This window comes from Hyperolius riggenbachi, chromosome 2 (assembly GCF_040937935.1).
Source record: "Hyperolius riggenbachi isolate aHypRig1 chromosome 2, aHypRig1.pri, whole genome shotgun sequence".
NCBI classification, from domain to species: domain Eukaryota; kingdom Metazoa; phylum Chordata; class Amphibia; order Anura; family Hyperoliidae; genus Hyperolius; species Hyperolius riggenbachi.
This window is the reverse complement of record NC_090647.1, coordinates 456,704,106-457,720,368: the sequence shown is the minus strand read 5'-3', so window position 1 is coordinate 457,720,368 and position 1,016,263 is coordinate 456,704,106. Positions and strand designations below refer to the sequence as shown.

The following is a 1,016,263-nucleotide window of genomic DNA, read 5'->3' as shown; positions in this document are numbered from 1 at the left end:
ACTTGAGGACCCACCCTTTACCCCCCCTTAAGGACCAGCGCTGTTTTAGGTGATCTGTGCTGGGTGGGCTCTGCAGCCCCCAGCACAGATCAAAGGGCACTCAGAGTGATCAGATCGCCCCCCTTTTTTCCCCACTAGGGGGATGATGTGCAGGGGGGGTCTGATCGCTCCTCCTGGCTGGCATTTTGCGGGGGGGGGGGGCACCTCAAAGCCCCCCTCCGCGGCGAAATCCTCCCCCTCCCTCTCCTACCTGCCACCCTCGGGAGATCTGGGCTGCACAGGACGCTATCCGTCCTGTGCAGCCAGTGACAGGACGTCCCCTGTCACATGGCGGCGATCCCCGGCCGCTGATTGGCCGGGGATCGCCGATCTGCCTTACGGCGCTGCTGCGCAGCAGCGCCGTACAAATGTAAACAAAGCGGATTATTTCCCCCCGCCGTGAATTGACAGGAAGCAGCCGATCGTACGAGCGGCTGCTTCCTGATTAATTAGGCTGCAGCTGGCGACGCAATACTGCGTCGCTGGTCCTGCAGCTGCCACTTTGCCGACGCACAGTATAAGCGTGCGGTCGGCAAGTGATTAATATGTACAGAGCCATAATAATCCAACATGCATACAGACTGTTTCGGATTGTTTGATCCTCATCAGTGCATGGCATGGATTAATTTGGCTCTATGGAGTAGGGCTTGTAAATCCGAGAGGCACAGACTCACCAGCAAGCTCATGGTGACCCAGAACTCATTGGGGTGTGTAAGGGACTACAATGGTCCTAAAAGCCCCCTTACTAAGATGTTAAGAAAAACAAAAGTTTGCTTTCCTAAAACAGAAAGAATTTGCGATAATTCAGGTTGGAGTGAGCTCGAGATGTCTCCCAGGCACCACTGCTGAATATATGCAAATTAACCATTGTACCCTTAGAAGCTAAACACACCTCCAGAACCGCTGGAATGCAATGATGTGTCAGCTTGTTAATATGTACAGAGCCATAATAATCCAACATGCATACAGACTGTTTCGGATTGTTTGATCCTCATCAGTGCATGGCATGGATTAATTTGGCTCTATGGAGTAGGGCTTGTAAATCCGAGAGGCACAGACTAACCAGCAAGCTCATGGTGACCCAGAACTCATTGGGGTGTGTAAGGGACTACAATGGTCCTAAAAGCCCCCTTACTAAGATGTTAAGGAGAGGGAGGCTCTGGGTCACATAGAGCATTCCCTCCTCTTCCTGTCCCCGCTGTTGTCCTGGCTCCCCCGTAGCGGTATTCGAACGTTTCAGTCAAATACCGCTGTCTCCCAGTCGAAGGGAGGCTTCGGAAATGCTTCGGGAGCCCGAGTGCTCCCGAAGAAGGGCCGCTCTACACTGTGCACGGGTGCGCGCCCTTTATGATGCACTCGCGTGTGTGCCACCTGTCTTCGGGAGGACTTGGCTCCCGAAGACTTCTGAAGTCCCCTCGGTGGGGGATGTGAACGGAGGAGCCAGCGCAGCATCGGGAGAGGAGAGGGATGGCTCAATAGGACCGAGCCTTCCCTCTCCTTAGGTGAGTATCTGATTTTTTTTTTTTATTTAATAACCGATTCCCGTTAGCTTTAAAGAGACACTGTAACATAAAAAATATCCCCTGGGGGGTACTCACCTCGGGTGGGGGAAGCCTCGGGATCCTAATGAAGCTTCCCACGCCGTCCTCTGTCCCACGGGGGTCTCGCTGCAGCCGTCCGAACAGCCGCCGACAGTCCCGACTGTCAATTCAATATTTACCTTTGCAGGCTCCAGCGGGGGAGCTGTGGCTGCTTTCGGTTTCGAAGAAGACGGAAATACCCGATCTCAGTCGGGTCCGCTCTACTGCGCATGCGTCGGAGACTTGTGCCTGCGCAGTAGAGCAGACCCGACAGCGATCAGGTATTTACGCCTACTTCGGAGCCAACAGCCGTCAGAGCGCCTGCGCAGGAGCCGGGAAGGTAAATATTGACGTCACCGCTGTACGAAGGGCTGCAGCGAGACCCCTGAGGGACGGAGGACGGCGTGGGAAGCCTCATTAGAATCCTGAGGCTTCCCCCACCCGAGCTGAGTACCCCCCAGGGGACGTTTTGACGTTACAGATTCTCTTTAAAGGGAAGGTTCAGGGAAACGTTGAAAAAAATAAAAATCCATATCCACTTACCCGGGGCTTCCTCCAGCCCGTGGCAGGCAGGAGGTGCCCTCGCCGCCGCTCCAGAGGCTTCCGGTCGTCTTCGGTGGCCGACCCGACCTGGCCAGGCCGGCTGCCAGGTCGGGCTCTTCTGCGCTCCACGGACGGGCTCTTCTGCGTCCCACGGGGGCGCGCTGACGTCATCGGACGTCCTCCGGGCTGTACTGAGCAGGCGCAGTAGTTCTGCGCCTGCGCAGTACAGCCCGGAGGACGTCCGATGACGTCAGCACGCCCGCGTGGGATGCAGAAGAGCCCGTCCGTGGAGCGCAGAAGAGCCCGACCTGGCAGCCGGCCTGGCCAGGTTGGGTCGGCCACCGAAGACGACCGGAAGCCTCTGGAGCGGCGGCGAGGGCACCTCCTGCCTGCCACGGGCTGGAGGAAGCCCCGGGTAAGTGGATATGGATTTTTATTTTTTTCCACGTTACCCTGAACCTTTCCTTTAAAGCTAATGGGAACCGGGTATTAATAAAAAAAGTCAGATACTCACCTAAGGAGAGGGAGGCTCTGGATCCCATAGAGCACTCCCTCTCCTCTCCCGGTGCCGCTGCTGTCCTGGCTCCCCCGTAGCGGTATTCGACCGTTTCGGTCAAATACCGCTGTCTCCTGGCCGAACGGAGGCTTCGGAGATGCTTCGGGAGCCCGAGTGCTCCCAAAGACGGGCCGCTCTACACTGCGCATGCACGCGCCCTCTATGGCGCGTTCGCGTGTGCGCCGCCTGTCTTCAGGAGGACTCGGCTGCCGAAGATTTCCGAAGTCCCCTCGGCATGGGACAAGAACGGAGGAGTCAGCGCAGCACGGGGCCACCGAGAGAGGAGAGGGATGGCTCATTAGAACCGAGCCTTCCCTCTCCTTAGGTGAGTATCTGCCTTTTTTTAAAAAAAAACCCGGGTTACATTAGCTTTAAGGACTATGAGTTCCTTTAGGATTTCACAGGTCATTTTAAGGCATTTGATTTCCAGACTACTCCTCACGGTTTAGGGCCCCTAAAATGCCAGAGCAGTTTAGGAACCCCACAAGTGACCCCATTTTAGAAAGACAACACCCCAAGGTATTCTGTTAGGAGTATGGTAAGTTCATAGAAGATTTTATTTTTTGTCACAAGTTAGTGGAAAATGACACTTTGTGAAAAAAAAAACAATAAAAATCAATTTCCGCTAACTTGTGACAAAAAATAAAATCTTCTATGAAGTCACCATTCTAGTTACGGAATACCTTGGGGTGCCTTCTTTATAAAATGGGGTCACTTGTGGGGTTCCTATTCTTTAGGTTTGGGTGATCAGGAGCCCCCAGGGGGCAGTTTAGGACCTGATCTAAAATATAGCGTTGACAGATGGTGACAGGGGATGATTGATGGGCGATTAGGGGGGGGTGATTGGGTGCAAACAGTGGTCTGAGGGGGTGATGGGGGGGGGCGTCTGAGGGGTGCTGTGGGCGATCAGGGTGCAGAATCAGTGTGCTGTTGTGCTTACTACGGCGGCTGCCTCCTGCCCTGGAGGGACCACCAGGGCAGGAGGCAGCCTGTATAATACACTTTGTATATGTTACAGCCAGAACCCGAAGTTTGGCCACTTTGCGTTCTGGCCGGCCACTTCCGGTTCTGGCCGGTCAAGTGCGAAGTGGCCGCGGCGGTGCGGCCAATGTTAGAAATGAAATGATTCCAGTAAGATTAATGTATGTTCGGGCCGTCTCGCTGCAGCCAAATGTTTGAAAAGTGAGTTCATTTAATGAAATTAAGCCGGTGGCAATGTAACAAATGAAGCCGCTGGCTTCAGCTTTCTCTCCTCCCCCTGCCTCTCTCTCTCCTATAGAACACCGGGCAGGACACATGCGTGTCCCGGAGAGTCGTTTGTCGCACCAGGGCAGCAGAGCGGGGAGGCTGCAGACACAGCACCCGCACTGCAGGAACGAACAGCAGGATTCCCTGCTGCGACAAACGACTCTGGGGGGACACGCATGTCCCCGCCGGCTGCCCAGTATTGTATAGGAGAGAGGCAGGGGGAGGAGAGAGAGCTGAAGCCGGTGGCTTCATCTGTTACATTGCCGCCGGCTTCAATTTATTTCATTAAATATATATATTATAGCAACAGAGGCTGGGCATTAAATGCAGACCCAGCCTCTGTATGCAATGAGAAGTTGTAAAACCCACCTCGGGTTCTCTTTAAAATGTTAATATGAAGGAAAATGAACCAGGATAGAAAGGACCAGCGTGGTTTGAATTATAAGACAACACGTTTTCCTTATGAAATCTTTATGGTATGCATGACAAGGGGGTGTGACGGGGGCGTGGCTTAAAGACTCTGAAGTCTCATTAAAATCATGTTTTTATACTAAAAATCTGTTAAACATGATTGCCCTAACTAAAACGCTGCATCCCCACAGCTGAAATCTAACTAAATCCCCCCAAACTCCCCAGGGCACACTGCGGAGAGTGCTTCCGTTAGAGGCAGAGCTTTCAGCTGCAGCTCTGCCTCTACACGCGTCTGTCAGCGTAGATCGCGCCTCTGCCCGCCCCTCTCAGTCTTCCTTCACTGAGAGGGGCAGGGGAGAGGCGGAGATACGCCCTGATAGATGCGCATGGAGGCAGAGCTGCAGCTGAAAGCTCTGCCTCCCGGGGCAGCAAGATCCACGACCAAGAAAGTAGTGGATTTTGCAGGGGGAGTTTGGGGGGGACTAATGGTGTGTACACACTTGAAAGATAAATGAAAGATATCAGACCAATTTTACCCCCTTCCATGTAGTATGAGAGCCATACTCTACACAGTCTATTCTATGGAGCTGAACTCCCCATCAGATAAAATCTTTGCAGGATGCTGCACTCAAAGATGCCCGTACACACTCAAAAGATCATTATCTGCAAAAGATCTGTTCCTGCAAAAGATCCATTCCTGCAAAATGCATTCATAGTCTATGAGATCTGCAGATCCTCATACACACTTGGTTTAACAGACAATCATCTGCAGATCATCTGCAGATCAGATCCACCAGGATGGATTTTCAGATCTGCAGATGATTGCCAGATATGCAGATGAAGTCTGTTAAACCAAGTGTGTATGATGATCTGCAGATCTCATAGACTATGAATGCATTTTGCAGGAATGGATTTTTTGCAGGAACAGATCTTTTGCAGATAATGATCTTTTGAATGTGTACGGGCATCTTTGTGTGCAGCATCTTGCAAAGATTTTATCTGATGGGGAGTTCAGCTCCATAGAATAGACTGTGTAGAGTATGGCTCCCATACTACATGGAAGGGGGTAAAATTGGTCTGTGATCTTGCATTTTCCAAAGACTTTTATCTCAAGTGTGTATGAAGCATTAGTTAGATTTAAGCCTCTGGGATGCAGCGTTTTAGTTAGGGCAATCATGTTTAACAGATTTTTTATATAAAAACATGACTTTAATGAGACTTCAGAGTCTCTTTAAAGGGACACTTAAGTCAAACAAAAAAAAAATGAGTTTTACTCACCTAGGGCTTCCAATAGCCCCCTGCAGCTGTCCGGTGCCCTTGCCGTCTCCCTCCGATCCTCCTAGCCCCGCCAGCAGCCACTTCCTGTTTCGGTGACAGGAGCTGACAGGCTGGGGACGCGAGTGATTCTTCGCGTTCTCAGACACATTACTCTATGCTGCTATATGATATATGCTATAGCAGCATAGATGGCGCTATTGTGGCCAGGAACGCGAAAAATCACTCGCGTCCCCAGCCTGTCAGCTCCTGTCACCGAAACAGGAAGTGGCTGCCGGCAGGGCCAGGAGGATCGGAGGGAGATGGCGAGGGCACCGGACAGCTGCAGCGGGCTATTGGAAGCTCCAGGTGAGTAAAACTCATTTTTTTTTGTTTGACTTAAGTGTCCCTTTAAGGCTAGTTTCACAGTGGGACATTAAAGTCCCACGTTACAGCAGCCAGCAACGCAGCCGAACTCACAGCACTGTAAAATCAATGTGCTGTTCACAGTGCACACGGTGCGTTAGGGTATAACGCTGCACATTAAATGAAAGTGCAGCATGCGTTACATTGTTTGCACATGCTCAGTGACTAGCCACATGGCTAATTAATATTCACTGCACTGTGGTGACTCGTGGTGGGACTCCTAGTGTGGTCCGGATCATGAACGAATCGTTCATTTGATCCGGATCTTTTTTGTCGAATCATCTGGATCATCACAATGAAAGATTCGGTTCACAGTGGATGTCTGTCTGGAAGAAACAGGAACATACAGAATGTACAGTGCAGGGAACGTCCTGTCCTGCTAGTCATTTCACCCAGTCTGCTTCCCTAGTAAAATGATTCAAATGATTTGGTTCAATGATACGATTCGAATGATCTGAATCCTTAAAAAGATCCGGACTTCCCATCACTATCGTGGAGCGGCTGCTTTGAGAGCTGCATAACGCGTCTCAATCTGACGTCCAACTTCAACACCACCACGCGTTGCATTAGGGGTACGTTATGCGACCTTAACGTCCCCTAAAACGCAACGTCTTGGTGTGAAAGTAGCCTAAGTGTCCCTCTTTCACATCTCAAAAAGTTGGGCGGTATGGCTAACTTATTCTTCTTTTAAATACATTTTTAATAAATGGTATCCTGATTCAAAACTTATTGCTTTTAGGCCTCTTGCACACTACATGTGATTCTGATTTGCGATTTTTAATCGATTTTCACATGCGATTTTGATTTGGTAATTGGTACTGCATGCGAGTTTTTTTCTGCGTTTTTCTTTTGGTAGCATCCAGGGAAAATCGGAATCGCAAATCGGATTTGCAGTGTGCAGGGGGCCTCACTAATGGCTAACACGGTACAATACTCTACCGGAGCAGTGCTTTTCAGCGCTGCTAGATTTGGGCGCAGCCGGCGCCTCCATAGGCTGCAATAGGAATCATTCCTATTGCAGCGCTCAGTGAGTAACGTCGGCTCCGTCAGAAGACGGAGCCGAGGTTGCTTAAAAAACACAATAATTCGGCCTCCAGTAATCGCTGGAAGCCGAATTATTTCATTCCCCCACTATCCATGGCGGCCTGGAGGGGGAATAGTAATTAAATCGGCCCGGACTTGTGCAGAAGCAGGATCAGCCGTATAACAGCTGGATCCTGCACCCAAGTCTACCGGCACCGATTTCAAATGTACTCTACTCTACTGCCACTGATATAGGAGGGAATACGATATGTGGGAGGGGATACAGCATGTGTGATATATGGGAGGGAACGTAGCTGTTTATGAGGGAGGCGGGGTAACAGTGTACCTGTGTGTCATGTGAAGGGGATACAGTTGTGTGAGATACCGGTAGGCAAGAGAGCACACAGGTTGTACCGTACTATATATAGTAGGAGATGAGGTCCGTACCTATTTGCGATATTGGGGAGGGGGGCTAATGTCAACAATGTGTGTGAGTGGGCTTTAGTATTGTTCTATTATACGTATATGATATGTCACAGAGATTTGAGTGTTTGGGGTGATATGTCACGACTTCAAAAAGGTTTGGAACCACTGCCTTAAAGGGTACCTGAGACAGGGAGAGAAAAAGGCGAGGGAGCTCTCAGCCTGGAGGAAGTCCCAGGTAGGTATATTTTTTTTTCTGCCTCACCATCTCTGGCAGGGCTGTGGAGTTGGAGCAATTTTGGGCACCTAGAGTCGGTGGTTTCAAAAAACTGAGGAGTCGGAGTCAGATGATTTTTTGAACCAAATCCATAGCCTTTGAAAAATTAGACCAAGGAGTCGGAGTTGGAGCAATTTTGGGTACCTGGAGTCGTTTTTTTTTTTTAGTGCTGGCGATTTTAAAAATTGCCTTAAAAGCGCTAGTACAATGTTAACTTATGTGAGTGTTCTCACATAAGCAATGAGCTTTCTATCCAATCGCAAACGCGGCTCCTGCACCATTTTCTGAGCATTTGCGATTCAATAGAAAGGATAGGGGGAAAAAAGCACTTTCTTGAGTGCTTTCAATGAATAAATACATTGTATTTATTATTTTCCTGGGCAAAGAGTTCACTTCCTAACTGATGTCAGGAAGTGAAAAAAAAAACATTTCTATACAAAAGCGCTTAGAAAAGCGATTTTCTAAGTGCAAATCGCTCTGAAAGCGCTTTCAAAATCGCTAAATAAATCGATCAGTGCTTGCGATAGTGCTGGAGATTTATAATGTGAACAAGGCCTAAATACATTGATTACTGGGATCAATAAAAGTATGGGGTTTGCTGTTTGTCAGAGGGCGGCTAGTGATAGTGGCCTTGGAGAGTAAAATGTACAAATCTGGCCCTATTCATTGCCAGAGCACCTCGGGTGTTAGTTTACCGCCAGAACACCCTGGGATGTTAGTTTACTGCAGGAAACTGACATCCCAGGGTGCTCTGCCAGAGTTTACTGAGTTTATTACCAGAGCACCCTGGGATGTCAGTTTACTGCCAGCGCACCCTGGATGACAGTTTACTGTCAGAGCACTCTGGGATGCCAGTTTGTCAGAGCACCCTGGGATGTCACTTTATTGTCAAAGCACCCTGGGTTGTCAGTTTACTGCCAGAGCACTCTGGGATGCCAGTTTGTCAGAGCACCCTGGGATGTCAGTTTACTGCCAGAGCACCCTGGATGTCAGTTTACTGCCAGAGCACCCTGGGATCTGTTTATTGTCAAAGCACCCTTGGATGTCAGTTTATTGTCAGAGCACCCTGGGATGTCAGTTTACTTTCAGAGCACCCTGGGATGTCAGTTTACTGCCAGATCATCCTAATGGTGGCCATACATGGTACAATTTTTTTCATCCAATCTTACCAATTCTATGTAGTATAAGGGAACTGCCTAAATTATCATTTCAGTATATTCACTTAATTTACCCTATACTACATAAAAATGGTAAGATTGTATGAAAAAATTGTACCATGTATGGCCACCAGATGTCAGTTTATTGTCAGAGTATCCTGGGATGTCAGTTTTCTGCCAGAGCACCCTGGGATGTCACTGATCCAGCGCTAGGTCCCTCTATAACTATTTATAGATTAGTCACACCTATAAATAGATTAACCACTCTGTGACCACCTAGCGCAGGATGGTGGCCGCAGAGTGGCTCTCTTATTCCTCCTGGACACACTGGTGCGTCATCTCGCTCATTGCAAGATTAGCAGGGAACGAGCGAATGCCCATTTACTGCAGGAGGAACGGGGAGATGGCCACAAGGAGCCTGCCAGCCGCGATCAGAGCTGGCAGGCTGTAAATATATTTTAAAAAGGTGCACAAATATTTTGTACAGCGCTGCAATCTAGCTGTACGGCGGACAGCTCTGTCATTGAGCTGTCCCCAGGAGAGGCTCACAATCTGATCCCTCTCATCGGTTGATGCCTATGAGAGGCAATCTTAGTGATTGGGTCTCTGGGGGGGGGGGGGGGTAGATTAAACAAAAATAGCAGTTTTTATTAAATGAAAAATTACAATAAAATTAATTTTAAAAAATCACAGCACCAATCAGATGCCACCAACAGAGAGCTCTGTTGGTGGCAAGAAAAGGAGGCAAGATTCATTTATGTGCTAAGTTGTATGGCCTAGCAGCGAACTGTTAAAGCTGCAGAGTGCTGAATTGTAAAAAATGGCCTGGTCACTAGGGAGCTGTAAGCCTGTGGTCCTCAAGACTTTAAATGACCACCATCACAAAAATAAATTGAAATTCAACCTTTTCACTTCAAGTCGATTTGTCCTAAGCACGAACATCTACTGCCAAGCAGTTTTTAGACATTTTGCACTCATTAGGTTTACTTGGAATTTTTTTACAAGAAAGCCTTCATAAAATAGGACATATTACATATTATTATTTTTTTTAAATGAATTGGGCTTGAACACTGAAACAAAATGTTGTTCTTTTTTTCTGGAAATATAACATTTTTTGAGTGAAATAAAAAATAAAATATTTTTCTGTTGTTTTTTTTTCAAAGAAGAATTACATTTACTGACAAAAATGTTACTGTTTGCAAAAGCCCTGATTCTGCTGAATCTAGCTATATAACATATGTATAGCTATCCAGGTATAGGTGCCACCAGTACAGGTAGCTAGATTTAGGTGCAGCCAGTGTAGGTAGCTTGGAATAGGTGACCCCAGTACAGGTAGACAGATATAGGTTCAGCCAGTACAGGTAGCCAGACATAGGTCCTCCCAATATCCAAGTATAAATCCAAGTATAGGTGCAGCCAGCATAGGTAGGTAGATATGGGGGCCATTGCGGGGAGGGGGCCGACATCATCCTCCCTCTCCATTGCCCCCCCTGCTGGAGTGCAGCGATGCAGTGTGTAATTAACTTACCTGCTGGCTCGCTCCATAAGATGCGTCCCATCCAGCAGCGGTCTCCTCTTTGGCCGGGTGTCTCTGTGACATGCGGAAGCAGAAAGTAGAGAGGAAACGGCTGCTGGAGGTGACGCATCACATAGAGCGAGTTAATATCACACTGTACCGCTTCACTCCAGGTCGGCAGGGGGGCCCATGAAGAGGGAGGGAGGTATGATGTTGCCCCCCTCCCCCTAGTGTCCTGGCAGTTAGAGCACTTGCCTGCCAGCACATCGCCTCTTCCTTCTGCAATCCAGGTGCTGTGGTCCACAGCTCATCTCCTCAATGCCGCCCACTGTACTTTGGGAAGTACAGTGGGTGGCATTGAAGGAAGTAAGGAGCTGTGGACCGCAGCGCCTTGGAACGCAACGCAAAAGTAAGAGGTGAGTCATTCCTTCCCTGCCCACTGCCTGACAAGCACACGCTGCGCTAATAGTTAGAGGTGGAGCGTGGACAGGGGGACCCAGGTAAGGAGCGCTATGCCCTCTGCTACCCCCTCCACTTCACCACGGCCTCCCCCACGGCCAGGTGGCAGCAGGCCAGACACACTTCCTGATTCTGCCTGGCGCCACCCCCAGACTTCCACCGCCGGAGGAAGATGCCTCACTTGGAGTCATGGGTGGGCCGTTGAGATGAAAAATATTGCAACCTGTAATATTTTACAACACAACTGGAATGGACTGTGCTTTACTGCGCATGCGAGCCTTCTTTCACATTCCCCGGCTGTCATTATTTGCAACTACTGGTGTTTAATTCCCACCGGGGGGTTATTAGTTGCCCACCAAAGGTGGGTTACTTTCCTCCAGGAGTGGTTATTAGTTCCCCAACATGGGCTTCTTTATTCCCTGGGGGGGGGGGGTTATTAGTTGCCCAGTAGAGGAAGGTTCTGTGTGAGAATATGGTTAGGTTGGGTTGCTTTTTTTTGTTGCTTACAAATACATTGAAATCAATGGTCAGGTTGCACTTTCTGATAGCTATAAGTATGTATTATTGCAACCGGTAGCAAAATTTTATAAAGTTGCAAATATTTTCACCACACCGGGCCTGCTTTAGGGCTGCTGCACACCATGAGCGCTTTTGGAAATGCTTGCGATTTGAAAACCGCTTGGCTAATGGGATGGTACACACCAGAGCGATTTGTGTTTTTCGCCAAACAAACTTGGGTCCTGCAGCATTTTTGCTGAATTCTGAGGCAATTCTGCCTCAATGGCCTAGATTCATAAAGCATTACTGCATGCGGTAATGCTGAAAACAGTTGACTTTACCGAGCACTTAGGAAAGTGTCAATTCATAAAAGCAGTTACCGCATGAAAAGCTGAAATTACCGAGCAGTGAGATAAATTACCGACTTGAGTGGGAAATATGTCAGTAAATGTCAGCAAATGTCAATTCATAAAAGTTAGAACATGCGATAACAAGCCGAAAAATTACCGGCTGCTCTGGGCGATAGGCGAGTGATAGGAGAGCGGTAACACTGTGAAAGCCACAACCAGAGAGGATAAGCTGTGACTGACAGGAGCAGAGCCAATAGAAACAGCTCCTGTCTGCTTCAGGTCCTGCTGATCCAATGCTGATAGGAAGTGCAGGCTTCCCGGGTGGAACTAAATTTTCTACCACCCACATAGCGGAAAATTGAATACTCACCTAACGGTAATTTTCCTTTCCCGATGCATCCATGGCAGCACTATGGGTATTGGCCCCACCCCCCAATACCCCAAAGGACAATTATCTATAAAAGTGTAACTGCCCCTCCCATCCCTGTCTTGTAACTAGTACCTCACCGAACAGTGGGTGGGTCCCTTGTGCTGCCATGGATGCATCGGGAAAGGAAAATTACCGTTAGGTGAGTATTCAATTTTCCGCTTTCCCTATGCCTCCATGGCAGCACTACGGGATTTAACTAGAAAAAAAGAGACGGGAGGGCAACTGGAGCAGGTGAAATAGGTACACATTTAATTACTCATTTTTACACAACAGAGGAAGAATTACAGGAAGATAAGACTGCTCTTCCAAACTCTAAACTAGTCAAAGTAGAAGTATCCACTTGATAGTGCTTGATGAAAGTGTTTATAGTACTCCAATTAGCTGCTTGGCATATTTTTTCCGCTGAAACATTGGCGTGTGCTGCCCAAGAAGCTGCGACCCCCCTGGTCGAATGTGCATTGATGTTTTCTGGAAGATCCTTGTTATTTGCCCTATAAGCATCTCGGATGGTTCTTGTAAGCCAGGAGGCAATGGTCCTTGTAGAAGCTGCTTCTCCTTTCCGGTAACCCGCCGGAACTATAAAGAGTTTATCTGATTTTCTGATATCTTCTGTAGCTCTGATATAATCTATAAGTGCTCTCGCTACGTCTAGAGGGTGAATTGTTAAGGAATCTTCCCCGCTGAACGCAGGCAGGGACCATTCTTGGTTGATATGTAGAAAAGTGGGGACTTTTGGTAAAAATCCCTGGACTGGCCGTATCTGAACCCTGTCCTGAAAAAAGGTTAAATAAGGCTCCCTATGACTTAAGGCATGCAGTTCAGATACTCGTCTGGCTGAAGTTATGGCCACAAGGAAGACTACTTTTAATGTTTTTAGCAATAACGATGGGTTCAAAAGGAGATCCGGATAGATATTCTAGGACCAGAGGGAGGTCCCATTTTGGGAATATATTCCTTGAGGGCGGGCGAATTCTCATAACTCCCGCCACAAATTGTTTGATTAAAGGATCGTAGGCCCATTTGTGACCTGACAGGGCGGAAATTGCAGATATCTGTACCTTGATCGAATGAAAGGAGAGTCCTTTATCTATACCTGTCTGAAGGAAGGCTAAAATTTGATGCACTGGCGGTTGTGTCGGATCAAATCCTTTAGAAGTTGCAAATTCTGCGAAGACCCCCCAGATTCTATGATAAGTTTGATTTGTGGTTGCTTTCCTTGATCTGAGTAGTGTTGTAATCACTGATTCTGAGCACCCTAAATTTTGTAGCCTCCTCCTCTCAACTTCCATGCCGTCAGTTTGAGGCGAGAGGGATTGGGATGTAGCACAGGTCCCTGTGACAGCAGTGTTTTGGTGACTGGGATCGGTAATGGCTGTTCCATCGCCATCTGATGAATCATAGCAAACCAAGGTCTTTTGGGCCACCAAGGAAGGATTGCTATTAAAGTTACTGTCTCTGTCCTCAGTCTTCTGAGAAGCCTGAGGATTAGGGGAACAGGAGGGAAAACATATCCCGTCTGAAACATCCACTGGGCCGTTAATGCATCGTATGCCTCTGCCCCTTTCTCCGGATATCGACTGATGTAACGTGGACACTTTCGGTTTGCTTTGGTAGCCATTAAGTCCAATTCTGGTACCTCCCAATGTGCACAGATCATCCTGAATGCAGTGTTCTCTAGTTCCCATCCGTTGTTTGAAAGTTTTGTTCTGCTGAGATAATCCGGAATGACATTCATGCAGCCTGGAATGTACACTGCCGACAAGGATTCCACCCTTGGTATTGCTAGGTTGAAGATCAATTCTGCCTCCTCCATGAGAGGTCGACTGTGCGAGCCACCCTGATTCTGGATGTAGGCCACCGCTGTCTTGTTGTCCATTTTCAAAAGGACAGGCTCTTCCGCTATCAGACTCTGGAAGTGACTGAGTGCGCAGAAGGCGGCTCTCATCTCCAGCTTGTTGGCAGGCCAATTCCTCATAAATGGGGCCCAAGTTCCCTGTATGACCTGAGTACCACAGACTGCCCCCCAGCCCTTCGTGCTGGCATCCGTATTGATCGTTAGTGGGTGCTTCGGCTGTAATGGGAGACTCTTTTCCAAATTTGCCGTTTTCAGCCACCAGTGCAGTTGTTTCTTCATAAGAGGAGTCACTGCTATAATCTGGTACAAGTCCTCTCCGTCCCATTGGGCCAGAAATCCGGCTTGTAGGCTCCTGAGATGCCAATGTGCCCACGGCACCATTGGTATTGTGGCAGACATGGTACCCAATATCTGTAGACAGAACCTTGCTCGTGTTCGTGACGAAAGGAGTAGTTGTAGAATTCTTTCTTGTATGACCGGAATTTTCTCCTGGGGGAGACAAACTTCGTTGTTTCTGGTTCGGAATCTGGCACCTAAATAGACTAAATCCTGTGTTGGTTGGAGATGACTCTTGGCATAGTTTATTAGCCAACCGAACCTCACTAAGGTGTTCAGAAGGATGTCTTTGTGCTGCAGGCATTCCTCTGCCGTATCCGCCAGTAGTAGAACATCGTCTAGATAATGATGTGTTCGGATGTTTTGGAGTCTTATGAGGGCTATTACTTCTAAGAGTAACTTTGAGAAGGTCCTCGGGGCCGTACATATGCCGAAAGGCAGACACACAAACTGGAAATGAAGTTCTCCCACAGAGAATCTGAGGTATTTCTGTAGATTTTTCTGTATCGGCACGTGCAGATATGCGTCTTCTAAATCTATAGAGAGCATGAAATCGTGAGGCTTCACTTCCATAATTATGGTGTTTAATGATTCCATCTTGAATTTCTCGAGAAGGATGCACGAGTTTAATTTCTTTAGGTCTAAAACCGGGCGCAGATTGCCCGTCTTTTTCTGCACGAAGAAGAGCTTGGAGTAGAAGCCCTGATACCTCTCCGAAGGGGGAACTGAGACTATAGCTTGTTTTGCTAGCAGATCCTGTAGATACTTTCCAAGAACATTTATCTTCTCCTGTGAGGTTGGGATACTTGTTGGTATGAAGTAGTCCTTTGGGGGACCTTCTCTGAATGTCCAAAAGTGACCCGAGGTGACTGTTCTTAGAATCCAAGGTGACTTTATATGATGTCTCCATATTTTGCTGAAGGTCCTTAGTCTTCCTCCTACTGGGCCCTCTTGGACAGGCGTTTTGTCAAAAGGATTTTTTACTGCTCTGCGTGGGCTGGACTGCCCTTTGCTTGGACATCTTATTAACTGAAGCTTGTGTTGACTGCCAGTTATTGCGATAATTCCTCCCGGGACGATACGATCTGGCATTTCTATATCTCGAGTTCTGAGCCTTCCCTTGCGAAGAGTTGAACTGTTTCTTGGGACGTCTGTCCTGAGGTAGCAGACCTGACTTCCCGCCCGTTACCCTGGATATGGCTGACTCCAATTTTTCTCCAAAAAGTGCTTTCCCGTCATATGGGATTTTGCACCATAACTGGCGGGAAGTAGGGTCTGCCGACCAGGATTTTAACCATAACGCCCTCTTTCCCGTAACTGAATACAGTATGGATCTTGCTGTGCCCCGGACCACATCGATGGCTGCTTCACCCACAAAATCTGCTGACACTTTAAGGTCTTCCAGCTTCAAGATTAGTTCCTCCTTGTCCATACCGTCTAGGATAGCCTGTTCGATATTGTCAACCCAGACCCTAATAGCCTTCCCCACAGCTGTAAGGGCTATGGCGGGCCTACAGGCACCCCCGGAAGCTGTAAATATCTTCTTATAATCTTGATCCATCTTCCTATCCAATGAATCAATAAAGGTAACTGAATCTTCGATGGGTAATGTGACATGTTTTGCTAACCTAGCCACGGCCGCGTCCACACAAGGAGACGTGTCCAAGACCTTCGTCTGGGCTAGCGGTAATGGATACAACTTCGTTAATCTGTTGCCTAGAGGAGGTTTTTTCTCAACCTTTTGCCACTCTTCCTGTATAATGTTCATTATCTCTTTCATAACTGGAAAGGTTAATTTCGTCTTGTCCAGATGCTTATAATAAGTTTTCTTAGGTTTTTTCTTGGCCGCTTCCTCTTCGTCCTCTGAGTCTTCCCCCTCCAGAGCTTCTCGAATGGCTTTTATGAAGGGTTCTACCAGTGCGAAGTCGAATCCTAAATCGATATCGTCCGTGGCGTCTTTGGTTGCTGAGGCTGATGGTTGGTCTTGCGACTGATGAGCAGGCAGGCTAGTGATGTAGCTGTTAACTGACTCTTGCACCGCCTTTTGTATGATCTCTGTGACGTCAACCGGGTCTGATGACGGCTCTTTGCCCATCTCCTTAAAGCATTTGGCACAGACCATCTTCCCGGGCATAACCGGGTTACCACAAGCCCAACAGAGTTTCTCCCTTTTATGGTATTCTGGAGAACGGGATCTTGATCTGTTCTTCGCCCGGTAGTGAGGCGATCTGCTTCTGGAACGCCTTCTGTAGTAATCACGGGAGGCAGATCGATAGGACCTTTCGTTTCTTCTCCAAGTAGGGCTGAAAAACATACAGTAAGAAAATCCCGTGTAAGCACTCCAAAATATCCTTTTGTAGAAAAAACTTACCTATTACCCCCCTTACCATGATAAAGATCGCTGGTCTGTGAAGGGCATTGGGGCATCCATAGAGGCGGCGAAAGTTAGCCACATGCTGGAAAGAGAGGGATAGAGAATTAAGCATATATAGTCCCTACCCTCATACCTAGAAACATGTATATATATATATCTCACAGATACACATAATTGAACTTAGAAAGGTCTATAGAAAGGAAAACTTTCCCTTTAAAATTGTTTACCTAAAAGGAAACTAGTTCTGCTTATGAATCCTTGGGGCGGAGAGTGGCCAGGAGCCTCAAATGCGCCTCCAGTCTAGCCCGCAGCTCCACGCGAACTGGCAGCCGGCAAGACAGAGACTCCAGCACTTAAATAGCGCCGACGTCAACAGACCACGCCCCCCGACCCCGTCATGCGCTCCACCGCGCTGGACCAATCCGACGGCGCCGCCCGCCGGAAGTAGTAGAGCGCCCATACCGGTTCCTTCCTATGGGGCGCATAGAGCGTCCCCTGGAGCGCACGCCGACTCCGGCATAGTTGAGAGAGGAAAGGGAGGAAGGGATGCCCACGCCAGCCACACAGCAGAGCGGCAATACAGACTTACGTGCTCCATTCACCCTATAGCACGATTTAGTGCGGACACGCATGAGAGCACAGCGGACCCCCAAGACCAGCAGAACGGGGTCCCCACCAGCCGGACTGATTTACAGACCTTGTGAGGTGGCAACGCAGCAGGGGAGGCAACCTGCGCGGAAGGCCTCCTGATGCAGCCGGTAAGGGGGAAAAAAATAAAGTAATCTGCAGGAATCTCCTGCGACAGTCCTGTGAGGTGAGGGACAGGAAAAAAAGACAGGGATGGGAGGGGCAGTTACACTTTTATAGATAATTGTCCTGTGGGGTATTGGGGGGTGGGGCCAATACCCGTAGTGCTGCCATGGAGGCATAAGGAAAGTGAGCAGAGAGAAAGGAACAAATAACGGTTCCCTTGCAGCCCTTCAGCAGTGTTTAACCACTTAACGACAATGTAACCTATTAAAACGTCCTGTTTGAGCCCGTTAACGGCTCCAGGACGTTTTAATAAGTCGCTCGCTTCCGCCACCGCTCCGCACGTGTGCGTACCGTTCACGCCGCAGTTTACTGTCGGGTCACCGCGATCTGGGATTGGGGAAGAGGACCGAGTGGTCCTCTACCCAATCGCAATGCCTGCAATGAATGGACGTGACCACGATCAGCGGCCACTTCCATTCATAAAACAGGAAACCGTCACAGCATAGTAAAATGTAAAAAAGTGAACACTTCCTATTAAACGGGAGAGTATTCACTAGCACCATCTTGTGGTCAAAAAGTAAAATTACACATATGGGCAATACATACACATATACTTATTAAATATCAATAACATGAAGAACTTACACTTCCAAAGCACCCCCCCCCAAAAAAAAAACCACTCGTAAAAAAAAAAAATCAGTTTGAAAAAAAAATACATAAATAGTTGCCTCAGGGACTTGGCTTTATTCATCTATATTTTATGAGGGAAAATTACTTTTACTAATTACTACATAAAGGGTTGTAATTATGGACCGGACAAAAAAAACCAAAACAGATAAATAACATCTATATTTCTGAATAATATATTGTCGTCATACATTGTGATAGGGACATAGTTTAAACGGTTTAATAATCGGGACAATTGGGCAAATAAAATGTGTCGGTTTTATCCACAGGAGAACGTTTTATTTTAAAACTGTAATGGCTGAAAACTGAGAAATAATTATTTTTTTTCCATTCTTTTCTTATTTTTCCTGTTAAAATGTATTTAAAATAAAAAAATTCTCAGCAAAATGTACTACTCACAGAAAGCCTAATTGGTGGTGAAAAAAACAAGGTATAGATAATTTTGTTGTGATAAGTAGTAATAACGTTATTGGTGAATTAAAAGGAGGAGCATTGACAGGTGAAAATTGCTCTGGTCCATTAGGGTAAAAACCCTTGGGGGTGAAGTGGTTAACCTCGTCTGCTCCTGACAGATGCTTTCCCTATACTAGCTGCTTATCTTCAAAGCAGGGCATGTGTGACATCTCCTAAAAGCGGCAATTAAATAAAATGTTAAGCCCAATGTACACGATACAATTCTTTGTGCGATTCGATTACGATTCTATTTACGATCCAATTACATTTGACATGTCCGATCAGGATTCGATTCAATTCGATTTGCCATTGCAAAATGGCAAATCGAATTGAATCGAATCCCGATTGGACATGTTGGATTTAATCGGATCGTAAATAGAATCGTAATCGAATCGCACAAAGAATCGTATCGTGTAGATGGGGCTTTAGAGAAACTAAAGGTGGCTATATACTGGTCGATTTGCCATCAGATTCAACCAACAGATCGAGTCTGATCAGAGAGGGATCGTATGGCCACCTTTACTGCAAACAGATTGTGAATCGATTTCAGGCTGAAACCGATCACAATGTGTGGAGCTGGCGCTGCTGCTGCCCCACCCCCCCTGCATACATTACCTGTTCCGGCCGGCGCAAGTCCCCGCTGTCACCTTCTCTGCTCCGCTCCAGACCGTTCCTGCAGCTTCTGAACTTCCTGTCCAGGGGAAGTTTAAACAGTAGAGGGCGCTCTACTGTTTAAACTTCCTACTGTTTAAACTTCCTGCCGGGACAGGAAGTTCTGTGTAGCTGCAGGAACGGTCTGGAGCGGAGAAGAAGACAGCAGTGACAGCGGGGACTCGCGCCGGCCGGAAAAGGTAATGTATACCCGCTGCATTGCGTCGGTCGTCGGGCATTCGAACGCCGCTACCGACGCACTCCCGACCCGCCAGCGACCAAGAAAAATCTTACGCACGGATGAGTAGACGGGAACGATCGATTTCGGACGGAAATCGGTCGTTCTGTCAGCGGTGTGCGCGGCGATTTCACAGCCGTTTCGATCACTGTGATCGAAACGGCTGTATATTGGCGGGAAAATCGTTAGGTGTATGGGCCCCTTAATGGACACATTCAGAGCCGAGCAGAGGCAGTATAACAAACATTATAGCACAGCATGCACAACTAAAGGGATGTCGGGATGCATTGCAATGTCCTCACTGCACGGCGATTTGTCTTTTGAAACGGTAAATTACTGAACTTCAATTACACCTCTGAACATTTTTATGATTCAGCATACCAAAATCTAAAATACAGACTGCGGTGATTTAACAAGCATTTTACATTCACTGCACGCAGCTCTATGAATCGAGACCAATGTTAAGTATAGGAAAGTGGAAAACCGCTGTGAAAAACGCTAGATCAGATTGGTTTTCGAAGCGTCTTTGTTACAGTAGCTGTTCAGTTAGGGCTAGTTCAAACTCCGCTAGCCCGCGATTTTAAGTAAAATCTTGTGATTTGCGCTTGTGATTCCTGTTCAATAGAACGAAAATCACAGAGCAATTGCCCCAAAACGCTGCATGCAGCTCGCTTGCGAAATCGCAACTGCTGCAGTGTGAATGTGTCCATAGGAATACATTTTAGCAGCGCTTTGCTGATCGCCGGCAATCAGCAAAGCACTGAAGACTCGCCCGAGTGTGAACCAGCCCTAACAAAAAATAAAAAACGCTACACAAAAACCGCTAGTCATGTTTAGAAAATCGCTCCAATCATGCCTAGAATCGCACTGAAAAAACGCTTTAAAAACGCTATAATTTGTGGATACGCTAGCAGTTTTTGGTGTGCACTGGGCTGGCCCTGACATCTACAACAACTGAATCAAAAAGCATATTTTGACACATACTATTATTCTGTTGTCCTACCTAACTCAAGAAAAAAAGTTCTGGTTCAGCTCCAGCTACTTGGTTCCTTTTTGAGAGCATACCTCCCAACTTTTTGAGATGAGAAAGAGCAGGGGTCTCAAACTCGCGGCCCGCGGGCCATTTGCGCCCTCAGTACAATATTTTGTGGCCCGCGCCGGCAAAAGCAAAAGAGACACGGAAGCGAACTATTTTATCTTATAGTTCACTTCAGTGCTCCAAAGTAATCCGCCGCATCCCCGCCACTAAACGAGGGCTGCAGAGCCCCCAAATCCCCCGGGCAAACATGCACAACTGCGCTGAGAGGCAGAGCTTCCAGCTGTAGCTCTGCCCCTCCTGACGTCAATCGCCGCGCGGATCGCCGCTTCTCCCCGCCCCTCTCTGTGAAGGAAGAGTGAGAGGGGCGGGCAGAGGCGGCGATCCGCCGCGATTGACGTCAGGAGCAGCTCTGCCCCTTCCAGGAAATGCCGTCGGATTTCCCCCCGGGCGATTTGGGGGCTCTGCAGCCCTCGTTTTGCGGCGGGGACACGGCGGATTACTTGTAATGGGAGCACTGAAGCGAACTATAAGGTAGGACACTTCATGTTCAGAAGAAATGATTAAAACTGTTAATAATGACATTTGAGGACTTTTTTTGTGAAATCCCTTATGCGGCCCATCTTCATCCTGACTTTGCCTCCTGCGGCCCCCAGGTAAATTGAGTTTGAGACCCCTGAGAAAGAGGGACACTTAAGCCACGCCCTTACCACACCCCTGATCACGCCCCCATCGCACCCCTAGTCACGCATACGATAAAGACTTCATAAGAAAAATATGTTGTTTTATAATGCAAACCACACTGGTCATTTCTATCATGGTTCATTTTCCTTCATATTTACATTTTAAAATTAGTAAAATATTAATTTAAAGGATGGGAATAAAGTTTAGAGTCAATCAAACACACTTTAGTAGAGAAATATATATATATTTACATAGAAAGAGGGACAAATGAGGAGGAAAGAGGGACAGAGCGACAGGGCTCCCAAACAGGGACTGTCCCTCCGAAAAAGGGACAGTTGGAAGCTATGCGAGAGTAACAAAAATATCTGTAAATTATATACAGGCTGATCTCTAAAGCTGAGCTAAACACTGCATGCAGAGCCTTCTTGCTCAGCCGCCATTCTCGCCTACTCTTGCAAGCAATAAACACATTGGGCTCTATTCACAAAGATGGAAAAACACCGCAAAATATTACCGAAAAATTTCCGCCAGCGGTAAACCCCGCATTTTTTCCACATTCACTAATATTTTCCGCATGTTTTCCGCATGCGGGAAAAAAGATGCGGAAACAGCTATTATTCATGCGGGAATCATGCAGTAAAAAGGTTGCATGAAAAAGTGTTTAAAAAAAAATTAAAGTCCAGCAAGCACAGCCCTTAAAGAGACTCTGAAGCGAGAATAAATCTCGCTTCAGAGCTTATAGTTAGCAGGGGCATTTGTGCCCCTGCTAAAATGCCGCTACCCTGCGGCTAAACGGGGGTCCCTTCACCCCCAAACCCACCCCCGCAGACCTTGGTCGTAGAGTTGGTCGTAAATCTTCTCTTCCTGGAGGCAGGGCTATCAGCTGCAGCCCTGCCTCTAGTTGCGTCTATCAGACGCGCATCGCCGCCTCTTCCCTTCCCCTCTCAGTGAAGGAAGACTGAGAGGGGCGGGGGAGAGGCGGAGATATGCGTCTGACAGACGCGCGTGGGGCAGGGCTGCGGCGGTTAGCCCTGCCCCAATGCGGAAGCGCTCCCCCGCTGTACGGAGGGGATTTGGGGGTGAAGGGACCCCCGTTAAGCCGCGGGATAGCGGCGTTTTAGCAGGGGCACACATGCCCCTGCTAACTATGAGGTCTGAAGCGAGATTTATTCTCGCTTCAGACTCTCTTTAAGCCTCCAGACCAGGGGCGTCGCTAGCCCTATTTTGGGGTGGCACGTGCCCCCAATCTGTCCTGGGGTGTCACGGATCTCCACCCGGCCGCTCTGTCAGCGGCTCCCTCCAGCCGCCGCCGCCGCATCACTCAGAGATCAGGCGGCGAGCCGGCGACCAATCGTGCGGGCGCTAGGACCCAGCGCCCGCACTGATATGCCGGAAGTGAGATCCCGCTGGTACTGGTCGGGTTGCCGCTGATCCTGAGGTCTGCCAGGTGAGGGGGGAGCGGCGGCGGCTAGAGGGGGGGCCTCCCTGTCACTCACTCACTACCTAAAGGGCCTCCCTGTCACTCACTCACTACCTAAAGGGCCTCCCTGTCACTCACTCACTCACTCCCTAAAGGGGCTCCCTGTCACTCACTCACTCCCTAAAGGGGCTCCCTGGCACTCACTCACTCCCTAAAAGGCCTCCCTGTCACTCACTCACTACCTAAAGGGCCTCCCTGTCACTCACTCCCTAAAGGGCCTCCCTGTCACTCACTCACTTCCTAAAGGGGCTCCCTGGCACTCACTCACTCCCTAAAGGAGTTCCCTGTCACTCACTCACTCACTCCCCAAAGGGACTCCCTGGCACTCACTCACTCCCTAAAGGGGCTCCCTGGCACTCACTCACTCCCTAAAGGGGCTCCCTGTCACTCACTCACTGCCTAAAGGGGCTCCCTGTCACTCACTCACTGCCTAAAGGGGCTCCCTGGCACTCACTCACTGCCTAAAGGGGCTCCCTGGCACTCACTCACTGCCTAAAGGGGCTCCCTGTCACTCACTCACTGCCTAAAGGGGCTCCCTGGCACTCACTCACTCCCTAAAGGGGCTCCCTGGCACTCACTCACTACCTAAAGGGCCTCCCTGTCACTCACTAACTGCCTAAAGGGGCTCCCTGTCACTCACTCACTGCCTAAAGGGGCTCCCTGTCACTCACTCACTACCTAAAGGGGCTCCCTGTCACTCTTTCATTGCCTAAAGGGGCTCCCTGTCACTCACTCACTGCCTAAAGGGGCTCCTTGGCACTCACTCCCTAAAGGGGCTCCCTGGCACTCACTCCCTAAAGGGGCTCCCTGGCACTCACTCACTCCCTAAAGGGGCTCCCTGGCACTCACTCACTGCCTAAAGGGGCTCCCTGGCACTCACTCACTGCCTAAAGGGGCTCCCTGGCACTCACTCACTACCTAAAGGGCCTCCCTGTCACTCACTCACTGCCTAAAGGGGCTCCCTGGCACTCACTCACTGCCTGAAGGGGCTCCCTGGCACTCACTCACTACCTAAAGGGCCTCCCTGGCACTCACTCACTGCCAGAAGGGGCTCCCTGGCACTCACTCACTGCCTGAAGGGGCTCCCTGGCACTCACTCACTGCCTAAAGGGGCTCCCTGGCACTCACTCACTCCCTAAAGGGGCTCCCTGGCACTCACTCACTCCCTAAAGGGCCTCCCTGTCACTCATTCACTACCTAAAGGGCCTCCCTGTCACTCACTCACTCCCTAAAGGGCCTCCCTGTCACTCACTCACTCACTCCCTAAAGGGCCTCCCTGTCACTCACTCACTTCCTAAAGGGGCTCCCTGTCACTCACTCACTCCCTAAAGGGGCTCCCTGGCACTCACTCACTCCCTAAAGGGGCTCCCTGTCACTCACTCAGTGCCTAAAGGGGCTCCCTGGCACTCACTCACTGCCTAAAGGGGCTCCCTGGCACTCACTCACTGCCTGAAGGGGCTCCCTGGCACTCACTCACTACCTAAAGGGCCTCCCTGTCACTCACTCACTACCTAAAGGGCCTCCCTGTCACTCACTCACTGCCTAAAGGGCCTTCCTGTCACTCACTCACTGCCTAAAGGGGCTCCCTGGCACTCACTGCCTGAAGGGGCTCCCTGGCACTCACTCACTGCCTGAAGGGGCTCCCTGGCACTCACTCACTACCTAAAGGGGCTCCCTGACACTAACTCACTACCTAAAGGGGCTCCCTGTCACTCACTATCGGGTCCCTGTCACTCACTACCTAACTGGAGGCGCCTGTCACTCACTAGCTAACCTGGGGGTCCCTGTCACTCACTACCTAACTTGGGGGGCTACCATATTAAGGGGGCATTCTGCCTATTTATGTGAAATGCTGTCTATTTATGTGCCTCATGACTGCTGAATTTGTCTTGTTGGGAGCCTTATGATTTGTTGGGGGCCTCAAGATTGCTGAATTTGTCTTGTTGGGGGCATCATGATTTGTTGGGGGCCTCATGATTGCTGAATTTGTCTTGTTGGGGGCCTCATGATTTGTTGGAGGCCTCATGATTGCTGAATTTGTCTTGTTGGGGGCCTCATGATTTGTTGGGGGCCTCATGATTGCTGAATTTGTCTTGTTGGGGGTCACATGATTGCTAACTGCGAGACTATGGGAAAAGCTGAATCCTTATCATATGAGACAAAAGCATTAAACCTACTTTTTTAACTTTTTAAAACAGAAAATAAAACTGGGAGGTTCTAAAAAATTGAATACATTTTTCAGGAGTAGGATGGATGAAATTTGTTTATCTTCACAGTTTATTTTCAACTTGGATTCTCCATAATGTTCATGTATGAGTTAAAACGTTTGTACAGTATTTAGTTTAAATTGCTGTTGCCACTTTGCGATAGATAAGTGACTTTTGGGTTGCAGTTTGGGCACTCGGCCTCCAAAAGGTTCGCCACCACTGTCATAATCTAATGTCCCACCATTGCTAGGTTCATGTAAATTTGTCTCCACCCGTTACCAAACCTATATTCTGGTCCATGGCCCACCTATTTTTCGGTGCGGCGCGATAAGCACGCCGCACAACGTGATCCTCATATTTTTGGCACGCTAGCTGCAGTGTGCTGAATTCTGCTGCCTACAGTATGTACAGTATACGCTGTTCTCTAGTGCCTGCACTGTGTGCTGATTTACCTCCAGTGTGTACAGTGTAAGGTGTTACTCTGTGCCTTTACTGATTGTAAACCAGCTATATTGTATGCTGATCCCTGCTACTTTCAGTATGTACAGTATTAGCTGTAAAGCCTGGTACACACATACAATTTTGATTAGCCAATTTTAGCTCTGTTCATAAAATTCATTGTCTGTTGGCCCACTTACTGCACGGGGGTGGTAAAATTGGGGGTCAGTGATTGACCAATCAAAATTGTATGTGCGTATACATCTTTGATCTATGCCTATACTGATTGTAAATTATCCAAATAAAGGATAGGGGGCTCCATCCAATATTTCGATGGGCAGGCCCGTTATCTGTAGCTTACACTGCTGCTAAGTTCATGTACATTTGGCCCCACCCATGGCCACGCCCACTCACCTCATGGTCACGCCCATTTTTTGCCGCGGCCCTCCCCGCCTGGTGCCCACAGGTGCCCCCGATCTCCAAGGACCCTAGAAACGCCCCTGCTCCAGACTTCATTAAAGTCAATGGGATGCGGAATATATCACCTACTACTTGTAGGTGATAAAGAAATCTGTAAATAACGACGAAATGAAGAGCCTGAACATTTTTGAGAATTGATATTTTATTGCGGAAATTTTTCCGCATGAATCCCGCACTTTTACCGCATGCGGAAAAAACATGCGGAACATTTTGAGAATAGGCCTCAATTCACTAAGATTTATCAAACACTTTATCAAACGTTTGATAATTTACCTCATGCGTAAAATCTAATTTTGAATTCACTAAAGTGTTAAATACTTATCAAATATTTTATTGATAAAACATTCAATAAATATATAACATAATATAACACCTTAGTGAATTCAAAATTAGTTTTTACCCATGAGGTAAATTATCAAACGTTTGATAAAGTGTTTGATAAAGCTTAGTGAATTGAGGCCAATTCAATTTGGTCGCAAACTTCCCGCATGTACTTTACCGCATGCGGGAAGTCTTTGAGAATAGAGCCCTATGGAGAGTGTCACTCTAGCAGCCCACTCCTGTCTGCATGATGAAGCTCGCCAGACACAGCATGGCCGAGTGACAGCAGTGCATCACATGACCTGTGCGCCGCTACGCTCAGATGCCACTACCAAGATGGCCGCCGCCGCCCCTTCACCTGCGGGTCATGTGCTGAGTCCTGTCTAGCCAATGCAACCGCGCACTCTATGACCGCCGGGCGGAAGACTGTGTCAGTGTGTTCAGTGATTCCTCCACTCGCCCGGAAAAGCTGGCTGACGAGATGGCGGCGGTACGGGGGCTGCGGGTGTCCGTGAAGTCGGGAGCGGGCGGCGTTAGCGAGCCGGAGCCCATGGAGGTGGAGGAGGGAGAGGTGGAGGCCGCGCCGGACAGGAGCTCCCCCCGGGAGGTGGTCTCTGTGCCGGAGACGGAGGAAGAAGAAGGGGTGTCGGTAGGTGATTGCTGTGTGTGTGATCGTCTCTATGGAGAGGCTCATCTCAGCCACCGGCCATTCATTGCTGGGCTGGCTGATCCCTCCTCCCTCCAACAGGCCCAGCCAGCAGTGAGAGACGTATAGCTGGCAGGGCTGCAGAGGGACCTCTGTGTGTGGAAATATGGGTGCCAATGGGGCGTAACTACAGCCTCTGCGACCGCAGGGGGGCCCAGAGCTCTAAAGGGACCCAACTACTTTACTCCCTCTGATAAAGGACTGGTTCACGCAGACATCTGCGCTGCGTTTACCAGCGGTGTCTGGGACTTAGCGCTTAACGCTCCCATTCAAGTGAATGAGAGCGTTTGTGTCAAGTTTTTACCGGCATTTGCGTGAATGCGGCGTTCCGATCTCGATTTTCCCTGTCGTTTGAGGTGACTGGACGCTACATGTAGCATCCAGGGGCGTTTAACTGCAGCATCTAGTGTCCCCCAATGGGAATGAAAAACTCCGGCCGCGACGGTAAGCCTCTAAAAGCCTGGACATCACGTTGCCCAACGAGACGCTGGGCTGATGTCTGTGTGAACCAGCCCTAAGGGGTCCATCCTTCAGATCAGCTGTTTTTTTTTTTTTTTTTGTGTTGACACGTTATGGGTGTGAAGATTATGATGGCCACAATTGTTTTATGACCCTCTTATAATGAACCCCCAGGCTGTGAGGGTCATAAGGGGTAACCAAGGGAAAAGGTGTGAACAATGTGGGGCCCATTAGTTTTATTTGTAATTATGCCTCTTAATGCAGTTTCCCTGATACATTTTTCTGTTGGAGATGTGGTTAGTTTACACTCATTTCTCTGACTCTTATTTACTTTTTTTCTTAGAAGTATGTTTAAGTTGTAACCTACGATTAAGAGCATTGTGGCAACTTATTGCAGTGTCTTCTGCTATTGTGGCCAAAATGGTGGCTAGGGCCACCTGTTCCTTCTTGAAGTTCAGGAAAGGCCTGCTCACCATTATTGGCAGTATTGCTGAATAGTGAGGTGGTTTTGAGTAGATTTGTGATGTGACCTAGCTCTAGGCAGGGTCATAGTCTACTTGAGGGGACGCAGCAGGAAACCTCATAGGGAACAGTTTTTCAATCAAGCTACCCGATAGTGTAGACTAGGGCCCAGTTTTGTATTTTTTTTTTTTGGGCACAGTAAGTAAAATTCAGGCAAGCTGAGCCGAAAGCTGCCATAAAGAATCTAAATTGTATTAAAGAAAGAAATGATCGGCACCAGACACTGGAATGGCAGGCTCTTGGGGGGTTCTTAGGTGGTCACTCACTGTGCCTTCGGCCAAAGAGTCCACTGTACACACCTGAAGAGAAGGAACCAGGCACCAGCTGAGTTGCAAGGTTCACCATTTATTTCATCCCCTCCAAAGACAGACACAAATACCAAGGCAACAGGCCTGATAGCTGTTTCGCAAGCTCAAGCGCTTGCTTCCTCAGAGACTAGAAAGCAAGCGCTTGAGCTTGCTAAACAGCTGTCAGGCCTGTTGCCTTGGTGTTTGTGTCTGTCTTTGGAGGGGATGAAATAAATGGTGAACCTTGCAACTCAGCTGGTGCCTGGTTCCTTCTCTTCGTGTGTTTGTAGAAAGAATCTAAAAGCCTGCCATACACTGGCAAACTTTCTCCCGACATGCCGAAAATATGGATGTGATAGACATCTGATCAAAGGGATCTATTGTCGCACGCTTCTTATTGTTTTTAACAGATAAAAGCCTGCCTTGCTAATGCTACTCCCTAGGCCCCAGTGAAGTGCTCTCTCCATATCTTGTGACCGGGTGGGAAACATACATGCCGCCAGGTCACTACTTAGATTGGAACTTCTAATGGCCTAATCTGAAATAGAGTACTAACATTTGAGTAATGCTGGGGATACACGGTACGTTTCTGTACCGTGTATCGACCAGCTGATCCGGCTAGCTGATAATATTCAGCTGGCCTGATCAAGCCGTTTGACCCGTGCCCGCTCGATTCCCGGCGGCGGACAATGGCAGGGAATCGAGCGGCTGATAAAGACCGTCGGCGGGGAATCGATCCGCACGGACGCGGCGGGGGTCGATCCGGCGGCTAATCGGCCGCTGGATCGACCCATGTATGCCCAGCATTATGCAGGTTTTTTTTCTGCTAGTTCCTGTAATCTAGTACCAACAGAGCTTTTCAACAATGACCTGTGAAACATCACATTTGTTACATGTCTGTAATACAGCTAGATAAAATACTTCAACTATAAGTAGTCCCCAACTTACAAACAGCCCACAAATGTAAAATTGAACAACCACCATAGGCTATATGATGAACGCATATACCTAGCCCAGGATTATCACGAACTGCACAGAAGTGTAGCCTGCTTACCCTGACCTCAGATCCATTGAAGAGTGACAAGTGTGAAAGGCTCCTACTGTGTTAATAAAATAGGAGCAGTTTAGTGTCAGTTTAGCAGAGAATGGACAAAAATGTATGTTCTCAGCTTAAGTGGGAACAGTGCCTGTCAGATCCTTAAGGCCACGTTCACATCATGAGACTCAGATGGCTGTGCGTTCGGAACGCAACGCATACGATGCACGCCATCTGCGATTCTGTGCGTTGCGTGGCTGATACCATTCACTGAAAGTTTTGGTAAAAAATGTGTGCAGCATACGTTCCCGGCAGGGCTGTGGAGTTGGAGTCGAGGAGTCAGGGCAATTTTGGGCACCCGGAGTCAGTTGTGGTTTCATAAACTGAGGAGTCGGAGTTGGAAGATTTTTGTACCGACTTCACAGCCCTGGTTCCCGGACCGCATGCAGTGTGAACATCAGACAGTGCAGTCTATGCACTGTCTGATGTCGTGCAGGTCAGCCTCCTGCACACGTTGCTGAAATCTGGACGGCAACGCGTGCAGTGTGAACGGGGCCCAACTGAAAACCTGTTGCAGTACCATGTGCTCACACGCTTCAAAGACAGAGCAAATCCATGTGTATGCAAAGCAATGCAAACACATTGATAATTTCCCCCCAGTGTTATTTTTTCAATGTAATGCAAACATTGATTCAGCATTGCTCTACCAAGGTTCTGCTTTGCATAGGGTGCACTAATGGCCTGTCTTATTGTATTGAAACTGCATTTGAAAGCCACTGTACAAATGTGTGGACGTGACCAAAGTACTTTCTCGCACACAAGTTAAATTAAAGGGAACTAGAGGTTTTTTTTTTTCTTCTTCTTCTTTTTGAGTGAGCACGGCTTTGTATGCATGTATTAATTATAATTCCAAGATTTGCACAGTGCTCAAATACCTGAGAGCTGCAGCCACTAATGCAGCTGGTTGGGTGGAGAAGATGGGGCAATAAAATTTTCCATCAGCTCAACGGGTCGAAATTATAATTTATGACATGTCTTACCTGGTCCCAATTGATAACTGGATCGATTTTGTGCAGTAGTGATCTGAAAATTGATTCCGTTATAAAGTGGGAACTGATTGAACATGTCGTCAGATCTGAGGGAAAATTGCATTGTGTGTTATGGCGAGCTTCATTTAAGAGAAATGTTTGTGGTTTATATCTGAAAATTTACAGTGGACCTTGTAAAGGATAACTTGACGAGTGACTGATAACAGGCAGTTTGCTTGATCCAACTGTCAGATCTACTCACACAAATGTTGGTCTGATATCGTACAGTTGATGCGTGTGTACAAGTCATTTGAACGACTTGTACTTGTTTTGAATGTGTAGTCCTTCATTCCGCTTTCGTGCGCAGTATAAAACAGTTGGTCGTTTATCCATCTGGACAAACAGCTTGTGCGGTCTGACGGGTCGTGCGGGGAGGTCGTGTGCATGTTGTGCACTAGTTGGACGTGTGTACGTGGCTTTAAAGAGACTCTGTAACAAAATTTTCAGCCTTATTTCTTCTATCATATGAGTTCCTATACCTGTTCTAATGTGGTCTGTCTTACTGCAGCCTTTTCTAGTTGCACAGTGGCCGAATTATCTCTGTTATATAATCTAATCTTCTTTCCTCCGATGGCTTTGTGTGGCTCAGGCACTCAGGCAGGAATGTGCTTCTCTACTGTGATAGGATAGAAGATATACACACCCTTTCCACGCCCCTTGCAGGCTCTGTGTGAGTCACAGACTGAGCTCCTCTCAGCCTATCACACTCTGGTTAGCAGCCATGTCTTTTGTTTGTAAACACTGCCTAAAACTGGCAATTACAAGCCAGGATTGCAGCAGGGAGTGGCAGAAACAGCACAGAGGGGCCCAGGAGAACATAATGAATAGAATGGTATGCTTTTTATTGTAAGAATTTTAGTGTACAGATTCTCTTTAAACCTAGTACCTTTGCTCGTCTGTCATCACTTTCTGCAAAAGTTTCCAGAACAATAAACATGGCCACACTTCCTATGCTGAATGAGATTGGAAGATAAAGAGTCTATTTCTTCATTTGTCACCAGATGGCCAGCAGGACTACAAACTGACATTAGCCATCGGGATTTGGTGTTGTCAGCGGGATATTAGCAGCTTACAGGGATGAGTGTAGTTCTGTGTGCAAGAGGTAGATCAAACCATCCCTGTGTCTGTTGTAGGATAGTGCTATGGGGCTTCAGTGGTTGTTGTCTGAGTATTCAAATCTCCATCTACAAGCTTTATTTCCTAAAGGCTTGCAAGTGATCCCAATTGAATGAGGCTCAGGACTGCATAAACCGGTTTCTAGGAGTTTGTGGATCCTATTTAAACCTTTTGCTTCTTTGAGTTGAAGTATCTGCTTTGTGTATCTAAAACTATTTGAACAATTATTTTCGGAACCAATCTTTGCCCAGTTTGCTGGACAGCACTGAGGATATTGACATAGTTGCTGATAATGGGCCATTGTGATACTCCCATACAGAATGTACAGCTTACATCAGCTTTCCTGTCTCATAGAACATCTCTAAAGCCTCATCTACATGGTACAATGTTCCATCAGATCGGATTTATTAGATAATTTCCAACCAGTCCAATCGGATTGCATTAGGTTTTGCAATAGGTTTTGCAATAGGTTTTGGGTACTTATCAAAGCAAAATCTATTGCAAAATTGATCTGAAACAATTTGGACGTCTACACACGATGCATTTTCTTATTAGATCTATCTATAGATCCGTCTATCTGATGGAAAATTGTACCGTGTAGATGAGCCTTAATGCCTGGTACACACTATGCAATTTCCCATCAGATGGGCCGATAGATAATTTCCGACAGGGACCTGAGGAAGCAAGCATTGTCAGCTTGCGAAATGGCTGTTAGACCTATTGCCTGATACATAGTGTCTGTCACTGGATGGGATGAAATAAATTAGCATTTGCAACTCAGCTGGTGCCCGGGATCTTTCTACTTTTGCTACACAGTTGACTTCCAACAAAAAGTAAATGCAAACCAAAATACTTCTATCTGGCTATACAAACACTCCTGATAACAGGATAATGCTGAATTGTGTGGGTGCTGAATTATCCAGATTTAAAGTGGATCTGAACTCTTGCACAGGACAGAAGGAAAACATATAGAAATGCACCCTGTATGCATTTAGAAAGTTAAAGTGGTTCCGAGGTGAACTTTTACTCATTGCATAATTGTGTTCCTTTCCTATTGTTTATAGGGCATTCCTCAAGCCAAATACTTTTTTGTTTTAATCCTCTAATTCCCTATAAACTAAATAAACCACGCCCACAGGTTTTCAGAGAGCCTTGGCAGTAGCAAGGGCTCATGGGAGCTCAATCTGGATAGGAGGAGGTGTTACTAGCCATTGATTTCAGAGGGAGGAGTAGGGATTATTATTTTTTTTCACAGGCTGAGTGCTCAAGATACAGATAAGTCTGCATCTGTGTAATGTTTACAAACAACATGGCTGCTGTCATTGTATCACAGGATGAAATAATCATTTTCTATTAAAGCTGTTTGCAGCTAGATTTGCTGTGTAAACTATCTAAACTTTTGACTAAGCACAAGTTGTAATTTGATCCCTCAGCTGTGTCAGCTGATTGCCACGGCAGATAGCTAATTGGTAAACACAGGATGTTAACAATATGCCTGCTTCCATGCAAGCAGGAAGTAGACACACTGCAGATTTATTGCAGGATTTGTATCAATTATAACAAAATTGTCTTTCTTTAAAGGTTAGAGCAGAGAGGAAGTTCTGAGTTAGGTCAGGTCTGCTTTAAAGTTAACCCGAGGTGAGGGGGATATGGAGGCTGCCATATTTATTTCCTTTTAAACAATACTAGTTGCCTGGCAGCCCAGCTGATCTATTTAGCTGCAGTAGGTTTCCTCTCACATCCCAAAAACATACAGGTAAGTTATTTGGCCTCCCCCTAAATTGGCCCTAGACTACGATACATATACAGTGGCTTGCAAAAGTATTTGGCCCCCTTCAAGTTTTCCACATTTTGTCATATTACTGCCACGAACATGAATCAATTTTATTGGAATTCCATGTGCTAGAACAATACAAAGTGGTGTACATGTGAGAAGTGGAACGAAAATCCTACATTATTCCAAACATTTTTTACAAATAAATAACTGCAAAGTGGGGTGTGCATAATTATTCGGCCCCCTGAGTCAATACTTTGTAGAACCACCTTTTGCTGCAATTACAGCTGCCAGTCTTTTAGGGTATGCCCCTACCAGCTTTGCACATCTAGAGACTGAAATCCTTGCCCATTCTTCTTTGCAAAACAGCTCCAGCTCAGTCAGATTAGATGGACAGCGTTTGTGAACAGCAGTTTTCAGATCTTGCCACAGATTCTTGATTGAATTTAGATCTGGACTTTTGATGGGCCATTCTAACACATGGATATGTTTTGTTTTAAACCATTCCATTATTTCCCTGGCTTTATGTTTAGTGTTGTTGTCCTGCTGGAAGGTGAACCTCCACCCCAGTCTCAAGTCTTTTACAGACTCCAAGAGGTTTTCTTCCAAGATTGCCCTGTATTTGGCTCCATCCATCTTCCCATCAACTCTGACCAGCTTCCCTATCCCTGCTGAAGATGAGCACCCCCAGAGCATGATACTGCCACCACCATATTTGACAGTGGGGATGGTGTGTTCAGAGTGATGTGCAGTGTTAGTTTTTCGCCACACATAGTGTTTTGCATTTTGGCTAAAAAGTTCCATTTTGGTCTCATCTGACCAAAGCACCTTCTTCCACATGTTTGCTGTGTCCCCCACATGGCTTGTGGCAAACTGCAAATGGGACTTCTTAAGCAGCCCATACACTCAGCCGATTTTCTGGCCGACCGATCGATCGCGATCGATCGATCGATCGCGCAAATCGGTTGGTCAATCGACCGATCGACGGCCGATTTCGATCGATTTCGATGGATTTCCATCGAACTAGCAGGGTGGAAAATTTAGGTCGATCTGATGAGATTGCTTATCAGTTTGCATTGGCCTTAATGGAAATCTGATGGCAAAAAAATGCCATCAGATCGAATTTCAACAGATTTCAAACTGAAATCTATTGGAATTCTATCCTGGTAAAAAATGTTCTAAAAACGCATCAGATAGATCATCAGATGCATTTCTTATCTGTCTGCTACCAATCTGACGAGTGTATGGGCACCTTTATGCTTTTCTGTTAACAATGGCTTTCTTCTTGACACTATTCCATAAAAACCAACTTTGTGCAGTGCACGACTAATAGTTGTCCTATGGACAGATTCCCCCACCTGAGCTGTAGATCTCTGCAGCTCGTCCAGAGTCACCATGGGCCTCTTGACTGCATTTCTGATCAGCACTCTCCTTGTTTGGTCTATGAGTTTAGGTGGATAGCCTTGTCTTGGTAGGTTTACAGTTGTGCCATACTCCTTCCATTTCTGAATGATCGCTTGAACAGAGCTCCGTGGGATGTTCAAGGCTTTGGAAATCTATTTGTAGCCTAAGCTTGCTTAAAATTTCTCAATAACCTTATCCCTGACCTGTCTGGTGTGTTCTTTGGACTTCATGGTGTTGTTGCTCCCAATATTCTCTTAGACAACCTCTCTGAAGCTGTCACAGAGCAGCTGTATTTGTACTGACAATAGATTACACACAGGCGCACTCTATTTAGTCATTAGCACTCATCAGGCAATGTCAATGGGCAACTGACTGCACTCAGACCAAAAGGGGCTGAATAATTACGCACACACCACTTTGCAGTTATTTATTTGTAAAAAATGTTGGAATCATATATGATTTTCATTCCACTTCTCACGTGTACAGCACTTTGTATTGGTCTTTCATGTGAAATTCCAATAAAATTGATTCATGTTTGTGGCAGTAATGTGACAAAATGTGGAAAACTTCAAGGGGGCCGAATACTTTTGCAAGCCACTGTATTACATACATGATACATACATATGACTATGGTAGGGTTTCGATTGTGAGACTCTCTGATGGACAGTTAGAGTAGCTTCACACTTATTTTAAAAATGTATCCGTGGCTCCATTTTTTTTTTTTGCCCGGATCAAAAACGGAGCCACAGATACCAATGTTAAAAATAGCAACCCTCTTTACTCAATTTAAAAACTGATCCGTCTGTGTTCAGGGGGATCCGTGTTGAAAACCTGAATGGACAGTCTGGATTTGCCGGAGTTTCACGGACCCCGGATATACGGAGTAGTGAAAATCAATAGAAAAACACATCCCCCTCTACACAGGCAGCTTTGGACACAGAAACGGATCAGTTTTCTGTGTCCCAGCCTATGGGTGGGGAGGGGGCCACCGTGCTGGAGGGGGTAGCAGCCATGGCGGGAGGGAGGGGGCAGTGGGCTCACCCTCACCTAGGTCGCTCTCACCTGGGTTCCCGTTATGTGCGCAAATATTGTTGATGTAAAGTATGCAGCGAGCGGGGAAGCTTACCTTCCTTACTTTGCTCGCCGTGTCACTTCCTTCAATGCCGCCCTCTGAAGTATAGAGGGCAGCATTGCAGGAAGTCAAGCAGCGAGTAGTGGAACACAAGGGAGGAAGGTACGCTTCCGCGCGCGCTGCTTACTTTACATTAACAATATTTGCGCAAATAGCTGGAGTGGGAGCTAGAGTTGGGCGAACTGTTAGCGCAACTGCAGCCGAACTGTTCGGCTGCCCAACCTGTCATGTGGCTGTGGCTCTTACTACTTCCGGGTCGCAATGACCCGGAGTAGTACGTCTGCGCTGGCCCGGCGGAGCGTGTCCTAGATCGCGCTCCCGTTGCCGGGCACTCTCTGCGCATGTGTGTGACGTCACACACATGCGCAGAGAGTGCCCGGCAACGGGAGCGCGATCTAGGACGCGCTCCGCCGGGCCAGCGCAGACGTACTACTCCGGGTCATTGCGACCCTGAAGTAGTAAGAGCCACAGCCACATGACAGGTTGGGCAGCCGAACAGTTCTGCTGCAGTTGCGCTAACAGTTCGCCCAACTCTAGTGGGAGCGGGGACAAGGGACCCAGGGGAGTGGGGAGGGCCACCCGCTGCCCCCCAATCCTGGCGGCTTCCCACTCCAGTTTTTACTTGCCAGTCCTCTTCAGCAATAAGATCATAGCTGAAACGCCGCATTCCCGTGGCAGAACGATGCCTTTATATCCCCAAAATCCCTGGGCAAAATTAGGGGAACGCTTCCATGGTAGAGGCAGAGCTTTGTGCATTAGCTCTGCCTTTCTCCGCCCCTCTCAGGCTTCTTTCACTGAGAGGGGCGGGGAGAGGCAGAGCTGCAACAAAATCCACAACCTGGAAAGTTGTGGAATTTTTGTCCTGGGATTTGGGGGTATAAATCATCGTTCTGCCGCGGGAATGCAACGTTTCAGCTAGGATCTTAACCCTCCTGGCGGTTAATTAAAACCACCAGGGGGCAGCGCAGCACGATTTTAAAATTTTTTATCATGTAGCTAGCCTAGTGCTAGCTACATGACAGCCACTGTGCAGCGGCATCCCTCCACCCTCTTCGATCGCCTCCGGCGATCAAGCCCGTCCAGAAGTCCCGTTCTGAACAGGATTTCCATTAGGGCTACCCCGTCACCATGGCGACGGGTGGGATGACGTCATCGACGTCGTGACGTCAAAGGGAGTCCCGATCCACCACTCATCGCTGCCTGGCACTGATTGGGGTCTGGGGGGGGGGGTGGCGGAGCGGCGCAGAGCGGCGGCGTTCGGGCAGTACACGCAGCTAGCAAAGTGCTAGCTGCATTTACCCAAAAAAAATATGCAAATCGGCCCAGCAGGGCCTGAGAAATCCTCCTGCGCGGCATAGCCCGAGCTCAGCTCGGGCTTACCGCCAGGAAGGTTAATGCTGAAGAGGACTGGCATGTAAAAAGAGATATTTTTTAAAGTACTACTGTAGGGGGGGAAAAGAGTTGAACTTACCAGGGGCTTCTAATGGTACCCTGCAGGCATCCTGTGCCCACGTAGCCACTCACCAATGCTCTGGTCCCCGCCTCTGGTTCACTTCTGGAATTTCCGACTTTAAAGTTGGAAAACCACTGCGCATGCGCGGCCGTGTCCTTGCTCCCGCTGATGTTAGCAGGAGCGTACTGCGCAGGCGCAGACTGTACTGGACCTGCGCAATACACTCCTGGTGACAGCGGAAGCAAGGGTGCAGGCGCAGTGGTTTTCCGACTTTAAAGTCGGAAACTCTGGAAGTGAACTGGAGGCGGGTGCTGGAGCATCGGTGAGTGGCTGCGCGGGCACAAGAGATCTGTGGGGGACCTACAGTACTCCTTTAAAGAGACTCTGAAGCCTCCTTAAAATCATGTTTTTATTTTCAAAAGCTCTTAAGCATGTTTGCCCTAGCTAAAACGCCGCGTCCTCGCGGCTGAAAACTAAATTAATCACCCCTAACACCCCTGGCAAAATCCACGACTTTCTTGGTCGTGGATTTTGCTGCCCTTAGGAGGCAGAGCTTTCAGCTGCAGCTTTGCCTCCATGCTCGTCAATCCATGCGTATCTCTGCCTCTCCCCCGCCCCTCTTAGTGAAAGAAGACTGAGAGAGGCGGAGATCCTCCGCAGTTGGACGTGTGTAGAGGCAGAGCTACAGCCGAAAGCTCTGCCTCTCACGGAAGGAGCCCCGCAATCCGCCCCAGCGAGTTTGGGGTGATTTAGTTTTCAGCCGCGGGGATGCAGTGTTTTAGTTAGGGAAAACATGCTTAAAAGCTTTTTAAAATAAAAACATTATTTTAACGAGGCTTCAGATTCAGACATGATGATCACGTCCTTGCGGCTGCTCTGTTGTGGTGGCGCGCCCCGTGCCGTTCCCCGGAAGCCCTGGGATCAGTGATCGGGAACATGGTAGTTTTGCCAGCCGAGATTAGCGGCTATAAATGGTAAATGGTGGCTGAACATCCTTGGGAGCCTCTGGTTGCTAAAATTACTATTTATAGCTGATAATTGCGCTTTTGACCTTGCCGCCCATGGCAGCACCATTTTTAACAGGGTGCCTTTTACCTGATTCGCAAGACATGGGGCTCTAAGCAAGCTAGTCCTGTCCCTTTGGATATCAAGATCTGGCACTCTAAGGCCTCTTGCACACTGCAAGTGATTCCGATTCAGATTCCGCTTTTTAATCAGTTTTTACATCCGATTCAGATTCTGATTTGCAGTTTGCTCCCTGCACACTGCAAATCGGAATCTGAATCTGATGTAAAAACTGATTAAAAAGCGGAATCTGAATCGGAATCGCGTGCAGTGTGCAAGAGGCCTAAAGGTGCCCATACACTTGGTCGATTTCCCACCGATAGACAGCAGATTCGATCACTGTGTTTTCCGCCCAAAATCGATCAATCCCGTTGATCTGTCCGCGCAGAAAATTTTGCTCGATCGCCGGCGGATCCGGAGTGCAACGATAACGGCGTTCGAATGTCCAACGCTAGCGGCAATAAATTACCTGTTCCGCCGGCGCGTGTTCCCGCGATCCCTTCTCTGCACTGGGCTCCGGCTGGCTTCACTTCCTGTCGGGGGAAATTTTAAACAGTAGAAAGACCGGGGGACTCGCGCCGGCCGGATCAGGTAATGTATGCCGGGGGAGGCGGCAGCAGCAGCTCCACAAATTGTGAACTGATTTCATAGTGAAATCGATTCAAAATCTGTTTGCAGTGTAGGCAGCTAGTAGATCCCTCTGTGATCAGATTAGATCACAGAGGGATCTATTTGCTGGTCGATCTGGTGGCAGTTGACCAGTGTATGGCTGCCTTAACTGTACAAATTGTGGTCCACATTGCAAGTATATTTTACCATGTCCTCTGTTTAACCGTATTTATTTTTTTTAAAATATGCTTTTGTTCTGTAATTTTTTTTTTTTCTTGTGGTTGGTATCCCGAGAGATATTGAGCTTTTGTGCAAACAGTGCCAAGAACATTTAGGGCTTGATTCACAAAGCGGTGCTAACTGTTAGCACGCCTGTGAAAACCCCCTTAGCACGTCTAAACGAGCTTTTCGCGCGCAAAACTTTACACGCGTAAAACATTACACGCGTAAAACTTTACGCGCGCCCTGCGCGAAGTGCCGATTAAAGCCTATGGGACTTTGCGCGCGCATGGGACTTTGCGCGCGCATGGGACTTTGCGCGCGCATGGGACTTTGCGCGCGCATGGGACTTTGCGCGCGCATGGGACTTTGCGCGCGCATGGGACTTTGCGCGCGCATAGGACTTTGCGCGCGCATAGGACTCTGCGTGCGATCTGATTGAGAAAACCGGTGCTAACCTACTTAGCACCCTGGTTAGCGCGCCTAAAGACTTTAGACGTGCTAAGTAGGTTAGCACCTCATAGTGAATCAAGCCCATAATGGACAGCAGTGCAGTTTGTTGCCCTGGACGGCATCGTTTCAGCTGTTATTGCTTATGTACTTTGTGTGAAATGCTGAAAGGAAGGTCTGTCAAAAATTAAGAACACGGACGGATAGCATCTCTTGCAGTGTGATGTCTGTATTCAGAGCTCAGAGGATGTGGTTAAACTTTCTATAAGACACTTGTGACTGTATGCTGAGGCATGCATGCGATTGTGTGTCATTTTAATTCTATCTTATTTATTTATAGGGTAACATCAGAAGATATGAAAATAAAGCTGGGACCTTCATTACTGGCATTGATGTCACTTCCAAGGTACACTATCTTCTGTGTGTGTTTAAGCAATGACTGTTCTTATAAAATTGGGTAATTTAAAGAGACTTTAACCACTTGCCGACCGCCTTAAGCCGGCGGCGGCAAGGGCTGGGCCAAAACGACCGCAATACGCCCATCGGCGGCGGCGGGCGTGGTTATGCGGCGATCGCTTCATTCTTGACGCGATCAGCCGCCGGCGACTGGCTCCGCCCCCTCGCGCTGTAACCCGCCGGCCGTTCGGAAGCGCCGGCGGGTTGCTAGCACCCAGATCGCCGCTGACACAGAGTATAATAGGCTTTGTAATGTATACAAAGCCTATTATACAGGCTGCCTCCTGCCCTGGTGGTCCCAGTGTCTGAGGGACCACCAGGGCAGGCTGCAGCCACCCTAGTCTGCACCCAAGCACACTGATTCCCCCCCCCTGCCCCCTGATCGCCCACAGCACCCCTCAGACCCCCCTGCCCACCCCCCAGACCACTGTTAGCACCCAGTCACCCCCCTAATCACCCATCAATCACTCCCTGTCACTATCTGTCAACGCTATTTTTTTTTTAACCCTAAACTGCCCCCTGCTCCCTCCTGATCACCCCCCCCCCCCCCTGTGTACTGTATGCCTCTATCCCCCCTGTAATAACCCACTGATCACCTGTCAATCACCCCCTGTCACTGCCACCCATCAATCAGCCCCTAACCTGCCCCTTGCGGGCAATCTGATCACCCAACCACACCAATAGATCGCCTGCAGATCCGACATCAGATCACCTCCCAAGTGCAGTGTTTACATCTGTTCTCTACCCTAAACACCCACTAATTACCCATCAATCACCCATCAATCCCCCCCCTATCACCACCTGTCACTGTTACCCATAAGATTAGACCCTAATCTGCCCCTTGCGGGCAACCAATCACCCGCCCACACGCTCAGATTGCCCTCAGACCCCCCCCCTTTTTTTTTTTTTTTTTACAAAATTCATGTCTTTTTTGATGAATATAATAAAAACTAAAACTCGCAGCAGCAATCAAATAGCACCAAAAGAAAGCTGTATTAGTGACAAGAAAAGGAGGTCAAATTCATTTAGGTGGTAGGTTGTATGACCGAGCATTAAACCGTGAAAGCTGCAGTGGTCTGAATGGAAAAAAAGGCTCTGGTCCTTAAGGGTCGAAAAGACTGTGGTCCTCAAGTGGTTAACTTTCAAAACGTTCCCTGGAGGTACTTGCCTCGAAGGGAAAGCCTATGGATCCTATCGAGGCTTTCAACGTCCCACGGTGGTCTCGCTGGGCCCCCGAAACCACAGCCAACAAGGAAAGTCAGTTGTGGCGCCTGCAATATTTACCTGCTCCAGCGCAGGCGCAGCTGTCCGCTCGGGATCAGGCAGAAATTGCCGATCCCGATCAGGTCTGCTCTACTGCGCAGGCGATTTGCGCCTGCACAGTAGAGCGGATCAGATCGGGATCGGCTATTTCCATATGACCCGGAGCGGAGTGCTCCGCCTGCGCTGGAGCCAGGGAAGGTAAATATTTACATGGTTGCCGTTCAGGGACTACTGTGGACCAGCAAGACCACTGTGGGAAGGAGGAGGAAGCCTCGATAGGATCCAGAGGCTTCCCCTTCCTGAGGTAAGTACCACCAGGGGAAGATTTTTAAAGTTACAGGTCCTCTTTAACTGAAGGAGATTCACTGTAAGGCCCCTTGCACACCTGCACACTGCATTGCACCGCGTTACTTTTTCCCGCTGCAAGGGCCATGCAGATCTATGGAGACTTGCAGACTTCAGGTGGTGCACCAGAAGTATCCCAATCGCTGCAATACCGACGCAAAGGCTGCAGCGCGTTTCTGCATAATCTGTGCCTACCTCACTGATTATGCAGTAATGCAAGTCAGTGGGCAACGCAGGCAGTGTGCGCGACGGGAGTGTGACGCATGTGTGGAATGATGGGAATCCTAGTGACGTACTTCCTGCCCAGCAACATCACTAGCTGGGAGTCTGGCCTAGGCACATGACCCTTTTACTGCACCATGGCCATTTTACTGCACCATCCATTTTTGAAAAGGCTTGTGTTTTTTCAAACCTATGTACCGTAAAGTTACGATTGGAATCGTGGGAATGCATTCATACTGAATGTGTTTCCTATTTTCTAAAAAGGCAATCGTAGTTCTGCTGAATTTTTCTTGCGTTTTGATTGAGGCTAGCGTAATAAAAAAAAATGCAAAAGGCGTTTGCATTTCACAATTTTTGGTGTGAAAGAGACCTCGTTCAGCAGATTTCAAACATCCAATTCTGTACAGAGAAGTTACTGAGTAGTGTGATATATTTTGATTAGATTAGAATTTTCCAAAGATGGAACAGTGTTTGGTCACATTAAAGTGTACCTGAAGTGAAAAAGAAGAAAATTGAGGGCCGAGACACACTGCAGAGCGCTTTTCGATCCTTTTTTTAAAAAAAAAAAAAACAGGCTCCCATTGACTTGTATTAAAATCGTGGAAAAAAATTGCTGCAATTGCGATTTCTTTTCATAAAATCTCAATTGCCGTAATTTTGCCACGATCTTAAAGAGAACCTGTAACAAAAAAAGTTCCCCTGGGCTGTATTCATTTCGGGAGGTGGAAGCCTCTGGGTCCCAATGAAGTTTCCCCCTCCCCTGTAGCTGCAGGCAGTCCAGCGCTGGCTCCCCCGAAATGTCCTGGAATCCTTCCTCGATATGCGCTGATTTATTTACCTTTCCTGGCTCCAGCGGGGGGCGCTGTTGCGGCTATCCGCATGGAGATAGGCGAAAATAGGAGGAGACTTGCGTCTACGCAGTAGAGCGGCCCGACAGTGATCGGCTATTTCCGCCTATCTTCGAGCAGAGAGCCGATACTGCGCTGGAGTCGGGAAGGTAAATATTTACATCCACGCTGTTCGGAGAGCTTTATCGCCACCGCCGTGGGACCGAGGAGCACGGGGGAAGCCTCAATACGATCCGGAGGCTTCTCCCACCCCAGGTGAGTACCCCCCAGGGGAGGTTTTTCCCATTACAGGTTTTCTTTAATGCAAGTCAATGGGAGCGTGTTCTGGAAAACAAGACACTCAGCAGTGTGTCTCTGCCCTTACATGCTTACCCAGTGTTCTCCACAAAAATTTTCTTTAGACGGGTGGCTTGAAAATGTAGCCGGGTGGGGCGAGATGAGAATGGAAGGCTGGCTCTTTTCTGCACAACTCTGCTTACAACAGAGAAGGAGGTGAGCCGATGACAGCCGGGTGCTCACCAAAACTAGCTGGGTGGAGCACCCGCCTAAACGTGCCTGGGGAGAACACTGCTTACCTCAGTAGTAGAATGCCTCTGGATAGACCAGAGTCTTCCCCCATTCTACTTGACCCCCACCAATCCAGCGCTGGGATCCTCTGAAGGACTTGTTTAATATGTTTACGTGGCTGCACTACAATCCATGTATCAATCCATGTATGAGCACAGCCCCAGTGTGTAGATGCAAGAACGGGCTTGCTCTTGTGAAGTAGCACAGAGCCGCTCATGCACAACTCATGCACACCTTTTACCTCAGTGCCACTGCGTGGGCTATACCCTTACATGGATGTGAACGTGGCTTTGACGAAGTAGAGGGTCTCTGCAAGCAGCAGTGGTGTCAAGGAGGATTGGAGAAGCTTCGGGATCCTTGGTAATTATCTATTCCCCCCCCCCCCCCCCCCCCCAGGTTTGCGGTGTCTGTGCACTGAGCTCAACATATGATTCCAGCTCTCCAATATTCCCTCCTTCCGGCTGTGAGCGAGAGCTTCATTAGCAATAGGACAGTCTTCTCACTCAGTGTGCGTTGGTGTCGCAGCCCTGCATTCCTCATGTATCTTTCAGAAAGCCTTCACCTACATCACACAGATGTATAGCTAAAGGTGACGTTGAGGCTCAGATAAAAAGCATAAACTGTGTAAAACTGGTTTGTAACCAAAAATAAAACTACCCAGACAAAATGAGCTTTGAGGCCTGGTGCACACCAGAGGAGTTTTTCTGAGCGTTTTGCGTTTTTAAATCTGCTGCTAATGTTATCCTATGTGTCTGTGCACACTAGAGCAATGAGGTTTTGTAAAAAAAAAACCCATAGCATTACATTGGGAAGAGCTTTTGAAACCTCTAGCGTTTGGGTGATGTATGTCACTATTCCCCTTCGTCGTGATCCTGTTTTTGCAGGATGTATAATATGCCCCAGTGTGTAACTGGCCTTGGGGTGAAAGGATCACAAACATTGCGGAGGAATTCTGCAAATAGCCGAGCTGTACAAAAATGTTTGTGGGTTAAAAAGACACTGAAGCGGAAAAAAAATTATGATATAATGAATTGTATGTGCAGTATGGATAATTACTAGAACATTAGTAGCAAAGAAAATATTCTCATTTTTATTTTCCCTTCTATAGTATTTTTTATAACATTGCATCATTCTCTAATATTTGCAGTTTACACACTACTCAGCATTCGAAGGGCACTTTCACACCAGAGCGCTTTTTCTGCGTTTCAACGCAAAGTCGAAACTTTGCATTAACCAAGGTAAAATGAAAGTCCATAGACTTTCATTTTACCTTTCACACCCGCCGATGCGTTTCGATGCATTGCGGTACGATGCAACCGGGAGCCGGCGTTTCCCCTTCGGGTTAATTATTTACTACTGCCGCTGATTGCGTCGCACCGCAGCATCCCGAGGAAACTGCTCCTGCACGTGTTGGTAGATGTGAAAGATGCCTAGCAGGCTAGTGAACTTTTGAACTGTTCTCTGCAGAAAAAAAAATACAGCACCAGACACTTGAGATAAGCTTCAGAAAACAGAGCTCTCTGCGCGTTTGAAAATTGTGGAGCTCAGTGGCTCTCTTGCATAGATAACTGAAGTTTCTTAAAGGGGAACTGAAGAGAGAGGTATATGGAGGCTGTCATGTTTATTTCTTTTTAGACAATACCAGTTGCCTGGCAGCCCTGCTGATCCTCTGCCTCTAATACTATTAGCCATAGCCCCTGAACAAGCATGCAGCAGATCAGGTGTTTCAGTGGTTCAGACTTATAAGTCTGATCTGACAAGACTAGCTGCATGCTTGTTTCTGGTTTTAATCAGATACTACTGCAGAGAAATAGACCAGCAGGGCTGCCAGGCAACTGGTATTGATTAAAAGGAAATAAACATGACAGCCTCCATATACCTCTCTCTTCAGTTCCCCTTTAACTCTTTCTGTTCTGGAAACAATATTAGACTTGTCTTTGCCACGAATGTTTTATTTCTGTACTACACATCATATCATATTTTTTTTTCTCACTTCAGTGTCTCTAAGACGCATGCGATTTTGACAAAATTTTACATGCGATTCTTAATCGATTTGCGATTTTTAATCAGTACTGCATGCTGCTTTTTTTCTGCGTTTTTCTTATTTTGATAGCATCCAAGGAAAATCGGGATTGCAAATCGGATTTGCAGTGTGCAGAGGGCCTAAGGTTTTGCAATTTTGATTTGTGATTTTCTCGGGATGCTAGCAACACAAGAAGAAAAACACTGAAAAAATGGCAGCATGCAGGACTTTTTTTAATGATGTAAAAAAATTATAATCGGAATTAGAATTGCATGTAGTGTAAAAAAAAAAGCCCTAGAGCCCCCTGCACACTGCGAATCCGATTTATGTTTTAGATTTTCACTGGATGCTAGCAACACAAGAAGGGAAATGCAGAAAAAACACAGCATGCAGGACTTTAGTTTTAACCACATCCAAAATTGGACGTAGTGTAAAATTGCCCTAAAAGTCCTGCATGCTGTTTTTTTTCTGCATTTTTCTTCGTGTTGCTAGCATCCGGGGGAAATTGGAACCGCAAATCGGAATTGCAATTTGCAGTGTAAAAGAAGCCTTTAAAGTGAACCCGAGGTGAGAGTGATATGGAGGCTGCCATATTTATTTCCTTTTAAACAATACTAGTTGCCTGGCAGTCCTGCTGATCTATTTGGCTGCAGTAGTGAACTGAATTACACCAGAAACAAGCATGCAGCTAATATTGTTACTTCTGACAATATTGTCAGAAACCCCCGACCTGCTGCATGCTTGTTCAGGGTCTATGGTTCAAAGTATTAGAGGCAGGGCAGCCAGGCAACTGGTATTGCTTGAAAGGAAATAAATATGGCAGCCTCCATATTATTCTTACTTCGTGTTGCCTTTAAAGGTTTTCTTCCCCCTGATGTCAGTCATCATATTAGGCATCACATTATAGGTTTTAGCAGCAGTACTGGAGATCCACCTGGTACACACTGGCAGCTGTCATTGGATGTGCAAGAATAGTATTCTTGTATTAAATAACTTTGTGAACAGAGAGGAGCCAGAGACCACCAAGAATAGTCTTGTCATGGGAGTACATCAGCTGGGAAAATACAACCAGGGCAAAGAAAGCCAAAACGCGTTCTTTTATAGCTCAGAGCAATGTTCTGCTTGATCGGTCAATGATTATGTGATTTCTGTAACTGGCCTGACTTTTTTTTTTTTTTGACAATGTTTGTCACCTAAGGGAAACCGTTTTTGGTAATGAGCACTGTACAAACATGCTGGTCAGCTGGGTACTGTGAGCTTTTCTATGGAGAGGAGGAACAACTGGCAGGGAACAAGCGAGTAATGGCAGGATGAACAAACGAGACAAGAATGGCACCGGAGCTAGATATATTGGCTATCATTCATAAAAGTGTTGTCGGTAAAGTAAATCCATGCGAGAAAACACCGCTGGCAGGATTTTAGACTTCTGGCTGCTCATTCATAAAAATGCATACAGTTGTGATAGCAGTGTGGAGATTTCCCGAACTAGGCTTGCGGAAGCACAGGAAGCTGCCGAGTTGATACATTTCTCCGTGTTCCGCTCTACTGCAGCTGCCTGGGAGGTCTGTGTCTCCATTCACTTAACATTATCGCCACATCCAAGGGAGCGGCACTTCCCGACCTCGCACTGCTTGCGGTAACCTTTATGAATTAACCTTTTGTTAAATTTTTTACGATAATCGCCGCACAAGGCGGTGATTTATAGCTCTGCTCGGTAATGTCAGCTTTTCATGCGGAAAGAGCCTTTATGAATGCAGAATTTGCTACGTTTTCAGTAAAGTGAGCTGTGCTAAGCATTTCCGCATGCGGAAATGCTTTATGAATGATAGCCATAGTACTGTACAAATAAACCTGGGGGAAATGAGGAATAATGTGAACATAAACAGGAGGATGCAGTGTTACCACTTCCACTTTGCGATCACCGATAAAAGTATTCCTGTCATGGGATTGTACGCACTCCTGGGTATCTCTTCCCTTGTTATCGATGACGCTCCTGGTAGTGTGTGGAGCCCAGTACAGACTACTTTCACTTGTAGTGCAGATTAGAGTGGGCTTACTCACTACAAATCTAAAGAGAATAAAGAGTAGAGTGCCCGCGGAGGTATCAGGGCTAATCGCATTACAAATGAGATTGGCTTATTATGATTGGCTGTATTTTGAAGAGGCTTCATGATTGGCTCAAATGTGAGCAGCAAGTTTTGCAGGACACGTGCTGCGAGTCAGTCTCGTCTCCTAACACTGATTCCCCCCCCCCCCCCCCCATGGAATTATCAGCCTTGACATTGAAAAGTTGAAGACCTCTTTACTGCAACAGTAACATTTCTGCTCATAAAACATCTGTTCGCCTAGCTGTAAACATTCTACCTCTTTTTCTTGCAGGAAGCCATTGAAAAAAAAGAGCAGCGAGCAAAGAGGTTCCACTTCCGTGCAGAAGTCAGTGACAATCAGAGAAATGTAGTGCTAGATCGAGAAATGATGAGAAAAGGTAAACCATTTTCAAAAATGTTCTATTCTTGAAGCACTGTTTTGAGCTTACTTAGCAATAGGTACAATAGTGTTCAATTTGCAGTTCATCCCCTTTTAAAGTTTGAATGATCTGTCCCAGTGGTCCACCTTTGTTTTTCTGGACTGGGCCAGCCTAGGGCTGGTTAAAGCAAATCTAAAGCAAAAAAAAAAAATACTCGCCTAAGGAGAGGGAAGGCTCTGGGTTCTATAGAGCCTTCCGGTTCTCCTCACGGTGCCCGCATTCCAGCGCCCATTAGCAGTCTTGGTTGGTCAGAGATTTCTCTCTTCGGATGCTGAGGGACTCTTGGGCAATCTTCAGGAGCCTAGTGTGCGAGGTTCTTCTGGAGCACTCGGGTCCCTCAGCAGCAGAAGTGACAGAAGAGAGAAGTATCTGACCGATCAGTTGGAAACTGCTAACAGGGGATCCAGCGCAGGAACGTGGGCCCCGTGAGGAGAACGGGAAGGCTCTATAGGCCCCAGAGCCTTCCCTATCCTTAGGCTGAGTATCTGGGGTTTTTTTGTTTTTTTTTTTTAAATTTGCATCAGACTTTCTTTAACACTGAAAAACTGGTGCATTTTAAGCTGTATCTGATAAGTTGGTATGCAGCAGTGCATTGTGAAGAAGTTTGCAGTTAAAACGCATAGATGTGAACTGACCGTGGACGTTTCCTACATCTGAGCAGCACATTAGTTGTCTGTTCAGCTACAACTGATGGCAACTGATTCGGTGTAAACCAGCCCTGAGCTTCTGTTGCTGTCTCCTCTAGCCTCCTATCTGCTGCTGCTCCTCCTTGGTCTCCGCCTTCTCTCACACGTTCCTCTTTCTTGCTGCGCATGGCACATAACAGAAAACCTTTTATCATTGAGGTCCTTTTTGTCAGCAAACAGTTATTACTGGCAGTGCAGCACTTAATCTGAATAGTTAATTAAGTACAAAGATTTTTTTGAGGTAATGTTTTTATAGAGGAATTTTATCCCAGGGTTTTACTTCATCCCAATTAGTAGCTGATACCCCCTTTCACACAGAAAACTTTTTTTTACCTTTTTCTCAAATAGATCATCAAGGATATCTGTATAGATGATATTGTGATGAAACCCCTCCCACAGTGTGATGTCAGTGACATGGCCCAGATAGTATGCTGTCTGATCCTAGTTGCATTGTGGGAAGTAACGGCTGTTTCCAACTGCCATGCAAGCTATATCTCCCTCTGTGCATAGAACTCTCAGTAAAGGAACATTCCGCAAAGATCACCTGGCAGAACTAAAGATGTCGTCACCTGTGATAAATTTTAGAACGTAAAATTGAGACGAGGAAAGATTTTACGGTTCTTTTCCGTTAGCCGGGCGCATCCACTAGGTGGCGATAAAACACCAGAGTTACATCTTTCCCTACTATCCATGGCGGCCTGGAGGGGGTATAGTAATTAGCGCCACCTGGTGGTTACGCCCGGCTAACGGAATAGTACCGATTTTACAATAGACAAACACTGACTAAATAATTTATAAATGAATATTGTAATAAGCAATTTTATTACTTTATTTTTACTATAGTACCTATTTAAAAGGATCTGTGACAAGTTTTGTATTTATTTCCTTTCTTTATCTAGAGATCCCTGCTGTTGTGTTTTTTTATAGTGCTGATTAGATCATAAAACGTAGAATCTAGTTTTCATAAGCAACTGACAGTTTTTGGCAAATACTGATTAGTGTCTTGGTGTACATCCTGGACATAATGCTGTTGTCATGACCTGGGATGCCACCAGCTTGTGCATCTTCTGTGTCTTTATTGGGGGCTTTCTTTCCCGTGAGTGGGGTCAGGTGTGTTGAGCTGTGACCTAGCATTTGGTTTGTGTAATGGTGTGCGTTCAGCTGTATGTGAATGGAGGAGGTAATCCAATCCCATGTAAATGATCCCTTAGGGAAGGATTGTTTGGTAGGCATAAGCCTTGCATACGTGTTGCTAGGCCAGAGCTCAGCACTGCTTTGTCCCCAGGGACTCCCACAACAAGCTTTTTGGAATAGAGATTTTGTGACATGAAAATTTAATGCTTTTATAGTATAATTTATTTTTTTATTTTTTTGTCATTACATTTTTTTTTATTTGCACAAAAGGTAAAGACAGTACAGTTTGCATAATAACATATCAAGGACATCCACAATTATGCTTCCAGGAGAAAGCACAGTAAGGGCTAATTCACACTACACACTACTCAGGGCTCTTTCACACTGATGGATCGCTCCTAGGATGTGGTAAGAAATGTAACATTAAAGTCTATTGACTTTCATGTTACCTTTCAAGTGCACCTGAGGTGGTGCGGAGGGGGACATATGGAACATAGAGGCATGTTCCCTGCTGCAGGACATGCGCCTGAGTCGTGTCGCGCCCCCTCTGAAATTAGCGACAAGCAATTGTCGCTATTCCGGAGGGTAAGTTAGGAAAGTTGTAGCAAAAGAGTGGCGAGGCACTGTGGTTACAAAATAAGATACCTTTACCCCACTGTCTACCCTGATGTGTCTCTACACCGTGGATTAAAGGTATCTTATTTTGCAACCACAATGCCTCGCCACTCTTTTGCTACAATTTATACAGTGATTGTCTATGAGTTGCACGTGGAAGCAGAGAATACAGAATCAGGTGAGTTAGACCAATGCCTTCTGCTGACATCTAGTGCCAGTCTTTTTCTTCTTTGCTTTATCACTGTAAGTTAGGAAAGGTATTGCCTGCTTTCCCCAGCTGCCATTGGGCAGCTGTCTCTCCCTGGCTATTCCACTGCCACCCTGCACACTGCTCATCAGAGCAGCTCTTCTTCCTGCGTCGTGACTCCAGGGGTCACAAAACCGAAAGTGGAAGACTGCAGCCTACAGGAGCGGCGGAAATCAAGGCTACCTGATCCGCCCAGCCCCCCAGGTCAGGTAGCATTGTTTATTGATTTTCAACTCCGGTTCCCTTACACATTAGACAAAGCGTTGTAACGCATCTGGGAGCTTTTAATCAAACGGTGCAAGAGTTTCCCATCGGGTGAATTAGAACTAGAGGGTCTGGACCCCCAAAATGGGTGTGGCCATAACAGGATGTGGGTGGAGCGATTTATTAAATTGTGGTGGCTTGCCGTATATACTCGCAAGCAAGCCGAATTTTTGACCCCCCAAAAGAGGGCCCAAAAAAGTTGGGGGGGCCGGCTTGCTTGCGAGTCACGTAGCCCCCCCCCCCCACCGGCCGCTGCTGCTATTAGCTTACCCTGCGGCCTCTAATATTCCCCTCTCCGTCTCACGAGCATGTAAATGGTTCACAGCAGCTCGCTCCACGGTGGCTGCTGTGTGATGACAGAAAGCTGTAGGCAGAGCGGTTTCCATAGTATACTTAGGCGGGGGGCACTATACTAGCTATACTGAGCACTATACTAGCTAAACTGGGCACTATACTAGCTATACTGGGCACTATACTAGCTATACTGGGCACTATACTAGCTATACTGGGCACTGTACTAGCTATACTGAGCACTGTACTAGCTATACTGAGCACTATACTAGCTATACTGGGCACTATACTAGCTATACTGGGCACTATACTAGCTATACTGGGCACTATACTAGCTATACTGGGCACTATACTAGCTATACTGGGCACTATACTAGCTATACTGGGCACTGTACTAGCTATACTGAGCACTATACTAGCTATACTGGGCACTATACTAGCTATACTGGGCACTATACTAGCTATACTGGGCACTATACTAGCTATACTGGGCACTGTACTAGCTATACTGGGCACTGTACTAGCTATACTGGGCACTGTACTAGCTATACTGGGCACTATACTAGCTATACTGGGCACTATACTAGCTATACTGGGCACTATACTGGGCACTATATTAGCTATTCTGAGCACTATACTACCCATACTGGGCACTACCTACCCATACTGGGCACTATACTAACTATACTGGGACACACTGGGGGGGATCACGCGGCCAGCATTTCCTACCCCCGGCTTATGAAGGTCTGTTTTTTTTTCAGGAAAAAGTTGGGGGGTTGGCTTATATGCGGGTCGGCTTGCTTGCGAGTATATACGGTAGTTTACTGCAACCTATTGGAAACCTAGCAGTTCAAGAGGGTGCTCTCCACCCAATCAAGTTAGCTGAATTTCCCTATGAGGTTTCCTACTGGGTCCCCTAAACTAGAGTAGTGCCTCCAGATGTGCCAAGGGATTGGGTAAGTCTTTCCCTCCCCCTATCCTCCCCCCAATATACATTTACAAGGTTCACCTGAATGCAGTGTGTTAGGCATGCATTGGCGATGCAGCGTTAACTCACCAGCCACACAGCGGCAATATGTTTTCATCTTTCGCAGCGGCTGACTGCATCACATTGCGCATCAGCAAATGAGGAAAGAACGGCACTGCATGGTTGGTGATCTGATGCGCACTGTGCGCACCTCTGCATACAGGGTGCAATAATTGGGGAAGGAGTGGCAGGGAGAGGAGCATTCTGCCTAATCTGCGGGCCAGATAAAATGATGAAACGGTCCATAGTTTGCCCACCCCTGCCATAGACCATGAACAAGCATGCAGATCAGATGTTTCTGACAAAAATCGGATTAGATTAGCTGTATGCTTGTTTCAGATGTGTGGTTCGGTCAAAAACTTCAGCAGGACTGCCAGGCAGCAATTTGCATTGTTTAAAAGGAAATAAATCTGGCAGCCTCCAAATCTCCCTTACTCCAGGTTCCCTTTAAAGTGGACCTGAACTCTTGTACAGGACCGAAGGAAAACAAATGCACCCTGTATGTATTTAGAGAGATTAGCATGTCTAATTTCCCCTCATCTGTGACTAATCACCAGTGTAATCTGATCTATCAGCTGTGTCAGATGGCTGCCACTGTAGAGCAGCTAATTGGTAAACATAAGATGGTAACACTAGCAGGAAGTAGACACACTGCAGATTATTGCAGGATTTGTATCAGCTGTAACAAAGAAATGTTTTTCTTTAAAGGTTTCGTATGTTGTTGCTTATCTTTCTAGAGCAGAGAGGAAGTTCTGAGTTCAGGTCTGCTTTAAAATGTTTGACAGCCCTGAATAGAACAGTGACACTTCAACAATGGAGTGGTAGGGTCATGCTGGGTGGTAATGTGTATCTTCTTATACGTTTTTATTGTAATCCTTCTTGCCATACCCCCTCGCCTTGTGTCAGGCACACAGCTGCGGATTGATAGTTGCAGTGTAAATTATATTTATAGAGTGCCAACATATTCCTTAGCGCTGTACAACATGGAAAACATACAACAATGGGAAGCATGCATACATCAACAGTTTAACAACCTTGTATAGATGAACGATTATAATGCTGGGAACACACGATGCAATTTCCTATCTGATCAACGGGTGATTAGACAGGAAGTTGTAATGTGTGTACATATCCAAACTGCTCCCGATCGATTTTCTGATAACTTTGCAAAATCGATCCCTTTCTCAATTGGAAACGGATCGGACATGTCGGAAATAATCGAATGATTCCCGCCGATCTGGCGGGAAATGGCATTGTGTTTTCCCAGCATAAGGCTAATGGTTTTTATCTTTTTCAGCAATCCCGAAAATCCGCCCGGAAACCCTGTATGTCGCTGGTGTGGATGATATGAGCACGCAGGACATATTTGCTTTCTTCAAGCAATACCCACCAGGCTACATCGAGTGGCTGGATGACGCTTCCTGTAAGATTTATAAACCAGGGACCTATTGATCAGCACAGTAATATACTATCTGTCAAGTATGATATAGGGTAGACCTAAACCCTAGCAAAGCCTATTGCTCACCTGTCACCTTCTCACACAAGATGACCTGAGGTCGGATTTGCGCAGGGAGACTTTTTAATAGCTAGGCTGCACTTTCCAAGTCAAAGCATTTAGCCCCTACTCTTATAATATTTATTACTAGTGATTTTAGCCTGTTACCTACGAATCAGCTGATTTCGGCGCGCGGCTCCAAGAGCCGAGCGCCAAAACTGGGCGCCCCATAGCAGCAGTGCTATGCTGCGCGGGGCGCGTAGCAGTAATTCGGGGCTCTGGCGGCTGCCAGACCCTGAATTGCATCTCCCTCCGAGTTGCGACAACTCAGAGGAGTAATAGTATTTAACGCCGCCTCGGAGTTTAGATGCAGCGGTGAGAGCCGTCATTCGGCTCTCGCCGCGCCGAACTGAGCAGCGCCGAATTAATATGCACCTGTTACCTAATGGGCGCTGAACAGTGGTGCACCCGAGACCCACAGCGTGCATGCAAATGGCCGAGGCTCCACGCATGCGCACTAGGCTGACACGGACACAGCCAATGGATTATACCTAGGGGAATTGCCGTATATGGTATCATTACTATATTCCACTGAACAAACACTTCTGTGTCTTAACCTATCAGTCCTGCCAAGACAAAGCATAGTAAAGTGTTTGCTTGTTAATTATTGTTGTAAAAAAATGTATTCAGCAGTTCAAGTGTGTATAACTATGCCAAGTGCATTGACGTGGAAAGTGCAACAATGTTAAATGGGACAAAGTTTCATGTTTGACAAATTTCATCTCATTATGTATGACCGCTCTAATGTAAAATTCCATCTTACAATTTAATTTCTTTACTTCATAAACGTGTAAGTTACAAATGTTATTTTGGTTCTGTCCCCAATCCAATCTCTCTTCATGGTGTTAAGGTGGCCATACACCATACAATAAAATGATCCGATTTTACAGTAATTCGATAAAAACGATCGTATCTCTCGAAAAATTGAAAGCTTTTTTTTTTTTTCATTCGACTGAAAAATCCGATCATATTTCCCGTTTTTTTCGATTTAAATCGATCCGGAATGCCAGATATTTCTCTTCAATTTCTACTAAAGATTGTATGGTGTGTGTTGGATTGTTAATTTATTAATATACACACCCTAGCAATTTTCTCTGAGTTTCCAATCATTTTTATCCTAATTGAGGAAAAAATTGAACATACGTGTGTGGTACATTGGTCATATTTTTGAAATGTTACAATCAGTCAGAAAAATTTATTGCAATTCTTAGATTGCACAGATATTTAAAAAATTGTATGGTGTGTGGCCACCTTTAGGGTGGCCCTACATCAGCAGATTGACCATTAGATGGATCGCTCTCTGGAGAGACAGCTCCTCCCATAGTCACATCTGAGTATGGCCGCAGCCGTGCTCAGACAGGCCATGTCACGATCCTCTGCCACCGCGTGGCAAGTGCTGACACGCGTGGTGTTACAACCGCTGCCATTTGGCTGCATTCAAATTGCACTCATGGCAGGTACCTAAGGCCTCGGTCCCACTTGCAATCGCTATTGCAATTGCTCAGTATTTTGCTAGCGTTATTAAGCATTTTTATTTTAGTATGATTTGAGAGCAATTGTGATTTGTGATTTACAATCTCAGGTTTGAAAAGGATTCTGGGAAAAGCAGGAAATTCTGGGTAGTACAAACACTTCAAATTGCTCTCAAATCGCTTTTGCAGCACTCCAATACTTTATATTGTAGCACAATCACTCCCAAAATGCTGCATGACCCGCGATTACGGTTATCTATAATGGCAATTGCTCTAGTGGGTTCCGCTCCATTGATTTTCATTGATAAAGAGTTTTTGGGAATCGCTGGTGAATTACTGATCTAAAAATCTGTGAAAAGCACTTTACAGAGTGCCTGCCCTAATAGAGGATTTTTTTTTAATACATCCTGTCTGTGTTCTCAGGATTTGATGTTCTCTAGCCTGGAGATTTTTAGTAGATGAATAATAATTTTAAAGGTGGCCATACGTCATGTGACTTGGCGGCTGATTTTCATCCGATTCGATTATTATAATCTCAGCCCCGCAATTGGTCGCATAGTCGATCTCGCATTCTGCAAGATGTTCGGCCAACTCTCTCGATCGTGTGTGCGGCGGTAACAGAGAGCAATTTGCAATGAACGCAGCAAAAAAACCCGGCACTGCCCCCCCCCCCCCACCTAATGATAAAGGTTTTTATCCCCCACCCGGTGATCCGTGCATGTAATACTTTACTTTTCTGCCAATTCTGCTTGGCTCCGGGCGCAGTGCACTCGCTATACACACAGAGTGCACCCAGAGGCGTCGGAAAGGTAATGTATACCTTGCACTAGGCACAGGGGACATTGACATTAGGGGGGCACAGCGTCGGAGAGGCGCAGAGGCCAAGGCCGATTCCTGAGAGATTTTATGCTGAAATTGATCGGGAATCGGCCTGCGGTGTATGGGAAGCGGACAGATCTCTCTCATCAGATTCGATTAGAGAGAGATTTGTCTCTTGGTCGAATCTGCCCATCATCACTAGATGTATGGCTACCTTAGAATCGCTTATGAGATGGACAATCCATAAAGTTTGGTGCTGTCAGATTAAGCTGTCTTCCAGAATCCATGGCAAATCTAGCGATTATTAATGCAATGTAAATAACTCTTCTTTGCATTCAAATTTCATATAAATTACATGCAGCTTTAAATTGGACCAAACAGAATAACTTCATGTCCTTTTTTTTATTGGTCCGAGTTGTATAACATTTTATATTAAATTTGGATGGAAGGAGAAATTATTTGCATTGCTTTCATCATCCCTAGATTAGGCATGGATTCTGGAAGACCACTTAATCTGCCAGCTCTGAACCTTTTACTGACTGTACATCTCATTGGCGATTCTTACAATTCCCATTATTTTTAAGGGCTCCCTGGACAAGCCTTGCAGTTTTACTCTCATAGATGCCAAGCAGTGTATCTTTAAATCTGTCCTTAATAACTGGCATCCGAATCGATCAGGAATGATTGTTTCAGGCAACACTTCATTTTCTGTAAAATGTACATTTCGCCATCTATAGTTATTTTAGCTCCTTTATTGATAATTATTATTTAGTATTAATATAGTGCCAACATCAGTGCTGTGCAGAGTATATTGTCTCAATATAATCCCTACCATAGTCATATGTCTATATATCATGTAGTGTACAGTATGTATTGTTGACTAGGGCCAATTTAGGGGTAGGCCAATTAACTTATCTGTAAGTTTTTGGGATGTTGGAGGAACCGGAGTGCCCGGAGGAAACGCACACAGACACTGAGAGAACATACATACGCCTTGCAAATAGTGCCCTGGCTGATCATTTTTACAGCTAAACTTTTATAAAAAAAAAAAGTGGATGCTAAACAGTGAAAGCTAGATTACAAGAGGACACAGTGATGACCTAGCTATTTAGCTGCTAAAATGCATCATCCAGAAAAGTGGAGGACCATCCCATTGCATACCTCAAGGCACTGATTCCATTCAAGCTCTCTCAGTTCAGCTTGTGTGAAAAAAATGCTTTGTTTATAAACTGTTGTAACAACTTGTGTCAGCAAAAGGGGGGGGAGGTGGGGCAGAGCAGTACTATGTAGATAAGTTTCACTTATCTGTCACTATTCACAGAGGAATGATATACTGTTAGCTTCTGCCCTGCTTACACACACGCGCACGCACGCACGCGCGCACACACACACACACACACACACACACACACTCTGCTTTCTGACAGATCATATGAGAACAGCTGAGTGATTTGTCAGCTATAGAGAAAGGATCTGAAGAGAAGGACCTGTACTTTATTCCTGTTCTTGGATGCTTACGCACCAAAGAACAGGAATAAAGGTGTCCTTTAAGTATGCTGTTCATACAGAAACTCATGGTTTGTTTGTCAACTACAGAATATTTCTTACAGATGGCATGACTCCTCTCTCTTGTAGGTAATGTGGTCTGGCTTGATGAAGTCAGCGCTACCCGAGCATTGCTAAACATGACCACAATGCCAGTAGATGTGAAGAGTAAAAAAGATGGTGAAAGCACCTCTACCAAATCCAAAGCAGGTAATCCGCTCACATGCTTGTTATGCTATATGATTATTTGTTTCTTGATTTTTATTATTTGTGGCTTAGAGCAGGGATTTTCAACCCTGTCCTCAAGTAACACCAACAGTGCATGTTTTGCAGAAAACCACAAACATGCACAGGTGGGGTAATTAGTGTCTAACTACCTCTGTGGATTTCCACAAAACATGCACTGTTGGTGGTACTTGAGGACAGGGTTGAAAAGCCCTGGCTTAGAGGACCACTGTCATGAAAAATTGTAAAATACATAAGTATATTCAGGCATATAAGACTATTGCTTCATACACACTTGAGATAAAAGTCTTTGGAAAAGGCAAGATCACAGACCAATCTTACCACCCTTCATGTAGTATGAGAGCCATACTCTACACAGTCTATTCTATGGAGCTGCACTCCCCATCAGATAAAATCTTTGCAGGATGCTGCACACAAAGATGCCCGTACACACTCAAAAGATCATTATCTGCAAAAGATGTGTTCCTGCAAAATATCCATTCCTGCAAAATGCATTCATAGTCTATGAGATCTGCAGATTATCATACACACTTGGTTTAACAGACAATCATCTGCAGATCATCTGCAGATCAGATCCACCAGGATGGATTTTCAGATCTGCAGATGATTGCCAGATATGCAGATGAAGTCTGTTAAACCAAGTGTGTATGATGATCTGCAGATCTCATAGACTATGAATGCATTTTGCAGGAATGAATATTTTGCAGGAACAGATCTTTTGCAGATAATGATCTTTTGAGTGTGTACGGGCATCTTTGTGTGCAGCATCTTGCAAAGATTTCTGTCTGATGGGGAGTGCAGCTCCATAGAATAGACTGTGTAGAGTATGGCTCTCATACTACATGAAGGGTGGTAAGATTGGTCTGTGATCTTGCCTTTTCCAAAGACTTTTATCTCAAGTGTGTATGAAGCATAAGTTTTAACACTTGAAAATCTTCTGAAAAGTCAGAGGTCGTCTTATACGCCAGGTGTCATTGATGCCGGGTGATACGCCCTATCCTGTTACAGCCTCTCTGATCTCACTGCTGAGGACTGTAGTGAAGTGGCGCAGGCACACTTGCTAGATCTGAGAGGCGGAGAAGGAGGTAAATAGGATATAAGGGTGAGCCAGTAGTGTGAAAGAGGCGTGTTTTATGGGCACAGCGCGATCTATTCTTCCATACCACTCTGATAAACGGAGATAGGGAGAGCTGACCAATCCGCTTAGGGAGAGTTGACCAAACACAAACCGAATCAAAAATTGTACCAGGGAAAAAGTATCAAACACCACTGTCAATAAGACAACCCTATTGGTACAGAGTCAGGTGCTATATACCTGCTAATATATAAATATTTAGTCTAAAAAGGCAGTACGCTATAAGTATTGCTTATGCAGTGAAATCCATCATATGACTAATCAGTCAGATACTACGGGGGTCTTTGCTGATCCCCCTCCACTCTATCACAATGTGTGTGAGTGGGGTGTAGCTATCCCATAGATCGACTGAGATAAACACTGCAAAGGGTGGTATGGACCAGAGTGGACAGCTTGCTGTGAGACTGTAGTTCACCCCAGCTAACCCCTCAAGAGTACTGATCCTAGGTACCACCCTTGTATACGGGGGGGCTATTTACAAGTGCTAGAAAGTGTGCATCGTGCTGTACATAAAGACCCTAATGAGATCACATTTCACCACAAAGGCTTCCTCAGAGAGTGCTATACATATGTTACATAGTGCTATACATAATACACATCACCCCAAATAAAATCAGAAATTGCCCCCCATAGTAACAGCCCAAGTCAGAGCTGGGTGCGCCGTGTTCGGCGACTGAATATATACTGAGGAGGCAGGAAGAGGAGGGACTCGTCCCTTAGGCCACGCCCATAGTCCTCGGAGGATTACCAATCCTAAATGTAACATATTTGAGGTATACTGTACGTCGGGGACCAATGTCCCCATTCACGCTTACCTCCCCTCAGGGTGCACTTGGTTGTGGGGCCTGTATGGGGCCTCTGTTTCACCCATGCGTGCGGTGGACGCGGTGATGCGTTCCACCAGCGGGGAAAGGGGTGGAGTGTGCGTACCAAGGGCGTCTGCGCCACTTCCGCGCTCCAAGGTGCATACAGCGCGCGGACAAGAACGTCATCCACAGCGCCGCCCATTCCCTGACTGTGCTGAGTCTAATGACGGAGGGCGAGGGGAGGCGATCACACGCCTCTCCTCCTCATCAGGTTCCGCCCCCGTCGTCATGGTGATCTGTATATGCATGCATCTCCTAATAGAGATGTACCAAGTACGGGATGCTCAGCCATCCAGGAGGAATATATGCATAAGCGTGTACGCAGGAGGATGCATACAGTAGGTAACCACTATAAGGGTAGGGCCACACAGGAGGGCAAAATTGTCCCCTCTATAGCAACATTACGCTCTAGTCCAAGGGAAATATAGTCCAAAGGATAGGGAGAGGAAAGCAGGGAATTCCAGTTGTGGAATCTATTCTCCAAGTAAGTGAGGGAACTATCCATATACCCTTCAATAAATAGTACCAGTAGATCTAAATAATAGCATGGGTACCTTCGTCCACAATCAAACTTTATAGGAAACAGGCAAGATTGAAATCCTCATTCAGTCCCTTTGGTGAGATCGTATCTAAACGAAAAATCCACTGGGACTCAATCTGTGTCAACTTCTGATCGAAGTTGCCCCCTCTGAAGTCCCTTTTCCATGTCTGTATCCCCCAAAACTGTATGTCAAAACGTCTAGGGGAGTGAGACTCATTCATATGTCTTGCAATGGATGTATCCCTTCTGTGCTTTATGTCCCCCACATGTTCGAGCACCCGGTCCTTCAATTGTCTGGTCGTCTTTCCTACATACCATAAATTACAGGGGCACTTGGCCCCATATATGACTCCCCTACTTTCACAATTGATAAAGGATAGTATATTAAAGGTTCTGCCATTAGAGGGTACTGTAAATTGCTTCATAGTAGGCATATATTTGCAAGCCTTACAATGGCCACACCTAAAAGATCCTAGTGGTTTTGGTGGGAGCCAAGTATCTCTTGGGGCAGAGTATGGGGTGTAGGTGCTGTGGACCAGTATATCTCGCAGGTTAGATGACCGTCTATACGTTATTGCTGGGGTATCAGGGAGATGTCTTGATAGGTCCTTATCCTTCTGCAGGATAGGCCAATAGTGTCGTATTATCTCAAAAACTTTGTGTGAGTCCTCAGTGAATGTCCCAATAAGACGGGGCACTCTCAATACTTCTTTGGGGGAGGATCCGGTGTTCCGACCATCTCTTTCATTCGAGTTTCTTAAAGTAACCTCACGGGGGGTCTCATGTGCTCGTTTGTATGCGTGTTCAATAACATGTTCAGGAAAGCCTCTTTGTCTGAAACGTTGCTTAAGGAGTGCACACTCTCTCTCAAAGGATTCTAATGTTGAACAGTTTCTCCTGGCTCGGAGAAACTGTCCAATGGGTATACTCTTACGCAGAGAGCTGGGGTGGGAACTTTCCCACATCAGTAAAGAGTTCGTCGATGTCGGTTTCCGGAATATCTCGGTTTGTATCTTTCCCTCCTCCACCTTAATTTTAAGGTCTAAGAAGTTAATCGTGTTCTTATCGATCTCATATGTAAAATGCATACCAATCCGGTTACAATTCAAGATTTCCACGAAATCGACGAACACATCTCTGTCACCATCCCATAATATAATGATGTCGTCTATAAATCTCCCCCAATAGAGAATATGGGAGGTAAAGAATAAAAGGTCCTCATTGAATACATGAACATCCTCCCACCAGCCCAGGAACAAATTTGCATATGAGGGGGCACATGCCGTCCCCATAGCACTGCCCCTGAGCTGGTGGTAGAAGTGGCCCCCAAACAAGAACACATTGTGTGTCAAGATGAATTCAAGAAGGTTCATGAGCAAGCGACTGTGTGACTCTAGGTGCTGTCCTCTGGTTCTCAAGAAGTATTGTACTGCCGCTATACCTAATCCATGGTCAATATTACTGTATAAAGACTCAACATCGAGACTGGCTAGCCAAGTAGTAGATGGTACCTCAATGTCCTGTATTTTTGTCAGCAGATCCTTCGTATCTCTTATATAGGAGGGTAAAGCCTCCACAAAGGGTCTCAGAAACCTATCTACATATTTACTGGTTTCATCTGTTAAATTGCCACAACCAGATACTATAGGTCTCTGAGAAAGAACGATAATCTCGTTATAAAACCAGCAGACAAGGGGGGTAATATAGTCATCATGAATAAAGATATGTATGAACAAATGTGCTTGACAATTCTGAGAAATGAGTCCCAATATACTGTGATTCGGGAAAACCCCATTAAACGACATGCTGAAAATCTGTGTAAAATATTAAAGAATGCTGTTACTGAGGGCTGTCTTGATCCAACAGACTATACACGATTGGAAACTTCCACCAAGTTCCCACGACTAGCGGTGTTCTATGCATTACCTAAGATACACAAAGAAAAATTGCCCCCACCTGGGAGACCTATAGTATCTGGTTGTGGCAATTTAACAGATGAAACCAGTAAATATGTAGATAGGTTTCTGAGACCCTTTGTGGAGGCTTTACCCTCCTATATAAGAGATACGAAGGATCTGCTGACAAAAATACAGGACATTGAGGTACCATCTACTACTTGGCTAGCCAGGCTCGATGTTGAGTCTTTATACAGTAATATTGACCATGGATTAGGTATAGCGGCAGTACAATACTTCTTGAGAACCAGAGGACAGCACCTAGAGTCACACAGTCGCTTGCTCATGAACCTTCTTGAATTCATCTTGACACACAATGTGTTCTTGTTTGGGGGCCACTTCTACCACCAGCTCAGGGGCAGTGCTATGGGGACGGCATGTGCCCCCTCATATGCAAATTTGTTCCTGGGCTGGTGGGAGGATGTTCATGTATTCAATGAGGACCTTTTATTCTTTACCTCCCATATTCTCTATTGGGGGAGATTTATAGACGACATCATTATATTATGGGATGGTGACAGAGATGTGTTCGTCGATTTCGTGGAAATCTTGAATTGTAACCGGATTGGTATGCATTTTACATATGAGATCGATAAGAACACGATTAACTTCTTAGACCTTAAAATTAAGGTGGAGGAGGGAAAGATACAAACCGAGATATTCCGGAAACCGACATCGACGAACTCTTTACTGAGGTGGGAAAGTTCCCACCCCAGCTCTCTGCGTAAGAGTATACCCATTGGACAGTTTCTCCGAGCCAGGAGAAACTGTTCAACATTCGAATCCTTTGAGAGAGAGTGTGCACTCCTTAAGCAACGTTTCAGACAAAGAGGCTTTCCTGAACATGTTATTGAACACGCATACAAACGAGCACATGAGACCCCCCGTGAGGTTACTTTAAGAAACTCGAATGAAAGAGATGGTCGGAACACCGGATCCTCCCCCAAAGAAGTATTGAGAGTGCCCCGTCTTATTGGGACATTCACTGAGGACTCACACAAAGTTTTTGAGATAATACGACACTATTGGCCTATCCTGCAGAAGGATAAGGACCTATCAAGACATCTCCCTGATACCCCAGCAATAACGTATAGACGGTCATCTAACCTGCGAGATATACTGGTCCACAGCACCTACACCCCATACTCTGCCCCAAGAGATACTTGGCTCCCACCAAAACCACTAGGATCTTTTAGGTGTGGCCATTGTAAGGCTTGCAAATATATGCCTACTATGAAGCAATTTACAGTACCCTCTAATGGCAGAACCTTTAATATACTATCCTTTATCAATTGTGAAAGTAGGGGAGTCATATATGGGGCCAAGTGCCCCTGTAATATATGGTATGTAGGAAAGACGACCAGACAATTGAAGGACCGGGTGCTCGAACATGTGGGGGACATAAAGCACAGAAGGGATACATCCATTGCAAGACATATGAATGAGTCTCACTCCCCTAGACGTTTTGACATACAGTTTTGGGGGATACAGACATGGAAAAGGGACTTCAGAGGGGGCAACTTCGATCAGAAGTCGACACAGATTGAGTCCCAGTGGATTTTTCGTTTAGATACGATCTCACCAAAGGGACTGAATGAGGATTTCAATCTTGCCTGTTTCCTATAAAGTTTGATTGTGGATGAAGGTACCCATGCTATTATTTAGATCTACTGGTACTATTTATTGAAGGTTATATGGATAGTTCCCTCACTTACTTGGAGAATAGATTCCACAACTGGAATTCCCTGCTTTCCTCTCCCTATCCTTTGGACTATATTTCCCTTGGACTAGAGCGTAATGTTGCTATAGAGGGGACAATTTTGCCCTCCTGTGTGGCCCTACCCTTATAGTGGTTACCTACTGTATGCATCCTCCTGCGTACACGCTTATGCATATATTCCTCCTGGATGGCTGAGCATCCCGTACTTGGTACATCTCTATTAGGAGATGCATGCATATACAGATCACCATGACGACGGGGGCGGAACCTGATGAGGAGGAGAGGCGTGTGATCGCCACCCCTCGCCCTCCGTCATTAGACTCAGCACAGTCAGGGAATGGGCGGCGCTGTGGATGACGTTCTTGTCCGCGCGCTGTATGCACCTTGGAGCGCGGAAGTGGCGCAGACGCCCTTGGTACGCACACTCCACCCCTTTCCCCGCTGGTGGAACGCATCACCGCGTCCACCGCACGGATGGGTGAAACAGAGGCCCCATACAGGCCCCACAACCAAGTGCACCCTGAGGGGAGGTAAGCGTGAATGGGGACATTGGTCCCCGACGTACAGTATACCTCAAATATGTTACATTTAGGATTGGTAATCCTCCGAGGACTATGGGCGTGGCCTAAGGGACGAGTCCCTCCTCTTCCTGCCTCCTCAGTATATATTCAGTCGCCGAACACGGCGCACCCAGCTCTGACTTGGGCTGTTACTATGGGGGGCAATTTCTGATTTTATTTGGGGTGATGTGTATTATGTATAGCACTATGTAACATATGTATAGCACTCTCTGAGGAAGCCTTTGTGGTGAAATGTGATCTTATTAGGGTCTTTATGTACAGCACGATGCACACTTTCTAGCACTTGTAAATAGCCCCCCCCCCCCCCCCCCCCGTATACAAGGGTGGTACCTAGGATTAGTACTCTTGAGGGGTTAGCTGGGGTGAACTACAGTCTCACAGCAAGCTGTCCACTCTGGTCCATACCACCCTTTGCAGTGTTTATCTCAGTCGATCTATGGGATAGCTACACCCCACTCACACACATTGTGATAGAGTGGAGGGGGATCAGCAAAGACCCCCGTAGTATCTGACTGATTAGTCATATGATGGATTTCACTGCATAAGCAATACTTATAGCGTACTGCCTTTTTAGACTAAATATTTATATATTAGCAGGTATATAGCACCTGACTCTGTACCAATAGGGTTGTCTTATTGACAGTGGTGTTGGAGAGTTGACCAATCCAACCAGTCAATCACCTGTATACTGTTATATACTGAGTACCACATACAGTACAGCACCAGTATCTGTTCATACATAGCACCAGTATATGATTTTTTTTAAACATTTTATTTGGTGTGCATTGGAAGAGGGGTAGTCTTGTATGGCGAGTATATCCCAAACTCTATTTTAACTGTTAAAAGTTGGGGGGTAGTCTTATATGCCGGAATACAGTATACGCTAACTAAAAAGTACACTGCTCCCAGAGTAGCTCCCAGAGTAAAATGTGCTATAAACTCTTACAGTAGGTCGTAGAAATCTGACAAAACTGACTGGTTTTGGACTAGTCAATCTCATGGGGGGTTTCCTGGGTTTTCTTCATTTTCAAAAGCACTTGAACAGCAGGTGCTTGGTTTAACTGCCAGAATAGGGTGTATGAAATCTCCATGAAGATGTGGACTAATCTAAAACCTGTACGTTTCGTCAGGATTCTACTAACTGCTGTAAGTGACAGCAACATATGAGAAAGGTAATTTTATAGCTTATTTTACTCTGGAAGAAATATACTTTGTATGTGTTTATATGTATTTTAAATTCTACAGTTTTTTTCAATCGTGGTCCTTTAACAAGCTATGCATAGTCAATAGGCAAAAATATGAATCTCCACTTTAAATTAGACTATTATCCTGCAGCTTCAGGCAAAATTCAGACAGAAGATTGCTGGAAAGGTGATGAATGATGTGTTTTTTGTTTTTTTTTCTTGGATCACCATATGAAGACATTCATAATCGCTGGCTGGGCAGCATGTTCATTGCTATGTAGAGAGTAGAGTGAAGAGAGGTGGGGGGATAGCTACTATTTGGGGGGGCTCAACCCAACAGATTCTCATCTTTTCAAGATCTGTCCAGTAGGAATGCAAAGCATAGCATAACAACGGGACTGTTGTATGCAATTATATGTTGACTGTATCTAGTTTTAGTGATCAGGGATAGGGGCTTCCCCAAAGGTTTATCACAGTCTTAAAGAGACACTGAAGCGAAAAAAAATATGATATAATGAATTGGTTGTGTACTATGAATAATTACTAGAAGATTAGCAGCAAAGAAAATATTCTCATATTGTTATTTTCAGGTATATAGTGTTTTTTCTAACATTGCATCACTCTATAATATGTCCAGATTACACAACACTCAGCATTCAAAATGAGTCTTTCAGAGCAGTCTGTGAAGTAATAAACTCTCCTCTGGCAGAGGAAAAGTAAACAGTTCAATTACAGTTGAGATAATAAAAGTCAGATAACAGCCCTCTCCACGACCAAGTTGGTCGGAGAGCTTAATATCTTTTTTGCATAGAGATAACAACTGGAGTTTCTCAACTCTTCCTGCACTGGAAACAATTAGACTGATGTATCTGATCTTAGGGCCCATTCACACTTGTGCGTTTTCAGAGCGATTTCAGCTTTGCTGAAAATCGCTAGCGATTTGAAAAACGTGTGCACAATGAAAGTGTATGGAAGTGTTCTCATATAAGCGTTTAGCGATTTGCTGAAACGCAAACGCGTTGCATGCAGCGTTTTCTGAGCGATTCTGGAGCGATTAGCGGTTCAATAAAAGTATTTGAATTGAACTAGAAATCGCAAAACGCTAATCGCTGGGAAAACGCTCTCTATACAGTGAAAAATCGCTAGGAAAAAACGCCAGAAAAACGCTCAGCGTTTTGCGTTAGCGTTTAGCGATTTCTAGTGTGAATGGGCCCTTATTAATGTTTTTTTCTTAGCTGTACTACACATACAAATCATCATATCATCATTTTTTTTTCGCTTCAGTGTCTCTTTAAGACCTGTACATACTTGCAGCTTAAGTTACCTGAAATGATTTGTGCTCTTTGCAGTCATCTTAGCAGAGTACATTCAGGTGATGGCTATTCTCACCATAGTACCTGGCAGCTTGTTCTCACTCGTTCCACCTTCCTATAAAGCAGCACTTGCTGGGTTCTTTGGTTGGCACTTAATAAGCATATTTCATGTGTTTCAATTTTGCATTTTCAATTAATATTCAATTATTCATTATCAAAACATTGCCACCACCATTTTTTTGGGGAGCGGAGGGGGGGGGTCAGGCAATGTTAATTGCATGGTTTTTTGATTTCCCATTGGGTAGTATTGCACATATGCGATGTGCATACAGTATGTGGTAAGAAAGAAATTGCTATGCAGTTTTAAAACGCACATAAACTCGCACAGCAATGTAAATTTTGTGCGGCTCCAACTTTATACACAAATTCACATGCAGTTTCCGTGTGTACGATTCAACTCTGTGCACCCTGACTTAGGCAAAAGCCCAGCAAGGTCCTTCAGCCGGCCTACTATCTGCAAAGTAACCTATAAACACTGCAATCAGTCGTCATTCTGCCACCGTTTTAATAGCCATAGTTCAGCCAAACTATCTAAAGATGAGGAGATACATGGAGATACTGTTTCCTGTCAGCTGATATTACCATAGACATGTGATACAATGGTAACATGAATTAATCCATCTATAGCAGGCAGTATTCCAGTTGCTGCTGCTGCTACTTCCCGAATGTTTCTTCTACAGCTGTCGCTGCTTCAGCCTTTAGGCTAATTTCACACCAGGACGTTGCGTTAGAGGGGGCGTTAAGGTCGCATAACGTCCCCCTAAACGCCTGGTGGTGCTGGATCTGGACGTCAGAGTGAGCCGCGTTGTGCAGCTCACTCTGGCATCAGTGATGCCGTGATGCGCACTCTTGTGCGCATGCGGCATCACGTGGTCCCGCCGGCCAATCGCCGCACAGAGCGGCTGCTCCAGGAAGTAAACACTGCACGTCATAACGTGTAGTGCATATTAATTAGCCATGTGCCTGGCCGCTCTCCACTCCTCCCCAACATTATTGAGCATGTGCAAGCAGTCTAACGCGGCTCAGCCGTGTCCAAAGTACTGCATGCAGTACGTTGTCTTGTGACGCAGCGTTACAATGTAACGCAACGTCCGCACTGTGAACAGCCCCATTGATTTTTCATTACTGTGCGGTGGGCTGCGTTACAGGCTGCTCTAACGTGCGCCTGTAACGTCCCACTGTGAAACCAGCCTTAATGCAACTTCATGGTGGGGGTTTGCCACGTTTTCAGAATTGTCATGTGGTGCAAGGGGGAAACCTTGTTTTAAGCCAGTGTCCCCATGGAGCTGGCTGCCACATTTATTGGGTATCTCTCATCTGTGTTCTTCTAATCTTTGAAACCATGGCAATAATAATGGACCCTTTTTGTGCAATACCTGCAATCAGGTGATGTACTAGTTTCTCACCTAGCATGGATGAAGTGATCATAGCAGGCAAATGCCTCCATTATAAAATGTTTGGTTAGGAACTCTTTGCATGTGTACTTGATAAGAGCGGAATCATAGGTGATCTTTGGCCTGTATAGAGCAAACCACAAGGGAACTGCATTTTACTCCTCAATTTCACACCCTCAGAGAGGGAAAAATGTATATCCCCACTGGCCAGTAAGACCGCACTATTACAATAATTCAGAAGTGAAGATTTAAATTAGTATTAATGCTTATTTGTCTGTCAGTTGCATATTTTTGTTAATTCTGTAAAACTGCGCCATCTCTTTGCCTCCAATGTCCCCCTTTGAGCCTCCTACTGTCCTAGTGACAATCATAATTGCCAGTTTTTCTTACGCAAGAACATTTTCAGCCACCATTTTGAAATTGATATCGCGTCAATCACACAAACTTCCAGGAGGTCCAGACGCTGCATCACAGGTTTGCTTTAAAATGTATAAAATGTTTATGCAGAACTCAGAACTTGCTATATACAGTAGGATAGTATACTGCAGGAAAATTTTATTTTAGAGTTTAAAAAGATTTTTCCTTTTGGTTTTTTTTATCAATTTTATCAAAGGCTTCAAGGTTCTTTTGAAAACATTTGTTTTGACTTGTTCCCACAGAATGGGCATTCATATCGGTGGGTTGTTTGTAAGTCAGGGAATACTTGTACATTTTTTAATTTAGATCCAACAGGATTGCCATCTGTTTCTTTAATGTCACTTACAGGGCCATCAGTGACAGGAAGTAGAATTTCTCCTGTTGAGATACAGACAGCATTAACAAAGGATGCCCTTCCTTGATGTATGCAGAACCAATAATAAAAATGCTGGTGGAGTAAATTATCTGAATTTTTGTTCCCTTCTCTGCTTCTAGACAGATTTAATGACAACAGTTCTGGGGATGAGACTGAAGAAGGTGAGGTAGATGAAGATAATCCTAGTGAACCTGAGGAAGAGCCCAATAAAAACTCCATGAGCACGGTAGGATTTGACAGAGCTGTGGCAGTCAATATATTGAGGGGTAAAAGACATTGATGAATGAAATTCTGTTATGGTAATGTTTAAAGCGTTCTTCCCAGTACTAAGGAGCCTGTTACTCCCAATATAGCATTTATGACAACTGAGGCATGATCAGTTCCTTTAGCCTATAATGTGACAGAAGTGATGGGATCCGGTACTGGAGCTGCAGGCAGTGGAGGACAGCGGCATGGTAGTGATCTGAGCTTATGGGGCTGGAGTATAGTAAGAGCTGTCAGTATAGTAAGATTTGATACTTGTGGCTTCCTCCAGCCCCAATGCACACGTTAGTCCCTCGCCGTCTTCCGCAGTTTGCCGTTCAGACCCGGTAACTGATTCACTTCCGTCAGTCGGGGTCGGACCTCCCTCGCATGCGCAGAAGACCCATACTGACGCAACTGAACCAGTTAACGGGGCTGATTGCGGGTGAATGGGAGGAAGGCGAGGGACTCGCATGTGATTAGGGGCAGGGCTGTGGAGTCGGTACAAAAATCATTCGACTCCTCAGTTTATAAAACTTTTGACTCCAGGTACCCAAAATGGCTCCGACTCCTCGACTCAGACTTCTTAGTCTAATACTTACCAGGGCTGTGAATTTGGCACAAAAATCATCCGGTTCCCGACTCCTCAGTTAATGAAACCTCCGACTTTAGGTACCAAAAATTGTTCCGACTCCTCGACTCAGACACCAACTCTGTCTCCACAGCCCTGCTTACGGTGCTGGAGGAAGCCCCGGGTAAGTATCGAATCTTACTATGCTGATGGCTCTGGTACACTTTAAACTGTCCTGGATTTGGTAAAGCAGAGTTCTTGGAGTAGGAGTGCACATTAAAGTGCAACGAAAAAATGATTGGGCATCCATTCATCAATACTACTATAGTCACAATGATCTGATACAATCCAAGCAGCGACTGCAAGCTTTTGCCACCTGTATTAGCAAATCAGTGTTTGTTTGTAGCTGTGGCTTTTATGCACCCAGAGCAAGGACTTATTTCTGATAAACCTGAGACCATGTGGAATTATAACACCCAGTCATGTACTGTTACAAGGAAAAATGTCATGAATGTTTTCTCACGTCTGCAGTATCCTGTCTGCAGACAGAAGTGGACTGGTCATTTTTACAACTGGTATGTTTAAACTTCTTATCCTGCATGTAGTCTCACAATTCTTTCTGTGCAGATGGATACTCTGTCTCAGGCAGAACAGGATTCTCTAGTGAGAAATGATCTGCGCCCCTCAGTGAAGACATGCAAAGGAAACCAATTGTACATGAGGTTTGCCACAAGAGGTGAGCGATACTAGCACCTGTATACATTTTTTGTTGCTTATTAATGTATCGGATTGGGTACTGTTAATGATTCCGCTCGACAACAATCTATCACTTGTGCTGCTGATCCAAATTTTGGAATGATTCTTTTAGTCTGATCGGATTGCTCATCATTTTCCCTGTTTGGCGTAAATAATCATTTACAATCGCAATGATCAGAAGATGGGATGGTTTATCATTCAGGAAGTCAGATTGCTATTGGGCAGTTTTAGGCTGCCATGGAGATTCATAAGCATTTCTCTGTGTACCAATGTCAGCCAGACTTGCCTTCAAAATGGACCACATCCATATATTTGTGGAATTGCAGTGACTTAAAGTGACACTGAAGCGCAATAAAACTTATGATATAATGAATTGTATGTGTAGTACGGATAATGAATAGAACATTAGTAGCAAAGAAGAGTCCTCATATTTTTATGTTCAGTTATATAGGGTTTTTTTTTTTGTAACAATACATCATTCTCTAATATTTGCAGTTTACATATTACACTGTATTTTGAATGATGAAACAGAGCAGAGCTAATGTCCTGGCAGTTGATTTTTAAATAAACAAGAAACAGTGAAAGATAAGTTGTGATAAGTGCTTCAGAAATAGCACTGTAGCCACCCAACTTCAGTCATAGAAGCTCTTTTGCTTAGATAACTGAAGTTTTTTTTTTTAACTCTTCCTGTACTGGAAACAATGAGACTTATATCTGTGGTACTTGTGTTTCTTAGCTGTACTACATATACAAATCATTGTCATAAGTTGATTTTCACTTTGGATTCCCTTTACATAAAACCAGCACCACAGAGATGGTCTGGATTGCTTGGAGACAATGGATGAGCCTTCTCTGGGTGACCATTTTCCAGTGTGCATTATGGCATGGCCTCATTTATGAGAATTTTTTATTCTAGTGATGACTTTGCCATAAGCCGCAGTTATTAATGGTATTTATGCTCATCTACTTAGAGAATTATTTTTCACCTCTGTGATGGAAGCTGTTTAATTAGAATTGGCTTGCTTTCCTAGATGATAAGAAAGAGCTTGGAGCAGCGAGAAGAAGTCAGTACTACATGAAGTATGGCAATCCAAACTATGGGGGCATGAAGGGAATCCTCAGCAATTCATGGTAAAATGTTATCTCAGCCTGCTCACCCAGCCTTGTCTGTGATCTGCAGCTTTGGCTTGTACACACAGACAGTTTGAGGAATAACATCAGGTGGTTCTTGTGCTCACGTTTTCTTGTATACAGGAAGAGACGGTACAATTCTCGCCGTGTACAGAGAGATGTCACCAAGAAGAGAACCTTTATTGGAGATGATACTCCTGCGTATCAGCCCCTTCATTCAGGTAACAGAACTGCAATTAATTATATACATCTGTGGTACTCAGAGAGTCTAGGGCCCATATGCAATTCTCTTTTTCTCTCGAGTTATCTCCTAGGAGATCATTTTCATATTCTATTTAAAATTACTTTTAAGCATTTTACAATTGGAAAAGTACACAAACGTGGGTGAAATTTTTTTATCGTTATTTTGAGTATTTTCTTACTTTCCTTTCAGGGAATGCTTTTGTGAAGAATAAAGGAACACTGAGAGTCTCCCATGTGGACCACTATAAAACATTTTTTTTTACTACCTACTGTTAGGGCTAATTCACACTTCAAGAGCTTTTCTTAGTGCTTTGTGATTTTAAAAGCTCTTGCTAATGTTATCCTATGTGGTTGTACTCACTGGAGCGATGTGATTTTAGAAAAATACCCCATAGCAATAGCATTAGCAAAAAGATTTTGAAATCCTTAGCGCTTAAAGAGGAGCTGTCAGCCATACTATCTCAGGAAAAAAACAACAATACAACAAATACTTGCTCTACTTACATAACAGATGTATTGCACTGTCCACGTTATGATTCCTGTGAATTCTATAAAGGAAAAGTAGAGAATCCTATTCTAGACAGTTTCCATATTTACTGTCGCTATTTTGAAGCCAGTCGTGATGTAATATCCACCCTTAGTCTCCTCTGCCTGATTTGCCCACCCTTCACTATTGAAAGTGCATTGTTTCAGCCTAAGACATTTTGGCCAATCAGAGAGGAACAGAGGTGTGGGAGGGGAAACCAGGAGGGAAAGAGGCTTCAGCCAATCAGGCTGCATTAGTTAAGCCTGAGGGAAGGTAGTGAAGCAAAAAAAAGACACCAGCATGCCCTGCAACCAAATGTACCAAATAAGTCATGTAAATTGAGGAATGATCGTTTATCAACAAGAAAAGTAATAGTGATTTTAACCACTTTACCCCCGCCTGTACGAATTTCTCCGTCCCTTTTTCCATCCTTTAACCCCCAGGGACGGAGAAATCCGTACTTTCCGCGCTCCTGCCGCTGCCCCCGCTCCTGCTCGCTCTAGCGCCCACTCCCACGGGTAAACACGCCGCCCGCCGCTCGCCCAGAGATCAATGAACGGGAAAATCCATTTCCGTTCGTTGATCTAAGCCTCGCAATGATCCGCTGCTTTTCCGCTAAGCAGCGCGATCATTGTGAAAAAAAAAAACGTACCCAGTCTCCTAGTACTTCCGGACGCTTGGAGGTCGCATTAAACAAAAAGTTACTGTTGCCATCTTGTGGCCAAATAGTAAAACCACACCCTAAACATTTTTCACATACAAATGAATTACTTATACACAAAAAATTAACTCATTACCTCCCACACTCCCCATTTTTTTATTTTTTTTGTAATTAAAAAAATTTTTAAAAAAAATTACAATTAAAAAAAAATACATAAATAGTTACCTTAGGGACTGAACTTTTTCAATATTTGTCAGGAGGGTACAACACTGTTACTTTATAAACTATGGGCTTGTAATTAGGGATGGACGCAAAACTGAAAAAAATGCACCTTTATTTCCAAATAAAATATTGGCGCCAAACATTGTGATAGGGACATAATTTAAACCGTTTTATAACCGGGACAAAAGGGCAAATTTCATGGGTTTTAATTACAGTAGCATGCATTATTTAAAAACTATAATGGCCGAAAACTGAAAAATTATTTTTTTTCCCACATTTTTCCTATTTTCCCATTAAAACACATTTAGAATAAAATTCTTGCCATAATGTCCCACCTAAAGAAAGCCTAATTGGTGACGGAAAAAACAAGATATAGTTCATTTCATTGTGATAAGTAATGATAAAGTTATAGACGAATGAATGGAAGGAGCGCTGAAAGGTGAAAATTGCTCTGGTGCTCAGGGGGTAAAACTCCTCAGTGGTGAAGTGGTTACCTTTGAATTGCCTGATTAGCATCCTTATTACTTGTTTACCAGATAAAAATAAATAATTGATTTTATGCCCGACAGTTACTGTTTAAAAAGCTCTTGCAGTGTGAACCACCCCTTAGTGATAGGGACTTATAAATGTATAGTGCATTTTACTCTGGGAGAAATGAATGTTGTGTTTACATTTTTAATTTTAAGGTGGTCCTTTAACTCTTTAGCAGCCAGTTTTTTTAGAGGCTTGCAAGTGCTCCAGGCCATTTTTTTGGCATATTTTTTTTTTTTTCTTTGTTACAATTTCTTTGCTTCTAATTAGCACTTCTGTAATGTGTGTTTATGGCCACTTGTCACTAGGGGCAATGTCAGACAACGACAGAGTACTTTTATATTTACTCCTGTTAGAGAGAGATCAAAGCATTCCACGAATTTACATCGCAACAAGATTGTGAAAGCAAAACGCTCACTTTGTAAGGAGATATGTCTATAGTAAATCTGCCTTTAGTGTGTTAGGCAGTAGCACCTTTACTGTTGATGCTGGAGTACCACTTTAAAGTGTTCTCCCCTATGCCTGCACACATAGCAGGGCCATGCTTTATTCTGATGATACCACCAGATCGGCCACAGATGGTGAAAGGTTATGATGCATGGCAGTGTTCTCCATGTGTTTTTGATTACTGGGATACAGTATATGGCCATTGGCCTTTGTGGTTGCTGATGGGTTGAATATTTGCCTGATATGTAGGTCTGGTGAATGTTCCAGAGGAGCCAATAGAAGAGGAGGAGGAGGAAGAGGATATGGATGAGGATGATCGAGTTGTTGTGGAATACAGAGATGAACTGCAAGCCTTTAAACGAGAGAGGGAGGGGGCCCGGCGCTCTGCAGCCAGCACTTCAGACTCTGATGAAATGGACTATGACTTAGAGCTGAAAATGATTTCAACACCCTCACCGAAAAAAAGCATGAAGATGACCATGTATGCAGACGAGGTAGAATCGCAACTGAAGACCATACGGTAAGAACCTTCATGGTGTTTGTAGCTGGAGCTTACTACTGGGTGGCATTCAGGCATTAGTAGAAAGTGCAATTTTCTTAGACAACTGGAGAAAGGTTACAATTGAAGAAAACTTGCCTAAAAGAAAATAAGTTCAGATTGTGACAGTATTACTACATGCATAGTAAAAGGGCCTGCCTAATCCATCTCTTCAGGTATATTCAGTGTGTTAAACCACCCGTGCCACAGTTCTTGGTAAGATTTAATGAAGGTTGAGATGACAGTTGAGGAGTCGGAGCAGTTTTTTGGGTACCTGGAATCGCATGCGGTGGTTCATAAACTGAAGAGTCGGATGATGTTTGTACCCACTCCATATCCTTGCAAGGGCTGTGGAGTCAGTCGGAGCAATTTGGGGTATCTGGAGTCTGAGTTGATGGTTTCATAAACTGAGGAGTTGGAGTTGAATAATTTTTGTACTTACTCCACAGCCCTGTGTGTGGCTAGCATTACTTAACCTTGACGACCAGCTAACGCTGATTGGCGTAAACTGGTCGTCTGCGGGTTTCCATGGAAACGAGCGGCCTTTCCATGTCCGTTCATGGAGGGTGTCTCCGTGAACAGCCGGAGAGCCGCCGATCGCGGCTCGCCGGCAAAATGTAAACACGCGGGAAAGAAATCCCCGCTGTTTACATCATACGGCGCTGCTGCGCAGCAGCGCCGTAAGGCAGATTGGCGATCCCCGGCCTCTGATTGGCCGGGGATCGCTGGCATATGATAGGCTGAAGCCTATCCTTCAATGCGCAGGACGGATATCCGTCCTGCGCAGCCCAGGAAGGAAGAGGTAGGGAGGGAGCACAGAAAACGATGCGGAGGGGGGCTTTGAAGAGCCCCCCCCCGCAAAGCGCAGCAAGCTGGCGGAGATCAGACACCTGCCAGCAGGACATCCCCCTAGTGGGGAAAAAAGGGGGGGGAAGTCTGATCACCCTGGCATAATACTGATCTATGCTGCGGGCTGGAGAGCCCACGCAGCACAGATCAGGCAAATCACCCCTGGTCGGCAAGTGGTTAAAGGGAAGGTTCAGGGACTGTTTAAAAAAAATAAAAATCCGCATCCACTTACCTGGGGCTTCCTCCAGCCCGTGGCAGGCAGGAGGTGCCCTCGGCGCCGCTCCGCAGGCTGCCGGTGGTCTCCGGTGGCCGACCTGGCCAGGCCGGCGGCCAGGTCGGGCTCCTTTCGCGTTCCAAAATGCGCCTCACGGCGGCGCGCTGACGTCATCGGACGTCCTCCGGGCTTTACTGCGCAGGCTCAGAACTACTGAGCCTGCGCAGTAAAGCCCGGAGGACGTCCGATGACGTCAGCGCGTCGCCGTGAGGCGGAGCGGAGCCGAGGGCACCTCCTGCCTGCCACGGGCTGGAGAAAGCCCCAGGTAAGTGGATGCGGATTTTTATTTTTTTTTTAAACAGTCCCTGAACCTTCCCTTTAAAGGATACCACAACTGAAATGTGACATAATGAGATAGATATGTGTATGTATAGTGCCTAGCACACAAATAACTCTGCTGTGTTCCTTTTTTTTTCTTTCTCTCTCTGAAAGAGTTAAATATCAGGTATGTAAGTGGCTGACTCAGTCCTGACTCAGACAGGAAGTGACTACAGTGTGACCCTCACTGATAAGAAATTCCTCTTTTTATCTCTTTCTTGCTCTCAGAAGCCATTTTCTGCTAGGAAAGTATTTTATAGGTGGAATTTCTTATCAGGGAGGGTCACACTGTAGTCACTTCCTGTCTGAGTCAGGACTGAGTCAGCCACTTACATACCTGATATTTAACTCTTTCAGGCACAGAAAGAAAAAAAGGAACACAGCATAGGTATTTGTGTGCTAGGCACTGTACATACACATGTCTATCTCAACATGTCACATGTCAGTTGTGGTATCCTTTAAGAAAGCCTAAAGATTATCACTGTTAAATCAAATTTGAAGTGTAAAAAAAAAGTTAAATACTCTTCACTGCAAGACCCCAATGCTGTAGGGACCAAGCTGATCTGATCTGTGCCTATGAAAAAGGGAAGATAAGGCCAGGGACGACAGAGCAGTTTCGCGAGTGAGAAGGAACAGAATAATGGACTCTGCCTCCAATTGTCTAACATACCAGATCATTAAGCTACCTCAGGGGACTCATGTACACCCTAAGGGCCCATTCACACTTAAAATCGAAAAAAAAAAATTTGCGCAAGTGATTTTACTGCGATTAGCACGGTTAAAATCACTGTAAACCTCCGTGATACAGATCGATCGCCATCAGTGCTTTATTAAGCATTGTGCCGCGTTCCTTCCAGAATTGCTGCAAAATGCTGCAGGTTACACGGTTTGCGATTGGCGCTAGTTGCTCGCGATCTGTGCCAATCTCGGCAGTGAGATCATTGCCATAGGGTTAGAATAGCACTAACGCTTTTTAAAAGTGCTAGCACTTCGTCAATTACCGTAGTGAGAACGGGCCCTTAAAGAGGAATTCCAGTGAAAATAATGTAAATAAAAAAGTGCTTCATTTTTACAATAATTATGTATACCGGTAAGTGATTTCGTCAGTTTTTGCCCATTGTAAAATCTTTTAAATCATAGATTTACATTCTGTCATTTATCACATGGTGACATATTTACTGTTGGCAGGTGATGTAGCTGATGCATGCTTTTTTGGCAGTTGGAAACAGCTGCAAACAGCTATTTCCTACAATGCACAATCACAGAGGTGCCTGGCTCTTCTACTGACCACATATGCTATTGCTCCGTTGCTATTGCATGATGAAGCGGGATCAATCCTGCGAAGCGCGTTGCATATTTGGAGTTCATAAATAAAATATATTGACTGTCTTTACTACAGTCGTTGTGTGTCTACTTGGAGGAGGTAAGTCCACCACTACCTCCTCTATTTACCAAGAATTTGGTTTTAAGCTCATTTAGCTTCCTTTTATCCTTTTGGCGCCTCTGTTCTCCTGCATAATATTGAGTCCACCCTGGGTGGAGGGTTAAACCCCCTTTTTTCTCATCTACAAAGAGCGACTTCTTATTCCTGAGTGGGGTCAGGAAAATCTCCCCACCTGCCTTTACAGTGGTTGCCTAATGGTAACCCTGGTTTGTGAGTATTAATATTTACTCTATTTAATAACCATTTACCAGTACATATTACACTATTGGGGCTCTTGGTGTTTCTTGTTTTTATTTCCCACAATGCAGCAAAGTTCACAGACAGGAAACTGCCAAGAGTACGTACTTTTCTTGTGGGAGGGGTTTCACCACAATATCAGTAATACAGCGCCCCCTGAGGGTCTGTTTGTGAAAAGGAATAGATTTCTCATGTAAAAGGGGGTATCAGCTACTCATTGGGAAAAAAGTTCAATTCTTGGTCGGAGTTTCTCTTTAATTGTTGGCTGAGGCTTCCTCAACTTGGCCACCTTTCATCCCACAGCCTGCCCAGAATGCAGTGCCTTCTAGTCTTTGCTTTAGGGAACACAACTGCACCACAAAGTACTCTCCCTCCCATCAGCCTTTCAGCTCTCTCAGGTCTGGCATGCTAACCACCCTTTAGCTAGATGCACTACAGTAGACAAGAGCTCCATGGTGTGTTTTTTTCCATATGAAGTCTTTTATCTATGGGGCAAGGGGAGTTCCCTGTGAGGATAGACATCAGATATGCACCTAAAAATCCTCATCTTTCCACTCCACTGGAAGTTCCTGTGCTTCACGGTAAAGGTCAGGCACTTCCAATTTGATAGACATCCGCCCATCATGAGTTTTCATGAAGGTGATGTCTACAGTCATAGTACTACTACACTTTTGTGTGACCACTAGGATTCCATACCTTGACAAACTTCTCCTCAAAGTCCCCACATGGAATGCTACTCTAGAATACTTTTGGCTAACTGTAGACATGACAATTTTAGGGTCATCAAAAATACTTATTTATTCAGGTTTTGGGGTTATAATCAACATCCAGACCACAATTGTATCCCTAACCTCAGACAAAATTGCCTCCTTACAGGAGCGGATGACCTATTTCCAGAGGAACACGCTACACTTCTTCTGGTCCTGTCTGTGGTGTGTGGTGTAGAAGTTGTTACATTTGCTCATTTCCGCTACTGTCACCTTCAAGCAATAAGTTCTGCCTTTCTGAAAAAATCCAGCAAGTTCTTTGTTTCTGAAAAAATCCATTCATTGCCTGGAGTGCTCAATAATGTTATGCGCTACACCAAGAGTCAAGTTTTGACTAGTCTCCGCTGATACTCAAATACCAGGTCTAATATGATTAGGCTCATCAGACTCTTGCCACATTGGCCACCTTCAGAAAGACAGATGCCCTCTTTGTCATCTTTTCTGAGGCTAGAAAAGGCCTTGGCACATCTCTGACCTGTCATCAGTTGGATACAAGGCATTATTAGGGATGGTTGATGTTATTGATCCAAGGCATCTGTTCATCACAAGCCCACAACCCTTACAAATATACAGTAGCTCAAGACAATTTACATGGCCTCTGTGTCACCCCACTGGAAACTCAGTCTGCCGGTACCTTGGGTGTGGTGTTCATAGATTACCAGGGAGGAACCAGAAGTCTGGGTGTAATGAAGGAAGCGGCAAGAACCAATACCCTACGCAGTATTCCCCAACCCTGTCCTCAAGGCCCACCAATCGTGCATGTTTTAGGTAATCAGCTCTGCTGAGACACTAATTAACTCACCTGTGCATGTTTGTGGTTTTCTGCAAAATGTACTGTTGGTGGGCATTGAGGACAGGGTAGTGGATCTCTGCCCTACAGTGTACACTTCCGAAGTGTGGAGAACCACATGGCACATTACTAAAGATGGTCAGTGAGATGCTAATGATTCTGCTTGAATGCAGCTTTGAATTTGGCCAATCAAATGAACTTTTTGCCATTTTTTTATTTGCCCAAATCCAGGCTGCACAAAACTGTAGTTATTAGCTTATTATCAGCTCTGGTTCCCTTTAATGCACCACTGATGCACTGGAAGCAAAGGAGGAAAGAAACCTGTGCACACTACAGGAAAAAACAGAACTGTACATTTTCCAGATTCAGATAAGCCACCCCACTCTATTCTCCCTGGCATTCAGGTTTCCCAGGATTTCTTTGCCCAAAAAGTGGTTAAATTTTCAAGCATTTTTTTTTTTAAATATTGATTTCAATGCAAAAAAGAAAAGCTTTGCCGCCAGATGTTGACACCGCATGAACCTGACGTCTTCAGCACAATGATCATTGAGGGAGAAGCAAATCCGCTGAGGGACAAGAAAACACTGGGGAAGCTATCGGAGGTACACAACGAGGGGGACACACACACACACACACACACACACACACACACACACACACACACACACACACACACACACACACACACACACACACACACACACACACACACACACACACACACACACACACACACACACACCATGTCTCCCTCGTGTGTGTGTGTGTGTGTGATGCAGGGTGTGCATTTGAAGCTAAGCTTCCATTCAGGGCAGTTTGTAGGCAAGGGTGTAAAAATTCCGCCACCCATCCCTAACATCGTCAATCCGCATCCCGGTGCTTGTGGATGGTAGGTGGAGCGGTTCGCACTTCTCATAAGAACTGACCTAATCGCCGCTTTATAAAGTCTCATGGGAATCGCAACTTTGAAAAAAACAGGACTGTTGACCTGTGATACAAAAATCATCTGACTCCTCAGTTTATGAAACCACTGACTCCAGGTACCCAAAAATTGCTCCGACTCAGACACCACAGCCCTGGAAAAAAAAAAATTTGCAACTTTCCAGGGAGGGTGACCTTTAAATAACACAAAGTTGCTGCTTCTTGTAGGCAAAATTGTGTAAAGAGAAACGTGGAAATAGAGCGCTCTATGGTGCATTAAGCATTTTATTCAGAAAAAGTACCGTATATACTCGGATACAAGTCGACCCCGTGTATAAGTCGACCCCCAAATTTGATCCCCAAAAGCTGGTATTTTTCAAAGTCTCAAGTATAAGTCTGCCTAGGAAAGTTGATGGCTGCAGGTGGGGACTAGGAGGGGTTACTGGTTTTGCACTTGGGGTCCAGGAGAAGTAATGTCTGCACTTAGGGAACAGGAGAAGTTAATGGCTGTAGTGCATAAAACTCTGCAGCCATTAACTCCTCCTGGTCCCCAGGTGCTGCTTCAGCTTTTCACATATGCAGAGCGGATATATGCACATATCTAGGCATCGAGTACTATGGGCAGTTTTCCCTACAAACTCCCCCTCCCAGCAGCTGCGGTGCCTTCCGCTCTCTCCCCCGGGTGGCCCCCTCGCCTCTGCTGCCCCCCCCCCCCCACCCCCCAGTGTTTTGTGAAAACAATGTAGCAGAGCTGTCATACGTTACCTATTCCTTTTTAACTGCAAACCTCCCCTCCCAGCCGCTATGGTGCCTTCCGCTCTCTCCCCCGGGTGGCTGCCTCTCTTCCCCGTGTTCAGTGACAACAGTGTAGCAGAGCTGACATACGCTACCTAATCCACCGCTGCGCGCTGTGTCCTTTGATCTCCTCCTCGTTCATGCCGGCGAGCATACTATAGCGCCTCTCCCGCTTCCAGTACCATGTGACATCGGGAGTCACATGGTACTGAAGCGGGAGAGACGCTATAGTATGCTCGCCTGCATGAACGAGGAGGAGATCAAAGGACACAGCGCGCAGTGGTGGATTAGGTAGCGTATGTCAGCTCTGCTACACTGTTGTAACTGAACACGGGGGAGAGAGGCGGCCACCAGGGGAGAGAGCGGAAGGCACCATAGCGGTTGGGAGGGGAGGTTTGTAGGTAAAACTGGCAACAGTTATGATTAGGAGGAGACAGGAAGGAGGGAGAGCTAGAGAGGGGGCAGTGCAGTGTAGCCTAATGAGGAGAATGTGGCACCCCAACCCTGGCTATAAGTTTGGAAATTTAGGTCTGACGCGACTATAAGTTGACCCCCCCACTTTTACATTGTGAGTCAGTCCTAAATTTCTCGCTGAACGGAATATTGTGGCTGCCGTATTTATTTCCTTTAAAACAATCCCAGTTACCTGGTATCCTGCTGATCTCTCTGGCTGCCATAGTGTCTGACTCACACACCTAAAACAAGCATGTAGCGGACTTTAGTGGGAACCACCAATCTGCATGCTTGTTCAGGGTCTGTAGGCAAGAGCATTAGCGACAGAGGCCCAGCATTGCATTGTTTAAAAGGAAATAAATGTCACCTTCCATATCCCTCTCCATTCAGGTGTGCTTTAATGATCAGTGACCAAGTAAGCTGATTCTGCTACATAGATCCATAGCAAATAATGACCACTCCCAGAAACCAAGTTAGGGTACTTGTACTTCAAGCGGACCCAAACCAAACATTTTTTTAATTAAAAATATTTAGTTGCACCACTCTGACACAAAGATAAATAAACACTCCTTCAAGCCTGTGAGCATTTCAGTGCATGCTTTTCACCCTTCTCTTTGCATAACTAGGGTTATACAGGTGGCAGCCATTAGCAATTCCTCCTTTGCTGGACACCACCTACTCTACCAGTTTGCCGGATTATTTTCCGGCAAAATGAAAGGAAGGGAGGGGTTTCTCCAATAAATGTAAAATATTTTATATTTGTCATCATGCAGCTGAAAAAAGGCTGCTATTTATTATTATAATTTAGAAAATAGATTTTATTTCTGAAATCTTTTATTTTTAATTTGGGTCCACTTTAATTTGTTTCTAGAATTTGTTTAAATAGTACCTGAAGTGACATGATGTAAGCCTGCGTATGTACAGCCCCAAGCCTAATTAGAAGTACGGTACTGTAGGTGTTAATATTTTATACAAATGGAACCTCTTCTGTGCCGTATCCAGCATTGTTATAGAGGAAGTGATTTATGGTAGTTCAGCAATGTCCCCAGTGTCCGGCACCGGTGGGGATTGCCTGATGCTGGATACATGTGCTTGCCGGTTGCTCGAGGCTGAAAACCCGTGCAGCATAAAATACTTACTGAGCCTCCAGCGCTGTCTTCTGGCCGTCCTGCAGCTCCTAGCAGCTTTCTAGGCATCCTCTGTGTACTGCTCCTGGAATGTCACCTGGCTGGCGTCGGGTCATGTGACATGTGCGCTGGAGGCTCTGCTTTATGTCCTGCAAACCACCTAAAAAATTAAAAAAAAACAAAGCACAGTCCCTATTATCTCCTCAAGCATGCCAGTTAGTTGAGACTTCCAGTTGCCTGAGTTCCGGAAAACGGGGACTTTGCGTCTTCACTTCCACAGAGAAACCCCCTTTAGTTGAAAAGTATGCAGTAAATGCCTCACAGTGCATGCTGAGCTAATGATCCTATAAAAGGAAATGACCTTACTCTCATGACTAACCACCTATACTTCTGCCTGGGGACACCTTCTGTTTCTTTTGGTTATATTGGTTTAATTGTATTGTTTGTCAGATTGTCCTTCCCTCTCCCACCCTGTCCCTTGAGGCTCTATAGGAATGAAGTGGTTACATCCTTGAGCCCTTCCCAGTCCTTTACCCAACCCTCTCTTCCCACTACCCCTTATTTGGAACTATGGGCTTTATTGCTCTGTAAGGATTGTTCCTTTGCTACCGTAGCACTGATGCATGCATGGGGATTTGGTGATATTCTGATGACCTTGTTGTTAATTCTTTTCTTATACCCAAGAAACACCCTTCAAACTAAAATGAAATAACCACAAATGACATCATTTTACTTTTATTTCCTTTATGTTGCCATATTTTATGAAGTAATTCCTTTTTATTTTATTTTTTTTTTTGTACAGACACTCCATGAGGGCAGAGCCAGCAAGCAGCGTGAAAAACCGCATTGGAAGTAAATCTCATTCTGAGAAGCCCACCGACGTTCGACTATTATTGGAGGAGAAGAGACAGAGCACGTCAAGCAGGCCGTCAGCAACGGCAGCAAAATCAGGTATCCAAGAGAATGATATTCTACAACAGGCTTCACTGGAAAGGGGAAGTATTACTCTACTCTGGCTGTCCTTGCATCAGTGATGACATGGAGTGTGGTGCAGTACAGAGGGTGACTGGAAGATGTCACCTGACATTGGGGCACATCTGACATCAGGGTGTCCAACATTACGGCACAAGACCCAGATCTATCATCAGGGAAGCCCATTGAAGGATATCTGAGGTGACGATGTTGGATAAAAGTATTTACCTATTTAGTTGTCTAAAATTGATAGCATGCGGACTGCATCCTCCTTTACCCTCCATGATTGCCTACTACGCCTGAGAAAACTGTCCGGACCAGGCCCTTACCATTTTCTGGGTCACCACGATTGTCCTGTAAGTAGTAAATTGCAATAATCGGCGCACCTGTGCAGTTTGGAAGCTCTCTGCCACTTAATACTTTTATCCATCATTGTCCCCTCGGATTATTTAGAGTAAGGGGAAGAATTACACATTTCAACCGAACCTACATTGCCAAATTGACCAGTGTTCAAGTGATGTCATCTACACAACATATTTTTGTACTATACAGAGAAAAACAGAAAGCAGTTTTTATTCTGGGTAGTTTTGATAGAATTCTTATATCTAAGGGTGACTTAATAACATCTGAGGATTTTCCACATGCGCAGATGTCCGGCAGAGGCTTGGAAAAAGACAGCATTCACCAGAAACCAGGAAAGTGTCCAGTCACGTCCCCCCACCGCGCAGAGAACCCGTCTCTGATGTACACAGTCGGCTGGGTTTGCCAAAACAGACGGAAGGAAAAGGCCTTTATTCTGACAGCAAGGAAAAGAAAACAGGTCAGTTGCACCAAGAAAGCATAACCTTTTATTTTACTTTATCATCAATGGGCTCTATTCTCAAAGACTTCCCGCATGCGGTAAAGTACACGCAGGAAGTTTGCGACCAAAACACCGTCAAGTTGACATTATCAAAATGTCCCGCATGCGGAAAAAATGCGGCAAAAGCGCGGGATTCATGCGGAAAAATTTCCGCAAAAGTCGGTATGTTTCGCAATAAAAAATCAATTCTCAAAAATGTTCAGGCGCATCATTTCGTCGTTATTTACCAATTTTTTTTATCACCTACAAGTAGTAGGTGAAATATTCCGCATCCCATTGACTTTAATGAAGTCTGGAGGCTTAAAGAGAGTCTGAAGCAAGAATAAATCTCGCTTCAGACCTCATAGATAGCAGGGGCATGTGTGCCCCTGCTAAAATGCCGCTATCCCGCGGCTTAACGGGGGTCCCTGATCCCCCAAATCCCCTCCGTGCAGCAGGGGAGCGTTTCCGCATTGGGGCAGGGCTAACCGCCGCAGCCCTGCCTCCCGCGCACCTATCAAACGAGTACCTCCGCCTCTCCCCCGCCCCTCTCAGTCTTCCTTCACTGGGAGAGGCGGTGATGCGCGTCTGATAGACGCGCTGAGAGGCAGGGCTGCAGCCGTTAGCCCTGCCTCCAGGAAGAGCAAAATTTACGACCAAGTTGGTCGTTGATTTTGCAGGGGGGGGTTTGGGGGTGAAGGGAGCCCCGTTTAGCCGCGGGGATAGCGGCGTTTTAGCAGGGGCACACATGCCCCTGTTAACTATGAGCTCTGAAGCGAGATTTATTCTCGCTTCAGAGTCTCTTTAAGGGCTGTGCTTGCTGGACTTAAATTTTTTTGTTTTAAACACTTTTTCATGCGACCTTTTTACCGCATGATTCCCGCATAAGTAATAATAGCTGTTTCCGCATCTTTTTTCCCGCATGCGGAAAATATTAGTGAATGTGGAAAAAATGCGGAGTTTACCGCTGGCGGAAATATAGCGGTAAAATTTTGCGGTATTTTTGCCTCTTAGTAAATAGAGCCCAATGCCTTTAAAGGGTTGGTGTACTTCATCATTTCTTTTGTGTCAAACTTAAGCTTAAAGGGACACTTAAGTCAAACAAAAAAAATGAATTTTACTCACCTGGGGCTTCCAATAGCCCCCTGCAGCTGTCCGGTGCCCTCGCCGTCTCCCTCCAATCCTCCTGGCCCCGCCGGCAGCCACTTCCTGTTTCGGTGACAGGAGCTGACAGGCTGGGGACGCGAGTGATTCTTCACGTTCCCAGACACATTAGCACCCTCTATGCTGCTATATGATATATGCTATAGCAGCATAGATGGCGCTATTGTGGCCAGAAATGCGAAGAATCACTCGCGTCCCCATCCTGTCAGCTTCTGTCACCGAAACAGGAAGTGGCTGCCGGTGGGGCCAGGAGGATCGGAGGGAGACAGCGAGGGCACCGGACAGCTGCAGGGGGTTATTGGAAGCCCCAGGTGAGTAAAACTCTTTTTTTTTTTTTTTTTTTTTTGACTTAAGTGTCCCTTTAAAGAGGAACTATAACATAATGAAAAACAGTGCTTAATTTTTACAATTTATAAATGATTTAGTCAGTGTTTGCTTAGTGTAAAATCTTTCCTCTCCCTGATTTACATTCTGACATTTATCACATGGCGGCATTTTTCCTGCTGGCAGGCGATTTCTGTGGCAGGAGATGATGCATTTTTGGCAGTTGGAAACAGCTGTTATTTCCCACAATGCAACAAGGCTCCCACAATGTGATGTCAGCACCAGGGGTTTCACCACAATATCAGCCACACAGAGCCCTCTGATGTTAAAGAAAGGGAAAACATTTCTCATAAGAAAGGGGGTATCTAAAACTGATTGGGATGAAGTTCAGTCATTGGTTACAGTTTCTCTTTAAATCAGAAATGAACTTGGCAAATACAATCGGTTCCCAAATAGGGCAGACTGTATTATAATCTCACCAATTTTTACGGCAGAAATCCACTTCAGAGGATTCCCTTATAGGGGCATGACTGAAGCACAAGGCTGGGTGGTGCTGCAGTAGTGTCTGAAACAAGCATGCCGCTAAGCTTGTCATATTTTTGTCATAAACGCCTGATCTGCATATCATGTCAGGATCTACGGCTACAAGTATTAGAGGGAGAGAATCAGCAGGATAGCCTGGCAACTGGTATTGTTTAAAAGGGGGAAAAAATATGGCAGTCTCCATAGTCATCTGGCTTCAGGTTACCTTTAAAGGACAACTGAAGTAAGACTTATATGGATGGATCAGCTAGTTTTGGCACAGTGCTGCACCAATCGTTTGGGTGCTGCCATAGTCCACAATGAGAATTACAATAATAGCGGCACTCGGTGACTAATTTGGGCTCTAGTGATTGCCGAAGCTCAAATTAGGAAAAAAAAAATGAATAGCCAGTGCACAAATTACATGTGCCTTCCCCAACTTCCCAAGCTGTGGTAACTCCGAGGGGAGTAGTATTTAACACGGCTACAAGTTCCAGCAGGAGTGAGACATTTTTCAGCTTCACCCTGTGCCCAAATGTAGCTGCAGCCATTTTTAATGCATGCTATATGGAGGTTGTCCTGCTGATCCTCTGCCTCTAAACCCTGAACAAGCACGCAGATCAGATGTTTGACTCAGGTTTTACTGGATTTTCTGCATGCTTGTTTCAGCCGAGTGATTCAGACACTACTGATGCATTTAAGGTCAGCAGGGCTGCCAGGCAACTGGTATTGTGTAAAAGGAAATAAATATGGCAGCCTCCATATCCTTCTCACTTAAGGTGTCCTTTAAGTTCTGCTGTAAGTTATCCTAACAATCACTGTTTTGGCATGTGTATGGAACAGTAGCATCCTTTGTATTTTCCAGTGAGTTGCAGAGAAGTTCACTGCATCTTTCAACCAGCTGGTCCAGTCTGTCTCCCATTGTCCAATTCTTACCAGCCCACAATACAGTTTTTATGTAGATGCCTTGTGGACTGGGACTTTAAAGTGGACCTGAACTCTTGCACAGGACAGAAGGAAAACATAGAAAAATGCACCCTTTATGAATTTAGAGAGATTAGCCTAATTCCCCGTCATTTGTGTCTAATCACAAGCTGTAATCCGTTCTCTCCCCTGTGTCACATGACTGCCTTTAGCAGAGATGGCAGATAAGCCATTTGAAAGCACAGGCTGATAACAATATGTCTGCTTCCATGAATCAGGAAGCCGAAACACTGCAGATTTATTTTAGGATTTGTATCAGCTGTAACAAAGAAATGTTGTTTTGTTTAAAGGTCATTATGCTGTTGTGTATTTTTTTTAGAACAGAGAGGGCATTCTGAGTTTAGGTCCTCTTTAATGTGCTAGGAAGTCCAGTAGACAACACTGTAGTAGTCAGAGTAGAGATGCAAATAAGTCCAGGTTATTTGCTGATTGCATGCTGATTATTTGCATCTTGGAATTGGGCTAATCAGATCCAGCAGGAAGTGCATTTATTTGATTAGCCTGATTCCAATGGCATCAAATTTGCATACAATCCAGAAGTATTTGCTGATTGGCCATCTCCATCACATGCCAGCAGTAGAAAGAGAGCAATTTATAACACTGCAGAGGAGAAAGGCAGTTTATATATCATTATTGTATTCATTACTATATTAGCGTATATTATTATTGTATTCTGGATGCGACCTGTTTTCTGAGAAATATGCAATAGAATACCATTTTCAGCCATCCCTGACACAAAACTTTAACGGTACGCTTATTTTCCCTATGCCAGGGAGCCTATGGAACCGCCTGGGAACAATACCAAAAGAGAAGGAGCGCGCAGCAGAGAAAGAAGGAAAAGGCAGCTTAGCCCCGGAAGAGGAAGACTCTGTGCTGCAGCAAGCCTGGGGAGCCTTAATAAAGGAGAAAGAACAGATCCGACAAAAGAAGAGCCGCCTGGACAACCTCCCGTCCTTACAAATCGAAATCAGCCGGGAGAGTAGTTCTGGGTCAGACACGGACTCCTGATAATAGACTTGCAAACCTTTTTGGACAATGGCTTCCAGTAGCATGGCAGCATCCTAACATTGACAATGTGCCGCCCCTGCCTTCCACACAGCAATTGTTTTATACTAACGTTGAGACACCATTAGTGGTCGCAGTGATCTCAGCAAGCCTCTCAGAAATTCATGTGTTGGGTTCCTGGGAATTAAACAACATGTATTGGTTATCATGAGTGGTTTTCTTTTTATATATCTTCTGTAAACTTACTGTGAATTAGGATAAAACTGATGTTTTTTTCAAAAAAAATGCCTTTTTTTTTTTTTTTTTTTAACCTTTTTAATCATCAAGCAAACATGGCTTACATGCAATTGTTGCCTAAGGGCCTGTTTCCACTACACGCAGATTCTGCATGCAGAAAACTGACTCCAATGAATGCCTATGGGAAATCTGCATCAGAAAAATCGCGTTCAGTGGAAACGGGCCCATAGACATGCATTGGAGTCAGTTTTCTGCATGCAGAATCTGCGTGTAGTGGAAATGGGCCCTAAGGGAACTCTCTGCAGCAAGGGTTAAGTGGAAGGCTATTGGGATGTGAAAAGAATTTGCAGCTCTATTGGACAGTTTGCTGTTCTTAAAGGGAACCTAAACTGAGAAGGATATGGATTTTTCCTTTTAAAATAATACCGGTTGCCTGACTCCTTTGCTGATCCTGTGTCTCGAATACTTTTAGCCACAGCCCCTGAACAAGCATGCAGATCAGGTGCTCTGACTGAAGTCAGACTGTATTAGCTGCATGCTTGTTTCAGGTGTGTGATTCAGCCACTACTGCCAACAAAGATCAACAGGGCTGACAAGCACCTGGTATTGTTTAAAAGGAAACATCCATATCCATATCCCTCTCCATTAAGGTTCCCTTTAAAGGGTTACTTAAGACAACTTAAAAAAATAAGTTAAACTTACCTGGGACTTCTTGCAGCCCTTTGGAGTAATCCTATGCCTACATCTAAGTCCCTCCATCGAGCAACGGCGTCCCCCCGCTAAGCTGGCCGGTCGTCTGCTATTGCGCATAGGCAGCTCCGAGTCGTACGCACCCTTATTGTGCTGCCGATTTCTGCGTACACGATCCCAGCCACGGGAGCACAGTGAGGAGGCATGTGGCTGGCCATCCTTGCACGGGGTCGCCGGTGCTTGCCAAGGTACTCGGACTGCCGTCTTGGGCACAGGAGGACTCCAGAGGGCTGCTGCAAGAAGCCCCAGGTAAGTTAAACTAATTTTTTTTTTTTTAGGATTACCTTAGATTTCCGTTTAAGGGAACCAGAAGCCCCAGAAAGAAGATTTTTATACATACCTGGGGATTCCTCCAGCCCCATACGCACGGATCGCTCCTACGCCGCCCTCCTCCGCTTCCTGTATCCGGCAGCACCGGGTCCCGTAGTTTCGGCCAGTCGGCGGCAGCACGCGGACAATTGTCCGCATCACGGGCTCCCGGCATACCCGTACGTGTGCAGCTGCATACTGCGCAGCCACACGCCTAAGGGTATGGAGGGAGCCCCTGCTCATGCGGACATTTGGCCGCGTCCGCCGGAAGTGACTGGACCCGGTACCGGCGATCCAGGAAGCGGAGGATGGCGGCGTGGGAGCGATGCAGGCTTATGGGGCTGGAAGAAGCCCCAGCTATGTATAAAATCTTTTTTTCTTTTTAGGATTCCGGCATCTCTGATTCCCTTTAAAGACAAAGTAGGTTGGGTCAAAGTTTCAGTCCAACTGTGTTGATACAGGCGCACTCCTGGAAAACTGATTAATATACTGTTGAAGTTATAGAAGTAGACTGTTTCATTGGCACAAGGTTTTATGTTTGTCCAGGCTAGTGAGTCACATCCTTGCCAGGTTACTGCCCAGATCAGCAGTTGACATCACCACTTCCTGTTTCAAGCAGCCTGGCAGTTGTACTGATCGTCTGTTTTTCATGCGTTCTAAATCTCTTCTCCAGAAGAGTATCCAAATCAGGAGTTCTGGCTCCATTGCTTACAGATGTATGACTTGGCTACTGAAACAAAATGCCAACATGGCAGGAAGCGTTTGTTAAATCCTATGTTTAGGGAATTTGTTTAAGCCCATAGTTTCCTTCTATCTTTCACCAGTTGTATAAATAGTAAATAAAATCTTATATGATGTGAAACCCCTTAGTTCTTGTGGTAAGGGACAGCTTTTTCTTGTAGGCTGACAGACAGGTTCTCCTTTGACACCTCTAAGGAGACTGCCATCCAAACCCCTCCTCCCTGCTACCCCTACCCTTTATCTCTATAGGAGATGCTATGCCCCTCACGCATTCTGATTAGGAGGGGTGGTGAGTGGCAGCTTGGCTGCACCTACATTTCCATACACCATTCTGTGCCATTGCGCACAGATCAGCATAATCGGGGTATTTAGGATAGTTGGTTTAGGGTATTTTGCCCATTTCCTGATATACTTTAGAGTCATGAGATTAATCTCATTATATATCAATCTACAATTGTTCAAAAATCTGTAGTAGCACAAAAGAGCAGAGTTTTTCTTTATTAAAAATTTGCCTGCGCAGCACTAGGGATTTACTGTAAAATTGTCACAAATTTAACATAATTGTCACAAATTTAACATCTGTCCAAAAAGTTAATGAAATGCAGTACTTATCTCCTAAACCATGAACTAGATTTGGGGTGATGAGATTAAACAGGGTTAGAATAACAACCCCAGAACTGCTGGATTGCACAGCAGTCAGGGATATGCTTCATCTGGTAAAGCCTCTCAAACATTCAATTAGTAATCCATTTTCAGGCTGCATAATTTGCAATAAAAATTTGGATAACCCTGAATCAACTTTAAATTGCATCTCATTGACCAACCCTAGCCCCAAACTTAGGCCCAGTGCACACCAAAACCGCTAGCAGATAGTCAAAACGCTAGCGGTTTTGGGAGCAGAGAGCAGATATTTGGCCGGGTGCACACCAAGCGGATTTTGTATGCGATCCACCAGCCGCATCAGCCAGTGAAAACGCTTGGCTATTGTATTTCAATGTGTGGTGCACACCGGTTGTTTGAGGTTTTTTAGCAAACCGCAAACGCGCAGCAGGAGGCGCGTTTGCGGCTTGGCAAAAACCTCAAACCGCCGGTGTGCACCATCCCATTGCAATACATTAGCCAAGCATTTTTCCAGGCGGATGCGGCCGGCGGATCGCTCCAAAAACCGCTCGGTGTGCACTGGGCCTTAAGGCTGATTCACACAAACCCATAACCTCCACCCATTCCCCCCACCTGTCTTCTTGGTATGCTTTTCCAAACTGTAGAGACCTCCTGTAATCTCCAGGCCACCCAAAGAACCTTGAAGCAATGCCAAGTTATACCATTCTGTGTATTTAAATGTTCCATAATGTTGTTCATTTCTCTGAGAGAACAAAAAAAGAATAAAGGACTTCCATTTTTTTGAAAAAACTAATTTCTTGTCCTTATGGGTAAGGGCGACATCTATTTATTAAAGATAACTTTTCTGTCTGCTATCTGCATAAGATGCACAAAGTGACTGTTTAAAATGGCATTCCTTCCAAATATGTTTGTCCAGAAGTCTCAACGTCGTGACCTGACATACTGTCTTTAACTTTGAGCTAAAATTTTGGAAAATTGGACACAACCATAAACAGTGGAATAGATCAGCATCTGCTAGGTTACACTTGAGGTAATGTGGGGGGAAGATATTGATATTTTAAATTAAATGCATACTTTGCCCTATGGATAAATTTAAAATGTGATTCCCTCCAATTTTCCCTCTGAATCAATTTTCTGACCAGCCTGTATCCTTCCAACATTTTAGTTTCCTTTTAGTTACCTTTGTCCAGGGCCTCAAATTCTGCACTGTCATCCTCTCCTTATGTACATCCTGCATCATACTAGCTTGAATGGTAGAAAGGGAAAGCTTGGACGCATGGGGGGGGGCTAAAACTCATCAAAAAATTACATCTTGGCCATCGCAGTAAGGTTTCCCACTTTACTAGCAATATATGCCTGTCAGGGTTGTGGAGTCGGAGTGGTACAAAAATGCACTTATTCAGACTCCTAATAAATGTAACCTATACGAAAGCATTCTATTTCTCAGATATTAGATTAATGGGTCCAAAAAATGGACATCAGGACATCTTTTTATGTCTTCGAAAGCCTTGTACACAGCAACTTCTTTAGTTCTTAAGAATGAAAATGTGTCCATCAAAGCAACAAATATTGATTCGAGTAATACTGTTAACGGCCACGAGCTAGTTTCCATTAAAAGCCACGGCTGTTTCCAATTCGGCCGTGGCTCCTGTTCTGCTCCGCCGCCGCAGCATGAATCACTAAGTCATGGCATGGCTATAGTAATTTGGCTGCGTGCTGCATAACACTGCGGCATGCCGTCCAGATTCACAAAACTGATCTGGGCGGCAAGCAACAAGGTAGATGGCGGTTTCCCACCCCTCTCATATGTGTGGAAACATTGCAGATTCAGGCATTTCTTCTTCAAGCATTCTACAGAAATAGATTAGAACCGTTGAGTGAAAGTGATATCCAAAATGCTTGCTAAGTATGTTATCTACTTACACCACCTAATACTCTGACACTGCCGATATTATTTTAAGGGTATATTTCCACTGCGGTGCCAGGTCTGTTTTCCGATTTGGATGTGTTACCCAAGCTGTGGCAAAGATGTAGCTGAATTGCTATAGCCGTCACATGCACAGCTATAGGGATTCGGATGTGTGCTGCGGTAAACTGCGTGACGTGCGAATCGCATCGGCATGCAATTTGGACAGCAACCCTATTGACTGTCTCGTGTTTCCCAATTCGACTTAGGGAAATGCTGAGTGTTCCGCAGTACTGGAAACAGGCCCATAGTATCTGGCTGGAAGTGTGTATTGTCTTTAGAATGTAATCATGATAAATAAAAAAACATAGTATGTTGATCAATTGTGTCAAGTTCTCCCCTTTTATGCATGGTTGTTTCAGTATAAGAGCCCTGTCACGCCAAATAGTGTTTTGGGGGTCATTGACTCTCTTTTTTCAAAAAATCGCGATCATGGCAATTTTACTGCAATTTTGATGTAAGTCAATGGAGGCGTTTTTAAAAATGAAAACTCCAAAAACGATATTTGGTGTGACAGGAACCTCACATAGATGATCTCCATTATCCAGTTTTTCCTGTCCAAATTGTGTACCTCACCATTGTCAGTAGTGTCCTTTCTTCATGAGAAGTATAAAGACTGCAGGACCTTGACCTATCTACCGGTAGTTATCCCTCATGTGTTGGACAATGGGGTTACTTGTTCTTACTTTCTCTTCTTTCCATTTCTCAGTACTCCGTACTGCATACACTAAGTTGCTTAGGGAACACAAGGTGAAAATAAACTGAAGTAAAAAAAATGTATCTACATCCTTCCCCTAAAAATTAAAAGCCCCTTTTTTTTGATATCCCAGTTTTATTTTACTTTTAAATCTACTTTTTCAGTTTTTACTGTTTCATTGTCTCTGTTCAATGACAACAGAATACCCAAGCACATGTAAAACAAAAGATAAAAACCGAGAGCCCAATATAGTGTAGTAATTCCAATGTGGATGGTGAAATGATTCAATACTGAATATACTCACAAATGTGGGTTGCCAGCCAGGCTTAAAACTTAAAACGCATGACCTGAACCCCACTCAGGTATAAGAATTTGCTCTCTGTAGATAGAAAGAAATTGGGATAACACCTCTCCACCCGGGGTGGACTAGACTAGGTGCAAAAGTTTAACCACTTAAGCCCTCGGTTGTTTTCACTTTATGCATCCAAGCAATGTTCACCTCCCATTCATTAGCCTATAACTTTATTACTACTTATCACAATGAACTGATCTATATCTTATTTTTTCCGCCACCAATTAGGCTTTCTTGGGGTGGTACATTTTGCTAGGAGCTACCGTACTGTAAATACATTTTAACAGTAAGAATAAGAAAGAAAACTGAAAAAATTCATTATTTCTCAGTTTTCGGCCATTATAGTTTTAAAATAATACATGCCTCCATAATTAAAACCCACGTATTGTATTTGCCATTTTGTCCCGGTTATTTCACCGTTTAAATTATGTCCCTACCACAATGTATGGCGACAATATTTTATTTGGAAATAAAAGCATTTTTTCCGTTTTGCATCCATCACTATTTACAAGCTTATAAAAAAATAGAAATATTTCAATATTTCATCTTTACATAGATATTTAAAAAGTTTAGACCCTTAGGTAAATATTTGTGTTTTTTTTTTTTTATTTATTATTAAACATTTTATGTGGGTATTTTTTGGAGGGTGGGATGTAAATAGTATTTGGGGTAAATATATGTGTGTTTTTATTTTTTTTACATTTAGATGTAGTTTTACTTTTTGGCCACAAGATGGCAACCTTGAGTTTGTTTACATGACGTCACTCTAAGCGTACATATGAGGCAGAAAAAGCGAAGCTTCCGAGAGAAGCTGTCGATTTTTCTGCGGGGGAGAGGAATCAGTGATCAGGCACCATCGCCTGATTCATTGATTCCTGGGCTAACGATCCGAGCGCACATGTCCTCCTTGACTTACAACTGCGTCAAGGAGGACAAAGTGGTTAAACAGAGGTGCCAAAATAGAGTAAAAACGTCTAAAAACAGTTTAACCTCCTGGGCGATAATCCCGAGCTGAGCTCAGGGTATATCGCGCAGGAGGATTTCTCAGGCCCTGGTGGGCCGATTTGCATAATTTTTTTTTTGTTACACAGCAGCTAGCACTTTGCTAGCTGCGTGTAACTTCCGATCCGCCGCTGCCCGCCGTGCCGCGCAGCCCCCCCCCCCGACCCCATGCGCAGCCTGGCCAATCAGTGCCAGGCAGCGCTGAGGGGTGGATCGGGACTCCCTCTGACGTCACGACGTCCATGACGTCGGCGACGTCATCCCGCTCCGTCGCCATGGTGACCGGGGAAGCCCAGCAGGAAATCCCGTTCTGAACGGCATTTCCTGCTTACTCTGATCGCCGAAGGCGATCGGAGCAGGTGGGGGGATGCCGCTGCGCAGCGGCTATCATGTAGCGAGCCAGGGCTCGCTACATGATTTAAAAAAATAAAAAATTTTTTTAAAAAAAGTGCTGCGCCCCCTCCTGGGCGATGTAATTGTATCGCCCAGAGGGTTAAACGGGGGAAGTTGGTGGACTTACCTCCCTCAAGGATAAACAGACAATGAGGCGCTTGGCCACGCTACAGACAACTACTGGTTGTTTTTTTTTTTTTTTTCCTCCATTTGACTGCCTGATGAAGCGGGACTTTTGCCCGTGAAACTCGTTGCATACTGGGCTATAATTAAATGTTCTTTTATTTACAAAATAATGAATCATTGTCTGGCTGTTTCTGTTCCGTGAGGGAGGTAAGTCCACCAACTTCCCCCTTTTAAACAGTTTTTAGACGGTTTTACTTTTTGGTGCCTCTGTTCAAGCTTTTGCACCTAGAATACCCAATCAGTTCGGGGTCACCCAAAACCACTAGGAAAGTTTAGAGGACTAAAAGAGGCTGAAAAGCCCTCCTACTAAAAAGCCAACGCTCAGTGTAGTTTGCCTTCTAAAACAAATGGTGTTTGTGATAATTTAGCTTTAGGTGCCGGACTGTGGTCTCCCACAACGCATCATTACTAAATATGCAAATTATCTTTATGCCCCTGAAGCCAGGCTTACATCCAGAACCGCTGGTGTATAGCAAGCCTATAGCTTATCAAATTTACAGAGCCACATCAACCTAACATGCAGACTGTTTTAGACTTTTGGATCTGCTCAGTGCATGGCAGGGATTGGTATGGCTCTATCTTCAATGACACATGCATTTGAAGTATGCCAGAGCTAAACTATGAACTATTTACCATTTCTATCTCTTTCCTGTTCTCAGAAGCCATTTTTTTTTGCCAGAAAAGTGTTTTTCTCTACTCTGCTCACTTCACAGGGGGATTATATGAATACAGAGTCACCCAGATATGAGGACGAACAAAATAGCACTTATGACTTGTAGATAGAAGTCTCATACAGGGGAGAAGAGAAAGGCATGCCCCTGATGTTTCCTTGCATGCTACAATAGGTACTCCCAAGGCAACCATTTACACTCGTTTTGGAACGCTACATACTCACTTGTTTGGAGAAAAGAAAAAAGGTACTTGTGTTTAATTAAATGTAGCATTAATCTTGTGTGAGGGGTGAGAAGCGTGTGTGTAAATTGTTTATGCATAGGACCCGATCCAATTCATTTTTTTCCCCTAACTTTCCTCCTAGGTGATATTTTAACATCTTCTCAATAAAATGCCTTTTAATCCACCAGAAAGCAAGAAAATACAGGTAGTCCCTAAATTGCGAATGCCCGACATACGAACATCCCGCAGATACGAATGGTCAGAAGTCTGAAGGAGCAGCTTCAAATGTCCCATTTCCTGACGCAAATTATTGCAGAGCTCCCCAGATGCAGTGCAGATCTCACCTCCCACTAAGGTGGACAGAGAGGCACGGGGGGGGGGGGGGGGGGGGACAAGCAAGGTGGCACAGGGACACAAGGTGAGATAAAGGTGGACACGAAGGAGGCAAAGGAGGCGCAAGGGGACAGATGGAGGCACACGGGGTCAGAGCTGTAACAGGGGGACACTGGAGGCACAGAACCGTACGTGTATATGTTTGCTGCCGGTGAGTTGGGCACAGGGTGAGCCGAACGACAGCTCGCCCTGCTGCCGCTCAAATTCCTGGCAGCATTAAATACTAATTCCGGGGCCATCACCTGAATCACCCATTGCGTGGGCTGTGGACTAGAACACTAGTGCTATAGCGGAACCCAAACCTGGCACCGGGTGACAAAACAAGCTGCTTCAGGCACAGGGGACAGAGGTGAAACAGTGTTATGACTTAAGAACAGATTCAGGTTAAGAACAAACCTACAGTCCCTATCATTTGTGAAAAGGCACCTGAGTGTGTCCTAAAAATGAAAACGGGACTTACCTGGGGCTTCCAGCCCACCGTAGCCTGCTAGGTCCCCGGCATCCTCATGGCCCCCTCCGTGTTCCCTCTGGCGGCTCTGGTAATGTGATGACTTCAGGTTTAGTCACGCGTGCTCGCCCCCGCGTCATCACGCCGGTCGCCGTACTCTGAATCATTTTGAAAGTACTTGTTCACATACTTTTGGTACTTTTTCAATTGCTGAAAACTTATTTTAACCACTTGCCGACCGCACGCTTATACCGTGCGTCGGCAAAGTGGCAGCTGCAGGACCAGCGACGCAGTACTGCGTCGCCGGCTGCAGCCTAATTAACGAGCGATCGCGCGGCTACAGCCGCGCGATCGCTACGTCACACTCTTCGGCCCCCATGTGACTTCAGCCTGCCGGCCAATCAGCAGCGCCGGCGGGCTGTAAAAATTCAAATTGGCCAATAGAACAGGTATAATACAGTTTGTTTACGTAACAAACTGTATTATACTGCCTGCCTCCCGCTGGTGGTCACACTTAGCGATCGACCACCAGCGAGGAGAGCAGGCACAGTAAGCAAACACACACGCACACATTAGGAGCCCCACAGACCCCCCGATCACCCGCAGCACCCATCAGACACCCCCCTGTACCCCCCTGCAGCACGCAGATCAGACCTAACCAACCCCCATATCACCCATCAATCAATCCCTGTCACCACCTGTCACTCCTATTGATCAGATCAGACCCCTAACTACCCCTTAGGGTTATCTGATCACCCCCCCCCCACCCCTTCAGATCGACCCCCCCCCCCTGTATACTGAACCTATCTATCTCCCCTGCATCTGTCTATCTCCCCAGTGATCAGCTGCCAATCACCTATCAGTCACCTGTCAATCATCCCTTGTCACCACCTGTCACTGCCCCCCATTAGATCAGACCCCCAACTGCCCCTTAGGGGTATCTGATCACCCCCCACCCCTTCAGATCTCCCCCCCCCCCCCCGTATACTGCATCTATCTTCCCTGTAATTGCCCGCTGATCAGCTGTCAATCACCTATCCGTCACCTGTCAATCATCCCTTGTCACCACCTGCCACTGCCCCCCATCAGATCAGACCCCCAACTGCCCATTAGGGGCTTCTGATCACCCACCCACCCTTTCAGATCCCTCCGAGACACCCCCCCTGATCACATCAGCAGTCAATTGTTTACATCTGTTTTTCCCTGTAAACACCCACTTATCACCCGTCAATAACCCATCTATCACCACCTGTCACTCCTATCCATCAGATTAGACCCCCAACTACCCCTTAGGGGTATCTGATCACCCCCCACCCCTTCCGATCCTCCCCACACCGTCCTAGTTCATTGATTGCGTATATTCTCCCCCCTGCCATTGTGTATCTTATCTCCTGTCTGTAAGGCTTGATTGTGCTTTGTTTGGCTACAATTGTCTCAATTGCACTGTGATTGGCATCGATTGTCGTGTGATTGGCTTCGATTGTCACGTAATTGGGCTTCGATTGTCGTGTGATTGGCTTCAATTGCCCGTAATTGGTTTTGATTGTGCCAATTGCCCACTGATTGGCTGTTTTGCCCTGTGATTAGCATCGATTGTCGTGTGATTGGCTTCAATTGTCACGTAATTGGTTTTTGATTGTCACGTTATTGGATTCAATTGGTCCGTGATTGGCTTTGATTGCGCCGATTGCTGTAATTGTGTTGTAATTGTCTCGTGATTGTTTTTGATTATTTGTGATTGCTCTCTGATCCCCAACCCCCCCCCTCCCCCCCCCCCCTCACCATCACCATCACTATCACTATCCTAGTGATCTAAAAACTTTTTTAGTATCACTAGTGGTAACAAACAGTTAGGCCAGTTAGCTAAGCAAAAGGGTTGTTAGTGTCAGTTAGTGCTCAACCCACTGCACCACAGTCACTAATTAGCGTCATCACTGTCGCTAATCAGCATTGGTACTATATAGTATCTGTAAGTGATTATTAGTGATCACAGTCAGATCTATATTAGGGTCACTAGGATCCACAAAAAAACGCAGTGTTTGCCCGAGCAGACCTGATCGTTCCCCTGCACTGCGTTCAGCCTGCCCCACCGCAGTGACAGAAATTTTTTTTTTCTGATCACTGCAAAAAACACTGTGGCACTGTAAACATCAGTTTTGATTTTTTTTTAATCTAAACTCAGTGACCACAGCTTTCTACCTCTCAAGTACTCCCTTTCGCTAGGTAGGTGCTCTTTTCCTGGGTAGTCTCAGAGGAATACCTCCTAAATTTAGCAGGCCACCATGGCAAAAAAGAGGTTTTCCAATGAAGACATCTACAGGTACATGGACCAGTCGGATGAGGATGATTGGGTCGACTTATTCGACGAATCTTCGGGTTCAAAGTACGATCCTGTAGACAGCAGTGGCTCTCTGACCGATAGTTCCGATGACAAGGTTGAGGTCCCGGCTAGAGCCAGGCGTACCACACCCCATGTCACTGGACTGCAGGTGGCGGAAGATCAGTCTCAAGGGCAGCAGAGTGGCGCTGATCTGATTTTTCTTGGTGAGGCATGCACCAGCAGCGCAGCATCTCCTGGGCCAATCAACACCAGTACTTCCGCAGAAGACCCTGATGAAGTGGCGGACACCATCCTGGAAGTAGAAACTGGTTCGGTGGTACGTGAATTAAGATCCGATCCGCAGCCACCAAGTAGACGGGCCCGTACTCCCATTGGTTTTCCAGAGGTGCTGGCAAACCCTGATTGGCATTCCCCTGATCCCGCCGCACCCATACTGCCCCCTTTCACCGCCCAGTCTGGAGTCCAGGTGGAGACAGTTGAACTAGGATCGGCCCTAGACTTTTTTGAACTGTTCCTCACCCAGGATCTCCTTGACTTAATTGTGGCTGAGACCAACCTATATGCCACACAATTTATAACCGCCCATCCAAAAAGCTGCCACGCCCAGCCTTTTCGGTGGAAACCACTCCAAGCAGGGGCGTCGCTAGCCCTGTTTTAGGGGGGCACGTGCCCCCAATCTTTCCTGGGGTGCCACGGATCTCCGCCCGGCCGCCCCCTCTGTCAAGACTCAGCGGCTCCCTCCAGCCGCCGCGTCACTGACAGTCTCAGACCTCAGGATCAGGCGGCGAGCCGGCGACCAATCGTGCGGGCGCTAGGACCCAGCGCCCGCACTGATATGCGGAAGTGACATCACTTCCGCATATCGAGCGGGTGCGTCCAGCGCCCGCCCGTACATCTGGTCGGGTCGCCGCTGTTCCTGAGGTCTGCTGAGAGGTAGGGGGGGGGAGCGGCGGCGGCTAGAGGGGGGGCCTCCCTGTCACTCACTCACTCACTCACTCACTAAAGGGGCTCCCTGGCACGCACTCACTCCCTAAAGGGGCTCCCTGGCACGCACTCACTCCCTAAAGGGGCTCCCTGGCACTCACTCACTCCCTAAAGGGGCTCCCTGTCACTCACTCACTCCCTAAAGGGGCTCCCTGGCACGCACCCACTCCCTAAAGGGGCTCCCTGGCACGCACTCACTCCCTAAAGGGGCTCCCTGGCACGCACTCACTCCCTAAAGGGGCTCCCTGTCACTCACTCACTCCCTAAAGGGGCTCCCTGTCACTCACTCACTCCCTAAAGGGGCTCCCTGTCACTCACTCACTCCCTAAAGGGGCTCCCTGGCACGCACCCACTCCCTAAAGGGGCTTCCTGGCACGCACCCACTCCCTAAAGGGGCTCCCTGGCACGCACTCACTCCCTAAAGGGGCTCCCTGTCACTCACTCACTCCCTAAAGGGGCTCCCTGGCACGCACCCACTCCCTAAAGGGGCTCCCTGGCACGCACCCAGTCCCTAAAGGGGCTCCCTGGCACGCACTCACTCCCTAAAGGGGCTCCCTGTCACTCACTCACTCCCTAAAGGGGCTCCCTGGCACGCACCCACTCCCTAAAGGGGCTCCCTGGCACGCACCCACTCCCTAAAGGGGCTCCCTGTCACTCACTCACTGCCTAAAGGGGCTCCCTGTCACTCACTCACTCCCTAAAGGGGCTACCTGTCACTCACTCACTCCCTAAAGGGGCTCCCTGTCACTCACTCACTCCCTAAAGGGGCTCCCCTGGCACTCACTCACTCCCTAAAGGGGCTCCCTGGCACTCACTCACTCCCTAAAGGGGCTCCCTGGCACGCACTCACTCCCTAAAGGGGCTCCCTGGCACTCACTCCCTAAAGGGGCTCCCTGTCACTCACTCACTCACTCCCTAAAGAGGCTTCCTGGCACGCACCCACTCCCTAAAGGGGCTCCCTGGCACGCACTCACTCCCTAAAGGGGCTCCCTGTCACTCACTCACTCCCTAAAGGGGCTCCCTGTCACTCACTCACTCCCTAAAGGGGCTCCCTGTCACTCACTCACTCCCTAAAGGGGCTCCCTGGCACGCACCCACTCCCTAAAGGGGCTTCCTGGCACGCACCCACTCCCTAAAGGGGCTCCCTGGCACGCACTCACTCCCTAAAGGGGCTCCCTGTCACTCACTCACTCCCTAAAGGGGCTCCCTGGCACGCACCCACTCCCTAAAGGGGCTCCCTGGCACGCACCCTGTCCCTAAAGGGGCTCCCTGGCACGCACTCACTCCCTAAAGGGGCTCCCTGTCACTCACTCCCGAAAGGGGCTCCCTGGCACGCACCCACTCCCTAAAGGGGCTCCCTGGCACGCACCCACTCCCTAAAGGGGCTCCCTGGCACGCACTCACTCCCTAAAGGGGCTCCCTGTCACTCACTCACTCCCTAAAGGGGCTCCCTGTCACTCACTCACTCCCTAAAGGGGCTCCCTGTCACTCACTCACTCCCTAAAGGGGCTCCCTGTCACTCACTCCCTAAAGGGGCTCCCTGTCACTCACTTACTCACTCCCTAAAGGGGCTCCCTGTCACTCACTCCCTAAAGGGGCTCCCTGGCATGCACTCACTCCCTAAAGGGGCTCCCTGGCACGCACCCAGTCCCTAAAGGGGCTCCCTGGCACGCACTCACTCCCTAAAGGGGCTCCCTGTCACTCACTCACTCCCTAAAGGGGCTCCCTGGCACGCACCCACTCCCTAAAGGGGCTCCCTGGCACGCACCCACTCCCTAAAGGGGCTCCCTGGCACGCACTCACTCCCTAAAGGGGCTCCCTGTCACTCACTCACTGCCTAAAGGGGCTCTCTGTCACTCACTCACTCCCTAAAGGGGCTCCCTGTCACTCACTCACTGCCTAAAGGGGCTCCCTGTCACTCACTCACTCCCTAAAGGGGCTACCTGTCACTCACTCACTCCCTAAAGGGGCTCCCTGTCACTCACTCACTCACTCCCTAAAGGGGCTCCCCTGGCACTCACTCACTCCCTAAAGGGGCTCCCTGGCACTCACTCACTCCCTAAAGGGGCTCCCTGGCACGCACTCACTCCCTAAAGGGGCTCCCTGGCACTCACTCACTCCCTAAAGGGGCTCCCTGTCACTCACTCACTCACTCCCTAAAGGGGCTGCCTGGCACGCACTCACTCCCTAAAGGGGCTCCCTGTCACTCACTCACTCCCTAAAGGGGCTCCCTGTCACTCACTCACTCCCTAAAGGTGCTCCCTGTCACTCACTCCCTAAAGGGGCTCCCTGTCACTCACTCACTCCCTAAAGGGGCTCCCTGTCACTCACTCACTCCCTAAAGGGGCTCCCTGGCATGCACTCACTCCCTAAAGGGGCTCCCTGGCACGCACTCACTCCCTAAAGGGGCTCCCTGGCACGCACTCACTCACTAAAGGGGCTCCCTGGCACTCACTCACTTCCTAAAGGGGCTCCCTGGCACTCACTCACTCCCTAAAGGGCCTCCCTGTCACTCACTCACTCCCTAAAGGGCCTCCCTGTCACTCACTCACTCCCTAAAGGGGCTCCCTGTCACTCACTCACTCCCTAAAGGGGCTTCCTGTCACTCACTCACTGCCTAAAGGGGCTTCCTGTCACTCACTCACTCCCTAAAGGGGCTCCCTGTCACTCACTCACTCCCTAAAGGGGCTCCCTGTCACTCACTCACTGCCTAAAGGGGCTTCCTGTCACTCACTCACTGCCTAAAGGGGCTCCCTGGCACTCACTCACTGCCTAAAGGGGCTTCCTGTCACTCACTCACTGCCTAAAGGGGCTCCCTGGCACTCACTCACTACCTAAAGGTGCTCCCTGTCACTCACTATCGGGGTCCCTGTCACTCACTACCTAACTGGAGGCGCCTGTCACTCACTAGCTAACCTGGGGGTCCCTGTCACTCACTACCTAACTTGGGGGGGCTACCATATTAAGGGGGCATTCTGCCTATTTATGTGAAATGCTGTCTATTTATGTGCCTCATGACTGCTGAATGTGTCTTGTTGGGAGCCTTATGATTTGTTGGGGGCCTCATGATTGCTGAATTTGTCTTGTTGGGGGCCTCATGATTTGTTGGGGGCCTCATGATTGCTGAATTTGTCTTGTTGGGGGCCTCATGATTGCTGAATTTGTCTTGTTGGGGGCCTCATGATTTGTTGGAGGCCTCATGATTGCTGAATTTGTCTTGTTGGGGGCCTCCTGATTTGTTGGGGGCCTCATGATTGCTGAATATGTCTTGTTGGGGGTCACATGATTGTCACTGCGAGACTATGGGAAAGCTGAATCCTTATCATATGAGACAATAGCATTAAACCTACTTTTTTAGCGTTTTAAAACAGAAAATAAAACTGGGAGGTTCTAAAAAATTGAATACATTTTTCAGGACTAGGATGGATGAAATTGTTTATCTTCACAGTTTATTTTCAACTTGGATTTTCCATAATGTTCATGTATGAGTTAAAACGTTTGTACAGTATTTAGTTTAAATTGCTGTTGCCACTTTGCGATAGATACCGGTAAGTGACTTTTGGGTTGCAGTTTGGGCACTCGGCCTCCAAAAGGTTCGCCACCACTGTCCTAATCTGATGTCCCACCATTGCTAGGTTCATGTAAATTTGTCTCCACCCATTACCACACCTATATTCTGGTCCATGGCCCACCCATTTTTTGGTGCGGCGCGATAAGCACGCCGCACAACGTGATCGTCATATTTTTGGCACGCTAGCTGCAGTGTGCTGAATTCTGCTGCCTACAGTATGTACAGTATACGCTGTTCTCTAGTGCTTGCACTGTGTGCTGATTTACCTCCAGTGTGTACAGTGTAAGGTGTTACTCTGTGCCTTTATTGATTGTAAACCAGCTGTATTGTATGCTGATCCCTGCTACTTTCAGTATGTACAGTATTAGCTGTAAAGCCTGGTACACACATACAATTTTGATTAGCCAATTTTAGCTCTGTTCATAAAATTCATTGTCTGTTGGCCCACTTACTGCACGGGGGTGGGAAATTGGGGGTCAGTGATTGACCAATCAAAATTGTATGTGCGTATACATCTTTGATCTATACCTATACTGATTGTAAATGATCGAAATAAAGGACAGGGGGCTCCGTCCAATATTTCGATGGGCAGGCCCGTTATCCGTAGCTTACACCGCTGCTAAGTTCATGTACATTTGGCCCCACCCATGGCCACGCCCACTCACCACATGGCCACGCCCATTTTTTGCCGCGGCGCGCTGCGCGCACCGCATGTACCTCCCCGCTTGGTGCCCACAGGTGCCACTGATCTCCAAGGACCCTAGAAACGCCCCTGACTCCAAGTTTCCGAACTTAAAATTTTTTTGGGCCTTCTCCTCAACATGGGTATTACTAAAAAAAATGTATTGCGCTCTTATTGGTCTACACGCCAAATACATAACATGCCCGTGTTCTCTGCTGCCATGTCCAGGACGCGATTTGAGATCATCCTGCGCTTCCTGCATTTCAATGACAACGACACCTGTCATGAAAGAGACCACCCAGCTTATGACCGGCTCCACAAAATTCGGCCCCTCATAGACCACCTGTCATCCACATTTGCAGATGCTTATACCCCTGAACAGAACATCTGTGTAGATGAGTCCCTCGTACATTTTACCGGGCGCCTTGGCATCAAACAGTACATCCCAAGCAAGCGCGCCCGGTATGGGGTGAAACTGTATAAGCTCTGTGATAGGGCCACAGGCTATACATCTCGTTTTAGGGTCTATGAGGGAAAAGACTCAAAATTGGAGCCGGTCGGATGTCCTGACTACCTGGGGAGCAGTGGAAAGATTGTGTGGGACTTGGTGTCACCCTTGTTCCAGAAGGGGTACCATCTTTATGTGGACAACTTTTACACAAGTGTGGCCCTCTTTCAGCACTTAAAGTTAGAAGGAATCCGATGCTGTGGCACCGTGCGGCCTAGTCGCCGGGGCTTCCCCCAACGGCTCGTTAACACCAGACTTCAACGGGGGGGAGAGGGCCGCCTTGTGTACCGATGACTTGCTCTCGGTGAAATGGAAGGACAAGAGGGACGTTTACCTTCTGTCTACCATTCACACAGACACGACAGTACAAATTACACGGGCAACAGAGGTCATTGAAAAGCCCCTCGCTGTCCACAGCTATAATGCCAACATGGGAGGGGTGGACTTCAATGACCAGATGTTAGGGCCCTATTTAATTTCCCGGAAAACCAGACGCTGGTATAAGAAAGTGTCTGTGTATTTAATTCAATTGGCGATGTACAACAGCTTTGTTCTCTACAGTAAGGCTGGGAGAACTGGATCTTTCCTTCAATTCCAGGAAGACATTGTTTCGGCACTCCTCTATCCAGAAGGTGCCAGAGCCCAACCCCCAAATGCAACTAGCCGGCTGCATGGAAGGCATTACGCCTACCCGATTCCCAGTACCCCAACTCAACGCAACCCCAGAAAAAGATGTCGTGTCTGCAGCAAGGCTGGAATAAGGCGTGACACCCCCGTTTACTGTCCCCGCTGTCCTGACCAGCCTGGCCTATGCCTAGGGGAGTGTTATGAGAGGTACCACGAGAAGGCACACTTTTAGAACCTAGGGAACTACAGACACAGCAGTAGGCACACAAGGGTCTCTCAGTGCTATTTCACACTGGCGCGATGCGTTAGGGCAAATTGCCTAGCAAAAGTCACACTTTGCGGTCCCCCCCTACGCCGGAAGTGCTTGACTTAACGCTAGTGCATGCCTACGTTACTGCGTGGCTTCTGCGGCAATTTGGGTCGCCCCGGAAGTCATGTTAGTCTACGGCGACGCAGTTAAATTCTAGGCCGAATGCTACTCTTGTGGTATTCCCTGAAGATCTATTTTGGGCGAGACGGTGCGGCGGGCTCGACCGACCGGATAGGCCAGTATGCAGTGTGAACCCAAATATCAGGTTTTGAGAGATCCAAATACACTGGCCTGCCAGAAACCTCTCCTTTCACTTGGGACAGAATGCATAATGTACTTCGCCACATATCTGTGCGATTTGCACTTTGCACATTGACCCATGGGGGAGGAGAAGTTTATCCTCAGCTCGCAGGTAAAAAAAACAAAAAAAAAACAAAACAGGTAAGCAAAAAAGTTAATATTTGGTTACCAATGTTATTGTTTGGTTTGAACATATTTAATAAAGTTTAAAAAGTTAATGTTATTGAAGTGCTTTGCTGCTTGCTTGCTTTTTTTTTTTTTTTCTTCTTCTCTCTTTTTTTCCAACCGACCAATCAGCTGCAGCACTGATGATGCATCCTGACAGAAGCATTGCGCTTCTGTCAGGTTACACAAAATCGGTGCATGCAGCGCTGTAGGACGAGATTTCTCCTCCACAGTAAAAAAGATACGTTTGCCGAGGCATATGGGCCAAGGTGTGGTGTTGGGGATTCATATGCTTTGGCAAGCACTTTGTATCAAAAAAGAACTCAAGCAATGATTTCTCCATTCACATCGATCAATGTGGATGAATAAATCAGGATTGCCTGGGCATACGAGCTGGTGGGTTTGGATTTTTGGGGTGGCAGCTCCTATGTCCAGGCGGATGCCTTCCCCTCCTTTTTGTTTTTTTTCGTTTTTCTTCTCTCTTTTTTCTATCCAGACCGACCGACCGACTGACCGACCAATCAGCTGCAGCACTGATGGTGCATCCTGACAGAAGCATTGCGCTTCTGTCAGGTTACACAAAATCAGTGCATGCAGCGCTGTAGGACGAGATTTCTCCTCCACAGTAAAAAAGATACGTTTGCCGAGGCATATGGGCCAAGGTGTGGTGTTGGGGATTCATATGCTTTGGCAAGCACTTTGTATCAAAAAAGAACTCAAGCAATGATTTCTCCATTCACATCGATCAATGTGGATGAATAAATCAGGATTGCCTGGGCATACGAGCTGGTGGGTTTGGATTTTTGGGGTGGCAGCTCCTATGTCCCTCTTTCTTTTCTTTTTGTTTCACATTTTTTGGCAGATATTTGTTCATCCACATTGATCGATGCGAATGAAGGGATGTTTGCCGTTCATTTTTCCTTTCAGCCCAGAATGCACTACCTGTATGCCCAATATAAGGAGTATAGCAGAAATACTGGCCATACATGTAATGATTGGCCCTAAAATGCCAGGACAGACCCCACAAATGACCCCATTTTGGAAAGAGGACACCCCAAAGTATTCCGTGAGGTGCATGGTGAGTTCATAGAAGATTTTGTTTTTTGTCACAAGTTAGCATAAATTGTTGTTTTTTTGTTTTTTTTCACAAAGTATCCTTTTCTGCTAACTTGTGACAAAAAATAATTTTTTTTATAAACTCACCATGCCCCTCATGGAATACTTTGTGGTGTCTTATTTTTAAAATGGGGTCATTTGTGGGGTTTGTTAACTGTCCTGTCATGTGGGGGGGGGGGGGTTAAATTGTGAGCACCCCTGTAAAGCCCAAAGGTAGTCATTGCACGTTGGGCTCCTTAGCGCAGTTAGGCTGCAAAAAAGTGCCACACGTGCTATCGCCGTACCCGGGAGAAGTAGACCAATGTGTTTTAGGGTGTATTTTTACACATACCCATGATGGGTAGAAGAAATCACTCTGTAAATGACAATTTTTTGATTTTTTTTTACACACATTTGTCCATTTACAGAGATATTTCTCCCACCCAATATGGGTATGTGTAAAAATACACCCCAAAACACATTGTACTACTTCTCCCGAGTACGGCAATACCACATGTGTGGCACTTTTTTGCACCCTAACTGCGCTAAGGGGCCCAGAGTCCAATGAGTACCGTTAGCATTTCACAGGTCATTTTGAGAAATTTGGTTTCAAGACTACTCCTCACGGTTTAGTGCCCCTAAAATGCCATAGCAGTATAGGAACCCTACAAATGACCCCATTTTAGAAAGAAGACACCCCAAGGTACTCAATTAGGAGTATGGTGAGTTCATAGAAGATTTAGCTTTTTGTCACAAGTTAGCGGAAAATGATTTTTATTGGTTTTTTTTTACCAAGTGTCATTTTCCACTAACTTGTGACAAAAAAAAAAATCTTCTATGAACTCACCATACTCCTAACGGAATACCTTAGGGTGTCCTCTTTGTAAAATGGGGTCATTTGTGGGGTTCCTATACTGTCCTGGCATTTTAGGGGCCCTAAACCGTGAGGAGTAGTCTTGAAACCAAATTTCTCAAAATGACCTGTGAAATGCTAACGGTACTCATTGGACTCTGGGCCCCTTAGCGCAGTTAGGGTGCAAAAAAAGTGCCACACATGTGGTACCGCCGTACTCAGGAGAAGTAGTATTATGTGTTTTGGGGTGTATTTTTACACATACCCATATTGGGTGGGAGAAATATCTCTGTAAATTGACAATTGTGTGTAAAGAAATCAAAAAATTGTCATTTACAGAGATATTTCTCCCACCCAATATGGGTATGTGTAAAAATACACCCCAAAACACATTGTACTACTTCTCCCGAGTACGGCGATACCACATGTGTGGCCCTTTTTTGCAGTCTAACTGCGCTAAGGGGCCCAGAGTCCAATGAGTACCTTTAGCATTTCACAGGTCATTTTGAAACATTTGGTTTCAAGACTACTCCTCACGGTTTAGGGCCCCTAAAATGCCAGAGCAGTATAGGAACCCCACAAATGACCCCATTTTAGAAAGAAGACACCCCAAGGTACTCAATTAGGAGTATGGTGAGTTCATAGAAGATTTAGCTTTTTGTCACAAGTTAGCGGAAAATGATTTTTATTGGGTTTTTTTTTACCAAGTGTCATTTTCCACTAACTTGTGACAAGAAAAAAAATCTTCTATGAACTCACCATACTCCTAACGGAATACCTTAGGATGTCCTCTTTGTAAAATGGGGTCATTTGTGGGGTTCCTATACTGTCCTGGCATTTTAGGGGACCTAAACCGTGAGGAGTAGTCTTGAAACCAAATTTCTCAAAATGACCTGTGAAATGCTAACGGTACTCATTGGACTCTGGGCCCCTTAGCGCAGTTAGGGTGCAAAAAAGTGCCACACATGTGGTACCGCCGTACTCAGGAGAAGTAGTATTATGTGTTTTGGGGTGTATTTTTACACATACCCATATTGGGTGGGAGAAATATCTCTGTAAATTGACAATTGTGTGTAAAGAAATAAAAAAATTGTCATTTACAGAGATATTTCTCCCACCCAATATGGGTATGTGTAAAAATACACCCCAAAACACATTGTACTACTTCTCCCGAGTACGGCGATACCACATGTGTGGCCCTTTTTTGCAGTCTAACTGCGCTAAGGGGCCCAGAGTCCAATGAGTACCTTTAGCATTTCACAGGTCATTTTGAAACATTTGGTTTCAAGACTACTCCTCACGGTTTAGGGCCCCTAAAATGCCAGAGCAGTATAGGAACCCCACAAATGACCCCATTTTACAAAGAGGACATCCCAAGGTATTCCGTTAGGAGTATGGTGAGTTCATAGAACATTTTATTTTTTGTCACAAGTTAGCGGAAAATGACACTTGGTAAAAAAAACCAATAACAATCATTTTCCGCTAACTTGTGACAAAAAGTTAAATCTTCTATGAACTCACCATACTCCTAATTGAGTACCTTGGGGTGTCTTCTTTGTAAAATGGGGTCATTTGTGGGGTTCCTATACTGCCCTGGCATTTTAGGGGCCCTAAACCGTGAGGAGTAGTCTTGAAACCAAATTTCTCAAAATGACCTGTGAAATCCTAAAGGTACTCATTGGACTCTGGGCCCCTTAGCGCAGTTAGGGTGCAAAAAAGTGCCACACATGTGGTATCGCCGTACTCAGGAGAAGTAGTACAATGTGTTTTGGGGTGTATTTTTATACATACCCATGCTGAGTGGGAGAAATAACTCTGTAAATGGACAATTGTGTGTAAAAAAAATCAAAAAATTGTCATTTGCAGAGATATTTCTCCCACCCAGCATGGGTATGTGTAAAAATACACCCCAAAACACATTGTACTACTTCTCCCGAGTATGGCGATACCATATGTGTGACACTTTTTTGCAGCCAAACTGCGCTAAGGGGCCCACAGTGCAATGACTACTTTTAGGCTTTACAGGGGTGCTTACAATTCCGCACCCCCCAAAATGCCAGGACAGTAAACACACCCCATAAATGACCCCATTTTGAAAAATAGACACTTCAAGGTATTCATTGAGGGGCATGTTGAGTCCATGGCAGATTTAATTTTTTTTTTGTTACAAGTTAGCAGAAATGGAAACCTTTTTTTTTTTTTTTTTTTGTGACAAACTGTCATTTTCCGCTAACTTGTGACAAAAAATAAAATCTTCTATGAACTCAGTATGCCTCTCAGTGAATACTTTGGGATGTCTTCTTTCCAAAATGGGGTTATTTGTGGGGTATTTATACTATCCTGGAATTTTAGCACCTCATGAAACATGACAGGTAGTCAGGAAAGTCAGAGATGCTTAAAAATGGGAAAATTCACTTTTTGCACCATAGTTTGTAAACGCTATAACTTTTACCCAAACCAATAAATATACACTGAATGGGTTTTTTTTCATCAAAAACATGTTTGTCCACATTTTTCGCGCTGCATGTATACAGAAATTTTACTTTATTTGAAAAATGTCAGCACAGAAAGTTAAAAAAATCATTTTTTTGCAAAAATTCATGTCTTTTTTGATGAATATAATAAAAAGTAAAACTCGCAGCAGCAATCAAATAGCATCAAAAGAAAGCTGTATTAGTGAGAAGAAAAGGAGCCAAAATTCATTTAGGTGGTAGGTTGTATGACCGAGCAATAAACCGTTAAAGCTGCAGTGGTCTGAATGGAAAAAACAGCGCTGGTCCTTAAGGGGGGGTAAAGGCTGAGTCCTCAAGTGCTTAAACACATATAAAATGATCTCCAAAGACAAAAAGTGAATTGGATGGGGCCCATTTTCATTTTTATATGATGTACTGCTTTATAAAATTGTACCTGCTTTCTGGCCAAACTGGAATCTTCACCAAATCATAGACTGAATGGAATGGTGGTCCTTATGAATGGTCTTTGACCAGTAAATAACACACAATTAAAAAAATAAAGGTTTTGATTTATATCTTTATTGATATTTGTTTTGTATAATTACAGATACGTTTTATTTCAAATAGCAAGACTGCTCAATAGTTAAATAAAATAGCATAATTTAAAGAGGAACTCTAGGTAAACTATAAAACCAGATCTGTGCAAAGCAAAATGAAAATATTGCTGTAGCTTTGCCCTTCTGTCAATACATATTGCCACAGTCCCTGCGCTGGCCTGACAATGGCATTTATTCCCTGTGAATTGAGTGCTTCCATTGTGACATGATGGCCAGCAGGACTACAAGATGAGTATTACCAGTCACCACCAGTGCTAGAGGGAAGTGTCACCCCTGACAGAATGTTGTGTCAGGAGGCGGTCTCCACTCCTCCCAGTGCCATAAGTGCAGCGGGGCTAGAATGATGACGTCATTAAAAAAATAAAAGGCACTACAAGCTTTTTAAAAAATAAATGAACTGAATCAATGAGGGTCAGGAATGTGTATAAGTTATTTTCTAGGAGTTCAGAGTTCCTCTTTAAACCATTTGTGACTTCAAAAGTAATAAGGTGAATATGGCCCTGAACTCCCTATCTATAATATCCATCACCCCTCCCGGTTAGTATATCTTCTCCATTTCCAGGCAACCCCACTGTCAGAGTAGTCTCCTAATGCTTGATGCAGGACAGCTATTCCCAGTGGCGTAGGCAATCACCATAGCAGCCAAGGGAGGCTCACTGGTCTCAAGGGGTGCCGGTCTGTGTTAAGGCGGTCCGCTGCATGCCTCACGGAGAATTGCAGAGTAGCGAGCAGAGCACTGGAGAGAAGTGAGCCACCTCTGGCTATCTATAGTTGGGGGCTGGGGGGGCTAATCTGGCTACCTATAATTGGGGGGGGGGGGGGTACATATCTAATCTGGATTTCTTATTTCATACTATGAATGATTAATCTGGCTAACTTTACAGGGAGATCACCTATACTCATGCTTGGGGTATCTTGAGCTACTTATACTGTGGCTACCTATACATAAAGGGAGTAATAATACTAATACATACTAACACTGAGTGGGGGTATCTCTATCTCCCTATACCGGGGGGCTACCTAGGGCACAAATGTACCTTTATTTTTTATTTATTTTTTTTGGGGGGGATGCTATGGGGCTCCATGATTTCTAGCTATGCACAAAAGAATGTGAGTGGAGATTTATGTGGGGGAGGCGGGGCACTGATCATGGGTCATGCCCCTGGGTGATTTGCCTGTTGGTCGAGTTCACTTAAGACTAATGGCCCATACTCACGAGGGACTTTTGTCGCCTCAACACGCGGCGCGCGCGTGTTGCAGGGACAGGTCGCCCGTGAGTATGGGCCGTCGCACGCGCGCGCACCCCGAACTGTCGCCCGCCGCTCATGTCGCCATGCGATTGAAAGTTTCAATCGCATGGCGACAGTCGCCGCCGCACCTCCCCCGCAACTGTCGCTAGTCCGCGTGAGTACGCGGACTAGCGACAGCAACCTCCATTGTATCAAATGGAGCTTCCGGCGGGGGGAGGAGGAACGTCGGCGACAGCTTCCGCCTCGCCGCTGGTCCCTCTTCCGCGTGTGTACGCGGAGGGACCTGGCGAGAAGCTGTCGCCGGCCTGTCGCCCACACGCTCACGTGTGCTGGCGACAGGCAACATTTGCAGCCCGTGAGTACGGGCCTTAACAAAAGAGGATTATGCCACTATAAAAAGAGGGGGAGAGGGATAACATGGAGTTAAGTAGTCACCCTTCTACATAGGGCCGTCTTCTCTTTATTACTTTTGCAGTAATGTTAAACACAAAAACAGAGGGAATAAAAAAAAGTTTTACAATCCTGGAAGGCCACAGTAAACAGGGTTTCTACCTGATAATCAGTTCTACAGACTGGGGTAAAGGTAGTATGGGTACCTGAAGAGCTTTACCAGCCAGTAAAGAATATACAGTCTCTGGGTAAACTAGAGGAAAGGAGAGAATGAGCTGCAGCTCATCTAAAAGTGGTTAGAGATACCAGCAAGTTTTCAGCTGGACTGTATAGGGAACACCTATCTACATGTTTCCTCCACATTATAAACATGAAAGTTATGTGGTTTACTTGCTATGCCAATGGGAACTGGACATGCAAACTTACATAAAAGGCCATTATTTACATTATGAGCATTATAAGTACTGAATCTCAGCATTGTATGTCTCTGCCATTGCTTATTGCAGCATTGCTTATATTATACCTTCTGTGCTAGAAGACTGACGTTGTATGCTATCAATCAGTATTTAACCGACCTTCCATGCTCTGACCCAACAAAAGTGCTAGATGACAGCAGGCTGATCAGGGAATGGAAATCGTGTATGTTGTCCAAGGTAGTGGACAAAATGCCAGAATGGAGAGGGAACCCGAAGTGAGAGATACTGTATATGGAGGCTGCCATATTTATTTGCTTTTCAACAATACCAGTTGCCTGGCAGTCCTGCTGATCATTTCGCATCAATAGTGTCTGAATCACACACCTGAAACAAGCATGACATTATTGTAAGACACATCTAATTGGCATACTTATTCAGGGTCTATGGCTAAAGTTATTAGAGGCAATGGATCAGCAGGATGCCAGGCAACTGGTATGGTTTAAGAGGGAATAAATATGGCAGCCTTCATATTGCTCTCACTGCAGGTTCCCTTTAAGCTACCTTGGTATACTTGTAGATTGTCAGTCAAAGAGCTCCAAAAATCTCCTTCAGCCACGTTCTGTCTAGCATAAGGTAAAGTATTTGTTCAGATGAATGTAGCTAATGAGCACATCCCAAGTCTAGGCAATAGCAGAGCATGTTTTTACGTGGCATGTGAATAACTGATTAAAAATCACTCCAGAATTCTCCTGACCCTGTGGTGAGAGGGAAATGAAGGCTGCCAGATTTATTGTTAATTGTTGTCTGTGATTTTTAGTTTACTGGCAGGAATTCTTTTTAAGGGGGAATCTACCAGATGGATGTAGTTTTGTAAACTCAAGCAAATAATGAGGCCATTAAAATGCATGTATGGGACAGAGCAGTGGTCCCAGTGTGGAGATTTAATAAAATATTCCATTTCATATATTCATAGCACTGATGGCCAACCTGTACAAGCACAGCCAGTACAAAGTCACACAAAACTTAACTGCAAATATACATTGATTTACAGGAATCTCAGATAAAACAATTCATTTCATAAATGAAGAGGTAAGTATGGAGTATCTATACTGAACCGTTCACAATACCATATTACTGCTGTATAAAATGCTACATATATAAAAATAAACTCAACCTAACCTGCTCGATATCTGAAGCAGTGCATTGTGTTATTATGGTTACAACCAGAGTCCAAACACCATGATTGTCAAAACATGAACTTGATAGATTTCAGTGCCTCGGGCACACAGGACTGTCTGGGGTCTTTCAGACAACCCATAGACAAGGCATGCATATGTTCAGAATGTCAGATTCAGACGTACCCAGTTCATTTAGAGGGAAGACTCATTCATATTGAATTGCCGTACTCGGCCAGTCCCACAAGCATCTGCACACACGGCTGATGTGAACATGCATTTGTACACCACAATCGCCACACAGACTAATGATGTGATGATTAATATATTAAGCAATAGGATCATCATGACAAACCAGAATTTACACTAACACCTGGCTGTTAGTTCACTAAAGATTACAGATGGCCTCTGGAAATTTTAATTATAGAACAGGAGAAAAAACACTCATTTAAAAAATTCTTTAAGACTTGGACAGCCTTTGTGGAGAAAAAGTGCTCCGGAGAGCAAATAGTGGAATGACTACTTTGCAGGATACCACCTGGTATTTGACTCAAAAGATTGGTAGCTATCTTGGGAATCTTGAAATCTTGATTTCAAGATGGATAACTCTAATGTGTGGGACATAGTTTGCCTGATCTGGGAGGGGGAAGGCATTGTATGCGACGGGGACACCAAAAGTGTACGTAGTTACTACGGTCTATGTTAGGCCTGTTGTGTTCTCTTGAACTTTTTTTTTTTCAACCTGTAGTTGTGTCTTTTCTCATGTAATGGTCACATTACTGTGGCAGCTCCTCATCTTCTGTGGGTGGGTTTCTGGGTAAAAGCACCTAGATGGGCCCAGGGTACCCAACTTGGGGATGGAGTATGGTTTTTCTATTTTATTACCGCTGTAGCGTTGTGAGATATGTTAGTGTGCCATTATGTGACTAAGGAGATGGATGCACCTATGCATTATTTTGTTTGTTTGTTTAAAATCAAACAGAAGATGGATAAAAAAGTGGGGATCAGTTTTGGTATTATGCATTTGTATTACTATGTATAATTTGGGCATATTGTTAACTGATATATCTTTGATCGCCAATAAAGATTTATTAAAAAAAAAAAAAAAAATACAGATTGTCAATGAGATGTTAATAATGAAGATTTCATTTAAATGTAATGCAAACTGCAACTAGCTTGGAATTAGGCCAATCAGAAGAACGTACTAATGCAAAGTCCCCAGTATCTAGCACCGTCGGGGATCGCCTGATGCCAGATACATGTGCTTGCCGGTTGCTTGAGCAACCAGCCTAAAAAGTGCAAACCGCTCCTTCGTGCAGCATTAACCTCCTTAGCGGTAACCACGAGCTAGACTCGGTGGAAAACCACTGCTCAGACAGAGCAGTAACCCCCGAGCTACACTTGTGGCAGCCGCCGGGAGGTCCATGCAAAGCATTGCGCGCAGCAAGCGATTTCACTCACCTCCCGGGCGATCCAGATGCTGGCGGCTATTCCTCTTCCTGTCCACGGAGGCTCTGCATCCCCCTGGTGAGATCGACCACTGTCGTCATGACGGCAGCCAGCAATCTCACTATAGGGTTACAGCGCCACCCGGAGGACGGAGGGATAACTGCAGCACTGGATCCCAGGGAGGTGCGTAAGTGCAGGGGAGTCTCCAGGCTCTCTCGTGGTATGATTTTTTCTTTCTTTTTGGGTCCGAAAGCACATGGTAAAATTGTACCGCTTTTAGACCCTAAAATCAGGAAGGAATAATACCGCCAGGGAGGTTAAATAATAACTGAGTGTTCAGCACCATCTTCTAACCATCCTGTAGCTCCTAGCGGCTTCCCGGCGTCCTCCGTACACAGCTCCCGATGTGTCACTGGACCAGCATCAGGTCACAGGATGGTTAGAAGATGACATTGGGCACTCGGTAACCCCCACATCATAGTTCCCTCAGGCATGCTGGTTAGTTGAGACTTCCAGTTGCCTGAGTTCCAGATAACATAGACTTTGCTGTATTTATTGTGGCTGGTTCCAATTCCAAGATGCATACAATTCACATTATACAGTATGTGCATGCAACCTGGAAAATGTTGCATCTCTGCTAAAGATATGTGGCATGAATGTGTGTTCACCATAAACATCTCATTAGAAGCAATTTTCCACTTTCTTCATATAATGTCTTGGATTGTCAGGTTAGCTGCTGAAAGGATCCCTTTATTTACTCCCCAACAAGTACTCATCTTTGGAATGTACCCAAAACCTAAGCCTAGAAGAATGCAGAGCAGGAAATTGCTCTTTCAGGGCCCCAGCGATGGACTTGCACCACCACAACCGACTACAAGACAACATGGGGGTTTCATATTACATAATCACAAGACGAATTCCTGTTCAAAAGCTCCAGTAGAAACTCAATAAATCCTACTGCAAAATCTACACAGCTACAACAATTCAAAGGCGTAACTACAGATCAAGAGTCCCCATCACTCAATTGTCATAGGGTACCTCATTCTATACACCCATCCCCTATGGATGAGTGAAAATGGAAATATACAATCATATTCTCCCTTGCCCGCTGTCCATGAATACAGCGCATAAGTAAGTCACCCATTCCCATCTTCTTCAGTGTCTAGTTACCACCACTACAGTAGTAGATATAAATGTATGAACACAGTACTTAACAATCTTCTATTAAATGGGAAGACTGTACCATCCTCACCTAGGTGAGACCATAGTGATGACTGTTAGGTAGAGGTTAGGGAATGACTATCTGTCTCATCTGTGTTCACACTGGCAGCAAGAACTTTAATAAATATGGCCCGGGTTTGTAGGATCATTTATTCTTAAGAGTTCCACCTCTGGAAAACATTACATAATAAGAGTGATTGACGTCAACTTTTTCACCTCAACCTTTTTTTTAAAGTGTCAATAGAGTTGATTCATAAAGCTTACTTATTTATAACCCTAACTGTAAGGAGAACTAATGCATGAGATAAATTATGAGTTAAGTCAAATAAGGCGAGATAAACCATGAGTTAAGTCAGTTAAGAAGAGATAAATCATGAATTAAAGAGCAACTTTAACCAAGGATTGAACTTCATCCCAATTAGTAGCTGATACCCCATTTCCCATGATAAATCTGTACCTTTTCTCATCAAGGGGGTCTATGTGGCTGATATTGTGGTGAAACCCCTCCCACAGTGTGATGTCATGGCCAAGGTCCTGACAGACGAGGTATTAGCAGGGTAACTAATGATCCTAGCATGAAATGGATGAGGATGGCAGCACCACACACGCTGGGAAAGGAATAACTAGATAGAATTGTGATCCGAAATTAGTATTCACCAATAAGCTTTGCAAATACCAGTAGATCTGAACATTGTTGAACTTCTGGAACGGCTGGTTGTTTATTAACTGCACAGAGGTCAGCAGGAAAACACGGCTTCCATAGCATCTGCACAACTATTCATGGGTTGGTAAACACCGGGAAAATTGAATTTTTAAGAAAATATAAGAGATGTCACTGATGATGTAAATAGCTTTGTACTGTTCACATGGCCAATATTGCAAGAATGCTGATACACTTTGCTCACTGTACCTGAAGAGTGACTTCATATGCAGCCAGGATGACTTACAGGCTATTGAGATCAGGAGATCCGATCATCAAACTGATGGCGCTGTATGTGTTGTACCGATAAAGTCATTTGTAGCATGGCCTGGTTATAATCTGCACAACCTGATTTAACAGCATCTTGGCAGCTGTTTGTTGAATACTGCAGGGTTGGGGGAAAGATCCTGCTATCACATAGTACTGCTTCAGGACAAGACTGATTTCCGAGCACCTCAGGTTGGAAGCAGAATCAAGAACACTCAGTATTAAAGAGTGCTTCAAGGTTAGCCCTGCTTGGAGGCCTCTACAACTTGCGTAACTTGAAATCTTTCATAGTCCATTCCATATCACCCTGCTACATTGATGCTGCAAACTGATCCTATCTGCCAGTACCGTATCCTTTTGTGGTTCTCCTGAGAATAGTTGAAGATTTTGGAGGAGCAGGCCAGACAGACACAAGGAAAAGCTTTGAGAAAACCAGGAGCTACTTTAGGGTTATAGGGAGTTGGAGATTTACATCCAATATGCCAAGGAACAAACAGGAACAAGGAGACCCTAAAGGTATAACATGATTTGTCTACTTCTCACCAAGAGGAGGTGTGCCATCTAGACTGTTCTCAGAGCCAACAGAGGAATCCCGAGAGGAGCGGCCTTGTAAGAAGCGAATAATCTTCTCAATGGTTGCATCCTGATATTCATGGGACCACCTGGTGATAACAGAAGGGGCATTTAATACATTGAAATCAATTAAAGCCTAGTCTCACTCCAATAAAAAATAGTTTTGTGAAAGGGCTTAGAACCTCTTAAGGGGTTACTGTCTTTCAACTTGTGTTCCTGGGACCTCTAAGGCTCTATATATGAACCCCTGCGGTTCTAAGAACAGAGACAACAATAATAAGCAGACAGCTTTCGATTCTTCCCTACGCTACAAAACAGGTTTTATTTATTGTTGGCTTTTTAGGAGACACTTATTAACTTCCTGTCAGGATAGAAAGTGAAGGAAAGTCTCCCAGATGCTGACAGAGACAGCAATAAAGAAAAAACCACAAATAAAATGTATCTGAAAACTGTGCTTACAGCCAGGGTTGTATTTCTGGAAAGCCGACGAAGGCATGGGCCTGGCGGCTGGACATGAAAAACTGGTTGCTGAGCGATCCTGGAAGCTGCATGTAGTTTCCAGGATTGCCTGAAACAATAGGAAAAATCAAGATCGGAATGTTGCGTTTGCATAAATGGTGGTAAAGGATTGTACCGGCGCTATACATTTACTTAAGTGGACAGAGCTTAAACTATACATGTCAAACTCCGGCCCGTGGGCCAAATTTGTCCCTCAGAGCCATTAAATTTGACCCTCGAGTGGTTTTCCCACTTTGCGTTATGTTTGGCCCACTCTAGACCAATAGGGAAGCAATATTGGAGGAGAAGTCTTAGGACACCAGGGAAGCCATATGGGGGAGGTAGGGGGGAAAGCGCTTAACACTAGGGAAGTGTATAGGATAGGAAGGACCACTAGACACCAGGGAACTGTAAAAGGGTAGGAGGGAGGCTATCAGACACCTGGGAACTTTCTAAGGGAGGAAGGCAACCAGTAGATATTGAGGTTGACCCGCAACTAGGTCCCAGTGTTCAATTTCGGCCCACTTTGTATTTGAGTTTGACACACCTGGCTTAAACGATGAGTGCCACGGCCCATTCTTTAGTGCTGCAGGATGCCCACCTGAACCGCCCCTTACACACAGAAGAGGGGGGCTGCCCACGGAATGGGAGGGGCACAATTCCTATTTGTTCTGTACACTGTATGAACTAATGAGAACTTACTTGATCCCGTTAAATTTTAGCACAGATCTCATGTCCTCAGGTAGACTCAACGGGTCTGGCCAGTCAAAGTGATCTGTGACTGGCACAATGTTCTTGCCGCAGTTTAATGCTGTGACGATCTCCTGCAAAAGGATATTGATGAAAGCCATCAGACATACTACACAATAATCAAACTTACACAGCTTTAAAGGCAATGACTGACAAGGTGCGTCATCTGTCTTTGGCAATCCTTTTGTAGACTACAGTAACCTGCAGTTGCCCAAAAAAAATACTGCCAGTGAATTTATTTAAGGACAACTGAAGCGAGAGGGATATGGAGGCTGCCATATTTAATTCCTTTTAAAGGGAACCTAAACTGAGAAGGATATGGATTTTTCCTTTTCAAATAATACCAGTTGCCTGACTCTCCTGCTGATCCTGTGACTTTTAGCCACAGCCCCTGAACAAGCATGCAGATCAGGTGCTCTGACTGAAGTCAGACTGGATTAACTGCATGCTTGTTTCAGGTGTGTGAGTAGCCATTACTGCAACCACAGAGATCAGCAGGGCTGACAAGCAACTGGTATTGTTTAAAAGGAAACACCCATATCCATCTCAGTTAAGGTTCCCTTTAAAGAGGAGCTGTTAGGTATAAGGTCTCAGAGAAAATAAACACATATATCAGTAGCTAAAGATTGGCTGTACTTACATTACATATGCATTTCACTGTCCACATTTGGATTTCACAGAATTTGTATATAGTATATGCAGAGATAGATGCTCCTGACAGCTCATGGCAGGCTCCATGTTTTTCTGTCAAATGTGTCGTCATGTCCTGCCTGCTTCCTGATCACAGAAAAGCTCGTACTGAATAACACAGTGTGCAGTGAATATTAATGAGCCATGTGGCTAGGAACAATAGCTGACTCCTGCAGTGTACTCTGCCCGGAGATTTATCAGTGCTACGCGCTGGACTGATTACAAGCTGCTGTAACCTCTCATTAGCAGCCGAGGGGAGGGCCCCAGAATGCTTTGCAGTATAGTATGCGGCTTGCGTTCTCTTGGGTCTAATTAGCTTTGCTGATAAGCACACATCAAAGGTAAGAGAGATTTTTATCTTCACTAATGCCTTTTTGGCTTCCTTCTAAACTGTTTAACACAGGAGAATAGAGGTTTAAATTAGCTTCTGCAGCCTGACAGTTACTCTTTAAGCAATACCAGTTACTGGGCTATCCTGCTGATCCTCTACCTCTAATACTTTTAGCCATAGACCCCGAACAAGCATGCAGTGGATCAGGTGTTTCTGACATTATTGTCAGATCTGACAAGATTAGCTGCATGCTTGTTTCTGATGTTATTCAGACACTACTGCAGCCAAATAGATCAGCAGGGCTGCCACTGGTATTGTTTAAAAGGAAATAGATATGACAGCCTTCATATACCTCTCACTTCAGTTGTCCTTTAAGTAAAACAGGCCACGTGCAAAGCCGCTGTCAGGAGTGTGCATGGCGCAGGACCTGTCCACCATATCACAGTGCTTGAAGGTGAGTGGACAAGTGGATGCCCAGCTGAGGCTGAAGCTGTTGATTTTTGCTGCTTGCTGATTATGCTTTGCTGATGCGTGAAGAAAGAACTCTGTTATACCTCGACTGGCACTAAGGAATAGGGATAGCTGCCTCTCCTTGGGATCCCATGTGTGCATGTTATTGGGGCCTTGTTTGTGGTTACGCTTGGGGTGTGGCTTGGCAATATGCGTGCAATAGCAGTTAGTTTGCAACAGCAATGTTGTTTTTAAATTTGTGACCTGTTTATGTATTTTAATGCTTCACTGTAATGAAGCAAAAATGTGCACTTGTTCAATAAGTCTTTTTTGTACACCACTGGCTGGCGTTACATGTGTTATTGGATTGTTTAAATACAGTAGTGTGCCAGCCAGAATTCATATACTTCTATAATGGTGACAATATAGAATGTGGGGAAAATTGTGGCTGCCCCATTTTCCCTATTCCCCCTACCTTGTTTCCATGAAACCCGGCACCATCCATGCTGTGATGCAGTATTCGCTCCCTAAGACGCTCAGACAATTTTCTCCCTTAATTTCAGGGGGAAAAGTATGTCTTATGGAGCTGAAAGTACGGTAACTCCATGCAGAGAGCGTCCTGGCTGAGTTTCAAACCCTGGGACTCTGGGAGGGAACAGATATCTTGAAGGACCTCCTTCAGGGGCATTGCTAGAATCCTAAGAGATCCAGGGCACTTTTGGGCAATACAGCTGGAAAATGGGCGGGACCACACAAGAATGCAGTTGTGGTCATGGGTGGAGCCAAATTTACATGAACTTAACAGCAGTCTAAGCAGGCCTGCCCAGCAAAATGTTGCATGACGTCCCCCTCTCAATTAATACAATAAATAAATAAATGCAGCATATCACATAAATAAGCAGTGCCACTTAATCATAATTAGGCAGAGTTACAGGCCAGCCCTTTATGCTGGGCGGGCTGGCCTGTTGCCAGGTTGTCTGGCAGTCCCTCCATAGCATTCCCTGACCTTCTAGTGGACCCCCTCCCATCACAACTCCCAGCATGCCCCCATAGAATAACCACAGCTCCCTACATGCTCCCGTAAAGGCACCACAGCACACAGCATGGCACCAAGCACCCAGCATACCCCCCCATTGATGCACAGTTCCCAGCATGCCGGCATTGATGCGCCACAGATCCCAGCATGCCCCCATAGAGGCTCCACAGCTCTGACTCTGCCTGGGGGACATCAGGGGCACCCTAGAATAGATCTGTGGCACGTGCCACTGATCTTTGGTGCTAGCAACGCCCCCTCCTTAAAAATATACAGCATTCTCATTATACACAGCAGAAGCCTGGAAGATGCTGGTATCTCTGACAAAGTGGAAAGAATAAGATGGGGAAGGAGACAAGTAGAGGACACACCCCAAACAAACAGCAGAAGGACTGCTAACAGTATGCCTACTACATAGAATACTAAACAGTGTAACAATTACAATAATAAAATCATAGCTTTGAGTCCTCCTCATTCATGCAATTACAGCTGTGGGTTCTCCTCATTCCCCACAACGTGATAATCTGTAAAGTAGTGCAGACTGAATTTGACTAAAGCAGGCTATACATGTAAGTAGAAAAATAAAACTTAGTCGGTATGGTCACTGAGATGCCAATAATTCCAAGTTGATGTAAATATTATGCACATGTAGGCAGCTTGGAAATAACCATTTAAAAGCAACAGCTGCTGCACATGGTTGTACAGTAGATTCCCGGTTGACTGGGACTCAGGCATCCGGCAGTCTCAACTAACAGGCATGCCTGGCTATGACGTTCCTGAGATTACACTGTGGTGTGCAGCAGAAAATGCTTACGAATCGTCCTTTCCACGTCTTTCAGCTCCCAGCTGCTTTGCAGTGTCCTGGTATGGCTCCCCGGCATATCACCTAACTCGCATCGGGTCACATGACGCATTGGGGCCATGCAAGGAGGACACCGCAAAGCAGCTGGGAGCTGCAAGAAGTGTAAAGTACGGTAACATTTTATGTTTCATGCCTTTGTATAAAATTAGAATCAAATGTGCATGAACTCAGAACATTATAAGCATCTTTTTGACCAGCCCTACTTAAAAGGTAAACTATAAATATAAATAATGCAGTCTTTCCCTAAAAAGCAGCCTTAGAAGGTGCCTTAAGGGATAATCCCAGCTCTCCCTTCCTGTCTCCAGCTTACCTTATGCACCCAGTCTTTGCATTCATTGTCTCCCATGCACTTGTCTAGAGAGCCAGCGGAGAGGACCAACACAAAGTTTCTTGCACTGATCACACTTTGAATGAGCTTGTCTTCAAACTTTCCCGCTTCCAGCTTCTCCACATCAATGAAAGCGCTGAAGCCATGTAGATACAAGTGTACCTTCAGGAGGCTGCCGTAATAAAAAGATCAGAAGAGCATTGCAAACATTCATGTTTTTATTCAGTCATAGCAAAAAATTCACTAGTGTTTACAGTAAACCAAACATAGAATACAGTTGTGCTCATCCTACACCCTTTGCACTGCCCTTCCCCTATTTATGGTCTGTGTAGGATGACCACAGCTATTTTATATGTTTGGGTGCTACTGTGTATCATGTTGGCCAGGCTTCATGCTGTAGCTCCTCTATCCTTACCAGAGCAGGATCATCCAACAGGCAACCTAGACAGGTGCATCTCTGCTCTGATCCTTATACCACTACAGCTCATTATTACAATGGTGTAATGCTGGGTACACACGGTGTGATTTTCCGTGCGATAGATGGATCCGATTGATAAAATCCCTCATGTCCGATATTACTCCCGATCGATCCTGTGCTCGATTTCTCATAGAAGCGAATGGAAAAAGATAAGAAAAAAACGAGCGAAGATAAGAGAATCGAGCCCAAAATCGAGCGGAAAAAACGAACGGGGCGGAAAATCGCACTGAAAACCGTACCATGTGTACCCAGCATAAAAGAGTTTGTAGCTCCTTCAATGAGTTTGTAGCTCCCAGAGGTGCCAAGCTGATATTGGACCCCTAGCTGTGTGATTAGCCTGTCATTTATTGCCTGATGAAGCGGGATTGTGCCTGTGAAACGCGTTGCCAGTTGTCTCTAGGAGTATGTGAATAAATTGTTATTACCTCAATCGACAGCATCGTGTCTGTTTTGGAGTGGCTGGTCCACCACCGCCTCCTGAACGTTTTAAACGATTTTAGCATATTTTATTCTTTTGGCACCTCTGTACATCCTTATATATCAAGATATCCGCCCATGGTGGAATGGTGGTACACCCTCCTTTTCTTCTATCCACAGAGAGCGACATCTTAGTCCTGAGAGGGGATAGGCCTAATCTCCCCACCTGCCTTTACAGTGGTTGCCTTAGGGGTAACCCTGGTTTGTAAGTATACTACTTACGATTCAATAATCCTCCCTGTTCCAATCAGTGTTGCCAACCTCGGAAATATATTTTTACTGACAAAGCATAAAAAATTTACTGACAGAACACTTTTTTTTACTCATACATATATCCAGGCACATCGCCTCTAGTTAGGACATTAAATACATTTTTAGGGAAAGGGAGGTGCTGAAGGGGGTGTGGCTAGAAACAGCAAAAATCAATTAACCCTTCGCACACTCCCATGCAAATGTTCAAACAAATGCATTCACAGATTTACTCATCCAGGCACAACTGTTATCCCTACAGCTAAATTAAAAGCCAGGGTTTTAGTTCACAGAAGAATGCATTCTTATGCTTAGTCACCTATACTGCGCAGAAGTACCCAGGTAAACATAGGTGTCCTAACTCTGGCCCTGTAACATGCATAGTGCAGACATGCAAACACATTCATTGCATCAAACCTATCAATGGATTAGGAGCACACATCCTAACTTCCTCTCCTGGGAAAGACAGTGCATCTTACCAATCGCACAAGGGAGCTAACTTTATGTGTCCATGTGCACCATGCGCATACACCAGCATAAGCTGTCTGCATGCTGACAAACATACAGGGGAAGGGGGGAGTGCACCGAATTAGACCCTAGCCACAGGGGTCAATGATAAGAATAAACATACATATATCCAGGCACATCGCCTCTAGTTAGGACATTAAATAAATTTTTAGGGAAAGGGAGGTGCTGAAGGGGGTGTGGCTAGAAACAGCAAAAATCAATTAACCCTTCGCACACTCACATGCAAATGTTCAAACAAATGCATTCACAGATTTACTCATCCAGGCACAACTGTTATCCCTACAGCTAAATTAAAAGCCAGGGTTTTAGTTCACAGAAGAATGCATTCTTATGCTTATGCTGGTGTATGCGCATGGTGCACATGGACACATAAAGTTAGCTCCCTTGTGCGATTGGTAAGATGCACTGTCTTTCCCAGGAGAGGAAGTTAGGATGTGTGCTCCTAATCCATTGACAGGTTTGATGCAATGAATGTGTTTGCATGTCTGCACTATGCATGTTACAGGGCCAGAGTTAGGACACCTATGTTTACCTGGGTACTTCTGCGCAGTATAGGTGACTAAGCATAAGAATGCATTCTTCTGTGAACTAAAACCCTGGCTTTTAATTTAGCTGTAGGGATAACAGTTGTGCCTGGATGAGTAAATCTGTGAATGCATTTGTTTGAACATTTGCATGTGAGTGTGTGAAGGGTTAATTGATTTTTGCTGTTTCTAGCCACACCCCCTTCAGCACCTCCCTTTCCCTAAAAATTTATTTAATGTCCTAACTAGAGGCGATGTGCCTGGATATATGTATGTTTATTCTTATCATTGACCCCTGTGGCTAGGGTCTAATTCGGTGCACTCCCCCCTTCCCCTGTATGTTTGTCAGCATGCAGACAGCTTATGCTGGTGTATGCGCATGGTGCACATGGACACATAAAGTTAGCTCCCTTGTGCGATTGGTAAGATGCACTGTCTTTCCCAGGAGAGGAAGTTAGGATGTGTGCTCCTAATCCATTGATAGGTTTGATGCAATGAATGTGTTTGTATGTCTGCACTATGCATGTTACAGGGCCAGGGTTAGGACACCTATGTTTACCTGGGTACTTCTGCGCAGTATAGGTGACTAAGCATAAGAATGCATTCTTCTGTGAACTAAAACCCTGGCTTTTAATTTAGCTGTAGGGATAACAGTTGTGCCTGGATGAGTAAATCTGTGAATGCATTTGTTTGAACATTTGGATGTGAGTGTGCGAAGGGTTAATTGATTTTTGCTGTTTCTAGCCACACCCCCTTCAGCACCTCCCTTTCCCTAAAAATTTATTTAATGTCCTAACTAGAGGCGATGTGCCTGGATATATGTATGTTTATTCTTATCATTGACCCCTGTGGCTAGGGTCTAATTCGGTGCACTCCCCCCTTCCCCTGTATGTTTGTCAGCATGCAGACAGCTTATGCTGGTGTATGCGCATGGTGCACATGGACACATAAAGTTAGCTCCCTTGTGCGATTGGTAAGATGCACTGTCTTTCCCAGGAGAGGAAGTTAGGATGTGTGCTCCTAATCCATTGATAGGTTTGATGCAATGAATGTGTTTGTATGTCTGCACTATGCATGTTACAGGGCCAGGGTTAGGACACCTATGTTTACCTGGGTACTTCTGCGCAGTATAGGTGACTAAGCATAAGAATGCATTCTTCTGTGAACTAAAACCCTGGCTTTTAATTTAGCTGTAGGGATAACAGTTGTGCCTGGATGAGTAAATCTGTGAATGCATTTGTTTGAACATTTGCATGTGAGTGTGCGAAGGGTTAATTGATTTTTGCTGTTTCTAGCCACACCCCCTTCAGCACCTCCCTTTCCCTAAAAATGTATTTAATGTCCTAACTAGAGGCGATGTGCCTGGATATATGTATGTTTATTCTTATCATTGACCCCTGTGGCTAGGGTCTAATTCGGTGCACTCCCCCCTTCCCCTGTATGTTTGTCAGCATGCAGACAGCTTATGCTGGTGTATGCGCATGGTGCACATGGACACATAAAGTTAGCTCCCTTGTGCGATTGGTAAGATGCACTGTCTTTCCCAGGAGAGGAAGTTAGGATGTGTGCTCCTAATCCATTGATAGGTTTGATGCAATGAATGTGTTTGCATGTCTGCACTATGCATGTTACAGGGCCAGAGTTAGGACACCTATGTTTACCTGGGTACTTCTGCGCAGTATAGGTGACTAAGCATAAGAATGCATTCTTCTGTGAACTAAAACCCTGGCTTTTAATTTAGCTGTAGGGATAACAGTTGTGCCTGGATGAGTAAATCTGTGAATGCATTTGTTTGAACATTTGCATGTGAGTGTGTGAAGGGTTAATTGATTTTCACTTTTTTTTACTGACATCTAATAGTAGTAGTTCTAATGAAAGATATCACACATGCGCCCTTACGTGTAATACACCGGCAACCATGTGGGCTGCAAATGAGGAAGAAGAGTGCAGCAGTGGCGGACACAGGACAGATAAAGTATTAATGCACGGCATCTAAGGGGGGGGGGATAGATTTACATTTGGGGGATGCGACCGGGGGGTGTCCATTATGTCTGTTCTCCATTATCGCAGCCGTTGCCGCTGCATGCACCCGATCGAGCATTCAATCTGAGATTTTCCAGCATGTCCAATTGATACATGCGATCAATACATGCAACCAATTTTGGGCCAAAATTGGTTTGATTTTATAGGCATGCTCTCGGTGGCACCGATTTTTATAATTTCAATAATAATTGTCTTATCTGATGGTCGATCAGCCGCCAAGTCTAGAGATGTATGGCCACCTTTAGCTAGAGCAGTGTACATTCCAGAGTGATACGTGAACTGATAAGCAGTAAGTGCTGTAATCTTCTGCGAAGGAGAGAGGGGTTTTTTTTACTGACACCACAAAGTTTTTCATGGACTTTACTGACAGCCCAGATTTGTTGACTTTTTTTATTGACTGTCAGTAAATTTACTGACGGTTGGCAACACTGGTTCCAATACGTACTACACTATAGCGGGTTCTCGGTTTTCTGCTTTATAGTCACCATCTTCTTCTCCATTTTATTGAATATCATATGACGGTAGTACAGTACAGATACACAAATACAGGCAGAAAAAACAAACTTCATACAGAAATGCTGGGAGCGTCATGACCCACCTGGCCAGCTGTGACCCAGTGCTTCTCCGGTAACTGATAAAGACATCCGGGCCATCATAGCTTGATTTCCCCACACTGCACGGCAGAGGAGAGTGCAGCATCTCTGTGACCAATAAGAGTACCATGTTATTTTACCACACATCTAGCCAAAGGCAATCTATAATGTTTTTAGCATATTTTTGTACTGTGTTTACAATTATAAAAATATTTTTATTAGAACCATTCAATGTTATTATTAAAGGTTTCATATGTTGGTTGCCCCATCTGCACTCCCACATACTAATACTGTACTGTATTTTCTATGCCATAGAAGTGTTACAATAAATGAGTCTCTAGCATTACAATAGCAAAGTCCCCAGACCCCAGCTCGTCAGCTCGTCCACACATGTGACTTCATCCAACACTTTTGCTGCCTTTTCAACACTGTCGACTCACGCAGACTCATTGTTAATGACTGGGGATGCTGAAAAACTATCCTCAATTGCTATTACTATTTCCTGCTTGTTTTACTTCCTCCCCTCTCCATAGGGCAGAAAAGGCTGCTGGGCAAAGTGCTAAACAATATGTTTGTTTGGTGATCTATCGCACAAAGCAATCATAAATTATTGTTTCAGAGAACCAGACAACTAGTCCATTTCCTCATGAGGGATTCTCAGCATTTCCTTTATTCTTTACAAAAGCACTCTATGGAAAGGTTGCATAGAAAGATGACGGCTGTCCGCCCTACCCATTTGTACACTACGAGAGAGGAAAAAAAAAGACACTGCTCAGCCGAGCACATCTGGGCACCGCCATAGGCCATAATGTGGATTACGGCTATAGCAGCGAACAGTGAGTAATTTGGGCGCCGGCAGAAGATGGAGCACAAATTACAATAAAAACAGTGCAATTCGGCCACCAGCAATACCTGAAGGCTGAATTGCATTTTGCCCCCACTGTATGACAATGTACAAGGGACAGGAGCAAACCCAGGATTTTCAAAGGGGGATTCCTGAAAGGTCTCCCTCAGCCACGAACAATACAGTATAATAATATGGTAGGACACCATGCTGGGTACACGTAATGCAATTTACCATTCGACTGACAACGGGATCGATCAGGAGCAGTTTGGATACGGATAATAATAAGGACAGCCAGCATTGGTAATGAAGGGGAAAGTGAAGCATTCACACAGCAGGGCACAGGGCTGTGCTGATACCTGACTCTGTTAAGTTCCCCAGAGCTGCTCCATGCTCTGTACACATGATGCTGCTCCATGCTCTGTACACATGATGCTGCTCCATGCTCTGTACACACACTGCTGCTCCATGCTCTGTACACGCGCTGCTGCTCCATCCAAAGTCAGCTGTAGCAAGTAAAGAAAGGGGGGCAGTGCTGGGAGCTGCAGGATGCCTGCAGATATTCTGGTGTCTCAACTGGTGCCTGTCTCCAGACACTGCACCAGCCCTGGTCTGAAAGGGGATTCTGGGCAGCTGCAATCCCCCCCTGCTTCTGTCTATAAAGGGGGAATAGTAAAAGTAATTCACGCCGTCGGGAAATTGTCACTGGGTGGAAGTCCCCAAATTGGTTTTCAGACAGATTGCACTATGTGTTGCTCTATGCTTTCTTTTATGTGAACATCCATGGTGGAGTCACAAGGACAAGAGGATCTACATATTGCTCAGAGACTGAGGGCATTTCCCTCTACTATTGGAAGGACACTATATTGCTAAATTATTTTGTCATGTCAGATAAAGCAAATAAAAGAGGTACTAGTGTATGGCTGCTGACAGATTGCTGTGGCTGTTGTGCTCCATATGCTTCCTAAACCCACAGCAAATACTTAGAATAAAGTAGCAGTAATACTAGGCTGATTCATAACTATTTTGTTTTCATTCAGTGAATCTCTTCAGTCTAATTTTCTGAAGCTTATGAATAGTCGTCAAACACAAATGAATGGCCTTTGCAGCTAATTCATATTTATGAGTCTTGTTACAGAAGTAAAACATGTCATGATGAGCAATTACTCAATTGTATCAGGCGCTGCATCAGACAAGTGCACCCTCTGCAGGTGATTTCATGTAATGCGCTCAACAGAGCATGAACTTACATCTTGTATTCTACCATGTTTATCATGCAACACCTGAATGTGCAGCTCTGACTCACGTCTTGTTTTTATTCCCAGCTTATAAAATAATCATTAAAGCCTCAACTAAAACAAGCTTTCCAAGCTTTAGAATCTGACAGCTATTGTTCACTGCTCCATGCTGAATGTAATGCAACCAGTATATTAGACACTTACTGTAATAAGTGAAACATAATGCTAATTATATTTCAAATAATAATTTAATACTGCTTAACTCTGGAGAAAAAGTTAATTGCATATTTATTATAATAAATGGTATATTACACGCTTATTATAGCAATTGGGCCCATATGCAATTCACTTTTTCTCCAGAGTTTAGCAGTATTAAATTATTATTTGTAATATAATTAGCATTATATTTCATGTTCCATGTATGATTCAATTTTCCATGATGTGCTTAAAGAGAATCTGTAGTAAAAATAAAAATAAAAAACATACTCACCTAAGGAGAGGGAAGGCTCTGGGTCCTATAGAGCTGTCCCGTTCTCCTCCCGCCCCGCATTCCAACGCTGGATCCCCGGTTCAAATCTCCCACTGCGGGAGGCTTTGGAAGTCTAGCTTGCCTTTCTGCTACAAAAGTCGACGATGGATTGCAGGACTGTCCCATGTAGATAGTTTTCACTTTCCTGTCACTATTCACAGAGGAATGATGCACTGTTTGTTTCTGCTCTGCCCACACACTCACTGCTTTCTCACAGATCAAATGAGGACAGCCGAGATATTTTTCAGCTACAGAGAAAGGATCTGCAGAGAGGAGTCTTACTTTATTCCTGTTTTTTCATGCTTACACCCACCATTCAGAATGAGCTCTTCCTGGCTGTAATCTATGTTTACTGTGTAAAGCAGAGAACCAGACACGCAGAACTTTAGCTGGTGAGTTATTTTCACACTATTTGATGCTATATCTCTGCTTTCTGTCATACTGAAGACATTTCAGTCACAGGATTACAGCCAGTGAGGTCTGCCTCTATATGCTGGATGTGCTGGACACAGTTCTCCACAGCAATGCCCACAGTGAAAACTGTTCTCTGTAAATGTCATATTTTCTACACATAAAAATGAAAAGATGAAAAAAAGCTAAAGGAAGTCTGTATGAAGCGAAATTTCATTTTGAACATGTTGACATTGACGGTATTTGTATTCATAGTAAGTACAATGAATAATAATCCTGATATCTGCTCACCTCTTGCTGCGTTCAGTATACGGACCCGGTGGAAGCCAATTGTAATGTTACAGTCCTTTTCCAGTTGATGCTCGGTCACATGGTGCAGGAAGTTGCGGTCAATTCCGCATGTTACCAGATTATAAGTATACTGCCTGAACCTTGGCTCCACACTGCCCAGCCAGTCAGCCAAGTTACTGCGGTCACATGTTGAGTAGTTAGCAAAGGTTTTCAGCTCTACCAGTTCACGTAAAAATCTGTAGAAGAGATCAACATCACATATGCAGACCTGGCTTCTGCTGCTTCTCAATCCACACAAACCCAGATTTCCAGAAACAGGACCGGAAGTACATGAATGACATTGTATCTCAGATGTAAGACTACAGCAGCAGGGCCATTTAATGATCATATTCAAGAGCAGTATCACCAGACTAACCACAAAGACTAGAGGCTCGTACACACGTCTGACGGAAGGCAACGACGGGTCCGTCTGCACCTCCCGCTGGGCGAGTTTTCAGCAGACAGTACAGCGTGTGTACAGTCTGTCGGCGGACTGATAAGGCTGTTTCTGAGCGATCCGCCCGGAGACTTTCATATTGCCGCGGTACAGCACAATGTGACGGGAGTGATGTTTTTGCCGCATCCCCGACGCTTGGACAGATCTACGTTACTGCACAGTTCTGCGTCGATGTGCGGCGGACTGGAAGTCAGGTAAGTCTATGGTGACGCGTGTCAATGTGAAAACCTGCCACATGTTTTACACATTGTGCATGAGCATATTTTTGGCAATACGCTTCCGCGCACGTGATTGCATTGCCCACAGGAAGTGAGCGTCACTTCCTGCTTGGCCAGCTATCAGACGGGGATTAGCACGTACTAACGCGGTAATCCCTGAAGGCCTGTTTTTATCAGTGTAGTGTGGGCTGCCTGTGGGCTGCCTCCAATCTGCAGTGTGAAGCCGGCCTCAAGCTATTAGTATGACTAACTAAGGGCTGGTGCACACCAGAACAGTTCTGGAGCGGTTTTTAAAACTCTTGCAGGGGGAAAACCGCTTGGCTAATGAAAGTGAATGTGATGGTGCACACCAGAGCGGTTCGTTTTTTCCACAAACGAAAACTCAGGGGCTGCAGCATTTTTTAGATTTCTGAGGCGTTTCTGCCTCAATGTTAAAGTATAGGAAATTGGAAAACCGCTCTGAAAAATGCTAGATCAGAGCGGTTTTCTAGTCGTTTTTGTTACAGAAGCTGTTCAGTAACAGCTTTACTGTAACAATATATGACATCTGCTACACAAAAACACCCCAAAAAATGCTAGGCATGTTTAGAAAAGCTCTCTAAACATGCTTAGAATGGCTCAGAAATCTGCTTCAAAAACCTCTAGCGTTAGCAGATCTGCTAGACGTTTTTGGTGTGCACTGGCCCAAACAGATATTTGCAATTAATAGCTCTCTGAGACTATAAAAAAAGAAATGAAACTGCCCAAGCTAACTATGCATTCACATATACAGAAGATTCTAATAATGGCTCAGACACTGACCTCTTACGGACAATATTGGAAGTCATACCCAAGTCATCCTTCAGATCAGTCTCATTCAGCCTCAGCAACAAATCGCCATCAATCTGATGTTCCTATTAAACCCAGAACAATGTTACATGGAGCAGTGTGGGCAGGCAGCAAAGATTGTCTGTGTGGTTCTGTTACAGCTTACCAAAAATATCTTTGAATATCTGTCAAAGTCGATCTGTTGCAGCCAGTTTTGGACTTCCAGTGGCTTCCAGTTAGGCACGGAGCGTGCGATGCGGGATGGGACCTCTTCTCCCATCATCCGGAGGGCTTTTTTAGCCAGGGCGGAAACCCCACAGTCCACTGAATAACACACAATTCTCCGCAGGCTGTGTGTGGCTCCGATTTCATTGAATACCTAGGATATTAGATAATATTCAAGATAAATCAGCATAACTAAGATATTCTTGTGAACGAATGAACAGGAACTGCTTCAGGCCCGGTTCACACTGCACCGCGAACGCAGCGGATGCAGAAACGGTGTGGTAAGCGAATCTGTGCCGTGACGTTCACATACCTGACATATTGCATCCGCTGCGTTTGCGCTGCCACCCCCATCCGCTTCGTCCACCGTCCGCCTTTCGTCTGCCGCCGTCTGCCTTCCCCTGCTCCTCCCTAAACTGATCGGAGCCAGGCAGAAGAATGGGGCTCCCTGCTGGATTAAAAAATCAACAGAAGCTAATACATAATAATCAAGCAGGCTTTATCAGAGGCAGATCCAGGGTGGCCAATATCCGCAAGTTGTAAGTGGTCATGGTTAAGGCTGCTTTCAGAGTGGGACGTTACAGGCGCACGTTAGAGCAGCCTGTAACGCAGCCCAAATCACAGTAATGAAAAATCAATGGGGCTGTTCACAGTGCTCACGTTGCGTTACAGTGTAACGCTGGATGTTCAAAGAAAGTGCAGCATGCTGTGCGTTATATGTGGTTTTAGCTGCGTTAGACTGTTTGCACATGCTCAGTAAGGGGAGAGTCACTATTGTTCCTAGCCACATGGCTAATTAATATTCACTGCACTGTAGTGTTGTCCAGATCATGAATGATTCGGATCTTTGATCCGAATCTTTTTTGTGAGTCGAATCATCCGGATCATCACAATGATGGATTTGGTTCACAGTGGATGTCTGGAACAAACTGGAACTGCAGCTTCTGTGCACAAGCACAATCTTCCTGCTGCATCTCTCCCTTCACCATTAGCACCCTCAATGTACCCTCATTCTCCTGCACCTCTCACTCTGCTGCACCCCTGCTTCCTGCTTCCCTAGTAAAATGATTCACAGATTTGGTTCAAAGTTTCGGATCTTTTCAATTATCCGATTCAAATCATCCGAATCATTGAAAAGATCCGGACTTCCCAGGATAGCACCAAGACAGGGCCGAGCCTGGGCGGGTGCTGCGGGTGCAAGGCACCCAGGCGCCTGCCTCTGAGAGGCGCCGCCCGGCCGCCGCTCTACCCCTGTGGCCGAAGCTTGCTCGCTCCCTCAAGCCGCCGGCGCCGCCGCGTCAGACCTCGATCAGGCGGGCGGGCGCTAGGACCTAGCACGCCGCACTGATATGCGGAAGTGACATCACTTCCGCATATAGAGCGGGTGCGTCCAGCGCCCTCTCACTGGTCGGGTCGCCCGCTGATTGAGGTCTGAAGCTGCGGAAAGGTGAGGGGGGAGCTGCGGCGGCGGTGGTGGCGGCTAGAGGGGAGCGGAGCGGAGCGCAGCGCTCCTGTCACTAACTACCTAAACGGGCACCCTATACCCCCTGGCTACCTAGACTGGGCACATATACCCCCCTGGCTACCTAGACTGGGCACATGGCTACCTAGACTGGGCACATATACCCCCCTGGCTACCTAGACTGGGCACATGGCTACCTAGACTGGGCACATATACCCCCCTGGCTACCTAGACTGGGCACATGGCTACCTAGACTGGGCACATATACCCCCCTGGCTACCTAGACTGGGCACATGGCTACCTAGACTGGGCACATATACCCCCCTGGCTACCTAGACTGGGCACATGGCTACCTAGACTGGGCACATATACCCCCCTGGCTACCTAGACTGGGCACATATACCCCCCTGGCTACCTAGACTGGGCACATATACCCCCTGGCTACCTAGACTGGGCACATATACCCCCTGGCTACCTAGACTGGGCACATATACCCCCTGGCTACCTAGACTGGGCACATATACCCCCTGGCTACATATGCTGGGCACATATACCCCCTGGCTACATATGCTGGGCACATATACCCCCTGGCTACATATGCTGGGCACATATACCCCCTGGCTACCTAGACTGGGCACATATACCCCCTGGCTACCTAGACTGGGCACATATACCCCCTGGCTACATATGCTGGGCGCATATACCCCCTGGCTACATATGCTGGGCACATATACCCCCTGGCTACATATGCTGGGCACATATACCCCCTGGCTACATATGCTGGGCACATATACCCCCTGGCTACATATGCTGGGCACATATACCCCCTGGCTACATATGCTGGGCACATATACCCCCTGGCTACATATGCTGGGTACATATACCCCCTGGCTACATATGCTGGGCACATATACCCCCTGGCTACATATGCTGGGCACATATACCCCCTGGCTACATATGCTGGGCACATATACCCCCTGGCTACATATGCTGGGCACATATACCCCTGCCTTCATATGCTGGGACATATACCCCTGCCTACATATACTGGGGACATATACCCCTGCCTACATATACTGGGGACATATATCCCTGGCTATATATTCTGGGGACACTGGCTGTTTGTCATTATGTGCATTTACTGGTGAAAATCTGTCTCTTATTATGTGCATTTGCTGGTGAAAAGCTGTCTCTTCTGTGCATTTGCTGGTAAAAAGCTGTCTCTTCTGTGCATTTGCTGGTGAAAAGCTGTGTCTTCTGTGCATTTGCTGGTGAAAAGCTGTCTCTTCTGTGCATTTGCTGGTGAAAAGCTGTGTCTTCTGTGCATTTGCTGGTGAAAAGCTGTCTCTTCTGTGCATTTGCTGGTGAAAAGCGGTCTCTTGTTATGTGCACTTACTGGTGAAAAGTGGTCTCTTGTTATGTGCATTTACTGGTGAAAAGCGGTCTCTTGTTATGTGCATTTACATGGGGAAAAGCGGTCTCTTGTTATGTGCATTTACATGGGGAAAAGCGGTCTCTTGTTATGTGCATTTACATGGGGAAAAGCGGTCTCTTGTTATGTGCATTTACATGGGGAAAAGCGGTCTCTTATGTGCATTTACTGGTGAAAAGCGGTCTCTTGTTATGTGCATTTACATGGGGAAAAGCTGTCTCTTATGTGCATTTAGTGGGGGAATTTTGTCAGTAAAAATAATCTTTTGTCAATAAATTTTTAGGTATTTGTCAGTAAAAATAATGTGAAAGGGTGGCAACACTGGCAGGCTGCGTGGCACAACGGGAAAGATACAGGCAGCCCACCTTGGGCTTGGCAGGGGGGAGGAGCCGACGTCAGTGAGTGAGAGTAGGGTGGCGGCAGGCAGCCATAAATACGCAGTGTGTGACTGCGTCGCACTCGCAGAGCCTCTCAGCCTGAGTCAGTCCAGAGACTAGCAGACTCGCAGGAAGCCAAAGCCAGCCAGGAGCAAGCCCATAGAAGAGGGGTAGGAATGGGGTATCACATGCATGCGTAAAGAGGTGGAAGGTGTGGGTGTGATTAGGCAGGACATGGGTGTGGTTATGTGGTTGGGCGCGGTTAATTTAACCACTCCCATAGGCGCCAAAGGAAATCTTGCACCCAGGTGCCAGGCACCACAGGCTCACCCCTGCACCAAGAGCCTCATAACGGCTCAATCTGACGTCCAACTTCAACACCACCACGCGTTGTGTTAGGGGCACGTTATGCGACCTTAACGTCCCCTAAAACGCAATGTCTTGGTGTGAAAGAGGCCTTAAGCCTACCCTTTAACACATCAAAAATCTGCAATTCTACTACTCAATGCTCAAAAAGCATTTGAAGTGGTCAGTTGGATGTGGCTAGACCTGACTCTGAGCAAAATTGGTTTTCAGAAGGGTTCTTAAACTTATTTCGGCTCATGGACAAGGAACCTAGGGCGCGCATATACACCCCTCTGACTGTTTCCTCTCTGACTATTCTGTTGCAAAGCCTCCCGCGGGGCCTTCTAGCACTCTTAAAACTCCTGACATCCTGCATCTGACATTGTCACAGCAAAATTAAAAAAAAAAACTTCTTCAACAGGTGGATTTACCCTACAGTCCCTACCATTCAAGATGTTAAAGAGGAAATGCTCTACCTCCTTGTCATGGACAAAACAGACATTTTATGAATAAAGGGAAAAAGAAAGGTATTGACTGGCACCATCTGTAATAATTATTACAGATGGTGCCGGTCAATACCTTTCTTATGGATGATAGTCTGTGGTGCTGACAGACAGACCTGGCACATCGACCACGCAAGCCACTGAGGAGTGCTCTACCACACAGTTTTTGCGAATGCATAAAGGAAAAGTGACAAAAAAGTTCTTAAAAAATGGCGACCATTCATTAAACTGGTCTCTCAAAAAGGAAATTAAACGTTTAGTAAATTCCTTTCAATTCACCTCCTAGTATTGTAAGGAAGATCTGGCGGGAATTCTGGGCCAAACACAGTGAATCCAGCACAGGAGACTTGGGCGCACAGGGAGTAACTTTGGCGCCGTCAGAAGACGGAGCTGAAGTTGCTTTTAAAACACTATAATTTGGCCTCCAGCAATTGCTGGAGGCCAAATTATTTCATTCCCCACCATGGTGGCCTGGAGGGGGAATAGTATTTAACACGGCCTGGACTTGTGCAGCAGCAGGATCAGCCATATACCGGCTGTATCCTGGGCCCAAGTCTCCCGCGTCGATTCCTCTCGTATGCTTCTGGGCCCACTGTAGCTGCCCTCCTAAAAGGATCCAGCTAATTTTTGCTTAGTTTTATTATTTTCTTTCTTTCTCCTATATAAACCTTAAGGGACCTTTCACACCAGGGCGGTGCAGTATTTTTACTGCACCCCGCCGCCGGTTAATGAAAGACTATGGAGACTTTCATACTGCCACGGTACGGCACAATGCGACAGAAGTGACTTTTCACCGCATCCCAGACGCTAGGACAAAACTACTTTAGTGTCTCCCTGCGTCAGACTGGAAGTCATGTTACACTATGGCAACGCAGGGATTTTAAAAATGTTGGTGTCGGCACATTGCGTTTTAACAATATGCTTTCATGCGCTTCTGTATACCCGAAGCAGGAAGTGACGGCAAGCGCACGTTACTTCCTGCTTAGCTGGTGGCCAGATAGGGAACACCGTGTACTAACGCGGTGTTCCCTGAAGGCCTGTTTCTGGCAGTGCGATGCAGTGCGGCGGGCGCGATGGACAACATAGCTGCCGCCAGTTTACAGTATGAAATCGGCCTAAGAGAGAAGAATTGGGTAGAGGACTTGTTCTGGGAGGAAGGGAGGGAGTGTTATTTATTTATTGTTTTTGTCTTACCTAGGCTAAAACCTTTTATCAAGCAGGTGCTATTGGAATAGCGTCTCCCAAGGACTCAGCCTGCATGTTGTACCTAGCCGACATTATACCTCATTATAGATGTGTGATTTATGTCTTGATTGATTACTTGATTGATTACCTGGCTGACCCCTTCTGACACAGTCTCACCTGCCGCCCTCTCCTATGGAGGTTTCCGCTTTACCCACACTCCTAGAGATGGGAATAAGCATGGTGGTGGTGTGGGCATTCTCCTCTCAGATAAATGCTCCTTCAAGCCTCTCATTCCTATTCCCTCTCTCTCCCTGCCATCCTTTGAAGTCCATGCAGTCCGACTATACTCTCCCTTGAACCTCCAAATTGCAGTTAGATACCGCCCTCCAGGCCCTGCTTCTGTTTTCTTGGATCATTTCTCTGCCTGGCTTCTCCAGTTCCTATCCTCTGACATCCCTACCATCATCATGGGTGATTTTAACATTCCTATTGACACCAATAACACCGTCTCCAAAAAACTTCTATCACTCACTTCCTCCTTTGGCTTGTCTCAGTGGTACTCTACCTCAACCCACACTGATGGCCATACGCTTGACCTTGTATTCACTCGTCTCTGCTCTGTCACTGACTTTACTAATGATCCACTACCACTCTCTGACCATAACCTACTTAGCTTCTCTCTTTCCTCCTCTTTTCCTACCACCCTGGCACAAGCACGCTCACATACTCGAAGAAACTATCGCAATCTAGACATTCAAACTGTATCTGATGCCCTGGCACCTCTCCTCACACAATCCTTCACTGACCCAGACTTGGCTGCTATACACTACAACAGCTCCATTACAAAAGTCATGGATGACTTCACCCCCCTCGTCAATGCCCGCCCTCACTGTGTCTGTCGTCAACCCTGGATGACCAAAAACACTAAACAGTTAAAAAGATGCTCTAGAGCAGCTGAACGGCGCTGGAGGAAAAGTAACACAAGTGAGGACTTTATCTTATATAAAATTGCCTTGAACAACTTCAGAAACACACTCTCTGTGGCAAAAAAAGTCCTATTTTTCTTCCCTAATATCTGCCCACTTACACAATCCAAAACGCTTGTTCAGCACCTTCAACTCCGTTCTCCATCCCCCTCCTCCTCCTCCTCCTTCATCTTGCTTATCAGCTGAAGAATTTGCAACATACTTCACTGATAAAATTGACAAAATCAGAAGTGAATTCTCCATGCAGCCCTCAAATCCCACCTCCACACCTCTCATTGACTGTTCTCTAACTGCCTTCTCTCCACTCTCTGAACACTCTCTTTCCTCTATAATTGCCAAAGCTAATCTAACCACCTGTTCTTTGGATCCTATTCCCTCCCATTTCATTCCGCAGCTATCCTCATCTCTCTTGCCTGCACTAACAACGCTATTTAACCTGTCCCTCTCTACTGGCATCTTTCCGTCCCCACTCAAAAAAGCTGTTGTGACACCACTACTTAAAAAACCTTCTCTAGATCCTACCACACTTGCCAACTACCGCCCAGTGTCACTTCTCCCATTTGCATCCAAACTACTTGAACGCCATATACATGCAGAATTAAGCCATTATTTATCTGCTAACTCCCTACTTGATCAGTTCCAGTCTGGCTTTCGTTCTAACCACTCCACGGAAACAGCCCTTACCAAAGTGGCCAATGACCTTCTTACAGCCAAATCCAAAGGTCAATTTTCCATACTCATCCTTCTTGACCTGTCATCAGCATTTGATACTGTCGACCACACCTTACTCCTACAAATACTTTCAAATGTTGGAATAAAGGGCCTTGCTCTCACATGGTTATCTTCCTACCTCTCTGGAAGGTCCTTCACAGTCTCCTACTCAGATCAGATCTCTTCTCCTCATGCTTTGTCTGTCAGGGTTCCCCAAGGCTCTGTCCTTGGTCCCCTCCTCTTTTCCATCTACATGCATGGTCTTGGTGATTTAATCAACTCATTCGGGTTTCAATACCACCTCTATGCAGACGATACACAACTGTACCTCTCTGCCCCAGACCTTAACTCCCTCCTTAAACGTGTTCCTGACTGCTTGTTTGCTATATCCTCCTTCATGTCCTCTCGCTTCCTAAAACTTAATATGAGTAAAACAGAACTAATAGTTTTTCCACCGTCTCTGTCCACCTCCCTGCCTGAAGTAACAATAAATGTTAATAACACTCCCATAACTTCAGTTCCCAAAGCTCGGTGCTTGGGGGTGATATTCGACTCATCTCTCTCTTTTATTCCTCATGTTCACTCCATAACCAGCTCCTGCCATCTCCAACTCAAAAACATATCTCGCATCCGTCCCTTTCTCACTCAAGACACAACTAAAATGTTAATACATGCTTACATAATTTCTCGTCTGGACTACTGCAACATACTTCTTTGTGGACTACCGTCTAACAAACTGGCCCCGCTCCAGTCGGTACTGAACTCAGCTGCTCGTCTCATTCATCTTTCGTCTCGATCTTCCTCTGCCGACCCTCTCTGTCGGGCTCTTCACTTGCTGCCAATTGGCCAGAGGATTCAGTTCAAACTGCTAACCCTAGCCTGCAAAGCTCTCCACAATCTCTCTCCCTTGTACATATCCTCACTAATCTCCAGATACAGACCCAATCGCAATCTCAGATCGGCACATGATCTTCTGTTGTCCTCCTCTAGAATCAACTCCTCACATTCACGTTTACAAGACTTTGCACGCGCTTCACCCCTCCTCTGGAATGCCCTCCCACGGCACGTCCGTCACTCGCCAACCTTTGCTACCTTTAAACGCTCTCTAAAAACACACTTGTTCCGACAAGCATATGCGCTACCTTAGGCCACTTCCCTTTGTACTAAGACCAAATTGCACTCCTACTAGGTATCCTAAAACACAAAGCCTCTATATATTTGCTGCATACTACCCCTCCTCCTGTTCTCCCCCCCCCCCCCCCCATTCCCTTTAGATTGTAAGCTCGCAAGGGCAGGGCTCTCTCCCCCTTTTGTATCTTGGTAACCATTATACATTTTATTCATCATGTTAATTTTGTCATTACCAATTCTATAATTTGTATTTTGTATCATTCTTTGTATTTTGTCACTAATTATGTATCATGTATATTGGTGTACACCATTGTCTGTATTATTATGTACCCCATGTTTGTTTCTTACTATGTACAGCGCCACGGAATATGTTGGCGCTTTATAAATCAGTAATAATAATAATAATAATAATAATGCTTTCTTGTTGAAAAATGTATAAAACCAAATAAAACACAGTCTTAGGCCTAGTGCACACCAAAAACCGCTAGCAGATCCGCAAAATGCTAGCAGATTTTGAAACGCTTTTTCTTATTTTTCTGCAGCGTTTCAGCTAGCGTTTTGCGGTTTTGTGTAGCGGTTTTGGTATAGTAGATTTCATGTATTGTTACAGTAAAGCTGTTACTGAACAGCTACTGTAACAAAAAAACGCCTGGCAAGCCGCTCTGAAGTGCCGTTTTTCAGAGCGGTTTGCGGTTTTCCTATACTTAACATTGAGGCAGAAACGCATCCGCAATCCAAAATCTGCAGCAGCCCGGGAGTATGCGTTTCTGCAAAACGCCTCCCGCTCTGGTGTGCACCAGCCCATTGAAATACATTACCCAAGCGTATCCACAGCCGCAAGCAGATCGCAAACCGCAGCGGAAACGCTCCGGTGTGCACTAGGCCCTACCTAGCAAAAGGGAGGATTCTCATGCAGTGCCCCATACTTCTGCTGGGTTCTGATCTGTTTCGCACGGAACGCCAGGTGTCAACGGTGGAACTGAATCCCCCTGACACATGTTGGCATTTTGCATGTGGCGATCACATTCCCATAGGCTTCCATTGCATCTGATTTGCGTGATCAGGATACAGTTGTGGAAAAAATGCATCAGGTCGAGATACTACATTTGTGGTCTAGTCCGTGCGTGCTGTGATCTGGCTGACAGTGTAAACGTATCCTATTAATAATACAGAGTGCATTCACTGTCTGATTTTGCGGGGGGAGGGGGGGGGGTGCGTTCCGGAAAACCAGGCATTTTTTGTGTGAATGGTCCCTTAGTGTGGGTGTATAGACTTTCTGTGTACATGATGTCAGGTGACCCCTCTCATACCCTACATGAGCAGTGGCAGAGTGGAAGCCCCCAACATGGTATTTCTGCAAAGGATAACCTGCAGAGATCCAAAATAAACAATCAATGTGTGATGCCAAGGAGTTTATACATTTGGTAAAGGGAAGGGTGGGTGGAGTTTTCAAACAACATAATTGCCTGGAATATTGGAGAGTGTACAAAAATGTTGTCGAAACGACTTGTCTTTTCTTTTTGCCAGGTTATGTTGTTTGAGTGGCGATACTTGTTTATGTGCGCCAACATCTAGAGTGTATATGGACCTTAACTTAGAGCACAGATCACTGGACAGGATACAGATGCATTACTAGCAGTGATACAGGAAAGGATCTCACAGAATGCAATTACCTCCCCCCTCTAACTGGGGCAACCTTTAACCACCCTGGCGTTCTGATTAAATCGCCAGGGTGGCTGCGGGAGGGTTTTTTTTAAATTAAAAAAAAACTATTTCATGCAGCCAACTGAAAGTTGGCTGCATGAAAGCCCACTAGAGGGCGCTCCGGAGGCGATCTTCCGATCGCCTCCGGCGCCCAGAATAAACAAGGAAGGCCGCAATGAGCGGCCTTCCTTGTTTTGCTTATATCGTCGCCATAGCGACGAGCGGAGTGACGTCATCGACGTCAGCCGACGTCCTGACGTCAGCCGCCTCCGATCCAGCCCTTAGCGCTGGCCGGAACTTTTTGTTCCGGCTACGCTGGGCTCAGGCGGCTGGGGGGACCCTCTTTCGCCGCTGCTCGCGGCGGATCGCCGCAGAGCGGCGGCGATCAGGCAGCACACGCGGCTGGCAAAGTGCCGGCTGCGTGTGCTGCTTTTTATTTGATGAAAATCGGCCCAGCAGGGCCTGAGCGGCGACCTCCGGCGGTGTTGGACGAGCTGAGCTCGTCCAGACCGCTCAGGTGGTTAAAGACAACTGTAACGAGAGGGATATGGAGGCTGCCAATTAAACAATACTAGTTGCTTGGCTATCCTGCTGATCTTCTGTCTCTATTACATTTAGCCATAGAACCTGACCAAGTAAATACAGATCAGGTGTTTCTGACATTATTGTCAGATTTGACAAGATTAGCCACATGCTTGTTTCTGGTGTTATTCAAACACTACTGCAGCCAAATAAATCTGCAGGGCTGCCAGGCAACTGGTATTGTTTAAAAGGAAATAAATATGGCAGCCTCCATATTCTTTTCATTTCAATTGTCCTTTAAAGAGACACTGAAGCGAAAAAAAATTATGATATAATGAATTGGTTGTGTAGTACAGCTAAGAAATAAAGTATTAGAAGCAGATACATAAGTCTAATATTGTTTCCAGTACAGGAAGAGTGAAGAAGCTCCAGTTGTTATCTATGCAAATAGCCATTGAGCTCTACGACTTAAAGTCGCAGAGAGCTCTGTCTTCTGATTTTATCTCAACTGTATTGTTTTTTTCTTTTGCAGAGAACAGTTCAGGACAGGTCAAAAGTTTACTGCCTGTTCTGTAAAAACATTTAGAATGCTGAGTAGTGTGTAAATTGCAAGTATTAGAGAATGATGCAATGTTATATAAAAAAAGCAAAAAAAAAAAAAAAGCTGTCAAACTGAAAATAAAAATATGAGAATTTTTTTTGCTACCAAAGTTCTAGTAATTATCCGTACTACACAACCAATTCATTATATCATTTTTTTTTTTTTTGCTTCAGTGTCTCTTTAAGGAGTCCATACACATTTTGACTTAGCTGGCAGATTTGATCGTCCTGTTTGAATCTGCCGAAAATCTATATACAACAAGCTGCACGGATTGTAATTTCAATAGATTTTTGGCAAAATTGATCAAAGTTACGATCGGACAACACAGAAAATGCCTGTCAATTAGAGTCAAGAGGGGGAGCCAGGGGTCGAGTCCTGCGTGGACGCGGGTGAACAGCGTCCACCCACTATTTCTTCAGCGTGGACGCCGTCCACCCTGGCTTGTGTGGAGGGGAGCAGCGCAGAGAAGGAAAGCTATGGGGACAGCGGAGACTTTCCGCCTTCTACCGGCTGCAAGGGACGCTCCGCTCTGTGTGCCGCTAGAAGACCAGACTAGCCGCACACAGAGCGGAGCGTCCCTTGCGACTGGATAGCGGTAAGGCTCCGCCCACTTTCGCCGCCGGGCCCGCCACTTCAAAACACTGGAGGGGAGAGGCAGGAAGGGGAGCACAAAGATGAGGGATGGGGGGGGGGGGAGGAGATGTTCGCCCATCCCCGCTGTCCCCATAGCTCTCCTTCTCTGCGCTGCTCCCCTCCTGCTGGGGGCAAACCTGGCTACCTGGGCACATATACCCCTGCCTACATATACTGGGCACATATACCCCTGGCTACATATACTGGGCACATATACCCCTGGCTACATATACTGGGCACATATACCCCCTGACTACATATACTGGGCACATATACCCCCTGACTACATATACTGGGCACATATACCCCTGGCTACATATACTGGGCACATATACCCCCTGCCTACATATGCTGGGCATATATACCCCTGGCTACATATACTGGGCACATATACCCCCTGCCTACATATACTGGGCACATATACCCCTGGCTACATATACTGGGCACATATACCCCCTGCCTAAATATACTGGGCATATAAACCCCTGGCTAAATATACTGGGCACATATACCCCTGGCTACATATACTGGGCACATATACCCCTGGCTATATATACTGGGCATATATACCCCTGGCTACATATACTGGGCACATATACCCCTGCCTACATATACTGGGCACATATACCCCTGGCTACATATACTGGGCATATATACCCCTGGCTACATATACTGGGCACATATATCCCTGCCTACATATACTGGGCACATATACCCCTGGCTACATATACTGGGCACATATACCCCTGGCTACATATACTGGGCACATATACCCCTGGCTACATATACTGGGCACATATACCCCTGGTTACATATACTGGGCACATATACCCCTGGCTACATATACTGGGCATATATACCCCTGGCTACATATACTGGGTACATATACCCCTGGCTACATATACTGGGGACTACTAAACCCCTGACTACATATACTGGGCATATATACCCCTGACTACATATACTGGGCACATATACCCCTGCCTATATATACTGGGCACATATACCCCTGGCTATATATACTGGGCACATATACCCCTGACTACATATACTGGGGACATATCCCACTGGCTACATATACTGGGCACATATACCCCTGGCTACATATACTAGGCAACTATACCTCTGGCTACATATACTGGGGACTACTATACTCATGGCTACTTATACAGGGGACACCTATAGACCTGGCTACCTGGGGGTACCTATTTTGGGGGAACTGCTGTCAGATTATCTGCATTTTTGTGGACCGCTGATATGTATTTTGGGGAACAGCTGCCAGATTATGTGTATGTTAGGGGAACGGCTGCTGCCAGATTACGTGTATTTTGGGGAACTGCTGCCAGATTGTGTATGTTAGGGGGACCACTACTGCCAGATTATATGTCCTTTGGGTGTTACGTGTATTTTGGGTGATCCGCTGCCAGGTTTCGCGTATTTTGGGGAACTGCTTCCAGATTATGTGTATGTTGGTGGAACTGCTGCTGCCACATTGTCTATTTTGGGGGAACCACTTTCATATTAGCTGTATTTTGGAGGAACTTCTACCAGATTATGTGTCTTTTTGGTGAAATGCTGTCAAATTACATCTATTTTTGGGGGATACACTACGGCTGAGCTCAAACTTCCTCAGCAGACCTTTTACATCACTGCTAAGGTCATGTATATTTGCCCCCCCCCATGACCACGCCCACGGTGTGCTCGGCCATGCCCATTTTTGGCTCCGCCAAAGTTCTCTAAGTGAGTCCACTCACTTCTTTTCCTAGGACTAGACCCCTGGGGGGAGCGATAGTAGATTGACGGCCCCTGCAACACTGTGGTTCAATAGATTTTATGATGAAATCTACTGAAAATCTGTGTGCAGTGTATGGAGGGATTCAATCCCTCTCTGATCAGATTCAGATCAGAGAGGGATTGATCTGTTTGCCACATTGGGTGGCAATCTAAGCATGTATAGCCAGCTTTAGATTATAGGCCTCTATAAAAGTCAAACCTCACTCAGTAGGCCCACAGTGTAAAGGTGGCCATACACTCGTCAGATTAGCAGCAGATAGATCATCAGATAGATTTCTGATCTATCTGATGTGTTTTAGGAACATTTTTACTAGGATAGAATTCCAATAGATTTCAGTTTGAAATCTATTGAAAATCGATCTGATGGCATTTTTTTGCCATCAGATTTCCATTAGGGCCAATGCAAAATGATAAGCAATCTCAACAGATCGACCTGGATTTTCCACCCTGCCAGTTCGATGGAAATCAATCGAAATCGATCGAAATTGGCCGCCAATCGGTCGATCGGTCAACCGATTTGCAATCGACCAATCGATCGATTGATCGGCCAGAGTGTATGGGCCCCTTAATGTTTAAATCCCAGGGAGTCAAGATAGTAAAGTCCAGACTCCAGATGGACCTTGCTTACATTACAGACAGAGAAAGAACCAAGGCTCCACCTAGATACATTGTAAAATTGCTCTTTACTTCATATCACAGTGACAGCAAGCACAAAATTTGGGTCATACAGACCTTTATATGACTGAAACATTGTGCTTGCAGTGCCTGTGATATGAAGTAAAGAGGAGCAATTTTGCTACTTTAGATGATCACTTTTGTGGATCCATTTAATTAGTGTGCTTAGTGAGTTATAACTTTACTTTGGACATAACAACAAAAGTTGAAGAAACTTAATGTTTTCAAACCTTGCAAAGAAATCTTGTACAGTTAGTCATTAAAGAGAACCTGTAACAAAACAATCTCCCTCTGGGTGATACTTACCTCAGGAGGGGGAACAGGGTCCTGATAAGGCTTCCATGTCCTCTGTAGCTTGGGGGAATCCTGCGCTGGTTCCCCCAAAACTTCCTCGACAAAGGCTGACAAATACTGTGCAGGCGGGGCAATATTTGCCTACCACGATCATGCGCAGGCGCAGCGGCGGCTCTTCATTCGGGCTAAGGCAAAAATAGCCGAGCCTGATCGATCCGCTCTACTGCGTAGGTGCAAAGGACGCCTGCTCAGTAAAGCGGATATGATCAGGCTCAGCTATTTCCACCTTAGCCAGAATGAAGAGCCGCTCGTGAGCTGGATCGTGGTAGGTAAATATTTACCTCGCCGCTGTTCGGGGGGGGGGTCGCAGCGCTGGATTGCTGGGATGAAGGAGGTAAGTATCCCCAGAGGGATTCTTTTTTACAAGTTTTCTTCAAAGGCATCACTTAATCAACTTTTGTTGTTATATTTGCTGATTCTCTCCATGACTAAAACCAAACCACATACAGGTAACTTTACCTTGATGTTCCTGTGCTGAGACTTGATGGCAGCTTCCACACACAAATAAAAGGCAGCGATGCACTGCGCCTCTAACCGAGAGCTGTCCAGCAGTGGCACAAGGCGCTGGAGGTCGCCCGCTGTCCTTCCTTGTGTGTTGTCTCTGTTGTTCAAAAGAGAACGGGCATATTCCTGGGGGTCCAGGGAGGAAATATATGGTTCTACCAGTGCCAGGGTTCCTGACTTTTCAACTTCCTTCTCAATTTCTTTGTTAGTTGCCAGTACAGTGATCGCCAGACACGCATGAAAACGGATCTGATCATCCTCTTTGGAGAAGACCAAAGGAAATAGCCATTCAGCTGTTTTTTTCTCGATCATTAGACGTTGATTTGAAGGACCACCGTACATGGCACAGTTTGCCAAAGCCATTGCACAATGCCTCAGAACCACAGGGTCTGTCCAGCGGCACCAGAAGAGAATGGTGTCCAGACCTCCATCACATATCAGCTGTTTGCAGGTCTCTTCAGAGTGCTTGAACATGTGCTCCAGGATCCCGGAGAGGCTGGTAGCCAGCCTTGCGTCGTCTCTTTCTTTAGCAATGTTTAGGATCACTCCCAGGCCTACACGTGCAATACGATCCCTGTAAATACATGCCAAGACTTAATAAAGGAACATGACAGGACAAGATAGTACTGATGGCAAAACATCTCTATAATTCATGTACCTGTGATGACTATGGGGTTTTTCCTAATTGCTCATTTGAACCTCTCCATATGCTTAAAGTTTGGTCCACACTTGATGGGGTCAAGCTGAGGATGGTGACATACACTGTCACCATCCATGGCACAGAACTCTTGTTCAGATGTGTGCATTATATTGGGCACGTCCTAATTGCACTGTAATAATGACATGTCTGACCTTCATTCAGTGTCCGTTACAATTGTGCAGTATGGGAGTCTGAGTTTCGTTACTGTATACATGTCAAATTATGGCCCGCGGAGCCGTCAAATTTGGCCACCAAGTGGTTTCCCCACTTTGCATTATGTTTGACCCACTCTGGAACATAGATAGAATATAGATAAGCTATATTGGAGGTGAAGTCCTAAATCACCAAGGAAGATATATTGAGGGTGAAGTCTTAGATCAACAGGGAAGACATGTGTTGACAGTAAAGGGAAAGCAGGGACACCAAGGAACTTTATAGCGGAGTGAGGAACTAGACACAAGGGAACAGTATGGGGAGGCATTATATACATATATACTTAACACGTGATTAACAACGTAGCATCCATCAACAACTCAGCTCCTCCGTTGTGATCCATTCCATGAATCTATTCTAGACCTAGTGTGAATTACTGGGAAAGATGACTTACGTGGTTGTCATGTTTTCCTGAAATGGAAGTGATTACTCTCAAATGATGTGTGTGCACTCCAGAACTACTGTCATCTGAGGAACATTGGAAACATTCTCATTCTCATATATCATTTTCCCCAGAGGATCTTCCAACCCTATTTCACACCTTCATCACATCATAGCTGGACCACTGCAATGCCCTCTATACAGGCCTTCCAAACACCAAACAAGGACCTGTACATAGTTACATACAGTATACAGTTACATAGTAATTTGGGTTGAAAAAAGACATACGTCCATCGAGTTCAACCAGAAAACAAAGTACTGCCTTTAATTAGTGCAGAATGCTGCTGCCAGATTGCTAACAAACCAACCTCGCCACTGTCGCATTACACAGATTCTTCGCTCACTACACTGGCTATGTGTAAAATGGAGACTACCTTCACAATGTGTGACTTGGATACATGAAAAAAACCTGCTAAAACTGCACCACACCTCTCACAACCTCAGATCAGCAGCATCCATAAACCTGGTCACTTTCAGAGTGCACCTCAAAATCTTTGGAGCCAGAGGTTTCATGCTGCCCCTACTTTTTTGAACTCCCTACCACACCCTGTAAAGATAGCCCGATCCCTGGAGCTATTCAAATGCAGACTGAAAAGCCACCTGTTTAGCCTGGCTTTTGTGGACTTGTAGAACGTTTCCTCTGTACCATAATTTACCAATCAACCAATTACTGGTCTGAGCCATGCTTATGCACTTTGAGCCCTGCTTAACAAATGTTGTTTGTTTGTTGTTTTTATTTAAAAAAAACACCTTAGTAGTGTGATAATAATGTGCATATCTGACTACCACATCATACCCATACAGGGAGTATTTACTTTACACCAGGAATGTATTGTAAACCGTATTAATTTAAACAACAAATTAATACTGAAACCAGTTTCTATAATTGTGCCCAGCCTACTTACAACCTGTAAGATGAAGAGAGTGTGCTTACAATTAGTTGTGTCTGTCTGTCACAGGTCAAATTACAGGTTAGATTGCATCAAGAATCCCCTTAATGTGCTGCCAGCCTTGTTCTAAACTGCAGGTCAAATCTTTGTTAACACTAAATTTAAAATAATCTCTGTAGTGTGACAACACCTTGTAGAGTACCAGATCTCAGTAAAATTAGATACAGTGGGATGCGAAAGTTTGGGCAACCTTGTTGATCCTAATGATTTTCCTGTATAAATCGTTGGTTGTTACAATACAAAATGTCAGTTAAATATATCATATAGGAGACACACACAGTGATATTTGAGAAGTGAAATGAAGTGTATTAGATTTACAGAAAGTGCACAATAATTGTTTAAATAAAATCAGGTAGGTGCATAAATGTGGGCAATGTTGTCATTTTATTGATTCCAAAACCTTTATAACTAATTATTGGAACTCAAATTGGCTTGGTAAGCTCAGTAATCCCTGACCTACATACATGGGTGAATACAATTATGAGAAAGAGTATTTGAGGGGGTCAATTGTAAGTTTCCATCCTCTTTTAATTTTCTCTGAAGAGTAGCAACATGGGGGTCTCAAAACAACTCTGAAATGACCTGAAGACAAAGATGGTTCACCATCATGGTTTAGGGGAAGAATACATCTCAGAGATTTCAGCTGGAACATATCGAGGAAATGGAAGACCACCGGCTTCGTTCAAGTTAAGGCTTGAAGTGGCAGACCAAGAAATATCTCGGATAAACAGAAGCGACGAATGGTGAGAACAGTCACAGTCAACCCACAGACCAGCACCAAAGACCTACAACATCATCTTGCTGCAGATGGAGCCACTGTGCATCATTCAACCATTCGGCAAACTTTACACAAGAAGTTTCTGTATGTGAGAGCAATGCAGAGGAAGCATTTTCTCCGTCTTGAGGTATACTAAAGCACATATGGACAAGCCAGCTTCATTTTAGAATAAGGTGATGTGGACTGATGAAACAAAAATTTAGTTATTTGGGCATAATAAGGGGTGTTATGCAAGGAGGAAAGGTCTCTGTGGGTGGTTTTACCGGAATGGAATGGTGATGTATTGCGACTGGATACATTCAACTGTACTATGATGTCTTATAATTGCAAGCTTTGCTAATAAACACGGCAGTTCAACATCAGCTGGTGCCCATGTGAAAACGTTGCTTCTGTTTGGCACATATGGACAAGCCAGCTTAATTTTAGAATAAGGTGATGTGGACTGATGAAACTAAAATTTAGTTATTTGGGCATAATAATGGGTGTTATGCAAGGAGGAAAAAGAACACAGCATTCCAAGAAAAACACCTGCTACCTACAGTAAAATATGTTGGTGGTTCCATCATGCTGTGGAAATTTGGACAGAGGCGCCAGGCAGGTTAAAATGATCTAAAAACAACTAAAAAGGAGGAGTACAGGTGGACTTACCTCCTGAAATGATGGACAATCGAGATTGTTGAAATCGCAAATAACAATTTATTTTGGCACTCCGCAACGCGTTTCGCAGGTATAACCCGCTTCATCAGGCAAAGAGTGCAAGCTCACAGAGGCGCATTGCCACTATTGGACCTTTTTGAGCTTGCACTCCTTGCCTGATGAAGCGGGTTATACCTGCGAAACGCGTTGCGGAGTGCCAAAATAAATTGTTATTTGTGATTTGAACAATCTCGATTGTCCATCATTTTAGGAGGTAAGTCCACCTGTACTCCTCCTTTTTAGTTGTTTTTAGATCATTTTAACCTGCCTGGCGCCTCTGTCCAAATTTGCACAGTATATAGTCCACCTTGGATGGAGGAGACTCTCCCCTTCTTTCTATCTACAGAGAGCGACTTCTTAAACCTGAGTGGGGTCAGGTTCTAATGCTCCCCACCTGCATTTCAAGTGGTTGCCTATGTGGTAACCCGTGTTTGTGAGTATATCCACATCTGTTAATTATCCTGCCAACAATTGCTAGACTTACTGCACCATATTGGGCTCTCGGTTTTTCTTTTTTGTTTCAAGTCCATCATGCTCTGGGGCTGTGTGGCCAGTGCAGGGACTGGGCATCTTGTCAAAGTTGAGGGACGCATGGATTCCATTCAGTATCAGCAGATTCTGGAGACCAATGTCCAGGAATCAGTGACAAAGCTAAAACTGCACCGGGGCTGGATCTTTCAACAAGACAACGACCCTAAACACTGCTCAAAATTCACTAAGGCATTCATGCAGAGGAACAAGTACAATGTTCTGGAATGGCCATCTCAGTCCCCAGACCTGAATATAATTGAAAATCTGTGGTGTGAGTTAAAGAGAGCTATCCATGTTCAGAAGCTATCAAACCTGTATGAACTACAGAAGTTTTGTAAAGACGAATGGTCCAAAATACCTTCAACCAGAATCCAGACTCTCATTGGAACCGACAGGAAGCGTTTAGAGGCTGTAATTTCTGCAAAAGGAGTATCTACTTAACCACTTAAGCCCTCAGTCGTTTTCACTTTATGCATCCGAGCAATGTTCACCTCCCATTCATTAGCCTATAACTTTATAACTACTTATCACAATTAACTGATCTATATCTTGTTTTTTCCGCCACCAATTAGGCTTTCTTTAGGGGGTACATTTTGCTAAGAGCCACTTTACTGTAAATGCATTTTAACAGGAAGAATAAGAAAAATCATGAATTCATTATTTCTCAGTTTTTGGCCATTATAGTTTTAAAATAATACATGCCTCCATAATTAAAACCCACGTATTGTATTTGCCCATTTGTCTCGGGTATTTCACCGTTTAAATTATGTCCCTATCACAATGTATGGGGACAATATTTTATTTGGAAATAAAGGTGCATTTTTTCCGTTTTGCATCCATCACTATTTACAAGCTTATAAAAAAAAAATTGAAATATTTAATCTTTACATAGATATTTAACGACCTGCGGACCAAGCGAGTATAAATCTACGGCGGGCAGGGGGCGCTGCGGTCCTGACCGGATGTAAGCTCTACGTCCCATTGACCGCGCGCCCCCGCCCGTCTCCGTCGCTCGGTCCGCTCTGCCCCTGCCGCAATGTGATGCCCTGCCACCTCTATGACGGGAGAGCACTGTGAGCCGGGCAGGAGCCGTTTTCATTGGCTTCTGGCCCTGTCATTCATGTAAGCCGTTCCCATTGGCTTACATGGAGTGACAGGGTCAGGAGCCAATGAAAGCGGCTCCTGACCGGCGCCCAGCGCTCTGCTGTCGTAGCAACGGCAGAGAGAGCAGCCTGCGGCGGGGACAGAGCGGTGTGTCCGGCGGGAGCAACGGTAACTTGCGGAGATTCGTCGGGAAGCGGCGGTTTGCTGGACCAGCACCAGTTAAAAAGTTTAGACCCTTAGGTAAATATTTATGTGTTTTTTATTTATTTTTTATTGTAATTTTTTGTTGTTGTTTTTTTATTAAACATTTTATGTGGGCATTTTTGGGAGGGTGGGATGTAAATAGGGTTTGATTTAGGGGAATATATGAGTGTGTTAATTTTTTTTTACTTTTAGATGTAGTTTTACTTTTTAGCCACAAGATGGCAACCTTGAGTTTGTTTACATTGCGTCACTCTAAGCGTACAATGTACGCTTAGAGGGACAGGGGAATTAGAAGAAGCGAAGCTTCCGAGAGTAGCTGTCGCTTTTTCTGCGGGGGAGAGGAATCAGTGATCGGGCACCATAGCCCGATTCACTGATTCCTGGACTACCGAATCCGCGGCCGGGAGCTCGGCCGCGGGAGCGCGCCTGTCCTCCTTGACGTATAAATACGTCAAGGAGGACAAAGTGGTTAATATTGATTTCATTTCTTTCTTGTGGTGCCCAAATGTATGCACCTGTCTAATTTTGTTTAAACAAGTATTGCGCACTTTCTGTAAATCCAATAAACTTAATTTCACTTCTCAAATATCACTGTGTGTGTCTCCTATATGATATATTTAACCACCCTGGCGTTCTATTAAGATCGCCAGGGCGGCTGCATGAGGGTTTTTTTTAAATTAAAAAAAAACTATTTCATGCAGCCAACTGAAAGTTGGCTGCATGAAAGCCCACTAGATGGCGCTCCGGAGGCGTTCTTCTGATCGCCTCCGGCGGCCAAAAGTAACACGGAAGGCCGCAATGAGCAGCCTTCCGTGTTTGGCTTCTCCTGTCGCCATGGCGACGAGTGGAGTGACGTCATGGACGTCAGCCGACGTCCTGACGTCAGCCGCCTCCGATCCAGCCCTTAGCGCTGGCCGGAACTTTTTGTTCCGGCTACGCTGGGCTCAGGCGGCTGGGGGGACCCTCTTTCGCCGCTGCTCGCGGCGCATCGCCGCAGAGCGGCGGCGATCGGGCAGCACACGCGGCTGGCAAAGTGCCGGCTGCATGTGCTGCTCTTTATTTCATGAAAATCGGCCCAGCAGGGCCTGAGCGGCACCCTCTGGCGGTAATGGACGAGCTGAGCTCGTCCATACCGCTAAGGTGGTTAACTGACATTTGTTATCATAACAGCCAACGATTTATACAGGAAAATCATGACGTTTAACAAGGTTGCCCAAACTTTCGCATCCCACTGTAGTGTCATGAATAACAATATATAAATAAAGTACACCCTCTTTCAATACTAAGGTTTCACATAATCATTTCAAAAAAATCACTTGGTACTTAGCAAATCTTACATTTAGAACCTTAGATGAACAGCAACACAACATAATACAGCAGGCATTATTTATTTAACAAAGGCTACGGTAACTCAAAGCATAGGAGTAAGCGTGTGATATATTAAGTGCACCCTTACAATTTCCAAAGAATTTACGAAGGTTTGGTAAGTCACAGCAGAGCGCGTCACTGAGCGGGGGCGGAACTATGCAAAACACCCTGCCGCAGTGTGATTTAGGAGCAGGTAATGTATGTAACACATGACTGCCATTCCGCATTAACTACGTACGGGAAGGGGGGTGGGGGAGTGACACTTCCTAGTTACGCCTCTGCCTCTGCCCCAGGGAGTGCATTTGATCTACAGCTCCATTTCCTTCCACATATAAATTTCCATTGCAAGCAAGTCATAATTATTTGCATCTCATTGACCATATCTAGTCTAGATGGATCTCTATGCTCTTAATCATATTATTATTATTTAGTATTTATATAGCGCCGACATCTTCCGCAGCGCTGTACAGAGTATATTGTCTTGTCATTAACTGTCCCTCAGAGGGGCTCCCAATCTAATCCCTACCATAGTCATATGTTTACACATGTATGTATTGTGGTCTAGTGTATGTGTCTAGGGCCAATTTAGGGGGAAGCCAATTAACTTATCTGTATGTTTTTGGGATGTGGGAGGAAAACAGAGTGCCCGGAGGAAACCCACACAGCCACGGGGAGAACATACAAACTCCATTCAGATAGTGCCCTGGCTGGGATTTGAACCGGGGACCCAGTGTAACGATTGTGGAACTTTCTCCGTGATCAGCGCACAACGCGTGCGCTGACACGGCGAAAATCCTCCACAAGCGTATATTTGCAGGCACCCAGCAAAAGGTGCTACGCACCTGTAGAGGGAAATTCCTGTCGGCAGATGGCGCTGGGGAGTGCAGAGGAACCAATCCTCTGTACCTCCACAAGTGCTAGACAGGAATTGTACAAAGCGCAGAACGCAATCGCAAGAGAGGCGGTTGCGAATGAGATTGAGCAAAGGGACAGGTTGTATGTGTGTGCGCCAATCCAGTCGCCACCCCGCGACCGCGCACACACAACAGCAGATATGAAATAGGAAGGCGATCGCGAGAGGTGCGATCGCCAGACATGACACAAGGCAGATCAGAATAGAATAGGAGGGTAGCAAAGGCACAGCAAATAATACAATAAGGAGATACGGAAAATAACAAACGCTAGCTAACCGCGAACACCGCACTCATTCGCAACAGTGCACGCGATTATGCGCGGTCTCCACGTGATAAGCACAATAGAGACAAGCACGCCTAACTAACCATCGACAGACAAACATGAAACAGAGGACGCGAGCACTTGCTTAACGGTTACCTCACCGAGCCTCCAGCAAGCGTAGCAGACAAGACAGACACACGAAAACAGGGACAAGCGAGAGATAGGATCCACAGCACTAGCGAAAAGTGGCTAGCGTGATCCAGGTACACAGTAGCAGAACAGAAGGATCCCCAGCGCTAGTGAAAAGTAGCTAGCGCGATCCCAGAAGACAGAACAGAAGGATCCCCAGCGCTAGCGAAAAGTAGCTAGCGCGATCCCAGGAGACAGAACAGAAGAATCCCCAGCGCTAGCGAAAAGTAGCTAGCGCGATCCCAGGGGACAGAACAGAAGAGATAGCTGGTAGCAACCGCTGCACCAGCTATACTCCAAGAACAGAGATCAGAACCATTTCCTGTCGACCACCCTTGGGGCAGGACAATGGCAACAGGCAAGACAAGACAGAACAGGCAATACAGAATACAACCTGACTGGGCTAGAAGGGGAGCCTAAAGCAACCCCCAGGAATTAACTATACTAGATAGCAATGGCTGACACTCCAGCAGTGTCCATCAGGAACAGACCATGGAAAGGAAATGACCAGCAAAGCCTTCTGGGAAACATAAAGCTCTTATAGTGCCAGTCATCAAAGAAGGCAGGTAGGGGATTTGCATAACGAATGTATGCAAATTCCCCAGCAAGAGAACAGACCAGAAACTTGCAATGGAAAGACAGGTCTCTGTTCCAGAGACCTGCAGCCCACAGACTAGAGGAATGGACAAACAGCTGTCTGCCTGTGCAGCCAGCTGAGCGGATCATCACAGTACCCCCCCCCCCCCCTCTAGGGATGGATTCCAGACATCCCTCAAAACTGGTATCATCACAAAACTCTAACTGAAGACTCATGAAGGTCGGGACAGCTCGACAAGGCCCAATTCTAGAGTCAGTCCATCCAAAACCGACCTCATCGGAAGCCACCGAAACATGCCCATCAGCACTACAAGTCTCACCGTAACACCCATTAGGACTGTGGACACCAGAGAAGAAGCCATCGACACCCTCCAGACAATACCCACCACCTTCCAAGGAGCGTCCAAGAATACCAAACCTGCCGCAATACCTGTTCGAAGTGTCCCTTACAACACCAAAGCCATTGCTGATCGTATTCAGGGCACCAAGCAAAACCTTTCCCGGAATCTCCCAGAACGCCTTGAAGCTCCGCAGAGATCCCAAGAAGCCAGAACGCTCACCAGGCTCACATGGAGAACCACCAAGAACCCCTATGGAACCTATGATCATTCCAGACTCAAAATTAGCAGGACACCCATCAAGATCAGGACTTTCAGGGACCACTTCTTGGCATGCAAGCAGGCAGGCTATATCAGAACATGTCTCCACTGAGGAAGTATCTGAGTACGCTGGTAACCGATGCACACTTGGGCTTTCTGGGTCACAGAGCACATCGGGGTACACTAGTACAGGAGAAACCTCAGGACATGTCGGGGAACTGCCAACCTCAGAGTCCGACACGACAAGACCAAAACCAGTACCGGGCAGAAAATCATCACGAGTAAAGGTCACAGGTACTGGTCTTTCAAAAGAAGACTCGGACTCAAATTCAGAATTTTCTGTAACTGTAATATCATCATTGACTACACATGAATGAAGCTCCACAAGAGCTGCAAAAGTAGTCAGCAAGGCAGCAATGCCTACTGAAGTGGGCAACACCTCAGAAGGACCTGGGGGGCAGGAGACATCTCCTACAAGTTCTGCACCCTTTGGGAGGAACTCGGAGACCTTCAGATCATCAAACAAGACCTCAGGAACATCATTTTTCAAGTTGTCTAAGAAGGATTCTGTACTATCCATGTTACAGGGCAAAACTGGAACTTTACTTTGAGAACAGGGCAGATGTCCCAGGGAAGGTTCCACCATAAACTGAGACTGAATTTCATCATCATGAGTGGAACGTACAGGAATATTCACTGGACCACACACTGACTCCCTAACTTTAATCTCGCTGCACCCAGAACTCTGCGTAGTAGTCAAACTAGCTTGCAACTCCAAAACTGCAGAAAGACAGGTAAAAATAGCAGCAATACCTAGACGAGCCTCTAGGGGCAGGGCAGGAGATATTGTACAAGGCAATATTGACTCATCCAGAGTACTGAGTGGAGAGTCAATACTTTCTTCAGAATCAGACTCGCAAATGTCAATGCAAGTGGACATCATGCCTTCATTCATGCTACAGGGCAGGTTCAGAGAAAGCTTCTCTGGACAAGGCAAAGAAGCTTCAGCATCAGATTCGCAAAACCGAAGCGCTGTCTCACTCTTAGATTCGGCTAACAATGTCGAATCCGAGGAGTCAGAACGCAAAATTTGCGGATCCAAGATCGCTTTAGGTTGCGAAACTGACGCTTCCATATCGCAAACCTCCGCGATTTGCGGAGCAGACTGCAAGGCATCTAGGACAGAAACACTGGAGCAACTGTCATCAGGCAACAGGCCTGCACAGGAGCGAACAGAATAAGACATAGATTAATTTGCAAAAGAAGTGGCGACAACAACAGGAGAAACTTTATTAGACACATCAATAATTTTCTTAAAGTTGCATAACTTAGGAATTTTCCCCATGGCAGGCTCACAAACGGACGATCTTAGAGAACCTGAGGGAAAAAATCTGTCTTCCTTAGACACAGGACCACATAGATCTTTTGCAGCCATACGTGCGGTGGCGACATCAGACCGCACTGGTTCAACTTCCACACAAGCAACTGCTCTGAACGACTTGCACTCAGACTTCAAACACTCAGTTGCTTTGGGAAAGGAAATGCATTCAAAACTCACTTTCTTTAAATCCAGAGGATTGGAACAATCGTCCGCTGACAATGTGTTTTTAGTAGATTGAAGCGCATGTAGTTCATCCAAAATCATTCTCCACACGTCAAACAGCGGAGTCACAAAGTCAGAGATACATTCACCAGTCTTGATTAAAGTGCACGCAGACTCAATGCACGCATACAAAACTGCTTCGTTTTTAGAACGGTAATGATTGCAAAACGATCTCCAATCACATTCCAATTCATAGACCAGGAGCTCGATCTCCCATTTCTCAAACGGGGGCTCCCATGCACACTTAACAAAGGATGAACAATCATAGTGCGCACAGTCTACAGGTGGAACTGGAGCAGGAACAGAACGGGAATCTTTTACCTCTTTATTGGGATCAATTAATTGGTGTGTGTGTAATTCATCCAAAATGATCTGCCACACATACATCACCAGATCCACAACACACTCGTCACATTCATCAGAATCAATCAAAAGGCACACAGAGTCAAGACAATCGTTCAGGACATCCGCGCTTTTTGCGATGTAAAAATCGCAAAAGGCTTTCCAATCCAAATCAAATTCCTCCACCAAGGCCCCGATTTCCCATGAGGCAAATGGCGGTTCGAACAACCCAGTATCTAAATAATCTCCATATGGGTGGGGATCAGGAACGAGTACAGATTTTTTAACTGCTTTAATATAGTGTGCGATCCTACCTATAGCAGGATCCACATAAGCTTTGGATTGGGGCAAAAAACCTGGAAACTGATCAGCAGATGCATTATAAACATCATTATCATACTGCATGGTTTTGCCCATTTCAGACTTGACAGAAATAACCTCTCTATCTGTGGTTGCCATGGGCAACGGATCTTTCCGCTGGGAAGCCTTCCTAGATCTTTTACGTTTAGACTTAGAGGCTTTGGATGGCTGCTTTGTGGATGAAAGAGTAGATGGAACAGCTGATTGAGCTGCTGACAACAACTCATTAAGGGGGTATGGTAATTGAGGTAATCTCAGCCAATTGTGAATTAAAAAGGCCAAGAATTCCAGGGGTCTTTGACTCAGGGTGGTATGATCTAACACATCATAACCCCACATTGACATTTCGCCCCCCAACAGAATGTAGACCATTTGGGGGGCCCAGGTAGACACTGGGGTGCATTGGAATTCAGGGTTCGCTAACAGTTTCGTACACTCAGACAAAAATTCGTCTGCTGATTCAGGTTCAAGTTTTTTAAATCTCTTAAAGGTACAAGAGCCATATTCGACAAAATCGTACAAATCGGAAATTCCGTCTACACTGGGGTTTTGGGTACGGCTGGTCATTCTGTAACGATTGTGGATCTTTCTCCGTGATCAGCGCACAACGCGTGCGCTGACACGGCGGAAATCCTCCACAAGCGTATATTTGCAGGCACCCAGCAAAAGGTGCTACGCACCTGTAGAGGGAAATTCCTGTCGGCAGATGGCGCTGGGGAGTGCAGAGGAACCAATCCTCTGTACTTCCACAAGTGCTAGACAGGAATTGTACAAAGCGCAGAACGCAATCGCAAGAGAGGCGATTGCGAATGAGATTGAGCAAAGGGACAGATTGTATGTATGTGCGCCAATCCAGTCGCCACCCCGCGACCGCGCACACACAACAGCAGATATGAAATAGGAACGCGATCGCGAGAGGTGCGATCGCCAGACGTGACACAAGGCAGATCAGAATAGAATACGAGGGTAGCAAAGGCACAGCAAATAATACAATAAGGAGATACGGAAAATAACAAACGCTAGCTAACCGCGAACACCGCACTCATTCGCAACAGTGCACGCGGTTATGCGCGGTCTCCACGTAATAAGCACAATAGAGACAAGCACGCCTAACTAACCATCGACAGACAAACATGAAACAGAGGACGCGAGCGCTTGCTTAACGGTTACCTCACCGAGCCTCCAGCAACCGTAGCAGACAAGACAGACACACGAAAACAGGGACAAGCGAGAGATAGGATCCACAGCACTAGCGAAAAGTGGCTAGCGCGATCCAGGTACAGAGTAGCAGAACAGAAGGATCCCCAGCGCTAGCGAAAAGTAGCTAGCGCGATCCCAGAAGACAGAACAGAAGGATCCCCAGCGCTAGCGAAAAGTAGCTAGTGCGATCCCAGGAGACAGAACAGAAGGATCCCCAGCACTAGCGAAAAGTAGCTAGCGCGATCCCAGGAGACAGAACAGAAGGATCCCCAGCGCTAGCGAAAAGTAGCTAGCGCGATCCCAGGGGACAGAACAGAAGAGATAGCTGGTAGCAACCGCTGCACCAGCTATACTCCAAGAACAGAGATCAGAACCATTTCCTGTCGACCACCCTTGGGGCAGGACAATGGCAACAGGCAAGACAAGACAGAACAGGCAATACAGAATACAACCTGACTGGGCTAGAAGGGGAGCCTAAAGCAACCCCCAGGAATTAACTATACTAGATAGCAATGGCTGACACTCCAGCAGTGTCCATCAGGAACAGACTATGGAAAGGAAATGACCAGCAAAGCCTTCTGGGAAACATAAAGCTCTTATAGTGCCAGTCATCAAAGAAGGCAGGTAGGGGATTTGCATAACGAATGTATGCAAATTCCCCAGCAAGAGAACAGACCAGAAACTTGCAATGGAAAGACAGGTCTCTGTTCCAGAGACCTGCAGCCCACAGACTAGAGGAATGGACAAACAGCTGTCTGCCTGTGCAGCCAGCTGAGCGGATCATCACACCCAGCACTACAAGTTGAGAGTACAAACCATTACGCCTCCATGACTTAGTTGTCACAGATCAACATAGGAATTTAGGGGGAAAAAGCATCATGAGAGGTTAAGTCTACTTGTCTATTTTTTTTTTCATTACTTCTAAAATTAGGGCTCTTAGTGAGAGACATCTTGTAGCCTGGCAGAAGTGTGCGCTTTAACTGTCATTTCGGAGGAAGTAAGTCTGTCTGTGTGAGCGCAAGCACACACCGTACCATGAACACACTCTATCCCAAGATGCAACAGCAAATCAATACCGCAGGTTCCACCACTACAAACCGTGTTTGCATATTCTGACCTGTATTTACCTAACCTTTAAAACTATTTGTAGCTTGGCATTGCAATACATGAGAACAGAGAAAAACACTTATTGGTCTGCATTATTTATCAGTGACTCGTACTGAGGAATTTTCACGCAAAGGGAATCTGAAGTGAAAATAAACTTATGATACAATGATTTGTATGCGTAGTACACATACGGTAAGCATGGACCATGCGGTAACACGCTGCAGACTTTGCGTTGGGATTGCAGCGTTTTTGATACTTCCGGCGTAACGTGTCCCAATCCCGCAAACTGTGCAAGTCTTCATAGACTTGCACAGCCCTTGCGGTGAGGATGCGGCAGAGAAGCGTACCACAATGCTACGTAGTGCGTAAGCATGCAAGAGGCCTAATACTTTTTTGAAATACCACAATACCGCCTGGTAGGCAATCAAAATAGATTTAACATAGTTCCATTAGAGTTTTGCTGTAACATACAGTACAGGTATTTGCTTTAAAAGGAAATGGTGCATATAAACCATAATAGCGTATCAGTTGTGTTATAGTATAATTAAGAACAATTCCGTAGTAAATATAAAGCAATCCTAGCAATCATACACGGAAAACTGAAGAAGCCTATAAAGCACTAACGGTTTGCATTAACTACTGTTCCAGTGGATTGAAATCACACAAGTGTAATACTCTGATCTCTGAAATGCTGTTGTGGGCAGTAATATGACTTCTGGATCACAATGAAATGGTTTTTAGAACATTAAAGTGTTGAGATGCTATGTGCTTCCATTTCTAGTTTGTGTAGCAGTGAAATAGCCGGGAACAAACTGGGCTCAGATTCAGATAAGTAAACACTCCCATAAATGAGCCAATACAGCTGCTTACATTTGCTGCCACACACAACACACAAAGACCTTCAACCTAAATAGTTTTTCTGGGATACCAGCTTTACCAGGATCAAACAAATCAATCTATACCATGCATTGATGAGGACCAATAAGTCGGAAACAGGCTGTATGTATGTTGGATTGGTGTGGCGCTGTAAAATGTATAAGATATAGGCTTGCTGTACACCAGCAGTTCTGGATGTGCAGCCTTGCTTTACAGGACAAAAAGAGATCATTCGCATATTCTGGAGTCATTTATCTTAGAAACCACAGTTGCTCACTAGCAGCTGAATTATCGCAAATACCTTCTGTTTTAAGAAGGCAAAATTACATATACCATAACATCTTGCGGTGATCAAACTTGGATGCGTGGATGCAGAGTGATACAGGTAATAGATAGCAGCAGTGCAGTACCGATTATCAGTGAAAATAGTGTGGAACAGGTGATGAGTGGAAGTAGTGTGGTACAGGTGATGAGTGGAAGTAGTGTGGTACAGGTGATGAGTGGAAGTAGTGTGGTACAGGTGATGAGTAGAAGTAGTGTGGAACAGGTGATGAGTGGAAGTAGTGTGGAACAGGTGATGAGTAGAAGTAGTGTGGTACAGGTGATGAGTGGAAGTAGTGTGGTACAGGTGATGAGTGGAAGTAGTGTGGTACAGGTGATGAGTAGAAGTAGTGTGGCAGAGGTGATGAGTGGAAGTAGTGTGGCAGAGGTGATGAGTAGAAATAGTGTGGTGCAGGTGATTAGAGGAAGTAGTGTGGCAGAGGTGATTAGTGGAAGTAGTGTGGTAAGAGGTGATGAGTGGAAGTAGTGTGGTGCAGATGATTAGAGGAAGTAGTGTGGTACAGGTGATTAGAGTAAGTAGTGTGGCAGAGGTAATGAGTGCACGTAGTGTGGTACAGATGATGAGTGGAAGTCGTGTGGTACAGGTGATGAGTGGCAGTAGTGTGGTACATATTATGAGTAGAAGTAGTGTGGTACATATGATGAGTGGAAATAGTGTGGTACAGGTGATGAGTGGAAGTAGCGTGGTACAGGTGATGAGTGGAAGTAGTGTGGTACAGGTGATGAGTGGAAGTAGTGTGGTACAGGTGATGAGTAGAAGTAGTGTGGCAGAGGTGATGAGTGGAAGTAGTGTGGCAGATGTGATGAGTGGAAGTAGTGTGGTGCAGGTGATTAGAGGAAGTAGTGTGGCAGAGGTGATGAGTGGAAATAGTGTGGTGCAGGTGATTAGAGGAAGTAGTGTGAAAGAGGTGATTAGTGGAAGTAGTGTGGCAGAGGTGATGAATGGAAGTAGTGTGGTGCAGATGATTAGAGGAAGTAGTGTGGTACAGGTGATTAGAGTAAGTAGTGTGGCAGAGGTAATGAGTGCACGTAGTGTGGTACAGATGATGAGTGGAAGTCGTGTGGCACAGGTGATGAGTGGCAGTAGTGTGGTACATATTATGAGTAGAAGTAGTGTGGTACATATGATGAGTGGAAATAGTGTGGTACAGGTGATGAGTGGAAGTAATGCGATACAGGTGATGACTGGAAGTAAAAACAAGGAACACCAAGAGCCCCAATAGTGTAATATGTACTGGTAAATGGTTACTAGATAGAGTAAATATTAATACTCACAAACCAGGGTTACCATTAGGCAACCACTGTAAAGGCAGGTGGGGAGATTTTCCTGACCCCACTCAGGAATAAGAAGTCACTCTCTGTAGATGAGAAAAAGGGGGTTCAACCCTCCACCCAGGATGGTCAGTAAAAGAGCCAGGCACCTCTGAGTTGCCTGGCTCCTCTACTGACCACATATGCTATTGCTCCTTTGTTATTGCCTGATGACGCGGTATCAAACCTGCGAAACGCGTTGCAAATTTGGAGTTCATAAATAAAATATATTGACTGACTTTACTACAGTTGTTGTGTGTCTACTTGGAGGAGGTAAGTCCACCACTACCTCCTCTATTTACCAAGAATTTGGTTCTTAAGCTCATTTAGCTTCCTTTTATCCTTTTGGCGCCTCTGTTCTCTTGCATAATGATGACTGGAAGTAGTTTGTTAGAGGTGATAAGTGAAAGTAGTGTGGTACAGGTGATTGGAGGAAGTAGTGTGGTAGAGGTGATGAGTGGAAGTAGTGTGGTGAAGGTGATGAGTGGAAGTAGTGTAGTAGAGGTGATTAGAGGAATTAGTGTGGTAGAGGTGATTAGAGGAAGTAGTGTGGCAGAGGTGATTAGAGGAAGTAGTATGGTGGAGGTAATTAAAGGAAGTAGTGTGGCAGAGGTGATTAGAGGAAGTAGTGTGGCAGAGGTGATTAGAGGAAGTAGTGTGGCAGATGTGATGAGTGGAAGTAGTGTGGAACAGGTGATTAGAGGAAGTAGTGTGGCAGAGGTGATGAGTGGAAGTAGTGTGGCAGATGTGATGAGTGGAAGTAGTGTGGTGCAGGTGATTAGAGGAAGTAGTGTGGAAGAGGTGATTAGTGGAAGTAGTGTGGCAGAGGTGATGAGTGGAAGTAGTGTGGTGCAGATGATTAGAGGAAGTAGTGTGGTACAGGTGATTAGAGTAAGTAGTGTGGCAGAGGTAATGAGTGCACGTAGTGTGGTACAGATGATGAGTGGAAGTAGTGTGGTACAGGTGATGAGTGGCAGTAGTGTGGTACATATTATGAGTAGAAGTAGTGTGGTACAATGATGAGTGGAAATAGTGTGGTACAGTTGATGAGTGGAAGAAGTGTGGTACATATGATGAGTGGAAGAAGTGTGATACAGGTGATTACTGAATGTTGTGTGTTACAGTTGATGAGTGGAAGTACTGTGGTACAGATGATGAGTGGAAGTAATGTGGTACAGGTGACAAGTAGAAGTAGTGTGGTAGAGGTGATTAGAAGCAGTAGTGTAGCAGAGGTGATGAGTGGAAGTAGTGTGGTAGAGGTGACGAGTGGAAATAATGTGGTACAGGTGACGAGTAGAAGTAGTGTGGTAAACGTGATGAGTAGAAGTAGTGTGGTACAGGTGACAAGTGGAAGTAGTGTAGTACAGGTGACAAGTAGAAGTAGTGTGGTAGAGGTGATTAGAAGCAGTAGTGTGGCAGAGGTGATGAGTGGAAGAAGTGTGGTACAAGTGATGAGTAAAAGTAGTGTGGTAGAGGTGATTAGAAGCAGTAGTGTGGCAGAGGTGATGAGTAGAAGAAGTGTGGTACAAGTGACGAGTGGAAGTAGTGTGGTAGAGGTGATTAGAAGCAGTAGTGTGATACAGATAACGAGTGGAAGTAGTGTGGTACAGGTGACGAGTGGAAGTAGTGTGACGAGTACAGGTGACAAGTGGAAGTAGTGTGGTACAAGTGATGAGTGGAAGAAGTGTGGTACAGGTGATGAGTGGAGGTAGTGTGGTACAGATGATGAGTGGAAGTAGTGTGAGGATTGCTTGATGCCAGATATGTGTTCTTGACGGTTGTTTGAAAAGTCAAACAACTGGCCCTAAAATAACTCTAACCTTCCCCGTGCAGAGCGGTGCTCAGCAAAAATGACTTACAAAACCTCTGGGCACCGTCTTCTACACTTCCTTCAGCTCCCAGCTGCTTTCCTGCGTCCTAATGCTCCTGAAGGGTGCAAGTGACTCAATGCTGGTCAGGTGATATGCTGGGAGCCGTACATGAACGTAGGAAAGCAGCTGGGAACTACAGGAAGTGTAGAAGACAGTGCACATAGGTTTTGTAAGTCATTTTTGCTGAATAAAACAGTCCTCTTTCTCCTCCCCAGGCATGCTGGTTAGTTGTGACTGCTGGATGCCTGAGTTCTGGTTAACAGATTACCTCTTTGTGACCAGCACTGCAGCTCAGTAGAGTCTTGTCTTCCTGTCCTTGCTGTCATGTGCAAAAAGCATTTAACCATTTCCATACTCTACACAGTGGTCCTATAAAAGGGTTAAATCAAAGACCAGGGTTAAAATTATTATTACAGTCAGGGCATGGTGATGAGAGGTACACCTGTTTTATAATAACACTAGGGAAGGAGTAGTAAGGGTTAAATGTTTAAGACACATGTACCAGGAAAGGGGAGGATGAGCAGGAAGATGAAGAGATTGCTGAGCTGCAGAGCTAGCCACAAAGAGTTTATTTCTCTCAGAAGAAGGAAAAAGTTAACTGGCTAAAGTGATCTGCTCTGTACTAGAGAAGCTATCCTGGCAGCATGGAACTAAAGGACTCAGCCAGCAACTTTATTTATTTATTGCAAATAGTACAGATCTCAAACAGAGAAAACCATGTGCACTTGTAGAGATGACATTAATTGCAGCGTAGGTAGTCTGAACAGCAGCAGCAGGGTAAGTCCCGGTACTGCTAAACCTGATTTCAAATGGTAAGCTATGCTCAAAAGAATACCAGATGGGTCATCATGAAGAAGTAGACCTATTCACAACTGTATCGATCATCGAACAATGTTCAAAACTACATTTTTATAAGTGTTCTGACTTAGGGTTACTAAACCAGAGATACATTCAGACATCAAACTATCATATCATTAGACCAAGCAGTCATCCGGGTTAAATCTAAACCCAGCAATATCTATAATAAATGTTTAAAGGCTTCAGGAATTATTTCAGATGTATCACTCAAATTTTACATGAAGGTTAAACAATGAATCTTTCATTATTCATATGACATCAGTTACACTGTTTTCTAGGTGTACCCTAAAAGCTATATGAAACACACATTGTTATTACATGAGACATGAGACAGCAACACAGCCATCCCATATTAGATTTATAGTTGGGACATAACACATTTTTTATGCAATATTATGCTAGTAATAAACATACTACACAGGAATTAGGATTAGAGTAAAAGGATTGAATTTATATACCTGAAGTGACAAGTGAAATGATGAGATAAATATAAACACATATAAGTACTATCACTACTAAGAAATGATCAAAAGTCCCTTTCTGTTTTCCAGTATAGCAAGAGTTTAAAAAAAAACGTGATATTCTATCTATGCAAAAGAGCTTGTCAACAGACTGTCGAATTCAGTCTGGTTTCCTGAACAGTGAATAGAAGCCAAAACAACTAAGAAACAGTGAGAAGATTGTAATGTAGGTTTACTGTAGAAAAGTTAAAAGGATCATAAGTTCTTTATCTTTTTCAATCAAACAAAGCAGAGTGTGGATTCTAAACAACAGCAGTGACAGTCTGATTCAGTCTTACAAATAAAGTTATAAAACTAAAAATATGAGACTCTTTTCTATACTACAAATGTTCTATTTATCATCAATACTACACATACAATTTATTATCTCATAAGTTCAGTACAGAGCATCAGTTCCACAGTACAGAAAGCATGTTTGTTAGGTACTATTAGTAGGATATACTGTATATGTAGCTTGAAAAATAATAATAATATTCCCAGTAACAGAGAGAAAGGCCACAGGCTCAGGCTTCTTGCATCCTTTAGAGGTATTCCATTGCCTTTGCAATTAAAGAGTAATTGTAACCAAGGATTGAACTTCATCCCAATCAGTAGCTGGTATCGCCTTTCCCACAAGAAATCTTTACCTTTTCTAAAACAGATCATCAGGGGGCTCTGTATGGTTGATATTGTGGTGAAACCCCTCCCACAGTGTGATGTCAGCACCTAGGTACTGACCTCACATTGTGGGAGCCTTGTTGCATTGTGGGAAATAACAGCTGTTTCCAACTGCCAAAAAAGCAGCATTTCCTTCCAGTGGCATCACCTGCCAGCAGTAAAGATGTCGCCATGTGATACATTTCAGAATGTAAATCAGGGAGAGGAAAGATTTTACATCGGGGAAACACTGACTGAATCAAAAAAATTGTAAAACTTAAGCACTTTATTTATTACGTTATTTTCACTGCAGTTCCTCTTTAAAGTTGAACTTTAGCCAAAAAGCTAATCACAGAGCTGAAAAAAATGGTTATTAGGAATGTCTCACCTGGGAAACATTATGCAATTTTGTCTATCCAGCTCTGTAAATCAAATGATTCTATAAGGCCCAGCGAGAGGGTTATGCCAGCCTTTTAGCCTGATTTCACTATACAGTTAAATCTAAACCGAGATAGGTTCAACCCCCCATAACTTTAAAGGGCAACTGAAGTGAGAGTGATATAGAGGCTGCCATATTTAAACAATGCAAGTTGCCTGGCACCCCTGCTGGTCTATTTGGCTGCAGAAGTGTCTGAATAACACCAGAAACAAGCATGCAGCTAATCTTGTCAGATCTGACAATAATACCAGAAACACCTGATCTGCTGCATGCTGGTTCAGGGTCTATGACTAAAAGTATTAAAGGCAAAGGATCAGCAGGATAGCCAGGCAACTGGTATTGCTTAACATTATTGTTCCTAACATTAACCTTCCACCTCTCCACCCCTAACACTAATCTTTCCACGCACCCTTACAGTTAATTCGTTTTGGCATTGGATACAGATTAAGACCATACAGGGCCCCAGGAAGACAAATTAATATAAGCAATGAGAGATCAAAATTCAATACTGTAGGATAGGCAGTTTAACTTTTACTGTATCTGTAGGCCACACTACTGTTGTAAGACAATTGTGCTGTCCCTAGATACCACAATTAAGCAGCTGGGTTACCCAAAATACATAAACTGAGAAGCCATGGTCCCCTAGATATTAGAATTATGTAGCCATGTGCCTCACAATTAAATACATAGGGCTTGAATCACAAAGCCGTAATAATTGTTATCACGATCGTGCTAGCCCTATAACGCACGTAACATTTTTCGCGTGCAAAAGCGAATTTGCGCACAAAATTGCATCCGGTTTAACGTGAAAATGTGTGCTTTAGCGTGAAAACGGGAGCGCGATTTTGTGAGCAAATTCGCATTTGTGCGCGAAAAATGTTACACGTGTTATAGCGCACGCAAAAACGAAACGAAAAAAGTGTGAATGTGATAAGCGTTGTCACGGCTTTGTGAATCAAATGCTTCCAAATAAAATAATTAAGAAGCATGCCCATGCCTTCATATAATTAACCAAGTAGTCACATGCCCACCAATAAAAATATTAAGTAGTCACAAGCATCCATATACAATAATGAAGTAGTCACACACCTCCAAAAAAATAATAATTAAGTAGCCAGGTGCGTCAAGATAAAGTAATTAAAAAGCCAAGAGCACCCTAAAAACATAAATTAGGTAGCCATGTTTCACAGAGAACAGTATTAATCTGGTCTGAATGACTGGGAGGCACAGGGGCAGACATGGCAGCGCAGCACAAGGGCAGGCATGGTGCCCATGGTGCTGTAGTGCCCATGGTATGAGCCATGCCTGCACCCCTCTAGATACGCCAATGCATTTATCGTTGTAAGAGGGAGGGCGGTTCAGCACTGTGGGCCAATCAGGCAGAACTGCATAACCAATGCTACCAATCTGTCAGTGACAACTTGATAACAGAAAGAGGGACTGGGAAAAGTTTCCTCACACATCTAAGAAAAATAAGTTCTAATGTAATATAATGTAACAGAAAGCCCACAGATAAGAAGAACATTTGCTTTCTGAATAATATACTGGTACTCTCACATCTGTTATCATCTACACAGGCTCTGCCATTGCTCACTGCAGAATGAGAATCAACCTGGAAATATCTCAACATCAAATCTTGTTATAGGTCAATTTTAAAAGTAATGAAGCTGTACAGCTCTTTAGGAGTCACTTAGATGGTGGTGATCCTCTATGTGATGTGATATTTAGAATGAGTAATAAGACATAATTACCTGTTTTCAGCCACCAGGATTTGTTCCACCAGCTGACAGGCCTGGTACTTCACCTCCTTCTCTGTTGACTGGAGAAAACCCAGGAGCAGGTCTAGGGCACCCTCCAGTCTGATTGTTTCACACAGCCCCTGGGCAACCTCTCGTCCCACAGCTGGCATCACCCATGCCTCTTCCACCATTTGGAAAATCTCGGAGATGGTGTCACAAATGCTCTTTTCACACATGGCTTGCTTCAGCCTGGAAATAGCCACATGCAGATCAGGCAGGACCCTGTCCAAAGCCATCTGTACATCGACAGGAACTCCTGGAGACACGTCCTGGCTCCTGCTTGTCCCTCCTGTGGTGTTCCACCAGCACATATTGTTTACATATCCAGGCACGGCAAGGCGCTCGTTGTTAAACATACTGATGTACCTGCAGAGTTTGTAGGCTGAGAAAAGGAGAGTGAGGACCATGGATCCTCCTAAAGCATTGCGGAAGTCACAGAACTGTCTTTAATACTATATCCAACCTACATCAAAACACAGATACAGACTAGTCATTATCAGTTAATATAACAAAGCAAGAACAGGCATTAACTATAAGCTCGGCAATGTATATCCTAAGCGAAGCTCAATGCAATAAACTAATACAAAAGACAAGGCAATGAATCACAGTGAAGAATCTCTATAAAACCATATGGTGTTGCTGTGTCATGACTCATTGCAAGCTATATGTGACTACTGCCAGAGAAAAAGTCAATGAAATATAACAATGATAAGATATGCTAAAGCTATGCAAGCAAGAAAATATGTAAGTTTATCAGGTAGCAGGAACAGCTGCTACAATGCAAAATGCCCAAACCTGAAAACAACAAGAGGCTCAACTTGTTTCCAGACATACTCTAGTGTTCTTGCATCCACCACTACTAGAGCAGTTTCAATTGTACAAGTCACGCTTATAACATGCAGCCTGCTAATCAAACCTGCTAATATACCCATCTAGCTTTATTAGCATTATTAGAGTCTCCCTTGCCCCATCTACCTTTTATCTCTCTTCTTCTGTTGTCTGACTTCCCAGAATCCCAGCATCTCCCTCAGAAGGACAGCCGCAGGGTGACGTCACTCCTTCGCCCAGCCCCTTGGCAACAGTCAGATTTCATCGCCCTGGCGACAACATCCTTGGCTGCTTTTTTCAGCCACAGCAGCAGCAGCCTCGGTAGGCGTAGTTATATTGCTATCTTGCCCAATCAGCGCGTTCTGTGCTTTGGGCGGAAGTAGCTGAAGACGCACGCTGCAGACAATGGCACATCCCTGCTTGTTATGTGCAATGGTGTGCTTGTCTGGATAGAACAAAGAGAAATCTCGAGGACTTGCTCATGGGGCTTGTTAAAGGCTCAAGTGTCAGCTAGATATAGTGCAGTTAGCTGAGCTAATGCAGCAAAGACGTCAGTAGTTCAGTGTGTCCTGATATCGGGTCATGTCTATAATGCAGACAAGATAATTGTACATTGAGGGATAATTGGATAACAATGGACTCAGTTTGTTATATAACTGAATACTATTGTTAATTGCACCTAGATAGTATTCTCGCTTTCGAATATATTACTATGGTTATACCCTCCTGGCATTGTTTAAAAGGAAATAAATATGGCAGCCTCCACAGTCTTCTCTCTTCAGTTGTCCTTAAAGTTAACTTAAATTGAATAATAATAAAAAAGTACTTTCGTTTTGATGAGCAGCCCTGGTCCGCGCGCCTCCTGATCACATTCCTGTGGGCGGGAATGGTCTGTGCATGCACAGTATGAATCTCTACTGCGCATGCACAGAACGACTGTGCATGCACAGAACGCTCCTGGCAACAGGATCATGATCAAGGATGCGCGCAGCTGGATGAGTGCCCAAATGACCTGCTTTGGTTTATAATAACCTGTCCATGGCATAGGATTCCTTACCTATTCAAATTGAGAACTTCTTAATAGTGACCTGAAGGACAACCAATAACAGAAGTACCAATACAGTTGATGTATAGTTTGAATAACATCACCAATACTGATAGATCAGGGGTAGGGAACCTATGGCTCGGGAGCCAGATGTGGCCCTTTTGATGGCTGCATCTGGCTTACAGACAAATCAGTAGGGGTTGATTCACTAAGCTACACTGCTCAAGCAGCGCAGCTTAGTGTGGCAGCGCAAGTAAAATGTTCAAAGTAGTGCATGCTACTGCTGTAGCATGCACTACTTACTTGCACTACCCCAAAACAAACAGACGCTCCAATTGTCCCACTCTGGACTCTGTCAGGCTCAGTGACTTTGTAGAATGAGATCTCCGCACTTTGATTGGCCCAATAGGCTGCCTGTCACTTGACAGGCAGCTTATTGGGCCAAAGTGCGGGGATCTCGTCCTACAAAGTGAATCAACCCCCAAGTCAGCTAGCTAATTGTACAAACTGTTAGTCAGTATTTCTGTTGTCTGGCTCTTGGGGAAATTACTGATGTTGCTGAAACCCAAGAGAAGCTGAAGACATGTCTGACACTTCCACTGCCTGGCGGATCAACTGTACACCCATCACCATGGCAACAGGGGCGTGAGCTATATTGTCTTAGTTTGAAACATATGGGGCTTGATTCACAAAAGCGTGATAACTCAGTTATCATGCCTAAAAGCTTTGCACGTGCAAACTAGGGTGCCAAGTAGTTAGTTCATGCAAACTACTTAGCACCCTAGTTAGCACGTGCAAACTACTTAGCACCCTAGTTTGCACATGCAAAGCCTTGAAATCAATGGAGCTTCGCCTGCACAGTAAAATAGAGTATGTTAATGTAATTATGAATGGTGGTTACATTAACATGGGCTTGATTCACTAAAGCATGATAACTCAGTTATCACGTGTAAAGGCTTTTTGCTAAGTAGTATGCACGTGCAAAGCGGCTTTTTACTGTCGTGTTAACACTTAGCACCCTTTAGTGAATCGAGCCCATTGTATGGCTCTCACGGAATTACATTATATAAATATGTGGCGTTTGTGGCTCTCTCAGCCAAAAAGGTTCCTGACCCCTGTGATAGATGTTCATTTGATAAATTGCACAGAAACAGGAAACAAAAGGGGGGAAGCCCCTGCCCTTGCAAGCATACAATCTAGAGGGTAGTGGGGTTGAGACACTGGGGGAGTAGACAAAGGGGTCGATTCATAAAGCATTACCGCAGGTGGTAATGCAGAAAACAGCTGACTTTACCAAGCACTCAGCAAAATGTCAATTCAGAAAAGCAGTTACTGCATGAAAAGCTGAAATTCCTGAGCAGTGTGGTAAATTACTTGTGCTGTAATTACCTCAACACATGTCAGTAAATGCCAATTCATAAAGATTAGAGCAGGCAGTAATGGCACGAATAATACCGCCTGCTTTGAAGTGGTGATAAGAGCTTGGGACTGTGTGATGTTAATGGAGACTTCTCCCCCCAGGCAGCAGCAGCGAGAGTGGAACACACAAGGCTTTCCTGGAGTATCTTAGGCTGTGTGTTTAACCTCTTGGGTTCCTGCTTTTGAGAGGTGTATGCGCTGGAAGCATGGCATATGTAAAGTTTCTTGAAGTTCTTTTAAGCTGTGTCAATTAAACAGATTGATAAGAAAGACTAATAGACAGATTCAGGGCAAGCAGAGGCAGTATAACAAACTGTACAGCAAAACATGCACATCTAATGGGGAGTTGGGATGCCTCTTTTATTGTGATGCTGTCTCTGCACAGAGAAATGTAACAACTCAGGCAGCTTCTCATGTTACTGTCAGTTTAGGTCGGTAAATCCCTGCACTTCTATTGCAGCTGTAAAGATTTTTATGAATTAGCACACAAAAGTCTAAAATACAGAATGCGGTATTCTCCAGACAAGATTTTTTCACTGCACAGCCTTTTATGAATTGACCCCAAAGTGGTTAGCAGATGAGGCAGTGAGTTATAGCAAATTAAAGCTAGTCTGAAAAGGTGTGTCTTGAGGGTATGTTTCAAGAATTCCAGGACCATCAATTGCCTAATAAGTTGGATGGAGATTTGCCTGTTTATCCCAGGTGTAAGATCTAGTACACATGGGCAACCTTTTAGGCAAGCGATTGTTCTTATAAGACAGGAAGGACAAATCCATGTACAGATGTATTATGGCTCTTCTGTTTGACCTTTGTTCAGATAAGTCAAAACAGTGTCCTTTTCCCCTCACATTACATTGATTGATTGTTTGACCCGCACACAGCAGGAAATGTGCACAATCAGTCCATATTTACAGGCAGCTCTAGCTCAGCAGCTGATAATACAATAATTTATCAGTTGTTTCCGATTGATCTGCAGAAGGACACACTTTTGATTCTCATAACATATGATTATTAGATCTGATCCTTCAGTGGACTGGAAATGAATATTACGTGTACTTCCTGTGTACTAAAGGCCCGTCCCCAACCAAGATCAACGTCGCCCAGCGACGATCGATACCCGATCTCTTGAGTAATGTTGCAGGGCTGAGGCCGAAAGACTCATCGCTAGCCTGCAGGCTAGCTATGTGTATTGTTGATGTGTGTAGGGTTGGGGCCACAGGGCTGTCAGAGAGAGGCAGTAGTGACATCATGCAGGAGCTCAGGGTGTGTGGGGAGAATAATGCTCTCAGCCAGGGATGGTCGTAGTCAGCCAACTTCGCTACGCTGGAAATACGCGTAGTTTTACGCAATTACGCTTCACCAAACTACGGCTTCAAAAACAAATATTCGCTTCGTATGCATTTCATAGAATACGCGTTAAAATACACAATTACGCGTAGTGCAAAGCGTAGTGTATGCGGATACTTATGCCCGTATGCAGAAATTTGTACGCATTAATTTCTTTAGAAATGCATATACTGAGAACCCTTCTATGCGTACATTCCCCTTTCCAATGCGTAAATGTGTATGCATACAATCGCATGCGGAAAATTAGACGCGAGTAACGCATTCGTAGTTCACTACGCAATACACATGTTAACTACGCATAGTGGGCGTAAGCTACGCGTAGCGGTAATTAGCTACGCGTAAATTCGTAAGCGTAGGTTTGAAACTTCGCCTAAGAACTACGATGCGTAGATGCGAACTACGATGCGTAAATTCGCACTGGCGTAGTTTCTGCTCATCCCTGCTCTCAGCCATAGCTCAGCCAAAGCAATCCACCAGGACAAATAACTTGCCAAAAGGGTCGGGGGCTGCTGTACACACGCTGGATTCTCGGCAGAGGTGGTCACTCATTATTGACCACCTTGGCCAGGCTTCATCTGGCATGTCTACGGAGCTTAACTCTGACAATGGGATCTGGTCTGTCTCCAGCAGTTTCAACCAACTCTGTGGTCTGGTCTATCTTTGGGTATCTAATCTGATACAGTTTTAAAGCGGACGTGAACTCAGAACTTCCTCTCTTCTCTAAAAGATACGCAGCAGAACAATAACCTCTAAAAAGAAACATTTCTTTGTTACAGCTGATACAAATCCTGCAATAAATCTGCAGTGTATCTACTTCCATGGAAGCAGACATCTTGTTAACATCCTGTGTTTACCAATTAGCTTCTCTGCCGTGGCTGTCAGCTGACACAGCTGAGGGATCAGATTACAGCTTGTGCTTAGACACAGATGAGGGGTAATTAGACAGTCCACACTCTCTAAATACATACAGGCTGCATTTCGTTATGTTTTCCTTCTGTCCTGTGCGAGAATTTAGGTCCACTTGAAGTTGCTTTCACACCTGTGATGCATGTCTGAGGAAACTGTGAGGGGACTCTATGCAGAGTGGGTTTGTTGGAGGACTTGTTAAAAAATGGAACAGACCATATTCAGCCCTCTGGTTGTTGTAGTTTAAAAAGCAATTTGTTACAGCTCTTTCACATAAAATACTTTATATGCATTCATGAGGTATTTTATCAGGTTTTCTAAAGAATATACCTCCTATAGTAATACAGTTCTTTATATAGTGTAAATGCAATCAAAAGACTGTTCAGGAAGTGGTTTTGGTGCATCATCATCATATTCCTTTGAAGCTTGTCTGCATTATAATAAATCTTACCATCATAAACAGAGGCATTCAAATCAGACAAAGGTTTTGAGTATTTACAAGGTGGAAACACCTAATAAAGTGTGAATGGTCTATATCTTCTGCTCATTGAGTGTGTACTGTACACACCGATATGTTATCTGTGTAGCACAACTACATGAGTCTGTCGTGTCAAATGCCGGATCAATACCTGCTGATGCTATCATTCCTGGCTAGGCTCAGCCCATTAAGTGCTTCAGTATCCCTAGTGGAATAGTGCGTGCCCTTGTATCAGGCACTCACTGGAAACATGTACAGAAGCAGAGACATGCATGGTGGTATGGTGAATGCATACAAATGTGTTTCACTTATTTATGGTTGCCCTTCCATAACTATTTGTGTACGCATACTCATTTAAGATGGGAATCTGAACTGATAATAAACCTATGAGATAATGATTTGTATGTGTAATACAGCTAAGAAACGGAACATTAGTAACACAGATATGAGTCTCATATTGTTTCCAGTACAGGGGGAGTTAAGAAACTTCAGTTGTTATCTGCTCTGAGCTCTCCGATCAAGCTTGGTTGGCTACAGTGCTGTTTTCTGAAGCACTTATCTCAACCTGTCTCCCACGGTTTCTTGTTTGCTTAAAGAGAACCCGAGGCGGGGTTCTCACAACAAAATCCCCCTACAGAGACTGGCTCTGCCTATCGAGCCCAGCCTCTGTTGCTAATCAGATCCCCCCTAAATCCCCCCTGCACTCAGCCAGACCCCATAAATCACAGCCGCGCTGTGCGGCTGTGTTTACCTTCCGAACGTCAGTCTCGGCGCTCCCCCCGCCTCCTGCAGAGCTCCGGTCCCCGCCCGCGTCCCTTCCCTCCAATCAGCGTGGCGGGAAGAGACGTGGGCGAGGACCGGAGTGATACAGGAGGCGGGGAGAGCGGAGACTGACGTTCGGAAGGTAAACACAGCCTCTGCTGACACGCTGCGTGTCGGCAGCGCGGCTGAGATTTATGGGGTCTGGCTGAGCGCAGGGGGGATTTAGAGGGGATCTGATTAGCAACAGAGGCTGGGCTCGATAGGCAGAGCCAGCCTCTGTAGGGGGATTTTGTTGTGAGAACCTCACCTCGGGTTCTCTTTAAGGTTTTACTGCAGGAAAGTTCAAAGGGTCATTAGCTCTGCTCTGTTTCAAAGTTTAAAATACAGAGTGCAGTTTGTAAACTGCAAATATATGAGAATGATGCAATGTTATAAAAATAAAGCTATATAATTGAAAATAAAAATATGATACTCTTTTCATTGCTACTAGACTTCTATTAATTATCCATACTATACATACAATTCATTATATCATACGTTTTTTTTCACGTCAGTGTCACTTTAACGATCCCGTATATATATGAAACTGAGCAGGGCTGAGGGATATACTCACTTCACATAAATGGAATGACCTCTATCATAGTCACTGCAGGGTTGGGACCTGTAATAACTCGTCCGGGTGATGAGGCTTTTCATTTGCCATAAAAAAAATGAATAATCAGAGTTTTGTTAAAATATGGGAGAATTTGATTCCTCACGTGACAATGCAAGTCCAAGGCTGGGATGTGTTGCTGGCCTGTGGCTAGTGATGTGTTCTGTTGCTATGCAGGTGGGGAGGACCAACAGCAATGCAAGAGATCCGCAGAAGTTATCGTTGGCCGAGGCATGGGGGGCCCCTCTACACATGCTAGATTCTCATAAGAGACGGTTATTGACTGCCTTGACACGGTCGTTATTGGCTGCCTTGCTAAAGCAGCGCGGCTTAATGACCCGTAGTGCTCTCTATGCACACCTTACATAGCAGTGCGTGCTGCCATGTAAGGACTGTGCCTTCCTTAGTTACGCACATTGCAATTTGCGAAGCAATGCGGGTAACATTAATTGTGGGTGGTCCTGCTTTTGTGAAGTATCGCTACCGCGATACTCCACTCGCGGCTGCTACTGTATTAATTTACATAGCAATGTTAATGACACTACGGGTGAACCAGAGACGAAGCACCCTCATGTATTTTACCATATACAGGATCTTCTCAAAAAATTAGCATATTGTGATAAAGTTAATTCTTTTCTGTAATGTACTGATAAACGTTAGACTTTCATATATTTTAGATTCAAATACACACAACTGAAGTAATTCAAGCCTTTTATTGTTTTAATATTGATGATTTGGGCATACAGCTCATAAAAACCCAAATTTCCTATCTCAAAAAATTAGCATATTTCATCCGACCAATAAAAGAAAAGTGTTTTTAAAACAAAAAAAAGTCAACCTTCAAATAATTATGTTCAGTTATGCACTCAATACTTGGTCGGGAATCCTTTTGCAGAAATGACTGCTTCAATGCGAGCAAGCTGGAGATGTATACAAGATAATGATCAGTTCACCCGAGGAGTGGATGGTATACAATAAGGCACTGTACTGAACACCCGAGGAGCGGGTGATTCAGACTGCACTGCAGCAGGAGATCACCTGAGGAGCAGGTGATGAGGAAAGTACAATAGTAACTAGTCCCCTTAGGAGCAGGTGATTAAGACTGTACTGCAGCTGCTGATCACCTGAGGAGCAGGTGATTCAGACTGTACTGCAGCTACTGATCTCCTGAGAAACAGGAGGTAAAGGTGGTACTGCAGCTACTGGTCACCTGAGGAGCAGGTGATTCAGACTGTACTGCAGTTATCAATCACCTGAGGAGCAGGTGATTCCTAAACAGAGAATCCCTCACCAGTGACTAGGTTCACTGGTGAGGACAGGATAGTCAGACAAGCAGATTCGGCAACAGGCGGACAGATACGGTACAAAGACAGAAGACTGAATCAGAGTAGTATTCAGGCAGAGTCGGCAACAGGATCAGATAGGCTAAGCTAAGGCACAGAATCAGTAAGCAGAAGAGTAGTCAAGGCAAGCAGAAGGTCATAACAAATAATACAATTCAATTAGTACTTTAAGCTATCAACAAAGTCTGACTAAGTGTGGATCCCCAGCTCCTGCTGGTTCTAGCACACTTTGGGATCTGACTAAGGTCTGAGTGCTAACACGTAGCATTCGCAACAGCAGATGCGGAGCAACTGACAGGCAGGTCCTATATATACTGAAAGCGCTCCACAGCGCCGCCCCAGTCACTCAGCCAATCCGGAGCACCGCTGGAGTCAGCTGACCGGCCGATCAGCTGACTCCCCTTCTACTCGCATAAAGGTCCTGTCGCCTGGCGCGCGCGCGCGTAACCCTCAGTCTATGTGCAACTGAAGGACCAGGCAAAACTCCAGCATGTAACTGCGCGGCGAAGGCCACTGGCTGAGACGCGGAGATAGCCGCCCTGTCACTTACCGATGCGGCGGTATCTTCGCTATCCATTACAGCGGAGCAGCAAGTGTGCATGATGGGATCGCAGTGCGTCATGCATGGGCAGTCCGACGGGAATACCAGTGATGTACTTCCTGCTTAGTAGGGAGTACATCTATGCATATGACCCTGTCACTGCATGGTGCCGCAGAGTAATATGATTGCTGATTTTTGTGGAGCAATGTGGTGGGGCTGGAGCATCGTACAGCAAACGCACACGTCAAGTGTGCAGATACAAGCACGCAGCTTGTGGAGCCAGGGCATAGCCCGACCACGTGATATATATATTCTCTCTTGGTCAGTGATTCAGGAATTTTTCCCTTTCGGGGCTAATTGGACCCTGCCTTGTAAGGGTTTTTTCGCCTTCCTCTGGATCAACAGGGGTATGTGGGGGACGGGCTGGAGTTGTACTTTGTACTGGTTGAACTCAATGGACGTATGTCTTTTTTCAACCAAAATAACTATGTAACTATGTAACTATGTAAAGTCAGAGGATCAGAACGACAGTCAGAGCGGTAGCATTCTCAGATAGGAATCAGCAATGGCTTATCTAATTCCTTTCAGATCAGGTTTCTTTTTAATTATCTGCAAGTGTGAACTTAGAAGAGTTCCTTGCTATCTGTTCTGAGAGATGTATTACATTTGTGGTCATTCCCAGGTTCCCTGCCAATCACCAATCTCCTGTGGGTACCATTATTCCAAGCAGCTAAACACTGTGATCAATGCTGCTGTCATCAGAGTTTGGCATCTTATAGTAATAACCATTATTATAGCATTCATTATTAAAGAAGATGAAAAAAAAGACAACAAAGACATCTAATGACTCTTGGGTGGCAAATGGCTTGTAACATGCACTAACATAGGCATACATTAAAGCCCAATTTTAGCTAAATTTCATTGTATGGGTAACCCGACAAAGCAATACTGCAAATGAGACTTAGTACAGCCCCAAACAATCACTGCTTCGGCCTAAATTGGAATTTCACTACTGGAAACATTTGCCCTGATTTATATTATGCTACTGGTTTGGTGTCCTTGCACTTTGTGGATTGCCAACTACCCACATAACACAGAATATCGGGTGCCTGGGCTAACAGACTATTTGGGTTCCTCATAGGCAATAATGCAAATATCGTTAATACAGTGCCCAAAACAGAAGTTTGGGAGTGCTTTGAGGCGCACATGGAGGAGTGGGAAGTGGAAGACAGATGGGCACCACGTGGTGGGCGACACGTAATGTATAAATGCACACATGGGGGACACACATTTATACACTAGGGGGCAGCGGCAGATGCGGGTGATTCCCAAGAGAGTTCATGCTGAAATTGATTGGGAATCGGCCTGTGGCGTATGGGCAGCTGACAGATCTCTCTAATCAGATTCGATCAGAGAGAGATGTCTCTTGGTCGAATCCGCCCATCCTTGCTAGATGTATGGCTACCTTTAGACATTGAGGTGATTTACCACCACTTAGTTTACACCAGTGGGGTTATTTATCTACTTTTCTGTATACATTATGTTGTTGCTGTAGAGAAATTATTTCCGTTCTTTGTTCCAGCTATGGGACTGGCTCTAGCAAGAGCGGGCTTGAGTGCCCGATTTCTTCCCTTCACCGCACTCTCCTGTACACGTGCACGAACAACCGCCAAAATAGGCAGGTGCCCACAGCCATGCGCCCGTCTTATTCTCTACAGCGTTGGCTTTAGTGCACACAACTGGAGGGTATTTACTAATTAGTTGTGGGAATGAGTGGCCACTCTGTTACTGAAGCAGCCAATGGGCTGCTGGGATCTGCAGACACTTTTATAGGGGTGGAGGGTTTCATGATGGTATGTCTCCTGGCCGTGGGGTCTCCCCAGTGGGAGGAGAAAGCGGTTGTGAATGTATGTGTGTGGGGGGGGGGGGGGGGGGGGCTTGATGTTTTGCTGGAGGGACCCATGATTAGTAGTGATATGCCCTTGTTTTTGCTTTGTACTGGATCGAAAAATTAAAAACTAATGGCAGCAATGGTGGATGGATATTAGATAAGATCTGAAAACATTACCCTGCGGTGTACCAAAAACCAGACTAGCACATCTCCAGTCCCTAGAAAACTTTGCTGCCCGTCTCACCAACCTCTTCTTCTGCTCCACTGAGGCAGCCTTTCTCTGCCAACCTCTCTTTTGGCTACTTATTACCCAAAGGATCCAGTTTTTCCTCATTAACTAGTTAGTGCACATCGTGCAGTATATATACGCCCTGCAGGACTTCATCTGAAGTCTCAGGGACATAGATATTCATCTATCGCCACCGCCGCTGTGCGCACTCCCACGTTCGTTCTCATCGCCGCCCGTTAGTGAACAGATAAGTGAATATCTATGTCAGTGACAATATGTTTGTCACGAGGGTATATTATTGTTATCTTTGCAAATAAGTGCTTGTAATTGATCATAGACGCAAAACTGAAAAAATACACCTTTATTTCCAAATAAAATATTGTCGCCAAACATTTTGATAGGTACATAAATACCATGCCACCCAGAACCTTCGCTCTTCCCTCTTGTCCTCTAGCTTAGTCACCTCCTCTCACTGCCGCATCCAGGACTTCTCACGAGCATCACCTTTCCTGTGGAACACAATTGCTTTTGATAGGCCCAGTTCCAAACTGAATACATATTACAACAAAGTTTGCATCAAGACAGAAAAATTAGCATCACATTAACCATCTCCAGTTGTGTGCCAACAACTACAGTCTCACTTGGCATGCTGTCTTCACCAGAAGCCATGCTGAAAGATGTTTTATAAAATATTTAAATGATGATTTATGAAAGAGGTAGCTGGCCAGCATGCATATCTGCGTATGTATTGGGACTGTTCATGTGACATGATAAGCTCAGTGTGTTATTATTACAGCAAATATCTATTATGAATGACACTTGCAGAACACTTGTTCTCTCGTCTGCTTTTAGAAGTGATCATTGATTTTGCTCTGATGTTAATGTTCCTTGTATAACTCCTCCAGGGCGCAAGATTGGAAACTTTTCCATATAAGATAATTTCTGCTATTTTAACCCGTTCTCTTTAGAAATGCCTAATGGGTCGTTAGTGAGATGTATGCATTGCTAATGAGACGATTAGAGCTCTTTTGTGCTATGCAGCTGCACAGTGAGAATCCTGGACACAAGTCTCTCATTGATCAAAAGATTATTATTACTACATGTCAGCGACGTAGCTGGAAACCATGGGGCCCCACAGTAACATTTTGGTTGCCACCCATACAAAAAAACTTTAAGGCACCTCTGTGCTCCCTCCCCCCCCCCTACACACACACACACACACACACACACACACACACACACACACACACACACACACACACACACACACCAGTTTTAGGTAGCCAGAAGTGCCCCCTAGAATTGCCCCCCCCCCCTCCAATGTAGCCAAAGGTAACACAAGTATTAGGTAGCCTCCCTCCCCCCCTTCCAGTATGGGTAGCCCCTCAGTATAGGAAACCAGAGGGGCTCTAAGCATAAGGTAGGCACCAATATAGACAACTTCTCTCCATTGCTGTGCTCACTATACTCTGTACCTGAGGCTCAGGGAGCTCACTGAGGACTCCATTATCATCTCCAGGCATTGCCACTGGGCTCCCTTGGCTATGGGCCCCATAGCAGCTGCTATGGCTGCTATGGTGATCTCTACGCCACTGTTCTATGTTAATACTTATATTAACTGATAGCAAAAATGATTATTTAAAGCCAATTTTCCACAGGAGGCTAAAGGTGGTGAATTCACTGCCTGTCAGCTGCTCCCCTGCACTGGCAGGGTGCTTGGTAGCGCTCGGCAGAGCAGGGACAAGGTCCTCCAGCACCCAAGGCTGAGACACCAAAGTGCGCCCCTCCATCCCTCCCACCCCAGCCGTCACACACTGATTGCTATTAAACTAAGAGGGCCACAGGGTCCACAACCTCCCCAACACCTTAATATCTAGTTATCTGGCTTTCAGTCACTGCTATGTATCCCCTTTTCTTATTTCTTTCTGCTTCATACACAATTAGGAATGACAACTGAAGGAATTGTGCGCCCCCTCCTACACTGCGCCCTGAGGCTGGAGCCTCTCCAGCCTATGCCTCGGCCCGGCCCTGGCGCTCGGCACAGCTGTTTATAAGACGGTCCACCCTATTGAGTTACATCTTAGTGCAGCCATCCTCAGACACATTTTTTGCCTCCTTATGGCAAGTTATAAGAGTGGCACTACACCACATAGAACACAGTCTTTGCAATGCTGAAATCTTCATCTTGTCTATCCTAAGTTTATCATAGACTCTTCACACGCCAGTAAATAACCACCACCACACCTGAGAAGGCTCTCTTTACGTGCAGATCCTTGCCATAGTAGTCAGTGTCACGGACGGTTGCACGGCCGCAGACGGCGTCCTTGAACCGCCCGTGAAAAAATTCGATCGCAATCGATTTTCTGCACCGATTGCGATTAACGATAGAATCTAGATTGGTGGTGCAGGGACTACCTGTAGTCAAGCCTGGGGTCTCTCCTTCTCTCAGCAGAAAAATAGTTCAGTAACCTAAGGTACAGGGTGCCTGTGATTTGTAATTAGCATGTGACTGGAATCTGGGCCTTAGCAGAGGTGTCAATTGCTTCAGCCATATGGCTGCCTGAAAGGAAGCCAGGAAGCTAGCTCCCCAGGTGGCCATGGAAGAGCTAGCCAGTGTGGCACCAATGGGGGCAGATTTGAATGCATGTGTTGTATGGTTTCTGTCTGCTACATGGAGACCGTGTATAGCACAGCTATGAAATTCATATACTCTTATTAGTTAAAATCTGCCCAATGTGCTGATATAAAATTCATCGCAATAACCCGTCCGGTTATTGATGTGTGACCCTTCTCAGGAACAGGACCCTCTGCCGTTAATCACGTCTGATGTCATATTAATCGGTATTTTCTGACAATTATGAATTTGCTATCCACCTAAACATGACATGTATCGTTTATGAGTTACAGCATTTTATAAGTTTAAACCTAAATTCTCTCTCAGAGGGAATGAACTGTCATTGGTGGGTAATTCAGAGAGGGCAGGCGTTGCCACGCCCCAAACCAGCTTCATCAAAAGCACATTGCCAGCAGGCGGACCTCAGTCCTCCAAATCCCATCTTCATGAGAGCATGCTGCTGCTAGCCAGAGGACCCTGTGGTTAGTGGCCATCTTGTCTGAACTTTGCTCTTGAACTGAAACAAAGAACCTTTACGTGATTCCCAGAAAGGACATATTTCCACGAACTTTAAGTATAAGTATTTTTCCCTCATTTTTATTTTCTATACTGTGCTATTATTTGTCTCTATAATTGTTGATTTTAACGATTTTCTGTATATATTAATTATTCATATTACATATTTAACCACTTCCGGATTCTCGGTGCGTATCTGTACGCCCCTGAATCCTGAAGTGTATTCCATTCCATGTCAGTTAACGGAGGGTGTCTCCGTGAACACCCTGCGAGCCGATCGGCGGCTCGCAGGGTAAATGTAAACACACGGGGAAGATCTTCCCCGGTGTTTACATATATACGGCGCTGCTGTGCAGCAGCGCCGTAGAGGAGATCGGTGATCCCCGGCCTCTGATTGGCCGGGGATCGCCGGCATCTGATAGGCTAAAGCCTATCCCATCAGGCGCAGGACGGAAATCCGTCCTGCGCCGCTCACAGGGGGAGGGAGAGGGAGGGAAGGGGAAGGAGGCCAGGAAGCGCTGCGGAGGGGGCTTTGAAGAGCCCCCCCCCCCGCAAGCGCAAGCAGCCGGCGGCGATCAGACCCCCCCAGCAGGACATCCCCCTAGTGGGGAAAAAAGGGGGGAAGTCTGATCGGCCTGGCTGCAACCTGATCTGTGCTGTGGGCTGGAGAGCCCACGCAGCACAGATCAGTACAAAATAGCATGGTATAGAAGTGGTTAATAAACGAACGAACGCTAACGTCATTTATTTATTCAGCTACCCTGCCATTCAGCTGCACAAACTGAACCCTGACTTCTGAAGAGTCGCTACTATTGTTTATAGCTAGATAAAATAGAATGTGTTTAACCGTCTTCTATTTGCAGGTCTAGAGTCAGTCAGTCAGTGGGTTCCTCTGTCCCATGATAGAAGAGGTGGTGGCAGTTATACCCTGAAATAGTGTGTAATTTGTATTACAGTAACTCACAGGCTCCCTTCTAGTCGGTCTGCTGCCAAAATTCCAGCGGTTTCTGCGCACCGATTGCGACCACAGATTGCATGGTCTGTGTGCTGAAACCAATTGGAAGGCATTTTGTGGTCCGGCCACTAGGGGCCCTGTGACAGTCAGCCCTCAGCAGAACAGTGATAGAGCTGTGCTTAGCTATTATTAAGCTGAATAACCTAGCTAGCAGCTGCTTCCACTACTAAATAGCCTTAGAAACAGCAGGAAAGCCAAGCGCAAGCTCCAGTAAGTGCCAAGCCCCCTCCAAGTTGTGGTTGCTGTCTCCCAAACGTGGCTCTGGGTCTGAACCAGAAAGTAGAGCCGGGACAAGGTCCTCCAGCACCCAAGGCTGAAACGCCAAAGTGCACCCCCCATCCCTCCCACCCCAGCCGTCGCACACTGATTGCTATTAGACTAAGAGGCGCCCCAGGCCCCCAACCCTCCCCCACACCTTAATCTGTAGTTATCTGGCTTGCAGTCACTGCCATGTAGCCCCTTTTCTTATTTCTCTTTGCTTCAAACACAATAGGGGAATGATAGCTGAGTGAGCTGTGCGCCCCATCCTACAGTGCGCCCTGAGGCTGGAGCCTCTCTCGTCTCTACCTTGGCCCAGCCCTACTTGGGCTGGGTCTTCTGTGATCCAGAGTCTAAGGGCTGGTGCACACCAGAGCGATTCTGAAGCGTTTTTTAAAACGCTTGCAGGGGGAAAACTGCTTGGCTAATGAAAGTGAATGGGCTGGTGCACACCAGAGCGGGTCGTTTTTTCCACAAACGCAAACTCAGGGGCTGCAGCATTTTTTAAATTTCTGAGGCGTTTCTGCCTCAATGTTAAAGTATAAGAAAGTGGAAAACAGCTCTGAAAAACACTAGCCATGGTTAGTAAACGTCTCTAAACATGCCTAGAATCGTTCTGAAATCTGCTTCAAAAACCTCTAGCGTTTTGCGACTCTGCTAGAGGTTTTTGGTGTGCACTGGGCCTATGTCCACTTCACCAGGAGAGGAGAAGTATTTCACAATCCTTCAGATTCCAGAACTAACTCTTGTGTTAACGACTTAACGCCTCTAACCAGCCATGAAGAGTCATGATTAGCTGAGCCACTTGCTGAAAGTAATGGCCCGTACTCACGGGCTGCAAATGTTGCCTGTCGCCAGCACACGTGAGCGTGTGGGCGACAGGCCGGCGACAGCTCCTCGCCAGGTCCCTCCGCGTACACACGCGAAAGAGGGACCAGCGGCGAGGCGGAAGCTGTCGCCAACGTTCCTCCTCCCTCCGCCGGAAGCTCCATATACTTTAATGGAGGTTGCTGTCGCTAGTCCGCGTACTCACGCGGACTAGCGACAGTTGCGGCTGGGGTGCGGCGGCGACTGTCGCCATGCGATTGAAACTTTCAATCGCATGGCGACATGAGCGACGGGCGACAGTTCGGGGTGCGCGCGCGTGCAACGGCCCATACTCACGGGTGACCTGTCGCCGCAACACGCGCGCGCCGCGTGTTGAGGCGACAAAAGTCCCTCGTGAGTATGGGCCATAAGAAGCTCTCAAATAACTTCTTGTTTTGGAGACACCTCCTGCTTGGAAATTTGCCTCACTTGTTCAGTGGTCACCTACAATGACATCTTGTGACCAAAGAGCAAATTGCAGTTTCTACCATGTAATGCATTTGTTTAGTGTCTTTTTCATGCCACTTCTTGATGTAGAACTGTACAAGTCATAAATGAGTAGTTTCTATTGAAGACAATGAAATCTGATACATTGGTCTATGGTGGTAGTCATAAAGACAAATCAAAATTAAACTCAATCTGAGCATGCATTTACTGCAGTGCTAGCACCTGGAAAACACTCCTTCCATTCAGTTGGGAAATACTTTATCAGTGAATGATTACAAGCAGTTTGTCACTGACTCGTGCTTGTTTTTGTGAACATGATTGATAACCTCTCCATAGCCCAATAATTGCATTACTTATTTCATCATTTACAATATTGCAGAAAATCCATCTGTGTGTGACTAGTCTTATCTGGGACCTGTCTGCAGGAAAAGTAATTCATACTTTATCCTTAGGTTCACACTGCCAACGGGTCGTTTTGCTGGATTACAATGCATCGCAAAAACTGACAGTCAAATGATATGTTATTACTAGGAGTCATTCACACGGCTAGTCTGGAATGCATGCATTCTAGTAAACAAAACACAAAAATCCTTCCTAGACAATTTTTTTTTCGGATAGCGGATGTGTTTCCTATAGAAGGCCTTCCTATAGAAGGTACAAACATATCTGCTCTGAACTCAGACCAGACACAAGGTTTGCCATGGTAATTTGCAGTAGAATATGAACCTTAGGGCACATTCACAGTAGTAAGTGATTTGAAATGCAACAAAATGCATCAATAAAAACTCATGAATGGGTGTGAATGGGTTTGTGAGTTGCTGTGAGTTGCTGTGCATTTCCATGCATTTCTACGACTTTTACTGCATTGTCAAACCACTGTAAAGTGACATAGAGGAAAAGGATGCCAGCTGATTCAGCTGGGCTTATTTGCATAATGATAATCCATGTGCTCTGTGCAATTGTAAAGCGTATTCCCAGCGTGCTGTGTAGTTGTAATGCACGCTATGTAGTTTTACCGTGTGCTGCGTGTAAGGCTTACATGCACAATGACAATGACCTGTGTAAGTCATGTAGTGCACTAGCGCTATTCACTAGCGCTGCTTAGTGAATCAAGCCCATTGTTACTTGTTTTTATGAATGAATACTGTTACTGGCTGTAGCACTCATCATTCAAGTGTAAGATATGTACCCACGTGAACATGGATTGGGGATCAGCAGTGATCCATCTTCACTACTGCGGTAACAATGGCATGAACGATCATTTAAATAATTGTTTAACCACTTCAGCCTATCTGGACAAATATGTTCCTCCAGATAGGCTGTGCTGCTGCGCTGTGCGCACGATCGCGCACGCTCCAGACGCCTGCCGTTAGCCCCCCGATCAGTGAATGGAAATGTAGTTCCCATTCACCGATCTAAGTCCCCCGCAGAAAAACCGACGGTCTCTTATCAGAGACCGCAGTCTTTCTGCATTTCCCGTCCTCTTTCTAGTTCCTGGAAGCGTGATCGTACGCTTCCAGGACTTTTTTTGACTGTAATAAATAGCAAACTACACCCACATACATTTTTTATTAAACAATTACATTATATTATATTTAAAATTAGCTGTTTCCCTCCCACACCAAAAATTACCCAAATACATTTTTTAATAAAAAATAAAATTAAAAAAATTAAACACAACAAAACATAAATAGTTACCTAAGGGTCTGAACTTTTTAAATATGCATGTCATTATATTTTTTTTAATTATAAGCTTGTAAATAGTGATGGACGCTAATTGAAAAAAATGCACCTTTATTTCTAAATAAAATATCGGCGCCATAAATTGTGATAGGGACATAATTTAAATGGTGTAATAACCGGGATAAATGGGCAAATAAAATACATAATTTTTAAATACGGTAGCATGTATTAATTTCAAGCTATAATGGCCAAAAACTGAGAAATAAGGAATTTTTCCATTTCTTTCTTAATCTTTCTGTTAAAATTGATTTAGTAAAAAATAATTCTTAGCAAAATGTACCACTCAAAGAAAGCCTAATTAGTGGCGGAAAAAACAAGATGTAGATCAATTAATTGTGATAAGTAGTGATAAAGTTATTGGCGAATGAATGGGGGGTGAACGTTGCTCGGATGCATAAGATTTTTGACACTGTAGGCTGAAGTGGTTAAATGAGTGCGGTAAAATATCACAGTAGGCAATGGGGGTCTGAGCGACCATTAACTCAGTGATCCGTCATGGTGGTTGCAATTGCCGCACGTTGCTGTTTAACTAATTTTCATTAAACAATTTTACATGATATTGTGAAAATAATCATTTGTCGCAAAAAAGGCATTAGCCGCAAAAAAGGTCACCACTAAAATTACGTCATGGGTACGGACCTTCGGGCACACTGACTGGTTCAGGGACTCCATGATCCCTTGCACCAATCACTGCTTCCCGGGGGGGGGGGGGGGGGGTGTCGCGAAAACATTTTTTTGTTAAATATTTTTTATTTGAAACATTTTTTTATTATATTTTTTTTTAATCAATGATCACGATGACAGTGATCATTGAGGGACACTGAGGACACTGATTGCCCAAGGGTTCACATGATCCCTTGGGCCACACACTGTAGTAGTAAGGGGGTCACATGCACGCACGCACGATTGTTAAACAGTACAAGTTATGTACTTCCTGTATGCAATTTTTGACAATGATCACTGTTACTATGGCCTGAACAGTTCGCCAGCAAGCAGTATTCTGCGAACATCAGCTGTTCGCATTTGCGGCGAAAAGCGAACATTTGGCATGTCCGATTCACCTCCTATACATCATCATTGAGCTAAACTTTGACCACTTACCTCACAGTCAGCAGACACATGGCAGCCAATCAGCTAGCACCCCTTCGTGGACCTTCCACCCCCCTATCAAAAAGCAGTTGCAGTGGCCATATTGGATCAATTCTCTGCTGGCTGCTGATTGTTAGTGAGAGCAGGGTCAGACTTGCTGAAGATAGGTAGGGAAAATATTAGATAGGCCTGTGTTCTTGTTCCTTACTTACTGTGAAAGCATGCCAAACAGCCCTTTTGAGGGCTAGCACATCGGTCTCCTTTGTTTTGTTGTGTGTGACACACACTCCACAGCCCACTGACACCCAGAGCTGTGTGCACACTACTGCTGTTGCCTAATTAATTTGCAGGCACAGAACCACTCCAATGCATTATTATTTCACTGTATTCTGATAGTACTTTTGTATCTCTCTGTGTTTGACACTCCACAGCCCACTGACACCCAGAGCAGTGCATAATGTAATTTCTGCCCATTAGGGTTTAAAACCCAACTTTGCATCAACTCCGTAATTTTTGGTGAGACTTTTGGCATGGATTTCCCTCTAGCATTCCCATATCCAGGTGTTAGACACCTTGAAAAAACTTTTTCATCACTTTTGTGGCCAGAAACTTTGTAGGTTTTAGAATTCGCCTGCCCATGTCTATGTCGGTTCGCCTGTTCGCGAACATTTTGCGGAAGTTTGCGTTGGCAAATTCTATGTTCGCGACATCTCTAGTTACTAGCTGTAACAGCAATCATTCTCACTTAATAGGCAAGGATTGGCTCAGGGGATACATGTCCTTTGTCCTCTTCCACCAATCCCCAGGGCCGGATTTAGGGGAAGGCCTACAAGGCCTGTTCCTAGGGCGCCAGAATCCAGGAGAATCTAAAGGGCTGACTGCACTTATCACCAGCGGTAAGATGAACCGTTCCGCAAATCAGCAGCCACCCCCGCCCGCCCCTTTACAATGGCTTGGAGTAAGCCTCTCTTCCAGGCAGCATGGGAGAGGCTTCCCGAGGGTTAGCGTGCAGTAGGGTCACGCAGCTCAGCCCCAGTTCGCACTCCCCCCCCCCCATCCACCGGGAGATTTTCCGCCAGATGCTATCCCCTGTCGACAATCCCCCCGCCCCCAGCAGGAGCCTGTGCCGATGTCTTCCCCCCCCCCCCCCCAAACCCCTAGAGAGAGTGGGAGCAGCAGAGTAACGTACCTCTCCAGACTTCCAGCGCTGTCGCCGAAGTTTCCTCTGTCAGCCGCCGCCGTGGATCTCTCCCTCTCCTGCTGGCGTCTCTCACATGTGACTCGCTGGCAAGTTACCGGTGAGTCACATGACACGAGTCGCCAGCAGGAGAGGGAGAGATGCATGGCGGCTGACAGCGGAAACTTCGGTGGCTGTGCTAGGAGGCTGGAGAGGTACTCTGCTCCCGCTCTCTCTCGGGGTTTGGGGGGAGGAAGGGGTGAGATTCAGAAGACATTCACACTGGTTTCTGGTGGTGGTGGTGGTGGGGGGGTTGGCAGTTGACAGGGGACAACATCGGACAGCCGCTCTCCAGGGAAAGGGGGGGGGGGGGTTTGACAGAATCTGACTGCCTATACTAAAGGGGGGGGACATGCCTGCTGGCTAGCTATATCCCTCCTGACTTGCGGGCTATTAGGATCCCACATACGCATCACCCTGCGGAATGCACGGATGTGACTATCACGTCCCTGCGGCCACAGCATCCGCGGCCGTGACTGTCATGTCTGTGCGGCTGAATCAGTTACGTTAGCCAATAAATGGTATCATCCTGATTCAAAAGTTGTTGCTTTTAGGCTTTGTTCACATCTAAAATTGAAATCACTGACGCCACCAATTTTCGATTTTGTGAATTATTTTTTTTCCCCTCTCGGCGCTTACCTTTTCAAAGCGCTTTAGCACAGCAATTTGTTTTTTCACCTCTTGACGCGAGTCAGGAAGTGAACTCTTTGACCCAGAAAAGAATAAATACAATGTATTTATTCTTAAAAGCGCTGGGGAAATCACTATAGCAACGCTTTTTCAAGCGTATTGTGATTTCCTTATACCTGCCATTGTAGGGAAATCACCCCAAAAATGGTACAGGCAGCACTTTGCTGAGCGGATGAGCAGGGCCGGTTTAAGCAACAATGGGGCCCCAGGGCAAAATAAACCTGGGGGGCCCCCCCAACATATACCCCGGAACAAAAATCGGCATTAGGGGACCTTTTTTGCAGCTGGTATAGTCAGGGTGTGAAGTCCCAATCGGTCGGAGCTCCACATTCTGGCTACCCCAGCCTGCATGGGGGACAAGGGGTTAAAAAGTTTCAGGAGGGGGGACCCCACATCATTTTTTTTTTTTTAATTCCCACACTCTAAACATAAAAAAAAATTGGGAAAATAGGAAAAGATGCCAGGGATCTTCACACAGCCATATTGCGGCTGTATAGCGATCCCTGGCCAAAGCGCTGCGGCTGCGTATGGACCCCCTGGAAACCCCGTCAGGAAATTTATTGCGCTTTCGTTTGATGCATGTAAAATTACACTACCGTTAGGTCTGCTACTAAAAGTGACATTTACCGCATTTAAAAGTATACTTTTTTCCTTTGAAACTTTAAAATCGATTTTCTCAAAAACTATAAGGTCTTTTTGAAAAATTGTTTTTTCCTCTTATTCCTAATGATCTCCTTAACATATCCTGCAAATTTAGAGTTTCTAGCTTTTAAGGTGGATTTGCTATTAACCATTAAAGGGACACTAAAGTCAAACAAAAAAAATGAGTTTTACTCACCTGGGGCTTCCAAGAGCCCCCTGCAGCTGTCCGATGCCCTCACCGTCTCCCTCTGATCCTCCTGGCCCCGCCGGCAGCCACTTCCTGTTTCGGTGACAGGAGCTGATAGGCTGGGGACGCGAGTGATTCTTCGCGTTCCTGACCACAATAGCTCCATGTATGCTGCTATAGCATATATCATATACCATATAGCAGCATAGAGGGTGCTAATGTGTCTGGGAATGCGAAGAATCACTCGCGTCCCCAGCCTGTCAGCTCCTGTCACCGAAACAGGAAGTGGCTGCCGGCGGGCCAGGAGGACTGGAGGGAGACGGCGAGGGCACCAGACAGCTGCAGGGGGCTATTGGAAGCCCTAGGTGAGTAAAACTCATTTTTTTTGTTTGACTTAAGTGTCCCTTTAAAGTCGACAGGTTTTTAAATGTGTATTTTTTCCTTTGAAACTTTAAAATCGATTTTCTCAAAAACTATAAGGCCGATTTGAAATTTTTTTTTCCCTCTTGTAGCCACTGGGGACCCCTACAAGCTCTGGGGCCCTGGGGCAGCTGCCTCCTTTGCCTCTATGGTAGAGCCGGCCCTGCGGATGAGAAAAGAACCGCTCAGATGTGAACTCTCTCATAGGGAATCATTGCACAAGCGCTTTTAGGGAGATTTTGAAAATCACCAGCACTTTAAAAAAAACACGAAACGCCCTTAGTGTGAACAAGCCCTCACTGATGGATAACACAATACAACACTCTGGTTAAAGTTTAAAATTGCAGTTGTTCAAGACATGATCCTAGAATCTGACCATTTTTCCTGTAGTGATGACACATTTACTGTAAAGATTTTAGTAAGGTCCAGGGTTCCAGGAAATAAGAGCCTGGTTGATCTTCTTATCTAACCAATGTGTGCAAACATTAGTGGTGAAACTTCAAACAGATGGATAGAAAAATAGGTCAGAGACCAGCCAGCCCCTCAGTAGACAGAAGCGTCCATACAGGAGAGCAGAGATGAGAGCCCTGCTGCTCCCAGCTCTTTTGCTGCTGGGGGTAATACACACGGCCCTGACTGCAGAAGGTAGGTACTCCAGGGAAATTACAGGGTAACTCTACCTATGCAGATGCCTAAAAAAAACAAAAACATTACCTTTGAGAGTCATAAATGACAAAGACATATCTAAAGGAGTGTATGTGTGGCATATGCCCTGGGTGCCTCTTACTTTACCTCCTACCACAACATTCCTGGTGTTCCCCATAGAGTTTCTGTTCCTTCCCCCCAAGAGATTGGGCAGCTAGCTGGGCCCCTGCATTAGCTTTGCTCTGCAGCATCATGGGACATGGGGGAAGGTAAGCACAGCAGATCGGATTACATGTTGGAAACTCCAGTCAGGACAGGTAAGCTGCACCAGTACTGCCAGCTCTGGCACTTAAAGAGAAACTCCAACCAAGAATTGAACTTTTTCCCAATCAGTAGCTGATACCCCATTTTACATGAGAAAGACAATAATTTTCACAAACAGACCATCAGGGGGCGCTGTGTGACTGATTTTGTGCTGAAACCCCTCCCACAAGAGGCTCTGAAGACCGCGGTACTGCTGGCAAACAGTTACAATGTAACAATGTTCAGAGACAGGAAATAGCTGTTATTAACTGTCTAACAGACAGAGCAGCTAGAAACAGCTAAATAACCTGCCCACAGTAACAATGTCACCATGTAATAAATGTCAGAATGTGAATCTGGGAGAGGAAAGATTTTACAATGAGCAAACACTGACTAAATCATTTATACATAATTATGGTAAAAAATGAAGCACTTTTTTTACTACATTATTTTCACTGGAGTTCCTCTTTAAACAAGATGGCTGTCTGTTACTCGTGGTCCTGTCTGACATAGGGGTGCATCCTGTCAATGGGGGTCCTGTCTTCCATAGGGGTGCAGCCTGTTACTGCTGGTCCTGTCTGCCATAGGGGTGCAGCCTGTTACTGGTGGTCCTGTCTGCTGTAGGGGTGTAGTCTGTTACTGGTGGTCCTGTCTGCTGTAGGGGTGCAGCCTGTTACTGGTGGTCCTGTCTGCCATAGGGGTGCAGCCTGTTACTGGTGGTCCTGTCTGCTTTAGGGGTGCAGTCTGTTACTGGTGGTCCTGTCTGCTGTAGGGGTGCAGACTGTTACTGGTGGTCCTGTCTGCCATATGGGTGCAGCCTGTTACTGGTGGTCCTGTCTGCTGTAGGGGTGCAGCCTGTTACTGGTGGTCCTGTCTGCTGTAGGGGTGCAGCCTGTTACTGGTGGTCCTGTCTGCCATAGGGGTGCAGCCTGTTACTGGGGGTCCTGTTTTCCATAGGGGTGCAGCCTGTTACTGGAGGTCCTGTCTGCCATAAGGGTGCAGCCGGCTACTGCTGGTCCTGTCTGCCATAGGGGTGCAGCCTGTTACTGGGGGTCCTGTCTGACATAGGGGTGCATCCTGTCAATGGGGGTCCTGTCTTCCATAGGGGTGCAGCCTGTTACTGCTGGTCCTGTCTGCCATAGGGGTGCAGCCTGTTACTGGTGGTCCTGTCTGCTGTAGGGGTGTAGTCTGTTACTGGTGGTCCTGTCTGCTGTAGGGGTGCAGCCTGTTACTGGTGGTCCTGTCTGCCATAGGGGTGCAGCCTGTTACTGGTGGTCCTGTCTGCTTTAGGGGTGCAGTCTGTTACTGGTGGTCCTGTCTGCTGTAGGGGTGCAGACTGTTACTGGTGGTCCTGTCTGCCATATGGGTGCAGCCTGTTACTGGTGGTCCTGTCTGCTGTAGGGGTGCAGCCTGTTACTGGTGGTCCTGTCTGCTGTAGGGGTGCAGCCTGTTACTGGTGGTCCTGTCTGCCATAGGGGTGCAGCCTGTTACTGGGGGTCCTGTTTTCCATAGGGGTGCAGCCTGTTACTGGAGGTCCTGTCTGCCATAAGGGTGCAGCCGGCTACTGCTGGTCCTGTCTGCCATAGGGGTGCAGCCTGTTACTGGGGGTCCTGTCTGACATAGGGGTGCGGCCTGTTACTGGTGGTCCTGTCTGCTGTAGGGGTGTAGTCTGTTACTGGTGGTCCTGTCTGCTGTAGGGGTGCAGCCTGTTACTGGTGGTCCTGTCTGCTATAGGGGTGCAGCCTGTTACTGGTGGTCCTGTCTGCTTTAGGGGTGCAGTCTGTTACTGGTGGTCCTGTCTGCTGTAGGGGTGCAGACTGTTACTGGTGGTCCTGTCTGCCATAGGGGTGCAGCCTGTTACTGGTGGTCCTGTCTGCTGTAGGGGTGCAGCCTGTTACTGGTGGTCCTGTCTGCTGTAGAGGTGCAGCCTGTTACTGGTGGTCCTGTCTGCTGTAGGGGTGCAGCCTGTTACTGGGGGTCCTGTCTACCATAAGGGTGCAGCCGGCTACTGCTGGTCCTGTCTGCCATAGGGGTGCAGCCTTTTACTGGGGGTCCTGTCTGCCATAGGGGTGCAGCCTATTACTGGGGGTTCTGTCTGCCATAGGGGTGCAGCCTGTTATTGGAGGTAAGGTCTGCCCTAGGGGTGTAGCCTGTTACTGGGGATCCTGTCTGCCATAGGGGTGCAGCCTGTTACTGGGGATCCTGTCTGCCATAGGGGTGTAGCCTGTTACTGGAGGTCCTGTCTGCCATAGGGTTGCAGCCTATTACTGGGGGTCATCTCTGCCATAGGGGTGCAGCCTGTCATTGGGGGTCCTGTCTGCCATAAGGGTGCAGCCTGTCATTGGGGGTCCTGTCTGCTATAGGGGGGTAGCCTGTTTCTGGGGATCCTGTCTGCCATAGGGGTACGGCCTGTTGCTGGGGGTCCTGTCTGCCATAGGGGTGTAGCCTGTTACTGGAGGTCCTGTCTGCCATAGGGGTGCAGCCTATTACTGGGGGTCATCTCTGCCATAGGGGTGCAGCCTGTCATTGGGGGTCCTGTCTGCCATAAGGGTACAGCCTGTCATTGGGGGTCCTGTCTGCTATAAGGGGGTAGCCTGTTACTGGGGATCCTGTCTGCCATAGGGGTACGGCCTGTTGCTGGGGGTCCTGTCTGCCATAGGGGTGTAGCCTGTTATTGGGGGTCCTGTCTGCCATAGGGGTGTAGTCTGTTACTGGGTGTCCTGTCTGCCATAGGGGTTCAGCATGTTACTGGAGGTCAGGGCTGCCATAGGGGGGCAGCCTGTTACTGGGGGTCCTGTCTGCCATAGGGGTGTAGTCTGTTACTGGGTGTCCTGTCTGCCATAGCGGTGCAGCTTGTTACTGGAGGTCAGGTCTGCCATAGGGGTGCAGCCTGTTACTGGAGGTCAGTTCTGCCATAGGGGTGCAGCCTGTTACTGGAGGCCAGGTCTGCCATAGGGGTGCAGCCTGTTACTGGAGGTCAGGTCTGCCATAGGGGTGCAGCCTGTTACTGGAGGTCAGGTCTGCCATAGGGGTGCAGCCTGCTACTGGGGGTTTTGTCTGCCTTGGAGATTCTTGTCTGTTACAGGGGGTACTGTAAGTCATGGTGAGTCCTCTCTGTTACAGGGGTCTGTCATGGAGTTACTGTATATTGTTTGGAATGCTGTTTATCGCTGGGAACAGAGCAGGGACAAGGTCCTCCAGCACCCAAGGCTGAGACACCAAAGTGCGCCCCTCCATCCCTCACACCCCAGCCGTCACACACTGATTGCTATTAGACTAAGAGGGCCACAGGGCCCACAACCTCCCCAACACCTTAATATCTAGTTATCTGGCTTGCAGTCACTGCTATGTATCCCCTTTTCTTATTTCTTTCTGCTTCATACACAATTAGGAATGGCAGCTGAATGAATTGTGCGCCCCCTCCTACACTGCGCCCTGAGGCTGGAGCCTCTCCAGCCTATGCCTCGGCCCGGCCCTGGCTGGGAAGGGGGGAGGAAGTCTGTTAATGCAGGTTTGTGTTGGGGGACAGTCTTTTACTGGAGATATGTAATTGTTCCTTGGGATCTGTCATGAGGAGCTGTTCCTAAAGGGGAGGTGGGGGTAACGGTCTTGTAACAAGGGTCTGTCATTGGCACTATCTGTTACTGTGGCCCGTCATATGTCTAGTCTTTACGGGGAATATGCATACTGCTTAATTGTATTAATTTGCAGAAAAGGCTGCTGATTTTTTTTATCTTGCTGCCTACTTGTTACTTGCTGCCTGGTTGATAGAATGCAGAGTGACATCCAATAACTGCCTGGATTTAGGTGAGTTTGATCCTCTGAAATCACTGAATGGCCTTGTTGTCTTTTCAGTGCATGTAAACATTGAAATCCTTATACAAACACAAGGACAGGTCACAGACCAGTGTGAGGGCAAAGGTGGGAGCTCCTGCTGCCAGCTCTTCTGCTATTGGGTGTAGGGTTGTTTCTGTCAACTCATGTGCAAAGCCCCACTATCATCCCTTATTTCATTTATTTTTTTTCCTTCTTCGAACCAGTTTCTGATGCAGCTAATTAAAATCTACGCCTTTTGGAGCCTCTTATGCTAGGTACACACCATACAATTTTCTGGCAGATATACCTGCCAGATCGATTATTTCCAACATGTCCGATCTGAAGTTCGATTGACTTTCCAATCGTTTTTTTGGATCGATTTTCATAAAAGTGAACGTAAATCGGAAAATCGATCGAAAAAACGAGTGCAAAAATGATCGTAAATTGAAAAATTTAATTGGAAATAATCGATCTGACAGGTAAATCTGCCAGAAAATTGTATGGTGTGTACCTAGCATTATACCTTTCAGGGCATAGATTTCAATCTCCTGTTGCTATGCGCTTCTGTTGCCGCTAAACTCAGCTGTCCGTACCCTGTGATCCCTGTAAGCCAATCACAGTGATAACAGACAAAAAGTGAAAAGGGACTCTGAAAAGGTTAATTATGCAATAACCAAGGATTGCCATTGATGAAGCTCCTTCCCTGGGTAACTTGCAATATGCACGTAATTCCATAATGCCCCCATTATATTCTTTAAATTAAGTTGCCCTATAAAAAGAGGCTTCCATTATTTTCCCCTCATAACAAGAGCAGCCATAGCGCATTCTTCCCAGTCTAGCAGGTCCAGCTATAGTTTACACACATAAGAATATTTGGAACTATAATGGGCATAGTCACAAATTTCCCATTAAATCTAGCACCATGATGTCCCCACCTCATAACAAGTCCATTTAACATCTCATCCTATAACAAGTCCTCCCATTATCTGGGCTCTATATAACTTATGTTGTAGTTGCGGTACTTGGGAGATCCAAAGGATGGCAATAGGAGAGTGTGATTATAGGTAGGTGAGCTGTGGGAATATCGGGCTAGGTGCCACTCAAATAGGAGGGTTAGGACCAAGAACTAAAAGAAAAGTAATGATCAATTGGGCTGAAAAGCTACTGGTGAACAGGTCTCACCTCCTCTGATGGCTGTTGTGCTTATACAAGTAAACTAGCTGATGGTATTTATCCCAATGTGCCAGGGGACTCAGTGTCTCCAGAAGCCACCTAGTTCCACTGCGCTGGTGGCTTTGCTGTTGTGGTGCACTAGGCCATGGCACCTAACCTTGGCCTAAATCCGGCCCTGCACATACGTAAACTTGCATACAGATTTATGTACCTTACACACATAATTACAACATGCTAACACAGACATACAACATAACGGGCATACCTACACAGTCACATACAGTCATGCAGCCACACACAGCACCAGTGATAGTAGACTGTAGTTCATGTTCTAACATTTATCATCTTCTCTTTGTTTCTGCTCTCCATCCTGCTGGTCTTCTGTACAGGAAAGGGCAACTCCACAATAAAAATGTTGATACGGACCACTAGGTGGCACTTAAGGCATTGAACTGAATAGCACCTGCCTAGAAACAGCGGTGACTGATTTTTAGTCTCTGAGGATGTGGATGCTCCTGGTGTCACTGTCTAGGTTGTAACATTTCCAATGTTCAGACTAAAAGGGGACTGGCACAGTCTGAATCTGGGGCAAACCCAGGATTTTCGAGGGGGGGGGGGGGGGAATCCTCAGCCACGCACAATCCTGTATAATAATCTGCCTGTGTCCCTGTGTCCTCCTCTGTCCCTGTGTCTGTGCATTTAGGCCAGTGCGCATGTGCGGCACGTGGGCAGACTTTAAACAGCACAGGAGGATGGTTGCAGGGGACCGGCGTGTGCGCGTGCATTGCGGCATGCGTGCGCGTTGTGGCCATTGTGTTGTGTTACCTGGGGCTTCTACCAGCCCCCTGCAGAGGTCCTGTCCCACACCAGTCCTCAAGGATTCTCTGGTGTCACCTCAGCCATCTTACAACTGCACCTGCGTGGCCATGGCCGCACGCATCCTCGCTCCTGTTTACGTTGCCGGGTGCATCCTGCGAGGTTTCCTTGTACTGCGCTTACGCAGGACACGAATGAGGATGTGCACGGCCGTGCAGGCACAGCTGCCATCTACTTGTAAGTCGGCGGTAACGAAAGTGAGCCGCGACGAGGGATTGGAGGATCCTTGAAGACCAGCGTGGGACAGGATGTTTGCAGGGGCCCGGGAGAAGCCCCAGCCAGGTAAGTGGCTGGATAGTGTTAGGGCCCGTTTCCACTAGGGCGGTTTTGCCGGCGATTCTGCAGAGTTTACCCGCACATGATTCGCACGGGGAAACTCTGCCATAGGAGATGACGGCGCCGCGGCGGAATCGCTTGCGGGAGCGATTCGCCCGGAACCCCCCGCAGAATTCACCACGGAGGCTGCGAATCCCATAGCCGTGCATGGCACGGCTCATGGGATTCGCCTGCGATCCCGCCCACCGGCTCAGTGCGGCGTGCGTCTGCGAGACGCACACCGCACTAGTGGAGACGAGCCCTAATGGTTAAGGGCTCTGCCTCTGACACAGGAGACCTGGGTTCAAATCTCGGCTCTGCCTGTTCAGTAAGCCAGCACCTATTTCAGTAAGGAGTTTCTTGGGCGAGTCTCCTTAAACACTGCTACTGCCTACTGAGTGCGCTCTAGTGGCTGCCTCGCAAGCGCTTTGAGTCCGACAGGAGAAAGGCGCTATACAAATACTGCCATTATTAAGTGAAACATTAAGAAAAAAAATTGAAGATCTCCTTTAAGAAAAATGTGATAAGCTGTATTCATTCTGCTTTGACAAATGGCATCCTCAAAGGCGTAAAAACAATTGTTGGCTTCTACATTGCTTATGCAATAAAAGGATTGTAACTTGGATTGTCAGATACTATTTGAAAATATTAATAATCCTAAACTTCCATTCCTGCATTTGTTATGCTGTTTTCACTGATCACTGATGATTTCATATGTTCTTGTTATAGATTCCTGTGCAGGTCGATGTTTGGAGGGCTTTAATGCCGATAAAAAATGTCAATGTGACGACTTATGTACGTATTACCAAAGCTGCTGTGCTGACTACAAGAGCGTTTGCAATGTTAAGGGTGAGTTAATAAGTTATGATGCGTTGCAATTTTGTCTTACTCACTTCTTTTAGCTAGAACCTTGCAACAATAATAAACACATACCAAAAAAGCAAAAAAATCATATTGAGAGGACAGGAGGAATCGTTCTTCTGATTGATTTTCTCACAGAAGTTAATGGAAATCGATCAGAAACTAAATCTGTCCAAAAACCTCATTGTGTATTACGGGATCTATTTGTTCTGTTTACACTTGTTGTTTACAATGTTGAATGTACATGTCTATACATTTGGCCTAGGTCTCTCCGGTATAAAAGGCTTAATAGTTACTGGAATTCCTATTGTGCCTATGACATTTGCGTTTACTGGCTCCCCTGCATGGGATGAATCATTGTTCTCTACATTTACGTTTGTTTACAATACTGTTATTATTGAAGCATTTAATAAAACATTTTGAAACCAAAAAAGCAAAAAAAAATAAAAACATGTGGGAATGATGATGCATCTGGACCAACATCAGTTATGACAACAGTGCGTTATATAATAGCTAAAGCAAGAAGTTTTGAATCAGGATGATATGGTGTCAGGGAACACATGTAGGTTACATTGTAGGAAGCATCACAAAAATAGACAAAAGAAACAGTTGACATTATAAACTGAATTACTATAATTGATAAACTTGTATTGGTACATCACAGCCAAGAAGTCCACCCATTTCTCACCTTTTGTATAATGTAGACAATGGCACCATAGATTACATTGGGGGCAACAAATTGCATCATAATGACTAACCATATAAGTAATTTGCTGAAATCAAAAGTAACATTGTAATGCTACGTACACACATGCGACAACGATCGTTCGTTGAGGACGACGAACGAACTTTTAATTGACGAAAGAACGACCAAAGTAAAGTTAGTTGTAAAAAGTGTGTAACGATCACATCGTTAGAACGAACGTTACACCACGTAAAAGCACTTAATGCGCCTGCGCATAAAATTGTAAAGATCCTTGGAGAAAAAGTGAAATACGCATGTCCAGCCTGGTACGAACGATCGTTTCCAACGATGTACCACTTTTGCTAACGATCGTCGGTGGTAAAAATCCGCCAAGACAGAACTTTGTTTTGTAGCGATTTCCCTCGTTCGCCGTTTGCCTTAATAGTCGTTGGTTCGTTTTTTGTAACAATCGTCGTTGGTAAAGATCGGGGAACGATCGTTACAAACGACTATAGTCGCATGTGTGTACGCACCTCAAGAGGATGCAGAAATTGGGCTTGATTCACACAACCTCATGCACTATCTCATCTTACTTATTTTTAACCTCAACGATAAGGAGAGATAATTCATGAGATAAAGCAGATAAAGGGAGATAAGCCATGAGCTAAACCAGATAAGAAGAGATGTTTCATGAAATGAACAGAGAAAAAAAAAGTATATTGTGAGCTAAAACAATTATAGATACATATTGGACCTGATCCAATTCACCTTTTATCCCAGGTTTTCTCATCAATAAAATGCCTTTAACGCCACCAGCAGCAAGCAAGAGAATATTATGAATTATTTTGACACTACCTTTTCACCTACTTTTAGAAACTTTTCAAATGCAAAGTGCTAAAAAGTTATTGTGAACAGAAGATGAAAATGATCTCCTAGGAGAAAACTTAAACAAAAAAGTGAATTAGGTCAGGCCCATTGTGAGTTAATGTTGGTTCAAAAGAACTTATCTTATGCATTATCTCTCCTTATCTGTTTATCTCAAGAATTATCTCATCTTGGGGTATATTCAGGAAAGAAAGGTAAAGTGCATGGTACCCTGGCAGCGTGCACATCACCCAGGAAACAAGGGTTGCGCTAACTGCGCATAGAGCTATCTTACTGTCAGGAATACCAGTAAAATGTTTTTTACTGTTCTTTGTTTAATACACCCCTTTATTTCTTTTACTTCACAATTTTTAATATTAAAAAATATAGTATGAATTTTTATTTGAGGTTGCAGTTATGTTTTTCAGCATGTGTTCTATAGGGAGGGAATACATGTTTAAAAGCAGCATTACCTGCTATGTGTTGGCGATCATTGCAGTCATCAATGTGGCCTTTTTGTTGTATATAGTGAGAGTTATATTTTCCCTGCATTATGGGGTTCACCACTTACCATGGCCTTTACAATTCAGGATCAGAGGGTGACTCCACTATCTCCCCCCCAAAAAGTTGCATTTCACTTAATATACATGATGATAAAAGTATTATTGTCACTTTAGAAGAGTTCCTAGCGACATCAAAATGTTCAAATGAACCAGTTTACCTTGAAGTGGTTTTGATAAATTTGCACAAAAGCCTCACAGAAAATGCCCACAGTGCATGTCTCCCTCTTAGATTACCTGAGGTGACAAAAGAAAGAAACAGATACCAAAGAAAAAGAAAGCCTCTGAATCCTGTAGAGGTTTCCCACGTCCTCCTGGCCCCAGCATTGCCACATGTGCACCGCCGAAAGAAAAGCTTGTCAGATTTGTGATTGCGACTGTGCACCTCTTCATGCATGAGCCCCATTACAGTGCGCCTGCGCGAGTATGTTTATGCCTGCGCAGTAAGCCAGATCAGCTTGTGCACAAGCGGCTCCATGCTACCATGCAGGCAAGACTATACTTGTACAGCAACAATCATACATGAATAAGAGCCGCAAAGTAACTTCGTGAGGGTCCTGGGTAGCAAATGCATCGGTTAGAGCGCAGGAGAATTGGGCGCAGCCGGCGCCACCATAAATCGTAGCAGGAATTACGGCTATAGCAGAGCACAGAGAGTAACTTCGGCGCCGTCAGAAGAAGGAGCTGAAGTTACTTTTAAAACACTGTAATTCGCCCCCCAGCAATAGCTGGAAGCCGAATTACATCATTCCCCACCATCCATGTGGACCTGGATGGGGAATAGTAATTAACACTGCTGGGAAGGGTAAGCCATATATTGGCTGTATCCTGCACCCAAGTCTCCTGGCACAGCGACAGTAGGGGGCGAAGAGGGCACGGGAAGTCTCTGGAGGTAAGGCCCGTTCTAGGTACAATTGGGCCCCCCGCACAATATTATCCTGGGGACCACCTTGACAGACCCTTTGTTGCTGCCAAATTCGCACACCACCCCACCAACTTTAATTTGATCTCAGGGTCACCTGCACTTTAGCTTCTCGACTCTTTCAGCCGACACACACTCCTCCATATATCTGTGGCTCCGTGCACTACCGTTTTCTTTCTCGCAGGGACACCTCTCCTCTGTGACCAGCACATGTTACTACATGTAGTACATGCCCAGACTGGGACAGGTGAGGAGGAGCCTCGGGACCAAAATAAAGTTGGGGTGCACGGGGCCAGGGGTTCTTGGGCAATTACCTAGGTTGCCCTTATGGTAGTGCCGATCCTGTCTGGAAGATCCAACGGCTTCTCTCTACCTAGGTAAGTATCCGTTTTTTTGGCTGAGGTTTGCATTGGGTCCACCTTAAGCCATTTTTTACCTTTAACTCCATTAGATTGAAGGACTTGAATCGGTGACTTTAACACTGCAAGGATAGCGTGGTAATTGTGATTCCTTTTGTACAGAAACCCGGGGTGACGTGTTTAACGTTCCTGAGGATGAGTATGACACTACAGATGGTGACACAACCCCTGGAGATCTCCTTGAGGAAACCACAGTTGCAACAGAGCCTCCTGCCAAGGAGACACCAACAGAGGCACCAACAGAGGAGACTCTGTGCACGGAATCTGTTACAGAAGCTGTCCCAGAAGAGCTATGCAGTGGAGAACCGTTTGATGCCTTTACCAACTTAAAAAATGGCTCAATTTATGCTTTCCGAGGTATAAAGAGTCATTGGTCAGTTTTAGAAATCCCAGAACGCCATTCAGGCCTGGAGCCTCCCTATCTACAGGGATTCTCACTTTACAAGAGTTTAAATTGACATTGATTCAAACAAAAACAAAAAAAAAATACTGTCTGCTAAATCTGCCATTAGGCTTGAGTTACAGAGAAAGGTATAGAGTAACATGAATTATTGAGATGCTGGAGAGGGAGGAAGTGTAATAGACAAGGCTAGGTGGTCTGTTTCCTGCGCATACAGCGCTGTACTCTGCTAAGAGACGTTTACTAAGATATGGCACTCTGCAGAGATTGGCTTTGCATTTGGTAAGCTACAAAGGTATGAGATTTTGTGCAGCCCAGATATGTACTCTACAGAGATTTACACTGAGATCAGGGGCGTAAGTAGACTTAATTGGGCCACTATGAAAAAATGATAGCATGAGACCCCCTTGGTCCCCAAACCCCATGAGGGTCACATGATTGGGAGTCGGTGAATGACATGCTAGTCTGCATGGTGGGAGGGGCAATGATGGTCTTTGTGAGCAAACGGGTAGGTTTTTTTGTTATTCAAAAATTCATTATAGGGAGCATGAGATATACCAATAGTATCAAAATGTATTAATCACTTATGAAAACACAACGATATCCACAAAGTTAAAACCAATTAAAACTCACATTACTATAGCTACAGCTACCATACAGGACTTAAAGAGACTCTGAAGTCTCTAAAAAAAAGTATTTTTATTTCATAAATGTGTTTAATACTTTAGCCCTAACTAAACCGCCGCATTCCCGCCGCTATAAACTATTTAAATCCCCCAAACTCCCCCCTCCCTCTCCCCTGCAAAATCCACGACTTTCTTGGTCGTGGATTTTGCTGCCCTGTGCGCTTCCATATGAGGCAAGGCTATGAGCTGCAGCCCTGCCTTACACACGTCTGTCAGCGGCGGATCTTCGCCTCTCCCCCGCCCCTCTCAGTGAAGGAAGACTGAGAGGGGCGGGGAAGAGGCGGCGAGCCGCCGCTGACAGACGCGTGTGAAGCAGGGCTGCAGCTCATAGCCCTGCCTCACACGGAAGCACTCCCCGTAGTGTGCCCCAGGGAGTTTGGGGGGATTTAGATAGTTTATAGTGGCGGGATGCAGCAGTTTAGTTAGGGATAAAATATTAAACATATTTTTGAAATAAAAACATTTTTTAGAGACTTCATAGTCTCTTTAAAGGTTATGCATAACGACTCATAGGTGCACCTTTTTCTTCCAATATACCGGCATATATCGCGCATTTGTGCGTCTTCAGGCCCCTTTAAATCCTGTGTAGCATGCTATAGATTGCCATCCACCGTTTGCATTATCTTCAAGCCACCCTTATGTAATATAATAATTTTCCAGCAGCCTCTTGTTCAAACAGTCTCTCAAAGAAACACCCCCATTACGTGTAGCATTAAGCTGCACAACCCTATTTGCCAAGCTTTCAACGGAGCTAACTTAAAGCGGAATATAACCCTGCATTTCAACTTTGCTCTAAAACGTTATTTACAGCATAATATATGCAACCAGCATTTTTTTTTACTAGACCAGCATTGGAAGGGTTACACACAGTGCTTTAAAGTTCCGTGGAGAGAAATGCAGACGCATCCGAAGTTTAAATAGATACATTTAAGTAAACACAATGTAACAAGTGTGGAATGTGACTCACTCTCTGACTGTGCAGGAGCTCCCATACACAAAGAGAGTGGGTCACATTCCTCACTTGTTACATTGTGTTTACTTAAATCTATCTATCTAAACTTCGGATGCGTCTGCATTTCTCTCCATGGAACTTTAAAGCTCTGTGTGTAACCCTTCCAATGCTGGTCTAGTAAAAAAAAAATGCTGGTTGCATATAATATGCTGTAAATAATGTTTTAGAGCAAAGTTGAAATGCAGGGTTATATTCCGCTTTAATGTGAAATCCAGCAAGGTAGTGAACTCAGCAGGCAACCTTACATCCAAGTGTCATTAACGCTAGCCTTATATATTGACCCAGTCCGCCAGCATAGCTCGTACTCACGTGCCCTGTCGAGTTAGCAGGGACTCATCACTGCTCTCTTAATTCCTCCAGGCCGATATTGTTTTCTGGATGCGGCGGTTTTACTTTGAAAGCTTGCACTGATTGCGTGCTCCGGGAGCGAGGCAACCAAGGAAAGAGGGGCGTAGGCACAAGGGTGGATCGATGCGGCCAGCGTAGCCGGCGGGATGACGTCACCAAGCACGTGACACGTTTCGCCAATAGGCTGCTTCAGACGTGTGTCTTCCCTTGGTTGCCTCGCTCCCGGAGTACGCAATCAGCGTGAGCTTTCAAAGTAAAACTGCTGCATCCAGAAAGTACAATATTTTCATCAGATGAAGTCTTTCAAAAAAATCAGAAAGTTGGATTTTACAATCATATCTGAAGAGAGAAAATGCCCTAAATGATCCATTTATGGGAACAATCAAGAATTACCTTCGAATTACTTTTGATCGTAAAACGTGCATGGAAAGATCGCATCTGATGAAAAAACTGTACCACTAATGGGCACCTTAAAGAGACACTAAAGTGGAAAAAAAATATGATATCATTAATTGGTTGTGTAGGACGGATATTTACTAGAACATTAGTAGCAAAAAAAAATATTTTCATATTTTTATTTTCAGTTATACAGCTTTTTTTTTATAACATTGCATCATTCTTTAATATTTGCAGTTTACACACTACTCAGCATTCTAAATGTTTTTTACAGAGCAGGCTGTGAACTTTTGGCCTGTCCTGAACTGTTCTCTGCAAAAGAAAAAACAATACAGTTAAGATAACAGCCTTCAGAATACAGAGCTCTTTGCCACTTTGAAAGTGGTGGAGCTCAATGGCAATTTGCATAGATAACAACTGGAGTTTCTTAACTCTTCCTGTACTGGAAACAACATTAGACTTATGTCTCTGCTCCTAATGCTTTATTTCTTTGCTGTACTACACATACAAATCATTATATAAAAAAAAAATTTCGCTTCAGTGTCTAGGATCTATGATTCATATTTATGTGGTGTAAGCAGTGTCATAACTATACAGATGGAAATCAGTCATGGCAGCATCAGTAGGAGGGAAGATATGTATAATTAATTACTGATCCTTTAAGGTTTCTCATTTTAAAGTGATTCTTAAGTTAAAATAAAAAAATAATTTTAACTTACTTGGGGCTTCTAGTAGCCGCCTGGAGTATTCCTGTGCCCACGATGCCGGTTCTAGTCCCTCCAGCCAGCAGCAGCGTCTCCTCAATGCGCTATCTCGCAGGAGCGTGATCAGGGTGCGTGTGGCTCTGGATCGCACATGCGCAGTAGCTGCTGACTGGCGGCGACAGGCCAGCTTTGCGGGGGTCGCTGCTGCTGGCCGGAGGTACTTGGACCAGCGTCGTGGGCACAGGAATACTCCAGGGGGATGTACGATGCCCCAGGTAAGTTAAAATAATTTTCTTTTATTTAAGTGTTTCTTTAAGTTACTTTTGATGTAAAATAGAACCTCCAGTATTTGCTGAGTAAGCCTGATGGGCCCCCTGTATTTCGGAACAATTTGCACCTCATTGATCATCTCTACTTGACACTAATTCCACTGTGTGCCAAGCATTCTGTATAAGCAGAGAGCGTTGGAGCCCCCCCCCCCCCCCCCCCAAGTCTGTTTGCCTGCAGCAGGCAATAGAGAAATAATGGAATGTAACATTCTGTATAGGAATGGAGGGAGATAGGGAGAGGCATGTGCTTTAGATGACTATGAAAACAATCCTAAATTTTTTTTTCTTTTCTACTCACCCAAAGGTAAATATTTCTATGAGCTTGATGATAATCAAGCACTGGAGGGCTACCCAAAACTCATCAAGGATGTGTGGGGCATAGAGGGCCCTATAGATGCTGCCTTCACCCGGATGAATTGCCAGGGGAAGACTTACATCTTCAAGGTAACTGAATCAAGAACCAAACATCGCAATAGCACATTACAAATGCATATTAACAATGTGGCTCATTGCTTTAAAAAATCAATTTTACCTTTTTACATTTAAATGTTTGTTGGAGGCTTTTATTGCTCTACTTCCGCTGTCCATTGAAAGAGCAGGCAAATAAGGATTGCTGTAATTAGCAGTAGCAATAAACAAACAAAATCCTTCATCAGCGGGGGGCACTGTGATTCAAGCAGCTTAGAGAGTCACACTTGATTACATTCACACCTTCCTCTGGATTAACGGGGGGGGGGGGGTAAATTCTTCCTGGCAGCTCCTACAGCTATTAGAAACCAGGACAAACTGCAGAGAAAGAAAGCTGCTTGAATCCCTTTAAGGGACATGTTCGCAATGTTTGGAGAAATACAAGCAGTGTTTTTCACTGCCATTCACACCGGAGACATTCTGTGGTATTTATAAAGATGAACAGCTAATGTAACAAATAATGAAAAATCACATTTTTTTGCCCCTTTGGTCAACCTTCTTGTTGCAATATCTATGTCCATGTGCAATAGCGCCCCTCCAGTCTTATGTGCAGCTTCCACTTTATTGTGTAACATCCATGTACATAGGTAGTGCTAAGCACGGATTTCGCATAATCATAATTTTGCAACAAAATTCACAATAATGACACAAGACGATCAGCTCCGCACTGCGCATGCGTGAGTGCGGAGAGAGCGCGCCCACATATGTGCAGTATGGAGCCGCCTGTCTTTGGGAGCACTCGGGCTCCCCAAGACTTCCGAAGCCTCCCATGGTGTGCGGCACAGACCAGTAATGGACTCATCGGTCGAAAACTGCTAAAGGGGGTGATGGCGCTGGAACGAGGGGACCTGGAGAGCAACCTAATGTCTACAAAGCCTAAACCGACACAGACAGAGAAAAGCAAAACGAGGTAAGCTAAGCTGCTGCCATAAAGTTAACCAACATCTTTGCAATGAATATGGTTTTCAGGCAATACATTTGCAATACTAAACACGGTTAAATCAAACCAGTAAAGTTGGATCCTCCGCAGACTTCCCGCGTTTCCCTCCATCTCGTCAATCCAGCGCTGTGTCCTACCAAAGCTCGCAGCCGCACTTCTGTACGAGAAGAGTGCAACCACACTACACCTGCGAGCCTGATTGGGGTTTGCTGCTACTGTGCAAGCGCTGTGCTGCTTGTGCTTCTGTGCAGGGACAAGATGTCAGTTTTCGGGAGTTTACAGTTCTGGTGGAGGAGGAGGAAGTAAGCCTCTGGAATATCCTGAAGCTTCCCTCTATTGAGATGAGTAGCCATTTGGGGCACTTTTTTTGCTACAGGTGCACTTTAATAGGTTATTTTAATTCGTTTCTAGTCTGATAACATTTCAGATTGTCTAAAAATTTCAACATATACAGTGTAACCTGTAAAAGGAACATACAGTAGACTTGATACACTTGTCTTGGATACGTCTCTTCCTTACCTAATCAAGCTAGAAACACATGTTTCTCTTTGAGACGGATACAATGGGGACACAGCTATGCTGATTGGGGGTTGCATGTTATCTACAATCATTGGGAGGATAGCTGATAAACAAAACTCCCCCTGGAGGATGACAGAAGCATTTTTACTACTGCATGAATTAACATGATGTGACTTGGGCCAGCATTCATAGTGAGTTCAAGTCTTTAGATATAAACAGAAAAATCAGCCTAAAGATCAAAACTATCATGAAAAACACATGAGGAACCTATTGATAAAATATGTGGGGCATGAGTTGACGACGCACCTTAAATAAAAGAACACAGAGACACAGGGAGCCCAAATAGTACAGTAGACAGAGATTTATTTTTTATGTGTGTGAAGTAATAGAGGTAGAGGTACTCACAACATCGGGTTGCTTATGAAAGCCACCAACCAATATAGGCAGGTGGAGATTACAACCCCGCTTACACTCGGGTGTTCCCAATATTCTCTTGGATTGGTCATTCTCTTGAAAAGTATGGAAACCAGCTAAACATCTGAACAAGATAGGCCAGGAAGCCACACCACAAAGCTTGGCTGAGTTATTGTACTGGCATGAGAATTTGGCCTGAGGAAGTGGTGCGAGCCCACGAAACGTGTCACTCCTGTCAAATAAAAACCCAGTTGTTTTTTTTTAAAAACACATCTTTTGAGGTAATCCACCTCTTCATTATCTATTTTATTGGTTTTAACCCAATTTTATATCAACTTGGGTGCCTCTTTCTCCCATTTGTAATATTTATAAAACAGTATTTTTTAAACCTCTTGGTTAAAAAGCTTTATAACCACGTATCTTGTAAAGAACAGATGTTTTTTTTAAAAAAATCAGAGAATCCTCAGATGAATATTATTAAAATATCTAAATATATTTAAGCCCTAGTTTTTATGAAATCCATTATGTTTTCTTTGAGTGTATTTGTTGTGAAAATTGACCTCATAGCTTCTTAGATCTGCCTATGTATCTCTGTGCTACGTCAGTCACATTATCCTCATGCCTTCTTTCTGTTTATACTGCAGGGTTCTCAGTACTGGCGGTTCTCTGACGGAACCATGGACCCTGATTATCCTCGGGACATTGACATTGGTTTCCAGAACATCCCTAATGATATAGATGCTGCTTTTGCCCTTCCTGCTAATAATTATCAAGGCAAAGAGAAAGCCTATTTCTTTAAAGGTACATTTTTGTTTTTTATTAAAGCATAATAAGATTTAAAGTCATGCAAAATAGGTAATTTATACTCAAACAGCAAAAAAATTTTTAAAAATACAGGGCATAACTACTCAGAAGAAAAATAAGTTTTTGCAGTCCCAATCCTGAATAAATAGATATTGACGAGCAGTCCATCTAAAGCCTCCATATTTTAAACCTTTCCAATCCTATGTTGGAGTATTTCCGATCTTGGCCTTTTCCAGCATAGGCCCAATGTCAGACGTAGGAAAATCGCTGCCTCTAGGGAGCGTTGTTGCTGGATAGAATAAGTTAGCATAGGTTTCTTAAGATCAAAATGTTAGGCTAAAGGTCCGTACACACGCCGGACTGCAGGCAACGATGGGTCTGTCGTCAACTCCCGCTGGGCGGGTTTTCAGCAGACAGTCCGGCGTGTGTACAGTCCGGCGAATCGCTCAGAAACAGTCTTATCAGTCTGCAGACAGACTGTACACATGCCGGACTGTTGCTGGAACGCCCGCCCAGCGGGAGGTGACGACAGACCCGTCGTTGCCTGCAGTCCGGCGTGTGTACGGACCTTAAGTAAGACCCCCTGCTCCACCGCTGCACCAGCAGGTAATATAGATAATACGTGTGTGCATTTGGTCTTGCCACTAGGGATTCCATTGCTGGATCTAGTCCGGCAGGGCATTAACCTATGTGGATCAAAGTGTTGGACCAGGACTCATTGTTCACTCTCTATAGATATTCTGCTCCTTAGTCCTGTAATATTTCAGCTTACAGACCTGCTCAATTAAATGATGTCATCATATAGGGGCCTGATTCACAAAACGGTGCAAACTGTTTGCACGCCAGTGATAAGCCCTTTATCATGCCTAAACTCAGTTTAGGCGTGATAAGAAGAAACTCGCACAAAATTCCCGCGCGCAAAGTTTTGCGTGCACAAGCGCACAGCGCGGTGCGCGCGATGCACCCATTACACCCTATGGGTGCTGCGCGCAGAATTGAGCACGGGATTTTGCGCGCGATCACCAGCACAAAGCGGTGCTAACTCAGCGGTGCAAAGGTTATTACGCCTAAAGTCTTTTAGGCGTGATAACTTGGTTATTACCGCTTTGTGAATCAGGCCTATAGTGCTTTTATTTCTGTAAAATATCCAGCTAACCTTTGTTTGGGAGGTTGGGTACTCCTTACTGGAGTCCCCCCGCCATCCCCCACATACACACACACATTAATAGTCCCCTTGCATCACCACCTCCACCCCTATAACCTTTTTGGGCACCTCTATAACCCACATACACATGCCCACCAAGAATCATTACAATTTTATGGAACCAACTGCACAACTTAGAGCTCAGACATTTTAATGGACATGTTCATCTCCTTCTGTTGTCTTTTGAAAGTCATGCTTCAGTTTTGTACTTATTTCTGCAAAAAAAAAAAAATAAGTTAAAGAAAACTCTACTTATTAAGGGCTTGCTCCACCCCCTTGCAGCTGATATGTCCCTCTTCAGAGCTCTGCTCCCAGCCTCCGGCCCGGGGTCTCCGCCAGTGCAGAGGCCGACCTCACGAGGTCGTCCTCTACTGTGCCTGCACGAGCGCCGCTGTCAATAACTTGCGCGTGGGCTGGAGTGTTCTGCGCAGATGCCCGGTCCAGCGGCTAGGAGTAGAGCTGCGACGAGGGACATATTGGCTGCAAGGGACTGGAGGAAGCCTCGGGTAAGTAGAGCTTACCTAGCTTCATTTGCCTGACATTTCCTTTGAAGGTTACCAGATCAGTATGCATAGTTGTTCAGCTCCACTGCATTGTGGGAGGCTGGATTTTATTTTGAGGTGTGGAGTTTAAAAAAAAAAAAAAAATTGCACATCAGCTAGAGAAGAATCTAAAATTTCCTTGAATCCAAAAAGATTCTCAGTTTTCTTGAATCCTTTGAATCTTGTATCGGACAAATCCTGTACATAAGAATTGTGTGATCAGTGTAAGAATAGTAGTTAGACTTACAATATCAGAATCAGAATTTGTTTATTACGCCATACATGACTGGGTCATGTCCTGAATTGGTTTTAGCAACAACAGGCACTTAGGTAGTGACAAAGATTGTCAGTGACACCCTGACAATAAGAAGATGAGAGGATACAGAAGTTACAGAAGCATCAGCGAGTGGCAGAGAGAAAAAAAAGTGCGAGAGTGATCAAAAAACATTTCCATTGATACATTGAAAGTGCAAAAGAAAGCAACAACACAAAAACAGAAACAAAAACAGTAGAGGCAAGGGTACCGCTTTCAGTAACATGGCGTGGCAACTAAAAATAAGGTGCGTCTTTAAGTGGGAGGGCTCAGAGGCCTAGGTAGCGATCAAGAGTCTCACCACCGTGGGGAAGAAAATGTCTTTGTGCCTCGATGTATTGGTGTGGATAGCCCGGAACCTCCGGCCTGATGGAAGCCGACTGAAGTACCGATGGCCTGAATGTGATAGATCATTTGCAATTTTCTTCGCTCTTCGCTCTGTGAATGAGCTCCAGTGGGGGAAGGGGTTTCCCAATTATTTTCTTGGCTGTTCTGATGACCCTTTGTAATTTGTACCAGTCACTGGCAGAGGCTCCGGCGTACCAGACCGGGATGGAGGAGCAAAGGACTGACTCGATAGTGGCAGAGTAGAAGGACCTAAGCAGTTCTTGGGCCATGCTGAACTTCTTTAATTGACGCAAGAAGAAAAGTCTCTGCTGGGCCTTCTTTTGGGTTGAGATGGTGTTCACTTTCCAGCTTAGGTCCTCAGAGATCGTTGTGCCCAGGAGACCGACTCTGGATACCCTTTCAACTTCAGATCTGTCTATGTAGATAGGACGAGGGGTGGTGCTCTGCCTCCTAAAGTCAATGAGAATCTCAACAGTTTTGGTAGTATTGAGAACCAGCTTGTTCTCCCTGCACCAGTGGCAGATTCTTTCAACCTCCTGTATGTGGGCCAGCTCATCATTTTTGCTTACGAGGCCGACAATGGTGGTGTCGTTGGCAAATTTTATGACCTTAACAGAGTTTGCCATGGATGTGCAGTTGTTTGTATACAGTGAGAACAGGAAGGGTGACATTACACAGCCTTGAGGGACACCAGTGTTGGTAATTCTAGGTCTGGAGGAGATGTTGCCCAGCTTCACAGTTTGGGACCTGTCTGTTAAGAAGTCTGTGATCCAAAAGCGGAGGGTGCGGTGGACGTCAAGTTCCTCAAGTTTGTCATACAATATATGTGGACTGATGGTGTTGAAAGCCGAGCTGAAATCCAGGAAGAGCATTCTGGCGTATGAGTTTTGTCTGTCCAGATGTCCCGTGATGTACTCCAGGCAGATATTGATCGCGTCATCAGTGGACCTATAAGATATGTATGCGAATTGAAATGGAACCAGTCAGTGCAGTGTGGAGCACCACTCTCTCAAAGGTTTTCACGATGATGGATGTGAGGGCCACTGGTCTGAAGTTATTAAGGTCTGAGACTCCTTGCTTTTTGGGAACAGGGATAATGGTGGACTTTTTAAAGCATGTAGGGACCTTGCCCTCACATAGAGATTTGGAGTATATGGAGGTAAGGACAGGTGCCATCTGCCATGAGCAAGTTTTAAGACAGGCTGGGGACACACCATCAGGGCCTGGGGCTTTTCTGGCGTTCAGAGTGGACAGGTAGCGCAAGACCTCAGCCTCGTTCACTCCCGGAGGGGGAGAGGTTACGCTTACAGAGAGAAAGGCAGAGGGTATTGGATGCCTTTGCAGCTCTGTTGGATCCTCGAACCGGCAATAGAAATTTCTGAGTTCCCCGGATAGCTCACTGCTTGGTGTAACATGTTGAGGGGGAGGCTTGTAGTTTGCGGCCAACTTAAGCCCCTTCCAGACGGCCCGTGGGTCGTTTGAGCTGAGATTCTGTCTCAACCTTTCTGCATACTCCCTTTTAGCTGTTCTCAGCTCCCTGTTGAAGGAGTTCCTGGTTATCCTGAAGTAAAGATGTCTTGAACCTCTGATTTTAGGTTCACGAACCTCGAACACAAACTTCCACAAAAGTTTGCGAACCTGCAAACTTTGCGAACCGCAATAGACTTCAATGGGCAGGTGAACTTTCAAAACTTTAAACACTAATTCTGGCCACAAAAGTGATGGAAAAGATTTTTCAAGGGGTCTAACACCTGGAGGGTGGCATGCTGGAGGGGGATACATGCCAAAATTCCCGGGGAAAATTACAGATTTGACGCAGAGCAGGTTTTTTTTTAAAGTTTCTTTTTATTTCAATTTTTAAAACATACAATTATATTTAACAGTCACAAAGAACAGTCGGAGACTCGGGGATAACCAGAAAAAAAAAAAAACAGAAAAACATTCCGAAGAAGCTTACAATGTGCATCATCTACAATGCATAGAATATACGCAGCATCTATATGATAGTATTTTCCATCATACTGGTGGCGCACCACGCAGTATATGTAGTGATTCCCTCTTATTACTCAAAATCATACAAATAATTGTACATCCCTCGTCTCTTCCCTACCTCCTCCCCCCCACTAGGCTCATAATAGCCCCCTATAATTATTTAATTTTGGATACACTCCTTTAGTGGAAACTATGCATATTATTTAGTGTTGTATCCATGTAGAGAGAACTTGGTAAACCATGTTAGCCTTAAGTTATCATTCACTCTGAAGACAATGTATCATGGCTTTTAGTCTATATACCCCAAACCTTCTGAAATTTAGCAGCACATCCCCTGGCTATATATGCCGCTTTATATAAATGTAACGAGGAATTAATTAGATTTTTCCAGTATGTGATTTTTGGGGGATCTTGTTGTTTCCATTGCAATAAAATGCATTTCCTGTAATAAAAGAATAATAACCCTAGTAACGCTCTCTGTGCTCTAGTTGGAGCTAAGGCCGACACTTCCCAGAGAAGACAGTAGAATGGTTCGGGAGGGACTCTTATTTTGGTTAATCTAGAAATGTATGCACATACTTCCTCCCATTGTGATGCAATCTTAGGACACAGCCAAAAAATGTGATCAAAATTTGCGGATTCCTCACCACATCTCCAACACTTGGCAGGGTCCGAGGGCTGAAATTTTGCGAGTTTAGTAGGTGTCATATAAGCCCTGTGGATTATTTTAAATTGAATTAACTTGTCTTTTGAGGCAATTAGATATTCAAACGGCTTTATGAGAACGTTTTCCCAGTCTTCATCATCAATGGTAGGAACTATGGCAGACCATGGTTGTTTATAGACCGTAGAGTGGGGTTCTGTGAGTAATATTATATGCTGATATAAAGCAGAGAGAGCTTTTTTAAGGCCATCGCTACGAAGAGTGTCCTCTAATTCAGAGCTTTGTATACTAACTCGACCTTCGTTGAATTGCGTATGAAATGCATGTCTCAGTTGCAAGTAACAAAAGAAATATGTGTTGGATAGAGAAAAAGTTTCCTTAAGAGTGTCAAAGCATATTAGCAGAGCAGGGTTTTAAGGGCAGAAATCACATTGCATGCTAAATTGGAGGCATAAAGTGCTTTAAAACATCTTGCGTGTGTATACATAAATCAGGTAGTGTAATTAGTGTACTGCTTCACACTGACAGACCAAACAAACTGTGTAACGCACCGCAAACAGCTGTTTGTGTGGTGATGGCCGTGCTGGACTGGTGCACACCATGGCGAGAGTGCAGGCGATGGCAGTTTTCAAGCCCATATGGTCACCGGGCTGAGGTAGCTCATGGACAGAACAACAGTGACTGTCCAGCTGATCAAATTTGGTCTGTCCACAATGATGCAATAACCTTATTATCTTGGGTCAGGTGTGCCCCCAACACACTCATATAGCCGGTCATTGCTTCATTGTGATACGCAAGCCCCTTCACTGTGGCAAGGTATCGATCATGAAGGGGAATTGACACATGTACATGCCTTTTGTTTTGTTGCAGCCGCAGTGCAGCCAGAAAAATTAGGCAGGCATGTACACGCACCAGAAAAAATTATTATTGTTTTTGTTAGCGGCCGCTGCTAGCAGCGGCCTTGAAAATTCAGGAATCCACCTGGAGTCCTGGACCCTTTTGATGGTGGCAGAGAAGGCAGTCAAGCGGCCTGCAGGCAGAGATGCTGTGTGGGGCCAGACTTAGTCTTGGGGCAGGCAGTCACACGGCGTGCAGGCAGAGATGCTGTGTGTGGGGACTGACTTAGTCCTCGGGCACGCCTGACCGTTCTTTGCAGACCAGGCATCCGTGGTCAGATGGACCCTTGACCGAACGCTTTGTGCCAGAGATGACACCATTTGCCTTTCAACATCACGGTACAGTTTGGGTATCACCTTTTTTTTAGAAATAATTGTGGCCTGGTATCTTCCATTGCCGTGTGTAGCTTTGCTTTTGTGTGCTGCTTTTCCTCAGGTGGTCATCCCATTGCAGTTTGTGCTTTTTCGTCATCATTCTGGGGTGCCAGAATCAGAGCAGGAGAAGGAAGATATGTCACGCTTCTGTGCGGAAGCTGAGGAAGATGAGGTGTTCTGTGTTAAATAGTCAACTACTTCCTGACAATCTTGGGGGTTGATGGCATGTGCCTTTTGAACACTGTACTTTGGTCCAGGGCCGTGTGAAATCATGACAGCACGACCTCGAACAGACCTGCAAGGTGGCCTGCCCCTGGCTCTGCCTCTGCCTGTTGTTTTGTCCATATTGGGGAGATGAAGTGAAAGGTATGCACTGACTTGACTAATGCAATGTGCAGTCACACAGGTGCAGTGAAAGGTATACACTGACTGCTGGTATAATACAATGTGCAGTCACACAGATGCAGTTATGCAGTGACTGCTGGTATAACAATGTGCAGTCACACAGGTGCAGTGAAGGGTTTGCAGTGACTGCTGGTATGGTATAACAATGTGCAGTCACACAGGTGCAGTGAAAGGTATGCACTGACTGCTGGTATAGTATAACAATGTGCAGTCACACAGGTGCAGTGAAAGGTATGCAGTGACTGCTGGTATGGTATAACAATGTGCAGTCACATAGGTGCAGTGAAAAGGTATGCACTGACTGCTGGTATAGTATAACAATGTGCAGTCACACAGGTGCAGTGAAAGGTTTGCAGTGACTGCTGGTATGGTATAACAATGTGCAGTCACACAGGTGCAGTGAAAAGGTATGCACTGACTGCTGGTATAGTATAACAGTGTGCGGTCACACAGATGAAGTGAAAGGTATGCAGTGACTTGTATTACAATACAATGTGCAGCTGTCACATAGGTGCAGTTAAAAGGTATGCACGAACTGGTATATAAAACAGCGTGCGGTCACACAGATGCAGTGAAAGGTATGCAGTGACTAGTATTACAATACAAATGCTGCTGTCACACAGGTGCAGTGAACAGGTATGCACGGACTGGTATATAAAACAGTGTGCTGTCACACAGGTGCAGTTAAAGGTATGCAGTGACTGGTATTACAATACAATGTGCAGCTGTCACACAGGTGCAGTGAACAGGTATGCAAGGACTGGTATATAAAACAGCGTGTGGTCAGTCACACAGGTGCAGTTAAAGGTATGCAGCAACTGTTATTACAATACAATGTGCAGCTGTCACACCGGTGCAGTGAACAGATATGCACGGACTGGTATATAAAACAGCGTGCGATCAGTCACACAGGTGCAGTTAAAGGTATGCAGTAACTGGTATTACAATACAATGTGCAGTGCAGCAGTCACACAGGTCATGTGGTGCAGTGAAAAGGTAAGCACTGAATGTGCTGGGCCTGGCACAGTATAGCAATTAGCAAAGTCCAGCTGCGACAGACAGGGCTGTATATGCAAGTGTCAGTGGGCCACACACACACAAAAAAAACATCACAATAACATTAGCTCACAAAAGAGCTGTTTTGGGGTGCATTTTAGCAATAAATATCAGCAAGGAGCAAGCTAACAAGAGCCTAACTAAGCTTTCCCTATCTCTGCAGCAACCTCTCTCCCTTCTCTCACTAACACAGCAGCACACAGAGTGAGAAAATGGCCGGCACTGCTGCCTTTTATAAGGGGGGGGGGCTCTTTCAGGACCGCATAGCAGTTGTCGAGGGTGCTAGCGTCACTGGTGGGGCAGGTTACATGCTGATGGAACTGTGGCAGCTCTCGACGGCGGTTATCCTTGTTGAAATCGCCCATAACGATGAACAGGGAGTCTTGGAGGTTCATCTCCCACTGCGTGATAATGTCACGTTCGGCAAGCTTGACGTCAGCATCCGGGGGGGATGTACACTCCTACGAGGACGTAGGAGGAGAACTCCCTGGGTGAGTAGGTTGGCCTACAGTTGACAAGCAGGAGTTCAAGTTCGGGGGTACACTCCCAGGCTAATAGCAAAATGTTCGTACACCATGAGGAGTTGATGTAAAAGCAGACCCCACCACCTTTCCTTTTCCCTGAGAGAGTATGATCACAGTCTGCCCAGATGAGAGTGAAGCCCGTGAGAAGAAGGGCATTGTCTGGTATGTCCACTTGGAGCCATGTCTCTGTGAAATAGAGGACAGGGGTGTGTTGCTGCCAATCTCCTGCTTGTCGCAAAGGAGGCGAAGTTCATCAAGCTTATTGGGGAGGGAGCGAACATTTGCGAGTATGGCTGAGGGGATGGCTGATCACGGGCCTTTTTTCCTCAGCCTTACAAGGGCACCAGCACGACAACCCCATTGGCGCTGGGCTGCACGGGGCCCTGGGGAAAAGCTGGTAATTTGCTGGATGTGTCTTGAGACCAAGTTGTGTAGGAGCCTGTCCACCGGCTGAGGGGTCCTGTAATGCTCCAACTGGACCAGTTGTGACCTGGAATAGGCAATGCACGGGGTTTGGGATGGTGTGGGGGTTCCAGTTTCTTTGGTTGCAGACATGGTGGTGGTCTTGGGGGCAGCAGGCATGATGAATCGCCCAGTCTGTGATGGTACAGCGTATCTAATCAAGTCAGTATGGATCATGCACAGTACTGCAGCAGGCGTATCAGCGAAGCATCGGTCAGGATAGTACAGCGTATCAATTTAATTAGTAAAACTAATGCTCATGAGCAGGTATCAGCGAGCATAGTCCAACTATGGTAGCAGTGCTGCTAAAGTCAGTTATCAGCATAAGCAGTCCTCATCGAATGTGGGCATAAACAGCATTATCAGTGCAAAATAGTTTGGAATCACTCATGGGCATAAACAGCATTATCAGTGCAAAACGTTTGTGGTTGTTACATGTGACTGGACAACAGAATAGCAGGGCAAGCAGGCAGGTAGACCAGCAACTAACCCTATGACTCTACAACTATTCCCCATTTCAGACACATTTGCAGGGGCAGCAGGCAGCTAGAGCAGAGCTGTGGGGCACAGTGCAGCACAGACAGACAACACCAATGGCTGGGCATGGTACCATGGGGATATGCAGAGCAGGGACAAGGTCCTCCAGCACCCAAGGCTGAGACACCAAAGTGCGCCCCTCCATCCCTCCCACCCCAGCTGTCACACACTGATTGCTATTAGACTAAGAGGGCCACAGGGCCCACAACCTCCCCAACACCTTAATATCTAGCTATCTGGCTTGCAGTCACTGCTATGTATCCCCTTTTCTTATTTCTTTCTGCTTCATACACAATTAGGAATGACAGCTGAATGAATTGTGCGCCCCCTCCTACACTGCGCCCTGAGGCTGGAGCCTCTCCAGCCTATGCCTCGGCCCGGCCCTGGGGATATGGTCATATCTGCTGAGACCTTGCAGCTGTTGTGGTGGGCCTGTACCCTGGGTCGGATTTGCGGGTTCCAGGCCGAGTGTTTTCTTCTGGGTATCCTCTGGGTGCCTGGGCTGGAGGATGCTGAGCAGCTAATAAACGTGCGGTGGATTTAATAGGAGTTTCTTTAGCCTGCCGAGGCATCGTATTGAGCCTATGCAGACTTCCCAGGATCAGTGGAGGCAAGCGTATGGCGTGCAGCTTCTCCCTCGCGATGAGTCGAGAGGGAGAAGAGCATCTAATGTGCTGCTTGCGGCAGACTGTGTAGCAGGAGCGGTGGTTTCTGGCGCTCTGGCTCTGGAGTATGAGCGGTGGAGTCAGCGCCCGGATCCTTATCTGTGCAGGATGCCGGTGTAAAGTGATATACCCCTTTTTAGTAGAATCAGTGTCCCCTTGCCCGCTTGCTTCGCTCGCTGGGCTGCGGGCTCGGTCCTCACTTCGCTCAGACAACTTTTTATTCTGACTCTGTCCACTTGGATAGTGGAGATTGCACATCAGTACACAGGCAGCTAACTCGGCTTGCAAGTTTAATGCTGCTAATGGGGTTAATTTATGACCTGCATGACTTTGCACATGCTCAGTAGCATTTGTATGCTATTTTGTCGGGTATGCTAAAATGTTGGAACACTGGCAGCTGGTGGGATCCCCAGGCTTGCATGTGCTCTGGCTCCGGAGAAGGAGTGTGCAGTTGGTCACCCAAATACCTCCTCTGTGCGGGATGTACCAGGTCTGGTGGCGTGCGGGATCGGTGATGCTGCTGGGGCTGCCTGCAAGTTCAGCCGCGTGAGTCTTCGGGTCCATCCACATGGGTGGCCGTGCAAGTGGTGGTCAGCTGTGATGCTGGTACTCTCCTGCCCTTAAAACTCGAACTAAGCTAACACTTGGCTAACAACTAACTCTAAAGCTAACTACAAACCACAGATAGCTATCAAAAGAAGACTAATAAAGCAGGTAAAAACAAAGAAAGAGAGAAAAGTTCTGGAGCCTGTGTGCTGAGGCAGCCATACGTCGGTGCCATCTTGACGTGAATATACCAGGGCCGGGCCGAGGCAGAGGCTGGAGAGGCTCCAGCCTCAGGGTGCAGTGTTGGAGGGGGTGCACAATTCATTCAGCTGTCATTCCCAATTGTGTTTGAAGCAGCAAGAAATAAGAAAAGGGGATACATGACAGGGACTGCAAGCCAGATAACTAGAGATTAAGGTGTTGGGGAGGTTGGGGGTCCTGGGACACTTATTAGTCTAATAGCAATCAGTGTGACGGCTGGGGTGGGAGGGATGGAGGGGCGCACTTTGGTGTCTCAGCCTCGGGTGCTGGAGGACCTTGTACCGGCTCTGGAATATACTATTTTAAGTCTAACTACTATTCTCACATGGATCACACAATTCTTATGTACAAGATCCGTTAGATTCGAGATTCTAAGGATTCGTCCAATCTCTAACATGGGCCCTTATTCAATTCACTCCTTCTCCTATGTTTTCTCCTTGCAGATAATTTTTCATCTTTTGTTTAAAAAATAACTTTCAGGCACTCTGCAATTTAAAAAGTGCTAAAAAGTTTGTTTATTTTGAATATTTTCTTGCTTCTTGGTTGCCTAACCTCTTGAGGACCAGAGGTTTATACCCCACTAGTGACCAGGCCATTTTTACAATTCAGCACTTCACAGCTTTAATAGTTTATTGCTCAGTCATACAACTTAGCACCCAAATGAATTTTACCTCCTTTTCCCCCACTAATATAGCTTTCTTTTGGTGGTCTCTGATTGCTCATGCAATCTATTTTTTTTCAATTAATAAAAGATTATCATTTAAAAAAAAAAAAACACTATTTTATCCCCCCCCCTCCCCCCCCCCCCCCCATTAGCCCTAGACTGCTATACATACACTACACTACACATACATAGGCATAAGCCTATGTTAGGGATTAGATTGTGAGCAGTTGGGAGGGACAGTTAAGTGACAGGGATGTGCTCTGTACAGCGCTGCTCTAGATCGCAGTGCTGTACACATATATATATTTGCTTGTTTTGGTTAATTTTAGCCTGCCAGCTCCAATCACGGCTGGCAGGCTGATCGCGGTGGCCCTGCTCTGTTTACTGCAGGGAACGAGTGCTTGAGCAAGCGATTGTTCCCTGTAAATCTCAGCTTTCGCGAGGTCATGCCACCTAGATAATTGCAAACTTTTCCTTTACTTCACATATCACAGTGACAACAAGCACAAGTTTCGGTTGCTCATGCTCAGACCTTGAAGAGCATTTGATGAAGGTCTGAGTGTTCAAAACGTTGTGCTTTCTTTCACTGTGATATGTGAAGTAAAGCAAACGTTTGCAGACCCCCAGGTGAAATCCCATTTTTTCTTTATATTGTTCCACATAATTACCGTGATATCCATTTACTCTTGCCTTATTTACTTTACTATTATGCATTTATATAGAATAAACCTTTTCTGCTGCACTACAATGTTCTGCATTCTCATGGCTACATAAAACACACTTTAAATTGTATTTTGATTACAGATTATGTGATTGTTCCATTTTGACAGGTAAACAGTACTGGCAATATGAATTCACTCACCAGCCCACTAGAGAGGAGTGTGATGGCTCAGCCCCTTCAGAGTTATTCAAACGCTACGCAGTGATGCAAGAAGATAGCTGGGAAGACATATTTAACTTGCTCTTTGGAGGGTGGGACAAAGGTAATTCTGTTTAAATAGCATGGACACTGTATGTTCTTTTGGAATTCATTGCAGGTTATGACCAGAGCCGGATTAAGGCTAAATGGGGCCCTAAGCAAAGTAACTGATTTGGGCCCCCCCATCATGTCATAATAGAATCAGAAGATGCAGCTGCACAGCAATATGCCACACACACCAGGGCAGCCGAGCTACTGGTTGCTATGGGCAACAGCCCGCTTTCCTCTGTGGGTGCACAATGCAGGGAATAGCAGCAGCAAAATGCAGAGTGAGAGATGAATGACTGGGACATTTGCACTCAGGGGCTGGGGCACCCCTGTGAAGAGGGTGCCAGATATCACAGCAGCAGCACTTTCCTCCTGCATCTCCAGCCTGGCAATAGCAGAAAGCTCTGGACACCGCCAAACCGGAAGCCGTTCCCCAGACAGAATTATATAACCAACCCCACCACCGAACAACCGATTTCCTCCCAAACTAGACAGCCACCATGCAGCCTCCATCCCAGTGAATACGATAGTCCAGCAGAGAAGGCAGCTGCAGCGGGGGAGAATGACAGCACCAGATGACTCACATTCAGCTATTGCGATCCAAGCAATAGAGGTCCTATCATCCGGAGCCCATCTGTCTCCTCTAGAGTGCTGCCGCTCTGTTACTACTACTATTACTACTTCCTACTTCCTGTTTGATCTGAGAATCAGGAAGTTCAGAGCGAGCGGCTGCACTGTAGAAGAGACAGATGGGTTTCAGATGAGGGGATTTCTATCGCTTTCTATCGCTTGGATCATGGATAGGTGAGTGAGCGTTTGCCATCTGCTGTTATCATTCTTGCTGAAGCTGTGGTTCTCTGTGGGAAGGCAGGAAGGAGTGGGCAGCGGCAGAGCGCACAGTAGCAGGAGGGGGACCTAGGAGGAGAGCCTGGCTCTGAAGACAATCAGCACGGCATCAGTTGACAAGACAAGACAAATAACATTTATATCATGCTTTTCTCCTGGCGGACTCAAAGCGCCAGAGCTGCAGCCACTAGGACACGCCCTATAGGCAGTAGCAGTGTTAGAGACTTGTGGCCTGGTCAGTAATCCGGCCCTGGTTATGACCCATATAGCGGTAGGGAATCTTGGCATTACAGCTGTGATAAAACTACAAATCCCAGTATGCATTTGCCTTTATTAATCATGACTGTGGATGTCAGACTCCTGCAATGCATTGTGGGACTTGTAGTTCCTTAACAGCTGGAGAGCCAAGCTTCCCTACCCCTGCATTAGGACATGAATTATGACCTCTGAAGGTATCCTCCTAGGGTATGTGACACATTAGCAAATCGTTTAAAGTGAAACTCCACTATTACAAGGGTCATCCAGAAAGTAACACCTGTATGCTATTATCTGCCCTGTAAAGTATACTTTCTGTGTAATTTAACTTGCATGTGCCAAGTTAATCTTTTTTCTCCCTGCACCTCTAGTCACATGACTGCAGAACATCAGTAACTGTGTATTCAGCACATCAGTAACTGTGTACTCCACCCCCCCTTAATTGATCAAACCCATAGGAGAGGCATGTGTGATGCTACTAGTACATCAATAGGTATTAAAAAACGTTTAAAAAGATATGATAAATGCTTAAATAATGGAGATGATTATGTGAAGAAATCGTCAAAAAATACAGTTTGTCTAAAATAAAATCAATAAAATATTTCAGTCATTGATTAATGACAATGGCTGTTACTTTCTGGATGAGCCTCTTACTAAAAAAAAGGCAATTTCTTCTTTACAGCTCTATACAGTGCAGGGATTAATGGCAAGCCTTCATTCATCTTGCTTACACATACACAAGCAGTTAGAGACAGTAACCCTTCTCTTTGCTCCTTAAAGCGGTATTGTCACCATAAAAATCAAATTTCAACAGCAACTGGTCTGAGTGTATTAAGTGATAAAGATGCTAATCCTGCATTCAAAACTTGCAACACTTTTTCTGCTGTTATGGTTTGTAGTTATCACATACTTTAGGAGCACTGGCCCTAGTGCCAAACAGTGCCAAAGAGTTGAATGCTGGGAGTTCTTTTTAGCTATAATATATTCCTCCTCTTCCATGTATTTCCCTGCATAGCTGCTTATCAGAAACACCCTCTTATTACTTGTGTTTACAAACAAGGCTGAAATGACTCAGTGATTGGATGTGTAAATAAAAAAAGACAGTGCAGTTGTTAGTATACACCTCAGTGGAGTGTCTGAAGACTCTGGGAGGAGGGCAGCTAATGAATACACAATAAGCAAGAGAAGGGAGGGGGGAAAACAAGAGTCAGGGAGGATATGATGTCAGCATTAGCTTGGCAAGATGGCCACTGCCTAGAATAGGATTTTCTGCTTTTCCTTTATAAAATTGACCGGAATCATTACGTGGATAGCATGGGTGTCGCTTGTTCTTTAATCAATCCAGTGATCTTTGGAGACCCAGTAGCCCTTCTTTGACCTAGTTGTTTAGCCACCCAAGAGTCAAGACTTGCCCCTGGGAAATATGTTCATTTCCTTATGCTTTTCCATTCTTCTTGCTTCCAACACATCAAGACTTGCTGTTCACTTGCTACCTTGTACTGTATCGGAGGGGGGGGGGGGGGATAGTGCAGCACTATCATCCCAAATTCCAATCTTGGCAAGGACACAACCACCATTGAGTTGTAGAATTTTAATGTTCTTCTGTATTTGTGTGAGTTTCCTCTGGCCACTCCAGTTTCCACCCACATCTCAAGTGCATACATTGACTGTCCCACACACACACACACACACACACACACACACACACACACACACACACACACACACACACACACACACACCACCACACCACACCACAGACAACACACACACACACACACACACATACCTTCCAAATTGGTTTTAGACTATGACTAAGGTGGGTATTAGATTGTGAGGTCCTCTGATGGACAGTGGGTGACATGACTATATACTCTGTAAAGCATTTTTGACAGATGTCCTTGTCAATCACTTCACTATAAGTCATTTTAGTGTTGTGTTTGAAGAGTGTATAAAGGGACTGCTCTAAATAGTATTAACCGTTTTCCAAAAACATTGGGTGGAAAAAATATGGTGTCCCTTGGATTTTAAGACACCACCACGGGGTGCTCACTACATTCCCGAATGCAGCTATAGTGCCAACATTTTATATGTCAATTTACAAATAAGTATAAATTTCCTCCCATGTGACTGTGGCCATAGTTTGTGATTGGCTGTACATCACCTAGAGGGGGTGGGGCCTGCTGTACAAAACCATGAAGTGGCTCTGGCAGGTGACATTCCCTTCAGCAAGTGACATGGCTGGCCTTATTGTTTGTCTCCTAATTTCTGGTTCACTTTAAATATTGAAACATGAATGTCTTTTATGTTATCTATAATTACAAATTCTTATTCATCAGATGACGGGCCCAGGTCTATATTCAGAGACTGGAGAGGTGTGCCTAATGGAGTGGATGCTGTTCTGCCAAGCAGGATTTACACACCCCAGCAGACAAAGCCTTCTGTGCGCCGGAGCATGAGGAGGAAGAGCAGCCGGAGGAAGAACCGTAAGAGGAGGCCCATCTACTCCCAGCCAATCCATGATACTTTCTATCTAGTAGACCTGTTCAGTTATGATGATGATGATGAAGTGAGTGATCCTGACTGGCTTCCTCCTCCTGAAAGCCCACCGAAGTGCCAACCAGTCCAGAGCGTATACTTCTTTAAAAATGGTAGGTTGCAATCTTGTATGGGCAGACTTTTTATTAGAGGCATAGTAGTTATATAGGGCCTGATGCACTAAACTGCATCAAGATTACCACGCACAAGGAGTGAGAATCATTGCGCTTTAAGAATGTTTTAAATGCATAATTTTGTAGATTCCCACGCAGGCTCCGGGGCTACAATATGGCGGCGCCCAGGGGAGCGGACACCTGGGCGATCGCTGTTCGTCCGAAAAAACGGGGAGGAGCGTGGGACAGAAATAGCACGCTGAATCGGCAGGCTTCATCCCCTGAATGAGTCATAGGGTATGACAAAACTAGTAGGGAGGAGCCTAGCCGAGACAGCGGGAGGAACGGCGGAACGGAATGCGAGGAGGCGCACGTGGATGCGGGGGCCGGTGAATAACTTGCGGCACAGGGAAGATCACGCGGCGGCCAGCCCAGGAGGCCACGCGGGGTGGAACCCGCTGTAAATTTTCCAAAAGCTTATATGCCTGCATTACCACGTGAGTGTATTTTTATAATACAATTTTAAAGTTTTTATGATATCTGCGCAATGAGAGGCTTTCTTGCTTCAAATTTGAGGTAACATGGACAAGCTATACTGAGAGAAGCTCCATATTAGATATCATATATGTGCCTATAAAACATCTGACCAGCATAACCAACGAGGTGATAATGTAATGCCCCAAAGCAGTGCAGTTTCTAGGTTAAATTTCTCCCAGGGCGAGTGTCAAAAAATACGCCCCCCCCCCCCTCCCGTCCGGTTCGAATCCTAGCCAGGGCACTATTTGTATGTTCTCCCTGTGTCTGTGTGGGTTTCCTCCAGTTTCCACCAATATCTCAAAAACATACAGCTAAGTTAATTGGCTTCCCTCTAAATTGTCCCTAGACTACAATACAAACACTTCACTAAATACATAGACATAACTATGGCAGGGATTAGATTGTGATGATCTCCTCTGAGGACAGTCAGTGACATGACTATGTACTCTGTAATGTGCTGCAGAAGATATCAGTGCTATATAAATACATAATAATAATAATATGGTAGGACATTAGACTATGACTATGGTAGGATTAGATTGTGAGCTCCTCTGAGGACAGTCAGTGACATGACTATGTACTCTGTAAAGTGCTGCAGAATATATTAGTGCTTTATAAATACATAATAATCAAACGGCAGACTACGGAGAGGGCGGACAGGGCAGACTATGGAGAGGGCGGACAGGGCAAAGTACGGAGAGGGTGGACAGGGCACAGTACGGAGAGGGCGGACAGGGCCCACTACAGAGAGGGCGGACAGGGCACAGTACGGAGAGGGCGGACAGGACACAGTAAGGAAATGGCGGACAGGGCACACTACGGAGAGGGCGGACAAGGCACACTACGGAGAGGGCGGACAGGGCACACTACGGAGAGGGCGGACAGGGCACACTACGGAGAGGGCGGACAGGGCACACTACGGAGAGGACGGACAGGGCACAGTACGGAGAGGGCGGACAGGGCACAGTACGGAGAGGGCGGACAGGGCACAGTACGGAGAGGGCGGACAGGGCACAGTACGGAGAGGGCGGACAGGGCACAGTACGGAGAGGGCGGACAGGGCACAGTACGGAGAGGGCGGACAGGGCACACTACAGAGAGGGCGGACAGAGTAGGTGATGGGAAAGGGTGAGCAGAAAAAGAGAAAGGGCTATAGCCATATGAAATTATATAAAGTACATGTAAGTATTGTAATACACAATCATATGCAGCTAAGTCAGCTTGCTGGTTAGTCTGTACCCATGCAGCTAAGTACTAAACTTAAATTTACACACATTTTATCCCCATATATCTATCTGTATGCAATAAAATAATTGAGCTACTGCCCTCCTATTTAGTCATTGTGAAAAACAATCAAAGCCTGCATCCCCCACTCACTGTGTTCATTTTTCACCATCCTTATCTATTCAGGTGCTTGATCACAGGAAGAGCAGAGTAGGGAGGATCATACTGCCAGACTGTCAGCCAGGCAATCACAGTGCCTGGCATTCCAACAAAGCACATGCTGTCTGCAAAGTCTTACCGTACTTCATTTGATGCTGAAGAAAACCATTTCCTGTGTGCACGTGTGCAGCACTTTCAGATACTAAACTCTTATTGGCAGCCCAAAATGTTCAAGATTCCATGCTTTTACTTTTTACAAGTAGATGCTTGTACACATGTATTTGGCATTAGCCTTATATGCCCCCTCTCCCCTGATGTGCGGAGCTGCAGCTTACATGCACTACTGTACTGTAGTTACTTGTGCTGGTGCTGCTGGCTTCATTCTTTGTCCTCCCGAGTCCCGTGTACTCTACTCTGCTCACATCTGCTCTGCTCAATACCTCCGCGCAGCTAAGGGGAGGGGCGGAGCTAGAGAACAGCTGACTGACATAGAGAAGAAGAGAAAGACAGGCTGCAGTGAGAGTATGTGACATGAACAGTCGGACTGCACTGCGTGTCACCGATTCAAGGCTCCCTCTAGCAGTCACAGTGTCTCCATCCTGCGCCCCCCTTCCTTCACTTGCCAGCCTGCGCTCAGTGCGGTCGCACTGCCCGCACTGTGGTAGAAACGGCCATGCCCCAAAGACTTGCAAGCTACTGTGATGGTAGCATTAGTAGTAGGTGAGTCGCACTCCATATGGGTGATTGCTTGGTGGAGGACTATATGTGAGGAAGCGCTGAAGATTTTGCATCTTGCGCACAGCAATTTTACAATCACTACCACTGAAAGTAAAGTGCTCATTACCTAATTAGCGTCACCCCGTTACCTAAGTAATGTGAGCGTTGCTAGGGAAATGAGTATTATAGTGTTCGTTACCCCAGTAACACCGGTGGCACGAATTAGGCAATGCACGCTACACTGTAAGCAGTAGTAACTGTAAAATTGCCGTACGTTGCCTGAATACAGCAATCTTACTGCAGTTTAGTGAATCTGGCCCAAGGCCGGATTTATACTTTTTGTGCCTCTAGGCCAAGTATGTTTTGGCTCCCCTTTCTTGTGACGGAGTGCCCCTCCTTTGTGGCCTTTCTAGAAATCCGGCCCTGATAGTTACAAAGGATACCGAAAGCTGCTTTAGGCTCTTTTCCACTATGAAATGCGATTGCGATCGCGATTCCGATTCTGATCGCGATCGCAATTGCGTTTTAATTTCCACCATGCGATTGCATTTGCGATTGAGCTACTATACTCATTATAGTACAGCTCAATCGCATACAAAACGATTGCGCTTTGACCAAAATCACATCGCAATCGGATTGCACTAATGGAAATTGCTGCTGCAGTTTCCATTAGTTTAATGTACCTTGCGATTTGTGATCAGAATCAAATCGCAAATCGCAGGCTAGTGGAAAAAGGCCCTGAGTGTTTGGACCCTTGCCCTCTAGCTGCACTGCGTTTCTGCAGCGTCTGCGTTTTGAGAAAGAATTTCTATTTACTTGAATGAGAATCCCAGCAAAATTGATGCGCTCAATTTTACAACAAATTTTCAAAATCACTGCAATTCTGCCAAGATTCTCATTCATGCGAATGGGAATGCTTTTTTTCAAAACGCAGTTGAAATGCTGCGGAAACGCAGCAGCTAGTGGGCAAGGGCCCTTTAATGTCTGTTTTATGTTATTTTTTTTAGGAGTTTGCTCTCTTCACTTTATCTCATAAGTCAAAAAGAATTAACAGCATTGGAAACATTTATTTTATTTTAGTACCTAATTCATTTAAAAAACACACATATTCATAAATTGTGGCAAAAGTATCTAATTTGGAATTTCTGAATGATTTATGAAAGCTTTTCAGTTTCCTTAGGTGTAGCTTAAAGACTTGCGGTCAGGGGCGCCTTTAGGCATAGGCAGTACAGGCCATTGCCTGGAGTGCCATTGGTCCTGGGGGTGCCATGTTGCTGGATTAAGCCCTGTCCCCAAATAAAGCCCTACCGCCGGAGTAAGCCACGCCCCGTGGATGTTTTACTTCTTGTTCTGCTGCATCTACTTAGTGTAAGTTTCAGGCAGCTGCCACCTCTGCTCCTTGTGCATCCTTCTTTCCCCCTTTATGCCTCCTTCTGTCCCTTTTGTGCCTCCTTCTGTCCCTTTTGTGCTTCCTTCTGTCTCCTTGTGCCTCCTTCTGTCTCCTTGTGCCTCCTTCAGTCCCTGGTTCCATGCTGACCCCCTGTTTGTACTTCTGTTTCCCTTTATGCCTTCTTCTGTCTCCCTTTGTGCCTTCTTCTGTCTCCATATGCCTCCTTCAGTCCCCCTGTGCCACCTCTGCCTCCTTCTGTGCCCCTTTGTGCCTCCTTATGTCCCCTTTGCCTTTCTTTGTCCCCTTGTGCTACCTCTGCCCCCCTGTTCCTTTTTCAGTCTTACTCTGCCTCCTTCTGTCCTCCTGTGCCTCCTTCTGTTTCCCTATGTAAAACGCTGCCCGCATTGCGTATTTTATGGTGAAACACTAGCGTAATAAGTGTAATTTCTGGAGAAATACTGCTGCATTACGATTATTTCCTGGTAAGACATTGCCGCATTACGATTATTTTCTGATGATGCGCTGCTGCATTACGATTATTTTCTAGTGAAACACGCCGCATTACGATTATTTTCTGGTGAAGCGTTGCCACACTACGATTATTTTCATGGGGGGGGAGGGGTTAAAGATGCCACAGCTTTTCTTGCCTGGAGTGACAAAATGGCTAGAGGCGGTACTTATTTCTTGCGGTACTTAAGACCTGCATATTCAGTAGTAAGCATTTACTGGCAATGGACAGCTTTTGTTTTGTAAAAAAAAAACGAGGCCCCTTTTACACTTGCATTGATAATCTGCTTTGCATTACCGTTTTACAGCAGGGTAACTCAATAGCAATGCAAGGCAATGGAGCCTAGCACATTTATGGTGTTGTGTTGGGCTGGAAGCACGACCCAATGCAAATTCAACAGTGTACTAGTCAGCGCACTCTGCCGCAGGGTAATATGATTGACATTGTTTTGTCTGTTGCGTTGTGATGTGATGGGGGCAGGGCATTGCACTGCAAACGCACGGGCCATGAGTAAAAGGGCCTGAAGGTGCGTACACAAGCACAATTACTGTTGCCTGCATGGACCAGGACCTGATTCTCTGGCAACAGTTCATGGCCAAGTACTGTACAGACACATAGCAACATGTCCTGTTGTTATGGAAGGGGACAGAGAGACAATAGAGTGGTGCACAATGGTACAGGAGGGGTAAGGAGGAGAACAAAGGCCTTGGACTGTGCTTGGCTGAGATGATCCGCAGTTTAGATCTTTTGCCAATGCAGTCTGCCAAACTACTCATGCCAGATTCTCATCCAAAAATAATTTAGCATGTGTAAAAGCAGGGCCTTGCAGAGGATCCTCAAGGGGGCAGTGCTCAAATGTCCCTACTCTACACATATCAGCAATAGGTGGTTTATCCTTGCAGCAGTCCCCTCCCCCACAGCAGCAATGGGTGACTGTTCCCTGCTTCAACCCCACCCCATATAGAGCAGTAATGCACAGACCTTGCCTTCCTGCACCAGGATTGCTTCATCCCTCATGACACGGTGGACACGGCCTGGATTCTGGGGTGTGTGGTGTAGTCGCCTGTCACCAGTGGCTGTGCTCTCCCGCCTCACTCCGTCAATCCAGGAGTATGTGTGAACAGAGCCCTGTTTCACAATTTGGGGGTACACCCACAGTGTACCCCCTCCCCCTTTACTGCACCTTGGATTTGTTTTCTTTTTAATTAATTAAACAGGGATGTCTCAAGTGCTTGCAGTGCTTTGTGGGAAATGAGAGACATAACACCCCCCCCCCCCCCCCCCCACACACACACACACACACACACACACACACCTTTCACCACTGATTTGATTATAGTAAGCAGGGAGACTGAGTTGAGACAGATCACCTATGCTTGTGGGATTTCTCTCCTCTCAATATAGTTTCTACACCTGGAAGGTGGGGCTGGAATAGATTAAGGTATGGGGGAGGCGGTACACTCTTTTTTTCCCCTCTATTCTTTGTAGGTGAACATATTCAGAACCACGGAGAGCTCCCTGGATGGCAGTGGCCAGGCAAGTACACTTTTGCTGCTGCCCATAATAAGCAGTGTTTGGTGATAATGCATCTGCTCACTCAAGAGCTGAGGCTAATACAGTTTTAATTAGTTTAGAGTGTAGTAGGTTGTGGTACACAGTGTTAAAAGGAAATTGAGGTGAGAAACATATTTATTTCCTTTTAAACAATAACAGCCTTGCTGATCTTTCTGATTATTAGTGTCTGAATCACACACCAGAAAAAGAATGCAACAAATCAGAATCTGCATGTTTGTTCAGGATCTATGGTTCAAAACACAGGTGTCAAACTCAAGGCCCGTGGGCTGAATGCGGCCCTCCTTGCAATTTTATGTGGCCCTCCAGAGCTTTAAATGTGTATCATTGTGAGCAGTAAAAGAATGATTCCAGACTTCATTCCCATCCACAGGAGCACACATCATAACGACGTAACATTCAATAAAAATGTGTTTTTCTACTTTTTATTACACATACAGTTACCATATTTGCTTTTTTGAACATGTAATGTTGTTGGTTTACAAATTACAAGGTCCCAAAGTCTATCTGCTCTGAAAGCTGACATTGCATTTTAATGCATAGCTGCTGTATTTATATATTAAAATCTATCCAGTAATGACCTCAATTGCACACATACTAGAAGCAGAGAGAGCTCCGTTTCAGAACTTTGTTAATGTTTACTAAATGTATCTGACAAAGAAATGTAAACAAAAGAGAATGTTGTCACCTTTTCGGATGAGGCCAGAAGCTGCCTGTGGTATTCTGAGAAGCACTGTTTCATAATATTCATCTTGTGTCATTCGTTTCCTATTTTTACCCTGACAGATAAGTACTACCGTGTCAATCTGCAGACAAAGCGTGTGGACTTTACCTACCCCCGCTACCCCCGATCCATTGCTGAGTACTGGCTGGGCTGCAAGAAGTCTACGAAAGAAAAGAAGTCAAGGAGTTAATGAGTTTTCTGCAACATTTATAATTCTTAAGCATAGTATGCCAACAGTAGGTTTTCCCATTTTCCTTAGTAAATCTCCTTTTAATCAAGCAATACAATAAAATGATGATGTGTTTACAGCTAAAGCACAGTAATGGTTTTATTTATTAAAAAAAAAACGAATTATCCTAGATCAGGGTTTCTCAACCAGGGTTCCTTGAGTGCTCTGCAGGGGTTCCTTGGCATTTTTCCCCATCGTGGGGGTTGGGGGAAGAATGAGACAGCGAGCACACTATAATAGGGGGTACTGTAAAAAGAAGAACTAAATTGGGGATCCGAATAATAATGAGCACATTAATAAAAAGCATTACAATTTGAAAAAAATGACACTGTAATAGGGGGTAGTGGCATAAACAGCCACATCAGCTTTTAAAGACCATGCCAGGGGTTCCTTGAGATCCAAAAAGTATTTGCAGGGCTCCTCCAGGGTAAAAAGGTTGAGAAAGGCTGTCCTAGACCTAGATCATATGTTTTTTTTTTTAGATTTTTTTATTTTGGGTATTATATTCATGACAAAAAGTACAAAGTGTACAACATACACAATATAATATGAACAAGATAAATAATTTATTGTGGGCAGCACGGTGGCGTAGTGGTTAGCTCTCTCGCCTTGCAGCGCTGGGTCCCTGGTTCGAATCCCAGCCAGGGCACTATCTGCAAAGAGTTTGTATGTTCTCTCCGTGTCTGTGTGGGTTTCCTCCGGGCACTCCGGTTTCCTCCCACATTCCAAAAACATACAGATAAGTTAATTGGCTCCCCCCAAAAATTGGCACTAGGCTACAGTACTTACACTACATAATATAGACATATGGCAATGGTAGGGATTAGATTGTGAGCTCCTTTGAGGGACAGTTAGTGACAAGATATGTATATATATATATATACTGTACAGCGCTGTGTAGTATGTCGGCGCTATATAAATACTAAATAATAATAATAATAATTAGGAGAAGCATTAAATTTGTGTCTCTAGTTCGGGACTTTATAGCATGGTGTGGTGGTAGTCTCCATGAGTGAAGTTGGTAATTGATACTTAAATGAACTACTTTCCAAAAAACGTTAATTGATTTTAAAGAGAAACTCCGACCAAGAATTGAACTTTATCCCAATCAGTAGCTGATACCCCCTTTTACATTAGAAATCTATTCCTTTTCACAAACAGACCATCAGGGGGTGCTGTATGACTGATATTGTGGTGAAACCGCTCCCACAAGAAACTCTGAGGACCGTGGTACTCCTGGCAGTTTCCTGACTGTGAACCTAGTTGCATTGTAGGAAATAGCAGTTTACAGCTGTTTCCAACTGCCAAAAAAGCGTGCAGCAGCTACATCACCTGCCAGCAGTAAAAATGTCACCATGTGATAAATGTCAGACTGTAAATCAGGGATTTAAAATATTTTACAATGGGCAAACACTGACTAAATCAATTATACATATAATTATTGTAAAAATGAAGCACTTTTTTATTACATTATTTTCACTGGAGTTCCTCTTTAAGTCTGACACATCTACTAGTCTGGGACAGTTTGCCTTGCCATTCACTTCTGCTTTCTCTTTTGCCCAAGGGGAGAGTGTTAGGAAGACTGCTGGAGGAAGGATAGGGGGAGAGGTAGCAATAATAGTTTCAGAAAAATTGGCTGAAAGTGTAACCTAGGCAGATCCTAACAAAAAAGTTATAAACTTACCTAGGAAAAAATAAGCTTCTGTGTCCGCCACAGGCTTCCTGTGTTCTTCCTTGTCCCCACTCTTTCCTTGTGTGGAGCCCCAGAGAATATCCAACAAAAGCTTGTCATATATTTAATCGTGCCTGCACTCCTCACTGTCAGGAACCGGCCCCACGGCAAGCCTGCAGATACGGTTCCCGACTCCGGATTTGACCAGATCAAGCGGGGAGCAGCCTTATTCAAGCTAAAACAAGGCTGTGACCCCTCAGAACACTTCTCACTGCCACCACTAGCTGCCGCTAGACACTTCCACTCTGCTGTCGAGTAATCGGCACGCAATCCGCGTTTTCGTATTCGGGTCAGCTTTGCGCTTTAGGCCGATTATGAGAACGCCACGCACACACACACAGTACAATCGTACAGTAGAGAGACACAATCAGGCACTAAACTTTGTAATGCAAGTTACACTGCAGTCTCTTCTAGGCTATGAGCGTTGGCTTAGTACAGCAGAACTCAAACTTATTAAATAACGATTTAATATTCCAGAAAAAAGTGGAACAATGCAGACAATAATATATACAAAAGATTTACAAAAAACAAAGTAAAAGTTACACAATAAAAATTACAAAGATACACACAAGGATATTTGCATAAAAATAAAACGGGAATTAAAACGTTACCAACTTGAAGGTCTAAACGTTGTTTGCGGGAGAACGCAGCTTCTGGTCAGACCAGGATAGCCCTAGCGTTTGCTATCTCCAAAGAGCTACCAGTTGTGACTATCCTAGGCCATTTATATAGTCCGTTGTGTGGCCTGGGGCCACTCAAATGTCCATATCCAGGAATAATCCAATTTCCTACATAACGCGTGTCATATCCTTTCTGTGATATGCAACTTCAAAGCTTTCCTGTCTCAGCTTTTAACGTTTGCAGAGATTTCAAAACCACTTCCAGCAGGTTGTCATATGTAAATTCCTGGCTCAGACTAGTGTGGTCTTCAGCCAGTCTAGGTGACATATCTGAGACAGTATTTCACAGCAGATCACAGCAGATCAAAGGTGGGGACTTGACTGCTTTTGGCATAATAAGCCATTTCCTGGCCAGAGGCTAGCCAGCCAATTAGAGGTTCCTGCTCCTATTCACAATCGTTCACCTTCAGATGCAAATGTAGTTGTCATTGACATACAGACAATCCAAGCTTCCCCCAAAGCCAGACTGGGTTTTAGCAGACATACACATGTGACACAGACAGAAAAATGAAACATATGGCCTCCATGTGATATAATATGGCTGCTATGTTCTGCATATTACCGTACATATCATCATCACATATATCCTCACACCTCCTCCTTCAACTTGGCGCAGGCAGATGATCTACCCAGTTCATCCTGCCATCGCCTACACCGTGGGTTCTGCTTGACGGGACAGCCCATCAGCATTCCCATGATTGCTCCCCTTCCTATGTTGAATAGTGAAGCTATATTGTTGAAGAACTAAGCTCCATCTCAGCAATTTGCCATTGTCACCCGAAACCCGATGTAACCAACTAAGAGGGTTGTGGTCGGTGACGACCGTGAATACGCGACCGTAGAGATAGTGCTGCAGCTGTTGTAGGGCCCATACAATTGCCAAGCACTCCTTCTCTATGGTGGCGTAAGCTACCTCCCGGGGTAGCAGCTTCCGACTTAAATACAGAATCGGATGTTCTTCCCCAGCTTGGTTTACCTGGCTTAACACAGCACCTAGGCCAAACTGGAAAGACCACCTGGACGACAAACCGTCTGGACGACAAACCGTCGGCTGAAGTCTGGCGCTTGCAACACTGGAGGGATAGCTAGGGCCCTCTTCAGAGCTGTGAATGACTGTTCACATTCTGGCACCCAGAGAATCTGCTTGGGCAGCTTCTTTTTTTGTGAGGTCTGTCAGTGGCTTGGCGAGGGCACTGTAGTTGGGGACAAACTTATAAATCTATAGTACCCAGCAGTTCCTAAGAAGTACTCAATCTGTTTCTTCGTTTGGGGGGTGGGCCAGGACACAATGGCATCTACCTTCCCAGTATCTGGACGAAGCTCTCCCCCTCCTACTACATGTTCCAGGTACTGTACCTGTTTCATACCTATTTGACACTTGCTAGGCTTGACTGTAAGTCCTGCTGCAGTGATGCGTCCCAGAACCTGTGAAAGCTGCGCTAAGTGGTCTTTCCAGTTGGAGCTAAACACGGCAATGTCATCTAGGTAGGCGACAGCGCAGTGTTCCACTCCTTCCAGGAGACCATTCACAACCTTTTGGAAGGTGGCTGGGGCATTTTTCATTCCAAAAGGCATCACATTGAATTCAAACAGACCTGAGGGGGTGATAAAGGCAGACCTCTCCCGTGCCGCAGCTGTTAGAGGGACCTGCCAGTATCCCAGACTCAAATCCACGATTGTTAGATATGTAACCCTGTGTGTGTGTGTCATTGCAACAGACACACACACCAAGGGTTACAGATGCATTTACTTTTTGTGAAAGTGCTGCTGTAAAGGGAACCTGCAGGTGCTGTCAGGTGGAGCCCATGAGCAGGAAAGAAGAGAGAGAAGCTGGGCATGTGCAGGGAGGAAGTAACAGTTGAGTTTTACAGTTGAAGGCTAGTGAGGGGGAGGAGTCAAGTAGCCATGGAGACTGAGGTGATGAGGCAGCAAGAAAAAAAGTGTGTCACGATACTATACTGTACTGCAGCAAGAAATACGCTTGATTTGTGAGGAAATAGAGTAGAGACACGGGAAGAGACCAGCCATTGGTGAGACGGTCTGAGCAAGGCAGAGGCACAGACAAGTAAGCACTTACCGGAAACTGAACTAAGGAAGAGAAAAAGAGCTGCAGACATTACATGAGAGGAGAGAGACCACTCACAGCTACAGGCCAGTAAAGAGCAGCAATACTGGAGAGATAAGCCAGAAGAGAAACAGTAAGCAATAAGAAAGAAAGACAAGGATATTAAAATGTACCTGTAACAGAGAGAGATAACAGAAAACAGCAGAGACATTACAGTGACACAGAGACAACAGGACAGAAATGCATACAAGAGTGACACAGAGCAACAAGTGACAGGATTACAGAAAAGGAGTGAAGACTGCAGTGCAGTGTCTGAAGAGATTGTGTGACAACAGCTGGCAGACAAAATACAGAGAATACAGCGGTGCTTCTTATACATTAAGTGATCATTCACAATTATCAATTCAACATATTTGTCTCATCCTGGATGTTGCTAGGTAACCACCAGACATTTCTCTACTTTCCCTTCTGTCCTATGCAAGAATTCAGATCCACTTTAAAAAGACAGCAGTGAAGAAGTGACAAATAGCAGAGTGCTGTGTATGGAAAATTCTGGCAAGTAAATGCTAATAAACTGAATTACTTATATGGTTCCTGAACTAGCCCTGATCCTAACAGGCTGAAGATAAGAAGTTTATGAATGTTTTGTCACTAAACTTTTTTTTTATCCATATCATTTAAAGAGAACCCGAGGTGGGAATTACTTTTACTATTGGGGCACAGAGGCTGGTTGTGCGCACTAAGACCAGCCTCTGTTGCCCCATCGTGTGCCTCCATGTCCCCCCTGCTCGCCGCTATACCCCCCGCATTGCTGGCTGTGTCGCCAGCTCAATGTTTACCTTGCGCTGTCAGTCAGCGCCGCTCCCCCGCCTCCTCCGCATCGGCGCCACCCGCCGCGTCACTTCCCTCCTATCAGCGGGAGGGAAGGGACACGGGCGGGTGCGCCGATGCGGAGGAGGCAGGGGAGCAGCGCTGACTGACAGCGCAAGGTAAACATTGAGCTGGCGACACGCTGCGTGTCGCCAGCAATGCGGGGGGTATAGCGGCGAGCAGGGGGGACATGGAGGCACACGATGGGGCAACAGAGGCTGGTCTTAGTGCGCACAACCAGCCTCTGTGCCCCAATAGTAAAAGTAATTCCCACCTCGGGTTCTCTTTAACACAAATATTTCTTAAAAAGAACTTGATTGGTGTCTGGAGGATTTCTTTACAGTTAAAGCATTATAGAGGTGTTACATTTGGCGTACAGTCGGCAGGATATTACCTAAGTGCCTTAAAACTGGAAGATGGAGTCTCAACCTACACTACCCACCAGAAATGATGCTTCAGCTACTCAGGCTGCAGGAGAATGGTCAGCAAGCTACACATCAGTGTTGACCATGACTGCTATTGGGATGTTAGCTGCATACCTACCAAGGTTCAATGGTTATAATATGGCCCTGAGAGAGTGGAGTGAAAGAATAGAGAGTGCTGTGCAGGCTTATAAAGTGCCCATAGAGCTGCATATGGAAATAGCAGTTATAACTTTGGAGGGAGATGCTCAACGAACAGTAATTAATGCTAAATTGCCCACACCAGTATCGCTGAAACAAATTATCGAGGTATTGGAAGACATATATGGAGATCCTACAGAGCTGCATTTATGGAGAAAGAGTTTTGTTGACAGAATTCAGAAGGATAACGAAAATATTCCTCAGTTCGCCAATGCCTTACAAGAAATAATGAGTGGACTACAGATAAAAGAGGAAAAGGAAAGAGGACAAACTACCACAGATTCTGCTGTGTGGCTGAGAGATCAATTTATATGGGGATTAAGGAGCAACTTTATTAAAAGATCCTTAAAACAGAAAGTAGAATATTCTCCAAGTTTGAATTTCCGGACACTTCAAAGCTTAGCTATCAAGCTCAGTCAGGAGGAAGAAACCAATCAGCTGGGAACACTGCAACAAAACACCACTATGATTACTCATACAAATTCAGCAGTTGAATTCATAACCAATAATACTCAGGGGAAATTGAGAGAAATAAAAACAACACTCAAAGAACTAAGTGAAGAGTTAGCCAAAATGAAACAAAACATGGAGAAAACTGAACTCAGAACAGAAAATTCAAGGTGGAGATATAGAAACACGGAGGAATCAGGATGTTGGATCTGTCACCATAGTGATCACACTGCAAGAGACTGTGGAAGAGGTTTTCAGAGAAAATCAAGGAATTCTGCAGTGGTGGTCCGCATGGCAGGACAAAAGATGAAGGCTTCAGAGAAATGGAAGGAAGATAAGCTAAAGAGAAAAAATAAGGTCATCGCAACCAAAGTTCTAGGCATTGTCAAATGGTTTCATGTGCGAAATGGATACGGATTTTTAAATCGGAATGACACCAAAGAAGATGTGTTTGTGCACTGGTCTGCCATGAAGAAGAACAACCCCAGGCATTATCTTTGCAGTCTAAGAGATGGAGATTTGGTTGAATTTGACGTTGTGGAAGGACGGAAAGGTACAGAAGCCGCTAATTTAACTGGCCCTGGTGGAACTCCAGTTCAAGGTAGCAAGGATGCAAGACGTTGGAGACCATATAAGCCTCAGGGACACTATGGTGATTATCACTTGAAGAGCTTCTTGTACAGCCAGAAACAAGGAGGAGCAAAATACCCTGTACAACCTACTTTATATGAAGAATTTAGACAGAGGTGTGATCCAGATTCATCTGTTCCTCAACCAGGAAGAACAACAAGTGATACTGAAAGTTTTCTGGAAGCTGGAACTAATGAAGGAAACAAAAGTAAGAATCCAGATGAACCTATTATTCATGCTCAGGGTAGAGCACCAGAAAATTTAGGCCATCAGAAGGCTGAAGACTGTGAAAGTAGTCGGATAAATAGAGAAATACCAGGACCTAGTCAGCAAGTAATGATTAACGACTTCTTAGTAGGAGATGAAGTATTACAACATAGAACAGATACTTCTCGAAGAAAGGAAGTGGAATCGTATTGGCAACCGATGCTACAACCTCAACGGCTCAAGCGTTCTAAACGGACACAGTGTTCATCGGAAACCATTCAGCTTACAAACGTCAAGGTAGCTCAAGGCAAAGAGTTTGAGAAGTCAGAGAAGGGAGAGCAAAGGTGCTCTACACAAACAGAACTAGACCACGAGTCAAAATGGAAAAATACTCAACATTCCCCACTTCCTGAACAGTTCGGATTATATGTAGACACTGTGACTTGGTTAAAAGAAAAATTGTAGGGACTACAATTTGAAAAAAAGGGGGTGAATGTAACCCTGTGTGTGTGTCATTGCAACAGACACACACACCAAGGGTTACAGATGCATTTACTTTTTGTGAAAGTGCTGCTGTAAAGGGAACCTGCAGGTGCTGTCAGGTGGAGCCCATGAGCAGGAAAGAAGAGAGAGAAGCTGGGCATGTGCAGGGAGGAAGTAACAGTTGAGTTTTACAGTTGAAGGCTAGTGAGGGGGAGGAGTCAAGTAGCCATGGAGACTGAGGTGATGAGGCAGCAAGAAAAAAAGTGTGTCACGATACTATACTGTACTGCAGCAAGAAATACGCTTGATTTGTGAGGAAATAGAGTAGAGACACGGGAAGAGACCAGCCATTGGTGAGACGGTCTGAGCAAGGCAGAGGCACAGACAAGTAAGCACTTACCGGAAACTGAACTAAGGAAGAGAAAAAGAGCTGCAGACATTACATGAGAGGAGAGAGACCACTCACAGCTACAGGCCAGTAAAGAGCAGCAATACTGGAGAGATAAGCCAGAAGAGAAACAGTAAGCAATAAGAAAGAAAGACAAGGATATTAAAATGTACCTGTAACAGAGAGAGATAACAGAAAACAGCAGAGACATTACAGTGACACAGAGACAACAGGACAGAAATGCATACAAGAGTGACACAGAGCAACAAGTGACAGGATTACAGAAAAGGAGTGAAGACTGCAGTGCAGTGTCTGAAGAGATTGTGTGACAACAGCTGGCAGACAAAATACAGAGAATACAGCGGTGCTTCTTATACATTAAGTGATCATTCACAATTATCAATTCAACATATTTGTCTCATCCTGGATGTTGCTAGGTAACCACCAGACATTTCTCTACTTTCCCTTCTGTCCTATGCAAGAATTCAGATCCACTTTAAAAAGACAGCAGTGAAGAAGTGACAAATAGCAGAGTGCTGTGTATGGAAAATTCTGGCAAGTAAATGCTAATAAACTGAATTACTTATATGGTTCCTGAACTAGCCCTGATCCTAACAGGCTGAAGATAAGAAGTTTATGAATGTTTTGTCACTAAACTTTTTTTTTATCCATATCATTTAATACAAATATTTCTTAAAAAGAACTTGATTGGTGTCTGGAGGATTTCTTTACAGTTAAAGCATTATAGAGGTGTTACAGATATAGTGCCGGCTGGCTTATCTAACAATTCGTCGACCCTCGGCATTGGTAAGCATCTGAAGCAGTTATCGAATTTAGTTTTCGATAATCTGCACAGAACCGAGTGGTCTGGTCCCGTTTGGGTACTAGCACTACAGGTGATGCCCATGCGCTGTGCGACCGTTGGATCACCCCTAGTGACAGCATTTCCTCAATCTCCTTGCTGATGTTGGCCTGAACCTCAGGGGAGACTCTATATGCTGACTGTCTAACCGGCTTGTTATTTCCGGTGTCAACATGGTGTACAGCCAGGCTGGTCAGACCAGGGCGGGCTGTAAAGTTACCACGGTAAAGGGTCAGCACATCAGATAGCCCGGCCTGCTGCTCTGCTGTCAACTCAGGATTGATCTGCACCTCGGTAACAGAGTTGGTTTCCTGGGTGGAGGCCAGGATGTCAACCAGGGCCTCTGCTTCACCATCCGGTAATAAACTGCAGACAGGGAGAGCGCAAGCAGTTCTATCATGATTTTCCTTTACCATATTGACATGGTACGTTTTCAGCTGCTTACCTCGGTCATCCAGCGCGACCACATAGGTCACATCACTAATCTTCCTATGTATGGTATAGTGCCCATCCCAAGCGGCCTGCAGCTTATTCTGTCGCATCAGGTTTAGGACTCACACCTTGTGACCTACCTCATAAACTCTCTCCCTAGCCTCGTGGTCATACCACTGCTTTTGGGTGGCCTGGGCTTGAGTAAGATTCTCTCGCACCAACCCCACCAGGGTGTCCATCTTTCCCCAGAACGTTAAAACATATTCTACTATGGAGACCCCAGGACCCATATCCTGCCACTCCCAGGCCTCTCGAATGAGATTGAGGGGTCCGCGTACCCTTCTCCCATATAAGAGCTCAAAGGGTGAGAACCCGGTGGATGCCTGGGGCACCACACGATAAGCAAACAGTAAGTGGGGCAGGTAGAGCTCCCAGTCTCTCCCTTGCAATTCAACAAACACTTTTAGCATTTGTTTCAGAGTACCATTGAACCGCTCACATAACCCATTTGTCTGGGGGTGGTAAGGGCTGGCCATGATGTGTTCTACCTGCATTTGCTTACAGAGGCACTCCATTAGGCGTGACATGAATTGAGGGCCGTGATCGGTGAGCATTTAGCGGGGAAAACCGACCCGTGAGAAAATGCGCACCAATGCGTCCGCAACCTTGTCTGCCCGTATGGAGCTCAGGGCTACAGCTTCAGGGTAGCGAGTGGCATAATCTACCACCGTGAGAATGAAATGTTTCCCTGTGCTGCTGGGTATTGCTAGAGGCCCAATGATGTCAACAGCAACCCTCTGGAAGGGCTCCTCGATGATGGGCAAGGGCCTCAGTGGGGCTTTGTCTGAGTCATCTGCCTTCCCGACTCGCTGACATGCGACGCAAGACCGGCAAAAATCGGCAATATCAGTCCCCGTGTGGAGCCAATAAAAGTTGTGAGCAAGACGGGCTTTGGTCTTGCGGATCCCAAGTGACCAGCTAGCGGCACTTCATGTGCTATTCTTAAAGAGACTCTGTAACAACAAAAACCTCCCCTGGGGGGTACTCACCTCGGGTGGGGGAAGCCTCCGGATCCTAATGAGGCTTCCCACGTCGTCCCACGGGGGTCTCGCTGCAGCCCTCCGAACAGCCAGCGACAGAGCCGACTGTAGCTTCAATATTTACCTTTGCTGGCTCCAGCGGGGGTGCTGCGGCTGCTTTCGGCTCGGAAATAGACGGAAATACCCGATCTCCGTCGGGTCTGCTCTACTGCGCAGGTGCCGGAAACTTGCGCCTGCGCAGTAGAGCAGACCCGACGGCGATCGGGTATTTCCGCCTACTTCGGAGCCGACAGCCGTCAGAGCGCCTGCGCAGGAGCCGGGAAGGTAAATATTGACGTCACCGCTGCACGGAGGGCTGCAGTGAGACCCCTGATGGATGGAGGACGGCGTGGGAAGCCTCATTAGGATCCGGAGGCTTCCCCCACCCGAGGTGAGTACCCCCCAGGGGACGTTTTGTCGTTACAGTTCCTCTTTAATGGCTGCTCCCTGTACCTGTGTGGAGCAATCAACTGCCGGTCTGCCTCCTCCACTTCAGACGGCTCAGAAGGAATAACCTCTCTGTACAGTCTGCCTTGCTCCCAGTACACCCTCACTTTGTCGCCCTCAGCTGGTGCCCTGTCCGCCAGACCCCTGAGTTCCTCCAGGCTGCTATCAAGTCGTACAGCCTTAGAGAACTCAATGCTGTCGGCCACAGGCACCAGGGAGGTGGCAAAATGAGAGGCCTCTGGGCCCTCAGAGCCAGGCTCTGAAGTGGAAGATTCTGACCCAGTGACATCAGCCCCTTTAGTGGACAATTCGTCTGCTGCAGCACGGTGACCACTGCGGGTAACCACTGCAGCGGACGGAGCGTTCACCTTACATATGTCATTATGCAACACATCACATATTACATCAACATTATCTGTATTCATGGTACCAACACGCCTCCCTCCAGGCCTGGGCACTGGAGACTCACTAGGGCTGGCTCCTAGTACACAGTCCGTAGCCCCTGGAGACTCACCAGCACCCCCCACTTGTACAGAGTTATCAAATAGTACCTTGCAAGAGTCCTGAACTTCTGCTGGGGAGGCGGGCTCCACGGGTTTTGGAGTAGGCTCATACCGGGCCACTAACCGTCCCAGGTCAGTACCCAACAAAACGTTTGTGGGGATAGCATCAGTTACCACCACTTCTCTCATTCCACTGCCGGAACCCCAGTCCAGGTGAACCCATGCAGTGGGTATGGCTGGGCTGACACCCCCAACTCCTTTGACAGACATAGTCTTGCCAGGAATGTACTCCTCTGGATTCACCAGGTGGGGGTGCACTAGAGTCACCTCTACTCCAGTGTCTCTCAGTCCGGTGGTAACTGTATCCCCAACCATGACAGGTTGCAGATTCTCTGTATAGCTACCTGCATTCCTGGTGGCACACCAGGCAGCTTGGGCCCCACCAGATTTTGGGGCTTCCTTCTTCTTTTCTGGGCAAGTAGCACTGATATGACCCAGTTTGTTACATGCAAAACATTTCCGAGTGTCAACGGTGGCTGTTTTAACTCCGGGAGGTTGCGGTGCTTGGCTTCACTGGGTGCTCAGAGGAGAAGGTCTCCCGGTCTTTTCTCCCTTCCAGCTGGGCGCCGTAGTCCTCCAAAAATCAGATGCTTGATTGGACGTGTAGGGATCAGCGACTTTCGCAGCCTCATCCACGGTCTTCGGCTCTCGGTCCCGTACAAACTTCCGGACCTCAACAGTACAAGTGTGGAGCAACTGGTCTTTTATTATCGGTTCCTGCAGGGCATCAAAGGTTTCAACAGCCAGTCCTTTTAACCACTGCTGGAAGGCAGTGCGCAGGTTGCAAGCATGATCCAGGTAACTGTCATTAGGACCTCGCTGCACTGTCCTGAAACGTTTGCGATACACCTCTGGCGTGAGGTGGTATGGCGTAATGATGGCTTTCTTAATTGCCTCAAAGTCTGCTTCTTCCTCCTGGGGGACACTCACAAACGCCTCCAGGGCCTTGCCTCTCAGCCCTGGTGTGAGATACCTTGCCCACTGCTCCCGGGGCACCCCATACTGATGACAAGTCCTTTCAAACCCCTGTAAGAAAAAGTCTATGTCAGAGTCCTTGTCCATAGCGGGGAACTTATCCAGGGGGATTCTGTGGACTCGCTCACCTTCGCGTTCTGCGGGTCCAGCAGACCGGTTCTGCTGCTGAAGTTTAGCCAGCTCCAGCTGGTGTTGACACTCAGCACTTTCCCTCTCGGCCTGGTGTCACTGTGCAGCTTGTTCCCTCTCAGCCTGGAGTCTGTCCCTCTCGGCCTGGAGTCTGTCCCTCTTGGCCTGGAGTCGCCGTTAAGCTCTTCCCTCCTCTGCATGATGTCAACGTTCAGCACGATCCTTCTCGGCTTGTCGATGCAGTAGAATCAGCTTTAGGCGCAGTTCTGGATCAGCCGAACCAAGCAGCTGTAGGTCAGCTTCCAGAGATGCCATCTCCGCGTTCGGTGGATCCTCCAGGACATCGTCTCCACTCGCATTCTGGGGCAGGAGCGATTCCTCCTCTGGCGTGCCGTGAGCTGCATCTGCTGGCGTTGGAGCACAGGCTTGCTCTGCCTCATCATACTCCTCGAGGGCACGAACTAACTGCTCCTTAGTCTGGCCTCTCACCGTCTCGATGCCTCTGTGCTCACACAGGTTGAGTAAGTCATTTTGATTCTGTTTCTGATAGCTGGTGGCTTTCTGAGCCATCGTATTGCCAAATAAAAAGAAAAAGGGGGGAGGGGAAGCAAAAATGCCAAGTGTGTACCTTTATGAAAAAAAAAGTATATAGATTCTGCACTGAGTAGACTTCTGTAGGCTAGTTGCTTCTAACAGCTTCCAGCCTTTAGTACACAGAATAGAGAGCTAATCTGCGTACTAATGTACTAAACGATCCCACCACTGCCAGCCAATTATGTCAGGAACCGGCCCCGCGGCAAGCCTGCAGATACGGTTCCCGACTGCGGGTTTGACCAGATCAAGTGGGGAGCAGCCTTATTCAAGCTAAAACAAGGCTGTGACCCCTCAGAACACTTCTCACTGCCACCACTAGCTCCCGCTAGACACTTCCACTCTGCTGTCGAGTAATCTGCACGCAATCCGCGTTTTCGTATTCGGGTCAGCTTTGCGCTTTAGGCTAATTACAAGAAAGCCACGCACACACGTACAGCCACGTACAATCGTACAGTAGCGAGACACAATCAGGCACTAAACTTTGTAACGCAAGTTTCACTGCAGTCTCTTCTAGGCTATGAGCGTTGGCTTAGTACAGCAGAAGTCAAACTTATTAAATAACAATTTAATATTCCAGAAAGAAGTGGAACAATACAAACAATAATATATACAAAAGATTTACAAAAACAAAGTAAAAGTTACAAAATTACAAAGATACACACAAGGATATTTGCATAAAAATAAAACGGGAATCAAAACGTTACCAACTTGAAGGTCTAAACGTTGTTTGCGGGAGAACGCAGCTTCTGGTCAGACCAGGATAGCCCTAGCGTTTGCTATCTCCAAAGAGCTACCAGTTGTGACTATCCTAGGCCACTTATATAGTCCGTTGTGTGGCCCGGGGCCACTCAAATGTCCATATCCAGGAATAATCTAATTTCCTACATAACGCGCGTCATATCCTTTCTGTGATATGCAACTTCAAAGCTTTCCTGTCTCAGCTTTTAAAGTTTGCAGAGATTTCAAAACCACTTCCAGCAGGCTGTCATATGTAAATTCCTGGCTCAGGCTGGTGTGGTCTTCAGCCAGAGGCTAGCCAGCCAATTAGCAGTTCCTGCTCCTATTCACAATCGTTCACCTTCAGATGCAAATGTAGTTGTCATTGACATACAGACAATCCAAGCTTCCCCCAAAGCCAGACTGGGTTTTAGCAGACATACACATGTGACACAGACAGAAAAATGAAACATATGCGATACAATATGGCTGCTATGTTCTGCATATTACCGTACACATCATCATCATCACATATATCCTCACACTCACCTGTGTATAATAGTGCATAAAGTGCGGTGTGCCTGCGATCTTCCAGAGAGAGAGTCCTGGGCAGCGGCGGTGGTCTGGAGGACACAATGGGAGCATTTGGAGATCCACAGGCTTCCTTCTTCCAAGGTAAGTATTTTTTTTTCCTTTTTTGTTAGGATCCATCTCAGGTTGTCTTTAAATAATCTGTGTGAGAAAGGGGGTAGGGGCAGAGAAGGATTTGTGAAAAAATGGCACCCAAGGTAAAATACTAGTTTTGGCTTTCTGCTAATCTAAGGTGGTAGAGTGGTAATGGAAGGTAGCCACTGGGCCCCTTGATACCCTTTAGGTCCCAGATACCTGCCTAGGTTGCCTTCTGGATGACCCTGCTCTGGGTAGGGGGTTGGGGGCTCCCTGCATGGCACTTAAGGTGGCCATACATGGTACAATTTTTCATTTTTTTTCGATTACATAATTTAGTTCGATTATTCCGTTAGATCGAATATAAAGATTTTTCCAGCATGTCCGATCAGATTTTTTTCGAAAAAAAAATGGGATAATCGTTCAAATTTCTTGATCGAGCAAAAAAAAAAAAATATTTTCAACTTTCATTCGATTTGATCATTTAGATCGAATAAACGGGAAAATCGATTGGTTTTATTGTATCGTGTATGGGCACCATAAGGTCTCAACACCCACACTATTCACTTAGACATGTGTAGGTCAGGGTTCTTGAGTCATAGCCAGGAGTAATTATGTCCATTTTATTTTTTTTAATCACTGTGGTTTTGATTTGCTAACACATACATATTGGTAGAGTGAATTAATGCCTGGTGTCACACCTTTCTCTTCACCCAATTCACGTCTTCATCAATTACTATATGATGCAACAATCTGAGCTTAGGACTCTTTCAGACAGACAGCAAAAGTTAATTGCGCCATTTAACCTCTCAATTGCCGGAAGTGAGAGGCTTCCGGTTACTGTAAAATGGAACCCATCTGTTTTTGTCTTTGTGAATGCAGAATGCTTCCTGTGCTGTATACAAGCGTAAGGCTGTTAGAGAGCTTGTAGGTGCATCAGCCCTACAGTCTGCATATAGGAGCGTGTGCACATGCCACTGGTCATGGTGCTTTGGACTGGGGTGCATTCATGGGTGCATGCATGCTGCTAGTTTTCACTGTGTGTACATGTGCATTAGTTGGTTGTTTGCATGGGCTCGTGCTTGAGAATGCTCAGTATGCATCAAGGAGTATTTTAAAGCCCCCCCCCCCTACAGTCAGTGGCTGATGCTGTGACATTTTTCTGTGTTCTGTACTTGTGCAATAGGATATTGCTTTTTCCTCAGCTGTTAATGCCTGGATTGTTTGATCTTGTTCCTTTCTCCATGCCATAGACCCTGCCTATCACATGCCCTAGACCCTGCCTATCACATGCCCTAGACCCTGCCTATCACATGCCCTAGACCCTGCCTATCACATGCCCTAGACCCTGCCTATCACATGCCCTAGACCCTGCCTATCACATGCCCTATCACATGTAAGTTTCCCTCCTATTTTAATTTTCTCTGAAGAGTAGCAACGTGGAGGTCTCAAAACAACTCTCAAATGAGCTGAAGGCAAAGATTGTTCATCATCATGGTTTAGGGGATGGGTACAGAAAGCTGTCTCAGAGATTTCAGCTGTCTGTTTCCACAGTTAGGAACACATTTTTCCATAAATGGAAGACCACAGGTTCAGTTCAAGTTAAGGCTTGGAATGGCAAACCAAGAAAAAAGTGACAAATGGTGAGAACAGTCAACCCACAGACCAGCACCAAAGACCTCCAACATCATCTTCTTGCTGCAGATGGAGTCAATGTGCATCGTTCAACCATTTGGCACACTTTAAACAAGGAGATGCTGTATGTGAGAGTGATGCAGAGGAAACCTTTTCTCTGCCCACAGCACAAACAGAGCCGCTTGAGGTATGCTAAAGCACATTTGGACAAGCCAGCTTCATTTTGGAATAAGGTGCTGTGGACTGATGAAACTAAAATTAAGTTATTTGGGCATAACAAGGGGCGTTATACATGGCGGAAAAACAACAACACATTCCAAGAAAAACACCTGCTACCTACAGTAAAATATGGTGGTGATTTCATCATGCTGTGGGGCTGTGTGGCCAGTGCAGAACCTGGGAATCTTGTCAAAGTTGAGGAACGCATGGATTCCACTCAGTATCATCAGATTTTGCAGACCAATGTCCATGAATCAGTGACAAAGCTGAAGCTGCACCGGGGCTGGATCTTTCAACAAGACAATAACCCTAAACACTGCTCAAAATCAACTAAGGCATTCATGCAGAGGAACAAGTACAACGTTCTGGAGTGGCTATCTCAGTCCCCAGACCTGAATATAATTGAAAATCTGTGGTGTGAGTTAAAAAGAGCTGTCCATGCTCGGAAGCCATCAAATCTGAATGAACTAGAGGAGTTTTGTAAAGAGGAATGGTCCAAAAAACCTTCAACCAGAATCCAAACTCTCATTGGAACCTACAAGAAGCATTTAGAAACTGTAATTTCTGCAAAAGGAGAATCTACTAAATATTGATTTCATTTCTTTTGTTGTGGTACCTAAATTTATGCACCGACCTAATTTTGTTTAAACAATTATTGCACACTTTCTGTAAGTCCAATAAACTTCATTTCACTTCTCAAATATCCACTGTGTGTGTCTCCTATATAATATATTTAACTGACATTTTTTGTCCAACAATTTTTACAGGAAAATCATGACGATTAACAAGGTTGCCCAAACTTTCACACCCCACTGTAGGTGTCTCCCAAAAGATAAGACAATGTACAAAGGCATTATTGTGGAAAAAAAACATTTCTCAGCTTTTATTTACATTTGAGCAAAAAGTGTCCAGTCCAAAATTATTCATACCCTTCACAAACTGTCACAGTCTGTGGGAAAATTCAAAGTTCTATACCATTCCAAAGGCCTCTTTTCCACGGATTGTTGAGCTGTGTGCTCAGCAACCAGTTACCAGACAGCAGTGAGCAGTTACCAGGCAGCAACAAGCAGTTACCAGGCAGCAGTGAGCAGTTATAAGAGTATGAGGTGCATTTCACTGCCTATCAACAGTCCGTGGAAAAGAGGCCTTAGAAATGGCCTTGTGGCCCTTTCCTGACTTGTGAGCAGCCACAATGCGCAGCTGCAGGTCCTCACTGAGCTCCTGTGTCTTAGCCATGACTTTCCACAAGCCAACTGCAGAGAGCTACTGTTTTTTACATGTTCAGTTGATTAAAACAGCTGTTCCCAATTAATCAGGGTAATTAGGATGCTTTACAGCTTGGACTATTAGGCCACTTTTCCACGGACCGTTGATGTTGATAGGCAGTGAAATCTCAAACTCTTACAACAGCTCACTGCTGCCTGGTAACTGTTTGTTGCTGCCTGGTAACTGCTCACTGCTGCCTGGTAACTGCTTGCTGAGCACACAGCTCAACAGTCTGTGGAAAGAGGCCTACGTGTGTTCAAATTCCACTGGCTACATTGCAAAGTATTATTAAAAAATACAAGATGTTCCTCACTGTGGAAAATCTCAGAGCATGTGGTCAGAAGCCAAAAGTGACACCTGTGCTGGCCAGGAGGATAGGGAGAGAGGTGAAAAAGAATCCAAGGATCACCACCAAGGCCATCCTGGTTAATCTGGGCTCTGCTGGTTGCAATGTCTCAAGGCAGACAATCCAATGGACACTGCACACTGCTGGCTTTCACGGATGCAGATTGTAACAACCATGGAAGCAGCGGCTGCGGGCACACAGGGTGTCTCCGCAGCCGCCTTGCTTTCTTGCTCAGGGACTTCGCCCGTGCCTCTGGCGTCTAGTATGCCGAGGACGGGGTTGTCCATTGCTCAAAGGGTGGCTGTATCACGCGGGCGCGCGCGGAGACAGGACCTTTATGCGGGGAGGAGGCGTGTCAGCTGACCAGCCGGTCGGCTGACGTCAGAGGAGACGCACGGCGCTCCGGATTGGCTGATTGGTGGTGGGCGCGGCCGTAGGGTCTCCTCTGCTTCAAAAGCCTTCAGTCTTCACTCGCAACCTGTCTGCTGTTGTGAGTACTCATGTGTTAGCGCTCAGACCTTAGATAGTATCCGGTGTGCTTTGATCTGGGAGGGAACCAGAGATTGCACACAAGACTAGGATTATTGTATATTTGATATTCTGTGTATGACTCTGGCTATCCTCTGACTCTGCTCTTGCTAATCGATTCTGTGCTTCTGCCCATCTGATTCTGTTGCTGAACTCTGCCTGATATCTAACTACTCTCTTGCCTGTCGATTTTGTACTGTACCTGCCCGCCTGTTACTGATCCTAGCTTGTTTGACCACTCTACTCACTAGTGAGCCCTTGTCACTGGTGAGGTGCTCTTGTCTAGTACTCATCAGCTCCTCTGGTGAGGTCTAGTCTAACTATTCTATTATGGTGTACAAATAGTACCCACCAGCTCCTCTGGTGAGGTTTAGCCAAACTATTCAGTCACTGTGTACCAATAGTGCCCACCAGCTCCTCTGGTGAGGTCTAGTTAAACTATTCAGTTACTGTTGCACCAAGCACTATACACCTTGCTAGCTATACTTGTATTATTGGTCTGCAGATCACTACATAATCAGGTATAGCGTATGTATTATCGGTGATTCTGCAGATCACACATAATCAGACGTCTGTGTTGCTACACCAATCGTTACACAGATAAAGGAGGACGCCACTTCTCCAGATAAGGCACACAAAAACTTGCTTGGCCTGTGCAAATGCTCATCTGGACAAAGAACAAAAATTCTGGTCTCCTGTGTTATGGTCAGATGAAACAAAAATTGAATTGTTTAGTCACAGTGATGTTTCCTTAGTGAGGTGTAAAAAGGAGAAGCTTTCAACCCAAAGAACACCATCCCCACTGTTAAACATGGCGGTGGGAACCTAATGCTTTGGGGGTGTTTTTCAGGCAATGGACCAGGGAACCTAATAACAGTATACGGCACCATGAAAAAAAGACATACATGAAGATTCTCAACGACAACATCAGACAGTCTGCAGAGAAACTAGGCCTTGGGCACTAGTGGACATTTCAGCACGACAATTACCCAAAACACACAGCAAAAGTGGTGAAGAAATGGTTAGCAGACAACAACATTAAGGTTTTGGAGTGGCCCAGCCAGAGTCCTGACTTAAATCCAATCGAGAATCTGTGGAGGGAACTAAAGATGAGGGTGATGGCAAGAAGACCCTCCAACCTGAAAGATTTGGAGCTCATTGCTAAAGATGAATGGGCAAAAATACCTGTGTAGACATGCAAAAAACGTATTTGCAAGCGTTTGATTGCTGTAATAGCCAAAAAAGGCTTTTATATTGATTGTTGAGAAGGGTATGAACAATTTTGTACTGAACACGTTTAGCTCAAATGTAAATAAAAGCTGAGAAATGTTTTTTTTCCCACAATAATGCCTCTTGTACATCGTCTTATCTTTTGGGAGACACCTATGTCATTTCCCCTCAAAAAATTACTTGCTGTTTGAATAAAAGTAACTTTAAGTCAAAATTTGCCAGGGGTATGAATAAGTATGGGCAGCACTGTATATTTAGAAAAAGAAAATCTAGATGTGAAATTAAGAGAAACACAAACACGCTCAGCTGATATGTTTATTTACGTCAGTCTATATATAACCCTGGAAAGTAGGATAATTGAAGAGGAACAAGTTTGTTATTTTTTATTAAAATATATTTAGTAACAGGTGAAAGTGGTTCTAAAATATATCTAAAATATAGACTGTGGGAAAAAACGGAAAAAAAAAAAAAAAACAACCAGAGAGGAAATATGAATTAGAAGATCAGCATCACTGTATTCATAGATTAGGAATAGGATTAGTATACAATCACACTCCAGTACACAGACAAGCCTCGTATGAATTGGGTGGGTGTCAGTCAGTGTGGGGGAAGCAGGTAGCTGTCTTTCTATGTGAGGAAGTGTCTCCCAGCCTAGAAACAGAAGAAAGTGTATTGCAAGATATGAAACAGAAGTGTGACAATTTGACCAGCGGGGAGGACATCTAGACAGACAAGTAGACAGCGACCCTGCAGGGAAGGGGGGCTGCTGAGCTATAAGAGTCCAGCTGTGACCAGGTAGGGGCAGTGTGCGGATGGATCAGGACAGACCAGCAGTGCTGATGGACAGCATTATACGTTCTGTGATCTTCTCTGGTCGGGGGCAGCCAGTGCCTTTGTGGAGCAACCAGGACAGTGTGCCACTATCAGGTAAGCAGGGAAATGAATACAGTGTGGTCATTTCACCTTTTCTGAGGTACAGTTGGAAACTTTCTATTTCTTTCTTTCTATGAGAACTAATCTCTCTTGTCTGAACAGACACAAATACCGTAATAATAGTGCGCTATTCAACCAAAATAGTAGTAATGTATCAGTCAGACTGTCCAGAAGTGAATAATTCAATAAAAAATATGGGCAATAGGGTGAAAAAAACCCCATCAATTTTTCTGATGGGGCTAAAGTGATAATTATTCAATTAGTATCAGAATCAGAATAATTTAATTTGTTAAGTACAAATACAGTATTATAATAATATTTAATAATGTTATAATAATATAATATATAATGGGATAATATATCCCCAGAATAGGTTAAGTAGATCAGCAAATAAGCCCCATATCTAAATGTAAACCCAGTTTAACATGTGTGTGATATCTCGGTGAGAGAAAAAGGTTTTGTAGCATGTTACACAGAGCCCAGCCCAGTGCTTAATAAATGAAATTTCACATTAAGATGATTTAAAAATTGGGGATAAAATCTAATGAAATCGGAAGGTAATTAAGGATTGTTCACGTAAACAGTTCCATTTGAGCATTTTTTTTCACTTCAGATATCATCGTAAAATCCAAAGAATCATTTAATGTTGATTTTCTAAACCTATACTGTGATTTTCTGTACAATTTAATCAAAAATATCAGCTGGAATGATCGCATCTGAGGAAAAATTGTACCGTTAATGGGCACCTTTAGTGGTGTGGATCGATTAAATATGATCATTTACTGTATTTCAATCTAAATTATCTTAACTAAAATCTGATTGTTTACTAAAAATTGCACCGTTTATGGGAACCTTAAATGCCAGCCATGCAATGCAGGATCTGGCTGTCATCACACCACAGCGCAGCATGCTACAGGGGAGCAGCTAAAAAAGTGTGACAAAAAATGGGTGCTGGCTATTTAGCGGGGAACCATTTTTGTTGCAGGGGGTTTAAAGTTAAGCGCCATGGTGGGAAGGGGGGGGGGGGGGGTTGTTGTGTTTCGTTTTCAAGGGGTTATTAGTTGCTCACGGGGTGTTATTAGTAGTCTGGGGGAGTTATTAGTTGCCCACAGAGGGTTTTTAGTTGTCCGGGAAGGTTATTAGTTGCCCCAGAGGGTTATTAGTTATTCATTGCCCACCAGGGGAGGGTTCTGTGTAGTGATGAGCACAAATTTCACATTGTCGTAATTTCGCATCGTAATTCGCAATTACGATGCAAAATCGCAATGCTAAATTTGGGGGGAAATTGTTATTCATTTTGTCTATACTTGTAATCATTATTTATTATTTATTTATTGTATTTATTGTATTTATAAAGCGCCAACATATTACGCAGTGCTGGACATTAGTTTAGGTTACAGACAATGTTTAGGGGTGACATACAGCAATAAGACAATATAGGAATACAAGAAAACCAGATCATGCAGCACAGTATGAGTACAAGGTAATGCTTAGTCAGTCACTGCATGGGAGCATGGAGATTAGGCAAGTTGAGTTCACTCAGATGCACAGCATGGGTGCACAGTAATGGAGGTGCAAGATCAGGTAGGACACAAAAGGAGGAGGACCCTGCCCGAAGGCTTACAATCTAGAGCAGGGGTGTCAAACTCAAATAGACGGAGGGCCGAAAGTTAAAACTTAAACCAGGTCGAGGGCCGACAGCCATATTTATTCTCTCCCCCCCCCCCCTTCTACCATTTAGAATGATCGCACAACACCCCACAATTTGCACAGCATGTCATAGCTGCGGTGCAAAAAAACAAAAAAAACTCTGTTTAGGTTAACCAGGCATAGTTGCCCCGAGTAAAGGTTAGCAAGGTATGTGCCACCAGTATAGGTAGCCAGGTATAGGAGCCCCAGAATAGATAGCTAAGCATAGCAGGTGCCCCAGTATAGTTAGCCAGGCATAGGTGTCCCACTATAGGTAGCTAGGCATACGTAGGTGCATCAGTATAGGTAGCGAGGCTTAGCAGGTGCCCCAGGTATAGGTAGGTGCCTCAGTATAGGTAGCCAGGCAATAGGTAGGTGTCCCAGTATAGGTAGCTAGGCATAGGTAGGTGCCCAAGTATAGGTAACTAGGCATAGGTAGGTGTCCCAGTATAGGTAGCTAGGCATAGGTATGTGCCTCAGTATAGGTAGCTAGGCATAGGTAGGTGCCTCAGTACAGGGGAGGCATAGGTAGGTGCCTCAGTATAGTTAGCCAGGCAATAGGTAGGTGTCCCAGTTTAGGTAGATAGGCAATAGGTAGGTGTCCCAGTATAGGTAGCTAGGCATAGGTAGGTGCCTCAGTATAGGTAGCCAGGCATTAGGTAGGTGTGCCCTTATAGGTAGCCAGGCAATAGTTAGGTGTGCCAGTATTAGTAGCTAGGCAATAGGTAGGTGAGCCACTATACTAGGTAGCCAAGCAATAGGTAGGTGTCTCAGTATAGGTAGCTAGGCATAGGTAGGTGCCTCAGTATAGGTAGCTAGGCATAGGTAGGTGCCTCAGTATAGGTAGCTAGGCATAGGTAGGTGCCTCAGTATAGGTAGCCAAGCAATAGGTAGATGCCCTAGTATAGGTAGCTAGGCATAGGTAGGAGCCTCAGCATTGGTAGCCAGGCAATAGGTAGGTGTCCCAGTATAGATAGCCAGGCTTTAGGCAGGTGCCTCAGTATAGGTAGCCAGGCAATAGGTAGGTGCCTCAGTATAGGTAGCCAGGCAATAGGTAGGTGCCTCAGTATAGGTAGCCAGGCAATAGGTAGGTGCCTCAGTATAGGTAGCCATGCAATAGGTAGGTGTCTCAGTATAGGTAGCCAGGCAAATGGTAGGTACCTCACTGTAGGTAGCCAGGCAAAAAGTAGGTGCCCATGTATAGGTAGATAGGTGTCCCAGTAATAGCCCGCTGGCCGTTGCACTCACCGGTGCGGCGGGTGGTGGCAGTTCTGCATTCTGCACACCAGCATGAGCCCCGCACTGGAGAATGACACAGGAGAGCTGTATGTCCTTGACTGATGGCGCTCGTATACAGGAACTTCCTGTATACGCGCGCCAGCAGCCAGGGACACACAGCTCTCCTGTGTTCAGTGCTGGGGTCACGCTGGTGTGCAGAATGCAGAACTGCCGCCACCCGCCGCACCGTAGAGTGCAACAGCCAGCGGCGAAGAGAGGTCAACGGCCCGCTGTGAAGAGAGGAGGGAGGGAGATATCCGTCTGTCATCGCGAGGTGATGGGAGGCAGAGCAAGTCGGGAGGCGGAGCAGGTGAGTGATAGAGCAAAGCAACGCTCTACCACTCATGCGAGGATGATGGGCGGGAAGGGGCGGACCCTCTAGCATGGCTGCCGGCCAGCTTTCAAAGTGCCGCGGGCCACAGCTAATGATAATTAAAAAACTAGCGGCAGGCCAAGTTTTCTGGTGCTGCGGGCCACATTTCACAGCGTGCTAACAGTTAGCACCGTTTTGCCCTTTGTGTACATTTTTGTGTCATTTTCCAACTTTAGCGGTTAATAGCGAAGCCCCATATGTGCTATTTTTCAAAAAGACCTTGTAGTTTTTGAGAAAATCGATTATAAAAATGCAAAGGAAAAATGGTTCTTAAACTGTAATTTTTCTGCGTTTAAAAAACATTTTTCTTTGCATTATTAACGTAAGTAGCATTTTTGGTACAAATAGCATGTTTGGGGGCTTTGATATTCACTGCTAAAGTCAGCACAAAATGATGCAAGAATTACATCAAAATGTACGCAAAATTATGAATGATTATACAAAATCAATTGAATTTACACATCGTAATTACGTATAGATGTAATTGCGAAAAAATGTATGCAAAATTTTGCGTAATCATAATTAGCTGATTACAGTCATCACTAGTTCTGTGTGAGAGTGGGGGTGTTGGGTCATAGTGAAATATTGCCAATATTTCACTATATCAATTAAGTAGTAAAATATCTGTAAATTTACTAATATTATACTACTGCAAAATTATGCGCCCTTAACTGAATTTTTATTTTTGCTTTAAGCCGTGCCCAAATTAGTGCGTGGCATTTTTAAATGTATGTTGCTACAGGCGGCTGGCTCAGCCGAGCTTGCCTGCTCATCCCTGTGGAGTGAGCGCAGGGACTGGCTAGAGCCTCTTGCTGAAGCTTGATGAAGATGCTGGAAAAGTAACCCTGCCAGAAAGCATTCGGCCCTGCAGTACATGCAGTGCTGCACTCAGACACTCTGCTCTATGGTCCATGAGAAAAATAGTTAAAGTAGCATCCATCTGTCAATGCATCTTATTTTAATTGTGGCTGCCGCAGGGCTCTCTTTGTTGATGCTCACCTCTCTCAACACTACCTGAAGCATGGTTGTCATAGAATTCTGTGTAAAAATATGCATTACAATACCAATACTCTATGTTTGTAACTTGGTCTTATTTTATATAAAAAAAATATATTATTTATAGAATATATTATTTTATATCAAAATTATATTAATATTAGTAATGGAACAAAAACTAAATTACATATAAAATAAATATTACATATTAAATAGTTCAGGCAGAATTCATCTACCATTAGAGCACCTGTGTAATGATCTGCTCTGCTGTCTGCACAAGCAGACAGCTTTTTGACCATTTTTTAGGTCTGAGTGCTGCAGGTCTCTGGAAGAGAGACCTGTCTTCACCCTGTGAGTTTCAGAGCTGCTGTTCTGGTGAGGAATTTGCATCCACTTGTCATGCAAATTGCTTAGCTGCTTCCTTTGATGGCTTGCAGTATAAATGCCATTTCCTCCCAGGATTCCTTGCTGGTCATGATGGTTTGTTCCTGCTAACTTGCCTAGAGTCTCAGCCCTCTGTTCATTGTAGGCTATTATTGCTAACTTAGAGTAGTTTCCCTTTGGGAGTGCTCCTTGCATTCCTATTTAGTGCAGTCAGATTGTGTTATATTTGTACTGCCTATTCTGTCTTGTCTTGTCCTTGCGATTGCACTGTCGCCAGCGGTTGGCGGTAGTGAATCGTTTTGTCTTTCTGTTGCGATTGTTCTGTCGCCAGTGGCGGTCGACTGAAAATCGCTTTGTCTGTTTGGATCGCACTTGCCCTAGCGTTAGAGGCGGTGGATCTCTCTGTATTCTGTCTTGGAGTTTAACCTCAGCTGCGGTTGCTGCTGGTTACTCCTTCTGTCTGTCTTGTTGTGCGGATCGCACTCGCTCTTGCGGAAGAGCAGTGGATCATATCTTACTTGTTCCTATTGTCTGTTTGTCCGGAGCAAACGCCTGCTGTTGCCTGAGGTAAGGCAACCGATTAGCAAGCGTTTCTGTTATTTGTTTATTTGTGTTTCTGGTTTCGTGTGTTAGTCAGGGTTGGCGTGTTTTGTCTCTGTTGCGCTTTTCGTGCGCCGACCACGTTTAGAAAGTGCGTTTGTTATTTTCTTTGACGTTCTGATCATTATTGTTTGCTGTATCTTTCTTACTACGTCTATGCTCTGTCTTTACTCAGTCTTGTGTCGCTGGTAGCAATCGCCATTTCTTGCGATTGCTTTCTCACTTGTTCTTCGCTGTTGTGTGTTCACCGTCGCCGGGTGGTGACTGGATTGGTGGACATAGATACATTCTGTCTCTGTACTCTCTCTCTTTCACAGGGGGCTATCTTGCCCTGTCTTGCTTCCCCTTGTGCAGTTCCTATCTGGCATCTGTGGCGCTGCGGAGGGTTTGTTCCTCTGCACTCCACAGCTCCATCTGCCGGTGGGAATTCCCCTCTACAGGTGCATTGCACCACAGCTGGGTTCTGTTATTTTCAACGCTTGTGGAGGATTTTCGCAGTGTCAGCGCACATCTTGTGCGCTGACCACGGAAATAATTCCCCATTCGTTACAACCTGTCAGTGTAACTACATAAATCTGTGTATATATATATATATATATATATATATATATATATATATATATATATATATATATACGCAATCAGGAAAATTTTAACAATAATCACGCTTTACTATAAGGGCCTGTACACACTGCTGCGCTTGCGCTGCGTTTTTAAAATCGCAAGGTCTTTTGAAAAAGAATGAAAATCGTGATGACTTGTACACACTGGTGCGATGCGTTTTTAGAAAAACGCAATCGCAGTACCTGCTGCGCTTTTTTAAGCGCAGCGTATGAAAAACGCATTAAAAACGCGTGCGCTTGCGTTTTTGCCTGCGTTTTTCAGAAGTCAGTATCCCAGAAGACTCTGCAATCTCCTGATTCCTGTTGAAATGTAAACTAGAAAAAAAACCAAAGGATTCTTTAGCCAATCAGCAATTACAAGAAAAACGCAAACGCACAAAAAACGCAGGCAAAAGCGTATGCGTTTTTAAAACTACATGCACTTTAAAAACGCATGCGCTTGCGATTTTGCTTGCGTTTTTCAGTGTGTACAGGCCCTAACAGCCCAAAGGGAATTGTCACTTAAACTACATTATACTCCCCTTTAAATGCAACATATACACTCATCACCGGGGTGATACACATCTTTTAATCGATTTTTAACATTTTCTGAAATGTGATTAATAAATAAAACGTTTTTTCTGATTAAAGTTGTTGACAGATTGGTTTGTGCTCGGTCGGGTCATACCACTTCTTTTTCCATCTCATTTTTTGTTTGCTTTATACACTCATTATGCTTAGAGGAAATAGTTCTGACTTTTAAATGTTCATTTCAAGGTGGCAACATGCAAGGGAAACAAAAGGAAGTGGCGGCTGCAGCGAATGGGTCTTCGAACCAGAGGAAGCGTAAGAGGACATTGTATAGCAAATGGCAGCAGGTGGAGCTGGAGAGCGTGTTTGAAGTGATTCCCTATCCAGACATCGGCACCAGAGAGCACCTAGCCAAGATCATCCGCCTACCTGAGTCTAAAGTTCAGGTAGAGACAACCATTTGAAGTGCTTTATCTATAATAATAATAATAATATTTTAATACTTTTGAAGCCATCAGCTGTATGCAGGGCGCCGGACTGGGCTTCCGGCAGCACTAACTTTGCAACCTGAGTTTCAAGCCCAAAGCCCTGTGAGCAGAGAGGGTCCTGGTTAGTGTTAATCGAACAGTTTTCGCCACTGTTCGTTATTCCCCGAATATCGGGGTGTTCGGGTTTGGCTTGAGCTCATGAGGTGCTCGGCTGCACTGTTCGGGGGCCCGCACGGGCTGTTTTAAGGGGCTGGAGGGGACGCAGCATGAGGGGAAAGCCATGGCCACAGTCGGCGGGGAGGGGGGATGGTCCCCCCCTCCCTCACCTCGGGGCTCTCCCCTTTGCGCTCCCCTCCAGATTAAGTTACAGTGTGGGCAGCGGGCAGCAGCGGGCAGATACATACCTTCCATGCGTTCCACCTCATACTCCTCGCTCTAGTGTCTGACGTCACTTCCGGAATAGACTTTCCGGTGTTAGGCCGAATATGCCAAACATCTGGACCATGTTCGGCCGAGCTGACCCAAGCCCGAATATCTGGGTGTTCGATCAACACTACTCCTAGTGTGCAATGTCCACTATCTATTAGGACTTACCCCCTTTCATGCCTCCCATTTCCCTTTGCTTTGGCAATGCCTCTGTATATCTTGGTGATGCCAATAACAGTGCACGTTATACTCCGAGGAAGCAAGGCTCACCCCATTGCGAAACAGTCGTAAGGCCGTGCACCCTCTGGCACCCACAGCCGCCTCCCCACTCCAGCAGAGCACGATAAGTACTCCATCTCACATGGACATATACCTTTGTGTATTTGTATGTGATTCATTTTTGCTGTACACCTGCTGCCTGTATTAAATCTACAGTGCCAGACATCATGCTTTTTCTTTTTGAGATTTTTGTCCGGTTGCTATATCAAATCAAGGCAAATGTTCCATCCCTTTATCCAAATGCAAAGTGTATGGATGCAGCTATTTTCACAGCAGAAAAGTGCACATTATATTGGATATATAAGTAGATCGACGTCCAATCGCAACGTCTATTACCGGTAACACAGTGCAGTCTCTTATTCAGGTAGTGTAGAAACACCTCACATAGTATGCCTTGGCATTAGTAATAGAAAAGAAGGAATACCCATTCACAGTATCCCAAGTCACAGCATATTTTTCAGCAACAATGGATGTCCAATCACAACATCAGAAACGACTGTGGCTGTATTATTATTTCCAGGCATGAAAATCACATAGACACCACCCGTAAGAAGTTCTTTGCTGTTGTAGCTTCCCATATATACGTAAGCATAGTTTGTATAGCTTGATTAAACATGTAGCCCCATGTGCAATGCAACTTTGATGATACTTCACATAAGCTCTCGTATAGCAACCAGCATGCCAAGCAAAGAGTCCTCTATGGTGCCGGAATGGTTCATGGAGCATATCAGCATGGCCTGCAAACAAACTAACCTTTTCAGTTAACTTGAGGTTGCCCATACATGGTACATTTTTTTTCATCCAATCTTATCATTTCTATGTAGTTAAAGGGTAAATTAAGTGAATATATTGAAAGGATAATTTAGGCAGTTCCCTTATATTATATAGAAATTGGAAGATTGGATGAAAAAAATTGTACCATGTATGGGCACCAATAAACCTGATACCTCTAGGGATACTCTAATTCTTAGCACACAGGATTGAAGGGAGTGAGCAAATATTAAGGGACCATAATGAGTAACTTATCTGGTCCATCTATATAACGTGTAATCCTCAGACACCCACCCATTGACTAATACTTTCCCTATTGGTATATCTCATAAAAGTTGTACCTACCGTGTGAAATTATCTCTCAGACCAAATTACATGTTTACTGTAAATATGGGTAGACAGTCCTGCTTTTTTTGTATCAAAACTCTGGCTCCCTCTACATTGTGTAGAGTTGGCTGGTATATATATATATATATATATATATATATATATATATATATATATATATATATTATATATATATACACATAAACATACATACATACATACATACATACACATATATATATAGATATATATATATATATATATATATATACATATTTACAGTGGGTTTCAAAAGTATTCAGCCCCCTTGAAGTTTTCCACATTTTGTCACATTACTGCCACAAACATACACCAATTTTATTGGAATTCCACATGAAAGACCAATACAAAGTGGTGTACAGGTGAGAAGTGGATCGAGAATCATACATCATTCCAAACATTTTTTACAAATAAATAACTGCAAAGTAAGGAGTGCGTAATTATTCGGCCCCCTGAGTCAATACTTTGTAGAACTACCTTTTGCTGCAATTACAGCTGCCAGTCTTTTAGTGTATGTCTCTACCAGCTTTGCACATCTAGGGAATGAAATCCTTGCCCATTCTTCTTTGCAAAACAGCTCCAGCTCAGTCAGATTAGATGGACAGAGTTTGTGAACAGCAGTTTTCAGATCTTGCCACAGATTCTCGATTGGATTTAGATCTGGACTTTGACCGAGCCATTCTAACACATAGATATGTTTGTTTTAAACCATTCCATTGTTGCCCTGGCTTTATGTTTAGGGCCATTGTCCTGCTGGAAGGTGAACCTCCGCCCCAGTCTCAAGTCTTTTGCAGTCTCAAAGAGGTTTTCTTCCACGTTTTCCCTGTATTTGGCTCCATCCATCTTCCCATCAACTCTGACTAGCTTCCCTGTCCCTGCTGCAGAGATGCACCCCCCGAGCATGATGCTGCCACCACCATATTTGACAGTGGGGATGGTGTGTTCAGAGTGATGTGCAGTGTTAGTTTTCCGCCACACATAGCGTTTTGCATTTTGGCCAAACAGTTCCATTTTGGTCTCATCTGACCAGAGCACCTTCTTCCACATGGTTGCTGTGTCCCCCACATGGCTTGTGGCAAACTGCAAATGGGACTTCTTATGCTTTCTGTTAACAATGCCTTTCTTCTTGCCACTCTTCCATAAAGGCCATCTTTGTACAGTGCATGACTAATAGTTGTCCTATGGACAGAGTCTCCCACCTGAGCTGTAGATCTCTGTAGCTCGTCCAGAGTCACCATGGGCCTCTTGACTGCATTTCTGATCAGCGCTCTCCTTGTTTGGCCTGTGAGTTTAGGTGGATGGCCTTGTCTTGGTAGGTTTACAGTTGTGTCATACTCCTTCCATTTCTGTATGATCGCTTGAACAGTGCTCCGTGGGATGTTCAAGGCTTTGGAAATCTTTTTGTAGCCTAAGCCTGCTTTAAATTTCTCAATAACTTGATCCCTGACCTGTCTTGTGTGTTCTTTGGACTTCACTGTGTTGTTGCCCCCAATATTCTCTTAGACAACCTCTGAGGCCCTCACAGAGCAGCTGTATTTGTACTGACATTAGATTACACACAGGTGCACTCTATTTAGTCATTAGCACTCATCAGGCGATGTCTATAGGCAACTGACTGCACTCAGATACACTCTATACATACATACAGGGGTAGGCTTTCGAGTCCAGAAGGACTTGAATACGGAATTCAAAGGAAGTATAATGACTTCAGGTGTGACCACAGGCAGTGGGGAGATAACTTACCCAGAAGTCTGCGTTCCATTACGCGTCGTAGGTGTAATAAAAGCCGCGTTGCATGACTCACTACCGCACTTCCTCTTTCAAGCTGGAAGGAGGAAGTGCGGTAGTAAGTCATGGAACGCGGCTTTCAGTACGCCTTTGACGCGTAATGGAACACAGACTTTCCCGAAGACTTCTGGGTTAGTTAACTCCCTGCTGCCTGTGGTCACACCTGAATTATACTTCATTTGAATTCCGAATTAGAGTCCTTTGGGACTTGAAAGTCCACCTATATATTATATATATATATATATATATATATATATATATATATATATATATATATATATATAGTATAAAGTATATAATGTTTACGGACATGCTCTTTCTTTGCATTAGCATTCAGTATCCTGTATATATTAATGACTTAATACTGTATATACTCGAGTATAAGTCTAGAAATTTAGGTCTGATTCACTTCATAAAAGTATAGGGGTCGACTTATACACGAGTCACGGGCAACACTGAGCACTCTGAGTAATGTGTGTACAAATAGTGACATTCCCATTTGCAACAATTTACCCTGTGGTAAGTGATACTTTGAGAAAAGGAAATGCCAAGAAAACACAGGTCTGAAGAAAATCCTGGCCACAACAATTAACAAGGCAGGAAGGAGGGGGGGGGGATTACTGGGCTTCATAAAAGGGAGTGAATTATTGCTGCACTTGGGGCCTGGAAGAGGTATTGGCTGCACTTAAGGGACTGGAGGGGTTAATGGCTGCAAAACTGTATGCAGTATTGGTCCCCAAATGCAGCCATTAACTTTTCTGGGTAGACTTATACTTGAGTCAATAAAAAATTCCAGCTTAAGAGGGTTGAATATTGGAGTCGACTTATACAGAAGGTCGACTTAATGGCTAATATTTTGTTGAATGTTTTAAAGTCATACCAATAACATATAATAAAAATGCACTGATATAGTTCTACCCCGAAACACCATACAATGAAAGATATACAAAACAGTCCAAAGATTTGTTTTTTTTTTAAGGAACAGTATCAGTCTTTATTTTTCTTAAAGAGAATCTGTACTCTAAAATTCTTACAATAAAAAGCATACCATTCCATTCATTATGTTCTCCTGGGCCCCTCTTTGCTGTTTCTGCCACTCCCTGCTGCGATTCTGGCTTGTAATTGCCAGTTTTAGGCAGTATTTACAAACAAAAAACATGGCTGCTAACCAGAAGGTGACAGGCTCAGAGAAGCTCTGTCTGTGACTCATACAGCAACAACACACAGCACACAGGGCCTGCAGGGGGCGTGGAGGGTGTGTGCATAGCTTCTCCCTATCACAGCAGAGCAGCACATTCCTGCCTGTGCCGACAAAGCCGACAAAGGAAAGAAGATTAGATTATATAACAGAGATATTACAGTGACTGTGCAAATAGAAAAGGCTGCAGTAAGACAGACCACATTAGAACAGGTATAGGAACTTATTGGATAGAAGAAATAAGGCTGAACATTTTGTTACAGAGTCTCTTTAATTACAACTTCTCCTCTATTGCAGTTGTGAAATGAAGGCAAACTACAAAGGAATCCAATTCACAGAACCAAGATGCCTGACACGTGTTTTACGGCCAAAAGCTGCTTCCTCAGAGGCACACAAATATACAAATATCAGGAATAGCCGGAATAGGACAACCGCAATCTGAAACCTAGTGAAGACAAGTGTAGCACATAGATGTGCTCTCCGCAGTGTCAACATGCTGGATAGAAAACTCCCCTGATATTTTTATATTCATGTGCCTATGAGGATTAAGGAAGCGGCTTTTGGCCATGAAACATGTGTCAGGCATCTTGGTTCTGTGAATTGGATTCCTTTGTAATTTGTCTTTATTTTAATGTCATGTTGGTTTTGGCTGTTGACCAATGAACATCTTCTTTGAGGTTTGTTAAAAGCAAAAACCAATGTGGAACACTGGTAGGAGGCTCTAAGAGGCTCCCTGAATAGTGTGGCCAGAGAGCTGGCAAGAAGAAGGAGTGGTGCATGGTGTGTGTCGGCGGCAGACGGCAGAGTGAGATGATTGGTCCTGGCGGCCAGTGATGGAGTGATGGGTGGCCCCAGTGGGCAGCGGTGAGAAGTGTTTTATTTTAACTTCTTAGGTTTTTTAAAACTGTCAGCCAAGGGGAATATCATCACTGGTAGATGAATCCCGTCTATGTACCTTGCTTACCGTAAGTTAACATTAGTATGGGACCATCGTTTGAGGTTCCTAATGTTATAACTTATAGTTAAAATACTACATGGAAGTTTTGCAAATTATTGTTGCTGGTGGTAAGAGATTGCTTTTTTATTTTCCTCTATGTTTTCTGATATCTTATTTACTGATATTTATCTTCTAAACCAGTTAATCTTGGACTGTTACAAGATTAACAAATGTAACGGCTGAATTGTCCAACATTTACGCCTTATTACGGTATGTCTGTACTGCGATCTTTAGTAAAAATCTTTGAAATTAATCAGCTAAAATAATAATTAGGTGTTGTTGTTTATAGAGGATATATCCTTTTCTAAAACTCTGTTTTTTTATACTTAACTATATCCATTCCAAATACCCTCTAGAACCATCAGAAGTACCCCCTTGGGTACATAACCACTTGTTGAGAACCTAGGATATAAACAAACAACAAATATACTAATCTTTAATTAATTGAACAATGACCATCCAAGCTTTTTTAATACTGTAGAATTATTTCCATGAGGATGAGGTTATGTTTTGATAACCAAAATAAATTCATAGATTTCTGTTTCTGAAAGTTTTTCTGTATGATTACAGGTATGGTTCCAGAACCGGAGAGCTCGAAAGAACAAGAGTAGTAAACTAGACAAGACCCTTTATCGGAGAGGTTCATCACTCCGACCACCTCATCTTCGCCTTAGTACTGTGTCAACTTCAGACAACTACAGTCAAAGGGATTCCCTTATTAACATGCCTTTCCCACCAAACCAGTCTGGACCTTATGGACATGATGCTCAGCAAGTACTTGGTCTTCAGCAAACTGGTTACCCATCATTCCTGCAGTCGTCTCCTTCTATTTCCCAGCAATACTCAGGAGAAGCAAACTATAACTGTGCCTATAAGCAGCAAGAGCCACACTGGCAGAATTTCACCTCCAGCAGTGTAAGACCAGGATATAGCTGTGACACGACGTTGTATGACCCCAAGTTTATGCCTCTAGAGCAGTCCAAAACAAACTGTCCACCATACTGGGACCTGTTCCCTTACTCACTAAATGAAAACGGGTCCCAGACCTCTCTGGGATATATCTCAGATGTTATTTACAATGCTGCAATCCTTACTAATCTAGGAGATCTTTAATTTACACACCACCTAAACCCAAATAGGAGCTGATAGAGTTTAGGATGACTAGAGCTGCAGCCTAAAATGCATTCCAGTGGAATATTGGATATAGGATTACTTCTTTAAACAGAATATATCAGCACTTTCATTATAAATCCAATAAACTTAGCATACAACCACATCTATCATAAATCCAATAAACAGAACATGCCACCACTAACGACACCAATCCAATAAAAAGAGGTTAAACCAATTAAATAACTTAAAAAAGACAATGGGCAGAACAATGCAAGTCTTCCCTTTAGGACAGTGTCCAATGGTATATTCAGAACCACTGATTTATAGAACAGATTTTACATTATAGTCCTTTCCTCCAGCCTCCATAATCTGATTTAGGCTTTCAGTGCAAGGTATACTAAGCTATGAAGTAGGGCTCTGGCAGTAATTGCAGGGAATAACTAACCATACTAATGTGAGGAGAGGAAAAGGAGCCAAAAACACTGCCTTCTTAAAGGGACACCACAGCAACATATAGCAGAATGTAATACAGTATTCACTTTTTTGCTCAATTTTATGTAAATTATCCTGGTTTCATCATCAGACACACCTCCTATATGTATATATTGCTATATATGTATGCAATCTCACCTTCCCAGTACTATTTAGCCTAGGCTATTTAGTTATGCAGCCTTCTGCCCCAGAGCACTCTGGGAGACCTGGCTTTGTTTCTGCTCAATTCGGAACACGCAACAAACAAACATTCCACATTGATGCACCTTGCCAGCAGGAAAGATATCAGCACCTGTGATATATTAAAAGAGGATCTGAACTGAAAACTTTCTCTCTGCTCTAAAAGATACACAACAGCATAATAACCTTTAAACGAAAAACATTTCTTTGTTACAGCTCATACAAATCCTAAAATAAATCTGCAGTGTTTCTACTTCCTGATTCATGGAAGCAGACATATTGTTATCAGCCTGTGCTTTCAAATGAGCTTATCTGCCATGGCAGTCATATGACACAGGTGGGAGTTCAAATTACAACGTGTGATTAGATACAAATGAGGGGGAATTAAACAGGCTTAACTCTCTAAATACATACAGGGTGTACTTCTCTGTTTTCCTTCTGTCCTGTGCAAGAGTTCAGGTCCACTTTAAGAATGTAAATCATTAAGAGAAAGATTTTACAATGGACAAACACAGACTAAACAATTTATAATTGAATATGGTAAAATATAAGACATTTTAATCACGTTACATTAGTAAAGTTTCCTATTGAAGTTTGAACTTAGTCTAAAATACAAACCACTGTAGAATTGTAATAACAATGCTAATATTGCTCTGTTTTCCAATTTTGGTGGACTTTGGACAGTTCCCTTGTGACTTGAAAATAGCTGTACATTTATGGCATCTTTTAGCCTGTTAAAGAGTCTGTTGTTACTCTGTTTTTGTAAAAATGGAAATTAGAACTATATATAAAAAGCAAATAGATTATTTACAAAATGTTAAAAGTGAAGATGAAATTTCTTGGCCACTTCATTATTATGCTAAATCTGCCAATATTGCAGACACAAGCCATTGTAAAAAGCCTATCAAAATACACTTACTGGGGGTGTCAAAGCATGACCTTCCTGGCAGTATTGGAAAAACAAAGCTGCCTTTAAAATGAAATGACAAATTCATTTGGTGAGAAAAACTTTATATATACAGTATATGGCAAGGATTAATGGCAAATATTTTTTTTTTAACTTCATTACTTTGTTTTATACATATAAAGTGCAGTACAGTATAAGCATTGTACAGCAATTTTATAGAAAATCGGTAAGAAAAAAAACCCTCCTGGAGGATACTTACCTTGAGAGGGGAAGCCTCTGGATCCTAATGAGACTTCCCCCATCTTCCTTCGTCCCGGCGATTCAGTGCTGGAAGACCCTGAACACCGGAGAGGTAAATATTTACCTACTGCAATACAGCACAGGTAGCTGAGCCAGATCGGGACCGCTCTACTGAGCAGGCTATTTCTGCCTGAGCCCGATCGGGAAGCCGCTACTGCGCCCGCACTGGGGAAGGTAAATATTGCAGGCACTACTGCGCCTGAACCACAGCCAACATCCTTGTCGGCTATGGTTTCCAGGGAGACATTGATGGATCGCCGGGATGGAGGAGGGCGGCGGAAGCTTCATTAGGATCAGGGGCGTAACTAGACATCACTGGGCCCCCCTGTGAAACTTTGGATGGGCCCCCCGCAAAACTTTGGATGAGGCCCTCCCACCCCCCTCGTTTTCTGCACAGGAAAACTGAGGACCAATGTGTTTTCCCCATGCAGATTAAAAAAAACACTTAAGGCTCATACACACATCAGACTATAGTCTTTGGAAAATGAAAGATCACAGACCAATCTTACCACCCTTCATGTAGTATGAGAGCCATACTCTACACAGTCTTTTCTATGGAGCTGAACTCCACATCAGAAAAAAATCTTTGCAAGATGCTGCACACACAGATGCTGTACAGACACAAAAGATCAGTATCTGCAAAAGATCTGTTCCTGCCAAAAATCCATTCCTGCAAATTGCAATGATAGTCTATGAGATCTGCAGATCATCATACACACATGATTTAACTGACATTCATCTGCAGATCAAGCAATCATCTGCAGATCTGAAAATCCATCCTGGTGGATCTGATCTGCAGATGAATGTCAGTTAAATCATGTGTGTATGATGATCTGCAGATCTCATAGACTATCATTGCAATTTGCAGGAATGGATTTTTGGCAGGAACAGATCTTTTGCAGATACTGATCTTTTGTGTCTGTACAGCATCTGTGTGTGCAGCATCTTGCAAAGGTTTTTTCTGATGTGGAGTTCAGCTCCATAGAAAAGACTGTGTAGAGTATGGCTCTCTTACTACATGAAGTGTGGTAAGATTGGTCTGTGATCTTTCATTTTCAAAAGACTATGGTCTGATGTGTGTATGTGGCCTTAGACTTAAAGGAAACTTCAGGCAATCTATGCTACCCCCAGATCTACTTACCCGGGGCTTCCTCCAGCCCCTTGCAGCCAACAAGTCTCTCGTTGCAGCTCTGTTCCCAGTACACACATACACACACAGCCGTATTATTTTACTACATGAGAGCACATTCTATATGGAGGAACAACAAGGACATGCTGAACATAAGATATAGTATTCACTGTAACTTTGGCAAAACATTCAGAATGTCACTGATTGATACTGTTGTTACAAGAACTTGGACTCAGTATGAGACAAAAAGCTCTCAATGAGGCAGCAACAGTAAGACATCAATCTCCACTCCACTGTGTTGTAAAAGTAATCAGAGCCATAAGGTCATTAGCCTGTGTGATAAGAATCTAGGAATCCTTTCAGAGTGATTGCTGAAAAGGGAAAGTCTATAACTTATTTTCAAAATGTGACTCCTTTGTTTGTAAGGTTGTACATGAAGTCATCAGAACTTTGCAGCAGTGAGAGACAGATGTTTTTTACGAACCCTAGGGAGCAGGGACAGTGTACAAATTCCAAAGTGTGTGTGATTCCTTATTTGTGTGCTGGACACATGCAGTCAATATAACAATAGTGCGAGAGCAGAATACTTTTTCTCTCCATGCCCTTAGCTGTCAGTCTCTCAAACTTTTCCCCCCACGGGGCCCCCTGTGGCTTCTGGGCCCCCCTGCGGAGGCATCCCTTGCAGGGTCTATTGTTACGCCCCTGATTAGGATCCAGAGGCTTCCTCCTCCCAAGGTAAGTATCCCCCAGAGAGTTTTTTTTCTTACAGTTTCCTTTCAACAGACAATGGGATGTGCTCACCAAACTTTGGTAATCAGAATAAAGTTTTATGCAAGATAAGTAGTGTGTAATGCATTGCATGTAATGTATTACATTCTGCTGTAGCCATCCTGTGGTAAGATTTGCCTGTTGCAGAAACTGGTCTGATTTCAGCTGTGTGGTGAAACCAGCCTTTAAATGATGTTCACTGTTATCTGTACTTTGTAAAGGACTGCAGAAAGTATGTCAGTGATATATAAATGGATAGCAATAATAATACAGTAAATGTAATCTGATGCTTGTATTGAGCATTACTGAGACACTTACAACTTAGATAACTTACTGAGATAGACATTTATCAAATACTTTATGAAACGTTTGATAATTTACCTCATGGGTAAAATCTAATTTTGAATTTACTAAGGTGTTATAGATGTATCGACTGTTTTATCGATAAAACGTTCAATAACTCTATAACACCTTAGTGAATTCACAATTAGATTTTACCCATGAGGTAAATTATCAAACGTTTGATAAAGTGTTTGATAAAGCTTAGTGAATTGAGGCCACAATCTTATGTCGTGAGAAGTATCTAATATCACACATGAGTTTAAGGGTAGGCACACACTAGGCAGAATCGCATTTGCGTTTCCCATAGCACATAGTGGAAAATGCATATGCAATTCTGCCTCGTGTGTTCCTACCCTAAAGAGTTAATACATCAACGAAGAAAAGCCATCCATATAGCAAAGCAAATAATAAATAAATAAAGCAAAAAACTCAATGTAAATATCAATGCATTTAATAATGAAGAACAACCATAAAAACAATTAAAACCAAAGTACAGCGCATATGGACGTTATAAGTGAACCATAAAGGGTAAACAACAATCTCCTAGTACCCAATAGAAATAATAGTAATAAATCCGGAGTCTGTTGGTAAGACAGGTATCACTATGACCATCTGTACCACACCACCAAAATCTCACACATAGCTAATGTCCATAAGGACCTGCTGAGTTATGGTCATATAATGTATACATATATAAATGAGAAATACAAACACAGCGTGTGAGCAAGCGGAGTGGACACGGAAACCTCTATAAACAAGTGGAAAATAGAAAAATGTCTCACCAAGAGATGCCCCAGATATAAGAACATCTGCTGCGCTGTCCCTCACATGTATCGCAGCCAAACTGCTGCTTCTTCAGAGGATACCGGGGTACTGACATGTTCCCCATTAAATACAAGTTCTATCGCTGGAAACGCCCTGGCTTACACAACACTCAGCATTAAAAATGAGTCTTTCAAAGCAGTCTGTGAAGTAATGACCTCTCCTCTGGCAGAGGAAAAGTAAACAGTTCACTACAGTTGAGATAATAAAAGTCAGATAACAGCCCTCTCCACGACTAACTTAGTCGGAGAGCTTAATGGCTTGTTTGCATAGAGATAACAACTGAAGTTTCTCAACTCTTTCTGTACTGGAAACAATTACACTGATGTATCTGATCTTAATGTTTTATTTCTTAGCTGTGCTACACATACAAATCATAATATCATCATTTTTTTTCGCTTCAGTGTCTCTTTAAATCACTTTTGCAGTAATTAAAGGGAGTTGGTAAGTATTATATTCCAATACGAGGGTTTGTGTACCTACGCCTTATAAAACCATTGTTCCACCTGTTTAGCTCACAAATACGTGCCTGCTTAAGGCAAAAAGTAATATTTATATCAGACAATCCGTTAATCTGAACATTCTAAATCAAGCTTTATCTTTTATTGCGAGTGATGTTTAAGAGATACGGAGTTAGAATTGTGTATTACATTGGTTATCATACACAATCTTCCTCAGCTTATCTCCCTTTTTAATATTCAATAGTATTATATTTCAGTTCATTCTTGAGGAACTTTGCTATGAACATGCTACGAGCCGCAATCCTGGCCTGTTGGCGAATATCACAATCAGCTGTAATACCGACTAATCTTCATAAACATGACTTTAATCCGGCCCCTTAGTTCCAGATGATTGTCAGGGAGATGCGGCTGTGGATTTACTTACATTACCTAATCCCGCCATAACTTTACAGAGCCAGGTTAGAGCTGTACATATCACAAATAAAATATTAAGTGTTTTTAGAAGGGGCTTAACAGATATGAAAACATTAATCGACAATGTTAAACTCAGCCTGTCTGTCTCGTGTGCGGGTCATAGATGTGATTACACATGGTGATTTTAGCATGAAACCTGTGCTGGATGTCACAAGCTTCATGCTGGGAGGGATTGCTGTGTACCGCAATATATAAAGTGTAGTTAGTACAGGTGTAGGATACGTTATTTGGCGAGACTAATAACTGTGCTCTATGGATAATGGTACATTATTATTATTAGTGATTTATATAGCACCAGCATCTTCCATAGTGCTGTACAACAGAGTACAAGGTATAACAATACAATATAAACATTATAGTTACAGTAAACAGTACAAGACAATGGTGGATTACAGTTTATACAGTGATCAGTTACAGATTTTTACACAGTGGTGGAAGGTATTCGGGCACATTATGCACGGTTCCCACTTGAGCCGATTTAAAATTGACACGGTAGCGCATGTGCTCTGTCCATTTTGCGTCCGCTCTGCGCTGTCCACCCACGCGAAGCGATTGCTGTTCACGTGTCCTGCTTCTCCCTATGGCTCCCTTTGCCATATCGACTTGTTCATTTGGAACTTTTATTGGCCTGATGAAGCGGGCTTAGACCCACGAAACGCGTTGTCTGTGCTAAATAAAAATCTTTTGTCACATACAAGGATTTCGTTATTGAGGTAAGCTACCTCATATTGTTTCCTCGATTTTAAGCTGTTTTTAGATGCTTTAATTTCAACCAGGGTGCCTCTTTACCTCCAATTGTGCATAGTTATACCCTCAAACAATCAGTGTTTGAGGGGTGGTGACAGACCACCTGTAGGTGCCCCACAGTGGACACCTGTCCCTACTTTTCCAAGGAGAGCCACCACATCCAGGTCCCGGCTGGGACTACCCCGAGTGGAGTGGGGTTTATGGTCTCCACCTGCTCCCTACGGCTTCCTTTTGTGAGTATGAGTAGTAATTTGAAATTCCTTTTTTCAATTGCATACTAATATAATACATTATTGGGCTCCCGTATTTGTCTCCTATATTTTTTTCCCTGCAAGGTGCTCAGACACCCCCACCACACTACATACACGGGGAAGAGAGCCCTGACAAATAGGCTTACAAATTGATATTTATATGTCTAGAAAAAAATCATTATTTTGAAATAGACATGGAATCTTTGAGGCATCTGATTCACTTTCACGATGCTGTGGTACAAAACCATTTAGCTTGAGTCAGGGGTGTCATACTCAAATACAAAATGGGCCGAAATTGAACACTGGGATCAAGTCCCTGGCCAACCTCAATATCTGGTGTCCACCTCCCTTATAAAGTTCCGTGGCGTCTGACATCTCCCTCCTTTATACAGTTCCCTGGTGTCTAGCGACTCTTCTACCTCTCCTGCTACTTCCCCTTAACAGTACCTTTGTGTTTAGTGGCCCTCCTCCCTCCCTTATACAGTTTCCTGGTGCGTAGTGGCTCCCCTCCCCTATACAGTTTCCTGGTGCGTAGTGGCTCCCCTCCCCTATACAGTTTCCTGGTATGTAGTGGCTCCCCTCCCCTGTACAGTTTCCTGGTATGTAGTGGCTCCCCTCCCCTATAGTGTCCTGGTATGTAGTGGCTACCCTCCCCTATACAGTTTCCTGGTATGTAATGGCTCCCCTCCCCTATACAGTTTCCTGGTATGTAGTGGCTCCCCTCCCCTATACAGTTTCCTGGTATGTAGTGGCTCCCCTCCCCTATACAGTTTCCTGGTATGTAATGGCTCCCCTCCCCTATACAGCTTCCTGGTATGTAATGGCTCCCCTCCCCTATACAGTTTCCTGGTATGTAGTGGCTCCCCTTACCTATAGTTTCCTGGTATGTAGTGGCTCCCCTCCCCTATACAGTTTCCTGGTATGTAGTGGCTCCCCTCCCCTATACAGCTTCCTGGTATGTAGTGGCTCCCCTTACCTATAGTTTCCTGGTATGTAGTGGCTCCCCTCCCCTATACAGTTTCCTGGTATGTAATGGCTCCCCTCCCCTATACAGTTTCCTGGTATGTAGTGGCTCCCCTTACCTATACAGTTTCCTGGTGTGAAGTGGTGGCACCCCTCCCTCCCTTATACAGGTTCCTGGTGTCTAGTGCCCCCTCCCTCCCCATACAGTTCCCTGGTTTTTAGTGACCCCCTCCATCACCTACAGTATACAGTTCCCTGGTGTCTAGTGATCCCCCTCTTTCCAATATACAGTTCCCTGTTGTCTAGTGCTTTCCCCTCTCTCCTCCATATGGCTTTCCTGGTGATCTAGGGTTTCAACTATAACATATATTCACTGGTGGTCTAGAGTAGGCCAAAAATAATGCAAAGTGGGGAAACCACTTGCGGGCCAAATGTGATGGCTCTGGAGGCCAGAATGTGACATGTATGGCCTAAGAAGAGGACCTAGTGTCATTTCTGTGCATCTCATACAGTGGTGGGACAGTAGAACACAGGATTATCTACCTAGGCAGACAAGGGCGTAGCAATAGCCATAGCATTTCCTATGGGGCCCTGGAGCAAAAGGGGGCTCAGGTGGTACTTAATGTATACACTTTTACCTTTCTCTTGTGTTCCTCCACCTGCTGACTTTGTCTCGGTGCCCATAAACTATGTGCAGTGTTGATTGCATGAGAATATACCATAAATTGCCTAATAAACTCTTATACATTGGGAAAGGGCAGGTGGCATTGCTCAAGAGTGCCTACATGTGAGGGCCCCATGAAAGTATTGCTATGGGGCCTCGATCTCTAGCTACACCACTGGAAGCAGACCAAGCTTTTAGGTGGCACCCAGTTTTGGTAGCCCCCTTATGCATCCAGTACAGCACAACACATCTTGCACCACATAAGTAGCTGTCAAGCACCTGATGGTTGGTCGTTTGACATGCATCATATTATATATCTGCACTTCTGTTGCTACTTGATTCATTTTACCAATTAAATATGCATAGTGCTGGATTTCCACATTCTGCTTCTTGTGTATGCACTCAGCAGTTCTATTGCAGCATTGCAATATTGTGATGAAGGCAGATAAACCATTGTGTTGGTTTAAAGGGGCCCATACACTGGTCTATTTCAGGCATCAATCGATCGATTCTTTAGAATCGATTGATCAGAAATTGAGTCTTTTAAATCTATCGATCAATCAATTTGTGGCAGATATCGATCGATTTGATCTATCTGACAGGATGGAAGATCTAGGCCGATCTGCTGCTGGTAGCAGATCCACGGCCCATAGAGTTGCATTGGATTTAATGGTCCAATAATATATTTAGAAAAATTAAGGTTTTGGCATCTTATATGGTATTTTCCCTGCTTAAAGGGCCACTATAGGGAAAATTATTCTGTTCCATTATCCCCACATCATTTGTTTAATATGGTCAACATAACTTTCACCATAGAGTTTGTAAAAAAAAAAAAAAGAAAAAAAAAAAAAGCTTTAAACACTTCTCTACATCCCTACACATCTGCGTTGCGCATTAGTGATAAGAATTTGTCAGGCTGGTTCTCTGCTTAACTTCTGCTGACGCGATATAGCTGATTTACAACACAGGCAGAGCCCACTATTATAGCAGTGCTTTCAGACACACTCTGGAATACTTTGGTTTCATCTTATAAAAGCTTTTATAAGCTTTTGTATTGCAACAATCACACGTCACTTATGGCGCAGCTGTCACATGGTCATGGCAACTTCTGTTAAACATCTCATTTAGGTGGCCACCCACCATACTAATTTTTAAACATCTTTTCAATTCAAGAATTGCAATCAATTTTCTTTTTTGACTGATTGTAACATTTCAAAAAATCTGACCAATTTTTACCCAATTATGAAAAAAAGATTGAAAACTCTGAGAAAATTGCTTGGGAGTATATAAGGAAATTGGCAATCTACCCTACACCATTACATTTTCATAAAAATTAATCAGAAAAATCCAGCACTCCTGATTGACTTTTATCCAATATGGGAAATCCAATCGGATTTCTTGCTCAAATTAAAAAAACCAAACTTTTGATTGTTTTGAAAATCCAATAGTTTTTATCAAATTTCCTTAAAATCAGATAATTTTAGTGTATTGTGTGCAGTCACCTTTAGGATTGTTGTTTCCTTAATATTTCAGGGCCAAGAATTTATTTTTTGTTCTACCTGGTTATGAGCCTCTACTCTTGAAAATTTTCTGTCATGTCATTTCTCCTTGGTACCACGTGATGTGAGAAATTCATACGGCATTGATCTGGTAAGCTTTATTGATTTAGATATTTATATCATTTCTGACAGCTATGCTAAGCTAAGGATATACGTAACTCATCATAATTTTACATATTTGCTCTTAAGAATGTGCATCCAGTCTCATGCAGTTACTTATTCTGTGTGTAATTAGTAACCTCTGACGAAATGGCCTCTGAGCTGTGTATGCGCATCAGGCACAGTATAGAACATCTATAGGACTGGATTTTGGATGCTCTGATGGATTTGATGTTTACAAGATAGCTTTTTTTAGTGGCATTTTGTTATCAATGAGACTATACTGTATATGGATTAGGCTGACAGAGGTGAGGAAGAGTCAGCTTCATAGCTTTGTGCTGCATCAGGATATGCAACGTTAGCAGTGGTGGTACTAAATACTAAATAAGATTTCCGCAAAAATCCAAGTTATTATCTACTGTTACAAACTGGTAGAACAGGTTAAAATATTAATATCAGGTAGATATCAGATAACGTGATCTAACACTACTCAGAAAGGAGGCTGGAGAGGAAAGAAAGCAGGTCAGACTGCAAAACAGGATATTTCTAAAGCAATTTATATCAAACGTTCAGGATATAATGACAATTTCTAATGAGAGGCCACTAGACTTCAGTTATCCTATTTCTGTAACTGGAGAAATAATTTGGATATCTGTGATAAGTAATATAAAAGCTCTATTTTGTATTGCTTAGTGGAGGTGCAGTTATTCTTTAAGTTGTTTAACTCCGTATGCAGTAACGCTTGACCAGACCATTTTTAACAAAAAACACCAGAAAACAAATGCAAGCAATTAATACAAGAGACCAGTCCAATCAACAGACACAAATTTTTATTGGTCATTTTATAAATGTTTATGCTTACAGTGTCCAATAAAACAACTGTAAAAAAATTTAAATTATTTTTAAAAACATCAAAAATACCCAGCTGTGTAACAACACAGAATACACCAGACTCACTCACACTTTAACTCACATACTGTGCAGCAGAAGAAGGCAATCAGTTTCATACTTCAGTACAGCCATGTTGTCATGCCATAGGCAGATGTATCATACCGCTATGTGTAACAGGAATGAAGGTCATATTTAAAATCCATGAAACTTGAGCAAAAACTTTTTTTCTGGACAAAGTGGGGAAGGTTTGGAATAAGCCGTTTTCTACAGCTGTCACCTTGTCAATGTTTGGGGGCAGTTTTCTGCTTCAGTCCAAACCTTACAGCAGGCTCTGGACACTTGAAATGTAGGTTAGGTGGGGAGGGGGCAACAGACCCTTTAGTTTGAAAAGCACAAGTTACTTGGTTAATCATCTGTAAAAATGAAATTATGGTGAGATTATTTATGTACAAAGGTGTGCACTGCCTCCTAGTATTAAAATAATAAGCAAAGCTGTAGATGTAAAAAACACAAAAAAAATAAGGGTGGCCTAGAGTTATGCTGGCGAAGGAAGTGGTGTGTTTATTTTTGCGAATGTAGTTATAATCAAATCTGTTTAAAGTAACTTAAAATGAGGCTCTGATCAATAATGCAATATAACTATTATTTATTTTCCTGATGCTCTAAAACTTTAACAAAAATGTGGCACCGTTTTCCACTGCCTGCTTAAGGTGACACTGAAGCAACCCCCCACCCCCCAAAAAACAACTTATGATACAAAGAATTGTATGTGTAGTACGGATAATTAATAAAACATTGGCAGCAAAGAAAAGACTCTCATATTTTAATTTTCAGTTTTATAGCTTTTTTTTCTTATAACATTGCCTCATTCTCTATTTGCAGTCTACAAACTACACTCTGCATTTTAAACTATGGAACAGAGCAGAGCTAATGACTCTTTGAACTTCCCTGAAGAAGTTGTCGTTCACTGTTTCTTTGATGTATCAGTGCTTCTGAAAATAGCACTGTAGCCGACTAAATTTGTCGGAGAGTTCAGAGGAGCTCTTTTGCATAGATAACAAGTGAAGTTTCTTAACACCTTCCTGTACTGGAAACAATACGAGACTCATATCTTTGCTAATAATGTTCTATATCTTAGCTGTACTTCACATACACCTCATTATATTATATGTTTATTTTCACTTCAGAGTCCCTTTAAGAAAAACAAGTCATTACCAGCCCGATATTCAGCACTCCATGTCTATAGATGTCAACAGCACTTCAATAAAGGAATCATAGTAAGTTTACCTTTACCTGGAAGAACTAGGTCTCCACTAATTTCCAGGGTCAAATTTACTAACAGTAATATATAACTAGTGTTGTCATGTTTGGAATATGCAAATGTAAAACCTTGTTCCAAAACCTCCCAATCAGAAACAATCTCCGTATATGCACACTGTGGCAAGGGGTGTGAACTCACCCCTGTCAACGACTTGCTGCCCTCAATTTCACATTCCAGCTCTCATATACTTCCTCGTTCACAAGGAAGTATATAAGAGCTGGAACGTGACGTGGAGCTCAGCAGGGAAAAAGGCAGCTACAAGGGATTACACCCACTGCTGCAGTGCGCAAGTATGAGGATTCATGTTCTGAGCAGAAAAATTCAGAACATGGTTCCGAATTTGTATATTTCAAACACACCAGCTCTATATATGTATAACCATACACGAGTAATCATCATCATTAGGGCTGAAATGATACTTGAAGCTGTGTGGTCACATTGTGTACAACACAGATAAAAACGTCCTAATACTAACAATCCTAATAATAACCACAAGAAAACGACTGCTCTAATATCAGTAAAACAATATGAGTATAATCACTAAATGTGTTAAATGTAAGGTAAATCGCATGTATTTTTTAAATATTTAATACAGCATCACCCAATTCATATAACAACTCTAAAGGAAAGTACCGAAAAATAAAGTGAAGTAACTGAGACATATACAAAAATGAGTTATAACCACAGTAGGTGTAGATAGTCCATATAAAAAAGAACAAAAAATAGTGATGCATATTCCAAAAAGTGTCAAGTGCTAAAACATAGTAGGAAGTTCAATAAACTGTACATAGAAGTACTCCTGTCTCAAAGTAGTATTTAATTTAAGGTGCCAGAGTGGTTAAGAAAGTGTTATATGCTTAACATTTGTCTCCCACATGAATCTGGCTATGCTGTATTATATCCCAATACACACCAGTATATGTGGTTTTACCATAATGCACATAGCAATTATTACATGATTAATTTATTGATATTAGTGCAGGCTTCTTGTGTTAATTCGCTTCTTCTCTGGGTGAGTGGAGGCCTCCTTTTTATTTGATATGATTAAATTTATTTATTTAGGCGCATGCATTTATTTTATTTTGAACACAGACTGTGGCAGTCTTTGCAGGAGAAGGAATGGCAGCAGGTTGCTAATAAATATTCAACCGAACAGAACATCTCTGCTGTAGTGCAACATGTGTTACTGCAGTAATAGTTTTTAATCCAGCAAAAGGAATCCAGCTTCAGAATATTAATAGTAAGATGATCTCTTCACAAGTCCTAAAACCGTATGCTACATCTCTCCAAGCTGCCCCTCCACAGTCCGAACCAAAACATACAGCTCCGCCAGTCCCACTAATGAGGCCACGATCACAGAGGATAGTACCCGCTGCAAAGATTAGGGAACATCAGTCAGTATTATCCTTTCAATGACAGACACATCATAAAAATTACAAACTAAAAAGGTTTTAAAGCGAACCCGAGGTGGGTTTGAAGAATATTATCTGCATGCAGAGGCTGGATCTGCCTATACAGCCCAGCCTCTGTTGCTATCCCAAACCCCCCTAAGGTCCCCCTGCACTCTGCAATCCCTCATAAATCACAGCCATGCTGCTGACAAACAGCTTGTCAGAGCTGGCTGTGTTTATCTCTATAGTGTCAGTCTGCTGCTCTCCCCGCCTCCTGCAGAACTCCAGTCCCCGCCTGCATCCCTTCCCTCCCTGCTGATTGGAGGGAAGGGACGGGGGCAGGGACCGGAGCTATGCAGGAGGCGGGGGAGCAGCTGAGACTGACACTACAGATGTAAACACAGCCTCACAGCATGGCTGTGATTTATGAAGGATTGCAGAGTGCAGGGGGACCTTAGGGGGGTTTGGGATAGCAACAGAGGCTGGGCTGTATAGGCAGATCCAGCCTCTGTATGCACATAACATTCTTTAAACACACCTCGGGTTCTCTTTAAAGAGAATCTGAATCCTTAATAAAAAAAACAACTCATACTTACCTAAGGAGAGGAAAGGCTCTGGGTCCTACAGAACTTCCCTTTCCTCATCCCCTCATTTCTCTGCATGCTCCTCCATTTAAATCTCTCGCCGTGGGAGGCTTCAGAAGTCTCCGGGAGCCTGAGTGCTCCCGAAGATGGGCGGCTCTGTACTGCACACAGACGAGAGAGGACGCTCACGCGTGTGCAGTATAGAGTGGGCTGTCTTTGGGAGCCCGAGTGCTCCCAAAGATTCCCAAAGTCCACCTGCAGCAGAAGAGAGCAGCCTCTGACCAATCGGAGACAATGGGGGAGCCAGCACAGGAACGACGGGATGAGGAGAGGAACGGGAAGGCTCTATAGCACCCAGAGCCTTCCCTCTCCTTAGGCCTTCTCTCTCCCTTTAATTAGTGATTCAGGTAATCACAGTTCTATGTATTATACAGAAACATCTAAATGATCACAAAGCAAGATATGCCAACATGGAAAGCGATACTAGAAATAAATGCTTACTTTTTTAAGTGAATAAAATATGATGAAATGGTAGAGCATCCTGCTTACACTAGTCATTACATACTCTAGAGCTTTGCTGTCCAACTGGCGACCCGCATCCGGCCTGTTAGGCCTCCTGCTGCGACCCGCCAGCTGCTGGCACTGTGCCATGCTTGTGTTTTCCCTTCAAAGTCACAGAAGGCAGATTGGCAGCAGAGCAATTTTAGCCCACACTGGGCCAACTGCAATGGGTGCCAAGATGATGCGGAGCGAAACACACTAACTGCATCACCCGGAAATCATTACTTGTTGGTTCAGTGTGAGATTTGCCTGAGCTGCTGCACTCCGACGGACACTGAAGATCAGTGCTAGAGGGGCACTGACTGGAGATCGGCGCAGGAGGAGACACCACACAGGTGAGTGCATTACCAAGACATCAGAGGGGGATAACGCTCATTTTATTAACGGAAACCCTGACTAGTATGTTTTTTTGAAGAGGTTAATGATTTAATTGTATTATGGGGCAAAATTGTGCCAAATTACGTGTATTTTGAGGGAAATACCAGTTTATGTTTATTTTGGGGGAAACTGTGAGATTATGTGTATTTCTGGGAGAAACCACTGCCAGATTATGTGTATTTATGGGAGAGAATGCTGCTAGTTTATGTGAATTGTTTGGGAAAACAGATGCCAGATTCTGTGTATTTTTCCCAGGGAGGGGGTGGACTAGCGTGAACCCTATTTACTGAAGTTGGCCCTCCACCATGTAGTCTGAAAAAAAATGTCCCTCCATACCCGTGAAGTTGGACAGCACTGCTCTAGAGGGCAACAATCATCACCATGGCTTTTATATGTGTCTATATTTAAATGTTTTCTGTATGTTCTCTCAATCAAACCTGTTATTAAACCTGTTTGAAATCCCCCCCCCCCCCCCCCCCCCCTCCGACCTGAAAAAGATCAATAGTCAGCTTCAATTTAAAATTTAACTCAAAATGCACTCACTTAAAGGTGGAACTCCAGTAGCAATAAAAACAACTAGGTTACAAAAATGGAGGATCTTCGCTTCCAAAATGGACTGCAACATTTTGTACTACACCAATTTAGCTGGTTTATTGCTATAAGTGTTCCATCGTTCTGTGAGAGTATTTTGAGTGCATAGAGTTAATGCCTATGTGTATGCAAGTTGCCCACTCCCCTCAGCACATGCTTTTACTTAAAAAATCCCAAGTCCTAGCAGGATGTGCATGGCCATGCTTGCTCGTTTATATGTTTTGCAGCCATAGTGATCTGGCTACAGGCCGCAAGGTCTCTTGCCTCTACGCCAGTACAGCCACATTATTTAATGGATAGAGTAGTGCACTTTGTCGCTAACTGTAGAAATAAGACTTACGTATGTGCTTACATATGTTCCCTTTAACCACCTTAGCGGTATGGACGAGCTCAGCTCGTCCATTACCGCCAGAGGGTGCCGCTCAGGCCCTGCTGGGCCGATTTGAATGAAATAAAGTGCAGCACACGCAGCCGGCACTTTGCCAGCCGCGTGTGCTGCCTGATCGCCGCCGCTCTGCGGCGATCCGCCGCGAGCAGCGGCGAAAGAGGGTCCCCCCAGCCGCCTGAGCCCTGCGCAGCCGGAACAAATAGTTCCGGCCAGCGCTAAGGGCTGGATCGGAGGCGGCTGACGTCAGGACGTCGGCTGACGTCCATGACGTCACTCCGCTCGTCGCCATGGCGACGAAGTAAACAAAACACGGAAGGCCGCTCATTGCGGCCTTCCGTGTTACTTTTGGCCGCCGGAGGCGATCAGAAGAACGCATCCGGAGCGCCCTCTGGTGGGCTTTCATGCAGCCAACTTTCAGTTGGCTGCATGAAATAGTTTTTTTTTTATTTTAAAAAAACCCTTCCGCAGCCACCCTGGCGATCTTATAATATAATTTTGCAATCCAAATGTTTTATTCCCACTACAGTTCTAGCTTGCTATGTGTGTGTTTTTAAAGGGAACCTGTACTGAGTAAAAATATTTAAAATAAACACATGAGGAAACTTCAAATGAACATTACATAGTTACCTTGTCATCAGTTCCTCTCAGAAGCTCACCATTTTCTTCTGACAATGTTCCCTTCCAGTTCTGACAACATTTTGTCAGAACTGAAGTATATCAGTTGCTGTCAGTTATTTATCAGTTGCTGTAAGTTATAGCTGAGAGGATGACTGATGTGCCAAGTAATGTATATTTTTCCCTATGGCTCAAGTGGGCAATGTAACAGTTTACCAGCGTGCTAACCAGAAAGCTGTTATGGGGTAATGGCCATTTTCAAAATGGAGGATGGAGAATTTCCTTGATCACAGTGGGCAAACAGGACACGGGAAAGGAGAAAGAGATTGAGTAGACTACACCGGAGGTAAGTATGACTTGTGTATGTTTATTTTGACTTTTAATTTTCAGTTCAGATTTTCTTTAATGAGCAGGGTTAATAACTGGATATTGAATCAAACTGAAAGTTTCAGTGGTGTATATACTGTATAAGCGAAGGAACTGGATAAGGCTGCTTGAAACTGCTAACAAATATGCTGACATGTTTATATCAATACTTTTTAGATAAGTTTGGGTGCATTTAAATAAGTTTATAAGGTTCATTTGCCTTCAAAGATGCGTAGATATTAAGACAAAGCCCACTCACCGCAGCTGACTCTGTGAAGATATATTGGCTACCAATATAAGTACAAGCAAATGCTGCTGCCACTGTGATGAAGAAGTTGAAAACCGTAATGACAACTTTCACGGGTCGTTCTGTAGGCAAACAAAAACAAAACAAAATGTATGAATTTAACTAAAAATATATAACACTAACAACAACATATGATGTAAAAAAAAATAGGGGTAGATATACCATGAACCGTTAAATAGTAATAGGTGACGGCAATGTTTTAGGGATCCCACCCATCACAGATCTATATTCCCTTCCCTTGATACACACTCACCCTTAGGCTACTTACACACCAAGACGTTGCGTTTTAGGGGACGTTATGGTCGCATAACGTGCCCCTAACGCAACGTATGGTGCTCTCTGATGTGGACGTCAGAGTGAGCCGCGTTGTGCACCTCACTCTGCCGTCCGTGATGCCGTGATGTGTACTCTTGGACGCACAGAGCGGCCGCTCCAGGAAGTAAACACTGCACGTCACACCGTGCAGTGAATATTAATTAGCCATGTGCCTGGCCGCTCTCCACTCCTCCCCAACACTACTGAGCATGTGCGCACAGTCTAACGCGGCTTAGCCACGCATAACACACAGCATGCAGCACTCTCAACGGATGTGCTGCGTTACACTGTAACGCAACGTGGGCACTGTGAACAGCCCATCGATTTTTTTTATTACTGTGCGGTGGGGCTGCGTTACAGGCTGCACTAACGTGCGCCTGTAACGTCTTAATGTGAAAGCAGCCTTAAAGTGTACCAGAGCTCAAAAATAAAACGATTTTATACATACCTGGGGCTTCCTCCAGCCCCATCCGCCTGGATCGCTCCCACGTCACCGTCCTCCGATATCTGCAGCTCTGGTACTTCCGTCAGTCGGAGCCAGTCTGACGTAAGAGAAGTGCGATGTTTGCGTATCTCTCCAGCAGCCGCTGGAGAGATATGTGCTGCTAGAGAGATACGTAGAGGGCGCACTTCTTCTGCGTAGACTGGCCGCAATGACGAAGGTGCAGGGACCCGGTTCCCGAAGCTGCGGGCAGTGAAGGACGGCAGCGTGGGAGCGGTCCAGGCAGATGGGCAGCAGCGCGATTGCGCTATCGCGTGCTGCATGCATTTTTGGGAATCGCAGCGCAGATCCCATTCATTGTAATGAATGGGATTTGCAGCGCAGCGCATAGTAGCACAGATGGCGTGCGATCGGACGCGTTGCTTTCCAATCGCACAGGCATCTGCGCTAAATTATGTGAACGAGGTCTAAACCCTCAGTGACTAAAGGTGTCCATTAATGATACAATCTAACCACTTCTATGTAATATAAGAAACAATTATGCAATCTAACCACTTCTATGTAACTTAAAGAGACACTGAAGCGAAAAAAATATATGATATAATGAATTGATTGTGTACTATGAATAATTACTAGAAGATTAGCAGCAAAGAAAATATTCTCATATTTTTATTTTCAGATATAGTGTTTTTTCTAACATTGCATCATTCTCTAATATGTGCAGATTACACAACACTCAGCATTCAAAATGATTCTTTCAGAGCAGTCTGTGAACTAATGACCTCTCCTCTGGCAGAGAAAAAGTAAATAGTTAACTAACTTGAGATAATAAAAGTCAGAAAACAGCCCTCTCCACGACTTTGAAAGTCGTAGAGATTAATGGCTTTTTTGTATAGAGATAACAACTGGAGTTTCTTAACTCTTCCTGTACTGGAAACAATTAGACTGATGTATCTGATCATAATGTTTTATTTCTTAGCTGTACGACACATACAAATCATAATATCATAATTTTTTTCCGCTTCAGTGTCTCTTTAAGAGACTAACTTAAGTATCCATTCAAAGTATTTTCACTCAGTTTACCCTTCTGCAACATAATTTTGTATTATTGTATCATTGATGGGCACCTTAAGAAACACCTGAAGTGAGAGGTATATGGAGGCTGCCATATTTATTTTCTTTTAAACAATACCAGTTGTCTCACATCCTGCTGATCTTTCTGGCATCAGTAGTGTCTAAATCACACACCTGAAACAAGCACGCATCAAATTCAGTCAAACATCTGATCTGCATATGCTTGCTCCGGGTCAATGGCTAAAATTATTAGAGGCAGGGGATCATCAGGACAACTAGGAAATGTGCATTATAAAATACACTATAAATTGCTTTTTTCCTGTGTTGCTGTCACAACATAGGAAAAAAGTAATTTACAGTGCTTTTTATTTTGGGTCAAATGTACATTTTATATTCATTGAATTAAAGTGAACCTGAGATGGTTCACTAGCACCTATTTATATTTACTTGGGGCTTCCCCAAGCCCCATGAGCACCGGGGGCCTCCCTCGCCGTCCTCTTCGGCCCGTCCCCCCATTTTGCTGGGCAGTCGCGGGCTTCTGCGCATGTGCAGCCCTGTGAGCACACCCATGGCCTGGAGCATTTTTGCGCCTGCACAGAACACTCCAGGGGACGGGAGCATGATGGAGTTGCGTGTGGCTGAGCTGCGCTTGCGCAGAAGCCAACAACTGAATACCTGTTGCCTCATCTATGGGTTTCTATGACACTTTGGGCTAAGAAACACTAAAAAAACCTCATAGAGTGTATGAATATTTAATCCACGCAGAGAAAAGAAAAAGGACATTCCCAGGGCTCATTTAAATTGTGGACTGAACATTGTAAGGCTTGGCACATAAAATCTCACTACAAGAAGTAGCAATAGCATAACAAGGGCCTACACAAGAACAGTGACCACTATACCCATTTTAATATAGACAACTCACCTTGTCTGCCCAGTTCAGATAGAGCCCCATATTTATTAGTCTGTATGCAAGAAAAAAAAAAGAGAGAGAAGGCTGACATTCATTAAAGGGAACCTGAAGCGAGTAAAATTATTTAAAATAAACACACAACGTAGCTGAAAATGAATATTACATACTAACCTCACCGTCAGTTCCTCTCAGAAGCTAACCTTTTTTTTCTTACAGTGATCCCTTCCAATTCTGACAATATTTTGTCAGAACTGAAACATACCAGTTTCTGTCAGTTATATATTGGTAGCTGTCAGTTACAACTGAATGTGCAAGGTAATGTCCATGTTTCCCTATAGCTCAAGCGGGTGATATTACAGTTTAACAGTGTACTGACCAGGAAGCTGTTATGGGGTAATGGCCATTTTTACAATGGAGGACAGAGAATTACATTGGTCACAGTGGACAAACAAGATGCAGGAGAGGAGAAAGAGATTGAGGAGAAGACTACATAGGAGGCAAGTATGACCTGTGTATGGTTATTTTGACTTTTTATTTTCAGTTCAGGTTCTCTTTAAACTGGTTTTCCTTTAAAAGTGATGTCAAGTCAAAATAAAAACTATAACCACACAACAAATTCCCCAGAAGTTATTAGTGGGAGTGACTAAGTGGGGAGAACAATGCTCTTGGGTGTCACTTGGCCTAAGTGATCCGCTATGATGGAATTGCTGGGGGTTGAGGGCACTGTACACACGCTGGATTCTCGGCGGAGCGGAAGTGAAGTCCCACGGCAGGTGGGAGGAGTGGGGACAACAATGCACTTGGGCGTCTCTTTCACACTTGTTTAAAAACGTATCCGTGTGATACGTTTTTAAAGCTTCGCTTAAAAACACAGGAAGCGGATCCTCTGTTAAAAATAGGATCCGCTTCCACTTGGAAAAAGCACGGATCATACAGGGATCCGTCTGCCGCGGAGCGCGAGATAGAATGCAGAGTCCCAACTTGGCACATTTTCCTGGACTGGACGGGAAAATGTGTCCAATAAAAGCCTATGAGAACAGACTCTGTCTGTTCTCACTAGGTTAGTCGCCGCCGTGCTGTCATACTCACATGTCTCGTCGTGAATCTCCATTGGGCAGCAAAAGACCAATAGGAATCCTCAGCAACAGGGAGAATTCTCATTGGTTCATGTTGGGCCAATGAAAATTCTGTATGTTGCTAGGGAGAACTGACCTGCTGCAGCCTATGGAGAGTCATGCTTCTGCTGGCCTTGGGCTGTTGAAGGGACCGAGCAGCGGGACAGGTGAGCGGCAATGTGGGGATACTTAGGGATGGACGTATGGAAAATAATTGTAATGCAGCAATGTTTCACCAGAAAATAATTATAATGTAGCAATGTTTCATCAGAAAACCATCATAATGTGGGCAACCTTTCACCAGAAAGACTCCTCTCCTGGCGCGCAGCTCCCATGATGATCTTCCTGAAACACCCGCGCTGACATATGCAGAGACACAAATGGTCTCCAGTACAGGGTTTCGGATGCCATCTTCCCCCAGCCCTGCTCTGCCTGCTAAAAACCACAGACTCCCGCAGATTGAGGTCAGCTGCGGGCTGCAGGGAGTGGACTGGCAAGCCAGTCCACCATCTGGGGATCACACAGATCCTCTGCGGCAGCGTCTCCCCCCGCAGCATCACTCCAGGCGACCGCCGGGTCGGCCTGGTGCACCAGGCGCCTCTGCAAACGCGGAATGGTCGGAATGTGATTGTTACATGCGGATGCAGAATGGATGGTGCAGTTACTGTTTCCGTTCTGCAGCCGCACAAGTGTGAACCAGTCCTAAGTGAGCCGCCATGATGGAATTGCTGGCAGAGAGTGGTTGGGTTGCTGTACACACTCCGGATTCCTGGCAGAGCGGAAGTCACTCGACCGAAGTGGTACGCCATGATGGAATTGCTAGACGAAATGGGCCGGGGGCTGCCATACACATGCTGGATTCTCGTCGGACCATGAGTGAGGTCCCATGGTGGGTGGGATGAGTGGAGAACACAATGATTTCAGCAGTCGCTTGGCCCAAGTTATCCACCATGATGGAATTGCTGGGTGAGAGGGGTTGGGGCTGCCGTACACACTCCTGATTCTCTGCGTAGCGGGAGTGATGTCCCATAACGGGTGTTATAAGTGGGGAGAACAATGCTATCAGCCGTCGCTAGGCGTCACGTGGTGGGGGGAGGGGGCTTAATGACATCTGTGGCAGATTCTGAAGCAACCTCTCCATTTACTGGCCATGATGCTATGTTCGCAAAAAATAAATAAATAAAAATATTAGTGTACCTCAGCTTCTGAAATTGCAGATTTAGTGCAAATCATTTGCAATTTCTTGATCTCTTATGCCACCATCACCATCACTGCTAGACTGGCCAATACATCTGGTGAGTCTGTTTACTGTTGGGTGTCCATGGTGATGGTGGCATAAGAGATCAAGAAATTGCATATTAAAACAGCATTGAGAACTCCTGAATGATGTTCATGTGGACTTTTATATGAAATAGGATGTGCGCTTAAGCGATTGTGTATAAGTATTTAGGTCTTGCCGGACCTTGGGGTAGCGCACTCCGCTGGGACATTTTATGGTTTTTCAAATTTGTATCAGCTATAGCGCTTTGATATTACGGTACATAGTGCAAATCATGGCAAATCATGGCAGTACATTATCTTCAGCACTAGGTTCTACTTTAATCTATACTTCAAACTAATCCTTCTGATGCTCGGTTTTTCAAAGCATGTGTGCAGACATGAGCAGTCCTGATCTAACAGTGTAGAGAAGTTAGAACATTATGGTGTCAATTTAAAGTGTACCCATGGCAGATTTTAAGGAGACAGATGGGACACAGAAGCATATTCCCTGTTCCATGAAATGCCTCTGTGCACTCATGGTGCAGCTCTCTGCCCCTTCTCTGTACTGCCAACCCTCCCCCCCCCCCCCCCCCGAATCTATTGACATACCAACATTAAACCTGTCAGCAGCCTAATAGGGGAACGGGTGAGACACTTCTGCATAACGCCCCTCTGGTGTTGGGAAAGTCCCTGCTCCGCCTCTCTGCTCCCTAATGAGAAGCAGAGAGCTGATACACTGTAGCGTCATGACCATGGTCACGGCCATCTTTACCCCTCCACCTCCAATAAAACTATTAAAAAAAATAATGCAGGACCAACAGTAAGCAACTATAACTGATCCTTGGAACGCTACCTGATCCTGGTACCCCTCCCCCCCCCCAATCAGGTAGGATGTACTTATTTTTTCATTAATCAACCGGCTCGAGTTCTCTTGAAACAGAACTAAAAACTTCAGGAAATAACGTATAAGGTCGGCACCTGGTTAGTGACATTCTTTGTAATTCTTCTGTACTCCTCATTTGCCAGCTTCACTTTAATCTTCTCTAGACGAGCCACAAGTTCTGGGTTCTAAACAAAGAAAAAAATGACAAACAATATTTGCTTTGTGTAAGCAATGATATATTTTTTTTAGAGAGACCTCTCCTTTTCAAGGGCTCAAACCCACTAGCATCCTTTTCTAAGCGCTAGTGATTTGAAATCTGCTAGCATTTTGCGGATCTGCTAGCGTTTTTTGGTGTGCACCAGGCCAAAAAGTGCAGAAAAAATGCCTATAATACATACTGCTCTTTCCTGTGTGTTTTCTAGTAGGGAAAGTTGGTATCCTTGATTCACCCTTATTGATCTGATTGTGTGCACAAAATCCCCCTGCAATGGCCACTGCGTTTGTGTTATGCAAGCACTTGCACAATTCTTTTTTTGAAAAGTTGGTCACATGACCAAAATTCTGGATTTAAAAATGTGTTTTGCCATCAAAACACTGGCAAAAATGCACTATGTACAGTGCTGCCCATAATTATTCATAGCCCTGGAAAAACTTGACTTAGTTACTTTTATTTAAACAGCAAGTAATATTTTGACAGGAAATGACATAGGTGTCTCACAAAAGAGAATAAGACAATGTATAAAAGGCATTATTGTAGGAAAAAATAATTTCTAAGTTTTTATTTACATTTGAGCAAAGTGTCCAGTCAAAAATTATTCATACCCTTCACAAACTGTCACAGTCTGTGGGAAAATCCAAAGTTCTATACCATTCCAAATAGTCCAAGCTGTTCTAAAGCATCCTAGTTATACTGATTAATTGGAAACAGCTGTTTTAATCAACTCAACAGATGAAAAACAGCAGCTCTCTGCAGTTGGTTTGTGGACAGTCCTGGCTAAGACAAAGAAGCTCAGTGAGGACCTGCGGCTGCGCATTGTGGCTGCTCCTAAGTCAGGAAAGGGCTACAAGGCCATTTCTAAATGTTTTCAAGTTCCAGTGACTACAGTGCAAAGGATTATTAAAAAATGCAAGATGTTCCGCACTGCTTAAAATCTCAGACGACGTGGTCGGAAGCCAAAAGTGACACCTGTGCTGGCCAGGAGGATAGTGAGAGAGGTGAAAAAGAATCCAAGGATCACCCCCAAGGCCACCCTGGTGAATCTGGGCTCTGCTGGTGGCAATGTCTCAAGGCAGATGATCCAATGGACACCGCACGCTGCTGGGTTCTACAGATGCAGACCAAGGAGGATGCCACTTCTCCAGATAAGGCACACAAAAGCTTGCTTGGCCTTTGCAAATGCTCATCTGGACAAAGAAGAAGACTTCTGGTATTCTGTGTTATGGTCAGATGAAACAAAAATTGAATTGCTTGGTCACAATCATGTTTCCTTCATTAGGCCTTCAACCCAAAGAACACCATCCTCACTGTCAAACATGGTGGTGGGATGGCAATGCTTTGGGTGTGTTTTTCAGCCAATGAATCAGGGAACCTAATCACAGTAAACGGCAACATGAAAAAAGAGCAATACATGAGAATTCTCAACGACAACATCAAGCAGTCTGCAGAGAAACTTGGCCTTGGGTATCAGTGGACATTTCAGCATGACCATGACCCAAAACACACAGCAAAAATGGTGAAGAAATGGTCAGCAGACAACAACATTAACATTTTGGAGTGGCCCAGCCATAGTCCTGACTTGAATCCAATTGAGAATCTGTGAAGGGAGCTAAAGATCAGGGTGATAGCAAGAATACCCTCTAACCTGAAAGATTTGGAGCTCATTGCTAAAGATGAATGGTCAAAAATACCTGTGGAGACATGCAAAAATCTGGTCGGCAATTATAGGAAGCGTTTGATTGCTGTAATAGCCAACAAAGGCCTTTCTATTGATCATTAAGAAAGGTATGGATCATTTTGGACTGGACACTTTTTGCTCAAATGTAAATAAAAGCTGAGAAATGTTTTTTCCCCCACTATATTGCCTCTTGTACAATATCTTATTATCTTTCTGGGAGACACCGATGTCATTTCCCATCAAAAAAATTACTTGCTGGTTGAATAAAAGTAACTTTAAGTCAAAATTTGCCAGGGGTATGAATAATTATGGGCAGCACTCTACCTTGTGTGGCAGTAAAGGAATCAGATGAGCAAATCCAGTTAAAAACTGTCTATACAAGAATGTTTTAATTGGAAAACCCGTGAAAAGGATGTTGAGGATCATGCTGATGAGTTAATCAATTAATATACCCTACATTTGTGTTATAACAAAGTAGTGTTAAGCCATGTAATATTACCCTCTCTGGCAACTTCACCACTGGCAGATGGATCTCACTATCTTCAAGGAGCTCATGCAAGTAGACAGAAGAGCCTAAGGGACATAAATAAAATGCATGCTGAGTAGAAATCATTATGTAACCTAACAATCACATAATTGTAAGTGACCAGGTTTTACAGAAGTTGGGCTTATGTATGTATCCTTATAAAAGGTGGCAATCAGCTGATTTCATAAAAGTGCTGTTATTTCTGCATAAGTTTGGAACTTTGCAGGTGATCAGTCACTCCATTGCCATATTTATAAAAGAGACAATTAGCTTAAAGTGGAACTAAACTCAGAACTTCCTCTCTCTGCTTGAAAAGATTAGATACAGAATGATAACCTTTATGGAAAAGGAAATCTTCATTACAATTTATGAAAATCCTAAAGAAACCCTGAAGTTTTAAAGAGACTCCGTAACAAAAATTGCATCCTGTTTTTTTATCATCCTACAAGTTCCAAAAGCTATTCTAATGTGTTCTGGCTTACTGCAGCACTTTGTACTACCAGAGTCTCTGTAATAAATCAATGTATCTTTCCCTTGTCAGACTTGTCAGCCTGTGTCTGGAAGGCTGCCAAGTTCTTCAGTGTTGTGGTTCTGCTATGAACTCCCCCCTCAGGGGGGAAAGAAACACACAAATGATCTCTTGAGATTCAAAAGGAAGGCTGTATACAGCCTGCTTGTGTATGGATGTATTTTCTGTGTGTGGACATGCTGTACATCAACCTACTTCCTGTTTTGGTGGCCATTTTGTTTGTTTATAAACAAACTTTTTAAAACTGTTTTTAACCACTTTTAATGCGGCGAGGAGCGGCGAAATTGTGTCAGAGGGTAATAGGAGATGTCCCCTAACGCACTGGTATGTTTACTTTTGTGCGATTTTAACCATACAGATTCTCTTTCACTTGGATTCACTCTGCAGGAAGCACTGAAAGGGTTAAGCCTCAGTGATTTTTGTATGGGGAGAGCTGTCTTGGCAGAGCTCCTGCAGTCTATTCACAGCTGCTACTCAGAATTAGACACTTTGATCTGGATAGATAAACACAGAGGGCTCTATTCATAAAAAAGTTGTTGCGAGAAAACTCCTGGAGGGAAAATACCGCAGCGGTATTTTACACTTCTGGGTGGTCATTCAAAGAAATCTTGAAAGCTGCGATGCAAGAGCGGAGATCTCCCGCTGAAAGCTGGCGGTAAGCTGTCGGAAGGCATGCGGAAACACTTCAGCCAGCAGAGTCCCTCCGTGCACTGCTCTCTCTGGGAGGTCTGTCCCATTCACTTGTATGTAATCCGCAAAATCAGAGGAAGCGGTATTTCCCGTCCACATACCGCTTCCTCTAATCTTTATGAATGGCCATTTTGTTACTTTTTTCTAGATAAATCTAGAAAAACACTGGAGAAGGCGGAAATTTCTCGCTCTGCTGGGGGATTGTAGATTTTCATGCGGGAACAGCTTTTTTGAATGCCCACTTTGCTAAATGGACGGGAAAATCCGCTGTTTTGAGCGGAAAACTTGCGGGAAGGTTTTATGAATAGAGCCCAGAGCAGTGAAGTTTTTTCAGCAATGTGGAATAAAGACTTTTTTTTTGCACTAGTCTTCTTCAGGGAACCCAGCGGGAAACCTCATAGGGAACAGTTCTTCAATCACAGCAACCTCCTCCAGCACAAAGCGTTGTGATTGGCCAAATAGCATGGGGGTAGATTACCCCAACCTATTGGAAACCCGACAGTTCTAGAGGGTGCAATCCAACCAATCCCATTAGCTTAAAGTGGACCCAAACCAAACATTTTTTTAATTCAAAATATTTAGTTTCACCACTCTGACACATACAAAGATAAATAAACACTCCTTCAAGCCTACGAGCATTTCAGTGCATGCTTTTCACCCTTCTCTTTTCATAACTAGGGTTATACAGGTGGCAGCCATTAGCAATTCCTCCTTTGCCAGACATCATCTACTCCACCAGTTTGCCGGAAAAATCCCGGCAATATGAAAGGAAGGGAGGGGTTTCTCCAATAAATGTAAAATATTTTATATTTATCATCATGCAGCTGAAAAAAGGCTGCTATTTATCATTATAATTTAGAAAATAGATTTTATTTCTGAAATCTTGTATTTTTAATTTGGGTCCACTTTAATTTCCCTATGAGGTTTCTTGACGGTTCCCCTGAAGTAGACTAGCGCTGACTTTTCCTTGTGTGCTGTGCAAGAGTTCAGTTGCTCTTTAAAATGATTGTTTCTTGAATAATGGTCCACCTATTTGCTGCGACTGAAAAGCTTGCTAATAATTATTATCAATAAGTAAAAATTGTCATATTTATAAAGCATTGATTAGCCTTTTCACCAGATTATAGATTGCCTAAAAGTATTCACTACAATGAAAATAGAGAATAATTGACTTCAGTGGAGCAATGAAAAACAGGGTGTGTTTTATTTTTTTTTAAATCATCATTTTTAGAGCAAAAATGGAATTCAATGGCAAATTATTTTGGCGAATGGCTGTTTGGAAACTCTGATCAGACGCTCCATGCCAGTGAAGAACTGTAGGCTAATTACTGAAGGGGCTCCAAACACGTATTACCATTGTACAGAAAATCAGACTGATGCTTTATTTATATATGACCAAAATTTTAAAGATAAAAAAATGGCAATCTGTTAGCAGATTCTCAGTTCTTTATTTAAGCAAGAACAAAGCCTGTATAATGCTATAGGAAAATCATGATGTCACATGTGACAAAAGCAATGCAAAGGTTTGTATGGAAAAACTGTGAAAATTATGATGGTATGGAATGTTAGAGAGATCCGTGAGATGCCGGAAAGTGGCTGTAACACACGTGGGTGGAATGTCTTTAAATATAAAGAGACAGGGTTTTAATACAGAGCTACCATAATGATATTATATACAAGGTCACCCTAGAAAACTTCTCTACTTTTCAAAGTGCAGCAAATGTGCAAACTGTGCATTTTAAACAAATACAAATGTTCTCCTCCATTGTAGCGTATGGTGTTTGACAATTATGTGGACAATTCCTTAAAATATAAAAGAGAATGGTGATCCCATATAAAACTGATGATTAGCCAAAATGGCTGTGACAACTGTATTTAAAGGACACCTGAACTGAGAGAGATATGGAGACTGCCATATTTATATCATTTAAAACAATACTAGTTGCCTGGCATCCTGTGGATGTCTTTGACTGCAGTAGCGTCTGGATCACACAGTCAAAACAAGCATGTAAATAATTCAGTCAGACTTCAATCAGATTTAAGTACACCTGAATTATATTAAAGAAAACCAGTAAAAAAAAAAAAAAACTCCCATGGGGGGTACTCACCTCGGGTGGGGGAAGCCTCCGGATCCTGTTGAGGCTTCCCCTGTCCTCCTCGGTCCCACGGCAGCGGCAATAAAGCTCCCTGAACAGCGGGATGTAAATATTTACCTTCCCGGCTCCAGCGCAGGAGCAGTATCGGCTCTCCGCTCGGAGATAGGCGTAAATAGCCGATCGCTGTCGGCCCGCTCTACTGCACAGGCGCAAGTCACCTGCGCAGTAGAGCGGACCCGACAGAGATCGGCTATTTTCGCCTATCTCCAGCGGAGAGCCACAACAGCACCCCCGCTGGAGCCAGGAAAGGTAAATAAATCAGCGCTTATCAGGCTTGTCGAGGGAGGATTGTCGGAAACTTCGGGGAAGCCAGCACTGGATTGCCTGCAGCTACAGGGGAGGGGGAAACCTCACTGGGACCCTGAGGCTTCCCCCTCCCGAAGTGAGTATTCCCCAGGGGAACTTTTTTTGTTACAGGTTCTCTTTAAAACGTTAACATAAAGGCCATTGTGGGCTAGATTACATTTTACTGTGTTGTCACTGCTCGTTGTCACCAGGGTCCCCACCACCCGTCCTCTCGGACTACATCACCAGTCGAAAAAACTGCTTCCTGTAGCCTTGTGCATTTCAGAACTGCAGAGGTGCAGTCCCAAATCGCTCCAGCACATTGGAAGAGCGGCTGTGGAGAGCCAGGACAGGGAGAAACGGGGAAGTGTGTACACCAACAACAACGAGCAGTGGCAGCAGTTAGTAAAAGGTAAAAATACAGTTCAGGGGTACTTTAATGTGACCCGCATGCTTGTTCAGGGTCTATGGCTAAAAGTATTAGACAGATGAGCAGCAGGACAGTCAGGCAAATTGTATTGTTTAAAGGACAACCGAAGTGAGAAGAATACGGAGGCTGTCATATCTATTTCCTTACAAACAATGCCAGTTGCCTGGCAGCCCTGCTGATCTTTGTCTGTAGTAGTATCTGAATAGTACCAGAGACAAACATGTAGCTATTCTTGTCAGATCTGACAATAATCTCAGAAACACCTAATCTGCTGAATACTTGTTCAGGGTCTACACCTAATGCTGAATACACACGGTGCGTTCCCGCACTCGATTTCCCGTCGATTCGTTTATCTCCAACATGTCCGATTTGCATTTCGATGGATCGTTAGGTCGATTCGCATGCAAAGTATGCCAAATTGACCTAACGATCCATCGAAATGCAAACCGGACATGTTGGAAGTAAACAAATCAACGGGAATCGAGCGGGAAATCGAGTGCGGGAACGCACCGTGTGTATCCAGCATTAAAGAGACTCTAACAGAATTTTCAGCCTTATTTCTTCTATCCTATAAGTTCCTATACCTGTTCTAATGTGGTCTTTCTTATTGCAGCCTTTCCTACTTGCACAGTGGCTGTATTATCTCTGTTATATAATCTAATCTGCTTTCCTTTGTGGGGCTCAGGCACTCAGGCAGGAATGTGCTGCTCTGCTTGTTATAGGATAGAAGTCATACACACCCTCTCCATGCCCCCTGCAGGCTCTGTGAGTCACAGACTGAGCTCCTCTCAGCCAATCACAAACTGGTTATAGCAGCCATGTCTTTTGTTTGTAAACACTGCCTAAAACTGGCCATTACAAGCCAGGATTGCAGCAGGGAGTGGCAGAAACAGCACAGATGGGCCCTGGAGAACATAATGAATAGAATGGTATGCTTTTTATTGTAAGAATTTTAGAGTACAGATTCTCTTTAAAGAAAATCTGTAATGAAAAAACTTCCCCTGTCCTCCTCGGTCCCACTGCGGCAGACAAAATCCTCCCGGAGCGGCGGCAATGTAAATATTTACCTTTTGGCTCCAGCACAGGCGCAGTATCCGCTCTTCCCACGGAGATAGGTAAAAATAGCCTCCGTCGGGCCGCTCTACTGCGCAGGCGCAAGTCTCCTGTGCCTGCGCAGTAGAGCGGACCCGACGGTGATCGGCTATTTTCGCCTATCTCCATCAGAAGAGCTGGACCCCCAAAAAAGGTAAATATTGCACAGGTTGTTGGATTTGTCGCCTGTGCGTTCTGGGGGCTGCAGTGAGACACAGTGGGACACAGGAGGACAGGGGAAGCCTCAATAGGGTCCAGAGGCTTCCCCCTACTATCACCTCAGTACCGCCCATGGGAATTTTTTTCATTACAGAATTTCTTTAAAGTAATAGAGACAGAGGATCAGCAGGACTGCTAGGCAACTGGTATTGTTTAAAAGTAAACAAATATGTCAGCCTCCACATACCTCTCACTTCAGGTGTACTATCAACATTTCAGTACTTCCTGTCCTGAAACTGAAGACAAAAGTCGCTTTAAAGAGGTTTTACTTTTTTATGTAGCCACTTTCAGTTAAACAGACAGCAGGATGAGAAGCTACATAACCGTGCCCGACTGCCCGCATCAAATCTTGTGCTTCTGACCTCTCTCCCGTAGAAGTGACCTCAGCTCCCGCAGAACAGAGAAGGGCACTGGGGCCCCGGCTCCCTGGCTCAGTATCTCCTCAGCCCGGCCCCTGGATTCCGGCGACAGACTGGTCAGCAACTCCCGTAGAGTGCATAACAGCCGCTCCGTCCCCCGGCACTCGCTCGCCATGTTTTCCTATCAGCAGCGCAGGGGGTTCTGGGGGGAGGAAGGTCATTCAGCAGCACTTTCCGCACGGGCACGTAAGTACGTCATTGACGCATGGGCAGCCTGCAGCGTAACAAGCTCTACGCACGGGTCCCGCTGCACCATGGCGGCGTGTGCGGCCCGGCGCTGCCTATCGGTGTTCAGTCGGTTTCGCCAGGGAGGCTTGGCGAGCGGTGTCAATGTGGAGCTCCGGCTGGCCCGGGGTGCGCTGCTGCGCCCTGTGTGCGGCTGTCGCTTTCAGCAGGAGCGGGCGCACTCCTCCCGGTAATGTAACCCTGTGCCATGTGTGCATTATTAGTGGGGCAGTATGAGTTGCGGGCTGGGGAGTGCGACAGTGACGGCGCTTGGAAATCACATGTGGAACAGCCAAGCTACGGCGTACATAAGTTTATGCAACACCTACCTAATGCTGTGTGCGGGCGTGCCTCCTGGGGGCGCTGTGCTCTGTTTATACATCATATACACAGTAAACACGGCTTATCTGGCAAATACGGCACCTTCAGGCTTTGCAGGATCACCTTGTGCTGACGTCCTAGGCCTGAAATACAGGGGGCTGCTTAGGAATCGAAACGTGTGCTGCCTGCTGCAGCTTATGCTGGAGAATCCCTCTATAGTAAACTCCAAGGGACTGGGTAAAGTAGTTTACTAAATCAGAAATTGTCATACTCAAGCACACTATGTACTGTATCTTAATTCAGTCAATAATTGGGAGTCATCCTTTTTTGTTTCAATGAGTGAACAAAGACAGTGTCTTGAGCTAGATCACAGTGATCAATATGCAATAATTTGCATGTGGTAATCCTGCAACAGCTTGCATAGGAAGCATAGATCTGACCATTTAAGGCAGATACCTTATGTACTCTATAGTGTGCTTCTCTGTTCATATTTTTGTGGCGGGTGAATAATGTAGCAATGCAGCCATGCAGGGGCAAATTGCTTAGCAACCAGGCAACAGGTTACACACTGGCTGGTGCCTTTGAGGGAATTAAGACAGACCCATAATAGTGTGCAGATAGCGAGCAGGCTACAAGTGGCTGCTAGCCCACCTGCGGACCATGGCTCAAGGGCCTCTGATGCATGCTCCTGCCCACTTTCCGCTATAGCTGGACAGAATACTGCAGGGGCCAAACTATAACAGACGTTTTATTATTTCTGGGTTTACTATTCCAGACATTACACCCATGTACTTATTTTGATTGGCTGGAACCTGGACATTGAGTTTACTATACCTGAAGTTTTACTATATTAGAGTTTACTATAATGAGATTGTACTGTCATCTGCTGTACAAAACATCTCAGTGTAGAAAAGTGAACTCACAAATTATCATTTTATTGTTTTACTAGCTGACCTAAGCCCGTTTAAAAATGGGCTCTAGGTCTGTCGCCGCGCATGTGCCCGCCGCGCGCACACGTCCGACGCTTACACACTCTTGCCAATGTAATGCTATGGGTGTGATTTCACTAGAGCGATGTGAATTTATAATAATCCTCCATAGCATTGCATTAGCAAGAGCTTTTCCAAATCACTAAGGCCCGGTTCACACTTGCGGTGGCCCTCCGGAATCGCCGTGCCGCCTGCAGAACGGACGGAACGGACGCACGGCATAGCAATTAAAGCCTATGCGTCCGTTCACATGGGTCTGTTCTGCAGAACCGGAGCCGGACCGGATCCGGGCCGGATCCGGACTCCGGCCTCCGTTCCAACATGCGCTATTTTTTCATCCGGCCCCTCCGGCAGCCGTATCCGGGGCGGAGCCGGACTGCACCATCCGGCCAATACAAACAAATGGGAACCGGAGGCCGCACAACACACTGGCTGAGAAATCCGGATGTTCTACCCCACTTCCTATGCGGATTTTTGCGGCGATATTGGCTGGGGACACATGGGCAAGCATTTTGGAGTGGAGCAGCACGAGCTGGAGGTGTTGGCAGGATGTTGGCAGCATGTCGGAGGTGGAGGTGAGTGCTAAACATCAGAGGGCCTGATTCCACAGGTCCCCCTTCTGCTGACCTCCCAGACCCCAACATTTTTTTTTTTTTTTTACGTTAACTTTGCCAAACGGATCCGGATCGCATCCTGATTACCACCTGATGCAACCTGACCGGATCCGGATCGGATCCGGATCAGAACCGTACGGTTCCGATCCGGATCCGGTCCGGATCCGGTCAGGTCATCCGGTCCGTTTGGCAAACAACCGCTAATGTGAACCGGGCCTTAAGCTTAGAAAAGGCTTCTGGTGGGTTTCAGCCCTGAGTGCGTTACTGCAGAGGGTGCTGCCTGGAATACCACACAGCCTCCCACATGTTACAGTACTGTGGGAGGGTGGTCGTCCTACACTGTCAGCCTTTCAAGAAATGCTGGAGGCAGGTCAGGAGCAGTGGCGAAGCTGTGTTTTCCACCTAGCTTATGGACAGTTTTAACATCTGCTTATTTGGTGCCACAGCTCAGTGTGGGATTTACCCTTGTTTTGTGCCCTTGCTTACTATTTTTAATGATCTAATAAAGGTTATATTTTAGTAGAGCCTATAATTATTTTTATTTTATTTATTTATTGTATTTATAAAGCGCCAACATATTGCGCAGCGCTGAACATTAATTTAGGTTACAGACAATATTTAGGGGTGACATACAGCAATATGACAATACAGGAATACAAGAAAACCAGATCACACACCATAGTATGAGTACCAGGTAATGCTTAGTCATTCACTGGATGGAGCATGGAGATTAGGCAAGTTAGGTTCACTCAGATGCATAGCATGGGTTCACAGTAATGGAGGTGCAAGATCAGGTAGGGCACAAAAGGAGGACCCTGCCCAAAGGCTTACAATCTAGAGGGAGAGGTAAGGACACGAATGGTAGGGGACCAGAGTTCAGCTGTAGGTTTAGAGCACTTGTGAGGGGTAGTAGGCCAGAGTGAAAAAATGAGTTTTGGGGGCTTTCTTGAAGATGTTGGAGGGGGCTGCCCTAATGGGTGGAGGTAGGGAGTTCCATAGTGTTGGAGCAGCTCTTGAGAAGTCCTGGATTCGTGCATGGGACTGGGTGATGCGGGGGGGGGGGGGGGGGTTAGGCGAAGTTCATTGGAAGAGCGGAGTGAGCGGCTAGGTGTGTACCTCTGAGTAAGATCGGAAATGTAGGTTGGACAGGTTTTGTGGACAGATTTGTAGGTCAGACACAGTATCTTGAATCTGATTCTGGACTGGATAGGAAGCCAGTGGAGGGATTCTAGGAGGGGATCTGCCGTGGTGGAGCGATGGGAGCAGTGGATAATTCTGGCTGCCGCATTCATGATGGACTGCAGTGGGGCTGTTCGGGTCATAGGGAGACCAGACAGCAGGGCATTGCAGTAGTCAAGGCGGGAAATTATGAGGGCATGGATGAGGAGTTTGGTGGTGGCAGAGGTCAGGAAAGGGTGAATCTTACAGATGTTACGAAGGTGGAAGTTGCAGGACTTTGTGAGGTTTTATTAAAAGGCTTTGTCCCCTTGTGGGATATGTCCTGAGCTATTTTCCCTGATCCCTTCAAGACAAATGTGTATAGTTGTGAATAGTCCTTTCAAAGCTCCAGCCCTGCCCCAGCCGGTTGACCTACTGCTGTACTGTATGTTGGTAGTGGAACCAGTTTGCTGGGTCTTCTATGAAGCTTCTTCTGTCTCAATTATGTACCCCTGCTTTTCTAAGTTTCTTTTTTGTTGGCTCCACCACAGCTGGGATATCTACACCAATGTCACCCAGTCTCCCTGCAAGTAGCGGAGTAGTAGTTTCTCCATTTATGGTCAATGTTTCTGCCTTTGGCATGCATAATTTACATGTTAAAGATAATACCAATCTGCTTCTAGCCTAAGTGATTCGCAAATGCTGCCTGTTGCAACATGGATGGCTGTTGTGTGCTGTCCAGTCTGAACTGAATAATAAAGCCATGGAGCTGGTACAAGTCCTGTTGTGAAGGAAGGTGCATAATGGGTAATGTAATGTAATGTGATGGACACTTGGGAGGGATATCTATAGCTGAGCTCTGTAATGTCATAGCTGTATACACTCTGGAGACAGTGTTCCCTGGCTGAAGTCTAGCTGATGGAAAGTAAACGTATAGACTTGAGAGAATTTGCAATATGCTAAAGTAATCTGCAGAGTAAAGTATAGTTCAGACAGATGCCTGTCATCCATTCGGTAAGGCAGAGAACACACTTTTGTTGTAGTGCGTCTGCATTTGTGTGTGTTTGGGCACAATTTCTTTCGTTCCATCCACGATTTTCCTGATGTGGCGGAATACTTTGTCATTGCAAATGCATGTAGTAAGAAGTATATCGAGGCTGCCATATTTATTTCCTTTTAAAAAATACCAGTTGCCTGGCAGCCCTGCTGATCTATTCGGCTGCATTAGTGTCTGAATAATACCAGAAACAAGCATGCAACTTATCTTGTCAGATTTGACAATAATGCAAGAATCACCTGATCTGCTGCATGCTTGTTCAGTCTATGGATGAAAGTATTAGAGGCAAAGGAGCAGCAGGATAGCCAGGCTACTAGTATTGCTTGAATTAAATAAATATGGCAGCCTCCATAGCCGCCTTGTTACAGTTGTCCTTTAAAGTGGATCCGAGATAAACTTTTACTCATTGCATAATTGTGTTCCTTTCATATAGTTTATAGGGCATTCCTCAAGCCAAATACTATTTGTTTTGTTTTAATACTCTAATTCCCTATAAACTAAACAAGCATCGCCCACAGCTCCTTTTATGCCTTGGCACTGTAGCAAGGGCTTATGGGAGCTCAGTCTGGGCAGAAGGAGGAGGAGGAGGAGGTTACTAGCCATTGATTTTAGAGGCAGAGGGGAGGAGGAGAGGGGACTGAATTTACACACAGGAAAGTTGATAGCATCTCCAGCCCTCAGCCTGTGACATTGTGACAAACATACCATGGCTGCCCTCATTGTATTACAGGAATAAATAATCATAAACTTTTGAAGCTGTTTGCAGCTAGATATGCTGTGTAAACTATCTCTAAACTTTAGATAAGATATATAGACAAGTTACTTGTTATAGTTAGTTTTTCATCTCGGATCCGCTTTAAGCTTTACAAGCTTTTCAATTTTATTTATGTAGGCTTTGTTTTCCACTTAGGAACAGACCAGAAGGTAAAGTCCTGGAAACGGTGGGCATATTTGAGGTGCCAAAGCTCCAGGGAAAATATGAAACCGGCCAGGTAAGAGATGGTGATCAGGTGATAGACGGACTTGAGTCCTTTCTACTATAAAACAAGCCGTTCCTCATAAAAATAAAAAAAATGTGTATGCCAGTCACTAGGTACTTGCTACGATATAAAAAACATAAGTTCTGTAGAGACGCTAGCTAGATGAAAGTCAGCAATAACTGCCTCTGCCAAGAATCCTACATGTGTACGGCAGCTCCTGAACTCTTTTGGCCAGCGACTCAGCTTGGCGGATCGCTGTTCTCCCCACTCGGGCATGGAACAGAACATGTCACTGGCTCAGCTCTATTTTAGTAGTTTGCATTCAAGCCTTTGGGCCTTTTCTTGTCCTACAAAGAGCTTTGTGTCTAGAGAGGTTATATTAATAGTGGAGGCTTTCTGTAGTGTCTAGGTTCCTAGATCTAGTGCGGTTAGATCTTTTCCTTTTTATTCATTCAGTTTCTTTGTATTTTAAACTTTTCTTGCATCTTTTGCAGCTCTTCCTTCACAGTGTCTTTGGCTACAGAGGCATTGTTCTTTTCCCATGGCAAGCAAGACTTTACGATCGAGATGTTGCTTCATCTGCTTCAGAAAAGTAAGTTTACTATGCTTGTTAAACATTCCCTAATGTAAGAGCAGACTTAAGAACTATGGAAGCAAAATTCTGTAGCCTATGCTAAAAACCGTATTATAAAGCTTGACATTCACACAGTAGTTAAGTGAAAATTCAGTAGATCTGAGAACTACTGAAAGCCATCTGGGCTCCCAGGACTTGATGCTGATCGGTGTTAGGCGGTCGGGGAGTGGTTAAAGCTGCAGGGACAGCCATACTATCTCATGAAAAAATAAAATCCCACATTAAGTAGATAACTACTTGTTCTACTTGCCTAACATATGTATTTTACTGTCGACCTTTTGATTTCATTAAATGTTATTGAGTAAATAGAGAACTGTTCCTGGCCTCTTCCATTTTGATTCCCTCTGACTGAAGCCAATCCTGATGTCATTTCCTCCCTTACTTTTTTTTCTTCTCCTAGAAACTGCACTGCTTTGTACATACATGTGAGCACAGATCATATTTCAGCAACTCGCTGAACTGCCCTCAGCCAGTCAGTGAGGAGCAGGAATGTGGGAGGGTTGATGACAAGCTTTTCTTCTAGTCAACAAGGACCAAATAGAGCCAGGCTGACTGAGATAAGATTTATTACAGCAGAAACATTTCTGAATAGATTGGAGTGCTTGCAATGCAGGGTAAGGTTGCAGGCTGCATAATAAACAGAGTAGTGGGTAAATGAAATCTTATTTTTGTGGCTGACAATCCCTCTTTAAGAACTAGGATATATTGAAATAATCATTCCTGGACAGTAGCTTTGAAACATCCAGGGCAGATATGAGATGGCCACGGTTATGAACAGTGGTCTAAAGATATGATTACCGTTGCCTGCTGGGATCAGGACTTTGGTTACAGTCTGGGGCAGTGTGTTGTACAGACACATCTCTAGCCTACAGACTAGTGCTGCATTCTGTTGCTATGGAGGGTGGAGAACAGGCAATAGCACAGTACACTTCAGAACTGCTTCTGGTGGGCAGAGTAAGGAGGTGAACTTGAAGGGGAAGCAGACATGTACCGCGGTCGCTAAATTCAAGGTGTGCTGGGTCTTTATGCACATGCTAACTTCTCATCCAAGATACTTCTGTGTGGCCACCTTTGCCAAATGTCATCTAGAGTGTGTGTATATGTAGATTTTGGATAGTTTTCTTAAAAAAACAACAAACGTATTTGTTGTAAAAACTAATAAACCCAGTTGCCCTATTTCACATCTGTCCCACATTATTTTGTATTAATTAGTGTGCGACTATGAGAGCCTTACAATATCTATGGACATTGGGAATTAATAGCGGATAGAGGTTTATTGAATACATTTTTGGCATAATTTCAGCAAAATGTTAACTGCACCCTGCCCACCTGTTCAGGACTCTCTTTAAAGGGAATGTCTAAGCAAAATAAAAAAATGAGTTTCACTTACCTGGGGCTTCTACCAGCCCCATGCAGCCATCCTGTGCCCTCGTAGTCACTCACTGCTGCTCCAGTCCCCCGCTGGCAGCTTGCCGACCTCGGAGGTCGGCGGGCCGCATTGCATACATTTTTACGCATTCCCGCTAGTGCAGGAACATTAAAGGAAAACTTAAGTCCACTATAAAAAATGAGATTTACTCACCTGGGGCTCCCCTCAGCCCCCAGCAGCCGATCGGTGCCCTCGCAGCCCCGCTCAGATGCTCCTGCACCTGCCGGCGAACACTTCCGGTTTGGCCGTCACCGGCCGACAGGCATGGGAACGCGAGTGATTCTTCGCGTTCCCAGCCTGTATATTGCCCCCTATGCTGCTATTGCGGCCAGCTGGTCGCAATAGCAGCATAGGGGGGCGGTATACAGGCTGGAAACGCGAAGAATCACTCGCGTTCCCATGCCTGTCGGCCGGTGACGGCCAAACCGGAAGTGTTCGCCGGCAGGTGCAGGAGCATCTGAGCGGGGCTGCGAGGGCACCGATCGGCTGCTGGGGGCTGAGGGGAGCCCCAGGTGAGTAAATCTCATTTTTTATAGTTGACTTAAGTTTTCCTTTAATGTTCCTGCACTAGCGGGAATGCGTAAAAATGTACGCATTGAACCAGTAATGCGTAAAAATGTATGCGTTAATGTTCCTGCACTAGCGGGAATGCGTAAAAATGTACGCAATGCGGCCCGCTGACCTCCGAGGTCGGCAAGCTGCCAGCTGGGGACTGGAGCAGCAGTGAGTGACTACGAGGGCACAGGATGGCTGCATGGGGCTGGTAGAAGCCCCAGGTAAGTGAAACTCATTTTTATTTTGCTTGAACCTTCCCTTTAACCACTTCTCTACCACAGGGTTTTTCCCCTAAAAACCACAGCAATTTTAACATTTTAGGGAGGCAAGGGTTAATGGGCCTAATGGGGGTAAAATTTATTTAAAAAAAAACCTAACTGATGCTGATCACTCACTAATGCTGTATTAGTTATCTGAGATCCTCTCACGAGTGATCTCAGTAACTGTAACAGCATAGTGACTGATTCAGTGTTTACACACATTCTGAATGAATGAGCACTGCCATTGGCTTTGGCAGTGCTTATTCAAACTTGTAAGCACTTTGATTGGCTGACCAGCGGGTGCCGATCGCGACCGCGCATCCGCGTGCACGCGAACGCTCACAGTGGGAAAACAAACAGGAGATGCCTATCTACGCCCCTGTGCCCCAGGTGAATTTTAAAGGGGCGTAGATAAGCGTGGCAAGGGTTGCTAAGTGGTTAAGATGTCCTTAGTAGCCAAAACATGGGTCTCATTCAGATCAGAATCTGACCAGAAAGGAATCTATTCTTACCACACACATTTTAATAGATTTCAGCATGAAATATTTAAAAGTCTATGGAACCTAGGTGGCCCTTTTTGTTACACCCAGATAGTTCTGTCCTGTAAGGCACCAGAGTTAGCGGATTGGGGGCCCCCATGTCTCCCCCAAGGTTAATAGTGCTCCTCCGGGACCCTGCAGAGTACTCATGGCAATCATTACCACCGGGAGCTCCCTCCAGTGTCCTTCTGTCTTCTTCATAATCACCTCCCCCCAGAGCCTGTTCTCTGTCACCAGATGATGTGTGTATCATTAAACATGGCGCCCGGGTCATGAAGCATGGGCGCTGGTGAGGATGAAGATGGAAGGATACAGACTGGAGTACTATTAGTTTGGGTGGAGACTTGGGGGGGGCAAGTCACAGGCTCTGGAGCCCCACCCTTTTTTGAATTTTAGCTTCCATCCATTACAATCGATCGCAGTTGTTAACAGGAATTTCCTTGACAGCTGAATGCTTATAACGCTTGTAGGTAAGCAGCTCATTGAGAGCAGAGCTGCCAGTTGTGCTGTAAATACACGATGCGATCCGGCGGCTCGATTCGAATCCCGCCGCTGCCGCCCGGATCGATTCCTGCTCGTCCCCGCGGGCGCTTCCTTATCTTCCGCTCGATTTCCGCTATTGTCCGCCTGCGGGTATCGAGTGGGGAATCGATCCGCGCGGTGATCGGACATATCGGAAATTATCGATCGAGCCATCAGCGGCTCGATTGATAAGAATGATCGACCTGTGTATGCATTACACAGCATTTTATTCATCTCAGTCTGAAGGCCTTTTGTTTAATGAATTCCTTATTACTGTAGTATGGTTTCTATTCATTCATCACAATTCTTTGTTTTATGTTGGCAGATCAGACCCATCAGCAGCTCATGGATCCAAAGAGGTTAAAGGCAAGACACATACTTACTATCAAGTACTAATAGATGCCAGAGACTGTCCCCACATAGTAAGTGTGTTTTAGCCAGAACGCAATGCCTACAAGTGTTTCTTTGTATGTACGTGGATTGAGCTGTTACCGATATCTTGTTTTTATTTCATGTCAATATCCATATTGTATATTTTTCTGAGGAAAACATTGACTTGTTCAATACTACTGTTCCCTGCTGTGGATCAGATATTTTGTTTGGAGACATGCTTCAGTGATGACTTTTTTTCTTTTTCAGTCACAGAGATCACAGACAGAAGCAGTGACGTTCCTGGCAAACCATGATGACAGCCGAGCTCTGTATGCCATTCCTGGTATGTGAGCTGACATCGCTTGAAAAGGGAATTGTGCACATTTTTCATGCAAATATATGCTGCTTGGAAATGAACCAATATAATCCCACATGGGCTTCATTGGATTGGTCCATTCTCAATCTGCTCGGCATTATTTGCATCTTATTGACCATCCCCACTGAACAGTATCAACTTGTTTTCTATGGGAAGCTTATTTTCTAGCTGACGGTTTCATTTAGACCAGCCAGGTAAAACCTGTTTGAACTGGCGCCAGTTCAGTTTGCCGTATGTACTCAAGTATAAGCCAAGTTTTCTTTTTTTTCAGCAATCGAAATGTGCAGAAAAGATCAGTGTTAAGCTGCCCACTAACGGTTCAATTTCTAGTGAAAAATCGTTCGAGCGATCAGAAATTCTGATCGGATTGGTTGTAAATAATCTCCATTGGTGGACACAATCGATTATGAACGAGTGAAAAAAATGTCGCCCGAATGAATTTTTGCCGAACGAAAATTTGGATTTTCTTTGTGGTCGTGATAGATAGGAAGCAATGATTGGTTAGTTGATGGTGTAGTGAACGATTTTTCGTCCGATTAGAATTTCTGATCGCTCGAACGATTTTTCACTAGAAATTGGACCGTTAGTGGCCAGCTTTAGCTTATTACTTTAGTCACATGGTGTGCCATCGTACAAACATCAGACCGTAACAAAGAAGGGGGGTGTATGGCTGAACCCCACTTTGTATATTGGATGAAATTGCCTAACTTTGGGGGCACATTTGGCTAGCTATATTGTGGAAGTGAGCCGCCTATTACTGTGTCTGAGACCATGTCTGACTACTTATACTGGGGATGGGGGCTACCTAATACTAAGAGCACATCTGGGTGTGTGTGGCACCTAATAAGTGCACATCTGGCTAATATTGGGGCACATTTGGATAGCTATACTGGGGAGTGGGGGGGGGGGGGGGGGGGTGGATGCCATCTAATACTGGTTTCATAGGTAGAACTAGATGACTTGTATTCAGATCAGCTTCTACTCTAACATATATGCTACCAAATATCAACATTTCAGGATAAAATTAAGCCATCAATAGGTTTGATTTGCAGCCTGGCCACATGGATAACAGTGCTACAATGCTGTCTTATTTCTGTGTCTAGAGATAAGATTTCTTTAACCTGTCCATTCTTTGTTTTTCTCTTCTGTTGTAATGTGAAGGTTTAGATTATGTGAGCCATGAAGACATCCTTCCATACAACTCTACAGATCAAGTCCCCATACAGCATGAACTGTTTGAGAGATTCCTCAGCTATGATCAAGTCAAAGGTAAAAGCCCTTCTATTTGTTCCTTTCATATTTGATGCAGAGTAAACTTGTTCTCTTATTGTATGGCCCTTTCACTTTACAGTGCCACCATTTGTAGCAAGGGAAACTTTGCGTGCATGGCAGGAGAAGAACCATCCATGGCTAGAACTGTCAGATGTGCACAGAGAGACCACTGAGGGCATCCGAGTCACCGTGATCCCTTTCTACATGGGAATGAGGGTCTGTCTTACAATGGTTTATTACTTTGTGACTAAAAAAAGCAGTGTCAGAATAAGTGGGGTTAACGTCAACTGTAGGTTGCTGAGGCAGCGAGAATTTGAATTGATAACCAGATATTTTTTTATTTTAAAAACCTAATTGAGCGTTCTGTCAGTGTTTATATTTGATGCAGTGTTTTAGAATAGCAGCTGCAGGCTGGTGTGGCGTGCACGGAAAGTTCTCCCTTTCTAATACTGTATTAATTTAACTATTTATACATTGTTTGGGCTTAAAATATAATAGATTTGCTTCACAAATGCAACAAACCAAGGGGGTAGGGTCAGCACCAAACACTGATTTACATATATACCAATCAGGCGTGCAGAACAGATCCAAAACACGCATATACCAAAAATAATCAACAAGAATCCATAAAAATAATTAAAAACCAGGTAATGGGTGGACCACTAATATATCATGTTACATGACAGTAGAAACAATATAAATACACCTCAGTAATCAACTACTGTTGGTAGCTCAAAAATGAATAATAATCCATACATGGATATGAAGATATTGTCACAAAGTGAATAAAAATATTGCACCATAATCCATAAACAGTCCATAACATTACTCATGACACACAGTGAATGAGTGTGAAATCTATATGTGTGCTAGTATACATACAATTCCATATGCACACATCAGCAAGGCCCTGAATAACGTGACAAATATTTGCAAACCAATGTGAAAAATAAAAAAACAAAAGTGGGATTACAAAGGTGAGGGGAATAAGGCTGCGTGTACTGGGTAGTCAGCGCTACCAAGGAAAGAGTGAAGGGGGGGGGGGGGGGGAAGCAGAGGAGCAATAAGGGAGTAGAGGGGAGAGCTTACCATCTAAAGGACATGGAGGAAAATTGGGTCACCCAAAGCCGTCGCGATTCGCCGCTGTATAGCGGCTTCTTCTGGGCTACGTCACTTCCGTTAACAGCCCATATTTATATGGACAGAAGAGGGAGGGGTTGGTTACTACCTAATCAGTTTGTGCGCGGCCGCGCAGAGGATTCCAGCTGATGCACCTAAAAAGGTGCATCCCTCCTACCTATCACGCAAATGTTATGGGCAAGATGAGGGCTATAAGGATAAAGATGTAATGGGAGAATACAAAGTACAAGTTTCCCACAAATCAAAGGAAGAGAATGGTTATGAATATAAGTAAATATTAAATCAATCAAAACTAGGTAAGTCATAAAAAATATATCTATCATATTATGTTATGCAAAGCGCATATTACACATGATGCTAATGACACAGTACATGACAGAGGAGCCATCTAGTGGCCATCAATATGACATCAACTACATGAAATTTTTATATTGCTGCTTTGTATGAATATGTATAAATACAAAGTATGTTTTCACATAAAACACCACATCAATTAAATGTAATATAGATCATTGTAAATATAATATTGCTCAACGGAGACATCCAGACACTGTAGAGGCTGTAACGTTTATGAAGAGATGTCTTCAGAGGCTGATATAACATGAGGTTCCTGTATATCCTATATATCCTTATCATTGAATATGATATTCCATATGTTCCCAGAATCATAGGAGGGCCTATTTTTTTACTAGAAAAACAGCACAGTAGAAGTATCAAAAAATATGAAATTAATCATAAGGCCACAATATGGGCCAAGAGACCCCTATAAAAATATTCTTCTCTAGTTTAGTAATCTATATTGTATATAAGACCACTCCAAGTCAAAACTCAAATCTTAATAGATCAATCATGAGGGGGTCCACTCCCAAAACCCTCCCCCACAGACAATAAAGTGACGTAGCCCGGAGGCGATCGTGACTGCGTTGGGTGGCCCGCTTTTCCTCCGTGTCCTTTAGCTGGTAAGCTATCCCCTCCACTCCCTCATTGCTCCTCTGCTTTCCCCCCCTTCACTCCTTTCCTTGGTAGCGCTGACTACCCAGTACACGCAGCCTTCACTGGCAATTCCACTCGGCCTGGTCATTCTCCTTTCCGCATCCCTTGCACACCCTTTACACACCACGGTATTCCTCTGTTTACCCTTTGCTTTTCTTCCCTCACCTCTGTAATCCCACTTTTGTTTTCTTATTTTTCACATTGGTTTGCAAATATTTGTCACATTGCGGACCTTGCTGATGTGTGCATATGGAATTGTATGTATACTCGCACAAATATAGTTCACACTCGTTATTCACTGTGTGTCATGGAGTAATGTTATGGACGGTTTATGGATTATTGTGCAATTTTTTATTCACTTTGTGACAAGATCTTCATATCCATGTGTTTTTCATGCATGGATTATTATTGATTTTTGAGCTACCGACAATAGTTGATTACTGAGGTGTATTTATATTTTCTACTTTCATGTAACGTGATGTATCAGTGGTCCACCCATTACCTGGTTTTTAATAGTTTTCATGGATTCTTGTTGATTATGATATATAATAAAGATGTAACTCTTTTTGATTATATCAGAGTGGTGCAGTGTTTTTCCAGATCCCTCTTTTCTCTTTTTTGGGGGATTTGCTTCAAAAATGCAACAGTTTTAGGAGCAGCTGCCTGGGATGTATATTATGGGTTTGTAGAAAATGTTTGTGCCCCATTTACTGTATATAATCTAGTTTTGCATTTTTCTCACACAGGAAGCACAGAATTCCCATGTGTATTGGGTAAATATCTGATCATTTCCATATATGGTGTAGTTAAAGCTTTTCTATTTTTCATTGTGATTTGATGATTTAAAGAGACTCCGTAACAAAAATTGCATCCTGTTTTTTATCATCCTACAAGTTCCAAAGGCTATTCTAATGTGTTCTGGCTAACTGCAGCACTTTCTACTATAACAGTCTCTGTAATAAATCAATGTATCTTTCCCCTGTCAGACTTGTCGGCCTGTGTCTGGAAGGCTGCCAAGTTCTTAAAGAGAACCCGAGGTGGGTTTGAAGAATATTATCTGCATACAGAGGCTGGATCTGCCTATACAGCCCAGCCTCTGTTGCTATCCCAAACCCCCCTAAGGTCCCCCTGCACTCTGCAATCCCTCATAAATCACAGCCACGCTGCTGACAAAGAGCTTGTCAGAGCTGGCTGTGTTTATCTCTATAGTGTCAGTCTGCTGCTCTCCCCGCCTCCTGCAGAACTCCAGTCTCCACCTGCATCCCTTCCCTCTCTGCTGATTGGAGGGAAGGGATGGGGGCAGGGACCGGAGCTATGCAGGAGGCAGGGGAGCAGCTGAGACTGACACTACAGATGTAAACACAGCCTCACAGCATGGCTGTGATTTATGAGGGATTGCAGAGTGCAGGGGGACCTTAGTGGGGTTTGGGATAGCAACAGAGGCTGGGCTGTATAGGCAGATCCAGCCTCTGTATGCAGATAACATTCTTTAAACACACCTCGGGTTCTCTTTAAGTGTTGTGGTTCTGTGATGAATCTCCCCCCTCCAGGCCCCTCTCTGCACACTGCCTGTGTGTTATTTAGTTTATGGCAGATTCTCTCTTCTCTCTTATCTTTTACAAGCTGGATAAATCGTCCTCTGAGCTGGCTGGGCTTTCACATACTGAGGATTACAGACAAGGGCAAAGCTGTTTGCAAGAAGAAAAGAGCAGCCTGAAACTTCAGTGCATGAGAGCAGAAGGGGGAAAGAAACACACAATGATCTCTTGAGATACAAAAGGAAGGGTGTATACAGCCTGCTTGTGTATGGATGTATTTTCTATGTGTGGACATGCTGTACACCTACTTCCTGTTTTGGTGGCCATTTTGTTTGTTTATAAACAAACTTTTAAAAACAGTTTTTAACCACTTTTAATGTGGCGGGGAGCGGCGAAATTGTGACAGAGGGTAATAGATGTCCCCTAACGCACTGGTATGTTTACTTTTGTGCGATTTTTAACAATACAGATTCTCTTTAAGCACTTGCAGATTGCGATATAGAAGTTTGGTTAAAAGGCTGATTTTATTGCTTGAAAATGGAATAGTAATTTTAAAGCTAACTTGAACTAGTTTCCAAAAAAATTTAAAAAACGCGTATGACTACATGACTTCCAGCTTGGGTGATTTCTGCTGCATTTAGCTTGGCAAGGATGATTTGCCAAGGCTGGATGGGGTGGAATGAAATTAGGTCCTCATCAGTGAGCTTCTGTGCAGCTTTGCCCAGCGATGGGCTAGGAAGCAAAGGGGGAGGCACTAACTTGGGTTTGTACTGCATTCTTGGACTGGTTAAATCATAAAGATAAAATTGGCAGTTAAAGGACCACTATTGCAAACAATTGTACATTTTAAACTGCATATACACTCACCTAAGGGATTATTAGAAACAGAACTGCCTAAATTCTACATGGCATTGATTCAATAAGGTGCTGAAAGCATTCTTTAGAAATGTTGGCCCATATTGATAGCATAGCATCTTGCAGTTGATGGAGATTTGCGGGATGCACATCCAGGGCATGAAGCTCCCGTTCCATCACATCCCAAAGATGCTCTATTGGGTTGAGATTTAGTGACTGTGTAGGGCCATTTTAGTACAGTGAACTCATTGTCATGTTCAAGAAACCAATTTGAAATGATTTGAGCTTTGTGACATGGTACATTATCCTGCTGGAAGTAGCCATCAGAGTACATGGTGGTCATGACGGGATGGGCATGGTCAGAAACAATGCTCAGGCAACCCGTGGCATTTTAACCACTTTACCCCCACGCGTACGGATTTCTCCGCCCCTTTTTTCCCTCCTAAAAAACCAGGGACGGAGAAATCCGTACCTTCCGCGCTACCGCCGCTGTCCGCGCTCCCGCCGCTCGTGCGCGCGCACCCGCCGCTCGTGCACGCCGCCGCCCGCTCGCCCGGAGATCAATAAACGGGAAAATCCATTCCCGTTCGTTGATCTAAGCCCCCGCAATGATCTGCTGCTTCTTTCAGAAACAGCGAGATCATTGTGCGTCTCCCAGCCTCCTACTGCTTCCTGTAAGCGTCCTTCCAGACGCTTACAGGTCGCATGTAAACAAACACTCTGTGGCCATCTTGTGGCCAAATAGTAAACTACACCCTAAAAGCATTTTTCCCCACAATCCTTCAGGGCAAAGGTGAGACGTAGCTCCTCCCAGGAACAGGAACAGACAGCACTTCCCCTATAAAAAAGTCACATGGTTAGTCCACCCTCAGTGCTGTTTGTTCCTGCGTCCAGGCAGGTCGGCATCTCCCCTTTGGGTGAAGCCTGTGTGCTGGGCTGCAGGTGGATCTCTCTGGGTGGCTGAGACTGTGGTACTGAGGCAGTCTGGCCATGCGCCCCAGGCTGGAGCTTTCCTGGGGTTTGCCTACCTTTCTCTCCCGCTTCCAGGGAGAGCAAGAGTGGAAGGCGTGGGTTCCCCTTGGCGGCCTTGCGGCGGAGTGAGCAGGACGGAGGTAAGCCGGCGGCCATGTGCAGCGTGGAGCGCATGGCGGCCATTAGGACGCTTGGCCGCGTCCGGATGCGTACTTTCCGCCGGGTATGCCGAAAGTAACAATTTGTAGTGCCGGCTCATTACTCTCTCTGCAGCTTCCGGGCCGCCACTCATCCATTCGCGGCAGGCCAGGTATGTTTCAAGGGGAAGCTGCGCAGGCCTGTAGCACTGTTGCTCAGAGAGAGTTTGTCCTGCGCTGGATGTGTCAGCTGGAAGCATGTCAGACGCTGAGAGGATTGAGAGCAACCAGGCCGCCCAAAAGGTGAGATAATGGTTTCTCTTTCTGGGCTGATTGTGCTATATGTGTGAGCAGAGTTACATGCCTTGTTGTGTTGTTGTTTATGCCAATACTAAGGCTTCTGCTAAATCTGCTGCTGCTGCAGATAAGCATAGGCATCCTCCTAATGATAAAACATGCCCTTTGTGCAATTTTTATGTTGCCCTATGCAAAAACTCTGTCAGTTGTGCATACAGAGGGTTGTAGGGGAGGAGCCGGGTCACTCTGCTCAGGATACATTGAATCCTTTAGAGAGGTGATTAATGCTTCATTGGAATCAATTAAGTCCTCATTATTGAATGCTAATCCATCCACTTCTCAGGTTGCTGTATCTGGAGTATCTGTGACTGAAGTTGATAGTTTCAGACACTAGAGAAATAGAATCTGAATCTGTTTCAAAGTTTAAATTCTGTATTGAGGATGTGGTAGCTGTTTTGTTTATTCATAATCAATTATACAAAGCTGAAGGATCCACTTAATTAAAAGGTGGATGTTTATTTGAAAAGGTCTTGGGAGGCTAGTGCGGCTATGTTTAGGCCGGCTTTTACCTCTACATGTGTGGCCACAACTTTGGAGCTGTGGATTAATCAGCTCAAAGCTAACATACTGGCTGGTGCACCTGTTTTGCAATTGTTTAATTCTATTGCTATTTTCATTTAAACTGCTGCATATTTTCTGCTGAAGCAATTAGGTTTACTGCCAGGTCCATTGCTCTGTTTCTATTAGAGCCTTGTGGCTTAAAATATGGGATGGTAATATCTCATCCAAAAACAGGCTGTGTGGTGTCCCTTTTTCAGGTGAATTGTTGTTTGGTCCAGAACTGGATTCAGCTTTGGAAAAAACATTGAATAAAAATAAAGTTTTGCTTAAGAGACAGAAGACTGTGGTAGCAATATTTTTCGTAAGCCAAGGAGTGATCAAAAGGATGCCTCTAAGGATCAAAGTAAAGGCAGGAGGTGGACTTTTGACAAGTCCAGGAAAGGGGGCTTTAAGTCTAAAGCTCTAGAGTCCCAGTAAGAATCCCAATGACTCGTGTCAGGCGGTGGGGGGAAGGCTAAGATACTTTCTCTTAGGTGGGCAAAAGTGTCAAAAAATCCATTTATTCGCCAGACAATGTTTGGTTTCCAAATAGTTTGCCCTTCCTTCACCATCAAGATTTGTGATCTCAAAGGCCCTAAGAGATCCCACTCTGGTTCCAGAGATTTTGAGCATATTGCAGAACATGCTAAGACAGAATTATTATTATTATTGATTTATAAAGCGCTAACATATTCCGTGGAGCTGTACAAGGTAATGGAATTCATCCTGTGCCTGATTCTGCACCTAACAAACCTGAGTCGGTTTATGAAAATTTTTCGGATGGAATCAGTAAGGGAGTTATTGTTTTCAGAGGCCTTTATGGCATCTCTGGATCTAAGAGATGCATATTGGCATATGCCGATTCACCAAAAATCACAAAAATTCTTAAGTTTTGCAGTGAGAATAAATGGGATGGTAGAACACTACCAGTTTGTTTGCCTCCTGTTTGGGATCACTTCTGCCCCAAGAATGTTCACAAAAATTCTGGGAGAAGCATTAATTCCGTTAAGGGAACAATCGATTTTAATCATTCCGTATTTAGACGACTTGCTTATTCTAGGAAGTTCAGCAAAACAGCTGAAAATCCATTTGAATCTGGTATCGGAACATCTCCGATCCCTAGGTTGGATCATCAACCTGGAGAAGTCCTCTCTAATTCCAAGTCAGAGAACTCAGTTTCTTGGCATGCTAGTGGATTCAGTAAAACAGATGATTTTCCTTCCTCCCAAGAAGATTCTGAAGATAAGTTTGGCAGTGAAATCATTACAAGGGGAAGACAAATTTTCCCTAAGAACGATTTTGTCGGTGTTTGGGTTAATGTCATCCACGATGGTGGCAGTTCCCTGGGCATTAGCGCATATCAGGAAGATACAGAGGTTCCTCCTAGAAAATTGGGACGGTCGTCCACAAACATTAGATTTCAAAGTCAAAATCCCTCAAACGGTGTGTTGTCTCTGCAACAGTGGTTGGAGGAATCCTACCTTGTGAAGGGCAGGCCTTGGAAGGGGCCTGTAGACAACGTAATAACTACGGATGCAAGCGCTTGGGGCTGAGGAGCTCATATAGCTCACAGAGCCTTTTCGGGGGAAATGGACAAAATCAGTCTCAAAGGTTATCCAATTGAAAGGAATTAACAGTAGTAAGGCTGGCTTTATTTCAGGTGCAATCGATACTGTTGCAGTCCAATGTTCTGATCCAGTCGAACAACGTTACGGCAGTAGCGTTTATCAACAAACAGAGGCACGCGATTCCTGTTGTTGCAGGAGGAAGCGGATGACATCTTGTCTTGGGCAGAAAAGAATGTGTCATCCTTGAGAGCTGTTCATCTCAAGGGAACACTCAATATACATGCAGACAAACTGAACAGAAGCAGGATTCTGTCATCAGAATGGTCTCTAAACAAGGAGGTGTTTTCGCAGACATCACAAAACGATGGGGAACACCGTCAATCGATCTGTTTGCAACAGAAGACAATACCCAGATTCAGACTTTTTTTCTCTCTCAATCCAAGAGCTCAAAGCAGGGGGGTGAATGCATTCATTCAAGAGTAGAACTTTCCACTTCTGTATGCATTTCCTCCTCTCAATTTGATTCCCGCAGTCATCAGCAAATGGAGAGGTTGTCAAAATTGGATGATTTTGATAGCACCTTGGTGACCGAGAAGGAGCTGGTTTTCAGCTCTCAGGTTAGCATCAGAAGACCCTTGGAGACTTCCTTGCAGGCCGGATCTACTGCTACAAGGGAACCTGTGGCATCCGCATCCAGGAAAATTGAATCTGTTAGTCTGGATCTTAAATTAGCCTTACTCAAAAAGTTGGGAGTATCTGAGAAGGCAGCCTCTACATTTGTTACTAGCTGTAAGGAAGTTACTAGGAGGATCTATCTGAAATACTGGAAGACTTTCCATCTTTGGTTATCTGGCTCTAAGTTTGATAGCTTGTCAGTCCCAGCAGTCCTGGTTTCTCCAGTACGGTTGGGATAAAAATATTTGTGAGTACGCTTAAGGTGCAGATTGCTACCTTATCTGCTTTTTCAGGTATCCCCTTGTCTTCCTCTCCAATACTGAGATTTCGGAAGGCTCTATCTAGGAAACTGCCAGTTTACAAGCCATACGTTTCTCCTTGGGATTTATCGTTAGTATTAGAGGGGCTGTCCAAAGGTCCTTTTGAGCCGCTAGGGGACAGTTCTTTTAAATTTCTTACATTAAAGACGGTATTTTTAGTAGCCATCACTACAGCCAGAAGGGTTAGTGAGCTACAGGCCTTGTCTATGAAAAGTCCTTATTTTCAGGATAGGTTAGTATTACAGATGGATCCAAAGTTTTGTCCAAAAGTTATGTCTAGGTTTCACAGGTCGCAGGATATTATTTTGCCTACCCTCTGTGAATCCAAGTTGTGGAAAAGAGAGGATTTTTCACTCATTAGATGTTAGAAGATGTGTTCTGGAATACTTGAACAGAGCTGCAGATGTCTGGAAGACCGATTCCTTATCTGTTTTATTTCAGGGAAAACTGTAGGTCAGATAGCTTCTAAATCTACTATAGCTAATTGGATTAGGTTAGCTATTATAGAAGCTTTCAGAGTTATGGGAAGTGAGGCTCCTGCTTCATTTAAAGCTCACTTTTCTAGAGCTAGGGCAGCTTCTTGGGCTAATAATGCAGGGGCTTCGCCTGAGCAAATATGTAAAGCAGCAACGTGGTCAAGCTTTTCTACGTTCATCTGTCATTACCGAATTGATGCAATGTCTGCACACGACCAGGCGGTTGGTAGAAACGTTCTCCAAGCATTGGTCCCACCCTGAGGTTGTATTACTTGTTAATCGTCTCACCTTTGCCCTGAAGGATTGTGGGGAAAAAGCAGAGTTAGTACCTGCTAACGATGTTTTCAACAATCCTTCAGGGCAACGATCCCACCCGGGTGTTAATTGTCTGTGTCTGATAGTTGCACGGTTATGGGTAGTGGAATGTTCACCTGTCGGGTACTTGGTTAAACGCACTGAGGGTGGACTAACCATGTGACTTTTTTATAGGGGAAGTGCTGTCTGTTCCTGTTCCTGGGAGGAGCTACGTCTCACCTTTGCCCTGAAGGATTGTTGAAAACATCGTTAGCAGGTACTAACTCTGCTTTTACATATACAAACATTACATTTACACAATAAATTAACTCATTACCTCCCACACTCCCCAATTTTTATTTTTTTTTGTAATTTTTTGCTTTATTTAAAAACTATAATGGCCGAAAACTGAAAAATAATAATTTTTTCCCACATATTTTCCTATTTCCCCATTAAAACACATTTAGAATAAAATAATTCTTGGCATAATGTCCCACCTAAAGAAAGCCTAATTGGTGGCGAAAAAAACAAGATATAGTTCATTTCATTGTGATAAGTAATGATAAAGTTATAGACGAATGAATGGAAGGAGCGCTGAAAGGTGAAAATTGCTCCGGTGGTCAGGGGGTAAAACCCCTCAGTGGTGAAGTGGTTAACTATGCCCAATTGGCACTAAGGGGCCTAAAGTGTGCCAAGAAAATCACCCCCACGCCATTACACCACCACCACCAGCCTGCACAGTGGTAACAAGCCATGATGATCCATGTTCTCATTCTGTTTATGCCAAATTGTGACTCTCTCAACTCTTCAGACCATGCAACATTTTTCCAGTCTTCAACTGTCCAATTTTGGTGAGCTTGTGCAAATTGTAGCCTCTTTTTCCTATTTGTAGTAGAGATGAGTGGTACCCGGTGGGGTCTTCTGCTGTTGTAGCCCATCCGCCTCAAGGTTGTGCGTGTTGTGGCTTCACAAATGCTTTTTGCTGCATACCTCGGTTGTAATAAGTGGTTATTTTAGTCAACGTTGCTCTATCAGCTTGAATCAGTCGGCCCATTCTCCTCTGACCTCTAGCATCAACAAGGCATTTTTGCCCACAGGACTGCCGCATACTGGATGTTTTTCCCTTTTCACACCATTCTTTGTAAACCCTATAAATGGTTGTGCGTGAAAATCCCAGTAACTGAGCAGACCAACAACCATGCCACGCTCAAAATTGCTTAAAGGATACCACAGCCCACAGGCTGTGGTAAAATAAATGCAGCATGTGTAGGGAAAAAGAAAGGACATACTCACCGCTCCCCTCGCTCCCAGCCGTCGGGTCCCGCTCGTCTGCTACAGCTCCCGGTACCGGCCGACTCATCTGACCCCTGACCCGGACATACTGCTCTGCGCATGTGCAGTATGTCCAATCATCTTCCCTTCTGCCGTCGCATCATGACGGCAGAAGATCGGACACTCCCACGCCTCCTCCCTGCCCAGCGTGTGCGCTCCACTAATAAAGCTAGCGTGACATGCTAGCTGGAGTCACGCTGGGAGCGGCGATTTGGAGAGAGTGGAGGGGGAGTGAGTTGGGATGGACGGGAAGCGGGCACTTTCATAACTCCACTCTCTCTCCAAATCGCCGCTCCCAGCGTGACTCCAGCTAGCATGTCACGCTAGCTTTATTAGTGGAGCGCACACGCTGGGCAGGGAGGAGGCGTGGGAGTGTCCGATCTTCTGCCGTCATGATGCGACGGCAGAAGGGAAGATGATTGGACATACTGCACATGCGCAGAGCAGTATGTCCGGGTCAGGGGTCAGATGAGTCGGCCGGTACCGGGAGCTGTAGCAGACGAGCGGGACCCGACAGCTGGGAGCGAGGGGAGTGGTGAGTATGTCCTTTCTTTTTCCCTACACATGCTGCATTTATTTTACCACAGCCTGTGGGCTGTGGTATCCTTTAAATTGCCTTTCTTTCCCACTCTGACATTCAGTTTGGAGTTCAGGAGATTGTCTTGACCAGGACCACACCCCTAAATGCATTGAAGCAACTGCCATGTGATTGGTTGATTAGATAAATGCATTAATGAGAATTTGAACAGGTGTTCGTAATAATCCTTTAGGTGACTGTAAAATGTATATTTCTCCGCTGGCTTCAAAACTCACTACCCTATCAATTGGTACTTAAACAAATCCATATCACCATGCTAAATGAAAAAAAATTAAGGCTAATCTGATGGACAGGAGCCACCACTTTGAGAATACCTGGTATCCCTGGATACAGAATGTATCGTCAATAGGCATGATGTATTTAGTACTCTGTAATTTGGAGTATTTTTGATGCTCTTATTATAACATCACTTCTGCCATGTAAATTCAACTAGATACTATCTACCTAATTGTTTTAGAGAAAATATATATATATATCTATCATTTTTCTCTCAGAGTAAAATGCACTATTAATGACTACTTTCCTATTTTGCTGTTTTACAATAGGCAGTAAAAAAAATCTGACAGGTTTTGGACTAATCCATCTCCTCATGGGGTTTTATCAGTATCTTCTGTATTCTTTACAAAAGCACTCCCTGGAAAGGATCTGTATAAAGATGCTGGCCAGACTCCCTATTCATTCATTTGCACACTGTTTTGGCAGATGGACTGAGCAACTGATGTACAGTAAGGATTTTTATAAATGTAGAAAACCCTAAGATTCCCCTATAAGGAGATGGACAAGTACAATACCTGTCAGTTCTGTCAGATTTTTACTAGCTCCTATAAGCAGCAAACACAGGAAAAATGTGTTTTATCGTGCATTTTACTCTGCGAGAAATCTACATTTTTTGTTTTATATGTAGCAGGAAGCAAGAGGATGCAGAGGTCCTCGGGGGCTACGGGGGCCTGGAGGAAGCCTCAGGTAAGTCCAGATTTTTAATTTAGGCCACTGCTCAGGGACCCTTTTTGAAAGGCTTTTCTTTTGCATAGTTTGCTGTGATAGAGCAGGTGTTGATACTGCACAGTGCTTGCACATGGAGTTATGTTCTATATGAAGTCAGTAATGTGAATTGCTTGTTACCTTTGCAGTGGCGTTATTGCATCCGCCTAGAGAATCTTGGTAATGAAGTAGTTCAGTTGCGAGAACGCCATTGGAGAATCTTCAGTCTCTCGGGAACCCTGGAAACTGTGAGAGGTCGTGGTGTTGTTGGCAGGGTAAATACGATGTATTGTTGCCGATTTGTACTCTGAAATTCTGTTCTTTTTACTAAATGATTTACGCTTTCACATGGATTTGATTTCAGGAGCCAGTTCTGTCAAAGGAGCAGCCAGCTTTCCAGTACAGTAGTCATGTGTCTCTACAAGCCTCCAGTGGGCATATGTGGTGAGCAGCTTTATACTAAAGTGGAATGCCCATTAACAATTCTGCATTATGGACTATAGTTTTTATGAGGTTGCTGTGACCATTTTTTATTTTTGTAATAACTACCTCTGACTTGCCCAAGATGTTGATTTTTCCTGATGAGGTATGTCCAGTGCAGAAAGCCGCTTTTCGCACGCTTCCGTTGCTCATGTACGCTCCAGCCGCTCGTGTGTGTGTAGACTCTTCTAATAGTGACTGCTGCTTGCAGTAATCATTCACATAAAGTTAGGTGGATTTTTTTTTTCTTCTAATTGACAGCGAGGCCTCGTTCACCTTGAGTTCCGTTTGCGTGTCCGTCTGCGTTGGGCGGGTTTTGTGGCGGTTTTTTTTTTTTTCGATTACCTGCGTACTGTTTTTTTTTTTTTTTTTTTTTTTTTTTTTTTCCCTTTGAAACACTTTTCTAAGCGGTTTTGCTGAGCGATTGCGGTTTTTTGCTTCTTGACGTCAGCCCACTAGGATATACTGTGCATGCGCAGTAAGTCCAGGTCAAAGGGCGACAACCAGGAAATGAGGAATTAAACACTTTTTTTTTCTCTCCCCCTCCCTTAAAGATCTGTGGTGAATTATACAACACATTAAAATAAACATACTACTGTTTCCCGCATTATTCCCACTCTTCATTTCTCCTATTTTTGCAGCTCCCCGCTGCCAATAAATAACTTAATAAAATATAATTTTTAAACCTTTGGGCACGATGGCTGCAATGTAAAGTGCTTCCGGGTCAGTGCACAGTCTCCATGTACTGCTGTGCACAGAGATGAGCTGAGCTGAAGCCACAAGAGGCAGATCTCCCTCTCCCTGCTGTCTGGAGCTTGCAGAAAGGTCAGGGATGACTCATCAGATGATGTGCAGCAGGGGGAGGGGGAGGCAGTAGCAGGGAGGAACAGCTTCTAGAGACTTGTCTGCCTCTTTCTGCAGCACAATATTTGTCTAATTAGAAGAATAATTAGAAATGAGCAGGAGAGACAACTCAGCTGTTTCTACACCAGACAGGGAAAAAGATTAGTACTTATGAAAGGAACATATCTCTTCATTTAAATTGCAATTTGAGAAAGGGCCACATAACCCCTTTAAGAACCTGAAGGGAGAGGGAATATAGAGGCTGCACTATTATTTCCTTTATAAACTATGCCAGTTGCCTGACTGAGCTTTTGGCTTTAGTTCTTTTTGAGTTGCACACCTGCAGCAGGCATGCAGCCAGTGGATTCAAAGCATCTGATCTGCCTGCTCCTTCTGGGCCAGTGACTTGTATTTGGGGCAGAGCATCAGCATAGAAGTTGGGCACCTGGCATTTATTAGAGAATGAAGATGGTAGCCTCTGTAATCCACTCACTCAATGTTCACTTTAACGAATAAAGTTTGATAAGTTATTGGTTTTCGATTTTCTTTTTTTAACGATGAGAAAGTCAATTTTTGGACATGAGTTAAAGGGACCCTCAGCAGACATTTAAAATGGGCAAATTAACTTGATTTTCCTCGGCGTCCTCCTGCCTCTATGTTCTGCCCCCAGCGGCTCCGTTAAGCAACAACTTCAGCCAAAGTCATGGACTAGTGCACATGCACAGCCCCTCCAAACACCCATCTTGCTTGCGCGCCTGTTGCCATAAGCTTTCTGCTCTTCTGCAATTCACTCTTTCAAGAAGCGTGCGTGGAAAGCTGACAGCAACGGGCGAGCGAGACAGATGCATGGAGGGGCTGCGCATGCGCACTGACCCACGACTTTAGCTGAAGTTGTTGCTTTACTGAGCCGCTGGGGGCAGAACGGAGGATGTCGGGGGTCTTAATCCACTACAAGGGGCTGTTGGAAGCCCCAGGTAAGTTCATGTGTCCATTTTAATGTCTGCTCAGGGCCCCTTTAAAGATGTATGCTGATTAGTGATGAGAAACAATTGTAGCTTGAAAATTGACTCTAACCCAGAAAGGGAAAGCATTTGAGCATAATAATAAAGCCAGCAGCTGTGATTCCGTTAGCTGACAACTAGCTATCTAAGCAGCAGCCTAGAGGGCTTCGCAAGACTTAATGCTTTTTACCTCTCTGGGTTATTGGGGATTTGCATGTTGCACAATTTGTGTAACTACATCAGTGATAAAGGCTGCTGTGACCTTGTCAGAATTATTGAACATAAGTTGAGGTATCTCTTTCATTTTCAGTTTGTGTTGATTTGTTTCAGGGGAACGTTCCGCTTTGAGCGACCTGATAACTCTCACTTTGATGTCAGGATTCCTCCCTTCTCTCTGGAGAGTAACAAGGATGAAAAGACTCCCCCATCTGGTCTTCACTGGTAGCGATGTTACACAGCCTTGACTAAAACGCACTTTGATGAACTCTACCTATCAAATGGACTGTATCTCAGACTGAACAGGAAGTTGTTTTACCCAGTTCCCTAGGCTTCCCTTTTTTATCTAATATGAGAGGAGGATTTGTGTTGGAATCCCCCTCAAACACTGAAGCTGCTGCATTTTATTTAATTCCTACAGTGCAGGTCTTGTCCCAATTGCATGTCCTTCCGAAACATCAGGGAGCCTTTTGGGACTAAAAGAATTTTTTTTTTTTTTTTGAATAAAGCATTCTATTTACTGATGTGTTTGTATTTTTCTTTTCTTTGTACTATTTAATGGTGACAGAAATTACTTGACTAAAACTGGGCAAACACAATTCTTTCTTTGGGAATACCCACCTTCTCCTTGGTAGTAGGACAGCTGACAGCATACCCAGTGTTTGAACACTCTCCAAAGCCCCAACCTGCTAAAATGTTTGCTGCTATTTCAACTTCTACCCAATGGCCCATTCATGCTACTGAAGTTTGAAAGGTTAGAGCCCAGGGGTAATGTTCATAAAGCAAAGTGCTGGAGAGCCTAAAGCTATCAGCAGTGCATTGTGGTCTCATCAAAACCAATGGCATCTGATATATTGATCAGCACTATTGTCCTGCAGTAGGAGAGCCTGGGGCAAGACTATCGCACCACACCAGTCCCCTGCCTAATCCATCTAATACCTACAGAAGGCACCTCGAGTCATCTAAGCCGGTCCTCAGGACTGTCAAAAAGTGGACGGAGGAAGCCAAGCTTCAGCTGCTGGCCTGCTTTGAGTGCACTGACTGGGATGCCCTCGCGTCACCCTGCGTGGAGAAATGGACAGATAATGCCACCTCCTACATCAGCTTTTGCGAGGACCTGTGCATCCCCACAAAGACCTTCAGGGACTACCCTAACAACAAGCCATGGTTCAATGGCAAGCTACGCCGGCTCCGGAAAATCAAAGAGGCAGCACACAAGTCTGGAACGCCAGACGAGTTCAAAGTAGCCAGATACACCCTCAAGCGCGAACTTAGTGCTGCAAAGAAGGAATACTCGGACAAGTTGGGCCACAGCCTCCGGTCAAACAACCCACGGGAAGTTTGGCGAGGCCTTAGAGCTGCCACTAACCTCAAACCACCCCCTCAACAAGCGCCCCCAAGCCTCGATCTAGCTGAAAAACAAAAAATTCTACTGTAGGTTTGAACTCCAACCCATCCCTTCAGGAAACCAGGCGACCACCCCCGGAGTACCCCAGGCCCTTGCATCCACTTCTAGAACAGACTGTGTCTTCCCAGCACCAATCGCAGTCCAGGTGTCTGATGTACACAAGCACCTCCAGTAACGGAACCCCAGGAAAGCCTCCGGCCCGGATGGCGTGTCTTCTATTTGCCTGAAAACCTGTGCTAGCCAGCTGGCCTCTGTCCTGACCTCTATATTCCAGAAATCCCTGTCTGTAGGCATAGTACCCTCCTGCCTCAAAAGGTCCACCATCATTCCGGTGCCCAAAAAACCAGGAGTAACGGATCTCAACAACTACAGACCCGTCGCCCTTACTCCAACTGTTATGAAGATTTTCGAAAAACGAATCCTCAAGCACCTGAAAGACTCTACTGATGCTCTCCTAGATCCACTTCAATTCGCATACAGAGCAAACAGGTCCATAGAGGATGCCACCAACACCAGCCTGGCATTCATCATGGAACATCTGGACAGACCAAACACCTACGCCAGGCTCCTCTTCCTAGACTTCAGCTCTGCTTTTAATACAATCTGCCCGAACATCCTGCATGACAACCTAGTGCGACTAGGGATTGATCTTACGCTCTGCGCTTGGGTCAAGGACTTCCTCACTAACAGGACGCAACAAGTCAAACTCGGCAGCTGCCTCTCCCGAGTGAGGACCACAAATACTGGTGCCCCCCAAGGATGCGTACTGTCTCCGATCCTTTTCTCCCTGTATACAAACAGCTGCACCCCTACTCCCGACTGTGTTAAGGTCATCAAATTCGCAGATGACCCTACCATCCTTGGCCTCATCAACAGTGATGACGAATGTGCCTACCGCAGCGAGGTCGAGCGTATCTGCAACTGGTGTAAGGACAACGATCTCGTCCTAAACTCAGCAAAGACGGTCGAATTGGTTGTGGACTTCAGAAAGCGCCCCCCCCCCCCCCCCTAAATCCGGTCTATATCGAGGGCACCGAAGTCACAAGAGTATCAAGTGTCCGCTTTCTGGGCACCACCATCACCAATGACCTGAGATGGAGCGAAAATACCACTAAATGCCAAAAGAAGGCTCAGCAACGGCTGTTCTTCCTAAGACAACTAAGGAAGTTTGGAATGCGCAGGAGCTGTTGTCAAGTTTCTACACGGCAACCATCGAGTCTATCCTTTGCTCCTCCATCATCGTTTGGTACGGTGGAACCACGTCTAGCGACAAGTACAGGCTACAAAGGGTCGTAAATGCCGCAGAAAAGATTATTGGTACTCCCTTACCACCACTGGACCTCCTCTACGAATCCAGGATGAGAACCAGGGCAAACAGGATCACGAACGATCCTAGCCACCCCGGCAGTCACTTCTTCAACCGCATGCGCTCAGGCCGCCGCTACAGATCTATTCCCACCAAAACCTCCAGGCACAGGAACTCCTTCTACCCTCAAGCAGTGCTCCTTCTGAACTCCAGCTGAACTCATGCACAGCACACAGCGAATTCCCCTAGGATGACTGTCACCTAGGCCATAATAACTTGTATAGTCCTATTCTATGTTTACTCATTGCATGTTTGTTGTTTTTGTTTTGTTTTTTGCACTACTATGGTCAATGACTTTCTCTTTGTAAATTTCTTCTCTCTTTATTTTCTCCCTGCACTTGCACTATACTACATGCCGATGTGTACCACAAACAATTCCGGGTCCGGCAACCACCGCACTTGGAGAAATAAATATGATTCTGATTCTGAGCAGATCCTGCAGCAGAGTGTGCCTACAGGGTAGCATGTGTAGTGCCAACCCTGCTTAGTGATGTACTTTCTGCTGGACAGGAAGTAGGTCACTGTTCTGCCCCTGAGCGCCGCTACCGTGATTGGGCATTTATACTTAGCATGTCGCCATGCATTGCCATAGGCTGGTATTGTTGCATATTCTGTGGTGGCCTTCTGTTGTTTTAACTACTTCCGTTGCCATAGTGTGTAAGGTTCCATACATTTACAGTACCCTCGTGATGAGCTACAGCAGTGGAGAGTACCATGTCGCAGTAAACATGAAAGAAGGTTATAAGCTAAGTTGAAGTCCTAAATATAAATACAATTTAAACTACAGATCAGCAGTAACCTACAGTATATGCATGCCTTTCTACAACCAGGTTCTTTCTGTATACTGTAATTTAAAATTGAGATTTACCATATCTCTCCATTCAAGACCATGGTCAAAGTTTTTAATAACCAAGGGTTGTACTCACCACCATCTAATCAGCCCTGCTGCTAGGATTCCCATTTTATCCTATGTTCCAACCTGCACAAAGAACAAGTTGTAGTGGAAAATCACTGCTACATCTGTGAACATGTCTATGCTTAGACATTTGCTAGTACGGAGAGAAACCACCTCTCCCTCCATACACTTGCTGTACTAAGCTCAGTTGTCTCAATACCATGCTTTTGTTTTGCAAAAATAAGTCCTATGGCAATTAAGAAATGTTTGGACATAGATGTGCACAAATTTTGCTAAAAACTTGAATCGCATGCCCATTCTAGTGTGTGAAAATTGTCACTGTCTACATTTGTGTGTAGGAGCTGAATAAACAGCAGTCATGTTAGTGTGATCTGGTTCAAGTATAGATTTTAATCTTTTCTTATACTGCAGTGCAGTGCTGTCCAACTTCACAGGTATGGAAGGACAATCTTTTCTTTCAGACTATGGTATGAGGGTCAACTTCAATAAATAGGGTTCAACATCCCCTCCCCCTCCTCCGCATTTTCCTCAGAATACACATAATTTCACCAAAATTAAGCATGATCTGGCAACATTTTACACCAAAAAAGAAATGACTGGGTCTTGACCTGTATTTTTCCGCAATAATACCGTAATTTATTTGTACCATAGTAGCCACAGTGAAGCATCAAAGGGTCCAGGTGCTGACTGACTACCTGGTGCAAAAATATTGTTTGCAGTTTGAGCAACTGTGCAATTTTTTTTACTTCAACTGGTAGCATTTTCTGTCATAATACACATAACCTTACAGCATTTCACCAAAATAATCAGCAGTTTCACTCATAATACACATCACAGCATCTCCCCCAAAATACAATAAGATTGGCAGCATTACCATCTCCAAAAAACAAACCTACCAGGCAGCATTCTATTCCCCCCCCCCCCCCCCCAAAAAAAAATACTACAGTGCCGATCTTCAATCTTTAGTGTCCTTCCGGAGTGCAGCAGCTCCGGCTGCAAATCTCACACTGAGCCAGCCAGTAATGAGTACCGGGTGATGCGGTTAGTGTGTGCATAACTCCACATCTTGGTGTGACAATCCAGCCCCGCGATCACGTCGAGATCTGCTCCCGTTAGCGTATGCAGGAAGTACGGGTGCAGACTGACGAGACCGGTTGCTGGATCGTCAGAGGGAGAAAGGTTAATGCGACAGAGCGTGCCAATCCCGACAGAGCGCTGCTCCCGTTAGCATATGCAGGATGTACGGTGAACAGACTGACAAAGATTGATCGCGCAGCTGCCGACAATATGTAATGGGACAATTATGCAATTCAATCCCGGATTACTAGGCCACTGTTGCCATGCAGGTCTCATGCACTAGAGACTGCTGGAGGCAAATTCACTGTGTGCGTAGTAAACTGTTAAGATTGGTTTATGTAAAAGAGAAACCGAGAGCCCAATAGTGTAATATGTTCAAAACAAGTGGGTATTTGAAAGAGTATAAATTTTATACTCACAAACCAGGGTTACCTCCAGGCAACCACTGTGTAGGCAGGTGAGGAGATTCTCCTGTCCTCACTCAGGATTAAGAAGTCGCACTCTGTAGACAGTAGAAACAGGGGGTATCCCCCTCCACCAGGGTGGATATATATGACCAAACAGGTATAGACCAGAGGCGCCAAAAGTATAAAAACAATTATTAAAAGTTCTAAAATGCTTAGGAGGCAGTGGTGGACTTACCTCCTGCAAGCAGACCCAAGAGGCTGTATAATTCAACAAAGTGTTTATTGGAGTATACCCAAGAGGCTGTATAATTCAACAAAGTGTTTATTGGAGTATACCCAATAAACACTTTGTTGAATTATACAGCCTCTTGGGTCTGCTTGCAGGAGGTAAGTCCACCACTGCCTCCTAAGCATTTTAGAACTTTTAATAATTGTTTTTATACTTTTGGCGCCTCTGGTCTATACCTGTTTTGTTAAGATTGGTTGGAGGTGCCCATAAATGTACAATCCCGGTTGTACGTACAATCTGTAAACTAAAAATATAGATTTCGCACTGGAAATTGGGTAAATACACTGCCACCACTCTGTTTTGCCAGGAGCGAAGAGACCCAAACGCTATCATAATACGGTAGCCAGCCAAATCACGTTCGACATGCCCCAGTCACCGTTCGGGGAATAGTGTTGGGCGAACAGTGTTCGCCACTGTTCGGGTTCTGCAGAACATCACCCTGTTCGGGTGATGTTCGAGTTCGGCCGAACACCTCATGGTGTTTGGCCTTTTTAGTTCGGGTTCGCCCGAACAGCTCAATGAACAGGCCGAACAGGGCCCTGTTCGGCCGAATACTGCCCCCCTATGGGGTCGCAGGCATAAGGGGGGAGCATGCCCCGGTCGTGGGGGGGGTCGGAAATTCCCCCCACCCCCTCCGCTAGCGCTTCCCCCTCTGCCTGCTTCCCCATACAAAAATTTTCCGTAAAGTTCAATAGTACCTTCAGTGGCTGGCCTGGCTGGCACTGTGGTGTGTTGTGAGTGAGGAGGAGGAGGAGTCCGAGTAGGACGCGTTGAGGCCGGGCAGCGGGCGGTTCAGCGGTAGTACCCTTGTGGTACTTCCGCCCTTTCTCTGACCTCACGTCCTCTGCATACGAGGGTACGCGTGACACGTACCCTCGTATGCGTCATCACGTAGAGGACGTGAGGTCAGAGAAAGGGCGGAAGTACCACAAAGGTACTACCGCTGAACCGCCCGCTGCCCGGCCTCAACGCGTCCTACTCGGACTCCTCCTCCTCCTCACTCACAACTCACCACAGTGCCAGCCAGGCCAGCCACTGAAGGTACTATTGAACTTTACGGAAAATTTTTGTATGGGGAAGCGGGCAGAGGGGGGAGCACTAGCGGAGGGGGTGGGGGAAATTTCCGACCCCCCCCCCCCCCCCCCCCCCGTGGCCTGGGGCATGCTCCCCCCCCCTTATGCCTGCGACCCCATAGGGCCCCCAAAAGCGGGATGTTCGGGGAGTTCGGGCCGAACATGCCGAACATCTGGCCCATGTTCGGCGAACGGGCCCGAACCCGAACATCCAGGTGTTCGCCCAACACTATCGGGGAATAGTCACTTCTGAAGGCTTAAAGTCTGTGAGCAATGTGATGTTTAAAGAAAGGTTACTGAGTTCATATATGATGCAATCTTGAATTGTGTTTACAATCGAGAAACTAAAGTTATCGATTTCGCACAGGAAATCTGGTACTAGCTAATCCTAAAAGGAAGAAACGGTTATTTTCAATCTAGCTAGCAAATCAACAATTTATAAGCAAATAATAAAACAATGCAGTAGTATGACTGACTGACTTTTCAGAGGGCAGATTTGTTATAGCAGCAATCAGATGACCAGAACAGGCACAAGACTGAACGATAAAAATCGTTTTCTAAAACTACATACAGAGCTTACTTTAGAATAGTTTGGTTTGATAGAAAGAGTAGAGATGAAAAGAAACAATGGTCTCAATTCACTAAGCTTATCTCCTGTCTTTAATAACTTTTCTAGAGTTGTGACCATGGTGATAAGGCATGTAGTATTCAGGAAACATTTTACCTCAGGCAGACCTAAAGTTAGCTCTTCTGTCTTTAAGTTAACTCTTTAACCCTTAAAATAACTCCAGCGTTAAAGACAGGCTGTTCATTAACTGCGTGTGAAAATAACTACAGAGGAGGTAACTTAACTACAGAGGAGGTAAATTAACTACAGAAGAGGTAACGTAAGGAATGAAGAGATAAGATAACTCTTACTGTGTGGAAGTAAGTTTCCTCTTGCCTTATCTTCAGCATGATCTTAGTGAATGGAGACCATTGTCTGAATATACAGTTCAAATACCATTATTAGTAGTCCATGCGGCAATTACAAGTCTTTGGGGTAAAGTCCAAGATAGCGGTTTTACCATGCGGCCAGAAGCCTGGTTAGAAATCCAAAATGGCGATTGTGGCCCGTGTCCTGCGGGCTGGTCGATTTGATGTTAATACGACGTCAAATTAAAGGTAAAGGACCCTGAACAAGCTGGGCCCTGTTAAATTATACCTCTCACTTCAGCAAGGAGGCGTTAGGGGCATGGATCACACACCCCTTTGGAGCATGAGATCTGCCCACCCCTCTCATGGACACAAGAATATACCCGAATCATGATAGGTGTGCTAATCTTCAAACCATACAGGGTATGTTAAATCTAATAACATTTTCAGGTCGATCAAAATTTAACGATAACAATGATATCAAACTTGGGGGGTTTAGAGTGAACGGTGATCCCAAAATGCATAACTCTGCTTTGGCAGGGCTTACCATTTATTCGGAAACATCCAATTGTGTGGTTTGTTCAGAATTTCATAAGCGGGTTCTAAAGGCCGTTGCCTATTTGGAAAGTCATCTTTATGACAAAAGATGGATTTCATATTTGTGAGGTCACAGATAGGTTTCCTAACTGGTCAGTGAGAAAGCCAGCTGTTGTCTCTAAGTGGCTTCTGCAAGATGTTAGCAGGACCTTCTGTGGCTAGATCTCTGGCTGCTTTTTTCATGTAAGGACTCTGAGGTAGTACCTTTTGGCTGTCCTGGGTGAAGGTGTCAAAAATACAGACACTATTCTCCCAGAAGTTTGGGTTTTACAATTTATGTCAGCACATATCTGACTTCATCTGATGGATGAGCCATAAACTTCTCGGGGTGCTTGGGAACCGCTTTCACACATAGGTGAGGGTTTTTTTGTAATTAGAAGCTACCAAAGAGCCAGGGAGCAGAGAAAAAAGTGGATTTAAACCAAAAAATGTCACTCTGGTTGCTTGCAATGAAACTTGCAAGTGCGTTTGTGACTTGAATGGCGCACGCGCGGTTTTCTTGGGAACCGTGTGCGTCACACTTTGCACCTATGGCAGCCGTCCCAGCGTGACCAAAGATCCTGCACTGCCTTCCGGAAATTTGGAGGGGGGAAAACGCAAGGCACAGAGCAAGCAGCTGGCGGGCTACAGCCAGCCAGTTGGACAACAATGATTTCCTGTATATGCAAATACAGTTACATTCCAATCAAAAAGTTGCATTGTGCAATGCGACACAAAGTACATTGAAGGTGTGCTTCACTGGTATTGTAAATGTGCATGTTGCTCGGTAAACTTGCTGCATGCTGCATGTTTATACAATCCATCTTCAATATCCAAAATTTAGATGAAGAGGTTCTATTGGTGACTATGGATGTTAACAGCTTATATACTTCCATACGACAAGGAACAGAGAGAATTCTTGATGGCATTGTTGAACCTTCTGTTGAGGAATAATTATTTCTTATTTGGTGATGACTTCTATATACAACGCAGAGGCACGGCAATGGGTTCGAACGTGGCCCCGTCCTACGCCAATTTATTTATGGGTTTATATGAGGATGCATTTGTATATTCTAATCCTTTATTTTGTAAACATGCGCTTTTATGGCGCCGTTATACAGATGATATTTTTTGTTTATGGGCGGGACCACGTTTGAGCCTGGAGGCCATTAGAACAGAGCTGCATGGATCATGTCCTGAGATCAGATTGTCTATAGGATGTGATTTTAACAAAGTGAGCTTTTTGGACACTTGGGTGATAAGGCAATGAAATCATTTAATTACTGATATATATAAAAAACCAACGGACAAAAACTCTATACTTCATTTTGCCAATTTTCATGTTCCTCAAGTGAAATTTAACATTCCAAAAGGGCAATTCAAGAGAATTGAACATATAGTTAGCCTTCCAGAAACTAGATTAGAGAGATTGGAAGAGATGAAATACAAATTCCTGGCTGGGGATATCCCATTACAGCTTTAGATGACACCCATAGTAGAAGAGGGGGCAATAGGAGGAGCCTCGGGTCACAGAAAAATAGGGGTAACATTAGTAATAGAATTGCTTGTGTAACCGCTTACAATGTTTTATCAGATAGGATTTCAGAGATTATAAATAGATCTTGGTCAAGCTTGAGAGAAGGATTACCTCATGCACCTGAGTTTCCTTATTATCCTTTGATGTCATACAAATGAGCACCTTCTCTGAGGGATATGCTAGTTAAAAATGACATAGGGGCAGAGAAAAGACAAGGGTCAGTGAGAAATGGGACGTTCCCTTGCCTGGGTTGCCAACTCTGCAGTTTCATTAACAAAGGAGATAGCTTTACCCATCCCAGCAGAGGAACTAGATTTAAAATTCACGGATATTTGACTTGTGAATCAAAATACGTAATATATTTACTAAGTTGCCCCTGCGGGATTGGTTATGTGGGGAAGACCACCCAAGCATTGAGGGACAGATAGCATCCCATAAATCCAGTATTAGGAATAAAAATATGGATTTAACAGTTTCTAAGCATTTTACACTTCACAATCATAGATTGTCACAGTTGATAGTTAAAGCGGAATATAACCCTGCATTTCAACTTTGCTCTAAAACATTATTTACAGCATATTATATGCAACCAGCATTTTTTTTTTACTAGACCAGCATTGGAAGAGTTAAACACAGAGGTTTAAAGTTCCTTGGAGAGATATGCAGAAGTTCAGATTGTTACATTCTATTTAGTTCAATATATCTATTGAGAAATGTTACACACTCTTTGGCTGTCCTCCAGCTCCTTCTCAGTCAGAGAGGCCTAGTGCACACCGGAGCGTTTCCGCTGCGGTTTGCGATCTGCTTGCGGGTGCGGATCCGCTAGGGTAATGTATTTCAATGGGCTAATGCACACCAGAGCGGGAGGCGTTTTGCAGAAACGCATACTCCCGGGCTGCTGCAGATTTTGGATTGCGGATGCGTTTCTGCCTCAATGTTAAGTGTAGGAAAAACGCAAACCGCTCTGAAAAACGGCACTTCAGAGCGGTTTGCCAGGCGTTTTTTGTTACAGTAGCTGTTCAGTAACAGCTTTACTGTAACAATACATGAAATCTACTATACCAAAACCGATACACAAAACCGCAAAACGCTAGCTGAAACGCTGCAGAAAAATAAGAAAAAGCGTTTCAAAATCTGCTAGCATTTTGCGGATCTGCTAGCGGTTTTTGGTGTGCACCAGGCCAGAGAGTGAGTCACATTCAACACTGAGGGCTGGTGCACACCGGGCGGCTTTTTGGGCGTTTTCAGATCCGCTTGCGGCTGCGGATCTGCTTGGTCAATGTATCTCAATGGGGTGGTGCACACCAGAGCGGGAGGCGTTTTGCGGAAACGAAAAATGCCTGGGTGAGGCATTTTTTGGATTGCGGATGCGTTTCTGCCTCAATGTTAAGTATAGGAAAAACGCAAACCGCTCTGAAAAACGGCACTTCAGAGCGGTTTTGCAGGCGTTTTTGTTACAGAAGCTGTTCAGTAACAGCTTTACTGTAACAATATATGAAATCTACTATACTGAAAACCGCAGCAGCAATCCGCAAAACGCTAGCAAAACGCATCATAAAAATAAAAAAAAGCGTTTAAAAATCTGCTAGCATTTTGCGGATCTGCTAGCGGGTTTTGGTGTGCACCAGCCCTTAGATACATTTATGTAAACAAAATGTATCTGTCAGCTTCTGCATCTGCAGAAATCTCCAGGAACTTTAAAGCTCTGTGTAACCCTTCCAATGCTGGTCTAGTAAAAAAAATAAATGCTGGTTGCATATAATATACTGTAAATAATGTTTTAGAGCAAAGTTGAAATGCAGGGTTATATTCCGGTTTAAGGTTCTGTAAGGGGTCCCTATCTTGAGGAGGGGGGGAGACATACATAAGCAGCTATTGAGACGTGAAAATTATTGGATAAAAAGGCTGGAAACTTTAGAGCCTAAAGGATTGAATAAATATGAATTGAATAATCTGTAGATATAATGCATACTATGTTTTACTGTTGTAGCACAAATTATGACCACTAGATTGAGCCAGAGTTCATTGTAGTCCTAACAGAGTTTAAGATATAGTAATATGAACTATTTGATATGTCATGAAGTAATGTTTCATGTGTCCTTTCCATTAATCAGTGCCTTAATCTTTATTACTTTTATTAATTTGGAATATAGGTGCGACCTTATAGTCGCACCGGGAATGAGCGGACATTCATTGTCTGGTTCTTGATTGGATAGGCTTGGTGGGCGTGACACGTGAATTGCCTGCACTGAGTCCTGCGGCGGACGTTGCAGGCATTAAACTGATTGGCTGGCGGCAAGGAGTAGAACGCAGCAGTCCAGAAGCAGACGTTGTAGCTCATGTTATGAAGTACATGAAGTCCTTCTATCCAGCCAAGCGGACGTTGTTGGCTGGATTTTGACTGGCTGATCCCATGGATACTCTAATAGCGCCCACGCACTGTGATTTCTATGCGTGAAAGATGTGTTTTTACACATCTACACCTGTATTGAAATTGGTTTGGTGCGCTTTATGACAAGGTGGTTAGGACTTAACCACTTGCCGACCGCACACTCATAACGTGCGTCGGCAAAGTGGCAGCTGCAGGACCAGCGACGCAGTACTGCGTCGCCAGCTGCAGCCTAATTAATCAGGAAGCAGCCGCTCGTACGAGCGGCTGCTTCCTGTCAAATCACGGCGGGGGGCTCCGTGAATAGCCTGCGGGCCGCCGATGGCGGCTCGCAGGCTAGATGTAAACACAAGCGGAAATAATCCGCTTTGTTTACATTTGTACGGCGCTGCTACGCAGCAGCGCCGTAAGGCAGATCGGTGATCCCCGGCCAATCAGCGGCCGGGGATCGCCGCCATGTGACAGGAGACAGCCTGTCACTGGCTGCACAGGACGGATAGCGTCCTGTGCAGCCCGGCTTACCAAAGGGGGCCAGGTAGGAGAGGGAGGGGGAGCATTTCGCCGCGGAGGGGGGCTTTGAGGTGCCCCCCCCGCCAGCCACTCGCAGGCAGCAGAGATCAGACCCCCCCAGCACATCATCCCCATAGGGGGGAAAAAAGGGGGGCAATCTGATCTCCCTGCCTGCACCCTGATCTGTGCTGGGGGCTGCAGAGCCCACCCAGCACAGATCAATCAAACCAGCGCTGGTCCTTAAGGGGGGGTAAAGGGTGGGTCCTCAAGTGGTTAAAGAAAACCTGAACTGAAAATTAAAAGTCAAAATAAACATACACAAGTCATACTTGATCATTGTCAGAAGAAAATGGTGAGCTTCTGAGAGGAACTGATAGCAAGGTATTCTATGTAATGTTCATGTAAAGTTACCTCATGTGTTTATTTTAAATAATTTTACTCAGTACAGATTCCCTTTAAGGTTACAATTTTTAAAATAAAATTGCGGTATTTAATGTTGTTATAATTTTGTGAAGAGTTACTATTGGTCTATTTCAACATGAATATGTATGTATGCTAATTCGATGCAGATGATGAAGTTTTCTATCAGGTCCTCCTATGGGGGATTTAAGGCCTCTTTCAAAGTGGGACGGTGCGTTTGATGCAACATTAAAGTGAACCTAAAGCCGGGGGGAAAAAATGAGATTAACTCACCTGGGGCTTCCCTCAGCCCCCTGCAGCCGATCGGTGCCCTCGCAGCCCCGCTCTGACGCTCCAGGACCCGCCGGCTAGCACTTCCGGTTTGGCCATCACCGGCCGACAGGCATGGGAACGCGAGTGATTGTTCGTGTTCCCAGCCTGTATATCGCCCCCTATGCTGCTATTGCCCCCTCCTGGCCGCAAAACATCATACCTCCCAACTTGAGATGAGAAAAAGGGACACTTAAGCCACACCCCTGGTCACACCCTCACCACACCTCTAGTCACGCATACCATAAAGATTTCCTAAGAAAAATATGTTGTTTTATAACTCAAACCACACAGGTCCTTTCTATCCTGGTTCCTTTTCCTTCATATAAACTTTTTACGATTAGTAATACATCAATGTAAAGGATGGGAATAACGTTTAGAGTCAATCAAACATATTTTTAGTATAGAAATATATATATTTACATAGAAAGAGGGACAAAGTCCTGAAAGAGGGACAAATGAGGGTGAAAGAGGGTCAGAGGGACAGGGCTCCCAAAAAGGGACTGTCCCTCCGAAAAAGGGACAGTTGGGAGCTATGCATAACTTGTCCCTAATGCAACGCATTAAAAGACTATAACTTGGACGTTATAGTACATTCTTTAGCCCTGCATTTGGTGCGCCGTTTTCGTTGCACAAGGATGGAACGAAAACGGCGCATGCGGACTGAGTCCCTCTTTCTATGCAAATATATATATTTCTCTACTAAAAATGTGTTTGATTGACTCTAAACTTTATTCACATCCTTAAAGGAATACTTAAGTCTAGAAAAAAAAATGACATTTACTCACCCGGGGCATCCCTCAGCCCCCCGAAGCTGGATGGTGCCCTCGCAGCCCCGCTCCGATCGTCCTGTCCCCGCCGGCGGCTACTTCCGGTTCGGCGACAGCCGCCGACAGGCTGGGAACGCGGCTGATTTTCCGCGTTCCCAGCCGCTGCTATCACTATAGCACTATGCTGCTATAGCGTATATATATAGGGACAGCATAGAGAGTGATAGCAGCGGCTGGGAACGCGGAAAATCAGCCGCGTTCCCAGCCTGTCGGCGGCTGTCGCCGAACCGGAAGTAGCCGCCGGCGGGGACAGGACGATCGGAGCAGGGCTGCGAGGGCACCATCCAGCTTCGGGGGGCTGAGGGATGCCCCGGGTGAGTAAATGTCATTTTTTTTTCTAGACTTAAAGAGACTCTGTACCAAAAATTACAATGTTTTTTCTACCATCCTACAAGTTCTTAAAGCTGTTCTAATGTGCTCTGCCTTACAGCAGCACTTTCTACTATAACTGTCTCTGTAATAAATCAATGTATCTTTCCCCTGTCAGACTTGTCAGCCTGTGTCTGGAAGGCTGCCAACTCTTCCGTGCTGGTCTGTTTATGCAGTCTCCAGGCCCCTCTATGCACACTCCAGTGTAAGTGTGTGTGTATTTACATAAGCCAGCAGCGTCTCTGCTATCTTATCAGTGATAGAAGAGAGCTGGATAAAAATCCTCCTCTGTTAGGCTGTGAAAGTAGCTGGCTGACACATACTGAGGAATTACAAACACAGGCACAGGCAGAGCTGTCTGCAGGAAGCCTGTCACTTTAGTGCATGAGAGAAGCAGGGGACAGAAGGTAAACACACAAATGATCTTTTGAGATTCAAAAGGAAAACTGTATACAGCCCGCTTGTGTATGGATGTATTTTCTATGTGTGGACATACTGTACATCAATCTACTTCCTGTTTTGGTGGCCATTTTGTTTGTTTATAAGCAAACTTTTTAAAACTGTTTTTGACTACTTTTAATGCAGCGGGGAGCAGCGGAAATGTGACAGAGGGTAATAGGAGATGTCCTCTAACACACTGGTATGTTTACTTTTGTGCGATTTTAACAATACAGATTCTCTTTAAGTATTCCTTTAAATTGATATATTACTAATTTTAACATGTTAATATGAAGGAAAATGAACCACACGGAAAGGACCAGTGTGGTTTGAAATACAAAACATATTTTTCTTATGAAACCTTTATGGCATGCATGACTAGGGGGTGTGATGGGGCGTGATCAGGGGTGTGGCTTAAGTGTCTCTCTTTCTCATCTCAATAAGTTGGGAGGTATGAACATTTGTTGCCTTGAAACTGCGGAAACTCCCACCTTGCTACTGTAATAATAAGCTGCTCAGAACAGGCAGGTTGTAACCTCAATGCTTCTGCGAAACAGTTCCTGTTACAAATGAGTTCTGGGTCACCATGGGCTTGCTGGTTAGTCTGTCCCAGTTATAAATACAAAATGAAGGAAATAATAAATATAAATGTATTTCTTTTGTACCATAAACTGGTAAAAACAGAGTAAGTTACTTTTCCGTATAGCAGTCCCCTGTTATACCTCTGCAAGCAGCTGTATAGAGTCGCAGCTGCCTGTCTTCCGCCCTTAGTAGGGCGGGCTCATGCCGCCTCGCGGAAGTGCCAAACATTGGGCTGTACTATCAAGTTATCAATCATGGCGATGGGGGAGAAGCAGCAGGAGGCTCACAGGCCAGGGACCTTCAAACAGCAGAATAAAGCACACAAGAGCGGAAGACACCGAGGCCGGGGTGCGCAGGACCGGGAGAATAAAGGTGAGGATGGAGGCACAGAGAATGCCACCCGGCTCCAGTGACTGCTTGTTCCCCAGCATGTGCGGCCCCACGTGTGTGCGGGATGTGACGTCACACCGTCTACCTATAGCTTACTAGTTTGATGTGATCTGTCTTCACTTCAATTGCAATATTTCTGGAACTCTTCGCTGTATGGGATTAAAAGTCCAGCTCCAGCTAAAGCTTTTTTTTCAAGTTTGTTTTGTGTAGAGAAAGTTTGAAACACACTTGCGTGTTTTTTTTTTTATGTAGGTTTTCTTTTCCAACTTTAGGAACATTTTGCTCATGCCCTGCTATGAGGGGCAGTAGGGTATTTCTTGGCTACTCTCTGCATCTTGCCATCCCCCCCCTTCCCCCCCCAATAGATACAGACTGCTTCACTAACCTAGGGGGCCAGCAATGCATTTGTACAGCACTGGACCCTGACCTGTTGCCAGAGGGGTCAAGTCCCCATCTTAGTGGGTAACAGTACAGCACTACTCTACTTTAGGAGAACAAGCAGGACTCTTGGGAAATTCCACTATCTGTGTTTGGGTAGAGTGACCAGATTTTTGTGGGTCCAACCTGGGGCGAAAAGTGGGGAGGACTGAGGAGCGCGCGCGCGCCACACTGGAAAAATGGGCGTGGCCATGACATTGTATGGGCGGGGCTAACGTAATGATGTAACAGCGAGGCATAAGAAAGCAGTGTTTACGCCATGATGTGGACAAACGAGACTTTGCATCATGGGTGTGCAGAAACTGTGTGATGCTAATAGTATACCGTAACCACAAAGCAGCAAACATAGCCATCTATGACCATTAAATAATAAATGCAGTAACAGTTACCCCGAACACCAGAAAATAAACGCAATAGGCAACATGTCAGCACAAAATAACCGCAATGCGGGCAACATGTCAGTATAAAATAAATGCAATGCGGGCAAACATGTCAGTACAAAATAAACGCAATGCGGACAACATGTCGGTACAAAATAAACGCAATGCGGGCAAACATTTCACCAGAAAAGAAACGCAATGCGGGCAAACATTTCACCAGAAAAGAAACGCACTGCGGGCAAACATTTCACCAGAAAAGAAACGCACTGCGGGCAAACATTTCGCTAGAAAAGAAACAATGCGGGCAAACATTTCACCAGAAAAGAAACGCACTGCGGGCAAACATTTCGCTAGAAAAGAAACAATGCGGGCAAACATTTCACCAGAAAAGAAACGCACTGCGGGCAAACATTTCGCTAGAAAAGAAACAATGCGGGCAAACATTTCACCTGAAAAGAAACAATGCGGGCAAACATTTCACCAGACAATAAACGCAATGTGGGCAAACATGTCAGCACAAAATAAACGCAATGCGGGCAAACATGTCAGTACAAAATAAACGCAATGCGGGCAACATGTCGGTACAAAATAAACGCAATGCAGGCAAACATTTCACCAGAAAAGAAACGCAATGCAGGCAAACATTTCACCAGAAAAGAAACGCAATGCGGGCAAACATTTCACCAGAAAAGAAACGCACTGCGGGCAAACATTTCACCAGAAAAGAAACGCTCTGCGGGCAAACATTTCGCTAGAAAAGAAACAATGCGGGCAAACATTTCACCAGAAAAGAAACGCACTGCAGGCAAACATTTCGCTAGAAAAGAAACAATGCGGGCAAACATTTCACCAGAAAAGAAACGCACTGCGGGCAAACATTTCGCTAGAAAAGAAACAATGCGGGCAAACATTTCACCTGAAAAGAAACAATGCAGGGAAACATTTCACCTGGAAAAGAAAGCATTTACTCACCTGGCAGAAGTCTCCGGCCTCTGGCACGCTGCTCCTAGGACCGTCTTACTTCTCCTGCAGTCTCCCGCGCTGACAGGGCTACGGCAAGATGGCGCCCGAAGCCCTGTACTGGAGACACAAATAGGTCTCCAGTACAGGGCTTCGGCAGCCATCTTGCCGTAGCCCTGCTCGCCTGCCGGTGTCGGGAACAGACACCGGAAGAGGAGGCTGGAGCGGGGCAGCAGGCAATGAACTGCCAGTTCATTGAGGAGAGAGTGGCCAGAGTCCCGAGGCCGGGACGTCCCGCTGCTAAAAGCGGGACGTTTCCCGGGACCTCATTAAGCCTGGGACAGCGGACCCCGAATCCGGGACGCGTCCCGGGCAATCCGGGACGTCTGATCACTCTAGTTTGGGTGGATGGCATCCTCTCAAACTGCTAGGTTTCAGATAGGTTGTAGTAAACTATGCAAAATTATTATTGTACAATGCGCTCCTCCCATCTCTCGGAGATAATACACAATTCAAACTTCAATAGTAAACCAAACCGGGGTGTTAATGGGGGTGTGTATCTCCTACTGTAGAAATTGTTATTGTATGCAGATTAAGCGCTCCACAGTCAATAGTTTCTAGTCTACTTAGTATCCAATTGCATCCAATGTGAATACTGCAATCTCTTCTGTAGCATTCAATCTTTAACGATCTCTCAAAGAAATATAAAGGGCAGACATAAGTACTGAATAGCATCTGAAAGCATTCCTCCTTAGGCCCGGTTCACTTTAGCATTTTTTTTTTGCGGACCGGAAGCAGAACATATACTGCACAAACTGAACGGATCCAATGTTAATTTATTTGACCGTTCACATGTCTGTTGGTATGGATCCGTTGCGTACGTTCCGCTCCATGCTCCGAAAAAATGCTGCAATTTTGCGGACCGTTCTGCCCAACGGAAAGGAAAAAAATGCTGTTGCAATGGGGAATGGAACGCTTCTTCACGCTAGTGAAGAAATGGACCATTCAGAGGGCATCCATGGGGGGGGGGGGGGGTGAACACACGTGGACTGTCTTTTATATGCGCATTCGAATCTACAATTGTAAGTGCACTTCTTTTAACTTTTTATGGAATAAAGGGGATTTACAATATATGGACCTCTCTCCAGGTCAGCATCTACTACGCGAGAGCCTCTTGTGGTTGCGGTGATGTCACCTGGAGTGTTCTGCCTGCACCTGTGCACTACACTCCAGATGATGTCAGCGCAACCCCGAGCAGCTCTCACGCAGGCGTAGTAGATTCCGACCTGGTGAGGTCGGCATCTGCACCGGAGGGGACCCCAGGCCACCGGCTGGATGTGGAGCTGCAGCGAGGGCACAGCTTGCATCTTCCCTTTAAAAGTCAACTGAAGTGAAAAGAATATGGAGGTTGTCATATCTGTTTTCTTTTAAGCAATACCAGTTGTCTTATGTACACAGTGAATATAGCGCTCCTCCCTGGGCAGACCCACCCAAAATAGCACAAACCCGTTAAATAGACCTGGATCGCTTCAGATATGGGGGGTATAAACACCCTAACTAGGTATAAGATACAGGTTTCTGAAAGCGCTCTTTGACAGTCTATATAGTCCAAGCGTTATAAATAGTTCTTATCTTCACTTCAATACATATAATCCTCTCACCAGATGTTGTTGCTGATTGTATTATAGATCAGCAATGACAGCATTAGTTGATGTCTCCATCTCCACCAGTGGCGTAGCTAAGGAGCTGTGGGCCCCGATGCAAGTTTTACATTGGGGCCCCCCCAAGCACTCTATACATAACAATTGATACAGCGCAACAAAACCTGCAAATGACAACTACAGTGTCAGGGGTGCAAGAAGGGGATGGGGAACAGTGTGTTAGTGATTACTACTATTCAAAGCATCTACAGAAGTGATTATTATGAGCACAGGACCAATAGAGAGCTAATAATGTAGTTGAGGGAGAGCCCTTCGGGGCCCCTCTGGCCCAAGGGCCCCGATGCGGTCGCTACCTCTGCACCCCCTATTGCTACGCCCCTGATCTCCACCAAAATCCACGTTCTCCAAGATATGAATCACCTCAAAAAAATGTATATGCAACTAACATAGCATAATACAGTAACATGTAGTGTGGTAATCACTAGTAAGCACTAATACACTGTGTGTGCTTCCACCCCACGCTTATGAGCAAATTATACGCTCACCAGATACAGTGGAGGAAATAATTATTTGACCCCTCACTGATTTTGTAAGTTTGTCCAATAACAAAGAAATGAAAAGTCTCAGAACAGTATCATTTCAATAGTAGGTTTATTTTAACAGTGGCAGATAGCACATCGAAAGGAAAATCGAAAAAATAACCTTAAATAAAAGATAGCAACTGATTTGCATTTCATTGAGTGAAATAAGTTTTTGAACCCTCTAACAATAAAAGACTTAATACTTAGTGGAAAAACCCTTGTTTGCAAGCACAGAGGTCAAACGTTTCTTGTAATTGATGACCAAGTTTGCACACATTTTAGGAGGAATGTTGGTCCACTCCTCTTTGCAGATCATCTCTAAATCCCTAAGGTTTCGAGGCTGTCTCTGTGCAACTCTGAGCTTGAGCTCCCTCCATAGGTTTACTATTGGATTAAGGTCCGGAGACTGACTAGGCCACTCCATGACCTTAATGTGCTTCTTCTTGAGCCACTCCTTTGTTGCCTTTGCTGTATGTTTTGGGTCATTGTCGCAGGGCTGTGGAGTCGGAGTCGGAGTCGTGGAGTCGGAGTCGGGAAAAAATGCACCGACTCCTAATGAATTTGTAACTGTAATTAAAATAGAAAATATGATAAAATGTTCTATTTCTCAGATAATAGTCATTAAAAATAATGTGTATATATACAGTAATAGCTGTGCTTAGTCCACAAAAATGAAATAAACCAATCAAAATTAGTTACTTGTGCTGCTTCAATAAAGCAGTCCCCGTATTTTTAAGGTCAGATATACATATCTGATTGTGACTGTATATATGATGTGTACACAGGAATCTCATATATACTAAATAACATCTATGCTGTAAGAATAAAGCCTAATGTGTAGCTGTGTCAATAATAGAGATGGTCAACAAGATGGAAATAATTCTGCATTGATGCTGATTTATGCAAATGTATGCACTCCCTTTGCTGATAAAATCAAATAATTTGATATGTTGTTAAAATTTGGTTTGGTGACTACAAATTAAAGGGTAACTGAGACGGATGAAAAGTAAAGTTTTATACATACCTGGGGCTTCCTCAAGCCCCGTTCAGGCTAATCAGTCCCTCGCTGTCCTCCACCACCCGGATCTTCTGCTATAAGTTCCTGGTAATTCAGCCAGTGAGCGCTGTCCGGCCGCATGCCGCTCCCACAGCTAGGAACATTCTGCACCTGCGCAATAGTGCTGCACAGGTGTAGTATGCTCCTGGTGGCGGAGTGTGTGCATGCGCACTACGCCCGACTGGCTCAAGTACCTGGACTCATAGCAGAAGATCCAGGTGGTGGAGGAGGACAACGAGGGACTGATTATCCTGAAGGCGGCTGGAGGAAGCCCCAGTTATGTATAAAACTTTAATTTCATCAGTCTCAGGTTTACTTTGTTACACAGTAGTACTATACTCTACATATGCACTCCCCACAGAGCTGCAGGGAATCCACTGAGAATGCTGTGCACATTGAACACAGAGGTGTTGTCTGTTTACAATCTCCTCATTCCCCTGCAGAGTACCTGCACATCATTCTTACATGTACCCACACTTACATTGCCTAGGGCCTGATAGATGTTCTTTGTTCCGGTTTGTACCTTTTACAAGTACTCTTACCAAGGACTAGTTTTAGTCTAAAGGGAATAAATATAGTAGTCTACATATCCTTCTCACTTCAGTTGTCTTGTAAAATTCCTAAGCGTTGGCAGTTAAGAGACGAATTTCATGTTACATACTTTTAATCAACAAAATTGTAATATGCAAATTAGAGGAGTCGGAGTCGAGGAGTTGGAGTCGGTGGAATCCTAAACTGAGGAGTCGGAGTCGGTGGATTTTTGGACCGACTCCACAGCCCTGCATTGTCGTGCTGGAACACCCATCCACGGCCCATTTTCAGTTTCCTGGCAGAGGGAAGGAGGTTGTCGTTCAGGATTTCACGATACATGGCTCCGTCCATTTTCCCGTTAATGCGATTAGGTTGTCATGTGCCCTTAGCAGAAAAACACCCCCAAAGCAAAATGTTTCCACCCCCATGCTTGACGGTGGGGACGGTGTTTTGGGGGTCATAGGCAGCATTTTTCTTCCTCCAAACACAGCGAGTTGAGTTAATGCCAAAGAGCTCTATTTTGGTCTCATCAGACCACAGCACCTTCACCCAGTCACTCACAGAATCATTCAGGTGTTTATTGGCAAACTTCAGACGGGCCTGCACATGTGCCTTCTTGAGCAGGGGGACCTTGCGAGCCCTGCAGGATTTTAATCCATTGCGGTGTAATGTGTTTCCAATGGTTTTCTTGGTGACTGTGGTCCCTGCTAATTTGAGGTCATTCACTAACTCCTCCCGTGTAGTTCTAGGATGCTTTTTCACCTTTCTCAGAACCATTGACACCCCACAAGGTGAGATCTTGCGTGGAGCCCCAGAGCGAGGTCGATTGATGGTCATTTTGTGCTCCTTCCATTTTCGAACAATCGCACCAACAGTTGTCACCTTCTCTCCCAGCTTCTTGCTAATGGTTTTGTAGCCCATTCCAGCCTTTTGCAGGTCTACAATTTTGTCTCTGACATCCTTGGACAGCTCTTTGGTCTTTCCCATGTTGGAGAGTTAGGAGTCTGCATGATTGATTGTTCTGTGGACAGGTGTCTTTTATACAGGTGACTAGTTAAGACAGATGTCCTTAATGAGGGTGACTAATTGAGTAGAAGTGTCTAACCACTCTGTGGGAGCCAGAACTCTTAATGGTTGCTAGGGGTTCAAAAACTTATTTCACTCAATGAAATGCAAATCAGTTGCTATCTTTTAATTAAGGTTATTTTTTCGATTTTCCTTTTGATGTGCTATCTGCCACTGTTAAAATAAACCTACCATTGAAATGATACTGTTCTGAGACTTTTCATTTCTTTGTCATTGGACAAACTTACAAAATCAGTGAGGGGTCAAATAATTATTTCCTCCACTGTATCTATGCTGACCACATAGACCAGCCAATGCACTTGTAACTGATGGGTCTCTTCTATAGACATGTAAGCGCTGTCCTCACTCCACTGCGATGTATCCAAGTTACTATGGACTCAAATCAATAAAACAAACATAGCGTAATCCAGTACACGATATATAAATCCACTCCTTCACCTTAGTGCAATACAGCAAACCACCAGTGCTCCTCCGCATGCATATAGTAACAAGTTGCGCTTACCGCATAGAATGGCTGACCTCAAGGTGACCAGCAATAGCGTTTTGTGTATAGTCTTCTATGGACGCTGCCATATACAAGAACTGGTTTCCTCCTTAAACTCAAACAAACGTTTGCATAGTGTAATACTGTTTTATTTGTATAAAAAGGTTTAAAAATTGCACTCACAAGGATAAAAATGATATGCGCATATCTCAATCAAAGTCCCAGGCTCGCCGCCGCTGCAGATTGTAGATGCGTCTAACCCGTCTGCCGGAAGCCATGCCCTACCGGTTTCGTCATGTATGACTCATCAGAGGCTTGTCCGAGCACGGCAGGCCAGACGCTAAAGAACCCTCCTTATGCAAATTTACTGCTTGTGACTGCGGTATGTGTTAAATTCTTCTACGATTGCGTTTAATTCAAGCCACTAAGTAATCTCCATGCTGGCCACACAGCCCTCTCCACACAAGCGGCACATTCCTAGAATATATATGAGCCCACCCCCCTAAAACCTACAATATTACCATAACGTTTGTGTTCATGCAAACCCATGTTACTTAGACTAACCTATACACACAAATACATGGATTAGGTAAAAGTTCAAACACCACTCATTATATTTTGACTGCAGACTGTCCCATCATATAATATATTAGTGTATTGGTGACCACATTAAGGTGTATATATTCTACATACCATGATCATATCTAATATTACTCCAAATATATTGGTGACCCCATTAACGGTGTATATATTCTACATACCGTGATCGTGACTAATATTACTCCAAAATGATATATATAAACGTGCACCCCCTAGTGTTTGATAACCAGAAGGCTGGCATTTAGCAAAGTGCATCCCAATATGGGATATTACCCCATATGACTGATAGACAGTCAGTACTGTAATAGTGTCAAGTATTAGATGTGAATATTGTAAGTTAAAGTGAATTGTGACCCTCCCCAAACCATATTATTAATTTAGTGACCCTCCCCCACATAGTTATGTCCCATGTTAGCCATACATATTGCACCATGTCAGCCATAACATAGAACACTCATAGATACAAATTAAAATTTTAAAGGCATAGTAACCAATTATGTATAAAACTGTTACACCCAATAATTGCTTAATCCGCATATTATCAGTCATCTGCGATAAAACAGTTCAAATCTAATTCCATATTCAATCCTCCTGGAACCATAGTTTTCATATTGTATATCCACTTAGTCTCCATGCGTGAAATTTCATGAATTTTGACACCCCCGCCATCTAGTGGTCAACTTCTGCATGGCCCCAAAATGCATCAGGGCAGGGTTTCTGTCGTGATTCTCAGCGAAATGTTTAGATACATTGTGACTTTTAAAGAGGAGCTGTTAGGTATAAGGTCTCAGAGAAAATAAACACATATATCAGTAGCTAAAGTTTGGCTGTACTTACATTACATATGCATTTCACTGTCCATGTTTGTACTTCACATAATTTTTATGTAGTATTTGCAGAGAATGATGCTCCTGACAGCTCATGGCAGGTTCCATGTTTGTCTGTCTCCTATGAAGCCAAATGTGTCGTCATGTCCTGCCTGCTTCCTGATGATTCCACTCTCACAAACGCTGGTAATGAATAACACTACTGTGCAGTGAATATTAATTAGCCATGTGGCTAGGAACAATAGCGGACTCCTACAGTGTACTCTGCCCGAGATTTATTAGTGCTGTGAGCTAGACTGTTACATGCTGTTGAAACTTGAGCCTCACTAGCAGCCAGGGGAGGGCCCCAGAATGCTTTGCAGTATCTGTTATTCGGCTTGCGTCCTCCTTAGGAGCCTGGGAATACGGAGCCTTGCTGTCAGCAAACATCTAAAGTAAGAGAGATTTTTAACTGCAGTATTGCCTTTTTGGCTTCCTTCTAAACTGTTTAACACAGGAGACTAGAGGTTTAAATTAGCTTTTGCAGCCTGACAGTTACTCTTTAAAACCCCTTTCAATGTTTTTGACATGTTCATTGATCCTAGTTTTTAACATGCGTTTAGTTTGACCAATGTATTGGAAACCGCAAGGGCACCATATTATGTACACAACATGTGTGCTGCTACAGGTAATGAATTCTTTGATAGGGAAACTTCTACCAGTTACAAAGGAGATGTTACATTTTGATTTTTCTGTTTGTGATACCAGACAGGGGTTACATTGTTTACACGGAAAGAAGCCTACTTGCCCACATAGATCGGTCTTATTTTTCACCACTGGTTCATCTATACATGTTTTGACCAGACTCCTTTCTAAGTTGTTAGCCCTTCTATAAATGAACTTTGGGTTGGCTGGAATATTAGTTTTCAGGAGTGGATCATTCAACAGCAGTCCCCAGTATCTTTTAATAATTTGTTCAACTTGTTTATGTTGTGTGTTGTATTCAAGGCAAATCGCGTAGTCATATTTAACATTAGTAATGGGTGCTGCCTGTCCTGCAGCATTGTGGTTCTATCATACTTCTCAATCTTTTGTATTTCTTGTCTAAGTGGGATTTCTTGATAACCCTTATTCACAAATCTCTGCAACATCATCTCGGATTGTTCCAAATAGTCCTTGGTATCCGTACAATTCCGTCTCACTCTGGTGAATTGGCTTCTGGGAATTCCGTTTAGCCAATGTCTGTGATGGCAACTTGTGACAGGGATATGTGCGTTTCTGTCAGTCTGTTTAAAAAAAGTCCTAGTACCAAAGCCATCTCCCGACTTGTATATGACTACATCCAAGAAGTCAGTACTAGTACGATCCCATTTTGCTTTCAAAAGTATGCCCTTGTCATTATCATTAAGCCATCTTATATAGGTTTCTAGTTCACTTTCTGACCCATCCCAAACCCACAACAGGTCATCTATATATCTTTTCCAAGACATGACCTGAGTACTGAGTGGGGTGGGCCAGGACATTGAGTTTCCAGTCATCCATGAAGAGATTTGCCACACTTGGTGCGTATTTGGCCCCCATGGCACAGCCTAGTACTTGTAAAAAGAATTGTCCGCCATACCAAAAATAATTGTGTGTTAAAGAAAAATGTAAAAGTTTTAAGATGAAGTTAGTCTGAACCTCTTTCAAATCTGTTTAAACATTTAAGGCTTATCTTACTGTTCTCAAGGCCTCCTCATGTGGAATTATTGTATATAATGCTGAAATGTCAGCTGTCACTAATAAATGGTCTGGTTTCACCTTTAGGTGTTCCAAACTATGCAATAGTTGTTTGGTATCTCTTAATAGCAAAGTCAACCTTTTCACAACGGGCTGTAGAAAGGAATCGATGTATTCCCCGACTCTTTGATTCATGGACCCAATACCGCTGATAATAGGTCTTCCCGGGGGTTGTTGCAAATCTATGTGAACTTTTGGATTATAATACATGGCGGGGATTCTGGGAGCGTCTATTACTAGGTATCTAAATTTCGCATCATTTAAAACCCCCTCCTGTAGGCCTTCTTTCATCAAAGCTCTTAGTTCCCCCATGCACTGACTGGTGGGGACCCCTTTAAGTTTTTTTTTTATACGTGGATTGATCACTTAGGATGCGTGTCATTTCACTCCTATATTGGTCTGCATGCAGAACCCCCTCCCTTGTCGGCTGGTCTGACGAGCACATCTTTCTTTTGACTTAGTTCACTTATCTGTTTTAGTTCCATTGTATTTGATTTCACCTGTATTTTCTCTAAGTCCTTTAAAGAGACTCCGTAACAAAAATTGCATCCTGTTTTTTATCATCCTACAAGTTCCAAAAGCTATTCTAATGTGTTCTGGCTTACTGCAACACTTTCTGCTATCACAGTCTCTGTAATAAATCAATGTATCTTTCCCCTGTCAGACTTGTTGGCCACTGTCTGGAAGGCTGCCAAGTTCTTCAGTGTTGTGGTTCTGCTATGAACTCCCCCTTTCAGGCCCCTCTCTGCACACTGCCTGTGTGATATTTAGATTAGTGCAGCTTCTCTCTGCTCTCGTATCTTTTACAAGCTGGATAAAGTGTCCTCTGAGCTGGCTGGGCTTTCACATACTGAGGAAATTCAGACAAGGGCAAAGCTGTTTGCAGGAAGAAAAGAGCAGCCTGAAACTTCAGTGCATGAGAGCAGAAGGGGGAAAGAAACACACAAATGATCTCTTGAGATTCAAAAGGAAGGGTGTATACAGCCTGATTGTGTATGGATGTATTTTCTATGTGTGGACATACTGTACATCAACCGACTTCCTGTTTTGGATGGCCATTTTGTTTGTTTATAAACAAACTTTTAAAAACGGTTTTTAACCACTTTTAATGCGGCGGGGAGCGGCGAAATTGTGACAGAGGGTAATAGGAGATGTCCCCTAACGCACTGGTATGTTTACTTTTGTGCGATTTTAACAATACAGATTCTCTTTAACACCATATTTTTAAAGACCTGTATTGTACCGTCCTTACTATTATCTGGAGGACTGAATGTGGATTTGTTTCTCAGTCCAGTATGTACATAAGATTCTACGGCAGCTCCCCCATTTGCTCTTGTGGTGGGCCCCTCTTTAGAAAGGAAATATTTTTTGATATTTAATTTTCTTGCATATTTGTTAACATCAATGTAGGTTGCAAATTTATTTAGCCCCTGTTTTGGAGCATATTTCAGACCCTTATCCAGGATTCTTAACTCATGATTTGACAGAGGAACCCCACTAATGTTGAAAATACCCTCCCCTCTGTTTATCTGCGCCTTTTTGCTGTTTCTACTTCTCTTGTTCCTCTTCTATTCCTCTTTTTTCTTACATGCCTTTGATGGTATTCTAGATCTTCCCAATCTATTCTCGGTGCTTGACCCCCCCCCCCCCCCCCCCCCAAAAAAAAAAAAATGATGGTGGACTGTCTCAGCTGTCTGTCTTTCTAATGGTTCAAATCTGTTATGTGGGCAAATATCTGTCATTTTTTCCCATATAGTGAGGTTGTAGTTGGTTGTATTCTACATTCCTTTTGGGTCGATTGGAGCGGGGGATAGCTCCTCCACCCCTTCCATTGGGTCCCTCCTCCCTTTGATTAACCCGCCCTTGCTGCTGTATCCTGAACATTATTAAGGTTGTCTGTTTGCACTGTACCCTGGGTTTGCGGTTTGGTTAATTTCTTCCTGTACTCTTTCTTTTAGTTTGTTCCACCTGCCATTTATAGGCCGTTTTATTTTTGTATTCTTGCCAATCATTTTGGAACCTTTTTGATTTTAATATTACTTACTTCTTTCTCGTTTTTTTGTATCACTTTCACTAATAGGGCTGAAGTACCTGGGAATTCATCCTGATCTTTGAAATCCTCTAATTTGATCTTTAGATCTTCTATTTCCTTACCCAATCTATCCAAACGATTTTGTTTTCTCTTTCCTAAGATTTTAAGCAAATTAATCCCACATTGGGATTACCTAATCCATGTATTTGTGTGTATAGGTTAGTCTAAGTAACATGGGTTTGCATGAACACAAACGTTATGGCAATATTGTAGGTTTTAGGGGGGTGGGCTCATATATATTCTGGGAATGTACCGCTTGTGTGGAGAGGGCTGTGTGGCCAGCATGGAGATTACTTAGTGGCTTGAATTCAACGCAAGTGTAGAAGAATTTAACACATACTGCCGTCACAACCAGTAAATTTGCATAAGGAGGGTTCTTTAGCGTCTGGCCTGCTGTGCTCGGACAAGCCTCTGATGAGTCATACATGACGAAACCGGCAGGGCGTGGCTTCCGGCAGACGGGTTAGACGCATCTACAAGCTGCAGCGGCGGTGAGCCTGGGACTTTGATTGAGATATGCGCATATCATTTTTATCCTTGTGAATGCAATTTTTAAACCTTTTTATACATATAAAACAGTATTACACTATGCAAACGTTTGTTTGAGTTTAAGGAGATAACCAGTTCTTGTATATGGCAGCCTCCATAGAAGACTATACACAAAACGCTATTGCTGGTCACCTTGAGGTCAGCCATTCTATGCGGTAAGCGCAACTTGTTACTATATGCATGCGGAGGAGCACTGGTGGTTTGCTGTATTGCACTAAGGTGAAGGAGTGGATTTATATATCGTGTACTGGATTACGCTATGTTTGTTTTATTGATTTGAGTCCATAGTAACTTGGATACATCGCAGTGGAGTGAGGACAGCGCTTACATGTCTATAGAAGAGACCCATCAGTTACAAGTGCATTGGCTGGTCTATGTGGTCAGCATAGATATCTGGTGAGCGTATAATTTGCTCATAAGCGTGGGGTGGAAGCACACACAGTGTATTAGTGCACGGTGATTACCACACTACATGTGACTGTATTACGCTATGTTAGTTCCATATACATTTTGTTGAGGTGATTAATATCTTGGAGAATGTGGATTTTGGTGGAGATTGAGACATCAACTAATGCTGTCATTGCTGATCTATAATACAATCAGCAACAACATCTGGTGAGAGGATTATATGTATTGAAGTGAAGATAAGAACTATTTATAGCGCTTGGACTATATAGACTCTGTCAAAGAGCGCTTTCAGAAACCTGTATCTAATACCAGTTGTCTGGCTGTCCTGCTGATCCTCTGCCTCTAATTCCTATAGCCATAGACCCTGAATAAGCATGCATGAGATCAGGTGTTTCTGACATTGTCCGATTGACAAGATTAGCTGTATGCTTGTTTATGGTGTTATGCAGACAGTACTGCAGCCAAATGGCTCAGCACGGCTGCCAGGCAACTGGTATTGTTTGAAAGGAAATAAATATGGCAGCCTCCATATACGTCTCACTTCAGTTGTCCATTAAGCCTTGTGCAAATGTTCGAGGGCTGTTGCCCAGCAGGGATCTGAATTTTTTCCTTTTGGTAACAGCTTGGGACCTAAACTGTACAGGTTAGGGACACGTTATGTTGCTATGGGGGGGGGGGGGGGGGGGGAGAGGAGTGAAACAATCTGCTAGACGGATCCCTTGATGACGCATCAAGATGGATCGGGGCTGGAATACACATTCTCGACTGAGGCGGCCTAACATTCGCCTTGGCTGAGAACCATCTAGCATGCGTACACGCAAGGCTTTACTATCCTCTCTGTGCCTTGAACATTATCTCAACTGAATATAATTTGAATAGACTCTTTAGGTAGGACCACACGCTACATAGATGTTGGTAAGACCAAACATTGATCATTTCGGATTGCTCCAAGTGCATCTAGTATTGGAAACAAGGAAGGAATAATCTGGTTGCCACAAATATCTAAGCTAGTTCTTCCTTCAAATGGATCAGAGATGAAAAACTAAGTAGAACAACTAACTTCTCTATATATCTTATCTAAAGTTTAGATAGTTTACACAGCAAATTCAGGTGCAAACAGCTTCAACAGTATATGATTATTTCTTCCTGTGACACAATGAAGCAGCCATGTTCTGTTTGTGATCATTACACACAGGCAAGCTGATCTGCATCTCCAGCCCTCAGCCTGTGAAAACTTCACTCCCCTCTCCTCCTCCCTCTGAAATCTCTGGCTAGTAACACCTCCTCCTCCTTCTGCCCAAACTGAGCTCCCATAAGCCCTTGCTACATGGATCTGAGAGTGCCAAGGCACTGGAGAAGCTGTGGGGGAGGCTTGTTTAGTTTATAGGGAAGCTGAGTATTTAAACAAAAAAAAGTATTGGGCTTGAGGAATGGCCTATAAACTATATGAAATAAACACAATTATGCAATGAGTAAAAGTTTATCTTGAATCCACTTTCAGACTATCCGACCAGGTATCTATTATTTTTCTATTTAAGTAGCATTTTTAATGGTCTGTGACATCTTTTATGCCTTGCTCACACGATATTTGGAAGCGCAAGCCATAAATTGCAACGCTTTCCTCATATTAAAGCGGACCTGAACTGAGAGCTTCCTCTCTGCTCTAAAAGATTAGCAACAGATAATAACCTTTAGGGTACGTTCCCACTAACGCGAATTCGCATGCGTTGTACGCATGCAAATTCGCATAACCAATACAAGTGGATGGGACTGTTTCCACTTGTCAGGATTTCTGAGCGCTTTCGTCCGCGTGAAAAATCCGCATGGCAGAATCAGAATTCGCATACCGCTATGCGATTCGCATACAATGTATTTAATAGGAAATTCGCATGGGGTTTTGTTATGCGAATTTTCATCCGAATTCGCATGGAATCAATGGAAAAGCACACAGGCACTGCCATGGTTAAATTAGCATATATCATCATCCATGCGAATACGCATGAAAATTCACATATAACTGCATGCGACTTTCGCATCCGCATGCAAATTTTTACCGCGGCGATTCCCACCGCACAAGTGGAAACGGGCCCTTAAAGAGAAACATTTCTTCGTTACTGCTTATACAATTTTGCAGTGCATCTACTTCCTGCTTTCATGGAAGCAGACATATTGTTAACATCCTGTGTTTTCAAATTCGCTTATCTGCCGTGGCAGTCAGGTGACAGAGGGGGAGATTAAATTACAATTTGTGATTAGACACAATGAGGGGGAATTAGACAGGCGAAACTCTAAATACACAGGGTGCATTTCTCTGTTTTCCTTCTGTCCAGTGCAAGAGTTCAAGTCCACTTTACCAGCACTATTGGTAATAATATGATGTGCATTTTTTTCACTATAATGCACTATAGATATCAATAGCACAATTAGTTTCTAAGCAGAGATGTGAACGTGCCCAGTAAGTTATATGGCCATTGTTTGTATACACCAACATGCTGTGTTATTGTGCAATAGGCATAGTGTGAATAAGGCCTTATGCACAAAAATCTGCTTGTGGGCTCACAGTATAGTTATGCTCCCTCTTCTTCTTTTTTTTTCTCTTTTCTTATTTCTGTCTGCGCTATCAGCTTAATGATTTTCTTATGTTTCCTGACAGGACGAGTCTCTGCAAAAGTACTGAGTAAAAAAGTAAAAAAAGATTTGAGCAGGCTGGACAGGAGAAATAAAGCAAGCCAGATTCGTAGACAGAGGAAAGATGCTGTAAGTATATAGTGCTTTTGTTGTTGTTGGTGTAACAGAAGATACAGTCTTCAGACCCTTTCTCCTGGCACAAGTTGAGATAGACCATGTAACAGCTTAGTAATCAGAATGCTGAAATGTTACCTCATTGTGCGAAGGGGTTCTTTTAAGTAGATGTGATCATGCAGTCAGTTTCAGGGTCTAGGGGTCTGCTGCTTGGATTGCATCATCCTGCTTTTCAGACTACATGATGGAAGGCACATAATTAATATCTTTAAGAAGACTGCAGCCCTGGAGTTACTACATGCCTGTCATAACACTGGTTTGCTTTTTACTGTCCTCAGGTTCTCTCAGAAAAGCGTAACCTGGGCAGCAAAGATGGCCCCCCTCACCTTGTGGTAGTGGTTGCACTGCATGCCACAGTGACCCCAGACAACCTCTCAAAGCTGGTACAATGTACTGCGGGTGATATTCTACATGACGATGAAGGCAAAAGAGGCATGTTTGCTCTTGTCTGTTCTAAGCTCAAGCAAAGATGGCGCTTCGTTCAAGCAGAGAGAGGTAAGAAGTAATTTGTATTGTCAATGTAAGGGGGTAACACCAACCAAAATGAAACATTTCAGATGAGTGTGTAACTTCTGTTCTCTATGCTCAGATAATCTGCACTCTCTTCTGGACCTGGCTAAGGTGGCCGACACTCTCCTCTTTGTTCTGGATCCTCAGAATGGATGGGATAGTTATGGAGATTACTGCCTGTCCTGCCTGTTTGCTCAGGGCCTCCCAAGTTATGGTGAGTAACCTGTAAGTAATGTATAGGGTTTGATTTAGTAAGGCCTCTCCAGTTGGGCTATCATAAGTGATGTAGCAAATCTGGACTGGATATTTTCTAACATATCTGCTTTTAGGTGATAAAAAGATTTCAGGCCTGACCGGAATCATATTGGAACCTAAGGGGGTTGCTGAGGTGCAAGTAAATTCAGTCTTTAACACTTAGTACTTGTTCAGTCAGTCTTAAAGAAAAAAAAAACCCTCTCCCACTGTTCCTAATTACACGCCACTCTGTAAAGCTCACTGACCCCAGAAAGCATGGCACATCACTTCGCAGCAGCCATGAATTCAGTACAGGTTTTTGGGATTACTTACATGGGACTGGAGATGCCATTGTAGTAAACTAGGCTCAATGTCATGTATTTTTTTTTTCTGTATTTAAATTTAATTTTTTAAAGAAGGAAATGGAAGTATATATAAATGCAAGCTGTAAGTAAAATTCATCTAACATAAGCTTCAAAAATAAGATATAACATAATATTGTACAAGTACAGACTTACAGCTCTGTCAGTAATATAAGATGCAATTTATAACAAGCTGCAAGCCTTTAAACGAAGTAGCCCCTGTAAACACAACTTTCAGATTTTCAAAGTATCGGGTTAGCATTGCCTTAAAAAGACTGTAAAAAAAACCCAAAACATAAAAAAGCAGCCCCATGGGGGACACTTACCTTGGGAGGGGGAAGCCTCTGGATCCTAATAAGGCTCCCCCTGTCCTCTTCACCCTCCGGGATCCAGCACTGGCAGCCATGTAAATATTTACCTTACACGTTGCTGCGCAGGTGCAGTAGCGGCTTTCAAGTGGGCTCTGGAGGAATTAGCCGAGCCAGATCAGGTCCGCTCTACTGCGTTGTCAATTCGCGCCTTGGGTCTTGTGGGCAGCCAGATCAATAAATCAGACTGAGGGCTGGTGCACACCTAAAAGTGCTAGCATAATTGCAAACCCTGAGCGTTTTTAAAAGTGATTTTTCTAAGCAATTCTGGGCCTGTGCCTAGCGATTTTCTAGATATGCCTAGCAATTTTAGGAGCGTTTTGGTGTAGCAATTCTTTATTTTTTTGCACAGTAGAGCTGGAAGTGTACGTCTTTTGTAAAAAAACAAAACAAAAAAAACTTGGAAAATCTCTCTGTAATACCATTTTTTTATTTTTTATTTTTTTTAGAGCGATGTCCACCCCCCCACTTTCCTATACTTAATGTTGAGGCCAAATCGCCTCAGAAATACTGCAGGACCTGCATTTGCAAAAAAAAAATCACATCGCTCTGGCGCGATCCATCCCATACAAGACATTAGCCAAGCGCTTTTAAAAGCGCTAGTGTTTTTAAAGTGGATCCGAGATCAACTTTTACTCATTGCATAATTGTGTTCCTTTCATGTAGTTTATAGGGCATTCATCAAGCCAAATACTTTTTTTTGTTTTGTTTTAATACTTAAATTCCCTATAAACTAAACAAGCCTCACCCACAGCTCCTTTTGTGCCTTGGCACTGTAGCAAGGGCTTATGGGAGTTCAGTCTTGGCAGGAGGAGGTTACTAGCCATTGATTTCAGAGGCAGAGGGGAGGAGGGAGGAGGAGAGGGGACTGAATTTACACACAGGCAAGCTGATAGCATCTCCAGTCCTTAGCCTGTTACCATTCGACAAACAGAACATGGCTGCCCTCATTGTATCACAGGAATAAATAACTACAAAACTTTTGAAGCTGTTTGCAGCTAGATATGCGGTGTAAACTATCTAAACTTTAGATAAGATATATAGACAAGTTACTTGTTATAGTTAGCTTTTCATCTTGCATCCGCTTTAAAAGCACTCAGAAGCGCTCTTGGGGCGCACGGGCCCTGACTGAAATCCGCCCGGCCACAAGATTGTCCTGTCAGCATAGCGTGCATTGTTTATCCAAGCAGGACAGTGTGCAGAGGAAAGGAGAGAGCTTCTTACACGTTCTTATTGCAGCCCGTCAGTCACCCAAAACCCTAGCTCTCCTCAAGGTCTGATAAGGTGAAACATGTTTTTTCTTTAACTATAAATCTATGTCCTTACGAAGTCCCCTCTGCATATTCAAGGTGTTTAGAAAAAAGGAAACAGTTGATAGTATTCCTTTAATAGCATGCGTGATATTTAGGCGGCTACAGACAATTTATGTCAGAACATAGAGAGCAGTAAATACGCTTTTTTGGAACTATGAATTTCAGAAAATCTGACCATGTATCTGGCAGTGGAATGCCTTATCGTGCTCATTTGTTTTTTTTTTTTTTTCCTATTGTAGTTCTTGCTGTGCAAGGTATGAATGAAATTCCAGTTAAAAAGAAGACTGATGTAAAGAAACAGCTGAGTAGAGTCATTGAGAAGAGGTTCCCTGATGCCAAGCTCTTCCATTTGGACACTGAACAAGAAGCTACCATACTCATGAGACAGATAGCCACTCAGAAACAGAGGCACCTGGCGTTTCGTAGCCGGCGCTCGTATCTGCTGGCACACAAAGCTGAATTCCAGCCTTCTGATGACACTGGCCTGGTGGGCACATTAAAAGTGTCTGGCTATGTGCAGGGACAGGAGCTCAACGTCAACAGACTGATCCACATTGTCGGCCATGGAGACTTCCAGATGAGCCAGATTGATGCCCCGCCAGACCCCTATCCACTAAATCCTCGTGCCCACAAAGAGAAGGTGAAGAAAGGACAGGATGTGGATATGATGGTATGTTCTAGAGATGGAGAGCTCCTTTCTCCCTGCTCTACTAAAACTGTTACCAGTTGTATTCTGTAATTTTTCTATACAGATATGTTTTAAATAGAAATTGTATAAGATCATCATCAACAAATGGAAAGTACATTTCTAATGTTTTATGAGGGTAGATCAAAAAAGTTTTCTGCTCACCAGTCTAAGAAATTCGTACATTCGTACAGCAAACACAGCCAATAATTATACCAAAACACAAGAGTATTACTGACCATTTTGTGAAACCTGCAAAGTGGCCCTTGCGCTAGTTAAATCAAACCTGAACTCAGAACTTTCTCAATGCTCTAAAAGTTATGCAACACAGTAATAACCTTTTTAAAGAAAAATATATTTACAGCTGATACAATCCTACAATAAATCTGCAGTGCGTCTACTTCCTGCTTTCATGGAAGCAGACATATTATTGTGCTTTCAAATTAGCTTATCTGCCGTGACAGGCAGCTGACACGGGAGAGACCAAATTACAACTTGTGATTAGTCACAGGTGAGGGGGAATTAGACAGGCTAAACTCTCTAAATACATACAGTTTGCATTTCTCTATGTTTTCCTTCTGTCCTGTGCAAGAGTTCAGCTCCACTTTAATGAAAGCAAAGAGTGTTTAGAGGTGCTGTATGAAACTGCCCACCATGTTTTCTTTATTTTTTTTGTGTTTAAAACCACTTCTCAACCACAGGGTTTTTCACCTGAAAACCACAGCAATATTCACATTTCAGGGAGGCAAATGAGGGCGCAAAACTTCACTAATGCTGTTCACTCACTAAGGCTCCCTGCACACTGCAAATCCGTTTTCCGATTCAGATTCAGTTTCCGATTTTCAATTCAGATTTTCCCTGAATGCATTCAATAGAAAAACGGATCAAAAAACGCAGCATGCTGTAAAGATTAAAAATCTGAATCGGATGTAAAAACAGATTAAAAATCGGAAATGCATGCAGTGTGCAAGAGGCCTAATGCTGTTCTAGTTATCTGAGATCCTCTCATGAGTGATCTCAGGAACTGTAACAGCATAGTGACTGATGCAATGTTTACACACATTCTGAATGAATGAGCACTGCCATTGGCTTTGGTAGTGCTCGTTCAAACTTGCAAGCACTTTGATTGGCTTTATGAACACATGTTCACATCAGCCAATCACGGATCAGCGGGTGTCCGACGCATACGTACATGCGATCGCGCACAGCGTGAAAATAAACGAGTCGCTTGTCTACGCACCTCTGACTCAGGTGAATTTTAAAGGGGCGTAGATAAGCATGGCAGAGGTTGCCAAGTGGTTAAAAAATGTGTATTGGGAACATCAATTATTTGGGCTTTGTATCTGCCTGAGCACTGCTATACACCACCCAGTATTCTGTCACTCGTTGGCACACATCTGACAGAACATTGAACTGACCGCTAGGTGAGCTCTGCAGATCTGATTGGCCCACTTCCAAACTGCATCAAGTTAAATTCATTCTGCATGCTAAAATGATTTGTAGTGTACCTCATTGACCATCTCTAATACAGACACTACTTTTTGGAATGTTCTTTATTTTTTTACATGCTAAAGGGAACCTGAAGTTAGAGGGATATATACATACTTATTTCCTTTTAAGAAATGCCCATTGCCTGGCTGACCTACTGATTCTTTGCCTCTAATACATTTTTAGTTATAGCCCCTGAAAAGGCATGCAGATCAGAGGTTTCTGACGAGATTAGCTACATGCTTGTTTCAGGTGTGTGATTCCGACCCTACTGATGCCAAAACGCTTAGAATGATCTCTGAGCAAATAATATGTTTTGAAAAGAAAATAAATATGGCAGCCTCTCTATATCTCTTACGTCTGGTGTCCTTTAAATTAGTTATCACACTAAATAAAACTAATTCTAGCATCAGTAACCTATCAATTGTATACCCTTGTTGCCATATGAAAAAATGTAAAATGTTGAATGCATCCAGTGGAAAGAATCAGGCCCACTGGAGTGAGTGAGGAAAGCTTGTGTTTGGCTTCTACTCAAAAATGTAAATTGTTTACACAGGCTAATAGAAAACCTAACTTTTTCCTGTATAATTAATGCTCATCACAGGATGCACCAAGTAAATGCACAGACATGGAAGAAGATGTGAAGGTTCTAATGAAAGCAGATTCAACCACACAAGAGTCCCTGCAGTCTGAGATGGTGCCTGACCCCATGGAGGGGGAGCAGACATGGCCTACTGATGAGGAGCTGAAGGAAGCAGAGGGTGAGTCTGTAGGCATGTCTTTCTTGTCATCTCATTTTTTATTTTTTATACTGGGTTTCAGCCACATGAATACATGTAACACGGAAAGACATTAAGTGATAAACTGGGACACCTGGTCCTACCTCAGCCATAAATATTGTTTAAAGTGAATGGGAACCGCATTTTAAAAAAAATGAAGCAAATACTTACCTAAGGAGAGGGAATGCTCTGGGTCATATAGAGCCTTCCGTCTCCTCTCTCGGTGCCCTCTATCCTGTGCTGGTGTTCCCCCTGTTTAAATCCCCCACCGAAAGGGCATATTTGGAAGTCTTCGGGAGCCGTGTCCTCCCAAAGACGTGCGGCTCCATATGGTAAAGGCGTGAGCGTGCAAGAGAACGTGCTTGCGCAGGTGCAGTACAGGGCCGCCTTTCTTCAGGAGCACTCGGGCTCCCTGAAGACTTCTGAAGCCTCCTTCGGCCGGGTAAAGCAGTATTTGACTAAATTAGTCTGAAGCCTCCTTCGGCCGGGTAAAGCAGTATTTGACTAAATTAGTAAAATACTGCTACCGGGCGAGCCAGCACTGGAACGAGGGGACCAGGAGAGGAGCCGGAAGGCTCTATAGGACCCATAGCCTTCCCTCTCCTTGGGTAAGTATCTGTCTCATTTTTTTTTTTTAAATGCGGTTCTCATTCACTTTAAGGATGTTCGCCATAGCGATAGATAATCCAGATGCTTCTCTTGTCCTCACCTCCACCGATCCAGCCCCGGGACCAACCCCCCCCCCCCCCCCGCACCTCTTTGACAAGGGCTTGTTGAAGAGTGCGTGATGACATGCTTCTGTCTGTGATCGAGCACGGCCGCATTGCGCCGATTGGGTGCAGATTTTCCTGTGCAATGCGTCAGCGCTCATTTAAATGGGAGCAAGGCCATAGCCTTCCAAAGGGGCCAGCAGTGATTGGGTGGCAGACGTGAGAAGCCTCCACCAAACCAAGGTAAGTATCTGACTTTTGCTTTTTTCAAAATTACAGGTTACTTTGACTTTACTTGACCAAAGTGAGAATTACTTTGGTTTGCATCTTTGTATTGTGAAGATTGCACAGCCAGATTTGGGGCATTCATGATGTAATTTCTCCGCAGGCAGGGTTGTCAGTTACTTAATCATATAAACATTCTCTTTAGATGCTTTAAAAGCAAATGTTAAAGTCAAAAGGAAGATTCCCTCGGGTGTATCTGCTTACCAGGCAGCCTGGATATTAGAGGATGGAGAGAGTGAGGGAGAAGAGGGAAGTGATGATGATGATGATGATGATGATATGGATGATGAGCAGGAAGATGCTATGGATGAAGCTGCTTCAGAGGTAATGAATTAATCATGTTATTTAACAACTTGATGTATATAAAAGATATGAGGAAAGAAAATCATCATCCTCTCAAAGTTACTTTGACTCCTGTTAACTGTGTGGATACAGGGAAGGTGTAGACTGGTAATGAAGCCAATTCATTCAGCAGCAGCATTCCTATAAATTCAAAGTATGGCGTAAAAATGTTTTTTTTTATTTAGAATACTGTACAATAAAACTCATGCATTGTGGGAAATTAAAAAAACCGTGTCAATGAGGTGCTGCACCTGGTGCAGAGTCCAGTGATCTGACAATGACTATTCTCACACAAGATCAGAGCTATGTGGACGCTTTGAGATTGGCAGCGTCCATTTCACTTATAGTTACGCAATTTTTGTATTTTGTATTTTGCACTTGCTGTGTGCATGCGTGTGCCCACGCTGTTGGGCGTGGACACAGGCATGTACAGAGCGCTGTTTGTTTGAATTGATTGATCAGGGAATGGTTTAGGATTGTTTATTTTTCATATACTTGTATGCACAAGCAGCACTTTACTCTTGATGAGGATTATTTGTTATTTGCACAATAATGCACATTTGATAGCACCCTGCCCTATGAACTATGTACTATACTATTGTAGTGTGATCTGATCAAATTGTATCCTAGAGGTGGAGAGTATCAATAACCGTTGATACGTATCTATGAGACAGATTTTAATTGTTTTTATGAATTTGTTCTGTTTGTACGTTAAATAAAGACTTTATATTTAAACCATTGAAATTCAGATTGTTCTGGACATATTATTTATGGCCCAAATAGGTTTTTTTCTTTTCTTTTGGTGGATATGATTTAATTTAAAACCTAGTGGCATGGTATTGAATAGAGAGATATACCTCATGGGGTTCTCATGTGTGGTGTTTAAGATCAGAGCTATGATCTGCACTATATGAATTGATAACGCAGTATTACAATCCATGTACAGTGCATGTAAATACAGTCTGTCATGGTTCATCACATATTCCAGCGCACAAGAGAAGACACATAACCTTTATATTGCGCTTTTTCTCCTGGCGGACTCAAAGTGCCAGAGCTGCAGCCACTAGGGTGCGCTCTATAGGCAGTAGCAGTGTTAGGGAGTTTTGCCCAAGGTCTCCTTATTGGATAGGTGCAGGCTTCCTGAAACCTTAATCAATACACTATCCAGCCACTTCAACATAAATCAAAACTGCAAGTGCCCGCATAGCATTCAGCATAGATTTTTGTAGCCATCACAGTGCGTAGTAACGTGGAAGTAATTTGGGGATTCCTATGGTGCGGTGCAGGGGGTTGTGGGAGGAGCATCATGAACTCTGTCTAGATGATGGAGTAATGTGACCAGGAAGCTGAAGGCTTTCATGGTTAAGGAACATAAGGGGTAGGGGAATCGCACACAGGTTAACGAAGAGCGAGGGAAGGCTTTACTTATTCGATGAAAAATTAAAAAGTGCCATTTTATTTGGCTAGAGGTTCTTCTTTTATTTAAAGGGAACCTTAACTGAGAGGTATATGGATGGTTCCTTTTAAACAATACCAGTTGCTTGTCAGTCCTGCTGATCTCTTTGGCTGCAGTAGTGATTAAGTCACACACCTGAAACAAGTATGCAGCTAATCCAGTCAGAGCACTTGATCTGTATGCTTGTCGAGGGGCTGTGGCTAAAAGTATTAGAGACACAGAATCAGCAGGAGAGCCAGGCAACTGGTATTATTTTAAAAGAAAAAATCCATATCCTTCTCAGTTTAGGTTCCCTTTAAAGAGAATCTGTATTGTTAAAATCGCACAAAAGTAAACATACCAGTGCGTTAGGGGACATCTCCTATTACCCTCTGTCACAATTTCGCCGCTCCTCGCCGCATTAAAAGTGGTTAAAAACAGTTTTAAAAAGTTTGTTTATAAACAAACAAAATGGCCACCAAAACAGGAAGTAGGTTGATGTACAGTATGTCCACACATAGAAAATACATTCATACACAAGCAGGCTGTATACACCCTTTCTTTTGAATCTCAAGAGATCATTTGTGTGTTTCTTTCCCCCTGCAGCCATCTTCCACTGAAGTGTCAGGCTGTTTCTTCCTGCAGAGTGCAGACAGCTCTGCCTGTATGTAATTCCTCAGTATGTGAAAGCCCAGACAGCTCAGAGGAGGATTTATCCAGCTTGTAAGAGAGAAGAGAGAAGCTGCCCTAATCTAAATAATACACAGGCAGTGTGCAGAGAGGGGCCTGGAGGGGGGAGATGCATCACAGAACCACAACACTGAAGAACTTGGCAGCCTTCCAGACACAGGCTGACAAGTCTGACAAGAGAGAGATAAGTTGATTTATTACAGAGATGGTGATAGTAGAACGTGCTGCAGTAAGCCAGAACACATTAGAATAGCTTTTGGAACTTGTAGGATGATAAAAAACAGGATGCAATTTTTGTTACGGAGTCTCTTTAAGGATGGACAGCTCGAGTGTGCGATGCCGATGTATTTATTTATTTTTTCCCTTGCTTTTGTAACCTTCAAAGGGAATATTTACTGCATCATATGAAAGTTGTATATCATGCCTTGACCTGTTCTTTTAGGAAGAGGAAGCCAGTGAAGATGAAGCAGAAGAAGAGAGTGAGACTGTGACCATCCCAGACAGCACTCGGGATGACAAATATGATGAGAACTTGGATGAAGTGGAGGAAGAGAAGATGTTAGAGATGTACAAGCAGGAGAGGCTAGATGAGATGTTCCCCGATGAGGTGGACACTCCACGAGATCAGCTGGCCAGAACCCGGTATAATAACTTTTTCGATCTTTCTCTGGCAATCATAGAGAACATACTTGATCTTCTCTCAACTTGCTATTCTCTGGTTCCATAGGTTTCAGAAATACCGCGGTCTGAAAAGCTTTCGCACATCGCCTTGGGATCCTAACGAAAACCTACCCAGAGATTATGCTCGTATCTTCCGGTTTCATGATTTCTTCAGGACCAGGAGACGGATCTTCAAGGAGACGGAGGAGGACAAGAATGAAGGTGCCATGGCAAGTATTAAATAAATAGAATATTGAAAGGTTCTACTTATCAATATGTAATTTAAAGCAAATCTGAAGTGAAAAAAAACCTTATGATATAATTGTATGTGTAGTACAGATAATAAATAGAACATTAGTAGCAAAGTAAAAGAATCTCATATTTTTATTTTCCGTTTATATCATATATAAATGGAAATGTGATTTGTGATTTCGATTTTCCTTGGATGCTTTCAAAACAGGAAGAGAAACGCAGAAAAAAATGCAGCGTGCAGTACCGATTACAAATCGGAATCACATGTAGTGTACAAGAGGCCTGAATCCAACTAGCTAAATGCAGCAAGTGCATCTCTACTGGCATGTATACGGCTGAAGATATTATAGATTACTCACTGTGCAAGCACCGCCGTACTTGTGCAGGAGCAGAACGGCTGTGCTCATGTATGGAGTGGAGCGCGGTCACGATCAGAACTCCAATAAGCTCTTGTCTGATTTCATTCAGGGGTCCACGTGGCAACGCTGGAGCCAGGAGGCTACCCTTTTCTCCGGTAATTATCATTTTTTTTTTTTTTTTCACTTTTGCTACACTTTTTTTAATTTCCTCCAGTCCTAGGCCCATATGCAATTCACTTTTTCACCTGAGTTTTCTCCATGGAGATCATTTTACATCTTCAATTTATAATAACTTTTTTAGCACTTTGCAACTGAAAAAGTACCAAAAAGTACTTGAAAAAGTACTATCAAAATTATTTTGAGTATTTGTTTGCTTGTTTGTGGTTTAAAATGCATATTATTGACAAGTTTGAAAATTTCACCTAGGAGAAAACTCAGGTGAAAAAGTGAATTGCATATGGGCCCTGGTGTCTGTTCACTGCTATGAGAAAATGGACTGGCCTGAGAACTCCTGTGGCAGATTTATCAAAACCCAGTACAAGGAGAGCTGAAGAAATACTAGTGCAGATGTTGAGCAGTGTCTTAGAGCAGCCTTGATTTCTCTCCTCATCCTCCAGGATGGCTGCATAACATGAGAGATAGCCTAGCTCCTCCCCCAAAGGAAACACCCCTGATACAAACTTTTGCATAAGAAGCCCCTGCCTACCCACACACCTCAGTTTTGCTGTGTTTCCCTCCTTGGAAACATCCGGATACGAACGTTCGTGGACTCCTCTCTCCCTGGATGCCTGGATGCCTGCATGTGAGCTAGCGTTGCTTGCGCTGGCGACAAGCGGAGGCGTACTGTCGGTCGCTTGCGCCTGCTCCTCCTTTTGGGATTGGAGGGGCGGGTCGGGATCCGTGGGAGCGGTGGTCTGCCGCTCGTTTAGGGAGGTGGTGGCAGAGGAGTGTCCTGCGTGTCAGGACGACACCCGGAAGTACAAAACAAGCTACTTCCGGGTCAGGTCATCGGGCCATGTGACTTCCGCTTTTTAAGTGGGAAGGCGGCGGCGTCTCAGCGCCATTTGAGTCCAGCCACAGCACTGTCCGGGGGAGCATGGAGCAGGCAGAAGGCTCCTCCGTGGAAGGCCGCAAAACCTCCAGTGACACAGCAGAGAAGGTAGGCTGTTTGTCGGCGGTGGTATCGCTGTCGGTAGACAGTGACACTGGTGTAATGTTAGCCTGAAGGGGCTGTGTGGGATTATTACTCCAGGTGTTACCTACTGACATGCGTCTATGTGTCCAGCCATGGCTTCCTAGTGGTTTCTAGTGGCTGGAAACACAAGGGGAAAAAAATAATGGGATGCTGTAGCAAAGGGGCAGGCTGGAGACTAAAAGAAATGTTTTGTTCTCTAGGCATTGCCGGTACAGCCAGCTACAAAGCATAGAGAAAAATCCAGGAGATGCTCTAAGTGTGATGCAAAACTTTCAGCCTCCTGGTCGAAATCAGTATGCCAAAATTGTATTGCAAAGGATAAGCCTGATCCATCGATTGTGATGCTAAGTTTCATGGAGTCAATGCAGAAAGAATTTACTTCAACTTTTCAGGCCTTGCGCTCAGTAATGATGACAAACCCAGTGCCACCGCAACTGCCCCCTGTGTCGGCCCATGTAGAGTTTCCTGTACCCGCTTCGAGTCAGGAGTCTCGATCGCAGAGAGGGGCAGGGGCTGCGGCCCAGGAGGTTCAGGGTTATGTTGTTTCTACTTCAGCGGAAGACTCGGTTGAGGAGATTGAATCTAGAGCAGATTCAGGATCAGATTCCATTGCAAAGGATATGAAATCAGCAAAGTACCTATTTAGTGCAGAGGAAACGTCAGAGCTTTTGAGAGCAGTCTATGATGCGGAGCAAATTCCTGACCAGGTCACGATCTCCTCTGCACAGGACGATATTTATATGGGATTACAGGGTAGTGAAGGTAAGACTTTCCCCATTCACCCAGCAATTAAGAAGATAGTTACAGACCAGTGGATTGATCCAGAAAAGAGGTTATACATACCAAAGTCGTTTAAACGCAGATTTCCTTTTAAGGAGGAAGATATAGCCTTATGGGCAAAGTGTCCAAAGTTGGACGCGGCACTCTCACAGTATTCTAAGGATACGGATCTATCCTTTGAGGATTCGGGTGCACTGAGAGACCCCAGGGACCGTAAGGCGGAGACTATGCTCAAAAGGGCCTGGGAGGCCATGGCATTTGCATTTAAACCAGCAATGGCTTCCATTTGCATTGCAAGAAATTTAATTAAATGGTTGTCGGGTCTAAGAGACCATTTAGTAGCAGGTACGCCACAGGCGGAGATCCTGGAGTCCTTCCCAGTCTTAGCCCGATCCGTCGTGTTCCTAGCGGATGCGGCAACGGAATTCTTAAGATCTACTGCCAGAGTTGCTGCCCTCATAAATACAGCCAGAAGAGCAGTATGGCTAAACACTTGGGAAGGAGATGTAAGCTCAAAACAAAAGCTGTGTGCCATGAGATTTGAGGGTGACCTTTTATTCGGCAAGGATCTGGACAGTATTTTGGAGAGGTCATCAGGGAAAGGTAAAAAATTCCCTAATAAGAGGGGCAAGCCACTTCCACGAAGGTCCTTTCGTGGGAAAAAGCCTTTCTTTAACAAAAATCAGAGACCACAACCCCAGAAGAAAAGATGGGTCTATACAGGTGAAAAAGGTAAATCCTCTTTCATGTTCAATAAGCCCCCTCCCTCTGGGGCAAGACAGGAAAAATGACGAGATACAGGTGGGGGGAAGGTTACTCCACTTCGTCAATCAGTGGGGTCTCATTACCCAGAACCTGTTCATATTAGATCTTCTAAAGACAGGTTACAAAATATTATTCGCCTCCCCCCCTCCAAAAAACTTTGTTCTTACAGGGACCCCAAGAGAGCCGGAAAGAGCCAGAGCTCTGAAAGAATCAGTTCTCACCTTATTGAAGCAGGATGTGATTTGCAGCGTGCCAGAAGAGCAGTTTTACCAGGGTTACTACTCCAGGGTATTTCTAATCAAAAAACCCTCGGGGAAATATCGCATGATTTTAAATTTAAAGAATCTAAACCCGTTCATTCAGGTGGAGAAGTTCAGAATGGAGAGTATATTTACCATTCAGGCCTTGATCCCCAAGGACGCGTTTATGGTAACTCTCGACTTAAGAGATGCTTACCTTCACGTGCCCATCAATCCAGCTTACCAAAGTTATTTAAGATTTGCAGTAGCTCTGGGAGACAAAATATACCATTTACAATATCGGGCACTCCCGTTTGGTATAGCAACTGCACCGAGAATTTTTACAAAGATCATAGCAGAGGTGATGGCACAGTTACACCGTCTGCAGATCCGAATCATTCCATACTTGGACGACCTGTTGATTCTGGCAGATTCAAAAGAAAAGTTATTGGCCGATTTGCACCTGACATGTCAGGTATTGTCAGACCTGGGTTGGCTATTAAACATAGAAAAATCAATGCTGAATCCCAGTCAGACAGTGCGGTATCTGGGGTTCAGGGTAGATTCGGTTCAGGAAATGACTTTTCTGCCAGCAGAGAAACAGGAAAAAATAAGACAGAGGGCATATTCTTTCAGAATAAAAAGCAGGGTATCGTTAAGAGACGCAACTTCCTTGTTGGGCCTTATGACCTCGACCATACCGGGAGTGGTATGGGCACAAGCACATACGAGAACATTACAGGAATGGTTCCTGCAACATTGGAAGCAGGGAAGAGTGCATCTCGACAAGAGGTTCACCTTATCGCAAGTAGTCAAGGACTCCCTATTGTGGTGGGAGGACCAGAGCAATCTCAATCAGGGCAGGATGTGGCATCCTCCTTCTACCATCCGAATATTCACAGATGCCAGTCTGTGGGGATGGGGAGCGCACTCAGATCTATGGCACGCTCAGGGAGTCTGGAGTCAGGGCATGTGCAGGGAATCATCGAATTTCAGGGAGCTCATGGCGGTAAAGCTGGCCTTGGCCCAATTAGCCCCCCACATAAAAGAGACACACGTTGTAATTCTCTCGGACAACATTGTGACAGTCTCTTACATTCGGAAACAAGGGGGAACCAGGGTAAAGAGGCTCAGAGACTTGGCCTTGGAGATTGCAGCTTGGGCAGAGCACAATCTAAAATCTCTAACTTCAGTTCATATAAAGGGCTCTCTAAATTTTTTGGCAGACCAATTAAGCCGACCCAAGTTGCTGGAAACAGAATGGGCATTAAACTCGGAGGTGTTCCACCAGATAGTACAAATGTGGGGGAGCCCGAGTGTGGACCTCTTTGCGTCCCCCAACAATGCAAAGACAGAGTTTTTCTTTTCCCTAGATCCAGCGTGTCCCATGGAAAGGCTGGATGCTCTAGCATTGCCATGGCCCAGGACTCTCCTTTATGCCTTCCCCCCGTTTTCACTGATTTCTCGTTCAATCTGGAAGATAAAGAAAGAGAAGGCCAGAGTTATATTCGTAGCGCCCTTTTGGCCACGAAGGATATGGTTCCCAGATTTGTGTATCCTGGCAGCACAGGGTCCTTGGTTTCTACCTCACAGGAAGGATTTGTTAATACAACAGGGGAGATTCCATCAGAGTCCAGAGAAGTTTTCCCTGGCAGCCTGGCTCTTGAATGGAGGGCGTTAAAGAAAAGGGGTTTTTCGAACAGAGTGATATCCACGATGGTTTCATGTAGAAAGATTACTACGAGAAAGATTTACTGTAAATTTTGGAAAGTTTATTGTTCCTGGAAAATGAGAAAAAATTTAGTAGGGAACGATATTGCTACGATTTTGGAATTCTTACAGGATGGAGTGGATTTAGGTCTATCACCTAGTACATTAAGGGTTCAGGTTTCGGCCCTTTCCTTATTTTTGAATATTAAGATTGCCAGAGATTCGGCTATCATTGATTTCTTAAAGGCGGTATCTAGGGCTAGACCGATACCGACAAAATTTGTTCCCCCATGGGACCTAAATTTGGTCTTAAGGGCTTTAGCAAGAGATCCTTATGAACCCCTGAATAAGGCTTCTCTAAAGGCTCTGACGTTAAAAACTACTTTTTTAGTCTCTGTCACATCAGCTAGGAGAGTTGGTGACATTCAAAATTTATCAATAAAGGATCCGTATATGCAGATATTTCCAGATAGGATCATATTCAGGACAGATCCAGCATACTTACCTAAAGTTAGTTCACGCTATCATAGGTCTCAAGAGATTATTATACCTTCCTTTTGTGATCCACCAAAGAATGATAGAGAAGCAGAATGGCACAGTTTAGACGTCAGGAGAGCGGTAATACAATATCTTGACAGGACAAGATCTTTTAGGAGATCAAATCATTTATTTGTTTCCTTTTCAAACACAAAGAAGGGTTTAGCGGTGTCGAAGGACACGATTGCCAGATGGCTCAGAGAGGTAATAGCTTCAGCCTATGTGCAGGAAGGACAGAGTGTGCCTAAGGGCATCAAGGCTCATTCGGTTAGATCACTTTCGACCTCGTGGGCTGAAAGGTCTGGTGCATCACTAGAGCAAATTTGTAAAGCGGCAATATAGAAGGACCAACACACATTTGTCAAGCATTACAGAGTGGACCTACTATCCAGCCAGGATTTGTCATTTGGTAGAAAAGTTCTTCAGAACATCATCCCTCCCTAAGGTAATTTATTTCTCGCTGGTCTCTCATGTTATGCAGCCATCCTGGAGGATGAGGAGAGAACTCTGGGTAGAACTTACCGGTAGCGGTATTTCTACGAATCCTCCAGGATGGCTACCCTAGTTCCCACCCGATGATGGTCTATTGTGGCCGGATTCAGGGGAATTAAGGTAGCGGCTGTTCGGAAGGTGATACTCTGCAATAACTGAGGTGTGTGGGTAGGCAGGGGCTTCTTATGCAAAAGTTTGTATCAGGGGTGTTTCCTTTGGGGGAGGAGCTAGCCTATCTCTCATGTTATGCAGCCATCCTGGAGGATTCGTAGAAATACCGCTACCGGTAAGTTCTACCCAGAGTTTAGGCATCAGCTTTACATTTGCATCAGTTTTATTCCAGTTTCCCTTGCACTGAATTTGATGAAACCTATTCAGTCAATTTGTCTTTTCATATAAAACAATTTGTATTGGATCAGAGTACAGATTCAAGGAAGGGAGAAAGCACAGTGGGAACTATTGTGACTGTTCTGATGGCTGTTCAGGCCTTACAAGGCATGGTCCAATTGGCCCCAAAAGGGAAAAAAAATTCCTTCCCGACTCCAGATGGCAATCAGATAAAATCCCTGGATCAACATATATTTGGGCATTCCAATAGTATGTTAGACTGAACTGAACTCAGCGGCTCGATCCTGGGCTAGGAGAGCTGGTGCTGGTGCACTCCTCCACGCAGGTACACCACCCCTGCTCCACACAGTGATACTTGAATTAGATAGGAGGCACTCCACAGGCTTGAACTTGCGTTCGGTTTATTGCATGTCGATACACCTAGTAATTGTAGCCATGGATGTCTTTACGCTAAGAAAGGATCTAAGCCCCCTTTAAATGCAGGTATAGAATTTGCCATAACTACTTCCTGTGGCAGTGCATTCCACATCTTAATCACTCTTACTGTAAAGAACTCTTTCCTAAACAAATGGCTAAAACGTTTTTCCTCCATGCGCAGATCATGTCCTCTAGTCCTTTGAGAAGGCCTAGGGACAAAAAGCTCATCCGCCAAGCTATTATATTGCCCTCTGATGTATTTATACATGTTAATTAGATCCCCTCTAAGGCGTCTTTTCTCTGAACTAAATACAGGGAGTGCAGAATTATAAGGCAAATGAGTATTTTGACCACGTCATCCTCTTTATGCATGTTGTCTTACTCCAAGCTGTATAGGCTCGAAAGCCTACTACCAATTAAGCATATTAGGTGATGTGCATCTCTGTAATGAGAAGGGGTGTGGTCTAATGACATCAACACCCTATATCAGGTGTGCATAATTATTAGGCAACTTCCTTTCCTTTGGCAAAATGGGTCAAAAGAAGGACTTGACAAGCTCAGAAAAGTCAAAAATAGTGAGATATCTTGCAGAGGGATGCAGCACTCTTAAAATTGCAAAGCTTCTGAAGCGTGATCATCGAACAATCAAGCGTTTCATTAAAAATAGTCAACAGGGTCGCCAGAAGCGTGTGGAAAAACCAAGGCGCAAAATAACTGCCCATGAACTGAGAAAAGTCAAGCGTGCAGCTGCCAAGATGCCACTTGCCACCAGTTTGGCCATATTTCAGAGCTGCAACATCACTGGAGTGTCCAAAAGCACAAGGTGTGCAATACTCAGACATGGCCAAGGTAAGAAAGGCTGAAAGACGACCACCACTGAACAAGACACACAAGCTAAAACGTCAAGACTGGGCCAAGAAATATCTCAAGACTGATTTTTCTAAGGTTTTATGGACTGATGAAATGAGAGTGAGTCTTGATGGGCCAGATGGATGGGCCCGTGGCTGGATTGTTAAAGGGCAGAGAGCTCCAGTGGAGGTGGAGTACTGGTTTGGGCTGGTATCATCAAAGATGAGCTTGTGGGGCCTTTTCGGGTTGAGGATGGAGTCAAGCTCAACTCCCAGTCCTACTGCCAGTTTCTGGAAGACACCTTCTTCAAGCAGTGGTACAGGAAGAAGTCTGCATCCTTCAAGAAAAACATGATTTTCATGCAGGACAATACTCCATCACACGCGTCCAAGTACTCCACAGCGTGGCTGTCAAGGGTATAAAAGAAGAAAAACTAATGACATGGCCTCCTTGTTCACCAGATCTGAACCCCATTGAGAACCTGTGGTCCATCATAAAATGTGAGACTTACAAGGAGGGAAAACAGTACACCTCTCTGAACAGTGTCTGGGAGGCTGTGGTTGCTGCTGCACGTAATGTTGATGGTGAACAGATCAAAACACTGACAGAATCCATGGATGGCAGGCTTTTGAGTGACCTTGCAAAGAAAGGTGGCTATATTGGTCACTGATTTGTTTTTGTTTTGTTTTTGAATGTCAGAAATGTATATTTGTAAATGTTGAGATGTCATATTGGTTTCACTGGTAAAATAAATAATTGAAATGGGTATATATTTGTTTTTTGTTAGTTGCTTAATAATTATGCACAGTAATAGTCACCTGCACATACAGATATCCCCCCTAAAATAGCTCAAACTAAAAACAAACTAAAAACTACTTTCAAAAATATTCAGCTTTGATATTGAGTTTTTTGGGTTCATTGAGAACATGGTTGTTGTGCAATAATAAAATTATTCCTCAAAAATACAACTTTCCTAATAATTCTGCAGTTTATCTGACCTTTTTTGGTAAGTGAGACCTTCCATCCTACGTATCAATTTTGTTGCTCGTCTCTGCACCTGCTTTAAAACTGCAATATCTTTCCTGTAATGTGGTGCCCAGAACTGAATTCCATATTCCAGATGTGGCCTTGCTAGAGAGTTAAACAGGGGCAATATTATGCTAGCATCTCGAGTTTTTATTTCCCTTTTAATCCATCCCAAAATTTTGTTAGCTTTAGCTGCAGTGGCTTGGCATCGAGTTCGATGATTTAACTTGTCGATAAGTACTCCTAAGTCCTTCTCCAAGTTTAATGTCACCAACTGTATCCCATTTATTTTGTATGGTGCTAGACCATTGGTATGACCAAAATGCATGACTTTACATTTTTCAACATTGAATTTCATCTGCTATGTATGTGCCCATATAGCCATGCTATCCAGATCCTGTTGCAATATGTCCCTATCTTCCTGAGTGTTGATGATTCTGCACAATTTTGTATAATCTGCAAAAATGGCAACATCGCTTACTACAGCATCTACTAGGTCATTAATAAATAAATTGAAGAGCACTGGACCCAGTACAGACCCCTGTGGGACCCCACTGCTTACAGTCACCCATTTTGAGTATGATCCATTGACCACAACTCTTTGTTTTCTGTCCATTAGCCAGTTCCATGCGCACAGACTCTTCCCCAGTCCTTGCATCCTCAACTTTTGCACCAGAGTTTTGTGTGGAACAGTGTCGAAGGCCTTTGCAAAGTCCAAGTATATCACATCTACAGCATTCCCAATATCCACATTAGCGTTCGCTACCTCATAAAAGCTGAGATTATCTTCTACTATGAAGTCATGTAAAGGATCTCTTAGTAACCCCTCAAATAGTTTGCATACAACTGATGTTAAGCTTGCAGGTCTATAATTTCCTGATCTGATTTTTTTTTTCCCCCCCCTTCTTAAATAATGGGAAAATGTGGGCTGTACGCCAATCCACTGGGACTCTGCCAGTTGAGAGTCACAAAACATAAGATAAAGGGGTTTATCTATAACTGAACTTAATTCCCTTAGGACCCGAGGATGCATGCCATCCGGGCTAGGTGCCTTGTCTATTTTTAATTTATTTAGTCATGCCTTCACTTCCTCCTACGTCAAGTATTTAATATTACAGTTAGAAGATTGAGACTCTTCTGCATCTGTAATTTGCAACAGTGATATTTCCCTTGTGAAGACAGAAGCAAAGAAAGCATTTAATAACTCTGCCTTACCTTGGTCATCCACCTTTGAGTTCGCACCCTCATCCTTTAGGAGTCCTATACAGTCAACCTTAAGCTTCCCTTTAAACACAGTGCTTATTGTAAGACTCCGAATTCTGATGCTTTGAGTGTAACATCTATACAGAGCACTTAATATCACCACTTTCTCCCACTGCCTGATACGTGGAAAAACTCAATCTGCAGATTTAATTATGTGCAATTGCTAGTGTGCACTGACACATCTGCTGCAAGAACGGAGTTGAAACTTCAGCTGCTATTCAAGAAGTGATGGAAATAGTATAAACATTACACTATGTAAAATTACTTCAGTATTACCATATTTTGTTGGACTGTAAGACGCACCCAGGTTTTGAGCGAGTAAAATCAGGGGAAAGAATACTAAACCTGGTGTGTCTATAGTGCAGGGGCGTCTTATGGACCTCCCCCTCCCCCCCCCAAACTGTCTCTAAGCAGTACACGGCACTGCTACTTCTCACCTGATCCTGCCGGCACTCTCCTCCCCTCATCCCAGTCAATGTTCACGTGATCCTCTTCTGTATCTGCCGATATAGAGCTCCCGGTCCTCCATTCCTCCTGGCGTCCATACTTCCTGATCAGAGGTTCCATGTTACTGCGTGACCCCAGCAGCGCATGTGCGCTGGGTTACGCATGACGTGCGGTGCACATGCCAGGGAACCACTGATCAGGAAGTACGGAGGACACGAGGAACTAAGTACCCAGAGCTGTATATCGGCAGCTGCGGAAGAGGAGAAAAGGACAGTGTGCAGTGATTAAGAGAGGTGTGTGATGGCAGGATGCAGTAAGTGTTTCTCTGTGCTTTTTCTTACTGTGTATTTGGAATATAAGACGCAGGAAGAAAAAGCATGTCTTATATTATAAATAACTGGTAGACCTAAGCCCGTTTCAAAACGGGCTCTAGCTCTGTGTTGAATCCCCTCCGCTCCCTTTCCTTCCCTCTCACTCACCCGGGGCCGCCGTAGTCACCGCGCATGCAGCGCACACGGCCGCTGCTCACGCACCCAGCGCCCGCCCGTCCTCTCTCAACTCTCCTCAGTCTCTGTGTCACTCCCTGCACATGCGCAGTAGCGCAAAACACGGGACACACACACAAACAGGAAGTGCAGGAATGGGACGCAGAGACAGTTAATTTTTATTATAGAGGATACAGTATTTTTTCCAGGTGTTCTTTAACTTGATTTGTAAAATTTATTTTTGGTCCCTGTATGATTTAAAAGCAGTCCTTCCAAGTTTACTTCTTAAATTGAATGCTGTCTATTTGACTGTTTATCACTGACCTGTATTGGAGTCAATTTTCTTCTTCTTCTCCCAGGTTGGTTGGTATGTTACTGTACACATTAGTGCAGTACCTGTCTCAGTACTGCAACACTTCAGACAGGGGGCGCCACTTGTCCTGTGCTCGCTACTTCCTCATGAACAGAAGGTAAGTGTTTTGGATTACCTCAGATTAATGGCTGATTCGTAAGCCTCATCTACTTGGTACAATTTTCCATCAGATAGACGGATCTATTAGATAGATCTAATAAGAAATTGCATTGTGTGTAGACGTTCAAATTGTTTCAGATCAATTTTGCTGTAGATTTTGCTTTGATAAGTACCCAAAATCTATTGAAAAATCTAACGCAATCCGATTGAAACGGTTGGAAATTATCAAATAGAGCCGTCTAATAGATCCGATCTGACGAAAAAATTGTACCGTGTAGCTGTGAGGCTTTAGAACTGAGTGACTTCAAGTGAATCTGAGGCGAGAGTGATATGGAGGCAGCCATATTTATTTTCTTTTATACAATGCCAGTTGGCCTGTCAGTCCCGTTGATCTCCTGCCATCAGTAATATCTGAGTCAAAACTCCAAAACAAGCATGTGGCTAAACCAGTTAGACTTCAGTCAGAGCACCTGACCTGCATGCTTGTTCAGAATCTATGGCTAAAAGTATTAAAGGAAGATCAGCAGGCCAGCTGGGCAACTTGCATTGTTTACAAGGAAATAAATATGGAAGCCTTCTCATCACTCTCCCCTCGGGTTCCCTTTCAGACTATGCATGGTCTGTTCAGTTACATTCTTTATACTATTGCAGATGTCATTGCTGAACATGCTGGTGAGAAGACATCCTGGAAATAATGAACCTGTGAAAGCAAAAGAAGAAATCATTTTCCACTGTGGATTCCGCCGTTTCAGGGCATCGCCTCTGTACTCGCAGCACACATCAGGTATATAACCTGCAATCTATATGCACAATACTTTTTGATTTAGTTTACCATAACCTGCACTGAAAACCACAGGAGCAGAGATTGTGCTTGAGATCTTTAAACCTAAAAGGTACCCATCAATTCATGCTGCTTTTATGGTGTCCGTATCAGACTGGGCATCATACAATTACCAGAATGTACAGTGGGATTCAAAGGTTTGGGCAACCTTTAATTGTCATGATTTTCCTGTATAAATCATTGGTTGTTACGATAAAAAATGTCAGTTACATATATCATATAGGAGACGCACACAGTGATATTTGAAAAGTGATATAAAGTTTACTGGATTTACAGAAAGTGTGCAATAATTGTTTAAACAAAATTAGGCAGGTGCATCAATTTGGGCACCACAAAAAAGAAATGAAATCAGTATTTAGTAGATCCTCCTTTTGCAGAAATTACAGCCTCTAAACGCTTCCTGTAGGTTCCAATGAGAGTCTGGATTCTGGTTGAAGGTATTTTGGACCATTCCTCTTTACAAAATATCTCTAGTTCATTCAGGTTCGATTGCTTCCGATCATGGACAGCTCTCTTTAACTCACACCACAGATTTTCAATTATATTCAGGTCTGGGGACTGAGATGGCCATTCCAGAACGTTGTACTTGTTCCTCTGCATGAATGCCTTAGTGGATTTTGAGCAGTGTTTAGGGTCATTGTCTTGTTGAAAGATCCGGCGCAGCTTCAGCTTTGTCACTGATTCCTGGACATTGGTCTCCAGAATCTGCTGATACTGAGTGGAATCCATGCGTCCCTCAACTTTGATAAGATTCCCGGTCCCTGCAATGGCCACATGGCCCACAGCATGATGGAACCACCACCATATTTTACTGTAGGTAGCATGTGTTTTTCTTGAAATGCTGTGTTTTTTCTCCATGCATAACACCCCTTATGCCCAAATAATTACATTTTAGTTTTAGCAGTCCACAGCACCTTGCTCCAAAATGAAACTGGCTTGTCCAAATGTGCTTTAGCATACCTCAAGCAGCTCTGTTTGTGCTGTGGGCGGAGAAAAGGCTTCCTCTGCATACAGCATCTCCTTGTGTAAAGTGTGCTGAATATTTGAATGATGCACAGTGACTCCATCTGCAGCAAGATGATGTTGTAAGTCTTTGGTGCTGGTCTGTGGGTTGACTCTGACTGTTCTCACCATTTGTCGCTTCTGTTTATCCAAGATTTTTCTTGGTCTGCCACTTCGAGCCTTAACTAAGTTGACCCCCTTAGATACTCTTTCTTATCATTGGATTCACCTGTGTATGTAGGTCAGGGGTCACTGAGCTTGCCAAGCCAATTTGAGTTAGTTCTAAAGCCAATAATTAGTAATTATTTCTAAAGGTTCTAATTAGTTCTAAAGGTTTTGGAATCAAAATGACAACAGTGCCCAAATTTATGCACCTGCCTAATTTTATTTAAACAATTATTGCGCACTTTCTGTAAATGCAATAATCTTAATTTCACTTCTCAAATATCACTGTGTGTCTCCTATATGATCTATTTAACTGCCATTTTTATCGTAACAACTTATGATTTTATACAGGAAAATCATGACTATTAACACAGTTGCCCAAAATTTCGCATTCCACTGTAACTGTGTCCATAGCATGTAACCTGTTTCTCTATCCACCCTCCTGGAAGGTGCAGAATTCAGTGGATGCTGTATTTTCACCTGGCCTCAATGACCTCTCACGTCTGGGCACCAGTTCTGTGGAATTAGGCTAAGAACTGGTTTTGAAGCCTGACTCAAATATGTTTCATTTTGAATAGTGTGGAAAGGGGTTGATTATTATTGCTTGTCCTAACCTAAACAACTTCCCTTTACCAAACCCCAACCAAACCAACAGTTTACATGAGGCCCAACACTAAACTAACTCTTTACTCACCTCTTTCCTCTTACCGATTCAGACTACATTTCCACTAGGGTGCCAAGTCTGTTTATGAATCGGACGTGGGACCGATGCAAAATAGTATCCAGATTCAATAGCCATGTCCGTGCACAGTTATGGGGATCTGAATGTGATGTCCAAAATAATGCAGTAGGCACTACTATTTTTTTTTTTTTTTTATAGACGCTTGAGACATTACTATTCTCCACTATTTCCTGGGAGTTTGCCACTATCAAATTGTGGTGGTCAACACAAGCTTATATAATTTGGCGATTACCTTGAAAGTGCTAATGAATAAGAGGCTCTTTTTTATAGAAGGGATTGGGCTGCAAAGATCACATGATCACCGCTTTTTTATAAATGTGATTATGAAAAATGCTGTTCAGAAAAATGAATGTAATTTCTGAGGCGAACATCCTGTTTGTTCTTTAGTAAATGGGCCTCTTGTTATCTTTTACTTCAGGTAGAAGCAGGTTGTGCCTTTGCAAGTCCTCTCCTATAGGACATCATTCTTACACATTTCTCAAGAGTTTGATACTTTTACTAAAAATGCTGTTATGGTGTGGTTACAATGCTTATCGTAGTACTGAAAGATTCGAGAATATTCTGCAATGAGGTTCAAAAGTTGCCTTTTCATGAATCCTATTTTAAAAGTATAAGTGCCGGCAGGGGAGAAGACCTTATAATCCCCTCCCCATGAAACCTTCTACTGCTTCCATCTTCCTCCTTCCTTGACTGGGTCCAATCTTCTCCCAAAAATACCAAGCTTCCAAGTACCACCTTCAAAATGGCTTCCACGCCCTGTCCCTTCCATGCAATACAACTACGAGATGGTAATGGGTGCTACCTAATTATCACTGTAGTGTCTGGACGCTGAGAAAGAGACTATTCCTAATACCCTCTCACCCAACTGTGAAGTGGTGTGGAGGGAAAAAAAAGGGACTAGAGGGTTCACTAGGGAGGTATGTTTTATTCTCACATGTAACTATATGTATTTTGGCAAGTTATGAGCTTCAGTATTATTCACTTTCTTTCCACTCTAGCTGACAAACAGAAATCAGAACGTTTCCTGCGCTCTGATGCTGCTGTGGTCGCCACGGTGTACGCTCCCATTACCTTCCCACCTGCATCAGTACTGATGTTTAAACAGCGCAGCAATGGTAAGTATTGTGGTGTCTGACAGTTCTTGGTTTCCATACCTGCTCATCCAGTCATGTGTAAATGTAGGATAGACCTATGGATAGTACTAGTTGAAGTGAAGATTGTTTTGAATAGTTATCTTGCAGAAACCTGTAGTGGGAAAACATCACTTGTGTAATTACTGACTACGTGGGGAAATGGGCTTGTTAATAACGTGTTGTGTGAGTTAGTGTTTCTGCTTTTGCAGGGATGCAGGACCTGGTTGCCACTGGTTCCCTTCTGAGTGCAAATCCAGACAGGATAATAGTCAAGAGGATTGTGCTGAGTGGCCACCCATTTAAGATTATGAAGAAAACTGCTGTTGTCCGCTACATGTTCTTCAATAGAGGTAATGCTGTGGTCATTTCTAATGAGAAAAGATGCTTCAATGGCTTTGAACTGCTGTTTTACACATTGGTGATTACACTGAAGTGTATTTTAAAGCTCTGGTTTAGCCACCCATTTTGTAATGCATATGGCAGTAACTCGAGAGTTTAAGGTGGACATCCATTAATAGATTTTTTACAACAGATTTGATATAAACAATGAGTCTAATTAAAATCTGTTGAAACTATGGCATTTTGATCAATATGTTTGAATCCTATTATTTAGATCTGAAACACTTACTACTAAATGTGATTACTTAGTGCCTCAGGGTAATATTTAAAGGCCTGTTTTGCATGAACAAATGAGTCCACCATCAGAACACTAAATAGCTGTGGTGTGCATGGCAGGATTGCCAGGAGAAAATACAATAAAGAAAAATTGCCTGAGGGGAATTGATTACCTCATTTCTCCTTCCAGATGTGTTTAACAGAACAGGTATAGTAAATATTTATTTGCAGTTATTTCTGTTCAAGGGCAACACCCTACATACTCAATGGAAGGACTCTTGCATCCAAAATTATAAATTGACCAAGAACAATATTTTACACTTGAGGTCTTATTACCTAGTTTTAAGACCTGAATAGAAATACATATTATACTTGAAAATTCGAAAGTATTAAACTTTCATACAGCACTGCAGCTATGCCACTGCCCAAAGTGGCATACTTGCATCACTAGCTGGTGCTTGGCAGTATGCAGTGTAATCTTAGGTAAAGAGTTATTTGTAAAGAGCCAAGTACAGATGATTCACAGACTTGCCATACTTCTAAAAGAACTCTACCCGGTACCATATAGTAGCTTGAGTATGGGGAGAGGAGGGGGGATTAGTATGTTTTATTCTCCGAGGTCCAGGCTAGTACCTGAAATCTGTCCTTAGTCTGGGCTGCCTGCAGTTAATGAGCATACTCCCACCACACTCTTGCTTTAAAGAACAAGCGACATCCATGCTAACCTAGAAATAAAAAACACATATATAAGTAGATAAATACTACTTCTACTTACATAACAGATGTATTGTGCTAGCCATGTAATGATTCCTGTGAATTTTATAAAGGAAAAGCAGAAAATACTATTCTAGGCAGTAGCCATCTTGCCAAGCTAATGCTGACATCATATCCTCCCTGACTCTTGTTTGCCCCTCCCTTCTCTTGCTCATTGTGTATTCATTAGCTGCCCTCCTCCCAGAGTTTTTTTTTTTTTATTTACACATCCAATCACTGAGTCACTAGGGCCAGTGCTCCTATAGTATGTAATAACTCCAAATCTTAACACCAGAAAAAGTTTTGAATGTAGGATTAGCATCTATCACTTAATACACTCAGACCAGTTGCTGTTGAAATTTGATTTTTATGGTGACAATACCGCTTTAAGAATCCTAATGTGCATTTCTGCAAGAACACAATGATGTGCAATCAGCACAAAAGATAAAGTATTGGCATAAGCACTTCCTATGGAAGCCCGAGTAAAGTCATTTCTAGGGAGGATTTCATTGAATGGGCTAGATCTAGGTTAGTAGGATAGACCCATATTCTAGTTCTGATGTATCTCTAAGGCTAGGAGCACACTTGGCTGAAAACCATTGTGCATTTTTCTTTTTGTTTGTTTTTATTGCATTTTGCATTTTTTATTTTTTAATGGATAAAGATACAGTATATGTATTTTTTATTAAATTTATATGCATCTCCATTGAAAAACATTATGTGCGTCTCAGATGCGTTTTGCAGAAATCTGCAGCAAGTTGAGTGTTTTCAAAAATACACATTGGAAAATTCAGAAATGTGATTTTATATGTGGCCCATAGACTTTCATTATGTACAAAAACACATGCATTTTTAGCAACACTTTAGCAACACTAAGCAAAACAATTTTGCTTAGGGTGCTTCTAGCCTACGCTTTATTTTATGCACCTGTTAGTACTTATTGGTATGGTGGGGTAATGCAGAAGTCTGTAGCCAAACATGAAAGGATGTTGATTTAATTAGAGTGAACTTAGAATTTTTTTTAATGTATTTGGACATTGTCTAACACCTAGGTTCTCAACGTGTGGTACGCATACCCCAGGGGGGGTACTTCTGATGGTTCCAGGGGGTACTCGGGCTTGATATACTTAACCAAGAATAACAAATGTAGAGTTTCAGAAAATGATACCTCTTATTTAAACAACACCAAATAACTGTTTTAGCTAATTAAAAGCAATCGTAAATGCTTCAACATTGTTTAGAACCAATTATCATGTACTATGATTAAACATATATTTGTCAAGGGGTACTTGTGGTAATTTTTACTATGCTAGTGGGTACTTGGTGAGTACAGGGTTTTAAAAGGGGTACATTCCAATGAAATGTTGAGAAACACTGGTCTAACACTTGTGGTTTACTTTGTCTTGAGAATTAAAAAAAATAAATCCTGCTCATGTGTCCTTTTCTGCGAGGCTATGGGTGTTTGGACCACGTTTTGTACTTTTCGGCATGTAGTGTATGTACGGTACTTGATTATTCACAGAAATTATGTATCCAAAACCTCAAGAATCACGTAGCAAAAGGATTTCAGTAAAAATCATTTATATAACTTGTAAATCTTTGTTTGAATTGCCTCTATATTAAAATCTTGTGAATTTAAAAGTAATATCTGCACTAGAAGAGGCCATAATTGTCTTCGTAACAGGAACACTACTTCACTACTACCGTCTCTAACTCAAGTACTCATTTTTGCAGAGGATGTCATGTGGTTTAAGCCAGTGGAGATGCGAACAAAGTGGGGTCGCCGTGGACACATCAAGGAGCCTTTAGGTGAGTACTGTGCATTTCTAAATTGGCTTTTTTTATTTATTGTAGCATATAATTAAAAATTACAGTATCAGCATTAACTTGTATTAGAACATAAAGCAGCATTATAATTGGACATACCTACATTAAGAACCTATTCCAACTCCTAATTAACCACTTCCCTACCACGCTATTTTGTGCTGATCTGTGCTGCGTGGGCTCTCCAGCCCACAGCACAGATCAGGTTGCAGCCAGGCCGATCAGACTTCCCCCCTTTTTTCCCCACTAGGGGGATGTCCTGCTGGGGGGGTCTGATCGCCGCCGGCTGCTTGCGCTTGCGGGGGGCTCTTCAAAGCCCCCCTCCGCAGCGCTTCCTGGCCTCCTTCCCCTTCCCTCCCTCTCCCTCCCCCTGTGAGCGGCGCAGGACGGATTTCCGTCCTGCGCCTGATGGGATAGGCTTTAGCCTATCAGATGCCGGTAATCCCCGGCCAATCGGTGGCCGGGGATCACCGATCTCCTCTACGGCGCTGCTGCGCAGCAGCACCGTATACATGTAAACACCGGGGAAGGTCTTCCCCGTGTGTTTACATTTACCCTGCGAGCCGCCGATCGGCTCGCAGGGTGTTCACGGAGACACTCTCCGGGAACTGACATGGAACGGCCGCTCATACGAGCTGCCGTTTCCATGGAATACACATTCAGGGGCGTGTATATACGCTCCGAGAATCCGGAAGTGGTTAATTACAGAGGAACTGTATACATTAATCAGAATACCCACTTTTACGTTAACTATCCTGGTTTCATCAGAATTTCATCTTCTCTCTATATAGTGCTATGAAGCCCCGCCCTCCCAGTGCTGTTTAGGCAAAGCTATGATGTCATGCAGCCTTCTCTCCCAGGGAGATTGTAATGTTCCAGCTCACTTCAGAGGTAGAAAGAAATACAGTGATTCACCTTGCCAACAGTAAAGAAGCCGGCATCACGGATACATTTTATGAATGTAAATCGGGGTGAAGGAATATTTTACAATGGGCAAATATTGACAAATTTATAAATTAATATATTGTAAAATATGCAATTTTATCCATTAAAGGGAACCCAAAGTGGGAGGGATATGGGGCTGCCATATTTATTTCCCTGTAAACAATGCCAGTTGCCTGGCAGATTTCTTGTGCTTCTGGCATACCTAGTGTCTAAGTCAAAACCTTAGAACAAGCATATGGCTAATCCAGTAAAACGTGAGTCAGTATCTGATCTGCCTATGCTTGTTCACGGTCTGTGGCTGAAAGTATTATAAACAGAGGATCAGGAGGACTGCCACACAACTGGTATTGTTTAAAAGGAAAAAAAAATGGCAACCTCCATATCTCACACCTCGGGTTCCTTTTAAGTTATATCCAGTAAAATTCCTCAGTAATGGACTCATTCAGGTTTGTTGATTTAATTAATCATAAAACCTCTTAACAAGTTTCAGTTTTTTCTGAGCCCAACCTAGGTAGTATCTGGGGTACATTGTGCAACACATTCAGAAATTAGGATGTAGATCCATCTGTTGTACTTTGTTTTCTAGGAACACATGGACATATGAAGTGCCATTTTGATGGACAGCTGAAGTCACAGGACACTGTACTAATGAACTTGTATAAGCGTGTTTATCCCAAATGGACTTACGACCCATATGTACCGCTGCCATTGACCTGGGTGAAGAATGAGGCGGAGGTTGATCCTTCTGAAGTGGACATGGAATAAACTATTTAATATCCAGCTTGCATATTCTTAACAGAATTAATTTCATCTTATGACTTGTGTGACTTAACCAGAGCTTGCAGGATTTGTGAATTATAACAAATTAAGGAAAACCGCATTATTTTTCTTTATTGTAGAGAAATCCATTCTTGTTGATCTGATTCACTTGCTGGCTGACACAGGCTGCATTACCAAGTCTATGTTGCTCAGGTCCATATTACCTCCACACAGAACTACACAGATGTTCTGTAATTCTCCGGCTTTCTCTTGGAAACGTTTGGAAAGAACAGCAGCTAAACCAAGACCAGCAGTGGGCTCAATGAGAAGTTTCATCCTCTCCCACACCAACTGTGTTGCTTGCTGTGTGGATTAAAAAAAAAAAAAAAAAAGTAAAACTTGGGTAAAATACCGTAAGGTAGAGATTCTGAAGCAACATTTTATGTCACTCCTAAAAGAATACTACAGACACATTATCTAGGCTGGCTATAGACCTAAAGTGAAAAGGATTATATTGGAAATTGTAAAGGCATGGCCTGACCATGGAGGAGAGGGGAAAGTGCAGTCAGGCATGTTGGACTATCAGGGTCAGTTTCCCTATACCAGTGATGGCTAACCTTGGCACTCCAGCTGTGGTGGAACTACAAACCCCATGATGCATTGCAATACTCTGACAGCTCTAAGCATAACTCGGGGAGGCAGAGGCATGATGGGATTTGTAGTTTTGTCACAGCTGGAGTGCCAAGGTTAGCCATCACTGCCCTATACCTATGCAAATCTGCATTAAAAAAGCCTGCGGATTTGCATGCATATGCAAATTTGTCTGCGGTTGCAGGTTTTTTTTTCATGCATATGCAATTTTATTTTACTCTTGCCATTCATTATTATTGACTTCTGCATGCATTAACGCATACGTGAAAATGCATACGTGTTAACGCGAAACTGATTAAACCGTGCAGAAAATCCTGAGAGAGGTGGCAAGTTTTTTTTTTCGCCTGTGGGGGTAAGCACATTTCGCCTGTAATGGAAATTGGCCCATTAAGTTGTATATGTCAAGCAAAAATGCATGCAGATTTGCGTTAGTGGAAACGGGCCCTCAGTGTTTCCACTGCTTTTTCCTGAGACTGCTTGATGTTGCCACTAATCCAACGTTCAATAGATAAGCATCCCTCCGTTCATTTTGCAATTGTAGTCTCACCTCTGCAGTGATGGGACATGGCAAACTAAGTGGTTTCAGCACATGGCTCTGGCCGCATTGATCCCGAGTTAGGAACCACTATAACACTAGTTCTATAGTCCAAGGCCTGCACAATGGGTAGTTTGGGTGCCGGCGATCTCAGAGCTACTACGACTCTGTATTCTACTCAGTTAGTATTTGAGCTGCAGCAGGATGAACCATCATTCGGCTCTACCTGTGCCCAACTCACCAGTGGTAGGATATAGTATGGGGTTAGTTTTCCTACAACAGCCCAGCAGGTATGTCTTGTGCCTTTAACTGGCCTGTTTCAGAAAACAGAGGAATGGGGAGGCAACTACATTCACAGTGCTGGCTGCATATGTTAACTCCAGAGCTGCCACAGTAGTTTCCTGTTGTTTAACTCAGAAATCCACTGCTACATCAGAGACTGTGGGGGTCATAAGTGTCACTATTTATCACTTCAGATTAAAAGTTTTGGTCTGCTTTTAAGTGTGCTTGCAATGTCTCCTGGTAAGATACTTGCATAAGATTACATTTACATGGACTATCCGATTCAATACATTTTTGTGTGGAGTAAACTTGAGTATCCTTAAAGCAGTAGGATCAGCCATACTATGCCAGGGGAAAAAAAAACATATATGTAGATAAATACTTGATCTACTTGCATAACACATGTATTATACTGTCCACGGTTTGATTTCAGTGAATATTATATAGTAAATTACAGGAATTCTGTTCCTGGTGGGGGCCATGTCTTTTGCCCACAGTTAAGGCTAACTCGTGATGTCATTTCTGCCCTTTACTTTTTTTTTTTCTTGTCTCCTCCAATCGCTGAGTCGCCCCAGCCTTGCTTGTAAAACACAAGTGAGTAGGGGATTAGGTTTCAGATAAGATGCTGGCAGGGAAATAAAGGGAAGAGGAGGAATAGATTATAGATAAAAAGAACCCCCAGCATGCAATTATTTGGCACGACTACTACAGGGCCAGTGTTCCTTAAGTATGTGATAACTCCAAATCATAACCGCAGAAAAAGTTCTAAATGCAGTATTAGCATCTTTATCACTTAATACACTCAGACCAGTTGCTGTTGAAATTTAATTTTTATGGTGACGATACCGCTTTAAGGAGATGAGCCAGGATTCTGTGTTTCTTATAACTATACATTGTTGTGGGCCAGGGTGCAGTGCTTTTTTTTCTCTATCCTATAACCATTGTCAAAATTTCCACTGTTGTGTATAGATGTATATTGTGGCTCCCTTGTGGGATTAGTTTGAAATACTATCTGTCCCAAGACAGGACATGTGCTTCTAATTTTTAGATAGGCTGATGGAGTGTATGCTTACATGTTGCATTATGCCTATTGTAGAGCCAAAATGAAGACACATACAAATTCAGGGGAGCCTCAATACAGCGTATGTGACTTAGCAAAATAATGCAATTTTTTTTTTTTTTTACAAATTAAGACCTCTGCTTTTAACTTAGCAGTAGTTCCTGGATGTCTGGTCTGCAGTGAAACCGTGATATAAGTTGCAGAGCAATCAGATTAAAAATCTAAGATACATTTACTATACAATGGCCTCAATTCACTAAGCTTATCTCCTGTCCTTAATAACGTTTCTAGAGTGGTCACCATGGTGATGAGGCATGTCTTAGTCAGGAAACATTTTACCTCAGGCAAACCTAAAGTTAACTCTTCTGTCTTTAAGTTAACTCTTCAATCCTTAAAATAACTCCACAGTTAAAGACAGGCTGTTTATTAACTGCTTGTGGAATTACCTACAGAGGAGGTAACTAAAGGAATGAAGAGATAAGATAACTCACTGTGTGGAGGTAAGTTTTCTCTTGCCTTATCTCCAGCATGATCTTAGTGAATTGAGGCCATTGTAGCTCAGTGTGGTGACTGGCAATAGTAGTTACCTTAATTTCTTCTTCAGTAACCACAAATACATCATCCACCAGGTCCCTTATAACTGGCCATGTATTTGGTCCGATGCTTGTCTTCACTGCATCTGCTATAGTGGTTGGAGGCTGGGCATTAGGAGTCAGAACGCCCTTCACCTTTGATTGATAGCAGTCATCTGCATTAAGGGGTTCAGCTGCATAGATCCGTACATTGGGTTTAACTGCCTGGGGACCAAAGAATATGAGCAAGAAATTACAAGAAAATCTTCTGAACTGAAATTTTTTTTTTAAAGCCAGCTTAAAGAGAACCAGAGATGAAGCACCCTCTTGTATTTTACCTTATAAATCAGTGGGAACATGACAGTAAACACCTAATCTGCCCTTTGTTTCATTGTTCTCTGTGTAATCTGACTGTAATCACCTCTGATAAGAACCCCCGACTGAGAAGTCAGGCTGCTCCGTCTAGCTTTGCTACAGAAAGATTATAGCTAAGTCTGTCTTCTGTGGTGTTATTTCAAGCCCAAGCCTGCCCCCTTGTGGCTTTGCTATAATGACTCAGCAATAATCATTCCCAGCAAAGCCAGATTTAATTGCTCAGTCTGGGATTCTTGTGACTGCTGTTAACAGACACTTTTAGCAGTGAGGACGAAACAGACAGCATGGTAAGTGTTTTCTCTAATGTTCTTACTGATATATATGGTAAAATACATGAGGGGGCTTCATCTCTGGTTCCCTTTAAGGCTTTTTTTTTTTTTCCACAAAACCAATAACATTTTCATGCACATAAATTCCCCTGTGCACATGAATTTTACAGAAGTTTTGTGAATATAACCAGAGGTATGTTAGCCGAGTTTCCCTGCATCTCGTATTGTTGCAGAATAGCTAGCACTGAAGTCCCAGCTATTCTTCCTGACAAGGAACTGTGTGTGTTCTCCCTGTGCTGGCGAGGCTTTCCTTCCACATTTCAAAAACGTGATGGTAGGAACTGCAACGTCCTCTACACAGGCCTGCATAAGAAAGACTTACGCCGCCTGCAATTAGTACAGAATGCCGCCGCAAGGCTGTTAACGAGCCAACCCTGCCATTGCCACATAACCCCAACCCTGTGCTCACTCCACTGGCTACTGATAAAATGGAGGATTCTGTTTAAAATTGGCTTACTGACATTCAAATCCTTGCACAATCTGGGCCCTGGATACCTGAAGGACTTGTTGCAACTGCATCACACCCCCCACAATCTTAGATCAAAAGGACGTAACACCTTGGTCACCCCCAGAGTCCACCTCAAAATCTTTGGAGACAGAGCCTTTTGTCATGCTGCCCCTACACTTTGGAACTGCCTGCCACACCCAATCAGGACAACTCCATCCCTGGAAGCATTTACAGTGATGTGAAAAACTATTTGCCCCCTTCCTGTTTTCTTATTCTTTTGCATGTTTGTCACATTTAAATGTTTCTGCTCATCAAAAACCGTTAACTATTAGTCAAAGATAACATAATTGAACACAAAATGCAGTTTTAAATGATGGTTTTTATTATTTAGTGAGAAAAAAAAAACTCCAAATCTACATGGCCCTGTGTGAAAAAGTGATTGCCCCCCTTGTTATTAAAAAATAACTGGTTTATCACACCTGAGTTCAATTTCTGTAGTCACCCCCAGGCCTGATTACTGCCACACCTGTTTCAATCAAGAAATCACTTAAATAGGAGCTGACAGAGAAGTAGACTAAAAGCACCTCAAAAGCTAGACATCATGCCAAGATCCAAAGAAATTCAGGAACAAATGAGAACAAAAGTAATTGAGATCTATCAGTCTGGTAAAGGTTATAAAGCCATTTCTAAAGCTTTGGGACTCCAGCGAACCACAGTGAGAGCCATTATCCACAAATGGCAAAAACATGGAACAGTGATAAACCTTCCCAGGAGTGGCCGGCCGACCAAAATTACCCCAAGAACGCAGAGAAAACTCATCCGAGAGGCCACAAAAGACCCCAGAACAACATCTAAAGAACTGCAGGCCTCACTTGCCTCAATTAAGGTCAGTGTTCACGACTCCCCCATAAGAAAGAGACTGGGCAAAAATGGCCTGCATGGCAGATATCAAAGGCGCAAACCACTTTTAAGCAAAAAGAACATTATGGCTCGTCTCAATTTTGCTAAAAAAACATCTCAACGATTGCCAAGACTTTTGGGAAAATACCTTGTAGACCGACGAGACAAAAGTTGAACTTTTTGGAAGGTGCGTGTCCCGTTACATCTGGCGTAGAAGTAACACAGCATTTCAGCAAAAGAACATCATACCAACAGTAAAATATGGTGGTAGTAGTGTGATGGTCTAGGGTTGTTTTGCTGCGTCAGGACCTGAAAGGCTTGCTGTGATAGATGGAACCATGAATTCTACTGTCTACCAAAAAATCCTGAAGAAGAATGTCCGGCCATCTGTTCATTAACTCAAGCTGAAGCGATCTTGGGTGCTGCAGCAGGACAATGACCCAAAACACACCAGCAAATCCACCTCTGAATGGCTAAAGAAAAACAAAATGAAGACTTTGGAGTGGCCTAGTCAAAGTCCTGACCTGAATCCTTTTGAGATGTTGTGGCATGACCTTAAAAAGGCGGTTCATGCTAGAAAACTCTCAAATAAGCTGAATTACAACATTTCTGCAAAGATGAGTGGGCCAAAATTCCTCCAGAGCGCTGTAAAAGACTCGTTGCAAGTTATCGCAAACGCTTGATTGCAGTTATTGCTGCTAAGGGTGGCCCAACCAGTTATTAGGTTCAGGGGGCAATTTCTTTTTCACACAGGGCCATGTAGGTTTTGAGTTTTTTTTTTCACTAAATAATAAAAACCATCATTTAAAACTGCATTTTGTGTTCAATTATGTTATCTTTAAATAATAGTTAAAGGTTTTTGATCAGCAGAAACATTTAAGTGTGACAAACATGCAAAAGAATAAGAATTCAGGAAGGGGGCAAATAGTTTTTCACACCATTGTAAGGCTAAACTGAAAACCTACCTCTTCAGTCTGACATTCATGAACATCTGACGATAATATCTCCTCTATAACACAACCCAGCCTGCAACCCTGTATTAATCTGAGACACAACTATGCGCTTTGAGTCCTATGGGAGAAAAGCGCTTTACAAATGTTATTGTATTGTAACATCAGTTGGTGTCGTCCTTTAAGCTTAAATTAGTAATGTTAATTATTCAGTGTTTCTGTAAAGCACTACAGAAAATGTCAATGCTATATACTGTACATGCATAATAATATTACTTCTATACTACATGGAATAATGACTGGGAAGATAAAGTGCCTCACACTTTAAGGACACTTTAACTGAGAGGCATTTGGAGGCTGAAATATGTATTTCCTTTTAAACAGTGCAAATTACTTGTCTGTCCTGCCAATCCCATGCCCAGTAGCAAAAGCCCCCATGACTGCAGGGGGGGGGGGGGGGGGTGTTAAGGGCTATAGAAGCCCAATTTTATACCCAGAGGAACACGGAATAGAGGCAGCGTGAACTAGGTCAATAACAGTGCTGAGCTTACTCAGCTATAGAAAGGGGTGGGGGAGCGGAATGGCTGACCACTATGGTGGTCTCTGTCTGGTTGGGGGGGTGTTACTACTGCTGGGGCCCCTAGGTTGAAGCTATGCCACTTATAATTTAAGTGCAGCCAAAGAGATCAGCAGGACTGTCAGGCAACTGGTATTGTTTATAAGGAAATAAATACGGCAATGACCATATGCCCATTTAGGTCTCCTTTTAAAACTAGGTTGCCTAAAAGTAACTAGTTGGTAATGGATGCTGTAATTTAGAATGGTAGTTAAATTAAAGTGGACTCAAATAAAAAATACAAGATTTCAGAAATAATATCTATTTGATTAATAATAATAATAAATAGCAGCCTTTCTTCAGCTGCATGATAAATATCAAATATTTTACATTTACTGGAAGAACCCTTCTATTCCTTTCATATTGCCGGGACAGAATCCAGCAGACTAGTGGAAGAGTTAAACAAAACACAGGCTGCTACTGATGATGTCACAGGGGAGGTGATCTCAGCTTGTGTGAGATTTCACATAGACGATGCTCCTGCCGGGGGGAGGAGGGGGTTGCTGATGACAAACACACCCATGATCTAAAACCTCCTACTAAGCTCAGAAGTAATGGCTGCCACCTGTATAACCCTAGTTATGAAAAGAAAAGGGTAAAAAGCATGCACTGAAATGCTCATAGGCTTGAAGTGTTAATTTATCTTTGTATGTGTCAGAGTGGTGCAACTGAATCTTTTGAATTATAAAAAATGGTTGGTTTGGGTCCGCTTTAAAGAACAACAGGTTTGCCCTGTAAATTATACTGCAACATTCCTATTACATCTAGGATTATCTGCAACTCAAAAAAGAGTTGTGTCCCGTGGCACTTACAAGTCTGCTTCCATGTTACTGCACTCTTTACAGCCAAAAACAAAACAAAAACCCCTTCTCTATATACACACAGAATATATGTATATTTGTTACCTTTACAGCAACAGCTATTCCAGCAAGCATCCCACCTCCTCCCACTGGTATAACCAAGGCATCCACTGCTGGAACCTGCCATTTACAAAAATGTAAACAAACGTGTAAGCATTTAAAGCTGAACAATGGAATGCAATTTATACATTTAGGTAGATGGAATTATGGTGGCCATACATCTAGCAATTTTGCAGCCGATCGACCATCTGATTAGATAATGTATATACGAATTGGATGAAAATCTGTGTCATGACAAGCCTACCTTATCAACAATCAGGCTGAAATCGGTCAAATGTATTGACGGAGCAAGCTGGAAAATCTCGGGCTGACGTGATCAATCTGGTGTGCGGCGATAACGGCGTGTGATTTCAGGACTAGCGACAAAGCACCTGGGCCACTGACCTCTGGTGACCGTGCATTAAAATAGCTTATCTGTATGAGTCCCGCTGCTCCTCCTTCACATGCACTCCCACGCGGCTGAGGCACATTAACATTTGGGGAGCTATTGAAAAAGTGAAGTTCCGCTCAATGGTCCACAGAAGTGTAGAAGCCTTTATTGAATACAAAACGAACGGCATAAGTTCACTGACATTTTCGGACACACACTGGTCCTTAATCATAGCATGAATCCAGATTAAAAGAGTGAGTTTAAATACATAAGACCACACCTCTCTCCGCATGTCGCCTCCAGTATGTGGAATGCACGACACGACACCTAAGGGAACGAATTGTTGAGCATTATAGGGGTGCCGGATGGATGACTACGGAGATCTCGAATGTTGCAAAACATTTCCGCCAGGCACACTCAGGCAATATGTCATTTTTCTCTTTTCAGGCTGTTGAACGAATTATAAAACCGCTTGGGGGGGGGGAGGGGGGTTTATAGAAAACATTACGCACATGGGAAATGTGATCTCAGTCGCATTATATAAGTGACTATATATCAGTCACTATAAGTGTTACGTTTGATTATAGGAGACATCTTCCTTAATTGTCATGTACTGTTCTTCATAATGTTTTTAAATGCACCTCGTTCTCCTCAGCATTGAGGACCGCCCTCTATTTTGGGCGTTTCCTCTAATTTGCTTTGGAGAGAGATGTGGTCTTATGTATTTAAACTCACTCTTTTAATCTGGATTCATGCTATGACTAAGAACCATTGTGTGTCCGAAACGTCAGTGAACTTGTTATGCCGTTCGTTTTGTTTTCAATAAAGGCTTCTACACTTCTGTGGACCATTTAGCAAAACTTCACTTTTTCAATAAGTCTGTGTTGGGGAATGCGTTACCTGGCTCTAGCTCTGTTCCCAGTGTAAGGTTGAGCGGACTTCACTTTGAACTTTAACATTTGGTGGAAACGGCGTCACAAGGCAGAGTCCGAGAGATTTAATGCTGAAATTAATCGTGAATCAGCCTGTGGTGTATGGGCAGCTAACAGATCTCTCTCTCTCTCTCTGATCAGATTCGATCAGTGAGAGATCTGTCTCTTGGTCGATCTGCCCATACATAGCTAGATATATGGGCACCATTATGCTTACATTAGAACACTAGAATTAACAACAGCAACAAGATGTCTTCACATCTGGCCACACACATAGAAAGGTGCAACTGACATGCATCCTACCTAATAAAACCTAAGTGTCTCTAAGTCCCATGTCCCTGTGTGTGCGTTTTTGCGCTCTGCGCAAGTGCAGGGACACGGAGACACTGAGGGGTAGTGACGAGCGGCTTGCAGGGGAGGACGGGGCCAAGGGGTGGGCGTGTGCATGCGCGGTCACAGACCTAGAGCCCGTTTTGAAATGGGCTTAGGTCAGCTATTTGTTTATAAAAGGATTGGATTCTGTGATTATTGCAGGCACTGTCCCCTACGCCTGTATTAGACAGCCTCAGTGGATTTTTACTGAGATCAGCAAATACTCTTTACTTTTCTCTACTCTGCTAATATCTCTAAGAAGCTTTTGTTCAAAGTCCAACTAAAAGTAAAACTGAACAAGGCAAATCCTAGTTGCAGTAAGGAAGGTAAGTGATTATTGAAGTGTATGGAAACCAACTGGTGACAAGAATCCCTGTTTCTAGGCCAGATACTGCCACCAAACAAACAATACCAGACTGCATTTCCCAGCATTACAGCAGAAAATACCTGACTTTTCAGTGCTAAACAATAGTAAGACCATAATCTGCATACAGGAAACGGCTCATACTCTAGTGGTCCCACGTCTCTGCATAGGTGTACAGCTTCATAATGGACTTAGGAACTTAAAGGAGAACTGTAGTGAGAGGTATATGGAGGCTGCCATATTTGTATCCTTTTAAAGAGACACTGAAGCGAAAAAAAATATATATGATATAGTGAATTGGTTGTGTACTATGAATAATTACTAGAAGATAAGCAGCAAAGAAAATATTCTCATACTTTTATTTTCAGGTATATAGGCCTCGATTCATCATTGTCTTTGAGATAACTTTTTCCAGTTTGTTAAATTACCGAATTCGAAGTTTAGCGATTTCTAGTTGTATTCATCAAGGTTTTTCGGCATTCGGTGTGAATTCGATAACAATTCGGTAAACATTCGGTAACGTGTCGATATTTCCATTTTACAGCAGTAATTAAACACAAGGCCATAAGATTCCCATGGAATTGTGGGTAAAAGGCAGTCCTTTGAGCACTACGTAGCAACATTCTGAATAGGGCTTAACACCTGGACCAGGATTCTGAAAGTGGTTGGGACAATCCCACAATTTGATAGGAGCCTTTTCTAAAAAATGATAGTGCAGCTAGCAAATTAGTTAACCCTGACACTGCCTGTGTTCTCTTACAAGATGATTCAAGAGAAATGCAGATGTCGTGTTATAGCAAATAAATCTATTCTCTTACAAATTTGTATGGTTGCAGACCTTATTCTTGCCCTTCTGCGCCTTTGAATCACTCTCAGCTGATACATAACCACTTCAAATGGCTCCATCTTCTCTGTCAGCAATGATCTGACAGGAATAACGACAGAGCAGTGAAGGAGATAACTAATCCTAAATGTAACGCTAAACCACGCCCACTTTCATGAATTGCACTTTATTCCGTTTTAGCGAATCGTTACCGAATGTTCGCTAACAGCTGTAGATAACTTTGATGAATCCTGAAATGAAGTTAACAAATTCGGTATTTTACCAAACTGTTGTTAACAAATTTGCTAAGTGTTGATGAATCGAGGCCATAGTGTTTTTTCTAACATTGCATCATTCTATAACATGTGCAGATTACACAACACTCAGCATTCAAAATGAGTCTTTCAGAGCAGTCTGTGAAGTAATGACCTCTCCTCTAGCAGAGAAAAAGTAAACAGTTCACTTACAGTTGAAATAATAAAAGTCACATAACAGCCCTCTCCACGACTAGACTTAAGGTGCCCATACACTCGTCAGATTGGCAGCAGATAGATAAGAAATCCATCTAATGATCTATCTGATGCGTTTTTAGAACATTTTTTACCAGGATAGAATTCCAATAGATTTCAGTTTGAAATCTATTGAAATTCGATCTGATGGCATTTTTTTGCCATCAGATTTCCATTAAGGCCAATGCAAACTGATAAGCAATCTCATCAGATCGACCTAAATTTTCCACCCTGCCAGTTCGATGGAAATCCATCGAAATCGATCGAAATCAGCCATCGATCGGTCGATTGGCCAACCGATTTGCAAACGATCAATCGATCGATTGATCGGGATCGATTGGTCGGCCAGGAAATCGGCTGAGTGTATGGGGCCCTTTAGTCGGAGAGTTAATGGCTTGTTTGCATACAGATAACAACTGGAGTTTCTTAACTCTTCCTGTACTGGAAACAATTAGACTGATGTATCTGATCTTAATGTTTTATTTCTTAGCTGCACTACACATACAAATCATAATATCATCATTTTTTTTTCGCTTCAGTGTCTCTTTAAGCAATACCAATTGCCTGGCAGCACTGCTGATCTATTTGGCTGAAGAAGTGTCTGAATCACACTAGAAACAAGCATGTAGCTAATCTTGTCATATCTGTCAAAATTGTCAGAAACACCAGATCTGCTGTATGCTTGTTCAGGGCCTATGGCTGAAAGTATTAGAGGCAGAGGATCAGCAGGATAGCCAGGCAACTGGTATTGCTTAAATGGAAACATGGCAGCCTCCATATACGTGTACGCAGCCGACTACAGCGGGGAAACAGGCCACAACAAAATGGCCGCCGCTACAAGACACCACGCCAACAGCGGATCCGTCCAGGCCTAGCGGAAGTGATGTCATCACTCACGGCCAGGGAGTCACACAGCCGGCACCCGCCCTCTCCCTCATTCCGCAGGTTTCACAAGCGGAATCTGAACAGTGGGAACGGGCAGATGTCCCCCACCAACCTTTGCCACCAACAGAGAATGCCAACACTCAGTGGAAGGAACGAGCAGGGGGAATCCATGCACAGACGGACACATTCGGGGCCACACTGTCATCTATAGCAGACAATTTGAAGCTGTGCCTGACCAAAGGATCTAAACAAGCCTCCACTGATGTGAGTAGCCACCCCCATTCCATGTTGTATACTAAAGGGAACCTAGAGGACTGGATAAGAAAGGGGGCTATTCCTAAATCTTCCCATGTCCAGGAACTCATTAGGGGCTTTACAGCAGCCAATGAGGAACATTGCAAAGGCAACAATAGCACCATGATTTCCTCTATACAGGACAATTTGCAAGCTCCTGATACATGCAATATAGATATGTCTAAGGACAGTGCTGTTTTTCCTGGGCAAGATCTAGTTACTAATAGATCAACTTCAGATCCTCTTTTAGGTGCACAGGCAGCCAATCAGGTTGGTTTAGAAACAGCAGAGTCAGAACCCGATTTTGCATTGGACATTTTAGGTGAACTTTTGATGTACCCCGATAAGATCGACAAATATATGTCTGTTTTTTCTAAGCAGCCAGGAATGTACAATATTGACCCTGCTATAAATCTGCAATCTTCCTTTTCAGGTCTAGAGGGTCTATTAGACAAAGAAACTCGATTGTGGTGGGATATTACTACTTTGAAACATTATGTGGCTGAGGGAATGATTCCTAGGGGGTTACGCATTAAGAAAATCCCAACTACCATCTATTCGAATCAGTTCGTGATCGAATGGAACCAGGTATTAACCGATTGTTCCATTCGTCTCATGAAGCTGATTATAGTATATGAGGAACAAAAACTGACAGACATCAAAGTTCAAATCTCAGATACTAGAAGAGAACTGAACAAGTTCTCTTCTTTTGAACATTTTGATGAACTTATGAATAAAATGAAAGAAAATGTCTCCAAACTAGAGAACCTAATTATGAACACTAAACGTACTAAATTTCTCAGAGATTCTGGGGACTATAAAAACAATGTTGTGTATGAATGGGGTAGGTGGGAAACATTGTATAGATCACCCAGATCTATTCTCCGCAGACCTAGACATAAAAAAGTTAGTTTTAGCTCTGCAGACAGCATGGGTTCAGCTTCAGACTCACCAGACAATAGAGAGGAGAGGATACAGTCCGTCTTCTCTGGCACTCCCAAACGGGGGGGGGACCAGCGCGGACCGACGACACAAGAAACCCCTCCGGGTCAACCGACCTATTACCAACGCCCCAAGAAGAACAGGGGGAGGTACAAGAAAGGGAAAGGGGGTGGAAACGGACCAGGAGGGCAGGTCGAAAGAAACGGAAAGTGATCTATCCCCCAGCCATTTCCAATGTAATTAATCTATCTAGTGTTGAACTCTCCCAAGCCCAGATTTCACTCCTTTCTAGGGGTTTATCTTATGCACCTTCATACCACTTTGATATCTTCAACACCATGTTGGATGTGAACAAATTTGTCCGCAACCTGATGGTCAAGAAGTACTTTTTGGGGGGTGATGGCTTGGATGGTGTGGGGGGCGGGTCGGGGGTGTCCCCGGGGCCCCACAGTTCTCCCGCCCCGGAGGCTGGGCAGATCCCTCCATTCCAGGAGGCTTCTCTCATCCTCACGTTGGACCAGTTGTCCAGCATGAGTGATGGCCCAGCCTCCGGGGCGGCCTTGGGCCCCGTGGCCACCTCCAACTCCCGCTTCTACCCCATCCAGGCCAGAACCCCCATTGTGGACACTTTCCAGGATTTGGTGGAAAAGGATCTCATGCGAATTAAAAAAGCTAATAAGGCGGTTTCCGACTTGACACGGCAGGAACAGGAAGCACTACAGTCCCTCCAGAATAATAAAGCGATAGTTATTCGCAATGCAGACAAAGGGGGGGCTGTGGTGGTCCTAGATTCATCTGCCTACCAAAGAGAGGCGCTACGGCAGCTGGAGGATACAACCACTTATGAGGTCCTACCCAGTGACCCCACACAGATCTTTAAGGCTGAGCTTCAGCAGTTACTGGATTTGGGGGTTTCACTGGGTATTTTCAGCCAGAAGGAGCGGGAGTATCTCTTGGTGGAGGCACCCATAGTGCCCATTTTCCACCACTTACCCAAAGTCCATAAGCCGGATGTTCCTCCCAGGGGCCGCCCTATTGTGGCTGGGATTGGTTCTCTGGGGGAGCGCCTGGGACAGTGGGTGGATGGGTGTCTCCAACCTTTAGTGCGCCGCTTACCTGGATTCTTACGTGACACAACCCACTTGCTGTCCAGTTTAGAATCTCTCCATTGGGACCAATCTTTTGTTTGGGTCACAATGGATGTGGCCTCCCTGTATTCTTCGATTCCTCACAAATTAGCTCTTCGAGCTTTGAATTTTCATATTAGGAAATATGGATCGTTCACTTCTGTCGTCTGTGACTTCCTCCTTCTAGCAGTGGATCATCTGCTTAGCAGAAATTATTTTATGTTTGACGGGGTGTACTATCTCCAGAGATGCGGAGCTTCTATGGGAGCCAAATTCTCCCCATCCCTGGCAAACTTATACATGGGATGGTGGGAGGAGCTCCGCATCTTTGGAGAGTGCAACCCCTTTTCGGAGTCTATATTTTGGTATTCTAGATACATAGATGATCTGCTGCTGGTTTGGAGGGGGCCGGAGAGAGACGTCCCGACATTTTTGACATATTGTAATAATAATGATCTAAATTTATCCTTTACCATATCCTATCATGCCACTGAAATGGATTTTCTGGATTTGCATCTGACTGGTTGTGTCGCAACAGGGAGAATACTGACTAGAACCTTTAGGAAGGAGTGCGCGGGCAATTCCTTACTTTTAGCCACTAGCTGCCACCCAAAACATACTTTAAGATCCATCCCATATGGAGAAATGATCAGAGCAGCTAGGAACTGCTCAGATCCAGATAGAATAGAACAAGAATTAGATCTGGTTCAATCCAGACTTAAAGCTCGGGGATATCGGGACAATCATATTTTGGAGGCCAGGAGTCGGGCTCTACGCAAGACAAGGGCCGATCTTCTGTCCTCCCGATCTGGTAGGGAGAACAGGCGACTAAATAAAGGTATTAACTTTGTAACCTCTTATAGTCTAGAATATTCTGAGATTGTAAAAATCATTAAAAAATACTTGCCTGTTCTCCACTCAGATCCTAAACTACAAGCGGTACTGGCGGAGGGCTGTGGCTTCTCTTCACGTCGTGCTCCTACCTTGGGTTCAAAGCTCTCCCCTAGCTTGTTTCAGAGCACCAACAGACCCAGACCCACTTGGCTGAGATATCTGGGTTCATACAGATGTGGATACAGTACATGTAGATTCTGCCATGTTCATGATCAGACTCGGGAGGCCGTTTCACTCTCCAGACACACTAGCCATGATATTAGACAATATATTAATTGTCACACTCACAATGTCGTGTATCTGGTTACTTGTGTGGAGTGTGCGGTTCAATATGTGGGATGTACCACCCGCCCTCTCCGCCAGAGAATTTCTGAGCACTATCATGGCGCAGGGAGATGTCTTAGAAATGCAGAATATATTACCCATGCGTCAAGTGTCTCTAGGCACTTTTTTCATGTTCATTCGGGCAATATGGCAGGCTTTAGATTCCATGGTGTAGAAAGGGTTTCATACCCAATGAGGGGAGGTGATATCTATGGGAAGCTTCTGAAACGGGAGGCTTTCTGGATTTGGAAATTGGGGACACGATCCCCTACAGGATTAAACTCCAGACTTGATTTAAACACTTTCTATGATTAATACTAATGAATACTATCCACCATGTATGCGATATTGTAGCCTATTTTATATATGGGGTAGAGATTTTGATAGGTTTTTGAGATGTGATGTCATGCTGTACCTATTGTTTTTAAAATGAGGATTTTTATATATGCATTATGGTGCTATTAATTACCTTTTAAATATCATGTTGTGTATATCTTTAAGCACAGGGTTCACACCTTTAGGGGTGTGGCCTAATGCACTATATAGCCTGCGAATACACTCATGTTAGTATGCTATGATTAAGGAGCCATTCCATGCTCCGATACGCGTGAGCTTTTTATTGCAACACTGATGATGGATTGAAAATATCAATAAAGGATTTCTACTTTCACCCGACCAACTGGTGTAGCGGGACTTCTTCCTTTTGTCACACACAGCCTCCATATACCTCTCACTACAGTTCTCCTTTAAAAGTAAACCTGAGTGGCATTACGAAAAGATTTGATACTTACCCTGGACTTCCTCCAGCCCCTTGAGCACCGATGCGCCCCCGCCGCCCTTCCAAGTGCACCCTCAGTTTGGCCGCAATCAGCCCTGGTAATCTAGCTCAGTCCTGCCAGTCGGCTCTTCTGCGCATCTCAGGTACACTTTAAAACCAATGTGAACTGCTGTTAAAATAAAAAGCCAGATACTTACCTAAGGAGAGTGAAGGCTCTGGGTCCTAATGAGCCTCCCCCCGTTTAAATCCCCCACCACGGGGGACTTTGGAAATCTTCGGGAGCTGAGTCCTCCCGAAGACAGGTGGCTCCATACTGTGCACGCGCGAGTGCATGAGTGAGGGTGCTCACGCGTAGGCAGTGTGGAACTGGCCGTCTTTGGGAGGACTCAGCTCCTGAAGACTTTCCAAAGTCACCTTTGCCTGGCGGAAGGAGCAGTATTTTACCAATTCAGTCAAATACTGCTCCCGGGGACAGTGCTGCAACAAGGGCACTGAGAGAGGAGAGGGAAGGGCTCATTAGGACCCAGAACCTTCCCTATCCTTAGGCAAGTATCTAGTTTCTTTTTTTAACAAGCGGTTGCCATTGGCTTTAAAGGACAACTGAGGTGAGAGGGATATGGAGGCTGCCATATTTATTTTCTTTTTAACAATGCGCATTGCCTGGCATCCTGCTGACTGCCTCTAATACTTTTAATCAGATTCTGAAAAAGCATGCAGATCAGGTGTTTGACAGCATTTTCTGCATGCTTGTTTCAGGTATGTGATTCAGACACTACTGATGCATGAAAGGGCACAACAGCCAGACAACTGGTATAGTTAAAAGTAAATAAATATGGCAGCTTCCATATCCCTCTCAGGGCAGTTGTTCTTAATTAAAGTGGACCTGACCTCTTGCACAGGACAGAAGGAAAACGTAGAGAAATGCTCCCTGTATGTATTTAGAGAATTTAGCCTGTCTAATTCCCCCTCATTTGTATCTAATCACAAATTGTAATTTGATCTCTTCCTGTGTCACATGACTGCCAATGGCAGAGATGGCAGATAAGCTCATTTGCAAGCACAGGGTGTTAATATGTCTGCTTCCATGACTCAGAAAGTAGAAACAGCGCAGATTTATTTTACGATTTGTATAAGTTGTAACAAAGAAATGTTTTTCTATAAATGTTGTTATGCTGTTGCGCATCTTTTAGAGCAGAGAGGACGTTTTGAGGTCAGGTCCGCTTTAAGATACAGTCTTTGCTTTGTTCAATTGTGAGTTTAGCTGGGCTGTAAGCTGTACACTCCCCAGGCCTGTGCAGTACAGGCTTAATGTAGGGTTTATGAGTCTTGTAAGGAGTGTGGCTTTAGAAAATGTGTTTTTCAGTACAGTAGATGAAAGTTTAATTAAATAAATTAGGAATAACTATTGAGTTTGCCCAGAACTCAACTTCTACAAACTTCAAATAGCTAGAGGGCTTTTTTGTAAGTACCTGCTGCAGAACTTCCAGTCCAATGGTCCCCTGACCAGCAATGACTGCAGGATCCTGATTTGGATGAACCAAAACCCCTCCAGTCTGCTGTACGGTCTTAGCTGCCACTTCTGTTCTGGACTTAAAATATAAACAGATAATCTGCTTAATATCACACATAGGGAAACATAAAAAACGCACTGGTTAATGAAATATACAATTTACTATTGGCTCCTACTTGTACAACTTCATGAAGACAATAATCCGGTTAAATCAAAATAAAATCCCCACGTTGCTAAAACAGACATAAGAATAAAAAGCAAAGCCTTTGTTATGTCACTCCTTAACAGATCAGTAAAGATGATGAATCAGGAAGTTTCGAGTCAAGATGTTGCTGAGTGCTGTGCTGAGGGGGTTGGGGTCACAGGGATGATGGTGCAGCACACTATGGAGCGGGTGAGGTGAACAGGAGAACAATGGCTTTCGGCCTCTGTTCAGATGAGATGATCTAACCATCCTCTTTTGCCACGGCAAGGAGGCAGCAGTATGCAAGCTAGACTATCATTGGATTGGCCCTGAACAGCCGCCTCAGATGAGGACAGTCTAGCATTAGTACGCATTCCTTTTAAGGCTCAAAAAATTATTACATACATTAGATAGTACAGCTTATACACATTTGCCAATCAGGAAAAGGTACTTTATTTGTTTGCTAATATAAATATACATCATAAGATGCATTCTTTACAACAGGATATCCAAAAAGTTCTGGCATGGATATTTGCTAAGAGCAAATGGCATTATGGATGGAGATGAGTGCAGGTAAGCCTGCCGCACTAACCTCTTCAGGGCACATAACAGTTGTTGACGCTTACTGTATTTTTTTTACTTGAGAGAGTGGAAAACAAAGGATAGAACAATCAAAGAAACAAAAAACTTAAAAGGGTACCCTAGCACAATCTCCCATCAAATACACCTTTATATAACATTTACTGAAAAGAGATGCTTGCTGCACGGATCTGCTAACATATTGGAAACTGTAGTGTGTCATCAAGAATATACAACTGTACAGGTAAAAAAAAAAATACAAGACACAGAACATTAATATTGTGCTTTTCTCCCACCGGACTCAAAGCACCAGAGCTGCAGCCACTAGAGTGCGCTCAGTAGGAATCAGCAGTTTTAGGGAGCCTTGCCGAAGCTCCTTGCTAAATAGGTGCAGCTTACTGAACAGGAAAAGCTGAGATTTGAACCCTGGTCTCTTGTCCAGAGGCAGAGCCCTTAACCAGTACACTATCCAGCCACTACCAGTACCATGGGACTTGTACTACAGAAGATGTTGCCTAAAACCTGCCTTTAATCAAACAGGGCACAGACACTGGACTGCATTTTTTCAATTACCGGTAGGTCAGATCTAATTAGGTTGACTTCAAGGCAGTTTTCTAACCAATAACCACTCATCAGCTTTCTAGCATCTAGAATTGGCTACAGGAAAATATAAAGGATACACATGTGATAGTAAACAGGAAGTTCAGCTCACACTGGTGCACTGGGTGCAACAGGAATTGAGGAGAAATCACCCTAGGAGAAAGTTTGTAACACTAGCCCATTACATCCAGCCTTCCAAGAAAGCTTTGTATGGACTTCCACGATAAAGCTTCATACACATGCCATGTTTCTTGGCCGAGGCAGATGGTTGAGATCCACTTCAGATGAGAATCTAGCATGTGTACGGATGACCCTCCAATGTGTAGGCAAAAGATCAAAACTGCTGGGTCATCTCATACAACCACCAACCGAGTCTATTGTCCTCCCTCTTTACCTCTACATTGTGCCTCCATAGCAACAGAACTCATTACTAGTCTACAGGTTAGCAAAACATCTGTACAGGACTTAGCCCCCAAACTGTTGTCTGAGGTATCGAGTCATGATCCCTGTGGGCGACAGTAACTGTGAGTGTGTAAGCACCTTATAACCATATTGTGTATGAAAGAAGTAACTTACTTCATCTGTAGGATCACATTCAACTATTACAGCACCATAACCACAGATTGCAGCTTTCTTGCAGCTTGGAGCTGTCCGTGGGACTACCACATGTGCTGGAATTCCTAGGGTACAAACACATTCCGTATGGACAAGTTATAGGGAAACCAAAGTGAGAATCATATGGAGACTGACAGTTGCCTGACATCCTGCTGATCTTACTGGTTTCAGTAGGGTCTGAATCACACACCTGAAACAAGCATGCAGTTAAATTAGTCAGATTTTTTGTCAGACACATCTGATCTGCATTTGCTTGTTCAGGGTCTATGGCTAAAATCACTAGAGGCAGAGGATCAGCAGGACTGCCAGGAAAAGAGTATTCTTTAGAATTAGATAACTATGTCAGCTTCTATATCCCTCTCACTTCAGGTTCCCTTTAAAGGGAGACTGAAGCCTAATTAAAAAACAAAAACAGATACTCACCTAAGGAAAGGGAAGGCTCTGGGTCCTATAGAGCCTTCCTGTTCCTCTCACGACCTGCTCTTTCCAGTACTGTCTCCCTGTTCAAATCCCAGCCGCGGGAGGCTTCGGAAGTCATTGGGAGCCTGAGTGCTCCCGAAAACAGGCGGCTCCATACTGCGAGTGCGTGTGAGAGAGTGTGCTTGAGCATGCGCAGTACGGAGAAGCATGTCTTCGGGAGAACTCGGGCTCCCAAACACATCCAAAGCCTCCTGGTGCAGCAGAGAGCAGTCTCTGAGCTATCTGTTAGAGACTGCTAACGGGAACACAGCACTAGAACGAAGGGACTGTAGGAGAAACGGAACAGGGAGGCTCTGTAGGACCCAGATCCTTCCCTCTCCCTAGGTGAGTATCTGTTTTTTTATTTCACTTCAGACTTGCTTTAAAACACATTATAGACAAAAAGCAAAAAGTATTCATTCAGATCCACACTTGTAACTGATCATATGAATAATAGGGGAAATAATGTCTGCTACTCTGCTCTGGTCATATCCCATCTGGACTACTCCAATGCCATGAAATGAAAAGATTCTTTCTGGACTTTCATATCATGTAGAAGTTGCATTACAAAAGAAAAATATTACTATTCAAATCGATCAAAAGTACTGAGAATCCTAAAGCAGTGTGACTGCCATACACAGGATGTATTGATGTTTAGCAAATGTATAACAGTATGACTGCTGTGGGACAAGAATCTATTACCCATCATTTGTGCTGCTAGGGCCAGTGCCTGACCATGATTGCCACTGCTGTGCGTCACAACTGCTGGACGGGCCTCTGCTGGCAGACTCTTCACTGCATTCAGAGCACCCCGAATCTGAAACGGCAAGATTACTGGTCAGTTTATGAAAACAACTACGGTTTACAAAGAATTAGGCAGTCACTCAGCATATACAGTGGGATGCAAAACTTTGGGCAACCTTGTTAATCGTCATGATCTTCCTGTATAAATTGTTGGTTGTTACGATAAAAAAAATGTCAGTTAAATATATCATATAGGAGACAATGGCAGTGATATTTGAGAAGTGAAATGAAGTTTATTGGATTTACAGAAAGTGCACAATAATTGTTTAAATAAAATTAGGCATGTGCATAAATTTGGGCACTGTTGTAATTTTATTTATTTCAAAACCTTTAGAACGAATTATTGGAACTCAAATTGGCTTGGTAAGCTCAGTGACCCCTGGCCTACTTACACAGGTGAATCAAATTATGAGAGAGTATTTAAGGGGTCAATTGTAAGTTTCCCTCCTCTTTTAATGTTCTCTGAAGAGTAGCAACATGATGGTCTTAAAACAACTCTCAAATCACCTGAAGACAAAGATTGTTCACCATCATGGTTAAGGGAAAGGATACAAAAAGCTGTCTCAGAGATTTCAGCTGTCTGTTTCCACAGTTAGGAATATATTGAGGAAATGGAAGACCACAGGCTTAGTTCAAGTTAAGGGTTGAAGTGGCAGACCAAGAAAAATCTTGGATAAACAGAAGCGACAAATGGTGAGACAGTCAGAGTCAACCCACAGACCAGCACCAAAGACCTACAACATCATCTTGTTGCAGATGGAGTCACTGTGCATCATTCAACCATTCGGCACACTTCGCACAAGGAGATGCTGTATGCGAGAGTGATGCAGAGATAGCCTTTTCTCAGCCCACAGCAGAAACAGAGCTGCTTGAGGTATGCTAAAGCACATTTGGACAAGCCAGCTTCATTTTGGAATAAGGTGCTGTGGACTGATGAAACTAAAATTGAGCTATTTGTGCATAACAAGGGGTATAAATGCATGGAGGTAAAAGAAAACGCATTCCAAGAAAAATACCTGCTACCTACAGTAAAATATGGTGGTGGTCCCATCATGCTGTTGGGCTGTATGGCCAGTGCAGGGACTGGGAATTTTGTCAAAGTTAAGGGACGCATGGATTCCACTCAGTATCAGCAGATTCTGGAGACCAATGTCCAGGAATCAGTGACAAATCTGAAGCTGCGCCGAGGCAGGATCTTTCAACAAGACAAAGACCCTAAACACTGCTTAAAATCCACTAAGGCATTCATGCAGAGGAACAAGTACCACAGTGTGGAATGGCCATCTCAGTCCCCAAACCTGAATATAATTGAAAATCCGTTGTGTGAGTCAGGGGCGTTTCTAGGTTCCTGGAAGATCCGGGGCACCCCTGGGCACCAAGAGGGAAAGATGTCGCGGCAAAAAATGGGTGTGGTCATGATGCGGAAAGTGGTTGTGGCCATAGGTGGGGCCAAATGTACATGAACATAGCAGTAGTGTAACTTAAATATATTGATAGGCAGTATTTCACATAAATAAGCCCCTCACCTGGCTTCCGTCTCGTTTTCGGTTGGCTGGCCTGTGTGCTGTACTCGGCTGGTAGTTATGCTTGGCTTGCTGGTGGTGATGCTGGGATGCCTGGCTAATGGTGATGCTGTGCCAGCCTGGCTTTTTTGGGTGCTGAGCCTGGGGCTTTGCTGGGTGATTTTCTGGGGGCTTCACTGGGGTGAGGACATTTTTGGACGCTTTGCTGGGCTGTGGGCTTTACTAGGCTTTGCTGAGCTGGGAGCTTTGCAAGGCTGTACACTTTGCTGGGCTGGGGCCTGGAGGCTTTGCTTTGCTGGGGGCTTTGCTAGACTGAGGGGTTTGCTTTGCTGGGGGCTATGCTTTGCTGGGCTAGGGCTCCGGGGCTTTGCTTTGCTGGTCTGGAGGCTTTGCTTTGCTGGGCTAGGGCTCCGGGCTTTGCTTTCCTAGGCTAGGGCCCTGGGGCTTTGCTTTTATGGGCTGGGGGCTTTGCTGGGTTGAGGCACAGGGGCTTTGCTTTACTGGGGCTTTGCTTGTCTGGGGCCCAGGGGCTTTACCTTTGCTGTGGGCTTTGCTCGGCTGGGGCTCTGGGTCTTTGCTTTGCTAGGCCGGGCTTTGCTTCAGCATAGGTAGCTAGGTATAGATGCCTTCAGGATAGGTACCTAGGTATAGAAGCCTTCAGTATAGATAGCTAGGTATAGGGGTCTTCAGTATAGGTAGGTAGGTACAAGGGCCTTTAGTTCATTATAGGTAACTAGGTATAGGTAGGTTTATTATAGGTAGGTATGGGGTCCTCAGTATAGGTAGGTAGGTATGGGGCTTTCAGTATAGGTAGGTAGGTATGGGGTCCTCAGTATAGGTAGGTAGGTATGGGGTCCTCAGTATAGGTAGGTATGGGGTCATCAGTATAGGTAGGTAGGTAATGGGGCTTTCAGTATAGGTAGGAAGGTATAGGGTCCTCAGTATAGGTAGGTAGGTAGGTATGGGGTCCTCAGTATAGGTAGGTAGGTATGGGGTCCTCAGCCCCTCAGCTCCTAGCCGGTCACTAGGGGAACAGAGGAAGAAGAGAGAGGTCTGCGGCTTGTCTCCAGGCTCCGCGCTGGAATCGAGGCAGAAGCAAGCAGCCGCTGTTTGTAGAAGAGCAGGGGGGGGGGCAGGGGGGGTATAGGAGGGGGGACGAGCGGGGAGGAAGAGGAGACGGGACGTGCGGGGGACCAGCAGGGAGGTTTGAGAGGGAGTGAGTCGCCGCGATCTGAGGTCTGAAGAGGGGAGACAGAAAGAGCGGGGCACGTGGGCCATAACTGATCCAGGGCACCATGGCAACAGGTTTGGGGGCGGTGCCCCGGATCACAAGGCCTAGCGACGCCACTGGTGTGAGTTAAAGAGAGCTTTCCATGCTCGGAAGCCATAAAACCTGAATGAACTAGAGAGGTTTTGTAAAGAGTAATACAGAATCCAGACTCTCATTGGAACCTACAGAAAGTGTTTATCCTCAGGAACATGTAGTGTATTGACATGAATTAAAAGTGAATGCAAGTTCCAGCCCGTGGAGTACCTCCTTCTGTGTATCCATAACGGGTAGCGGCATCGTAGCCAACAATGTTCAGTGTGTTACCGCTAAATGCATGTGTTAACAGTAAAAGCGATGCATACTTTTCATTGACTGCTTGCTTCACTGTACCCAGTTAGTAATACACTGTACTTTATTACTATCTGTCCTCTAAGGGGTAGTTAGTAATATAAATGATTCTATGTAAACAATAAAAAGTGCAGCAGAAAAAGGGAGCAATGTATAGAAAACTATAATTATACATTGTTGAACTTACATTTTACTGATCAGATATTTTTCAATATTTGAATTATTTTTCTACTTGAAAAAAGTAGTGCAACACATTGCAACCAATCAGATTTCAGTTTACCCTAGACAAGTGAAGAAAAGTGTGATTTCCACCACATCTTCTGCATTAGCCTGGATGTACTGTTTACCTTGAAAGATCCAGTCTTCTGCAGCAGTTCACACTTAAAGTATAACTTGCGTTTAGCTAGTGCATCAAGGCTGGAACAGGTCATGACTGGAGTAAGGTGAACCAGATTGTGAATTCTCTTGTGTGCTTCCTGCACATCTTCTAATGTGACGCAGTATGGGGAACCCATGATTCTGTAACACAAAGAAAGCACTATTTCTATGTACAGGTGTGTATTGGAATCATGTAAAAAATCCTGTATGATTAAGAACAAAAATTATTTTTTACTATTATAGAAAAAGTGAATTAAAAATCAAATCATGTCAGGATTTGTGACAGCAAAATGGCAGTCATGTTCTACACAGGTTTATCTTTCTGTTCCCAGTTAAAGCAGTAGGACTAGCCATACTATGCTAAACACATAATAATAATAACAGTATTTGTATAGCGCCTTTCTCCTGTGGGACTCAAAGCGCTTGCGAGGCAGCCACTAGAGCGCACTCAGTAGGCAGTAGCAGTGTTAAAGAGACTTGCCTAAGAAACTCCTTACTGAAATAGGTGCTGGCTTACTGAACAGGCAGAGCCGAGATTTGAACCCAGGTCTCCTGTGTCAGAGGCAGAGCCCTTAACCATTACACTATCCAGCCACTGCTGGATAGTGTAAATACTTGATCTACTTACATAACACATGTCCACGTTACTGTTCACGCTTTGATATCAGTGAATGTTATATAGTAAATGAAGAAAATTCTGTTCCTGGTGGGGGCCATGTCTTTTGCCCACAGTTTAGGCTAAATCCTGATGTCATTTCTGCCCTTTACTTTTTTATTTTCTCCTCCAATCCCTGAGTCACCTCAGCCTTGCTTGTAAACACAAGGGAGCAGGGGGTTGTGTTTCAGATAAGCAGCTGGCAGGGAAATAAATGGAAGAGGAGGAATATATTATAGATAAAAAGAACCCCTAGCATGCAACTGTTTGGCACTGACTACTAAAGTGCACCTAAAGTATATCATAACTCCAAATCATAACAGCAGAAAACGTTTTGAATGCAGGATTAGCATCTTTATCACTTAATACACGCAGACCAGTTGCTGTTGAAATTTGATTTTTATGGTGACACTCCCGCCTTAAGCTAACATATTACAGTGCCGCCAGCACACCCTGATCCATATGCAACTTTTTCTCCTAAGGGTTATTTTCAAAATGGTCAAAATTGCCTTTTAAACCCTCAACAAGTAAGATAATACTTTTTCAGTTGCAAAGTGGTGATATTTTAAATAGAAGATAAAAATGATGAATAGAAGATGAAAAAAACTCAGGAGAAAAAGTTAATTGCATATGGCCCCCTGTTGGTTACACCAAACTTGTCCAGCATACAACCTAAGGCTTGGTTCATATATAAATCTGTACATTTCCAGGCCAGTCCAGTCCTTTGTCAGTTTTGCATCAGTTTTACCTGACTGGACAGGAAATGTACACCTTTTATATGTGAATACACCCATAGAAAATGCATACAAAACTGATACAAAGCTGACAGGACTGGACCAGACTGGAAATGTACAGATTTATGTGTGAACACAGCCATAGAAACATGCCAAACGGATGCTATCTGTCAAAACAAGACACCTTTTTATGTATGAACCAAGCCGAAAGGCCATAACCTGTGCCCTGGGCTATTTTTATAGGAGTCTCCCATTCCCTTGGTCTGGGAATGACACAGGAACACTTTCTGCCGTATTATTGAGATATAATTCCATGTTAACACAGACCGCAGCAGCCATTTTTATGCCTAGCCCCCCCCCCCCCCCTCTTGGCTGCCACAACTGTCAAACTAGGGGGCAGACAGAGGTGGCACAGGTGGGGGTGGTCACAGAGTTTGGAAGACTTAGAAAAAAAAAAAGAATGCTATAGCGGGTTTGCTGAGGTGGTAGGGCTGTGTTTCAGACTTCTAATAATTTACGGTAGAGCTGGTGAGTTATTGCTGCTGACATCCACTGATCACATCCTGAAACGTAATGCTGACAAAACTGAGGTTCTTGTTATCGAGGGTCAGGGCCCAACAGCAAAGCAGCCCCAGTCTCAACCAACACCGCTAAGGATAGGGAGCTCAGACCTGAACAACTCAGACTGTGTGCGCAGCCTGGGAGTACCGATTGATGGGAAATTAAGCTTCAGGAATCAAATCTCAGCTATTGTGAAACATTCCTTCTTTCACCTATGGAATATTGCAAGGATTAAACACCTCATTCCTTCAGAGGACCTTCCAACCCTAGTTCATGCCTTCATCACATCAAGGTTGGACTACTGCAATGTCCTCTACACAGGCCAGCAATTAGTACAGAATGCCGCCGCAAGGCTGTTAACGAGACAACCCAGCCATTGCCACATAACACCAACCCTGTGCTCACTCCACTAGCTACCGATAAAATGGAGAATTTTGTTTAAGATTGGCTTACTGACATTCAAATCCTTGCACAATCTGGGCCCTGGATACCTGAAGGACTTGTTGCAACTGCATCACCCCCCCCCCCCCCCCACACACACACACAATCTTAGATCAAAAGGACGTAACACCTTGGTCATCCCCAGAGTCCACCTCAAAACCTTTGGAGACAGAGCCTTTTGTCGTGCTGCCCCTACACTTTGGAACTCCCTGCCACACCCAATCAGGACAGCTCCATCCCTGGAAGCATTTAAGTCTAAACTGAAAACCCACCTCTTCAGTCTGGCATTCATGAACCTCTGACTATCTCCTCTGTAACCAGGGCTGTGGAGTCGGTCCAAAAATCCACCGACTCCGACTCCTCAATTTAGGATTCCACCGACTCCGACTCCACGACTCCTCTAATTTGCATATTACAATTTTGTTGATTAAAAGTATGTAACATGAAATTCGTCTCATAACTGCCAACGCTTAGGAATTTTACAAGACAACTGAAGTGAGAAGGATATGTAGACTACTATATTTATTCCCTTTAGACTAAAACTAGTCCTTAGTAATAGTACTTGTAAAAGGTACAAACCGGAACAAAGAACATCTATCAGGCCCTAGGCAATGTAAGTGTGGGTACATGTAAGAATGATGTGCAGGTACTCTGCAGGGGAATGAGGAGATTGTAAACAGACAACACCTCTGTGTTCAATGTGCCCAGCATTCTCAGTGGATTCCCTGCAGCTCTGTGAGGAGTGCATATGTAGAGTATAGTACTACTGTGTAACAAAGTAAACCTGAGACAGATTAAAAATAAAGTTTTATACATACCTGGGGCTTCCCCCAGCCGCCTTCAGGATAATCAGTCCCTCGTTGTCCTCCTTCACCACCTGGATCTTCTGCTATGAGTCCAGGTACTTGAGCCAGTCTGGCGTAGTGCGCATGAACACACTCCACCGCTAGGAGCATACTACACCTGTGCAGCACTATTGCGCAGGTGCAGAATGTTCCTGGCTGTGGGAGTGGCATGCGGCCGGACTGCGCTGACTGGCTGAATTACCAGGACTCATAGCAGAAGATCCGGGTGGTGGAGGACAGTGAGGGACTGATTAGCCTGAAGGGGGCTGGAGGAAGCCCCAGGTATGTATAAAACTTTACTTTTCATCTGTCTCAGGTACCCTTTAATTTGTAGTCACCAAACCAAATTTTAATAACATATCAAATTATTTGATTTCATCAGCAAAGGGAGTGCATACATTTGCATAAATCAGCATCAGTGCAGAATTATTTCCATCTCATTGACCATCTCTATTAGTGACACAGCTACACATCAGGCTTTATTCTTACAGCATAGATGTTATTTAGTATATATAAGAGATTCCTGTGTACGCATCATATATACAGTCACAATCAGATATGTATATCTGACCTTAAAAATACGGGGACTGCTTTATTGAAGCAGCACAAGTAACTAATTTTGATTGGTTTATTTCATTTTTGTGGACTAAGCACAGCTATTACTGTATATATACATTATTTTTAATGACTATTATCTGAGAAATAGAACATTTTATCATATTTTCTATTTTAATTACAGTTACAAATTCATTAGGAGTCGGAGTCGGTGCATTTTTTCCCGACTCCGACTCCAGGCACCCAAAATTGCCCGACTCCACGACTCCGACTCCACGACTCCGACTCCACAGCCCTGTCTGTAACACAACCCAGCCTGCAACCCTGTATTGATCTGAGACACAACTATGCGCTTTGTGTCCTATAGGAGAAAAGCGCTTTACAAATGTTATTGTATTGTATACTTGCAACTCTGACACAGAGCTGTACACTAAAGCTTTTCAAAATTACAGCCTTTGTCTTCTTTAATGGGCACCTTTAAATGTACCTGCAAGGAAAAAAACTGCCCCATTTAGATACTTACCTGAGCAGATGGAAGCCTCTGTTGCCCCATACCTCTCGCCTCCACCAATCCAGCGCTGGGTCCGCCCGAATGTCGACAGGGTTGTTTGTAAATGAACACGGCTGCACTGTGCAGGAAACCTTGAACCTGCACAGTACCACAGAGTCGCTCAAGATCGACTTTTTCCGCACAGTCTGATTAGCTCGGTGCTACTGCAGCAGCGTCACACACAGTGTGGCCACGTTTGTTCACGAAAGGGAGTATGGCCGCAAACTTTTAAAGGGTTCCAGCGCTGGATTGGAGGTTTCAAGGAAAACTTGGGAAGCCTCTGGAGATCCAGAAGATTCACTCTGTCTACTGAGGTAAGTATGTAATGTTCTCTCCTTTTTAAAGGGGAACTGAAGTAAGAGGTATACCTAGGCTGCCATATTTATTTCCTTTTAATCAATACTAGTTGCCTGGCATCCCTGCTGGTCTATTTCTCTGCAGTAGTATCTGAATAACACCAGAAACAAGCATGCAGCTAGTCTTGCCAGATCTGTCTTTAACCTATTTTGGTTCCTGGAAGTAGTTTCCAGCCTGCACGCGCGCTCCCAGCCCGCGGTTCGTTAGCCAGGCAATCAGTGAATCGGGCTATGATGCCCGATCACTGATTGCTCTCCCCCGCTGAAAAAGCGACAGCTTCTCTCAGAAGCTGCGCCTTTTCTGGCTGTTACATCCCCCATGCGTCGCTCTAAGCGCGTGTTACGCTTAGAGTGACATCATGTAAACAAACTCATGGCCGCCATCTTGTAGCCAGAAAGTAATACTACAACTTAAAGTAAAAAAAAATGAAAATTAACACACATTTACATTATAAACCTATTGTTTACCTCTCACCCTCCCAAAACTTCCCAAATAAAATGTTTACTATAAAAAAAACAACATTACAATAAAAAAAACAAAAACATGTAAATATTTACCTAAGGGTCTAAACTTTTTAAATATCAATGTAAAGATGAAATATTTCTATATTTTTTTTATTTTAAACTTGTAAATAGTGATAGATGCAAAACGGAAAAAATGCACCTTTATTTCCAAATAAAATATTGTCGCCATACATTGTGATAGGGACATCATTTTAACGGTGTACTAACCGGGACACATGGGCAAATACAATACGTGAGTTTTAATTATGGAGGCATGTATTATTTTAAAACTATAATAGCTGAAAACTGAGAAATAATCAATTTTTTTCCATTTTTTTCTTATTCTTCCTGTTAAAATGCATTTACAGTAAAGTGGCACTTAGCAAAATGTACCCCCCAAAGAAAGCCTAATTGGTGGCGGAAAAAAACAAGATATAGATCAGTTCATTGTGATAAGTAGTGATAAAGTTATAGGCTAATGAATGGGAGGTGAATTCAATGGAAAAAAGGTTTGCACACCTGGTTCACACATATGTTAAGTCACATCCTATAACAAATGGGTGCTGAGTCTATAAACCAGACTGCGACAGCAGTCCTACACATACAGTAAAAATTAATTTGACTCGCACACCAGCAGGATAGATTGCATAAAGATTTGTATTAAATTGACAGAAACAATACTGTCCAGAGACAGAGACCTTGTAAAATACAACAATAGTGTACACTGGGTAACACTGGATACACAAGGGTTTTACAACACAATCCCCCTAGAGACACAGAGCCTACATAGACAGCAAAGTACATACGACAGCTAGTGGCATACAAAAAAGCAACTACACAATTAGTACAGTGCACATAGCAAGCATTGAGTAAGTGGCAATGTAATGTCCCATAGGGGTATAATACCCTGACAGCGCCGTTTCGGGGGGTCCCTTCGTCAGAGGGTATCAGTTAGAGGCTCCAGAGGCTGCTGCAGTTGAATCCGGTTGTTGCAGAGATTAAATACATAGTGGCACAACAAGAACACGCCCGCAATGGACACCCGGGCCGGCCCGTCTGGCGTCAATGACGTCCCGCGGCGAGCGCCGCGTACGCCATGACGTCACTTCCGGTTCCGCCGATATCCGCCCAGCGCTGCCAGCCAGGTTGGAGTGGCTTGAGCCAACTCCAATATGACCGACGCGCATGCGTGGGCGGAGATGGAGATCCAGGAAATCCACCATGGCTCACTAAAACTGCTAGGGGCAAACGGTGGTGTAGAAACATCGTCCAAAGTGCGGGTCTTGACAGGAGGAAATAGGTGTCCATTATCCAGCGGCGTGTGCAGTGCCATCTAGTGGTATAAACAAAATACACATAAGTAAATACAAAAGGGGAAATATTTAAATCCCTTAAAGGGAAAAGGAGCACTAAAAGTATCAGCAAAGTTAAACTAGGTGCAAGAAAGCACCAGCAATGAGACACGACATGTGTTGGACTACCCATTCACTGGGACAAGCAGAGAGCAAACCAGGAACACCAACAACAGTATATAAACCCACTTATTTAAGGAAAGGGACCAGACTAGTGTCCTCATTCATACCATGAGGAGATTTGCTATTTAGCTTATAGATCCAATAGAGTTCTCTCTGCATTAATTTCAACTCCCTATCACCTCCCCTATACGAGGGGGCCACCTCCTCCACCACCCTATATCTTAGCTGTGTGATATTATGACCGGCCTCAAAAAAAATGTCGGGCAACCGGTGAATCCATATCGCCGCAGCGTATATTGCTGCGGTGTTCACTTATCCTGGTACGTACCTCCCCTGTAGTCTGGCCAACGTATAGTTTGCCACATGGGCAAAAGAGGCAGTACACCACGTATGTGGTTGCGCAATTGGCAAAACTCTGGAGTACAAACCTTTCCCCATTTCCGCCAGAAGTTGATCTGAGAATGTGCAGGGCCAAAAGTAAGTGGCTTCCACCAACCACATGCCATGCTGTGGAAACATTTGTTAATTTGGTACAACGGGACCTCTCCGATGTCGGTAGGCGCGATTATCCAGCTCATTCCAACTTATCGTCAGAAGAACGTAAAGCACTTAAAGCATTGTGCTCTGACCCCGAGCTGGTTATCAAGCCTGCCGACAAGGGTGGTGCCACGGTGGTGATGAACTACTCAGACTATAGGAGGGAAATACTAAGACAACTTAACGATACCAATGTTTATTTGAAACTTACAGGTGACCCAACTTTGACAAGCTAAGCTAAATAGCAAATCTCCTCATGGTATGAATGAGGACACTAGTCTGGTCCCTTTCCTTAAATAAGTGGGTTTATATACTGTTGTTGGTGTTCCTGGTTTGCTCTCTGCTTGTCCCAGTGTATGGGTAGTCCAACACATGTCGTGTCTCATTGCTGGTGCTTTCTTGCACCTAGTTTAACTTTGCTGATACTTTTAGTGCTCCTTTTCCCTTTAAGGGATTTAATTATTTCCCCTTTTGTATTTACTTATGTGTATTTTGTTTATACCACTAGATGGCACTGCACACGCCGCTGGATAATGGACACCTATTTCCTCCTGTCAAGACCCGCACTTTGGACGATGTTTTTAGACCACCGTTTGCCCCTAGCAGTTTTAGTGAGCCATGGTGGATTTCCTGGTTCTCCATCTCCGCCCACGCATGCGCGTCGGCCATATTGGAGTTGGCTTAAGCCACTCCAACCTGGCTGGCAGCGCTGGGCGGATATCGGCGGAACCGGAAGTGACGTCATGGCGTACGCGGCGCTCGCCGCGGGACGTCATTGACGCCAGACGGGCCGGCCCGGGTGTCCATTGCGGGCGTGTTCTTGTTGTGCCACTATGTATTTAATCTCTGCAACAACCGGATTCAACTGCAGCAGCCTCTGGAGCCTCTAACTGATACCCTCTGACGAAGGGACCCCCCCGAAACGGCGCTGTCAGGGTATTATACCCCTATGGGACATTACATTGCCACTTACTCAATGCTTGCTATGTGCACTGTACTAATTGTGTAGTTGCTTTTTTGTATGCCACTAGCTGTCGTATGTACTTTGCTGTCTATGTAGGCTCTGTGTCTCTAGGGGGATTGTGTTGTAAAACCCTTGTGTATCCAGTGTTACCCAGTGTACACTATTGTTGTATTTTACAAGGTCTCTGTCTCTGGACAGTATTGTTTCTGTCAATTTAATACAAATCTTTATGCAATCTATCCTGCTGGTGTGCGAGTCAAATTAATTTTTAATGAATGGGAGGTGAACATTTCTCAAGTGAAAACGACGGAACGCGAATGGGTTAAAGTCTGAAACACCTGATCTGCTGCATGTATGTTCAGGGGCTATGGCTAATAGTATTAGAGGCAGAGGATCAGCAGGGCTGCCAGAAAACTGGTATTGCTTAAAAGGAAATAAACATGGCAGCCTCCATATACCCCTCTCTTTAGTTCCCCTTTAACACAGGTTTGTTGTACAATCTTATCTTACCACTTCTATGTAATATTAGGGACTATCTAAAGTATATTCAGGGTGTATACTCTTCTGTCATTATCATTGATGGGTTGATGCACCCGAATGCAAACGATGACACATGTCAATGTGTATGAACTATCAGTACATGAAGATACAAGTGAAACTCCTCAATATCATCACAACCTAAATATAGATACTTTATTTCCTTCACCTACATTTTTAACGAAACGCTCCATATCTACACTACTTTGATAACCTTACTACATTATAAGTTACAGTCTCACCTTGTATTTACACGGGCAGCGCCGCAGAGAACCAATCACACAAATCGCTCTCTTTATGATTACTGCTGTATAGCGCGTCCATAGAAGCACATGGCTGCCCCCACGCGTCGCACAAGCACACGGCACTCCACTGTGGCCACTTCTGTTTAGCGTACGTGTCGCGCATATAGTTTGGACCAGCGGACTTGCCGTTGCTCCAGACTTCACTTCTTGTTTTGATTCCTGGCGGTCGCTGGGAAGATGGCGGCGACTCTAGAGAGGGTTAGGATCTCTGCCTCCGAGCTGCGGGACCTGCTGGCAGCCGGAGAACCCGCGAGAAGTCCGGGTAAGAGGCCTGGTTGTGGCCACGCTAGGTTTATCCTGCTTGCTGGGCTGTATGCGGAGATCCTGTAGCATTCTGAGGAACACGCCCCCTCACAGTGTCCCCCTTCAGCCTACTTTACAGCTGTACCCTGTGCTGGAGGATACTAGACATACTTCTGACATCTCCTGGTCTGATTAATTTCCCCCCTCATCTCACCGTACACTTGTGCCCTGTGCTGGAGGATGATATACATACTTATATACTACTGGTCTCATCAGTGCTCCCCTTCATATTACTTTACCGGGTGCTGTGGGATGCTATAGACACTTTTGACATCCCTCTGGTCTTATCAGTGTCCCCCTTCCTCTCACTGTACACCTGTCCCCTGTGCTGGAGAATGCTATACATAGGTATATACAACTAGCCTCATCAGTTATCCCCTTCATATCACTTAACTCTGTGCTGGAGGATGCTACGCACGCACGCACGCACGCTCACTCACTCACTCACTCACTCACTCACTCACTCACTCTCATCAGTGTTCCCCTGTACTCAGTGCTGGGGGATGCTATACACACTTCTGACATCCTCCTGACATCATCAGTGTCCCCCTTCATCCCTCTGTACTCCTGTACTTAGTGCTGGCCGATGCTATACATCAGGGCTGTGGAGTCGGAGTCGGAGCAATTTTGGGTACCTGGAGTTGGAGGCTTCATACACTGAGTCGGAGTCTGAGGATTTTTGTACCAAATCCACAGTAGTGGTAAGTATTAGACCAAGGAGTCTGAGCAATTTTGGGTACCTGGAGTTGGAGGTTTTATAAACTGAGGAGTTGGAGTCAGATGATTTTATGTACCGACCCCACAGCCCTGCTATACATGCTTCTGACATCCATCTGGTCTCATCAGTATCTCACCATACACCTGTACCCAGTGCTGGAGGATGATATACACCCACCTAAAGGATTATTAGGAACACCAGTCTAATATGGCGTTTGACCCCCTTTTGCCTTCAGAACTGCCTTAATTCTACATGGCATTGATTCAACAAGGTGCTGAAAGCATTCTTTAGAAATGTTGGCCCATATTGATAGGATAGCGTCTTGCAGTTGGAGATATGTGGGATCCACATCCAGGGCACGAAGCTCCCATTCCATCACATCCCAAAAATGTTCTATTGGGTTGAGATCTGGTGACTGTGGGGGCCATTTTAGTACAGTGAACTCATTATCATGTTCAAGAAACCAATTTGAAATGATTCGAGCTTTGTGATATGGTGCATTATTCTGCTGGAAGTAGCCATCAGAGGATGGCTACATGGTGGTCATGAAGGGATGGACATGGTCAGAAACAATGCTCAGATATCCCGTGGCATTTAAACGATGCCCAATTGGCACTAAGGGGCCTAAAGTGTGCCAAGAAAACATCCCCCCACACCATTACACCGCAATCACCAGCCTGCACAGTGGTAACAAGGCATGATGGATCCATGTTCTCAATCTGTTTACACCAAATTCTGACTATCGAGACTCATTAGACCAGGCAATATTTTTCCAGTCTTCAACTGTCCAATTTTGGTGACCTTGTGCAAATTGTAGCCTCTCTTTCCTATTTGTAGCGGAGATGAGTGGTTCCCGGTGGGGTCTTCTGCTGTTGTAGCCCATCCGTCTCAAGGTTTAATGTGTGCGTGTTGTGGCTTCACAAATGTTTTGCTGCATGCCTCGGTTGTAACGAGTGGTTATTTCAGTCAATGTTGCTCTTCTATCAGCTTGGATCAGTCGGCCCATTCTCCTCTGACCTCTAGCATCAACCAGGCATTTTCGCCCACTGGACTGCTGCATACTGGATGTTTTTCCCTTTTCACACCATTCTATGTAAACCCTAGAAATGGTTGTGCGTGAAAAGCCCAGTAACTGAGCAGATTGTGAAATACTCAGACCGGCCCCTCTGGCACCAACAACCATGTCATGCTCAAAATTGCTTAACTACTTCGCATCCAGACCTTGTTTCCCACTTCTGGACCAGAGCAGTTTTGACAGTTTAGCTATGTCCTTATTTAATCAAAAACAAAAGTTTATTTAATCAGAAATAACTTTATTCCTACTTATGATACAAAAATGAAATATATATTGTTTTTTTACTAAGACAAACTAGGCTTTCATTGTATGCCATTTTTTCCCCTCAGACTATTTTGTTTTCTATGAATTTTAATGGAAAAACTAAGAAAAAAAATAGAAAAAACACATTTCTCAGTTTTACCAATTTCAGTTTAAAAATAAAAAGTGCTACTGTAGATAAAAAAAACACATTTTGTTTGGCTATTTTTACCGCTTATCATAACATTTAGATTATGTTCCTGTCACAATTTATGGTGAAGATATTTGATTCTGAAATAATGCTACAGAGTGTATTTTTCACTATGAACTGAGAAAATAAGTCTTTTTAATGGTAAAAATCAATCTCCTTAGCTTAGGAAACATTCCCGTTCACCAATTAGTGCTGCATCAGATAGTGCCAGAAATGTGCACAGGAGCAAGGCCAATCCTGCACTGCACTGCTTCTGCTACAAGACGTGTATCTACTGACTCGTAGCTTAGATGACGTCACAGAGGACGTAGATATACTGTAGTGGTGGATAAAGTGGTTAAATCACCTTTCTTTCCCATTCTGACATTGTTTGGAGTTCAGGAGATTGTCTTGACCAGGACCACTCCCCTAAATGCATTGAAGCAACTGCCATGTGATAGGTTGATTAGATAATTGCATTAATGAGAAATTGAACAGGTGTTCCTAATAGTCCTTTAGGTGAGTGTACACACTTCTGATATCCACCTGGTCTCATCAGTGTCCCCCTTCATTCCTCTCTACACCTGTACCCAGTGCTGGCAGATGCTATACACATCACCCCCTTAGAGAAGTTTTGTTTGATTGGCAGGAACTATAATAACCACATAAGTCTATAGCCCTTCCCTGCCTGCTGATAGACTATGGTACATGTGCTTCACCTTAGGACAGGCATGACATAGTGAGGAGAGTATTCAAATGTAAAATATGCATTTGGCAGTGCTTCCAAGGAGCCAGAGGGCGTGTGCTTTGATAGTTAAACTCACCTAGTAATACAATATTTAGATTTGTCTACTGTAGAGATGGATTCATATCTGTTTTTGAGGTGGCCTGTTTTCATCCGGTAGAATTACCATTGGGTACTGTTGTTGAAATTGTCATAAGTGACCAAAGATTTAAAGAGAACCCCCCCCCCCCTCACCCTAATGCTGAAGGCCTTTTTCACCCACTGAGACATCCAGTGTACTCACCTATGTAGGTCCTCAAGGATTATTTTATCCTATTGTCCAGACAGACAGACACACTCCAGGGAGCCATTAAATCGCTCCTCAACGGTGTCCTAACTTCACTTCCTCCCACCTTACCTTGTGCGATAATACAAAACCTTCCCACACACCACTACAATGGACTCTATTCACAAAACTTCTCATACATGATTTATCGCCTAATTAATAAAAATAATCCTTCAGCACATTTACAAGCAAAATAATCACTCAAAGCAAGTTGTTCCTGATTCACTTCATTTCAATATTACTTTTCTTATCTTAATTATATTATATTTTTGCTCTTTGGGAGCTTAAAATTGTGACACAGGTAAGGTGAAAACAAACAGGAGAAAAAGCTTAATGAATCATGCCCAATGTTGCTGAATGACCCCCCCCCCCCAAAAAAAAAAAAAAAAAAAAAATCGCTGACAAAATATACTGTATATACTCGCGTATAAGTCTAATTTTCCAGCACAAAAAATGTGCTGAAAAGTTACCCCCTCGGTTTATATGCGAGTCAGTGGAGCAGAATGGATGGTTGAGCAGGCTTTGTTACTGGCAGAGGAGTGTATAATCTTGCACTAGTAATCCTGCTCTTGCCAGCTGGCTCCCTGCTGTGTCTGTGTCCTCCATACCCTGTAACATGGTGTGCAGAGTGCGCTGCTCAAGACTACCTGTGTCCCCTGGCTTGTGGAGCAGAGCAAGCAAGCAACATGTCAGCGGCGCAATGAACGGGGATTCTTCCTGTGTGGCAATCGCTGTGTCTCATATCTATGATGTCATGTAGTGGTGTCCTGAGACACAGCTGTATCATCCTTGTGGCACATCTGGCTATAGAGAGGGGTGCTGACTTGTACTGGGGGCACATCTGGCTACTGTGGAGTGGGCTATATTGGGGAGGGGACTTGTATGCAAGTCAATCACTTTTCCCTGGTTTCTAAGAGGAAAGTAGGTACCTCGGCTTATACGCGGGTCGGCTTATATGTGAGTATATACGGTACATCTCCTCACCAGTGAATACATTTACTAGGGGAGAAGTCAGTGAGTAAAAGAGTGGACACAGCCAACAGCGGGCCCCTGTGCAAAATGATAAATGAGGGGGGGGGGGGGGGGGCGGGGGTTGCAATGCAGTGTGACATGACAAAAAGTTGGTGTGATATACAGTTAAGTCACAAGGTAATCCTAATCTAATTCTATTCCTATCATGTTTATAGTTGAATATCCCTATCATAATCTATTCTCTCTCAGATTTTTCCTGGGAGAAAAGGGTTGGTAAGGAACCAAACAACTTTATGTATAGAAAGGAATCCTACACAAAAGCAAAGACCACATACAAACCACATGATGATAGGGGCCAGAGTTGGCCCAGCAACCCATTCTTTCATAATCACTTCTTTGAGTTTCTCAGAATTAGTTGGTTTTTGTTTGTCCACCTGCCTCTTTAGGAATGACCACAAGTTCTCAATGTGATTAAGATCTGGGGAGTTTCCAGGCCATGGACCCAAAATTTAAACGTTTTGGTCCCCGAGGCACTTAGTTATCACTTTTGCCTTATGGTGCTCCATCGTGCTGGAAAATGCATTGTTCTTCACCAAACTGTTGGATTGTTGGAAGAAGTTGCTGTTGGAGGATGTTTTGATACCATTCTTTATTCATGGCAGTGTTGTGTGTTTTTTTTTTTTTTTTTTGGGGGGCAAAATTGTGAGTGAGCCCACTCCCTTGGATGAGAAGCAACCCCACACATGAATGGTCTCAAGGTGCGTACACACATGCGACTATAGTCGTTTGAAACGATCGTTCCCCGGTCGTTTCAAACGACGATCGTTTTAAAAAAAAGCAACCAACGATCATTAAGTCTGACGGACGAGCTAGATCGTTAAAAACGAACGATCTAGCTTGGCGGATTTTTTCCAACGATGATCGTTTGCAAAAGTAGTACATCGTTGGAAACGGTCGTTCGTACTAGGCTTGACATGCGCATTTCGCTATTTCTCCATGAAACTTCTCATTTTTAAGCGCAATAGTTGCTTTACGAGATGTAACGTTCGTTCTAACGATCAGATCGTTACACACATTTAAAAACTAACTTTACTTAGGTCGTTCTTTTATCAATTAAAAGTTCGTTCGTCGTTCTCAACGAACGATCGTTGTCGCATGTGTGTACGTAGCATTAGATTGCTTTACTTTTGGCATGACACAGGACTGATGGTAGCGCTCACCTCCAGATGCCCCAATTAATCGGAAAGGGACTTCATCAGAGAATATGACTTTGCCCCAGTCCTCAGCAGTCCATTCACCATACTTTCTGCAGAAGATCAATCTGTCCCTAATTTTTTTTTTTTGTATTTTTTTTTTACTTGGGAGGGAAGTGGCTTTTGCTGCCCTTCTTGACAACCAGGCCATCTTCCAAAAGTCTTCGCCTCACTGTGCATGCAGATGCGCTCACACCTGCCTGCTGCCATTCCTGAGCAACCTCTGCAGTGGTTGCACTCCGATCCTGCAGCTGAATCCTCTTTAGGAGACAATCCTGGCGCTTGCTGGACTTTCTTGGACGCTTTGAAGCCTTCTTTATAAGAATTGAACCTCCCTTTTTTTTTTTTTTTTTTTTTTTGAAGTTCTTTATGATCCTATAAATTATTGATTTAGGTGCAATCTTAGTAGCCACAACATCCTTGCCTGTGAAGCCATTTTTATGCAATGCAATGATGGCTTCATACGTTTCTTTGCTGGTCACCATGGTTAACAATGGAAGATCAATGATTTCAAGCATCACCCTCCTTTTTAACATGTCAAGTCTGCCATTCTAACCCAATCAGCCTTACATAACGATCTCCAGCCTTGTGCTCATCAACATTCTTACCTGAGTTAACAAGACTATTACTGAAATGATCTCAGCAGGTCCTTTAACCACTTAAGGACTGCAGTCATAAAACCCCTTAAGGACCAGAGCCTTTTTTTCCATTCGGACCACTGCAGCTTTCACGGTTTATTGCTCAGTCATACAACCTACCACCTAAATGAATTCTACCTCCTTTTCTTGTCACTAATACAGCTTTCTTTCGGTGCTATTTGATTGCTGCTGCGAGTTTTAGTTTTTATTATATTCATCAAAAAAGACATGAATTTTGTCAAAAAAATGACTTTTTTAACTTTCTGTGCTGACATTTTTCAAATAAAGTAAAATTTCCTATACATTTGAGCGCGAAAGTTATTCTGCTACATGTCTTTGATAAAAAAAAACCCATTCAGTGTATATTTATTGGATTGGGTAAAAGTTATAGCGTTTACAAACTATGGTGCCAAAAGTGAATTTTCCCATTTTCAAGCATCTCTGACTTTTCTGCGCACCTGTCAGGTTTCATGAGGGGCTAAAATTCCAGGATAGTACAAATCCCCCCCAAATGACCCCATTTTGGAAAGAAGACATCCCAAAGTATTCAGTAAGAGGCATGGTGAGTTCATAGAAGATTTTATTTTTTGTCACAAGTTAGCGGAAAATGACACTTTGTAACAAAAAAAAAAAAAAAAAAAAGTTTCCATTTCTTCTAACTTGCGACAAAAAAAAATGAACTCTGCCACGGACTCACTATGCTCCTCTCTGAATACCTTGAAGTGTCTACTTTCCAAAATGGGGTCATTTGTGGGGTGTGTTCACTGTCCTGGCATTTTGGGGGGTGCCTAATTGTAAGCACCCCTGTAAAGCCTAAAGATGCTCATTGGACTTTGGGCCCCTTAGCGCAGTTAGGCTGCAAAAAAGTGCCACACATGTGGTATTGCCGTACTCAGGAGAAGTAGTATAATGTGTTTTGGGGTGTATTTTTACACATACCCATGCTGGGTGGGAGAAATATCTCCGTAAATGACAATTGTTTTCTTTTTTTAACACACAATTGTCAATTTATAGAGATATTTCTCCCACTCAGCATGGGTATGTGGAAAAATACACCCCAAAACACATTATACTACTTCTCCTGAGTACGGCGATACCACATGTGTGGCACTTTTTTGCACCCTAACTGCGCTAAGGGGCCCAAAGTCCAATGAGTACCTTTAGGATTTCACAGGTCATTTTGAGAAATTTCGTTTCAAGACTGCTCCTCACGGTTTAGGGCCCCTAAAATGCCAGGACAGTATAGGAATCCCACAAATTACCCCATTTTAGGAAGACACCCCAAGGTATTCCATTAGGAGGATGGTGAGTTCATAGAAGATTTTTTTTTTTTTGTCACAAGTTAGCGGAAATTGATTTTAATAGTTTTTTTTTTCACAAAGTGTCATTTTCTGCTAACTTGTGACAAAAATAAAATCTTCTATGAACTCACCATACTCCTAACGGAATACCCTGGGGTGTCTTCTTTCTAAAATGGGGTCATTTGTGGGGTTCCTATACTGCCCTGGCATTTTAGGGGCCCTAAACCGTCAGGAGTAGTCTTGAAACCAAATGTCGCAAAATGACCTGTGAAATCCTAAAGGTACTCATTGGACTTTGGGCCCCTTAGCGCACTTAGGGTGCAAGAAAGTGCCACACATGTGGTACCGCCGTACTCAGGAGAAGTAGTATAATGTGTTTTGGGGTGTATTTTTACACATACAGATGCTAGGTGGGAGAAATATCTCTGTAAATGACAATTATTTGATTTTTTTTTACACACAATTGTCCATTTACAGAGAGATTTCTCCCACCCAGCATGGGTATGTATAAAAATACACCTCAAAACACATTATACTACTTCTTCTGAGTACGGCGATACCACATGTGTGACACTTTTTTGCAACCTAGGTGCGCTAAGGGGCCTAACGTCCTATTCACAGGTCATTTTGAGGCATTTGGATTCTAGACTACTCCTCATGGTTTAGGGCCCCTAAAATGCCAGGGCAGTATAGGAACCCCACAAGTGACCCCATTTTAGAATGAAGACACCCCAAGGTATTCCGTTAGGGGTATGGTGAGTTCATAGAAGATTTTTTTTTTGTCACAAGTTAGCGGAAAATGACACTTTGTGAAAAAAAAAAACAATACATATCAATTTCCGCTAACTTGTGACAAAAAATAAAATCTTCTATGAACTCACCATACTCCTAACGGAATACCTTGGGGTGTCTTCTTTCTAGAATGGGGTCATTTGTGGGGTTCCAATACTGCCCTGGCATTTTAGGGGCCCTAAACCGTGAGTAGTCGTCTTGAACCCAAATGTCTCAAAATGACCTGTGAAATCCTAAAGGTACTCATTGGACTTTGGGCCCCTTAGCACAGTTAGGCTGCAAAAAAGTGTCACACATGTGGTATCGCCGTACTCAGAAGAAGTAGTATAATGTGTTTTGTGGTGTATTTTTACATATAACCATGCTGGGTGGGAGAAATATCTCTGTAAATGACACATTTTTGATTTTTTTTACACACAATTGTCCATTTACAGAGAGATTTCTCCCACCCAGCATGGGTATGTGTAAAAATACACCACAAAACACATTATACTACTTCTCCTGAGTACGGCGATACTACATGTGTGACACTTTTTTGCAGCCTAGGTGCGCTAAGGGGCCCAACGTCCTATTCACAGGTCATTTTGAGGCATTTGTTTTCTAGACTACTCCCCACGGTTTAGGGCCCCTAAAATGCCAGGGCAGTATAGGAACCCCACAAGTGACCCCATTTTAGAAAGACGACACCCCAAGGTATTCCGTTAGGGGTATGGTGAGTTCATAGAAGATTTTATTTTTTGTCACAAGTTAGTGAAAAATGACACTTTGTGAAAAAAACAATAAAAATCCAATTTCCGCTAACTTTTGACAAAAAATAAAATCTTCTATGAACTCATCATACACCTAACAGAATACCTTGGGGTGTCTTCTTTCTAAAATGGGGTCACTTGTGGGGTTCCTATACTGCCCTGGCATTTTACGGGCCCAAAACTGTGAGTAGTCTGGAAACCAAATTTCTCAAAATGACTGTTCAGGGGTATAAGCATCTGCAAATTTTGATGACAGGTGGTCTATGAGAGGGCAAATTTTGTGGAAACGGTCATAAGCAGGGTGGCCTCTTAGATGACAGGATGTATTGGGCCTGATCTGATGGATAGGAGTGCTAGGGGGGTGACAGGAGGTGATTGATGGGTGTCTCAGGGGGCGGTTAGAGGGGAAAATAGATGCAATCAATGCACTGGGGAGGTGATCGGAAGGGGGTCTGAGGGGGATCTGAGGGTTTGGCCGAGTGATCAGGAGCCCACACGGGGCAAATTAGGGCCTGATCTGATGGGTAGGTGTGCTAGGGGGTGGCAGGAGGTGATTTATGGGTGTCTCAAGGTGTGATTAGAGGGGGGAAATAGATGCAAGCAATGCACTAGCGAGGTGATCAGGGCTGGGGTCTGAGGGCGTTCTGAGGTGTGGGCGGGTGATTGGGTGCCCGCAAGGGGCAGATTAGGGTCTATTCTGATGGGTAACAGTGACAGGTGGTGATAGGGGGTGATTGATGGGTAATTAGTGGGTGTTTAGAGGAGAGAAGAGATGTAAACACTGCACTTGGGAGGTGATCTGATGTCGGATCTGCGGGCGATCTATTGGTGTGGGTGGGTGATCAGATTGCCCGCAAGGGGCAGGTTAGGGGCTGATTGATGGGTGGCAGTGACAGGGGGTGATTGATGGGTGGCAGTGACAGGGGGTGATTGATGGGTGATTGACAGGTGATCAGTGGGTTATTACAGGGAATAACAGATGTAAATATTGCACTGGCGAATTGATAAGGGGGGGGTCTGAGGGCAATCTGAGCGTGTGGGCGGGTGATTGGGTGCCCGCAAGGGGCAGATTAGGGTCTAATCTGATGGGTAACAGTGACAGGTGGTGATAGGGGGTGATTGATGGGTAATTAGTGGGTGTTTAGAGGAGAGAATAGATGTAAACACTGCGCTTGGGAGGTGATCTGATGTCGGATCTGCGAGCGATCTATTGGTGTGGGTGGGTGATCAGATTGCCCGCAAGGGGCAGGTTAGGGGCTGATTGATGGGTGGCAGTGACAGGGGGTGATTGATGGGTGGCAGTGACAGGGGGTGATTGACAGGTGATCAGTGGGTTATTACAGGGAAGAACGGATGTAAATAATGCACTGACGAATCGATAAGGGGGGGTTTGAGGGCAATCTGAGCGTGTGGGCGGGCGATTAGGTGCCCGCAAGGGTCTAATCTGATGGGTAACAGTGACAGGTGGTGATAGGGGGTGATTGATGGGTAATTAGTGGGTGTTTAGAGGAGAGAATAGATGTAAACGATGGATTTGGGAGGTGATCTGATGTCGGATCTGCGGGCGATCTATTGGTGTGGGTGGGTGATCAGATTGCCCGCAAGGGGCAGGTTAGGGGCTGATTGATGGGTGGCAGTGACGGGGTGATTGATGGGTGGCAGTGACAGGGGGTGATTGACAGGTGATCAGTGGGTTATTACAGGGAAGAACGGATGTAAATAATGCACTGGCGAATCGATAAGGGGGGGGGGTTGAGGGCAATCTGAGTGTGTGGGCGGGCGATTGGGTGCCCGCAAGGGTCTAATCTGATGGGTAACAGTGACAGGTGGTGATAGGGGGTGATTGATGGGTGATTGATGGGTAATTAGTGGGTGTTTAGAGGAGAGAATAGATGTAAACGATGGATTTGGGAGGTGATCTGATGTCGGATCTGCGGGCGATCTATTGGTGTGGGTGGGTGATCAGATTGCCCGCAAGGGGCAGGTTAGGGGCTGATTGATGAGTGGCAGTGACAGGGGGTGATTGACGGGTGATTGACAGTTGATCAGGGGGGATAGATGCATACAGTACACAGGGGGGGGAGGGTCTGGGGGGGTCTGGGGAGAATCTGAGGGGTGGGGGGGTGATCAGGAGGGAGCAGGGGGCAGTTTAGGGACTAAAAAAAAAAATAGCGCTGACAGATAGTGACAGGGAGTGATTGATGGGTGATTAGGGGGGTGATTGTGTGCAAATGGTGGTCTGGGGGGTGGGCAGGGGGGGGTCTGAGGGGTACTGTGGGCGATCAGGGGGCAGGGGGGGGCAGATCAGTGTGTTTGGGTGCAGACTAGGGTGGCTGCAGCCTGCCCTGGTGGTCCCTCGGACACTGGGACCACCAGGGCAGGAGGCAGCCTGTATAATACACTTTGTATACATTACAAAGTGTATTATACACTTTGTAGCGGCGATCGCGGGGTTAACAACCCGCCGGCGCTTCCGATTGGCCGGCGGGTTGATGTCGCGGGTGGGCGGAGCCTATTGCCGGTGGATGCGCGCGCATCCCAGCGCGCGATCCCCGGCCAGAGAGTGCCCCAGGACCTGACGCCAATCTGCATTACGTGGTCCTGGGGCTGCCACTTTGCCGCCGCCAATATGAAGTAGGCGGTCGGCAAGTGGTTAATGACAGCAATGAAATGCAGTGGAAATTTTTTTTTTTTTTTTTTTGGGGGGGGGATTCAGTTAATTTTCATGGCAAAGAAGGACTATGCAATTCATCTGAACACTCTTCATACCATTCTGGAGTATATGCAAATTGCTATTATAAAAACTTAAGCACCAACTTTTCTAATTTCCAATATTGTCTCAACTTTTGGCCAGGACTGTAGCTGATGGTTACCTAACATTAGTGACATGACTCAAATCTTCAAGAAAGGTGCAATTCCCTGCACTCATCACAGGGATGTTGACCACTATATGTGCTATTGCCTTCACAAGTACTGTGCCTCTACGTAGCTAGTGAACAGTCCAATCCCAACTTCAACAGAAGCAATGGTAAAGATTTATTGCACAAAATTGGTAAAAAGACAGTAGCAATTGGAAGTATAGATATACATCGCCCATCAAGGTGTCCCACACACAGACTGCGAGCCTATAAAGTATGATAATAATATTTCAAACAAAAGTCAAATACAGTAGAATCGTGGTTATCTGGAACTCAACTAACCAGCAGTCTTAACCAATCAGCAAAAAGCATCGGCAGTATATTGGTGAAGGCCAGCATATTAGGCTGTTTATGGGCTCTGCTCTGCTTAAAGACCGGGTTCCATGGTTCCCCCAAGGTTAAAAAACTTTCAATTACTGTATTTTAACATTTAATACAGAGTTGAGGGTATGTATATAGAGTGGGCTATTGTACTGTATTGTATTACCTAGACCTATTGTTAACATTGAGTCTCAAGCAACCAGAGAGCACACTTATCCAGCATGCTGGATAACTGAGATTCTACTGTACTAATGGTATGTACACACCACACTGAATGATGTCGGTGGGAGGGAAGTAGAGCACACTAGGTGCTACTTAGGGGTGTCTGATAACAGTAGGTCCACACAACGAAAAGGGTCGGCACCGCTTAAAATGTATTAAATCTCTTTATTCAAAGTGCAAAAAAGGCAGCAGGACAGACCGCTGTTTCAGGACTATGCCCTTCTTCAGCTGCATCATCCATATGGCTGATGCAGTTGAAGGGCATAGTTCCAAAACAGCGGTCTGTCCTGCTGCCATTTTTGCACTTTGAATAAAGAGCTTTAATACATTTTGAGCGTGCCGACCTTTTCGTTGTGTGGACTTGCTGCTCCCCAGGAGGCACTGCGGTTGGGCCTTGGCACGCTCCAACAGTTGGCTTTCCGGTGCTGCCTTCCATCTGTCTGTTTTATGATCACAGTAGGTGCTGCTAGGTGGGAGAATTCACACTGGTTACTCCTGGAGGGTTAGTGGCTATATGAGGTTAGTCACCCTCGATGCTACTGGAAGGTTGGTGGCTGAGTGCGAGAGATCACTCTGGGTGGTGTGCTGCTGAGAGGGACAGGTCAATGTGGTTGCAGTTGGGGAGAGAGAGAGACGTTTGGTGGGTGCTGCTAGGGGAAGGGCTAAGTTGCTGTGGGGGCTGCTGGAGGAAGTGAGAGAACACTGAGGGTGCAGCTGGGTGGAGGGAGAGGTATTTGTGGCTGCTAGTGGGGGTTAGGAAGAGGTCACTGTCGGTGCTGGGGGGGGGGGGGTTCTTTGTGACTGCTGCTGTAGAAAGGGAGAGGCCTTTGTGGCTGCTGCTAGGGGGTTGGAAGTAGTCACTTTGGGTGTTGGTTGTGTGTGTGTCAGCGCAGTAGGTGCTGCTGGGGAGAGAGGTCACTGTGGGTGCTTCTGTGGGGTAGGAAGAGGCCACTGTAGGTGTTGCTGGGGAAGGGAGAGGTCACTGTAAGTTGTGTTGGGTAGAGAGGTCATTGTGGGTGCTTCTGTAGGGTAGGAAGAGGTCACTGTGACTGTTGCTTAGGGAGGGTGGGGAGAGATCACTATGGCTGTTTTTGATGAGAAGAGATGTCTCTGGGGGTTTCGCTGTTGTGCAAATAGGTCAGTGAGTGCTGATTGGTGGCTGGGAGAATTGTTAGGAAGACACCATATTGCTTGCTCCCACACAGCTGACAAGGTTTTTACATGCTTGGCCGGCACTTAAAGTGAACCTGAGGCTACAGAAAACAGAAAGCAAACCGATCCCTAAGAAGAGGAGACACTTCCACACAGACAGAAATATTAGTTGCTGTCAGTTATAACATGAAAAGAAAACTGATGATCAAGGTAATGTCCATGTTTCCCTATGGCTCAAGTGGATGATATTACAGTTTAACAGTGTGCTGACCAGGAAGCTGTTTTGGGGTTATGGCCATTTTCAAAATGGAGGACGAAGAATTTCATTGATGACGGGGCAAACAGGACGCAGGAGAGGAGAAAGAGATTGATGAGTAGATTACACGCGAGGGAAGTATCACGTGTGTTTATTTTGACTTTTAATTTTCATTTCAGGTTTGCTGTAAATCTTAGGCCACATACAGACATCAGACCATAGTCTTTGGAAAATGAAAGATCACAGACCAATCTTACCACCCTTCCTGTAGTATAAGAGCCATACTCTACACAGTCTTTTCTATGGAGCTGAACTCCCCATCAGAAAAAAATCTTTGCAAGATGCTGCACACACAGATGCTGTACAGACACAAAAGATCAGTATCTGCAAAAGATCTGTTCCTGCCAAAAATCCATTCCTGCAAATTGCAATGATAGTCTATGAGATCTGCAGATCATCATACACACATGATTTAACTGACATTCATCTGCAGATCTGCAGATCTGAAAATCCATCCTGGTGGATCTGATCTGCAGATGAATGTCAGTTAAATCATGTGTGTATGATGATCTGCAGATCTCATAGACTATCATTGCAATTTGCAGGAATGGATTTTTGGCAGGAACAGATCTTTTGCAGATACTGATCTTTTGTGTCTGTACAGCATCTGTGTGTGCAGCATCTTGCAAAGATTTTTTTCTGATGGGGAGTTCAGCTCCATAGAAAAGACTGTGTAGAGTATGGCTCTTATACTACAGGAAGGGTGGTAAGATTGGTCTGTGATCTTTCATTTTCCAAAGACCATGGTCTGATGTCTGTATGTGGCCTAACAACCAACAGGTTTTGGACTAGTCCAACTCATCATGTGGGAATTTTTAAGGTGGCCACAATCCATACAATTAAAAGATCCAGTTTTACACCAATTCAAAAAATATGACAGGTTGTCCCGAAAAATTGAAAGCCAATATTTGTTTTTTGATCCAGAAATACAATCGAATTTCCCATAGTTTTTTTTCCTCCATTGGACATGTTGGAAAATTCAGACCAAATTTTTTCAAGAATTGTAGGGCAAGACTCCCTAACTGCCTATGGAGCGCGTCTTTGTGGCTGTTGCGCTTTGAGTCCACCAGGAGAAAAGCATGATATGTCATTTGTCTGGTCTTGTACTTGTGCACAAAAGTTATCTGTTTGCTTTCCAAAGTGCATCCCCCCCCCCCCCCCCCCAAAAAAAAAAAAATCTAAGTATCTTCCAAGGTATCTGCATGTGGCACCTGTACCTTCAAAATGATGCACTTCGTTGTATAGCTTCTTGATATTTTTGCTGTTTTATTTTTTTTATATATATATATATATATATATATATATATATATATATATATATATATATATATATATATATATATATATATATATATATATATATATATATATATATATATATATATATATATATATATATATATATATATATATATATATATACTGTACCTGAAGTTACATCCTGATTTTGGCCGAAACCTATGTTTTTAGTTTTGGACATCAAGAGTAAGGTTAAATCTGATTTTTTTATTGCTCCCTGTATTCCTGTGGGTGAAGCTGAACTAATAAAATGTTTTCTCGTAAAGTGGGGAAGAGTTGGAACCTCTGCCAAGTTTTTATTGCTGCCTCTCCGTTTCCTGTGCAGGGGACCATTGGGGATCATGCTAGCATCCAGTTGGTCAGCGGAAGCGAGTGAAGGGATTCTCCCCAGTGAGAACACAGAGCACAGATTGGGAGCAATGGAGGGGTGGTCAGAGCCTCATTTGTTCAGAGTTTAACCTTCTAATTGCCATATTTCATGTTCAGTTCTGTAAAGATTGCATGTACTTTTTGATGTTCATCTTTAAAAGAGATGGAACTGCCTCTGGAACAATAAAACTCGTGGTGAGATTACCTCCTGGGGAGTCTTGCTTGCTAAAGCTAAGTACACACGGAACAAACTGCAGCCTGATCATCGTCTGACTTTAGTCTGGTGGATGATAAACGGGCATGTGTAGGCGTGCAAACAACTTGAGGGGCGACTGATAACAGGCGGTTTGCCCTATCCAACTGTCGGATTTATGTTGGTCTGATATCATGCAGTTGGTGCGTGTGCACAAGTCGTTTGAACGATTTGGACTTGTTTTAAATGTATAGTCCGTCATTCTGCTTGTATGTACAGTAAATGAGTTGGTCATTTAGCCATCTAGACGTGTGGACATACAGGTCATGCTTTTCGTCAGGCCGTGCAGTTTGTTGTGTTGGTCTTCGTGTGCATGTTGGACTTGTGTACATGCCTTAAAGAGCAGGGCTGTGGAGTCGGGGCAATTTTGGGTGCCTGGAGTCGGAGTCGGGAAAAAATGCACCGACTCCGACTCCTAACGAATTTAAACTGTAATTAAAATAGAAAATAAGATAAAATGTTCTATTTCTCAGATGATAGTCATCATAAATAATTTATACATACAGTAATAGCTGTGCTTAGTCCACAAAAATGAAATGAACCAATCAAAATTAGTTACATGTTCATACTTCAATAAAGCAGTCCCCGTAATTTTAAAGTCAGATATACACATCTGATTGTGACTGTATATATGATGTGTACACAGGAATCTCTTATATATACGAAATATTATCTATGCTGTAAGTATATAGCCTGATGTGTAGCCGTGTCGCTAATAGAGATGGTCAATGAGATGGAAATAATTCTGCGTTGATGCTGATTTATGCAAATATGTGCACTCTCTTTGCTCATGAAATCAAATAATTTGATATGTTGTTAAAATGTGGTTTGGTGACTACGAATTAAATGGTACCTGAGAAGGATGAAAAGTTTTATACATACCTGGGGCTTCCTCCAGCCCCCTTCAGGCTAATCAGTCCCTCACTGTCCTCCTCCACCACCTGGATCTTCTGCTATGAGTCCTGGTAATTCAGCCAGTCAGCGCAGTCCGGCCGCATGCCGCTTCCACAGCCAGGAGCGTTATGCACCTGCGCAAAAGTGCTGCGCTGGTGTAGTACGCTCTCAGCGGCGGAGTGTGTGCATGCGCACTACGCCAGACTGGCTCAAGTACCTGGACTCAGAGCAGAAGATCCAGGTGGCGGAGGAGGACAGCGAGGGACTGATTAGCCTGAAGGGGGCTAGAGGAAGCCCCAGGTATGTATAAAACTTTAATTTCATTTGTCTCAGGTTTGCTTTGTTACACAGTAGTACTATACTCTACATATGCACTCTCCACAGAGCTGCAGGGAATCCACTGAGAATGTTGTGCACATTGAACACAGAGGTGTTGTCTATCACCCATAAACCTGGTTCAGATTGTGCATGAAGAATGTGTAATAGAGGAAGAATCTCCTTATTCCCCTGCAGAGTACCTGCACATCACTCTTACATGTACCCACAGTCACATTGCCTAGGGCCTGATAGATGGTCTTTGTTCCGGTCTGTACCTTCTACAAGTACTCTTACCAAGGACTAGTTTTAGCCTATGACTAAAGGGAATAAATATGGCAGTCTCCATATCCTTCTCACTTCAGTTGTCTTTTAAAATTCCTAAGCGTTGGCAGTTAAGAGACGAATTTCATGTTACATACTTTCAATCAACAAGATTGTAATATTCAAATTAGAGGAGTCGGAGTCGGTGGAATCCTAAACTGAGGAGTCGGTGGATTTTTGTGCCGACTCCACAGCCCTGTTAAAGAGGAACTCCAGCCTAAACAAACATACTGTCATTTTGTTACATTAGTCATGTAATTAAAATGGGTAATATAATCTCTTACCCACACTTTTTTAAAAGAACAGGCAAATGTTTGATTTCATGATGGCAGCCATCTTTTTGGTTGAAAGGAGGTGACAGGGAGCATGAGACACAGTTCCAACTGTCCTGAGCACCTCTCCCAGTTGCTAGGCAACGTGAACAACAACATAGGAAATCCCATCATGCTCTGCACAGCATCAGGGAAAAAGCCTGGGCTTTTTTTCTTTGATGGGTGGAGCTTAGCAAAAAAATGCAGCTAAAAATGATGCTTTGGTAAGAAACAGTTCTGACGCTGTGAAACTATTAAACACCAAGCCTTTTCAGTCCTGCGGAGTAGATTTTTAGTCCGGAGGTTCACTTTAAGCTGCAGTGGTGTTGATAAAAGATGTCTTCTGTGTTGAGTCCCTGCAATGCCACTTCCAGGTATTGAAAATTCCAGCAGAAATAAGGATTTGGCTTATCTTGTATTATTGAATACTAATCATCTGTGGCTTGGCTTTAGTTAAATTTCTTAGGTCCACTCCAATGCAGGCTTCCTATAAATGATACCTAAAGTGAGAGGAATATATAGCCTGTCTTCTATTTATTATCCCCCCCCCCCCCCCAAAAAAAAAATAAAAAAAAATAATAATAATAAAAAAGGCTTCTGCTTACTGACAGTAACAGTTACTTCAGTAGTGTGAGTGTGACAACAGGAATAAGCATGCAGCCAGTTGAGTTAAACATGAACTGAAAATGTAAAAGTGAAAATAAACATACACCTCTCATACTTACCTCCTGTGTAGTCTGCTCATTGATCTTTCTCCTCTCATGTGTCATATTTGTCCACTGTGATCAATGTAATTCTGCGTCCTCCATGGCCATCCATAACCGCTTCCTGGTCAGCACACTGTTAAACTGTAATCTCACCCACTTGAGCCATAGGGCCTATTTCCACTGCGGTAGTTCTGCATCCAGATTTCTGGATGTGGCTATTTACGGCCTGTTTCCACTACACGTTGGATTCTGGATGCAGATAAACTGACTCCAATGAATGCCTATGGGCCTGTTTCCACTAAACGCGGTTTTTCTGATGCAGATTTCTGCATCATGCATCCGTTTTTCCATACAATGAAACAGTTAGTGGAAACAGATCCATAGGCATTCATTGGAGTCAGTTTTCATGGACATTACCTTGCTCATCAGTTGTCCTTTCAGTTGTAACTGATATATATATACATATCTCTGACAGCAAGTGATATATTTCAGTTCTGACAAAATCTTGTCAGAACTGTAAGGCATCATTGTTAGAAGAAAATGGTGAGCTTCTGAGAGGAACTGATAGTGAGGTATGTATGCAGGTACATCATGTGTTAGTTTTTAAAATTTTACTCGGTTCAGGTTCCCTTTAAGTCAGAATGCTGGATCTGCATATTTCATTCTAGAATGTATTTGATGTGAATGTTTGAATTTCTTATTACTGGCAAAGTTGAATAGGGGAATGCACCTTTACTCACACAATTGGTTAATTTGATGCAGCTATTGCAGAGAATGCCCATTTGAATAAGTCAAGTCATGTTATCAAGACATCTTTTCCCAAACCCTAACGTGTATTCCCTTCATTAGCAGGAAACCTACACACAACAGACTTGTAGGACTATTTGTGCCAGGTTTTGAAATCTAGGTAAACATTCACAGTTGGATGTTGAAATTGTTTGAACTATAGAAAGACTGAGGATTTACATCTAGATTGGGTTAGACAATTTCGTATCAGTTATTTTTTATTGTTTGCATGTACAACCGTATGCTGCAGTACATTATTCTTCATCACATCACTCAATATAATTTATTTAATATGTTCTTGTTTTAGGGACTATAAAGGAGATGAAGGAACCTCGTCAGAGGAAGGATAACAGACGTCCAGACATTGAGATCTATAAACCTGGTCTGTCCAGACTGAGAAATAAGCCTAAACTGGATGTGTCCGATAGTGGAGTAATCCACTCCGAGCACTTCCCAGAAAGTGAGAAAGTTAATGATTTTGAATCTCATGTTAATGGAGTGAGCCCATCGGTTGTCTCTAGAGATCACATCCGAGAAGAGGAGGACTTGGAGCATGGTGGACCAATTTCTCCACTTCCGGGAGATTGCAAAACCACAAAGAAAGCCAAGAAACCAGATCGACAGATTTACCAGCCAGGAAGACGTCTGCAGACAACTGTAAAAGAAGCTTTTAGCGACGGTGCAGAAGATATTGTGCGAAAAACTGAACAGCTGAAAATAGCAAATGAAGTAAATCATGAGGACACTCCTAAAAATCATAAGCTGCCTCAAGAAGATGGGATTAGAGTGTCCAAAACTGACAAATTCAAGAGATTAGAGCGAGAGAAAGATAGCAAGACTGAAGAAACGTGTTTGACAAAACCACTAAAAGAGGAGCACAAATCTGGCCAAACCAAACGTTATTCCCATTCAGACAAGCGAAGAACTCGCACCCGAAATTGCAGCACCAGCTCTGCTGGAAGCAACAACAGCAGCGAGGAGGCAGTTTTAGCCGAGGTGAGCAAAAGACGTCAAGAAAAAGGGAAAATGTCTGGAGATCGCAAAGAAAAGATACGGACGAAGAAGCAAATTTCACTTTCTTCTACAGACTCCTTTGAAGAAGACTGTAATGAGTGGATGGACGGTCCTTTAACAATTATAAACCAAGCGAAAAAGAGGCAGGGATCCACCAATAATGGCTTCTCACCCAAAACGGACATGCCCAAGAGATCCAGCAGCAGAGATAATTATGAACAGAAAAAAGAATCTGTACCACGCCATAACGCTGAAGAGGACAGGACAAGGAGGCGAAACGAGAGATCTGCTCATAAACGCAATACTGACGTGGCAAAGGAAGGACTGAGAGAAAAGTCAGCTGAACCAAAGGGCAGAGGAAGAGGCATCCTTATACTTCCAGCTAACACTGATTTTTCATCCAACTCTGCTGGAAGCCATGAAATAAGCAGCACAAAGCCACTTCCCATTGCTTCCGCTAAACCTGTCCGTGGCAGAGGGAGAGGCGGAGCTAATCGGCGGTTGTGGGACCCAAACAATCCTGAACAAAAGCCTGCTATGAAAAATCAAAGCCCTCAGCTTCATTTCTTGGACACAGATGATGAGTCGGCTCCTTCTTCTCAGTGTGACAGTTACCAATCTGTTCCTCCGACACCGTTCTACAAGTTCCAGAATTCTGATAATCCATACTACTACAGCCGTTCACCATATGGTTATGCTGGCTACACAGTGCCATATTCTCTAAGCCCCAGCAATGGTGTGTATCCAGGACCTTATTATCCAGCATATCCTTCTCCCTCAGGGCAGTATGGTTCCGGATCATTCACTGGGAGCCCACTATCAGCTGAGGAAATGGAACAGCAAGTGAGGACCCTGCAGCAGCAGGAGCTCGGTCGTCTGTTGAGAGTAGCAGATAACCAGGAGCTCCAGCTCAGCAATCTTCTCTCCCGGGATGCCATCAGTGCAGAAGGCTTGAGTAAAATGGCTTTGCTTAGGTATGACATTTTTCTATGCACTATTTTTTTTCTTTGTAATCCTTATAACAATACCATCACCCAGCCCCCTTACTACAACCTACAGACATGAAACTGGTATGGGTGGGTAGTGCTGTGCATGTGCTCATCTGTGCTGTAAAATCATCTTTCCATCTTTTATAGTGGTGTTTTTTTTTTAGATATACACGGTTTATATAAAGGTGAAAAGTTCAGTCAGCCTTTGCAATGTTGTAGGGGACAAACGTAGCACTAACCAATCATGATGGAATTTTTATTTGTACTGACTGTGGGGGGTCGGGGGCGTCGGCTTCAGGGAACCAAATGCATCTGGTTGAGTGCCAAACCATGTGGTCCCAAATTCGAACCTCACCTCTAATGGAGAGACGCACATATGCACTTGTGCCTTTACATGCATTTCTACCTCGTATATTACCTACTTCTTACAACTGTAATGAGAGGGATATGGGAGACTGGATATGGAGACTGCCATATTTATTTCCTTTTAACAATATCAGTTGCCTGGCTATCCTGCTGATCCTCTGCCTCTAATAATACATTTAGCCATAGACCCTGAACAAGCATGCAGCAGATCAGGCGTTTCTGAAATTGTCAGATCTGATAAGATTAGCTTCATGCTTGTTTTGGGTATTATTCAGACACTACTGCAGCCAAATAGATTTGCAGCAACTGGTATTGCTTAAAAGGAAATAAATATAGCAGCCTCCATAAACTGTTACAGTTGTCCTTTAAGCGTGTCATTCCCAGCTCCTACTGCAAATTCATGAACACAACTCTGGTAGTTCAAAGGACCACTATCATAAAACAAACTGTAAAATTTAAAATACATGCTAACTCATACAAATTAGTATCTTTTTCCCAGAGTAAAATGAACTATACATTTATTTTCTCCTATGTTGCTGTCACTTACAGTAGGTAGTAGAAATCTGAGAGAACCAATAGGTTCTTGACTAGTCCAATAGTGGATTCTCAGTATGGCATTTATTTTTTTACAAAAGCACTCCCTGGAAAGGATCTATACAAAGATGCAAGCGGGCCTCCCCTGCCTGTTTGCACACATTTCTGGCAGTTGGACTGAGCAACTACCGTTCACTAAGTGCTTTTTAAATAAAGAGAACTATGAGAATTCCCCATGAGGAGATGGGCTAGTCCAAAACCTGAAAGCTCTGTTAGATTTTTACTACCTACTGTAAGTGACAGCTACATAGGAGAAACATGATTTATAGCACATTTTACTCTGGGAGAAATGTACTTTGTGTTTTCATGTACTGTATTTTAATTTCTACAATTTTTAGCGATAGTGGTCCTTTAAATCTGTGATTTTCCACATAGTTCAGGTCAGTAAAATGTAATGACCTTATATGAACGCTTGTTTCTGAGGCACAGTAGATTTTTACTGCAGTAGTCTTGCCCACTTTGTCAGCTGACACGTGGAATGAATGAGGAGCAATGCTGATTAGCTCCTCCTCTTAAAGGGGAACTGAAGAGAGAAGTATATGGAGGCTGCCATGTTTATTTCCTTTTAAGCAATACCAGTTGCCTGGAAGCCCTGCTGATCCTCTGCCTCTAATACTATTAGCCATAGCCCCTGAACAAGCATGCAGCAGATCAGGTGTTTCAGACTTTAAAGTCAGATCTGACAAGACTAGCTGCATGCTTGTTTCTGGTGATATTCAGATACTGCTGCAGAGAAATAGACCAGCAGGGCTGCCAGGCAACTGGTATTGATTAAAAGGAAATAAATATGGCAACAACGGTACACCTCTTACTTCAGTTCCCCTTTAAAATCTTAATTTTCACCTCTGTTTAGTTTACCTAAAAATAATCTACCGGTATATAGTTTTGACATTTATGGAATAAGTTTTTACTGCTGCAATTTGAGATATTCATATTTTTGGTTGAAAAATTCAGATTTCTTTTTTTAAGCATATTTTCTCTTATAAGCACAAGCACATTACAGATACTGTATATTATATTTAAAAGGTATCAAAAGAAAGCCCTATTTATCCTGGAAAAAAAGACTAAATATGCTTTGAGTTGACAAAAAATTGCCTGAGATCTTTCAATTCAAGCAAAGGCATGGCCGAAGTCTAAAAATTGGCTTAAATCTTAGAGCACCTGTAGTGAAAAAAAGTGCCCCCATGGGGTACAAATTAGGAGGGGGAAGCCTCTGGATCCTAAAAAAGCCTCCCCCCCCCCCCCCCTTCCTTCTCAGCAGAGGGAATCCAGTGTTGGGACCCCCAAAGATCTGCTTGTTGAGGGCCCCACGCAGGCAAAGTAGTGGCTTTCCGATAGGCGGAAATGGCCAAGCCCGATCGAGTCCGTTCTACTGCGCAGGTGCAGACGGCTTGTGCCTGTGCAGTAGAGTGAACCCGCGCTATATGCGCTACACAGCAGAGTGGAGAGGCGATATACACATTGTGACACCTTTTCAGTACAGTTGCTCCTTGTTGTACCTTGCATGAGGAAGCAGGCAACTGCCCCGCGAAATGCATTGCAGATTTTATTGGTGTGAGAAATAAATGTTGAATACTTGCTGCGGTACATAAGGGTCCTGCCATCTGCGGGGAGTTAAATCGACCAGTAACCCCCATTTTAAACTGTTTTTAATATATTTTATAGTTTTTTTGGCCCCTCTGTATCTATACTCTTGTAGAGTGGACCCGATCGGGCTTGGCTATTCCTGCCGGAGCCCGAGGGGAAGCTGCTGCTGCGCCTGCACGCCGCTGTGGCTGGGATGTTTTTGTTTCCGTGTGTCCAGGGGTCCTAGCGGTGGTAGCAATCTTTGAGGGACGATGTGGGAAGCCACTTTAGGATACAGCTTCCCCCTCCCGAGATGAGTACCCCCTAGAGGAGGTTTTTCTCCTCACAGGCTTACTTTAAGCGGTTAATCCGCATTAACAGGAAACATGTCTTAATTACAAAAACATGCTTTTACGGTGACATTTTTTTCACGGCCAAATATTAAGCTCTAAATTAGGGATGATCACTGAGATGCACATATTTCAAAATTCATGCAGGATTTTGTAAATTTGGGGATAATCTATAAACTTTGCCAATCTCAACTGCTAAGTTAATTGCCACTGTTACCCCAATAAGAGGGAGTGATATCTCTACCAATCCGCAAAAATGAAAAAGGAGATTTCCACTCAGAGTTTAAGAAATTTTAAAATCCACCTTTTATTACAAAAACACACCTATAACATATATAGTCCCACCAATTAAAGTTGCCTGCTAGTTGGAGTGCTCCCATACAGCCAGCCACGCAATGCAAACTCACTCACAACCTGCTCAATTACCTGTACATATCCAGTCTCTTCAGAGGAGAGGAGAGATAAGTAGCTGTCTATGGCGGCAGATGAGGCGCAAGGAATAAGTCCTGCTGTGCGGAAATGCTATGTCAGAGAGGTCTCTCAAATTGTCCCACCAGGATTAGCAGGTTTAGGGATGCCGCGGCTCTCGACCGCTCTGTCTCCCAAATCTCACTGCCAATACCTGTCTTCGGTGTGCACCAACCTTGTAGTCAGGAGTCAGCATGCAGCTCTACCGTTGCGGCCACTAGTACGCTGGCACGCTGGGGAGCAAACGCACACAGCCACATGACATTACGCTACTGCTTGAATTAGCCAGTTGCCAGCAGGCCTCCGGGACAAGACCCCGTCTATCTACGCGTTACGTCTGCCTCCGTGCGGACTTTGTCAGGGTGTACGATTATGAAATTTGCATGCAAATTGATGCACCTTAAAATGGACAAAGTCCCACCCAGGTTTAAATTGATTGGTCCATTTTTAGGTTACATATATTTACATACAATTTGCTTAATCCTGCATGAACGTGGAAATATTTGCATCTCATTGATAATCCCAATCCTAAACCCGGCAGAAGATCATTTCCAGGCACATCTGCAGTGATTTATCTTTGCAGTCATCAGCTCATTATGGAATCACTAAATTGCCATTTTGCCTTGGGTAGTTGTTTTATGACCTTTCCCTGTAGCCGAATGTTTTGACAGCCACCTCTGAATCTTATACAGAACAAATCCTTTAAGCTGTATTCACTATAGCAATGGGTCAGTACATAAAGTTTCTGTGCCTCCCCCCGGCTGTTCTGCAGGTCTGAGCTTCTTCAACTGTATGAGCACTGCCTTCTCACTGACATCGAGTTCTGTGACCAGCACAACATAGATCAGCTGTTATGGAAAAATATCTTCTATCAAGTCATCGAAAAGTTTCGGCAGATTTTAAAGGAGACATCATCTGAAAATGAAGACTTTCGGAGGAAGCTACTGCAAGTTTTGGATGAGGTATTTTTCTTGGATATGGTTGTCAAACCATTGCCGTTAGAGTAGTTAAACCAGTTAGTATCTTCAAACGAAATATTTCATATATATATATAATATAACGAACCTCTCCATTGAATAACATGTCTCTCACAGACTTGCATGTCTCCTGTGAGCACATATAAGCTTTTCAGATTGAAGTGTGTCACTCATCCATAACCTCCAGCTCCAATGTTGCTGGCATTCTTAAAGTGAACCTCCGGACTAAAAATCTACTCAGCAGAACTGAGAAGGCTTGGTGTTTCTTTAACAGTTTCACAGCATCAGAACTTTGTTTTTCCTACCAAAGCATCATTTTTAGCTGCATTTTTAGCTAAGCTCCACCCCATCAAAGAAAAAAAGCCCAGGCTTTTTTCCCTGATGCTGTGCAGAGCATGATGGGATTTCCTATGTTGTTGTTCACGTTGCCTGGCAACTGGGAGAGGTGCTCAGAACAGTTGGAACGGTGTCTCCTGCTCCCTGTCACCACCTTTCAACCAAAAAGATGGCTGCCATCATGAAATCAAACATTTGCCTGTTCTTTTAAAACAGTGTGGGTAAGAGATTATATTACCTATCTACTTTAACATAACTAATGTAACTTAATGACAGTGTGTTTGTTTAGGCTGGAGTTCCTCTTTAAAGAGAACCTATGTCCAGCTGTTTATACAGTAAATGGGTACAGTGGATGGCTTAGACCAGAGTATCGCTGTATAAACAGTTGAATGTGGGTTCACTTTAACCTCCCTGGCGATATGATTATTTCTGGATTTTAGGGTCTAAAAGCAGTGCAATTTCTTAGCCTACATCCTGACCCTAAAATCTGGAAATAATCATCCTGCACAGAGATCTGCAGCAGCCCAGCATTTACTCACCTTCCTGGGAGTGCTGCAATTATCTCTCCATCCTTCGGGTGGCACTGTAACCCTGTAGTGAGATTGCCATCTCTCGTCATGACGACAAACTGCAATTTCACCCGAGGGATGCAGAACCTCAGAGGACAGGGAGGAGAATGGCTACCGACATCTGGATCCCGGGCGAGGTAACTTGAAACGCACGCAGCATAGAGTTTCTGGCAGCTACCACGAGTCAGACTCGGGGTTACTGCAATGAGCTGTCGTTTTTCGCGCCGAACCTTACTGCCAGGGAGGTTAAATAGTCCAGTCCTTTTAAACTCTTGAGACTAATGTTGCTCGGCAGGGATTGGGGCATGATGCTTTGAGCGGCATTTTGTGCATGATGCTTTACAGACACGCTAGGACCACTTTCTGGCACTATGGAGGGCATTGGACAGCCGATGTGCGACACACTAAGTAATGGGTGGAATGCAGGAGAAAATGATTGCATTGGGTAGCGTCCAGAGGAGATGATCCGGTATGCCAGACCACTCACTGACGTGTCAGGGCCACCGTATACACACACTAGATTCACTAAGTAGAGGCGGTCTTCAGCAGCTACCTTGGCCAAGTTTAGTCTAGTCTGTGTACGGACCTTCTGTCTGGCTATAGAACTGCTAATGGTTGAGAGAGAAATGCACAGTTTTCTGTCCTCTGCATTGTCATAATGTTTTGATCAAATTGACCCTAAAGTGCTGATATCCAGTTTAAAGTCTGATCACCTTACAGCATAGAACAGAGTATAATCTGATTGTAATTACACAGATTTTCCATCAAGTTTCTGTTTCTGACAAGTGCTGGTTAGCACCCTGTAGTATATCAACAGTTCACTTTTCTTGGACAGGAAGCGGTTTAGATCCCCCCCCCCCCCTATACCCCCAATGAGATAATGTGGGAGGAGCTGTGAGGGAGCAGCAGGCAACCTTACCCTATTAGCCAGTATTTGTGTGACAGCGCTCCTCTTCAGATCTACAAAGTGAAACACAAAATAAAATTGCACATAGTGCATTACTGCAATTTCAAATGACAGAGTTCACACGGCCCCAAACGTGCATATGTGATATCAGTGTGCTCCACTCGTGATAAACAATAACCCCTCCACACCAGCAGCTCACCAGATGGACACCACCTCACAATCCAGGTGGGTCTAGCGCTTAGCCTTAGAGCGGCAAACTTCAAAATCACAGCCTCCACACTGTCTTTGTTCACAATTGGATCAATCCACTTTTAATACACAGTTCCACTTGTAAAAGATAAATAAAAACATACATAGCGTAACACAGTTTTGCTAGTCAGAAAGGCCTGTGCAGTTTCAGCGCACTCACGTAACTTTGAAGACAAAAGGCATCTCGGGCATCACAGCCCAACAGTATCTATCCCCTGCTCGCGGTGCCGGCGTCCCGATCCTCCGCTCCCCGTGGCTACTGTTTCCTCAACGTGCGCGTCTCTCTCCTGCTGCCCAGTGACGTCAGCGCTCCTGGTCACGCCCTATGCGTTTCGTCGAATGGACTCATCAGGGGCTGACGTCACAGGGGCGCCGACGTCTCTTATACTATGGGCTCCTCCCCGTACGGGTGCCGTGATCGACGCTTTTCTTCTGCGTTGCCATACGCCGTAATCGACACTTTTCTCTCCGCGTTGCCATACACCTATGTCATCAGCTGTTATCTGCACCGCAACCTTACTGGCGCCTGGTGATGACCCAGTGGTTATTCTATGGTCCACCTACTGCCATCTTGTGGCTAGACCGCTAACTACCCTTTAATCTTCTAATACCTTTGCCATAACTTATATTTCTATATTGTAGAGTTACCATCAACCTGATTTTTTTCTTTATTATGCAATCAGTGGGGAATCTTTTTACTCCGTGGGACATCCAATTTATGGTTCTAATAATTGCCATCCTTCTCATTATAAGGTATATTTAATTTTAATACTCTTGGGCTGCGATCCCATATCAGAGACTTTGCCTCATGATGGGTATTAAATATTGGCCATTTTTCATACAACCACAGTTTTCAGTGCAGTAATCTTCACCAACCTCTGTTTACAAGCTGGGGGTCCTAGTGACCTACCACTCACAGAGGGAGAATTCTGTGTCCTCATCCCATTTACTCTGTGCCCTTTTATTCCTCAATACCCTCTCCCCTTAGCTTAAGCTATGTGTAATGAATTTTTTCCAGTTAATAGTGTTTCAAAGAGCCACAGGATTCTCAGTGATCATTATTCATATATCATTTGTGATAAAACAGTTTAAATCAAACTCCACATTGAGTCCTCCCGGGGATAGTGATCCCATATTAAATATCCATCTACCCTCCGCCACACATAGTGTGTCCAATCACTTTAAAGTACATCATAATAGAGACCCAGCAGGACTTAGATTTATGGGGGTAGAATCACATGTAAAGAGGTGGAGAGGGTCAAGTGTAGTACGGGACATCTCCCAGGCGGAGGGTAGATGGATATTTAATATCACTATCCCCGGGAGGACTCAATGTGGAGTTTGATTTAAACTGTTTTATCACAAATGATATATGAATAATGATCACTGAGAATCCTGTGGCTCTTTGAAACACTATTAACTGGAAAAAATTCATTACACATAGCTTAAGCAAAGGGGAGAGGGTATTGAGGAATAAAAGGGCACAGAGTAAATGGGATGAGGACACACAGAATTCTCCCTCTGTGAGTGGTAGGTCACTAGGACCCCCAGCTTGTAAAAAGAGGTTGGTGAAGATTACTGCACTGAAAACTGTGGTTGTATGAAAAATGGCCAATATTTAATACCCATCATGAGGCAAAGTCTCTGATATGGGATCGCAGCCCAAGAGTATTAAAATTAAATATACCTTATAATGAGAAGGATGGCAATTATTAGAACCATAAATTGGATGTCCCACGAAGTAAAAAGATTCCCCACTGATTGCATAATAAAGAGAAAATCAGGTTGATGGTAACTCTACAATATAGAAATATAAGTTATGGCAAAGGTATTAGAAGATTAAAGGGTAGTTAGCGGTCTAGCCACAAGATGGCAGTAGGTGGACCATAGAATAACCACTGGGTCATCACCAGGCGCCAGTAAGGTTGCGGTCCAGATAACAGCTGATGGACGTAGGCGTATGGCAATGCGGAAGAAAAGCGTCGATCACGGCACCCGTACGGGGAGGAGCCCATAGTATAAGAGACGTCGGCGCCCCTGTGAAGTCAGCCCCTGATGAGTCCATTGGACGAGACGCGTAGGGCGTGACCAGAAGCGCTGACGTCACTGGGCAGCAGGAGAGAGATGCGCACGTTGAGGAAACAGTAGCCACGGGGAGCGGAGGATCGGGACGCCGGCACCGCGAGCAGGGGATAGATACTGTTGGGCTGTGATGCCCGAGATGCCTTTTGTCTTCAAACTTACGTGAGTGCGCTGAAACTGCGCAGGCCTTTCTGACTAGCAAAACTGTGTTACGCTATGTATGTTTTTATTTATCTTTTACAAGTGGAACTGTGTATTAAAAGTGGATTGATCCAATTGTGAACAAAGACAGTGTGGAGGCTGTGATTTTGAAGTTTGCCGCTCTAAGGCTAAGCGCTAGACCCACCTGGATTGTGAGGTGGTGTCCATCTGGTGAGCTGCTGGTGTGGAGGGGTTATTGTTTATCACGAGTGGAGCACACTGATATCACATATGCACGTTTGGGGCCGTGTGTACTCTGTCATTTGAAATTGCAGTAATGCACTATGTGCGATTTTTTATTTTGTGTTTCACTTTGTAGATCTGAAGAGGAGCGCTGTCACACAAATACTGACTGATAAATAAGGCTCTGTGATAAGCGAACACTCGGTTGAAAGACTTTTATGGTTTTTGTTTATTTTAATTTATTGATCTTAACAATTTATTAACAATTTACATACAAGATTGTGGGACATCTATTTAATTCTGGCAGGCGCAGTTTGTGTTTGAAGAACCTTACCCTATTGGCACAGATCTGACCCAGCTCACCTCCTACCTATACAAGTTAGAGGTTAACTCCGTGGGCTCGATTTACAAAGGCGTGCTAACATACTTAGCATGCCTAACAGCTTTGGACGTGCAAGCTAGGGTGCTAAGTAATTTGTATGTCTAAAGCTCTCACTGAACGCGCTTAAAGTTTAGTGCTGCGCCGATAACGTTGCAGTGGTGCGCACGAAATGTTGCACCGTCCGCTTGGATGGTGCGGCGTTTCACGCGCATCGGTGCAACATTATCGCTAAAGTGGTCGCGCGCATATTAGTGCGTAAAGAGGACGTTTTTGCGTCCTGAGTGCCTCTTCACTAGGGTGCTAACACTTAGCACCCTTTAGTGAATTGAGGCCTATATGGGCATCACTATAGCAGAAACTCATAATTAACAATCTGTGAGCTGCAGTGCTGGCTGCAAAGAGATTTCAGCAACATAGGGAGGAGCTGGGTGGTGAGGACTATTCTGTAACAGCTAGCTACCCTACTCCCAGCTCTTGGCTCTCTTGAGTCATTACTGCGTCACACGTTTGTGCACTGTCAAACATGCCTTCGGGGATTACCGTGTCAGTACACGGTAATCCCCTTCTGGCTTGCAGCCAGACAGGAAGTGACACTGCTTGCGCTCACTACCTGTTTTGAAAATACAGAAGGGCACGGAAGTGTACTGCAAAAAATATGCTTCCACGCATGCGTGCTGCAACGCCACTGTGTAAATTTTTTTTTTTTAACACCCTGTGTCGCTGTAGACTTGCATGATTTCTGATCCGCCGCAGAACCGCGCTGTAACGTAGATCTGTCCTTGCATAGGGGATGCTGTGAAACCGTTACTTCCGTCGTACCGTGCGGCATTGACATGAACGGCCTTATAGACTTTCATTGGGCTGTAGTAAAAATGCTGCGCAGGCCCGGGATGAAAGCACTCTCAAGACAAACATTGTCAACACTTGTACTGTATGAGCTAATATTTTCAAATTGAGGTGATTGGCCTATATTATTACCAAATATATAATGCCTTATTTGCACCTATGGCCAAGTTCCTTCATGCTCTATGGAAAACTCAGTTTTATCATTTCCACAGGGGACAGCGTTTTTCGATAGTTTACTTCAGAAGCTACAAGCAACATACCAGTTTAAATTGGAGGACTACATGGACGGAATGGCAATCCGCAGCAAGCCCCTTCGCAAAACAGTATGCAGTTTGTCTCATTGGTATTTGAGTGTTTGGTTTGGATGAGCAGCTCACAGCTATGCCTTTTTTTTTTTTTCCTGCTCAGGTGAAGTTTGCTTTGATCAGTGCACAGCGGTCCATGATTTGCCAGGGTGACATTGCCCGCTACAGGGAGCAGGCTGCAGACACCTGTAACTATGGGAAGGCTCGCAGGTAATCACCGCACCCTATTTGGGTTTTTCTTTCAGTAATAAATTTAGGTCTTTTTAATAAATGTTCTGTAACTGTCTTTGCAGCTGGTACCTGAAAGCACAGCATATTGCTCCAAAAAACGGGCGGCCTTATAACCAGCTGGCACTCCTAGCTATTTACACGGTATGTTAACCTTCCCAGCGTTCAATTTCCCCAGTATTTCTGTGCAAACAGTGATAAAATTTATTTTAAAAACTTTTTTTTTCCTGTAACTTGCCAAAATGTGTCAAGCAAGGGTCTAGTATACAGTGCAGGAGAGTATTGATGTGTATGCATGTTTATACTGTTCACAGCATGTTTTTTTGAACGGACATTTCTGTCCATACCGCTAGGGAGGTTAAAGCAACAGTCACAAAGTAGAGGTGTGTGTGTGTGTGTGTGTGTGTGTGTGTGTGTGTGTGTGTGTGTGTGTGTGTGTGTGTGTGTGTGTGTGTGTGTGTGTGTGTGTGTGTGTGTGTGTGTGGTTTGGAGGTAGAGTGTTATGGTGTATGTACATTTAGAATATCTTTAAAGGACCATGATCACAAAAAAAATTGTAACATTTAAAATACATGAGAACACTTAAATAAGTACATTTCTCCCAAAGTGAAATGAGCTATGAACAAAAAATTGTAGAAAGAGGCTGGCACTAGATGTGTTTAGGAGGTAGACTGGCCACCACACTGGATTGTGTACCTGCCATAACGTGCTCTTTTAAACAAGTCTTGCACATATAGTAGAAAAAAGTTTTGAGGCACTGTAAATTGCAAAAAAGGTACCTTTTTAATCAAGAGTTCAGACATCTGGTATGCAGTGGGGGTGTTGGAGGCTTGACAGCCGTTTCGCTTAATAAGCTTCCTCAGAGGCCAAAAAAGTGTACACTTTTTTTGGCCTTTGAGGAAGCTTATTGTTAAGCGGCTATGCGGTGATTTAACTACTTCTGTCGCAGCACATTAAGTATGAAAGTCTGCATAGACGTTCGATAGCTTAGTGGCCTGTTGCGGTAAAATTGCTTATTATAGTAGCCGTAGTGTGAAAAGGCCCTTATTTTTATTTCTTAGGTTTTGTAATAAAGATTATTGGATTTATTCCTTCTTCCTTAGGAATGCAGTTGTATATATTAAATGTTTCAGATATTTGGTGCACAGGGATTAATTATTAAATAGTGCAGTCCCACTATTTATCTGTTACCCTAGTCATGTGACCGTAATAAAATTCAGTGTAGGAGCAGTGGCGTAACTAGATATAATGGGGCCCTTAGATGTAGGCACTCTAAAGCAATGCCACCTGCCCCCGACCCTATAGATATGAGTTACTTGGGTAATTTACATTCTCATGCAATTAACACTGCGCATAGCTCACAGGTACTGAGACAAAGGACTCTCACAGGGTGGAGAAACTCAAGGAAGTTAATGGTGAATCCATTAAGTACTCACAGGACCCCCTCTGCTCCAGGGCCCCATAGCAGCTGCTATGGCTATTCCTACGCCCCTGTGTAGAAGACATTTTTGGGTAGAGTTGGACTGTTTCTTTTAAACACAATTACAGTACTTATATAAATAAAATTAAAATGTAAGGAATGCTTACTGAAATTGCAAGACATGGAAAATAAGCCATTTGGCAAAAAATGTAGGATAAAGTCAAATTTTCAGATGTGGTTTTCATCAATTTTTTTCTTTTAATTGATCAAAGAGATCTAAAAGAAAATAATGATCACAAACTGTTGTAAAAGCAAGACACAATACATCACTTAAGCAGCTTGTTGTCACAGCTCCAGGCCGTATATGTATGAAGTTATATGTGTGACTCACACTCATTACATAATTACACAACTTATTACATAATTACATTACTCACTACCTAAATGAGCCATCCTGTGTAGTTTGGGGTACCATAAGTCTGATGAAGATAATTTCATACTTAATTGTTAATTCATGGAGGCAATAGGTGAGGTTATGTAGTATTATTATTTATTATTATTATTTAATATTTATATAGCACTAACCTCTTCCGCAATGCTGTACAGAGTTCATAGACTTGTCACTTAACTCTCCATTAGGGGGGCTTAGTCATATGTGCGTATGTAGAATTAAAAAAAATCCACCATGTTTGGTTAGTGCTATGTTTGTGCCGCAAAACAATAGATTTGTGCTACTTTCATTTTGTAGATAATAGCAGGTATTTTCTCCATATCAATAACATGACCCAGCCCCTGTACAACAACCGATGGACATGAAACTGGTATGGCTGGGTAGTGCTGTGCATGTGCTCATTTGTGCTGCAAAATCATCATTGTATCTTTTATAGTTTTTGAGATATTCAAGTTTTTATAAAGGTCAAAAGTTCACTCAGCCTTTGATGTTGTAGGTGGGCTGAGGAAACTTTTGACCTTTATAAAATGTTGAATATCTCAAAAACTATAAAAGGTCGAATGATGATTTTCGCAGCACAAATATGCACAGCACTACCCATCCATACCAGTTTCATGTCTGTAGGTTGTTGTCCAGGGGCTGGGTGATGTTATTGTTTTGGAAATAATAAGTGCTATTATCTTCAAAACGAAAGCCGCACAAATCTTAATTTTTGCAGTACACATGGGCACAAACGTATCACTAACCAAGCATGATGGCATTTTTATTTGTGCTGATTGTAGGGGGGCCAGCTTCACACAGCTATTAAGTTACTTGGGTAATATCGATAGCTGTGAGAATTTGCTGTGTCTAGTTTTTGACTTGGTTGCAATTTAAAATACATTTTTGTCTTAAAATACCATTTCACAAACTAATATATTTTATAGCCTAACCTATAGGTGTTGATCTACTCTGACATTTTTTAAAGTCTCTCTGAGCACCTCTCCTCTTGAGAATCTTGAGAACGTTTATTTTTTTTTATGGTGCTGTTGTAATGTGGGAAGATGCTCTGAATAGTTTAGCACTGCTTGTGATTGGATCCGAATAGTTTAATAAGTCATTGAGTGAAGTTTAACTGTTTGCCTGTGCTGCAGAGAAGGAAACTGGATGCTGTTTATTACTACATGCGCAGCCTGGCTGCCAGCAACCCTATCCTGACTGCCAAGGAAAGTCTTATGAGCTTGTTTGAGGAAACCAAGCGTAAGGTAAGATGCTCCCTTTATTGGTGTCTAGATACTATATTGAGAAGGTGAATGACCTGTAACCTTGGCTTATGGATATTTATAAGATTGAACTGCGATATGTGAAATGCTGTGTATAGAGCTTCTCTCTTTCTTTCTTTCTGCTGAATTGCTTTGAGAACATGATTTTTAGCCAGAAATGTCACTAAGCCCTTATAAAAGACAGATTGTTGCAGGGCTTACCAGGCCTAGTGTAATATGTCAGGAATGAGATACTTTAGAGAAAAGAATGAGAGACGATTTGCATATTCTGGAGTGATGCATTATGGGAAACCACAGTTGCTCACTTAAAGCTGAATTATTGCCAGTACCTTTTTTGTTTTAAGAAGTCAAAATTTATATTCAAAATGAATGAAACCATATAGATTGTGAATGGTGCAAATGCAAAAGTAGCCCCTAAGGGTCAGCTCATACTTACTTTAAGAACAACAAATATTTGTAAAGCGCTTTTCTCCTGTAGGACTAAAAGCGCATGAGCATAATGTGTTTTGGGGTGTATTTTTATACATACCCATGCTGGGTGGGAGAAATCTCTGTAAATGACAATTTTTTTTTTTTTTTTTTACATACAATTTGTCTATTTACAGAGATATTTCTCCCACTTAGCATGGGTATGTGTAAAAATACACCCCAAAACACATTATACTACTTCTCCTGAGTACGGCGATACCACGTGTGGCACTTTTTTGCACCCTAACTGCGCTAAGGGGCCCAAAGTCCAATGAGTACCTTTAGGATTTCACAGGTCATATTGCGACATTTGGTTTCAAGACTACTCCTCACGGTTTAGGGCCCCTAAAATGCCAGGGCAGTATAGGAACCCCACAAATGACCCCATTTTAGAAAGAAGACACCCCAAGGTATTCTGTTAGGAGTATGGTGAGTTCATAGAAGATTTTATTTTTTGTCACAAGTTAGTGGAAAATGACACTTTGTGAAAAAACACAATTAAAATCAATTTCCGCTAACTTGTTACAAAAAAAAAAAAATCTTCTATGAACTCACCATACTCCTAATGGAATACCTTGGGGTGTCTTCTTTCTAAAATGGGGTCATTTGTGGGGTTCCTATACTGCCCTGGCATTTTAGGGGCCCTAAACCGTGAGGAGTAGTCTTGAAACCAAATGTCGCAAAATGACCTGTGAAATCCTAAAGGTACTCATTGGACTTTGGGCCCCTTAGAGCAGTTAGGGTGCAAAAAAGTGCCACACGTGGTATCGCCGTACTCAGGAGAAGTAGTATAATGTGTTTTGGGGTGTATTTTTACACATACCCATGCTAAGTGGGAGAAATATCTCTGTAAATAGACAATTGTATGTAAAAAAAAAAATCAAAAAATTGTCATTTACAGAGATTTCTCCCACCCAGCATGGGTATGTGTAAAAATACACCCCAAAACACATTATACTACTTCTCCTGAGTACGGCAATACCACATGTGTGGCACTTTTTTGCAGCATAACTGCGCTAAGGGGCCCAAAGTCCAATGAGCATCTTTAGGCTTTACAGGGGTGCTTACAATTAGGCACCCCCCAAAATGCCAGGACAGTGAACACACCCCACAAATGACCCCATTTTGGAAAGTAGACACTTCAAGGTATTCAGAGAGGAGCATAGTGAGTCCGTGGCAGATTTCATTTTTTTTTTTTTTTGTCGCAAGTTAGAAGAAATGGAAACTTTTTTTTTTTTTTGTCACAAAGTGTCATTTTCCGCTAACTTGTGACAAAAAATAAAATCTTCTATGAACTCACCATGCCTCTCAGTGAATACTTTGGGATGTCTTCTTTCCAAAATGGGGTCATTTGGGGGGTATTTATACTATCCTGGAATTTTAGCCCCTCATGAAACATGACAGGGGGTTCAGAATAGTCAGAGATGCTTGAAAATAGGAAAATGTACTTTTGGCACCATAATTTGTAAACGCTATACCTTTTACCCAATCCAATAAATATACACTGAATGTTTTTTTTTTTTTTTATCGAAGACATGTAGCAGAATAACTTTCGTGCTAAAATGTATAGGAAATTTTACTTTTTGAAAAATGTCAGCACAGAAAGTTAGTCATTTTTTTGACAAAATTCATGTCTTTTTTGATGAATATAATAAAAACTAAAACTCGCAGCAGCAATCAAATAGCACTAAAAGAAAGCTGTATTAGTGACAAGAAAAGGAGGTAAAATTCATTTAGGTGGTAGGTTGTATGACCGAGCAATAAACCGTGAAAGCTGCAGTGGTCTGAATGGAAAAAAAGGCTCTGGTCCTTTAGGGGCGAAAAGACTGTGGTCCTCAAGTGGTTAAAGTGCCTCAAAAATGCAGGAAGCGGATTCTATGTTAAAAATAGGACCCACTTTCACTTGTTAAAAACATGGATCTATATACAATCTGTGTGCCACGGAAAGTAGAGTCCAGACTTGGTACTTTTTCCTGGACTGGACAGGAAAATGTGCCCAATGAAAGCCTATAAGAACGGACACTGTCCATTCTCACTAGGCTAATCACTGCATCGCGTCGCTCATTTTGCTCGCATCCAACCCACCGCCGTGGTGTCATACCCACGTGTCCCACAACACATCGTTGCCGCTTGGTCCCTTCTGAACAGCCCGGTGCCCAGGGATTCTCCATTGAGCTACAGCAGACCAATTGGGATCCTCAGCAACAGGGAGAATTCTCATTGGTTCATATTGAATCAATAAAAACTCTCGGTTGCTAGGGAGACTTGGCCTGTTGTAGTCTATGGAGAGCCAAGCTTCTGCAGGCGTCTGGGCTGCTTAAAGGACTGAGCGGTGGCGGTCAGACAGGTGAGCAGTGATGCGTACGGGCTGACTTGAGCGGCGCTACGGATGCGGAACGGTTGGGTATTTTGCACAAGGTGGATGCAGAATGGACAGTGTTCCATTTCTGTTCTGCATACGGACCAATGTGAACCGAGCCTTAGCATTTAGATTCAGTAATGTCTTTGCTAATGATTTAGATTGTACTTGCTTAACCAGTCCATGTTCCTAACAGTTTTGGCATTTCAGCTGTGTTGCTATTGATACAACAATAACTTTTTTTTTTAAAGTACTGTATGTAGGCCATCTCAGTGATAATATTGGGGGAGATGTATATTTTTCATGTTTCACCCTTACCAATTTTTATATAACAAATGCCACTGCTATTAACCATTTCTGCCGCCCGGACGTGAATCTCACTTCCGGCTGGCTGTTTTGCTGCGGTGGTGCGCTCCCACGCACGGTCGCGGGCGTGCCCCCATGCCGTCCCCCGGTAGCCCTGGGATCAGTGAACGGGAACATGGTTCCCGATCACCGATCCGCGTCCCCAGCAGAAAAACTGAAGCGCTCTTACTAGAGGCTTCAGTCTTTCTGCATGTAAAAATTTCCGCATCCCCCTTGTGCTTCTGCTTAGCGAGAAGCACAAGGAGAAAAAAATAAACTCAAGGTGGCCATCTTGTGGCCAAATAGTAAAACTACATCCAGGGGTGAGCCTGGGGTGCCTGGCACCTGGGTGCAAGATTTTCTCTGGTGCCTATGGGAGTGGTTAAATCGTGCCCAACCACATAACCACACCCATGTCCTGCTTAATCACACCCACACCTTCCACCTCTTTACGCATGCATGTGGCCGGCCGATCACAAAATGCAATCTTATTGGCAGAAGTCGATTTCCCCACAAATGCAATCTTATTGGCAACAGATTTCTCCACAAATGCAATGAGAATTGGCAGCAAATTTACCCACAAATGCAATCTTAATGGAAGCAGATTTCCCCACAAATGCAATCTTATTGGCAGAAGTAGATTTCCCCATAAATGCAATCTTATTGGCAGCAGGTTTTCCCCACAAATGCAATCTTACTGGCAGGCAGCACAGCAATTCACTCACCTGAGTCTCTGGGTCTGGGTGGAGGAGGAGGATATAGGCAGTGACTCTGCCTCTGGAGGAGGATATCGGCGGCACAGCACTCACATACTGCTGGGCCTGGCTCAGTCAGCCTGTCTGTCCTCCTCCTCCGTCTGTCTCCTCTGGCAGCACCAGGCTGTGTGACCATGGCGGCGGGCGGGCGGCACTAGGAGGAGCGGGCTGCAGGCACTCACTGTGCCAGGGTTGCCAACCTAATTTCTAATTTTTGAAGGACAAAAGGCTCAAAAAAGCAGGACACCTCAAATTTTGGACGGACAGGGGGTGGAGTTATGGGCGGAGTCAGAAGCACACTTTTAAGTACAGATGTGGGTGGGATTAAGCACTGGGCATTATTATTTTTTTAGTATTTATATAGCCCTTGCATCTTCTGCAGCATTTTACAGACTACATAGTCATGTCACTGACTGTCCTCAGAGGAGATCACACTCTAATCCTACCACAGTCATAGTGCAATGACTGCAAGCCATAAAGAGGAAACCAACCTAGCCGCCTGGATTCTGTATCGGGACAAACAGTGGATCAGTGAAGAGCAGCAGGACGACAGCGAGGGACCAACAAACCTATGGGGGCTGGAAGAAGCCCCAGGTAAGTGAAAAAAAACACGATTTATATTCACCTCTGGTATCTTAAAAAAAAGTGATATACTCACTTATGTAGAGGGATGGCTTTGGATCCTATAGAACCTACCATGTCCTCTCTTGGTGGAACTGTTCCAGCACTGTACCTCATTCAAATTTGCCACCTCTGGAAGCTCTCCTGTCCCTGAGTACTTCCAAAGACAAACGGCTTTGTACTGCACATGCGTAAGTGTGCATTCTCACATTACGGAACTGCCTGTCTTCTGAAGCACTTGTGGACAGGGGGCTTCTGAAGGTGGCAAATTTGAATTAGGTACAGTGCTGGAACAACTCCACTGAGAGAGGACAGGGACAGTTCTATAGTAGAGCATGCCCTCTCTATATAAAAGTATGACTGTGGTCTCCCCTCCTGCAGTGCAGTCTTTCCTCCCTACGTCCTCCAGGACGGCCCTCCTGAGATTGTGTAGTCTCCCCTCCCAAATCGGAAACACCTGACAAGAATTAGAATAATAATTAGTATAAATCCCACCCCTCCACAATCTCCCTCAGTTTTTTGTATGTTTCCTACACTCACCACGGAAGCACCTACGGAGTCCTGGTGGTAGGGGAGCCTGATGGCACCTACCTTGTCTAAAGATGGCCAGGCAAGAAAGATTGAAAGGATGTCGTTGGAGAGCGGTACGAGTCAGCGCTGGGCGCGACCCGTCTGGTGGGTTTTGAGGCAGCCAGACCTTTTCTCCACTTGGGGGTGGGGGAGGTTGTAGGATTTCTCCCATCCCACTGCTCTCCTGGACGGCATGGCGGCTGGGTGACGCCGTCTCCACTTCCGCATTGAAGTTTCCGGAAGTTGGAGGCGGAAGTGACGCGGAGGCACGCCGCATGGCGCAGACGCGTTACAGCTCTATCTCCGCACAGCACACTCCGCAGCCGCAAGCAGGGACGCCAGATCACCCAGCACGCCAGCAAGTTTGCACTGAGTGCAACAACACTCTGCAGGGGCCATGCAGCAGCCAACAGAGCCCTCTCCAGAGACGAAGCAGACGCCTCCGGCTGGCACTGAGGAGTCAGGTCAGCAGCCGGTAAGGTTCCTTGCATTCCTGTTTTATTATGCTACAGTGTGCTGTCTGTTACTAGCTAAAACATTCCCTGGATTTGTTTATGTTTTGTTACAGAAGCCAGTCAAGAGCTCAGGAAAATCTAATAAGTGTACTAAATGTGGGGGCAGGCTACCTGAGGGAACTTCTAAATCTTTATGTGCTGATTGTTACAATAAATCAAAGTCTCATTCTCCGAGACCCGAGAGCACTACTGTAGCATTGTTAGATTTAATGAAATCAATGAAACAGGAATTAGCTACTACATGTTCTGCATTTAGAGCAGCTTTACCTCCTTGTCCAGTCCAGATGGTCCCTCTTCCACAGGTTCCGGCAGCCTTACCAGCATCATCTACTGCCCAGCCTGTTGTAATAACTTCCCTATTACAGGTTCCGCAGACTGGTTCTGTCCCTATCGATCAGAGTGTATCCTTGCCTGTACTCCCTAGTACTCAGAAGGTGGATACGGAGGTTCCCCAGAACGTTGGTATTGAGAATCCCTCACCGTTTTCGGACGTTCTGAGGCATCAGATGAGGGAGAGCTGGCTGAGTCTGACGCTTCAGGTAATACATCAGAGGCTACAGTTCCTAGGTATTTGTTCAATGCTGAGGACACGTCTGAGCTGCTGAAAGCAGTTTATGATTCGGATCAAATTGAGCAACCTAGGCCATCCTCTACTCCACAAGATGATATTTATAGGGGACTAGAGGATCGCGGAGATCGGGTTTTTCCTGTCCATAGAGCTGTCAGGAGTATTATTTCCGCTCAGTGGAAGGATCCGGAGGGAAGGCTTTTTATCCCTAGATCCTTTAAACGGCGTTTTCCCTTTAATATGGAGGAACATGAATCATTGTTCAAGTGTCCTCGATTAGATGCTCCTCTTTCTCAGTGCTCCAAGGATACTGATTTATCCTTTGAAGATATGGGGACCTTGAAGGACCCGATGGTCAGGAAGGCAGAGGCTCTGCTTAAAAGAGCGTGGGATTCAACGTCCTTCTCTTTTAAACCGGCCATTTCCTCGGTTTGTGTAGCCCAGAACTTGGATAAGTGGGTTCGTGGGCTCCAGGAACGTCTGGAGGAGGGCACTCCACATGCTAGAATTCTAGAGAGCCTTCCGGTTATCATCAAATCTATTGCCTTCCTGGCGGACGCAGCAACTGAATCCCTCAGAGCTGCCGCCAAGACAGCGGCCTTAATTAACTCGGCACGAAGGGCCGTTTGGTTAAATACGTGGCAGGGAGATGTTACCTCCAAGCAGAAGCTATGTGGAATGGCGTTTCAGGGGGATCTCTTGTTCGGACGAGATTTGGACTCGGTTTTGGAAGGATCTTCCAATAGAGCCAGGAAATTCCCGGATAAGAATAAGAGCGGGAAGCGGCCCTTTCAGAGCAGGAAGCCCTTTCTTAGGCAGGACCAGCCGAATAGAGGGCAAAGACAAAATAAGAAACGACTTTATTCTATCTCTGATCCAACTGGGTTACAAGATAGAATTTGTATCTCCTCCTTCCTCCCGGGTGATAGTCACTTCTATCCCCAGGGATCAGATCAAGGCAGAGGCCCTTATGGACTCGGTTTCCTCTCTTCTGCAGAAGAACGTGATTCGACCGGTTCCAACTCAGGAACAGGGGAAGGGGTTCTATTCGCGGGTATTTTTAATCCAGAAGAAGTCAGGGAAGTTTCAAATGATATTGAATTTGAAACCCTTGAATCCCTACATTGTAGTGAGAGGTTCAGAATGGAGAGCATTGCCTCAGTTCGCAACCTCATATCTCCAGGGGATTTTCTGGCATCAGTGGATCTGGAGGATGCTTACCTCCACGTCCCGATACACCCGCTATTTCAGAAATATCTGAGATTTGCAGTCCGGACGGGGGAGTCGATATGCCATTTTCAATATCAGGCTCTCCCGTTCGGAATTTCGTCGGCCCCAAGAATCTTTACGAAGATTGTGGCAGAGGTGATGTCCTTTTTACATCTCCACAATATAAGGGTCCTGCCTTACTTGGACGACTTCCTTTTTATGGCAGGGACCCGAGAAGCCTTGCAGAGGGAGCTAAATTTTTCACTCCAGCTCTTGAACAGTCTGGGTTGGATAGTGAGCATGGAAAAGTCTCAGTTACACCCGGTTCAGAGCTTAATTTTTTGGGGGCTAAGTTGGGACACGACGGTCAGACGTGTCTTTCTACCCAAGCAGAAGATAGACAAGCTGAGGTCAGAGATTCAGGGAATCAGATTGGATTCTCAGGTTCCTCTTCGAAGGTTAGTATCAATCCTGGGTCTAATGTCGTCTGCCATTCCAGCAGTAGAATGGGCCCAGGCCCACTCTCGGGGCCTACAGACTTGGGTCCTAGCGAATTGGGACAGAGATCATCGGTCTTTAGAAGGAGAGTGATGTTACCCGACCAGGTTATACAGTCACTTCTCTGGTGGGATAATTTGATCAATCTAAACCAGGGTCGCAGATGGAACCAGGAGATCCCATTAAAGGTATACGGACGCGAGCGCCTGGGGTTGGGGTGCCCACTGTTTGGGTCACCAGGCTCAGGGGCGATGGGACGAACAAATGTCTCACAAATCATCCAATTACAGAGAACTCAGGGCGATCCTTCTGGGATTACAGGCCTTGCATCCGGTAATCTCCGGCTCGGAAGTCCTCGTGTTCTCGGACAACTTTGTGTCGGTCTGTTATGTCAGGAAGCAGGGGGGCACTCGTGTTCCGGACCTGCAGGCCCTGACAGAACAGATCATGTCATGGTCAGAAGCCAACCTGGAGTCGATATCAGCGGTCCATGTTCGAGGGATCCACAACAAACAGGCAGACTCTCTGAGCAGGGGCGTGGTACAGGAGTCAGAATGGGAGCTCAATCCCGATGTTTTTCAGGAGATCACAGAAAGTTGGGGATCTCCGGTTCTCGACCTGTTTGCCAATCCAGAGAACGCAAAAGTCAGAGATTTTTGTACCCTGGATCCTCCTGTTTCAATAAACAGAATAGATGGCCTGTCGATTCCGTGGCCAGAGGGACTGCTTTACGCTTTTCCACCGTTCAAGTTGATTCCAAGGGTTCTCAGGAAGATCCTGACAGAACATGCGGAGGTCTTACTGATCGCGCCTTGGTGGCCGAGGAGAGCTTGGTATCCTCTCCTTCAGTCCCTTGTAATCAGGGGCCCTTGGCATCTACCATGCAGACCGGACCTGCTGTTACAGAAGGGCCAGGTCCATCCGAGCCCAGAGGTCTTACATCTGACCGCATGGATCCTGAGGAGCAGATTTTGAGGCATCGGGGGTTTTCCAGTGATGTGGTTAAAACATTACTGGCCTGTAGGAAGCCAGCGACTAGGAGAAAGTACAACAAAGTTTGGTACACCTTCTCCGCTTGGAAACAGAGGGATGTTTCCAGGTCAGATAACATTGTCTCAGTTTGGAATTTTTACAGCACGGGGTGCAGTTAGGCTTATCCGTTAGTACCCTAAGGGCCCAGGTGTCGGCCCTTTCGGTTTTTCTTTCTAGGCGGCTATCAGCCGATGTTTATGTTAAAAAATTTTCTGAAGTCAGTAGAGCGTTCTCAACCGATCCCTCAGAAACTGGTTCCTCCATGGGATTTGTCATTAGTATTGGATTTTTTAACCTCAGACAGGTTTGAACCCTTGGATTCGGTCCCGTTAAAGTTCCTTACACTTAAGGTTGTTTTTTTTTGGTGGCCATCACTTCGGCTCGTAGAGTCGGTGATATTCAGGCATTGTCTATTAAAGATCCGTACATGGTGGTCCATACTGACAGGATTATCTTTTAAGCTAGATCCGTCATACTTACCCAAGGTATCTACGTCCTTTCATAGGACTCAGGATATTGTACTACCATCCTTTGTGGCTAATCCACAGAATGACAAGGAGAGGAGGTTGAGCTCTTTGGATGTTAGAAGGGCAGGTTTGATTTATCTGGATAGAACCAGAGAGTGGAGAACTTCCACTAGCCTTTTTGTATCATTTGGTGGTTCTAAGAGGGGAAGCCAGGTTTCCAGAATAACAGTGTCTAGATGGATTAAGCAGCTAATATCCCTAGCATACTCAGAGGCTCAGTTAAAGGTACCTGACCACATTACGGCACACTCAACAAGATCCTTATCAACGTCTTGGGCGGAGAGATCAGGAGCTTTTCTGGAGCAGATATGTCGGGCCGCGACCTGGTCCAGCCACTCGACCTTTGTCAAGCAAGAGTGGAGCTTCTTTCAAGCCAGGATCAGGCCTTTGGCCGCAAGGTTCTTCAAGCCGTTATCCCACCCTAGAGGTAAATTTCTCGCTAAATCTCAGGAGGGCCGTCCTGGAGGACGTAGGGAGGAAGTGCCGGCTGCTTACCTGGTAGCAGTGTTCCGGCGAGTCCTCCAGGACGGCCGCCTAAGTTCCCGACCCTATTATATCTATTAATGGTATGGTAGTGGTTGGTGGACTAGTTGTTTCTCTTCATTAAACTGAGGGAGATTGTGGAGGGGTGGGATTTATACTAATTATTATTCTTTCGTAACACTAATTTTTATTAAAGATATAAAAAGGGTATTACAAATAGGCAGATTATACAAAGGAGTGTGATCTAGTATTTTCAAGAAGGTGAGATACATATAAGAATATAAGGAGTACGTAGGTTACAGTATCTTCAGTCCAGGTCATTGGACTCTGACATTTGAGTCCTAAGTGGAGTATCACATTTGAAGAAGAGTGGTAGGGTGGAGAGGGGCAGTTGACTCTTAGGGTTAAGGGTGGGTGAGAGAGATATTCAGGAGAGTGTAGTAGTCTCTGCGGAAGTAATCGGAGGAAAATGACCAGGTGAGAGCTGCCTAATATGATCACTGTGGAACAGCATACTAGTATATCATATTTAAAAAGAACAAGAGGAAAGCATTGAACATTAACAGGTTAACGTTTAGCTAGAGGCACGGGTTGAGAGGGTGGAGGGTAGTGGGGAAGGATCAGGCGCAGCGCTCATGGGCCTAAAAGTCAATTGTACAGAGGAATGTGATAGGGCTTGAATCGAGTGATTATAGCTTTGAGGAGGTAAAGGAGTGTGTAGGAACTATGGGTTGATGTAGGAGGAGGGTCCATCATGGGGGCATGAGATCTGGGTTAGAGCGAGACCATGGGTCCCAGGTTTTGTGGAACTTAGATTCTGTGTCTCTTAGGGAAGCAGTCATCTGTTCCATATTCTTGGTCCAATTTATTTTAGTTTTGATGTCGGTTATGGTGGGGGGAGCCATAGTTTTCCAAGCTGAAGCTATGGACAGTCTACAGGCCGTCAAGATGTGAGTTGTTAAGCGTGAGGTATATTTGTCCATTTCAGGGACTGGTTTGCCTAGTAGCATAATTACTGGGTCAAATGGTATTGTGACGCCAGTAGTGGTCTGGATGAGGCGTTGGAGGTCTTTCCATAGGGGAACTATGATTGGGCAGAACCAAAAAATGTGTTCCAGTGAGCCTGTGTGGGAGCAACCTCTCCAGCATAGGTCCGAGGAACCGGGATAAATTTTGGATAAAGTTTCTGGGGTTAGGTACCATCGAAATATAATTTTATAAATATTTTCTTTAATCTGTGTACACATGGAGGTGTGTTTGGCATTTTCCCAGATGTCTGCCCATTCCTCAGGGTCAATGGTGACAGAGAGAGACTCTTCCCATTTCTTCATATAAAGGTGAGAAGGTATTGAGGATCCTGAATCAGTTTGAAGAAGGGAATATATCTGGGAAATAAGTCCCTTTTGGTGGCCTCCATGGGAACACAGTCTTTCAAAAGAGGAGCAAAGGGGTAAGGTGGAGTTTTTGTGAGTATATGATTGGAGGAAGTGGATAATTTGGTTGTATTCCATTACAGTTTTGGGTGTAAATGGTATTTTTTCTTCTAGCTTAGGTCTGGTTATAGGTTTGCCCGTAGCAAAGTCGGTTCAGTCATGCAAGTTGCAGTAGCCCATATGGTACCATCTAGCCATAAAAGTGGGCGAGGTTCCAGGCTGAAAAGCAGGGTTCCCTAGTATGGGTAGTAAGGGGGAGGGATTTGATTTGAGCTTTGTTGTAGGTTTAATAGATCTCCAGAGGCGGAGAGTGAAGGTGATGGTGGGCAGGAGGGTCAGGTGGGAGATTCTTGGTAGAGGATCGACCCAAATTAGTGAGGCCAGGGATAGGGGTTGTATGTCAGTTGCTTCAATTAGAGCCCATTTGGTGAAAACTTTCAGGCTCGACCATTCAGTCAATTGTCGTAAGTGAGCTGCCTGGTAATAATGTTTAAGACAGGGAAGGCCGAGGCCTCCCTGTTCTCTTGAAGCCATAAGGACCGGCCTAGCGACTCTGGGACGTTTGTGATTCCAGACAAAGTCTGAGAAGGCTGTTTGCAGCTTGGACAATTGACTGGAGGGTACGTGTACTGGGAGGGTCTCAAAGAGGTATAGTATCCGAGGAAGGATATTCATTTTAAGTGTGTATATCCTGCCAATCCAGGAAATTTTGTAGGATGTCCATTTGTGTAGATCCTGCAGGATTTTCTGGATAAGTGAGGGAAAATTGCTCTTATATATGTCAGCGTATGTAGTCGCTAGGTGAATCCCTAAGTATTTAAGGGATCGGGTTTTCCAGTTATATGGAAAGTGTGATTTAAGAGAAAGCAGTGTCTGTGGGGGAATTTTGATTGGGAGAGCTTCCGTTTTTTGTCTTTATTTATTTTAAAGCCGGATAATGACTCGTAGGATGAAATAGTGGAGTGTAGGGCAGGTAGGGATGTTAGAGGAGAGGAGAGAGTGAGCAGGATGTCGTCTGCGACGAGGGATATCTTATGTTCATTCCCTTTCTGGCGAATACCTTGTATATCTTTGTTAAGTCGAATTGCGCAGGCTAAAGGTTCTATGCTAATTGCAAAAAGCAAGGGAGAGAGAGGGCAGCCCTGTCTAGTGCCGTTTTTAATGTGGAAAGGAGTGGGGGAGGAGAATGGAAGTTTCAGAGTGGAGGTAGGATTGGAGTATAGAAATTTCAAAATCGTTATGAATGGGCCATCAAACCCTTGATGTTGCAAAACTTGGAATAAGTAAGGCCAGGATAGGCGGTCGAAGGCCTTCTCTGCGTCCAAACTTAGAAGGAGAGAAGGCCTTCCACTCCTGTTCATGAGGGAGATTAAATCTATGGCCTTTCTGGTGTTGTCTCCTGCCTGTCTACCTAAGATGAAGCCCACCTGGTCATTGTTAATTAGGGAAGTAAGTATAGGGTTGAGACGAGTGGCGAGGGCTTTGGTGATAATTTTGAGGTCAGAGTTTAAGAGTGAAATTGGCCTGTAGCTTTGTGGTAGCTGGATCTTTCCCTTCTTTGGGGATTACTGTCAAGAGGGAAGCTAGCATCGAGGAGGGGGGAGTGTTACCTTGCATTATTTTAGTGGCTAAAATGGATAGATGGGGTAAGAGGATAGCTTGGAATTTTTTGTAATAAGAATAGGGAAGGCCGTCAGGGCCGGGTGATTTTGAGGAGGGAAATGATTTGAGAACTTCAGTTAGTTCCAGAGGGGTTATGGGGGAGTTCAGTTGTTTACGTTGTAGTTCTGTGAGTTTGGTGAGGCCTAAAGGGGCTAAGAAGGTGTCCACTCTGGAAAGAAAGGAGGTGTCCTCACTTTGGTCTGGTAGATTGTACAATTGTTCGTAATATTTTGTGAAAATTTGAGCTATCTTATGGGGGTCATAGTGAGTGGTACCTTCCGAGTCTCTCATGGAGTAGATCGAGTGTTGTGACATTTTAGGGTTCAATTTGCGTGCCAGGATGGTGTGAGGTTTATTACCCCTTTCGAAGAAGAGTTGTTTAGTCCATCTTAAACTTTTCTCTAGTTGGCTAGATTGATGGGACCGGATATGTTGTTTGAGTTGTTGAACATGGGAGTAGTTATCTTGTGTAGGATTAGTTTTGTAGGTGGATTGGGCTTTGGAAAGGGCAGATTGAAGGGTCACTAATTTTTGAGAGGAAGACTTCTTGCGTCTAGAGCTCTCAGCTATAAAGAGGCCTCTGATGAAGGCTTTGTGCGATTCCCATAGCATGCCTTGGGATGAGACCGTGTCAGCGTTAATTTGGAAGAATGTTTGCAGTTCTTCAGAAAGTTTAGAGACGAGAGTTTTGTCTTGTAGTAACGTTTCATTGAGCCTCCAGTGGAGAGGTTTGTGTGAGTTGCGGAGCCAGTCTATTTGCATAGAGACACTGTGGTGGTCAGACCATGCTGTTGGGTTAATGTCTGATTCTAGAAGTGAGGGTAGGAGGGAAGCATTAGAAAAGAAGTAGTCTAAGCGAGAATGGGATGCATGCGGGGGGGAATAGAAGGTGTATTCTATTGAGGTTGGGTTGGCAGTTCTCCAGAGATCTATGAGGTTGTATTTCCTCATTAAAGCTCTGAATTTGCGGGAGTTGCGATCATGGGCGGCTTTCGAAGTAGGAGAGGTGGAGGAACTTCTGTCCAGGCAGGAAGAGAATGTTAGGTTGAAGTCCCCTCCAAGAATTAGGGTACCTGATCTCACTTTGAAGTTTAAGGAGAAACGAAGAGAGAAAAGAGATCTGTTGGGTGTTCGGAACATAAACGTTTGCTAGGGTGAGGGGCTTTCCTGCTAGGTTACCAAGGAGGATCAAGTAATGACCCTTAGGGTCTCGTACGGTTTTAGTAATTTGCAAGGGGAGGGAAGCTTTACATAGGATGGCTACCCCTGCCCGTTTATCCAGACCTGAGGCTAAGTATACTGTAGGGTATTGTCTGTTTGTGAGCCTGACCGAATCTGGTGAGCGGAGATGTGTCTCTTGTAGCATTGCTATATCTATCTCCATTCTTTTGAGATCTCTAAGTAGGGACATTCTTTTTTGGGGGATGTTTAGGCCCTTCACATTCAGTGTGAGGAAATTAACCATGGTCTAAGGGAAGAGATTGGGTGGTAGAGTATGAAAAGGTTGAACGCTGCGCCTGGGGAGGAGGGGATAGGAGGAAAACCCATTGTGTGCCTCGCATTATGTAGGTTAAATTTAAAACAGATAAGAAAAATAATAAAAACATAACATAACTATAATTGCCTCTGCAAATATGGAGGCTGCATGGAGTAGCATCCAATCTAGGATGCCTGGAATAGGTCATCCATAATGTGTCTGGGCCGAGTAGCGGCAAAGGAGACACAAGGATAGACCTCCGGAGGCTCATGCTGGAGCGCCAAAATGGAAGGACAGGCACTCCGGACCCCGCATCAGTGAAATCGGAGCCCGGGGAAGGCATATCTAATTAGCCTTATATTTTGCAATACAGTAGGTAACTGGAGATTCCAGATTTATGGTAAAAAACAGGAAAATAGACATATATATGAAATAAGCTTATACTCTATGTATCCAGCCTGAGTATGTAGATATAATGAAGGTGAAAGCTAAGTTCAGGTAGGAAGGGCTTCCATGACTTCAGGTTCTGTTCCCGAGGGGTAGGTGAGGCTTCGGATCGGGGCTTTTGTCCATTCTGAGATATGACGGACTTTCCGAGGAGGAGAACTAAAGTTCGGGGAGCGAGGTTGGTAGATGGAGCTGTGGGAGGGCATTTTTAAGCCCATTTGCTTAAGAAACATGGGGGCATTGTCAATGTCTGAGACTGAGAAAGTCATGCCGTTTCTGGTGACTATAAGGCGGAAGGGGAAGCCCCATTTGTATGAGATTTGAGCATCTCTGAGAAGTTGAGTTATTGGTTTGAATGCCCTGCGTTTGGCTAGGGTGATTAGAGATAAATCATTAAAGATATGTAGCTCGTCTCCTTTAAATGTGATCGGGGATGTTTTCCTGAGGGCTTGCAAAACAGCCTCTTTAGCCTCGTAATAGTGAAGTCTTGTGATAATGTCCTTAGGTCTCTGAGCAGATACCTGGCGCTCCCCTAGGGATCTGTGTGCCCTGTCCAATCGCCACATTTCCTCTGGTAGGTCGGGCACAATGGATTTGAATAGTTCTGTGAGGTGTGGGGTTATTTGGTCTGGTTTTACAGACATTGAGACCCCTTTGATTCTCAGATTTTGCCTCCTTTCTCTGTTTTCTGTGTCCTCCTGGGCTGAGCGTAAGAATTTAATGTCTGAGAGTACAAGCTGGTGTTCCTCTTCAAGATTTGCTTGTTTTTGAGACAGTGAGTCTACCTTGTCTTCTAGTGCACTTGTACTATTCCCCAGCCCTGTAATGTCAGCCTTAAGATCCTGCACTGCTGAAAGTATCAGCTGCTGAAGGGATTCGTGCATGGATCTGTAGTGTCTTTCTAGTGTGGCTTCTAGTGTGGAGGCCGTAATCGGCGCAGTGTCATGGCTTATACTGGCCTGTGATGCGGAGGTAGGGTCAGCGTGCGTCAGGGGATCGGCGCCATCTTGGAGTCCTACAGGGCGGACAAAGCGATCCAGCGTGCCGCTTGCTGCCGTCATCTTGGATGCCGATCTGGAGGACATCAGGTGCGGGGGTCACTTGGGAAGCGTTCCCGGTAAGAGCCGCGCGGATAGGAGGGTAGAGAGGCGGAGAGCGGCTGTAAATAGCGGAGGGTCTGTCGGAGCTCCTGTCTCAGGCGGCCATCTTGGTCGCGCCGCGCATGCGCCTTTATACTAATTATTATTCTAATTCTTGTCAGGTGTTTCCGATTTGGGAGGGGAGACTACACAATCTCAGGAGGGCCGTCCTGGAGGACTCGCCGGAACACTGCTACCAGGTAAGCAGCCGGCACTTTCCCAGTATTTCTCCTGTGTGGGAGACTGCTTGACAACACTACAGGACATGTGCTGCCGATGCCTGGGATATTTATGATATAACTTAAGGAGGGAGAGCGAGAGCCAGGTCACCTTTCTGCTGCTGCCCAGAACATTTACACATTTCTGGTTACAGTGCTCAGGATGCCTCTCTCTATCTGAGTGACTGGAGAGAGGCGTCAGGAAGGTGAAAGAGAGGCTCACTTATTAGATGTACAGGGGGAGGAGGACGCTTAAATAGACTGACTGCAGTCACTGCACGCTTGAGGAATCACAGCAGGGATTCTTAACTAATGGTACCTGTAATGCTAGCTGGCTGCACTGTGCACAGCCCATTCACTGCTCCTTCTCAATCTCTCTCCTCGTGGTGTGCTTGATTGTACATCATAGCAGGCTGGCCACAGGTTGCGTCTTTTTTTCATTGGTAGGAGAGATGTCAGGCGACCATTGATTGGAGGAGCCCTGAGAGAGGGAGGACCCGGGATCTTTTAATCTCGTTGTCATTGGAGCTCTGGAGGAGGGAAGAAGGGAGGGGGACATGCCGTTTGGACGGACGCTGTCCTGTAAGTACGAACAGCTGATTTTGGGGGGCAAAAGTTCTGACTGTACGGACGCTTGGCAACACTGCACTGTGCTGTCTCCTGTCTGATCTGTCCACGGGTCGGGCGGGCAGCCGCAGCAGTCTCGCACTCTGAGCTGTGGCTGCGCGTCATCGGCTTCGCCTCCTCCCCCCAGCTGCCTGTTTCCTGATTGGGCTGCGCCGACGTCTACGTGTGACGTCAGGCGCACAGTGTGTTGCTGGGAGTGGGGAGATGATAGGAGGACTCCTTCAGCCCGTCCTTCCTTCCGTCTGACCCGCCGGGCGCCTGTCAGAGCAAGGCGCCTGGGTGCAATGCACCCGCAGCACCCGCCCAGGCGGGGCCGTGACTACATCTACATATTTTTTTACATTACAATTTACACATATGACATTAAAAATTAACTGTTTATTTCCCACTCCAAAATATTACTCAAGTAAAATTTTTAATGAAAAAAAAAATTACAATTAAAAAAAAACAAACAAAAAAAAAACAGTTACCTAAGGGTCTGAACTTTTTAAATATGCATTTGAAGGGTGTATACTATGAACATTTTTATTTTTAAATTATAAGCTTGTAAATGGTGATGGAGGCAAATGGAAAAAATGCACCTTTTTATTTCCAAATAAAATATTGACGCCATACATTGTGATAGGGCCAAAATTTAAATAGTGTCATAACCGAGACAAATGGGCAAATACAATACATAGGTTTTAATTATGGTAGTGTGGATTATTTCAAAGCTATATCGGCCGAAAACTGAGAAATAATGAATTTTTTTCCATTTTTTTTCTTATTAATCCTGTAAAAATGCATTTATAAAAAAAAAAATTCTTAGCAAAATGTACCACCCAAAGAAAGCCTAATTAGTGGCGGAAAAAACAAGATATAGATCAATAAATTGTGATAAGTAATGATAGTTATTAGCGAATGAATGGGAGCTGAAAATTGCTCTGATGCATAAGGTGAAAAATCCCCGCGGGCTGAAATGGTTAAATACATCAAGATATGACTTAGCTTTTCCCGGTTTAAATGACACCACATGTGTTTTTTTTTCATTATTAGCTGGGCATGTAACAGAACATTTTCCCCAGGCTGTGAGACTGTAGCGATTGGATCTGATCTCTAGGATGACTGTTCAGGGGCCCCTGATACTGTACAGATGCATTGATAAGACAACAGCAGAGTGAGACATCCTGTACAGCATTGGGGCCCTGAACTGACGCCTTAGCAATCTCATCCGATCGCTACAGGCAGCAGTCATTAGAGATGTGCACACATTATAAGGCCAGGTGTAGGTGACATACGAAAAACAAACAAAACTTTTGACACCATTTGCCAGTTAAAAATTTTTTTTTTTTTTTGGAACATTTGCTGCTGTTTGCTATACATTAATACAATGCAATATAATCAGAAATTAGATTAAATGCACACAGTGTGATTTAAAAAAACTTGAATAATGTTGTTATAGACACAATTGCATCTCTATATATAATTTGCAAGTGTTCCTGCATCCTGCTTTGTCCGTGTGCCAGTGCTTTTTGGCACTGCGCATGTGCAGGGATGCAGAGACACTGAAGGCTTGCCGGGGAGGACTGTCATGAAAGTGTGGCCTGCGCATGCGCAGTGACAGACCTAGCCCGGTTTTTAATGGGCTAAGGTCACTAGTAATGTATAATAGGATTGGGAGATTCAACTCTAAGGCATATGAAGTACGATAAGTCAATAGCAATTTAGTCTCCAGCAAGGTTATGGAAGGCAAACCACTTCCTAACTGTTTACCACTCCACCATCCAGTCACAGGACTGCAAGGCTAGGGCTCTTGAACCAGTTATTGGAGATGGTGCAACTGGTATCACATATTGGTTACATCAGCCATTACATCAGATTGAAATCATGGGCACATCATAAGCTGGCCATAACTTAGTAACAGCAAACTACATATACAGGTAGACTAGAGTGCATGTAGTGTGTTGTTGGCACATCCTGCATGTAATGCCATGCTACATTCTCTCTGGGATATCTATATATGGTGGTTGTTGTTGCTGAGCAATGGCCTGCTCATGCAGTGGAATAACACAACTTCTCAAGACTTAAAGGGGCACTATGGCAAAAAATTGTAAAATGTGTGCAAACATAAACAAATAAGAAGCATGTTTTTTTCCAGAATAAAATGAGCCATAAATTACTTTTCTTCTATGTTGCTGTCACTAACAGTAGGTAGTAGAAATCTGACAGAAGCGACGGGTTTTGGACTAGTCCATCTCTTCATGGGGGATTCTCTTTATTTTCAAAAGCACTTAGTGAATGGTAGTTGCTCTGTCCAACTGCCAAAACAACTATGTAGCGAGCAGGGATGCTGGCCAGCATCATTGTTTAAATCCTTTTTAGGGAATATCTTTATAAAGAATAAGAGCCTTGCTGAGAATCCCCTATGAAGAGATGGACTAGTCAGAAACCTGTCGCTTCTGTCACATTTCTACTACCTACTGTGACAGCAACATAGGAGAAATGTTATTTATGGCTCATTTTACTCTGGAAAAAAAAATTTCTTATTTGTCTGTTTGCACATATTTAACATTTTTCGCCATAGCGCCCCTTTAAGTCTGATGGAATGGTTGGTGCAACCAGCTTGCGGTAACGTCTATAATCCTCATATAACTGGTCTGGGAGCATACAACCTTGTATGCCTGTAACTGGGCAGTGAGTGTACTATTCTACAATCTATATGGAACTGTTCCATATCTAGGCTACAGGCGTATTTAATATGGCTATATGTGGCTGTTAAATTATGTTGTGCATAACACACTTTGCATTTTGTGTGCTTTTTGGCTGACTTTTATATAGCTTTCAATATGTTTGATACCTGCCTATCACGGAGCCTCTACTGGATGCTCCTGTTTTTGGACATTTGTGTTTTTGACAGTGGCTATGAATTTTTCTTAATATTTAATTCTTGAAACATTCAGTAATAGGCGAGATAGGACTGATGTTCTTTGTTCCTGTCTTCACCTTCTACAAGTACTCTTACCAAGGACTAGTTTTTATTTCTATTTAGCAGCTACTCTACAGCAATATCCTAAGTTTTTGTTTTTTGTTTTTGTTTTGTTAAAATGCTTTTCTGGTGTACAGAAAAAAAACCACTGCCTTATGCTAATGCTTAAAAGTTAGAATGTCTCAACATATTGTCTGTTTAATAAGATTCACTGGAACCCTTTTATCAGTTGGTTTCCGGTGTATAGATCTGCCCCCTTTCAGAAAATGGCCCTAGCCTTTTCTCTGTCAGATACAGAAAATGTAAAGGACTTTTTCTGCAAGATGGTTGGGCTACATGCTGCAACCCGTCTAATATGGGGCCTCAGTGATTCTTATTATACAGATGACATGCTGGGTCATTCACATTGGCAATGACAGGCCAAGATGGCTGGCAGGTTAGACAGACTGGGAAGGCTGACTGGGTAGATTCAGTGTCTCTGGTCACCAGCTTTTAGTTCCCAAATGCAGATGGCATCTTACTATAGCATTACAATTCCTACGCTTTGGCAGGGATAAAATGCCTATTATGTTATATACTTACTTACTTTCTATCAACAAGATTGTTCTATGCAAATTAGAGGACTCGGTGCAATCATAATCTGAGGAGTCTTAGGATTTTTGTACCGACTCCACAGCCCTGATTGTAGCCAAGTTTCCAATGAAGGACCGGCACCACAATCAGTATTAATAGCTCAGATACTTTATAGTATCAGGTCCGGCTCCCCTCCTCCCCAGGTGTGTGCACAGGTACCAGGTACGCCCTTAGGGGTGGGGTTATGGGTATATAAGATTGATTGTGATATGTGTTTTTGTACTTGACATTATGGCAACTTGATAAAGGCAGCTTGTGCCGAAACAGCAGACTGTCGTTGCTGGTCTTTTAATGGATTGAATAAAGTATCTGAGCTATTAATACTGATTGTGGTGCCGGTCCTTCATTGGAAACTTGGATTGTGGCCCCGAGGTACAGGGGAGAGGATCAAGGCACACATTTGAAGACTTGAGCCCATAGTTGGGTGCTCCCAGGATCAAGCTTGCATTACTACTGATTGTAGCCAGGCATATATTCTTCCTCATTATATTGTCTGATTGTCACATCTGACTTGTCCTCTGACTGTAACCAGAGGAGGGCTGAGTAAGGGTGGCAATGGAGTTATCAAATCACATTTGACCCATAAGACATGTTGGTTCTTGAGGTGGCCACTAACGATCCGGTTTCTTATACGTTTGGCCGATCAGATAAATGCGATCAGTCGGAAATGATAGATTAGTTTAACTGTAAGGGAATGTGGTCTCAATCCAGTCAATTGAAGCAGTCTGAAAAACGGGTTGATTCAATTTGATGTGATCGGATTGGGTACATGTTCTCTTCCTGTAAGTGAACTCTATCAATCCTTTCCAACTAATTGCATTAATCGAATCGATTGATCCATCAGGAAATTGGACCAGTAGTGGCCACCTTAAGACTGATTTGGATGTCCACAGATATATGTGGATGTCCTAATGAAATGGTTGCTTGCTTAGCCATAGTGAAATGACCAAAAATCCTTGAAGAATTGTGTAGCTCTTACAGCATACTAGAAAGTCTGAGAATGACCATAGATCAGGCTGGAGCGCTTACATGTCATAACTTCTTCCTAGTGGATATGTATGCTGCTTCGTTTTCCAGAGTCCTCTTTCTATTGGTTAGAAAGCTATTGAATATCTGAAGACTAAGCACATAGTTTAAGCCTACATGGTATAAATGTGTTAGTATTATTTATCAGAACATTTGTAAGTCAGTTGTACTGATAATGGTTGTTCCACTCCCTTTAAACTCCAGGCTGAGCAGATGGAACTGAAGCAGCACCAGAAGGAGATGGAGGCAGGATTTGGCCATCAGGGACCAGGAACCACATTCTGGCACACAACAGAGGATACAACACGAGTGGAGATATGGACCCATCCAACTACAGGGGGAAGCCACAACCGAGACAGCCAGAAGTGTAATGGCCTGGACCATCTCAGCCCAAGTGATGTAAGTCTACTAAGAGGGGGAATTATACAAGTAGAAGGTCTCTGCGGAAATAGAGAACATCAGTTTGGTTGAGGATTTTCCAACTCTGAACTGCTGAACAGGAGTAGGGAGATGTAGAATAGGGTATAGTGGAATATTACCCAAATCATGAGTCCTTTTAAAGCAACAAAAGACTACCATCAGTACATGGCTGCTTGTGTGGCATGGCCCTAAGGGCCGGTTCAGATGGACGGCTGTTCAGTGCTGCTTTCAAACGCTGGGGATCATTCACTAGGAATCATGTCATTTTTTTGCAAAAGCATTTGAATGTGGTTTGGAACATTTCATTTGCCAGAGGTATATTTTAATCCAAGGCGTTTAAAGCAGGATAGCAGGAAAAATGATGAGCAGAGCTGTTGAGAGCGATTACCTGTGATTGCCAGCTGTTCCAAGCGTTTCTCTACATCACTAGCAAATGACTCTGAGACGCTGCATCTGGGGACGAGACAATGGATCCATCTCAGCGATTGCACAAATGCTGTAACCATTGTCTGAACAACCGCCTGTATCCATTTAAATGGAGAATCAAATGTGGTGTTCAGCAGGCGAAAAAAAAAAATGCTTTTCCATCTGTGTAAACCGGCCCTAACTCTAAGTTGCTAGCAACTAGTCACTAATAACAGCAACTAGTGCTGCCATTAGGGTTGTGGAGTTGGAGAAGGAGACGGAGCAATTTTGGGTACCTGGAGTCGGATTTGGAGTCTGAGTCGGTGGTTTCATAAACTGAGGAGTCGGATGATTTTTGTACCGACTCCACAACCCTGGCCATTAGACACTGGTACTAGTGATTACTTGTCGCTCTCAAATTCATTAAAATATTTGAAGTCTAGTTGAAGCTACTAGAGGATGTTATTGTGTTGCAGCAACTGGGTTGCTCATGCAACATGTTCTTCAGTGCAGCAAATCCATTTGCATAAATAAGGCATCAGTAGACCAATTAAGAACAGTGAGCATTGTTAAAAGCCAGTACACAGCAGGAAGAGTGCAGGTACATTCATAGTAGCCATTGTGCCCTAGGACGATATTGCTACAAACATTGCATCAACTAGTGATAGACACGTACTGGAGATTATGTTGCATCTAGAAACGCTGACAAGTAGCTGTTATACTGACATTGTATCCATAACCATAACCAGCAAAGAGTGTCAGTCCTTAACACCTTCCCGACCGCCTAACAACGATAGGTATCGGGAAGGTGGCAACCCCAGGACCGCCTAACTCCGATCGGCGGTGGGCGGGGATCACGCACGCATGCCCGCTCAGTTAAGCAAACGACCTGCTAGCCGCGGCTGGCAGGTTGAAAGAAAAACAGCCTGTAATCCCTTGTACTGCATTGAGATCTACTGCAGCGCTGTACGGTGGACAGCTCTGTCACTGAGCTGTCCCCAGGGGAGGCGCACAAAGTGTAGGCTGATGCGGATGAGAGGGATCATGCTGATTGGATCTCAGGGAAGAGGGAGAGAGGGGGAAAATAAACACACATTTTATTGAAAAAAAAAAAAAGTATAAATTAGTAAAACAAACCCCCCCCCCCCCCCAAAAAAAAAAAAAATCAGAGCCATTGCAGCAGCAATCAGATGCCACCAACAGAAAGTTCTGTTGGCAGCAAGCAGTTAAAGCTGAAGTGGATTGAATTGTAAAAAAAAAATAACCTGGTCACTAGGGGGGAGGTGAGGGGGAAGCCTGTGGTCCTGAAGTGGTTAAAGAAGACCTGTAGTGTAAAACTAAATTCCAAACTGTCAGCATAGCCCACAGAAGTTATACGAGAGTAGCATGAATAAAACTGAACTTTTGTGCCAGAAAATACAGGTTTTGTTATTTAGCCACTCCCCCTCCTGAAAATCTTTCACAGCAGCTTTCCGGCCTTGGCAAAGGCTCCTAAGAGATTGTGCCATAGGAGGGAAGGACGTAGCTCTTACAGCAGCCCATTTGTGTCTTGTGCCACTGATCCTGTCAATCAAAGGGGGGGGGGGGGTGGGTTAAGAGTATACCAACCACAATATTCAGAGTGACTGGCACACTAAGACGCTCGAACCACACCTTTAGCTACGCCCCGATTTTATATGCGATACGCCCCCTGTACAATTTCCTGTTATGTAGTGATTCCCCCACCTAGAAACTCAGATCTCTTGCCTAGTGCACACCATGTAAATTTTATATTGTTCGATCATTTCCAGCATGTCCAATCTGCTTCTGACTGATAAAGGGATCGATATTGTGCAGTGCTGATCTCAAGGCTGATTCCATTTTCAATCGCAAGCAGACAGGACATGCTGGAATTTATCAAACGTCTGGAAATTTCCTGTCGATCTGATGGGAAAATTGAATGGTGTGTACCAGCCCTTAGCTCTCCTTTGAGCTTCATTTTAAAGTGTACCTGAAATGGGGCCCCTTTAGAAATGTGTACATACCTGGGGCTTCCTCCAGCCCCCTCCGGCCTGATCGCTCCTTCATCGTCCTCAGTCGCCGCCTTCTTCGCCCGCAACAGGCCCCACAAAATCCTCCTGTCCGGGCCAGTTGGCGCAGTTCAGCCAAGCACGCTCCACCGTCTTGCTCCCATAGCCGTGAGCATTCTGCGCAGGTGCAAAACGCTCCAGGCGACGTGAATGCGGCGGGTGCGTGTGGCCAGGCCATGCATGCACAGTTGGGCCTGGACCGGAGGACTTTCAGGGGCTAATTGCAGACGAGCGGGGAGTCGGAAGAGGACGGCATGGGAGCAATCATGCTGCAGGGGGTGGGAGGAAGCCCCAGGTATGTATATTTTGTCTTTTAAAGCCCATCTTCGGCTCCCTTTTAAACACTTTACACAATAAATATTGTAGCGATCTATTAAAAAACTTTTGATTGAAAATCTCAGTGACAACATGATTGTATCCCAGCTGTGGTCTCCATGCAGCAGGTTATTATGTGAGGGTAATGCTGCTGCTTGCTGAACGTTGTGTTGTAAACTGCTAATTGTACAAGGCAGCTTGTGACAGATCAGCATCTGTCTGGACTCAGAAAATAAACTCTTCCTGTTATAATCCTTAGAGATTGCCACACCTTACTGCATCTAACCTCCTAATCAGAATACATGATTACCTCTTGTCTACATCTCAGAGCCATGTGAAGACAAGCCTCCTCTCCAAATTCCCCTGTGGGTTGTAACAATATGGCCCCTGCCTTCTTCTGTACTGCTTCTGAGTCAGAGCTCCCCCCCCCCCCCCCATAGATGAGGTGGCCTGCAGCAAATGCACACCTAGCATTGGTGGAGGGAGCTCTGACCATCCAGAAGCAAAGTAGAAGCCACAGTCTGTAGCACTCTTTTTTTTTCAGAGTTAGGAGTCCTCAAATGCTTGTACAGAAGTATGGTCCACTCTCTTTCAAAGGGGATGTACCATTCTGTAAAAAGATGGGAGGCTGCCCGTTAGGGCTTTGTATAAAAGAAAAAAAAAAAAAAAAAAGACTATGTTCCTAGGTGTTTCGATTAGTGAACATCGAACCATAGATCAGGATCACCTCCTATATTTGTAACCTGGCAGATAAAAAGTAATCAATGAAAAATGGGAAAACTGAAATGGTGCCAAATGCTAAGGAATGGCAAAAAAAAGATGCTCCGAACTCTTAGATATAGCAATTAGCTATACTGGTCCTGCTATTGCCGGATGGGAAAAGAGAAAAAAAATATCTGGGATACAACAAAAAACTGAAACAAAGTTACTTACAAACATAATCAGTTGTTTGCCCTTTCTGAGGCTGAGGGTGGTAGGTTGTAAGCATGGTATTCCTATTTTTGTTTTTGCAGTAGGAGAACAGAGGCGCCAGCAGGATAAAAGTGGATAAAAACTTTAAAATTTGCTGGGAGGAAGCGGTGGACTTACTCCATAAAGCAATAAAGCAGACACGAAAGACTGTCTGAATAGCAGTCACATTTATTAATTAGTACCCCAAAACAGTGCAACGCGTTTCGCAGGCCCAGCCCGCTTCATCAGGCAATAAACATGGGGACAAGACAGAATTTCAGCAATAGCCAGTGTAGCGCCTCACTGAGGCGGGCTGGGCCTGAGAAACGCGTTGCACTGTTTTGGGGTACTAATTAATAAATGTGACTACTATTCAGACAGTCTTTCGTGTCTGCTTTATGGAGGTAAGTCCACCGCTTCCTCCCAGCAAATTTTAAAGTTTTTATCCACTTTTATCCTGCTGGCGCCTCTGTTCTCCTACTGCTATACCGTGTCCACCCCTGGTGGAGGGGTGATTACCCCCTTTCGCATCTACAGAGAGCGACTTCTTATCCCTGAGTGAGGACAGGTCTAATCTCCTCACCTGCCTATACAGTGGTTGCCTCTGTGGTAACCCACGTTTGTGAGTATAATTTTCTCACGATAACCTTTACTTCATTTATGCTTAACATACTACACTATATATTGGGCTCTTGGTTTCTCTACACTCTCTATTTTTGTATTCGTTTCTTCCAGGGCTGTGGAGTCGATACAAAAATCTTCCAACTTCTCAGTTTCTGAAACCACGACTCCGACTCCAACTCCTACTCCGGTTACCCCAAATTGCTCAGACTCCGACTCCTTAGTCTAATACTTAACAGGGCTGTGGATTTTGTACAAAAATCATGCAACTCCGACTCCTAAATTTCTGAAACCACGACTCCAACTCCCACTGCGGGTGCCCAAAATTGCCCCGACTCCTCGACTCCAACTCCGACTCCACAGCCCTGGTTTCTTCCTTCTCTCGTCTTCACCTGTTCTTACTATCCTTTCTTCTCTCTTTGCTCACTCTTTTCACTGGCTAACTGATTCTTTCTTCCGTCTTACGCTTTTCCCTCTTCCTATTCTAGTCTGTTTCAAAGCACACCATGATATGAATTTAAGGCCCAGCTCTAAGAGCTTGTTGATGAAGCCTATTACCCTTGCTGGACACTTCAATAGGTCTTCAATTCAACTTAGAGTTTGCGTTGGTGTGGGGTGGAGGTGGGGCTGAAGAAGTAGAGTTCTTATTACCGGGCTGTAAATTGATAATCCTCTCTATTTAAGGACAAAATCCCCCCCCCCCCCCCAAAAGTAAAATCCATTCCTGAGGACGCATGTGCGTACATTAGACGGTCACCTGATCTTACAAATAACTGGTTCAGACAACAATAATCTGACGCCTGCATTTGATTCAATATTCGACTATACTCGCCCTGATTCCACCTGTGTGGTGCATGGACAAAAACAATGCATTGTCTGATGGGAATTACCCCTCTGTTTTACTTGGGCTCGGTCAGATTCAGTGCATTTTCACTTGTGGGTAAAAAAAACAGAAAAATGTGCACTGCAAATGAGGCCTTAATCTATCTTATATTCAAAGAGAACCTGCGATATTAAAAAAAAAATAAAATAAAAAAAAAAAATAATTAGATACGTACTTCAGTGGAAGGAGGCCTTTGGCTACTTCAATCCTTGTTGAGCCCACCGCTTGTTGTTGGGACGGCATGTTCTTCATGGCCGCATCCCTGTCTGTGAACTAGTGCTGTCGTGCAGGCACATTGATGGCCTGCAACTGCATAGTAGCACGGAGCCACTCATGCTGGAAGGAAAAAGCTATGCATGAGTGGCTCTGTGCTGCTGCGCTCATACACAGACGGGAGCACGACCACACAAACCTCTTCAACAAACCCTTGTTGCATAGGTTCAGAGGATGGTCCCAGAACTAAAACAGTAGGCTGGAGGGGGTGGCATCTGGGTTTTTTTTTGCAGAGGTTTCCTACTACTGAGGTATTTATTTAATTTGTTCTCCAAATTTGGTGTCAGGTACACATTGAGTGTACTTAAAATATCTTAAAATGGGGTTCTGATCAATGATGCAATTTACTAGCATTAGTAAGTGCAAGTACCGCCTGGGGAATGCATACTGCTTGTAGAGCACATAAGCTTTAAATGATATCAAGGTCTTGATCTACTAACCTATATTCAGGGTATTAGATTTTCCAGTGCATGGCCCCTAGATGGCGCTGTTTCTCTCTTTGACAGCAGTGCCCGTAGATCGCAGTCACAATACCATACTGTACTAATGAGTCATAAGGTTGTAAACTATTACTCATCTCATCTTTTGAACTTTTTGTGTCTTGTTAATTCTCAAAATTTCTATATATTTTCAGATTATATTACTTTTTTTTTTTTACTTCTGGTACCACTGTGCTTTTTTTTTTTTTTCTTAATTTGCTTCTTTATCTACCCATTGATCATTTGACGTGTTTCCTCATTAGACAGATTGCACGAATGCAGTTTGCATACACATTTTGTTTACTGGTTTTGCACCTCAGGCCTGTGGACGGTTGCCAGGCCACAAGAAACCCTGTACGTGTAGATTGGTTTGCTTTCAGAGGAACTGCACAGTGGAGGAAGTTGGGTGCCATGTTGCTATGTGCTTGATTCAATACGAAAACCACTTTCTCAGCGTCTCAGGAGCTGCGACGTGACTTCCACCATGTGTACCGCTTGATGTGACTCATCAGAACATACCCACTTCCTCCTCCACCACCATGCCATGTCTGTTCCCCTACACAGTGACCTTAGTGTGAACTACAGCATTTGCCTCAGACCTGACCATAGCACAGCTGCTAAACCCATAAGCATGGAGAAACTAGACTTAACTGATTCTAGATCTGTCACGAGATATATATATTTTTTTTCCACAAAACAATTTGCTGTTTTTAAGTTCCACGTAAAAAGGTGATGTTGTGTGACATCATCTTACATTGTTCAGGGTGTCGTCTCCTGTACAGTGGAAGCCAATGGAAACTGTTTAAGAATTTGTTTTTAAAGATAAACTGTAACCAGGGATTTAACTCCATCCCAATCGGTGTTTAAATGCCTCGACAGATTATTGTAGACTGATTTCTTTTACCTGGGCATTTTTAAACCATGGGATTTCCTGCAGGAATCCTTTATTTGTATACGTGTTTCTGTCCCTGTGGCTGCAGTACATTCTCAGTCTTTTAGAAACCCTACAGCTTTCCTTGCTATGCTTAACTTAGTACAGCCCTCTTCTTTACACTGTACTGGTACTAGGAGGCAGTGCTGGCTTACAGGAAGGACGTCACATCCCAGAATCCTGTGCGATGGTCACATGATGTGACACCTGCTCCATTGGATTGCACCACTTAACAAATGGTCAGATACAACCAATCATGTGACAGTTGGTCAGACATCAGTATTTCCCCTGCACGTTTTCTTCATCTGATTTTCTTTTCACTGATATGTAAATGAATGGCGATAGCTCAGCTCTGCCCATTGTCATCTCCTTCGATGTGTTCACTTGATTCCAAGTTGTCAGATTGCTCCACTTGTAGCTGGTTTTATTCTGTCTAATAGCTGTTCAAGCTCTTAATTATGTGTTAGTCGATGGTTTATAGAACTTGCTGCATAGTTCTCTTCCTTGTTTGTTAAATATTTTATGCATCATTAACTTTAACAGTAACATTAGTGTTTTGGGATGGCCAGGCACACATATATCTACAGTCTTTATATGGTTAGGAAATGCTTTTGCCCTTTAAAGTGTGCATCGCATTACGCTGTACAAATATACTTTAAAAGGGGAGGGTAGCCCCTCAGTTTGACTACTAGCATGAAATTAAAGGTCAGAATAATAATATGCAGCAATCAATTAGTGGAAGAGTCTCACCTCTTTTGAAGAAAATTGACACCTCAATGTTTCACATCTTCACAACTTTACATTGACTATATGCAAAAGGGGTGGAGTTAAGCAAAAATGGGGCAGATATTGTTAGTGCAGGAGGAGGTCAAAGGATAAATAATATAACAAACAAGCATTCATCCACTTTTTTTTTTTTTTTTTCTCATTGAGTGCTGCTTCCTTGGAGCTATAATTTTATCTTAGGCTGTGTTCCCACTTGTAGCTGGACCACATGCGGCCAGCGGGAGCAGACAGTGTAGTGTTCGCTGTGGTCCAACTGTAGCCTTAACAGATGCGTTACCCCTAAAGGCTATATGGGGGAACACATCCGTCTGCCTGGGATTATCGTGGACTGTACAGAAGTGTGGCTCACTTACTGCAACGTATCTCATGGGTCCATTGTGGACTGACCAGTCTGAACTCCTATGTATAAAATAGGAACTATGTATAAAATAGAAGCTATGCACTGTCCGTTTTGCAATGATTGGAGAAAAGACAAAAACAAAGTCTAGTCTTATCTCAAGTGGAAACACAGCCTAAGAGCTGGTACACACCACAAGAGCTTTTTAAATGCTAAAGATGTTAAAAGCTGTTGCTAATGCAATGCTATGACGGATTTTTACTAAATCTCATCCCTCCAGTTTGCACACACATAGGCTAACATTAGCAGGAGCATTTAAACTCACAAAGCATCAGAAAAGCTCTTCTGGTGTGCTCCAGCCCTAACCCATGACTTGCTACAACTACCTGCTGCCTTAAGTTAACCAAAAACAGATCAATTATGAGCCAGTATGTCAAGCCAATTGATTCCTTTTTAATTGTCATTCGATCGGATAGCGATTGAGTCCTACCCTACATAGGGAATTCCGTTTTTTTTTTGTGTTTTCCACCAGTAGAAAGCTAGTGAGCACTGATTTAACACGCTATCCCCAACCGCATCTGCCTTACTTCTTCATATAGTTTTTTGCCCCAGCATATGTTTGAACAATAGATAACTGGCCAATCCAATCAGTTACAGATTTAGTCAGAAATCAAATAGAAAAATGAATGCTTGTATGGCCATGGCGTCGCTTACATTATTTAGTTCTCCAGTCTCTTAAAATGATTCCGTCACAGTAGTCCTTTATAGTTTATATATTTATTACGGTATGTTATATATTTTAGCTGCACTGCACTACATGTGCTCTTTTTAAAGAAGGCAATTAAGAGTATCCTAAGTTTAGGTTCACACCTCCTTCCCCTGTGGATGTCCACAGCCTATCTATCTCTCTGCTGGATGTATCCTGTATTCCCAGGGATTCTCACATCTCAGCTGCTTTGCTTCCTTTCAGTCTTCGTGCTGGAGGCTTAGAACAGACTCAGGTTTGAGAAAGAGCAGATCCAGAAATTTACGTCCAAAACTCAAGTATTGAAATCTCATCTTAAGACACAATTTCTTCCTGGGGCCGCTGTGCGCAATCCTTCCCTTATTTGGTGCCTTCGCCTTGCATGTAGGATTGTGCAGGTGTCAGAGCGCAAGCGTGGCTGGGAAGTAGCTGGCTACTTTTAGGTACCCAGAGCCTGCGTCATGGCATTGGCAAATCTGATTTCTGTTTATAGCCCTCAGCTCATTCTTTCACTTCTCCTATATGTTTTTCCTCTGAATTCTAAACAAGTGTATACTTAGTATTGCTTTTATACGATGAATATGCTTCCACAACATATAAAGAATATATTGCGTAATAGGGATCTATCTTTATCTTTTAGACAGTGTATTAATACGGGGGTTGCGTAATTAAATTAAAATAAATGCAAAACTGAATTTGCAATTAATCAACAGAGCTGCAAATTTCTACTTTTGACAATGTAAGTATACGTTCGGATGTTATTACCTTTTGGCAGAAACAAGCTTAGGCAGATATAATTTTTTTTTTTTTACTGTTTACTATCCTCAGACATAATCTGGGAGATTCTTCCACTTCTACAGAATACCTTTAGCTATGCAATAAACTCATTCATACACGGCCTTTTGAAAATCTTCTTACAGCATTTCAGTGGGATTTAAATCAAGGCTTTTGATGGACCATTCTAGAATGCTACATTTTTTTTCCCTCCCTCAGCAATTCCTCATTGAATAATCTGTAAAGGTAATTGCCAAGTTGTTGTGTCTACTTATGGCTGGATGTCATTCTTCTGACACACATGGTTCTCAAGTCCCCTCTTGTAAGACTAATAATTTGTAGTTAATTCTGTGATGGTTAGCTGCCCAGTCCTTGATGCAGCAAAGGAGTCCAAAACCACACCATCTCCACCGCCATGATATGCAGTTGGTGTCCTGTGGTTAAATGCTGTTTTGCCAAATGTCTTACAGAACTGTGGCCAAGTAACCATCTTAGCCTCCTCTACCAAAGCACACTTTGTTTCATAAAGTCCTGGTCTTTCTTTGGTGGTTAATGAGCAGACTTTAGGCTTGCTGTGATTCTCAGCTGTTCTTTCCAAACAGCAAAGGTATTCTTGTGGACATGTTCTATGTCTGTCTACTTTGTGTATCTTTTTTTTATATTGTAAGACTTTAACATTGACATGAGAAGTGGTCAGAGCTACCTCTAGGTCATGAAGCGGCTCGGAAATAGCCGATCCTAGACAGGTCCACTCTACTGCTGCAGGCGCAAGTCTCCTGTGCCGTAGAGCGGACCCAACTGAGATTGGCTATTTCCGCCTGTTTCCAAGCGGAGAGCTTCAACAGCACCCCCGCTGGAACAGGGAAAGGTAAATATTGCAGTCTGACAAATTGTCGGCTGTGCATTCTGTGGGCCAGAGCGAGACTGCTGTTGGACGGAGGAGGACAGGGGAAGCCTCGATAGGATCCCCCCACCCCCAGAGGTGAGTATCCCCCAAGGCCTTTTTTTTTTTTTTTTTTTTTTTTTTTTTTAATGCAGAGTCAGTGTGGACTTAAAAATAAAAATATGGCATGACATTTGTTAGAATTCTTACATTTTCTATGGTGTGTTGTTGAAATTAATATATACATGTTGACAGTCCAAAAATGTCTGTGGTTGTCCTTTATTATTATTATTATTATTATTATTATTATTATTATTATTATTATTATCGATTTATAAAGCGCCAACATATTCCGAGCATGCGTTTCTTTATTTGCCACGACGGTGTACATTTCCACTGACCCAAGAAGAAAAATAAGCCTGCAGGTGTCGATTAAGTAGTTATGTGTGTTCTCAATTTAGCAATGCGATTTTATAAAATCACCTATAGCTTTGTGTTAGCAAGAGCTTCTCAAATCACTTGCGCTAAAAAAAAAGCTCTTGCAGTGTGAGCCAGCCCTTAGCAAGGTTATTTAACACCTTTTATGATCTTCATGTGGTTTTTTTCTCCTTTCTATTTTGTTTAAAAACAATTAAATTACCATAATTATTACAAAAAAATTCTGCTACAGTTTGTTCCTTTCAAACTGGAATTCGTAAAACTGAGCAATAATGCTTTTTTAATATATTTTTATTGCTGTTTTTCCCATTTAAAATTCATAGAAAACAAATTTGCTCAAGGGAAAAATGCCATACAATAAAAGCCTAGGTTATCTAAAAAAAACAGGATATATATTTCATTTAAGTGTCATAAGCATGGATAAAGTTATTGCTGATTAAATAGGGACATAGCAAAAACGGGGAACAGTAAAAAAGGGCGCAGGAGGCTAGTGGACAAATCGGGCGCCGCCATTCACTCCCATAATAAATATCGTTTAATGGGCGCCCGATAGGAAAAAAGGGCGCCGGAGAAAAATAACGTTTTAAAAGCGGCGCCCGGAGACTTAATGTTTTATTACTGCTTCTCATGATTACACATTATTTAATGATTTATACATTTTTTAATATTATTTTTAAACGAAAAACAGTACAATATTTTTTTTTACATTATTTTTAAACGAAAAAACCGCACAATATGTTTTTGAAACGTTATTAATGCTTATCACAGGGGGGGTCTTAGGTTTAGGCACCAACAGGGGGGTCTTAGGTTTAGGCACCAACAGGGGGGTCTTAGGTTTAGGCACCAACAGGGGGGTCTTAGGTTTAGGCACCAACAGGGGGTCTTAGGTTTAGGCACCAACAGGGGGTCTTAGGTTTAGGCACCAACAGGGGGTCTTAGGTTTAGGCACCAACAGGGGGTCTTAGGTTTAGGCACCAACAGGGGGGTCTTAGGTTTAGGCACCAACAGGGGGTCTTAGGTTTAGGCACCAACAGGAGGGTCTTAGGTTTAGGCACCAACAGGGGGGTCTTAGGTTTAGGCACCAACAGGGGGGTCTTAGGTTTAGGCACCAACAGGGGGGTCTTAGGTTTAGGCACCAACAGGGGGGTCTTAGGTTTAGGCACCAACAGGGGGGTCTTAGGTTTAGGCACCAACAGGGGGGTCTTAGGTTTAGGCACCAACAGGGGGTCTTAGGTTTAGGCACCAACAGGGGGTCTTAGGTTTAGGCACCAACAGGGGGGTCTTAGGTTTAGGCACCAACAGGGGGGTCTTAGGTTTAGGCACCAACAGGGGGGTCTTAGGTTTAGGCACTAACAGGGGGGTCTAGGGGTTAGGGGTAGGTACAGGGAGGGTTACTTAGGCACCAACAGGGGGGGTCTTAGGTTTAGGCATCAACAGGGGGGGTCTAGGGGTTAGGGGTAGGTACAGGGAGGGTTACTTAGTAATTTTTTTTTTAAACGTTATTATACGTTTCACTATTTAAACGAAAGATTAACGTTTTTACAATTGCCGATTTAATGCACATTATTTAATGATTTATAACTTTATAAAACATTAATTTTAAACGAAATACAGTACAATACATTTTTAAACGTTATCCATGCTTATCGTTTAAAACCCCGCGCCCTTTTTTCCCAGCGCCCCTTTTTAACATACGCGCAAAAACGTCAAACTGCTCTGGTCTATAAGGAGGAAACAAGGTCTGGATGCAAAGTGGTTAAAGAAAAACATTTTCTTTATTACAGCTGATACAAATCCTAAATAAATCTCCAGTGTTTCTACTTCCTGCTTTCATAGAAGCAGACCTATTAACATCCTGTGCTTTCCAATGAGTTTATCTGCTTATCTGCCATGGCAGTCAGATGACACGGGAGAGATCAGATTACAACTTGTGACTAGACACCCATGAGGGGGAATTAAACAAGCTAAACACTCTCAATACAATCAGGGTGCATTTCTCTATGTTCTCCTTCTGTCCTGTGCAAGAGTTCAGGTCTAACTTAAGCCACCAGCAAGCAAGACAATATTTTGACAGTACTTTATCACCTACTTTTATCCTACTTTTGGTACTTTGTTTTAATTGCAGAGTGCTAAAAAGTTATTTTAATCAGAAAATGGAAAATATATCTTTTAGGAGAAAACTTAGTAGGAAAAGTGAATTAAGGGCCATAATCTCTTATTATTATTATTATTATTATTATTATTATTATTATTATTATGGGCTCCATAAAAATCTACAAACAAGGTTGAGGCCACTCTAGTTCAGCCTCCCTCCCCGATGTTCATTGCGACCTCTTACAGTGTCCTCTCAATTGCTTTTGATTATTATTATTGTTTTGTTTTTTTGTTGCCCACTTGTACCAGTGCAAACGCTGGAGTAAAGGCTTCTTATAGGGATTGAAAAACTGCTGCACAAACCCTGTGACTTATAGCTGCATGTGTAAGGGATGTTCCCCTCCCTTTATGCAGAACTAGCGCTGCCTTCCTTTGTTCTGCTCATTAATCTCGTACAACGATTTGTTGATGGTAAAAATTGACAATTAGGGCCTGTCTCCACCCGTCAGTTTTTCTCTGCATTTTCTGCACAGGTAAACTGCAACCAATGTTAATCAATGGGCTAGTTCATACTTGAATGTGTTTTTCACTTGCAGAAAAACAATTGACAGCACTGCCAGACAACTCCTGCAGAAAAGCTGTCGCACAGAATAACGGATGAGTGGAAATGGGCCCTCAACCGAGCCCTGTGATTGCTGCTCCGTAAAGGCGTGTTATTCATTAAATAATATTCTGACCATTTCTATTTATGCAACGTAATATAAGACCATTCATTCCTGAACAAAATAACTACTACAGAAAAAATGCTTACTAACAAAAAATCCTTCTGATTTTTATTTTATTTTACAGTATTTTGGCAAAATGGAATTTTTCTTTAATTTCTTTTATACTCGCTTAATGAAAATTTGCAGTTGTTCATATTGTAGTTTCTAATCCTTCTGTTAAGTAGCAGGACTCATAGAAGAAACTGAGCAAGTTGCTTTTTCCTTTCAGTTTAGAGAATCTGATTAAATTTGAGATGCTTAGCTAGCGGTTTTCATTACTATTTGGCTTGTTTCGCATGCTGGAAGAGAACACCTCTGCACATGTTATGTTTAATGTGTGTTTAAGCTTGGCTTTGTTTTCTGAACAGAGCAGGCAGCAGTTCTGCCTTATTATAAATCCAGATTGTGTTCTGTTTCATTCAGGCAGGTACAGCACTTTATGAATGACCGGCCACAGACTTTCCATTCACAAAACGCCCAGCAGAGGGCCCGTGTCAAGTTCAGCTTGTACTCTGCTCCTTAGAATGGCATGTGCCCATCCCAGCATGTGTGTGAGATTTAGGGAATGTCATTCATTTCCCATCTCCAGCCATTCGCCCCCACATCCCCAGGCCAGGTTATTTCAGCACCCGGGACTCCACTCCTTTCCCAGAATGTAGAAGGTTTTATTGTTTCTCTTTTCTCATTTTTTTTTTCTTTCCCATGCAGCTGAACAAACGCTTCCTGCTCAGCTTCCTGCATGCCCAGGGGAAGCTCTTCACCAGGATTGGGTAAGTGTGCTGGATCTGTCTCTTATTTTCCGACATTATGCATCTCTCTGGAATGTGAACTTCTTTTCAGCCAAGCTGTGTTTATGGCTGAGGGCGCAATGGGTGAAGCGCCCTCACTGCTCCCTCGACATCCCCGCTGAATGATGTTCTCAGCCCGGCCTGGAGATCCTGCATTGTGGTTCTCCATATCCCCACCCCTATTAAAATGACATGAGTATTTCCATGACCAGAAAGATGTAATGTGTAGCACATGGTTTTAGGGCAGTCCCTAAGATGAAATGGTCAACGTTCTTTATAAGAAACTTCATGCCCTTATGCCATGAGGTTGCAAGGTTTGTATGGTGGCATGTATATATTGTACCAGGGATTATTATAATATAACCTTTAATACCCCTGATCCTGCAATATATGTATTGCGCTTTCCTCCAATTGGACTCAAAGCACTTGAGCTGCAGAAGTGATCATCAGCCAGCCTGGGGCGCCTCAGTAAGCTTCCATACTCTAATACCACTATCCTAGCTAATTGGAGGTAAGCGTAAGCTAATCAATCTACCCAAGAGTTCCATGTTTTCATCTCATCTTGTCTGCTTTACCTGTAGACTATAGATCTACGATGCAGTGGAGCAGGCTTACTAAGCTCAGAGGTCACATTATACTTGTAAATAAAGGCCAGCCCATTTTATATAATGGTTGTTAGGCCAATGGGTGCGTGCCTCACACACGGCCGCAGAGGCCGCAGAGGAGTAGCTATGGGTGGGCAAGGGGGAACATATGTCCCTGAGCACAGCATTGTGAGGGCGCTCAGTATGGCCATTGCACCCCCATGTGCAGGTGTCTCGCTGGCTACCCGGAGTGCCCCTGCTTCTTGCTTCTCTCCCTCCTTATCCAGAGGAGTGCAGAAGCATTAACCGCAGCAGAAAAAGGCTATCTAAAGGGGGGCACATCTGGCTATTTAGATGGATGAAGCGGGTGGCACATCTGGCTATCTAAATAACATTTGACTCCACCCATGACCACAACCAGATTCTGGTGTGTGGCTACACCCATTTTGTCCAGAGGGGGGGGGGCGCAAAAACCATCTTTGTACCCGGGTGCTGAAAACTCAAGGTACGCCTCTCGCAGCAACGGCAACCTCCCCTGCGCAACACATGCACTACCACGACCTGCTCACGTCCACGACCCTGCGCACACAGGGACGCACATGCCTGTCCACGACCGCTGCCCAAAGTCTGCCTGCATGCCACGCATGCACTCCAGGCACAAGCGAGACACAGGAGGACACCGGGAAAGGGAAATTATTATACAGGATGGCTTTTTAGGGTAGTTCAGTTAGCAAGCACCTAAAGTGATTGGAGATTACACTTGCTCATACTTCTGGCCACTGACTTCTTTTTTCCTCTATAGAAAACTGTTTATTGCAGGGATATTGATCTCCAGTTCTCAAAGGCCGAGGTCCTCACACATTTTTGGTATAGCAAAAAAATTCATTCATGGGACTGATTCAGGAAGTGTGTGGTTCATCAAGTAGAACACATTTCTTTATTTCTCAGTCCATCCTAAATACTGGCATGTAAATGGCTTTCAAGGACTGAAGTTCAACACTAGCAGCTTCAATAGCGTTATCTCGATTGAACGAAGTGCACTGCTTTTGACCTCAGTCGTCAGAACTTGTTGTGCTGTAAATTATTGGAATGCTGTGATCTATCTCTCTCTCTCTCTCTCTCTCTCTCTCTCTCTCTCTCTCTCTCTCTCTCTCTCTCTCTCTCTCTCTCTCTCTCTCTCTCTCTCTCTCTCTCTCTCTCTCTGAAAACCAAAGTCCTCTATTGTCTCACTGCCCCCTAGTGACCATAAATAAATGTTACATCAGTACTATTTAAAGAGACTCTGTAACAATTTTTTCAGCCTTAGTTCTTCTATCCTATAAATTCCTATGCCTGTTCTAATCTGCTCTGGCTTACTGCAGTCTTTCCTAACTGCACTGTCTCTGTAATAAATCAATGTATCTTTCCTCTGTCCTGTTTGTCGGGCTAAAGCTTGATTGTGTGGAATGTGCAGGGCTGCTTGTGATTGGTAGAAGCGATACACACCCTCTGCAGGCCCCCTGCATACTCTGAATGACTCATACACTATGCTTAGCTGAGCCTATTAGAAGCTGGTTAGTTTGTTTGTAAACACTGCCTAAAACTGTTAATTACAAGCCAGGATTGCAGCAGAGAGTGGCAGAAACAGCACAGAGGGGCACAGGAGAAAATAATGAATAGAATGGTATGCTTTTTATTGTAAGAATATTAGAGTACAGATTCTCTTTAAGTGAACCAGAGACAAAACACCCTCATGTATTTTACCATATATATCAGTGGGAACATTAGAGAAAACCCCTACCCTGCTCTGTTTCATTCTTCACTGTTCAGCTTGCTTCTTTTCAGCTCTGATAAAATCCCTGACTGAGCATACAGTCTGGCTTTGCTATAATGACTCAGCTATAATGATTCCTGAGCAGAGCCAGAAGGGGGCAGGCTTGGGCTTGAAAACACATCAGAGGAGACAGACTCCGCTATATAATTATATAATATATAATAAGCAGCACGGTGCCGTAGTGGTTAGCTCTCTCGCCTTGCAGCGCTGGGTCCCTGGTTCGAATCCCAGCCAGGGCACTATCTGCATAGAGTGTGTATGTTCTCTCCGTGTCTGCGTGGGTTTACTCCGGGCACTCCGGTTTCCTCCCACATTCCAAAAACATACAGATAAGTTAATTGGCTCCCTCTAAAATTGGTCCTAGACTACAGTACTTACACTTCGTAATATAGACATATGGCAATGGTAGGGATTAGATTGTGAGCTCCTTTGAGGGACAGTTAGTGACAAGCTATATATATATATATATATATATATATATATATATATATATATATATATATATATATATATATATATATATATATATATATATATATATATATATATATATATATATATATATATATACACATACACTGTACAGCGCTGCGTAATATGTCGGCGCTGTATAAATACTAAATAATAATAATAATTCCTGAGCAAAGCCAGACTATATGCTCAGTCGGGGATTTTATCAGGGCTGATAAGCAGCAAGCTGAACAGTGAAGAATGAAACCGAGAGCAAGGTAGGTGTTTTCTACACTGTTCCCATTGATATATATGGTAAACTACATGAGGGTGCTTTATTCTGGTTCACTTTAGCAAGCAAATGTAACAAAAAAAGAAATATTAAAATGTGCTAACATAAATTGGCCTGGAGCACTTGCAAGCCTCTTAATTGGCTGCTAAAGGGTTAAAGAAATCCTGCGTTTGTTACATTGCTACGCCATCGTGGAGCATTAGGGATTTTTACTTAAAGGACACCTTGATGAATACATTCAATTTTGATTGCCAATTTTACCAACTGCCTGTAGCTTTAGGGCCAACAGATTTTTAATACTATGAATGGATTGTGTAGGTAAGCTTTTATACTACACTAGTATTCCCAAGCCCATTTTAAAACTGGCTTTAAGTCTATCTTTTAACAGTGTGCATGCGCACGCCGCACATGCGCGCACGCACCTGTCCGCACACGCTGGCCTGGCTCACTGGCCCCTTCCTGTCTCAACGGCTGTCTGGGTCCGTGCTGCGCATATGCGCAGTAGCAAAAACCATGGACCCAACTACACAGACAGGCACACGCAGGGACACAGGGATTTTATTATAGAGGATGGAAGTGGTAAAATTGGCCAATCAAAATTGGATGTGTGTACCGGGAAATGATTTGATCACCGGTCCACTGTTAAAGGGTAGGTTCAAGCAAAATAAAAAAATGAGTTTCACTTACCAGGGGCTTCTACCAGCCCCATGCAGCCATCCTGTGCCCTCGTAGTCACTCACTGCTGCTCCAGTCCCCCACTGGCAGCTTTCTGACCTCGGAGGTCGGCGGGCCGCATTGCGTAAGTCTTTACGCATTCCCACTAGTGCAGGAACATTAACACATACATTTTACGCATTACTGGTTCAATGCGTAAAAATTTACGTATTGAACCAGTAACGCGTAAAAATGTATGTGTTAATGTTCTTGCACTAGCGGGAATGCGTAAAAATGTGCGCAATGCGGCCCGACGTCCTCCGAGGTCGGCAAGCTGCCAGCGGGGGACTGGAGCAGCAGTGAGTGACTACGAGGGCACAGGATGGCTGCATGGGGCTGGTAGAAGCCCCAGGTAAGTGAATCTCATTTTTTTATTTTTGCTTGAACCTTCCCTTTAAAGGTGATGATTTTAACCTGTACACTATTTAGCTGTGTCTACCTGCAAACCAACCATTGCTATCCAGTTCTGTGTAAATTATGTAGTTGATCTGTTGTCAGCTCTGATGATTGCTCTCTGCACTTGTCAGCATCCAGGAATAATAAGGGTACTTGGCGAAATAGCATTTTTTGCACAGAGCAATGATCAGACTCCCATGTTCAAGTCATGCAGCATAAGACAAGCTGTCACACTGCAAGGCCGACCTCAGAGCCGGTATATTCTGCATAAGGACTACTAACATAAAGGAGAACATAAAATGCCTATGTATACAGTTCAGTCAAACATTGTTACCCTGCCCAACCAAACCTGCTTTTCATACCAGTCTAGCAGTTGGCTAACTTTAAGGTCAGGTGACTTCACCATGTGAACACTTCTACTTGGAGCCACATTAGCTTAGTTTTGAACTGCCTCTGACTTTTCCACTTTCCAGTATATTGTGGGAGAGGGCAGTGACTGTATCACCCACACTTCCCACAACAGTCACTGGCAAAGGAAGAGGGCGAGTGGCAGGGACACTCAAAAATGACAGATAATGCAGTGGCTTGACTCCATAAGCTTCCATATACAGAGACTCAGATGAAAGCCACAGTGTGATGTCATTTCTGAAACTTCAGCGGTCTGGGCAGTGTAATAAAGAAGCATGGTCTCACCTGAACTGAGATTGATATGGAGGCTGCCATATGCATTTCCTTTTAAAAAATGAAAATTCCCTGGCAGTCTTGCCTGTATCTTTGGCTGCAGCAGTGTCTGAATCACACACCTGAAACAAGCATACAACTAATGCAGTCAGAAACAGCAGATCTGCGTGCTTGTTTAGGGTGTATGGCTAAATGTCTAACAAGGTTTAAATTTAACCCTCATCTGTGTTACCTGACTGCAATGGCAGAGAGGCCAATTTGAAAGCTCAGGATGTTAAGAATATCTATGCTTCAATGAAAGCAGGAAGTAGATACACTGCAGATTTTTTGCAGAATTTCTATCAGCTGTAACAAATGTTTTTCTTTAAAGGTTATTATGCTGTCGTGTATCTTTTAGAGCAGAGAGGAAGTTCTGAGTTCAGGTTCACTTCAAAAGGGGTTGTAACATCCAAAAAAATAGTCCCAAATGCATATGCATCCCCCACTCTTTTCTGTGCAGTGCCAGCAGGATTGTGGGAAAGGTTTGTTTTTTGTCTTAGTTACAGTACCAAGCTTATCTAAGCATGCAAATAACAGAAAGCTTCCTATGGTTATGGACAGTATGGTCAGGTAATTGAATCTCCCCCTAACCCTTTGTATATTAGAGTTCACACAATGATGTCAGTCTGTTGTCTAGGTGATGTTTGCTGCGTGGGGACAGTAAGCCGTGGCAGTATGGAGGGAGAATTAACACTGAGCTGGGTTAACAAAAGAAAGGGGGCAGAAGTGATGTCACTTTTGGCATCACAGAGAAACATTAAAGGTGAAAACCAGCAGAAATATTTTCTTTTTATCATACCACATTTCTCCTAATTCTGACAGTGAATGCTAAAAGAAATGGGATAGGTAAGCTAAGTCATTTCTCATTTGATAATTTTTATTTTATTTTTTCAGTTATTTTGGAGTTTCATCCCACTTTAGAATCATAAGAGAAACTCATCCAGTATATTGCATACAGCAGCAGTGCTCTGGGGCCACTCCGATAGTACATTTGGTCCAGATGATACTGCCCTCTGAATGTTCCAAGAACATGTCCTTGACTTAGCGAGACATCACTGCCGCTGTGTCCAGCCAGCTGAAAGGGGTTCTCCTCCTGACTTTCACATAATTACAGCAGGATATAGGTTTATACTGTAGGAACCTCAGCAGGGCATCTGCAAGCACGCATGTACCACACATAGCCTGGCTGTGTTCAGTATTGCTTTATAATATGTTGTCCCGAGATGTAATTGGGTATTTCTGATTTAACATGTAAATTATCTGACATGCTCATATTTTTTTAACAATGGTTGAATGTTCCTTGATTACAGGATGGAAACCTTCCATTTGGTTGCAGAAAAGGTCCTACAAGAATTTCAGGCCTTGCTCCAGCATAGTCCATCTCCCATAGGCAACACTAGGATGTTACAGCTCATGGCCATCAACATGTTTTCTGTGAACAACTCTCAAGTCAAAGGTATGCAATTCTTATTCCAGTTTTATAGGACATGAAAATTCAATCCACCATCTTGGCCAAACTGTAAGCCATAGATGTGCGAAACACACCCCTTGTTTGTATAAAACCTCTTCTAAAACATAAAGCTGGTTTCCAGTTCCAAACTATCTTATGTTTTTCAATATCCCATAATCAGTACAAATAAGAGCCTTCAATAGACACACTGTTGCAGCAGTTTCATTGTGGAGAGTCCTATTGGGCCCGTAGACAAGGTGGGGCCTGGTGGTCTTAGCAGTTACCTATCAGGGGGTCTGCTGTGGGCCTCATGCCCAATACCTCCGAATAACAAAGTAGCAAGCGGAGTGCTGGAAGAGACACAACTCTTTAAATGTCTCCATTGCTGTTCTGCCTCCCCTGTATGTAGTCCCATTCTAATAGTAATTATGGGACTACAAAAAATGGCCACCGATCTTTAGTGTATCACCTCTAGCTACCTGTGCTGTGGGGCTACCTTGTAATTTTTTTTTTATTTTTTTTTTTGTCTTATTGACTACTTCACTTTAAAGTAAGTCTGTCAGCACTTTACAGATAACTTAAAGTGAACCTCTGGGCTAAAAATCTACTCAGCAGAAATGAAAAGGCTTGGTGTTTCTTTAACAATTTCACAGCATCAGAACTTTGTTTTTCTTACCAAAGCATCATTTTAGCTGCATTTTTAGCTAAGCTTCACCCATCAAAGAAAAAAATGATGGGATTTCCTATGTTGTTGTTCATGTTGCCTAGCAACTGGGAGAGGTGCTCAGAACACAGGACAGTTGTCTCTCATGCCCCCTGTCCTTTCAACCAAAAAGATGGCTGCCATCATGAAATTAAACCTTTTTCTGTTCTTTTAAAACCGTGTGGGTACGAGATTATATTACCTATCTATTTTAATTAACATAACGAAACTTAATGACAGTATGTTTGTTTAGGCTGGAGTTCCTCTTTAAGCTAGTAGTTCATGCATTTGCAGATACAAATGTTCCATTAAATATGAAATATTGCCCACAGACCGACAACTGAAGCTGGATACAGTGTGGCATGGATAATAGCCATATGAGGGGGATTCTGATGGTGTGACAAAGTTGAGGCTGATTGCTGGCAATGGCAAATTGACAGCTAACCTGGGTGCCAACTTTTCCATTTGACCTGTTAACCTTCATTGGAGTAACTTTAGGGGAGATTTAACATTTCTCTTGTTCTTTAGTTGTATTGTCTTGTCTATGATTTCCATTGTTTCTATTGTCCATTTTAAAAAGCTTTGAGCTTCTGTTTTTGGATTCTGCATAGTACATAGGAAGTAAATTGCGTCCTTCGTCCACAACACTAAAATTGGCCCTACAAATAAAGATTGCCCCAGTGTGGCAAAACAATTGTTTCCTCTCTGATTGGAATCCGTTCCTACCGCACACAGTGAATTGGAATAAATTCCAGCAGAGAATCTATTGAAAATGGTTTGAAATGCAGTGTTGCACTTTTAGATGCAGTGCAATGCTGCCCGCCCGCGATCGACTAGATTTTCCACCCTGTCTGATTGATGCTCTTTCGTTTTGATTTTTGGTAAAAATCAATAGAAATGTAATCATCAGATTTGATTGAACAGGAAAATCGATGTGTATGGGCACCTTAAAGCTTTGTACACACTTCAGATTTTCCTCAGCCATAACGCTCGTTTTTTGGTGCCTCCCAACAGTGATCTGTTGGGACGGATGACTCTTAACTTCCCTGGCAGTAAGATTATTTCCGGATTTTAGGCTCTAAAAGGAGTGTAATTTTTTTTTTCACAAGCTTTTAGACCATAAAAGCAGGAAAAAAATAATACCTCAGTCAGATCTGCGGCAGCCCCTGCACAGACTCTCTCCTCCCTGGGTGGAAGAGCTGCAATTCACCCTCCGTCCTCCAGTTGTTGCTGTACTCCTATAGTGAGATCTCCTCCACCTGTCGTCATGACCACAAATGGGATCTCACCAGAGGGATCGAGAGACTCCTGGGACTGGAAGAAGAATGGATGCCGGCTTCTGGCCCCCGGAGCAGGTGAGTTAGAAACCTGGGGGGAGTCTCCATACCCCCCATCTGGGGATTTACCACTCCTAGGTTCTTGTTTCCACCCCGAGCCTGACTCTGGGTTACCGCCAAGGAGGTAAAAGGACAGTTGAAATGAGAGGGATATTGAGGCTGCCATATTTATTTCCTTTAAAGCAATACTAGTTGCCTGACTATCCTGCTGATCCTCTGCGTCTAATACTTTTAGCCATAAACCCTAAACAAGCATGCAGCAGATCAGGTGTTTCTGACATTGTCAGATCTGACAAGATTTTTCTGGTTTTATTCAGACAGTACTGCAGCCAATTGGATCAGCAGGACTGCCAGGCAACTGGTATTGTTTAAAAGGAAATAAATATGGCATCCTCCATATTCTTCTCCCTACAGTTGTAATTTAAACCTTGTAAACACTTTCAATTATGATTGGCAAATCACTTTACCACCTCCATGTAGTATGAGAGTCAACAGATATTACATTTTATGAGCAGATTGTGTAGGAAAATCCTCATACTGCATGGAGGTGGAAAAATGTGGATAATCATTCGCCAAATAAAAATTGGATGTGTGTATGCACACTAAAGCCTGGTTCACATGGTAGTAAGAGGGTTAACAGATATTGAATACTACGTTGAATACTACGGGCAGAGTGTGTAGGTAAAACCTCATACCTCATACCCCCCCCAGTAACACAAATTGCTGCATTATAGATACTGAATGGGTTTCTGCATGATAAATCAATAGAAAGTGAAGTACCACAATAAAGTGTATCCTGGGTGTGTTCTAAGCAGCAGGAACAGAGAAACACAGACCTAATGCAATGGTAATTACTTCTGACTGCATTTTTGTGGCTTTATAAATCAGCCTCTGTATGACATGAATTGTTCAGTGCACTCTGTAAAGTGCTACAGAAAAATGTGTTGCCGTTATGTACAGGAATAAAAGCTATACGCTTGGTGGGAGGTTTAAAAGGAAACCAGACACAGGACATAAAAACCATGTTTGTATTTTGAGGCGTCCTTAGTGCCTAAAATTACCGTTCTGCTGCATTGCTTGTGGCTGTCCTTACCTGTGTGAGTTCCACAGGTGTAACTACGGCTGTTCTGTGCTTGCAGGCCTTACGCTTGCTGCCGCTATATCAGTAGATGCACAGGGAGCATATACAGAATCATTGGGCCAGGAGGAAGAGATAAGCCTGCAAACATGGAATTGCTGGGTGTTTACATTGAAAAGTACCAAGGGGGTTAGCGGTCAGTGTTAAAGTGAACCCGAGGTGAGAGTGATTATGGAGGCTGCCTTATTTAATTCCTTTTAAGTAATACCAGTTGCCTGGCTATCCTGCTGATCCTTTGCCTCTAATACATTTTAGCCATACACCCTGAACAAGTATGCTGTAGATCAGGTGTTTCAGATCTGACAGGATTAGCTGCATGCTTGTTTCTGGTGTTATTCACACTCCTGCAGCCAAATGGATAAGCAGAACAGCCAGGCAACTGGTATTGTTTAAAAGGAAATAAATATGGCAGCCTCCATATCACTCTCACCACGGGTTCACTTTAAACCTTGAACACATGTAAGAGACCTGTTTCCTGGTAGGGATTGGGAATCGAACCCTTGGGTGACATTGCAGGGCTGACACTTTACATATGCAAGCTAGCAACATGTTCTGTTGCTTTGTGGCAGGGAGAAGGGCTGAGCAGCAGGGGAGGGGGGTTGGCATCATGATGTGGGCGGGGTGAGTGAGAACAATGCGCTAGGCACTGGGAGACCGCTGTACACAAGCTAGATCTCATCACAGGTGGATGAGTTTCATCTAGTGCAGTGGTCCTCAAAATAAGGCCCGCGGGCCGAATGCGGCCCTCTGAGGCTTTTTTACCCGCCCCCCACACACAGAATGCATTACTTATAGATGCGGTCAGCTACATCTTTGATTATTGGTGGTCCACATATGGAATAGCAGTGCTTGCACCACCCATCCACATGGAAGCCAGAAAGCAGTCATTTTGCTGGTTTCCAATAAAAATCTACATCAGGTGACACTGCTGTCCAATTAGACTTCAGGTTGTCACCTATATATGCTTCACTGTCTGGCCCGCAAAGACATAATTTTATGTATACTCCGGCCCCCCAGCAGTCTTAAGTATGTTGACCCGGCCCTTGACCCAAAACGTTTGGGGACCCCTGATCTAGTGTATGAACGAGGCTTGAGGCTGGCCACACATTATTTCGCTTACTGCATTAAATTCAGTTTCCCTCATAATATGTATGTTTCTTTAGCGTTCCTGCTTTTCTAAGCGCATACCTCTCAGGACTCTGATACAAGGGGTTAAAGGACACCTGAGGCGAAAATAAACTAATGAAATAAATGATTGTATCTACCTTCCTTCTCCTAAAAATGATTTTTTTTAAGATATTCCACAGTTTTATTTTATGTTAAAAACTATATTTTAAGTTTTAACTGTTTTATTGTTTTTGCTCAATGACCCATTCATTGAAGTATGCCAAAGCTAAAATCTATGAACTATTGATTCTTTTTATCTCTTCCCTGCTCTCAGAAGCCATTTTCTGCTAGGAAAGTGTTTTATAGTCGGAATTTCTTATCAGTGAGGGTCACACTGTAGTCACTTCCTGTCTGTACTAAGTCAGGACTGAGTTAGCCACTTGCATGCCTGATATTTAACTCTTTCAGGCAGAGAAAGAAAAAAAAGGAACATAGCATAGCTATTTGTGTGCTTGGCACTGTACATACACATGTCTATCTCATCATGTCACATGTCACCTCGGGTATCCTTTAAAGGGCTTCAGCATGCTGTGTGCTTGCTGCGGGCAGAGCTTAGAAATAAGGCTGAACACGACACACTATTTCTTTTCAGCAGTACTGGTCATGTACTGTGACCAACTGGGTAATTTTTTTTTTTGTTTTTGTTTTTTATTGCTGTCTTTCATTTCCTGTCCCTGGGACTACCATTTGTTCTTGTTAAACACACTAAGATCCGTGGAGGTTTCAAGAATAGGATTAGACAATTTATGTAATAGGAACACAAACAGCAATAAAACCCCTTAAGTTTCAAGTCCTTTTTAAAACTATTAAGAACGTAAAGTTTTTTTTTTATTTTTTCTTCTGAAATTAGCTTTTAAACTTGCATAATAAAAATACAAGGGTTAACGTTTTCTCTGTAGTCGTAGTTTGCCATGTTGTAGTATTGGCTTATCATGTAAAATTGGTCATTTTTCCTGTATAAAGGCGTCTAAGAGTAGCATGGTGCGATTCTGGCTTGGCATGGGCTAATTTTTGATCTGCCTGTCCAGTTTTCCTTCACTTTCATACCACGCATTCCCCGCCATGCCCTCCTGTTAGCAGCTCTGAAATGAGACCCTGATGCTGAGAGATTTAAGTGTGTGGAATAATTGGCGTGTAATCCTCCGCGCATGCACAAACACGTGTGTAGATGATAATGTTACTGCGGCAGCCGTTCCCAGTAGCACAGCCAGCTACCAAGTCTAGCTGGTGTTTACTGTCTGTGCTTACGCTGCCAGATTTGACATGCTCAGCGCTGTTGTGTAGCGAGCAGTGCTTTTACTTTATAGTGTACTATGTCGATTTTGTAGAAAAATCAGCCAGTAATTGCTCATCTGTGATTCAGTCCTGTACTATTACTACTTATTTACCAGCTGTACAGATCGGATATACAGCTCCACCTAGCTTTCTTGTGAAAGCTGAGCAGTAACATTTAGGAGCCTAAAAGGGCCAATCACTCTGCTGCCTGAGGAACAGAAAACCTGCTGGCCAGCCGTATAGGAATATGCTAACAAGTTATGTTGAGTTATGTGTATTTTGTGTATTATTTAGTATGCATTGATTTAAAAGGAAACCTGTCAGGAATATAGAAGGTCTTATGGATTTACTTTTAAAATTGTATAAAACTCAAAAATACATTTTTTTTTCTCAAAAACATTAAACGCTAAAAACGGAAAACTGTAAAATACTGTTATGTCCAGGGCTCTCGAGTTGGAGTCTGAACCATTTTGGGTACCTGGAGTTAGAGTCAGTGGTTTCATAAACTGAGGAGTTGGAGGATTTTTGTATTGACTCCACAGCCCTGATGATGTCACTCGAAGGCATATTATGTTACTCGAAGGCATATTATGTTACACTTCACTGAAGCTACTGGATAACATTGCAGATCTGATTGTTTTGTAATTAAGCAATTACTAATCAAATACAGGAGAGAAAGTTCTATACACAGCTTAGTATAGCTCAAGTCAATCTGGTAATTTTAGTATGGCAAGGCAATCCTCTCAATTATGGTAGATTCACACTGAAGTGGAAATGTGAGTATTAACCCTTTCAGTAACTTGGTAACAGTATCTTGTTTCCTATTAGTTGTATACTGTGTTTAATGCTTTAGAGTAGAGGCGGGAATAATCCTAAATGTTCTTAAATCTGAATGCTAATTGTCTGTTGCAGCCACCAAGAGCAGATAAACGCCAACAATGGCGATAGGAAATCGCCAACTTTTTAAGCAAACTACAGAAAATCTATTTATTTTTCTGTCAGTGACAGTATCTTCTTTTGTGCATCGTTGTATTGTGTGTCACATCATAAAGTGCAATGAAATTCTTTTTATTTGGCCTGCACCAGAATGGAAACATTATTGCTGATATATGCATGTATGTATATTTGTGGAAGAAAAAAAAAAAGATTTAATACAAGATAGTTGATGAATTGATTGGGTTGGGGGTATTATAGGAGTACAAATAAATACGTGTAGTTGGGATATACTTTAATGTACTACATGTTTATGAATAGACATTTTTGACACTGCAAGTGGGCCATTTGTAAAGATCTGAATATGTTCTGAAACCTTTCTTCTCCATCCATTTTCAAATGATTGTTTCTATATTTCAAAAAAAATAAATATTGAAATCTGTATTGCGGCTGATTTCGATATTTTTGTAACCACAGCTGAAAATCACAGGGAAGTTTCATGTTTGGTTGATTTTTATTCCTCTATTTTTATATTTTTCATAAAAATGCTTAACACCAATTTTTTAAGAGGCGCAGCTCTGCTATAACCTTTCCGTGTTTGCTGGCTTCACTTGTGTAGAGCCTGGGGTTTTATTGTTTCGTTATAATTTTTATTATGATTACTTTACTGGGAGAGAAATTTGGTATCGAAATATCTTAAGAAATGGCTGCATGATAAATTATTGTGTAGCCATCCAATACCAAAGGTCAGCAAATCATCTCCAACTTTTCGAACACCCTTGTCAACCTGTCTTGCCAGGACAATCCGCCAGTTGGATCTCTCTCCACATATGCTAGATTCTCAGCAGAGGCAGTCCTGACTGGCACCGGAGTGTTTACTGTATGGGGAGAGCTGCCTTGGCAGAGCTCTCCTGCAGTCTGCTCAGTTGTTAATCGGCACTAATTAGACACTTTGATCTGGCTAAACAAACACAGAGAAGTGACTTTATTCAGCTACTATATGTGGAATAGACTTTTCATTGTGCCCTGTGCAAGAGCTCAGGTCTGCTGTAAGCTGATCTTTTTTTTGTGATTCTTGAAGCTCTGTCTTCTGTGAAAAAGACTTCTGTTTAGTTTGTCCGCATTTCCCTCTGGCTTTTTTATTTTTATTTTCAGCGCATGGATTGAAAGACAAGCAGAGCTGGTATTGTGCAAAATCCTTCACTGGTATAACTGAGTGGACAAACCTTTTTCTTTGCATTTTCCTATTAGGTCTGATAAGGGGGAGGCAGAGAAATAGTTTATCTCTAAATCATTGCTGTCCAACTTCATGGGCAAGCGGTGTGTCTAGCGCAGGATTTTATGGCTGGAGAGGACAGAGAATCAATGTCATGGCTTTGGGGGGCAGAGCCTAGCGCAAACAAAATGTAGGCCTGCCAGAGGTGGCGACCTGGCACAAAAATCGTTTGGGCAAGTGAGTGCGGCTGGGGGCCACATCCGGCTTGCGGGCAGCCAGTTGGACAGCCCTGCTCTAAATAACTCCTTTTTCTGTTACATTATTGGTCCATTTTTCTCCCTCTAGCCCACATCTATATGTCTGGACAAATACAGCTTGCTTTGTCATTGTAAGTGCAGTCAAGCTAACCAAAGATCTCATTTTGTAAATCTAAATTTACTTCCTTTATAATTTTTTATTTAAAAAAGTGAAAGGCTCATTTTAAATCAATGGACAACTTAACTTGGCATGTTAGAACTTCCAATATGGAGAGCTCTGCCTCACGTTGCTGGTATGTGCAGACAGGCCAGTCATGGTAATTTAATTTCTTCATAGCAGCCCTCACCCCCTATTTCTGTCCTGTGATAAATGACTGTGAACTTTTCCTCTAGTGCATCTTGGGGATGAGGAAAGCAAGGGAAGCAGGTTTGTCATTCTCCTGTCACGATTAGGCAGACACAAGCGCAGCCTGAGTGGGCAACTCCTCTCTGTTTCTTATTTTTCCAAGTTTTAATCCTCAGACTGTCATGTGTGGAGGGTCTGTTTTAGCTCTTTGTTAGCTCTGAGCGCTCTGTGTCATTACGGCTGCCTTGATTTGAAGCATGATACGGAGCTGCTCTTGGTCACATGAATACCAGCGCTGGCATTTGGCTTCCTCTGGATGGGGAGAGAATGCAGCTGCTTGGACTGATCTTCAGAGCTGTCTTGTGATAGAATCCTTCCAGCGCTGTGAAATAACTCCACAGTGGCCGCAGTCACTAATGACAAATTTTTGTCTTTGTGCCATTGTAGTCATTTCAGATATCTGTAAAACAAGCTCACAGCCTATTATTGTTTGGAAGCACTATTAATGTTGGAAAAATATCTTAAAGCTAGATTCCAGACATAACTGAGCACACAGCTTGGTAACCCCCCCCCCCCCCCCCACACACTATTCATTTTAGCTGAGCAAAAGTAAAAAAAAATAGACGTACCAATAAAACGTAGTGGGAAATGAAGGTCACGTGACCACACTGGATTTCTCTTTAAAGATAGATCAAGAAATGATTGACTTGTGTAGTTCGTTGAAGTTGTTTGATCCTCCGTGAGCATGCTGGTCATCATCTTTACTGCTTGCAGATGTGAAAAAAAACCTGCTGTTATCTATAAACATATAAAAATATCCACTAATCTATAAACCTATCCACTAACAAGGAGATAGGCTAAAAGGATGTAGCCACAGATGGAGATACTGCTTGCTTGGCAGTTGGAAACAGCATTTTTTTTGCACAATGCAGCGAGGTTCACAGACAGGAAACTGTCAGGGCCATGACAAGACAAGAAAAGACAAATAACATTTATATCGCGCTTTTCTCCTGGCAGACTCAAAGCGCCAGAGCTGCAGCCACTAGGACGCGCTCTATAGGCAGTAGCAGTGTTAGGGAGACTTGCCATAGGTCTCCTACTGAATAGGTTCTGGCTTACTGAACAGGCAGAGCCGAGATTCGAACCCTGGTCTCCCGTGTCAAAGGCAAAGCCCTTAACCATTACACTATCCAGCCACCGCCATGGCCTTGACATTGCACTGTGGGAGGGGTTTCACCCCAACATCATCCTTACAGAAGTCCCTGATGATCTATGTGAGGAAAGGTAAAGAAGTCTTGTGGGAAAAGGTGTTATCGGCTACTGATTAGGATGAAGTTCAATCCTAGATTAGAGTTTTTCTCTCAGCTCTTTAGGAATTGTGTTGCATCACAAGGTGGTGGCTTTGTTTTACCTGAATGGAATATAAATATGTACTGCAGTATAGCCTTCTTAAAATGAAAGGTAATGCGTGTTACATAAAGCATCTGAATAGAAAGCATGACCCTGAAATGGAAAGTGGATCTGAAATTAACATTAAAATCCATGTCGTCAGCTTGAGTAACAGAAGCTGTAGTAGAATAACATAAATAAATGTTTAAAAAAAAAAAAAAAAAAAAAAGGCATGTAACAAACTTTACACTTTGTTAGGCAGACACATTATCTTCCTGCCTTTGTACTTTGGGCATTTTTAGCCCTCTCCAGGGGTGTCTTTCACAAGTGCCCAGTAGGTATGACATGAGAGTTGTATGTTTCTGTCTCTGTGCCTGAGCCAGCCTCTCACAGCGGTAACAGGAGGGAAAAGCAGAAGAGTGGAGTGCCAACTGCAGTATTCCCATTACCAGTTACTGCATGTGATCTATCTCTGTGCATCAGTTGCTGAATACAGAATGGACTGCTGCCATATCAGATGAGATGTCATTCTAACACTATTCTAACTTGACATTTGCAGTTTAGGTATACTTCGTGTCACTTAAAGTGGGATAAAACTCTGACAAATCATTCAATAAAAATGTGTTCCCAGCTCTGAAAGCTGCCATAGCATTTTACTGCATAGCTGCTATATTTATATATTATAATGTATCCAGTGAGAACTTCTTAGCTCTCTTTGGTTCTACAATGTGTGCCGTTCAGTGTCAGCACGCTGCTGGCTGAAAACTAATTGTAGCAAACAAAAGAATGTAAACAAAATATGTTATCAACTCTTCAGATGCGGCCAGAAGCTTTCCACTTAAAGGGGCACTATGGCGAAAAATTGTAAAATGTAAAATCTGTGCAAACAAATACGTTAGTTTTTTTTTCTCCAGAGTAAAATAAGCCATAAATTACTTTTCTCCTATTTTGCTGTCAAATATAGTAGGTAGTAGAAATCTGACAGAAGCGACATGTTTTGGACTAGTCCATGTCTTCATGGGGGGATTCTCAGGGGTTTATTTATTTTCAAAAGCACTTAGTGAATTGCAGCAGGGAAGCTGGCCAGCATCATTGTTTAAATCCTTTTTAGGAAATATCTTTATAACGAATAAAGGCCTTGCTGAGAATCCCCTATGAAGAGATGGACTAGTCCATCTGTCAGATTTCTACTACCTACTGTAAGTGACAGCAACAGAGGAGAAAAGTAATTTATGGCTCATTTTACTCTGGAAAAAAAACATACCTTATATACTCGCATATAAGCCGACCCGCATATAAGCCGACCCCCCCAACTTTTCCCTGAAAAACCAGGGAAAAATGATTGACCCCCATATAAGCCGGGGGTAGGAAATGCTGGATTTTTGCAGCCCCCCAGTGTGTCCCAGTATAGCTAGTATAGTGCCCAGTATAGGTAGGTAGTGTCCAGTATAGCTAGTATAGTGCCCAGTATAGCTAGTAAAGTGCCCAGTATAGACAGTATAGTGCCCAGTATAGCGCCCAGTATGGGTAGGTAATGCCTCAGTTTAGCTAGTATAGTGCCCAGTTTAGCTAGTATAGTGCCCAGTTTAGCTAGTATAGTGCCCCAGTATGGCTAGTATAGTGCCCCAGTATGGCTAGTAAAGTGCCCAGTTTATCCAGTATAGCGCCCAGTATGGGTAGGTAGTGCCTCAGTTTAGCTAGTATAGTGCCCCAGTATGGCTAGTATAGTGCCCCAGTATGGCTAGTAAAGTGCCCAGTTTAGCCAGTATAGTGCCAAGTTTAGCCAGTATAGTGCCCAGTATAGGTAGGTAGTGCTCCCCCCCGCGGCCGCCGCTGCTATTACCTGCTTAGGCAGCGGCCGCTTCCTAATCCGCGTTCCCCTCTGAAGTTTCAGCGTGTATCACAGCAGCGCGCCCGGCGCTGCTGCTGTGACGATGCAGAGTGCAGGAAAGAGCGCGGCTCCCTATAGCGGCGATCTGTATCGCCGTTACCAGGGGAACCGCTCTTTCCTGCCCCCTGCATCGTCACAGCAGCAGCGCCGGGCGCGCTGCTGTGATACACGCTGAAACTTCAGAGGGGAACGCGGATTAGGAAGCGGCCGCTGCCTAAGCAGGTAATAGCAGCGGCGGCCGCGGGGAGGGTGGGAGCGGGGCGCGGACCACCCACCACCCACCACTGGACCACCAGGGAAGACTCGCATACAAGCCGACCCCCCCCCCCAACTTTTGACCCCCTTTTTGGGGGTCAAAAATTCGGCTTGTATGCGAGTATCTACGGTACTTCTTATTTGCTTATGTTTGCACATATTTTAAATGTTACAATTTTTTGCTATAGTGCCCCCTTAAGTCAAGGAGCTTTCCACTGAAGAAAAAAGTGCTGTGTGTAACTGAATGCTGATCTGCTACAATTTTTTTTTTTTGTGGTAGCAGATTTTATGCTGTAAATAATTTTTTAGAACAAAGAGGAAATGCTGAGTTTCAGACCACTTTAAAGTGAACCAGAGATGAAGCAACCTCATGTATTTTACCATATATATCAGTGGGAACATTAGAGAAAACACCTACTCTGCTTTGTTTCATCCTTCACTGCTCAGCCTGCCTGTTATCAGCCCTGATAAAATCCCCAACTGAGCAGTCAGTCTGGCTTTGTTTAGGAATCATAGCTGAGTCAATATAGCAGAGCCAGAAGGGGGCAGGCTTGGGCTTGAAAACACATCAGAGAAGACAGACTCCGCTATAATGACTGAGCAAAGCCAGACTGAATGCTCAGTCGGGGATTTTATCAGGGCTGATGGCAGGCAGGCTGAGCAGTGAAGGATGAAACAGAGCAGAGTAGGTGTTTTATCTAATGTTCCCACTGATATCCACTGATATATATGGTGAAATACATGAGGGTGCTTCGTTTCTGGTTCACTTTAATTTAATTCATTCTTTCTGATGGAAGTGAATGCCCTAGATATGCTGCAAACCAGTGCTTGCTTATGCATGTCTGGCCTATCTGGGTAAAAAGATATAAGCATGACTCTGCACAGTGCCCTGTAGTGATGCATAATGAGCTGGAACTGATAACGCGTGATTACATTAAAAAAAAGGCTTTTGTATCTGTTCTAACTTTTAAAAATAAAACTAAAGGCCACACATGGTACAATTTTTTTCATTTTTATTCGATTAGATAGTTTAGTTCGATTATTCCGTTAGATCGAATATAAAGATTTTTCCAGCATGTCCGAACAGATTTTTCTCGATAAAACGGTATAATCGTTCAAATTTCTTGATCGAAAAAAATATATATTCAACTTTCATTCGATTCGATCATTTAAATCAAATAAACTGCAAAATCGACAGTTTTTATTGTGTCTTGTATGGGCACCATAAGTTTGCATAATTCCCTTGTGAAAAGAGATGGACTTGCTTTAACCTACCCTGACTCACCCAGCAACACCCACATAGATCAACTGACCTAACAAATCTGTGTGTGTGTGTGGGGGGGGGGGGGGGGGGAGAGACGTAATATTTCCAACAGATGTTATTGGAGAAAAACATTCTGGGCTTTATAGATTATGACCAATATAGATCTTGTGTGGGCAGAAAGAGAGCAGATACTGGAAACCCTTCTTCAGAGCAGGCTATTGATTGGATAACCAGGTTTATAGGCGGGGTCTACTCTTCCATCATGTTATTAAGCCGTGTGACAAATTTCAGTGGCAACCCCAGGATTGCTAATGCGTGGGGGATTACTGAAATATTGTGCATGGCGCACAATATAATAATATGGTAGGATATCATGCTGGGGAAACCTTATCTATAGCAGGGAAAGAAAGGGGGTGGCACAGAGAGCAGGTGTTGTGAGCTGCAGATATTCTGGTGTCTCTCCACTTGTCTGTCCCCAGACACCAGGGGGGCTCTGATAATCCTTTTTAAAATCCGAATTAATCCGGATATCCGGATCCGGTTTGGATATCCGAATCTGACCTTTTAGATATCCGCGTGAACCCGGATATCCAGACGCATTATCCGCGGATATCCGACCTATTCGGATATCTGGATAAAAAAACGGAAGTGTCCTTTTAAATGCTTCCAAACCGTTTTAGAAGATGAAAAACACACCCTCCACCCTGTTGAACACAAAAGGCAAGGCCGTCCCTGGGTGGGATTGAACCACCAACCTTTCGGTTAACAGACATCTAACCAAGCTAACCAATTGCGCCACAGAGACTGTGCACACAGTTGCTGCTAAATGATTTTATGGGGATGTATTTGTGTCTTTTGTAGGGAGGAAGTAAGTCTGCTCTAAGAAGTTTAACACCACTTTTTCCCACAGCAAAGCATTCACTGTGTGGCAGTATAGTGGTGAGCATAGCTGCCTTCCAAGCAGTTGACCTGGGTTCGATTCCTGGCCAATGTATGTGAACTTGCTTTTGACATCCTACAAATCCCTGGAAGACAAGATCCATGAACGGGGAGGAGGGTGGAGGAATTTTTACTTTGTAATCGATTTCGGATCCAGATATCTGCAATATCCGTGGATATACGTATCATGCGTCCAAATATCCGCAGATAGCTATTCAGGTTTTAAAAAAAAAATCCGGAATCCGAATCTGATAGCGTAAAAAAGTTCGGATATCCGGATGATCATCCCTGCCAGACACTGCTCTGGCCCTGGTCTGAGGGGGATTCTGGACACCAATACCCCCCCCCCCTAAACATGCGTATGCTTTTGGTAAAGTTTGCTGAGGTAGGGGGAATCTCAAACTCATTAGATCGGCTTCAGGCAGTGATAACTCTGTTGGATCATTGTTGGGAGATGATTCCCTCCAATCCCGATCACTGGTATTTTCACCCTCTGAACTGCTGGGACAGCAATAAAACTATGGTATGTACAGTACAGTTATTAAAGCGGGATTCATTTTTTAAACCATTATTTGGCACCCTCACAATAAATGTACTGTATATGTAACTTTTATTTCTGTGGCTGAAGCCCGACACCATGGTAAATACTTTTCTTTATATTCACCCTGTTCATCTAGAGTTCCAAAATCTCAGACGCACCAAAGTGGCAAACGCAGGAATAGTAAAAGAAAAATTGCAACCACAGAGAAATCTATGTCTTCCTAGTCAGCATAGGTCACTAGGGGATTGCGTGTTTAAAAGAGGTATATGTTCCTGAATATGTCAATATTATTTATTGGCGGGAGAATTATTCATATATGTTACGGCCAGAACCCAAAGTCTGGCTTTTCGGGTTCTGGCCGGTCAAAACGCGAAGTGGCCCTGCACCTGCGGCCAATGTTAGAAATGAACAGGATTCCCGGCTCCCAGTGGCGTTGAATTAATGAATTTCCCCCTCCCCCCGGCGGCAATGTAACACATTAAGCCGCCGCTTCGGCTCTGTGTCCCCCCCCCCCCCCCCCCTCCCGATCGTTCGTAGCGGCAGGGAAGCAGAGCGGGGAGGCTGCAGACACCCGCTCTGCTAGAACGAACGGCAGGCCTGCCGCATTCCCTGCTGCTACGAATGACCCTGGGGGACACGCGTGCCACAGCTGTTTAGGAGAGAGGCAGGGGGAGGAGGCAGAGCGGAAGCGGCAGCTTAATCTGTTACATTGCCGCCGGGGGGGGAGAGGGGGGTGTGGTGGAATTCATTAATTTAACGCCGCTGGGAGCCCGGGAATCCTGTTCATTTCTAACATTGGCCGCAGGTGCATGACCACTTCACCGTTTTGACCGGCCAAAACCCGAAGTTGCCAGACTTCAGGTTCTGGCCGTAACATATACATTTCTCAATCAGTGTTTCATCCTGCTTTAAATATTTGTCGCAGGGAATGAGTTTCAGTGATCCATTCGAGTTTTGGAACAAGCGCTATACTATTGCGGTTAGGCAAGAGCAATCCTTTGCTTCAGATCATTGGAGAAGAGGCCAGTGACATCTGGTAATGGCTGTACATTCTAGACTTTAACCCAAAAACAATTCAGTTATTTCAGGCAATGAAAATGTAAAGTGTATTTGTAGCTTTACATACCGCAGCAAAGCAGAGAAAATGAGATGTGACAGTAAATTGTATCTCGGGATTCCTACCGCTGCTTTACAAACGGGAACTGTGAAAAGAGAGAATATTCAACAATAACCGCACTAGTCTGTATAATGCATACGCCTAAACCATTATGGATAAACTAAAAATCTGTTAAACTTTTTTTAAATTCATTTTCCACATATTTAAAGGTGTTTTTTTTTTTTCCCTTAAAGTTCTGAAAATCGAATCATTTTTGGCCTCGATGGCAACGTTACATTCTTTTATATAGTTTATTTGCTGGGGAAAATCTCTGGTGTCTCCATACGCCTCACCTGCTGCATACATTTGAATAATGTAGTGTTCCTCTAAGAGAAGCAACTTATATGCTTGGCAGCCATTTTTACTGAACTGCACACAGTAGTACTGTTGTATCACGTGCAGTTACCAAGCCAGATAACAAAAATATCAGCTATGGCTTCCGTGTTACCCATGCAGCTTTACAATATTACTTATTAGATATAAGCAAATAAAATTATTCTAACGTACATTTTCACTGACCCAGATGGGGAAATTGAACCTATCAAATCCAGCAGATGTCAGTATAATAGCTGGTTAATTAAACTGGACCTGAATAAAACATGTAATCTTAAAGTGAACCTTAAGTCAGAAAAAAAAAGTTTTACTCACCTGGGGCTTCTAACAGCCCCCCTGCAGCAGTCCTGTGCCCTCGCAGCCACTCACTAATCCTCTGGTCCCCCGCTGCCAGTTTCATTTTTGCCGACAGGCCTGACAGGAGTGGCCACACGAAGCTTTTTCCGCATTACCAACTGCAATTATCGCTATTGCAGGCCGCAACGTGATCAAAAATACGTTTTGCCGCATATCTATGCGTTCGTAATGCGGCAACCTGTATTACAAAATTACAGTCGAGAATGCGGAAAAAGCTACGCGTGGCCAGTCCTGACGGGCCTGTCGGCAAAAACGAAACTAGCTGGCAGCGGGGGACCAGAGGATTAGTGAGTGGCTGCGAGGGCACCGTACAGCTGCAGGGGGCTGTTAGAAGCCCCAGGTGAGTAAAACTCTTCTTTTTTTTTTTTTTTTTTTTTTGGCTCAAGTGTCCCTTTTAATTACATAAAACTTGTAAAAAAATAATAGCACTCTAATGACAAAGGAATAAAAGCATTAGTTTTCACTTGTCATTTATATGTCTGGTGGAGTGTACCACCATATGCTGTTTTGTATGTGTCAATCACCAGTCAGCTGCTTCCTCCTGCCCCTCCCTCCTGAATATGATTATTAGCTGTCGGAATCTCCATGTTTGTCTCCATGAGACACTGTGTGACTCTCGGAATTCTTATCTTTTATAAGATTAAAAAAAATAAATCCAAGAGGGTTCAAGGGGCGTATTTGAATGCCACAGTGAGCTGTCCAGGGCACTGCTACATGAGTCATGTGTGTCTCCCCCTGGAACCCCCGCCTTTCTTTCTTTCAGGAAGCTAATGCAGAGAGAGGGAGAGGCTTATCAGCTCCCAGCATGACTAGCACTGCACCTGGTACCTTGCCTCAGCAGAATGTCGCAGGGGGAGTGGCTAAATAAAGGAAAAGACTCCTTATTAAATGTTTTTTAAAAAGAACTTCAATACACCCATAATTATACATACAAAACAATATACTTCTGCGCTGCAGAAGATGTCGGCACTATATAAATGCTAGATAATAATAATTCTTACCAACGGGGAGCAATGGGCGTCTATGTTAAGCTCTTCCACTCGCGGCTAGAGCAGTGATGGCTAACCTTGGCACTCCAGCTGTGGTGGAACTACAAGTCCCATGAGGCATTGCAATACACTGACAGCTCTAAGCATACATCGGGGAGTCAGAGGCATGATGGGATTTGTAGTTTTGTCTCAGCTGTAGTGCCAATGTTAGCCATCACTGGGCTAGAGGCTCGACAAACACATTGCAGTACCCTGCCAAGTAAGTGGAGACTTGCACAGTAGATGTTTTGCGCCTCATTTTTACTATGAACACTAATGGGCCATGCTGTGAACACTGAATGTGAGGACTCCTCCTAATGACCAACATGCAATCTACGTCAAGTGGGGTCATATGAGTGAGTGGCTCTACAGCCCAGTTCCAGGAAGATCTTTCAGTGATAGCATGATTAGTATTTGATGCCAGGCAAGCTTACATGTAACACCAAATGGACTGGAGCAGCTGGGGGCTCAGGTTTAACCTGTGTAGTAAGAGCGATATGGGGACTGCCATATGTGTTTCCAATAAAAAAAAAATGCCCAACACCTGGCTTTCCTGCTGAACATTCCTGAAACATGCATGCAGTTAGTATGCTCAAAGTTCAATCAGGTCACCTTACCTGCATCCTCATTCTGGGTCTGTGACTTAGTTTTAGAGGCACAGGATTAGTAGGACATCCAGGGAATTGGTTTAAAGAGGAACTGTCACAAAAAAATCTTAAATTTTAAAACACATACAAATAAGAAGTGTTTCTTCCAGAGTAAAATGAGCCATATATTACTTTTCTCCTATGTTGCCGTCACTTACAGTAGGTAGAAATCTGACATTGCCGACAGGTTTTGGGTTAGTCCATCTCTTCACGGGGGATTTTCAGTATGCCCTTTTATTCTTTATAAAGACTCTCCCTGAAAAAGATTTATACAAAGATGCTGGCCAGCCTCCCTGCTTGCTGCACACTTTTTTTGGCAGTTGGACGGAGCAACTGCCATTCACTAAGTGTTTTTTAAAATAAAGAAAATCCTGAGAACCCCCCCCCCCCCCCCATGAGAAGATGGACTAGTCCAAAATCTGTCGGTAATGTCAGATTTCTACTACTTACTTTAAGTGACAGCAACATAGGAGAAAAGTAATTTATGGCTCATTTTACTCTGGAAGTAACATACTTCTTATTTGTGTATGTTTACATATATTTTACATTTTAAGATTTTTCATGGCAGAGGTCCTTTAAAAGAAATCTGAAGCTAAAAAACAAAAAAGCTTTTACAGTGTGTGGAGGGAGGGCCCTGGATACTATAGAGCCTTCCCGATACTTGCTCCATCCAGTCGTTTCAGCCTTTGCAAGTGTCCGCGTCCCTGAGTACATCTGAAAGCGAGCATATCTTTACTGCGCATGCGTAAGTCTGGGCTAATGCACAGGGATGGATTTCTGGAGAGGCCACAAACCCTCGGGGCCTTGGGCAGCTGCAGGCCAAGGGGCACCTGGACATGAGAAGGGTTACTACATGTGAAAGAGCTGTACTTGGGAGTACTAGGGGTCACAAGTACATCCGAAGACTGCCTGAGCAGTGCCGAAGACTTAGAACAATTAGCTCTCACCAGGGACGGCACAGTAATAATGGGATGGCACAGGTGCTGCCTAGGTTCTATGGTATCCAGTATGGTATTTATAATCTATACATTAAGTGTGTTTTTTTTTTTTGTGTGTTTTTGCTTCAGATTTTAAATCTTGTTTAAAAGAAAATTATTATGGTATCCGCCATATCCCTGTCACTGCAAGGTCACATAAAAGGATACGCTGTGGAGCCGTATTGTTCTGCACACACTTGGGCTCATATCCTGGTTCTTGGGCAACCTCAGATACTCCTGTTTTCCCCTTACTCATCAGAGGTAAGGTAACTTAGGGTGCCTAAGCTGGTGAGAGGCTTGGAGATTAGATTCGAAACTCAGAATTGTGCAAGACATGGGGGTCAGGTGAGTCTCTCATTGCATACGACATCTGGATCCTGCATGTCACGTTTTAATCTTCAGTATGATGCCACTAAGCTAGTCTGAACAGGAGAAAGAGAAAATATTGGCTGCTGTAAAGCAGTGGGTGTGACCGCACCCTCCCCTCCCCCGCCATTACTTTTCTCTCATGCCCTGTGCTGTCATTCAGTAATAACATCCTGCATGGGCTGATACTAGAAAGCCAGCCACTAAGCTGCTTTACCGTAGTAACCATAGTAAAAACAGTGGGCTATTTTTTTTTTTTTTTTTAGTGGTTTTCATAGCGCTCCATTTTGAAACCATATCCTTCCTTTTAACGAGGCTGGAATTTTTAGGTATTCTATGAAAGAATATTCCAGCATTTAAATATTTCCCTTTCAAATTTTCAACCTGGCTTTCCAGTTCCAGATATCTGCATATTATAATAAAAATTAACGTGTTGAAAGCTGTGTGACTAAGTTTCTGCTGATATTTGACTTAATAATTAGTGAAGATTACGTATTGCTGGCGGCAACCTGTGTTGGCAGGAGCCAGACGCAGGCGGGTTCGCTGCCAGACTACAGGTACTTGGCTGTCTGACATCCAAGGCGAGAGCTTTCCAGGAAATGTCTTATAGGTAACCAAAATAGCTTGTTACACAAGATCAGGGAGATGAGAGTGGTTGCTCATGACTTGGGAAAACCCAGCCTTTCTTACAAACAGGTTATTGACCTTATTATCCAAGGAGCTGCTTTTATGGATTCTAATCTATACATGAACTGCTCTGCTTCTTAAAGGGGCACTATGGCAAAAAAAATTAAGTTTAAAATATGTGCAACTTAGTGAATGGCAGTTGCACTGTCCAACTGTCAAAAAACTGTGTCGTGAGCAGGGAAGCTGGCCAACATTTTTTAAATCCTTTTTAGGGAATATCTTTATAAAGAATAAGATGAATGAGATGGACTAGTCCAAAACCTGTCACTTCTGTCAGATTTCTACTACCTACTGTAAGTGACAGCAACATAGGAGAAAAGTAATTTAGGCTCATTTTACTCTGGAAAAAATGTACTTCGTATTTGTCTGTTTGCATATATTTTAAATTTTACAATTTTTCGCCATAGTGCCCCTTTAATGGTGTATGAGTAATATATCATGCTATTTTTTTCATATGATTAATTTGGTGTTAGTTTTTTTTTTTGTGTGTGCAAATTTATCACAAGATGTGGAAAAAGCCATCCTTGACGTTGTCTATATTTAACATGTTGCAGTTGCATGTGTTCAGTATTCTGTGGATAGCGTTATTTTGGGTTGGGAGCCCTCTTAGAGCAAGAACTCACACGAGTGGTCTGTAATGAAACAACTACGGACCTCTATCTCACGGTGTACTGGGGCCCTTTAGACTTTAAAGAGACTGTGTAGGAGATTCTGGCCAGAATGCATTGATGAGGTTTTGGGGTCCAGCTGTTAGCTATATTTGAACTCAGTGGAGAAGCAGCATTAAGTGTAGAAGGCTGTAGTGGCGGTTACCAACGCTTCAAATATAGCTGTCCACTGCCTGGAACATCTGTACAGGTGCAAAGCCATTTCATCTTCTGTCCATAGTTCATCTGGTTCTCATACATTTGCAGCAAACCAAAGCTTGCTGTGTAACCGCAGACCATTTTTAAAGGGACTTCTGCATGTTCTCTTAGAAATTGTCTTTAAAATAAATTTAATTGGGTCAATTTTTATATGTTGACTTGAATTATTTTTTTTTTTTTAGTGTCAAAATTTGTCAATCATCATTACTTTTGGTGATTACCACCATATTTTATTTAGATGCTGTGAGTAATCTTGCAGTGCAGAGATGGGGGTATGGTCAGGTGAAGGTGGTGCTACCGTCAGGCTTCCATATCCAGGAATCCAAACACAGCAGGATTGGATGCCCATTCACAGCCTTATTTTTAGAGGAACCTCTTCAAAGAATGGGGCGGGGCTGCATAGTGGCCAGTCTTACCTTGGCGTATTATATTTACACAGTACAGGCAGTCCCCTACTTACAAATGACTTAATTTACTCTTAATAAATACAAAGTTGTCTCCATGTACAAAATATATGTAGTACTGTTCTTGTTACATATTTTGTTATACATTACAGTATTGTACAAACTGTTTAACTGTGTTTAACATTAAAATCACATTGAAAACAACCAAAAACCTAGTTTATACTATATGACCAAATACAAGTTATTTGAAAGCAAATTATCTATCAGTTTTTCACTATGTCTAAATCATGACTCAACTTCCAAATTCTGATGTGGGAATCGAACTCATGACCTCATGTTTCACATGCAGAGACAGTATCTCTGGAACGACCAACAAATTCAACTTACAAATCATCTCCTGGAATGGAACCTGTTTTTAAGCAGCAGACAACCTGTAGTGTCAGTGAGAGAATTGAGAATGACAAGTTTGCTTTAATAAGCACTCCAGGCGAATAAAACTGGAGTAAACGTCTGGCAGAACTTCTACCTCATAAATGTGACATTTTTGCGTTTTGATAGGTGTTCTCTGTTGCGTTAACTAGGGAGATATTCCCAGTGGAGACACAGGCAGCAATAAAAACACTTGAAGTATCCATTAGGTTTTCATAGCTATCTGTGTTCCCATTGCAGACATTTCCCTCGCTTACTATATGTGTGAAGGATGGTCATTGAATCAGGAGGGAAGGGAAATCTGTCTAAAGACTGGCACAGACGAGAGTTGATTTTTACGTTTGATTGAGTGACCATTTCCTTTCTCTCATCAAATTGATTGCCAATCATTTTTTTTTTAATTCTATAAACCAGACTCTCAATATTGAGTGTAAAGCTCAGGTAACTTTATTTAGTCAATATGGGGAAAATGGCTCATTCAAATATCTGACTTGGGCTATATTGCTGCGGGGGTCTATATTGATTTGGTGTGGGTGTATATTTTGTTATACTATGTGATCACAGCACTTTGTCCTATACACTTTGATGAAGTGATGAGGTGAGATTTTTCCTTATTTACTGTATGAAATGATTCTGATAATGTCACTGAACGTTGGCCATTGTGAATTATGAAATGGAGTTAACCCTAACCCTCTGATGGCAGACATAATAATAGTAATTAAACATTTATTTTAATTATTCCCAGTATCCCATTACCCAGTCACTAAAGAAACTGATCATCTGTTTTGTTATCATTTTTCCACCGTAAATTCTCTGCATGATAGACCAATAAATGTTAAGAACCCCTCTATAACTTCAGTTACCGAAGTATGTTGCTCAGGAGTTATTTTTTTTCACATTCACTCCTAACCAGCTTGCGCATGTCATCTACAACCCAAAATCTCACATCTATCCTTTAGATACCCAGGATAAAATGTTGCATATTCTTACAATATCTCAGCTGGATCATTGTACTATACTGATTTTTGGCCTACCAACTAATAGACTGGCACCCCTCCAATCAATTTGTACTGAACCTGACTGCTTGACTCTTTATCTTTCACTTTGCCCTTCATCTGCTGCTCCTCTCTGTCAAGCTCTTCACTGGCTGCCAGTTAACCAGAGAATCCAGTTCAAACTCTTAACTCTAAACCCCCAAGTACATCTCCTCACTAGTTTTCCAGATACCACCCCAACTGCATTCTCCGCTCTGCACAAGATCTTCTGTCCTCCTCTAGAATCTCCTCCCCACACTCATATTGTATTCAAGATTTCTCACGAGCCTCATCTCTCACCTGGAATTCCCTTCCAAAACAAACCTGTTACTTTACATCTTTTGACATCTTTAAGTTCTGCCTCAAAACTCCTTTGTTTCAGACAAGCATACAACCCCATTTCTAGCTTCTTTACTATTCTTTTAGCTTGTAAGCTCACAAAGGCAGGGCTATCTCTCTCCCTTTTGTGCCTTGGAAGTTGCTATAAATTTTGTTTACTCTTTCATGTGTCGCTATAATTCATTACTATTTTGTCTACCAATTTTGTATTCTGTACTAATGTGTATACCATTGCCTGTACCATTATATACCCCATGTTTGTTTCTTACTGTGTACAGAGCCACGGAATATGTTGGCGCTTTATAAAAAGAGAATCCGTAACCAAGAACTGAACTTTAACCCAATCAGTAGCTGATGACCCCTTTCCCACGAGAAATCTTTTCCACTTCTCAAATGGATCATCGGGGGGGGGGGGGGGGGGGGAGTGGGGTTCTGTATGGCTAATATTGTGGTGAATCCACTCCCACAGTGTGATGTCAGGACCATGGTTGCATTGTGGGAAATGGCTGTTTACAGCTGTTTCCAACTGCCAAAAAAGCAAGCAGCATCTCCTTCCACTGACATCACCTGCCAGCAGAAAAATGTCACCACGTGATAAAAGTCAGAATGTAAATCAGGGAGAGGAAAGATTTTACAATGGGCAAACACTGACTAAATAATTTATACATAATTATTGTAAAAATGAAGCACTTTTTATTACATTATTTTCACTGGAGTTCCTCTTTAAATTTTAACTATTTTGGGTGTATTATGTAAATTGCGATGCTACTGACTGCAATTTTTTTCATGTAAGTCTTATTTCCGTGCTCCCTTCCCTGAAATGCAGCACCATCATTTGTGGAACCTCATGTCTCAATTTGCTGTTATTTTTTCAGCTGACTCTATGCTTTTGAAAATCTACGTACCTGTTTTAAGAATGTATCTAGGCTTTCCGAGGTTGTAGGCATCATTTGACTTAACACAGGGATAGGAAGGATAGTCTGAGGGAGGAGCCAACTAGCTCTGATCTCAGCTGGACCCCTGTGTAAACAGCCGGACTGGGAGGCGAGGAACTCCCCAGCAGAGTAACAGACAGCAGTAATGAGCCATCAGGGGATTGAACTCTGCAGCACACAATAAAAGGCTTACAAAAAGTCCTTGTTGATTTGTGTGATTGATTCAGCATATTGTAAGTGCAAGTGACAGGGATGAAATTGGCTTGTGGTTTCCTTTCGTGTTTCATCCAGTGAATTCTCTGCTTGCTCAGTCCCATAGGCTTAGTTAAGAATTTGATCCATGCAGTTTTGTGTAAACTTCTATTCTTATCAGGAAACATAACCAGGTACCAAGAGAGGCAGCAGTATAATTGCAGCCACAGGTTGCCAGTTCCCTGCCCTAGGTTTAATTTGCTTTTCATTTAACCTTTATAGTGTAGAGAAACTCTGGGCAAAAAGTAGGAAAAGCTGTGTTACTAAAAAAAAAATAAACATATCCGCATTTCCTGCATCAGTGTGAAAACATGAGCTATTGTTGCTGAGTAACGAGCCATTAGACTTTTGGGATGTTGGTGGCTCTCTGTTTCAGTTCCTGGCACACTGCAGAAGACAGTATGGCTGCTTTTACTGTAAATCCTCTAGATTGTAAGCTCGGGATGGACCTTCCCCTAATATTTTTCATCTTTGCTGAACTTATTCTATCAAATAAACATGCATTTATACATGACCTATCTATATACCATATTTTTGAACCATAAAACGCTCTTCCTCCCCCTAAAGTGTGTGTGGTAGTGCTTCTTATGGTCCAAACAATACAATTTGATCCAGCACCAAGTGTCCCCCCACATTGCTATTGCAGCGGCATCCGCAAAATACTCCCCACCCCACCAACTACTTATCTCCTGTAGCACACAATCACCTGATCCAGCCGTCGGCCATTCCAATCCAGAGTGGGTGGATTGGAGGACGATGGGAGTCTGCCGGGTAGCTGGGCATTGCAGTCGATGAAGAGCAGCATGTGGTGAGGCCCAGAATAGTTTCCACTCCTCAGGCGGTGCAGTGTACCACGACCAGACACTGCATGGCATTCTCAGACTCCTGTTAATTTCTGGTCCCCTATCTGAGTGCGTAGTGTTTAGTGTATGCAGGGATTAATGCAGATGAAGAGAGCAGCATGGGCTAGTGTAGCTGGGCAGTGTACTTTTTTTATGTGGACACAGCTTGGGGTAGAAGCTCCATAAGACACCCCTGGTTAAGTAAAAAAATGTTCCCCCATGATTTTTGGTCTCTAAACCGAGGTACACCTTATGGTCTGAAAAATATGGTACTTATTGTACCCTCTGTTTTCTCTATTTACCCTAAGGCACCACAGACAGTTATGACACTATTTAAATAAATAAAAAATTAAATTGCTGCAATGTAAAATGGGACTGGCTGCTGAGACTTGAATGTAATATACGGTTCAATCCCGGACCAGGCCAAGTAGTTTTTCTATATCAGAAGTTTACTATATCAGAAATTGTCATACTCGAGCACATAAAGTATACTATAGCACTGTAACTTAATACAGTTAAGAATTGAGAGGTTTTTCTTTTCATTGCTTCAGCAAGCGAGCACAGACCGCATCTAAGCTAGATCAAAATGCACAGTGCTCAATATGCAGGGATTGGCATACAATAGCCACCCAACAGCTTGCAAAGGATGCATAGGTTTTACCAGTTAATGCAGATACAGTACAGATAGTGTGCATCCTCTGTCCATATGTCTGTGAAGATGATACTGTAATGTTGCAGCCATGCACAAACATGTCACAGATGATGGGCAGTTCCCTCAGTAATCAGGAAGCAGCTTGCACAGGAGGCACAGGTCTCACTGGCTGATGCTTTTGAGGTAATTCCTGCAGGCCCAGAGTAGCAGATAGTGAGCAGGCTACAAGTGGCTGCTGGCTTTACCATGACTTATGGATCTCCGATTTATGTATGAAGCATATGCCCTCCCACTTTCCACTATAGCTAGATACAGAATGCCACAGGGGCCAAAAACAGGTTCAGTATAAGCTCTAATTTATCCGGGTTGACTATTGGTTCCTGGGTGGGATCTGGAAATAGATATATGCAGCAAAGTCCCCGTTATCCGGAACCGGAAGTCTCAGCTAAATGGCATGCCTGATGGATAAGGGGAACCTTGTTTTTGGGGTGTTTGCAGCCTTTACAGCCTCCAGTGATGACTAGCAGCTTTTCTACAGTTCCTAGCGGCTTCCGATGGTCAGGTGACACGCCAAATTCTGTGCACAAAGGAAGCCTCTAGGAGCCCGCTAGGTGCTGCAGGGAGACAACAAGACATCGCTAGAATCTCGGTAAGTATTCCAGGGGGAGGTTTGTGGTTTTTTTTGTACTGCAAGCACATGTATCTGGGATCTGGCAATCCCAGCTAGTGCCAGATATCAGGGACTCTGGGGCTTGTGTGTATGTATACCAGTGATTCTGCTTATATGGTATGTTAAACAGAATAGAACTGCTGCATGTAATGTGCTCCTTTTTGGAGGGAGTGACCGTAAGCCTGAGATGAAACCAGCCTGTATTTTCTTGTGGTTTCCTCAGGTATTTCCTCTGGTTTAATCTCAGCTTGTGTGTTTGCTGCAGGTTGTGCCCTTCAACTTAAGAATTATGTGTTGGGCTGCTCAGATTCATCTGAATGTCAGGAATACTTACCAAAAATGTATTGTCGGTGGTGTAAAACCGTGACCTGACAAATAGGTGTGCTTGGTTTCATTCTCTGGTTCTATTTATGGAATTGTAGTTTTCAGTAGAGTCGCCATTAGTGTTACTACCAAAACTAGCATGGCTGCAGCAATGGTCTTTTGTGGATTGGGTCATCTGTGTGCAGGGATCGGCGGGTGTCTAATAGACGCATCTGTTAATGGTAATCTGGCGCCCAGTCGATAAGTTTGGTGCCTAATGCGGCTAGGTTCATTTTAATCACTTACGGGTGGGGATCATTTAGGCTCTTATAGGGTTATGCATTGCGTACAGCAGTTCTTTTTATGTATGGTTGGGGTTTTCAAGTGAGAATGGGGCCTGGGTAGTTCTTAGTAAAATATTGGTAATCTAACTTGTTTAAAGAAAGTAAAGCAGGCACTCCATCCGGTTCTGGGTGCTTGATGTAGTGACCAGGCAACGTCACCAGAAGCATAACATAGATATATGTGTGTGTGTGTGTGTGTGTGTGTATATATATATGCATATATACACACACCACATTGCCTTGAGAAAGGGGGACCCTGCGAGGCCCCTGAAACAATTGTCGGTTTACCATGTGGAATAGTGCACGATAAAATGTGCATTGCATTTTGAATAAGAGACTGGTGTGCTGATGTATCCTGCTATGTAATCTAAATTACTGATATTTTTTTGTAGTGGTGTCGCCGCAATACATACTCTGGTCTTTGCTTATATTTCTTTGAATTAGTGTTGTTCATTCCTTGGTTATAGTGTTTGTCACCTTCTAGCTGTATTATTCATCTTTCCCTAGATTAGGTAGTGGTTACTTCTGCTTTTGTCCCAGTGATGATTTGTAAGTAATCAGTGTAGGAAATTGGGATTTTGGGTTCCTAGAGAACTAGGCATACTTTGCTTTTGGCTGCAGGCTCTAAAATAGAGACGGGCTACACTTAAACTGGAGAGTGCAAATGTACTGGGTCAGAAGTTGGTTACAGCTGCCATGAATGGAGAAATTGGTGAAGATGTGGAGTCTGAGTAAATACTCTTGGTGGAAAGAACAGCTGTCAATTGCTTTTTGGGGTCTGCTGTAAGACGCCACATATCAATGATACTTCAGATTGCAACTGCTGCAGCAGAGTGGGAAAGCTGCAAGTAAGAAAAAAAAAAAGTCATAGTTATAGGTGACTTCAACTATCTAGATATCATCTGTGATGAGACAAGTACTTGACCGAAGCAACTAGGGGAAGTGCACTAATAGGTTTGGTTATTTTAAATAGACCAGGTAATGTATACAATGTGCAGGTTCAAGAACGTTTGGGGACTAGTGATCACAACATAACGTGATCTGGTGATTAATAGACTGTGAAGCAGTGGAACATCTAAAACTTAGAATTTTTGAAAAACCCATTTAACTCCGGGATGCATGACGTTCAAAGGACTGGGGTAGTATACTACAAGGGAAGAGCACTGAATGAATGGAAATGGCAATGAACAATGAAGTATATAGAAAGAACATAGGATATGAACAAAACAAAAAAAAAATCTATGGATGAATTGAAAGGTTAGGGATAAGATTAAGCTGAACAGGACTGTGTAGGACCCCTAAAAGATGAGGTAGGAAACTCAATAGTGGCTGATGTCCTTATATTTTGTGGTTTGCGAACAATAGGAATCAGAAGCAAAATGCAGTAAAGTGCATACAGTGGAAAACAGCCTTTACAAATGAGAACAGCCAACAAGTGCCTAATAAGACACAGTTTTAATACCATGTCATTGAGCCTTTGTGGCTTTCTCTGACTGTTGTGTGCGGTGATGGGGCTTGTGTTATTGCCACAGGTAGTATTGGGCCATTCTGCACAATCTACAGCTGGTACCTCGTCATTGAGCCTTTGTGGCTTTCTCTGACTCTTGTGTGCGGTGATGGGGCTCGTGTTATTGCCACAGGTAGTATTGTGCCATCCTGCACAATCTCTACAGCGGATGCCACATGTCATTGAGCCTTTGTGGCTTTCTCTGACTGTTGTGTGCGGTGATGGGGCTTGTGTTATTGCCACAGGTAGTATTGGGCCATTCTGCACAATCTCTACAGCTGGTACCTCGTCATTGAGCCTTTGTGGCTTTCTCTGACTCTTGTGTGCGGTGATGGGGCTCGTGTTATTGCCACAGGTAGTATTGTGCCATCCTGCACAATCTCTACAGCGGATGCCACATGTCATTGAGCCTTTGTGGCTTTCTCTGACTGTTGTGTGCGGTGATGGGGCTTGTGTTATTGCCACAGGTAGTATTGGGCCATTCTGCACAATCTCTACAGCTGGTACCTCGTCATTGAGCCTTTGTGGCTTTCTCTGACTCTTGTGTGCGGTGATGGGGCTCGTGTTATTGCCACAGGTAGTATTGTGCCATCCTGCACAATCTCTACAGCGGATGCCACATGTCATTGAGCCTTTGTGGCTTTCTCTGACTGTTGTGTGCGGTGATGGGGCTTGTGTTATTGCCACAGGTAGTATTGGGCCATTCTGCACAATCTCTACAGCTGGTACCTCATCATTGAGCCTTTGTGGCTTTCTCTGACTGTTGCATGTGGTGATGGTGTTTGTGTTATTGCCACAGGTAGTATTGTGCCGTCCTGCACAATCTCTACAGCGGATGCCACATGTCATTGAGCCTTTGGTTGTTGTGTGCGGGCGGTGATGGTGTTTGTGTTATTGCTGTAGGTAGTATTGTGTTGTCTTACACAATCTCTCTGCTGCTGGTGCCACATGACATTGAGCCTTTGTGGCTTTCTCTGTTGTGTGTGGTGATGGTGTTTGTGTTACTGTGCTGCAGGTAGTATTGTGTCGTCCTGCACATTCTCTCTACAGCTGTTTTTTTGGTACATGCCGTTCCTTGAAGAAATTAACCAGAATGCTGAGGACAGCACCAGCCAGCTGGAGCGTCACTAGTTGTTTATTCATACTGTGGAGATAAGTCATTGATTCACTGGTGTGCTAAGTGCAAGTGACATGGATGAACTTGGCCGTGCTTCCTTGTGGTCATCTCAGGCATTTCATGTATTTGATTCTGTAGGTGATACTGGCCTTGTCCTGTAGGGTTATGTCTGTACTGTACTACTGCTTGTGCATTAAAGCGCCCTGCATTAGTCTGACACTATGGAGAGTAGCTGCTCAGAACAGCTGCAGCTTTACAGGTTGCTGAATCCTGTTGTGGTTGACAGTGTGATTGATTCAGTTAAGTACAAGTGACAGAGAGAAGTTTGCAATTTATCTCTTCTGCGGTTTTCTCCATCACCTTGGTGATTTTGTGTTTTTGCTTGCAGGCCATTTCTTGCAGACTCTGCTTTTCTGTGTTTCATGGGTTTTGTGCTACAGCTCCCGGCAGGAACAGACTAACCAAAGCCACTTCAGACAGCTGGGGAATTCGTTTTGCTCATGCTGTACATCATTGATGGGCTGAGGTAGATATCCAGCTTCTGTGGGACTACAAGTCTAAAGCTACAAATACACTTGCGTTGATTTCCCGCTGATATACAGCAGATTCGGTCACTGTGATCAAATCTGCTGTAAAATCGGTAACCCAAATGCTGACCGGTTCCGTTGATCTGTCCCGGCGGAAAATTTTGCTCAGGCGGGTCAGGAGCACGACGTTATCGGTGATTGACCGACACAGCATAGCGTAGCATTACCTGTCTGCTGGCGTGAATCCCTGGTCCGTACTGACACTTTCTCCGGCTGGCCGGTCTCCTCATTAGTTCCTGTCTCCTCCTGCGACAAGCCAAAGTTTAAACAGTAGAGCGTCCTCACAGGATGGGACAGGAAGTGAAGATGAGACACGCCAGCCAGAGAGAGTGTCAGCACGGACCTGGGACTCGTGCTGGCGGACAGGTAATGTATCCCTGCTGCCGGGGGAGCACACGGGGGAGGCGAGTAGGCGGCAGCTCCACAGGTTGTAAATCGATTTCAAACTGAAATCGATTCAAAATCTGTGTGCAGTACTGGGCAGCCATTGGATCCATCTGTGATCAGATTCGATCAGAGAGGGATCTATCTTTTGGTCGATCGGGTGGCAATCAAACAATGTATGGCTGCCTTAAGACTAACCATGGCCGTATCAGTTTTGCTTGCCAGTTTAATAACTTTCACCAAATGTTCAGGGTACCTATCGCCCTTGACATGCCCGATTGATAAACGTTCATTTTTATTTCAGAAGTTTGATTGAAAGGGTCATTGGCCATGTTGGAAAATTGACACTCACCTAAAGAATTATTAGGAACACCTGTTCAATTTCTCATTAATGCAATTATCTAATCAACCAATCACATGGCAGTTGCTTCAATGCATTTAGGGGTGTGGTCCTGGTCAAGACAATCTCCTAAACTCCAAACTGGATGTCAGAATGGGAAAGAAAGGTGATTTAAGCAATTTTGAGCGGGGCATGGTTGCTGGTATCAGATGGCCCGGTCTGAGTATTTCACAATCTGCTCAGTTACTGGCATTTTCACGCACAACCATTTCTAGGGTTTACAACGAATGGTGTGAAAAGGAAAAAACATCCAGTATGCGGCAGTCCTGTGGGCGAAAATGCCTTGTTGGTGCTAGAGGTCAGAGGAGAATGTGCCGACTGATTCAAGCTGATAGAAGAGCAACGTTGACTGAAATAACCGCTCGTTACAACCAAGGTATGCTGCAAAGCATTTGTGAAGCCACAACACGCACAACCTTGATGCGGATGGGCTACCACGGCAGAAGAACCCACCAGGTACCACTCATCTCCACTACAAATAGGGAAAAAGAGACTACAATTTGCACAAGGTCACCAAAATTGGACAGTTGAAGACTGGATAAATGTTGCCTGGTCTGATGGATCTCGATAGTCAGAATTTGGCGTAAACAGAATGAGAACATGGATCCAGTATGCCTTGTTACCACTGTGCAGGCTGGTGGTGGTGTAGTGGTGTGGGGGATGTTTTCTTGGCACACTTTAGGCCCCTTAGTGCCAATTGGGCAGCATTTAAATGCCATGAGCTACCTGAGCATTGTTTCTGACCATGTCCATCCCTTTATGACCACCATGTACTCTGATGGCTACTTCCAGCAGGATAATGCACCATGTCACAAAGCTCGAATCATTTCAAATTGGTTTCTTGAACATGACAATGAGTTCACTGTACTAAAATGACCCCCACAGTCACTAGATCTCAACCCAATAGAGCGTTTTTGGGATGTGATGGAACGGGAGCTTGGTGCCCTGGATGTGCATCCCACAAATCTCCATCAACTCCAAGATGCTTTCCTATCAATATGGGCCAACATTTCTAAAAGAATGCTTTCAGCACCTTGTTGAATCAATGCCATGTAGAATTAAGACAGGTTTGAAGGCGAAAGGGGGTCAAACACCGTATTAGTATGGTGTTCCTAATAATCCTTTAGGTGAGTGTATATCAAGTAGGTGGGAAGAGGAGCAGGAGGTGGTGATGGTTGCATAGCATTGAACAGCACAAGCGGTTCAATCAAATCTCAGACTTCTGCTGAAATCTAATTAAGATTAAATGGACTGAGTGGTAGAATCAATTGCTTGCCATATCAGGTCATAGACAACTAATGTATGGTGGCTAGCTTAAAGCATATAAGAGACGTGCATGTGCATTGCCAAGCACACAAATAACTATGCTGTGTTCTGTCTCTGCCTGAAAGTTAAAAAATCTAATATGCAAGTGACAGTTTCTATCTGGGTTGGGACCAGTGCGGACTATAGTGTAACCCTCGCTGGTAAGGAATTACAGCCATCATACACTTTCCTCACAGTAAATGGCTTCTGAGAGCAGGAAAGAGATAAAAAAGGGTTAATAGGTCATAGATTTTAGCTCTGGCATATTTCAATACATGTGTCATTGAGCAAAGACAATGGAACAGTAAAAACTTATAGTAGATTTGAATATAATATAAAACTGTGGGATATCTTAAGTCATTTTTAGGAGGAAGAGCATAGATACAACTGTTTATCTAATCCGTTTATTTTCACCTCATGTTTCCTGTAAGGGTGCCATGCTATTAAAAAGTATGTTGGCTAAACTAGTGGTCAGGCATGCTGGGGCTTGTAGTTCCATAGCTCAAGGTTATCGATTTGTTTTTTAGGCACATTTGATTATATCATTTGTTTAGTAGAGGAAACAGAAATCGGACTGGTTTGTTTTGTCTTCCTGTTTTTTTTAATCATTTAATCAGCATAATTCTGTGTTTGAGCAGCCATTAAACCTGATACATTTCAAACTAGATTCTACAATTCTCCTTAATCCAATCTTGTCACTGTTATAAGAACAGGTCATTTTATCGCATTTAAATGATGAAAACACCTATTCCACACGAGCCTTATGAGCCATGATTATAACTGGGCAAGGACTAATTCGGATGCTTTTCTTGCTTATATTTACATCAGCGATGTTTTAGTCTTCTAATTAACTTTGGAAAAATATGGAGATAGTGTGAGATTTCCTTCTAAAATCTTTTTTTTTTATTTATTTTTTTATTTTATTGAGAAGTAAAAGCTTAGAACAATATAAATTGCACTGAATGGTATACAGTATACATAATATGCCAACAGTATCCAGTAAAAATACAGAAAAATTACAGCATATCCAGTACAAGGGAACACCAGGGGATCTAATTTAGTGTAAGCAACAAACCAAAATAAAACTGGAATGGTGGTGGGGATAAATCCCCAATCATCCGACCATATCCTATGTGGATAGCCCTGGAATGTAACAATTATCAGATAACTCCTCAGACTTTTTTGATTATCTCTAAGAAAAATAGCTAAAGAAGGTGAAAAGAATGGAAAGGAAGGAAAGAAATGAAAGAAAGAGAATAGGAGAAGAAGGTATAGGTCGAGTGTCTGGATTATGTCCTTTGGTTGGGAGATCGTGGAGACTGTAAAGGTCCAGGATGCCTATATCCCCAATTCAAATCTTGTTATACCCCACTCATTTTACAAACAGAGGAGATCTTTCCCAGATCTAATTAAATCTATGTATAGAGTCCGACAGTTGAGCTGTGAGATATTCTAATTTATAGACATAGGCCACTCTAGCCAGAAACTCCTGTTTAGTAGGACAGGAGGTCTTTTTCCAGTGTAAAGCTATCAGACATCTAGCAGCTGTTAAATAATCCTTCTAAAATCTTAGTGGCCACACACAATACAACAAAATGATCCAATTTTACGGTCATTCTATAGAAACGATCAGTTGTACAGAAAAATTTAAAGCTTTTTTTCATTTATTTGAGAAATTTGATCAAAATTTTAATTCAAAAAAAAAAATCGTTGGATTTTTCTGAACAATTTTTATGAAGATTGTATGGTGTAGGGTAGATTGACAATTTCTTGATGTACAGACACAAGCAATTTTTTTTTCAATCCTTTTTTTCATATTGGGAAAAATTAAAGATGCGAGTGTGGCACATTGGTCAGATTTTTCAAATATTACAATCTGTCAGAGAAAAAAGATTGCAATTCTTGATTTGAAAAGATATTTAAACAATTGTATGGTGTGTGGCCAGCTCTATCCAGACTTAAGATTATGGTCACAGGTAAATGTGGATACTTTTATGATGTATGTGGCAATCCGGTTTAGATGTCCGACAATTGTTGCCCAGTCCCATCATTAATCATATTATAGCTGGGAAGATGATTGGATGTCTGCAGCTCCCACCCACTACAATATCTGCATAGCAGAGAGAGGAATAAGTGGCCGGTCAGACAGCTATTTTCTGCAGCACTGTGTCCCCTCCTGTCACTCCTCCCTCATAAGGATGAACAAGGCACACGCGAGTGCGAGTGATCAGACTTGCAGTGGGACCTTCCAGGAGACGGATGTGTCTTCACAGCCAACTGCTGCCACTGTATTTAGCTATGATTGTGAACTCCTTTGAGGGACAGTTAGCGACTAGTAAATTATTCACTGTACTTTATAAAGTACTGCCAAAAATATCAGCAGTAAATAAATGCATAATAATACTGCTGCGACTCACGTAGTACAATCCCTGTCAGGAATGTTCATTATGTGGCTGAATTCCTATATGGGAAGTTTAGCATTAGAAATGCTGTCTTTTGCTTTCTCTGCTGTATTTGTTCAGATCAGAAATGATTAGTGACTAGAAATTACTAGCCTCCGTAGAAGCGCAGAGGTGCGCGAAACTGCTGTCAGGCATCCTGTACCCAGCACCCACCACCACCACCGTGCCTCCTCCCACATCTGTTATGTTTATTACAACCTTTATGTATCATGTGAAGATTGCACCTGTGAACCACTATGTTCTAATAAATCAAGCATCTACAGCAGTGTCAGCCTTTCCCTTGCCTTACTTGCCTTGTAATGATTAGTGTTATGCCCGGTACACACAATGTAATTTTTCATCACATTTGCGGTCAAATCAATTATTTCCGATAGGTCCAATCGGATTTCCGTTTGTTTTTCTGATCAATTTTTTATAGAAGTGATTGGGAAATCGATCAGAAAAACAATTGGAAATCAGATCGAACCTGTCAGAGATAATGGATTCGACCATCAATCTGATGGAAGAATTACATTATGTGTACCAGGCATTAGACATTGTTATGCCACAGTCAGATTATTTCCAACGTGTCCAATCTGATTTCCGATCGATTTTCTGTTCACTTCACATGGAAAAGCGATCGGATATATTGGAAACAATCAATCAGACCATAATCTGCTAGAAAATCTCAGTGTGTACCAGGCATTACTCTCTAGCAGTTGTACTATCATCTATATTAGGAATTGTTCCTATCAGATCAGTGTGTGCACTAAAGTTCCTATCAGATCAGTGTGTGCACTAAAGTTCCTATCAGATCAGTGTGTGCACTACAGTTCCTATCAGATCAGTGTGTGCACTACAGTTCCTATCAGATCAGTGTGTGCACTACAGTTCCTATCAGATCAGTGTGTGCACTATAGTTCCTATCAGATCAGTGTATGCACTGCAGTTCCTATCAGGAAAGTTCAGTGTTCACTACAGTTCCTATCAGGAAAGTGCACTGCAGTTCCTATCAGTAATGACAGTACATTGCACACGGTAGCTTAAGGAGCTGCAGGGCAGGTTGTATAGTCCTTCTGTAGGTGATTAGTGTGATTGATTCAGTGTGTGCGAAGTACCAGTGACAGGGCTGAGATTGTCCTGTGGTTTCCTCAGTAGTGACACCCAGGAGTGGACTGTGACCACCTCGGCTGACACAGCGTAGCCCCGGGCCCCTGTCCGCAGACTGCATGTCAGATGCTCTGGCTATAAGCTCATTCTGGAAGCTGCGGGGACAGACTAAATTCATCATCCTCTTCAGATGCAGCTTGTTGGCAGCCTGCACATCCCCACTCCGGGCCCCTGAACAAACGAGGTTCCATCAAGCGTTCACCCCTCTCCCCACCTTCCATCTCATTCCCCCTCCTTCCCAGATGTGTTGCTCCTTTAAAAAAAAATGAGCAAAAGGTGGAAGTGATGCTGTAAGAAACATCTGTATAGTAGAGTCAGACGTGGTGCAGCTGCTGCTTAGCCCTGGCAGGCTGTGAGCTGCTGTCTGCTGGGGTTTACTTCTGTCTGCATTGAAACATGTCTTCAAGAAAGGGGGGGCAGGAGAGGGAAAGGAGGGGGTGGCATATGGCCAGCACCACTTACCCTGCCCTCTCCTCCCAGCCCCCCTCCTTCCCTCTGGGGCCAGACATGGAATTAATCTCCTCTTTCTGCTCTGGGTACTTCAGATCGCTGGCAGCACACGGCAGGATGTGGGATCTCTCTTTCTCTCTCTGCGCCTTGGCTGACTTTTTTACCTCTCGAAGAATTTGGAAGGCCGTGAGATTCCCCCCTCTCCCTCCTGCCCTCCTCCACCCCCCCCCCCCCCCACTCATCCCCGCCTCAGCGCAGTGAAGTTTTTCAGCCTGCTGATCTCCCTGCTGTGGCTTTGCCCTAATAGATTTCAGATGTTGACACTGTTGACTTCAGTACCAAACTATTTTACATGTGATCTGCTGTATTTCCTGAGGAAATCTGCAAGATATTTATTAAGAACTAATAAAATAAACCTCTCCCTGAGATTTGAGGTAGTATTCAATTCTCTGAGCTGTTCTGGTTTCCCCTCTCACCCAGGCTGTTTGTAACCTCTCCTGTTAGCAGGAAAACAAAATTGGTTTTGTGAAAAAAAAAAAGTTGGCTCTTTGTGAAATACCATTATTCTTTATTATGTATAGATCTGGGTCATTCGGTCAAAGCGTATATGTATGTAATTATTTTCCTATTCTGATCTATGCACTTGCGGATACCTTTGACCGCTACCTGCACACATTGTTTTCTGTTGTGCCCATTTATGTCTAATGCAATTGTATTATAAAAGAAGACAACTATCATTATACCGCTTAATTGGACAAGCCTCCAGAACGTGAGGCGACGACCTCGTAATCTGCAGAGCATCCTTCAGCTTCTACTTGCTCAACGAGTACGCTAGTATAAAGCCTTGCTGCTGCTCTCCGTATCTCCCTATCTTTTCATTGTAACGCCAAGTGTGAGTCTTACTACTTCCACTGCAGTTTCTATAATTAGACAATGATACAGATCAGATTAAAATAAAACTTGGGGCTCTTAGAAAACCTTCCAACACGTTCCTTACCTTCTCCAATCAGGATTACTTTAATGAAGAGTAGAGGGAGATGTCTGGAGTGATTCAAAGCACTTTTCAGAATATAAAAAAATCACAAACCAGAGGAGCACCTTTTGGTGTAGAAGTTTACTATACCAGGTATAATGGTGTTAGAAAAGTAAAATTACTCACAAGGTTGTTGAGCAGGTGAGGAAAACTTGTCAGCACTCATCTTTTGATCTTCTGTCAACAGATGGGTTGCTCCCTTGAAAGAGTAGGTTTTTTTTAAAAATTTTTTTAGCTTACGCTCAAGACCTTGCGATGGAAGGTAGATGGATCCAGCAATGTCTCCCTGACAACGAGCACTCCCCGATCCATCTATGAGCGATGGCACATCAAACGAGACTTCAAGCGATCAAAGTACGTTGCGCAGGAGTGGTCGGGGATCTTAAAGATTCGATCTGCCGTAACTATCGCTATCGTCACACCACAATAAGCAACATTCATGTGATTGTGCACATATTGTCCAACATCGCGAGATCGCAGAAATGACCGCTGGTTGCTCAAAAAATTGCCAGTCAGGAATATCGTCAGAAAAAATGCCAGGTGGGTACAGGCCTTAAGAGTTCCAGAGGACCCTTGGCATAAAATCCCCCAAGAGAACTTAGGGAGTGAGTATGTCAACTGGAATGAAAGAGGCGTCCCTACCGGCACTCCTAGTAACAGACCTTTACCTTCTCATAAGACACTGTATTGACCTGATGAAGTCGGTTGTGACCTATGAAACGCATTGTTTTAGTGGACATTAAAGAACCTAATTATCTTTATCAGTGATTAGCTGCTTCAGGTAATCGATTTCTTCAGTTAATTCCTCCATCGAATGATCTTCTTTTGGGGCGCTTCTTTCATCCCAGTATATTTAAAAGAAGAATTCCATTGCATTTATTCAATGTTTTTTACAAGTCTTATCCAGTTTTGCTGTGTGTTAAACACCTTTTTCCATTTTCTAATAATTTGTCAAAAGATCACTTAAAGAGACATTGAAGCGAAAACAAAATATGATCTAGTGAATTGGTTGTGTACTATGAATAATTACTAGAAGATTAGCAGCAAAGAAAATATTCTCATACTTTTATTTTCAGGTATATAGTGTTTTTTCTAACATTGCATCATTCTATAATATGTGCACATTACACAACACTCAGCATTCAAAATGAGTCTTTCAGAGCAGTCTGTGAAGTAATGACCTCTCCTCTAGCAGAGAAAAAGTAAACAGTTCACTTACAGTTGAGATAATAAAAGTCAGATAACAGCCCTCTCCACGACTAAGACTTAGTCGGAGAGTTAATGGCTTGTTTGCATAGAGATAACTGGAGTTTCTTAACTCTTCCTGTACTGGAAACAATTAGACTGATGTATCTGATCTTAATGTTTTATTTCTTAGCTGTACTACACATACAAATCATATCATAATTTTTTTTTCGCTTCAGTGTCTCTTTAAATCTGTCTATTTGGTCCCTACAAAGTCTTGATTTGAGTTGTACATCCATGAGGCGTTTTTAGAGTTACTAATATATTAACAAAGATAGGAGAGTTCTGCAAGGCTGAGCCCACACACTGTGTTAACTGGAGGATGGAGGCGCCCAAAAATAATAAAACCATTTCAAAACCATTTAAAAAGGAGAGGTAGTGGTTGGCTTAACTCTCCTGTAGTGAATGGCAGCCAATACAACTGATTAGAAATATAAACATTTATTGAACAAATATTAGAGTAAGACAACACGTTTCATGCTTCTATCATGCTTCCTCGGGTCAGTACAGCAAAAAATGTATTGCACTAGTGGTTTTGTTTTCTTTGTTTTTTCCAGGCCCTGATTTTCCTTTCCCACCACCCTACAAATCACTTACTGTATTGTTTGTCACAGAGAGATGCTTTTTTCTTTGGATCTGTTTGTAAAGCAATCGGTCTCTCGAGTTTACTGGCTAGTTCCAAGGCAATAGCCAGAATTTTCAGTCAACTTTGCAGGTAATGGCTTTTGAAGAATATTTTTTTCTTAAGTTATCTAAACTCAAACATTAACAAGGAAAAATACCTCAAATCAATTCATGTTAATAAGCAACAAAAAATAAATTGTTACCTTAGGAACTAATTTTCAATTTCAAAAACCCATTGTGTAGCTCTGCTTGCTTGCAGCTGTGCCCCATCAATACGGGGCCTAGTGCCTAGCTAATTTCCTTTTAGCAGATTGAGCTCCTACTGTTATAAATCACCTTTTGCTCCGGCACCAGCAAACTCATCAGCAAGAGTTGCAAACACGACTCATCACAGCAAGCAGGAGATAGACTTTCTTAGGCGTCTTCAAAGTTTGATGGAGATTATCAAGTACACAGATATACAGATACTCATCTCTACATGTCGGTACATCTTAGCGAAGCAATCATTCTTTAAGTCCATTTGCGTTACAAGCTCTTGACTAACCTTCCTCCTGAATGTTAGTCAGGTTATCTTCTTTCTATACTAAGTTGCGTCTAAACTAAATATATACAGCATACAAGATAAACCAACGAGACATAAATACATATATATAAGAAAAGGGTTCTAGCCAGTAGATAGATAGAAAGCAAGAGTGCCCTCCGTTGGCAACTCATGACCTTTAATACTGACCAGGAAAGAGTTAACTGTGTCATCTGAACCCTCCCCCTAAACCTAGGATTGGTTCAGATCCCTTGTGATGTCATGATACACACCTACTTGAATAATATTCAATGAATCACTTGCCCTAGTTGCAAGGAATTTGAGATTGATTAAACATGGCTTACTGTTCTTGTGGTGTACATGTTGAGGTCAGTGAGACCTGTGGCCTTGTCCATAGAACAGCTTCTTGGTATATCCTAGTTCTGCTGACAGAACTGTAGATGTTCTCTCTAAGAGAAAATCCCCTTAAAGGGCAAGTCTGCACCCCAAGCCTTTTTGACTAACTCAGTCCAAATAACTGAGGCCTACTTAATTTCTAACACCTACCACAACCAACTTCCTGTGAGCGGCACATCTGCCACCTCATGCAGAAGCATTGACACAGAAATGCTAATAAGTGTAATCTGGAATCTATTCTTCTTACGTAATCACTCCTGTTTAACCACTTCACCACTGAGGGGTTTTACCCCCTGACCACCAGAGCAATTTTCACCTTTCAGCGCTCCGTCCATTCATTCGTCTAACTTTATTATTACTTATCGCAATGAAATGAACTATATCTTGTTTTTTCCGCCACCAATTAGGCTTTCTTTAGGTGGGACATTATGCCAAGAATTATTTTATTCTAAATGTGTTTTAATGGGGAAAATAGGAAAAAATGTGGGAAAAAATTATTTTCAGTTTTCGGCCATTATAGTTTTTAAATAATGCATGCTACTGTAATTAAAACCCATGAAATTTATTTGCCCATTATTCCCGATTATAAAACCGTTTAAATTATGTCCCTATCACAATGTTTGGCCCCAATATTTTATTTGGAAATAAAGGTGCATTTTTTTCAGTTTTGCGTCCATCCCTAATTACAAGCCCGTAGTTTATAAAATAACAGTGTTATACCCTCTTGACATAAATATTTAAAAAGTTCAGTCCCTAAGGTAACTTTGTTTTTGTTTTTTTTATTGTATATTTTTTTTTTTTTTTTTAAATTACAAAAATAAATAAATTGGGGAGTGTGGGAGGTAATGAGTTAATTTATTATGTAAAACAATTTATTTGTATGTGTAAAATGCATTAGGGTGTAGTTTACTATTTGGACACAAGATGGCCACAGTGAGTATGTTTACATGCGACCTGTAAGCGACCGGAAGGACGCTTACAGGAAGCAGTAGGAGGCTGAGAGACTCACAATGATCGCGCTGTTTCTGAAAGAAGCAGCAGATCATTGCGGGGGCTTAGATCAACGAACGGGAATGGATTTTCCCGTTCATTGATCTCCGGGCAAGCGGGCGGCGGCAGTAGCGCGGACAGCGGCGGGAGCGCGGAAGGTACGGATTTCTCAGTCTCTGGTTTTTTAGGAGGGAAAAAAGGGACGGAGAAATTCGTACCGCCGGGGGTAAAGTGGTTAATCTACTAAATCCAACAAAGCTTCATGGCAATGACTAGTACGTTTGGCCCAAGGAAATTGTTATTGTATATACTGTTTCAATTCACCTACATACCTGGATGAATTTGTTGGTACTCTTACAACTCATGGGAAAAGTATTTTATACTTTTCTCATAATGTTAGACACAGCCTAAATATGGCATCTCTCTCCCCCCCCCCCCCCCCCACCCCATGCAAAGGTAAGAGTGATTACCACATGCACCATCATGCCCACACCCAATTGTCAGTGGAAGGCCACTGAGATGGGGAGCAAGTGACTGTAAATCAGGCTCTATGGAAAGATGGAAGTTCAAAAGACACATGTGCACCCAGTAAATAGTCACTCAAAATGATCACAAATAATTGTCTGAAATATGCTGTGTTTACACAGTCATTTTTTTAGGGGGGGGGGGGGGGGGGGGGGCGCTTAGTGGGCTTCACAAAAATCAAGTTTATTTTGCATAGGGCACATATAAGGAAAAAGGCACCATGGTTCCAATGTGTTCAGTCAAGGAAAATCTGAACAATTCAACGCTCCTGGTGTGTGTGTGTGTGTGTGTGTGTATATATTTAATTAATAAATATAAATATATATATATATATATATATATATATATATATATATATATATATATATATATATATATATATATATATATATATATATATATATATATATATATATATATAATTTCTCACTTAACATAAAATACAAACAAAACCAACAATACAATTTTTCAAGACGACCAATCGTTTGTTTTTTTTTAAATTAAGTTGGGTCATTTTATTGTATCGTGTGCAGCCAACTAAAGTCTGACACGTTAAATAAAATGCAGTACTGCGTTTTTGTGTCCATACTATAACTTACAAACATGGGCCCAGGCATCATATAAACAAATAACAGCATTAGTACATACAGTAGTTTAAAGCTTGGCACACATTTTACAATCTAGTGGAACAATCAAACCTTTATATTGTTGTTGGTAAGTTGGTTGATCAGCTTTTTCCTTATAATAATAAAAAGTTTCACAGAGATTGTACAATTAGATTGTGATGTGTAACTAGCCTATTTATAATAACATAAAAAATGGATACTTTGGAAAATATTTAATCAGAGTCTAAAAAAGTTCTTCTAAACTTGCATTACACTTTTATTTCAGTGATCTTGCAACATTTTGTTTGTTAGGTATTCTCGTTACACGTTTAGTTTATAAGAGATGCGACCAAATTAAGAGTTCACAGAACCTGCTGCTTATGCAGATATAATCTACAGGAAGTGTATGAACTTTATAGAAAGCTTATGTGTCATGTGAGGTGTGTGCATATAAATGTTGTGGTCCATTATCAACTTTTTGGCCACTATAAAGCCATCTGCGTACATCCAGTAATTCACAAGAAAGCTTGTTGGTTTATAAGTTCAGTTGAAAGAATTGACACAAGCATCACTTGCCTGCTTTGCATCATTGCCTGTAATGGTACACATGTGCTGTTGGTGTGTGACAGACAAGCTGTGAGAACATTCGACTGCCTGAGGCCTGAACAATGTGGTGGCTCAGAAAACAGCTTAGAATGGAAGAGACTGTTACAGAAATGGTGATAAAGGTGGTTTTGAAATCCATGTAAAAATGGGGTCATGTTCACAAATGAAGCATACATGACGATTAACTGTAAATGCAAACCATCATTTTAGTCCCAAAAAAAGGTTTGATACATTTCAGATCTGTTATTGAACAGATGCTGCTGATTGATCTAAACTGTTGGTCATGTTTCTACCACCTGATGGTTGCATGTGGGATATATGAAGTACTTGAATGCTTTTTACATTTACCTAATTAAAGCACAGAAACTGAGTGCTAAATATAATGAGGGGAAAAGTGTTCATAGCTGTTAATTGTGTATATTAGATTGATACCATATCGTCCTTAGGCCTCTTGCTCACTGCATGCAAATCTGATTTTGTTTTTAAATCGATTTTCACATGTGATTCCGGTACTGCATGCTGCGTTTTTTTTCTGCATTTTTCTTTTGATAACATCCAGGGAAAATCGGAATCGCAAGTCGGATTTGCAGTGTGCAGGGAGCCTTACAGCGGTGTTGCAGCAACAATGGACAATAAAGGCCTATTTCCACTAACCGCAAATTGCGCCTTTTTTCCTCATACGATTTCAGATGGAGATTCTCAGCCTATTGAAATCCATAGGCTGCATCCGAATTGCATGCAGGGGAAAAAAATGACGCCAGCTGCAGTTTCACCATTGCCATGCATGACACGTCAAAGCGATACGGATGCAAATTCGCATCAACGTCGGTGCAGCATTTGTTTTGGAAACCGTAGTGGGAATGCAGCCAAAAAGTGGCCATACATCAGGTGACTTGGTGGCTGATCGGCCATCTAATTCGATTATTTTAATCGGATCAGATGAAAATCAGTGCGCCAAGAGCATTTCCCAGTCATTGATGTGACCTATTTTGGGCCGAAATTGGTGGCCTGTATTGATCAGACATGCTGCAATATGCAGGGTCCAAGCAACAAATGTGATGGAACCCGTGGTGCTATCCTTCCTAGTGTAAAATGTGCCCCGTGCTGTATACTTTACATGTCAGTTACCAGCACTGGGTCCGTGCCCTGACCTCTGTGCACATACATGCACCTCACGTGGTTGCTGGCATATACATGGGTGCATGTGTGAGGCGGCGGCGTCACAAGGCCGGTTCCGAGAAATTTCATGGTGAAATGAATTGGGAATAGGCCTGCGGTATATGGATAGGCAACAGATCACTCTCCGATCAGATTCGATCAGAGAGAGATTTGTCTCTTGGTCAATCTGCCCATACATCGTCCGATGGGACACAGAGGCATGTTCTCTGCCTCATGACATGCCTCTGTGTCCCTCCCACGTCACTCTCTGCCCCCCCCCCCCCCCCCCCCCACCGCCGTGCGAGTATTTTGGAGGTTAATGGGAGGAGAGGGATTCCCTGCTCACAATGCCCGCTAGGGGTGTTCCTGCAGGATTTCCCCAGCTGTTATTGGACAGCTGTCTCTACCTGGCCGGACCACCTGACGCTTCCCCGCCTCCCTGAACGCTGGGAGAGAGAGATCTCGTCGTGACCCCTTAAGGAAAAGCATGCTAACGTAGCGGCATAGAGCGGCGGGGATGGCAGCTACCTGATCCACCCAGCCCCCCGGATCAGGTAGCCTAGTTTGTTTTTTTTTGTTTTGTTTTTTTTATTGTATAACCCCACCTCGGGCTCTCTTTAACCACTTGAGGACCGTGGGCTTTACCCCCCTTAAGGACCAGGCACTTTTTTTCCATTCAGACCACTGCAGCTTTCACGGTTTATTGCTCGCTCATACAACCTACCACCTAAATGAATTTTGGCTCCTTTTCTGTTCACTAATAAAGCTTTCTTTTGGTGCTATTTGATTGCTGCTGCGATTTTTACTTTTTATTATATTCATCAAAAAAGACATGAATTTTGGCAAAAAAAATGATTTTTTTAACTTTCTGTGCTGACATTTTTCAAATAAAGTAAAATTTCTGTATACATGCATCACGAAAAATGTGGACAAACATGTTTTTGATAAAAAAAAAAACCCATTCAGCCTATATTTATTGGTTTGGGTAAAAGTTATAGCGTTTACAAACTATGGTGCAAAAAGTGAATTTTCCCATTTTAAAGCATCTCTGACTCTTCTGACCCCCTGTCATGTTTCATGAGGGGCTAAAATTCCAGGATACCCCCCAAATGACCCCATTTTGGAAAGAAGACATCCCAAAGTTTTCACTGAGAGGCATAGCGAGTTCATAGAAGATATTTTTTGTCACAAGTTAGCGGAAAATGACACTTTTTGTGACAAAAAAAAAATGTTTCCATTTCTTCTAACTTGCGACAAAAAAAAATTAATTCTGCAACTGACTCGCCATGCCCCTCTCTGAATACCTTGAAGTGTCTACTTTCCAAAATGGGGTCATTTGTGGGGTGTGTTTACTGTCCTGGCATTTTGGGGGGTGCTAAATTGTAAGCACCCCTGTAAAGCCTAAAGGTGCTCATTGGACTTTGGACCCCTTAGCGCAGTTAGGCTGCAAAAAAGTGCCACACATGTGGTATCACCGTACTCGGGAGAAGTAGTACAATGTGTTTTGGGGCGTATTTTTACACATACCCATGTTGGGTGGGAGAAATATCTCTGTAAATGACAATTTAAAAAAAAAATTTTTTTTACACACAATTGGCCATTTACAGAGATCTTTCTCCCACTCAGCATGGGTATGTGTAAAAATACACCCCAAAACACATTATACTACTTCTCCTGAGTACGGCGATACCACATGTGGGGCACTTTTTTGCACCCTAAGTGCGCTAAGGGGCCCAAAGTCCAATGAGTACCTTTAGGATTTCACAGGTCATTTTGCGACATTTGGTTTCAAGACTACTCCTCACGGTTTAGGGCCCCTAAAATGCCAGGACAGTATAGGAACCCCACAAATGACCCCATTTTAGAAAGAAGACACCCCAAGGTATTCCGTTAGGAGTATGGTGAGTTCATAGAAGATTTTATTTTTTGTCACACAAGTTAGCAGAAATTGATTTATATTGTTTTGTTTTTTTTCACAAAGTGTCACTTTCTGCTAACTTGCGACAAAATATAAAATCTTCTATGAACTCACCATACACCTAACGGAATACCTTGGGGTGTCTTCTTTCTAAAATGGGGTCATTTGTGGGGTTCCTATACTGCCCTGGCATTTTAGGGGCCCTAAACCATGAAGAGTAGTCTGGAAACCAAATGCCGCAAAATGACCCTTGAAATGCTAAAGGTACTCATTGGATTTTGGACCCCTTAGCGCAGTTAGGGTGCAAAAAAGTGCCACACATGTGGTATCGCCGTACTCGGGAGAAGTAGTACAATGTGTTTTGGGGTGTATTTTTACACATACCCATGCTGGGTGGGAGAAATATCTCTGTAAATGGACAATTGTGTGTAAAAAAAAATCAAGATTGTCATTTACAGAGGTATTTCTCCCACCCAGCATGGGTATATGTAAAAAATACACCTTAAAATACGTTACACCACTTCTCCTGAGTACGGCGAAACCACATGTGTGGGACTTTTTTGCACCCTAACTGCGCTAAGGGGCCCAGAGTCCAATGAGTACCTTTGGGCTTTACAGGGGTGCTCAAAATTTAGCACCCCGCCCACTTGCCAGGACAGTTAACAAACCCCACAAATGACCCCATTTTGGAAAGAATACACAACAAGGTATTCCATGAGGGGGATGGTGAGGTCATTGAAAATTTTATTTTTTGTCACAAGTTAATGGAGAATGACACTTTGTAAAAAAAAAAAAAAAAAATTCTGCTAACTTGTGACAAAAACTAAAATCTTCTATGAACGCACCATGCACCTCACAGAATACTTTAGGGTGTCCTCTTTCCAAAATGGGGTCATTTGTGGAGTCTGTCCTGGCATTTTAGGGTCTCTGCAATCATTACACTTACAAAAGTTGTTGATATAATTGCCAGATATCTTCCAGTCTTTCAGGCGGATAGTGGCCTCACGCCACTTTTAAAAAACGGTGTCAGGTCTTCAAGTAGACGAGCCCCAACGTTAGGACAGGTGTTGTCCCCTAGCTTATTTAACTCTAAGCCCGCCGGCAGAACGTGGCTGTCAACGGTTGGCTCTTTCAAATGTGGTGTGCCCACTTGCAAATATTGCCGTGTACATGGCAAAACCAAGGCTGCTGTCTCTCTTTCAGCGGGCCGAAGTTTCAACATCAAACAGTTTATTAACTGTGGCACTAGATATGTGGTGTACCTCATTACTTGCGGCGTATGTTCCCTGCAGTATGTAGGGTGCACCATTCGGCCTTTGAGAGAGAGGATAGCCAAGCATTATTTGGGTGGAGGTTGGCACACCTCAAACATCAGCAATGTGGCGAGGCATTTCCGGGAAGTGCACGGGGGAGATATGACTAGTTTCTCGTTTTGTGGCATTGAGAGAGTTATGCCATCTAGTAGAGGTGGCGACCTTTACAAAAGATTATTGCGAAGGGAAGCCATGTGGATATTCGAACTGGGGACTAGAATTCCACGTGGCCTTAATGCCAAATGGGATCTTGCCACTATTACCTAATTTTCTTCCGTGTTCTGATTTTGTGCCAATTTATCATCTTCGGGCAGACTTCAGAACGCTGCTCCTTGTTTTTATCTTGCATTTATGTAATCTTATATTTTTTGTACATTTGAATATATGTTTTAACTTTGTATCCGCCCAGATGACTCCTCCCCATGTAGATGGGACTTATGGGCGGTCACCCTGTACTGACACCTATAAGTGTCTAGTTAGCCATTACTCTGTTAGCTATGATTAAGGACGGTTAGTCCGAAACATGTCAGCTAATTGATGTTTGCCCTGGATGTTTTGGATATGTCCAACAATAAAGGAAATCTTCACTGACATGTGCGGACCCTCTCTCTTGTTCATTACATGTATGGCCAGTATTAGGAGTTTCTGCTATACTCCTTATATTGGGTATACGGGTAATGCACTCTGGGCTGAAAGGAAAAATGAACGGCAAACATACCTTGCTCCACATCAATGGCAGTGATAACCTCAGGAGAGAGACGCACCGTGCCACCCTGCACTCAGGGTGAGCCACCAACTTATGTGACTGGGCCTCAGAACTTTAGTATACAGCATTATGCCTGTAGTATACAGCAATATGCCTGCCAATAGAGATGACTCTGTGTGGCATTAAAGTATCATCATAGGCCCAAAGTAAATCACATATAAACCGGGGGTGTCCACACTCAAGGGAAATTCTAACATGCCGTCTTATATCGCCAACCCAGCACAGATCAGCAATATCAAGCATGGAAACCGATCCTTCTTCCGACTTTTATGCTTACCTGTTTGTTTGGCTTTCAAGCTTACCTCTCCTTCCCCTGGGACAATGTTCGAAATACCACTGAGTGTGTGCCTACTCCTGTGTCTGGAGTTCCCTAGGTTCTAATAGTGTACCTGCTCGTGGTACCTCTCAAAACACTCCCCTACGCATAGGCCAGGCTGGTCAGGACATTTGGGACAATAAAAACTGGTGTCAGTTATTCTTCTAGTACTGCTGCAGACACAACGGTTTCTTCGGATGCGTTGACCTGGGGTACTCGGAAGCTGATAGGTGTAATGCCTTACATGCAGTCGGCTAGTTGCATCTGGGGGGGGGGGGGGGGGGCTGGCACCTCCTGGATACAGGATGTCCAGAATGATCTGTTCCTGAAATTGAAGGAAAGATCCAGTTCTTCCAGCCTTACTGTAGAGAACAAAGCTGTTGTAAACTGCCAATTGAATCAGATAAAAAGACACTTTCTTATACCAGCGCCTTGTTTTCCGGGAAATTAAATAGGGCGCTAACCTCTGGTCATTGAAGTCCACCCCTCCTATGTTGACATATTCGTGGACGACAAGGGGCTTTTCAATGACCTCAGTTGCCCGTTGAATTTGGACTGTCGTGTCTGTGTGAATGGTGGACAGAAAGTAAACGTCCCTCTTGTCCCTCCATTTCACCTCGAGCAGGTCTTCAGTACGCAAGGCGGCCCTCTGCCCCCGTTCAAGTCTGGTGGTAGCGAGACGTTGGGGGAAGCCCTGGTGACTAGGCCGTGCAGTGCCACAGCATCGGATTCCTTCTAACTTTAAGTGCTGATGGACGGCCACACTTGTGTAATAGTTGTCCACATAAAGATGGTACCCCTTCTGGAACAAGGGTGACACCAAGTCCTACACAACCTTTCCACTGCTTCCCAGGTAGTCAGGGCATCCGACCGGCTCCAATTTTGAGTCTTTTCCCTCATAGACCCTAAAACGACATGTATAGCCTGTGGCCCTTTCACAGAGCTTATACAGTTTCACCCCATACCGGGCGCGCTTGCTTGGGATGTACTGTTTGATGCCAAGGCGCCCGGTAAAATGTACGAGGGGCTCGTCTACACAGATGTTCTGTTCAGGGGTATAAGCATCTGCAAATGTGGATGACAGGTGGTCTATGAGGGGCCGAATTTTGTGGAGCCGGTCATAAGAAGGGTGGCCCTTTTCATGACAGGTTTTGTCGTCGTTGAAGTGCAGGAAGCGCAGGATGAACTCAAATCGTGTCCTGGACATGGCAGCAGGGTACAAGGGAACATGATGTACTGGGTTCGTAGACCAATACGACCGCAATACATTCTGTTTCATTAGTCCCAAGTGAAGGACAAGGGCCAAAAAGATTTTAATGTAGGAAACTTGGACTGGTTTCCACTGGAAAGGCTGGGCATAGCTGCTCTCCGGGTGCTCGGTGATGAATTGTGTGGCTTTACAGTTGGTCTCAACCACAATTAAGTCCAAGAGAGCCTGGGTGATGGAACAGCTGCAAAAAGTCTAGGGCCGTTCCTAGATGAGCTGTCGTCACCTGGACTCCAGACTAGGCGGTGAAAGGGGGCACTACGGGTGAGGCGGAATCAGGGGATTGCCAATCTGGATGTGCCAGCACCTCTGGGAGTCTATGGGTACTACGGGCCCGTCTTCTTCTTGGTGGCTGCGACGGGGGTACTACTGCACGTGCCACCGTACCAGTTTCAACTTCCATGCTGGCGCTCACCACTTCACCAGGGTCTACGGAAGTACTAGTACTAAGTCCAGGAGATGCTGCGCTGCTGGTGCCTGCCTCACCAAGAAAATTCTCATCAGCGCTAGCACCACCCTGCTGCCCTTGAGGCAGATCCTGCGCCACCTGCGGTCTAACGACATGGGGTCTGGTATGCCTGGCTCTAGCTGGGACCATAGCCTCGTCATCACTTTAGGTCAGAGAACCACTGCTTTCCACAGGTTCAAATTCGGACCCGGATGATTCGTCTGATGAGTCTTCCCAAAAGCTCTCATCCGACTGGTCCATGTACCTGTATACCTCCTCATCGGAAATCCCCCTTCTTTCCATTGTGGATTGCTAAATTTATGGGGTTTTCCTCCGAGACTACCCAGAAAAAAAGAGCACCTACCTAGCAAAAGGGAGTATTTGAGAGGTATTGGGGTTGGTGGGAAGTGGGGTCTCAGAGGCAATCAATCAAGGGACAATCAAATACAATTACAGCACAATCGAATCCAATCACAGCACAAGCAAATCTGATGCACTCGGAAGGTGGTGGTTGGAAGTGGTGGGGGGGGGGGGAGGGGTGTGTGTGTGTGTGGGGGGGGGGGGGTTGGAGGTGGTGGGGGGGAAGGTGGGGTCGGGTGTGGCAGGAAGTGGGGTCTCAGAGGCAATCAAACAATCACGGGACAATCGAATACAATCGCAGCACAATCGAATACAATCGCAGCACAATCGAATACAATCACAGCACAGTCAAATACAATTCCTGATCTGATGAGAGGCAGACACGGGGTTACTGATCGAAGATCAGTTAGTGATTGCTGGGGAGGACAGATGTAAACAATGCGCAGGGGATTTAATCAGGAGGGGGGGGGGTATGAGGGCAATCGAGGGTCTGGGCAGTTGATCGGTTGCCCCCGCGGGGCAGTTAGGGTCTGCTCTGATGGGTGGGGGTGCTGAGAGGTGATGGACAGGTGATAGACAGGTGATCAGAGGGGGATCAGGGGGTAAGGTAGCTGTATACAGATGTATACAGTATACAGGGGGGTAGTCTGGGATGGGGTGTGGGGGTGATCTAAAGGTAGGGGGGGATCAGGGGTGATTAGGAGGCAGTTAGGGACCTAATGCAGGGGATAGCGTCGCTAGTTAGTGATAGGTGGGGGGGGGGGGTGGGGGTTTCAGAGGGGTGCAAGGGTGCTGGGCAGGGGTCTGCTGGGGTGATCAGGGGGGGTCTGAAGGCTGGGGTGGGAGATCAGGGGGGCTGTGGGCAAAAAAAAGCACTGTTTTGTAGACTTACAGAATGCTTCCTCCTCGCTGGTGGTCTCTGGATCAATGAGACCATGAGGCGAGGAGGAAGCATGTATAAGGCACTTTGGTTACCTAACAAAGTGCCTTATACGTGTTGATTGGCCGGATTTTTGTATTCCTCCGCTCGCCGGCACTGCTAAGTGGCCGGCGAGCTGGAGGCTAAATGCCCGGCCATTGATCCCCGGCGGAGGATCGCGTCACGGATGACGCGATCGCTCCGCCCATGCCCCTACAAGGACCGCCGCCTCTGGGCATGAGCTGGTCCTTGCGGGATCCACTTTCCGGCCGCCCCTGTGCAGTGGGCGGTCGGTAAGTATTTAAAGGGAACCTAATCTGAGAAGGATATGGGTTTTTCCTTTTCAAATAATACCAGTTGCCTGACTCTCCTGCTGATCATGTGTCTTGAATACTCTCAGCCACAGCAACTGAACAAGCATGCAGATCAGGTTCTCCGACTGAAGTCAGACTGGATTAACTGCATGCTTGTTTCAGGTCTGTAATTCAGCCACTACAGCAGCCGGACTGCCAGGCAAAAGGTATTTTTTAAAAGGAAACCTCCATATCCCTCTCAGTTTAGATTCCCTTTAAAGCGGAATATAACCCTGCATTTCAACTTTGCTCTAAAATATTATTTACAACATATTATATGCAAAAGGCATTTTTTTTTTACTAGACCAGCATTGGAAGGGTTAAACACAGAGGTTTAAAGTTCAGTGGAGAGATATGCAGAAGTTCAGATAGATACATTCTATTTAGTTACATGTATCTATTGATAAATGTTACTCTTTGGCTGTCCTCCAAGCTCCTTCTCAGTCAGAGAGATGAGTCACATTCAACACTTAGATACATTTATGTAAACAAAATGTATCTATTTCAGCTTCGGATGCGTCTGCAGAAATCTCCAGGAACTTTAAAGCCCTGTGTAACCCTTCCAATGCTGGTCTAGTAAAAAAAAAAAAAAATGCTGGTTGCATATAATATACTGTAAATAATGTTTTAGAGCAAAGTTGAAATGCAGGGTTATATTCCGCTTTAAGTTGTGATGTACAGAAGGCTGAACAGTAGGGATGATTAATGAGATGCAAATATTCCTGAGTTCATGTACAGAAGGCTGAACAGTAGGGATGATTAATGAGATGCAAATATTCCTGAGTTCATGAAGAATTATACATTTTTATGCAAATATATGCAGCTTGAAATGGACCAATCAGTTTAAACCTGGGTGGGACTAAGGCCCGGTTCACACTTGCGGTGGCCCTCCGGAATCGCCGTGCCGGAGCCGCACCGCCTGCAGAACGGACGGAACGGACGCACGGCATAGCAATTAAAGCCTATGCGTCCGTTCACATGGGTCCGTTCTGCAGAACCGGAGCCGGGCCGGATCCGGACTCCGGCCTCCGTTCCAACATGCGCTATTTTTTCATCCGGCCCCTCCGGCAGCCGTATCCGGGGCGGAGCCGGACTGCACCATCCGGCCAATACAAACAAATGGGAACCGGAGGCCGCACAACACACTGGCTGAGAAATCCGGATGTTCTACCCCACTTCCTATGCGGATTTTTGCGGCGATATTGGCTGGGGACACATGGGCAAGCATTTTGGAGTGGAGCAGCACGAGCTGGAGGTGTTGGCAGGATGTTGGCAGCATGTCGGAGGTGGAGGTGAGTGCTAAACAGCAGAGGGCCTGATTCCACAGGTCCCCCTTCTGCTGACCTCCCAGACCCCAACATTTTTTTTTACTTTACGTTAACTTTGCCAAACGGATCCGGATCGCATCCTGATTACCACCTGATGCAACCTGACCGGATCCGGATCGGATCCGGATCAGAACCGTACGGTTCCGATCCGGTCCGGATCCGGTCAGGTCATCCGGTCCGTTTGGCAAACAACCGCTAATGTGAACCGGGCCTTAATTGGTCCATTTTGAAGCTGCATATTTTTGCATAAAAATGTACATAATCCTGCATGAACCTGGGAATATTTGCATCTCATTGATCATCCCTAATGAAGAGTTGGATGTGCATATCGGGGCTGTTCTCTAGCTCCCCGTGATGGGAAATATCTCCCCAAGGGGTTTTATTTGTGTCTTGTAGTGTGCCAGTCGATCTGTGCCATGCTTTATCATGGGATGTTATGAGCTGGCACTGGAAGAAAGCCGTTCTTAATAAGCGCTACAAATAAAAAGCAGCAGTAATTGTAGTTGGCAGGGAGCGCTCATTCCTTTGGATGTGTCTGTATTTTCAGTCCTGCCCAGGACATGTGCATGACAGCCTTTACTCCGGGGAGGCTGGCACTGCTGCTTCTCTGCAGGACTCGTGCTGGGAAGAAGGGCTGTGTTTTCCTTAAGCCTCACCATGCCAAATGTGTCTCAAACACACAGGGGTCAAACAAGGCGGCCAACGTAGACGAGATCTCAAAACACACATTAGCTTTAAATATTTCTGAATCTGTGCCATAAAGCCGCCACTCACCAGCGACCCTGCAGGGGGGGGATTTCATCTTCTTGCGCTGGAAGTACACTCCAGTTATACAGGAACATTTAGCATTTAAAGTCACAGGCAGCCTGTCTGCTGGGTGGCATGGACAGTCTTCCTGGCATTAATCTGGTATGTCTGCATTTTCCACTGGCTGCCTAATCCTGGTCCTTGCTTGTATCTTGATTTCTACATAGCCCCGACTCTGACCCCGCAATAATGTAAGCCAAATGTTTCTAGGCTCGGACATCGGCTTACTGTAGTTCTAAGACAAAAACCCCTCCAGGATCATAAGACAAGAGGCAGCAGTCCCGGGGCACTATGAAAGCCTGGTCAGCCTATTCCGTGGATTCAGAGAGTATCCAGACCCCATCACATTTTGTTTTATTCAAGCCTCATATTAAAGTGACACTGAAGTGAAAAAAAACCTTATGGTATAATGTATATTGCAACTTCCACCTTCGTAACATCTGCAAGATGCGCCTTTTCCAGACCTCTGCCACCACCAAACTCCTCATCCATGCCCTTATAATTTCCCGCCTTGACTACTGCATTGCCCTTTTGTTTGGTCTCCCTATGACCTGAATAGCCCTGCTGCAGTCCATCATGAATGCGGCAGCCAGAATTATCCACTCCTCCCAACGCTCCACCACAGCGGCTCCCCTCCGTGAATCCCTCCACTGGCTTCCTATCCAGTCCAGAATCAGATTCAAGATACTGTCTGACCTACAAATCCGTCCACAAAACCTGTCCAACCTACATTTCTGATCTTACTCAGAGGTGCACACCTAGCCGCTCGCTCTGCTCCTCCAGTGATTTTCGCTTGACCGCCCCCCGCATCACCCAGTCACATGCACGCCTCCAGGACTTCTCAAGAGCTGCTCAAACATTATGGAACTCTTTACCTCCACCCATTAGGGCAGCCCCCTCCAACATCTTCAAGAAGGCCCTCAAAACTCACCTTTTCACTCTGGCCTACCCCCCCCCCCCCCACATGTGCTCTAAACCCGCAGCTGAACTCTTGTCCCCTACCCTTTGTGTCCCTACCTCTCCCTCTAGATTGTAAGCCTTTGGGCAGGGTCCTCCTCCTTTTGTGTCCTACCTGATCATGCACCTCCATTACTGTGCACCCATGCTATGCATTTGAGTGAACCTAATTTGCCTAATATCCATGCTCCCATCCAGTGACTGACTAAGCATTACCTTGTACTCATACTGTGCTGTGTGATCGGGTTTTTCTTGTATTCCTGTATTGTCATATTGCTGTATGTCACCCCTAAATATTATCTGTAATGTAAACTAATGTCCAGCGCTGCGTAATATGTTGGTGCTTTATAAATACAATAAATACATGAAATAGATAAATATGTACTACGCCTAAGAAATAGAGCATTAGTAGCAAATGAATGATTTCTATGTTGTTCTCGGTACAGAATGAGTTAAGAAACTTCACTTCTCTGAGCTCTTGAACTCAGCTTGGGTGGACTACAGTGCTGTTTTCTGGAGCACTTATGTCAGTGGAACAGTCAGACAGGTTTAGATAAGATTATCCTGCAGGGAAAGGTCAAAGGGTCATTAGCTCTGCTTGTTTTATAGTTTAAAACAGGGCTGTGGAGTTGGAGTCTGAGTCGAGGAGTCAGTGGGGGCAATTTTTGGCACCCGGAGTCTGAGTTGGAGTCGGAGTCGTTGATTTCATAAACGAGGAGTCTGGAGTCAGTGTCGGCTGATTTTTGTACAAAATCCACATCCCTGTTAAGTATTAGACTAAGGAGTCGGAGTCGAGGAGTCGGAGTTGAGGCCATTTTGGGTACCCAGAGTCGGAGTTGGAGTCAGTCGTGATTTCATAAACTGAGGAGTCGGAGTTGGAGTCGGAAGATTTTTGTACCGACTCCACAGCCATGGTTTAAAATGCAGAGTATTGTTTGTAAATTTCAAATATGACAGAATTATGCAATGTTATAAATAACGCTATATATCTGAAAATAAAAATTTGAGACTATTTTCTTTGTCACCGATCTATTATGTATCCATACTACACATACAAATCATTATATCATCATTTTTATTTATTTATTTATTTATTTTGCTTCAATGGCTATCATGCATAAAGCATTTCCGCATGCGGAAATGCTTAAAACAGCTGACTTTACCGACCACTCGGCAAGTTCGGCATTCATAAAGCCTCTTTCAGCATGAAAAGCTGACACTACCGAGCAGAGCGATAAATCACCGCCTTGTGTGGTGATTTTCTTAACAAATGTAACAAAATGTTAATTCATAAAGATCACCGCAAGCGGTATGAGGTCGGGAAATACCGCTCCCTCTGATGTGGCAATAACAATGTAAGTGAATGGAGACACAAACCTCCCAGGCAGCTGCAGTAGAGCGGAACACAGAGAAATGTATCAACTCGGCAGCTTCCTGTGCCTCCGCAAGCCTACCGACTGCCTACCGACAGCCTAGTTCGGGGAATCTCCGCACTGCTATCGCAACTGGATACATTTTTATGAATGAGCAGCCAGAAGTCTAAAGTTCCACCAGCGGTGTTTTCCCGCATAGATTTACTTTACCGACAACCGTTTTATGAATGATAGCCAATGTCTCTTTAAATGCATTAAAATTCATTCATACTCTTCTAAAGAAAAAATAAATACCTTATTACAGGGGTCCCCAAACGTTTTGGGTCGAGGGCCGGGTCAACATACTTCAGACTGCTGGGGGGCCGGAGTATACATAAAATTATGTTGAAGTCTTTGTGGGCCAGACAGTAAAGCATACCAAGGTGACAACCTGCAGTCCAGTTGGACAGACCTGATGTGGAATTTGATTGGAAACCTGCGAATTACTGCTTTCTGGCTTCCATGTGGATGAGCGGTGCCAGCACGGCTATTCTATATGTGGACCATTAATATTACAAAATGTAGCTGACTGCATCTGTAAGTAATACATTTTGTGTATGGGGCCGGTAAAAAAAACCTCAGGGCCACATTCGGGCCCGCGGGCCTTAGTTTGAGGACCACTGCCTTATTATGACAATGTATAGATGGGCCTTCAGTACTCTTTTAAAATGATAAAAAAATGAAATGGTTCTTAAAACAAACTGAGCAATGCAATATGTGTTCAGCCACTCCAGCCTGCTGATTGCAGCTATGCACTGATCAACCTACTCTTCCCTCATGTAATCAAACTCTCACTACTGTGCTGTCTGTAGCCCTAATTAGAGATGGTCTCTCACATTGAAATCATTTTGGCTTGCAATGTGGCTGGATGGTGTAATTGTTAAGGGCTCTGCCTCTGACACAGGAGACCAGGGTTCGAATCAATCAGTTCAATAAGCCAGCACCTCTTCAGTAGGAGACCTTAGGCAAGTCTCCCTAACACTGCTACTGCCTATAGAGCGCGTCCTAGTGGCTGCAGCTCTGGCGCTTTGAGTCCGCCAGGAGAAAAGCGCGATATAAGTGTTCTGTGTTTGTGTGTTTGCAGGCGAATTCAATACAGTTTGTGTGCAGCTTGGTATTGGGCTAATCAAATGCATTTGCTGCTGCATTACATTTGCGCACAAGCTTCAATTATTTGCATCTCTAGACATAATACTTAACAGCCATACTATCCCAGGAAAAAAAAAACCATAGAAGATAAATACTTGTTCTACATACATAACATATGTATTGTACTGTCCTTATTTTGATTTCAGTGAATTTTATATAATAAATAAAGAGAAAACCAGCCAAGGCATTTTCCATCTTCACTGCCGATCCTGATGCAATTTATTCCCTTCCTTTTTGTTCCTCCTGGATACTGCACTGTCACGTCTAGCTTGTTTTTTAAATACATGCAAGCACAGCAAAGATTGTATTTCAGCTGCTTCTGCAGAGGGGTAAGGTGCATTTCCCTCATGTCACACTGAACTGCCCTCAGCCAATCAGTGAGGAGCAGGAATGTGGAAAGAGAGATAACAAGCTGCCCTCTCCTTTGCAATGTACCAGAATAGAGCCAGGCTGACTGAGATATGATTCATTACAGCCGAAACCATTATGATTATATTGGAATTCTTGCAATGCAGACTGCATGTAGACTACATAATAAAAACAGAGCAGAGGGTAAATGGTATATCATTTTGTGGCTTACAATCCCGCTTTAAGGGTGGTTTCACACTTGTCTGTTTTCTGCATACGTTTTTCTGCATGTGCGCTTCACATCCATTTAATATGTGTATTGTAGATTGTAGGCACTGCAAAGCAGTAGCTAGGGAAACCACATTCAAGTGTAGGTCCTGTGGTCTTAGCATGCTACAACTGCGGTGTTGGCTGGCAGTCGTAGAGCATATCTTGCAATGGTAGAGAGAGAACGTGGTGGGCCGGCACTGCTGTTAAAGCTGTTTATTAGTATTTACACCAACATTTAAAATCTCAGCCTACAAGGAAGCGCATATGCGTGAAACGGCCGTCAGGCTATTGGTCCCCTGCTCCCACCGCAAGCCTCCATCTATGCACCGGTATGTGTGATGTCATGTTTTACTGGACATGTGATTTTACATGTTGTACACACGAATCAATAGCTTGCACAGCAGTGCCGAACCACCATGTTCTTTCTCTACCATTGCAAAGTCAATAACGAGTCTTTTTGCTGTACAAAAGATGTGATAAAGCATTGACGGGGATCCCTTGTTAGAGAACTGAGCTGGCTTTGCAAACTAATTAATATGGCTGCTACCTGTATATGGTCTTTATAATACAAACCATCAGCTTTTAACCTTGTTATTATTGAAAAATTGTTAGTGCTACAATTAGCTAAAAGCCAATATAAAAACAGCAAGCCAAAAATAGATGTCAGATGAACACTTCTTCTGACCACTTTCCAGTCCAGACCTTGACAGCACTGAGCAATGCTCCTCTGTGGTTAAGCTCTCTTGTACATTATGCTCACTGATGGCTGTGCTTATACGTAGGTAAGTACATGACACTTGCAGTGCATCATGGGTGCTGACTCTTTACATGCCGGTTAAAGTGACACTGAAGCAGAAAAAATATGATATAATGAATTGTATGTGTGTGTGGATAATTAATAGAACATTAGTAGCAAAGAAAAGTCTCATGTTTTTATTTTTAGTTTAGCTTTTTTTTAAAAAAAACAAACAAAACAAATAACATTGCATCATTCTCTAATATGTGTAGTTTACAAACTACACTCTGAATTTTAAACTATGAAACAGAGCAGAGCTAATGACCCTTTGAACCTCCCTGCAGTAAAACCTTATCTGAAGTTGTCTTTCACTGTTCAGAGAAGCTCTTTTGCATGGATAACTGAGGTTTCTTAACTCTTCATGTACTGGAAACAATAGGAGTCTTACATCTTTGCTACTAGTGTGTTCTATTTCTTAGCTGTATTACACAAACAGTTCATTATATCATAAGTTTATTTTTACTTCACATTAACCCTTTGGGGGCCAGCTGCCTAACATCCCTTAAGGACCGGGACATTTTGCACGGGGGGGGGGTGCATTTGGGGGGGTCAGGCAGTTGGAAGTTGGATCCCCATTATAGCTAGCTGGGCATGTTGTCCCCAGAGTAGCCCGGTGTCCCCCGAAATGTCAGCAGCCATTACTCGCCTCCCAGGCTCCAGCGATTAGCAGCTCTAGCCCCCTCCGCTCTGGCCGGCATCCTCGCTCGCACTGCAGTTAAGTTCTGGGTCGCGGCTTGATGATGTCATCAAGCCGCCACCCGACACTCAAGGCAGAGCGAGCAGGGATGCCGGCCAGAGCGGAGGGGGCTAGAGCTGCTGGGGGGTCAGGAAGGTGAGTCCCCGTCCTCTTCTTCCCCTCACACCGCCGCTGCCAATAGTGATCACTACGATCCACTGACGATCATAGTGATCATGTGATCAGGAGCCAATCGCGATGGCTCATTTTCACTGAGGGTAGATGTCAGCTGTCATATGACATCTTAATCCCCCCTCTTAGGTGCGCACGATCGCGTCGGGAGCGGAAATGGTAAGTGGCGTAAATCCTACGCCGCATCAGGCTTAGACAGCCACAGATGCGCAGTAGGATTTATTATACGCGGCCCCCAAAAGGTTAATCAATTAAATCTAAAATGTTGTAGACTCTACAGCATGTAGAGGTAATGTGGAAATTAGTGGATCTCTTGTGGCGGCCCCAAATTTCATAATAGATAAAGGTACGATCACGGCATTAAATGTTTTGTTGTAGTTTTTACAAATTGACTTGGTCATAGTTTGCCATCATCTGATATTCATTTTTGTGTTTCATGGAATATTTAATACTGGATATCAGAACTTGGAAGATGTAAGATCTCTGGCAGGTTTGTGCCTTGTGTCCTCAAGCCAATGATAAGCTATGAGTCCTGTTATCTTCATACAGGCAGTGCAGAATTATTAGGCAAGTTGTATTTTTGAGGAATAATTGTATTATTGAACAACCACCATGTTCTCAATGAACCCAAAAAACTCATTAATATCGAAGCTCATCTTTGATGATACCAGCCCAAACCAGTACTCCACCTCCACCTTGCTGGCGTCTGTCAGACTGGAGCTCTCTGCCCTTTACCACTCCAGCCACGGGCCCATCCATCTGGCCCATCAAGACTCACTCTCATTTCATCAGTCCATAAAACCTTAGAAAAATCAGTCTTAAGATATTTCTTGGCCCAGTCTTGACGTTTCAGCTTGTGTGACTTGTTCAGTGGTGGTCGTCTTTGAGCCTTTCTTACCTTGGCCATGTCTCTGAGTATTGCACACCTTGTGCTTTTGGGCACTCCAGTGATGTTGCAGCTCTGAAATATGGCCAAACTGGTGGCAAGTGGCATCTTGGCAGCTGCACGCTTGACTTTTCTCATTTAATGGGCAGTTATTTTGCGCCTTGGTTTTTCCACACGCTTCTTGCCACCCTGTTGATTATTTTGAATGAGATGCTTGATTGTTCGATGATCACGCTTCAGAAGCTTTGCAATTTTAAGAGTGCTGCATCCCTCTGCAAGATATCTCACTATTTTTGACTTTTCTGAGCCTGTCAAGTCCTTTTTCTTTTGACTCATTTTGCCAAAGGAAAGGAAGTTGCCTAATAATTATGCACACCTGATATAGGGTGTTGATGTCATTAGACCACACCCCTTCTCATTACAGAGATGCACATCACCTAAAATGCTTAATTGGTAGTAGGCTTTCGAGCCTATACAGCTTGGAGTAAGACAACATGCATAAAGAGGATGATTTGGTCAAAATACTCATTTGCCTAATAATTTTGCACTCTTTGTACATGTAACCCTGAATGCTGATTGTGTTATTTGGATCGTAATCCTTTTCTTCCATGATCATTTCCCTCCACCCCCAGATTACAATTCACCCTGAATATCTACACAGTTTGTTTCTATCCAAGAAGCACAGCGTATGTGCAGAGCACTGATCAGACCTCATGCAGATCAGATGTGTAACCAGCACACATAATGACTGGTTAGATTTACAGGGAAAACCAACACAAGGCTATGAGATCAGCATAGGACAGAAATGGTTGTACTATATATGTATGGTGGAGTTATTAAGTGCTTGTAAATGGACAGGGTGCTTTCATTAGAAAACAAAGAACATGTCTCTTTCACAAAACATCTTCACCACCATTTAATGTGGAACTTAAGTCAAAATTAACCTTCTGCTCCAACAGATTAGCCACAATAGAAAAACTACGAAGGCCCAAACTTGTTAAACATAAAGCCACTGAATGGGTTAATACATTGTTTTACATTACTAAATAGCTTCCCAGATCGTGTTTTGATCACCATCTGCAGTAGATAAGATGCAGAAGAGAGTTTAGAACTTAAAGGAAACCAGAGACTTCGCTACCCAAAGATTTGATACTTACGAGGGGCTTCCAACAGCCCCATAAGCACATGTGAGTCCCTCGCCGTCCTCCCGCGGTCTGCCGTTCAGCCGTGATCAGCCTTGGTAACTGGCTCAGTGGGCTCCAATCTGGGTCTTCTGCGCATGTGCAGTAGACCCGGACTGACGTAACTGAGCCCGTTACCGGGGCTGAACGGCAGACCGCGGGAGGACGGCGTGGGACTCACTTGTGCTTATGGAGCTGGAGGAAGCCCCGCGTAAGTATCAAAACTTTAGGTAGCCACGTCTCTGGTACACTTTAACATTTAGGGTGCGTACACACATCCAATTTTGATTGGCCAATTTTACCACTTACATTTAGTATGAGAGCTTACCTACACAATCTGTTTAGTGTATTCAAAATCTGTTGGCCCTCATAGTACATGGCAAAATTGGATGTGTACAGTATATGCACTATAAACCTCATACACCTATGCAAAGACTACTGGCCAGCTGGGACCGGGACTTGACAGTTCGTGGATGAGGCTTTACAAACTCGTCACTAGCTTGTAGGCTAATGACACATTCTGTTGCTTCGGAGGGGAGAGCAGTGCCTATGACACATGATGTTGCAGCACAGAGTGGACTGGGTGTGGGAGAATAATGCCCTGTACTCGGCCAAGATGATGCTGAAACCAGTAAAATTACTGTAACAGTGGGAACCCTGAATAATTTACTGCGTTCTACTATGTTACTATGGTGCCTTTAAGGTTTGGGGTAGGGGAGTGATAGGTAAGGTAATTAGTCGTTTTTGGGAGCAGGTCTAATTAGACCTCAGGAATTGGTGTTGGGTTTAGGTGATTGAGGAGGTAGAAAACCATAATTGCTCTGCACTCTGCTCATCTCTATTCTAAGGCCTTACAAGCCTTGTTAAATCCCCTCGTATCCACATTAAAAGCTATCCAGAATAAAGGGAATCCATTGAGGGACATTTCTAGCACTCTGTGAATCTGTGTCTTAAAGGGAACCAGAGAGGATGAACTATACATACCTGGGGCTTCCTCCAGCCCCATACGCACGGATCGCTCCCACGCCGCCTGGATCCGCCGCCACCGGGTCCCGTCATTGCCGCGAGTCGGCAAGTCGGCCGGCGGACGCGGACAATTCTCCGCATCACAGGGTGCTCTCCCCATACAGATACGCATGTGGCTGCTTACTGCGCAGCCGCATGCGTACATGTATGGCGGGGGCCCCTGTGATGCGGACAATTGGCCGCGTCCGCCGGAAGTGACGGGCCCGGTACCGGCGGATCCAGGAAGCTGAGGACGGCGGCGTGGGAGCGATTCAGGCTTATGGGGCTGGAAGAAGCCCCAGGTATGTATAAAATCTTTGCCTTTTTTCACCCCTCGTTCCTCTCTGGTTCCCTTTAATGGTCTGCTCATATAAAAGACTATTAGTGTGATTTGGGAAGCTTTAAGCTGCTTTCACAGTGGGACGTTAAAGTCCCACGTTACAGCAGCCAGTAACGCAGCCCAACTCACAGTAATGAAAAATCCATGTGTTGTTCACAGTGCCCACGTTGTGTTACATTGTAACGCTACACGTTGAATGAAAGTGCATCATGCTGTGCGTTATACTGGGCTTTAGCTGCTTTAGACTGCTTGCACATGCTCAGTGACTAGCCACATGGCTAATATTCACTGCACTGTGGTGAAGTAACCTGGACCGTAGTGTTGTCCTTGAATGAAGCGTTCATTTGATCCGGATCTTTTTTGTGAGTCGAATCATCCGGATCATCACAATGAACGATTCGGTTCACAGTGGATGTCTGTCTGGAAGAATTAAGAACATACAGAATGTACAGTGCAGGGAAAGTCCTGTCCTGCTAGTCATTTCACCCCCAGTCTGCTTCCCTAGTAAAATGATTCAAATGAAACGGTTCAAAGATCCGGATCTTTTCAATGATCCGATTCGAATCATCCGAATCCTTGAAAAGATCCGGACTTCCCATCACTATCCTGGAGCGGCTGTTCTATCAGTATAGATAGAACGAAAACCGCGCACCAAGAGCTGCATAAAGCGGCTCAATCTGACGTCCGACTTCAACACCACCATACGTTGCGTTAGGGGCACGTTATGCGATTTTAACGTCACCTAAAACGCAACGTCTTGGTGTGAAAGAGGCCTTAAAGTGGACCTGAACTCTTGCACAGGACAGAAGGAAAACAGAGAGAAATGCACTCTGTATGTATTTAGACAGTTTAGCCTGTCTAATTCCCCTCATCTGTGACTAATCACAACTGTAATTTGATCACTCAGCTGTGTCAGCTGGCTGCCTTGGCAGAGCAGCTAATTTGTACACACAGGATGTTAACCCTATGTCTGCTTTCATGAAAGCAGGAAGTACACACTGCAGATTTATTGCAGGAGTTCTATAAGCTGCAACAAAGAAATGTTTTTCTTTAAAGGTTGTTATGCTTCTGCTTATCTTTTAGAGCAGAGAGGAAGTTCTGAGTTCAGGTCCACTGTAAAATTTCAGGTGTAAGATTTCCTTTCATAATGTGTATTCAGAATGGGTAGTCTAGGAGTAATCCACTCCTAGGTAGTGTCATTGATATTCTGCTTGAGGTTTCTAGGTTCTGGAAATGTTTGAGGAACCAGCTTTTGTTGTGTTTGTTGTTTCTAGACACAAGCAGTTGTTGCCAGTTACATCAGAGACCTTTCCATCAGTATATTGCTGTGCGGTTCTGTCGTGTGAGTGTCTGTTTCAGTTCCTGGGCCAATAGGAACTGAAAGAGAGTACTAAGGAAACTGACCCTCATTCACACGCTATATAGCCGATAGTTCACACAACGTATCTGCTCTCTCTAGCCTTAGCTGCTTGGCACATAAATACAATTCTGGTTAATAGTGATGAAATAGCATTGAGATTTTTGTGTCAAGCTTCTGATAAGAAAGTGCCCTTCTTCTATAGAGCAAGTAATTCTGCTCCTCATAGAAACCGTATTGTCCCCATCTGGGATATTTAAATAGAAAACCAGTTTTCTCATTGAACGCCCATACTTGATTTTTTTTTTTTTTTTAACTTATGGTAGCCAAAAACTCCCCATACATGTATACATTTTTCCATTCAAGTCCCGGCTGATTTGGTCACTTTAATCAACTCTGCCAGTCCTCTATTGCCCCAGCGTATCGCTCTTTTGATCGATTCTCTAAAGTTTATTGATCGAAAGTCAGACTGGACATGTTGCTACATTTCTGAGCCTGTGGAGGAGGGCTGGAGGGAGAGTGTTGGCAGCTTAGTATTACATTGCATGGAGCAGTGCCTGGAGAGGATCAATGAGATGCAAATAAGTTTGCCTAATATTCAAATTTCATGTAAATTATATGCATCTTGAAATTGGGCCAATCATAACTTCCTGCCAATCTTTATTGGTCCAATTTCAAGCTGCATATAATTTACATGAAATTTTAATATAAGGCAAACTTGTTTGCATCTCATTTACCATCTCTAGCCCTGCCATAATTGTGGTTTAATTGGTTCTTAATAGACATCTGTTGAAATCTATCAAAATAGATTTTTCAGCATAGGGTAGGGAATTTTTACCATCCAGCTGAATTCCAGTTGAATGAGGGTCACTCAGCTTGGCATATCAAGCCATAATTGACCCATGTATGGCCAGCTTTACACTTAATATCAGTGATATGTTGACCTGTGTGTGTCCAGCAAGTAAATTCCTCATTGATCCCACAGTTTATTGAACAAGAAAATAAATGGATTTGGATGTACATTTTTGTTGAGTGGGTCTGTTGACCTCTATCATGAAACATTGTACATTTTATATCTATGTATACAGTACATATAAATTTTCCATTTTATGTTTATCCCAGAGTATAATGCACTGCAAACTGTTTCTCCTGTGTCGCTGTCATAGTAAGCATGACAGGTTCTGGGCTACTCCATCTCCTCATGAGGGATTCCAGCTATTCTTCAACAGCTCCTCTTGATTGGCTTCCAGAAGAGTGTACATGGGAGGGGAAAGGCTGGCTGGCATCTTTGTACAGGTCTTATCTAGAGAGTGCTTGCTTTTGTAAAGAATAAAGGAAGTACTAAGAGTACTCCATAAGAAGATGGACTAGTCCAAAAAAAGGTCAGATCTGTAATAACTATTGTAAGCAACTTGGGATGAAAAATGAATTTACAGTGCATGTTACCCTGGTTCTAATGCACATTTTATATGTGTGCATACACATATACAGTGGTTTGCAAAAGTATTTGGCCCCCTTGAAGTTTTCCACATTTTGTCATATTACTGCCACAAGCATGAATCAATTTTATTGGAATTCCACATGAAAGCCCAATACAAAGTGGTGTACACGTGAGAAGTGGAACGAAAATCATACATGACTCCAAACATTTTTTACAAATAACTGCAAAGTGGGTTGTGCGTAATTATTCAGCCCCCTTTGGTGTGAGTGCAGTCAATTGCCCATAGACATTGTCTGATGAGTGCTAATGACTAAATAGAGTGCACCTGTGTGTAATCTAATGTCAGCACAAATACAGCTGCTCTGTGACGGCCTCAAAGGTTGTCTAAGAGAATATTGGGAGCAACAACACCATGAAGTCCAAAGGACACACCAGACAGGTCAGGGATAAAGTTATTGAGAAATTTAAAGCGGGCTTAGGCTACAAAAAGATCTCCAAAGCCTTGAACATCCCACAGAGCCCTGTTCAAGCGATCATTCAGAAATGGAAGGAGTATGGCACAACTGTAAACCTACCAAGGCAAGGCCGTCCACCTAAACTCGCAGGCCAAACAAGGAAAGCGCTGATCAGAAATGCAGTCCAGAGGCCCATGGTGACTCTGGACAAGTTGCAGAGATCTACAGCTCAGGTGGGGGAATCTGTCCATAGGACAACTATTAGTCACATAACATGCCCCTAATGCAACGCCTGGTGGTGTTGGAGTAGGACGCTACCAAGAGCCACGTTACAAGTAGCTCTTGGTGCGCCTGCTCTGTCGGAGGCTCTGCGGAGACCACGTGAGCGGAGCTCTCCGCATCACGTGGTCCCGCCAGCCAATCAGCGGCCGCTCCAAACAGTAAACACTGCAAGTGCAGTAAATGCCAAGTAGCCATGTGCCTGGCTACGTAGCGGCCTCTCCCCGCCTCCTCCATGCCCCTAAAATAAAAAAATTCACCCATACTGAGCATGTGCAAACAGTCTAACGCGGCTTAGCCGCGTATAAAGTACTGCATGCAGTACGTTGTCTTGACATGAAGCGTTTCTGTGTAACGCAACGTGGGCACTGTGAACAGCCCATTGATTTTTCATTGCTGTGCGGTGGGGGTGCGTTACAGGCTGCTCTAACGTGCGCCTGTAACATCCCACTGTGAAAGAAGCCTTATGGAAGAGTGGCAAAAAAAAAGCCATTAACAGAAAAGCATAAGAAGTCCCGTTTGCAGTTTGCCACAAGCCATGTGGGGGACGCAGCAAACGTGGAAGAAGGTGCTATGGTCAGATGAGACCAAAATGGAACTTTTTGGCCAAAATGCAAATTGCAATGTGTGGCAGAAAACTAACACTGCACATCACTCTGAACACACCACTGTCAAATATGGTGGTGGCAGCATCAAGCTCTGGGGGTGCTTCTCTTCAGCAGGGACAGGGAAGCAGGTCAGAGTTGATGGGAAGATGGATGGAGCCAAATATAGGGCAATCTTGGAAGAAAACCTCTTGGAGTCTGCAAAGACTTGAGACTGGGGCGGAGGTTCACCTTCCAGCTGGATGATGACCCTAAACATAAAGCCAGGGCAACAATGGAATGGTTTAAACCAAAACATATCCATGTGTTAGAATGGCCCAGTCAAAGTCCAGATCTAAATCCAATCGAGAATCTGTGGCAAGATCTGAAAACTGCTGTTCACAAACGCTGTCCATCTAATCTGACTGAGCTGGAGCTGTTTTGCAAAGAATGGGCAAGGATTTCAGTCTCTAGATGTGCAAAGCTGGTAGATACATACCCTAAAAGACAGGCAGCTGTAATTGCAGCAAAATATTGACTCGGGGCTGAATAATTACGCACACCCCATTTTGCAGTTTTTTTTTGTTTTTTTTTAAATGTTTGGAATCGTGTACGATTTTCATTCCACTTCTCACGCGTACACCACTTTGTATTGGTCTTTCACGTGGACTTCCAATAAAATTGATTCATGTTTGTGGCAGTAATATGACAAAATGTGGTAAACTTTTGCTAACCACTGTATCTTACATATTACATGTCTTCACTACAGTGATCCCTCAAGTGAACCTTAACCGTACTAAATAAAGAGTTTCACTTACCTGGGGCTTCTACCCCCCCCCCCCCCCCTCCCCGCAGCCACCCTGTGCTGGTCCTCAAAGATCCTCCATTCCCCCGCCGTGGCTTAGTTTCCATTCTGCCGACTGATCAGTCGGTGGTCCACTGCGCCTGCCCTGGCCGCATGCATCCTCGTATGCGTTAACCTCAGCTAGAGCATCCTGCACAGTAAAATAAAACCTCGTACTGTGCCTGCGCAAGACTCTCTCACTGTGAACGCATATGAGGATGCGCATGGTCAGGGCCGCACAGGCGCTGTGGGCAGAATTGAAACTAAGCCGCGGCGGGGGATCGGAGGATTGTTGAGGACCGGCAAGGCTGTCCTGCGGGGGGCTGGTAGAAGCCCCAGGTATGTGAAACTGCTTTTATTAAGCTCGGTTATGGTGCACTTTAAAGTGTGGAGGTAGTGATTAGGGTTAAGTGTTTGGTTTAGGTTAGCTCTTAAGGATAGGTCATAGGTCAGGGTGATTACTAAAAATGTATTTGGCCTTATGCCATACAAGCTGCATGCCCTTGTTTCAGAATCACTTGGTTTCCAGACTAATGAAATATGCTTGTGCTTCTTGTAATCCCTACCCTCAGCTCTGAGAGGGCTGGTGCACACTGGCAAGGTGCTAGTGCAGTGTCCCCCACTGCCATTGCAGTGTTATGAATTGTATAAAATCGCAAACGCGCTGCACACAGCATTTTAGGAGTGACCACACCATGATTCTCATTCCCCAAAATTGCATTTTTCAATGTCAACCAAGCCTCATACGTCACTTTTCCCTACCCCAACCCCAAACTGTTCCTGTGAACTCCCAACATCAGGCATTTTACATTCATAGTTTCATTATAATATTTCACTTTATTCCATGTAAGAAATATTTAATTACAAGACACTGTTTCTATTCCTTGTATGTATGGTATTTATCTGGAGGACCTATTTTTACCCAGTCTTTGCTAATCTGCGATTCAGCCTAAACAAATTTGTCGTTGCATCTACCATTCAGAGTTCCAGTACTTAAGAACTGGTGTTATCAGACTTGATACTGAAGAAGATTAAAAGCATTAGGGCTCGTTCCCACTGTTGCGACGCGATTTCGGCCGCATTCCGACGCTTGTAAAAACGCATGCGGATGCGTTTCCACATGCGTTTTTACCCGCGATTTCGCATGCGATTTCGCATGGCAGGGTGCCATGCGAAATTGACCATGACACTGCCAGGGCTAAATAAAATTGAAAAAGGTGCGAAATCGCACGCGAAATCGCGGGTAAAAACGCATGTAACAAACGCATGCGTTTTTACTATTAAATACATTAGCGGCGATTCGCACGGATTCCCGACGCAGGCGAAATCGTTGGCTCTTTTGTGCGTTTTTTTCACGCTGAAAAAAACGCACCTCAACAACGCTACAGTGGAAACAGGCCCATCCACTTGTATTACATGTGCGGATCTGCATGCGTTGGACGCATGCAGATTCGCGATAGTGGAAACGAGCCCTTATAGTTTTTTTATAATCTGAAGTGTTTGCGAAATGTATTTTAGTCAGAAAGCATGGTGGAAATGCTCACAGCAGGTTCCAATGAGTTCACCTTTATTAAATCCACAAATGCCTTCACCCACATCATCATATGGGGCTAGGGTTTTAACTGACAATAGTTCTCACTACTCCAGGGACCTATAGCAAAATCCATCAAAATTGCTAGTACTGTCTTCAGAGTTCTTGCATGATAATGTAGTTCTCAGTTTGTGTAAGCACAACCTTGCTGTTTTTTTTTTTTCATCTTTCCATTAAGCACACAAGGTTTATTTTTTTGCATTCACTGATTAAAGAACAATCAGCAGCCTGGATAACTCAGAGCTGCGATTCAGCACTGCACACCTCAAGGCCTGAGAAGTCTACAGGAGAAAATGAAAGTAAGCTAGTTAACACTTTCAGGCACTTCTTTTTAAACAGTTTGTTCTTCTACCTGACAGTATTGTGGTTAATCTGTTTGAATAGAAGGTAAGGTTTCAGGTTAAAGTAAGCATCATTGTTGATTGCCTCTGAGAATTAATTTGAGAAAAAGTGCTTGGTTTGTAGTGATGCAACTAAAAGTGCAGGAACATTTCAAAATGGAAGCAGACACAACTGAATCCCAGGCGGGTGCTTTTAAGCACATCTAAAGATAGAATGTAAAACTGATCGCAAGAGTATTTGAAGTGGGGATATCATTGCCCTGGTTGAAAATCACCGTTTTATGCTGGACTCTTATTAAGTTCACTTTTTCCTTCCAAGTTTTCTCCTTGGAGATCCTTTTTTTTTTTTTTTTTTTTCCTGGTTAAAATTACTTTTCAGCACTGCATTTGAAAAAGTACCCAAAATAGTGAATAAGTACTGTCAAAATAATTCAGAATATTTTGCTGGTGGCTTAAAAGGCATTTCAATCTTGGCGAAAACCTAGGAGAAAAGGTGAAATAGGGCTAAAGTGTGGTCTTGACTCTCCTTACATAAGAAGCTGGTTTAAAGTGTAACTAACTCAGAACTTCCTCTGCGCTCTAACAGCTTAGCCACAACATAATAACCTTTGTGGAAAAAATGTCTTTATTACAATTATGGAAATCCTAAAAAAAAAAACCCTGAAGTTTTTACTTGGTTTCAGTTGCAGAAGGCACTGAAAGGGTAGAGCCTCAGTGTTTACTATATTAAGAGGCAGAGCTCTCCTGTTGTCTATTCACAGTTGCTGATACAATCTAATTAGACAGGTTGATATGCCTAAACAAACCCAAAACAAAGAGAAGTGAATTCCTTCAGCAACTATTGTTTATGTGGAATTAAGATTTTCATTGTGTGCTGTGCAAGAATTTGGGTCCGTTTTTTATATTCTGCATATTTATGGGAACAATCGATAATCCACTTCCGATCCCGCATCGAATGATCGCATCTGAGAAAAATATTGTACCGTTAATAGGCACCTTCAATGCTGCTATGAGCAATGATTCTCTGAAGCTGCCAGAGCTCTTTGCTTCATGCTGCTTGGAAAAAACGGTGCAAAAAAAAAAAAAAAAATCACACCACTTCTCACTCTATGTAGCCTCTCCTTCCACATGTACAGTATTGTGATCTTGCTTTCTTTGTGGTAGTTCTTACATTTGTTTTCTCTTTGTACTATGGGCTTCTTATTTGACTTTTGGAATCCCTTTAAATCAATCCTGAAGCGAAAAAGAAAAAAAACTTATGAGATAATGAATTGTATGTGTAGTATGGATGGAGAATTACCTACTTCTGTACCAGCAGTCTCTGGCCCCTTAAGGACCGTAAAACACTGCCTACCGACGAATCGCTGCACAGACCAGTTGCTCCTGCTGGTAATGCCACTCTCCCATCGCTGCAGGTCCCTCTCTCTGCCGTCCCTATGACAGCAGAGCTCTTTGCACCAGTCAGGAGCTGCTTTCATTGACTCCTGACCCTGCCCATCAATATAAGCCAATGGGGATCGCTAGTCTGCTGTTTACATGCAGGCTGCCACTCACCGCCGCTCCCCCGCCTCCTGTATAGCGCGGCTCCCCGCCTCTGTCCCTTCCCTCCCAGCCTCTGTAAACCGATTGGAGGAAGCTTATGGAGGCGGGGAGGGAAGGGACGCAGGCGGGGTGCCGCGCTATACAGGAGGCGGGGGAGGGGCGATGAGTGTCAGCCTGCATGTAAACAGACGACTAGCGACAATCTGTGTGTCGCTAGCCTGGTGGTTTTTATGAGGGGGGACAGCAGAGCACAGGGGGAGACTGGAGGCACACTATAAGGACACAGAGGCTGGTGATAGTATGCAGAATGGGCCTTTGTGTTCTAATATTGATTGCAGAAACCCACCTCGCGTTCACTTTAAGCTATAAAATAAAGCAGAAATAATGACCCTTTGAACTTACCTGCAGTAAAACTTTATATTAAGCTCTGTCTCACTATTTCTTGGCTGTTTAAGTCCTTCAGAAAACAGGACTGTATTTGTCACAGGAGCCCTCAGTGGCTGACCGCACTTAGCCTTCTAAACGGTGCCAGCGCACAGATCGTGCGAACTCTGGTCGCAGTCAATGCGCAGGAACCGTTAAGAATTAGCCGCGGACAACTCAGAAGGGAGCCTGTGAGACACGGGTGATTACCACTCACCTACTGGTTCAGAGTAAACTGCCACCACCGCGGTTACTATGGGACCGTGGGGCCCACTAACTGACTGACTAATCCTGCGAATAAAACGGTTAAACACACGATATTCTGTCTAGCCAACAACAAACAAACAGTAGCGTATCTTCAGAGACCCGGGATCATTTCTGTGTGTGTGCTGATAAGCAGGGTAGCGAAACAGTGAATGACTTGGGAAAAGTCGTTTATTCACGCAATATAAATAATTAATATATACAGACAATTATGAAAATCAACAATTATGAAAACAGTAATAGCCAGTATGAAAAATAAAAGAAGGGAGAAAAATACTTAGTTCCTGGAAAGATGTCCTTATTGTGGGAAGAATCATAAAGTTCTTGGTTTCAAAGTCCAGAGTTCAGACCAGGTGGATGCCAGCATATCCTCAAGCTGGCATCTCATGAGTTCAAGATGTTTCAGTGTGGAGGACACAGCCCGCCTGCTGGCTCTGTGCTTTTGATGAAGCTGGTTTGGGGGTGTGGCAATGCCAGCCCCCTCTGAGCTACCAGCAAATGACAGTTCATTCCCTCTGAGAGATTTTAGAGCTAAACTTATGAATTGCTGTAACTCCTGAACCATACACGTTACATTTAGGGGGGTAACAGCTTCATACTTGGAGGAAAATACAGATTAATATGATACCTGACATGGCTAGTGCATCAGATCAGGGTCCTGAGTAGATTCATACCTGGGTGGTAGGGGCCCCGGGCCCCTCTCGACTGGTATCAAGAGATCCAGCATGACCCTACGGATCCAATGATACCGCTCTCATAACCACCCTATTTATTGTATTCTGTAAATGGGCAAAAGATTATATTGTACATTCATTTCTTCCTGCTAAGGCCGGAGTCAGCCTGACTGGAGTCCAGCTGTGTCTGCTTCTTGGCTATGAAAGGCCCTGTTGGCTCCTTCAATTAACATCTGAATGTGAAATCTGCTTAGACAACTGAGTTTACACCTCTGGCTTGATCAGCAGTCACAGGGCCAGTCTTCCTGCCAGCTGCTTGTCACCTTATACCTGATGGATGGGCCATCAGCACAGCTTGAAGCCAGGGACTCTCTGGGCCCAGGCTCATTAGCATATCAAAAGGGCCAACCAGCATTTGGAATGGTGCTCTCTTTGCTAAGAAAAGGACTGCAGACCTCCTACACAATAAATCCAGATTGTACCGATTTGAAGCGCAATCGACGCAGGAATCGAGTGCGATCGTTCTTTTCTTCACGGGCGATTCCAGGACGCGCCTGCGTCCCCGCAATCGTCCGTGACAGCCCCCCCCCTTGTCCGTGGCTTAGCCACTCATCCGCAAGATGTGTGGCGGCGCCGCTAACCTGGCTGACGGGCCTCGAGTTGCCGGTACGGCGGGAAAACCTATTGGAGCCTGTGGCTCGGTTCCCCTGGACCGGTCGCGGTCTGCTACCCTCAGGGTTGACCCAACATGGACCGTTCTGGACAGGGCGTTTGCGCCACTGCAGTCGGACGTGGTGTCTGCCGGGACTGCGGACAACGGGCAGTGGGTTGGTTAGGTCAACAGCCAGCCCACGCAGGGTTCCCCTGCTGAGTGGCTGTGGACCTAAGGGAACCCCGCGGGAATCCCTGGACCTGCCCAGCTCCTGACAGACGGCACATGCCCTGCAGTAGTTTGCTACATCCCTGTTCATCCGGGGCCAATAAAACTGGTTCCGAATACCGGCGAGTGTCTTGCGGACCCCTGAGTGCCCTGTCAGAGGATTACCATGTGCGGATTTCAGCACATGTCCCCTGAACGCACTCGGGACCACAAGCCATTTGGTATTCGCGTGGGATCTACCTGTAGGGGGCTGTGCAGACTCACTGTACAGTCTCCCACCTTCCCAGTACACCTTGAAAGCGGCCCCGTCTGCGAGGGGCTCAGCGGCTTGCTGCATGAGCACCTCCAGGCTTGGGTCACTTTGTAGTGCGGCTGAGAATACGGCGCTGTCAGTTTCAGCCAACTGGCTCATGTCACACGAGGCCAGCGGCTGAAAGGTCTCATCCCTGCGGTCAGAGGAGGGGGAGGAGGCCGGAACCCCCTCCACCTGTTCTGAGCTCGGGTTCTGAGCAGTGCAGCTGCGCGGTATTGCTAGCACAGGTACACTGTCAGAATGGCACAGACGGACATTACTCAGATCATCATTGCATGCAGTAATGACATTGACAGGTATAGACATTTTTTCATTACAGACAGGTTGTACAGGAGACTCAGGTACAGTTACAGCATCATCACAACAGACAGTCTGTACCTCAAACTCAGGTGCCTTTGAAGCAGGCACTATTGAACCTGGTACCCTTGAACTGGGCACATTCAACCCACCTCCCCCTGGTGCTCCCCCAAGTGTATAAAGTACCTGGTGGTGGGTGGAGAGTCCGTCTCCTTCCGTGAGCGACAAGGCGGTCGTGGCAGGTTCATAGTAGGACACAAGCTTGCCCAAATCAGTCCCTAGCAACACAGGGACTGGGAGATCCTTCATAACCCCAACAACCCTTTCTTGGACCCCTCCCACTCCCCAATCCAGCTTCACTCTTGCGTGGGCTATGTGGAAAAGGGTGCCCTCTACTCCAGTAAGGGCAAGGGATCGGCTGGAGCTGATGCTCTCCTTTGGCACAAGATGTGAGTGAACTAACGTGATGTCAGCTCCGGTGTCTCGAAATCCGGTGACAACTTTGCCGTTCACTCTAACAAGTTGCTGCTGGTCGGTTCGGTCGCGGATTTCCTGTCCGCGTGCAAACAGGACAAAATCTGATGATCCAGGCTGTGGTTCGCTGGCGGGTTGCCTCTGCTGTGGGTGAGGTGCAGGTGATGCAGATGATCCAGGTGCTGGTGGTGTCTGTCTCCGCTCCGGACAGTCGAATTTCATGTGTCCGGGCTGGCGGCAGTAGTGACAGGTGACCTCTCCAGGCGCTGCAGGCCTGGGTGCAGCAGCTGCGCTGGGTGGCCTCTGTGGCGGACGGCTCACAGGGGCAGGAGGGTCTGCCGAGGTATGGGGCTGACCTCCTCTCCAGCTGGATGGGACAGTCCTGCGGGTATCAGCCACCCGGGTAGTTGCAAAAGTCTCAGCAAGGTCTGCAGCGACAGTTGCTGAAGCCGGCTTGCGTTCTAGCACAAATTGTCGTACATCAGCAGGGCAAATGTTCAGAAATTGTTCCAGGACGATCAAGTCCTCCAGGACGCCATAAGACCCTTTGGTGAGGCCTAGTGTCCACTGGCGGAGTGTGGTGAGCAAGCTGCTGACCACATCTCGGTACGAATCAGAAGACTTTTTCTGCCAGGCCCTGAACTTTTTGCGATAGGCTTCTGGCGTCAGCTGGTACTTAGTAATGATAGCGTCTTTTATAGCATCATAATCATTATCCTTCTCCGCAGGCAATTCTGCGAAGGCATCAAGCGCTTTGTAGCGCAGCAACGGTGTCAGATGTCTGGCCCACTGGTCTTGGGACAGACGATACTGACGGCATGCTTTCTCAAAAGACCGCAAAAACAAGTCAATGTCAGTGTCTTTTTCAATATTAGCAAATTTAAATTTTGCACTTACGGGTGCTGCAGCTCCTTCAGCAGGGAGGCTGGGCGGTGAACTCCGGCTGGCCTGTTGCACTTTTGCCATGTTTAGCTCATGCTGTCGTTGGCGCTCCCGTTCTCGCTCAGCGGCATCCCTCTCGGCGTGGCGTTCAGCAGCAGCAGCAGCAGCTTTGCGTTCTGCAGATTGGCGCTCCCGCTCCTCTCGTGCCTCTCGCTTTTGCTCCGCCATGTACTGCAGGTACTTGTCCAGGTCAGTCTCCATCAGCTTTTGTAATGCCTGCTGCATTACCGGGTCAGCACCCATGGACAGTCCAGTACTGGCCAGTTCCGGGCGAGTTCTGTCAGAAACTCTGGGATTGGGGTCCACACTGACATTCTCCGGCGTAACTGTTGATGCAGGGCCCTCAGGATGCACAACCTCTGTACGGTCAGGAGTCTCAGTCTCTGGTTCCCCTCGATTGTCAGATGGGCTGGTATCCACTTCAGCGGACACTCCCGGCTCCCGCAGTTGCTGGGTATCCCATCTGGACAAGTCGGCTATCAGGTCCCGTTTTGTCTTGCGGAGGAGGCCAATGCCCCTCTCTTCGCAAAGATTTTCCAGGTCTGCTAGGCACATGTTCTGGTAGTTCCCGGACATTTCCATGCCAAATAAAATAAAACTTTGGGGAAGGGGTACTGGCTACACAGTCTCTCTGTATATATAAAAAATATATTGCCTTCCAGCTACACCAACGAATTAGTTCGTTTCTCGATAGCGCTAGCGCTATCGCAGATACTTTCAGCACAACACAGGTCCCAACCGCTGCCTAACACTGTCACAGGAGCCCTCAGTGGCTGACCGCACTTAGCCTTCTAAACGGTGCCAGCGCACAGATCGTGCGAACTCTGGTCGCAGTCAATGCGCAGGAACCGTTAAGAATTAGCCGCGGACAACTCAGAAGGGAGCCTGTGAGACACGGGTGATTACCACTCACCTACTGGTTCAGAGTAAACTGCCACCACCGCGGTTACTATGGGACCGTGGGGCCCACTAACTGACTGACTAATCCTGCGAATAAAACGGTTAAACACACGATATTCTGTCTAGCCAACAACAAACAAACAGTAGCGTATCTTCAGAGACCCGGGATCATTTCTGTGTGTGTGCTGATAAGCAGGGTAGCGAAACAGTGAATGACTTGGGAAAAGTCGTTTATTCACGCAATATAAATAATTAATATATACAGACAATTATGAAAATCAACAATTATGAAAACAGTAATAGCCAGTATGAAAAATAAAAGAAGGGAGAAAAATACTTAGTTCCTGGAAAGATGTCCTTATTGTGGGAAGAATCATAAAGTTCTTGGTTTCAAAGTCCAGAGTTCAGACCAGGTGGATGCCAGCATATCCTCAAGCTGGCATCTCATGAGTTCAAGATGTTTCAGTGTGGAGGACACAGCCCGCCTGCTGGCTCTGTGCTTTTGATGAAGCTGGTTTGGGGGTGTGGCAATGCCAGCCCCCTCTGAGCTACCAGCAAATGACAGTTCATTCCCTCTGAGAGATTTTAGAGCTAAACTTATGAATTGCTGTAACTCCTGAACCATACACGTTACATTTAGGGGGGTAACAGCTTCATACTTGGAGGAAAATACAGATTAATATGATACCTGACATGGCTAGTGCATCAGATCAGGGTCCTGAGTAGATTCATACCTGGGTGGTAGGGGCCCCGGGCCCCTCTCGACTGGTATCAAGAGATCCAGCATGACCCTACGGATCCAATGATACCGCTCTCATAACCACCCTATTTATTGTATTCTGTAAATGGGCAAAAGATTATATTGTACATTCATTTCTTCCTGCTAAGGCCGGAGTCAGCCTGACTGGAGTCCAGCTGTGTCTGCTTCTTGGCTATGAAAGGCCCTGTTGGCTCCTTCAATTAACATCTGAATGTGAAATCTGCTTAGACAACTGAGTTTACACCTCTGGCTTGATCAGCAGTCACAGGGCCAGTCTTCCTGCCAGCTGCTTGTCACCTTATACCTGATGGATGGGCCATCAGCACAGCTTGAAGCCAGGGACTCTCTGGGCCCAGGCTCATTAGCATATCAAAAGGGCCAACCAGCATTTGGAATGGTGCTCTCTTTGCTAAGAAAAGGACTGCAGACCTCCTACACAATAAATCCAGATTGTACCGATTTGAAGCGCAATCGACGCAGGAATCGAGTGCGATCGTTCTTTTCTTCACGGGCGATTCCAGGACGCGCCTGCGTCCCCGCAATCGTCCGTGACAGTATTCAACCCAAGTTGGGTCAAATAGCTCAGAGAAGCTTTAAAAAGAAGTTTAAGATGGTGTTTATTAGTCACCTTTCTCTGTAGGCTGATGTACACGGTAATGGCATTGTGGTTTGCTGGTCACCTGCAGGGTTTTATCTATATGATTTTGTCAGTGGGAAAAGTTCATTCATGTGTGATATTTGTGTTATTCTCTGTCCAACCTCTTTATCATGTCATGAGGGATTCCTTCTAAATGCAGCTGCTTCCTCTGACATCAGTGCAGACAGATATGTTGGTGTGCACCAAGTCATAGAGATTTTTTTTTCTTCATTGTAGGAAAATAAACTGAATTGTCTAAGGCAGCCAATCAAGAGTTAGTGTTTCCTTGCTAATCTGTAGTAGAGAAGTGACAAGTGGAAATGTTTGCCAAGGCCATGACCCCCGCTCCTTAATCTTAAGATGGGAAAGAGAGGCGCATTGAATCAATAAACTCCTGAGGCAGAATAAGGGGACTTGCTTCAGGAGTTGCCTCAGACCCATCACAAGAATGCTTCTTACGTCACACGCTTCATAGGCTTACAGAGTCCTCTAAACTGTTACTATCTGCAACGAGATGCCTATCATTTCTGACAAGGGCCTCAGCTCACTAAAGGCAGTTCTGTAAAATCATTGTTTGGTAAAATACCGCATTCGGTATTTTACATGTTTTTCCAAATTCACTGTAGATTTTCCTCGTGAGGTAGAAGTTCTGTAATTTACTGAACAAACATGCATCAATTCACTGAGCCCTGCTCGATAAGGGCTTGTTCACACTTAGGGCGTTTGCGGGTGTTTTTTGAGCACAGGCGATTTTCAGAAATCGCCCTAAAAGCGCTTGTGCAATGATTCCCTATTAAAGTGTTCACATATGAGCGGTTCGATTCCGGTCCGCTCACCAAAGCGCTGCCTGTCCTATTTTCAGGCTGATTTGCCTTTAATAGGGAAATCGCAAAATGCTTGAAAAAGCACTTTGTATAGCGTTTTTCCAAGTGCTTTGATGAATAAATACAATAAATGTGTTTATTCATTTCCAGGTAGAAGAGCTCACTTCCTGACTGATGTCAGGAAGTGAAAAAAAAAACCTGCTTTCTAAATGCTAAGAAAGCGTAGAGAAAGGCAATTTTAAAAATTGCAAAAAATTGCTCAGCGCTTGAAAAAGCGCTGGGCGATTCATAGTGTGAACAAGGCTTAAAGCAGACCCAAACCAAACATTTCTTTAATTAAAAATATTTAGTTGCACCACTCTGACACATACAAAGATAAATAAACACTCCTTCAAACCTATGATCATTTCAGTGCATGCATTTCACCCTTCTCTTTTCATAGCTAGGATTACACTGGGGGCAGCCATTAGCAACTCCTCCATTGCCAGACACCATCTACTCCACCAGTTTGCCGGAAAAATCCCGGCAATTTGAAAGGAAGGGCAGGGTTTCTCCAATAAATGTAAAATATTTTATATTTGTCATCATGCAGCTGAAAAAAGGCTGCCATTTATTATTATAATTTAGAAAATAGATTTTTTTTCTGAAATCTTGTATTTTTAATTTGGGTCCACTTTAAGTGTCACTTACCAGCTGCGGAGCAGATCAGTGGTGCTGCAGCCACCAGGGGGAGCTCTTTTGTATAACCGTATACAGATTTGCACATCTTAGGGCTCGTTTCCACTGCAACGCAGAGCTGCCCGGCTCTGCGTTGTGTGTCATACGCCGTGGGGTGGGGCTTGCAATACCATTCATTATACAGAATAGGATCACGGGTGCAGGCGCCCCAAAATGCAGGCAACCATGCGCTGGGGTTCAGTGGTGAATCGCAGCGCATGTATGGAAACAGCAGACAGTGCAGTCTATGCACTGTCTGCTGTCCCTACAATTGTGTTTCCATGGAAATGAGCCCTAAAGGGATGCAGAAAAGCCTTTTAAAAAGTCTCCTTTTACTGCTCTGCTGGACTGGAGTCCCACCTTCCAGGGTATTGGACTAAATCTAAGTGAGAAGCAGGGCTGTGTGGCTTTTTTTAGCTGCCTGGTTCTACCAATTGGCTGTCTGCTTCATCTGTCAATGTTACCACATGGAGAGATCGAGTTATCGGCTGATCAGAGCTGGAGAGAAATATTTTAACACTTTTGCCTGATTGCGTAAATCTTTGTGAATTGCAATTTCTTGACATTACTTGAGTTATTTACCACACAAGTCAGTAATTTACCTCACTAGTCGGTAATTTACATTTTCATTGTGGTAACAGGTTTATTGAATTAGAATTTGGGAAGGTGATCATTAAAATCCGCTGTTTTCAGCATTACCAAAGGCGGTAATGCATAGTGAATTAAGGCCCAGGTGTGTTATAACAAAAGCATTTGGAGAGGGGTGGAGCTATTTTCACACAGATAATTATCACTCCTAACAAACTATTGTGATTATTTTTGGGTGATTTTGTTTTTCTCCTTTATGAGAAAAGTAAAGCAACCCATCCGGACATGGGCAGAACACACAGATTCCACACATATTGTCTCCCCAAAAAAAGCAACTTCACGTCATTCCAACTGTCATTTTCTAACATGCTGCAAAGAACCGACAGTTTGAAACTTGTTACTATGGGGAATTTTGCAGCGTGCCCCAAGTAGATTTCTCTTTGTTCTGGGAATTCTTGAGGGAAGTGGTTGGGTTAGGGTACTGACCTTTAATTACAGTTAAAACTGAGCACCCACTAATCCTACAACTGGTTTATTGTAACAGGCATTAGTCACCAGACATAGCTTTCTTTTGTAAACAGACTTGCTCAGCTATGTCTTGTCTGCAGTTCTTATGGCTGCTATGTGGCAGGCAGTTGGGTGCCAGGCGTCCCTGTAAGTCTGATTACTCAGCTGATGTGCCAGGCTGCTGGAAGTCTCCCTCATGTGCGTGTTGTGGTTTGGGGATATGACTTGTTTGTTGGCTCCACCTTTATCATCCAGCTGCTGGTATAGAGTAGCTGTCTGCTCCTGTGTGTCAGACAGACGGGTGCTGGGCTACCCACTTCCTCTGAGTTTTGCTGGGGTTTTCTGCCAGGGCTTTGTCTGGATGAGGACTGATTCATGCATGAATCCCTCAGTGTGTCTGAGAGATAAAGCACAACTAATGACTTGCAGGTGCTGCTAGGTGAGCAGTGTCTGTCCTTTCCCACTGGGTACTTGGCAGGGTCTGGGAGCTGGACTCACTCGCTGCCTGTTCACATGATAAACAGGACTGTTGTGATGTGTAGTGGAGATGTGCGTCATCTGGAACACGAAGCTGCTGTGCACAGACATATTAAAGCTTCATTTGTCACTTTGTAAATTCTGTGCTCGTTCTCAGCAGGACTGTAGTGGTGCAGCGTGAGGTAGTGTATGACACAATGTCATTTAAACCATTTCCACATTTACAGTGAAGGCTTCATCTCTCTCTAACCTAATTAAGCTGATGTGAGGACTGAAAAGCAGTAATGTACCCGAGTCCCTCAGGACCTCCAGGATTAGGAAGACTCGCTATGCCATTTCTTGCACAACAAGTGGATGTTGTGGCATGTGTGGGCATTGCTGGCTGCTCTGTTAGTTGCTGAGGCAGGGAGGATAGAGCACGGGGCTGTAGCCAGAAACCATTATGAGCAGACAGAGCCTTAAAGGGAATCCAGCACCACTTTTTTTTTTTTTACCTGGTTTCTAATCGCTATAGGAGCTGCCGTGTTCCCCCTCCCCTTCTCCCTGCCCATTATTTATCCAGGAGAAGGTGTGAAGTGACTTCTGTATACCCTTTAAAGCTAAGTCTCCAATCTACCAAACCCCCCCCCCCCCCCCTCTTGATTAAAGCTTTCTGTTTGCTCTGCTAATGCGTGCAATAAAATAATTACAGCAATCCTTATCTGCCAGAAATTTCTCTGGTGGCAGGCCTAGGAAGTAGGAGGAAGTTGGGTAATAAAGGCCTCTGCTAAACTTTTCAATGTAAAAAGAGGTAAAATGTAAGTTGTTTTTGTTTTTTTGTTTTTTAGTTTTTATTGTTTTTGTTTTTGTTTTAATTTTTTTTATTAATGAGCACATTGTTGGCATGCATATTAAATGTACCATTGAGATGCCCTGGGTGCTAAAATGGTTCTTGGTTCACTTTAAGATGTAAAATCTTATGCCCACTGCAGGATTCAAACCGCTTCTTTATTTGAGATTTCTTTTTTTTTAATTAAATGCGAGTTTGTGATGTTTTTTTGTACAAACCATAGATTAAACCAAGCACATCACAGATTAAACAAGTGCAGTGGCTGGGCATACTATTTCCACATTCGGATTTAATATTGATCTACCTCCCTGAAATCCCCACATACATTCAGGCTTAACACGCTCACCCCCCCCCCCCCCCCCTCCCAACATAACTGGAGTCCAGATCACTAAATATTTTACTGTGTTCTACCCGGCACCCATACTTACCTGAAACCTCCCTTCCTAGTGCATAAAGAGAAGCCTCCACCTAGTGCCCAACCCCTCCCCCTCTAAAGGCTCATACACACATCAGACTATAGTCTTTGGAAAATGAAAGATCACAGACCAATCTTACCACCCTTCATGTAGTATGAGAGCCATACTCTACACAGTCTTTTCTATGGAGCTGAACTCCCCATCAGACAGAAATCTTTGCAAGATGCTGCACACACAGATGCTGTACAGACACAAAAGATCAGTATCTGCAAAATATCTGTTCCTGCCAAAGATCCATTCCTGCAAATTGCAATGATAGTCTGAGATCTGCAGATCATCATACACACATGATTTAACTGACATTCATCTGCAGATCAAGCAATCATCCACAGATCTGAAAATCCATCCTGGTGGATCTGTTCTGCAGATCAATGTCAGTTAAATCATGTGTGTATGATGATTTGCAGATCTCATAGAATATCATTGCAATTTGCAGGAATGGATTTTTGGCAGGAACAGATCTTTTGCAGCTACAGATCTTTTGAGTGTGTGCAGCATCTGTGTGTGCAGCATCTTGCAAAGATTTTTTTCTGATGGGGAGTTCAGCTCAATAGAACTGACTGTGTAGGCATGGCTCTCATACTACATGAAGGGTGGTAAGATTGGTCTGTGATCTTTCATTTTCCAAAGACTATAGTCTGATGTGTGTATGAGCCTTTAGTGCCTAAAAATAACCCTGCTACTTAAAGAGAGTCTGAAGCGAGAATAAATCTCGCTTCAGACCTCATAAATAGCAGGGGCATGTGTGCCCCTGCTAAAACGCCGCTATAGCGCGGCTTAACGGGGTCCCTTCACCCCCAAATCCCCCTCGATACACCGGGGGAGCGCTTCCTGGTTGGGGCAGGGCTAACCGCCGCAGCCCTGCCCCACGCGCGTCTGTCAGCGCGTATCTCCGCCTCTCCCCCGCCCCTCTCAGTCTTCCTTCACTGAGAGGGGCGGGGGAGAGGCGGCGATGCGCCGCTGACAGACGCGACTGGAGGCAGGGCTGCAGCCGTTAGCCCTGCCTCCAGGAAGAGATAGCCAGCGACTTTTTTACGACACACTTTTGCGGGGGGTGGGTTGGGGGTGAAGGGACCCCCGTTTAGCCGCGGGATAGCGGCGTTTTAGCAGGGGCACACGTGCCCCTGCTATTTATGAGCTCTGAAGCGAGATTTATTCTCGCTTCAGAGTCTCTTTAATGCCTGGCAATGACCTCCTCTCCAAAGGTGGGCACTAATGATCCAATCTTTTTCATCCAATTTTACCAAATCTATGTAGTATAAGGGCAAAATGAGTGAATATATTGAATGGATAGTTTGGGCAGTTCCCTTCTATTACATAGAAATGGTAAGATTGGATGAAAAAGATTGGAACACACACACACACACACACACACACACACACACACACACACACACACACACACACACACACACACACACACACACACACACACACACACACACACACACACACACACACACACACACACACACACACACACACACACACACACACACACACACACACACACACACACACACACACACACACACACACACACACACACACACACACACACACACACCACTCACCACTCAAATATTGTTATTTTGTGGCTCTGTGATGTACGTTGGCCATACACTTATAGATTTACAGCAGATTCGAACATCAGATACATTTCTGTTAGATGCCTGTCAAATCGCATCTGATAGGAATCTATCTGATGTGTGCCGCACACTAGAAACAGATTTCTAATAGATTTTTTTATTGGAAATTGATCTAAATGCATTATTGGACCATTAGATCCAATGCAACTCTATGGGCCATCGATCTGCTGCCAGCAGTAGATTGACCTAGATCAAATTGATCGAAATCGTCCGCAAATCGAACGATAGATTTGATAGAATTGATTTCTGAACGATCGATTCCATAGAATCAGTCGATCTATCGATGGCTGAAATTGACCAGTGTATGGGCCCCTTTAGAGCAGATTTAGTAGCCACCTAGTTCACATGTGCCCTGCCTGGGATGGAGAGATAATTGCTATGCAACCTTTCATAGATTAACAGTTGGCGAAGCCATGAACAGAGTCACATGGATGCTCCCCTTCTGACCTTGTTTTCCTCTTTTTGTCTCCGGTTTTTACATTGGTAATATGATTAATTACACAAAGTGCTGATTGACTAGGAGCTCCAGCCAGTAAGTTCTGCCAAATGGAACTCCATTTGGGCTTAAACAGCAGTGATTGGCCAGATCTCTACTGATCATTCATCATTTGTATTCTTGATCACATCACCAGTATAAAAATGGAAGATGCTTACAGGAAACTGAGGTCATCTTGGAGGAGCCAGTTCTATGTCATTCTGTTTGTTACTTGGTCAAACTGCATGATATAATATGTATCACAATCCAAACTGAAACATTCCTTTACTCATTCATTGTAAACAAAACTGGTGCATACTTTGCGGAGGGGAAAATGCCTGGACATTCATACCAGGAAGTCTGTCTACACCTGGGGTGTTGTGGGGTTGCAGAAGAGCCATGCTAATGATAATGGTGAGATCTGATGAGCTAGGATTACGTACATGCAAAAAGGGCGTCGGGGGAGGGGGGGGGGAAGGGTGCCTGGTGTAAACGTTAGGGCTGGTTCAGACGGACGCTTGAGGAACGTTTACCGCAAGAGTTCGGAACGTCGCGGTATGGGAGCGTTTAAACCGAGCTTTTGCGCGGCGTTCGGGTCCTGATTTTCGCGAGCGTTTGAGCTGCCCCTGGAAGCGACATGTAGCTTCCAGGGGGCGGCCAACCGCGGCGGCTAATGTCCCCCTAGGGGAACAAAAAATGCGACCGCATCGGAACGCGACGCGAAGGCTACTGAAAGCCTGACCGTGCAGCCGCCGCAACGCCCCCAAACGCGACGCCACGCAGCCGTCCGTCTGAACCAGCCAATCTGAAATATCGTTTTATAAAAGAATTATATTAATATTCCGTTTACAATAATGTTTTACAAATTCAAGTCATCAAATAACGTATATGAAATGTTGTATTGGTAAAACGCTATTTTTTGTAATTCTAGACAGAAACTTACAATAACGTTTGTATATTCACAATGATGATTGTAATTATGGTTTAAAACGGATTTTACATAAACGATGTTTAAGTACGGTTTCAATTTTTTTTTTTTTTAATGATTTAACCAGATCAGGATCCAAAAACATATCTTTACGTTTTATACTACTATAAAGTTTATAAACTTTATTTTGTAACAATTTTTGTTATAAAATTGATAAACCTTTATAAAGTCGTTTAGTAAAGATTAAACCTTTAAAAAAAATCAAATAATTAAAAAGATAAGTACGTTCGTAATAACTGTAGTAAACCAATAGTAAATATTACTAACATTTTACTACAACTAAACCTAACCCTACTCTCACACAGAACCCTCCTTCTACCTATCCCTGACCCTTAGACCCCCCCCGGTGGTGCCCTACCCTAAGACTTCCCTGGTGGTGCCCTACCCTAAGACTTCCCTGGTGGTGCCCTACCCTAAGACTTCCCTGGTGGTGCCTAACCCTAAGACTACCCTGGTGGTGCCTAACCCTAAGACTACCCTGGTGGTGCCTAACCCTAAGACCCCCCCCCCCCCCCCCGGTGGTGCCTAACACTAAATCACCCCCTTAGCGGTCGCTTTATTGTGTGAATAATAATGTTTTACAAATAGTGACTGTAAAAAATATATTACAATGTACTTACTGACTGCTTTATTATGTGGCTAATAATGTTTTACAAACAGTAAGTGATAACATTTTAAATAATGTTTTAGTTAAATACAATAGATATGTTTAGTATGTTTGTAAACCTTATTTGTCAGATTTAGCTATTGTCTGGTGTATTAAGTGTGAAAAACGATATCATGATTTTGATGTTGCACAGTTTATTAGGTGGATAATGTTTTACAAAGTGTTAATTAAAAAGTATATTACGATTTGTTGGCTTTATATGTTGAAAATAATTGTTTATTAAGTTATTTTTTAAAAATTACATTACGACAACTATAAATGAGTATTATTTTATGTGTAAGCGTTACTGGTCGCCGGTGAAGTTGGGAAACGTAAATTATCACGGGTGACATTTTTTCCTGTTCGGCGCCCGTCAAACGATATGTAATATGGGAGTCAATGGCGGTGCCCTTTTTGTCCACCTGCCTCATGCACCCAAATTGTCTGTCACCGCTAGGATTACAGTTAATCGAATAGATGGTGGTTTTAAAACTGGTTAAGTTTCTGCTATCACAGTCTCTGTAATAAATCAATGTATCTTTCCCCTGTCAGACTTGTCGGCCTGTGTCTGGAAGGCTGCCAAGTTCTTCAGTGTTGTGGTTCTGCTATGAACTCCCCCTTCCAGGCCCCTCTATGTACACTGCCTGTGTATTATTTAGATTAGGGCAGCTTCTCTCTTCTCTCTTATCTTTTACAAGCTGGATAAATCGTCCTCTGAGCTGGCTGGGCTTTCACATACTGAGGAATTAGACAAGTGCAAAGCTGTTTGCAGGAAGAAAAGAGCAGCCTGAAACTTCAGTGCATGAGAGATGCAGGGGGAAAGAAACACACAAATGATCTCTTGAGATTCAAAAGGAAGGTTGTATACAGCCTGCTTGTGCATGAATGTATTTTCTATGTGTGGACATACTGTACATTAACCTACTTCCTGTTTTGGTGGCCATTTTGTTTGTTTATAAACAAACTTTTTAAAACTGTTTTTAACCACTTTTAATGCGGCGGGGAGCGGCGAAATTGTGACAGAGGGTAATAGATGTCCCCTAATGCACTGGTATGTTTACTTTTGTGCGATTTTAACAATACAGATTCTCTTTAAAATTCATTATGGTAATGTATAGAACCAAAATTAGAAAAGTTTTGGTTTTTTTTTCAAAATATTTATGAACTTAACTATGCAAACACACTTTTTTATTGTTCCATCCGTTTTGGTTATTCAAAAATTGTTTGTTATGCACTGAATAGTTACATACAATTTATTAAAGTTGAATACAATTTGACAATCTATTACACACCATACAATTCTTGATAACTTTGGTTTGAATTTTCAACACATCCAATCTGAAAATTAAAAAAAAAAAAAAAAAAAAAAAAAAATTCAGCAGATTTTTCTGTCGAATAATCATTTTAAAAAACTTAGAGTATGAAGTCCTAAAAAAAATCCTCTTTTCACTTGACATTTATGTTAAGCAATATGTGCAGAGCTAAAACGCTGCATTCCCACGGCAGAACAATTTAATTAAACCTCCCAAATCCTGGGGGAAAATTCCACGACTTTCCATTCGGGTCTCCTTCCTGGTAGAGGCAGAACTTAGCGCTGTAGGTCTGCCTTCAGTCGCGTCAATCTTCGTGGATCTCTGACTCTCCCCTCCCCTCTCAGTGAAAGAAGACTGAGATGGTCGGGAGTAGGTGGGGATCCACGGAGATTGATGCGCATAAAGGTAGAGATACTGCACAAAGCTCTGCCTCTACCAGGAAGGAGCCCTGAATTTTTCTCCGGGGATTTGGGGAGTTTAATAATTACATCGTTCATAAATGTCAAGTAAAAGAGGATTATTTTAAATCTTCATACTTTTTAAGCTTTTTCTCCACAACTGATTGTTTTCATCAAGTTGCAGTAAAATGTAACAGAAAAATTATAATGTGTGTGGCCAAGCAGAAGCTCGGGTACACAAAATCAAATACCCTGAAGAGAGGGAAGCCTCAGGATACTATTGAGGCTTCCCTCGGTGGTCGAAAGCCCCCCGTTGCTGAGCGCGGGCCCTTTTCCCATCGGGCCGCGCAGCTCTTCCTGGATCATGGCCGTGCAGTAGTTGTGCAAGCATGCGCAGTAGCACGGAGCCCGCAGCTCCAGCTTACTGCGCATGCACGGGCGGGCTTGCGTGGCCATTGTGTAGCCATGATCCAGGAAGAGGAACTGTGTGGCCCCAATGTGATTAGCGACAATCCTTTGTCACTAATCTTCCGGGGTGCAGTGCTCAGTGGCGGGGGACAACAGAATAGTGAGGGGGAAGCCTCAATAGGATTCTGAGGCTTCCCGCTCTTAAATAATACTATCGATTCACATATTTTTTTCAATTGACACAGGAATTGTTTGGGAAGTGCTGCTAAGTACTGGTGTATACATTTTAGTAGCAACTTCTTTGTTTACGGTTCTCAAAATACATTTAAATTTTACTGACGCCAAAACTGACGGCTGACTGAGCCATGAGGAGAGGGGAAATTCCCCTCACTCTTGATCAGTTAACTCTGTGTAGCTCTGTGTGTGACAGAGAAGAGAGCTCCCAACAGCTGCAGCTCCTGTGTCCTGTGTTTCTGACTGATCTGTCTGAAGAGAGCAGAGGAAATGTAACTAATTGTCACAGCTTTTTCATACTGTTTTTGCTTTGAAAGTTTGATATGTTTGAGATTTGCTTTCTGTAGTCTGATATACAACTCTGGCTGTGCATTGAAGCAGACACCCCTTCTGCAATTCATTTGTCAAAATATAGCTAAATCCAACCCTCAATAAATTACAGCTTTTGCCTCTGATATTTAACATGAAAAGTAGGAAAATGTTTACACAGCTACTCAGACATTATTTGCACACTGTCATTTTAGAACACTTGGGTATCGCTAGTATTCCTTTAAGGTTAGTATCTAATATTTGTACCTGAGCTTTGGCTCGAGTACATGTTTATCCAGTTTATAGTTGGACCGTTTAACTTAACGGTATGCTATGGCTCTTGATCCTGGAATACTGCTATAAACACACTTCAGTTAAATAATGATAGAGGCAGTCATATAAGCTGATTGCCACTTTTATAGATCTAGTGATCTGAAACTTACCATTTGCTATAATCTGAAGCTATAATTACACTTTTTTGGCAAACAGACTGTTTTCTTCTCTTTACTATTGGAGCCCTAAGTACTTAATGGCCATTGTCATTTACGTATTTATTTTATCATGCTATTGTCTCCCACTGGCACATACTGATCTGACATTGCAGTATATTGTTCACTTACAGATATAGTCTTCTGTTTCCTACCTTACAAATTGCTCCATCGGTATCTCCTGCAGCTCCCCCTTTGGCTGGATTTAGCATTACATGGTGTGTGAGCCCGGCCAGCAGCATATTCTCTTCCTTCCATTGTCTGTTGTGTCATTTCCTCTGCTGTATTATGACTGAGTGCAGTGCTGCCTTGTACCTTCAGCAGGCTCACTGGCAAGGGGACGTGTTTATCCCTTTTCCTGGAGATTATCTGTGCAAGCGTTCTCTGACAGTTACAATAACAAGAGCTGTGTGTTGTGTTTCCCAGAGAAAGGGCCCTCTCTGCTGAAAGATGTATAGCACTAATTAGAAATACATAGCATCCGGCCACATGGCAGCTTTCTCCTCACCGCCCGCTTCCTGCTTTCAGACAACGTTGACGACAGTTGGTTTATGTTTTCCATGAGTATAATGTTCTCAGAGAAAGCAGAGAATGTGTCTCAGATCAGTGGGAAGAGCTGATGATTTATTGCTTATCGCTAGCCCAGGTAGATTTAATACCTCTAAAAAAAAAATTGTAACTCGGAGTGTTTAGTATTTTGTAGCCAGTATTGCCCCCACTGTACATATAATGTTGGCACAAGGAAAATCCACATCTAAATGATATATTCTCACACATTTATTTTCTGTTTCATGCAAAATGAACACTAGATCATAAAAGAGATACTCTGGGCGTAAAGATAATGTGGCCTATTTTCAAACTTAGTTAGCATAAGAGATTGTCACTTGGTTTTCTAGAAGATCACCCCTGTGAGATAACCGTAATTATAAATGAGAGATCATTTTTTATACCATGGAGATGAGTGCTTTGTTCATTTTCTTTTAAAACACTCCATCTATTTCCATTGCATCTAGGAAGCACCACTTTTTTGTGGTACTTCCTGGATATGTGGCAATATCAGTAATAACTCGTTTTTTTTTTTTTTATTTGATTTACACATTTAAAAGAAAACTGTGCAGCTACGGCCCTTCCCACCTTGTCCGCACAAAGGTTTTTACACTCTACACTTTTTTCCACGTAGACTGGTATTATCTAGGACTGTTCAGCTCACAAGTGTGGAGCTCCACTGTCTGAACAATACCAGCCTGCATGGTCCTTGACACTGAGGGCCCTTTCACATTGTGGCGGTGCCGAAAATTACTGCACAGCTACCGCAGCCTAATGAAAGTCTATGGTGAAGTTCATACTTCCCTTGTGGTACGCTGCACGCGCCACTTCCTGTTTGGACGGATGTACTAACACAGTTTTCCCTGAAGGCCTGTTTTTGTGGTACGCTTACGCTAATTTGTAGTGTGACACCAACCTCAGAGGTGAGAAGCCCTGACTGGTTTACCCTTCCCAGTGCAATGGAAGAGCCTGACTTGTCCAAGGAAAAATAGCTGATAAAGACATGGTCTGGCTCGTCCAGCAGTTCTAAGGCAGGGTTCTGTTTTTTGCATGCATTGTTCCCATTAAAATTCAGGTCCCTTTGCAAATTTTTCATACTTTGGAACCCTGCATGCAAAAATTCTTACACAAACTCTAATTTTAATGCAAAACACATGTGAAAAACTGTACGTTTTCTGCCAAAAAGTGGGGAAATTGTGGCTTTGCAGAATTACATTATATTTATTTTTTTACATGATTTTGTTTGAAACTTTTATTATACTCCAAATGTATACTAGACCCTTTTGTTGTCCATTGATGTAAGTGCTATTCGCATTTATGAAAGTCGAGAACAAAATTCAATAAAGTGGCCATTTGCCTGATTGCTCCTTTATAATTCAGGCAAAGGCGGATGATGATGATGATGATGATGTATTTCTCATAAATCGAAAGTGATGATCAGTGCTCAATGAGCAGCTAATCACCACTGTCATACTGTAAATGCGATGATTGGCAGATAAGTAGAAAAGTCTCTCTATTCTGGAAGCCATAACGACATTATTTCTGAGTGAGGCCCATTCACACTACAGCGCTTTGCCAGTGATTTCGGCAAAACGCTCAAGCGCTAGCGTTTTTTAAAGTGCTAGTGCAATAATACCCTATGGGCTTGTTCTCACTTGGGCGATTTGCATTAATCGCCGGCTATTAACGCAAATTGCCAAACGCAAACGTGTAGACCACTATTTTCAGACGATTTCCCGGCGATCGCGTTTCTGTGCTATAGAAGCGCTAATTGCGATTGCTAAAAAATCAGCACGTGTGAATGGCGATTTCTTTTTTTTTCACGTTCAGCACAAAAAATCGCCTGAGAAAAGAGCTAGTGTTTAGCAAGTTTGAATGGGGCCTAACTGTAATCACCTCCTTGATCATTAGACCCTACCCCTTAATTAGTACTGGCAGGTAACCTAACTGATGCATGTGTATCTGTGCACGATAAATAGAATTTTCATAGTGCTTATATTTGTAGGCTCTATTTCCATGATATTTTAATATAGATATAAAAACTTGTCTACTCAGCCTGTGTAACCCAATCATCGATTTTAGGAAACTGCAAACATTGTGTCGCTCAATGGTGTAATTCATTTTACCCATAAGGTCCATGAGTTCGAGTGGTGGCTATTCTCATGTACTGTCAACTTATTTGTGTAGAAATTCTATCCTGAGTGAAGTGGGGTGAGATTTCTCTTGTGGTGGGAGAAAACATGTAACATAAACTGCAGAATAGCTAAGCTGTTATTGTCCCAGGGAATCCCAACCAGATCTAATTGTAGTTTGTATGTTCTCCCTGTGTATGTGTCACTTGTTGGTGACAGCCTACTCATGTTTTGGTTTTTGGCATTTATACTATGTAGCCAGTGTGGATGGAAACCCATTAGTCTCTATATTTGATCCAACATATGTTACCTTGTTTCCCACAGGTGGCCATACAGAGGGCTCCCGGTCAGCAGTACTGGACCAGGCTATCTCAATGGGGCTGGCAATGTTCTCACTCCTCGTGACCAGATGCATCCAGCTGCTAAGAAATCAAAGAGCAGAGCTATGCAAATCCATGGCTAAAGGTGAGATGCCCATTACAGCATGATAATATTGTGTATGCTTGAAGAATTGATGGTGGCTGGAGTTTTATTCTCTTTATTCAGCTGGACTAACAGAGGATGATGTAGAAGTGAAGGTGTCGTCTTTGGCACCCGATCTGAAAGAACTCCTGCCCAGCGTGAAGGTGTGGTCAGACTGGATGTTAGGACATCCTGATACATGGAATCCACCCCCGAGTACACTCCTAGCATGCAAAAGGTAAGTGCCTGATACGTACAGAATACACTATATATAGGATCATTATCTTCAAAACACTCTACATAGTGGCATACTTCTATGGCATTATATCTTGTGGCTCAAGGGTGGAAATCCCTAGCAGGGACAGAGGTAAAGCAGAACGTGAACCCGTTTAATGTATCCCTCTGCTCATATTAGCTTATAGTTGTATGGGGATTATTGTGGAATACCGATATAGTGTACCTTTGTAGGAATTTCTAATAAATGGGGATTTTAACTTTAAAATAAAATTGTTGTACTGTTTTAGCCAATAAAATGATGTGCGTAGAAAAAACAAACACACACTATGTAGAACTGTAGTTAAAAAAAATAAAAAATGATTGATCGCTCGGTACTAAGATACAGAATGTTGCAGTAAAGTGTGGTTCTCAAGGGGCGTTGTGTGCTTGTAGTGCCAGCTTCTGGCTCCAATCCCTCCATCACTGAAATCATTAGTGACCACTGTAAACTAGATTTTGTCTTAGGGCTGCAGTCCTTGGCAGACTCCCTACAGGACAGATTGTATTTAATAAAAAATAGGGTTAGTGTGGGTGTTACACATAACTGCATTTGGTATCAACTGTTCAACTAGGTCTTGGTATTTTAGACAAGAGGAGACACATGATGGGGGAGGAAATATGGGGGGACACAGTAGGACACGCAGTGGCGTAGCTAAGGAGCTTTGGGCTCCAGTGCAGGTTTTACATTGGGCCCCCCAGGCATTCTATAAATGACAATTCATTAGGCGCAACAAAACATGCAAAGGACTTTCACAGTATACGAAGTGTAAAGAGTGGAGGGGATCAATTTAATAATGATTACCACTATTCAAAGCATATATAGAAGTGATCATTACCAGCATGGCACCATTAAAAAACGAATACTTCAGTTGAGGATGGGCCCCTCTGGTCCAAGGGCCCCGGTGCGGTCGCAATTTCTTCATCCCCTAATGCTACACCACCGAGGTTATATGAGATACAATGGGGGCACAGTAATTGGGGAGAACATCTACATGACGCTCCTACGGCATGGACGCACAAGGTTTAGTTCTTTTTTTACCCTTGATTTCGCCCTCTAAACCTAGGTAGGTGCATCTTATAATCCGTGATTGCTTTTTAAGATCTGCATATTGTTCACATCCACAGACTGATTCCATTTACTTAGTAAAAATATAGTTTATGAAGTAGAAAGATGCTAGCCATATGGGTGATCTGGATCTGTATACGGAATACATTAACTGCATTATATTTGTGTGAAACCGGGCAAACCCAGGATTTTCAACGGGGGGGGGGGGGGGGAATGGGGATTCCTGAAAGATCTCCTTCAGCCACGCATGGTAAAGTATAAAAATATAGTAGGGCATCATGCCGGGTACACATAATGCAATTTCCCGTCGGATCTGACAATTATTTCCTAAATGTCCGATCTGCTCACGATCGACAACGGGATCAATCAGTTTGGTCACAGATAGGAATGAGGACAGCCGACATGGTAATGAAGGGGAAATTGAAGCATTCACCCAGCAGGACACAAGACTGTGCTTAATCTTGACTCTAAGTTCCCCAGAGCTGCGCCATGCTCTGTGCACAGGCTGCTGCTCCGTGCTCTGTGCACAGGCTGCTGCTCCGTGCTCTGTGCACAGGCTGCTGCTCCATGCTCTGTACACAGGCTGCTGCGCCATGCTCTGTACACAGGCTGCTGCGCCATGCTCTGTACACAGGCTGCTGCGCCATGCTCTGTACACAGGCTGCTGCTCCATGCTCTGTACACAGGCTGCTGCTCCATGCTCTGTGCACAGGCTGCTGCTCCATGCTCTGTGCACAGGCTGCTGCTCCATGCTCTGTGCACAGGCTGCTGCTCCATGCTCTGTGCACAGGCTGCTGCTCCATGCTCTGTGCACAGGCTGCTGCTCCATGCTCTGTGCACAGGCTGCTGCTCCATGCTCTGTGCACAGGCTGCTGCTCCATGCTCTGTGCACACGCTGCTGCTCCATCCAAAGTCAACTGTAGCAGCATAGGCAAATGCAGGGGGGGGGGATTGCAGCTGCCCAGAATCCCCCCTCAGACCAGGGCTGGTGCAGTGTCTGGGGACACCAAAATATCTGCAGGTATTCTGCAGCTCACAGCACTGCCACCTTTCTTTCCCTGCTACAGTTGACTTTGGATGGAGTAGCAGTGTGTGTACAGAGCATGGAGCAGCAGCCTGTGTACAGAGCATGGAGCAGCAGCCTGTGTACAGAGCACGGAGCAGCAGCCTGTGTACAGAGCACGGAGCAGCAGCCTGTGCACAGAGCACGGAGCAGCAGCCTGTGCACAGAGCACGGAGCAGCAGCCTGTGCACAGAGCACGGAGCAGCAGCCTGTGCACAGAGCACGGAGCAGCAGCCTGTGCACAGAGCATGGCGCAGCTCTGGGGAACTTAACAGAGTCAAGATTGAGCACAGCCTTGTGCTCCTGCTGGGTGAATGCTTCAATTTCCCCTTCATTACCATGTCGGTTGTCCTCATTCCTATCTGTGTCCAAACTGCTCCTGATCGATCCCGTTGTCGATCGGAAGCAGATCGGACATTTAGGAAATTGTCATATCCAACGGGAAATTGCAGTGCCCGGCATGAAGCCCTACTATATTTTTATACTTTCCCATGCGTGGCTGAAGGAGACGTTTCAGTAATCCCCATTCCCCCCCCCCCCCCCCCCCCCCTTGAAAATCTTGGGTTTGCCCGGTTTCACACAAATATAATGCAGTTAATGTATTCCGTATACAGATTCAGATCACCCATATGGTCGGTAAGAAATAATTCACTAGTACAGTCCATAGAACTACCGGACTCGATTTCAAGCATAGGTTGTCAGGGTTTCTCAACTCTGTTCTCAAGTACGGTACCCCCAACAGCGCATGTTTTGTGGAAGTGTGGATGAGCCCTGCTGAGACTCTAATTACCTCACCTTTGAATTATTGTAATACACATACTGTTGGGGGTACTTGAGGACTGAGTTGAGTTGTGGGACGGACAATAAAAACCGGTTAGTTCTGTGAAATCATAATCAAAATAGACCGCATAATAATCGGCAATAACCATGTGTGTCTGAGAAACTGGGTATACCATGGAAACACAGGAAGATGTGTCAGCACTACATTTTTGTGACGCTCCAATGAATCTATAGATTATAGTCAAGTTAACCATTTTTACCCGTTTCCTCAGGTGAAACAGTTTGTTTGAGAAAAGTATATTTTGTATAATAACAAAAATGAATAAGTGAATTAGTTAATGAAAAGCATCAGGGAATGCAATAAATAATGTACACACAATTCAGGTTCGTTTTATAAATGGATACATGTTAGGGGGTACTTGAGAGAATTTTTCATTACTAGGGTGTGTTTGGCAAGCTCAGGCTTTCATATTGAGAAAACGATGGTTTAGCTCCCTTTCCTGTACAGCAGAATACAATCTGAGAGTGGCAGGTCATGGTCTGTCACTCAGGCACACTGTGTTGTCTAGCTCATTGCTGTCCACTACCAGTTTAAGGAGCTGGATAGTTAAGGTACTCCTAGCTCTGGAAGTAAAACGTTTTCAAACAAGATTTTAGACAAAACACATGAAGCCATGTACACCTTTGGTGTACATAAAACACAGGGGTACACTAACGCTTGAAATTTATAATGACACGCCGTCTATGTAATGAGATTCGCAAGAGCCCAGTTCCGCCCCTGGAAGACACACACACACACACACACACACACACACACACACACACACACACACACACACACACACACACACACACACACACACGTGCCCCACTCCCTCCTCTCTCCCACTCCAGTATGGTAGCCAGATGTGCCCCACTCCCTCCCACTCCACTATGGTAGCCAGATGGGCCCCACTCCCTCCCACTCCACTATGGTAGCCAGATGGGCCCCACTCCCTCCCACTCCACTATGGTAGCCAGATGGGCCCCACTCCCTCCCACCCCAGTATGGTAGCCAGATGGGCCCCACTCCCTCCCACCCCAGTATGGTAGCCAGATGGGCCCCACTCCCTCCCACTCCAGTATGGTAGCCAGATGTGCCCCACTCCCTCCCACCCCAGTATGGTAGCCAGATGTGCTGGATTATGCATTATGGAGCACAGCGAGGAGGATTACATGCAGCACACACTCTCCCCTCCTACAGGTTCCAGGCACTGGAATCCAAACATAGAAGCAGGAAGTACAAAGCAGTGGTGGTGCAGAGAAGACAGACGAGACGCACATCACTTGGGACTTGTAGGACGAGCGTGTGTTTGCTGCCTGTAAACCTCCCTGCTGCGCTCCATTCAGAGTTGGGGCAGAGATACGTCTGGGGGTGGAGTTACGCTACGGCCCCGTTTCAATGCTGCAGCAAGAGCACACACACACACACACACACCCCACACCCGGTATTTGCAGAGGCCTGGCTGTAACATCACCAGGGGTTTTGAAGAGGGGTGTGGCAGAGGTGGGAGGGCTTGTGGCTGGCAATAAGTCCAGTCAAGTATCAGGAATTCACTGGAGCTCAGTTAGGCCCCGTTTACACTTAATCAGTTGCTCTCAGTTATAACTGAAAGGACAACTGATTTTCAAAGTAATGCCCATGTTTTCCTATGGCACATTTTACACGTGTTTTAACTGAAATCTTTTTCACAATGCACTGCTATGGAGGAGGAAAAAAAATGCGTACCAACTGAGTGTAAACGGGGCCTTACGGTTACTAGCCGTGTTACTGGCAGAGGCCTGCGCTGCTGAGATGGCAAAGCTCTGTTGTATATAGTCTTGCCATCACTTTGCTGTCATATGATCCCCTGAAGCATTGCAGTAAAAAGGATCAGAAGCCAAAACTAAAAGATCTAATTTTTAGTTGGCATACTGTTACCCAAATAAAAAGTATATTGATTCAACCAATAATAAAAAGAAAAAATAAACGTGCCCTTTTATAGTTTTCGGTAAAAGTGCTGCCCAAAGTCTACGGAAAAGGAGTATTGTCTTACAATTGTATCCTGGCAGTGTGATCACAGAGATTTTCAGTATGCAGTTTGGGAAATGACAGTTGCCTAAGTTGCCTCTTTTCTCTACCCAAGCCATATACTATAGTGCTAGGCACACCTTCTTCACCACCTTGTCAAGCAAAACCCTCAAAACCCAAGTCTGTTTATTTTCCCTTTAAAGAAAACCTGAACTGAAAATTAAAATTAAAAATAAGCATACACAAGTCATACTTACCTTCCATGTAGTCTACTCCTCAGTGTCTTTCTCCTCTCCCGCGTCCTGTTTGTTCACTGTGATCAAGGGAATTTTCCGTCCTCCATTTTGAAAATGGCCATTACCCATAACAGCTTTCTGGTCAGCACACAGTTAAACTGTAACATCGCCCACTTGAGCCATAGGGAAACATGGACATTACCTGGTACATCAGTTTTCCTCTCAGCTATAACTGATAGCAACTGATATTTTACTGACAGCAACTGATATATTTCAGATCTGACAAAATGTTGTCAGAACTGGAAGGGATTATTGTCAGAATAAAATGGTGAGCTTCTGAGAGAAACTGATGGCGAGGTAACTATGCAATGTTCATTTGAAGTTACCTCATGTGTTCATTTTAAATATTTTTACTCAGTACAGGGTCTCTTTAATCACTGGACTTTTTATTGCAGAGTGACGTACCAGTAGTTCTGACTGCAGGTTTGTTTTAAAATTACACTAAAATGAACTTTAAAAATAAAAAATGTTGTCAGCTGCCTCTGTCACTTGGGCATTTAGTTGGGACAGGTGACAGATAGGCCAAATCTAAATTCTAGAGGCTTTGAGGAGTAAAAAAAAATCGTTGGATATGCAGATTACAGGTTAACAGGAATCAGGCATATGTAGGGACCAATCAGATTTGGGAATTAAAGGACAACTGTAATGAGAGGGATATGAAGGCTGCCATATGTATTTCCTTTTAAACAATACCAGTTGCCTGCTATCTTGCTGATCCTCTGCCTCTAAATACGTTTAGCCATAGACCATGAACAAGCATGCAGCATATCATGTGTTTCTGACATTAGTGACAAGATTAGCTGCATGCTTGTTTCTGGTGTGATTCAGATACTACTGCAGCCAACTAGATCAGCAGGGCTGCTGGGCAACTGGTATTGTTTAAAAGGAAAAATATGGCGGCCTACATATACATCTCACTACAGTTGACCTTTAATGCTCCATACACACACTATATGAAACTTGGCCAAGGTAGCTGATAACTACTTCTGCCAAGAATCCAGCATGTCTGCAGCAGCCCCCAACTGTTTCTGGCTGCTCAACTCAGCGGCCTTTCTCCACACTACACCGCTCGTTAACCCCCTTCTAATGTAACTGTCGGGCATAAAATCAAAAATCAATTCTTTATTTTTATCTGGTAGACCAGTAATAAGGATGCTAACCAGGCAATCCAAAAGTTCAAATCACTATCACTGTTCTTGTTGGTAAATGATCATTCCCCAGTTCACCTGACTCTTATTTGGTACATCTGCCGCACAAAGGAAGTTGCAGGGCATGCTGGGTTGTCATTTTTTGCTTCGCTACTTTCCCTTCAGACTTAACTAATGTAACCTGATTGGCTGAAGGCTCTTCCCTCCTGTTTTCCCCTCCCACACCTCTGTTACTCTCTGATTGGCCAATATTTCTCATGCTGAGACAATTCACTTTCTATAGTGGAGGGCGGGCAATGCATACACAATCAGACAGAGGAGAGTAAGGGAGGAAATGACATCAGGATTGGCTTCAAAATAGCCACAGTTAAAATGGGAAATGCTAAGAAGGATTTTTTTTTTACTGTAGAAAAATTACTAAAACCAAAATGAGGACAGTACAATACATATGTTACGTAAGTAGAGCAAGTATTTATCTACTTATATGTGTTTTTTTCTGAGATAGTATGGCTGACAACTCCTCTTTCATATAAGAACAAACACATCACTAGCCTGCAGGCTAGCAGCTCTTCTGTACAGCTTTGGCCCTGCTGTGTCACCTGAGGGACAGAGTACCGATCTCTGCTGGGCGACGTGCCTCGTGCATGTGTACAAGGCTTTAGATCCGTTCCGTTGTTGTTCCCTGCAGTCTGGTTATACATCACAAAATATTTTTCATACATTATTCTAAATGATACCAGGCTTTCTATGCGCAAAGACAGCCACACGCACAGCTCGGCCTTCCTGGAAGTAAAGTGGATATTGCATTGGTTTTTTTACTGATTCGAACAGCTGATGCTCCTTCAGTATTGTCATTCATTTTGCTGTTTACAGCTAATTGCACATGCGACAAAATGGGAATTCCTGGGGTCTGTTTCTTACACAACACTAAAGAGTACATATTTTTGGGGACAACACTACTACTTGACTGTCCGCAGGCTGATTACTGAAGTGCAAATATCATCTTTCGGGACAGTAAATTCTAAAAAGTCCTGTTTACCACCACTAATTGTTGTAGCAGTGTTTTAACTGGCATCTGATTATCAGTCAGTTAATTTATTTATCTCATTACTGCCTGGGGGTTTAGAAATTAGCATATGCCTATTTTCTGGTCATTATTGGGTATAACTCTTGGGGAAAGTATTTGCCCCATACAACGAGGTAGCATTATGGGAGACGAGGACTTTCAGTTAAAGTGAACCTCCAGACTAAAAATCTACTCTGCAATACTGAAAAGGCTTGGTGTTTCTTTAACAGTTTCACAGCATCAGAACTTTGGTTTTTCTTACCTAAGCCTCATTTTTAGCTGCACAGAAGCTAAGCTTTACCTCATCAAATAAATCTGCTCAGGCATTTATCCCCTCATGCTATGCAAAGCATGATGGGATTTCTGATGTTGTTCTCCTTCTGCTGTTTTGGCGCAAATTTGTTTGTTTTTTACTTTGAATTTGAAATTTGAAGCCTAGCACGCGCAACTGGGAGGGGTGATCAGAACACAGGACAGTTGGAACTATGTCTCATGCTTTGCAGGGGAAAAGATTAGACTGCTACACTCACGTGTGCACACAGATGGGAGCAGGAAAATCAACGCCAAAAGTCCATAAGTTTCCAAGGAAGTCCCGCTACACCAAGAGGTAGGGTAAAATAGAAAATCTTTATTATAAATCCATCTTAATCCATCATCATCATCAGTGTACAGATAAAAAAAGCTCACGCGTGAGTCTCATGCTTCCTGTCACCTCCTTTCAACCAAAAAGATGTCTGCCCCATGAAATCACAAACATTTGCCTGTTCTTTTAAAATGGTGGGTAAGAGATTATATTACATCTATTTTAATTAACATAACTAATGTAACTTAATGACAGTATGTTTGTTTAGGCTGAAGTTCCCCTTTAAGGGCTGGTGCAGACAGGCATGTAAATGTTGAGTTTTCCACGGGCGATAAAAGCGTTGTTTGAAAGGGATCATCAACTTCCATTCCAATCTAATTAATAAATTCAGTTTTTAAACAACGGTGATAGCTTTTTGCATTGTTCGCGTAAACACTGCTGTAGATCTTGAGGAACTGTAGTGAAAATAACATAATGAATAAAATTGCTTATGGTTCACAATATTAATTTAGAGATTTAGTCAGTGTTTGCCCATTGTACAATCTTTCCTCTCCCTGATTTACACTGTGAAATTTATCTTAAGTTCTGCCAGGTGATCTGTACAGAATGTTCATTTACTGAAAGTTCTATGCACAGGAGGAGATATCGCTTGCTTGGCAGTTGGAAAAATGTCATTTCCCACAATGCAACAAGGTTCACAGACAGCAAACTGTCAGGACCATGGTCATGACGTCACACCACAATATTGGCTGCACAGACCCTCCTTATGATCTATATGAGAAAAGGTAAAGATTTCTCATGGGAAAGGGGATATCGGCTACTAATTGGGATGAGGTTGAATCCTGGGTTAAAGTTCCTATTTAAACCCTTGTCTTAGATGCTACATGTAGCATCCCGCTCTGGCTGTGTTCGGCGTTTACGCAGCCTCCTTGGGGCTGAAAACGCAACTCCACAATGAAACGGTGGGAACCACTGCCGAGCGCTTTTCTGCTTGGTAGTGGGAAATAATTTAGCATCGGCTAAACAAGTCGACACCAACACTTAGTGAGTGGTGTCCCCGTGGTCACCTCCCACTTTTTTCTAAGTCGAGGTCACTTAGCAGTAATAAGGCAAGTAATATCGCTCTTCCCGTGTCATGTAAAAGACTCACCGCTGCTTGTCCTTATTGTAATTTCTTATGATATCAAATATTTTCCCCCCCTTTCTTTGATTTGCTTCCCCAGCGCCTCCTGCTCAGAGTGCATCAGGATTGTACTAGCAATGTTGGCTTGGCAGATGCTTTGAACTGACCTCACAGTTCATTGCTATAAAGAAAAATGATGTACCCAGGGAGCAGTGCTGAGGGAAATATTTCGGGGGGAAGGTAGATTTTTATTTTCTCTTACCGCACAGATTCCAAAAATCTGTTTCAGCGCATTCAGATCGGTTTTTAATGGCCTATTAATTATTTAACCTTTTGTCGTCCACACAGTGTGTCAATTGCTTGTTGATCCTAGACGACATGCAGCGACTTCTTTCATTTAAAATAAAAAAATACTGTTTTGTTGCAAATTGGAACCCTAATAGACCTTTTGGCGCTATATGCGTAAAAATGTTTAAATAAGCAACTTTAGCATCGCATCTCCATAAGTATGTAGCCTGGAATTCCAGTCCGCTGATTGATGCTTATTTACTTTTGGTGGTTGGGTGGGCACCATTTAAAGTGTAACGAAAAGAAATCTCTATTGTTCTCCAAAAATGTGTTCAGCAGCGCAGCTCATAACAAAGCAGCAGAAGGGAAGATATGAGCTCTGACATACGGCGAAGAGAGCAGGAGGGCTGCCAGCATCCCGCCCGCCTTATGCCGTGACGCTGTGTTCTCTGATTCCTTCATCCGTTGCTCTCAGAAACCGGAATAGTCGGGGGACTTTTGAGAACTATCAAGCTCTCTGCAGCTGCGGCGCTTGGTTTATTGCTCTCAGCTGGCACTTGAACCCCGGTCTCTGGCTTTGGAGTGTTTCCCAGCTCCGATCCCTGGAGCTTTCTCTACAGCTGTGTGACACCGTGCTGACCCTGAGTGAGGATAGGAAAATAGAAGCCATGCCAAGCCAGAGTTTCTTTTTCATTTGGAGTCTGGCTGCCTGCCCATGACCAGGGTTACATAATGGGAAACACAGGCAGGGCTGCGGGGCCAGCGCTGCACCAGTCAGCCTGGGGCTCCATCCTGCCATGCCATATACATCTTGTGTGTGTGCACGCCGATTGCCGTGCGGAGGTCTCCCGCTTCTGTTTGTTTTTATTTCTAGATCTCCTTTCCTGTGCCTCACCCCTAATGTCCTGCATGGAGCTGAGGGGGGTGTAGAGGGACAGGTATGAGAGGACAGATGGGCACAGCTACAAGAAGATGTCCGGTGTCTATAGGTCATGGGGGCACAAGTGGGGTCTTTTTTTCATCTCTTGGCTTCATAACTTTGGTGGTCTAGGGACAGTATTTAACAAGGAGCCATGAGGCTTTCAGCCCTGTGTTAGTAATGAAAACCATTCGCTCAGATTATTGGTACAGGATAGAAATTGTATTTAGACGGGGTCAACTCCTGTTACATCTTTCCACTGGTGCAGAAAAAAATATTCCCAGAGATGGATAGACTGCACATGTGAAGTTCGTTGCTAAATTATCATGTTTTTGATATTCTGCAGCCCAGCAGCTGCACTTTTCACTTATTTTTTCATCCGTTCAATAGTCCACTGGGAATAAAGGGTTAATGATCACTTTAACAGAAGTTAACCCTCTCTGAACTGTTCTACATTCTATCTTTAGAAGCAACACGGGCAATTCTGGAAGTAGCGTATTAGCTCATTGCTGAGGTGACTACAAGGATAGGCTCCATAATGTAGACAGGGTGTACGTGCCGTCCCTGTCACCTGAGACGGGGAATTAATGGGACCTGTGCCCTGCAGACATCACCCTAAGATGCTCACGTATTGACCTTGCTGTGTGCAGTGTTTGTGACACAGCCTTCTCCATGGTAACGGCAGCTGGTGATGTCACACAGAGGGGATTATGAAGGAAGGGTTTGGTTGTGGAAGGAAAAGCTGCTGCTTTAGAACAAAACATTTCCAGGGTACCGGGGGTTTAGGCCAAATTCTTTCCAGAGCTTCATTATCTTTGTAGTGCCCACAGGGGGTTGCGCTATTAATAGTAAGGTCACTGGCGCTGTGTTGCTGGACTGGGAGCTGTGCTGTGCTGCCACAATTCTAAATTCATTCTTATTATTAGATTGGCATTCCAAAACCTCGACAAAGTACTTTTCACATCTCTGAAGCATTTCTGCAGGAGTGATGGATATCTGTCCATGTCTGTGCTTATGCTGGCTTGTGTGGCATAACTTCCATACAAAGGTCTTATTATCCTTCGTAGTGATTCATACAGATTGCGACAAATAACAAAATTGGCCAGAAGAGCTTACAGCAAAGGTAGAAGGGATGAGTATGAAAGATAAGGCTGTCTTTTTTTGTTGGACCAAAGTTGAAACTTCTTCTTTGGTGCAATGAAAATAGATTAATAATGGCACCAGTTTTATTTTGCCATCTATTGCATACGCTTTCTGTGAATAAGTGATGACCCTTAAAGTGACTCTGTAACAAAAATTACAACGTTTTTTTCTACCATCCTACAAGTTCCTAAACCTATTCTAATCTGTTCTGGCTCACTGCAGCACTTTGTACTATCACGGTCTCTGTAATAAATCAATGTATCTTTCCCCTGTCAGACTTGTCGGCCTGTGTCTGGAAGGTTGCCAACTCTTCCGTGCTGGTCTGTTCCTCTATGCACACTCCAGTGTGTGTTTTATTTACATAAGCCAGCAGCTTCTCTGCTATCTTATCAGTGATAGAAGAGAGCTGGATAAAAATCCTCCTCTGTTAGGCTGTGAAAGTAGCTGGCTGACACATACTGAGGAATTACAAACACAGGCACAGGCAGAGCTGTCTGCAGGAAGCCTGTCACTTCAGTGCATGAGAGAAGAAGGGGACAGAAGGTAAACACACATGATCTTTTGAGATTCAAAAGGAAAGCTGTATACAGCCTGCTTGTGTATGGATGTATTTTCTATGTGTGGACATATTGTACATCAATCTACTTCCTGTTTTGGTGGCCATTTTGTTTGTTTATAAACAAACTTTTTAGAACTGTTTTTGACTACTTTTAATGCAGCGGGGAGCGGCGAAATTGTGACAGAGGGTAATAGATGTCCCCTAACACACTGGTATGTTTACTTTTGTGCGATTTTAACAATACAGATTCTCTTTAAAGAAGAACTCCAGGATTTGTCGACTCAAAGTGCTCATTTCCACTAGGTGCGCTTTCAGCTGCTTTCTCGATTGCACACCGTTTCTTGATCACAAGGATGCCCATTGTAAAATGTAAAACATGACCTGTCATTTACACTACACTTCTCCAGTTTTCACTGAGGTTAAAATGCACTGCATGTTGTGTCTCTGTGCAGTCTGCATTTGATTCCCATTCAGTGCCACTGAATGAGACTTGCAAGTGCACAGAAAACATGATACAATGCACAGGAAAATCATTGCACTTTTCTATGCAGCCATTTTTAGTGGACACTGCATTCTCTCAAATATATTAATTATTGCAAAAAATACAGTCCATACATTTTTTTAAAGTTTTTAAAGAAGTGGGAAATCTTTAGGAACATTTGAAAGGATTTTATTTTTGTGTGTTCCTATTGAAGAGGTCTCCCTTCACTTCCTATCTCTGGGGGTATCTTGAGACTTTGCAGACTTAATATGAAAATTAAACTTGTATCACAGTAATATATTCAGTCTACACACGCTTAAAAGTAATAAGCAATATTTTATTCTACTTTACTTCGTACATCTAAAAAATTCCCCAATAGGATAAAACTTATCACACACTTCATCCAATCCACTCCACCCACATATGTCCTAACAGAAGGGCCCTTCTCCCTATATTGATTCTCTATGTGTGCACACAAAAAATAAAAAATATATAAATAGCAAAAAAGTGTATAAAAAAGTTCTCACATCGGTGGGGGTTCTGTTAGTAATCATGCAGATTAGTACACATGCAGATTATTCGTGGTTAGACAGTATCCATCAGCGTTCATAGGATAAATTCCTTAAACACTCAGAGTTCCAACTTACGGTTCCATGGAGTCACTGCCCACAGTGTGTTTCCACCTTAGATACCGCTTTCAGTCTCCCCAAATCTTCCTGGCGGTCTTAATTACCGCCACAGGGTCTGGTGTTTTTCTGCCCTTAAGTGCAGCTCTCAGTCTCCCCGTTCTTCCTAGCGGTATTACCGCCACAGAATCCGGCTTCCTTGTAACAATTGTTCCGTGCGTCGCTGACGTCCGGGTGCGGCCTGCGTCACTTCCTTCTGTCAAACATCAAGGTCCGCTTGCCACACTTCCGCTTGATCAGCTGCAGTCCGCACAGTTTGCTATTGGTGACGTCACCACTCAGGTCTCTTGGATCTCTGTATGCAGGCGGCCGTTGCGCGCTCCACGGCTCGTCTCTTATCCAGGACCTGTATACTTGTTACACTTCCAATCAATAGATTAAAACCTCAACGCGTTTCTGCCAATCAGCGTTGGCCTTCTTCAGGAGGATTTTTAACAGTCTGAGGCTGCCATCTCTTACGTTCCTTTTATATATCTCTATCTCGGTGGTTACCACCCCTCAAACTAATGAGGTCAGGGGTCAGTCTCTTGAGCGTTATTATACCAAAAGACAGGTATTTGTCCATATCTTCATATTGTATTATATATTCCACCGATGTAGGCAATATCTCATATAAATTCTCCCTATCTTATACATAAACTCATCTCTGACCTTCTAGTCTCCACCCACATATATACAATCAGCCCATGCTGCCATAACCTATCCATATGTACCTCTCTCTCCCACATTCATATAGTCTCACCTCCCATACATTACCAATAGGCAAAGTCCTTAGTTCATCCTATATATACAAATTACTTAAAAAACCTAAAAAATTCCATTTCGCTATTCAATCCCTTGGGAATTAATGTGTCTAACTGAAAAATCCACTTTGATTCATTCCTTGACATTTTGTCTATGTAGTTCCCTCCCCTCTCACTACGCTCCACTATTTCAAGACCAAAAAAGATCGTTCCCCCTATATTACCCCCATGTTTTTCTTTATAATGTTTGGACAACGGGTGTCCTTCATATTTCTTTTTTTATGTTGTTAAAGTGTTCTCCCACCCTCCTCTGGAGGGACCTCTTGGTTCTCCCAACGTATCTTTTTTGACAAGGGCACTGGATACAGTAAATGACACCACATGTCGTGCATGTCATTGAATCCTTGATTTTGTATTTTGCAGAGTCCAGTGCCTCAATCTCTGCTATCCTACCTGGATTACTAGTCCTCTTACAATTTAGACATATCCTACATCTAATGAATCCCCTTCTACCCCTTCTAACTCCGTCCTTAACCCCCTCTTTTCTCTCATTCGCTGCTGTTGCTATAGAGAGTCCCAAATTTGGCACCCTCTTAAAAACCATCTTTGGAATATCAGGTAATTTCTCACCTAAAGTCTTGTCCTCTCTTAACACATCCCAATGCTTACGAATAATATTCGTAATTTTATTTGATTGGGATGTGTATTGTAGGACCACACTGAAATCATTATGTTCCCAACTTTCTTGTCTAGGGCCTAATAAGCTATCTCGATCTCTCTGTCTGACAGCAACCCTGGATTCCTCAACATGTTCCTCTGGATAACTCTTCTCCAAGAAACAGGTCACAAGTTTCTCCGCCTCCCGATCATATTCTTCAACATGTGTGCAATTGCGGCGGAGTCTCGTGAACTGTCTCTTGGGAATGTTATTTAACCACCTGGGCGGTATGGACGAGCTCAGCTCGTCCATCACCGCCGGAGGCTGCCGCTCAGGCCCTGCTGGGCCGATTTGCGCCAAATAAAGAGCAGCACACGCAGCCGGCACTTTGCCAGCCGCGTGTGCTGCCCGATCGCCGCCGCTCTGCGGCGATTCGCCGCGAGCAGCGGCGAAAGAGGGTCCCCCCAGCCGCCTGAGCCCTGCGCAGCCGGAAAAAAAAAGTTCCGGCCAGCGCTAAGGGCTGGATCGGAGGCGTCTGACGTCAGGACGTCGGCTGACGTCCATGACGTCACTCCGCTCGTCGCTATGGCGACGGTGTAAGCAAAACAAGGAAGGCCGCTCATTGCGGCCTTCCTTGTTTATTCTGGGCGCCGGAGGCGATCGGAAGAACGCCTCCGGAGCGCCCTCTAGTGGGCTTTCATGCAGCCAACTTTCAGTTGGCTGCATGAAATAGTTTTTATTTAAAAAAAACCCTCCCGCAGCCTCCCTGGCGATCTTATCAGAACGCCAGGGTGGTTAACCAACGCGGGAGATGACAACTCGTATATAAAATGTAGCTGTTCACAGCCACTGGCTTATAAAAAGTCCTTGTATTTAAACAGTTATTCTCCACATATAGTTCCAAATCTAAGAAGTTCACGGTATCTTTGCTACTATCTGCAGTGAATTTGATCTTCCAATCATTCACATTAATATCTTAAATAAACTTCTGCAGCGACAGAGTGTCGCCCCTTCATATCAACAATATGTCATCAATGAAACGGTGCCAGAGGACCAGGTTCGCACCCGGGCCGCACTCCCCATAAATGCGGCTCTCTTCCCAATGGGACATAAATAATTTAAGTAAACGGAAATTGGAAAGGGATGAAATCAACCTGTTATCAAAAGGGCTGAAATTTGCCCCGTGTAACAAAACTAATAAATTTGAGTCCTATATAGGTGTAAAGAAATTTATGAGGAAACTCTGCCTAAAGAAATATTATTTAAAAAATCCCCAATTAAGCAAAGCTGAATTAACGAGGTATACACACACCTCATTAAAGAATCCCTCCACCTTTTTTCCGCAAACGGAGTATAGTGATGCAATGACGGCGTTTGAAAACCTGGTGGAGAAAGACATCAGGCGTATGAAAGTAAGCAATTTTGGTAATGATAATCTAACTGGTGCTGAGAGGAGGGCCATACAGGAATTACGTAACGACCCAACAATCACCATACGTCCAGCGGATAAGGGTGGGGGGATCGTGATACAGGATACAGACAAGTATCAGATTGAGGCATATAGATTGTTGAATGACCCAGAGACCTATCACGTCTTGGGTCATGATCCAACAGTCGATTTTGCAAAACAACTGAAAAGTTTATTGGACGAGGGACTGGATTGTGGCATTTTGAACCAAAGAGAGTACGATTTTTTTGAATGTAGGATTCCCGCGGAGGCCATTGTTTTATCACCTGCCAAAGGTGCATAAGGATTTGGACAACCCACCGGGTAGACCCATCATGTCCGGGGTGGACTCCCTCACCGCAAACCTCTCAAGATATGTTGACTCATTTCTACAAAAATATGTGAAAAGCACCCAGGCATATATTGAGGACACTAAGCACATATTGGGTGCGTTGGGAGGTTTGCGGTGGGAGGAGGACTGGATATTGTGCACCCTAGATGTGACTTCGTTGTATACTATAATAGATCATTAAAGGGGTCTGGACGCTGTGAATTTTTATTTGGACGGGGATGATACCATAAACCCAACCCAAAGGGATTTCATATTGAGCTCAATCCAATTTATTTTGGAACATAACTATTTCCAATATAATAACACTTGGTACCTGCAGATAAGTGGGATGGCGATGGGGACCAGGTTCGCACCTGCTTATGCAAATTTATTTATGTCCCATTGGGAAGAGAGCCGCATTTATGGGGAGTGCGGCCCGGGTGCGAACCTGGTCCTCTGGCGCAGTTTCATTGATGACATATTGTTGATATGGAGGGGCGACACTCTGTCGCTGCAGAGGTTTATTGAAGATATTAATGTGAATGATTGGAAGATCAAATTCACTGCAGATAGTAGCAAAGATACCGTGAACTTCTTAGATTTGGAACTATATGTGGAGAATAACTGTTTAAATACAAGGACTTTTTATAAGCCAGTGGCTGTGAACAGCTATATTTTATATACGAGTTGTCATCTCCCGCGTTGGTTAAATAACATTCCCAAGGGACAGTTCACGAGACTCCGCCGCAATTGCACACATGTTGAAGAATATGATCGGGAGGCGGAGAAACTTGTGACCTGTTTCTTGGAGAAGGGTTATCCAGAGGAACATGTTGAGGAATCCAGGGTTGCTGTCAGACAGAGAGATCGAGATAGCTTATTAGGCCCTAGACGAGAACAAAGTTGGGAACATAATGATTTCAGTGTGGTCCTACAATACACATCCCAATCAAATAAAATTATGAATATTATTCGTAAGCATTGGGATGTGTTGAGAGGACTAGACTTTAGGTGAGAAATTACCTGATATTCCAAAGATGGTTTTTAAGAGGGTGCCAAATTTGGGACTCTATAGCAACAGCAGCGAATGAGAGAAAAGAGGGGGGTAAGGACGGAGTTAGAAGGGGTAGAAGGGGATTCATTAGATGTGGGATATGTCTAAATTGTAAGAGGACTAGTAATCCAGGTAGGATAGTAGAGATTGAGGCACTGGACTCTGCAAAATACAAAATCAAGGATTCAATGACATGCACGACATGTGGTGTCATTTACTGTATCCAGTGCCCTTGTCAAAAAAGATACGTTGGGAGAACCAAGAGGTCCCTCCAGAGGAGGGTGGGAGAATACTTTAACAACATAAAAAAGAAATCTGAAGGACACCCGTTGTCCAAACATTATAAAGAAAAACATGGGGGTAATATAGGGGGAACGATCTTTTTTGGTCTTGAAATAGTGGAGCGTAAAGAAGGGGAGGGAACTACATAGACAAAATGTCAAGGAATGAATCAAAGTGGATTTTTCAGTTAGACACATTAATTCCCAAGGGATTGAATAGCGAAATGGAATTTTTTGTGTTTTTTAAGTAATTTGTATATATAGGATGAACTAAGGCATTTGCCTATTGGTAATGTATGGGAGGTGAGACTATATGAATGTGGGAGAGAGAGGTACATATGGATAGGTTATGGCAGCATGGGCTGATTGTATATATGTGGGTGGAGACTAGAAGGTCAGAGATGAGTTTAGGTATCAGGGAGAATTTATGAGATATTGCCTACATTGGTGGAATATATAATACAATATGAAGATATGGACAAATACCTGTCTTTTGGTATAATAACGCTCAAGAGACTGTGACCCCTGACCTCATTAGTTTGAGAAGTGGTAACCACCGAGATAGAGATATATAAAAGGAACGTAAGAGATGGCAGCCTAAGACTGTTAAAAACCCTCCTGAAGAAGGCCAACGCTGATTGGCAGAAACGCGTTGAGGTTTTAATCTATTGATTGGAAGTGTCACAAGTATACAGGTCCTGGATAAGAGATTAGCCGTGGAGCGCGCAATGGCCGCCTGCATACAGAGATCCAAGAGACCTGAGTGGTGACGTCATCCATAGCAAACTGTGCGGACTGCAGCTGATCTAGCGGAAGTGTGGCGAGCGGACCTTGGTGTTTGACAGAAGGAAGTGACGCAGGCCGCACCCGGATGTCAGCGACGCATGGAACAATTGTTACATGGAAGCTGGATTCTGTGGCGGTAATACCGCTAGGAAGAACGGGGAGACTGAGAGCTGCACTTAACGGCAGAAAAACGCCAGACCCTGTGGCGGTAATTAAGACCGCCAGGAAGATTTGGGGAGACTGAAAGCGGTATCTAAGGTGGAAACACACTGTGGGCAGTGACTCCATGGAACCGTAAGTTGGAACTCTGAGTGTTTAAGGAATTTATCCTATGAACGCTGGTGGATACTGTCTAACCACGAATAATCTGCATGTGTACTAATCTGCATGATTACTAACAGAACCCCCACCGATGTGAGAACTTTTTTATACACTTTTTTGCTATTTATATATTTTTTTATTTTTTGTGTGCACACATAGAGAATCAATATAGGGAGAAGGGCCCTTCTGTTAGGACATATGTGGGTGGAGTGGATTGGATGAAGTGTGTGATAAGTTTTATCCTATTGGGGAATTTTTTAGATGTACGAAGTAAAGTAGAATAAAATATTGCTTATTACTTTTAAGCGCGTGTTAGACTGAATATATTACTGTGATACACTTTTGGGTTTTTAGGGGATCCCCTGTCTTACAACGCTGCATATTTAGATAGGAGCCCATCAGCGCCTGTTGACATAAGTATATATCTGAAAATTAAACTTGGCAACAAAAACTAGTTGGGGATTATAATTCTTCTTCACTCTCACTGATAGAAATCTCCTCACTTCCTGTCTGGACAGGAAATGATGTAAATTCTCTCAGTTGGGGACACAGGACAGTATTAAAAATACAGAAGCTGTTCTAAACCCTTGCCACCTTTTTGATAACAAAAATAAAATGTTTTCCTCCGTAATGGGCTATATGTTTTGAGTTTATTTTCCATGCTTATAACTTCCTTTGAAATACTAAAATCAGGATTCTTATCTCATGTAAGGACCATGGAGTAAGGTGCGCATTTAGCTGGGCTTTCCTGTTCTTGTTAAAGTGGAGCTGTCAGCCATACTATTTCAGGAAAAAAAAACACATACCGTATATAAGTAGATAAATACTTGCTCTACTTACTGTACATAACATATATATTGCACTGTCCACATTGTGATTTTAATGATTTTTCTATAGTAAAAAAAGAGAAAATTCTTCATAGGATTCTCCATTTTAACTGTGTCTATCTTGAAGCAAATCCTGATGTAATTTCCTCCCTTACTCTCCTCTGCCTGATTGTGTATGCATTGCATGCCCTCCTCCAAGTCTTCAGGCACTCCAACCCAGCTCTGCAATAGAAAGTGCATTGTCACAGCATGAGAAATATTAGCTAATTAGAGAGTAACAGAGGTGTGGAAGGGGAATACAGGATGGAAAGAGGCTTCAGCCAATCAGGCTGCATTAGTTAAGTTTGAGAGGAAAGTAAAGAAGCAAAAAATGACAACCCAGCATGCCCTGCAACTTCCTTTGCGCGGCAGATGTACCAAATAAGAGTCAGGTGAACTGGGGAATGATCATTTACCAACAAGAAAAGTAATAGTGATTTGAACTTTTTATTACCTGGTTAGCATTCTTATTACTTGTTTACCAGATAAAAATAAAGAATTGATTTTTGATTTTTTTTTTTTTTTTGCCCGACCGTTAACAAGGATACACAGTTTCTACCTGGAAGAACATAAAAAATATGTTTTTTACAGATAACCCTGTCTATCTTTTTTCCTCTCTGCTCAGACTTTGAATAGAAAGAGCCAGACAGCTGACCACAAAAGGAGTATGTTATATGTCCTTGTTGGGCCAAGATAAATGTTTGGTAAGATGCAGTGTATGTGGGCTCATCATACTTACTTACAATGATATTTGGCCTTGCATATGTTACATGGCTAATTTGCCATGCAGCATCTTCTGATCATTACTATTAGTGAATACCGTACTTATAACTCTCATTGTAGGTGGGGCCAGATTTGGGCTGTGATTGCTTTCTGGCAACCATTATAAACTAAAGCAGTGATTGTTGCATGTGGTTCCAGGACAGCACTTCTATCTTATTCCGCTAGAAACAAGAGTACGCAGTCTTCCCTGTCAGGCCACCAGCCAAGCAGGAGGTGATGCGCGCTTGCCCGACACTTCCTACTTTGGGTATGCGGAAGTGCCTGAAAGTGTATTGTTAAAATACGCTTCCGATCCGAAACATCGCAACGCCAAGATTTTTAAAATGCCCGCATTGCCTCAGAGTAACATGACTTCCGGTCCAACACAGAGCGATGCAAGTATACGCGTTAACGTAGTTTTGTCCTAGCGTCAGGGATGCAGTAAAAATGTCACTTCCCGTTGCATTGTGCTGTAACGTCGTACTATGAAAGTCTTGATAGACTTTTCATTGCCCGCCGGTGGGGTGCGGTGAAAATACCGCCCCGGTGTGAAAGGGCCCTTACTGATAAGCCCGTGTTGGCTGGTCAGTAGAATGAGGGAGGACCTTTCTGCGTGTTGTTGCTCACCTGCGGAGTAAGGTGAGGGTACAGATCTGCTGATGGTGGTTGGGATATGTTCCTTGGCTGTCTGCATTACAAGACTGGCTAAGCAAAATTGCAATTCTTATGAGAAATGGGACATTTCACATGTTCTGCATTAAGCTGTTTATTTAGCTGTCTACTTGGTATTCAGCTTTAGCAAGCTTACAGTGTGTAAATATTTTAAGATATTTTTTTCACATGCAGAAACCAACATTTTTCTTACATTATAAGCCTATTTTGTCTGTCTGTACTTATCCTGTGTGTAATTCCTCTTTCACTAAATCTCTGGTATAATAAAGTAAATAGGTATTTTTATGTCGGCATTACTTGACAGCTTTTTTTTCTTTTTGTATACTTGGCATTGTGTGTTTCCATTTTCTAACACACAGCATTTTGTGAACATGGCCACAGCTGGGAGCAATGTGTGTTGCAGCGAGTCAGTAAAATCCTTTCCTTGTAGTACTGTCTAGTAAAAAGCTTTGCTTAATCTTCAGTGTCAGTGTATCTTATAAAGCTGCTGAGCCCTAGGCCATAGTATTCCTGCATTTCCCTATGCTATGGTGCCATAGCTATTCATTGGTTATTGCAGTGGTTCTCAAACTTTTTGGAGTAAGGGAGCCTTGATAGCTTTTCAAGGCCCCCTGGGCATAACAACTACTCAAATGCTGCTATGACCTTTATTAGGCAACCCCCCCTTCCCCCCCCCCCCAATAGCTGATGATAGTTATTAGGCCACATTCACCCTTCAAGTAGTCAGTGACCCCCATTAGGCAACATTCCCCCCTGCAAGTGGTCACTGACCCACCCATTGTATAGCAATGTGCGATTGCATTACCTGATGGAAATGCACAAAGGATGGGAATGAATGCCTAGGCACCACTGGGAGGTCAAGTCTTACCAGGGTGCCATGGCACCCAGTTTGAGAACACCTAGGTTAATGGATCAACAGAGATGAGTCTAAAGGTGGCCACTAACTGTCCAATTTCTAGCAAAAAATAATTTGAGCGATCGGAAATTCTGATCAGATTGGTTGTAAATAATCTCCATTGATGGGCACAAACGATTACGAACAATTATAAGAAGTAATGCGATTGGATTTTGGTCAAACCAAAATTTGGATTTCTAGTTGGTTGTGATAGATAGGAAGCAAATATTGGTTCATTGATGGGGTAGTGAACGATTTTTCTTCCGATCACAGTTATCTGATTATTCGTTAGAAATGTGATCGTTAGTGGCCACCTTTATAAAAGTAGCTTTCACAGGAAAGCCATTTGTGTGAAAATTGCATCCCTCTCTCCAGATTGCAAAGCCCTATTCCCAGTTTAGGTCTTGCTCCCACCAGACTTCTTTGTGCTATTATGTTCTGTCGAATATCTGCAAGGAATTGCAACTGCATGCATCGTTGCATTGGAACCCACTGAACTTTTCACACCTTTGTGTTTACATGTAAACTCCTTGCTGTAAACCTCTTTGTGAGAAAATGTGTACAATTCAGGTCGAATACAGTGCTATGAAAAAGTAATTGCCCACTAAGGGTCGGTTCACACTTATAAGCTTCCAGATCTGATCTGTGTCAAACGGATCTGTTTTTCTGAAAAGCGGAACCGTTTGACACATATCTGATCTGAATATAGGACATGTTACGTGTCCGCGTGACGATCACGTCGGCAAAGTACGCATCGCCGCTCACCTGTCTCACCACCACCGCTCGGTCCCTTTCACAGCTCGGAGACCAGCAGACGCATGGGGCCCTCCATAGGCTGCAATAGACCCACTCTGTCTAGCAACAGGGAGAATTTACATTTGGTTCAACATAAACCAATGAGGATTCCCATTGGTCTGTTGCAGCCCCATGGAGAATCCCCATGCTAATATCAGCCACCGGGCTCTTCAGAATGGACTGCGCGGCAGTTATGGACTGCAGGGCGATTGAGTACGACATCATGACTGTGAAGGGATGCGACTGAAACTGGCAATGCGGATCTGGCGACTAGCCTAGTGAGAATGGACAGTGTCCGTTCTCATAGGCTTGCATTGGACACGGTTTCCCGTGAAATCTGGACTCTCCGTTACGTTTTGCCTTCCGTGCCACACAGATCCGTGTGCGATCTGTGTTTCCGTGTGCGGTCTGGGAGTTGGTCCTATTTTTAACATAGGATCCACTTCCTGCATTTTTGCAGAGCTTTTAAAACGTATCCCACGTCATGAATTACTGGCCAGCCTTTTTCACTCCGGACTTTTTGGTTCTATCAGTCACAGCAATTTGTGCAGGCCCTGAAGCAATAAAGGAGCACAGACCATCACACTACCACCACCATGTTTCACTGTTGGTATAATGTTCTTTTTCTGAAATACTGTTGCTTTTATGCTGGTTCCAAACACCTTCCAAAAAGTTAAACTTTTCTGTTTTGTCAGTTTATAGAATATTTTTCCAAAAGTCTTGGGGATCAACAAGGTTGTGACAAACATGCAAAAAAAGAAAATAAATCAGGAGTGGGCAAATACTTTGTCATAGCACTGTAATTGTTGACCTAAAAAGAAAAAACACAGACATATGCATAGGAAAAAGCATGCAGATGCATGCTTTTTTCTATGCTTTTGCGTGCTTTTTTAGTGGGAAACCAGGCCTTAAAAGATGGTACTCCTGCAGTACATGCTCCTGGCAACCAATAGAGGGAGCTGTTCAAAGGCTCTTGGTTCTATGTCCCCTTTTTGGGATTTAAGTAGGATGTCCTGTACAGCCGCCTCCTGTTGACAGGTCATGTGGTCTGAAGGCAGGGATTTACTAAAGACAGGTTGTAAATTGTTAATGCAAAGTTACTGTTTAAAAAGAGTTTTCATAAAATGCTTCTGCTGGGATTCGGTAAGGCAGCAATACACTTTAACAAGAAAGCAAAGACATTGCTGCTAATTGTTAAAACAAGAAGGAAAAAAAACAGGAATAAATACTAAATTCTGAACGGACTGTGATGTCTTTTTTTACTTTGATAGCTGGAAGAAGAGGTTGTAGGCTGGTGATTTAATATATCTGAAGAAGACAAGGGCAGTGTCCTAGTGGATGATAGCATGAACATCTGTGCAAGACATGGGTGGTCTTCAGTTTCCAAATAGCAGTTGAACCAAGGTTGCCCTGGATATGTCATTTGCTTATGTTCTTTTTCATTTTTTTTTTTAACTTTTATTTTGCATTGTGTTTTATCTTCCCATGAAGCTTTAGTGGCACTTTAACAGCACATAACTGGACTTTTACTCTTTTGGGTGTTGCGCAAGATCTGAGATCATTTAAAAACTGCTGAAAATATGTCTGCCTTTATCACTTTTAGAATATTACAAATACAGTATATACCAACCTAAATCATTTTTAAGACTGTTTAAAATGTAAAAACTGTTTATAATCATCAATGACCAGTTTAGACTTTTGCTTACTTTAAGCAGATATTCAAAGACAAAAGGAAAGGCACCATTGCTTAGCCCAATAAGGGGAGAATTATACTATTGCCCCTTTATCAAAAGAAGGCTTTAGAGAAAACCTGATGTGAACACTACTGATGATAAATGATTGTATCTATGGAAATATAGTTCTATAGTTACATATAGTTATTTGGGTTGAAGCCTGCACCCTCACATATCCCTGCTGATCCAAAGAAAGGGGAAAAACCCTTACAAGGCATGGTGCAATTAGCCCCAAAAGGGGGAAAAATACCGTCCCGTCTCCAGATGGCACTTGGATGAAATCCCTGGATCAACACCACCGGGAATTGCCTAGTAATTATAGCCATGGATGTCTTTCAATGCATGGAAAGCATCTAAGCCCCCTTAATCTCTGAAGCCTCTTAAAAATCCTTTTTTTATTACACAATCCTGTTTAACACATTAGCCCTACCTAAACCGCCACATCCCCGCGGCTGTAATCTATCTAAATCTCCCCTAACTCCCCCCTCTCCCCCGCAAAATACACGACTTTCATGGTTGTGGATTTTTCTGCTGTTGGAGGCAGAGCTATGAGCCGCAGCTCTGCCTCCATGTGCCGTTTATCAGCGACAGATCTCCGCCTCTCCTCCACCCCTCTCAGCGAAGGAAGACTGGGAGGGGCGGGGGAGAGGCGGCGATCTGGGCTGACAAACGCGCTGAGAGGCAGAGCTGCGGCTCATTGCTCTGCCTCTCACAGAGGCGCTGCCCGGATTGCCCCCCAGGGAGTTGGGGGGGATTTAGATAGATTACAGCGGCGGGGATGCGGCGGTTTAGGTAGGGCTAATGTGTTAAACAGGATTGTGTAATAAAAAAAGGATTTTTAAGAGGCTTCAGTGTCTCTTTAAACAAAGATATAAAATTTGTCATAACTACTTCTTGTGGCAATACAGCCCACATTTTAATTACTCTTACTGCAAAGAACCCTTTCTTAAATAAATGGCTAAAACTTTTTTCCTCCATGTGCAGATCATGTTCCCCAGTCCTCTGCACAAGTCTAGGGACAAAAGGCTCATCTGCCAAGCTTTTATATTGTCCTCTGATGTATTTGTACATGTTAATTAGATCTTCTGTAAGGCCTCTTTTCTCCAGACCAAATAAGCCCAGTTTTTCTAACATTTCCTGGTAAGTGAGACCTTCTATCCCTCTAATAAATGTTGTTGTTAATCTCTGCACCTGCTCTAAAACTGCAATATCTTTCCTATAATGTGGTGTCCACAACTGAACTCTACATTCCAGATGCGGCCTTACTGGAGTTAAAGCGAATCCGAGATGAAAAACTATAACAAGTAAAGTGTGTGTGTGTGTGTGTGTGTGTGTGTGTGTGTGTGTGTATATATCTCTTATCTAAAGTTTAGATAGTTTACACAGCATGCAAACCGCTTCAGAAGTTTGATTATTTATTCCTGTGATACAATGAGGGCAGCCATGTTCTGTTTGTCACAGGCTGAGGGCTGAGGATGCTATCAGCTTGCCTGTGTGTAAATCCAGTCCCCTCTCCACCTCCCATCTGCCTCTGAAATCAATGTCTAGTAACGCCTCCCCCTCCTCCTGCCCAGACTGAGCTCCCATAAGCCCTTGCTACACTGCCGAGGCACTGTGAAAAGCTGTGGGCAAGGCTTGTTTAGTTTATAGGGAATTAGAGTATTAAAACAAAACAAAAAAAGTATTTGGCTTGAGGAATGCCCTATAATTATATGAAAGAAAAACAATTATGCAATGAGTAAAAGTTTATCTCGGATCCACTTTAAACAGGGTCAATATTATGCTAGCATCCTGAATTTTTGTTTCCCTTTGAATGCATCTCCAAATTTTATTTGCTTTAGCTGCAGCGGCTTGGCATTGAATACGGTTATTTAACTTGTTGAATGGCACGCATTTGCTTCTGACTACCACAGTGGACTTCTAGAGTAGTAGAGAATATCCGTACTATACCACTTTGGCCAATTTGACCTTAGCCTCATTGGAGAGCAGGCACGGTACTGTACACGACAGGAGCACAGGCATCAGAAACCTATTCAGCAGTCATGACAAATATGTTTAGAGTGACCCAGCATTAGAACGGATGGGAGTAATAAATGCGGAGAGCCCAGACACATCCTTCTACTGAGGTAAGTATCTGTTTTTTTTTCTTTTGGGGGGGTGGGGGGGGGGAGTTATGGCTTTAGGAATGCTTTAACACTCAGACAACAGGGTGAGGTGGTTTTTATAGCAGGCAGGGAAATCTCCTTGTTGTGTATATGGTTCTGGCATCACCAGCACATGTGCATCTATCTTACAGAGTAAAATAAATCTATCAGACAGTACTGCATAGATCTCAACTGTTATTTTTGGAGGTACAGTCCGTCCAAAATCCCCCTGACCCTTTTTCAGCATCGTTTGTCCCTCTTTCAAGTCTAATGCCTCAAAGGTGTCAGTCTTATCTGCAAAAGGTGGGAAGTAGCAGAAGTAATAGTGGGAACGTCTCATTGTCAGTGATGTCCGGGTGCAGATAATGTCACTTTTATTTGAAGTATTCACTACATAAAGATTTGCCTTAACCTCCTTAGCGGTAATCCCGAGTCAGGCTCGGGACGGAAAGCCGCAGAACAGGTTGGTAATCCTGTGCCTGAGTGAGTTTCATGCAGGAGCTGCTGCAGACCTCTCTGTAGTATGTTTTTCTTCTGTTTTTAGGGTCTAAAAGCTTGTGAAAAATTGCATGGCTTTTAGACTTTAAAGTGAACTAGAGACAAGGCACCTTCATGTATTTTACCATATAGATCAGTGGGAACATTAGAGAAAACACCTACCCTGCTTTCTGTTTCATCCTTCACTGCTCAGCCTGCTTGTTATTAGCCCTGATAAAATCCCCGACTGAGCAGTCAGTTTGGCTTTGCTCAGGAATCATTATAGCTGAGTCTGTCGTTTCTGATGTCTTTTCAAGCCCAAGCCTGCCCCCTTGTGTCGCTGCTGTAATGACTCAGCTATAATGATTTCTGAGCAAAGCCAGACTGAATGCTCAGTCTGGGATTTTATCAGGGCTGATCAGAAGCAGGCTGATCATTGAAGAATGAAACCGAGAGCAGGGTAGGTTTTTTCTCTAATGTTCCCACTGATATATATGGTAAAATACATGAGGGTGCTTCGTCTCTGGTTCACTTTAAATCTGGAAATAATCCTAATGCCTGGGAGGTTGAAGATGATGGACAGGGCTATGCGCATTAGTGCAGCTGTGGTCAGCAGTGCATGCTGAGTTTCAGGCTGCAGCATTTATAAAACCTTAGATATACATTGCTATGCAATCCAATTAGCATAATTTAGATTTGGGCTTTTTAGAACCTGCCTCATTAAAATCTGCTGGTTCTATAGGGCTTGCTCAGTTACCATATATCACTTATCCCCAACGCCTTGGCTTTCCATTGCACTTTCCTTACTGGGTACCAGGTAGCTCGAAACAGCTGTGAGCAAGTTTGAATCCATTATTTTGTAAGTTTCAAACCGTACGTCAAGCAGCAGTTTTAAATGAGCTTTGCGTAGGAGGTGTAATGGTCTTAAGTAAATGAAGTCTGGTTTTTGAAAGCCCGCCAGAGTTCCTCGACAGTAATTGAAGAAAATACCTGGTAATGTGCCTCCTAATCCTGTACTTCCTGTGTGGTAACCACGTGACTGTGCTGAGCGGTTGTCACAGCAAGTTTGGTTTCTCCCAGAGTACTGAGTGAGCTCCGTTTGTGTGAATGCCCTCCCAATGGCACAATTTTTCTGCTTAGGATGCCGCAGCAAAGGGACATTTATTCCACACCAGGGTTGCCGAACTGTAGTCCTATCAAGGCCTGAGGTCCTCACACATTTTTGGCACAGCACAAATAAACTGATGATACGGAATTGAAAAATGTGTGGTTCTTGTAGAACACCTTTTTCCATTTCTTTTGCGATCTTGTATTTAAATTAATTTGTAGAAAAAGAATCCTATGAACTGTTCTAGGCATCCTGCCACCCTCCCCCCCCCCCCCCCCAAAAAAAAATAAATAATAATAATAATTATAATCAGCAGTATAGAGTACACAAATATTATAGTAAGAAGTTGCAGGCAAATAAGTGCATAAACGACATCATAATTTCTCAAGAGTCCTAAGCGACCTCCTATGTTGTCAGCATGCAAACCTCGCATTATAGGTAAGGACCAACCTGAGAACATCTACACCTATAACTAGTAATAGTTAGATAATATAGAAATATAACTAGTAATAGAGTGGAGAGGTTAGTGAAAAGGAGGAGAAAGAACAGGAGAGAGAAGTAAGAAGAGATATGTGATGCCAGCCTACTATGTTCCCTTAAATACCACAAACATCAAATATCAAAATTCTTATAAAAAAAAAAAAAGATACTGATTCCCATATTTTATCAAAGAAGCGCACCTCATATTGGATAAAAGCAGTGAAATGCTCAATTTTATGTCCATATTGAACCCTGTTGCGCATTTCCTGAAAGGGGGGGGGGGGGGTTAGTGTGTTTCCAACGTTTGCAGATAAGACAATGAGCTGCTGTGAGGTAATGGTTAAGAAGTCTTTCATTTCTCCATTTCTCAGTCCATCCTAAACACTGGCATAGCTATGGCCCCTCAAGGACTGGAGTTCACCTGTGATCTACACTCTACTTGCTAAGACATAATAAATGTGAATTATTTGTATGTGTAATTGCACCCTTGGCAGAGTACTGCTTTAAAGTGCACCTGAAGGGAATGAAAAAAACAGACCTCTATATATAAAATTGCTCCAGAACATGTGGGCACATTAAGATTCAAGTTGTAACCTATGCTTACCTGTTCAACCCCCACAAACACGTTTGATAGCCCTGTGTGCTCGTATATAACTCTTGGTATTCCCTAGTGCAGGGGTCAGGAACCTTTGTGGCTGAGAGCCATGAACGCCATATATTTTAAAATGTAATCCCATGAGAGCCATACAATATGTTTCAAACTGAATACAAGTATAATTGGAGCTGCGGTTAGTTTTGGGGGGAGTGCGAGTAAGCTAGTAGCAGTAGCGTGCCTACTTTGAAAATGTTACTTGCGCTGCCACACTAAGCTGCGCTTCTTGAGCAGCGCAGCTTAATGAATCAACCTCTACTGATTTGTCTGCGAGCCAGATGCAATCATCAAAGGAGCCACATCTGGCTCCCGAGCCATAGATTCTCTACACCTGCCCTAGTGCAATGAATGGAACTTTTTGACACCGTTCATTTACTATGCTGTTGCTTATCTTTTAGAGCAGAGAGGAAGTTCTGAGTTCAGGTCCGCTTTAAATGTGTAGGCTGATTGGTAAATTGATTTGGTATTATCTCTCCTAAATATAGGTAACAATAGATGTACGTATAAAAGCTATTTAAAGGGACTATAAAAGTGCCATAGTTCCAGTCTGAGTACAGAATATCTCTCAACAGAAATGCCCTTTAAATCTTGATGTTGCTGGAGTTATGTATGGCAGTGCCAATTTTTTAGCCCATTTTGTGTGATGAGAGCACATGGATTTATGTTCTTGTCAGCTGAATTTTGCAGCCTGTGATGTGTCCTAGCTCTGTTATTTGGCAGGATATCGTGGCACTAATGTGTTGTCTAAACAGCAAACTTGTGCAATATTTAAAAGGAAGTGCTTGTTTATATCAGCAATATGGTGCTGTGTACAGATGATCCACATTGGTCTAACAAGGTAAACTGAACACACAGCCAAATTCAGACCATCATGTGAGCATTCTTACAGCAGCAGCAGTGCATGCTGGTTTATGGTAGAGGACGACAGTGCAGTGAAACAAGACATCTTCACAAAACTGCAGCAACACACAGTTGTGAGAGTTCAGCTTCCATCTTAATGCTTAAAGAGAAACTCCAACCAAGAATTGAACTTTATCCCAATCAGTAGCGGATACCCCCTTTTACATGAGAAATATATTGCTTTTCACAAACAGACCATCAGGGGGCGCTGTATGACTGATTTTGTGCTGAAACCCCTCCCACAAGAGGCTCTGGGACCACAGTACTTTTGGCAGTTTGTTACAATGTAACAAGGTTCACAGACAGGAATTAGCTGTTTACAGCTGTCTCTAACAGCCAAAACAGCTAGCAGCAGCTACATAACCTGCCAGCAGTAAAGATGTCGCCCTGTGATAAATGTCAGAATGTAAATCGGGGAGAGGAACGATTTTACAATGAGCAAACACTGACTAAATCATTTATACATAATTATTGTAAAAATGAAGCACTTTTTTTATTGCATTATTTTCACTGGAGTTCCTCTTTAAAGGACAACTGAAGCCACAGCTATATGGAGTTTTCCATATTTATTTCCTTTTAATAAACGCACATTGCCTGGCTACCTTCTGGGAGGTTGATTAACATCCCTTAAAATTAGCCCTAGACTATAGTAGACATTTTACGTTGTGAGCTTCTCTGAGGGCCAATTAGTAACATGAATTGTTCAATGTACGGCTCTGCAGAAAGTGCCTTGGCAGTTCTGTATATAAATTCATACTAGTGAGTTAAAAAAATGGAGCTTTAATGCATTACTGTTGGCTAGTGAAACCACCTATTGTCCTACTAAGAACTGATAGAAATCTGGGGTAGGTAGAATGGTTGGTTCCAAGGACAACTTTCACAAGAAAAGTGAACGTTTGCTTTTTATGCCAGCAACTGATATCTCTGAAACAATTGGTAATTTTGACATGCACCTTTCACTGGAGGTCAGCTCTTTATATGTTCAATTTGGCTTGCCCAGGTTTACTACCGTCTCTTTAATGAAGCTATACAGAGTTGAAGATGTATGGGTCGACATGCACTAGTCAACATAAATTATGCTGGGACAAACAAAATGCATTTACGTCACACTTTTTCTTTCTAGTTTGAAATGGACCCAAGAGTAAATCGTACACTGAAATTTGAAAAATCGCTTTATTAAGGCTGTGGAATGTCCAGCCCTGTTTTTTTTTGAAGTTCATAAATACGAGCATAAATTGTTTAGTTAGCCAGAGTTGGCATGCCTTCAAGTTTGTATATGAAGCACATTCGTAAGGCAAACTTTTACAGAAGAATGTGTCCCGAGATTTATCTCGAAGTTCTGTGAAGCCTCTGACCAGGATGTGGCATGTGTTTTTGAGCATGACTAATTTGCGAGAGCTTGTGCATGAGAAGATGCATGCTTTAGGTCAAGTCCCTTGACAAGACTATTATAGTCATAAGTAACGTCATGGAAATTAGTGTGAAAACTTACTTTAAAAAAAGAGCGAAATAGAGAGAAAAGGATGTTCTGTGGGATGTTGAATTAAGACTTCTAGGTGGCATCATACTTAGTAAATCAGATTGTTTTAAAGCTTCATTTAGCTGAACTATTACGGAACTTTGCAAAATGAAGTTGATGAAGAGTCCTCATGAGGATGCACTTAATATATTTCCTTGAAGAGATTTTGACAGATACTTTAGGAAGCTCTTTACAGACAATCTACTTGAAAAGGAAGGCCTTGAACTACATTAAAAGATCTACAGCATCAGATATCACATGTGGGCAGTATCTGGAAATCTACTCCTACCTATGTCACTCAATATCTATGGTAAGCCATTTAATCTCAGGAAGAGTAGAGAAGACTCTACAGATACTCTGGATACAGTAATTCAGCTAAAATTATTCTGGTTGTAGTTTGGAGTCCTTTATTTGGTTTCTCACTTCAGCTGCAGCTTATAATTTATAGTACTTGCAGACAACAGGGAACTACAAAATGAAAATGAAATGCATTATCATTGTTTAACCCATTAGCAGCTTAAATCGCGTTATCTCGTTTGAGATAAGTGCACTGCTTTTGGCCTCAGACAGCAGAACTCGTTGTCCTGTAAATTCTTAGGATGCTTTGATCTCTCTCTCTAGCAGAAAATATAGAAACTGAAAGCAGAAGTCCTCTGTTATTGTCTCACACTGCACCCTAGTGACAAGTAGCCATAAATATACATTACTTCAGTACTAATTAGAAGCAAGAAAATGTAACAAATATAAAAATTAAAAAGTGCTAAATTAATTGGCCTAGAGCCAATTGACTTGCAAGCCTCTAAATAAATTGGCTGCTAGAAGGTTAAAAGAAAACATCTAAAATTCCAGAGATGAGGTAATGCATAGTTAATGGGTACAATATGTGTTTGTTGTACTAATTTGTGTCCCATCACCTGCTTTTTGTCTTTCTTTGTAGAAGCTGCTCTGTTTCACTTCTACAAAAGCTTTGGAATAGCATTCTAAGTTGTACCTACAGTGCATGGCGACCTGTTATTTTGCAACAGTTTAGGATGGTTGTCCATTCCTTCTTGATATCATCCAATATAAAGGACAACTGAAGTGAGAAGAATATTGACGCTGCCATATTTATTTCATTTAAACTATCTTGCGACTCCTCCATGCCGATTGGTGTGAGCAGCGCGGTAGCCCCAGGACCACTCTATGCCGTGCAGCGTATGGCTTATGCCGTGCAGCGTATGGCTTATGCCGTGCAGCGTATGGTTTATACCGTGCAGTATATGACTTGAGACCCTCCGGACTCGAGTGAACATCTGCAGGAACATTTAACATCCGCCAGTTGCACATTTAGTATGAGAAGATATTTAGCAGCAGCATTACAACATTTACCCAGAGCTAATTGTGTTAATTCATCTTTGTCATTTGTTAGGATGAACACCAAATGACAGAACTATTTTCACATGGAATGGTCAGACATAACATGTTGTATTTATTATTGCTGAATTGACATTCTGTTTGATTAGAAAGTTTCAGCAGTGAAATTGTCTGGAGCTGCTCCAGAAATGGGCATCTTTCAGCACTGCAACTTATGAGGACTCACATTTCCCATGATGCTCTGTTGCAGACTATTGCCCATCATACGCATCGGTGTTCCAGGCATCTAGCTGTGCCAGAGGAAATGTTCTGGCCGTATCTAGACTACACCTAAACAGAATTTGTTAGTTCTCAGACAGCTTTCTGGACAGATTAATGCAAATTCCAGAATTTGGCTTAATATACAGTAATTAAATCACATGTTGTAATCAGTGTAAGTAAACTATTTGACAGCATATAATCATGCCGTTATCTAAACAAGTGTGTGTTAGGTTTCTTTAAAGATTCTTTTTAAAGTGCAACCCCGCTCCCCAAAGTGGAATAGTACTGATTTGAATGTGGTTGGGCTGAGATCCAATAATCTACTACTGCATATAATTGTTTTCTCTCTGTCCAAGAACTGATATCCAGAAACCAATTTACACGCATACTACTGCTATTTACTGCTTGCAAACTTTACAAAAGCACCAAGTCAGAAGAACACCCCTCAAGCTTTACATGAGATTTCATCTGTAATCCCTTGGAAGTGTCTCTCTTGTGCCAGCCAAGTGTGCTAGCACAAGTGGCTTAAAGAGTAACTGTCAGGCTGCAGAAGCTAATTTAAACCTCTATTCTCCTGTGTTAAACAGTTTAGACAGAAGCCAAAAAGGCATTACTAAAGATAAAAATCTCTCTTACATTTGATGTGTGCTTATCAGCAAAGCTAAGCTCCTAAGGAGGACGCAAGCCGCATTCCATACTGCAAAGCATTCTGGGGCCCTCCCCTCGGCTGCTAAGGAGAAGACGGGATCAAGTTTCAGCAGCTTCTAACTCAGTCCAGCCACAGCACAGATAAATCTCAGGGCAGAGTACACTGCAGGAGTCCGCTATTGTTCCTAGCCACATGGCTCATTAATATTCACTGCACACTGTGTTATTCTGTACGAGCTCCTCTGTGATCAGGAAGCAGGCAGGACATGACGACACATTTGGCTTCACAAACATGGAACCTGCCATGGGCTGTCAGGAGCATCATTCTCTGCATATACTATATAAAAATTCTGTGAAATCCAAACGTGGACAGTGAAATGCATATGTAATGTAAGTACAGCCAATCTTTAGCTACTGATATATGTGTTTATTTTCTCTGAGACCTTATACCTAACAGCTCCTCTTTAAAGTACAACTGAAGCGAAAGAGATATGAAGGCTGCCATATTTATTTCCTCTTAAACAATACCAGTTGCCTGGCTGTCCTGTTGGGGGACAGGAAATTTGGGCGCATGAGGCAGGTAGACAAAAAGGGCACCACCATTGACTCCCATATTAACCCTTTCCACTCTTATGTCCCGCATAATGGGACATCGCAAATTTCCCGTTGCACTCATATGTCCCGCTAAGCAGGCACATCTGCGGGGTGCAAAGTCCGATCTCTCTCCCCTTGTGTAGTGGGCATGTAAGAGTACATGCCCACGCAGGTGGTACCCCCCTGCCCCAAACCAGAAGTGCACGATCAGCCCTACCAGGAAGTGACCAATGCATTGAATTTTCCTTGCTGATTGCTTCTTGCAGATTCCCTTGCAGATTCCCTTGCAGATTCCCTTGCAGATTCCCTTGCAGATTCCCTTGCAGATTCCCTTGCAGATTCCCTTGCAGATTCCCTTGCAGATTCCATTGCAGATTCCATTGCAGATTCCATTGCAGATTGCTTGCAAAGAGGATCAATGGCATCCTATGCAATGGAAGTGAAGGAGCTTCTAAATAGTAGCCAGCATTTCATTGCTCTAATTCCCAATTGAAATACAAAAGATTGCAGCGTGTGTAGTGACATGAAGACACCAGGTGGCAGGCGTAAAACCACCTATTATTGTGAAACTTGCTCACGCAAGCCAGGATTACACCCAGGAAATTGCTGTAAAATTTACCATACCTTGGCTTTCTTCTCTGCTACCAGCCAATAGAAGCTAAACTGTCCAAATAAGGTATTAAATTAAACGTTCTAATGTGTTCTTTAAAGGGGAACTGAAGAGAGAGGTATATGGAGGCTGTCCTGTTTATTTCCTTTTAGACAATACCAGTTGCCTGGCAGCCCTGCTGATCCTCTGCCGCTAATACTATTAGCCATAGCCCCTGAACAAGCATGCAGCAGATCAGACTTATAAGTCTGAACCACTGAAACACCTGATCTGACAAGACTAGCTGCATGCTTGTTTCTGGTTTTAATCAGATACTACTGCAGAGAAATAGACCAGCAGGGCTGCCAGGCAACTGGTATTGATTAAAAGGAAATAAACAGGACAGCCTCCATATACCTCTCTCTTCAGTTCCCCTTTAAGTAACCATGTTACTATGTTATGTTCCATGTTAAAATGGGAGAGAGGGTAAGAGGGAGAGTGCATTTTTGTACAAGAAAAAAACTCAGAGCAGAAACCACTCCCTTTAGGAAAAAACTCAGTGGAAAGTGTTAAATATCGTTTGCCGGGCACAGAACAGATAAAAAGGGTGCCTGTGATAATTTACGTTTTCAAACTTCATCCGTGATAATTTGTGTTTCTCAACTTCGCCGGGGACCAGTAACGTTTACACATAAAATTAATACACATTTATAGTGTTTAGTTAAATCGTAATATAATTTTTAAATAACTTTTCATAAATCCTTATTTTCAATGTATAAAGCCGACAACAAATAAATCGTAATATACTTTTTTTTAATTAACACTCTGTAAAACATTATTATCCACCAAATAAACTGTGCAACAATAAAATCATAATATATCGTTTTTCACACTATTATCCATCTGATAAACCGAGCAATAGCTAAATCTGATGAATAATGTTTACAAACATACTAAATATATTTGTCGTATTTAACTGAAACGTTATTTAAAATGTTATCACTTACTCTTTGTAAAACATTATTATCCACATAATAAAGCGATCAGTAAGTACATTGTAATATATTTTTTACAGTCACTATTTGTAAAACATTATTATTCACACAATAAAGCGATCACTAAAGGAGGATTTAGGGTTAGGCACCACCAGGGTTAGGCACCAAGAGGGCGGGTCTAAGGGTTAGGCACCACCAGGGGGGTTTTAAGGGTTAGGGATAAGTAGAGGGAGGGTTCTGTGTGAGAGTAGGGTTAAGTTTAGTTGTAGTAAAATGTTAGTTATATTTACTAATGTTTTACTACAGTTATTATGGGCGTACTTATATTTTTAATGATTTGCTTTTTTGAAATATGTGAATTATGTTTTAATCTTTACTAAATGACTTTTTAAGAGTTTATCAATTTTATAATAAAAATTGTTGTAAAATATCGTTTAGAAACTTTATAGTAGTATGAAACGTAAAGATATGTTTTTGGATCCTGATCTGGTTAAATCATTAAAAAAATAAACAGTACTTAAAGCCAATGGTTACCAATCTAAAAATAAAAAAGTCAGATACTCACCTAAGGAGAGGGAAGGCTCAGTCCTAATGAGCCTTCCCTCTCCTCTCCCGGTGCCCTCGGTGGTGCGCTGGCTCCCCCGTTCGCGTCCGCCGCCGCAGGGACTTCGGGGGTCTTCGGGAGCACTCGGACTTCGGGGGTCTTCGGGAGCACTCGGGCTTCCGAAGACAGGCCGCTCCATACTATGTACGCGCGAGTGCATCATAGAGGGCGCTCGCGCATGCGTAGTGTGGAACGGCCGCGTCATCGGGAGCCCGAGTGCTCCGGAAGGCTTCCGAAAGCTCCCTTCAGCTGCGGAAGTGGCAGTATTTGACCGAACTGGTCGAATACTGCTACAGGGGATCCTGCGCGGGACCGGGCACCGGGAGAGGAAAGGCTCATTAGGACCGAGCCTTCCCTCTCCTTAGGTGAGTAACTGACTTTTTTATTTTTAGATTGGTAAACATTCACTTTAAACATTGTTTATGTAAAATCAGTTTTAAATCATAATTATTACAATCATCTTTGTGAATACACAAACGTTATTGTAAGTTTCGTCTATAATTACAGAGAATCGCGTTTTACCAATACAACATTTCATATACATTATTTAATGATTTGAATTTGTAAAACATTATTGTAAGCGAAATATTAAAATGTAATTGTTTTATAAACGATATTTCAGATTAATGTTTACACCAGGCACCCTTTTTCCCCGACGCCGTTTTTGCATGTACGTGTGCTGTTGATCCTCTGCCTCTAATACTTTTAGCCATAGACCCTGAACAAGCATGCAGCAGATCAGGTGTTTCTGACATTTTCAGATCTGACAGAATTAGCTGCATGCTTGTTTCTGGTGCGATTCAGACGCTACTGCAGCCAAATAGATCATAAGGGTTACCAGGCAACTGATATTTTTATCAGAAATAAATATGGCATCGTCCATATTCTTTTCACTTTTGGTTGTCCTTTAGTGTACACATATATACACACATTATATACACATATATAAATATTAGCCCCGCCGCCGCGCAGTGATTGGCCGTCGGGTCCCCGGAAGAATAGAGGGGACTTGGGGATCCCGGCAGCCGAAAAATTGGCAAAAGAGGTTTGGGGGGAGAAGTCTGCGTCCTGCTGGCAGCGCTGATCGCGCGCGGGACCCAGTTCAGAAAAGCAGGAGGTAGATTCTTGACAGCCCGACCTGAGCACGGGCTTATCGCTGCGCACATAGAAACCACAGCCTGTGCTCAGGTCTGGCTTACCGCCAGGGAGGCTACCGTAGCAGTACTCAGTGCTGGAAAACAAAGTAAGTGGTAAGGCAGAGAAGAGCTCCATAGTCACCCTGTGCTACTAAGGTTTTCCCAATGTGGTCTGGAGTGTTCTGCGCAGACGCAGAACACTCCAGACCACGTGAGTGCGATCATAAGCGGCGCTCGTGCAGGTGCGGTATATGCTGACCTGGCGAGGTCGGCATCTGCAACGCAGGGGATCCCGGGACACTGGAGCTGCGGTGAGGGACATATCGGCTTCCAGGGTCTGGAAGAAGTCCCCGGGTAAGTAGATTTTATTTTTTTTAGTTCTCGGATGTATCCTTTAAGGGCTGCGCCGCTTATCTCTCCAACTACCTCATGTGGTCAGCACTGCCTCGCCTTGTATCCGCATCCTGCGCACCCCTCTCAAAATAAGATAACCTTAGCACCTCCATTCAAAAAATGCCCGTTTTTGCTCCCTCTCCATTCATTGCGGCTTGTCTGCTGTGTCTAAGGATCTTGCAATTAATAGCTTGCAAGAACAGGCGATTATGTCTTTGGAGGTTTTCTTTTGTATCAGATGTGATATGGGGGGAAACCCCTACAAAATGCAATAAAACAACAACTGTACAAACTTTTAGAATATCCTGGGTTGAATAACTTGGTGGTCAGGTGGATGAGAAAACCACTTTATTGCTCACTAATTTCCTTCTGGGTCTGTAGTGTATTATAAGAGAAACATGTTAGAACCCCATAAAATAAACATGTAGGCTTCTTATTACTTTCATGCGACTGAAAAAACAAGGCAGCAAATGTTACTTTTTGCCGGTATGAGGGAGTGAATTCTGTTTTCTCTGTTTTACCTAGTTTGTGTTCTGAAAGAGAGGTAAGAAATAATTACTGTGTATTGACTTCAATTCAATAATACCTGTTCGGTAATTTTACCTCATACGGTAAATAATTTTTTTTTGTTTGTTTTTGAGTATTTACTAAGATTTTCATATGCGTGGTAACTATTCAGTAATTTACAAAACAAAATCTGCATGACAGTTCATAAAGGTTTCTGCCTCATTCAGTATTTCGGGTATTTTTAAGGAATTGTGCAGTATTACATTTATATTTTCTGGAGTAAGGGCCCTTTTCCACTAGCAATCGCTAGCGTTCACGCTGAACCCTAGCGATTGCTGAATCGCAATTAGCGGCGATTCCCCGACGTTCGCGGCCGCGATTTTGCTATGCTATGCACTGCATAGCAAAATCGCGGCAAATATCGCTCTGCCGCACGTTGCGTTCCCGACAAAAACGAATCGCGGTAGTGGAAATGACCTACCGCGATTCCTATGTTAAAAAGCAAACCGTAGCGATTGTAAAATCGCTAGCGGTTTGCGTTTTTGCGATTCAGCCAGCGCAAACGCGCTGGTGGAAAAGGGCCCTAAAGGACAATGGAAGACGTGTGCTACAGATAGCATTTTCTTATTCTATTAACAAGTAAACTGCATGTCCAAGTTGCATTAAATTAATGTAACATTTGTATCAGCTCAAAACTACTAACATCATAAAGGACAACTGAAGCGAGAGGAATAAGGAGACTGCCATATTTATTTCCTTTTAAACAATGCCAGTTTCCTAGCAGCCCTGCTGATCTATTTGGCTGCAGTGTTGTCTGAATCACACCAGAAACAAGCATTCAGCTAATCTCGTCAGATCTGACAATAATGTCAGAAACACCTGATCTGCTGCATGCTTGTTCAGGGTCTATGGCTAAATGTATTGGAGGCAGTGGATCAGGGCAGCCAGGCAACTGGTATTGCTTAAAAGGAAACAAATATGGCAGCCTCCATATACCTCTCACTTCAGTTGTCCTTTAACTATTTTGAATTACTATTGTGCACAATTACATTTGTCTATTTGTGTAATACATGCAAAGTTGCTTTTGTTCACAAGTAATATTGTTTGTCTACAAATTACATCCCAAAGTACAGTATATCTGCTCTAAAAGCTGCTATTACATTTTATTGCATAGCTGCTGTATTTATTTTGTATCTAGTGATCAGCTTTTTCTGATTCTCCTCTCAGTACAGCTCAGTTCCGTTTGCTAATGTTTACTAAATGAATCTAACAAAGGAATGCAAACAAAAGATAATTTGATCACCTCTTTGGATGCGTCCACTTGAAAAGTTCTGTGTTTAACTGTTTGAATGCTGTTCTGCTACAATTTTTTTGTGGTAGTAGATTTTATGCTGCAGTCTTTTAGAGCAAATTAGAAATGCTGAGTTTCATACCACTTTAACTTTATTTTCTGGAATGGTTTAGCTGTCACATTATCTCTCCTCTTGGTTTTCTCCCTTCTATAACCTCCCAAATGGCAGTTTGTAAGTTACGGACAGCTCCAGACTGGAGGTAAAACACTGAACATCTCACTTGTTTTACCGCATGCTTTAATCTTTGAATTATTATGTATTGAGTTTTTTTACCTCACAAGGCGATAATTTTAGCTCTCTATGTGGCAACAGCCTTTGCAAATTGACTTGATTGACATGAAAATGTTTGATTAACCACTTGACGACAAGGGGATTTCTGTCTGATCTGTGCTGCGTGGGCTCTCCAGCCCGCAGCACAGATCAGGATTATGCCAGGGCGATCAGACTTACCCCCTTTTTTCCCCACTAGGGGGATGTCCTGCTGGGGGGTCTGATTGCCGCCGGCTTGCTGCGCTTTGCAGGGGGGGCTCTTCAAAGCCCCCCTCCGCATCATTTTCGGCGCTCCCACCCTCTCCCTCCCTCTCCCTTCCCCTCCCCTCCCTTCCCCTCTGAGCGGTGCAGGGCGGATATCCGTCCTGCGCATTGTAGGATAGGCTTCAACCTATCATATGCCAGCAATCCCCGGCCAATCAGAGGCCGGGGATCGCCGATCTGCCTTACGGCGCTGCTGCACAGCAGCGCCGTATGATGTAAACAGCAGGGATTTCTTCCCCACGTCTTTACATTTTGCCGGCGAGCCGCGATCGGCGGCTCTCCGGCTGTTCACAGAGACATCCTCCGTGAACGGACATGGAAAGGCCGCTCGAACGACCTGCCGTTTCCATGGAAACCCGCAGACGACCAGTTTACGCCAATCGGCGTTAGCTGGTCGTCAAAAGGTTAAATGAGTTGTTTTTGACTCTGAGTGTGCTAGGCAGTGGAGAAAACCATGCAATTTCTGCACTGTGCATTTTTTAAAGTTTTGGGGTTTGTGGTTTTCATGCATTTTTAGTGCGTTTTTTGTTTACGGTTTTTCAATATTTTCCCTTTATCATTGGAAGAAAATACAGTATCCTATTTTTAAACAAAAAACACATGTAAAAATGCAGTACTCTGCGTTTCCATTAAGATACATTATGAGCGTTTTACATGCATTTTTCAAAATTCTGCAGCAAATAGTATGTTTTGAAAAATGCATTCTTTAAAATGCGCATATATGGGTTTTGCATGTGGCCCACAGACTTGCATTAGGGCTCATTCACATCTGAGCTGATTATTTGCGTTTTGACGCAACGACGATAGTGCATTTTCCAAGGTAAAATGAAAGTCCATAGACTTTCATTTTACCTTTCACATCTAACGCTAAGTTTTTGTGCATTGCGGTTTAACGCTTCCTGGAGCTCAAGAGAAGAGCTTGTGTTTTTAAAGTGTTCAAATGCACACAGTTACCGTTTAAAATCAGAAAATACTATCTCCTGTGTTTTCCTATGTGCTGTGACGGATTGAAAACGCATTAAAAAGCATACTTATTGCAGTGAAATGCAACACACCACAAGGCATTTAAAAACACTTGAAAATGCATACATCAAGACGTACTAATATTTTTTTTGTTTATAAATGATCATTCCCCAGTTTACCTCTTATTTAGTACATTGCCGCACAAAGGAAGTTGCAGGGCATCCTGGGTTGTCCTTTTTTGCTTCTCTACTTTCCCCCTCAGACTTAACTAATGCAGCCTGATTGGCTGAAGCCTCTTTCCCTCCAGTTTTCCCCTCCCACACCTCTGTTCCTCTCTGATTGGCCAATATTTCTCATGCTGAGACAATGCACTTTCTATTGCAGAGCTGGGTGGGAGTGCCTGAAGACTGGGAGGTGGGCGGGCAATGCATACACAATCAGCCAGAGGAGAGTAAGGGAGGAAATTACATCAGGATTGGCTTCAAAATAGCCACAGTTAAAATGGGAAATGCAAAGAAGAATTTTCTCTTTTTTTAACTATAGAAAAAAATCACTAGAATCAAAACATGGACAGTGCAATACATATTTTAAGTAAGTAGACCAAGTATTTATCTACTTATATATGTGGGAGTTTTTTTTCTGAGATAGTATGGCTGACAGGACCAGAGCAATTTTCACACATCACGCTCCTCCTATTCAGTCGCCATTAACTTTATCTCCACTTATAACAACAAAATTATATTTTTTTTCGCCACAAATTAGGCTTTCTTTAGGTGGTACTTTTTGATAAGAATTTTTATTTTAGCTGCATTTTAAAGGCAGTAATAGGAAAAAAAATCATCATTTCTCAGTTTTCAGCCATTATAGTTTTAAAATAAAATGTGCTTTCTTCTGGCTTAGTTAACCGAATTATCTGCTCTCCTATTCTTCCACATTGCAGAATAAAGAGGGGTTTGTTCTGTGCAGACAGGGGCCACAGATAAATCCTGCTGGGGCATTGGGGGTCGTTAAGGAGCCATCGAGCCAGTTTCTAAAAGAGAAACTCCGACCAAGAAGTGAACTTTATCCCAATCAGTAGCTGATATCCCCTTTTACATGAGAAATCTATTGCTTTTTACAAACAGACCATCAGGGGGCGCTGTATGACTGATATTGTGGTGAAACCCCTCCCACAAGAAACTCTGAGGACCGTGGTACTCCTGGCAGTTTTCTGTCTGTGAACCTTGTTGCATTGTGGGAAATAGCTGTTTTCAACTGCCAAAAAAGCATGCAGCAACTAAATCACCTGCCAACAGTAAAAATGTCACCATGTAATGTCAGAATGTAAATCGGGGATTTAAAAGATTTTACATTGGGCAAACACTGACTAAATAATTTATACATAATTATTGTAAAAACGAAGCATTTTTTTAATTACATTATTTTCACTGGCGTTCCTCTTTAATGACCCACGACACCCAAGCAGGGCTGATGGCAATTCTATTTTTGCTCCCCGTACCCGCAGGAATCCACTCCATCATTCACCGATTATTATTTAATTATTATAATGGATACCATTAGTTCTAGGAAATGCATCCAGTTTCATTTATTGATTTAACGAAATGTCCCAAAGTCCAGTTTTATTCAAAGAAAAAATAGTTTGAGATTACATTTTGAGTTATAGCCTTTTAAACTGTAGCTAGTGCTTAGCTGAGTGTGTGGTTAGTAGTCCTCGGTTTTATTTTAGGGGCACCTGTTGTAACTAATGTAAAACTGTGATTGACACTACTGCATGAACTTCAACGATGGACTCAGTCTGACATCCTCATAAATTACATATAGAATAAAAGGTGGAAAGTGTTGCCTTTTCTGAAGGGCTCAGTCCGCTACAGATAATGTGTAGGCCTCGTTCACATTACAAACGCGGACGGGCACGCACGCGGAACGCAACGCGTACGAACGCACGCCATCCGCGTTTGTATGCGTTGCGTGGCTGATCCCATCACTGAAAAGTGAATGGGACAACCACGCATTTTGGCAAAAAATGCGTGCAGCATGCGTTCCCGGACCGCACAGGTCCGGAACGCATGCAGTGTGAACATCAGACAGTGCACTCTATGCACTGTCTGATGTCGTGCGTGTCGGCCACCTGCACGCGTTTCCAAAACGCGGCTGAAAGCGCGTGCAGTGTGAATGGGGCCGAACTGTTCCCATCGCCAAGCACGCAGGAAAAATTCAAATGCTTTTTTTTTTTTTTTTTTTTTTTTTTTTTGTGTGTGTAGGACTTTCAAAATTACAGTACACTTAATTGTTAAAGCAGGCCATACACTGGCTCGATTCACGGCCGTTTCGACAGCAGATCCGATCCTGGGATCGAATCTGCTGCCAATCGCTTGCGCTAAACGCAGCCGCCGATCCGATTCCCTCCCGAAATCGGATCGGTCCGTCGATCGCGCCGTGCGGGAAATTACCCTCGATCGCCCGGCGGTAGGAGCGCGTCGCTTGCGGCGTACGATTCGGGCCCGATCCGAGCATGTATACATTACCTGAAGCTGGCTCCGGGGTCCTCTTCTCCTCGCTGCACCGCATTTCCGCATGTCCCAGTGTACGCTTATACTTCCTGTGTCACTCCGGTGACCAGGAAGTTGAAATAGAGGGCGCTCTATTTGAACTTCCTGGTCACGGAGTAACACAGGAAGCGCCGGGATGGAGCAAGAACAGCGGTGCGGTGCAGTGCGGAGAAGACGCCCGGGAGCCAGCCTCAGGTAATGTATACGGGGGGGGGGGGGGCAGGCGGCAGGAGCAGCTGAACAGATTGTGATCGGTTTCAGGCTGAAATTGATTCACAATCTGTTTGCAGTAAAGGCAGCCATACGATCCCTATCTGATCAGATTCGATCAGATAGGGATCTGTCAGCTGGTCGATCTAATGGCACATCGACCAGTGTATGGCCACCTTAAGAATAGGAAAGAAAGACAATGGCACCAAAAATCATGCATACAGTTTGTCTGATCGCATTAGTGGGAACAAAACAATTTACATTCAATAAAAATAGTCCTGCAATTGGCAAAAAGCAGACACTCCGAAAATTGAATCAAAACGCATGCAGTGGGAGAAGGCACTTAAGATGCATACACACGCTGGTCTGAACTCGGCCGTGGCAGACAATAATGACCACCAAGGGCAAGGATCTGGAGTCAGACCAACGTATGTGCAGCGTTCACATGACTTCTGCTAAAGATCGCATCTGCCGGATCTTTAGCATTCCCTGATGCTCAAGTACCGCACAACCACCTTGTTCTTCCTTTTTTCTCTGGCGAGATTTCACTCTGTCGCATCCTGCTTGTTTTTCCTCTGTGTGCCCCCCTTAGCAACAGACACGTAGCTAGCCAGGAGGCTAACGTCGCACAAGTACTGTCACATGGTCCCTTGGTCAGCAGAGATCCCTAGAAGTTCCCACATGATCCACCATGTATCCCCCAAACAAAGCCCTAACAAAAACCTGATGTAAGTGGGTCAAGTTACTAACGATCAGATAAGCTATTGAAACTACTTTCACTCCCTCAGGAAGTAACACCCACTGTGGTGGTGTGGAGGGTCCTCTCTCCCCTCACAGTGCTAGAGCCTTCAGGTTAAATTTTTGGCCTTGATACTTACCTGCGTAGAATTAGCATTTTCTTTTCCTGTTGGCATAGATTTCCTCCTGGCACTGTGGTTATCAGACAATCCAGATAAGTCATTGGTTTCCATCAGAGAAATCGACCCTAGACTATGGTAGGGGCAGCAGATTATGACTAAGGTACACACACTCTTTGAGTCATACAGTAAAAAAATTACTCTACAAATGTTCTGTCATTGATTCAGTCATTCATTCACAGCAGCCAGTTGTATGCGGATTGTGTCACTGTAGTGGCCATGCGACTCTGCCATTGCAAGAGTGTGTAGAAGGAGCCGGAACTTTGCAAGCCACTTGGAGGTCAGCAGAAGATGTAGTTTTGTCTGCCAAAACTACCACTTTTATATTTTAAAAACGTGAGCTGCTTTAAATCTAATAAATTATTTAGCACATAAAGCCATAGATAAAATGTCTAAACAGGTGCTTTGAAGAAAAAGTTTGCAAGTTATACAACATGAGATAATTGACATGCTAAAAGTGGCCATACACTGGTTATGTTTTTTTTATCGATATCCAGAGGATTTTATCGAATCTGCTCTAGATGACGCAAGTGATTCCCAGACAATTAATTTTTGTCTGAAATTGATCAATTCAGTCTGTTGTGTCGGGTAGAAGATTTCACTTGATCAGTGGCTGGTCAGGGGCATGTCACAAGCGGTGTTCAACTTTGGGCCAACTGACGCAGCAACGGAGCTATTCTCACCTGTCCGCCAGCGCTTCCTCCTGTGCCTTCTCTCTACTGCTGGGGCATCTCCTTGTCTCTTCACTACCAGGAAGCTGTGTCACGTGACAAATACTAGAGGGAAAATATTAGAGGCCTCTAGTGGTCATATAAGAGGTGATGGGTTTCCATCAGATAAATTGGCTCTAGACTATGGTAGGGGCAGCAGATTGACTAAGGTACACACACTGAGTCATACAGTAAAAAATAACTTAACAAATGTCTTCTCATTGATTCATTCATTCACTGCAGCCAGTGGTATGTGGATTGTGTCATTGTAGTGGCCATGTGACACTCATTGCAAGAGTGTGCCACAGTGATGGTAGTATTTACCCTCTGGTGTTAGTCACGGGACACACAGCTCCCCGCAAGTGAAGACAAGAATAAGCCTCGGCAGTGGAGAGAAGACATGTGAGGAAGCACCGTGAACAGGTGAGAGTACCTCCGCTGATTCTACTCTCTGCACGACCAGGCCGGCAGTGCACACAGGTTTTCAGTAGATTTCAGGTTTAAATTTATTGAAACTCTTTGTACAGTTTATGGAAGGATTCGATCAGATAGACCCCTCTCTGATCCGATAATAATCTGAGAGGGGTCTTTCTGTTGGCTAGATCGACCATCGTATGGTCAGCTTAAGTGATGCAATGTTTTTCATCAGAAGCAAAAGCCTTACGAATTGTTTCCTTTTTTGCATTTCTGCTGCGGGAATTGGCTGTCTCTCTGTTGTGTGAATATCCCTCTCTCAAGCCTTCTGCGAAGGTCTATGTAAAAATACACGATGGAACTGGGACAGCGGCTCTCGCGGAGGAAGCTGAGATAATTGTGCTTCAGAGGTTGCTCACTTTTTCTGTGATTGTAGAAAATGGCAAATTGTTAAGTAAAGCCATAAAAATCTATTCTTACATCATTATGCCTTAAAGACAGAAAGCCATTTCCACTTTCACAGAGGAATTCCCCAGCGTGAGATGATCGCACTGAAAGAGTGCAGGCTTTTTTTCCCCTTTTGTGAAGGAAAAAAGTGTTCCAGGCTAATTAGCTGGAATTATACGATTGGAAGCAAGTTTTATGCTTTTCAAGTCTCTGCACTGGCTTTCCCCTCTAAGAACTATGTTGGTTTAGAAGTAGGACTTTTGGCTGGACACAGGATGGAATACAGTAAGTTAATGGGTGACGTTCTAAAGGGAAGAGACTGGAATAAGACCAAAGTAGTGGAATGCCTGTGACTGATTGCATTGGCCGTCAGCTTGCAGTGCGCTCTGATTTCCAAGATATACCTATTTTTATTATTGATGATTTATAATATGCCACAAAGGCAATATACATGGATGCACAAGCAGGTAATGCAAAGTGTGGCTGTGACTTTTGCTTACAGATGTTTACCAATGACCAGCAACACTAGGGGAGAACACTGCACTTGTGAGTTTACAATGTAGGACAGCTAGTCCTTGGAAATATCCACGAGTTTCCAGAATGACCATCAGGACCACACGTCCTCTCTCTGTTTTAGTGCTAAAGGCAAAGTGGGCATGTTCGATGGTATTAAAGCTTAGTCATAGCAGCAACTGTGACTCTCTTAGTTGCATACATTAAATAAGGGCGTAAGGAAAAAAAGGCATAGGTTGTACCAAAATGTCAAAATATCGTTTATAGCAATTTTTTTGTAATCATTTCTTTATCGCCATTTGAATAATACATATGTTAAAATTGCAAAATAAAATGTTACATTGAAAAATAGTTTATATACTCGAATACAAGTCGACCTCATGTATAAGTCGACTCGAATATTCAACGCTCTTATGCTGGAATTTTTTATTGACTCAAGTATAAGTCTACCCAGCAAAGTTAATGGCTGCACTTGGGGCTCAGGAGGGGTTAATGACTGCACTGCATACAGTATTGCAGCCATTAACCTCTCCTGTCCCTTAAAGGGAACCTTAACTGAGAGAGATATGGATGTTTCCTTTTAAACAATACCAGTTGCCTGGCAGCCCTGCTGATCTCTTTGCAGTAGTGGCTGAATCACACACCTGAAATAAGCATGCAGCTAATCCAGTATGACTTCAGTCAGAGCACCTTATCTGCTGCATGCTTGCTCAGGGGCTGTGGCTAAACGTATTAGAGACACAGGATCAGCAGGAGAGTTGGGCAACTGGTATTATTTTAAAAGGAAAATTCCACATCCTTCTCAGTTTAGGTTCCCTTTAAGTGCAGCCAATACCTCCTCCAGGCCCCCAAGTGCTGCGATTATTCACTATACTTCCTGCAGCCCAGTATTTCCCCCCTGCCCCTTTCCTTGTTAATTGTTGTGGCCAGGACTTTCAGACCTGTGTTTTTGTTGGCATTTCCCTTCCTCAAAGTATCACTTACCACACGGTAAATTGCTGTAAATGGGAATGTCACTATTCGTACACACATTACTCAGTGTGCTCAGTGTTGCCCTTAACTCATGTATAAGGTGGCCCCTATACTTTTAAGAAGTGAATCAGACCTACATTTCTATACTTACACTCGCGTGTATACATTAACAATGTTTTTTTTTTTTATTGTTTTTCATGAATATCTCTGTTAGACTAATAAATAGGGTAAAATAACGGTATTAAAGGGCGCAGGGTGAAAGTGAATGCCCCGGCTTATATGCGGGGTCGGCTTATACAGGAGTATATATGTTAATCATCTGTTGTTGGCCAGCATAGACCATTAGACTGCTGGACCTATAAATGCATGTAGGAACATGCTGGGATATGTTTTGCATAGCGTGAATGAGTTTCTGTAATAGATTATATATGTATGTTGATTGACACTTTGACCTGACTTATTGCCAGTTTTATGCTTTGGACATACTTTAGATGTTTCAGCCGAGGAAAATCAAAAGTATTTACATAGTTTAACAATTTTTAGCTATGGGTGGAAAAATGAGAATTTTTATGCTCTTTTCAGTGGACTGTTGCCATTTCTGCACATGAGCATAGTTTGGCATGCCTAGAAAATCCTAACTGGCTGTTAGCCGAACTGAAGTAGTAATTGCAATAACATTAAATTACAAAATTGTTTGTGCAGTCCTTTCTAATATTAGTTTAACAAAAGTGAACTTACACTTTAAAGGCCAGTTGCACTTTAAGTAGGATCCAGCTAGTTATTTAACTTACCATTGCCCAACTTAAAGAGGTACTGTAGTGACTTAAAGTAGACTATAGTAATTTATTCAGGATACCCACGTTTACGGTATTTTTCTGGTTTTAGCATCAGGGACACATACATTGGTGTACTGTATATTAGTATGCAGCCCAGCCCTTAGAGTGATGTCAAACCTAGGCTGATTAGCTATGCAGAATTCATCTCCCAGTGAACTCTGGGAGACCAGGTGGTTTTTTTTTTTTTCTATTCACCTCAGAACTAGTGTTGGGCGAACAGTGTTCGCCACTGTTCGGGTTCTGCAGAACATCACCCTGTTCGGGTGATGTTCGAGTTCGGCCGAACACCTGACGGTGCTCGGCCAAACCGTTCGGCCACATGGCCGAACTAAGAGCGCATGGCCGAACGTTCCCCGAACGTTCGGCTAGCGCTGTGATTGGCCGAACGGGTCACGTGGTTCGGACCCGAACGCGCTCTGATTGGCCGAACGGTCACGTGGTTCGGGTAAATAAATACCCGAACCACGTCATATCTCCGCCATTTGTCTGTGGGTTTAGCTTTGGGTAGGCAGGCAGGGTAGTTCGCGCTCCAGCCACGCTAGCCAGGGTCCCCCCTGTCATTGTGTCACTGCTGGGAACAGTAGTACACCGCTTGCTCAGCCACACTATATAGCATTCTGTTTACTGCCACTCTGTGTACCTCGCTCAGCCACACTATATAGCATTCTGTTTACTGCCACTTTGTGTCTGCTGGGAATAGTAGTACACCGCTTGCTCAGCCACACTATATAGCATTCTGTTTACTGCCACTCTGTGTACCTCGCTCAGCCACACTATATAGCATTCTGTTTACTGCCACTCTGTGTCTGCTGGGAATAGTGGTACACCGCTCGCTCAGCCACACTATATAGCATTCTGTTCACTGTTCTGTGTCTGTTTGGAATAGTGGTACACCGCTCGCTCAGCCACACTATATAGCATTCTGTTTACTGTTCTGTGTCTGCTGGGAATAGTGGTACACCGCTCGCTCAGCCACACTATATAGCATTCTGTTTACTGTTCTGTGTCTGCTGGGAATAGTGGTACACCGCTCGCTCAGCCACACTATATAGCATTCTGTTTACTGTTCTGTGTCTGCTGGGAACAGTAGTACACCGCTCGCTCAGCCAGAGTATATAGCATTGTGTTTACTGCCACTCTGTGTACACCGCTCAGCCAGACTATATACCATTGTTTACTGACACTCTGTGTACACCGCTCAGCCAGACTATATACCATTGTTTACTGACACTCTGTGTACACCGCTCAGCCAGACTATATACCATTGTTTACTGCCACTCTGATTCTGCTGGGAACAGTAGTACACCGCTCGCTCAGCCAGACTATATAGCATTGTGTTTACTGCCACTCTGTGTACACCGCTCAGCCAGACTATTTACCATTGTTTACTGACACTCTGTGTACACCGCTCAGCCAGACTATATACCATTGTTTACTGAAACTCTGTGTACACCGCTCAGCCAGACTATATACCATTGTTTACTGCCACTCTGATTCTGCTGGGAACAGTAGTACACCGCTCGCTCAGCCAGACTATATACCATTGTTTACTGACACTATATAGCAGACTATATAGCATTGTGTGTACACCGCTCAGCCAGACTATATACCATTGTTTACTGACACTCTGTGTACACCGCTCAGCCAGACTATATACCATTGTTTACTGCCACTCTGATTCTGCTGGGAACAGTAGTACACCGCTCGCTCAGCCAGACTATATACCATTGTTTACTGACACTCTGTGTACACCGCTCAGCCAGACTATATACCATTGTTTACTGCCACTCTGATTCTGCTGGGAACAGTAGTACACCGCTCGCTCAGCCAGACTATATACCATTGTTTACTGCCACTCTGATTCTGCTGGGAACAGTAGTACACCGCTCGCTCAGCCAGACTATATACCATTGTTTACTGACACTCTGTGTACACCGCTCAGCCAGACTATATACCATTGTTTACTGCCACTCTGATTCTGCTGGGAACAGTAGTACACCGCTCGCTCAGCCAGACTATATAGCATTGTGTTTACTGCCACTCTGTGTACACCGCTCAGCCACACTATATAGCATTGCGTACTCTGCCAGTCAGTGTGTATATTGCTGGGATCAGTAATACTCCACTCACCGTCAACCACTATATGAGCTCAACATGAGTTCCCCAGAGACCTCCGCTGTGAGCAGCACTCCCAACAACAGCAACAGCCAACGCCCCACGCAAGCTATAACATCCACCCCAGCAGCCAGTGGTCAGCAGCAGCCCTCCCCGGAGGAGAACGTTGTGTCCATCAGTCCGTCGCCAGAGCGATTAATGAGGGCTGCCATTGAGGAGATGATGGGGCCTGATGTGGAGGAGGAGGTCTGGCTCAGGCCAGCATCCCAAGTTAATGTTGAGGACGATGAGGGGTCTGTGTCTGGGGATGTTGGGGTGGCAGAGGTGGTGGGTGGGTCAGACTCAGGAGAAGAGTTGTATGATGAGGATGATGATCGGGACCATCTGTATGTGCCTCAGAGTCCGACCCCGGAAAACATGTTGTATCGTGTGTTTAGGTACTAAAATCTGCGTTCCCTCCCAGTAGTGTTGGGCGAACAGTGTTTGCCACTGTTTGGGTTCTGCAGAACATCACCCTGTTCGGGGTGACTATATAGCAGACTATATAGCATTGTGTTTAATGCCACTCTGTGTACACGGCTCAGCCACACTATATAGCATTGTGTTTACTTCCACTCTGTGTCTGCTGGGAACAGTAGTACACCGCTCACCCGCCACTGTATAGCATTGTGCTCTGTGTCACTGCTGACAATAGTGGTACACCGCTCACCCACCACTGTATAGCATTTCTGTACTGCCACTGTACTGCTGCCAGTCAGCGTGTACTTTAAGGATAAGTGAAATGAGGAAGAAATCCGGTGAAAGAGGGAGGGGCAAGGGAAGAGGTGTTTCCCCTGACGGTTCACGTACAGGCCACAGGGGAGCACCCAAGAAAACCCACTCAATACTGCCCATGTTGTCCAGGACAACAACCCTCACAGATCCAAAAGAACAGGACCAGATAATTACTTGGATGACCTCTCAAGCGTCCAGCAGTGGGTTAAGCAGCACCAGCACATCACGCACGAGGTCCGAGTCCTCAGCCAGTTAAAGTCTGGGCTTTCTTTGAAGACTGCACTGAGGATGTTACCATGGCGATTTGCAAGGTGTGCAAGACCCGCCTGAGCAGGGGGAAAAGTATTAACAACCTCTCCACCACCAGCATGAGCCGCCACATTCTATCCAAACATCCCACTCTGTGGGCAAACGCGGCAGGACAGGGTACCACCAGCAACACTGCCTCCCTTGGGTTCACCAGACTCACCACCAGACCCGCCTCAGCAGCAGCAGTAGCCCAGCCATTGCGTGGTTCACAACATTCACAAACATCAGACGATGCTGACACTGTCACTTTCCGGACTAGTGCTCTTGAGGTCTCCCAGTGTTCATCAAACACAACAACCAACAGCCCTTCGGTGTGCAGCGCTACGGTTGAGTTGTCTGTCTCTGAGATGTTTGAGCACAAGAGGAAATTGCCAGCAAATGACCCCCGGGCCGTGGCAGTAACAGCCAGCCAGCATAGCCAAGCTTCTGGCCTGCGAAATGCTGCCATATCGAGTGGTGGAGACAAACAGCTTCAAGGGCATGATGTCAGTGGCCATCCCACGTTACGTGGTTCCCAGCCGCTACCACTTTGCGCGCTCTGCAGTGCCTGAGTTGCATGAGCACGTGGTCAGCTAAATAACCCGAAGCTTGAAGAATGCCGTTGCCTGCAAGGTTCACCTCACCACTGACACCTGGACGAGTGCGTTCGGCCAGGGTCGATACATCTCCCTTACCGCGCACTGGGTGAACCTTGTGGAGCCTGGCAGCGATTCCTCACCTGCTACGGCGCGGGTGTTGCCCACGCCGCAAACAGCTGGATAACAACAGCAGCACCTACCTCTCTGACTCCTTCTCCTCCAACGCATCTCAAAGCTGTACCTCATCCGGAAATGCTAACCCAGCACCAGCAGCAGTAGGATCGTGGAAGCAGTGCAGCACAGCTGTTGGCATGCGTCAGCAAGCGTTGCTGAAGCTGATCTGCCTTGGGGATAAGCAGCACACAGGGGAGGAAATTTGGAGGGGAATAAAGGAACAGACGGATTTGTGGCTGGCACCGCTGGACCTGAAACCGGGCATGAAGCTAGACACCTGGCACGAACTGGCAATGTACGCAATAGAGGTGCTGGCTTGCCCGGCAGCCAGCGTTATGTCGGAACGCTGTTTCAGTGCTGCCGGAGGCATCATCACAGATCGGCGTATCCGCCTCTCCACAGAAAATGCAGACCGTCTGACTCAAATTAAAATGAATCAATCCTGGATTGGAAACGACTACGCAACACTCCTGGACCCCAACCAAGTAACATGACCGATGAACATCTGGGATGGTTTAGCGTTTCCGGTCCCTGTTTATTGAACCTCTCATCTGTATTACATTTATGACTGCATGGCGGCAAAAAGCATTGCTGCTATATCCGCACGCTTTTTGTCCTCATGCAAGGCCTGGGTTGTTGTGTCTCACAAAGCGTGGCCTTCTCCTCCTGCGCCTCCTCCTGTTCCATCACGTGTGCTGCTGCTGCTGCTGCTGGGTTACCGTTGCCGGTCCCTGTTTATGGAACCTCTTATCTTTATTACATTTATGACTACATGGCGGTACAAAGCATGCTATCCGCACGCTTTTTGTCCTCATGCAAGGCCTGGGTTGTTGTGTCTCACAAAGCGTGGCCTTCTCCTCCTGCGCCTCCTCCTGTTCCATCACGTGTGCTGCTGCTGCTGCTGCTGCTGCTGGGTTACCGTTGCCGGTCCCTGTTTATGGAACCTCTTATCTTTATTACATTTATGACTACATGGCGGTACAAAGCATGCTATCCGCACGCTTTTTGTCCTCATGCAAGGCCTGGGTTGTTGTGTCTCACAAAGCGTGGCCTTCTCCTCCTGCGCCTCCTCCTGTTCCATCACGTGTGCTGCTGCTGCTGCTGCTGCTGCTGGGTTACCGTTGCCGGTCCCTGTTTATGGAACCTCTTATCTTTATTACATTTATGACTACATGGCGGTACAAAGCATGCTATCCGCACGCTTTTTGTCCTCATGCAAGGCCTGGGTTGTTGTGTCTCACAAAGCGTGGCCTTCTCCTCCTGCGCCTCCTCCTGTTCCATCACGTGTGCTGCTGCTGCTGCTGCTGCTGGGTTAGCGTTGCCGCGTGGTCCCTGTTTATTGAACCTCTTATCTTTATTACATTTATGACTACATGGCGGTACAAAGCATGCTATCCGCACGCTTTTTGTCCTCATGCAAGGCCTGGGTTGTTGTGTCTCACAAAGCGTGGCCTTCTCCTCCTGCGCCTCCTCCTGTTCCATCACGTGTGCTGCTGCTGGGTTAGCGTTGCCGCGTGGTCCCTGTTTATTGAACCACTTATCTTTATTACATTTATGACTGCATGGTGGTACAAAGCATGCTATCCGCACGCTTCTTGTCCTCATGCAAGGCCTGGGTTGTTGTGTCTCAAAGCGTGGCCTTCTCCTCCTGCGCCACCCTCCTCCTGTTCCATCACGTGTGCTGCTGCTGGGTTAGCATTACCGGTCCCTTTTCCTGGAACCTCTTATATGTATTACATTTATGACTGCATGCCGACAAAAAGCATGTTACCTGTGCAAAGAAAACAGACATTTCCCGCATTTAAAAGACAGTTTTCCCTTTGAAACTTTAAAATCGATTTTCTCAAAAACTATAAGCTCTTTTTGCTAAATTTTTTTTCCTCTTGTACCCACTCCCAAGGTGCACATACCCTGTAAATTTGGGGTATGTAGCATGTAAGGAGGCTTTACAAACCACAAAAGTTCGGGTCCCCATTGACTTCCATTATGTTCGGAGTTCGGGTCGAACACCCGAACATCGCGGCCATGTTCGGCCTGTTCGGCCCGAACCCGAACATCTAGATGTTCGCCCAACACTACTCAGAACACGTAACACCTAACCAATCTTCAGTGATGCACATTGCCAGCAGTAAAGATGACGCCACCTGTGATAAATTTCAGAATGTAAATCGGGGCGAGGAAAGATTTTACATTGGGCAAACGCTGATTAAATAATTTATTTATTCAATATGAAAAATTAAGTTATAAATTATAAAAAATCATTTTATACATTACTAGTTAAAAGGTCCACCCGTTGAAAAACAGGCACTAGGCATCGGTTGCAACCCGCCCCACAATGCGTTCATGGCCGTGACTCACGCACGTAGTTATGACCCAAGCGCACGCCTGCTCTCACATCGTCCACACATGCCTGTTCCCCCTCCACTGTCCAAAGTCCATCCACATGCAGCACATGAGTGGCAGGCATGATGCAGAGACACAGGAGGACACAGAACAGGGAGTTTATTATATAGGATGTTCTTTTTACTACAGTTCCTCTTTAAAGTGGATCCAACATGAAAAACTAACTATAACAAGTAACTGGTCTATATATCTTATCTAAAGTTTACATAGTTTACACAGCAAATCTAGCTGCAAACAGCTTCAACAGTTTATGATTATTTATTCCTGTGATACAATGAGGACAGCCATGTTCTGTTTGTCACATTACACACAGGCAAGCTGATAGCATCTCCAGCCCTCGGCCTGTGAAAACTTAACTCCCCTTTGTCTCTGAAATCTCTGGCTAGTAACCTCATCCTCCTTCCTGCCAAGACTTAGCTCCCATAAGCCCTTGCTACATGGATCTGAGAGTGCCTAGGCACTAAAGAAGCTGGGGGCGAGGCTTGTTTAGTTTATAGGGAATTAGAGTATTAAAACAAAAACAAAAAAAAGTATTGGACTTGAGAAATTCCCTATAAACCATATGAAAGGAACACAATTCTGCAATGAGTAAAAATTTATCTCAGATCCACTTTAACCTCCTGAGCGGTATGGACGAGCTCAGCTCGTCCATTACCGCCGGTGGGTGCCGCTCAGGCCCTGCTGGGCCGATTTTTATCAAATAAAAAGCAGCACACGCAGCCGGCACTTTGCCAGCCGCGTGTGCTGCCTGATCGCCGCCGCTCTGCGGCGATCCGCCGCGAGCAGTGGCGAAAGAGGGTCCCCCCAGCCGCCCGAGCCCTGCGCAGCCGGACCAATCAGTTCCGGCCAGTGCTAAGGGCTGGATCGGAGGCGGCTGATGTCAGGACGTCGGCTGACGTCCATGACGTCACTCCGCTCGTCGCCATGGCGACGAGAAAAGCAAAACAAGGAGGGCCGCTCATCGCGGCCCTTCTTGTTATTTCTGATCGCCGGAGGCGATCAGAAATATGCAACAGGAGCGCCCTCTAGTGGGCTTTCATGCAGCCAACTTTTAGTTGGCTGCATGAAATAGATTTTTTTTTATAAAAAAAAAAAAACCCTCCCGCAGCCGCCCTGGCGATCTCAATAGAACGCCGGGGAGGTTAATGTGTATTACTGCTGGGTAGTATCCTCTTTTACCCCCTACAAAAAAAAAGTTCTTACTGAAGTTTATTCTCTATTTCAGTCTTTTGTAAATTCTGTTCTCCTGGATCCCTCGAGGTCTTGTGTTTTTGAAGTCCCAGTAATAAGTATAATCATCCCAATTACAGCACTTTGTGATTATCAGAAACAATGACCAGTTTATGCCTTGCAGGGCAGGATTCATCACAGTCCCCTCAAATGAAAGAGATAATGGATTGTTTTCTCATAAATGTCCAAATAAAATCAGGAATTCCCCACCGAATGCACAACTGTGGATTTGTTTGGGGGAATTTCCTTTAAAATATGCATTTGCGTGCAGACTCCTGCATCCTGGGAGACTTGCACACAGATGCCGATTGGAAACCTTACCTAAGAAATCCAGACTAAGCAGGCAAATGCTCTATGGGTAGAATGTGTGTAGCTTTGCAATTAAAAATGTGGTATGATTACCAGTTGGTGCAGTCAGATTATATAAATTATTGCTAATTTGCTTCCAGCTGTACTTCAGTTTATTCCTCTTCATAGATGTTTAGCTGAGTGCTTTATTAAAGTGGACCTGTACTCTTGCACAGGTCAGAAGGAAATCCTAGAGAAATGCACCCTGTCTTTATTTAGAGAGTATAGCCTGTCTAATTACCCCTCATCTGTGACTAATCACAACTGTAATTTGATCTCTCAGCTGCGTCAACTGTGCCTCGTAAGTACTCATTTGTACACACAGGATGCTAACCCTATGTCTGCTTTCATGAAAGCAGGAAGTAGACAAACTGCAGATTTATTGCAAGATTTGTATCAGCTGTAACAAAGAAATGGTTTTCTTTTAGGGCCCATTTCACACTGGGGCAGTGCGGTAAATTTACTGCACTCCACTGCAGCCTAATGAAAGTCTATGGGGTAGTTCATACTCCGCAGGTTGTGGTATGCACCGCTGGAAGTGCCCTTTGTAACATGCGGACTTACCTACGTTACCATTACCAACATAAAGATCTAGAGCACTCTAAGTAATTGATACTGTTAGGCTTCTTTCCCACCAGGACGTTGCGTTTTAGGGGACGTTATAGGCAGGGCTGTGGAGTTGGTACAAAAATCTTCCGACTCCAACTCCGACTCCTCAGTTTCTAAAACCACGACTCCAACTCCGACTCCGGGTACCTAAAATTGCTCAGACTCCAACTCCGACTCCACAGCCCTGGTTATAGGTTGCATAACGTGCCCCTAACGCAACGCCTGGTGGTGTTGTAGGAGGACGCTACCTAGAGCTGCATTATGCAGCTCTTGGTGCGCCTTTTTTGTGCTATAGACTGCGGAGACCACGTGATCCGCGTCACGTGGTCTCTCCAGCCAATCGCCACACAGAGCGGCGCTCCAGGAAGTAAACACTGCACGTCACACCGTGCAGTGAATATTAATTAGCAATGTGGCTGGCCGAGGAGGAGGAGGGGAGACCACCTCCTCCAACATTACTGAGCATGTGCAAACAGTCTAACGCGGCTTAGCCGCGTATAACGCACAGCATGCAGCACTTTAACCTGACGTGCAGCGTTACAATGTAACGCAACGTGGGCACTGTGAACAGCCCATTGATCTTTCATTGCTGTGCGGTGGACTGCGTTACAGGCTGCACTAACGTGTGCCTGTAACGTCCCACTGTGAAAGCAGCCTTAGTATAGCTGAATAATCAATTGAGGTCAATTGTATAGTCAATATATACATTTTATTAAACAAGATCCACATACATGATTAAAAACAATAAAAAAAAAATTAGTCTTACAATATGTAGACCACCCGGTAATACTTGGTATTATCTAGATAATTCATCAAAAAGAATAAATATAGTAGTGTCAGCCAGTCAATACTGGTAATAAGCTGCCTAAGTGGAAAAAAAATAGTGCAAAAATAGTGTAAAAAAGGGCTCCAATCTATTAATACAAGTGCTTAGTGCAACTAATTATAAGGAGATCTCAAAAAAGGTGCAAAAAATATGAATGTCCATAAAAAGAAGACATGCATGTGCATGCAAACACACACATACATGAAAACAGAAAATATAAATGGTGTCCCCCGGCAGCTCACACCTGTCGGGGGTTGTGGAATACCAAAAATCCTTTGTGCTAAAAAGAGATCTCCTGCACTGATGAGTATGACCAGTGTGAACTGTGCTGCTGCAATTGTGGGGTGGAGTTCACACCCAGAAATCCAGGATATGTGCGGCAGCCCACAATCTGCAACTGCTTGCAAACAGTGCTAATACAATTAGGTCAAAATACGGAAACCGTGTATAAACAAAGGCCCAAATGCAGGCCCCTAAACACAGTGTAACCAACTATTTGCTGCAAAGGAAAAAAACAAACAAATAGTGCAACAAAGTGACCGCAGTCAAATGTCAGATAGGCATGCTTACTCAAAGAGTGATGACCCGGGCGTGGGGGATGCTGCCTTACATGCTCGCAGACTCCAGTCTGCTTCAATCGAGGCCCTACGTTACCATGCGACTTCCTGCATCGGAAGTCATGTAAGCCTTCTAAATTCAGCGGCCCGCCTCATTCACCTCTCCACACGCTCTTCCGATGCAGTCCCACTATGCCGTTCTCTCCACTGGTTACCTATTACCCAGAGGATCCAGTTCAAACTCCTGACTCTAACATACAAAGCCCTCCATGAGTTGTCCCCTCCATACATCTCATCACTAATCTCAAGATATTGTCCCTCCCGCAACCTCCGCTCCTCCCAAGAAATTCTCCTGGCCTCTAAGCTGATCACCTCCTCTCATGCTCGCATCCAAGACTTTACACGAGCATCATCTCTTATCTGGAACTCTCTTCCACAGCCTGTACGTCATGCTCCAAACCTGGACATCTTCAAATGCACTCTTAAAACACACCTTTTCAGACAAGCTTATAACATTCTATAGCCCTTATTTACTTATTTGACACAATGTAATCAGAGGCAAAGGGTCACTGCCTCATCCATCTTTCACCCCCTTACCTAATGTGTCCCCCACTACCCACTAGATTGTAAGCTCGCAAGGGCAGGGTCCTCCTCCTAATGTTTACTGTTTTTGTCACAACATCTGTGCTGCTTGGAACTCTGTTTTACAATTTGTTAGTATATCTATGTTCCCCTTGTCGTCTTATTGTGCTTTGTAAAGCGCTGCGGAATATGTTGGCGCTATATAAATAAAAAATAATAATAATAATAATAAAAGCCTATGGCGACGCAGGGTTTTTGAAAATGTTGGCGTTGCAGTGCGCATGCGCGGAAGCATGTTTTTACAATACGCTTCCATGCGCTTCTGTCTTTTCAAAACAGGAAGAGAGCACAAGCAAACGTCCCTTCCTCTTTGGATCTCGTCCTGAAGGGGATTACCGCATACTAACGCAGTAATCCCTGAAAGTCTGTTTTCAGCAGTGACCGCTTCCACCAATACTCAGTCTGGAGCCGGCCTAAAGGTTATTATGCTGTTGCTTCTCTTTTAGAGCAGTGAGGAAGTTCTGAGTTCAGGTCACTTTATCTAATTCCAGATCACCTGGCTCTGGCACCAGACGCACTCTAGTGTCATATAGTAGAATGTAACTTATTCAAGATACCCACTTTTACTTTAATTACGGTATCTTGGTTTTAGCATCAGAAACCCTTCCTATATACATATATCTATAACTTTTATATTGCGAAGTAGCCCTTCCCTCCCAGTGATGATTAGTCTAGGCTGTTCACCTTTGCGGAATTCTTATTTCAGAGCACACAGTAATTAAACATTCCGCAGTGACGTACCTGCCAGCAGTAACAAAGTTGCCATGGGTGATACATTTCTGAATGTAAATCAGGGTTAGGAAGGGTTAAGGAAAGCTACAATGGGCAAACCTTGACTAAATAGTGTATAAAGTAATATTTTAAAAAAAAGAAGCAATTTTATTAAGGACATTATATATGAATCAGAATCTTTATTTTCGCCAAGCACGACTGGGCCGTGCCTGGAATTGGTCTTGGCACGTACAGGACACTGATACAGGATATAGATACAGATACAGGACAAAGTCAAACAGTCAGAAAGGAATAGAACCCTAGTTACAACACAAAAAACACTCAAACACTCAAAGTCAGCTTGAGCTAGGGCGCCGTCTATCCACGTGCAGAGTGCCTCAGTGCGGACATGGTGTTGTGGTGTGGGGATGGGCAGTTACGTGGAGAGAGTTCAGAAGGTTGACAGCCGAGGGAAAGAAACTGTTTTTATGCCGTGAGGTCTTGGTGAAGATGGACCGGAATCGGAGCCTCCGGCTCGAGGGGAGCTGACTAAAGAAGCGATGGCCTAGGTGTGAGGGATCGCTGGTGATCTTTAAGTCTCTGGAATACAGTCTGGAGTGGTAAAGGAGGTCCAGTGAGGGAAGGGATCTCCCGATGATCCTCTCCGCTGATCTGATGACCCTCTGCAGTTTGAGTCTGTCGCTGGCAGAGGATGGAAGAGCATACCAAACCAGAATGGAAGAGCATAGGACAGATTCTATTGTAGCGGAGTAGAAGTTTGTCAGAAGTTTTTGGGCCATGTCAAACTTTTTTAGTTGGCGGAGAAAGAAAAATCGATGTTCTTACCTCTGTGTGGAGGCAGTGTTGGCCTTCCACCTCAGGTCATTGGAGATGGTTGTGCCCAGAAGGCGGACGCTGGGGACTCTTTCCACCTCCTTGCCATCGATGCAGATTGGAGGCGGGGTGGAGGCGCATCTCCTGAAATCAACAATCCTCTCCACAGTTTTTGCTGTGTTTAGGACCAATCCGTTCTCTCTGCACCAATGACAGACGCCTTCGACCTGGTGGCGGTACTCCTTCTCATCGTTATTGGTGATGAGACCGACAATGGTCGTGTCGTCAGCGAATTTGATTACTTTTACAGAGTCTGACATGGATTTGCAGTTGTTCGTATATAGAGAGAACAGAAACGGCGACAGGACGCAGCCTTGTGGGGCTCCTGTGTTGGTGATCCTAGGTTGTGAGGAGATAGTGCCCAGCCTAACAACCTGGGACCTGTTGGAGAGGAAGTCCGTGATCCACAGTCGTAGGGTGGAGTCGACTCCTATCGCGGCAAAATTGTCTTGCAGTATTCTGGGGCTGATGGTATTGAATGCAGAGCTGAAGTCCAGTAGGAGGATCCTGGCGTAGGAGTCTGGTCTGTCTAGGTGATCATAGACGAGCTCCAAGCAGATGTTAATGACCTCGTCAGTGGACCTGTTCGCTCTGTACACAAACTGGTGTGGGTCTAGCAGTTCCTCTGTGGAGTGCTTAGGGAGGGGAGCACCATGCTTTCAAAAGCTTTCATGATCACGGATGTAAGTGCCACAGGCCTGAAGTTGTTAAGGTCGAGGATTCCCTGCTTTTTGGGGACAGGAATAATGGTGGACCTCTTGAAGCACGCGGGTACTTTGCCTCCCTGGAGGGACCTCGTGAAGATGGAAGAGAGGGTGGGAGCAAGCTGACGAGCGCAAGTTTTCAGGCAGGCTGGTGACACTCCGTCCGGACCAGAGGCTTTCCTAGCATTTAGTCTTAGCAAGTGTTTCAGCACACCCGCCTCACTCACTGACGGTGGGGGCGAGTTTGGGTCCAGGGCGTCAATGTCAGAGGATTGTGCAGGCGGCTGTGGGAGTCCTGCAGGTGTTGGCTGGTTCTCAAATCTGCAGTAGAAGTCGCTGAGACTCTCTGCAAGCTCATAGCTGGGTGTAGCATGCTGAGGGGGAGGCTTGTAGTTGGTGACAACCTTAAGCCCTTTCCATACAGCTCGTGAGTTGTTTGAGGAGAGGTTCTGTTCCAGCTTTTCCGCGTAGCACTTCTTTGCGGACCTCCGTTCTCTGTTTAGGTCGTTTCTTGCCCTCTTGTAGTCCTCCTGGTTGCCGGACTTGTGTGCGGCTTCTTTGCTGCGTCGCAGTTGTCGTAGTCTTTTTGAGAACCATGGTTTATTGTTTGGATATAGTTTGAAGGATTTTGTAGGGATGCAGGAGTTCTCGCAGAAGCCAATGTACGAGGATACGTTGTCTGCCCACTCGTCCAGGTTAGGCGATTCCAGAGCCTTCCAGTCTGTGCAGTCCAAACAGGCCTGAAGTTGTAGTTTGGCCTCACTTGACCACACCTTGAAGGATTTGGTGACCGGTTTTGAGGTTTCCAGGCGCCTTTTGTAAGTAGGTATCAGGTGGATGATGCAGTGGTCAGATGAGCCTAGTGCTGCCCACGATGTCGCTTTGTATGCATCTTTCAGGACCGTGTAGCAATGGTCGAGGGTGTTGGCATTCCTGGTGGGGCAGGTGATGTGCTGGTGGAAGCGAGGCAGCTCATTTCGGAGGTTGGCCTTGTTGAAATCCCCCAAGATAATGAACATAGAGTCCGGGAGGGCCGTCTCCCACTGCAAGATGGTATCACTGAGATCACGCAGGGCAGCATTTACCTCTGCATCAGGAGGGATATACACACCCACGAGGACGTAGGAGGAGAACTCCCTGGGCGAGTAGATTGGCCTGCAATTGATGAGGAGGAGTTCAAGTTCTGGTGTGCATTTCTTGGCCAGTACAGAGGTGTTTGGGCACCAGAAGGAGCTGATGTAGAAGCAGATGCCGCCCCTTTCTTTTTCCCAGAGAGGGTGCTGTCACGGTCTGCTCGGATGAGGCTGAAGCCTGGGAGCTGAAGGGCACTCTCAGGGATGTCGTCATGAAGCCACATTTCGGTAAAGCAAAAGACTGGGGTGTTACTGAGTTCCCTCTTGTCGCTGAGGAGTCTCAGTTCATCTAGCTTGTTAGGGAGGGAGCGGACGTGTGCTAGGAGGACCGCGGTAATGGATGACCGCAGGCCTCTTCTCTTTAGCCTCGCCCGAACACCTGATCGACAGCCCCTGCGGCGATGCTAGTTCGAGGCCAGGACGTAGAAGCGGTGATTTCTTGTGCTTGGTTCCAAACAGAGTTGGGCAGGAGCCTGTCCTCCGCGTGTAGGGCTGAGATATGTTCCCATTTGAGTAGCTGTGCTCTGGAGTAGGTGGTGCGAGGGGGGAGGGGTAGCGTTGGGGGCATGGATGGTAGCCCAGCACAGTGCGACATGGAATGTTCTCCAGTATAGTATTAGTACGCACAGAAGTGCGGTAACAGGCCGTCTGCAGTGAGACATACCTGTAGATGTAAAAACAACACGTGCGATAACAGTCCATCCGCCATATGACACAGATGTAAGAGGCGAGTGCAATAACAGTCTGTTTGCAGGGTGACACAGATGCAAGAAACATGTGCAATAACAGCCCATCAGCAGTGCGACACAGATGTAGGGGGCATGTGCAATAACAGTCCGTCAGCAGTGCGACAAAGATGTAAGGGGCATGTGCAATAACAGTCCATCAGCAGTGTGATCCAGATGTAGAGGCGAGTTCAATAACAGTTCATCAGCAGTGCGACACAGATGTAAGGGGCATGTGCTATATAACAGTCCATCAGCAGTGCGACACAGATATACAGTGGAGGAAATAATTATTTGACCCCTCACTGATTTTGTAAGTTTGTCCAATGACAAAGAAATGAAGTCTCAGAACAGTATCATTTCAATGATAGGTTTATTTTAACAGTGGCAGATAGCACATCAAAAGGAAAATCGAAAAAATAACCTTAAATAAAAGATAGCAACTGATTTGCATTTCATTGAGTGAAATAAGTTTTTGAACCCTCTAACAATAAAAGACTTAATACTTAGTGGAAAAACCCTTGTTTGCAAGCACAGAGGTCAAACGTTTCTTGTAATTGATGACCAAGTTTGCACACATTTTAGGAGGAATGTTGGTCCACTCCTCTTTGCAGATCATCTCTAAATCCCTAAGGTTTCGAGGCTGTCTCTGTGCAACTCTGAGCTTGAGCTCCCTCCATAGGTTTTCTATTGGATTAAGGTCCGGAGACTGACTAGGCCACTCCATGACCTTAATGTGCTTCTTGAGGCACTCCTTTGTTGCCTTTGCTGTATGTTTTGGGTCATTGTCGTGCTGGAACACCCATCCACGACCCATTTTCAGTTTCCTGGCAGAGTACTCCTCCCGTGTAGTTGTAGGATGCTTTTTCACCTTTCTCAGAACCATTGACACCCCACGAGGTGAGATCTTGCGTGGAGCCCCAGAGCAAGGTCGATTGATGGTCATTTTGTGCTTCTTCCATTTTCGAACAATCGCACCAACAGTTGTCACCTTCTCTCCCAGCTTCTTGCTAATGGTTTTGTAGCCCATTCCAGCCTTGTGCAGGTCTACAATTTTGTCTCTGACATCCTTGGACAGCTCTTTGGTCTTTCCCATGTTGGAGAGTTTGGAGTCTGCTTGATTGATTGATTCTGTGGACAGGTGTCTTTTATACAGGTGACTAGTTAAGACAGGTGTCCTTAATGAGGGTGACTAATTGAGTAGAAGTGTCTAACCACTCTGTGGGAGCCAGAACTCTTAATGGTTGGTAGGGGTTCAAAAACTTATTTCACTCAATGAAATGCAAATCAGTTGATATCTTTTATTTAAGGTTATTTTTTCGATTTTCCTTCTGATGTGCTATCTGCCACTGTTAAAATAAACCTACCATTGAAATGATACTGCTCTGAGACTTTTCATTTCTTTGTCATTGGACAAACTTACAAAATCAGTGAGGGGTCAAATAATTATTTCCTCCACTGTATAGTAAAGTTCCTGAGCTTTTAACCCTCCTGGCGGTTGATTTTTTTCTGCAAAATATGCAGAAATCCTTTTTTTGAAACAAAAAAAAACAAAACAAAAAAAAAGTGGTAGCTACATGAAACACCACTAGAGGGCGCATGTGTCCCTCTAGTGCGATTGTCGCCGGCATCAATAGCAAACAGGGGAACGCGTATATATTGCGTTCCCCTGTGTGGCTTCTCCTGTCGCCATGGCAACGATCTGAATGACGTCATGGACGTCAGCTGACGTCAGACGGCTCAGATCCAGCCCATAGAGCTGCCTGGAACTCATAAGTCCGGGCAGTGCAGGGCTCTGGCGGGGGCCCTTTTCCGCCGCTGCGTGCGGGCGATCGCTGCAGAGCGGTGGCGATCAAGCTGTACGCTCGGCTAGCAAAGTGCTAGCTGCGCGTACAGCACTTTAAATGCTGCAAATCGCCCCACCAGGGGCTGAGATATCTTCCTGCGCGGCATAGCCCGAGCTCAGCTCGGGCTTACCGCCAGGAAGGTTAATAAATATCCGCACTGTGCAAGTAGCCTAATAGGCAGTAAGTGGGGGATGTGTGAATGCAGACGTGTCAGACCAATATCCTTTTGCTGGTTGCTTCCTCATTGTGTATTGCAGCTGTCATTTGCCTTTCAAGACTATAGTAAATGGGGATCCTACTAATCATTTGCATACATTTTTTTTCCCTTTGCGATTGTAATGATCGCTGCTGCAGCAGCTATTGCTGGAAGTAGTAGTGCTGCAGCTCAGGCAGTTCTGATCTATTTCCATGCAAGCTGCATAGATTTGTCTGTCTTTCCCTGCTGTCAGCTTGTGACTGATTATCATTCACCTGTGTGGGAATCTGCATGTCTGCTCCCATTGGATGACCTCAGTATAAAGATCTGCTTCCTGCAGGGTTTCCTTGGGTTTTCATAGCTTCAGTGTAAGCCAGTCTTGCTGTCGCTTTAGCCCCTGATCGTGTTTCTTGTTATAAAGATACTTTGCTGGTCTTTGCATCATATATTGGTTCATTGCCAATACATATGCATACCAGCACGTTTATTATTTTCCTTGTATTTGTGTTACTTTAATACATCAGTGTCGCTGATGTATACGTACACGAACTGTTTATATCCTGTGTGCAGTTAGTCAGCTTTCCAGCACGTTTTGGTAGGTTGCGCGTACCGTGACCACCCGTGCTGAGGTAGTTACCCTGCTCCTGGTTCTGTTTGTGGATTGCGTTCATCTCTGCGAAGAGATAACGAATCCTTCTGAATCCTGTTCTGTTACTGTTTGTGGATTGCGTTCATCTCTGCGAAGAGATAACGAATCCTTCTGAATCCTGTTCTGTTACCGTATGTGGATTGCGTTCATCTCTGCGAAGAGATAGCGAATCCTTCTGAGTCCTGTCCCCTGTATTACTCCAGTCCTAGTCAGCGTTCCTGCTTATGTCATATATCGGTTCATTGCCGATATATACATATGTTAGTCAGAAGTTACAAATAGTTTCATTGATAGCTGTAATTGTAATACGCTAGGAAAACATACTTATTGTATATTTATCTGTGTTACGTTCATCTATCTTAATCCTGCTGTTTCCTGACTGTCCTGTCCTGTCTTTGTGAGGCACGCCATCGCCGCAGCGCTTTGGCTGCCTCATTCCAGTCTGTCTGGTTTTGGACGCTTGCTGTCGCTAAGTAGCCGCTTGCTAGCAAGCGTTCATTCTGTCTACCTGTCCTGATCTCCTCAGTTCTGGTTTGTGCGCTCAGCGCTACTTTGCGCTGAGACGTTATAACGAAAGCATTGTTTGTGGCTGTCAGATCTGCACCGGCTCTGTGCGCCACAATCTCCTATTAGAGTCAGTCCTCCCCTCCACTATACTAGGGATAGCCTGTTTCCTGGTGCTAGTGTGTGTACCTCCTCCACGCCAGCTCATGCGTTGCATGCTGACTGTGGAGAATACACCACCAAGCCTCACAGCGATCTCTGTGACAGTGGAGTCCTAGTGAATTGGACACCCGGTGCTGTTTATTTACAGAAACCCCCTACAGAAATCGTTAGCTCGAAATGCTAGCGATTGCGATTCAGCAAAATCCTTTTTCCCCCCCGGCGATAGCGTTTGTGATTTTGCTATGCACTGCAGGGCATAGCAAAATCGCTGCAATAATCGCTCTGCCGCACGATCGCGTTTGTGTAAAAATAGAATCGCGGTAGTGGAAATAACCTACCGCGATTCCTATGTTATTTAGCAAACCCTAGCTATTTTAAAATCGCTGGTGATTTGCGCTTTTGCGATTCAGCAAACGCAATCGCACTAGTGGAAAAGGGCCCTGATTGGGCAAAATTTCTCAGGCTGAAACAATGCACCTTCTATAGTGAAGGGCGGGCAAATCAGGCAGAGGAGACTAAGGGCGGATATTACATCACGACTGGCTTCAAAATAGCCACAGTAAATATGGAAACTGTCTAGAATAGGATTCTCTACTTTTCCTTTATAAAATTCACAAGAATCATACAGTGGACAGTGCAATACATCTGTTATGGAAGTAGAGCAAGTATTTATCTACTTATATATTTGTTGTTTTTTTTCCTGAGATAGTATGGCTGACAGCTCCTCTTTAAGGTCCATACACGCAAGAGTAAAGATGGCTGAGGTGGGTGATAACGACCGCCTCAGCTGATAATCCGGTGTGTGTACAGAAGCCCCGACCAGCGACCGCCAGTCTGACAGCAATTCGCTGGGCGGATCAACTTAGCCAAGCCACGGCCGATTACATTGCGCTCACCCCACCCACTGTGTAACGTCACGCCTGCACCGCTCTGTCGGCCCTTCGCCTACCGGCATTGATACAGAGCGTGTAGTCAGCCTACAGACCGACACATCAGTACAGTCTCTGTGCAGCTATGTTGCCTCAGGGGATCAGGTTCCGATCCCTGGCGGGCACATCAGTCAGCAGTGTGTACATAGCTTTAGTAGAAGCCTAGATTTGTAATTCTTTCTTGTGTTTCTGCCAGATGAGTGCTGTGCTCAGACAGCTGATTGGCATTAGGGATCTGATGTAGTTTAGTGATGGCTGATTAGATAATAGAATGTGCATGAAATAGGGTTTCACTTAATTAAGTGTAACCAAACTGTGTGCTTTTGTAATTGCATGCTATTAATAAATATCCGCACTGTGGTAGTAGACAGACACAGTCTAGCATAATTGGCAGTATGGGGAAGATGTGTGAATGCAGACGTGTCAGACCCTTATCCTTTCACTGGTTGCTTCCTCATTGTGTATTGCAGCTGTCATTTGCCTTTCAAGTCTGAAGTAAATGGGGATCCTACTAATAATTTGCATACCTGCCTACAGATTTGTGGCACTGTTATGTGGAAATTTCCCACACCACCAAAACAGGGGAAAAAAGCCCATTATCTTATAAGGAAGTAAGCTAATGCTTCCTATTGTCGGAAGCCGAAATGTTGTAATAGAATTCTCCTTCTGATCAGTCAATGCAGACATTATTTTAAAGTCAGTAGAATCCCAATGCAGTGTTCTGTTTAACTAAACCACAAACAAAGTAAGTGGTTTACTGATCATCTTCAGTCATCTTGTGTCTCCTGGAAGTCAGGGGGGAGCCTGGAATTCACCAGACTTTTATATTTGTTTATGGACACTCAGGCCTGCAGAAGAAGTTGTGGTAATTTGGAACTGTAGAGATAATTCCAGGGAATCTTTGTTATGGGTGACTTAATGAATAGCACTCTTTCTGCACAGCTTGAGTCCCAGGTTCAAGTCTAGCATGATGCTATATCAGCACATTAGATTGTATGTTTTACGTGTGCTTACATGGGTTTCCTTCCATATCCCAAAACCGTATGTTAACTGATCTGTGCCAAGCACCCAACGCCATTAACTTCGCTCTGACTGGTTGGCACGTTTACGGTTTATGGAGTCCTAAATTTTTGCATGTACTTGCATCTGGGCCACTGCCAATTACATGCTTCAATAGCACTGCAGTTCCAGACTCATATTTTTCCTTTTTTGCTACGCAATGCCTATTAACGGGATACAAGCACCACTTTTTTACCCCTGGTTTCTAAAGGCTATAGGAGCTTCCATGTCCCCCCCCCCCCCCCCCCCCCTTTGCTGCATGATTTATCCAGTGAAGGCGGCATCTGTGACTTCTGTAAACTCATTGAAGCACACTGTCTAATCCTGACCCCCCCCCCCCCATACCCCTTTCCTCACTGATAAAAATATTTTTATTTGCTCTGTTAATATGTGCAATAAAATTATTACACCAGTCCTTATCTGCCTAAAACGTCTGCAGTCCAGCAGACCACTGAAGTAGGAGGAAATAGGATAAGAGAGGCCTCTGCTAAATTTTTAAATGTTAAAAGAAGAGGGCAAATTAAAGGGGTTTTTAATGAGCCACATTGTAGGCATGCATATTAAGTGTGCTATTGAGATGCCATGGCTGCTTAAAATGGAGCCTGGTTCACTTTATAATGAGCAAGCAGAGCACTATAGAGTGAAGGAAGCCACTTATCCATCCCAAAGGACTGCCTCTGCTGTCAATTGTCACTGAATGCATAGTTGATTGCACCAGTACTTCAGATAATGGGCAGATGTCTCCACCTGCCCTGAAAATATAAGCGGTCCATACGCTTCAAAATACTATGTATCCACCACAATGCTTTACAGTAAGGCTTCTTTTACACTTAATCCGCTGCTTTGGGCATGCGTTTGCGTTAGTACGTGTTAGTGTGCGTTTTTTCTCCAAATGTAATAGAAAACCTATTTGTTACACTCCCCACATGCTGGAATCCACAAAAAAGGAGTACAGTACTCTCTTCTGCGGATGCTAGCATGTTTGAATTGTAACAAATGGGTTTTCTATTACATTTGGGGAAAAAACACGCACTAACACTTACTAACACAAACACATGCCCAACACAGCAGATTAAGAGTAAAAGGAGCCTAAGGGCCCGTTCAGATCACAAATGCGGATGGCCATGCGTGCGGAACGCATGCGGAAACGCAACGTGTACGAACGCACGCCATCCGCGTTTGTGTGCGTTGCGTGGCTGATCCCATCACTGAAAAGTGAATGGGACAGCCACGCGTTTTAGCAAAATCTGCGTGCAGCATGCTTTCCCGGAACGCATGCAGTGTGAACATCAGACAGTGCACTCTATGCAATGTCTGATGTCGTGCGTGTCGGCCACCTGCATGCGTTTCCAAAACGCGGCTGGAAACGCGTGCAGTGTGAACGGGCCCTAAGTGACTGTTCTGTTAAAAACAAATGTTTTGGCCTTGCCTGCATAATTTGTTTTATTTTTGAATTAAGAATTTTTTAATTACCGTTAACTGTGATAAGCAAAGTGCAACTATTTTATTTAATTTTCAGTGTCTGCTAGTATTTCCAATAAGGCTTTAGTGGTAGCTGCATATCTGGAGGCACCCTCCATAGTGGATAAATAAATAGCAAAAAGCTTGTCTGTTTGCTTAATTAGGAGAGAGGAGGTTTGTTGCGTGAGTCTTGTGCAGATCACTGAGCCAGTTTTTTTTTTTTTTTTTTTTGTCAGAGATGTTTACCCATCTTTGCGTCATAGATACAGATATGCAGTTAAGATATAAAAATATTCATACAAATATTATTACACTTCAGATATATGCATATTATTAATTTCTACGTACTTAAAGCATCAAATATTATAAAAATACTATAAAACTAGCAAAAACTAAGATTTTTGCTTGTCGGATGCCTATTTAGTGGCTGGATGATGTAGTGGTTAAGGGCTCTTCCTCTGACACAGGCGACCTGGGTTCGAATCTCGGCTCTACCTGTTAAGTAAGCCAGCACCTATTCAGTAGGAGACCTTAGGCAAGTCTCCCTAAAACTGCTACTCCTGATAGAGCGCGCCCTAGTGGCTGCAGCTCTGGCGCTTTGAGTCCGCCAGGAGAAAAGCTCGATATAAATGTTAATTGTCTTGTCTTGTCTATTTACAGTTCGTCATATTTTTAGTTTGTGAATGGTAAAGGACGACAAAAAAAATTGGAATTACTGTTGCCATAATATACAGTTAAAACCTGTTTCTTAGGTCAATATGGCTCATATAGTTATCTTACCCTTGTTTAGAGTAATGGAATTTGTGCAATAATCTTGCTCAATTTTGTCAAATCCTGTTCAATCAGAAAGCTATGCATTGTAGATGATATAGCGAAGTGTAGCTTACACACAGAAGCTCCTAACTAAATATCAAGCCTTAAAGTGACACTGAAGCTAATTTCAAAATAAAAACAGATACTCGGCTAAGGAGAGGGAAGGCCCTGGGTCCTATAGAGCCTTGCCAGTCTCAGCCTTCCCCCGCAGGCTGTCCCGTTAGCAGTCCACGACCAATTGGTCGTGGACTGCTCTCTTCCGGGTTGGGGAGACTTCAGTAGTCTTCAGAAGCACTTGGGCTGCCAAAGACAAGCCTCTCCATACTGCGCATGAGCGAGCGCCCTCTCTGGTGCATCTGCGCATGCGCAGTACAGAGTCGACAGTCTTTGGGAGCCCGAGTGCTTACAAAGATTGCCGGAGTCTCCCGCGGCAGGAGATTCTAAAGAAGGAGCCTGCGGGGGAACGAGGAGACCTGCAGGAGAATAGGAAGGCTTGATAGCACCCAGAGCCTTCCCTCTCCTTAGGTGTTTTTTATTTTAACACTCACTTCAGACTCCCTTTAATCTAAGTACCCATGTCAGTGGCAACAAAGAATCTTTCCCGATCCGTCTTAACGATCACCATAACAGTGGCGTGAACTGTCGTTTAACTGATCACTTTAAAATGTCCACATCGTTCAATAGGAATCTGAACGATCAATGTTCTGTAATTCAACATGACCGTTGTGATCGTTGCATGTCGCCAAACATCTCTTCACTAACTTTAAACAATGTTACACAATGTCTCAAAAATGTTCGTTTATCATAAAAAAAAGTCATCCTTTGCGAAAGTTGCTTCAAAAATTGCATCGTTGGCACAGACCATTATTGTACTCAGAAACCAAGAAATCTTGCAGTGACTGATAAGGCTTCAGGGAAAAATGAAGGTAAACCTTATAAGCCTTTCTTACTAACTATATACAATATAAATATATATATATATATTTTTTTTTCCTGTATATGTGTATACACATATATAATTCTTTTTAAAGGCATTTATTGTAACAGAAGTCTTTTTTTGTGCGTTTTGTTAGTTAGAATTTTGAAGATAGTGTTGCATTAGGAACAGTAAAATGAATGATTTCAACATTAATCAACCTATTGTTTTGTTAAAGCTGAGCACAGATATCTTGGAAGATATGAAATCACTAAAATACTCCAATCCTATATGTCCTTTGCTTTCAAAAATCTATTAGTATTTATTATTTATATAGCGCCAATCTCTTCAATAGTGCTTTACAGTGTATATACAGGCTTCTCACTTACTGTCCTTCAGAGGAGCTTGCAATCTAATCATAGTCATATGTCCATTGTAGGCTAGGGCCATATTTAGGGGGAAACCAATTAACTTACGGTACCTGTATGTTTTTTGGATGTAGGGGGAAACTCGAGCATAGCATATCCCTACGTGCCTAGTAATATTTTAAATGTGTGTATTAGAGCACATCAGAGCGGCAAGGGTGCTTTTGGAGAAATATCTGGTCTCTGCACCTAGAGAATGTATGTGAATAGGAAACAAATAAGACCAATTCAGTCTTGGATACTTGCAGAAAGGTACTGTATTTTTCTTCCTTTCATTTACCTTTTTACTATAAAGCACTTCCACTGGTTTGGGGGTGAGGGTAGTGTTGGCTCAGTACCAACTCCCACTTTTACTTTTCCAATTAAATGGTAGTTTCAATTACACTTGAGCGGAGCATTATGGGAAACCTCTGGATGAGATCTGTTCTCTGTGCACAGAATGACCTATATTGTGTACACTTTAAGTTGTTTAGCAGAAGCGTACAATACCTGGTTCCTGCACCTTTTATTCATTTGCCGGTAAGGTCACCAGAGGTTGTTTCTCATACATGGAGGAAAGATTACAGAAATGCCAAAATAATAAACTGTAGTGGTGCTTTTCAAGCTGTTATTCTCCCCCAATATATTTGCAGCAGGCACATATGCTAAAAGGGGTCCCATTTACCTGCAGTAAATCATAGGAAAGCGGCAAAAGTTCATATGCTGTAATCTGCAGAGCGTGGTTCATTAGTAACACTTCTGTCCTCTTCTGACATGTATAGGCTTGGCTGTAGTGAAGGAAAGTGGACATCTTTTTTAATAGTGCCTGAAAACACCGGCAGTTTTTATTTTTTCAGGTTACAAGCTTTTATTTGAAAGCAAGAGTAATGTAGCAGGAAGGAAATACAATTTACTTATTGGGTAATTGCCTTAAAGACTTGGAACATGTTGTTTAAAGTCTTCATTACAGAAACAAATCTGTGGTCAACAAACTCTGCACTTGAGGTTTGACGTATTGTTGATTTAAAAGATTTTTATTTGAGGCCTATTAAGGATTTTTTTAAATATAACATTGGTGAGACAGGTTTAGCCACAAGACCTCCCATCCAGTGCAGTCTGTTTATACCAAGAGAATTTCAAACAAAGGGTGGTACCCATGTTATCTGAAATTGGCTTTTTTTTTTACTTATGCAGTGATGTAAGAATGTATTTGATCACCTGATGCTTTTGCTTGTTTGCCTTTTGACCAAGTAATGACCAGTCTATAATTGCAATGGTAGTTGTACTGTAGATGTGAGACACAGAATAGTAGTAAAAAAAAATCCTCAAAAACCCAGCGTTCCGAAGCCAGAGCTCGATGGCAAAACAGTTGTTGGCAGTCACAGAGATCAGACGTTTCTTGTAGTTGGCCACCAGGTTTGCACACCTCTGAGGAGGGATTTTGACCCACTCCTCTTTGCAGATCCTCTCCCAAACAGTAAGGTTTTGTTTGAGGCTGATGTTTGGCAACTCGAACCTTCATTTCCATCCCCAGATTTTTTTATTTGATTAAAGGACTTCCAAAGCGAGGAGTAAAATGCATGGTTACTCACCTGGGGCTTTTTCCAGCCCCTAGCAGCTGTTTCATTCCCTCGACGCAGCCCTGGTCCTCCTTGGTGTCCCGCTAGCCGTCTGTAATGATAGGCGACCCGCTGGCTGGTCGGCTCTTTTGCATGGAGAGTGACTGAAACAGCTTTTAGGGGCTGGAAGAAGCCCCATTTGAGTAAGCATACATTTTACTCCCAGTCTCGGAAGTCCGTTAACACCTGGAGAAAATCTAGACCACTCCAGGACCTTCATATGCTTCTTCTTGAGCCACTCCTTTGTTGCCTTGGCCATTAGTTTTGGGTCATTGTCGTGCTGGAATACCCATCCACTACCAATTTTCAATGCCCTGGATGAGGGAAGGAGGAGCTTACTCAAGATTTGATTGTACATGACCCTGTCGATTGCCCCTTTGATGCAGTGAAGATGCCCTGTCACCTTAGCAGAACCCCCCTCTCCAAAGCATAAGGTGTCCACCTCCATGCTTGATGGTGGGGATAGTATTCTTCATGTCATAGATGGCATTCCTTGTCCTCCAAACACGGCGAGTTGAGTTGATGCGAAAGAGCTCTATTGTGGTCTCATTGTGAGCCTCTCTGCGGGACAGTCAATTACAAGACTATGTACTCTGTACAGTGCTCCGGAAGATGTCGACGCTATATAAATACTAAATAATAATCTGACCACAACACTTTCACGCAATTCTCCTCTGGATCATTTAAAAGTACAATGGAAAACTACATAAGTGTGTATATATGCTGTCTTGAGCAGTGGGACCTTCTGGGCTCTGCAAGATTTGAGTCCTTCATAGGCATAGTGTGTTAATTGTTTTCTTTGACTGTTTCCAGCTGCCCTGAGATCATTGGTAGGTTGCACCTGTATAGTTCTGGGCGTGTTCATCACTGTTCTCATGATCATTGCAACTCCACAAGGTGAGATCTTGCATTAAGCCCCAGACCGACTGAGATTGACATTTGTGAATTATCATGCCAACTGTTGTCACCTTCTCACCAAGCTGCTTGGCAGTAGACTTGTAGCACAGTCCAGCCTTGTGCAGGTCCACAATCCTGTCACTAGGAATGTGATCAGTTTGAGCAGCTGATAGATTTGTAAGGTCCTGATTTGCTGTTATGACTTCCTGGTTTACCACATTATCAGGACCAGCAAATCAGAACCTTACTAATCTATCAGCTGATCAAACTGATCACATGTTTCTCCATGAGTTCTCCTCATGCAGGGCTATCCCTACCTGTCACTAGCATCCTTGGACAGCTCTTTGGTCTTGGCCATGGTGGCTATTTTGGAATCTGATTGCTTCTGTGGGCAGGTGTCTTTTATACAGGTCCTGTACCAAACTAGGATTAGGAGCACTCCCTTACAGAGGGTGCTCCTAATCTCAGCTCAATACCTGCATAAAGGGAAGACACCTGGGAGCCTGAAATCTTGCTGGTTGATTGGGTATCAAACACTTATTACAATGCCCATCAAGCACTGACTTTAGGGCACCTGGTTTTTGAGGGTTCGCTAGCTATAGACTGTATACTGTACATCAGTCCCAACCTGCTTACTTCTTGCTTAAACCCCACAGGTGCAGCATGTTAAAGTCCACCCCAAACCTGTGTTTCTTTTTATCCTTGTACACTGTGAAGAATATTCAGAACATCAGCCAGGTTGTTATTGTTTGTTTCCCCATTCCTTTTACCATTCCCAGTAACAATAGGGCTCTAATGCGAGTAAGGGTAGCACTGATATAGACAAATGTAACATAATGTTAAACAATGGTTTTCTTTAGAATTTGTGAATGCTGTAGATGTTTTCCATATGGGTATTTTGGCCTTTTTAACATCCTATACGGAAACTTTCTGCACAGTTATCAGTACATGGTATTATCAATTTAAAGTGTACCTGTAGGGGAAAGAAAGTGCTGAAATGGGTACTCGCCTCAATAGAGGGACCCCTTTGGATAATCCGGAGGCTTTCACTGCCATGTTCCAGCATTGTGTCAATGGCTCACGCATGTACAGTAGCACGGATCTGATCAGACACTGCTTTTTCCGTCGAAGCCCAAGTTGGTCCGTACTACTGCGCATACCATACAGGAGCGTGGCCGCAAGCTTCGGTAGGACACAAGGATAGAATGGCAAGGTGGAGGGAGACGGGAGAAGCTTCTGGAGGATTCTGGTGTACCAAAGTTTTTTTTGTTTTTTTTTTCTTTTTACAACCTCCCAGGTCTGCAAGGCTGTGTTGTAGCTAATGGATGCTGTAACTTCAGAAAGAATACAGTCATGACTTGTGTAGCATTGCTTATCTAACCCTATTCACATGTCATTCGTACTCCTAGACTAATCACATTATTAAAAACCACTCATGTAAGTCTAAACTAAAGGGCTGAATACTGCAATTTGCAGCATTTTACATTAGTGTAATAAGAGAACCCCCTCAGTATTTGTCAGTTCAATTTCTATCCCTGTTTAAGAAATAGATCTCATCTTTTTGAAAAGGAAGGGAGTGAAGGGCACTGACAGATATAAAAATCAAAAAGAGATTCTAACTCTACCCCACTCAAAAACAAAATATTCCGTTATGGTAGAAACTGTAGAGTTTTTATATCCAACCTGCCGTCCTTGTAGAAACTTGTGTCCTGAAGCCGTGTCATGTCAGTGTAACCTGTCTCTGCATCTGCCCTCGCTGTCGATCTCTGAATCCCGTTCCATAAAAGAAGGGGTCTGCTCCCCATAACTTGCTTTAATTAATACCAGCATACACTGAGAGGGGACCACTGAAACACTCTGCAACCTATCAAACAGCAGCTGGCCTCCACTCAAACTGACAGTTATATTAAACCCTGGAATTTTAGGCAATAAAAAGTAAATGAACTGTTATTTTTGCCATCCTGCTGAAATAAACAGAGCTTAGGACTCCATCCATATGTCAGTGGGAGGGGGAGCCAATTGTTATGTGAGAGACCCACAAAGCAGGGCCCTGTATCTTAACCTCCATCGACAGCTGTGTATGTTTGCACTGACCCAGCCAATCCACTCGCACTGTACGCTCCTCGGGTTTCTCCGGCACGGTTTGCATACGCTGCTATAAGGCTAATTTGTCATGTAGTTAGTTGTTGAATGTGTTAGTGTTATTGATCTCATACGGAATCAATTAGTTAAGAAAGAAAAATTAGTGGGTGAGGTTAAAACTGTTAAAGAACCGTATTTCAGCAACTCAGTATTAAACATTAAGTCCTGAGTGGCTGTAGGCAGTTGAACACCTTGGAAGCACATGGTACCACAGTAATTACCTCAGAAAACGTTAAAGTACACAGGCCTCAATTCATGGAGCTTTATCAAACACTTTATCAAACGTTTGATAATTTACCTCATGGGTAAAATCTAATTTTGAATTTACTAAGGTGTTATATATTTATCGAATGTTTTACCGATAAAACGTTCAATACATATATAACACCATAGTGAATTCAAAATTAGATTTTACCCATGAGGTAAATTATCAAACGTTTGATAAAGTGTTTGATAAAGCTCCATGAATTGAGGCCACAGTGTTCTGCTATGAGAAGAGTGCTTGGTTTATGGTATAAAATATCCTTCATTAAAGCACAATGCATAGTTAGCTATTTTTGAGTGCCACAGATCCAGGTTGAGTTGGAACGGTAACACCCATTACTGACACCCAGGTTGCTGGTGCTTGTTCCATGTGACTGCTAGAGGAATACTTACTGTACAGACCTGCTACTCAGATACAACTGAGCAGCCTATTCTTTTCAGGGGGAAAGAGGAGTGGAGACATCCATTTAGACAGTGGAAGGTGCTGAATAATAGCAATTGACCCAGCATAGCAGATGGCCAAACACCAGTACCAACTCCAGGTTTTCACTAGAAATTATTATGCGCAATCTTCTTGGCTAAGAAAAGTCTTGTATCTGTGCATAGCTTTAGTGGCAGTTAGCTGGGTGGTTTGTCAGTTTTGGTTTTTTTTTCGCTTTGCAGCTTGAGTTGCATGTTAGGGTAATTTGGCTATGAAGTAATAATTGAGGATGTAAGGGAGTTATTCTTTTCTTTTATTCAGTTTTGTCTCTGAAAGTGAGATGAAACTCCATAATAAATAATAATAAAAGGAAATCCTAGTAAGAAATTACTTAAGCTTACATACAGTGGGATGCGAAAGTTTGGGTAACCTTGTTAATCGTCATGATTTTCCTGTGTAAATCGTTGGTTATTACATTAAAAAAATGTCAGTTAAATATATCATATAAGAGAGAGACACAGTGATATTTGAGAAGTGAAATGAAGTTTATTGGATTTACAGAAAGTGTGCAATAATTGTTTAAAATTAGGCAGGTGCATAATTTGGGCACTGTTGTCATTTTGATTCCAAAACCTTTAGAACTGTTGGAACTCAAAAAAGCTCTGTGATCCCTGACCTACGTACACAATCCAATTATGAGAAAGAGTATTTAAAGGGGGTCAATTGTAAGCTTCCCTCCTCCTTTTTTTATTTTTCTCTCTGAAGAGTAGCAATATGGGGTCTCAAAACAACTCTCAAATGACCTGAAGACAAAGATTGTTCACCATCACGGTTTAGGAGAAGGATACAGAAAGCGGTCTCAGAGATTTCAGCTGTCTGTTTCCACAGTTGGGAACATATTGAGGAAATGGAAGACTACAGGCTCAGTTCAAGTTAAGGTTTGAAGTGGCAGACGAAGAAAAATTTTGGATAGACAGAAGTGACGAATGGTGGAAACAGTCAGAGTAAACCCACAGACCAGTGCCAAAGACCTACAACATCATCTTGCTGCAGATGGAGTCACTGTGCATCGTTCAACCATTCGGCGCACTTTATACAAGGAGATGCTGTATGCGAGAGTGATGCAGAGGAAGCCTTTTCACCGCCCGCAGCACAAACTGAGCCGCATGAGGTATGCTAAAGCACATTTGGACAAGCCAGCTTAATTTTGTAATAAGGTGCTGTGGACTGATGAAACTAAAATTGAGTTATTTTTGGGCATAACAAGAGGCGTTATTCATGGAGGGAAAAGAATACAGCATTCCAAGAAAAACACCTGCTACCTACAGTAAAGTATGGTGGTGGTTCCATCATGCTGTGGGGCTGTGTGGCCAGTGCAGGGACTGGAAATCTTGTCAAATTTGAGGGACGCATGGATTCCACTCAGTATCAGCAGATTCTGGAGACCAATGTCCAGGAATAGGTGACAAAGCTGAAGCTGCCCGGGGGCTGGATCTTTCAACAAGACAACGACCCTAAACACTGCTCAAAATCCATTAAGGCATTCATGCAGAAGGGCTACTTGTTCTGGAATGGCCATCTCCGTACCCAGACCTGAATAGAATTGAAAATCTGTGGAAGGGGTTAGAGAGCTGACCATGTTCGGAAGTAATCAAACCTGAATGAACTAGAAATGTTTTGTAAAGAGGAATGGTCCAAAATACTTTAAACTAGAATCTCGACTCTCATTGGAACCTACAGGAAGCGTTTAGAGGCTATAATTTCTGCAAAAAGAGGATCTACTAAATATTTCATTTTTTTTGTGGTGCCCAAATTTATGCACCTGCCTAACTGTGTTTAAACAATTATTGCACACTTTCTGTAAATCCAATAAACTTAATTTCACTTCTCAAATATCACTGTGTGTGTCTCCTATATGATATATTAATTTAACTGACATTTTTTTTATCGTAACCAACAATATATCCAGGAAAATCATGACGATTAGCAAGGTTTCCCAAACTTTCGCATCCCACTGTACACTGTAGTCAGATTTAGGAGAAATGTGACCATATATAAAAACAATTATTCATCTTTACCATTTCTCTGTGATGCCAAAAGTAACATCACTTTTGCTCTTTTATTTTTATTTTTTTACCGTTAATATTCCCTCCTCACTGCCATAGCTTCTGTCCCTCTCTCAGGAAACATCACCTAGACTAAAGCTGTGCATCACTGTGCAAACTTTTCAAAGGGAGGGGTGATTCAATTGCCCTCTGGTCAGTGTCCTTACGTTATCCAAAATAGGAAGCTTTCTGTAATTTGCATGCTGAGATAAGCTTGTTACTGTAACTAAAAAAAGCCGAGATAAGCTTGTTACTGTAACTAAAAAAAGCTGAGATAAGCTTGTTACTGTAACTAAAAAAAGCTGAGATAAGCTTGTTACTGTAACAAAAAAAAAAACACTTCCACAATCCCACTGGCACTGCACAGTCCCTGCAGTTATTTAATGGCCCCCAGACCAGGTAAAAAAATATGGGGGACCTATAGGGACTTTTTTTTTTTTAAGGGGGTTTACATATATTGTTGGGGCACTAATTATTTTTGTGCATTTTTTTTATTGTTGGATGTTACAGCCCCCTTTAAGGTAGTCCTATATCAAAGCAATTATAATAAAATGTGTGTGGTTCTTCCATGATACAAGGTCATATTAGATCCTTTCTAATAGAAATTGCCAATTTGCCAAATTTTTATTATACTAGCTATTGATTATTCACCTACAGGGGGAACTGCTGCACTTAATTTCCTAGTCCCATTGTTCCATGGGAAACCATCTTCAGAGGGAAAAATCTGTCTAGACCATGATCAAAAGAGCCAGCAAGTTAGGATGGTTGATGACTTGGAGATGGTCAGAGCAGCAGCTTTGTAGTGCATTGGGCAGTACAGAATCACAGTGCAGTAGTTGGTATTTAAATATCGCCTGCCCCCACCATGGATACTGACTGGGGCTAGCTTCAGATGGGTGTTGGTGCAGAAAATCATCAAGTACCAGTTGTTTGGGTGATGTTTACTTCTTCCACATCCCACATGCTGTAATGTAATGGCATTGTGGTCTCTAGAGGGGAAGTGCAAGTTAATGCATCGGTGGTTCCCAAGTGTTGCATCATTTCACACAGTGTCGTTTTTCTGAGAACGTAGAACTTTGCACTAAACCATGTTTCTCAGCACACTCATTCATAGCCCACTGGCCGAAGGCCACTTGCAGGTCAATAATGTACACCAAATGCCATTTTAACGCCTGAGTGAAAAGAAATAACCCATTTCTTGAATGTTATACTATTATCGCTACATATCAGTATGACCTAGAATTGGCACCGCCTTGTAGTGTGGAAAACTAAAGGTGGCCACACATCAGGCGACTTGGTGGATCGACCATCTGATTTGATTATTATAATCAAACCTGATAAAAATCCTTGCCGCCAAGAGCATGCCCGATTGACGATGCAGCCTATTTCGGGCTGAAATTGGTCACATGTATCGATCGGACATGCTGCAAGATGTCGGGCTGATGTGTTTGATCGGGTGTGTGATGGTAACAGCATGGGATATCGGGACAAACACGATGGAACCCCTGATGCTCTCCCCCCGTACATGAATACACGTACCGCCAACCATGTGGAGTGCCTGTATGGGAGGAAGTGCATAGATAGACAGCGGTGGACCCCAACAGGTAAAGTGTTCAGGCACTGGGGGGAGCACCGGGAGCAGTGAGATGGCGCCACTAGGCAGATTCCCGCAAGGCTTCATCCTGAAATTGACCGGGAAGTGGCCTGCAGCATATGGGCAACCAACAGATCTTATTCAGATTCAGTCAGAGAGAGATTTGTCAATTGGTCGAATCTGCCCACCATCGCTATATGTATGCCAACCTTAAAGGAAAGATCAGGGCAAAAAAAAAATCTACTTGGTGCTTTCTCCAGCTCTTGGCAGCCTATCTGTCCCTCCCTGCAGCTCCAGTGTCCCGGGATCCCCTCCGTTGCAGATCTTCTGTGCCTGTGCGCGATCGTGCTCACGTGACCTGAAGTGTTCTACACAGACGGAGAGCTACTGCAAGGGAGGGGACCTGAACTCTTGCACAGGACAGAAGGAAAACCTAGAGAAATGCACCTTGTATATATTTAGGGAGTATAGCCGGTCTAATTCCCTCTTATCTCACCACTGTAATTTGATCTCTCAGCTGTGTCAGCTCAGGAATCTCCTCTGCCATGCCTGAGCAGCTAATTTGTAAACACAAGTTGTTAAAAAATGTCTGCTTAAATGAAAGCAGGAAGTAGACACACTGCAGATTTATTGCAGGATTTGTATCAGCTGTAACAAAGAAATGTTTTTCTTTAAAGGTTATGCTGTTGCGTATCTTTTAGATCAGAGAGGAAGTTCTGAGTTCAGGTCCACTTTTAATACTGGAGGTTCCCTCAGATAGTCCATAATCTATTACTTCCTTTTCTTCTATATTGGAGGATTGGAAAAGTTATGTCTTTGCCCTCCCTTGCTAGATGTGAGCTTAGAAAGACTCAGCTGAACTTGAGCTTTCAAGAGGTCATCTTGTCACCTGGTAATTGTTCTCATTCAAGGAGAGCGTGTAGTTGTGTTACCTAGGTGAAAATACATTTGCCGTGGAGAGGTGCTCTGAGCTGTTACATGTGCGCTGAATGAAACCTGATCAGTGTTGGACCATGCTCCTTCCTTCTGCTTCTATTCAGTGTGTCTCTCCTCATTACATTGTCTTGCCTCCCCTCTTCTCATTCTTTCCCCTCTCTTGGCCTCTTCTACTCTCCTTGATTGTCTGTTTCGCTGCCTCTCTTCTTGTCACAGTTGTTGTTTTCAGTTTGTTTACTTTGCAAGCCTTTTCTGTGTGACTTGGCGCAGCTTTCTGGCACAGGATGTGTGTGACCGGAAGTGCTCGGCCCAAAGCGGGCAGCAGGGGCATCCCGAGGGTTAAAGGCACGGACGTGCAGCTTTATCTCCCAGGAGGCCCTGTGCCCCCCACTCAACATGCATCCGGTGCCTGCTCCCTTCTGATATCTGTCAGACCTGAGGGGCAGAACAGGATCTTTCCTGGGGTTATGTCAAGTTCAGTCCTTTTAACTATTAAAACACTATTTGGCTTTCCAGAGTCCACACTGTTCCCATTACCTCACTGGCCAGCCTTCCCACTGTTTATTTCATACTTTTTTCCCCCTTCTGCACGCTTTTGACAGATTTTAGAGAGCTTGAAGATGATGAACCCCTCTGACAAGAAGGAATTGGAGGAAGGGGGGGGGGGGGGGCGCTTTATTCTAGTGATTGGGGGGGGATTATTGTTAGTGGTACAGAGTGTTCTCTCTAACTGCCATCACATGCTCAATGGCAAGATGTTTTGTGTCAGCGGGTGTTTCCTGGTGTAGAGGCTCTGCCAAATGAGACAGCTCAGAGATTTGGCACCTGGTAGCTCATCTTTTCATTATTACACAAAACTTTCCTTATGGCTCTTCCACTCTGAACATAAACCTGTCTTCTATATCTAACCATGATTTTACCTGTCTTCCCATTTTCTTCTACCTCTTGACTATTGCTTGAATGAAATGCCACATGTTCGTGCAGTTTTGTTTTTTTCTAATTTAGATTGCTGTTTCTTCGTAAGTCATAGTCTGACAATTTTGTGCTGATTTTGACTCGGCCCTAAGCTCAACTTTAGGCCTGCTTTAAAGGACACCTGGAATGAGAGGGAGCGGGAAACTGCCAGATTTATTTTCTTTCATACAATACCGGTTTTCAGGCTGTCCTGCTGATTCTCTGCATGATTCTCTTCAAGCATGAAGATCAGCTGTTTCTGACTGAAATCTGACTGGTTTAGCCTCATGATTGTTTTCAGGTGTGTGATTCAGATGCTACTGCAGCCAAAGAGAACAGCAGTGTATCTAGGTAACTGGTACAGCAAAGTCCCTGTTATGCAGAACTCAGACAACTGGAAGTCTCAGCTAACCGGCATGCCTGTGGGATAACAGGGACTTTATTTTGGGCGGGCTTTGAGGCTTTTAAAATCCCTAATGAGCCTCCAGCGACCTCTAGCAGCCTCCATGCAGCACCTAGGGTGCTCCTAGCGGCTTCCGGCATCCGTGCACGTAAATCAGTGTGTCACGTGACCCGATGTAGATCAGGTGACATGCCAGCTTTCGTGGACGGTGAAGCCGGAAAGCTGCTAGGAGCCCACTAGGTGCTGCGGAAAGGCTTCTAGACGTCGCTGGAGCCTCGGTAAGTATTGGGGGGGGCGAGGTGCTTTTTAGGCCGGCAAGCACAGGTATCCGGTATTAGGCAATACCTGCTGGTGCCGGATAAAAAAATGGCAGCCTCCATATTCCTCTGTCAGGTGTCCTTTAAAAGGGTAAAGACATTTGGAAGTGGTGCTAAAACTTTCCTGTAAACTACATTGGGGATTTCTTCCAATATGCCAAACTTGGAAGCATGTTCTTGTAACCCATCTCCAGAATTGTCTATCACTACACCTAGCCACCTATGCAACACTGAGCCCCTCCCATTGCCAGTGTTGATTGGCAGCAGGGCAGTAAGTAAAACCAGAATCCGAAGCAAGAATGTCCTAACTGGGACTAATGAATATATGGTAAATAATAATGAAAAAATGAAGAATATAATGTACTGTAAGAATTAAGCCCAGTACATAATTGCTTTACTAGGGTGGGCCATTTATATGGATACACCTTAATAAAATGGGAATGGTTGGTGATATTAACTTCCTGTTTGTGGCACATTGGTATATGTGAGGGGGGGGGGGGGGACTTTTCAAGATGGGTGGTGACCATGGCAGCCATTTTGAAGTTGGCTATTTTGAATCCAACTTTTTTTTTCAATAGGAAGAGGGTCATGTGACACATCAAACTTATTGGGAATTTCACAAGAAAAACAATGGTGTGCTTGGTTTTAACGTAACTTTATTCTTTCATGAGTTATTTACAAGTTTCTGACCACTTATAAAATGTGTTCAATGTGCTGCCCATTGGGTTGGGTTGTCAATGCAACTCTCTTCTCCCACTCTTCACACACTGATAGCAACACCGCAGGAGAAATGCTAGCACAGGCTTCCAGTATCTGTAGTTTCAGGTGCTGCACATCTTGTACCCTCTTCGTATTGAAAAAACAATGGTGTGGTATATGGGGTACAAAGATAGTGGGGCCATTCTTCATCAATGGAAACCTCAAGGCCACTGGATATGCGAAATTGCTACATGATGATGCGTTTCCCTCTTTATGCACTGAAGCTGGCATGTTCCCTGAGTTTTTCCAGCAAGATGGTGAACCACCACATTATGGGTGTCAGGCCTGAGCATTCCCAGATGAACAGTTTCCTGGAAAGTGGATTGGTCGTCGTGGGCCATTTGAATGGCCCCCAAGGTCTCCCGACCTGGCCCCCAAGGTCTGGCGACTTGACCCCCTTGGACTTTTATCTTTGGGGTCATCTAAAGGCAATTATCTATGCTGTGAAGATACAAGATGTGCAGCACCTGAAATGATGGATACTGGAAGCCTGTACTAGCATTTCTCCTGCGGTGTTGCTATCAGTGTGTGAAGAGTGGAAGAAAAGGGTTGCATTGACAATCCAACACAATGGGCAGCACATTGAACACATTTTATAAGTGGTCAGAAACTTGTAAATAAGTCACGAAAGAATAAAGTTACGTTAAAACTAAGTACACCATCGGTTTGCTTGTGAAATTCCCAATAAGTTTGATGTCACATGACCCTCTTCCTATTGAAAAAACAAAAGTTGGATTCAAAATGGCCACCATGGTCACCACCCATCTTGAAAAGTTCCCCCCCTCACATATACTAATGTGCCACAAACAGGAAGTTAATATCACCAACCCTTCCCATTTTATTAAGGTGTATCCATATAAATGGCCCACCCTGTACTTTGAGGTCCAGTAGAGCTGTTAGGCAACTTGACATCCATACATAATAGGGCTGTAATTTAGCATTAACGTTATACACTACGCTTTTGTGACATTAGCACAAAAGTAAAACTTGCTCCAGAGTTCCCCTTAAGTTTAAGATTTGCTTAGAAAGAAATGGCATTTCAAGCCTTTCCATGGGAAATGGGTCCATCAAAGACTTGTTTATTACTTTCCCTGTTGAGGAGGCAGTATACCTATTACCTTTTCCTGGCAGGTGTGGCTTTCACACTAAATACCCCCTTAGACAAACTCTGATAAAAGCCCTACCCGATCACCATTGTAAATCTCCCTCCTATGGTTGCTTAAATGGAGTAGGAAACATCACAAGGGAGACAGAGGGAGGGGGTATTTGAGGTCAACTCAATTTAAATAGGTGAATTAAAGTTTTCTAGCATAATTTCATATTTTCATATATAACAGTCTTAAGAAAATGAGTGGGACACAGCATCCATGTGTCAAGGTAACAATCTTCATTATAGCACCTTCTGCCACGGAGATGTTTGATACCTATGAACACCAGAGAACCTGATGACTGTATAATAATTTGCATATATACTGTCTGATTTATTGCCACACAGATATGATAGACATTTCATATCTCTTTCTGCACTATTGAGGGGTGGAACCAGATCAGATGTCAGAATCTGCCCATCTCTCATTGCAATCTCCACCCCAGGAGAGAGGGGGATAAAAGTCTGAAAAAAAAAAAACAGGCCGTCAATTGTCCTTCCATGTTGAATCAACCATCACTGATCCATCTGCTAGGCCAGTTGGACCCAGGCTTATATTTGTAATATTAACAAAAGAACTTTGTCATCTTCTTGGATTTACAATTTCCAAGAGAGACTGTAATTCCATAGACTGCTCAGACTTTATCCAGTTATCATTTCTACTTTTTTTCCCAATATTTTTTATCTCAACCTGTTCCTTCAATACATTTTTTATTTTGACTGTATTCTTTATATGCACTTTTTTGTTAAAAATAAACGATTAAAAATAATTTGTCTAAGAGCTTGTTCTGAATATCCTCTGCAAAGAATCCAGAGGCTTCCCTCTGCTTAGGTAATTGTTTTTTTTACATTGTTTGCCTTGGGTTTACATTAAGGTTATAATCATCTGTTGAGCTGCATTGCTGGCCACAAAGAGATAACCTCACACCAGCAGAAGAAGGTGGTTGGTAGTTTTAGGTGACCTGTGCTCACTGGAAGAGACTAGTTAGTGTCCGCTCCTAGCCCATTCCACACTACTTGACATGAGTTACGATCATATAAGGGAGGAGTTTGGGCAGCACACAGAAAACTAAAATTATACTTACATCAACAATAAAGGAAGTATGCATTCCAGGCAGTCCAGAACTTTCAGATTATCTATTGAAAAAACTACCAACGTACAGTACACATACTTTGTACATTGCTAATGAATGCAAACTCTGTCCTATGCATTATCTAGCAAACCTAGCAAAACTGGTGGCTGCAATAGAGCTGTGATTTCTACTTTAGCCCAATATGGTTTGGGCCTACTTTAGGCTACATAGCCTGCTGCAGTTCCACATTGTGGGTGTCGTTGATTGGACTTTTCATCTCCTTTAAATGAAGACTCTGCTTTTTTCACGTTACTGGTCCCAGATATCTTTGCTTTAGATCACATGACTTGAAACTAAAGCGCACAGGTTTTAATTTTTGCTGATTTTAAATACCTCTTCTCACCTCTTATTTTTAAAGCAGACCTAAATATTTACTTTCAATCTTCCTTAACCACCCTGGCGTTCTATTTTTTTATGGCGTTTGGCCGCGGGTGGGTTTTTTTACACTTTTTTTTTTTTTTTTAAATCATGTAGCTAGCCTTCACTAGCTACATGATTCCCCCCTCCCTGCACCATCCCGCCCACCCCTCCGATCACCTCCGGAAATCATACCCAACAGGAAACCCGCTCTGAACGGGATTTCCTGTTAGGCCTTCCCTCGATCGGAATGACGTCATGGCGTCAGGGTGAGTCCCGATCCACCCCATAGCGCAGCCTGGCGGTGATTGGCCAGGCTGCGCTGAGGGTCGGGGGGGTGGCCTCTTTCACGGCGCGTATCGGCGGCGAGCGGCGGGGATCAAATTAAACACGCAGCTAGCAAAGTGCGAACTACGTGTTTTAAATTTTTTTTTTTAAAAAAAGACCCACCAGGGGCTGAGCAATCCACTACGGCTGTACTGGAGGAGCTGAGCTCATCCATACCGTTAAGGTGGTTGACGTGCACCTGAGCCGTAACATTTTAATAATAAAAAACAAAACATACTGTCTGATCTGGGGGGTGTGGGCTACTCGGAACAGGTAGCCTCAATTACTGTCGCTCTCACGACACTGCAGCTCTGGCTCTGTGTTTCTCATCATATCGCAGAGGGGCGGGTAGAGGCGGGGAATGGGTGGAGGTGGTTCAGAGCTGAGTCACTGAGAAGAGGGAAGGGGCGTTCCTAATGTCAGAGGAGGTGTTTTTGCAGTAGTGCCTCTACTGCAAGGGATGCCCTTCACCAGTTAAATGCCGACAAGCTGCTTGTCTGTTTCCTGGGGATGACAGCATGGTGCACAGGGGCAGAGTGGCGCGGAGGGTACACGGATGCATGGCATAGAGCAGGAAACATGCCTCTGTGTCCCATTTGCCCACCTCCCCCGCCACCTTGGGTACATTTTAAGCATAAAAGGATTCAGAATAAATGAGGCTTTAGGCAAGGTAGCAGTTTTTGCCCACCACGGATTATCACCTGGCTTTTTTGTTTGTAAGATGTAGTGGGGGCTAACATCCACCAGGACCCTATAATCTCTCTAGGCCCCAGGCAACTGCCTAGTATTGCCTTGTGGATGATCCGGCTCTGACTGATAGACACCCCTTCATATTCCAGCTTTCAGTTAATGGTAATGAAGTAATAGCATGAAAATGCTACGCTGAAATTGCTTATCCATAGCGGATGTCTGAAGACTCCTAATACAGTTGATCCTGATATCGCTGCACAGGACAGATGTGTAGCTAGATGTACATGAAATAATTATGAAAACATATTGCCTGCTCAGCTAAAACACTGCTAGGGAAAGCACTTGAAAGACGTATTAGAAGTCCTCTATAAACATTTCAGCACTCATCACTTGTTCGAAGGCTTTAACCTTTACGTCGTGATTGGAAAGTATTTATCACAGGTTATTTAATATCTGTGATAACACATATCAGTCATCCATGCTTTTTAACATGATCTGGCTATTCTAGGAATACATAGGTGCTGCCATTGCTTGTAATTTTCTCACCGAAAGGCTGCACCTGTAGCTTCGTTATTTACATTATTTAGAGTGTAAGCCTTTGGCAGGTCCCTCCCTCCTTGTGTATCTTATGTATTTATTTTATTTAAGTATTTATATAGTGCCGACATATTACGCAGCGCTGTACAGACTATATTGTCTTGTCACTAACTGTCCCTCAGAGGGGCTCACAATCTAGTCCCTACCATAGTCATAAGTCTATGCATGTATCGTGTAGTGCATGTATCATAGTGTAGGGTCAATTTAGGGGGAAGCCAATTCACTTATCTGTATGATTTTGGAATGTGGGAGGAAACCGGAGTTCCGGAGGAAACCCACACAGACACGGGGAGAACATACAAACTCCTTGCAGATGTTGACCTTGCTGGGATTAGAACCAGGTACCCAGTGTTGCAAGGCAAGAGCGCTACCCACTATGCCACCGTGCTGGCCTTATTTGATTGTGTACTCTTCCCATAACGTGAACTTGCATTACTGTGACAACTACTCCAGTGTATTATTTGGCATTGTGTGTCTTACTGCTTATTACAATACAATATACCAGAAGTTTACTGTATCAGAAATGGTCATACTCAAGCACATAATGTATACTGTAGTACTGGATCTTAATTCCGTCAATAATTAGGAGTCATTTTTCCTTTTCAATGCCCCAGAAAGCGAGCACAGTGTCTAAGCTAGATCAAAATGCACAGTGCTCATTATGCAGGGGTTTGCATGCAGTAATCACTCAACAGCTTGCACAAGAAGTATAGGTCTCACCAGTCCATGCAGGTACGGTACTAATGGTGTGCATCTCTGTCGATCTGTTTGTGCGGCCTGGATGATATTGTAGCGTTGCAGCCATGCACAAGCATGTCAAAGATAATAGGCAATCCCCTCAGTAATCAGACAGCAGCTTACTCAGGAAGCACAGGACTCACTGGCTGGTGCTTTTGAGGCAATCCACACAGGCCCAGAGTAGTGTGCAGAGCGCGAGTAGGCTACAAGTGGCTGCCAGCTTATCCACCACGGTTCATGAGTCTCCATCTGACATATGAATCATGCGCCCGCCCACTTTCCTCTATAGCCAGATAAAGAATAGCGAAGGGGCCAAAAAACATGTTTACTATAACAGAAGTTCTAATATATCAGCATTTACTACTACAGGAGATACTTCCTTAAACTTATAATGGTGCTGTGCCAGGACCTGGACACTTAGTTTACTATATTAGAATGTTTACTATAGCAGATTTTACTATGTTGGTGCTATATAAATCCAATAAATAATAGTAATACAGTCCCCTATCTAGAACCAGCATTTTGCAATTGCGATCCAGCGTTCTGCCTGCATGCATGTTCCAGGGCAGTTGACTAACTAAACCATGGAATAACATGACATATGAGTTAATAATACAGCAGTGGCAGAGTCTATATTTAGTCTATATTTCTATTATCATGGGTTAACTGTAATGGAAGTAAGATTTATTTAAAGCTGATCTATTACTGTTGGTTAATGCATTTTGTTTTACAATGATAGATGTATTTTTATGTATTTGCACAGCACTGCTTTTCCCACCACTTTGCACAGTGTGAGGAATAATTCACGTTGTAAGCTGCTGCCTGATTACTGAGAGAATTACCTGTCATCTGTGACCTGCTTGTTCCTCAAAGGAGCTCACAATCTAATGCTACCATAGTCATAAGATGGACACGCGTTACAATTTTTCTGTTCGATTGTACTGCAATTCGATGAAAGCTGTTGGTTGTACAGAAGGTTTTTCTTTTTATTCAACCCAAATCACTGCTGAAGTACTCAGTGCTATATAAATACGTAGTAATGAGCAGATTTCCTAGCAGGATTTATATTTAGCAGAGATTCAGTCTGTGCTATACTGGAAGCAAAGTGTAGAGGTGCAGTTGTAAGGGGGGGTGGGGGGGGAGGAAGCTGTCATTGTTAGCCTACTACATAAATGCCTATATTTGGGCAGTAATACTTACTAATCCCAAACCTTCAACAAGTATGCAGATCAGGTGTATTGACACTTCCACTCTGTATACTGGTACTAGATGATGGTAGCAATGGTAGCTTTTATTGTTCCCTCAATCACTTCACCCTTGTAAGGACCATAGTGTCTCCTGATTTCTAACATCCATGTTTTCCTCTTTCACAGGCCAGCATTAGATGTATGGAGCACTCTGGCAGAGTTTTGTAACACGCTGACCTGGGTTAACCAGTCAGAGGTGCCTCTTTATAAGGACCCCGATGATGACCTTTCACTCCTGATCCTTGAAGAAGACAGGCTGCTCTCTGGTTTTGTTCCCCTCCTTGCTGCACCTCAAGATCCGTGTTTTGTGGAGAAAACTTCTGACAAGGTCAGTGCAAGGAGTGTAGAACACTTTTTACCTTTTATATAGTGCTGACAAAGTTCAAGCCAATCCCTTTCACAATCATAGACAAAATGTGGACATGCATTTTGTGGGCCGATCGACCCTCTAATTTGATCATGTTACCTGTGCTGCAACATGTCTGCCTGATCAAAGATTTATGGTTTTATTGGTTTGTGGGCCGAAATGGGTTAAATAAATTGTTCTGACATGCTGGAAAATCGGCATGACGTGGGTGGATGGCCGTAACGGCGTGCTATATTGCGATTACCAACTATGTGACGGAACCCACTGCTGCTGTTCCACTCCCCCCCCCCAGTGTAAAATATTATCTTCAAACACCTGACCCCCAACACACACACACACACACACACACACACATTCTTAAGGCCTGTGTGCAGTGTATTATGTAATTCTCACCTGTCCCGCTAGCGTGACTCCCATCTCCTCCTCCATCAACCCTGTGTGGTGCCAGGTGTGTGATGTCATGGTGGACACGGAGGTGATGGTGGATGAGGCCAGGAGTCGCAGGACAGATATCAGAGGGGGCATTTTACATTGGGGGGGCTGCCAAGCAGGCAGCGGAGGGGGTGATATCGGGTTTCATGCTGAAATCTATCGGGAACTGGTGTAGGGTGTATGGGCAGTCTCTCTGATCATGAGACAGATCTCTCCCTGATCAAATCTGGTCGATCTGCCCATACATTGCTAGATGTATAGGCACCCTAAGATCCTTGCCATAGTCTCAGACCAATTAGCTAGCTTACTCATGTGTTTTTGGGATGTGAAAGCAAGCCTGAATGCCTGGAGGAAACCCACACAACCATAAGGAGAACATTCAAACTCTCTATACAGATGGTGTCCTGCCGGATATTCATATCCGGCAGGCGAAAGTGCTACACCACCGCACTGCACATCATACTTTTGTCTCATTTTACACTCTTGGGTTACCCCTCCTAAATGTTTGCCTCATCTCCTCAAATCCTTGAAAGTTTGTTCAGACCAGTGATTGCTGAGAAGTCTTCAAGGGTGTTGAGGGAAAATGTTGACCTTTTCACCATTGACATGAAGCTCTATAATGTAGATTAAAAAGAGCTAGTATATTCCTTTGGGCCTTATCTAGGTTACATACATACATATGTATGATGGATGCAATGCTTACTGGCCTGCCTCGTCCTCTTGATTATGTGTATCTCTGCCTTGTGTGTCCATAGCCTGGATGAGTGTGTATGCGCTCCTGACATGCACAATGTCCCATCACTTCCTTACTTGTTTGAATAAAGCAGCTTGTATTGGCAGCGTTCTCACTTAGCTCCAAATGGTTTGCATCATGCATACCCCCCTCCCTTCTGCTCACCCTCTTCATCCACCACAGAACTCTCATCCAGGATATCTGCCAGGGCTTTTTTTTCTGTCCCTTTTTTTCTTGGAGGAAAGTGATAAATAGCTGACTAGAGAGAAGCAGAAACTGTGTGTGAACTCACAGAAAGCTTTTTTTCTACTCAGAAAAAAAAAATCCACTCATTCCCTTATGTGTCGCGGCTGCCTGAGTCTACTGCTTCACTGCTGTGTTCAGGATTACTGGGTCGGCTGGAGCTGGCACACCAAAGATAAGCAAATACTGGAGAGATTTCCCACTGTGATTTCTCTCTTCAAACGCTTGCCGATAGGGCGTGTTCCACTCTTGTCATTCATTCATACCGTTCTGTTTATGCGCCCAACTCGTGTGCCCGTGCCAGGCTCATTACAAGAGCCACATGGAATTTGCACCTAAACAAGTTCATCCTTTTCGAAGTCCTATTACATTTGTGAGACGGCTGAGTTCAGGGCCAGGTTTAGTTTTAGTTACTCATGCGTTCAGTGGAACATTCTGTTATATTTATAATTTACACATTATTAAAACAAATTACATTTTTGCATAAAAAAAATGTAAAATACCCATTTACTGCATTGATGTAGTCCATGTATTAGTGGGAAGGTGTGAATGGTCTACCAATTTAAATAGGCCCTGTAATGGGTCACTGCCTCCCTATCTGGCAGTAAGTCTGTATATTGTAACGTAATATACAGTAGTAAGAAGCTTTACCACCTCTGCAATACTGGTTCAACCCTCTAACAATTCTCTATTGAGCCTCAGTGAGTGAATATTTAGCTGGACTTACGGCGGAAGAGTTAAGGTGGCCATACACGTGTCTGCCACCAGACTGACCGTCAAAAAGATCCCTCTCTGATTAATCTATTGCCTGCTCACAGACCAGTATGAAATCTATTGCAAATTGTCCCAGTGCCACCTGCCTAGCATCCAAAAAACTTGATGCTGACCATAGGGGAAGGAGTTTGAAGTGTATGTCAGTAGCATCATATGTATGACACAAGAAGGCAACTTTGCAATTCCAGCCAGCCAGGTAATAAAATGAATAATGCAAAACTGGCTTATGTGCAATAGGTAAAGTTTGTACATTGTAAATCTTGATATATTCCACACAACCTGTATTATAAAGGATAAAAAACTGAACTAGAGCTTAGTGATCAATATTGGGTGTAGAATCAAAAGAAACCCAGTCGGTTAGGTTTGGAAATTTCCATCAATCGTACAAGCATCATTTTTTCAGTTTGTAAACCGTTTGTATTCATATTTTAAAGCATTCACACACTACTTCTCACTTTGCTTTATCCTGTTTGATGAGTTTTTACAGAGTATTTTTTATCAAACAGGTGGGTTGAAAATGTGTTGACCCAGAGTCGGTTCCTATAAAATTAACTTTAATTAATGAAGTCTAACAGATGAGTCAACTGATTTGTTAGCGGCATGAGATTGACAGCAGAGCAAAGGGATTTAAATATTTTTCTGGCTTCAATTTTTTTAAAGTGTAAATTTAGCCTGCCACCCAATGGAAAAACAAAAACAATAAATCCGTAAAGTTATCAGGCTGCATACAAATGTATGCCACCGTTGAACTGGGCGCAGGGTGACCAAATGGCCATTTGGTCAGGTCTTTATTGCATGTATGTGTAACGGGAGAACAAACTTGCTGCCCATACTCACGGGCTACAATTGTCGCCGCAACCACGTGGCGCGCGCGTGTTGCGGCGACAGGTTGCCCCCGTGAGTATGAGGCGCAACACGGGCCACCTCGAACCGTCGCTCATCGCTGCTGTTGCCAGGCGATTGGCGCGGTCAATCGCCTGGCGACAGTTGCTGCGCAACTTCGCTGCAACTGTCGCTAGTCCGCGTGTGTATGCGGACTAGCGACAGCAACCAGCAGGGAATTCCCTGAGCTTCCGACAGGGGGAGGAACATCAGCGACAGCTTCCGTCGCATCAGTTGCCAGGTCCCTCCGCCGTGTGTATGCGGAGGGACCTGGCGACGAGCTGGCGACGAGCTGGCGACGAGCTGTCGCGCACACGCTCCCGTGTGCTAGCGACAGCAACAATTTGTAGCCTGTGAGTATGGGCCATTAAAGAGACTCTGTAACAAAATGTTCATCCTTATTTCTTCTATCCTATAAGTTCCTATACCTGTTCTAATGTGGTCTGTCTTACTGCAGCCTTTCCTACTTGCACAGTGGCTGTGTTATCTCTGTTATATGATCTAATCTTCTCTCCTCTGTCGGGTCTGTCGGGCTCAGGCAGTCTGGCTGTAATGTGCTGTGCTGCTTGTGATTGGATAGAAGCTATACACACCCTCTCCAGGCCCCCTGCAAGCTCTGTGTGACTCACACACTCTGCTTACTTGAGCCTATCACAAGCTTTTAGCAGCCATGTCTTTTGTTTGTAAACACTGCCTAAAACTGGTAATTATAAACCAGGTTTGCAGCAGAGAGTAGCAGAAACTGCACAGAGGGGCCCAGGAGAACATAATGAATAGAATAGTATGCTTTTTATTGTAAGAATTTTAAAGTACAGATTCTCTTTAAGACTGTTGTGCGGATTCCTCCTTTATGATACTAGTTTCGGAGAATGCCGTGCACTGAAATCACCGGTTTCCATCAGGCTACCCACTTCCAGTGTTCATTATTGCTGTATATTGGCATGTAACTTTATTTTATCTTTATTTTACCCATTGATGCTTAGCCTAGCCCAAGCAAATCATGTGGTTTTTTTTTTTATCATCAGGGTGCTGCTGTATACCGTAATGTTAATTAGGCTATAGCGGTGCAGTGGCATTGGAAAAAAAAAAAAAACACGGTCATTTGGGTGCCTTCTATAGCCAGACCTTGAATTACATGGTCAAAAAAAATAATCAGTACGGAAATATATCAGTTACATTCCCCAATATTACCCAATACAGGGAGAGCCGTCATTTGGCTTCTTTCTTCAAACAAATGAATAGCGGCTGGAACTTATTTATGCCCTCCCCCCCCCCCAAGCATTCTAGATATTATTTGTACTGGCTTTGGAACTTTAAACAAACATTCAGCAGAACTGCAGCTGATAGGACTAAAGATTTTGCCACTTATGATAAATTTCAGAATGTAAATCCGGGTAAGAAAAGATTTTACAATGGGCAAATAATAGCTGAATAATATATAGAAGAATATTGTAGTAAAAATATGCACGTTTAGTCATTGTTGTTTTCACTACAGTTCCTTTAGTTGATTAATGGCATTGAGTACGTTACTGGCAGATTGATTTAGGTGATCAAATCTGCTGGAAAGATGGAGCCATGAATAGCTACCTTAACGGACAACTGTAATGTCCTAAAAAGAAAAAAAGTTAGATACTCAGGAGGAGGGAAGATTCTGGATTGTTTAACGCTTTCCTGTTCCTCTCCTCGTTCCACTGTCTGTTCCCCCATTCCAGCCTTCAGCTTCAATGTCGAAGAGACTTTCAGGTCTCCTTGGAAAGCCATGGAAGTACTTGGGTCTCCGGGGTGGCTCCTGACTGCATGAGTGTGGACTTGTTTTCGGAAGTACTCATAGACCCAAAGATGCACCTGTCGGGAGATTTGAATGGGGGCCCGGCAGTAAAACAAGGAGACGCAGAAAGGAACTGGAAGGCTCAGTGATTCAGAGCCTTCTTTCCTCTTATGTGAGGACAGGTAGTCCCCGACTTTCGAACGACCCACCGATAAGAACGGCATGGATTCTGTGTTTCCATGGGAACAAGTCAAACATATTTTTTTCAAATTAGACTTGTAGTTTCTGAGAAAATCGATTTAAAAAAAAAAAATCTAAGAGAAAATGGCTTTTAAACTTGTATAAACAGAGGGCAGAGGTGACACATAGTGGGACACTGGAGGCACAGAAGAGGTGCAGGGGACAGAGATGGCACAATGTTCCGACTTAAGAACAGATTCAGGTTAAGAACGAACCTACAGTCCCTATCTCGTTCGTTAACTGGGGACTACCTGTATCTAACTTTTTTTCGTTCAAGAATGTTAGTTACAATACAAGTTTTATTATTTTTCTATTCTTGGTCCAATGAAATCAGTTGTTCTCTAAGGTGATTATATAACCCCCCCCCCCCCCCCCCCCCCTCATTTATCCTGTACTCTGAAGTGTTCTCAGATATACCTGAATTCACTAGTTTTGGATACAGTTAGTCCAGGTGTTTTATACCAACATCGATGTGTTGCTGGTAGTCTCACCTCAGTCTTAAATGGCAGAATATGTAATATAGGTTCCTCTGTGCTATGTGTCACATACAGTATCACGGTTTACGGTAAAATATTCTTAAACATTAATACTTAAAGAGGAACGCCAGTGAAAATAATGTAATGAACAAAAGTGCTTAATTTTTACAATAATTATGTATAAATGATTTAGTCAGTGTTTGCTCAGTGTAATTTACATTCTGACATTTATCACTGTTGACTACATTCTGACATTTATTAATCTGTTATTTCCCACAATGCAACAAGGCTCCCACAGTGTGATGTCAGAACCATGGTCCTTACATCACACTGTGGGCGGGGTTTCACCACAATATCAGCCATACAGGGCCGCTTGATGATCCGTTTGTGAAAAAGAAAAGATTTCTCATGTGAAAGGGGGTATCCGCTACTGATTGGGTTGAAGTTCAATTCTTGGTTACAGTTTCTCTTTAAAGGGAACCAGCCCCATACGCACGGATCGCTCCCACGCCGCACTCCTCCGCTGCCTGGATCAGCCGCCACCGGGTCCCGTCATTGCCGCGAGTCGGCTGGCGGACGCGGCCAATTGTCCGCATCACAGGGTGCTCTCCCCATACAGATACGCATGTGGCTGTTAACTGCGCAGCCGCATGCGTACATGTATGGAGGGAGCCCCTGTGATGCGGACAATTGGCCGCGTCCGCCGGAAGTGACTGGTCCGATACCGGCGGATCCAGGAAGCTGAGGACGGCGGCGTGGGAGCGATTCAGGCTTATGGGGCTGGAAGAAGCCCCAGGTATGTATAAAATCTTTTTCTTTTTTCACCCCCCCGTTCCTCTCTGGTTCCCTTTAAGGGACCACTCCAGCTAAAAAAGTAAGCAGTTAAATCTGACAGAAGCAAAAGCCTTTCCTGAACAGCAGTTGCGAAGTCTAACTTCCAAAATAGTGTGGAAGTGAGTAGGGAGGCTGGCTGGTATCTTAATAATTTGGAAGTTAAAGAGGAACTCCAGTGAAAATAATGTAATAAAAAAAGTGCTTAATTTTTACAATAATTATGTGTAAATGATTTAGTCAGTGTTTGCCCATTGTAAAATCTTTTAAATCCCTGATTTACATTCTGACATTTATTACATGATGACATTTTTACTGTTGGCAGATGATTAGCTGCTGCATGCTTTTTTGACAGTTGGAAACAGCTGTAAACAGCTATTTCCCACAATGCAGCAAGGTTCACAGACAGGAAACTGCCAGGAGTACCACGGTCCTCAGAGTTTCTTGTGGGAGGGATTTCACCACAATATCAGGCCCGTGCACACCAAAACCTGCTAGCAGATCCGCAAAATGCTAGCAGATTTTTAAACGCTTTTTTTTATTTTTATGAGGCGTTTTGCGGATTGCTGCTGCGGATTTCAGTGTAGCATATTTCATATATTGCTACAGTAAAGCGGTTACTGAACAGCTTCTGTAACAAAACCACCTGGCAAACCGCTCTGATCTGCCGTTTTTCAGAGCGGTTTGCGTTTTTTATATACTTAACATCGAGGCAGAAACGCCTCCGCAATCCAAAAAATGTCTCACCCCGGGAGGATTCGTTTCTGCAAAATGCCTCCAGCTCTGGTGTGCACACCCCCATTGAAATGCATTACCCTAGCGTATCCGCTGCAGAAACGCTCAAAAAGCCGCTTGGTGTGCCCCAGCCCTCAGTCCCTGATGGTCTGTTTGTGAAAAGGTTTCTCATGTAAAAGGGTATCCGCTACTGATTGGGATAAAGTTCAATTCTTGGTCAGAGTTTCTCTTTAAAATGCCATTCAGGAAATGCTTTTAAGAACAAAAAAAAAACCTTGAGAATCCACATGAGGAGATGGACTAGTCCAAAACCTGTCGGTTCTGTCAGATTTTAACTGCTTCCTTTTTTTTTGTTTTTTTGCTGGAGTGGTCCTTTAATAACTACAGTTTGTGCAACTGTTCTTGAGGTGAAGAGACAAGATTGGTGGTTTAGAATAAGTTACCACTCAGTCCAGTAAGGTGTGTCTTTCATGGTAAATAAAAATTAGAAGAACAGCTCTTGCTTAATCCAGCGGGAAAATAACAGATGTTTTCCTGTATGACATCGTCCCATAAAAAGACACAGCTTCACCTCTCACTTTTTACGTGTTAATTCAAAACTCATGGGTTTTTCTAGGTAATCCTATCGCTGCTGTAATGGACAAGCTAATGCCAATGCTGACCTTTGGACAAATAATCCCATTTCTGTAGCTGCGGCGGAGCAGAAGTCAGTCCTGGAGATGAACTACTTCTCTTCCGCACTGCGCTGCAGAGTAATTACGCTTATGGGCAAAATGCTTGCTCGTTAAAGTCAATATTGTGTTTTTTAAAAAAAAGAAAAAAACTTGAGCTGCAGAAGGATCTCCCCGAGGCAGCGTCTGACCGAGCAAACCGCTCAACTGTTGCTGCGATCTGTTTCTTTCATTTTCAACTTTTCTTGGCTGCAGAGCGAGATTAAGGGGAATACTCTTTCCCCAGATAACCATCCGTTCAGGACTGGGAGCGCGTGGATTAAAACCAGACGTCGTGTGATTAATACCTCAGCTTATGGGGTGAGACACTACTTCCTAAAAGCAAAAGGAGGAGAAAATGGGGGGGGGGGGGGGGGGAGGGAGAAAGCCTCAGGGCAGCAATCGCATTAGTTGCCTACTAGCTTAGTGGTGTTCTATACACTATATGCTGATTACTGTGCAGTGCTAGCAGTGCTTCCACCCTTCCTGCCTGAGCATCAATAGAGGCCATTAGTGCTGCTCTACACACTGTGTGCTGATTACAATGCAGTGCTTCCATCCTTCCTGCCTGAGCATCGGAAAAGGACATTAGTGCTGTTGTACACACTGTAAGCTGATTACAGTGCAGTGCAAGCTGTGCTTCCACTCTTCCTGCCTGAGCGTGGGAAGAGGCCATTAGTGCTGCTCTACACACTGTATGCTGAGTGCAGTGCAGTGCTAGCTGTGCTTCCACTTTCCTGCCTGAGCATTGAAGGAGGCCATTAATGCTGCTCTACACACACTGTATGCTGAGTGCAGTGCTAGCAGTGCTTCCACTGTCCTGCCTGAGCATTTGAAGAGGCCATTAATGCTGTTCTACACACTGTATGCTGATTGCAGTGCAGTGCTAGCTGTGCTTCCACTTTCCTGCCTGAGCATTGGAAGTGACCATTAGTGCTGCTCTAAACACTGTATACTGATTTCACTGCAAGCTGAGCTTCCACCCTTCCTGCCTGATCACCGGAAGAGGCCATTATTGCTGCACTACACACTGCATGCTGATTACAGTGCAGTGCACGCTGTGCTTCCACCCTTCCGGCCTGAGCATTGGAAGAGGTTGTTAATGTATGGCACTTGTACCAACAGCCACACCTGCTGCACCATTTCACATATGCTTCACAATGTGCAGCTGCCTGTTAAGGTGGAAATAGCCGAACCCGATTGTATCCGCTCTACTATTCAGGCGCAAGGCACTCGCGCCTGCGTAGTATAGCGTATCCGATCGGGTTCGGCTATTTCCGCCTTAACCCGAACCAAAAGCCGCTAGTGCGCCTGAGCAGGATCGCGGTAGGTAAATATTTACCTCATCACACTTCAGAAGTCCTCCGCTGCCTCTATCGCCGCTACTGGGTCCCGTCGCGGGCAGTTGGACGCATCCACAGGGGCTCCCTCCATCTCACCGGCGCCAGCTTTACGCATGCGCCTGCGCAGTTCGGAGGGAGCGCACTGCGTTTGCGTCGACTGGCCGAAATGACTGGAACCGTTACCGGCGAACAGAGGCAGCGGAGAAAGGCGGCGTGGGAGCGATCCAGGCTGATGGGGCTGGAAAAAGCCCCAGGGATGTATAAATCTGTTGTTTTCTTCCTCTCTGGATCCCAAAACGCAATCGCTTCAAAATTGCTTTCCCGAACAGTGAAAAATCGCTTTGCAAAACACTCGTGATTTTGCTAGAATTTTGCAATTCCCAGTGTGAATGTTGGAACTTTTTTTAGCTGCAGACTACTGGAAGGGACTGATTTGTGTACAGGAGATAAGCTGGGTTTTGGAATCTGTCACCCATATTTAAGAAAAGTGACCTCTAGTGGCAGGTTTGAGACATCTCTTGAAAAAGGTACCTTCTGGTAGGGGATAAAAAGAATTTTCACATTGATGTGTCTTCATTTAATGTCCTTTTTTACGTATAAGTACCAGGGGCATTTCTAGGGTCCTTGGAGATCGGGGGCACCTGTGGGCACCAGGTGGGGAGGTATATGCGGCGCGGCAAGAAATGGGCGTGGCCATGAGGTGAGTGGGTGTGGCCATGGGTGGGGCCAAATGTACATGAACTTAGCAGCGGTGTAAGCTACAGCTAACGGGCCTGCCCATCGAAATATTGGATGGAGCCCCCTGTCCTTAATTTAGATAATTTACAATCAGTATAGGCATAGATCAAAGATGTATACGCACATACAATTTTGATTGGTCAATCACTGACCAATTTTACCACCCCCGTGCAGTAAGTGGGCCAACAGAGAATGAATTTGATGAACAGAGCTAAAATTGGCTAATCAAAATTGTAAGTGTGTACCAGGCTTTACAGCTAATACTGTACATACTGAAAGTAGCAGGGATCAGCATACAATATAGCTGGTTTACAATCAGTAAAGGCACAGAGTAACACCTTACACTGTACACACTGGCAGTAGATCAGCACACAGTGCCGGCACTAGAGAACAGCGTATACTGTACATACTGTAGGCAGCAGAATTCAGCACACTGCAGCTAGCGTGCCAAAAATATGAGGATCACGTTGTGCGGCGCGCTTAGCGAAAAATGGGTGGGCCATGGACCAGAAAAAATGTATTTTCAATTTTTTAAAACCTCCCAGTTTTATTTTCTGTTTTAAAAAGCTAAAAAAGTAGGTTTAATGCTATTGTCTCATATGATAAGGATTCAGCTTTTCCCATAGTCTCGCAGTTAGCAATCATGAGGCCCCCAACAAGACAAATTCAGCAATCGTGAGGCCCCCCCCCCTTACTTCGCAGCCAGCAGACCTTGATCAGCGCCGCGGGGGGCCCGACCAGATAGATCGGGCGCCGGACGCACCACGCTGTATATGCGGAAGTGATTTCACTTCCGCATATCAGCGGTGTATGCTAGGTCCTAGCGCCCGCTGTATCTGGTCACCCGCTGATCGAGGTCTGAAGCTCTGGCCGCGGGGACAGCCGGGGGGGGGGGGGGGCAGCGGCGGACAGGAGGGGACAGCGGGCAGTGCCGGGCACCCCTGGGGAAGAGATTGGGGGCACCCCAGGACAGATTGGGGGCACATTCCCCCCCCCCCCAAAAATAGGGCTAGCGACGCCCCTGATAAGTACACTCAGGGCCCGTTTCCACTATAGTAATGCATTTAGCGTGTGAAAATTTGCATGCACATTTTCACACAGAAAGGAAGACCAATGTGAGAATTTTGTGCAAATTTTAGCATTCTCCCAGCATATATGACAACTTCCACTTGTCTTTCTTTCTGTAACGGTGTGCAAACTTTTTGCACTTCATGTGCAGAGCCAATCAGAAACAATCATTATACACTATTCGGACTAGTGCAGCATGCAAAAAATACAGCAGGCCGTCAGTTTGTTCTCTGCAGTAGAATGCAAATGAAAATTACCATTTAATAGAAATGAGCCCAAAGACTTGCATTATTATGTGAATTTCCGATACATGAAAATTCACATGTGGTGGAAACGAGCCTCTACACTTTGAAGACAAGCTTGTAAATATGTTTCTTTTATATATAACCTATCTTGTAAATTATTCTACAGATTTTGATGTGTTTATTGGGCCTGTATGGATGCAGATATAACAAATGGACTTCACATGACACCAAACCATTGTAAACATTTCTCATGGGCTTAATTACCGTAGCTACTTCAGGTGAAGAAAGTTAAAAAAAGGGTATATATATGTAAAAAATGTCCTGACTTTTATCAGATATAAGATAGATTTGTATTTAGTTTCTCTAGTGAGTGGGTCCATAAAGGTATACGTAGTTGGTAAAATGCTCTCTATACAATATTAATAGACTTCATATTGTCACTGGATTCTAACAGCTGCGGGCTCAGCAGACAAAATGGCCGTCTTCTATGTGGCTGATGGGTGTTCATAAATCTCAGTTGACATGAAAGGGCATAATTCAAACACTCTAGCTTTTAGTTTGCCAAACAGGTTATGTGAAATCGAAGACTCAATACTGGTATGCAGCCCTGAAATGAAATATTAAGGGAATTAGTACATTTTGATGTGCGGTTCCTTTATCATACCCACTCTTCCCTGAGGAAATTAGGACCTGTCTCTGCAGGTGTGAGGCCGCTTGAAGCCAGAGGAGCCCAACAGAATGCTTGAGGAGAAAGCAGCAGATGACAGCAGAGGAGCGTTAGTGGAATGTGGAGTAGGCCCGAGAGCATAGCACTCGCAGCCTCACAGAACGTCCCTAACAGCAGCCGGCTGGGGCTCGCCTCATGCATCCATCAGACCCAGCACCATAGATTCTTCTTCAGCGTTCTTACTGGAACAAGTTCCAACAGAGACCACTCTGCGCCTCCCTATTCTCCTGTATTTAACCTGCCACAATCAGCAGCTATGGGAGTCTCTCCTCTCACCTTGCAAGCAAACGCTGTCCTTAGGGGTCTTCTCGCAAACATTGCATATGTTAATGCGGGATGCTCATTACTTTACTGTCTTTTTTTTTTTTTTTACATTTTTTTTTTATAAAAATGGGCCATGATGGAATCTGTATGATAATTATTATTTATCCAAAATAATATATCAAAAGGTCAGGCTGCAGATGTTCTGTAATTATTTTAAATGCTTGCAGACCTTATCTTTGTGCTTTCAAAATTAATTTCACTGATAGCAATGTTTTTCCCTCTGCTTATTTTGTACAAGAAGTCTTATTTTAATTTTCAGTTTGGATTTTTGGAATCTTCCTGTCCATGGTGGTGTGTGTGTGTGGGGGGGGGGGGGGGGGGGGGAGGACTCTCTTTCTAAAGAGCTGGTCCATAGAAATGTAATTCTTAAAGTGGAACTTTCTCTCTGCTCTAAAAGTTTAGCCACAGCATGATAACCTTTATGGAAAAAAATGTTTTCTTAATAAGTCTATGGAAATACTAAAAAATTCCCAAACATTTTGCTTGGTTTCACTTTTTGAGAAGGCATGAAGAGTTAAGGTGCGTACACGCGCACTACGGCTGCCAACGACGGGTCCTTAAGACCCTCCCGCTGGGCGGACGTTCAGCCAACAGTAGCGCGTATGTACGCGCTGTCGGCGGACTGATAATGCGGTTTCTGAAAACAGCCTTATCAGTCCACCGACAGCGCGTACATACGCGCTACTGTTGGCTGAACGTCCACCCAGCGGGAGGGTCTGAAGGACCCGTCGTTGGTGGCCGTAGTGCGTGTGTATGCAACTTTTAGCAACAGTGTTTGCTATATGTTGACCTGCCTCCTCAGAGCTATCCTGCAGTCTATTTACAGTTGCTGATAAAAGCTAGTTAGTTAAGCGTGGATCTTTTTAGGGAATTTTGTAAAGCTAATATATTTGTTACAAAGTAACGAGCTCTATTTCAGGCTCCTATTTTTTCAATGCTTGGTAGTAGATTAGCATGAATTAGTCCTACACCATTTTTTTCTAAATTGAATGGCTGTACTTTTTGCAATAAATATATTGAAAGTGCCTGTGTAGCTGGTTCTGTATATATCCAGTTCCCGTAGTTTGCCATCTAAACTCCTCCTCCTATCCCATAATCACCCACGCATGAGATAGTCATGGAAGCGCTAGGAGGTGAAACCAGCTAGTTGTTCTCTATAAGCATAGAACACCTGACCCAGCCCAGTGCGTAAAGAATAAAAAAAAAAACATTTATCTCTTACATGCCCTGCCTAGTTTCTTTATAAAAGCAGGGAGGAACTTTGCTGACCGCAAAAAGTTAAGAGTACACACATTCAATATTGATTGGCCAGTCAGTGACCAATTTTACCACCTCCATGTAGTATGAGAGTTTGCCTACACAATCTGTCCATTATATTCCAAACCTGTTTGCACTTATACTGTCAATGTAACTATCAATGTACTACGTTGAGGCGGTAAAATTGGCCAATCAAAATTGAAGGTGTGCACCAAGCTTTAAACTCAGAAGTGGGAAAAGTTGGTCTGGGTCATGTGATCTGCTCTGTCCAGGTGGAGCAGCTCCCGCCCTCCTGCTAGGAAGGAACTATAGGACCCAGCCATTCAGGTAATTTCAGTATTTTTATTGCAAAACGGACATACGTGAAATGTATAACATCCCTTGTGTGTTACTGATTGAAAAGTGACTGTCACATTAATTTAAACATTTGGGATGCTAAACTAGGGATTTAACCAGAAGGCACCAACATTTGCAATACAAAGAGAACACCAAGGGCCTAATTTTATTCTTTATTATTTACAGAATAAAGCGCCGACATCTTCAGCAGCCCTGTACAGAGTATATGATCTTGTCACTTAGCTGTCCCTCAGAAGGCCTCACAATCTAATCCCTACCATAGTCTTATGTCTATGTACTGTATGTATCGTAATCTGTATGTTTTTTGTGTATGTTTGTATTTTCCCACACATAGTTAATACAAGTGCGTTATGACGCAAAGCATAATTTTAACTCACTGCTGCACAATTTTTTTCATGTGCCCTCCTTTTATAAGGACATTGACTATACTGTAGGCCTCATTCGCACTCTGCACATTACATTTTTCATAACACAAGGCAAACCCACCATGCATAGATAGATGGATAAATAGAGGGAGAGGGGGGAGCATTTTCTCGAGTAACTTTAAAAAAAAGATGTACCATCGCTTGCAATCAGCTTATTGCCAGCCTAGTTGGCACAGAGTGAATGGCAGTGCTTTTTCCATTGGCATGGAGTTGTTGTTTTTCGAGGAACACTGTATTTAGGTCTGTTTTGATAGCAGAGAAATGGAGGAGGAAAGCTCACCACATGTACAGGTAATCCCCTGCCTTGGGGGATGACAGAAGCAGTGTGAGTGACAGCTTCCCTTATTAATGTCCGCTGTAGCTGGTACGCTGCCAGTTTGTATTGGCTGCCTTCCAGTGTACAGTCGCTCCTCAGCCAGGTGTGAAGCGTCTCTGCCTCTTCATGCTGGGAGCCTCCAGGGTTGCCCTCAGCAATCACCAAGGATGCTGCTTTGAAGGTGGAGCCGTCTGCTTAGCTATGTCCCATCCTAGTGAATGTATGAGAAGCTCTGTTTTAGAGATAACAGCTTGTTCAAGAAATACATGAATGTGCCCCCTATGTGCGCCTGTTTTTACTTTACGTTGAATGTTTTAAAGGGCATCGCACTTTCATCCCTGTATGTGGTCATTCTTTCATCATTCCAGGATCCCGTGTGTTCCCTGCCCTTCCCATGCATTCCCTCCTGTGTCATTTGTTAGTGTTAGGATTCAGCGTTGGCTCTTAGGTCAGCTCTTCTTACGCTGGCAGAACCCTTTCTTCGTCTGTAAGTAGACCACAAACAAGCAGCCTGCCAACAGCAGGCCGCCTTCTCAGCACCCTCATTACCGGCCCAGACTCAAAGGCATCACTCCTTTATTAAGCAGGGAAACTTTAGAGAGCTGACTTTGAAGCCTGCTGATTAAACATTTTAGAATGAAGCTGTTTAGTCAGCTCCAGTAACCGTATTCCTGGTCTCCCCTGGTCTCGTGTCACTTTGCAGCCAATGCAAACCCTTTCTGCTCCATGCTGGGTCCGGTCTTTTGCCAGCGAGCTGTTAGTTTTTCTCCTTTCTGACATTTGTTTGGGCTTTCCCTGAGAATTGGTGCACCTACTTGCCTCATTTAGTTCTTTTTAGACGCCCTTTTTTGCTTACTTTGTGCTCAGGAATCATTTGTCTTTGATTGTGTTCATTTTTATTCTGAATTATGCTGGAAATTGATCCGAACACCGCCATACTTCAAAGTTGTTATAACGGGCCTCGCCAGCCAGCATCGTGGTGACCAGGCCTTAAATCTTGTCACTTCCTATACAGTGAGCCAGTATGGATTCAGTTAGGAGTCCTTGGGCAAGACTCCCTAGCACTGTTACTGACTACTGAGCACACCCTAGTGGCTGCAGGTCTCAGCCTCTTTTTTGGAATTATTATTTTTTAATGTATTTGTTTATATAAACATTGATAATAGGTGACCAGGCCTTAAAGCTTGTCACTTCCTATACAGTAAGCCAGTATGGATTCAGTCAGGAGTCCTTGGGAAAGACTCCCTAGCACTGTTACTGACTACTGAGCACACCCTAGTGGCTGCAGGTCTCAGCTGCTTTGTTGGAATTATTTTCCCGGATCGTCACTCGGACAGCACCCCTGGATGAGACTTGTCTCCCTCAGGGGTGCTGTCCTCCTGACTACCGGAAAAGACGTTACCGTAAGTAAAGTTGTCTTTTTTTTTTTTTTAAATGTATTTGTTAAACAAAAATCTAATTATTACTACTTCTTTAAAGGGCGAGAACATAAGCTATTGATGCCCATCTGCAGACCACCTGATAATGGATCAGGTCATTTGGGCACTTGCACCAGCGGGCATCTATTCGATGCCAATGCAATGTAATCCAGTGCCGTGTGGGTGAGCTGGGCACATTGTGTGCCCAGTACTAGCTGGCCGATTGGCTGTTAGTAGCTGATCAACTACTATATCACGTACCATAGGATGTAGCTAGTAGCAGATGATGGGCTAGTGCTTTCTATATGCAGTCGACTAGCAGCGTTGTGGATGCTGAGGATTAGTGTTGGGCATTTGGTGGGAGAGTTAGTAGTGCTAGGAGGGAGTGTTAGTGGGCGAATAGGGGAGCAGGTAAGTCTATAGTAAAATAGCAGTGATGTTGCACTACCGATATTTTAACTATCGGCTTCACCCGGCGTCCAATGAAATGGGCACCGCCGCTATACATACCCATCTGACAATTCCAACTGTACATTTTCAGCTTTTGAAAGACCATCAAGAAGGAATTATTTTATAAAAGGTAAAGGCTCATGGAGACATCTGCACATTGGGAACACAGTCGCCTCAGGACCTGCTGCAGCCAGCCAGCAGAATTGGTTAACATGGCCGAGACCTGAAGATAATATATTGGTTATTTGCAGCAAGGTTTTGCTAGTGGGAGTTTATCTGTGGAAGGGTGTTTTTTTCCACATTAAATTTCTCACTGGCCTCTCAAAAGTTGTGGCAACTTTAGATATGATGTTTGGCCTGCTATAATAGTATTTTTTTTTTGGCCAGCCATGTGCTGCCTATGTGGACACTGCTGTACCTTCTACTCATTCGCAACTGAGGAACTGTTCAGTTTGGATGGGTTGTATTTGCAGAGCATCTGAGGTATGTTGTGGCATCTCCAGAAGGGAATGTAGAGACTCCATTTACCTTTCTGTTGCCACCGTATTGCTGAAACAGCCACTTGCCCCTGTTCCACTAGTCATTAATCTGCCGTATCTATAGCTCATTGTGTAGCTGGTAGACTAGCTATCAGTACACTGTTGTTACATTTGGGTGATGTAATACAGATCTGCCAGTGCGTGGCCAGATCTTTTTCTGAATGTTGCATGTGTTTAGATGGATTGGAAATCTAGTTGGTTTTCACACACTCTGCTTTTTCTCCTGAGATCAACAAAATCATCCTTAGTATTTTCCCTTAAAGGGGGTTGTAACATCCAAAAATAAAACATTGCCAAAAAATACTATAGTTCCACAAAAATATATGTAAACTTTTTTTTTTCTTCTCGAAAGTAGTTCCCTAGGTGTCCCCCATTTTTTTCCTTTTAAACTGGTCTGGGTGCCTTTGCCTAACTACAGGAACTGTGCAGTGGCAGCGGGATTGTGCAGTAACAAGCTCATCTCCGTAGCTTGCAGAAAGCTTCCTATTTCGGATAAGAGAAGGACACTAGGACCAGAAGTTCATTTAATCCCCCCCCTTTCTCCCTTTGAAGAGTTTACACAGTGATGTAAGACTGTTGTCTGGTTGATGTCTGCTGTGGGAGGGACAGTTAGTGGTAATAGGGAAGTCAAATTAACATTGAGCTGGGTTGAAAAAAAGGAAAGCGGAAGTGATGTCACTTTTGGCATCATAGAGGAACGGTAAAAATGGAAAAACTAGCAGAAATGTATGTATTTTTTTCCATATCAATTTTTTTTTCTAAATTTGACAGTAAACTCTAAGGCTGCTATCACAGTGGGACGTTACAGGCGCAGGTTAGAGCAGCCTGTACCGCAGCCCAACTCACAGTAATGAAAAATCAATGGGCTGTTCACAGTGCCCAAGTTGCGTTACATTGTAAGCTTCCTATGTTCTATGAAAGTGCAGCCTGCTGTGCGTTATATGCGGGTTTAGCCGCGTTAGGCCTCTTGCACACTGCAAGCGATTCCGATTCCGCTTTTTAATCAGTTTTTACTTCCGATTCCAATTTGCAGTTTGCTCCCTGCACACTGCAAATCGGAATCTGAATCGGATGTAAAAACAGATTAAAAAGCGGAATCTGAATCGGAATCGCTTGCAGTGTGCAAGAGGCCTCAGACTGTTTGCACATGCTCAGTAATGTTGATTTATTGTTTTTTGTGAGGAGGAGGGGAGAGTCCGCTATTTCGGAGCAGTGCTTTTCAGCGCTGCTAGATTTGGGCGCAGCCAGCGCCGCCATAGACTATAATAGGAATCAGTCTATAGCGGCGCTCAGTGAGTAACGTCGGCTCCGTCAGAAGACGGAGCCGGAGTTGCTTAAAAAACACAATACTTCGAATTATTTCATTCCCCACTATCCATGGTGGCCTGGAGGGGGAATAGTAATTAAAACGGCCCGGACTTGTGCAGAAGGAGGATCAGCCATATACCGCTGTATCCTGCGCCCAAGTCTACCGGTGCCGATTTCAAATGTACTCCGCTATTTTGCCTAGCCACATGGCTAATTAATATTCTCTGCACTGCAATGCTGGTTCTCTTCCTGCTAGCAATGATTCATATGAATCATTCTCTGCCTGCTAGCAATGATTCATATGAATCATTCTCGGTTCTCTGCCTGCTAGCAATGATTCATATGAATCATTCTCGGTTCTCTGCCTGCTAACAATGATTCATATTAATCATTCTCGGTGCTCTGCCTGCTAGCAATGATTCATATGGATCATTCTCGGTTCTCTGCCTGCTAGCAATGATTCATATGAATCATTCTCGGTTCTCTGCCTGCTAGCAATGATTCATATGAATCATTCTCGGTTCTCTGCCTGCTAGCAATGATTCATATGGATCATTCTCGGTTCTCTGCCTGCTAGCAATGATTCATATGAATCATTGCTGGTTCTATCGAACTAAAACTGCGCACCAAGAGCCGCATAATGCGGCTCTATGTAGCGTCCACCTTTAGCACAACCGTGCGCTGCGTTAGGGGAACGTTATGCGACCATAACGTCCCCGCAACGTTGCGTTGCAGGGGACGTTAAGGTCGCATAATGTTCCCACTGTGTAAGAGCCCTAAAAGCAGCATGATAGGTAAGCTAAATAAATGTTTTATTGGATTCATTTTTTTTCATTCTTTTCAGTTAATATTGAGTTTAACCCCTTTTTTAAGTTATAGCTAAACCTTCTTTTGGACACAATGCTTTCGTAGCTTGCACCATTCCATTTCCTGCCATTGATTTGAGGCAATGGATGAGCCTCTACAGGGTTCAGTCAGAGTTGAGAGAGTATTTTTGGCTGGACTGGACCTTTAGCAGACCGAATTACAGCAATGCCTGAAGCATGGTGTAGTAACTTCATCCAGGAAATCGCTTCACAAATATACTAGAGTGCCCCTACCCTGGAAACAGCGCTTAAATGCTTCCATATATGCCATGCAGATGATTTGTAATGTGCTGTTTATGAAGGGTTGGAGACAAGCTGTCAGCACTGAAATAACGAATGCCAGATAAATATTAGTTTAAAAGAGCTGAAGAGGTGCACAACAGGAAGAGCAACGTGTCCAGGGCATTGTAGCGGATGCAGTGAGGAAATAAAGTGATGCCACAGAAAAATGTACTATTCGGGGTGTGCCAAGAGGTCATGAGTGGGCTAATCTAATAAGATGTCATGTCTATTGTCACATTTAGCCTTACAGGAAATGAGCTGGTCTGCTGTTATGAAGGGCACATTGAGACAAATAAGGAAGCTGCTAGTGGTGGGGAGTGAGAATGAGAAATGTGGTTTGTTGGGTATACCAAACTGTGGCATCCATGGGCATGTGCAGGATATCGGCTTTCCAGTCAGTTGGTTACAGTTGTGGCTGGATGCGAATTATTCATAAATGCGGATGGCTGGAAAAGTGTGTATATGTATGCATCTGTATGAATAATATTTCTTTTGAAAAGTTTCTAAGGCTGAGGGCCCACTACAGATCACAATCGCTCTTTGTTGTTTTGCTAGCGTTTTGTACAGCGATTTCCACAATTGTAAGCATTTTATTTTCTTTATTGCAAATGGGTTTTGGGATTTTTTGGGGAGGTTCAGGTAGTAAAGTTCCTTTAAGTTCACTTTTACACAGTGATTTTGCATCGTCCCTATATTTGTATTGGAGTGCAATCTCTCAAAAATTCTGCAGGACCCGCAATTGCAATTTACTCCTTTGCCTTTTCCTCCATTTACTTCCCCATTAGCATAGCGCTTTTGGAATCGCCAGCAATCGTTGCTGATCCCCCAATGCTGCTAAAATCGACGCCTGCATTTTCAGTGCTCCTTTGTCCACACTACCTGCTCTTTTTAAATCTGCGGGTTGGTGTGCCTGTATGTGGATCCGTTTCAGGTGTCATTGATAGGACAGAAGCTATCATTTCACAAGTGTCCTGCTCCACAGACTATAGATGGCTGAAGATGAGCAGTGGGCATGCAGGTTGGAATACGTAGTTTTGGGGCCACACATGCTACAAATTGCAGACCGCCCTCTTTTTATAGCTGCGATTTGCAGTGGTTAGCGTCCTACCCAAATTCACCCTGATAGCTGATGTTTGAATCAGGGCTGTGGAGTTGGAGTTGGTGGTTTCATAAACTGATGAGTCGTAGTTGGAGTCAAATAATTTTTGTACTGACTCCACAGCCCTGGTTTGAATGGGTGCCTATGGTGGGGCCTGGGGGTAGAGTGGGGGAGAGGTGTCTTAAATGTGAAGCATGAGGGGGTTAAAGTACCCCTGGCCTGAGAGGGGGTTTGATTGCTGACATACTGACCTATGTCACAGCACCATCTGCACCTTCCAGGGGTCACTGCTCTAGTCAGCCAAAATTTTCTACTGACTAGAACGTCCGATATTTGCGGAGACAATATTGCAGTTATCTTCCCTAGAAACGCCCCTGACCACGCCCCCTTGTACTGCCTTACATTGATTAACCTGTTAAAAAAAACAATGCAGCATAACTTGCCTACTCTTCTCTGCCCTTTCAATTCTTACGTTCCACCGCTGTGTTCTCTTGTCTCTGCTGGTGCGGACCCAGAAGTACTTCCAGGTCAGTGCCATAGCGATGAAAATACCGTCTGGTATGAGAGGACGCAGTGGTGGAATGGGAGAGCTGACAGGGCGGAAAGACAGAGATGGTAAACAGGAGTAGGTGAGTTAGGCTGCATTTTTTTTTTAACCGGTTAATCAATAAACGGTTCAGGAGTACTTTAAGGCAGTGGCGTAGCTAGAGATCATGGGGCCCCATAGCAAAACTTTTGTGGGGCCCTCAGGCGCATGCACTATTAAGCAATGCCACCTGCCCCTACACAATGGATAACCGTTAATTGGGCAGTTTGCATTCTCATGCAATCAACAAGGTACATAGTCCATGGGCACTGAGACAAAGTCAGAGGGTGGAAAAACACAATAAAGTTAATATGGTGACTATATTAAGTACCACCTGGGCCCCCTCTGCTCCAGGGCCCCATAGCAGATGCAATGGCTGCTAAGGTTAGGCACTACCTGGGGGAATCGGTTAGTGTTGGGTATTAAGAGGAAGGATTATGTGTGAGAATAGAGTTTGGTTAGGACATAGTGAAATATCGGTACAATTACCAATATTCTATAGTGGATAATAACATTTCCGTAAAATTTCTGATAATCTCTTAAAATTATTTTGGGCCCATATTGGATGATATTGCTAAAATTACCGATTTTTCTATTGCCATTATTTTGTGCCCATTTCTACATGCAACGCTTTCATATGTACACTATAGGTCATCTTTACTCATTCACATGATCATTGCCAAGTCTGATTGTTTATGGACAGATTAGGCAAAGAGGCAGCGTAGTGACATATAGTAGGATGCAGTAAATTATTCAGAATACCCACTTTTACATGTATTAACTTGGTGAGGAAAGGTTTTACAGAGGGTTAACACTGACTAATTTATAAAGTATTATTGTAAACAATAAGGAATTTACTGTAATTTATTTTCAGTATAGTTCCCCTTTACATTTTTATTCTATACAACCATCCAGAATACAGTGGCTTGCAAAAGTATTCGGCCCCCTTGAAGTTTTCCACATTTTGTCACATTACTGCCACAAACATACCGTATATACTCGCAAGCAAGCCGACCCGCATATAAGCCGCCCCCCCAACTTTTACCTGAAAAACCAGGAAAAAATGATTGACCCTCATATAAGCTGGGGGTAGGAAATGCTGGCCGTGTGATTCCCCCCAGGTGTGTCCCAGTATAGCTAGTATAGTGCCCAGTATGGGTAGGTAGTGCCTCAGTATAGCTAGTAAAGTGCCCAGTATAGCTAGTAAAGTGCCCAGTATAGCTAGTATAGTGCCCAGTATAGCTAGTATAGTGCCCAGTATAGCTAGTATAGTGCCCAGTATAGCTAGTATAGTGCCCAGTATAGCTAGTATAGTGCCCAGTATAGCTAGTATAGTGCCCAGTATAGCTAGTATAGTGCCCAGTATAGCTAGTATAGTGCCCAGTATAGCTAGCATAGTGCCCAGTATAGCTAGCATAGTGCCCAGTATAGCTAGCATAGTGCCCAGTATAGCTAGCATAGTGCCCAGTATAGCTAGCATAGTGCCCAGTATAGCTAGCAAAGTGCCCAGTATAGCTAGTAAAGTGCCCAGTATAGCTAGTAAAGTGCCCAGTATAGCTAGTAAAGTGCCCAGTATAGCTAGTAAAGTGCCCAGTATAGCTAGTAAAGTGCCCCTGTATAGCTAGTAAAGTGCCCCTGTATAGCTAGTATAGTGCCCAGTATAGCTAGTATAGTGCCCCAGTATAGCTAGTATAGTGCTCAGTATAGCGTCCCAGTGTGGGTAGGTAGTGACCCCCCCCCCCCCCCCCGCGGCCGCCGCTGCCATTTGCTTACCCGGCGGCTTCCTCTATTCCCCTCTCAGTCTCCTGCTCGCCCCATGTAAATAATGCACAGCAGCTTGCCCCACGGCGGCTGCTGTGTGATGAGGGAGAAAGCCGTAGAGAGAGCGGCTTCCTGTAGCGGCGATGTGTATCGCCGTTACTATGGGAACCGCTCTCTACGGCTTCTTCCTCATCACACAGCAGCCGCCGCGGGGCGAGCTGCTGTGCATTATTTACACGGGGCGAGCAGGAGACATAGAGGGGAGTAGAGGAAGCCGCCGGGTAAGCTAATAGTGGGGGGGGGGGGGGGCGGATGGGGCTATCGCGGACCTACGACTCGCAAGCAAGCCGACCCCCCCAACTTTTGGCCCACTTTTGGGGGGTAAGAAACAGGGCTGTGGAGTCGTGGAGTCGGGCAATTTTGGGTGCCTGGAGTCGGAGTCGGGAAAAAATGCACCGACTCCGACTCCGACTCCTAATGAATTTGTAACTGTAATTAAAATAGAAAATATGATAAAATGTTCTATTTCTCAGATAATAGTCATTAAAAATAATGTATATATACAGTATATATACAGTAATAGCTGTGCTTAGTCTACAAAAATGAAATAAACCAATCAAAATTAGTTACTTGTGCTGCTTCAATAAAGCAGTCCCTGTATTTTTAAAGTCAGATATACATATCTGATTGTGACTGTATATATGATGTGTACACAGGAATCTCTTATATACACTAAATAACATCTATGCTGTAAGTATAAAGCCTGATGGTTAGCCATGTCACTAATAGAGATGGTCAACGAGATGGAAATAATTCTGCATTGATGCTGATTTATGCAAATGTATGCACTCCCTTTGCTGATGAAATCAAATAATTTGATATGTTATTAAAATTTGGTTTGGTGACTACAAATTAAAGGTAAACTGAGACGGGTGAAAAGTAAAGTTTTATACATACCTGGGGCTTCCTCCAGCCCCCTTCAGGCTAATCAGTCCCTCACTGTCTTCCACCACCCGGATCTTCTGCTATGAGTCCTGGTAATTCAGCCAGTCAGCGCTGTCCGGCCGCATGCCGCTCCCACAGCCAGGAACATTCTGCACCTGTGCAATAGTGCTGCACAGGTGTAGTATGCTCCTGGCGGCGCAGTGTGTGCATGTGCACTACGCCTGACTGGCTCAAGTACCTGGACTCATGGCAGAAGATCCAGGTGGGGGAGGAGGACAACGAGGGACTGATTATCCTGAAGGCGGCTGGAGGAAGCCCCAGTTATGTATAAAACTTTAATTTCATCTGTCTCAGGTTTACTTTGTTACACAGTAGTACTATACTCTACATATGCACTCCCCACAGAGCTGCAGGGAATCCACTGAGAATGCTGTGCACATTGAACACAGAGGTGTTGTCTGTTTACAATCCCCTCATTCCCCTGCAGAATACCTGCACATCATTCTTACATGTACCCTTACTTACATTGCCTAGGGCCTGATAGATGTTCTTTGTTCCGGTTTGTACCTTTTACAAGTACTCTTACCAAGGACTAGTTTTAGTCTAAAGGGAATAAATATAGTAGTCTACATATCCTTCTCACTTCAGTTGTCTTGTAAAATTCCTAAGCGTTGGCAGTTAAGAGACGAATTTCATGTTACATACTTTTAATCAACAAAATTGTAATATGCAAATTAGAGGAGTTGGAGTCGTGAAGTCTGAGTCGGAGTCGGTGGAATCCTAAACTGAGGAGTCTGAGTCGGTGGATTTTTGGACCGACTCCACAGCCCTGGTAAGAAATTCGGCTTGCTTGCGAGTATATACGGTAAATCAATTTCATTGGAATTTCACATGAAAGACCAATACAAAGTGGTGTACACGTGAGAAGTGGAACGAAAATCATACATGATTCCAAACATTTTTACAAATAAAGAACTGCAAAATGGGGTGTGCATAATTATTCAGCCCCCTGAGTCAATAGAACCACCTTTTACTGCAATTACAGCTGCCAGTCTTTTAGGGTATGTCTCTACCAGCTTTGCACATCTAGAGACTGAAATCCTTGCCCATTCTTCTTTGCAAAACAGCTCCAGCTCAGTCAGATTAGATGGACAGCGTTTGTGAACAGCAGTTTTCAGATCTTGCCACAGATTCTCGATTGGATTTAGATCTGGACTTTGGCTGGGCCATTCTAACACATGGATAGGTTTTGTTTTAAACCATTTCATTGCTGCCCTGGCTTTATGTTTAGGGCTGTTGTCCTGCAGAAAGGTGAACCTCCACCCCAGTCTCAAGTCTTTTGCAGACTCCAAGAGGTTTTCTTCCAAGATTGCCCTGTATTTGGCTCCATCCATCTTCCCATCAACTCTGACCAGCTTCCCTGTCCCTGCTGAAGAGAAGCACCCCCAGAGCATGATGCTGCCACCACCATATTTGACAGTGGGGATGGTGTGTTCAGAGTGATGTGCAGTGTTAGTTTTCCGCCACACATAGCGTTTTGCATTTTGGCCAAAAAGTTACATTTTGGTCTCATCTGACCAGAGCACCTTCTTCCACATGTTTGCTGTGTCCCCCACATGGCTTGTGTTAAACTGAAAACGGGACTTCTTATGCTTTTCTGTTAACAATGGCTTTCTTCTTGCCACTCTTCCATAAAGGCCAACTTTGTGCAGTGCACGATTAATAGTTGTCCTATGGACAGATTCCCCCACCTGAGCTGTAGATCTCTGCAGCTCGTCCAGAGTCACCATGGGCCTCTTGATTGCATTTCTGATCAGCACTCTCCTTGTTTGGCCTGTGAGTTTAGGTGGACGGCGTTGTCTTGGTAGGTTTACAGTTGTGCCATACTCCTTCCATTTAGGAATGATCGCTTGAACAGTGCTCCATTGGATGTTCAAGGCTTTGGAAATCTTTTTGTAGCCTAAGCCTGCTTAACATTTTTCAATAACCTTATCCCTGACCTCTCTGGTGTGTTCTTTGGACTTCATGGTGTTGTTGCTCCCAATATTCTCTTAGACAACCTCTGAGGCCGTTACAGAGCAGCTGTATTTGTACTGACATTAGATTACACACAGGTGCACTCTATTTAGTCATTAGCACTCATCAGGCAATGTCTATGGGCAACTGACTGCACTGAATAATTATGCACACCCCACTTTGCAGTTATTTATTTGTAAAAAATGTTTGGAATCATATATGATTTTCATTCCACTTCTCAAGTGTACACCACTTTGTATTGGTCTTTCGTGTGAAATTCCAATAAAATTGATTCATGTTTGTGGCAGTAATATGGCAAAATGTGGAAAACTTCAAGGGGGCCGAATACTTTTGCAAACCACTGTAGTTGCTTCTTAAGTGGAGAAAAAATAGTTTGCCTAACTTTACATCTGTGCATTTGGGAAGTCTTCTCTTTCCTCTCTCCTTTGCCTTGTTCCTCCTCTTCACACTTTCTTCATCATGACCCTCATTCTAGTCTTCTCATTCCTTTGCCTAGGGTTCTCATTCTTCCTCCTAGTCATCTTCTCATTCCTTCTCCAAGTCAACTCCTTATTCCTTCTCCAAGTCAACTCCTTATTCCTTCTCCAAGTCAACTTCTCATTCCATCTCCAAGTCAACTCCTCATTCCTTTTCCAAATCTTCTTCTCATTCTTCCTCCTAGTCATCTTCTTATTCCTCTTCCTAGTCATCTTCTCATTCCTCTTCCTAGTCATCTTCTCATTCCTCTTCCTAGTCATCTTCTCATTCCTCCTCCTAGTCATCTTCTCATTCCTTCTCCAAGTCTTCTCTTCATGCCTCCTCCTAGTCTTCTTTTCATGCCTCCTCCTAGTCTTTTCCTCATGCCTCCTCCTAGTCTTCTCGTCATGCCTCCTCCTAGTCTTCTCGTCATGCCTCCTCATTCCTCCTAATCTTTTTCTCATTCTTCCTCCTAGTCTAATCCTCATTCCTCTTTGTTTCACCACTTCCTAATCTACCTTTCCACTGCAGTTTGGAGTCCTATAATTGTTAGTAATATGCAGTTAGAAGGGTTAATGCATTAGCTTAACCGTTTGATTTGTTTATTTTTATGAATTTCTACTGAAAACATTTTAGTCTTAAATTGACCACTTTTAGTAATAGTAGTCAATTTTCAGATGTGTAAGATGCAGCAACATTAAGCAGCCTATCAGAAATCTCCTTCCATTCATGCTTCAGCAGTCAACTCTGAGAACGCTATCAATGCAGTGCATTCCCGTTTTATAAAATGAAAGGATGGCAATAGTAATGTTTGCTAGAGGTGAGCTACTAATGTTGCTATCGGTAAATGCACATCAGTGATTTTCGGCACAGCGGTCCTCATATTAGACTGTTGCTGAAAACGGTGAAAACATCTGCAAGCTACACCCATCTAGCTTCCTGCTGAAATTCTTCTGAGTTATAATGAAAAGTCTAGTTATTAATTCCTAACAGTTTTATATGAGGATTAGTGTTATACGCATTAGTGCATCATTTCCTACTATTTGGTCAATTGTGTAGAACCACCGGAGGCGTTGAGGTATGCCATCTGTGATGTATTGGACTGCACCTGACTATGAGCTCACCTACATGCTTACCTTCTGTGTACTTTAAGTACATAGGCAAGTGAGTTTGGCACGAACTGATCCCAGTAGGTATTACAGCAATAATACTGTATTACTGATAATAATCTATCTAGTGCGTATAGCTCATGATAAACTCAACGTGCAATCTCTCCCAACCTATCATCTCACACTTACCCTCCTACCAATATGCTTAACATTAGCCTTCCTACTGAAACGTCTAACACTAACTAAAACACCCCAGCGCTGCTTACTGTTCGGTTACCGGCATTTCCTGATCCCTCGTGCTGCTTACTGCTACTTTCTGATTCCTTGTGCCATTTGCCGAACACAAACAAGTAACTATGCCAAAACTGAGTTACCCTGCTTGCCGAATGCTACTGTTATGTGCGCCAAACTCAAACACTGTGCCACTGCTTACTGATCCCTGTACAGTGCTTGCCGAACACTCGCCCTGCTTCCTAATCAGTCAAGACTAATAATTTATATTGCGCTTTTCTCCTGGCAGATTCAAAGCGCCAGAGCTGCAGCCACTAGTATGCGATCTATAGGCAGTAACAGTGTTGGGAAGGCTTGCCCAAGGTATTCTACTTAATAGGTGCAGGCTTACTGAACAGGATGAGCTGAGATTCGAACCTTGGTCTCACATGTCAGAGGCAGAGCCCTTAACCAGTACACTATCCAGCCACCAGTCATCCTGCTTTCCCATCCTCACACCAAATTCAAACACCCCAACCCCTCATAACCACAAATTTATATGGGACTGCCAAGATCTGAAACTAGCAGTCCTGCCAAAATTAACTGCTCTGTTACCTTCCTGCTATCAGGGATTTTGATCACCCGCCACATCCTTTGCCATGCGGCACATAATTTAAATATTGTGTGGGCGCATTTGGGCTCATCACTAGAGTTGCCATTGGTGGATTTAGTCCAGCACGGATTCACCCTTATGTGGATCAAAGTGACAGACAAAAGCGTCAATTCATCAAGCATTACCACATTCGGTGATGCTGAAAACGGCAGAGTTTACGGAGTATTTAGTAAAATGTAAGTTCATCAAAGCTTTTACTACATGGCAAGCTGAAATTACCGAACAATGAGGTAAATTAACGACTTGTGCGATAAACACCTGCAACACGTCAGCAAATGTCAATTCATGAAGATCAGAGCATGCGGTAAAACACCGTAACGTACTCCATATTTACCGGCTGCTCTCCTCTGCAAAACCAGCGTCAAATGCCTTCTGTGTGGATATCCCCATGATTGACAGGAGCAGAGAGCCAATAGGAACAGCCTCTGTCTCCTGCAAAGTCCCTGTGATTGGATTTGAAGCCTTCTCCAGCGGGTCCAGCTTTTCTACCCCCCAGGCAGCGAGCAGAGAGATCAGAGCAAAATAATCTTCCCCTGCGGCCGTTCTGAAATTTAACCCCTTAGGTTCCTGTTTGAAGATGCAGATTAGCTAGTGGGGAAATCACCTAAGCATGGCATTTGTAATGTCTCTTGGAGTTCATCTAAGCTGTGGCAATTATTCAGAATGTTAAGGGCCTTTCTCCACTCGTCACTTTTTCTTCATGAGTTGTCTGACAGTTTTGCATTATTAGACGTCTTTCTCCGTGTGAAAAAACGCATTCAAATGTGAAGTAGCCCTTTGATTAACATTGGTTCTCAGTTCTCGTGTGCAGAAAATGCACTGAAAAACTGACGAGTGGAGACAGGCCCTAAGAAAAACTAAGGACCTGTTTCCACTACACGTGGATTCTGGATGCAGAAAAACTGACTCCAATGAATGCCATGGGCCTGTTTCAACATGTTCATTGTATGGAGAACTATGCATGATGCAGAAATCTGCAAGTCGCGTTTAGTGGAAATAGGCCCATGGCATTCATTGGAGTCAGTTTTTTTGCATCCAGAATCCGCGTGTAGTTGAAACTGGCGAAAAACTGATGCAGAACCGATGCAGAACTAGTGGATATAGGCCCTAAAGGGATGTGGGGATGCCTCTTACTATTGTAATGCTGTCTCTGCATGGAGAACAGCATGTAACAACACAGACAACTCACACTGCTGTTACTTTGTGAATGGGCTTCGGTAAATTACCGAACTTCTACCGCACCTGTGAAAATATTGATGAATTAGCAAAAAAAAAGTCTAAAGTACCGAATGCGATATTTTCCTGACTCTTTTTTTACATTTTTTATTGTACAGACTTTGATGAATTGAGGCCAAAGTCCGACACTATGATCCCCATCAAAGCACTACGCTGGGGCGGAGCTGCAGCACAAGCTGGTGTTGCCCCCTCCCCCTGATGCCGGGCGCCTCCTCACTCTAGTGTGAGGAGGTACCAAACCTCTCCATCCCCTCTGCTGCGGCACACCACCCCCACCAGACAAATATAAGTGCTGTGGGGGATCCAAAACTTGGATTAGAAAGGGTTAATGAGTAGTCAGAGCCAGAAACCGTAAAACGCTGGAGGGTATTGCCACGAGATAAGGGTAACAACCTCCTGTGGTACATTTTTCTGAAAGCTTCCTTTTTTTTTTATTGAATTTTTTTTAAAGCTGCCTTCCATCCAACACTTTTGTTAATACTATGGCCTCTGCCTACTTGCCACTAAGTTATAAATATTACTCAAACAGTTGAAAAAAAGCTATTACAGTATTTTTTTGTATTATTGGAACAGTGGTGGCCATCCTCACAATATACATTGCTTGCTTACACTCTCTGCCTGCTGCCAATACCACGCCCAGCCTGCTGACAAGAACCACCCCCCTCCATTGTTTCCTAATGGGATGTGAGGTGAATTTGAGTTGAGTGGCAGGTTCAGCATCACCCCGGAATCCTGAGTAGGACGCTGTACTTTGAAGAAGCGGACCAGAGATCCTGAATTTTTGTTTTATGGAGCTTAGCAATGGTCACATGACCCCTGCTGCCCCTATCAGAATTAAGGTACTTGGTCTTTTTTTTCTTCTTTTTCTTTGTAACGATAGCATATCATGTATATACTACAAAAGAAAAATCAGTATCAGTGATAACTTTTTTTTTTTTTTTTTTTGTCATGAGAGGGTCACTTTAATTCTGGCAGCTTTGCTGTAGACATGTAGGCATGTAGTCTTTGCTGTTTGCTGTAGATCATCCTAACATGAACTGAGTGGCCTGTGTCTAGAGACTGACCGCAGCCAGAGAAGCATACATGGGTGACTAGATAGCGGTGGAATTTGTGTGAACGCTGAGGTTGGCAGTAGCATCCATGGCTCATAAACACTCCAGCACCAGTTTGGGATGAGTTGTCCAGCTTTTCTACACATCCTTGGCTCGTGGTCTCATCTCTTGGCACATAGTCTCTGTTTTGCGCTCAGTTGCCATAAGTTTAACCTCATCATTTTCCAACCAAGCAGGAGAAATGGAGCATCTTGTTTCCGTAGCTGGCCACATTCCAGGTGTCAGAACTTCAGCAGTGCCACGCTGCACATCTGTAGCAATCTGCGAGACATACTGATAAGATCAGCAGCTTTAGGTGATGGCACCGGTTCAAGTTTACCAAGCATGACCCGAAGCTTCCACTTAAATGTGGAACGAAGCTGCTTCAGCCCTGACAGGTCCCCGAAGAAGGAAATTTATCTTTCTGTAATTGCCTCTGCTGCACAGTCTCCCCGCAGCCCCCCTTCCTCCTTCCCATTCTCAAAGATAATTATATCAAATGTAAAAAATGTGCGAATGTATGGATGAGCCTGCAGAGTACAGATATGTGATCTGTGGACGACCCTGCGAGAGTTCTGCACAATTATAGTTTTCCCTCTTCCTGTTGCCACTTTTCAATGTACGTTTTTTTTGTCTTGAGCTTCACATATTCTGTAGATTTAATACTTGATGAGTTTAGCAATCACTTGAGATCAGCCAGCAGTCTGATTTACCTCCTAACGTTTTGTTTGCCAGCCCACCGCTTGATTGTTGAGTTAGTGAATTAGTTAAAACAGCTGTCTCTCCTTACCAGATATATTGTGTACTGGGAGAGGGTTACGCATAAGTTATTTGCTAGCAACATGTCTCTAGAGGCACATCTGAAAAAGCACAAATTTCGAGATGGTATTAGGAGAGAAGACAGAAATATAGATTAAGGGGAAGCAAGGCAATGTTATGGTTATAAAACCAACTGTATGATCAGAGCAGTGCAATAGCTGCCTAGCATCTGAACTGTGGCTACTGCTGTGAGATTGCAGTCTATGTCCTGTTAGAATGGAAATGTAGTGATGGCATACCCATCACTAGACACAGAACGTTTATATTGTGTTTTTCTCCTGGTGGACTCGAACGGCCAGAGCTGCAGCCACTAGTGGTGCGCTCAGTAGGCATTAGCATTGTTAGGCAGTCTTACCCAAGGTCTCCTTACTGAATAGGTGCTGGTTTACTGAACAGTAAAGGTACATACACACGTTGGATTTTTCCAAACTACCGGCCGTTTGGACGTCAAATCGGGCGTGTGTACAAACGGTTGTTCAGCTGGCGTACGAGAGGAATCGGCACTGGAGATTTGGGCGCAGGATACAGCCGGTATATGGTTGATCCTGCTGCTGCACAAGTTCCCGGCTGTGTTAAATACTATTCCCCCTCCAGGCCGCCATGGATAGTGGGGAATGAAATAACTTCAGCTCTGTCTTCTGACGGCGCCAAAGTTACTCCCTGCGCGCTGCTATAGCCGTAATCTCTATTATGGTCTATGGTGGCGCCGGCTGCGCCCAAGTATCCTGCGCTGGATTCACTGTGTTCGTTCAGCTGATAAGACTGGATTTGACCGATCCGCCAAAACCAGTCTTATCAGCTGAATGACCGTTTGTACACACGCCTGATTTGACGTCCAAACGACCGGCCATTCAGACCTCCAAACAACCGGTCGTTTGGAAAAATCCGATGTGTGTACGCACCTTAACCTATTTTGGTTCCTGGACGTAGAAACTACGTCCGGGAACCATGCGCGCTACCGCGCACTCCCGCAGCCAATCGCACGCGTGCACGCGCACTCCCGGCCGCGGATTCGGTAGCCAAGGAATCAATGTATCGGGCTATGGTGCCCGATCACTGATTCCTCTCCCCCACTGAAAAAGCGACAGCTTCTCTCGGAAGCTGCGCCTTTTCTGGCCGTTCCCTTTCCGATGAGTCACTCTAAGCGTGAGTTACGCTTAGAGTGACGTCATGTAAACAAACTCATGGCCGCCATCTTGTGGCCAAAAAGTAAAACTACAGCTAAAATTAAAAAAAAGTTAAACATAACACACAATTACATTATAAAACTATACTTTACATCCCACCCTCCCAAAAATACCCAAATAAAATGTTTAATATAAAAAAAAATAACCATTACAATAATAAAAAAAAAAACATGTAAATATTTACCTAAGGGTCTAAACTTTTTAAATATCAATGTAAAGATGAAATAGTTCTATATTTTTTTTTATTTTAAACTTGTTAATAGTGATGGATGCAAAACGGAAAAAATGCACCTTTATTTCCAAATAAAATATTGTCGCCATACATTGTGATAGGGACATAATTTTAACGGTGTAATAACCGGGACATATGGGCAAATACAAAACGTGAGTTTTAATTATTGAGGCATGTATTATTTTAAAACTATAATGGCTGAAAACTGAGAAATAATGATTTTTTTCCGTTTTTTTCTTATTCTTCCTGTTAAAATGCATTTACAGTAAAGTGTCTCTTAGCAAAATGTACCCCCCAAATAAAGCCTAATTGGTGGCGGAAAAAACAAGATATAGATCAGTTCATTGTGATAAGTAGTGATAAAGTTATAGGCTAATGAATGGGAGGTGAACATTTCTCAAGTGAAAACGACGGAACCTGAATGGTTTAAGAGCCAAGATTCGAACCCAGGTCTCCTGTGCCGGTAGTGCAGTGGCTGGATAGTGCAATGGTTAAGGGCACCGCCTCTGACATGAGACCAGGGTGGTTATGTACTCTAAGTCATAGGCTGTATAGAAAGAGAATAGAATAGATCATAAACAAGTTTCTTATGTAATAAGGAGCCAAACAAAACTAACTTAGTAGCCAGCAGAAATGGGTACTATGGCCCTGATTCACTAAAACTGCAGTTTGGTTGCTATCCATAGGCAGAGCACAGCAATTAGTACTAACGCCGATGGAGCACCGCCTGTTAACCCATTAGTGCAGCGCGTTACCCACTACCATATTGTGCACATTATCCTGGTATCGCATGTGGTTCTATTAGGTTAATGGTTGGTGCTCCAACAGCTTTAGTACCAGTAAAATTGCTGTGTGCTACCTACACATACAGTCTTATGGCAGTTTGGTGAATCGGCCCTAATTGTCCATGAAATGGACCAGCATTTATATCCTGGCTAGGGTCAGTACCTATTCAGTAAGGCGTTCAAGTTCTCTCTAACACTGCAGGGTGGCCTCTTGAGCGCACGCTTAGTGGCTGCAGCTCTTGTGCGCTTTGATTCCGACAGGAGAAAAGCGATATACAAATGTTTGGATTTATTATTTATACTTGCTCTGTTTTGAACCTGATAATCTATTTTTTGTCGTTGTCAAGTTCTCAGATGTCAGACCAGGTATTTTGTGTCTACAAAGCATCCCAAAGACCTGGAAGATGGCAGCTCAAGTGCATACTGTCAGGGGCATACGTGCTTCTCTGAACTAATACACAGGTCATACTTTTCTCCCGTGTAGTCTACTCCTCAATTTCTCCTCTCCTGCATCCCATTTGTCCAGTGTGACCAGTGGAATTCTCTGTCCTCCATTTTCAAAATGGCCATTACCCCATAACAGCTTCATGGTCAGCACACTGTTTAACTGTTATATCACCCATTTGAGCCATAGGGAAACATGGACATTACCTTGCACATTCAATTGTAACGGACAGCAGTTGATATATAACTGACAGCTACTGGCATATTTCAGTTCTGACCAAATCTTGTCAGAACTGAAAGGGATCACTGTAAGAAGAAACTTGTGAGATTCTGAGAGGAACTGATGGTGAGGTATGTAATCTTCATTTGCAGCGACATCGTGTGTATTTTAAATAATTTTACTCACTTCAGGTTCCCTTTAATGCATGTTGGCACAAGAGGTGGCACAAAGCACTTCACTTCTCATTGCAGCTGCCCCAGCTCTCCCGGTAGAATTGTATTGCACATTAGGTGGCGCAGGGCACACTCCTCACTGTCACCTCCCAGGCTCCACATTTATATTGTGTGTTCCTACATAAGGCAGTGGGGTGCGCACCACCCCTATCAGCCAGGGACCAGGCTTCCCCTTTTAGATTAAGGGCCTGTGCACGGATAAGGGGGTGCATTGCACACTTTCCCAGGGCTAACATATTCAGCAGTGATGCATTGTGGGGCACCTCAAATGCTCATCCAGCCTGAATAATTGCAAATGCCTTCTGTTTTAAGAAGGCAAATTTCTGTTTTAGATATCTGTGTGATTATAGAGAGAAAACTACTTTTCCGCTAGTTTATTTTCTGCTGCAACACTTCTGTAATCTGCGCTTGTAATTTTACCTCAACAAGAGTTTGGCCTTGAGGTGCTGTGATGGTTCCCTTGGAAACTGCAGAAAATCAGCACTGCTGAGTAGAAGAGAGCACTTGTGATTTCTATTATTCTGTATGTGTGGCAGGACACAGATCTGTGCAAACCAGAGGAGCCTGGCCCATAGCTCCCCCAGTCCGCACGAGTCGCACACAGGAGATGAAGAGGAAGCTGTTCGTAAATTATATGTAGCTGTTCACTTCTGCACAGGATTTTCTCTGTTAATATGAACTTTTGTGTTATCAGCCTATTCTGTCACAGGCAACCCCCTACTTGCAAAGGAGATTGTATGTGTATGTATATATTTATAATATTTATTTGTAATTCATTCAGTCAGTGTTTGCCCATTGTAAAATCTTTTCTCAATCGATTTACATTCTGCAATTTATCCCAGGTGGTGACAAAACTTTAACAGAAAAAAAAATTGCCGCGTTACTTACCAGGGCTTCTTCCAGCCCTCTGTAGTCTTCCAGGTCCCTTGCCGTCATCTTGGTTACCTCGGTGTCGCTCTCTGAATGCTGGATGTGCGGCCCTGTGCTGCGCCCCTCCTCCAATGCGCTCCCACAGCCGGGAGCATTCTCTGCCTTTGCACCTGCGGGGGTATGTGGCAGGTGACTTGGTGAGTAACCCCACTTATGAGGCGGGAGGGGGGGGGACCAGGAGATCTGAGCAGCGGGGAATGACGCAAGACACGAGGAAGAATTCAGGGGGCTGGAAGAAGTCCCGGGTAAGTAACTGGGCATATTTTTTCAGCTAAGTATCCCTTTAAATCCTGTCAGGTGATCTCTGCAAAATGTTTTACTGAGAGTTCTAAAGCCAGTAGAAAATATACCTGGTCTACTAGAATGCTTTGCATGAGTATTCCACATATCTAATCAGCCTAAGATGTAGCAACACTGTGAGGGCGGGTTACATAGCAATACACAGCAATATATAGCTATGGGAAGTGTTTCTGATGCTGAAACCAGGCTAATTACCATAAAAGTGGGTGTCCTGAATCGTTTACTGCACTTTATTATATGCCCATACAGTGCCTCATCGCCTAAGCAGTGAATACACCAAATGAATCTCTGTCATTTTTGCTTCACACATTATTATTATTATTTATTGTATTTATAAAGCGCCAACATATTACGCAGCACTGGACAATAAATATATACAGTGATACAAGGATGACAGACGTAACAAGGTTATCAACATAGAACAAAGTTATACAAGGCAAATTGTACAAAATACATGATCATGCAATTTGGGCTGGTTAGGTAGGCCCAGTAATACAGGCTGTCATAGGAAAGGAGCACACAAGCCTGTAGATTTTACTAGGGAAGGGAGGACCCTGCCAGCGGCTTACAATCTGATTGTACCTTCATATATACAAAAACAATGGGATGTGGCTGGTGTTCCTGTTAATGTGCTATTGTGTGGGTATAGCATTCCTCAGGTGTGTGGTATTGGTGTTCTGCACATGTGTTTTTACTATCTGTATTCCCAGGCGCAATTCACATGTGAACAGCTTGTCTATATTTGTAGCCTGAACTTTTAATGACATTTCAGCTGATTGCACTCGATGGTCTTGTAACCTATAAGGGCTTTGTTTTCATACCAGTTTTGCTCAGGCACCACCGCACCATCCCAAGAGGGTTCCTCGGCTTCCTACCTGCGGACGTGCTGTCGCTTTGCACACGCAGCTCTTGCAGTAAACTTCCTGTGTTGGCCGCCCTCAGAATTTCCCCCTGCCCTTCGTAGCCCAAGCTGTTTGTGTTTTCCAGACCATCTTCAAATCATCCCCCCCAATCCCCTCCCCGCAGCATTTTTTCCTCATTACTAAACGAGATATATCTGTCCTCTTCAGAGAAGTTGTTTAGTTGCAGGCTGGGCTCCCCAGCTGTGTGCTGTGTGTCTGGATTGCGGACAGAGTAAGCAGTTGTGGGGAGGGCAGCATTCTCCCATACTGACCCCAGCCAGAGGACTCTGTCCCAGTGCTCTGCATTTACATGTAGAAGTGTTTTGCATCAGTGTGTTTAGCACTGACAGGAGTCTGTAAACTCCTTTCTCACTGAGTCTTTCTCCATACTGTGGTAAAAATAGCATGTGATAAAGCATTTCAGTGAGCTGTTCTTTTTACTCATCTACGTACCAGTCAGGGTACCTATAGTGACTCCTCCAGCTAGATCTTTCATTGTCTGGATGTTTGTTGAACATCCATAAATGGACATTTATTGGAACACTTTCACCTGTAAGTTTGGCAATGAACATCCTTATGAAGCCTGGAGTGTGTTCCTGACTGCTGTCACATACATGACTCTGCTGTCCCTGTATGTAAGTGTGGACACTATCAGTTCTTACCCTCTCATTCACCTGTACAGCCTCACACATTCCAGGCTTATTGTGTCTAGTTATAGCCAGTCCACTCACTGGTTAATGCACCACTGTGGCAAAAAACTGTAAGATTTAATGGAAACACAAGGGGAAGATAAACTGATGAGTTAAACAGTTGTATCTATCCTCCTCCTCCTAAAAATTATTTTTTTTAGATATCCCACAATTTTATTTTATGTTTAAATTAACTTTTTAGGTTTTTACTGTTTCATTGTCTCTGCTCAATGACACACTCATTGAGGTATGCCAGAACTAAAATCTATGAACTATTGACAATGTTTTATCTTGCTTGCTCACAGAAGCCATTTTCTGCCAGGAAAGTGTTTTATGACTGTAATTCCTTATCAGTGAGGGTTATGCTCTTGTCCAACCCAGTCCCAACCTGGAAAGAAACTGTCACTTGCATACTTGATTTTTAACTCTTTCAGGCAGTGAAAGAAAAAAGGGAACACAGCATAGTTATTTGTGTGCTGGGCACTGTGCATACACATGTCTATCTCATATCTCATCATATCACATGTCACCTTGCGTAGCCATTAAAACACATGCACTGCATATCTCCCAAAAAGTTACACGCTAAGGGCCTTTCACACTACAGTGTTTTGTGATCTGATTCCAATCACTTGAAGATCACAAAGCAAATGATAGGTCCATAAAAAAGAATGGATTCCATAGCGAATATTTCAACATGTTTGCAACATGACTTTTTCAATCGCAACTGCTGTCCTGGTGCATTTTTCATGCTCTTGAGCTCCTATATAATGTATGAGCATAGGTAAATCGCATAGCAATTGTGCCACTACGCAATTTTCCCACAATCTGGCAGTTCAATATATTCCCCCCCCCCCCCCCTTTTTTAACCACCTGCCAGAAATTAAAACCGCACCACATTTGCGCCGTAACAGATCGTGCTGATCATGGCGGAATTTGCAGTAGTGGAAATATAAAGAAGCATTAGCATATCACAGTGCAATCATGATTACGAACGCGTTTTAGTGCAAAATTGCAGATCAGTCAAAGGTGTGCAGAGTAGCACATTTGATCAGTTTTGTTCTTCAGATATATATATATAAAAACTGTTTAAAATCGCACTGTTATTTGTCATATGATTTGAATTTAAAACATTCTTTCAAATGATCTTTTTACTGATGGCTCAAAGACTGAGTTGTGTATGGCCAACTTTACTTTATATTTGGCACCGCAGTCGTGCCACTTGTCTAAAGCCATTGTGTATGTAAAGTTATTTTCCTTACAATTACACGTCATTTTTGAGGTAAGCCACCTCTTATAATATTTGTATTGTAGTTTTTCAATTCTTGTTTGTCACTACTCTTTAGTAGTGCGTAGAATCTAATATCCATAGTTACTTTTTCCGTGTGTTTTGGGACTGTGGGGAGAAACGAGGAATAAACAAACCTCACACAAATGGGGTGAACATGATTTTTAGCAGCATCAGCCAATCGCGGTTCTGTATGACTTTAAAGCTACATTCAGTCATGCAGAACGGAGTATGTTTAGTGGATTGCAGTGCTTCTTTAACTAGTAGCACTACAATACACTAACAGCCTTATTCAGGGCAGGTGCACACCTAAAAGCGCTGGCGTAATTGCAAAAGCTCAGCGTTTTTAGAAGTGATTTTACTAAGCGATTCTAGGCATGTGCCTAGCGATTTTCTAGTTATGCCTAGCGATTTTTGGAGCCTTTTGTTGTAGCATTTTTAATTTTTTTTGTACAGTAGAGCTAGTAGTGTACAGCTTTTGTGCAAAAAAAAATTCTTGGAAAATCGCGCTGTTCTAGCACTTTTTAGAGAAATTTTCCACTTTCCTATATTTAACATTGATGCTGAATCGCCTCAGAAATGCTGCAGGACCCGCTTTTGCGTTTGGAAGAAAACACATCGCTCTAGTGTGATCCATCCCATACAAATACATTAGCCAAGCGCTAGCGTTTTTAAAAGCGCTCAGAAGCGCTCTTGGTGTGCACTAGCCCTCAATGTGATTATTGGCTGTAGTTGGTTATCAATGTAGTTGGCCATTGATTAGATGATAAACCAACATTTACTGTAATTAGAACTCCATCAAATGCATATTTTTGTTCATTTGTTATTGGCTAGCTTGTTGAAGTGGATAGACCTGTGAAAGGATTATTTAGATTTGGGTTAAATCATCCTTGCCCATTAATTTCTGTACATCTCAGTCATCATGGCTGTACAGGCAGCTGGGCAAACCTGAAGTGGTGTCCTGAACCGGCCCACAAAAGCAGTACAGAAATTGAAGGTTTGTCAGAGGTAAGCCGGTAACTGTTGTGCTCTAAGCTGTGTACTGGAGACGTTTATATGTCAAACATTTTCTTGTTTAGCTAGTTTACTACATAACAGAAAATACAATAAATGTAAATGTATGCAAATTAAATCTATGCATACTTTAAGCACCTGGTCAGAGTTTTCACTCCTTTATAAAGACCAAATAGAGGTATATTTTGACAGGACTGACTGTAGGCCTCATTCATACCGGAAATACTCTGTAAATAACTACTGCTTAAAAAGCGCTATGGCAATGCAAACCAACGGTAGTGTTCACACTGTAGTGATCACGAATGGTTAGTGATTTGCTCATGGTGAATGCAGCATTTTTTTTAGCGATTTTGGGGCGAATGCATTTCAGTAAATCACAAAATGCAATTGCTCCCATACAGTGAAAAATCACAGGAAAATTGCCTTGCAAAAAGCTAGCGTTTTGTGATTCCTAGTGTGAATAGGGGCTTAGAGTTCTACTATTACTATTACATTATTACTCTGATAAAGTGAGGTATTGGTGTGTGATTGAAATAAGTCCGGGGGTTACTGAGCAGCATGCAGGAATAGCCAGACAGCTCTTGGTAACCCACAACCACCTGGAAGGTATAAAGGGCTTTAAGAGTCCAAAAAGTCCTCTATTAATGAGAAATGCTAAATGTAATATTGCCGTCTTAAAACAGAAGGTATTTGCAATAATTCAGCTCTAAAGGTGCGTACACACATGCGACTATAGTCGTTTGTAACGATCGTTCCCCGATCTTTACCAACGACGATCGTTACAAAAAACGAACCACCGACTATTAAGGCAAACGAGGAACGAGCCAAATCGCTACAAAAGAAAGTTCTGTCTCGGCGGATTTTAACCAACGACGATCGTTTGCAAAAGTAGTACATCGTTGGAAACGATCGTTCGTACTAGGCTTGACATGCGCATTTCACTATTTCTCCATGGAACTTCTCATTTTTATGCGCAGGCGCAATAGTTGCTTTCTGTGATGTAACGTTCGTTCTAACGATCAGATCGTTACACACATTTTAAAACTACCTTTACTTAGGTCGTTCTTTCATCAATTAAAAGTTCGTTCGTCGTTCTTAACGAACGATCGTTGTCGCATGTGTGTACGTAGCATTAGGCCCGGTTCACATTAGCGGTTGTTTGCCAAACGGACCGGATGACCTGACCGGATCCGGACCGGAACCGTACGGTTCTGATCCGGATCCGATCCGGATCCGGTCAGGTTGCATCAGGTGTCCATCAGGATGCGATCCGGATCCGTTTGGCAAAAGTTACGTTAAAAACAAAAAAAATGTTGGGGTCTGGGAGGTCAGCAGAAGGGGGACCTGTGAATCAGGCCCTCTGCTGTTTAGCACTCACCTCCACCTCCGACATGCTGCCAACATCTCCGGATCCGGATCCAGCTGTGCTGCTCCACTCCAAAATGCTTGCCCTTGTGTCCCCATCCAATATCGCCGCAACAATCCCCATAGGAAGTGGGGTAGAACATCCGGATTTCTCAGCCAGTGTGTTGTGCGCTCTCCGGTTCCCATTGGTGTGTATTGGCCGGATGGTGCAGTCCGGCTCCGCCCCGGATACGGCTGCCGGAGGAGCCGGATGAAAAAATAGCGCATGTTGGAACGGAGGCCGGAGTCCGGATCCGGCCCGGATCCGCTCCGGCTCCGGTTCGGCAGAACGGACGCATGTGAACGGACGCATAGGCTTTCATTGCTATGCCGTGCGTCCGTTCCGTCCGTTCTGCAAGCGGTGCGGCTCCGGCACGGCGATTCCGGAGGGCCACCGCAAGTGTGAACCGGGCCTTAGTGAGCAACTGTATTTGCCAATATATCCTAATGGAAACAGGTCTGGCATTAAGATATTTAGCCACTGGATCTGTCCTTGTTCATGGGCGTCCATTTTTATTTATTTTTTTCTTTTCTTAGGGTGCAGTAGGCAGTTTCACCATAACCACCTTGATATTGAATTGCCAGTACTGGAGCTCAGCACAACAGCAGGCACTAAGCAAACAAAGCTGGTAGTATAACTTTTCAGGTCTCACCATGTATGTAGTGGCTGTTGCTAAGGATAAGCCTTAAGTCCCATCTACACCATGCAAATTTTTCTGCGATTTGATTCATTGATTCAACTCGATTCCATCCGACATGTCCGATCGGGATTCGATTAATTTTGCCATTGTTCTGCAATGGCAAAATGAATCGAATCGATGAATCGAATCGCACAAAAAATTGTATGGTGTAGATGGAGCTTAAGTCAGCTTGTTACATAGTTACATAGTTATTTTGGTTGAAAAAAGACATACGTCCATCGAGTTCAACCAGTACAAAGTACAACTCCAGCCTGCTCCCTCACATATTCCTGTTGATCCAGAGGAAGGCGAAAAAACCCCCACAAGGCATGGTCCAATTAGCCCCAAAAGGGAAAAATTCCTTCCTGACTCCAGATGGCAATCAGATAAAATCCCTGGATCAACATCATTAGGCATAACCTAGTAATTGTAGCCATGGATGTCTTTCAACGCAAGGAAAGCATCTAAGCCCCCTTTAAATGCAGGTATAGAGTTTGCCATAGCGACTTCCTGTGGCAATGCATTCCACATCTTAATCACTCTAAAGGTGCCCATACACTCGTCAGATTGGCAGCAGATAGATAAGAAATGCATCTGATGATCTATCTGATGCGTTTTTAGAAAAATTTTTTACCAGGATAGAATTCCAATAGATTTCAGTTTGAAATCTATTGAAATTCGATCTGATGCCATTTTTTTGCCATCAGATTTCCATTAAGGCTAATGCAAACTGATAAGCAATCTCATCAGATCGACCTAAATTTTCCACCCTGCCAGTTCGATGGAAATCCATCGAAATCAGCCATCGATCGGTCGATTGGCCAACCGATTTGCAATCGATCGATCGGGATCGATCGGTCGGCCAGAAAATCGGCTGAGTGTATGGGCCCCTTTACTGTAAAGAACCCTTTCCTAAAAAAATGGCTAAAACGTTTTTTCTCCATGCGCAGATCATGTCCTTTATTCCTTTGAGAAGGCCTAGGGACAAAAAGCTCATCCGCCAAGCTATTATATTGCCCTCTGATGTATTTATACATGTTAATTAGATCTCCTCTAAGGCGTCTTTTCTCTAGACTAAATAAACCCAGTTTATCTAACCTTTCTTGGTAAGCGAGACCTTCCATCCCACGTATCAATTTTGTAGCTCGTCTCTGCACCTGCTCTAAAACTGCAATATCTTTTTTGTAATGTGGTGCCCAGAACTGAATTCCATATTCCAGATGTGGCCTTACTAGAGAGTTAAACAGGGGCAATATTATGCTAGCATCTCGAGTTTTTATTTCCCTTTTAATGCATCCCAAAATTCTGTTCGCTTTAGCTGCAGTGGCTTGGCATTGAGTACGATTATTTAACTTGTTGTCGATGAGTACTCCTAAGTCCTTCTCCAAGTTTGATGTCCCCAACTGTATCCCATTTATTTTGTATGGTGCTAGACCATTGGTACGACCAAAATGCATGACTTGACATTTGTCAACATTGAATTTCATCTGTCATGTATGTGCCCATATAGCCATCCTATCCAGATCCTGTTGCAATACGACACTATCTTCCTGGGAGTTGATGATTCTGCACAATTTTGTATCATCTGCAAAAATAGCAACATTGCTCACTACTGCATCTACTAGGTCATTAATAAATAAATTGAAGAGCACTGGACCCAGTACAGACCCCTGTGGGACCCCACTGCTAACAGTCTCCCAGTACGATCCATTGACCACAACTCTTTGTTTTCTGTCCATTAGCCAGTTCCCTATCCATGCACACAGACTCTTCCCCAGTCCTTGCATCCTCAACTTTTGCACCAGACTTCTGTGGGTAACAGTGTCGAAGGCCTTTGCAAAGTCCAAGTATATCACATCTACAGCATTCCCAATTCCTTAGATGGCAGCCGAGGACGGGGCTCACCAGTCAGCAGCGGGCACCAGACCTCATCGAGGCGTCCAAGATGCAGGAAGGGAGACGCCGTAAAAGTTTATTATTTTTGTTTTATAATCTCTTGACCTGAAGAAACAGAGGGTGTCTTCGACTCTTAAGCTGGCCACTAACGATCCAATTTCTAGCGAAAAATCACTTGAGCGATCAGAAATTCTGATCTGAAGTGAAAAATTGTAATACATCGTTCACTACACCATCAATGAACCAATCTTTGCTTCCTATTTATCACAACCAACAAGAAGATCCAAATTTTGGTTCGACGAAAATTCCTTTGGACGACATTTTCTTTCACTCGTTCATAATCGATTGTGTCCACCAATGGAGATTATTTACAACCAATCCGATCAGAATTTCTGACCACTCAAACGATTTTTCACTAGAAATTGGACCGTTAATGGCCACCTTTAGTCACTTTGTTTCCCTGTAGTACTTTGATATAGTCATGGTAAGCGATGTCTAGCAACCGTGTGACTTCTCAGCCCTCCTTACAGCCACCAGCGGCACTGAGACAGGCTGACACAGGCCTGACTTTGCTTGAGAGAACATCTCTCATTTGTTATTTTCCTTGACAATGTTGTTGTAAATAGATGTGTGTCTCTACTATAATGCACTTTGCACCCTAGCACTTTAATTATATATGCCCTGACGACGGCTCTATTTTTATGAGCCGAAACATGTCGGTTTTGGTGGAGGGCTTTTCTTTATTTAGGTAGAAATTACTCAGCAAAATTAGTGTTTGGCTGTAGGCAGTAACCCTGGGTGGCAAATCAACACATAATGCCCTCTGGGTTTTATATATAAAAAAATGTATTTAACTGCCAAGCGAAACAATTGAAAATTTGGTAAAAAGGAAAAATAAATAATGATATGTTATATATATTGTACGTTTTAATAAATATGAAGTAAAAGTTACGTTTTATTAGGTCTCGAATAAGGTCAAATCTTGTTGTTTGAAAGAAAAATCAGATGTGTGTAGTTTCAGGCTGATTCTTGCCGACAGCCGCTACATTCCAGGTGAGATCTGTCCTGGACAGTGATTGCAGCTTACTGCCATTCTCAGAGTGCTCTTTTTGTTTGTTGGTAGTGTAACCTTGTCCCTAGTCATTTCAGTGGTCATTTCACCATTTTGAGCATCAGCTGGTTAGAACTTGATGCAGGGTCAGTTCTAGTTACTATGAGGCCCCCTTCCCCCAACCAAAATGTGCCATTTGGGGCCTTTGTTGCAGTCAAATTTCCCTCCTGATCCCCTGAGCCGGGTTCTGACCCTCCATCCCAACTTAACAGTGCTCCCTGGGAAAAAATGAAGGGTCTTTGGCAGTGTAGCATCTCACCTGCCTGCCAGCACCGGTGAAACGTTACACTGCCAAAGACTCTGTGGAACCCCCAGGGAGCAACAGTTAAGATGGGGGGACACTTTGGGGGCCCCTACAGGCCCCGGGGCAGTTGCCCCCTTTGTCTCAATGATAGCACCGTCCCTGATTTGATGCCTACTGCCCTATAATTATTTATATGCCTGCAATTCCAATTTCAATTCATCTTCCCAGTATAAAAATTGTCCTTCCATTGTTAGGGTCTGTTTTTTCATAAATGCAGTACTTGCTGATTACCAGAGCTTGTTTTCTTTCCCGTGAGCGATAGGCGAGAAGCGTCCTTCCAGCTTCCTCTGCTGCCCTTGCACTGTGGAGAGACCTTCATTGTTCATTATCTGCTGCTGGCAGCAAGTGGTGCCTATCTCATTGTGTCCCAATGCATTGACAAGTGTGAATCCATGTGATAGGAAAGTCTTGTGCTTGCAGTGGTCAAACTAGAAGTCTTATCAGTGATCTACTTCCACTTTTCCTCACAGAACGCCATCTTTCCTGGTTTGAGATTACAGTATTCTTTGTGTTGTTACCCTTTAGATTATTCAGCCAACTAAATATTGTGCGAGAGTCATCTGTAAAGTAACAGCCATTTTTTTTTTGTTAAAATAGACCTGAACTCGTACATGGGACTGAAGGAAAATACAGATTTATCAACCCTGTTTGTGTTTAGAGTGAAACGCCTGTCTACTTCCCCCTCAGCTGCAAGTAATCCCAATTTTAATTTGATCTTTCAGCTGTGTCAGCACAGAAATTTGACAGCCTCATCAGACACAGCTAATTTATAAACACAGGATGTTAACCCTTTGTCTGCTTCCATGAAACCAGGAAGTAGACACACTGCAGATAAATTAGTCCATGTATTCATGGGGGATTTTCAGCAAGGATGTTATACTTTTGTAAAGACATTCTCTGAAAAGGCGTTATACAAAGATGCTGGCCAGCTTCCCTGCTTGCTGCACACTTTTTTAGCAACTGCCATTCACTAAGTGCTTTTGAAAATAAACAAAACCTGGAGAATCCCCCATGAGGAGATGGGCTACTTTTAAAACCTGTCGGTTCTGTCAAATTTCTACTACCTACTGTAAGTGACAGCAACATAGGAGAAACGTAATTTATGGCTCATTTCACTCTGGTATAAATTTACCTCTTATTTGAATGTCTTTACATGTATTTTAAATTTTAATATTTTTCGCAATAGTGGTCCTTTAACTTCTTGCCAACCGCTCCACGCTGATTGGCATGAATGCGGCGGCAGCCCCAGGACCACTCCATGCCAATCGACATGAAGTGCTAGGGGCAGGGATTGCAGGAGATCGCAAGCATCCCCGCTGGAATGATGGAGCTCCGCTCCGCCATCATTCTCCCAGCAGTGATCGCAGTTTGGAGACTGTTAGATGGCGAAACCGTTGTCTAATAACACTATACAGCGCTGCGATCTAAGGCAGCGCTGTACTGGGGACAGCCGTGTTACTCGGGTGTCCACTCCAGAGGCACAAAGGTGATCCGCTGTCATAGGCTAGCGGGGGGAGGGAGGGTGGGGTTTTAAAAAAAAAAAAATATTAAAAAATATAGAATAACAAATAAATAAAGAAACAAGCTGGCAGGGGTCAGACCCCACCAACAGAAAGCTCTGTTGGTGGGAAGAAGGGGGAGGGGGAATCACTTGTGTGCTGAGTTGTGCAGTCCTGCAGCGAGGCCTTAAAGCTGCAGTGGCCTATTTAGTAATAAATGGCCTGGTCACCTTGTGGCGGGGGGTGTTGGGTGAATACCGCTGTCCTTAAGTGGTTAAATCAATTAAGGAAAACTTTTTGCAATTTACTGTTTCTCCTGTGGTCTCTCACAGGGGCGCCTCTAGCCATTTTGTTCCTCCAGTCGAGAAAACGTGTGGCGCCTCCTCCCCCCCCCCCCCCTTCCCCCATGAAAATAATCATAATGCAGCAGTGTTTCACCAAAAAGTAATTTCACCAGAAAATACACGTATTGCGGAAGCGTTTCATCAGAAAACAATCGTATTGCAGCAGCGTTTCACCAGAAAATAATCGTAATGCGGCAGCGTTTCAACAGAAATTACACTTATTGTGGCAGCGTTTCACCAGAAAAATATACATAAAATGCGGGCAACGTTTCACCAGAAAATACACAGCGTTGCAGCGTTTCACCAGAAAATACACATAGGCAGGGCTCCACTTTCATGAGGCACAAAGTGGGACAGAAGGAGGCACAGGGGGACTGAATAAGGCAGATAGGGTGACATAGGGAAAGAAGGAGGCATAAGGGTCAGAAGAAGTCACAAAGGAGGACAGAAGGAGGCACAAGGGAACAGAAGGAGGCACACAGGGGGACACAAGGAGGCACAATGGGCAACAAAAGGAGGCACAATGGGGGAAAGAATGAGACACAAAGGAGGACAGAAGGAGGCACACAGGGGGACACAAGGCACAATGGGGAAAAGAATGAGACACAGAGGACAGAAGGAGGAGGCACAGGAGGACAGAAGGAGGCACACAGGGGGACAAAAGGAGGCACAATGGGGGACATAATGAAACACAAAGGAGGACAGAAGGAGAAACAGGAGGACAGAGGGAGGCACAGGGGGACTGAAGGAGGCACAAGGGCCAGAAGGAGGCACAATAAAGGAAAGTGGGAGGCACACGGGGACAGAAGGAGGCACACAGGGGGACAGAAGGAGGAACACAGGGGACAGAAGGAGGCACAATCGGGGACAGATTGAGGCACAAAGGGGGGGACAAAAGGAGGAGGCACAAAGGAGGCAGAAAGAGGCACAATGGGGGACAGTAAAAAGTACAAAGGGGCCAGAAGGAGGCACAGGGAGACAGTAGGAAGCACAAAGGGGAATAGAAGGATGCACAAATGGGGACAAAAGGAGGCAGAGTGGGACTGAAGGAGGAATAGGGGGGCAGAGGTAGCACAGGGGGACAAAGAAAGGCTCAAGGAGACATGAGGCAGAGGTGGCACAGGGGGACTGAAGGAGGCACATAGACAGGAGGCATAAAGGGAGACAGAAGGACAAACGGGGTCAGACATGGCACAAGGGACTGAAGGAGGCACAATGAGACAGGAGGAGACACAAAGTGGGGAAAAAGGATGCACAAGGCACAGAGGGACACAGTGGCAGCTGCTTGCAAATTATGCTAAGCAGATGCATTAGAAGGAAGTAATAGAACACCCGTGGGGGCAGGGCTTGTAAGGGGGCGTTGCTTAATCCAGCAACATGGTGCTACCAGTGAGCAAGAAACAACTCAAAATAATTTTCACCTACTTTTGGTACTTTCACCTAATTTTTGGTTAAAATTGCAAAATGCTGAAAAATTATTTAAAATACAAGATGAAAAAGTCTCTCCTAGGAAAACTTAGGAGAAAAAGTTAATTGCATACAGGCCACGGGCCCTTATTCAGTTCACTTTATCTCCTAGTTTTTCATCTTTGTTTAAAATAACTTTTCAGCACTCTGCAATTGAAAAAGTACCAAAAATTAGGCAAAAAAGTAATGTCAAAATTATTTTTAATATTTTCTTGCTTGCTGGTGGCAAAAAGGGCATTTTATTAAGAGTGAAAATATCACCTACAGTAGGAGAAAAATTTGGAGAAAAAGTGAATTGAATAAGGGCCACTCTCTTTGCATTATTCCTCCACCTAACCACCCCCTTTATTTTAAGACTACTTCCGGGGAAAAGACAGAGCCTGTCATGCCATGTAAGGTTCTGTCTTCTTAATGCTGCCTGGGTCAGGGGGTCTCAGGCTAGGTTCACAGTGGTGAGTTACATAACGCATACCTCCCAACTTTTTGAGATGAGAAAGAGGGACACTTAAGCCACACCCCTGTCACATCCCTGATCATGCCCCCGCCATACCCCTAGTCGCTCATACCATAAAGATTTCATAATAAAAATGTTGTTTTTTAATTCAAACCGCACTGGTCCTTTCTATCCTGGTTAATTTCCCTTCATATTAACATTTTAAAATACCCCCCTCACATACATACACACACACAACATACGCACAGATGCATCCCGCTCACCCGTCCCCCACCACTGTCTGAAGTATATGCACAGGGGGAGATGTTGCTTGCTTGGCAGTTGGAAAAGCTGTTCTTTCCCACAATGCAATGAGGTTCTCAGACAAACTGTCAGGTCTTGAAGCACAGACACAGGGACACAGAAGGAGACAGAGACACAGGGGTTTTATTATATAGGATGTGTTCTACACTTCAATTCCATTGTCAGAGATGTTTTCCCGATCCTCTATTCCTCAGCCAGTAAAAAAGAGAATAAATTCTGGTAATAAGTTTTACTGAACAAAATAGGACCCTCTTGACATTCTTAGTAGCTGACATATAATTTGTACTAAAAGAGGTATCTGACTTTAAAGAATAAGCAGGAGACATCACCTGAGACCATTGGGAGTTCAGAAGTCCTGAGATTGCAGTCTTTTACCTTAAAGTGAACCTCCGGACTAAAATCTACTCAGCAACACTAAGGTGTTTCTTAAACAGTTTCACAGCATCAGAACTTTGTTTTTCTTACCAAAGCATCATTTTTAGCTGCATTTTTAGCTATGCTCCACCCATCAAAAAGAACCGCCCGGGCTTTTTTTTCCCTGATGCTGTGCAAAGCATGATGGGATTTCCTATGTTGTTGTTCACGTTGCCTAGCAACTGGGAGGGGTGATCAGCACACAGGACAGTTGGAACTGTCTCATGCTCCCTGTCACCTCCTTTCAACCAAAAAGATGTCTGCCTTCATGAAATCAAACATTTGCCTGTTCTTTTAACAGTGGGTGGGTAAGAGATTATATTCTATTTTAATTAGCATAACTAATGTAACTTAATGACAGTATGTTTGTTTAGGCTGGAGTTCCTCTTTAAAGTGACCCTGTAGTACAGGCAATATAAAACAAGCATATGATAATAAATGACATTAACACAGGCTACAGTGAAAACCGAATGTCTAGGACCTAGTACACACAAGCCAATATTCAACCCTGATCCAATTAAAAATCAGATTAAATGGTCCAATTCTTGGAGAATTGGAAGTGAATTCTTCTGCTGACCAATTAATAAGGAACGATATACAGTTTTATCAGTTGCTCAGTGTACAGGCATGATGGGTAATGTTGATTGATTATACACATCACATCATGTGCAAGTGCTGATGATTGATCAATATCATGCGACAAACAAGCAATCTAATTTGTAATAAATATTCAGAGTAAGGCTCAACACACACCATACAATCTTGGTTGTTCAATCTTACCACTTTCATGTAGTATAAGAGCTTATCCAATCAATCATTCAAGGTATTTTCAATCTGTTGGCCCTTATACTACATAGATTTGGTAAATCTGTACAACCAAGATTGTATGGTGTGTGTTGAGCTTTAGACACAGTGGCGTAGCTAAGGAGCTCTGGGCCTCCGTGCAAGTTTTACATTGGGTCCCCTAAGCACTCTACACACAGCAATTTGTACGGCACACCAAAACCTGCCAAGGACAACCACAGTGTCAGAAGTGCAAGGAGGGGAGTGGGGAACAATTTTTTTAATGATTATTACTATTCAATGTATCTATAGAAGTGATCATTACCAACACAGGACCAGTAAAGAGCTAATACTGCAGTTGAAGGAGGGCCCTGTTGCAGTCGCAATCTCTGCACCCCCTATTGCGTCGCCACTGGTAAGAAAAATACTTCCCAAGGGGTGATCACCACACCCCCACTTGCAGCTTGTGTGCAGCGTCACTTCATAAACAAAGCAAGTACAACAGATGCCTTCCCGACTAACCAAATCTCAGCATAGTCCCCCCAACATACAAATTCTGGAATCCCTCTGGCTGTACAAGTATTACTGGAATTCCTTGTTTTGTGCAAGGTAGAAGGGTAAGAATAACTGCAAAAAAAAACAAAAACAGTAGTTGCTGGGAAGTGCAGCGTTTGCAGTGAACAGCACTATAAAACTCTATTTCCAATGTAGTTACTTCACAGAACCATAGGCAGTCTTGGGAGTGGCCTGATGTCTATTGTTGGTAGGTAGCTCCTTTTACCTCCTGGAGTTGTCTTATCCACAGTGTCTACTAGTGGGTGTAAAATAGACCTGAAATGCTGACAGAGCCCTGTGGGAAAAGCAATCCCCACAACCACAGTCAGGGCAGTGCAGTGGTGTGTGCACCTCAGAGATATATGAGAGAGCAGGAGACTGATGCAAGGACATCCTAAAAATGACACATCCCAGGTGAAGAGTGCTATTGGCGTTAATTAAAGCAAACCTGAGCTGAAAATTAAAAATCAAAATAAACATACACACATCATGTACCTCCCGTGTAGTCTACTCCTCAATCTCTTTCTCCTCTCCTGCGTTCTGTTTGTCCACCGAGATCAATGGGATTCTCTGTCCTCCATTTTGAAAATGGCATTACCCCATATCAGCTTCCTGGTTAGCACAGTGTTAAACTGTAACATCGCCCACTTGAGCCATAGGGAAACATGGACATTACCTTGCATATCAGTTGTACTTTCAGTTATAACGGACAGCAACTGATATAATCCTGACAGCAACTGATATATTTCAGTTCTGAGAAAATCTTGTATGTCCTTGCCTCACCTATAAAAAGGACTAACTTGGGGATCGGTATAATCAGCGCAGAGATTATAACAGTATAATACTGTACATACCCTATTATAGGGGAGCAATCACAAGCTGCTATAATAGGGAGCACTATAGTGGAGAAACTGTGCCACCTCCAAAATAAATCCCCACTCTTTCCGCTAATACAATGGTTCCCCAGGAACCAAAATATATTTCAAGGGTTCATCCAGGGGTGAAAATGTTAAGAAAGACTGGTCTAACTTGATGAATAATACAGCATAGGATATCTGTAGTCCCCTAACTGTTTATGCATCTGCATATATTTTCTGTTGTACAGCGTATATCAGTAACCACAACTATAGAGTATTTTCCCCTCAAACATTAATTAAAACCTTCAAACAGTATTTCTACATCCTTTTGCTAATTTAATAAGAAAATAATAATGCTAACATTTGTATAGCACTTTTCTCCTGTTGAAATCGAAGCACTTGAGAGCTGCAGCCACTAAGGGTGCGCTATATAGGGTACCCTGCTGCGTTGCCTAAGGACTCCTTACTGAATAAATGCTGGTTCCACGATTTAAACCCTACTCTTTCGTGTCAAAGGAGTGTGTGTGTGTGTGTGTGTGTGTGTGTGTGTGTGTATATATATATATATATATATATATATATATATATATATATATATATATATATATATATATATATATATGTGTATATATATATATATATATATATATATATATATATGTGTATATATATATATATATATATATATATTATATATCCGGGTGCTGCACTCTGTCACGAAAACGTGGTCAGCTGTCGACCTCACCATTGTCGCTGCCGTCGCTGTGTTCTGGTGACATAGGAAATTCCGTTTTCACTACATTGCCATGAGATTTCCTTCCAGGGTCGTCAGTAACACTAACAACTTGTACAAGTTGATTGAATGCTTTGCCGTCCCAAAGCACAATTTCATAGGCCGAGCTAAAAATAACAGGAGGTGAATAAAGTGAATTATTCTGAGCAAGTCCCTCTCTCACTGAGTGACTGAAAGGGAAAGCAGAGGGACAGGAAAGGGAGAGATCTGGATTTTTATCTGTTTATTCTTGGACGATCCTGCCAAATTTACATAAAAAACATGTAATGGCATTTACAAGGGAAGGGGAATTGTAATTAATGTTGTGACTGCTGTAAACATTGTGTTAAGCTCCTTTCTAGCCTTCCCAATGCATATTTCTGCTCTCAGAAGCCATAAATCTTATTTTATTGGAGCAAACAGCTTGCTGAGCATTGACAAATATACTGTTTACTATATTGTAAAACATGTGATTTACATGAGACACAGTCCCCATATATACATGCTGGGATTCAACCAGAATGCCATGTTTACCTCCTCCATGGCTAGGATACATATGCTAAATATACATAGAATTTACCCTTCTTAAAACCAGAAGGTATTTGTAGCTATTCATTTTTTTCGTGAACAAGAAGGTGCTCCTATGATGCATCATTTTTGCTAAGTGAGTGAACATGCAAAGCATTTTTTTTATGTCTCTGAAAAGATGCAGATTTCTTTTTATTTTTCTTAAAGAGAATCTGTACTCTAATATTCTTACAATAAAAAGCATACCATTCTATTCCTTATTTTCCCCTGGGCCCCTCTGTGCTGTTTCTGCCACTCTCTGCTGCAATCCTGGCTTGTAATTAACAGTTTTAGGCAGTGTTTACAAACAAATGACTGGCTTCTAACCAGAGTATCATAGGCTGAGAACAGCTTACTGTGTGATTCAAGCAGAGCTTGGAGGGGGTGTGTAAAGCTTCTGCCAATGACAAGCAGGGCTGCACATTCCACACATTCCAGCCTCTTGCCGACAGAAACGACAGAGGAAAGAAGATAAGATTTTTTACAGAGACAGTGCAACTAGAAAAGGTTGCAGTAAGACAGACCACATCAGAACAGGTATAGGAACGTATATAATAGAAAAAATAAGGCTCAAAATTTTGTTACAGAGTCTCTTTAATGTTGGACTTTTGTGTAATATCATTGTAAAGCTCTTGCACTTTGTATTTACCCCTGAAGAAGCTCCTTCTGCTTTGAGTGAAACATTTTGGGTTCTGGTGGGTTGTTGTGTTAGTGTTTTAACTCAGTCTGGGTAAAAGGGCTAGACCAGGGTGTCAAACTCAAATACAAAGTGGGCCGAAATTAAACACTTGGACCTAGTCGTGGGTCATCCTCAATGACTATTGGTCACCTTCCTTCCTAATAAAGTTGCTTCCTGTCTAATGGCCCCCCTCACCTATATAGTTCCCTGGCGTCTAGTGGCCTCCCTCCCCTATACAGTTAACGGATGTATAACTAACCACCATACCCTATACCGTTTCTTGGTGTTTATTGGTCCTCCCCTCCTCTATACAGTTCCGTGGTGTCTAGAGCTTTCCCCCTCCCTCTACCATAATGGGTTCCCTTGTGATTTAGAACTTTGCCTCCAGTATAGCTTTCCTGGTGGTCTAAAGTGGACCAAACATAATGCAAATTGGGGAAACCACTTGGGGGTCAAATTTTATGGCTCTGGAGGCCAGATTTGGCCCCGGGCCAGAGCTTGACACGTATGAGCTAGACTTATATATGAGCTACTCTGATCTATGCTTTTGACTTTACCTCTTTTCCCACAACAGTATTTATATCTGTATAGACAGGCAACGCTTATAGTAAAAGTTTTATTGTAAGTATATTACTGTGTTTTATTTTTCAGAGGAAAGGCATGCATACATCCAGAGCCACTGGTGTACAGAGCATGGCTGTGGCCTATTTGTTTTGCCGAACCATGTAATCCAGATTGCAGTCAGCTGTTTCAGACTAGGTTGGGTTTATCAGTGCAAGGCTTGGATTGATGTGGCGCCCCTCCGAGCCCCGCCATCGAAGGGGGCTAAGGGGGCCGGTGTACCAACATTTCAGCATACCCATCAAAATGGCATAGAAATGCTACTGAGCAGGTGCAAATTCATGCAGGCCATAAATTAACCCCATAATGCTGATCAGCAGCATTAACCTTGCAACCGAGTTAGCAGCCTGGGTCCAGGTTTGCAATATCCGTTATCCAAGTGGACATAGAGTTAGAATAAAAAGTTGTCCGAGCAAAGCGAGCACCGATCCCGCAGCCCAGCAAGGGAAGCGAGCTGGCAAGGGGACACTGATTCTACTATTATTATTATTTAGTATTTATATAGCACCGACATCTTCCACATCGCTGTACAGAGTATATTGTCTTGTCACTAACTGTCCCTCAAAGGAGCTCACAATCTAGTCCCTACCATTGTCATATGTCTATGTATATATCATGTAGTGTATGTATTGTAGTCTAGGGCCAATTAACTTATCTGTATGTTTTTGGGGTGTGGAAGGAAACTGGAGTGCCCAGAGGTAACCCAGGCAGATAGTGCCCTGGCTGGGATTCAAACCGGGGACCCAGCACTGCAAGGCGAGAACCCTAACCGCTGCATCACCGTGCTGCCCAAACTAAACTACTAAAAAGGAGACTATCACTTTAAATGTATGCTGTTTTGGCAATGTATGCTGATTTCTTGGTACACCGGCAGTGGCAGCTCCTTGTGAGCAACGGCAGCTGCAGAGGAGCGTATACTTTACCTAATTAATTCCAGCAGGTCATGACCTCTTCACTACTCCGTGTAGCAGCGCCATGCAGCCTATGGCTTGCGGCTTCCTGTCACATGACTACACAGAGTAGTGAAGAGGTCCTGTCCTGCCGTAATTAGGTAAAGTACATGCAGCTGCTGCTGCTGCTCTGAACGATCGTAGGTGGGGGAGGGGGGCTGGCCTGCCGAATTTTGCTTGGGTGGCCCGGGCTGTGTAAGTTACGACCCTGTGTTTCACATTGATTAAGGTTTAGCCTGAAATGGCTGCCTGCAAGTTGAAGGATATGGTTGTGTAGAATAAATTGGTTATAGGCATAGTATACACCAGCACCTCTGGATGTATGCTTATCCTTTTAGGTAAACAGAGTAGAGGTCACAGTCTCCCAACATTCTGCTGTGCCAGACAAACACCTCTAGTACCAGTAGCAAAAAAGTTAAAAGGAGCTGGCACTGTCAATCAATTAGAGGTCGGTTGTTGCATATAAGATGAAACCAAAAATGTTTCGAAGCATGCTACTGCCTTTTCATGTCAGTTCCATCATATGTAATAGGCTTTTCATTTTGAATGTTTTAGTTGCTTGTTTTTTGTTTTGTCTTTCTCTTGGTGTTTTGAGATGAAATTAGATCTTTTAGGTTAAAGGCACTTTGCTTCTTTCCTTAAGTTAAGGAGAGATCTCTAATGTTAAAATTTAACTCCTTAAAGGGGTTCTTTCGCGAAAAAAGTAGGCAGTTAAAAAATGTGACAGATGACAGGTTTTGGGCCAGTCCATCTTTTTAAGGGGGATTCTCAGGGCTTTATTTGTTTTCAACAGCATTTCCTGAACAACAGTTGCAAAATCTAACTGACATAATAGTGTGCAAGTGATTTGGGAGGCCAACTGGTATCTTGCTATTTTGGCAGTTAAACTGCTGTTCAGGAAATGCTGTTGAAAACAAAGAAAGCCCTGAGAATCCCCCTTAAAAAGATGGACTGGCCCAAAACCTGTCATCTGTCACATTTTTTAACTGCCTACATTTTCCGCGAAAGAACCCCTTTAAAATAACTACAGAATTCTAAAGTTAAAGACAGGCTGTTAATTAACTGCATGTGCATGTTAATTAGTGGCTGGATGGTGTAATGGTTAAGGGCTCTGCCTCTGACACAGGAGACCTGGGTTCGAATCTCGGCTCTGCCTGTTCAGTAAGCCAGCACCTATTCAGTAGGAGACCTTGGGCAAGTCTCCCTAACACTGCTACTGCCTATAGAGCGCGTCCTAGTGGCTGCAGCTCTGGCGCTTTGAGTCCGCCAGGAGAAAAGCGCGATATAAATGTTCTGTGTTTGTTTGTTTGTTTGTTAAAGCCCATCTTCATGCCTAGATATTTTCCAGTCCTGTGTCCAGGTACTCGGTTGCAGATTTTATTTATTTGCGTATCAACTTATTTAACTTAGTCGATGTCGATTGAATCACTATAAAGTGTGAGTCCAGGAAAAAGTTATACTCTCTTCTTCAGGAAAAAGTTATACTGTCTCTTCCTATGAACCTGGAAATTTTCTACTAAAATCATAAGGCAAGATCCTTGATTTCAGTCCTTAACTTGGCTCAACTCTTTTGCGAGACCACCAGGCCCTGTCCTGCACTCCCATGGACATAGGTGTTTGGCGCTATGGCCCACTCCAACAGGTGGAGAATGAGTGGCAGTCTGAACCACGCTGCCTTCCATAAGCCACTGCTGTCCTCACTGTCCCTAGGTGCAACACACATCCTTAGTGGGGAGAGGTAATGAGGAGGGAATGCTTATTAGTTGCCATGTGTTCACCTGGTGAAAAATTAAGATTCTACAACAACAAAAAGATGTGCATCACCAAGCTGAACCTGACTCATCTAGCAGCAAACTTAGACTGATTGGCTTAAAGGACAACTGACATGTGACATGAGATAGACGTGTATGTATAGTGCCAAGCACACAAATAACTAGGCTGTGTTCCTTTTTTCTTTTTCTGCCTGAAAGAGTTAAACATCACGTATGCCAATGTTTCTGTCCGGGTCGGACTGGGTCAGACTATAGCATAACCCTCACTGATTAGTAATTCTAGCCATAAAACACTTTCCTGTCAGTAAATGGCTTCTGAGAGCAGGAACTAGATAAAAATGGTCAACAATGCATAGATTTGAGCTCTAGCATACTTCAATGAAGGTGTCACTGAGCAGAGATAATGAAACAGCAAAAACTAGATTTACATATAAAATAAAACTGTGGGATATAAGAAAGTCATTTTTAGGAGAAGGATGATGAATACAGTTGTTTTTCTCATCCATTTATTTTCACCTCGAATGTCCTTTTAAGGACACAGCGTGTGCAAATTTTCATCAGCTTTTGCTTGCCACAATATGCAGGGTCTTTAACTATACCTCAAAATGTTGCCCTGTGGTGGATAGTCTGCACAAAACATCAGTGCACTGTATGGTCACATTGTAACGCAACTGCATGGTGTGACTTTTTCTGCCACATCGTGCTGCAATATGATCACAACTTACTCTGTGTGAAAGGGCCCTTAATGTTTTCAGCCGCATTGCCTGGAACAGGCTGTTTAATTGCTGAAGCCTTATTTGACACAAAAAGGTGCCATTTGGCCACTCAGTTTATTAAGCTGTCAAGTGGCGAGTTTAGATTTTGGCCTGGGCTTGGACTTAAAAAAAATCCAATCTCATTTTCATTTACACTTCTTCTGTTTTTACATTTTATGTCTGTGATTTACTCCAAACTTGGCAGTTTCCACCACGTCATGCATATATATTTATCAATAGAAATTTGTTTGGGTGACATGATCTCCGTGTACTGTAAATCATGTCCATATGTTGCCTGCATGCTGAAGCACTTGCCTGAGAAGGACGGGTGGGATTTGTCCCACTTACCCACACAGTTCCCACACTTCAGAAAAATGAAATGTGATTGCTTTATACCCAGGAAATTCTTCAATACCCAGCTCAGAGAGAGTGGGAAAATATGACTCTATGAAAGGAAAAAAACATGTCCCCCGAGTAGAGGAATGCAATGTGCAGCTCTGATGGCCTCTTTGAACTTGTGTTTTGTGATTACTGTACCTAGAATGAGCTGCACTGCTTTGTCATAGTATTGATGAAGTACGCAGTGTCTTATTAGGTAAGGCTTGCAAGAAGAACTAACGGAGTAGATAGCTTGAAGGGTCACCCAGGCAGTCTAGGGAACTGGAAGAATACCAGGAACCAATAGTGCACTCTGGTATTAACATCTTGATCTCTAAGGATACTGAAAGGGTACTCACACTCTCCTGGTTGCCTTGTATAGCATGCTGGAGAAACCCCATCAGGGGTGGGGTTCCCTGGATGCTAGAAAACTCCTGGATAGAGGGAAATTGCAAAGCAACCTGGGAGTTGGGGTTAGGGTCCAGGGGGGGGGGGGGGGATCTAACATTACAACCTCCTGACAGCAATAGATAACTATACGAGCTTTTGGCTGCAGTGAGTAGAGGTGCTCGCTCTTAGTTAATGCAGCCACCGGGCAAAAGCTCTTACTGACCTGATGAAGCTGGTAAACCCTGCAAACCGCATTGTCTGTTTTTGTGCAATAAGTGTCAAAAATAGTTAATACGATTGGCTGTTTTTATTGAGAGCGATAAGTTTATGTACAGATTCTCCACAGAACCCTCTTGTCTTCACCAGCATCCACGTGCCTGTTAATATTACACCAATAGTATACTTACTAACCACAAAGCCAGGGTATTCTCCTGCTTTCATATCCTGCCTGAATACTAGAAACTCAGTAGAGATTGCTGTGCTGCTGAGGAGTGGAATCAGGAGGCAGGAATACTTTGGCACTGGCTGGGATATTGGCAGATTTTTTTGTACTGTATAGTTTTATTGTCTTCTTTATAAACTTGTGGCCTGCTATCGGATCACTGCTTCTTCTTTACCTTGCTGTAAAACCAGATAATCCCATTAAGGTCCCCATATTTATAAATGGTTGAACAGATTATTTACAGTGATGAGTGGTTTGATCGCATACTGTGATGACCTATAGTTCCATTCACTTGGCGGCAGAGCTGGGACAAGGTCCTTCAGCACCCAAGGCTGAGACAGCAAAGTGCGCCCCTCCATCCCTCCCACCCCAGCCATCACACACTGATTGCTATTAGACTAATAGGTGCCCCAGGGCCCCCAACCTCCCCAACACCTTAATCTCCATTTATCTGGCTTGCAGTCACTGTCATGTATCCACTTTTCTTATTTCTTTCTGCTTCAAACACAATTGGGAATGACAGCTGAATGAATTGTGCGCCCCCTCCTACACTGCGCCCTGAGGCTGGAGCCTCTCCAGCCTCGGCCCGGCCCTGCTTGGGGGTCCATTCACACTTGTGCGGTTTCATAGCGATTTCAGCATCACTGAAAATCACTAGCATTTTGAAAAACGTTTGTACAATAAAAAGTATATGTATGTGTTCTCATCTAAGCGATTTGCTGAAACATAAACGCGTTGCATGCAGCATTTTCTCAGCAATTCTAACCGATTAGCGTCTCAATGTTAAGTATAGAAACGCTGGCCTTTTAACAATAACTTTTTCCAGTGATTTTACCCATCAAACCTTACAGTTTCACCACAAAACTAGAAATCGCAAAAACGCTAATCGCTGAAAAAACACTTTTTATACAGTGAAAAATCGCTGGAAAATCTCTAGGAAAAAACACCAGAAAATCGTTCAGCAATTGCGTTTAGCGATTTCTAGTGTGACTGGGCCCTTAGTGGAGTACTGGTTTAGCAGAAACCATTGCTGTACTTTTTCTATTGATTTTCATTGCAGACCCATTATTACTTATTCAGCAGGCTAAGACTTTACTAGCAGCATGTATTCCAAGCAGAGTGCTGTTGCTATGGTTGCAGTAAAGTACGGTTTTAAATTAATATTTTGGGAAGCATAGCTGTTTGCAATTTGAAATTAAGATTTCTAAATAGAGATGGTCGATAAGATACGCATATTTCCAGCGTTCATGCTCATTTACTGCAGATTGCATGCAAACTGTTTCGGCCAGATACACTTCCTGTTGTTCTTGATTGGCCCGATTAGAAACTGCATACAATTTGCATGGACGTTGGAATTTACATCTCATTGACCATATACTCCTAGCATTAATTTGAAAAATTACTTTTGCAGCTCCGTTCTAAGATTACATCATTTTAATAAATAGAATTATATTTCAGATTAAAGTGGGTCTGAAGCAAAAAAAAAAAAAAAAAAAGCAAAAACAGATACTTAAGGAGAGGGAAGGCTTTGGTTCCTATAGAGCAATGATGGCTAACCTTGGCACTCCAGCTGTGACAAAACTACAAATCCCATCATGCCTCATCCTCCCCAAGTTATGCTTAGAGCTGTCAGAGTATGGCAATGCCTCATGGGACTTGTAGTTCCACCACAGCTGGAGTGCTAAGGTTAGCCATCACTGCTATAGAGCCTTCCCGTTCCTCTCCTGGTTCTGTCATCCCTGTGCTGGCTGCCCTGTTGGGCCCCATTCACTTGAGCGTTTTGCTGGTGATTTCGGCAGAACGCTCAAACGCTAGCGCTTTTGAAAGCGCTAGTGTAATAAAACCCTATGGGCCTGTTCTTATGTGGGCGATTTGCGCTAATCGTCACAAATCGCCCAAAATCGCGAAAAGCAAACGCATAGCCTGCACCATTTTCAGGCGATTTCCCGGCGATTGCGCTTCAGTGCTATAGAAGTGCTAAACGCGATTGTGGAGAAATCGTTGCGCTGTCCAGTGATTTTTCTGCGTGAAATCGCAGAAAAATCACTCCCGCAAAAAACGCCGGCGTTTTGCGCTTCTAAGTGTGAATGGGGCCTTCGCAGTCTCCAACCAACGGGTCAGAGAATGCTTTCTGCTGCTGCGGGGGGAGCTTTGGATTTGGATGTCTGCGGGAGCCTGAGTGCTCCCGAAGATGGGCCGTTCTGTACTGCGCATGCGTGAGAGAGTAGGAGACTAACAGGGAAACCAGCGCAAGAACAGAAGAACCAGGAGAAAAAAGTGAAGGCTCTAGAGGACCCACAGCCTTCCCTCTCCTTAGGTAAGTATCTTTTTTTTTTTTTTTTTTTTTTTTCACTTCAGACTCCCTTAACTATTTCTGCCACCCGGACGTGAGGCTCACGTCCGGGCGGCTGCTCTACTGCGGTGCCGCGCTTCAGCGCCCTCCCGTGTGCGATTGCAAGCGCGCCCCCGTGCTGTCCCTCGGTAGCCCTGGGATCAGTGAATGGGACCATGGTTCCCGATCACCGATCCATGTCCCCAGCAGAAAAACCGAAGCGCTCTTACTAGAGGCTTCAGTCTTTCTGCACGTAAAATTTTCCGCGTCCTCCTTGTGCTTCCGGTTAGCGAGAAGCACAAGGAGAAAAAAAAACTCAAGGTGGCCATCTTGTGGCCAAATAGTAAAACTACATCTACATATTTTTACATGACAATTTACACACATAATAACATAAAAAATTAACTGTTTATTTCCCACACCAAAATATTACCCAAATAAAATTTTGAATGTAAAAAAAAAAATTACAATTAAAAAAAAAAAAAAAAGAAGACAAATAGTTACCTAAGGGGCTGAACTTTTTAAATATGCATTTGAAGGGAGAATACTACGAACAGTTTTTAAATTATAAGCTTGTAAATAGTGATGGTTGCAAAACTGAAAAAATTCACCTTTTTTTTTTTCAAATAAAATATTGGCGCCATACATTGTGATAAGGAAAAAATGTAAATGGTGTCATAACCGAGACAAACGGGCAAATAAAATACATAGGTTTTAATTATGGTAGCGTGGATTATTTTAAAGTTATAATGGACGAAAACTGAGATATAATGAATGTTTTCCATTTTTTTCTTATTAATCCTGTTAAAATGTATTTATTAAAAAAAATAATTCTTAGCAAAATGTACCACCCAAAGAAAGCCTAATTAGTGGCGGAAAAAACAAGATATAGATCAATAAATTGTGTTAAGTAGTGATAAAGTTATTAGCGAATGAATGGGAGGTGAAAATTGCTCTGATGCATAAGGTGAAAAATCTCCGCGGGCTGCAATGGTTAAAGCACACCTGAACTGAGAGGGATATGGAGGCTGACAGATTTATTTCCTTTTAAATAATGCAAATTGCCTGGCTGGCATGCTGATCCTCTGCCTCTTAACATTTTAAAGGATACCACAACTGACATGTGGCATAATGAGATAGACATGGGTATGTACATTGCCTAGCACACAAATAACTATGCTGTGTTCCTTTTTTTCTTTCTCTGCCTGAAAGAGGTAAATATCAGGTATGTAAGTGGCTGACTCAGTCCTGACTCAGACAGGAAGTGACTACAGTGTGACCCTCACTGATAAGAATTTCCCCCTTTTTTATCTCTTTCTTGCTCTCAGAAGCCATTTTCTTCTAGGAAAGTGTTTTATAGTTGGAATTTCTTATCAGTGAAGGTCACACTGTAGTCACTTCCTGTCTGAGTCAGAACTGAGTCAGCCACTTACATACCTGATATTTACCTCTTTCAGGCAGAGAAAGAAAAAAAGGAACACAGCATAGTTATTTGTGTGCTAGGCACTGTACATACCCATGTCTATCTCATTATGCCACATGTCAGTTGTGGTATCCTTTAAGCAATAAAACAAGCATGCAGATCAGGTGTTTCTGACTGAATTAGCTGCATACTTCTTTCAGGTGCATGATCTAGACACTACTGCAGCCGGGAGAATCAGCAGGATGCCAGGTAACTGGTATTGTTTAAAAGTATGGTAATTAAGTAGGGCAGCTTCCAAATCCCTCTCAGGTCATGTGTACTTAAAAGTCCCCCAATGCCATAAGTAATGCCTTCCCAATGTTCATCAATTTCTTGCTTCAGCTGTTGCACTAGCCATCTAAGGGCCAGTGCACGCCAAAAAGCACTAGCCTAATCGCAAACGCTCAGCACTTTTTGAAGTAATTTTTCTAGGCGATTCTAGGCATGTGCCTAGCGATTTTCTAATCATGCCTAGCGATTTTTGGAGCGTTTTGGTGTAGCGGTTTATTTTTTGCTACAGTAGAGCTGGAAGTGAACAGCTTCTGTAACAAAAACGCTTGGAAAATCGCTCTGATCTAGCGCTTTTCAGAGTGATTTTCCACTTTCCTATACTTAACCTTGAGTCTGAATCGCCTCAGAAATCAGCAGAAATGCTGCAGGACCCGCATCTGCGTTTGGGAGAAAATCACATCACTCTGGTGTGATCCATTCCATTCAAATACATTAGCCAAGCGCTTTTCAAATCACTAGTGTTTTTAAAAGCGCCTATAAGCAATCTTGGTGTGCACCAGCCCTCACTTATAACTCAAGCATTCAGACAGAGCTAATCAACTTATCAGGTCTGCGTGGATTTAGGGAGTTGATTTATTATTATTTAGTATTTATATAGCGCCATCTTCCGCAGCACTGTACAGAGTATATATAGTCTTGTATCACTAACTATCCCTCAGAGGGGCTCAGTCTTATCCCTACCACAATCATATGTCCATCATAGCCTAGGGCCAATTTTTGGGGAGCCAATTCAGTTATCTGTATGTTTTTGAGATGTGGGAGGAATCCGGAGTGCCAGGAGGAAGCTCACACAGACACGGGGAGAACATGCAAACACCGTGCAGATAGTGCCCTGGCTAAGATTCGAACCAGGGAACCCAGTGCTGCAAGGCGAGAGTGCTGTGCTGTACGGTACAGAGATCCCTATGCTTGTGTATTACATATGTAGATGACGCTATCTGCCATGTGAGCAATCAGCAGAATGCTCATACATCTTCCTGCTCTACTGTGATCCTCAGTGACAGCTCAAACATAAAACAAGGCTCAGTGTTAATGTATTTTCGTTGAAACACCAGTGCTACTCGCTCTGTCCAAAACACACATTGTCATTCCAAGAAACACTTCATTTATTTGTCTTCCTTGACGGATTACATACATCAAATTGTTGCTCCCAGCCTCATCTGAGATGCTGCAGAAGGGGGGAAGAGGAAGTGAGTGTAAAGGATACGAGGGAAGAGATAGTTGGCAGAGAGGGGCAGGATCACAAGTGTGAAATGGAGATATGAGGACGAGAAGGCTTCCAGTTCTGCTCCCCTCCACTGTGTTATGAGTAATAGATTATACAAAGTGCTGCTAACACTGCAAGGTTTATAGCATGTTCTATTCATGCATTATCTATTAAACAGCAGAGTTTGCATTACAGCTGATTCACACATTGGCGTCAGTGATTTGTGCGCAGAATTTACTTACGTATTTTCCCACGCCACGATTTCTCACATGATTTTTGCCCATGACCTGCGGTTTTTTTTTTTTTGCGTAATGAGTGATTGTTTCCTCGATTTCACTATGTGGGTACGTGTGTGCGATTAAGCAAATGTTTTGCAGTGCACGGTGATTACGACAGTCACGGCGGATTGGTTCTGTAAGATCCCTGACAACTCCCGCACAAAGTGCCGTGATAGTTTGAACTCTCGTTTGCACCGGTTGTGTGCCGTCGCATGACATCACGTGTTCCCGTGGGTGAGAAGATGGATTGGGGGAATGCTTTTTTTGTCGGACCACATCGCTGAGGGTTCCCCGATCCATCTTCCAGTGGGTACGGGCCTACATGTCTATTTTCAACCCAACTATGTAACTATGAATTGGTTTATACCAGGGGTGGGGAAACTTTTTGAATTGAGGGCCACATGGAGTTCTCAAAATTGACTGAGGGTCTGTACCAGAATAGGAGCGAGTGCGGGAAGGGGTGACAGGAAATTTGGGCATGAGGCAGGTGGACAAAAAGGGCGTCGCCATTGACTCCAATATTAAATATCGTTTGCCGGGCGCAGAACAGGAAAAAAGGGCGCCCGTGATAAATTACGTTTTCAAACTTCATCCGTGATAATTTGTGTTTCCCAACTTCGCCTGGGACCAGTAACGTTTACACATAAAATACTCGTTTCTAGTGTTTAGCTAAATCGTAATGTAATTTTTAAATAACTTTTCATAAATCATTATTTTCAACGTATAAAGCCGACAACAAATAAATCATAATATACTTTTTTTTTTTTAATTAACACTCTGTAAAACATTATTATCCACCAAATAAACTGCGCAACAACAAAATCATAATATATCGTTTTTCGCGCTTAATACTTATAAAACACTATTATCCATCTGATAAACCGAGCAATAGCTAAATCTGACGAATAATAGTTACAAACATGCTAAACATATCTATCGTAATTAACTAAAACGTTATTTAAAAATGTTATCACTTACTCTTTGTAAAACATTATGATCCACATAATAAAGCGATCAGTAAGTACATTGTAATATATTTTTTACAGTCACTATTTGTAAAACATTATTATTCACACAATAAAGCGATCACTAGGGGGGGATTTAGGGTTAAGCACCACCAGGGGGGATTTCGGGTTAAGCACCACCAGGGGGGTCTTAGGGTTAGGCACTACCAGGGGGGTCTTAGGGTTAGGCACTACCAGGGGTCTTAGAGTTAGGCACTACCAGGAGAGTCTTAGGGTTAGGCACCACCAGGGGAGTCTTAAGGTTAGGCACCACCAGGGAGGGTCTAAGGGATAGTTAGAGGGAGGGTTCTGTGTGAGAGTAGGGTTAGGCTTAGTTGTAGTAAAATTTTTGTAATATTTACTAATGTTTTACTGCAGTTATTACGAGTGTACTTATATTTTTAATGATTTGGTTTTTTTGAAATCTGTGAATTAAGTTTTAATCTTTGCTAAATTACTTTTTAAAGGTTATCAATTTTATAATAAAAATTGTTACAAAATATGTTTTTGGATCCTGATCTGGTTAAATCATTAAAAAAAAATAACAAACCGTACTTAACCACTTACCGACCGCCCACTGCACAGGGGCGGCCGGAAAGTGGATCCCGCAAGGACCGCCGCATGCACAGAGGCGGCGGTCCTTGTAGGGGCATGGGCGGAGCAATCGCGTCATCCGTGACGTGATCCTCCGCCAGGGACTGCCTCCGCCCCCCTCGCGCTGTAACCCGCCGGCCGTTCGGAAGCGCCGGCGGGTTACTAGCACCCGGATCGCCGCATACAAAGTGTATAATACACTTTGTAATGTATACAAAGTGTATTATACAGGCTGCCTCCTGCCCTGGTGGTCCCAGTGTCCGAGGGACCACCAGGGCAGGCTGCAGCCACCCTAGTCTGCACCCAAGCACACTGATTTCCCCTGCCCCCTGATCGTCCACAGCACCCCTCAGACCCCCCCCCCCCCCCCCGCCCACCCCCCAGACCACTGTTTGCACCCAATCACCCCCCTAATCACCCATCAATCACTCCCTGTCACTATCTCTCAACGCTATTTTTTTTTATTCCCTAAACTGCCCCCTGCTCCCTCCTGATCACCCCCCCCCCCCGTGTACTGTATGTATCTATCCCCCTGATCACCTGTCAATCACCCCCTGTCACTGCCACCCATCAACCAGCCCCTAACCTGCCCCTTGCGGGCAATCTGATCACCCACCCACACCAATAGATCGCCCGCAGATCCGACGTCCGATCACCTCCCAAGTGCAGTGTTTACATCTGTTCTCTACCCTAAACACCCACTATTTACCCATCAATCACCCCCTGTCACTGCTACCTATCACATTAGAACCCTATCTGCCCCTAGGGCACTCAATCACCCGCCCACACCCTCAGAACGCCCTCAGACCCCAGCCCTGATCACCTCGCCAGTGCATTGCTTGCATCTATTCCCCCCTCTAATCACACCTTGAGACACCCATCAATCACCTCCTGTCACCCCCTAGCACACCTACCCATCAGATCAGGCCCTAATTTGCCCCGTGTGGGCTCCTGATCACTCGGCCAAACCCTCAGATCCCCCTCAGACCCCCTTCCGATCACCTCCCCAGTGCATTGATTGCATCTATTTTCCCCTCTAACCACCCCCTGAGACACCCATCAATCACCTCCTGTCACCCCCCTAGCACTCCTATCCATCAGATCAGGCCCAATACAACCTGTCATCTAAAAGGCCACCCTGCTTATGACCGGTTCCACAAAATTCGCCCCCTCATAGACCACCTGTCATCAAAATTTGCAGATGCTTATACCCCTGAACAGTCATTTTGAGACATTTGGTTTCCAGACTACTCACGGTTTTGGGCCTGTAAAATGCCAGTGCGGTATAGGAACCCCACAAGTGACCCCATTTTAGAAAAAAAACACCCCAAGGTATTCTGTTAGGTGTATGACAAGTTCATAGAAGATTTTATTTTTTGTCAAAAGTTAGCGGAAATTGACTTTTATTGTTTTTTTTTCACAAAGTGTCATTTTTCACTAACTTGTGACAAAAAATAAAATCTTCTATGAACTCGCCATGCACCTAACGGAATACCTTGGGGTGTCTTCTTTCTAAAATGGGGTCACTTGTGGGATTCCTATACTGCTCTGGCATTTTAGGGGCCCTAAACCGTGAGGAGTAGTCTAGAAAACAAATGCCTCAAAATGACCTGTGAATAGGACGTTGGGCCCCTTAGCGCACCTAGGCTGCAAAAGTGTCACACATGTGGTACCGCCGTACTCAGGAAAAGTAGTATAATGTGTTTTGGGGTGTATTTTTACACATACCCATGCTGGGTGGGAGAAATCTCTCTGTAAATGGACAATTGTGTGTAAATGGACAATTGTGTGTAAAAAAAAATCAAACAATTGTCATTTACAGAGATATTTCCCCCACCCAGCATGGGTATGTGTAAAAATACACCCCAAAACACATTATACTACTTCTCCTGAGTATGGCGGTACCACATGTGGCCCTTTTTTACACCCCAAATGCACTAAGGGGCCCAAAGTCCAATAAGTACCTTTAGGATTTCACAGGTCATTTTGCGACATTTAGTTTCAAGACTACTCCTCACGGTTTAGGGCCCCTAAAATGCCAGGGCAGTATAGGAACCCCTCAAATGACCCCATTCTGGAAAGAAGACACCCAAAGGTATTCCGTTAGGAGTATGGTGAGTTCATAGAAGATTTTATTTTTTGTCACAAATTAGCGGAAAATAACACTTTGTGAAAAAAACCAATTAAAATCAATTTCCGCTAACTTGCGACAAAAAATAAAATCTTCTATGAACTCGCTATACTCCTAACGGAATACCTTGGGTTGTCTTCTTTCTAAAATGGGGTCATTAGTGGGGTTCCTATACTGCCCTGGCATTTTAGAGGCCCTAAACCGTGAGGAGTAATCTTGAAACAAAAATGACCTGTGAAATCCTAAAGGTACTCATTGGACTTTGGGCCCCTTAGCGCAATTAGGGTGCAAAAAAGTGCCACACATGTGGTATCGCCGTACTCAGGAGAAGTAGTATAATGTGTTTTGGGGGGTATTTTTACACATACCCATGCTGAGTGGGAGAAATATCTCTGTAAATGGACAATTGTGTGTAAAAAAAAAAATCAAACAATTGTCATTTACAGAGATATTTCTCCCACCCAGCATGGGTATGTGTAAAAATACACCCCAAAACACATTATACTACTTCTCCTGAGTACGGCAATACCACATGTGTGGCACTTTTTTGCAGCCTAACTGCGCTAAGGGGCCCAAAGTCCAATGAGCACCTTTAGGCTTTACAGGGGTGCTTACAATTTAGCACCCCCCAAAATGTCAGGACAGTAAACACACCCCACAAATGACCCCATTTTGGAAAGTAGACACTTCAAGGTATTCAGAGAGGGGCATGGTGAGTCCGTGGCAGATTTCATTTTTTTTGTCGCAAGTTAGAAGAAATGGAAACTTTTTTTTTGTTGTCACAAAGTGTCATTTTCCGCTTGCTTGTGACAAAAAATATCTTCTATGAACTCACTATGCCTCTCAGTGAATACTTTGGGATGTCTTCTTTCCAAAATGGGGTCATTTGGGGGGTATTTATACTATCCTGGAATTCTAGCCCCTCATGAAACATGTCAGGTGGTCAGAAAAGTCAGAGATGCTGGAAAATGGGAAAATTCACTTTTTGCACCATAGTTTGTAAACGCTATAACTTTTACCCAAACCAATAAATAGAGGCTGAATGGGTTTTTTTTTAATCAAAAACATGTTTGTCCACATTTTTCGCGCTGCATGTATACAGAAATTTTACTTTATTTGAAAAATGTCAGCACAGAAAGTTAAAAAAATCCATTTTTTTTTACAAAATTCATGTCTTTTTTGATGAATATAATAAAAAGTAAAAATTGCAGCAGCAATCAAATAGCACCAAAAGAAAGCTTTATTAGTGACAAGAAAAGGAGCCAAAATTCATTTAGGTGGTAGGTTGTATGAGCGAGCAATAAACCGTGAAAGCTGCAGTGGTCTGAATGGAAAAAAAGTGCCTGGTCCTTAAAGCCCACGGTCCTCAAGTGGTTAAACATAGTTTATGTAAAATCAGTTTTAAATCATAATAATTACAATCATCATTGTGAATGTACAAATGTTATTGTAAGTTTCATCTATAATTACAGAGAATAGCATTTTACCAATACAACATTTCATATTCATTATTTAATGATTTCAATTTATAAAAAAATTAAATTTAAGATTTGGTTTACAATAATGTTTTACAAACGATATTTTAGATTAATGTTTAAAAGCGCCCTTTTTTCCCCAACGCCCTTTTTGCATGTACGCGCTGGAAGGTGCTGCCTTGTTGTGTAAGTTAGACTCAGCACCTTCACAATTGCAAGAGGTCCACACTGCCCGTTTGTACTAACTGTTGGTAAGCTGTAGTTATGAATAGATGAGTGGCTACTACTACCACTATGTCTCTTTTGTCAGGCTGCTAATTGTTTTAAGCATGAGCAAGCCTAAAATACAAGACGATTAACATAAACCAGCTGCGAGCAGAACACCAGACAAAACACAATGCTGAGAGTAGCTGTTTGTGACGCTCTTCATTTGTCTGGAAGAGGTAGCGGAACACTTTTGTGGGTTTCACAATAGTTTTGGGCCTGTGACAGCAGCGGCAACAACTTCTGTGTCACCAAGCTGCATCTCTGTGTTGTGTATACAGCAAGTCAGTGTACACAGTTGAAACAAATATTATTTAATATTTCATTTCGGCAGCTGACTTACAGGCAGATCAGTTTGATCGCAGCTTCCCAAAAATGATTGTTAAACCTCAGTGAGGATGGGGATCTAGAGAAGATTGGTAACTGAAGTCCGTGCAGCAAGCCTTTATTAGAATATACACCTAAATATGAGACTAGAAATGCAGTTCAAATTTGCATAACATATGCATGCAAAATGGAAAGAGTGATAACTTACTGACCAGCTCTAGAGAAGTCTCTCTAGTTTGGGTTGTCATCAGTGAATGGGTCCTGCAGACATTCAGGTTATAACTATGTGTGGCTGGGTTCAATAAAAGCTCAGGGTTTGGTTAGGTGGATCCCATTGAGGCCCAGTTCACACTGTTGTTAAATGCAACAGTCATGGTGTTTGTTGCCAAACGCTGTCTAGATAACCGTGGTCAAAACACACCATGACAATCAAACGACAGGAACCGATGCTAAACGCTTTTCTACTTGCTTTGGCATTCACTAAATGAGACTGGCCCAAGTACCCATTTAAACCCCCCCCTTACAAACTATGCAGGTAGTTCATGGTGACCTAGAATTACTAGGGCAACAGAAGAAGAGGCTAAAAGACGCCAAAAAGCCATCTTACTAAAAAAAGCAAAGTATCATGTTGTCAACAGAAGGTATTTGCAATAATTCAGCTTTACAGTGTATCAGAGATGACGGGAAGTCAGTTTTATACATACCTAGGGCTCCCTCCGCGCAGATCGCTCTCACACTGGCGTCCAAAGCGTCCTGGATTGACCCATAGCAGCCCCGCTATCTTGGGCCAGTTGGTGCAGGCGTAGTGCAGCCAAGCACGCTCCCGAAGCTTGGAGCTTGCCTGCTACAGGCACCAGTACTGCGCAGGCGCAGAACACTCTCGTGACGGGGCCGGCGTACACGGCCGGGCCGCACATGCGCAGAACGCCCAACTGGCTGGAGAACGGGGCTGCTACTGGAGCATCCAGGAGGCTTTGGATGCCGGCCTGGGAGCAAACTGTGCGGAGGGGACTCGAGGAAGCCCCAGGTATATATAAAACATTTACTTCCCGTTGTCTCAGGTTTACTTTAAAGGAACAAAAACAACTACACATAGGTGTACATGCTAATGTGTGCAAACCAGGTGGGTACAAGCACTGGTCTAATAAACCTAACAAAACAAACAAACCACTACCAGTATATGCTGTTCAACCACCTGTTATTTATTGAAAATCAAAGGTCAATTCACTAGGTACATCCCAATGGGTCCTATCAATAGCTATACATTTTGCACACAATTGTAATGCACAATTTATCATTATACGGGGAATTCCCCAAACCTGTCTCGCCAGGAATGTCTCAGGCGACTGCGCACAGTATAGGGTCTAATTTGCAACATAATTAACCATGTCAAATCTGCACATGGGGAGGAGCAGACACGGACCCCTACAATGCCAAAAGATTAAAGCCTCTAATATGCCAATTGCTAGTCCAATTGTCCGCCTCACTCCATGCGCAGACAGTAATGGTGGTCAACAACAATAAAAATGCACCTTCCTGCCCCCCTATGCCCCCACACAATCACAGCACCATGCCCTGCATATAAACAATCTCATTGATGTTCTAGATAACAGGGGTCGTCACCCCAAAAGGTTGGCACAAAAAATGAGAAAAAAGTTTATGAATTATATGCAAAAATTCCACAAGAGTTCCTATATCCAGGATCCAATAGTTGGAAACAAGGTTCAGCATCAAAACATCATAACTGGTCATAGAAGATCGCTGTCTTTTTTCACAAAGTCTCTCAACAGTACAAGGCTGGTGCACCTAGCCAACTTGCTGTAGCATGAATCACAGGCCTATGTTAGTAAGACAGTTCAATATTCCAGCCACGTTATGTATCCCACAGTCAGTTTCAATGCATGCAATGTTCCACAATAGATGATTGTACATACGACCTCTGTGGGTACTGGTACCATATAAACTATTTCTCATATATATAGCTACCACCTCCTCCATCGATACGATATGCAATGTCCGCATAGGCTGCCGGCCCAGCTAACCGCAGTATCGGTGATATCTATCTGCGGGAGTGTCCGGATGTGTATATACGCAGAACTCAGGGCCTTAGGCTTGTATCATCGCGTCCCAGCGGGAATCCAATTTTTGGTGGTATACGCCATAGCTTCGGGCACCGTGCTCCGATCCGGCGGGAGGGCAGAGGGGGGCGCGGGGAGGCACACCACAGCGCGTGACGCAGGCCTACGTCAACGCGTTTCGCCCCGCCCAGGGACTTCCTCAGGCCGTACTGCGCAACTGCGCTGAATCACATGACCGCCTTTTATGCGACCCGGAGGTCGCTTCCGCCAGAGGTTATTTTGAACTTGGACATCATACTGCGCAGGTCTATTTGCTTGTATGACATCATATAATATGATAGGTACCTAGTGAATTGACCTTTGATTTTCAATAAATAACAGGTGGTTGAACAGCATATACTGGTAGGGGTTTGTTTGTTTGTTTTGTTACTTTAAAGGAAACCTGAAGTGAGAAATATATGGAGGCTGCCATATTTATTTCCTTTTGAACATTACCAGTTGCCTGCCATTCCTACTGATCTGTAGAGTTGGGCCGAACCTCCGATTTTAGGTTCGCGAACCTGGTTCGCGAACTTCCGCGGAAGGTTCGGTTCGCGTTAAAGTTCGCGAACCGCAATAGACTTCAATGGGGATGCGAACTTTGAGAAAAAAAAATTATGCTGGCCACAAAAGTGATGGAAAAGATGTTTCAAGGGGTCTAACACCTGGAGGGGGGCATGGCCGAGTGGGATACATGCCAAAAGTCCCCGGGAAACATCTGGATTTGACGCAAAGCAGCGTTTTAAGGGCAGAAATCACATTGAATGCTAAATGACAGGCCTAAAGTGCTTTCAAACATCTTGCATGTGTATACATCAATCAGGTAGTGTAATTAAGGTACTGCTTCACACTGACACACCAAACTCACCGTGTAACGCAGCGCAAACAGCTGTTTGTGTAGTGACGGCCGTGCTGGACTGGTGCGCACCATGGCGAGAGTGCAGGTTTTGGTGGCTTTACAGCCCATATGGTCGCCTGGCTGATGTAGCTGAATGACAGAACAGTGACTGTCCAGCTGATCAAATTTGGTCTGACCACAATGAGGCAACGACCTTATTATCGTGGGTGTGCCCCCCGAGATACTCATCTAGGCGCCGGTCATTGCTTCATTGTGATACGCAAGCCCCTTCACCACGGCAAGGTAATGATCACGAAGGGGAATGGGCGCATGTACATGCCTTTTCTTTTGTTGTTGCAGCTGCCCGCAGTGCAGCCAGAAAAATTAGGCAGTCATGTACACGCACCAGAAAAATTATTACAGCGGCCGCTGCTAGCAGCGGCCTAAAAAATTCAGCAATCCGCCTGGAGTCCCGGACCCTGTTGGTGGTGGCGGAGAAGGTAGTCAAGCGGCCTGCAGGCAGACATGCTGTGTGGAGGGACTGGGAGCGACTTAGTCTTCTTGGGGCAGGCCAAGGCAGCCAGTCACACGGCGTGCAGGCAGAGATGCTGTGTGTGCGGGGACTGACTTAGTCTTGGGGCGGGCAGCAGCCCTCCGGGATCCATGCCTCATTCATTTTGATAAAGGTGAGGTACTTAACACTTTTGTGACTTAGGCGACTTCTCTTCTCTGTGACAATGCCTCCAGCTGCGCTGAAGGTCCTTTCTGACAGGACGCTTGCGGCAGGGCAGGAGAGAAGTTGGATGGCAAATTGGGACAGCTCTGGCCACAGGTCAAGCCTGCGCACCCAGTAGTTCAAGGGTTCCTCATCGCTGTTCACAGCAGTGTCTACATCCACACTTAAGGCCAGGTAGTCGGCTACCTGCCGTTCCAGGCGTTGGTGGAGGGTGGATCCGGAAGGGCTACGGCGAGGCGTTGGACTAAAGAACGTCCGCATGTCCGACATCACCATGAGATCGCTGGAGCGTCCTGTCTTTGACTGCGAGGACACGGGAGGAGGATTAGTGGCAGTGGTACCTTGCTGGCGTTGTGCCGTCACATCACCCTTAAAGGCATTGTAAAGCATAGTTGACAGCTGGTTCTGCATGTGCTGCATCCTTTCCACCTTCCGGTGAGTTGGTAACAGGTCCGCCACTTTGTGCCTGTACCGAGGGTCTAGTAGTGTGGCCACCCAGTACAGCTCATTCCCCTTGAGGTTTTTTATATGGGGGTCCCTCAACAGGCAGGACAGCATAAAAGACGACATCTGCACAGTCGAATCCAGTACCCTCCATCTCCTCTTGCTCTTCCTCAGTGACGTCAGGTAAGTCAACCTCCTCCCCCCAGCCGCGAACAATACCACGGGAAGGTTGAGCAGCACAAGCCCCTTGCGATGCCGCTGTCCCCTCCTCCTCCTCCCCCAAAGAAACACCTTGCTCATCATCCTCTGAGTCTGACTCGTCTTCTGCACACGACTTCTCTTCTTCCTCCTCCTCCCCCCTCTGTGCTGCCGCAGGTGTTGAGGAAACAGCTGGGTCTGATGAAAATTGGTCCCATGCCTGTTCCTGCCGTAACGGTTCCTGGTCACGCTCATTCACAGCTTCATCCGCCACTCTACGCACAGCACGCTCCAAGAAGTAAGCGTAGGGAATTAAGTCGCTGATGGTGCCCTCACTGCGGCTCACCAGGTTGGTCACCTCCTCAAACGGCCGCATGAGCCTGCATGCATTTTCCATCAGTGTCCAGTTGTCGGGCCAGAACATCCCCATCTTCCCAGACTGTTTCATTCTACTGTAGTTGTAGAGGTAGTGGGTCACGGCTTTCTTCTGTTCTAGCAGGTGGGAGAACATGAGCAGGGTCGAGTTCCAGCGAGTCGAGCTATCGCAAATGAGGCGTCTCACCGGCATGTTGTTTTTGCGCTGAATTTCCGCAAAGCGTGCCATGGCTGTGTAAGACCGCCTCAAATGCCCACAGAACTTACTGGCCTGCTTCAGGACATTCGCTAAGCCAGGGTACTTTGCCACAAATCTTTGAACCACTAGATTCATGACATGTGCCATGCAGGGTATGTGTGTCAGCTTCCCCATATGCAAAGCGGCAAGCAAATTGCTGCCGTTGTCGCACACCACGTTGCCTATCTCCAGGTGGTGCGGGGTCAGCCACTCATCCACCTGTTTCTTAAGAGCAGCCAGGAGAGCTGCTCCAGTGTGACTCTCCGCTTTGAGACAAGACATGTCTAAGATGGCGTGACAGCGTCGTACCTGGCATGCAGCATAGGCCCTGCGGAGCTGGGGCTGTGTAGCTGGAGAGGAGAACTGCCACTCAGCCAAGGAGGAGGAGGACAGCGAAGAGCATGTAGCAGGAGGAGAGGAGGTGGCAGGAGGCCTGCCTGCAAGCCGTGGAGGTGTCACAATTTCGTCCGCTGCGCCCTGCTTACCATCGTTCACCACCAGGTTCACCCAATGGGCTGTGTAGGTAATGTAGCGGCCCTGCCCGTGCTTGACAGACCAGGCATCCGTGGTCAGGTGTACCCTTGACCCAACGCTCTTCGCAAGAGATGACACCACTTGCCTCTCAACTTCACGGTGCAGTTGGGGTATGGCCTTTCTCGAAAAATAAGTGCGGCCTGGCATCTTCCACTGCGGTGTTCCGATGGCCACAAATTTACGGAAGGCCTCAGAGTCCACCAGCCGGTATGGTAACAGCTGCCGAGCTAACAGTTCCGCCACGCCAGCTGTCAGACGCCGGGCAAGGGGGTGACTGGCCGAAATTGGCTTCTTCCGCTTAAACATTTCCTTCACGGACACCTGACTGCTGCTGTGGGCAGAGGAGCAGGAACCGCTCAAGGGCAGAGGCGGAGTGGAGGAGGGTGCCTGTGAAGGTGGAAGGGAGAAAGCGGCAGAAGCAGATAATGCACCTGATGGAGGAGGAAGAGGAGAAGGAGGGTGGCTTTGCTTTTGTGTGCTGCTGCTGCTTTTGCTCAGGTGGCCATCCCATTGCTGTTTGTGCCTTTTCTCCAGGTGCCTTCGTAAGGCACTTGTCCCTACGTGAGTGTTGGCCTTTCCACGGCTCAATTTTTGTTGGCAGAGCGAACAGATGGCTTTGGTCCGATCTGAGGCACACACATTAAAAAATTTCCACACCGCTGAGCCACCCTGGGATGTGGGCACTATGGGGACCTCAGCAGCTGATGCTGAAGGGCAAGTTGGCTGGCTGTACATAGGTGGCGATACATGGTGCCGGACACTGCCACCAGCTGTTTCTGACGAAGAGCTGCCCCAGCTTCTTTCAGCAACTTCTCTCCTCCTACTACTCTCTGACTCCCCCTCTGAACTGTCCCCCTCTTCATCTCCTCTATTGGGAACATACAGAGGATCCCTATTACCGTCATCATCGTAGTCATCCTGCCCAGCTTCGCTTGCCTCAGACAAATCCAAACTTGCACCATCAGTAGGTCCTTCATCCTCCTGACACGTTACATCCATAGTGTTGCCGTGTAACTCAGACATATGAGCTGGTGAAAATTCATCTGGCTGTAACAACAATGGCTGTGCATCAGTGATTTCAACACTAAATAATTCTTGCGAAGTGTCAAATGCAGCGGAAGTGGTGCTAGTAGTAGCGCTGGTGGCTGAGCAAGATGAGGTGTTCTGTGTCGCTAAATACTCAACCACGTCCTGACAATCTTGGGAGGTGATGGGACGTGCCTTCTTCCGAGCACTGTACTGTGGGCCAGGTCCACACGAAATTACATTTACACGACCTCGCGCAGACCTGCCGGGTGGCCTTCCTCTGGCTCTGGCACTACCTCTTCCTCTACCTGTTTTGTCCATATCGGGTATGCACGGAGTGGTATATCACACTGCGTGCACTCACGTAGGTAGGTGGGTTCACTTAACTGCACAGGTATGCGCACTGATGCGGTGGGTTCACTGAACAGAACAGGTATACAGTGGCGGGTTCACAGAACAGGTATGCAGTGGCGGGTCCACTGAACAGAACAGGTATGCAGTGGCGGGTTCACTAAACAGAACAGGTATACAGTGGCGGGTTCACTAAACAGAACAGGTATACAGTGGCGGGTTCACAGAACAGGTATGCAGTGGCAGGTTCACTGAACACAACAGGTATGCAGTGGCGGGTTCACTGAACAGGTATACAGTGGCGGGTTCACTGAACAGGTATACAGTGGCGGGTCCACTGAACAGAACAGGTATGCAGTGGCGGGTTCACTAAACAGAACAGGTATACAGTGGCGGGTTCACTAAACAGAACAGGTATACAGTGGCGGGTTCACAGAACAGGTATGCAGTGGCAGGTTCACTGAACACAACAGGTATGCAGTGGCGGGTTCACTGAACAGGTATACAGTGGCGGGTCCACTGAACAGAACAGGTATGCAGTGGCGGGTTCACTGAACAGGTATACAGTGGCGGGTCCACTGAACAGAAAAGGTATGCAGTGGCGGGTTCACTAAACAGAACAGGTATACAGTGGCGGGTTCACTAAACAGAACAGGTATACAGTGGCGGGTTCACAGAACAGGTATGCAGTGGCAGGTTCACTGAACACAACAGGTATACAGTGGCGGGTCCACTGAACAGAACAGGTATACAGTGGCGGGTCCACTGAACAGAACAGGTATACAGTGGCGGGTTCACTAAACAGAACAGGTATACAGTGGCGGGTTCACTAAACAGAACAGGTATACAGTGGCGGGTTCACAGAACAGGTATGCAGTGGCAGGTTCACTGAACACAACAGGTATGCAGTGGCGGGTTCACTGAACAGGTATACAGTGGCGGGTCCACTGAACAGAACAGGTATGCAGTGGCGGGTTCACTGAACAGGTATACAGTGGCGGGTCCACTGAACAGAACAGGTATGCAGTGGCGGGTTCACTGAACAGGTATGCAGTGGCGGGTTCACTGAACAGGTATGCAGTGGCGGGTTCACTGAACAGGTATGCAGTGGCGGGTTCACTGAACAGGTATGCAGTGGTGGGTTCACAGAACAGGTATGCAGTGGTGGGTTCACAGCACAGGTATGCAGTGGTGGGTTCAATGAACAGGTATACAGTGGCGGGTCCACTGAACAGAACAGGTATGCAGTGGCAGGTTCACTGAACAGGTATGCAGTGGTGGGTTCACAGCACAGGTATGCAGTGGTGGGTTCACAGCACAGGTATGCAGCCAGACAGGAACAAGTTAAGCCTAACTAATCTTTCCCTGAGAGACAGTCTGCAGCAGCTCGCCCTACTCTCACTAATGCAGGCAGCACACGAGTGACCGTAATGGCCGCCGCTGCCTGCCTTATATAAGGGGGGGTGGGGCTCCAGGGGCTAGTGTAGCCTAATTGGCTACACTGGGCCTGCTGACTGTGATGTAGAGGGTCAAAGTTGACCCTCCATGTGCATTATGGGGCGAACCGAACTTCCGCAAAGGTTCGCCTGCGGGACGCGAACGCAAACCACGGAAGTTCGCATGGAACCGTTCGCAGGCGAACCGTTCGGCCCAACTCTACTGATCTGATTGGCTGCACTAGTGTCTTGATTATACACATGAAACAAACTTGCAGTTAATTGGGTCAGACTCGAGTCAGAGCACCTAATCTGCAAGCATGTCCATGGTCTATAGCTAAATGTATTACAAGCCACATGCTTGTTTTGAGTGTGTGATTCAGACACTACTGCAGCCAGGAGATCAGCAGGACAGCCAGGCACCCGGTATTGTTTAAAATGAATAAATATGTTAACCTCCATATCCCTCTCAATTCAGGTTTCCTTAGAGTGAGCAAGTGTGGTTTCCCATGATGTATTACTCCTGAATATGCAAATAATCTAATTATACCTTTGAAAGCCATGCACACATTGGTAACTGCCGGTGTATAGCTTATAAATTTTACAGAGCCACTTCAATCCAACATGTATACAGCTGTTCCCTCTTTGTTTCCCATTGAAGCTGTGTCATGACATTTATTTCCAAGTCTCAGGATGACTTGTACAAACAAAGTAGATTGTCACCCAAAACGATCACTAAAGGCTCGTTTCCACTTGTGCAGTGCGAATTAGTCGCGGAAAACGCAAAAACGAATTTGCACGTGGATGCAAATTTTACGGCAAATTTGCAGGCGTTTTTGCATATGTTGAGTATGCGAATTTCACCATGTCAGTGCCTGTGTGCTTTTACATTGATTTTATGCGAAAACGCCTGCGAATTCGCGGTAAAATTCACATACGAAAACACATGCGAATTTCCTATTAAATAAATTGAATGCGAATGGCACACCGCAAGGCGGTGTGTGAATTCTGAGGGCTCTGCCGTGCAGATTTTTTTTTTGCACAGAAAAATGCTCAGAAATCCTGACAAGTGTAAACAGTACCATCCACTTGTATTGTCTATGCGAATCTGCATGCAGGAAACGCATGCAGATTCGCACAAGTGGAAACGGGCCCTAATCAGTCAGGCAGCAAAAGTCTGTGTATGCAACCATATTTTTAGAATACAGTTTTTGCGCATGCTCACTCTTCTCCTGTTGCCTGATTTGCTTGCAGTAAACTTAGTGTAGCCAAGGTGATGCGTTACATAAGATAAACATGCGTATGTACAGTGCAAAACATATTAATAACCCGGCTGTTTTACTTGTTTTATTTTGCTGCCTGAAAAAGTTAATTTCTAGGCATGGAAGTGGCAGCTCTTGTCAGTACCTTGTCGGGAATATAGTAAACATTACTGATAGGCAACTTACAGCCATAAGATTTCCTGGCAGAATACGTCTGAGGGTGAGGAGGTAAAAAAGGGTCAATAGTTCATGTATTTTAAGGCTGGGGCACTTAATAGACTGCCATTGAGCAGAGGCAACAAATCATTTAATCTACTTTGTAAATGTTTAAATGTAAAATATAACCATGGGATATCTAAAAAACAAGTCATTTTTAGGAGTAGGAAGACAGATACAATTGCTTATCTCATCAGTTTATTTCACCTCCAGTTGATTTTAAGACAACTTTAACTCTCGTAAATGTATGTAGAACTTTCACAGATACTATTTTTCTTATTAGCTCAATAATTTTTCTTGCAGTCACTCCTTACTTTTACTGATTGTCTTTATCCTGACTTGATCTGCTGTAGCAGCATTAGCAGATGCATGAGAAAGCATTCTTGTCCTTTATTGGTTTTAATAGCCATTAACAAAAAAACGAGTACAAATGTGCTTCAGTAAAGGCATCCATTTTATTAATTACGTTTTATGTCTATGCCTAGATAATCAAGCAGTTACTTCAACCCCTAATAACATTGTCCATTACTGACCATCTATTACAAAGCCCTCACCCACATGTACAGGTTCCAGGACTGATTACATGATGAGCTGATAGCCGCTGCCTTGCTGATGCCATGATGACTGTGTACCAGTAAGTGATAATGAGCGGTTGCGTGGTAAGAAGCAGATGTACAGGAAGCTGACCTCTTCATAGTTCACAAGGCTGTTATTGGCTTCTAAGTAAGAAATGCCTCATTATGTTGCACAAACTGACGACTAAAACTTGACCTTCTCCTCTTCTTTCTGCCCACTGTAATATTGCGGCGTAGGGAAGTCGGCCTTGTTTCTTAGTACAGGCCGTGACAGCACCCACTGTAGAGCAAATCAAATGATCTGAATTTCATTTTTTGTTTGCATGTGGTTTGGTTATAGGCAAGATTTTTACCTATCTTCTACAGTGATGTAAGGAGTACATTACAAACTGTAAAGGGTATCACAAAGTACGTTTGTATTTTGCCCAGTACAGTTAGAGCAAACAGCACAGATGCATGGTGTGAGAAAAAGAGAGAACACCAAGAGCCCAATATAGTGTAGTATGTACTGGTAATGTATAATTGGAAGAGTAATAATATTAATTTAATACTCACAAACCAGGGTTACCAAGTAGGCAACCACTGTCCGAGCAGGTGGGGAGACTGTCCTGACCCCACTCAGGATTAAAAAGTCGCTCTCTGTAGTAGAAGGAAGGGTACAACCCTCCACCAAGGGTGGACTTGATATAGATAATAGGATAACAGAGGCGCCAACAGGATAAAAAAAAAACACTAAAAGAACTTAAAAACGCATCTTGGTAATAGGAGGCAGTGGTGGACTCACCTCCTCCAAGCAGAACACACAACTGTGGATTTTCAGTCAAAACAATTTTATTGGATACTCCAAATAAAGTGCAACGCGTTTCGCGGGATACAAACCGGCTTCATCAGGCAATAACAGATAGGAGTAAACAGCTGTAACAGAGACAATAGAATAAATGGAACTGTAGTGCTTTGGCAAAATTCATTCTGATTATTCGGACATTGATTTAGCTATGAATATATCTCAATAGTGGCATAAAAATGTTGCATAAATTTGCATGCATATGCATGAACCGGTGTTTGAAATACATGCAATCAACAGAGAATTGTGGCATACAATACAATAATCTTTGCTATTGTATGCCACAATTCTCTGTTGATTGCATGTATTTCAAACACAGGTTCATGCATATGCATGCAAATTTATGCAACATATTTTTAGCCCACTATTGAGATATATTCATAGCCAAATCGATGTCCGAAAAATCAGAATGAATTTTGCCAAAGCACTACAGTTCCATTTACTCTATTGTCACATCTGTTTACTCCTATCTGTTATTGCCTGATGAAGCGGGTTTGTATCCCGCGAAACGCGTTGCACTTTATTTGGAGTATCCAATAAAATTGTTTTGACTGAAAATCCACAGTCGTGTGTTCTGCTTGGAGGAGGTGAGTCCACCACTACCTCCTCTATTACCAAGATGGGTTTTTAAGTTCTTTTAGTGTTTTTGTTTTTATCCTGTTGGCGCCTCTGTTATCCTATTATCTAGATGCATGGTGTGTGTGGGGGGGTAGGTAGAGGATTGGAGAAGCTTAGTAAGTGACAATGGGGTTGATTCACTAACCATTTTGTCGCTTGTCAGCAAGAGTTCATTTTAGCACTGTGCATGGTCCGGGCAGTGTCGCGTGCGCTCCTAAGTTACGTGCGATCGTTCTCAGTGCAGCACGCTATATTTGTAGCATGACCACGATACTTTACTAGTGCGGCCGCTACTACACGGCGCTAATGAAGTATCGCGGTCTCCTTACAAGTATAGCATGCGTAACTTGTGCTGCCAGGATTGCGCGTAGCGTGCACGCTCTAAAATGAACTCCCACTGACGAGCGTGGTAATGGTTACTGAATCAACCCCAATGGAGCTAGCTGATAAGGTGGTAAGTATTTTGACATCTATATAGCACACTGCCACTTTTGTTGCATAATGTAAATTGATCTTAAGGCGGGGTTCACACTTGACTGATATTGACAGCTACCTATGACTGCTATCTGGGGGCATACGTGGCTACCTATGACTGATATATGGGGGCAGCCTATGATTGATGTATTGGGCATACATAGATACCTATGACTGATATTAGGGGGCATACATGCCTACCTATGACTGATATCTGGGGGCATACATGGCTACCTGTGACTGATATCTGGGGGCATATATGGCTACCTGTGACTGCTATCTGGGGACATACGTGGCTACCTATGACTGATATATGGGGGCAGCCTATGATTGATGTATTGGGCATACATGGCTACCTATGACTGATATCAGGGGGCATACATGGCTACCTGTGACTGCTATCTGAAGACATATGTGGCTACCTATTACTGATATATGGGGGCATACATAGATACCTATGACTGATATCAGGGGGCATACATGCCTACCTATGACTGATATCTGGGGGCATACATGGCTACCTGTGACTGCTATCTGGGGACATATGTGGCTACCTATTACTGCAGTGTTCTCCCCAGGCTCTTTTAGCCGGGTGCTCCACCCAGCTAGATTTGGTGACCACCCGGCTGTCATCGGCTCACCTCCTCCTATGCTGTAAGCAGAGTTGCCCTGCATTTTCATCTCACCCCACCCGGCTACTTTTTCATGCCACCCGGCTACTATTTCATGCCACCCGGCTGGAAAAAAATTCTGGGGAGAACACTGTACTGCTATATGGGGGCATACATAGATACCTATGACTGATAACAGGGGGCATACATAGATACCTATGACTGATAACAGGGGGCATACATGCCTACCTGTGACTGCTATCTGGGGACATACGTGGCTACCTATTACTGATATATGGGTGCATACATGGATACCTATGACTGATATATGGGGGCATACATGGCTACCTCTGATATCTGGGGGCATACATGGCTACCTCTGACAGATATCTGGAGGGGGGGGGCACATGGCTTCCTATGACTGATATATGGGGGTACAGGGTTTCTTAATTCTATGTGCATTTCCCTAGGTTCCATCTGTTCTGCACCTGTACAGGAACTGTTTGAGTGACTGTCACTTACCTGCAGGCAGACTGTGATAGGAAATGAGTGGCTCTTCAATGTGTGCAGACCTAGTTTCCATTTGTTTGAGAAACTGTTACCATAGACAAAATAAGCACCCCACTGAGAAGCCACAGTGTCAGGTCACAAGGTCATTGGGTTTCAGTATTACTCTGTGTGGTTGGCATAGCTTGCTCTCTCAGGGCACGTTTACAGTTCTGCTTTTACCACTCGCTGTCTTCCTGTTCCTAACATACAGTGCTTTCGCCTTTATTCTATTAATTTTAAGCTTTAAGAGGCTAATAGGTTCAAGTGTTTGTGGTATGACTTCTCAACTACCTCGGTCTATCGCAAACAAAATAAATTCATAAAAAAAGCATATATATATATATATATATATATATATATATATATATATATATATATATATATATATATATATATATATATATATATATATATATATATATATATATATATATATATATATGTTACAGGCAAAGTACGAAATTCAGGCATTCTATAGAATGCCTGACCATTTTAGGCAAAGTACGAAATGTCAGTTTTTGTTACGTACTTTGCCTAGGCATTCTATAGAATGCCTGAATTTCGTACTTTGCCTGTAACATCTATACAGTGAATGTACAACCGACCGCCTGTAGATGTGAGTGGTCTCTCTCCTCTCCTGTTATGTCTGCAGCTCTCTCTTTCTCTTCCTTACTTCAGATTTTTTCAGTAGCTCTCTCTTGTCTGTGCCTCTGCTTTGCTTTGTCAGTCTCACCAATGGCTGGTCTCTTCTTTAGTCTCTCTGCCTCTATTTTCTCACACACACAAAAAAAAAAGTAGAGCATAGCATTGTATCATGACTCTAAACTTATTATGTTTATTTTTTTGCTGCATCATGGGCTTTTTCAGGCTCCTCCCTCTTTCTAGCCTTCGACTGCCAAAACCCAACTGCCATTCCCCCCCCGCCCCCACATGTCCAGCTTTTTCTCTCCTCTTTTCCTTTGCTCATGGGCTCCCCCTTGGTGGCAGCAGCTGAAGGCTCCTTCTTCTTTTGCAGCACTTTCCCACAAACCGTGAAATATCAGCATGCATGCACCCATCATCATCATCATCATCATCATTATTATTACTAGACTCACTGATAGCATAGGTATGCAGCTGTTACAGTCAGTGTGTGGGGAAAAAAAAAGTATACATACAGTGGTGTGAAAAACTATTTGCCCCCTTCCTGATTTCTCATTCTTTTGCATGTTTGTCACACTTAAATGTTTCTGCTCATCAATAACCGTTAACTATTAGTCAAAGGTAACATAATTGAACACAAAATGCAGTTTTAAATTATGGCTTTTATTATTTAGTGAGAAAAAAAACTCAAAACCTACATGGCCCTGTGTGAAAAAGAAATTGCCCCCTGAACCTAATAACTGGTTGGGCCACCCTTAGAAGCAATAACTGCAATCAAGCATTTGCGATAACTTGCAACGAGTCTTTTACAGCACTCTGGAGGAATTTTGGCCCACTCATCTTTGCAGAATTGTTGTAATTCAGCTTTATTTGAGGGTTCTCTAGCATGAACCGCCTTTTTAAGGTCATGCCACAACATCTCAATAGGATTCAGGTCAGGACTTTGACTAGGCCACTCCAAAGTCTTCTTTTTGTTTTTCTTCAGCCATTCAGAGGTGGATTTGCTGGTGTGTTTTGGGTCATTGTCCTGCTGCAGCATCCAAGATCGCTTCAGCTTGAGTTGATGAACAGATGGCCGGACATTCTCCTTCAGGTTTTTTGGTAGACAGTAGAATTCATGGTTCCATCTATCACAGCAAGCCTTCCAGATCCTGAAGAAGCAAAACAACCCTAGACCATCACACTACCACCACCATATTTTACTGTTGGTATGATGTTTTTTTTCTGAAATGCTGTGTTACTTCTACGCCACATGTAACGGGACACGCACCTTCCAAAAAGTTCAACTTTTGTCTCGTCGGTCCACAAGGTATTTTCCCAAAAGTCTTGGCAATCATTGAGATTTTTTTAAGCAAAATTGAGACGAGCCTTAATGTTCTTTTTGCTTAAAAGTGGTTTGCGCCTTGGATATCTGCCATGCAGGCCGTTTTTGCCCAGTCTCTTTCTTATGGTGAAGTCGTGAACACTGACCTTAATTGAGACAAGTGAGGCCTGCAGTTCTTTAGATGTTGTCCTGGGGTCTTTTGTGGCCTCTCGGATGAGTTTTCTCTGCACTCTTGGGGTAATTTTGTTCGGCCAACCACTCCTGGGAAGGTTCATCACTGTTCCATGTTTTTGCCATTTGTGGATAATGGCTCTCACTGTGGTTCGCTGGAGTCCCAAAGCTTTAGAAATGGCTTTATAACCTTTACCAGACTGATAGACCTCAATTACAGTACTTTTGTTCTTATTTGTTCCTGAATTTCTTTGGATCTTGGCATGATGTCTAGCTTTTGAGGTGCTTTCTGTCTACTTCTCTGTGTCAGATAGCTCCTATTTAAGTGATTTCTTGATTGAAACAGGTGTGGCAGTAATCAGGCCTGGGGGTGCTTACAGAAAGTGAACTCAGGTGTGATAAACCACAGTTAAGTTATTTTTTAACAAGGGGGGCAATCACTTTTTCACACAGGGCCATGTAGATTTGGAGATTTTTTTTCTCACTAAATAATAAAAACCATCATTTAAAACTGCATTTTGTGTTCAATTATGTTATCTTTGACTACTAGTTAACGGTTTTTGATGAGCAGAAACATTTAAGTGTGACAAACATGAAAAAGAATAAGAAATCGGGAAGGGGGCAAATAGTTTTTCACACCACTGTGTGTATATATATATATATATATATATATATATATATATATATATATATATATATATATATATATATATATATATATATATATTGCACAATTATTCATGCCCAACTCCACAGGTAAAAAAACAGCAGCTCTCTCGAGCATTCTGATTGCTCACAAGTCAGGAAAGGGCTACAAGGCCATTTCTTTCTTTTTTTTTTTTTTAAACATCATTTTTATTTTCAATTTTCCAATAACTTTACAACGTTTTATCCATACAGTGTTGTTAGCTTTCCTTATACAGGTTAACTTGACTGTCTAAATGTTCATATAACAATATGCTGGAATACAAGCGGTAACATGGACAAAACTCATCTCTATTTTTAGACAGCTTATTTCCAACTTTAAAAGTGAGGAATTACATCTTCCATTAGGTAATTACCTATTGCGCATAGTATCCTCCAGGCTTAACAGAAATTACCCTTCCATCCTCCCCTCTCCCCTCTATCCCCTCCCCCTCCCCCCCCCAGATCCCGGGTTATTGGGCTATGCTCGAAAATACCCAAAATTAACCTTTGTACCGAAGGTACCTACCGTGCTACAATGGTAGGTTCAGACGGAATTCAACCCATGTAGTTTCTGTATTCCACTGAATCTTTATAATCGATCCATAAAGCCCAGATTTGGTAGTATTTTTTATACTTATCCTTGCTTGTTAGCACTGTCTCCTCAATCATCTGTATCTGGTTCAGTCTCTGGAACCAGTCCTTTATGGTGGGGATATAGTGGGATTTCCAGTGTAGGGGAATCAATCCTTTAGCTGCATCTAGCATATGAGGGACTACCGTTCTCTTGTATGAATTGCTTTTTGATAAGTGTAACAGGACTACCCACGGGTCATCTTTAATCTTGCGACATGTTATTTTCTCAATTATTTGGAGCACCTCGTCCCAGTAGTTCACCAATTTGGGGCAGTTCCAAAGTAGATGTAACAAAGTACCCCTGTTACCGCATCCTCTCCAACATTCATCACTTCTTGCGCTATCTATGGTTGCTAACCTATCTGGTGTCATGTACCACCTGGTTAAAAGTTTGTAATTGCTTTCCTGTGTACGCGTGCTAATTGAGGAAGAGTGAATGTTGTCCAAAAGAAAAGGCATCTGTATGGGGTCAAGGGGGGTACCTATTTCTCTTTTCCATGCTCTCAAGAATATCAGCGGGGAACTGCTAATCTGCTCCAAGAGCATCTGGTATAATTTTGAGATTGAGTGATCTATTTTACCATTTTTGATGTGTAACCCAACCCACTCAGAGATTTTTTCCTCATCATTGAAGCCCAATGAGTGATCCGCACACCACGCCCCCACTTGTCTAAGTCTCCAGAAATCAAAAGAATACTGTCCATAATCTTCACGTAATTCTGACAGTGTTTTTAGTTGGCGTTGGCGCCATAAGTGTCCTAGACACAGTTTATCTCTTCCTCCCCAGGACCCGAAGAGTCCCCTCTCCAAGCCTGGTGCAAAAAGCGGATACCCCGTCAATGGGGACATTAATGAGATTCCAGGGAACCATCTATACTTTTGATTTATGTTGTCTATGATTTTAAGGGTATTATATATCCAATACCTGATAGACCTCTTTTTGCTTTCGGAACCCATTGAGCTGTAGCCAGATCTCTACCCCCTAAAGTTTTCTCCAGTCTTACCCAGCTTTTTGTATCATCCCCATATTTCCAATCTAAGGCTCTATTTAGTGCTACCGCCTGGTAATATGTTTTAATGTCCGGGAGACCCAGGCCTACTCTCTCTTTCCTTCTGATAAGGATACTGTAGGCTAGTCTGGGGTGTTTACCTTTCCATACGAATTTGATAAATTGCGACCTAATTTTAGAGAAAAATTCTTTAGGGCTCTTTCACATTAGGGCAGACTTTGTGCGTTAACGCAAACGGCAGCCGTTTGCGTTAACCAAGGTAAGATAAAAGTCCATAGACTTTCATTTTACCTTTCACACTCGACGCTGCGTTTCGATGCGTTGCGGTTCCGACGCACCCGGGGCGCAGTTTTTCCTCCAACGCACCCGCGAGCCGGCGTTTTATGTCGGGTTTAATTACCAGCTACCGCCGCTGATTGCGTCGCACCGCAGATACCCGACGACACGCCGCAGGCAGACAACGCGTGCAGGAGAACGGCTCCTGTTCGCGTTGACTGATGTGAAAGAGCCCTTAGGAAGGGGTATGGGTATCATTGACATGAAGAAGAGAACTCTCGGTAACACGTTCATCTTCAGAATGTTCTTTCGCCCAAACCAGGTAAAACTATCCCTATCCCAATACCCTAAATCCTTCTTCAGGGCCTCCAGTAAAGGAAGGAAGTTAAGCTTATATAATGCTTTAAGATCTGAAGGCAATTTAATCCCTAAGTAGCGTATTGCTTCCTGTTTATATGGGAAAGGGTAATTCTCAGTGATCAATTTAACTTTCTCTGGATCTATGTTAATTGCTAAAAATTCTGATTTGGACATATTTATTTTAAAATTAGAAATGAGACCAAACTCTCTTAAAATTTTAAGGAGATTTGGAAGCGTGGTGTGCGGATCCCTCACGTAGAAAAGGACGTCGTCTGCAAATGCTGACAATTTATATTGTTGAGAGCCTATCTCTACTCCCTTGACCTCTTGACTCCTTCTGACTTCCCTAAGTACTGGTTCCAGAGATAGCACAAACAGAGGAGACAGTGGGCAACCCTGCATGGTGCCATTGCCTATTGTGAACCTTTCTGACAATATTCCATTCACACGGACCCTTGCGTTAGGTTTTGAATACAAGGCCATTATCCAGTTTTGCATATTCGGTTTCAGACCAATGTGTTGCAGTAGTACTCTTAACAAGGTCCAGCTCACCCTATCAAACGCTTTTTCCGCATCTGTAGACAGTATCATCAAGGGTGAGCTGGAACTCTGTGCCCAATGTATCTCGTTCAGAGCCTTACTTGCATTATCTCTGGCCTCTCTTCCTTGTATAAAGCCTGTCTGATCTAAGTCCACTAGCTTAGGTAGTACGTCCTTTAACCTATTTGCAAGTATCTTTAAGAAGATTTTTACGTCTAGGTTGATAAGCGAAATCGGTCTGTAGCTTTGGCACCAGGTAGGGTCCTTCCCCTCCTTAGGGAGCACTACAATGTGTGCCTCTAGGCTTTGTGGCTGAAAGTTGTCTCCTTTCACCAGTTTGTTAAAAAAAAGTGAGCATAGGGTTCATAAGGGTGTGGAGGAATGTTTTGAAATACCTTTTAGTGAGACCGTCTGGTCCCAGGCTTTTACCATTAGGCGTGTTTTTGATTACTTCCCCAATTTCTTCCGCCAGGATGGGTGCATCGAGCACTTCTGAGTCATCTAACGACAGTGTAGGCATAGCTACCTTGTGTAACTATTCTTTTACTTTTTGCGTAAGGGTTGATTGTGCATGAGGTGTCCTCTGTGGCTCTATATTGTATAGTGAGGAGTAATATTGTTTAAAACCTCCTTAGCGGTATGGACGACTTAATACGTCCATTACCGCCGGAGGTCGCCGCTCAGGCCCTGCTGGGCCGATTTTTATCAAATAAAAAGCAGCACACGCAGCCGGCACTTTGCCAGCTGCGTGTGCTACCTGATCGCCGCCGCGAGCAGCAGCGAAAGAGGGTCCCCCCAGCCGCCGAGCCCTGCGCAGCCGGACCAATCAGTTCCGGCCAGCGCTAAGGGCTGGATCGGAGGCGGCTGACGTCAGGACGTCGGATGACGTCACTCCGCTCATCGCTATGGCGACGAGGTAAGCGAAACAAGGGAGGCTGCTCATTGCGGCCTTCCTTGTTAATTCTGCTCGCCGGAGGCGATCGGAAGTATGCTACAGGAGCGCCCTCTAGTGGGCTTTCATGCAGCCAACTTTCAGTTGGCTGCATGAAATAGTTTTTTTTTAATTTAAAAAAACCCTCCCGCAGCCGCCCTGGTGATCTTAATAGAACGCCAGGGAGGTTAAAGATCTCTGCTATTTTCTGTGACTGATTTACCAAATGTCCCTGGGAATTCTTTATTTGGCTTACGAATGCTCTTTCTCTTTTTGCTGCCATAGCTCTGGCCAACATCTTCCCCGTTTTATTGCCATACTCGTATGTCTTAGCTATCCAAAGTCTCTGTTGTCTCTGTACCCTCTGATTTATTAACTCCAACAGCTTATTTCTTTCTATTGTTAATGCCCGCAGTCCCTCCCTGGTTTGGTTTCTCTTATGCATCTCCTCCATGGTAGTTATTGAGTCAATGAGTCTTTGGTATAGTGTGTTATATTCTCTTTTCTTTTGTGAGCCTATTTTTATTAATTCTCCTCTTATTACTGCCTTGTGACATTCCCAGACCGTGCTCGATGCTACCTCATCCGTGGCGTTTTCCCGGAAATAGTTTTTTAAGGTTTTTTGCAGTGATTTTATTGTCTCCTCATCGTCCAAAAGAGACTCATTCAAACGCCAGTGCCATTGTTTTTTTGGGATATCCTTTCGAGCTAGTTCAAACCACACTGCTGTGTGGTCAGATATAGTTTGACATTCCATCCCCACTTTTAACACCGCCCCCAGAAAGTATTGATCTATATAACATCGATCTATTCTTGTGTAAAGATTATGGACTGGGGAATAGTAAGAGTAATCCCTATTAAATGGGTATAAGTATCTCCAGCAGTCTATCAAATGTTGTGCTCTTAAGAGTTGGTTTAATCTCCTTATGGCAGACACTGGCGTTGATGTGACCCCTGTGGACGAATCGATAGACAGATTGCTTAGCATGTTATGATCTCCTCCCCATATCAAGCATCCCTCACGTAACCCCTGTAATTTGGCTATGACATGTTTAAAGAAAGGGATCTGTTTCTGGTTGGGTGAATAGACATTACCTATCGTGTATTTTTGTCCTGCAGCATCCCCTTTATTCATCACATCCCTCCCTAGTTCGTCAATCAGGCTATCTGTTATCTGAATTGGGCAGTTTTCACTGAGAGCAATGGCTACACCTTTCGCTCTCCGTATTGGTGAAGAACCCAGAAACCACCTGTCGAATTGTTTTGATGGTAAATAAGGAGGGAAGCCTATTTTAAAATGTGTTTCCTGCAAAAGTAAAATTTGTGGCTTGAACCTCCTCATCTCCACCCAGAGCCTCGATCTCTTGTTTGGGGAACTTAATCCCCTTACGTTATATGTAAGAACCTTCAATTTATCACATTTATTCTCCATCACTATAGTCTTTGGCATAGTTTATTCCCTGTAACCCATGATTCCTATATACTATCCCATATCTAACCCCATTAACCCTAAATGTGTAAGAGCTTATCGCTCTCTTCCACCCCCTGTGTCGGGGTGACCTACTGGGGGTAAATGACCGCATGGTGAGGGAGACTGTCCCGTTCCGGAACCTCTTATATTTCTATATTTAACACCTTAATTCTTAACTTATGACCTTAACATATTTGGGAACCTATATGTGTATATAGCCCTACAATTTGTATATAATAAGGAAGCAAAAAAAATCTTAACTTTTGTAAATTAACCCTAGACCCGCACGGGTGCCTGAGTATTATATTACAGGTCATCCATATTTGGCCAGAGTATGTCCGCGCTCCTTTAGATTGAATGCTCACTCAGTGCTGAGAAGTCCCATTTGTTGCGCGATTATGTAGACTCTATTAATGCTCATAACAAATAGGTGTAACCGCTAACAGTCTGACCTTTAGCATCTGGATGAGCGCTTTTGCTCTTTCTGACCCTTCTTTACTCGCAGGCTTTACCACATAGCTATCCTTGCGATCCTTGTTGAGAGTTGTTCTCAGATCTGCTTTTCCTTTTGCTGTGGCCTTGTCGTTGCCATCTTTCTCTCTGTGGCAATGGTGGTAGGTCCTTTGCTTCTCTCCAGTCCTCAAAATCCACTTTAGACAAATCGAGTTTGTCTAGAAAGTCCTCGAGGTCATCTTTGGTACGAAGTGTGGCTGTCTTGCCCGCCACTGTTGCAGTGAGTGCGAACGGGTGGCCCCATTTGTAAATACCTCCTGATTTCCGGATCTCCTCCAAGAGAGGCTTAACCGCCTTTCTTTGCAGCAAAGTGCGTCTTGAAATGTCCGGGTAAAAATAAAGCTTGGCCCCGTCAAAGTCTAGATGTTCTCTGTCTCTCATTTTTTTGAAAATCAGCTCCACTTCAGTATATCTCAGCAACCTACTGATGAAGTCTCTGGGTTTCCCTGGGTCCACATTCCGCGGCATAAGGGCCCTGTGGACCCTCTCTATGGCTATAGGGTTCTGTGCCGGGCGTTCCAGGATTATATTAAACACATCTGTTATTGTAGGCTTTAATTCTTCTGTGCCTGTTGCCTCTGGAAGTCCCCTGTTTCTTATATTTTGTCTCCTAGCTCTGTTTTCCTGTTCATCCATTTGTGTGCGTAGTAGATCTAGCTCTTTATCTTGCTGTGTCACTTTCTTTCTTACAGCTTCCATATAAGTATGGGCGCTGTCCTCATTTTCTTCCAGGTTCAGCACTTTTTGCCCTATGTAAGATGTCTTTATGTAAACCATCAAGCTCCCTTCTGAACGACTTCTCAATGCGAGTGTCAAAGTTCTCTAGATCGTTTAGCGTGGGGAGACCTTGTATGTATTCTCTCAGCCCTTTTACCTCAGAGGCCCGATCTGTCCCCTTACTCATTCTCCTCCCGGAATATGCCTGCTCTATGTCATGTCTCGAGGAGTCACCCACCTCAGAGCTCGGTCTCTCATAGTCCTCCTCCGAATCAGTACGGTATTCCGGTGAGTCTGTATGTTGGCTGCGGCTCCTTACTTGTGTGTTCTTGAGCTGTCTTCTCTCCCCGCTCTGTTCTCGCTCGGAGCGCTGTGAGTTTCTGTCAGGCGCCATCTTAGATGAAGATGCTCCAGACTCCCTTGTGTCATCTCTGAAGAAAGTGCTGATCCCTGGCGTGTTCGCCGTTTTTTCCCGGTATCTTTATTCCCCTTCTTGGATGGCACCACTTCTTTGTGTCAGGAACTGTGGATTTGACTCTGTGTCAATGCTGTTGCTTAATTTCTCGGCTCCGGGACAGGAGCAGTCTCAAGTGCGTCTTCACTCTCCCATGTTCGGACACGCCCCCCCCCCCCCCCCCACTAAATGATCTCAAGTACCAGTAGCTACAGTGCAAAGTAAAATAAATATATATATATATATATATATATATCTCCTGTGTTCTCCTATTCTGCTGTGAACATGGCTTCATGTATTGGGTTTGTGTTCTGCGATGCACAGGCCAGGATGTTCTGTGTATCAGTCAGGATATACTGGTCATGTGATCTCCTCAGCCCTTTCTGCAGTGAAATAAGGCCTGTAAAAGATGAATGGGAAAGTGTGCACAAACAGGCAAACGTGTATGTGTGGCAGGGGGGCTAGTCAGACGGTCCCAGTACTATCTTATCTAGTTAGGAATTATAGAAGTCAAACACAATTTACTGATTTCTCTGATGCCTACATATTGGTCTGCTGCCAGGTGATTGCACTTAGCTAAATGTTAAACTTTTATCAGCCTAAGTTAAAGAGAACCTGTACTGAGTAAAAATATTTAAAATAAACGCATGAGGTAACTTCAAATGAAAATTGCATAGTTACCTTGCCATCAGTTCCTCTCAGAAGCTCACCATTTTCATCTGACAATAATCCCTTCCAGTTCTGACAATATTTTGTCAGATCTGAAATATATCAGTTGCTGTCAGTAAAATATCAGTTGCTGTCAGTTATAGCTGAGAGGAAAACTGATGTACCAGGTAATGTCCATGTTTCCCTATGGCTCAAGTGGGCGATGTTAGTTTAACTGTGTGCTGACCAGAAAGCTGTTATGGGTAATGGCCATTTTCAAAATGGAGGACGGAAAATTCCCTTGATCACAGTGAACAAACAGGACGCGGGACAGGGGTAAGACAGTGATGAGTAGACTACATGGAAGGTAAGTATGACTTGTGTATGCTTATTTTGACTTATAATTTTCAGTTCAGGTTTTCTTTAAAGAGAAACTCCGACCAAGAATTGAACTTGAGAAATCTATTCCTTTTCACAAACAGACCATCAGGGGGCGCTGTATGACAGATAGTGTGGTGAAACCCCTCCCACAAGAAACTCTTGAGTACGTACTCCTGGCAGTTTCCTGTCTGTGAACCTTGCTGCATTGTGGGAAATAGCGGTTTACAGCGGTTTCCAACTGCCAAAAAAAACATGCAGCAGCTACATCATCTGCCAACAGTAAAAATGTCACCATGTAATAAATGTCAGAATGTAAATCAGGGATTTAAAAGATTTTACAATGGGCAAACACTGACTAAATCATTTACACATAATTATTGTAAAAATGAAGCACTTTTTTTATTACATTATTTTCACTGGAGTTCCTCTTTAACCTGCCTGGCGTTCTATTAAGATCGCCAGGCAGGCTGCGGGAGGGTTTTTTTTTAATAAAAAAAAAACTATTTCATGCAGCCAACTGAAAGTTGGCTGCATGAAAGCCCACTAGAGGGCGCTCCGGAGGCGTTCTTCCGATCGCCTCCGGCGCCCAGAATAAACAAGGAAGGCCGCAATGAGCGGCCTTCCTTGTTTTGCTTACATCGTCGCCATAGCGACGAGCGGAGTGACGTCATCGACGTCAGCCGACGTCCTGACGTCAGCCGCCTCCGATCCAGCCCTTAGCGCTGGCCGGAACTTTTTGTTCCGGCTACGCTGGGCTCAGGCGGCTGGGGGGACCCTCTTTCGCCGCTGCTCGCGGCGGATCGCCGCAGAGCGGCGGCGATCAGGCAGCACACGCGGCTGGCAAAGTGCCGGCTGCGTGTGCTGCTTTTTATTTCAGCCAAATCGGCCCAGCAGGGCCTGAGCGGCAGGCTCCGGCGGTACTGGACGAGCTGAGCTCGTCCAGACCGCCCAGCAGGTTAAGGCAGGGTTTAGCACATTGGCAAAAACACGCACATACCATGAACATCAATGGAAATTGCAACTTATGGTTAAAAGTTGTGAAATGTTGTTTGCATTTTCATATGCACAAAAAAAAAAAATCACATTAACTTTGCACATTGCATGAGAATTTCCATTGACTTTCATTAGCCACTCTGAATACCTCTTTTTTTTTTTTTCGGAACCGCTGATGAACATGCAGTATGTCTGGAACAAATTGCATATAGAAAAATGGCTGCTTGTATCTCAGCAATGTTTTATCCTACTTCTGGGTAACTTTGCATTGCGTCACCATTGACTTTCATTATGTGCATTTTTGATGCATTTTTTAAAAATATGCAACAAAACCAGCCTTTTCAAAATGTTTATTATAAAACGCATATGCGTTTTTTTAATGAAGCCAATTGACTAGCATTGCATACATAAACGCTGCGTTATCCGCAACGCTAGTGATTTTGCTTAGTGTGTTCCCTGCCTTAGAAGAGTGCAATGCCTTCTCAACTTCCCAACCAATTCATCAGAACCTGCTGTCACTGATGAGCTTCTTTTTTTAATCCATGCAGGCAAGGTTTACTGAGTGAGAGCTGATGGCTACTGCAAACACTAAAGGGTTATTTCAGCCTTTGATGTTTCTGTAGCTTTGCTGTTTGATGTGTGTGTGTTTGGAATAATGTTAGTGATGGGAGCTTTGCAGCTTTTGTCTGCAACAGAGACAGTTGGTGACAAGACTATATATTGTGTAAAGCGCTGCAGAAGATGTCAGCAATTTATAGATTAGAATTAGACCAGCATAGTGATTATTTTGCACTTGTTGAACTGTACTGTAATAATGCCTCTGCTCTAACCAGACAGTAACTGGAAACAAGTAGTAACCCATTATAGAAAATAATTCTGTGTAATATCCAACTATTTCATAATATACAGTATAAACACGTGCAATGTTTTCTTCAGTTACGGCATCATTTTTGGACATGCTTTGGCGGTGTCTCCAAAGCAGGTGGTGGCCCCCGGGTTATAAGGAGTAATAATGTAAAATAAAAAGATATATCTTCAAATAAAAGTGAATTTTCCACCCCACATGTCTTGTTCATGAGTCAGCGGGGCCCTCTGGCACTTTGTGTGAAGGAACTGCATAGAGCACACATTCTGGCACAGAAGACTGGCCATCTCACAGGTTACAGCATATTGTCTTTCACTTAACACACCAAGTCAGTCACTGTCCTCGTTTACACACAATTTCATTGTGGTAGTGTGCTGAAAAACAAAATTGTTCACTCCATAGCTGCAATCAACTTACTTTAGAATAAAATGCTGAAGATATAAACCAACATGTTGCCCACAACATCTGCAATTTACAGCTACCCCCTAATGCTAGGTATACACGATACAATTTCCTGTCAGATCAATGGGTATTATGACAAGAAGTTGCATCGTGAGCGCATGTCCAAACTGCACAACAGGATAAAAAGGCGCCCAGAGAATAACATGAATTAAAAACAATAAAGTCAATAAAGTTTGAGGTGGCTTACCTCAATAGAGACAAATTAATATAAAATTAACTTTAATAGCACTGGCAACATATTTCGTGGATCCCTGCCCACTTCCTCAGGCAAAATCAAGTGCCTCACTGTGTTAGGAGCCAAAGCTTATATATTTATATTTATTTTATTGTTTTTAAATTAATTTTATCATTCTCTGGGTGCCTTTTTACCCTGTTGTGCATAATATTTACCTAAACAATAGCCCTCACAAAATAGGAGAAGCAAGCGTCACTGCTGCTCATGCCACAGTGTCACTCATACTTTTAACGAAGTTGACATAGGCTTGTAAGAATTTAAAGTGGAAATACATAGCCATTTGCACTCATTTATAATGTCATGCTTTAGTGCTTTAAGTACACTTCTTGGTAAACAGGCCCTCATTTAGCCTTTACTAAGGGCCTGTACACACTGCTGCGCTTGCCAAATTGCATGCGTTTTTTAATTGCAAGGTCTTTGTACAAATCTTCACAATTTTCATGATTTTTCAACACTGGTGCGATGCACTTTTTCTATTCTTAGGAAGACTTGCAATTTAAAAATCGCATAAGATTTTAAAAACGCAGTGCAAGCGCAGCAGTGTGTACAGGCCCTTAGTGTCTTTTGGTTATAGTACCCTCAGTGTCCAGCGAAATGCTATTAAAGGGAATCTGAAGTGAAAATAAACTTATGATATCATGATTTGTATGTGTAATACAGCTAAGAAATAGAACAAAGATATGAATCTCATATTGTTTCCAGTACAGGAATATTTAAGAAGTTATCTATGCAAAAGAGCTTCTCTGAGTTCTCCAACCCAACTTGGGTTGTAGACAATGCTTTTTTCTGAAGCACATATACATCCGACACCGTGACAGACCACTTCAGATAAGGTTTCACAGCAGGGAATTTCAAAGGGTCATTGGCGCTGCTCTGTGTCATTGCTTTAAATACAGAGTGTAGTTTCTAAACTGCAAATATTAAAGAATGATGCAAAAAAAAAAAAAAAAAAAAAAAAAAAAAGCTATATAACTGAATATAAAACTGAGACTCATGTCTTTGCTACTAATGTTCTATTCCTTATCCGAATTACACATGCAATTCATTATATCATACTTTTTTTTTCACTCCAGTGTCGCTTTAAAAATTAGGGCACTTTCGCATCTGGTTGCTTGAGTTATTAACTGGATAACTGAGATTGTAATACACACACACACCCCTCACCTCTCACCATGCATATCACAAAGTTGTGGCTGGATGGTGTACTGGTTAAGGGCTCTGCCTCTGACACAGGAGCCCTGGGTTCGAATCTTGGCTCTGCCTGTTCAGTAAGCCAGCACCTATTCAGTAAGGAGTTCTTTGGGCGAGACTCCCTAACACTGCTACTGCCTACTGAGTGCGCTCTAGTGGCTGCCTCATAAGCGCTTTGAGTCCGACAGGAGAAAAGCGCTATACAAAAAAGGAATTAAAAAGGAATTATTAAAGCATTCAGAAAAATACATATATTAACACATCTGTACATCAGTCTTGAAAGAGGGACAAATAAGGAAGAAAGAGGGACAGAGGGATTTGGCTCTTAAAGAGACACTGAAGCAAAACAAAAAGAAGATATGAATTGGTTGTGTAGTACGGATAATTACTAGAACATTAGTAGCAAAGAAAATATTCTCATATTTGTAATTTAAGTTATATAGTGTTTTTATAACATTGCATCATTCTCTAATATTTGCATTTTACACACTACTCAGCATTCTAAATGATTTTACAGAGCAGGCCAGGGAACTTTTGAACTGTCATCTGGTGAGAAATAGAAAAAACAGTGACTGACAGTTGAGATAACGAGCTTCAGAAGACAGCTCTCTGCAACTTTGAAAGTGTGAAACGCAATGGCTCTTTTGCATAGATAACTGGAGTTTCTTAACACTTCCTGTACTGGAAACAATATTACTTGTGTCTCTGCTCGAATATTGTATTTCTTAGCTGTGCTACACATACAAATCATTATATCATACTTTTTGTTTTCGCTTCAGTGTCTCTTTAAAGAGGGACTGTCAATCCGAAAGAGGGACAGTTGTGAGCTATGATCTCACCTTGGGTGCCTATTACCCTGTCACTGGCAATAACCAATGCACTCCTCTTCTGGGAACACCTTGAAAGGCCCACCATTTTGGTGTTTTGCATATGCCCCGATATCTAGTCGCTAGCCAGGGATCACACTTGAGTCTCCTTGGCAAACTTGACCAACAGCCAGCTGACGGCAGCTAATTGTCAGCAATAGGGAATCAACAGCAAGCAACAGAGCCGTTATTCTATTTATTTTTTTACACTCAGAAACATGCACAATGCACATCTTCAACGTGAATCTCCATAGGGAAGAATACCAAGCGTTTTCGTATGCTAGTGATAGTCATTGAGCTAGTTTCCATGTAATGCCAACTTTCGATCACTATGTGCTATGTGAAAATATTGGACCGTCTGCTGCATTTGCACTGCAGACTGTGTACCTCCTTCCACTAAGCAAATTAAAGAGTGGACTCTGCCAAATGAAGTTATAACTAGGCGGGAGAGTCCATGCTGGGGGTGACTTTCTTCAGGATATTGATTTTTTTTTTTCTTGTGGTCGCAGGAGTTGGCAGCCTGATCTCCATTGAGCCTTTTTGGCTCAGAGAGGCTGGAATCTGTACTGTATAGCTAAACCTACTTATTTGTTTGCACCTCCAGTATTTCCACTACTGATTATTCTTTGTAGTAGTGAGTAAGGTATTCGTGAGCCTTATCCAGCTCTTCAGACGTCATTTGAAAAGCCCCAGCAGGCTGCCCTGTAAGTGATCACAATGCTATGCCTGCCTGTGTTAGGTCTGAGCTTGTCTCTCCATCATATCCTTCAGCAAAGGGCCCATGCGTGAGGAGAACATTCTTGCAGCTGACGGCCCCCTCCTCCTCTTTAACCTCAGGCAGTCATTTGGCAGGGCACCTATTTCCTGCCCGTGATCATTAGTGGGGGGGGCCATGGCAGCATACAGGTTGACTGTGTGGGCTTTCGTCACACATGTTTTATATTATGCTGCTCGGAGCCCAGGCAGCGAAAAGGAAAGTCCTGAAGTAGGTTGCAGGCAGGGTCACATGTAGGTCAAATAGCTGACACACTTAGCTACAACTGCATGTAAATTTAGACCGTAAGAGGAAACGTGTAGCTTTGCCGCAGGCACACTTCCTTTTTGACTGCACACTGCTGAGATCTGCCTGGCCTTGGCATCCAGAGTTCAGTGCCAGCCCACCTAGATGCACAATGTTCCCATGTAATTGATAATGTGCTGAGCGGCCAGCAGCGAGCGCTCTGTGTGACTGCAACAAAGTGATTAGTGATTTGTTATTTCCTCTTTGCTTTAAGCCCTTGTGTGGGGAGAAAATGACAAGGTCCTGGCTGTGCCAGCGTACCACATTGGAATGGAGGCTCTTTAGAAATTACAGTTTATGTTGGAATGGCACACAGCGATGGGCTAGTCTGTAGGGCCGCAAAAATTACATGCCTGTTGACTCTTAGAATGCACTTCAGAAAGTATTCATAAGTAATTGTGTGTGAGTATCAAATCAAAGATAGCTTTATTGGCATGACCAAGATTCATATAGGCATTGCCAAAGCAGGGGGGAATGGGGTAGGGGTACAGTGAGTTAGCAGTCTGTAGACATTTTTAGGTTTACAGTTCCTTTATGCCCCTCTGTCTGTGGCATGCTGTGACATAGCCTGCAGAGATTGTCACTCTGGATTCCTCTTCTCCTATTAGAATGTAGAGTTTTTTTCTCATCATCGAATATGTGAAACTCTGGAAATAGTTTTATCACTTTCTTAAAGAAGGTTTCCCTGGTTGCAGTTTATTTGGGGCAGTGGAACAGGAAGTGATTCTCGTTCTCAAGGCTCTTCTGCTCACAGTGTTGGCAAAGTCTCTCCTCTTTGGGTTTTTACTTCTGTCTGTGTCTCCTAAACTCTATTTGGAGGTTGTGAGCACTCAATCTGTAGACGCTCAGGATTTTTCTCTCGAGTTATGGAGATTTTCCAGGTATGGGACCATTTTATATTCTCTCTGTAGGCACTGGTAAATAGAAGTATGGAATGCATTAAAGGGACAATTCATTTTTGTTGCCATAACTATACATAAGCCCCATGCAAATCTTTTTTGTCATTGAATGCTATTAAGAAATTCCTTTTCATACCGATTTGCAGCCATCTACAAGTTTTCAAAACTTGCAGTGGCAATAGCTCTTTGCAACTCAAGTAACAGTACTCTGCATAGCCTGTTAGGGGGTACAGCTGCCTTGAGACTATTGAGAAACACCCACCATGCTACAGGAATATTTAGCTGCATGGCAATATATTCAGGCCTAACTCACTCGAGAATCTTTTGTGTGTACAGGAGCCCCTCAACGTCACCTTAAGATCCATCTTGTTCAGTGATGTGGGCCTGACCCAAGAGTGCCTTGTTCTTCTCACCCCCTCAACACCCCCTCCCCCGCAAAACACACACACACCACCACCGCTTGCCACGCGTCTTTACGTCATTTGGTCCCTATCTGTCACCCAAGTATGCGTGTACGAGGCTTTTAACACAGCTTTCACATTTCTAGATCTACTTTTTGGTTGATATCGGAAATGTATATGGGTGAATGGGATCTTCTTTTACTGGTGCTGAAGCCCTTCACATTTCACAAATATATGCATACCATTTATTTAATAAAGTTTTAGCAGAACCTGAGTTTTTTTTTTTTTTTTTTTTTTTTATCTTTCCCTGCTTGCTGTGTAGGCATTCTGTGTTGCAGGTTTTTTCTTTCTGAGACTTACTGGAGCTAGAGTGCCTTTTTAGTTGTTGTGATTGAGTGTGTGTTTTTGCACACATTATGTATGCACCGCCTATGTGCCACACACACGTGTTTTGTGTAGTGAAATGCGTTTCAGTTTGTAAGACGTCTAGCAGCACAGCAAATTTCTGAGCTGTGAGTCCTGTAATAGGAGGTGAAACACGTGGGGGTTTATAGGAAGTGGCATTAGTTTGTGCGGGAGTTATAGGCCGACCGAGAATTGCTGCCACAGTTACGTAGTGGGTTTTATACCAGGAAGTGATTATTGCACAGCTAATGTACACCTGCATGTCTCAGTGAGTAACAGAATCCTGGGAACCCTGCTGAGTAAAGCTGCTACCCATCAGGGCACAGTCCTGTACGTTTATGAATAAACTAACTAAGAATGTAGTTGGATCAAAGAGGCATCTTTGTCACAGTTAACCCTTTCTAAACTTGTCAGACTATGACCAACAATGGCATTTTCCGACATGTCGTAATAAAAGCTTATGAGAAAGGACAGTGTCTGTTACCACTAGGTTGGTCACCACGTCTGCTTCAATCGCCACAGTCGCGCAAAAATTCATGTGTCCCCCGGTTCTGTTGTTGCTTACTCCTCAGATTGGTGCCCAGCATAAGCCTGGGGATCCTCATTAAGTTACAAAAGACCAATCCTAAGCAACACAGAGGATTCTTATTGGTTCATGGTGTACCAATAAAAGTTTTCCCCATTGCTAAGGAGAATTGGTCTATTATAATCTTATGGGGAGCCCCATGCTGGCCTCCGGTGTGTTTACCGACTTCAGGAGGGGCCAAACAGAAGAGCCCACATCCGCAGAACCAGGAGCCATGGGAGTATGATCGAAGCAAACAGATTGGTGGACAAGCGCAGCGGACGCTAATCAGACACTGTGGACATGGGATGAAGCAAAGCCCGCTTATCATCCTGTTTTGCATCCGCTGCAAATGGGATCCAAGCCGAAGTCCAACATTTTGATCACTGTCAGCCCCATCCTCTGCCATTGTGCAACGTAATTTAAATATGTGGGCGGATCTGGGCTCTTGGTTAGGGGTTCCATTGCCGGATCCAGTCCAGCATGGCATCCGGCTAGTTGGATTAAAGTGTTGGACAAAGTCTGACACTTTGGTCCCCTTTGGTGTGATACCAAAGTCATATCATTATTATGAAAGAAAGGCTAATGACGGTGGGGACATCTGCACTCAGGCTACATTTTGATCCAGGAAGGATCACAAATCTGTTTGCTTTCATCTTGCACTTGCATACACAATGCATAGCCAGTTTACTCTTCAATAATTTCATTTACCAATACTATCTTTTTTGGTTTTGTTAGAAAACCAAAATGCATCCTCCATGCTAATAGCTCTTGGTGGCTATTCTGATAATGGGATCTTCGTATCTAAAAAAAAAAAAAAAAAAAAAAACCTGCAGCAACTCTGGAATAACTAATCACAAGTTCTGTAACGCAAGGTTTATAACAGTGACGTAAGTTTTGTTCCCTGACGATGAGAAGTGATGGGCCATTAGCCCTAAAATTGCTATCAGAAGCCCCATTCACCTGCATTGAAAAGCTGAGAACAAGTGGTCCACCCCTTGAGGACTTCTAATGGACAGTCAACTACATTTTTTATATATAGGCCCCATGCAGAGAGGACTGAGGAAGGGAAATTCTGCTGAAGATGTCTTTGGGGGAATCAGCAGGATGCTGGAAGCTTTGATTGGTGGCAGCCAAGTAGGGACTGCCATTTACCTTCTATTGAGCACAGCCTGACGCTAAGATAACTGAACTGTATTCAGCTATCCTTTAACATACTGTGTCTTCCATGGGAGACCCTGCTCATATGAATGTGTTTTCTATTTAAATTGAGTCAATTTATGACATTCTGATTTTGCTTTAGTGTATAGAAATAAACTGTATAGTACCTGTAAAAAGTGAAGCAGACCATGTGTGCACCGCATAGCAATAATAAAATATATAATATTCCAACTGAAATGTCTAGGAGATCTGGGTGGTATTGGAGAGGGGCTGAACTTAGACTTATTAATAGTTTTCCTGCATTTCTTGCTTAGACTGTTGGGGTTTCATTGGGAAAGTCTTTTGTTTAGTGCTGTTTAATTCCTGTATTGTAGAATATGCATTACTGTAAAATAAAGAAATGAAATGCTGGTTAGGTTATAGATTTAAATAATAATCCTACATTACACCATAATTTTATTTAATGGAAAGGAAAGCAAAATGTTAATTAGAAAACTGATATATTAGTGCTACACCAGCTATTATGTTCTTTACTTTACATTCTGTACCCACCTATACACACTTCCAGACATGGCAGATGGCTCAAAACAACTTGCTTACTTGCAGCCACAGTGGTGCACAGGGAGTGGTAAATGACACGCCCCTTTGCAGAGCCTGAGCAGTTCATCTGCAGACACTCCGTTACCTTCCGAAAGTCCAGGTGCTCGGTTAGCTCAATAGGGGTTTTATCACAAAAGTTTAGTTTTCTGTGAAAGTTGGGGCAGAAAGTGTCCAGATATCTCCATAACAAGTGCATTAATTAGAGATGATTAGTGAGGTGACAATTTTCAGAGTTTATTACCATTTTACTTGCAGCCTGAAAAATAAGCCAGTCCAAATCAGCAGCTCCTGCATCCATTTGCTCATTTCCAAGCCACGTGCCGTTTATAACAAAATTGCAAAAAAGCCCACAAAATTAGCATCTCTGACAATGATGAAGCCAAAAAGTGCAGGTGTTTCTTGCTTTGTTCACAACTTTAACCCAACAGCAGCCAATTTTTGTAGAGACTTGCAAGTGCTCCCGACCAATTTATTTTAAAACATTTTTTATTTATTTCATTTCCTTGTTACTAATTAGTACTGCTGTAATGTGTATTTATGGTCACTTGTCACTAGGGGACAGTGCAAGACAATAACAGAGGACTTCTGCTTTGTTTCTATATTTTCTGCTAGCAGAGAGACATCAAAGCATCCAAGAATTTACAGCACAAACGAGTTCTGCCGACTGATCTCAAAAACAATGCACTTATCTCTAACTAGATAACTCTATTGAAGCTGCCAATGGGTTAAAAAAAATCCTTCTGAGTATCAATCTAGATGTACTCAAGCCGATATTGCCAAGAACAAAAATCTGGGTGACATTTCAGTAATACTACAAACACAGCTCTGCTTGGAGACCCCTGACAAAGTACATAATATTTACGTAGGGCTAAAGCACTTTAATGTACAATGGCTTATTCAGTAAGACAGTGCAAGTATACTAATGCATGTGCAGCATAGAGTAACCCATAGCAACCATATCTCATCTTTTTTAAATTTAACACAATGAGAATAAAAATGACTTTAGATTGACTGCATTGACCTAGTTTGCCCATTCTTTTATTTGCACCAGTATTAATATTGCTGAAAATCTAGTGTTTGATTGGTAGCAGCTTTCTGCAAAGCTTCAAATAATGTGCTGATAGACATTAGGCTGAAAGTGTCATTTACATGTGTAATAAAAACTTGTGAGGCTAATTGTTCACAGTTTATTCTAGGCTAACACTTAGGAGGATGTTCCTTCTTTGCCATGCTCATTCATTTGATGGCCTGCATAAGAATCTGAGAAATATAGCAGTCCCCATATAGCTCTGGTCCTGACATATGACCAAAACCCAGATCTTTAGTGCAGTGCAAATATCCAATGGCAGCTGCATATGTTTAGTGCTTTTACACAAGGCTCCTGGGCCTGCCCCAAAATGCAGGACACACCGCAAATCTCAACTTTAGTCAAAGTTGGCTTTGCCAACTCCAGCTTTTTTTATTGATGCCCACCTCTGTCAGTCCATTGAAATGGTTCAGAAGAGCTGGTGTCCAGTTTGGCTTCAGATCCTGAAGTCGGTGTTTTGCATGTTTGTGCACATGGGAATTCAGTGTTGCCAGGGCCTTTATCTTTATATTGAGTGCAAAAGAAGGGAAATGGAGCACAGCAACTTCCTCACACCTATCCTCCATACCTAATGTACAGTCTTTCCTGGTGACCAAATCCTAACATTCTTAAACCAGGGTCTAAAATCTGCCCTCTCCTCCCCTATCACTGAACTTCCTAAAATAATGGCAAGCCATTAATGATACCCACGTTACATTGTATTTCTTATCAGGTGCTTGATTTGGGCACTGGATGCTTAAAGTGTGTCTGAGACGGGGATAGAAAAAAATGTATACATACCTGGGGCTTCCTCCAGACCCCTTCGGCCTGATCTCTCCCTCACTGCTTTCCTCTGCCTTCTGGATCCTCCATAAGAGCTCCCGTAAGTTCGGCCAGTCACACATGTGCAATGTGGCTGCGTGTGCTCCTCCATCACACTCCTAGCCATGAGGCTGGGCGCACATGTGCAGTAAGCACCAACTGGCCGAACTTACGGGAGCCCTTGCGGAGGATCCAGAAGGCAGAGGACGGCTGCGGGACAGATCAGGTTGAAGGGGGCTAGAGGAATCCCCAGGTATATGTATACATTTCTTCTACCTTCCTCGTATCAGTTTCTCTTTAATTGGGATATAATCTAGTATGATATAATGTGGTTAATTTTTAGTAAATAAACCAGACACCTTCATTTGGCAAGTGGTGAATACAGTTTCCCTAGTTAATTCATCAAGATGACAGTAGCGAAGTGTTAGCACTGCCCAGCAACAAACTTGCATGTATTTGGCCCACACATTTAACTGATGTACCATTGCCCAAATCTTTTCATTTTCAGATTTTCATTTTGCTGATATTACTTTTGGTCAAAGGCATGTAGGATAACTATATAGACAATGGCAAGTTGTGCCAGACTGTAGTTCAACTTTATGGTGGTAACATAATTCATTGTATTTAACAACTTGACCAGCCAGTCTACAACTTGTCTTCCAGAGATGTAATTTATGCTTATTTTTTGTGTGTGATTGTGTGGTGTTTTTTTTTTCTGTTGTATTTTATGATTTTTCTTTAGTTTTTTGATTGTTGTAACTATAGTATACTTAAACAGGAAAATAGGTTCTGTAAGTGCGATCGTAGTTTCTCAGTCAAGAAGCCCACAGGCCATTCCACACTCTGCGTCTTCATTACAGATCATGTCCTATCAAATGAACTGGAAGATTCAGAGGGTTAACGCAGCACTTGGCGCTTTTTCTCCTGCCTCTGCTCAGTGTTTTCTTTTCTCATTATCTCTTCTCCCTCCTTCTCCCCCTCCAGATTATTGCTGCGGATTGTAAGCGGGTCACAGTCCTGAAATATTTCCTGGAAGCACTGTGCGGACAAGAAGAGCCTCTGCTGGCATTCAAGGGTGGAAAGTATGTGTCAGTGGCACCCGTCCCAGACGCCATAGGAAAGGAAACAGGAAGCCCGGAGGGAAACCAACTGGAAGATCAGGTATTGGTTAAGAAGTAGGGGAGACTGGGGTTTACCCACCGAGGCAGTGGTAAGAAATAAAAGCATCCCAGGAAAACCAATCTCTCAGGCTTTTGTTATTTCTGAAAACAATTGGATGCTAACGTGACGTGCCAAAAATGTGCTCAAGCTCTCGTCGTCTTATGCCAGTCTCTTGCATGTCACCCCAATTTTCCATACACACATTCCTTCTTGTAGAATCTCCTAATGTGTATTTTCCAGTGTCCCTGTCTATCTACCACATCCATCATCTGCGCCTATTATTTTCATTTCAAAGTCTTTTTCTTTTTTTTTTTTAACTAATGTGTTGCAGCCGAGACAGGAGAATGAGGGGAGGGAGGGGGGATACTGAGTTCAGATTGGGGATAAAGTTTGTGGGCGTACATCTTGGTGCTGCTCACAGGGTGAATTGAAGTCCATTTGACACGTACAGGAAGAGCTGACAGCACCCATCCCACTACCCCCTCCACTGAACCCAATCTGTCCCCCACATCCTGATCTGATTAAGGTTTGAGGCAATAGCACCACACAACCTCCCATGTGCTTGTTCATGGCTCGTAGTGCACTCTGTCTGCTTCAGAGCCAGCCATATGCAATCAGAAGATATCCAGACTTGATTATTATTATTATTTGATTTATATAGCGCCAGCAGCATCCTTGGCGCTGTACAACAGAATGAAAGGTATAACAATACAAAATAAACAATACAACTGTTAACAATACAAGACAATGGTAGACTACAGCTGATGCAGTGAACAAATCGACTACAGATTTTTACACGGGTGGAAGATATGCACACACATTAGACAGCATTGTGAGTCAAAAGGGTAAGCGAGCCCTGGCCAAAAGGTCTTAGTCTAAAGGGTTAAGGGATAGGACAATAGGTGAAGGGAAGCAGTGTATGATATGGTAGAAATGGTGGTCAGTGGCATAGCCGGCCTTTGACCTGAGCAACTGGAGTGGTCGCTCAGGGCGCTGGCTTCCAAGGGGGCACCTATGGTTAGCTACCTACACCTGACTTCCTATACTGGGGGCACCTATAGCTGGCTACCTATACTGAGGGAGGGCACCAACACATGGCTACTTATACTGAAGGGACCTACGGCTGGCTACCTATGGGGGGAGACCTACACCTGACTTCCTATACTGGGGGCACCTATGCTTGGCTACCTATATTGAGTGCACCTACACATGATCAGCAAAAACTCGGTATACAGAGGCGCCAGAGTAGAGTAAAACGTTTTAAAAACCGCTTAAAAGGAGAGGGGGATGTTAAGGTGGACTCACCTCCCTCTTACAAAAAAAGAAAACTCACTTTAGTCTCAATAAAATAGAATTGTCAAGTAATGTATTCAACTCCACAAATGCAACGCGTTTCGCGGGCGTGACCCCGCTTCTTCAGTTAAAAATGGGAGCACAACTCAGTGGGTCAAGCAATAAGTTTGAGCGCCTCAGAGGCGCTCAAACTTATTGCTTGACCCACTGAGTTGTGCTCCCATTTTTGCCTGAAGAAGCGGGGTCACGCCCGCGAAACGCGTTGCATTTGTGGAGTTGAATACATTACTTGACAATTCTATTTTATTGAGACTAAAGTGAGTTTTCTTTTTTTGTAAGAGGGAGGTGAGTCCACCTTAACATCCCCCTCTCCTTTTAAGCGGTTTTTAAAACGTTTTACTCTACTCTGGCGCCTCTGTATACAGAGTTTTTGCTGATCTTCTAGTCCACCCTGGGTGGAGGGGTGCATCCCCATCTATCTACAGAGAGCGACTTCTTAACCTGAGTGGGGTCAGGTCCTAATGCTCCCCACCTGCATTTAAAGTGGTTGCCTATTGGTAACCCGTGTTTGTGAGTATATATATATATACATAAAATTGTATTGAACTCTTCATTTTACCTGACAATACTGCACCATATTGGGCTCTCGATTCTCTTCTTGTTTTTAAGCACCTACACATGAGATCCTATACCAGGGGCACCTTTACCTGGCTACCCACCTATACTAAGTCTGAGGGCATTTTATTTTTATTTTTTTTTGGGGGGGGGGGGGGGGCTCTCACTACGCCCCACTGATTGTTTTTATTAATATTCCTGAAAGGTTCTAGTCTTCATTTTTAAGTTTATTCAGAATAATGCACTCTTTCCATCTATTTCGTGGTTAAGAATAGTATTTTTCTATTACACATATGTTATGTGTCAAGGAGATCTGAGCATTTGGCGTGATTTGTCACAACTTCAAAAAAAGGTTGGGAACCACTGTCCTATAAGGTAAAGCAGGAGAAAAGTTGAATTGCAAATGGGCCTATGTGTGCGTGTGTGCGCATGCGAAGAGGATGAAGGAGGGCACAATAATCAGGTTTCGCTCAGGGCGTCGTGAAACCTAAGGCCGGCCCTGGTCAGTGGGCTAAGTGTCCTAGGTAGGAGAGTATGCTTGCCTGAAGAGATGAGTTTTCAGGTTGCGCTGAAAAAGGGTCAATGTGGTTGAGTGGCGGATGTATTGAGGGAGAGTGCTGCAGAGGAGGAGAGCGGATCTAGAGTACTCCAGAGGAGGTAAGAGGATCGAGAGAAGTCTTGTAAGTGGTAGTGAGAAGAGGTGACCAGAGAGGAAGGCAGAATATTGTTAATAGAGCAGAGATTGTGTGTAGAGTGGTATCTGTAAATACATTTATTTAGATAAGAAGGAGCTAGGTTTTAAAGTGGTTTGAACTTGATGTTGTATTGTCTCTATTGCCAATTGTATGAATACATTGTATGTCAATTATCGCATAGCAAGTCTTTTAAAACTTGTGATGCATAGTCATTTTTTACGGGATAATAATACTGAGAGAATATCCCCTCTAATAAACATTTATGTTCACCATCTGTAATTACTGCATATTTTTACTTTGGATATTGTAATGTGACTATGGCTGCAAAGCTATACACTAACACATTTCATGTATCCAGTGAATCTCATACTTTACGAGCAGATAAAACTGAGGATATGTTATCTGTATTAGGTGCTTAATATTGGTGCTGGACATTGTACCACACTGCACCAGGTGTAGGGTGCTTCATTTCGGATCTGGCATTCAGCTATTTATACAAAACATAGAGCTGTGAAAATGAGTCAAGAAGTGCATTGGTTAGGGTTAACAGATTTGAGGGTATATTCACTAAACTGCTGTAAGAATATGTTTTTCTGCTTTGTGCAGTTTAATGAATATGCTCCATGGTTAATTATACAACAGGAAGGTTAGGGTTTGTAGATAGAGTAGGTAGAGGCTACCTACTGTATACCTCTTAGGGTTAAAAGGTTAGGATTTGGCATCAAGGATCTTTTACACTTGAGGGAGGATAGGGATGGGGAGCTCTGCCCTAACCTCCACCAAGTGAAACGGTCCCACCAACAGTACATGTTTTGCAGAAAACCACAAACATGCACAGGTGAGGTAATAAGTGTCTCAGCAGTGCTGATTAACTACCACTGAGGATTTCCACAAAACATGCACTGTTAGTGAGCCTTGAGTGAACAGGGTTGGGGAACATTAGGTTAGGGTGAGGCATCAGGATGGGGTTAACGTGGGATGGGGGGGGTTGAATTTGGGCATTGGAAACAATAGTTTATCGGAACTCCAAGCTCCACTAGCCCTCCATCTTCCACCATCAAATCGAATTCTAGCTGCCATCATGTATACACAGGTATTTCTCAAACCTGCCCCCAGGCCATACAAACAGTGCTGGGTCAACCACTGATCAAACTTACATTTGTTTTGCTCCTGTGTGCAGATCTACAAACCATGTGTTGGTGAGGCTTGAGGACAGGTTTGAGAACCCCTGCACCAGAGAAATACTTTTGAAGATCTAAAGTATTCATGGTTTTCTATGAAAGTAAATTAGCAAGATGTTCTGGGCCCTTTATTTGTTGATAAATGTGCTTTGCCGTTCAATGCCAATAGATTCCCTTTACTGATGGTAAACATCCAGAACATAAAATATATGTGCAAGAATAACATTGTTGTGTACATGTGGATCTTGTGCAGCCACTTCTGCCTGTGCTACAATCCAGACAATGCCGTGGTGGGTGCTGAGCATCTGGGTATGGCAGGCAGGAAAATCTGCATGTATACGGCCATTTTCATAGTACAGACACCCACAGATGTGACATGACCATTTCACAGTTAGGCTGAGCAATGGACAAAAATTGTATAGTGTCACGGACGGTTGCGGGGACGCAGGCGCGTCCTGGAACCGCCCGTGAAGAAAAGAACGATCGCACTCGATTCCTGCATCGATTGCGCCTCAGATCAATAGAACCAAGATTTGACGTGTAGTATCCCTCTGCCTAGGAACAGCTGGGGGATCTGTCTTAGCTGAAGTGACAGCCTGGGGGGAAGGTGTTAATTAGCTTGGACATATTCCCTGTGGAAGGCACAATTCCCCTTTTGGTTCTGGGGACCAGGTGACACTTAGCTGATCTCATGGAGATGTTAATTAACCAAAGGATGCCTAGGTACAGCCAGGCAGGCTACGAATCCACGGGAGGTCTTGAGACTTTGCTCCCTAGTAAAGATCAAAGGAAAGTCAGCTGTTAGCAGCTAGAACACACCCTGAATAAACCTGAAGTCTCATGGCATAATCCATAACTTCCCAGATCTGTAATATTTCTTGGGTTCCTGAGATGGCAGCTTCACCAAACGTGGGGGAAGTGTAGCATGAGCCCCGGTGCTGGTTCTGAGGAAGTTTCAGAACATTCTGAGGTAAGGACTGCCAGTTAGGCAGTTTGAAAATGCCCTGATGATACCACAGGGGTCCCACCCCTCATGTCTGGTATCAGGGCGCTGGGTAAATCGAGACAGACCTGAAAATGTTAATAAATCTGCCCTGACCTGTACGGTTCTGTGAGATAGAGCCCATATATGGGTAGATATGATTTCTAGCCCCCAGGATAAGGGGAGGGCTCATCTCATCTTCTAAGGTGGTGTATGGCTCCCCGCCCTCACTCCCTCCTACTGAAGCAGGGGCATAAGAATGGCTGAGGACCCAAACTCAGTGTCCTCCACACTGAAACATCTTGAATTCATCAGATGCCAGCTTGAGGATATGCTGGCATCCACCTGGTCTGAACTCTGAACTCAAATTGAAACCCAGAACTCTGTTTTCCCACAAAAAGGACATCTTTCCAGGAACTAAGTATTTTTCTCCCTTCTTTTATTTTTTATACTGGCTATTACGGTTTTAATAATTGTTGATTTTAATAATTGTCTGTATATATTAATTATTTATATTGCGTGAATAAACGACTTTCTCCAAGTCATTCACTGTCTGCTACCCTGCTTATCAGCACACACAGAACTGATCCCGGGTCTCTGAAGATACGCTACTGTTTGTTTGTTGTTGGCTAGACAGAATATCGTTGGTTTAACCGTTTTATTCGCAGGATTAGTCAGTCAGTTAGTGGGCTCCACGGTCCCATGGTAACCGCGGTGGTGGCAGTTTACTCTGAACCAGTAGGTGACGTTGTAATTACCCGTGTCTCACAGGCTCCCTTCTGAGTTGTCTGCGGCTAATTCTTAACGGTTCCTGCGCATTGACTGCGACCAGAGTTCGCACGATCTGTGCGCTGGCACCGTTTCGAAGGCTAAGTGCGGTCAGCCACTAGGGCTCCTGTGACAGTGTTAGGCAGCGGTTGGGACCTGTGTTGTGCTGAAAGTATCTGCGATAGCGCTATCGAGAAACGAACTAATTCGTTGGTGTAGCTGGAAGGCAATATATTTTTTATATATACAGAGAGACTGTGTAGCCAGTACCCCTCCCCAAAAGTTTTATTTTATTTGGCGTGGAAATGTCCGGGAACTACAAGAAAATGTGCCTGGCGGACCTGCAAAATCTTTGCCAAGAGAGAGGCATTGATGTCGGCCGCAAGAAACAAGGGGACCTGGTAACGGAATTGTTTCAATGGGATACCCAGCAACTGCAGGAGCTGGATGTGTCTGCTGAGGTAGACGCTGACCCATCTGACTCAAGGCAAGGGGAACCAGAGACTGAGACTCCTGACCGTACAGAGGTTGTGCATCCTGAGGGCCCTGCATCAACATTACGCAGGAGAATGTCAGTGTGGACCCCAATCCCAGAGTTTCTGAAAGTACTCGCCTGGAACCGGCCAGTACTGGACTGTCCGTTTGTACTGATCCGCTAATGCAGCAGGCATTACAAAAGCTGATGGACACTGACCTGGACAAGTACCTGCAGTACATGCGTGAAGAGCGCCAAATGCGGGAGGAACGGGAGCGGCAAGCTGCTGCTGCTGCTCAACGCCACGCGGAGAGGGATGCCGCTGAGCGAGAACGGGAGCGCCAACGACAGCATGAGCTAAACATGGCAAAAGTGCAACAGGCCAGCCGGAGTTCACCGCCCAGTCTCCCTGCTGAAGGAGCTGCACCACCCGTAAGTGCAAAATTTAAATTTGCTAATATTGAAAAAGACACAGACATTGACTTGTTTTTGCGGTCTTTTGAAAAAGCATGCCGTCAGTATCGTCTGTCCCAAGACCAGTGGGCCAGACATCTGACACCTTTGCTTCGCTACAAAGCGCTTGATGCCTTCGCAGAATTGCCTGCGGAGAAGGATAATGATTATGCTGCTATAAAAGACGCTATCATTACTAAGTACTAGCTGACGCCAGAAGCCTATCGGAAAAAGTTCAGGGCCTGGCAGAAAAAGTCTTCTGACTCGTATCGAGATGTGGTCAGCAGCTTGCTTACCACACTCCGCCAGTGGACTCTAGGCCTCACCAAAGGGCCTTATGATGTCCTGGAGTACTTGATAGTCCTGGAACAATTTCTGAACATTTGCCCTGCTGATGTACGACAATTTGTGCTAGAACGCAAGCCGGCTTCAGCAACTGTCGCTGCAGACCTTGCTGAGACTTTTGCAACTACCCGGGTGGCTGATACCCGCAGGACTGTCCCATCCAGCGGGAGAGGAGGTCAGCCCAATACTCTGGCAGACTCTCCTGCCCCTGTGAGCCGTCAGCCACAGAGGCCACCCAGCGCAGCTGCTGCACCCAGGCCTGCAGCGCCTGGAGAGGTCACCTGTCACTACTGCCGCCAGCCCGGACACATGAAGTTCGACTGCCCGGAGCGGAGACAGACACCACCAGCACCTGGATCATCTGCATCACCTGCACCTCACCCACAGCAGAGGCAACCCGCCAGCGAACCACAGCCTGGATCATCAGATTTTGTCCTGTTTGCCCGCGGAAAGGAAATCCGCGACCGAACCGACCAGCAGCAACTTGTTAGAGTGAACGGCAAAGTTGTCACCGGATTTCGAGACACCGGAGCTGACATCACGTTAGTTCACTCACACCTTGTGCCAAAGGAGAGCATCAGCTCCAGCCGATCCCTTGCCCTTACTGGAGTAGAGGGCACCCTTTTTCACATAGCCCACGCGACAGTGAAGCTGGATTGGGGATTAGGGATCCACGAAAGGGTTGTTGGGGTTATGAAGGATCTCCCAGTCCCTGTGTTGCTGGGGACTGATTTGGGCAAGCTTGTGTCCTACTATGAACCTGCCACGACCGCCTTGTCGCTCACGGAAGGAGAAGGACTCTCCACCCACCACCAGGTACTTAATACACTTGGGGGAGCACCAGGGGGAGGCGGGTTGAATGTGCCCAGTTCAAGGGTACCAGGTTCAATAGTGCCTGCTTCAAAGGCACCTGAGTTTGATGTACAGACTGTCTGTTGTGATGATGCTGTAACTGTACCTAAGTTTACTGTACAACCTGTCTGTAATGAAAAAATGTCTATACCTGTCAATGTCATTACTGCATGCAATGATGATTTGAGTAATGTCCGTCTGTGCCATTCTGACAGTGTACCTGTGCTAGCAGTACCGCGCAGCTGCACTGCTCAGAACCCGAGCTCAGAACAGGTGGAGGGGGTTCCGGCCTCCTCCCCCTCCTCTGACCGCAGGGATGAGACCTTTCAGCCGCTGGCCTCGTGTGACATGAGCCAGTTGGCTGAAACTGACAGCGCCATATTCTCAGCCGCACTACAAAGTGACCCAAGCCTGGAGGTGCTCAGGCAGCAAGCCGCTGAGCCCCTCGCAGACGGGGCCGCTTTCAAGGTGTACTGGGAAGGTGGGAGACTGTACAGTGAGTCTGTACAGCCCCCTACAGGTAGATCCCACGCGAATACCAAGTGGCTTGTGGTCCCGAGTGCGTTCAGGGGACATGTGCTGAAATCCGCACATGGTAATCCTCTGACAGGGCACTCGGGTGTCCGCAAGACACTCGCCGGTATTCGGAACCAGTTTTATTGGCCCCGGATGAACAGGGATGTAGCAAACTACTGCAGGGCATGTGCCGTCTGTCAGGAGCTGGGAAGGTCCAGGGATTCCCGCGGGGTTCCCCTAGGTCCACAGCCACTCAGCAGGGGAACCCTGCGTGGGCTGGCTGTTGACCTAACCAACCCACTGCCCGTTGTCAGCAGTCCCGGCAGACACCACGTCCGACTGCAGTGGTGCAAACGCCCTGTCCAGAACGGTCCATGTTGGGTCAACCCTGAGGGTAGCAGACCGCGACCGGTCCAGGGGAACCGAGCCACAGGCTCCAATAGGTTTTCCCGCCGTACCGGCAACTCGAGGCCCGTCAGCCAGGTTAGCGGCGCCGCCACACATCGTGCGGATGAGTGGCTAAGCCGCGGACAAGGGGGAGGGCTGTCACGGACGGTTGCGGGGACGCAGGCGCGTCCTGGAACCGCCCGTGAAGAAAAGAACGATCGCACTCGATTCCTGCATCGATTGCGCCTCAGATCAATAGAACCAAGATTTGACGTGTAGTATCCCTCTGCCTAGGAACAGCTGGGGGATCTGTCTTAGCTGAAGTGACAGCCTGGGGGGAAGGTGTTAATTAGCTTGGACATATTCCCTGTGGAAGGCACAATTCCCCTTTTGGTTCTGGGAACCAGGTGACACTTAGCTGATCTCATGGAGATGTTAATTAACCAAAGGATGCCTAGGTACAGCCAGGCAGGCTACGAATCCACGGGAGGTCTTGACACTTTGCTCCCTAGTAAAGATCAAAGGAAAGTCAGCTGTTAGCAGCTAGAACACACCCTGAATAAACCTGAAGTCTCATGGCATAATCCATAACTTCCCAGATCTGTAATATTTCTGGGGTTCCTGAGATGGCAGCTTCACCAAACGTGGGGGAAGTGTAGCATGAGCCCCGGTGCTGGTTCTGAGGAAGTTTCAGAACATTCTGAGGTAAGGACTGCCAGTTAGGCAGTTTGAAAATGCCCTGATGATACCACAGGGGTCCCACCCCTCATGTCTGGTATCAGGGCGCTGGGTAAATCGAGACAGACCTGAAAATGTTAATAAATCTGCCCTGACCTGTACGGTTCTGTGAGATAGAGCCCATATATGGGTAGATATGATTTCTAGCCCCCAGGATAAGGGGAGGGCTCATCTCATCTTCTAAGGGGGTGTATGGCTCCCCGCCCTCACTCCCTCCTACTGAAGCAGGGGCATAAGAATGGCTGAGGACCCAAACTCAGTGTCCTCCACACTGAAACATCTTGAATTCATCAGATGCCAGCTTGAGGATATGCTGGCATCCACCTGGTCTGAACTCTGAACTCAAATTGAAACCCAGAACTCTGTTTTCCCACAAAAAGGACATCTTTCCAGGAACTAAGTATTTTTCTCCCTACTTTTATTTTTTATACTGGCTATTACTGTTTTAATAATTGTTGATTTTAATAATTGTCTGTATATATTAATTATTTATATTGCGTGAATAAACGACTTTCTCCAAGTCATTCACTGTCTGCTACCCTGCTTATCAGCACACACAGAACTGATCCCGGGTCTCTGAAGATACGCTACTGTTTGTTTGTTGTTGGCTAGACAGAATATCGTGGGTTTAACCGTTTTATTCGCAGGATTAGTCAGTCAGTTAGTGGGCCCCACGGTCCCATGGTAACCGCGTGGCAGTTTACTCTGAACCAGTAGGTGACGTTGTAATTACCCGTGTCTCACAGGCTCCCTTCTGAGTTGTCTGCGGCTAATTCTTAACGGTTCCTGCGCATTGACTGCGACCAGAGTTCGCACGATCTGTGCGCTGGCACCGTTTAGAAGGCTAAGTGCAGTCAGCCACTAGGGCTCCTGTGACATATAGTATCATTAACAATTAACTACACCATGTAGAATTATTATTTTTATTTTTTTGCATTTGTGGGTATATCAATACAGTATTTTGTCTACTTTAAAACATTATATTGGGGCAACTGAGTTATTTGCATTCCACTGATCATTTCTAAGGATTTTGAGTTGGTGCAAGATTATGCAAATTTTGCATCCTAATGTATTCACTTTGAAAAATAGATCATCTCTGCAACATTCAATTTGTCAGTTTTCAAACTGCATACATTTTCATGCAGAATTTGCATAATTTTGCATAAATTTGTAATTATTTGCATCTCATTGGCCATACCTAATAATCATCACCTATAGGGCCAAGGGCGGCAGTCTTTTGGCAACGGCAGTGTTTGAAAACAGTTCACTGTCTGCAATATTTAAAGTGGCTTTGGCGCGCTCTTACCTACACTGCGTCTGACCTGGATGCCGGCACAGTCGTAATGTTAGTAAGTCTGTTGCTGTGCATAAACTGTGTAATTCAGATGCTGGCAATAGCCGGACCAGCAGTCATTCAGCTCCCCTTGTGCCCAACTGACCGGGCGGCCAAATCTCATATATGCCTAGGGGAACCACAGATCAAAAACTGGATACTTATCTAAGAAGAAAGTAGCCTCTGCATCCTGTAGAGACTTTACACGCCATCCTCCGGACCATTGTTACTTCTCACTGATCCCCCAAAGAAATCCGACAAGAGCTTGTCAGATTTCAGCTGTGGACTGCACTCCTCTTTATGCACAAGTGTGGGTGCTGCATGGCTGCACTTATGCATGAAGAGGATCTTCAGGAGGGTCCTGGTGACACAGAAAGAATCTACAGCAGTGTTCCCCAACCCTATCCTCAAAGCCCACCAACAGTGCATTTTTTTGCAGAAAATCACAAACATTCGCAGGTGGAGTAATTAGTGGCTCAGCAGAGCTGATATAGGCCTGGTGCACACCAGAGGAGTTTTTCTGAGCGTTTTGAGTTTTTAAATCTGCTGCTAATGTTATCCTGTGTGTCTGTGCACACTGGAGCAATGAGGTTTTGTAAAAAACCCATAGCATTACATTGGGAAGAGCTTTTGAAACCTCTAAAATCTCTTCACAATGTAATGCTATGGGTTTTTTTACAAAACCTCATTGCTCCAGTGTGCACAGACACATAGTATAACATTAGCAGCAGATTTAAAAACTCAAAACGCTCAGAAAAACTCCTCTGGTGTGCACCAGGCCTAACTTACTGCTGTGGATTTCCACAAAACATACACTGTTGGTGGGCTTTGAGGACAGGGTTGAGGATCCCTGCTCTACAGGATCCAGAGGTTTGCCTCTTCTTGGGTAAGTATCTGTCTTTTTACCCAACATTCATCTTGGGTTCAAGTTCACCATAAGTGAATGAATAGAACTTTTTTTTTTTTTTTGATCACTTGACATGGTATACAAACATTTTATAGATTGTTGTGCAGCTCTACAATATGTTATCTTGATTTTTGGTAATGCCAGATATATGTAGGTATATATGCATACCTTTTCAGACTGGCAATCCATAACAAATGATCTTTTGCAAGTTGTATTTCTCATTCATTTATTTATTTATTTTATTTATTTATTTTTTTTACTGCCCAGCTGAGGTTGTTTCCAAAGCTTTTTTCTTGAAGACATCATGCAAACATTTGTAGACAACACATATACATATTGTACATTCACATACTGCAACCTTTATATCAGTGAAGTACTTCCTTGTGCTAAAAATTAACCATTTTCCAGGGCTAAAACCCATACCAGAAAAAAAAGCAGTGTTTTATGACTAACTTTACATTTTCAAATTCTTCTGCAGTTTTTAGAATGGATGGAAAAAATTATTTAAAGGTATTTTATGGCAGTGGGGAAAAATGTAATGCACCGTAAGAAATCTCTGGATTTTTCAGATAAAAAAATTCAAATGATTACTCTACACAGCGGACATCTTTTATATCGTTGTTGTTTTAATTATTCTTCCACATTAAGAATTTAAAAAAAAAATCAATATATTTTACTTGTAAAACGTTGTCATGGTACATAGCAAATGCTGAGGAAAAGGAAAAGAGGAGAATTTGCTGTACACGGCTGCTATAATGACCTCCATTGTGGTGGTGTTTGGGAAAAATGCAAGGTACTCCGTGAAGTTATGGAGAACTACACCAGGAGTTTTATGTTGGGCGAAGAAGGAGCCAGAATTCTCTCCGCCGAATGCTCACTGTAAATCTCAGCCCACCACAAAAATCCAAGTGTGGTTTTGCATAAACTAAATGGGTACCTTGCTTCAGTACACCCTGTAACCCCACATCTTATAGCTATGGACCTCCATACCTAGCACTGATCATGGCCAAATAACTTGAAGCAGCTGTATTCAGGTTGCAGTTTGTGGTATGTTTAAGGCTGTATTTGGCCTACACACCAGCTGCTCTGGATGCCTAAGTTAACCACAGTGGTGTAAAGGAATAATTTGCATTGCTGCACCTACTAGTAATGCATTAATTCCTTGTTTTCAGATATATGTTGGAGTTATGAAGTGGGGCTGAATTATCCTTACCACTTGAAGTGGGGGCTAGCAAATCACTAAATAATTACACATAGCTACAGGCCACATAAATCATTTGCTAAAAGAGTGGATTTCCCAATCCCAAATCTTGCTTCCTAGGTGGGGCGAATTACTGTAGCACTTTTGTTGTCACTAGTGATGACATGCAAGCACGTTATCTTACATGAAAGGAAAAACTGATGTGATTGCAACATTTTTTTTTTATTTTTTTTTGCTATTCAAGAATGTCATACTAGGAATAGGGTTGTGATAATTAACGTGTAAAATGCATACTTATAATTGAAAATCTTTCTCCTATTACACTCCTCTGGCCTGCCCATACAGTAGAAGTTGGGGCATGTCCTGAATTTCTTTCCTCTTGCTCTATACTGCCCAATGAGGAAGTGCATGACTTGCCCATTCCTCTGCTCCAATCACAGGTTAGGGGAGTGTCGTTAGTGCAACACAACCCTGCTCTGATCAGTGCACAGGAAGGGGTAGATGTGCTGGAACAGCCTTACAGACCAGCTTACCTGCACCAGAGGATCTTAGGTGGATAGGGTACTGAGCGCCTCCTCTGACATAGGAGACCAGGGTTCAAATCTTGGCTCTTCTTATGCAAGACTCCCTAATTCTGCAGGGTGGCCTATTGAGCACTTTAGTGGCTGCAGCTCTCAAGCGCTTTGAGTCCAACATGAGAAAAGTGCTATACAAATGTTAGAAATTTTACTTACTATGTAGGGGGGGTGGGCAGCTAAAAAGTACAGTAACTCAGCCCAGGGGGTAAAAGGAGGGGGTGCTCCACAGAACAGCCCTAAGTTATATGCTTTTTTGGTTGCTTGCAGAAAAGCGTCTGAATCGAGACGCTGAGCGGGTAGTTTAGATGTTCGTCTGAACCGGCTCTAAGCCGTATACCAATGTCGTGGTTTTCAGCAGTTGCCTAAAGAAAAAGAAAGTTATGGTGGCTGCCTTGTTAATAATTAATGGAATTTGTATAGTAATGAAATGGATTGTATAGATTTTTCTATTAAAGTGGAAGGTGGAGTAGTCTTTTAATTTAAAGCCACAGTTAAGTATTGATTACTTGAGAGGAGCAGTTTGATTTAGAAAATGTAATTTTATTTTAATCTAAAGTTTTAATGTTCCAACGTAGGTTATTGAGTGAAAGCAAATGCCCAAATTGGTCTTATTGGTAAGGGGCCCTTTTTTTCATTTGCTTCAGGTTTTTTTATTTTTGTAATGTATGCTGTAGAAATTAGATTTCTCTTTTTTTAAAAATTACAAAATAATAAATATCCTAATTGTTAATTTCCTGGAAATCAGCCACAAAACATTCAGATGTGTCTTCCAATTACTTTTGGGTTGTTTGTTTTTTAAAATGTCAGATATTGGGGGTTTTCTTTCAACTCTTGCAGTGTAAACTGCTGAGATGTGCGTGCCATGAATCAGTGGCTGTTTTAATAGGGAACATTTTCTCTAAAGTAGCTATTTTTTCTCACGTTTTTTAGCTTGTAGCTGGCTACCAGACGCAGTGAACTTGTGACCCTTTGCTGACACTGGGGTGTCCCCTCCTCCTTTCACTCACACACAGTTGTTAATGCCTGTAGTCATTTGGTAAGTGTAAAAAGTTCCCCTTTGGTTAGTAGGCGGGACTCTGGCACCCGGCATCTTACGAAAGCTGAACACACAATCTTCATACCCTTTTGACTAGCACTTGACCTCTCAGAAGTTAACCAGGAGCCACATATAACTCCTGATCTCAACAGACCTTACCACATGCTAGCTGAAACATACTTCTTTCTAAACCTCGGCTTAGAAAGACGAGGAAGTGAGACTGCGAACTGTGTGAGCAGCCTGCCTTCCTCCTTCTCAGGAGGATCTCAGGGAAAGGATAGCCATGGAGAGGCAATAATCAAAGCCGCCAGTACCTATTTTCTTTCTCTTCATGCACTTATTTATAAAAGTTAAGTTTTGATTATTATGGAGCTCAAGATTTATATTTTCTAATTTTTCCCCATTTGCAGCCACTGTGGTTAGGATTTTTGGAGTTTTAAGGTGCCCATCAATGGTACAATTTTTAGTGAACAACCACATTTTTGATTAGTTTACACAGATCATATTGTGTGGAAACAGAAAACTGGTTGGGTCCAATCGATCCTGGATGATCGCATTATCCGTCGTTTCCTTAAAGAGAACCCGAGGTGTGTTTAAAGAATGTTATCTGCATACAGAGGCTGGATCTGCCTATACAGCCCAGCCTCTGTTGCTATCCCAAACCCCACTAAGGCCCCCCTGCACTCTGCAATCCCTCATAAATCACAGCCGTGCTGTGAGGCTGTGTTTACATCTGTAGTGTCGGTCTCTGCTGCTCCCCCGCCCCCTGCATAGCTCCGGTCCCTGCCCCCGTCCCTTCCCTCCAATCAGCAGGGAGGGAAGGGATGCAGGCGGGGACTGGAGTTCTGCAGGAGGCGGGGAGAGCAGCAGACTGACACTATAGAGATAAACACAGCCAGCTCTGACAAGCTGTTTGTCAGCAGCGTGGCTGTGATTTATGAGGGATTGCAGAGTGCAGGGGGACCTTAGGGGGGTTTGGGATAGCAACAGAGGCTGGGCTGTATATGTAGATCCAGCCTCTGTATGCAGATAATAATCTTCAAACCCACCTCGGGTTCTCTTTAAAGAACTGGTTGATTGGCATGACACTTTATAGTTTGGATCTTTTAACCACTTCAGCACTAAGGGGTTTTTCCCCTTATGGACCAGAGCAATTTACAAATTTGTGCTGCTCCCATTAATTTGCCAATATTTGTATCTCTACTTATCACACCTAAATAATCTATAAATTGTTTGTTGCCACAAGTTGGTCTTTCTTTGGGTGATACTTTTTCCCTAAGAATTATTTGATTTTATATGCTTTTTAACCTCCTTAGCGGTGTCGGGCATACCGCTCTCTGTCCTCAGGAGTCCCCCAGAATTAATTAATTTGCTCACATGGCTGTAAAAGCTTTAACTAGCACTAGGCTAACTAGTAAAGGTGTCCGGCACCCCTTGATCGCCCCGTTTATACATTACCCAGCCTGGATCCAGCGATCGCGCAGCCTCCCTGCACAGCTCCAGTCTCTCTATGTGGAGAATCGGGTTTGCGCATGACGTTGGCGACGTCGTGTGCGATCCTCTCCATAATGAAGACCGGAGCTGTGCGGGGAGGCTGCACCGATTGCTGGATCCAGGCTGGGTCGATCGGGGGTGCCGGACACCTTTACTAGCTAGCCTAGTGCTGGCTAAAGCTTTTACAGCCATGTGAGCAAATGAATCCTGGGGGCACAAACTAACAAGACCTCCTGAGCGGCGTAAGGCTCAGGAGATTAATGGGAATAAATTGAAGGAAAAAAAATCTGTTTTCAACCATTATAGTTTTAAAATTAAGCGTGCGACTGTAGATAAAACCCACAAATTTTATTTGTCCAATATATGCCGATTATTACAGCATTTAAATTACGTCCATAGTACAATGTATGGCAATCAGGGCTTTGGAGTCTGAGTCAGAGCAATTTTGGGTGCTTGGAGTTGGAGTTGGGAAAAAATACTCAGACTCCGACTCCTAATGAATTTAAACTGTAATTAAAATAGAAAATATGATAAAATGTTCTATTTCTCTGATAATAGTTATCATAAATAATTTATATATACAGTAATAGCTGTGCTTAGTCCACAAAAATGAAATAAACCAATCAAAATGAGTTACTTGTGCTGCTTCAATAAAGCAGTCTCCGTATTTTTAGTCAGATATACGGTAAATATCTGATTGTGACTGTACAGTATATATGGAATCTTATATATACTAAATAACATCTGTGCTGTAAGAATACAGCCTGATGTGGCTGTGTCATTGATAGAGATGGTCAATGAGATGGAAATCGTTCTGCGTTGATGCTGATTTATGCAAATGTATGCAATCTCTTTGCTCATGAAATCAAATCATTTATGTTGTTAACATTTGGTTTGGTGACTACGAATTAACGGCTACCTGAGACGGATGAAAAAAAAAGTGTTATACATACCTGTGGCTTTCTCCAGCCCCCTTCAGGCCAATCAGTCCCTCGCTGTCCTCCACCGCCACCTGGATCTTCTGCTATGAGTCCCGGTAATTTAGCCAGTCAGCGCACTCCGGCCATGTGCCGCTCCTACAGCCAGGAGCATTCTGGACCTGCGCAATAGTGCTGCGCAGGTGTAGTACGCCCCCGCCGGCGGACTAGCTCAAGTACCTGGACTCATAGCAGAAGATCCAGGTGGCGGAGGAGGACAGCGAGGGACTGATTAGCCTGAAGGGGACTGGGGGAAGTCCCGGGTATGTATAAAACTTTAATTTCATCTGTCTCAGGTTTACTTTGTTACACAGTAGTACTATACCATACATATGCCCTCTCCACAGAGCTGCAGGGAATCCACTGAGAATGTTGTGCACATTGAACATAGAGGTGTTGTCTATCGCCCATAAACCTGGTTCAGATTGTGCATGAAGAATGTGTAATAGAGGAAGAATCTCCTGCAGAGTGCCTGCACATCACTCTTACATGTACCCGCAGTTACATTGCCTAGGGCCTGATAGATGTTCTTTGTTCCGGTCTGTACCTTTTTCAAGTACTCTTACCAAGGACTAGTTTTAGTCTATGACTAAAGGGAATAAATATGGCAGTCTACAGGTCCTTCTCACTTTAGTTGTCTTTTAAAATTCCTAAGCGTTGGCAGTTAACCACTTCCCGACCGCCGTATATACAATTGGCGGCCGGGAAGTGGACGCCGCAAGGACCGTCGTATTGACAATTGGCGGCGGTCCTTGTATGGGCATGGGCGGAGCGATCTCGTCATCCGTGACGCGATCCTCCGCCTCCGCCTGGCGCCGCTCACCCGCCGCAACATCCCGCCGGCCATACGGAAGCGCCGGCGGGATGTTAACCCGACGATCGCCGCATACAAAGTGTATAATACACTTTGTAATGTTTACAAAGTGTATTATACAGGCTGCCTCCTGCCCTGGTGGTCCCAATGTCCGAGGGACCACCAGGGCAGGCTGCAGCCACCCTAGTCTGCACCAAGCACACTGATTTTCCCCCCCCCTGCCCCAGATCGCCCACAGCACCCATCAGACCCCCCCCCCCTGCCCACCCCCCAGACCCCTGTTTGCACCCAATCACCCCCCTAATCAGCCATCAATCACTCCCTGTCACTATCTGTCAACGCTATTTTTTTTATTCCCCCCCCCTGCCCCCCGCTCCCTCCTGATCACCCCCCCACCCCTCAGATTCTCCCCAGACCCCCCCCCCCCCCCATGTACTGTATGCATCTATCCCCCCTGATCACCTGTCCATCACCTGTCCATCACCTGTCAATCACCCATCAATCACCCGTCAATCACCCCCTATCACTGCCACCCATCAATCAGCCCCTAACCTGCCCCTTGCGGGCAATCTGATCACCCCCCCACACCTATAGATCGCCCGCAGATCCGACATCAGATCACCTCCCAAATCCATTGTTTACATCTATTCTCTCCTCTAAACACCCACTAATTACCCATCAATCACCCATCAATCACCCCCTATCACCACCTGTCACTTTTACCTATCAGATCAGACCCTAATCTGCCCCTTGCGGGCACCCAATCACCCGCCTACACGCTCAGATTGCCCTCAGACCCCCCCCCCCTTATCAATTCGCCAGTGCAATATTTACATCTGTCCTTCCCTGTAATAACCCACTGATCACCTGTCAATCACCTGCCAATCACCTATCACCCATCAATCACCCCCTGTCACTGCCACCCAACAATCAGCCCCTAACCTGCCCCTTGCGGGCAAACTGATCACCCACCCACACCAATAGATCGCCCGCAGATCCGACATCAGATCACCACCCAAGCGCAGTGTTTCCATCTATTCTCTCCTCTAAACACCCACTAATTACCCATCAATCACCCATCAATCACCCCCTATCACCACCTGTCACTGTTACCCATCAGATCAGACCCTAATCTGCCCCTTGCGGGCACCCAATCGCCCGCCTACACGCTCAGATTGCTCTCAGACCCCCCCTTATCAATTCGCCAGTGCAATATTTACATCTGTTCTCCCCTGTAATAACCCACTGATTACCTGTCAATCACCTATCAATCACCCATCAATCACCCGCTGTCACTGCCACCCATCAATCACCCGCTGTCACTGCCACCCATCAATCAGCCCCTAACCTGCCCCTTGCGGGCAAACTGATCACCCACCCACACCAATAGATCGCCCGCAGATCCGACATCAGATCACCACCCAAGCGCAGTGTTTCCATCTATTCTCTACCCTAAACACCCACTAATTACCCATCAATCACCCCCTGTCACTGCTACCTATCAGATTAGACCCCTATCTGCCCCTAGGGCACTCAATCACCCGCCCACACCCTCAGAATGCCCTCAGACCCCAGCCCTGATCACCTCGCCAGTGCATTGCTTGCATCTATTCCCCCCTCTAATCACACCTTGAGACTGTAACGATCGGTGGGTGCAGAGAGTATCTGATTACCGGTGATCTGCAGTATCACCGGAAATACAGATATATACCAGATTATAAGTGATCTGCAGTCTCACCGATAATCCGATATACAAATAAACCTCTGTTCACCTGAGTAGAGTGTAGTGTTTAGTGTAACAGTAACACTTAGAGGACAAGGCCTCAATGCAGCAAGGAGTACTGCACAGATTCCTTCCGCAGACCTGAGCTCTCCAAGACGGGAGGAGTCAGACTGACAGTAGGAAGGTATATCTGAAAGTGACCCTCAGGAGGGAGGATCGCTAACAGAGCGAGGAACCGCCTCTAACGGTAAGGTCGGTTCTCGAGGTCGGACAAGCCAGGTCGTACACACACAGACAGATAAAGTACAAGATCAGGAGGCAAAGGCGGAGTCAAAGTACAGGCAGGGTTCAGCAACGGGGTATCAGATATATCGGGGTACAAAATCAGGAGGCAGAAGCAGAGTCAAGGAACGAGCCGGGGTTCGGCAACAGAGTATCAGAAATAACGAGGTACAAGATCAGAGTTCAGAAGGGTGGTCAAGGCAGGCAAAAGTCATAACAGATAATCACAATCAAACTAGTACTTTAGCTATCAACAGAATCTAGCTAAGTGTAGGATTACAGCTCCAGCTGGTCCCGGCACACTTACGGATCTGACTACGGATCTGGGTGCTCCCACATGTGTGATCGCACGCCAGACAAAGAGCAAGTGAACAACCAGCAGTATATATACTCTAGGACCTTTCCAGGACCTCCCTAATTGCTGGTCCAATGGGAGCAGTGGAATTTGTCAGCTGACCCAGCTGGTCAGCCGACACCCTTCTAACTGCTATTTAAACTCTGCCTCTGTGCTCGCGCGCGTGTAAGTCTGAATCTTGGTGGACTATCAGTCCCAGCCACACCAGTACTGTCATGCAATGAATCTAATGCGGGGGCCGCCTCTGATGCGGATTCCTCCGTTACCAATGCGGATTCCGCCGCACTGCCCATGCGGCGTTTTTTCCGCGTTGTGACGCCATGCTGGACGCGGAAACAGCCGCCTCACCTCGAGAGACGGCGGCTTTTCCATGTTTCCTCACAGAGACACCCATCAATCACCTCCTGTCACCCCCTAGCACACCTACCCATCAGATCAGGCCCCAATTTGCACCGTGTGGGCTCTTGATCAATCGGCCAAACCCTCAGATCCCCCTCAGACCCTCTTCCGATCACCTCCCCAGTGCATTGATTGCATCTATTTTCCCCTCTAACCACCCCCTGAGACACCCATCAATCACCTCCTGTCACCCCCCTAGCACTCCTATCCATCAGATCAGGCCCAATACAACCTGTCATCTAAAAGGCCACCCTGCTTATGACCGGTTCCACAAAATTCGTCCCCTCATAGACCACCTGTCATCAAAATTTGCAGATGCTTATACCCCTGAACAGTCATTTTGAGACATTTGGTTTCCAGACTACTCACGGTTTTGGGCCTGTAAAATGCCAGGGCGGTATAGGAACCCCACAAGTGACCCCATTTTAGAAAAAAAGACACCCCAAGGTATTCTGTTAGGTGTATGACGAGTTCATAGAAGATTTTATTTTTTGTCAAAAGTTAGCGGAAATTAATTTTTATTGTTTTTTTTTTCACAAAGTGTCATTTTTCACTAACTTGTGACAAAAAATAAAATCTTCTATGAACTCGCCATACACCTAACGGAATACCTTGGGGTGTCTTCTTTCTAAAATGGGGTCACTTGTGGGGTTCCTATACTGCCCTGGCATTTTAGGGGCCCTAAACCGCGAGGAGTAGTCTGGAAAACAAATGCTTCAAAATGACCTGTGAATAGGACGTTGGGCCCCTTAGCGCACCTAGGCTGCAAAAAAGTGTCACACATGTGGTACCGCCGTACTCAGGAAAAGTAGTATAATGTGTTTTGGGGTGTATTTTTACACATACCCATGCTGGGTGGGAGAAATTTCTATGTAAATGGACAATTGTGTGTAAAAAAATCAAACAATTGTCATTTACAGAGATATTTCTCCCACTTAGCATGGGTATGTGTAAAAATACACCCCAAAACGCATTATACTACTTCTCCTGAGTACGGCGGTACCACATGTGTGGCACTTTTTTACAACCTAAGTACGCTAAGGGGCCCAAAGTCCAATGAGTACCTTTAGGATTTCACAGGTCATTTTGCGACATTTGGTTTCAAGACTACTCCTCACGGTTTAGGGCCCCTAAAATGCCAGGGCAGTATAGGAACCCCACAAATGACCCCGAAGACACCCAAAGGTATTCCGTACGGAGTATGGTGAGTTCATAGAAGATTTTATTTTTTGTCACAAGTTAGCGGAAAATGACACTTTGTGAAAAAAAACTATTAAAATCAATATCCGCTAACTTGTGACAAAAAAATAAAAACTTCTATGAACTCACCATACTCCTAACGGAATACCTTGGGGTGTCTTCTTTCTAAAATGGGGTCATTAGTGGGGTTCCTATACTGTCCTGGCATTTTAGGGGCCCTAAACCGTGAGGAGTAGTCTTGAAACAAAAATGACCTGTGAAATCCTAAAGGTACTCATTGGACTTTGGGCCCCTTAGTGCAGTTAGGGTGCAAAAAAGTGCCACACATGTGGTATCGCCGTACTCGGGAGAAGTAGTACAATGTGTTTTGGGGTGTATTTTTACACATACCCATGCTGGGTGGGAGAAATACCTCTGTAAATGACAATCTTTTGATTTTTTTACACACAATTGTCCATTTACAGAGGTATTTCTCCCACCCAGCATGGGTATGTGTAAAAATACACCCCAAAACACATTGTACTACTTCTCCCGAGTATGGCGGTACCACATGTGTGGCACTTTTTTGCACCCTAACTGCGCTAAAGGGCCCAAAGTCCAATGAGTACCTTTAGGATTTCACAGGTCATTTTGAGAAATTTCGTTTCAAGACTACTCCTCACGGTTTAGGGCCCCTAAAATGCCAGGGCAGTATAGGAACCCCACAAATGACCCCATTTTAGAAAGAAGACACCCCAAGGTATTCCGTTAGGAGTATGGTGAGTTCATAGAAGATTTTATTTTTTGTCAAAAGTTAGCGGAAATTGATTTTAATTGTGTTTTTTCACAAAATGTCATTTTCCGCTAACTTTTGACAAAAAATAAAATCTTCTATGAACTCACCATACTCCTAACGGAATTCCTTGGGGTGTCTTCTTTCTAAAATGGGGTCATTTGTGGGGTTCCTATACTGCCCTGGCATTTTAGGGGCCCTAAACCGTGAGGAGTAGTCTTGAAACGAAATTTCTCAAAATGACCTGTGAAATCCTAAAGGTACTCATTGGACTTTGGGCCCTTTAGCGCAGTTAGGGTGCAAAAAAGTGCCACACATGTGGTATCGCCGTACTCAGGAGAAGTAGTATAATGTGTTTTGTGGTGTATTTTTACACATACCCATGCTGAGTGGGAGAAATATCTCTGTAAATGGACAATTGTGTGTAAAAAAAATTAACAAATTGTCATTTACAGAGATATTTCTCCCACCCAGCATGGGTATGTGTAAAAATACACCCCAAAACACATTATACTACTTCTCCTGAGTACGTCAATACCACATGTGTGGCACTTTTTTGCAGCCTAACTGCGCTAAGGGGTCCAAAGTCCAATGAGCACCTTTAGGCTTTACAGGGGTGCTTACAATTTAGCACCCCCCAAAATGTCAGGACAGTAAACACACCCCACAAATGACCCCATTTTGGAAAGTAGACCCTTCAAGGTATTCAGAGAGGGGCATGGTGAGTCCGTGGCAGATTTCATTTTTTTTTTGTCGCAAGTTAGAAGAAATGGAAACTTTTTTTTTTTTTTTTTCTCACAAAGTGTCATTTTCCGCTTACTTGTGACAAAAAATAATATCTTCTATGAACTCACTATGCCTCTCAGTGAATACTTTGGGATGTCTTCTTTCCAAAATGGGGTCATTTGGGGGGTATTTATACTATCCTGGAATTCTAGCCCCTCATGAAACATGACAGGGGGTCAGAAAAGTCAGAGATGCTTGAAAATGGGAAAATTCACTTTTTGCACCATAGTTTGTAAACGCTATAACTTTTACCCAAACCAATAAATATACACTGAATGGGGTTTTTTTCATCAAAAACATGTTTGTCCACATTTTTCGCGCTGCATGTATACAGAAATTTTACTTTATTTGAAAAATGTCAGCACAGAAAGTTAAAAAAATCATTTTTTTGCCAAAATTCATGTCTTTTTTGATGAATATAATAAAAAGTAAAAATCGCAGGAGCAATCAAATAGCACTAAAAGAAAGCTTTATTAGTGACAAGAAAAGGAGCCAAAATTCATTTAGGTGGTAGGTTGTATGAGCGAGCAATAAACCGTGAAAGCTGCAGTGGTCTGAATGGAAAAAAAGTGGCCGGTCCTTAAGGGGTAGAAAGCCCTAGGTCCTCAAGTGGTTAAAGAGAATCTGTATTGTTAAAATCGCACAAAAGTAAACATACCAGTGCGTTAGGGGACATCTCCTATTACCCTCTGTCACAATTTCGCCGCTCCCCGCCGCATTAAAAGTAGTCAAAAACAGTTTTTAAAACTTTGTTTATAAACAAACAAAATGGCCACCAAAACAGGAAGTAGGTTGATGTACAGCATGTCCACACATAGAAAATACATCCATACACAAGCAGGCTGTATACAGCCTTACTTCTGAATCTCAAGAGATCACTTGTGTGTGTTTACCTTCTGTCCCCAGCTTCTCTCATGCACTGAACATTACAGGCTTCCTGCAGACAGCTCTGCCTATGTCGTTAATTCCTCAGTATGGGACAGACCAGCTCCTTTCACAGCCTCCAGAGGAGGATTTTTATCCAGCTCTCTTCTATCACTGATAAGATAGCAGAGAAGCTGCTGGCTTATGTAAATAAAACACACACTGAAGTGTGCATAGAGGAACAGTTCAACACTGAAGAACTTGGCAGCCTTCCAGACACAGGCCGACAAGTCTGACAGGGGAAAGATACATTGATTTATTACAGAGATGGTTATAGTAGAAAGAGCTGCAGTAAGCCACAACACATTAGAATAGGTTTAGGAAGGTGTAGGATGGTAGAAAAAACATTGTAATTTTTGTTACAGAGTCACTTTAAGAGACGAATTTCATGTTACATACTTTCAATCAACAAGATTATAATATGCAATTTAGAGGAGTCGGAGTCGGTTAAATCCTAAACTAAGGAGTCGGAGTCGGTGGATTTTTGAACCGACCCCACAGCCCTGATGGCAATAATATTTTATTTGGAAATAAGTGTATTTTTTCCATTTCGTGTTTTAGGTTTTCTAATTGTACTCTCTCCATGATTACAAGCCCTTATTTGCAAACAATAAAAATATACCCTCATGGCACCATATACCAAAAGCTAAATCTCTAGCAACAATTTATGTATTCCCTTTCAAACTACCGTGCTTTTTTTTAGCAAGGTTTTTTTTAAGTTTGTTAATAGTCTGCAATATTAAGTTTGGGCACCAGGTGGCACCTGTATTAAAATGCTGAGCATTCTAAAGCAAAATGGAAGCAAAAGGGTTTTTTTTCATACTTTTATTGAATACTCTGTGCTGTTACAGAACTGATTATTCATGAATCCGAGACTTAGATTGGCTTTGGGAACATATGTTCCCATTTACCTAATTTGTCCTCTAATGGCTGCCGCCATGATCAAGCAATTGCATGCCGCTCATAGGAGGCAGAAGACGAACGTCTGCTCCCTTGGGACTTTAGATGAAGTTTGGTGTGGTGGAGATATACTGCCTTGGGACAGAGAAAAGGTTAAAAAGGAACTGTAAGGAGAGGAAACTTTTTTTGCATAACAAAGGAAAAGTGTGGTATGAGGAGAAGAATAGGTGATAAGTAAACAAGAGAAAATAATCATATTACCCTGTCAGTTTGTTGTAGAGAAAATGCCTCCTGCAGTATGGAAGGAATCATGTTTACTACTGGCACACAGAGCTAGAGGGTATTTTTTTTTATTATTCCCTTAGTTGAAGACAGGATCCTTTTTTTTTCTTGTATAGATGCCCAAGTTTATCAAGATCACTTATGGCCCTGTTTCACACTGAAAATTACTGCAAAGTCCCCACTATTTTGTCACAATTCCGTTTGGGATGCTCTTTCAGGGAACAATTTTTGTTTTAATGCGAAACATACTAGTTTTCACACTGTTAGTTTCTGCTATTTATTTGCTCTCCACTAGGCTGCTTTGCTGGAGCTGTGTCCGATCCTGTGCTGCTGCTATATCTCTGCTCTCCACTAAGCTGCTATGCTGGAGCTGTGTCTGATCCTGTGCTACTGCTATATATCTGCTCTCCACTAGGCTGCTATGCTGGAGCTGTGTCTGATCCTGTGCTACTGCTATACAGTGGAGGAAATAATTATTTGACCCCTCACTGATTTTGTAAGTTTGTCCAATGACAAAGAAATGAAAAGTCTCAGAACAGTATCATTTCAATGGTAGGTTTATTTTAACAGTGGCAGATAGCACATCAAAAGGAAAATCGAAAAAATAACCTTAAATAAAAGATAGCAACTGATTTGCATTTCATTGAGTGAAATAAGTTTTTGAACCCTCTAATAATAAGACTTAAAACTTAGTGGAAAAACGTTTCTTGTAATTGATGACCAAGTTTGCACACATTTTAGGAGGAATGTTGGTCCACTCCTCTTTGCAGATCATCTCTAAATCCCTAATGTTTCGAGGCTGTCTCTGTGCAACTCTGAGCTTTAGCTCCCTCCATAGGTTTTCTATTGGATTAAGGTCCGGAGACTGACTAGGCCACTTCATGACCTTAATGTGCTTCTTCTTGAGCCACTCCTTTGTTGCCTTTGCTGTATGTTTTGGGTCATTGTCGTGCTGGAACACCCATCCACGACCCATTTTCAGTTTCCTGGCAGAGGGAAGGAGGTTGTCGTTCAGGATTTCACGATACATGGCTCCGTCCGTCCGTCAGATCACAGCACCTTCTCCCAGTCTCTCACAGAATCATTCAGGTGTTCAGTGGCAAACTTCAGACGGGCCTGCACATGTGCCTTCTTGAGCAGGGGGACCTTGCGAGCCCTGCAGGATTTTAATCCATTGCGGTGTAATGTGTTTCCAATGGTTTTCTTGGTGACTGTGGTCCCTGCTAATTTGAGGTCATTCACTAACTCCTCCCGTGTAGTTCTAGGATGCTTTTTCACCTTTCTCAGAACCATTGACACCCCACGAGGTGAGATCTTGCGTGGAGCCCCAGAGCGAGGTCGATTGATGGTCATTTTGTGCTCCTTCCATTTTCGAACAATCGCACCAACAGTTGTCACCTTCTCTCCCAGCTTCTTGCTAATGGTTTTGTAGCCCATTCCAGCCTCGTGCAGGTCTACAATTTTGTCTCTGACATCCTTGGACAGCTCTTTGGTCTTTCCCATGTTGGAGAGTTTGGAGTCTGCTTGATTGATTGATTCTGTGGACAGGTGTCTTTTATACAGGTGACTAGTTAAGACAGGTGTCCTTAATGAGGGTGACTAATTGAGTAGAAGTGTCTAACCACTCTGTGGGAGCCAGAACTCTTAATGGTTGGTAGGGGTTCAAATACTTATTTCACTCAATGAAATGCAAATCAGTTGCTATCTTTTATTTAAGGTTATTTTTTCGATTTTCCTTTTGATGTGCTATCTGCCACTGTTAAAATAAATCTACCATTGAAATGATACTGTTCTGAGACTTTTCAGTTCTTCGTCATTGGACAAACTTACAAAATCAGTGAGGGGTCAAATAATTATTTCCTCCACTGTATATCTGCTCTCCACTAGGTTGCTATGATGGAGCTGTGTCTGATCCTGTGCTGCTGCTGCTATTTCTCTACTAGGCTGCTATGCTGAAACTGTGTCCGATCCTGTGCTGCTGCTATTTCTCTGCTATCCCCTAGGCTGCTATGCTGGTGCTGTGTCTGATCCTGTGCTGTTGCTGCTGCTATTTCTCTACTCTCCACTAGGCTGCTATGCTGGAGCTGTGTCTGATCCTGTGCTGTTGCTGCTGCTATTTCTTTACTCTCTACTAGGCTGCTATGCTGAAACTGTGTCCGATCCTGTGCTGCTGCTGACATTTCTCAGCCCACTAGTCCTGCTGGTTCCTGAGATTAGGGCATATCAAAGCTATTGTGTGAACCAAATGGGGATTGGCACATGAGCAGGCAGGGAGAGGGGAAGAACAGTGCCCTTCGGCCGAGTTGGTCCGCCACAGCATGTTAACCGCCAGCACAGCAATGGTGATCGAAGGGCCGCTGTACACATGCTAGAGTCTCAGCCGAAGGGGGAGCCTGTCACATTCGTGGTTGCATTGAATACCCCTAGGTCTCTAAATGCAACAGCAAACAGCAATAAACGACTTTAAGTGCTACTGTTTTTTTGTTTAAAGAAGTTTATATTTGAAAGACAGCAATACAGATAACTATAGAGAAGAGAAAGAAGTATATTATCCATACAAGAAATAACAATCTGATATAAAAATTGTCTGATGGAGGAAATAAATCTTATGGCAGGAAAGCTTGAAACATTGTTACTTAAAAGCTACATGTCAAGTAAATGACAAACAAAACTAAAATAATTAGATAAGATGCAGTATACTCTATCTAGACCTTCTATCCTGTAAAGATATCCTGTGGGAGGTAGCAGAAAAGCGTTTGAGTGCAGTTAGTTTTTCAAAACTGCAGCTAGTAAAATTGTTGTTTCTGTTACACAGATGATATTCACATTTGAAAGGTGAACTAATATATTTGAAGTAGAGTTCTGCTATATGTGGCCTACCTATACTCTCTGGACATGGTCTCCATGCAAAACATTAGTGTGGGGTTGTTGTTTTTTTATATCATGCTCTATATATGGATTTAAACACTTACCACATCCAAGAAGGTATATCTACGGCCTGCAGGACTTTAGTTCCTGAATGTAGATAGTCTTCCCTTTTCACTGGGCAGTAGACTGCTGATTAGTGACTGGAAACACCGTACCCATTTAACGATCAAAGTGCCTGTGATCAATGACCACTGTCATCAGTGAGATGCCATGGTCATTAATAAAACGAAAGTGAAAGTGCACACATTATTTCACACCCTACATACAGTATATTAAATAAAAAAATACATGAATTCCCCATTAAAATTAACCCCTTAACCCCCCCCCCCCCCCTCCCATAGTTCCCCCCCAAAAAATGTGTATATTAAAAAAAAGTCATAAAAAATACATAAATATTTACCTTACGGACTCAACTTTTTTTTAATATGTATGTCATGAGGGTACATTACTGTTATATTTGCAAATAAAGTCTTGTTATTGGTGACAGATGCAAAACTGAAAAAAAATACACCTTTATTTCGAAATAAAATCTTGTCACCATACATTGTACTAGGGACATATTTTATACGTTGTAATAACTATGACAAATAAGCAAATAAAACGTGTAGCTTTTATCCACAGTACCAAGGTTTATTTTGAAATTATAACAGCCGAAAACTGAGAAATAATGAATTTTTTCCATTTTCTCTTATTATTCCTGTTAAAATGCAGTTGGAATAAAATAATTCTTAGCAAAATGTATCACCCAAATAAAGCTTTAATTGGTGGTGAAAAAAACAAGATATAGATACTTTTGTTGTGAAGGGTAGTAATAAAGTTATTGGGGAATGAATTGGAGTAGCGCTGACAGGTAAAAATTACTCCAAAAGGGGAAAACCCTCTGTGGTGAACTGCTTAACCACTTGATGACCAGGTGTGGTTTGCCTGATCTGTGCTGCGTGGGCTCTCCAGCCCGCAGCACAGATCAGGATTATGCCAGGGCGATCAGACTTACCCCCTTTTTTCCCCACTAGGGGGATGTCCTGCTGGGGGGGTCTGATCGCCGCCGGCTTGCTGCGCTTTGCGGGGGGGGCTCTTCAAAGCCCCCCTCCGCAGCGTTTTCTGTGCTCCCTCCCTCTCCCTTCCTACCTCTTCCTCCCTGGGCTGCGCAGGACGGAATTCCGTCCTGCGCATTGAAGGATAGGCTTCCGCCTATCAGATGCCGGCGATCCCCGGCCAATCAGAGGCCGGGGATCGCCGATCTGCTTTACGGCGCTGCTGCGTAGCAGCGCCGTATGATGTAAACAGCGGGGATTTCTTCCCCGCGTGTTTACATTTTGCCGGCGAGCCGCGATCGGCGGGTCTCCGGCTGTTCACGGAGACACCCTCCGTGAACGGACATGCCATTTCCATGGAAACCCGCAGACGACCAGTTTACGCCAATCGACGTTAGCTGGTCGTCAAGAGGTTAAAGGGAACCTAAACTGAGAAGGATATGGATTTTTTCTTTTCAAATAATACCAGTTGCCTGGCTCTCCTGCTGATCCTGTGTCTAATGCTTTCAACCACAGCCCCTGAACAAGCATGCAGATCAGGTGCTGTGACTGAAGTCAGACTGGATTATCTGCATGCTTGTTTAAGGTCTGTGATTCAGCCACTACTGCAGCCAAAAGAGATCAGCAGGACTGCCAAGCAACTGGTATTGTTTAAAAGGAAACATCCATATTCCTCACAGTTCAGGATCCCTTTAAAGGATACTCAAGGTGACAGGTATATAGAGGCTACCATATTTATTTCCTTTCAAACAATACCAGTTACCTGGCAGCCCTGTTGATCTTCTGGCATAAGTAGTGTCTTGAGTCAAAACCCTGGAACAAGCATACGGCTAATCGAGTAAAACAGCTAAAAGTACCTGATCATGGCTGTTCAGGGATAATGGGTAAAAGTATTAGAGACACTGGGTCAGGAGGAATGCCAGGTAACTGGTATTGTTTAAAAGGAAATAAATATGGTAGCCTCCATATACCTTGGGTATCCTTTAATAGAGTAAAAGAAAAAAGATTTTATTTTTTTGGTTGGAAATGTTTTTCTCACATTGTAACAGCTGACTTATGACAGGAAAAGCCAGCTACATGTTCACAGCCTGTGGTGTGCTGTATTGAACAAACAGTGTCTGTGTCAATCTGAGGCTGGTCCATGTATTATGCAACTTTCTCAAGTGTTGTGACCCAAATATAGTGGCAGTCTTGTGGTGAGCGGATACCTCACTAACTGACGACATACACAGACTCAGAGAGCTTCCAGTTAGCTGGAAAATCATTCATTGATCCTTATCAGTTATTTTAAGAATCAAGTGTTTTGACACTCTGTCAGATGATCTGCTGTAGGTGGTCTGTTTGGCAATAGGGTTACTTGACTAGAACACAAAATGTGGCATGTATGGTATTGTCAGAACAAAGAATGGAGAATTTGTTTGAATTACAGTTCCAGGATTACATAGGTGCTGAAAACCTATGTAAAAACAGAACTTCTCAGTAATGTGACTGCAGCTGAAATGCCAAGTCCTTCACAGGCCCTTTGTCTGACTCGTATGCTCTGCAATGGGTAATCAACTTTGTCAACCTTGTTCAGTACCAATACCACAGAAGGAAAGGCTGAATACTCTCCTCACTAGGCAGGAAGATGGATCCCAGCGACGTCCCACGAGTGTTCCCCGATCCATCTTCCTGCCAGCGGGTATACGAGGCGGCACACGACTGGTGCAATGAGTTAAAAGCGATCTCGGTACTTTGTGCAGGAGTCATTGGGGATCTTAAAGGGAACCTGAAGTGAAAATAAACCTAAGAGATAATGATGTATATGTGTAGTACAGCTCAGAAGTAAAACATTAGCAGCACTGATATGAGTTTAATGTTGTTTCCAGTACAGAAAGATTTAAGAAACTCCAGTTATCTATGCACAAGAGCTTCATTGAGCTCCATGACTTTAAAGAGAACCCGAGGTGTGTTTAAAGAATGTTATCTACATACAGAGGCTGGATCTGCCTATACAGCCCAGCCTCTGTTGCTATCCCAAACCCCACTAAGGTCCCCCTGCACTCTGCAATCCCTCATAAATAACAGCCGTGCTGTGAGGCTGTGTTTACATCTGTAGTGTCAGTCTCAGCTGCTCCCCCGCCTCCTGCATAGCTCCGGTCCCTGCCCCCGTCCCTTCCCTCCAATCAGCAGGGAGGGAATGGATGCAGGCGGGGGCTGGAGTTCTGCAGGAGGCGGGGAGAGCAGCAGACTGACACTATAGAGATAAACACAGCCAGCTCTGACAAGCTGTTTGTCAGCAGCGTGGCTGTGATTTATGAGGGATTGCAGAGTGCAGGGGGACCTTAGGGGGGTTTGGGATAGCAACAGAGGCTGGGCTGTATAGGCAGATCCAGCCTCTTTATGCAGATAATATTCTTCAAACCCACCGCGGGTTCTCTTTAAAAGTTGCAGAGAGCTCTGTCTTCTGAAGCTTTTATCTCAACTGTCTGTCACTGTATTTCGTCTTTTCTGCAGAGAAATATTCAAAAGCTAGCTAACTAGTAACTGAAAATAATTAGGCTATTTTCTTTGCTACTAATGTTCTATTAATTATCTGTACTACACAGCTAATTCATTATATCATCATTTTTATTTATTTTTTTGCTCCAGTGTCACTTTAAAGCAAACCTAAACCAAACCAACTAAAAAATAAGAGTTTAACTTAAGGTGGCCATAAGCCGCATCTACACGCGTAGATGCGGCCTCGATGCTCCTTATCAATCGAGCCGCTGATGCGGCTCGATTGATAAAATCCGACAGGACGGATCTCCGCACCGCCGATTCCCTGCTCGATCCCCGCGAGGGGACAATGGCAGGGAATCGTGCGGGAGATAAGCGGCGCCGGCGGGGACGAGCGGGCACGAGTGGGGAATCGAATGCGGAGCGGGGACGCGGCGGGCACGCTCGGGGACGCGCAAGAGGCCGCCGATCGCCACAACATCTCCCCAACATCTCCCCAACATCTCCCCGTGTAGACGGGGCTTTACACTTATAGATTTTCAGCAGATTCGACCATCAGATAGATTTCTGGCAGATGACTGTCAAGTCCAATCTGACAGGAATCTATCTGATGTGTGCCACACACTAGGAGCAGATTTCCAATAGATTTCAGGATAAATATCTATTGGAAAATCAATCTAAATACATTATTGGACCATTAGATCCATAGCAACGCTATGGGCCATCGAAATCGGCCGCAAATCAATCGAATGGGGAATTTGATAGAATCGATTTCTGAACAATTGATTCTATAGAATTGATTGATGGCTGAAATCGACCAGTGTATGGGCCCCTTTATTTGGGGCTTCAATCAGCCCCCTGCAGCTGCCCTGTGCCTGTGCTGTCATGGAACAATCCTCTGGGAGCGTGATTGAGGACACGCGGCCAGAGCCGCACAGGCACAGTGGCCATTGACTGGCCCGGTCGCCAAAATCGAAACTGAGCAGCTGTGGGGGAACGGAGGATCGTTCCGTGACGGCACAGGGTGGCTGCTGGGGGATGGTAGAAACCCTAGGTAAGTCTTTTGTTTTTAGGTTCCCTTTAAAGAACCAATCCGCCATGATGGCATATTGCCAAATGTCATTCGCGTAATGGCGCATCTGTACTCACATCGCAGAAACGAGTGCTCATTGCTCAAAAAAAATTAGTCAAAATCATCAAAAATCACGTAGTGGGTACGGTCCGTTATAGGATGCCACATCATTAATTCATGTGTAAGTTAATTTATGCATATCGGGACACTGTATAAATAGTAACTAAAAAATAAATGCAATATTTTGCAAATAGTTTAAACCCTATAATTGAAAATCATAAAAGATTTCACGTACTAAAAGGAAGAAATGTTGTTTTATGAAAAAATACATGCTCATTTTGAATTTTTAAAAAAATACAATAAAATGTCATTAGAGTACATAATATTTAAAAATTCCAAGAATTCAAAGAAATCTCTGGGGAACAAGGTTGAAAGCAAGTATTGGATGGCTATGATTGTCAGACATTTGGGAAGTTCTATGTGAAAAGAAGGTAGCGCTTTCAACAGCCTCAAGTCTCTATGTATATACAAGGAGTTGCAGCACAGGTCCCAATTTGATTGGCCTCCTCTCATACAATAACAGTCTGCCGTCTGTGGTCTCTTCATGAATATCACCACCACCACACCACTAAGGACCAGACTCACCAGATGGTAGGACCTATACTAGGTCTAGATACGCCTTGGGACACTTAGGGCCGTCCCCCACCTCCTCTGGATAGTCCTCTTGTTCTAAGGATGTTCATGCTTGCCTCCGTGTATGACAGATATTCCTCAAATGGGAAAAACTCCACATAGTGTAATACTGTATGTGTTTATTAAATATAAAAAGCTATCGCACTTACAATTTGAAGACTTGTATAAAAGCACAGAGTTTTAAAGACGGGCTCTCCCCCGTTAGGTTGGGCTCCGGCTGCCGTGGTGTATCCCCTGCCATGCGGAGGGTAGGATCCGTGCGCGCTATTGTCCTCCTTCCCGGTCGGGGACGCCGTTCCGTACACCCACACCTTCCGTAACACGTGTAGCTCTCACTTCCGTGCCTAAGCCCCGCCCGACATGTTTCGTCACAAGGACTCATCAGGAGCAGGGGCTTGGCACATCTGTGAGAATAATTCCTAATAATTTCACCCAGGCACTGGGATTGCCACCCCCTGTGATGACACTGAGGGGGTGGGCAGTTTTTCAGTGTAGAGGGAGGGGGCAGGTATGAATGGTAGATAGAAGGGAGATTGTAGGTGTATAGTAAGGCGGAATTCCGGCTACCCGAGTATGGAACGCAAGCGTGACACGCAAAGCGGAAGTATTCGCAGGCTGGAAGCAGGTGACGTAGGGAGGGGAGGCGGGACGTATAGGCATATTTAATTCTCTCACAGATGTGCCAAGCCCCTGCTCCTGATGAGTCCTTGTGACGAAACATGTCGGGCGGGGCTTAGGCACGGAAGTGAGAGCTACACGTGATATGGAAGGTGTGGGTGTACGGAACGGCGTCCCCGACCGGGAGAGAGGACCATAGCGCGCACGGATCCTACCCTCCGCACGGCAGGGGATACACCACGGCAGCCGGAGCCCAACCTAACGGGGGAGAGCCCGTCTTTAAAACTCTGTGCTTTTATGCAAGTCTTCAAATTGTAAGTGCAATAGCTTTTTATATTTAATAAACACATACAGTATTACACTATGTGGAGTTTTTTCCATTTGAGGAATATCTGTCATACACGGAGGCAAGCATAAACATCCTTAGAACAAGAGGACTATCCAGAAGAGGTGGGGGACGGCCCTAAGTGTCCCAAGGCGTATCTAGACCTAGTATAGGTCCTACCATCTGGTGAGTCTGGTCCTTAGTGGTGTGGTGGTGGTGATATTCACGAAGAGACCACAGACGGCAGACTGTTATTGTATGAGAGGAGGCCAATCAAATTGGGACCTGTGCTGCAACTCCTTGTATATACATAGAGACTTGAGGCTGTTGAAAGCGCTACCTTCTTTTCACATATAATTTATCCAACATAGAAGGAGCAGCTCCAAACTCATTAGGGTTTTTGTTTTTTAGTGTGTATACTATAAGGAACGTTGGAGTAGCGCTATCTCTATCTTTTCTAGACATTTGGGAAGCACTGCATTAAAAAAAAACAGGATTCTGTACAGTAAATGCATAAAACACTTTAAAAAAACCATGCTCTGTAAACACATTTTTTTGACGCATCCACAAATGTGATTGATAACTCTATCATGTGAGGAAGAAACCATATTTAAAGGACTACTGTAGGGGGTTAGAGGGAAAAAGAGGTGAACTTACCCGGGGCTTCTAATGGTCCCCCGCAGACGTCCTGTGCCTGCGCAAGCCACTCACCGATGCTCCGGGCCCCACCTCCGGTTCACTTCTAGAATTTCCGACTTTAAAGTTGGAAAACCACTGTGCCTGTGTGGCCGTGTCCTCGCTCCCACTGACGCCACCAGGAGTGCATTGCGCAGGCCTAGTGTGGCCTGTGCCTGCTCAGTATGCTCCTGGTGACGTCAGCGGGAGCAATGACACGGCTGCGCAGGCACAGTGGTTTTCCAACTTTGAAGTCAGAAATTCCAGAAGTGAACCGGAGCATCGGTGAGTGGCTGCGTGGGCACAGGACGTCTGCGGGGGACCATTAGAAGCCCCGGGTAAGTTCAACTCTTTTTTACTTTAATCAGCTCTGAGTCCCTTTATTCAAGAATCATCTAACGTGTATATGGAGCCAGTGATCATATACTAATTGCCATCCTGACTCAGGTGTTTAAGGGTGAAATAAGCAGTAGTCAAATGTTTAAAATTCCTGTAGGTGAGCTTCAAAACACTAACCTAGTCATAAATTCAAAAATGTAAAACTGCTCTTTTTCATTCTAAAATTAATTTTGCCCGGGGGTAGCGAATAGCATCATAGTGACCTTTTGCTCGTTAATTGAAAAATGCTGAAGCTGTACTTACCATCTGCTCATTGTTTAGGGAAAACACCTGAATTGTAAACTGCCACTAAATACACATTCGTCTTCATTTTTTAAAGGGAATTATTAGCGAGAGATGCATGGAAGGTGCCATTTCTGACTTCTATTTTGAAAATACTACTTTACCAGCTGTTGTGCTTTAATGCTTTCTGACTCACACTCGTGCTTTCTGACTCACAGACTCGTACAGAGTATGTAGGGTAAATCAGGTTTTGCTTACTACAGGCGTGGGATTCTAGAATATATTAAGGAACTTTAAGATGTAATGATAGGTACACACAATGCAATTTTCCATGAGATCAATGGGTTGAATTGATTATTCCTGGCATGTCTGATCTGCTCCCCATCAATAACGAAATCAGTTTTGTGCAGTACTGATCTGAAAACCCCATTATTGATCGTGAGCGGATTGGTCATGCCGTCGATCTGACGGGAAATTGTCTTATGTGTGTCTAGCTTAAGAAAGAAGTGGGATGAGGGGCAGTAGTCAAACTGGCTGATCAGAGAGAAATACAGCTTACTGTTCATCCGAATGAGCCTTAATAATGTGAATTTTTCATACAGATGAATGAGTGTTAGAGATGGATGTGGTAGATAAAAGATCTAAAGGAGCCCTTAACCAGGTCACAGTTTTGGGTCTAGTGAGATCCTGATTGGACAGATAATAGTTAAAAAAGGAACAACTCGCCTTTTTTTTATAAAGTATAGTCAACGTCCATATTAAATGATGGATTAACACATCGATAATAACGAGTACCTGTATGGTTTTCCATTGTTATCAGCTTGTTTCATTAACATTCACCATCATTTTCTAGTTAATTTTTTTTTCTGTTCAGTCCATCTCTGTATTTATGATTTCCACTGGATACTGATTTCATTTTTTGACTAAATCCATATTTAGAGATTAATTGCAAATTCCTCATTCTAGTTGTATCTGCCTCTATAATTAGCTGGCATTACATATAGTGGCAAGTGAGTGCAGAATGGCAAATACAGTCTCTACTATGCCAATCTGTAGCCACTTAAGGACCGTAGGCTTACATCCCCCTAGTGACCTGGCTATTTTTTACTAATTGGTGCTGCTTTAATAGCCCACTGCAGAGCACTACATGTTAGCACACAAATGACTCTGCAAAACACGCCCCCAGGACTTCACGCCAATTGGCGTTGATCGGTCCTGGGGGAGCCGCTGCGTTCACGCCAATTGGCATGGAGTGGTCGGCAAGAAGTTAAAGCCCACTGGCCAGTCTAGCCTTTTACTAGATTACCCTTTAGCAGACCGTTTATTTAGAGGCTTGCAAGTGCTCCAGGTCAATTTATTTTAGCACATTTTTTATTATTTTACATTTCCCTGCTTCTAATTAGTACTCCTGTAATGTGTATTTATGGCCACTTGTCACTAGGGGGCAGTGTGAGACAATAATAGAGGACTTCTGCTTTCAGTTTATATATTTTCTGCTAATGTAGAAAGAGATCAAAGCATTCCAAGAATTTACAGCACGAGGTCTGCCAACTGAAATCAAAAGCAGTGCACTCATCTCAAAAGTGAGAACTCTATTGAAGCTGCTAATGGGTTAAGGCTAGGTACGCATCGGGAGCTGCATTGAGTCCCCTGTAAAATCAGGAACAATATGTATAAGTTGCATTGCACATTGTGCGACCATTGGGTCACACACAGTCAATAAACAGTATGCTTCATTGTTAATGCACATATTATGCGGTAACGCACTGCATGCAGTGAGTTGGGATACTGTAGTCCGTTGGATCACATTGCTCTGAATGCACTCTGAACGTCGTATAGACTTTCTATTGCAGTGCGTCTTTCTCCACATAAAGCCTCCTCCACCCTATTCTAGTTACGTACAAGATGACCAAAGATAAGCTTCGTGAAGCTGGACACACCCTACAATCAGCACAAATAAAAATTCCATCATGCTTGGTTAGTGCTACGTTTGTGCCCATGTGTGCTGCAAAAATGATTTGTGCTGCTTTCATTTTGAAGATAATCGCACTTATTATTTCCAAAACAATACCTTCACCCAGCCCCCATACAACAACCTACAGACATGAAACTGGTATGGATGGGTAGTGCTCTGCATGTGCTCATTTGTGCTGCAAAAATCATCTTTCAATTTTGTATAGTTTTTGAGATATTCACGTTTTTATAAAGGTCAAAAGTTCACTCAGCCTCCCCTACAACATTGCAAAGGTTGAGCCAGCCTAAGTGAACTTTTGACCTTTATAAAAACGTGACTATCTCAAAAACTATAAAAGCTATAAAGATGATTTTTGGAACACAAATGAGCACATGCACAGCACTACCCATCCATACCAGTTTCATGTCTGTAGGTTGTTGTATGGGGGCTGGGTGATGGTATGGTTTTGGAAATAATAAGTGCTATTATCTTCAAAATCAAAGTAGTACAAATCTTAATTTTTGCTGCACAAATGGGCACAACATTAGCACTAACCAAGCATGAAAGAATTGTATTTGTGCTTATTGGAGAGGGGCCAACTTCACGGACCACCAAAAGCTATGCTCATTTTTTGTGATGAAAATTTATTGCATATACGATACAACTTGAACATGAGCCAGTCAATATTATTGGCTGCTCTTTAGCTCCATTTCAAGTTGCACCCTATTTGAAAGAAGAAAATGCTGTTTGAATGATCCACATTTTTTATATTCTTATGTATAGTATGTAGGTGGCAGAATTTGTTAACCTATGCCTGGGTCACATCAGAGTATAGTGTTGGCTACTAGAAGCTAGATTAACCAATTAGAATATGTGCATTTGTTATGATGACCAGCACCTACAGTGAGAGTTATTTTAAATAAATCTGTGGTCACCTTATTGTATTGGAAAATGTTCTTGCTGAAGGTGTGTCCATATAACCACCTTACCATAAATACCCTACAGGAATCCTCACCATTTTTGATGAGACAAAGTGTGCCAACTTTACCCATCTAATGTCAGATAGCAATGATCTATGAGATGCAAATAATTTCAAGTTGATGGAGGATTATGCAAATTCTGAATGCAAATATATGTAACTTGCAAATGGACCAGTCAAAAGTCTTCCTGGGCGGGAGTTGATTAGTCCATTCTCAAGCTGCATACATTTACATACAGAATTATTTGCACCTCATTAAAGAGTACTCCCACTGAAATAGACAGCGCCTGTAATGACTGCATGAGAGCGGAGGGGGGGGGGGGGGAGGCGGGGAGTTATGTGCCGCTCCTCGGCAGTTCAACGGCACCCATGTTTCCCAAGATTGACGGTGGCCATGTTTCCTAAGATGGTTGTAGGTCATTGGAAACCTCTGCCTGCATGGTCGCAGCAGCCGCATCCAGATTGCTGCCACACCAGTGGGCGTGCACAGAGCCCAGGTAGTGATTTGAAAAAAAAAATAGCCCGGGCTCGCTCTGTGAGGGAAGAGTAGCGATCACTTGCTTGATGACGTCAAGATTTTGCCCTGCAATCCACCATAATGCAGACAGAGGCTTCCATTACAGGCCCTGTCTATTTTCACTGGAAGTACTCTTTAACCATCTCCTCTTGGTGGACATTTTTCTTTTTAAACCAGTCCAGGTTTGTTGGATCACCGATAGAGGGACTGGCTGTTAATGGGAAGATGCAAGAGAGTTCTTTTTCAGCATTATCTTCTACAGATTAAAATTGTTTTGTTTAGCTAGCAGAAAAAATAATCTCCTCATGGTCAAGAGTTTGACAGTGATTCCGACACTACTGCAACCAGATGTTGACTGGTTGCAGTGGGAAACACTGATCGCACACCTGAAACAAGCATGAGGCTAATCCAGACAGACAGTCAGAAACACCTGATTGGCATGCTTGTTCGAGGCAGAGGATCTGCAGGACAGCCAGGCATTTTGCACTGTTTAAATGGACATAAATATGTCAGCATCCACATGCCTCTCTGTTCAGGTGTGCTTTAATTGGCTACACTGTCTCAGAAGCCTGGAGGAACAACTCTCAAGGGCAACACAGATCTTCTTCCTTCCAGAATGTTCAAACTATGCAAACCTTTGTACAGAAGTAAAGCAAGAAGGAAGCATGTGCACATTGCTGAATGGAAGATATTTAATGGCATATTGGTGTTCTTTGTCTCTAAATCCTCTTCCCTCCTGTCCCATAATGTCTGAGGCGTATTTCCATCTGTAGTGTGACTTACAGTATGCCAGTTGTTTGCACTACAGGTCAATGGAAATATCGTCTGCTCAGAAAGGAAGTAAATCTTCCAGGTAATGCTTAGTTTATTTCTGCAGGTGATGCACAGTAAATCTCGTACTAACTGCTCATAAAACTCTCTTTATACCAGGATGATGTAGTGATCGAGGAGTTCGTAGAGGATTCTGAGCTAGAAAGCAGCGGAACAGAGCATGATTTCCGGGAGCTGCGTGCTAGAAAGCAGGCACTAGCGAGGAAGCTGGAGGAGCAGAAACGTAGGCAGAAGAAAATCCAGGTAACCCATCATGCATTTTACCTGTGCCGAATACTATTTATGCTGCCCACACACTGAGATTTTGTTTGATCTGCTGGATCGGTGAAATTTATATTGCATACTCATGAGGGTCGACTTGGTTGGGTATAATTTGAAAATTGAATAATAATGTTGGTTACAAGTACGTAGCTACTCATAATCAATATTTAAATTAGATAGTGCTGCTCGTGGTAGAGGGTGGTTAACGTACCTATGCCGCCGCCTATAGCTGAGGTGTTCCACTTGTGGTCCTTGTAACTCCACTACTTCCTCCTTCAAACCCGGAAGAAGGAAGTTAACAACCCTCCCCCTGCCACGCGCAGCACTATCTAATTTGAATTTCAATTACGAGTAGCTACTGGTACATAACATCACTAAATTTGAATAGATTGTCCACTTAGACCCTCTGGCCTCTTTCGCATCAGAGGCTGATCTGCACGCTTGTCAGGCAGTTCAGCCTTCTGACTGCTACCCACAAGCACCATTCAGCTGCAGCAATGCTCAGATGTGGCTCATGGGATTGCTGCTTCAGCGCCAGAACCGAGTGCTTATGAGCAGCTGACAGGAGGGGAGTTCATTGCCTTAAGCCTCTTATGTGAAAAAGGCCTCATACTGTCCTGCTTGATGTTACATTTTGTTTTGACTCATCAAGTCTGCCACAAAACCTGAGTGGAGGGGAGATTTTACTAGCTGCTCCATGCCAATGGGGAAAGTCCCAAACGTATTGAACAGTACAATTATTTGGCAATAGGGCAGTGAGGTCCATCACTAATCAAGCTATTCTGTTAGTTTTCCACATAAAGCTATACCCCTCCATTCTTGCCAAATACATTTTACCCTAACTTTTTTCCTATAGTAAAAATACCAGATCGGTAAATAAATACATATAGATTTGCTTCTTAGACCAGTTTGAGAATGTAAAAACTATCTTGATGCAAAGATGACGATCGAAAATGTTCTTTAAAAAGTGTTTGTGTAGTCAGCATGTCTCAGTATACAAATTCCCTGCTCTAGTATCTGGCTGGCTGTAGGAATGATGAGAGATACAAATAATTCTAAGTTAATGCAGGAATATGCACATTTAAGCTGCATACATTTGCATTCAAAATCTGCATACGCCTGCAATTATGGAATGAATTCCTCAACTCTGAATTATTTGCATCTCAATGACTATCCCTAGCTGTCCGCTATTCCTAGAAACTTGTACATACAGTGGGTGTAGAAAAGAATTGCCCCTTCAAAAAAGTGTTACTAATCGCTAGTGTTGATGTTCGAATTCGGGGCCCGAACATATACATTAAGCACTGAACAGTAGGAGGGGGGTGTGTTTCGTTTAACTCCGATGCTTCCTACTTCCAGCTTGGAAGGAAGTATCGGCGTTATATGGAACACACCTGTTCAATGCTGAAATGGTGCTTGAATGTGTATGGCACTTTAAATAAAAATAAGCTATAATTGCTGAAATCCAGGTAGACCCAGTTATTCTTGTCCTTTTAAGTATAAGTCTACCCAGCAAGGTTATTGGATACAAATTTGTAACCGGGAGGGGTTAATTACTGCACTGCATAAAATATTGTAGCCATTAGCCTCTCCTGGCCATACACTGCAGCCAATAACTCCTACCACTCCCCCTCTGTAGTAAGTACTGCAGCCCAGTATCTTTCCCCCTGCCATTTCCTTGTTGATTGTTGTGGCCAGTGTTTCAGACCTGTGTTTTCTTGCCATTTACTTTATCAAGAAAGTGTCACTCAGCACCGGATAAATTGTTACAAATGGGAAAGGCTATGAGTCAGAAATGTAGGTCCCACTCAAGTACAAGTCGATCCCTATACTTTTATTTAGTGAGTCAGACCTAAAATTCTAGATTTGCAGTCTTGTATATACTGTAATTACATTCTCCATTGCACACCAGGCTAATTGACTTCCATCTATGATCAGTTGTAATCCATTTGACTAGTGCAGTAAAAAACATCTAATTCGGTAGTATTCCAGAGCTAGATAGTGCAACTGAAGGCAACTAATCAATTATGGAAGGCAAGGCGCAATCAAAAGGTCTCATGGATAAAGTTGTAAGCTACATACACACATTGCATACCATGGCAGCCGATAAAGACCTCCTCAGCCAAGAATCTAGTGTGAATCCAGAATGTGTACAGCACCCGCATGTTATCTGCATTGAGTAATTATAGATGGAAATACAATTCTTTATTTCAGGATGTAAAGCAACAATATGGGAATTTCTTTTTGAAGGGATTGATTCTTTTCTATGCCCTCCTGTATCTTTAGGGCAAGCTTCAGTCATCACTGGCAGGCACTAGGACATATTCTTTAACGTTGGTATAGATCTGAGCTTATTTCCTGGGAGGAAATAGCGGAAATGAGGCTGTGAGAAAAAATATTGTCTCAATAACGATTTTGTGAATAAAGTCAGCCTTCTGACAGGAGGCAGATTTTAAACTGTGTGCTTGGGTAATTATGTATATGTAATTCTTACTTGGTTGATTAAAGTTCTTGAAATAGCTGCCCTTTGTTTCTGTCGTCCCTCTCCCTGTCTGGTATGCCTGCTCTGTGTTGTCCGTCACATACCTGTCTCTCATGGGACGCTACGCGAGTGACATCACCAGCCGCCAGTGTAGGAGCAGGAAGGTAAACAGCTATGTGGGCAGCGATGCTGGGGAGTGCGCTCTATTGTCCTTCTTTTTTTTTCTGGACAGCGTTTCTTAGTAACGGGATTGCTGTCAGGATTGCAGTACTTTGTGTTTCCAGGAATACATGGTTATATATGAAATGCCAATGACTGCATTCACTTAGCAGATATCACAGGATAATTACATTTTCAGATGTGGCCTTTTTTTTAGACTATCTCTTGAAACTTTATTTTCTCGTTCTTTAATTAGTCTGACTTTACATTGTAATGCTTTTTACCATTGAGGGCTTATTTATTTAAAGTCTGAAAAGTAGGTTTAATGTTCTTATGGGAGATAGCAGTGCTGGCAGATCGGCCAATTCTCCACTTGCTTGGAACGTGTTTCTGCTGTGGTGAAAATTGAGAGGCTTAGCCAGTTTATAAAGGTACTTTGCAAGGTCCATCTTGCTTTTCCAATTCTCACAGGTTGCTTTTGGGTGATCTGTGCAAATAGGAATCCCAAAGCAGAGCTATTTGGCCCTGCATGGTCTTGGCACAGAGCATGTGGCTCTCTGTAGGAATGAATGGAGTGCTGGAGGCGTTGCCAAGGTCTGCTTGCATGAAGTTGTGTCATCTCGGCACTGGCTTCAGCTTGGCACAAGACACCGAGGTTCAGCACAGAGGCTACAGTGGGACCTTCTACAGCAGACACATACAGAAATCTGTTTTTTTTTTATAGTTTAGCTAGTTAATGAGGGATAATGAGAGGATTACGGTAGGGTAGTTTAGGTTTTGGGCAAGAGTATAAAGTTAGGCTGTGTTCAGACAATATAATGGTTGGTGTCAGGTTCAGGCTTCAAAACATCTCTGCACTTATGGGCCTCGGCTAGTTACACACCGAGGAAGAACGCGTTGGAGGAGATGACTACCCACTCTGCTGTTGAGTTTGCTCTTCAATGCTGACTGGCAATCAGAGCTCTGAATCTTGGGTGCACTCCTGAGGCTGTAAACCTATAGCTGTTGTCGCCGTGACTTTAGTGTATCTGGGCTGATTGATCTGACAAGTGCCTCGGCATAGCCTGTGTATTGGCACTGAATCATTGTGTCAATAGCTGGAGCTAAAGATCTTTTGATACCTGTTTGGCAGCAATAGGAAAAGCACCAACTAAATTGCTGTTTTTTGTGGTGCACCCCATAGGCAGTCTAGCCAGATTTGGCAGTGTGGAAGGTTGTTGGATGGAGGTGTGTATCATCTGGAACACGCCATGGCAGCAATATTTTAATTGGTTTTCATTTTTAAAAAAAATTGACTATCTTTAGGTCTGTGGTTCTTCTGATTTGTAGATTTGATATACATTCACCTCATTGAGGCATAGCTACCGTAATACAGTGGCTGAGGAGTGAGTCTTTTTTGTGTATTCATGACTCTGCTTCACCCCTTCCGACCTTCCTAAGTAGTTTGGGAGCTAAGCGCAGTACAGATGCCTTCTGTTGCTATGTGGGAGGTGAGCAGGGATGACACACGGCAGATCTGCTTCTGTCTGGATGGGTAAGGGGAGGCAGGCCTCGGGGGGGAACACCTGTGCACATGCTAGATTCTCGCCCAAGATGGACCTGACTGGCTGCCTTGGCTGTGCACAGTCTACTATTCTGCCTTTTCTCCTATTGGAGAGAATTCACCTCACTTCCTTTTTTTAGCAACTTTCTTGAGACTAGAATCGGCCTTTCCATGCAAATTTCCATAGACTTGAAACTAAGACTGTGGAGTCCAGTATCTGCTGATCAGGGATAGTCAATGAGATGAAAATATTTCCGAGTTGATGCAGGATTCTGCTATTTTTTTCTTGAAAATTAACCTGGGGAATTCCACCTCAGCGGGATTCGATTGGCCCATTTTCAAGCTGCATACGTTTGCATAACCCTGCGTCAACTTGGATTTATTTGCATCTCATTGACCATCCCTTTTGCTGATCAGCGTGATGGCAGCAGTTTAATTGAGCAGCAATTCCTGAGTTTTATTGGCTCCATTTCAGATCATTGGACATTTGCATGTTAACCTCTAAAGTCAAGCTCGTTTCTGCTTAAGCTTGGGAAGTGAGAGGAAAACTTTCCAATGAGCTTTCATACAGAAGTAAAAGCCTGATAAATGGCCAAACCATTTCCTACTTTGACTGAGACAAAACGTGAGTTTTTACAATAGTTCCACTTTAATGATATTGTAACTATTCTGTGGTATGCAAGTCAAGTTTTGATGGTACTTCAAGACTTCCACTTAAATCAGTGGTCCCCAAACGTTTTCAGTCAAGGGCCGGGTCAACATACTTCAAACTAAGGGGGGATGCCGGAGTATACGTAATATGATGTAGAAAACATTACATTGAACCTAGGTAGTGCAAATTACCTGTTAACACGTGCAGCCCTTTTGTCTCCCATTTAAAGGAGTCATCAAGCAAGTAATTCTACCCCCAGTACTACTTACCCGGGGCTTCCTCCAGCCCCTGGCAGCTGCTATATCCCTCGCTGCAGCTCCGCTCTCTGCCGCTGGCCCCAGTCCCCGCGATGGTGCAGAGGCCGAGTGCCGATAGCTGGCCCCAGTCCCCGCGATGGTGCAGAGGCCGAGTGCCGATATCCATCACCTCCACGTGGTCCGGAGTGTACTGCGCAGGCACAGTAGTTCTGCACCTGCGCAGTACGTTCCGGACTACGTGGAGGTGATTGACAGTGGTGCTCGTGCAGGCGCAGTAGAGGAAGACCTGGTGAGGCACCGTCAGGGACCGGGGGCCAGCTGCTGAGAGCGGAGCTGCGGTGAGGGACATAGCAGCTACCACGGGCTGGAGGAAGCCCCGGGTAAGTAGTACTCTGGGTAGCATTACTTGCTTGAGAACTCCTTTAACCAAAGCAGATATTATGCCCCCAACACAGCATGTGCAGATAGTAAAAAAAACTCTTTGCGCCAGACAATAAAGCATACCCGGGGACAATATATCGACCAATTAGACAGCAGTGTCACCTGATGCAGAATTGGATTGGAAGCCACCGAATGACTGCTTGCTGGCTTCGCTGTGGATTGGTGGTGTCAGCACTGCTATTCTATATGTGAGCCACCAATATTTTAAGATGCAGTGGACTGCATCTATATGTAATACATGTTGTGGGTGGAGGGCCGGTGAAAAAGCCTCAGGGGGCAGCATTCGGCCCGTGGGCCTTAGTTTGAGGACCACTGACTTAAATTGATCCTTCATACCGTTGTTTTTTTTCCAAGCTGGTATACCACAGTGGGAAAGTTCATTTTCTCTTCTGTTCATACTGGCCACTGCTGCTGGTCACATCTCCATGGTAGTGATGAGTGACGTGCATTGAGCGGTGTCTGCTTTTTTAAGGGGGGGGGAAGGGAGGGTCTCTGTGAAGTATTCCTTTGATGCAGAAGCCCAGTTACAGTTTCTGTGCCCCCTTAAGCTCATTACACATGCTCGATCCCCGAGCATCGTTGTAGAATCCCTGACGGTTTGCAATAAATGCCTTCATCCCCTATATGAATTCAATGATGGCACAGTGACAGTCTACCAATTGTATCATTAGTGGAAGCACTAACTGTGGACAAATGGCGTAAGTTGTTTGAATGGAGTGATCACTTGTTATCGATTAATACGAACAACACCAATTATTTGAACCAATCTGTTCTGGCACTCTACATGGACGATAACCGCTGACTTTTACACTGGTACGCTGGTAGACTTATTTTAAACTATTCTCGCCCCACCCATTGTTACTGGTTCGTTCGGGAGACGGCAGTTAAGTGTGTGTACAGAGCAGTACTGGGGGGTCCCTTAAAGATAATCTGTACTCTAAAATTCTTTCAATAAAAAGCATACCATTCTATTCATAATGTTCTCCTGGGCCCATCTGTGCTGTTTCTGCCACTCCCTGCTGCAATCCTGACTTGTAATTACCATTTTTAGGCAGTGTTTACAAACAAGACATGGCTTCTAACTAGTGTGATAGGCTTGAGAGTAGCTCAGTCTCTGACTCATACAGAGCTTGGAGAGGGTGTGTATAGCTTCTGCCAATGACAAGCAGTGCAGCACATTCCACACATTCCAGCCTCAGCCGACAGAAGAGAGAAGATTAGCTCATATAACAGAGATAACACAGCGACTGTGCAACTAGAAAACGCTGCAGTAAAACACAGACCACATTAGATCAGGTATAGGAACTTATAGGATAGAAGAAATAAGGCTGAAAATTTGGTTACAGAGTCTCTTTAAACTCTGGATCCAATTTGCCCCCTGAAGCCATCAAGAGTCTGTCAGTACTGCCCCTCATAGTAGTGCTTTCTGTCGCAGTGTCAGTCTGATACAGGCCCAGTGGGAGACGTCCTCCAGGATATCACTGCAGACACAAAACAGTGCTGAATCTTCACACAGTGACTGTGCAGTATAATTACAAAACAGGATGTGCCATCATGTTCCACCACAAATAGCATTTGTGGTTGAGATGTACTGTAATTACTCTGCAACTAATGAATATAACTTTATTGCGACTGTGATAATGAGGGGAATGAGCACCTTAAGCCAGGACTAATTTGTTGTTTGTGTAGAAATTGTTTTCAGTGTATTGTTGCATGTTGTGCTTAAATCCTACCCGTGTTCATGCAGATGTGTGTTCAGCGTTTAAGCTTACAAGGGGGGAAGGCTTACAGTGTCCTGTTCTCCCAGATGAGCCACTAACTGATACCAAAGGGAAAGATATTAGTTCTCCATCTTCCTGCCCCCACCTCCACCAATGCCCAGGGCCCTTTACTTCCATAATTCTTTATTTTGTAGTCTTGAATCGTTGCCAGACACATCTGTCTCACCATATGCATGAACCCTGCAATCTGTGCTGAGCAACTTGTAATACAGCTCCGGTGAAAGCCCTTCTGGGACCCAACACACATGCATACCCTTCAGCAATTGGCCGGCTGCCCAGAGCCAGCCTGGTTACTCACCTTTCATACACCTAATTGAAGCATTCTGAAACTGCAAGATCCGTCAGTCCACCTTGATAATAAGAGAACAAAATGGCCATTCCTGAGGTGATTTACCACAATGATTGGCCTTTGCCATGCCTTCACAAGCCATTCAATGTTTTGTACACAGAGTTAACTTTTTAAAGGGAATCTGAAGTGAAAATAAACTTATGATATGATTTGTATGTGTAGTACAGCTAAGAAATAAAACATTAGCTGCAGAGATATGAGTGTAATATTGTTTCCAGTACAGGAAGAGTTAAGAAACTCCAGTTGTTATCTATGCAAAAGAGCCACTGATCTCTCCAAGACTTTTTTAAAGTCACAGAGAGCTCGGTCTTCTGAAATGTATCATCTCAACTATCTGTCACTGTATCTTGTTTTTTTTCTGCAGAGAAAAGTTCAAAAGTTCACTAGCCTGTTCTGTGAAGTCATTTAGAATGCTGAGTGTAGTGTGTAAACTGCAAATATTATAGAATGATGAAATACAAATAAAAAAACTGACTGAAAATAAAAAATATGAGAATATTTTCTTTGCTACTAATGTTCTAGTAATTATCCGTACTACACAACCAATTCATTATATCATATTTTTTTTCGCTTCAGTGTCACTTTAACCTCGATCTCCTGGCCCAGTGAGGTTTTAACCTTTCAAGTCTCGCTGTCTTTTATATTATAAAAATAACAATAGTGCACTTATTTTTCTTTGGATTTGCATAACAAAGTGCCGAGTGTAATGCTGGAAACTTTTCTCAGTGGTTTTCCTGTCAGTCACACGGTTTACTAAAATGTTAGTCTCGGACACGCCTCCAAGCTGGCGATGATGTCACTGTGTGGCTCCTCCCATAAATTTGCTGGCAAGTTTTCATGTTGCTGATTTTACACATCACGATCAGCCTGTTCAAGTAGGAAAGTAAATCTTTATTTTTGTGTCTGACAGAATGAGGGTTGATGTTTAAATATTAATCTTACCCTTCAGAGCAGCTATGACTTTATTTCTATAAAGTAAAAAGATTATAGCTGCAAGATATTAAAACATTATCAACTCACTATAAAGAAATTAATTTGTTATATCATTGTTGTCCGACAAACCTTTGAGCCATAATATTGGACTAAATTATATGAATGCGCAGCATATTACATTAGCTATATTGTCATAAAATGTATCGGTGTGAGACGCACATCACTATGGTCACCGCACACCTCCCAGAGTAGCATGGTGGCAGAGGTGGAAGAGCAGGGCTATAGTCACATGACCACATTATCAAATATTAACATAAGTATCTGTATTCTTTTTAAACATCTGTAAAGTTTAAAAAGAATAAAAGGTATGGTTTGTACAGGTGGGGATAGAGCTGAACTACATAATCTGGAGATGTTTCGACTACCATCTAACTTTAGACATTTTCCTCATATGGGATCTAGGCTAAACTCTTGGCTATTACTGCCCTATTCCACGTGTGCCAGCTGCTAGGCCTAAACGATTTTAGGAAAAAAATTGAATTGAGCGATTTCTGTCCGTAACCATGATTTTGATTTGATTCACGATTTTCTTTAAATCAAGCTTTTTTTTCCCCTCTGTGCCTCTCTGTCCTAGTCTCTCTTTGTGCACCCTCTCGGTCTCTCTTGCCCTCTCTGTGTCTCTTTGTGCCTCTTTTGTCTCTGTGCCCCCTCTGTTTCTCTCTGTGCCCGCTCTGTCTCTCTGTGCCCAAAGCTGTGGCAGTGCTGGATATACCTTCCAGCACGAGTCCAGCAATTCCTGTGTATCCACTTCGCCTCCTGCAGGCTCCAATGCACAGCATACTTCCTGTATGTCATGTGACATACAGGAACCAGGAAGTATGCTGTGCACAAGAGCTGGCAGGCGGCGTTAGAGGATTGACAGCGTTGGCCTCATGCGGAAGGTATGTTCAACACTGCCGATGCTGTGAGCCGCACATGCCGGGTCTTGGGGGAAGTTTGAAGCTGCTTCTTCAAACTTCCTCCACGTGGAAATTACGTAATTGCAAAAATTGCCACTTCGACGATTCAGAAATTGTGATCTTAGTGATCGCGATTTCGTGTGTGTGTGTGTCTCGAAAACAGCTTGACCGATTTGAACGAAACTTGGTACACAGATCCCTTACTACCTGGTATGATATGTTCTGGGGGTCTCGCGTCCCCCCTGCACACGTGGGCAGAGCTACAAACAGCCAATCAGATTTCACCCATTCAAGTCAATGGAAAAAATGTAAAAGGCTCCCATTCTCACAGTAATCAAGCCAGAGTCCCCACACTTGGCACAGGTGGTCACTTCATGACCGAGGTTACAAATCCAGGAAAAGTGGGCGGAGCATAAAACAGCCAATCAAATTTCAGCCATTCATTTTAAATGGGAAAATGTAAACTGCAGCCATTCTTAGACTGTTAATGACATGGTTCTCAATCTTGCCACAGTTGGTCACTGGGTGAATGCGATTAAGATTCAAGAAAGTGGGTGGAGCCTACAACAGCCAATCAAAATTCATCTATTGATTTTCAAGGGGAATATTTAAACTGCTGCTATTCTTACACTTTTAATGGCAGAGGCTTCAAACTTGCTACAGTCGGTCATTGGGTGACTGGGGTTCAAATTCACTAAACGGGAGGGGCCACAAACAGCCAATCAGATTTCCTTGGTGGATAAACTGCTTCCATTCACACATTTTTGATGCCAGGAACCAAAACACTCACAAACTTGGTCATTGAGTGTCTGTGTGTCAAGGTTACAAAAAGTGGGCGGGGCCAAAACCAACTTTTACTGGGGGGAAAAAACCTGCAGCCATTCTTACACAGTTAATGGCAGGGTTCTCAAACTTTGCACGGTTGGTCACTGGGTGAATGAGATTAAGATTTTGGAAGCTGGGTGGAGCCTACAACAGCCAATAAAAATTCACCTTTTGATTTTCAAAGGGAATATTTAGGCTGCCATTCTCACAGTAATCAAGCCAGAGTCTCCACACTTGGCACAGGTGGTCACTTCATGACCGAGGTTACAAATCCAGGAAAAGTGGGCGGAGCATAAAACAGCCAATCAAATTTCAGCCATTCATTTTAAATGGGAAAATGTAAACTGCAGCCATTCTTAGACTGTTAATGACATGGTTCTCAATCTTGCCACAGTTGGTCACTGGGTGAATGCGATTAAGATTCAAGAAAGTGGGTGGAGCCTACAACAGCCAATCAAAATTCACCTATTGATTTTCAAGGGTAATATTTAAACTGCTGCTATCCTTACACTTTTAATGGCACAATGGGCGGAGCCAAAACCAACTCTTACTGGGGGGGGGGGGGAACTGCAGCCATTCTTACACCGTTAATGGCAGAGCCACAAACAGACAGATTTTTTTATTTTTCAACGGGAATATACAAAGTATTGATACCAAGGACCCCAAAACTGATAACCTTAATAATTGAGTGACTGTATGTCAAGGTTAGAAAAAGTGGGCGGTGCCAACTAAATTTTTAACATGGCAGGGTTCCCAAACTTTACACAATTGGCCACTGGGTGACTGGGATGAATATTCAGAAATGTGGGTGGAGCCTACAACAGCCAATCAAAATCCACTTATTGATTTTCAAAGGGGAATATTCACATTGCTACCATTCTTACATTGTTGATGGCAGAGGCTGATACAGTCAGTCATTGGGTGACTGGGGTCCAAATTCACTAAAGGGGTGGAGCCACAAACAGCCAATCAGATTTGTTAGATTGATTTCAGCCATTCTGTTATTGGCAGAGTTCTCAAACTGGGTGGGTGGGTGACACAGTTGGTCACTGGATGACTGGGACTAATTTTCAGGAAAGTGGGTGGAGCCTACAGCAGCCAATCAAAATTCACCTTTTGATTTTCTAGGGGGAATATTTACATTGCTTAATGGCAGAGGCCTAAAATCTGCTACAGTCAGTCACTGGGAGACTGGGGTTTAAATTCTGAAGGAAGCGGGCCAAAAACAGCCAAACAAATTTGTTTAATTTCAATGATAAAATGCAACTTATTGATGCCAAGGACCCCAAAGCTCATAAAATTGGTCATTGAGTGACTGTATGTCAAGATTACAAATAGTGGGCGGAGCCAAAAACTAACTTTTTTATGTGAAAATGTAAACTGCAGCTTTTCTTACACTGTTATTAGCAGGGTTCTCAAACTTTGCACAGTTGGTCACTGGGTGATTAGGATTCATATTTGGAAAAGTAGGTGGAGCCTACAAGAGCCAATCAAAATTCACAGATTTTCAAGGCCATTCTTACACTTTTAATGGCAGAGGCCTCAAACTTGCTACAGTCGGTCGTTAAGTGTCTGGGGTTCAAATTCAGTAAAGAGGTCGAGCCACAAACAGCCAGATTTCTTTGCTGGATAAACTGCTTCCAGTCACACAATTTGGATGCCAGGAACCCAAAAGCTCACAAACCTGGTCATTGAGTAGTGACTGTGTGTCAAGGTTACAAAAAGTGGGTGGAGTTAAAAACAGATTTTTTTTCTGGGAAATTGTAAACTGCAGCCTTTCTTAACTGTTAATGGCAGGGTTCTCAAACTTTGCACAGCTGGTTACTGGGTGACTGGGATTAATATTCAGAAAAGTAGGTGGAGCCTAAAAATGCCAATCAAAAAACACATGTCGCTTTTCAAGTAGAATATTCAAATTGCTGCCATTCTTGCACTGTTAATGGCACAAGCCTCAAACCTGGTTTAGGCTCCCTGCACACTGCAAATCCGTTTTCCGATTCCGTTTCCGATTTTCCCTGAATACATTCAACAGAAAAACGGATCAAAAAACGCAGCATGCAGTTAAGATTAAAAATCTGAATCGGAATCGGATGTAAAAACAGATTAAAAAGCGGAATCGGAATCTGAAATGCATGCAGTGTGCAAGAGGCCACAGTTGGTAATTGGGTCACTGGAGTTCAAATTCAGAAAAGGGGACAGAACCACAAACCGTGAATCAGATTTGTTTCGTTTCATGGGAAAATACAAATTATTGATGCCAAGGACCCGAAAGCTCACAAACTTGGTCATTGAGTAACTGTGTGTCAAGGTTATAAACAGTGGGCGGAGCCCAAAAAAAATTTCACAGGGAAAATGTAAACTGCAGCCATTCTTACACTGTTTATGGCAGGGTTCCCAAACTTTGCCCAGATTAATATTTAGGGAAGTGAGTGGAGCCTATAATAGCCAATCAAAATTCACCTGTTGATTTTCAAGTGGAATATTTAAATTGCTGCCATTTTTACACTGTTAAGAGCAGATGCCTCAAACCTGCTACAGCTGGTCATTGGGTGACTGGGGTTCAAATGCTGGAGAGGGGGTGAAGCCACAAACAGCCAATCTGATTTGTTTAATTTCTATTGGAATATACAAATTGATGCCAAGGACCCCAAAGCTCACAAACTTGGTCATTGAGTGTTTGTGCGTTAGGGTTAGAAAGCGGGCGGAGCCAACACCAGTCAAATACATACACAGGCAACACCGGGTCATCAGTGGGTGGAGACAAATATAAATTTCACTGGGAAAATGTAAACTGCAGCCATTCTTACACTGTTGATGGCAGGGTTCTTAAACTTTGCACAGTTGGTCACTGGGTGACTGGGATTAATATTCTGAAAAGTGGGTGGAGCCTACAAAAGTGAATCAAACTTCACCTATTGCTTTTCAAGGGGAATATTTAATTGCTGCCATTCTTGCACTGTTAATGGCACAGGCCTCAAACCTGGTACAGTTGGTTATTGGGTGACTGGGGTTCAAATTCAGAAAAGGGGGTGGAGCCACAAACAGCCAATCAGATTTTTTTTTCATTTCAATGCAAATTGATACCAAAGACCGCAATGCTCACAAACTTGGTCATTGAGTAATTGTGTGTTAGGGTTAGAAAAAGTATGCGGAGCCAACACCAGCCAAATACATACCCGGGCAACGCCGGGCAATCAGCTAGTATCAATATATTACAGCCTCTCTCTTTCGTATACAGATGTACAGACCCCTTGAACAGCAGTTGTGCTGCTCCTCATTTGCAGCCTCACTTTTCCCTTTGCAGCCTCCTTTTCTAAATGCAGCAACCCCTCTTCCATGGCCAGCTGCCCAAGACCTGGGCCTTGGTGGCCTTTCTACAAACCCAGCCCTGTCCATATCCTCAAGAGTTTTCTAAACTCCACCAAAACCCAGAGCAGGGTTAGTGCTAACTCAAGCTTTCAGCCCTGCGAGATTAGCAGGGCAATGTAGTGCAGCAATGGTTAACCAGTCGCAGCTGGGAAAAGTGTGAAGCCATGGATTCACAATGCAGTTAGAACTGATTTTGAGAACGTTAAAGGGGATATGGAGGCTGTCATCTTCATTCCCTTATGAACAATGCGAGTTGCCTGGCTGTCATGCTGAGCTTTTTTCTTTTTTGTCACAGACCCGCAACAAGCATGCAGCCAATGGAGTCAGATCAAAGCACATTTCGGACCAGTGACCAGTCAGGCAACTGGCACGGTTTATAGAGGATTGAAGATGACAGCCTCCATATTCCCCTCACTTGAGGTTCACTTTAAGTTCTGTAAACCCAAACAGGTAGCATTTTGAAAAAAGGGTCAGCAAAGGCTCCTTCAATATTCCTCTCATTTCAGGTTTCCTTTAGCTAGCCTTCCAAATACTGCCCTGCAGCAATGGATTTAGGATCTCCAGTTCTGCTAGCAGTCATGTCTCTAGTGTGTGGATGTCACCAGGTGTAATGGCTGCCAGGCAACTCTGCTGACAAGGATGCAGAACCGAACTGCCAGAATGTTGGTTAACACAGCAGGAGTACCATTATCCGTGGTGTGCTGCTGCCCTGTCACTAGTTCAGTGCTGAAGAGCAGTTGTTAGGGAAGGCATATCGAACTGCTGTTATCGGTGAAAGGGACATTTGGGTAGCTCATCAGTGTGGGTTCTTCACTAGCAGATAAGCTGACAATTTGCTATGGGCCTAAAACTTCATCTGCTGGGGTATGAAGACAACCAGTTCTCTTAGAATTGAAATAGAAGTTACTACCATATCTAGACACAGCTTACATGCCGTGTTTATTATTCCCCTCGGACCACAGATGGAATTTTAAAATGTAATTAGTGGGCAAAAAGAGGCTTTGCAGAGACAAGCTGTTTAATTGGCAGCAGCTGTTTAAGTATGCAAACAATATATTAAAAAAGAAAATACAAAGCACCATAGATAACGTTTAACTTGTACCCACCCTTATGCTACAGAAGAAACAGGATGGCTGTATAGATATGTGTGTGCTGTGCTTGTTTATGAACTTTTTAAGTGTGTTCTTCCTTTTTCGTAATGGCATGTGTACTTGGAAGAGGCAGTGATACAAAGCTGTCATTTTCACCGGGCAGAATTAGCCAGTAGCACAGGATACTGTAGACTTATGAACCTGTGGAGTAGGAAGTCCTGGGCTATATATAACACAATACCCTGCAGGAGGAGAAATGCCACAGACTTCCCGACTGCCCTGCTACCCTGTGACTGCTCTGCTTCCCTTTACCACCCGCCGTCCAATCTCCTCCAACTCCTTGTTCTTGGCTCGGGATGATGTGACCTCGGTGTCGGTCTGTGCATCCTGCAGAGGGGACGTGCAGACAGTCACAGCCTGTTCAAAGACGCCCCAGAGCTCTAACTTACGAGAGTGGAAAGGGTTTGGAAGTACTACAACCCCCACCCTTGATTGTAGATTTTACTGGATTTCCTTCAAAGTTGGCATGTAGCAACAGCTGAAGATACAAGTGCCAAATAAATACATAGCATCAAGTTTTACCTTCAGTACCGCTTTCTGTGCCTTATTAGTGCTATTTTGCAGCCACTTGGCATTAAAGTTGACCTCCTCAAAGAAACCTTAGCAAACCATTCTTATGTTCATGTCCCCTGCAGGAGTTTAAGGTGCATCCTTTAGTTGGGCAACTATTTTTAAAGGGGCAACCGCCACTAATTATCAATGAACTTTCCTTTTGGTAGATGCCAGATGATTAAACAACTTAAAGTGAGATGAGACTCCATATTAACTGATTTAAAAAAATAAATAAATCAATAGGAAATTATATATTTAGCCTACCTATCCTGTTGTTTTTAGCATCCACTGTCAGACCTGGGAGAAATGTGGTATGAAAATAATCATTCTACTAGTTTCAATCATTACAGTTTCTCCTCTGTTATGCCAAAAGTGACATCTCTTCTGCCGCCCCCCCCCCCCCCCCACTTTTTTTTTCAACCCAGCTCCGTGTTAACAGGCTTCCATGACTGTTTAAACTCTTCAAAGGGAGGGGGGGATTCAATTAGTGTTCTTATTTTATCCAAAATGGGCAGCTTTCTGTTATTTGCATGCTGAGATAAGCTTGTTACCGTAGCTACTGAAAATGTTGGCACAATCTCACCGACACTACACAATTGCTGCACTTAGACAAAGGCACCCAGACCAGTTAAAAATAAGAAAAAATCAAATGGGGGCCAATTTTAGAAAAGGGAGTAGAAAGGGTGTAGACTTTGGACAACTAACCATTTTTTGGCAATTTGTTTTAGTTTTGGTTGTTATAACCCCCTTTAAAGTAATTGAATGGTGACACCTGCAGATCTGCACCTCAGCCATTGCCATTACAGGGGTCACACTCTTGCTGATGGATTATAACTTATTTTATATAATGAAGAAGCAGTGTAACAAGTGACAGTACCCCTAAGTGTGTTGTAACTGACATATTTAAAGGGAACCCGAGATGAGACATATGGAGGCTGACATATTTATTTCCTTATAAACAATGCACATTGCCTGGCTGTCCTGCTAATCCACTGCCTCTAATAGTTTTAGACATAGACCGTAAAGAAGACTGCAGATCAGATGTCTCTGACTCAAGTCTGACTGGATTATCTACATGCTTGGTGTACAGTTGTGTGGTTCAGACTCTACTGACCAGAAAGATGAACAGGAAGCCATACAACTGGTATTGTTTAAATGGAATGAAATATGGTTCCCTTTTTTTTGTAGACAAACGAACATAATTAAGAACCATGGCACCATGGAAATTTAATTCCTCGAACTTCCAAGACATACAACAAGCAACCAGGTGTTCCGGCCATCATTGTACACTTAACATTCTTTGTTGTTGTTTTTTTTTTGGGGGGGGGGGGGGGGGGCTTTACACCGCATTAAGTATTTATTACACATCAAACTTAGTTATTTATAAAGAAATAGCATTTATTTTTAACCAGATGCTAAGAACTGCAGAATACAGAGTTGTAAAAAAAAAAGTATTTGCCTCTTTCCTGATTCCCCCTATAATTGTATCGTTTTCATACTCTCTGGTTTTTAATCAAAATGTAATGTTAGCCAAAGGGAGTCTTTCTATGCACATAATAGTTGTTAAATGATTACCTCACTTATTTACCTAGATTATTTAAAAAATAAAGATATCTGACTCTTATATCGCTTGTGTGAAAAAAAGTAAATGTCCTATTAAAGTTGTTTGCTGGTTTCACTGCTTTTATCAGCAATAATTGCAACCAAATGTTTGTTATAATTTTTCAGCCTTTCATATTCCTGATGACCAGTTCTAGCGCCCTCTTCGATGTAGAACTGCTTTAGAGCCCAACTCCAGAAAAATATGTCATTGTGGAAGGAGGTTAGGATCTCCTTTGCTCATTGACACATTGGCCATCTCTACCAGTGAACAGGGAGGAACTGTAGTTGCAGTGCTGCTGGTCACCACAGAAGATTAATGACCTCAATCAGATGCTAATTTTTGTAAGTTGAAATTGGACCAGTCAGAATGGTCAGCAAGTGAATTTGATTGACCCATTTCCAAACTTCATACATACAGATTGCAAAAATCAGAAAAATTTACAATTCGTTGATGGTGTTGTTTGAATTAGAGATCCTACATTCGGAAGCCCAAAATATGCCAAACACCGCACTTCAGCACCCAACCTAGTAGATAGGGCTACAGGAAGGTCACTCATGCCGCCCTTCCGCAACCTTAATGACCCTGTCTCCACTAGCTTTGGTCCTTTGGGGGCCCCACCCAATGTACCCACACGTTTTATCAAATCTTGTCATCTGTCCTAAAGTTCCATGGTATGTATGTAATTCAGAAATTAGAGTGTCTCACCTTTTTGGTGTAACATGATGCTATACTGCTCTTTGGGTCTTTCTGCTGGGAGGAATATGACTTTTCTCTCTACATTGGAGCTTACTTGTACTGTTGACCAAATTTGCTTTTCCTGTATGTTGTATTGTCCGATGATCAGAACTGAAGTAAGGCTGTACTGTATATCTGTAACAAATGAAAATAAAGCGGTTTTCTGTTATGTTTTGTAGGCTGTATTGGATGGCAAGACAAGACCATTGGAGTTAGAAATCCACCCTTTGTTTCTTGTCCCCGACACCAATGGGTTCATCAACTATCTTCCAGGACTGGAGCAGCTGCTTTCATCCCAAATATACATTCTAGTCATTCCTCTGATAGGTAAGAGCTGTGAGGAGACTTTCCCAGAAGTATAGGCTTAAGCATTTGATGACTTTTAAATATACCTGCTTTTCACGTATAGTTTGGATAGTCACTTTATGGGAAGAAGTACCTGGAAGAATGTCCTCTTTTATTTGCCAGGTAATACTGACAACAACACAGAAAGTGGTTTCTGGTTCTTCACCCACTACAGATACCTTCCCATGTGATGGAAACTTGTGAGAGGAATCCTGAAGGTGCCGCTCAGGATCCCTTTTTAGTGCTGATCCTCCTTTCTCTTGTAACTACAGTATATGAATTCCTCACTCACAACCAAAGTGTAGATCAGATGTTCTGCCAACACTGGACGCTTATGAGTTGCACCCCTGCAACAAACAAATGTCTAAAGACAAAAGAGGATTTAAAGATGGCAAGCCTCCGTGTTCCTTTATGAATGACGGAGGTCTGAAAAGTCTGATGTCCAGATAGCTCGGCCCTTAGGGTGACCAGTTCATTGGACAGACGTAGAGAATGTGTGATGGAAAAAGACAAATGATGGCTTCAGTTTGCAGGTTTACCGCCTTCAGATGAATGCAGGTTTAGAACTCTGGGATATTTGTAGTCAATGTCCCCAGACTTCCCAGTGTTAGTCAGAGCTGGTTCTCCAGCACCTGAAGCAGAGTTTCCAAAGTGGTCCCTCCCCAGTAAAGGTAACCACATCCCCCAGTATAGGTAGCCTGATGCCACCCCAATACAGGTAGCCAGATTTTCCCCTACGTAAATTTAGCCAGACTGCCCGCTCCCCCCTGTCTAGATAGCCAGATCCACCCTAAGTATAGGTAGTCTGATGTCCCCCAAGTATAGTTAGTCAAATTCCCTTTAAGTATAGGTAGCTAGATGTCCCACTCCCCCAATATAGGTAGCCAGCCCCCCAACCTTCCCCCCCCAGTACCATTAAAGTATAGGTACTCGTATGCCCCCCAGTATAGTCTGATGTAGTTTCCCCTCCCCGCCACCACCAAAGTATTGGTAGTCTAATGTGCCTCCCCACCCAAGAATAGGTAGTCTGATGTAACACCTCCCCGCTCCTCAGTTTAGGACACAAGATTCCCACTCAGAGAAGATCGCCTGATGCATACATGTCCATAGGAAGATGATCATTTATTCAGACCATACTCACACAGCCAATTTACACCCATATTTGTAATGTTCTGTAGAGAATTGCAGCATTTATCAGCCATTTTACAACATGAAGGTGAGTTGTGTGGCGTTCAGACATTTCTACTCCATTACAAGTATAGCTCAGTCTTGAATATTAGATTCTTATTTGCGACTTATAAGAGTCTCCCGCGGCTGCCATTAATCTCAATAATGACTTGTTTAGGCCAGGATCTGGAATTGGCAAGCCATTTATGCAGGAATTTGCTCTTTTAACTCAGATGACGGATACACTGGGCAGTAATTTAGTCATACGGTTGTATATATACAAATGTCGTTTTGTATTGCATGCTTTGTTAAGCTGCTGGAACAGACTGCTTAATTCTCCCAACCTCTGCAGCATGTTTGTGGTTAAATATTGGGCGAGCGCTCGGGACTACTGCCTCTCTGTTGTCTATGGCTGCCTGTGCTTGACTGCACTCTGGCTACAGTAGCGATGCTGTGCAGCTCTCTGGCTGGGCTGGGTACAGTCACACAGCTGAAGGAGCAGCTGCTGGAACACGTCCCCAACACAGCTTTTTCTCCATATAAAGCCAGCGGTGCAATCTCTGACTGGTTCCAGTTATTGCTAAACACTCGCCCCTGGCACAAGAACTGGTGTTACTGGGTGGTCTGGCCGACTCCCTGGATTTGGGAGTAGTTTCCCTGACCGGGAGAAGGAGCCCTGTGGCGTATCTGGTGTATTTGGGTGGGTTTATTAAGAAGTGGAACACATGCTCTTCCCTGTGGGGAAATGAGCATGTACTAAGAGCTCCTTCCTGTCATACAAATACTACTGTGTCCATCTGTTCATAAGCCTGGCATATTGCTGACAACTATCTTCCGCAATCTGTGGGGAAGCCGCCTGTGCTTACATATGGAAGTTGTATGCTGGACATGTCATGAGGAAAGCAAACTGTACAGGCTACTACTGGTTTGTGGCCTTCTTAAAGCTGCCCAAAGGTGTTGCTGTAGAGTGACACTTGCTTGTCTGAGTTGTATTCCATTGCTTCTTGGTAACATTATTGCCCTATACCATAATGGGCCTACCAGAGTGGCCAGGTCAGTCATGGCGGGCCCTAATTATTTTCTCTCCTCTCATACATCACAGTGATAACAAACTATTCCACTGTCCATTATGGCTATTTTTACAGCAGACATATGTTGTGTGTACATACAAAGATGTATGACTATAGAAGGGATTCGATTGTGAGCTCCTCTGAGGGACAGTTAAGTGACAAGACAATATATACTCTGTACAGCACTGCGGAAGATATTGGCGCTATATAAATACTAAATGATGTCTATGGAGCTTACTGGACAACTATCACAAAAAAATGCTGATTCCTTATGTTGCTGTGTTACAGTAGGCAGTGAAAATCTGACATCTGTCAGGTTTTGAAAAAGTGCATCTCCTAATGGGGGATTCCCAGGTATTTCTTTATTTACAAAAGTACTTACGGAATGGCAGTTGCTTAGTCCAACTGTAAAAATGGTGTGCAAGTGAGTAGGCCAGCATCTTTGTATAGATCCTTTCCAGGGATTGCTTTTGGAAACCATAACAATAAGGCCTGCTGCACACCGATCGGTTTTTGTAGCGTTTTCCAAACCGCTTTCGCCCGTGAAAACGCTTGGCTAATGTATTTCAATGGGATGGTGCAACCAGCGGTTTGTGCTTTTTAGAAAACCGCAAACGTGGGTCCTGCAGCACTTTTGCGGTTTGCAGAAGCGGTTCTGCCGCAATGTAAAGTATAGGAAAAGCTCAAACCGCTCTGGAAAACGCTTGATCAGAGCGGTTTTCCAGACGTTTTTGTTACAGAAGCTGTTCAGTAACAGCTTTTACTGTAACAATATTTGTAATCTGCTACACAAAAACGCTCCCAAAAACGCTAGGCATGTTTAGAAAACGTCTCCTAACATGCCTAGAATCGCTCTGAATTCTGCTCCAAAAAACTCTAGCGTTTTGAGGGTCTGCTAGCGGTTTTGGTGTGCACTGGGCCTAATACTGGGAATCTCCCATGAGGAGATGGACTAATCCAAAATCTGTCAGATGTATATTACCTACTGTAAGTGACAGAGCGTAGGCAAAAAAAGTTATTTTATGTGTACAGTACATATTTTACATTTTTTCACGTTCGTGGTCCCTTAAGGAAGAACTCTGGGCAAGATTTAACCGGAAGACCCATTACCCCGTGTTCGTTTAACATTTAATGAAGATATTCTTCTATTGTGTCACCCGCCCCTGAAGTTACTCAGAAAATAAATATTCCAACTGGTCCGAGTTGGCATTGAAATGAGTTGGTTTTTGTGAGTTACTCCCACTGTTAGTATGCAATGGTCAGCAAAGCTACAGACTGACATCAATCATCAGTATTCACCATTGTCAGGTGATTCCTTAGATGACTGTTTCCTCCAAAACTCCAGATATACTTTCATGCACACCCAAAGTTCTCCTCTGCTTTAAAATACAAGGTCAGATGAAGAAGAATGGATTGACATAGTTATAGTACATACCGTAATTAACATTGGTAAGGAAAAACTTACCTTAGATTTGGCCTCAGTGGCGCTCCATCCCTGTACCTCATGGCGGCTGTGACACCCACATCAGCAGAGCCTTCACCACATGCAACTGTAGGCTCTTCTGTTGCTTCTGCAGAGCCAAGCCAGAAACCCTTTAGGTAAAATATTTATGTACATGCTATATGGGCTGCCCTTTCTCACCTGGTTTTATAATTTAAAGGATCGCTATCATGATTATTTGTAAGATTTAAAAGACATACAAATAAGATGTACATTTCTTCCTGAGTAAAAAGCACTAATTATAATTTCCCTATACTGCTGTCACTTAGTTAGCAGTAAAAATCTGGCAGATCTGACATCCTCATTGGGGATTCTCAACATTGTCTTTATTTATTTATATATTTTTTTTCAAAAACACACCCTGTAAATGATCTATACAAAGATACCAACCAGTCTCCCCACTTGTTAGCACACCTTAAGAATCCCCCTTGAGGAGATGGACTAGTCTAAAACCTGTCAAATTTTAACCTACCTGTATGTGGCAGGGACACAGGAGAAAATAGTTATAGAGCATTTTATTCTGCAGCCAAAAGCAATGCCAGGCCACTGAAGATTTTAAAAATAAATCTGGCGGCTCGATGTTTCTCTCAGTTCAGATTCGGTTGTGTACATTTTACCTTTTTTTCCACTTTTTACATACAGCCTCTTGCTAACAGGCGTGCCATTGGCTGGTACTTGTGCTCTCGTGTGAAGCTGATGAGAAGAGAGAGAGAAAGTTGTAGGCAGAAGCCTGGAGGAAGAGCCACCAGCAATTAACAAAAGAGCAAGTTTCACCTCACTTAGTTTCTCTGCTCCCTCCTTTTCTGTCTTCCCAACCACCTCCCAGGAGATTGCCAGTGCCAGTCACACCTTACATTCCCTCAGTCTCTCAGTCTAACCTAACCTAGCCCTGCCATGGGAACATGCCTGTGAGGCAGGGCGTGACTTATTTTTCATACTTCACAAATACAATATAATTCTTTTTTTTCAGAATTTGCTATTCCCCAGCCCTTCTCCTTGGCAGCATTGTGCGTCTGAAGTGGCAAGTACAGATCAGAGGCACTGATATATTGTAAGTGTGCTGCTGTGCATTGTGGCACCTTGAAGGAAGATTCAGATACCTGAAACAGAAGGAAGACCGGAATGTCCCTGAATTCACCTGTCTGCCACAAACACTACAATATTGTCCTACTTGTGCAGTTGAACCTTTCTGGAGTTTTACATAATACACCATACAGCAGGAGGAGAGGGACTCCTTCATGTGACGTATTGGTTAGAGCTCTTGCCTTGCAGCGCTGGGTCTCCAGTTCGAATCCCAGCCAGGACACTATCTGCACGGATTATGCAGGAGAACAGAGGCACCAAAAGGATAAAGGAAGCTAAATAAGCTTAAAAAACAAATTGTGGTGGACTTACCTCCTCCAAGTAGACACACAACGACTGTAGTAAAGACAGTCAATATATTTTATTTATGAACTCCAAATATGCAACGCGTTTCAAAGGTTTGATCCCGCTTCATCAGGCAATAACAATGGAGCAATAGCAAATGTGGTCAGTAGAAGAGCCAGGCAGAGGCTTGTTGCCTGTCCTGAGCAGTGGTTTCCCAGCAGATATTCTACCATGAAGGCCTGATTCACACAGTCTGCTCTTAACAGGTTCTAGAGATGTCTGCTGCTAGAACTCTGTGTGGCACTGACTTGGTCTCTAATTTGAGCTGCTGTTATCCTGTGATTTCTGAGGCTGATGACTTGGATGAACTTATCCTCTGCAGCAGAGGTGACTCTTGGTCTTCCTTTCCTGGGGCGGTCCGCATGTGAGCCAGTTTCTTTGTAGCGTTTGATGGTTTTGGAGACTGCACTGACACTTTCAAAATTTTCCCAAGTTTCGGACTGACTGACCTTCATTTCTTTTTTTTTTTTTTTTTTTTTGACCTTTATTTCTTAAAGTAATGATGGCCACTAGTTTTTCTTTAATTAGCTGCTTTTTTTCTTGCCATAATACAAATTCTAACAGTCTATTCAGTAGGACTATCAGCTGTGTATCCACCTGACTTCTCCACAATGCAACTGATGGTCCCAACCCCATTTAGAAGGCAAGAAATCCCACTTATTAAAGCCGACAGGGCACACCTGTGAAGTGAAAACCATTTCAGGTGACTACCTCTTGAAGCTCATCAAGAGAATGCCAAGAGTGTGCAAAGCAGTAATCAAAGCAAAAGGTGGCTACTTTGAAGAACCTAGAATATGACATATTTTCAGTTGTTTCAGTAGTTTTTTTTTGGTTATGTACTATACTTCCACATGTGTTAATTCATAGTTTGGATGCCTTCAGTGTGAATCTACAACGTTCACAGTCATGAAAATAAAGAAAACTCTTTTTGAATGAGGTGTGTCCAAACCTTGTGTCTGTACTGTGTGTGTATATGTGTGCGTGTGTGTATATATGTATGTGTGTGTGTGTGTGTGTGTGTGTGTGTGTGTGTGTGTGTGTGTGTGTGTGTACATATAATATACATATATATATACTCTGTATGTGTGTGTGTGTGTGTATATATATAGTGGAGGAAATAATTATTTGACCCCTCACTGATTTTGTAAGTTTGTCCAATGACAAAGAAATGAAAAGTCCCAGAACAGTATCATTTCAATGGTAGGTTTATTTTAACAGTGGCAGATAGCACATCAAAAGGAGAATCGAAAAAATAACCTTAAATAAAAGTTAGCAACTGATTTGCATTTCATTGAGTGAAATAAGTTTTTGAACCCCTACCAACCATTAAGAGTTCTGGCTCCCACAGAGTGGTTAGACACTTCTACTCAATTAGTCACCCTCATTAAGGACACCTGTCTTAAAGTGGATCAGAGACAAACGTTTGCACTTTTCATATTTGTACCCCTTACATATAGTTTCTGGGGCATTCTTCCTCCCAAATGCTTAATTTTTTATTACATTAATAGTTTAAACTAATCTAAACTGCTGGAGCCGCCCCCAATTCCTCCAACGCCGCGGCGTTCAGTCCCATGCTGCTGGGAGCTGAGCCTGGCGAGGAGGATCCTCATTATCATGTGCCTGCCCCCTGTGCGCTGATTGGTGGAGGCACACAGAGGGCTGGAGCGGTAGCAGGAAGCCGATGTGCCAGGAGCGGACCCCGGACAGCACGTACTGGCATCTCAGCGGGCGGCCACTTTCACTGTAGCTGTCTCTCTCTGCTACACAGACCACATGTCAGCGCGACCCGCTGCGCCGCTATGACAGGACAGCGGGTCGCCTATCAGCGTGCATACAGGCAGTCTTCCTGTATGCATGCTGATAGGTGACCCGCTGTCCTGTCATAACAGCGAGGAGGGTCGCTCTGACATGCGGTCTGTGAAGCGTAGGGAGAGAGAGACAGTCACAGGGGAAGCGGCCGCCGAAGGTAATGCGATCGGCGCCCCCCCCCCCTTTCCTGAGGACGACACACCAGGGGAAACTATACTGACTGGGGCTAACTACTATCTATGCTGGGGGGCAACTACACTATCTATACGGACTGGGGCTAACTATACTGGGAAGGCAACTATACTAACTTGGGCAACTATATTGAGGCCAACAATATTGGGGATACTGGGGACAACTATACTATATACACTCATGTTAGATGCAAGGGGGTGGAGAGGGGAGGGGAGTTCACAGGCTGAGGGGTGGAGATACAGAGCAGCTTTGCCTGTGTGTGTGATGACAAGCAAAACATGGCCGCGCTCATTGTATCACAAGAAGAAATGATAATTTACTGTAGATGCAGTTTGCAGCTGTATTTACTGTGTAAACCATCTAAACTTTAGGTAAGATATATAGACCAGTTTCTTGCTATAGTTATTTTTTCATCTCGGATCCGCTTTAACTAGTCACCTGTATAAAAGACACCTGTCCACAGAATCAATCAATCAAGCAGACTCCAAACTCTCCAACATGGGAAAGACCAAAGAGCTGTCCAAGGATGTCAGAGACAAAATTGTAGACCTGCACAAGGCTGGAATGGGCTACAAAACCATTAGCAAGAAGCTGGGAGAGAAGGTGACAACTGTTGGTGCGATTGTTCGAAATGGTCTCAGATACTTTCGGGGGAATGTCAGCTCTTACCAATCTACTGCCCACAGTGTCATTTCGTCTGTAGGCAGGTATTGGCGGTGAACGAAATTCGGGTACCTCTGGATACGCACTGCCCAATATGTGCCAATGTTTCTTAATACTAGCCAGTACTCTATGTGAAAAACCATGAAACTGGCAAACAAAGGGTAGGCGTGGTCCATGGTCTGTCATCTTTTTTCCAATGTTCCCCTGGGCAATTTCATCTCATACCCCCCCCGAATTAGATCAGGTGGGTATCTCCGCTCCGAGAGTTTATCAGCCATCTGCTGTCTCCTACTCTCAAGTACCCCTTGATCCGTAACTATCCTATCCACCCGGAGCAATTGGCTCCTTGCTACCGAACGGAATACAGCAGGTGGGTGAAAACTCTCGAAGCGGAGCAACTGATTACGATCAGTTGGTTTCTGATAAAAATCAGATACCAAGGCATTACCTTGTCGTTTGATCGTGGTGTCTAAAAAAAATTCAACTCCAATTGGTCATACATGATTTCAAATCGAATGTTGGCATGAAAACGGTTAAGGTCATCATGGAAGGACAGCAGGGATCCAATGTCGCCCCGCCATACTGCAAAAATGTCGTCTATGAAACGCCACCAGGTGCCACAGTGCCTGGCGTACGATTCATGATTATAGACATGGCGAGTTTCAAATTGGTGCATAAAGGCGCCTGCAAAGGACGGGGCCACATTGGATCCCATTGCTGTCCCCCGTAGCTGGAGGAAAAAAGTCTCCTTAAAAAGGAAATAATTGTTCTCCAATACAAAGTGTAACAAAGTACTGAAGAAAGACAATTGTCGTTCTGTATATTCCCCAACCGATTCAGCCAATTCAAGACATGCCTGGATACCTACAGATTGGGGAATGGACGTATAAAGGGATGAAACGTCCCAACTGACTAGCCATGTTTCCTCCATTGGATCAATCTTTAATTTAGAAACCTTAGTCAGGAAGTCAGAGGTATCCCTGATATAGGATGGTATAGTCTGTACCAATGGGGACAACACTTTGTCCAATAGTGTGGAACATGGGGTAAAAATCGACCCTATGCCCGCCACTATGGGACCTCCCGAGGGTCTCTCAGGGTTCTTGTGAACCTTGGGTAGGGTATATAGAACCGGGGTAATGGGATGTGTGACAAATAGATAATCGCTCAGATCCCTAGTAATGACTTGTTGGTAAACAGCACTGTCCAAAATACTGCGTAATGCAGTTTTCAGATGGGGGCGGGGTTACCTGGTAGTTGCTTATAGACCCTTTTATCAGAAAGTTGAGAAGAAATCTCTACCTCATAGTCCCCTGAATCCATAACTACCAGGGCCCCGCCCTTATCAGGAGGTTTCAAAACAATGTCTCTTCGCTGACTGAGATCAAATAAAGCTGACCTTTCTACCATGGATAAATTGTTGCCAGCATAGTCTTTGCTAGACGACTCAATCAGTCGATCAATGTTCATAGTCACTTTGTTGACAAACATCTCCACTCCCACATATGTGGTTGGAGGTACAAAACTGCTCTTTGGAAACAAATGAAACTGTTTACAGTTTAAAGCTGAGCTGGCAACAGTTTTAGCAATAATAGGTTTCATTAAGAAGTGTGCTTTCAGTCTGACCTGTCTGAATAATCTATAAATATCCTGCTTCAATACAAACGTATCCATGACAGTTCTAGGAGTAAACCCCAGGCCTCTATTGAGCACACATACCTCGTTTGGAGAAAGTTCGGTGGTGGAGAGGTTCATAATAGCTCCTAGCGGCGCTGGCTCCGTGTGACCCTGTGCTCCGGAGGGTCGCGCGGGGCTGTTGCAGGTGAAGCGGGATCGACGGTGTTTCCTCCCTGCTCTGCGATGGTGTCTTTTGTTTTGCGCCGACGGCGCTGCTGTTGGCGACCTCGGCCTAAAAAACGGCCCGCTGGTGAGGAGGAGGAACCGGAAGTAGGTACAGATGAGGTAGATGGTGCGCGGTCCGTGCGCCAACCACGGCCGCCAGTTGAGTTCCAGTAATATACTTAGTTCCTACGATAATCCTCCTGGTCGCGATCAAATTTCACGCGCTTGCGCTCTTGGAGAGTGACCCGCAGGTCTGTCAGAGTCTTATCAAGGCGTGTCTTTGTAGCAGAAAACTCCTCCGGAGTAAGTGTAGCACGGAGTTCCGCCTCCGCAGCTGCGGCTTTAGCTTGAATTGTTGCCAATTCCTTCTGGATCTGCGCAATTGTAAGTGTGATTAAGTCAAAGGAGCATTTATTCAGTATCTGCGCGAAGAGTATTTTAAAGTCCTCTGAATCTGAGAACAAGGTTGGAGTCAATCTTACTCGTAGGCCACGTGGGATGCGGCGTTCCCGGTGATACTCTGCCAGGGTAACACAATGCAGTTCTAATGCAAGGTGTCGCTTAAGAAGTTTCTCCCAGATGCGGGTATTAACAGTTGATGTCTTTTGCGTGAGGAAGTCACACGATCCTGCGACCTCTGTATGGATCCTCGGTCTCCTCTTTAGTGTACGAGAAGACACCACTGACAGGAACAGTAGGTGCAGGCTCCATGTAGTATGAGTGAAGCACGCTGAACCAGGGCAAGTATATAGAGTCCGGCGGGGGATCAGCAGCTCACACCAACAACACTGTAGTTCTGTGTGCCCGCAACTGAGGGAGCCCAATCCCACTGGGTCATATACACTCTGTGTGTGTGTGTGTTTCACTATATATACACTCTGTGTGTGTGTGTGTGTGTGTGTGTGTATATATATTTTTATATATATATATATATATATATATACATATACATATACATATATATATATATATATATATATATATATATATATATATATATATATTTATAGAGAGAGAGAGATCACTTTTCAACTGCACACGTTATCAACTCTTTGGATGTGGCCAGAAGTTGCCCACTGACGCAAGGAGCTTTCCACTGAATGCTGTGTTTAACTGTTTGAATACTGTTCTGCTACAATTTTTTTTTTATTTTTATTTTTTTTGTGGTAGTAGGTTTAAGGCTGTAAATAATCTTTTAGAGAAAAGCAGAAATGTTGAGTTTCATACCACTTTAATACATGGCTCTAACATTGTGTCTTGTTTTGCATCTTGCAGTTATCCATGAGCTGGACGGTCTTGCTAAAGGCCAGGACTCTGATCAGCGCAGTGCCGGACAAGCACGCTCCCTTCAGGAGAAGGCCAAGAAAGCCATCCAGTTTCTAGAGCAGAAGTTTGAGGCCCGAGACCCCTATCTGAGAGCACTTACTAGTCGTGGCAATGAGCTAGAGTCTATCGCTTTCCGCAGTGAGGACATTTCTGGGCAGAAGGTACAGTCGTCATCTGACTTGTGGCAGATTTTCCAGGGCTCTTTGTTTAACCTTTACTAGATGCTTTCCACAGGCTCCTGTCCTTGTTCCTTCCCATCAATCCAGGCCTGTTTATTATCATTTAGTTTTTATGTATAAGTAGAATATTACCCAGGCATTTGCGCAATGCATGAGTCTCCATCCCAAAGCTTCTGTTATCCTGTCCTGTCGCACACTTTTGTGCACACTGGACAAGTCTGACTGAGACCCACTTGTAGGGAGTGGAAGTGGGTTGTTGGTTTACTCATTGTGAGGAAGCCTGGAGGAAAGAAGTGCTAGTGTAAGGAAATCATGCTAGTGCCATGCAGTGTAGTATGTCTGGATGGAACTGAGTGCAGGATTCCAGTGCTGCAAGACAGGAATATCAACGTGTATCTCTGGTCACAGAAATAGGGAATTATTTATGTCTGTGGGGTTAGGCTAAGATCCAATACCCTATTATACCTTAGATGTTATTGTATCCAGACATTTTAGTGCACAAATTAAAGGGACCATGAGGTGAGAGGGATATGGAGGCTGACATATTTTTCATTTTAAACAATAGAAATCGCTTGGATTTCTTGCTGATCATCTTTCTCTAAGGGAGGGGCTTACAAGAGGGGCGGGAAAAGCTGCCTATCTTTTCAGTGGCTTGCCATCCAGATCACACTACGGTGCGATTCTGGATGGCATGCTGCAGATCCTTGCAGCCAGATCACTATAGTCCAGAGGTGCCCACACTTTTTTGGCTTGTGAGCTACTTTAAAAATTAGCAAGTCAAAATGATCTACCTATGTACAATTTTAGGAGCACACTTCTATATACAGAATGGAAAATGTAGTGCGGTCGGGATCTACCATGAAGTCCTTTGTGATCTACCGGTAGATCGCGATCTACCCAGTGGGCACCCCTGCTATAGTCATACACGGCTCGGCTTAGCTATTGAGGATGCAGCTACTCAGCTGAATGGAAGTCACGGACAAATTGGAAACGGCCACGGCTCCTAATGGAATCCGGCCCTGAAACTTTTATCCAGAGACCCTAAACAAGTATGCAGATCAGATGTTTCTGAATGAAGTCTAACAAGATTAGCCACATGCTTGTTTTGTGTGATTCAGACACTGCTGACACTGATCAAAGAGATCAGCCAGACTGCCAGGGAACTGGTATTGTTTCGATGTTTAAAAGGAAATAAATGTGGCAGTTTCCATATCCTTCTCACTTCAGGCTCCCTTTAAAGAGGAACTGTAACCAAGGATTGAACTTCATCCCAATCAGTAACCAATATCGCTTTTCCCACGAGAAATCTTTACCTTTTCTAGAAAATATCAGGGGGCTCTGCATGGCTGATATTGTGGTTAATCCCCTCCCACAGTGTGATGTCAGCACCTAGGTACTGACATCACACTGTGGGAGCCTTGTTGCACTGTAAGATATAACAGCTGTTTCCAACTACCAAAAAAGCAGCATCTCTTTCCACGGACATCACCTGCCAGCAGTAAAAATGTCGCCATGTGATAACAGAATATAAATCATGGAGAGGAAAGATTTTACAATGGGCAAACACTGACTAAATCATTTATCAATAATAACTGTAAGAAATAAGCACCCGAAGAGCCTGTGGTGAGTGTGGAAGTGGTGCTTAGCTCACCTCCTCCTCGCCTACTCCAGTGTCTTCTCTACATCACTTCCAGGTGCCTGTAACACGTGACCCAATAGCATGTACAAGGTTATGCATGTGTCCTCTGGTCATATGGTACTGGCGCCCCCGGCACCACTTGAAGATGCAGGACACTGGAGGAGGTGTGCCAGCAGAGAGGTGAGCTAAGTACCGCCTCACTACAGGCCCGGGGGCTACATATTGCGTGGGGGGGACCTGGAGGGCCCAGGAGGTGGCTACACAGATTTCCAATAGATTTCATGCTGAAATTTATTGTAAATCTGTGTACACTACACTGGCAGCAATAGATCCCTCTCTGATCAGATTTGTGTACTCCAAGGAGGTAAATAATGAAACTAGGACAAATGTCAAAAATACATTTTTGCTATTTACCTCCCAACATATAGAAGGGCCACATATGTACTGATAACGCTTTGAGGAAGGGCGCCATAAGGGCAGCTGTGGTCACTTGGGATTCTGATACTGAATGAGGTGCAGTACAAAAACTTGCCACAAAAAAACCACGTAGGAACATGGGTGGTTCAATAACTTGGCAGTTCATGCTGGTTTTGTTGCATTTGTGACATTATTGTCAATCCCTTTGTGCTCTCACCATCTTTTTGTAAACCTTGTCTGGTGTCTGCCGTTGTCCTCCATATCTGAACAGCATGCTATCGGGGGAATTGGACTCTTTAAACCTACTCTGATGTTGCAGTAAACGCTGTAGAGGGTATTGCATTCTAAACTCTTGTACACTTTTACAGACAATTTGCCTAGCTATCGTTCCAACCTGTCTGTTGGACGATAGGTTGGGCATGTGTAGGGGAAATAAACGACTAGACGACCAACTGATAACAGGTGTTTTGCCCGAGTCAACCGGTGGATCTACTAACCCCAACTTTCGGTCAAGTTGACCACCTGTGTACAAGTCGTTTGAATGGCTTGTTGTTTTTTTAATGTATGGCACGCTGCCTGCCCAGTATTTTAATGGTTGTTTAGTTGGTCAACGCGTGTGTACGTAATGGTCATGCATTTAGTGTCACTTGTGTACGCACCTTAAAGAAAACCTGAACTGAAAATAAAAGTCAAAATAAGCATACACAAGTCATACTTACCTTCCATGTAGTCTACTCCTCAGTGTTTTTTTCCTCTCCCGCGTCCTATTTGTTCACTGTGATCAAGGGAATTTTCTATCCTCCATTTTGAAAATGGCCATTACCCATAACCGCTTTCTGGTCAGCACACAGTTAAACTGTAACATCGCCCACTTGAGCCATAGGGAAACATAGACATTACCTGGTACATCAGTTTTCCTCTCAGCTCTAACTGACAGCAACTGATGTTTTACTGACAGCAACTGATATATTTCAGATTTGACAAAATATTGTCAGAACTGGAAGGGATTATTGTCAGAGGAAAATGGTGAGCTTCTGAGAGGAACTGATGGCAAGGTAACTATGCAATGTTCATTTGAAGTTACCTCATGTGTTTATTTTAAATATTTTTACTCGGTACAGGTTCTCTTTAAGGCTCTCTTATGTTGGGGCCATAACGTTTATGGAATAAATTACATGTATGGTACTAAATTTTAAATATGTAACTTTTTCAGGGCAACAATGATGATTTGATACTTTCCTGCTGTCTACATTACTGCAAGGACAACGCGAAGGAATTCATGCCTTCAAAAAAAGGTAAAATATATTATTATATTATTTTTTTCCCGTTTGTCTCTAATGTACTAAAGTAAAGCTCTTGTGCAATGCCACTTCCTCCCTGTCCCATCGTGGCTGATTAGAGTGACATTATGGGCTACCTAAGGACATCTGTCATGGGATTAACCTGCTGCAGATGTCTGTTGTTTATAAGAAAGATCATGGCTTAAGACGGACATGTGCTCGCTTCTGGTTTGTAACACTATGGATGGTTACCAGTGTCAGAGACAGTGACAAGCGTCTCCCCCTCCTCCTCTCATTCCTCCTCCGCTCCCACGTTCTCATCCTGTGAGAACTCACTCGTAAGCTGTTGCACATTTCCTTTGGCTGCTGTTCCTGCTGTCCCACCACCCTCTGGTTTGGTACCTCATGTAATCTGTATAACGTTTGTCTGTTGTCCTCTGTCCCCTTTTCAGATGATCCAATCCGCCTGAGAAGAGAAGTTGTCCTTCTGACTGATGATCGTAACCTCCGAGTCAAGGCCCTGACCCGACATGTCCCAGTGAGGGACATCCCTGCGTTTCTCAAGTGGGCTAAAGTGGGGTGACGCGGCCAAGGCTAAGAAAGGAAGGAATCCTTGTGTGCAAGAAAAAAAGAAATAAAGAGAATATCCAGTGTGTGTGACCCCCGTCGGGGCAAGAGGGCGTTACAGTCAGTTCTGATCTAACAATCCAACTGCCCTGTATCAAACCACACAAAAACGCACCCTAGTTTTCAACCTGCCATCTGAAATAAACTAGAACAAAAGTAAAGGTTCCCTTCTCTCACCCTCCTCGTGAGCCTGACTTGTAATGGATGGCAGTGTGCAGATATGCAGAGGTTTGTCAGCGTACCTTGGGTTTGATTGATCAGTGAGGGTGCAGAGTCTTTGGGGGGTGGTAGTGGCAGCTTTGACCGTATCCCTTCATCTACCAGCGGCATAGGACCTCTCTAATACGTCCTTTCTTTTTACATCCTTCTGAGTGGTAGCTGTAATAGGAATTTTATTTCCAGGGCTGTTTAGCTTATTCCTATCTGTATCTTATCCTTTTTAATTTATTATCTGCATTTTAGTTTTTGTTTTTACTTTCCTTTTTTTTTTAATTTAATTTTTTCCTTTATTTTTAATCTTCGTTTCGGACAGACGTATGTTTTGCAGGATATTTTATTTTACAACTGACTCTTTCCAGATCAGATGCCTTCTAAAGACATTTGAGAGGTTGATAGACCAGGTTAACGTAGCCACAAGCTTTTTTTCTTTTATTCTTCGTGTAGTGGGAACATCCTTCCCTTCCCTTTTCTGTATTCTTTTTGTTTTGCCCCAATTGATTGTGAAAGTCTGTCTTGGTGTTTGGGGAGGTGTATAGGTGCAGCCAACAGTAAATCCAGACAAGAGGCATGAACTCGTTCCATGAAGTATACAGCAATGCTCTTCCACTGCTTGACCGATCTTCATGGCTACACACACCAGGTTACACAGATGTTCTCGGCAGGTTTCCCTGGCAGCGAATGCTCTAGGCAGTTTCTGTCATTCCCAGCCAAGACCTGACATCTGAAAATCCTAAAAGTCTTCTGTAGGTCCTGATGTCATCCTTTTCCTTAATACTTTATAAGATCAGTCTGTAGGGATGCAGGCAGAAATCAACCACATGGTCCTGGCTACATTCTTCTTGGCCTGGACTGTTTTCTCAGTTTAACTCTTTTAGTAGGAGGACCGCCACACCGATCTTTAGTTCTGTGAACAGCCACTAATAAGGGAACTGGTTTCCTGGGCCAGCGCAAATGCAGTAACAGTGCTGCTGTGCTAAGCTGAAATGTAATCAGGTGCCAGACTGGCTTTAGGAAAGGCCTGTGAGTATAGATGACGATGAGTGGAATTACGTACTAGTGGATAGGAACTAGTAGCGTTGGTCTTATTCTACACTGCTAGCAGTGCTGATAAAAGGACTGAAAGCCACATTCTGGTGGTGTTATTTTATGTAGTGATTTTTGTTTTCAGCAGAGTTTTGTGCTTGTAAGTAGTTTTAGTTAAAAGGTGATGGGAAAATGAATGTACTGTGTGTGGCTAGATGTTGTGATTTAGCGAGCCTGACTTGGTATAAGCCACATATTATATCCACAGCTAAGCATGCCTTCCATAGTGAGATACATGCAGGATATAGCCACCTGCATATAACTAGATACAAATATATATCTTCTGAAGCCCTGTTTACAGATTCAAGACAATGTCACCCCAAAATTGATACTCCACATCTGGACTCCTAAACAGAGCTCCAGCTTTTCCATTCTAATACCAAACGTGGATGTCTCATTCCTATTGCTGCATTTTTGAGAGTGTAGAATAAGGTAATCGGATGACAGGAGTGAGACCCTCTCAGGGCCCTTTTCCACTAGCAGCGTTTTGTGATCTGATCCCGAAATGCTAGGTACAGAAAAATGATGGAAACCACGGCGACTGTTTCTATTCGCGCGATCCCTTTGCGGCATGATTTTTTTTCTGAGCGCGATAGTCGTCCTGCCACTTTTGGGGGCGATTTAGCTTCTATAAGCAGGAAAATACCACAGCAATCGCACCGCCATGTGGTTTGTTTGTTGTTGTTGTTGTTTTCTTCTCCTGTTTCAGCAATTTCTTGCTAGATTTTTTTCTCTCATTGCAAAATGCACCGCAATCACACCATACAACCGACGGATCACAGCCTGATCGTGCCAGAATCGCGGTGCTGGAAATTGAAAAGAAACATGATCACATTGCAGCGCAATTGCGATCGTTTCCTAGTGGATAAAAGCCCTTACTATGGTCACATTTAAAGGGGCACTATCACAAAAATAGTAAAATTTTAAATGTATGTAAATAAATACAAATAAGGAATATGTTTCTTCCTGAGTAAAATGTGCTATAAATTACTTTTCTCCTATATTGCTGTCACTTACAGTAGGCAGTAGAAATCTGACAGAACCGACGGGTTTTGGACTAGCCCATCTCCTCATGGGGGGATTCTCAGGGTTTTGTTTATTTTCAAAAGCACTTAGTGAACGGCAGTTGCTCTGTCCAACTGCCAAAAAAGTGTGCAGTTAGCAGGGAAGCTGGCCAGCATCATTGTATAAATCCTTTTCATCGAATGTCTTTATAAAAAATAAAATCCTCGCAGAGAATCCAGCAAGAGATGGACTAGTCAAAAACCTGTCGTTTCTGTCTGATTTCTGCTACCTACTGTAAGTGACAGGAACATAGGAGAAAAGTAATTTATGGCTCATTTTACTCTGGAAGAAACATACTTCTTATTTGTATGTATTTACATATATTTTAAATTTTACTATTTTCACAATAGTGCCCCTTTGAGTATGGTCAATGAGATACAAATAATTTAGAGTTGATGCAGCATTATGCAAATGTTGTATGCTAATTTATGCAGCTTGAACATGAACCAATCAAATCCTGCTGAGGTAAACTTTGCTTGGCCCATTTTCAAGCTGCATAAATCTGCATCAAAAATGTGCGTAATCCTGCATTACCTCGAAATGATTTGCATCTCATTGACCACTACTAGTCACAGTGATGAGACACTTACTGCTTGGGTTCATGGATCTCATTGTTTAAGTCACAGAAAGATAATGAAGTCATTTGCTGGTGATTTGGCAGTTCCACCCTGCATGAAATTAGTTTTGTGTAGACTTCCCCTTTAGATTTCTAGTAGTATAATGCAGTCAGTAGGAATGTGCAGTAACCTATGGCAACCGGAGTCTGGATAGCAACAGTTATCACTGCTGCCATAGACGGTGTTGCTCTGGCTTACAGCACATCCTGGTTATTGGTAAGAATGCTTATGTAATTCACTAGTGTAATAACCACCCTCACCACTGGGGAACTGCAGTTTTCCAGTCTGACATATAGTAAGGCCCTGAGCCCACTAACGCAGTTGTGTCTGCTTTTCAGCATCTGTAACATTGATGTGTAACTAAAAAGCGGACACAACTGCATTAGTGGGCTCAGGCCCTAATTGAAACCCAACTCCAGTCAAAACTTCATTTATTTTTTATTTGTGTAAGGAATACTAAAAACCTGTGCTGGGATGTTATTGCTGTCTGTCTCCACTGGAGAATTCCCTTTCTGGTTGTACCATTGACTTTTATATAAGCTGGGACTCCTCCAGGAGGTGACCAACAGCAGTAAAAACCTGACTGTTGTTTTTACTCCTCTCCACTTTGAACATTTTGCTTTTCTTTTGTTATTGCTGTACCTGCTGGAGAGATTTGTTATGGTTTTGTCCCAGTGACAACCCGCAGTGGAGCAGGAATTAAGTGCTTGTGTGTAAATCTTTTGTTTGTTGGTGCAAAAATTAAGCCTCATGGCTAGAATTGGGCTTTTATAAAATGTGGAGTTATTTTAGGCTTTTGTCATGAATCTGGTAAACGGAGATGTCTTGTCACTATTGTAATGATTTGTGTTTATTCCAAGTATTCTGTCATGTTCCACATCACCCATTTAGTGTTAGAGGACTGCTTCTGTGTATTAGCTAGTTTTCATTTGCTTTTAATTTACTTTGCTTGGGAAGGAGTAATTGTCATGCTGTTTTAAAACACCTTGTTGGTTAATGAAAAGCTCTTAATAATAAACACGTTTTTAAAATGTATCAAGATTATTTTATTTATTTATTTGAATGTTACCTCTTATTTGCCAAGGAATACTAGTGTCATAGGATAAGCTGGGATTTGTCCTTACTGCAGCTGTGCTGGAAGGGGAGGGGCCATTGGTTATTTGAGTGAAGTTGAAGGCTGCCTCCATTAACATATAACCCACCATACACTATACAATGGGATTGTACAATCTTTGTGTAGTCTTACCAACTTCCTTCTGCTATAAAGCTAGGTATACATGGGTCAGTTATAATGCGATATGCCACGTTGATCAATTTCTCACCAGTCAGAAATTCGATAGCGATTCTTACTCCACACTGCAGTCAGGCACCTCTTACGCGGGGACGTTTTCATTGCGTTGTTACCCTTTTTTTTACTGCAGGGGAAAGCTAAAACAATGAAAACATATGGGGCATTTCAGATGCGCTGCGCCGGAAGCATCCGATCTGTTGTGTCGGCAACATCGAGTTATAAGCGAACATCCACTGTGACATGCAGAGCCGGGAAGTCATGTAAGGCAATGGCAGCACAGATATTTTAAACTGGTTTGCGTTGCACATGCGCGGAAGTGTATTTTGTCAATACACTTCCGTGTAATTCTTATTTCGGCCCCAGGAAGTAGGCACTAGACAGCCAGAAGTGAGATTGCCACGGTCACCGCTGCTTCTCCCCATCCGCTCACATCAATATCTTCCAACACATCCGGTTGTGGCTGCATAGGATAATGGTTAAGGGTTCTGCCTCTGACACAGGCGACCTGGGTTTGAAAATTCGGCTCTTCCTGTTTAGTAAGCCAGCCCCTGTTCAGTAAGAAGGCCTTGGGCAAGACTCCCTAATACTGCCTACTGAGTGCACGCTAGTGGCTGCAGCTCAAGCGCTTTGACTCCGCCAGGAGAAAAGCGCAATGTACATGTTTGTCTTGTCATATTTTGGATCAGTAAACTGTCAAATATTGAGTAAACCTGAATAGATTGTTGGAGGAAATAGATGTCCAGCAGATTCGATCAAAGTCATTAAATTGACCTGAAGATTTGATATGTATGGCTACCAGCGATGATCGATGAGATGCAAAATAATTTCTACTTGCATTCAAATTTAATTTACTGTAAATGTTATGTGGCTTGAACTTAGACCAAAATAAAATTGACAGAAACTTATTCTGAGTGGTCCAATTTCAAGCTACGTATCATTTATATGAAATCTCAATGCAAAGAGAAATTATTTGCAGATCATCCTTAATGGCTACCTGAAGAGCCAACAGATTGGCTATCGTTTAGATAAATTAGTCAGCCCTTATGCTTCATAGATATGGTAACATTGAAAAAAAGATTGTACAAATCTGTTGTATAGTGAATGTATAGACAAAATGTGCTGAGTTCTCAGTTTAAAGAGAAACTCCGACCAAGAATTAAACTTTATCCCAATCAGTAGCTGATACCCCCTTTTACATGAGAAATCTATTCCTTTTCACAAACAGACCATCAGGGGGCGCTGTATAGCTGATATTGTGGTGAAACCCCTCCCACAAAGAAATTCTGAGTACGTACTCTTGGCAGTTTCCTGTCTGTGAACCCTGTTGCATTGTGGGAAATAGCCGTTTACAGCGGTTTCCAACTGCCAAAACAGCATACAGCGGCTACATCACTTGCCAGCAGTAAAAATTTCACCATGTGATAAATGTCAGAATATAAATCAGGGATTTAAGATATTTTACAATGGGCAAACACTGACTAAGCACTTTTTTATTACACTATTTTCACTGGAGTTCCTCTTTAAGGCCTAATTTCCACGAGCAGTTGATAGGCAGTGAAAAGCCTCTCACAGGGCTGGTGCACACCAAGCGGCTTTATGGCCGTTTTTGCAGCCGCTTGCGGCTGCGGATACGCTAGGGTAATGTATTTCAATGGGGGTGTGTACACCAGAGCGGGAGGTGTTTAGCAGAAACGAATCCTCCCGGGGTGAGGCAATTTTTGGTTTGCGGAGGCGTTTCTGCCTCCAATGTAAAGTATAGGAAAAACGCTCTGAAGAACGGCAGATTAGAGCGGTTTGCCAGGCAGTTTTGTTACAGAAGCTGTTCAGTAACAGCTTTACTGTAACAATATATGAAATATGCTACACTGAAATCCGCAGCAGCAATCCGCAAAACACTAGCAAAACACCTCCTAAAAATAAAAAAAGCGTTTCAAAATCTGCTAGCATTTTGCGGATCTGCTAGCGGGTTTTGGTGTGCCCCAGGCCAAACTCTCACAATTGCTCACTGCTGCCTGGTAACTGCTTGCTGAGCACACGGTTCAACAGCCTGTGGAAATGAGCCCTTAGGCCTAGTGCACACCAAAAACCGCTAGCAGATCCGCAAAATGCTAGCAGATTTTGAAACGCTTTTTCTGTAGCGTTTCAACTAGCATTTTGCGGTTTTGTGAATCGTTTTTGGTGTAGTCGATTTCATGTATTGTTACAGTAAAGCTGTTACTGAACAGCTACTGTAACAAAAAACGCCTGGCAAACCGCTCTGAAGTGCCGTTTTTCAGAGCGGTTTGCGTTTTTCCTATACTTAACATTGAGGCAGAAACGCCTCCGCAATCCAAAATCTGCAGCAGCCCGGGAGTATGCGTTTCTGCAAAACGCCTCCCGCTCTGGTGTGCACCACCCCATTGAAATAAAGTGCCCAAGCGGATCCGCACCCGCAAGCGGATCGCAAACCGCAGCCGAACCGCTCTGGTGTGCACTAGGCCTTAATCATTTTTTTCTGTGCAGAGAACACGCACAAATACAGTCAGGTGTGTCCCCTGCCTTAGGGCTGGAACCCACTAGAGTGATTTTTTTTTGAGCGGTTAGGGAGCGATTCAAAAATGCTAGCGATTTCCCTAAACGCTCAGCTAATGTTAATGGATGGGCTAAATTCCACTGGAGCGATTGCGATTACCAAAATCGCAAATGCAAGACATGCAGCATTTTTAGCGTTTTTGCAATGTAAAGTATATAAACGCTGGCGTAATCGCTCGTCAAAACATACACAGAGCGATTTTGCTAGCGTTTTTAAATTACTGCACACTGTAAAAAAATTGAAATGACCAATCAGAATTAAAACCGCTAATCGCTACACAAACGCTGGCAAAAAGCTTACACTTTTTAAAATCGCTACCAAAATTGCCAGAAAACGCTTTACAAAATGCTCATTAAAAATGCTAGCGATTGCGATTAGCGATAGCACTTTGTAGTGGGTTCCAGGCGTTAGTATTGTGACAAAGACCTGGCAGTTATCTGAATGGTTACCCAAGGAGACACAGATAATAGAGCTGGCCAATGGGGATGATCAATGAGATGAAAATATTTCTGATGCAAATATATACTGCTTGAAAATTGACTCATTAATTTAAATCTTACTGGGACTTGATTGGTCTAATTTCAAGCTGCATAAAAATGTACTTAAATCTGCACGAACGCAGATATATTTGCATTTCATTGATCATCCCTACTGGCCAATGAGAGAGTAATACTGCATACACACTTGAGATAAAAGTCTTTGGAAAAGGCAAGATCACAGACCAATTTTACCACATTCCATGTAGTTTGAGAGCCATACTCTACACAGTCTATTCGATGGAGCTGCACTCCCCATCAGATAAAATCTTTGCAAGATGCTGCACACAAAGATGCTGTACACATTCAAAAGATCATTATCTGCAAAATATCTCTTCCTGCAATAGATCCATTCCTGCAAAATGCATTCATAGTCTGAGATCTGCAGATCCTCATACACACCTTGTTTAACAGACTTCATCTGCATATCTGGCAATCATCTGCAGATCTGAAAATCCATCCTGGTGGATCGGATCTGCAGATGATCTGCAGATGATTGCCTATCAAACAAGGTGTGTATGATGATCTGCAGATCTCATAGACTATGAATGCATTTTGCAGGAATGGATCTATTGCAGGAAGAGATCTTTTGCAGATAATGATCTTTTGAATGTGTACAGCATCTTTGTGTGCAGCATCTTGCAAAGATTTTATCTGATGGGCAGTGCAGCTCAATAGAGTAGACTGTGTAGAGTATGCTCTCATACTACATGGAAGGGGGTAAAATTGGTCTGTGATCTTGCCTTTTCCAAAGACTTTTATCTCAAGTGTGTATGCAGCATATGTTAGCCATTCCTGCATACAGGCCATTATGTGCAAATTATATACAGCTGGCAGTTGGGCCAGTCACATTTAGCAGGAAGTTCCCTCTATTCAGTGGCGGACACAGCCAGCAGTGGGCCCCTGTGCAAAATTGTAATTGTGGGCCCCCTATGACCTGCGGCGCGCGTAGCGCGCCGCGGCAAAATATGGGCGTGGCTACAAAACCTGCGGCGCAAAAAACAGTGGATAGCAAAAAATGGGCGTGGCAATGACCGGATGAGGGCGGAGCTAACTGTAACTTAAAGCGAACCCGGGGTGAGGGTTTATTTCCTTTTAAACAATACTAGTTGCCTGGCGGCCCTGCTGATCTATTTGGCTGCAGTAATAAACTGAATTACACCAGCAACAAGCATGCAGCTAATCTTCTCAGTTCTGACAATATTGTCAGAAACCCCTGACCTGCTGCATGCTTGTTCAGGGTCTATGGTTGAAAGAATAAGAGGCAGAGGACCAGCACGGCAGCCAGGCAACTGGTATTGCTTAAAAGGAGAGAAATATGTCAGCCTCAATATTATTCTCACCTCAGGTTCCCTTGAAAAGTGCAACGCAAAGACAGTGGGCCCAAGTTTTGGTGACCCTTTCCCCAGAAAATTCACATAATTGTGCAGGTTTTCTCAAGAAAATACACATATATGCCCAGAAAATACGTGCAATCATGTCGGCAGATATGCCCAGAAAATACGTGCAATCATGTCGGCAGATATGCCCAGAAAATACGTGCAATCAAGTCGGCAGATATGCCCAGAAAATACATGCAATCAAGTCGGCAGATATGCCCAGAAAATACGTGCAAACAAGTCGGCAGATATGCCCAGAAAATACATGCAATCAAGTCGGCAGATATGCCCAGAAAATACGTGCAAACAAGTCGGCAGATATGCCCAGAAAATACGTGCAATCATGTCGGCAGATATGCCCAGAAAATACATGCAATCATGTGGCAGACCTGCCCAGAACATACACCTGCTAATATAAATAAAACAAAAACATTTACTCACCTGCAGCAGCAGACCTCCTGTCCCAGCCTCCATCCGGCGCGCAGCTCCCATGGGTGGTTGGGTGGATAGGTAGCCTAGTGGGTGGGTGGGTGGGTGGGTAGGTAGCCTGGTGGGTGGGTAACTAGGTAGGTAGGTAGGTAGCCCGGTGGGTGGGTAGGTAGGTAGCCTGGTGGGTGGGTTGGTAACTAGCCCGGTAGGTAGCCGGGTGGTTAGGTAGGTAGCCTGGTGGGTGGGTTGGTAACTAGCCCGGTAGGTAGCCGGGTGGGTGGTTAGGTAGGTAGCCGGGTGGGTGGTTAGGTAGGTAGCCGGGTGGGTAGGTAGGTAGGAAGCCTGGTGGGTGGGTAGCCGGGTGGGTGGGTAGGTAGGTAGCCGGGTGGGTGGTTAGGTAGGTAGCCGGGTGGGTAGGTAGAAAGCCTGGTGGGTGGGTAGGTAGCCGGGTGGGTAGGTAGGTAGCCGGGTGGGTAGGTAGGAAGCCTGGTGGGTGGGTGGGTAGGTAGCCGGGTGGGTGGGTGGGTAGGTAGGTAGCCTGGTGGGTGGGTAGGTAGCCTGGTGGGTGGGTTGGTAACTAGCCCGGTAGGTAGCTGGGTGGGTGGTTAGGTAGGTAGCCGGGTGGGTGGTTAGGTAGGTAGCCGGGTGGGTAGGTAGGTAGGTAGCCTGGTGGGTGGGTGGGTAGCCGGGTGGGTGGGTAGGTAGCCTGGTGGGTGGGTTGGTAACTAGCCCGGTAGGTAGCCGGGTGGGTGGTTAGGTAGGTAGCCGGGTGGGTGGTTAGGTAGGTAGCCGGGTGGGTGGTTAGGTAGGTAGGTAGCCGGGTGGGTAGGTAGCCGGGTGGGTAGGTAGCCGGGTGGGTGGTTAGGTAGGAAGCCTGGTGGGTGGGTAGGTAGCCGGGTGGGTGGTTAGGTAGTTGGGTGGGTGGTTAGGTAGGAAGCCTGGTGGGTGGGTAGGTAGCCGGGTGGGTAGGTAGGTAGGAAGCCTGGTGGGTGGTTAGGTAGTCGGGTGGGTAGGTAGGAAGCCTGGTGGGTGGGTAGGTAGGTAGCCGAGTGGGTAGGTGGTTAGGTAGCCGGGTGGGTAGCTATCCGGGTGGGGGGCCCGACTCCTATCCTCCCTCCCTCCCTTCCTCACCTCGGGGGGCCCCCTCCCGATATGCGCGGCGGGAGAGCGAGCGGCAAATGCAGGAAGTCTTCAGGGCTCTCCAGGCATCCGCTAGAGGCCCAGCCGCTGAGTCTCCAATATGTCTCCGAGACATATTGGAGACTAAGCGGCTGGGCCTCTAGCGGATGCCTGGAGAGCCCTGAAGACTTCCTGCATTTGCCGCTCGCTCTCCCGCCGCGCATATCGGGAGGGGGGCCCCCCGAGGTGAGGGAGGGAGGGAGGATAGGAATCGGGGGGCCCCCCGGGGAATAAAATAATTAAAAAAAAAATTAAAAAAAAAAAATACTTAATGGGCCCCTGAAGAAAACGGAACTTCAGGGGCCCTCGTGCGGCTGCACGGCCGTATGTCCGCCACTGCCTCTATTGGTCCAATTTCAAGCTGCATACAATTTGCATACAAGATAGAATAATTAACATCTTATTAACCATCCATAATGTATAGGTGTTTGTGTACTGGGACTTGTTATAGGTGGATTCTGAAAAGTTTGAATGTCTATTTAGAACCAGGTGCATGTTTTACGGAACACTGAAGAGCCAGGACACAAACAACAACAACAGAGAGGAATAGTATATGAAGTTTAATTAATTAAAGATATTAATCTGTGAAAATATATTTGTGAATTACGAAGTAAAATGTAAAATTAAATATAATAAAATAAAACACTGCAAAAGAAAAGTGAATTAATTAAAACTACCGTATAAACTACACTGATAAAGGCATAGGGCATAGGTTGTCCAACGTTGTAAATGAAGCACATTTAGTATTAGCATTACTAGCATATATTAGCCTATACTAGCATTACATTTGCATATGGGGTTGAATAATAAATTGTGGAACGCCCACATTTTCGGTGTACAGACAGCAATGAAAACTAAAACCTTCTTTCCTCTCACTGCAATAAAATGCAAAGCCAGCTATATACCATTTAACGATCACTCAGTATACCAATTGATTACAACTCACTAAAGAACAACATTGCAGATCAATTTTTCGATCTGTTTTAGCCCTAGAGGCGCTATGCCGAAACATTTTAAAATTTAAAATATGTGCAAACATAGACAAATAAGAAGTATGTTTTTTTTCCAGAGTAAAATGAGCTATAAATTACTTTTCTCCTATGTTGCTTTCACTTACAGTAGGTAGTAGAAATCTGACAGAAGCGACAGGTTTTGGACTAGTCCATCTCTTCATAGGGGATTCTCAGCAAGGCTTTTATTCTTTATAAAGCTATTCCCTAAATAGGACTAATCCAAAACCTGTCGCTTCTGTCAGATTTCTACTGCCTACTGTAAATGACAGGAACTTAGGAGAGAAGTAATTTATGGCTCATTTTACTCTGTAAAAACCGTACTTCTTATTTGTATATGTTTCACATATTTTAAATTTTAAAATTTTTTGCCATAGTGCCCCTTTTAATATCAATCGTAATATCAATTGTTGCAAATGTTTAAATCCACTTAAATGTACAAACGAGAAGGTGTTTTGTCTGATCGAATATCTTAACTGGGCAAAAAAATTGTGCAGTGTATGGCTAAACATTATTCAGGATACTTAATTTAATGTTAGTTATCTAGGCTTCAGCATTGGAAACACTACCTTTGTGTATATATTGCGATGTATACCCTCCCAGTGATGTTTAGCTTTGGCTATTAAGTTATGCAGCCTTCTGCCCTAGAGCACTCTGGGAGACCAGGTGTTGATTCTGCTCACTTTGGAGCACACAACAAACATAACAAACACATTCAGCACTGATGCACCTTGCCAGCAGTAAACATGCTGCCATCTGTGACAAATATAACTTATTAGGGACCAGATCCCTTTAAGGATCAGAGCCCTTTTTTTTTCATATAAGTTTTGCACTTCCTGATCACTATGATTGCGTTACAAGTGACCAAGTGGTCAGGAGCCAATGAAAACGGCTCCTGACCGTTAAAGGTGCCCATTAACAGTACAATTTTTTCACCAAATTCCATCTTTCGATGCGTTCGAATTGTACAGAAAATTTGCAGTTTATGAAGGCAATCGATAGTGAACGATTCTTTAATCGGTTGCTTCTTAGGATAAAATCGATCCAAAAGTTGGAAAATATCATTGAATTCGAAGAAAGAATCGTTCAGTAAATGTGATCATTCGATAATTGCTTTCAGATTACTTCCGACCATTCAAATCGCATCGAAAGATCGCACTTAGTGAAAAATTGTACCGTTAATGGGCACCAGAGCTCCGTGCAGGCGGGAACATGCTATTGCGTTCTGTGCTCAGGCGATGCCGGCGTTAAAACTACCCCACATCAGGCTTAGGCAGCCACAAGTGCAGCGTAGTTTTAACGGTCGGCTGTCCTAAAGCAATTTAGAATGTAATCCGGGTTAGGAAAGATTTTACAATGTGCAAACACTACCTGAACAATGTATACATGAATATTGTAAAATATCAGCAAATTTAATCACTAAGAAGAGGATCGATAGAATGACAAATTTACTCTGAATTTGCGCTTTTAAGTTTGAGGTGATGGTGCATTGTTATGCTTAAAGGAAACCCAAGGTGAGGACAATATGGAGGCTGCCATATTTATTTCCTTTTAAAATACCAGTTGCCTGGCTGCCCTGCTGTTCCTATGCCTCTAATAATTAGTTTCAAGCATAGACCCTGAACAAGCATGCAGCAGGTCGGGGGTTTCTGACAATATTGTCAGAACTGACAAGATTAGCTACATGCTTGTTTCTGGTTTAATTCAGTTCACTACTGCAACCAAATAGATCAGCAGGGCTGCCAGGCAACTTGAATTGTTTAAAAGGAAATAAAATATGGCAGCCTCCATATCACTCTCACCTCGGGTTCACTTTAACTCCATTGTTCTAAAAGAGACAGGTCATAGAGATGGAGAATTGATGCTCCCATCCAGCCCTCCCTCTATTTTCTCCTTACTAAACCACTTCTGCTGCAGGCTACAGTAAATGTGTCATTAATGACCCCTTGTCTAATCATGTGAGAGATTTATGAGAAGTTAGATGGAGTTTAATGGCCCAGTAGCCATAAGGAGCTTGAAAATATGCAGTTGACTTGTAGGATGGTGCTGCATTCCTAACAATTATACACAGTGTTTATGAGCAGTCTCTCATTTAGTTTAGATGCATTACTGACACGTGCTTTCCCTTTTTATATACCTTGGCTCTGCAATATACAGACTACATTGCACCAGTTACCGTTTATTCCAGCACTCAATTATTAACTATGGAAAAATACACTTCTACTGCTCTTACCATAACATACTGTAAATAAGTACTTATAGATGCATTATTGTTAAACTCCAACTCATTAAAGAAGGGAAAAGTATGGATATTGTATAATATTTAGACAGGTGGTACATTAAAAAAGCACAGTTTTAAATTGATGTTTTTGACATACAGGGTGATGTAATGTCATGTCCACCAAAGGGTTCTGTGTACTTATATACGTAAACTATAGATGGGACTATAGTTAAAATATCCCCTTTGCTCCGGTAGATTAGCCATACCGTAAAGCCAGCCATACACTGTACTATGTTATTCATTGGCACTGTGAACATCACTACAAACAAACATTGTTCTGTGTTTTGACCGTGGCGCCGATTAGAAATACAACAAAAACTAACTTTTTTTGCCCAATTAATGTTTGTGTCTGATTGGGAAAAAGAAAAAAAAATGGATAGCGAGCGGATGGCCAGCTTAAAGTGAACCAGAGACACAGCTCCCTCATGTATTTTACCATATATATCAGTGGGAACATTAGAGAAAACACCTACCCTGTTCTCAGTTTCATTCTTTACTGCTCAGCCTGCTTCTTATCAGCCCTGATAAAATCCCAGACTGAGCATTCAGTCTGGCTTTGCTCAGGAATCATTATAGCTGAGTCATTATAGCAGAGCCAGAAGGGGGCAGGTTTGGGCTTGAAAAGACATCAGAGAAGACAGACTCAGCTATAATGACTCCTGAGCAAAGCCAGGCTGAATGCTCAGTCTGGGATTTTATCAGGGCTGATAAGAAGCAGGCTGAGCAGTGAAGAATGAAAGAGAGAGCAGGGTAAGTGTTATCTAATGTTCCCACTGATATATATGTTAAAATACATGAGGGTGCTTCGTCTCACTTTAAGAACTTCAATGTACAAACTATTATTTTCCAGATAGCTACTGAAAAGTTTAATAGACTGGCATTTTATTGATAAGCTGAGTAAAGTCAAGCGCAAACAACTTCCCCAATTCTCTCTGATCATTCAGTTGAGATCATTAGGGAGCCTTGCCCAAAGACTCCTTACTGTTTTACATACTGGCTTGATCTGGGATTTAAAGGCTCAAACCCTACATCAAAGGCAACAGCCTTAACCAGTACACTATCCAGCTGACCCATGTTTTCCTCACTTAAAGCGGGATTATCACCATAAAAATAAAAAAAAACTCAACAGCAACTGGTCTGAGTGTATTAAGTGATAAAGACACTAATCCTGCATTCAAAACTTTCAAAACTTTTTCTGCTGTTATGATTTGGAATTATCACATATTTTAGGAGCAATGGCCCTTTAATAGTCATTGCCAAACAGTTGCATGCTGGGGGTTCATTTTATCTATAATATATTCCTCCTCTTCACTTTATTTCCCTGACTAGCTGAAACCTGATCCCCTGCTACAAGCAAGGCTGAGCTGACTCAGTGAGTGAGTGATTGGAGGAGAAAAGAAAAAAAAAGTTAAAGCGGATCCGAGATGAAAAACTAACTATAACAAGTAACTTGTCTATATATCTTATCTAAAGTTTAGATAGTTTACACAGCAAATCTAACTGAAAACAGCTTTAATAGAAAATTATTTTCTTCCTGTGATACAATGACAGCAGCCATGTTGTTTGTAAACATTACACAGAGGCAGGCTTATCTGTATCTTGAGCAAAAAAAAACAAACCCCCCTCTGCCTCTGAAATCAATGGCTAGTAATACCTCCTCCTCCTCCTGCCCAGACTGAGCTCCCATGAGCCCTTGCTACTGCCAAGGCTCTCTGAAAACCTGTGGGCGTGGTTTATTTAGTTTATAGGGAACTAGAGTATTAAAACAAAAACGAGAAAGTATTTGGCTTGAGGAATGCCCTATAAACAATAGGAAAGGAACACAATTATGCAATGAATAAAAGTTCACCTCGGATCCAGTATTTAGCCTCAAACTGTGGGCAAAAGACATGGTTCCCACCAGGAACAGAATTATCTTCATTTACTATATAAAATTCATTGAAATCAAAACTTGTACAGTACAATACATGTTATGTAGGTAGATCAAGTATTTATCTACCTACCGGTATATGTGTTTTTTTTCCTGGCATAGTATGGCTAAGCCTACTGCTTTAAAGGAGGTCTGTGGAGGCTATTAAAAACAAAAAACTGACACTTACCTGGGGCTTCTATCGGCCCCCTACAGCTGTAATATCCCGCGCCGTCCTACGATTCTCCGTTCCCCGCCGCCGGTCCCGGTCTAATTATGCTTCAAACTAAACTGCACGGCCGCACGCATGCTCGCACCTGTGCACGTCATCGGGAGCTTACTGCGCAGGCGCAGTACAAGAAAACTTCGTACTAAGCCTGCGCAGTAAGCTCCTAAAGGCGCATGCGGGAGTGGGCAGTATTAGTCTAGTTAGCCGAATAATTAGACCGGACTGGCGGCGTGGAACGGAGATTCGTAGGACGGCGTGGGACATGAATGCTGCAGGGGGCCAATAGAAGCCCCAGGTAAGTGTTAGTTTTTTCTTTTTATTAACCTCCATAGAACCCCTTGAAGTATTTTCTGAATGAATTTCATACAGTACATTCCAGTTCTCAGCCTTGCTATATGCTATGCTGGGGTACCTTGGTCACATACATCCTTTGATCATTTCTTGGTGACCACATCACTGGATACAGAAAATGACAGGAAGTGCAGCTTATAGGGAAACAGGCTAGGATAAAGACCCAGAAGAAATACCCCGACAAAGCGTCTTTTGGGCGTGAAACCCGTTGATGGGCGGAGCTCTATGCACGGCATGTTTTGTTACAGCGTTGGCGCTGAAAATGTACGGCATCCCTACAGTCCGCATGTCAGGCAGCCAGGGAATTTAAGGGCCCGTTACCACAGGGATAGTGATGCGAATGTGGCTCCCTAGCCGCATCGCATCACTTCCGCTGGTGCCCGTGTCACTTCCGCATCTCCAGGTGCGGAAGTCAATTGAAGAGGTGGGACGAGGCTGCGGGCGGATGCGGTCGTGCAAGAATCTGCTTCGCTCCACACAACATGCACGCATTGGTAACTATTCTATTGCTGTGCTTGTGTTTCAGCATACCCACAGTGTGATGCGGCTATGTAGCTGCATCGCACCACTTCTAGTGGAAACGGGCCCTTACCACGCTGTGCCGCTCCATGCTTCCATCGCAAGCCTCCCAGACACTGGTGAAGTGAACGCACCTGGATGATTATACAGATAACCGCTGCATAACTGCAAGTATTAAGCTGCTGCTGATCTGTAGGTGATGAGTGCACACTGGACTTTACAATACAGTACTTTCTAGAAGGTTTAAATTGCCATATTGGCTGCATTTGTGGACATAGCTATAACGGCCAGGACTGCATATAGCGTCATACATCGGATTAACAGGTGGATGATTATAGTGGATGCATTATTTTACCTGGAGGCTTTGCTGCCCTGCCTAATACACTAACCCAAGCTTGCTTTGCCACAAAACAGTGGAAGGCAAAAACCTTAAAGGGAAGGTTCAGGGAGTGGGGAAAAAAAATTAAAAATCCATATCCACTTACCTGGGGCTTCCTCCAGCCCGTGGCAGGCAGGAGGTGCCCTCGCCGCCGCTCCGCAGGCTCCCGGTGGCCGACCCGACCTGGCCAGGCCAGCTGCCAGGTCGGGCTCTTCTGCGCTCAAACAGGCTCTTCTGCGTTCCACGGGGGCGCGCTGACGTCATCGGACGTCCTCCGGGCTGTACTGCGCAGGCGCAGAACTACTGCACCTGCGCAGTACAGCCCGAAGGACGTCCGATGATGTCAGCGTGCCCCCGTGAGGCGCAGATTGCAGCGCAGAAGAGCCCGACCTGGCAACCGGGCCTGGCCAGGTCGGGTCGGCCACCAGAGATGACCGGGAGCCTCCGGAGTGGCGGCGAGGGCACCTGCTGCCTGCCACGGGCTGGAGGAAGCCCCAGGTAAGTGGACATGGATTTTAATTTTTTTACCCTCTCCCTGAACCTTCCCTTTAAGACCTGAGCCAATTAGCCTTAAAAGGGATATATTCCTTCCTGACTCCAGTTCCTTTCCGACCAATACATGTTATTTACATCCCCTCTAATGCTAGGAGTACACGGCTCGATTCTGAGCCATTTAGATGGCTCGATAGATAATTTCCGACATGTCCGATCTCCTGTCCGATCGTTTCCGCGGTCGATTCTGCTAGGAGGACAATGGGAAAAGATAGGAAAAAGGAGCGGGAGATAAGAGAATCACCTGCAGAATTGAGCTCGGAAAGCGATCGGACGCGGAATAGAGCGGCAAAATTGAGCCGTGTATGCCCAGCATACGGTGTCTTTTCCCTAGACCAGGATTCCCTGGAACCCCAGGGTTTTTTCAGGACTCTGCAGAGGTTCCTTGGCACTTTCCCCCATCGTAAGGGAAGTATAATAGAGCACATTATAATAGGGAGTACTGTAAAAAGAAGCACTATAATTGGGGTCAGAATAATAATGAGCACAGTATAATGAGCGGCAGTGTAATAGGAGGTAGTGAAATTAACAGCCTCACCTACTTAAAGACCGTGCCTCCTGAAAAATAAATGCAGGGGTTACTCAAGATCAAAAAATTTTTTGCAGGGGATCCTTGAGATCCAAAAGTTATTTACAGGGTTCCTCCGGGGTACAAAGGTTGAGAAAGACTGCCCTGCCCTAGACTATATGTTCAGCTTATCTAGCCTCTGATGAGTGAGATCCTACATCCCTCTTATCAGTTTTGTTACTCATTTCTGCACCTGCTCTAAAACTGCAGTGTTCAGAACTGAACTCCGTATTCCACCCATGTGTGGATGGGTGAGAGGGATGAAACTGGAAGTGGCACTTTGCATTGATTAACCATTTGGCATTTAGACCTTGTTTTCCCCCCTATAGACCAGATCAGTTTTGACAGTTTAGCTATGTCCCTGTTTAATCAGGTTTTTTGTAAGTTTTCCCAAGAACGATTTTGTTTTGTATGTAATTTAATGGGGAAAAAAAATGAAAAAATACATTATTTCTCAGTTTTTACCAATCCCAGTTTAAAAATAAAAAGTGCCACTGTAGAGAAAAACACAAATTTTATTTGGCTATTTCTCCTGTTTTTTATAAAGTTTAAATTTATGATGATGATATTTGTTTCAGAAATAAAGGTGGCTTTTCGCTACACTGTGTACTTTTCACTTAGAATTGAGAAAACATTCAAAATATTTAAAATAGTAAATAGCAAAAAATTAGACACCCCCTTACCCTCCCCCCCCCCCCCCCCAACCACCACTATAAGTATCCAGATGTGTCCCATAATTAACCCTCCTAGGTAGCCAGGAGTGCACCCAATATTAGGATCCCCAGTATAGATAACCAGGTGCCCCCAGTATCACCCCCCATAAATAGCTAGATGTGCCCCCCAGTATTAAGGCCCCCACTTTAGGTAGCCAGATTTGCCCCCAGAATTAGGTAGGTAGATGTGATGTGCCCCCAGTATTAGGACATACCTGCCCCCCCCCCCCCCCCCACACACACACACTATAGATGTATAGATAGTCAGCTTTGCCCGCAGTATTAGGTCTCCCCCCCCCCCCCCCCCCTATATAGATGGCTAGATGTGCCAGAAGCATGCCCAAGCGTCCACAGCACTGCTTCTGCTAGAACTCCTTTATCTGCATATATATATATATATATATATATATATATATATACATATATACTGTATAGATATACTGTAGCAGTGGCAGAAGTGGTTAAAGGTAAATAAATGTCAGCCTCAGTTCAGGTGTGCTTTACACTGCCCTGATGTGACTGGTTTCCTATGAATAGGAATGATATAGATATATCGTTACATGTCATGCCACACAAAAAAAATGTTTGCTGCGTCATTGCAGTAATCAGAGTCAGCATTTTGTTCAACAACTGTTCTCATACTTAGTTTTAAAAAAAATACTGAGAAAACACTAAAAAGTAAAGAAAAAAAACAATATTGGATGCTCCTCCCCCTCCCACAAAGCTTATGATATTCACCACAGTGACTGTTTCTGAGCTTTACGCTTTGGGGGTTTGTGCAGTGCGGCTTGTGTTTGGGATCACATGAATGTGTGTACATCACTGTGGCAAGCAGACCATTCCATATTTATGTTCACATGCTTAGTGACTGTTGGGAATGACATGGTCAGACATACATGGGGCATGAATAGTGAGAAACACTTCTGGAATGTGTACAAGAGCTGGAAGTCATTCACTTACCAGCTCTTGTAGACATTTAAGGGACCTGCTATAACTGGTGAAGTGAAGGTTAAGAGGTGCCCAATATACAATAAAATATATTAAAAACAAATAAAATAGAAACAATTAGGTGACTTACCTCAAGGACGACAAATTCACAAAAATATGTTTCTCTGTGCTTTTTTCTTAGGGTGTATACCTTCTCCTTCAACCACCACTTACAGATGCCACATACATTGTAAATATGACTTGAAATGCATGTCATGTAACATGGTGTTATAATAATGTGAAAACAAAGAAAACCCTCAGAAACCCCCATGAGGAGATGGACTAATCAAAACCTGTTGGTTCTGTCAGACTTTAACTGCTAACTTTATTTTTGCTGTAGTGGTCCTTTAACCTCCCTGGCAGTATCATTATTTCCGGATTATAGGTTCTAAAAGCAGTGCAATTTTTTGCATGCTTTTAGACCTTAAAACCGTTAAAAAAAAATCATGCTGCTAGAGAGATCTGCAGCAGCCCAGCACTTACCTCCCTGGGATCCAGCACTGCAGTTCTCTCTCGATCCTCTGGAGGTTTTTGAAGCAGATTTCAGAGCGATTCTAGGCATGTTAGGAGAGGTTTTCTAAACATGCCTAGCGTTTTTTGGAGCGTTTTTGTGTAGCAGATTACAAATATTGTTACAGTAAAGCTGTTACTGAACAGCTACTGTAACAAAAACGACTGGAAAACCGCTCTGATCTAGCGTTTCTCAGAGAGGTTTTCCACTTTCCTATACTTTAACATTGAGGCAGAAACGCCTCAGAAATCTAAAATATGCTGCAGCCCCCAAGTTTGCAATTGTGGAAAAAACGAGCTGCTCTGGTGTGCACCATCCCATTCACTTTTATTAGCCAAGCGGTTTTTCCCCTGCAAGCGTTTAAAAAAACGCTCCTGAACCGCTCCGGTGTGCACCAGCCCTCAGGCTCGGGATTACCGCTCCTGGATTCTTTTTTCCACCCCAAGCCTGGATCTTGGTTACCGCCAGTGAGGTTAACCTTCCTGGCGGTAACCCCGTACGTAGCTCTGGGTAAGCCGCGCAGGAGGATTTCTTAGGCCCTGCTGGGCCGATTTGCATAATTTCTTTTTTGCAACACGCAGCTAGCACTTTGCTATCTGCGTGTGCACTCCGATCGTCGCCGCTCCGCGCTGATTAGCCGCCGCTCGCCGCGCCGCCGCCCCCCCCTCCCCCTCCCCTCCGCACTGTCTTATGCACTTTAACTGATTTGCCACTGAATCTTGACACACATGTCCAAATTAGTTTACCTTTTGTTTTAATCCAGGGTGGTTCTATGTACACAAGTTTGAAGTTTCAATGTTTACATACACACGTCATAGTTTTATTATGCACAGTCCCTTTAAGACAATGCCAGCAGCCTGTTTTCTTTGCTGGCTCATCCGGACACTTACTAGCTTCTCGCCGTCATGGCGAGTACCCGCCCCTTCACCCCTCACCCCCCTGACACTCCAATTGGACCAATGGCGTGCGCCGGGGGCGTGGCTTACGGACATATTCCGGAAAGCCGCCCGGCACCGCCATTTCCAAGGACGCAAACACGTGAACAAGCGCCAGTCGGGCGCGAAACGGCTGTAGTGCAGTCCACTCACCCCTGGTCACCCGCACCCCGCACTCCGCACTCCCCGAACATCCTCAACAATGCAGGTTTGATCCATCCGTTTGTGACCATATACGAATGTATTACTGCAACACTCTTTTTGGCAAGATGCTGTAATAAAGTAACTCAAAGGGACTGATGCCCGGTCTGCCTTTTTGTATGTATATTCACTCAAATTAGGCAGGCACTAAGTTTGGTGAACTGGGATAATGTACTACAAGGGGAAGACACTGAAGGGAAATGGCAAGCTTTTAAACTTATACTCAATCAATACTGTAGTATGTATATCCCATATGGAAACAAAATGTCTAGGAATAAAAAAAGGCCTCTATGGATGAATAGAAAGGTTAAAGATAAAATGAAGAGGAAAAAGAATGCCTATAAGGTCTTAAAACAGGAGGGGACCGAGGCTGCACTAAGCAATTATAAGGAGTGCAAGAAAAATTGTAAAAAAGAAATTAGGCAGGCAAAGATTGAAGCTGAAAAACAAATCGCTAAGGATATCAAATCTAACCCAAAAAAGTTTTACAAGTACATTAACTCTAAAAAAAGAAAGGTTGACTGTATAGGACTCCTAAAGGATGAGGATGGGAACTCAATGGTGGATGACCAAGGTAAGGCAGAGTTATTAAATGCTTTCTTTGCTTCTGTCTTCACAAAAGAAACAGCACTGTTGCAAACTACAGAGGCGGAAGAGTCTCAATCTTCTAACTGTAATATTAAATACTTAACGCAGGAAGAAGTAAAGGCAAGACTAAATAAATAAAAAATAGACAAGGCACCTGGCCCGGATGGCATGCATCCTCGGGTCCTTAGGGAATTAAGTTCAGTTATAGATAAACCCCTTTATCTTATCTTTTGTGACTCTCTTGCAACTGGCAGTGTCCCAGTGGATTGGCGTACAGCCCACGTTTTCCCATTATTTAACCATTTAGTGGCATCCTAACGCATTAATACGTCATGCTTTACCCTGTTAATGGCAACATGACGTATTAATAAGTCGCGCGTTCCCGCCGCTGCTACCGCCGTGTGCGCGCCGCTACGGCCGCCGTTTCCATCAGGATCCCGTGCTGAGGGATTGGGGAAGAGGACCAAACGGTCCTCTACCCAATTGCAGTGCCTGGAGTGAATGGACGTGACCGCGAACAGCGGCTACGTCCATTCACAAAAACAGGAAATGTAACAATTAAATAAAGTGTAAAAAAAAAAAAAAAAAGTGAACACTTACTATAACGAGTGTTCACTAGTGCCATCTTGTGGCCAAAAAGTATATGACACGTACAAAATACATACATTTACAAGTACATACACATGAGTAATAAAATTAATAAAATTCCACTTCCACCACTCCCCCTCCAAAAGAAAACACTTGTAAAAAAAAAAATCAGCTTAAAATAAATAAATAAATAAATAAATACTTGCCTTAGGGACTCAGCTTTTTTTAATCTATATTTTATGGGGGAAAATTAATTTTAATTTATTACATTGGGGCTTGTAGTTATGGCCAGAACAAAAAAAAACAGAGCAGAAAAATAACACCTATATTTCAAAATAATATACTGTCGCCATACATTGTGATAGGGACATAATTTAAATGGTTTAATAATCGGGACAACTGGGCAAATACAATGTGTTTGTTTTATCCACAGGAGAATGTTTAGTTTTAAAACTATAATGGCTGAAAACTGAGAAATAATGATTTTTTTTCTATTTTTTTGTTTTTTTCTCATTAAAATGCATTTAGAATAAGAAAATTCTTAGCAAAATGTACTACCCACAGAAAGCCTAATTGGTGGTGAAAAAAACGAGGTATAGATCATTTTCTTGTGATAAGTAATAATAAAGTTATTAGGGAATAAAAGGGAGGAGCACTGACAAGTGAAAATTGCTCTGGTCCGTTAGAGTAAAAACCCTTAGGGGTGAACTGGTTAAGAAGGGCAAAAAATCTGATCCAGGAAATTATAGACCTGTAAGTTTAACATCAGTTGTATGCAAACTATTTGAGGGGTTACTAAGAGATACTATACATGACTTCATAGTAGAAAATAATCTTATTTCTCAGCATCAACATGGGTTTACTAAAGACAGGTCCTGTTTGACTAACATGCTCAGCTTTTATGAGGTAGTGAATGCTAATATGGATATTGGGAATGCTGTAGATGTGATATACTTGGACTTTGCAAAGGCCTTCGACACTGTTCCCCACAAAAGTCTGGTGCAAAAGTTGAGGATGCAAGGACTGGGGAAGAGTCTGTGTTTATGGATAGGGAACTGGCTAATGGACGGAAAACAAAGAGTTGTGGTCAATGGATCGTACTCAAAATGGGAGACTGTTAGCAGTGGGGTCCCACAGGGGTCTGTTCTGGGTCCAGTGCTCTTCAATTTATTTATTAATGACCTAGTAGATGCAGTAGTGAGCAATGTTGCTATTTTTGCAGATGATACAAAATTGTGCAGAATCATCAACTCTCAGGAAGATAGTGTCATATTGCAACAGGATCTGGATAGGATGGCTATATGGGCAAATACATGGCAGATGAAATTCAATGTTGACAAATGTAAGGTCATGCATTTTGGACGTACTAATGGTCTAGCACCATACAAAATAAATGGGATACAGTTGGGGACATCAAACTTGGAGAAGGATCACTCCCAGGAGAGGGGAAAAAGGACAGCGCTCCACAGCAATATAATTATCAAAAAAAAATTTTTTATTTTTTTATTAGCACCAATGTCACCAGTTATATATTGGGGATCCGCAGACTCTTAACCGAGCACACACACTCTTCAACAGATTCAATCCACCAAACGAAGTTGCGATCACAATCCTGCCCTCCCAACAGGAGCCTAGGATTTCCCAGATTCCTTCTTGGGTTTTATGCAAACAAGCCCTAGATAGACAGGGCGGGATGCACAGATTTGCATGAGGGGGGCGGGTATTGGTATGGAGATAGGGGAAGAGGGAGGGTAAGCAGAGGCATTGAAATAGCGTCCTAGATTAGCGTGACTCCATGCCCCTGATGAGTCGAATGACGAAACGCGTAGGGCGGAGCTAGGAGTCACGCAGGACGGAAGGGGGAAGTAATCAGAGCGGGGACTGTGGCGTGCAGCAGAGATCCGACCGCGGCGGTGCTGGCACACATAGAAAGCGCCTGTATGATCTTCTATCTGGTACGCAGATCTTTTATGTGTTTTACTAATAAATTTTAAAAGCTTTTTTACACTATGCAAGTTCCGCTTTGTGTTTGAAGGTGTGTGAAGGTGGTTATTGCTGTTGTTGGTGCCCAGGAAGGAGGGCTTGTTTGCATAAAACCCAAGAAGGAATCTGGGAAATCCTAGGCTCCTGTTGGGAGGGCAGGATTGTGATCGCAACTTCGTTTGGTGGATTGAAACTTGGAGAAGGACTTAGGAGTACTCATTGACAACAAGTTAAATAATCGTACTCCATGCCAAGCAGCTAAAGCTAAAGCTAACAAAATTTTGGGATGCATTAAAAGGGAAATAAAAACTCGAGATGCTAGCATAATATTGCCCCTGTTTAACTCTCTAGTAAGGCCACATCTGGAATATGGAATTCAGTTCTGGGCACCACATTACAAAAAAGATATTGCAGTTTTAGAGCAGGTGCAGAGACGAGCAACAAAATTGATGCGTGGGATGGAAGGTCTCACTTATCGAGAAAGGTTAGATAAACTGGGTTTATTTAGTCTAGAGAAAAGACGCCTTAGAGGGGATCTAATTAACATGTATAAATACATCAGAGGGCAATATAATACCTTGGCGGATGAGCTTTTTGTCCCTAGGCCTTCTCAAAGGACTAGAGGACATGATCTGCGCATGGAGGAAAAACGTTTTAGCCATTTATTTAGGAAAGGGTTCTTTACAGTTAGAGTGATTAAGATGTGGAAGTTGTTATGGCAAACTCTATACCTGCATTTAAAGGGGGCTTAGATGCTTTCCTTGCGTTGAAAGACATCCATGGCTACAATTACTAGGTAATGACTAATGATGTTGATCCAGGGATTTTATCTGATTGCCATCTGGAGTCAGGAAGGAATTTTTCCCTTTTGGGGCTAATTGGACCATGCCTTGTAAGGGTTTTTTCGCCTTCCTCTGGATCAACAGGGATATGTGAGGGAGCAGGCTGGTGTTGTACTTTGTACTGGTTGAACTCGATGGACGTATGTCTTTTTTCAACCAAAATAACTATGTAACTATGTAATCCATTTTCAAGCTGCAAAAATTTGCATCAGCGTGAAATTATTTGCAATTTGTTGCCCATCCCTGATTTACTTCAGTGATGATTAGCACATAAAAAGCGGAACCAGTAAACATTACATCTAGCAATCAAATCTCTTTAATTTATTTATTTTTATGGAAAATAAACTGAAAGATTTCACTGAACATGGTAAAAAAAAATACAAATACATTTTATACAAATGAGAAAAATATGAAAACACATGAACATGCAATAAAAAAAAAGAAAACAAATCTCCTATAACACGAGCAATGCTGTTTGCTGTGTTGGCCATGTGATTGGTGACGGTGACCACCACTCTTCCCAAATAGGGCATGAAAGGCCAGAATCCAGCTGAGAGTGTCTTTTTTAGTTGCTGGGAATGTTCTGTATAATACATTTGTGTGATTATTTATCTCAGCTCGCTTCCACAGAAATGCCACACCCAACAAGAGGTGTGGCGGGCAGATTTCACCACGAAGGACGGGGGAAACAGGATTTTTTGTTACTTATGATAATAGAGGCTTTTCCAGTATTACAACAATTATAGGATTCTATAAAACATCAAGTAATACAATCCAGATTTCAGGAACAGAGCTGGGCAGCTCGGATGACCTCAACTCTCGGCTGGCCAATTTTATTTGTTTTCATTTGGGCTTGTTTCTCCAGTACAAGATTATAAAGCAGGAAGGGCACCCGTGCATAAAAACACCTTATCATAAATGGGCTAAGATGAAATGGGACACTAGGCCAAGTAATAGCTTTGGTTCCCCACTATGGTCCTTTTGGTAAGTGAGGTGGGGGGGGGGGGGGGTCAGAGAAGGTGGCTGGTGGACCCCTTGACACCCACTAGGCTCCAGGCATCTGTCAAGGTTGCCTTGTGGATGCTCCTGCTCTGTTGTTTCTGACTAGGGATGATCAATGAGATGCAAATCATCTTGAATTAACCACTTGAGGACCACAGTGGTAAACCCCCCTAAAGACCAGCCTGTTTTTTCATAATGGGCCACTGCAGCTTTAAGGCCAAGCTGCATGGCTGCACGTCACAGCACACAAGTAATCTCCCCCCCCCCCCCCTTTTCTCCCCACCAACAGTGCTCTGTTGGTGGGGTCCGATCACCCCCCTTGTGTATATATTTTTTATTTATTTTTTTAAATTTGTTTATTTTTTTGTAGTGTTTTTTTACTAATTCTGTTTTTTTTTTGTTTTTTAGGAATCCCCTCCCTCCCTACAGCCGGCCAATCACGCAATCGGCTGTCATAGGCTTCTGCCTATGAGAGCCGATCGCTCTCTTGTCCCCCAGAGGGACAGCCATGTCACATGGCTGTCCCCAGTACAGCGCTGCTGTTGATTGCAGCGCTGTACTATGTAAATAGACGGCGATCACGCCATCTAACAGTCTCCCGAGCAGCAATAGCCGCTCGGAGACTGAAGACAGGGCGGAGCTCCGCCCCCGAGAAGGAGATGCGCGCACACCCTGCGCGCGATCTCCTTCAGTAGCCGGCTCCAGGACCTGACGCCAATTGTCGTTAGGCGGCCCTGGAGCTGCCGCCGCAGCCACGCTCTTTGCCGTGGTACGGTCATAGAGTAGTTAAAGCAGAAATATGAAAAATGTATACAGCAGCTGTCAGGCTTGTCTGGTTACCTGCTATAAGTCAGGCTGTATGCCCATAGAACTGACCTATAGCCCAGCCCTAACACCTGCGTAGACTTCTGCCTAATACAAACTACAATACCCTGCAGGCAGATGTAGCATACAATCTGACAGACAGCAATCACCAAACACAGCAATAAGCAATGCAAACACGGTATACTTAATAGTCACCTTAGGCCTATAGACTGAGGCAGTCCAGATGATGGGAAGATAGCAGACTGTGGCTGAGGAATTAAATTACTAAACAGATGCGTGTCCAGTCCAGGCAGAGTTCATGGAAGTCCTTTTAACAAACAGGGGACGATCCAGGCGGCAATCAGGAAAATCCAGGTACTAGCTGAGTCGGCAACCGGTATAGAAGCGTGGTCGGGGACAGGCAGAGGTCGGAAACGATAAGGCAATCTGAAAGAAGCTTAATTGAGACAGACAAAAGTCGGCAGCAAGACGGGCAACTTGCAGCAACAAGCCCAGCATAGGCTATCACGGGCGATAACTGAGGGCGCTCACCTTACTTTTATACCAGGACTAACCAATCAACATAAAGGGAATCCAAAGTAACCAATTGCTAAGCGGCGTGTCAGCAGGTCAGCTGACTCGCCATGCACCCATGCTGTCACTGTTTACCGCGGCATACAATACAATAACATTTGTAAAGCGCTTTTCTCCCATAGGACTCAAATCGCATAGTTGTGTCTCAGATTAATACAGGGTTGCAGGCTGGGTTGTGTTACAGAGGAGATAGTCAGATGTTCATGAATGCCAGACTAAAGAGGTATGTTTTCAGTTTAGACTTAAATGCTTCCAGGGATGGAGCTGTCCTGATTGGGTGTGGCAGGGAGTTCCAAAGTGTAGGGGCAGCATGACAAAAGGCTCAGTCTCCAAAGGTTTTGAGGTGGACTCTGGGGGTGATCATGGTGTTGCGTCCTTTTGATCTAAGATTGGGGGGGGGGGTGATGCAGTTGCAACAAGTCCTTCAGGTATCCAGGGCCCAGATTGTGCAAGGATTTGAATGTCAGTAAGCCAATCTTAAACAGAATTCTCCATTTTCTCGGTAGCCAGTGAAGTGAGCTCAGGGTTGGTGTTATGTGGCAATGGCTCGTTAACAGCCTTGCGGCGGCATTCTGTACTAATTGCAGGTGGCGTAAGTCTTTCTTATGCAGGCCTGTGTAGAGGGCGTTGCAGTAGTCTAACCTTGATGTGACGAAGGCATGGACTAGGGTTGGAAGATCCTCTGAAGGAATTAGGTGTTTAATCTTTGCAATATTCCTTAGATGAAAGAAGGAATGTTTTACAACAGCTGAGATTTGATTCCTGAAGCTTAATTTCCTATCAATCAGTACTCCCAGGCTGTGCACACAGTCTGAGTTTTTCAGGTCTGAGCTCCCTATCCTTAGCGGTATTGGTTGAGACTGGGGCTGCTTTGCTGTTGAGACTGGGGCTGCTTTGCTGTTGAGCCCTGGCCCTCGATAACAAGAACCTCAGTTTTGTCAGCATTAAGTTTTAGCCAATTAATATTCATCCACTCCTGAAGCTCAGCTAAGCATGAGTTTATTTGTGGAGTAGGGTCTGTGATGCCAGGTTTGAATGACAAATATAGTTGGGTGTCATCAGCATAGCAATGATATGTCAGGCCATGTTTTTGTATGATTTCTCCAAGTGGCAGCATGTATATGGTGAAAAGTAAAGGGGATAATATTGCGCCCTGAGGTACACCGTATTTTAGTGGTACAGAGTTGGAGAGGAAGGGCCCTAAGGCTACCCTTTGTGTTCTGCCAGCCAGGAAGCAGTTGAACCACTGGAGAACAATGCCATCTATGCCACAGTACTCTGGTAGCCTGTTGAGCAAGATTTCATGATCGACTGTGTCAAAAGCCGCTGAGAGGTCGAGCAAAATCAGGATGGAACATTGACCCTTGTCTCTTGCAATGAGCAGATCATTGCAAATCTGGGTGAGGGCTGTTTCACAGCTGTGATATTTCCTGAAGCCAGATTGAAGAGGGTCAAGGATGATGTTTCTGGAGAGCCTGTCTTCAAGTTGGAGGTAGACAGCCTTTTCAATAACTTTTCCCAGCAAGGGGAGGTTAGAGACCGGTCTGTAGCTGTTTAGAGCATCTGGGTCTAAGGATGGTTTCTTGAGTAGTGGCCTGACGATTGTTTCTTTCAGAGTAGAGGGAAACCACCCTTCTTGTAAGGAAGCGTTGACTATTTTGTGGAATGCCGGTGTAAATAGTTCAGGGCATTTCAACATGAACTTAGCGGGGCCAGGGTCCAGATCGCAGGTAGTCTGGCGAAGGTTTGAGAGGATATCCAAGATGTCTTTTTCAGTGATTACTTTAAAATCAGACCATGGTGGTAGGCTATTTTTGCACCTGTTATATGGCTCTGCATGGGTTTCTTGGGCTGTGAATTGAATGGCAGATCGTATGGAGGAGACTTTGTCTGAGAAGAAGTGGGCAAATTTTTCGCACAGTTCCTGTGAAGGTCTGATGCTGGATTTCCTGCAAGATGGATTGCAGAGACTGTCAACCGTGCGGAATAGTTGGGCAGGTCTGTTGGCTGCATTTGCAATTTCGTGAGACAGGAATAAGGACTTCTTTTTGCTAATCGCCGTTTGATATTTTTTCAGGTGAGCAGTTAGGGAAAGTTTGTCATCAGGGGACTGGTGTTTGCGCCACCTTCGTTCCAGTCTGCGTCCCTGTTTCTTTAGTTCCTTTATAGAGTTGTCAAACCAGCGAGCGTGATGTAATGGTGCGGAACGTTTTATCTTTAAAGGAGCTATGGCGTCAATAGCGGCTGAGACATCGGGGTTATATTTAAGGACCATGGGTTCAAGGCCTAAGTTGTGATCTGTCAGTCCGCCTAGATTGAGGCTGTTCTGCAGGTGTTGGGGTGTCAAACCTTTCAAGGAACAATATTTTATTAGTTCTTTCACTTGGTGTTTTGTAGCCGGTGCTGTAAAGGAGAAGTGGACAGTGTGGTGGTCTGACCAAACTACTGGATCAATTTCCACATTGGATATTAGGAGTTCTGAATGGAAAATGAGGTCCAGAGTGTGTGCTTTTTTGTGGGTAGGGAGATTGATGGCTTGAGAGAAGCCCAGTTCATTCATGGAGAGAAGTAGCTCAGTTCCAAATTGGGAAGAGTGTGTATCGACCCATGCGTTAAAGTCTCCCAGAATTATCCACCTAGGGTGTTTCAGTGTTATGCAAGATACAAGTTCTGCTATTTCCTTGAGAAAAGCTGAGCCACCATTAGGGGGTCAGTAGACGTAGCGCGTACTGAGGACGTGTCCGCCTCCTAACCAATGGGAGTTGAGCGCTCTGCGCTACACTGACATCAGAGCCTCGCAAAGATCCAGAGGCTTGTGTCTCAGCGTGGATCTCGGCGTTCTGCCGCCGTAGGCGGCAAGATCTTACAACAGCTTAAAAATGGAACAATCAAATAAAACCAAGGTGGGTCCATGTTCAAGCTGCATAAATTTGCATATGCATAACACCAATACCTCCTTAACATGTCCTTCGCTGCCCCTCGCCTAGTGACTTACTCCCTGCCTGACAGGAAGTACTGCACTGGGATTCCTGGGTTCCTCATAGTATCCGTGTCATTCCACACATGCGGCTGTTGACTTTGCAGCGGGTCGGCAACAGTTTGGAAACGCGACGCAACGGGGTAAGTGTGCTAGGCCCCATAGACTTTCGTTGCTTTACCCTGTGTACAGAAAGGGTAACAGAATGCCATGAAACAGGCCTAGTATAAAAGGGGCCTAAATTGTGATTCTATTAAATATATTAATTTGCTTTTAATGTGTAGTTTTGTGTGGAACTGGTTAGAGGGGGTTTTACAGCACAAGGCACTTTTTATATTACCGTAATCAAATCAGTCATCTGCATGAAGGTTCTGAGGTGGTCCTAAACTCTTGCACAGGACAGAAAGAAAACAGAGAAAGGAACCGTATGTATTTTAAGAGTTTAGCCTGTCTAATTCCCCCTCATTTGTGTCTAATCACTAGTTGTAAATTGATCTCCCCCGTGTCACATGACTGCCTATGGCATTGGCAGATAAGCCCATTTTGAAAGCACAGGCTGTAAACAATCAGTCTGCTTCATTAATGAATCAGGAAGTAGAAACAAGTAGAAACACTGCTTGAAAAGGCAAAGACCGTGCAGAGATTCTCTTCAATATGTAAAGCAATCCTGAAGTGAAATAAAATAAAAAGGATATATACTTGCTTCAGTAGTTGGATGCTTTTTGGATTGCCCAGCGGCTTCAGGCCCGTACGCACCTGGCGATTTTTCCGACGATTTTCTCAACTGGCGATTTTAAGCGACGTGCGGTCAATTCTGCAATCTCATGATGTGGGTATAGGCGCACAATCACACGAACATTGCTTAGTGTTGTACAGCAATAACGACCATCACAGTGGAACGGATCTTTAAGATCCCTGACGATTCCCGCGCAAAGTACCGCAATCGCTTGAAGTCTTATTCGCGCCCGTCATGTGACGTTGCGCATACCCGCCAGCTGATAGATGGATCGGAGGAGCTCTCATTGTCAGGGCGACGTCGTTAGATCCATCTTCCTGCATCTTGAGGTGAGTATAGCTTTCCTGGATAATCTTACAACCCATCATTCCAATGCAGGGTCTCTCTCTACTCCAACACTGACAAGCTGACCCACCGCTGCCTAAACCTCTGCAGATATGTTGCCAGCACTCATACTATAATATATATATGCTATTCACTTTGGATGTGCTCACGTTTGTTGCCAGCCGTTTAGACATTAATGGCTGTGCTGTTATTGTGATGGTGCAGCAAGTTTACACGGTTATACAAGCTGTACTCCGACTACATTACATCATGAAAATATGTAAACACTGTACAACTGTACACTGTACAAAGATGTACAAACTGTGAGAGGTGTACTCACTTTTGTAAGATACTGTAGACTGAGCACACACACACAAAACAATAGCTGTGAAGACCTGCTGGATCATTTTACTAATAAATTCTATTCCTTCTACATTTTGAAAGAGACTTCGGCTTACTGACTCTCATCTGTTATCTTCTCTTCAAGCTCAGCACTTTGCAGGGAGTCCACAGGGGGCCTTCCTCTTTCCTAAGCCTGGATATGGGAAGGTGTCCCACAGCAGAAAGGCATTATCTCTTCCTTGTAGAAAAAAGTGACATACCCCTAATCACTCCCGCTTTTAACCACTTCAGTACTCAGCCTTAACCCCCCCCCCCCTAAGGACCAGCGCTGATTTCGCTGATCTGTGCTGGGTGGGCTCTACAGCCCCCAGCACAGATCAAATATTATTATTATTATTATTATTATTATTATTTAGTATTAATATAGCGCCGACATATTACGCAGCGCTGTACAGTGTATATATATATATTGTCTTGTCACTAACTGTCCCTCAAAGGAGCTCACAATCTAATCCCTACCATTGCCATATGTCTATATTATGTAGTATAAGTACTGTAGTTTTTAGGGCCAATTTTTAGGGGGAGCCAATTAACTTATCTGTATGTTTTTGGAATGTGGGAGGAAACCGGAGTGCCCGGAGGAAACCCACGCAGACACGGAGAGAACATACAAACTCTTTGCAGATAGTGCCCTGGCTGGGATTCGAACCAGGGACCCAGCGCTGCAAGGCGAGAGAGCTAACCACTACGCCACCGTGCTGCCCGGCTACCAGGCAGAGCGACCAGATCGCCCCCCTTTTTTCCCCACTAGGGAGATGATGTGCTGGGGGGGTCTGATCGCTCCTGCCTGCGTGTGGCTGGCGGGGGGGGGGGCCTCAAAGCCCCCTCCACCGCAGGATTCCCCCTCTCCTCCCTCCCTGCCCCAGAGATCGGAGGCTGCACAGGAACGGATCTGTCCTGTGCAGCCTCTAACAGGCTCCTGCCTGTCTTTGACAGCAATCCCCGGCCGCTGATTGGCCGGGGATCGCTGATCTAGTACAACGCTGCTACTGTTAGCAGCGTTGTAAAAATGTAAACAAAGCGGATTATTTCCGCTTGTGTTTACATTTAGCCTGCGATCGGCGGCCCGCAGGCTATTCACGGAGCCCGCCGCCGTGGATTGACAGGAAGCAGCCGCTTGTTTCCTGATTAATTAGCCTGCAGCTGGCGACGCAGATGTGCGTTGCTGATCCTGCAGCTGCCACTTTGCCGACACGCGTTATGAGTGCGCGGTCGGCAAGTGGTTAAAGAGAACCCGAGGTGTGTTTAACCACTTGAGGACCCACCCTTTACCCCCCCTTAAGGACCAGCGCTAGTTTGATTGATCTGTGCTGGGTGGGCTCTGCAGCCCCCAGCACAGATCAGGGTGCAGGCAGGGAGATCAGATTGCCCCCCTTTTTTCCCCCCTATGGGGATGATGTGCTGGGGGGGTCTGATCTCTGCTGCCTGCGAGTGGCTGGCGGGGGGGGGCACCTCAAAGCCCCCCTCCGCGGCGAAATGCTCCCCCTCCCTCTCCTACCTGGCCCCCTTTGGTAAGCCGGGCTGCACAGGACGCTATCCGTCCTGTGCAGCCAGTGACAGGCTGTCTCCTGTCACATGGCGGCGATCCCCGGCCGCTGATTGGCCGGGGATCGCCGATCTGCCTTACGGCGCTGCTGCGCAGCAGCGCCGTACAAATGTAAACAAAGCGGATTATTTCCGCTTGTGTTTACATCTAGCCTGCGAGCCGCCATCGGCGGCCCGCAGGCTATTCACGGAGCCCCCCGCCGTGATTTGACAGGAAGCAGCCGCTCGTACGAGCGGCTGCTTCCTGATTAATTAGGCTGCAGCTGGCGACGCAGTACTGCGTCGCTGGTCCTGCAGCTGCCACTTTGCCGACGCACGTTATGAGTGTGCGGTCGGCAAGTGGTTAAAGAATGTTATCTGCATACAGAGGCTGGATCTGCCTATACAGCCCAGCCTCTGTTGCTATCCCAAACCCCACTAAGGTCCCCCTGCACTCTGCAATCCCTCATAAATCACAGCCATACTGTGAGGCTGTGTTTACATCTGTAGTGTCAGTCTCAGCTGCTCCCCCGCCTCCTGCATAGCTCCGGTCCCTGCCCCCGTCCCTTCCCTCCAATCAGCAGGGAGGGAAGGGATGCAGGCGTGGACCGGAGTTCTGCAGGAGGCAGGGAGAGCAGCAGACTGACACTATAGAGATAAACACAGCCAGCTCTGACAAGCTGTTTGTCAGCAGCGTGGCTGTGATTTATGAGGGATTGCAAAGTGCAGGGGGACCTTAGGGGGGTTTGGGATAGCAACAGAGGCTGGGCTGTATAGGCAGATCCAGCCTCTGTATGCAGATAATATTCTTCAAACCCACCTCGGGTTCTCTTTAAGGAACTACAAGTCCCACAATGCATTGCAGGAGTCTGACAGCCACAGTCATAATAAATGAAGGCAAATGCATACTGGGATTTGTAGTTTTATCACAGCTGGAGAGCCAAGGTTTCCTGCCCCTGCTCTACAGATTAATTGTTTCAATGTCATTATAGGACACGTTATTCCTCATTTTTCAACACCCCTTTCAATTTACCTACATGGGGTTGTATCTAGAATAATGCTGGCAAGGCTTCTATTTGTACTGTGATGAAGGCAAATATAAAAGAATGCTTCTGTTTGGATTTATGGATGGTTCCCCCAGGCTTCATCTATGTGCTGGAGGCCTCCTGAGGCAGTTGTGTTGCCTTAGGCTCTATCGGGCACATTTTTTGGTTCTGTTCCCATGTCACACTCAGCCATACTGGGTCTCAGTCTTAGATCTTTTCAAGACCGATACAGAAATTACAGTTCCTTTGGACCTTGTGGTTTGTATTCAAGGTAAATCACTTCCTAAATTGACACATCCTTTTCAGTTGGATCAACTACTACTTCATGGTGCCTAGATGTCTAATTTCTTCTCACTGGAGGAGGCCTAGGCTGCCTGGCATGTGGAAGTTATTCATAGTCCACTGGGCCTATAAAATGGAACTGTTGCCTGCTAGATTAATAATTTCAGTAATGGCCCATACTCACGGGCTACAAATGTCGCCACAACACGCGGCGCGCGCGTTGCAGCGACAGGTCGCCCGTGAGTATGCGGCATTGCACGGGCGCGCACCCCGAACCGTCGCTCCTCGCTGATGCCGCTGGGCGATTGAACCGCTCAATCGCCTGCCGACAGTCGCCGCCGCAACTCCGCCGGAACTGTTGCTAGTCCGCGTGAGTATGCGGACTAGCGACAGCAACAAGAGAAGAAATGCATTGGGCTTCCGGCGGGGGGAGGAGCAACAGGGACAGCTTCCGCCGCATCAGTTGCCAGGTCCCTCCACCGTGTGTATGCGGAGGGACCTGGCGACGAGCTGTCGCCTGCCTGTCGCGCACACGCTCACGTGTGCTGGCGACAGGCCAAAAAGTTGCCCGTGAGTATGGGCCATAAGGTTTGAGTACCCCCTTTCAGTTTCAGCTATTTATAGGTTGCAGCTGGCTTGATTTGCAGTTATTTTCTCCTCTTGGGGTCAACCCACTTAACTTATTATTATTGATTTATAAAGCAACAAGAGGAAGTATCCGCACACCTATGTATAAGTACTGAGTGTGCTAGGGTCAATATAAATATTCCAAAAAAGCACCACTCGGCTAATAATAAATCTAATCAAAAGAGTCTTTATTTATACACACATGAAAAAGTCACAACGTATAGTTCATATGATATATATGAAATAGTTATATGATAATGTACATATATTCTCATATACTTCGACCAACACAAAAAATAAAAACACTTAAAAACAAATAATTGCACAGCCTCACCATCTAATCAATATTGCACATCCCCACAAAAGTTAATGAATCAATGAATAAATCTATCTCCACTCAGGGTTTAATATAAAACCCATAAAGTGGAGGAACCCGGGTTCAGTCTAAAGTGCAGTGCATAAACATATAAACAAACACCAGATTAAATATTATATATTACAAAAAATCAAGTGGAGCGACCCATAAATAAAGTGCACAGTGTAAAGGCGAGAAAAAAAAACGTGCTGAAAAAATACTTAGACCAGGTCAGAATGAACGGGAGCGCAGGATGGCAAGGCAGGCAGAGGTTCCCCTCACAATAGGTCCCACTAGTTCCGTGGCTCTCCGTCCGCTTTCTCAAGGAGAGAGAGATTTATGGGTCGCTCCACTTTAGCATTAGGTTGTTATCACATGAATTTTTGTAATATATACTGTAATATTTAATCTGGTGTTTGTTTATATGTTTATGCACTGCACTTTATACTGAACCCGGGTTCCTCCACTTTATGGGTTTTATATTAAACCCTGAGTGGAGATAGATTTATTCATTGATTGATTAACTTTTGTGGGGATGTGCAATATTGATTAGATGGTGAGGCTGTGCAATTATTTGTTTTTAAGTGTTTTTATTTTTTGTGTTGGTATAAGTATATAAGAATATATGTACATTATCATATAACTATTTTATATATATCATATGAACTATACGTTGTGACTTTTTCATGTGTGTAGACTCTTTTGATTAGATTTATTATTAGCTGAGTGGTGCTTTTTTAAAGGGCCTCTTTTCTTTGATTGATTTATAAAGCACCAACATATTCAGTGGTGCGGTACAAAGGAAGAACATGTGGTACATAATACATACAATGGTATACACCAACACACAAAATACAGAATTGGTAATTATAGTGACATAAGTAACATGGTGTATAAAATGTATAACAAAATCCAATTCACAAAAGGGTGGGAGAGCCCTGCCCTTACGAGCTTACAATCTAAAGGACTTACTTTCTATCTTTCTTTCCCTTTACTCTGTTTTCTCCTTTGTGCTTTTCTCATATTCTTGCTTTCTCTTATCTTGTTTCTATTTCTCTTGTCGTCTTATAGGGATTGTATGACCACGGTTATGCCTTATATTGGGCTTATTATTGCAGCCTTGTTTTGTATGTGTTGTGTGTTCTTGGGATCTATATGCTATTTTGTATTTTCCTTAATACAAAATCAGTAAAAACTTTAAGAACTAAAAAAAGAACACTTGTGTGGTGGATAAGCAGAACAGTGCAGTGCTGAATTAGCCAGCGCTATGATCGTAAAGGATCACCTGAACAAGGATGATTATCAGAGCTGACCATACCTGGGGGTTCTTCAGTGTCCCCATAACCTGGGTGGCACCTCAGCTTAGCTGGTCTCCCCTCTGTCTTCGTGCTTCCCCCATTCAAAGCTCTGACGGAGCAAGGGTGCATGCTTTGTCCTTGCTGTGAACCCCTTTTGATCTTGTTCAGGAATCACACAAAGCACAGCTGCCACTACTAGGAGCGTTCTGGGCATGCATGGTTCAAATACATTTGTAATTGACTTGCCACTAAACCCAGAGGTACCTACCAAAAACCAAAGCAGCGAGGTAACCAATATTAAACAACTTCACTTAATGTGATGCCACGAATGTATTATTGTCCTCAATATGCCCAATTGGCTCATTTTCAATTGATTTTTGGACAGTTTATCAATCAAAGGGTGATCAGGCCTATTGGAAAACGTCCATCAAGTAGGTGGGGGTGGAATGGCGGGAAGCTGATGGCGGCATTTCATTTGGCTGCATCAAGCGATACAGCGCTAGTGGTTTCATTGATTTATAAAATGAATATTTCTGCTGACATATAACTGAGATTACATGCACAGGATGGTAGAACTGATCTTTACTACTCAGTCACTTGCCATATTGGACTGTTATCCAGCCGTCTGTAGGTAGCACAAAAGAGGACGTCGTAACTACAGGGGAGCAGCTCCTGCAACTGCAAGGGGGCTCAGAGCTGTAAGGGGGCCCCAACTACGCCTTCCCTCCCTCCGATAAAGGGGCCTGTCTTTCAGGTCGGGTCTTTTTGCGGCTACACTTATTATGGGTGTGAAGATCACAATGGCCACACTTGTTTTATGACCCTTGCAAGATGGGCCCTGATGCTTTGAGGGTAACCAAAGGGTAGGCAATGCAAAGAGTGTGAAATATGGGGGGGGGGCAGAGATGGATTAAGCTGTAACGGGGCCCAAGACAAGGTAGTAGATTTGGGGCCCCCTTGTGGTCTTTTTGGTAAGCTGAAGTGGAGAGAGGTCAGAGCAGATGACTAGTGAGCCCTTGACACCCACTAGACCCCAGGCATCTGCCTAGGGTGCCTGGTGGATGATCCTACTCTGGGGAGGGCACATGATTTGTAGTTTCTCCACTGCTGATTGGTTACTATAAGTTCCTACGATGTACACAACGCCTTATCGCTATGCCTTGCAAACTGCAAAGTGTTAGCTGACTTGAAGGGGACGCCTTCACCCAGCACACTGAATAAATCTCTGCCCCATTTTCACCCTTCATCTACCGTGTACTGGGAGAAAGTGGCTGTGTGTTATGTGTCTGTTCTGTTTCTGCTCTACAGGTCTGGACACAGGGAGGTGAGAGAGAACTCTTTTTTTTCTATATTTCTGCAGGATGCCTCTCCACCCCCTATCCAGTGTACAGTTCCCTGAAGCCATAAAACTGGTCTGCACCTGGCAATCTGTGACTGCAATTAGCTGTGAAATGTGAGCCTTGTGATTGCTTCAAGAGCTTTCACACAGGACCAATGCGGGCATCCTCGGAGCCCCAGAAATGGGCCGCACCTGCAAACCAGGACCAGCTGCCTGCGCACACCTCCTTGCACTGCTCACCCCAGGCCCCTCTGGGATGGCGCAGGCAACCACTAGAGGCGCAAGTGCTAAGTGCAGAGGTGAGCACTTCCAGCACGGGCCTGTGAGAGGACAGCTTTAATTCAGACTGACCTAATCTGTGTAGAACTATATGAAACAAACCTTACAACACGACCTGCTGACTTTCACCCCATGTGTTAATTAGATCTCAGGTTCTCATTGCGGTTTAAGTTCAAGAAGCCAGCAGAAGTCAGTCTGACTCTGCGATGACGAGTGGCGGAGCTGCGCAATCTCGGAGCTCGGGAGGGAACGCAGCTGGCATGTTTGTTTGGTGACATATATGGCTTTATTTACATGGATTTGGGATCAACAGAAGAAATTCCTGAATCAACTCCGGTAATTGGTGGGAGGGGGTCTCATAAGAGCCAACTCATGGGTTTTATTTTAACTTCTGCTTCCTGAGAAGATTTGGATGGACTCCAGGTGCAAATTCCTACCAACACTTTAGTGTTTTTCTGCTTATAAATGGCTTCCAAGTTGATATCTATCATTTTGGGGTGTGGCGTCCTATAGACATAGCCTTCCTATATGTGGTCATGTTCACAGTGGTGTGGCATAGCGGCTGCTCTGGAACGCAGCTCGCCGCACTGCAATGCCTCACCTATGTGATGTTCACAATGTAACGGGTGCATTGCCGTACAATGAAGTGCATGTTAATAGTTACAGTGAAGCAGATTTTTCACTGACTGTATGCTTCACTGTATGCGACACAATGCATGGGTAACATGCAGCGTTGCTTTCCATTCTGTTTGTTTTGCGTTCCAGTTGTCACAGGGAACGCAACGGTCACTGTGAACATAGCCTATATGTCACATACTGATTCGTCATCACATCCTAAACGTATCTTTAACATTTTAGAGGAATAACAATTACAGTTACCTTATCCACATTTATCATGTATTTTGTAAACATATCTGGGAACTAACTGCTAGATTCTGACTGGTCACCCTGGGCAACAACTTTGAAGTCCTAAATTAGTGGCTAAAGTAAAATTACTTTTTCATAAAAATACTGTTCACATCAATCTACCAGCTAAACATATCAGTATAATGCAAAGATTTATCAAGTATGTTCTCGATGAGATTAATCTATATCTTGTATGAACAGTAAAAAGGACATACATGTTAGCGATGGTCAAGTAGATGCAAATAAATTTGAGTTGATGCAAATTTATGCAGCTCGAAAATGAACCAATCAAATCCTGCTGAGGTAACATTTGATTGGTTCATTTTCAAGCTGCATAAATTTGCATAAAAAATTTGTATCAACTCGAAGCTATTTGCATCTACTTGGCCATCACTAATATCTGTCTGATATGTGGGTTTTGCAGCTGGTTCTGCATGGGCAGAGTGAGTCCATCTCTGGATATACAGTATATTACTTAGGCTGGGTTAATGCTTATTAAATTTCGTCTGCATTTTCTGAATGTGCGAAAATGCATTTGACGCATATATACTGAAAGTCAATGGAAAAACACACGTGCTAAAAATCGTGTTTTCGGTTTGTGCAGCAAGAAGTACTTTTCATTCACGAAAAATACTTCTTGCAGCATAAATTTGCATATCCCATGCAATTTCTAATTGACTTTCATTATTAGCGGTAAAAATACACACACATAAAAACACGTACAAATGCGAATGCTAAAAAATTACCTGCTTTTCGCAGTGATAAGTGTGAACCTTCACGTAGGCCTAGTGCACACCAGAGCGGTTCTGCTGCGGTTTGTGATCCGCTTGCGGGTGCGGATCTGCTAGGGTAATGTATTTCAATGGGCTGGTGCACACCAGAGCGGGAGGCGTTTTGCAGAAACGCATACTCCCGGGCTGCTGCAGATTTTGGATTGCGGAGGCGTTTCTGCCTCAATGTTAAGTATAGGAAAAACGCAAACCGCTCTGAAAAACGGCACTTTAGAGCGGTTTGCCAGGCGGTTTTTGTTACAGTAGCTGTTCAGTAACAGCTTTACTGTAACAATATCTGAAATCTACTACACCAAAAACGCTTCACAAAACCGCAAAATGCTAGCTGAAATGCTACAGAAAAATAACAAAAAGCGTTTCAAAATCTGCTAGCATTTTGCGGATCTGCTAGCGTTTTTTGGTGTGCACCAGGCTTTAGTGTATGTAAGAATAACTTGATTCCGACTGTCATTTTTAAAGGCCTAGTGCACACCAGAGCGGTTCTGCTGCGGTTTGCGATCCGCTTGCGAGTGCAGATCCGCTAGGGTAATGTATTTCAATGGGCTGGTGCACACCAGAGTGGGAGGCGTTTTCTGCCTCAATGTTAAGTATAGGAAAAACGCAAACCGCTCTGAAAAACGGCACTTCAGAGCGGTTTGCCAGGTGTTTTTTGTTACAGTAGCTGTTCAGTAACAGCTTTACTGTAACAATACATGAAATCTACTACACCAAAAACGCCTCACAAAACCGCAAAATGCTAGCTGAAACGCTACAGAAAAAGAAGAAAAAGTGTTTCAAAATCTGCTAGCATTTTGCGGATCTGCTAGCGGTTTTTGGTGTGCACCAGGCCAAAGAGCTGATTTGCAAAAAAAAAGCAACAATGTGGCTGAACTGGCTCTGCCTTTGACATGGGAGACCAGGGTTCAAATCCTGACTAGGGTCAGTACCTATTCAGTAAGGAGTTCAAAGCAAGACTCCCCAACACTGCAGGGTGGCCTCCTGAGCGTGTCCCAGTGGCTGCAGCTCTTGAGCGCTTTGAGTCCGTCAGTAGAAAAGCGCTATATAAATGTTCGGATTATAATGTAATTGATCGCTATGGCAACAGGCACAAATGCTACTCCCACATTGGATACACTTATATCTTTCTCAGGGCTAAGGCCATGTTCATAGTGGTGTGTTGTGGTATGGCATAATAGCCACTCTGTAACGCGGCTTACCGCACTGCAATGCACCACCTATTCACAGTGCAGCTGGTGCATTGCACTGCATGTGCTCTTCTACTGTTTCCCTGACTGTATGCGACATAACACACGGGTAACATACGGCACCGGTTTCCCGATACGTTACATTCCTACTATCACTGGGAACACAATGCAATGGTTACTTTGAACTTGGCCTAGCTGTTCTACACTGGTGACAGTTGGTCAGTGGGTGCAGCAGGAAGTGGAGGGCACAGTGTACAGCAGGGATGGCCCTGATTAGGAGAACTCATGGAGAAGCATGTGATCAGTTTGATCAGCTGATAGATTTGTAATTTCCTGATTTGCAGTGATGACTTCCTGGTTTAACACATGATCAGGGCCAGCAAATCAGAACCTTACAAATCGATCAGCTGATCAAACAGATCACATGCCTCTCCTTGAGTTTCCCTAAGAAGGGCTTTTTAGGCTGGGAACACACTTGTTTGAATCGTGCACATTTTGCCCTGTGTGTAAAACTCGCACTCTTCCACTAGCCATTGATGTTATTGGCCCGTTTGGGAATAACACATCATTTGTGTTTGTTTGTGTTTTTCGTTTGTGATTTTTTTCCAACAATTTTAAAATGCATTGCATTCTGCTAATTTCTGTACTTTCTAAATTCATTGCGCTGCAGCCTGAAAAATCATGAACACTTGTGGAAAATTACACGTGGGAAACACCATCGGAAACGCTGAGCACAGAGTGATGCAAATCGCCAGAAATGCCCACAAAATTTTGGGAGCGTGTAAGCTTTTTGCCAGCGGTTGTGTAGTGATTTGCGATTAGCGATTTTAATTCTGATTGGTCCTTTCAGTGTATCATTTTTTTTACAGTTTGCAGTAATTTAAAATCGCACTCAAATCGCTATGTGTAGCGATTTGCCAGCGCTTCAATAATTTACATTGAAGCGCAAACGGTTCGAAAATGCTGCATGTCCTGCGACTCCGATTTTGCTAATCACAATCGCTGCTGCAGAATTTGTTACATTTATTTACTTTGGCAGAGTGTTTAGGGAAAGTGCTATTTTGCGATTTAAAGCCTTACCTAAACGCTCAAAAAAGCGTTCCAGTGGGTTCCAGCCCTCACTCTTCGATAATGATTATATTTTAAATGCAAAGTAGGGGTCTAAAATGTCAAATTGTGAATACAGCTGGAACTATAAGGTTGTATGAATATTCTGGATCTTGTTTTTAAAACACCTTTTAGACACCTAGGCAGGGAAAACACGTGACAGTGCATTTTCCCCACGATTCCCAGGTTTCCATTGTTCTGTATTCACGTTTTTTCTATACGTGATTTTTGGGAAAAATGTTTAGCAGAAAGCTGTTCAATTTAAAGCTAACCTGAACTGGAAATTAAAACTTAAAATAAACATAAACATGTCATACATATCTCCTGCGCAGTCTACTCAGGAATCTCTTTCTCCTCTCCTACGTCCTGTTTGTTTACTGTGATCGATGGAATTCTCTGTCCTCCATTTTGAAAATTGTGATGATCCTGTAACAGTTTCCTAGTCAGCACCAGGGCCGGAGCTACCATTGCCCCAGGGCCCCAGAGCCTGTAGGGGCCCCCAAGGTGTCCCTCCCAATCTTAACTGTTGCTCCCCAGGGACTCTGTAGAGTCTGTTAAGTTGGGAAGTGATTGGGGGAGGGTCAGCAGCCAGCTCAGGGGCACAGGAGGGAAATTTGGCTGCAACAAAGGGCCTCTAATGCCGCTTTTTGGTCGGGGGGTGTCTGTTGGGGGCCCCCCTGGCTAATTTTGCCCTAGGGCCCAATTGTTACTTGAACCGGCCCTGGTCAGCACACTGTTGTAATATCCCTTACATGAGCCATGGGGAAACATGGACATTACCTTGCACATCAGTTGTCCTCTCAGCTATAAATGACAGCAACTGATATATTTCATTTCTGACAAACTCTTATTAGAACTGGAAGGAATCATTGTTCGTAGCAAAATGGTTAGCTTCTAAGAGGAATTGATGGTGAGGTAAGTATGTCATATTTATTTGCAGGTACATCATGTGTTTATTTTACCGTAAATAATTTTACTTGGTTCAGGTTCCGTTTAAAATTGCAGGAAAAAACATGAATGTGGAACATGAAACGTGCACGATTCTCAAGTGGGCCACTGACTATACTGTCTAGTACGGCAGTGTGCATTTTGCCATGCATAGAAAACCGCGCACGATTGAAGCAAGTGTTTCCTGCCTCAGATACGAGGCACTCTATTTTTAAAAATTCAGGTCATAGAACATTCTTTTTAATTTACAACACACAAATATGTATGTATGTACGTATATATATATATATATATATATATATATATATATATATATATATATATATATATATATACATACACACACGTACATACACTAGCTGGACGCCCGGCGTTGCCCGGGTATGTATTTGTCCGGTGTTGGCTCCGCCCACTTTTCCTAACCCTAACACACAATTACTCAATTAATGATCAAGTTTGTGAGCTTTGCGGTCTTTGGCATCAATAATTTGCATTGAAATAAAATAAATCTGATTGGATGTAGCTCCACCCCTTTTCTGAATTTGAACCCCAATCACCCAATGGCCAACTGTACCAGGTACAGGTGATTAACAGTGCAATAGGCTTGTGCCATTAACAGTGCAAGAATGGCAGCAATTAAATATTCCCCTTAAAAATCAATAGGTGGATTTTGATTGGCTTTTGTAGGCTCCACCCACTTTTCTGAATATTCATCCCAGTCACCCAGTGACCAACTGTGCAAAGTTTGAGAACCCTACCATTAACAGTGTAAGAATGGCTGCAGTTTACATTTTCCTAGGGAAATTTGTATTTTGTCTCCGCCCACTGATGACCCGGTTGTTGCCCAGTTATGTATCTGGCTGGTGTTGGCTGAGCCCACTTTTCCTAACCCTAAAACACAATTATTCAATTACCAAGTTTGGGAGCTTTGCAATGTTTGGCATCAATAATTTGCATTGGAATGAAACAAATCTGATTGGCTGTTTGTGGAGCCACCCCCTTTCTCAATTTGAACCCCAGTCACCCAATGATTAACTGTACCAGGTTTGAGGCTTGTGCTATTAACAGTGCAAGAATGGCAGAAATGTAAATATTCCCCTTAAAAATCAATAGGTGGATATTGATTGGCTTTTGTAGGCTCCACCCACTTTTCTGAATATTAATCCCAGTGACCAACTGTGCACAGTTTGAGAATCCTACCATTAACAGTGTAAGAATGGCTGCAGTTTACATTTTCGCAATGAAATTTGTATTTTTCTCCACCCACTGATTTCCTGACATTGTTCGGGTGAGTATTTGGCTGGTGTTGGCTCTGTCTACTTTTTTTAACCCTAACACACAATTACTCAATGACCAAGTTTGTGAGCTTTGTGGTCTTTGGCATCAATAATTTGCATTGAGATTAAACAGATCTGATTGGCTGTTTGTGGCTCCACCCCTTTGTCTGAATTTGAACCCCAGTCACCCAATGACCAACTGTACCAGGTTTAAGGCTTGTGCCGTTAAAAGTACAAGAATGGTAGCAATTACATATTCCCCTTGAAAATCAATAGGTGAATTTTAATTGGCTTTTGTAGGCTCCACCCACTTTTATGAATATTAATCTCAGTCACCCAGTGACCAATTGTGCAAAGTTTGAGAACCCTGCCATTAACAGTGTAAGAATGGCTGCAGTTTACATTTTCCCAGTTAATTTGTATTTGTCTCCGCCCACTTTTTGGTTATGGGAATAAAATGTATCCTATACTTTATTTCAGGTAGTGTACTATGTGTGTGCCAAATTTCATTTAAATCCGTTCAGCCATTTTTGCGTGATTGAGTAACAAATATCCAAACATCCGAACTTTCCCATTTATAATATTATTAGGATATATATATATATGTTATTTTTGCAAAACGAAGAGGAAATTACTACTGAGATTACTCCTTTAATCCTCATTATGATGACCCTACAGTTGCCTGCCCAGTTCAAATTAGGTTTCATTCCGGGTTGTTTAGTAAGTTGAATTTGTTTGTAAGTCATGTGTTATATGTAGTGAAACGACATGTACAAATAATTTATCATGTCATCACTTTTATTTCTGGATTGGGACATATATATAATATAAACTATGTTTGTTGTTTTCAACATGCTTTGAAGTGTTTTAAACTACTGTACTTATACCAGTTTATATAATACTGTACCATACAAAAATAAGTAATAAGAAAAATTAGGATTGAATAATCTGTACACAAAGACATCTTTGTATCTCTGAAACATTGTAACTCAAGTCATTTGTAAGTTGGGGACTGCCTGTATTACACTATAATCCCATCACATTTACTATGCTGTCTAATGCTGGGCATTAACGGCTCGATTTTTGCCACTCGATTCTCCCGCTCGATTGATTTCGCGCTCGATTCTGCAGGTGTTTTTCTTATCTTTTCCCATTGTCCTCAATGCAGAATCGAACACCGAAACGATCGGACAGGAGATCAGACGTGTCAGAAATTATCTATCGAGCCATCTAAATGGCTCAGAATCGAGCCGTGTATTCCCAGCATAAAGCTAGGTACACAGCATACAATTTTATGGTGTGTACCTAGCATAAGGGCTCGTTTCTATATAGCGGGCTTTCATGCGCGCTTATGGAAACCCGGTCGCAGGGACAGCAGACAGTCCATAGACTGCACTGTCTGCCGTTTCCATTCATGCACGGCGATTCACCGCTGAATCGCCGTGCATGGTCTGCTGCATTTCGGGATGCTTCAGTCCACGATCCCATTCAGTATAATGACTGGAATCGCAAGCCCCGCCCCCCATCGGTAGTGATGCGCAGAGCCACGGGGCTCTGCTCTGCGCTGCATGGAAATGGGCCCTTATGCACCGCAGCACAGCAGATGCAATGTGAAAGCATAATAGGATTTCTACCCAAATATATCAACCTTTGTGCGCCTTTGAATTCTAATAATACATTTGTCAGGACTTGGTTGTTGCTGAGTAACCTCTCCATTTTTAGAATACATTTCCCTGAGTCAAGCAAGATCAGTGCATTGTGTGTGCTGATGGTCAGGACTGTAAAGTAGTAAGTCAGCATCATCATCATGTCTTCCTTCAACAGGAAGTGATTATAACTTGTCACTTGTTCAACTCGGCTTCTAATAATTTCAGACTCCTGGAACAGTCAAAACAAATTCAGCAACACCCACCTTAGTCTGTACAATGCACGCTATGATGGGGGCTTCCACTTTCTAATGCATTATCTGTGCTCTGCCTAAAGGGCCAGTTTTGCTGGAGTTCAGAGTCATTACCAGTATCACACAGAACGATGCTGCCGAATTAAACTGCTTGTTTTCACTGTAAGGCTTAAGACGCATTCGGTAAAAATGTCATGTTCGGTAATTTACCTCATGTGGTTTGTTAGACTTTTTTCTCCAAATTCGCTAAGATTTTCACACATGCGGTAATAGTTTGGTAATTTACTGAAAAACTGCATGAGAATTTGCAAAGATTTTTACCTCATGTGGTAGTTCATTTGGCATTTTAATGAATCATGCAGTATTTAATTCTATATTTGATGGATTATTGCAATGCATGGAAAGTGTAAGCCAGATCTGATACAGATAGCATTTTTTTTATTATACTGACAAATAAAGTTCAAGTCCAAGCTGCATAAAATTAACATTAAATACTATCTCATTAAGTATTTTAATTACAGTACTACCCAATAATATTGTGAAATTAGAAACATGTTTTTATTAACTTCCTTACTTTTCTGAATAGTTTAATTAGGGCTGCACAGGCGCTGAACAGGAGCGCAACAGAGGAGCGTGCATGGCCGGACTTCGTCTGGGTTGACTGCAGCAGACTTGCTGATATGCCAGGCCGTCTAGTGGACAATCCAGGCAGCCTGCGAAGACTGTGAGGGACTGATCGGCCTGAAGCAGGCTAGAGGAAGCCCCAGGTATTTATAATTTTTTTTTACCTGCCTCAGGTACACATTATCTAGTTGCTGCACAGTGTGCAGTATATCTACGCCTTGCAGGACTTCATCTGAAGTCCCAGGGATGTAGATATTTGTTGCTGTGCGCGCTCCCCGCTGCTTCAGTGAATGCGTCCCCATTCATTGATCTAACTACCCGTGTCAACGATCGCCAGCCTCAATGAGATGTTTGCGGTCATTGTAGCAAACTAAGTAACACATACATGCTTTACTTCCTGTTAGCGTACTGTACGCGCAGGAAGGAAAAGTGCGAGGACATCTTGTGGCCAAATAGTAAAATTACACCTGCATACATTTATTTTAATAAAAACACATACATATATAGTTAAAATTAACCCCTTACCCTTCCCCACTCTCCCATCGTAACTGAAATAATGCAATTGCATATTTTAAAAAAAAACATAAATATTTACCTTAGGGGCTGAACTTTTTTTTATATGCATTTCGTGAAGGTACATTACTGTTATTTTGTAAATAAATAATGGCTTGTAATTAGTAAGAAGTTTTGAACAGGATGATACCATTTACTGGCTAACTTAGAGATAAAATCCCCCAGGGACTCAGGCCCTGTTCACACTTGCGTTTTGGCAAGTAAACAGACCGGATCCTGATCAGAACCGTACGGTTCCGATCCGGATCCGGTCCGTTTGTATCAGGCATACATCAGGCTGCCATCCGGATCCGTGGGCAAAAAATAGTTACATTTAAATAAAAAATGTTGGGGTCAGCAGAAGGTTCACCTGGTGCACCTGTAGAATCAGGTTCCTCCGCTGCAGGCCTCACCTCCACCTCCGACATTCTGCCAAACAGCTCCAGCACGTCTGTCACTGCTGCTCCACTCCAGACATGCTTGGCCCATGTGTCCCCATCCGAAATGGCCGCTTGGATACGCCTAGGAAGTGGGGTAGAACGTCAAGTTTTTGTAGGCAGTGTGTTCTGTGCCTTCCGTTCCCCATTGGTTTCTGTGTTCCGGATGGTGCTGTCAGGCACAGGTCCGGCTCTGGTCCGGGTGCGTGGGCCGGAGATCCGGACCCAAAAAATAACGCATGTTGGAAAAGAGTCCGGATCCGTACTGTACGGAACGGACACGTGTGAACGCCCGCATAGACTTTACATTGCTATGCGGAACGTACATTCCGTTTGTACAGTATGCGGTCCGGATCAGATCCGGAAAATCCGGATAGCGAACGCTAATGTGAACCGGGCCCTAAATACACACCTTGAATACAAATCAGATGCAAACTATGCACTAAACCATAATCTACAGTCCTGGCCAAAAGTTTTGAGACTGTCAAAAATATAAGTTTTCACGAAGTTTGCTGCTAAACTGGTTTTAGATCTTTGTTTCAGTTGTTTATTTATGTGATGTACTGAAATACAATTATAAGCACTTCATATGTTTCAAAGGCTTTTATTGACAATTACATGAGATTTATGCAAAGAGTCAATATTCGCAGTGTTGGCCCTTCTTTTTCAGGACCTCTGCAATTCGACTGGGCATGCTCTCAATCAACTTCTGGGCCAAATCCTGACTGATAGCAATCCATTCCTTCATAATCACTTCTTTGGGTTTCTCAGAATTCATTCTTTTTGTTTGTCCAACCGCCTCTTGAGGAATGACCACAAGTTCTCTATGGGATTAAGATCTGGGGAGTTTCCAGGCCATGGACCCACAATTTCAACGTTTTGGTCAGCGAGTTACTTAGTTATCACTTTTGCCTAATGACACGGTGCTCCATCGTGCTGGAAAATGCATTGTTCTTCACCAAACTGTTGTTGGATTGTTGAAAGAAGTTGCTGTTGGAGGGTGTTTTGGTACCATTCTTTATTCATGGCTGTGTTTTTTGGCAAAATTGTGAGTGAGCCCATTCCCTTGGATGAGAAGCAACCCCACACATGAATGGTCTCAGGATGCTTTAGTGTTGGCACGACACAGGACTGATGGTAGCGCTCACCTTTTCTTCTCCTGACAAGTTTTTTTCCAGATGCCCCAAACAATCAGAAAGGGGCTTCATTGGAGAATATGACTTTGCCCCAGTCCTCAGCAGTCCATTCACCATACTTTCAGCAGAAGATCAATCTGTCCCTGATGTTTTTTTGGGAGATAAGTGGCTTCTTTGCTTCCCCTTCTTGACACCAGGCCATCTTCCAAAAGCCTTCGCCTCACTGTGCCTGCAGATGCGCTCACACCTGCCACCATTCATGTGTGGGGTTGCTTCTCATCCAAGGGAGTGGGCTTTGCAATTTCCCTATACCTTCAATTATAGCCAAATTGCCCCGAATATGGTACAGGCAGCGATTTTGTAAGCAGATCGCAATAGAACCGCTTACATGTGAACTCTCATAGAGAATCATTGCACAAGCGCTTTTAGGGCGATTTTTCTGAAATCTCCAGCACAAACACAAATGCTCATAGGGCTTGATTCACTAAACCGTGATAACTCATATCACAGCCACGCTAATGAATCGCAAATTTCCACATGCAATTGCAAAATTTTCAGGCACAATCACAAATTAAATTTGCGATTGCATGGCAAAAAAATTGCGATTGCGCATGAAAATGCTAGCACGGCCGTGATATGGGTTATTACAGTTTAGTGAATCAAGCCCATAGTGTGAACAAGCCTGCCCTAAATGTGTTCCTAGCCTAAAAGAAACCTGCAGTGAATAAAATATGGAGGCTGCCATCTTTATTTCTTTTTCCCATTTACCTGGCCATCATGGTGATTCTATGGCTTTAGTAGTGGCCGGCCCTAAGACTCAAACTGGCTAGTTGATAAACGATCAAATAGTTATCATTTCAGTTCAAATGAAAGATCTGGAAAATATACATCAAGAACCAAGTTGATAGTTTAACCACTTGAGGACTCAGCCTTTACCCCCCCCCCTTAAGGATCAGCGTTGTTTTTTATGATCTCTGCTGGGTGGGCTCTGCAGCCCCCAGCACAGATCAGGTTGCAGGCAGAGTGATCAGATCACCCCCCTTTTTTCCACCCTATGGAGATGATGTGCAGGGGGGGTCTGATCGCTCCTGCCTGGGTGTTGCGGGGGGGGGGCACCTCAAAGCCCCCCTCCGTGGCGAAATTCCCCCCCTCCCTCTCACCCCTGGTGATCAGGGCTGCACAGGACGCTATCCGTCCTGTGCAGCCTGTGATGGCTGTCCTCTGTCACATGGCGGCGATCCCCGGCCGCTGATTGGCCGGGGATCGCCGATCTGCCTTACGGCGCTGCTGTAGCAGCAGCAGCGCCGTTCAATGTAAACAAAGGAGACAAACGTCTCCTGCGCTTACATTTAGTCTGCGAGCCGCGATCAGCGGCTCGCAGGCTATTCACGGAGACCCGCTCCGTGATCTAACAGGAAACGGCAGCTCGCGCGAGCGGCCTTTCCTGATTAATTAGGGAGGCACCTGGCGACGCAGATGTGCGTCGTTGGTCCTCCAGCTACCACTTTGCCGCCGCACGGTATGAGTGTGCGGTCGGCAAGTGGTTAATCTTTAAGGCCAGATGCACTCTATAAGCGCTTTTCTGAGCGCTCTGTGATTGATTAGCACCAGTGGCATAGCTAAGGAGCTATGGGCCCTGGTGCAAGTTTTACATTGGGCCCCCCAAGCACTCTATACATAACAATTGATACGGCACACCAAAACCTGACCAGGATTTCCACAGTGTCAGAGGTGCAAGTAGGGGATGGGAAACGGTTTGTTAATAATTATTACTATTTAAAGCATATATAGAAGTGATTATTAACAGCACAGGGCCAAAAGAGAGCTAATATTGTGCTTGAGAGAGGGCCCCTTGGGGCCTCTCTGGCCCAAGGCCCCCGATGGGGTTGCTACCTCTGCAACCCCTATTGCTACGCCACTGATTAGCGCTTTTTAAAATGTTCTCCTTTTCACTTTCATTAAAATTGCGGTAAAAATCGCCACGATTTTTCACGTACACAATCGCTGATTTTTATGCAATTTTAATGAAAGTGAATAGGAGAAATTTTTAAAAAGCGCTCAGAAAGCGGTAATCAATCACAAAACTCTCAGAAAAGCGCTTATAGTGTGTATCCTGCCTAAAGTGTGTGGCCAGCAGCACTGGAGCAGCTAATGAAGTCTTGAGTCAGATCGCATGATTGAGTTCTTGCTCTGAGTCAGAGAGTGACAGAATGTTGTAGGCAGAAGACAGAAGATTAGACCCTCAGCCAGGCGAGCAGCGAATCCTCCATCACCACAGCAGAGTAGTAGCCTGGTTCTCTGAGCTGTCCGGAACAGTAAGGGTGCTGCCTTCTCCCCCCCAGCACTATCTGTCTTCCTGTAACCCCTCCGCCACCTCCCCGCCCCCTCCTCCTCCTCTATGGGAAGTACCAGCGCTGCCTGCACGTTCCCATCTCTCTGCCTCCAGCTGAACATCCTCACTTTGGTAGAATCTGCTCTTTTTCAAAGATTTTTTTCCATTGTTTGTCACACAATGCAGGACGTCCTGCTGATGCCAAGTTCTGGCTCAATCCTTTTCCTCTCTCGCCTCCCGCATGACACATGAGATGTGACATTGAGCAGCCGTTACTGCTGTCTGACTACACAGCGCTACAGCCTCAGTAAGTCCCCCTGACTGCACAGCTGTACAGCCCTTAGCGAGTCCCTCTGAATACTCATTCAGCGCTACAGACTCAGCAAGTCCCCCTGACTGCACAGCGCTACAGCCTCAGCGAGTCCCCCTGACTGCACAGCGATACAGCCTCACCGATCCCCCCTGACTACTCAGCACTACAGCCTCAGCGAGTCCCCTTGACTGCACAGCTCTACAGCCTCAGCGAGTCCCCCCCCCCCCCCAACTGCACAGCGCTACAGCCTCAGCGAGTCCCCCTGACTGTACAACGCTACAGCCTCAGCGAGTCCCCCTGACTGCACAGCGCTACAGCCTCAGCGAGTCCCCCTGACTGCACAGCGCTACAGCCTCAGCGAGTCCCTCCTAACTGCACAGCGTTACAGCCTCAGCGAGTCCCCCTGACTGCACAGCTCTACAGCCTCAGCGAGTCCCTCCTAACTGCACAGCGCTACAGCCTCAGCGAGTCCCTCCTAACTGCACAGCGCTACAGCCTCAGCGAGTCCCCCTGACTGCACAGCTCTACAGCCTCAGCGAGTCCCTTTTAACTGCACAGCGCTACAGCCTCAGCGAGTCCCTCCTAACTGCACAGCGCTACAGCCTCAGCGAGTCCCCCTGACTGCACAGCTCTACAGCCTCAGCGAGTCCCTCCTAACTGCACAGCGCTACAGTCTCAGCGAGTCCCCCTGAGTCAGGGACGGATCAAGACCAAGTTGCGCCTGGGGCAAGGTCAGGTTTTGGCGCCTACACTGCCATTCATTTTGCCACCTTTTTAAGAATTCAACAAACTGTGCCGGTATCTTGCCCCCCCTAGATCCGTCCCTGCCCTGAGTACTTATACAGCGCTACAGCCTCCGCGAGTCCCCCCGACTGTACAACGCTACAGCCTCAGCGAGTCCCCCCGACTGTACAACGCTACAGCCTCAGCGAGTCCCCCCGACTGTACAACGCTACAGCCTCAGCGAGTCCCCCCGACTGTACAACGCTACAGCCTCAGCGACTCCCCCCGACTGTACAACGCTACAGCCTCAGCGACTCCCCCCGACTGTACAACGCTACAGCCTCAGCGACTCCCCCCGACTGTACAAAGCTACAGCCTCAGCGAGTCCCCCTGACTGCACAGCGATACAGCCTCAGCCAGTCCCTCAGCCAGTCCCCCGGCAGCACAGCAATACAGCCTTAGCAAATCTCCCTGACTACACAGCGCAACAGCCTCAGTGAGTTTCCTTGGCAGCACAGTGCTACAGCCTCAGCAAGTCCTCCTGACTACACAGGGCCGGTTCTAGCTACAATGGGGCCCTGAGAAAAAAGTAACTTTGGGGGACACCCCTAACTAAATTGCCCCCAAGGCCCCTGAGCCGGCTGCCAGGCCTGATCCAATCCCCGTTCCCCCTTATCATCCTTCATCTGTCCCCTAAAAATAATTTTTGGGGTTCCCATTATTCAACCTCTCCTTTTCCTATACCGAGTTAACTCACAGCATCCCCACTGTCATGGGTCACCATAGCTGGAGGGGCATCTTGGGGGGCCCACAGGCTCTGGGGCAATTTCCCACTTTGCCTCTATAGAAGAAGCAGTAGAGTGTTGTACCGTATTAGCCATGAGTAAAAGCAAGGAGTTTTGAATTATGATGATACCATTTATTGGAACCAATCCTGGAACCAATCAGACGAACGCTTTTTATAAGCCAAAAGCTCACTGTTTATCCATCTCTAAGTTAGCCAATAAATGGTATCATCCTGATTCAAAACTCCTTGCCTCTATAGAAGCGACTAGTACCAGCTACACAGCCCTACTGCCTCAGCTAGTTAGACTACAACTTCAGCTGGCCCCCCTGACAGCACAGCGCTACAGCTTCAGCGAGCCGCCTGACTACGCAGCGCTGCAGACTCAGCGAGTCCCCCTGACTACGCAGCGCTACAGACTCAGGGAGTCCCCCTGACTACTCATACAGCGCTACAGCCTTAGCAAGTCCCCCTGACTACACAGCTACAGCCTCAGCGATTCCCCCCTGACTACACAGCACTACAGCCTCAGCGAGTCCCCCTGACTGCACAGCGATACAGCCTCACCGATCCCCCCTGACTACACAGGGCTACAGCCTCAGCGAGTCCCCCTGACTACACAGCGCTACAGCCTCAGCGAGTCCCCCTGACTACACAACGCTTCAGCCTCAGCGAATCCCCCTGACTACACAGTGCTACAGCCTCAACGAGTCCCTCTGACTACACAGCACTACAGCCTCAGCGAGTCCTCGGCGAGTCCCACTGCTACAGCCGGAGTACACAGCGCTACAGCGTCAGCGAGTCCCCTTGAGTTCACAGCGCTACAGCCTCAGCGAGTCCCCCTGACTAAACCGCGCTACAGCCTCACCAATCCCCCCTGACTACACAGCGCTACAGCCTCAGCGAGTCCTCCTGACTACACAGCGCTACAGCCTCAGCGAGTCCTCCTGACTACACAGCGCTACAGACTCAGCGAGTCCCCCTGACTACGCAGCTCTACAGCCTCAGCGAACCCCCTGACTGCACAGCGCTACAGCCTCAGTGGGCCCCCCTGACTACACAGCACTACAGCCTCAGCGAGTCCCCCTGACTGCACAGCGATACAGCCTCACCGATCCCCCCTGACTACACAGGGCTACAGCCTCAGCGAGTCCTCCTGACTACACAGCGCTACAGCCTCAGCGAGTCCTCCTGACTACACAGCGCTACAGACTCAGCGAGTCCCCCTGACTACGCAGCTCTACAGCCTCAGTGAACCCCCTGACTGCACAGCGCTACAGCCTCAGTGGGCCCCCCTGACTACACAGCACTACAGCCTCAGCGAGTCCCCCTGACTGCACAGCGATACAGCCTCACCTATCCCCCCTGACTACACAGGGCTACAGCCTCAGCGAGTCCCCCTGACTACACAGCGCTACAGCCTCAGCGAGTACCCCTGACTGCACAGCGCTACAGCCTCAGCGATCCCCCTGACTGCACAGCACTACAGCCTCAGCGATCCCCCTGACTGCACAGCGCTACAGCCTCAGCGATCCCCCCCTGTCTACACAGCACTACAGCCTCAGCGAGTCCCCCTGACTACACAGCGCTATAGCCTCAGCGAGTCCCCCTGACTACACAGTGCTACAGCCTCATCGAGTCCCCCTGACTACACAGCACTACAGCCTCAGCGATCCCCCTGACTGCACAGCGCTACAGCCTCAGCGATCCCCCTGACTGCACAGCGCTACAGCCTCAGCGATCCCCCCCCTGACTGCACAGCACTACAGCCTCACCAATCCCCCCTGACTTCATAGCGCTACAGCCTCAGCGAGCCCCCTGATTACACAGCGCTACAGACTCAGCGAGTCCCCTGACTACACAGCACTACAGACTCAGCGAGCCCCCCTGACTACACAGCGCTACAGCCTCAGCGAGTCCCCCTGACTGCACAGCGCTCTAGACTCAGCGAGTTCCAGTGGCTACACAGAGCTATATTCCGAGTTTAATCTCCCCAAGCTCACACACATTGCAGCTCTCTTGTGCTGTGTGTGGTCACAGTTACTGGTAATTACAGTGCTATCAGGAACTATTAGCGGAGAGTAAAGGGGGCGTTCCTAGGGACAGACTAGGGTAGAGAAACTGCCTCCTTCCTTCCTGCCCATAATCGAAGTTCTGTTCAGATGAAGATTACAGCTGAGCAGAACGGGGGCCACAGGGTGGAGGGTGCGAATGGTGCTGTGACATATGTTATAGCACCGCATGTACATCGTCATTAAAAGTTAGCTAAACAATTTTAAGTTCAGGCCCAGTTCACAGTGCTGGGGTGTAACGGGCGCTTCGTAATGGGACTGACTGCACTGCAATGCACAACCTATGTGATGTTCATAGTGCAGTGGGAACATTGCGGTATAACGGAATGCGGCATGGTTGCCGCAACATGCTTGTGTTAAGGGTTACAGTGAAGCATACTTTTCATTGAATTGTATGCTTCTCTGTATGTGACCCAACATGCGGTAACGTGCAGTTCCAGTCTCCTGATTGGTTGTGTACTATTACAGGGGTGACTGTGAACGTGGCCTAAGGCCGGGAGCTCACTTGCTTGTGTGTAAAATTATGGGTTCTCTGCCTTGTGTGTTTCTGTGCCCCAGTGTGATTTGGGTTGTGTGTTTTTCATGGGTTTGCATTTTTTAAAATATTTTGTGTTTTTTTAAAGAAGAGAAATACAGTATCATATTTTCACCTCATAGGAAAGCATTGTAAGCAGAATAAAGCTACATGCAGGGCCGGTTCTAGACTTTTACTGCCTGAGGCAAACTTGTGAGGATGTGGCCCCCCCCTCCCCCGAATTGGAATGATCGCACAGCACCCGAGAATTTGCACTGCACCTTATAGTAGCAGTGAGCCCCCCAAAAACACCCTCAGTATAGGTAGGTAGCCAGGTATAGGGGCCCCCAGTATAGGTTAGCCAGGTACAGTTGCCCCCAGTATAGGCTGGCCAGGCACTCTCTTCACTTCCTGTTTCTGCCTGGTGCTGTCCCCAGACTTCTGCCGCCTGAGGAAGTCGCCTCACTTGGAATCATGGGTGGACCGGGCCTGGCTGCATGTTGTGTGTTTTAAAAATGATGCAGTACAAAACACAGATAGCTGCGTTTAGCAATGCGGCACATAGACTTTCATTATGTGCGATTTTTCAAACAAGTGTGCTCCCAGCCTAAAAGTAATTGATTTCACTCACACAAGTCGGGTTAGTTCTGAACGGTTACACTTTTTGAGTTACAGCAATGATTGGCAACATGCTTATTTTTCTACTAAGGGAAAACCACTGCAGTGGGTATTGGATTTAGAAATGTAAAGATATCTCATTTCAGGGCTCAGAATACATGGCAGCAGCAGTGCTGGAAAACAGCAATGTTTATATATTCGCTGGTCTTGTTGGCATCCTGGGCATCATTTCATCGGGTTGTATCTGATCCAGAACTGGTGAAGTATGCATCTAAATTCATTCTGAGGTAGTAATTGTTGACAGTGAAATGTTTGTGAATTCCTGGGGGATTTTGTAGGTGTAATGCCCGCAGCTCTCCACTCACTGGACCCGCAACATGTTTATAAAGCCTCCAGTGACTGGCTGGTTACACTCATTCACTAGTCTCTAGTGCGCTTCTGTCCGCTTTTCAGCAACATGTATCAATCTGTAACATTTATGTGCTGATAAAAAGGAGACAGAAGTGGACATAGTGTGATTTGTGGCAGCTTTGCACACAGTTATATTTGAAAATACTGATTGCACCCCCCCCCCCCACACACACACACACACACACACACACACAAAAAATGTGGTCAATGATGTGGTAATTCGTGCCGTAATGTGCATGAATTTTACAGAAAATTGCTATTCTTATGGAAATTAGGGGGCATGTTAGCACATAATTTACCGATCAGTGTAAGACCTGCCTGTACCTGGCGGTAAAGTCAATTTGTACGCATTTTGCAGTTTTTAGTGGAGTTCCTATTCAGTCTGTGTAATAGAGAAGAATAGTAGAAATAAAACTCCAAAAACAGTATTTACTGGATTTCTTATATATATTGAGGATGCCTATAAATACACTTTCGATAGGTTTCTACATAATCACGCACGCACGCGCTCTCTCTCTCTCTCTCTCTCTCTCTCTCTCTCTCTCTCTCTCTCTCTCTCTCTCTTTGCATGTGTACCGCTGAAATGCCGCACTTTATACCGCACTTTATGCATTTACCGCACGTTTTTCTGCATGTTCGGAAATGCTGAAAAATCTTTTAGAATTGCTAAAAAAAAGGAGGAAAACACAGCATGAGGTATTGTACAGACAAAAAAAATTTACCGCACATAGCTACCAGAATTGAGGCTATTGATTTGTTTAATGTTTTCTGTAAAGCTCTGTGGAAAATGTCAGTGCTGTATAAATACATCAAGATGATAATACTGACTAAAGGTTGTCCATACACTAATCGATTTTTCTCGGCAGGTTTCACCACTCCGAGCTTATCTGCTGGAGATGGATGTCCTAATATGACCACCCGATTGTAATTTCGACTGATTTGCGGTGTACAGCGATATTATTGGTACCAACACTAGGGAAATAGTTGCCAAGGTAATGCAAGCATTGCTATAGTAATTCTGGCTGTAGTAATATTTATTACATTCTGCTATATATCCCTACAATGATTCTTTAAAGAGACTCTGTAAAGAAAAAAAAAAACTCTTCTTTTCATTACAGATCCTCTATAAATTACTGTGAGAATATAAATATTTTGAAGTCTACAATCTCTGCTCTCCTGCTGCTACGGCGTGAGAGGCTTCATGCTGGGACAAATGACTAGGCTAGGGTTAGGGGGGATCAATGAGATGCAAATCATTTCTCCTTGCATTCAAATTTCATGTAAATGATCTGCAGCTTAAAATTGGACCAATAAGAATAACTTCCTGTAAAAAAAACTTTTGATCCACGTTCAAGTTGCATATCATTTACATTACATTTGAATGCAAGGAGAAATTATTTCCATCTCATTGATCATTCCTAGAAGGAATTGGATTGTCAGCTCCTCACAGCTACTACTGACAAGACTATATAATCTGATAGGCACTGCAAACTATACCTGGGCTATAAAGATGGCCATAGATCCAGCGATTTGGCTGTACAATCGACCATTTGATTTAATCATTTTATCGAGAGAGAATCTAGTTTGTTCAGGTAGCCAGACATCTAGCGATTCTGATTCAATCCACAAAGCGATCGACTTCAGTGTGGTTGATCGAAAGTCAATGGACTAGTGACCCACACACTTCAATCGATATCCTATGCTATTCACCTTCAGAAATCGATCTGATTAATGATGTGTCTCCATGCTCTGAATGCTAAATTCGTTTCAGAGTCGATCGAATGACATGTGAACAGTAGCTGATTAGTCGATCGAGCAGGATGGAAGATGTCGGTCGATAGGATATCTTTTGTAGTGTGTGGGCCACTAGTGGATCGACTTTCGATCAAACATACTGAAGATGATCGCCCAATAAATTTGATCGTTTTATTGATTGAATCAGAATCGCTAGATGTATGACTACCATATTAGTACAAAATAAATAGGTAAAATATCAATGTGTGACTGTGCATGAAAAGATGGAGTATATTTTCACATTTGCATGGAAGTGTGCAGATGCCAAAGGATCCTTCACCTAGCCAAAGGCAGTCAGGGCAGAAGCAGTTAAAAGAGAAGCGGCCAAAAATGGGCGCAATTGTTATTTATCAATATATGTAGGTGCAATTGTTATTTATCGTCATATAGAAAGCCGTTATGCTATATAGCGGGCGGCTGCAGTTAAATTGAAATGTATCGTATCATTGTTAGCAGGGAACAGGGGGTGTTAAAGTTAGGCACCACTAAGGGGTCTTAGGGTTAGGCACCACCAGGGGGGTTTAGGGTTAGGCACCACCAGGGGGGTTTAGGGTTAGGAACCACCAGGGGGGTCTTAGGGTTAGGCACCACCAGGGGGGTTAAGGGTTAGGCACTACCAGGAGGGTCTTAGAGTTAAGCACAGCCGGGAGGGGTCTTAGAGTTAGGCACCCCCAGGGTGGTTTTAGGCTTAGGCACCCCCAGGGGGGTCTTAGGGTTAGGTATCACCAGAGGAATCTTAGGGTTAGACATTACCAGGGGGTCTTAGGGTTAGGTACCACCAGAGGAATCTTAGGGTTAGGCACCACCAGAGAAGGGTTCTGTGTGACAATAGGGAGAGGTTAGGTTATAGTTAAGTTCAACATTGGCCTCAATTCACTAAGCAGTTTAGACTAGTCTACTGGTGGTTTTTAGTCTACTGATGGTTTAGTCAGTTGTATCAAAGGGGAATTCACTATTACCAAATGTTTTAGACCTGGTCTAAACCATTTGGTAATTAGGTCGGTAAAGCAGGGGAAATGATCAAAAGATGCAATTCACAAACTAGTACCTATGACTGACATCCTTCTCCTCTGATGAGCTCTCCTTTGCATACAATTAAACTCCTGCATAATTCATTCAAAAGGTTCCATCCTCACGTCTAAAATACCTCACAGAATTACTTTACCCACAGAAATCAGCTGGTCTAATCTCTGTCAGATAAAGAGGGCGTGGTTACTCCTTGTTTGCCTTTGTGAATTGCAGCTTTTGATAATTTCCCCTGCTTTACCAAATGTTTTTGACCAGGTCTAAAAACAGGTCTAAAACATTACACCAAACCATCAGTAGACTAAAAACCATCAGTAGACTAGTCTAAACTGCTTATTGAATTGAGGCCATTATCGGTAAATTTACCGATAATGTAATACCGCAATTAAATTGTTCTTTACCATTTTTATCGTTTTTGCTATTTAACGTTTTACTTTAATTATTATTTACCGATATTGCTAGTACTATCATTATTTAATGTCATTCCTAAATTAGCTCGTGACTTTTTGAAATGTATGCGACAGGAGACTTCCTGTGAAATGTTACCTATAGCAATCTATAGTTACAGATTGCCCAGCAAGCTCAAGGTGAACCAGAACTCCTAGGAGTGTGTGAGGGGCTAAAAGGGATCAAAAAGCCTCCTTACTAAAATGCTGTACAGAACAGAAGATATTTGTGATTATTCAGGTTGGAGTGAGCATGTGAGGTGTCCCACAATGCATCACTGCTGAATATGCAAACCATCTGTTTGTTATCCCTGAAACCTAAACACACCTCCAGAACCGCTGGAATGCAATGTAATAGTAAGGACCTGAAACATCTTTGCAGTCCAGCGGTTCTGGGACAACAAAGAGATGATTTTCATATCCAGTAGTGATGCATTGTGGGACCCCTCAAATGCTCACTCCCAGGGGTGCCTCTAGGCATAGGCAGTACAGGCCATTGCCTGGAGTGCCATTGGTCCTGGGGGTGCCATGTACCTGGATTAAACCCCGCCCCAAATTAAGCACCGCCGCCATGGTTGTTCTATTGCTTCTGCTGACTGCTGTATCTACTTAGGGTAAGTTGCAGGTAGTTGCCACCTCTGTGCCTAGTGCATCCTTCTTTCCCTCTTTGTGCCTCCTTCTGTTCTTTTTGTGCCTCCTGTCTCCTTGTGCCTCCTTCAGTCCCTTGTGCTATATCTGGGGGCCTCTAGCCATTTTGTCACTCCAGGAGGGAAAACCTGTGGCGTGCGGAAACCGCCCCCCCAGACATGGCACAAGGGACTGAAGGAGGCACAAGGAGACAGGAGGCACAAAAAGGGCAGAAGGAGGCACAAAGGGGGAAAGAAGGATGCACTAGGCACAGAGGTGGCAACTGCCTGCAACTTACCCGAAGTAGATCTTAGTCATGGGTAATGTTGGAGTCACATGGGTGGCTTTGACAGCATTTGGTCGATGTATTTATGCAGTTAGGTCTGTTTCTACAGGCAGTTGAACTGTGTGCTCAGCAAGCAGTTTAAAGGCAGCAGTGCGCAGTTACCAGGCAGCAGTGAGCAATTACCAGGCAGCAGCAAGCTTTTTTGAGAGTTTGAGAGGCAGGCATTTCACTGCCTATCAACTGACCGTGAAAAAGAGGCCTTAGAAAATGTCTATGGAGAGACAAAGAAACGATGGCTAAATGGTCTCTTTTTTGCCATCCAGGAGGTACTGTAGACTAGTCACAGGACACTAGCTCAATAAACGCCTGCCAAGCGCTCTCATGCGCTAGCTAGGCAAACACCACAAAATGCTCTCATTACATGCTGGCCTCTGTGTTTATTTAGCTGTGGCAGCACACGTCCGAAAATGCCCGTGTGAACAAGCCCTTATCACAGACCTCATCAGAGCTGCACTGTAAGACTTGTACAAGCTGCGGCATTTGCCTGTGGTTGCAGTCAGTTCAGCTTAGCTGAAAAAGGACGCATTACATACAGATAATATTCACTGTATGGAAAATATTAACTTCTTTTCCTTTACTCTGCAGGGGTAAAAATAACCACATCAGCTGCAGGTAGCAACAAGTGGAACTGAGTAACCCTTGTACTGACTGATGACAGCCAAGCAATCTATGAGATCTTATCTGCTGTAGAAATATATCTGACACCATTTTTCATTCATACATTTATTTCATGGAAAACTGCAGAGATCCAAGATGGCAACAGTGTTCCTTTAAATCAGGATACAGTGTACTCATCATTACCAGTCCAGAATTGTGCATGCGGACTCTGAATCCCCCCCCCCCCCCCCCTTCCCAGGCCAGTTGTAGACTTTTTGCTGCCTGAGGCAATCTTGTCATGATGCCCCCCCCCCCCCCCCCCCTCACCCTCATTTGAAATGATCACACAGCACTCGACAGTTTACTCCGTTTTATAAAGGCCTTGTTCACATCAAAATTCAGAATAGCTGACGCCAGCGTTTCGCGATTTATTTCTTTTTTGTGCAATCTTTTTTTTTTAGAACCTCCCGATGCTTACCTGTGCAATGCTATTGTTTATAAAGTGCTTTTCTAAGCGCTTTTGAGCAATTTCTGTTTTTCACTTCCTAATGTCAGTCAGGAAGTGAACTCTTTCACCCGGAAAAGAATAAATACTATGGCCTCAATTCACTTAACTTTATCAAACACTTTACCAAACGTTTGTTAATTTACCTCATGGGTAAAATCTAACCTTGAATTCACTAAGCTGTTATAGAGTTATCAAATGTTTTATCGATAAAATGTTCAATAAATCTATAACCTAGTGAATTCAAAATTAGATTTTACTCATGAGGTAAATTATCAAACGTTTGAAAGTGTTTGATAAAGCTTAGTGAATTAAGGCCAGTAAAAAAGGGGTAAAGAGGCGCCCAAGGTGAATAAGATACATTCAAAACAACTAAAATATAAATAAAGGCGCCTTGAATCCAGCTACCGGCATTTAGTGACACTTTATTTTGGCCTGAGGAAGTGGGCGAGTTCCCACGAAACGCGTTGCCTGTGCTTCTTTTTACTAATAAATATCCATTCCTATATGGGTGTGTCGTCATTGAGGTAAGCCACCTAATTTATTTATATTTTAGTTGCTTTTAATGTATTTTATTTACCTTGGGCGCCTATTTACCCCTTTTTTACATTCTTAAAAGCGCTCGGGAAACCGCTATACCAAGAGCTTTTTCAAGCATTTTGTGATTTCCCTATACCTGCCATTGAGGCAAATCACCAATAAAACTGATACAGGCAGCGCTTTGGTGAGCAGATTGGAATCGAACTGCTTAGATGTGAACACTCTCATAGGGAATCATTGCACAAGCGCTTTTAGGGCAATTTTAAAAATCGCTGAAACTTAAAAAAAGCCAAAAGCGCCCTTAATGTTCTATGTCAGCAAGGAAGCATATGCAACAACTTGAGACATGACATGCTGCAGCTCAACACAATAACACACTGGCTGGCTAGTTGGTTGTGAGTCTGTGACAAACTGCTCACCCTCAGCCAGTCGACCATCCTCCATTCCTTCTCAGTCAGGACAGCAGTGCCACCTCTTCCCTTGTGCTGTGCAAGTCAAATGAAACACTGCTCCTCTCCTGCCTCCCCCTCCTCACTCACTGTCAGACTCCTCACCCAGCACAACTAGCTGCTGTTCCCGAGTGATGACCTCTTCACTTTGCTCGCTCTCCTCTAGCTTTTCCTCCTACTTTGACTGCATGCTCTTAGTGTAAACACAGTACAAACATGCTGCCCCTGTAATCTCTGCACCTGATGCAAGTGTTTCACCTTGTTTCATGAGAGAACCGGCCAGGCCTCCCCTCCCCCTTCTCCTAACAGATGTATAATGTCATGTGAAGCTACCAATACACTTTGCAATTTTTATATGCGTTTGACCTTTCAGTTCAAGTTTTGAATCAAATCGAAAGAAGACAATTTACGCACATTTTGGCTGAGTGATCAATCAAAAATGCACAATACTGTCCAGATTCTTATTATTGAATTATAAAGTGTCAACATATTCTGTGGCGCTGTACAAAGTAAGAACTATTTTAAAAACCCTCAATCGGTCATGTTGGAAAATTTTAGTTGAATGTACAGTAATCGACTTGTGTTTTGTTAAAGAGACTCTGTAACAAAAATTTTAGCATTATTTCTCCTAACCTACAAGTTCCTAAGGCTGCTCCATTGTGCCCTGGCTTACTGCAGCACTTTCTACTTGCAACATCTCTGTAATAAATCAGCTTATCTTTCCCCTGTCGGATTTGTCGGCTGCATCTGGAAGGCTGCCAACTCTTCAGTACTGTGAACAAGTTAACCCCTTCCACGCCCCTCCAGTGCTCCTGTGATGTTTTATTCCTTGTAAACAACCTCCCTGCTCTCACTGTCAGCTTGTCTGTTATCCGTGAGGCTGATAAAAACAGACTGATAAACTGAACAAAGAATAGCTGGCTAAGGAGGAAGCTGCCTGTCAGGCTGACACGAGTGCAGAGCCAAGACACAGCTTGTCATGCTTCATTGACACACAGCTCTTTCAAAACTTGCACATAACCTCTGGAGACTGAATTCAATGTGTAACTCACTGAATTCTCTGGGTACTTACTGTGTATTAACTGAATTCACTGCCATGCTAATGTACTTCCTGTTTTGGTGGCCATCTTTTCTGTTTACAAAACAGTTTATAAAACAGTTTTTTTTACCTTCTTTATTAAGCGGAGAGCAGCGAAAATATTACAGAGGGGGCCAGGAGATGACCCCAAACAGGCAGGGATGTTTGTTTATACTTCATTTTGTGAATACAGATTCTCTTTAAGTATCGATTGATTGTTTCTGAACTCTGTCTGATTGTTGCGCTTTGGCAACAATCAAACAAGAATTTGGAATGATCACAATGCATATAGCTTGATATTAGATTGATAATCCTCCATAGCTTCTTGTGTGTGATGTATGCTTTGATTATTATTTGATCGATAATCCATTTTCTGATGGAATGCAAACGTGGATAAAAATGTAGATTGCACATAACTGGATTGGGGCTAGGATCACACTAGGCAGAAATGCCAGTGTTGCGGAAAACACTAGTGTTTTTGTCACTAATGACAGTCTATGGGCCGCATGTTTAAAAACCCATATATGTGTGTTTTACATTATGTGTTTTTGAAAATGCACAACTTACTGCATAATTTTCAAAAATGCATGTAAAACGCACATAATGTATCTCAATGGAGACACAGAGACAAGGCACAGAACATTTATATTGCACTTTTCTCCTGGCAGACTCTAAGCGCCAGAGCTGCAGCCAATAGGATGCGCAGTAGCAGTGTTAGGGAGTCTATCCCAAGGACTCTTTACTGAATAGGTGCTGGCTTATTGAACATAGTGCTGGCAATTTATAATGTGAACAAGGCTTTAGAAAAGGCTTCTAGTGGGTTTGAGCCCTTAAGGACCACTACTGCGAAAACATTTAAAAATTTTAAATACATGTAAACACATACAAATAAGAAGTAGGTTTCTTCAAACGTAAAATTATTATTGTTGCTGTCACGTATAGTAGGTAGTAGAAATATCCCAGAACTGACAGGTTTTTGACTAGTCCATCTCATCATGGAGGATTCTCAGTATTTCACTTATTCTTTACTAATGCATTCCCTGGATAGGATCTACACAAAGCTTCAGAACCCCCCTCATTTATACAGTATTCTGGCAGTTGGACTGAGCAACAGCCATTTACGAAGTGCTTCTGAAAATAATGAAAACATAGAGAATCCCCCATAAGGAGATGAGCTAGTCCAAAACCTGTCAGTTCTGTCAGATTTCTATTGCCTACTGTATGTGACAGCAACATAGGAGAAAAGTAATTTATAGCACATTTTATTCACAAAGAAAAGTACTTTTAATTTATGTGTTTTCATGTATTTTAAGTTTTACAATTTTTTCGAGATAGTGGACTGTGCAAATGACAATGATTAAACAAGAGTAGCATTAACATCTCTTCTGACACATGAGCTGCCACATGATGGGAAGGTCTGTCATCATCATTCATAGACACTGAGCATAAATTCCAAGTTGTTATGAAAATGGTTTAATTCCAATTAGGGGTAAATACATGAACAATTCAAAAGCGATTCAGAAAGGAAACAGATGAAGGTGATGTGGGGGGGGGGGGGGGGATGGTTTGAGATTACAAATGTCGTACAAGGCAGTATGAGCACAAGACTTCCGCAAACCTGATAAGGATTTATTATAAATAATTTTCAATGCAGAGAAATGCTGCAGCCGTATCTCACCACTGGAAAGCCAATGAGATGCAAATAGTTCCAGCTTGCGTGCAAATATAATGCAAATTGTACAGAGCTTGCAATTATTATTATTGATTTATATGGGGCCAATCGAAACTCAAGAAGACGTTCATCTGATTGGCCCAAGCACAAGATGCATAGAATTTGTATGAAATTTGCATGCAAGTCAGAATTATTTGCCATCGCTACTCACCACTGCTAGTCCACCAAAATTCCAGCCATGGTCTGATGTCACCGCGAACAGGATTGCCACCTCTTCCCTTTAGATACTGGCACATATGAATCATAGATGCCTTGTGGCTAGTTAGGTGCAGTTTGGGCACGGATTATGTGTGAGAAGCCCCAGAACCTGTATAACTTAGATGTGTTGGTATTTAAAGGGATAAGGTGGCAATCCTGGCCGCGGAGGCTCGCACACTTCCGCCACCTCCTAGACATATCTTAATAAATAAAGGCCAGCTTTGCAGGATGACTTGTATTCTCCAGTAACCCCCAAACCCAGAAAGCCTCGACCCTCTGTGTTTACTTCTACCATCACTTGTGTGCTGGGTGTAAAAAAAAACACAAAACAAAAATAAACATTTTCTGTGCAAAAGAATGAATGCTACAAGTCAACACAGTGTCCAATCACTGCACACCTCTGGTATTATGTGTGCTGGACCTGCAGTAAATGACTGCAAACCCACACTTCTAGCCAAAAGCTGCATAGACATGAGATAAAAGTCTCTAGAAAAATGAATGATCTGCTGCCAATCATTCTGCCTATTATCGTTATAAAATAGTTTGCAAAAGATCTTCAAAGAAGGCAACAAAAGATATCTGTCTCTCAATCTTTTAAATCCATTCCGGCAGATATGATGAACCAACGATCGCTTGTTAAAAAAAGCTGTGTATGAGATCGCCACATATTTCTTAACCGTTATGTGGACATCGCATGCGTGAAAAAGAAAGACGTAAATGGACTACAAAAGCATTTCTTGGTTCTTTTGCATGGACTGGTGCTTTGCATCGTTAAAAACATTGTTAAAATGATGCGGAATTCAAACCTATACAGCAGATTGATTCCTTGAATTGCAAAGATTTTTATCTGACATGTGTACCCAGCTTAATGGCAGCAACAGATAGGACGACAAATGAATGCAGTGTCAAACATGTCATTCGCTAAGGGTGCCGGTACATTTGCACATCTATTTCTGGACAACATTAGGAGACATTATATATAAACACATAACGATAGTCAAAGAAAGAAAATGGCTCAGCACATAGCAAAGTCACTGTGGTAATTGGGATTTTTCAAATGACTCTTTTCTAGATATAAATAATGGGTAAAATTCCAAAGGATGAATGACCTCTAGCTATAACCAGAGATAAGTAAGAAATTGCTATTTTTTCTAAGCTAATAGTAATTGTAATTTTTATGAAGACTGAAATTGAACCAATCACTTTGGTCCAATTTCAATCCTGCATATCCATTGCAAAACAAGTCAAAAAAGCACTTCACTGATCGTTTCTCTTTACCATGCCTGAATGAGGTCATTGCTCAACCATCAAATGTTCTTTGCGTAGCCGAATTTAACTGGCATGTTCCCCTCTCATCTAACCACCCCTTCTATGCATGCTGTCCAATGACAAATGAACATTTTTCCCTTTCACCTCAGCTCTTTGCCCAATGGTTACGCAACAGAATTGTTTTAAACACCTTTAGTCCAGTGACTTTGATATATGCTGGACAGTTCCTTTCTATTTTTTTTTACTTTAATTCTGCTTAAATAAACAAAAAACAACTGTTTGAGGGAGGTGTTCATCAGTGCCAAAGGTTGTAATCCCAACTTAAAATAAGTGATGGCCATAAACGGAAACCCAAATATTCACAGTTGTCAGAGCACCTAATTTATCCCCAAATATTACATGGTTGTACAACTACAGTTATCAGTGACAATAACCCCCCCCCCCCCCCCCCCCCGCCCCTCACTGCAGAGGCTGCTATGTAAACTTTCTGAGGGGCTCAGACTCTGGCCTCAGGATCAGGCAATGAGTTTTCTCACACTTTGGAAAGTTTTTACACTCGATAAAAAACTTTTTGGGCCCCCAGCATGAAAAGATAAACTCAAAAAAGTTTGTTTCAAATTAACCTACATCCCTAGTTCCGCCTCCTGTTTTAATGCATGTTAATGTATTGTATGTCTGTCCTTTTCTAATAAATAGATTGAAAGTACCTGACTGGCTGCACCCTGTTGCTTCTCTTTCGATTGAGATACCAGTGCAATTTGAATAAAAAGCTGTGCTGACTTCTTCCCCTATCCCAGCCTCACCCACGCATGGAGTAGTCAGAGATAGGGTGAGAGTAGGCATCAGCGTACAGATCACCTGACCTCACATACCTCCTTTTTCTGCTGGGACGTTTACTCTTTGTGGCCAGCACTACAGCTTCAGCAGAATCTCATAATGATAATCATCTGCTGAGCTGCAGTCTTGGCCACAAACAGTTAAACTCTCAGCAGCAGAGGGAGGAACTGAAGAGTGAGACTTATTCCCTATTTTACCAGCAGTGCAATATCTGAGCAGGTGAGCTACTGCTTTAAAGTACTCCTGAAGCTTTCTAAAAAATAAAAAAAAAAAGTTCCAAATGGGGGTCCACTGAACTTATTTGACTTGAGCCAGTTGTATAAGTCCTTTCTGGCTGTGCTCCCGGCTGTGGGGAAGCGCATCCTGACTGAGCAATCATGAGTGAGGTCTGTGCATGTCCAGTAGAACGAGGCACTCGCACAAGAAGGAAAACAACTGTGCATGAGCAGCTTCGTAGTACTGGGCATGTGCAGCACTTACTCACACATGCCCAGTCCAGATGTGCTTGTCCACTGCTGAGGGTGTGGTCAGATGATGAAGAGGGTCACTGTGCTGGAACAGTGACGTGTAAGACGATAGAAGCCTCAGGACTATCTAGAGGTTTCCCACTAATGAGGTGTCTCTTCAATTGTAGAATGCTTCAGGGGACTTTTTATATTTGATATTACATTTCTTAAAGCGGACCTGAACTCAGAACTTCCTCTCTGTTCTGAAAGATGAACAACAGCATAATAAGCTTTAAAGAAAAACATTTCTTTATTACAGCTGATACAAATCCTGCAATAAGACTGCAGTGTGTCTACTTCCTGCTTTCATGGAAGCAGAGATAGGGTTAACATCCCTATTTTGTGTTTACAGATTAGATGCTCTGCCATGGCAGTCAGCCAACACAGCTGAGAGCTCAAATTACAACTTGTGATTAGTCACAAATGAGGGGGAATTAGCAAGGCTAAACTCTTTAAATACATACAGGGTGCATTTCTCTATTCTTCTCTTTCCTTCTGTCCTGTGTAAGAGTTTGTCCACTTAAACTGTTGTTTTGGTACTTTTTCTCCATAGGTAGGTGCTGAAAGGGTATTTTGTAAGTAAAATGAGAAAACATCTCCTGAGAGAAGACCTTTAAATGAGGCCCGTTTAGCTTCATGTGATTTCTTTGGTGTGGTGTTGGTTTATGGGGGTAATTGCACTTGCCAGCTCCCTACACCCTCCGCTCCCAATTCCTGAAACGAGTTTATTGCGGTTAAAGCAAGACAGAGGCAGTTAACCCCTGCTTATCCAGAGGCTTGCTGCTCCTCTATTGTGGAAACACCCTCAAAGTGGCATCATGGTTAAGGCACAAGGGTCTCTGCACACCTTCCCCAGAGACTTGACAGATTCACTTTTATACAAAAATAGTCATATAGTACAACTGTGCAGACAACACAAATCAGTATTCCCACGTGATCTCAGCGCTTTGCTTCCACACCCAGACCCTACTGCCCCCCACACAGTGTTGGGGAGGGAGGATTGGGGGGAAATGAATGACTGGGAAAGGAGGGTACTTCTTGGTCAGCATACACTCTTGGGAAACGTATTCGCCCACGAGAGTCCTGAATGTGCCCTTCCCACCTGCAGGTCACATCCCTCTCCTGCATGCTACAGTTGGGGGATGGGGGGGCAAGGCACAAGTTACTGGCATTTCATGCCTATAGAGGGTAGTAATACATTATAAAAAATAAGTGCTACGTCCTTGAAGGAGTTAAGTGCCCAAAACTACTGGCTTCTGCTAATAAACTGGGGGTTGGAATGCTTTCTGTGGCTTCATGAAGGCGATCAGATTGCACAACGGGCATGATGGTGACTCACTGATGATCGTGTATAGAGGCAGCAGGAAGAAAGAAAACAGGGTTTTATTGCAGCCAATTACCTGCTGTAGAAATTATTTGTGAAGGGAAAAACTCTCCTCCCCTTATGTCTTACCCTATTTTGTTCTTTGGTTTAGAGAAAGCCCTATCATGACAGTATACTTCCAGACTGTACCAAGGTAATACAAAAGTAATGCTATAAAGTTGTCAGGACCAGTGAACTTGTCCTGACAGAATGACGAGAGTTGCAATTGCATTACTAATTCCGTAACTACTATGCTCATTCTATGTGGCAGCTCTCACATGGCTTCTTGGAGCACAAGCCTCAGGATGAGTATAACAAGCCAGTAGGTTATAAACCTCTAACAAAGTTAAATCAGTAAATAGCCCCCGTAGTTTATCTGGACAGGTTCTCTTTATTCTTATTGTCATAACTAAATTGAAAGCAAAAGTGGCTGGGCAATGATCTGCTGGTACTACAACAAGTTCACCTGGTTCACATCATTTCAGGGCATTTAATATTGCATAGCTGGGGAAATACTGATTTCTGTATCTGATTGTCCTCACAATACAAAAAATATAATAATAATATGTGTATAAAAAAAGTCCACCGTTCATGGAACAACAAGCAGCAACTCTCCCCACTACCTTTGGGCAGAGGAAAGGTTGAGTACATGGCGGAGGGATACATTGTTTTGCAAGACTCACGTCTCTTGTGGGATAGTGCACCAGAGCCTTTGCAAGTCCCTTCAAAGTGCTTTCCCAAAGTGCGTTTCTCCTCCTGGTCCCGCAGTGAGGCACAGGTTCAAGCTGCCTCTACTTAGTCTTTGGCTCTTATGTGGTGGAGCCCAGCTCTATAGAGCGGGCTTTTTTGGCTACAATGTCTGGATTGTCCATGATGGTGCCTGTGGTTTGGGTTCTTCATCCCTGACTTTGAGGCTTTGGCAATGCTAGAAGATATTATGGGGAGGAGAACCTCTCTATGATTCTGCTGTCGGCACCCAGGAGTTGACTCTGGCTTAATACCTCGACAGCTTTCTCCTGGGTCAGTCCCAAATGTTCTGCTGTGAACTTGGTCAGGGGATACAAGCTTTCTATAGTTTTGGGGTCATTGAGGAAGTGTGAGGTCTGGGAGAGGATCTCAGCGGCTTTCTCCTGCTTCAGGCCCAAGTGGTCAGCAGTGAACTTGGCCATGGCATAGACGCTATCAGAAAAGTCCAGCTTGGGCTTGCCATCTGGTCCTGTGGTGTGCATCTTCATGTGGCTGATGAGGTTCCTCTGTTGGGCAAACTTGCCTCCGCACACCTGGCACTCATAGGGCTTCTCCCCGGAGTGGATCCTCATGTGCTCAGTCAAGCGATACTGGCGGGTGAAGCGCATGCCACAAGCATCACAGGCAAAAGGTTTGAGGCCCAGGTGGCTCCTCATGTGGCGAGTCATGGTGCCCCTCTGGGTGAATTTCTTGCCGCAGATGCTGCATGGATAAGGACGGGTGAGCCAGTGAGTCTTCTCATGCTGGCGCAGGGTGGCTGGGTCTTTGTATGACTTTTCGCAGGAAGAGCAGCGGTAGGGTCGGATGATGTCACCCAAACCCTGGCTGGTCTTGTCTAAAAAAGGCACAGGTGGGTCCATGCTGTCTTTATGATATAATTCTTCTTCATTGTGAGCTTCCACATGGGCATTAAGCTGCTCACTGCTGGGAAACCCTTTCCCACAAGGGATGCAGACGTAGAGGTTGTCTCCATAGCTCTCAGGGTCATAAAGATGGTTGCAGTGGTATCTCTCTAGGTTGGCAGATGGTGATGGGTCTCCACTACTACCAGTCTCTTCACTGGTGCTTTTATCATCATCGGGCTCATTACTCTCTATACTGGGATATCTGGGCTGCTGGGATAAAGGAGAACTCTCACCTTTATCCTCCCTGTCCAAGTCTTTCTCTCGGTCACTTTCATCTACATAGTTGCCCAGAGGCTCGTTCTTCATCCAGTCAAACATGAGATCTCGGCTCTCAGTCCTGGTTAGGTGGTTATTTGCAAGGCTGTTTCTGTAGGACTCTTGGTGTGAGGCTGGTGGGGTGCTGCTGGTGCTGTCCAGCTTTTGGTAAGGGTGTGGTGGCTCTTTGTAAGAGTTGTGGTTGGTGAGAACACTAGGAGGTACTGGAGGACTATCAGGTCTCCCAGCTATTGAGGGATCCCTGTTGTCATTTGCACTAAGTCCATCTGAGTGGTGCTGAGCAGAAGGCCGACTGGGGCTTTTTTTGGAAAGATCTAGTCCACATATTGGAGAGCAATGTCTTTCTGGTGGGCAAAGTCCATGTTGGTGCAGCTGATTCCCCTGAGATAAGGAGGCATAAAGCTCTCCACAGTGTGTGTTTATTGGGTTCACTGGTTCCCCCGGTGGTATGTCCACAGATCTAGGAGTGGAATTAAAGCAAGACTGGATAACTGGGGTGGTGGCCCTCAAACCCCTTCCAAGGCTCCCGTAAGGTGGGTAGCCTGCTGTCCTTACATGACAGAATTTCCCATTTCTTTTCAGCTTTTTCTTGCAGAGGGACACCAGGTCTGAGATCTGGAGGTAGCTAGCTGCTGCCAGCACTGCCCCAAACAACTGCTCGGTGGTTGGCTCAGCATCTCCCAGCCTGCCCGTGTAGATGAAGTCCAGGATGATCCTGAAGATGCTGGGGCTGACCATCTCGTGGTCCAGGTTGATCAGATTATCGTGGACGACCAATGACTTCAAGTAGACACTACTAGCAGCTAGAACGTTCTTGTGCGCCCGAAACAGGGCGTTCTGTACCACAATGATCACATCGCACAGGAAGCCTTTCGTCCTCTGGCTGTTGAGCTGCAGGAGAAGCTGTCTTGAGTGACTCGGTACCTCCATAGGATCCAGCATCGTGTTCAGTTGGCCACCTTCAGAAACACAAAAACATCGATCATGAAATAAAGCCGCCCAGGGGATAACATACAAAGACAAATAGAAGCTTTCACAATTAAAAGAAAAGCGATTGTTATAAATGTAATTTAAAGTTAGTAAACTATTAGCCTTTCTAATGACCTACTACAAGTCTCAGAGTATTGCATGAACCTAGGTAAGGATGTAAGCAGATTACTAAAGTCCACCTGCACTTTCCATATAGCCTGGCACATGCCTGTGACGTCTAGTCTCTGTTATCCTGTGATTGGTAGAACTACAAGTCCCAGCTTGCACTGCAGCTATATTAGGACTGCCACTACGCTTATATTAATCGATACTTCAATTGACTCCAACCCACTCTGTAATGCAATGTGTAATATGCATGTATAATATATTAATAATATAGTATTACTATATATAATAATATATTTATATTTTCTGCAGTCCAATTCCCTGCCAGCCCAGCAAGTCTCCGGATCACAAGGGCATTGGACAATACACCCATCTGACATTGACTTACACAGGAAGTTAAAAGAAATACGGCAATAATAATTACAAAAATAAAATAACCTGACAACTGGGATGGAACTGGAAATGAAATCACTCTACAATTACAACACAAACAACAGAAAAAGCTTTGCTATCAGCTTGCACGTGATCGATCAGTCAATACTACGAATCTGGGTAATTAGTCTTCACAAGCCTCCCTTATTGCGGTGGATATTGTGTTTAGTGTAATTTTGTGTGCGCTGTTATTGCCCTAACAGGTGCAATGACCAGGGCCGGATTTCTGGCAAGGCCACATAGGCCATGGCCTAGGGCACCAGAAATTTAGGGGCGGCTCAGTGAGGGGCAGTAAAGCTGTTTTATGCAGCCATCCCTGTCTACAAGGACAGCTTTAACCTTTGAACTCTCTGTCCTGTACTTGTGTCATCCCTGCAAGACCTGTAAGTGCTATCCTGCAGGTACACATCAGCCTAACTCACATGGAGACACAATGGGTCCATCATTAATGAAATGGCAAACATAACATAAAAGTTGTTAAGGAAAACATAACTTATAATCTATACGCATATTACTGAAATAGCTATTGTCTGTGACATCCAATGATAGAAAGTAAGTAGATTTCTCATTGGGGCACACAGAGACAACAACCATACAGATGGTATACTGTAGTTGGCCTTGGGCGGTAAAAAGTACAAATCCGGCCCTGGCAATGACAGCTATGGAAGGGGAAGATGGTGCATAGATAGTGTGTAGATACTGTTTTCACACCTCTTCTTAGCACATTTTGCATCAGTGCTAGCACGACCATTATACAGAATAGATAGAAAAAGAAATATCCTGTATTAAAATTGAAATAGTCCTATAAAACTATGGATTTGACTGAATAATGGTAATTAATGGACTTGGTTCAATTCACTTTTTCTCTAAAGTTTTTTTCCTAGGAGATACTTTTTCATCTTCTTTTCAGCACTCTGCATTTGAAAAAAAAAATACTACAAATGAGGTAAAAAATGTACTGTCAAAATTATTCTGAGCAAGAAAATGCTTGCTGGTGACTTAAAATGCATTTTCTTGATATGGTGTGAAAATAATACCTGGGAGAAAACTTAAGAGAAAAAGGTCATTACAAATAGGCCATCATTGCTGAAGTAAGCGTTAAATAATTAGGGCAAGAAATCCAGCAGTCTCACTCAGTAGACAGCGGACTGCAGCACCTACAGCTAGCAGAACACTCTCTGAGGGACAACTAAGTTTTTATGCTACGGGTACCTTAGGAGAGTCATTTTTTATTCTTACACCTAGCCTGGAATAATCAGGTAAGGGGGTGTGAGATGTTGTAGGCGAGGGTTTTCCAAGGTGACAATACATACCTTATAAACGGACCCGTCTACACCATGTACAGTGGATTGTAACTTCCTGATGGGTACGACCTGCAGTGTTGCACAACTTATTAAAACTACATACAATTCATAATATTTTTAATGTGTTTATTTTTGTTTTCCCAATTCCTGTATTTAGCTACACATAACCCTTCCGGGTTGTTGGGGACAAGATACAATTAACTCTCCAATATTTAACACGGTGGTTAAAAGAGATAGTCTGGAGGCCACTTCGAGTCTGCCACATGCACCTCTGAGGAGCACATGCTGAAAAATAAGCCTACACGTGGATTAGCAGGGAGGACAGGGGACAGTGGTGCTAGTAATAGTGATGGTGCTAGAAGAAATAGTGATGGTGCTAGTAATAGTGATGGTGCTAGTATTAGTGATGGTGCTAGTAATGTTGATGGTAGTCGTCGTGCATGTCTACAAACAGGAGGAGAGACTGGAATACACATATTGTTAGTGAAGGAACAATCTGGTTTTGGGTGACAGCACTTATTGGTTAAATATACAGATTGGTACTATACCAGCTACTGGTATTAGTTCCCAGTGGTTACTTCCTATGGTACAGCAGTGTGCTGCTTCCATGATGCGAGAGCTGATATAACCTGGATGTGCATCAGTATCAGTGGTAGTAGTGAGTACCTTGCTGTAAGCATATACGGTACTAAAAGTAGATAAGCTGTAGTAGTGAGCACGCTAGTAGACAGTAGTAATGACTTAGCTGGGAGTAGGCGGAGGATGTAACATGAAGGGTAATTAGAGACGCTGCTGGTAAGGATGTTCAGTACTCTAGAAATGGATTATGGTAGTAATATTATAGTATGGCAATGAAGTAGCAGGAGTAGTGAGTACCTGTCTGGAAGCAGGTGGAGGAGGCACCGTGTTGTATTACAGATACACTGTTAGTAACATATAATACTGTAGTATAGATGGGTTAGCAGGAGTAGTGAGTACCTGGCTGGAAGCAGGTGGAGGAGGCACCGTGTTGTATTACTGATACACTGTTAGTAACATATAATACTGTAGTATAGATGGGTTAGCAGGAGTAGTGAGTACCTGGCTGGGAGCAGGCGGAGGAGGTAAAGTAATAAATATATTACTAGGATTAGCAGGAGTAGTAAGTGAGTGGGAGCAGAGACGGAGGAGGCACATTGTTAGTAATATATAATAATCTAGCAGGAGTAGTGAGTACCTATCTGGGAGCAGAGGTGGAAGAGGTATAGCAGTAATATATAATAGGCCAGGAGTGAGTACCTGGCTTGGAGCACAGGCGGAGGAGGTATAGTAGTAATATATAACAAGCTAGGAGTAGTGAGTACCTGGCTTGGAGCAGAGGCGGAGGAGGTATATTAGTAGTAATATATAATAGACTAGCAATGAGTACCTGGCTGGGAGAAGGTATAGCAGTAATATATAATAGGCTAGCAGTGAGTACCTGGCTGGGAAAAGGTATAGCAGTAATATATAATAGGCTAGCAGTGAGTACCTGGCTGGGAGAAGGTATAACAGTAATATATAATAGGCTAGCAGTGAGTACCTGGCTGGGAGAAGGTATAGCAGTAATATATAATAGGCTAGCAGTGAGTATCTGGCTGGGAGAAGGTATAGCAGTAATATATAATAGGCTAGCAGTGAGTACCTGGCTGGGAGAAGGTATAGCAGTAATATATAACAGGCTAGCAGTGAGTAGTACCTGGCTGGGAGGCACCGTGCAGTATTACAGACACTCTGCTGTCAGGGTGAGGCAGGAGCTGCGGGACTTCCCAGTTTTTCCTCCTCATGGCGTCTGCTGGCTGCTGTGCCACCTTCTCCGCTATACATACAGCTTTTATTCCCTGCAAACATGGGGCTGGGGGTGGCTAAAAACCCTCGCAGGCATTAAGAAAATGACATCACCAGTGCTTCTGCTTCCAGCTGCAGAAACCCCATATCAGGAACCATCACCCCCAAATCACTCCTCCTCCTTATCACTGACAGGTGCCCCCCCTTCCCCCATCCCCCTCCCCCCACAGACCTGCGACTTCCTCCCTGCACCACCTGCATTCCTGAGACTGTAATGGCAGGGGTGTCCTGGCTGTCACACTGCCCTTCCCCTGACAATCCCGGTGTCAGCTTTCATTGTTTGGGTGGGACTGCTTGTCTGCAATACACCTCATATTATTCTAACCCCCCTTGGGGATTGTTTAGTCACGTGACTGCTTATTAAAAAAACACACCATAGCATAAGAGAGTGTGGCTGAACCCAGCGAGGAGGCTCTGCCACTGACATATCCCTCTCACAGGCAGTAAAAGCTGGTAGTGTCACTTATAATGAGGTGTTAAGAGGCTTAAGAGCCTTAATAAGTTGGGATAGTAACATGGGGGGAACAGGGTTAATAATAGCTTCCCCACATTGCCCCAGCCCCCCACTGAGGGGTCCCACCGCGAGGGCTGCTCCCAGCTGAACAGGCAATTTGTGAAGTGTGACTCCTAAAGCCGGCTAATTCTCCTGGGAGTAGCCAGCCTATAGAGAGAGGAGAGATTTATGATGGGGATCGCTATCTCTACTGCAGGAGAATTATCTTCCCCAGGTCTCTCCATGTGATTCGCAGCAGCAGGGAAAGGCAGAGGCAGCAGGTAGATAAGGGCGAGGGATTCTAGGAGATAACTGACACATCCTATTACTTACACTACTATTTATTCAACATAGTGAGTCTGCCATAGAAAGAGTCATCCCATGTAATTGGTACTAGACATTAGTCAGACTCATTTTAAATAATTGTTTCCTACAGGACAGACAGTAGCACTTCTGCAGGTGATCATTTATTTAATAGACGAACATTTATTTAACAGTTACTGCTTTATATTCAATCTCAAACGAATAAATTGCAACAAGTATAAAACAAATATTCATTCTTTTATTCTTTAACTTTTTAAATTCGTATATATATATGTATATGTTTTAATTTGCAATTTCAAATATGTATTTGTATTATCGATTTAATTAATTGTATTTATCATCTGCACGAATATTTAAAATAAATAAAAGCATGCATTTGTTATGTCCAAGCTTGTATTGTCTCGCCTGAACCTGGATGTCTAGAATGGTTTCAGAGCGTGAACAAAAAAATTGTATTCTTTTTAACACAAATAAAGATTTTCTTTTAATTAATTTGTAAACACTCTATAGAGGTTTCTCTGAGTCTTAATTGTTTTCTGTGGGATGATAGTAGATTTACAAAGTTACTACAAAGGTGCTGAAACTGCAGTGTAAATAATACGGTTATGTTTGAATAATGTAACGATTTGTTGAGCAGATCTTTGTAAATAATTATATATTTATATAGTCGAGTTATCAAAGTAGCGCTCACTTTGTTAATAGGGATTTGTGTTAATATTGCTAAAGCGTACATATATTGATATAAGCTGTAACTGAACCCCTAAATATAGTTTTTACATTCAGAATGTTTTAATTAAATTAATTTAATAACGACTTTTCCTCTTTTGTTATGAGTATAATTGTCTCAATGATTCATGAAAAAAATCAGATCAGATAAATGATAAGGGGGGATTTTTAGGATCGAATTGTCTCAGATAAGGGAGAGGAAGTACAACCAGTGTTTTTTAAATGTACTTTTTGATGTCAGTGTTGTAGAGAGGGGGGCACAGTGAGACAGCGTCCCATCCTATGGCCGTGCGGACGTTGTGTAGGCTGGGGAGGGTCAGTCACAATAGTGTTGTCATTTTAGGAAAGCAGAGAGTTCTGCCAGCTTTAACTCCTTCCATACAGTGAGTGCAATAGCAGCTCGCATACCGTGCAATAAAGATCCCTGCAGCAATAAAGGATTAGGGGCTGTGTGTAGCCCGGGCTTGTGTTATTGGAAGCAGCTGGGGTGGGGACTGCACAAGTAGTTACAGAAGCAGCCAGAGGACTGAGAAGATAAAAATGACTCCTCAGCTCAGAGTTAACAAGATGTGACCAGGGGACATCAGACCACAATGGGGTACCCTCCAGCGGGACAACGACTCCTGTGACAACTGCCACTCACAATTGGACGGAGAGAGTTCTGTTGGTGTCACTGAAAATCTCAGCCTTTCCTGTGAAGTCGCCCAGTGCAGGCAGCTGTCACAGCATCGACTACTGACAACAGATGAGTAATTGTAGGATGAGGATTCCTGCAGATCCCAGCTAATCAGCCCCGACACACACAGGATCACGTGAATCACTCTGTATATATCTATTTATATGCATGTTTTCAGGTTCATTAGCAGGAGAATGAGGCGTTTGTATAGGGGAGGTATCAGGCTGAGTGCAGCTGATGATGTGTGTGACTCGGGCTGTCACCTCTCTAGTTAAATAGCCACGGCCAGGTGCTGTCATGCTGTGTGACTTTTATCTATAGACCTGATTGCACCCATTGTGTGTTATTCCTGTAACCGCTGAGCCCACATTACTGGTTTTTTTTTTTCATATTCTCAAACTTTTCTGTACAGGAGGAAGTTACGATATTGTCTAGATACAGTAGCGTGCCACCCGGTGCCCCATCCCCCCCCCCCCCTCATGCCCCCGTAGTGTGCCAGTGTTACCTGGTAGGCCAGTGACGTCCATGGAGCCGATGTCTGTGTGAGTGACCATCCTAGGCGTTGTGGATGTGATTTCAGCTGCCAGCCTCCCATCCATCCACCATGCCAACTCTCCGGGGTTCCTCTGCCAGCCCTCCTCCCCCCTCTCTCTTCTCTTAATGGCAGAACAGGCCCGGGCTCTTCCTCCGTGGGCCCAGCATCGGTTTCCTCTGATTTTATTTTAGCAATTTCCTCTGCTATTTTTGTGTGTTCAGGCTATAATGTTGGGGAGATAATGGGCTCTCTATGTGAGCTGAGGCTGTTAGCGCCCCATGTGATGTGTAGCTATATTAAACTACAAGGTAAAATCCAGGGCAGGAACTTCATGTGACCCCAACTTGAACTTCACACACATCGAAACTTTTTCTTAAAGAGACAGTTGGTCTGATTTCCTCTTGCTCCACTGAGCAGCCCCTCCACTGTGGTGTCAGCCTCGCATGCCTGTATGGAGGAGAATGAGAGAGTCCCCTAGGTGCTGGACTCACTCACTCCCTTATAACTCACACAGCATCAGTCATTCTGGACCCCCTCCCCCTGTGTGGCTGGGGCAGCTCTCTATCTATATGTACCCTGTTACCGCACATACAATATGACAAACTGATCATCAGAACTACAAGATAACGTCACAAAGCCAGATGTGTAACGGAAAAGTTACAGAAAGTTCAGTGAAAAAGTACAGTGATCTAACTAGTATCTATCTATCTATCTATCTATCTATCTATCTATCTATCTATCTATCTATCTATCTATCTATCTATCTATCTATCTATCTATCTATCTATCCTCTATCTATTTATCCATCAATATTCATATTACCAATTTATTACCCACATTTTTGTTCCGTTGTTTTAATTGTCACCTCCTAAATTTGAAATGTCACCATGAAATAAAATATGCAAGTATATAATATATTGGGACACCAGAGTGAGGGTCATCCCCCCACCGGCTTGTGGTCGTGTAGTTAGAATGAATGGGGATCGGCCAGCCTATGAGAACCATAGGATGCAGCAGAGGTCCAGGCTCTGCACAGCTCAGGCAGGATGCTACCGGTGACATTCAGCCCGCTACACTAGTGACCGCTGTTACATCACATCATATGATCATGTCAGTGACCGGGCTCCAGCTGCCTTTACGTTAGGGACGCCTAGCTGTGACTTGGTAAGGTGACATCTGTGTCAGGGACTAGCAGAAGCCAGCCCAGGTGAGGAGGAATTTTATGGATGCCACTGGGATGGACGCAAGTCATCAGGCAGGATCTAAATAGATGCAAAGTTGGCACAGTGCAGGCTTGATAAGCTCGGGGAGGGAGTGCCACCTCCTGGTCCCTTCTGCTTATTCTGGCTTCCTAAGGTGCACAGCTATGCAAGCTTTCCTGAGTGAGGATGGGGGGACAGACAGAAGGGGCTGAGGGGTGCCTTACCTTGGGGATCCTCTCTGAAACCCATTCCCCGATGGAGATGGCGATCTCGTGGTCAGCGTTGCCTCTTCTGTCTGGCACTGGGTAGCAGAACTCTTGCTGTCAAACACTGAGCAGCTCACTTCAGCAGCAGCTAATATCCCCTCTTCCTTCCACTGCTCTCACACTGCCACCTAGTGCTCAGCATCAGCAGCCCAGCTGCGACCAGCCTGTCTTATCACACGGGATAGCGAGCACTGCCCTATCTGAGTGGGTGTCAAAGCTGGGGAGGGCCCTTTCTAAAAAGTGGTATAGTGTCTGCAGCCCCTCCCTGTTTTCACTAGCTGAACCTTCAGGCAGGAGCAAGAAGGGACAAAAATATGACATATTTGTAAGCCTTTGACTAACATTCATATGCAAGGGGCTCGACACAGGTACAAGAATATTAATATACCAGTACCACCCTACAAGATTGGCACCTGGCACAGATTTGTAGCACGGAGTAGGGAAAAGTACTTAATTTCATTATCTTTTATAATTAATTTTTAGGGGCGCAAACTAAGCCATCCTGTTGTGAGTGAGTTGATCCATCATCAAAAGTATTGTAAAGTTTTGGTAAGTACCAGCCAGGAAAATTAATTTCTTGTAACTTCAAAAAGATTTCTGCAGGTGATCAGAGAAGTCTAGGTGGCCACACACCATACAATAAAATGATCCAATTTTACAACAGCTCGATAAAAACAGAAATCAGTTGTCCCAAACAGATCGAAAGCTTTTCTTTCATTGATTCAACAAATCTGATCAAATATTCTGTTTTTATTCGATAAAAGAAGATCGGGAGAGGTGGATTTTTCTGATCAATTTTTATGAAAATTGAATAGGGTAGGTTAGATTGTCAATTACTTGATGTACAGACCCAACGGGACACGGTACCGGAGCTGCAGACAGCGGAGGACGGCGGCATGGGAGCGATCCAAGTGGATAGGGCTGGAGGAAACCCCAGATATGTATAAAACGTTTTCTTTTCTACAGCTAATGTTAATAGCAAAGCCCCCATACACGCTACAATCCCCCAAATTGCATGGATTATAAAGGTGATCAGTGGCTACAACTTAAAAAAAAAATCAAAAAGAACTTTGTATTTTAGAAAATCGATTTTAAAGCGGAATATAACCCAGCATTTCATCTTTGCTCTAAAACATTATTTACAGCATATTATATGCAACCAGCATTTCTTTTTACTAGACCAGCATTCGAAGGGTTACACACAGAGCTTGAAAGTTCAGTTCAGTGAAATGTGGACGCATCTGAACTTTAGATAATGTTATCTTGTGTTTACTTAAATGTATCAAGTGAGGAATGTGACACATTCTCTGACTGTGGAGAAGCAGCTCAACACAGATAGGGAGTCAAAGCATGTCTGCCTGAATGAATGAATGAATAAAACCAGTTATTAATAAAATGCAAAGTCAGCTCACAAAGCAAAAAACTGTACTTTTGGGAACCTATAACTTCTAAATGAATAATAATACTTATGCACAAATGCAAATATGATAACCGTATGGCATATAAAAAGTAGGAAAACATGTTTTTATTGAATATTATGTCAGGGTTTTATACCGCTTTAAAGTTTCAAATGAAAAAAGTGTTTGTGATTAAAAACTCACCAAAACCCGCCATCTTTATTGGTTAATAGCAAAGCCCCCTTACATGGTAGAAACACCAAATTTGCCAGATATGTTAAGAAGAACAGTGGGAACAAGAGGAACATTTTTTTTCCTTTTTGAAAAAAAAAATTGATTTTAAATTTTCAAAGGAAAAAAAGTATAGATTTAAATGCGGTAAATCACAGTTAATGTAGCAAACCTAACAATAGTGTAATTTTACATATATCACAAGAAAGAGCAATGATGACATGATGGGGTTTCCAAGGGGGCCGGACACAGTGCATACGGACTCCCTGGAAAACCCGTGCAGAGCCGCAATGCTTTGGCCAGGGATCGCTATCGCTATATAGCTGCAGTATGGCTGTATAAAGATCCCTGGCATCATTTCCTATTTTTTCAAACTTTTTTTTTTTTTTCTAATGTTCAGAGGGTGGGAAATTTCTAAAAAAAAAAATGACGTGGGGTCCCCCCCTCTTGAGGATTTTTGTCCCATTGGGTGCACTGGATGCAAGCATGGGTGAGGGTGATAGGTGTGAAAGGCAGGGAGGGCAGCGGGACCCGGCAGTATAGCGTCCGCATAGGACGCGCTCTCAGCTATATTAAGTATGGCTGAGAGCCGAAGCATCTTTAAATTTCCCTCCAAGGCTCCCCATTGGTTCCTTAAAGCGGACCCAAACCAAACATTTTTTTAATTCAAAATATTTAGTTGCACCACTCTGACACATACAAAGATAAATAAACACTCCTTAAAGCCTATGAGCATTTCAGTGCATGCTTTTCACACTTCTCCCTTTATAACTAGGGTTATACAGGTGGCAGCCATTACTTCTGAGCTTAGTAGGAGGTTTTAGATCATGGGTGTGTTTGTCATCAGCTACCCTCCCTCACAGGGGCGTCGTCTATGTGAAACCTCACACAAGCAGAGATCACCTCCCCTGTGACATCATCAGTAACAGCCTGTGTTTTGGTTTTTATTTCCTCCACCCGTCTGCCGGATTCTGTCCTGGCAATATGAAAGGAAGGGAAAGGTTCCTCCAATAAATGTAAAATATTTTATATTTGTCGTCATACAGCTGAAAAAAGGCTGCTATTTATTATTATAATTTAGAAAATAGATTTTATTTCTGAAATTTTTAATTTTCTTTAATTTTTAATTTGGGTCCACTTTAACGACCAATGGGGATCCTCCTGATCCCCATTGGTCTGTTAAGGAACCAATGGGGAGCCTTGGAGGGAAATTTAAAGATGCTTTGGCTCTCAGCTATACTTAGTATAGCTGAGAGCAGTTCTGCGTGTGTGTCGGCGGCCGGCGGAGATCTTCAATCAACATGAAGATTGCATGTGCTTCCGTTTGGGCGCAATCAGCCCCAGTAGTCTTGCTCAGTTGTGCCGGTTTGCTCTTCTGCACATGCGTGGCCTGTCCATGCATGCGCAGAAGAGCTGACTGGTGCGACTGTGTCAGATTACGGAACGGAGGCACTCGGGAGGATGGCGAGGGACGCATCGGTGATCAAGGGGCTGGAGGTAGTCCCGGGTGAGTATAAAATATTTTTATTCTTTGATCTCAGGTACACTTTAACCTCTTGAGGACCGCAGTGCTAAACCTCCCTAGTGACCAGGCCATTTTTAGTAAAATAGGCCACTGCAGCTTTAAGGCTAAGCTGCAGGGCCGCACAACAGAGCACACAAGAGACCCCCCCCCTTTTCTCCGCACCAACAGAGCTCTCTGTTGGTGGGGTCTGATCGCTCCCCCATGTTTATTTTTTGTATAAATATTATTGTTACTGTTTTTTAATAAAAAAAAACGGGGATCGCAGCGCTGTACATGTAAATAGACGGCGATCACGCCATCTAACAGTCTCCCGAGTGGCAATAGCCGCTCGGAGACTGAAGGCAGGGCGGAGCTCCGCCCCCCAAGCAGGAGATGCGCGCGCAACCTGCGCGTGATCTCCTGCATTAGCTGGCCCCAGGACTTTACACCGATCGGCGTTAGGCAATACTGAGGCTGCCGCGGCGGCCACGCCCATCGGCGTGACGCGGTCGGCAGGAGGTTAAAGAGACTCTGTAACAAAAATTGCATCCTGTTTTTTATCATCCTACAAGTTCCAAAAGCTATTCTAATGTGTTCTGGCTTACTGCAGCACTTTGTACTATCACAGTCTCTGTAATAAATCAACTTATCTCTCTCTTGTCAGACTTGTCAGCCTGTGTCTGGAAGGCTGCCAAGTTCTTCAGTGTTGTGGTTCTGCTATAAACTCCCCCTTCCAGGCCCCTCTCTGCACACTGCCTGTGTGTTATTTACATTAGAGCAGCTTCTCTCTTCTCTCTTATCTTTTACAAGCTAGATAAATCATCCTCTGAGCTGGCTGGGCTTTCACATACTGAAGAATTACAGACAAGGGCAAAGCTGTTTGCAGGAAGAAAAGAGCAGCCTGAAACTTCAGTGCATGGAAGATGCAGGGGGAAAGAAACACACAAATAATCTCTTGAGATTCAAAAGGAAGGCTGTATACAGCCTGCTTGTGTATGGATGTATTTTCTATGTGTGGACATACTGTACATCAACCTACTTCCTGTTTTGGTGGCCATTTTGTTTGTTTATAAACAAACTTTTTAAAACTGTTTTTAACCACTTTTAATGCGGCGGAGAGCGGCGAAATTGTGACAGAGGGTAATAGGAGATGTCCCCTAACGCACTGGTGAGTTTACTTTTGTGTGATTTTAACAATACAGATTCTCTTTAAGTCTGGTGTATGTACGGGCCTATAAAGACGTTACTAGCAGAACTCCTCTGCTATCTCTCCTGCCTTCCTACACTGCCATCTAATGGTCAATACATGTTACTACACTGCCCCTGCCCTGGGAATGTATTGTACATTCCCAGTACTGTGTATAGCTTAAAGTGAGCCTGAGCTGAAGTTCGGGTTCAAAAGAAGTTCTTATCCTGAAGAGAGGGAAGCCTCAGGATGCTATTGAGGCTTCACTCTCTTGTTTGCTGTCCAGTCCCCCCGTTGCAGAGCGTGGCCCCCCCTTCGACTCAGGACCGGCCAGCTTCCCTTCAGCATTAACGGCCGCACTGTAACCTCGTGAGCCCGCCCGCTCATGAGCAGTAGTACGGAGCCCGCGACTCTGGCTTACTGCGCATGCGTGGGCGGGCTCAGTCGGCTATTGCATGCCATGTGCACGGAAGAGGAGCTGCGGGGCCCTAATCTGATAAGTGATAATCTTCCGGGGGCCTCGCTCAGTGATGGGACAAGGTCCTATAGCACTCAAGGCTGAGACACCAAAGTGCGCCCCTCCATCCCTCTCTTCCCAACCGTCATACACTGATTGCTATTAGACAAAGAGGCACCCCATGGCCCCCAACCCCCCCTCTACCAATACCTTAATCTCTAGTTATCTGGCTTGAAGTCACTGCTATGTATGCCCTTTTTTTTATTTTTCTCTCCTTCAAACACAATAGGGGAATGATAGCTGAGTGATTTGGCCACCCTCTCCTACACTGCGCCCTGAGGCTGGAGCCTCTCTTGCCTCGGCCCGACCCTGGATGGGGGACAGCAGAATAGAGAGGGGAGCCTCAGTAGGATCCTGAGGCTTCCCTCTCTTTAGGTAAGTATCTGGTTTTGTGCACCCGAGCTTCGGGTGCACAAACCCTAATACCTGCTGATATACCACACCTGAATGTGTGATATTGCAGCCAATTTTTGCTCTTGTGTCGTAATGCCATTTCATTTTTGGTTGCGTTTTCTACATGTAATTTTTCGTACAATTTTTAACTGCTCAAAACTATAAAAGAATTAACAACGCATGCGGTAAGAGAGTAAAAAAGTAGAAAGGTGTCAGAGGTTCTTTCAACCCGCTGAATGCATAATAATAGAATTATGAATGTATATAAAAAACATCCAGAATTTGGAGTAGCCCATAGACTTTCACTATGTGTACCGCGATGAGCAGCGTCACACTATGCATCAAAACTTGCGTGATTTTAACGTGTTTGTGCTCTGCTTTAAAGAGAAACTCCAGTGAAAATAATGTAATAAAAAAAGTGCTTATTGTTTACAATAATTATGTAAACATAATTTAGTCAGTGTTTGCTCATTGTAAAATATTTCCTCTCCCGGATTTACATTGACATTTATCACATGGCGACATCTTTACTGCTGGCAGGTGATGTCACTGGAAGGAGATGCTGCTTGCTTTTTTGGCAGTTGGAAACAGCTGTTATTTCCCACAATGCAACAAGGCTCCCACAGTGTGATGTCATTACCTCAGTGCTGTGAGGCGCTGACATCACACTGTGGGAGGGGTTTCACTACAATATCAGCCATACAGAGCGCCCTAATTATCCGTTTGAGAAAAGGAATAGATTTATAATGGAAAAGGAGGTATCAGCTACTGATTGGGATGAAGTTAAATTCTTGGTTACGGTCTCTCTTTAAGTGTGCTACTTGGTAGCAACAAGTGGAATAAAATTACATTTTCTAAATTAAATTGACCTAGATTACTTGTAGGCCACTAGTTAAACTGGCAGTTGAAAGGTTGAGGTCAATGTGATATAATTAAGGTATAAAAATGACTTAAGGCAATTCCCAGCCAGTACAGAGATATGACACACAGGAAATATATAGTTCTCCCGATATACTGCCCCCAGTGGCGTAGCTAAGGAGCTGTGGCCCCCGGTGCAAGTTTTACATTGGGCCCCCCTCAAACATTCTATACGTAACAATTAGTGATGGGCGAACAGTGTTCGCCACTGTTCGAGTTCGCCCGGATTTTGGGCTGTTCGAGTTCGGTTCGGGCTCCGCCGGACACCTCGTGGTGTTCGACCATGCGTTCGGCCATGCGGTCGAACGTATGTTCGGCCTGAAAGCGCATGGCCGAACGTTCCCCGAACGTTTGGCTTGCGCTGTGATTGGCCGAGCGGGTCACGTGGTTCGGGCTCGAACACGCGGCTCGCACTGCGATTGGCCGAGCGGGTCACGTGGTTCGGGTAAATAAATACCCGAACCGCGTCATTTCTCCGCCACTTGAAGTTGGGTTTAGCTTTGGGTAGGCAGGCAGGTTAGACTCTCTCACCAGCTCGGCTAGCCAGGGCCCCCCTAGCCTCCTAGTCATACTACTGTAGTGCCAGTCAGCGTGCTTGTACTGCTGGGATCAGTAGTACTTCCGCCACCAGTATATAGCATTGTCTATTTGCCACTGTACTGCCAGTCAGCGTGTACTTCTGGGATCAGTAGTACTTCCGCCACCAGTATATAGCATTGTCTATTGCCACTGTACTGCCAGTCAGCGTGTACTGCTGGGATCAGTAGTACTTCCGTCCGTCACCAGTGTATAACATACTATATAGCATTGTTTTATTGCCACTGTACTGCCACAGTCAGCGTGTACTGCTGGGATCAGTAGTACTTCCGTCCGTCACCAGTATATAGCATACTATATAGCATTGTCTTATTGCCACTGTATTGCCACAGTCAGCGTGTACTGCTGGGATCAGTAGTACTTCCGTCCATCACCAGTGTATAGCATACTATATAGCATTGTCTTATTATTGCCACTGTACTGCCACAGTCAGCGTGTACTGCTGGGATCAGTAGTACTTTCGTCCGTCACCAGTATATAGCATACTATATAGCATTGTCTTATTGCCACTGTACTGCCACAGTCAGCGTGTACTGCTGGGATCAATAGTACTTCCGTCCGTCACCAGTATATAGCATACTATATAGCATTGTCTTAATGCCACTGTACTGCCACAGTCAGCGTGTACTGCTGGGATCAGTAGTACTTCCGTCCGTCACCAGTTTATAGCATACTATATAGCATTGTCTTATTGCCACTGTATTGCCACAGTCAGCGTGTACTGCTGGGATCAGTAGTACTTCCGTCTGTCACCAGTATATAGCATACTATATAGCATTGTCTTATTGCCACTGTATTGCCACAGTCAGCGTGTACTGCTGGGATCAGTAGTACTTCCGTCCGTCACCAGTGTATAGCATACTATATAGCATTGTCTTATTGCCACTGTACTGCCACAGTCAGCGTGTACTGCTGGGATCAGTAGTACTTCCGTCCGTCACTACCAGTATATAGCATACTATATAGCATTGTCTTATTGCCACTGTATTGCCACAGTCAGCGTGTACTGCTGGGATCAGTAGTACTTCCGTCCGTCACCAGTGTATAGCATACTATATAGCATTGTCTTATTGCCACTGTATTGCCACAGTCAGCGTGTACTGCTGGGATCAGTAGTACTTCCGTCCGTCACCAGTATATAGCATACTATATAGAATTGTCTTATTGCCACTGTACTGCCACAGTCAGCGTGTACTGCTGGGATCAGTAGTACTTCCGTCCATCACCAGTGTATAGCATACTATATAGCATTGTCTTATTGACACTGTACTGCCACAGTCAGCGTGTACTGCTGGGATCAGTAGTACTTCCGTCCGTCACCAGTGTATAGCATACTATATAGCATTGTCTTATTGCCACTGTACTGCCACAGTCAGCGTGTACTGCTGGGATCAGTAGTACTTCCGTCCGTCACCACTGCTATATAGCATTGTCTTATTGCCACTGAATTGCCACAGTCAGCGTGTACTGCTGGGATCAGTAGTACTTCTGTCCGTCACCAGTATATACTATATAGCATTGTCTTATTGCCACTGTACTGCCACAGTCAGCGTGTACTGCTGGGATCAGTAGTACTTCCGCCACCAGTATATAGCATTGTCTATTGCCACTGTACTGCCAGTCAGCGTGTACTGCTGGGATCAGTAGTACTTCCGTCCGTCACCAGTGTATAACATACTATATAGCATTGTTTTATTGCCACTGTACTGCCACAGTCAGCGTGTACTGCTGGGATCAGTAGTACTTCCGTCCGTCACCAGTATATAGCATACTATATAGCATTGTCTTATTGCCACTGTATTGCCACAGTCAGCGTGTACTGCTGGGATCAGTAGTACTTCCGTCCATCACCAGTGTATAGCATACTATATAGCATTGTCTTATTATTGCCACTGTACTGCCACAGTCAGCGTGTACTGCTGGGATCAGTAGTACTTTCGTCCGTCACCAGTATATAGCATACTATATAGCATTGTCTTAATGCCACTGTACTGCCACAGTCAGCGTGTACTGCTGGGATCAGTAGTACTTCCGTCCGTCACCAGTTTATAGCATACTATATAGCATTGTCTTATTGCCACTGTATTGCCACAGTCAGCGTGTACTGCTGGGATCAGTAGTACTTCCGTCTGTCACCAGTATATAGCATACTATATAGCATTGTCTTATTGCCACTGTATTGCCACAGTCAGCGTGTACTGCTGGGATCAGTAGTACTTCCGTCCGTCACCAGTGTATAGCATACTATATAGCATTGTCTTATTGCCACTGTACTGCCACAGTCAGCGTGTACTGCTGGGATCAGTAGTACTTCCGTCCGTCACCACCAGTATATAGCATACTATATAGCATTGTCTTATTGCCACTGTATTGCCACAGTCAGCGTGTACTGCTGGGATCAGTAGTACTTCCGTCCGTCACCAGTGTATAGCATACTATATAGCATTGTCTTATTGCCACTGTATTGCCACAGTCAGCGTGTACTGCTGGGATCAGTAGTACTTCCGTCCGTCACCAGTATATAGCATACTATATAGAATTGTCTTATTGCCACTGTACTGCCACAGTCAGCGTGTACTGCTGGGATCAGTAGTACTTCCGTCCATCACCAGTGTATAGCATACTATATAGCATTGTCTTATTGCCACTGTACTGCCACAGTCAGCGTGTACTGCTGGGATCAGTAGTACTTCCGTCCGTCACCAGTGTATAGCATACTATATAGCATTGTCTTATTGCCACTGTACTGCCACAGTCAGCGTGTACTGCTGGGATCAGTAGTACTTCCGTCCGTCACCACTGCTATATAGCATTGTCTTATTGCCACTGAATTGCCACAGTCAGCGTGTACTGCTGGGATCAGTAGTACTTCCGTCCGTCACCAGTATATACTATATAGCATTGTCTTATTGCCACTGTACTGCCACAGTCAGCGTGTACTGCTGGGATCAGTAGTACTTCCGTCCGTCACCAGTGTATAACATACTATATAGCATTGTCTTATTGCCACTGTACTGCCAGTCAGTGTGCGTGTACTGCTGGGATCAGTACAACCATAATGAAGAAATCCAGTGAAAGAGGGAGGGGCAAGGGAAGAGGTGTTTCCCCTGACGGTTCACGTAGAGGCCGCAGTGGAGCACCTAAGAAAACCCACTCAATACCACCCATGTGTGCCAGACAAACAACCCTCACTAATCCACAAGAGCAGGACCGGATAGTAAATTGGTTGACCTCTCAAGCGTCCAGCAGCGGGTTAAGCAGCAGCAGCACCAGCACATCCTTGTCGCGCACGAGGTCCTCTGCCAGTTACAAGGAGCCAGTGGGCACAAAGGTGACACAACCAGCAGCTACACCATGCACACAATGGCCAAATAACCAGTCCGAACAATTATTTCCGGACACAATGGGCTCTTCTGAGGAGCTATTCCCACTCCTACCCCCACAAACAATGGAACAGCCAGAAATGTTGTGCCCGCATTCACAACCATTGTGCGAGGAAACTGCACCATTCATTGAAATGCAAGGCGAGGACGAAGACACCCAAATCCCTGAGCAATGTGCGCAGGAATTGGAATTGCAGGAGGTCCACCAAGAACATCTTGAAGACATGGGAGTGAGGTGCGCAGAGGGTGTTCTGGGAAGCTCTAGTCCACTGCACACAGACACAGTCACAGATGAGGAGATGGAAGAGGAGGTTTTGGACGATGTGGACACAGACCCGGATTATCGAGTAGAACCTCGCTGTCGGGATAGCAGCAGTACAGATGAGTCTGCTGCAGAACCCACTGCTGCAAGAGTTCGCCGTGTGCCACAAAGTAGGCGGGGTATTTCGGACACAATAGGCGTAGCCGTACAAGTGAGATGCCAAAGAGGCTCGAAGCAAACTCGCCAGCAAAGCAGGAGCTCAAAAGTCTGGGCTTTCTTTGAAGACTGCAGGGTGGATGCTACCATGGTGATTTGCAAGGTGTGCAGGACCCGACTGAGCAGGGGGAAAAATGTCAACAACCTCTCCACCACCAGCATGCGCCGCCACATTGTAGCCAAACATAGCACTCTGTGGTCAAACACGCAAGGCCAGGGTAGCGGCTTGCTTCCAGCCCCCAGCAACACTGCCTCCGTTGTCACCAGACCCTCCTCAGCAGCAGCCCAGCCATTACGTGGTGCACAAACATCCGTAGTAGACGACGATGTCAGTTTCCGCAACAGTCCTCTTGACGTTTCCCAGTCTTCAACGACCACGACAACAACAACCAACTGTCCTTCAGTGTGCGATCCTATGGTTCAGTTGTCTGTCCCGGAGATGTTTGAGCGCAAGAGAAAATTTCCAGCAAATGACCCCTGGGCCGTGGCACTAACAGCCAGCATAGCCAAGTTTGTGGCCTGCGAAATGCTGCCATATCGCGTGGTGGAGACAAACAGCTTCAAGCGCATGATGGCGCTTGCCATCCCACGTTACGTGGTTCCCAGCCGATACTATTTTGCGCGGTCTGCAGTGCCAGCGTTACATGAGCACGTGGTTAGCAAAATAACCAGAAGCTTGAAAAGTGCCGTTGCCTGCAAGGTTCACCTCACCACAGACACCTGGACGAGTGCCTTTGGCCAGGGTCGATACATCTCCCTGACGGCGCACTGGGTGAATCTTGTGGAGCCTGGCAGTGACTCCTCCTCACCGGCTACGGCGCGGGTGTTGCCCACGCCGCAAACTGCTGGACCGGCGTCCCTCAGAGGCACCAATCTCGACTCTGACTCCTTCTCCTCCAACGCCTCTCAAAGCTGTACCTCATCCGGCATCGGTAACCCAGCAATAGGGTCGTCGTGGAAGCAGTGCAGCACAGCTGTTACCATGCGTCAGCAAGCCTTACTGAAGCTGATCTGCCTTGGAGATAAGCAGCACACAGGTGAAGAAATTTGGAAGGGAATCAAGGAAGAGACCAATTTGTGGCTGGCACCGCTGGACCTGAAACCAGGCATGGTTGTGTGTGACAATGGGAGCAATCTCATTCGCGCTTTAAAGTTGGCTAAGCTGAGACACATCCCTTGCCTGGCACACGTTATGAACCTAGTTGTTCAACGGTTCCTGAGGACATACCCAGGCGTGGCAGATCTTCTGCTGAAGGTGCGACGAGTGGCCAAATATTTCCGAAAGTCCAGTACCGCTTCGGAGGGACTCACCAAGATGCAGGAGCGGTTCAATCTACCGAACCATCGCTTGGTGTGTGACGTACCCACGCGCTGGAATTCGACGCTGCACATGCTAGCACGCTTTTGCAAGCAGAAGAGTGCAGTGGTCCAGTACATGACGGCGCAGTACCGAGGCGCATCCGGGCAGCTACCAAGCTTCTGTGGATCTGATTGGGCCACCATGTTGGACCTCTGCCAAGTCCTCCAAAATTTTGAGCAATCCACGTTGCTTGTGAGCGGTGACAACTCTTCAGTCAGCATTACGATACCACTGCTGTGTTTACTGAAGTGATCAATGTTGCAGATCAAGGAAGCCGCAGTCAGGATGCAAGTGGGGGAATCTCAAGAGGACAACGATCAGCGTGATGATGATACCAACATCAGACAATCTGCCTCAGGAAACGCTGGTCCTCCCAGCTATGCTGAAGAAGAGGACGAGGAACAGCTGGAGTTGGAGCAGGACTTGGATGCCCCCACTGCCGAGGGACAGAGCGGTGCACGTTGGACTTCCACGATTCAGCGGGAATGGACAGCAGAAGAAGATGAGGAAGAAGGTGGGCGACGGCGTGATGCTGGTGATGATGATGAGGGTGCGTCAAGCTCAGAAGAACATGATGAGGATTCTGTTAGGACTGTGGCAGACATGGCTCAATTCATGCTAGACTGCATTGAATGCGACCTGCGCGTTGTTCGAATTCTGGACGACGTGGATTACTGGGTTTATACCCTTCTGGATCCACGGTACAAAGACAATGTTCCAAAACTCATTGGAGAAAGTGTTAGACAGGTCAAAATTGAAGAATACCAGCAGGCCCTTGTGGAGACATTAGAGAGGAGATTGACATCCTCCTCCTCCTCTAGCCAGTTCCACGCCGACAGACTGACTTCCGCAAACCCAGGACGAGGAGGGGAACAAAGAACGCAAGCTGCAGCTAGTGCCCACAAGGGAATGGTATCGGCAGTGTCCTTGGAGTGGCAAAATTTTCTGACACCCATGCAGCAGCCCACAGAACAGCAATCGCCCAGTTCCACCTCCAACACCGATCGCCTGCAGAAGATGGTCAAGGACTACATGTCAGATGGCGTAGCCGTGTTGAACAATCCATCTGTACCCTTCAATTATTGGGTCTCTAAGCTACACATCTGGCACAAACTGGCAATGTACGCAATAGAGGTGCTGGCTTGTCCTGCAGCCAGCGTTATGTCCGAACGCTGTTTCAGTGCTGCCGGAGGCATCATTACAGATCGGCGTATCCGCCTCTCCACAGCAAATGCAGACCGACTGACACAAATTAAAATGAATCAATCGTGGATTGGAAACGACTACGCAACACTCCCCGAGTCCGACCCCGACCAAGGACCATGAACATCTGTGATGGCTTAGCGTTGCCGCTTTCCGTAATATCCCATTTCTATTTATTAATCACTGCATGGCGACAAAACTCATTGCTTTGCTTTGAAAATAATACAAGATTGTTGTTACCTGTGCCAAAAAAACTGACATTTTCCGCATTTAAAAGACAATTTCCCTTTGAAACTTAAAAATCGTTTTTCTCAAAAACTATAAGGTCCTTTCGGAAAAAAATAGTTTCCTCTTATACCCACCCCCCTGCCCACATACCCTGAAAATTTGGTCTATGTTACATGTAAGGAGGCTTTGCAAAGCAGGAAAGTTCGGGTCCCCATTGACTTCCATTATGTTCGGTGTTCGGCACGAACGTACCGAACATCGGGACACCGTTCGGCCGAACGTTCTCGAACCCGAACATCTGGATGTTCGCCCAACACTAGTAACAATTGATACAGCGCACCAAAACCTGCCAAGGACACCCCACAGTGTCAGAGGTGCAAGAAGGGAATGGGAGACAGTTTGTTAAAGAGGAGCTGTTAGGTATAAGGTCTCAGAGAAAAAAAAACACATATATCAGTAGCTAAATATTGGCGGTACTTACATTACATATGCATTTCACTGTCCACGTTTGGATTTCACAGAATTTTTATATAGTATTTGCAGAGAATGATGCTCCTGACAGCTCATGGCAGGTTCCATGTTTGTCTGTCTTGTATGAAGTCAATTGTGATGTAATATCCTCCCCTACCTTGCTTCCTGATGATTCGACTCACAAAAAAGATCAGGATCAAAGATCCAAATGGTTCATGATCCGGACAACACTACTGTGCAGTGAATATTAATTAGCCATGTGGCTAGGAACAATAGCGGACTCACACAGTATACTCTAACGCAACATGTGCCCTGTGAACAGCACATTGATTTTTCAGTGCTGGGCTGGCTGCTGTTACAAGCTGCTGTAACATGAGCCTGTAACTTCCCACTGTGAAAGCAGCCTTAGGGCGGGATAGGGAAATGAAGGGGAGGACCAAGGGAGTGCACTGGGGAGAAGAAGCAGCCCCAGAATGCTTTGCAGTAACTCTTATGCGTCCTGCCGGCCTCCTTAGGAGCTTGGGAATACAGAGCCTTGCTGTTCAGCAAACATCAAAGTAAGAGAGATTTTTAACTTCAGTACTGCCTTTTTGGCTTCCTTCTAAACTGTTTAACACAGGAGAATAGAGGTATAAATTAGCTTTTGCAGCCTGACAGTTGCTCTTTAATAATTACCTGTATTCAAAGTATCTATAGAAGTCATTATTATGAGAACAGGACCAATAGAAAGCTAATACTGAAGTTGAGGGAGGGCCCTTCGAGGCCCCTCTGGCCCAAGGGCCCCGATGTGGTCGCAACCTCTGCAACCCCTATTGCTACGCCCCTAACTGCTACTGCACCTATTATAGTGCGTCCATAAATAGTGGCCCGGATTTATAGCACCCACTATTATGTCTCTTGGATAGTGCTTTCATATAAACCACCTTGTATAGTTTGTGTTTGTATAACACTCCCATATATAGGACTACCCTGTATAGTTTTGCCCTTATAGTGCCCCCCCCCCCCAATTTACAGTGCCCCCATTTATATTCTTCCCCATGTAATGCCTCTCATTATGGTGCTTCCAAAATAAAAGGCCTCCTACAAAGTGCCTTATACAAAGAACCCTAAATGTAGTGCCCTCCCATAGTGTTCTCTGGCAGTTTAGTGCCCCCCCATCCCCCGTTTTCAGTGATCTCCATTGCTCTCATTGACTATCCCTTCCTTTACGGCACACACCGGAGAAGCATAGAGTGGGTGGGGTGGCCAGGAGAACAATGCCTTTGGCTGAGTCAATCCACCAGGTGGATACACTGATGCATCAAGAGGAATCAGGGACCACTTTACACATGATGGATTCTTTATAGAGGTGACCCTGACCAGCCGCCTTGGCCAAGAACCATCTGGCGTGTGTACAGAGATGGGCACAGCTGACTGACCCGAACAGTTAGCCGGCGAGCAGTATTGTGCGAACATCAGCTGTTCTCATTCACGGCAAATAGCGAACATTTGGCGTGTTCGATTCGCCCCCTACACATCATCGTTGAGCTAAACTTTGACCCCTTATAGTTGTCTGCTGGTTGCTGACTGTTATGCTGGGCATAGACGATTCGTTTATGCGCCGGTATCGAGGCAGCGGCTCGATTTCGGCGCATCACCGCTCGTCCGCGTGGATCTATCCCCGCTCGTCCCCGTGGGCACTTCCTTATTAGCGTTTCGTTTCTACCATTGTTTGCCTGCGGGGATCGAGCGCGGTATCGACCCGCCACGGTGATCGGACAGGTTGAATATTATCAATCGGGCCATCAGCGGCTCGATTGATAATATAAAATGAACTGCCTATGCCCAGCATAAGTGAGAGCGGGGACAGATTTGCTGCAGATTGGTAGGGAAAGCATTAGCTAGGCCTGTGTTCTTGTTCCTCACTTTCTGTGAAAGCACGTCAAACAGCCCTATTGAGGGCTAGCATATCGGTCTCCTGTGTTTTTTGTGTGTGTGACACTCCACAGCCCACTGAAACCTAGAGCTGTGTGCACACTACTGCTGTTGCCTCATTATGTTACAGGCACAGAACCACTCCTATGCATTATTATTTCACTGTATTCGGATAGTACTATTACATTTCTCTGTTTGTGACACTCCACAGCCCACTGACACCTAGAGCTGTGCATAATGTGATTCCTGCCATTTAGGGATTAAAACCCAACTTTGCGTCAACTCTGTAATATTTGGTGAGACTTTTGGCATGGATCCCCCTCCAGCATGCCCCTGACCAAGTGTTAGACCCCTTGAAACAACTTTTCCATCACTTTTGTGGCCAGAAACAGTCTTTGTAGGTTTTAAAATTCGCCTGCCCATTGAAGTCTATGGTGGTTTGCGAATTCTATGTTCGCAACATCTCTATTCTCAACCCTTACAGTGAGAAAAAAATAAAAAAGGAACACATCTTAGTTCTGTATAGGCTTGGCACTGCACATACACATGTTTATCTCATCATGTTATATGTCACTTCAGGTATCCTTTAATAAATTGAGGGAAAGCTCCAGCAGGAAATGTGAATATGCCGGTGCCGTGGTTTTGTGAGGACAGTGATGGTGATATTCTGCAATTAAGAATTTGAGATGAAAAACTGAAGAGCAGAGGAAAAATGTAATTGGAAAATAGACGTGAATCATGAGGCTTCAGTAAAATACTTTCAGAAACTTGTGTGTTTATTTAATTAAATTCTTTTTTTTTTTTGTGGGTGTTTTATTTTACTGTTAACCCTTAACGCTAAATAGGTGTCACAAATGATCCTTTTTACCTATCTATCTGTGAGTGGGTGACTATTTTGTCATCCCTTGCTAAGCTGGTGCACTATAAGCTCCCCTTACCTCTCTCTTTTTGGGGGCCACACAGGTTATCAGACAAATTGGGTGCATACAGCTCATGGACAAATTGGGCGCCATTGACACATAAAATATTGGCAAACTGGTGCCAAAGTTGGAACTCAGGTGCCAGGGGGCGCCCAATATTTAGCTTTTTTTCTGCAGAATTTTTCCATTTTTTGCACGAGCAGGGGGAGGGTTAAAGTGCACCTGACAAAAATAAAAAAAAATTAAACATACCTAGGACTTCCTCCAGCCCCCTATAAGCCAGCGACCTTCTCCCACCATGCAGATTGGCAAGAAGCAGGAGTGTCTGTAATTGTTTTCATGCTTTTTAGAACACTCTCTGCTGCCATTTGCCGCCCATTTGCCGCTATCATTTTGCGTGTGGGGGTCATTCTTAAAGCAGAACTGAAAGGTCTTTAAAAAATAAGAGTTTCACGTAGCTGGGGCTTCTGCCAGCCCCCTGCAGCCGACCTGTGCCTGCGACGTAACATACCGATCTTCCGTTCCCCCGCCGCGGCTCACTTTCACTTCGCCTAGTGGGTCCTCAGTTACTGCACAGGCGCAGTAGAAATACTGCGTACGAGGATACGCGTGGCCAGGGCGCAGTGGAGGTCGACTTAGAAGTCGGCTTCCACTATGAGGAGAAAAGTGAGCCGCGGCGGGGGGACAGAGGACGGTATGTCACGGCGTGGGCACAGGTCGGCAGCAGAAGCCCCAGGTAAAGGAAACTCTTATTCTTTACAGACCTTTCAGTTCCGCTTTAAGTCTAGTTAACTTACACCCCTGAACAATCCTATTATTTTTCCTTGTCTCTGTCCCTCCCTCAATTGCCTATATCCATGAGTAACAAAAGCAATGCTAATGAAAAAAAAAAACTTCATAAAGAGTATTGAATGTTTACTCAGAATTACTGATTCTCATACAAATCACCCATCATCCATCCCTCATGCCCAGGTAATAAACTAACTCTGTAAATATGGAGTCCGTCTTGCTAAGCCCATCTGTGCTGGCAGAGGGGCCCACTGGCCGCTGAAGTCATCAGCAAGATGTTCTGTAATGATGTTGTTGTTTCAAATAACTTTTTAACTAAACAGCAGGGAAATGGGTTTGTGAACAGGATGACTTCAGACTGACTAGGAGAGGGGGGGGAGAGGGGAAGAGAGATAGAGGCGGCCTTTGGATAGACTCCGTGAAACTCTCGAGTTGAATTCCAGCTGTTCATCTTTCCATTCTCCAAACCACAAGATGATGTGCCAACTTCATTTGTCAGATTATCCCAGCTCTGAATTACAGGGAGAGGATCAGGAGATCCAGCTTGCTGCAATTTAACCGCCTGACTTTTAATTAATTCAAAATTTGTATTCAATTAGGAACCCTCGGAGGTGGATAAAAAACCTAGTCTGAACTTTATATACCAACCCCGCTCCAGAGACCCCGTAATTAAATGCAAGCTTTTCAATGAAGCGTTTTCACAGGGATGAGCTGGAGAGCGGATCCAGGCGAGGGTACAGATAACTCCAGCACAATCTCCGGCCATGGGGGAGGCTGAGGCTAAACAGCTACTCCAAACTTTATTCATCTGTGTTTAGAGTACAGAGAGTGGTTTATATTAACTATGCATCTTTTACTATGAAAACTGCAGGACTTTGCAGATATATTCTCCAATCACTGGCGTTCTGTCAGTTTCATTTACAGTTTCATTGTCATATTTATGAATTTAGAAACTGATACATGGTGTATATATATTTTATTTATCAAGGACAACTATTGTGAAAAATTGTAAAAATGAAAAAAACATACATATAAATGGTAGCAGGAAAAAAGGGCGCCGGTGGCTAGTGGATGAAAAGGGTGCCGCCCGCCGTAGACTCTAATGCATGAATCGCTGATATGGCGCCCAAACCAGAAAAAAGGGCACTCGATAAATATCGTTAACAACATTAGAACATTAAAGTTTTTGAAATATGTTATTTTAGAAACTTGCAATGTTATAGTTTTTGTCATATTATATCATTTGTATGTACAGATTTTATGTTATCAAATATGTTTTAGTTTCTATGTTTGTAAGGGTGTTTGCGCAGGGGGGGAGGAGGTGGTTAGGGTTAAGCACCACCAGGGAGTTTGTTAGGGTTGGGCACAGCCAGGGGGTGTGGTTAGGGTTAGGAAACACCAGGGAGGGAGTTAGGGTTAGGCACCACCAGGGGGATGGTTAGGCACCACCAGGGGGATGGTTAGGGTTAGGCACCACCAGGGGAGGGTTCTGTGTGAAAGTAGGCTTAGGTTAAGATGTATTGTTGAATTATGTAACAATTTTTAAACTTAATATCTTTTCCTTTTCATCTCCCGCCTGTATTGAAACGTTATTTATCGTTAACGATGTTTATCGTTATTGAGAGTTCATCATCCACCAATTTGTTATCCATTCATTTTTTCCTGGCGCCCTTTTTCAAGCACTTCAGTTAAATGTAGTTTTTTTTCTGAGTAAAGTGCACTATAAATCACCTTTTTTCCTATGAGACTGTCACTTATACAGGTAGTGAAAATCTGATAAATCTCTCAGGTTTTGGACTAGTCCATTTCCTCATGTGGGATTCTCAGTTATTTCTTTATTTACAAAAGAACTTCCTGAACTACAGTTGCTCAATCCAACTGCCAAAATAGAGTGAAAATGAGTGAAGAAGCTGGCTGACATCTTTGTCTAGATCGATTTTAAAGATTGCTTTTGTAAAGAATAAATTAAATACTGAGAAACCTCCCATGAGGAGGTGGACTAGTTCAAAATCTGTCAGATTTTTACTACCTACTGTAGGTGACTGCAACAAAGAAATAAAAAGCAATTTATGGTGCATTTTACTCTAGGAGAAATGTACATTTTATATGTATGTATCTTACAATTTTTGCCATAGTGGTCCCTTAAAGAGACCTGAACACCTTTAACCACTTGCCGACCGCCCCCAGCCGATGGGCGGCGGCAAAGACTGGGCCTAAACGACCGCAATACGCCCATCGGCGGAGGCGGCAGCAGGCGTGGTTATGCGGTGATCGCGTCATTCGTGACGCGATCAGCCGCCGGCAACTGGCTCCGCCCCCCTCGCGCTGTGACCCGCCGGCCGTTCAGAAGCGCCGGCGGGTTACTAGCACCCAGATCGCCGCATGTACTTAGTATAATAGGCTTTGTAATGTATACAAAGCCTATTATACTGGCTGCCTCCTGCCCTGGTGGTCCCAGTGTCCGAGGGACCACCAGGGCAGGCTGCAGCCACCCTAGTCTGCACCAAGCACACTGATCCTGCCCCCCTTCCCTCTGATCACCCACAGCACCCCTCAGACCCCTGTTTGCACCCAATCACCCCCCTAATCACCCATCAATCACTTCCTGTCACTATCTGTCAACACTATTTTTTTTAACCCTAAACTGCCCCCTGCTCCCTCCTGATCACCCCCACCCCTCAGATTCTCCCCAGACCCCCCCCCCCTGTGTACTGTATGCATCTATCCCCCCTGATCACCTGCCAATCACCTGCCAATCACCTGTCAATCACCCATCAATCACCCCCTGTCACTGCCACCCATCAATCAGCCCCTAAACTGCCCCTTGCGGGCAATCTGATCACCCACCCACACCAATAGATCGCCCGCAGATCCGACATCAGATCACCTCCCAAGTGCAGTGTTTACATCTGTTCTCTACTCTAAACACCCACTAATTACCCATCAATCACCCCCTATCACCACCTGTCACTGTTACCCATCCGATCAGGCCCTAATCTGCCCCTTGCGGGCACCCAATCACCCGCCTACACGCTCAGATTGCCCTCAAACCCCCCCTTATCAATTCGCCAGTGCAATATTTACATCTGTTCTTCCCTGTAATAACCCACTGATCACCTGTCAATCACCTGTCAATCACCCATCAATCAGCCCCTGTCACTGCCACCCATCAATCAGCCCCTGTCACTGCCACCCATCAATCAGCTCCTAACCTGCCCCTTGCGTGCAATCTGATCACCCACCCACACCAATAGATCGCCCGCAGATCCGACATCAGATCACCTCCCAAGTGCAGTGTTTACATCTGTTCTCTCCTCTAAACACCCACTAATTACCCATCAATCACCCCCTATCACCACCTGTCACTGTTACCCATCAGAATAGACCCTAATCTGCCCCTTGCAGGCACCCAATCACCCGCCCCACACGCTCAGATTGCCCTCAGACCCCCTTATCAATTCGCCAGTGCAATATTTACATCTGTTCTTCCCTGTAATAACCCACTGATCACCTGTCAATCACCTATCAATCACCCATCAATCACCCCCTGTCACTGCCACCCATCAATCAGCCCCTAACCTGCCCCTTGCGGACAATCTGATCACCCACCCACACCATCAGATTGCCCCAGACCTACCCTCAGATCCCCTCCAAAGTGCATTGTTTACATCTGTTCTGCCATCTAATCACCCACTGACACCCATCAATCAGCCCCTGTCACTGATACCCATCAGATTAGACCCCTATCTGCCCCTAGGGCACCCAATCACCCGCCCACACCCTCAGAACGCCCTCAGACCCCAGCCCTGATCACCTCGCCAGTGCATTGCTTGCATCTATTTCCCCCCTCTAATCACACCTTGAGACACCCATCAATCACCTCCTGTCACCACCTGTCACCCCCTAGCACACCTACCCATCAGATCAGGCCCTAATTTGCCCCATGTGGGCTCTTGATCACTCGGCCACACCCTCAGACCCCCTTCCGATCACCTCCCCAGTGCATTGATTGCATCTATTTTCCCCTCTAACCACCCCCTGAGACACCCATCAATCACCTCTTGTAACCCCCCTAGCACTCCTATCCATCAGATCAGGCCCAATACAACCTGTCATCTAAAAGTCCACCCTGCTTATAACCGGTTCCACAAAATTTGCCCCCTCATAGACCACCTGTCATCAAAATTTGCAGATGCTTATACCCGTGAACAGTCATTTTGAGAAATTTGGTTTCCCGACTACTCACGGTTTTGGGCCCGTAAAATGCCAGGGCAGTATAAGAACCCCACAAGTGACCCCATTTTAGAAAAAAGACACCCCAAGGTATTCTGTTAGGTGTATGATGAGTTCATAGAAGATTTTATTTTTTGTCAACAGTTAGCGGAAATTGATTTTTATTGTTTTTTTCACAAAGTGTCATTTTTAACTTGTGACAAAAAATAAAATCTTCTATGAACTCACCATACACCTAACGGAATACCTTGGGGTGTCTTCTTTCTAAAATGGGGTCACTTGTGGGGTTCCTATACTGCCCTGGCATTTTAGGGGCCCTAAACCGTGAGGAGTAGTCTAGAAAACAAATGCCTCAAAATGACCTGTGAATAGGACGTTGGGCCCCTTAGCGCACCTAGGCTGCAAAAAAGTGTCACACATGTGGTACCGCCGTACTCAGAAAAAGTAGTATAATGTGTTTTGTGGTGTATTTTTACACATACCCATGCTGGGTGGGAGAAATCGCTCTGTAAATGGACAATTATGTTTAAAAAAAATAAAAAATGTGTCATTTACAGAGATATTTCTCCCACCCAGCGTGGTTATATGTAAAAATACACCACAAAACACATTATACTACTTCTCCTGAGTACGGCGATACCACATGTGTGACACTTTTTTGCACCCTAACTGCGCTAAGGGGCCCAAAGTCCAATGAGTACCTTTAGGATTTCAAGGGTCATTTTGCGGCATTTGGTTTCCAGACTACTCCTCACGGTTTAGGGCCCCTAAAATGCCAGGGCAGTATAGGAACCCCACAAGTGACCCCATTTTAGAAAGAAGACACCCCAAGGTATTCTGTTAGGTGTGTGATGAGTTCATAGAAGATTTTATTTTTTGTCACAAGTTAGCGGAAATTGATTTGTATTGTTTTTTTTTTCACAAAGTGTCATTTTCCGCTAACTTATGACAAAAAAAAATCTTCTATGAACTCACCATACTCCTAACAGAATACCTTGGGGTGTCTTCTTTCTAAAATGGGGTCATTTGTGGGGTTCCTATACTGCCCTGGCATTTTAGGGGCCCTAAACCGTGAAGAGTAGTCTTGAAACCAAATGTCGCAAAATGACCTGGAATGGAAATTGATATGTATTGTTTTTTTTTTTCACAAAGTGTCATTTTCTGCTAACTTGTGACAAAAAATAAAATCTTCTATGAACTCACCATGCCTCTCACTGAATACTTTGAGATGTCTTCTTTCCAAAGTGGGGTCATTTGGGGGGTATTTATACTATCCTGGAATTTTAGCACCTCATGAAACATGACAGGTGGTCAGAAAGTCAGAGATGCTTCAAAATGGGAAAATTCACTTTTGGCACCATAGTTTGTAAACGCTATAACTTTTACCCAAACCAATAAATATACACTGAATGTTTTTTTTTTAATCAAAGACATGTAGCAGAATAACTTTCTCGCTCAAATGTATAGGAATTTTTACTTTATTTGAAAAATGTCAGCACAGAAATTTAAAAAAGTCATTTTTTTGACAATATTCATGTCTTTTTTGATGAATATAATAAAAAGTAAAACTCGCAATCAAATAGCACCAAAAGAAAGCTGTATTAGTGACAAGAAAAGGAGGTAAAATTCATTTAGGTGGTAGGTTGTATGACCGAGCAATAAAGCTGCAGTGGTCTGAATGGAAAAAAAGGCTCTGGTCCTTAAGGGGCGAAAAGACTGTGGTCCTCAAGTGGTTAATGTAAAAATGTTGAAAACAAACCTTCTGCTAAGGGAGGTTGGTAAATGATGTGAGCTGTGGATGGGCAGCGTTAAAGGGAACCTGAACTGAGTAAAATTATTTAAAATAAACACATGATGTAGCTGCAAATGAATATTACATACTTACCTTACCATCACTTCCTCTCAGAGGCTCACCATTTTCTTCTTACAGTGATCCCTTCTAGATCTGACAATATTTTGTCAGAACTGAAATATACCAGTTGCTGTCAGTTATATATCAGCAGCCGTCAGTTACAACTAAATGTGCAAGGTGATGTCCATGTTTCTCTATGGCTCAAGTGGGTGAGATTACAGTTTAACAGTGTGCTGACCGGGAAGCTGCTATGGGGTAATGGCTATTTTTAAAATGGTGGATGTAGAATTCCATTGATCACAGTGGATAAATGGGACGCAGGAGAGGAGAAAGAGATTGAGGAGTAGGCTACACAGGAGGTAAGTATGACCTGTGTATGGTTATTTTGACTATTTATATTCAGTTCAGGTTCTCTTTAAATTAACTTACCTATGGGGGCTGCTCTGTAGCCCCTGTATCTACCAGCTGTCAATGCCACAATGTCATGGTTCAAAGTGCCTGCGGTGTCCAGCGCATCCTCAATCACTGGATGGTGGGAGAGGTGACGTTCCATCCTGGCCGCTGCAACGTGCTTGGACAATTAGTCATTACATATCCCAGCCGGGTGATGTAAAGACATTAATACCTACCAACAGAGCCGGATTAAGGCTACATGGGGCCCTAAGCAAAGTAACTGATTTGGGCCCCCCCCCCATCATGTCGTAATAGAATCAGAAGATGCAGCTGCACAGCAACATGCCACACACACCGGGGCAGCCGAGCTACTGGTTGCTATGGGCAACAGCCCGCTTTCCTCTGTGGGTGCACAATGCAGGGAATAGCAGCGGCAAAATGCAGAGTAAGAGATGAATGGCTGGGACATTTGCACTCAGGGGCTGGGGCACCCCTGTGAAGAGGGCGCCAGATATCACAGCAACAACACTTTCCCCCTGCATCTCCAGCTTGGCAATAGCAGAAAGCTCTGGACACCGCCAAACCGGAAGCCGTTCCCCAGACAGAATTACATAACCACCCCCACCACCGAACAACCGATTTCCTCCCAAACTAGACAGCCACCATGCAGCCTCCATCCCAGTGAATACGATAGTCCAGCAGAGAAGGCAGCCGCAGCCGGGGAGAATGACAGCACCAGATGACTCACATTCACCTATTGCGATCCAAGCAATAGAGGTCCCGTCATCCGGAGCCCATCTGTATCCTCTAGAGTGCGGCCACTTTGTTACTACTACTATTACTACTTCCTACTTCCTGTCTGATCTGAGAATCAGGAAGTTCAGAGCGAGCGGCTGCACTGTAGAAGAGACAGATGGGTTTCAGATGACGGGATCTCTATCGCTTGGATCATGGATAGGTGAGTGAGCGTTTGCCATCTGCTGCTATCATTCTTGCTGCAGCTGTGGTTCTCTGTGGGAAGGGAGGGCGGAGTGGGCAGCGGCAGAGCGCACAGTAGCAGGAGGGGGACCTAGGCGGAGAGCCTGGCTCTGAAGACAATCAGCAGCGCACGGCATCATTTGACAAGACAAGACAAATAACATTTATATTGCGCTTTTCTCCTGGCGGACTAAAAGCGCCAGAGCTGCAGCCACTAGGATGCGCCCTATAGGCAGTAGCAGTGTTAGAGAGACTTGCCTAAGGTCTCCTACTGAATAGGTGCTGGCTTACTGAACAGGCAGAGCCGAGATTCTAACCCTGGTCTCCTGTGTCAGACGCAGAGCCCTTAAAGGGACTCCGAGCAGTGCCTGTGGGTATGCCTTTAAGCATACCCACACCTAATTAATTACATCCTCACACCTACCAGCATTATGTTTGTAATTATATCCCCCTGGGTTCCTTATATTTCATTGCATTGTGCTGAATCGAGCTGCCGACTTTGGAGAAAAGTCGTCCTGTGGCCGCGATTTCGATCGCGAATATAGCGAAAACTAAAAGGCATAGGGCGGCCGTTTATATATCATTGGAAAGAGGAGAAAGAGAGCTTTAAAATGATATGCAACTTTCCATAGCTACTGCACTGCTCAGAGTCCCTTTAACCATTATACCATCCAGCCACCGCTGACAGGATGGCGAGGGCTGGTTTATGTGCTGATGGGGCCCCTTTGACTCTGAATGGGGCCCCAAGCGACTGCTTTTGTTGCCTGGTCGGTAATCCGGCCCTGCCTACCAATGGTGTAGCTAGAGATCATGGGGGCCACATAGCAAAACTTTTATGGGGCCCCCAGGTGTAAACATTCTTGAGCAATGCCATCTGTCCCCAGTGATGGAGCTACGAGCCCCGGTGCAAGTTTTTCATTGGGCCCCCCCCAAGCACTCTATACGTAACAATTGATACTGCGCAACAAAACCTGCCAAGGTCATGCACAGTATTAGAGGTGCAAGCAGGGGATGGGGTACAGTTTGTTAATGATTACTACTATTCAAAGCATTTATAGAAGTGATTATTACCACCACAGGACCAATAAACAGCTTATACTGTGGTTTAGGAAGGGCCTCATGGGGCCCCTCTGGCCCAAGGGCCCTGATGCGGTGGCTACCTCTGCAACCCCTATTGCTATGCCACTGTCTGTCCTTACCCTGTGAATATGAGTTTATTGGGCAATTCACATTCTCATGAGATCCACATTGCATATAGTCCATGGGCACTGAGACAAAATCAGAGGGTGGAGGGGCAAAAGAAAGTTAATATGGTGAACACATCAAGTACCACCTGGGCACACTCTGCTCCAGGGCCCCAAAGCAACTGTTATGACTGCTATGGCAATTGCTACGCCCTTGATAACCACATCTCCTGGTATGCACTAGCTGCTGGGGATGCGCTGGACATCACTGGCACTTTGAACAGCAATATTGCAGCAGTGACAGTTACAAGATGGATGCCCTGGTAGAGACGGGGGGCTATAGAGTAGGTAAGTTAATTTAACGCTGCCCCCACACAATACACATCATTAAAGCTGCTCAGGTTGCTTTAAGGCTCTGTTTCCACCACTACATGCAGTTTTCTGCATTTTTCCTCGTGCACAAAGTAGTTAGATCTGACAGCCTTGACAGGCAGCTTACAGGGCCAATCAAAATGCAGGAATATCATACTTTGAAGCTACTGGACCCGCCGGGCTTCAGGCAGATTCAGTGATGCGCTCATTAAAAGTAACGAAGCGCCCTTTACGATATCTAAGCACAGCATAATTTCACCAGGCGCGCTATGGCTGCATGGTGTGCGCAGGCCATTATAACACTCTCTGCACTCATTAAGCTGCGCAGCTTAGTGACTCAAGCCCTATATGTCTTAATATGTTTGCGCATTGTAGAAAGACACATGCCAACTGTGCAAACGTCTTCTTTGCTTAACAAAGCCTTAAGGCACCTCTCTTAGCATTGGCTGCAATGAACAGAAGTATGTACATGTGCTTACTACTCTAACAACTAACTAGCACTGACTGCAGTACTAACTACACAATAACACAGTAATCCTATTCCCTAACCTATATTGTAGCTAAGGCTAATAACAGGCCAGCAGCTGGTCTAGTGTGTGCACAGCACACACACAGATACAGGACCTATAGCAGCTGCTGCAGGCCTGCAGCACACACTCTGAGGGCCCTTTTCCACTAGCAATCGCTAGCGTTCACGCTGAACGCTATCGATTGCTGAATCGCAATTAGCGGCGATTCCCCGACGTTCGCGGCCGCGATTTTGCTATGCTATGCACTGCATAGCAACATCGCGGCAAAAGTCGCTCCGCGGCGCGATCGCGATCAAGTAAAAAACGAATCGCGGTAGTGGAAATGACCTACCGCGATTCCTATGTTAAAAAGCAAACCGTAGCGATTGTAAAATCGCTAGCGGTTTGCGTTTTTGCGCTGGTGGAAAAGGGCCCTGACTGCCTCTGAATGAAATCAAGCTAGCTACCTAATAAACAATAGAACAATAGTGTAGTGATAGTGAAGGTGTTAATCACTGAACAGCTTTAGGTTTATCACTGTATACAGCACTTGCTACATGTCTCTAAGTGAGCAGTCACAAGCAAGGATGAGATTTCTCATCATGGCACCCCTCCTTAATATACAGGGGGGTCTGGCCAGGGTTCCCTTCTGTGAATGGGTGCTATGGCTTAGGCTGGGAGCCCTCTGATTGGCTCAATGAGGCCAGGAGGGGCTGGCCAGGGTTTCCTTCTGTGATTGGTTGCTAGGGCTTCTGCTGGGAGCCCTCTGATTGGCTCAGTGATGTCATCTCCATAGTTACAGTATCTGGATCTGGATATCCGACCAGATATCTGAATTCCTATCCGGATACCGATGCGAATCTGGATACCTCATTCCGGATTTGGCCAGGTATCCGGAATCTAAATCCGAGGTAGGATAGTGGAAAAAGTTTGGATTATCTGGGTATTTCGGATGAGCACCACTAATTGCTATAGCCACGCCAAGCTTTGGCGCTAAGTGGTGCGAAGCGGGCGTCAAAAATCCCTGCTTCAAATACTGAAGAGATGTAGGTGCATTTGCTGTGCCTTTATGCTTGCTTACAGGCTTAACCTGCAGATCAGTTACATAGCCAGGTGCTGCTTAGTAGTGAGCACTTGCCATCATTTGTGTTAGAAAACTATATATAGACCATACAAAATAGTGCATGACAAGGGCTAACAGCTCCTTCATTGACTTCCTCACTGAATTCATGAGACCTGTCAGCTTGGTGTGGATTATTCACACTGTGACTACTGATGTGCGAAGTTGCGATCAGAATAAAGATGTTAGTGCTAGTGTTGGGCGAACACCTGGATGTTCGGGTTCGGGAAAGTTCGCCGAACATGGCCGCAATGTTCGGCATGTTCGGGCCGAACCCCGAACTCCCCGAACATCCCGCTTTTGGGGGCCCTATGGGGTCGCAGGCATAAGGGGGGAGCATGCCCCGATCGCGGGGGGGGTCGGAAATTCCCCCCACCCCCTCCGCTAGCGCTCCCCCCTCTGCCCGCTTCCCCATTCAAAAGTTAGGAAGTGAAACTGTACCTGTGCGGCCGGTAGTGGGTGACTGGTAGTGGGCGGCACTATGGAGAGACTGAGGAGGAGGAGGAGTCCGGAGAGTGACGCGTTGAGGGATGCCGGGCAGTGGGCGGATCAGCAGTAGTACGGTACTACTGCTGATCCGCCCACTGCCCGGCCTCCCTCAACGCGTCACTCTCCGGACTCCTCCTCCTCCTCAGTCTCTCCATAGTGCCGCCCACTGCCAGTCACCCACTACCGGCCGCACAGGTACAGTTTCACTTCCTAACTTTTGAATGGGGAAGCGGGCAGAGGGGGGAGCGCTAGCGGAGGGGGTGGGGGGAATTTCCGACCCCCCCCGCGATCGGGGCATGCTCCCCCCTTATGCCTGCGACCCCATAGGGGGCCAGTATTCGGGCGAACAGGGCCCTGTTCGTGCCGAACAGGGGCCCTGTTCGGCCAGGCAATGAGCCGTTCGGGCGAACCCGAACAGTTTGGCCGAACACCACCAGGTGTTCGGCCGAACGCGAACATCACCCGAACAGGGTGATGTTCTGCAGAACCCGAACAGTGGCGAACACTGTTCGCCCAACACTAGTTAGTGCCCATTGCTGATGGATTCTGTATAGCACATATAACTAAGCTTGTAAACCACACACTGATATAGGAAATGACAATTAGCCAGACTGTATAGGAACATTTGCACTCTGATGACCTTTGCTAACACTAATAAAATGTTTAAGTGCATTGAAACTATAAAAAGATTTTTGAATCTGCTCACCCACTCACAAGATACAAACTAAAGACATGAAAGCCTGAACTCTCACCATCGAGCAATTACATACCTGCCAGCAAGTGCTAGGAGGGGGCGTAGCTAAGGAGCTGCGGGCCCCGATGCAAGTTTTACATGGGGCCCCACCAAGCACTCTATACATAACAATGGATACGGCGCACCAAAACCTGCCAATGGCAACCACAGAGTCAGAGGTGCAAGGAAGGGAATGGGGAACAGTCTGATAATGATTACCACTATTCAATGTATCTATAGAAATGATTATTATGAGCACAGGACCAATAGAAAGCTAATACTGCAGTTGAGGGAGGGCCCTTCGGGGCCCCTCTGGCCCAAGGGCCCCGATGCGGTCGCTACCGCTGCAACCCCTATTGCTACGCCCCTGCAGTGTGGCCAGACCTGAGCTTGTAGGGAGTGTGGCCCACGCCCTGTGCATTAGCACAGAGCCATTTCTACACGTTTTTTCCTCCTACACAGATGGGAGTGCAGCCTCAAAGCAGAAGAGAGTCCCAGCGAGCATAGGTGGATGAGGGACAGAGAAGCCTCTGGATCATCCAGACCATCATAGGTAGAATGGAGGAGCACCAGTGGAGATAAGTCTTTGTGTGCCCAGATCAGCAGCCCAGTTACCTCCTAGGCTGTATGCAAGGTACTGTTGTACTGTAGAAAGTCCAAAATGGTCAGTTCCACAGCAAAAGCCTGCTGTTTCAGCAAATAATCCTGTTTCCAAGCTTATAGAGCTAATGTCATTAGCTGCACAAGCTTGAAAAAGGGCATATTGTCTGAAACGGCAGGCTGCTGTAGATACAGCTTCTTTGTATGTCACTATACATTTTCTAATACATTTTGTTTATTGAAACAGTGGCACTGACAATTCTGTACTTTCTGGATCATCCAGAGGCTTCCCTCTTTTAGGGTAAGGATCTAACTTTACTCCCCCCCCCCCCCCCCCAAAGTTGAATACTACTTGAGAACAAATCTAATCCTCTATCCAACTAGCACTAGGGTAAGAAGTAGAGCGCACTCAATTTGTGATATAGAGACTTGATCCAAGTCATCCAAGGACAGATCTCACCTTTATGATGGGCTGGGGGCTGGGGCTTCCCTGTGGGTATCGTTCTGCTGCGGGAATGCGGCGTTTTAGCACTGCTCATATTCCTTAACATAAATAACAGGTAAAAACAAGTATTTAAATCGGCTTCATACTCCCTTTAATTGAATGTAGGGACTGTTCAATGTCACATTTCATGAAATTCTCAAAAGTAGGCAAAAGCAACTGTCATTGGATAGGTTACTTGCTAAAGCCACACAAAAACAAACATTGGGGTGAGCCAACAGATAGCAATGATTCTGTTTAGTGAAAATCTTTTTTACACCTTAAGATCTTTTTTATAATTGAATTTCATAAATAAATCTAAGAAATAAGTACAAGATGTTCAACATTAGATGTCACATATAACATGCCACGCAGTTATAACAAAAAAAAAATAAAGTGTAACTTTCGGGCATAAAATCAAAAATCAATTATTTATTTTTATCTGGTAAACAAGTAATAAGGATGCTAACCAGGGAATCCAAAAGTTAAAATCTCTATTACTTTTCTTGTTTATAAATGATCATTCCCCAGTTTACCTGACTCTTATTTGGTACGTTGCCGCAAAAAGGAAGTTGCAGGGCATGTTGGGTTGTCTTTTTTTGCTTCTTTATTTCCCCCCAGATTAAACTAATGTACAGAAGCAAAATAGGACAATCCAGCATGTCCTGCAACTTCCTTTGTGCGGCAACGTACCAAATAAGAGTCAGGTAAACTGGGGAATGATCATTTATAAACAAGAAAAGTAATAGAGATTTTAACTTTTGGATTGCCTGGTTAGCATGCTTATTACTTGTTTACTGTAATAGATTGCGGAAAAGCCACCGCGCGGACTGGCAGCGAGGCGGCTGGTTCCGCGTCCAGCTCGGCGGTTTGCACGCGGCAGCGTGCGTCTGATGTGGCTGGGCCTGTTAGTGCACACAGATTGAGGAATACGCGCGCGCGCTGAGAGGCAGAACCTTTATGACAAACGAGGAGGGATCAGCTGACCAGGTTGGTCAGCTGATCTCAGAGCAAGTGGCTATTGGTTGATCAGCGATGGGTGGCGCCGGGGAGCGCCGCTCTATATATAGTTATTGCTGCTCAGTCTCAAGTGGTCTGCCGTTGCGAACACTTACGTGAAAGCACTCAGACCATAGTCAGATCCCACAGTGTGTTAGAACCAGGAGGACCTGGGAATTCACACTGAGCCAGATTACTTCTGTGTTATTATTGTGTTATACTTCAGACTAGTTCCAGCCAGGTGTTGAGACCACGGACCTCACACCCAAGACTAGGGAAACTGTGTTACCATTGTATTATACTTCAGACTAGTTCCAGGGTGTTGAGACCACAGACCTCACACCCAAGACTAGGGAAACTGTGTTACCATTGTATTATACTTCAGACTAGTTCCAGGGTGTTGAGACCACGGACCTCACACCTAAGACTAGGGATACTGTGTTACCATTGTGTTATACTAAACGAAAATGGCGGAAAACTCGACTAAACCAGGATTTCCTACAGTACAAGACTAACCTGCAGCAGTTCCACACTGCCCTTGCTCATGCGAAGCAGGAATACTTTACCAAGCTCATCGGAGCACAAGCTTCCAATCCCCGGCGTCTTTTTAGCACCTTCAACTCCCTGCTTAAACCCACCCCCCCACCTTCTGTTTCCTCCCTCTCTGCCACAGATTTAGCCACCCACTTCACCAACAAAATAGTCTCCATCCGTCAGGAAATATCCAATCTTCAATCTTCACCTCCCACCTGCTCACAACCTACTCCTTCTCCACCCTATCCTCCCCTCACCTCCTTCACTCCTACTACCACTGAGGAGGTCAACCACCTACTGCAGACTTCCCATACCACTACCTCCCCCCTTGACCCTATCCCTTCTGATCTACTTCAGCCTCACTTCACGGATCTGGCCCCAGTCCTCACTACCATGTTTAACCTCTCCCTATCCACAGGCACCTTCCCCTCAGACTTCAAGCAGGCCACTGTACTGCCTCTGCTCAAGAAACCCTCCCTCAACCCCTCGCTACCCTCCAACTACCGCCCGATCTCCCTCCTCCCCTTCGCCTCAAAACTCCTTGAGCGTCTGGTTCACAAACGCCTGACCCAGTACCTCAATGCCAACTCACTACTAGACCCACTGCAATCTGGATTTCGGCCTGCCCACTCAACCGAAACGGCTCTCACCAAAGTGGTCAATGACCTTGCCTTAGCTAAAGCTGAAGGTAAATACACCATTCTCCTCCTCCTTGACCTTTCAGCAGCTTTTGATACAGTAGATCATCCCCTACTCCTCCAGTCCCTCCAATCCATGGGCATTCACGATCTCGCCCTGACCTGGCTTTCATCCTACCTCTCCAACTGCTCCTTCACGACCTCCTTCAATGAGTCCTCGTCCACCCCCAACCACCTCTCAGTGGGAGTCCCCCAAGGCTCGGTCCTTGGCCCCCTACTGTTCTCCCTATACACATCCTCCATTGGCAAGGTTATCTCCTCCATGGGTTTTAACTATCATCTGTATGCAGATGACACCCAAATCTATCTCCACACCCCTGACATATCCACCACTACCATGGACAAGGTCTCCTCCTGCCTATCTGCCATCTCCTCCTGGATGTCCGCTAGGTTCCTAAAACCTAAATCTAGACAAAACGGAATTTATGATCTTTCCACCCCGGTCATCCCTGGACCTCCCAGATGTGCAGGTCACTGTTAACCACACTACTATTCACCCTACCTCTCAAGCCCACTGTCTGGGTGTCACCCTGGACTCCTCACTCTCCTTCACTCCCCACATCCAAAACCTCACAAAGTCCTGCAACTTCCACCTTCGTAACATCTGTAAGATTCGCCCTTTCCTGACCCCTGCCACCACCAAACTCCTCATCCATGCCCTCATAATTTCCCGCCTCGACTACTGCAATGCCCTTCTGTCTGGACTCCCTAAGACCCGAATAGCCCCACTGCAGTCCATCATGAATGCGGCTGCCAGAATTATCCACTCCTCCCATCGCTCCACCAGGGCGGCTCCCCTCCGTGAATCCCTCCACTGGCTTCCTATCCAGTCCAGAATCAGATTCAAGATATTGTGTCTGACCTACAAATCCATCCACAAAACCTGTCCAACCTACATTTCTGATCTTACTCAGAGATACACACCAAGCCGCTCACTCCGCTCCTCCAATGAACTTCGCCTGACCGTCCCCCGCATCACCCAGTCCCATGCACGCCTCCAAGACTTCTCAAGAGCCGCTCCGACACTATGGAACTCCCTACCTCCACCCATTAGGGCAGCCCCCTCCTTCAACACCTTCAAGAAGGCCCTCAAAACTCACCTTTTCACACTTGCCTACCACCACTCACAATTGCTCTAACTAACCTAACTTGCCTAACTCCATGCTCCCATCCAGTGACTGACTAAGCATTACCTTGTACTCATACTGTGCTGTGTGATCTGGTTTTCTTGTATTCCTGTATTGTCATATTGCTGTTTGTCACCCCTAAATATTGTCTGTAACCTAAATTAATGTCCAGCGCTGCGTAATATGTTGGCGCTTTATAAATACAACAAATAAATAAAATAAAATAAATATACTCCAGACTAGTTCCAGGGTGTTGAGAACACGGACCTCACACCCAAGACTAGGCATTGTTTGATATCTGTTAAGACCTATTGCATTCCTGACTATCCCTCTGATTTCTGATTTGGTACCTACGCATATCTGATTACCTGTTGCCAACCCTGCCTGCCCCTGGTTACCGAATCAGCCTTCTGTCTCTGTATCTTATCTGCCCGTGTGTTGCCGACCTGGCCTGCCCGACCTTGAGAGCTATCCCTCTCCATTGAGAGATTAGTCTCCAGACCTGCTTGTGACGCCCACCTTCAAGGTGTCACTTAGCCGCAGGGCCTTCCTGCTATTCAGCCTGGGGCTCCACCCCTTTGGATGTCTCAGGCTGCTGAAAGGTCTTTGCACTTCCCAGAGGGAGGTATTTCCCATACTGCCAAGGACCACCTGCTCCTCGGGTGGTCCCACTCAAAGTCATTACTGTTGCACCAAACACTCACACTATATAGGTGTCCAGAGGTTAGTTATACTCGTATTAATGGTGATTCTGCAGATCATCAATAATCAGGTATATATCTGTATTCTTGGTGATACTGCAGATCACCAATAATCAGATTCTCTCTGTGTGCTGACACCGATCGTTACATTTACCAGATCAAAATAAAGTATTGATTTTTGATTTTATGCCCGACAGTTACACTTTAAGTAAAAATGATTGATTATCATTGCACAAACAATATACAGGAATTACTATGGAATCATACATAACATGCATTCTCATTAAAGAGAACCAGAGATGAAGCACCCTCATGTATTTTATTACATTTATCAGTGGGAACATGACAGTAACCACCTACCCTGCTTTTAGTTTCATTGTTATCTGCTTAATTAGTCTATTAGCAACTGTAATAAGAATCCACCGACTATTCAGTCGAGGTTTGACCCGGAATCATTATAGCTGAGTCACTCTTCTGTGGAGTCCTTTCAAGCCCAAGCCTTCCCCCTCCTGGTTTAGATCTTCTGGTTTGCATACTGAGAGCTGTGATGATATGGGAGGGGCTGCTCCTGAGAGAGAAGCTCTGTGGCTGTAATATTATCCCTGTGTGCTCTGTGTGCACTAGATTCTCATAGGAATGAAACTGCAGTTATTATCAGTGACACTTCCTACAGGCAGATCATACCAAAATGAAAGCAAAGATGAAAGGCTGCATTTAGCCTAGATAGCAGCATAGTCTCATATAGCCTAGACAGCACATCCAGAACAACTCATATAACCCGGAAGGAGAAGGGATATGAGCCGGCGGCCATATTTGATTTTTCCTGGAGCAATAATGGATAAAAAACACTAAAAAAGGCACACCAGAGCGGCAAAATTATCAGGTAGAGCATTTATTCTTTACAAGCTATCAACTGATATGTTTATTTTGTGTGAAACGTTCATCTCTGGTTCCCTTTAAACTAGACTAATGGATCATAATCCAACTAAACCAATGAACAAACAAAAACCCAGAATATCCTCAAATAGATTTAATTTGTGAGAATTTGCTCTTTACATTAACATTAGATTTTAAGCTTAGTACTTCAATAGTATGATAACCCTTATGGTGCCCATACATGGTACAATTTTTTTCATACAATCTAACCATTTCTATGTAATATAAGGGAAATACCTAAATTATCCTTTCAGTATATTCACTTAATTTACCCTTACACTACATAGAAATGGTAAGATTGGATGAATTTTTTTTTTTATCATGTATGGGCACCATTAGGCCTGGTTCACACATAAACCTGCACATTTCTGGTCCAGTACTGTCCTGTCCTGTCAGTTTTGCATCTGTTTTCTATCAATTTTAACTGACTGGACCGGAAACGCACACCTTTTATGTGTGAACACACATAGAAACACATACAAAACTGATACAAAACTGACAGAACTGGACCAGACAGGAAATGTACAGATTTATGTGTGAAAACAGCCATAGAAACACAAGCAAAATTGATTCCAACTATCAAAAACTGACAGGACAGGACTGGACACCTTTTTATGTGTGAACCAAGCTTTACCACATACTTCAACTGAAATGACTCAATGTAATATTTTTTTTTCAAGATGAATTCAATATGACATTCTTCCTCCAAAACTCTTGGAAATAATATCTATCTTGCCAAGATGTATTTAAGACAGATTCCATACAAAAAAAATAGTAAAATCCATTTTCTCAAAAAATTATTTTGGGAATTTTTTTTGTTTAAGTTGTAGCCCCTTATCACCTTGATAATCCATGCAATTTGGAGGATTGTAGCATGTATTTGCTTTGCTATTAACGTTAAAAGAAAATCCGGATCTGGCCGTGGATCCGACCGTGATTGCGTCATTCACGACCGAAAATCCGCGTCGGGGCGTGGATGCGTATCACAATACGGAACCAATCACGCCGGAGGCGGATTTTTTTTGGCAACGGCCGTGGTTGCCCAATTCATGGATCGGGACATCCGAGCACCACTAAGGGTAGTGTAAATTTACATATATCAAAAGAAAGAGCAGTGAATTTCATGACGGGGTTTCCAGGGGGTCAGTACGCACTGCCTGACCCCCTGGAATCCCAGTGGAAGTGGCAACGCTTTGGCAAGGGATCGCTATACAGCCGCCATATGTCTGTGTAAGGATCCCTGGAAACTTAACCAATTTTATGGACCAAAATTTTGTTTTGTTCAGAGGGTGGAAATGTAAAAAAATAAAAATGACATGGAGTCCCCCCTCCCCAGCCTCTGCAGCCCCTTGTATAGCCTTGGATAGCCAGAATGTGGATCCCCGGCAGTGTGGGGCTTCGCACCCTGAGCTATACCAGCCCACATGGTCAATGGTATGGAGGGGAGGGGGGTTTCTGGAGGAAAGGGGCGGCCAAGCATTCCCCTCTCCCCAGAGCCCTTTTTTAATGCATGGACAAGGGGCTCTTCCTCACCTCCAGTGCCCCAGGAGAAGGTGAGGCTGATATGGACCAGGAAGGGGGGTTCATGGTAGCACCTGGGAGTCCCTATTAAGAAGAGGACCTACCCCAGGAAAAATTAGTATAGGGGTACATAGTACCCCTTACCCATTTCTACAAAGAACTAAAAACACAATGACGAAAAAAGTCCTTTATTATTCTTAATGAATACTTACCTTTAAAAAAAAATGTTCCCACACCAATAATCTCAGAAAAGTCCCATGCCAATAGCCTCTAAATACCTTGATTGAAGATCTTCCATGGCGGAGTGTGGCGGCTAAGTATAGCTAGAACCAAAAGCATATTCATATTTGGCTCCAAGCCTCTAGAGGATTCCCATTGGTCTGTTAATAGACCAATGGGGAGCCTTGGAGCCAAATGTAAAGATGCTTTTGGCTCTAGCTACAGTATACTTAGTATAGCTATAGCTTCGCTCCGTCCTCTCTCCTGCGTGGCTCCCACTCTCCTCCCTGCTGCGCCCACCGCACCTATTGCACCCAACCATGCCAGCACCCTGGAGCACCCACAGCACTCAGGGTGCGTAAATCTCTACTCATAATTGGTTATTATGAGTAGTGATGTTCGCTCCAAAAACCATCTCTTAAAACATCTAGCTTAAGGCAAACCTGAAGTGAAAAAAACTAATGATATAATGAATTGTATTTGCAGTACAGATAAGGAGTAGAACATTAGTAGCAAAGACAAGAGTCTCATATTATTATTTATATATATATATATATATATATATATATTTTTTTTTTTTACAACATTGCATCATTCTGTCATATTTGCAGTTTACAAACCACACTCTTTTAAGCTATAAAACCGAGCAGAGCTAATGAACCTTTTAACTTTCCTGCTGTAAAACTTTATCTCAACCTGTGTCTCACTGTGTCATGGTTGTTTAAATGCTACAGGAAACAGGACTGTCTGTGACCCAAGTTGGTTCGGAGAGCTCAGAGAAGCTCTTTTGCATAGATAACAACCGACATTTCTTCTCTTCCTGTGCTGGAAAACAATATGGGACTCTTTTCTTTGCTACCATTGTTCTATTTCTTAGCTACACATTGTGATGATCTGCTCAGCTGGCTGCACAGGCAGACAGCTGTTTGTCCATTCCTCTAGTCTGTGGGCTGCAGGTCTCTGGAACAGAGACCTGTCTTTCCATTGCAAGTTTCTGGTCTGTTCTCTTGCTGGGGAATTTGCATACATTCGTTATGCAAATCCCCTACCTGCCTTCTTTGATGACTGGCACTATAAGAGCTTTATGTTTCCCAGAAGGCTTTGCTGGTCATTTCCCTTCCATGGTCTGTTCCTGATGGACACTGCTGGAGTGTCAGCCATTGCTATCTAGTATAGTTAATTCCTGGGGGTTGCTTTAGGCTCCCCTTCTAGCCCAGTCAGGTTGTATTATCTGTATTGCCTGTTCTGTCTTGTCTTGCCTGTTGCCATTGTCCTGTCCCAATGGTGGTCGACAGGAAATGGTTCTGATCTCTGTTCTTGGAGTATAGCTGGTGCAGCGGTTGCTACCAGCTATCTCTTCTGTCTCCTGGGATCGCGCTAGCTACTTTTTGCTAGCGCTGGGGATCCTTCTGTTCTGTCTTCTGGGATCGCGCTAGCTACTTTTCGCTAGCGCTGGGGATCCTTGTGTTTTGTCTTCTGGGATCGAGCTAGCTACTTTTCGCTAGCGCTGGGGATCCTTCTGTTCTGCTACTCTGTACCTGGATCGCGCTAGCCACTTTTCGCTAGTGCTGTGGATCCTACCTCTCGCTTGTCCCTGTTTTCGTGTGTCTGTCTTGTCCGCTACGCTTGCTGGAGGCTCGGTGAGGTAACCGTTAAGCAAGCGCTCGCGTCCTCTGTTTCATGTTTGTCTGTTAATGGTTAGTTAGGCGTGCTTGTCTCTATTGAGTTTATCACGTGGAGATCGTGCATAACCGCGTGCACTGTTGCGAATGAGTGCGGTGTTCGCGGTTAGCTAGCGTTTGTTATTTTCCGTATCTCCTTATTGTATTATTTGCTGTGCCTTTGCTACCCTCGTATTCTATTCTGATCTGCCTTGTGTCACGTCTGGTGATCGCACCTCACGCGATCGCGTTCCTATTTCATATCTGCTGTTGTGTGTGCGTGGTCGCAGGGTGGCGACTGGATTGGCGCACACACATACAACCTGTCCCTTTGCTCAATCTTATTCGCAATCGCCTCTCTTGCGATTGCGTTCTGCGCTTCGTACAATTCCTGTCTGGCATTTGTGGAGGTACAGAGGATTGGTTCCTCTGCACTCCTCAGCACCATCTGCCGACAGGAATTTCCCTCTACAGGTGCGTAGCACCTTTTGCTGGGTGCCTGCAATTACACGCTTGTGGAGGATTTCCGCCGTGTCAGCGCACGCGTTGTGCGCTGATCACGGAGAAAGTTCCACAATCGTTACACACATACAATCCATTTTATCATAAGTTTATTTTCGCTTCAGGTTTGCTTTAAGTGATCATGGACTCGATTGGTTGCTGTGGTTACTACAGATTGCACAGAATTACACAGTAAGCCTGGAAGTCTGGCTTTCAATAAGTAAAAGTTGGCCTGAACAGAGTTTTATGATTTTACTGTAAAAGGTTTCACAGATTTGCTGCTCTGTCTTCACACCCTGTCCAATCCCTCTTCAAAGAGCAGAGCTCGACTTGGGATTGTAAGAATCAATGGGACATGTACTGAGGCCGAGGGATATCCCCCGGAAATATTTATTGTATGCTCAGCTTAAATTCCAGTTTAATAAGTTGCAGGCGGACAGCAGCAGGGATAGGCTTGTCCATGTGGGCTTTGTAACTGGTGAGAGCGATCAGATTCATCTAACCCCCCTTTCACCTGTGTAAATAAATGACTTCATCTTATCTGCTCAGTGTTAATTAGGTTAATAATAACCATTCAGTTATAGCTGAAGACTTGTAGAACAATTTTTGGTGAAGTCTTCAGGGTAATAACGTTGTATTATCGTACAGAGACCTGGATGTACAGAGACCTGGATGCTACATTTGTTTTCAAACACACAAACTCTGCTCCTGTCTTCAATAACAACTGACTGAAGTGTATACAGCCTTCACCAGCTGCTTGCCAGTTTCATGCCAGGGACTCATTAGCTAATGTTGCAGGGATCAGAATGAAAGGTTTACAGTTTACATAATTCTAAAAAATACAAAAACTTAAAAAACTATCTGTACTAAATTTCTTTCTTCCTCCTCTGTCCCACTCCCCAAAGCCCCACCGGATACTCACAGGGGGCTAGGGGTGTAACAGCAGCAGCACGGTGGCATAGTGGTTAGTGCTATTCTCCCCATGTCTGCGTGGGTTTGCACCGTGCACTCTGGATTCCTTCCGCATCCCAAAAACATACAGATAAGTTTATTGGCTTCCCCCTAAAATTGGCCCTAGACTATGATACATACACCACATGATATATACAGTACATAGACATAGGACTATGGTAGGGACTAAACTGTGAGCCCCTCTGAGGAACAGTTATTGATAAGACAATATAATCTGGACAGGGCTGCTATATAAATACTAAATCTATTAAAAATCTATGTATAGTGTGTGAAAGGATTTGATCCCTCTTTAATCAGATTCGAACTGAAAGCGATCAATGTTCAATGTCCTACTGATAATCATAGAATTTCAAAACTTGATAATTACCCAAGAATTGGACAAAAACAAAGTGCCTAAATAAATTTAGGCACTCATGCTCATGACTGAAAGATCCAAAGGCACGTGTATTGACTGAGGAAGCTGGCCAAGACCCATGAAACGAGTTGTCTTTTGTGCATCAATAAACAATACGTTTTCCATTAATGCATGGATTGTTCTTCCAAGAAGGTAAGATATTACACTTCTCATTCATATTATATTATCATAGTATTCTTATCATCAAGGGTGCCTCCACCAGTGTGTGTGTTTTTTTACTACTGATAATCACAATATCTGTGACTTGGAAAATCTTCCATGATGATGAAATCGTTGCGTGTTACATTCAGACGTCATCGTTGCCACTGCCCCTTTAGGGCAAAGCAAGCCATGGCTTTTTAGCTGAGGATAATAAGCTGGCTTGTGAAATTCCTGCTGTAATATCTGCACACAACCGCCTATCAGCCAAACATGCAAATTATATTTTCAGCATTAAATGAAATCACACAGTGATGATGATTTGTTTGCAAAAAATGCTCGCATGGGCAAAACGCAAGAGAGAAAAAATAACCACTAAGTACTGTGATGGCAAAGTGAGAATGGCACTATAGGAAACTCTGACGACGATATTCCAATAAAAAGTGCACACATGGTCAAAATGTAAAAGAGCAATAAAGTCAACCACAAAGTACATGTCATGCCAAAAATGAATGGCACTCTAGGAAACTTTTTTTAATGTTTCATTTAAAAACCTCACGAGCAACACATAGATGTTAATTAGGTCCAAAGTCAATAATATTGGGCTGATTTACTAAAATGAAGCAAAGGTGAGGCCAAAAACAGTGTCGCCAATCGGTTGTCATTTTGCTGAAGTCATCTATAAAATATGGATTGTTGTGTATTAATGGCACTTAACGCTTTGCCTTACCATAGACGCCTGCATATGGGAAGAGGAGACCCACTACACTGCAAACATAGACAAAGCCACCCTGTAGTATAATGAGAGGACTTTGTATAGGAATTGACCACATTCTGTGCTAAGTATATAACTTTATTGCTAGTGATATTTCTTTCCTGGATCCTGGACTTAAAGCTGAACGCCAGAAAAAAAATAATCGTTTTTAGTTTCATATAGTTTAGAAACATTTGAACCTCTTTTTTCTGTGTTTGGCCTGTAGTGTAGAGTTTGCCTCCTCACATTCTGTCTTTACAAGGCAAAATTACCTAACATATAACTGTAACATACAGATCGTGCAAAAATTAAATTGTCTTTCTTCTCTCTCCTCAACCCCTACTTCTCCCTGTCAAATTCTTCATTGACTGCAAATTAACCAGAGGATCCATTTCAAACTTTTAATCCTAACCTACAAAGCTCTTCACAATCTTTCTCAAATGGACATTTCTTCATTAGTTTCCAGATACCACTCCAACCACAATCTTAGATCTGCACACGCAGTGTCGGACTGGGACACTAAAGCTGGCCATACACTAGGCCGATTACCCGCCGATCGACAGCAGATTCGATCACTGGGATCGAATCTGCTGTCAAATCGTTCACGCTAAAAGCTAAATTTTGATCGAAATAGATCGGTCCTGTTGATCGATCCGTGCGGGAAATTACCGTCGATCGCCCGCGGGTAGGGAGCGCATCGCTAGCGGCGTTCGATCAACGCAGGTATACATTACCTGAAGCTGGCTCCCGGCATCTTCTCCGCATCACCTTCCGCATCACGACATCCGGCGGCATCCGTGTATAACTTCCTGTGTCACTGCAGTGACAGCGGAAGTACAAATAGAGAGCGCTCTATTTGAACTTCCGCTGTCATTGGAGTGACAGAAAGTTATACGCGGATGCCTTGATGCGGAGAAGATGCCCGGGACCAGGCTTCAGGTAATGTATGCTGGGGGGGAGGGAAACAGGCGACAGTGGTAGCTCAGCAGATGGTGAATAGGTTTCAGGCTGAAATCGATTCACAATCTGTTTGCAGTAAAGGCAGCCATATGATCCCTCTCTGATCAGATTCGATCAGAGAGGGATCTATCTGTTGGTCAAATCTGATGACAAATCGACCAGTGTATGGCTACCTTAAGGGCCCACCAGGGCCCGCCCTCCCCCCCGCCATCCATTTTGGGCTCACATACACATGTACTCTATAGAAACACATAATTTGGTAGGACATTAGATTATGGTAGGGAATAGATTGTGAGCACTTCTGAGGACAGTCCATAACAGGGAGATGTCCACATGCAAAAAAAAGTGGGTGTCCCCATGCACTGGAACATGGGCGTGGTCATGATGGGTCATGGACAGACCCAAAAATACACAAAATAACAAACAAATACACAAAATAAATAGCGTTGTTATTCACAGAGAGCGGTTCTGACCAAATAAACTTTAGATATAATAATCAAGTAGTTACATGCCTCATGATAATTCATCAAGTAGTCAAATGCCTCTAAATAAAAATATTAACCACTTGCCGACCGCGCACTCATAACGCGTGTCGGCAAAGTGGCAGCTGCAGGACCAGCGACGCACATCTGCGTCGCCGGCTGCAGGCTAAATAATCAGGAAACAGCCGCTCGCGTGAGCGGCTGCTTCCTGTCAATTCACGGCGGGGGGCTCCGTGAATATCCTGCGGGCCGCCAATCGCGGCTCGCAGGCTAAATGTAAACACAAGCGGAAATAATCCGCTTTGTTTACATTTGTACAACGCTGCTAACAGTAGCAGCGTTGTACTAGATCAACGATCCCCGTCAATCAGCGGCCGGGGATCACTGTCACATGACAGGCAGGAGCCTGTTAGAGGCTGCACAGGACAGATCCGTTCCTGTGCAGCCTCCGATCTCCGGGGAAGGGAGCGAGGAGAGGGAGAGGGGGAATCCTGCGGTGGAGGGGGCTTTAAGGAGCCCCCCCCCCGCCAGCCACACGCAAGCAGGAGCAGACCCCCCCAGCACATCATCCCCCTAGTGGGGAAAAAAGGGGGGCGATCTGGTCGCTCTGCCTGGTGTAGAGCCCACCCAGCACAGATCAGCGAATATAAACACAATTTTAACCCTGTTTGAGACTTCAATAAAACTAGAGTGACCAGATTTTTGTGGGTCCAACCTGGGACGGGGAGGGGGGCGTGGGGGGGGAGCGGCGCGCATAGCGGCGAAAAGTGGGGAGGACTGAGGAGCGCGCAGCGCCGAAGACCGGGAGCGGGGGGGCGCCGCGACGAAAAATGGGCGTGGCCATGACATTGTATGGGCGGAGCTAACGTAATGATGTAACAGCGAGGCATAAGAAAGCAGTGTTTACGCCATGATGTGGACAAACAAGACTTTGCATCATGGGTGTGCAGAAACTGTGTGATGCTAATAGTATACCGTGACCACAAAGCAGCAAACATAGCCATCTATGACCATTAAATAATAAATGCAGTAACAGTTACCCCGGACACCAGAAAATAAACGCAATAGGCAACATGTCAGCACAAAATAACCGCAATGCGGGCAACATGTCAGTATAAAATAAATGCAATGCGGGCAAACATGTCAGTATAAAATAAATGCAATGCGGGCAAACATGTCAGTACAAAATAAACGCAATGCGGGCAAGCATGTCAGTACAAAATAAACGCAATGCGGGCAAACATGTCAGTACAAAATAAACGCAATGCGGGCAACATGTCAGTACAAAATAAACGCAATGCGGGCAAACATTTCACCAGGCAAGAAACGTAATGCGGGCAAACATTTCACCAGGCAAGAAACGCACTGCGGGCAAACATTTCACCAGGCAAGAAACGCACACTGCGGGCAAACATTTCACCAGGCAAGAAACGCACTGCGGGCAAACATTTCACCAGGCAAGAAACGCAATGCGGGCAAACATTTCACCAGAAAGGAAACGCAATGCGGGCAAACATTTCACCAGGCAAGAAACGTAATGCGGGCAAACATTTCACCAGGCAAGAAACGTAATGCGGGCAAACATTTCACCAGGCAAGAAACGCAATGCGGGCAAACATTTCACCAGGTAAGAAACGCAATGCGGGCAAATATTTCACCAGGCAAGAAACGCAATGCGGGCAAACATTTCACCAGGCAAGAAACGCAATGTGGGCAAAGTTCACCTGGAAAAGAAAGCATTTACTCACCTGGCAGAAGTCTCCTCTGGCGCGCTGCTCCGTCCCGGGACCGTCTTGTTCCTCCTGCTCTGGTCTCCCGCGCTGACAGGGCTACGGCAAGATGGCGCCCGAAGCCCTGTACTGGAGACACATAGTCTCCAGTACAGGGCTTCGGCAGCCATCTTGCCGTAGCCCTGCTCGCCTGCCGGTGTCGGAGCAGACACCGGAAGAGGAGGCTGGAGCAGGGCTGCAGGCAATGAACTGGCACGGCTTCTATAGATGCCGCTGCCAGTTCATGCGGAGAGAGTGGCCAGAGTCCTGAGGCCGGGACGTCCCGCTGCTGAAAGCGGGACGTTTCCCGGGACCTCATGCTGCCTGGGACAGCGGACCCCGAATCCGGGACGCGTCCCGGGCAATCCGGGACGTCTGGTCACTCTAATAAAACATAACTTTTAATTCATATTGTATTCTCAAACAGGGTTAAAATTGTGTTTATATTAAAATTCAGATTTGTGTAGTACAGATCAGCGAAATCAGCGCTGGTCCATAAGAGGGGGTAAAGGCTGGGTCATCAAGTGGTTAAGTAGTCACACATATCTAGATAAAATAATTAAGTAGCCAGGTGCCTTACAATGAACAAATTTAACTGCTGTGCACACGTGACCCCAAAAGGGGGCTGGGTGTATCACGAAAACGAACGCGGCTCGGAGGATGGCATAGAAGCGGTGGGGAGTGGTAAGAGTCTCACATTCAGTACTTAAGGACATTGGCTACTGTATGTCACGATTTACATGTTACCGCTGGGAAAACTAATCCAAAAACATGGTCTGACATACCACTGCTTTGCAGACGACACCCAACTATATCTTTCCTTCAAGCCTGGTGTGACAGACCCAACTCTAACTATAAACGCCTGCTTACGTGAACTACAGAAATGGATGAATGACAACTGGCTGAAACTAAATGCAGACAAAACTGAAGTCCTTCTGATTGGAGGGCAGAGCATGATAACAAAACAACTTAACTTGCAGTCTTCACCACTGGGAATAGGAGGCACGGATCCACGCAGCTCTAATCATGTGCGTAGCCTGGGAGTTCTAATTGATGGGGATTTAAACTTCAGAACTCAAATCTCTGCTGTGGTGAAATCATCCTATTTTCACCTGAAGAACATTGCAAAAATCAAGCACCTCATACCCCCAGAAGATCTGCCAACCTTAGTCCACGCCTTCATCACATCCCGACTGGACTACTGCAATGCTCTCTACACTGGCCTTCCAAAAAAGGTCTTGTACCGCCTACAGCTGATACAGAATACTGCTGCCAGACTGCTAACCAACCAACCAACCAACCCCATCACTGCCACATAACGCCAGTCCTGCACTCCCTTCACTGGCTACCTATAGAATGGAGGGTCCTATTCAAGATCGGCCTACTGACATTTAAATCCCTGAATAATCTGGGCCCTGGATACATGAAAGATATGTTGCAGCTGCGTAGCAATCCCCGCATTCTCAGATCCACAGGTTCTAATAATCCAGTCATACCCAGAGTCCACTTGGAAACTTTTGGTCCCAGAGCGTTCTGTCATGCTGCCCCTACGTTTTGGAACTCCTTACCTCAACAGATCAGGACAGCTCCATCCCTGGACGTGTTTGGATCCAGACTGAAAACCCACCTGTTCAGTTTGGCATTTGCAGAGGTATGGCTTTTGTTGTGTGAATACTTCATCCTACTGGTTACTGAATCTGAGAGAGCCTAAGCGCTTTGATTCCTATGGGAGAAAAGCGCTATAGAAATGTTATTGTATTGTATTGTATTATGTATTGTGACATTGGTCTCTGAGGAAGCGAGTAATCGCGAAACGGCTGTTAGGCCATCACTTGTATGCTGCTTGTTTTTCTTGTGCTGGTGATGGTGGGCACATAAACCTTTGAAGCATTGTGGATGGTGCATCGTCTACTTTCTACTGTATATTGGAACAAAATAAATAGTCAGGTGCGTCAAAACAAAATAATTTAGTAGCCAAATGGGCCCTGTGTCCATAAATTAAGTAGTCATGTTCCCCAGAAAACAGAAGTAGTCATGTGCCCATATATATCAGTATTAGGTAGCTATTAGGTAGCTAGTGCTAGCTGAGGAGGGCTAGGTGCTTTGCTGGGTGGCCTTAGAGTATGCAGGGCCCGAGGCAAGTGTCATGAAGGGCCTAGAGCCCCCAGTATAGGTAGCAAGTTATAGGTGTCCCCATTATAGGCAGTTAGCTATAGGCAACCCCAGTATAGGTAGCAAGCTATAGGTGTCCCCAGTATAGGTAGTTAACTATAGGTGTCCCCAGTATAGGTAGAAAGTTATAGGTGTCCCCAGTATAGGTAGTTAGCTATAGGTGTCCCCAGTATAGGTAGCCAGGTCTTTAGGTGCCCCCAGCAGGGCCGGGCCGAGGCATAGGCTGGAGAGGCTCCAGCCTCAGGGCGCAGTGTAGGAGGGGGCGCACATTTCATTCAGCTGTCATTCTTAATTGTGTATGAAGCAGAAAGAAATAAGAAAAGGGGATACATAGCAGTGACTGCACGCCAGATAACTAGATATTAAGGTGTTGGGGAGGTTGTTGGCCCTGTGGCCCTCTTAGTATAATAGCAATCAGTGTGTGACAGCTGGGGTGGGAGGGATGGAGGGGCGCACTTTGGTGTCTCAGCCTTGGGTGCTGGAGGACCTTGTCCCTGCTCTGGCCCCCAGTATAGGTTGTCAGGTCTACAGGTGCCCTCATTATAGGTAGCCAGGTCTATAGATGTCCACAGTTTAGTTAGTCAGGTCTATAAGTGTCCCCAGTTTAGTTAGCCAGGTCTATAATTGTCCCTCCCCAGTATAGGTAGCCAGGTCTATAGGTGTCCCCAGTTTAGGTAGGCAGGTCTATAAGTGTCCCCAGTATAGGTAGCCAGGTCTATAAGTAGCCAGGCCTATAGGTGTCCCCAGTGGAAGCAACCAGGTCTATAGGTGACCCTCCCCAGTATAGGTAGCCAGGTCTATAGATGTCCCCAGTATAGGTAACCAGGTCTATAGGTGCCCCCAGCATAGGTTGTCAGGTCTACAGATGCCCTCAGTATAGGTAGCCAGGACTATAGATGTCCCCAGTTTAGTTAGCCAGGTCTCTAGGTGTCCCCAGTTTAGTTAGCCAGGTCTATAGGTGTCCCTCCCCAGTATAGGTAGCCAGGTCTATAGGTGTCCACAGTTTAGTTAGTCAGGTCTATAAGTGTCCCCAGTTTAGTTAGCCAGGTCTATAATTGTCCCTCCCCAGTATAGGTAGCCAGGTCTATAGGTGTCCCCAGTTTAGGTACGTAGGTCTATAAGTGTCCCCAGTATAGGTAGCCAAGTCTATAGGTGTCCCCAGTTTAGGTAGGCAGGTCTATAAGTAGCCAGGTTTATAGGTGTCCCCAGTATAGGTAGCCAGGTCTATAGGTGTCCTCAGTGGAAGTACCCAGGTCTATAGGTATCCCTCCCCAGTAAAGGTAGCCCGGTCTATAGATGTCCCCAGTATAGGTAGCAAGGTCTATAGGTGCCCCAGTATAGGTTGCCAGGTCTATAGGTGTCCCCAGTTTAGGTAGGCAGGTATATGTGTCCCCATAGTATAGTTAGCCAGTTTATGTAGGCAAGTCTATAGGGGTCCCCAGTATTGGTAGCTAGCCAGGTCTTTAGGTGCCCCCAGCTTGGAAGGGGGGCAGTGGGCACAGAGCTTCGGGGAGATGGGGAAGTCTCACGCTCCCCCTCCAGAATTTCAGCCAGTGGCAGCGTGATTGGTCAGTGCGGAAGACCAGACCAGTGGCACGCAAAGCTCTGGCGGCTGCTCTCGGAGATTCCCGCTCGTTGCTGCTGGCTGGCTGCAATTCTGGAGGGAAGCCCCCCAGGTGAGGTGAGGGAGGGGGGGGGGGAGGCTTTCCCCCCTCCCCGCAGCTCTGTGCCCACTGCCCCCCTTCCTGTGCTGCCTGTGCCCCCTCCTGTTTGCATGGAACCCCGGGGGCAATTATTAGAAGGCCCCCCGGGAAAATTCCCGAGCTCCCGGTGGCCCAGTGCGACACTGTGCACACAACTTCTTTCGTCCCCAATTAGAATCACTTCCTCCCATTCATGTATAAAAGATTTCTCACATGGCTTACTCATCCTCTGGAATCCCCTTCCAATACATACCCATTTCTTTCCAACCTTTGAAATCTTTAATCGCTCCCTCAAAACTCCAATTTTAATCAAGCACATGCTTTATCTTAGGCCATTCCCCCTTCAACCTTTGGCCAAGTTGTAGTCCTCCTTACTGAATATAACCTAAAGAACATACTACCTATACATATTGTATACTACCACCTCCTCTTGTTTCCTTCCTATTCCTTTATTGCAAGCTTGGAAAGGTGGGGCTTTCTCACCCTTTTCTCTCTTGGAATTTAACATATATTTTGTTCATCATGTTACATTTGTCACTGTAATTACTATGTCCACTAAATCTGTATTATTGTAACGATCGGTGGGCGCAGAGAGTATCTGATTACCGGTGATCTGCAGTATCACCGGAAATACAGATATATACCAGATTATAAGTGATCTGCAGTCTCACCGATAATCCGATATACAAACTAACCTCTGTTCACCTGAGTAGAGTGTAGTGTTTGGTGTAACAGTATCACTTTGAGGACTAGCCCTCAGTGCAGCAAGGAGTACTACACAGATTCCTTCCGCAGACCTGAGCTCTCCAAGACGGGAGGAGTCAGACTGACAGTAGGAAGGATGTCTGAAAGTGACCCTCAGGAGAAGGGTCGCTAACAGAGCGAGGAACCGCCTCCAACGGTAAGGTCGGTTCTCGAGGTCGGACAAGCCAGGTCGTATACACACGGACAGATAAAGTACAAGATCAGGAGACAAAAGGCGGAGTCTAGGTACAGGCAGGGTTCGGCAACGGGGTATCAGATATATCGAGGTACAGAATCAGGAGGCTGAGGCGGAGTCTAGAAACGAGCCGGAGATCGGCAACAGAGTATCAGAATTATCGAGGTACAAGATCAGAGTTCAGAAGGGTAGTCAAGGCAGGCAAAAGTCATAACAGATAATTACAATCAAACTAGTACTTCAGCTATCAACAGAATCTAGCTAAGTGTAGGATTACAGCTCCAGCTGGTCCCGGCACACTTGCGGATCTGACTACGGATCTGGGTGCTCCCACATATGTGATCGCACGCCAGACAAAGAGCAAGTAAACAACCAGCAGTATATATACTCTAGGACCTTTCCAGGACCTCCCTAATTGCTGGTCCAATGGGAGCAGTGGAATTTGTCAGCTGACCCAGCTGGTCAGCCGACTCCCTTCTAACTGCTATTTAAACTCTGCCTCTGTGCTCGAGCGCGTGTAAGTCTGAATCCTGGTGGACTATCAGTCCCAGCCACACCAGTACTGTCTTGCAATGTATCCAGTGAACTAAGTGCGGGAGCCGCCTCCAATGCGGATTCCGCCGTTCCCAATGCGGTTTCCGCCGTTCCCAATGCGGATTCCGCCGCTCTGCCTAAGCGGCATGCGGCGTTTTTTCCGCGTTGTGACGCCATGCTGGACGCGGAAACAGCCGCCTCGCCTTGAGAGACAGCGGCTTTTCCGCGTTTCATCACAATTATGTACCAGTTTCTATATTTGGTACATGCCATTGTCTGTATTATTATGTACCCCACATTTTATTTCTCCCTCTGTACAGCACCATGGAATATGTTGCCACTTTAAAAAACAATAATAATAATCTCCATAGGTGATCTTGCAGTACTACGGTATGTACACTCTCATTACAAGCAGTCATAGCTAGTGCCCCATGATTTTAATGTGAAATCTGGTGGTTCTGCAGACTGTAATGAGTGACAGCAATAAACACTTGCTACAGAAACCAACAATTCCCCATTCCACACGTTTTTATTTCTTGTTGTCTCCCGTTTTCAAACTCAAATACAAAGTGGGCCAAAACTGAACACTGGGACCAGAGCCGGATTTGTACTCTTTACCACCCAAGGCCACTGTCAGCAGCTGCCCCCCTCTAGTATAGGTAGCCCGGTGACCCTTCCCTCTAGTATAGGCAGCCAGATGACCCTCTTCCCACCTCCAGTTTTGATAGCCTGATGCTCCACCCCCTCCTCCAGTAAAGATAGCCTGATGACCCCCCCTCTCCCTCCAGTATAGGTAGCCAGGTGACCCTTCCTGCCCCCCACCCCAGTATAGCCTGCTGCCCACTCGCCCTTGATCCTGTGGTGCCCTAGGCCATGGCCTATGTGGCCTTGCCTTAAATCCGGCCATGACTGGGACCAAGTCGCAGACCAACCTCAATGTCTAATGGCCACCTCCCACCCTTCTAAAGTTCTCTGGTTTCTAATGTCTCCCTCCCTCTCCTATACAGTTTCCTGGTGTCTAATGCCTCCATTCTCCCCCATACATTACCCTGGTGTCTAGTTGTCCTCCCTCCCCAATACAGTCCCCTAGTGTTTAGTGGTCTTCCTTCCCCTATTCAGTACCCTGGTGTTTAGTGTAACTCCAAACCTCTCCTATACAGTTCCCTGGTGTTGAGTGGTCCTCCCTCCCTTCCCTACGCAGTTCCCTGGTGTCTAGTGGTCCCCACTCCCTCCTTCATATGGCCTCCTGGGTGATCTAGGGCTTCACCTCCAATATAGCTTCCCTGGTGGTCTAGAGCTTCACCTCCATTCTTCCCTGGAGGTCTAGAGTGGGACATACATAATGCAAAGAAGGGAAAACCACTTGAAGGCTAATTCTATTGGCTCTCCAGGCCAAACTTGGCCCGCGGGACCAGAGTTTAGCATGTATGTAGTTAGATATAAATAGTCACTTCCTGTTAGGACAGGAAGAGGGGGAGTTTATCTCTGATGTGTACAAAGAAAATCCAAGATTCCCTTTCCACTCTATTCAAAGCTAAATGACATTTTCTTGGTGGTTGTCCTCAATAAATTAGATTTATCTAGGAAAGGAATTAGGAGCAGAGGAGAAGAGTATCATGACTGCCTTGTACACAGAGAGATGCATTAGACAGAGTGCAGTCTTGCCTGTATGGTGTGTCGTGTGGATTTATTTTATTTTAGCTGTATGTATTGTGGTTAGACAATTGGGCAGCAGAGAGCCTAGGCATTCCAGGTCCAGAAGCCAGAGGATCAGATACATGGATCAGTGAAGTATCAAAGATCAAGATGACTCAAAGACAAGAACAATCCAGGAAGAGAATCTAGAGTATCAGGAACATGGATCAGGATAACTGAATCAAGGAGCAATAAGCCAGTGAAAACTCCTAGAACAAGGGTGGGCAAACTTTGGGCGGCCTAGGCCGCATGATGTGGACCGCGGGACATATTCCTGCAATTCGTCCCCTCCTCCCTCCTTTGCAGAGACAGCAAGCGGGCGGTAACAAGGAGCTAAAATTAACCTGCTCGCCAATTCCAGCGTCACTTCTCCATTGCAACAGGGCATCACATGACCCGCTGTCAGGAAGTGCCAGCGTATCACATGCTGGCTTCCAGCATGTAATACGCTGGCATGTTTTGACAGAGGGTCATGTAACGCCCTATTGGCATGGAGACGCAATGCTGGAATCAACGAGCAGGTGAATTTTAACCCCCTATTACCACACGCTCACTACTCTGCAGGAAGGGAGGGAGGGAGGGAAGAGAGTAATACGGCCACCTATCAGTGGTGCTCAGCAAGATTTCGGATATCCGAACTACCCAGATAATCCGAACTTTTTCCACTATGAGAGAGAGAGAGATGTGCTCCTTCTGTGCCCCCCCCCCCCCAAATAAATAAATAAATCGAAGCTTTGAAGCTGGAACCGCCACTGCCTGTTGGTTAGAGTTTAGGCTTAAAGGACCACTATTGCGAAAATCGTAAAATTTTTACTACATGTAAACAAATACAAACAAGAAGTACATTTCTTTCAGAGTAAAAAGAGCCATAAATTACTTTTCTCCTATGTTGATGTCACTTACTGTAGGTAGTAGAAATCTGACGTTACCGACAGGTTTTGGGATAGTCCATCTCTTCATGGGGGATTCTCAGCATGGCCTTTATTCTTTATAAAGACACTCGCCGAAAAGGATTTACTCAAAGATGCTGGCCAGCCTCCCTGCTCGCTGCACACTTTATTGGCAGTTGGATGGAGCAACTGCCATTCGTAAGAGCTTTAGAAAATTAAGAAAACCCTGAGAAACCCCCATGAGGTGATGGGCTAGTCTAAACCTGTCAGTTCTCTCAGATTTCTACTACCTACTGTAAGTGACAGCAATATAGGAGAAAAGTAATTCATGGCTCATTTTACTCTGGAAAGAAATGCACTTCTTATTTGTATTTGTTTTATAGGTATTGTATGCATTTTAAATTTTACGATTTTCGTGATAGTGGTCCTTTAAGTGGAGATGGAAGTCACAGATACACAAGTGAGCCAGTAAGATTTTACCGTGTAGGGATGGCTGCCTGCCGCTGGAGGTATCATCAGGTCTCCTTTAGTATTACATCTCCAAAGTTTTTCTTTTTTTTTACAGAAGGGGCTCTTGTATTCTTATGGTCAGCAAGATGAGTAAATGTGCTCAGCAGAGATCTTCCTTAAAGAGAGATAGCGGTGAACCAGGTCTTCCATATATGTGCCTGATTTAGCCCATCATTAATATGAATGAAACATAAAAGCAATGCTGACAAGTACATAAAGGCACAGCTGCCACAATGTGTATTCCAGATTTAATATGATTCAATTTACCCTCTTCTGTCATCGCAGCACTTCACCCTTTCCATTTATAATGTGTGTGTGTTTCTGCATTCCTCCAGCCATCCCTCCTCCCCGTCTATGTGCATGTGTTCCCATCTCTTCCTGTTAATGTGTTTCCTATATTCTCAGTGCTGGAATGTCATACAATTATCTTGGGGGCGAGCGGTTGCACAATATTGGTACCCTGGTGCCACCCAGGCTGGTTTGAAATCATGGGATGTTTGTTGGGAGCCAAACCCCAGCTGAACACATCTGCTGCACATCAAGAGCAGACACAAAGCAGAGCCACAAGGCTTTCAGCATGAGATGTGCCTGGTCCCTCCTCCCATCCGCCTCGACCTGTGGCTGACACTCTCGCCCAGTGACTGTGTGCGATGATGACTGAACATGGAAACTCCATAAAAGTAATATAAAACATAAACACTAGGACTCTGTGTGTGCCTCTATATACACACATAACACAGTTTCATTTATTCTGTAAAACTAGCCATACATTAGATCAATAGCAGCTGATCTAGAAAGCCACTGATTACATCCTGATCAAAAATAGATGGGGGAATTAGGACCGATGTACCACATTGCACAGTCTCAATCAGATTTCAGAAGAAACCACTATACTGTTAGCTTTGTGCAACATGATGCGCTATGTACAGAGCTATGCATCCATGCAGAGCTGGGACAAGGTCCTCCAGCACCCAAGGCTGAGACAGCAAAGTGCGCACCTCCATCCCTCCCACCCCAGCTGTCACATACTGATTGCTATTAGACTAAGAGGCGCCCCAGGGCCCCCAACACCTTAATCTCTAGTTATCTGGCTTTCAGTCACTGCCATGTATCCCCTTTTCTCATTTTTCTCTGCTCCAAACACAATAGGGGAATGATAGCTGAGTGAGTTGTGTGCCCCCTCCTACACTGAGCCCTGAGGCTGGAGCCTCTCTCGCCTCTGCCTCGGCCCGGCCCTGCATCCATGAAATCTCCCACCACTCCTCCCTCAGCCCCAAAGAGAGATTAGTGCTAGGTACACACCATACAATTTTCTGTTAGATTTACCTGCCAGATAGATACTTTCCAACATGTTGTAGAATCTTTTAAATCCCTGAGTTACATTCTGACATTTATTACATGGTGACATTTTTACTGTTGGCAGGTGATGTAGCTGCTGCATGCTTTTTTGGCAGTTGGAAACAGCCGTAAACAGCAATTTCCCACAATGCAACAAGGTTCACAGACAAGAACCTGCAGGAGTACCACGGTCCTCAGAGTTTCTTGTGGGAGGGGTTTCACCACAATATCAGTCATACAGAGCACCCTGATGGTCCGTTTGTGAAAAGGAATAGCTTTCTCATGTAAAAGGGGGTATCAGCTACTGATTGGGATAAAGTTCAATTGTTGGTCGGAGTTTCTCTTTAAGATAAAAGTTATGTTGCTCTGCAAAAGAATTTACTAGAGAGCTTAACTTTTTACAACATTTGAAATGTTGTTGACCGGTACACCCTCATGCATGTGGTCTAGAAGTGCAGCTGCTTTATGTACGGCCTTAAGATGTAAAATTATCACAGCTGCCTTTCAGCGCTGCGTGATGTATGACTGGACCTGGCTAGGACAGGAAGTCTGGGTATCTCGTCCCCTAGAATTGTATTCCCAAATGTGATGACACCATATAAATAAGTTACAATAATAAATGTGTTTTTGTGATGAGGTATTCCTGGACCCCTAAACTGCTTATATGAAACATGCCTCAATAGGTTTATTGGTAGTAATGAGGCATATTAACTACATGCCATTAAAATTACACACAGAACGCACTCATTAATTAGGCAATGTGAGTTGTGCTACTTCCGTCTCTGATGATATATAACATACAGGACACTGGCAAAGGCTAATATGGAAAGGATTCAGGTGTTTTATTATTCCACCAACACTACTTGGATTTCTGCAACCTTTATACTCCAGCAAAACAAAACTTAAATACCAGCAGCATAAGCAGAACTAGCATCATATGTAGTGTCCACAGATCGAGAACTCCAAAACGGTCCAAGAAGTCCAAAGGTAAAGTCCAGGTAATTAGTCCATTATTCCATATAGAGGCAATTGGATTTATTCATTCCTGTAACTGTTGGATCCAGGGGGTTGGAGAAGCGCTGTAGCTTGCTGTCCCCTTTACTGACTCACTCCAAAAGCCCCAAGTACCATGTAAAATAAAACACCAAAGCGTACATATACAAAGAATATTCAAAATGTCAGAGATATTAGACATGGATAATCAATTAAATACAGATCAAGTTCCCTATTGAGCCCCGCTCGCCCCATGGCGTCCAATTGCTTGATCCATCCTGCCTCCTTACGTAGCAGCCCTTTCTGCCTATCACCCCCTCTCCAATGGGGTGAAACCCCATCTATGGCCATCAGCCTGAGTTGAGAAACATTGTGCCCACAGGCCTTAAAGTGTTCTGCCACTGCCTGCCCTGCAGTGCCATTTCTAATAGCTGGTTTGTGGGCAAAAATCCTTACCTTCAGGCACTGTGTCCTCATACCAAATGGCACAGCAGGGCAGGCAGTGGCAGAACACTATAAGGCAGAAAGAGCATGGATAATCTATTAAATGCAGAAACCTAGATCAAGTTCCCTATTGAGCCCCGCTCGCCCCATGGCGTCCAATCGCCTGATCCATCCTGCCTCCTTACGTAGCAGCTCTTTCTGCCGATCACCCTCTCTCCAATGGGGTGAAACCCCATCTATGGCCATCGCCCTAAGTTGAGAAACATTGTGCCCACAGGCCTTAAAGTGTTCTGCCACTGCCTGCCCTGCTGTGCCATTTGGTATGAGGACAAAGGTAAGTAATGTAAGGTAATGCCTAAAGGTAAGGATTTTTGCCCACAAATCAGCTATTAGAAATGGCACTGCAGGGCAGGCACATGTGTGCAGTCACACAGATGTGCAGTCACACAGAAGTGCAGTCACACAGATGCAGTAAAATATGTGCAGTCACACAGATGCAGTAAAAGGTATGCACTGACTGCTGGTATAACACAATGTGCAGTCACACAGATGCAGTGAAAGGTATGCACTGACTGGTATAATACAATGTGCAGTCACACAGATGCAGTGAAAGGTATGCACTGACTGTACTGGGCCTGGCACAGTATAGCAAGGCATGCATGAAAAAAGGGCGCCGTGAAAAAAGGGCCTGGATTATTAACAAATTTGGCGCCAGGTATTAACAAAATTTGCTAACGAGAATCATCATTGTCAAGCTTTATTAACGATAATTACTGTTTAAAAAAAAACAAGAAATAATAACAAATAAATATTAACGTTAAATATCGTAATGTTTTTCGTCAAGACTGCTTAATCCAACCCTACCCTCACACAGAACCCTCCCCTAGTGGCGCCTAACCCTAACCACCCCCAGTGGTGCCTAATCCTAACCCTGTGTTTTCTTGTAGATTCTGCCCGGAAAAGCACCGTTAAAATGCACCAGGAAGCGTTTTTCTGTAGCCAGGGTAACGCTCCGCTTTGCTCCGTTCATATATGCAGAGTCTAAATTCCATATGGCATAAAGTCCGCATGGACGCATTAATTTTTCCGCATCACATGCGTTTGTACGCAATGACTTTTGCATTACGGAACATGGCGGAAGCGGATGTGACGTCAATGCGTATAGCGGCAATTGCCGCGTGTACGCATGCGTCACTTGGGCCGGCCCCGGTGCTTTGGGCCAATGAGCTGTTAGATGACATGTATTTAAACTGAGTTTGGACACAGCATGAAGAGGACGCCGCCCTGCATGATCGCATCTGTTGCCTATCTGCTGTTTGCCTGTTTGGACTTTTATTGCCCGTGATCAAGAGGCTTAAATTGCCTCGAAACAGCGCTGCTGTTGGGTAAATTCTGACTTTCCTCCATCTCTGTGTTTGTCAGGATATTGTAACATTGTGTCATTGCTCATTGTTCAGTTAAAATTGTGCTAATATGTATATGTTTGTATCCTGCCCGTTTATCGGGGTTTATGTACAAGTTTTTTCACTTCAATAATAAGCATTGCATTTAAAAGCATCTTTTGTCTGGTGTGCATGTTCTTTTATGTAATATTCGCCTAATCCTAACCCCCCAGTGGTGCCTAACCCTAACCACCCCCCTGGTGATGCCTAACCCTAACCACTCCCCCTGGGTTGCCTAAAACTAACCGGCACCTAGGTGGTGCCTAACCCTAATCACTCCCCTCGGTGTTGCCTAACACTAACCACTCCCTCTGCAGAAACACCCGTTTAGATATATTAACGATAATAACTTTGAAAACGTAAAATCTGTACTTATTAACGAAAAAATATGACAAAAACTATACCGTTATAAACTTTTAAAACGCTAACTAGCTCAAAAACTACAACTTTATAATGTTATTAACAAAATTTTTCGTGGTGCCCTTTTTCATGCTTCTTTCGCCGTATTAACGATAATTGCATTAAAGTCTATGGCGGCGCCCTTTTTGCCTGCTCCCATAGCAAGGGCCAGCTGCGACAGATAGGGCTGTATATGCAGTGTCAGTGACACACACACACACGCACGCACGCACGCACGCACGCATATATCACAAGTACATTAGCTCTCAAAAGAGCTATTTTATGGTGTTTTTCAGCAACAAATATCAGCAAGGAGCAAGCTATCTCCAGCAACCTCTCCCTTCTCTCGCTAAGCAGTCAACAAACAGAGTGAGAAAATGGCAGATGCAGAAGTGTTTTTATAGGGGGGGGGGGGGGGGGGGTCCAGGAGGGAGTGCAGCCTGATTGACTGCCACGTGTCTGCTGACTGTGCTGTACAAGGTAAAAGTTTAGCCCAATGATGTGGTATAGGGAGCGGGTCGAACTTTCTATATGTTCACGGTTCGCTGCGAACGCTAACAAGTTCGGGCCATCTCTAACTATAATAACCATCAGACATAAGTTGCAACCATCACAGTGAAAGCAGAAGCCACTGATTAGAGGCCAGCAGCAACCACCAATGTGCCAGAAGCAGCCACCAATTAGAAAGCATCAAAGTTCCAGCAGCAGCTGCCACTATGCCAACAGCAGTAGCAGCTACTCATTTCTAACTTCCACCATGATGCCAGCAGCAGCCACTCATTAGCAGCCACCACTATGCCAGCATCAGCAGCCACCCATTAGCAGCCACCACTATGCTGCCAGCAGTGGCATCAGCCACTGATTAGCACCCATCACACTGCAAGCAGTAGCAGCAGCCATTGATTAACAGTGTCCAATATGTCAGCAGCCGCAGCTACTCACTAGCAGCGTCCAATATGTCAGCAGCAGCAGCCTCTCATTAGTAGCCGTTGATATTATGCCAGCAGCAGCCATTTATTTTCACAATTAATGTTTATTGAAAACAACATATTCCTGTGTGTAGTGTTAATGACCGTCATGGCAGATCGGATCTTTAAGATCCCCGATGACTCCCGTGCAAGGTGCCATCTTGGAGTAGACAGTAGAGCTGCTGTGCATTTGTCACTGTCAGTGAGAATGGCGTCCCCCAGCATCTATGGGCTGTGAAATGTACTATGTGAAGTAGAGTAAAGCCCCATGCCCACTGCTAGATGGATTGGGGGGAACGCTCAGTGACACGGCCCAACAATCTATCCAACATGGCTATCTGATATGGCCCCCGATCCATTCTCCTACCTGCAGTAACACATGACAGCACACAACTGGCATGAACGAGGGCTCAAACGATCACGGCACCTTGCTCCATTGTGTCAGTCGTTAACACTGCGCATCACATATTTCGTTCACCTAATCTCACACATGTGCTCACAAGACCATGGAAATGATCGCTCATCACGTAAAAAATAATTGATCAACAAGAGCTGAATTGCACTGAAAACGTGACAGGATGACAATTGTGCTCACTAGAAAATTGTGTCGCAAACGTATCGCACTAAAGGAAATGTTTGCCACTGTTTTCCATCGATTTTAGCTGTACGTAGCGTTATGCGATCTGCTAGTGATCGGTTCACAAAACGCTGGCAGTGGAAAAGAATCCTTAACTATTTCTGCCGCCCGGACAATAAGCTCACATCTGGGTGGCTATTCTGCTGCGGTGACGCGCTTCGGCGCACTCCCGCTCGCGATCGCGGGCGCGCCCCTGTGGTGTCCCCCTGTAGCCCTGGGATCAGTAAACGGGAACATGGTTCCCGATCACCGATTCGTCTCCCCAGCAGAAAAACCGAAGCGCTCTAATTAGAGGCTTCAGTTTTTCTGCCCGGAAAAATTTCCGCATCCCTCTTGTGCTTCCGCTTAGCAAGAAGCACAAGGAGGGAAAAAAATTCAAGGTGGCCATCTTGTGGCCAAATAGTAAAACTACATCTACATATTTTTTACATTACAATTTACACATATAATAACATTAAAAATTAACTGTTTATTTCCCACACCAAAATATTACCCAAATAAAATTTTTAATGGGAAAAAAAAATTAAAAAGACATAAATAGTTACCTAAGGGTCTGAACTTTTTAAATATGCATTTGAAGGGGGGGTATACTACAATTTTTTTTTTAAATTATAAGCTTGTAAATAGTGATGGACGCAAAACAGAAAAAATGCACCTTTATTTCCAAATAAAATATTGGCGCCATACATTGTGATAGGGACAAAATTTAAATGGTATCATAACCGGGACAAACGGGCAAATAAAATACATAGGTTTTAATTATGGTAGCATGGATTATTTTAAAGCTATAATGGCCGAAAACTGAGAAATAATGAATTTTTTCAATTTTTTCTTATTAATCCTGTTAAAATGCATTTATAAAAAAAATTATTCTTAGCAAAATGTACCACCCAAAGAAAGCCTAATTAGTGGCGAAAAAACAAGATATAGATCAAGAAAGTGTGATAAGTAGTGATAAAGTTATTAGCGAATGAATGGGAGGTGAAAATTGCTCTGATGCATAAGCTGAAAAATCCCCGCGGGCTGAAATGGTTAAGCTACATACCCACGTTCCGTTTTTGTGAACAATTTTTCCTGCGATCAATGATTGTTTTGGGCGATCATTTCTGTAATCTTGAGATGTGTGTGTGCGAGAGGTAAACGACCGTCACGGTGGATCACATTTTTAAGATCCCTGACAACTCTCGTGCAAGGTGCAGTCTTGGAGTAGACAGTAGAGCTTCTGTGGTTTTGTCACTGTCCATGAGAATGGTGTCCTCCAGCCAGGGGTGAGCCTGGGGTGCCTGGCACCTGGGTGCAAGATTTTCTCTGGCGCCTATGGGAGTGGTTAAATTAACCACGCCCAACCACATAACCACACTCATGTCCATAATCATTATGTGTCGAGCAATCACCAGAAAATAATCGTTATGTGGGGAGCAATCACCAGAAAATAATCGTTATGTGGGGAGCAATCACCAGAAAATAATAGTTATGTGGGGAGCATTCACCAGAAAATAATCGTTATGTGGGGAACAATCACCGCGCGCGAGGAGACAGGACTCTTATCTCCCACGAAGGAAGGTCAGCTGACTCTCCAATCAGCTGACTTCAGACGGTCTCCGGATTGGCTGAATTCCTGGGCGGGCTGGCTGAGTTACACTCAGCATAAAGAGAGCTGGATGTCAGTTCTCCTTTGTCTGCTGGCATGTAAACACTTCTGTGTTAGCGCTCAGACCTTAGTATAGTGCCCAGGTGTTGACACTAAGGATTTCACACCTTAGCTTAGGAATTACTGTATTTTGATCTGTGTTTTGACTCTGGCTATCCCTGACTACTCTATCTCTTGCTGATCTTGTACCTTTGCCTATCTGATCCTTGTTGCCGACCTCTGCCTGTCTAAACGTTTACTCTTCTGCCTTGCGCTCCTGTACTGCCTCCGCCATCTCTGTTGCCGAACCTTTGCCTATCTGACCTTTCTCCCTTCAGTGGAACGTCTCCCACTGGAGGGTTATCTCTGAGGCTTGCCTCTCCGAGACACCTACCCCAAGCAGACCATTACTGCTGGGGTCGAGATTCCTCACTCAGCCTGGTTAGAGGATCTCACTCACGGGGTTCCCATTCAGAGGTAACCACACCTCTGAGGAATTACCGTGTGGTGGACATTTCCACACTACCTTATTTATTACTGTATTTATTTGTGTATTTGTTAGTGTCCAGAGGTTAGCAATATATCGGATTATCGGTGATACTGCAGATCATCTATAATCGGGTATATATCTGCATTGTTGGTGATACTGCAGATCGCCAATAATCAGATTCTCTCTGCGTGCTGACACCGATCATGACACTATGTGGGGAGCATTCACCAGAACATAATCGCTATGTGGGGGGCATTCACCAGAAAATAATCGTTATGTGCACAGCATTCACCAGAATATAATCGCAATGTGGGGGCATTTACCAGAAAATAAACGCTATGTGCACAGCATTCACCAGAAAATAAATGCTATGTGGGGAGCATTCACCAGAAAATAATCGCTAGGTGCGCAGCATTCACCAGAAAATAATCGTTATGTGGGGAACATTCACCAGAAAATAATCGCAATGTGGGGAGCAGTCACCAGAAAATAATCGCAATGTGGCGAGCATTCACCAGAAAATAAGCGTTAAATGAGGAGCTATAACCAAAAAATAATCGTTATGTGCGCAGCAAACACCAGAAAATAATCGCAATGTGGGGGCAATCACCAGAAAATAATCGTTATGTGGGGAGCGTTCACCAGAAAATAATCATTATATGGGGAGCTATCACCAGAAAATAATCGTTATGTGGGGAGCAGTGCTGTGAAAAAAAAATTCACTCACCTGGCCTCTGACGTGCAGCTCCCCGACGATCCTCCAGCGACGATCTCCCGTGCTGACAGGCAGAGGGCAGGGCTACGGCAAAAAGGAAGCCCTGTACTGGAGACACAAATAGTCTCCAGAGCAGGGCTTCGGCAGCCATCTTGCTGTAGCCCTGCTCTGCCACCGGGAGCCGGTCCCCACAGCGGGGAAATGAACCGGGCGGCCAGCAGCGGGGAAGAGAGGCAGAAGGAGGAGACCCAGGTGAGGGACGGGAGGGATCTGTCCCCCCTCTCCGCCGCTGTCCCCACCCCTCCTTCTAGCGCTGCTCTTCCCCACCATGGGGGGTCGTGGCGAAACCCCCTTGGGTGTCAGTCACCCGGGGCGCCACGCCCCCCTGCGGCCAATGGACGCGGCTAGAGGGAGGGAGGGAGCGGCGGCCAGAGGGGGTGAGCGGCGGCTGGGCGGCGCCTGACAGAGAGATGCGCCTGGGTGCAATGCACCCGCAGCACCCACCCAGGTGCGGCCCTGCCTCCAGCAACTATGGGCTGTGAAATGTACTGTGGAATAAATCCCCATTCCCACTGCTAGACGGATTGGGGGGGGGGGATGCTCAGTGACACGGACCGACACTATGCGACATGGCCTCCGGTCCATCTTCCTATCCTCAGGAACACACGACAGCACACAATAGACACGAACGAGAGTCTTAACGATCGCGGCACCTTGTTCCATTGTGGCTGTTGTTGTAACTGCGCATTGCATACTGTTGTTCACCAAATCGTGCACACGTCACAAGATCATGGAAATGATCGGTCATTGTGTAAAAAATAATTGATTGTACGAAAAATGGTGTGCAAAAGGCTTAAAGAAAACCTGAACTGAAAATTAAAAGTCAAAATAAACATACACAAGTCATGCTTACCTCCTGTGTAGTCTACTCCTCTATCTCTTTTTCCTCTCCTGCGTCCTGTTAGTCCACTGTGATCGATATAATTCTCTGTCCTCCATTTTGAAAATGGCTATTACACCATAACAGCTTTCTGGTCAGCACACAGTTAAACTGTAGTATCGTCCACTTGAGCCATAGGGAAACATGGACACATCAGTTCTCCTCTCAGCTGTAACTGACAGAAACTGATATATAACTGACAGCAACTGATATATTTCAGTTCTGACAAAATGTTGTCAGAACTAGAAGGGATTATTGTCAGAAGAAAATGGTGAGCTTCTGAGAGGAACTGATGGCAATGTAACTATGTAATGTTCATTTGAAGTTACTTCATGTGTTTATTTTAAATAATTTTACTCAGTACAGGTTCCCTTTAAGGGCCCCTTTCCACTACCAGCATTTTGCGATCCGATCACTAGCAGATCACATAACGTTAGGTACAGTTAAAACCAATAAAAAGCAGTGGCAAAAATTTCCATTAGTGCGCTTCATTTGCCGCACAATTTTCTTGTGAGTGCAGTCTTGCCTATACTTTGCACCTGAAAATCGCATAGCAATTACCCGGCTATGCGATTCTCCCCGTGATTCAGCAATTGCACCATACACCCAATGGATCGCACCCCGATCATGACAGATTTGCAGTAGTGGAAA

At 44.3% G+C, this 1,016,263-nt stretch overlaps 10 protein-coding genes, 1 long non-coding RNA gene and 1 pseudogene across 19 annotated transcripts; 6 read left to right on the top strand and 6 right to left on the bottom strand.

The window, feature by feature from the left end:
• The first annotated feature begins 26,497 nt into the window (after positions 1–26,497).
• On the top strand, positions 26,498–89,058 carry NCBP3 (nuclear cap binding subunit 3). Of its 2 annotated transcripts, none has more exons than XM_068270097.1 (13): positions 26,498–26,832; positions 39,844–39,909; positions 47,607–47,712; positions 53,316–53,441; positions 57,500–57,619; positions 69,317–69,423; positions 70,639–70,747; positions 71,799–71,898; positions 72,022–72,119; positions 74,796–75,048; positions 83,844–83,992; positions 84,663–84,833; positions 88,621–89,058. In XM_068270097.1, the coding sequence occupies exons 1-13, from the start codon at positions 26,665–26,667 to the stop codon at positions 88,854–88,856; spliced, it is 1,809 nt and encodes a 602-aa protein (XP_068126198.1). In that variant the 5' UTR covers positions 26,498–26,664; the 3' UTR covers positions 88,857–89,058. The 2 variants fall into 2 exon arrangements, with proteins under 2 accessions (XP_068126198.1, XP_068126197.1); XM_068270096.1 differs by having other exon boundaries at positions 74,778–75,048.
• SARM1 (sterile alpha and TIR motif containing 1) lies at positions 83,785–173,548 on the bottom strand. 4 transcript variants are annotated; one of them, XM_068270094.1, is made up of 12 exons: positions 173,388–173,548; positions 172,365–172,875; positions 149,557–150,175; positions 134,996–135,133; positions 134,624–134,836; positions 134,452–134,543; positions 132,937–133,172; positions 129,629–129,731; positions 124,714–124,903; positions 120,990–121,111; positions 119,760–119,878; positions 83,785–84,809 (listed from the first exon to the last, which is right to left on the bottom strand). In XM_068270094.1, exons 2-12 carry the CDS (start codon positions 172,817–172,819, stop codon positions 84,805–84,807), a joined length of 2,292 nt encoding a protein of 763 aa, XP_068126195.1. In that variant the 5' UTR covers positions 172,820–172,875; positions 173,388–173,548; the 3' UTR covers positions 83,785–84,804. The 4 variants fall into 4 exon arrangements, with proteins under 4 accessions (XP_068126195.1, XP_068126193.1, XP_068126194.1 ...); XM_068270092.1 differs by lacking the exon at positions 83,785–84,809 and adding an exon at positions 88,966–89,030; XM_068270093.1 differs by lacking the exon at positions 83,785–84,809 and adding an exon at positions 88,966–89,030 and having other exon boundaries at positions 134,996–135,130.
• A 22,565-nt stretch (positions 173,549–196,113) lies between these two features.
• On the top strand, positions 196,114–237,355 carry VTN (vitronectin). Its single transcript, XM_068270091.1, has 8 exons — positions 196,114–196,223; positions 203,436–203,555; positions 207,120–207,374; positions 211,197–211,336; positions 213,878–214,034; positions 226,322–226,474; positions 229,899–230,210; positions 237,104–237,355. Exons 1-8 carry the CDS (start codon positions 196,157–196,159, stop codon positions 237,229–237,231), a joined length of 1,332 nt encoding a protein of 443 aa, XP_068126192.1. The 5' UTR covers positions 196,114–196,156; the 3' UTR covers positions 237,232–237,355.
• A 9,951-nt stretch (positions 237,356–247,306) lies between these two features.
• LOC137545235 (uncharacterized) lies at positions 247,307–249,952 on the bottom strand (annotated as a pseudogene).
• Positions 249,953–257,812: 7,860 nt separating this feature from the next.
• SEBOX (SEBOX homeobox) lies at positions 257,813–273,134 on the top strand. The gene is made up of 3 exons (XM_068265880.1): positions 257,813–258,013; positions 264,719–264,918; positions 271,356–273,134. The coding sequence occupies exons 1-3, from the start codon at positions 257,899–257,901 to the stop codon at positions 271,896–271,898; spliced, it is 858 nt and encodes a 285-aa protein (XP_068121981.1). The 5' UTR covers positions 257,813–257,898; the 3' UTR covers positions 271,899–273,134.
• A 12,317-nt stretch (positions 273,135–285,451) lies between these two features.
• Positions 285,452–303,878, bottom strand: TMEM199 (transmembrane protein 199). The gene is made up of 6 exons (XM_068270090.1): positions 303,633–303,878; positions 297,843–297,916; positions 295,544–295,633; positions 292,203–292,242; positions 289,402–289,511; positions 285,452–285,640 (listed from the first exon to the last, which is right to left on the bottom strand). The coding sequence occupies exons 1-6, from the start codon at positions 303,802–303,804 to the stop codon at positions 285,545–285,547; spliced, it is 582 nt and encodes a 193-aa protein (XP_068126191.1). The 5' UTR covers positions 303,805–303,878; the 3' UTR covers positions 285,452–285,544.
• Positions 303,879–303,889: 11 nt separating this feature from the next.
• On the top strand, positions 303,890–330,832 carry POLDIP2 (DNA polymerase delta interacting protein 2). The gene is made up of 11 exons (XM_068270089.1): positions 303,890–304,104; positions 308,964–309,045; positions 309,528–309,625; positions 313,298–313,394; positions 313,612–313,687; positions 314,882–314,989; positions 315,072–315,208; positions 317,872–317,898; positions 327,918–328,043; positions 328,133–328,212; positions 330,423–330,832. Exons 1-11 carry the CDS (start codon positions 303,944–303,946, stop codon positions 330,535–330,537), a joined length of 1,107 nt encoding a protein of 368 aa, XP_068126190.1. The 5' UTR covers positions 303,890–303,943; the 3' UTR covers positions 330,538–330,832.
• Positions 330,833–345,926: 15,094 nt separating this feature from the next.
• TSR1 (TSR1 ribosome maturation factor) lies at positions 345,927–393,568 on the top strand. Of its 2 annotated transcripts, XR_011026422.1 has the most exons (16): positions 345,927–346,091; positions 362,175–362,278; positions 362,602–362,818; positions 362,913–363,047; positions 365,350–365,780; positions 367,888–368,044; positions 369,203–369,381; positions 371,967–372,166; positions 372,252–372,414; positions 383,708–383,818; positions 384,472–384,604; positions 387,569–387,685; positions 387,913–388,053; positions 390,806–390,880; positions 392,427–393,190; positions 393,346–393,568. XR_011026422.1 is itself a non-coding variant. In XM_068270087.1 (15 exons), the coding sequence occupies exons 1-15, from the start codon at positions 345,974–345,976 to the stop codon at positions 392,603–392,605; spliced, it is 2,460 nt and encodes an 819-aa protein (XP_068126188.1). In that variant the 5' UTR covers positions 345,927–345,973; the 3' UTR covers positions 392,606–393,568. The 2 variants fall into 2 exon arrangements, 1 of the variants encoding a protein (XP_068126188.1); XM_068270087.1 differs by having other exon boundaries at positions 392,427–393,568.
• On the bottom strand, positions 390,636–426,350 carry SRR (serine racemase). Its single transcript, XM_068270088.1, has 8 exons — positions 426,078–426,350; positions 417,091–417,262; positions 413,501–413,615; positions 412,301–412,404; positions 410,321–410,440; positions 400,223–400,297; positions 395,715–395,924; positions 390,636–392,962 (listed from the first exon to the last, which is right to left on the bottom strand). The coding sequence occupies exons 2-8, from the start codon at positions 417,256–417,258 to the stop codon at positions 392,765–392,767; spliced, it is 990 nt and encodes a 329-aa protein (XP_068126189.1). The 5' UTR covers positions 417,259–417,262; positions 426,078–426,350; the 3' UTR covers positions 390,636–392,764.
• Positions 426,264–870,628, top strand: SMG6 (SMG6 nonsense mediated mRNA decay factor). Of its 2 annotated transcripts, XM_068270085.1 has the most exons (19): positions 426,264–426,402; positions 445,936–447,616; positions 451,748–451,937; positions 457,920–458,030; positions 458,116–458,222; positions 458,306–458,384; positions 461,245–461,355; positions 483,155–483,349; positions 497,827–497,888; positions 504,186–504,331; positions 597,015–597,155; positions 597,237–597,390; positions 689,246–689,447; positions 796,754–796,930; positions 837,021–837,164; positions 855,153–855,300; positions 866,266–866,477; positions 869,765–869,846; positions 870,284–870,628. In XM_068270085.1, exons 1-19 carry the CDS (start codon positions 426,318–426,320, stop codon positions 870,412–870,414), a joined length of 4,158 nt encoding a protein of 1,385 aa, XP_068126186.1. In that variant the 5' UTR covers positions 426,264–426,317; the 3' UTR covers positions 870,415–870,628. The 2 variants fall into 2 exon arrangements, with proteins under 2 accessions (XP_068126186.1, XP_068126187.1); XM_068270086.1 differs by lacking the exons at positions 426,264–426,402; positions 445,936–447,616; positions 451,748–451,937; ... (5 more) ...; positions 497,827–497,888; positions 504,186–504,331 and adding an exon at positions 524,703–524,820.
• Positions 512,664–524,610, bottom strand: LOC137546991 (uncharacterized). Its single transcript, XR_011026424.1, has 4 exons — positions 524,546–524,610; positions 520,103–520,178; positions 513,327–513,461; positions 512,664–513,157 (listed from the first exon to the last, which is right to left on the bottom strand). It is a non-coding gene; the product is annotated as an uncharacterized lncRNA (long non-coding RNA).
• A 68,622-nt stretch (positions 870,629–939,250) lies between the features above and the next one.
• On the bottom strand, positions 939,251–952,446 carry HIC1 (HIC ZBTB transcriptional repressor 1). 3 transcript variants are annotated; one of them, XM_068270084.1, is made up of 2 exons: positions 952,311–952,446; positions 939,251–944,392 (listed from the first exon to the last, which is right to left on the bottom strand). In XM_068270084.1, exons 1-2 carry the CDS (start codon positions 952,333–952,335, stop codon positions 942,441–942,443), a joined length of 1,977 nt encoding a protein of 658 aa, XP_068126185.1. In that variant the 5' UTR covers positions 952,336–952,446; the 3' UTR covers positions 939,251–942,440. The 3 variants fall into 3 exon arrangements, with proteins under 3 accessions (XP_068126185.1, XP_068126183.1, XP_068126184.1); XM_068270082.1 differs by lacking the exon at positions 952,311–952,446 and adding an exon at positions 950,855–951,297; XM_068270083.1 differs by lacking the exon at positions 952,311–952,446 and adding an exon at positions 947,982–948,115.
• Positions 952,447–1,016,263: the final 63,817 nt, after the last annotated feature.

Excerpts from the sequence above, each read along its gene's own strand:
- NCBP3 (XM_068270096.1), top strand. The coding sequence starts at position 26,665 with ATGGCGGCGGTACGGGGGCTGCGGGTGTCCGTGAAGTCGGGAGCGGGC. Across the intron at positions 47,713-53,315 it reads TCGAGAAATGATGAGAAAAG|CAATCCCGAAAATCCGCCCG; the intron begins GTAAACCATTTT and ends TATCTTTTTCAG. Across the intron at positions 69,424-70,638 it reads ATAAAAACTCCATGAGCACG|ATGGATACTCTGTCTCAGGC; the intron begins GTAGGATTTGAC and ends CTTTCTGTGCAG.
- SARM1 (XM_068270092.1), bottom strand. The coding sequence starts at position 172,819 with ATGGTCCTCACTCTCCTTTTCTCAGCCTACAAACTCTGCAGGTACATC. Across the intron at positions 134,837-134,995 it reads CAGCGGATGCAATATGTCAG|GTATTCAATGAAATCGGAGC; the intron begins GTATGTGAACGT and ends CTAATATCCTAG. Across the intron at positions 129,732-132,936 it reads TATACTGAACGCAGCAAGAG|AGATGCTGCACTCTCCTCTG; the intron begins GTGAGCAGATAT and ends TATTGGTCACAG.
- VTN (XM_068270091.1), top strand. The coding sequence starts at position 196,157 with ATGAGAGCCCTGCTGCTCCCAGCTCTTTTGCTGCTGGGGGTAATACAC. Across the intron at positions 207,375-211,196 it reads CTCAATTTATGCTTTCCGAG|GTAAATATTTCTATGAGCTT; the intron begins GTATAAAGAGTC and ends ACTCACCCAAAG. Across the intron at positions 226,475-229,898 it reads CTTTGGAGGGTGGGACAAAG|ATGACGGGCCCAGGTCTATA; the intron begins GTAATTCTGTTT and ends CTTATTCATCAG.
- SEBOX (XM_068265880.1), top strand. The coding sequence starts at position 257,899 with ATGGATCAGGACAGACCAGCAGTGCTGATGGACAGCATTATACGTTCT. Across the intron at positions 258,014-264,718 it reads GGACAGTGTGCCACTATCAG|GTGGCAACATGCAAGGGAAA; the intron begins GTAAGCAGGGAA and ends GTTCATTTCAAG. Across the intron at positions 264,919-271,355 it reads TACCTGAGTCTAAAGTTCAG|GTATGGTTCCAGAACCGGAG; the intron begins GTAGAGACAACC and ends GTATGATTACAG.
- TMEM199 (XM_068270090.1), bottom strand. The coding sequence starts at position 303,804 with ATGGCGAGCGAGTGCCGGGGGACGGAGCGGCTGTTATGCACTCTACGG. Across the intron at positions 292,243-295,543 it reads CAAAGAATGTCACTAACCAG|ACTAATAAATATGGGGCTCT; the intron begins GTGCCGACCTTA and ends TCTTGCATACAG. Across the intron at positions 285,641-289,401 it reads TCTTCACAGAGTCAGCTGCG|CGGGTACTATCCTCTGTGAT; the intron begins GTGAGTGGGCTT and ends TAATCTTTGCAG.
- POLDIP2 (XM_068270089.1), top strand. The coding sequence starts at position 303,944 with ATGGCGGCGTGTGCGGCCCGGCGCTGCCTATCGGTGTTCAGTCGGTTT. Across the intron at positions 309,626-313,297 it reads GCTTCATCTGCTTCAGAAAA|ATCAGACCCATCAGCAGCTC; the intron begins GTAAGTTTACTA and ends TTATGTTGGCAG. Across the intron at positions 313,688-314,881 it reads AGCTCTGTATGCCATTCCTG|GTTTAGATTATGTGAGCCAT; the intron begins GTATGTGAGCTG and ends TGTAATGTGAAG.
- TSR1 (XM_068270087.1), top strand. The coding sequence starts at position 345,974 with ATGGCGATGGGGGAGAAGCAGCAGGAGGCTCACAGGCCAGGGACCTTC. Across the intron at positions 372,167-372,251 it reads GATCAGCTGGCCAGAACCCG|GTTTCAGAAATACCGCGGTC; the intron begins GTATAATAACTT and ends CTGGTTCCATAG. Across the intron at positions 372,415-383,707 it reads ACAAGAATGAAGGTGCCATG|GTTGGTTGGTATGTTACTGT; the intron begins GCAAGTATTAAA and ends TTCTTCTCCCAG.
- SRR (XM_068270088.1), bottom strand. The coding sequence starts at position 417,258 with ATGGGTTCCCCATACTGCGTCACATTAGAAGATGTGCAGGAAGCACAC. Across the intron at positions 410,441-412,300 it reads AATGTGATCCTACAGATGAA|TCCAGAACAGAAGTGGCAGC; the intron begins GTAAGTTACTTC and ends TTATATTTTAAG. Across the intron at positions 400,298-410,320 it reads GACTGGAAGTTCTGCAGCAG|GTTCCAGCAGTGGATGCCTT; the intron begins GTACTTACAAAA and ends TGTAAATGGCAG.
- SMG6 (XM_068270085.1), top strand. The coding sequence starts at position 426,318 with ATGGCGGCGACTCTAGAGAGGGTTAGGATCTCTGCCTCCGAGCTGCGG. Across the intron at positions 597,391-689,245 it reads ACACTCCTAGCATGCAAAAG|GCCAGCATTAGATGTATGGA; the intron begins GTAAGTGCCTGA and ends CCTCTTTCACAG. Across the intron at positions 866,478-869,764 it reads AGGACATTTCTGGGCAGAAG|GGCAACAATGATGATTTGAT; the intron begins GTACAGTCGTCA and ends TAACTTTTTCAG.
- HIC1 (XM_068270082.1), bottom strand. The coding sequence starts at position 950,948 with ATGGATGGGAGGCTGGCAGCTGAAATCACATCCACAACGCCTAGGATG. Across the intron at positions 944,393-950,854 it reads GGACGTCACTGGCCTACCAG|GTGGCCAACTGAACACGATG; the intron begins GTAACACTGGCA and ends GTGTTTCTGAAG.